General features: G+C 39.2%; 2 protein-coding genes, 1 non-coding gene and 2 pseudogenes across 5 annotated transcripts; all 5 read left to right on the plus strand.

Moving 5' to 3' along the window:
• The first annotated feature begins 40,126 nt into the window (after positions 1-40,126).
• Positions 40,127-635,688, plus strand: CDK14 (cyclin dependent kinase 14). Of its 3 annotated transcripts, XM_032642401.1 has the most exons (16): positions 40,455-40,543; positions 47,307-47,338; positions 69,624-69,687; positions 183,762-184,007; positions 207,814-207,908; positions 241,157-241,236; positions 304,129-304,223; positions 331,916-331,978; positions 346,971-347,094; positions 401,307-401,427; positions 434,901-434,994; positions 497,896-497,959; positions 515,940-515,988; positions 548,285-548,424; positions 553,867-554,010; positions 632,302-635,688. In XM_032642401.1, exons 2-15 carry the CDS (start codon positions 47,334-47,336, stop codon positions 553,980-553,982), a joined length of 1,356 nt encoding a protein of 451 aa, XP_032498292.1. In that variant the 5' UTR covers positions 40,455-40,543; positions 47,307-47,333; the 3' UTR covers positions 553,983-554,010; positions 632,302-635,688. The 3 variants fall into 3 exon arrangements, with proteins under 3 accessions (XP_032498291.1, XP_032498293.1, XP_032498292.1); XM_032642400.1 differs by lacking the exon at positions 69,624-69,687 and having other exon boundaries at positions 40,127-40,543; XM_032642402.1 differs by lacking the exons at positions 69,624-69,687; positions 183,762-184,007 and having other exon boundaries at positions 40,127-40,543.
• A 44,116-nt stretch (positions 635,689-679,804) lies between these two features.
• FZD1 (frizzled class receptor 1) lies at positions 679,805-683,948 on the plus strand. The gene has a single exon (XM_032643455.1). The coding sequence runs from the start codon at positions 680,173-680,175 to the stop codon at positions 682,105-682,107; it is 1,935 nt and encodes a 644-aa protein (XP_032499346.1). The 5' UTR covers positions 679,805-680,172; the 3' UTR covers positions 682,108-683,948.
• A 36,832-nt stretch (positions 683,949-720,780) lies between these two features.
• LOC116759562 lies at positions 720,781-721,132 on the plus strand (annotated as a pseudogene).
• A 4,649-nt stretch (positions 721,133-725,781) lies between these two features.
• Positions 725,782-725,952, plus strand: LOC116759916 (annotated as a pseudogene).
• Positions 725,953-1,118,673: 392,721 nt separating this feature from the next.
• Positions 1,118,674-1,118,746, plus strand: TRNAW-CCA. Its single transcript has one exon. It is a non-coding gene; the product is annotated as a tRNA-Trp (tRNA).
• The last annotated feature ends 34,687 nt before the right edge of the window (positions 1,118,747-1,153,433 follow it).

The raw sequence follows: 1,153,433 nt of genomic DNA on the forward strand, positions 1-1,153,433 counted from the left end.
GCTGGGTCTTCGTTGCTGTGCGTAGGCTTTCTCTAGCGGTGAGCGGGGGCTCCTCTTTGTTGCAGTGCGCGGGCTTCTCATTGCAGTGGCTTCTCTTGTTGTGGAGCACGGGCTCTAGGCATGCGGTCTTCAGGAGTTGTGGCTCGCGAGCTCTAGAACACAGGCTCAGTAGTTGTGGCGCACGGGATTAGTTGCTCCACGGACCAGGGCTCGAACCCATGTCCACTGCGTTGGCAGGCGGATTCTTAAAACACTGCACCACCAGGGAAGGCCCTCCCCTGCTCTTTAAAGCCAAGCTTCTTGAGTTACCTCCACTCAATTTCTTCCCTTCATTTCCCTTCCATTCCATTCACCTCCTATTCATCCCATTGCAATGTAGTCATTAGCCCCATAAAATCCAGAAAAACTTCTCTCAACAATGTGGCCACTGAATTTTCAGACCTCATTTTACTTGACATTTTTGAATCATTCAGCACACCTCATTTCTCTCAAAAATGTTTTCCTTCCTTCTTCCTCTTCTGTCATAGCAAATGATATTACTCCCTGCCCAAGTTAGAAAAGTGGTCAACTTGACTCCCATCTGTCCATACACTCAATTGTTATCTTCCTCTTTTCTTAGTAGTTCACAGTTCTGTCCACTTTTCTCCATGCACAATGCCACAACTCCAGGACACTATCGTCTCTTGCCTGTATAATTGTAACAGCCTTCTAACTGGTCTTCAATTCATTGTTCTCTCTGCAGCCAAAGGAATTGTTTCAAAACACTTTAACAATGTCAATTCTCTGCCTAAAGTTCGTCAATATGTTCCCATTAGGATAAAGTTGAAGTTTTACCTGTAGGAAATATGACCATTTAATTTATCATCCAAACGGGGCACTTTGGAGAGTGAAAGGGAGTGCTGTTAATAATTATGAAGGAACAGGTGTGTAAGCTGAGACTGTCTGAGAAAATGGGTTAAAAGATCACCTTATTTATAAAGCCCTGTGATGTCTGGTCCCCAACAACCTCTGCAGCCCATCTCCTGTGTTACCACACACTCCAGTCATTCTGAACTTCATTCAATTCCTTGAACTCACCATAGAGTCTCTCTTGCTTTCGAGGTTTTGGACATACTGTTGTTTTTGCTTGGGAAACTTTCCACCCCTGCTATTCTTCTGAAAGATTCCTATTCATCCTTATGGACTCAACTTAAATGTCCCTTGTCTGGAAAGATCCTTCCTGACCCCTAGTTTCCTCTGCTGTGGGTTCCTAAAGCACATAGTATACCTCATTTCATAATTCTTGTTTCTCTCTATTATTTATAGTTTACTTGAGGACTGACTTCCCAGCTGAATTATAAACTCTTTGAAGGAAGATACTCTCTCTGTTTTGTTCATAGGAAGGAAGTTTATGGAGGTAAAACATTCAAAGTCCCAGTGTGGGATTTTAGAAAAACCCATCTCTTATTCCTTGATACTGCAGTAGATGGGATTATCTACCCAACCTCCTATTCCCACTTCTGCTGCTGGTGATCTTCATAGCTTAGGGCAAGTGCAGAAGGAATTTTTGAGGATTAAGATCTCACTTCCAGAGATTCTGACTCAGTTGGTCTGGTGTGGGCCCAAGAAATGGTACTTTAAAAAAATCCCACTGTGTGATTCTCATGTGAAGCCCGCATTGCAAATACATAGTACTCTAGAGCAGCAGTGTCTCATAGAACTTCTTACAATGATGGAAATGTTCTATGTCTTCTTTGCCCAATAGGGTAGCCATTACCCCATGTGGCTATTGAGTATTTGAAATGTGGCTAATGATGCTGAAGAAGTGAATTTTAACTTTTATTTAATTTTATACATTTTGAATTTATACATATGACTGACAGTGCAGCTCTAGAGCATTGGCTTTCAAACCTGAGTGTGCATCAGAATCACCTGGAGGGCTTGTTCAGTCAGACTGCTGGGCCCCACCTCAAGAGTTGTCAGGACAGCAGTTCTGAAGTGTGGTCTGAGAATTTTGATTCTGACCAGTTCCCAAGTGGTACTGATGCTGCTGGTCTAGGCACAGAGCTTGAAGAAGCGCTGCTTTAGACTTGTTAAAGATATAGACTCCTAGGTCCGATCCTTGTTCTTCTGAATCAGAATCCACAGATTATTTGTATGAACATTAAAGTTCTTTTTTTAATTTATTGAGGTATAATTGACGTATATTCGTTTCAGAATGAACATTAAAATTTGAGAAGCACTCATTTAGATGATTTTGTGTAAGTCAGACAATTCCAAGGTGACCCCATGAATATAACTTTTGTGCTGTAGAATTACACTCATACCTTCATTTAGCTTTCATCTTTCAAACTGCTTTTTTAAAAAAGAGTCAAATCGTGTGTGACCCTAGTCTTTGCTTCATTAATTAATCCTTCTCTAAATCTAAATTTTCTACTTGAAAACATAGAAATCCTCACAATAAATACACGGTGCCTCATATAAGTTGGAATATGTTACATCTAAAACAAACACTTGGTATTCTCTCTGTGGTTTATATTCTGCTCGCAAAGCTTTTCTGTTTATTCTTTCAGCTTCTCACAGGTCACTTTTTTGAGGTTGCTGCCCCCTACCCTTTCAATTTCACTCCAAGCTGAAGCACAGCCCCTCTCTTAACTTCCCTAAGCAAGATCTAGCTGTAACTTTACCAAGAACTTGGGAGTCTATGGAATGGAAAAACATGCAGGAAACCAGCCACTGGAACTGAATAATTCAGGGGTTCACAGCTAAACCTTTCCCAAGGGGGGATTCTGACCTTTGATTTTATTCCTTGACTTGTTGATAAAATGCTGCTCACCTACCCCACCCTCGACCCCTTCCTTCTACCCCATGTTTATGCCTCCTCCAAATTACCACCTACCCAGAACACAAACCCCCATCTCATCTGAGGACCAAAGAGAGAGAAAAATCTAGTTTTCTTCTCTTGTCCTGGTCTAAAGCCTGCCCCAGCCCATTGTGTGTCATCGTGTGCAGTCTAGCTCCTAGGAGTCCTTAACACTTCTATTTAGAGAGATTTGGGTTTTATTTTTGCACGGTCAAAAGGTCCACTCAAGGTTCCTCCCCACCTCCAAAATATTTAACTGGCTTCAGAGGCACTTAGTGAAATAGAAAGATGCTGCAAGTTTTCAAACAAGTCAGGATTCTCCTACAGATTGAGCACCCTTTCCATATAAAATAGTTTTGTTAGTTCATTCAGGGAATAGAGCTGTCAGAAATTCATATGTGTGGTGGCTGTATTTTTAAAAATATTAACAGTCATTTGTGCATGTTTTCTATATGAGTTCAAAGAGTGACTCAAGTATGAGTCAAGTGCCCTTTTTACTCCTAATTTCCCTTTTTTCAGTAATCTTTTAAAAGTTTCCTGTGTCTTGACATAATTTCAGAGAAATTAAACTTAATAAAGTCATTTCATCAGTGCTGAAACAACTAGATATTCATGTTGGGGAAAATGGAACTCAACTCATACCTCACACCATACACAAAAATTAATTCAAGATGGATTATAGACCTAAACATAAAATCTAAAACGATAAAGCTTCTAGAAGAAATCATAGGGCAATATCTTTGCAACCTTGGGGTAGGCAAAGATTTCCTGAGGAAAACAGGAAACACTGACCACAAAAGGAAAAAAAATTGGTAAATTGGACTTCATCAAAATTAAACACTTGCAGGGAATTCCCCAGTGGTCCACTGGTTAAAACTCAGCACTTTCACTACTGTGGGCCCAGGTTCGATCCCTGGTGAGGGAAATAAGATCCCACAAGCCATGCAGCATGGCAAATAAATAAATAAATAAACATTTTCAAAAAGACAATGTTAAGTGACCAAATAGATAAGCTACAGGCTGGGAGAAAACGTTTACAACACGTGTCTGACCAAACACCTGCACCCTAAATATATGAAGAATACCTGCAACTTGATAAGAATATTAAAAAATCCAATCTTAAAAATAGTCAAAGGACTCCCCTGGTGGTCCAGTGGTTAAGAATGCTCCTTCCAATGCAGGGGTTGCGGGTTTGATCCCTGGTCAGGGAACTAAGATCCCACATGCCGCGGGGCAACTAAGCCCGCACACCGTAACTAATGAGCACACGGGCCACAACTAGAGAGCCTGTGTGCCTCAACTACAGAGCCCACGTGCTCTGGAGCCTGCATGCCGCAACTAGAGAGAAGCCCGCCCAGCGTAGCAAGGAGCCTGTGCGCCGCAACAGAAGATCCCGCATGCCACAACTAAGACCCTACGCAGCAAAAAATAAAATAAAAAATATTAAAGAAAAAAAACAGTTAAAAATGTTTGAACAGTCATTTCACAAAAAAAACAAGAAATGGCCAATAGCCACTTGAAAAATGCTCAACATCATTAAGTTCTTATAAAAATACAATTTTAAACCACAATGAGATACTGTACACCCTCTAGAATGACTGAAACTAAAGAGAATAAAAACTCTATAGACTCTCATGTTTTGCTAGTGGAAGTATAAAATGATATAACCACTCTGGGAAATTGTTAGGCAGTTTCTTATAAAGTTAAACATATACTTACCATACAATTCAGCAACCCCACTCCTAAATATGTGCCCTAGTGAAATGAAAAGACGACTACACAAAGACCTATACGTAAGTGTTCATAGCAACTTTATTCCTGGTAGCCTTAACTTGGAACCAGCTCAGGTATCCATAAAGAGGACAGTAGATAAACTGTGATATATTCATACAGTGGAATGCAACTCAGCAATAAAAAGGGACTAACTACTAATACAACCACAAGGATGAGTCTCACAAACATTGTGCTGAGTAAAAGAACCCAGACTGAAAAGAGTACATACTTTATGATTTCACTTACATGAAGTTCAAGAACAGGCAAAACTAATCTATGGTTACAGAAATCAGAACAGCAGTTGCTTGCGGGTGGTGGTGATGGGGATAACTGGGAATGAGCTGAGAGAACTTTCTGCTGTGATAGAACATTCTTTATCTTGATGGGAGTGTGGATGAGCACAGGTGTCAGAACTGAAACCTGTGTGTCAGTTTTGTGAAAACTGACCAAATTGTACACATAAGATCTGTGCATTTCCCTGTTTGAATGGTATCTCAGTTGTGAAAAACTTGAGCAGCTTAAAATAACATAATAATTGTACTTAGTCTCTGTTATAACCATTGATCCATAGATCCTACTAATTCTACTAAAAATGGTCAATTGCTCAATGGTGCTGATGAATAGCAGTTCATATGTGTTACCTAAGTAGGTAAAACTATTGTTGCTTTGAATCTTCTGAATTTTGCTAAACATAGCTGCAGATTTATTTCTGTATTCAACTACAACACTGTGTAGATTTGTTTTAAAAGATGACTGATGTTCAGCTCAGTTCCCTCGACGTTTTTCACCAACATGTGATCCCCTTACATCTTTTTGTTCATCTTTATTTTCTGATCTGAAATGTGTTCAACATTTGAGTCTTTGCCACCAAAATCCCATCAATCTATCACAGCCCAGTTCAAGTACCATTTCCTCTAGAGGCGTTTATTCCCCCCCCCTGCAGCTAATATAGCTCTCCATTCTTTCCTGAACCATTGGAGCACTTTTCCTCTCAAGTGCTAATTCCCATGATTTTCAACAGCTTAAAATGTATTTGGAGCTTCTATTCTGGAATGGACATTTTTTCTAGAGTACAGGGTTAGGCACACAGAAGGTACTCAAATACCTAAATAAACATCTGAACTTAAAAAATGTTTAATCTCATGTAATGTGGATCTCCTTTCCCTGAACTAAAGAGTATACATGTAAGATAAATAATTTGTGTCCAAATAGATCTTGCCTTATCTAAAAAGAATAATAATAGGAAAATTTGAATGATACTCTAACTTTCAAACACTTATGGTTAAATATATTGTTCTTGTAATCAAGGTCATTTTGTACATTACAATCATTATACTAGAGAAAGTTCAACAAAATAAAACAAAAGTGATTGACAATTTCCATTTTATTATCAAAAGACAAGAGACTGGTTTGACCAAAAGTATCTTTTCAACAGGTACATCACGTTTATCTTTGGCAGGAAGTTAAAAGACAGCTCTATAAAATTATTTGGGGCAGTGACAGACATTTAGCCAATTCATTAATGAGAATATTCTATACGTTCATTGCCAAGGTTAACTGTATTGTGTGATACGAGAGCCTTTAGTATGTATGAGGGACCATTAATAAACGTATTTTAGTTTTCAGACATTTTTTATTATATTCTGTGCTTTATGATTGAGGCTCATATCAGTCACTCCTGTACTATAATGATAATAAGAGAAACAATGCTAATAAGTGATGATTCATTGCACTGGTTGTAGAAACTCTACTTCATGAATTTTCTAATTGTTTTTCCCTGTTCTAGACATTAGCCAGTGTCTATTTTTATTAAATGAAAATTTCAAAGCCTCTGCCAAATAAGTACATTTAGAAAGTAGGAATTAATATGGTATTAAACAAACTACAGTACCTTAAATATACTTCACATCAGATACTAATGTAGTTAAAGATATATACTAAATTAAAAGCCACCAGAGGGCAGCTTAATACAATGGTGATCGAATACTTTTAAGTATGGTAGCAGTATTTTAAAAATAATTCCAAGAGTTAGATATTATAGATATACAAAGTGAAAAGAGATATATTTAATAAAAATATTTTAAAATTTCAGTTATAATAAATGTTTCTGAGTTGATATATATGCAATATATTTTATATGCAGTGCACTTTTTTAGTTGATCTTCAAATACAAATGTGAATTAAATTTATCTTTCTCACTTTTTTTTTTTTTTTTTTTGGCAGCAGCAAAGTTGGCCCAGAGGTCAAGCAACTTGGCCAATATTCACATTTTTAAAATGTGATCTTAGGTCCCCCTCTCTCTGTGGTGGCCAATGTTCCTCCTGTAAGAAGGAATTGGCACCTCTAACTTGTTTCTAATTTAATGGAATTAAAAATTAGGATGATAATGATAATTCTCTTGAAAGTACTTTTCATAATTTTTAATAATTGATGTATTAATTTGCATGCTCTTTGTCTCTGACTCTAGTTTGAATGCTTCATGAGGTCAAGGACATGTACTTCAGGGACCTTGCCAAATGCAGTGTCCAGCAGTTGGCTTTCAATAATTATTTGTTGATTTAATTATGTAATTAACTGTAAATTCTTAAGGAATTAACATTTCTAGAGACTATTCCATGTTTTCATGTAGTCAACAGCTATGCTTTCTATTCACCCATCCACCCATCTATCCACCCATCCATTCATCATCCATCTATCCCTGTGTCCGTCCATCTGTCCATCTGTCTATCCCTCCATCCATCCATCTGTCCACTTGTCCATCTGCCCATCCATCCACCTATCAATTCATCCATCCATCCATCCATCCATCCATACATCCCTCCCCACAGACATCTAATCCTCCAAGACAATCTTCAGAAAGGGTTCCTTTCTATTTGGTAATTGAAAAAGGAACTTTCTCAGGGAAGGATCCCTAGTTCAAAGACTTCCTTCAAGAACACATAAATTCGCTTGAATAGTCTTTACCGCGGGGGCTGCGTCGTTTTAAAAAGACTGACAGCCTTCCTCAGTTCTTCCTGTTGGCCAATGCCATGGCAAAAGGGTACATGAGGACTTGTTTCGCTTTTTTTCCCTCCTGAAACCTCTGGTTGCTTTTTAGCAACTACTTTTTGACAAAGTGAAAGATGAAGCCTTTCCTCTTTCACAAGATTTATGTTATTTATCTTGTAATATTTCAGAGTTAAAAAAAAATTCATTGCCACTTTTGTGGCCTTTTTTTAACTATAAAAATATTTATTGCTAAGTTGCATAATATTTTAAAAATTAAAATATTACATAGAGAACAAATATAAATAGTTAACTTATATGGTTAATTTAACTTAGTAATATACATTTAAGGTTCCTCCATGTCTTTTCGTGGCTTGATAGCTCACTTCTTTTTATTGCAGAATACTATTCGGTTGTCTGGATGTACCACAATTTATTTATCCATTCACATGCTGAAGGACATCTTGGTAGCTTCCAAGTTTGGGCAATTATGAGTAAAGCTGCTATAAACATCCATGTGCAGGTTTTTGTATGGACATTTACTTTCAACTCCTTTGGATAAACACCAAGGAGCATGATTGATGGATGATATAGTAGGAGTCAGTTTACTTCTGTAAGAAACCACCAAACTGTCTTCCAAAGTGGCTGTACCATTTTGCATTCCCACCAGCAATGAATGAGTGTTCCTGTTGCTTCACATTCCTGCCAGCATTTGGCGTTTTAAGTGTTCCACATTCTGGCCACTCTAAATAGATGCATAGTGCTATCTCGTTGTTGTTTTAATTTGCATTTCCCTAATGACATATGATGTGAAGCATCTTTTCATAGCTTATTTGCCATCTGTATATCTTCTCTGGCAAGGTGTCTGTTAAATTCTTCAGCCCATTTTTTAACTGGGTTGTTTGTTTTCTTATTGTTGTATTTTAAGAATTCTTTGTATATTTTGTATAACAGTTCTTTATCAGATGTGTCTTTCATAAATATTTTCTCTTGTCTGTGGCTTGTTTCTCATTATCTTGACATCATTTTTCACAGAGCAAATGTTTTTAATTTTAATGAAATCCAGTATTATTTCTTTAATGGATTGTGCCTTTTGTGTATCAAAAAAGTCACCTAGGTTTTCTCCTATGTTATCTTATAGGAGTTTATAATTTTGCATTTTATGTTTAGGTCTATGATCCATTTTGAATTAATTTTTGTGAAGGGCCTAAAGTCTATGTCTTGATTCATTTTTTGTGTGTGGATGCCTAGTTGTTCCAGCACCATTTGTCAAAGTGACTGTCTTTGCTCTATTGTATTGCCTTTGCTTCTTTGTCAAAGATCAGTTGACTGTATTTATGTGAGTCTATTTCTGGACTGTCTATTCTGTTCTGCTGATCTATTTGTCTATTCTTTTGCCAATTTCACACAGTCTTAATTACTGTAGCTTTACTGTAGTAAGTTTTGAAATCTATAGTATTAGTCCTCCAACTTTGTTCTTCAATACTGTGTTGGCTATTCTGTATCTTTTCCCTCTGCATATAAACTTTAGAATATGTTTGCCAATGTCCACAAATGAACTTGTTGGGATTTTGATTGGGATTGCAATGAATCTATAAATCAAGTTGGGAAGAACTGACATCTTGATGATACTGACTCTTCCTATTCAGGAACACAGACTATCTCTCCATTTATTTGATTTCATTCATTAGACTTTGGGAGTTATTCTTAAATAGCTCTTGTACATATTTTGTTAGATTTATACCTAAGTATTTCATTTTGCGGGGTGCTAATGTAAATGATGATGTGGTTTTTATTTAAAATCCACTGTTCATCACTGGTCCTCAATATAATTTTTATCAGCAGCTTGGTAATTGATCATATGGCTCTTTGGTAAGCTAAGTAACTAACCTCTTTCTCTTAAAAAATATTTAGAATTTTTTCCTGTTTTCTGATAAATATCAGTGAGATAATGAACAACCCTACACACACATACACACACACACACACACACACACACACACATATCTTTAAGGGTTCCTAAGATAATTTCCTAATAATAAATTCCTTAAAGTGGAATTTCTGGGTCAAAAAGACACATATGTTAAAGGTTTTTGACACATGTGGCCAAATTGGGCTTGAGAAGTGTTATAAAACTTTAAATTCCAATTGACAGTGTATGAGAGTGCCTCTTTGTTTACATCCTCAGCAATTCTGGGTATTATAGTGTTTAGATTCTCTTCTGGAAGAGGTATTTTTGATTTAAAAATTATCTTGCTTTGGACTTCCCTGGTGGTGCAGTGGTTAAGAATCCGCCTGCCAATGCAGGAGACATGGGTTCGAGCCCTGCTCCCGGAAGATCCCACATGCCGCGGAGCAACTAAGCCCATGCACCACAGCTACTGAGCCTGCACTCTAGAGCCCACGGACCACAACTACTGAGCCCACATGCCACAACTACTGAAGCCCGTGAGCCTAGAGCCTGTGCTCCGCAACAAGAGAAGCCACCACAATGAGGAGCCTGTGCACCGCAACGAAGAGTAGCCCCCGCTCACCACAACTAGAGAAAGCCCGCGCACAGCAACGAAGACCCAACACAGCCAAAAATAAATAAGTATATTAAAAAAGAAAAATTATCTTGTTTTAGTTTGTAAGTATATGATCACTGGAGAGATGAGTAAATCTCTCTGTTGAGGATACCAATAATTTGCCATATGATGCTTGTATTTTCCCCACTTTGGTATTTTAACAGGTGCTGAGCTCACCTGTGAGTACAACAAAGTGGCATGGAGGTGTGAAAATGTCAGTAGTGACAAAAACAATAGGTGTGTGTGCGTGTGTATGTGTGAATGCACATGTGTGTAACTGAATGATTTATGCTTCAAAGAAATGGTTAATGGACAATGGTATAAGAATTTTTTTTTACACTTCAGAAAGTTAAACATAGTCCAGAATAGGAAAATCTACAGAGGCAGAGAGTAAATTAGTGGTTGCCAGAGGCTAGGGGAAGGGGAGAATGGGGAATGACTGGTAGTGGGTAAAGGGTTTCTTTTTGTCACGATGAAAATGTTCTGGAATTAGACAGTGGTAATGATTGCACAACTTTGTGAATGTACTATAAACCACTAAATTGTACACTTTAAACGTATGAATTTTATGGTATGTGAATTACATCTCAATAAACCCATTATTTTATTTTATTTTATTTATTTATTTTTTTGTGTATTTTTTTTACGCGGGCCTCTCACTGTTGTGGCCTCTCCCATTGCGGAGCACAGGCTTCGGACGTGCAGGCTCAGCGGCCATGGCTCACGGGACCAGCCGCTCCACGGCATGTGGGATCTTCTCCGACCGGGGCACGAACCCGTGTCCCCTGCATCGGCAGGCGGACTCTCAAACACTGCGCCACCAGGGAAGCCCAACCCATTATTTTAGAAAGTCAATGTGCTTATTTTTCAAATACCCACTTGAAATTTTGATTTTAATAAAAATGACAATGTGTTTTAAATCATTTTTCCAAGGCAAAAGAAAGAGCAGAGGCATCTAGGCTTACCGATCCAAGGTTAATTCAAGGGTATTGTGTGCAGGGTTTCTATTTGCAGTGGTGAAATTTTTCTAGAATTAGATGTTGATGATGGTTGCATAGCCTTGTGTATATACTAAAACCCAGTAAAGTGTGCACTTTAAAATGGTGGATTTTGTGGTATGTGAATTGTATCTCAAATTTTTTAAAGTTGATTTAAAAGGTTGGCACAGTGCTGCTATATGACCCAGCCATTCCACTCTTAGATGTATACTCCCAAAAACTTGCACACGAAGGTTCACAGCAGTATTATTCAAAACAGCTTTAAAATGAAAACAACCCAAATGTCTATCACTTGATGAAAGAATTAATAAAATGTGGTATTTCCACACAATGGAATATTACTCAGCAACAAAGAGAAATGAAATACAGATACATCCTGCAACAGAATGAACCTTGAAAACATTATCTAAGTGAAAGAAGCCAATCACAAAAGACCACATATTGTATGATTCCATCTGTGTGAAATGTCCAGAATAGGCAAATTTATAGAAGTAAGAGAGTAAACTAATGGTTGTCCTGCGGGAAGGGGTGGAAATGGGGAGTGACTGCTAATAGGTAGGGGCTTCTTTAGGGGTGATGAAAATATTCTGGAATTAAATGGTGGTAGTGGTTGTACAATCTTGTGAATATACTAAAAACCATTGGACTGTACACTCTAAATGGGTGAATTATGTGGTATGTGAGAATGGTATCTCAATAAAACTGTTTAAAGAAAGAAAAATGCTAACAAATAGCAAAATGTTGAGACAAATATTGAAGAAAGACAGATGGTAGAAAGTCTCTGCTAATATGATGTTAAAAAACCAAAGAAACAAAACACAAAGAATCCCTTTTTCCTTTCTCAGCCTTCTTTATGAATTATAGACAGCATTTACCAACATCTTGAATCTATAATGACTCCTTTGACCCTTTTCTCCCTTCTTCCACTGTTCACATTACAAATGTCCTGCTTATTCACAGAGTTTATGAAATCCACGTGCATTTTTTTTGCCAACGTTATGCTGTAATATGTTTCAATTAAGAGTTTGATACCGTTTCAGATTTTTACTTTTACCATTCACTGTTTTTTTAAACAGAAATACTAAATAAATGTGTTGCTATTACACATTCATGCTGGACAGTCACCACAGTGATCAAGTTGGCCAGAAGAAGAGTGTTTACTGCAAGGCTCTGGTTCTTGTTATTATTCAACTCTCTCTACATGAAAATTAGGTCTCCCTAGTAACTAAATTGTTTTAGCCATTGTTTTGACTTTTAACAGCCTTGGGAGTAAAATCATGTCAAATGTTTTACGTTATAGAACTTCCGAATTCATTCAACAAAGTTTTATTGAGAACCTGTTATTGACCAGACACCATTTATTTATAATGAACATTAAAGAACACTATTTGGTTAATCAAGTATGATTTTTTTCTTACAGATACTGGTAAGAACACTTCAAAGACGTGAATGGGATTAATTCAGGGCTGTTGCTCCTGACAGATAAGCCAGTCTACCTGCTGTTGAATGATGTGCAAAAAAGAAATTGGGTAAGAAGAAAGTTATTTGAATAAATTTTTTTTTGCATTTGTAGAGTGCTTTTGTTTCTCAGGTTTGTTTTAACGAACAAAAAATCTTTTAAAATCCTCACAAGAACCTTAGGAGTGCGGCTGGGCAGCACTTTCCACATGATTCTTCTGTGGATGAGGACATGGAAATTAGTGAGGTTGTGTGATGTGCTTGCTTGGATATGCACAGGAATCCAGAAAGTCTGACTCTTACTATTTTATTTCAACTTGACCTCCAGAAGTAAGAAAGACTGACGACCAAACCTCTCTAACGTTTTCTAAACTGTTTATTTTATTCACACTTGATTCTAATCTAAAGTTGCCTTTAAAGAGAAAAGAGCCCCACCTAGCTACTTGCTCAGTGGGATCTGGTATTCCATCTAATCTCCTTATGTTAGTGTATAAATTGACCAAGGTTAAAGAGAAAAAAATCTTTCCTCAATGTTTGGGGATGGTGGAGTAGGACAATTTATCTGCAAGGTATAAAAAGGTAAGGTGTACCTCTGCTTTTTGGTGAGAAAAGTTCAGAAGTGACTGTGTTTTGTTAATGAAAACTTCACAATACTTATCTTTGGCTAGAGATTAAACGTGGAAAGATCCACCCATTCATAATCATAGTTTTTGTAAAATTATACATAGTAAAAATGAATAGATCATAGTCTTCATCTGTTGCAGAAATGTTACAACTTTAGTATTGCCCAAATGTGTATAAGTGTTATATTTCGAGCCATTGCATAATAATAATTTCTCACTTTTACCAAGCGCTAATTGTGTACTGTGTAGGCAAAACCTACACTTCTCCTGCATATCTGTTTTGTTCTCACACTACTGCCACACTCACAATGCTTCTGACACCAGACATGTGGGTTTTCTGAGACACCAGCTAGGTGTCCTACAGTGTAACTCAATTCTGACACTATCTACCTGGAGATGGCATCAGATGCCACAGGATAAGGACTCAGTCCTACAAGACTGCCCCCCTCCCCACCACTTTAGATGCCAATCGCAAGTAGTAGGTCCCCAGGTTACCCACAACTTGTGTTCAACTTGGCTACAAATCAGAGATTCCCGTGACCTCCTTAGATTCGATTATTTGCTCAAATAGCTCACAGAACTCAGGGAAACACTTGTTTACCAGTTTATTAAAGGGTATGATAAAGGATACAGATGAACATCCAGATGGAAGAGATATGAAGGGCAAAGCATGTGGGAAGGGGAACGGAGCTTCCATGTCCTCCCCCATTGCTCCACTCTCCCAGCACCTCCACGTATTCAACAACTTAGAATAGAAGCTCTCTAGAATCTCATATTTTGGGGTTTTTATGGAGGCTCCATCATGTAGGCATGATGGACCATTAATTCCATTTTCAGCCCTTCTCCCCTCTCTAGAGAATGGGAGGTGAGCTGAAAATTCCAAGCTTCTAATCATGGCTTGGTCTTTCTGGTGACCAGACCCCATCCAAGAGCCCACCAACAGTCAACTTATTAGGGGCTTCCCTGGTGATGCAGTGGTTAAGAATCCTCCTGCCAACGCTGGAGACACGGGTTCGAGCCGTGGTCTGGGAAGATCCCACATGCCGCAGAGCAACTAAGCCTGTGCACCACAACTACTGAGCCTGCACTCTAGAGCCCGCGAGCCACAACTACTAAGCCTGCATGCCACAACTACTGAAGCCCATGCACCTAGAGCCCATGCTCCGCAACAAGAGAAGCCACGACAATGAGAAGCCCACGCACTGCAACGAAGAGTGGCCCCCGCTTGCCCGAACTAGAGAAAGGCCCACGCACAGCAACCAAGACCCAATGCAGCCAAAAATAAATAAATAAATTTATTTTTTAAAAATTCTGAGTTGTTTAAAAAAAAAAAGAGTCACCTTCTTAGAACAAAGGACATTGCTATCATCCAGGAAATTCCAAAGGATTTAGGAGATCGGTGTCAGGAACTGGGGTCAAAGACCAAATTTTAGAACAAAAGATGCTCCTAAGCTCTTATCATTTAGGAAATTACAAGTGTTTTAGGAGCTCTGTACCATGAACTAGGGGAACAGACCAGTATATGTATATCTTCTGTTATATCTCACATGTACGAAGACCTATTGTAAGTGGTGCAGGAGGTGGGAGGACTGAAGGAAAGAACATTAATTCTCCTGGCTTCTTCCTTGCCTGGCCATGGGTTGGCAGCAGGGCAGCTTTCATCGGTGTGTGACCTCTGCAGTCAATAGGGCCCCATACTCAGAGGGGTCCTGCATTTGATTTAATGCTTTGCTGACACCATTTTGAAATTCTTAATTTTATCTTTGAATGTGTGTTTCGTTAGTAAAGTCTGATTACTAAAGAGGAGGTACACGTGATACACGTTATGCCATTTCTGATTGCCCCATTTGCATACAGCATTTCCAGTGCTCCACGGGCATAGCATTCCTGTGCATCCATGACACTTGGGAGTCCATTGAGACTCAGAGCAAGGTCAAGGTAAACCTCTGCGACTGATTAAGCCCGAAATGCCTCTCCTTCCTCTTGAACCAGAACAAACAAACAAACAAAAGGCTGTGGCATGCTAAAGAAACCCAACTAACCAAGGAACTCTATCATATCCTTTCTTACTCATGTTACGTCCCTATATTAGCCAACCACTTACACTAAAAATGATGCCATAGAAGGAAAGGGAGGACAGGACAATCCATAGTTCCTTTTCCTTTCAGTCCCTCTTTACTCATTAGTAAGCCAAAGGCAGACAGGGTTGGTACAATGTGTGTGTATAAAGAAGTTAAATGGAATAGTTGAGTTAGTTCTGAGGGGTGTTTCCACTGTTCCAGCAAGAAAACAAATGCATATGTTATGTATGAACTTTGAAATATGAATTAGATAATTTCGGTGATTCTGCTGCATACAAGTTAAATGCTCTTATATTGCATTTAAAACTGACATTGCACAATGTAAGTGGTAAAGTTAGTGCTGATAATTTAAACTTTTAATTCTTTTCTTTATTTTAAATGGTGTTAAATGGAAAAAATTTAAAACATGACCAGTCAAGTGAAAGGGAAAGAAAGATTGTGGAAGAAAACCTAAAGTTTTATATTTCAGGACCTTTAATTACATTTTTTTCTTGATTTTTCAGTTTGCACTGGGCTTCACAAATTTATGTACTTGGTTAACGGTGTCTGCGTTCCTCCACCCAAGGCCACAATTCCTGATGGTGGCCCTTTTCTACAGCTACAGGTCTCCTTGGGTGCCCAGAGCTGGTCCCTCTCCCTTGCTCCTTCAAGCCTGCGGCTGGTAGCACCTGCCACTCTTGCCAGTCCGGTGCGGGTGAGAGGGAAGGGGTATGGAGGGAAAAGAGGGATATATCGCCTTCCCTTGTTTTCCTTTAACCTCTGCCCACACCTTTGTAAATCACTTTCATCATTCCCTCTTTTTTTTTTTGTGGTACGCGGGCCTCTCACTGTTGTGGCCTCTCCCGTTGTGGAGCACAGACTCCGAACGCGCAGGCGCAGTGGCCATGGCTCACGGGCCTAGCCGCTCGGCGGCATGTGGGATCTTCCTGGAATGGGACACGAACCCGTGTCCCCTGCATCGGCAGGCAGACTCTCAACCACTGTGCCACCAGGGAAGCCCCATCAGTCCCTCTTTTACACGCCTCCGTTTTCATATATTTTACTGTAGACAATTTCAAACATAGACATATATAGAGAAACTAGTATAATAGATGCCCACATAGCCATTATCCGGGTTCAACGATACTTCTTTCACTCCTTTGGAGTGTGCCATCTGTTTCTTGCTGGGATCCTGGCTGATATAGGGCCTTCCTATGCATTTGGACCACTATTCAGAGTCATTACACCCCTCTCTTCAACAGGGACAGCAACTATTCAGATTATTTCTGAAAAGAACCAAATTATCCCACAGATTAAAATGGAGGAAGTGGCTTTAGACATATTTCCTGCCTGTTCAGTGAAACTTGGTTCCCTAACTCCCTCCCGGGCATCCTAGCTCATCTTAAACCAGGCTTTGTTTTGTACACAAAGCTGCAAAGAGAGGGCATACTTGGTACCATTCAAAATATGTGAATCACGTTAATCAACAGTGTTTATTCCCATAGATTAATAAATGCTTTGTCCTTTCACTCATGAGAGAAAAGGAAACACTTGGAAAGAATTTTTTCTTTGTGAGGCGGTCCTCTTTGTGAGAGGATTGATTGCATGGTCATAGATCAGCAGTATATTTATCTTCCACAACTTCAGGAAAATAATTTTGTCATTAATGAGATTTGCTAGTAAAACAGAAAGGTCATATCCACAAGGATAGAGTCATTTGTAATATGAGACCCTGGTCTCTTAACAAGAAAGAGAATCATTTCAGTTTTAGCTTTTTTATTAGTAGACACAATAAAAGTAATGTACTATTCTAGAAACAGGTATTTGGAATTAGACTCTTTTTCATCACGTCCCATCAGGTGTACCATAGGATTGTCTAAATCAATAGGAAGCTAGAAGGAAGGGGTGCAGAAAGAACTAATATTTATTGAATGCCTTCTTTGTGTTATAAGTGCTCTCAGGTTTATTATCAATTTAATCCTCATAGTAATCCTAGGAGGCTGATGTTATTATTCCTGTGTTATGGAGGAGGAAAGTGAGACTTAAGTAGGATAAGTTGTTCCAAGGCCCACAGCTACATAATAATTAAAATAGCCACTTATTTATGTATGGCTATGCTTGACTCTATGCAAAGCACTTTACATTGAAACTTATGAAATTTAACCCTATGTGGTAAATCGCTTTATGCCCATTATACAGATGAGGTGGGTTAAGCATCATGCCATGGTCACATCACTAATACTGGCAGAGTCAGAATTCTGAGTCAGTCCTGGTGGACTCAAATCCTTGCTAGTCTCACCACCTTCTGTTGGCTGCCAAAGAGATGAGTACACTGTTACAATTTCTTTTTCCATCTTGAACTTCTCTTCCTCTTTAACAATGTCCATTCAATCATTCTCGTTAGATCTTTCTCTTTGATAAAGGACACAAAAGCAAATGTGAGTAGACAGGTCCTTTGTCATCATATTTCATTGTGCAGTCAGTCTCAACAGCTGGCCTGTTCTTTCCTTCATCATTTTCTTGTCTAACACAATTTTCTCCTCTCATTGTCTCCAGACATGTTCATTCAAGTACTCCTAAAATATTTTAAGAAGTAATACATTCCTCACCACATTTTTAAGTTGATGCCTAAAATTTTTATCATGTTAGGTTACATATATATATATATATATATATATATATATATATATTCCAGTACATTATGAATAATGACATTTAAAAATAAACTGTCACATCTCTATTTGAATCTATCCAGTAGAATCTAAATATTATAGCAATTTGATGCCCCATAATACTTTTTAAATACACATAAATAAGTTCTTCTTTGTTCGTTTTTCTTCTTGAAATTGTATTTCCATTCCATTTCCTAATATATATTTTATACTTTAAAGTATTTCATGAATAACATACTTCTATGCAACAGAAATATGGAAATAATTTAAAATTTCCTGTGATCATAAGGTTCTAAGTGTTAGAAAATTCTGCACAATTTCTCAAAACCTCATAAATATATTGCAAATACTGATGAATAATTATTAAACATAAAATGTAAAATTGTATTGGAATTGCAGATCTTAATGAGATGAGTGAAGCCTTTCTCCCCCATGTATCCAGGGATAAATATACAGGATTTAGTGTCAATGTTGCATGTATGATTTGGCAAATAGAGGTGCTGAGAAGCTCTTCACCTAAATACGTAAATAGGAATGATGGAGGGTTTTTTTTCTTAAATATTTATTTATTTGTTTGGCTGTGCAGGGTCTTAGTTGTGGCATGCAGGATCTTCATTGCTGCATGCAGGATCTTTTTTCTTTTAGTTGCGGGATGTGGGATGTTTAGTTGCAGCTTGTTGGGTCCTTAGTTGAGGCATGCATGTGGGATCTAGTTCCCTGACCAGGGATTGAATCCGGGCCCCCTGCATTGGAAGTGTGGAGTCCTAACTGCTGGACCACCAGGGAAGTCCCTGATGGAGTTTTGTGATAACAATGGGACTCAGTTCTTTGAATTCTTCTCAGTTATATACCAAAAATTACATGGTAATATATCATCAAGATTATTTTTAGTAATCTCTCATCTTGATGACTTAATTAGGTGTCCTTCCCCTTTTTAAAATAATTAATTAATTAATTAATTTTTGGCTCTGTTGGGTCTTCGTTGCTGTGCACGGACTTGCTCTAGTTGCGGCGAGCAAGGGCTGCTCTTCATTGTGGTGGCTTCTCTTGCTACGGAGCACGGGCTCTAGGTGTGCGGGCTTCAGTAGTTGTGGCAGGCAGGCTCAGTACTTGTGGTTCGTGGGCTCTAGAACGCAGGCTCAGTAGTTGTGGTGCACGGGCTTAGTTGCTCTGCGGCATGTGGGATCTTCTTGGACCAGGGCTCGAACCGTGTTCCCTGCATTGGCAGGCGCTTTCTTAACCACTGCACCACCAGGGAAGTCCTAAATAGTACATTCTAACTGACCATATTTAGAATTAAATATAAAAGAGCCAAAGTATTCTATAACTATGATTACAGATATAATCACTGACATTTGGAATTTGCTTGCTTGAGTAGACCAGATAATTAGAATATCATGTTAAATAAGCTGAGGTTCAAACCTGTACAAGACAATGCTTTGCACAGGGAAAAATTTCCATGGCTGAGAACTGCATTCTTAACCTGGGCCAGGTATTTCAAAAACATGCTGTTTCGGTCGTGAGAGAGCACAAGGAGGGGGTGGAATGGGTAGGGAGAGAAACATTACAGAAGACTTTGTGTCAACTCATCAGCGCTGTTGGAAAAACAACACAAAACCACGGATCAAGTCAATAACATTATCTTTGGCCTATAAAGAACAGTACATTTTTTGGCCAACTATCATCCTTGATAATTTGTCTTGTTGTTACATAATATGTTTCCTTAAGAAAACTCAAAGAGCCCTACACAAGTTATGTCATTTTCTTTATAACATGCTGAAGCTGAAAGCAGAAGGGAAGTTGTCTAGACCAGTGCTATCCAAAAGAAATATAACATGAGCCACATAAATAGTAATTAAAAATTTTCTAGTAGCCACATCTTTTTAAAAAAAGTAAAAAGAAATAGGTGAAATTAATTTGAATATTATATTTTACCCAATGTGTCTAAAATGTTATCGTATCAACATATAATGAATGTAAAAAATTGGCCATGAGATCTATACCATTCTTTTGTTGGTACTAAGTCTTTGAAATCTGGTGTGCATTTAACATTTAGAGCACATCTCAGTTTGGACTGGTCACATTTCAAGGGCTCAGTAGCCACATAGCATCTCAATTCTAGAGAATATGGAAAGGGTGATGGTCACAGAATCCAAAGTCCAGGCTTTATTGCAAGCTAATATCAATATAATGTGAGTCAGAGTTTGTCGTTATCCTGCTCAAAATCCTCCTGACTTCTTATCACTCCCAAAACAACCGCTAAACTCTTATCTCTGAGGCTGAGCATGATGCAGCCCCACCTTCCTTACCAACTATCTGACCTACCAATTTCCCCCTCACTCATTCTGCGCCCCCCTGTCCCCGCCCCCATCTCAGGATTGTGGCACTTCCACCTCCTTCAGCTTGGAATGCATCTTCTCCTGCCTCAGTCCCTGAATTCATTTAGGTTTTTGCCAAAATGTCATCTCAGGAAGGCCTGTGACCTAAAATAGCTCTCCTCTCTAGCCACTCTCCAGAGTGATCTCTTGGTATTCATTACACTAAACACTGAAAGTACACATGCATTTTTAAATTTGTTTACTATCTGTCTCCTGCACTAGAAAGTAAGATCTGTGAGGGCAGGAGCGTTGTCTTGTACACTGTTGGATCACCAACACCTGGAATAGTGCCTGGCACACAGCAGGTTTGTTGAATAGATGAGTGATAATGTTATCTTTGGCAGATCATTTAGAGGGTGTAGTGCAGTGTTTAAGAGTGTACGATATGGAGTCAGACTCTTTGAGATCAAATTCCAGCCTGTCTGCTTACTGTCTCTGTCCTTTTGAGTAACTGCTTAACTTCTTTAAACTTTAGGTGCTTCACCTGAAAAATGTGGTTATCAACAGTAGCATCCATTTTGTAGAGATGATGTTGTTTTGAGAATTAAATGAGATAAAGTAGGTTAAGTACCTAATTCAGTATCCCACCCATAAAAAGCACTCAAGAAAATTTCCTGTTATTATCTTTTAAACAGTGATGAAAATGAGTGCCTTGGCTCCCATGTATTCTTCAACCTGCCTCACTGCTTCACAGACACTGCTCTTGTCACGGTTACTAACAGTCCCTCCTCTTTGTCTCTCCAGTGTATGTGTTCCCTTTCGGCTCCTTGGATACTGTTGAACATTCTCCTGCCTGACTTCTGTAGTACACAGAACTTTATACTGCCTCTCTGCCTACTCCCTTTTACTCCTCTTTGCTGACTGCTCTTCCCCTTCCCTTGTTTATATTAGTTCAGTCTCTGTCTTTGATGCTGGTTACTCTACGCCCACTCCCTGAACAATCTCACGCACTCCTAGGACTTCAATTGTCATTTCTATGCTGCTGATTCCAAATCTCCATCACCAGCCTGGCTTTCTCTCCTGAGCTCCAGGCTGTATCTGCAATGGCCTTATAGCCATTCAGCTATTGAATATCCAATACTAAAATCATTCTACTTCATCCAAACCTGCTCCTCTTCTGAATTTCCTATTTTAATAAACGGCTCCCCACTCACCCATTGTTCAAACCAGAAAATGCAGTATGTATCAGTCTTGAGTCCTCCCTCTTCCATCCCACAATCCAATCAGTCGCAATCTGCATACTTCTACCTACCCCTGTCGCCATACCTGAGTCCAGGCCAATTTCCTGTCTAGATTCCAGGCTAGACTAGCTAAGCTTCCTTACAGACACCACTGTGTCCATTCTTTCCTTCCTCTACTTCTTCTCCACAAAGTAACAAGAGTAATCTTTTTTTTATTTTCTATTTTTGGCTGCGTTGGGTCTTTGTTGCTGCGCGTGGGCTTTTCTGTGGTTGCGGTGAGCAGGAGCTACTCTTCGTTGTGGTGCGCAGGCTTCTCCTTGTGGTGGCTTTTCTTGTTGTGGAGCACGGGCTCTAGGCGCACGGGCTTCAGTAGTTGTGGCACACAGGCTCAGTAGTTGTGGCTTGTGGGCTCAGCGCAGGCTCAGTAGTTGTGGTGCATGGGCATGTGGGATCTTCCTAGACCAGGGCTTGAACCCATGTCCCCTGCATTGGCAGGCGGATTCTTAACCACTGCGCCACCAGGGAAGCCCCAAGAGTAATCTTAATAAAATGCAAATCTGATCTCACTATCATGCTCAGAGCCTCATTGCTTAGAGCTCCAAGGTGATGGGTAGCTCCCTATTGCCTTTAAGATAAAGTCAAATCTGGGGGGCAATTTAATTATATATGTTTGCAAAGTTATACTAGCAGGCTTGTTACAAACAAACAGAACAGCATTCCTCCAGCATACCCTCTCCTACAGCACTGTTCACTATTTCTTGTGCTTCAGCCTCCCTGGGGGCAACCGCTATCAACTATTTTACCTGATTCTTTTGGGATTATCTCCGTATCTCTAAAGAACGTGTTTACATTGCTATTTTTAAAAAATTTCAGTGACTTCCACTCTAGAAGGTGAAGATTTAGCTTATTTTCACTAAACCCTATGATACCCACCACATACATGAACACTTTTTGTTCCTCATCTTCTCAACATGGCCATGACTTAACTATGTTGCCTTCAGTAGTTACACTGATATGACTTTGTAAATGTTATTCACATCTGAGCCAAAGAATACTATGTTACAAATACTTTTTCTTTATAACTTTTTTTTTGAGTTAATAACTTTTCCCCCCTGTAACTTGGGTTTTGTAACAAAGAGGCTTAACTCCATTTTTGATATTTGACTATTGGAAGCTTTCAACCTCCATCCCTCTTCCCTATCTTCCCACGTCTGGGCAGCCAAGATGAGAAGACTTGTGTAGGCCTTTACCTCTAAGAGCTGATGGGAATTTCAAACAGGGCAGACTTTAGCCCATGTTAGGGTAATTCCCCACCATGCTGGCTCCACCTTTTAACCACAGTGAAAGCCCCAAATCACCCCTCATCCTTTGTCATTTTCTCATCAAACTCCTGCATGAGCCCTTTCCCTGCTGGGAACCCCTAGCTTAGTATTAGTACTAAGTATACTTTATTTATAGTCATGGGTGGGTACATTGTGTCATGTGTCTGGACATCCAAATAAATTCCTAAGTGGGAGATCATGCTCACCTCTGGGCAGACTAATCTATGCATTGATATATACTTATCATCAATACATTCCCAAATTGCCCCACCCCCAGTTTTAAGAATTCTTCCTTCAACATTCTTTAAATGCCAGTCATTCTATCCATGTCATTTTCTTGGTGATCTTTCTCCAGGGCATCTGCCCTGCTCCAGTCCAGCAGATTGGTTGATCTTTAGGCTTCCTTCGGAGCTGTGGTCTTAGATTTTCCCTTCATCATCACCCTGACTTTCTCATGTATCAGAATCCCATTCCCTGGATTCCATTTTCTCTTTTCTTATTTTAGTTGAATAAATTCTCTCATAGCTCCTTTAGAAATGGACCTGTCAGATACTGTTTTTGACCTTTCATGTCTGAAAAAAATATATATTCTGCCCTCCCACTTAATTAATAATTTGGCTGGGGAACTCTACATTAGAAATCATTTCCTTCTACTATTTTCTAGCACCCAGTGCAGCTGTTGAGAAATCTGAAGCCATTCTGATACCTGATTCTTTTTAGAATCCTGTTTTTCTTTCCTGAAAGTTTCTAGAATATTATCTTTGTCCACAGGGTTTGCAATTTCATAATGATGTGTCTCAATGTAGCTCCAAGACATCTATTGTCTTGGGAGCTCGATAGACTCTTTTAATTTGGAAAGTCATGTCCTTTCATTGTAGGAAATTTTCTTGAATTGGTTCTTTGATAGTTTCCCCCCTTCATTTTCTCTGTTCTTTCTTTCCAGAACTTTCAGATATTGTACTTCCTGGACTAGTCTGTACCTTTTTCATCTTTTATCTTTTCTTCTCTTTCTATCTTTTTGTTTTACTTCCTGGGAGATTTCCTCAACTTTATATTTTAAACCTTCACTGGAAGTTTTCTTTTATACTGTGATACTTTTAATATCCAAGAGTTCATTTTTGCCCTCTGGCTGCTACTTTTAAAAACACTAATACCATCTGGTTCTTGTTTGATGACTGCAATATCTTACAATATTTCACTAGTTTTGAATCTTTGAAGATATTAATAGTAGGGTTTTTTTTTTTTTTTTTGCGGTACGCGGGCCTCTCACTGCTGTGGCCTCTCCCATTGCAGAGCACAGGCTCCGGAAGTGCAGGCTCAGCGGCCGTGGCTCACGGGCCCAGCCGCTCTGCGGCACGTGGCATCCTCCTGGACCGGGGCACGAACCTGCGTCCCCTGCATCGGCAGGCGGACTCCCAACCACTGCGCCACCAGGGAAGCCCAATAGTAGGTTATTTTTTTCCTCCTGCATAGTCTTTATTTCTTCTTTGTTGCTTTTCTATGTTAGTTTGTTTTGGCCTCTGTCTTTCTTATTAGAATATTCCATCAACTGTCTATAGAGATCCTTTACTGTCTGCCCATATCTAGAAGAGAGGCACTAGAAAGCTTTGGGCAAGCTCAATTTACATGGTTGGCTTGTCAACTGTGGGTTTCACTATAGGGCAATCTGTTGGTCAGAAGTATGGGAAGAAAGTGAAGAAAGAAGGTTAGGTGTCTTGACAGTCAGTTATAAACTTTCAGTAGGTTGCCTCCCAGCCTTGCCAACTGCTGGCTTAGAATTCAGCTTTCTTGGGACGGACAGGTGAGTTACTACTCAACCATAATTTTTCCAGCTTCCAAAATTGTGTTGGTGCTGTTTCTTCTTTTATTATCTATGTGCTTGGGGACTTCGACTTTAAAAAAAATCCATTCATTATTGTTTTAGTGGGTTTTCAGGAGGAACAGAAACTCCCATGAGTGTTGTCTGACATTTCTAATAGGAATTAAAGCATACAGAGTCTTTACTGTATGATTATTGAAGTGTCTACTTTTTGGCCCTTGTCAAATTCACCAACCTTATCTCATGTCCATTCTATATTCAGACTACCTTTTCAGTTTCTTGAGTGCACCACATTCTGCCTTTGCCATCTGGCCCCCACAAGTGCTGATACCTCTGCCAGGAGCTCCTGTTTGCCCCCCGACTGCCTCTATGGATCTTTCAGGTCTCAGTTTAGGTGTGATTGCTCAGAGTGGATGCCTCTGAGCCTCATATTAGGGTGAAATCTCCCTGCTGTGGGGTATCCATACCACTCAGTCCTTCCCCTATTTTAAAATGGGTCACCTTTTATTTTTCCTCACTAGTCTGTAAGCTCTGTGGAGGTAGGGGTTGTGACCATGCTCCACTTCTTTCACTGCAGTATATCCAGCCATTAGCAGAGTGCCGAGGACATAGTAGGTGCTCAATGTGCATTTGATGAATAAACAAATGAAGACAAGTGAAAGGACTTGCTTATGATAAGAAAACAGAGATAGTACTGGAAACTGATTCAATCAATCCTTTCTGTTCAACTGTATCGGCCTATCCCTGTTTTCTTGGTTTGCAATTAGAAGAAATCAAGATAGTCTTGATTAGGAAAAGGAGGTAATGATCTCTTAAATTTGTAGGTGGGTCGTACCAGGATAATTGTCTATCTCTGGTTTATAAGTTAGGAAGCAGAGGATTAGTGATATTATACAACGCATGAGAGAAGTTCTAGAACTGAGAATTAGTATCTTCTGGCTCCTAATACTGTTTTCTTTTTTACTGTTTGAAACACATCTAGGATGTTACGTCTCCAACCTCATTGTCTTTTATGCTTCACGGGTATTTCTGTGTTGTTCTCTATATCTGTCTTTCATCAAGTAACTATCATCATGTTGCTATTTAAGGGACAAAATCAGCGATTCTCACTTGGTGGGGCTTGTACAAGAATCACCTTGGAGGCTTTTCCAATCCATATGTACCCCTTCCTCCTCCTGTCCCTCCAGTCCCTGCCTAAGGTGTTCTATAGTGGTTCTTTGAAAATGCTACCCAAGTGCTATAGACTGAATATTTGTGTCTCCTCCCTGCTCCCGCCACCCAAAATTCATACAATGAGAACTAATTCCCAATGTGACAGTATTTGAAGGGTCTTTGAGAGATGATTTGGTTATGAGACTGAAGCTGTCATGAATGGGATTAGTGTCCTTATAAAAGAGGCCCTGAAGAGCTCCCTCACCCCTTTTGCCATGCCATGTGAGAACACAGTGAGAAGTCGGCAATCTCCAACCCAGAAGAGGGTTCAGAACTCAGCCATGCTGGCACCCTGATCTTGGCCTTCCAGCCTCCAGAACTGTGGGAAATTAATTTTTGTTGTTTATAAGCCACGCAGTCTATGGTATTTTGTTATAGCAGCCTGAACAGACTAAGACACCAACTAATTTTGATATGACTAATCTTCATAGGTGAGGAATATTGGATTAAATATTAGTTATGAGCAAAAATGCACTAATCCATTTATGACACATGCCACGGTGGTTCAACTGATAGTTTTAGAATATTTAGTTCATTTACAAACACCAATTAGAGTAGGAAGGAGCCTCTTTTTCAAAGTCAATTGTACATCTTTTTAAAATTTTTTATTTATTTTATTTTTGGCTGCATTGGGTCTCTGTTGCTGTGCTCGGGGGCTTTTCTCTGGTTGCGACGAGCGGGGGCTCGTCTTCGTTGTGGTGCACGGGCTTCTCATTGTGGTGGCTTCTCTTGTTGCGGAGCATGGGCTCTAGGGCACGCCGGCTTCAGTAGTTGTGGCACGCGGGCTCAGTAGTTGTGGCTCACGGGCTCTAGAGTGCAGGCTCAGTAGTTGTGTCGCACGGGCTTAGTTGCTCCGCGGCATGTGGGATCTTCCCGGACCAGGGCTCGAACCCATGTCCCCTGCATTGGCAGGTGGATTCTTAACCACTGCACCACAGGGGAAGCCCCACTTGTACATCTTTTAATTGCACACTTCTAATTTCTTCCCATAAGGTTAAAAAAAGGCAAATTACAGTGCTAGAGTTTAGGAGTTTTGACCCATCCATAAACCTGTTTGAGTTTGGCCAGTTCCTTGCACTCTCTCTGCTTCAGAATAGTTCCTTTCTATACAATAAGGACAATAATAATTATACCCAAAATATATCAAAAGAAAAAGAAAATGCCATACATCGTGCTACAAAAATGCTTTATTGAAGAAAAGATTTTGGTAACCAAAGTGTGTCTCAGTCTAAAACTGGAACCTCTTGGGGATAGTCTCTTGGCATGTCTATGCCCATTTGCTTTGTGTAACATAGTGATAATGATAATGTCTCTTGGAGTAGTATGGGTTAAAATAAGATGAGATCATCAATTTGTAGCCCATTATAAAGCCACAAGTTATTCTAGTTACATTTTAAAATTATAAACAGTAAGCCATTTTAGCTAGGGAACATGATATATCCAACAACATCATCAATATAGTTATCCTATGGATACATTTTCTGGCTTGTAAGCACTTGATTAGAATAGGCATGTGGGCACGGAGCAACTAAGTCCATGCGCCACAACTACTGAAGCCCACGTGTCTAGAGCCTGTGCTCAGCAACAAGAGAAGCCACTGCAATGAGAAGCCCACGCATCATAACGAAGAGTAGCACCCACTCGCCACAACTAGAGAAAGCCCACATGCAGCAATGAAGACCCAATGCAGCCAAAAAAAAAAAAAATAATTAAAAAAAAAAACAGGCATGTGGGGCTTCCCTGGTGGCGCAGTGGTTGAGAATCTACCTGCCAATGCAGGGGACACGGGTTCCATCCCTAGTCCAGGAAGATCCCACATGCCATGGAGCAACTAAGCTGTGAGCCACAACTACTGAGCCTGTGCTCTAGACCCCGTGAGCCACAACTACTGAGCCCGCGTGCTGCAACTACTGAAGCCCACGTGCCTAGAGCCCATGCTCCACAACAAGCGAAGCCACCACAATGAGAAGCCTGTGCACCACAACGAAGAGTAGCCCCCACTCGCCGCAACCAGAGAAAAAGCCCACATGCAGCAATGAAGCCCCAATGCAGCCAAAAATAAATTAAAAAAAAAAAAAGAATAGGCGTGTGAATGCACATGAACTGTCAAGGGCATTGGGAACAAAGACTAGGATGTTTTTGATAGAAAAGCTACATTTCTGAATTTAATTGCTCCTAACAGGACTTGTCTAGACTGACCAAAAGTTTTGGTTTCCCTGAAGTATTAGCTTCTGACCACTTTTGCATCCATGTCCACAGTTCAATTACAGGACTGGCCTCTGAATTTTAATTCTGCTGGGTGCAAAATGATGCACTGAAATTGATGACAATCATAAATGAGGACCCTTTAGTAATGACACATCTCTCCCCACACACAAATAACACCAAAGGGATAACTGAGTGAATTGTATGTTAGTTTGAAACGGTAGTAGATGTTTTTTCATATAAAATTCTATTTACAAATTATACAAAATGAAAAACAGGAATGATAGGCCATTGTAATATTTAAGTATGATTTAGTAGGAGAGGGGAATTTACCAGTATTTCAATGCACACTTTGACCTTGGTAGTCTATTTTCTTCAAAACTATTCTGAGCTAATTTATACTTGACACCGTTTGGATGGGTTTGCAACTTCTTTGTTCTTCCTACAGTCATTTGCAAGTAGGTCAATTTACTTACATCCCAAGGTCTCTTGAAATATATGATGAAAAAATATAGAATTACCTATAAAACAGTCAGGTCTTATTGCTGAACAAGCCTGGAGATTTGTGTCAGCAGTGAGTGATTTCTGTAAAAGTGAAAAGGATTTGAATTATGAGTGACTAGGCAACAGATGGCTGATAGAACAGGGAGGAAAGAAGTGGGAGAGCCTCCATTTAACTGTGAGAATACACTGGTTTCTTCAATCTTCCATTTGCCTCCCTTTTTGATTTTAAATTTGTCATTGTCAAAACAACAACAATAACAACAACAAAAAGAAATCCTTAAGACTGGACGTTATCCAACAGTTGGAACAAAGAAGTTGGTGACAAGAGTTTTGAATTCCATGTACCAGTTTCACTGATGACTCACTGGGAACTTGGTATAGGTCACCTAACCTTGTGCTATTTCAGTTCCTGGATGTGTTCAAAAAAGAAGGATAATATTTGATCCTAAAAATAACTAGGGTGAGGATTGGAACCAAGATGGCGGGGTAGAAGGATGTACTCTCACTCCCTCTTGAGAGAACACCAGAATCACAACTAGCTGCTCTACAATCATCGACAGGAAGACACTGGAACTCACCAAAAAAGATACCCCACATCCAAAGACAAAGGAGAAGCCACAATGAGATGGTAGGAGGGGTGCAATCACAGTAAAATCAAATCCCATAACTGCTGGGTGGAAAACACTTATACCAGAGAAGTCCCCCACTGGAGTGAAGGTTCTGAGCCCCACGTCAGGCTTCCCAACCTGGGGGTCCAGCAATGGGAGGAGGAATTCCTAGAGAATCAGACTTGGAAGGCTAGCGGGATTTGATTGCAGGACTTTGACAGGACTGGGGGAAACAGATACTCCACTCTTGGATGGCACACACAAAGTAGTGTGTGCAGCGGGACCCAGGGGAAGAAGCAGTGACCCCAGGGGAGACTGAACCAGACCTACCTGCTAGTGTTGGAGGGTCTCCTGCAGAGAATGGTGTGGCTGTGGCTCACCGGGGGGACAAGGACACTGGCAGCAGAAGTTCTGGGAAGTACTCCTTGGCGTGAGCCCTCCCAGAGTCTGCCGTTAGCCCCACCAAAGAGCCCAGGGAGGCTCCAGTGTTGGGTTGCTTCAGGCCAAACAACCAACAGGGAGGGTACCCAGCCCCACCCATCAGCAGTCAAACGTATTAAAGTTTTACTGAGCTCTGCCCACCAGAGCTACATCCAGCTCTACCCACCACCAGTCCCTCCCATCAGGAAACTTGCACAAGCCTCTTAGATAGATTCATCCACCAGAGGAAAGACAGCAGAAGCAAAAAGAACTACAATCCTGCATCCTGTGGAACAAAAACCACATTCACAGAAAGATAGACAAGGTGAAAAGGCAGAGGGCTATGTACCAGATGAAGGAACAAGATAAAACCCCAGAAAAACAACTAAACGAAGTGGAGATAGGCAACCTTCCAGAAAAAGAATTCAGAATAATGATAGGGAAGATGATCCAGGACCTCGGAAAAAGAATGGAGGCAAAGATCGAAAAGATGCAAGAAATGTTTAAAAAAGACTTAGAAGAATTAAGGAACAAACAAACAGAGATGAACAATACAATAACTGAAGTGAAAAATACACTAGAAGGAAACAATAGCAGAATAACTGAGGCAGAAGAACGGATAAGTGACCTGGAAGACAGAAAGGTGGAATTCACTGCTGCAGAACAGAATAAAGAGAAAAGAATGAAAAGAAATGAAGACAGCATAAGAGACCTCTGGAACAACATTAAACGCAACAACATTCCCATTATAGGGGTCCCAGAAGGAGAAGAGAGAGAGAGAGGACCAGAGAAAATATTTGAAGAGATTATAATCGAAAACTTCCCTAACATGGGAAAGGAAATAGCCACCCAAGTACAGGAAGCGCAGAGAGTCCCATACAGGATAAACCCAAGGAGAAACACACCAAGACACATAGTAATCAAATTGGAAAAAATTAAAGACAAAGAAAAATTATTGAAAGCAGCAAGGGAAAAACAACAAATAACATACAAGGGAACTCCCATAAGGTTAACAGCTGATTTCTCAGCAGAAACTCTACAAGCCAGAAGGGAGTGGCATGATATACTTAAAGTGATGAAAGGGAAGAACCTACAACCAAGATTACTCTATGCAGCAAGGATCTCATTCAGATTCCATGGAGAAATCAAAAGCTTTACAGACAAGCAAAAGTTAAGAGAATTCAGCACCACTAAACTAGCTTTACAACAAATGCTAAAGGAACTTCTCTAAGTGTGAAACACAAGAGAAGAAAAGGACTTACAAAAACAAACCCAAAACAATTAAGAAAATGGTAATAGGAACATACATATCGATAATTACCTTAAACGTGAATGGATTAAATGCTCTAGCCAAAAGACACAGGCTTGCTGAATGGATACAAAAACAAGACACATATATATGCTGTCTACAAAAGACCCACTTCATACCTAGGGACACATACAGACTGACAGTGAGGGGATGGAAAAAGATATTCCATGCCAATGGAAATCAAAAGAAAGCCGGAGTAGCCATACTCATATCAGATAAAATAGACTTTAAAGTAAAGAATGTTACAAGAGACAAGGAAGGACACTACATAATGATCAAGGGATCAATCCAAGAAGAAGCTATAACAATTATAAATATATATGCACCCAACATAGGAGCACCTCAATACATAAGGCAACTGCTAGCAGCTCTAAAAGAGGAAATGGACAGTAACACAATAATAGTGGCAGACTTTAACACCTCACATACACCAATGGACAGATCATCCAAAAGGAAAATAAATAAGGAAACAAACTTTTTTTTTTTTTTTTTTTGCGGTACGCAGGCCTCTCACTGTTGTGGCCTCTCCCGTTGCGTTGGCATGTGGGATCTTCCCGGACCGGGGCACGAACCCGCGTCCCCTGCATCATCAGGCGCACTCTCAACCACTGCGCCACCAGGGAAGCCCAGGAAACAAACTTTAAATGACACAATAGACCAATAGATTTAATTGATATTTATAGGACATTCCATCCCAAAACAGCAGATTCCACTCTCTTCTCAAGTGCGCATGGAACATTCTCCAGGATAGATCACATCTGGGGTCACAAATCAAGCCTCAGTAAATTTAAGAAAATTGAAATCATATCAAGCATCTTTTCTGACCGCAACGCTATGAGACTGGAAATGAATTACAGGGAAAAAACCATAAAAAACACAAACACATGGAGGCTAAACAATATGTTACTAAATAACCAAGAGATCACTGAAGAAATCAAAGAGGATATCAAAAAATACCTAGAGAAAAATAACAATGAAAACACGATGATCCAAAACCTATGCGATGCAGCAAAAGCAGTTCTAACAGGGAAGTTTATAGCTATAGAAGCCTACCTCAAGAAACAAGAAAAATCTCAAATAAACAATCTAACCTTACACCTAAAGGGCTAGAGAAAGAAGAACAAACAAAACCCAAAGTTAGCAGAAGGAAAGAAATCATAAAGATCAGAGCAGAAATAAATGAAATAGAGACAAAGAAAACAGTAGCAAAGATCAATAAAACTATAAGCTGGTTCTTTGAGAAGATAAACAAAATTGATAAACCATTAGCCAGAATCATCAAGAAAAACAGGTAGAGGACTCAAATCAATAAAATTAGAAATGAAAAAGGAGAAGTTATAACAGACACCGTAGAAATACAAAGCATCCTAAGAGACTACTACAAGCAACTCTATGCCAATAAACTGGACAACCTGGAAGAAATGGACAAATTTTTAGAAAGGTATATCCTTCCAAGACTGAACCAGGAAGAAATAGAAAATATGAACACACATCACAAGTAATGAAATTGAAACTGTGATTAAAAATCTTCCAACAAACAAAAGTCCAGGACCAGATGGCTTCACAGGTGAATTCTGTCAAACATTTAGAGAAGAGCTAACACCCATCTTGCTCAAATGTTTGAAAAAATTGCAGAGGAAGGAACACTCCCAAACTCATTTTATGAGGCCACCGTCACGCTGATACCAAAACCAGACAAAGATACTACAAAAAAAGAAAATTACAGACCAATATCATCGATGAATGTAGATGAAAAAATCCTCAACAAAATACTAGCAAACAGAATCCAACAACACATTAAAAGGATCATACACCATGATCAAGTGGGATTTATCTCAGGGATGCAAGGATTCTTCAATATACGCAAATCAATCAATGTGATACACCATATTAACAAATTGAAGGAGAAAAACCATATGATCATCTCAATAGATGCAGAAAAAGCTTTTGACAAAATTCAACAACGGTTTATGATAAAAACTCTCCAGAAAGTGGGCATAGAGGGAACCTACCTCAACATAGTAAAGGCCATATACGACAAACCCACAGCAAACATCTTTCTCAGTGGTGAAAAACTGAAAGCATTTCCTCTAAGATAAGGAACAAGACAAAGATGTCCACTCTCACCAGTATTATGCAACATAGTTTTGGAAGTCCTAGCCATGGCAATCAGAGAAGAAAAAGAAATACAAATTGGAAAAGAAGAAGTAAAACTGTCAGTGTTTGCAGATGACATGCTACTATACATAGAGAATCCTAAAGATGCCTTCAGAAAACTACTAGAGCTAATCAATGTATTTGGTAAAGTTTCAGGATACAAAATCAATGCACAGAAATCTCTTGCATTCCTATACACTAATGATGGAACATCTGAAAGAAAAATTAAGGAAACACTCCCATTTACCATTGCAACAAAAAGAATAAAATACCTAGGAATAAACCTTCCTAGGGAGACAAAAGACCTATATGCAGAAAACTATAAGGCACTGATGAAAGAAATTACAGATGATACCAACAGATGGAGAGATATACCATGTTCTTGGATTGGAAGAATTAATATTGTGAAAATGAGTATACTCCCCAAAGTAATCTACAGATTCAATGCAATCCCTATCAAATTACCAATGGCATTTTTTTACAGAAGTAGAACAAAAAATGTTAAAATTTGTATGGAGACACAAAAGACCCCAAATTGCCAAAGCCGTCTTGAGGGAAAAAAACGGAGCTGGAGAAATCAGACTCCCTGACCTCAGACTATACTACAAAGCTACAGTAATCAAGACAGTATGGTACTGGCACAAACACGGAAACACAGATCAATGGAACAAGACAGAAAGCCCAGAGATAAACCCATGCACCTATGGTCAACTAATCTATGACAAAGGAGGCAAGGATATACAATGCAGAAAAGACAGTCTCTTCAATATGTGGTGCTGGGAAAACTAGACAGCTACATGTAAAAGAATGAAATTAGAACACTGCCTAACACCATACACAAAAATAAACTCAAAATGGATTACAGACCTAAATGTAAGGCTGGACACTATAAAACTCTTAGAGGAAAACATAGGAAAAACACTCTTTGACGTAAATCACAGCAAGATCTTTTTTGATCCACCTCCTAGAGTAATGGAAATAAAAACAAAAATAAACAAATGGGACCGAATGAAACTTCAAAGCTTTTGCACAGCAAAGGAAACCATAAACAAGACGAAAAGACAACCCTCAGAATGGGAGGAAATATTTGCAACCGAATCAACGGGCAAAGGATTAATCTCCAAAATATATAAACAGCTCATGCAGCTCAATATTAAAGAAACAAACAACCCAATCCAAAACTGGGCAGAAGACCTAAATAGACATTACTCCAGTGAAGACACACAGATGGCCATGAAGCACATGAAAAGCTGCTCAACATCACTAATTATTAGAGAAATGCAAATGAAAACTACAATGAGGTATCACCTCACACCAGTTAGAATGAGCATCATCAGAAAATCTACAAGCAACAAATGCTGGAGAGGGTGTGGAGAAAAGGGAACCCTCTTGCACTGTTGGTGGGAATGTAAATTGATACAGCCACTATGGAGAACAGTATGGAGGTTCCTTAAAAATCTAAAAATAGAATTACCATTATGACCAGCAATCCCACTACTGGGCACATACCCAGAGAAAACCATAACTCAAAAAGACACGTGCACCCCAATGTTCATTGCAGCACTATTTACAATAGCCAGGTCATGGAAGCAACCTAAATGCCCATTGACAGATGAATGGATAAAGAAGTTGTGGTACATATATATAGTAGAATATTACTCAGCAATAAAAAGGTATGAAATTGGGTCATTTGTTGAGATGTGGATCTAGAGACTGTCATACAGAGTGAAGTAAGTCAGAAAGAGAAAAACAAACATCGTATATTAACACATATATGTGTAACCTAGAAATTGCTACAGATGAACCAGTTTGCAGGGCAGAAATTGGACACAGATGTAGAGAACAAACGTATGGACACCAAGGGTGGAAAGCTGCGGGGGTGGTGGTGGTGGTGGTGTGATGAATTGGGGGAGTGAGATTGACATGTATTCATTGATGTGTATTAAATTGATGACTAATAAGAAAAAAAAAGAATAGCACAAAGAACGTACATATACCCTTTACCTAGATTTGCCTATTAACATTTTGTACTGTTTGCTTTATCATTTTTGTATGCTTTCTCTATTGATCTTTTCCACTCTACGTATGTCTATTTTTTTCTGAACTGTTTGAAAGTAAGTTGCATACATCATGCATCTGTTAACGTTTTTAAATTAATGTAATTTTATAACTTTCTTCAAAGTAAAAATAATTTTTCTCAGATAGTTCTATCTTTTACCAAAATGTAGAGGCCACTTGGAGCATTATATTTTACCTTGCTTTTGTCCTGTTTTCTATTTTAACTACCATTCATGAGGTCTTTTTCATTTCTTATATCTGTACTCTACTATTGTTTTAGATTGTCCTTTAATAAAATCTGAAGTCTTGACGTAAGTACCTGTTGCTACAACATAAAAAGTTATAGCTATGTATGTCATGTGACATATTACAGAATTTTGTAAAGTGCTAAATTCTTGTTACAGAATTTTGATTGAAGAGAACTCATTTTCTAATGTAAATGCTTGCATTTAAGTAATTGGACTAATTAGATTTCTATTTAGTAAAAGAAAATAAAAAAATAAAGTGTTAAAAAAATAATTAACTGGGGTAACTGTTTAGAGTTCTAAGCGGATATTTAATTACGTTAGTTTCTACCACTTTAGTAATTACAGTCAACAATATGTCTTAATCTTTAGCTATCTACACTGGCTAAATTCTAAAATTTTACATTAATTAACATATGTTTTCACTTTAACTTCACTTCCCAACTCTAGTCCCCACATCCTTGGCATCATTTTTTTCATAGATTTCTTTTCTCTGATAATATCTTTTGACACTATTTCAGGTCAGTAAATCTGCTTCTGCTTTTGTTGGTACTTTAGATTCTAATCAAATCCTCTGTATTTCATCTGATTTAGATTAGGATTCATTCCCTTAAAATTTACTGCCAGCATATGAGCCTGCTATTTTTCTTATATGGACAAGATCCATTCATAAGAAAAGCATAATTTATGTATAACATGACTAGAAATAATGTATCTTAAATTTCTCATAATTTTTATCATTGGATCCTTGTCTCTCTTATTTGTGTATTAATTACTGTTCATTATATATCCCAGTGTTTAAGCTGGGAGAGCAGAAATTTCACCATTCAACTTAGAATTTGGCCGCTATGGATGACCCTAGAGGTCAGCTAGTTCAAGACTCTCATTTTACAGATAAGGAAGTGGGTAAATCACTTATTTGTCTAAGGCCACACAACACTTTGTGATAGAGTAGGGATGAAAACCCATGAGTCCTGGGTCTCCAGCCACTGCTGCTATCACTCTAGGCCTAATTAATACACACACATGCTTTAATTGATGAATTCGATTCAGTTCAACCCATGCTGGGTTCAGCCCCTCGGTAAGTTTATCTGTTTATAGGCAGACACTGCACCTTTAATTCAGGCCAGCCAAAACTATAACCTTGTGAATGAGAAGTTCAGATGGAGAACTGGCACAGATCCATCCTCCCACTGAAAATACATATGCCACACAGATGCTGAATAGTCATCTTTGTTTCTGAGGACAACACATTACTTCTCAGTGGCAGCAATATATTCTCTAATTAGTTGACAGACATTTAATTTACGTCCACTATGAAACAGGTATTATACCTTTTGTATCTAAGGCTCTTGCCCTCAGGGAACTTACAATCTAAGATGAAGGCAAATGTGAAACGAATAACCATATAAAGAGTTGAATCTGGGAATTTTCTGGTGGTCAAGTGGTTAGAACTCTGGGCTTCCAATGCAGGGGGCACAGGTTCTATCCCTGGTTGGGGAACTAAGATCCCACAATCTGGGCGGCATGGCCAAAAAAAAAAAAAGTTGAATCCTATAACATAAGTGTACATATAGTAAAAGCATCCAGTTAAAAATTTCCTTCTTTGTATCACAGTTTCTTGCAAAATTAGCCATTTTAATTTATAACCAACAAAGGAAGCAGATAAGCATGTGCTGGGAGTTGGTTATTCATAATTGCCAAGGTTTACTTGGTCCATTACTAACAACTGTTTCTCCTGCAAGGTATACCATTGTAATTAGGTGAAATTTTTTTGGCGTGGGATAGGTAAAAATGAAGTAAATATTATGTTTATGTTTTAAATTACTATTTCTATTATTATAAACAATGCATTTTGGGGGCATAAAACATTCAAATTATACTTAAAGGTACAAAGAAAATGTTCTCTCTACAGTAAGTCCCCTACATACGAACCTTCAAGTTCTGAACTTTCAAAGATGCAAACATGTATTCGCATGTCTAATCACGTAAGTTAGTTCATGTGTCTGGCATACATTGTCACGTGTGTGCATCCTCTACAAGTGGTTGTACTTTTGTGTACTTTACCGTACAGTACTGTATAGAGTACAGTAGTACAGTATCTTTATTTCAAGCTAGATCTGTAAGAGGACGATTTCATTGAACTCCTTGCTGTGCAGCATGAGGAGCTTACTGATGGAATTGGAGGCCCAGAGAAAGGACAAAGAGAGATAAGAGGAAGAAGAAGTAACTGAAGAACCAAAGAGATTCGTGATGCAGGAAATGGCAAGGGGATTTTCTTTATTTGAGGAGGCACTGTTAGTCCTTGAGGCACATGACCTGAACATAGGAGGATACACGAAGGTTGCAGCAGCTCTTCAGAATGCAATCCAGTGCTACCACGTCATCTATGACGAGAAAAAGAGCTTCTACCCAGACATCACTGGATCATTTTTTCAAAAGGGTAGATAGAATTGAATCCAGCAAGGAGCCAAAACCAGTGCTGTCAACAACAGGCATAAGTGAAATTGCATCTTGCCCTCCATCTCCTATTGCAAACGATCCTTCAGCTCTACCATCTCTCACCTCCTCTTCCTCCAAGTCCAAGTTCATTGGACTTATGAACAAATTGGACCTACAAATGTGGTCTCGGAACGGAACTTGTTCATATGTAGGGGACTTACTGTATTCTGGGTGTACACACTTACAGTTTGTTGTTCTCTTCTTTTTCAGAAAATTTCTAAGCATATAGAAACATATACATGTCTAATTTTTTCTTATAAATATGAAAACAGGTTAATGGTAAATTTTTTTCACTTACTCTAGACATATTTACACAATACATATTGATCTATCTCATTTTTGAAAATGTTTACCTGTTGTACTATAGTATGCATATACCATAATTTATTCAAACAGAAGTTTATCTTTTAAAAGGTCAATAATACTAAACACTGGGAAGGTAAAACAGAATATGAATATATTATATATATTCTCACATACACACACGTATATATGAAACAGCCATTATCAGAGTGAATAATATGATTAATAGGATAGCCACAGATGTATAGTTGTCAAAGTTCATTCAGTTAATGACTACTTCTTCATCTTTGTTGATGGATAGGTAGAGCCCATCAGTATTTTGACTGGTTGCTTTTGTCTTTTCATTCAAAGCAGCTGATACCTTTCTCCCTAACTAACCTGAGTAAGTGGTGAAAGTCAACCTTTTTCCTTTCTGAGGCCATGCTTGGTGCTCTCAGTGATATCTAGTTATAGTCCCCAGGGCTCAACATCCATTTTAAGTCATATGGACTTTCTTGAGGAATTCCCCACCCTCCTCTGCTCCCACTTGGCTTGACTTCCTGGCTTTAATCAGCTGTAATTTATCAAGTCCCTATAATGTGCTCAGTGCAGAGCAGAACAAATCAGTGTTCTACCTCACAATTTAAGGAAGGCAGGGGGCTAGTTTTTGTTTTCAGATAAAAATCTATTAATAAAACAAACTCCCCAAAACTTCCTTTAAACCAAACAACATTGTCACACGCTCACAAGCTCTTTTTACTTACACAGCTAGATGACTCAAGATTACTACATTTCTATTCATAAGGAGTTTGCTGGCCCCAAATCAACACATTCAGGCTTTCCCCCATCTTCCTTCTCTCTCCCCTGGGAGACTGACTTTTGGAGGTTTGCTGCATCATGTTTTAGCCGAATGAAGACGATGTGTATTTGCTGCCCGAACTGTAGGTTCTGGGATTTTATAAAGCTTCCCCCCAGCCCCGCTTTTTAAAGTTGCTTTTTTTGTGGTAGGGGACGAGGAGGTCAGAATGTTTATGCCTCTGAGTCTTCCAGTTTAGAAATATATTCTAAAAATGGTAAATAGACTAAGGCCTTCTGTTTGCTATTTACTATAGAACTGGGTGTTCATTTCAGAAATCAGCTACATTACCGTCCGTCACTCAGTGTGACAGAGGGATGAAGGAAACAGAGCACTAGCCCTGCCTTGGGGAGTTACAGTTGACGCTTCTGCTTTTGCACTTGACTCTCCTAAGAAACGGGCTCATCTTTCCCTTTAGCTCTTTCGCTTCAGTTTCCTTGGCAAAACTGAAGAAAAACAAAAAGTCAACGTCAAACCTGAGCGCATCCCCGAGGCCTTTCCACTCCCCTGACCCGGAGGCATTGGTCTCGGTCAACCCCCCACCCCCAATTCCAAGCTCTTTTCACACGCGATCGCGTCAAGGAGAAAACCACTACGATGAACGACCTAGGTTCAGCCCCTTTCCTTTCGGGGCCTCCCCACAGCGCGAGAACCGGGTCCCCAGTGGCGGCCCGCTCCCAGCCTTGCCCGTTCGCGGCCCTCCGCGGGCCCGGGCGCGGGCTGGGCTGGCAGCCGAGGGAACAGCGCGGGGTCGCGAGCAGGCCAGGGACGGTGGCAGAGGACTCGGGCTCCAAGCGGGGGGCCGAGGTCGCTCCGGGGTCCCGCGCCCAGGGGCCTTGGCCGAGGGGGAGGCGGGGCGGCGGCGGCGGCGGCGGCGGCGGCGGCGGCGGGAGGGGGTTGAGGGCGGGGCGGCTGGCGGTTCCGCGCCGCGGCTCTTTCTCCCGAGCGCCCGAAACTCTTCCCGCCCGCGCCCCGCGCCCTCGGCGACCCCAGGCTCTCGCACCTAGTCGCCGGCCCGCCCCCGCCCCCGCCCCCGCCCCCGCCCCGCCTCCGCCCGCGCCACCCCCACAGCCGGCCGCCGGCCGCGCTTCTCTCGGTTACAAAGGAGGGAAAATGAGCCGGGCGGCGGCAGCGGCGGCGGCGCGGCGCTGGGCCACCACTGCGGCGGCTATCGCGGCCGCCCCCGGCACCACGTAGAACGCCCCCACTCGTCGAGCCGCGGCCCAGGCCGGAGTGCAGCCTGCCTCTCGCCGCTCGCCTCCCCAGTCCTGCGCGTCGCCTCGCGGCCGGAGGAGGAGGAGGAGGAGGTGGAGGAGGAGGAGGAGGCGCCGCCTTCGCCGCGCCGCGCGTCCTCGCCGTTGTCTGCGCTCGCTCTGGACCAGTTTGGGGAAGTTGGTCGAGCCCCGTGTCGCCCAGATGTGCGACCTCATTGAGCCGCAGCCGCCCGAGAAGATCGGCAAGATGAAGAAGTTGCGGAGAACTTTGTCGGATAGTTTCAGCCGCATTGGTGAGTGGCGTGCTGTCCCGGGCACCCGGCCCGGCGCCCCCATGCCCGCGCCCTCGGCCCCGCGCTTCTGGCACTGGCGGTGCAGCGGCCACGCGGGACTGGCGTGGGGGGCGCTGCGCGCGGAGGGTGGAGGGAACAGTGCCCAGGACCTGCGGGAGGGCGACGACAAAAAGGAGAGACACCTCTTTCCCTCAGGACCTGAGGGTTCATTTGTGCATGGTATTAAGGCTACAATTTGGGTTCCCTCTCCTCGCCACTAGCGCTCCTGCTTTCGCGTCCGCCGGGGACAGGCGGCCCGGCCGCCTGGGTCACCTATTTTTTTGCACGCAGGCTTTGGTATTGGGTGTTTGGTCAATAATTTAGCTTTGGAAATTGGTGAAATGTTGAGTTTGTACCTTGGTATTGTTTAACACATCCAACCTAAAGAGAAGTGGGACAGATACCTTGGGACCTTTTGTTCGGTACTTCGGGTCCTCGAAAGCGAGATTTGGGCGTTCAGTCTCGAGTCCTCTGAATCTTTGCATTGCTGCAGAGAAATTCGCGCCGTGAACTTGTCTGAACATTTAGGAATAAGTCTCGCAAACTTATTTCATTTACTAGACCAAGGCTATTGTCTTTAACTCAGCCAACCAATTGACCGACAGATAACCGACCGAGAAATGTTTAGGACATTTAAGAATAAATCCATGTCACGGACTATAACAGGGTGACAACAGTGTCACGTGGAATGGGTGGTTAGATTTCTAGGGTTGGCCATAAAAACCCCTTTTAACCTTAAGACGGTAGCTATCTTCTCTAACATCTTAACTTTCATTTACACAGGTAACTGCTTTCAGCAAGAAAATCGTACAAAATAACCCCTCAGAGTCCCTAAGGAGCCTCTAGCCTTTGTTTCACTTGTTTAACATGTCATCCATGTTAATGAAGGTGTTAATGGAAATTAAGCATAAGGTGCTTAATTCCTTAAAATAAAACCCTGGAGTGCATATAAGTATTGTCCTTGTCCTTCCATCCATTCATTTAAAAATCATTGTATAAGTGCATCGTGAAATATGCAAACTTTCCTCAAGTCAAAAAAATGTTTAGCCTACTTTTCTTTGTTGTTTTTTAACTGAAAATTCCATATTGGTATACATAATCTTTCCCAAGATGACTGTAAAGTTATGCTGTGAAACCAATATTTAGCCCTGCTTTTATTTATTTTGTGTATGGGATATTTGCAATTTTACTCTTAGTAGTTAGGGATGTGTATGAAGAGCCCCTGCATTCAAATGAAGTTTGAAGTCAAGAAGAGTGTGAGAAAGCAAGGTGTTGAGTCGCTGTGCTTTATTAAGGAGGATGTTTCAGTCCCTGACCCAAACTATCACAGAGGCGGGTTCTGGAGTCCATTAAGCCCTGTTCTATAAGGCATTAACTGTATATTTACTAATGCTAATGACTCTGTTGGAACTCTTCCAGTTTTGTGTTAAATAATTCATTGCAATTGAATCTCAGTAAGAAACCAAGGACATTAATATAAAAATTCCTTATGTTTAGGTAATTTCAAGGTTTTGATCGACAATCAGTAAAATTTAGATTAACTACAATGCTGGCAAATGGGGTATTATAGTTAATTGGATTTTCTAGCTTACAGAGATTTAGTGATGTGAAACTCCTTTTGATTACAACTCTTGTTAAAATGTCTTCTAAGTTCTAGTAGATTTTACTTCCTCCCTTTCAGAAACAGTACAGTGAAGTGATCATAACTGATTATTTCTTGTATTGATGGAGGGTCATGATTCGAATAGCATATCTCATTCCAGAATACTGTAAAAGGAGATAAAGAGGTTTTAAATGATTATGATTGTATAACAAGCTCAAGACATTCATTAGAGTAGCAGTACAGAAAATAAGTCTTTGTTATCTATTTATTTTTTGAAGTTTTATTTGTAAAATCAAAAAGCATGCAATCAATCTGACTATTTAAGGATTTTTAAGGTGCTGGAGGCTGTTGAATTGAGGCTTTACTGTGGGATTACGTAGTGCATGGATTTAAAGGTGTGGGCTGTGTGTCAGATGGACTAGGATTTCTGGTGTTGCCGCTTGTAGTGGAGTGACCTTGGACAGGTCCCTCACCTTCTGAGCTTCAGTTTTTCAAGTCAGTTTTGTTATTGGCACTTAGTGAAATAATGCATATGATGTCCTGTGTTGTATGGAATAAAGACTCAATAGATGTTCATAATGTGTTATCATTATTGGTGATTACAACATGCTGACGTATGGATCTTCTAGGTGGAAAGCAAGACAAGTAAGAGAAGTGACCACTGACTTTACAGTGTGGCTAACCTGAAAACAGGATGGGTTTTGGAGTTAGGCTGATCTGGGTTCGAATCCCATTTTCCTTGCCTGCTGTGTGCCTTGGGCAACAACTAGCAGAATTTCCTTAGATCCTAGAGTCCTTATCTGTCAGTTTTCTTAAGGTTGTTGTGAAGATTAGATCAGATAAAATACATAAAATATCTAGTGCAATATCTGTCACATGGTGAAGATCAGTATTGGAGGCTATTATTCCTTCCGATTTCTCTGTTTATCTCCTATCTTCCTCATTTCTTCGTTGGTACTTCATGAGGAGATCAAAGAGTCAATGGTTTATTCCTGCTGAGTAATCCAACATCTCAGTATATTCATTCCCTTTAACCAATCTACTCCGGCTTTTGAAATAAACATACTGACTTTATTTTGCTTTTTTAGTATGATTCAGAAGTGTAGTTTGTTAAATGGTAAAATATACAGTATCATTGTTTAGCCATGAAAAGTTAGTGATCATCTATAGAAAATGAGGACAGTTTTTGAAAGTCTATGATATTCATTAATTATGGATTAATAATCCATTATTATAAAAGATTAATAATAATTCTAACTATATAAAAGCGACAATGCTAATGTTTAATTTACTCACACATGAAAGATCAGGCCAACTTTGTCACTGCCCACCTCAAATACAGCTGATCTGAGATTACTATATTATAAAAGGTCCAATAAAACACATTGGCTTTCAAGCCATAGCACTCTAATTTACTACATCTGCCAGGGAGTGACTATAACACAGCTATGGTTCTTTTATAAGATGGGTGTAATTGAATTTCAAAGTCATCCATTGATTTCAGGAGTGAGTATTTATGGTTTTCTGCTAAATAGTGTCAGTGTGTTCACTTATTAGGAATTACTATAGTTGTCTCACGCTTTTTTTTAAAATTTAGGTTAGCATAAACAAAGGCAAATGGGAAATTAATTGTTTAAAAAAATTATATTAAAATTCATTTCCTCTTTTCTTTCATTGTTTCTTTTTTATTTTTGAAAGATTGCCTAGAAGGAGAAAGGCTTTCTGTAATATCCCGTGTAAGATTAAGGTCGAACTGACATTTCTTCATATTCATTTGAATGCATTTCTTCACACTTAGTTGGATGATCTTCTAGAGAAAGGAAGTTTATACTCTGTGATATATGAGATGAACCCTACGTATACCATTTCTTTGAAAGATGCAGTTTGTGAGATAACTGAATAAAAGGAAGAGGCTGTGGTTACACTGAATTTGGGAGTTTGTTACCTTGTTCTGTAAGAGTGTAATTTTAGAGTCCAGCTGTCACCTGATAAATCCGTTCTGTCAAAAAGAAAAATGTAAGGTTAAAGGTTCAGAGGCAAAATTTAACTATCGTACCATATCCTCTCCCAATGTAGTTTCAAAAGATTTTAATTTGAAAACTGTGAAATGGAATTTATTATTCTTTCATAAGAGAATAGTACATGGTTTTCATATGCCAAAACTTTAGTGTATCTCAAAGGGTAAGATGCTATCCTTTTGCCTTTGAAGTGCAACTCATTAATTCTGCCAGTAATTATCGAGTACCTCCTATGTGCTAGATATTGTGCTGGCATTCAGATTCAGTGACCATTGTTACTGGTCCCTGTCCTCAAGGACTTTAAGAGAAGACAGGCCAATGAATGAGCATGGACACATTCTATCATGAAGATTAGCATAACTTGCTGTTGAAGAACATAGGAGGGGATACCATTTTAGTCTTGGTGAGATCATGGAAAAACTTCTGCCGGGAGCAGTGTCTGAGCAGAGGACTGAATAGAATATCTGATTATCTTAGATGGCTTAATATATGCCCCTTTGTTAACCCAGAAAAATGTAATATGCTTGTTATTCCATGGTATCCTTGAAGACAATTGTGGGTTTGTATTTACATGAATAATTAATGACAATCAGAGAATGTAATCAATAATGAGATGTTGTGTGCTTGTCTAGGTCAGAGTTTATTCATCAATGACCTGATAGATATTTGGCAAAGATATCTTTAATTGGTCTTTTTTGTTACCACTGACTGCTGTTCAGGAAAAGGATACAATATTTAAAGAAACTATGTGAGGTGTCAATCTAGCAATGAAGAGTTCAGTGAAAGGGTAGACTTCTTGGTCTTAAAATATTCTCCCCTCTGGTGTCCTGGGCTTGAGAATAATGTACAGGGGAGATAATCTGGCTTCCTGCTCTTTATATCTTAGGAAATACACCTGCAATGACCCTTCTATTTCCTCCTTTTCTTTCTACTTACAGATCCCACCCCTTTATCCAGAATGTTGGAGGAATTGGCAGGATTTAGGTGGCAAGAGAGAAATAGTCCAGTCTGGGTGTTAAAGACATTCTAGTTTCTACTCTCCTAATCTCTCAACTTGAGGGTCTTCGTTCCTTGTTTGCAATTCCCTGAGAGAAGTTATCAACTGTAGTTGTTACTGGTTACTTTGCTTAGGAAAACCCATGGCTCAATCTCTAGAACTTTTATCATGTCCCAAGTAAAGAAGATATATTTAAACGTCTGTGCTGTGAATGATAAGCTTGCTGCTGTAGCTTTGCACTTTGCATGGCAGCAACGTAATGTGTTTTACCTTAATCTTTGTTAAATGAGTGAGGTATGAGGCTGTACAATAATTCACTTTGTATTTGAAATCAGTGAGCTAATCATTTCTTATTCCAAAAATTGTTCTTTTTTTAGATGGAACAACTTGTCTATATTTACGTAGGTCACTAATATTTTATAAAGGAATCACTAGTCAAGTATGTTAATTAAAGGACACACCTTGGGTTGAGAGAGTGAGGGGTATAGTCTAGTAACATTGTTGACTGGTATTTAAAGAAAGCCTTCTGGATTAGAAGTTTTATATTGTGAATTAAAAATGTCACCATTAAGAATCACCTAGGATCTTCTACCTTTCTATCCAAGTAGGTTATTTAATTTAATTTATTTATTTGGCCACATCAAGCAGTTTGCGGGATCTTAGTTCCTCCACCAGGGATTGAACCTGTGCCCTTGGCAGTGAAAGCATGGAGTCTTAAATCTTAAACACTGGACCACCAGGGAATTCCCCAAAGTAGGTTATTTTAGATTTAATATAAATTAAGTCAAATACATTATGTAATATGGGTAATTGGATGCAAGATAAACCATTTGAAACTGGGACAAAGATCTGTCTTTTTATTTTCCATTCGGAAGAAATGGTTCTCTAATAAAGGAAGTAGAGAAAATTATTACAAGATCAGTTTCTTAGGCAAAAGGGGAAGACTAAGAATTAAACTTTGAGAAACATTTTATCTCCCTTGACCTACCCTTTTCTGCCTTAACTCATCACCACAACCACAGACTTCTTGATGTTTAAAAAAGACAAATTTATAGTATGACACAGAGAAAAGAACCTTTGCAAGATTGCTAGACAATATAATATAAGCTTTGATGTGATGGCTTCAGTTTAGGCACAGGACTTCTCTCAGAGCTTAGCTGCCCAAACTATTTGTTTTCCATTGCTTTGGTCAGAACATAGCTTTCCAAGTAAGAGCTACCCAAGCACTTCTATCCTGAATAGAACTATCCATTATAGACCAGTAAACACTTATGCACAATTCTGTACGTCTGAAACATTTCTCCAACTTGTGTTTTCAGCTAAATTCACTCCTTTGTGCATTCTCCTTAATCTGAAACATTCTAAGTAATTGTAGGGTTTAAGGAACTAGGTGTTTGCCAACCATATATATGAAATACTTCTCTTTCTCTTTGGAGTAATAAAATTTCAATTCTGAAGTCATGAATATTTAAAATAAATTTTAAGTATTTGCTAGTACCTATAACATATTCCACATGTATTGTTTCCTTTGGTGATACTTTGTTAGAATAGTTATCATGTTGAAACTGTTTGAATTATGTTTTTGCAGTGCTTATTTTACACGCTTGATCTTTCATCATCAAACTTAAACTGCTCTCAGTATGAAAATATCATTCCGGGCACTGTGCAGAGTGGATGTCTTCCTGACAACTGGTTTGGGAGGTCCAGCCACCATGCTTAATGATAGACCAGCAAACACCAGAAGTTTAAGGGGAAATTTTTTTAAGATTGCTTTTTGATTCTTTAATACTTTCATTAAAACATTTTCCTACTAAAGAAGAAATAGAGGAAAGATATGCATACTTCTTTTCCACAGCTGGGAGGATAGTTCCATTTACATATTTATGAAAGTGTCTCACAAAGATGCGTGCTGTGCAATTCTCTCTCTCATTTGCAGTTTTCACATTTGTATCATAACATTGTTATTCAGGTTGGGGTACGATTTTACTTTTTGAAATGAAAACACCATACTGATTTGGGTTTTTTTTTCTGTTTTTTAGAACTTAGATACTTAGTGTCTTTGAGATGTTTCACAATAACTGTTTCCTTTCCCCTTTTATTTTATAGCTTTGAAGAAAGACGACAACACCTTTGATGAGGTAGGTTAAATTTCTTTATCTAATGTTAGAAGTATTTAATTACGGCCAGGTAAAGTCAGTAGGTGCCAGCTTTGCACTTAGAAACAAACAAACAAAAAAATGCCTTAAAACAAAAAACAAGCCATGGCGTCTCTTTATTTAGTTACATTATGTTATTTTCCAGTTTTAAATAACTGTTCAAATTGAATTTTGGTATCAATCAACAGAAATGTGTCTTTTGAAATTAATAAACAAAAGGCACCCGCAGGCCTTTGTTTTGTTGCTTTCCTGATGTTGTTAGTGCCGGTGAAGCCCAGTGTGATGTGTGTACTCAGGGCATGTCTGCAGCTGTGGCAAGTTGGGCTCCACGGCTCCCTTGCAGCCCTCCTCTGAACTAGGTTATGATACGATGTTGACGCCACATATTGTCTGTCAGACTCCCAAAGGAGGAGCTGACTTTTCCTGTTCCAGTTTTCCTATTCTTTGTATATCAGATCTCTCTTTATCTACTTGCCACAAAGTAGCAAAAAAGCCTGTTCAAGAAAGGCAGAGGGTTCCTATGTAATTAATAACATTCTGAATGTGATTTTTCAGTTGTACTCTTTCCTGAGTTTTTGGTAGTATCAGTGGGAATCACCAGAGGTATAATGTGTTTACAGAATGTTCTCAAGAGTGCTGTAGAGTGAAGTGTTTGATTGTCGCCATCCAAAGCCACAGTCACTGACCTGTGTTGTAAACTGGGCCACGTATTTATATATATGTATATATATTGAGTGTTTATGTATGAACACAGATGTATCTACACAATGTGCTTATCCTGCAGCCTGATGAAAGCATAGATTAGTTTGGTTGTGGTTTGATTTGTTTTAGCAGTTGCAGATTCCATGAAATACGCTACCTGTCCTCCCTCTGCTGAAGTGCTTCAGAGAGGAAAGGACATTTGTGCTCATGGAAAGTCCCCTTGGCCATGTGGCTGGCTGTGGTGCAGGGCAAGAGCACTGAGGGGGAACCTGCTCCAGACTGGGATTTCTGGACGGGGCCCATGACATTTGGCTCTCATGGTCTGCGGCTTTGTCTGCTGCACCTGTTCTTTTTTCCCCCCCGGGTCCAGCTCTACAAAGCTGTGTGTCCCTGGACTCCAAAGCAACTTCCCCTGCCAGCATTCCTGAAACATCCTGTGAAACTTAGTGATTCTAGACCTGAAGCAATAAAGGAGTCTTTTCTTTCCCATCTGTAGTGGGTAATAATGATGTTCCCCTCTAAACCTGTATTTCTGGAATTTCTGCAGTGTTACTGAGATGTTTTTAGGAGAGTATTTTCTTTCTTCTCAGAAGAACTCAATGTAAGAATTTTGGGCACCTTTTCTCTCTTCATAAGGAAAAGTCTCCCCTTTAATTATGTAGGTAATTTAAGTTTACATTAAAAAAAATAAGGAAAAGGAAAAGAAAAAAACTCCCAAATCCTATTATCCAATTACAACCACTGTTGAATGTCCTTCTTGCCTCTTTTCTCATGTAAAAAACAAACAAAAACAACTCCCCCACCCAAACTATAGCCCATGTATTATATCCTACTTTTTTCTTTTAACCTATAATATATTTTTGCATGTTTTTACAGATGACTCCTAATCATTATTAGGAATTTAAAAAACCTTTTGTCTTGTTTAAACACCACTATTAACGATTGTATGTTATTCTGCCACGTGGCTGTGACATCAGCCTTCAAAAACACCTGAGGCTGGAACCTAGATGGAAGTTAAGAATGTATGAGTCAAACCCGTAACTACCTGCCCTCCCTTACCCCCAAACTTCTGCAAAGCTGAAGGCCTGGATTTTGTAATTTGGGGCAAAATTATCCTTAGCTTTTATAAAGTGTTTTCCTTCCTCGGCTAAAGGAAAGAGATTGGTTAGATACCTTAAGTCAGTAAATCACAGAATGTTCCATCTGGAAGGGACCCTGGAAATCATGTGGCCGATTTCAGCATTTCAAAGGTGAAGGCACTGAGGTCGGGGGCGGGGGGACAGGTAATTTTCAGTTAATCAGGGAAGGCCCAAGGCCAGGAGCCTGAGAGACAGTCTTAGTAAAGACATGCTTGAGTGTGAACCCCAGCTCAACCACCCTCTCAAGGGCAATCGACTTCCTTTCCCCAGGCCTTTTATAAAAAATAGAGGTGTAATAATACCTCCCTTCTGAGGTTACTGGGAGGATTAGATAAGCTAAGTGTATAAAGGTACCAGAATAGTCACTGGCACGCAGTAAATGTCTTATATTTGGTCTTGTCATTGTCTTTGTGTTTGTCCTCGCCATCATTATTGATGTTCTTACCGTGACATCTGACTTCTGTAGTTGAAGGGCTGCAAGGAGGATGGAAAGATTTAGTTCAAAGTTAAGTATTAGATCTGAGGAGAATTACTTTCAAATATTCCCCTAAAATTCCATGTAAGACTTCATGTGATGATTTGCATATTAAAACCGTAAAAATATTGTCTAAAACACACCATTTTTTAGATTCCTTGAGAGAATCACTGCCTGCGTTCTGCTTTGTAGTCCCTCCGTGTCTTGCACACGGTTAATATTCAATAAATATCTATTGAATATGAATGAATATCTGTTGCAAATGAAGAGAGAGTGTTCATCCCAGGGTCAGCCAATGTGGATTCTCATTTGCCACTTCCTAGCTATTTGTGCAGGTCATTTACTTTACCCAAGACTCAGTTTTCTCATTTGTAAAACCAATCAGTAAAACTATGATCTTCAAGTTGCTTTCTGTCTTTAAATGCAGCATACAAAACAATCAACATAAAATTACAATTTTACCAAGATCAGAAATGAGTACTAGATCTGTGATTACATGAACAGGAAGTCACTGAGTTCTTCTGTGATCATCTTCAGATTATAATGGTAGATGTTTTCTTGAATTCGTTTCTTGGTCTTCCACTTTTCCTGTCAGAGTTGGAGGACCTTACAGTCCATTGGAATCCAGTTAAGATTTGAGTCTTGGAATCTGGAGGCTGGGTCAGCTTCTTGGATATGCATGGAGGTGTGGCAACTCCTGACTCAGTATTTATGAGCTGGAGGGCTCCTTATCTCAAGGAGTGGCTTTCTCCAGAGTGCCTGGAGAGGGAGTGTAGTTGCTATTTCCTGACTCATGTAGAGGATTTCTCTAGGTGTATGTAAATGTTTGACTTTGAACAGAGGAGAAAAAGAATTATGGACCTGTTTGAAAAAATTATTTATTTATTTTTCCTTTTCCTTCCCTCCCTCCTTCTCTCTCACTCTCCTTACCTTCCTTCTTTCTTTATTAAAGTATAATACATTATATTAGTTTCAGTAATGATTCGATATTTGTATATACTGCAAAATGATCACCACAATAAGTCTAGTTCATGTCTGTCACTATACATAGTTACAGAATTTTTTTCTTGTGATGAGCACTTTTACGATCTACTCTCTTAGCAGCTTTCAAATATGCAGAATAGTGTTATTAACTATAGTCACAATGCTCTACATTTTATCTGTTGGTAATCTGTATGTCTTCTTTAGAAAAGTGTTTATTCAGATTCTCTGCACATTTTTTAATAGGATTGATTTTTGCCTTTAAGTTGTATAAGATCTTCATATATTTTGGATATTGATCCCTTTTGGATACACAATTTGCTAATATTTTCTCTCATTCAGTGGATTGCCTTTTAATTCCTTTCAACAATCCAGTTGCCTTGTTGATGGTTTCCTTTGCTGGCAAATTCAACAATCCAATTGCCTTGTTGATGTTTTCCTTTGCTGTGCAGAAGCTATTTAGTTTGATGTAGTCCCACTTGTTTATATTTGCTTTTATTCCTTTTGGTGTCAAATCCAAAAATTACTGTAAAGACTAATGTCAAGGAGCTTACTGCCTGTGTTTTCATCTAGAAGTTTTATGGTTTCAGGTCTTGTATTAAGTCTTTAATCAGTTTGAGTTAGTTTTTGTGTATGGTATAAGATTGGGGTCCAGTTTCATTCTTTTGCATGTAGTTGCCCAGTTTTCCCAACATTATTTATTGAAGAGACTGTCCTTTCCTCACTGTATATTCTTGGCTCCTTTGATGTACATTAATTGACCATATATGTGTGGGTTGATTTCTGAGCTCTCTGTTCTGTTCCATTGATCTATGTGTCTCTTTTTTTTGGGGGGTACGCAGGCCTCTCACTGCTGCGGCCCCTCCCGTTGCGGAGCGCAGGCTCAGTGGCCATGGCTCACGGGCCCAGCCACTCCGTGGCACGTGGGATCTTCCCGGACTGGGGCACGAACCTGTGTCCCCTGCATCGGCAGGCGGACTCTCAACCACTGCGCCACCAGGGAAGCCCTATGTGTCTCTTTTTATGCCATACTGTTTTGATTACTATAGCTTTGTAATATAGTTTGAAATCAGGGGGCATGATACTTCCAGTTTTGTTCTTCTTTCTCAAGATTACTTTGGCTATTCAGGGTCTTTTGTGGTTCCATAAAAATTTTAGAATTGTTCATGCTATTTCTGTGAGAAATGCCAATGGAATTTGAGTCCATTGATTGCTTTGGGTGATATGGACATTTTAACAATATTAATTCTTCCAATCATGAGCATAGAATATCTTTCCATTTATTTCTTTCATCAGTGTCTTATAGTTATCAGTGTACAGGTCTTTTCACCTCCTTGGTTAAATTTATTCCTCAATATTTTTAATTTTTGATGCAATTGTAAATGGGATTGTTTTCTTAATTTCTGTTTCTGATAGTTCATTATTTGTATATAGAAACAACAGATTTCTGGACATTAATTTTGTATCCTGCAACATTACTGAATTCATTTATTACTTCTAACAGTTTTTTGGTGGAGTCTTTAGAGTTTTCCATATCTAGCATTATGTCATCTGCAAGTAGTGACAGCTTTACTTCCTTTCCAATTAATGCTTTTTATTTCTTTTTCTTGCCTAATTGCTCTGGTTAGGACTTTCAGTACTGTGTTGAATAAGAGTGGTGAAAAGGGCCATCCTTGCCTTGTTTTTTTTTAACATCTTTATTGGAGTATAATTGCTTTACAATGGTGTGTTAGTTTCTGCTTTATAACAAAGTGAATCAGCTATACATATACATATATCCCCATATCTCTTCCCTCTTTCATCTCCCTCCCTCCCACCCTCCCTATCCCACCCCTCTAGGTGGTCACAAAGCACCGAGCTGATCTCCCTGTGCTATGCAGCTGCTTCCCACTAGCTATCTCTTTTACATTTAGTAGTATATATAAGTCCATGCCACTCTCTCACTTCATCCCAGCTTACCCTTACCGCTCCCCACCTTCTCTTTTATAACTGCCTTTTCTGCATCACATAAGTTTTGATATGTTGTATTTTCTTTTCTGTTTGTCTCAAGGTGTTTTTTTATTTCACTTTTGCTTTTCTCATTGATCCATTGGGGTTGTTCAGTAGTATGTTGTTTAGTCTCTGCATAAAGTTGACCCTTAAACAATGTGAAGGTGAGGGGCACTGACCCCACGCACAGTCAAAAATCCACACAGAACTTTACAGTCATCCCTCTATATCTGGGGTTCCACATCCACGGATTCAGCCAACCCAGATTGGGAGATAGATGCGGGCAATGTACATTGAGCTCAGTTTCTAGTCCATGTCCCTCTTTGTTATTTTGTATAAAGAGAAAACTAATACCCAAGATGATAAATACGGCAGTGATTTTTATGAGAACCGAAGTCTAGGGGTTAGGTACAAATATGATTTGGGGATATTCATGGTCATTCTTTTCCATCTTTTGAGGATGGTGGAAGCTGTTGCAGTCTTTTCTCACTCTAACTGTCTTCATCACTGGAGGCCTCAGTGTCTTGTGAATGATGTATTTGTTGTATACAGTGTTCCAGCTTCAGACTTCCCTGACTTCGTCATCTAAAATACTAAATCTCAGTAACAGTCATTCCTTAGCCCTCTTGCTCCTGTTATACTCCCTCTATCTCTTCTTTGCTGGCTTCCAGTTTCCAGAGGACTCCTCCTCTGCCTGCCCTGTCCCATTCTTCCATCCCACAACCCATCCTCTCTCCTTGATTTCCTTTTCTGTTCACTCATGGTGTATCACTCCCTTGACAGTATCCTCAGTGGCCTTACCCCTTTGTGTTTTGCTTGTAATCTACTCTGCCAGCTCTCGATTTTGACCTGGCATCTTTTCCTTCTTTACCCAGTGGTTGCCAAAAGCTGCTTGAGGAAATCACTCTGCAAATGAATTTATCATTTCCAGCCTTCGCTGGAACCCGAGGCAACTGTGCCCAGTCTTGCACTGTGCGGCTGGGCTGTTTCCTGCTGAAACATTTCCACTTCCCTCAAACATTCTAGCCACCCTCCTCCACCCCTCCTTCCTTTACTAGGTGACTTCTCCTCTCTATTAATTTGCTAGAGTTGCCATAGAAAAATACCACAGACTAGGTGGTTTAAACAACAGACATTTATTGTCTCACAATTCTGTAGACCAGAAGTCCAAAATCAAAGTGTTGGCAGGTTTGGTTCCTTCTGAGGGCTGTGAGGGAAGGATCTATTTTAGGCCCGTTCCCTTAGCTTGTAGATGGCTATCTTCTCCATGTGTTTTCACATCATCTTCACTTAGTGTCTGTGTATCCAAATTTCCCCTTTTTATAAGGACATCAATCATATTGAATTAGGGGCTTACCCTACTCCAGTATGACCTCGTCTTAATTTAACTAACTATATCTGCAGTGATCCTGTTTTCCAATAAGATCACGTTCAGAGGTACTGGGGTAACTTAAGACTTAAACATAGGAATTTTTGGTAGATACAATTCAACTGATAACAGCCTTCACCTTAGAACACAATAATATTACACATCAGCCCCTTGCCTACATATATACCTTATTTGCTCTAATCATACTTCTTTTTTTTTCCCTGAGAGGAGGATGTGTCTTTTCCTCCTCTGGGCTGGTTTCTCCTCCTATCCTCTTGATTCCTTTCCCTCCTTTCCACTCCAGAAGCTTGTGTAATTGATTCTTTCCTTTCTTATCTACGTTTCCTGTCTCTTCCCCTTTACAGGTATTTCAGCCGAGGCTCTGAGTGTGGTTAAGTCTTCCCCGTCTCTTCCATCGTAATGGAAACCGCTGTGCTCTGTGGTCATTTTTTCATGCTCTCCTTGAGTAGTTTGTCCCTTGGTTTTGTCTGCTCTGTTATTATACTCACGTTAGTGTGGGTGGCTCAGCTTTCTGTTCTGAACTCCAAACCCAGATATCTAGCTGCCCATTAGATGTTTCTGCCTCTGTATCTTATAGTCACCTTGATTTCAGTGCATACAAAAAACAGCTGACCATTGGGACTTCCCTGGTGCCACAGTGGTTAACAATCTGCCTGCCAATGCAGGGGACACAGGTTCGAGCCCTGGTCCAGGAAGATCCTACATGCCGCGGAGCAACTAAGCCCGTGGGGCACAACTACTAAGCCTGCACTCTAGAGCCGGTGGGGCACAACTACTGAGTCTGCGCTCTAGAGCCCACAAGCCAGAACTACTGAGCCCGTGTGCCACAACTGCTGAAGCCTGTATGCCTAGAGCCCATGCTCTGCAACAAGAGAAGCCACTGCAATGAGAAGCCTGCGCACCGCAACGAAGAGAAGCCCCTGCTCGCCACAACTAGAGAACGCCCGCGTGCAGCAACGAAGACCCTGTGCAACCAAAAATAAATAAATAAATAAAAAAAATACAGTTGACCCTTGAACAACATGGGTTTGAACTGTGCAGGTTGGTTCATACGTGGATTTGTTTTCAACAAATGCAGTTGGTTGAGTCTGTGGATGCATAACTGTGGATACAGAGGGCCGACTGTAAAGTTATACTCACATTTTTGCACAGAGGGTTGGCATCCCTAACCACTGAGTTGTTCAGGGGTCATCTGTATTACTAATTCCTATATTCTCTAAACATGCACCTTTTCTCTTTCCTATCTCAGTGATTGGCTTTCACAACCACATGATTTTTCAAGGCAAAAACCTGATACCATCCTAAATGTTCCTCCAAGCCCCACATCCAAGCTTTGGCTTAGTTCTTGTTCCCTCCATCATGCCCATTCCCACTGCTGAAGTGCACATTCAGCCTCTCTTGTCTGGACTGCGGTAGTGTTCTAACTGGCGTCCCTGCCTACAGCTTGCCTCCTATTCCAACAGAATGACGGATCTGAAATACAAATAGTGTTATTCTCCTGCGTAATACTTTAAAAGCTCCCTGTCAGGGAACTCTACTCAATGCTCTACTGTGTGGTGACCTAAATGGGAAGGAAATCCAAAAAAGAGGGGATATATGTATATGTATAGCTGATTCACTTTGCTGTACAGCAGAAACTAACACAACATTGTAAAGCAACTATACTCCAATAAAAATTTTAAAAAAAAGCAAAAAGAAGAACTCCCTGTCAACTGCAGGTTCAAGTCTAAATTCCTAGCTTGGCTTTCAAGGCCTTTCATCATCCATCTCTCGCCTACCTTTCTACCCTTATCAAACAGTAATCTCTTATTTTAACACCTTTATCATCATTCCAGCTGCCACCACTTCAGTTCAGAACTTTATCGCTTTTACCTGTTTTATCCCAATAACCTCTTAATTGGTCTTACTGTTCCGTCTCTCAGTCCTCCACTCCAGCCTTCCCAAAACATCTTTCTTGTCATTATCCTTTCCTAATCAGAGATTTGTACATCAGGTATTTACAGTCAGCCCTCTCTATCCGTGGCTTTTGTGTCCATGGATTCAACCAAACTTAGATTGAAAATATTTGGAAAAAAAAATTCCAGAAAGTTCAAAAAAGCAAAACTTGAATTTGTTGCATGGTGGCAACTATTTATATAGCATTTCCATTGTATTTACAAAATAAATATTTACATTGTATTTACAACTATTTACATATCATTTACATTGTATTAGGTATTATAAGTAACCTATAGATGATTTAAAGGGGAAGGAAGGGGAAGCTGTGGGGGAAGTGAGAGTAGCATTGACATATATACACTACCAAATGTAAAATAGATAGCTAGTGGGAAGCAGCAGTGTAGCACAGGGAGATCAGCTTGGTGCTTTGTGATGACTCAGAGGGGTGGGATAGGGAGGGTGGGTGGGAGGCTTAAGAGGGAGAGGATATGGGGATATATGTATGCATATGGCTGATTCACTTTGTTGTACAACAGAAACTAGCACAGCATTGTGAAGCAATTATACTCCAATAAAGATGTATAAAAATATAAAGTATATGGAAAAATGTGTGTAGGTTATGTGCAAATACTATGCCATTTTATATAAGGGTCTTGAGCATCCACGCTGATACTGAGGGACAACTGTATTGATGTCTGTTTTACGTTAGTCTCTGGATATGCTCAGAACCTGACTCTCAGTCTAGTCAGTCTCACAAGATTTCATTGCGCTGGCATTCTCAGGTTGACCAGCTCCTGTCATCTTGCAGCGTTGGGCCTGGGCACAGATTCAATCTCACTTTCTCTTTATAGTAAGATTTTATATTACTTTATATTCTATTTTACTCTTACGATGGTCATGTTTGCCAACCCTGGATGATATGAACCCATCGCATGAGAGAGGTCTAGAAATTAACAGACTGTTCTCTGATCATGCCAGTAATCTGGTAAGTCATTATATTTAAAATTCAACATTTTGGATGGCTGAGAAGGAACCTCACTTCCTCCTTAATTCTCTCTTTGGAAATTTAGTTGAAATTTTCTGATTCTTAAAACTTTCTGCACTTCAGTTTTTCCTTTCTATAAATGTTTGATCATATTTACCCTCTCCCTAATTATGGTAGACATAATTACCATAATTATATCTAGTCCCAGACAGTGGCTAAAATGTCTGGGTAGTGCTGTAAAGATTCAGAGAGGAGGTGCATGTCACAAAATGCAAAATGTATGACATTTGGGAGAATTAGTCACACTTATATTCTTCATTCCCCAAAGACAGAATGTTACAGAAGTTGAAAGCATTGAGTAGCGTCCTGTCTCTCTTGTGGGCAGTGCATATCCTGACAAGTAGGCCCATTAGGGTGTAGGAAGTCTCTCTTGTAAGGTGGCTGGTGTTCCCTTCCAGGCAGTGCTTTCATTTGCATGTTTGAATTCATTTGCAGAAAGCCGACCTTTGGCTTAGGAAGTCTCTCTATGTAACCCAAGTACTTAGGATTTTCTTCAACAGGTACAAAGTGAATCCAGCTATAGGCAGCACATTATACCCATTTTCCTTCTGACTGAAATTGAGCCACTGATTCATAATCCTCAAATCCTTAAGTTGCTTGGTTGTGTTTGAGATGGCCCGTTTTTCATGGAGCCATAATGATAATTGAAATCAGCTAAGTTAGGGGGTGAGGGTTCTCTGAGGACTGGAATCGTGGTCTGCACTCGATCTGGAGTGTGATGACCTTTAGGGCATTGTGACAGACATTCCTTTCTAAGTGATCCTTCTCTGAGGGATACATTTATTAAATATTTTTTTATAGTCCAAAAACACACTTAACTCTTCTTATTCTCTGTGTCATAAAATTTACAAAAGGCACAGTTACCAAAAATTGGAACCAGCAAAATGCTCTTAATTTTGCAAGCTTGATTTCTCTAGAATGCATCAATGTCAGGCTTCCTGAAGGAGCTCTTCCCATGTAAAGACAGTAATTGAAGGAATACTCACTTTTTCCTTCTGAATCTATCTTATTTTCAATGTATAAAGTTGGTTCTGCTTATTCTTCAATTCTTTATTTAGTTTCTAAATTTTATTTTCTCTTTTACTTTTTTCTGCCTTCCTCCCTCCTTCCTTCCTCTCTCCCTTTCTTTCCCTCTCTCCTCCTCTTCTCTCCCTGCCCCTGTCTCTCTCCTCTTCCCTTCCTCCCTCTTCCCTCCCTCCCTCCCTCCCTCTGTCCCTCCCTCCCTCCCTCCCTCCCTCCCTTCCTTCCTTCCTTCCTTCGCAGCATATGAGCCTGGGGATTTTCTTAAAAATATGTATTTTTTATGATCTGAAAGTATGACAGTACTCTTTACTACAGTGTTTCACTGTCTTGCACCGCAACATTATATGCTTAATTTTTAATAATGAGGTTAATAGTTTTTTCTTGTGTCTTTTAAATAGCTACTCTAAATTCTAAATTCCATGATATTAAATCTTATATGCATGCTAATGAACGTGTGGGGAAAAACTTTAAGGCTTTCGTGGCCATATAGTTAAAGTAGAAAAAACTGCTTCAACATGTAATTGTATACTCAGCCTAAATTGTATCAGGTAGAGTACTTATTTAACTTTCCACTGATGGTTTTTTCCAGCCTGGCAAATCAGACTTCTAAGTATTAAAAGGGACTTGGAATTGGACGGAGAACGTGGAAGTCTCTTGGAGTCGTCAATTCCATGTGTTTTTCAATCTGCTGATTGTGATTTCTCAATCTATGGATACCCTCATGTGAGATGTCTATAAAGTGTGATGTCTAGAATGTATCTTCATATTCAGTGTAGCCTAGCCTGCGTCAAACACATTGTTACAACTCTGTGTTCCATCAGCTGAAATATTGAAGTATGCAAATCATTTCCTTTAAAAAAATATAGAGCAGATTGATGTCAGTCTCTCAATTGTGTTTTGATATATTTTCTTGAGTGGGAAAGAAAGGGGCTGAGTTTCAGTTAGAGTACCAGGAATTTGGCATATTCCAGAGTTTGCCCGTGGTGATGTACCAAGTATGAAACGATCACCCATGACATGTGTCTTGGTGGAAACAAAATTAAGCTTGTTCCTCTAGTCCTTGCCTTAAGGCTGGGCTATGGCCATAACTTAGTTACCTCAGAGCATTATTTGTTCTATTTTAAATGATTTTCAAAATAGGGAATTGCACCCGCTCTATAAAACAGTGATGGTGTGGAGGGTGGAAGTTTTCTAAATGCTCCCTGAATGAAGATTTTGGTGCAGGGTTCTTCCCCCTACCCAAAATCACACACCTTAAGAACATTGCTCCTGCAGTTAGCTTAGCACAGGTTATTTTTTTGACAGTGTGTCATATCCTGCAAGTGCGTTTGGTGATAAAAATGTTTGAGGACCACTCTTCTAACATATCTGTTACTATTAGAAGTGAGTTGAAGATGGATATTGGTACAATCACATGCAGTCTGAATTTTTTTGAACAGCTCTTGATTTCAGATCATGCATCCTGATTTTTGGTTCCGAAAATATAGTCCTAGTTCTACAATTGTATATTTCTTAATATCACATTTATTTTTTAGGTATTTTAGCTAAAAGAAAACCTCAGACAGTGATAAAGAAATGTTTAACAAAGAAGGGGCTAGGTAGAATATTCTACAACAGATAAAAATGAATAAGAGTAACGATTATTTTTCAATTTTAATGGAAATTGCATTAATTAAAAACATTATAGGTAAAGAAGAGGTAAGATTGGTGAGATAAAATTGTATGTTAGTAATAGTCATTCAGGGCATGAATTACAGCATCTTTTGTGTTATAGTTGCTCATTTATTTTAAATCTTCTTCAGCTCTATAGCTCTCCTTATATTGTCTTCAAATGAATATGGTGGAGAACATTCTGTAGTGCTTGATTCTCTTCTCCTGAAAGGCAGACTCTTTAATTTTATAAATGAGCATCCTTGGGTCATTAGATATTGGGGTTCAGGTGTGCAGAAGGCTTGGTAACATATGGCCTGTCCCCAGGTGCCCTAATTTAGCTCAGAACTTTCCCCAGAGGTTTGCATTACTTTATCTAAATGGTGTGTTACATGTACAACAAAAAGGTGCTTTGGTCATAAAAGGAAAAAATAAATAAATATGTACTTTGCAAGATACACAAGTCTGCCTTTACATTACTTTCTCTACAGTTATTAGAAAATAAAAATCTTAAAACCCATGTGAATGACATTGGATGACCACAATTTTGGGTGATTCACTTTTAGTATCTACAGCGTTCCTTTTCTTTCACTTGTTATTATATACACACACACATGTGCACACACACACACACATTTCTCTCCATTTGAATATTTTTTTTCAGGCAACACAGCATATTGGCATCACCCTGGACTTTTTTTCTGGTTCAGAATTTTCCCTTCCTATCACAATTACATATTTTTCACTGAATAATTTAAATATTTGCTATTAAGAAAAGTAAGTATGCACATTGCAGAAAATTTATAAAATATTAAAAAGCAAAAAATAAAAATTACAATGTTAAGTGAAAGCAACCGTAAGTATGATCTCAGCTTTGTAAAGCATATGTTTCCTCTGCGTGGGGGAAACATCTGAAAAAAGGAAAAACAACAGAAGGATAATATGGAAATTGAGGTTCATTGAAGTTGTGACTTGCTCAAAGCCCCTCAGCTAGAAAGCCCATTATTCCACGATTCCAGCCTAGTCACTCTGACTCCAGTGTATGCTTGGCATTTTACTAGGCTGCTTCCCAGGAGAAGGGAGAAACAATACACGGGTGGTACGGTGTGGTGTATGGCGGGTAGATGGAGAAAGGACCCAGCGTTCTTACAAAGATGCAACTGATGTTTGGTAATAATTCTAACAGTTGAATGGTTTTCCTAATAAGGCACAAGATTCCTTCAGTGGAGCTAGGTCATTTTTGAGTCAAGTTATACTCATTTTACAGAGAGGAAACTGAGGTCCATCCAGGCAGATTAAATAAGTTGCCACAGAGAACGTGGTTGGTTAGTGTGAGATCAAGGAGGTCTCTTCTCTCAATTACTCTTTACATTTTAGATTTCAGTTTCATGCTTATGTTAAAACTGTGCTTGTATTGCCATTTTTATCTGTATATGGACGGGGATTGGGTGGAATGGTTTTGAGATACAAGCTTGATCCTTGGTCGTTTAATACAAATTTCCAGTTAGACATTAGGGCATTGCCCACAGTGAAGGTTATGGAAGGTTAACTGTTGGATGAGGTACCCTGGATCACCAACCGGCCTGCCTACAGGTTGGTTGGAGCTGGGAGGCATTATGAGAGTATGTGTTTTAAGTGGCATGTTCAGAACATAATGTCAGGACATCTTTCAATGGGTGTACGTTGCCTTCCTTAAACAAGGTAAAAAGTTAATATTGAACAGAAAGTGTCGGATGAGAAATTCATTTCTTTACTTCAAGGCCTGGCTATATATACGCTTGGATTATTAGCTCGTGCATGTGAAGTGAATCTAGCTTCATTTTTATTTCATATTGTGACAACTGAAATGTTTGTGAAGGCTAAAACTATAGAGGAAACAGGCAGATCTTTTCAATAGTTATATCTTAGTAAGAAAAAAAAAAGCTTGTAGGTGGGCATGGAGAGAGACATTGAGTGCTTCTTATTCCCTTTTATTGGTAAGGTGGGTGCTGAGAAAAGAAACAGAGCATTTCTTTCTTTCTTTCTCCTCTTCCATTGTGTTTTCTTTTTTTTTTTTTCCTTTTTATCCTGAAACTGCTTGATCTTGGTGGGGGCAGTCATCTCCATCTTCTCTGAAGCAAATGGTCTAGCTGCCAGCCACTGGGCTTTTTTTGCCCTGAGTTTTTTTCACAATCCATGCACTGGGTCCAGCCAATGTAGTGACCTTTGTGGCTGCCTGTGCCATCCTTCCACTGTGACAGACGTGATTCTTTTCTGGTGCGTGACTGGTGCAGGTAAGGGTAGAAGAAGGGCAAAGAGGCAGGCAGGCAAGCAAGACAGATGCTTTATAATGACTGGCCCTGGTTCTGCAATGGGACAGCAGAATTATGGCCCCTAAAAAGAGACCTGAACTTCCTTATGCTCCCTACTGCGTTTCATGGACTAGTTGTGGCATGTATATTGTTTGATTTACTTTGTCTTTCTGCTTTTACAACCAGTCGAGTTGGGAAGTTTTGCGGACACAGACATAAAGAGTGATTTTTAGATTCTTCCCTGGTACTTGTCAGTGGGCTCAGAAATAGGAGAATGTGTGCCTTCTTAGTATTTATTTCTTTTTTGATGAGAAGGAGCAGGGAAGTGAAAATCTCAGGAGAGCAGTATCAGTTTTCCGGTCAGCAAGCTCATTAAGTTAATATTTACTTTTAAAATGAATGTATTTGCCAGCCCTTCCTGCTGTTTGCTTGGGGACCATTAAACTCACATGTGAGAGCCTCTAACTGGTTTCCACTTCCACTGGGCATTTCACCTCGGAGGCCAGTGACTAGTATGATGTGCTGCTCCTTGTTTTAACGCCTGTCTTTTTTTTTAAACTTCAAATTACATTTATCTTGAGACTAAAGGAAGGGAAAGAAGTGAAACTTAGTTCTTCCCTGTTTCTTTGTGCCGCTGCTCAGTCTTGTTAAACTGATTTCTAATAACTCAATTGACACATATTTAGGGGTTTAAGAAAACTGGAAATTTGATTAAAATACAGCCTCAAAACTCAAAGATTGCATTTGAAAACTTTTGGTGTTTTTATTATTAATTCTAACACTGTTATATTTTTACATTGTAAAACAACACCTGGTCATTAATGATAAAGTTAAAAAAATACAGATGATATAAAAAAATTGAAGCTTAAAAACTTAAGTTGTACATTTAGTAAAAAGTTTTCTTTCAGTGCTATTAAAAAATATCCTTTCCATAAGTTTACATTTTTTTTTTTTCATCCCGGAACATAAGATATTCTTACTATCGTTTAAGCCATTTTTAAAGCTAAAGATCTCTTTGTAAAGTATTGTAGTTTAAAAATTTTTTATGACCTGCTTTTTGTATTTGTCAATAATTCTATTTTGAGACATCTTTTAGAAAATAATTGCTAACTAAGGATGAGAATGAATTTCTCTTGTTTCTGCTTTGCTCCTGTAGATTTTGACATGTTTATTTTGCATTTTGTTATTTTACTCAACTGTATTAGCTCCACTGTTTTTCAGAGGTTTCCTTTGGGTTTTCTTGGTATATAATCATGTCATCTGCAAATGATTTTTTTTAGCTCTTACTTTCCAGTATTACACGGAATGATTTTATCGTTTTTTTTTCCTCTTGATGCTTGTTACTTTCTAAATGAAGGCTATCATTTTTATTAGGTCTCAGATGAGTGTTTTTTCAAATTAAAAAATTTAATGAGCATAAGATAGTGATTATTTCTACTTCTCTAGATATTTAATAATCAAAGGGTCCTCAGATACATGTCATAGTTTTTGTTGGTGAGTTCTTTAAGCCTTCTGTGTTAGAGAACTGCCAATTATGTTTAATGAGTTGAGGGTTGTATTGAGGAATTCTTACATTTATTTTTGAAAGATCGAGAGATGCCTTTCTATTCGTTATCTTCTTGACATTCCTTTGGTCTTAAAAGTCTGTATGTTAAATGTTTCTGTGATGAAAGCCACAAGTGTGTCCTGCAAGATGTTGCCGTTAGCATAGGGTATTTTTAGAAACCTGAAAAATGTTTATGAACTTTTAGTGGGACCTCTACCACTGTTTTGGGGATCAGCGAAGAGCACCAGTTTGGAGATGAGTGTCAGGAACTTTTGATACAATGGTTGATGCATTGGGTGTTTTTTTTTTCCCCGAGATTCCTTTTATTTTCAAGTGGTTGGTGCTGGCTGTCCTGGTTGTTACTCTGTGTGCCCTCCAGGGCTGTGTAGCTGCACATCTCCACCCTGAGCTCTCTCTGAAGCTGGGTGGAGAGCGGGAAAACACAAGAACAGGAGCTTTGGGATCTCACTTCTCCTGTAGTCCAGCTGGGGTTCCCCACGCCCACCCTCCAGACAATCTTTGTGTATCTCCTTTTCCTTATCTGTACATCAAGGATCATGTACCTGGCAATGTTATTATTATTAATCAGATAACGCCTGTAAACCCTATAACAGACTTGGCACATAGCAGGCCACCGTCCCTCATGCTCAGTGACATTTGTGTCATGCTTCTCTCCATGTGAGCCCTCACACATCTGTAGGTCACATGATGGCTGACTTGATCGTGGAACACCAGTGATCAAATTTTAGGAACCTCCTCATTTTAAAGATGGGGAAACTGTGAAGTCCAAGCTGAGTCTTCCTCCTGCCCCTGCTCCCCTTCTCCCCCATCTCAGTGGCCTTGCCATGACCCTGTGTTGACTGGATCTGGCGGAAAGGAGTGTCCACTGGTGGGGTTTGTCAGCTCCGTGCGTGGATGGGATTTTAAGAGACAGTCAGGGGCTCTGCATTTGTGAGCATTATTTTTTTTTTAATTAATTAATTTATATTTGGCTGAGTTGGGTCTTTGTTGCTGCGTGTGGGCTTTCTCTAGTTGTGGTGAGCGGGGGCTACTCTTCCTTGCGGTGTACGGGCTTCTCGTTGGGGTGGCTTCTCTTGTTGCAGAGCATGGGCTCTAGGCATGCGGGCTCAGTAGTTGTGGCACACGGGCTTCAGTAGTTGTGGCTTGTGGGCTCTAGAGCGCAGGCTCAGTAGTTGTGGTGCCCGGGCTTAGTTGCTCTGTGGCATGTGGGATCTTCCCGGACCAGGGCTCGAACCTGTGTCCCCTGCATTGGCAGGCGGATTCTTAACCACTGCACCACCAGGGAAGTCCATTTGTGAGCATTCTTAACTAATGTTTTAGTAGGAAACAGTGCTCACATACATTACATCTACAGTGTGCATCTGTCGACAGGAGTTGCCAGAAAGATCTACGGTGATTACCTCTTATATAGAGGGAGGAAAATCATCCTGTGCTTTCTCACTTCTGGGTCGATGCCTCCCTTATAGGTTCTCCTGGTGATGTCTATTTGGTTCTTCTTTCTTGGTTGCCAACATTTTTCCTGGAACCTATTCATTGTCTTGGCAGGGGTAGACCCCTTGTCCCTATCTGTGTGTCCTGTGCCCATGTGTTGAGGAATTGTTTTTTGGTGTTTTTTTTTCCCCCATCGGTATGTTATCCCCTCATAGGCGCTGCATATCAAGATCTTGGGACCTGTTGTCTGAGCAGATATTCGCGTCCTTAAAATCATCTTTTATTTCCTTAACGGGGGTGTTTGGTTCCTGGCAGAGATCATTTCTTCCTCTCTCTATACTCGTTTGTTCAGCTTAGTGCTTTGCACCTAGTATGTGCTGAATAAATGTTGCTTGAAAGAATAAACAGAACATATTTTTGGTCTTTTTGGTGAATTTATTTCCATAATTCAGACATAACATTTCTTTCTCCCTCTCTTTTTTAGAATTCACCATTTTTTTTTTTTTTTTGTGGTACGCGGGCCTCTCACTGTTGTGGCCTCTCCTGTTGCAGAGCACAGGCTCCGGACGCGCAGGCTCAGCGGCCATGGCTCACAGGCCTAGCCACTCCGCAGCATGTGGGATCTTCCCGGACCGGGGCATGAACCCGTGTCCCCTGCGTCGGCAGGCAGACTCTCAACCACTGCGCCACCAGGGAAGCCCACGAATCATTTTTTAAAAAATGTTTTTCAAACTTTTTTTTTTTTTTTTTTTTTTTTAGTCCTTTGGCCTCGCTGTGTGGCGTGCAGGATCCTAGTTCCCCGACAAGGGATCAAACCCACGCCCCCTGCCTTGGAAGCATGGAGTCTTAATCACTGGACTGCCAGGGAAGTCCCACCAGTCATTTATTGATGATGAGACTTGAAAAAATAAATGATAAACCCTTAAATGATTTTTCTTTGTGCACATTATTTAGTCTTCCCCATAATTGGCATTAGTATTTCTACTTTTACAGACGGGGAAACTAAGGTTTAGAGAAGTTAAGCAACCAGCCCAGGGTTCCAGGGCTGGTGAAGTGGCAGAACTGTGGGTGACCTAGACAGCCCCCTTCCCGACGGCTAAAGTAGCCGCTGGAAGGGACCTGCTGGATTGTTGGCCTTCTGAAAGGAACGCTGAAAGTTCCTTGCATTTAAATGACGATTGAATTACATTTACTTGAATTCTGTGACTCTGAAGTTGCAAATGAATGCTAAGAGTGTATTAGGGTAGCCCTTGGCTGTGGGACTAATTGAGAAACAAAATGAAAGTGCTGCAAACAAATGGATTTTCCTACTTAGAGTAGGTGCTTCCTCCAGTCCCATCCATCCTGTGGCATTTGCCTGAAGGATTCTTTCTCATCTAATTAAACAGTACAGGCCAGATGTTATGTGTTGTCAATAATTTAGTACCCATGTCTTTTTGCCCCTATGGTTAGTTTGGAGACAGCAATTTAGAATAATCTGTGCACATATTTTAAAAACAGGTAACGACTGTCCGTTTGTGTGGTAGTGTTTTTGCTCATCTAGAGCTTATGGGGTTTCTGTCCATATCTTGAAACTGTCCTTTAGAACAACTGTCTGTCCAGTGTGGTAACTTTTCCCAGAAGTCTCTAGCTTCTAATGGGAGAAACACAATCTGTGATTCATGAGCATGTGTTTTGGGGTTAATTCTATTTGCATCTTTGGTTTTTCCTCCTTATTCCCAAGATACATACAAATTAAACATTCAAGATTGCACATCAGTGCGTTGGATTTTTATCTGGGGTTGTTCCTTCTGTAAGTGGGGAGTTGGGGATGTGAGGGGGTGTGGCAGTACTTACTAACCTTAGTAGTGATTATCCCAAACATCCTAAGCAAAGACTACCCTGAGTGTGTTTTTACTGAAAGCTCTTCCTGTCATTCTGGGTATTTTATACTGTTTATTTATTTACCTTTTTGAAAGGAAATTCCTTCCTTACTGTCCTATCTTATCTTAGATCAAAGTTTCCACCCAGGGACCCTTACTTAAATAGCATTGTCTAAGGCTGTATGTGTTTTCTTTCCTTCTTTCTTCTTCTTTTTTTTCTTTTAAAAGCTATCTGAGTTTTTGCCCCATCTGCACTCTCTGGTATCCCTTCATTCTATTTATGACTGTTGTGCAATGAATATTCATAGTTTCCATCATTAATGTAGTAATGTGCCATTTGTCAGTGCACTGGCTTCCTTGTACTATAATTTTTAAAATTTCTGTTTCTTTTATGTATTTATTTTCAAAATTTTGGCCTCTTTGTCTTAAACATTTTTTTTTCTAGGGTTTGTAATCATGTGAATTTTCTGCCCTTAACTGAGACATATGTGCAGGTCTAAAACTGTACTGTGCAAGATGTCAAATGGCTTAAAAGGATTTCTGTTGTGGTCTGAAAGGGTGGCTCTGTGTCTTCTGAGGGTATAGTCTGACCACATGAATACCAATAATTAGGCATCTTTTATTTTAAGAGAGGGGCAGCTGTTACTGTAGTTGAACTTGAAGATCTTTAGCTATTTTGCGCCTTTTTAAAAAAGGGCTATTCTCCATATATGCATCTCTTTGGTAGGTTTGGTAATAGACTTGGATACTGGCATGTCGATAATGTGACACAAGGAGGGAAAGTAAAAACATCTGAAAAGTAATATCTGAAGTGTTCTGAACATTAGATTTTAAGGTATTAGGTTTGTTTTTCTTAAGTTTTTTTTCCAGTGGATTAAAAAAAAAAAGTAAGGCACCTAAGCATTATGCATGTCAATTCATTTTTGAGTAATTTTAAGGTTAAAATCTTCACCCATCTTGCACTTGATCAAAGGGTTTAGCAATGAAAGCTCCCCTAGAGCATCCTCAGAGGTACCTTGGAGACTTGTTTGGATGAGAGTTGCAGTGGTGATTGTGCCTTCCAGGAGTTCTCAAGCCTTTTATTTAAATCAGTGCTTATTATCTCTCACTGTTGTTCAAGAACACAGCTCCTGACCCTGAAAATCCAGTGATGATTTCACCTGGAGGGTGAATTATTGGGCATGTGGGATTAGGGGGACAGACTGCTGTCTCCCTCTTTGCCATCATCAGAGGTCCTGAAGCCCCTTCTCCTGCTGGCTAACGTCAGGCAAGAGCGTCACTGCATATTCATAACAGATTTTGCAGGGCTTCAGAGTTCACAGAACAATTTCACATGTTATCTCAGTCAGTTCAGTCCCTGTGAGGTAGTGGATAAATATTTTCATCCCTGTTTTGTAGAGGGGGAAATTGCCTTCCAAGGAGGTGAGTGCTGTGCCCCAAGCCCCAATTTTCTATTCTTACAGTGGAGCTGGGTCTGGAACCAAAGTTTCCTGTCCTCCTACCTTGACCCCATTATTCTGCTTCACCCAAGAAAGTCAGGATTTAAGGACAGTGCATTTAGGATCAAATCAGGCAAGGTGTGTGACCTAAAAGCTCTAATAATGTGGATTTCAAAATGGTACTTAATTTCCTGAATATTATAATATTAATGAGAAATAATATGAATCAGCCACTAATTTCTCCATTCAGACAAATGCATTTGATTTTCCGTATTCCATGACAGAGTTATAGACCTGAATACTTAATTTTACATAGCTGTGAAGAGCGTAAATCCTATTTTGTATTTTTCAGATGCCTCAAGGGCCAAAAGCTCATACTATAGTAGGAATATTGGCAGTTTGGCTAAGAGAAGAGAAGGGAGACGACCTGGCTAGCAACCCTCCCTTGAGGAATAGGGATAAATGACTTCTGACAGTATTGCAAGCTGGGGCAAAGGTTTGGTGAAAACAGGAAGCTGCTTATGAGAATTCAGCGTTAGATATGGATTCGAGTCCGTGCTCCACCATGCAGTCCCTTTGTTACGATGAACAGACGTCTCCTAATCTCTCTGAGCCTCAGTCTCCTCCTCTGAGAGTGAAGGCTGTGAGGCAGTTTCATGTGTTAGGTGAGAATTCAGGGTGCTGGTGCCCAGCTGCCTGACGTCATAAACCTGCAGTCCTGTCCAGGCTCCAACACCTCTTGGTTGTGTGATACTTAACCTCTCCATGTATCTTGAAACAGGGGGATACTAATAATACCTACCTCATAGGGTTGTTAGGGTCACATGAGTTTCAGTACATGAATGGCTCACAGTAAATTTCCTGTCAGAAGTTAGTCATTCTTAAGTGGGAGAAGGTAGGGAAGTACTTGGTGCCTCTATTAAGCTCTCAGTATATTAGTTTCTTTTTCTCCCATATAGATGTGTTGAGGTTAAGCCTAATGAAAGGAACTTAAAAACCGCTGGAATTTGCATCAGACTCTGTTTATGTCGTTATTGGCCTCTTATACCTTGGACACATTTTTTTTAAAATGTGATATTTTTGTACTACTAAACCCTTAAAATATTGTGTTATATCATGTCTAGGAAATTCATTGTAAGCCTTTCAAAGAGAGAAGGCTTTGTGATAAAAGCCAGCTGCCCAGACATTTCCACCCTCCTCCCCCATCCCCCAGCCGACTGCACAGGCAGCATGTTGGCAGAGATCCAGATTTCCTAAGTGATGGGATTGTTCCCGAGACAGGAATGAGAGGAATCTGCCCAGATTGGAGATGGTTTCAGCTCCTTTGCTTGTTTCATATTCGTAGCCTCGTCCCTGAACTAACCGATCAGCACCGTTTTCCAGTTGTTGGGGATGCTGTTTTAACGCAGGTATGTAAGGTCTTCGTGTTAAAAAAAGTAAGTTTTGAATCTACTTTTTAAGCTCATGGAAGTTTTTCTGCTTTTCTTTGTACAACGGAAGAAGAAGTGTGAGTTCACTTCCATTTATAGTGTCATCTCTGCAAACCAACATGGTTAGCCCCTGGCTGTGCTCCACATGTAGCACCTTTCTTGATCTGACTCAAGTATTGAGATTGTGGTTTTACCTTCCCCATGTAGGGGTGGGAAAGTTTGGTGATTTGCGTGGCTCAGGCCAGGAAATTATTGGCTCTTGTCAATGGAATTTGTTTATCTTTTCCACTCCTCTGCATTCCTAGACTCTGAGAGAACTCATCATCACTGGGATTGCACTTCAGTTTGTATGAACTACTCCCCTTTCTCTATTTTTATTAAATATTAATACTTTATTTTTATTAAATATTATTTTTATTTCTCTCTTCTTTGGATGTAAATCCAGGAACCCCCCCCCCCCATTTCAGAAAGGGCTGTCTTGCTCAGCAGTTGTTAAAATAAAAAAGATCTGCTGAACACTTTCTGTCCCCTTTTAAATTTGACTGCCTCCTAAATACATGTTTTCTGCAGTTATCTCCATACTTTCTTTAAACTTAAGGTCAATGCATGTGTAAATCTCATGTGCTTCTAGACCTGTGCTATCCAGTGGAACTATAATACAAGCCACATTAAAATTTACTAGAAAATGAAAAATTTTTAGTAGTCACATTAAAACTGTAAAAGGAATAGGTAACTTTAATTTTATGTTATTGAACCCGATATATTAAAGTATTATAATTTGGACATGTAATCAGTATAAAAATTATTATTGTGTTATTTAACGTTTTGGGGGAGTAAGTTTTAAAAATCCACTTATGTATTCTATACTTGCAGCGTGTTTCAGTTTGGACTAGCCACATTTCAGGTGGTTAGTAGCCATATGTGACTCGCAGCTACCTTATTGGTTAGCAGGGATCTATACTTAAACTTTCCTTTTGTCTTGAAAAAGCACTGCACTGTACTGGCAATTATTTTCCCAACCAAGGGGCTTAGAAAAGAGGCATGAGTCTGTGCCTCATGTCTTTGGCAGTAATTAACACGTATCTAGAGGGATTTTCTTTGTTAGAAAAACCAGTTGTGGGATAAAATATCCTAAAACATGAATTAAAATGTAGCAGGTGTCAACCTACCTAAACAGTTGGTTGACTTGTTGATAGCTAGTGATAAAAATTGCTTTGTCTTATGGCAAGACTTAGCAGTCCTAACAAGACTCAGCATTTAGCACACTCCCTGGATGCGCTATCTTGCACGGAAGCTGGGGAACTCTGTTTCACGCTACTGAAGTCTAGTGCAAAGCTGTGAATGTTGTTTGTGATTGACCATGCCCCCCACTACTTTTCAAGGTCATCAAGTTTAAAAGGTGAAAGATGTTTGATCCTTAGGATGCCAGCTCATCTGCTTTATATTTCATCCTGTGCCCTGGTTTTTCCAGGATCCTTCAGTTACCTTCTTTGATAAAAATGGTTCTCGAGTGTTAAAGATCATTTTTGAATCTTCAATGTAGATGGGTATGGCTGATTTTCAGCCATGGGAGGGTCAGTATCTATTCTAGGACAGTGTTTCTCAAACTTTAATGTGGATGTGAATCACCTGGGGGTCTTGTTAACAGATTTTGATGCTGTAGGTCTGAGGTGGGGCCTGAGATTTTGCATTTCTCAAAAATGTTCTGGCGATGCTCATTTTGCTGGTCCACAGACCACACTTGGAGCAGCAAGGATTTTGTGCTATGGTCACAAAAATGCCAATCTTTGATAAGTTTTTATTAGCCTGCAACAAAAAGAGAAAAATAATAATGTAGTGAGTGAGGCTTTCCACTACACTAAAAGTGTTCTTGTTTTATCCACTTTTTAAAATTCAGAAATAATTTTCCTGCCTTCTGTTACCACGGTGATTGTAAATGGTAGTTCTTATTTATTTTAAAAAAATGATCTTTCATGACAAAATCAAAAAGCTGACAACCCTATTTATGTCTCCAAGTTAATAGGATATTTTCCACTGATCCACAAACTTCTGAAGTCAGATGCCACCCCACCATCTAAACTATTAGTTTATTAATTTTCTTTCATAGTACTTAGAATGTTTTGTATTGACATAATTACTTAGGTTTTTTTTAAAAAATAAATTTATTTAATTAAATATTTTATTTTTGGCCGCGTTGGGTCTTCATTGCTGCACGCGGGCTTTCTCTAGCTGTGGCGAGCGGGGGCTACTCTTCGTTGCAGTGCGCGGGCTTCTCATCGTGGTGGCTTCTCTTGTTGTGGAGCGTGGACTCTAGGCATGTGGGCTTCAGTAGTTGTGGCACACGGGCTCAGTAGTTGTGTCTCATGGGCTCTAGAACACAGGCTTAGTAGTTGTGGCGCGTGGGCTTAGTTGCTCCGCGGCATGTGGGATCTTCCTGGACCAGGGCTCGAACCCGTGTCCCCTGCATTGGTAGGTGGATTCTTAACCACTGCGCCACCAGGGAAGCCCTTGGATGTTGTTTAATGTTACTTTCTCCACTATGCTCTAAGCTCTGTTTTTTTCACCACTTTGTCCCTAGTGCCTCTCACTGGGTCTGGTGCCTGTTAGTCCCCAGCCAGTACTTTTCGAACAGCTTTATTCAGTGGATCTCAGTGGGAGGGGTACTGCTTTCACAAGTAGTGTTTTGGAAATGGTGGGAACTGACTTCAGTTGTCCAAAAGAATGGAGTGCGCTATTGGTGTTTGGTGGGTGGAGGACCAGAGGTGCTAGACATTCTGTAGTATACAGAACAATACCAAACAAGTGAAAGCTTATCCTGTGCATCCTGCAAAATCTTAGAATATCCCAATCAGAGATTCTATTGGTGAAATATGTCTATAATTATCTGAGCCAAAAACCTAACCCCATTTAACATACAAAAAATTTTTTTGACCCAGTTTTAATATATTCTGAAATTTTCAGAAATATAACTGCTGAATACTTCAAAAGTTGTACTTTGATTTATTGGTAACTTTTCAAAGACGTGTCCACCATTTTGGCAAATCCCTTCACCTGTAGCAGTGCTGCTTGTGGTATTTGAATTGTGCCAGTACACATTGTGGGCAATATATGATTATGAATATACCCCCCCCCCACACACTTTGCCTTTATTTTAAAATATCCAATAAAAAGTGTTGAACAGTCCCGGTGAATGAATTTTACTCTTTTTAAATTCAAATTTACTCATTAAAGATAGTTGCAGAGCATCTTACATCATTAAGTCATTAGTGTAGTCATGCCTATTTGTATCTTAAAATATGTATACACATAATTTACACGTATGAAAGATGGTAAAAACTACTCCTGTTTATTTGCCTTTATACTACAGTTTTCTCTCTCTGTGTGTACTGTGTCTATGGAGTTCCAAAGGTTGCTATCAAAATGTGGCTGTGGTCTGGTAGGGTCAAAAATCCCTGTTCTTATGGGAACATCATGGAATCAAGGATTCTTACATTCTGGCTTTGGCTTATTTCTCCAAGCTGCTCATTTAACATCTCTGAATTCACTAGATGCTGTGCATCATACAAGTTGTGGGTAAATGATTTGTGAATGACTGAACATGTGGTAAAGTGCCCTAGCTTACTTGGTGACTTCTTGCCTGGAGCTCCTCAGAAAGGCAGAGTGCCTACCTGAGACCCACTGTTTTGCTTCCCTTGTGGTTTTAGTTTGGGAAGACAGACCGCCTTGGAGAAAGGGATTAGCAAAATGCTGAGGTGTGAAGGGGTGGAGAGGTGCTGTAGTGGTGGTAGGGGGGGTAGTTTTATGAATTAAAAGTTCAAGCATGTCAAGTGAGTAAAAGTAGAATATGTTTTAGCTTCCCAGGAAGAATTTAAGATTCTTAGACCAGGGTCCACTGTTGTAAGAATTTTTGACAGTTATACATTTGTCTACTCCAGAGTGATTAACAACGGAATCCATGAAGACTCATGGTCTGGGGAGGCTTGTGTGTCTTGCTCAGTGGTTGGGTTGCGTGGGCCACTGGGCACAAAGGCCAAAGTTGGTGGGGGAGGAGTACACAGCATACACTTGGTGCCAGGAAGGGCTCCTGGGACTGAGTTGGAGAAAGATGGCAGCAGGTTCCGCAGCAGAAAACCCCTTTAAGCACAGATAATTCGAGTAGGCTTAGATCTGGCTAGAATGGGTGCTCATTAATTGGAACTAGAAAGATACAGGAGGCCTCAAGGATGATTGGCAGTGGAAAAAAGTTTACTGAGGTGAATCCACTTACAATGAAGAACAACATTTCATGATTACTATGCATATAAGGCTTGATTGGGATTCGGTCTTTTAGAAAGTTAAACTGATAATCATAAGATTAAGTTCATTCTAGTTTTTGTTGCAACTAATTAGAAAAAATGTGCGAATAATTAGAAAAAAAAAGAAATGAATTAAGTTTTTTTGGGAATAATCATTCTGAAATTGTATAACACATATGCTATCTTTGTTTACGTATAATCATAAAGAGGTCCTATTTATTTATTTATATTTTTCCAGGGGATTAAAAAATCTGATCATGGGAATTCCCTGGCGGTCCACTGTTAGGACTCCGAGCTTCCACTGCAGGGCCCCGGTTCAATCCCTGGTCGGGAACTAAAAATCCTGCAAGCCGCCTGGTGTGGCCAAAAAAAAAAAAAAAAAAAAAAAAAAAAGTTGATAGTCATTTCATTCCCTTTTAAAGCATCTGTAAACTTGTAGATTTAAAAATCTTTGATAATTATAAAGAGGATCTCGAGATCCTCATTTTCTGTGGTCTTGTGTGTGACAAGCAGTTTTCCAAAGTTACTTTAATTAATCTCATGAGAGATTGTCTATTTGGCAAGATTTGTAGTTGATTTGTTTGAATTTTTGTGTTGCTGCAGGAAAGGTGGATGGGGAGGAATATGACCGTGGAACTGATTTTATGAGTCATCCGTTCCCCAGAGGATAGTTCTGCATTATGATGACCTGAGTTTGGGGATGGATATTTGGATCACACATCCCCTTATAATCCTCACATTCTTTGTGTATTTCATGTTGCCAGTTAGGTGATATAATCAAGGGCTGAAGTGTGTTTATCTTGCGTATGTTTATCGTAGAGTATTATGCAAGGAGAGTTATTAATAAATACTTTTTGAATGGAATTGTTTTGAATATCATGAATTTCTATTCTTCTTTGACTTCCTATTTGCAGTTTCTCTCAGTTGCCCAAGGTTGCCATGATAAAATTCAGCCTAACATCTCTTTTGTGTTACACTTTATAAGGTAACATTTTCATCTAAAATTTGGATCATGACTGTTAAATGTTTGCCTCAAAGAGAACAGTTTGTTCTTTGAAATTAATAATAATTAAAAAAAAAAACCCACACACTGGATAGCATCTGTGTAGGGATCTTTCCCCTCAATATTGTAAGCAATTATGAATCATGACCAACGAGAGGCCTTGTAATTTATGAATATTCTGAAAACGATTAGGCATATTCTCCTGCTGCAAAGATAACACCAGAGTTAATGGAAGCGCCATATGCCTGGGGGAGATGTCATCAAGACAAACATGTAGTTTGTCAAAGTGATGTTTAGACGAGTGTAAGCAATATTAATCCACTCATAAGCTCTTGTCAAACTTAAGCCTGATTTTAAAAGTAGCTATTTTAGGCTTATTATATGTTGCTGTCTAGTGTAGCAACTGATTTGAAGCCATCAAACTTTAGAGTAAAAGAAAATTACATAAAATTAATCAGCATTTGGATCTTTTCTTACCAACTGCTTAATATAAACCTTCTTGATTATTTGAATTATCTTGACTGCTTTGACCCATCGTATTTTATTAAGAAATACTGGAGAAAGTAAGCTGCGTTCTCCACCTAAGGTACCACTTCTGTCCTGTATAGAAAGAGGTGTTAGCAAAGAGAGACTTTGTGTGATATAGTAAGTATTTAGTATGCATAATCATCCGAAGGAGCACAAGACCCTCTGATGCAGGCGTCTCCCAACTGGGTAACATGTACACTTACGCAAAGACTTTCCAAGAGGTATGTAGGCCTGGATAAAACTATCCAGGGAATCTCTTTCCAGATCCTTAACTTCTGATGTATTCTTTCGGGAAACTCCTCTCCCTGAAAACACATCCATGGTCTGGGCATGATGCAGAATCTTCTTTCTCACCTTTTCTTCTACTATAGCCTTCTGTTTTACAAAAAACACTCTCCTCCGTCTCTAATCTTACTATTGGCATATTGATCTAAGATTTTCAAAGCCCTGATAATCAAACAAAGGACCAGTTCATAGTTTTGATGTCAGGTGAATCTTAATGCCTCTTAATTTTCCCCAATCCCATTCACCTTATTAAGCGATGCATTACCAATGAAATTTATTCCTTATACTTAATAAGTATTTATCATGGTAAATATTATGCTTACTGTGTCCTATTAATAATTATAAGTAATTATAATAAAAACACAAAAAATATAAAAATAATTATAACTGAATCCAGAAGAAAAATATTAAAGCTTAGAGTTTTGTGGTCACAGGAGATCAAAGGCATTTAAAATTTTAAAGTATGTATGAAACTCTTTGTTGCAGAGAAGTACAATAGAGAATTAATAAATAAGACTTTCAAGCCTAAATATGTTAGTATGAAATTCTGAGGGAAAAGAGGAATGAAATATCGTTTCAAAGAGAAAAGGGTATGATGTAAAATTCCCTAGTCCTTATTCATGTATGTTTTATATGGATTATGGTGGGAATGAAATCTCCATGATATTTAGGCAGCCCGCAGAATGGGAGAAAGTTTTTGCACATCATGTGTCTGGTAAGGGGTGAGTATCCAGAAAATATAAAGAAGTATTACAACTCAATGATAAAAAGACAAATAATCATATTAAAAATTGTCAAAGGATCTGAGTAGACATTTCTCCAAAGGAGATATACAAATGGTCAATAAACATATAAAAAGATGCTCAACATCATTAGCTATCAGAATTGCAAGTAAAAATCGCAGTGAGAGTCCACCTTACACCTACTATGATGACTAGAATAAAAACTACAGATAATTACAAGTGTTGGCGAAGACGTGTGATTCAGCTGCTTTTGAAAACAGTCTGTAGTTCCTCAAATTGTTAAACATAAAGTTATGGTATGGTCCAGTAATTCCACTCCTCAGTATATACACAAAAGAAATGAAAACATGTCCACACACAAACATCTATACAAATGTTCACAGCAGCATTGTTCATAATAACTAAGAAATGAGAACAATCCAAATGTCCGTCAACTGATTGGATAAATAAAAAGTGATATACCTGTACAATGGAATGTTATTTGTTAATAAAAAGAAGTGAAGTACTGATAGATGCTAAAACATGAATGAGCTTTGATAACATTAGGCTAAAAGAAAGAAGCCAGTCACAAAGGACAACATATTGTATGTTTCCACTTATACAAAATTTCCAAAATAGGTAAACCTGTAGATACAGGAAGTAGATTAATGGTTGCCTAGGGCTGGGTAGGAGAGTGATGGGAGGATTGGGGGCTGACAGCTAGGGAGTGTGGGGTTTCTTTTTGAGGCAATGAAAATGTTCTAAAATTTATTATGTTGATGTTTGCACAACTTTGTGAATGTATTTGGAGTTATATATTTTAAATTAGTAATTTGTATGGCATATGAATTATAACTCAATAGAGCTGCTTAAACAATAATGTAATAGTTCTGTTTTTAAAATGTCAATGGTTGCAGTATGCCAGAAATGACATACTTTGTATCCTTTACATAAATTTATGGTGAGCTGTTCCAGATGTAACCTTAGACACTGAAAAGAAAAAGCCCCATATTTCTGCAGTCTTAAATTATCAGTTTTTTTGTTGCATAATATTTCATTGAGTTGATGAAGGATACTTTGCTCATTCTCCTCCTGTGTAAGGATTTTCTCTTATTTTGATATTTTAAATAATGAAAATTTCTGTACGAGTTTTTTTTTTTTTTTTTTCCCTATTGGCTGTTTTCCTTGGATAAAATTCTAGCTGACTCTCAGGAATTAATAGATTGCTGAGACTTTAAATAAGTAGTGCCATGTTATTTTTCTGAAGGGTTGAACAATTTTTAACATTTAAAATAAAATTTTACTGTTTTGTTAAGTACAGTATCCCCTACCATAGTCAAAGTTGCTTTAAATGATATTTCTTTGACTAAATAAGTTGTTTTTAAACTTGGGTTTGTTTCCTGCGGTTACCTCATTAATGATGGGCATTTTTATTTTTAAAATTAATTATTAAAAAAACTAAATTTATTCTCTAGTTGCAGGGGCTACTCTTTGTTGCAGTGCACGGGCTCTCATTGTGGTGGCTTCTCCTGCTGTGGAGCATGGGCTCTATGCACACAGGCTTCAGTAGTTGTGGCCCGTGGGCTCAGTAGTTGTGGCCCATGGGCTTAGTTGCTCTGCGGCAGGTGGTATCTTCCCGGACCAAGGATTGAACCTGTGTCCCCTGCATTGACAGGCAGATTCTTAACCACTGCGCCACCAGAGAGGTCCCTAAAATTATTTCTATTTATTTATTTATTTGGCCACATGACGCAGCATGTGGGATCTTAGTTCCCCACCAGGGATTGAACCCACGCCCTTCATTGGAAGCGCAGAGTCTTTACCACTGGATTGCCTGGGAAGTCCCAGATGGACATTTTTATTTATTCAATGAACATTTACTGAATAGCCACTCTCTGTCAGGCCTTGTGCCAGATACTAGAGGTACAAGATGAGAAAGACTTATTTAGCCCGTGCACTCAAAAAAATTCCACATCTCATGAGGAGATAATTAATTACAGTAGGTAAAATGAGTGCTTCAATTAAAGTATAAAAAGGTGTTTGAGGAGGAACCTGGGGGATGTGGCCAGTATAGGAGCGAGGTTATATATATGTGCAGCTTGAAAGATGGACCAGTCTTTGCCTGGAGGAAGGATGAGGGGCAAAGGGAGGGCATCCTAAGGAGAGTGTGAATTATAGACACAGCCATCAAACACTGTGGTGCCGACAAGGAGTTCCCAGAGGTTCCCTCTGGGTGAAGAGTTGTTGGCTCCTTGGTGTTTCCTATTTGTTCATTAGTACATGCAGTTGTTTTTGTTTTTAATATGCTTCCATTCTTTGTATTCCTTTCAAATGTTAATATTAGTGTTAGTTATTGTCACGCTTAAGACAAAACATTTTATTTTAGTCTGTTTTTTGACTTTTAGTTACTTTTCATTTTTACATTCTCATCACATAGGATTATGATTACTTGTTTTGATGGGCACCATATGGAAATTTCTTAATTCATAAAATTATGGATTTGGCTGATCCAGCAGCTACAACAGCAGCAAAATCTTGTATCTGAAAGTGGTTTCCCCACTAGGTGATGAGAGGAGTTGTAAAATGTATGTGGAGCCCATGTTTCCCACACCCAACTCTTTCCATGTCTGATCCCTTTATGATAAACAGCCTGATATTCTTCTTTTTTAAAAAAATATTTTAATTTTATTGGTGTATAGTTGATTTAATGTACAACTGAATCACTTTGCTGTACAGCCTGATATTCTTCTGATGGCTGAGTCAGGAAGCCAGGGGATACTTTTTCTCTCTCTCTTTTTTCTTCTGTCTTCTCAAGGTCGAGTGGCTTCATTTATTTGACCCAGAGAGTCAAACCAACAGCCTTACTCTGTATGGGTCTGTGGCAACAGTAAAGGGACAAACTTGTTCATGCCTCAACAGCCTGAGATTTTTATTCTTTCAGCAAATGTAGTAGGATACTAAGGAGTGAAAGAATAGAAATCGAATGGAAGGGGAATTGCTATGGATTGAATTGTGTCCTCCCTAAATTCCTAAATTGAAAGCCTTACCTCCAATGTGACTGTAATTTGTAGATGGAGCCTTTATGGAAGTAATTAAGGTTAAATGAGGGCATAAGGGTAGGCCTTGATCTTGTAGGATCGGTGTCCTTATAGAGACACCAGAGAGCTTGTTCTCTCTACCATGTGAGGACACAATGAGAAAGTACAAGCCAGGAAGGGAGCCCTCACCAGAAACTGAACCCTGCCTGATCTGGGTCTTGGACTTCCCAGCCTCCAGAACTCTGAGACAATCAATTTCTGTTGTTTAGGCCACCCAGTCTTGGTATTTTCTTATGGCAATCCAAGCAGTCTAAAACAGGAATGATGATAATAGTCAAAACATTATTGATTGATTAATATATTTTAGTTTTTGATTTCCTTACAGCAAAGTATGAGTTAAGTCATATCTTTATTTCCATTTTACAGGTGGGGAATCTGATGACTAAATAAGCTTGTTTTCAGGTCTCAATTGCTGGGAAGAGGAATCTGTGGATCCCTGTTGAGCTTATGTCCAATTTGAGGAAACAGCTCTATAATTCATTTATATATGTTAAGGGGAAAAAAGACCCAACAATAACCACACATAGATTACAAAGTGTTTCCTGTTCAAATCTTGGGAAACTTACCTCCTCTGCTTGATGGATGCACATTTAATGTTCAAATTTCTGAGAAATTCTTCAGTGAGGAAACTGGTTTTAACCTTACTCTCATGTCTCTTAGATCACTTCATAGGGGCACCCCCAGTGATTCAATGTGGAGGAACATTCTATGGGCACCCATTTGGGCAGTGCAGCCCAGAGTGGTCATCAGATTCCTGCAGTGGTCACCAAAGGCCTGTTTAATTTCTAATGTACCTAAATGATGATCATGGACACATTACAACTTACTGAATTTAAACATATAATGAGAATAAAAGTTCATGTTACTTTGAAAAATTCAGTTGAATTTAGCTTTTATTTTTGCATAAAGATTAGGCAAAACTCACAAGGTACATAGTTATGAACTTTCGAGATCCTAATTCTAAGAAAAGAAAGTAGATGCCTTTATAAAAATGAGTTCCATTGATTTTAGTGAGCACCCACATGGGCTAGGCATTTTGTAGGAAAGGATGAGGGTCCCGATCTTATGGAATTTACATTGTACAGAGATGTGGTGATTAGGGGTTACATGTGTCCTTTTTAACATGTTTATATACATATTGACAAATTATTATAGTTGGAAGGTTCTCTACTTATTACGACTTTGGGCACTTGGCCTCTTCTGGATAAATAAGCCTTCAGTTCAGGTATTAGTGTTTTGATTATAGAAACTAACTTCGGGCCTGTGCTTGGTTGACAGTTTTTCATCTACAACTAAAACATTTCTAATTATTAAAAGAATGATTTTTCTTTAAACTTTAAAATGATTAAAAATCTCCAGAGAGACTGGTTTAAAACTGGTTCTACACCTTTCCCCCCTCTTTTCTGTAACTCAAAAGGAGTTTTTAAAATTCTAGACATTTGTCAGGTTTGAATTGAAAAAGAATCTGAACATCTGGGTGAAGGCCTTGGTAAAGTTGTTTTTGGGAGGGTTCAGTCTAGTCTCACGATAGCATTGCTTAAATAAGTTTTTAGGAAACTCTGGGTATTTTCCTCTTTTTTAAATAGGTCATATTCGATAACATTTAAATGAATGTTTTTAGACAGTTTACAATTTTATTTTTCACGAGGTGAACAAAAGTGCCTCACCTGTTAGCAAATACAAGCCCATTCTAAGACACGAAGGTCTCATCTTTAACATATTGGCCCAAAGAGAAAAAGAATGTTCTTTTTGAATGCAGTTTCCCTTCTGTGTCACATACCCTGAGAATAATTAACCGCCACTTACTAGACTTCTTTTACGCAGATCACTGATCTGGGAAGTGCTCCCGTAGTCTCAGGAAGGGTTTGGTCAATGGAGAAGAAAATCATGGCTGACATTTATGGGCGGAGGCAGTCGGCGGGGGCAGCCAGCTTTTTAACAGCAGTTGTTGTGCTCTGGATGACCCCCACCAGTCAGTAAAATGATGCTGACTACTTTTTTATTTCTTTAACCTTGCCATTCTTTGCCTAAACATTCAAAGAAAGGCAATTTTATCACATTTCATGATTTACAAAGCTTTGGGCAGGAAGATGTTCATCTCATGGATCCCTCCAGTCATTGAGTTAGTGGTTTGCATTATGATGGCTAGACAGCTCTCATTCCCCAATTAGTGAGAGGCACACTGACAGTGTGAAGGACCTTTCTTCTCCGAGATGATTTTTAACGGTTGAATGTGCATGTGAGTGTCTTAAGCCCAAAGCCAGACCCTGGCTACTTTGATGGACTGCATTTTAAATTACTTGGAAAGTAGCTATAACTTAACCCTGTATTTTTTTCTTTTGTTCTTTTTCTCTGCATTAAGCTTCCCCCCAACACTTTAAAAAAATTAAAAATAGAGAGTACTCATGCAGAACAGATGAGCATACAGCAAAGAGGTTTCCTTCTCCCAAGTCCCTAGTACCCCTTCCTAGTGGCAAATATGAACAGCATTTTAAAAACTCCTTGCAGAAGTTTTATACTAAGACGTATCTTATTTTTCTTTCTAACGATATATCTTGAGAATGTTTCATATCAGCCCATATATAGACACAACTCATTCTGTTCATAGGTTGCATGCTATTCATTGCATAGTTGCACTAAAATTTATTTACCCATTTTTAAAATTGGTGACCATTTACGTCATTTATAGGATTTTGTCCTTACACACAGAATAGATAATTTCAACTGAAAGTGCTGAGTCACTCAGGCTAAGGGGAATTAAAATTTTAATATTGCCCAAATTGCCTTTCAAAGAGCTTGCACTGATTCACCCCCCACCCCCCACGTCTGTTTCTCTACCCTTTGCCCTGATGTCTTTTCTGAAACTTGTAGATTTTTCCAATCTGGCACATGTAAATTAATGCTTTACTAGTTCTCTTACATGTGCGTTACTTTAATTATTAGTTAGTCTGAGCATCTTTTCTTTTTAAGTTTATAAGCCATTTTAATTCTTTTTTTTTTTCCCTGTGAACTCCAGGCTACTTTCAATACTTAGTTGTACCTGATGAGAATTACTGCACAGTTTTGGGGGGCACACCCAGAGACTTGTGTCTTAGAACCTTCTTAGTGTGATTAGAAACCTTGCCGGTCATCTAGTCCCACCTTCCAGTTGGTATAGGAAGTACTTTATAACCTTTGATCATCTGCTTGAATGCTTCCAGTATTAAAGGGGACCTCATGATCATCTAATTCCTCTGTTGGCTTAGTTGACAGAAAATTCAAGATATGTTAAAAGACTAGTGTAGAGGGTGGGAGCAGCTGGACTCTTTAAATAAACCACATTAATGAAACTAGAAGATGCTTTCAGGCCCAATCAGGGGACCAGGAGCAATGCATGTGAAACGAATCTTGTCCACTTGACTAAGGAATGAGAGAATATGACTAAGGAGAGCTCTTCTTTTAAAAATTTTTATTTATTTATTATTATTATTATTATTTGGCTGCGTTGGGTCTTCGTTGCTGCGCGCAGGCTTTCTCTAGTTTCGGCAAGCAAGGGCTACTCTTCATTGCGGTGCCCGGCCTTCTCACTGCGGTGGCTTCTCTTGTTGTGGAGCATGGGCTATAGGCACGTGGGCTTCAGTAGTTGCAGCACACGGACTCAGTAGTTGTGGCTCGCGGGCTCTATACTGCAGGCTCACTAGTTGTGGCACACAAGCTTAGTTGCTCCGTGGCATGTGGGATCTTCCTGGACCAGGGGTCGAACCCGTGTCCCTTGCATTGGCAGGCAGATCCTTTTGTTTTTTAAATTTTATTTATTTTTTGGCCGCATTGGGTGTTCATTGCTGTATGTGGGCTTTCTCTAGTTGTGGCGAGTGGGGACTACTCTTCGTTGCAGTGCACAGGCTTCTTATTGCGGTGGCTTCTCTTGTTGTGGAACACGGGCTCTAGGCACATGGGCTTCAGTAGTTGCAGCATGTGGGCTCAGTAGTTGAGGCTTGTGAGCTCAGCAGTTATGGCTCATGAGCTCAATAGTTGTGGCGCATGGGCTTAGTTGCTCTGTGGCATCTGGGATCTTCCCAGACCAGGGCTTGAACCCATGTCCCCTGCATTGGCAGGTGGATTCTTAACCACTGTACCACCAGGGAAGTCCCAAGGAGGGCTCTTTGAGAGTATGTTAGTCATCTATTGCTCCATAATAGGTTGCCTCCGATCTTAATGCCTTCAAACAACAATAAACATCTGTTATCTCACAGAGTTTCTGGGGGTCAGGAATTTGCAATCAACCTAGCTGGATGGTGCTGGCTCTGGGTGTTTCAGAGGTTGTAGTCAAGCTGTTGGAACTGTAGTCATCTGAAGGCTTGATTGGGCCTGGAGGGTGTGCTTGTACCATGGCTGTTGGCAGAAAGGCTCAGTTCCTTGCCACTTAAATAAATGTCTCTGTAGAGCTACAGAGAAGGTTCTCACATTCTGGTGGCTGGCTTCTTCCAGAGTGAGTAATCAGAGAGAAAGCGAAATGGAAGCTACAGCTTTCCGGCGGAAATCACACGTGGTTGTTTCTGTAATATCCTTGTGGTTACACAGGTCAGCCCTATTTAGTATGGCAGGGGCCTCCACAAGTCTGAGCTCTAGGAGACTGGGGTCACTGGAAGCTTTCTCGGAGAGTGACTACTCACCTCCTGGGCCCCAAGGATTCACACCTCTCTAACCTGCAAAGCAAATACACTCGTTCCTCTCAGCGCCCCGAAATCTCATCCCAATACAGAGGCCAACTCTTTGTGTAGGAGAATTAAAACAGATTTTGGAAATGCTAGGAGTCTATGAAGAATTTTCCTGTGTTGGAAGAAATTGTTGTATTTGGCCAGTGTTCTCAATTATAAATCTTTCTTTATGCTCTATCCTATGAAATTTCTGTCCCAAATAGATAGGAAATATTTACAGTCCGGACAGAGGAAAGGAGTTTTAGTGAAGTATTTCAACTTATTTTTAGTCAGAAAAGCTTCATGACATTCACTGGTTCTCAGGGTTAGGTTCCTGGAAAACCAATATTGGAGAGTTTTCAGTCGAGGAACTTGAAACCTAATAGGGAAAGTGTGGATATCAAACTGCGCCGGCTGTTTATTTGTGGTTTCAGCTTCAAGCCCACCATTTTCTGCCTTTTTTTGTGAGGCTGGGGCTGGAGCTCTGCGAAATCCATCTCCCAGATTCCCTTGCCAGCTAGATTCCTGTTGGTTTCTGGCAGTAGGAGGCACTGGCAGAAGGCTGAAATGTAGGAGCAAGGGGGAGAAAGGGCTTTGCTGTTTTCAGCTCCTGTCAGCGTTTCTCCTGTGGTCGCTACAGCTCTAGTCTGTAGTTTATTTAAGAATTTTTGGCATCAGGTCTGCCATGGCGCCAACCAAGGTCCAAGTATCAGTTATACTGTGTGTGTCCTGTTCTCCCACCCTGCTTGAGACCTGTTATCAGTCCCTGCTTTGAGCAACCAGGTCCCTGGTAACCCCACATCTCCCTTTTGTTTCTTCAGGCCCTAAGGTTGTGGCTGCTTCTTGCAGTGACTAATATCTGGTTATCTCTGTGTCCCTTTTTACTTTTTTAGTCTTTCAATACCCATGTAATTTCTTCTATTAACATCTCTGACCTCTAAAATACTAATGTTTCGGCAATTCCTCACTGACTGAAACAATCACTCGGGTTGCTAGATATGTCCTCCCTCACAGTTGTTGTGATCTGTTTGTAGTTACTTCTTTCTTGCAGGTCAGAGCTGGAGGCCACTGTTTTTCTTCATCTGGTTCTGTGTCCAGATGTTTAGTGTTTTTCTGGTTTTTAGTGCTTATAGCTGTTGACTTCATTTTATGGATCTGCACGCATGGCCGGCCTCTGGGATCCTACTTCCTTGTTCCATAGTGGTCTTAGAGATGGGGATTATCAGGGATGCCTGAGTAGTTTGTTTAATCTATTTAACCCCAGTACTTTTCTCTTTCCCTCCCAATACAAGGTGTATCCACTGAATAGCCTTGGCTCTAACAGGTCTTGCCTGAGCACCAGCTGTTTGAGCCTTTTCTTGCACACTTCTTAGTGGCCTCCATCCTCGCAGACGCTGCCACCCAGTGGGCACCTGTGGGACCCCGCACTTATCTTCCCTCATCTTCATTAATTTTTCCAAGACTGGTTACTCCTGCTCTGCCGTCGCTTTGTTTTCTGTTTCTATTCCCAATTCCAGTCCCTCGTTTTCTTTATATCCCGATTGGAATGATGCCAAGTTGGTATATATTAAAAATTTGAAGCACATGCTGAAAAGGTATATCCACTTATGAATCAAGTGAGCACTTTATAGACCAGAGGAGACAGAAAGTGATTTCATTAGTGATACTTCTGTTCTGCAGGTTAATTAATTAATTAAGCCTTTCTACTTTTATTGGAGGGGTTATGTGTTTCTTTAGTAAATATTTATTTTGTTGCCCTGTTTACACAGCACTATATCAGGTAGGTGCATTGGGGGGTAGCAAAGGAGTAAAATGACCCAGCTCTTGCCTGTTTCTTTTTTTTAAATAATTAATTTATTTTTATTATTTATTTATTTATTTTTGGCTGCGTTGGGTCTTCATTGCTGTGCACGGGCTTTCTCTAGTTGCACTGAGCGGGGGCTACTCTTTGTTGTGGTGCATGGGCTTCTCATTGCCGTGGCTTCTCTTGTTGTGGTGGAGCACGGGCTGTGGGCTTCAATAGTTGTGGCACGTGGGCTCAGTAGTTGTGGCTCGCGGGCTCGAGAACACAGGCTCAGTAGCTGTGGTGCACGGGCCCAGCTGCTCCGTGGCACATGGATCTTCCCGGACCAGAGCCCGAACCCACGTCCCCTGCATTCTTAACCACTGGACCATTAGGGAAGTCCCTTTTGCCTGTCTTGAAAGACTATGCTGTGTACCCGGAGAGATAGAACACATACATTAAACAGCTAAGGGACCGAAATAGGTGGAAGATGATGTGCTGGAAACTGTACTTAAGTGTGTGTTGTGGGACATGTAGTAACGGTGCTTCCTGTACACAGCCACTAAGCACTCTTTGTTGTCTCATTTAATCCTTATAACCCTCAAGCAGTTCCTCTAGTGAGTCCTGTTTTGCAAGTGGTGAATCTGAGTCTTAGAGGTTAAATCACTTGCCTACAGATACTCATCTACAAAGTGACAGAAGTTGGGATTTGAACCCTAGATTGGTCTGAGTCTAAAGACTATAATAGGTAGAAGCGGAGGTTGGGAGCACTTGGGCCATGCTCCTGTGCATGTGTGTTTTGAGATGTGCTGGGTATCTTCTGTTTACTCCCCTAGATTCTGTGTCCATCCTTTCCATCCTGCTCTGTGCCCTGGGCGGCTGACCTGGATTACACTAGTGAACACCTTTGCCTTTCTGCTTCCAGACAGATTTGAACAGTGGGAAGAAATCAGGAGATCTGAGGGCAGGTCGAGAGTGATATTGGGTGTTTATTCCTTCAGCTCTTCTCTACTGGGTCCCAGCCTGTTGGTGCCATACTTCTCTTTCCCTCCGCTGCTTTCTGCCTCCCTCCCCTCTTTGTCTTTCTCTCTCTCTTTCTCTGAATTCCCTCTCACTCCTTGACCCTTCCCTACCCACAGTGTGGGTAACGTAGCACTAACCCTGCCCTGACTTTAAAAGTTGTCTCTTGATCAAACTCAATTTGAATGTATTATACCCAGTTTGAGTGTGTGTGTGATATGTTTCCTGTTGAGACTGGTATGGGCAAATATTTGCAAAGCATCCCTTCCTTTCTTCCTGGTTTCCTGCTTCTGTCTTTTCTCAGTATGTTCAGCATTGAGGATAAGAAATAGCTTTGCAAGTAAGTTCATCTGTACCATTTTTCTAGATTCCACATATAAGTGATATTATACAATATTTGTTTTTCTGACTACCTCTCTGTGTATGACAGTCTCCAGGTCCATCCACATCTCTGCAAATGGCAAAATTTCGTTCCTTTTAATGGCTAATATTCCACTGTATATATGTACCACATCTTCTCTATCCATTCCTCTGTTGATGGACATTTAGGTTGCTTCCATGTCCTGGCTATTGTAAATAGTGCTGCAATGAACATTGGGGTACAAAAGCAGAAATAGAGACACAGATGTAGAGAACAAACATATGGATAACAAGGGGGAAGGGGGGTGGGATGAATTGGGAGATTGGGATTGACATATATACACTACTATGTATAAAATAGATAGCTAATGAGAACCTACTGTATAGCACAGGGAACTCTTCTCAGTTCTCTGTGGTGACCTGAATTGGAAGGAAATCCAAAAAAAGAGGGGATATATGTACACGTATAGCTGATTCACTTTGCTGTACCGGAGAAACTAACACAACATTGTAAAGCAACTATACGCCAATAAAAATTAAAAAAAAAAAAAAGAAATAGCTAAGACATGGCCCCTGCCCTCAGGGAACTTATAGTGTAGGTTAAAATTTAATTAATAATAATGGAAAAGAAACTTGTAATGGATTTGAGAAGCTGAGTGACCGAAGAGACAATCTAGCACATAAAATGAGTTGTTTTACTGAAGGTGAAATGTCACCAGCAATTCACAAACTGGTCGCTTATTCTTTCTACCTGTATGTTAGCTTTGTCCCTTGCCCAGAATTTTGAAAAACTCATCTTTATTAAGTTTACTAGAAGAACATCAAGGAGGGGACAAAATCTTTTTCAAAAAGTAACTGGAAGTGTGGTTTTTAGAACTCATCATATTCACTAAAAAGCTAAGTTCACCATAAGAGTTGTCAATCAAATAAAATTATCTACTTGTGTCCCTGGATTTAAGATGCATATGAAGTTTGGGAAAGTCTATCAGGTTTTTGTTTTTGTTTTTGTTTTTTTAAAGTAATAGACTATTTTTTTGAGCAATGTTAAGTTTATAGAAAATAGTTTTTATATCCCCTCTCTCTCCAATTTCCCCTTTTGCTAATAACATCTTGCATTTGTGTGGTACATTTATTACAACTGATGAGCCAATATTAACTCATTAACTAAAGTCCATAGTTTACATTAGGGTTCACTGTGTTGTACAGTTTTATGGGTTTTGACAAATGTATAATGACATGTGTCCACTGTTACAGCATCATACAGAATAGTTTCACTGCCCTAAATATCCTCTGTGCTCCACCTATTCATTCCTTCTCCTCTTCCCCTGAACCCCTGGCAACCACTGATCTTTTTACTGTCTCCGTACTTTTGCTTTTTCCAGAATGGCGCGCAGTTGGAATCATACAGCATGTAGCCTTTCTAGATGGGTTTCTTTCACTAAGCCATATGCACTTAAGGTTCCTCCATGTCTTTGTGTGGCTTGACAACTCATTTATTTTTATCGCTGAATGATATTCCATTGTCTGGATGTACCACAGTTTGTTTAACCATTTACCTATTGAAAGACATCTTGGTTGCTTCCAAATTTTGGCAGCTATGAATAAAGCTGTTGTAAACATTTGTGTGTAGGTTTTTGTGTGGACCTAAGTTTTGAACTGGTGTCCCAGGATTTAAGATGTAAGTGGAGTTTGGGAAGGTCTATCAGGTGTTTTTATTATTTTTTTTAACAGCCAGGAGAAATGCCATTATTCCTCTGCTAATGTTCAGTTTTTACCCTGTTATAATGGTTTGGCTGATTAAACAAGCACTAAGGCAAAGACATAACATCAAAAGATAACACAGGAAAAGGAAGTATACTACCTGTTCTCAGATGTAAAGTCTAGGCAGTAATACTGAAAATGGGTTTCTTTGAACTAGTCAGAGCCAAGGGCAGATACTGGCTTCTTTGCCAGACACACTGAGTCTTAATTAATCACTTAATTAATCACATGCTTACATATGACCTGAGAATTAGAGGGGAAATACAAACTGAATATCTGACATAGTAAATCAAGTATAAAATACTTACCTGTTTTATAATTTTATAAGAGCAATTTACCCGATGACTTTTATTTCTAATTGAGGAAAGTAGACACATTACAAATGCGTATCTGATGTATGAACACATCTTTGGGATGTTAATGTGGCTCTCCCTTGCTTTTGAGTAAGCAAAGAGCCATTCTTTCCAGACTTCCTGTGGCCACCAATAATTCTGCCAAAGGGTTTGACGTCCTGGGAATTTGCCAGCCTTTCTTCAGAGACTTTGACTCATTCTGAAACACCCTTCAGAGCTTCTAGTGGTCTGTTTAAATCTTCTGGTTTAGGGTATTTGAGTGCTGAGGCAGAACATACAAATTCCCATCTCGAATCACCTAACTCTGAGTGGTGTAACTTCATAAAAATCACTTGAGCTTTTTTGTGTTTTTCAGAGTACCAAGCCTCTTTCTGCTGCTGTCGGGTATATTATAAAAGTGGATTGGCCCATGTTTTTAAAGCACTTAAAGCTCCCCAGTGGAAAGTGCCTTGCAACTTCCAGGCATAATTACTGGGTGTATTCCAGCTGGAATAAGGCAAGCAAAGTGCAGTCACTTTAAAGCCAAATGCTCAACCCTTTTCTTCTGAGGACTCCATTTAGTTCCTTCATAGGGGTAATATATTTTGAATGTGAGAGCATTTGAGTTGCAGTGGGAGAGATTTTAATTATTATTGAATATTTCATCAAAAATTTGGACTCATTATCATTTTGGTATCTGAACGTAAAGGCATCATACACAGTGCCCAGAATCTTCCTTAATCTAAAGTGGACAGGTGTTTTTCCTTCCTGTTTCTGAAGAGTACTAGTAGACTAAGCTTCTTGATCTGGTTTTGCCTGTTTAGGGGAACCATTCCAGTCTGCAGATTCTCCATGTAGTTCAAAGCATCTGGTGTGATAATAAAAGTGAGAAACATTGAGGAATGACTTTGTAATTTCTTTCAATTATTAATAAAAATCATAAACAAGATTTTTATGTCTGTAAATTGTATCTATTTTTTGTTTCATAGAAAATGACTGGGAATTTACTAGTCTTTCTTCAGAGATTTTGACTCATGCCCTTAGAGTTTCTAGTGGTCTGTTTAAAGCTTCTGGTTCAGGGTATGTGAGTGCTGAGCCAGAGCATATAAATTCCCATCTTGAATCACCAAAGTCTGAATGGTATATAATGTCAGGGAAATCACTTCAACTTTTTTTGTGTTGTCAAGAGTACCAAGCCTCTCTGCTGCCTGGGGATATTATAAAGGTGGATGAGCCCATGTTTTTAAAGCATTTTTAAATGCTGTTGTATTTAAAAATATGACACAGCATCTCTTGGAGATTTAAGCCTCCTTATGTTGACATCAACTGATAGAATGAATTGGAAATAGTTGCAGAGAAATAGGTATTTAAAATATTTTCTAAAAGATGTAATTTATGTATGAGAAATTGGTGTCACAAACATTTAGTTGATTTCAGAGATCGCTGTTGCTCATTTACTTCATTCCTTCTCCTTTTCACTTTGTAATAGTAGTAGACTGTCATACTTTCACCCTTGGAAAGTGCTTATTTAACAGCCCAGACCATTCAACTGTGATAAGGACTTTGGTTGCAGTTTGACTTATCATTATTTCTTCTAGTTTGAAATATATTTTGCAAATATTTTCTGTGAACATTCCTTAACTTAATTTTCCCTCCATCTTATAATTGTCTTGAGAGAACTTTTTGTAGTTGATGCTTACAGTGTTTTAGGCTAAATGTGAAAGTTTAAAGCTGGGTGTAAAGTTTGTTTATTTATTTATTTTTAGGTTTAACGTGTGCTCATCGGAGTGTCTTCAGGTCTCTAGTGCAGTGATGATAATCATGTTGTAGATCTACAGAAATTCATCTTTTGATATTTTTATGGATCTGTGCTGTTACTGTACTTACTAGACTTTTGTGACTCTTAAGCACGTGAAAAGTGGCTCCTGGAACTGAGGAACTGAATTTTTTATTTTAATTAACTTAGATGTAAGTAACCACATGTGGCTAGTGGCTACTGTATTGGACAGCACAGCTCAAGTGAGTCATTTGGTTGCTAAAGGCTCGTCTCTAACTTATCTTAACGTCCTGGCATACTTAACGACAACAACAGAAATAAAAATTTATTGAGCATCTGTTTACTTTGTGCTGGAGACGTCACTGGGTATTTACTTTTCACAACTTATAACAACCCTGTGAGCTCCTGTTTTCCTGTGAGGAAAGCAAGGCCCAGGGAGCATAAGTATTGGCAGAAGTCATAGAGCTAGTGCACCAGGCATGCTCTTTCTGTTTTGTCACAGGATCTAATTTTGGTTCAAACTGTAGCATCAGTTATTTTGTAGAAGTCTCTTGATTTGGGTTTGTATGCTGTTTTCTTATGATTGGATTGAAGTTTTGTAATATTTTCATCACCCTAAGATGAAACCCTGTACCTATTAGCAGAAGCTGCCCATCTTCCCCTCCCTCCAGCCCCTTGCAACCAGGGATCTACTTTCTATCTCTATAGATATCCCTATTCTAGAGAGTTCACATAAATGGAATCATACACTATATGGTCTTTGTGACTGGCTTCTTTCATTTAACATGTTTTCAAGGTTCATCCTGTTGAAGTATGTCAGTACCAGTACTTAGCTCCTTTTTATGGTCGAATAATATTCTATTATATGGATATGATGTCTTTTGTTTATTCATTCATCAGTTGGTAGAGAATTCGGTTGTTACCACTTTTTAGTTGTGAATAATGCTGCTATAAGCGTTCATGTACAAGTTTTTGTGGGGATATATGGTTTCATTTTGCTTGAGTGGATACCTAAGAGTGGAATTGCTGGGTCATATGGTAACTGTGTTTAGCATTTCTGAGGTAGGGGTGGTTCCTTTTTTATAAATGTGTTTGATTCTTTATTGTTTCTTGTGGTTTCTATCCACTAGTGAGTTAGGGTTACAGTGGACTTAGATTCAAGACAACAATAATAGTGTATCTCGTATTCTCCTTTAGTGCCAGGTAAAACATTTATAAAAATAATTAATACTTATTTTCAGATTTCTGCACATACATGAGGTTTTTAAAAATGCATGACAGTCTTCCTTCTTATGTCTTTTTTAACATTTGAAAATATATATGTGTGTGTGTGTATATATACATATATATATATATATATATATATATATATATGTTGGTATTTATATAAGTGTGGTCCTAATGTAATATGGACAACTGGAGTCTACAGATTGTTGGTAGAACACCAGTTGAAATAAGATTCTGCACTTTTGAGTATTAACGATAGCTGGGGATAATCTCTGTTAGTTTATGGCATTTCCTAGGCATTATTATGTTCAGACCCTAAAGGGTTGGACTGCATGCCTCCCTGCTGATCTGTCTGCAAGAAACAGCAGAATTGTAAAGCAACATAGCTTTTTTTGGTTCAGTAAATAGACATTTCTTGCTGGGATGACAGAAGTCTGAAACTACTCTTTAAAAATACATGTAGTTTAACTCTGTGAATGTTGCCAGAAGTAATCTTATTAAAATAAGGTTATGAAGTACTCTGGCCTGCAAGAATATTGCCCTGCATTACAGTACAGTTGGTTAAAAAAAAAAGTCCTGTGATCAGAATCTTCACACTTGTGATATTGCTTCGATTTCCCCTGTTTCATCCAAATATTTTCTACTATATATTTTGGTATGCTAGGTGTTAAGGAGACCATAAAAGCGTATATGTTTTTGTTGTTCTTTTTTTTTTTTTTTTTTTTGGCTGCACCTTGTGGCATGTGGGATTTTAGTTCCCCGACCAGGGATCAGACCTGTGCCACCTGCAATGGAAGCTCACAGTCTTAACAACTGGACTGCCAGGGAAGTCCCTGTATATGTTGTTCTTGTCTTCAAGGAGCTTATGCAAATAATGATATAAAGCAGAAATGAAGAAAGGCTCCACAAATGTTACAGAGGGCTGTGGGAAAGTTTCAGTAGTTCAGAAAGAGCTCAGCAGTCTGGGGTCCTTGGAGGGGATGGAATCCTGGAGCTGGGAACAAGTGTGTGTTTGTAAATCTTTTGGATTGACTCTTTTTAGAGCAGTTTTAGATTTACAATAAAATTGAGAGGAAGCTACAGAGATTTCCCGCAAACCACTCCCCCTGCCCCCATCCACACATAGCCTCCCTCATTATCAACATCACTCACCAAAATGGTACTTTTTTTTTTTTTTACCAGAAGGAACACTGAATTGACTCTTTAAAGTAAAAGCACAACCTCATTAGTTTGCCCTCCACTAATTAGGAAATTTTTGTGAAATATTGGGTAAGGATTGAACTTTAGATAGGATTTTCCAAGAAATTAATAGCATCAATGACATAAAGTGAATGTTTAACCTATTTAGGAGAAGATAATGGTTTAAAGTACTTCTGTAATGAAGGACCCATACATAAGCATTCCAGCAACATTTATTGAGTATGTTGAGAAAGAATAGTGTGATGACTAAGAGCATAGATTCTAGCATCAGACTCCCTGGATTCAAATATGGCTCTACTATTGTCTAGCTCTGTGGCTTGGGCAAATTACTTAACCTCTCTGAGGCTCAGTTTCTTGTTCTGTAAGGTGGGAACAACAGTTTTGCTTACCTTGTAGCATTTCTGTGAGGATTGAGCGTTAAATGCTTAGATCCGAGTTTCGTGCCTGATAAACACTCATTAAGTATTGACTATTATAATGTGTTCCTAGCACTGTGCTAAGTGCGGTGGGGAGATATAAGAGAATTTCTGGTGTCAGAGATCTTTCAGACTAGCAGGTAACATAACACATATTGATATATAATGTATATACATCTTCAATACAATACAGACAGGTGCATATTTTCTTTCTAGTTTGCAATTTAACAATTATAATTAATTCAGTGGACTTTCAAAAACCTAGTTTGAATCCCTTCAGACAACATAAAAGTAATAACTTTTCTTATAACATGTTCTGTGGTTTAGACTTTTCCATAAGTTCTGATGACCTTCTCCTAGTTGGATTGATTTACTGAAATTGGACTATTTGGCCCACTGGGGAAATGCACACTAACTTTTACCCTTATGTCTCTGGTGAATGTACCAATTAGGAGGCGATGCTCATGTTTCTTGAATGTTGTTTTACAGCCCAGCTGCAAAACAGTGGCTCCTGAGTCTAAGGAAGTGGAAACTGGCAAAACCATGGAGTGAAGCCACTGCCTGAGGTGCCCTCAGCCATACCACTTGGCACCTAGAGACGGGACATACATTGGTCATTGAGTCATTTTCCAAGGATTCCGAAACCTTTCATGATAGAATGTTGAGACACAGATAAATTGAATTCTGTGTCTGCTACCGGAATCCTGTGAAAACTCGAGAGGCCAAGATTTGCCTATTGAGGTCTTCTTAAGGTGAAATTAAGAACCGATGTATTTTGCACAATTTCTGTTGGCCAAAGGTGCTCGTGGCTGCTGCTGCTCTTTTTCTGGCGTTGTTGCTATTTTAGAAGTGTGCTGAGCAGGGCCACTGCAGTACACAACTCCAGGGGACAATATTTATTAGATAGTTTATGTATAGTGCACTCCCTGAAACTGTGCAGAACATAGGCTGCACAGCTGCTAAAGACGGACCTAGTGCTGAATTTGACTCTTAGTTTTGTTCTTAGAACCTGTTGTTACAAGTTCTTTGGAATGTGTCCTGGTCTTATGGATGAAATTGGACCTTTAACTGGACAAGGTCTTAAACTCCAAATACTCAGATAACCCACGTGCCTTCCACGTCTGGTTTGGCATTAACCCAAACTCTCACTGTTATCACCCAGGTTATTATGACATGTCTTATCACTGTAAGTCATCTGGTGACTGGTTTAAAGGAATTCTAACCCTTGTGTGCCAGGACTTCACTAAGCATTCTTCACTTGTAAGCCTGATTTGTGTTCCTACAGCCGTTGTTGCTGGGATCGATCCTTCTCGAAGGTCTGCGAGGTTATAAATGTACTGATGGTTGTGTAAGAGGCTGCTGTTTCTCATACAAGGCCAGCCCTGCCTCCAGCTGCTCCAGGCGGGGTCTCGAGCAGCTGCAACAGCTGCCCTAGGAGTCTGCAAAGCACTCTCCTGCATTGCACAAGGATTAAATATGCTATCTGCTAGAGCTGTGTCTGGTAAGAGTCTTAGAACACTTCCAGGAAAGAAAAACAAAATTGTATTTCCACAAAGGAGTAAGAAATGTTGGCACTTATCTCCATGAGGTCACTTCACTCGGGACAAAAAGTTTGTGTTCTCCTTATTTTAACCAATTTTCTAGGTACTTTGAGGAATACTTTAAGTTTGTGATTCTAACTTAGAGAGATTAGAAAAATAACTCTATTAACTTTGGGGTGATTGGAACCAGGATGATACATTTTGTTCATATAGGTTATTATGAATTTGTCTTTACTCGTCCACTAGTTAGGTCACCGTTTATGCCCTGATTCCTCCCTCCCTCCCTCCCTTCCTTCCTTCCTTCTTTTTTCTTTTTCACATGTTTGGTAGTTAGGTGTTTTGGTATAAAGCAAAGTCTGGTTGATTTAAACCACAGACAAGTTTAGAACTGGAAGGAATTCTGGTATCATTTATCACAAGCTCCTCATTTTACAGGTGTCAAAGCTGAGACCTTGAGAAGCTAAATAACTGTGCAAAAGTGACAGAACTGATGGGTGGTGGAATCTCAACCAGCACTCAGGCCATGCTGTGCCAGAGAGACGCAAGTCCTGCTCATTTCTCTCCTGGGTCAGGTGCCCATGGAGAAGCCAGAGACCTGCCAGGGGTTATTTATGGAACCCCAATGTGCAATTGAGGTGATTCTCATTTGAACACTTTATGGGTAATGGTGTGGGAGTATGCTTTATTAAAAGGCCCTGTCACTTAATAGAAGACTGACCTTGGGTGGTAGTTAACCTCTTTGTGCTTCAGTTTTCTAATCTGAAAAATCGTATTTCCGTCCTCATTCAGATGCAAGGATGCTGTGTGTGAATACTTGTAAAGTACTTACTACAACGTTTGGCATAGAGTAGGTGCTATGCAATCGTGAGCTGATAGGATTATGTGTTGAAAGTTTCCTTTTAATTTTTTTTTTTTTTTTTTTTTTTGCGGTAAAGCGGGCCTCTCACTGTTGTGGCCTCTCCCATTGCGGAGCACAGGCTCCAGACATGCCAGGCGTCAGCGGCCATGGCTCACGGGCCCAGCTGCTCGGCAGCATGGTGGGATCTTCCCAGACCGGGGCACGAACCCGTGTCCCCTGCATCGGCAGGCGGACTCTCAACCACTGCGCCACCAGGGGAAGCTCCCCTTTTAATTTTTTTAAAACCCATTTGTAAGAGAGGAAGTATCTGTAGAGAAGCTTAAACAGTCATCTTGAGACTTTGTTGTATTAGGAGGTTGAGGAGGGGAGAGACCTTGGCACCGGATAACTGTAGATTCAGTCTGAGCTCCTTGACTTTCTAGCCATGCAAACTGATTCATCTCATGCCACCTGTTCAGTTTGTTCATCTGCTCATGAGGTTGTGAAGGTTAGAGGAAGTGGATGTGAAACCAGCCTTAGCACACAGGTGGCAGGTGCTTTTTGTTCCCTTTGCACTGAGTGGAATGTCTACACACACACACACATACACTCAGGTGGAGTTCTGTTTCTTCTATGATATCCCCCTTTCCCCATTACTCTCCAACTTTTATAAATCTCTCTTCATATAAACTATAACACACCTGCCTCGCTTTCTTTCACTTCATGTATATTGTCTTGAATTATTTAAAAAGTTTGTCGTGTATCCACTTTCTCTCTCTGAGAAAGAGCATTAAGATTTGTTCTTATTTTGGGGACTTCCCTGGGGGCGCAGTGGTTACGAATCTGTTTTCCAGTGCAGGGACATGGGTTCGATCCCTGGTCCAGGAAGATCCCACATGCTGCAGAGCAACTAAGCCCGTGTGCCACAACTACTGAGCCTGCATGCCACAACTGCTGAAGCCTGCAAGCCTAGAGCCTGAGCTCAGCAACAAGAGAAGCCACCATAATGAGAAGCCCGCGCACCACAATGAAGACTCAACACAGCCAAAAAAAAAAGATTTGTGCTTATTTTGGATCACACTCACCTTGGTACTGAGTGTGTAATAGTTGCTCAGGAAGGAACTGTTGATGTTGATGGAAAGTTCATCAAAGTAAGCAGGGAGTGGGTCTTCTTCTGCCAGCATAATTGAGAACCTGCCCCTCTTCAGCTTTCTTTTTCTCAGTCACTATTTTTAATCTTAGTACCTCTGTGTTAGTGCTTTCTGCTTCTGATCTCTGAGAAGCCGTTGTTTCTTTGTCTCTGTTGTTCTAGTGTAAGAAACTAGAGATATTCTCATGTCACTGACTTGTTAATAGAAAAAATTTCTGTGTAAGATTTTGGCCATAGTCTTCTATTCAGAAAGTCTCTCTAAAATTCATTGCAACCTTTAGTCCACCTTTAATAAAACAAACCAAATTTCCGTCATTTTCATGGTTCAGGAGCTCCTTGGTAATGCTTGCACTTTATAGAACCTTTTCTCTGCAGAATAGAAATTGCTTTCTAAAAAACTATTGGGTTTTTACAGTTACAGAGTCTGAAGCCAGTGGAGAAAGTATTTACATTCTCAATCTGGAGTGGCTTTTAAATATACTATTTTCTAAATATTTTTTGTAATAAAATTTTTATATTTTATTTCTCATATTTTGCGTTAAAAACTTTCTAAATGCATCTTTTTCTCTGAATGTTTGCTTAAAATTTATTTGTTAATATGTATTTTAAGGAACATTCATTCCTTCAGTATTTATTATGCATTCTATGGCAGGTGCTATGCTGGATTCTGGGAATATAATAACGAATGACACAAACTTGGTTTTAGCCCTTGAGGAGTTTACAATCTAGCGGAAAGTAGGAAAAAAAGTAGCTTTCAAATGAGGTAATGGGTAAGGAAGGGTTAAAGTCAGCAGAAGTTGCTAAACTGTACTACACTACTGATAACTAATGAATACTTTTAAAAGCGTTCAAGATGTGATGGACTGTGAAAAATAGGTTCAAGACAAATACATTTCCCCTCCGTGATTGTTTACTTTTGCAAGGACTGTAATAAATTATCTCTAAACTTTATGTGGCACAGAACCTGAAGGGTTTTTAGACATTATTGTGTGGCCATCTGACATCTACAACAAATTTTAACCCCTTGAAGCAGTAGTGTTTGAGCTTCACTGTGAAGCAAATCAAGGGAAAGGAAAAAGCATCTTTCTCTAATAAAACACAAGACCACAGGGAGAGACCAGGTGACTCTTCTGTTTCCATCAGAAAATGGGGACAACCCCCACTATTTAATAAATTTATTTATTTATGTATTTATGGCTTAATTGGTCTTATGTGCTTGCGGTCTTCGTTGCTGCGTATGGGCTTTCTCTAGTTGCGGCGAATGGGGGTTACTCTTCGTTATGGTGTGCAGGCTTCTCATTGCGGTGGCTTCTCGTTGCAGAGGTTGGGCTGTAGGTATGCGTGCTGCAGTAGTTGTGGCTTGTGGGCTCTAGAGCACAGGCTCAATAGTTGTGGCGCACGGGCTTAGTTGCTCCATAGCATATGGGATCTTCCCACACCAGGGCTTAAACCCGTGTCCCCTGCATTGGCAGGCAGATTCTCAACCACTGCACCACCAGGGAAGTCCCCAACTCCACATTTAGATGAAATTTTGGATGCCTTTACTCTGTGCTAGATTTATCTGATAATTATAATGCTGAATTATCACAGACAGTCACCCTCCTGAAGGCAAAAAAGCATGAGCAAATAATTTCTCCAGGTTCCCCTGTTTCTTCACAGCTTGATGATATTATGAAAGCTATATACACATCCAGTGTAAAATGTTTTCTTTCACTTTTTTGAAAGCAGTTAGGAGGATTGACTATTAAGACTGAGTTAGCTAAAGGAAGAGCCAACAGAACTTAACACATTTGATAAAGTTTACCAATCATAAATGATTTATGGCCTTTATCTTTTATTAGACATTACCTACATGGTTCAGATTGGTAACCCATGGCAAGATCAAAGAAATATGGAGTCTGCCCTGTGCTTGAGAGAAATTGTAAAGATCTGAAGATTAAAGCTAGTTGAAGGAACTCTAGTCTTGGGGGAAAATTCTGGTAAATCTCAGTTGATGATCAGCTCAGCCCTATCTTGGAAACCTAAAATCTTTTACTTGAGGAAAAAGAATCTGAAATCATATTTTACTTAGGCACTAAGATCAGGAACAAGACAAGGTTGTCCACTCTCACCACAATTATTCAACACAGTTTTGGAAGTTTTAGCCACAGCACTCAGAGAAGCAAAAGAAATACAAGGAATCCAAATCAGAAAAGAAGTAAAGCTGTCACTGTTTGCAGATGACATGATACTATACATAGAGAATCCTATACATGCTACCAGAAAACTACTAGAGCTAATCAATGAATTTGGTAAAGTAGCAGGATACAAAATTAATGCACAGAAATCTCTTGCATTCCTATACACTAATGATGAAAAATCTGAAAGTGAAATTAAGGGAACACTCCCATTTATCATTGCGACAAAAAGAATAAAATACCTAGGAATAAACCTACCTAAGGAGACAAAAGACCTGTATGCAGAAAATTATAGGACACTGATGAAACAAATTAAAGATGATACAAACAGATGGAGAGATATACCGTATTATTGGATTGGAAGGATCAACATTGTGAAAATGACTCTACTATCTAAAGCAATCTACAGATTCAGTGCAATCCCTATCAAACCAACAATGGCATTTTTCACAGAACTAGAACAAAAAATTTCACAATTTGTATGGAAACACAAAAGACCTCGAATAGCCAAAGCAATCTTGAGAACGAAAAATAGAGCTGGAGGAATCAGGCTCCCAGACTTCAGACTATACTACAAAGCTACAGTAATCAAGACAGTATGGTACTGGCACAAAAACAGAAATACAGATCAATGGAATAGGATAGAAAGCCCAGAGATAAACCCACTCACATATGGTCATCTTATCTTTGATAAAGGAGTCAAGAATCTGCAGTGGAGAAAAGACAGCCTCTTCAATCAGTGGTGCTGGGAAAACTGTACAGTTACATGTAATAAGAGTGAAAATTAGAACACTCCCTAACACCATTACACAAAAATAAACTCAAAATGGATTAAAGACCTAAATGTAAGGCCAGACACTCTAAAAACTCTTAGAGGGAAAACATAGGCAGAACACTCTATGACATAAATCACAGCAAGATCCTTTTTGACCCACTTTCCTAGAGAAATGGAAATAAAAACAAAAATAAACAAATGGAACCATATGGAAATTTAAAAGCTTTTGCACAGCAAAGGAAACCATAAACAAGACGAAAAGGCAACCCTCAGAATGGGAGAAAAATATTTGCAAATGAAGCAACTGACAAAGGATTAATCTCCAAAATTTAGAAGCAGCTCATGCAGCTCAATATCAGAACAACAAACAACCCCATCCAAAAATGGGCAGAAGAGCTAAATAGACATTTCTCCAAGAAGATACAGATTGCCAACAAACACATGAAAGAATGCTCAACATCACTAATCATTAGAGAAATGCAAATCAAAACTACAGTGAGGTATCACCTCACACCAGTCAGAATGGCCATCATCAAAACTTCTACAAACAGTAAATGCTAGAGAGGGGTGTGGAAGAAAAGAGAACCCTCTTGTACTGTTGGTGGGAATGTAAATTGTTACAGCCACTATGGAGAACAGTATGGAGGTTCCTTAAAAACTAAATATATAGAACTACCATATAACCCAGCAATCCCATTACTGGGCATATACCCTGAGAAAACCATAATTCAGAGAGTCATGTACCACAGTGTTCATTGCAGCTCTATTTACAATAGCCAGGACATGGAAGCAACCTAAGTGTCCATCGACAGATGAATGGATAAAAAAGATGTGGAAAATATATACAATGGAATATTACTCAGCCATAAAAAGAAGTGAAATCGAGTTATTTGTACTGAGGTGGATGGACCTAGAGACTGTCATACAGAGTGAAGGAAGTCAGAAAGAGGAAAACAAATACTGTATGGTAACACACATATATGGAATCTAAAAAAAAAAAAAAAAAATGTTCTGAAGAACCTAGGGACAGGACTGGAATAAAGACGCAGATGTAGAGAATGGACTTGAAGGCATGGGGCGGGGGAAGGGTAAGCTGGGACAAAGGGGGAAAGTGGCATGGACATAAATACACTACGAAACATAAAATAGATAGCTAGTGGGAAGCAGCCACATAGCACAGGGAGATCAGCTCGGTGCTTTGTGACCACCTAGAAGGGTGGGATAGGGAGGTTGGGAGGGAGATGCAAGAGTGAGGAGATATGGGGATATCTGTATATGTATAGCTGATCACTTGTTATAAAGCAGAAACTAAACAGCATTGAAAAGCAATTATACTCCAATAAAGACTGTTAAAAAAAATATTTTTACTTAGGCAAAGTCAGGATTCAACCTGCAGTAATGTAATTACTGCATTTTAACCTAATTACATTCACCCGATGCCTGGAAAAATCTATTTGCTTGTTCCATTTAATTGGTGGGTATTGTTTTTATTGTTAATGATCCTATGTTATGTATTTAATTTGCTTAAACTGCTTACATTTTTTTGCATGAAATGTAAGTCAGTATAACCTATGTAATGAAAATGAAACCAGGCAGCACAATCCGTACTTCATGAATGTGAATGTGCCAAGTGCAGGGTGGCTGGGTGCTTGGTGTATTTGGAAGGCTCATCTAAGGGGTGTGCTGTTATGTTCATCTCTAGCTGATTGTATCCTACACAAATCCAAGCTCAGTGTTGTCAGGTCTATACAAATATCAGGGAAACTCTCGAATATCCAGACTTTATGTTAAATCACTAGATCTTTAAATACTTTTATTTGATGATGATGGTGATGATGATGATGATGATGATGATTTTTAAGAGCACAAAGGATGGCAAACAAACCAGGTTAAAAAACAATTCCCCAGCCACGCAGTAAGGGACAGTTTTTAACCTCAGCTGCAGTCTGGGTCGATAATTGAAAGTGCAACTCGGGAAATGATTGCAGAGTAGCTTTTAAGTAATGAGGGGAAATTCTTTCAAGTTGCAGCGTATCCTTGAAGCTTTCTCTTTTTTCTAGAAATCCAAGCATCAGAGAAAAAAAAGAGAGATTTTTGGAGACGTATTTTCCATGTGTGCAATACAGGAGAATCACACATTAAAAATTTTTTGCATTTGCAGCCAATAGTAGGATGAGTTGGAACAGTAGTAGTATTGCATAAGTGAATCGTGCCTAGGCTGTAGTTTGAATAATTGTCAGTGTGGACTGGGGAATTACTTCATTTGGCATATCAGTTTTAATACAGATACGTGACTTATCCAGAGCAAATCATCATGCTTCAGGGTGGGTGCATCTACATTTGGGGACACTGAAAGGAATTGCATGTTTTACCACATCACTCCTCTGTTTAGTCATTCAGTGGCTTTCCACTGCTCACACATTAAACTCAGTAGCCTAGCAAAGTCCCTCCCAGCCTGGCCCCTGCCTGCCCCTTCAACCTCATCTTCTGCCAGCCCTCTTGCCCTCGTATATTCCTGTTTCCCAGTAACAGGGGGCTACTCTCAGTTCCCAAATGCTTCTTGCTTTTGCATCCCTATACTTGTTATTCCCTTTGTCTTGAATATAATGTTGCCTGATTAGCTTCTCTGATTTCCAGACTCAGCTCAAATACCTTTTCTTAAGCAAAAACTTTCTTATCTCTAAACTAGCATTTCATAAACTCTGGTTCAAGTGGATCTTAAAAAAACAGAGAAAATTGTATTTATATCAGGCACTAGAAGTGATTCTGTCTCTCTGCCGGGGTTGCAACATAAGTATTTCATAAGCTTAATAGATGTGCTGTATAAATAAATGGATTTACAGGAGTTTCCCAAATGAGGCATATTATAGCTCCTTTGGGATGACTCACAGTGCATGTGAGCATATTAACAACTCGGAATGTAGCAAATGCATTAGCTTTGTTTGATTCAATGTTTCTCAAACTTATTTGACAATGGAACACTTTTGTTTGAGAACATCTGTTAAAGTCTTGAGGAAAGTCTGATTTGGGAAGGTAGTTTGGGGAAAATCTTGCCTTACAACATGGTTTTACTTAATAAGAGGAAATATCTTAGGAAAGAATGTCTTCAAAGTAATGGAATTATTGTCCATTTCTCTGAATGGATTTCCCAACTTGGTTTCAGTATTTCAATATTTACACCATTATTAGTGCAGGTCCTTTAAAGTCATGGCTTGCCTAATTGTCACATAGTCCAACCACAAGAAATGCAAATTTGTATCACAATCTCATCTAATAATTTTTTTATTTGAAAAATTGCACACACACACAAAAAGTAGAGAGGAGGGTATGTTAAACTCTCATTATACTTATTACCCAGATTCAACAGTTATTAAAATTTTTCTTCATTCTTTTCTTTATTGTCTACCCTCCTTTTTTGCTGAACTTTTCTAAACCATATCCAAGACATCATATCATTTCACTCTTACACTGTTTCAGTGTGCGTCTTCACAAAAGGGGGCATTGCCTTACATTACTGCAGTAATATTGTTGCACTTATCAAAATTATAATAATTTCTTGGTAATGTCTATTACCCAGTCCATATTCAAACTTTGAAAAATATTGTGATATAATGCACATAACATAAAATTCAGTCTTTTAATGGCCAATTCAGTGGTTTGTAGGATATTCAAAAACCTATGCAACCATCACCCCTAATTCCAGCACCTTTTATTTTTTTTTCGGTACACGGGCCTCTCACTGTTGTGGCCTCTCCCGTTGCGGAGCACAGGTTCTGGACGCGCAGGCTCAGCGGCCATGGCTCACGGGCCCAGCCGCTCCGCAGCATGTGGGATCTTCCCGGACCGGGGCACGAACCCGTGTCCCCTGCATCGGCAGGCAGACTCTCAACCACTGCGCCACCAGGGAAGCCCCCAGCACCTTTTTATCACCCCCCAGAGAAACCCATACTCATTAGCAGTCACTCCCCATTTTCTCCTCCCCCCACTAATCTAATTCTTGTCTCTAGATTTTGCCTATTCTGGTCATTATGTAGTCTTTTATGACAGGCTTCTTTCATTTAGCTTAATGTTTTCAAAGTTTCTTCACATTGTAGCATGTATTGTTGCTTTATTCTTTTCTATGGCTGAGTAATGTCCCATGGTATGGATATGTCACATTTTGTTTATCTATTCACCAGTTGGTGGACACTTGGGATGTTTTTATGTTTTGATTGTTACGAGACATGCCATTATGAACATTCATGTACAAGTTTTTGTGTTGACATATGTTTACATTTCTTCTGTGTATATCCCTAAGGGTGAAATTGCTGGGTCATATGGTAACTCTATATATAACTTTTTGAGGAACTGCCAAACTGTTTTCAAAGTGATGGCAACATTTTACATTACCGTCAGCAACTTATGAGGGTTCCAATTTCTCCACATCCTCACCAATACCTGTTATTTATTGTCTGTCTGTTAGATTTTAGCCATCTTAGTGGGTGCAAAGTGGTATCTCATGGTGGTTTTGATTTTATATATTTCCCTAATGACAAATATTAAGCAGCTTTTCATTTGGGTATTGGCCATTTGTATTTCTTCTTTGGAGAAATATCTATTCAAATCCTTCCCTAGCTTTTAAGTGGGTTGTTTGTCTTTTTATTATTGAATTGCAAGAGTTCTTTATATATTCTGAATACTAGTCCCTTCTCAGATATATTAGCTGCAAGTATTTAATCCCATTCTTCGAGTTGTCTTTTCACTTTCTTGATGGTGTCCTTTGAATAGCAAAAATTTCAAATTTTGGTCAAGTCCAATTTACCTATTTTTTTGTTGCTTGTGGTTTTAGTGTTATACCTAAGAAACCATTGTCTAATTCAAGGTCATATAAATTTATGCCTGTTTTTCTCTGAGATTTTAATAGTTTTAGCTCTTATTTAGTTAGGCCTTCGATACATTTCAAGCCCACTTATGATGTAAGGAAGGGGTCACACTTTTAAAAGTAAAATTTTAGTTTCAACTTTCAGGGTGACCTAGAAAGACAGTTGCTTTCCCGCTGCCTGCATGTACTTGTGGACCCCATCCCCCGTTCCAACTCCTCCATCCTTAGCTAATCATGACATAATTTATTAGAACCTGTTTGTGTACTAGGGAGTAGTAAAATCAGAGTATATGAGAGGACAAAGTCTTTATTACAAATGTGATTACATTTAATTAAGCAAACAACCAAGTTGTAATAGACATCTGGTGTTTTTGCCTTACTTGCCTACTCTTTCTGTTTTTTTTGGAAATGGCATTTGGTTTGTGGAGTCCGCTTCCCACAGTCTCTGTCTATAGGCTGAACTTACAACACATACTCCAGCTCAAGGAGTGGGCAAATTGTACTGACTTGACAAATGAGAATTTTATCTCTAGAGCCGTCGTGATTGGTTCAGAGATGGATACAGACCCAAAAAGGGTCAGAGACATATGGGGAATTAGTGGGAAAGTTAACTGGTATAGCCTGGAAATTCTGATGTCTTATCACCAGAAAGCGGTGTCTGTCTGTTTATAAAACCAACATGAGGAAAGGTGAGCTGAGAGATTGGATCTTAACTATCCATTGAACAGCAGAATCCAGCTTTGCCTGAAGTTTAGACTATTTCTGGACCTTTCAAATACATGAGATACATGTATATTCCTTTCTAGATTCGCAGCTGAAAGAGTTGTGGTTCTGACGCAGATAGAATGATAGAAGCTGAAGACACAAGATATATGAGATGCTTTGTGCCTTCGTGGACTTGACAACTTAGAAGGGAAACAGAGAGACAAATAAATAAATATATGGCAAATGCAAGATTAGACATCTGAATAAAATAGGCAAACAGCACAACTATTAGGGAGGGGTTAGGGAACTGGAAAAAGTCTTCAAAAAATAATTACTGACTTGGGGTTGAAAAATGAATTGACATTCACTAAGTCTTTCTGCAGATAACAAAACCGATTTTTCCACTGTGGCTTAAAGAAGTCATTTCCATTTTGCTGTCAAAGAAGGACACGTTGTTACACTCTATCAGTGGTATGGAACTGACCGTCAGATGGGCCATACCATGGCACTTTTCTAACAGCCACGAAGAGAAGGTGGGAACTAACCTAGCAGGTAGTTAGAAAATTCATAATTTGGGAAGTGGCGTTAAGGTTTTCAGAACCTAATTATGTTTATTTAGTGTATTTTTGAGATAAAGGCCCAGTGTAGTATTGTGCTTTATGTTGTTCTAACTCTGTAGACTTAAGATCATTCAGTCCAACTCATTCATTTCACAGAGAAAAAAATTATAGCCCAATATAGACTATAGAATGTATCCAAAGTCACACAACAGGGAAGGAACTGTAATCTTGGTTTCTTTATTCTTAGTGCAGTCTTTCTTCTATTTCATATCGTCTCCTATTGAGGCTTCTTCTGAAGAAAGAATCACTTCCTTAAGAACAGAAGCTGGTGGGGCTTGCAGTAAAATTCTTGAGGAAAAAGTAAAGAATAGGGGAGGTTTTTATGTGGATGAGCCTTTTGTTTCGCAGATTGCCAGCTGGATGTTTTCATCATTCTGAGTTTGGTACCCAGACTCCGCTGGAATGGCTGGATGGCTGCCACCTTTCATCCAGATGGTGCTCCCTGTGTCTGTTAAATCAGGCGGGAAGCTGTGGTCCTTGTGCAGATTCTCAGCACACCTATTTCCAGCGTTCAGGATTTCCAGCATACTGAATTTGAGATCAAGCAATTATTAGAAGTTACATATTCTTTTTTTCTAACTCTCGGGAGATTATTTTTTTGATCTTCTTTACTGAGCCACTGTCTCCTCCCCTCTGCAACTTCTGTAATAAGAAGGTCGTACAGACTCGCTGTAGCTTCGAATAAGATTATCAGAGGTAAGTATGAAACTATTAAGATGTAAGTAGACAAAATAAAGTTAGAATTTTTTTTTCTTAAGAAAAGTTGATGCTAATATTTGCTCCTTTGTAGTGGGCACTCAAAATCTTTATATAGAATAGGCTCAGAAGGGGAAATCTGTGAGAGAGTGGCATGGACTTATATATACTACCAAATGTAAAATAGATAGCTAGTGGGAAGCAGCCGTATAGCACAGGGAGATCAGCTCGGTGCTTTGTGACCACCTAGAGGGGTGGGATAGGGAGGGTGGGAGGGAGATGCAAGAGGGAGGAGATATGGGGATATATGTATATGTATAGCTGATTCATTTTGTTATAAAGCAGAAACTAACACACCATTGTAAAGCAATTATACTCCAATAAAGTTGTTAAAAAAACAAAGAAAAGAAGGGGAAATCTGTTTGTGTAGCAGTCAAGATGACAAGTCTTGAAGTTTCATTTGGACAGCAAGCCCATAATTTCTTATTTTGTATGTTATTTGGGGTGGCTGAATAGGGGCAACTGATGGAATCTTGGGAGGAAGGGTGATAATGCTCTTCCCTCCCTCTCCTCCAGCAGACATTGGTATTTAACACCACTGGTTATTTTTTCATATCTTTCCTGTTGCTCAATGGAATTGTTTCTAGTGAATTTGCCGCTATTGTGGTTATGAAACTTGCTCTAAGCCTAACAAACAGGAAGTTCCTTTGGCACATTTACTAGTAGTATGTCAAACGAAAAATGAAATAACATGACGTACATTCACTAAAAGTTTGCTGTCTAAAACTGAGGATGACACAGAAAGACAACTGTGTTTAAGCTAGCTGCAAATTATTCTGTTCCCTTTGGTGTCCAGGAACCATTTGCCAGAGCTTAGGAAATAGAATAGCCTGTCAGTTGTACTCACTGTCGAATGTAGTTTATTTTGGGGAATAAATGAAGTGGGAGTAAAGTACAACTTTTGGAATTACTTGGGCCTTGTATAGAAAGGTGACTGCGAGAGGTGAAATCTGAGTGAAGCTGGGGGAGAAGAATATAGGCATATAGAATATAGAGTATAAGAATATAGAAAATCCTGTATACAGCTTTATTGAGATATAATTCACATACCATACAAGTCACCCGTTTAAAGTGTACAGTTCAGTGGTTTTTAGTATATTCACAGAGTTGTGCAACCACTACCCTAGTCAATTTTAGCATGTTGTATCACCTCAGAAAGAAGCCTTGTATGATTTACCTATCACCCCTCTCTTGCTCTCCCTGCCCTACCCTGCAACCCTAAGCAATCACTAATATACTTTCTATGTGTATGGATTTCCCTATTCTGGACACATTTATATATTTCTGGCCTCTTTTTCTTAACGTTTACAAGATTCTTCCATGTTGAAGCAGGCATCAGTATTTTATTCCTTTTTATGGCTGAATAATATTTCATTGTTTAGATATATCTTGTTTATCCATTCATCAGTTGATGCACATTTGTGTTGTTTTCACCTTTTGGCTATTAGGAATAATGTTGCTCTAAGCGTTTTATTTATACATTTTATTTTTACACAGATGTAGTACACAGGTCAGTGGGAAATTATTGTAAGAAAGATGTCAGAAACATTTAGCTTACCATGGTTTAAATTTACATTCCGGTTGACTTTTATAACACAAAAATTGTGTATTTACTTCTAAGGAGTTATAAAAAATTCAGAAGTCTGGTTTTTAGTTCAAGTTATGGAGCTGGAACTTTTCAACTGGTTCCCTTTTAAGGAATGATTATTAAATTTGTTCCTTCCGACACATCACTTTCAAGACAGTGGTTCTCACACTCTTACATATGACTCTGCCTAAGGGATAGGACCTTCTCCCGTCAGACACTAGGGCTGGCTTTGTGCTAGTGATGCCCAGGAGCAGGAGGAGCAGTAAGTAGAGGAAACGAACACATGGATAGACTTCAGTGTGTTAGATAGCATTGTGGGAAGCCATTATTGGAGAAAGAAGAGTGTTGATGGCTTCATCCTGGAAGGATCAGTGAAGACTGTACTTCACAGATGTGGTCACATTCAATTTGAATTTTTCAAAAAATGAATGAGAATCTGTTTTTGTTTTTTTTATATGTTGTTGGTTTTTTTGCCACAATATAAAACAGTTTATATTTTTGCTCTCTACTTTTTTGTTACCATCATAATAATCACTATTGTTTAGCACTCAACGTGTTTTATTTTTTCTAATACCACCCTTCCCCTTTTTATTAGGGAAACAAAATAAAATAAATCATGTTCACATAAACTACCAAACCTTGTCAGATGTACAGAATTAAAATTTTTTTTCTATGAACTCTGTTATTGCTCCTTTCTTCTGAGCTATTTTATATTTATATTTTGATAAGCTTTTTTTTTCCATCTATTGAACAGAAAACTTGGATATTAATGGAGTAGAATAGGTGGAGCTTTATGTGGGAAAGGTGACTTCTTAGTGTTGGAATCATATATTTACTAGAGTTTACAAATGTTAGTTCTAGGGTTATATAATTCATACAAATTTTTGCATAAGTTTTCTCAAGTATATTTTTACTACACAAATGATATTTTGAAGTCTGGGTTAGTTTTTAAAGAACAATTAATTATGTCTTATTTATAGATGCTATGAAAATTGCTATATCTCTGTTATATTAGAAGCTATTGAATTTGAGAAGAAACTCTTAAAATTGATTAATTCATTGCTCAGAGACACAGTAGATGGTGCTTATTAACAAGATTTTCTCCAGAAGTCTTCTGACTTCAGTATGATAATTATTCCAACACGTATCATTTGCACTGAGAATAATTTGTATGTGAATAACCCACAAATCCATCTTTTATAAATCACAAACCCATAAATATCAGGCCTTACTTTGTTATGCTAACACATCCTTACTTTTTCTTCATGGTTACTACTGTATTGCACCAGTAAAATGATTGGAATACTGTAACGATGTATTTTTAAGTATTCTGGCATCCACTAAATTTATATCAAAGTTAAGACTTATTTTTATGTAGATACCAAGAATCTAATAAACTGAATTAACAGCTTGTTTGTTACTCCAAATACATGCCACTTATTGCCTTTATAGAATGTTCAATCACTCTGATTGCATTGGGATAAATGTTTAGTTATGGAAACACTCTTTGACATTTGGGCATTTAACGGAGTTGGCTGTATTGGGCCCTAGTTCCATAGTGAGATGGCCTATTGTTCGTAATTAAGGGGGATATAAAATTGTGAGGAAATTTTGAATGAGTCTTATGAAAGGCCTGCTTCCAAAATGGAACAGTATTTTTAAGAATATAGTTATCTGTGTAGCAAGAAGAAAACTACAGCCTTTGAATCACAGTCGTGTGTTAATGGGTGATGGGTCCACCGGGGTAGGATCACGAGGGAGACCTCTGGCTAATGGAGGTGGCTGGGGATCACTTGGTGGGATTGTCAGAGTTTGGATTAGTAGTTTCAGCCTGAACAACTCATATCAGTGTAGAGAGAGCCTAGTCATAGCTAGAGAAAACCAATCAGTTAGGAAAGGTGGGACCACAAATTCCTCTAGAAGAATATGAAAGATGAATTTCTGCAGATGAAGGCATGTTCAAGGTGAGAAGAGAAACGAACTATTGACTAACCTCAGCAGCTTAATTTACTTCCATATTTATACTTGGAAATGGGAAGGTAAAACATGTTTAACCCTTAGATTTAGCTGTTTAAGGGATGGTTCTCTTCTCAGAGGGCTAAGAAAATATCATAAAATGCATAATTATGGTTTGTGCAAGGATCTTTTCCCAAAACATTTTGTCTAAGCAGTTTTACAAATGGTGGGTAGAAACCACAGTGACACGCTTGCCTCCCCTGAGGAAGCACCACCCACTCCTACCCTGCACACTGGCAGCTCCAGACCTCCTGGGGCAGGCCGAGACCCCTCCCTGCACTCCCAATCTGGCTGTGCAACCAACCCAGACATTTCTCTTCTCTTACCAGTCCTTCCCCACCGGGATGGGGCATGCCACCCCAGTCTGAAGGTAGAGCCCAGCCCTGTCCATCTGGGATTTATTTTGATATATGGTGTAGAATATTTAAATAGGTTCATCTCCCCCATCCCCCCACCCCCCCAGGCAATAGTCAATTTTAGGGAGCCCCATTTATTGAGTATAGTTCATTCTCATTATGTGGTGTTTTTGGCTGTGGTGGGGAAACCATACTGACTTATCAACAAGGTAGATCTTATTAATATTGAGAGATGGTTTGGGGTTGGGGATGGCTTTGAGGATCAGAAAGCTTGGAATCCTGTCCATTCAACCGTCTTTTTCCATATATTAACCTTTTATATAGATAGTAGGGTTTTTTTTTCCCCTTGAGATATTATTTTCAATTTATCTGCTTGTACGTTCTTGTCCTAATACTGTGCTGTTTATTGTAGGCGTATAAGATATTCTGATATCTGGTATGGCCAGGCTGGCCTTAATTCATTCTGTTTTCAAACTTCTTTTAACTATTTTCATCTGTTTGAATGCTTTGCTTTTAAGGTCTGAATATAGGCCCCCCCCACCATGCCAAGTGAATGTTCATCTAGACTATTTAGAGCTTTTTTCTTGAAATATAAATTTAGCTATTGCTAGCAAAGTAACACTAGCCAATTTGGGGGTATCATGAAGTTGATAGGAAGGGACGTGCTCTATAAAATAACCAGCCAAACTCCCTAACTATCCCAGCTGTAACTCTATTAAAGGTCTTTTACGCTTCACTTTTAATCAGCACCTTCTTGAATTACACTCAGAAATAGAACTGATTCACTGCACCAACACCATTTATTCTCTTTTCTATATGTGTAAGCATATATACAAATCGGCTGTTTTCTACATCAGTTACGTATCAGCCACCTCTTGGTGAGCTTTTATAAAATGATTCAAAAATTGCAAAAAGGCACAGAGAGAGAAAACCTTCCATGCCAACCATGATCTTTCTTCTATTTATTGATTTCTTTATATCCCGCTTTCTTTCACCAACAATTTCAGGTTGCTTACAATGAAAGTTCATTTTCAATAAGACCTAAAACAATGACTGCATGAAAGAAGAAGAAAACTGGAAGAGGAAGGAGTGAGTGGTGAGGCTATCAAGAACTTTTGGCTAGGCAAAGGTCCTGTGAAGTGGAGTTAGCAAACTTTACAGCTTGTCTAGAAGGCAAACTGGTACACCAATCTAAGGACAATCTTTATGCAGATTCGTTCATTTATTCAAGAGATATCTATTGAGCACCTGCTATATGCCTGTCACTCATTAGGCATTGGAAAGAGAATAGTGAGCAAATCAGGCACAAATCCCTGCCCTCACAGAGCTTACATTTTAGTGGAGGAGCCATAGTAATCAAAATATATAATCTATGTGGAATGTTAGATATTAATAATTGCTGAGAAGAAAAAATAAAACATGGAAGGGAGGTAGGAGGTTAGGGAGGGTGCTTAGCTTTTTGATGGAGTGGTCAGGGAGGGTGTCCCTGAGATACTGACTTTGGAAAAATGACCAGAAGGCCATGAAGGAGCGGTAGGGATGTCAGGGGAAGGTGCTGGCAGAGGGAGCAGCTAGTGCAAAGGCCCTGGTGTCTTTGAAGGAGCATGGAGGGAGAAGAGCCTGGGTAGAGGGAGGCAGGGGTCATGGTTAGCACCTGCAACCCCAGGACCAGGCCTGGATGCCTTCAAGGTTCTTTGGGTAGGAAAGGGCAGGGCCACAAATAAAAGCAAGGAAATTAGCCTTGCCATACTTTCTAATTTTTATTCAGTTATATATCAAGTTTTTTATGTGCTCAGAATTTCTAACTGAAGAATGAAAAGATGTAATGATGTGTACAGGTACAGGTTTACAATTTCTTTTCTATTTACTTCGACATAGACCATTTTGAAATTTTAGCAGACATTTTAGGATGTACTTCTAAATTTGGTACATCACTGTTTCTTTTGGAAGCAAATAAGAAAAGACCTTTCTGGATCTATTTGACATTATGAATACCCACTAAGAGAGTATTGTGCTCTAAGCTGGTGAACTCTGTGGTTTGCAATCTTGTTTAAACAGTCAGAATTGCAAATAATGATCCCTGAAATATAATTTCCTGTCATTCACCTACCTGCCAATTTCCCTCTAAATTTATGGGTTCCTATAAAACTTACTGTGAAACTCAAGATGCTTGTAACAGTCAATTTCAGACTAATTTTATACTTTTTTCCAGACAGATTATGTTGTTCAAGTCCTATAGTCATTTTCACAGTTGTTGGCTGTTTGTTATCTGCTTATTTAAAGAAAATAGAGCAAGGTTTATAAAATCATGGTTTTGGTTCCAGAATCTAACCTGGTAGTCATTTTACTGAGGTCTCCTCCATGTATTCACTAAGGAGGAAAACATCACATCACTTTGCATTTTCGAGGTGATGGGGGAAGAATACATAAGGTAAGAAAGGCTTGGAAGCTGTTCTTTCTTCATGTGAATAGGAGGAGTTTATTACTTTGTTTATGGAAAGGGGAGATGGGGGCGAGTGTTGGAAATGTCAGGTCTCTGTGGTTGATGCATTAGTGCCCCACTCCAGGCCGTGTTGTTGTTTTAGGCTGTCAGGGGAATGGGTTAGGAAGATGCCCAGTGGTGCCAGCTGTGTGGCTGGCAAGCAGCTGGACCACGGAGGCACCTCTTTGGCGGAGTCAACAGTTGGGCCAGAAAGGCTGTGAATCAGCAATGAGTGTAAACATTCGTTTAGTTTGAATGATTAGGAGCAAAGCTTCTGGTCTTATAAGAGTGAAGTGGAGGAAAGCTGCAGCTCTTTTTGGAGAACAGTGCTGTTAGAAGCCAATAACGCAGGGGCTTTAAGGGAAGCCACTTACGTTCAGAATATCAAGCAAAGCCACAGTGTTGGAGGACAGGCTCTTGGTGGGTTCAACAAGGCTGAGTAGAAGGATAGCAGACAGGAGAGAGTGGAAGTGGTTTGCCTGGCATTTTTGGCCAATGCTTGGGCTGAAAGCAGGGTGTCGGTTGCCAAGACCCTTCACAGTCACACCAGTTGTGCTACACGAATGGATTAACCTGACCCAAAGCTTTAGGGGAGAGGAGGAGTAGCAGGAACTGAGGGTACAGTGACCACATGCATGTATCAGTATTATTATTTGTTTCTGTCTCCTGCCCTGGACTACGGATGCCTTCAGAGTGGTGATCGTGCATATTCATCTTATATCAGCATTGTTTACTGAAATGAACTGAAGGGTGGGATGAATTTCTCTTTTTAATGTCGTTTTTTTAACCTCTTCCATTTGAGGATAACTTGTTATTCAGATATGTTCTGAGGAGCCCACAGTGTGTAAATTTACTTTTGTCCCTTTTAAAAGGTATGAGATTTAATGATGAAGGGTTGCACAAGAGCAGAGGATTGCATTTATATAAAGAGCATCTTTATATAAATGAAGAAATTATCATTGGTTCATTGTGCATCAATTCATTCATTCATTCATTCATTCATTCATCAGACATATACTGGATAGTACCTATTAAGTGCCAGGTGCTGGGGATACAAAACACAGCCTTATCAGTGGCTTACGAAGGAGCTCACAGGTTTCTTTATTTGAAATAAAAAGAGCAAGAGAATAATTATCCACCTAAATTATCTCCAAAGGAATTGTATTATGTAGAGTTGAAGGAGAGTTGGGAACAGTTCTTAAATGTAGCTCAGAGATATTTTGTGTGATCAACTTAAAATGTATTAACTGATAGCAACTTGAATTAACAAAATAATTTCAGTTACATATTTAGACATAACATTTTAAAGCTTGTTACTTTAGATAAATTTTTCTGATAATTTACTCAAAGTACTTCTTTTTGTATAATAAAACTAATGACTTATTAGGGTAGGTAATATATTGTCTCTTTAAAAACCTGTAATGGAAGTTATTCGAAACTGAATAAATGTGTATTCTGTCAAATTGTTTTTTTTTAAATAAGTTTATTTTATTTATTTATTTTGGCCATGTTGGGCCTTTGTTGCTGCACACAGGCTTTCTCTAGTTGCGGTGAGCAGGGGCTACTCTTTGTTGCGGTGCACGGGCTTCTCACTGTGTTAGCTTCTCTTGTTGCTGAGCACGGGCTTTAGGCACGCAGGCTTCAGTAGTTGTGGCATGCAGGCTCAGTAGTTGTGGCTCACGGGCTCTAGAGCACAGGCTTTGTCGTTGTGGCGCACGGGCTTAGTTGCTCCGTGGCATGTGGGATTTTCCCGGACCAGGGCTCGAACCCGTGTCCTCTGCATTAGCAGGCGGATTCCTAACCACTGTGCCACCAGGGAAGCCCTGTCAAATTGTTAATCATTTACTTCTTACAAGGACCTCTGGAAACACCAGTCCCCAGAGCAGTTTCTGTCTTTTTTTTCTCTTCCAGTTTTATTGAGATATAATTGAGAGATAGCACAGCATAAGTTTAAGGTGTACAGCGTAATGATTTGACTTACATACATTATGAAATGATTATCACAGTAAGTTTAGTGAATGTCCATCATCTCACATAGATACAGAATTAAAGAAATAGAAAAAAGTTTTTTCCTTGTGATGAGAATTCTTAAGATTTACTTTTTTTTTAAAAAAATAAGTTTATTTATTTATTTATTTTTGACTGTGTTGGATCTTCGTTGCTGCACATGGGCTTTCTCTAGTTGCGGCGAGTGGGGGTTACTCTTCGTTGTAGTGTGCGGGTTTCTCATTGCGGTGGCTTCTTGTTGTGGAGTGGGTTCTAGGCGCACAGGCTTCAGTAGTTGTGGCTCGTGAGCTTCAGTAGTTGTGGCATGCAGGCTCAGTAGTTGTGGCTCACGGGCTCCAAAGCGCAGGCTCAGTAGTTGTGGTGCATGGGCTTAGTTGCTCCGCAGCATGTGGGATCTTTGTGGACCAGGGCTCGAACCCGTGTCCCCTGCATTACATCCCTAGTACTTTTTTTTTTAATCTTATAACTGGAAGTCTGTATCTTTTGACTACCTTCATCCAAAGCAGTTTCTTTTAAAAGAGAATTATAGGTAATGTTGCAAAGAATGGTGAGAAATCCAACTGATTTGATTTTTTTAACCTCTTAAAATACTCTGTATATTGTGGATATGCAAGAAATACTATTAAGTGACCCCAGTAGTTTTACTGGATGAGAGAAGGCAGGTTGTTTTTAAAAAATATTTTCTTTTATTATTATTTTTTTAACAAGTCAACCCATTTTTGTTGGCATAGTGCAGCTGTTATATGATTTGCTTTATAAATCTTTGAAGCTCTCTTTTTTTTAACATCTTTATTGGAGTATAATTGCTTTACAATGGTGTGTTAGTTTCTGCTTTATAACAAAGTGAATCAGCTATACGTATACATATATCCCCAGATCCCCTTCCTCTTGCGTCTCCCTTCCACCCGTCTAGGTGGTCACAAAGCACCGAGCTGATTTCCCTGTGTTATTATGTAGCTGTGAAGCTCTCATTTTTAAGAATGACTCTTTAAAATGATCTTTTGTCATATAGATTCATAGTCACCGCAGGCTATTAAAGAGGCTGCCTCGTAGTGAGGATGGATGTCTACAACTCAGTAAATGTGTGGTGGCTCTCAGAGGCCATTATCTTCATTATTTTTCTCCTAGTGCTTTAGATGTGATTAAAAATGATTCTGTGTAATTGAGTATGAGGGGTTTATAGCATTAGTATTCCCCTTTTATATATATATAAATATATATAAAATATAATTTTTATTTATATGTTTATATATATTTGTATACATATTTGTTTATGTATATTATATATATATGTGTGTATTACACAAATACACTACATATACATACATATATAGAGAGAAATTTGAGGACTAAATAGAGTGTCTATATTAAGATAGGAATCTCATAGCATCTGACTTTATATTGTGAAATATTAGCTCAACTAATGACATTAGAAGGACACCAGTTTATATCGACTGTGGATTTTATGACAACCTCTTTGAGGTGAAATGGAATTTTGTTGTATTGTTAGATATATTTTCTTTTTAAAATTTATTTATTTATTTTAATTTTGGCTGTGTTGGGTCTTTGTTGCTGTGCGTGGGCTTTCTCTAGTTGCGGCGAGTGAGGGCTACTCTTTGTTGTGGTGCTACTCTTCGTTGCGGTGCGTGGGCTTCTCATTGCACTGGCTTCTCTTGTTGTGGAGCACAGGCTCTAGGCGCGTGGGCTTCAGTAGTCGTGGCACGCGGGCTCAGTAGTTGTGGCTCGCGGGCTCTAGAGTACAGGCTCAGTAGTTGTGGCGTACTGGCTTAATTGCTCCACGGCGTGTGGGATCTTCCTGGACCAGGGCTCGAACCCATGTCCCCTGAACTGGCAGGCGGATTCTTAACCACTGCACCTCCAGGGAAGTCCTAGATATATTTTCTGATGTCTGATTTAAAAATAGTTTATTTCGATGTTATCTTAGGTTGTCAAGTATTATTTAATATAATTAAAATTCTCCATCCATGAAATAATGTGGACAGAAGAGCACCAATTTTTCATTGGTTGGAGAAATAAAATATAGCAAGAATAATACATTTAAAATCACAGTATAGAAGCAGCCAGATGAGACTTGGGGTCAGACAAAATGAGTTTCTATTTGTTTTGCTCTCGGAGACCCTGTTATATGGAAATCTGTTGGGTAAATTAATCAAATTCTCTCTGTCGGCTCTTCATAACAAGGCAGTGCATTAAGTTGCATGTCTTGTTGTCATCACGTGTCAGATATGCATAATATGTAGTGTTTCAGATCAGCTGCTGGAGTGTTCGGACACTTTTGTTCCTTTGGGTCCTTGAAGATGGAGAAGAGGTGGGTGTGATAGAAGTTAGCTCCAGTTACTCTGACAGTGATCATTATTTTATTGACACATTTCTAATGGAGACACAATTGTGATCCCAAATTAGAAGACTAAATAACTTATTTTAAAGGTTTGAAACTTTGTAGGGCCAACCAGATTTCAGCCATGCCTGGGTATGCTTTAGAATATGACCATGTATGCAAGTAACACGTTTTCTGAAAAACCTTGTTGGAAAATTAAAGCATCTTTTATGGATTCTGCAAAGAGATAAATTCCTGCATTTGGAAGTAGTATACATGTCAAAAGTATGGATGCTTGGATTTGTTTTGTAAGAGAGTATCAAGGTCAGAGTTTTAACTCTCCTCTTGTCCTATGTTCTTGTTATTCATTTTTGATTTGTATATTTATTTTTAATGAACTACTTTAAGACTTGGCTAGCTGGGGTATGAACTTCAAACTATTGTATATTATCTAGCACCAGACATTTCTGCCCTCTCATATTGCTGGTCTATAAAGAAAACAGGGAGGGTCTTAAATTGAACCTACTTGTGTATAAACTTGATCAAATGTCACTTTAATCCCTGTACACTTCTGACAAACTAAGAGCTATTTATGAAGTGCTTAGTTCACTTGTTTGAGACGAGTATTTTAATTACCTGGTAGAGGTGAGTCCAGTTGGATATTCACCAGACACTCTCATAACCGAACTCTACCTAGTAGTATCGTGGGACTGATAGATACTGTCTGTTGCTTCTGAGAACATTCTGACTGGCAGTGCTCAGTACCCTCTAGGATGCCCATGCCCTCTGCTTTTATTGGTCGAGCTGCTTATTTTTGCTAATCGTCCTTGTGTTTTGTAATAATACAATATAAAGGAGTAACAATAAACTAGTAAAATATAAGTGCATAAAGATAGAGTGTGGTTGTTTTATGAAAGTAAATTAAACACGTTGGAAAGATATGACACAGGCATGTTCTAAACTTGTTTTTCCCCTGTTGACTCTGGTGTGGGAGAGACAGCTCTAAAGAATGTACCGATTTAGAAGACTTTTTGCCCAAGTGTCTTTAAATCTTCCCCTTATGAAACTCAATACTGGAAGATTGTAGATGATGCTATACGGTTATAGGTTAACGTGGGGGGAAAAAGGCTGAATTCTAGATCGTCTTCACAGAAAATTACTTCACTCTATTTTGAAAAATACTTGGGTGAATGTGTATTTATAAGAATTAAGTTAGGTAAAATGTTTAAGCATATATTATACTTTTTTTTCTTGGTGAATTGCTACTTTAAATAACATTTTTGCTTGGTCCCTTTAGTAGCGGCATCCACTAGTGGTAGATTATTGCTTCACATTAATATACCTCTGTCTTTTTATGCCCTGAGTTTGTATTCGAGTCTCATTCATTGGTTGCTTTTAATAATTCATATAGAGCCCCCAAATACTGAAGTTTACATTTCACTATCTAGTGAGAAAATATCTAGAAAACGGCAATAACCTAAAAAAATATGTTAAACCTGTAGGGAAAATGTATAAATATCTAAAAGAAGGCTTTTCTTGTATGTGTAGAAGCAAGACAAATACATTTTAAAACTTTTTATTTGGAAATAATTTAAATTTATAGAAAAGTTGTAAGAATAGTACAAAGAATATTTAAATAGCCTTTACCATTTGCTTTGTTATTTCTCCTGCCTGTCTGTCTATAAATAGATGGATAGATAAATATAGATGCACACAACAATCACTCTCTTTCTCTCTCACACACTCTCTCTCGCTGTCTCTCTCTCTTTTTCTGAACTATCTGAGAGTAAGATACATAAAAGATAGTGTATATTTCCTAAGAATAAAGATATTCTCTTACATCACCCCAGTGCAGTTATCAACTTCAGCATATTTAACATTGATATAATAGTTTTTATCTAATCTACGGTCTGTTTTCCGATTTTGCCAGTTGATCCAGTAACATCTTCTTATGGCATTTTCCCCCTCCAGTGCAAAACCAAGCCTAGAATCACACATTGCATTTAGTTGCCATATCTTTTTAGTATCCTTTAATCTGGAACAGTTCTTCAACTTCTATATTTTATGACAATGACATTTTTAATAATAGGCATTTCCCCCCCCCCCCAATGGAATATCCCTCACATTATGTCTGTGTGATGTTTCCTCTTGTTTAAATTCAGGTTACATGTTCTGTTCCCTGCTGGAATATTTCATAACTGGTGTGTTCTCAGGGTCTCACACCTGGAGGCATGTGATATCCATCTGCACCTTACTTTGGATGTTAATTTTGATCATCCAGTCAAGGTGTTAGCTGATTTCTGTATACTATCTTTTCCCCTTCCTACTAATAGGCAATATGTAGGAAGACATTTTAGTTCTATATAAATATCTTTCTTCTTATCAAAATACTCCCCCCTAGATTTAGCATTCATGGATTATCCTTTACTGTGGAGGTTGCAAAATGATGATTTTTCCCCCATACTGACCCATCAATACTTCACCTTCTCATGTAAGCAAGAACCCTTCTTTTATTTTTCTCTTTTATTTCTTTATCCATTTATTATTGGTGTGAACTCATAGATTTCCATTTTTCGTCAATGGTTCATAATTCATTCCTATTTTAAAAATTATTTTGTTGCTCCAATTGTCTGAATCAGCAATGGGAGCCTCTTCAAGCATACATATAGAAATCCTGAGTCCATACCAAATCCCAATTCTAATCCATCCCCATGGAGTTTTTCTTTGTCTTCTTCCATTTCCTATTTGTATCTCTCTTCTTCCATGGTGAGAACCTAGCTCCTAATGACTTCAGTGTACTTACTAATTTGCTAAAATCTGTAATGTATCTGAAATAGTTTCAGAATTGTTTTGCCATAACTCTACAAATCACTCCTAATAAAAGAGTTTAGGGCTGTTTACAGTTCTCTGCCGCTTCCCTCCCTCCAACCAAGAATTCCGTGATCATAAATTATATAAATCTTCCTCCTTCTCCTCCTCTTCTTCCTTCTTTTTTGATGTTTGTAGTGTGCTTATATTATTCATTTCAAATACACTTAGGGTTGATTTGTTCTGGTTTGCTTTCAGTTTTACTCCTCCCTCCTCATCCTTGTTAATTTTATTTTTCAAATGTCAGTAACATTAACGTGCTTCCCAAAGTCAAAACTACACAAAAAGGTACACTTAGAAAAGTTCCACCCCCTCTAGCATCCTTTCCATTCTGTTCCTAACCCTCAACCCCCATATAAGCAACCAGCTTCTTGTTTTCTGGTGTGGTCCACGCTGAAGGGGAGTGGAATTAGGATCTACTGTTTGAAGGGAAGCATGTCAAAGAATTGCGGGACATATTTTAAAACCACCATACTGTGTTTATGATTCTTTAAGACCTGTCTATCTAGTACACAGTCTGATTCCAATCGTACACACATATACCCAATGAGGTCATCTATGTCCTGTAACACAAATGAGATTATCTATGTCCTGTACCTGCTTTTTAAAATTTATAATGTACTGTGCACATGAGCATATTAAAGTTTCTGAGAAACTTTTTAGAATTAAATCTCAAGATTTTAAAATGACCTTGACCATAAAATTTCTCCCTACTCCACCCTTAACTTCTAAAAATTTTCCTAAGGAACTAGTGTTCCCACAACTAAACTTTGTTCTGCTATCATCTTTAAGTAGGATGTTTGCTATTGTTTTCTTATACGTCTTTTCATCATGTTAAATAAGTTTCTTTTTATTACTAGTTGACTGATTATTTTTTGAAGTAGCAGGACTATCTTGAAAGTTTCCAAATGCCGTTTTTACACTTCTGGATGCCCTATGATTTTTCTGATTTGGCCTATTAGTGTAATATATTATTTTGATGTATTACCTAATGTTGGACAGCTGTAAAGTACACCCTATTTCACCTTAATTTGATTTGCCAGTGTTTTTAGGAATTTTGTATTCATATTCATAAATGAGATTGGTTTAGAGTTTTTAAAATTTGCATTACTTTTATCATGTTTGGATATGAGGGCTCTGGTAGTGACTAAGGGATTATCTGTTCCATGAAGATTCAATAGCACTTGCCCCCAAAGTATCCTTTAGGAAGATAGATATTTGATGACTTTACAATTTCTTATATACCAACTTTTTTACGTCTCTTGGATTAATTTTGGCAATTTATATTCTTGCAGTCTCCTCCATTTAATCTATTATTTCTACTTTTCTTCCCCAAAGTTTAGTACTTAGTGTTTCTTGTATTTTTTTTTTCTTTTTCCTTTCAAATCCATTAAACTCTGCTTCTGTTTTTTTCTTTTTTACTCCATTATCTTCCCACCTACTTGTTTGGGCGTAACTTTCTTGTATATAGTAGCTAGAGATCTGCTTTTTCGTCAGAAATGCCAAGCATATTTTTTAAAGCCAATAAATACTTCATTTTAAAATCACAATTGTGATGCATCATGATTTATTTAGCTAATTCCCTGATCGTGGACAATTAGATTCTTTTTGCTTTTCTTGCTATTAAAATCAAGGCTGTAAATATGCATCCATGTATGTTTATATATGTTTCATCTCTCAGAATAAAATTTTTAAGTCAACGTGAAATTATATTTTAATGGAAATACCCAAATTGTTCTCCAGAAAGATTGTACCAAGTTAATTGTATGGGAGCCTCATACCATTGCAATTTCTGGATCTTCTTTTTCTTTGCCTAAATTGATGTGATGAAAATATTTAGTTTTTATTTGTATTACCTTGATTTCTACTGAGGTTGAACTTATTTTCAGCTGCTTATTGGTCATTTGCTTTTATGTGTGTGTATGTGTGTGTATGTGTGTGTGACTAGTCTGTTCCTAACCTTTGCCAATTTTTCCATTGGGGTAGTACTTTTTCTTATTATTTTAAGAGCTAATTGTTTTTCTAGGGCCAGCGATCTTTGCTTTCCGTATTTTTATAGCGAATAATTTTTTACAATTTGTCATCTTGCCTTCAAATATATATAATGTTTTTTTAATGTAGTTTAGTTTAGTTTAGAAATTTCTTTTTTATTTATTTATTTTTGGCTGTGTTGGGTCTTTGTTGCTGCACGCGGGCTTTCTCCAGTTGCAGTGAGCGGGGCTACTCTTTGTTGCGTGCGTGCGCTTCTCATTGCAGTGGTTTCTCTTGTTGCGGAGAACGGGCCCTAGGTGCGCGGGCTTCAGTAGTTGTGGCATGTGGGCTCAGTAGTTGTGACTCGCAGACTCTGGGGCACAGGCTCAGTAGTTGTGGCGCACGGGCTTAGTTGCTCTGCGGCATGTGGGATCTTCCCGGACCAGGACTCGAACCCGTATCCCCTGCATTGGCAGGAGGATTCTTAACCATTGCACCACCAGGGAAGTCCTATATAATGTTTTTAATGTACATTTTTTTTTTCATTTTAAGGGAATCATATCTATCATTCCTATTATGGTTTCTGGTATTGGGATCATGTTTATAAAAGTTTTCCCTATACTATATGAGAATAATATTCACTCTTATTTTCTTCTGATAATTTCATTTTTTACATTTATATTTTTTAATTATTTGAAATTTATTTTAGTGTAAGGTTTGAGGAGGGAACTCATCTTTTCCTTTCTTTCAAACTGCTTTTCCATTGCCTCAGTGACATTTACTGAATAATCCATTTTTTTCCCCCTGCTTTGAAGTGCCACCATTATCATAAATTAATTTTCAATATATACTTGGGCCTATATCTTGGTGATGATATTACATTGATTTGTCTTTCTGTACCTGTGTGAGTACCACTCTTTTAGTTACCAAAGCATGATAATACATTTATCATACATTTAGTCTTCAAGTGAACATTAGAATATTTTCTTCAAAATAGAAAACATTTCCTACTGAGATTTTGATTAGTGTGGCATTGAATTTGGAAATTACTTAGGAAGAATTAAAAGTATTGAAATCTTTCTGTTCAAAACTAAGTTATCTTTCCAATTATCTGTTTTCTTCTCTGTTTCTTATTTGTATTTTCTAGTTTTCCTCAAGTAGGTACTATGGATTTTTTATTAATATTTATTCCCTGATAGTCTATGCTTCCTTTTCTTGATATTTTGATTGTACTTTTTACTCAGTTATCTTTTTTGTCTGTTTTAATGTTGAAAGCTGTTTTAGTCTACATATGAATTTTAATAAACAGTAGAGCATAGTGTGTGTCTTTGGGTTACTTGCTCCAACTTTCTCATCTTTAATAGTTGTAACTGCTTAATAAGAATTGTTTAAAGTTGAAATGAGATGATATTTAAAAGGAACTTGCACATGGTAGTTCTCAACAAATGTTAACTGCTGTTATTAGGATTTTTAGTTTTTGACAGGTTTCTTTCTGCATTTTCTTATTGTTTCTAGTAGTTTCTTTCCGTTGATTTTTGGTAATTTCCAAATATTTAGTCACTTACTCCTATATAAATCTTTTGCCTTCTCTTTCCAGTTAGGTAAGATTTCAAAGAACCTTTCTGCAAAGCAGTTTAATTCAGGGAAAAGGTGTCCTGGATCATTACCATTTTCAGTTGTCTTTGACTTACTGATCAAAATGTCAGCCATCTCTTAATGTGAATGAATTTGGGGAATTAACTTGTGATAAATGAATTATATAATTTGGCTTTGTTTATTTCTTCGGGAAGCTTTTGGAAGAGATGGTCTGTAAGCAAGTGTGTTCTCCAGAATGCCCTAGTTAAAAGCTGAAGGCAACATTATCTTATTAAAAGAGAAGGACTCTGTTTTGTTCCTTTGTTTGTATCTCATCTCCCTTCATGAGTACTGGTAAATCTTATCAACTAAGTGGATTAACCAAAAAATTATTATATGGGGTGCATAAGATGATATAAAATTATTTGTTATTATTTTCTAAAAGTAAGATGTGGAAAAGATGATAAATTCAGATTGCTCCTAAAGCCATCAATCCTGAGACAGATTTGTTGAGAAAGTCAGCGGAATATTATTTTGTCTCCAGTTAAAATCTTCCATGTGTCAAACATTCTGTCATGCTTAAAGTGAATTTTAAGTGAGTAATGCAGTTCCACTATATTGTATGAAGAAGAGAAAATGAAAAACTCTAACCAGATACCAAACTGTTCGTGAACTAAAGACAAGGAAGGAAGACTGACTTAAAAATCCATTCCCCATGATTGCCTCTCACGAGTGAATGCATGATCTAATTGTGAATAAATTTTTTTTTTTAAAGCAGCAGCTGTGACTTATGCAATTTAGAAACATTAACTTGCAACTGAGTCAAACCATCCACATCAGGGCAGAAGGGATCATTTATTCAAAAATGGATTTCAGTATTTCTCAATCCATGACCTGGGTGGGTTGCCAACCCCATGTAAACATGAGAAATAGGAAGATTTAAGGGATGGCTAGAGCTGTGGAATGTGTTCCTTTTTTTTTTCCCTTTAGACCAAAGAAATCATCTTCAACATGGGTCTGTTATGTTACTCACTCTTTTTTTTTTTTTAACTTTATTTTTGGCTGCTTTGGGTCTTTGTTGTGGTACGTGGGCTTCTCATTGTGGTGGCTTCTCTTGTTTCAGAGCACAGGCTCTAGGCACCCGGGCTTCAGTAGTTGTGGCACACGGGTTCAGTTGTTGTGGCTTGCGGGCTCTAGAACGCAGGCTTAGTAGTTGTGGCACATGGGCTTAGTTGCTCCGTGGCATGTGGGATCTTCCTGGACCAGGGCTCCAGCCCATGTCCTGTGCATTGGCAGGCGGATTCTTAACCATTGCTCCACCAGGGAAGTCCGTCATCCATTGTTAAGGGTTTCAAAGACAGGCTAGGTAAGAAGAAGCTGTGGGATAGTGAATTTTGGGGTTGAGAGAGGCTAATTAAACCAAGAACTGTGAGGGGAAAAAAAAAAGGCTTTGCTTAGGAGATGGGATTTAAATTGGGTTCTGAAGGTTGAGCAGGGTTTGGGTAGAAGGTGGAAAAGGGGGGCTTTTTGGACAAGGGGAAAAGTTGGGGGTGATGATACTGAAAGTAGAAGGAATAATGGTGTATCAGAGCAAGAGTGGATCTATTTAGATGCATATTAACAACTAAATGTGTAATGGGATGGGGAGATGGGGAAGCCATGTACTAGATTTTTGGAGTGTCTTGATTGCTAGGCAGGTTTTTTACCCGTGGTACTTTGGGTAGCAGCTCCCCACTCCCAACCCCCAAAGAAGGATTTAGGCAGTTATTTAAGCATAACATTTTACCTTTAAAATTTAATTAACTTATTCCAAAGGAATTTGAAAGAGAAAGACATTATTAGTCACAAAGAAACTTGCTTTAAAAAAGCAATTTCTGAGATACTCTGATAAATAAAATTGGGAAGTGGTGGGGTCTTTTTCTGATGATCTAAAACAAATAGGAACAGTTGCTGCGGCTTAAAGCAATAACTGCTGAAGGACAGAAAAGACAGCCAATTAATACTTGATTTAAGTCACCAGATTTAACAACCGATAAATATGACTTAGAATTATGATTTCTTTTCTCTCAGTGTCACCTGAATCAATACCAACAATATTAGAATAACAAAGTATAAAGTTAAAAAGCTTAGGCCGCAAGGGAGGTATTAGGAAGGAAGTTCACGAAATCCAGGTTGGATTGTGGTAATCACAGAACAGTCAGAATACACACGTATAATACATTCCTGTGGCCCTTTCCTGAATCTAAAATGAACTGAATACAGTTACTGCTTCACACATTTCCTGTGGACATCCAATATCTGGTTTTGACACCTGGGATCAGTAATAGACCAGTGAATACAGATTTCTAATGGAAGTCAGTAATGACACCTAAGAAAATAAATAAGAAATAGACATATAAGTGGAAATAGCATGTCTCTTGTGATCATATTTAAAAAAACCTAACAACCTAAAGACTTAATCTTTTTCACTTATGTCATAATTAGCCTTCCCTGTATGTCACTACTATTAAATTACTTAATTAAAATCTGTTTAATAATTGGTTTTATAAAAAAATTGTTTTTCATTGTTTATATAGCACATGGAAATGGCGTAACAATCGTGTGTGTTAAAGCACCAAGTGAATAACTCATGGCAATGATAATAACAGCATTAATAAAAAACCCAATGCTAGAATGGCCATCATCAAAAAATCTAGAAACAATAAATGCTGGAGAGGGTGTGGAGAAAAGGGAACACTCTTGCACTGTTGGTGGGAATATAAATTGATACAGCCACTATGGAGAACAGTATGGAGGTTCCTTAAAAAACTAAAAATAGAACTGTCATACGACCCAGCGATCCCACTGCTGGGCATATACCCTGAGAAAACCATAATTCAAAAAGAGTCATGTACCAAAGTGTTCATTGCAGCTCTATTTACAATAGCCAGGACATGGAAGCAACCTAAGTGTCCATCATCAGATGAATGGATAAAGAAGATGTGGCACATATATACAATGGAATATTACTCAGCCATAAAAAGAAACAAAATTGAGATATTTGTAGTGAGGTGGATGGACCTAGAGTCTGTCATACAGAGTGAAGTAAGTCAGAAAGAGAAAAACAAATACTGTGTGCTAACACATGTATATGGAATCTAAGAAAAAAAAAAAAAGGTCATGAAGAACCTAGGGGTAGGATGGGAATAAAGACACAGACCTACTAGAGAATGGACTTAAGGATATGGGGAGGGGGAAGGGTAAGCTGTGACAAAGAGAGAGAGTGGCATACACATATATACACTACCAAACGTAAAATAAATAGCTAGTGGGAAGCAGCCACATAGCACAGGGAGATCAGCTCAGTGCTTTGTGACCACCTAGAGGGGTGGGATAGGGAGGGTGGGAGGGAGGGAGACGCAAGAGGGAAGAGATATGAGAACATATGTACATGTATAACTGATTCACTTTGTTATAAAGCAGAAACTAACACACCATTGTAAAGCAATTATACTCCAATAAAGATGTTTAAAAAAAGCCCCACTGCTAACAGATTATTGCAGAAGTAAACTGGAGAATACAATATATTGCAAGTAAACGTGATATATTGAAAATGTATTATTATCATGTAGTAAAAAATGTCCTACATAGTGACCTAGTGGAAGGGTGTCCAAACACGGGATTTCTTCTTCTTTTTTTTTTTTTCGGCCATGGCTCACGGGCCCAGCCGCTCCGCGGCACGTGGGATCCTCCCGGACGGGGGCACTAGCCTATATCCTCTGCATCGGCAGGTGGACTCTCAACCACTGCGCCACCAGGGAAGCCCCTAACACGGGATTTCTGAGACTGCAGACATAAATACCTATATTGGTGGAGTAGTGGTGACTTCAGAGACAGTTTAGAATAGCATTCATGTGTAGGAACAATATTTACAATGTGATTATATTATTATATCAACCTGTATGCCATAGTGAATTTGCAGAGTCCTTCCCTGCCCCCCCCCCCCCCCCCCCCCCCCGTTCCCTCTTTCCTTTCCTCTGTCCCACACATCAAAATGGCTGGGCATACATCTTGGTAGAAAAAAAATTGCTGCTAATCATAAAGAACAGATATCTCAAGTTACTGATGTTAGTGCTTTTCTATGCATGGGCAGATGTAAGAATCTGGGGATCATTGAAATTCTTCCTGAGATCTACATCTAACTATTTATGGGGCCTGTGTATCCAAAGCACAGGATGCCTCATCCTCTCATCCTGAATTCCTCTCAGGGTGCACTGCCAGTGGGCAGCTGCAGTGGGTTACAACTTAACCCTTCTAGAACTGTGTGGTGAGCAACGCTCTTTGTTTTTCTTTGTTCACGCTAACATGAATATTGGAGTCATTTATATAATCATGTTGAATTCTGGCACTCTAGGAGAAGCAAGTATGCCTAAATGTGCTTGAAAAGCTAGCAAGAGACTTGTAGAGTTCTTAAAAGGGACCTGTGGGTACTTTGGGGAACCATAGAAGATGATGGTGCTGGTTTTAATGACTAATTTAATCTCAACTTTATGATTTTTAAAAATTTTGATATTGGTACAGATTAAACACTACCTTTATTTTTATCTGTTGTCATCAGGATCATTTATTGTTTTATATATGGCCTGAAGGGGTGTTTAGGGAGGCTGGGCATGGGTAGAGAAGCTGTTTAGGTTGTTAAGCAAGAAATGACAGAGAATGGAGGAAAGGGATTTCAGTAAGAGGGTACGCAGGAATTAAAATAAAAATGTTTAATTAAGTGGCCTGTGGTCTTTGAGTCCCTGGTCTCCTTTGAGGAGATAGACTGAAGGCATTTTTACTATTCAGATCTTCGCATTCTGGCCCTGAGGGAGAACTGTTAACCCAGTCATTTAGTTGCCTTGGGAAAGCATAGCAAGTTCATGGTTGTTGGTGACAGACGGCTTTTGTGTATTCAGTGTTCAGAAACTTGGTTTCCATAACTTAGGGAATTTTTGAAAATCTACAGAATTTGCTTCATGAAGACATGAAATGTCTTTCATGTCTTTGAAGACATGAAATGCATCTTATCTCAAAATATTTGAAAACCTATGGTATTTACTTCAGTTACTTTGAATACATAAAGTACGTCTTACTTATTTTCAGATTCCTCCCTAGGTAAGTTCTAGGCACTTATCATTGTTTGCTGAATGGATGAAAGAATTTGAAGGTTGCTAATAAATTGCAGATCACTTGGAAGTCAGTTTTTGATGATCCAATAAGAAGAGAAACTTTTGGTCTTCTTTAAGAAAATTTTTATAGAATTTGAGAATTTATGATTGTTATAGGAGATTATATAGTATAACTGCTCTCTTGATGCTTGAACCTACAGTTTTGGTTTTTATTTAAAATTTCTGAAGTTAATGTACTTTTTTATGGATACATATGAAACTGCGTTAGAAGAATCTGATCATTTGTTCTGAGCATCTTACTTTTTTTTTTTTTTTTTGCGGTACGCGGGCCTGTCACTGTTGTGGCCTCAACTGTTGCGGAGCACAGGCTCTGGACGCGCAGGCTCAGCAGCCATGGCTCACGGGCCCAGCCGCTCCGCGGCATGTGGGATCTTCCCGGACTGGGGCATGAACCCGTGTCCCCTGCATCGGCAGGCGGACTCTCAACCACTGCGCCACCAGGGAAGCCCCACATCTTACTTTCTGATAAAGCTATGTGTCACCAAAATTGAAGGCCCACATCTTTAGACTACAAACCCTCTAAGGTAGATCTCAGCCTATTTTTAATGCTCTGAAGGGCATGCAAGGTGGGTTTGCTTGGTATTTGCTGTCTTAGAAGAGGCAGATGCTGTAACAGTTAAGTCTGTGGGCTCTGGAGCCAAACTCCGTGGCTCCAGATATGGTGTGCTCCAATTTGAATTCTAGCTCTACAAGGATTCCAATTAAGTAGCTTATTTTTTCAGTGCTCTAGTTTCCTCATCTATAAAATGAGAGTAACAGTAGTACCTACCTACCTCAGAGGATTGTTGTACAGATTAAGAATGGCAATTCATGTAAAATGCTTAGAACTACCTAATATTGTTATTATTAATATTATTATTAACTTCTTTTGCTATATATCTATGTAATTGTTATTTAGAAAGTGTTTATTTAATGAATTAAATAAAATACCATAATGTAATTTATTTCATCTTAGAAGGAAATTCTTTTAGAAACACTAAATACTGTACCTATGGCAATATTCAGTATAATAATGTGGTTTCTCTCACATTGAGCCAGATGGCGTTCTCTAGCTACAGAATAAAGAATCCTTTAGCTGTGTGTCATCTTAGGAGCAATCACATACATTATTTTCAAATGAAATTAATATGGAATTAAAAAATCGATAATGGCAACTGTATAGAATTTTCCACTCAGTTGTAAATAATTATTTTTGCATTTTTGTATTTTAAGAGCATCAAAAAGATGCATTAAGGGAGGGTGGGAGGGAGGGAGACGCAAGAGGGAAGAGATATGGGAACATATGTGTATGTATAACTGATTCACTCTGTTATAAAGCAGAAACTAACACACTATTGTAAAGCAATTATACCCCAATAAAGATGTTAAAACAAAAGCATTAAAATAATTACACTTGTAAGGGCTTATTTTGACAAAGATTACTTTAGAAAGTAAGCAAATAAAAGCAAAAACAGAAAAAACCTGCAAGTTTGATTATAAAGGTGACCATGATACTCTTGATGCTCAACTCAGATTTCTAAGTCCTCAGTGTACTCTGTTTTTTTGTTTTTTGTTTTTTGCGGTACGCCGGCCTCTCACTGTCGTGGCCTCTCCTGTTGCGGAGGAACAAGCTCCGGCCGCGCAGGCTCAGTGGCCATGGCTCATGCGCCCAGCCGCTCCGCGGCATGTGGGATCTTCCCGGACCGGGGCACGAACCCGTGTCCCCTGCACCGGCAGGTGGACTCTCAACCACTGCGCCACCAGGGAAGCCCCTTAGTGTACTCTATGTTGTGATTTTTCTATTTTATTTTTATTCATGGTAATAATTACTTGAAAATATTAAAATAACCCTCTAAAATGTACTCACATGCAGTTTGGTGATTTGCAGATAGAAATTACTTCATTCACAGATATTTATTGAACATCTAGTATATGTTTATCTCAGTGCTGAACAAGGAGAGTACAGCAGTGCACAAAGCAGACAAAAATCCCTGCCATCATGGAACTGAATTGTGAAGGGAGGCAGATAATAAATCCATAGGTAAACTTTGTCTGTCTGATGGCGTAAGTACTATGGGGAGAAATAAAGCAAGGGAGTACATAGGAAAGGTGGTAATTTTAATTAGGATGGTCGAAGAAGGCCTCAACAGAGAATGTGACTTTTGAGCATAGACTTGGAGGCCATGAGAGATGGAGCTATGTGGGTACATAGGGGAAGAGTATTTCAGGTAGAGGAAACAGCAGGGAGGTCTCTGTGGGTGGAACAGCATGAACGAAGGGGAGAGTAGTAGGAATGAGATCAGAAAAATAAGCAACATTGTATAGAGCCTTGTAGGCCGCTGTAAAACTGACTTTTACTCTTAATGAAATGGAAAATGATTGGAAGTTTTTGAGCAGAGTAAAGTGATTTGGCTTCCATTTTAAAAGAATCACTTCATGAGCTATTCTGAGAAAAGATGGTAGGGAGCAACAGGAGCCTGGTTGAGAGGCCCCTGTAGTAATCTGTTAAAATGATGGTGGATCACATCACCATCCAACTAGGGTGGCTGCTCTGAAGATATTGAGAAGCGGTTGGAGTCTTGATTTTGGATGTAGAGTCAAAAGGATTTGCTAACAGATTGGCTATCAAATTAGAATTATCAAAGCTTTAGGCCTGAACAGCTTGAACGATGGAATGACTATTAACGGACCTTTTGGAAAACTGTTGGAGGAGTCTGTTTTAGGATTGTTGTGGGGCAGGGGCTCAGCATTTTAGTGTCAGATGTGTTGAGTTTGATGGGAGAGGTGCAGGTTTCTGTGTATAATCCCATAGCACATGTGTTGTTACACTTAGAGGTATTAAAAAATAAAGTGTGATACGGCATGCTCCAATTTGAGAAATATATGCATCTTATATTTGGAATTATTTTAAAGATTTAAAGCTTCACTTGATTGCAGATATTTAGGAAGCCATATTTCTTCTGGTTTGCTTCCTTATGTCATTGTTCCAACACTTCTTTTTTTTGTAAGCCAAGAGTGTATGTTTTTGTTTGTGTGGTTTTAGACAAATATACCCAAACATTCCACTGCATATTTATCTTGCACGGGCTTATCTTTCAAGTATGATCTACGTTGGATAGCTGTGTGTTTATCCCCAAATGATGCCACAATTGTTCAAATATTTTTGGAATTCTGTTCTTATATTAATTCACAACTAGCTTATAAACCACTCAGGAAAATTAGTCTTTTAAAGAGAGTTTCAGTTTTTGGACATTGACTTTCATTCAACCTCTGCTTTGGCACATTGTACATTGATACTCCTTACGAGCCGACAACTTTTCATGTGCCAAGTTTAGTCTTAAACTCATCAGTAGCCTAATGATGTGCACAGATGAGCCTGCATCAGACGCTGCCTGCTGGAGCCTGTGCTGGGGAAGGTGCTGCGCCCTTCCTGCCCTCTGCCTCCTGCCCCAGGACTGCTGGGCACCAGGACTATTTTCATCTCTGGGGCCAAGGATAGAGGGGGTCTGCAGGAACTGTTACTCGGCATTTAATACCTTCTTATTTCTCTGAAATGGATATTATATATTAAAAATCTATTTACTCCCAGTAGATTCTTTTAAAGTAAGTGAGGCATATTGCTACGTTTGTATGATTCTTTAATTATATAGTATCATCTTGGTGGAATCCTTGCCACAAATTTTTTTGATTTCCTATATCAGGATTTAGTTAACAATTCTCTTGAAAATAATGGCTTTATTTAAAAAAATCTTTATGGACACTACATCATGTCACTTATCATGGCTGCTAAAAAGCCGAGTCAAATCTGTCATCTAGAAAATGTGAAATACTTTTCCTTTGACTTAATTTTCTCATGCACTTATTTTTCAATTTAATTTTAGTTTTTAATTGTGGTAAAAAAACACATAACATAAAACTTACCATCGTAACTTTTTTAAGTGTACAGTCCAGTTGTGTTATCTCTATTCATATTGCTGTGCAAAGGATTTCTAGAACTTTTTCAAATTGCAAAACAGAAACTCTCATCTGTTGAACAATTCCCATTTTCCCCCTCCCTCTTATCCACTTAGTTTTAAGGATTACTTAAAAAAAAAAATCTAACACATGTACACAGAGCATTAAAATGTGTGAAATCATACATCCTAAATATTAGATGACTGTGAAAAAAGCAGTAATTTCCTATTTTCCATGTATAGGTATATTCCATATATCTATAGCTTCCTGTCTTCCTCTACTAGTTCTTAATCTATGTAGACAATTAAATTCAACACTTTTTATGTTGTTTCTCAAGTATTTTTAGCTTATATCACCATTCTTACTTAAATAATTAGTGTATATTTTCATTATGAAGACTACATTAGTATTTACTATCCAGTGCAATGGTAGACTGTGATATGTTGCCATTCTTGTACAACTCCTTGTTTCAATTTGAGTTAATAATTAAGACTCTGTTGCCCATTTGGTTACTTTTCTAAATCCCTACCCTTCTTTTTTCCCACCAAATGTGATGGCAGTCTTTTAAATGATTAAATGCTTTTGGGGACCTCTGTCTCATAGCTCCCACTTTTCTTGCACCAGGCTAGATGCCTTATCCCTTAGATCAGAAGAATATTCATTATTCTGGGACTTCCTTCAGGCTCTGTCAGGTTGGATTGCCTGAATCAAGATTCCATGCCTTGTGCTTTCTTGTTTGATAGAACACTCAATCAGTAGTTTCCTAAGGAAAGGAATATTGGACGCTAATTTTTTGTTCCTTAAATGGCTAAAGCTACCTATATTTATGTTCTCACACTTAAATGATAGTTTGGCTGGAAATAGAATTCTACGTTGAAAGTAATTTTTTCCTATAGAATTTAAAAATCATTGTTCTATATTGTCTTCCAGATTCCATTTTTACTTTCAAAAGTCTTTGCCATTGTGATTGCTAATTAGATATGTATATATGTATTTTACATTTTCTTTTCTTTGGATGCTCTTGGAGTCTTTTGTATATTATTATTTCTGGTATGGTACAATTTCATAGTAATTTTCCTTATCATAGGTCTCTTTTTGTTTCATTTGTTCTGCTGAACACTTGGTGAGCTCTTTGAATCTGGAGACTTATAATAACATTTGGTTCTGGGATGAATCCGGAGACTTCTGGGAATTTTTTGGTTTTATTACTTTGCTAATCACCTCTCTTCAATATTCCCTATAATTTCTTTCCCTTTCTTTTTAAAGAGATAAAATTATTTATTTATCTGTTTATTTATTTATGGGTGTGTTGGGTCTTCGCTGCTGCGTGAGGGCTTTCTCTAGTTGCGGCGAGCAGGGGCTACTCTTCGTTGCAGGGCGCCGGCTTCTCATTGCGGTAGCTTCTCTTGTTGCAGAGCACGGGCTCTAGGTGCACGGGCTTCAGTAGTTGTGGCTCGTGGGCTCCAGAGCACAGGCTCAGTAGTTGTGGTGCACGGGCTTAGCTGCTCCGCGGCATGTGGGATCTCCCTGGACCAGGGCTCGAACTCATGTCTCCTGCTTTGGCAGGCGGATTCTTAACCACTGCACCACCAGGGAAGTCTCAGGTGTTTTTTAAGAGTGAGTCCTGACATGACTAGCGCCCCTCTTTTTGCGTACAGGTTATTGGCAGGTCATTTTGGCTGGTGATGAAGTGGTAAGCAAGGTGCTTCATCAGGGGACTCTTAAATGTCAGTATGTAAAGACTGTTTTTTCTTAGAAAGATTTAATTTTTCTAGAGGAGACTCTTTCAACCTCTTAGATGGGGAAGTTGGGCCCTATGTGTTGAAGCAGATCAAGGGAGTTGATCTGAGAGTTCTAGTGTTTTTCCATTTGCAAATTTTCACTCAGTCCCTCTTTGTTCAATGCTGATTCTCAGTCCTCTCTCACTTGATGATAACTCTGATCTTCAAGCCTGTAAAGGTTATTTTCTCCAGAGAATAAGCTGGCTGCATTGACTAAGGGTGGAGGCCTGGGGGTTTCATGTGCTCCACAGGGAGACTTTACCCAGCCCTCCTGCTTACACTTCTGCTCCTCACTCTGTCTTTGGTTAACCCGGCCTGTCCGTGTTTTGTGTGTGAATTGGCTCACATCTCACTGGTATCCCCCTGACAGGCACTTGACCAGCAGCTTTCTAAGCTCTGACAAACCTGTAATTGTTTCTTCGGCATTTTTGAATGTTTCTGACTTTCTCTTTGTCCTGGTGGGTGTACATACTCTCTGTTCCTTTACTGGCATGTATTTTTGAGAGGGAGAGAAGACAGAAGGTCTGGGTGGTTAATCTGCCATGTTTTATCAGATGTCCTACTCAGCTATTAAAATTTTCATTTTATCTTGGTATATTCTAAGTATTTTACTATCTACCTTAAAAGTCATTTCTGGAATACGGCTGGGTACAGAATGCTTTAAAAGCTCCTTTTAAAGGATAGTGCTGTGAGCGGGTATGGAACTTCAAGATGCAACAGAACACAGAATTGAGAGTTCCATGAAACCTTAAGATAGTGATATATAGTGAACAGAATTTAGTATAGTTAAAGACAACCTTTGTAGTTTTAGTTGTCTGAAGTATGTTATCACCATTCCTTCTACCCAGGCTATCTTAGGAAAAAAAAAAAAAAAAGGGAAAAAATGCCAAAGAATAATAGAGTATGCCTCTCAGGCACATTTTGTTTCCATTGCTCCCTCTCTTTCCCTGCTTTGTGAGTACTTTAGAGATGTGGGAATTTTGACAAATAGCAGTGTGATTTTTTTGCTGACCACTATAATTTTTTCTATTACTAAAAATAGATTGTAAAATAAAAAGAATTCAGGTTTTGTAGTTTCTAGGTCTGATCTGTATGTATTTTTATTTTTGACAGAACTATTCCATGAAAGTTCACAGTGATGAATTATGACCCTGTTAATTTTCAGAGATAAATTTAATCTTTGGTGTCATGTGACTTAAATTTAGGTAGGCAAGTGAAATTGTACAAGAACTATTTTATATTTGTGTTTTCTCAAATAGGGTAGCTGAGGTTATCTACTTATATGGAGTCTAATAATAAATAGACCAAATCCTCCTTATATTTGTTTTCTATACATTATGTAGATTTAGTACATTTTTGTATACATCTAAACAGGGAGTAATGCATTTATTTAAGAGCAGTTTCCTTGCTGGAGTGTATTTCTTATAATGATATATAGATGTAAAACATTTTATTTGAAGGTTAATTAGCTTTTGAGCACATTGTAATTGGATTTTCCATCTCACTGTATAGTGCATTGGCGAAAGCTCAGTATTTGGCCAGAGGTATTTTTATTTTTATTTTATGTAATAAATACATATATAGTGTTACCAAAGTCCAAGGCATTATTCTAAGTTCTTTACAAAGATCAACTAATTTAATTCTTACAACAGTTGTCTGAAGTTGGTACTGTTATTATCTCCATTTTCTGGTTAGGAAATCTCAGAGAGGTGAAGGAACTTGTTGGAAGTCACACAGCTGGTAAACGAGAGTCGTGATGTGAACCCAGGCAGTCTAGTTCCCGAGTCCATGGTCTTGACCACTATGAAATAAAATAGTAACTCATACCAGAATGATCACTCTGTGTCAACATAAAGCTGTTACAGCTCCCCTTCAAGTCTGTATGTGAACCCTGATATTCATTAAAGAACTTGTGGAGTAACTGTAAGATTCCAAGTAAAGTAAAAGTCTACCAAAAGAAAACAAAGCAAAACAAAAAAAAACTCCAAAGCTATTGACTGTCTTGGTGCTAGTACAACAAAAATGACAAAAAACCATGTCAAACTTTACATTTAATGAACCTGAAAAAGGAAAGCATGAACCTGTCTAAACTATTGATATCTATAAAACCTCTCTGGAGGTAGGAGGGGTTTAGAGCAGGTACTACTCAGCAGTTCTACTGTGATTTCAGCTAGTACTCATGGAGACAGGACTCCTTCTTAGTAATTATTGAGACCCTTTGGATATCTTAAAAGCAGACAGAACCAAATCTGGTTTGGTAGTAACCTGGCAGATTTTATTATCCCTCCATAGGCAATGAACCACACAGAAAGCAGGAGGTGTGACACCTTAAATATCTCAAAGGTATTTATTGTTGACCAAAACCTAATGGGTTCCTTCAGCACAGGGTTACACTCTGCTCTCTCCGTAACCATCCGCATTGTCTGACTAGGAGAGAATGGATTGAAGAGCACATTTTTCAGAAGTGATAAAAGAAACTTTCATGCCTTCAACTTAGAATATTTTTATTTTCTCTTTGTGAGGTCCTAATATGTGCGCATAGGCATTAGAGTTTGATAGCATGATGGTGGATCCTTCCCGTGTTTGTAGGGCTGCAGTAAATATCAGGATTACTCAGATCTTGTATCAACCTGGAGAAAACTAAAAAGCATTCTAGGCAATGAGGGAATGCAGATTATCTGGTTCCTGCGTTAGAAGATAAGAGTATGTTGGATTGAAGACTCTCCACAATTTAATCCCAGAGCAGCTATAGCTACAAGTTCACAGGGCTCAGACAGAATTACAGAATACCCGTTTGTGTCTAAAGCCAACATGGCGCCCACTATGTGCTGTGTTAAGGAGAGACTAACATGTTAGATCATGAAAGATCGCACCATCAAGATACTCATAGGAAAGAACAGAATATGAAAAATAGTATGAGATTAAGTGTTTTACAATAAAAACTAGGTATGTTTAGGTAAATAATACTTTCCAGTTACCCACAAATTCAGAATCCTGGGAGGTTTGGAGTATAAGGAACGATTTGGCCTGCAGGCTTTGGCATCAGCCGACTCAGGCTTGAATCCTGGCTCCACCACTTAATGTGACCTTGGACATGCTGCTCGACCCCTCTAAGCTTCATTTTTCTCATCTGTTAAATGGGGAGAATAATAGTATAGACCTCCTAGGATGTCAATATGATTAAATGAGATAATATGGATAAGCATTTAGTACAATGACTGACACATTGAAACACAGTACATTTTAGTGATAATAGTATTAGCTGCAGCCATCAGCAGCAACAGCAGCAACATCTCCCTCTCCTTCACATACTCACCCTGTTGATTTCATTTGCAAGTGTTTCTCAAATTTCTTTTCTCCCCTGTCACCTCAGTCTTAGTTTTCATCTCTCACCTATACTGCTGCAGTAATGTCTTGTCTGGCTTCAGTGACTCATTCCATACCTCTGAAATCCATCCTCAAAATTCTAGCTAGTAATCACTTTAAAACTCAAATGTGACATTGCCCCTCACTGCTAAGTCCCTTTCAGTGTTTTTTATAGCCTTCAAGATAAAGGTGATCTTTCTCCTAGTTGCAGGAGGAGAGTCTCTCCTTAGGTTTAAGCCCCAGGTGGTTATTTTCAGCTATTACAGACTGCCATTCACAGTCTTGGAGAAAGGGACAAAGGGTTCTGCTTCCTTGCTACATTTTAGATCATAAAGTCAACCACTGAGCACTCCTCATTGCTACGTTTTCCAGTCTTATGAAGGAGAGATAATGATCTTGATACCTCCTCCCTGCTCATGGTCATACAGCTCTTTAGCCAAGTCAGTAAGCATTTATGGACTATTGGCCATGAATTTCACAAATTAGACTAGACTTGTTCTTTCTGAATCTCAGTCTGATGCCCCTTTCATTTAAATAAATTTTGAATTTACTGTGGGTTGGAAATTTTATTGGAATGTTATACCACGTACAGTTTATGTACTAGTTATTTTTATCTTATTTTGACTCCACCAGCATTTCTATATATCTCTTTTGACAATATAGGAAATTTGGGATGAAGGCTGGTAATCAGAATTGGCTTCCCAGCAGTATATGGGTCTCCCTTGAGATCAGGAGGGGGTCCTACATTCATAGGATTATTTTATATTTTCTTTGTTTCACTTGTGTGAACTCTAAAGTTATAGATCTGATATCTTTGTAGACACAAACTCAAGTTTCATTTTCTACCTTATATAATAGCACTGACTTGCATTTTTCATCATATTTTGCATAGAGGTCACTGCACTGTTATGATGTGAAAGAAAAACTGCTTTAAATTCAAGGCCTTTTTTCTATCAAGTTAAAAAAAAATTCTCCCCAGAGAGAAGCATTTTGCCAGCAGGGTTCTACAGCTTGTGGGGTGTACTAGGAAAGGGTTCATGAAAATGTGAAGCACGTGAAGGAAAGAATAGTTCATTTAGCCTGTGTGTGAAAAGCCAGATTTCTTTTTCATGCTATTATAGGAAGTATTTCAGATTTTATACATGTTTGCTTTTTTCCATTTTGAAATGGTTGCTCTGTGTCCTCTTGCCAAAGGTATTTAAAATGTGATGACTTCTGAGGAATGTAAATATTAAGGTTGATGTCTAAAGGTCATTTTTAAAATTTAAAACATCTATGCCGCTCCTTCATACTTAAATATTTATGGAACAGAAGTTGTATAAGTTATGTAAACTGGTGGTGAGTCCTGGAATAGACCCTCGTCTGTGATGCCCACATAGAGTTGGAGGAAACGGGCCAAAATTAACACCTACTCTGTGAGTGTTCCCAGCTGGGGACAGACATCTTTAGGGGTTTCCCCATTCTCTTGTAATTTGAATCTTTGTAATGAATAGCTATGCAGAGCCGTACACTCATGGTTGTATTGTTGGGAACTTCCAGAAAAGGCTTATTAAGAAAGTGGATGGGGAAGGCAGACATTGAGCTAGTTTGCGCTACGGCGTAACTGTGGTGTGTTACTTCTTTGTCCCTAGACTCAATTCAGTGAATGTCCTAGGCACACATGAAGAAGTCCCAGTGAGAGAATATCCACTTGCTCATGGACTTTGGGTCCTGTCTTTGTTTATTCTTCCTAATGATTCCCTTTCTAGATCCTCTCTGACTTGGTATTAATCATAAACCTGCTTACTAAGCAAAGAAAAGATATTTAAGCTGGCTCTGATACCGTACATTGTTCATTTAGCTAAGTTATTTTGCTTCCTTGAATATTAAAGTTCTTTTGCTTCTTGAACATTTAAATCAAGGTGCTGTTTTAATCTAAAAAAAACCAGGACTTCTTATATGCCTTTGTCTAGACCAACTGAGCTCTCTTTTACTTTATTGATTTAATTAATTTATTTATTTTGCGGTACGCGGGCCTCTCACTGTTGTGGCCTCTCCCGCTGCGGAGCACAGGCTCCGGACATGCAGTCTCAGCGGCCATGGTTCACGGTCCCAGCCGCTCTGCGGCACGTGGGATCCTCCCGGACCGGGGCACAAACCCGTGTCCCCTGCATCGGCAGACGGGCTCTCAACCACTGCGCCACCAGGAAAGCCCTCTTTTACTTTAATCTGGAGTTTTGTATTGGATAAAGTTTAGACTGTTTTGTTATCTGAATGATCAGATGCCAGTTTTTCACTAATTAAAAAAAGCCTTAACTGAATTTTCTTGTTGAATACCCAATATAGTATTAACATTTAGTGTTGTAAGTTAACTGATTCACTGTGTATACATGAGGCTCTGTGTGCATTAATTAAAGACTGTCATGTAAGTGTTCTTGAATTGGAGAGCTAATTGATTTAAAGTTGAAGATATTCAAATAGGAACGTGTTGAGAAAATGTTTCATTAGGAAAATTAGTTAAAGGTTTGTGATCAAGAAACTATGAATACCTTTTAGGTATGAAAAGAGGTTAAATAATTATTTAAGACTTACGTGGCATGTCTTATTTCTGTGTAGACCTCGAGCAGCAAAATTGCTACCTCAACTAAGAACAGACATGGTTATGTGGGTCATATAAACTATGTGACCAGAGTAATTTTTTTCAGATGAAATTCTAATTGCTGTTTCCCTGCTTAATGACTCTCTATTGCCTACAAGATAACACTCAAAACTCAGGCCAGCACATAAGACCCTTCATGATTGCCCTTTGTCTGCTTTCAGCCTTATTCCAAGCCTCATCTTTCACCTACCTTGCTTTCTTCTCCCCCAACTTTCCCCAGATTTCCTGTAGGGCACTACTTATCTTCCCATAAATATGTTATAATATTTCCAACCTTATTTGTTGCACCCATGCTCTTCTTTCTGTCTAAAAATCCCCTCGCTATCATTATGAGGCTCTAAAAATATAACTTGAAAATATTTAATGGCTCCTTTTGGCATTATACTGTATGTATTAAAGTAATAAATAATTGAAATATATATTCTCTACCCCAGTAAGAAATGAGTAAGAGTATAGAAATGATTCATTCATGTATTCATTCAACAAATATTTTTTGAGCACCTACTATTTGCCAGGCATTGTTCTTGGCCCTGGACATTTAAGAGTGAGCAAATAGAGAAATCCCTGTCACCATGGAACTTTTACTTTAGTGGGGATGAGAAGCAGATAATAAACACCTATAATGTAATGGTCAGGCAGAAGTGCAAGGAATATAAACCAAAGAAAGCAAGGCAAGGGGAAAGAGCAACATGGAGGGGAGTGTTGGTAAAATGGTCAGGGAAGGTACTTCTGCGGTGATGTTTGAGTACAGATATGTAAGAAGGGAGGGAGTAAACTTTGGGAGTATCTGGAGGAAAAGAGTGCAGGTCTAGAGGGGCTTAATGTTCTTAAGAAACAAGAAGGAGCATAGATACGGAAAACAAGGGGACTGGTGAGAAAGATAGCACCTTGCTGGTCATGGTTAGAGTGTAGCATCTTATTCTAAGTCAGAAACTGAGGTTTTCGGCAAGGCAGTGGTATTTTCAAAAACTGATTGCTGTGTGTAGATTGGGGCAGGGGAAAGAGTAGGAGAGTAGCAGCAGAAATACAAGTTAAGAAGCTGTTGTGATCATCCAGAGGTACATTGTGGCTTGGACTAGGAGGAAAGCAGTGGAGGTGCTGTGAACTGGTTGGATTTGGAATATGTTCTGAAAGTAGACCCAAGAGAACTGGCCATTGGATTGGATGTAGGATATAGGACAGAGCAATCAAGGATTCTCAAGGTTTGGACTAGAGACATCATCGAGTGTGTTAATGGTAGAGCCTAAAGGAGAATGGTGGGGGGAGGAGCAGGGTTGGGAAGGTATGAAATCAGGAATTTGGTTTTGGACTTGTCAAGTTTGAGATTCTTATCAGATATCTGTAAGGAATTGTCAGTGCATTGATAAGTAGTTGGATATATGAGTCTGAGGATGAAGGAAAGGTAGGGCCTGGAGGTATAACTTTGGGAACCCTCAGTGCATTGATGGCATTCAAACCATTTGAGACATGACTTTTGAATCACCTAAGGAAGGAGTATAGACAGAGATGAAAAGAGGTCCAAGGTTCCATTCCTGGGACAGCTCCATCTTTAGAAGTTGGGAAGAGAAGCCTCTAGCAAAGGAGACTGAGAAGGCAGAGCCAGTGAGGTAGGAAGAAAACTAGCCTTGGAGCCTAAGTGAAGAGTCCAAGGATGGAGGGGGGTGGTCAGGTGTGTCAGTTGCTGCTGAGAGATCCAGGGAAGTGCTCATGGAATTGACAGAGTGAGGCCGTTGCTGACCGTTGATGGAGTGAGAGGACAGAGGCCTGATTAAAATAAGTTTAAGAATGAAATGATTGTTGCATTTACTTTCAGTGTCAAAAATCATTGCCAATACTGATGTGTGGTAACTGTTTTGCCTTATACACACACACACACACACACACACACACACACACACATTCTGTTATAAACCTAAAATTAATAAAATGTCATATGTCAATTATATCTCAATTTAAAAAACAAACAAAAAAAGAATGACAGTGAGAAGAGACCGTGGAGCCAATTAGGATTAACTACTCTTTTTGGGGAATTTTGGTGTAAGGGGAACAGAGAAGTGAAAGGGGGAGGGGTTCAGAGATCAAGGGAGATTTAAGGTAGAAGATAACTTTGGGAATAATTACAATTTCATTCCCTCACCTCTTCTTTTGTTAAAGAACAAGAAGACATGCATAGCTGAAGCACTCCTTAGCTTTAATATTTACAGTCCCTATAAACATGACAAAAATTGTCATGGAAAGAGGGAGAGCTTTTTACGTTCTCTATGGTGTTAAAATCTATAATAAAGTATCAGATTTCAGGGCTTTCTTCTGTAACTTTTCAGATGTCAGATGGTATCTTTGAACTGGTATAAAGCTCAACTGCCCTGTGTGAGATTTTCTGTGAGCCAGAAGTAATTTCAGAATAAAAATTTTAGGACTTCTATGTCTGAAACAAAATTGGTGGCAGTTATAGTAATATTCTAGTTCTTTTAGAATACCTACATGGATTAAAAGAATCAAACATTTTCCCAATAAAAAGAAGTGTTGGATGGATGTGCCAATTGTTAAAAAAAAAAATTGAGAAGTACTTAAATGCTTGAAGAAAATTACCTGATACATGCTACTTGATATTTGTTCTGATAAGAAGGGTTAGTTTTAGTTAAAATTAATTGCCCCCACACTTATACGCTTATCTCACATTTTCGGTGTTGGGGGGTGGATCTCTTGGAGAAGAGGTCTTCTTCGGAATCACTGTGGTGCTGGTATTTTCACCTGTACTTGCATATACTGTTCTACCACTAATTGCTTTTTACTAGTGTTTATATTTTCATTTTAATTTCATGCTAATTGAAATGATAGCACAATATTGAATTCTACCTATAAATTTCTTACCTACTATTTATTTATTTATTTACATCTTTATTGGAGTATAATTGCTTTACAATGGTGTGTTAGTTTCTGCTTTATAACAAAGTGAATCAGTTATACATATACATATGTTCCCATATCTCTTCCCTCTTGCGTCTCCCTCCCTCCCACCCTCCCTATCCCACCCCTCTAGGTGGACACAAAGCACTGAGCTGATCTCCCTGTGCTATGTGGCTGCTTCCCACTAGCTCTCCATTTTACTATTAAAATACAGTTTCTTAGTTGTACTATCTTATGCTACTTTAGTGCACATAGAAGGAAAATACTTTCGCAAATGTGAGAAAGAGCAGAATGGTGGTGGGTTCCTCTGACTGAGATTTAGCACATGTGGGTAGACTCTGCTTCTACATAGATATTATCATGGATGATTTCCCAGACTTTTATAAGAAAGGCAATTATTTGTGTATATTTTGAAAGCTGATGCCTCAGAATTTTATTCCTTCTTTGATCAGATGGAACATTTTGTTTAGTACAGTCTCAGAAGACAGAGTCCTGCTTCCTGATTGGCATCAGTTATCTTAAAACACCCCCAATTTTTTTTGAAATGTGCACCTTCCAATTTAGTACTGTTTATTTGAAAAGTTACCTGGTTGCTACTGGCAAAATTGATTCTTGATGGGGTTTTTTGTTTGTTTGTTTGTTTGTTTTAAATCTTCTCTTGTCCAGTTTTGGATAGCAGCCAGGTGTGGATACATCATGTGGCTGATTATCCTGTTAGTAAATGTAAACTTCTCCTTTAGCATTCGCTGCTTCATAGTTTCTCTTGTGTGTCCCGAAGGTAGAATCTTGTTATCGTTCTAACTTGTTCAATAAACTTTACTTTATTTAATTTTTAACGTCTTTATTGGATATAATTGCTTTACAGAGTTGTGTTAGTTTCTGCTGTATAACAAAGTGAATCAGCTGTACGTAGACATATATCCCCGTATGCCCTCTGCGTGTGTCTCCCTTCCACCCTCCCTATCCCACCCCTCTAGGTGATCACAAAGCACAGAGCTGATCTCCCTGTGCCATGCAGCTGCTTCCCACTAGCTATTTTACATTTGGTAGTGTATATATGTCAGTGCTACTCCTTCACTTGGTCCCAGCCTACCCTTCCTCCTCCCCATGTCCTCAAGTCCATCCTCTACCTCTGAGTCTTTATTCCTGTCCTGCTGCTAGGTTCTTCAGAACCTTTTCTTTTTTAGATTCCATATATATATGTTAGCATACGGTATTTGTTTTTCTCTTTCTGACTTACTTCACTGTATGACAGACTCTAGGTCCATCCGCCTCACTACAAATAACTCAGTTTCGTTTCTTTTTATGGCTGAGTTATATTCCATTGCATATATGTGCCACATCTTCTTTATCCATTCATCTGTCGATGGACACTAGGTTGCTTCCATGTCCTGGCTATTGTAAATAGTGCTGCAGTAAACATTGTGGTACATTTCTGGTTTTGAATTATAGTTTTCTCAGGGTATATTCCCCATAGTGGGATTGCTGGGTCATATGGTAGTTCTATTTTTAGCTTTTTAAGGAACCTCCATACTGTTCTCCATAGTGGCTGTATCAATTTACATTCCCACCAACAGTGTCAGACGATTTCCTTTTCTCCACACCCTTTCCAGCATTTATCGTTTGTAGATTTTTTGATGATGGCCATTCTGACTGGTGTGAGGTGATACCTCATTGTAGTTTTGATTTGCATTTCTCTAATGATTAGTGATGTTGAGCATCCTTTCATGTGTTTGTTGGCAATCTGTATATCTTCTTTGGAGAAATGTCTGTTTAGGTTTTCTGCCCATTTTTGGATGGGGTTGTTCATTTTTTTAATGTTGAGCTGCATGAGCTGCTTGTACATTTTGGTGATTACTCCTTTGTCAGTTGCTTTGTTTGCAAATATTTTCTCCCATTCTGAGGATTGTCTTTTCATCTCGTTTATGGTTTACTTTGCTGTGCAAAAGCCTTCTAAGTTTCATTAGGTCCTGTTTGTTTATTTTAGTTTTTATTTCCATTTCTCTAGCAGGTGGGTCAAAAAGGATCTTGCTGGGATTTATGTCATAGAGTGTTCTGCCTATGTTTTTCTCTAAGAGTTTTATAGTGTCTGGCCTTACATTTAGGTCTTTAATCCATTTTGAGTTTATTTTTGTATACAGAGTTAGAGAGTGTTCTAATTTCATTCTTTTACATGTAGCTGTCCAGTTTTCCCAGCACCACTTTTTGAAGAGGCTGTCTTTTTTCCATTGTATATTCTTGACTCCTTTATCAAAGATAAGGTGACCATATGTGCATGGGTTTACCTCTGGGCTTTCTATCCTATTCCATTGATCTATATTTCTGTTTCTGTGCCAGTACCATACTGTCTTGATTACTGTAGCTTTGTAGTATAGTCTGAAGTCTGGGAGCCTGAGTCCTCCAGCTCCGTTTTTCTTTCTCAAGATTGCTTTGGCTATTCGGGGTCTTTTGTCTTTCCACACAAATTTTGAAATTTTTTGTTCTAGTTCTGTGAAAAATACCATTGGTAGTTTGATAGGGATTCCACTGAGTCTGTAGATTGCTTTGGGTAGTATGGTCATTTTCACAGTGTTGATTCTTCCAGTCCTATAACATGGTATATCTCTCCATCTGTTTGTATCATCTTTAATATCTTTATCAATGTCTTATAGTTTTCTGCATACAGGTCTTTTGTCTCCTTAGGTAGGTTCATTCCTAGGTATTTTATTCTTTTTGTTTCAGTGGTAAATGGGAGTGTTTCCTTAATTTCTCTTTCACATGTTTCATCATTAGTGTATAGGAATGCAAGAGATTTCCGTGCATTAATTTTGTATCCTGCTACTTTACCAAATTCATTGATTAGCTCTAGTAGTTTTCTGGTAGCATCTTTAGGATTCTCTATGTATAGTATCATGTAATCTGCCAGCAGTGACAGTTTTATTTCTTCTTTTCTGATTTCGATTCCTTTTATTTCCTTTTCTTCTCTGATGGCTGTGGCTAAAACTTCTAAAGCTATGTTGAATAATAGTGGTGAGAGTGGGCAGCCTTGTTTTGTTCCTGATCTTAATGGAAATGGTTTCAGTTTTGGCTGTGAGTTTGTCAAATATGGCCTTTATTATGTTGAGGTAAGTTCCCTCTATGCCTACTTTCTGGATGGCTTTTATCATAAATGGGTGTTGAATTTTGTTTTTTCTGCATCTATTGAGATGATCCTATGTTTTTTCTCCTTCAGTTTGTTAATATGGTTTATCACATTGATTGATTTGTGTATATTGAAGAATCCTTGTATTCCTGAGATAAACCCCACTTGATCATGGTGTATAATCCTTTTAATGTGCTGTTGGGCTCTGTTTGCTAGGGTTTTGTTGAGAATTTTTGCATCTATGTTCATCAGTGATATTGGCCTGTAGTTTTCTTTTTTTGTGACATCTTTGTCTGCTTTTGGTATCAGGATGATGGTGGTCTAGTAGAATGAGTTTGGCAGTGTTCCTCCCTCTGCTATATTTTGGAAGAGTTTGAGAAGGAATTTGATAGAATTCGCCTGTGAAACCATCTGGAGATTTGTAATCACAGTTTCAATTTCAGTGCTTGTGATTGGTCTGTTTATATTTTTGATTTCTTCCTGGTTCAGTTTTGGAAGGTTGTGCTTTTCTAAGAATTTGTCCGTTTCTTCCAGGTTGTCCATTTTATTGGGATATAGTTGCTTGTATTACTCTCTCATGATTCTTTGTATTTCTGCAGTGTAAGTTGTTACTTCTCCTTTTTCATTTCTAATTCTATTGATTTGAGTCCTCTCCCTTTTTTTCTTGATGAGTCTGGCTAATGGTTTATCAATTTTGTTTATCTTCTCAAAGAACTAGCTTTTAGTTTTATTGATCTTTGATATTGTTTTCTTCATTTCTTTTTCATTTATTTCTGATCTGATCTTTATGATTTCTCTCCTAATTTTGGGGATTTTTTGTTCTTCTTTCTCTAATTGCTTTAGGTGTATGGTTAGGTTTTTTATTTGAGATGTTTCTTGTTTCTTGAGGTAGGATCTTATTGCTTTAAACTTCCCTCTTAGAACTGCTTTTGCTGCATCCTATAGGTTTTGGGTCGTTGTGTTTTCATTGTCATTTGTTTCTAGGTATTTTTTGATTTCCTCTTTGATTTCTTCAGTGATCTGTTGCTTATTTAGTAGTGTAGTGTTTAGCGTCCATGTGTTTGTAATTTTTGCAGATTTTTTCCTGTAATTGATATCTAGTCTCATAGTGTTGTAGTTGGAAAAGATACTTGATACGATTTCTATTTTCTTAAATTTGCCAAGGCTTGATTTGTGACCCAAGAAATGATCTATCCTGGAGAATGTTCCATGAACCGTTGAGAAGAAACTGTATTCTGTTTTTTTTGGATGGAATGTCCTATAAATATCAATTAAGTCCACCTTATTTAATGTATTGTGAAAGCTTGTGTTTCCTTATTTATTTTAATTTTGGATGATCTGTCCATTGGTGAAAGTGGGGTGTTAAAGTCCCCTACTATGATTGTGTTACTGTCGATTTCCCCTTTTATGGCTGTTAGTATTTGCCTTATGTATGGAGATGCTCCTATGTTGGGTGCATAAATATTTACAATTGTTATATCTTCTTCTTAGATTAATCCCTTGATCATTATGTAGTGTCCTTCTTTGTCTCTTCTGTTAGTCTTTATTTTAACGTCTGTTTTGTCTGATATGAGAATTGCTACTCCAGTTTCTTTTGATTTCCATTTGCATGGAATATCTTTTTCCATCCCCTCACTTTCAGTCTGTATCTGTCCCTAGGTGTGAAGTGGGTCTCTTGTAGACAGCATATATACGGGTCTTGTTTTTGTATCCATTCAGCCAGTCTATGTCTTTTGGCTAGAGCTTTTAATCCATTTACATTTAAGGTAGTTATCGATATGTATGTTCCTATTGCCATTTTCTTAATTGTTTTGGGTTTGTTGTTGTAGGTCTTTTCCTTCTCTTGTGTTTCCTGCCTAAAGAAGTTCCTTTCGCATTTTTTGTAAAGGTGCTTTGGTGATGCTGAATTGTTTTATGTTTTGCTTGTCTGTAAAGGTTTTAATTTCTCTGTCGAATCTGAATGAGATCCTTGCTGGGTAGAGTAATCTTGGTTGTAGATTTTTCCCTTTCATCACTTTAACTATGTGCTGCCACTCCCTTCTGGCCTGCAGAGTTTCTGCTGAGAGATCCACTGTTAACCTTATGGGGATTCCCTTGTATGTTATTTGTTGCTTTTCTCTTGCTGCTTTTAATATTTTTTCCTTGTATTTATTTTTTGATAGTTGATTAATATGTGTCTTGGCATGTTTTTCCCTGCATTTATCCTGTATGGGGCTCTCTGTGCTTCCTGGAGTTGATTGAGTAGTTCCTTTGCCATGTTAGGGAAGTTTTCGAATATAATCTCTTCAAATATTTTCTCAGACACTTTCTTTTTCTCTTCTTCTTCTGGGACCCCGTACTTTGAATGTTGGTGTGTTTAATGTTGTCCCAGATGTCTCTGAGACTGTCCTCAATTCTTTTCATTCTTTTTTCTTTATTCTGTTCTGCGATAGTTATTTCCATTCTTTTATCTTCCAGGTCACTTATCCGTTTTTCTGCCTCAGTTATTCTGCTATTGATTCCTTCTAAAGAATTTGTAATTTCATTTATCGTGTTGTTCATCAGTGTTCGTTCGCTCTTTAGTTCTTCTAGGCCCTTGTTAAACATTTCTTGTATTTCCTCCATTCTATTTCCAAGGTTTGGAACTTTACTATCGTTACTCTGAATTCTTTTTCAGGTAGACTGCCTATTTCCTCTTCATTTGTTTGTCCTGGTGGGGTTTTACATTGCTCCTTCATCTGCTGCATATTTCTCTGTCTTCTCATTTTGCTTAACGTACTGTGTTTGTGGTCTCTTCTTTGCAGGCTGCATGTTCGCAGTTCCTGTTGTTTTTGGTGTCTGCACCCAGTGGGTGAGGTTGGTTCAGTGGCTCTTGCAGGCTTCTTTATGGAGGGGACTGGTGCCTGTGTTCTGGTGGGTGGGGTGGATCTTGTCTTTCTGGTGGGCACGGCCTCAGTTGGTTGTGTGTTTTGGGGTGTCTGTGAAGTTATTATGACTTTAGATAACCTCTCTGCTAATGGGTGGGATTGTGTTCCTGTCTTGCTAGTTGTTTGGCATAGGGTGTCCAGCACTGGAGCTTGCTGGCTGTTGGGTGTAGCTGGATCTTAGCGTTGAGATGGAGATCTCTGGGAGATCTCTTGCCAATTGATATTATGTGGGCCTGGGAGGTCTCTGGTGGATCAGTGTACTGAACTTGTCTCTCCCACCTCAGAGGCTCAGGCCTGACACCAGATTGGAGCACTAAGACCCTGTTAGCCGCACAGCTGCTAGTGTTGGGTGGGCTCCTGCAGAGGTGGGGGGTGGCTATTGCTCACCATGGGGACAAGGACACTTGTTCAGTAAATTTTATGTTGAAAGTGTCAGTATGTAACCATGGGCTCTCTGTTCTGATTTGATTCTTTAGAGGCAGCTTTGTAGTTACAATGGAGAAATATGATAGTGAGAAAGAGAAGAAAATTGATAGAGATAGATACATAGGTAGATAGGGAATGAACTAAACATTCTCAATAAAACTCATAAAGAACTGTAAATACATAGCTCCTTTTACTTTAGCCAAAGGAAGTATCAAGAAAGGCTGTAGGGTAGTACCTATAGCTGTTAAAAAAAAGTGTTTGAATAAGTGGTTGAATTTCATGGAATGGTGCAAAAGCACAGTATAATCCACAACAGAAATAGAAGTACTGGAGAAAAATCAATAGGAACTGATGGACCTAAGAAGTGAATGAGCAAATGAGCCTAACAGCCCACAGCTGATACAGAATGAAATGCCCAGGTTGATCTGAACCAAGAGAACCAAGACCAGTACCAGACCTCAGGCAGAGTCGGAGCCCCAGGATAAAGGATTGTCTGTGATGCCTAAAGGCTTAGTACTTGGTCCCTCTAAATATACGTTATCCTTATCACTGGGTTGTAAAAGCCTTTGTTTTACTGGACACTATTCTAAGCAGTTTGTCCACGAGTTAGCCTCACAACCACCCTCTAAAGTATACAAACTATTATCATCCGCATAAGTTTCTTGCCCAAGACCTGGTTTGTCTGCTTCTTGAGCTCATGTTCTCCATGTAGCTGTTCTGCAGCTTATGTTGAAATTATGCTTCAGTGTGTCTGTTTATATGGTTTCATCTATGATGCTGTCTCTTTTGACCTTATTAAACCTGTTTTATCTCTCAGGGGCCTGAATTTAAAGGGCCTGTGGTTGATATGAGAGGACATATTTGAACCGGGGTGGATAGCCACCTGGTTGTCGTTCCTTAAAGTCAGGTTGTCCTGCCGATGCCATAGTTACTCTGTGCCCATAGAAGGAACTAATTGTGATGGGGTCAGTCAAGAAGTATGAACTGAATTATTATTTTTTAAAAACTTTTATATAGATTGAGTCTTCCTTGAATGATTAGGAGAAACAGTGACTATTGAGGGAGTCAGGTGCTTCAGGGGAGGATTGATAAAACTAAGTTGATCGATTTGACCTTTGTGTTTCAATAAGTAAAACCCCACCTTCCCTAAACTAGAATCAATACTGGAGAGAGGAATGATAAGTAAAGATGATCTCTCAGTTCCCTGTGACTTGCTGTTGCAACACTTCTCAAAGCTCAGTTTTCCTTAAGCAATATGAAGAAAGAGTTTGGTTGTCTGTGTCCAGGGTAACTAGGAAAAAACACATCTTTGAACCGTATGGGCAGGCAGTGTACATGGAGTCCCTGGAGTCCATCCAAACAATCTTCCACCAGAGGGTAGAAAAGAACCATTGTTCATGAGGGTTCAAATCATGGAAATTGTTCAACTCTTCTAGGCTGTGCTCCTACAATATTACAAAGGTTCTTTGTTAAATTATCAAATTACATCCAAATATCGATAACAATTATTATGCTACGAGTGGTCTTTGCTGGTCTTTGGATATACATTTCCCCCCAACATCTTACCTATTGAATTCTTTGTGACTCTAGTATTCAGAATTTGATTATCTAAAATGAAAGTCTTCCAGTTTTGCTTGAGCCATCACTCAGAGCCTCCCTCTTTGAGGTCTCTCTCATTCTGAACTCCCATAGTATTTTACTTCTTCTTTGGCAATTACTTCTTATATTGTATTTATTTGTGTAAGCATCTGTGAGAGTATCAGTTGTATCTCATTCATCTTGATATCCCCCATAATGCTTAATATCAAGTTCAATAAATGGTTGGTAAATGAACTGAACATGAAAAAAAATCCTTTGGTAATGAAATACAGAAAATGTAGTTTACTTTATGTCTTCTTAGCAGTTTCTTTACATATTCCATCAGTCCCTGGTGTACTTTTGTGGCTTTTTCCAAAATCCCCTTGCTGTTAGTTCTTTAATTTTTAATAACCCTCTTTCCCTCATTGCCAGAAATCTTTTAAAGCCAGTGTTGGTATAACAAACTGATTTCCCTCTCATAAATCCTATGACATTTCTTGGCTACTTATGGGTGCCATCAATTTATAAGTGGTATCTACAAGGCCAAGTCAGTTTATTTCCCTCTAGGTGCCATGCCTAAAATTTGAATACATGCTATCATAGCAACTTGGATGCCAGATTAAAGTAATTGGTCCAAGCATTCAGGCATCCTACAGGTGCAGATAACTGATTAATAGGTCATGCTCCATGACTTATGGCAGTTATATAAATTCCCCTGTAAATTGTAAGAATAAATAAATAATTTTAATATATGATAATTTAGTAAAAATTTATAGAATATTATATATAGTAGGTTTGTGAGGTAGCTTTGTGAAACCTTTAACTACTATTAAACCCTCCTTTCCTGCCATCATATAAGTCAAAATCAACCTTAAATCCTCTTTTCTTAGATTTTAAAACAACACATCTATTGTTACTTAGCTCTAGCTCTGACATTAGTGCTTCACAGTAGCTTTGCATCCTTTTGTACATGTATTTTCACGTGTACCAACACTAGCACTCTGGGTTACAAATAACTGAAAATCAACTTGAAGTCACTAAGAAAAAAATGGAATTTATTGGGAGGGTAATGTGACAGAATAGAAATAGGAACTTGACAGCCACGCTTTAGAAAGTCAGGCAACCAGGCAGTTGGTCCTCAAGGGCTAGGACCAGGGATCCCATGTTATCTGTGCTGTCTTACTTATCCTCATCTTTACTCTTAGTACTTGGTAGTTCAGGATCCCTGTCCAGTTTCTCTACATAGCTAGAGACACTTGCTTCTAAGCTGGTGTTTTCTCTGTTTTGCCACCATCAGGGGTGCGGAGGTGGGGTGCAATTCTAGTTGGAAAAGTCCCAGGGAATGACTGGCCTACGTTGGATCCCTTGTCTGCTCCTAGACAGGGCTCAGCCCTCCCTAGACTGTGGTGGATGGCATCAGGGCAGGAGTCATTCCAGGCAAAGAGAAAAGATGTGCTGACCATTCAGAACAATTGGTGCTACTTCTTTTTAGAAATAGGAACCTATCTTATTTTAATAACCACTCAAGAAAAACATTTCACTAGGAGTAGTAGAAAGGATTCAACCAATATTTGTGTGCTGCTGTTGTCACTGTTTTACTGGATACAAAATGAGTGTAGGGGGAAGTTAAAGCCTTTCAGAGTTGTTAATATCCCTGTTACTTATGCATTTTTGCAGCAAACCTCATCCTCTGTTGCACCAGTGAGATTGGACTGGTTATATGGTCTCATGATGATTCTTCCTTAGACAAATGATCACTTTGGTTTGCTTTCTCTTCTTTGAGGGTGGTGTCCATGTGGTTTCAGAATTATCTAAACTATAGCTGTATTGGCTTGAAATGGCAAATACTAAGACATTTTCTACAGGAAAGTTATTTAGATTACATAGGAGCACATATTTTCATTTTAATTGTGAGTTTCTTCAGTTGGTTATCTTTTCATTGTCATGAGTGTTTATTGTTGAATGTACAGCATTGTTATCCATTCTTTCCCATGGTCCAGCATCCTATTTCATTTTATTTCTTAAGTGTGTAGATGAGACAAAGGGAGCAAATTATTTAATGAATACCTTTTGTTTTAATACTTTAAAGTACTTACTAGATCAGTGGTAGGGTATTTCTAGATTTAAAAATGTAAAACATAATTAAAAAAAGTATTCATTAAAGTTATTTCTGTATGTCTATTTGGCAAGCTCTTTTAAGAAAATTTTCTTCCTTTTGGGATTTTTCTGATTTTCTAACCAAGTGAAATTTTAGAGAGCTAGGATAAACTCCCTAAAATAATAAAGCTGACTTATAACCCTGAACTAGAAAACTTGTTCTCTTCTTTTTATGGTTAACTAAAAAACTTGGAGAAGTTAAAAAAAAAAAAAAAAAGACACTTAGCTCCTTAAGAAGCTTCAGATAATCATGGATTTGTAGTCTCTGTCCTTAGTGGAATCTTGGCATCATGAAGAGAGAAAACCCTCACATCTTTTCTCAGTGCCTTTGCCTTTCTTCTTGCTGCTACCTGAGGATTTTGTGTCGGCCTCTGAAATCTTGTAATTTAATTCACATTTGTCAGAACATATACGTTGTACATGTTTGGAACTCTCTGATACCGTCCTTTTCTGAACGCGGTCATAATAAAATCTCTTTTACATCTGGGTTCCTCTGCTCCATTTCACACCACATCAAAATCCTGTTATGTTTCTGCTTGTGTGTTAATAGAAAAAACTATAGTGGGCCATTGTAAATGCCCATGCTTTTTATATATCACCTTAATAATTATTGAGTACATAAATGTGTGTGTATATGTATGTAGAAGCCATGTAATATATGTTTTAGTGCAAATACAAGTCTTATGTGACAGGGATTGGAAAAGGAGAAGCAAAGACTGAGATGCAAACAGGTTGTTACCCAGGGTAATTCAGGACACACAACCAGGAAACACAACATACAGGAAGGAGGAAAATTGTTCCCTAAAAAGAATTAGGCTGAAACCTTGAATAGAAGCAGAACTGTGAACAGATACCCGATTTTTGGAATATAGGCAAAAATAAGGCCTGTCTTTTAATTGTTGTAACCTGCATCTATCTGTTTCTGTTCTTAGATTCATGATTCTCAACCTTCCATGCCACTTTTTAACAAACACAATCTAAAGCTCCCCTTCTCTATTTTTGGACTTTTAATTTCCAACCTACAGTGAAGTTCATAACTGAACTTTCTTCACCTGGACATGTTTTCTGCAGTTCACAGGGATCAGCACAGGATTTATCTCTAGCCAAGAAACATTTATAGTGCATCTATTGTATGCAGGACCTAATATCAGCCCTGTAGGGAATGCAGAGATGAAGAGGATATGGCCTGTGTGGGTGTGTTTGTAAGGATTTTTTTTTTTTAAATTAGTGCTCTGGAAGCATGGGTTTTGAATGGTCTGCCCTCAGTCTTATTTTCCCAGTAAATTACCTTGCTTTCAGGGTGCAATTTAATAGAATGCAGCGTTTCTCAGGAACAAATATATTGGTTGATAGAATTATTCATATTTACTGATAAAATTAGTTCATTTTTTTCCCTCCAGAATCTAGAAAACACTGAAAATTGTGTAGTGTTAAGAAGAAAATCCCAAAGTTTCCATGAAATGCCATGAATGACGTGTGGATGTTTTTGGTATGTGGTTAAGAAATGGCTTTTAAACATGCAATTCAAACTCCTCCAGAATTTCACAGTGTTTTGAGAAATTTGTTTTTTAATTGAAGTATAGTTGATATACAATGTTGTGTTAGTTTCAGGTGTACAGCAAAGTGATTCAGTTATACATACATACATATCGATTTTTTTCAGATTCTTTTCCTTTATAGGTTATTACAAAATATTGAGTATAGTTCCCTGTGACATGCAGTAGGTTCTTGTTGGTTATCTATTTTATATATAATAGTGTATATATGTTAATCCCAAACTCCTAATTTATCCCTCCCCATCTTCCCCTTTGGTAACCATAAGTTTGTTTTCTATGTCTGTGGGTCTATTTCTGTTTTGTATGTAAGTTCACTTGTATCATTTTTTTTTCAGATTCCACACTAGCAGTATCATATGGTATTTGTCTTTGTCTGGCTTACTTCACTTAGTATGATCATCTTGAGGTCCATCAGTGTTACTGCAAATGCATTATTTCATTCTTTTTTACGGCTGAGTAGTATTCCATTGTGTGTGTGTGTGTGTGTGTGTGTGTGTGTGTGTGTGTGTGTGTGTGTGTATGAATGTATATCACATCTTCTTTATCCATTCATCTGTTGATGGACGTTTAGGTTGCTCCCATGTCTTGGCTATTGCAAATAGTGCTGTAGTGAACATTGGGGTGCATGTGTCTTTTCAAATTATATTTTTCTCTGGATATATGCCCAGGAGTGGGATTGCAGGATCATATGGTAGCTCTGTTTTTAGTTTTTTTAAGGAACTTCCAAACTGTTTTCTATAGTGGCTCTACCAATTTATATTCCCACCAACAATGTAGTAGGGTTCCTTTTTCTCTGCACCCCCTCCAACATTTATTATTTGTAGCCTCTTTGATGTTGGCCATTTTGACTGGTGTGAGGTGATACCTCATTGTACTTTTGATTTGCATTTCTCTAATAATTAGCGATGTTGAGCATCTTTTCATTTGGCCATCCATATGTCTTCTTTGGAGAAATGTCTGTTTAGATCTTCTGCCCATTTTTTGATTGGGCTGTTTGGTTTTTTTTTTGATACTGAGTTGTATGAGCTGTTGTATATTTTGGAGATTAATCCCTTGTCAGTCACATCATTTGAGAAAGCATTTTAAGTGAATAACATTTCTCTGAATATATGGGAATATAAGTAATGACTGACACTAGCTGAGAAAAATTAAGTCAAAATTTTTAGGGCTTATTAAAAAATTAGGGTTTAGGTTTACTAAAACATTATGAATATTTAAAAATCAATCATAATGTAAACATTTCACTGTAAAAGTTTACAATCAGAAGAAATTGCTAGGGTTACATGGAACTATTATAATTTGAAATTGAACCTCTTGGGGAAATTTCAATCTTTTCTCTATCACTTTCCAAAATAAAATAAAATATATTCCCTCCTTTAGACTTAAAGATTGAATGAAATTAATTCATAATGTAGGTGACTTATTGTATTAAATGTATATGTATAAAGTAGCCTTTTCTCTTACCCCTTTCCTAACCTTTGAAGAGTTTTCTTATTTAATGTTTTCTTGTCTTTTTTCAGTTAAAAAAAAAAGAGCCCTTCTCTGTCCCTTTTTCCAAGTACTTTTTTCTCCAGGTTTAGTTTTCTTTGGCCCCATCTGTCTGTGAAGGTTAGACATCTGGCAGCCTCATATGTCTGAGATAGCTCCATGTAGGATGATAGGAAACAAAGGGTTTCTGCACAGATGAAAAGTACCACAAAGCCTGTATGGTAAAGCCGTGGTCATTGGGTGCCTAGGCTAGTATTTCTCCACTCAGGAGAAAGTTCCTAGTTCTGCTTTGAACCCACCATTTGACTCAGACCTTTATTCACACAGTCTTCTAATCAGTCTATTTATCTAGGACGCCCAGGACAGGGATGGTTGAAGAAGCTGTGGCAAGACTGAGAAGGGTGTGGTGGTGTTAGAAGGAAGTGGCACATTTACAGCCATAAGAAGGAAAGACTGAAGGCAAAGAGAGGCTGGACCATCACGATGAAGCGGTGGAACTCACATATGTTGGTTATTGAGATTAGGAGACAGTGGTCCTGTATACCCGCCTTTAGACCCTCATGGTTGTCACTGGTATTCGTAATTGACTCCATCATCAATTGAAGATTAGATGTTGTTTATTATAAGCCATTTAAAATGTCAGAGAAGTGCATAATACTTTTTAGAATTAAAAAAAATTATAAAAGCAGGCATTTCAAGGGATCAAATTTTGTTTACTTGCAAAAATGACCGAAGTAGATGTTAGTATCTAGTATTTTTGTCAGTTTCTTTCCCATCTTCTTCTCTATATCCACTGAGATGGTGTTTTTACAAAAGACTTTTTGTCTCTTCTCTTTGAAGATGGACCCCTTATTTTAATCTCTACTATTGTTCTTCTGTGGTGTGGTTTTATATACATCTCAATGTCCCCTAATAAAGATATTCTTTTCTTTTTTAATTAATTTATTTACTTTCAGCTGCGTTGGGTCTTTGTTGTCGTGCATGGGCTTCCTCTAGTTTCAGCGAGTGGCGGCTACTCTTCTTTGTGGTGTGCGGACTTCTCATTGTGGTGGCTTCTCTTGTTGCGGAGCACGGGCTCTAGGCGCACGGGCTTCAGTAGTTGTGGCACTCAGCCTCAGTAGTTGTGGCTCTTGGGCTCTAGAGCACAGGCTCAGTAGTTGTGGCACACAGGCCTAGCTGCTCCGTGGCATGTGGGATCTTCCCGGACCAGGGCTCGAACCCATATGCCCTGCATTGGCAGGCGGATTCTCAGCCACTGTGCCACCAGGGAAGCCCAAGATATTCCTAATAGCAGTAGGTGGCAAAGCTTCTAAGACATGAACATAGTGATTATTTCCCACAGCTTCACCCTCAGCCTCTATCTTTACTTCTGTCCTATGGTCAAACTTCTTGTATAATTCTATACATTTGTCGACACTGTTTTTTCCCCACACATTCTTCTCACACATTTCTCAAGCTCCCCATCCATTTCCACTCTACAGGAGTCCACAGAATTTGTTTGAACTACTATCATCAGCAGATCCTCCTAATATTTATGTATATAACAAGTACTGAGGGCTGAGCTTTTGTGTTGCAGAAAAAAATAAAGTTCAGTATCTTCCCAGTGGCATTCAAAAGGATGAAAGTGAAGATGGTTTGGAAATAGGGGATGCGGGAGATGATTCCCTTAAACCAATTACGATGTGAAAGGAAAGCGCTTTTCCTTGAGATTTCTGATTATAAGTGTGCACCTAGTCCTGGGAGCTAAATGAATATTTGACACCGCAGTTACCTCTTCTTGTACTTAATTTCTTAATTAAATGAATATCTATGAGGTCATATTTCATGCCTGACTTTTTTGATTTCTTGCCTAATGTATTTTTCAGTTGTATCCTTATGCCTTAATCTAATTTGTGCCCTTTTGTGATTCTGTTCTCTAAGGATAGGAAATAACTTTAAGCAAGGATGAATTGTAGATCAACCACTCTCCTGTAGGGGCCGCTATGGGAGTAGCAATTTGGCATCCTTCCTTGCCACTCAGCACCGTGTGGTATGACTTGACACAATTAGTCTAAGGATTGTGAGTTCTGGTTTGTGTTGATATTTTACTTTTGAGGGTGATATGAGCTCTAACTCCATCAAGAATTCTGCAGGCTCATAACTATGTATTTTATCACTTTGGTTCCGTAAATGCTACACCTGTGCTTTTTTTTTTTTTTACCTCACGTATTTGGTGCATGGTTATTTTAGAGTTCTCATCATGCCCCGTTTGCATATGAGAAATCTATGCACATAGACATATTAAACCATTTTAGTGGCTTTGCAGCACGAATGATGGTATCCTAAACTTGGCCTTCTATAGGACCTCAGATTACTGTTTAATGGGGTTGTCACTCAAGACACGTACTGGCTTTCACCAGTGCTTTTAAAAAATTGAATTGAGCATGATGAGGTGCATCCCCTTGATTAAATGTTTTTCCTCCTATGCAATCACCATTAGCTGTTTGGCTCCCATTCTGTATTCTTTTGAAGCAGCCCTGCATTACAAATCAATATCTTTCTGAAGGGACAGTGTGTCGTGAATTGCCTGGACAGCATATGCACGGTTACTTTGGCTGCAACGTTGCTGCAGAGCCTGGCTACACTGCCTTCCTGGGAACTCCAGAGGCAAGTCCATCGTGTTTGGAGAAAAAGAAAAAAGATTCTTTTGGGAAAAAATTGAACTCTTAAAGCTATTGATACTGAATGTTAGCATGTCCTTTGTGTTCTTCTGAACCATATTTGGTCTTATTCCATGGAGATTAGCTTCTGTAGGTGGTTTCTGGGTGAATTTTTTTTTTTTTTTTTTTTTTTTTTTTTTGCTTTTGCTTCCCCCTTTCTTGGTTGTAGTACGGCCGTACCATTTCAGCTTGCTAGTGCAGAAAGATGTGAATTCAGTTGCTGTATGGGCCTGGTTTGGTGCAAGCACATTGCTAGAGACATGTTAAAGAGTTCCAGGTGATTCGAGCCTGAGAGAGACAACAGCAAAACGGTAAGACCGAGCATGCTTAAAATCAGAGCAGGGGTTTTAATTTGGAGCATCTCAGCAAGACTGAATCCTGACTCACTCATTTACAACTTGAAAAGGATTCATTTTGTGCGTGTCATTTTACTCACCCCCTTCTATTTAACTGCCCCAAACATCACAGATTGATCAAGGGGCTATTTAAAGTAAAGATCTGACAAGAGGTTACCCACGGAAGTCTCTTGAGGTTCCCGAGGCTGCTGCCTGTAGTTTGTAAACACCAGTAGCAGCGATAAGATGAAGAAAAGGTTTGCGACTGTGCTTCTTTGCCATAGCTGAATCTTATTTCTTCTGAGATTCGTCTTATTTATTATAGCTTAAAGAGATCTGACAGATTGTTTTGCCTGGCTATGCTTGGCCGAATGCCCTCTGAGTCAAGCCAGTGAAGGACGGGATACGACTTTTCTCATTTGGGTAAACTGATGTCCATGAATTAGCTGGACTGGCTCTGAGCGCAATGAACATCTCTAATATATTAGGGATCTGGGGCTTCCTCCCTGCTTCTCCCGCCCCCTCCCTTGTGGCACAGAAAGGCACCTGCTTTAAGTGTGTGCTGCCTGGCAGAGGTCAGTGTGCTGGTATTTTGCATCATTACACCTGTAGTGGTTATGCTTTCATGTACAGAAGTGATAATCCTTCATGCAGTTCTGCTTGAAGTGCTGACTCTTAAGAGTGGACTGTTAGCGTTTTGTATGCTAATGGAGAACTCCTGCATGCATGAAGGACTGGAGCAGCAGACAGCCTCCTCCAAAATGATGCTTACCTGCTCGCGGAGAAGATAACAGTTGAGAGACAGAAATGTAAACCTTGATATCTGCAGAGGGTGAATTCCTTTTTTCCTTTGTTAATGGGCACACTGTGTTGGGGTTGGAGGTGGTTGAAGTTGAAGGACATGTTTTAATACTGTTCAAAGTGAGACTACTACATTACGTGGTCCTGGTGAGTTTATAAGGATCCATCTATTATACAGGTACTGAATGTTAAGGATGTCAGCATTTGATTTCTTTTTTTGCTTTAAAAATATTCTTCTTATGTATACTAGAACTGAGTACTTCGTGTAAAATGTAAATGATGTAGCTAGTGAATATTAGTTGAGAAAAGCATCAGTAACTTGATGTGGCATGTTGGCCACAAGCCAGTTGTATATAATTTTTTGACGTAAGTATTTTTAAGAAAGAACTCCTGATTACTTGATAGGCTAATTGAGAGAAATATTGATAATGTTTGGGTTCACTAGAATTTTTTTGGAGGAGTGGAGGAGCCTTAAATATTTTTCTGTATTCACTCAACTATTTATTGTAAAGGTTGGACATTGATTTTAGGGAATGAATATTTGGATTTTCTTCCAAAGAGAGTTCAAATTTTCTTTTATTTTGACCATTTACTATTTCCTAAAATATCAAGATGATCTATAAACTATTCTTTTCTATACTTCAATTGTTCCTTAAAAAAACAAACTTTTTTTCTACTCAGAAGATGATGTGCCATGTGTTTGCTGTTTCTTTTTCTGAGAGTGATGTTTCTGGCTATTTATATTTTTACCTTCACTTTGTGTAAGCTGTGAGGTTTATTTTTTTCACCCTGTGACAAAAGGAGTTGTACATTTGCAAAAAGTAAGTCATTTTAAAAAAGGGGTAGTAGAGCATTAATATGACATTGATTTTACAGTCAGGTTTTTATTCCTCATTGTGCAAAGATTTATCACTCGTCTACTCTAAGACATCATAAGATGTGCTGTGAAGGAAGTATAGATGAAATAGATACACTCCCTTCGCTGAAGGAGCTTAGATGTAGTAGCTTTGGTATTTTTCTCAGGAATATGCCCCATTATACTTTCTCATGAATGAGTAAATTTGATGTTTTTTATATTTTCCTCCTTAGGAGACTCCTTCCTCTATTTTCTTTTAATCATTTATTTATTAAACAAACATTTATGGAGAGTCTACTGTGTAACAGTGTAACTACTGTGTAACAGTAAGTAAAACAGAGCTGGTCCCTGCCCTCATAAAACTTACAATCTACTTATTTTTAAAATATTTCAAGAAGAATTTGGAGGCAAGTTTTCTTCATTTTGGGCAATTATGAAACAGACACTATATGCTTAGATTTTTTCCATTTTAAAAATTGTGGTATAAAATATACATAGCACAAAATTTTCCATTTTAACCATTTTTAGGTATATAATTTATTGGCATAAGTACATTCACAGTGTTTGGCTGCCATCATCGCTGCCCACTTGCAGAACTTTTCATCATCCCTAATAGAAATTCTGTGTCCATTAAATGATAACTCCCCATTCTCCGTCTCCCCAGCCCCTGGTAATCTCTCCAGTCTACTTTCTGGGTCTAAGAATTTGCCTCTTCTTGGTATCTCATATCATATCAAGTGGAACCATACAGTATTTGTCCTTTTGTGTTTGGTTTATTTCATTCAGCATGTTTTCAAGGTTCATCCATGTTGTACCATGTATCAGAATTTCATTCCTTTTTAATGTATGCTTTGATTTTTTTATATGGAAAAGACAGCAGTTCCCCACCCCCCTTATGATTTCACTGAATCAAGTTCCCATATGGACCTCTGTGGACATCTAATAAATGCGGATAATTTAGAGATACTAAAAATAAAAGTCTGGGGGGGGGAAGGGCAAGGAATGAAGAATAGAAATGCACTGAGGGAATGATCTAAGGATGTATTCATTTGGATTCTTTACGTGGGCTAGTAATTGAGCATGGTAATTGGGCTAGTTAGGTTTTCATGTCAATTCTTTGCTTATAGAAAGCAACTATCAGCTGAACTATTCAATGGAAGGCTGGACTGTAGCTTTTGTCATTAACATTCAAATTTTACCCACTCTACTTCTAGTCTTTTACTTTATCTAACTTTATAAGCAAAGACTGATCATGCTGAAGTCCTCTTGCAGAATCAGAGACTCTTAGGACTGGGAGGTTTTTCAGCAATTGTGTTATCTGATTGGCTCATCTTTATTTCATTTGGCCAATTGGAGAGCGAGACTCCACTCAGTCTCCTGACGCCCACTGCAAGCCCTCTGTCACTCCCCACTGCTGTTTTCAGTGGACACTCAATCCCCAAATCCCAGGTATCCTCTGACTTAGAGGGGAGTGAGAGAGGGTATTAGCTTGATGCCGTCTTAAGCAGATTTCCATTGGATGAGGTAAGCCTGGCTTCATCAATATAGCATTCTCTTTCTCATATTTCTTCCTGTTGCTGCTTTTAAATCCAGATGGTTTTCTGATAGAAGATCCTTTTTAGAAAGCCAAGCTAAGGCCCTAGAGCTGTCTGTCTATCTATCATTGACTGATTTGATGATTCTTAGATGGAATCAATCAGCAGTTTATATCCGCGCCTTTAACATACTATTCAGGAAACACAAACATACATGAAAAGAGGAAGATTCAACATGGCAGTGTCTAATGCCTGAGACTTCCCATCTTCCCCGTCAGCCTGTCCTTCTAAAGAAATCTTTTTGCTTTCTGCCCTTGCCCCACCCCCTAATACTTTGATGTTCAGGCCTGACTTTTGATGTGAGGCTGATTGAGAGTCAGATTAGTCAAAAGCATGTTAAATTTACATGCTGGAAGTGGTGAGCAGGCAGGGAGGATGGGTCAGAAAACCTTAAAACACAGAGCAGTGATTTTGCTCAAGTTTAAAAAATGCTTTTCTTTTGCATCAGGAGAAGAAAGAACGAGAGAAGTGTTGCAGATCAGGTCTCTGCTTTCCTTATTTCTCGCAGGATGTAAGTCCCAGGGGACATGTAAGGAAGACAGCCTGGTGGTCAAGAGCTTGGGCTTTGTAGTCAGAGTCTTGGAATAAATCCCGTTTCCTGTGCGAATTCTCTTGTGGTCTTGGACATGTTACTTAACTCTTGTGTGCCTCAATTTAATCATCCGTAAGATTGGGACAATAATAATACCTCATGGGGTTGTTGTAGAGATTAATTGAGAAACTACTTATAAAGTATTTTTAATAGTAACTCATATAATAAGAGCTCAATAATAGCTATCATCATCATTGTCATGGTCATCTAGAAGTCCTTAATTTCCATCTCTCTTTTCTAAAAACTTATATCTTGCCCAAGATTCTTCTCCAGTTTGCTTGTTTATTGAGCATATATGACAATTTCTTAATGTTATTGGGTTTGAGTGGATAAAAGGAGGGTGTGAAAGAATGCTCCAGTATTCTAGTTATCATCTGGCAGGTTTGGGAAGGATTATATGTTCTATAGACTTCCTCTTCGGCCCAACTGATACAAGTTTGCCCCAGTGGCTTATTCCACAGCTAAATGAGATCTTGCTAAAGATACAAAGACGACTGTAAAATGCTCCTGGAAGCACTGGGGTTTGTTTTCAGGTGGCAGACAAACAGCAGGGTATGTGTATCCCACTGTTCTGCTCTGTTCACCTTGGATATCTCAGTTAGGATTCACTATTGAATTTTCTCAGTCATAGGCAAGATTTAAAGAACCAGTCCTCATGGAAGCAGTTAGGACTTTATTATTAATGGATTTCTGTCAAATTTATTATCACTGAAATTTTAGCTCTTTACAATAGATGGGCCAGTTGTTAAAGCTACATTGAAAGATACTTCCATTTTCTCCCCACGCGTTCTTTGTTCCCTGTGTTTCTCTTCATAAGCTCTGTGTGGTTAGTGACCCATATATGATTCTCTGAAAATTTTAAGAGCTTCAAAAGTCAATCCTATATTGAGTGGTGCCCTATATTTTTCTGAATTCTTTGGTGGGGTTTGCATCTAGATTTATTTTATTAGAATAAAACTATTAAACTTTTAAACTTTCTAACATCACTCTTGACATTAATCACTGTTATTTTCCAAGCATTAATAATGCAGTTAAATGTTATTAAAAAGATGGTTAATATAGGTGAGGAGATAAAGGTTATATTTATTTATATAACCATCTGTTTCAGAGTAAGAAGAGAGTACACAATTTTATTTCTCCTTCAGGGAAGGAATTTAAAAATATTTACAATCTTTATTTTTAAATGCTGTTCATGTGGTTACCAGGGGAAAGAAATTCAGGTCTTAATGGATCAGTCAGAACCTCCAGTAGTGTCTTCTTTACAAGTTTCCACTTTTTAATGTTATTTTACCTTCTGGATGCTTTATCTTACATGAGGGACAGAACAGTGAGCTACAGATATTTGAAAGGCATAAACATGAAGGAAGAACTAGGCTACTTTAGTACAAAGAAGCTGTGGGTGGTGCAGTGAAACTAGGAACAGAAAACAGAATTCAGAAGGCACCCGAGACTCTTGTTTGCACAGCCTCTGAGACAAATGACAGTTTCTCTTGTCCTCATGATGTTAAAAAAAAAAAAGCCCTCAAACGCTAAGCATATGTGTACAGAAAGCATTCTGGACCATGTTAGTGATTTTAAACATCTGTGAATCTAAGTTCAGCCTGATCTGTTTATTGGTTATTAGTGCTCTGACACAGTGGATGTTTTAAAATTGCCCTAGTTAATATTAGTCAGCTCCTCTCCCAGGTTATTTTGTACCTCTGCATGGTGTGGGGTCCTTTGAAAACACCCTGGTTTCTCCTTCTCAGATAGGACCCAAAACAAAACCTAATAAAAAGAAAAGCTATATTTAAACCTGTAAATTCTATGAGAGAGGGGGAAAAGTCCCTATTTGCAGGAACAGACTTGTTCTTTTCTAGAGCAAGGGCTATAAGGGAATATTGTCTTGATGAAGAAACTAATTAGCCATGCAGTGTGAGCCACTTTCTGTAGCTCGAGTCTTCTGTTGTGTTGAGAATGGGGATTCCAGTTCCCCACTGCAGCTATGGGGATTTCGTAGGTTGGAATAGGCTTTTGCTTTGTGGAATCTCAACAAAGCCACTCTTGTGCTGTGTGTGGGGATTCTCATGTCATGAGCCCCATTTCTGAGCCCTCTGGCTCTAAATGAGCGGGGGGAAGTAATGTAGATGTCGATTCTAATATTTCACCTCCCAGTATGTTCATTGGGCCATATGATATGACTGCTATACTCCTGACTCTTTTTCCATGATGAAATTTTAACCAGCATATGATTATGATGTCAAGTGAGAATGAGAAAACTCACACATCGTCTTCTTTTTCCCCTTGACTTCTTGGGGATATTTAGTAAGTTTTTAGTGGAAGCAGTGACTGAAAGAGGCCCAGAATTCCACAGAATTGCCCTGTCCTTCTGTTTGGGAGTAGGGGTTCGGGTCCTTGTCCAGACCAGGGTGGGAAATGTTCAGTTATGCCTCTCAGGCAAAGGGCTTCTTCTTTTTTTTTCCGCACAAGGGAGGACCTGTTTTATAGTACATGGCACTCTTCATGCATGTAAGTTCCTTTTAAAATTTCATTTCTGGATCCTGAAGTGACTTCCTTTGAATTTTTTTTTTCCAAAGCTACTACATAAACTCTGGTAAATAAAGAGTAAAGCAAAATTCTGGGTTCACTTCGCCTTAGAATAATTTTGTGGTCATTTTTTTTTTTTTATAGATATGGTGGTCCATGGTAAAACAATGCTTCTGTATTAGAAACAAATAAAAGTTTCTATGCAGGAAGTAATGTTACATATGTTATTATAACCTATGTATAGTCTTCTTTCTCTACTCCTCACACACTCCAATCCCATTGCTTTTTAAAAATTCCTGAATATATTGGGGGTAGCTTATTGGAAAATTTTATTTCAGAGTTCAAAATTATATTAAAGAGTTATCTGAAATTACCATGGTCTTTTGTGGGAAGTTTGAGCAAAAATGCTACCCAAGGAATGTTGAAATGATTATCACTCCTGTTGTACCCAGAGACAAATTTTGCCTCTTTCACAATCTCAACTCTTTATTTGACCGTAGTAGCAGAATCTATTATTATTACATGGTTTAGAGCACTGCATGTCAAAGTTCAGTGTGCATACAAATCCTCTGGGATCTTGTTAAAATGCAGGTTCTGACTCAGTAGGACTGAGGTGAGGTGAGGGCTGTGATCCTGGGTGATGACTGTGCTGCTGGTCCAAAGGCAGTCAGGGGTTAAAGAATAATTCCTGATGAAATCCTGATCGCCCAAAATAACTACATTCCAAAAAACCTAAATAGGCCACAACTAACAACAGAGAGAGGGCATTTCAACCCTTACTGTGAGTATTCATTAAACTTCATGTTAAATTTATCATTATGAAATCATGGAATTTTAATCAGCATATAATTATGGATGCCAAATGGGAGTGAGAAAATTTCACATATCTTCTTCTTTTTTCCCTTACCTTTTTGGGCTAGTTACTTTTTTTTTTTTTTCCTGTACGCGAGCCTCTCACTGTTGTGGCCTCTCCCGTTGTGGAGCACAGGCTCCGGACTCGCAGGCTCAGTGGCCATGGCTCACGGGCCCAGCCGCTCCACGGCATGTGGGATCTTCCCGGACCGGGGCACGAACCCGTGTCCCCTGCATCGGCAGGCAGACTCTGAACCACTGCGCCACCAGGGAAGCCCGTGGGCTAGTTACTTTTTAGTGGAAGTAGTGTAAAATAAAGAATCTAGAGGTCAGTAAATATATGCATCTATCTATGCCAGCCTTTAAGCAAACTGTATCTCATATCTAAATCAAGTGTCTCACTGTAACAGAAGGAAAAGCAACTAAATAAAATTATTTTAGTAATGCATATTAAAGTACCAGCTCCTAGGAAGACCACCTAAATATTTCATAATAGAATCAGCAATGTCAAATCTCTTGGTGATAAGCACTGAAGCCCAGTAAGGTTGTAACAAAACTACAGTCACTGAAGCGGCATAAAGGAATGTGATGTCCTCAAGAGTTCTCCATTCAACTGTGTCAATTAGCTGATGGATTCAGGATTGAATTAAATTAGGTCAAACCCCAAAGAAACTAGTCAGTAGAAAAATAAGCATTTTAAAATTAAATCCCAGTAGTGGACATTGAATTCTGGTAAGTGGGAACAGCTGGTGAAGCCTTTTTGTTGACTGGAAACGATCTCGGCTCAGAAGGTGCCTCATCCTTATGTAGTTTCTTAGGACTCATTTTTGTAATGGCCCATGTTTAGTTAAAGGGGAAGGCTTATAATAAGGAAAACAATCCATCTTTGAGTAAATATTACCAGAGCACCCAGTTTTGTGCTGCCATTTGAGCTTTGGGAATGTGAAAGAAATGGAAGAAGCGGTTTCTGTGCTCTGGTGTTTACAGTCTGGTTGTGGAAATACAAATACATGAGAAACAGAGCAAGACAAAGACCTCCTCCCACCCCAGCAGATAAACCAAACGCATCAAAACAAACTCCACAGTAGCTTATATGAAAGCATGTAAGACAGTGTATATTTAAGTGACGGGTTATGAGGTACAGTCTGAAAACGATGTAGTTCTTAGTGAGGGCTTTTCTGGTTGCGACAGTGACAGTGACATAGGGGCATGAGTGGTGTTTAGTAGACAGAACTAGTGTTGCCAGCGTCCCACAGTGTGACTGCTACCCCATGCTGCTCACAAATAATTCCTCAGTCAAAAGGCCCAGGATGCCATCACTGAGAGACAATGCCAGGAGTTTAGAGTTAACGAGCACCCGCAGAGGCTGGAGCTCTCAGGAGAGGTGTTTATGGTGTGAACCTGACTGCCTCCTCTCTAAACCCTAAAATCCTAAGGCAAAGGGGAAGTAAAAGGAAGCACAAAGAAGTGAATTTATGTGTCTGGTCTTAGCTCTCTATTTAAAATCATTTACCAGCTGTAAGCTGCTGCCTGGAGTTTGTAATAGTTGAGCTTTGAAAGGCCTGAAGAGCTGTTTACTCCAGCTGTGTCATTTTACAGATGAAAAGACTGAGACCCGGAGAGTTGTAGTGACTTGTTCTGAGTCACTTAGTTCTGACATAATATGGGGCCGCAGGCTTGCCCGTATATATGTTTGTTCTGATAAAACATAGCTATAAGTAAAAGTATATTCAGGCATATATCCCTTTATATACATAGACAACACGTTCTATTTTTTTGTTCCATGTAGCTATTCACACTGCCACCTCTGTACACACACACACACACACGGGTGAGAAAAGAGAAGACTACAACCAAAGAGAGGACAAGGTACTTTTCGATCTTGCAGGTTTAGGTTAGAGGTGAAGGCGGCTGTCATGGGTTATGATTCTAGTGGCATTAGAAATTTCTCCTACCCTCGCCCCCTTCATTCCCCGCTCCTACCAAAACACCTTGTCCACTTACCCCTGAAAGCTGAATTTCTTTTATAAGGGGTGGAGCTTTTTAACGCTATAATGCTTCAAGTTCAGATAATCCAGGGAGAGGTAATGCTCTGATTTAAGTGTTCACAAACTTGTAAATGACAGATGGTGGCTTTTTAATTGGGAACAGATTTTGAGAGAAGATATTGAGTAAGAGAAGGCTGTTTGTCAGGCCCTCATCAGGTAACAGATGAGGGGAAAACAATTGTAAGAGGTTGTTTCAGTGTCAAGAATTTTGCTGATTTCAGTTTTGCTTTGGCCTGTCATGGATATTCCTTTCATGAATGGCAAGAGATCATGACTTAAACCGATTCTTGTTATGGTGTTTGCCTTCACGAAGAGGGTGGAGTGAAGAAGTACAGAAGATCACACTCTGAACCCAGTAAAATGCCAATCATCAGAAAATGGTTGATTCAAAGGGACAATTTTCAGCCCCAATGAATTTGCCGGAAATGAGTGCCAACCTTCACTGAATTAAGTTGTGCTCGTTCAAATCCACTGCTGTGAGTTTGGGGGACAGTTGTCTGGATTTTACATAGCTCCAAGCTAAAATTGCAGGTCAAACTGTGACTTTTGGAGCCTCCAACACTGTTTGAATTGCTAACAATTTTTACTGAGTTTTGAGTCTGCCAGCTAATGTACAGACCCCTGTTAATGATGAGTGAACCAAAATAATTGATTCAGATGAACACCTAAACGTGTGGGTGCATCTCTAACCATGTTTGAAATTCCAGGTTCTATTGAATTTACTGGAAAAAATAAAGGAACAGAAGTTTATGTTGGTATTTGTGATGATTTCTTCTTTTTATCGTTTTATTTCTTCTTTTTATGTCTGATGGTTTTCAAGTACCATCAGACATCCCTGCTTTTATAAATTTTGTCACTTCAGTTTCTAAATGGATCAAGGAAGTGTGAAAAAATGCCATCATAGAGAAAACATATCCTGTTTCCCCTTGATACTGGAATGTCTATGGTTTTCAGGCAGTACTGCTACTATAGCTATTTATTGTGACTGGCTTGGTCCATGGCTTGGTGTAGGGGGAAGTCTATGGCTTGTTGTGACCTGTGCAGAGGGCATTAACAAACTATGTGTAAAGAACAGTGAAAGCTGATAGTGAATGTCATGTCCAAGAGTATTCTGTGCCTGGAACATCCACAGCTAGTGCCCACATCCTTAAAAATATATGTAGCTAATAAATGTAATTTTGGAAAACAATTTGTCTCAGTCTACTTAAGCATGGATGACTGACTTAACTAAATTCCCTTAATTTCAAATACTAATTTAGTGTGACTGATTATTTTAACATATTTCAGATACTTTAAACAAAGAAAACATGCACAAATATGATTATTGCACATAATATTACTACACTTACACTCATCCTATTTTAAAACACCAACACTGTGGGTTTCATTAATTTCGTATTATTTCTATATTTCTTTTTATGCCTTCCTAGGGTTATAGATCTAATTAGTAGATTCCTTCCAGGGGTTTCACTAGTAATATTTTTGAATCTTCTTGGAGTTGTGTAATCTTTACAAATCCACAAGTAAAACAATGCCTTCTCCGAATAGCTGGGATTACAGGATCTGACACGGTTGGGGCCTTGGTTGATTTTTCCAAAGTGATTCAGATCTAAGTCATTGGTTAGCAGTCAAGTTGAATTTTCTATTTAAGGGTTAAATTTCACTTAGTTACTAAAATTTAACTTATTTCCAAAAAATGCATTCCACATTGACTTCACAATAAATTTTCTTTACAATCTGGTGTCTCTCCACTAAATGTATTCTTTGTAAAATGTTGCTTAGGCAACATCACATACCCTTTGTTTATTACTGTGTTATATTGACCTGGTCTGTTAGTGGAACATCTGTGTTGTTGTTTTTTCTACACTTGTGCTGTGTAGACCCCTTCTCCACAAGCTTTGAGCAATCATTCCTATTCTTGGTGCAATTCCTACTTTTTCTGGCACTACTTGGCTTACAGTTCTATGTGTGAAAACCAACTATATATCCTGTTATATTCATCCTTCCATATAACTGCCATTTGTCATTTATATTGACTTTTCTTTCTCAAAATCATAATGAACTCAGGGTCTTTCAATAACTCTCTTGTTCCATTTAATCATAATTTTATTTTCCTTTTGATGCTCAAATATGTAATCACAGTTTGGCCAGTAGGAATCCCTATAGCCAGATTCCTTTGTCCTTCTAGCATGGTCACTGACATTTTTGAAAGGATCCTAGTTTTCTGGTAACAGCTGGATATTTCACAGCTGTTCTGCGCTTCCTGCCCTGTGAACTGGAATCAGGTTACTTCCAAGGATTCCTCTTTTTTCATAGTGGGGAACTGGAACATAGACCAGAATCTAGGCACTGGGGGTACACATGAAAGTTAGCAGTGGATCAAAGGGCTACTATTGGGTGGGTGGTTGAAAAATCTGCCTTTTTGAGGTTATGGGTTCCTACTGATTTTTTTCCAATTTGACATACATGCTTTTGTCCTCTAGTTTTCTTATATTATGAGATTGTATCTGCACCGACCACAAGCATCTTGTTGTAGGAAGAAAGATTTTATTTGGGGAGGGGAAGTGTTTATTTAGATTGCTGACAGGTTGATGGAAAGATTCAAATGAAGATCTGGGCACTGGGGAGTAGCACCAATGTATAACCTGTCTTCTAGAACCCTCTTTCATTGCTAGGACTCTAGTCAGCTCACTCTTCTCTTCACGTACCTTGTGCACTTCAATAATTTTATTCCATAGTATGCCAGAGATTGCAGCTAAGGGGAATGAGTGCCATTCTTACTTCACCTTGTCTGGATCCTTCCCCACACCTAAGCCCTCCCTCTTCTCTTCAGGGTCTGACAAGCCCATGAGGTCAGTGAGGCTGCTTCCCCATAGCCTTATGAAGGGCCTGGAGTCTGCTTTCTGCTGTGCTTGTGGTTAACAGAGATGGCCAGATCATGTTTAAGTTGTTTGTCCCAAATATTGGAAACTTGAAACTTTTTCAGAACAGTCACTTTGCCGTATGCGGAAAACTCAAGTATAGATGACTTTCCTGGATGAAGATGCCTACATAAAGCAGGCCTGATACTGTTTTTTTTTTTTTTTTTTTAAACATCTTTATTGGGGTATAATTGCTTTACAATGGTGTGTTAGTTTCTGGTTTATAACAAAGTGAATCAGGTATACATATACATATGTTCCCATATCTCTTCCCTCTTGTGTCTCCCTCCCTCCCACCCTCCCTATCCCACCCCTCCAGGCGATCACAAAGCACACAGCTGATCTCCCTGTGCTATGCGGCTGCTTCCCACTAGCTATTTATTTTACGTTTGGTAGTGTATATATGTCCATGCCTCTCTCTCGCTTTGTCACAGCTCACCCTTCCCCCTCCCCATATCCTCAAATCCGTTCTCTAGTAGGACTGTGTCTTTATTCCTGTCTTACCCCTAGGTTCTTCATGACATTTTTTTTTCTTTAATTCCATATATATGTGTTAGCATACGGTATTTGTCTTTCTGACTTCCTTCACTCTGTATGACAGACTCTAGGTCTATCCACCTCATTACAAATATCTCAATTTTGTTTCTTTTTATGGCTGAGTAATATTCCATTGTATATATGTGCCACATCTTCTTTATCCATTCATCCGATGATGGACACTTAGGTTGTTTCTATCTCCGGGCTATTGTAAATAGAGCTGCAATGAACATTTTGGTACATGACTCCTTTTGAATTATGGTTTTCTCAGAGTATATGCCCAGTAGTGGGATTGCTGGGTCATATGGTAGTTCTATTTGTAGTTTTTTAAGGAACCTCTATACTGTTCTCCATAGTGGCTGTACCAATTCACATTCCCACCAGCAGTGCAAGAGTGTTCCCTTTTCTCCATACCCTCTCCAGTATTTATTGTTTCTAGATTTTTTGATGATGGCCATTCTGACTGGTGTGAGATGATATCTCATTGTAGTTTTGATTTGCATTTCTCTAATGATTAATGATATTGAGCATTCTTTCATGTGTTTGTTGGCAGTCTGTATATCTTTCCTGTAATTGATATCTAGTCTCATAGCGTTGTGGTTGGAAAAGATACATGATACAATTTCAATTTTCTTAAATTTACCAAGGCTTGATTTGTGACCCAAGATATGATCTATCCTGGAGAATGTTCCATGAGCACTTGAGAAAAATGTGTATTCTGTTGTTTTTGGATGGAATGTCCTATAAATATCAATTAAGTCCATCTTGTTTAATGTATCATTTAAAGCTTGTGTTTCCTTATTTATTTTCATTTTGGATGATCTGTCCATTGGTGTAATTGGGGTGTTAAAGTCCCCTACTATGATTGTGTTACTGTCGATTTCCCCTTTTATGGCTGTTAGTATTTGCCTTATGTATTGAGGTGCTCCTATGTTGGGTGCATAAATATTTACAATTGTTGTATGTTCTTCTTGGATCGATCCCTTGATCGTTACGTAGTGTCCTTCTTTGTCTCTTCTAATAGTCTTTATTTTAAAGTCTATTTTGTCTGATATGAGAATTGCTACTCCAGCTTTCTTTTGGTTTCCATTTGCATGGAATATCTTTTTCCATCCCCTTACTTTCAGTTAGTATGTGTCTCTCGGTCTGAAGTGGGTCTCTTGTAGACAGCATATATATGGGTCTTGTTTTTGTATCCATTCAGCCAGTCTGTGTCTTTTGGTGGGAGCATTTAGTCCATTTACATTTAAGGTAATTATCGATATGTATGTTCCTATTTCCATTTTCTTAATTGTTTTGGGTTCGTTATTGTAGGTATTTTCCTTCTCTTGTGTTTCTTGCCTAGAGAAGTTCCTTCAGCATTTGTTGTAAAGCTGGTTTGGTGGTGCTGAACTCTCTCAGCTTTTGCTTGTCTGTAAAGGTTTTAATTTCTCCATCAAATCTGAATGAGATCCTTGCTGGGTAGAGTAATCTTGGTTGCAGGTTTATCTCCTTCATCACTTTAAATATGTCCTGCCAGTCCCTTCTGGCTTGCAGAGTTTCTGCTGAAAGATCCGTTGTTAACCTTATGGGGATTCCCTTGTGTGTTATGTGTTGTTTTTCCGTTGCTGCTTTTAATATGCTTTCTTTGTATTTAATTTTTGACAGTGTGATTAATATGTGTCTTCGTGTATTTCTCCTTGGATTTATCCTGTATGGGACTCTCTGTGCTTCCTGGACTTGATTAACTATTTCCTTTCCCATATTAGGCAAGTTTTCAACTATAATCTTTTCAAATATTTTCTCAGTCCCTTTCTTTTTCTCTTCTTCTTCTGGAACCCCTATAATTCAAATGTTGGTGCGTTTAATGTTTTCCCAGAGGTCTCTGAGACTGTCCTCAGTTCTTTTCATTCTTTTTTCTTTATTCTGCTCTGCAGTAGTTATTTCCACGAGTTTATCTTCCAGGTCACTTATCCGTTCTTCTGCCTCAGTTATTCTGCTATTGATCCCATCTAGAGTATTTTTCATTTCATTTATTGTGTTGTTCATTATTGTTTGTTTCATCTTTAGTTCTTCTAGGTCCTTGTTAAATGTTTCTTGCATTTTGTCTATTCTGTTTCCAAGATTTTGGATCATCTTTACTATCAATATTCTGAATTCTTTCTCAGGTAGACTGCCTATTTCCTCTTCATTTGTTAGGTCTGGTGGGTTTTTATCTTGCTCCTTCATCTGCGGTGTGTTTTTCTGTCTTCCCATTTTGCTTATCTTACTGTGTTTGGGGTCTCCTTTTTGCAGGCTGCAGGTTCGTAGTTCCCATTGTTTTTGGTGTCTGTCCCTAGTGGCTAAGGTTGGTTCAGTGGGTTGTGTAGGCTTTGTGGTGGAGGGGTCTAGTGCCTGTTGTCTGGTGGAAGAGGCTGGATCTTGTCTTTCTGGTGGGCAGGTCCACGTCTGATGGTTTGTTTTGGGGTGTCTATGGACTTATTATGATTTTAGGCAGCCTCTCTGCTAATGGGTGGGGTTGTGTTCCTGTTTTGCTAGTTGTTTGGCATAGGGTGTCCAGCACTGTAGCTTGCTGGTCATTGAGTGAAGCTGGGTTCTGGTGTTGAGATGGAGATCTTTGGGAGATTTTTGCCGTTTGATGCTATGTGGAGCTGGGAGGTCTCCTGTTGACCAGTGCCCTGAAGTTGGCTCTCCCGCCTCAGAGGCACAGCACTGACTCCTGGCTGCAGCACCAAGAGCCTTTCATCCATACGGCTCAGAATAAAAGGGAGAAAAAGTAGAGAGAAAGAATTAGTAGAAGTAGGAAGAAAGACAGAAAGAAAGGAAGAAAGGAGGGAAGGAAGGAAGGAAGAAAGAAGGAAGAAAAGAAGGAAAGAAAGAAAGGAGGGAGGGAGGGAGGGAGGGAGGGACGGTGGGAGGAAGGAAGGAAGGGAGGGAGGGAAGGAAGGAAAAAAGAAAGAAAGAAGATAAAGTAAAATATAATAAAGTTATTAAATTAAAAAATAATTATTAAGAAAAAAATTTTTAAAAAAACCAGATGGATAGAACCTTAGGACAAATGGTGGAAGCAAAGCTATACAGACAAAATCTCACACAGAAGCATACACATACACATTGACAAAAAGAGGAAAAGGGGAAAAAATCATAAATCTTGCTCTTAAAGTCCACCTCCTCAGTGTGGGATGATTCATTGTTTAAAGGAGGGAAGGGAAGAAAAGAAAGAAAGAAAGAAAGAAAGGAAGGAAGGAAGGGAGGAAAGAAGAAAGAAAGAAAGAAAGAAGATAAAGTAAAATAAAGTTATTAAAATTAATTATTAAGAAAAAAATTAAAAAAAACAAAAAAACGGATGGATAGAACCCTAGGACAAATGGTGGAAGCAAAGCTATACAGACAAAATCTCACACAGAAGCATACACATACACACTCACAAAAAGAGGAAAAGGGGAAAAAATCATAAATCTTACTCTCAAAGTTCACCTCCTCAATTTGGGATGATTCGTTGTCTATTAATGTATTCCACAGATGCAGGGTACATCAAGTTGATTGTGGAGCTTTAATCCGCGGCACCTGAGGCTGCTGGGAGAGATTTCCCTTTCTCTTCTTTGCTCTCACAGCTCCCGGGGGTTCAGCTTTGGATTTGGCCCCGCCTCTGCATGTACGTATCCGGAGGGCGTCTGTTCTTCGCTCAGACAGGACGGGGTTAAAGGAGCCGCTGATTCGGGGGCTCTGGCTCACTCAGGCTGGGGGGAGGGAGGGGCACGGAGTGCGGGGCGGGCCTGCGGCGGCAGAGCCCGGCGTGACGTTGTACCAGCCTGAGGATCGCGGTGCGTTCTTCCGGGGAAGTTGTCCCTGGATCCCGGGAACTTGGCGGTGGCAGGCTGCACAGGCTCCCCGGAAGAGGGGTGTGGATAGTGACTTGTGTTCGCACACAGGCTTCTTGGTGGCAGCAGCAGCAGCCTTAGCGTCTCCCACCCGTCTCTGGGGTCCGCGGTTTTAGCCGCAGCTCGTGCCCGTCTCTGGAGCTCCTTTAAGGAGCGCTCTTAATCCCCTCTCCTCGCGCACCAGGAAATAAAGAGGTAAGAAAAAGTCTCTTGCCTCTTCGGCAGGTCCAGACTTTTCCCCGGACTCCCTCCCGGCCAGCTGTGGCGCACTAACCCCTGCAGGCTGTGTTCACGCCGCCAACCCCAGTCCTCTCCCTGTGCTCTGAACAAAGCCCGAGCCTCAGTTCGCAGCCCCGCCCGCCCCGGCGGGTGAGCAGAGAAGCCTCTCGGGCTGGTGAATGCCGGTCGGCACCGATCCTCTGTGCGGGAATCTACCCGCTTTGCCCTCCGCACGCCTGTTGCTGTGCTCTCCTCCGCCGCTCTGAAGCTTCCCCCTCCGCCACCCGCAGTCTCCGCCCGCGAAGGGGCTTCCTAGTGTGTGGAAACCCTTTCTCCTTTACAGCTCCCTCCCACTGGTGCAGGTCCCGTCCCTATTCTTTTGTCTCTGTTTTTTCTTTTTTCTTTTGCCGTACCCAGGTACGTGGGGGAGTTTCTTGCCTTTTGGGAGGTCTGAGGTCTTCTGCCAGCGTTCAATAAGTGTTCTGTAGGAGTTGTTCCACGTGTAGATGTATTTCTAGTGTATCTGTGGGGAGGAAGGTGATCTCCGCGTCTTACTCTTCCGCCATCTTCCGCTCGTCCCTGATACTGGTTTTATTCGCACAAAGCCAGGCGAAATGGAGACCATAAATTGCGTATAAATATAATTATGTGGAGAATTTGTTCGTGGGCTTTATGGTGCTGATGGAGTTATGTCGTGCAGAAAACTCTCAATATATGGTCATTTATTGATAGCAGTCCTAAGAATCATTGCTTATCTATCCTGGATCTGATACAGTGTATCAAATACAGAAAGTGGTATCTGCAGCATATTCCTAAGAACAATCTGCTCAAATATCGGAGTGCTTATAGGCAATTTCAGTAAAGTGAGTGTATTAGTTTTCAGTTGGTGTGTAAGTACTTACTAGCTTATTATCTCACAGTTTCTGTAGTTTAAAAGACTAGGCACGGCATACCTGGTTTCTCTGCCTTAGGTCTCACTGGACTGAAATCAAGGTGTTGGTCTCACCTGGGGCTCAAGATCCTCCTACAAGCAGAACTTGTAGCTGTTGGCAGAACTCATTTTCTTGTGGTTGTAGGACAGTGGTCCCGCTTTCCTGCGGGTTGTCAGCCAGTGACTACTCTCAGCCTTTAGAGCCTGCCCCCCATTTCTGTGCCGTGTGGCCCCCATAGGAAGATCACAGCATGAAATGTTGGCTTTCTTCCAGGCTAGCCAGATCACACCTCTGACTTTCTCTTCTGCGGCCAAGTAGAGAAAATGCTCTGCTTTTAAAGAACTCACCTAAGGGGCTTCCTTGGTGGTGCAGTGGTTGAGAATCTGCCTGCCAGTGCAGGGGACACGGGTTCGAGCCCTGGTCTGGGAGGATCCCACATGCCGCAGAGCAACTGGGCCTGTGAGCCACAATTACTGAGCCTGCGCGTCTGGAGGCTGTGCTCTGCAACAAGAGAGGCCGCGACAGTGAGAGGCCTGCGCACCGTGATGAAGAGTGACCCCCGCTTGCCACAACTAGAGAAAGCCTGCGCACAGAAACGAAGGCCAACACCGCCATAAATAAATAAATAAAATTTTTTTAAAAAAAGAAAGAACTCACCTGATTAGGTCAGGCCCACCCAGGGTAATCGCCCATTTGCCATATCACATAATAGAATCATGAAGTGATATCTCAACATATTCACTCTCAAAGGGGAGGGGATTATTCAAAGGCTGGACATTGGGTGTCATTGTAGAATTCTGCCTATCACAATGAACTTGTAGTTTAAAAATACTTTTATGACAGCATTTTATGAATATATTGTTTATTATTTTTGTGTCAAGGTTGCTGGGTTTTTAAAATAAATTTATTTTTATTTTATTTATTTTTGGCTGTGTTCAGTCTTCATTGCTGTGCACAGGCTTTCTCCAGTTGCAGCAAGGGGGGCTACTCTTCATTGCAGTGTGTGCACTTTGCATTGTGGTGGCTTCTCTCAGTAGTTGGGGCTCTTGGGCTCTGGAGCGCAGGCTCAGTAGTTGTGGCACACTGTCTTAGTTGCTCCGCGACATGTGGGATCTTCCTGGACCAGGGTTCAAACCCGTGTCCCCTGTGTTGGCAGGCAGATTCTTAACCACTGAGCCACCAGGGAAGTCCCTGATTGGCTCCTTTGTTTTTTCTTTTTCTCAGCCATACTTTATAGTTTCTGTGTACAGATATTGCACATATTTTGTCAGATTTATCAGTAAATATTTTAAATTGTTTGAAGCTGTTGTATATTGTGTTTTTAAAATTTCTGATTGTTGTTAGTACCTGGAAATACAAATGATTTTTGTATATTGATCTTATATCTTGTACCCTTGATAAACTTATTAATTCTAGTGCTTTTTTTGGGGGGGGGTAGATTTCATTGGATTTTCAACAGAGATGATAATGTCTTCTGTGAATAAAGTTGGTTTTATTTCTTCCTTTCCAATGTAGATTTTTTTTTTCTTTTTTCTTGCCTTGTGGCATTGCCTGGAACTTGTAATACAATGTTGAGTCAACATAATGAGAGCGGACATCCTTGATTTATTTCTGTACTTAGGAGAAAGGCATTCAGTTTAACAGTTACTGTGGGTTTAGAATCCAGGGCGCTTTAGCTGGGTGCCTGTGGCTCAGCGTGTTGTATGAGGTTCCAGTCAAGCAGGAGGCTGGGGCTGTGGTTGCATTTGAAGGCTCAACTCTTGTGGTTGTTTGCAGTCCTCAGTCCTTCCATAAATGTGCCTCTCCACAGAGCTGCCTCCTAACATGGCAGTTGGCTTTGCCTTGGGATAGTGATCTAAGAGAAGGGGAATATGACTGAGAGTGTACCAGCACAGAAACCACAGTTTTTTTAATCATCTTTTCTCAGAAGTGATAGCCCATGATTTCTGCCGTATTCTGTTTATTGGATATAAGTCAACAAATACAACCCAAACTCAAGATCTGTGTACTAAGTAAGAATGTGAGTATCTGGAAGTGGCTATCACTGGGAGCCATTTTAGAGATTGCCTGACATTGTATACTAAAATGGTGAATTACACATTTTAGAGTGTTAAGCCAACCCTGCATTCCTGGGATTAATACTACTTTTTCATTATTTATTATCCTTTTTATATATTATTGGATTCAACTTTTTAAAAATTGCCAATAAGTTTTGCATCTTTATTCATGAGAGAAATTGATCTGTAGTTTTCTTCTAATGCTTTTGTCTGGTTTTGGTGTTGGAATGATGCTGGCTTCATATAGTGAGTGGGGAAGTATCCCCTTCTCTTTAATATTTTCGAAGCATTTCTGTGGAATTGATGTTATTTTTTCCCTTAAATGTTTGGTTTACTTCACCAGTAATGTTGTCTGGCCCTGGCATTTTCTTTGTGATAACATTTTTGGTTACACTTTTAATTTCTTTAATAGACATAGGTAGACATAGGACTATTCAACTTATCTATTTATTCTCAAGTGAGCTTGGGTTGTTTTCATCTTTCACAGAATTTGCTTCATCTTAGTTGCTGAACTTATTGGCATAAAGTTGTTGATGATATCTGTAGAATCTGTAGTGATGTCATCTCTCTGATACCTGTTATTGGCAATATAAGTTCTTTACCTTTCTGCTCTTATCAGTCTGGCTAGAGGAGTATCCATTTTTTTTTTTTTATCTTCTCTGAAAACTAGCTTTCAGTTTCATTGATTTTCTTTATTATTTTTCGTTTCCTATTTCATTTATTTTCATAATGATACTTTTTTAATCATTTTAATTCTCTGCTTATTTTAGGTTTTAATTTCCCTTCTCTTTCTACTAGTATTTTAAGGTGTAATCTTATTGATTTGAATTTTTTTCCACTATATGCATTTACCATTATAAGTTTTTCTACAGCTAAAGTACTATTTAAGCTGTATCTGCCATTTTGATATTCTAACTATTTTCATTTAGTTCAAGATACTTTCTAATTCCCCTTTTGTTTAGTTTCCAAATATTTGCTGTCTTACTTATCTTTTAAAGTACTTTTTTCCCTCTGGCTCCCTTTTAAGATATTCTCTTTATCACTGGTTTTAAGCAACTTGATTTTGATGTGCCTACATGTTATTTTCTTTGTATTTCTTGTGTTTAGGGTTCATTGACTCCTCAGATTCATGTGTTTATATTTTACAGTTATAATTCAGTTGCCTCAGTGGTGTGGGTGGTTTTGTATCCATATCACATCTGCTGCCTCTTGCTTTCACATCTGTAAGAGAAACACGTGAACTCTTGAGTGAAAATTGAGTGAAACACGTCAGTGCATCTAATCTTGTGATAAATTGTTAGTTTTTGATCATGACTAGAGGACTCTGCCTTAAGTCTTTTAAAGATATCTTCAGCAATTTTGTGGTATGCTAAAAGGTGTGATGATAGCCTTCTTATTTGATTTAATTAAAACGCAACCTATGCTTAGTAGTTGAGACGCACTCATAGGACAGAGTTGATGCTTAATATTTAATTAAAATTTTTTGTTTGTTTCAAAAACTTAAAAGACCTTAATTTATTATACATACTTTCCCACTTTAGTATTTTCAAAAATTACGTTGTCAGACATGTTAATTATACAATTCAAACAATATAGGGGTATGTAAAAAATAAGTGATCTTACCCTTTATCCGTTCAGTTCTACATATCTGGCGGTATCTTATGTTAACACTTTGGTGTGTTTCCTTCTATACCTTTCTATGTGCTCATACATACACATACAAATATCTATATCTATGTCTGTATGTATATTTGTATCTATATCTATCCATACACATACATTTCTTTCTGATATGGAATCATCTTATACATATTACTCAGACACTTCATATGTTTACTTTAACAATATGGGGTTTTCTTAGATACTTTGTTTTCCTGCCTTCTTAAATAAGGATGTGGAAACTTTTCACAAGAAGAAAAAAAAAACTTTAAAAGCATTTTCAGAGTTGTCTTTTCTCTAAACAGCATAATAAAGTTACCTAGCTTTACAGGCAAGCTAGAGGCCATAAAATTACTTAAAAAGAAAAACAAAGTCTCCAGAATACAGGGAGAATGAAAGAGTTAGAACGTAAAGTGGAAAACAAGGAGCAAAAGTCAAAGAGACTAAAATAAAATGAGAGAGGAGGGCAGACTATGCAGTAAGAGAATGAATGAAGTTGAGAAGGAAATCGGAGTTTAGTGGAGTAATATGAACAAAATAAAGTGAGAGAGTGGCATGGACATATATACACTACCAAATGTGAAACCGATAGCTAGTGGTAAACAGCCGTGTAGCACAGGCAGATCAGCTCGGTGCTTTGTGACCACCTAGAGGGGTGGGATAGGGAGGATGGGAGGGAGACACAAGAGGGAGGGGATATGGGGATATATGTATACGTATAGCGGATTCACTTTGTTATACAGCAGAAACTAGCACACCATTGTAAAGCAATGATACTCCAATAAAGATGTTAAAAAAAAAAGGAAAAAAGAATAAACATTGTTTTCAACTTTTACTATCTCTACCTTTTAGCCTTTTCATATGCTCCATTCTAGTTTGGAGATGAAATCAAGATTGGGATAGATTTTAAACATGTATTCAAGCATTAAAGTGTTGACGAACATAATGACTTTCTCTAGCTGTGTTAGCTGCTTCCATGGTGGCCCATCAGTTAAAATGCCCATCTGATTTAGTTCAGCTGTTTTTGTTTGTTTGTTTGTTTTAATTAAGGCAACTTATCCAACTTTTAATGATTCAGAAATAATCCCAGTTGCAGTCAGATGGTAAAATATGTGACAGAGTTCAAGAACCACCTTAGGGCACTAGCAGTAGAGACCTTAAGCTTCCTGTTTTAGGGATAGCAATTTTAGTGTCAGCCCTAAGTGAGTATAAGCAGAATGATTATGAGGAATTTTTCATATTGAGGTTTAAGCTAGTGTAGCTTTTAAATTGTGGCCTTTCGGGGTATTTCCTGGAATCAAAATTGGCATGCTTTCTAGGATAACAAATCAGCATGGTTAGTGATATTAAAGTTTCAGTGGAGAGGTTGAGTTTAATTTCTTTTTTTTCCCAGATATGTGTCACAAAGATGTCTACACGGAACTGCCCGGGAATGGACTCAGTGATCAAACCCCTGGACACAATTCCTGAGGATAAAAAAGTCAGGGTTCAGAGGACACAGAGCACTTTTGACCCATTTGAGAAACCAACTAATCAAGTTAAGAGGGTGCATTCTGAGAACAATGCTTGCATTAACTTTAAGGCCTCTTCCACTGGCAAAGAGTCTCCTAAAGTTCGGCGGCACTCCAGCCCCAGTTCGGTAAGTGCAGTCTTCTCACTTATCAGTGGGTGAACAGAACGAGTATCCCTCTTATAATAGTGGCATGCTGTGCAGGAAGACAGCAGGTGGCTTTATCAGTACATTATTATGCATTGTCTCCTTAGGTGGTTTAATGTTTTTGGAAGAAAGAGTGCAGGCACGCGCCAGTGCCAACTATATACAGACTCTTTATTCATAAGCACCCAACAAGCAAATGAGAAGTGATTCAACTTATTTTGGGAAAGATTATTTTCTTTCTAGTTGTTTCTAGTTAGAGGAATTTATAATTAAAAATCCTTTGCTATTTTGAACACCTGGAGAGGATGTTTGAACTTCACTGTGTTTGCGGGCAGTAAGGGTCGTTTTGAATTTGGCAGGTTCACAAAGAATTTCATTCCAGGCTACATGTTAGAATGTGTTCACTTGTCTTATTCCAGTTTGTTCTCATTGTCAATATTCTACAAATTACGAGCTAGACATTGAAACTGATCTTCTTAAAGAGAAATCCTTTTCATCACAGTGAAATTTTCTAAACCCAAACTATATCAAAGCAAGTCTTGCCTTTGGACCCAAGGAGGTATAAAGTTCTGAGGTGATTGCTGCTTTTTGACTGTAGAAGTTTTACTGAAACTCATATTTCCAAGACTGGCCTGCATTTAACATTGTAAAAAAAAAAACTTATGATCTTTTGAAATTAAGTAATTTTCTAATTTAACCCACACTTAAGAACTTCTTGACATAGATGGTCTAAGAGTTTAAAGGGTAAGTGAAGAATGCGAAGAGAATTTTGATTCTGTCATCTTGCTAAGAAACATATTCCATTTCACAAATTTTAAATATTAAATTCCATGAGGGCCAAAACAGAGCAAGAGATGTCAGCTGCTAGGAGAATATTGACAGTTTAATTCAGTTTAATTAAAGTGTATGATACCTCACAAATCTTGTGTCACATTTTTTGGTTAATGAATCGAAAATAAATTCGTTAATGCAACATTTGTGAGGAGAATTGATTATCTTGGCTTTCCCCAAATTGGCCCCTGTAATCTTGTCTATGATTGCAAGGTAGTGTCCATTTAGGTCACAGATACAGCACTAACTCCTGGGAGACTTTTAGATTTAGTATCATTTAGAAGAAATGAAAAGAATCATTGAAGAATAATTAAGCTTCTGTAATGGAAAGAGAATTACATATATTTTACTACATAGTTATCTTAGTATTATTATATGTCAGTCTACGTGATATATAGAAATTGGCACTTGAGATATTGCAACGAAGCATACTTATACTAAAAAATTATTCACTGTTTATGTGAAAATCAAATTTAGCTAGTTATCCTGTATTGTACTTGCAATCCTAGTTATTATCCAGTGGTACATTATTTCTTTTGTTACTCAAATTGCTCCTGCTTTGGTCACTGGGAACTCTTTTAGCTTGGCCCCTGTGTCCTTTTGAGATGTCTTCATCCCTTTGTTTTTTGAACACTTTCTTACTTTATTGTCCTACAAGTTGCTCTTGGCTTACACTGTGTTTTTCCGCCCCAGACCTAGAATCAGTCATTTCTCCAAAGATCCCTGTTTCCTTTGATTGAAGAATGGTATTTAGAAACTAAGATTGGGTGCTGGGTGTGCTTGCTGCTACTGGGGGTCATCAAGTCAGTGTGTACATCATAGTGTAAATAATAACAGTGGGATTTTTATACTTATTTTTAATGTTTAATAAGGAGTTAATTAAAATACTTGTCAAAGAAAGCTGAGACTTGTCTGACGCGTTCTGTATTTCTCTCTGTATTTATTCATTTATTTTATACTGGAGTATAGGTGATTAACAATGTGTTAGTGTCAGGTATACAGCAAAGTGATTCAGTTATACATATACATGTATCTATTCTTTTTCAAATTCTTTTCCCATTTAGATTGTCAGATAATATTGAGCAGAGTTCCCTGTGCTATACAGTAGGTCCTTGTTGGTTATCCATTTTAAATATAGCAGTGTGTACACGTCAGATAGGAGAGGACTCAGGGAGCATGGCAGTGGCATAGGTTTAGAAACCCCTCATATAATTAGAGAGGGCAACTAGTGCAGTAAAACCAAAACCAATGGATAACATCAACAACAAATATAGGTGACGAGGTTTCTCCATGAACCTCAAACTAGGAGTGAGGGGAACAAACCATGAACAATTTTAAGAACCATGTGGTATCAGAAAGTGAGAGGGAGGAAGCTCAGGGAAGGCCAGGGGACTAGGGCCTACTCTCAGATCCAGGAAACCCCAAAATTGCCATCAGGTACATACTGGTGGCTCATTGGGCCATTCTTAGGACAGCAACAGCACCTGGGTGGGGACTTTGATGGCACCTGTGAGTAGATGAGTGCACGGAGACCATGGGGTGTCTGCTGGTCTTCCTCCTGTGACTTCTCTAGAACATCAGATTGAAGCACCTTTTCAGGACAAAGCCCTGCACTGAGTAGAAAGTGCTGGAGTAAACTTCTGTGCAGGGAAGGTTCAGTAGGGCAAAAGGGAAAGAGAAAGTCCAGAAAGAAGTGTTGAAGTGAAACAAATGGGGAAAGCTCAGTGTGTGTGAGATTGTCATTTTTTTCTTTTTCAATTCATGAAACAGAGAAAAGAATTTCATTCCATAAAGCTAGAAAAGCTATCTTGGCCATATGCCTCTCAAATTACTGAAAAATTCATTTTACTTAAAAATAACCAATAGAAAAATTATTGGTTGAATCCCATACAAAACTATGAAAAAGAGAGAGAGAGAGTAACGAGTAGCATACCATCTCTACAGATAATGAAAGCAAGCTAGAGGGGGGCAAAATTATCGTTATTGCAGATTTATGATGATATATCTAGAAAAACCAAAAGAATCAGTGGAAATACTACAAACAGTGAGAGAAGTTAGCCAAATTGCAGGTTATAACATTAATATACAAAACCCAATAGATACCATTATAAAAACAAATAAGAATTAGTGTTGAAAACTGGCAAATAAATCAAATAACTAAGCATTTATTTTCAGTGATTTCTATATGAAATTCACCTCATGGTAATCTAGTCATTGATGAAGGGAAATTTCTCTTTTAGGAGTAATCCCACTAATAAATCAAGAAAGAATAATAGATTTAGGAATCACCATTTGACAACCCCTGAAGAATTAATACATCTAGGCAAAGATTATCAATACCTGCTAACATCCTCAAAAGAGGGACATCCAGAGGTTATGATGTCCTCATGGGAGTATGCAATAACCACCAATAGAATTAAGCCTGAATCTGAACAAGCCTCTAGATGTAACTACCTGAGTTACAGGGTACAAAGGAACACATCGAGACCGGATTTTCTCTGCTCTATTCCTATCCCCAAGTATGTTTACCCTACTTTTTGACTTTAATTTGTATACAGTATTTACAATCTTAAGATGATGTAAATACTGTTCTTAGTGAGATCACATAGTGTACTATGATTAACTTTCTTTCGTTGCAAAAATTTTTGATTTTCCTAGTTATAATTGCCTCTTCTTTTCATTTGTTCATAATTAATACAATTAATTAATAGAATTTTAATCGCAAATTGAGGCCTCAAACTATTTGATAAAACTAGAAAACTCCTCTGAAATAAATCAGAATCAGATAATCTGTCAGTTTTTCTTCCCCCTGAAATTTTCCTTGTGGTTCTCCATTGTCCTAATCCAATCTGGACTGGTTGATCTCCAAATTGCTGTCAGGAGACGTCCCTTTATTCCTCCAAAGCTGATGGACCAATCTAGTTTTTAGGATAGGTAAGCCTAGCTGCAGTTTGTTTCCTGAGATGACCAAGATGGGGCTCAGTGCCTTTTTTATGCTTCATTTTTGTTCAGTCTCACTGTTCATCCTGGTTTTCATTATGCTTGGTGTCCTAATTCTGAGCCTCTCAAGTTCAACCTCTTAAGAGAATAAACCTCTGCTGGGATCAGGGATAGGCAGACACCTGACTGGGAGAGTCTAGGGGAAAGGACCTGTTCCTTAAATCCACTAACTTATCATTTTGGTTTTAGCCCCTCCTTAAAGTTCAACTTCCAATTCTTGAGTGTTTCTGGGATTCTGAAGTATGAATTGACTTAGTTCTTACTGGTTTCTACCTTTAGTCATCATCCTTGTCAGTGACCTCCTGTCCATTTGTTTCCCATCTCAAAATTTTTGTTTGTATCTTGTCTTCAGTCTTCTCCTTATTCATTTTATTTGCCCTTCTGAGTTATAACTTAGTACTGTCATTTTAGTACAGATTGGTAAGGGGGAGAGATAAATACTTGTATTCAAGCCACCATGTTGAACTGGAAATGTCCACTGTTTCTCTCCTATTATATTAACTTCCTTTAGATCTTCTTTCCTGAGAGTTTCTTATTGGGTTTACCCTTTTCTGATCCAATCTGGGATGTCTGTCTTGTATATCAGGGCGCTTATATTATTTTGTGTGGAGAGTGCTTTGCTTTCTTTTCATTTTGGGAACTTTTGCTTCCATTCAGTATGCCTTGGAAAAAGGTCTTTGCTCTTTCCTGATCAAGCTGGAAATAGTTTCTTTTTCTCTTTTAGCACGATGCTACAGTATTCTGTTTTATTCTGAGTCCCTTCTGTCTACTGCCTTTTTGTTCTCTCCCCTATTTCAGTGACGGGGGAGGGGGGGATTTTATTATACTCTTTTTCATGGAAAGACTGTTTTCCTTTCGATTCCTCATTGGGCCGAAAATGGACGTGGTTACACTTCTTGTGCAACACCATTTTACATCCTGTCCAACAGTGTATGGGTTTGATCATTTCATATTCAATGGCATGAGAGTTTTATGACATAGGTTTTGTTATTTTTAAAGAGTTTTTAAAGGCTGATAAGCATCGAAGGAAACCCTTTACCTAAGGACAACCAGGATTAATGTTATAGCTTTATTTTATTGTTATTTATTTGAAAGTATTAGTTATCTTGAATAGGCTCCAAGAGTACAGTTGAGAAGGAAGGAGAAAATGAGTAGCAGTGTGGCAATCCAGCCCCTATTTTGGTGAGGAACTCAGGATAGTCATTCTTGTTTCTTGGAATACTGTGGTAGAAACTACTGTACAATATCACATCTTCCCAACTGTGTATACATTTCTCTGCTGTTCACATACTGGTCATGTCTATGTGAGGAGTCATGCCTCAAATCAAGGAATCAAGAGTGCCTTGGCCTCAGTGACCATCACAATCATCTGGACTTCCTGATTTTGTCCAGACGGTGGCACTTCAAAATTCAGGCAGAATGTAAAGAATGTGATTTTATTTAAATTGGTATATTTCAAGAGGTGTTTAACAGATCCTATTTGTTTCAGATGATTTTTGAGTGCCTACTCTTCCTGGGCCTAGTCCCTGGGTCATAATTAGCACTGTCACTGACAGGACAGACTTTTGCTCCCCTTTTCCTACCATCTCCTCCAACTCAGCTGTGCCCTTCAACAGCGAAAACTATTGGCAGTGCTGTAGGAGAGTCTCGCCTGTCTTGCTGGCCCAATTTAGAAGGGATTTCACTGAGCTGTGCTTCAAGAGACCATATTTTCAGAAATTCAGGTTTAGATTAAGGTCCTCTATACATTCTGTAAATTTCTCCAAATTTACCTCTCTTCCTTACCAAAAAAAAGTCTGCATCCCATGACAGTCAGGCTCAATTTGGAGAGAGAGGAGGATGGTGCAGACTTGAAAATGAGAGGCCCGCTTCAGTCCTCAGATGCTCATCTTTGGGGATCTCATTTTGGCATTGCCTCCTTCTTGTGGGGACTAGCCCCTTGTCAGGTTGTTAGCATGTGTGGTGGTTGGGTCTCTCCCTCTATCTAGATCTAGATATATTTTGTAACCAAGTTATCCATCAACTATGAATTATCTCAGTGTGGCTGTGTCTAAAAGGGTTAGAAATGCAGGATGATAGAGCCTGTTGTGAAGATCAAAAGCAGAAGAAAAATTAGCCCAGGAAGGTTTGACTTCAAAAATCCTTGTTGTTTGATGAGGTCACATAGTTCTGACTGAATCCTTCCCACCTTACCCTCACACCCCCTCTCACAATTTAGTATAATGTGATAGAGAAGTGGTTCTTACTTGTGGTTTTCCTACAATTCAGGGGGTCATCAACAATCTTAAGTAAGGGGTTATGTATGAAGGTTAAAGTAAATTTTCAATGAATTCAGTGTAAAACTGTTGACATTCTTATAACCATATCATGGTATCATTATAGTGAACACTGAGGTATACTCATGCAGTTTATAAAAATTGACTAAAAAACCCCATCCTTGTTTCTAGGAATGGGGTTTCAGTGGACGACAGACAAGCATGACTTAATAACTCCTCCATTTGGGTGGGAGTTAGGTCTCCATGGAAAGAGTCTGCCAATGTAGTAGTGGTAAAGAAAATATGTTCTCAATTCCAATCAACTTGGCTTGAATTGTAGCTCTGCCATTAGCTGTAGGATCTTAGATGAGTAACTTTACTTCTCCAGTCTTAAATTCTTCATGTTCAAATAGGAACACTAATAGAACCAACCTTAGGGTGGTGTTATAGGGATTAAACTTAGGTGATGTATTTAAAGTGATAAACTCAAAGCATGGAACACAGTAAACACTTGATATTAGCTGGTTGTTTTTGTTGATTGCACAAACAATGAATTGGAGCACGCCAGGAGCATCTCCTTCAGGGCAGGGTGACAAACACCATTCAGCTGGAATATTATCTTGGCTTTTTCATTATCCATGCCAATGTTCCCCTCCACTGGTCCAGACAATTGACAGTTCTCTGTACCTTTATTCTGTTAAAAAAAATATATTAACATTATCTCATTAAATTCTACATCTCCATGCAGTTAGTGTCTGTTAATAATTGCTGATTAGCCCTCTGTATTTCCATTTCTCTAAAGTGCTGTCTCAAACCTGCAGTCTAAGTAGGGAAGTGGTAAGCAGAGAATAGTGGCTCCTTAAAGCTGTTTCCCATCCATGCATGCACCTGACATCAAAGAGCCAAAGATAATGTTAGGGTTGACTGCCTGTTGGCTTGATCTAGCATCTTTAGTTAAATGTGATGATTTAATAAAGTTGCAAGAAAAAAGAAAGGCAAACCAAAGGCCTGAACTTTAATTATCAAACAAAATAGGACCTCTCCTTCTGAATTATTCTTAGTCATTTGATTGGAAGGATTTTATTATTGGCCTCTTTAAACACTTGGCATTTAGCTTCCTTATTTATATGCATAATAATTACAGATCAGAACATTTCTGTGTATTTAAAATAGGAGATGAACTTTACAAGAATCTAACTCTTAAAGCGCAGACTATCTCATAGACATGTCCTGTTCCATAGACCCATTCTTTCATTGACTAGAATAACTTTTAGAGAGACATTACATGTGTGTGATTCTTCTTATTTTACAGATCTGTAACTTACAGTATATTTCCACAATGTGTACATATCAGTTTCAAAGGCAGATCACATTGACTGTTTTTCCACTAAATGAGACAAAATATTAATTTTCTGCCATCACATTGTTAATAGGATGTACTTTAACGATGGCAGTTAATACCTCCAAGTCATTCAGTTAGATGCCATTAGCATCTCTTTATTTTTCTAGTGGATAAATGGGATATATTCTGAAAAAGAGTATTATCCTTGCTTTTCTAATTTCCTCAATTCAGTTTCTTCAAGTAGTAATTTTAGTATGGTCTAAGTCTTAAAATGATTACATAAGCTTATATAAGGCAGTTTATGAAGAGTAAAATATATCATTTTTAGAAAATTATTTGTGCCTTTCCAGGAAGAGAAAATAATAACTTCCTAATCTATTACCAATTTTGTGTGATTGTGTCTTGTCCTTGCTCTAAATACGCATTAGCAGTTTATCTTCTAATAAGACTAAACAGGTCATTTTCTGCTGCTGCTTTTTTTCTTTAATTTAGATTGAATTTATTCTTAAAGGAGCACAAAAGCAAACAGACAGACTTCTCATTACGATTTTAAATAATTTAGAATGGAACTGTGAACACAATATTTTCCCCATTGAAGATCATTTTATACTGAAGTTTAATATAGGTTTAAAAATTTCTATTTAAAACTTGGGCTCAGGAGGGTGATGGTAAAGTGCGACATTCACAAGCTGTTTCTTGGTGATGAAAAATGCATGAGAACGGAACCCACACAGGACTAGTCAGGCTCTTTTGAATGTAGTTTTCCATTAAGTTTTACTTGATTCAACTCAACACATGGTTGGTACTTCACAAGTTTCTTGAAGAAAAGAATAGGTAGTCCATTGTCTATTAATTCCTTCCTACAGTGTCCCTTGTTGTTCTTTTTCTAGCTGCAGTTAAATGTCTAAAATCATAATACTTTCAACCTTTCTTCTCTTCTAGTATGTGCACATTTATTTAAATTTTTTTTATATATTGATTTAGCTGCATCCCATGGGTCTTAAAATGTCATGTCCTCAGTGCCACATATTTATTTATGAATTTTCAATTTTGATTTTCTTTTTAACCCATATGGCCAGACTATTTAGTTTTCCTTTTATTCTTAATTTTTAATTTATTGCATTGTGTTCAGAAAAAGTAACTTGGAATGTTTCTTCAGTTTTGAATATTGAGTTTTTTTTGGTGGCCTAATCTATGGCCATTTTTTGTGAATGTTTAATGTGTACTTGAAAAGAATATATATTAATATACGTATTAGGTTAAAATATTAATTCTACTATTCAAGCCCATATATCTCACTTATCGGTCATTTGCTTGCTCTGTTGATGTCTGAGTGATGTATGTCTGTCTCCCATTATCACTGTGGATTTGACAATTTCTCATTTTATTGCTACCAGCATTTGTTTCATACACCGCAAAACTATGTTGTTTGACTCATACTAGTTTGTGATTATTAAATTTCTTGGTGGATTTTAATGGTGGATTTTAATCTATTTGCTGTTTTGTAAATTCTGTCTTCTCTGCCATCAGTATTGCTATAATGCGTGATTTCGCAAAAATACTTTTTTTTGCTATGTTTTCCCTTTTATTTTCAGATTTACTCTTTTAATTTTTTGGTCTCTTCTCAATAGCGCATTGCTAGATTTTCTTTGTCTTTCCAATCTGAGAACGTTATATTAATAGAGAAAATTTTAAATTTATATTTATTGTAAGCATTGATATATTTGGACTTAACTTCCTTATTTTATGGTTTTCTACTTTATATGCTTCCTTACTGAGTATGCCCCTTCTCTAACTCTCCCATTCCTTACCCTCTTCCCCCTTCTTCCTTGCACTTTTCTCTTCCATTCCTTCCCTCCTTAATTTGTTTGGAATTTGTACATCATATTTATTCTAGTAATTACCTTTTAAGTGTTAAGAAATACACTAAAATTTATGAATGTGGAGTTAATCAGTATCTGCAATCTGTCCTTAACAATCCAATAAATCCCAACATGCTTTTATTCTCTTTTACTACTGTTATTTGCCTTCCTGCACTTCACCCATCACTCCAACTACATCTTATATTGAGATAAAATGGAATTTTATATCTTTTTTTTCCTGTAGGTGGTAAAATTGCAACGTTTCCATCCCAAATAAGGAACTATCTCGAGTATTAGTAATCCAAAACGATTTTCCCTTTTCATTTTAAAAGTATTGCTTAGTTGTCTTTTTTTCAGCCATTGTTGTGTATAAAAATATTATGCTTGTTGAATAATTTTTCTGTTTAGATGTAACCTCTCCCTGGAGCTTTTTGGGAAAATTCTGTTCAACCATTGAACTTTTTCCTTTTTCAGCTATGTACGTTCTTTTAGTCACTGGCCATACATGTTTTATTTTGCTGATGAAATATTTAATCTCTAAATCTCTGTTTCTTTTCAAAGGATGTAATATCTTCTTAAATCTCTAAGATACTGGCTATTGGGCTTCCCTGGTGGCGCAGTGGTTGAGAGTCCACCTGCCGAAGCAAGGGACACGGGTTCGTGCCCCGGTCCGGGAAGATCCCACATGCCGCGGAGCGGCTAGGCCCGTGAGCCATGGCCGCTGAGCCTGCGCGTCTGGAGCCTGTGCTCCACAATGGGAGAGGCCACAACAGTGAGAGGCCCATGTACCGCAAAAAAAAAAAAAAAAAAAGATACTGGTTATTTTTATTCAAAGTTATGATTACTTTTTCAGTGTCAACTTTCTTACCAGGGTTTAACTTATTTGCCCATTGAATTTTAAAATTAATTAATTAATTAATTTCGGCTGCGTTGGGTCTTCATTGCTGCACACTGGCTTTCTCTAGTTGCAGCAAGCAGGAGCTGCTCTTAGTTGCTGTGTGCAGGCTTCTCATTGTGGTGGCTTCGATTGTTGCGGAGCATGGGCTCTAGTCGCACAGGCTTCAGTAGTTGTGGTGCATGGGCTTGGTAGTTGTGGCTCGCGGGCTCTAGAACACATGCTCAGTTGTTGTGGCTCACGAGCTTAGTTGCTCGACGGCATGTGGGGTCCTCCCGGACCAGGGCTCAGACTTGTGTCCCCTGCATTGGCAGGCAGATTCTTAACGACGGCGCCACCAGGGAAGTCCCTGAATTTTTTTTTTTTTTTAATAGAGTATGGTTGCTTTACAATGTTGTGTTAGACTCCACTGCACAACAAAATGAATCAGCCATACACATAAAGATATCCCCTCCCTTTTGTACTTCCCTCCCATTTAGGTTACCACAGTGTGCTAGGTGAGTTCCCTGTGCTATACAGCATGTTTCCATCAGTTGTCCATTTTATACATAGTGTCAATAATGTATATGTGTCGATCCCAGTCTCCCAATACCTCCCACCCCACCCTTTTCCCCCTTGGTATCCATACATTTGTTCTCTATGTCTCTGTCTCTTTGCTTTGCAACTTAGATCATCTATAACATTTTTCTACATTCCACATGTACGCGTTATTATATAATATTTGCTTTTCTCTTTCTGACTTACTTCACTCTGTATGACACTCTCTAGGTCCATCCACGTCTCACAAATGACCCAGTTTCATGGCCTTTGTTTTTTAGAGTTAGGATATACCTGATATCTTTATTTATTTATTTTTTAAAGATCATTATTGGAGTATAATTACTTTACAATGGTGTGTTAGTTTCTGCTGTATAACAAAGTGAATCATGTATATATATATATATATATATATATATATATATATATATATATATATATCTCCCCATATCTCCTCCCTTTTGTGTCTCCCTCCCACTCTCCCTATCCCACCCCTCTAGGTGGACACAAAGCACCGAGCTGATCTCCCTGTGCTATGCGGCTGCTTCCCACTAGCTATCTAGTTTATATTTGGTAGTGTGTATGTGTCCATGCCACTCTCTCACTTCATCCCAGCTTACAGTTCCCCCTCCCCGTGTCCTCAAGTCCATTCTCTAAGTCTGCATTTTTATTCCTGTCCTGCCCCTAGGTTCTTCAGAACCATTTTTTTCTTTTTTTAGATTCCATATATGTGTTAGTGTATGGTAGTTGTTTTTCTCTTTCTGACTTACTTCACTCTGTATGACAGTCTCCACGTCCATCCACCTCACTACAAATAACTCAATTTCGTTTCTTTTTATGGCTAATATGCCATTGTATATATGTGGTACATCTTCTTTATCCATTCATCTGTTGATGGACACTTAGGTTGCTTCCATGTCCTGGCTGTTGAAAACAGAGCTGCAAAGAACATTGTGGCACATGACTCTTTTTGAGTTATAGTTTCCTTAGGGTATATACCCAGTAGTGGGATTGCTGCGTCATATGGTAGTTCTATTTTTAGTTTTTTAAGGAACCTCCATACTGTTTTCCATAGTGGCTGTATCAATTTACATTCCCACCAACAGTGCAAGAGGGTTGCTTTTTCTCCACACCCTCTCCAACATTTTTTGTTTGTAGATTTTTTTGATGATGGCCATTCAGACCGGTGTGAGGTGATACCTCATTGTATTTTTGATTTGCATTTTGCTAATTGTTAGTGATGTTGAGCATCCTTTCATGTGTTTGTTGGCAATCTGTATATCATCTTTGGAGAAATGTCTACTTAGGTCTTCTTCCCATTTTTGGATTGTGTTGTTTCTTGTTTTGATATTGAGCTGCATGAGCTGCTTATATATTTTGGAGTTTAATCCTTTGTCAGTTGCTTCGTTTGCAAATGTTTTCTCCCATTCTGAGAGTTGTCTTTTTGTCTTGTTTATGGTTTCCTTTGCTGTGAAAAACCTTTTAAGTTTCATCAGGTCCCATATGTTTGTTTTCGTTTTTATTTCCATTTCTCTAGGAAGTGGGTCAAAAAGGATCTTGCTGTGATTTATGTCATAGAGTGTTCTGCCTATGTTTTCCTCTAAGAGTTTGATGGTGTCTGGCCTTACATTTAGGTGTTTAATCCATTTTGAGTTTATTTTTGTGTATGGTGTTAGGGAGTGTTCTAATTTCATTCTTTTACATGTACCTGTCCAGTTTTCCCAGCACCACTTATTGAAGAGGCTGTCTTTTCTCCATTGTATATTCTTGCCTCCTTTATCAAAAATAAGGTGACCGTATGTGTGTGGGTTTATCTCTAGGCTTTGTATCCTGTTCCATTGATCTATATTTCTGTTTTTGTGCCAGTAGCATACTGTTTTGATTATCGTAGCTTTGTAGTATAGTCTGAAATCAGGGAGCCTGATTCCTCCAGCTCCGTTTTGCTTTCTCAAGATTGCTTTGGTTATTCGGGGTCCTTTGTGTTTCCATACAAATTGTGAAATTTTTTGTTCTAGTTCTGTGAAAAATGCCATTGGTAGTTTGATAGGGATTCCACTGAATATGTAGATTGCTTTGGGTAGTATAGTCATTTTCACAATGTTACTTCTTCCAATGCAAGAACATAGTATATCTCTCCATCTGTTTGTATCATCTTTAATTTCTTTATCAGTGTCTTATAATTTTCTGCATACAGGTCTTTTGTCTCCTTAGGTAGGTTTATTCCTAGGAATTTTATTCTTTTTGTTGCAGTGGTAAATGGGAGTGTTTTCTTAATTTCTCTTTCAGATTTTTCATCATTAGTGTATAGGAGTGCAAGAGATTTCTGTGCATTAATTTTGTATCCTGCTACTTTACCAAATTCAGTGATTAACTCTCGTAGTTTTCTGGTGGCATCTTTAGGATTCTCTATATATAGTATCATGTCATCTGCAAACAGTGACAGTTTTACTTCTTCTTTTCTGATTTGGATTCCTTCTATTTCCTTTCTTCTGACTGCTGTGGCTAAAAGTTCCAACAGTATGTTGAATAATAGTGATGAGAGTGAGCAACCTTGTTTTGTTCCTGATCTTAGTGGAAATGGTTTCAGTTTTTCACCATTGAGAACAATGTTGGCTGTGGGTGTGTCATATATGGCCTTTATTATGTTGAGGTAGGTTACCTCTATGCCTACTTTCTGGAGGGTTTTGGGTGTTGAGTTTTGTCAAAAGCTACATTTTGGAAGTGTTTGAGAAGGATAGGTGTAAGCTCTTCTGTAAGTGTTTGATGGAATTTGCCTGTAAAGCCATCTGGTCCTGGGCTTTTTCTGTTTGAAGATTTTTAATCACAGTTTCAATTTTAGTGCTTGTGATTGGTCTGTTTATATTTTCTATTTTTTCCTGGTTCAGTTTCGGAAGGTTGTGCTTTTCTAAGAATTTGTTCATTTCTTCCAGGTTGTCCATTTTATTGGATATGGTTGCTTGTATTAATATCTCATGATCCTTTGTATTTCTGCAGTGTCAGTTGTTACTTCTCCTTTTTCATTTCTAATTCTATTAATTAATTTATTTTATTTTTGCTGTGCTGGGTCTTCGTTTCTGTGCGGGGGCTTTCTCTAGGTGTGGCAAGCGGGGGCCACTCTTCATTGCAGTGCGTGGGCCTCTCACGATCACGGCCTCTCTTGTTACAGAGCACAGTCTCCAGACGTGCAGGCTCAGTAGTTGCGGCTCATGGGCCTAGTTGCTCCGCGGCATGTGGGATCTTCCCAGACCAGGGCTCGGACCCGTGTCCCCTGCATTAGCAGGCAGATTCTCAACCACTGCGCCACCAGGGAAGCCCCTCTAATTCTATTGATTTGAGTCTTCTCCTTTTTTTTCTTGATGAGTCTGGCTAATGGTTTATCAATTTTGTTTATATGCTTTTGTTTATTTGCTTTTAAGTTTCATTAGGTCCCATTTGTTTATTTTTGTTTTAATTTTCATTACTCCCAGAGGTTGGTCAAAAAAGGTGTTGCTGTGGTTTATGTCAAAAAGTGTTCTGCCTATGTTTTCCTCTAAGAGTCTTGTAGTGTCTGGTCTTACATTTAGGTCTTTAATCCATTTTGAGTTTATTTTTGTGTATGGTGTTAGGGAGTGTCCTAATTTCATTCTTTTACATGTAGCTGTCCAGTTTTCCCAGAACCACTCATTGAAGAGGCTGTCTTTCTCCATTGTATATTTTTGCCTCTTTTGTCATAGATTAGGTGACCATAGGTGCGAGGGTTTATCTCTTTGCCCATTGAATTTTATAGTTTTCTTTCAAGTTGTTGGTGTTCCTGAAATGATTCGTGATTTTTGGTTGTGTACTCATTTTTGTATTTCAGAATTGCTATCAGGTTATTCTGTTTTCTGTATAACTGTCTCTAGTGATTGTGTGAGAGAGGTAGGGATTGTAGTTTGGGGATGGGATATGTCATCCTTTCTCTGGGTATTGGCTACTTGAGTCCTTGCTCTGCCCTTCTAGCCTGAATACCTACATTCTCTGCTGTCTCCTCTTCACATGTTAGTGCAGTTTGCTTGGGAGGACATCATGTGTTCTCCTGTGTTGATAAGTCTCATATTTATCTAGAGACTCCTGCTTCTTTTATCTGTACTCGTCTTCCCCTACATGTTAGGGCCTTAAATTCCCCCATTCTTTTCTCTGAAGTTTTCATTCTGATTACTTTTTATCTTTTAGAATTCCTCTAAATATCTGGTTAGATATTGACACTCTTTTGTTTCACATTCCTATTCCTAATTTATTATTTTTGAAAAATATCTTTTCATTCACTATGTGGCATTGGGTGGGGGGCGGGGAGATGGAGGTAAGCAGCATTGCTCAATTTGCCAAATAGAATCCTTATAAACCATGGGAGTCAGATTCATTGTGAGTATGTTGTGTTTTTTCCTAAGTGGTATAAGAGCTCAGGGTCAAGAATAGTGTACTATAAACTTTCTGCAAGAAGTTCTTTCCTTAAGTTTCTAAAATTGGTTTCTCACGGAGTACCACAAACATTAGTAACTTTTTATAAATATAGTTATAACTGTGATTACATAATCCTTTAAAAATGTTATTAATTCCTTATACAATTATCATTTTTAATATGCTTTGATATTATCTTTTTATAGTGACATTAAAATAATAGGCAATTTGTCCTCATGGAGGACAACACTCCCTTTTTCTTGCTCTCTGGTGAACGTTGGGGTGGGAGTTGAGCACAGCAAGAGTTATGAGACCACTCACTCTTAGCACTTCTGTGGTCATGATGGAATGTACAGTTTCTTAAGGAAGAGTGATTTTGTTGCAGCTTAAGGATTGGTGTATGTAAGCATAAGAGAGTTTCTTTTGTATTAATTAGTGTTATCTGAATATTTTGATTATTTGTTTGCATTACTGCTAAAAGGTAACAGAGGAGTAACTTTGTATGACTGAATTTTATATAGTCATGATTTATGACAGGGGTCAGGTAAATATTTTCAGCTTTGTTGGCTATATGATCTCTATTGCAAATATAATTTTGTTATAGCTTGAAAGTCATAAGACAATATGTAAATGAATGAGTGTGACTTTGTTCCAGTAAACTTCAGGACACTAAAACTTGTTTTTCATATAATTTTCACATGCTATGAAATTTTATTCTTTTTTAGATATCCCACATTAAAAAAATATAAAAACCTTTCTAAGTTTATGGATATATGAAAATCGGTAGTGGGCTGGTTTCCAGCCCCTAATTTAGACTGTGTAATAACATGGAAAATATTTATAATATATTGAGTTAAGAAAAAGCAGGTTACAAAACACTATCTGTAGTGTAGTCCCATTTATGTTAAAAAGCAATCATCAGTATACAGATAGCACTAGAAGAAGAACTATCAAAATATTAACTGTGGCTCCCTGTTGGTGATTAGATTATGGGTAAAGTTAAACTTCTGTACTGTGTTCATTTGCATTTTCTGAGTTTTGTACCCTGAATACTTATTATGCTGTTTTTAAAAATAAACATTCTTGTATCAGAAAAAAGTTATTTAAAAACTGACAGGATCTACATTTTCAGCAAAATTGGGTTATTCATTGATTTTTGGGTTTTTTTTTAAACATCTTTATTGGTGTATAATTGCTTTACAATGTTGTGTTAGTTTCTGCTTTATAACAAAGTGAATCCGTTATACATATACATATGTTCTCATATCTCTTCCCTCTTGCGTTTCCCTCCCTCCCACCCTCCCTATCCCACCCCTCTAGGTGGTCACAAAGCACCCAGCTGATATCGCTGTGCTATGTGGCTGCTTCCCACTAGTTATCTACCTTACGTTTGGTAGTGTATAAATGTCCATGCTTCTCTCTCACCTTGTCACAGCTCACCCTTCCCCCTCCCCATATCCTCAAGTCCGTTCTCTAGTAGGTCTGTGTCTTCATTCCTGTCTTACCCCTAGGTTCGTCATGACATTTTTTTTTTCTTTAATTCCATATATATGTGTTAGCATATGGTATTTGTCTCTCTCTTTCTGACTTCCTTCACTCTGTATGACAGACTCTAGGTATATCCACCTCATTACAAATAGCTCAATTTTGTTTCTTTTTATGGCTGAGTAATATTCCATTGTATATATGTGCCACATCTTCTTTATCCATTCATCTGACGATGGGGACTTAGGTTGTTTCCATCTCCGGGCTATTGTAAATAGAGCTGTAATGAACATTTTGGTACATGACTCTTTTTGAATTATGGTTTTCTCAGCGTATATGCCCAATAGTGGGATTGCTGCGTCATATGGTAGTTCTATTTGTAGTTTTTTAAGGAACCTCCATACTGTTCTCTGTAGTGGCTGTACCATTTCACATTCCCACCAGCAGTGCAAGAGTTTCCCTTTTCTCCACACCCTCTCCAGCATTTATTGTTTCTAGATTTTTTGATGATGGCCATTCTGACTGGTGTGAGATGATATCTCATTGTAGTTTTGATTTACATTTCACTAATGATTAATGGTGTTGAGCATTCTTTCATGTGTTTGTTGGCAATCTGTATATCTTCTTTGGAGAATTGTCTGTTTAGATCTTCTGCCCATTTTTGGATTGGGTTTTTGTTCTTTTGTTATTAAGCTGCATGAGGTGCTTATAAATTTTGGAGATTAATCCTTTGTCAGTTGTTTCATTTGCAAATATTTTCTCCCATTCTGAGGGTTCTCTTTTGGTCCTGTTTATGGTTTCCTTTGCTGTGCAAAAGCTTTGAAGTTTCATTAGGTCCCATTTGTTTATTTTTGTTTTTATTTCCATTTCTCTAGGAGGTGGGTCAAAAAGGATCTTGCTGTGATTTATGTCATAGAGTGTTCTGCCTATGTTTTCCTCTAAGAGTTCGATAGTGTCTGGCCCTACATTTAGGTCTTTAATCCATTTTGAGCCTATTTTTGTGTATGGTGTTAGGGAGGGATCTAATCTTATACTTTTACATGTACCTGTCCAGTTTTCCCAGCACTACTTATTAAAGAGCCTGTCCTTTCTCCACTGTACTTTCCTGCCTCCTGGATCAAAGATAAGGTGACCATATGTGCGTGGATTTATCTCTGGGCTTTCTATCCTGTTCCATTGATCTATCTTTCTGTTTTTGTGTCACTACCATACTGTCTTGATTACTGTAGCTTTATAGTATAGTCTGAAGTCAAGGAGCCTGATTCCTCCAGCTTCATTTTTCGTTCTCAAGATTTCTTTGGCTATTCGGGGTCTTTTGTGTTTGCATACAAATTGTGAAATTTTTTGTTCTAGTTCTGTGAAAAATGCCATTGGTAGTTTGATAGGGATTGCATTGAATCTGTAGATTGCTTTGGGTAGTAGAGTCATTTTCACAATGTTGATTCTTCGAATCCAAGAAAATGGTATATCTCTCCATCTATTTGTATCATGTTTAGTTTCTTTCATCAGTGTCTTATAATTTTCTGCATACAGGTCTTTTGTCTCCTTAGGTAGGTTTATTCCTAGATATCTTATTCTTTTTGTTGCAGTGGTAAATGGGAGTGTTTTCTTGATTTCACTTTCAGATTTTTCATCATTAGTGTGTAGGAATGCCAAAGATTTCTGTGCATTAATTTTGTATCCTGCAACTTTACCAAATTCATTGATTAGCTCTAGTAGTTTTCTGGTAGCATTTTTATGATTCTCTATGTATAGTATCATGTCATCTGCAAACAGTGACAGCTTTACTTCTTCTTTTCCGATTTGGATTCCTTTTATTTCCTTTTCTTCTCTGATTGCTGTGGCTAAAGCTTCCAAAACTATTTTGAATAAGAGTGGTGAGAGTGGGCAACCTTGTCTTTTTCCTGATCTTAGTGGAAACGCTTTCAGTTTTTCACCATTGAGGATGATGTTGGCTGTGGGTTTGTCATATATGGCCTTTATTATGTTGAGGAAAGTTCTCTCTATGCCTACTTTCTGCAGGGTTTTTATCATACATGGGTGTTGAATTTTGTCAAAAGCTTTCTCTGCATCTATTGAGATGATCATATGGTTTTTCTCCTTCAATTTGTTAATATGGTGTATCACATTGATTGATTTGCGTATATTGAAGAATCCTTGCATTCCTGGAATAAACCCCACTTGATCATGGTGTATGATCCTTTTAATGTGCTGTTGGATTCTGTTTGCTAGTATTTTGTTGAGGATTTTTGCATCTATGTTCATCAGTGATATTTTCCTGTAGTTTTCTTTCTTTGTGACATTCTTGTCTGGTTTTGGTAACAAGGTGATGCTGGCGTCGTAGAATGAATTTGGGAGTTTTCTTCCCTCTGTTATATTTTGGAAGAGTTTGAGAAGGATAGGTGTTAGCTTTTCTCTAAATGTTTGATAGAATTTGCCTGTGAAGCCATCTGGTCCTGGGCTTTTGTTTGTTGGAAGATTTTTAATCATAGTTTCAATTTCAGTGCTTGTTGATTGGTCTGTTCATATTTTCTATTTCTTCCTGATTCAGTTTTGGCAGGTTGTGCATTTCTAAGAATTTGTCCATTTCTTCCAGGTTGTCCATTTTATTGGCATAGAGTTGCTTGTAGTAATCTCTCATGATCTGTTATATTTCTGCAGTGTCACTTGTTACTTCTCCTTTTTCATTTCTAATTCTATTGATTTGATTCTTTTCCCTTTTTTTCTTGATGAGTCTGGCTAATGGTTTATCTATTTTGTTTATCTTCTCAAAGAACCAGCTTTTAGTTTTATTGATCTTTGCTATCATTTCCCTCATTTCTTTTTCATTTATTTCTGATCTGATTTTTATGATTTCTTTCCTTCTGCTAACTTTGCGGGTTTTTTTGTTCTTCTTTCTGTAATTGCTTTAGGTGCAAGGTAAGGAGGTTGTTTATTTGAGATGTTTCCTGTTTCTTAAGGTGGGCTTGTATTGCTATAAACTTCCCTGTTACAACTGTTCTTGTTGCATCCCATAGGTTTGGGGTTGTTGTGTCTCCATTGTCGTTTGTTTCTAGGTATTTTTTAATGTCCTCTTTGATTTCTTCAGTGATCACTTCGTTATTATGTAGTGTATTGTTTAGCCTCCATGTGTTGGTATTTTTTACAGATCTTTTCCTGTAATTGATATCTAGTCTCATAGCATTGTGGTCGGAAAAGATACTTGATACAATTTCAATTTTCTTAAATGTACCAAGGCTTGATTTGTGACCCAAGATATGATCTATCCTGGAGAATGTTCCATGAGCACTCGAGAAAAATGTGTTTTCTGTTGTTTTTGGATGGAGTGTCGTATAAATATCAATTAAATCCATCTTGCTTAATGTATCATTTAAAGCTTGTGTTTCCTTATTTATTTTCATTTTGGATGATCTGTCCATTGGTGAAAGTGGGGCGTTAAAGTCCCCTAGTATGAATGTGTTACTGTCGATTTCCCCTTTCATGGCTGTTAGTATTTGCCTTATGTATTGAGGTGCTCCTATGTTGGGTGCATATATATTTACAATTGTTATATCTTCTTCTTGGATCGATCCCTTGATCATTATGTAGTGTCCTTCTTTGTCTCTTCTCATAGTCTTTATTTTAAAGTCTATTTTTGTCTGATATGAGAATTGCTACTACAGCTTTCTTTGATTTCCATTTGCATGGAATATCTTTTTCCATCCCCTTAGTTTCAGTTAGTATGTGTCTCTGGGTCTGAAGTGGGTCTCTCGTAGACAGCATATATATGGGTCTTGTTTTTGTATCCATTCAGCCAGTCTTGGTCTTTTGGTGGGAGCATTTAGTCCATTTACATTTAAGGTAATATCGATATGTATGTTCCTATTTTCATTTTCTTAATTGTTTTGGGTTCGTTATTGTAGGTCTTTTCCTTCTCTTGTGTTTCTTGCCTAGAGAAGTTCCTTTAGCATTTGTTGTAAAGCTGGTTTGGTGGTGCTGAACTCTCTCAGCTTTTGCTTGTCTGTAAAGGTTTTAATTTCTCCATCAAATCTGAATGAGATCCTTGCTGGGTAGAGTAATCTTGGTTGCAGGTTTATCTTCTTCATCACTTTAAATATGTCCTGCCAGTCCCTTACTGGCTTGCAGAGTTTCTGCTGAAAGATCAGCTGTTAACCTTATGGGGATTCCCTTGTGTGTTATTTGTTGTTTTTCCCATGCTATTTTTAATATGCTTCCTTTGTATTTAATTTTTGACAGTGTGATTAATATGTGTCTTCGTGTATTTCTCCTTGGATTTATCCTGTATGGGACTCTCTGTGCTTCCTGGACTTGATTAACTATTTCCTTTCCCATATTAGGCAAGTTTTCAACTATTGTCTCTTCAAATATTTTCTCAGTCCCTTTCTTTTTCTCTTCTTTTTCTGGAACCCCTGTAATTTGAATGTTGGTGCGTTTAATGTTGTCCCAGAGGTCTCTGAGACTGTCCTCAGTTCTTTTCATTTTTTTTCTTTATTCTGCTCTGCAGTAGTTATTTCCACTATTTTATCTTCCAGGTCACTTATCCGTTCTTTTGCCTCAGTTATTCTGCTATTGATCCCATCTAGAGTATTTTTCATTTCATTATTGTGTTGTTCATTATTGTTTGTTTCATCTTTAGTTCTTCTAGGTCCTTGTTAAATGTTTCTTGCATTTTGTCTATTGTATTTCCAAGATTTACTATCATTTACTATCATTATTCTGAATTGTTTCTCAGGTAGACTGCCTATTTCCTCTTCATTTGTTAGGTTCTGGTGGGTTTTTATCTTGCTCCTTTATCTGCTGTGTGTTTTTCTGTCTTCTCATTTTGCTTATCTTACTGTGTTTGGGGTCTCCTTTTTGCAGGCTGCAGGTTCGTAGTTCCCATTTTTTTTGGTGTCTGTCCCCAGTGGCTAAGGTTGGTTCAGTGAGTTGTGTAGGCTTGTGTTGTGTTCTGGTGGATGAGGCTGGATCTTGTCTCTCTGGTGGGCAGGTACACGTCTGGTGGTGTGTTTTGGGGTGTCTGTGGACTTATTATGATTTTAGGCAGCCTCTCTGCTAATGGGTGGGGTTGTGTTCCTGTTTTGCTAGTTGTTTGGCATAGGGTGTCCAGCACTGTAGCTTGCTGGTCGTTGAATGAAGCTGGGTGCTGGTTTTGAGATGGAGATCTCTGGGAGATTTTTGCCGTTTGATATTATGTGGAACTGGGAGGTCTCTCGTTGACCAGTGTCCTGAAGTTGGCTCTCCCACGTCAGAGGCACAGCACTGACTCCTGGCTGCAGCACCAAGAGCATTTCATCCACATGGCTCAGAATAAAGGGGAGGAAAATTAGAAAGAATTAGTAGAAGTAGGAAGAAAGAAAGGAAGGAAGGAAGGAAGAAGAAAAGAAGGAAAGAAAGGAGGGAGGGACGGTGGGAGGAAGGAAGGAAGGAAAAAAGAAGGAAGATAAAGTAAAATAAAATAAAGTAAAATATAATAGAGTTATTAAATTAAAAAATAATTATTAAGAATAAAATTTAAGAAAAAAGGACGGATAGAACCTTGGGACAAATGGTGGAAGCAAAGCTATACAGACAAAATCTCACACAGAAGCATACACATACACACTCACAAAAAGAGGAAAGGGGGAAAAATCATAAATCTTGCTCTCAAAGTCCCCCTCCTCAATTTGGGATGATTCGTTTTCTAAAGGAGGGAAGGAAGGAAAGAAGGAAAGAAAGATAAAGTAAAATAAAGTTATTAAAAGTAAAATTAATTATTAAGAAAAAACCAAAAAAAACGTAAGGGTAGAACCATAGGACAAATGGTGGAAGCAAAGCTACACAGACAAAATCTCACACAGAAGCATACACATACACACTCAGAAAAAGAGGAAAAGGGGAAAAAATAATAAATCTTGCTCTCGGAGTCCACCTCAATTTGGGATAATTCGTTGTCTATTCAGGTATTCCACAGATGCAGGGTACATCAAGTTGATTGTGGAGATTTAACCCGCTGCACCTGAGGCTGCTGGGAGAGCTTTCCCTTTCACTTCTTTGTTCTCACACCTCCCGGGTTTCAGCTTTGGATTTGGCCCCGCCACTGTGTGTAGGTCGCAGGAGGGTGTCTGTTCTTCGCTCAGACAGGACGGGGTTAAAGGAGCCGCTGATTCAGGGGCTCTGGCTCACTCAGGCCGGGGGGAGGGAGGGGCACGGAGTGCGGGGCGGGCCTGCGCGGCAGAGGCCAGCATGACGTTGCACCAGCCTGAGGCTCGCCGTGCGTTCTCCTGGGGAAGTTGTCCTTGGATCTCGGGAACCTGGCAGTGGCGGGCTGCACAGGCTCCCCGGAAGGGAGGTGTGGATAGTGACCTGTGCTCGCACAGAGGCTTCTTGGTGGCGGCAGCAGCAGCCTTAGCGTCTCCTGCCCGTCTCTGGGGTCCGCGCTTTTAGTCGCGGCTCGCGCCCGTCTCTGGAGTTCCTTTCAGCAGCACTCTCAATCCTCTCTCCTCGCGCACAAGGAAACAAAGAGGGAAGAAAAAGTCTCTTGCCTCTTTGGCGGCTCCAGACCTTTTCCCGGACTCCTTCCCGGCTAGCCGGAGTGCACTAACCCCTGCAGGCTGTGTTCGCCGCCAACCCCAGTCCTCTCCGTGCGCTCTGAACAAAGCCCGAGCCTCAGCTCGCACCCCCGCCCGCCCCGGCGGGTGAGCAGACAAGCCTCTCGGGCTGGTGAGTGCTGGTCGGCACTGAGCCTCTGTGCGGGAATCTCTCCGCTTTCCCCTCCGCATCCTGTTGCTGTGCTCTCCTCCGCTGCTCCGAAGCTTTCCCCCTCCGCTACCCGCAGTCTCCGCCCTTGAAGGGGCTTCCTAGTGTGTGGAAAGCTTTCCTCCATCACAGCTCCCTCCCACTGGTGCAGGTCCCATCCCTATTCTTTTGTCTCTGTTCTTTCTTTTTTTCTTTTGCCCTACCCAGGTACGTGGGGAGTTTCTTGCCTTTTGGGAGGTCTGAGGTCTTCTGCCAGCGTTCAGTAGGTGTTCTGTAGGAGTTGTTCCACGTGTAGATGTATTTCTGGTGTATCTGTGGGGAGGAAGGTGATCTCTGCGTCTTACTCTTCCACCATCTTCCCCTCGTCCCCCCGTTCATTGTTAATTAGTCTGATACAATCTGTTTTGTTTACCCTCTGCTTCATTTTTAGCCAACAAGTCCCAAATTTGGAAAAGCTGACTCATATGAAAAACTGGAAAAACTAGGAGAAGGATCTTATGCTACAGTATACAAAGGAAAAAGCAAGTAAGTTCATTAATTTTTGAATATTTCACATGTAAAATATACCTGTTCTGTTACTATTAAGTAACAGTATGTTTAAATAATTTTTATTTAATACACAGTAGATTTTCCTCCCTCAGGTTTTTTGTTGTTATCGTTGTTGTCTTAACAACTGTAAAAGTCAGTAGAATTGCTTTTCTCCGCGAGCAAACAGGTTTGCAGACCTGTCCAATTTATCTTTTCTGTTCTTCCTCTCTTCCAACTTTGTTTTCTCTTTCTCTCATTGGAACCCTCAAATGAGAATTCATTTCCAGGTGAATGATGTGATTAATTTCTTATGGAGGTTTAGCATTTGCTTAAGAATAAGAGTACTGTTTTGACAAAGCCAAATTATTGATTATTCTTGACATCTTTTTAACTTGAGTTTTTACTCCATCTTTCAGAAGTCACTTAATTAAACAAACTGCAAACTCTTTCTTTCTTCCTGTGTCCTTTGGCGTCATGCTGCATATATTTCCACACAGAGAAACAACTCTTCCCCCCTTTGTCCTCTTCCTCCACATTCTCTCTCAGGGTCAGGGCACAGATTTGGGTTCTTAAAAAGCTTGCCCCTATATGTTTCTGATAGGCCTCCTCCCTCTCCCATATTGAATAAGAGCACAGATTTGGTGGCATGTAGCTTGTAGAAACTTTTAATACTCTTCCTGAAATAACCACAGGAGACAAAAGCCTCATTTTACCTTAATAACAGTACCAAGCAGTGTTGAAAAAATTTTTTCTAAACTATCCTTGTTATTGTCTCCCTCTTAAGTCATTGTATAAGATAGGAAATTCTCACTAATTACTCAGCAGTAATTGAATTACTAACTAAGCTAAGTAATTAAAGAGATAGAGAAGACAATTCTCTGAAGGATCATTCTAAACACATAATTGGAAATTTTGACTATGTGCTTATTTAGGTACTCTTTGGCTTTTCTGGAATGTAGTCTTATACCTTTGTTCATAGTTTTCAAGTTAAGATGAAGCAGTATTCCTGATAAAGGAAGATATGTAAGTAAGGAAATTCAGAAATGCTGTAGATCAAAATTGAGTATTACTTTTGACTCTTAGACATTTGCCCAAAAAAAGCCTTTAAAAAATTTGAATAGAAAAAAAATATGATGGGGAAGGAAAAAAAATATCTAGAGGGCTGTTAATGACTTCATTGTGTCTCTTAAGCATTATGGAATCCATGGTAATGGCATAAATGGTTGAGTTAATTTCAGTAGTGGTTGTGTCCCAAGTTTTTGTATTTTTTCCTATGGAAAAATAGTACTCTACTGTGTAAAAATTACTTGAACCTTTCATGTTAATAAGGTGAAGATAACTACACTGGATTAAGCAGTTATTTTGTATAAAATATGGCGTATTCATTGTCTCATTTATTCTTCACAACACTCTATAAGAAAGGTCCCATTTTTATATTATTATAATCTCTGCTGGACCAGACATCTTGGTGCTTAGAGAAATTTAGTCACTTGTCCAAGTCAGTACAGGTTATTAGTGACAGAACTTGTCTTGGCTCATGTCTTTCTGGTTTGAGGTCATCTTTTCCTAACCATTTTACATACTGCTTCCACAGGATAAGGCCTTCTTGGAAAGACTTGGTCCTTGTTGAGTATTCCAGATGGTTCTCCCAGATGCTCTGATTTGTTTTAATGGTGGATCAAACAGAAGCAAACATACTATTTCATTATAAGGAAATAAACCAATCATTTTGAAGTGCCTTCCCACCAAAGATATGCTCAGCTAATTTCCAAATGCAAGATAATAACTATTAAATGTTTAACTTTAAGATTTATGACAAAATCTTGAAAGGTAGTTGAAACATTCTCCATTTATTCCCAAATAAAAGAAAGACTGCAATCTTTGAGAAGGATAGTTCTGGACAGTTAATACTTTTCACTCCAGCAGGTCTCAGTGTATCTTGTCAGGATTTCTCAAGCAGTTTAAAGCTTGATGATCACATGTACTATTTAATTTCCTCCAGCTGGAGATGAAAGCCGTTGACCACTCACCTGCTTTAGGAGATGACCGGCTGCTTGTGCTTATTTGCTTTATGGTGGCAAGGTCAGGCCAAAGAACAACAGTTACGTGCCATCTAGCAACATTAAGAGAGCTGAATTTGGTATGCCTCCTAAAGCACTACGTAATTTAAAGAGTCAACTGAATGTTAGGATCCCTGTTCCAGTACGCCTCACCACTTTCCCATAGCTGTCTGCATCCCTGCCTCCATCTTTAAACGTTATATTTAGCATCTACCCCAAGAGCAGCTATCGTTATCTTGCAACAAAGCTGCATGGCATTTGTAGAGATACCCATGATACTCAGTTGGTGAGCATTTTATATATATGTGTATTGAATTACAGGTGTCAAGTTTGGATTTTGCAATAAACCTCATTGTATTTGTTTGCTAGGACTGCTAAAACAAATACCATAGAGTGGGTGGCTAAAACAACAGAAATTTATCATCTCTTAGTTCTGGAGGCTAGATCTAAGATCAAGGTATTGGCAGAGTTGGTTTCTTTCTGAGGGTTGGTCCTGTAAGGGAGAATCTGTTCCATGCCTCTCTCCTAGCTTCTGCGGTGTGCTGGCAATCTTTGGCATTCCTGGCTCGTAGATGCATCACCCTGATGTCTGCCTTCGTGGTCACATGGTGTTCTCTCTCTTGGTGTGTTTGTCTCCACATCCAAATTTCCCCTTTTTGTAAGACTACTAGTCATTTTGGATTAGGGCCCACTGTAATGACCTCATTTTAGCTTGATTACTTCTGTAAAGACCCTATTTCTAAATAAGGTCACATTCTGAGGTTTTAGAGGTTAGAACTTCAACATATCTTTTTTGGAGGATACAGTTCAATCTATAACACTCATTAATTTCAAACCTCACTAATTTGGCATTTTGTTCATGATAATATTCTTCTTCATCTCCATTTATGATATATGTAAGTCGTCTTTTATTTCATGGTTCAAATATATGAGCAAAGGATATCCCCCCATCAAAAGATTTGTGTAATTGTTGACTTTGATACAGTTGCTGTCAGCCATTGTTTAGAAACCTGAGAAGAAGTACAAAGACTTTTTATTACTCTTGAATTCTCTTGAGTTTCTTATTCCTGTAGGGATACATAGGTTGGGGAGAAGTTGACTGAGATTCCTGTACTGTGTAGCCCCCTTGGTAATGAGCTTGCCTCTAAAGAATGTGGCTGGTTAACTGCAACCATTTCAACATACAACACTCACAAATAAGTTTTCCTATTAAAAAAAAAAACTTTTGAACTTCCCACGGTTTTATATTTGAGTAGAGATTTGTTTTGTTTTGAAACCAGTGTTCTCCAGCTTCTTAATACTTTCTTTGTGCATGTGTGTGTTTCTGTCTGGGGAAGGGAGGCAGTTTATCATCACTCTTGCTACTAATCTTTATCCTAGTTTGATTTCCTGGTTATGTTCTCTCTTCTAAATCCCTGTAGCATTTAATTTAGGATTTTAAAAAATCATGCAGTGTATAATGTACTACATTTTAAAACATGTGGCATTTAAAAATGTCTTTAGTTCAGCCCCTTGAAATCATCTGTTTCCCAAGGACATTTGTATCAATACATTAAGAGACTGGTTAACAGTTTTTTAGCTTATTTAATTAATGATGAGTGTTTGTTATGTTGTTTTTATGCCCCTTCTGTGCTGTAGGTGAAAAAGAGGGAATTTAGATACAGATTCTGCCCTCAGGAAACTTAACAGTCTGGACGGAAGATGGTCCATATATGTAAAGAACTCTGTATAAGTTAGAACGTAGTGTATTCTATATAAGATAGAATGCAGTAAGAAAGGCCCAGGTAAAATGCTGTGGGGTTTCAAAAGGAAGGAAGAGAGGATGAGGTTGAATAAAGTATTTTAAATGTGTGCTCTCCAGTGGTGACTGAATTCATAGCCTCATGTGCTTTGAAATCAAGCCTCCCTCATCACTGTGTATATTTGTAGGACTCCTTGGGAGAGTTCCCTTTTGGGACTTGCTCCTCTAATCACATTATAATGAAATTTTCACCAGACTCTTCACAAAATCTGTTAAAGCCTGAGGGCCTTAAAGTAAAATCAATTATTTATTTGAATTATTGTGCAAATTTTGATAAAAGCGAAAGTGTTATGTTTGAGTGTTCAAGTGGGATTGGCATTAGACAGTATAATTTGGACGGGTTGGTGGGTTGTTTATATGTGAGCACCCACGGATGCCTGGCTGTTGTAGGTAAGAGCTATGAGCACCAGCCACCTCAACTCCCAAACTTGGAGTATGGTGGGACCTGTGTGTTCCTCAGCACACTGGGATCTGCAGTTGGAGTGCGCCCGAGTTACCCCCGACCCCATGCCTGAACCCCCAGTTCTCCCGGGTTCCACACCCTTCCCCGAGTGGTGAGAAGCTATAAACCTTTACTCTTGCCCGGGACAGACTCCTCTCTTTTCCTTCCTACTTTAAAGGATTGTGAGGCTGTAGCTGCTTGCTTTTGCCTTTCTCATGCTTCTAGTGTCATTTACAGAAAGAAAAAGTTTGCTCTTTGTTCCATCTCTGGAATTAGAGTATTGGACTTACTCAGACTAAGTCCTCCCACAGATGACCCTGATTTCTGGTCATTTTTTTCCTGCTTATCTTCAGTTTCTGTTGAGGTGAAGATGCCAAAGCCTTACTCCTGCAGGAGCCTGCTAAACAGAGGAGCCGGCCCAAACTGGTCTGTACCAGCTGTAAATTGTTATCTCAGGTCCATAAGAACAATGGAGGAATTTGGTCACTTTATGTAACAGGAGATTTATGTGATTGAAAATGCCAGTCTTCTTTTAGCATTTCATTCTGCCAGTGTGTGCTGAATCATTGAACTTGAATTCAAGGACCTCATAAATTGAGAGGCTAGGCCAAACCAAGACTGAAATACACTAAATACATTTCAAAGAGCTCTTCAAAGCCGCCTGAGAAATAGGAGGAAGAAATACTGCTAATTAAAACAAGCAGCAGCAAGAAGAAAGGCAGCAGCAGTCAGCCACCTTTTTAGAATATGTGAGATTAAAGAGGTGGCTCTTACTGCTGGCCCTGAAGGTCAGCTCCACTGAAACACTATCAGGAGGAGTTTGAAGAATTCTGAAAGTCAGAAATCCCCAGATGGAAAACAGTGGACTCCTGGTTCACTGAAGTTTCAATCTTAAGTGTTGACACCTGGACTGTCATGCTGACTCCAGCATCCTGAGAGGTTATCTACCCACAAACGAAACTCTGTACAAAAGAGAGGCAAATCTGATTACATTTTACGGGCTCTGCTGCACTCTCTGTTTCTCATTAGGTCTGCTCTGATTTCTTTTAGACTTTGGGTCCATAGGCTTATTATCACAGCTCACTTCAAAGATCAAGCCTGTAACCACACTATTAGTCACAGGATATGAAAATGGCATCATACTATAATACAATCAGTGTTAACTTTGTAATTTAATGCATAAAATATGGCATTACAGTGTGCAAGAGAAACTGGATTTTTAAAAAAGCCTAATGAAATGAATGGACTTTGTGTCATGTGATTTTCAGATCTGGTGCTCCTTGTGTACAGATGAAAGTAGAGTTCTTATCCTTACCTACTCCAAGGAGGATAATAGCCCACCCACCAACATCTGCTAATTTTATCTTCAAAAACCTTAAAGCCTATTCAAATTGCAGATTCAGCCCTGACTTCCTTTTCAGGAAGAATGTAAGGCATTAGGAGCTGGTTCATGGGTACAGCTGGTTCCATTTAGCTTGCAGCAGATAAACAAACAATGCCTAATCTTTTTGGCAAAAGTGACAATGAGTATATTGTTTAAGCAAGAACCATGATTTCAATTATTAGACCAAACTGTACAGGGATAACTTTTCTATTAGACAGTGTTTTAATGTTGGCCTCTGTTAGCCATTTTTATTATCAGGGTCTTTGATCATTTGATTGGGAGACCCTCAAAACAATCAGTGATATTTCCTGTCTTCAGAGTTGTAGTCCAGCTGGTGAAAATGGAGGCATTCCTTGGATAGTGGAGGAATATTTTGAAAGAATTAGTGTAGAAATTTCCAATTATCATAATGTCAGGGCTCCTAGAATCTCTCTCCCACGTAAACCACTTAGTTCAGTTTAAGTGGTTTTTGAGGAGGAGTAGAGGAAGGACATGACGATAAGATTGGTTTCAGTTTAAAGCAAACCCACATTCCTGAGTTGCTTCATTGTTATTGTCATCCTTTTATTTTAAACCAGGATACATTTGCTGATATCTGGAGACATTTTTGGTTTCATAACTCAGGGAGCGGTAGTGGTGTTACTGGCATCTAGAGGCCAGGGATGTTGTGAAACATCGTACAAATGAACAGGACAGTCTCCCGCAACAAAGAATTGTTTGGTCCAAAGTGTCAGTAGTGTCAAAGTTGAGAAGCCCTGGTCTAAACAAGCAATGCAGAGAGGCATTGTGCATTTAAAAGAGCTCTTTCCGTCGGAGACATTTACTGAGCCCATACTGTGTTCTGTGTAGTGGGCCAGGCAATGGATATGTAATGGTGGGCAAAACTGAGTTTCTCTTTCCATGGAACCTGTCATCTAGTGGGGAAGGCAAAGATTACTCGAGTCAGCAGATACATCTGTAATTTTAAATTGCAAAGAGGAAAAGAGCTATGAAAAATAACTAAGATAGAGAGCGGTGGGTTATATATGTTTATGTAAGGGAGAGAGGTGGGCAATGAGTATACCTTAGATGGATGGACAGTGGAAGCCTTGCTGCTGAGGGGACATTTACACTTAGATCTGAAGGAGGAGATGTGACCAACCAGGTAAAGAGCACGGATAAGAGTGTTTCAGGCCAGACCCCTAAGAAGAGCTTGGTATTTTCTACAGACTTGGAGAGCCCCATGTGACTGGGAGTTCAGGGGAGATCGGTATGAACTGAGTTTTGAAAAGTTGGCAAGGCCTTGAGGACCGTCTTAGGAATGTTCTGCTTACATATTACTGCAAGATGAACCGCCCCAAAGCTTAGAGAGTTAAAACAACAACTATCATTTATTTTGTTCATGAACCTACTCTTGGGAAAGGGCCGGACAGGAAAAGCTTGTTTTTGCTCCATGTGGTATCATTTTGCACAGCTGGACTGGGATATGAGGGATCCATATATGATTCACTAAAAAGATATAAAATGGAATCATATAAAATGCTCAATTAAAATCAGAGGGGGCAGAAAAAGAAGGAAAAGGACGTACAATGAATAGAAAACAGTTTACAAACAGGATAGCTATTAATACACTTATATGAAAATCACTTAGAATGTAATTGGTCTAAATACACCAATTAAAAGACAGATATTGTCAAAGTAGATAAAAAACAAGACCCAACTATATGTTGTTTACCAAAAACCCACCTTAAGTATAAAGACTTAGGTTAAAAGTAAAGTGATAGGGCTTCCCTGATGACGCAGTGGTTGAGAGTCCGCCTACCGATGCAGGGGACACGGGTTCGTGCCCCGGTCTGGGAAGATCCCAAGGTACAGAAAGTGGAAGCTGCTTATATTTTAAGACCTGTGCCCAGAACTGGCACAGTGTCACTTTCACCTACTTTAGTTATCAAGTATTTGAAGAGACCAGATTCAAGGGGAGGGGAACACAGACTGTACCTCTTGGTGAAGAATGTCAGATAATCTTTGGGCCATGTTTTAATACCTCACAATACAGTTTGGATTTCATTTTAGTTGGGAATTAAATCTTTGTTCTTCCCTTTGCACAGAGCTCTTTCACTTATCTTTTCTGACCACATATTCATTGACTACTTCTCGGATTAACCTCACTCTTTTACATGATATTCCCAAGAAGGATAAAGATCCAGTTTGGTATAAGGTGCTTTGTGTAGAGGGGGACCTTATGTAATGGTTTGCTTGGGACAGTCCTGGTTTATGCTTGTTGTCTTTGTGTAATTATTAATAGCGCTCCTTTTTGCTAATTCAGTGTTTTTACTATTTGGTGTCTCCATTTGGATGATAAAATGTATGATCACCTTCCTTATGTAGTGCTTTATTCCTCTAGAACTTGCTAAAACATTTTGCCAAAAAAAACAAAATTTGATTAAAGTATTGTACTATGGAGACCAGTCGAGTATTTAGAAGCATTAATTGTAGTGAACATTTGGGAGATTTTTTGAATTGTTTGTGATTATCATTGAACCTCTAATGAAGATTTGTCAATTAATTTAAAAAGTGTCGTGGCCAATTAATGAGTTTTAGGTACAGCACATGCTCTTGGACAGCAAGGTATGGAGACTAGACTTCAGGAAGTTTGTGAAATAGCAACTGATCAGTCTAAAATGCAGATGACTTAACCAGATCCCTTACTACTCATGACATAAATGATAGGCTCAGAGTAATTCAAGGTAGCAGAAATATTGGAAATTTGAAACATGAATTAATGAGTAAGCCGGGGCTTGGGTGAAACCAGGAGCTTTTAGAGCTCAAAGCTAATGGGTTGTAGTGTCAATGAATTTTGGTCAAATGCTTGCAGTCTATTTAGCACTGATGCATACAAAAGGAGTATACTATACCATTAGGAGCAATTATAATAATGGAGAGATGGCATGTATTTGAAAATTTAGGACTCCAAATTGCATAGGGTAATCAAGTGCAAAATTGGATTGTAGACACTGTCGATTTGGGCTGCTTTTTAAGGAATATGAGATCTGGTAGGCCAGGATCAAAAAGGAAGTCTTTGGAAAAAAGGAGTGGGGTTTGATTTGATTCTTTCCTTAAGTATGCTTGGGTTGCCCCCGAAGTTTAACTTCAGGCTCTTGTTTGTTGCCCCATCATAATGAACTGGAGAGTGATATCTTCCTTTGTCACTAAAATCTGACAACTGGAAAGATAGTACATGCTCAGTGGCTTTTATTCAGAAAAATATCTGAGCTCAACAAATAGACAGGAAATTATTTTAAAGATCTCAGGCATGAGACATTTTTCATGCTTAATGTTTGATTCCAAGCAAATATGTGCTCCCTTCCTTCTGTGGTTCAAGGAAACATATTTCCCTGTATAAACAAATTATTTGAAAATTTAAAAGATAGTTCTGTCTCTAGTTCAAAATGGTCTCCTTGGGATTGCTGTGTTTTTAACTATCTCTGTTTTCAGGGATTTTAATCAATGATCCTACAGATCCACCAGCACTGACTGAGCCAAGGAAAATTGTAAACACTAGGAACTTTGGTTAACGGTCGAAAGCCCTGTGGTAACTCAACTGAGAATAAGATAGACGTCATTCCTAGTTGGCCTGATGGGTGAGACAAGAGAGTGAATTCTGAAGCAGCTTAGCGCGCAGCACAGGTACTGACAGACAAAAAAGCCCCTGAGGAAGCAGAAAAGGAACCAATGGCTTTTGTTGTGTGTCTGATTAAACCTCGTAGGAGAAAGAAGAGATACTGGGAAACTAAGTAAATGTTACAAACGAGGCCTGTTGGGGATCCCAGAGGAAGCTGAATTCCTAATGAGAAGGCAATGGGCTGGGTTAAACAGTGACAGTTTTTTTTTCCCCCACTTTATGTCCTGGGAAACTTTCAATGTTAAGCTCTGGAGAGTTGGGTGCACCTGGGACACTGCCCAAAGTAAAGCACGGAGGATGGTTAAATTAAAATAGAATATATCTTATCTCCGAGTGAAATAGAAGAGATGAAAGAATAGAACACCAACAGAGTTGGACAAAGGAAGAACCAAATAGTATGAGAGGGATTGCCTAGGGAGAGCACAAGAAAACCAGCCAAGCACCAAGGAAGGAAGAGAGTTGCTGAAAATGCAGATGATCGTGTCAGATATTCAGCAAAGACAAATCAGATGAGTCCTGAAAAGGACCCATTAAATTTGCAATTAGGAAGGTTTTTCTTAAGTATGTGCAGGGAGCTGGTGGGGCTGGAGACCTTACTGCTTTGGGTCAAGAGAGAAAGGGAAAAAAATGGAGGCTGAAATGCAAGCTATTTTGAGGAGTGAGGCAGAGGAGGAAAGGAGAACAAGAAGAAAGGGCAAAAGTGTCTTTGTTGTTTTGGCTTTAAACTAAATGGGAGGGGATTGAGTACATATATGGATTATAACAAGGGAGTCGGATTTTACTCTCTTTTTAGGGAGAGAAAATGATTAAGAAAACACTTGAAATATATTCTGGATGAAGAAATTTGAGGAGCTCTCCTTTCTCTGTCACTTGATCTCTCTTCATATGTCCCTGATAATTGGTCACCCCCTTTCTTGTTCTGATAATATATAAATCTGAAATCATTTTTCTTGCCAGCTTCATCTCATTTAGGACTTAGTCCTAAGAGAACTTCTCTTCTCTTTTTATTGGTGTTCTTTAAAACTTCAAACACACCATTAAACTTTCTGTGTAACACATTGGTTTCTCCTCTTGGCCAATTTTTCTTCATTGATACTAGTTGTAATTTTAAAACAACGTCTATTTATGTGAATCTTCTGTCTCTCTTTGTGCTTTCCCTTGGTAATTAGGGTCATGAAATAAAGCTGATATTTATTGAACACTAGGTTAAGCTCAATTTTCTCACCTATTAAAATAGGGCTGATAATGGAATTGGTTTCACACAGCTGTGAAGAGTATTTATGAACGAATACCTTTGCAGCGCTTAGAACCGTGTCTCACGTGTTAAATGAATGTCACCTATTACTTTTTCCTTTGTTTCTTTTACCAGTTCTGGAAAAGCTTTGGGATGAGATTATTTCCCTCATTTTATAGATGTAGAAACTGAGGCCCATGAAGTTTGAGTAACTTGCCCACAATCACACAGCTAAGGGGCAGAGCCAGGATTTAGATACAGTCAGTCCAACTCCAGAGCTGAGTTCTTAATTTTTATCTCCTTTTATTTTTGGGGGAGGAAAAATGTTAAAATCTGCTTTCTTAAAATCTATGCTTACTGTACCCCTTTGTTAATGATAAACTCTAGGGGTACCTAGCCATTTTTTTCCTGTGATTCTCATATCTTTCCTCTGTGCCAGTATTGTAGTTTCTCTTTAGTTATTTATCATTTGTATTCTCCACTATTCTAAGCAACTTCACAGTGACATCATAGTTATTTTTCCCCTTATTTCACCAAAGTGATTTGTGGCTTTCCATATAGGAGGTGCCTGCATGAAATAGAACACTCACTGCTCCCCTTCCCTTTTCTATTGGATAAATTTATTTTGGACAAGATTTCCATTTAATTGCTACTTTTTTTTTTTTTTACATCTTTATTGGAGTATAATTGCTTTACAATGGTGTGTTAGTTTCTGCTTTATAACAAAGTGAATCAGTTATACATATACATATGTTCCCATAACTCTTCCCTCTTGCGTCTCCCTCCCTCCCACCCTCCCTATCCCACCCCTGCAGGCGGTCACAAAGCACTGAGCTGATCTCCCTGTGCTATGCGGCTGCTTCCCACTAGCTATCTACCTTACGTTTGGTAGTGTGTATATGTCCATGCCTCTCTCTCGCTTTGTCACAGCTTACCCTTCCCCCTCCCCATATCCTCAAGTCCATTCTCTAGTAGGTCTGTGTCTTTATACTTGTCTTACCCCTAGGTTTTTCATGACACTTTTTTTTCTTAAATTCCATATATATGTGTTAGCATACGGTATTTGTCTTTCTCTTTCTGACTTCCTTCACTCTGTATGACAGACTCTAGGTCTATCCACCTCACTACAAATAGCTCAATTTTGTTTCTTTTTATGGTTGAGTAATATTCCATTGTATGTATGTGCCACATCTTCTTTATCCATTCATCCGATGATGGACACTTAGGTTGTTTCCATCTCCGGGCTATTGTAAATAGAGCTGCAATGAACATTTTGGTACATGACTCTTTTTGAATTATGGTTTTCTCAGAGTATATGCCCAGTAGTGGGATTGCTGGGTCGTATGGTGGTTCTATTTGTAGTTTTTTAAGGAACCTCCATACTGTTCTCCACAGTGGCTGTATCAATTTACATTCCCACCAGCAGTGCAAGAGGGTTCCCTTTTCTCCACACCCTCTCCAGCATGTATTATTTCCAAATTTTTTGATGATGGCCATTCTGACTGGTGTGAGATGATATCTCATTGTAGTTTTGATTTGCATTTCTCTAATGATTAATGATGTTGAGCATTCTTTCATGTGTTTGTTGGCAATCTGTATACCTTCTTTGGAGAAATGTCTGTTTAGGTCTTCTGCCCATTTTTGGATTGGGTTGTTTGTTTTGTTATTGAGCTGCATGAGCTGCTTATAAATTTTGGAGATTAATCCTTTGTCAGTTGCTTCATTTACAAATATTTTCTCCCATTCTGAGGGTTGTCTTTTGGTCCTGTTTATGGTTTCCTTTGCTATGCAAAAGCTTTGAAGTTTCATTAGGTCCCATTTGTTTATTTTTGTTTTCATTTCCATTTCTCTAGGAGGTGGGTCAAAAAGGATCTTGCTGTGATGTATGTCATAGAGTGTTCTGCCTATGTTTTCCTCTAAGAGTTTGATAGTTTCTGGCCTTACCTTTAGGTCTTTAATCCATTTTGAGCTTATTTTTGTGTATGGTGTTAGGGAGTGATCTAATTTCATACTTCTACATGTACCTGTCCAGTTTTCCCAGCACCACTTACTGAAGAGGCTGTCCTTTCTCCACTGTACATTCCTGCCTCCTTGATCAAAGATAAGGTGACCATATGTGCGTGGGTTTATCTCTGGGCTTTCTATCCTGTTCCATTGATCTATCTTTCTGTTTTTGTGCCAGTACCATACTGTCTTGATTACTGTAGCTTTATAGTATACTCTGAAGTCGGGGAGTCTGATTCCTCCAGCTCCGTTTTTGTTCTCAAGATTGCTTTGACTATTCGGGGTCTTTTGTGTTTCCATATAGATTGTGATATTTTTTGTTCTAGTTCTGTGAAAAATGCCATTGGTAGTTTGATAGGGATTGCATTGAATCTGTACATTGCTTTGGGTAGTAGAGTCATTTTCACAATGTTGATTCTTCCAATCCAAGAACATGGTATATCTCTCCATCTATTTGTATCATGTTTAATTTCTTTCGTCAGTGTCTTATAATTTTCTGCACACAGGTCTTTTGTCTCCTTAGGTAGGTTTATTCCTAGATATTTTATTCTTTTTGTTGCAGTGGTAAATGGGAGTGTTTTCTTGATTTCACTTTCAGATTTTTCATCATTGGTGTATAGGAATGCCAGAGATTTCTGTACATTAATTTTGTATCCTGCAACTTTACCAAATTCAGTGATTAGCTCTAGTAGTTTTCTGGTAGCATCTTTAGGATTCTCTATGTATAGTATCATGTCATCTGCAAACAGTGACAGCTTCACTTCTTCTTTTCCGATTTGGATTCCTTTTCTTCTCTGATTCCTGTGGCTAAAACTTCCAAAACTATGTTGAATAAGAGTGGTGAGAGTGGTCAACCTTGTCTTGTTCCTGATCTTAGTGGAAATGCTTTCAGTTTTTCACCGTTGAGGACGATGTTGGCTGTGGCTTTGTCATATATGGCCTTTATTATGTTGAGGAAAGTTCCCTCTATGCCTACTTTCTGCAGAGTTTTTATCATACATGGGTGTTGAATTTTGTCAAAAGCTTTCTCTGCATCTATTGAGATGATCATATGGTTTTTCTCCTTCAATTTGTTAATATGGTATATCACGTTGATTGATTTGCGTATATTGAAGAATCCTTGCATTCCTGGAATAAACCCCACTTGATCATGGTGTATGATCCGTTTAATGTGCTGTTGGTTTCTGTTTGCTACTATTTTGTGGAGGATTTTTGCATCAATGTTCATCAGTGATATTGGCCTGTAGTTTTCTTCCTTTGTGACATCCTTGTCTGGTTTTGGTATCAGGGTGATGGTGGCCTCATAGAATGAGTTTGGGAGTTTTTCTCCCTCTGCTATATTTTGGAAGAGTTTGAGAAGGATAGGTGTTAGCTTTTCTCTGAATGTTTGGTAGAATTCGCCTGTGAAGCCATCTGGTCCTGGGCTTTTGTTTGTTGGAAGATTTTTAATCACAGTTTCAGTTTCAGTGATTGTGATTGGTCTGTTCATATTTTCTATTTCTTCCTGATTCAGTCTTGGCAGGTTGTGCATTTCTAAGAATTTGTCCATTTCTTCCAGGTTGTCCATTTTATTGGCATAGAGTTGCTTGTAGTAATCTCTCATGATCTTTTGTATTTCTGCAGTGTCAGTTGTTACTTCTCCTTTTTCATTTCTAATTCTGTTGATTTGAGTCTTCTCCCTTTTTTCTTGGTGAGTCTGGCTAATTAAAAAAATTTTTTATTGGAGTATAGTTGATTTACAGTGTTGTGTTACTTTCAGCAAAGTGAATCACTTATACATACACATATATCCACTCTTTTTTAGATTCGTCCCAGGGTCCTGCGTAGCTAATGAAACAACACTGTTGCCATTGCTACCTTTTCATTGCGGACCTCAGCTCAAGATTTGATGGCACCCATTTCTCTCACTACCTCTTTTATTCTATTCATATGGCAAACGTAATTCCTGATCTGCCAGTACATTTACAACCCTTTTATCCTTCTCATAAATAATGGAGGAACTAATATTATAGTAAGAATTGTACCTTAACAAAATAAAATGCTTTCAAATGGGTTTTTGAGTAAATCAGAAACTCGGTACCCTTGTGCCCCCATCCAAAGTATCCTCCCAGCACCAGTTTTTAATGTAGTTAAGCATTCAGTGTTGAATTAAGAGGAGAAAATGATTCTCTCTACCTGTTATGTCCTTTGAAAGTCTTGTCAAATTTTCATGGTCCTTGTTCTTATATTTAGTCACTTCCTTATGGATTTGTATCTAAGCAGGTTCCTTTATATTGTTTGTATGTATTTACTCACACAAACTTTCAGATGACTTCATTAATTTTAAATGATTTTTGTGATGGTTGACATGACCTGAGCTAATTTACCGTTGACCCATCTGTTATAAAAGGCTTGTTTAATTAATAAGACCTGGAGAGAACAACTGTAGTTAAGGTTATTTTGTCTAATAAGTATGGTTATGTGGATGATGTTCATCACAAATGCAATTATTGAAGCTGACATGGCCAGATTTCTATGTAGAGACAATGTCGGTAGCTACTTAATAATCAGCCTGTATAGTTTTATTTCCCTTTCTACTTTTCACAACCTTTCCCTTGTATTATATATATTCACATAGCATATGAATATACACATATTCATATATGTGTGTATATATGAAAAAGAAAATACAAAGAGGTAGCAGAGATTGTCTTTGAAAGATGGAGAAAGTTGAGTTGACAGGTTGAAAGATGGGTGTAAGTTTATACCCCTGAGTAGTAACGTGCTGTGCTGAAAACTTGGATGTCTCCATTTCTCATCTGTCACTTTCTTATTGTACTTCAGAGTTGGAGTCATTCCTTATATCCAAAATGAGTAAATCTCCCTGTTTTTTCAAGTCTCATATAATTTGGTCATATTTTCTCCTTAGTCACTCAAAATGAGTAAGCTATGAGCATAATGATTGAATGCTTACCTGATACATGATTAATTATGTTCTCTCACTTTCTGAAGTTCATAAACTGAGTCCAGCTGACTAATTAGTGGTCTGGATTTTTAAGATCATGGTTAAAAAGAAGAAAAAATTTTCTTTAAATATTTGAGTATTTAAAAACAAAGAAAAAAGGAAAGGCAATCCTATGGGTTATAACCAGACCAAGTTGTTTATCTACCATGGACACAGGACATTAGTTTTCTAGGGTCCATTTTACTTGCATTTTTTTATATAGCTACATTCTATTTTTTTAAACAAGAAAAGAATATAAATCTTAGAAAAGAGGAAAATGATAGTTACAAGTGAACAAATATCTGCAGCTCTTTGACAGGAGGATTTAGGTGTATGTATTTAATTTACCCAATTTACAGACATACTGTTTTTTAAACTCATTTTAAGGTAACATGTTACACTAGGTAAAGTTTCTTTTGTGTTCTGGGCTAGGATTTGTAAATAAGGTGCTGTTGTGGAAGAGTTCTTCAATTGGATGACTACTGATGATTTCCCATCTGCTTCAGTTGGAAAAGAGTCATGGCAGTTGCGTTCGTCCCTCATTTTAGGTGAAAACCCAGCAAATATTTAATTGCTTTTGAGTGTATGTTTCCCCTGAAGTCAGGGACTTTACCCTCTAACACTCACCTTGATGTTAAATGAAAATCATTTCAGATGGCTTTCTATAAGGACTGAGAAGATTGATAACACAAAGGAGAGACATTTAGGAGAGCTGAGTTTGGGGATTTCTTAGTAGTTCCAGAAATTGTTCTATCAGGGAGAGCTGATGTAATCTGTCCTATCTCTAGCTGTTACTTGTTTAGTCCTTGTTTGAGATAGTTGACTTCATTCATTCATGCGTGCAGTTATTGAAGCCAGACTCCATGAAAGCCATGAAACATGGTTTCTCCCCAAAATGGCTAAATTATGTCATCTCACTGAGTAGAAATTAGATTTCTTGGAACTAGATTTGGTGGCCGAGCCTTAGCATTACTGAATAGCCTTTTAAGACCTTGTCAGTTTTCCTTACTTTGTACCCCTAAACCTAGCAAAACAAATTGCTCTGTAGAAAAAAGGGTGCTAATGTCCTGTTTGATGTGTTAAACACACATGTTATTGCTTGGAAAGCCCTGGAAGTAGCATAATTGGATTTAACAAGTTGTGTATTCAGCTTTCTTTGTCATTACAGTAAAGATTTGCCACCAAATATTTTATAGTTATATATGTATATGTAACTATAATATGTAAATCCTGGAAATTTATTAATTTTTAGTATGTTTTAATTTATAAATATATTCACTTTATAGTCTGCTTTAATCTGCTTATATCATGGAGCTATAGTTAGTAGACTTACAAGCTCGGTTAATTTACCTTTGTTGGTTAGGAATAAAAATGTATGTTTAGCTTCAGAAGAACGTTGTTGACATATTAGCTTTTGCTTCATTCAAAGCTCTACCCTAAAAAAAATGTAGGCAGGTAATGAAAATATTGGTGTCTAACAAGATCAAATATCTAATTACTTTATTGGATCAATTTTGTAGTGGACCTGGCATCAAAATCCCTCTCGAGTCTACTTTTCTTTCCTTATGTCCTACTGCTTCCCTAATTTCTACTCTCTGTACTTTAAATGTGCCTGTCCCCACCCCTTCTGCATCTCTGTTTATGATAGATCCCTCTATGTAACTAGCTTGCCTCCCCTTTCTACGTGTCCACATCCTATCCCATCTTCAAGTCCCACTCATATTATGAAACTTTCCTGGCTTCTGACAAGATACTCTCTTTGAATAAACTTCAGTTATACTCCTCTAAGCCCTCTTCTTGACTAGGCCCTGACTTTGCCTCACCCCCACCCCTCCACCCCTGTCCTTGCCAGGCTTGCATAACCCAGTTTTAGCAAGAATCCTGCTAAGTCAATTTAGAGAAAATCCCCCCATCCTTGATATCTGATGGCTCTGGCCTGTATGCAGCAGGAATCTTGTTAGGTGAGTTTAGCAAGAATCCCCTACCTGTGATGTCTCTTCTTAGTAATTTTCCATCCACCAATGATCCCTTAACCTGCTACTTGGCTATAAATCCCCACTTGTTCTTGTGGTATTCAGAGTTGAGCCCTATATCTGTCTCCACTGTTGCAGTAGTCTTGAATAAAATCTTACTGTTTTAACAAATGTCAGAATATTTTTTTTCTTCTTTTTCCTAATTCAGCTACTGCCTTGCTTGATATCTCCTTTACCTCATATGTATGTAACATATTTTCGTATGTATATAACTTACTCTTCAGCACCTGTTACAGTGCTATTAATAGATGCTTAACAAACGTTAACTATGTAATGATTGGGGAAAATGTTTAGGAATGCTCTCATCAGGCCCTTTAAGTGTGAGAAGAGACTTTGACATATGGCCCTTGGGAGTAGAGATTTGTAGTCAGGACATATGAAGTTCTTTCTTCAGCTATACATTTGATTATCATGGGTTTCAGTTTTTCTGAGTGTAAGGTTATATATCTGGGTTCATAGAGTAAAATCTGCTAGAGTGTCTATCCTGGAGATGATTTGAGTGATTGTTTCCTGTCACTGGGTTGCAGCACTCCCAGAAGACTCGGCCAGGGCGACTCAGAGAACCTGTGCCCCATAGGCCCTGCTAGCCACCCCACCTCTGCCCCCCTGTGGCTGTCAGCCCCATTTACTGTCTCCACATTCAGGCCTCTATTGCTTGGCTAGCAGGGTTGCTTTCACCAATAAATCAAAATACAAGAGTCATGAGATTTTATGAAATAAAGAAGTCCTGGGGCCATTTTCCTTAAAAGGAAAGTGTGAGCTTGTTTGAATTTGAGGCTTCCTGGGTTCTTTTCTCAGCCCATCCAGTAAAAAGATATATTATTAAACCATAACAAAAAAGTAGATGACCAAATATGGTAGGATACCATTTATAAAAATCTACACACAGGAAAAAAAGTCTAGAAGATACATACATATGTTGAAGAATTTATCACTGAATAGTAGGATTATTGTTGATGTAAAAATTTTTCTGGGACTTCCCTGGTGGCACAGTGGTTACAAATCCGCCTGCCACGGCAAGGGACATGGGTTTGATCCCTGGTCTGGGAAGATCCCACATGCCGCAGAGCAGCTAAGCCCATGAGCCACAACTACTGAGCCTGCGCTCTAGAGCCCACAAGGCACAGCTACTGAGCCTGTGTGCTACAACTACCGAAGCCCGCACGCCTAGAGCCGGTGCACCACAGCAAGAGAAGCCAGTGCAATGAGAAACCCGTGCACCGCAACAAAGAGTAGCCTCCGCTCGCTGCAACTAGAGAGAGCCAGTGCACAGCAACAAAGACCCAATGCAGCCATAAATAAATAAATAAATAAATAAAAATAAAAAACTTTCTTTAAAATAATTTTTTTCCTGCATTTCCCAACTATTCTGCCATAAGCATGCATTACTTTTATAATTAGGGTAAGATTTATTAATGCCATTCTAAAATATATTGATTTATTTTGAGTTTTATAAAACATTATTAGAAAACGCAAAGAAGAATGACATAGCTTTGAGGGTAAGTAATTTGATCACAAGTGTCTGGTATAAGCAGAGTGCCTCTTTTGAGTGAAGGGGAAATAGGAGGGTGTGAACCACACACCTTTCTTCTGTGGTTCACGCTTTAATTATTGCTACTCCACAGAGAATTTATGAGTATGGCTGTGAAGCCCAGTCTCCTAGGACCAAACTGTGGATCTACTGCTTCTAGCTGTGTGATTTAGAACTGTGCCTCAGATTCTTCATAAAGTGGAGATAGCCATAGTATCTACCACACAGAGGTGCTGTAGTGATCACATTAGTGTAAATAAAGTCCTTGTTGAAGGCCTGCCACACTATAGGTGCTTTAACAATAGGGTTATTTAACATGAGTGCTAGTTTTGAATTAAAGACAACTGTCTTGATCTTAAACTTATTGACTGTGTATAAAGTCATCTTACTCCAAATCAGACTGACTAATTTGTACTCTGGCTCTATTGCTAGGGTTTGGAAGTAATACTAGCATAGATCTTATCATACCAATTATATATGATTTTTATAAAGGTCTTTATGTAATCAGCTCTTTACTTATATATGAGTTAATATAAACCCTGCTCTTCAACATGTGTAGGTCGATTGCTTTCAACTTTATAGTTAATCGAATCATTTTTTAGTTTCACACTCTGCTTGCATATAAAGCAGTCCACCTTAGTGTGTCACTTTTATTTTTGGAGTACAGTCTTTTAGGTAATTCATGATGCTATAGCATTTTTCTCCAATCCTTTTTGTCATAAAAGACAAATCAAACTAGATACATTTGGCTTTGCTTGATATTATCTTAAAGTTTCATTTAAAAGGTATTTAACAATGACATATTTTCTATAATTACGAAAGTAATATATTTTAATTGGAGCAAATTAAAGTTGCTCATAATCCTTTTGACTTGATATAAGTCCCCTAGTCCTTTAACCAAGCTGCTGTGTATTTATAATAATTTTCTTTGTTGATTCTTCATGGGCCATTGCAGCCAAATGAAAAAAGAAAACGGTAGCTTGCTGTCCTGTTTGTAACATAAACTGGAGGTGTGTGTGGGGTGTGTGTGTGGGGGGTGTGTCCGTGCGTGCGTGCCTGCGTGCATCTTTATTAGAATGGGAGAATGGGTTGAGAATGGTTTGAACTCTGAATACCCCTACCTTAATGGCTCTCCTGGGCTGCTTTGTTTTATCCTGCTGTTCCAAACTTCACTTGACTTTGTGAGGCTGTGTTTGAATGGAAAATGCAAGATCTGTGTGGTTAACATTACTTGGCAGTGAGTATTTGGGGACTCTTCAAAGTCTCTTGGTGAACCAGTGACATGCTTTTTGGTGCATCTCAATTAACTTATTTGGAGATGCTTTTTTCCTGAGAGTGGAAGCTTGACCTCTCTCTCATGATGCTGAATATGTATGTCTCTACTAGAGAAAGGGGAACATTTACAGCTCTGCTAGAGAAATGGGAACATCATGCTTTAAACGTACCTTTGAACCAGGAAGCTTGAAATGCTGTAAGGTTGAGCATCGGACTTCATCCTCTTTTCTTTAGTCCCAGCTCATGTAATGACTCACTGTGATTGTGGTGCTGTAGTTAGACTTTTAAAAAAGAGAATTGTGAATTATTTTTATTTTTGGATGTAGTATAAGATATAGCATGTAAGAATTACCCAGAAGATAATAGGTAATCCAGGATAGGGAAAAATGATAATATCATCAAGAAGTATATCCATTTCTTGTCTGCTTGTTTGAAGCATTTTCTATGGGAAAAAGAAGCTACTGAAGGTAAAAATCTATTTGAAGTGGCAACTTGACCTCAGAAGTAGAACATTTGATTTCTCTAGAAATATAAAATGCAGCCTTTCCAAAGACCTCAGTAATATGTTTCCCCACACAAGTGTGCTTGAAAACGGGACTAGAGAAAAACAACACAAAAAAAACTCTCCTACTTCTTCTTTTTCTTTACCTTCACACTGTCCCTTAATTCCTAGTTTTCAGTGCATATGAGTGTATAGAGATGTATATTTAGGGATATGAATTGTTGTATGTTACAGCTGAAAACTTATAGAACTAACTAATACAGGAAGCTTCAAATCTCACTATGTGTGAAAAATCAATCTATAAAAACTTCTCATAATAAACTACGTTTTTTTTTTGTGGTACGCGGGCCTCTCACTGTTGTGGCCTCTCCCGTAGCGGAGCACAGGCTCCGGACGCGCAGGCTCAGCGGCCATGGCTCACGGGCCCAGCCACTCTGCGGCATGTGGGATCTTCTCGGACCGGGGCATGAACCCGTGTCCCCTGTATCGGCAGGCAGACTCTCAACCACTGCGCCAGCAGGGAAGCCCTACTTACTTTTTATGAAACCCTCCCATCTCATCAAATAAATATGGCTCTTTTCTAGTAATTTTAGGGGTAGTATAACCAACCACCTTCACATCTATGGATGTCCTGGGCATCTTTTCCATGCTTCCTGCCTTTTCTTGATAAGTTAACAATTCTTCCATTCTTTGTCTTTGATAACTTTGCTTATCTTTTTTTTTTTTTTAAAGAAACTTACCTTTGTTTATTATGCATTTTAGTTGTCTGATACTATCTTATTTCTTCTTTGGCTGGTAAGCTCCTCAAGGGCTGTATGCATGTGACTTTTTGCTCTTCCCAGAATGGTTCCTTGTAACTGGAGGTATTCCAGAAGAATATCGAGATGTGTACAACCCCTTGCCCTAAAACTCTGGAAGGTTAATGTATGAACATGGATGATAAAAGTCTCTCAAATGCGGGCTTCCCTGGTGGCGCAGTGGTTGGGAGTCTGCCTGCCGATGCGGGGGACGCGGGTTCGTGCCCCGGTCTGGGAGGATCCCGCATGCCGCGGAGCGGCTGGGCCCGTGAGCCATGGCCGCTGAGCCTGCGCGTCCGGAGCCTGTCCTCCGCAACGGGAGAGGCCGCAGCGGTGAGAGGCCCGCGTAACGCAAAAAAAAAAAAAAAAAAAAAAAAAGTCTCTCAAATGCAAACAAATATCGGACCAGATAACCACAGTACAATCCAGCTGAGTGAGGGAAGGAGAGGAAGCATCAGTAACTCAGGAAAAGCTTAGGTTGAAGTTTACACACAAAAGATGCTATTGGGGTAAAAACAAGTACAAATTACCTTCTGTTTTGCTTACATCATTGCTACCAAGGAGAGTTTGCTTTAAGCACTGAAGTGCAAAGCAAACATAGGAGTGAATTAAATTATCAAATGTCTTAGGAAGTCTGACAGTACTATGTTTTTCTAAGGAGTTCTGATTTAAGACCTGAGACGACTGTTTCACAAACTTTTAAAGAATTTGGGAGTTGAGATTGTCCCATAATTGTTAGTCATCTTTGAGGAACTATGAAAAATTGTAGAGACATTAGCAGCCTTGAGATGTCCAAATGTTCAGAGAAGAAGATGGAAATGGTGTGGCTTCCTCCCTGCATGCCTTTCTCATTTCCCCTCCTCCAGTGGAAAATTTTAGGACAGATTATCACTCAGATTATTTCTGAGTAAATCAAAATAGGAAGAAAAATAATGATGTAGGAGTTCATAAAAAAATTATGTCATACCTAAATAACCTTAATTCCTCTTTCTGATGAGATTGTTAAGCTAGTGGACTGGAACACTGTAGATGCTGGGTATCTGCTTGTTTTTCAAACATGGGTAAATGTTCTGATTATGTTCTGGTAGGTAAGAGAGCCATAGACAGTTGAGTGATATGCTGTTTCTGGCGGTGGATTTAAAACAGGTTGGTAAGAGTGGTAGGGTTTCTAGTACCTCTGTTACATGGTAAAGGGTTGACTCATTTGTTCACCATGGAGCCCTAACTGTGTGCCAGATGCAGATTTTCCAGCACAGTCCAATGGTAGAGGCAGAAGGTCAGTGCAGTGGTTTGGGACAGAGGGCCATGGAGAGGAAGGGCTGGATTAGAGAGTTTGAAAGTGAAAAGGGAAGGAGGGAGGGGGGAAAAGAGAGAGAAAGAGAAGACAGTCAATGAAGCCACGTCCCCCAGAGGTGGATGGGGTATGTGTCAAGAGTGTGGTGTCCAAGAGCACTGCCCTGGACCTCATCCTGTTCAGTGTTTCTATTCTACCTCAGAGAAGGACACACAGAAGGATGGGCAGCCAGTGCTTGTCAAAAACAAGATTAGAATTTAGACAGGAGAGGTTTGAGCAGTTGGTTGCTGCTGACAAGTTGGAGTCTTATTAGGAATAAATCAAATTCCTGAAATTATGTTTAAAAAGTGAATTATTAGGCCTAGGTCATGTTAGAGATGGTGTGATTGTGGGGCCCATGAAGAAAACTCAGGGATTTTAATTGTTGGCAAGATCCATGAGTTAATAGTGTTTTGTGCTGATCACAGGTGAATACATGCTGAGGCCAAATGAGTACCAGTCGAGTTTCTGGAATGGGGCGGGGTAGTCTCCCAGTCCACTCAGCACTTATCAGACCACATCTGGTAGTGTGTACACCTTGGCAAGCACATTTTACAAGGGGTTAATCAGCCCCGACTTACCAAAGGCTTGCAACTAGGACTGTGAGGGCGCTCAAAATAGTTGAAAAAATTTGAACGTTTACCGAGAAAAAGGAGACTTCAGTGTTGGAGAGACCAGACAAAGGAAGAAAGACAACGAGCACGTGATGTCGGAACCTGAAGGCTTACTTAACACAGTGGTTCCCAACCCTGGTTACACTTTACAGTCACCCAGGATGTTTTTAAAAAATATGGATGCTAGGACCCCACACTGCACCAACTAAATCAGGGGTGGAGCCAGGCATGGGTATGTTTTAAAGTTTTCCAGTTGATTTAAAAATGTAGTCGGGGGTGAGAACCTGTACCTTGGTTTCTGTGCAGCCACAGAGGCTGGTGCCAGCTCCAGGCCTTGCCTGATGCACGCAGAGGGCAGCCAAAACAGTAGTCCCTACTCTACCTGCTTCCAAGAGGCTGTCAGGATGGAATCTCCCCTGCCTCACACCACTGTTTACCACAGGCATGGTATAAAACGCCCTGATGGTTTATTATCTTTCAGACCTCACCTGTGTATTTGCACTATATCTCCTACTCTGTCCCTTCCTCATGTCCTTCAGGCTCTTTTTATGTTGTCTAGCTCTAGATCTAGAATACTGTTTTCTGATTTACAAATGCTTACGTGTGTTCGACTTTCTTCTGAGTGTTTACTTCTGCTTTAACAGAAAATTGGCTCTCTCTTGAAGTTACTGCTTCCCTTGAAGTCCTCCAAATGACTCACAAGTTTTTATGTCTAGCCTAAACTTCTATGTCTAGACTAAGATCCTCCCAAATAGGACTCTTGATTCTCTGTCTAAATCTCTTCTTCTTTAGTTTCCCTTGAGTCAGTACACGTGCCTCCATCCACACAGAAACTAAAGTCAGGACATTTGGAGTCATCCTTTACCACTTGCCCTATGCCCAATTCAGTTTATCCTAACAGTCTCTTGATTCTGTCTTCAGAATATTGTTTTCCTTTTCCCCATTGCTCTTACCAATACCCTAGTACTTTGTGACCACCATCTTTCCCCTGGACCACTGTAGTAGCTGCCTGACCGCCCTCCCTACTCCCACTATTGTGCTCCTTCAGGCTGTTCTCTACACGATAGTGAGGGAGCTGCAGACACACAATTTAATCATATCCCCTTTCTTAAGATTTCCCGGTGATTTTTTTAAATCAGTCCTTTCTGTGGCCCTCAATGGGCCTGCATGATCTGGCTCTCTTGTCCCTCTCTGCACGTCCCCCTCCCCTACCCCCTGCCGGCCAACAAGCTCCAGCCACTCTTTCTTTCTTATAGCTTTGTTTAACACATGGTGTTCTCTGCCCCTTGGCTTTTGTACAGGTTGTTCCATCTGCCTGGAATGTTCTTTGCTTACTCTTCTATATTTCTTGTTTCAGCTTAAATGTCACATTTTCAGAGAATCCTTCCCTGTCTAATCTAAAATAGGTTCTTTTTTTTTTTATTGAAGTATAGTTGACTTACAATGTTTCGGGTGTACAGCAAAGATATTCAGTTGTACACACGTATATATATTCTTTTTCAGATTCTTTTCCATTATAGGTTATTATAAGATATTGAATATAGTTCCCTGTGTTATACAGTAGGTCCTTGTTGGTTACCTATTTTATACATAGTAGTGTGTATATGTTAATGCCAAACTCCTAATTTATCCCTGTCCACCCCCGCTTCCCCTTTGGTAACCATAAGTTTGTTTTCTGTGTCTGTGAGTCTATTTCTATTTTGTAAATAAGTTCATTAGTATCATTAAAATAGGTTCTTTATCTTTTTTATGGCATGCTGTGATATTCCTTCATTGCATTTATCCCAACTTGTATTGGGTATGTTTTTTAATTTTTAAAGAACTTCTTACGGAGTTTTGATAAACCCCCATCAGTTTCCAACACTGACAACCTGTGTCTAATCTTGTTTCATCTGTATTCATTCCTTCCAATTATTTTGAAACAAACCCCAAACATCATATTATTTCATTTTATATTTTTTTCTTTAACAGATAAGGCCTCTATTTTAAAACACTGAACCATGATCACATGTAAAAAATTTAACGATTTCTTTATCATCGAATATATAGTCAGTGTTAAAATAAACTTTGCTGGAATCAAGATAAAATCGGGTTCATACATTGCAATTAATTGCCATTAGTTCATCTCTCTCTTTTAATCTATGGGTTCTCCCCTCCTTTTTTTCTTGAAATTCATTTCTTGAAGAAACAGGTTCATTTCCCTATGGTTTCCTGTAGTCCGGAGTTTTCTGATTATATCCCAATGGTGTTATTTAACTTGTTCCCTTATCTCCTTGAAATAAGTAGTTAGATTTGGATGTGGTCAGATTCCAGTTGGATTGATTCCATTGAGAGGGATGAATGCTTCCATCAGGGGGCACATAATATCTGGTAGCTTCTTTTTGTGACTTTAGCAACCATTAATGGTGATATTCAAATTCTGTCATTCCCTCTTCATTTGTTACATGCAGTGCATCTATGCAGAGAAACTTCACTTATGAACTGTCTGTTTACACTGAGGTACAGTGTATGCGAAAGTATATGAAAAGGGAAGGTAAATGCTTGATATATTCTCTTTAACAGTTTTTAAACTAATGAGATGGTTCCGTAGTACTCTCCAAATGTGACTCATGAATTTCTTTTAAAGTCTCCTTATAAACTTATTGATTTAAACATATTTAATTCCTTTCAATCACAGGTATTAGTTTAGTGATGCTTAAATTGTCCCCTGTTTGAAGAGCGAGCACCTTCTGTCTCCCTTTGGTGTATGTCAGCCGTCTTTGTAGTTACATGTTTTACGTCTGTCTCCTCGGTGAGACTTAAGTGCAGGGACCATGTCTGGGTTGTTTTATTCTTTATCCCAAGCACAAAATCACAGTCTCTCAATTAGTATTTGTTGACTAGGAGGCAGGATATTAAAACTTAATTAAGGGCAGGGCTGTCTTGTGGAAGAGCATTTAGTTTAGTCTTGGTGGACTCAGACCTGGAATCAGAGAATAGAAGTTACAGGAAGCAAATTTTGGCTCAGCATAAAAAAGGACTAAGTAATTTGGGTATTTTAGAGGGGTTGAGTTCCACCAAAGTCTTTTGAGGAGCTACTTTGCTCCAGGGAGTGGGAGGACAAAGACAATCAAGCCAGTCAGGATTTTTTTGTCTGTTCAGGAGCTTGAATGATCACTGAAGTTGCTTCTACTTTTTAAGGTAATAAGACTCTCAAATCCTTTATTGACAGATTTTATTTTTGGAAAGGTACAAGTTTAAAATTATTGAAATGTAATTATTTTATTTTCTCCCATGAATAATATATATTCCTCTAATTTTATGTTTCAAAGTATTATGAGGTTTTACATTTAATAAAACATCATTATCAATATTTTGTCAAATGTACAAACTCATAATAATTGTTGGTTGAGCACACCCTTTTTCTCAGTACATTAAATCATTAGACTTTTTGCATTATTAATCACATCCTAATAAGTAGCCATTGTGCTATTCTCGTATAAATCTTTGGATTTTTTTTAAAAGAAATTAATTTAACAGAAATGGCATTAGTCTTTTTCCTCTTCTCTCTGCATTATTTTGATAAAGATTAGGGTGAGGGCTTCCCTGGTGGCGCAGTGGCTGAGAGTCCGCCTGCCGATGCAGGGGACGCAGGTTCGTGCCCTGGTCCAGGAAGATCCCACATGCCGTGGAGTGGCTGGGCCCGTGAGCCATGGCCGCTGAGCCTGCGCGTCCGGAGCCTGTGCTCCACAACAGTGAGAGACGCGCGTACCGCAAAAAAAAAAAAAAAAAAAAAAAAAAAAAAAATTAGGGTGAGGTGTGATTACTGACAACTTACCTTGAAATTCTAAATTTACTTTTCCAGAATAAAGTATTGTAGATAACACTTTTAGAATATTTCAGAATATCAAAGGTTAAATAGTATTGAGATGATTTCTCATTTATACCTGAATATAAATTGAATTTAGGTGGAAATAGCAAGGCCATGAATATTTAGTTGTTTTTAATTTTTGAAGTGTGTATGTGAGACAGTATAGTCAGCGTTCCAACAGTGTCCTAAGAGGGAATTAATAAAAGAAGCACTAATGGGAAAACCTTTAAACTGTTTTTAATGACTTTGCCAAAAATTTATAAGTTCAGCTCAAAATACTGTCCTTGATGTACTCCGCCTTGCCATTGTCAATCCCTCAGTAGTAACTACATTTCCTTGTATTGCTTCTAAACCAATACAGTAAGGAAACAAAAGCATTGTATCTCCCTGCACGCAGTATTGTTTTCCATAGCAGTTTCTCTTGAGACAAAATCATAATGGAAGAGAGAGGCAGAATATATTAAATTTACCAGAGTATATTAAATTTCTTTTAGGTGTATTGCCTTAATTTCCTTTATGTCCTCTACACATACTTTCTTCTAGGTGTAAGCACATGAACACTATCTTCAAAGACAACCTAGATAATATTTGTTATTTTGTTTTATTGTACTAAGTTATCTTATGAATTTGAGGTAACTAATGTGATAGAAAACCTTTAGGCTTTCCTTTGAGGACTGTCTGTAAGGAAATTCTCTTTGTGCATCGTCTTTTGAGCCAGGCAAGTTTAGCCTAAGTGGGGAGTTTTCCTTTATAGGGTTCACAAAATGTTAAAGTAACAAATGCATGAAAAACTGAATAGGCTGTGCTCCTTATTCAAAACTTCTCAATCGTGCGTAATCCACACAAGATCATTTTATTATTTACAAACTTAGGGCACATAGATTTGTGGACAGAATTTCTGAAGTTGGCAGAGATTTGGATCTGTGGTTAGGACCGGTTTGAAAGCTGGATCCACTCTAGTGTGGCTTTGCCAGGACAGCCAGCCTCTCCATGTCTGTGCGTGGATAGCTCTGTGCTCGGACGTTCCCCTGGCTTTTCCTCCTGATGCAGTTGACAGCTGTTCCTGTGTGACATGCGGACTAAAGCAGTGTCACTTGTCCTTGGGCCTGAAGTGAGCTTCACAGTGAGGACACGCTGGGAAAGACAGTGGTTGGAAGAATTAGAAAATAGTAAAGAATCTCTGAAATTAAAACAGCTCCCTAGATAGCTTAGAATAACTAGACACAAACCTGGCAATATCTCCAATAGAAAGTTCTGTGGTGATATTAACACAATTGAAAGCATTTTTTTTTGCTATATTATTTACCTGAATTAATGTTTCCATTTGCCAATCAAGCCTTGATTACCTTCTATTCATTAGCCTTTGATTTAATTAATAAAACTTGTTAAAGAGAAATCTTCAGTGTTTTCCTGTAAACAGCTCTAATTTATTGATTCAATTTGAATTTTGTAATTATTCTAAAGAACTTCAATGTTTGAAGTATGTGTTCTGAATACTTAATAAAATAGTTTAAACCATACAAGGTAATTATTAGATACCATGTTTATTTTGTTTTTCATAGAATAATAGGTATCTTCTTTTGATATCTCTAAAACAATGACATTTTGTTAGAGTTCGTCACTTAGAATTTCAAGTGTTTCAGTCGGTACTAAAGTTAAAAAAATATGCCCCAAAGGTAGAATATTAGAAAATGTGTAATGTTATTTTTTCAAAAGGTACCTTTTCCAAAAGTGGAACCAGTGACTTATGTTTTTTCTAGACTTTAGAACTGAGGGATTCAGTGGTTGGTGAGTGTCTAGACATGTAGAGAAAAACTAATTAAGAAAAGAGAGAGTCACAATGACTCTTAGGTTAGAGGCTATTTGATAATCAATATGGTTCTTAATGGGAAACCAATGAAGCGGTTGGAGAAGAGGGAAATACTGGTTACTAGTCTGGGCTCAGATTATTACAGATAGTGAGAGTTCTGAAACATGTCTGTTGGGTGAAAAAGGTTAATTAACAAAGCATTCTATAAATTCTAAAATCTTAAGGAAATGAAAACTTTCTATATCTTCATGCATCATCAAAAACAAAGAGACTGAACCTTTAATTTGAAAAAAGAAAACAAACATGAAAGAAGGTATTGAAATCTTTTTATATATTTTTGAAATTATTGAAAATAATTTTATACTGAATTCTTGAGATATTTATAGGTATGAGGAAAGAAATATCAGTATATTAACATTATTAATATTCAGTCAATAAAGTATTTTGAGGGCTTCCCTGGTGGCGCAGTGGTTGAGAGTCCGCTTGCCGATGCAGGGGACACGGGTTCGTGCCCTGGTCCGGGAAGATCCCACATACCACGGAGCGGCTAGGCCCGTGAGCCATGGCCACTGAGCCTGTGCGTCCGGAGCCTGTGCTCCGCAACAGTAGAGGCCACAACAGTGAGAGGCCCGCGTACCGCAAAAAAAAAAAAAAAAAAAAAAAGTATTTTGAGAGTCTACTCTGTGCCAGACAGTTTTAGGCACTGGGCATGTAACAGTTAACAAAACAGAAGAAGAGTTCCTTTTCTGTATTCTCCTGGAGCTAATAATCTAGTATAAATTTTAAGGAATTTTTTAGTTTCATATGATATAATACATAAAATCTAAATGTCTTTAACTGCTGTGATTATCGTAACTATAAGAAATTGATAGTTGGAGGTTTTAACTCATGGAGAGTTGTGCTTCAGAATCAGGATCCCATTAACTTGGATCTTATTCTTTTATGCAGTTTATCATAGTAAATATGTTCAAAATTTTTTTCGCCACAAAAATAATGCACACTAGCCTGTGAGATTGCTTAAAGGTGTTCCTTCTCTAGTTGCATTTAAAGCATGAGTGCTGGTTCAATTAAAGGCTCTTCTTTCAGTGTATTACAGGAGACTCATAGCTTCATGGTCTCAGAGTGTGTTTTAAGCAGATAGCCTTCCAAAATCACAAATTCCCTGTATTCTAGAATTCAGTTCACGGTATATGCAAGCCAGCGATCTCAAGGGAAAGGGAAAAGCTTTGTGGGAAGAAGTTTGTATGTGTTTTTTATGGGTGAGGGGAGAATATCGATAAATGAAGGCAAAATTCCAAGCAGTTCCTGGAATCAGTTCCTGCCTCCTCAGGGAGCCAGTGACGAGCTCAGCTGGGCTGAGAAAATCTGTGCAGATGTGAGTACTGACTGCATCCCAGCCCCAAGCCCTGCCAGAGGCCTCCTTTAGTCATAAAGGGCAAAATGGCCAGCACAAGTCACACTCACCAGTTGAACCCCATGTGAATATTAATTTTTTGCTTGCACCTGGGTATCTAGAGCATAATCAGGATTAGAAGAAAATCAAGGTGATGTACTCAGGAGAGTTGCAGAGCAGAAAAGCGGCAGGCCTGTCCTCCAGCTGAGAGACACAAGGGAAAATAAACATGACTCCTAGCCTTGAGGAGACAGCACATTGTGGAGCGTTATAACTGGATGTCCTTTGACTACTGTAACCAATAATGTATTTCAACAATCCGTTTGATGAGGGATGCCAGTAGGATGGTTGGGCTGTGATGATTCCCTTGACCTTTGTGCCTGTGGCAGTTGTTTGTTTGTTTGTTTTTTTCGAAAACAGACCAATTGGTTGCAGTTCTTTACAAAGAGACATTCAAATTCTTTATTTCAGACTCAGGCACTGGATTCTCTGGGCCACACGAGCTCTCCTTTGCTGATTCCATAGCCTCTAAAGATTTTTGGTTGCAATTTAAATTGCAGTAAGAAACCATTTTTCACCTATCAGATTGGCAAAATCAATGGTTGATAACATAGTATATACTGGTAAAGGGGAAACAGGAGCTCCTATTTTCTATAGGTTGTATAAATTGGTACAACCTATACGTAGGATAATTTCTCAGTGTCATCAGAGTTAGAATTTAGAAATACACTTTTTTTTTTTTTTGGCTGTCCACACCCTACTTTGTTTCCCCCCCCCCCCCCCCAACATCTTTATTGGAGTATAATTGCTTTACAATGGTGTGTTAGTTTCTACTTTGTAACAAAGTGAATCAGCTATACATATACATATATCCCCATATCTCTTTCTTCTTGTGTCTCCCTCCCTCCCACCCTCCCTATCCCACCCCTCTAGGTGGTCACAAAGCACTGAGCTGATCTCCCTGTGCTATGCGGCTGCTTTCCACTAGCTATCTATTTTATATTTGGTAGTGTATATATGTACATGCTACTCTCTCACTTCGTCCCAGCTTACCCTTCCCCCTCCTCATGTCCTCAAGTCCATTCTCTAGTAGGTCTGCGTCTTTATTCCTGTCCTGCCCCTAGGTTCTTCGTGACCTTTTTGTTTGTTTGTTTTTAGATTCCATATATATGTGTTAGCATACGATATTTGTTTTTCTCTTTCTGACTTACTTCACTCTGTATGACAGACTCTAGGTCCATCCACAGTTTACTTTTAGGAATTTGTCTTACAGATGTATTTTTACATGGATGAAATTATGTCCAAGAATATTTATTATATCATTGTTTTATGGCCAAAAATTGGGAACCTGCTAAATGCCTATCAGTAGAGGACTGGCGTTAAATTAAGCATACTACACTCATACAAAGGAACACCCTGTGGTCTTTCAAAAGCAAGAGACAATTTTCTATGAATTTATGAGGAAGTCACCAAAGTATATCGAGTGATAAAAATAATATACACTGTACCCTGTATGCCATATTACCATTTGTGTGTGTGTGTGTGTTAAGTATATATGTTAAGCTAAGTTACCTCTCTCAGGTAAGTGGTGACCTCAGAGGGTGGGAACTGGGTGTGGCGGGGAGATTTACTTTTCATTAAATGCTTTGTGTTTCTTTTACTTATTTTAATTAAGGAAGTATGTTGGTAAGCCTAGTCAAGGTAGAAAGTAGAGCAGTCAACTAGAAGACCAACATAGATAATCATGTCTTTATTTTATTAACAGAATAGATTGGATAAAAAGTTATCTGCCTAGCGTAATCTTACTTTTAATTAGAGCTGAGCTGATACACATTTGGAATGTGTCTAGAAGAAACATCTGCTTTGGATAGGTCTTCTGTAATTTTGTAATAGTAAAATATTCTTAACTTTTATTTTGATGATATACTGCATTATAAAACACAATCAGACTAATGTAATTTTAGGAGGCTCTAGTAAAAAAAAAATAGTGAAAAAGGGAGGAATGGGTGATGTTGAGAGAGAGACAGAGACAGACAGAGAAAGAAGAGGGAAGAGAGAAGGAAGAAGACTGAGTGTCAGGTTTCCGTCCTTGGGGATTGAATGACTTCAACTTAAGACTGAAGATAAAGACATTTCAGCAAAAGAAACAGAGGCGCTATTGGAGAAACAAAGGGAGAGTGTTATTTTGATGACTTGAGTTTTAATTAATCTGTGACTAATTGATCGAACATGGTGTTTTTGTTAAGTACTAGTTTCATTTTGGAAAGAACATAGAGTGAATCACAGAAAACTTCAGTTAAATCTTGGACTATGCAAGTGCGAATATTTAAAATGTGAATATTTAAAGTGTGAATATTTATGATGATGATACAGGATTCCCAGCCTTACTGAAATTAATCTTGTTGTGGTGGCATAATTGAGTTCTGACATTTTCAGTGCAAAAATGCATAAAATATAAATTGTAAGGAAGACAATTAGAACCATAACGGGAACATATTTTCACGGATTTGCTTCTCATCTTTTGTTTTGTTTCTCCAGGGTAAATGGGAAGTTGGTAGCCCTGAAGGTGATCAGGCTGCAAGAAGAAGAAGGTACACCTTTCACAGCTATCAGGGAAGGTAGGCATTTTCTCTTGTTATCTTTGCTTCTGTGTTTGCATGATGCTCATAGCTGTTTAACTATTATGCACCTCTGAATATGCTGCGTTTCTAAATTACATAGTTATATTTCTAATTGGAATGTGTAAACTGAAATTTAAAAATCAGTACCTCTTACGATCATAGCAATTCATGTTAAATAAAATAAAACTATCCTGCTGTATACTCAGGTGTGGAGAAAAAAACTGCTGTGCATTGATGGTGAGACTGTCACTAACTGAGGAATCTTACATGTCTGATTTTGTTTGCAGAGCTCCACGCACATATTAATCTAGAGTTACTCTATATTTATGACTTTTAAGGAAAGTTCTTAAAAATGAGGGGATTATGCTACCTTATTAGTCTTTTGTATTTCTTCTTTCTTGATTTTTGTTCCTGTTCTTTAATATATTTTCTATTGGTTTTTCTTACTGATTTATAGATGCTCTTTATATATCAGCATCATGTATGTTGTAATATTTTCTTCCATTCTGTCATTTTTCTAAAAAGTCTTTTTAACAGTTATTTGATACATATAAATTTAAAATTTTTATGACATGAAATTGCTCTATCTTTTGCTTTATTACTTCCTGCATAGTTTCTCTACTTCAAGAGAATGAAATACCTTCTTTTATTAGTGGGATCTTTTCAGTTCACTTTCAGAAATTTTAGTATTAATAGCTTCACCTATACTACATTTTTAAAAGTACAAATCTTGAAATAAGACTTCAGTTTATTTTTGCATTGAAGGAACCACAGTTACTTTTCTGCTGATCCACAGCAAGATAAATAACAGAGATTTACTTCAATAGTATTGTTAAGATATTGATGAATTAAATGTAGTCTGTCACTGGTCTGATTTGTTTCCCTGACCAGGGATTGAATCTGGACCACAGCAGTGAAAGCCTGGTATTCTAACCACGAGGCCACCAGGGAACTCCCAAGAAGTCTACTTTCTGTTTCACTTTCTCACCTTTCATTCTCCTTTTCTTTTTTTTTTTTTTCTTTTTTTTTGCTTTTTTAAACATCTTTATTGGGGTATAATTGCTTTACAATGGTGTGTTAGTTTCTGCTTTATAACAAAGTGAATCAGCTATACATATACATACGTTCCCATATGTCTTCCCTCTTGCATCTCCCTCCCTCCTACTCTCCCCATCCCACCCTTCCAGGCTGTCACAAAGCACCGAGCTAATATCCCTGTGCCTTGCGGCTGCTTCCCCCCAGCTATCTACCTTACTACGTTTGTTAGTGTGTATATGTCCATGACTCTCTCTCGCCCTGTCAAAACTCACCCTTCCCCCTCCCCATATCCTCAAGTCCGTTCTCCAGTAGGTCTGCGTCTTTATTCCTGTCTTACCCCTAGGTTCTTCATGACACTTTTTCCCCTTAAATTCCATATATATGTGTTAGCATACGGTATTTGCCTTTTTCTTTCTGACTTACTTCACTCTGTATGACAGACTCTAGGTCTATCCATCTCATTACAAATAGCTCAATTTCATTTCTTTTTAAGGCTGAGTAATATTCCATTGTGTATATGTGCCACATCTTCTTTATCCATTCATCCGATGATGGGCGCTTAGGTTGTTTCCATCTCCGGGCCATTGTAAATAGAGCTGCAATGAACATTTTGGTACATGACTCTTTTTGAATTTTGGTTTTCTCAGGGTATATGCCCAGTAGTGGGATTGCTGGGTCATGTGGTAATTCTATTTGTAGCTTTTTAAGGAACCTCCATACTGTTCTCCATAGTGGCTGAACCATTTCACATTCCCACCAGCAGTGCAAGAGTGTCCCCTTTTCTCCACACCCTCTCCAGCATTTATTGTTTCTAGATTTTTTGATGATGGCCATTCTGACTGGTGTGAGATGATATCTCATTGTAGTTTTGATTTGCATTTCTCTAACGATTAATGATGTTGAGCATTCTTTCATGTGTTTGTTGGCATTCTGTATATCTTCTTTGGAGAAATGTCTATTTAGGTCTTCTGCCCATTTTTGGATGGGGTTGTTTGTTTTTTTGTTATTGAGCTGCATGAGCTGCTTGTAAATTTTGGAGATTAATCCTTTGTCAGTTGCTTCATTTGCAAATGTTTTCTCCCATTCTGAGGGTTGTCTTTTGGTCTTGGTTATGGTTTCCTTTGCTGTGCAAAAGCTTTGAAGTTTCATTAGGTCCCATTTGTTTATTTTTGTTTTTATTTCCATTACTCTAGGAGGTGGGTCAGAAAGGATCTTGCTGTGATTTATGTCATAGAGTGTTCTTCCTATGTTTTCTTCTAAGAGTTTGATAGTTTCTGGCCTTACATTTAGGTCTTTAATCCATTTTGAGCTTATTTTTGTGTATGGTGTTAGGGAGTGATCTAATCTCATACTTTTACATGTACCTGTCCAGTTTTCCCAGCACCATTTATTGAAGAGGCTGTCCTTTCTCCACTGTACATTCCTGCCTCCTTTATCAAAGATAAGGTGTCCATATGTGCGTGGGTTTATCTCTGGGCTTTCTATCCTGTTCCACTGATCTATCTTTCTGTTTTTGTGCCAGTACCACACTGTCTTGATTACTGTTGCTTTGTAATATAGTCTGAAGTCAGGGAGCCTGATTCCTCCAGCTCCTTTTTTCGTTCTCAAGATTGCTTTGGCTATTCGGGGTCTTTTGTGTTTCCATACAAATTGCGAAATTTTTTGTTCTAGTTCTGTGAAAAATGCCAGTGGTAGTTTGATAGGGATTGCATTGAATCTGTAGATTGCTTTGGGTAGTAGAGTCATTTTCACAATGTTGATTCTTCCCATCCAAGAACATGGTATATCTCTCCATCTATTTGTATCATGTTTAGTTTCTTTCATCAGTGTCTTATAATTTTCTGCATACAGGTCTTTTGTCTCCTTAGGTAGGTTTATTCCTAGATATTTTATTCTTTTTGTTGCAATGGTAAATGGGAGTGTTTTCTTGATTTCACTTTCAGATTTTTCATCATTAGTATATAGGAATGCCAGAGATTTCTGTGCATTAATTTTGTATCCTGCTACTTTACCAAATTCATTGATTAGCTCTAGTAGTTTTCTGGTAGCATCTTTAGGATTCTCTATGTATAGTATCATGTCATCTGCAAACAGTGACAGCTTTACTTCTTCTTGTCCGATTTGGATTCCTTTTATTTCCTTTTCTTCTCTGATTGCTGTGGCTAAAACTTCCAAAATTATGTTGAATAAGAGTGGTGAGAGTGGGCAACCTTGTCTTGTTCCTGATCTTAGTGGAAATGCTTTCAGTTTTTCACCATTGAGGATGATGTTTGCTGTGGGCTTGTCATATATGGCCTTTATTATGTTGAGGAAAGTTCCCTCTATGCCTACTTTCTGGAGGGTTTTTATCATAAATGGGTGTTGAATTTTGTCGAAAGCTTTCTCTGCATCTATTGAGATGATCATATGGTTTTTCTCCTTCAATTTGTTAATATGGTTTATCACATTGATAGATTTGCGTATATTGAAGAATCCTTGCATTCCTGGAATAAACCCCACTTGATCATGGTGTATGATCCTTTTAATGTGCTGTTGGATTCTGTTTGCTAGTATTTTGTTGAGGATTTTTGCATCTATGTTCATCAGTGATATTGGCCTGTAGTTTTCTTCCTTTGTGACATCCTTGTCTGGTTTTGGTATCAAGGTGATGGTGGCCTCCTAGAAGGAATTTGGGAGTGTTCCTCCCTCTGCTATATTTTGGAAGAGTTCGAGAAGGATAGGTGTTAGCTCTTCTCTAAACGTTTGATAGAATTCACCTGTGAAGCCATCTGGTCCTGGGCTTTTGTTTGTTGGAAGGTTTTTAATCACAGTTTCAATTTCAGTGCTTGTGATTGGTCTGTTCATATTTTCTATTTCTTCCTGATTCAGTCTTGGCAGGTTGTGCATTTCTAAGAATTTGTCCATTTCTTCCAGATTGTCCATTTTATTGGCATAGAGTTGCTTGTAGTAATCTCTCATGATTTTTTTTATTTCTGCAGTGTCAGTTGTTACTTCTCCTTTTTCATTTCTAATTCTATTGATTTGAGTCTTCTCCCTTTTTTTCTTGATGAGTCTGGCTAGCGGTTTATCTATTTTGTTTATCTTCTCAAAGAACCAGCTTTTAGTTTTATTGATCTTTGCTATCGTCTCCTTCATTTCTTTTTCATTTATTTCTGATCTGATTTTTATGATTTCTTTCCTTCTGCTAGCTTTGGGGTTTTTTTGTTCTTCTTTCTCTAATTGCTTGAGGTGCAAGGTTAGGTTGTTTATTCGAGATGTTTCCTGCTTCTTAAGGTGGGCTTGTATTGCTATAAACTTCCCCCTTAGAACTGCTTTTGCTGCATCCCATAGGTTTTGGGTCGTTGTGTCTCCATTGTCATTTGTTTCTAGGTATTTTTTTATTTCCTCTTTGATTTCTTCAGTGATCACTTCATTATTAAGTAGTGTATTGTTTAGCCTCCATGTGTTTGTATTTTTTACAGATCTTTTCCTGTAATTGATATCTAGTCTCATGGTGTTGTGGTCAGAAAAGATACTTGATACAATTTCAGTTTTCTTAAATTTACCAAGGCTTGATTTGTGACCCAAGATATGATCTATCCTGGAGAATGTTCCATGAGCACTTGAGAAAAATGTGTATTCTGTTGTTTTTGGATGGAGTGTCCTATAAATATCAATTAAGTCCATCTTGTTTAATGTATCATTTAAAGCTTGTGTTTCCTTATTTATTTTCATTTTGGATGATCTGTCCATGGGTGAAAGTGGGGTGTTAAAGTCCCCTACTATGAATGTGTTACTGTCGATCTCCCCTTTTATGGCTGTTAATATTTGCCTTATGTATTGAGGTGCTCCTATGTTGGGTGCATAAATATTTACAATTGTTATATCTTCTTCTTGGATCGATCCCTTGATCATTATGTAGTGTCCTTCTTTGTCCCTTTTAATAGTCCTTATTTTAAAGTCTATTTTGTCTGATATGAGAATTGCTACTCCAGCTTTCTTTTGGTTTCCATTTGCATGGAATATCTTTTTCCATCCCCTTACTTTCAGTCTGTATGTGTCTCTAGGTCTGAAGTGGGTCTCTCGTAGACAGCATATATATGGGTCTTGTTTTTGTATCCATTCAGCCAATCTGTGTCTTTTGGTGGGAGCATTTAGTCCATTTACATTTAAGGTAATTATCGATATGTATGTTCCTATTTCCATTTTCTATATTGTTTTGGGTTCGCTACTATAGGTCGTTTCCTTCTCTTGTGTTTCGTGTCTAGAGAAGTTCCTTTAGCATTTGTTGTAAAGCTGGTTTGGTGGTGCTGAACTCTCTCAGCTTTTGCTTGTCTGTAAAGGTTTTAATTTCTCCATCAAATGTGAATGAGATCCTTGCTGGGTAGAGTAGTCTTGGTTGCAGGCTTTTCTCCTTCATCACTTTCAGTATGTCCTGCCACTCCCTTCTGGCTTGTAGGGTTTCTGCTGAGAGATCAGCTGTTAACCTTATGGGGATTCCCTTGTGTGTTATTTGTTGTTCTTCCCTTGCTGCTTTTAATATGCTTTCTTTGTATTTAATTTTTGACAGTGTGATTAATATGTGTCTTTGTGTATTTCTCCTTGGATTTATCCTGTATGGGACTCTCTGTGCTTCCTGGACTTGATTAACTATTTCCTTTCCCATATTAGGGAAGTTTTCAACTATAATCTCTTCAAATATTTTCTCAGTCCCTTTCTTTCTTTCTTCTTCTTCTGGAACCCCTATAATTCGAATGTTGGTGCGTTTCATGTTGTCCCAGAGGTCTCTGAGACTGTCCTCAGTTCTTTTCATTTTTTTTCTTTATTCTGCTCTGCAGTAGTTATTTCCACTATTTTATCTTCCAGGTCACTTATCCGTTCTTCTGCCTCAGTTATTCTGCTATTGATCCTATCTAGAGTGGTTTTAATTTCATTTATTGCATTGTTCATCGTTGCTTGTTTCATCTTTAGTTCTTGTAGGTCCTTGTTAACTGTTTCTTGCATTTTGTCCATTCTACTTCCAAGATTTCGGATCATCCTTACTATCATTATTCTGAATTCTTTTTCAGGTAGATTGCCTATTTCCTCTTCATTTGTTAGGTCTGGTGGGTTTTTATCTTGCTCCTTCATCTGCTGTGTGTTTTTCTGTCTTCTCATTTTGCTTATCTTACTGTGTTTGGGGTCTCCTTTTTGCAGGCTGCACTTTCGTAGTTCCCGTTGTTTTTGATGTCTGTCTCCAGTGGCTAAGGTTGTTTCAGCGGGTTGTGTAGGCTTCCTGGTGGAGGGGACTAGTGCCTGTGTTGTGCTGGATGAGGCTGGATCTTGTCTCTCTAGTGGGCAGGTTCACGTCTGGTGGTGTGTTTTGGGGTGTCTGTGGCCTTATTATGATTTTAGGCAGCCTCTCTGCTAATGGGTGGGGTTGTGTTCCTGTTTTGCTAGTTGTTTGGCATAGGTTGTCCAGCACTGTGGCTTGCTGGTCGTTGAGTGAAGCTGGGTGCTGGTGTTAAGATGGAGGTCTCTGGGAGATTTCCACCGTTTAATATTATGTGGAGCTGGGAGGTCTCTTGTTGACCAGTGTCCTGAAGTTGGCTCTCCTACCTCAGAGGCAGAGCCCTGACTCCTGGCTGGAGCACCAAGAGCCTTTCATCCACATGGCTCAGAATAAAAGGGAGAAAAAGTAGAGAGAATTAGTAGAAGTATGAGTAAAGAAAGAAGGAAAGGAGGAAAGGAAGGAAGGAAGAAAGAAGCAAAGAAGGAAAGGAGGGAGGGAGGGAGGGAGGGAGGAATGAAGGAAGGAGGGAAAGAAGGAAAAAAGACAGAAAGATGATACAGTAAAAATAAAATAAAGTATAATATAGTTATTGAATTAAAAAATATTTAGGAAAAAAAAAAAGGGACGGATAGAACCTTAGGACAAATGTTGGAAGCAAAGCTATACAGAGAAAATCTTACACAGAAGCATACACATACAGCTTCACAAAAAGAGATAAAGGGGGAAAAATCATAAATCCTGCTCCCAGAGACCACCTCCTCAATTTGGGGTGATTCGTTGTCTAAAGGAGGGAAGGAAGGAAGGAAAGAAAGAAAGAACGAAGGTAAAGTATAATAAAGTTATTACAATTAAACTTAATTATTAAGAAAAAGAATTAAAAAAAAAAATCATGGACGGATAGAGCCCTAGGACAAATGGTGGAAGCAAGAGTATACAGACAAGATCTCACACAGAAGCATACACGTACACATTCACAAAGAGAGGAAAAGGGAAAAAAAATCATAGATCTCGCTCCTAAATTCCCCCTCTTCAATTTGGGATCATTCCTTGTCTCTTCAGGTATTCCACAGATGCGGGGTATATCAAGTTGATTGTGGAGCTTTAATCCGCTACTTCTGTGGCTGCTGGGAGAGATTTCCCTTTCTCTTATTTGTTCTCACGGCTCACAGGAGCTCAGCTTGGAGGGCGTCTGTTTTTTCGCTCAGACAGGATGGGGTTAAAGGAGCCGCTGATTGGGGCCTCCGGCTCACTCAGGCCGGGGGTTGGGGGATGGGGGAAGGAGGGGCACTGCGTGCGGGGCGGGCCTGCGGCGGCAGAGGCAGCGTGACGTTGCGGCAGAGGCCGGCGTGATGTTGCACCAGCCTGAGGCCCGCTGTGCGTTCTCCCGGAGAAGTTGTCCCTGGATCCCGGGAACCTGGCAGTGGCGGGCTGCAGAGGCTCCGCGGAAGAGGGGCGCGGAGAGTGACCTGCGCTCGCACACAGCCCCCCTGGTGGCGGCAGCAGCAGCCCCAGCGTCTCCCGCCCGTCTCTGGGGTCCGCGGTTTCAGCCGCGGCTCGCGCCCGTCTCTGGGGCTCGCGCTTCCCGCCGCGGCTCGCGCCCGTCTCGGGGGCTCGCGCCCTCAGCCGCGGCTCGCGCCCGTCTCTGGGGTTTGCGCTTTTAGCCGCGGCTCGCACCCGTCTCTGGAGTTCCTTTAAGCAGCGCTCTTAAACCCCTCTCCTCGCGCACCGGGAAACAAAGAGGGAAGAAAAAGTCTCTTGCCTCTTCGGCCGGTGCAGGCTTTTCCCCGAACTCCCTCCCGGCTAGTCGTGGCGCACCAACCCCTTCAGGCTATGTTCAAGCCGCCAACCCCAGTCCTCTCCCTGCGCTCCGTCCAAAACCGAAACCCGAGCCTCAGCTCGCAGCCCCGCCCGCGCCGGCGGGTGAGCAGACAAGCCTCTCGGGTTGGTGAGTGCCGGTCGGCACCGATCGTCTGTGCAGGAATCTCCCCGCTTTTCCCTCCACACCCGTCGCTGTGCACCACTCCGCGGTCCCGAAGCTACCCCCTCCGCCTCCCGCAGTCTCCGCCCGCGGAGGGGCTTCCTAGTGTGTGGAAACTTTTCCTCCTTCACAGCTCCCTCCCACTGGTGCAGGTGCCGTCCTTATTCTTTTGTCTCTGTTTTTTCTTTTGCCCTACCCAGGAATGTGGGGAGTTTCTTGCCTTTTGGGAGGTCTGAGGTCTTCTGCCAGCCTTCAGTAGGAGTTCTGTAGGAGTTGTTGCACGTGTGGATGTGTTTCTGGTGTATCCGTGGGGAGGAAGGCGATCTCCGCGTCTTACTCTTCCGCCATCTTCAAGGTCCCCCCCATTCTCCTTTTCATACCACTTCAGTTTAGTTTCTATCATTCCTGTTTAGCTAACACCAGATTTTCCAAGTGGGTAGCTTTTCTCTCTCTCTTGTGTTGTCTCCTTCTCTAAATATTATGGAGTTTTAGGACAGGGAAGGGGCCTTTTTTTCTCTAATCAGCACTCTTTCCCATGTGATTTTATTCATGAATTAAATAGCAGCTATAACATGATGACCTACACATGCCTCTCTTTAGCTAAGACCCTGTCTTTGTTTCCATTCTCACACATCCTTCTGCCTACCTGGCATTTCCTCTTGAATCCAGTAATATATAAAAATGATAATATATCACTCTCAAGTGAGGTTTATTCCAGGAATAAAATATTTGTATTTGGTCTGATGGGATTGGAAACCACTGGCTGAGATGGAGCAATGGGTTCCCATTGAGCTGTGAATTTGATTATGGTAGGCCCTCAATGTTAAAGAGTAGGAGGGGGCAAAGAGTTTCTGGGCCAAGAGAGAAGCAGAAGGAAAATGATACTGGGCAGCAGGCATGCTCCTTAGCATGTGGGGTGTGCACTAGAATTAACCAGCCTAACCTTGTTAATGGTACCTTCCCAGATTCAAGGTTAAGAGGAAGTTCCTAACGATATTAGAGGATCCAGCTTTGACAGTTGGGTCCATCAGTGGGAAGCTCAAGGGAAGAAGCAAGTAGGGTTATATTAAAGTTTTTGATGATCTGTCTGTTCATACTGGCTGGGTATGAGGCGAGGCCCTTGGGCACATGGTAAATTGAGATAAGCTTAGGAGCTGGCCCAAGGCTGCAGTCGTGTCATAGAATGCAGGGCTCTGTAGGTGGGACCTGGTTCTGTGGGTTAGAGAGCCTCTGAAGACTTTTGAGCTGAGTGTATTAGGAGGATAAATCTGATATTACGATGTGATATAGATTAGATAAGGAGGAAGCCAGAAGCTGATAAATCAGTCATTTAGAGCAGTGCAGATTTGAAATCATGAGGATTTGTTAGAAAGCAGTGACAAAAAATGATGTTGCTGAGAAAGAAATGCCAGACCTAGGTGAATTATTAGTTATAGGCAATTTGAGAGGGAAATACCAATGGTTTTGAGTTTGAATGAGTAAAGACAATGGTGCCAGAGAGAGAAATAGTTTTTGATTGCATGGAGAATTGCTTTTAATACTTTGCAGTTTGAAAGGGCTATTATCCAATTTAACCTTCACATTAGCCTTTTGAAGGTTCTTTTTTGGGGGTGTAGAATTTATATTGTTTGTGAATTCGTATTACTAATATGGAATTGAGGCTCAGAGAGGTTAGATGACTTGTCCAAGGACTTGAATCTTGGACCTAGACTTTCTTAGATTATAAAACAGTGTCCATACTAACTTTGTGGAGTAGTTGATTGGGGTTTTACACATTGGGGCTTGAGTTCATGAGACATCTATACAAAAATGTCCTTTTGTGATGTGGAAGTGTAGCTCACAAGAGGCCAGCATAAACAGTATATATTAACATGGTCTTTAACAAGTTGAACAAGTGGTAAGATTTTTATGGGAGAGAACTTTGAGTGAAAATAGAGAGCTAAATTGCAAGACAGTGTAGTGAGTTAGAAAGCCTCATATTAGAGTCTGGAAAGCTGGGTTTTGATCCTGACTGTTTTTCATCACCTTGCTAGTTTGCTAGGGCTGCCATAACACAGTACCACAGACTGAGTGGCTCAAACAGCATCTCATGGTTCCGGAGGCTAGAAGTCCGAGGTCAAGGTGTCAGGGCCCACCTTCTGATGGCCATGAAGGAAGGATTTGTTTCAAGCCTTTCTTGGTGAATAGATGGCTGTCTTTTCCCTGTGTCTTCACATCATCTCTTTGTGCCTTTGTCCAAATTTCCTTTTCTTATAAGGACACCAGTCATATTGGATTAGGGTCCAATGACCTCACTTAATTACCTCTGAAAAAAATTCGATTTCAGATACCATCATATCCTGAGGTGGTGGAGTTAGGACTTCAACATATGCATTTTGGGAGACACAATTCAATCTGTAACATCACCTAATGGTGTTGGGCCTCAGTAACCCTACTTGCAGAACACAGGAGTTGGTTTGTGCCATCAGGAACCATCTACCTCTGCATTATGGTTTTGGTTTCCCAAGGAGTCTTTAAACTCAGAGTTCTGAATTCTCTGGAGATGAATGGTACAAGAATTGTTGAGGCCTGAAGGAACTGATCACAATAAGACATTGTATTTTCCTTTGAATAAAATATTTTACATTTTTCCTAATAAAATCTGACTTCCGAGTGATTTTTAATGGAGATAAATGACCATATAGTAAGAAGAAGAAACTCTGGGCAGTTTTGGTTATTTGTTGCTCTTTTGCCTTTCATAAGTCTTATTTTTCTGCTATTTATGTGTGGAAGCAAAAGCTAGCACCGTTGCTCACTCTCTTTTGCTATTATTAATACTAGAAATCCATGCACAATAACTCCTCTGTGTACCTAGTGGTAGAACTTGAAATATTTAGGATGAGGGTGGTAGATGCTTGGGATATATTCATTTTTACATTTTTTACATTGATGAGGGAGTGGCATGGCTTGTTCAATTGAGAGGAAGCACTTTAATTTGAGTTTGCCTTTTTTCTGCTGCTTGGTCAATTTCCTCATTCACAAAACGTCAATAGAAGGAAGATTTCAAAGTAGGAAAGCACTGTGCATAGTAAAGTAGCTTTCAAGTGGCTGCTTGCCACTTCTAACCTTTCCTGGGAATTCAGATGTTAACACATAATTTCCACCTAAAGTGGAAACACTTGTAAGCAACCCTAATCTTACCAGCTTTATGTCCTAAGATGGACTTTGAATTTTATCTTATAGAGCTAGAGTGCTTAATGGCTTAATTCAGGTTCAAGTGCTTTGAAACTCGTTCTGTCTTTGATGGGAGCTTAGAGAAATTAAGTAGCCATGCTGAGGCCAGCTTTTCTATTTTAACTTAAAATCTTTATATGATATCATCATGGTTTTTGATGGTACTGATAAAGAGTCAGGAGATACAAGAAAGGTTTGAAAGGAAGTAGATGAAATGTCTTAGGATACAAGAAAGGTAGCAGTTACAGGAAGGGAAAGATAGTAAGTTCAATATCAACATGTTAAGTTTGAGGTTGGACGTTGATGTGGCAGTTGTTCATATGGTGTGCAATACAGATAATAGGCCAGTTGTACGTAAATTGGGGACCTTACCTCAACATTGTGAGAAAGGTTGATGTTACTATCTTCATGTTAATAATTATGAAGCTGGGATCTAAAGAAATTGTTGTCCAAAGTCACACAAATAATTATGTGGTAGGTATGGAGTTCAGCTTGCATCTTCTACCTAGTACGCTGACACATGCTAGCCATTCAGTATGTGTTGAATGAATAAGTGAATGAATGAGTGAATAAATTCCAAATCCTTACTTTTTATTCTACTATACTGCATTACTGTTGACACAGAAACCTGTACGATCAAAATTGTATATAGAGACTTTCCGGCTGTTAAGAAGCAGACAGGTGAAGTTGGGAAAGCACCATACAGCAAAATTCTGAGTCTTGATGAAGACTGTGCAACTAGCTATGTGATGGTGAGCAAGTCACTTAAAATATTTTGTCTTTAGTTTCTTTCTCTTGGAAATGGAGGGGTTGGACTGTATGATCTTATATCTTCATGATTAAAATAATAGTACCAGCGTGGATCTTTTCCTGGATAAAGGATCTATAATTGTATCATCAGTATTCCTCATCCACACCTGCTGTAGTGTGATACACATTACTGTGCTTAGAATATTTCTTTTAAACTTTCTAATAATAACCCTTTATGTCTGTCACTGAAAAAATTAACATGAATTGCTTCAGAGCATTTAACAACTGACAAAAATTTTTTAAGTGGAAGATAAAAATCTATGAGTCTAGACTTTGATTGTAAGTAAGCTTATGTAAATTGCCAAAATTGTTATTCTTTGTAAGTCTGAGTAATTTGATGGGTGTCTGCCAATTGATATCAACAAAAAATTTCCAAGCTCTCAGATCATGTGACTTTAAAAACTATAAAAATCATGTATTTTCTTTTTCATGTTTTTAATTTTAAAGGATAAAGTTTTTTTAATGAAATAACTTATTTCTTGTCTGCTTTAAATTTGTAAAAAATTTTATGTCTTATTTTATTTGGAAATACAGTTTCCAACTTGTATTTGAAAACATAAGTATTTTATTGGAAATATAAATTAAGCTCTGATACATTTATATTTAAAACACATTTAGAAGAACTATGTAACTAGTTCTAATTTGAAGGCATTTATAACTGGCAAAAAATCTTTATAGACTTTTTTGGTACCTGTCATGCTAATAACATTTTAAAGATGCTACCTCATTTAATTCCCACAATAATCCTGTGTTAAATATAGATATTAGTATCTCCGTATTACCGATGAGATAATTGAAGCCTAGAGATAAGTAAATTATCCTGTGTTACACAGTTTACTAGGAAACAGCTAAGTTAGGGTTTTAACTGGGGTCTTTTAAGTGAAGAGTTTGTTTCAAAGGTGATACCTTCCTCCCGTCAAAATTTCTTGGCTAATTTTTAAAAAGTGATGGGAATCCATAATCTGCATATCAGCTGCTTGTCATGATAGTAATTATCATAGCTACTATCCGTTGCTTTATAAAAATACAATCCATTGGTATACCTTTGTTACTTCTCAGTATTTGAGAAACTGTTATACTGTTTTGCTGCTTAAGCTATGTTCTATCTAGTGACTTAGAAATAGTCAAAAGATGGCAAACTTTAAACAGTAATTAATTCATGACCACTGTCATGACCACTGACAGGATTTAGTATTATTTACCTGTGAGCTGTAATTTAAGATAAATTTCCTGAATGTTGAAGGAACTTTAAAAGGATGACAGAAAACAAGGAGACTTTTTTAAAAAAATTTATTTATCTATTATTTTTAAATTTTATTTTTGGCTGCATCGAGTTTTCGTTGCTGCACGTGGGCTTTCTCTAGTTGCGACGAGCAGGGGCTTCTCTTCCTGTGGTGTGCGGGCTTCTCATTACAGCGGCTTCTCTTGTTGCAGAGTGTGGGCTCTAGGTACGCGGGCTTCAGTAGTTGTGGCTCACGGACTCTAGAGCGCAGGCTCAGTAGCTGTGGCACACGGGTTTAGTTGCTCCGCGGCATGTGGGATCTTCCCGGACCAGGACTCGAACCCGTGTCCCCTGCATTGGCAGGCAGATTCTCAACCACTGCGCCACCAGGGAAGCCCAAGGAGACTTTTTAATATTCATTAAAAAAATTGATAGGTCATGTATATTAGAAAGGAATTTGACAGTACCAGAAAGAGAGGATAGAGAAAGGAGCAAAAACATATTTGAAGAAATAATTGCCCAAACTTACTAAAGTTATTGAAAAATATGATTAATCTGTTATCCAAGAAGATAAATGAACCAAAATTAGGAGAAACATAAAGAGACCCATACCTAGACCCATCATTGTCCAACTGTTGGAAGACAAAGACAAAAAGAAAATCTTGAAAGCAACAGGAGTAAAGCAACTCATTACGTGCAGGAGAAAAAAATACGTTTAAGATCTAATCTCCCATCCAGACCAGTGGAGGCAAGAAAGCAATGTAATGACATATTTAAAATGTTCAAAGACAAGACAAAAAGCCTGTCAACCAAAAATTCTGTATCCAGCAAAACTGTCCTTCAAAAATGAAGGCTAAAGACATTTTCAGATCAGCCACAAATTGGGAGAAAATATTTCCAAATAATATATCTGATAAAAGATTTATCTCCAAAATATATAAAATATATAAAGAGGTCCAAAACTCAATAATTAGAAAACTCCCCCAAATTTTTTAAATGGATGATTTGAATAGATATTTCACCAAAGAAGATATACCAGTGGCTGATTAGCCCATGAAATAAAGCTCAAAGTTGTTAGTCATAAACAAAATGAAAATTAAAACCACAGTGTGAGGTGACTGTACACCTAATCCAATGGCTATAATAGAAAAGACAGATAATACCAAATATTGCAAAAATGTGGAGTAACTGGAACCCTCATACATTGCTAGTGGGAATATCAAGTGGTATACTCACTTTGGAAAACATGTTGACAGCTTTTTATTTTTTAAATAAGTTTATTTTATTTTTGGCTGCGTTGGATCTTCATTGCTGCGAGTGGGCTTTCTCTAGTTGCGGCAAGCAGGCTTCTCATTGTGGTGGCTTCTCTTGTTGCAGAGCACCGGCTCTGGGCGTGCGGGCTTCAGTAGTTGTGGCTCGCAGGCTCTGGAGTGCAGGCCCAGTAGTTGTGGCTCACGGGCTTAGTTGCTTCGCAGCATGTGGGATCTTCCTGGGCCAGGGCTCGAACCCGTGTCCCCTGCATTGGCAGGCGGATTCTTAACCACTGTGCCACCAGGGAAGCCCTTGACAGCTTTTTTAAAAGTGGATTATTAAATTATCATATGACCCAGCATTTTCACTCCCGGAAATCTATCCAGGAGAAAGGAAAACACTTCCACACAAAGACACGTACACATGAATGTTTCTAATGTTATTATGCAGAATAGGCAAAATCAAGAAACAACCTAAATGTCCATCAACTGTTGAATTGATACACAAAATGTCAAACATTCATATAGCAATAAAAAGGAGCTATCTACTGATAATATGCTTCAACATGTTTGAACCTTGAGGGACTTCCCTGGTGGTCCAGTGGTTAAAACTTCGCCTTCCAATGCAGGGGACACAGGTTCCATCCCTGGTCAGGAAACTAAGATCCCACATACTGCGAGGCAACTAAGTCTGTGCACCGCAACTACTGAGCCTGCATACTCTGGAGCCCACGCCACGACTAGAGAGAAGCCCGCGCACCGCAACGAAGAGCCTGCATGCCGAAACTAAGACCCGATGCAGCCAAAAATAAAAATAAATAAATATTTTTTAAAAACCAAACAAACACGTTTGAACCTTGAAAACATTTATGCTCAGTTATATAAGCCTGGTTGTATATACATAAAATTCCCAGAAAAGGGAAATCTATAAAGACAGCAGATCAGTGGTTGCCTGGGGCTGGGTTTGGAAGAGGGGACTGACTGCAAACTGTCACCACTGTCTTCTGGTGAGACAAAATTGTTCCAGGACTGGATTTTGATTATGGCTGGACAAATCTGAGATATGGTAATGGCTGCAGAGCCCTACAGATTTACTAAAAGTCATTTTATTTTATATTTACAGTGGGTATCTTTTATGGTTTATATTATACCTCAAATAAATGTTTTCCTAATTCTATTGAAATGTATATTTATACACTTAGCTAAAAAATAGAAGAAAATTAATATAACACTAGTGATGATTAAATCTTTAATTATTAATTAATAATAAGTTAATCATTAAATTGTTAAATCTAGAAGATCTTTATTCCTCTTTATCCCAACTTCTCTAAACTGTTATTTTTACTATCAGAAATAAAACTTATTTTGTTGAATATAAAAACTGACACCTCCTATTCTCAAAGATCTTAAAATTGATTAGTGGAGAAAGATAAACACGTTATCAGTTGAATTATAGGATCTAATTATGAATGTCTATAGAGGGGAAAGAGTGAGAGGGAAACTGTTGATAAGTCAAAGAGCCTTTAAATTAGTGATGGAAGAGGTGGTGCCTGAGTGATGTTGTTCAGACAGTCACAAGGAAGATTTTGAGGGTCTCCTGTTGGTGTTACCCAGCCTGTCCTGTCATTACAAGAAACATGGGCCACTTCTACGTCAGAACTTAAAAAAAAATTACTCCTACTCACGTGCCAGAAATTGTCTTCTAGTTAACAGTGTTGACATCAGTGAGGTTGGATGTTTCATTATTCCAGGAAGGCAGAGGGTGAGGGATAGGAGCTGTCTCTGTGTGCTGAACTGAGCTGCCCTAAGCACATGGAAGAAGGAAAGAGACAGCCTATAGAGCTGTGCTAAAGAACCTTTGAAGCCACATGTCATTGCTGTCAGTTTTTGACAAATAGCTTTTATCACAACACACTATTTGTTCAGTGAGATAAAAATAACCCAACAGAAGCAAAAAATCGTTGTATAATTTATGCAGCCAAGAAGCTGATTGTAAATGGCGATCGACAGGTTGAACTTTTATGACTCCATAGTGGAGAAGCAGCCAGAGCAGCTATATATTGGAGGAAGGAACGTACTTTACCCTTTTCAAGCCTGCATCCTCCCGATCCCTCCCCAACTCTGCTCTGACCATCTTTTAAGACCTTTGTTTTTTGTTGTTGTTGTTGTTTTTTTTGCGGTACGCGGGCCTCTCACTGTTGTGACCCCTCTCACTGTTGTGACCTCTCCCGTTGCGGAGCACAGGCTCCAGACGCGCAGGCTCAGCGGCCATGGCTCATGGGCCCAGCCGCTCCGCGGCGTGTGGGATCTTCCCGGACCGGGGCACAAACCCGTGTACCCCACATCGGCAGGCGGACTCTCAACCACTGTGCCACCAGGGAAACCCTAAGACTTTATTTAAGTCCTATCTTTTCTCTGAAACTTTTTTGGTTTTCACAGAAATAATCTTTTTCCTTTTCTGCTCTTTTTGCTTGCTCTGCTTTTGTTGTTGTTGTTTTCTCCTTCATAAACTTATCTCTTAGCACTTTCTGCATTATACTTTATGATGTGCTCAGTTGTGTTCAGTTGTAAACTATTGATAACCTCTGGGGCCTTTGTATTCTGAGGGTTGTGGTATGAAGCCAGCATTGACTAGTCATGTCCCAGCTCTTTCTCTGCTGCCACCAAAATGGAACTAACCAAGAGTCCAGTTAGTGTTTGAATGGAATTTAAACAGTAATGAAAAGGACCATAGTGGTTTCTGGATTAAAAAGAAAGAGAGCTCTGGTGTGGACATGGAAGAGATTTGGGCTGAGCTTAAATTATAGTGTCTTAGTTGGTTTGGGCCTCTATAACAAAATACAGAGACTGCATAGCTCATAAACAGCAGAAATTTATTGCTTACATTTCTGGAGGCTGGAAGTCCCAGATCAGGGTGGCAGGATGGTTGGGTGAAGGCCCTCTTCCAGGTCGAGACTTTGCACTGTATCCACATGTGGTGGAATTGGCTAGAGAGCTCTGTGGAAGCTCTTTTTAAAGAACATTAATCCCAATTCCCTGGCAGTCCGGTGGTTAGGATTCTGGGCTTCCACTGCAGGGGGCATGGGTTTGATCTTTGGTGAACTAAGATTCTGCGTGCTGTGTGGCACAGCCAAAAAATAAAAACAAAAATAAAAAAAAAAAAAAGAACATTAATCCCATTCATGAGGGCAACAACACCCTCATGACCTAACCACCTCCCAAAGGCCTCACCTACTAGTACTATCGGCTTTGGGGATTAGGACTACAAAATATGAATTTGTTAGGGGTGGAGGAGGTACAAACATTTAGACCATAGCAGATAGGTAGGATTCATGTAAGGAGAAATGAACAGAGAAAGGCATGCCCGCTAGTGTAGCTGACTAAGGTAAATATCACTTCTTCCCCTCCACCTCAATCCCATCACCAGTTTGACAGCCATTGAGGAAGTAGATCTCTTGACAGTGGGGTGTATGGGTTGTTCCTAAATGTTTTCTTATGAAAAGTCTAGCTGTTCCTGTTTTCTTTGATAGTCTACTAAAAAGATAATTTGGGTATTGTTCTGGAAACTTCTGGGTTTTTTTTTTCTTAACTTTTTGTTGTTGTTACTCTGATATTTGTTACTATGTGTTTCATTGTTGACCCTGAATCATTAATGTGGCCGGGGCATCTGGGATAATTGGTGAGGAAAAAACCAAGAGACCCAGGGATCTGCAAGAGAATGCCATGAAGCCTGAGAAAGGGGAGCTAGAACAAGACACTGAAAAGGAAGAATGTGTCCAGTTGAGGGGGATTAATAAGGAGCTAAGAACAATTTGAGTGTCTTAGAGTGAGTTTGAGGTTGACAGAACCATTTATAGAAACAGGAAGCCAGAGGTGGCAGCAGTTTTATGGCCAGAGGGGTTGAATAGATGTTACATATGCTGAACTTGAGGTGATAGCCATTTATACCAGTTAGAAATCACCAAACCATAGGATTTTAGAGCTGAGAAGAATTTTAGTGACCATGTCATCTGGTTCCTTCATTTTACAAAAGAACAAACTGAGTCCTAGAGAGTTCAGTAGGTAGTTTGAACTACCAGGATCAGGAGAGCTAGGCCTGGAGTGAAAGTCATGTTGAATCATCATTGTAGAGAAGATGGTCAGAGATCTGGCGGTGAATCACATCTTGAAAATGCAGCCCTCACCACAGATTATAACTGATCTCAGTGGGAAGTGCCAAAAAGATACATCATTTCGGTTTTTCTCTATTTCTCATTTTCTTCTGACATTTTGGAATGTGGTAGAACTCTTCAGAAGACCCATCAAATAATTCCTATTTTAATTTTTTAAAAAGCAGATTAATACCATATGTGGAGAAAATGTACCGTACAGTTTATTGTGGGAAAAGTTTAGAAGTAGAAAGTTAAAGGAAATTTTAGTGTAGGACATTTGTATTTTTGGATACATGCCATCTCAGTCAAGTCCCTGAGTATACTCACAAGAATTGAATTGATAATAGCACTTTTTAAAAGTGGTAACAATTTGAACAGGGCCCAAGAAAAAGAATTAAAGGAAATAATAAGCAAGAAATTGGCAGTGGTTCTGTTGTTTGTGAGCTGATACTTCTTCCTTCTGTCCTGAAGTTTAGGGCTAGTATGGGCAGGAACCAGCAGCAGGGGTCAGTTTTAATGATGACAACTTGGTTTCACACAAGTACTTACGATTATAAAATTTTCTTGTTGAAGGCCAGGATTAACTTTTCTGGAGGGGCGTTTTTTTTTTTTCCTGGAGATTTGAGGCAGTTTCCATGATGAGCAGCAGATAGTTGGGTTTGTTTATTTAAGATGACCTGGGTAGTATTTTAAAAATTCTAAATGCATAATAGGCATTTAATAAACAGTTGTCTATTACATGACTTTCTAAGTGCCTTTAAACTTTTTTTTTTTTAAAAATTATTTATTTTTTGTTGTTGCGTTGGGTCTTCGTTGCTGTGCACCGGCTTTCTCTAGTTGTGACACGCGGGGGCCACTCTTCATTGCGGTGCGCGGGCCTCTCACTGTGGTGGCTTCTCTTGTTGTGGACCACGGGCTCCAGGCGCACGGGCTCAGTAGTTGTGGCACACAGGCTTAGTTGCTCCGCGGCATGTGGGATCTTCCCAGACCAGGGCTCGAACCCATGTCCCCTGCATTGGCAGGTGGATTCTTAAGCACTGCGCCACCAGGGAGACCCCTCCAAGTGCCTTTAAATGTATCAAAATAGTTGTAAGCCTGTGGGAAACAGTTAAACATTTCTACTTTCCCTGGGACTTCCAGGGTTGATGTGCATCTGGAGTAGTTCTTTCCCTCTGCCCCTGTTACATTAATACATTTGGAATATTACAGATGGTTGATGGTGTTATAGGGAACCAGTAACTTCCACCACCGACCCATTCTAACCAGCAGATTGTAAACCCACAGAGTTGATAACCAAATGGATTCGAATGCATGTGCATCTGACCCTACAGCACAGCTCTTAACACGAGGATGTACCACTTCCTAGAGGCAGGATCGGAGAGATTAAGACTTAACCCTTAAGTGATTTGTACTTGACTGGCCCAGAGTCATAGATCAGTACCCAATTCATGCTCCAAACTTCCTTTCTTAGCCTAACACATGCAGCCATCTCTAGCAGAATCATGAATGTGTTAGAAAACAATCGAAATTTGCCTGGCAGGATTCACCCATAACCTATTAACTGTTGGAACATAGATTAACCAAATACTAGACATCCTGCTAATTTTAAGTTGATTAATATTGCAGAACTTATTGATACTGCTCATCGTGGAATAATTAGTGCAAAAGAAAATATTTTTAAAATGTTGCTCTATCAGGGGAGCTAAATCAAACTGAAAATAGAAAAACATGAAAACACAGCTGCTTATGATACAATTTTGTTTTCACATGCAGGCTTGAAAGTTTTCAGAATTAGAGAGCGCTGGTAGCTTAACTACAGCTTGAAAAACTATACTTTCAGATACTTCTTATGTTTCCAGAAGATTTTTACCTCAGTAGTAGATTATTGAAAATACTTGGCTGACAAGTTCCTGCCTTTTTAAAGTAAAACCTTCTTCAATCTGTAATGTTCTGAGTAAAGAAAAATCTTAAAACCCACAAAGAACAAATGGACAATTTTGTGTGTGTGTGTGTGTGTATAGACGTATAATTTGTTACCCAACTTCTTTATTTGTTGTTGTGTTATTATACATATTGCTGTACTTGGAGCAAAAATATGACCAGAGAAATATATGGGTATTTTATTATGGGTATGGGTATATTATTTCATGGGTATATTATTTCAATGATTTGATAAACCTGTGTATTGCTTTTGGGCTTCATAAAGCATCTAGGCAAATCCTTAAGTATGGTGATATATTGCCTTGGTCTCTGCATGGAGTTGTTAGTGGAAGCTTTATGCGTCATTGGAGGGCAGTACACGGCCTTTTGTATTTCAGAGATGGACTATATGCAAAAGCAAATTTGAGATGACAGTCAAGAGCTAAGGTTTTCAAACCTATAGACTTTTCTTATGAAGAATGTTTATTTTTCTTTGCTTGCAAGTAAGTAACTGAAATGATTTGTTATGCATATGTGGCCCATAGGATATCTAGGAAGCTTTCTTCAATGCTAATATTTCCAGACTACAACCCTTTCTGTATACGTGCACATGAAAATACACATCGAAACATCCCTCCGAATTAAAGCTTATTTTAGGTAACTCGTGTTGTTTAATAAGTGCAATTCATGTTTTTCATTTCCCTGGTGAGTGTGATTTTTTAAAAAAAGACATAGACATAAACATGTAGGGAACTGTCTTCCTTTTAATTGCTGTGGGTCCCCTGAGTTCATGGAATCACTCGAAGCAACTTGTAGTCTTTAGAGAAGAGAGAGAAGACATTTTTTAAAGGTTTTAAATGGTCATTTAAAATGCATATATTAATGTAGAAAACCAGCCTTTTGAGAGCTGCCAGATTTTTGAGGAATGTTAACCTTCTCTCAGTTGGAAGAGGAGGATTTCTAATGCTGAACATTTGTCCTTTCTCTTGAGGAGCAGTGAAATTCCCCCCTTGGAAGCAATTTTGGTAAAAGAATAATTTAACCAGAAATCAAAATGCTAAGAAAGCGCACACGGTTGTTCAAACACAGGAATCAAATCTTTTATAGGATTTTTCAAATAAAAACTAGAATGTTTTCCCTTAAAGGTTACGAGTGAACTCCACTTAGCAAAAACTCATGACCTTTTCAAATTCTTGGTCATCTTTAACAGTATTTTGTTATTTGACACTGTTTGCTGCTATCACTGAAGAATGTATGTCCCTTGCAGCATTTCACTGGGCATTCTGTTGTATTTTTATCTGCTAAATCTGGCATCTTGAAGACCCCTTTCTTCTCTGCAGAGGCCTTATCTTTGTGCTTCCTGAGGGCATCCTGAAATCCATGGTTTTGACTCTCCTCACTTCCTCACGAGAGTTCATGACCCTTATGGTACCAGCTGTCACTTCTCTGCCGATTTCCCAAACCACATCTCTAGCCTTGACTATTCATACCCCCAAATTCAGGCAACCTAGTATAACTCATTGAATGTGCTGCTACTCTCTCCAACTCAACCCAACTCAACCCAAGTGTTTTGGATGCCCCAGGACCAATTATCTCATTGTGTTCAGGCATAACATTATTTTCACTGACTGAGAGAAACTCGTTTATCTGTGCTGGGGTCATGTTACGTTAGACTCCTCTCTCTCCATATATGTAATCGGTCTCCATGTTTGCAGAGTTTCATCAAAATGACTTCCATTCCTTAAAAAACTACAAATAGAATTACCATATGACCCAGCAATCCCACTACTGGGCATATACCCTGAGAAAACCAAAATTCAAAAAGAGTCATGTACCAAAATGTTCATTGCAGCTCTATTTACAATAGCCCGGAGATGGAAACAACCTAAGCGCCCATCATCGGATGAATGGATAAAGAAGATGTGGCACATATACACAATGGAATATTACTCAGCCTTAAAAAGAAATGAAATTGAGCTATTTGTAATGAGATGGATAGACCTAGAGTCTGTCATACAGAGTGAAGTAAGTCAGAAAGAAAAAGACAAATACCGTATGCTAACACATATATATGGAATTTAAGGGAAAAAAACGTCATGAAGAACCTAGGGGTAAAACAGGAATAAAGACGCAGACCTACTGGAGAACGGACTTGAGGATATGGGGAGGGGGAAGGGTGAGTTTTGACAGGGCGAGAGAGAGTCATGGACATATACACACTAACAAACGTAGTAAGGTAGATAGCTAGGGGGAAGCAGCCGCAAGGCACAGGGATATTAGCTCGGTGCTTTGTGACAGCCTGGAAGGGTGGGATGGGGAGAGTGGGAGGGAGGGAGACGCAAGAGGGAAGACATATGGGAACATATGTATATGTATAGCTGATTCACTTTGTTATAAAGCAGAAACTAACACACCATTGTAAAGCAATTATACCCCAATAAAGATGTTTAAAAAAAAAAAAAAAATGACTTCCACTTTCATCCTCTACTTTTCCATCTTCCTTACTGTTTTCCTATCCAGATATAAAGTAGTGAAGGTCATGAAATAACTTTCATTCTGGGCTCCTCTGATTCATGGGTCCAGCCTTTCAGTTTCTTCTACATTCTTCTGTTGGATTCATCCTCTTTAAGCATAGTCTTAGGTCAGATTCCCTGGAAACAGGCTCAGTGTCAGGGCTGCATGCAGGTTAATGGGAAGTGCAGATACTTTCACCTGCAAGGAAGTAAGGAAGGCAGGTTGAACAGGGAGAAGTTCACTTGCAGTGAATGTGTAACTGATCCTATAGAGTGCTTCAGACCTGGGATGGGTCTTCAGAGCTCTCACAAATGGAGGCAAAGGACCAGACCCTTCAACACCCTCAGCTCTACCAAGAGGCGCCTGATGTGACTCATTTCACAGTCTCTGATTTCCTCTCCTGTATGGCTCTCCTTTTCCCTGTAACCATGTGTTATTCTCTCCCTTTCTGCCTCCCCAAGTGCCTGGTTCTGAGCAAGTCACCCCCTGAGAGGAGGCATGAACTGGGGGAGGCTGTTCCTGCAGCCAAGGGCTCTTCCCACTAAAGTACACAGCGGTGGAGCAGTAGCTGAGAGATGGGTGTGTTGGCAGTGAGGAGGACTGTGAGCTGAGCCCTACGGGGTTCACTCCAACCACATTCAACATTGCCCTTCCCTGTGTAGGAACCTGAAGTGCTTCCCTCCGGTCTGCTTCATCAGGGTCAATGTCTCTGCCTGACTATGAAGGGCCGTCCATTATCTGGCCCTACCATACCTATTGCTGAACTCGGTTTCTCACCATCCCCTGCCTGCCCTCCAGTGCAGTAAGGATTATCCTCGGTGTAGAGTCTGCTCCGTAGCCTCCTTGAGATCCCCGCCCACAACCTTCACTGCCCACTGTCACCCTCAGGCCTTCAGTCCTTGGCTTCTGTTGTCCCCCCATCTGCAATGTCCCTTCCTCCAAGTCTTCTGTTCTTTCATACCCAATCTGTTAGTCCTGCTTATAGTTAGTACTGTACAATTCTGTACTTCATTGTATATTTTATCACATTTCTTCAGCAGCTTTGTGTGAGCTGTTCTTGTCTTCAGTGCTATATTATTTTGGAAGGTGGCACGTAGTATTTCATTTCTTCAGTATTCTTGGCAGAATCCAGCAGAATGCTAGCCTCGTAGTCGAGGATCAGAGGGTGGCTCTTTTATTCCTTGATTATTTTTGTAGGTGGCACAGCCAAAAAAATTAATGCTGAGAGTGATGAGATGGAAGAAGTTTCCTAGAAAGATTGTATTTGAGCTCAAGGGATGAAATTTTCTGAAAGAAAGTTTCAGAGTTTCAGAGTCACAGAGTTTGTGTGGCTCCTTAGTGGATGAGCTTTAGTACAATATGAATTAATAGCAGTTTCCTTATCCTCTTCTCCCAGTTCAGTCTCTCTCACTGTACTGGGGCCAGCGCAGCCTGGAGTTCCTTCCCTGTGATTCTCTTCCCCTTTTAGGAATTCTGCATGGACTCTGAGCTGGGCACTTGACTACCTACTTTATATGTTATCGAATCCACACAACTACCCTGTGAGGTATAGCTGCTGCCATAGCCTCCATTTTATAGGTGAAAAAAACAAAGCTTCAGGAAAAGGGATGCAGCTTGCCCAGAGCCACACAGTTAGTGAGGGAGTGGGACAGGTGTCCAAAACCCTTGTAGCTGTCTGCATCATCCTAAGAGTGAACACGTATTTGTAGAGGATAGAACCACAATTGTTTTGGAAACAACTGCTCTGAGGGAAGCTACCTTCTCAATAATTCTACCTCTGCTCTTTTAAATCCCAGTGGAACAGTAGCTAATAAAAGGTAGCATGGTTTCGTGGAAAGGATGTGGGTGTGGAGTGAGAAGAACTGGTGTCAAGCCCTTGCCACTGGTTAGCTTTTCAGTAGTCCTGGACAAGTTACTCAGCAAAGCAGGGCATCAATTTCTTTAAAGTATCTTTAAAAAGGGTTAAGAAATATTGTACTTTTCCGTTTTGCCCTATGGGACTACTGTAACCTTCTCCTGGGTTTATGAATTGTCAAGTGCTACAAAAGAAGTTATGTTTGTAACAGTGTAAAGAAATACACATGGTGGTGATAATAATAATAATATGGTGATGATGATATAATACCAATAATAATAATAATAATTTAAAATAGTAATAAAAATAGACAGTAATAGCTTTGCATCAAATGGCCACAAGGATTGAACTGCCCTTTGCTGGCAATATGTCAGATATTTGCTGATTAAGTTGTTTTGATGGATTTGCAGTTTATGCCCTTCTTGGCTCAAACAAGCAGTTATATTCTCCTCAGGAAATCATGAAAGGTTACCTTTGGTTGTATAGCCTATGCTGTTGAAATTTTGGCTTCAGTTCACAATTCATGGCCAAATTAATATCTGAATCACTTAAGGTCTATTCATAAAGAATAGGATTATGTACACAACTGAAGTTTATGTACTTAGCTGTTAAGTGTGAGTTTCACAGTGTAGCCAGGAGGTAGAGACTACTTCTGTACTTTGTACAAGTCACAGGCTGAAATGTAGCCATCTATGAGTCTGCAGTTGTGTTTATATGTAAGTGAGCATCTGATCTGGGCCGGAGCTTGCTAATTTAGTGGAGGATGCCTCCAATTTAGCAATTGAGAGTTGTAATGGGTCCCTAGGGCCCTCCAGGAAAATTTTTGTATAAATGAGAGATAATGGTAACATTTTAGTCATTTGAAAATCATCTCTTTTAAGTAAAATGCCTTATGAAAACCACTAAAACCATATAATTATTTCTAAAAATTAAATTCAAGTACTCTTAGAGGGAATTTTTCAGAGCTAGAAAACATTTCATACTTACTGTTTTGGTTGCCCTGCCCTTGCCTGTATAAAGCTGATAACTTAGAAGTGATTATTTTTAGATCAAAATTTTTTGGATGACTTTTTTTTTTTTTTTTTGCAGTACGCGGGCCTCTCACTGTTGTGGCCTCTCCCGTTGCGGAGCACAGGCTCCGGACGCGCAGGCCCAGCGGCCATGGCCCACAGGCCCAGCCGCTCCGCGGCATGTGGGATCCTCCCAGACCGGGGCACGAACCCGCGTCCCCTGCATCGGCAGGCGGACTCCCAACCACCGCGCCACCAGGGAAGCCCTGGATGACTTTTTTAAAAAAAAGATAGCTTGATACGCAAAGTATAGCAAATATAGTTCTTACTAACAGAACTTTTCACATAGGATGAACTTTAATATTAGGGACTTGGGAAATAAGTGTGAATTATTTTTAATGGATTTTTTTGCTAATAGGACTACTTCGGTTTGACTAAGTTTCTATATCATAAATTTATTTATCATTGTTTAAAACTTTTATTAATTCTGTTTTGGAAAGGACCCCTTAAGGGTAAATTAACATCAGAATGATCAAACAGAGTGTGGTAGTTATGTTTCTGTTAGTCAAAACTCTTAGCAGTTTTATTTTTTAAATTAAAGACCTGATTAGTCATCTGGATAGAAATTTCAAGAAACTGCTTTTGCAATTATAGCTATCTTAGGAGAATTCCTTTCAGAGAAATTGAGCAAGGATGCCAATTAATTCCAGCTGTTGGAGTGAACTGTATGTGAATGTCTGAGTTCAAGTTCTAGGAACTTAGGGGGAAGCTCTTAAATGCTATAATTTAGCAACCAACAAGCCTTGTATGCCATTGTCCACTTATTTGATTAAATTCTTAAATGAAACACTGATTTCTTCATTTCTTTTTTTATGAGCTCAGTATCCCTGGCACTGCTGGCCATATCTGTGGAGAAGTTTGAAGGCAAAATTGGGGAAGGTCAAAGAAAGGAAGAAAGAAGGAAGGGAGGGAGGAAGGAAGGAAGGAAGGGGTGAGAGAGAGAGAGAGAGAGAGAGAGAGAGAGAGGGAGGGAGGGAGGGAGGGAGAGAGAGAAGAAAGGAAGAAGAAAGAAAAAGAAAGAAAAAGAGAAAAAGAAAGGCTTAATTTTTAAATTTTTTATTGTTTTAAAATTTTCTTTTTCTCTAAACTTGAATACTCAGTTACTTACGCATGTGTTTTTTCTTTTTTTGCGTGTGTTTTTAAAATTAATATACTTTGCTTTTTTAGAATAGTTTTAAGCCTACAGAAAAAATTGAGCATAAAATACAGAGAGTTCCCATACACCCTTCTCCCGTGGCACAAAATTTGTTAAATTGATAAATGAACATTATTAACTAAAGTCCATAGCTTACATTAGACTTTACTTTGTGTTGTACAGGTTTATGGGTTTTGACAAATGCATAATAACATGTATCCACGATTATAGTCTTCTACGGAATGGTTTCACTGCCTTGAAAATCCCCTGTGCTCTGTTAATCACCTCACTACCTTCACTCCCATCCAACCCTTGGCGGTAACTGATCTTTCACCATCCCTATAGTTTTGCCTTTTCCAGAATGTCCTATAGTTGGAACCATAGTGTATGTATCCTTTTCAGATTGGCTTCCTTCATTTACTAATATGCATTTAAATTTCCTCTATGCCTTTTCAGGACTTGATTGCTCATTTCTTTTTAGCACTAAATAATATTCCATTGTATGGATATAACATATAGTTAACCATTCACCTAGTGAAGGACATCTTAGTTGCTTCCAACATTTGGCAACTATGAATAAAGTTGCTGTAGGCATTCTTGTGCAGGATTTTGTGCAGACATAGGTTTTCAACTCCTTTGGGTACTTCAGTTCTTTTTACCTAGAGAACAAGTAGACACTGAGTATATAGATGAAAGTCAAGATAAACACACCATTCTTATGCGAGTGGGAGGCTGGGAGTGGGGAAGATTGTACACTTTAAAGTATGAGTCCAGCAAAGTTTGCAAACTCCAGCCTTTCTCCTGCCAGTGGGTAAGCGGACTTCGGGGAGAAGCTGGAAGGATGTTTTCCTGCTTGGTTACCATTCGAAACAATCGAGAGGAGTACTAATAAACAGCCTTAATCAGTCCCAATTACAGACCTAGTTAATTAAATTCCCATAAACACTTTTAAATTGCATGTATAAATTTAATGTATTTTGTTCTTTTTAAGCATTCGAGTGCCTTGATCTAATAACCAGAACTTCTCGAAGTACCTAAACTATTCTCATAAACCCCATAATACAAAATTTATAAAGTTCATCTTAAGAATTCCAATACTAAGGAGAACCTAGGAAAATTCTCTTACACCTTTCAGTTGAAAATCACAAATTTAAAATAAATTAATTTGAAATTACGAGTATAGTCTGTTAATATATCAAACTGTCTTAAACATAATAAACATTTTATCAAGTAAATATTGAACTTTGTCCAGATGCTTACACAACGATTCCTAAACTTAACATTAGAGATTTTAATACTACGGGTTCGATTTGATCATTGTGTCTCTGTTTATTTATTTTTTAAATTAATTAATTAATTATTTTTTGGCTGCATTGGGTCTTCCTTGCTGCGTGAGGGCTTTCTCTAGTTGTGGCGAGCGGGGGCTACTCTTCACTGCAGTGTGCAGGCTTCTCACTGCAGTGGCTTCTCTTGTTGCGGAGCACGGGCTCTAGGAGCGTGGGCTTCAGTAGTTGTGGCTCGTGGCTCCAGAGTGCAGGCTCAGTAGTTGTGGCGCACAGGCTTAGTTGCTCCACGGCATGTGGGATCTTCCCGGACCAGGGTCGAACCCGTGTCCACTGCATTGGCAGGCGGATTCTTAACCACTGCACCACCAGGGAAGTCCTGTGTCTCTATTTAAAACTAAACATTCCTGGAGTTCTTCTCACCCAGAGTGATTTAGAGTTGTCATCCCAGGAAGAGCAGGTTCATTATATAAAGCGACTTAAGTAATTTACCAGCCAGAGGTCTGAGACCTGGTGGAGGGCATGGATGTCACGGGTATTCTTCCCTAGCCACTGGAGGACATGCTACACAATTTTGTATACTCAGTATCACACCTGGAGGATTCCAGGTCTCTATTCTTAATTCTTTTACCTCATTTGAATCTGCAGTGCTACAAATCAGAGGCACTTAACTTCTTTCAGCTAATCTCTTCTACTTCTTGTGGAATTTTATATTCTTTTCATACTTTTCTTGTCTGGTTAGGTCAGAACTCTTAAAGCTGTTTTGATCTACTACTACTGAATTCTCTGTATCTCTCATACCTGTCTGTCTCAAGCCGCAACACTAGAATCTGGCTCATGACAGCTATGCTGAGTTTCGAGCTATGTCTGAGTGAGATACTTATCTGCTTATTGAATGACTCACTGACTAAACAGTGACCGTGAATCATGGTAAGGAAAGGTAAAGTAGTATCCTTTTAGAGTTCAGATATTTGAGGTCTTGTGTGACATTTATATTATATGTAAATGTATTGTTCTAAAAGTGGCAGGGGGCTTCCCTGGTGGCACAGTGGTTAAGCAACCACCTGCCAATGCAGGGGACACGGGTTCAAGCCCTGGTCAGGGAAGATCCCACATGCCGCGGAGCAACTAAGCCCGTGTGGTTAGTTGCTCAGACTGAGCCTGCACTCTAGAGCCCGCGAGCCACAACTACTGAACCCGCGTGCCACAGCTCCTGAAGCCCACGTGCCCTAGAGCCTGTGCTCAGCAACAAGAGAAGCCACCGCAGTGAGAAGCCCGCGCACCGCAACGAAGAGTAGACCCCACTCGTTGCAACAAGAGAAAGCCCACGTGCAGCAACAAAGACCCAACTCAGCCAAAAATAAATAAACAAACAAATAAATTTATAAAAAATGAAAAAAAAATGTGGCAGGGTGAATTTCAAATACAACTAAAGGCTTTTCACAAAAGATTCATCTTGAAGGACAGTTTTGAGATGAGGTTATTAGGATTGACTTGCCTCTTTCTCTCACCTCCTACATCTAGTCCATTGATAAATTTTATTGGCTCCACTTGCAGATCAGATCGGGAATCTAACAGCTTCTCACCACCGCCTCAGCTGTCGTTATATCTAGCTTGAGCTCTATTGTTAAATAGCCTCTTAGTGGTTTTTTTTCTTGTTTATTTGTTTGTTTTTGCTTCCACAGTTACCCCCACTCCTGTCCATCGTCTGTCTTCCACACAGCAGTTGGCTTGGTCTGAAAACATAAATCAGATAGGTACCACTGTCAGCCCTCGTATGGCTTTAATCGTAATAGACTGAAATCCAGATTCTTTACCTATCTGTCCTAGATCCTGGCTTCTCTCGAGCCTCGTGTCCGTTAAGTGTCCTTAGTCAGACTGGCCTCCTTGCTATTCCTTGACCTGATGTTCTCCCACAGGACCTTTGTACTTAACTGTGCCTCTTCCTGCGACTCTCTACTCTGTAATATTAACATGTCCATCACATCAAAAATTACCTCCTCAGAGACGTATTCAGGGAGTACATCTGACCATCTGATCACCCTTTCTGATTTCAACTCCCTCCCTATCCCTCCTCACTCCCCCGGCACCGGCACTGTACCGTAGTCCCCATCACTATGGTCTCTTACTGATTGATTTTTATTCATAGTCCTCACCAGCAATTGGCATTGTCCTGTCTATTTATTCATTTATTGTTTACAAGTTCATTACTATAACCCCAGCACCTAGAATAGTTCCTGGCACCAGTAAGTGCTCAGTAACACTTGTAATACAACATACTGAATGAATGAATGAATGAATGAATTACTTTCTCATTAGAATGAAAGCCCAATAAAAGTAAGGGCTATGCCTGTCTTGAGTTATAGCTGCATCCCCAGGGCTTGACGCATAGCAAACACTAGATAAATATTTATTGAGTGAATAATGGACTGATTTGGGTTCAAGTCTCTGTGAGGCATTTCAATTCCTGGTTTTAGATTCCTTATTGTCTTACTTATTTTATTTTTTTTTGCCGTACGCGGGCCTCTCACTGTCGCGGCCTCTCCCGTTGCAGAGCACAGCCTCTGGACGCGCACGCTCAGCGGCCATGGCTCACGGGCCCAGCCGCTCCGCGGCATGTGGGATCTTCCCGGACCGGGGCACGAACCCGTGTCCCCTGCATCGGCAGGCGGACTCTCAACCACTGCGCCACCAGGGAAGCCCCATGTCTTACTTATTGACAGTGACCTTCCTCCCCACCTCCCTCACTGCTTGCACCCCTCCTGAATGATGAAGTGGCTGAAGGGAGTCTTTTGTAAGCTACACATAAGAGAGCCTAATTGAAACACTTGTCAGTGGGCCCTTAGCTGATTGATTTCATTTTCCTCTTGTTTTGTTTTATGTTATATAAAACCAGAATTAGGGCTTCCCTGGTGGCGCAGTGGTTGAGAGTCCGCCTACCGATGCAGGGGACACAGGTTCGTGCCCCGGTCCGGGAAGATCCCACATGCCGCGGAGAGGCTAGGCCCGTGAGCCATGGCCGCTGAGCCTGCGCGTCCGGAGCCTGTGCTCCGCAACGGGAGAGACCACGACAGTGAGAGGCCCTCATACCGCAAAAAAATAAAAAATAATAATAAAAAAAAACAGAAGTAAAATTAGTGGCGTAAGCACAAAGCTGAGAATAAAATGGAATACTTGAAATTATTTGAGGACTTAGAATTGCTAAAGTAACTTGTCATCCTTAGCATGGAATGTACATTAGACATTGCCATTTATAGTTTTTTTTTAAAGTCACCTTACATACGGAGTAGTTTATAGTAAAATACCTAGTATTTTAGAAAAGGTAACAGTGCTTAAAATATATACCTGAAAATCCCTTAAATAAATTTGAATTTTTAAAATAGCACCTCAGATGAAAAAAAAAAGAATGTGTTGCTAAGTATCGAAGTATCATTGAGGATAAAATAAGCTCCTATGTTTTAATAGTGCTGTACAGTGCATGAAGCACTCTCTACTTTATCTTAAGCAGATACGGGCCTGAGATCAAGTATGATAAAAATACTTTCACTTCAGAGTGTAGGTCATGAAGAGGAGCTTATATAAAAGACTTTGAAGAAGTTCTTTTAGAGGAAGGTACTCAGAGTAGTGGGCTAGTATCTGGCTAGTGTCCCTAGGGTGGTCAGTGGAGATGAGAAAGGTCGCATGGGTTAGGACTCGGTGAACTTTCTAGAGCTGTCAGTGGTGCCTGTACAGTCTCTTCTCGTGCTCTTAGCCATCTGCTTCCCACACCTCCTACACTCACCTTGTCATCCTCCATGTCAGTGCTTAGCTCTGAACACTGCCCTTGTCTTTTCTCTGGAGAAGTAGCTGAGCAGTGAGATTGTGGGACTCACAATCACCGGGCTCTACCACTTACCGTTTCACAGGCTTATTTCCATTTCAGATCTCCTTCATGTTCTATAAAGATGGGATTCCCTCCCAACTATTAGTTGACTGATATTGGAAACCACCTCATTTCTAAAACTTGTGAAACTGGCCATGATATGAGTGCAATGTAAGGGCTCTGTGGCTTTGATTCGCCAACATCCCACACAATCAGAATCCCTTGGGGAAATGGGAATATGGCTCTGCACAGATTCCATGGCTCACCCCAGCTATGCTGAACCAGAATCTTTGAGGCTTATGAACAAGGAATCTCATTTGTAAAGTTTTGAAGTTTGAAACCACTGTTCTGGGGACAGAACAAGAATTTTAAGGAATAATCTCGGCATTCAAGATGCTTGTATCTAGTTAGAAAATGAAAATGAACATGAATGGCATAATTAAACAATGTAATGGAGTTGATTTTTTTGTTTATTTGATTGATGTGAATGGAGGGAAGTCTAGATAAGACAGCATGGGTTTGGGTGTCCTTGATTTATTCGTGGGGTAGAGAGTTTGGGTAGAAATGTACCAGATGGTCTGATTGGTATAGCAAGATTTAGTTTAGTATGTCAATCATTAGTTTGGCTTCCAAGCATGTATATTGTTTAGTAGACTTTTAAGTATTAATATCCCCACCCCTCCCAAAGCTGGTAAGGTTTTTCAAGAAGGACTTAAAAATAGACCCAGTCATTTGGTTAAATTTGTTTTTGTTGTGAAAATGAATACCCCTCCCCACATGTTTTATAGATTTAAGTTGCATCTCTTTTCAGATTCCTTAAGAGTGTGAACTTTGGATATTGCGTAATAGTTCCCATGATCTTAACAACAATTTAAAACTGTGGAGACTATTTTACCCAATTGCTTTATTATGAACTGTTCAGGCAGTGACTAAAAGATCCCTCAGTGGTAATGAAATCAATTATTAGTTGTTGGTGTTTGTCCTGTGATAGTCTTATGGTTAAAAAGATCAGTGATTTTATGAAGCTTTAATGTAAGGGCTTTTATAAGCAAGTGATCTGAAAATGAGATGGAATCAGTTAGAGGTCATATTTCTACTTTGTATCTCTTACTTAGCATATATAATTAATGTATCTTCCTAGAAATTACTTTGAAAAATACATTAATCAAAGATGCTAATAGGTGTTCTCTGAGAACAAAACCTTGATTTATCACATAGATTTAGTTTGTTAAAATAATAGGAATATGTCTGAATATGGATTGATTTGTTTGAAGATTAGTAAAAAAACAAGTAGGCTGGAGGTAAAGTGTAGAGAATGAGACAGAGAGACAGGTCAGGTTAAAGTAGGACCTTCGTTGTGTAAAAAGTTTATGACTTATTATCAGTGCAATGGAAGCCACTGGAGTAATTGGGAAGAAATTGAAGGATTTGTCTTGTTTGTTTACAGGGGAATGGTATAAACAGATTTAAGTTTCAAGAGACTACTTTGCATTTGTATTCTCTAGTAGACCAGGAAAGTTTTAAATATGGTAAATTTTAAATTCTTGGTAGTTTAAATTAGGTGATAGTGTGGAGAAGGGAGAAAGTGAATGGATGTCTGGATGTATTTTGGCTGGTACTACTAATAGGAGACCTTACTGCCGTAGTGTGCCTGTTTACCATAATATAAATTACAGAACATACCACTGATCCGAATTCCCTCTGGCTGTGACGGATGTGCTGGCAGTCAAGTGAGAAAGTTTGGCAGAAAGTTTGGATGAAAAAAATGTTGAGCTCTGGTCCCCACCCATTCATATTAAGATAGTGAGGAACTGAATCAAGTCTCAGAGGTTGCACTGACTTACCCGAGATTCCATAGCCAATAGTATAGAATGGAGACTATTAGCTTTAGCCTCCAGAGTTCTAGCCCTGTGGCTTTTTCCCACTCTGCTTATGCCCTTGCCTCCCTACTGGCGAAGTTCATTAGTTCGTAATGAACTTGCTCTATGCCAATGTGGTAGAATCCACAGCAAGATAGCTTTCTAGTAACAAAGGTCATAAGCAGGGAAGCCCATTTGCATTATTTCCTCCCACCCCAACTGTTCATTTCGCTTAGAGCGCAGATACTTTAATGGTCTCTACTTGCTGCGATGGTATGTCTCAAGATTCAGAAACGAATGGGCAGATTTTGTGCCTCAGGAGTCTTAGAGAGGTCTTGTAGTGATAGAAACCTTATGTATTACATGTAAGAAACAAACACTGTATTTTCTGGTCATCTGTTTTAGACTTCTTCCAATAACATCACTGGATGCCTATGCTTACTTTTATGTATCTAACATAAACCATTGGTTTTACTGAAATGTAATTTATTATAGACAGTAGAGTTCTATGCACAGCGTTTTCATTCAGAATCAAAGTGAAATGTGTTCCTTGTGGATAGTGAATTTTTTCCCCTTTTGAAATTGTTTCCTAGCGTTATGGTGATTCTTCATCCCTCCTTTCTGTACCGACACACAGGTTTGCTTGCTGGGACATTCAGTTCAATGCAGCCAATACTTATTGTGTACCTACTATAGACATCTGGAAAGATATAAAAAGAATGAAGGGTGAGAGTTAAGCTGTCATTTAAACTTTGGGATAGATGGATGAGAGGCTAGAAATAACTTGTTTCAGAGGACAGGCTACATCTATTTTCCTGCTAAGAAGGACTGACTGTCTTATTACCTTCTTACTGTCACTGGAAGCTGTCAGTCTTTCAAGCTAAGATGTTCTTTTCTCCTGTCTCTTCTAGACTAGCGCCTCCCTATCTTCCTTTCAAAGCCCTGTTTTATTTTAAATGAGTAAAAAAGATAGCGAGTGCAGTTACCCCCACTGGGTAGATTGGCAGAGTGATTTTCAAGAACAAAGGGATGATCGGAACTCAAGTCTTACCTGTCACTTGAACTGTAAAGTTTGGAAAGTTTATGATCTTTAAAAATAAAAATATAAGAAGGCTTTTAGTTTTCTTTAAAGCCTTATAGTGATTTGCCAAAAGTATCCAGCAGAACAACCAGAACAGGGCACTCTCCTAAAGTTAATTATAAACACCTTTTGATATATTAAGACTTAGGAAGGCAGAAAGGACAGGACTTGAAATAACTCCTTGTCTTTTAACTGTGGTCTGTCTTATCCCTTGCTTTGTTGAGGTAGGGCTGGTGGGTTAGGGGATTGGAAACAACATGGAAATTTGTGGCCTGAGATCAAGGTAGGACGGTGCAGAAGCTCTGAAGAGTTGTGACTGAGTCAGGCCACTTAACAAATGGATTCTCATATACTGAAGGACTACACCTGGTCTCCTTTGAGAGATTTAACCAAGACTGTAGAAATTCTGAGGAATTTTCCTTTCCTTTTTTGTAGACATTATGTCTGTTTAACTTACAGTGAATAAAGAGAATATACAAGAGAGTACGTACACACACACACACACACACACACACACACACCCCTACACCTACATACATATATGGTAGCATATAGGAAAAAAAGGCAGAAAGGCACTTAACTATGGTTATATACCAGCTGGGATTATGATGGATCTTTTTGCTTTTTTACCTTCTGAAATGGTTTGAAAAAAATTTTTTTTTGCAGTGACTATATTCACTTTCATAAGCAGAGTAAAACATATTCTTATTTCAAAAGTTAAAGGCACAGGGGATTTTTTAGGGGTAGTGAAACTATTCTGTGTGATACTGTAATGGTGGACACATTTGTCAGAACCCACAGAATGTGCAACACAAGAGTGAATGTGATCTATGGACCTTAATTTATAATGATACTCAATAGTAGTTCATCAGTTGTAACAAATGTAGCCCACTAATGCAAGATGTTAAATAATAGGAGAAATTGTGGGAAGTTGGGGGAGAAGAAGGGGTCTACAGGAAGCCTCTGAACATTCCTGGTTCAATTTTTCTATAAACCGAAAACCTACTCTAAAATATAAAGTCCATTATTTAAAAATTGAAAGTATTATAGAATTTTGTTACATTTTTGTTGGTAACCGAACATGTTGCTTAGGTTGCCTCTGTTATGGAACTTCACCCACAGTAGCACTTACATGTGAAATTTCTGGTGGGGTAATGGTATTTTCATTGTACATAATGAAAATTATGCTATCAGCTTTTCTCAGTGGAACGAAGGGAGCTGGAAGGATTAGAAGCTGGAATTGTGGTTAGTTGAGGGTACTTCTTATACCTGTGGTAGTTCAGACACCTGCTTATAGGAAGGAGGAAAACTAATTTTTAGCAGAGTGACCACTCCATACTGGGTACTATGCTAGGTGTTTCCCATGTCTTCAGGTAGCCTGTGTAGCAGTCTTGTGATATAGATATCTATTATACCTCCTGTTAGAGATGAGGAAGAACTTTAGCAAGGTCATAAGCTAGCAGAGACCAGAGCCTAAAATTCAGATCTATCCCACCCTAGTTCTTTTGACTTATTATAGTCTCTAATTCGTAGTTGTGTACTAGCCAAATTTAGCACCTTTATATTATGTATTTTCTTACAAGATGCCATTTTGAGCCCTACAAAACAATCATTTGATTGTTTTGGCAATAATGTTAGGGCTTTGTGAAGAGTTTGCTGGTCCTTTTTTTTTTGGCTGTGGGACCTTGTGGGATCTCAGTTCCCTGGCCAGGGATTAAACCCAGCCCACAGCAGGGAGAAGCCCAGAATCCTAACCACTAGGCAACCAGGGGACTCTGTGAAGAGTTTTGAAAGAAGCCAGCTAAGGAGAGAAATGCTCACTTAATAGTGAGCTCTGGCAAAAGAAGGAATTGAGCGGTGGAGGGCCAGCTAATACTTGGTAACACAGCTAAGGAAAATGAAGGCAGGAAAGGAAGGGAGTTAGAAACAAGTGACACAAATTAGAGAAAGCAGTAGCTGCTAGAAAAGGCTTTTTGGAACAAAAGAAGTTTTCTCACTCGGAAGAAATCAGACTGTGTTAGACACAATCTGACAGTTAAACACACATATCTGTGTGTGTCTGTACATGCACTCGCACACACACACACGCACGCAATTGGCACATCTCTAATAAACGCTGGTATCACAGTTAACAAGTGGCTAACCAGAAGATAACAGTTAGGACCTGAAACCCTACCTTTGTAAACCCGTTAATCCTTCTGTTAGTGTCTGCGTTGGATGAGGATCTGAGGGAAGAAGGTGTCGTGACATTGCTGGGTCGTAGCACAGAACTTTCACAGGAAAACCAAACAGCCTTATCGCTAATGTTGCTTTTATTGGAGAGATTTTTTGCAGCAATGGTAATTTTCCCACTTGGTTTTATTGGACCAAGGCATTATTATTGTATTGTAAGGCGTGTTCTGCTGCTGATTACTTAGTTTGCTTGTTTTAAGTAGGTGAGACAAATTGTAATAGCTCCTTAAACATATATTTTCTTCATCAAGAATGGGAGCTGCTGATATTTGGTTGGAGGTCATAGGCATTTGATATAAACCAAAAAGTTGACACCAAATAATGCTATTTCTTTTTCAGCCCTAATAGTTCAGCTCAGTGGTCATTAGTCTCAGTCCTTTTTTCCTTCAAAAAGTACATTTTTAGTTTAATGTAAGTCATATGTACTTGTCACACAGAGAGATGCAAGTTTCAATTTTAAAAGTAGTGATTTATCTTGATAAGATTAATTTTGCAGCTTTCTCAGAAAATTGATGAATGATGTGATTATTTTATTCTCTAAAGTTAATTGATGGTGACATTCTTAAGCCCCTAGGAATTAACTATCTCCACCTGAGTAGATTGACTATATATATCTCATATATATATACACACACATATATATATATATGAGCTATATAGAGAGATATTTGTATGACTCTGAATTTTAAGCATGACATTTGTTAGGAAAAGCAGCATATCTAAACATATTCTTGAATGAAAAGCATCTGGATGTGAAAGTGACGGAAACTCTGGCCTCCTTAGTGCTGGGATGGTGACAGGGGATCTGTGTGGACTCAGATGGTAGGGGAGGCTGCCTGAAGCAGAAGCCCAGTCCCCTGTGCATGAGAGAGCCAGGAGAGTCTGTCAGGAACTTTCTGGTATGGAAGTCAAAGCCCACCTCCTGATCAGAGGGAGAAAAATCCTTGTGAAGGCATGGGATAGGAAGACCCAATAGCCTGGAATAAATCTGTTTGGCTCCTATATTATTTCTGCCTCAGGTAATGAAGTTTTTGACTATGACATGTATAAGATAGTGGAATTTTTACAGAACTATATCCCATTATCAATCTTCTATTGTTATGGCATCTTGAAAACTTTTAGTCAAGAAAAGGTAAGAGTTTCCACTCTCTTTTAAGAGAGCTACCAAGTTATGATTGTGGTTTTGTAGTTTAAAATGTAATGGGTTTTTCCTTCTTGCACTGTTGGTGGGAATGTAAATTGATACAGCCACTATGGAGAACAGTATGGAGGTTCCTTAAAAAACTAAAAATAGAACTACCATACAACCCAGCAATCCCACTACTGGGCATATACCCTGAGAAAACCATAATTCAGAAAGAGGCATGTACCAGAATGTTCATTGCAGCTCTGTTTACAATAGCCAGGACATGCAAGCAACCTAAGTGTCCATCGACAGTTGAATGGATAAAGAAGATGTGGCACATATATACAACGGAATACTACTCAGCCATAGAAAGAAATGAAATTGAGTTATCTGTAGTGAGGTGGATGGACCGAGAGTCTGTCATACAGTGAAGTAAGTCAGAAAGAGAAAAACAAATACCGTATGTTATATATATATGGAATCTAAAAAAAAAGAAAAAGGTCATGAAGAACCTAGGGGCAGGACAGGAATAAAGACCCAGACCTTCTAGAGAATGGACTTGAGGACATGGGGAGTGGGTAGGGTAAGCTGGGACAAAGTGAGAGAGTGGCATGGACATATATACACTACTAAATGTAAAATAGCTAGTGGGAAGCAGCCGCATAGCACAGGGAGATCAGTTCAGTGCTTTGTGACCACCTAGAGGGGTGGGATAGGGAGGTTGGGAGGGAGATGCAAGAGGGAGGAGATATGGGGATATATGTATATGTATAGCTGATTCACTGTGTTATACAGCAGAAACTAACACACCATTGTAAAGCAATTATACCCCAGTAAAGATGTTAAAAAATAATAATAAAAACAAAGTGAAAGAAAAAAAAATGTAATGGGTTTTTCAAAAAAATTCCCATTGAGCCTTGGAGTACCCTCCGCAGCTGGCATATAACAGAGCAACAGAGCAATGCCAGGCTCTGCAAGCTCATTCAGAAAGATTTTGAAAAAGTAGAAAAGCACTTTAATTGCTAATTGCACAGGCAATTAATCTTGGAGCCTGGAGGGAGTGGGCCTGTGGAAGCATAGTCAGGAGGTGATGCTAGGAGAAGTGAGTTTGAAATGTGTTTTCAGTATAAACCCTGACTTTGGCCAAGGGATTTAACTTCCCAGGATCTCAAGTTTTAATCTACAAAATGAAGAGCTTGGTCTAAATCATCCGAAAGCTCCCTTTCAGCTCATATTGTGTTCATCTAGAACAGATAGTGAAAAGAGTACAGGTGTTAAAGTTAAGAGGCAAGGATTCTAAATTCCTGTGCTGGGTATTGGTCTCTCCTTGAAAATGAAGGATGAAGTCAGATTATCTTCTCAGAACTTCTAGATAGGAAATGCTCTATTTTCTCTCTTACGTTTATATTCTCTTTGCACAAATTTGCAAAGAGATGTTAGGAATGATGACCAGTTTTCATTTCTGAGCTCTAGATCGTGGTTCATGTGATCTTAGCCCTCTCTGAAGTCAACAAATGATGGCTGAGAAAGTCTCAGAGCCATTTAAGGTCCTTTCGTTTTCTCCTTAGCGCTTATCACACTCTAACAAACTACATATTTTACACGTTTCCCCTTTTTCTTGTTCTTTATTCTCTTCGTTTTCTCTCCCCGACAGAATACAAGTATCATGAAGGCAGAAGTTTTGCTCATTTTGTCTTTTGCTCACTGCTGTGTTTCCAGTGCCTCTCATGTAGTAGTCACTCAATAAACATTCATTGAGTGAATGAATAAATTCACGTGACATTTTATAAGCAAGTATTGTATTACATCTCTGTGCCGTAAAGCCATGTATTCTATATTTTAAGGTATTTAAATGATAGAAATTACTTTAAGTAAATCTGGTTAAACATTTTTTGACATCAGTGTTTTTATCCCACTTATTCTTGAGGCTTCATTATATTCTTCATCTTTTAAAAGCATTAAATGGAAACATTATTTTCTAGGGGAAATTTCCATCCAAAAATTGAGTGGGCTCCTTTTTGAATTCCTTTTGTAATCCATTTTTCTTCAAGAATGAAGTTGTAATTTAAAACTAGCAGGAAATAATACATCCAATTTCAAATGTACAATGTGTAGGCGAGTGGAGATTGTTTTTGCTAGCTTTCTTTTCTGGTGCCACTCATTTGAATACATTCCCAACAAACCTCGTAAGACTTGTTGTAGTAAGTTATGTTACTTATATGACAAGTAACAGGCACCACTCAGTGCTAACCTTTTATTAGACATGTACATTTCCACTTCAGTTAATATAATACCTATATTAATTTTTCTGAAAAAATAAAATGAGAATTATTCTTTTCCCCTTTGGTGACACTGTTACATCACTGAGCTAGAATGGCAGTTAGTAATCTAGTTTCTGTCCATTAACAGCTGTTCTGTCAAATTGTCACTAGAATAGTACATTCAAGAAGTTAGTTTTATGTGAAAGGATTCCCTCTTTTCAGATGGCAGCTCATCCTATTTCTGAATCTTTGAGAAGTGCAGGTCCTCTTTCACACTCCCCCCTTTTTTGTATACAATAATACACAAAAGGTGTGAGGACCCAAACCTTTGTCTCTAACCTTATCTCCATTACTTTTCTTCAGACATCTTCTTTTTCAGCCAAAATAAAATACATAATATTTCCCTATTTATGAGTCTTGTTCTTTCCCTACACTCAAGTTCCTTGAGCTTAGAATGTTCCATCTCCTCATAGCACATCCATAGGCTCTTCTGGAGTGACTCGTATGATACCTATCTTATGAGATTCCACACTTTGCTCCAGTTGGGAGTTATCTCTCCTTCCTCTTCATTGCCTCAGTATTTCAGTTGTTCATTTATTACTCTTTCATGACACTTATGCAGATCTGTGGTAGTAAAGGTAACTTGTGTGTTTCTTCCCATCCCCTTGCGTGTAGAAGTTTTACTTAAAGTGAGGATCTAGGTAAGATTCTTCTTGGAGACGCCACTGTCTGTGCTGTTGCTGAACATTCTCTAGAATGTTCCAGGACTGTTGGCAGGAGGCCACCTCAGTGTGCCGAAGGTAGCTTACCGCACATTTCCATTAAACTGAGCAGTACTTCAGGTGCTAAAAAGGGAAAAAGAAATCTGTTCATTTATTGAAGTAGCAGGAAAGGTGAAAAAGATACAAACACATCAGTTACCCAGTCTCCCACACCAGGGTAGGTTAGGACTGTGATCTGGGCAGAGGATAGGTGTGGCTAGCTGTGGGTTTGATCAGTCATCACCTGGTTGTAGGCCCATCACTTACCTTGGTTTTTATGAGGTGATTCATTGGGAAAGAAATGAGCATCATGTGAATAACCAAAATGGTACCCAGCAGTCTCACATTGGGAACCCACTTATGTATAGACTGATTTCCTGCCATTTCCACCTCTTCCTTCCCCTTCCCCTTTGTCGGGAGCAGCTTGCTTTCTGGCTAGTCCATTTCCCCAGAGCTGCTGTATATGAATGGAGGAAGGGCAAACAGAACCTAATTTCTCATTACCTTCTTTCCTTCCAAGACTCCATCAAAGAATTTTGGGGAAAGGCTGGGGAAGGGCCTGGCAAGGATACTTATTTATTTTTGGTTCAGTTGCTTTATCTTAACTTTGAGAAGCAGAGCTAGGAATTGTACTTATCAAAACTTTTCTCTAGGCACGTCATACCAAGCAATATGGAGTTGGTTTTGGATGCTTGTCTACTGCATAGCTAACCTACACATAGTATGACTTCCAAGGTTGGATAGTCACAAACACATCACAGGCATTTACTAAATGTTAGTTGAATGAATGAATAAGTAGTTTGTTAAAGAGATGCCCACCTAAGAAGAGAGTAGAGAACAAAAGGGTTTTGAAAAATTTTTGAATGATTTTTTATTACCTACAATTATAATATAAAATACTGGATATCTAGATCAAAACATTAAACAATAATAAATATATGAGTAAAGTAAACTCCCATTCTGCCCACACTTCATCTGCTGAGCCCAGTGTCATTTGGCACAGGTAACATAACTTGTGGAGTATATCCACCCCTCCACTCCCCTTTTAAATACAGACTACTTTCAACTTGATGTTTTTTTTTTCCCACTAAGTATATCTTAGGCATTTCAATATTACTACTTATAGTAGAATTATTGCATTCATTTTAATGGCTCTGCAATTCGTTTGTTATATGAATATGCCATATTTTATTTAACCAGAACACAAGGAATGGGCTCTTTGGCTGGTATCAAGTTTTTCACTGTTTATTAAGAACATTGAAGAGAACATTTTTGGTAATGTATCTCCTTATTTCTGCATCTGTGTCTGTGAATTCCTGGGAGAGATGTTGGTTCAGGGGTTATAAGAAATATATATATATATTTAACATCTTTATTGGAGTATAATTGCTTTACAGTGGTGTGTTAGTTTCTGCTTTATAACAAAGTGAATCAGTTATACGTACACATATGTCTGCATATCTCTTCCCTCTTGCGTCTCCCTCCCTCCCACCCTCCCTGTCCCACCGCTCTAGGTGGTCACAAAGCACCGAGCTAATCTCCCTGTGCTATGCGGCTGCTTCCCACTAGCTATCTATTTTACGTTTGGTAGTGTACATATGTCCATGCCACTCTCTCACTTTGTCTCAGCTTACCCTTCCCCTTCCCCATATCCTCAAGTCCGTTCTCAAGTAGGTCTGCATCTTTATTCCCGTCTTGCCCCTAGGTTCTGCTGACCATTTTCTTTTCTTTTCTTTTCTTTTTTGATTCCATATATATGTGTTAGCATATGGTATTTGTTTTTCTTTTTCTGACTGACTTCACTGTATGACAGACTCTAGGTCCATCTACCTCACTACAAATAACTCAATTTCGTTTCTTTTTATGGCTGAGTAGTATTCCATTGTATATATGTGCCACATCTTCTTTATCCATTCATCTGTCAGGGGACACTTAGGTTGCTTCCATGTCCTGGCTATTGTAAATAGAGCTACAATGAACATTCTGGTACATGCCTCTTTCTGAATTATGGTTTTCTCAGGATATATGCCCAGTAGTGGGATTGCTGGGTCATATGGTAGCTCTTTTTGTAGTTTTTTAAGGAACCTCCATACTGTTCTCCAGTGGCTGTATCAATTTACATTCCCACCAACAGTGCAAGAGGGTTCCCTTTTCCCCACACCCTCTCCAGCATTTACTGTTTGTAGATTTTTTGATGATGGCCATTCTGACCAGTGTGAGATGGTCTCTCATTGTAGTTTTGATTTGCATTTATCTAATGATTAATGATATTGAGCATTCTTTCATGTGTTTGCTGGCAATCTGTATATCTTCTTTGGAGAAATGTCTGTTTAGGTCTTCTGCCCATTTTTGGATTGGGTTGTTTGTTTTTTTGATATTGAGCTGCATGAGTTGCTTGTATGTTTTGGAAATTAATCCTTTGTCAGTTGCTTCATTTGCAAATATTTTCTCCCATTCTGAGGGTTGTCTATTCAACTTGTTTATGGTTTCCTTTGCTGTGCAAAAGCTTTTAACTTTCATTAGGTCCCATTGGTTTATTTTTGTTTTTATTTCCTTTTCTCTAGGAGGTGGGTCAAAAAGGATCTTGTTGTGATTGATGTCATATAGTGTTCTGCCTATGTTTTCCTCTAAGAGTTTGATGGTATCTGGCCTTACATTTAGGTCTTTAATCCATTTTGAGTTTATTTTTGTGTATGGTGTTAGGGAGTGTTCTAATTTCATTCTTTTACATGTAGCTGTCCAGTTTTCCCAGCACCACTTATGGAAGAGGATGTCTTTTCTCCACTGTAGATTCTTGCCTCCTTTATCAAACATAAGGTGACCATATGTGCGTGGCTTTATCTCTGGGCTTTGTATCCTGTTCCATTGATCTATATTTCTGTTTTTGTGCCAGTACCATACTGTCTTGATTACTGTAGCTTTGTAGCATAGTCTGAAGTCAGGGAGCCTGATTCCTCCAGCTCCCTTTTTCTTTTTCAAGATTGCTTTGGCTCTTCGGGGTCTTTTGTGTTTCCATACAAATTGTGAAATTTTTTCTTCTAGTTCTGTGAAAAATGCCAGTGGTAGTTGAATAGGGATTGCATTGAATCTGTAGATTGCTTTGGGTAGTAGAGTCATTTTCACAATGTGGCTTCTTCTAATCCAAGAACATGGTCTATCTCTCCATCTGTCTGTATCATCTTTAATTTCTTACATCTGTGTCTTATAGTTTTCTGCATACCGTCTTTTGTCCCCTTAGGTAGGTTTATTCCTAGATATTTTATTCTTTTTGTTGCAGTGGTAAACGGGAGTGTTTCACTTTCAGGTTTTTAATCATTAGTCTATAGGAATGCAAGAGATTTCTGTGCATTAATTTTGTATCCTGCTACTTTACCAAATTCAGTGATTAGCTCTAGTAGTTTTCTGGTAGTATTTTTAGGATTCTCTATGTATAGTATCATGTCATCTGCAAACAGTGACAGCTTTACTTCTTCTTTAACAATTTGGATTCCTTTTATTTCTTTCTCTTCTCTGATTGCTGTGGCTAAAACTTCCAAGACTATGTTGAATAATAGTGGTGAGAGTTGGCAACCTTTTCTTGTTCCTGATCTTAGTGGAAATGGTTTCAGTTTTTCAGTGTTGAGGACGATGTTGGCTGTGGGTTTGTCATATATGGTCTTTATTTTGTTGAGGAAAGTTCCCTCTATGCCTACTTTCTGGAGGGTTTTTATCATAAATGGGTGTTGAATTTTGTCGAAATCTTTCTCTGCATCTATTGAGATAATCATATGGTTTTTCTCCTTCAATTTGTTAATATGGTATATCACGTTGATTGATTTGTGTATATTGAAGAATCCTTGCATTCCTGGGATAAACCCCTCTTGATCATAGTGTATGATCCTTTTAATGTGCTGTTGGATCTGCTTGCTAGATCCTTTGTTGAGGATTTTTGCATCAATGTTCATCAGTGATATTGGCCTGTAGTTTTCTTTCTTTGTGACATCTTTGTCTGATTTTGGTATCAAAGTGATGGTGACGTCCTAGAATGAGTTTGGGAGTATTCCTCCCTCTGCTATATTTTGGAAGAGTTTGAGAAGGATAGGTGTTAGCTCTTCTCTAAATGTTTGATAGAATTCGCCTGTGAAGCCATGTGGTCCTGAGCTTTTGTTTGCTGGAAGATTTTTCATCACAGTTTCAATTTCAGTGCTTGTGATTGGTCTGTTCATATTTTCTGATTCTTCCTGGTTCAGTCTTGGCAGGTTGTGCATTTCTAAGAATTTGTCCATTTCTTCCAGGTTGTCCATTTTATTGGCATATAGTTGCTTGTAGTAATCTCTCATGATCCTTTGTATTTCTGCAGTGTCAGTTGTTAATTCTCCTTTTTCATATTAATTCTATTGATTTGAGTCTTCTCCCTTTTTTTCTTGATAAGTCTGGCTAATGGTTTACCAATTTTGTTTATCTTCTCAAAGAACCAGCTTTTAGTTTTATTGATATTTGCTATCGTTTCCTTCATTTCTTTTTCATTTATTTCTGATGTGATATTTATGATTTCTTTCCTTCTGCTCACTTTGGGGTTTTTTTTGTTCTTCTTTCTCTAATTCCTTTAGGTGCAAGGTTAGGTTGTTTATTTGAGATGTTTCTTGTGTCTTAAAGTAGGCTTGTATAGCTATAAACTTCCCTCATAGAACTGCTTTTGCTGCCTCCCATAGGTTTTGGGTCATTGTGTTTTCTTTGACATTGTTTCTAGGTATTTTTCGATTTCCTCTTTGATTTCTTCAGTGATCTCTTGGTTATTAAGTAGTGTGTTGTTTAGCCTCCATGTGTTTGTATTTCTTACAGATTTTTTCCTGTAACTGATATCTAGTCTCATAGCGTTGTGGTCAGAAAAGATACTTGATATGATTTCAGTTTTCTTAAGTTTACCAAGGCTTGATTTGTGACCCTGGAGAATGTTCCATGGGCACTTGAGAAGAATGTGTATTCTGTTGTTTTTGGATGGAATGTCCTATAAATATCAATTAAGTCCATCTTGTTTAATGCATCATTTAAAGCTTGTGTTTCCTTATTTATTTTCATTTTGGATGATCTGTCCATTGGTGAAAGTGGGGTGTTAAAGTCCCCTACTATGATTATGTTACTGTTGATTTCCCAGTTTATGGCTGTTAGCATTTGCCTTATGTATTGAGGTGCTCCTGTGTTCAGGGCATAAATATTTACAATTGTTATATCTTCTTCTTGAATTGATCCCCTGATCATTATGTAGTGTCCTTCTTTGTCTCTTGTAATAGTCTTTGTTTTAAAGTCTATTTTGTCTGATATGAGAATTGCTACTCCATCTTTGTTTTGATTTCCATTTGCATGGAATATCTTTTTCCATCCTCTCACTTTCAGTCTGTATGTGTCCCTAGGTCTGAACTGGGTCTCCTGTGGACAGAATATATACGGGTCTTGTTTTTGTATATATTCAGCCAGTCTATGTCTTTCGGTTGGAGCATTTAGTCCATTTACATTTAAGGTACCTATTGATGTGTATGTTCCTATTACCATTTTCTTATTGTTTGGGATTTATTATTGTAGGTCTGTTTCTTCTCTTGTGTTTCCTGCCTAGTGAAGTTCCTTTAGCATTTGCTGTCAAGCTGGTTTGGTGGTGCTGAGTTCTGTTAGCTTTTGCTTGTCTGTAAAGCTTTTAATTTCTCCATCAAATCTGAATGAGATCCTTGCTGGGTAGAGTAATCTTGGTTGTAGGTTTTTCTCTTTCATCACTTTAAATATATCCTGCCACTCCCTTCTAGCTTGCAGAGTTTCTGCTGAAAGATCAGCTGTTAACCTTATGAGGATTCCCTTATGTGTTTCTTGTTTTTTTTCCCTTGCTGCTTTTTATATTTGTTCTTTGTATTTAATGTTTGATTGTTTGATTAATATGCATCTTGGCATGTTTCTCCTTGGATTTATCCTATATGGGACTGTCTGTGCTTCCTGGACTTGATTAACTAGTTCCTTTTCCATGTTAGGTAAGTTTTCAACTATAATCTCTTCAAATATTTTCTCAGTCCCTTTATTTTTCTCTTCTTCTTCTGGGACCCCTATAATTCGAATGTTGGTGCGTTTAATATTGTCCCAGATGTCTCTGAAACTGTCCTCAATTCTTTTCATTCTTTTTTCTTTATTCTGCTATGTAGTAGTTATTTCCAGTATTTTATCTTCCAGGTCACTTATCTGTTCTTCTGCCTCAGTTATTCTGCTATTGATTCCTTCTAGAGAATTTTTAATTTCACTTATTGTGTTGTTCATCTCTGTTTGTTTGCTCTTCAGTTCTTCTAGGTTCTTGTTAAACGTTTTTTGTATTTTCTCCATTCTATTTCCAGGATTTTGGATCGTCTTTACTATCATTATTCTGAATTCTTTTTCAGGTAAACTGCCTATTTCCTCTTCATTTGTTAGGTCTGTTGGGTTTTTACGTTGCTCTTTTATCTGCTGTGTGTTTCCGTGTCTTCTCATTTTGCTTAACTTACTGTGTTTATGGTCTCCTTTTCACAGGCTGCAGGTTCATAGTTTCCATTGTTTTTGGTGTCTGTCCCCAGTGGCTAAGGTTGGTTCAGTGGGTTGTGTAGGCTTCCTGGTGGAGGGGACTAGTGCCTGTGTTCTGGTGGATGAGGCTGGATCTTGTCTTTCTGGTGGGCAGGTCCACGTCTGGTGGTGTGTTTTGGGGTGTCTGTGGCCTTATGATTTTAGGCAGCCTCTGTGCTAATGGATGGGGTTGTGTTCATGTCTTGCTAGTTGTTTGGCATAGGGTGTCCTGCACTGTAGCTTACTGGTCATTGAGTGAATCTGGGTCCTGGTGTTGAGGTGGAGATCTCTGGGAGATTGTCGCCGTTAGATATTACATGGAGCTGGGAGGTCTGTTGTGGACCAGTGTCCTGAACTTGGCTCTTCCACCTCAATGCCACAGCCCTGACACCTGGCTGGAGCACCAAGAGCCTGTCCTTCACATGGCTCATAATAAAAGTGAGTTATTAAAATAAATAATTAAGAAAAAAATTTTTAAGTAATAAAACAAAACAATACTAAAACGGACAGACAGAACCCTAGGACAAATGGTAAAAGCAAAGCTATACAGACAAAATCACACACAGAAACATACACATACACACTCACAGAAGGAGAAAAAGGGAAAAAAAAAATGTATTGTTGCTCCCAAAGTCCACCCCCTCAATTCGGGATGATTCCTTGTTTATTCAGGTATTCCAGACATGCACAGTACATCAAGTTGATTGTGGAGATTTAATCTGCTGCTCCTGAGGCTGCTGGGAGAGATTTCCCTTTCTCTTCCTTGTTCGCACAGCTCTTGGGGTTCACGTTTGGATCTGGACCCGCCTCTGTGTGTAGGTCGCCTGAGGGCGTGTGTTCTTTGCTGAGACAGGCCGGGGTTAAAGGAGTAGCTGATTCTGGGGCTCTGGCTCACTCAGGCCCGGGGGGAGGTAGGGATACGGATGTGGGGCGAGCCTGGGGCAGCAGAGGCCAGCGTGACATTGCACCAGTCTGAGGCGTGCCGTGTGCTCTCCTGGGGAAGTTGTCCCTGGATCACGGGACCCTGGCAGTGGCGGGCTGCACAGGCTCCCGGGAAAGGACATGTGGATAGTGACCTGTGCTCGCACACAGGTTTCTTGGCGGCGGCAGCGGCAGCGTTAGCGTCTCATACTTGTCTCTGGGGTCCGCGCTGATAGCTGCGGCTTGCGCCCGTCTCTGGAGCTCATTTCAGCGGCGCTCTTAATCCCCTCTCCTTACGCACCAGGAAACAAAGAGGCAAGAAAAAGTGTCTTACCTCTTCGGCAGGTCCAGACTTTTACCTGGACTCCCTCCTGGCTAACCGTGGTGCACTAACCCCCTGCAGGCTTTGTTGACTCCACCAGCCCCAGTCCTCTCCCTGCGCTCTGACCGAAGCCCGAGCTTCAGCTCTCAGCCCCTGCTCGCCCCGGCGGGTGAGCAGGCAAGCCTCTCGGGTTGGTTAGTGGTGGTCGGCACCGACCCTCCGTGCGGGAATCTCTCCGCTTTGCCCTCTGCACCCCTGTTGCTGTGCTCTCCTCCGGGGCTCTGAAACTTACCCCCTCTGCCACCTGCAGTCTCCGCCCATGAAGGGGCTTCTAGTGTGTGGAAACCTTTCCTCCTTCACAGCTCCATCTCAGAGGTGCAGGTCCCGTCCCTATTCTTTTGTCTCTGGTTTTTCTTTTTTCTTTTGCCCTACCCAGGTACGTGGGGAGTTTCTTGCCTTTTGGGAGGTCTGAGGTCTTCTTCCAGCGTTCAGTAGGTGTTCTGTAGGAGTTGTTCCACATGTAGATGTATTTCTGATATATTTGTGGGGAGGAAGGTGATCTCCGCGTCTTACTCTTCCGCCATCTTGAAGCTCCCTGTCATGAGAAATATTTTAACTTTGATAGATTTTGACCAATCTCCTTTCCCACCCCTATAACATCTGACCTCATAGAGTATGAGTCTATCTATTTCCTTACAGCCTTGTCAATATGAAATATTATTTGGATCAATTTGCTCTGAGATTCATGCTTTAGGTTCCCTCCCTGATAATTGCCCCCCTCCGCATTCAGTCCTTTTGTTTGTGCGTTGTGGGTAGGGGCTATCAGGCCATCATGAGCATTGCCTGTAGTTCTGGCAGACGTTTATCTCTGAAGTTTTATGGGTAGAAGCCTGGCATAATGGTTTGGGAATCAGAGATATGGCTCTTGGCCCAGGGTTGCTACCTTGAATAAGTCCCATTTGTTTCTTTATTCTCATTTTCCTAGGATATAAATATCAGACGTTTAATGCCTACCTGACATTTTTTATCAGTCTCTGAGAATGAATTGGAGAAATAGGGACTAGAGAGGGGAAGTGATGTACCAAATTGTATGGTTTTTGACAGTCTCTCTGGGCCACAAATTTTACCTGAGAAAAGTGCATCAGTTGGACTAAATGTCCTCCAGAGTCTGTTTAGATCTTTCAGTTAATGAATCTATGTTGAAACGATGTAAGAGAAAGTCCTGTGCTGGTAACCTTAAGGGGTTTCCTATTCCACCTAGTGGGTCTCGTTGGAGCTTTGAGATGAACAATTTGAAATGGATATAATTTCATTTCAGTCTATTCTTCTTTGGTAGTAATTGTGATTTTCCTGTAGTAACAACTTCTTGTTCTCCTTCTAGGTCCCCTTTCTTACTCTGTTGGTTTGTGGGGATTCATAAAGCCCTCTTTGAATTGACTGCTTCCAGTTTCCTCATAATTGTACTTTAGCTCATGCAATCAAAGTGATGTTGTATTTTTACTCACAAAATATTAATTCAGAGATCACAAATGTAGAGGCTCATCAAATAACAGGCTGAAAGAGCCTCTATCACTTTGGGGGAAAAGGAGGATGGGGAACCATAATAGTGATGTCTTGTGTAAGGGACCAGTTGTGTAGCTCCAGACACAGAACATTTACCCACATCTGTTATTTCTGAAGAGCCAAAGTTGTGCATTTTATATTAAATCCTCCGATTTTTAAATACTTCATAAATATCTAAGACATTGCACAGACCAAACAAACCAGTCCGTGGGTTGGATTTGACTCTGCTGTAAACCCACGTATGGTTGAGAACATCTTCTTCCTTTTCTCATTGCTACCACCTTATTGTTTATGAACTTATCTTATGCTGGGTAAAAGTGTTAGGATATAATTTTAGTTTCTAATATGAGTTCTTAGAAATAAATTACGGTTTCAAACACATCTTGTACCATATTTCCATAATCTGAAATATGAGTGGAAATAAATAAAATAATGCCTTTTTACATATAGCGTTGTATGTAGCATCTTGCCTACTTGTGAAGGGAAAACTCCTAATAACACCCTGTAAGAGGTTTCTTCGCTTCTTTTTAAATTCAGTGAAATATATAGCCTCAGTGTGTTTGTCAGTTATTACAAAACTGAGAGTGGATTTATTTTGATCAGCATATCCAGGCCAAACTAAACACATTATAAAAAGATAACCAATCCATAGCAGAGCGCAATCCTAAGAACTTGCGTTGCTGGCGGCGACTTATGGAAGATCATTTAAGGATTTTATTTTTCTTGTTCATGCGTACATTATTCAAGCTGCACTTAATAGGCATCTTCTATAAACTCAGCACTGCATTGAGTGCTATGAGCACAGCAGGAGTGAGAGCAAATCATATTGTGAGTGGGGGTTACAGACAGGTGGAGATAGGTCATCAAGTAATTATAACACTGGGACAGGACAACTCAAGGTGCTCAGGGACTGATAGAAAACACGTCTAATTTGAGCTTGGGGTCAGCAGAGACTTCCAAAGGAAGTGATAACTAAGTTAAGATCTGAAGAGATGGTAGGGATGTGTGAGGCTCAGAGGCTATGGGGGAGGGAGCAGAAGAGCCAACATCCCAGAGGTCTGAGAGGAAGTGGTGAATTGGAGATCTCTAGGAAGCGCTGTATAGCTGGAGTTCACAGTGTGGAGGGTGTTGGAGCAGCTGGGGGCGTGGAGAGCTCCATCAAGAGCCCTATTGCGCAGTCTTTGGCAGTCCTGTTAAGGAGCCATTGAAAGATTTCAAGAAGAGAAGTGACTTGATCAGATAAAGGCGATTTAAAAAAGGCAAGTTGAACAGCAGTTCTCCCCCAGCTTTCTTCTTTATTTATTACTCTCTTTTGAAACCTCTTTAGTCCAGGTGGTGTTGCTACAAGTGAAGAGTTGTGCAGATATGTCTGTCATATCTGATGTTCTTCTAGTCTTCTTAGCTTCAGGTTTTTCTGCCCCCAACACCTGGAAAGATACAAAGATAAAGGGAAACCACAATCACAGCAAAACACTAGGAACGAAGAGGAGAAAACCAAGACAGTGAGAGTAGATAATGCTTACTTTGACAGAAACAGAATCCTCCTGTATCAGGAGTCAGGGGCCAGGGTTTGAATCCTATGACCACACTTCTGTGTATTATTATAGTTTCCTCAATTGTCAAATGAAGGGTTGGATTTAGATGCTTTTGAAGATGACACTCACTTTGAAATTCTATGAGGACTGTTTGAATTGTGCGTGATGATTCAGTCACCCTGTATTAAGTCAAACAGATGTCTTTAATGCACTAAGGTTTTATATATATGTGTATGTATGTGCTTGTGTATGATGTATATGAAACAAGATGAAGTTTTATTAAAAAGGGAAATATGGGTCAAAGGAGGTAGAATACATTTGAGAAAATGGCTAATCATGGGTGGATGTTCTCCATAGTCCTCAGGAGTTGCCTTCATGTATGGAAAGGCAGGTTGTATGAGCGGGAGCTATTGTTGGTACCAGTCACAAGTGTACACCTTGAAGAGACACTAACAAAAACCCTCCACAGTCACAACATTTGAGGCTCAAATGTTCAGCCTACCTTGATAAATGTAGGGCCAAATTATCCCTTCCCCGAGTTCCTCTGGCTGGTGGTGGTGGAGAAAGAGATACAAATTTCCTAGAAAATTTACACCATGGTACTATTTTTCTTTCCCTTCGTCATTTCTTGCATGACTTTTTTTTTTTTTAACTATAGTGACAGTCTGAAGTTACCTTGCTAATTTAGAACATAAAATATATCATGTACAACTTACTTGTCTTTTACTTGACTTGTATAGTTATCACAGTGGTTAGTGTTTTATCTTAAGCAACTGTGATACATTGCATGAAATCTAATACTTCTAAGATGTTGCCAGTTTCTGACAAGTAGTGACTTTAAAAAGATGAGACTCTAATAAAAATTTTAAAAGTTACTATTTTTGTACTGAAGTGACTTCCCTAGTGTAGAAGAGACTTAGAAGGTTCTTATTTTCAGAAAAGTTTGGGAACTGCTCCCCAAACTCATTAAATACCATTTTGCATAAACAGTTTTATTGTCATCATCATAGGATTCTGAATACTGAACACTTAAGATGTCACTCTACCTTTTATAGGTATGTTTGTTTTCCTATCTTGTTTTCATGTATTTCCAAATATAGAAAAGTCTCCTTCAAATGCTGCCGTAGCCGAGGTTATATGAAACAAGAGAGCAGTGAGAGCTCTCAGAGATGGCGTTTGCCAGTCCTGCCTCCATGCAGTTGGAAGGCAATTCCTGAATGAATCCTTAATTGCTTTTTTTAAGTATCTTGTAAAACTCCTGAACATGCACGTGGTGCTAGAGCCAGCCAAATGTTGTGTCATTAGCAGCTGAGCATCATCGGACGTTGAGCAGGAGGGAGCACTGGTGGGAGGGAAGCAATCTGGGACTCGTTGTGTTAGCGACCTTCCCAGAAGTGGCAGAGCTCACTTTGCTGAGTTGAACTTGGGTTCCCGCCTGGGCCACCACGGATCACAGGCCGCATGAAGGAATTCAAGGCTTCGTCCAGGCCTAGGGACAGCTGGCTCAGTTCTGTCCTGGGGAGGTAGAAGTGAAGGTGACGTGACTGCCTGAAGGTGAACTAATTCTGTGAGAAACATGGTGCTCTGGGGCTGTGCACTTTCCACTGAGTTATGCTTTCATTTGTCATTTTTAGAGCTTTGACTTTGTTATTCAGTCAAATGGAGTGGTATTATGTTTGAAATTTCAAGTCAGGGGATATTTAAGGGTAGGAATTAACCCCAACCAAGATTCATATTCATTTTTTAGTCTTTCACTTCTCTTCCTTCTTTGCTCATAATCTGTTTACAGTATCTCCAGACCTGCTGATTGTATCTGTTTATCAAAGCACTGGTTCTGAGGCAGTATGTATTGCAGACATTTTACGTAAAACTTTACTCTTTCATAGATATTAGAAATTTTTGTGGGATTGAAAAGGTCTTATTACCATGACCTTAACATTTTATCCATGTTGCAAATATGAGCTCACAGTTTGGGGGTTTTTGAAATGCAGGAGAAAATCCGCACACATCAAAATACCATCAAATTTTCAGAATAAAGAATTCTGTCTTCTAGCCCAAGAGTTTATATTTTTCAGTGGAATCTATCTCACTGGCTGTGTGCGTGTGTGTGTGTGTGTGTGTGTGTGTGAGAGAGAGAGAGAGAGAGACACACACACACACACACAGACAGAGACAGACAGAAGTAGATACTAGGTAAATGAAATGATTGATTGAATGGTTGTTTCTGTTGATTTGCTTGTGGAACAGTGAGTAAATCGCAGTGTAACTAAGTGCATAAACAGACACACACACTCACTCTGTAAGTATGTTACCCATTCCTATATAACAAAACCATAACATAACAGTGATTTTTAAACTTTAGAATACATAAGGATTGAATAGAAAGCTTTGTGGAAATACAGCATATAAGTTTCATGGGAACAAAAGTTTTGTCTGTGTTTCTCCGGTGCTTAGTGATTGGCACATAGGAGATATTAAGTATTTGTTGGATGATTCTTGGGCCCCACCCCCATCGATTTGGCTTTGGTAGGTTTGGGATAGGACCTGATGCATTGGCATTGATATCAGGCGCCTCAGTTGACTTTGATGTGGGTGGTTGAAGGACCACACTTTGAGAAGCACCTTGTGGCGGGCCTGTGGCTGTGGCTGTGCGGTGGAGGGGGTGGAACCTCCTGTGTCTGCAAAATTGCCCTGATCTGTGGAGGAGCCTGATAGTGACTGACTGGTGTCTCTCAAGGTCAGGCCCTTAGGCACTGGGACTTGCAGCCATGGCAAGGAATATCTTTTCTGATTTTCAACTTATTTTTGTAAAAGAATATGGGCTTCCCTGGTGGCGCAGTGGTTGAGAATCTGCCTGCTAATGCAGGGGACACGGGTTCGAGCCCTGGTCCGGGAAGATCCCACATGCCGCAGAGCAACTAGGCCCGTGAGCCACAACTACTGAGCCTGGGCGTCTGGAGCCTGTGCTCCGCAACAAGAGAGGCCGCAACAGTGAGAGGCCCACGCAGAGCGATGAAGAGTGGCCCCCACTCGCCACAACTAGAGAAAGCCCTCGCACAGAAACGAAGACCCAACACAGCCAACAATAAATAAATAAATGAATTAAAAAAAAAAAAAGCAACAAATGTTCAAGTACAATTGGTGTCTTTAAAAAGAAAAAGAATACAATAATAGCTTTTCACATAGTTTCGTGTAAGGAGAGATTGTTTAAGTCTAGTCAAACAGAGATAGCTATTATGATATAAATATTTGTTTATTCTTCTTCACCAGAAGACTTAAGGGACTTGGTGCCAAACCACATTATCTTTTTTTTTAAATTATTGCATACTTTGTAGTATTCTTACTGACTGTACATGTAACCCATTGTAACAAAGTGTAAAATAGTTCAAATAAAGTAAATTGCCTAACAGCTTTTCAACCTAGTTTTTACAGCCAGACAAAAAACAACTCTTGTGTTGTCAAGTCTTCCAGTAACCCTCGGCTCCTAAATGGTCTCTTTCCTGCCTAAAGACAGTCCATGGAGCATAACTACCACTATCTCCAACCCTGTTGCTTGACAAGATGTGTTTCTGCTGAAGTTATTAGTGAGATGTTTACATTTGAGAAGAACCACATCTCGCATTCATGTACTACCTACATATGTGTGGATCTTTCCACTGGCAAATCGGAACAAGATTAACTAGAGCATGGAAAGGCAGCTGGTGGCTCATTTACAGGTTCAACTGGGAGTAATTGGAGACAAAACTAGGAATCTTTTGCAATGAGTAAATTAATCTTAATGCGGGGAAGTAACCATTTAGACAAGAAATGGTTTCAACATTTTTTTTTTTTTTTGCGGTACGCGGGCCTCTTACTGTTGTGGCCTCTCCCGTTGCGGAGCACAGGCTATGGATGCGCAGGCTCAGCGGCCATGGCTCACGGGCCCAGCTGCTCCACGGCATGTGGGATCTTCCCGGACTGGGGCACGAACCCGTGTCCCCTGCATCGGCAGGCAGACTCTCAACCACTGCGCCACCAGGGAAACCCCCAGTTTCAACATTTTTGATAAATGTGTGACATGAGTGCAAATTAGAGGCTGACACAGGGCGTGTCACATTCCAGAACAGGAAAATAGACCCTTATAATGCAAAGATTTGCACCAATACCTTCATGAAGAGGAATTAGTGGTGAAGGATCACACTGTACTTATAATGATTCATTATTGTAGCTGCACATTAATTGTGTAAACATCAGTGTACCTTTTATAGCGTTATTTCAGTTCTCTTTAGCCAATCCACTCTAATAAAGAACGTTTCCAGGTATCTCTTGTATTATAAAAGGAATATATCTTTATCATAAACAATTCAAATGCTATAGAAAGGTACTCATACAAAATTAAATTGTTTCTATATCCCTCGCCTCATCTATAACCATAGTTTGATGAACAGATTCTTCCTTTTTTTTTCTTTCTTTCTATTCAGAGTCAATTCTTGGCTGATTAATTGGTTTGAATATTAACAGTGGGAAGAGTAACCATGCATTTGTGAAGAATTTAAAATTGCTTTGAACCAGGTAAACTCTATTAGGTTGAACCACTCGAAATTGCTGTGTTAGTTAGGTCAAAGATGTCAAATATTGGCAGTTTCACGTGGTTAAGCTATACTGTTAGAGGAACTTGTTCTTTGAGTGATTTAGCAAGCTGTCAGTGTGGTCCTGTGAGGCTGCAACATGGAAATAGCCCCCAGCTGACTGCTCTTTGCCAGTAGTCAAGTGGTGGATGCACAGGGAGTGATGGCAGAGCGGCTGGCTGAGGCTGTAATTCCAATACCACTTTTCAGGTCTGTGATGGGGAAATTAGGAGGGGAGCAGAGCAGGGGGGATATGCAGTGGGACTGAAGTTCTGTCCATCCTCAAATAGAAAACCTCAGCTACGGAGCAAGTAAAACAGTAGAATTTGTGGTGGATAGAAAACAAGTTATGTGCTATGTATAAAGTATTCCTGACCTTTTGTATTATCTTTCCACATTTGGATAGCATGTGGTGAACAAAAAACATGTCTCTAAATCCTTCATGTGATTTTAGCTAAGTTAAGTTTATTCGACATCACATGTGTTTTAACCTTGTGTTTTGGATTAGCTGTGACCTCTTTCCCCATAACAAAGAGTTGACTCTTGTATGTATGTGTGTAAAAGTATAAAAAGTAAAAATGGAGTCAAAGATACAATTCCATTTTTTAGCCTGATTCTCTTACCTTTTCATTTGTTAGTTTATGGTTGTGTGTGTGTGTGTGTGTGTGTGTGTGTGTGTGTGTGTTTATCAGATCAGATCTCATTTAGGGGAAGGTCCAGAACTGTGTAGAACTACAGCATTTCTCCTAGTATGTAGCCACAGTGGGCAACATACCTTCTGGAACCATGCATAAGTTAACCTGGAGCTTCGTATTGGTTTTCAGGGCAGGCACGAGTGCCTTTCTCTGTCTAGATCACCTCCTCATCACAGACACAGTTAAACAAGCACTTTTGTCTTTCTCTGTGTATTTTGTTGTTCACCCTTGTTTTTCCCATTCAGAATATTTTCACTATGAAAATATTCAGAATCCACTAGCAAGTAAGTGAGAAGTAGAACTTATTGAAATAAGTAAAAAGATACATTTGGAGTTTGGTATTAACATATACACACTACTATATATTATATTGATAGATAAACAACAAGGACCTCCTGTATAGCACAGGAAGCTATACTCAATATCTTGTAATAACTTATAATGGAAAAGAATATGAAAAAGAATGTGTAACACACACATATATGTATAACTGAATCACTTCACTGTACACTTGAAACTAACACAACATCGTAAATTAACTATACTTCAATTTAAAAAAGAAAGTATATTATTATTTCTAGTATAAAGTGAATTTCAGCAGCCTTAGAGCTGTCTAGCTGTGGGCTTCAAGGAAAGGTTTATGTCTGTTGTGGTTGTAGCTTGAAATACAGTTGGCTTCTTGGGTTTAATAGGTAGTAATCTTTGTCTTCTAGAAAAATCAAGTAGCAGCCCCTCAGCAGCCCCTTTCACCCCACTGAAAAAGAAAACATAAAAATGATGAGGGGAAAACGTGAATGCACTAGTTCTTTCCAAAGGCTAAAGGGAGAGTGAGCAAGGATGGGTTGTGATTACTTGTGATCTCTCCTTTCCTAGTAGTAGGATGTCAAATAATGACCTAGAAGACTGTTGGAAATAGTAAAGAAGGGTTTTATTTTAATCATGATGAGATTAGCATTTAGAAGAAATTTAACTCTTCCACCTCAGAGTGGAAACCTAGGATGTTTATTCTGAAAGTGGGAGATCAAGGTTTCTATATGCCTTCAGACAGTGGGTGTCTGAATCCTGCTACTAAACTAACGGAGGACTCCCTTTGTCCTCCTGTCCTACTGGGACTTTGTCAAAGGCAGTTATCTTTATGAGCAACAGTGTTTTTCTGTTTCTGTATTGTTTCGACATCACAGCCCCAGAATTATTGTTAGCATTTTTACCCTCACCCTTAATTACAATTCTTTTATGTCATGTACGTTTGTACCTTTTCAAGCCTCACTGGTGAAATGAATTTAAAATGTTTGCCATATGTTTGCTTAAAACTTGTGGGGAAACGAAGCGTGCTAGAATTACTAACGCCAGTGTTACAGGATTTGTTTTGTATGTAAACGATGAGAAAATAACGTGGTATATTTGAGATATTATTAGGATTACATGGAGTAGTATTTTGACAGTGCTTGTCTTGAAAAGGGAGACATACTGGCTCTAGGACTTGTAGGTGTTAATCACTGGACCAACTTGGCAGCCCAGGAGACTCACTTGCCTTGGTAACAGCAGGAGTGATAGTATCTCGCACCTGGCTTTGAGCAGCGGCTGTTGCCTTGGCAGCCTCCAAGTTAGTCAGGTCTGTCACCTACTCTCATGTTGGTAGATATTGTGGTTGGTTTTCTGCCCTTCAATGTCATTTTTCTGCCATCAGCTTTGAAATTAGTGGCTTTAGCCTTTTCCAAATACAAATTTGTTATGTTAATCTCAAAAGAAAAAGCGCTTATTTTCAAATACAGTTCTTGGTAGTTATTTGACTGATAGTGTGGTTTTAGCAGTGTATGTAAATATAGTTAGAAATCTAAAATCTGTAATAATTGAGAGTTAATAGAATGAAATATGGAGGCTTTGAGTCTTCATGTAGAAATGGTCAAAAGTGTAATGTAGGGCTTCCCTGGTGGCGCAGTGGTTGAGAGTCCGCCTGCCGATGCAGGGGACATGGGTTCGTGACCCGGTCTGGGAAGATCCCACATGCTGCGGAGCGGCTGGACCCGTGAGCCATGGCCACTGAGCCTGCGCATCCGGAGCCTGTGCTCCGCAACGGGAGAGGCCACAACAGTGAGGCCCATGTACCACAAAAAAAAAAAAAAAAAAAATGTGATGTAAAAAATGACATGACTTTTTTGCTATAATATTGGTTACCATCAGGAAGATGTATTTTTTCCCCAGGATAAATAATGGCAGAGAATTGATTTTACTGAAATTGTAGGCAAAACACAGTGGGAAATGATGGATGTGAAGATGTTACTTTGAGAAATGAGAAGAAACAGTTTAGATCTAAATGGTAGGAGAGGAAAGGCGGCAATGGGAGAAAAGAAAAGAAAAAAAAGAAAAAGCAACAACAAACGATTCTCTGGGGATGGGATATTCAATGAATTGTAAGCTTCAGTACCTTTTTGGAGTTGTTGCTGATAAGTATCATCACTGAATTTGACAAACTGAAGGGATAACTTGAAAAATGAAATCAGACAGGATTACAAAAGATATCTTTCCAAAACTTGCCTCACAAAGCTAGGTTCCTTTCATAAACATAATATTCATTAGGTCCTTTATTCATTTTACCTATGCATATTTGTGCACAGGCTAGGTGTGAAGTACTGTACCTGACCATCACTTCCAAATACCCTGTTGTGGTTTGAAATCTTGATCTTTGAGGATGAGTCTGCCTCAGAAGACTAGCGTAGGTCCAAGTGTCCTTTTTAAAACTTGAGCACATGTGCAGTTGGTTCCCCAACGGATTAATGATTAATGCCTGGGGATTAGCTATGTAATAAAGCTTTACTTGTTTGAGGCTGACGGTTGAATAATGAAAATATAATTAAATATTTGAATAGTTAAAAGAAGGAAGATTGTAAATTATTGGAATTAACGGTACTAAACTATCGTACGTCTATGTAGTGGTTGTTTCTTCGAAGTTTGTGTGCTGTGATTTTATTGTTATTGTTAGTAATTATTTTCTCATGAGTGCTAATTTACAAAACTCAGATAAAATAAATTTGTAGATATTTTTACTATAAGGTTTTTAGTGTGTAAAACTAACTTGCCCACGGCAGATATATGTGAGGCGGAAGAGAGGGCCTGCCCATGATAGTTAGCTTGGAGCTCTCTGGCTTTGGACGACACACTGATGCTGCTGATTCAGTTTCAGAGGAAACACACTTCTTGTTGTCTTCTGGTGTTGGAACCAGCCACACCAAGTATTCTCAGTCTGAATGGCCTTCTCTGGATCAATTAAGTGTTTGAAGTTCATCTTTGGATTAAAGATATATTATATTGTCCTGAAATAGGTTTACCTGGTGAAGACAGTGGAAATTCATAGCAATAATAACTCTAAAAACAGGAGCTCACATTAATTGGGGTCATATGAGAATGTAACAGTCTATAGGCTTTGTCTCTGCCTTCTCTGGGGACTGCCCAGTATAGCCTCTTTGCATGATTATTCCATATCTAAAATACCATTTTATTTCAGTAAAATATTAAACAATCTAAACTTGCTTTTTCTTTGAGTATGTTAAAATATAGATATATCTTTTTACTTTTTAAAATAGACTTTATTTTTTTTAGAGCAGTTTTAAGGTTCACAGCAAAATGGAGTGGAAAGTACAGAGAGTTTTCATATACTCCCTTCCCTACCCTCCACCCCAATCCTCCCCTACTATCAACATGTGTCATCAGAGTGGTACATCTCTTACAAGCAATGAACCTACCTTGACACGTGATTATCACCCAAAGTCCAGAGTTTACAGCAGGGTTCATGCTGTTCATGTGTTATAAATCTCTGTTTAAAGAGGTGGTCTTGCAGTATTATTATCAAGAGTTCGAGGTTTGTCCAGGGCCACCCGTGCTGTTAACTAGGTTCTCAATAAATATTTGATGAATAAATGAGCAGTTACAAGTTCCTGACAGAACACACACACAAAAATGTGTTTTGTGTTTCTTTTTTCTCTTCAGGTTGTATACCAAAAACCAAAATCGAAGACATGGTGCTACTAAAATAATTAACAATGATAGAGGAAGCTTCTGTTCTTTGAGTATTTTACCTGAATGGCCATTGGTGTAGGCCAAAAGAAAAAAAATATAAAAAGATATATCACATGAACACTAATCAAAGTCAAGCTGGAGTGGCTATGTTAATATCAGACAAAACACTTCAGAGTAAAGAAAATTACCAGGGATAAAAGAGATGCATTATATATTGGTAAAAGGGGCCAATTCACAAAGAAAACATAACAATCTTAAATGTATATATAGTAAACTACAGAGCTTCAAAGCAAAAACTGGCAGAACTCAAATAAGAAATTGACAGATTGCCAGTTGCAGTTGGGGATGTCAACGTCCCTTTCTCAGTCATTGATAGAACCACTATTCAGAAAATCAGCAAATACATACTGTAGAAGAATTCAATGATACCATCAACCAACAGTCTCTAATTGACACTTACAGAACTCTCCATCCAATATCAGCAGAATATATATTTCATACATATGGAGATAAACCATATCCTAGGTACCTAAACAAACCCAAATTTAAAACAATTGAAATCAAACCAAGTAAGTTCTCTGACCATAATGGAATCTAACTAAAGATTAATAACAAATAACTGGTGAATTAATTGGAGGTAACTTAATCTAAATGAAAACCTTGTTCCTCTACCCTTGATTCTGAATTGTTATTGGCTTGGAAAATGGGAAAATAGGTATATTTCATCTGATGATGTACCAAAATGATAATGAAACAAATCAGTTGCTTGTTACCCATGATAAATTGTCTCTATGTCCACTTTATTTTACAGCTTCTCTGTTAAAAGGACTGAAACATGCTAACATAGTGCTGCTTCATGACATCATCCACACCAAGGAGACACTGACACTTGTGTTTGAATATGTGGTAAGTAAAATGAGAATTCAGATTTTATAAATATGAATAAAATTCTTATTATCATAGAGTTTTGTCTTTAGTTAGCTATACTGAAGTGAGTATTTTATCTGAGTACACGAGACTTGTAATTTTTCATAATTTTGAATGATATGTATCTTAAAGAAAAATCCAGAAAAAATGTTCAGTTGAATTTTCATCAGATATATTGTCTATAACCTATGTGTTACTAGTATAGACTGTAATTTTTAGGTTTATCAAATAGGATTAAACAACATGATGGTGATCACTCCATCAAGGAAGTTCACAGACAACAAAAATTTTTTTTCTTTGGATTTATAACTTGGTTTCTCAAAAGCATCCTTATTTGGATGATTTTTGTGGAGAAAAGCCTGATACTTACAATTTAGACTGCATAGTTTTTCCCCTCGGTTAGTATTTCAGCTATTAATTAAAACTTCCAATTTGCGTAGCACACAATGTAATGATCTTATTGTGTTGAGACTTAGACTTGAACTCATAATTAATCTTTCTCCGTTTCTCTTAGAAAAACATACGGTATTTGTGTAGCCCCACTTTAGCATTTAACTGTGGAACCATGAAATGTAACCATGATAATTAACATCCCAATTTTCACAGATGGATCTGAGAACATGTAATTTACAAGATACAAATGACATTGGTAGAGACCTTTATTGAGAAGAATAGCTGTTGGTATTGTGAATGTATTAAGATCCCATTTTGTAATTACCACCCTACTTTTTAAAACATTTGAAATAGTGTCCATTTTTCCTTAAAAATATATAATAGAATGAATATTTACAACATTTTTATCTTGCTAATGTCTGCCTATGTCTGTTTGTCATTTGAAAATTGTTGTCTTATGAAGAAGCCATTCATCTTGTCTATTTACATATAAATGATAGATACATTTGAATAATATGGTAATGTGGCTACAAGGACAGCTAGAGCCAAGCAGTTGCATATATTACATGCTACCAAGAATGGATGCAGATTCACACATCAATGCAAATATAATTTCTTTTGTTTAACTGATGATATGGGGGTCAATAATGTATTCAGCTGATTTAGAATTGGAATTTTTGTTTCGTATTTTGTAGTATGTCTAGTTGCAATATTTCAGTTAAATCCAGATTTTTCTTAGTATACTTGACTAACTTTTCCACAAAACATTACAAAAGAGATTTCAAAAATATACTTGTTCCCTCCCCTGAAACTGGTTAATTAAATTGAGAGGAAGAAAAATTAGTTTGGCCCCTAAAATCAGTAACATTGATAGAGAAATGAACAAAAATAATGTGAAAACGTGTCTTTCAAATCTTAAAAGAAAATTAAATATATTTGTGAAGCTAAAAATGTGCATATCAGAGCAGATGTCATTTGAACATTTTATATTCTGTAGAAGTTAACACATAAAAGGAAAGAAATTCACTGTTCTGCAGTATTTGTCAACTGATTAAGACTGACTTTTAAAATTATTCTTCTTTGTGTGAGTGAAATTCCCCTTGGTCCCAATTCTTCTGGAGACATCCCAGGTCCTCTTCAATAAACCACAAAATAGGGTGCATATATGCAGTACTCTGCGGGCATTTCACGCCTAACTTCTCTGGGGGAGCTAAGGCGTAGTTTAACCTGTTCTCTTTTAGAGAATGAGGCACACTGGTGTCATTCATGACTTATGATTGCCCTGCCTTGCCTCTTCTTCCTTTCTCCACTCCACCTTTATTTCTTTACTTTTCCAGTATTTCTTTGTCTTTCTCATCCCCGCCTTTCTTTGTCTTTTTCTATTTACTTCATCTCCTATCCTTTTGCTCTCTCTAGTGAAGTGCTTTTTGTTGCTACCACTTGTTTGTTTGGCTTTTTTTTTTGCGGTACGTGGGCCTCTCACTTCTGTGGCCTCTCCTGTTGCGGAGCACAGGCTCCAGACGCGCAGGCTCAGCGACCACGGTTCACGGGCCCAGCCGCTCCGCGGCATGTGGGATCTTCCCGGACTGGGGCACAAACCCGTGTCCCTTGCATCGGCAGGCGGACTCTCAACCACTGCACCACCAGGGAAGCCCCTGTTTGGCTTATTTTAAGTAAAATGTTCCAGTGAGTTTCTGAAATCAGAGTTGGGGAGGTGGGAGCAGGGGAGCTCTATGCTGTAGAAATTCCTTTCAGAGTCTTCCCAGTTAGAGTGGGGAAGGTGTAGACTCCCTGACAGTATTAACCTGCCTCTGTGGCTATTGCCCAGTACAAAAATAACTTCCCTGAATATTTCCTAAAGTTTCTCTTTTCTTACACTGCTTTTTCATTGCTTGCCTTTTTTCCCCCCACATATGCCAATATCTTAAGGAAAATTAAGATTCTTACATACTTTAATGGATTAATTTAATCAGATTGTTTTCCTCACAGTATCTAGCAGAAATAAATTCTACTCTTTTCTTGCATGTTTCACAGCAGTGGGAAGGTGATAGAAGTTTCAAAGCATGACATGCCATGGGAATTATAGCAGATCTAGTGGAGGGGCACAGGGTAGGAAACAGGAGGGCACTTGTGGATTTGAGATGATGAGTGAGGGATCAGAAAGGGAGCTGAAATAATGTTTAAGACAAGTATGACCACAATACTAAAAACCAACAACTAGAATGTATTGAGTTTTATGCTGGGCATTGTGCTGGGGGTTTTGCATTCATTTTCACTTTTGATGTTCTCAGCAGTCTTATGGATCTGTGACTGTCACCACCCTACAAAGGAGAAACCTAAGGATTTGGAAGATGAAATGCTTTTTAGGGTCTTGTGGCATGAAAGATAGACTCAGATTCATCTTACTTTGAATCCTAATTGCAATATTGTGTCTCCTGTTTATGTTCAGCTTTACTTAGGTTGAGCTTTTGGTCAGAAGGGGAAAAGGAAACTTTCTTTTTTCTTTCCACAACCTTCCCTATTCTGCGCTTAACATGTAACTGTATTTAAATCCTAAATACAGTTAAACTGCTCTATAGGTTGAATAAGTTTTGTAGACTGGTTGAAAACCCAGCCACTTAAAATTTTATTTTAATTATGAAATGTTTTAAGTTTCCATAAAGGAAACTTGTAAGACACACACACACACACACACACACACACACACACACACACACACACACACACACACACACAAACAGAATCTTGTTATTTAGCAAGCCCTAAAATCAGTCTCAAACATTTTAATCTACAGTTTCCCAAACTTAATGATGATATTGCCATATTTAAAAATTGTTCACGTCAAAGTTATTTTCTAAAAAATGTTGATTTTGTAGTTCCATGTAATTAACAGCATATTTTTTGAGGGAGGGGACTGAGTATGTTAAACGGTATAGGAAAATTCATACCTCATACTCGTGAAAACCCTAGATATGCAGGAAAAGTAACATAATTTAAGATACATTAGGTACTATTGAATTTTTCCTTTGGACGTTAGAATTAATTAAGTATTCAAGCATTTTTTGAGGTACCTATGTAATTTGGGTTCCACAATGTAAGAGATTATTATTTATGATAGTGTATACACTGTATAAATATATTTCTGTTTTTTTGCTTTAAAAGAGAACTCTAAGCCTGGCTGCTTTATATTATTGCCATGAATGACATTTTAGGTTACATAAAAGCCTTCTGAGAGCCAGTTATAATGAAATAAGTGATGAGAAGTTATTGATGTGAAAGAATATTCGAGGAAATGACTTTGGAGGTCACTATTAAAGTGATTCAGTGTATAATAGGATATTGTTAGTGTAGGCTGTCTCTTAAGAACTGGGTAAAACTCCTGAAACATCTGAAATTTAGTTTCTTACACACTTTCAAAATGTGTAGATATAGTGGTCTACAAGCTGCAAGGCTGACACACACTGGGAAATGTGCCCCCAAGCTGCTCATGGCTCATTGGTGTAACCTGCGGGCCCTCGTGATGGGTGCTCTTTTGGGTACTTCCTTTCTCCAGTTGTTGTCAAATGTGAAGGAGTATCTTTATTCAAGCAGTGGCTCTATTAGCTTGAAAAGGTATGTGGTTTCATAATGGTCTAAAATATTATTATAGCCATCTTTTTTTCCTGCCTGGGTTTGAGACATGGAAGAGAAATATAAAAAATGTGAAAATGCTAGCAAAATTTTCTTCTACTTAAACAAAAAGTTAAGCAATTTAGTTTTTATTTTTTGCCAAAGACAAATAAGTGCCACATTACCCTGCTTAACACCATGCTGAAAAATCTAAAACAGATTCTGTAAGTGGAAATAAGAATATTAATAGTAAACATGATTATGTAAATATATATTACCATTAGTTAAAGTGCATAACCATTCTGTTTTAAATTGCATGAGAGCAAAGTGTGTGTAGCAGCATTTTTCATTACATATTTAATAATACATTACATTTTTCATTACATATTTAAATATGTAATTACATATTTAATAACATATAAATATAAGAAGAAAAGCAACAAACTTATAACTGATCATGTTTATTTGGAGCAATAGTTTTATTTCTTCTGCTGTGAAATATTCCAAGCTAATGTGTACCGTTATGTAATACAAAAATCTATATTCCACATGAAAAAAAACTGTGTCACCAAAAGTCATATGAAGGGATTTATGAATCACCAAAAATCACATAAGGTATTTTTCTTCTTTTTTTTCCACATAATATGTTTTTATAGTGTTTTACATTCTACAAAGAACTCTCTCATAAATGCTATTCCATTAGATTCCATCTTTAGCCCTATGAAGTACATAAGGCAAGTGTTTTTGTTATCCAGTTTTTTTATACTCGATGAGGAAAAAGAATGCTTAGAGAAATTAAGATTTACTAGATCATTTGATTAAGTTAAAAGGGTAAAGATAAGACTTTAGCCCAAGTCTGCTGTGCCTAAAATTCCTCATTACTCCATTTCACTCTGCAGCCTGCTGGTGTTAACCATCTTCGTAGTTTTATTTGATGGCCTGAGGTATGTGTGATGCTGGATATGGGACTGGCAGCTGAAAGTTATGTTCTCTCTTTTCACCGTGCCACACAATTTACCTAATTATTTGGTTTCTATGCCTCATACATTTTGATTTCTAAATCTACAAAGAATGCTTTAATTTGCATGATTTTATACCACATCTGTTCTCAAAAACTGTAGCTCTCCATCAGTATTCTGGTTTCCAGATTAAAGTATCCTGAGGCAATTGAAAAGTTTTCTGCTTTCCTATGAGATACGATATATGTGCACACGTGCATACACGTACAACTTTAAATGACAGTGATCAGGGAAGGCCTTGCTGAGAGGTATTTAGGTAACAATCTGAGGGAGGTATAGGAGGAAGACATATATTCAAGGCAAGAACATTTCAGATAGAAGACTTATGTGAGGAGCAGCAGGGTTCCTGTGCTGGAATGGAGCAGGCAAGGAGGACAGGAGGAGGAGACAAAATCCAAGACACAATGGGGTCCAGATTGTGTCGGGCCTTGTAAAGTTTTATTTTGATGAACTTTTCTTTTGCTCAGAATGAGATGGGAAACCACTGAAGGATGCTGAACAGAGAAATGATCTGATCTGGCTTATATTTTAATTGAATCTCTCTGGCTGCTTTCTCAAGAATAGATTGAAGATGGGCAAGTTCTGAAACAGAGAGACCAGTTAGGAGGCTGTCACAGCTGTCTTAAGTGTGGGATGATGTCAGCAGTGGAGGTTGTGAGAAGTGGTTGGATTCTAGATGTATTTCTAAGGTTGAGCTGATAGCATTTTGATGTGGCATTTGAGAAATGAAGAAGAGTCAGGGATGATCCCAAGTTGTTTTGGCTGAAACAACTATAACAGTGGAGCTGCTGTGAGGAGAGATGAGGCAGACTGCAGGAAGATGCAACTCAGCCTTGAAGGGGTTAACTTTGAGATGCCTATTATATATGCGGTGAAGATGTCACAAGGCAGTTAGACATATGGGTCTGGGATTTAGGAGAGAGGTCCACCGTAGAGATTTGGAAGTTGTCTGGGTCATAGATAATATTTAACAAGCGGGTTAGATGAGATCACCAGGTATGGTCATTGTTACCTTGGTGGTGCTAAATGAACCATGCCTTTGGATATTCACACCCTTGTGTAGTCCCTGCCCCTTAATTAAGGCTGGGCTTGTGACTTGCTCTAACCAATAAAAGAGCGTGGTGGAAGGAACACTCTGCCAGTTGTGGTCCTGACAGCTTCTGTTTTGCACTCTTGAGCATCCTGATCAGCCATGTTAGAATTCCAGTTGTCCTGCTGGAGAGACCATGGGGAGAGGCCCTGGATTACATGGAGGAGAACTGAGAACCCAGAGGACAGTGTGAAGTTAGTTAGGCCTGAGACATAGGACCCCAGCCAAGCCATTTGCCCCTCCAGGCTAGTGCCAGACATGTGACTGAAGAAGGCTTCTTGGGTGGGGGTAAGGGGCAGATTCCAGTCTCACAGATGTCACATGGAACCAAGATGGATTGTCCCCTGCTATGCCTTTTCTGAATTTTCGACCCAAGAATTGTCAGAGATAATATAACGGTGGTTGTTTCAAGCCACAAAGTTTTGGGTTAGTTTCTTGTCCAGCAATCAGTAATTAAAACACTGTATGAGCAAATGGACATAGAAATGGAAGAGAGTTTCATGGACTGAACGCTGGGGCACGTCAACATTCAGCATAACATTAAGGCACTGAAAAGTGATGAGGAACACCAACAGAGGATACTGAGAAGGAAGTACCTGTAAGAAAGGAGATTATTTATGAAACCAGATAAAACTATTTCACCTGAGACTCTGAGCTAGATAGACTGGGGTTTCACAAGAGCAGAGGCTGCCTCTCCAATGCCTAGCAGAGTGTCTGGCACATAGTAGGTGCTTAGCCAGTAAGTTTTATATGAGTGAGTGACATTTGAAGCAGGAAGGGCAAGAGACTCTTAATAGTTTTACTACTTATTGTGAACAACCTAGGGAAAGCAGAACTACTTAATTCATATTTAAACTTTTTTTCTTTATTTTTCTATTTATCTATATTCCATCTTTAGCTCCTATTTTATAGTCTTTATTTTTTCTCTCAAAACAATTCTCTTCCAAGCAGAAGATGTAGAGCAAATCTTACTCCATAACGGGTAGAGCAGACTGCAGACAATGGGATAGTCAGAAACCACCTAGTTGTTTCAAAGGAATTAAAGTGGCTGGCTGCTCTGAAAAATGTACCAGTCAGAGTTCTCTGTTTCAAGCAACAGACATCCTCTTTAGCTGAATTAATCTGAAAAGTTATCAAGAGGTTAACATGTGGCTGACAGACCTGCTGAGAAGACTTTAAAAATGGGCAGGAACAGTGTGAGGCTGGAGAGCCAGACCCAGAACCAATATCATGCATGGACCTGCCCACTGCACATCCTGCTGCCCCCAGGACTGCTGGCTGCAGACATACTGTCTCTTACTTGACTGGCATGGCTGCCCTGGGTGACTGGATGTTATTACCTCCACTGATGATGTCAAAATGGTGTCGACATTCTCCCTGCTTCTTTGGGTTGTTAGCTCTTAATGCTAAGTGAGGGTTGGTTGTGTTTGGTTAGCTGACACTGGGTCCCATGCCCATGTTTTGACTGCACAGGCCTCTGAGAAGGTGAGTGTCTGGCCTTTTGACTTTTGTAATGACGGTTTGGTCTTGCCTCCCACCAAAATTCATAAAGCAGGGGATTTTCCCAATATAGGGAATAATTTCAGATATAGGACATGCTTTCCTTAATTCCCTGCTCTTCCCAACCCCCCCTCCCTCCAAAAAAACCCACACTCATATAAACATCTACTACAATGAATTCATTATGTAGTTCCAGGTAAATTACATATAGAATGTGAAAAGAAAACCATTGCATGTAATCTTTGAGAAATCATCAAGAATGAAGGTTATATAAGGAATGCTGGTTTTTAAAAGGTGGTAGGGAACACACCTCTGAATCTGTAGACATGTAAGCTTACTGTAGAACATTAGTGAAATGCAAAAAAAGATTTTTAGACATTCAAGTCTAATCAATCCCTTTTTTTTTTTTTTTTTTTTACGGTACACGGGCCTCTCAGTGTTGTGGTCTCTCCCATTGCGGAGCACAAGCTCTGGACGTGCAGGCTCAGAGGCCATGGCTCACAGGCCCAGCCGCTCTGCGGCATGTGGGATCTTCCCGGACCAGGGCACGAACCCGCGTCCCCTGCATCGGCAGGCGGACTCTCAACCACTGCGCCACCAGGGAAGCCCTAATCATTCCCTTTTAATAAGAAACAGTGTTAGTTCTTATTTCAGCAAAGGTTGCGACAGGGACTCTCATGAGATCCTTATCAACATAAAATTGAAATTCAGTTGTTAGAAGATTATTCTTTCAGTTTATTGCTGGTTGAACAACTTCACCCAAAGCCTATTGATTAATGAATCGACACTGGAATGGAGAAAAGTCTATCGGTGTATGCTGGAGGGCATTGTCCTTGACCTTGTCCTATTTGATATTTTTATTAATGACTCAGATGAAGACATTGAGATGATGTGCTTGACCTATTTGTATATGTGTTGTCGCTGGGAGTCATAATTAACACTTGGGGTGATGGAATCAGGGGTGAAAAAAGATCTGGTGAAATGATGAGCAGAACTTACAAGGTGAATTGCTGTGGGGCTAAGTAAAACAGTGTATTTGGTTTAAAAAAAAGGCAGCCCAACCTAATACAGAAAAACAGGGTGCAGGGACTTCCCTGGCGGTCCAGTGGTTAAAGACTTCACCTTCCAATGCAGGGGGTGTGGGTTCGATCCCTGGTCAGGGAGCTAAGATCCCACACGCCTCGTGGCCAAAAAACCGAAACATAAAAAAAAAAGAAGCAATATTGTAACAAATTCAATAAAAACTTTAAAAATGGTCCACATCAAAAAAAAAAAGGGATAAACAAGGTGGAGGAAAGTTAACTTAAAAACAGTTTATGTGAAAAAGACTAGTAATTTCTTTGGCTCAAAGAGCTGAAGCAAACAGGAGAGTGCGCCTGGAAGGGCATGTGAACGGATACAACATGGAACCAGTAAAGGTGCCAGGAAGACTTACTCAGGAGAATTGAAGCCATACTGAAGAGCGTAGAGAAAAGGTAACAAATATTCCAGAGAGGATAAGAAAGCCAAGTGTGAGAGTTCTGGAGAGGCTAGTTTTGGTTTAATCCTGGGAAGAATGTTCAAATGTTTTGTGTTACTCATAAATTAAATTCAGTGCCTTGTGTAATGAACACCTTATCACTAAGAACATTCAGTAGAGGATAAGTGGATTTCCATCAGAAATATTGTAGAGAGGGTTCCTAACCTGTACTTTATGCAAGGGATTGAAATATGTAATTTAGATGTTGTGTCATACAGTGCCAGCTGAAACCGTGAAGTGGTGGATATAAGGTGCTTCCATTTTGCAGATGAGGAAATTCAGGCTTAGATATTCAATACTCCATGCATGCCCTTCCCAGTAGCTTCATCATCTCCTGTGTCGAGTGTGAATCTGGATAGCTCCAAGTTTACATAGCAAAGGACTGCCCAAGTTTTTGCACTGTTATTTAAACTCATCCCATTTGGCATAATTTTGGGAAGCAGAAACACAACTTGTTATGGTCATTCGCTTAATAATTCATTTTTTTTTTCCTCCAACACATGTGGCCTGTCTTCTCTGTGCCAGGGACTATTCTTAAGCTCTAGGGATACAAATATATAGCCCTTACTTTTAACGAGGTTGAAATCTGGTGGAGGACTGTGATCTTAGACTAGATAATCTTCATGTGACATTTGAGTTATAAGTCGCTGTCATAGATCTTCACATGTCATGGACTAGAATATATTTGTGTTTTAGTGACAACAGTAGGAAAACTGGATTTGACTCATGGACTTTTCTTTATGGAAGACTTTCAAGGATGTTTTAGTTTCATATATGGAGAGCTAGTTATGCAGTGTAATACTATGATCTTATATTCTGAAGGGGTGGGTTGCCATGCAGAACCAAGTACTTCAAGTGAACAGATGTAAACGTTGTGGATGACAGAACGTGCAGGCAGCTAAAGATAAAAGAATTTTGAACCATAAGGAGAAATTAAAGAAATGAAAAAGAAAACAAGCCAGCTTTCAATCAGTGCTCTGTTATGAATGTCTTATTTCTCTAATTGGTAGGACAGAGTCAATTATCTTCTTTTCTGTCCTTTTCCCTAATGGCTTTTTCTCATCTAATAGGGAGTCATGGTCTCCTTTAGTCACTTTAAACTGTGTTTGTTCACTGTCACGTTGGGTGCTGAGATTTTAGTGTATTTTTTTCTGTTTACATCATACCTATCTTCTCTGTGTTCTAGTTTTATTTCATATGGTTGCCATTCCTTATTCGGAAGTCCTGATTACAGTTCAGTATTTTAATCCACATGATTTAAGATGGGAGCGTGTCTGATCTTTAACTGTTGTGATAGTAAATGCCTGCTTATTTACAAAGACACACAGTTTATGAGTACATTCCACTACAGATTAGACTGTTTTTATGACAATACAGTATGCCCCTATGGTTTCTTTAAAAATTATTTTTCTTACTTTAATTTCAAATTTAATCATTTAAACTATAGACGTTTAATGGTGAAGCTGGTATAATCTGTGATATTTGAAAAGAATGGACTGAAAAAAAAGACTTCATTTGTAGAAGGAAGTCATAGGGAAGATAACAGTAGTAAAAAAAGAGAATTCCTTTAGAAAGGAAAAAACATATTTCGCGTATTAATCGTTTGTTTTTCCTCACAAAAATCATTTCCAAGTTTCCTTAGTTAAGGAAATAATAATCTTAAAAAAACTGTGCATATTTCAGGGGGCAGGTGACTGACAGTAATGATCAGCTTGGAGAAATTGGACAAACGTTCCAGCTAAAGTACTAAAGTTGCCGTCTGATGAAAGTGCCCAAGTTCAGGATGAAGATGCTCAATAATTCCAATTACCTTCACATTATGTTTGAATAGACCATGAAGTAATTGGAGAAAAAATCATTAGCAGATTTATCTCTAAGCGAAGTATACATTATTATATATCATATGAAATGGAGTGCCTGTAACTTCTCACCAATTTTCAAAATCAGTAATTTGATAAAGGCATATCATTATAATAACCATTATAATGAATGGTCTTCTTTCATATGATTATTATTATTTCTTACATTTATTTATTTCAAATTCATTCAGTTAACATCACATAATATTTTAGTTTAATATGCACTTTATGCATTGGTAAAGGGCAGTTAAACCCACACCAGGGTTAAATCATTGATTTTGTTGCTGTGATTGTTGTTTTTATGCAAGTTGTACATCACACGCATATAAAGAGCCAGTTAATTCTGTGGTTTGTTATGAAAAATAGTTTTTACTTTCAACTCTTTTAACTGATTCTTTCGGATTTTCCTCTGAATATTTAATAAGACTTTCTTTTATTGCCACTTCTTGATTATTCACCTTTTGGCATCATCCATTGATTCCTACAGTGAAAAATGGGAATTTAGTGGTCTTTTAAAAAAATTTTCTGCTTTGAAACAAGTGAGCATCCTATCCTGCCACCCTCCCAACCTTCCATCCTCTCGATATAGGTATATTATAATTTTGATTAGATCAGAAATTCAAAATTCACATTATTATGTCAATATAAATCTTGTTTATAGCTGAGGCATGTAGTATACTGTGATTGCTTTTTTGTTTTCCCTGAAATTAATAATTGCCCAGTTTTCGTTTCTACCATTAATTCAAGACCTCCCCAAGCCTCTGCCTGGTGCATCTCCTGTCACTGGTTTCCTGCAGTGCCCCTCCCCTCGCTACTGGGCTGGAGCTCTTTTTTCCTCCATCTCATGTTGTTTTGTTTTGGGGTGAACACAATTTCTAATAGCTTTCTAGGAAAGAGTGTGTGGGACATTTTTTTATTTGAGACATTGCATTGCTGAAAATATCTTTATTCTGCACTTACGTTTGATTGACATTTTGGCTAGATATAGGTTTCTTGGTTGGAAATAATTTCATTAGAATTTCAATGAAATTGCTCCATTGTTGTCTAGTTTCCACTGTTTCTGTTAAAATTCTTCTCTTTATTTCCAGTGTTTTGAAATTTCATGATGAAGCAAAGAGTTGACCAAGATGTAGCTTTGTTTTCATTCAGTGCACCGTTTCAATCTGGAAACTCATGTCTTTCCATTCTCTTTTTTTTTAATACAACAGTTCACATAACAAAATTCACTCTTTTAAAGTGTATAATTCGGTGGTTTTTAGTATATTCTCAGAGTTTGGGAACCATCACTGCTACCTAATTTTAGAAAATTTCATCACCCTAAACAGAAGTCCCATATCCATTAGCAGTCACCCTGAATTCTTTACCCTTCTAACTGCTGGCAATCACTAATATACTTTATATCTCTGTAGATTTGCCTGGACATTTTATCTAAATGGAATCATTAATATGTGACTTTTTGTGCAGGTTTCTTTCACTTAGTATAATGCTTTTAAAGTTCATTCATGTTGTAGCCTGTATCAGTACTTCATTCTTTTTTGTGGCTGAATAATTGTCCATGGTATATGGATTGATGACAAATTGAAATTATAATGGCATAATCATAGATCAGGCATACAAAAAGGGTGTCAGGCAGTCATTGAGGTTCTGGTTTCAGACACATCTCTGCCCCACTGAGCATTTGAATTTGCTCTGAACTATATCAAACCCTATGATACCACCAGCTGTGTTTAGAACAACATCCCTCAGCTGCAACTTTATATAGTCTCAAGGTCCCCACCCCTTGTAACTATGCAACCACTTCAGACCCCAACCAGTCCCTGCTTAACAAGCACCCTTACTTCTTGCCTGTTCCAATTATAATTCTTGACAAACAATTTAGGTAGCTAACTGTGGCCTTGCAATTTCTGCCTTTATAAGCTTCCTCCATTTTGTAGTGCTACAGAACACAATTCAAGTGTTTCTTGAATTTGTGTCTCCTACATGTAGTCTGACACAACCCAAATAAAGCCTCTCTATTTCAATTAGATTTCGATTTCTGAAATCTTGGTTAACAAGATAATATCACATTTGTTTATCCATTCATCAGCTGATGTACATTTGAGTTGTTTTCATCTTTTGGCTCCTGTGAATAGTGCTGCTATGAACATTTGTGTGTAGTCATTTGTTTTGAGTCCCTGTTTTCAATTCTTTTGAGTATATACGTAAGAATGGGTGTGCTGAGTCATCTGATGACTATCTTTAAATTTTTGAGGGATTGTCTTAAACTATGTTGCAAATTGCATGCACCGTTTTACAATGTAGCCAGCAGTGTGTGGGGTTTCCGATTTTTCCACACCCTCTCCAGTACTTGTTATTGTATGCCTTTTTGGTGATAGGGGGTGTATAATAGTTTCTTCTTGTCATTTTGTTTTGTATTTCCCTCGTGACTGGTGACTAATGAGGTCAAGCTCTTTTAATGTGCATATGTCCTTCTGTTCCAGGAAAGTATCTTAAATTATTTTGTTATGAGTTCCTCCCTTCACTTTTTCTTTTCTTTTTGGATCTTCTATTATGTAAATGTTGGACCTCCTGGATTGCTCTTCTAATTTTCTTATCTTTTCTCTCTTATATTCTAATTATTTTTTCCTTTAGCTCATCATTAAGGGACATTTTCTCAACTTTGTGTTTCACCTATTCTATTGAAATTAAAAAATTTTTAATATTATTCATTTCTAAGAGACCTTTTTGTTCCCAGAATATTCCATTTTATAATATCCTTTTCTTGTTTCAAGATTGCAATATAGTTTCTTAACTCACTGAAAATATTAATGATCTTTTTTTGAAGCTTTTTTAATAGTATTTTCTCTGTTTCTACTGAGTTTTTTTTCTTCTAGTTTGTTTTGGTCTCTGTCTTTAATATTAGAGGCTGTGGAGTGATAACTGGTGATTCTTAGTTGTCTGGCCATAACTTAAAAGTGGTGCAGTAACAACCTGATTGGGTGCTCCAAGTGTGCTGGGTAGCTGGTTCACCATGAATTTCACTGTAGGAACTGATGAAGCCATTTTGTTGAGAAACCCTTGATATATCACTATCCATCTTTCCTGCAGTGCTGTAAGATTCCTGGTAAAAATTCTCCTAAACTCCTGCCTAGAAGATAGAGTCCTAGTTGACAATCTTCTGGAAGCAGAGTGGGAGATGGAAATCCACTTAATCCTCCTGTTTCAGGATGGTATCTCTGTTCCTAACTGGTTGGGTTTCCCAGTTCTCTGTTTTGCCCTCTCTGGGTTTGGTAGAGGCAGTTACCTATGTAAGCAGAGGGGGATAAGGGATATAAGGATTAAATATCTACTGAAAAGACTTCCAATCACGCTTTCATATTTTAGACCTCTGTATATAGACCTTCTGGTCATTCCCACTTCCTGGTGTCAGCCCTGAGCCTTTTGGTTGTTCTGTCATATAAATAAGGCTGCTTCTAGGCTTTCCCTGCTGCCAGTTTAATAATCATTTGTTGTTTGTTTGCATTTTGTATGCTAAACTTGCTACCATCTGTTTTGGAGCTTCTAAAATTTTGGTGAGTGGGGATTCAAGAGAGTACAGGATGGGTACATATGTCCAGTTTGCCATCTTTACCTTGGAATTGTATCCATTCTTAATAAGTTTAAACATGAACAAATGCTTGAGCTTGTCATTGTGTATACCACTGTGTAACTAGATAATTTTTTCACTTTAATGGTTATGGAGTATATAAATCTTTGCTATTTATCAATTATCAGAGTTTATCAGATGTGACAAGGCTAGTGGGAGTGAAGATATTTGAATGAACTGTTATTAGATTATCATCCCATCAGTAAAGTTTTAGGCACACAAGCAGTGTCTAAAGTGTGACCATGCCTTTATTAGGATGTCCTGTCTTGATGGAAAATATTTATGATTGTTAATTGGTCAGTTAGTCATTTTGTTTGTTTTTTCTTATAGTTTGTTATGATGATTGTGGGATGTTGATAGGCTGTATAAACACACACTCATACATTTGAGAGCATTTTAAAGCCAATAAGAAGCTTTTTACAATGTAAGTGTATGTATACGGAATAAAAAATGGTGACGCATTCTGATTTTAAAACATAATTATTAAGAATGTATAGGTTGCTTATTTTGCAGGTTCATTAGGTTTTTGATTGCTATGTATGATTAGAAACTTCCTTTTGAAAATATGAACTTTATAGTTCTAAGTTAACCTCCAATTTCAACTGAGTAATTTACTCCTTTTTCCCTGGCAGATAGGAGTCCAGTTATAAATCCCCAACAGATGCTCATGCCTCATTTTTATTTCATAATTGAGAAGCTGAAAAACAAGTTTGTCATGGCAGCTATTTGCTAAGTAGGAATTTTCCTTCTTCTGGGTTTTTCCTTTTTTCTTGAATATGTGATCTTTGTTTTAAAGCTTTGAGTCTCATTTCAGCCATCATCAGGAACATTTGGAAGATTGAATTGGTTCCCTTTTCTCCTCTTTATATTTCTCTGCCCTTTCTACTTGGATAGGGAAGTTAGAAGCAGCAGGGAAAGCCAAAATGTTGAGTATTTTAGCTAGGATTTTAGGATATGTATTGAGGAACGGTATCTAATTCTAACAACAAGACAGAAAGTCAGCAATGCTGGGGAGAAGAGGTGTGGGGAGAGATGATTAGTAACGGAATATTTATTAGAAGAAGAAAAGAGAGGATTAAAGTTTTTTTTGTTTTTTTTTTTTAAATCAGATTTTACCTGATTAAAAATACAGTGAACTGAGTGGTATCTTGCAAAGGGTGAGCAGGACAACTTGATTATTTTTCTATCATTGTGACATCTGTGTAAGATGCATGGGCAGCTAGTTTCCTGAGGGCAGGGGCTGATTTCTCATTTGGTGTGTCTCTTAGTACAATTACACTAGAAACTCTATACATCTCTGCCAAATTGGTATTTTTTTCCCATAAAGTGGATGCACCAGATTTGATTGTGTGTGTGTGTGTGTACTATAAATGTAGAGTCATTTTTCAAGGTTTTCATTAAAACACCCTTACAGAGCATAACAGACACAAAGATATGGGGTCCATATCCTCTTTAAAGGAGAACTTGCTGCCTAGCTACAACAAGCATAGCTATATGGTCACCAGAATGCATCTCCGTCAGCAAATAGGGATCTGGCTCAGCTTCAGGGACCCATCTTGAATGAGGTCGTGACTTTCCACAGGCATCCTGTATCTGGTGACTATGTGAGGCGGAGGTATAAAGGCCTGGCCATTTCTGCCCAACACAGGGCAAATCTGGGGCTAGGTTGGCCAAGGCTTTATTGGCCTGCATCACATTTTCACGTCCTTTGTCCAGTCCTGCTTTCTTTTCATTCCTTTCACCTAATAAACACTTCATTCCTTTTACATAATATGCATACTGTAGCCCCAAACTCCACCTGGAGAACCCAACCTATGGCATAGTGTCATAAAGATTAATTTAATTTTATTTTTTTTAAGTTAATTAATTAATTAATTAATTAAATTTTGGCTGCATTGGGTCTTCGTTGCTGTGCACGAGTTTTCTTTAGTTGCAGTGAGCGGGGGCTATTGTTCGTTGCAGTGCGCAGGCTTCTCATTGTGGTGGCTTCTCTTGTTGTGGAGCACGGGCTAGGTGTGTGGGCTTCAGCAGTTGTGGCTCGCGGGCTCTAGAGCGCAGGCTCGGTAGCTGTGGCACACCAGCTTAGTTGCTCTGAGGCATGTGGGATTTTCCAGGACCAGGGCCCTAACCTGTGTCCCCTGCATTGGCAGGTGGATTCTTAACCACTGCGCCACCAGGGAAGCCCAAGATTAATTTTAAAATGCAATTTAACCCTTTAATTTAATAGGGATTTGTTATCTTTTAGGGAAGTTACTGTTAAAATATGGGGTTCTGATTTACATATCCAAATATATCAGACATATACCAGAAAATCAAAAGATTTTCAGAGTTCAGAGGGGGAAAAGATAACCTGGTATAGGAAGAATTTCTAGAAAACTTAACTTTGGATGAGAAATAATTGAGTTCATAAAACTGTAGCATCCTTTTTGAAGTTATTAAATCCTTGACAAAAGTTTCTTTTAAAGTTCAATGCAAGGGACTTCCCTGGCAGTCCAGTGGTTAAGACTTCACCTTCCAATGCAGGGGGTGTGGGTTCGATCCCTGGTCAGGGAGCTAAGGTCCCACATGCCTCAGGGCCAAAAAACCAAAAAAAAAAAACAAAAGCATAAAACAGAAGCAATATTGTAACAAATTCAATAACAACTTAAAAAATAGTCCACATCAAAAAAAAGTCTTAAAAATAAAATTCAATGCAAATATATATGTATTTATCATTCTTACTATTGTAGAGTAAAAAAAAAATTGAGTGTAATTTGCTTAATGTAGATGACTGTATTACTGTTTTCTGGTATTTGGATCCCAACCCTTGCAGGAAGATTATACCTGCCTTCCCTGTTAAACTAGGGCATGGCCTTGTGGATTGCTTTGGCCAGTAAATTGTGAACAAGAGTTATTTGTTATCACAGCAACATAAGTTGGCCTGTCTTGACGGACATATCCCAGATTACTTAGTATCCAACTACTCTAGAGAAAGCCAATGCTACCATGTGTTTTTCTTTTGAAGACTCCTTTTGTGATTCATACTCACATGCATGTTGTATGCATGTATATGTGTATATTTATGTGTACACTATACTTATGTAGTACAGATGCTGTTTTTTAACCTTTTTAAAAACTTACAGAAGTTAATGCTACCAGTGTTCCAAATCAATAAATGTAGTTATGTACCAAAGTTTATCCACATTTTAAAATTCATGCACCCTTTGCATTAGTATAAAAATCCCGTGCTTTTCTTTGATATCATTTTAAATTTTGGATAAATTTAAAATTCTTAATAAAACTTTAAATAATGATTATTTTAAAATATTAAACACTTGATTCTGGTTTTTTAACATTTAAGAACTACATGTTTTATCAATAAGGGCACTAAATCAGCTTGCTTACGACAAGCTTTTGTATCATACGTAGCATCAAGGGTCAAGTACAAATGTGGTCACCTTCTATGTCAAGAATGGTGTTTGCTATGTTTTTCTTGATACAGATTATTACAACCAACTTTATATGTTGATTATAATAATTACGTGCTAGGCCTACTAATTTATTTTGAAGTAAATATTGAAATGTTTTGGCCAAAATTCTCCACTATGATTTTCTAACAATTTTTTAGTGACTGATTTAAAATTTAAGCTCCAATAACTTCTATTAAATTTTGCTAAGACTGACTTTCAAATGGTATTTTCAACCACGGCATCAGGAAAGCACTTCCTGAATTCATCCCAGACAAACTCAGTGAGACTTTATTCTTTCTCTTGAAATATTTTTCGGTAACCTTTTTATGGCAAATTGTACAGTCAGGAAAATGAAAAGATATTTTTAGCTCTGATTCACTGAATATATAACAGATTTTGGTATAAAAGTTTAAAACATCATGAGGAGCAATAATGTTGGTCTTCACTTCTTGAAGTTTCAGAATTCATATTCAGAATATCAACTATATCTGGCAAATATGTCAAGCTCCTGGGAAAGTTATTATCTTGGCAAGTTTGCAAGTGTCTAATGATGGAGAAAGAAAAATAAAGCAGTTCTTTTTCCAGGGTATCTTTAATTTCATACTCTTTTTTTTTTTTTTTTAAGCGGTACGCGGGCTTCTCACTGTTGTGGCCTCTCCCGTTGCGGAGCACAGGCTCCAGATGCGCAGGCTCAGCGGCCATGGCTCACGGGCCCAGCCGCTCCGCGGCATGTGGGATCTTCCCGGACCGGGGCACGAACCTGTGTCCCCTGCATTGGCAGGCGGACCCTCAACCACTGCGCCACCAGGGAAGCCCTAATTTCATACTCTTGCATGGCAAGGAATTAAGCACATTTCCTTTGTACATGGATTGAGCAAAAGCAAGTAGTGAAAGAAAAGAAACAGAGTGATGATTTATTCTTTGGTAAATTTTTTTTAGGTCAGGTAAGCCAGCAATTTGACTTTTGACTGTAGATGCTAAGAAAAAAGATACTTTGGAATCTCTACTTCATTTTAACTTTTGGCGGTACTCAGAATACAAGAATTCATGGGTTTTTTTTTTTAACCCCCTCTGTGATCTGAGGTCTTTTTATTCTTTGCTATTAAAAGAGCTACTTCAGACAAAACTTTTACAATTTTTTGTGGATCCTTAACAATATGTTTCACTACTCTTCAACTGCTCATGCTTCAGAGCATTAGACCCTGTAGGTAAAAACTTGCATTAAAAAAAATAATGTTGGTGTGATCCTTTTACTCACAGAGTTTGAGGAAACCTAAACTATCTTTGCCCCTTTATGTACTATATTGAAATAATTTAACTTAATGAAAAAAATAGATCTTACCTAAATGTAAGTACATTACCTTATAATGTGCTTATGCTTCAGGTGTGCCACAGGAATAGCAGTATAAGTTGTCTCTTTCATCATATATAACAAACATACATTTCGTATACTTCATTGTTTGTCAGGACTTTCCCCGAAAGCTTTATCATTCTAAATTATTTGTATTCCCACCAGCCAGGGATTTAATTGAAGCTATAAATGAGCTTTACATTTGTAGTATAAACTTATCTTTCAAACTATTTCACCCGCTCAAGAGATTTTGATTTGTCCCATTTTGGAGTCTGTAGCACACAGCTCTTGTTCCATAAATAATCAGATATTCATAACCATGTTTAATAACTCTAAGGTATTTTGCATTGCAGAATCTTAATAACATTCCTTCTAATACATCCTTCTGTATTTCCTTGGGAAAAAAAAACACCTGAAGTTGTCACTACTTGGTCAAGTGATAGGAACAAAGCTATAAATGTTTCATTTAAGATAAGAGAGAGACTATTATTGAGTTATCGTTCTTATTTCCCCCATGGTCATCAGTAAGCTCTTGAATAGTGAATACTGTTTATCCATCTTTATACATTTGCAATACTTTACCCACTATGAGTTTGAAAATATATTTTGAATATCAGTTGGTATGCCAAAAAAAAGGGTGACAACGTTAACAAGTTATAATTGTTTAATGTTTTCCTTGTGATTACGTGTTCCAGAATTACTATTTTTAAAATGAAGAATAACATGTAACATTGTAAATCAACTATACTGCAATAAAAATTTTAAAAAAACCCATGTACCTGAAGCTCATTATACAGTATATTTCATAAAGTTTTCTGAAACACACATCTGGTATGATCAGTCCCTATGTGGGTGTTATTCTTAACCCTTAGACCCCAGATTATAAAAAAGGCTCGTCTTTTCTACTTTGTAGCCAGAAAAAGTTATTCCAGGATAGCCACCTTTGATTCCTCTGTCTTCTCTCCCTCTGTTTCTCCTCCCTCTCTCCTCTTTTCCTCTGTTTCTAATCTTTTCACTCATGTTACTTTTACCTTATAATTTCAGGATCTCTCATATTTCCAGCAGGGCAGCTCCAGAAGGGTTTTCAGAGTTAATATATTCCTGAGAACTATTCCAGTTCCTTTTTTTTTTTTTCCATCTCATACTTTGACTCCAAAAAGTTTTTTGTGGCCCATTTGTTAACCTTTTCTTTTTCAAATTCTTGAGGATGTTGGATGATCAGAGCTTTCCATTCTTTATACCCATTGGCCTTTTCTTTTTCCTTTTAAACGTGGCTTCAGAATAGCATGAAAATCTTTTTAAAGTGTCTATTTGACTCTGTTAAAATTTATTATATGTTTTAGGCTTGTGAATGGTGTGCCAGAGGGCATATAAACCATGCTGAGTACTCTTTCCTTCACTGTTTCAAGAGAGCACATTTACACAGTCTTCTAATGCAGTAATAGCATTTGGTTCTGTAGAACCACAGAGTTCTTCTTCTAGAAGATTTCCACCATTTTTGAAACTTCCCAAATCTATACTTTCAATTTATTTAATTTAAAAAAGGACTATCATTTATACCCCTCTATAAGTATTATGAAGTGATATGGACATAGATATATGGATATAGATATGTGTTTGGTTTATGAATTACCCCCTACAATATTGAAACTACTTCAGACACTTGAACTACTGGAAAATAAATGTCTGCATTCTCTTTATGTGAGAAAAATGACTCACGACAGTCTTACCGCCTGGGTAGACCTATACAATCTCTCTACCCGTAGTGTCATTGCCAGAAGCCAAATAGTAAGTTTTTTGTTTTAATGGAAAAGATCTTTCAGGTTGCTGGTTTTACACAATGGGAATGTGGTTGGAAGTGCTTCCTGTTCCAGTCACCATCCCCAGGCTGCCCATGCATTTTAGATTCAGAAATGACAGCTGAAACCAATTAGTTAGAATGATGGGATCACTAAGTCACATTTAGGTTTGTTATGTCCCAAAAGGAGAAAAATACATTATATGATAAAAAATGACTAATTTAATTAGGAATAAGCCAAGGCAGTGTGATTACTATGAGAGGATTTTTATATAGTATTAACTGTTGTGTATGTTAACTACCCTTGCCCTTCCCAGGAAATATGTGTGTGGTTTACTGGCAGAATTTCAAACATTTCCTAAGTGGCGTAAAAACAGGTGAAAATAAAATAACCTGGAAACAGGCTTTGGAATATATAAAATAAGTCTTTACAAGAACAGTAGAATATTTGAGAATATTCCATTTAAGAACATAATTTTGGGTGTATGGAACAGATTGGAAGACCGTATTTTCTCTATTGTCATACCACGTCCTATGATGCGACTTAAGGCACAGTAATCATAATTAGAATTTTTATTTCTGAGGGAAGAGATAGTACTTTTGTATTTGTTCATGAATGTCTTGTTTTTGTCATTAAAGAAAAGGGATTTCAATGCATTTGCAAAAAGCTTAAATAACATTTAATAGAATACTTACAAACTTTAAAATAAATTATTTTTTAACCACTGTTTTAAAAGTGGGTCCCTGTGGTATATAGCGGGTACAAACCTTCTCTATAAAGCATCTTGAACGGCTATGGTTTTGTTTTAAAGGGGAAGTTGATTAGTGTTTCTTTTCATTTTTTCTCACTAATGAACAGTGCTTATGTATTGGAACTCACAACATTAAAATTTTATTAATTATGATTTGGGAATAAATAAATGAGTACTATAAAGCTTAATGGAAAAAAATGCAAAGTCGGTTTAAGCCTGTGGACTTCGTATAAGAGCAGTTTGAAACTAGCTGCTCAGTAATTTGATGTATTAATTCTCACAGCAATGCAGGCTGATTAAAACAGAGATTATAGCCAGAGGAAATGGCATTGACTGCTGTAGAAGAAAGGAGCGCTCAACTTCTATAAGTTTTCTTCAGTTGCCTCTAGCAGCAGCTATTCCCCAGTGAATCACACAACTTTAATGAGCTACAGGTGAAACAGATTAAAAACTAAAACGATAGTGAGTTCTACCAAAATGCGCAACTGTTCTTAAAGTGTGGTTTTAGTTAGAGTGCATGTGGTGTGTCCCAGACATAGGACAATGGTAATAAAGGTGACATTAGCCAGTAGTAGATTAAGCATCACAAGTAAGCGTCTGCCACACTTGCTGCCTTGGAGACACGAAAGTTGCCATCGTTGCCATTAATTTTGGGACCCCGTGTGGTACCACTGAAGAGTGGAAATAATTGCTCTTGTCCTTTAGATATTTGCAGATTTCTTGATTTTCAGCTCTCTTACCAGTCAGAGTACTATTTAAAGGTTTTTTATAATGGGTCACTTACTCATTATAAGGAAGAGATAGGAGTGTAATCAAACTGAGATGAGGACCAGGGAGCTCCTTAAACAATCAAAATCAGTCCGGAAAAGGAGGGCTCTATATTTTTTATGCTTTCAAGTTGTACATGTTATCAACTAGTTCTTAACATATCCCATCTTTTTTTTTTAAATCACGTGTTTTCACTTAATGTTTTTTGTTTTATAAGTCTTTTCATTAATTTCAAAATAAAAATATAGCTGAGTCTTGGTATTTATTCATAAAATAAGCCTATTCCTTAAGAAGAAAGAAATTCAGAATTAGTATTATTATCTTCTGGAATCTTTCCATATTCTTATTCTTGCGAAGCAGTTTTGTTTTTAATGTTTTAAAAATTACACTAAGCCTGAATATACTGACTCTTGTTGTCAAAATGGAAAACTAAATGAAAAGAAGTAAAGAATGTGGAGGCTGTGTGTAACATAACTTCAAAATGAGGATTTCTGATGGTTATCCCCATGGAAAGACATCCTTATTTTTAACCTAGATGCTGGAAAATAGGGCTGTGCTATTTTCAATGTCATATTTTGTCAGTGCTTCTGAAAAACATCAAAATTAGCTGACAAATATTGTAGACACCATGCTTAACATAAGAGACTGGAAAAAATGCATGTTTTAGGGAAGGGGCTCTATTTAGATTCCTGCTTAATGAGAAAAGTCCAGTCTGAAGACCAGTGCTAATACAAAAGCATAATTTATCTGAGGAACTTGATATCTCTTGAGTAAGAGGTCTGATCATTTGAAGGGCCAAAAGTTGGAAAACCTCACTTCATGGATGATACATTGATTAAAAAGAAACATAAGCACATACTAAATGATGAAGCCTACTTAATAATTGACTTATACTTGTTTCTGCCCAGGAATTTGGGTAAACTTTCATGTCCAAGAGCTTTTCTGACTCTGTGGTCTTCAGAGAGCCTTTTTACCAGTGGCTTTCAGTGGCAGTATATTGCTGCTTTTCCCTCACCCAAAGTCAGTTTCAAAAAGAGTAAGGAATGGAGAGTGGAAAATATGAAAAGGTGAATGTCATGGTCCAGCTAGTTTCTCATCTTTTTCTTTGGCAGGACTTTCTTTCCTGGTACTCTTTTGAAGGGCTGTTCTCCACTCAGGCCTGTTTTGAAATTGTCATCATATCTATAATTTATCTTTGTAATTTCCTTTTATGTCTTTCTCTTTAAGGCTCATGGCTGTGTACTGTTAGTCATGCAGTTCTCAGGTCTACATATGATTGAAATTAACAGATTCTACTGTGTGAAAGTGCTTATGAGTAAGAAGTCTTTTCGATATTTTGTGGTCTTTCTGTATCCTGCCTTTTTACGAAGAGAGATCTGTCTCCTGCCTTCTAAATTGATCCAGCCACAGAGTAATGAAACCAACATGGAGAAACCTAAACTGTAAATGTGGCTCCTTTACAGAGAATGTTTATGTTTAGGGTGTTATGGTTTCAGATACGTTCTTCAGATTCCTTCCCCTTGAAACACTCCTGTACCTATGTAAATTCTCAAATAAATGCTACTTGATGGGTAATCAACAGTGAGGAAGGAGGAACTTGATTTTGAAAGAAATGTATGCAAGTGTGGGGACTGAACCTTAACAGCTCCTTTTTACTGTCACTCCTCTTCTTGGTCTGCAAATCTAGCCACACTTGATAGCTTCGTTTAAAACCACGCACTCCATGGAAGACTGATGAAGTATTCTTAGGGATTCAGGTATAAACCTGTCAGACACAAGTGCTTCTGAAGGCCTTCCCCTGAAGAACAGCAGCAGTGATAGAGTGAATAAGAGGGTGTAGGAAGATGAAGTGAGGCATAATGTAGTGAGGGCAAGAAGCGATGTTAGCCAAGAGCCAAGATAGAGATTGGAGGGGGAAGAGTTACTGGGTTTGATCTGTAGTCACCAGGCACCTAGTCTAAAGATACTCCTTTTAGTGTTAGAACAAGAAATAGTCAGAGATCAAGTCAGATGGACCTGAGATTATCTGTGTCTCATCGGTGGATAGTGATCTGTTGGTCATGTGCCATAGGGGCCTTCTGTTCAGAACTTGTATGTGTAGGATGACTTTAAAAAATGGAATGACAGAGAAGTACCTCCCAGCATTATTGTTAAGTTTAGTTCTGTATTTTGGGACCAGTGCAAATCATAAAGGTCACATAAGCCAATGAGTTGAACTAAGGAGAGAAGTTAAAAAGAAAGAAGAGATGTGATGAAATTTGTAATTTAGGCACATCTAATGCAGTTCCAGGCATAGTACTGTGTATTACAAAAGAGAGGGAAAAAAAACGGTTTTTAATGCAGGTAGAACAGAAGTTGGCTAGGGTATAAAAATAAGACCTTGTACTACCTCTTGTCTCTTCCTCCATTTGAGATTCTCCAGATTCTTGCCCTTTGAATTCTAATATGTCTAATATTTATATTGATATGCTGATTTTTTGCTTTTTTATTGATATTTACCAGTATAAATATCCTAAAACGTAAATAATGTAAATGTGTAATATATAATATGATATATTATTTCTTTATTTTCAGGTTTTCTGTTATTTTTTGTTGTGTATATTTAGCTTGTGTGAGTTTGATTTTGTTTTATAAACTGAAAATTTATATTTTTAATAGGAATTTTAACATGTGGCTATATGATTATTGTTATGATTGGATGTACTTTCTATTTACCACTTTATTTGTTGTGTGTGAAGCAATGAGCAAATTACAGTTCTTCCCCTCATGAGTCTTACTGTATAATGGGCAGTATCTTAAATACTACCTTATTTTTGTGTATCATGCTATTGATTAAAAACTGCTTTCTCATGTACTATTTTATTTATTTTTATTTATTTATTTAATATCTATGGAGTATAATTGCTTTACAATGTTGTGTTAGTTTCTGCTGTACAACAAACAAAGTGAATCAGCTATATGTATACATATATCCCCATATCCCCTCCCTCTTGAGCCTCCCTCCCACCGTCCCTATCCCAGCCCTCTAGGTCATCACAAAGCATCGATCTGATCTCCCTGTGCTATGCAGGAGCTTCCCACTAGCCATCCATTTTATATTTGGTAGTGTATATATGTCAGTGCTTCATGTACTATTTTATATGTTCTTCAGAAATCTCTAGGGAAGGTGTTAGCCTTAGTTGAAAGGACAGAGAGGTTAATTATATGGAGTTATAAAGTGGCAGTTTGGGATCCAGAAATCAGTCCTCAATTAATTAAATGCATGAAATAAAACTTTTATATAGTCAGGAAAAACTCCATGGAACCCATTATAATTATATTTTAGGCTCATTTTTAATGAGCTATACTATATGTAAAGCTGTTTCCACTTGTATTTATTTAGTTGTTCTTCTCTGTCACTGACTGGACCAGAGAGACAATAATTTCCAAATCAAATGTAGTTTCTGTCCTCATGGAACTTGACTTTCATTTGGAAGTTAAACACCTTGGGTGTGGTGCAAGATAAAGGCAATATTGTCTCAAAATATATCTAAGAGCATTTCTTCTGTCCCATCTTCTTTCCCTTTGTTCTTCCATTGGCTGACCCTTTTCATTCTCTGTTCAGGTCTTACTTAGAAGTAATGCTTTCTGGAGGCCTTTCTGAAATCTTTAGACCACAATAAGTTCCCCCCTGCTATGTCCTCAAACATTACCCAGTACTGTTCTTAATATACAACATACTCCACTGTAATTACTGACATGCCTGGTTTTTTCCACCAGCATCTATTTCATTGAATTCTATGCCCTTAGTGATTAGTGTAGTGCCTGGAAGATAATAAGTGCTCAAGAAATACGTGATGAATAATGAATGAATGCTAAATTCTGCTCTGTATCCTTGGGAGTTACCACCTGGCATGCAATAAAAACTCATAAAGGAATCTGAACTGTTGTCATCGTGGCTATAGCCATGGTACAGGTTCTTGAAAGTATCAAAAACTTATGATTCCTGAATAATTGAAGCCTGATAATGGGGCACGAATAATCATGATCACTGGCTTTTACAGAATGATTAAGTGTTTTAATGTCACAAATCTTACAGTATCCTCCAATAAGATTAGAAAAATTTATATAGCAACTCTACATGTTTTTTTCCAAGTTTTATGTAACTCATAATATAAACAGAGAAAGCATTAAAAAGAAAATATATAATTGTGTGCAAATTGAGCTTGGGATATTTGAAGGAATAACTGCATAAGTTGCTATCTAGGGATATTCCTTTTAAGTTATATCTGGATGTATTTGTCTTAATTTATAATTTTGCAAGTATTTGTATTGATTTATAAAGTAAATCTTTATAAAGTTTTATAAAGTAAATATTTTCTCAAATATATTCAAGAGTTCTGAGAATCTGAAAATTATTTTTAATAAATATAGTTATGAAACACTCAAATAAATCCAATGATTAATTTTACTGTAATGATCTGTTTGTAGTATTTTCATCTCATATAACATAAATAATCATAACCTGCATTTCCACTTGGAAAATACAAGATAATTGAAATTGTAATTGGATTGGTTAATTGTGTGTGTGTATGTGCTTTAGTTTTTTTAAGTTAAGACATATATTTTTAGGTAGGGTTTTTTTTTTTTTCAGTTAAGAGATGTATGTTCAATGAGGAGAAAATTAGGCATTTAACAAAGTAAAAAATTGTGGATGTGAATTCCTTCTAATACACATACAGATATGTTTAATGTAAGACAGAGCCTAGAGGTAAAGATAATGATTTGATTGTGGTTAAAACGGGGCGGAGGGGCATGCAACTGCATACACTAAAAAATCCACCCACTTGTCTTATATTTGCTTTGTTCAGAATGTAATGATGACTTTGAAGTAAAAAAATATTGATTCACTGTGTTATAGCCAGAGGGATGTTAATACATTTTCCCCTTTTTCTTCTAGCATACTGATTTATGTCAGTACATGGACAAGCACCCTGGGGGGCTGCATCCAGATAATGTGAAGGTAGGAAAAGATCTTTTTAAGTCAAGGGTTAGCATTCTTCATGTGCATGTTTTGAGCAAAAATCTAATCTCTCTACTATAACTTAAAAAAATTGTGTAAAGAGAAGTAATATTGAAGTGAACCGTAGTCATTGCTATGCTTTGACATTGGAAGCCATGCTTTGACATTAAATATTTTCACTGTGGTATTATTATTTAGACCTTATCCTGTTTTTTTTTCTTCATGGAGAAACGTTTGCCAGTAGTGAGTAAAATCCACTGGAATCCTGTCATAACACTGTTTTCAGAAGAGGGGAATCTCCAGTAGCTCTAGCTTGGAGCTCCATATTGCAGTACCAGTTGGTTTCAAGATAAAGTATTATTATGATCCAAAACAGTGTTATGGTGAATTCATGGTGCATATATTTCACTTGTTTGTACAAACAGATAAAAGTGGTTTTTCCTACTGCTTTTTTTTCATTTCTTTTACCAGAAATTGGATTACTGTGTATAAAAAGAACTAAGTTTTTTTAAGATTTGACCTAGCAACCATCTTGGGAAATTGTCCCAAAATTTCAAGCTTAAGATACCAAAGTTTATCTGAAGGCTAAACTTATAAATGTATTTGAAGTAAAATTATTTGTCTCCATTTCGTCCCATTCATTATCTGCACCTTTCTTGCAATGTGGTATATTTTTTCTTCTGTACTTTTCCCTTTGCTAGGAGAGATATATTTGCACGTATGGTATTACATGTGTTTATTTCTTTTTGCTTTATAAAAATAATATATATATATTGTATAAGTTTTTTTTCCTCTTAGAATATGTCATAGATATCCTTTAAAATCAATACATGACTATGTAGTTCAGTCTTTCTAATAACTGCATATTATTCCATAGTATGAATAAACCGTAATTTGCAACTGTTCTTTATTCATAGATCTTGAGGTTGTTTCCAAAATGTTCCTATTAAAAATGATTCTAGAGTAGATATTAGTATAAAACCTTTATACTCATTTCTTTTGAATATCTAGTTAATGGGTTTTCTTTATTAATTAGAGATGTGATGTCAGTTTTAATGAATTTAACTGGAACCTTTGCCCACAAGGTTGTAAATTACAGAAAGACTGTTTTTCTCTACATTCCCTAGGATTGACTAACCAGTCATTTAGATTTTTGCCATTCTGATGAGTAAAAAATGAAATATTTTTTATGTTGACATTTTCTTGACTGCTAGTGACATTGAGCATCTTTTCATGTCTCTTGACCACTTGTAATTCCGCTATTACAAGTTACCTGTTCTTATATGTTCATTTTTCTATTGGATTGGTTCTTTTCCTTAATGAATTATAGGTGCTTTTTAATATGAAATTAATAATGAGGGTTTTTATGGTGGTCATCTATGTTGTACAGTTTTAAAATGTAGGAACTTGTAGGAAATCTGACAAAACATTGTTTTTAAAATAAGTAATAGAGTCAATATGGTACTTACAGTATTTGTTGATTTTTTCATATATCTCCTTTTTTGTTGTTGTGATTTTTTTGTTTCGTTTAGATTTCTTTTAAATTGTTTGACTATTCACTTTTCTTAAAAATCTGTATCCATTGACATAGGTAGTTTTTTTAGTGGTTAGATTGGGCAAGAAATTTTAACAGATGAAGAGATTTGTTTTTTAATCTTGTTCATGTTCAAATTTAACTTTAAACATTAGTATTATAATTAATACATAATTCTTTTTTTAACATTAAAACATCTCAAATTGTCTCATTTATACATTTAATGTTCTCTTCTTAGGGTTGATTGGGTTCACAATCAACAGTACAGTACATCCTTACTCCTGTTTCTCACTTTATTTTTATTTATTTTTTAAATTAATTTTTATTGGAGTATAGTTGCTTTACAATGTTGTGTTTCTATTGTACAGCAAAATACGTCAGCTATACATATATATATATATCCCCTTTTTTTTTGGATTTCCTTCCCATTTAGGTCACCACAGTGCATTAAGTAGAGTTCCCTGTGCTATACAGTATGTTCTCATTAGTTGTCCATTTTATACATAGTATCAATAGTGTATATGTGTCAACCCCAATCTCCGAATTCCTTCCCCCCTCCCCACCCCCTTTTCCCACTTTAGCCTGGGGAATCTGTAGAGAGTCCAGCTAGTGGAAGCCCCGGGCCTACCAGCCTCAGTGGAAATCAGAGGCTACTCTGAGCTAAATTTGATATCCAGACTTCAAATTCAGTGACAGGATTAAGATTAAAGAGCTGGCCTGAGCCTTTTCAAAAAACCATGGCATCACTGGATTTCCATTATCCTTGTTTTGTCTTTTCACCAACACTGTGTGTCATTAGTTATGGGCAAGTTTGTTGGTGAAATAAAGAAAGAGAGCTCATTCCACAAAGCATTGCCAGTATCACTGGTGATTTTTGTAGCCTTTGTAAATTCTGCTTCATCCGTTACATTTTTTTTTTCCTTAATCTCTTAATGGTCATGGAAAGATTGAGCTTCTAGGTTACTGGTTTTCAGTTACTAGGCTGCACTCCTTGAAATTGTGTTTCAACAGCTGTTACCCAAGTTTTGCAAGCTTTTCTTTCACCCTACGATCATTCCTCGTACTTAAAATACTTAGTTTTTGCTACCTGTTTCAAGTTCAGGTTGTACTGGGGCATTAAACAAGGTTTATTACTGCAGGAGCTCGTACCTCCTAAGGTGTGGTGGAAATTCACTGGTGAATGAGATGTGCAGTTAGCATAAATAATGTCACAGAAATTAGATATGATGCCAACACTGAGTCTAGATATTAGTCATATGGAGCAGGAACTACTCTCACTCACAAATTGTTTCACATGGTTACAGATTGATACTCTACTACATTTTTGCCTCCAAAAGTGCATGATGTGATTTACCTCTTTTTATACCTTTCTGTATAACTGAAAGGCAGTGATAGGTGTTGGTATATAAGTTTCCATTTCCCCATAGCTATTGACATCTTGGCTTTTTGAGGTTTTGCCAAAATGTACTGGATTGTCTCAGTGCTTGGAATGTTTAAGGGTGCAAGAAACTTTGGTCATCATCAAAGAGGTCTTCAAACTAGGCTCCACAGCAGAGTCATCTGTAAAACTTTAATATATATATATATATGAGAGACAGGGCCTGGACTGTGGTGCTTCAGAAAACAGGTATCAGACCCACGCCTCAAGGTAGAAAGTTGTAAGCGTCTTTCTGGAGAATCTGATCAGTCCAAGAGAACAGACCTAAAGAATCTAGGTGATTCTACAATGAAGACCCCAATTGACAAATAAGTAACTCAGAGGAAGCAAAGTTGCTTGCATTGATTACACAGAGAAAGAAAGAAAGAAAACTTCAAAAAAATTATCAATAATATTCTCCAAGAGGTAAAAGAAAATACTACATCTATAAAACACAGGGCTATGTTATTTTTAAAAAGGAGAAATTAGTGGACATGAAGTAGCTTTGGAAATTCAAAATATGATGACAGAAATTAAAAACAACAGTAAAAACGGATGGAAGAAAAAGTTGGAGAAGTTGACCAGAAAATAGAGCATAAAATACAAATCTGAAACATGAGAAAGAAGGTATCAGAAAATTTGGAGTCCAGTCCAGGGGATCAACCATCTGAATGACTGGAGAAAATAAGAGGGAGTCATTAAAGCAATAAACATTAAACTATACTTTTTCCAGATGTGAAGGATGTGAACTTCAAGATTAAGAGGGTCCATTAAATGCCCAGAACATTTAATGATAATAGATGAATGATAACATTTATTGTTGCAAATTTTCAGAACACTGATTTCAAAGAAAGATCCTACCGAAAGGGAACAGGTTTACTACTAAAGATCAAGAATTACGGTGATGTTAAACTTCAACAGCAGCGCTGGAATGGAGATGGAAGTGGGACAACAACTTGAAAATTCCAATGTAAAATTGTTTCCAATCTACAATTCTATACAAACTATCAATGAAGTGTGAGAATAGGATAATTATTTTCAGGTGTTCAAGGAGTCGAAAAGTTTGCATACCTTGCATCCTTTCTCAGGAAGCTACTTGAAGATGTACTGCACTATAACTCAGGGAATAAACCAAAGCAGAAAAGGAAAGGAAACCAGGTAGTAGAGGCTACCACAAAAGAGAGATGGATATCCTCAAGACAATGATGAAAAGAATCCCAGGGTAACAACTGTGCATCGAGCTGAAAGGGTAACCAGTCAGTCTGATTGGTGCAGGTCAGAAGTCTCCAGGAGAGATTTCTAAGAAGATGAAAGGGTTAGATAGAATACCAAATGTGTTTGAGCAGATTTATAAGATGGAAGAAGAATTTGGTGTTGAATTAGTGATAACCACAAAGAAAATTCAACAAAGGCAAGCAAACCAACCAACAAAAGAACTAGATAGTTACTAACACCAGAAAAACAATTATTGTGCAGGGGAAGAAAGTAGTCATATAAAACTTAATGGCTCAGCTGTAAATAACATTTACATGATTATAATACAGTACAATATTGCGATCAATATGTAATATTATAAAATGTAATATGTAATCAATATTACATGTTGATGTAGTTAGAAAAACACTTCTTTAAGTGATTCTGCTATAGCCAGGCTCATTCCAGGATTAGCATCCTAAAGCAGTCATCCATTTCAGCTGCCACATTTTATATAAAGACCAGAATCATTGAGATTAAGAACTTGTCAAAGAGCATTTTGATTCTTTGTCCAATGTTCTTTTCCTTACATTGCATGATTCGTATATTAAATTACAGTAATTAGCCTGTTTACCTGACTTTATATGTACTCATTCACATAGGTTTTTCATCATTTTCATGTTGAAGATAATAGTTATACCTTCTCTGAGGGTATGGGAAGTTAAAAAATAGAATGCATCTTGTTAATGCCTGTGTTTTGGCATCTGAATTGTAGTGCATGAAAGTAAACAGCCCTCATTACCATGTTGGTTTCCATGGGAGGCCACTCAGCTAATCATGCACTGGCTTTTCTTCACAGTTTTGTCTGCTTAGAGACAGTGCACTCCTCCAGGGTTACATTTAGGATCTGCACTGCAGGTGAAATTATTCTCAAAGAAGTCTGACTATGACACAGTGACAGATGTCTCATGGGTATTTCTGTGTGATGGATTAACATTTTTTTTCATGTGGTGATACTTCTTGTCACTTAAATCAATGAATGCAAAATGAAGAACATAAGAATAATATTTACTAAGTTAACTGTTCATAATGCTGTGCTAGATGCTGATTAAAAAAAAAAAACAACAGTTGAGCTAAAATAAGACCTTGTAATGGTTCTCTATAAATGTAAGATGTGAAAACCAGGTGAGATAAGCAATTATCTTTAAAAGAGCATGTTCTTGTAGTAACTCTGAAGCTCTGCATTTGGTTAAATAGTTCATAGATCATTAAAGGATAGGAATGTAATAAATACTGAATATTTATTATGGTGAACAGAAGGAAAACATAGCGATCAAGTCCTTTTGCTTCTAAATTTGACAGTTTTGACTTTTGGTTTCATCACTATGCAGCATGACAGTATATGGAAATATTTTAAACATTCATCTTGGATTATAAAAATGTACATATCTGTTTAGGTTTCATATATACTTGTTTATTGTGAAAAGGTGGGTTGCCACGCATCTGAGAATTGAGGCGATTGTTCTTTACTGTGAATCAGGTAGACTTGCAAGTGTTACAAAGGTGATGCATCACTGAAGAATGAGGGGGAAGAAAAGAACAATTGAAAGAGTACATAACTCATGATTTCATAGTAAAGCATAGGCCAGTCTATGGTAATTTTGAATTAAATCCCAGCAAAACATCTGTTAAAGTTTTATCTTTCGTGCTGTATATTCCTTGTAAGCACTGGAATAAACTCATAAGAAAAATTGTCAATGTTAACTAAATTGCTGTAATCACTTTGCTACTTTAATTGCCTACAAAAATGTGTCTGTTCTCAGTATGGCCTTCTGAAATAAATATTCACTATTAACTAATGGTCTGTATTATATCAGTTTTAGACAAATGGGTAATTTTAGCAGTTAATTACTTAAAGGACAATTTAAAGCCTGAATCGAAAGCCTGAGGACATTGGCCTTGTTGTAAATATTTATGATGATTAAAGGTATAACAATCAATTGTTAGAACATGATAATTGGTATGTAGGAAACTGGTTAGAATTTTGGGCAGAAGGTAGTTCATTTTTGCCCCCTTTACAAACCATTCACTATGAATTTTCTTGGGTTTTGACTGTCATAGCTGAGTTGAAGGCAGACTTGTATTGGAGTTCTTCATTTTATAATTCTCAGTGACTTACAGATTGATCAGTTTTTTAAAAAATGACCATAACAGTCTAAATTCCCTCTTTCATTCAGCTTTTCATGTGTTCTTTAAAAAGTGATAAGCATGAGAGACTGAAAATTAAGGTTCATTAAAGAAAAGAAAGATTAATTGATACTGTCTCCAGCTCATATCCAGAAATATAGGTGCTTGAATCTTATTACCATGATGACATTGGGTCTTCCTGTGTTTTTATGTAATTACCTTCATTGCTGTGTCACCTTAATGACTTTTCTAGAAGATTTTTTTGTAAAAACATTTGTCTTTTTTTTTTAAAGAACTGTAATCCAAAGTAAAGTAATTCTGAATTATCTGCCTTGTTCTCTGAAGTATCTGAAATTCTTTGGACATAAAGCTGAGTTTTATTTTTTATCTCAATATCTATATTAATTAAAAAGATATGAGGATTATTAAGGTTGAAAAATCGCTATTTTTCCAAGAGCAAGCAGGTGTATAACAGTCAGAATAATGTTATGCCAAATTAAGACTGTCTCATACAGATGGCACTGAGAATTGATTCCTGAATGAGACTTTCTAATGTTGAGATAGAAAATCCAGTAACACCTGATTTTCTCCATATTTTGCGTTAGAACTCTCATTTAGCTGGTAATGATTTCCTACTATGCATTACAGCGAATATTATAGAGCCTTTCATTATTCTGTATTTTGGGAAATACGGTTATTTCATGGAGCCATTCAGGAGTGTTTTAAAAATTTGACACCTAGTCTCAGTTTTCTTTTGAGCCTTTTCATCCTATTTTTGTTATAACAAAATGATTTTCCATATCTAGACAGCGAAGGATTAACAGTAAAAGAAAGTGAAATTCATGTGTCAATTCATATTGTGTTGGATGTTCAGAGAGGGTCTGAGTAGTGAATTTCTGGTTAAGATGTGGGGCGTGCGTTCCGTTGTTTAGAACATGTCTTTTGTATGCTTGGCATCATCTGCTGATGTGCTTGTTAATGATTTGAATCAGACAAAGGAATCAAGGCAGCTAACTGAACAGCCCACTCTTTCCTAGCGGTGCTTTAAAACCCAGATTGAAAAGAAATCACCCCAAAGATTGATGAAATACAGATAGTCGTTAGAAGTATGCCCTGTGGTATTTTATTTGTTAGATGGAATTACCCAGCTTGGTGGGGCAGGGGCGGTGGTATCCAGTGGAAATAGGACAGATACCCTCCTGGGTTTCAAGCTTCAAGCCATTCACCTTGCCTCTCTCCCGTTTAAGATGGATCTTGCACTCGACCCCTTTGTTTGCATGTTTTCCAAGACAAACATGAGGACCCAGGGGGGAAATTAGCTGAGTAACAGAGTATGTACACACTTCCAGGGATTTTTCTGAAAGTCCTAGACAAGTTCAGCCTTCATGTGAGTAGCCAGTACATTTCATAGATATTTTCTCATTAATATATAAATCCCTGTTACTTGAGATCTCTCTAAGAAGATGCAGAGAGAGAGAGAGAGGTTTATTGATCATACCTATCAAACTCAGAGTCTTTACTGCATTCCATATGAAACATATTTTTCTCTATTGTATAGCTTGCAGAAGTGATCTTTCTCTAAGACTCTTACACTCAAGATTCATCACCTTTGTCAGTTTTTCAGTCTGCATCTGTCTCTCTCAATTTAAAAGAAAAAGTTGCATTGGCCTTATCAACTGATATTAAGACAGTTCATGTTGATAGTGTTTAAGGTGTTGCTTTAGGCAATAAAACCATTTTAAATTCTATTTATTCCTTTTCATTGTGTGTAAAAAGAATGGCCTGTAGTTGGGGGAGTGTTGCATACATTCACAAATGAAGTTGAGCAAATATTTGTATTTCATGCTATTTCTTTTTGGTTCTAAAAAGTGCCTATCAGTAAGGTCAGTTGTATACTTAATATTATTATATTATTAGAATTCCTTGGAATAAGTGTTTCAGTTTTTCTCTTGGAAAATTATGTTGGGCAACTATTAAAGCCAGTAGCTTAAATTTGATCATCTTCTTTCTACTCAGCTAAGGAATATTTCTAATACTAATTTTAGGCTGCTGACCAAGTTTATTAAATGGAAGTTTCTCATCCTCAGCCCTCCCCATTTTCTTCATCATACATACAAACTCTAATAATTTGGAAATCTACTTAGTATTAGTATACTAAGTATTATAATATATTGTATATTATTATATAATATTACATATTATGATAATATATTAACATACTAAAGAAGCTAATGTGCTTCTTTCAAGGAACATGGCAAAACACAGATCTGTTTTACAATCCCCATTTGACTCCTTGTAAGTATCCCGGTTCTGGTTCCCATGGCTCCAGGCAACTTGCTCACTGTGGGCATCTCGGTGCCTAGAGCAACACCTTGTTGATATCCACCATTGTATTGAGGCAGGAGGAGAGGGCGGAATGGGAGGCCAACTTAAGGATCACAGAAAGCGTGCAAGAGCTTTTTCCCAAGAGTTTGCCCAAGTATTTGAAACTCTTATTCTTTGAGTTATTCCCTTCCAGAAAGTTATCATCTTTAAGAATAGAATATTAATGTATAAATAACACAGAGATTGAAAATTACATTTTTGTTACATTATTTAGAAATAATGGAACATGTTCCGTATCTAAGACTTATGAGGGAGTGGAATGAAGAAGCAGAAAGTTAAATGAAAGAACTCAAAAAGGGCAAAACGTGGCAAGACAAACTGTCCTTACTACTCAGATTTTCTAAGACCCATATCTGTCTGTAGTACAGGGCAAAAAAGGACACATCTACGACCCGATGCCCTGGCATGAATGTTTGTGTCTTACACTATCCCAGTAGCACACTTAATACTGTCAAGTGTGTCCAAAGTGACAAATAAATTATACCATAATGTTTTACTACCTGGGCTTTTATTTCTGTCCCCCTTATAGCTCCATATAACCTTCTTAGTATTCTTTTTAAAAAATTCAACACATAAAATTGCAATGATGTTTTATAAAATATAAACTATTTGGCAATGTATTATGTACATTGTATTACAAATTATGATTTGATATTTGCATTAGGTATTTGCAAATTTGAAACTCAACTAAATGGAATGAATCATTCTTTTGAAAGTTGAAGAAGACCTAGTATTGCAGTAAAATCATTATCTGATGCATATTTTAATATATTTTTACATTCACTAGATATTTTGAGGATTCAAATTTTCTAATTATTTTTCATTTCTAGAAAGTTTGATGCATGAGTAATTTAATGTTTGTGCATCCTGTGGAGTTTTAAATGGTATGGTGCTAAACATGGAGCATATTACTTGAAGCATGTATTAGCGATGTACAACTTTGGTTTATTTGCCAGTGTCACATTTTCTAGCCTTGGATTCACACAATGTGTAACTACTTTAATCAAATAGTATACATGGTTTTTGGGTAGCAGTATTTTAAATTGTGGGTGTCAGAGCAAGACAAAAATGGGAACTATCTCTACTACCTCTACTACACTTGCTGTGGGTCCCTTTTCCCAATTCATTTAGTTTCTCTGAGCCTTTATTTCTCTATCTGTGAAATAAAGATAATAGTATCTACCTAGCAGAAGTGTTGGAAGGATTAATTTACTAGTAAGTATTTAGTAAATGGCAGTTATTACAGCTGCTCAATTTGTAGAGTCCCTTCTATTTCTGTTATTCATAAAATGAAAGGATACAGTTTTACAGCATGAATGAATATTAAGGGCATCTGAGACAATCTCATTTTTAAGATGAAAAACCTAAGATACAAAGATTTAAACTTGGTCCCCAGGTGACAGAAAAGTAACTTAACTAACTCTCTTTGTAAGAATTGCTGCTGTGCCATAAGGCATAGGGTGCATTGCTAATCACTCTAATAAGCCCTAAGAGACCGTGGATATCCCTTGAAGATAGTTGACCCAAGCCTGGAAAATCTGCAAGATGTTCACTGTGCTTAGTCTCATATTAGATGGAACCACATTTATTAAATAATGCCTGGATTTCAGACCATTCATGGAATCTCATGACTGTAAGCATTGAGACAAAGAGCATCTGATCATACATCTTTAGACTTTGACGGGGGTGGAGGAGTATAAAATTTGTTGCTCACTGCAAGTGGCAATAATTCTTTTGAGTAACAAGTATATTAAGTCCAATGATGTGTGTGTGTGCTTTTTACCAACTTGCTCTAAATGTTTTGATAAAAAGCCTTATCTTCATATTCTTTACCTACTTAAAGTCTAAAGAGTTTCAGAAGGGAATAGAAGGAGTATTAAAGGATATTCCCAAGAAGTATATGCCATGGCCCTGAGAATATGAGCTGCTTTCTGCGGGAGATGGCAAGACAACGTGGCTATAGATAGATCTGCTGCTGGTAAAAGTGTCCCTGTTCATCGTATCGTTGCTATTTAAGTCATTTTCCCATGGGGATTCTTATTGCAAAAAGTGAACATATTCGAACTAGAGTATAACTCTTCAGGATCATACTGTAGGATTTGAAGATATCTCCTTTTATAAAGTGGAATAGAATATCCTGAGGGGACAAGGTATTCTTAGGAAGACCTTATGGCTACTACAGTAGAAAAATAAGAAGATAGAAATGAAAATATGTTAGTTTATCAGCTTCAGGACATAAAGCTGTCTTCTGCCATGTTATTTATTTTTAAGAGGATTTTAAGTAGCAAAAATAGACATTCAGGAATCATATGCTCATTACATAATATGCTAATTGAGGCTTACAAACTTGGGTTCACTTAATCAGAGCACTTTGATTATATTGGGTGTATAACTGTATTCATCCATGCGTTTAGTAAGCATCAACCTCATTTAAGATAATGAAGTGTAGTGGAAAGTTCACAAGTGCTGTGTGATGGTTGGATGACTTTAAGTTTCTCATGCTTTTAGAACTTTCGTTTTCTCATTTGTTTAAAAGAAAAGGAAAAATACAGGATTATAAAATATATGTAAAATTACTTAAAACAGCCTTTAAATGAGTGTAAGCCTTCAATTAGTATTACTCTCCCTTCCTTTTTTTTCAGTACCTGAGATTGCATTGATGTTCACCAAGTTTTATTAGCAAGTAGCAAAGCTGATTTTTACTCTTTCTCTGCATGTGGCCCCCTCTTTGGTGGTCCTTCTTGTTTTCATAGTATCCTCTGGTTTTCACAGAGATCAAACATAGCTTGTTATGTGGTGATTTATACAACAACCAAGTGAAGTGGCTTTCTGAAAAATTTACATGGGCAAGTTAGATACTTGCCTGTTTGCCAAAAGAAGAAATGCCCGAGACTTGCCTTTCTCAAAACACTCCCAAAGAATATTCCATGGGACATTCTGTTAAACTCAGTGCTAATTCCTTGTGGCCTTCCCACCCCTAGCTAGCAGTATATTTTCTGTTAAACACATTAAAATGTTATTTCTAAAACACCAAGTTTACTAATGGTTTCAGTGAAGTATACTGTTATCCCCTTGCCACCATTACTATTATGATGGTGCATTGATAATTTTACTGTTTCATATATTGTCTTCTTTTCATTTATTTAAAATTTTCTTCTTAATTTGTCTTCTTAGTGATCTGCTTGCTTGGTCTCCTCAATTTTTTCACTCAGAACAGCAAGAGGTTTGTCATATAATACATCACTTCATCTTGTGCATCTAGTGAATGCTTGTTTTCCTATTAAAATTTTATGTGTAATGAATTCTGTTTTCAGAGTGACAAGTTTCCTCCCTCCTCTGTGCCTTCAGTACACTCAGTTCACGTTGCTGTCACAGTGCAGACCTCTTTAGGTGGTAGTTATCTGTTTATGTGTCTGTCATACCCAGTGGGCTGTGAGTTCCTCGAGTCCAGGGACTACATCTTATATCCTGTTCATCTTTGCATCCCTCTTACATGACAGCACCTGGCACATGGTTGGCACTTAGTAAATCCTGAATGAATTTATTCTATGGGGATTTGTTCTGACTTTGTGCATTGATCAAAGATTTAAAAATTTGTTTGGGGCTCCAACTTAATGTTTGGGGTTCTACTTGTCTTGTTTGGGGCTTAGTTTGTCATGTATACAACTGTAGTTGGATGTGTGGTTGCATCCTTCTTATCACTGATTTTCTTAATCCTCTTTAATACGCTACCCTATTTGAATAGCTTCTGGATTAGCATGAGGATTATATATTTTCACTAATTGGTAGAGGTATTAAAAGAAGAGCCCTTTGGGACTGCTTGATCTACCCACTTCTACCCTTAGCTTCTAGAGACTCCCATTCCAGGCATCTGTTATTTCTGTAGCTACTTCATCCAGCTGTGGACCCAGGTTAGGAAGGTAGTTAAGGCACACAGTCTGAGGGAGATAGGGTAATACCATAACTGCAATAGACAGATGTAGCGGCTGCCCCAGGAGCACAGAGGAGGAACCCCTCACACAGACCTGTAGGGAGAGGGAAGGCCTAGGGTCAGGAAAGCCTCCAGGGAGGAGTGGTTTTTGAGGAGAGGTCTAAGAAACACATGGAGATTAGCAGGCAAAGGTGAGACAGCGCTTTTCTGTCAGAGAATAGGTAAGAACAAAGGTAAAGGGCTGAAGAGCAATATGCTCTGCGTATGGGCGTACGTGAGACTGCTTGGAGTCAGGGAATGTAGAGTGGTGATGCCTGGGCACCCAGCTGAAATCAGGGCTCAGCTCAGCAGCCTCGAAGGCCATGCTGTTAGATGCCCAGACTTTATCCTGTTAGTTGGAAGCAGCTTCTATATCAACACTCCCTACTTGTGTTCTGGCCAAGATTCCTATAGTGGAGTGGTTAAGGGCGTGGAGTTTGGAGTCAAACTTGTTGGGTTTGAGTCCTGGCTCTGCCACTTAAACTGATCCCAGTTTCCTCATCACTAATACAGATTTAATAGTGGTACCTTCACCACTAAAATTATTACAGAGATCAAATGAGTTCGTATTCTGTGATGCATAGAACGGCAGCTGGCACTTCGTGTCATTGCTTGTTCAACTAAGATGTGTTGCTGTGGTGAAATAGATAATCGCAGTCTGGTAAGTCTCTGCTAGCACCTTGCAGAATGCAAACTTTCTTTTCAAAATCAGTTTATTTTTGAAATTAAGTTTGTTATGTGGTCTGCCTTTGTGATTGATTGATTGATGAAAAGATTTTGAAAACACAAAGCGGCTTTATTTGCTCATCCTTTCTCCCTTCTAAACTGAAGGGATATGGATTTTCTTAGAAATTGTAAGCTTTCGGCTTCAGGATGCAGGGGGTATTAGAAGGGAGGAACGAGGCTGGAAGCTGCTGGTGATGGCGTTAAGTCTTTCCATCTGCTACACAGAAAGGATTGAAAAGAGGAGTCCAGGAGACATTTGCTTCCCGAGGTTCTTGAGCCAGTAATTTAATCCAGGCTAACACAGAACAGGTTTTTAGTTTCTGGTACTTAGATTCTGGAAATAATGATCCGAGGCCTTCACTGCTCCACAGCATATTATCACATACAGAGATTTTGAAATGAATTCATCTACTGTTATTTCAAGGTATCCACTCTCTAAAAAATTTACTTGGCTTTCAGAGCCCCTAGTTAGTTGGAAAATATTCCAGAAATGCTAGCTTCCAGGGCCCTCAAGGAGTTGCCAGTCTTTTCCGTTTGAAGATCCTGGAATCCTTATACTGCCCACACTTGGCATCTGATTCATTTAAAATTTCCCTGAAACTGCATTTTGTTACCAGCTGATTACATAGACTCCGGTATTGATGGCACCTAAAACCTTTTGTTTTTATTTTTGTTTTAGGAGATTGATTTTTAAAAACTATGTCAATTAGGATTATTTTGGCAAGTAAATTGTTTAAAGATAGTCTCTTTTTTATAAACATTTTTATAAATATTGGAAAGCCTAGTGACTCACATTTTTTGTTATCAAAATTGGGAACATTTGATAGGATCCAATATGAAACTAAACAGGGAAGGCCATCAGTCACTTCTTAAAATTATTTCTTATAAAACCATTGCTCTTGAATTCTTGATTTCTCTGTTTTCTGTTTCCTTTCCCTTTAGGATGGGTCTGTTCTGTAATTAGTGAAGGTACCTGTCTGTCTTTAGGCAACAGCCTAATCTCTATGGCCATATATGCAAAAGCAATATAATTACAATCCAGTAATAATTGGACCATGTGACTGTTTTTGTTTTAATTACTTGAAATCATCTTATCTTTCATTCCTTAAAGCATGTTAATGGGTGAATCCTTCGGTACCATGTTTATGTCATTTCTGTGGAATTGAATACATGCACATTTACATAAACTTAGTAAAAAATTCTGCTTCTTTTTATAATATTCTGGATAGATTTTTTTTCTCTGTCTCAGCATCAATTTAGACCTGAAGAAATAAAATATTATTTAAAAAATGATTCTTTACATTGTACTTAATTTATAGAACACAGATTGGATTATAGATCTTTCTGGCTGAGGAGGTATCACTCTGGGTTGACATAATAGGTTGTTAGAAATTTTCAGATTTACTTCTTAATGAATTAGGAATTTCCATACCCTTATGCAAATTCTGGTTAAATAGTTTGGTAGGAAATTTAGTGATGGTTACCCATTTTCACTAAACACAAGTACTTGGCAGACTGTATGTAGAAACTGGCATTTGTCTGTGTTCAGATTTTAACTTTTGTCTCCCTATTTTTTCAGTTGTTTTTATTTCAGTTGCTGCGAGGGCTGTCTTACATCCACCAGCGTTATATTTTGCACAGAGACCTGAAACCACAGAACCTTCTGATCAGTGACACGGGGGAGTTAAAGCTGGCAGATTTCGGTAGGAAAGCAGTTAATTACCAGTCTATTTTGTCACACTGTGAGAATGCCAGGCAGATGGTGGCACTGCATTTGTTTAGGTGCACTTCTTCTATCATTCCAGATCCTGGTAACATTTTTTCAGGAGTGAAAAAAAAAATTTTTTTATGATCAACATCATGCTTGGTAGATTTTTTAAAAATCCACATTGCTTGTTAAAGCATTAAATAATCATAAGCACAAATCAGATCTCATATTTTTCCAAAGGAAAAGTCAGTAAAATTTTGAATATAAAATACATTGAAAGAAATCTATTTTTTCCATTTTCTATTATGAAAATGTCAAGCACAGTCAAAAGTAGAAGGATACGATAAGGAGCCCCATTACCCATCACCCGGCTTCAACAACTACCAATATATTGTCAAACTTGAAGAAACCTGGATTTAAACCTTGGGACTGTTTCAGAGCATCACAAAATATATTCAGTAGTGTATGTTGTCCTGAGATTTTAATAATTTAAAAATCTAGGGGCGGGCTTCCCTGGTGGCGCAGCGGTTGAGAGTCCGCCTGCCGATGCAGGGGGCGCGGGTTCGTGCCCCGGTCCGGGAGGATCCCACGTGCCGCGGAGCGGCTGGGCCTGTGAGCCGTGGCCGCTGGGCCTGTGCGTCCGGAGCCTGTGCTCCGCGACGGGAGAGGCCACAGCAGTGAGAGGCCCGCGTACCGCAAAAAAACCCCAAAAAAAACAAAAACAAACAAACAAACAAAAAAAAATCTAGGGGCAGTGTTAACCTTTCTGAAAGTGACTGTTGTTTGAAAAATTCTCAGTAACTTTATAAAAGTAGACACTGTTGCTGATTTAAAAGTTGAGGTCCTGGCCTGGATCCATTAAAAGTCATCCCTTCCGTAAAGGTTTTAAGGTTGGCCTCTTACAGCTTAGAAGCTTTCATCCAACACTGGCTTAAGCACCCAAAGAGGAGCAGAACTGTTGTGTTGTCCTTGCTGGCTCCCCTCACTTCATCATCATGTCTGATGTGTCTGCACTGCCCTGACTCCCTGTCACACCAGAGTGTGCCAGGTCAATTCCCAGCACCAGGAATGCTGATGGCAGCATGATGTGTTGACATTGCATTGCCTCAATTATTTTTGAATACATATTCTGATTAGAAATTTGTTCCATTAAGAATGGAATGGAAATATTACCCTTGGGACACAAAGACGCCTGAGGTTGAGATATGGGCTTTTACCGAAATATGATTATCTTTTCCCACCCCACCCCCCGAGAAATAAACGAGAGCAGGAAATGTTTATTTCTTATTTCAAGGTTAGTAGACTGTTCAGTACCTTTGGAATGACTCTACTCTTGGGTTTTTTATATTCTTTTCTTCTAAAATTGAAATGAAACAAAAGTTAGCATGATTGGTGATATACTGCAAAACTTTATTTGTTCTCATCTTATTTGTGTGTGTGTATATGTTGTTTGCTGTCAGGTTTTAGCATCAGAATAATACTAGGTGGCTAGATGTAAAGTCTTTCTATTACAGTGTAGAAAATAATGGGAGAGTAGGTGGGTGGAGGAGAGAAGATTTTCAGTTCCTCAAATTCAAGGCTGTTGGGTTTGCTGTGATCATATTTTATAGTTTGTGGGTATTACTATTAAATTAGTAAGAATTTATAATGATTTTTTTCTAGTATGTTAATATAAGGTATATGTTGGAATAAATGATTGTATTGAACGTTTAATTTTGCTGAACATGGTTTTCTTGTATATTTATAGAATACATTTTTACAAAGTTTATTTTGTCTGTATAACCAAGGAAATAATAGAATTGTATCTAAGTGCTTACTGAGGGATTATTTTTTAATTTTACGATGACGTTTTTATTATAATAGGTAAGTTCACCTTAAAAGATTCTTACGGATCTTTAAAACTGACATTTTGGGGCTTCCCTGGTGGCGCAGTGGTTGAGAGTCTGCCTGCCTATGCAGGGGACACGGGTTCGTGCCCTGGTCTGGGAAGATCCCACATGCCGTGGAAAGGCTAGGCCTGTGAGCCACGGCCGCTGAGCCTGTGCGTCCAGAGCCTGTGCTCCACAACGGGAGAGGCCACAACAGTGAGAGGCCCGCGTACCGCAAAAAAAAAAAAAAAAAAACTGACATTTTGCAGTAGATTCAGAGATAAATTCAAGTGTAATTTTAAACAACTTAGAAAGATTTTTTTAGAAAATTAGAAAATTTAGAAAGTATAACCAATTCAGAGATAACAAATGTTAACATTTTTGTTGTATATTTTCCCAGTGTCTTTCTCCTCCTTCTCTCTCTCTTTTCTTGCTTCTCCCATCAATTATATAATCCTGAAAAAAAAAAAAGAAACATTGTTTTGTAAGCAGTTTTCACATAAGAATATTTCATGGACATTTTCTCCTGTTACTCAACATGAAAAAATCATTTGTAACAGCATAGATTTTTCCTTTAATAGCCAAGACCTAGTCTTTTTATTGAGTCCCTCATCAGTGAATATTTTGGTTCCTTCTAATTGTTCATGATTATGCACAGTCCTGTATTGAATGTTCCATATATGCTGCAATTACAGCGTTGCGTGTTTTAAAGCATTTGATTCTTTGAACCAGACTGCTCTGCACAAAGGTTGTACCTCAGTGTCATAGACTGAATCTTCTTGCCTGGAACACAGACTTGGCATGCATCCTGTGCACGAAGTGTAATGAGGGAGACTCATTCACCAACTGACAATTTCTCCCAATTGTGCATCATTTTTGTCTTTTAATTTAAGACATGCGATTAACTGGGATTTACTGCGGTCGGGCACGTGTTTGTGTCTGAGATGAAGGAAACACAGTCTGAGATGGAGGAGCTCGACAGTCAAAATGGGACGGTTCCAGGAAGCAGAACAATTAGAAACACTAGGTCTTAATTCAGAGTTTGATGTGTAAAGAGCTTTAGCAGCAGTTCCTTTGTCCTACCTATATCTCTTATGTGAAAAATATCATAAAATTTTGATTCAGAGGTACAAATGAAATCTGTATGAGTATAATTCCTTTATCATAAATGCTACTGTTTTTATTAGAGGAAATATATGGGGGGGGAGGGAGAAGCACTAAAATTTATTGAGTTTATTCTGTGTGCCAGACGCTTAGAAATTCTTGTTTCATTGTCTCTTAAATGTAGTAATGTATAGTAACCTATACTTTTGAGAGAGACATGAGATTCAGAGAGGGTTAGAAATTCTCACAGGCTTGATTATATGATGGTAGCTGCTCACAAAACTGGAATTCAGATGCTTGATCCACATCCTTCAATTTCAGGTGGCCCAGGATCTTTATATTTATATACATAGATATTTTACCTTACAGACCTGCCTAATCTTCCAGTAAATTATTGTTCATTGTATATATTTATATTTAAATATTAATAATTATAGGAAATTATTGACCATTTTATGTATTTTATACATATGACAAACATGACACTCGTGCTACGAAAATAGATTGCACTAATACCAAAAAAATGCATCACATAATTTAAAGAACATTTTGTCATTTGACTAATTCAGTAGTAATGAGTGATTTCAGCCTTAGTCTTTTGGAGATTTTACCTGCTGGACAAGGTAAACCAGATGATAATGTATCCACAGACCCATTCATGTTTAAACGGAATGCAGTTCTGAATTCCGGGTGGTCAAAATGCTGTACTATTTTTTTTTCCTTGTAAACAAAATCATATTTAAGCACTTACCTGAGACTTGTTTTCTATATGCATTTAAAAATAAGTAAATTACACATGATTTAGAATCACTATGGCTTTCCTAATGCAGAAGTTTGTGCCACCTGTGTATAATAAGATAATAAAATTGTGTAGTGTTTAGACCCATTTCTAAAAAAGCGTTCGTGTTTACATTATTTTGGGGAAAAACTATTTCAAATCCCTTACCCAGCCTATGTCTTCACTACCTTGCTCCTCGTTGCCTACTGTAGTACAACCAAACGCCAAACGCATTCCCACATCAGAGCCTCTTACTTAGCCTTTCGCTTTGCCTGGAATACTGTTCTTCCTGCTTCTCACGTGGCTGCCTCTTTCTCATCACACATATCATAGATCATATGTTACTTGTTCAAAAAGGCCACCTTTCCAAAAATAGAATTTTACCACCATGATCACCCAGTTCAACTTCTTCAGTAGCACTTATGGCACGCTGAAATTATTTTGTCATTTGTTTATTGGTTAATTTTTTGCTTCTGCTACTTGATTGTAACTTCCATGAGAGCAGGGACATGGCCTGTCTTGCTCACTCTTATATTTATTTATTTATTTGGCTGTGCTGGGTCTTAGTTGTGGCATGCGGGATCTTCATTGCATCATGAGGGATCTTTAGTTGTAGTATGCATGGGGTATCTATTTCCCTGACCAGGGATGGACCCAGGCCCTCTGCATTGGGAGCGCAGAGTCTCAGCCACTGGGCCACCAGGGAAGTCCTGTCTTGCTCACTGTTGTCTGTGCTATGTTTAGATCATAGGAGATGCTCAGTAAATATTGGTTGAATGAAGAAACAATATGCATAACAAAATTCAGTATTAGTGTAAAGACTAAGACCCACTGATTTACTAATTACTAGTGAATTTACTAATTTCTGCTTGATTCGCTTTAGCAAACCAACAGTTTACAAATTAATTTTCTCTTCATCAGCGCTCTCCTGGCTGGGCATAGTCAAGAGTGCAGATGGAATTAGATGACTTCAGATGGTGTTGGAGCCTCAGGATTGCTTTGAGGCTATTATACATTGGCTCTGCATATCTGCTTGGTATTATATTTATAGCCTAAAGCTGCAGAAGTAAATATCACTGAGTGAATGTAAACATGTAGAAAAGATGTATAAGATTTGAAGTTCCTACTCTGCAGACCTTAAATGATTGTCTGGTTGTACTATTGTTGAAATCAAAGTGTGTTGAGCCTTGAATTAGGAGACCTGGCTCTGTCTATAACTAGCTTATGACTTTCAGGAAGTCATTTATCCCCTCTGAGCTTACACTCCTCAACTAAAAAATAAGTGCATTGAACAGATACTTTCTAAGATTCTTCTCAGAGTTGTTTTTTTATGTTGTACATTTCTGAAATTATTAACTTATTTTCTAATGATCAGATATTCACTGTTGGATAAAAATCAGTCAATTGAATCCATAGTCAAGGCTATACCATCCCTTCCTATGGTCTAATTTTTTTATTCTGGCTTCTAGAAATTCAAGTAGATGAGAGCCACACTTTTATGATATGTGTTGAGATCACATTAAAAGAAAATTATCGTAGTGTGACAAGTAAATGCATAAATAAGCTCACCAAGAAGTTAATGTTCATTTGCAGCATGATAGTATGAAAACTTAAAGGTATTTTTCCATGTAAATGAGATGAAAACAAAATAGATGAGTCTGTAGAATTGCAGCTTTCTGCAGTTCTTGCAAGATGTTGATGATTGTGTCACCCACATTTTCCAGCCATTCTTCTGCTATTTTTAGGGGTCAGGGCTTTGCTACATGGAAAGACAGCTGGGTTAAATTTGCCCCTGAAAAAAAGAGACAGTGCAAACTCTGTAATATAAGCATTTAAGGTCTTGGCTTATTTTACTGGCTTTCCTAATGTAGGAACCAAGTTAAACAGCTCTGTGGTTTTAATCAAGTAAAATTACACAGGTCTCTTTCCCACCAGAGGTCTAAAATGTTACCTTTCTAATGTTGGTAGTTTCCTCCTCCAGGCTGTTCCTTGTCTTAATTTGAAAAAGGAATTATTGTAAATCACATTTTAGATTAATTTGCAGAACACACCAGAGATGTAACTGCAGAGGCCATGGTGAGTGCAGGGTTTGTTTGTAATGTGTCTCTCAGAATTCATGTAGGGAATAGTAGAAAACAGAAAGAAATCAACTGCTTTCAGATACAGAGTAGAGTCTGTCTGTGTGATAAATATAAAGTCTCTGAATAAAAGCCTGTTCGTCCTCAAATTACAAACCTTTAACTACTTTTTATCGTTAGCCTATAAAATTCACCATTGAAGCCATAGTTATATATTAAATGTTAGATATAACTAACCATGCTTTGACTGGTAGGATTCAATTTTACTGTATATTTGGTTTAGAATATAATTTCTATTAGCAAAAATATCTTTATTGTCTAACGTGAGGTATCAATCTGCTTTTAGAAAGGTCCTTTGAATTTTAACATAAGCAGTTTTAATGCAAAGTTTAGGCAGTTGCTTTCATGAAGATCTGAAAGCCAAAGAATATTTTTATAATAATTTGTGCTACAATATGAACCAAAGAAAGGGCTGTTTTTCTACCTAATTTTTCTGGGCTTCATTAAAACTCCAAATCAAAATGTACATGTCTTAAAATGTATCAAATACATTATCAACATTCCATGTTAGAAATAATTTGATTAACATGTGAATTAAAGTTAATCCCCATGACTCATTATTTTAAAGATGTAGTAACCCTTTTGAAAAGGAGTGTTGATACTTCAAATTGTCTTCTCTAGGATCATGAAATATCACTTAGCGTCATTATTTAAATCTTGTTTAATATCCCCGCTCATCCATTCAGAAGTTTTCTTGGATTCAAAAGGGATGTTGATGACATTTCATTATATTGTTCTTTCTGTTTTGTGTTATCATAATGTAACTTTTCCCAGGTATGTTAACATACCTGTGTTTTTCCTCCATTTAAATGGACTTTATTTTTTAAAAATTTATTTTATTGAAGTATAGTTGATTTACAATGTTGTGTTAATTTCTACTGTACACAAAGTGATTCAGTTATACATATATATACATTCTTTTTCATATTCTTCTCCATTATGGTTTAAAACAGGATATTGAATATAGTTCCCTGTGCTTTACAGTAGGACCTTGTTTATCCGTTCTATATATAATAGTTTGGATCTGCTAATCCCAAACTCCCAAACCATCTATCCCCCAACCCCCTCCTCCTTGGCAACCAAAAGTCTGTTCTCTATGTCTGTGAGTCTGTTTTTGTTTTGTAGATAAGTTCATTTGTGTAATATTTTAGATTTCACATGTAAGTGGTATCATATGATATTTGTCTTTCTCTTCCTGATTTACTTCACTTAGTATAATAATCTCTAGTTACATCCACGTTGCTGCAAATGGCATTATTCTGTTCTTTTTATGGATGAGTCATATTCCATTGTATGTATGTGCCATATCTTTATCCATTCCTCTGTCAGTGGACATTTAGGTTGTTTCCACATCTTAGCTACAGTAAACAGTGCTACAATGAACATTGTGGTGCATGTATACTTTCTTTTTTTTTAAAGATCTTTATTGGAGTATAATTGCTTTAAAACAGTGTGTTAGTTTCTGCTTTATAACAAAGTGAATCAGCTATACATATCCATATATCCACATATCTCCTCAGTCTTGCATCTCCCTCCCACCCTCCCGATCCCACCCCTCTAGATGGTCACAAAGCACCTAGCTGATCTCCCTGTGCTATGCGGCTGCTTTCCACTAGCTATCTATTTTACATTTGTAGTATGTATAAGTCCATGCCACTTTCTCACTTCATCCCAGCTTACCCTTCTCCCTCCCCGTGTCCTCAAGTCCATTCTCTACATCTGCATCTTTATTCCTGTCCTGCCCCTAGGTTCTTTAGAACCATTCTTTTTCTTTTTTTTTTTAGATTCCATATATATGTTAGCATACGGTATTTGTTTTTCTCTTTCTGACTTCCTTCCCTCTGTATGACAGACTTTAGGTCAATCCAACTCAGTACAAATAACTCAATTTCGTTTCTTTTTATGGCTGAGTAATATTCCATTGTATATATATGCCATATCTTCTTTATCCATTCATCTGTCAGTGAACACTTAGGTTGCTTCCAGGCCCTCGCTATTGTACATAAAGCTGCAATGAACATCGTGGTACATGACTGTTTTCGAATTATGGTTTTCTCAGGGTATATGCCCAGTACTGGGATTGCAGGGTCATATGGCAGTTCTATTTTTAGTTTTTTAAGGAACCTCCATACTGTTCTCCATAGTGGCTGTATCAATTTATGTCCTACCAACAGTGCAAGAGTTTTCCCTTTTCTCCACACTCTCTCCAGAATTTATTCTTTGTAGATTTTTTGATGATGGCCATTCTGACTGGTGTTAGGTGATACCTCATTGTAGTTTTGATTTGCATTTTTCTAATGATTAGTGATGTTGAGCTTCCTTTCATGTGTTTGTTGGCCATCTGTATGTCTTCTTCGGAGAAATGTCTTTTAAGGTCTTCTGCCCATTTTTAGAGTGGATTGTTTGTTTTTTTGATATTGAGCTGCATAAGCTGCTTATAAATTTCAGTGATTAATCCTTTGACACTTGCTTCATTTACAAATATTTTCTCCCATTCTGAGGGTTGTCTTTTCATCTTATTTATGGTTTCCTTCGCTGTGCAAAACGTTTTAAGTTTCATTAGGTTCCATTTATTTATTTTTGTTTTTATTTCCATTTCTCTAGGAGGTGAGTCAAAAAGGATCTTGCTTTAATTTATGTCATAGAGTGTTCTGACTATGTTTTCCTCTAAGAGTTTTATAGTGTCTGGCCTTAAATTTAGGTCTCTCATCCATTTTGAGTTTATTTTTGTGTATGGTGTTAGGGAGTGTTCTAATTTCATTCTTTTACATGTGGCTGTCCAGTTTTCCCAGCACCACTTATTGAAGAGGCTGTCTTTTCTCCATTGTATATTCTTGCCTCCTTTAATACAAATAAGGTGACCACAGGTGCGTGGGTTTATTTCTGGGCTTCCTATCCTGTTCCCTTGATCTATATTTCTGTTTTTTTTTTTTTTTTTTAAGGAAAGTTTTATTCTTTTTTTTTTTGGCGGTACGCGGGCCTCTCACTGCTGTGGCCTCTCCCGTTGCGGAGCACAGGCTCTGAACGTGCAGGCTCAGCGGCCATGGCTCACGGGCCCAGCCGCTCCGCGGCATGCGGGATCTTCCCAGACCGGGGCACGAACCCGCGTCCCCTGCATCGGCAGGCGGACTCTCAACCACTGCGCCACCAGGGAAGCCCTATATTTCTGTTTTTGTGCCAGTACCATACTGTCTTGATTACTGTAGCTTTGTAGTATAGTCTGAAATCTGGGAGCCTGATTCTTCCCGCTCCATTTCTCTTTCTCAAGATTGCTTTGGCTATTTGGAGTCTTTCATGTTTCCATACAAATTGTGCAGTTTTCTTCTCCTATTCCCGTGAAAAATGCTATTGGTAGTTTGACAGGGATTGCATTGAATCTGTAGATCGCTTTGGGTAGTATAGTCATTTTCACAATGTTGATTCTTCCAATCCAAGAACATGGTGTATCTCTCCATCTGTTTGTATCATCTTTAATTTCTTTATCAGTGTCTTACAATTTTTAGCATACAGGTCTTTTGTCTCCTTAGGTAGCTTTATTCCCAGGTATTTTATTCTTTTTGTTGCAATGGTAAATGGAAGTGTTTCCTTAATTTCTCTTTCATATTTTTCATCATTAGTGTATAGGAATGCAAGAGATTTCTATGCATTAATTTTGAATCCTGCTACTTTACCAAATACATTGATTAGCTCTAGTAGTTTTCTGGTAGTAGCATCTTTAGGATTCTCTTTGTTTAAGTATCATGTCATCTGCAAACAGTGACAGCTTTACTTCTCTTCCGATGTGGAGTCCTTTTATTTCTTTTTCTTCTCTGACTGCTGTGGCTAAAACTTCCAAAACTATGGTGAATAATAGTGGTGAGAGTGGGCATCCTTGTCTTGTTCCTGATCTCAGTGGAAATGCTTTCAGTTTTTCACCATTGAGTACAATGTTGGCTGTGGGTTTGTCATATGTGGGCTTTATTATGTTGAGGTAAGTTCCCTCTATGCCTACTTTCTGGAGGGTTTTTATCATTAATGGGTGTTGAATTTTGTCGAAAGCTTTTTCTGCATCTGTTGAGATGATTATATGGTTTTTCTCCTTCAATTTGTTAATATGGTTTATCACATTGATTGATTTGCGTATATTGAATCCTTGCATTCTTAGAATAAACCCCACTTGATCATGGTGTATGATCCTTTTAATGTGCTGTTGGATTCTGTTTGCTAGTATTCTGTTGAGGATTTTTGCATCTATGTTCATCAGTGATATTGGCCTGTAGTTTTGTTTCTTTGTGACATCCTTGTCTGGTTTTGGTATGAGGTTGATGGTGGCCTCGTAGAATGAGTTTGGGAGTGTTCCTCCCTCTGCTATATTTTGGAAGAGTTTGAGAAGGATAGGTGTTAGCTCTTCTCTAAATGTTTGATAGAATTCGCCTGTGAAGCCATCTGGTCCTGGACTTTTGTTTGTTTGAAGACTTTCTTTTGTGGTACACGGGCCTCTCACTGTTGTGGCCTCTCCCGTTGCGGAGCACAGGCTCTGGATGCGCAGGCTCAGCGGCCATGGCTCACCGGCCTAGCCGCTCTGCGGCATGTGGGATCTTCCCAGACCGGGGCACGAACCGTGTCCCCTGCATTGGCAGGAGGACTCTCAGCCACTATGCCACCAGGGAAGCCCTGTGTGAAGATTTTTAATCACAGTTTCAATTGCAGTGCTTGTGATTGGTCTGTTTATATTTTCTATTTCTTCCTGGTTCAGTGTCAGAAGGTTGTGCTTTTCTAAAAATTTGTCCATTTCTTCCAGGTTGTCCATTTTATTGGCATAGAGTTGCTTGTAGTAATCTCTTATGATCCTTTCCATTTCTGCATTGTCGGTTGTTACTTCTTTTTCATTTATAATTCTAGTGATTTGAGTCTTCTCCCCTTTTTTCTTGATGAGTCTGGCTAATGGTTTATCAATTTTGTTTATATTCTCAAACAACTAGCTTTTAGTTTTACTGATCATTGCTATTGTTTCCTTCATTTCTTTTTCATTTATTTCTGATCTGATCTTTATGGTTTCTTTCCTTCTGCTAACTTCGGTGTTTCTTTGTTCTTTATTCTCTAATTGCTTTAGGTGTAAGTTTAGGATGTTTATTTTAGATTTTTCTTGTTTCTTGACGTAGGCTTGTATTGCTATAAACTTCCCTCTTAGAACGGCTTTTGCTGCATCCCATAGGTTTTGGGTTGTCGTGTTTTCATTGTTGTTTGTCTCTAGGAAGTTTTTGATTTCCACTTTGATTTCTTCAGTGATCTCTTGGTTATTTAGTAGTGTATTGTTTAGCCTCCATGTATTTGTATTTTTTACAGATTTTTTTTTCCTGTAAATGATATGTACTCTCATACCATTGTGGTCGGAAAAGACACTTGATACAATTTCAATTTTCTTAAATTTACCGAGGCTTGATTTGTGACTCAAGATATGGTGTATCCTGGTGAAGGTTCCATGAACACTTGAGAAGAAAGTGTATTCTGTTGTTTTTGCATGGAATGTCTTTTCAGTATCATTTAAGTCCATATTCTTTAATGTATCATTTAAAGCTTGTGTTTCCTTATTTATTTTCATTTTTGGATGATCTGTCCATTGGTGAAGGTGGGGTGTTAACGTCCCCTACTATGATTGTGTTACTGTCGTTTTCCCCTTTTGTGGCTGTTGGCATCTGCCTTATGTGTTGTGGTGCTCCTATGTTGGGTGCATAAATATTTATAATTGTTATATCTTCTTGGATTGATACCTTGATCATTATGTAGTGTCCTTCTTTGTCGCTTGTAATAGTCTTTGTTTTAAAGTCTGCTTTCTCTGATATGAGAATTGCTACTCCAGCTTTCTTTTGATTTCCATTTGCATGGAACATCTTTTTCATCCTCTGACTTTCAGTCTGTATGTGTCCCTAGGTCTGAAGTGGGTCTCTTGTAGACAGCATATATACGGGTCTTGTTTTTGTATTCATCAGCCAGTCTATACCTTTGGAGCATTTAATCCATTTACATTTAAGGTAATTATCAATATGTATGTTCCTATTACCATTTTCTTAATTGTTTTGGGCTTGTTATTGGAGGTCTTTTCCTTCTCTTGTGTTTCCTATCTAGAGAAGTTCCTTTAGCACTTGTTGTAAAGCTGGTTTCGTGGTGCTGAATTCTGTTAGCTTTTGCTTGTCTGTAAAGCTTTTAATTTCTCCAATGAATATGAATGAGATCCTTGCTGGGTAGAGTAATGTTGTTTGTAGGTTTTTCCCTTTCATCACTTTAAATGTGTCCTGCCACTCCCTTCTGGCTTGCAGAGTTTCTGCTGAAAGATCACCTGTTATGGGGATTCCCTTGTGTGTTATTTGTTGTTTTTCTCTTGCTGCTTTTGATATCTTTTCTTTGTATTTAATTTTTGATAGTTCGATTAACATGTGTCTTGGCATGTTTCTCCTTGGATTTATCCTGTATGGCACTGTCTGTGCTTCCTGGACTTGACTGACTATTTCCTTTCCCATATTAGGGAAGTTTTCAACTATGATCTCTTCAAATATTTTGTCAGTCCCTTTCTTTTTCTCTTCTTCTTCTGGGACCCCTATAATTCGAATGTTGGTGCGTTTAATGTTGTCCCAGAGGTCTCTGAGACTGTCCTCAATTCTTTTCATTCGTTTTCCTTTATTCTGCTCTGCAGTAGTTATTTCCACTATTTTATATTCGAGGTCGCTCATCCGTTCTTCTGCCTCAGTTATTCTGCTATTGATTCCTTCTAGAGAATTTTTAATTTAATTTATTGTGTTGTTCATCATTGTTTGCTCGTTTGTTCTTCTAGGTCCTTGTTAAACATTTCTTGTATCTTTTCTGTTCTATTTCCACGATTATGGATCATCTTTACTATGATTACTCTGAATTCTTTTTCAGGTAGACTGCCTATTTCCTCTTCATTTGTTTGGTCTGGTGGGTTTTTACCTGCTACTTCATCTCCTCTCTGTTTCTCTGTGTTCTCATTTTGTTTAACTTTACTGGGGTTTCCTTTTCACAGGCTGTGGGTTTGTAGTTCCCATTGTTTTTGGTGTCTGCCCCCAGTGGCTAAAGTTGGTTCAGTGGATTGTGTGGGCTTCCTGGTGGAGGGGACTGGTGCCTGTGTTCTGGTGGATGAGGCTGTATCTTTTCTTTCTGGTGGGCAGGACTGCGTCCGGTGGTGTGTTTTGGGGTGTCTGTGAACTTATTATGATTTTAGGAAGCCTCTCTGCTGATGGGTGTTTTTGTGTTCCTGTTTTGCTAGTTGTTAGGCATAGGGTGTCTAGCTCTGTAAATTGCTGGTCATTGAGTGGATCTGGGTCTTAGCATTGAGATGGAGATCTCTGGGAGAGCTTTTGCCATTTGATATTACATGGAGCCTGGAGGTCTCTGGTGGATCATTGTCCTGAACTCGGATCTCCAACGTCAAAGGCACAGGCCTGACACCTGGCTGGAGTACCAAGACACTGTCAGCTACACGGCTCAGAAGAAGATGGAGAGAAAAAGAAAGAAAGAAAGGAAGGAAGGAAGGGATGGAGGGAGGGAGGGAGGGAAAAGGAAAGAAAGAAGAAAAGGAAGAAGGAATAAAGAAAATAAAGGTATTTAAATAAAAATTAAAAATTAGTAAAGATATATTAAAAAGTAATAAAAAAAGAGAAAAAAAAGATGGTTGGAAATAACCCTAGGAAAAATGGTAAAAGCAAAGCTATAGAGACAGAATGACACAAAGAAATCATACACATGCACACTCACAAAAAGAGAAAAGGGAAAAAAAAAATATATCTATATTAAAAAAGAAGGAAGAGAGTAACTAAATCAATAAAGAAATCTACCAGTGATAATAAACTCTAAGTACTAAACGAAGATAAACCTAAAACCAGAAACAAATTGGATGCAGAAAGCAAATCCCAAGTCTGCAGTTGCTCCCAAGCTTCACTGCCTCAATTTTGGGGTGATTTGTTATCTATTCAGGTATTCCACAGATGCTGGGTACATCAAGTTGATTGTGGAGATTTAATCCGCTGCACCTGAGGCTGCTGGGAGAGATTTCTCTTTCTCTTCTTTGTTTGCACAGCTCTTGGGGTTCAGCTTTGGATCTGGCCCCGCCTCTGCGTGGTCGCCTGAGGGCATCTGTTCCCTTCCCAGACAGGACGGGGTTAAAGTAGCAACGGATTAGGGGGCTCTGGCTCTCTCATGCCAGAGGGAGGGAGGGGTACGGAATGCAGGGTGATCCTGCAGTGGTAGAGGCCAGCGTGTCCTTGCAGCAGCCTGTAGCGCGTGGTGTGTTCTCCTGGGGAAGTTGTCCCTGGATCACGGGACCCTTGCAGTAGTGGGTTGCACAGGCTCCCGGGAGGGAAGGTGTGGATAGTGACCTGTGCTTGCACACAGGCTTCTTGATGGCTGCAGCAGCAGCCTTAGCATTTCATGCCCGTCTCTGGTGTCTGCACTGATAGCCACGGCTTGCGCCCATCTCCGGAGCTCGTTTAGGCGGTGCTCTGAATCCCCTCTCTTTGCGCATCCCGAAACAATGGTCTCTTGCCTCTTCGGCAGCTCCAGACTTTTTCCCAGAGTCCCTCCCTGCTAGCTGCGGCGCACTAGCCCCCTTCAGGCAGTGTTCACGCAGCCAACCCCAGTCACCTCCCTAGGATCTGACCTCCAAAGCCCGAGCCTCAGGTCCCATCCTCACCCACCTCACCAGATGGGCAGACATGCCTTTCAGGCTGGTGTGCTGATCGGCAGTGATCCTCCATGTGGGAACCTCTCTGCTTTGCCCTCTGCACCCCTGTTGTGCTCTCCTCCATGGCTCTGAAGGCTTCCCCACCCCCCGCCCACCCGCCGTCTCTGCCAATGAGGGGGCTTCCCAGTGTGTGGAAACTTTTCCTCTTTCACAGCTCCCTCCCAGAGGTGCTGGTCCTGTCCCTCTTCTTTTGTCTCAGTTTTTTCTTTTTTCTTTTGCCCTACCCAGGTACGTGGGGAGTTTCTTGCGTTTTGGGAAGTCTGAGGTCTTGCGTTTAGTAGGTGTTCTATAGGAGTTGTTCCGCATGTAGGTATATTTCTGATGTATTTGTGGGGAGGATGGTGATCTCCACATGTGGCTCCTCTGCCATCTTGAAGGTCTCCTCTTATCTTTTCCAATTATAGTTTTCTCTGGATATATGCCCAGGTGTGGGATTGCTGGATCTTATGGCAACTCTATTTTTAGTTTTTTGAGGAACCTCCATACTGTTTTCCACAGTGGCTGCAGCAACTAACATTCCCACCAACAGCATAGGAGGGCTCCCTTTTCTGCACACCCTCTCCAGCATTTGTTAGTTGTAGAGTTTTTAATGATGGCCATTCTGACTGGTGTGAGGTGGTACCTCATTGTAGTTTTGATTTGCATTTCTCTAATAATTAGCAATGTTGAGCAACTTTTCATGTGCCTGTTGACCATCTGTATGCCTTCTTTGGAGAAATGTCTGTTTAGTTCTTCTGCCCATTTTTCCATTAGGTTGTTTGTTTTTTTGTTGTTGAGTTGTTTGAGCTGTTTGTATATTTTGGAAATTAACCCCTTGTCAGTCGCATCATTTACAAATATTTTCTCCCCGTCTGTAGGTTGTCTTTTTGTTTTGTTTATGGTTTCCTTTGCTGTACAAAAGCTTGTAAGTTTGAATAGGTCCCATTTCTTTATTTTTGCTTTTATTTCTATTGCCTCGGGTGACTGACATAAGAAAACATTGGTGGATTTATGTCAGAGGATGTTTTGCTTATGATCTCCTCTAAGAGTTTTATGGTGTCATGTCTTATATTTAAGTCTTTAAGCCTAAATGGACTTTATTTTTCAGAGCAGTTTTAGATTCACAGTAAAATTTAACAGAAAGTACAGAGGATTTCTATACATTCCCTGTACACACACATGCATAGCCTCCTCCATTATCGACATCCCCCACCAGAGTGGTACATTCATTACAATTGCTGAACCTGAATTAACACATCAGTATCAGCCAAAGTTCATAGTTTACATTAGGGTTCAGTCTTTTAAAAATTTTTTTATTTTATTTTTTGGCTTCATTGGGTCTTCGTTGCTGCACGCGGGCTTTCTCTAGTTGCAGTAAGTGGGGGCTACTCTTCATTGCGGTGCACGGGATTCTCATTGCGGTGGCTTCTCTTGTTGCCGAGCATGAGCCCTAGGTGCACAGGCTTCAGTAGTTGTGGCTCACGGGCTCTAGAGCGCAGGCTCAGTAGTTGTGGCGCACGGGCTTACTTGCTCTGTGACATGTACGATCCTTCCCAGACCAGGGCTCGAACCTGTGTCCTCTGCATTGGCAAGCGGATTCTTAACCACTGCACCACCAGAAAAGCCCAGGGTTCACTCTTGATGTTGTACATTCTATGGGTTTTGAAAGATTATAATGCCATTAATATATTTGCTGTTATTGTGTCATACAGAAGAGTTTCACTGCTCTAAAAACCTTCTAAAAACCTTAGCTATATGTTTTTTTCTTTTTTAACATCTTTGTTGGAGTATAATTGCTTTACAGTGGTGTGTTAGTTTCTGCTTTATAACAAACTGAATCAGCTATACATATCCAAATATCCCCGTTGTTTCTTTTTAAGTTGTAAATGGGGACAAGAAAGAAATATATGAACTGCAATTAATAAGCATATTCTACTCTATGTATGAGAAATCTCTGTTCAGTCACCATAAAGCAGATTGAAGCAATGTGGTTAGGGGTTGATTGCTAAGAATGGCAGCTTCAAACTCCATGTAAATGAGAAAATGCAAAAGTGTTAGTTCATTTTTAGCCAAATCATGCATGTGAGGTAACGAGACATCTGAAAATGCATAACAGACGGCTTCAAATAGGGCTGATCATCTCATTCTCTACTCTTGATGGAAACTTTCTGGGCAAAAAGATTTCAATATGCAAAATATTTTTTGTTCTATACAATATGAGGGCAAACTTGTAGGCAGCAAATCAGATAAGTAATGCAGATATGAGTTGAAATACACTAATATATCCTTTAAAAATCTGCATATGGGATGACTGGAACCCTAAGTGCTGGCAGTGATGACCAGAGTGGAAGAATTATAAGTGATGTTGTCAAGAATAGCACTGGAATGAAACTTAGAATTATGTAACACTCACATGCTATTTAAGACAACTATGATTACACTTCAACATGAGTTTTCATAACTTTTAGGTAAGCGTAGAAGTGCTTAGAGTTCAGCAATTCACTAATGTCCCCTATTTATGGATCTTCCTTCATCTTCTGCTCTTTAACTTCCAAGAAGCATTTTATTTTATTTTGTTTTTCTCATTATTTTTAATATTTTTTTACATCTTTATTGGAGTATAATTGCTTTACACTGGTGTGTTAGTTTCTGCTTTATAACAAAGTGAATCAGTTATACATATGTTCCCATATCTCTTCCCTCTTGTGTCTCCCTCCCTCCTACCCTCCCTATCCCACACCTCCAGGCATTCACAAAGGACCGAGCTGATCTCCCTGTGCTATGCGGCGGCTTCCCACTAGCTCTCTATTTTACGTTTGGTAGTGTATATATGTCCATGCAACTCTCTCACTTTGTCACAGATGACCCTTCCCCCTCCCCACATCCTCAGGTCCATTCTCTAGTAGGTCTGTGTCTTTATTCCTGTCTTACCCCTAGGTCCTTCATGACATTCTTTTTCTTAAATTCCATATATATGTGTTACCATATGGTATTTGTCTTTCTCTTTCTAACTTACTTCACTCTGTATGACAGACTCTAAGTCTATCCACCTCATTACAGATAGCTCAATTTCGTTTCTTTTTATGGCTGAGTAAGATTCCACTGTATATATGTGCCACATCTTCTTTATCCATTCATCCGATGATAGACACTTAGGTTGTTTCCATCTCCTGGCTATTGTAAATAGAGTTGCAATGAACATTTTGGTACGTGAATCTTTTTGAATTATGGTTTTCTCAGGGTATATGCCCAGTAATGGGATTGCTGGGTCATATGGTAGTTCTATTTGTAGTCTTTTAAGGAACCTCCATACTGTTCTCCACAGTGGTTATATCAATTTACATTCCCACCAGCAGTGCAAGAGGGTTCCCTTTTCTCCACACCCTCTCCAGAATTTATTGTTTCTAGATTTTTTGATGATGGCCATTCTGACTGGTGTGAGATGATATCTCATTGTAGTTTTGATTTGCATTTCTCTAATGATTAATGATGTTGAGCATTCTTTCATGTGTTTATTGGCAGTCTGTATATCTTCTTTGGAGAAATGTCTATTTAGGTCTTCTGCCCATTTTTGGATTGGGTTGTTTCGTTTTTTGTTATTGAGCTGCATGAGCTGCTTATAAATTTTGGAGATTAATCCTTTGTCAGTTGCTTCATTTGCAAATATTTTCTCCCATTCTGAGGGTTGTCTTTTCATCTTCTTTATGGTTTCCTTTGCTGTGCAAAAGCTTTTAAGTTTCATTAGGTCCCGTTTGTTTATTTTTGGTTTTATTTTCATTTCTCTAGGAGGCGGGTCAAAAAGCATCTTGCTGTGATTTATGTCATAGAGTGTTCTGCCTATGTTTTCCTCTAAGAGCTCGATAGTTTCTGGCCTTACCTTTAGGTCGTTAATCCATTTTGAGCTTATTTTTGTGTATGGTGTTAGGGAGTGATCTAATCTCATACTTTTACATGTACCTGTCCAGTTTTCCCAGCACCATTTATTGAAGAGGCTGTCCTTTCTCCACTGTACATTCCTGCCTCCTTTATCAAAGATAAGGTGTCCATATGTGCGTGGGTTTATCTCTGGGCTTTCTATCCTGTTCCATTGATCTATCTTTCTGTTTTTGTGTCACTACCATACTGTCTTGATTACTGTAGCTTTGCAGTATAGTCTGAAGCCAGGGAGCCTGATTCCTCCAGCTGCGTTTTTCGTTCTCAAGATTGCTTTGGGTGTTCAGGGTCTTTTGTGTTTGCATACAAATTGTGAAAGTTTTCGTTCTAGTTCTGTGAAAAATGCCAGTGGTAGTTTGATAGGGATTGCATTGAATCTGTAGATTGCTTTGGGTAGTAGAGTCATTTTCACAATGTTGATTCTTCCAATCCAAGAACATGGTATATCTCTCCATCTACTTGTATCATCTTTAATTTCTTTCATCAGTGTCTTATAATTTTCTGTATACAGGTCTTTTGTCTCCTTAGGTAGGTTTATTCCTAGATATTTTATTCTTTTTGTTGCAGTGGTAAATGGGAGTGTTTTCTTGATTTCACTTTCAGATTTTTCATCATTAGTGTATAGGAATGCCAGAGATTTCTGTGCATTAATTTTGTATCCTGCTACTTTACCAAATTCATTGATTAGCTCTAGTAGTTTTCTGATAGCATCTTTAGGATTCTCTATGTATAGTATCATGTCATCTGCAAACAGTGACAGCTTTACTTTTTCTTTTCCGATTTGGATTCCTTTTATTTTCTTTTCTTCTCTGACTGCTGTGGCTAAAACTTCCAAAACTATGTTGAATAAGACTGGTGAGGGTGGGCAACGTTGTCTTGTTCCTGATCTTAGTGGAAATGCTTTCAGTTTTTCACCATCGAGGATGATGTTGGCTGTGGGTTTGTCATATATGGCCTTTATTATGTTGAGGAAAGGTCCCTCTATGCCTACTTTCTGCAGGGTTTTTATCATAAATGGGTGTTGAATTTTGTCGAAAGCTTTCTCTGCATCTATTGAGATGATCATAGGGTTTTTCTCTTTCAATTTGTTAATATGGTGTATCACATTGATTGATTTGGGTATATTGAAGAATCCTTGCATTCCTGTAATAAACCCCACTTGATCATGGTGTATGATCCTTTTAATGTGCTGTTGGATTCTGTTTGCTAGTATTTTGTTGAGGATTTTTGCATCTATGTTCATCAGTGATATTGGCCTGTAGTTTTGTTTCTTTGTGACATCCTTGTCTGGTTTTGGTATCTGGGTGATGGTGGCCTCATAGAATGAGTTTGGGAGTGTTCCTCCCTCTGCTATATTTTGGAAGAGTTTGAGAAGGATAGGTGTTAGCTCTTCTCTAAGTGTTTAATAGAATTCGCCTGTGAAGCCATCTGGTCCTGGGCTTTTGTTTGTTGGAAGATTTTTGATCTCAGTTTCAATTTCAGTGCTTGTGATTGGTCTGTTCATATTTTCTATTTCTTCCTGATTCAGTCTTGGCAGGTTGTGTATTTCTAAGAATTTGTCCATTTCTTCAGGTTGTCCATCTTATTGGCATAGAGTTGTTTGTAGTATTCTCCCATGATCTTTTATATTTCTGCAGTTTCAGTTGTTACTCCTCCTTTCTCATTCTATTGATTTGAGTCTTCTCCCTTTTCTTCTTGATGAGTCTGGCTAATGGTTTATCTATTTTGTTTATCTTCTCAAAGAACCAGCTTTTAGTTTTATTGATCTCTGCTGTAGTTTCCTTCATTTCTTTTTCATTTATTTCTGATCTGATCTTTATGATTTCTTTCCTTCTGCTCACTTTGGGGTTTTTTTTTTTTCTCTAATTGCTTTAGGTGCACGATTAGGTTGTTTATATGAGATGTTTCCTGTTTCTTAAGGTAGGATTGTATTGCTATAAACTTCCATCTTAGAACTGCTTTTGCTGCATCCCATAGATTTTGGGTCGTCATGTCATCGTCATTTGTTTCTTGGTATTTTTTGATTTCCTCTTTGATTTCTTCAGTGATCACTTCGTTATTAAGTAGTGTATTGTTTCGCCTCCATGTGTTTGTATTTTTTATAGATCTTTTCCTGTAATTGATATCTAGTCTCATAGCATTGTGGTCGGAAAAGATATTTTATACAATTTCAATTTTCTTAAATTTACCAAGGCTTGATTTGTGACCGAAGATATGATCTATCCTGGAGAATGTTCCATGAGCACTTGAGAAAAACGTGTATTCTGTTGTTTTTGGATGGAATGTCCTATAAATATCAATTAAGTCCATCTTGTTTAATGTATCATTTAAAGCTTGTGTTTCCTTATTTATTTTCATTTTGGATGATCTGTCCATTGGTGAAAGTGGGGTGTTAAAATCCCCTACTATGAATGTGTTACTGTCGATTTCCCCTTTCATGGCTGTTAGTATTTGTCTTATGTATTGAGGTGCTCCTATGTTGGGTGCATAAATATTTACAATTGTTATATCTTCTTCTTGGATCGATCCCTTGATCGTTATGTAGTGTCCTTCTTTGTCTCTTATAATAGTCTTTATTTTAAAGTCTATTTTGTCTGATGTGAGAATTGCTGCTCCTGCTTTCTTTTGATTTCCATTTGCATGGAATATCTTTTTCCATCCCCTTACTTTCAGTTAGTATGTGTCTCTAGGTCTGAAGTGGGTCTGTTGTAGACTGCAAATATATGGGTCTTGTTTTTGTATCCATTCAACCAATCTGTGTCTTTTGGTGGGAGCATTTAGTCCATTTACATTTAAGGTAATTATTGATATGTATGTTCCTATTCCCATTTTCTTAATTCTTTTGGGTTCGTTATTATAAGTCTTTTCCTTCTCTTGTGTTTCTTGCCTAAAGAAGTTCCTGTAGCAGTTGTTGTAAAGCTGGTTTGGTGGTGCTGAACTCTCTCAGCTTTTGCTTGTCTGTAAAGGTTTTAACTTCTCCATCAAATCTGAATGAGATCCTTGCTGGGTAGCGTAATCTTGGTTGCAGGTTTATCTCCTTCATCACTTTAAATATGTCCTGCCAGTCCCTTCTGGCTTGCAGAGTTTCTGCTGAAAGATCAGCTGTTAACCTTATGGGGATTCCCTTGTATGTTATTTGTTGTTTTTTCCCTTGCTGATTTTAATATATTTTCTTTGTATTTAATATTTGATAGTTTGATTAATATGTGTTTTGGCATATTTCTTCCTGGATTTATCCTGTATGGGATTCTCTGTGTTTCCTGGACTTGATTAACTATTTCCTTTCCCATATTAGGGAAGTTTTCAACTATAATCTCTTCAAATATTGTCTCTGTCCCTTTCTTTTTCTCTTCTTCTTCTGGAACCTCTATAATTTGAATGTTGGTGCGTTTCATGTTGTCCCAGAGGTCTCTGAGCCTGTCCTCAGTTCTTCTCATTCTTTTTTCTTTATTCTGCTCTGCAGTAGTTATTTCCACTATTTTATCTTCCAGGTCACTTATCCATTCTTCTGCTTCAGTTATTCTGCTATTGATCCCATCTAGAGTATTTTTCATTTAATTTATTGTGTTGTTCATTGTTGTTTCTTTCATCTTTAGTTTTTTTAGGTCCTTGTTAAATGTTTCTTGCATTTTGTCTATTGTATTTCCACGATTATGGATCATCTTTACTATCATTATTCTGAATTCTTTTTCAGGTAGACTGCCTATTTCCTCTTCATTTGTTTGGTCTGGTGGGTCTGGTCTTGCTCCTTCATCTGTATTGTGTTTTTCTGTCTTCCCATTTTGCTTTTCTTACTGTGTTTGGGGTCTCCTTTTTGTAGGCTGCAGGTTCGTAGTTCCCGTTGTTTTTCGTGTCTGTCCGCAGTGGCTAAGTTTGGTTCAGTGGGTTGTGTAGGCTTCCTAGTGGAGGGGACTAGTGCCTGTGTTCTGGTGGATGAGGCTGGATCTTGTCTTTCTGGTGCACAGGTCCACGTCTGGTGGTGTGTTTTGGGGTGTCTGTGGACTTATTATGGTTTTAGGCAGCCTCTCTGCTAATGGGTGGGTTTGTGTTCCTGTCTTGCTAGTTGTTTGGCATAGGATGTCCAGCACAGTAGCTTGCTGGTCATTGAGTGAAGCTGGGTGCTGGTGTTGAGATGGAGATCTGGGAGATTGTCGCCGTTTGATATTATGTGGAGCTGGGAGGTCTCTTGTGGACCAGTGTCCTGAAGTTGGCCCTCCCTCCTCAGAGGCACAGCACTGACACCTGGCTGCAGCACCAGGAGCCTTTCATCCACACGGCTCCTTAATTTGGGATGATTGGTTGTCTATTCATGTATTCCACAGATGCAGGTACATCAAGTTGATTGTGGAGCTTTAATCCGCTGCTTCTGAGGCTGCTGGGAGAGATTTCCCTTTCTCTCCTTTGTTCTCACAGCTCCCAGGGGCGCAGCTTTGGATTTGGCCCCGCCTCTGCGTGTAGGTCGACAGGACGGGGTTAAAGGAGCCGCTGACTCTGGGGCTCTGGCTCACTCAGGCCGGGGGGGAGGGAGGGGCACGGAGTGCGGGGTGGGCCTGCGATGGCAGATGCTGGCGTGAGATGGCACCAGCCTGAGGCGTGCCATGCGTTCTCCCGGAGGAGTTGACCCTGGATCCCGGGACCCTGGCAGTGGCGGGCTGCACAGGCTCTCCGGAGGAGGGTGTGGATAGTGACCTGTGCTCGCACACAGGCTTCTTCGTGGTAGCAGCAGCAGCCTTAGCGTCTCATGTCCGTCTCTGGGGTCCGCGCTTTTAGCCGCGGCTCGCGCCCGTCTCTAGATCTCCTTTAAGCAGCGCTCTCAATCCTCTCTCCTCGTGCACTCGGAAACAAAGAGGTAAGAAAAAGTCTCTTGCCTCTTCGGCCAGTCCAGACTTTTCCCCGCACTCCCTCCCGGCTAGCCGTGGCGCGCTAACCCCCTGCAGGCTGTGTTCATGCTACCAACCCCAGTCCTCTTCCTGCGCTCTGACCGAAGCCCTAGCCTCAGCTCCCAGCCCCGCCCACCCTGGCGGGTGAGCAGACAAGCCTCTCGGGCTGGTGAGTGCCAGTCGGCCCTGAACCTATGTGCGGGAATTTCTCTGCTGTGGCTGCGCTCTCTACCGTGGCGCCGAAGCCTACCCCTTCCGCCACCCGCAGTCTCCGCCCGCGAAGGGGCTTCCTAGTGTGTGGAAAGCTTTCCTCCTTCACAGCTCCCTCCCACTGGTGCAGGTACCGTCCCTATTCTTTTGTCTCTGTTCATTCTTTTTTCTTTTGCCCTACCCAGGTACATGGGGGGTTTCTTGCCTTTTGGGAGGTCTGAGGTCTTCTGCCAGCGTTCAGTAGGTGTTCTGTAGGAGTTGTTCCACGTGTAGATGTATTTCTGGTGTATCTGTGGGGAGGAAGGTGATCTTCGCATCTTACTTTTCCGCCATCTTCCCAGAAGCCCTCCAAGAAGCATTTTAAAATGCAGCCAAAACCAGACTTGACTGATACATACATGAATACTGCTGATTTACTCTAGTATCATGGATGACAGTGAGTCATTGTAGTCTAAAGCGCATGTTTTCTAAAAATTTTACTGGAAGCAAGAAAAACTTACTGGCTACTCTGTAAAATCCAAGATATACTTAAAATTCTGAAGGTTAGACATACTTGAAAAATTTGTGATTTTGATTTTTTTTCTTACTTTAATACTGTCCGTTCAATATTAGTTTGCTTTCCTCTTTTGTTCTCTAAGGTTTTTTTTTTTAATGCCGTATGTGCTGGCTTACTACTTTTGAAATAGTGCATATTCATAGTAATATTTTAAAATTTCAATATGCAATTTACAACTACGCACAGTGATACAAGGAAGGAAGCCAGATATAAAAGAGTGTATGTTGTATGATTGTACTTAAAGAACAAAAAAAGGACAAAACTTATCAATACTGTTTGATATCAAGACAGGAATTCCCCTTGGGGGTGAGTAGTGACTGGAAGTCTGGGAAGGCTGGACAAAATTTTCCTGGGGAGGTCACAAATATGTTCTTTAATAATAATTTTTAAAAGAACATTCAGTAAAAGGCATATATATTTGGAAAAAACATTTCCTTTTCACCTTGAATGTGGTTTCTTCCTTGACAGTAGATAAACATAGGAAGCTAAGACTTTTTTCATTTTAATGAAAAAATGAAGTACTAGAAAATTTAAAAATAAGATATAATTGAGAGCTAATGATCTGTACTGCTTAGGAAATTTAGATACATGTCTAAAAAAATCTATGTTTATTTTATCACATACTATAAAATAACCTTGATGTGCATAATTAAGCTTACAGATCCTAAATATAACTTTTTGCAGAAATTCAAACTTTAAAAATGGAGCATCGCTGTATTAAATATCTGTCAAGTTATTTGACATTCTCATTTTTAATCTGGAAAGATACTGATATCAAAGGCAGATTGAAGTGTTTATTCCAGTTTTGGAGTAGAGTTGTCAGCTAAAGAAATCTATTGTGTGAAACAAAGACCAGCCCATCCTATATGTGGAAAGTGTGCTTAGAACCAGCCTGGAAGTCACAGATTGGAGAGCAGAGGGTGAAAGGGGTCAATGAATTGGCTCAATTAAGTGCCCCCATCAAGAGAATGGGACCACAGAGGTATAAAGAGAGGTACATGAAAAGTTGGAAGATTTCAGGATAATATATTTATGATGGTTTCTGAAAAGTTACCAGTAAGCTCTCAACCTACTTAAAATAAGTTGGGAGCATCTAAATATTAAGATTACAAGAATAACACAAAATAAATATGATATGCAAGGATTTTGCTCAAAGAATTGGAAGCAGAGTATGATATTGTTGAAGTCATCATCTAGCTGTTCATAGAGTCATATCATTGGGAGAATTTTGTTCTTATTGTTTTTCAGAATAAAGGTAACAACTCTGAGGGGAAAGTTGAAATAAATCTGTTATAGTTGTATAAAAGAAAAGGAAAGCCTGTCATTCACATTTTCAGAATGTTTTATTTTAGATTTTCTCTGGATTTTGAAGGAACCTCACATTATCTAGTCCAAACCCCTCATTTAAAAAATGTATATACTTTGGCCCAGAGATGGAAAATTAAGTGAACATTGTGCCTGTTACTTAGTGTTGTGTTTAATTATTATTAATATTATTATCACTGGTGTCTCTACAGCTCTAGTATAGTTCCAACAGACTATTGATAACTTAACACATGCATGGGTGGTCTTAGTTGCCCAAACATGTGAGAAGGTAGAAGTGCTAAACAAATGTCCAGGTCAAAATAGCCTCTGCTGGCCTGGTGACCTGTGTCAGCTGAACAGTGAGATCACCCAGTCCTAAACACTGGAACTAGAACACGTGTCTTGAGGAAACTGCAAGAAACAACATAAAGAGTGTTTCTCACAGTAGACCTGTAGGAAGTCTCGTTGGAAACACAAATTGGAATAAAGCCTTGGTAATTTATGAATTAGAAGGAACCACCCTCTTTCATTACATTCCTGGGATAAATTAAAGCATTGAGAAGCCCTGTGGGCAAATGAAGGCTGAATTGGTTTTAACAATGTTCCTCTTAACAACGCAGCAGTGCTGGGTTGTGGCTGAAAAATACACTTGATGCCTCCCAGTGGGGGGAATCTTCTATTCAAATCTTACCTTTTCCGAAGGTTGGAAAGAAACAGTACACAACTGCAGGGCAGGTGGGGCTGTAACAGAAATAGTAAGTAAAACACTAAGTCTGATAGAGAAAACTTTTTATATGGAAACAAATTCAACCACTCGAAAAAACAGAATAAAGTAAAATATCCCAGAATGGTTAGAGTGCAGATTCTGGAGTCAGGTGCTTGAATCCTGTCTCTGCTGTTTACAAATTGTGAGTTACTGAAATTCTCTGTCTTAATTTATCTGTTTGAAAATGAGGATGATGATGGTAATACTGGGCACCTCACAAAATTATAAGAAGAATTAATTAAATAAGTTAATACTTACAAATTATTTAAGGACAGTATCTGGCTTATAGACAGTCCATATAAATGTCATGTTTATTTTTAACCTTTAGAGTTTAGGGGGGTTTTTTAATTTAAAAAATTTTTTAAGCTTTTAATTTTTTTCTCTATATATTTTTTAAAGTACAATTTTTAAAGGTTACTTTCCATGTACAGTTATTACAAAATATTTGCTATATTCCCCATGTGATACAATACGTCTTTGTGGCCTATGTTATATCCAGTAGTTTGTATTTCCCACTCTCCTTCCCGCCACCCACTGGTAACCACTAATTGGTTCTCTCTACCTATGAGTCTGTTTTTTTTGTTTTATTCACTAGTTTGCTGTATTTTTTAGATTTCACATATCACACATAAGTGATATCATATAGTATTTGTCTTTCTCTGTCTGACTTAATTCACTTAGCATAATACCCTCCGAGTCCGTACATGTTGCTGTACATGGAAAATTTTCGTTCTTTTTTATGTCTGAGTAATGTTCCATTGTATACATACACCACAGCTTCTTTTTCCATTCATCTGCTGATGGACACTTAGGTTGGGTTTAGGGTTTAAGTGTTCAAAACGTTATTTATTTTTAATGTGATTTATTTCCCTAAAATGTATAAGATACTTTCTTGAACAAGGTTATAATATGGGCTGTTATTCAATAGTTCATTCAACAAGTTTTTACTGAGTGCCTACTGTATACCCACAGCTGTGCTCATGGCTAAGTATACAGTGGTAAATCAAGGCAACATGGTTCTTACAATCCCACTCTAAGCTTTCCTTACCGTTTTGCAGTCAGCATTTTGAATGTTAATTATTGCATTGTACAGAGATGCCCTGGGGGCTAGTAATCTTTTTTAAAGGATCTGATTTTTAAATGAGTCTCATATATTTTATGGATATTATCATTTGTGTATTTTATTTATTTATTTATTTCAAGGTTTTTTTTGGCCGCGTTGGGTCTTTGTTGCTATACATGGGCTTTCTCCAGTTGTGGCGAGCGGGAGCTACTCTTCGTTGCAGTGTGCGGGCTTCTCATTGCAGTGGCTTCTCTTGTTGTGGAGCACAGGCTCTAGGCATGCGGGCTTCAGTGGTTGTGGCACACAGGCTCAGTAGTTGTGACACACGGGCTTAGTTGCTCCAAGGCATGTGGAATCTTCCCAGACCATGGCTCTAATCCGTGTCCCCTGCATTGGCAGGCGGATTCTTAACCACTGTGCCACTAGGGAAGTCCCTCATTTGTCTATTTTAAAGTGTAATTACTGGGCAAGGTAAGTTTCTTTTTTTTTTTTTTAACATCTTTATTGGAGTATAATTGCTTTACAATGGTATGTTAGTTTCTGCTGTATAATAAAGTGAATCAGCTATACGCATACATATATTCCCATATCTTCTCCCTCTTGCGTCTCCCTCCCACCCTCCCTATCCCACCCCTCTAGGTGGTCACAAAGCACTGAGGTGATCTCCCTGTGCTATGTGGCTGCTTCCCACTAGCTATCTATTTTACACTAAGTAGTGTATATATGTCCATGCCATTCTCTCACTTCATCCCAGCTTACCCTTCTCCCTCCCTGTGTCCTCAAGTCCATTCTCTACGTCTTTGTCTTTATTCCTGTCCTCCAGCTAGGTTCTTCAGAACCAATTTTTTTTTTTAGATTCCATATATATGTGTTAGCATATGATATCTGTTTTTCTGACTCACTTCACTCAGTATGACAGTCTCTAGGTGCATCCCCCTCACTACAAATAACTCAATTTCGTTTCTTCTTAAGGCTCAGTAGTATTCCATTGTATATATGTGCTACATCTTTTTTTTTTTTTTTTTTTTGGTACGCGGGCCTCTCACTGCTGCGGCCTCTCCCGTTGCGGAGCACAGGTTCCGGACGCGCAGGCTCAGCGGCCATGGCTCACGGGCCCAGTCGCTCCGTGGCATGTAGGATCTTCCCAGACCAGGGCACGAACCCACGTCCCCTGCATCGGCAGGCGGACTCTCAACCACTGTGCCACCAGGGAAGCCTGCTACATCTTCTTTATCCATTTATCTGTCGATGGACACTAGGTTGCTTCCAAGTCCTGGCTATTGTAAATAGTGCTGCAGTGAACATTGTGGTACATGACTCTTTTTGAATTATGGTTTTCTCAGGGTATATGCCCAGTAGTGGGATTGCTGGATGATATGGTAGTTCTATTTTTAGTTTTTTAAGGAACCTCCATACTGTTCTCCATAGTGGCTGTATCAATTTACATTCCCACCAACAGTGCAAGAGGGTTCCTTTTTTTCCACACCCTCTCCAGCATTTATTGTTTGTAGATTTTTTGACGATGGCCATTCTGACTGGTGTGAGGTGATACCTCACTGTAGTTTTGATTTGCATTTTTCTAATGGTTAGTGATGTTGAGCATCCTTTTATGTGTGTGTTGGCCATCTGTATATCTGCTTTGGAGAAATGTCTATTGAGGTCTTCTGCCCATTTTTGGATTGGGTTGTTTGTTTTTTTGATATTGAGCTGCATGAGCAGCTAAGGTAAGATTTTAAAAATAATTATTTACAAACTAATGTTAAAAACTTCCTGTGGTTTGTAGTTCAGATTTTAAAATATCTCTATCACAGTGCCATTATGTTTAGCTTCCATGGTAGAGGGACTAAGGATAATTTAATAAAAGGGAATCATTCTTATGATAAAAAATTTTATGATAGATTTGTAGCACTAGTGTCATTCTTTGAGAATAAAATTATACTTCATGTTAATTCCTTTAAGAGGTAGAACACTTGGTTAACCAACCAAAAGTTCACTGGTGTTATACATTTTCTCTTCATAAACAACATCTTAATGCTTCTGTCAAATAGATCATTAGGAGAGACCTGTGAGATGAGAAAATTTTATGAACCACAAGAAAAATCAGTCCTAATGAAAAATACAGTTACACCTTAGCGTACAGTTTAGTAAAGAAATGAGGGAACCCTTGAAATTGCTAGCATGAAGACTACTTCTGTCCAGTGTCAATGTTGGTAGTCTCTTAGGAGATGATCTTACTGCAGGAATTACTTTTACATTGTTAGGTAATGCAGAAATCTAAAAGAAAAATGGCATTTTGATCTATTAAGGGTCTTCAGAGGTTTCCTGCTCTGTAAAACAGTGAAATTAGTTGAGAAGAAAACTGTGTGGGACTATTATAACTTGTCTTCTAAGACTTTTGTGGCAGCTTTTTTGAAAATTAGCCTTGATGTCAAAGTTCATTTGATCAGTCTTTTAAAAATCTCAAGAGGAAATATAGACAACTAGAAATATGCATAAATTAAGGAATATACTTGTAATTGTCAAAAAGGAGTATGTGTAGGTTGTCAAAATGAATGATTTATGATAATGGTAGATTGCAGATTCCTTAGCTGATTCATAAGTCAATTGCATTGTAGCATGTATCCTTCATTCCAATAAAAATGTCAATACCTTACATTTTGTCAGCCTTGGCCATGACAACAAACTCAGTCACTTCTTAAATTTTAAGAATTGCTTGTTGTAGCTTCTTTGTGAGTGACATGTCTATGCTTTGGATATGGGCACTTGTGCTGTGCAGTGTTGAAGCAGAGGATGATTATTTTGCCTATTATAAGATGTAGAAGTCATTGCAGCCTCCAGTATCTGAAAGCATTCTTATTTTTTATAGTAAATTCAACAATTTGAAGCATTCTAGTGGTTGAATCATTGAAACATTTTATCTGATGCACTTGACATTAGAATGCTCTTAGGAAATGAAATTGATTCAAACCTCTGTTATTTCTAATAATAATAATAGCAGCGCTTTATAGTTCATGAAGTGATTTCATAACTCTTATTTCATTCTTATAACCCTGTGAAGTAGATGGTACAAGTCTCTTTACCCCCTTTTTAATATGGGAATATTGATTTGTGCTTGTAATAGTAACTCAGCTTGGGTATCAGAATGACTGACATTGTAACAGTGGCATTTCTGTTGAGTCTGTAGGCTTGAAAATAATTTGTCTTGAAATCATCTTGTAAGATCATATGACTTTTTATATATTTTAAATAACAAAGTGAAGAGTGTTCAAGTTGTTCTGACTGTTATTATGATCAGTAATCTTCTAAATTTGAAAATTATCGATAAATACATTTTGCTGTCCAGCACTTTTCAATGGGAATAGGTATAAATAAACTCTTTGGTATCCCTCTGAGAAGTAGAGAAATTTTAATGAAAATTTGAAATTGTCTTTGAATCACTAAGTGAATGCCAAAATAATTGTAGCACTTTTGCCCACTGGCTCTAAAGGGTCATCTATAAATTGAAAACACAAACATTAAAGGCAGTAAAACATGCTATTATCTGCCTACTTGTCCTTTCATTGCCAAAGATAAAATTTCTGGAAATCAGAAGGGCATTCAAAAACAAAACTCAAAACCTTTTTTCTTAACATATGTGACACCAAGCAAGGTGCTCATTAGACTTTCATCTACCACCTCCCTTCCTCTTTCCAAGCTGCCCTGTCCCATTCAATCTGTCAGTTCACTGACAGACACCGTGGATGCTGGTAACAGGTGATGTACGTCACTGATGTGATGGGGAAACATGAGGAAAGAAAGAATGAGAACTACAGTTTGGTCTTCTTTATAGCTGTGAATTGTTTTATTGAGAAACACAGGTGTATAATTGGTTTTGCTCATAAAAATATCATGCTTGGTATACTTAGAGTGATAAAAGACCAGAAAAGACTATAGAAATATTGGAAGTGAAACTTTTTCATCCTTGTATTATTTCTTGAAGGAGCCAGACAATTATTTCCTCAATTAGTTGATGGCTCTTGTCCCCTTTGTACACTTGCCTTCTTTTTACTGAGGCAGCCAGAGAGAGCTTTTGATTGCTATTTCTTTAACTGCTTCTGTAAACCTGAAAAGACATTTTAAAAAATTGTGGTCCATTGAACATTAATTAATGAAAAATAATTTTTTAAGTTACAAAAATTTTTCTTGGTCAGATCAGTTTCAGGTGAGCTGCATGTGTGTGTTTTCCCCACTTCCCCCTACCCAGTGGAATCACAGCATATATTAACTAGTGATTAAAGATCCTTGACCTTGCTGCAGTTAAACCAAAGTCTGACATTATATCTCCAAGATTTATTGCATTAAGGACAGATTTTTGACTTATGGAAAGTACGTTGGGGAAATGTTGGTGTCCTGGTTAACTTATTGCCGTGTAACAAGTTATCACAAACTAAGCTTCTTAACGCTGCACAAGTTTATTATCTCACTGTTTCTGTGGATTCAGAATCTGGGCATGGCTTAGCTAGGTGCCTCTGCTCCAAGGCCTCTCACAAGGCTGCAGTCTTAGTGTCTTCTGAAGGTTCTACTGGAAAAGGATCTACCCAATTCACATAATTGTTGGCAGAATTCAGTTGCTAGCCATCTATAGGACTGAGAGCCTTAGTTCCAGGCTAGCTGTAGGCCAGAGGCCACCCTCAGTTTCTTGCTGTGTGGACCTCTCCAATGTGGCTACTTGCTTCACCAAAGCATGCAAACCAAGAAGGCAATGAAGAGAGACTACAGCAAGACAGAAGTTATAGTCTTATGTAAACCTAATATTAGAAATGATATGCCATTATCTATGCCATGTTCCATTTTTTTTTTTGGAACAAGTAACAGGTTTCACCAATGCTCAAGGGGAGGAGATTCCACAAGTGCATAAAAACAGGAGTTAGGGGGTCAGGGGGACTACCTTAGAGCCTGCCAACCACTGCTGATGTAAAAAGTACTATCCAGTTATTTCATGGTGGCTATACTGTTTGATATGATTTTCCATAAAGAGTAATGAACTGAGCATGTAAGGCCTTATGCTAGGGTGTAAAGATGTTTAAAGGATATTGGTGATGGTGATGATGATGATGATGATGATAAATGGTGATGATAAGTAAGCCTATTGATTGGTGCTTGTGTCAGACACTGGGTGAGCCCTCTGCTTGTAGTATCTTACTTGATCCTCACATAAGCCTCCTTTTTCCAGAAACCAAAATAGAAGATTAGGAAGTTAAGTAAACAATAGGTCTGTAGATTGTTCTCAAGCAGCTCACTGAGAAAATAGACAATTTATGCCACTAATTATAATATTTTCCAATAGGTGACTTCTCTATACAGAATGGGAGGGCAGAAAAGGGTGCCAAAGTTTTTGCTTGGGAGACTTAGAGGGGACAACGTAAAGAAGTCTTTTCAAAGCATGAGTAGGATTTTATGAGGTTTCTGAGACAAGGACAGGGACAGGGGTCAATATAAGTAAAGGTAAGTAGGTTTATATAATGGTAATATTTACAGTCCCTCTACAAGTACCATGACAAAGGACAGAGCTTTGACTGTTTAGCCACGGGCAGAGATGATGGTGGACATATGGGCAACAAAGTCAGAGAGTGGATTAAATGTCAGTTAAGTGGTGGCAACAGCAGCAGATGGCAACTCTTTGGTTATACGTTTTATTATTTATTTATCCCAGGCCGCTTTCCAAAATGGTGCTGAAACAGCTGCTGATCTGATGGTCCACTTGCTTTATTCTTCTTTAGCCTGCAGGCTGTTCTAGGCAGACTTGTTTCCATCCACTTCTGCCTCTCCAGTTTTGGTCTCCAGGTTTCACCTTCAGTCACATGTATCTGGAAAGGCACTTGGTACCAGGGCCCGGAGGCCTCCCGGGCTGCAGCACACTCGTTTCTCTGGCTCCTGTCAGCTAGAACCTGCTGCCAGTCAGCCAGGGCCTGGGCCAGGCCCCATCCCTGCACAGATAGGCCCCTGGGAGTGTGGCAGGGCAATGAGCCAGTTGCCTGCAACCTTCAGTTTGCCACGCAGAGCCACCTGACAGATCGGGGGAGGGCCAAGCTGCGAGAGTAAGTCCTGGTCTGGTTTCCCAGCCCTCTGGGCTAGAAGAGTAGCAGCCAAGCCCACAGCAAAGGCTGAGGGTGAAAAACTACGACACCTATGTCTTCTCTGGAAGCCCTCCCTTAGGCAGAGATGGCAGCTCTGCTCATTAAGCAGTGAAATTTAATAAAAAGAACATGGTAGCAGGAGTGAGAAGTCCAAGCGCTTGTTCCAACATTTTTACTAACTAGACGTTTGACCTTGGACTAGTCATTTAAACAGGCAGTTTTGTTTTCTGAAAATTAAAAAAAGTAAGACTGGATTTAATGATCTTTAAGCTTTAAATTCCCAGTTTTAATATTTTTTAATGTCCCTTAAAAACTGTTCTTCTAAGTAGGTTTACTCTATTCTCTATCATCTATGTACAATTTGTGGTCATTATCTTATAAATACCTTTGTCAACTTCAAAGTAAACTGCTTTGCCCATGAAAATGTAAACCCAACATATATAGAATTGACTACCAGCCTTATCTAGAGTGGAGATTTTATTGCTTTTCTTAGTGTAATCATTCTAATGACTGTAACTAGGAAATAAGGAAAAAGAACAAAGAACTTCTAATGCTTGTAGAAAGTCTCATTTTTAAAAGTAAATTTAAGGCAAATCTTTAACTGCACCAAAAGAGAATGCGCAATCCTTTCCCTCTTTCCCTCTCTATATTTGTTGTTCTGAACATTGAGAATAAGGTAACAATGCCAAAGGAAACAAATCTAAAATCATAAACTTGTAAACCTAGTCACAGTAGCTATTTTAAAATTTTCTAAATACCTTCAATTCTTTGATGACATGCATGCATATCTTCACATAGTAGCAGTTGTATCACTGATAACATGGATTCTGTTTTTAATCACTAACATAGCAAGATTTTTTTATATTTTGATTTTTTAAAATAAATTTATTTATTTTTGGCTGTGTTGGGTCTTCGTTGCTGCGCGCGGGTTTTCTGTAGTTGCGGTGAGTGGGGGCTGCTCTTCTTTGCAGTGCGCGGGCTTCTCATTGCAGTGGCTTCTCTTGTTGTGGAGCGCGGGCTCTAGGTGCGCAGGCACGGTAGTTGTGGCTTGCGGGCTCTAGAGTGCAGGCCCAGTAGTTGTGGTGCACGCGCTTAGTTGCTCCATAGCATGTGGGATCTTCCCGGACCAGGGCTCGAACCCATGTCCCTTGCATTGGCAGGCAGATGCTTAACCACTGTGCTACCAGGGAAGCCCATGTATTTTGAGTTTGTGTATTAACTTTTTTTTAAATAAATTGATTTATTTTTGGCTGCATTGGGTCTTCGTTGCTGCGCGCAGGCTTTCTCTAGTTGGGGAGAGCGGGGCTACTCTTGGTTGCAGTGAGCGGGCTTCTCATTGCGGTGGCCTCTCTCATTGTGGAGCATGGCCTCTGGGCGTGCGGGCTTCAGTAGTTGTGGCTTGCGGGCTCTAGAGCACAGGCTCAGTAGTTGTGGCGCATGGGCTTAGCTGCTCCGCGGTATGTGGGATCTTCCCGGACCAGGGATCGAACCCGTGTCCCCTACACCGGCAGGCGGATTCTCAACCACTGCGCCACCAGGGAAGCCCCTGTGTATTAACTTTTATAGCTGTAAGTCATATATGTTCTTCATTTTAAAATAGACATTATGGACTGCTTTAAAGAAGAAGAGAAACATTATCTAACATCATTTTTCGATAATATGGCCCCTGTTAACATAGCTCAATGCTTTTCTTGTACACTTACATAATGACATATTTTTCTTAAAAAAGATAAATTGCTTTAATTTTTAATGGCACATACATTACTTTTTAAGGGCATATGATTTTATTAATTTGTTGAATTTTCTCAACAATCACCAGTTTATTAGTTGTCCAAAATGATGTTTTTGGTAACGTGGAGATTTATGTGACATATCAGAAATGTAGTAGACAAATGGACAAATGTTTTTCCATTAAAATGGTCACAAGCTTTATATTGAAATTCAGTAATGTTGTATTCCAACACAAATAGGTCCTTTGCTACCTTATGCATCCATGTACATAAAGCATACTACTCAGATTTTTAATGAAAACTTTTGTGCAGTTAACCTGGATGGTCTCCTATTATTAATGCTTTTTCTCTCTTTTTTTCCTTTGAGTTCACCGTAGTCATTAGATTCTCTTAATAGATAATAGATTTGTTCAGTCTTGTTAAATGGTCATTATTTTAATTTTGAATGTGTATCTCAAGCTAAATAATTCTTTAAACCCTTCAGTTCTGAAACTTTAGCTTGGGTGTCCTCAGGAAGAAAATAGTCTTCATCACAAAATAATTACCACTCCCTGATCTACTTTCTGGTACATGGATGAATACTCATGTTGAGTCTGGTATCTAAATTAAAGTATTTTTAATAATTCAAACTATAGGGCATTATAAATAATAGTTAAGAATAAGTTTTCATAATTCTACATTGTTTTGTGTTTAGTAATTCATATCATAAACTGTAGAAACATTCCTATCAGAAATCACAAAATCAAATCATTAGCTGATTTCCTTTTTATGATCTTCTAATACCTTTCAGTTTTAATATTTTATCCAACTATGACAATGAGGTGAATTTACTTCAAATGTTATCTTTTAGTGTTTTTGTTTGTTGCACAGTATTTTATGTAAAATGAAATTTACCAATTACAATTTGATGAGTTTGATAAAGGTATATAATGGTAAAACCATCCCCCCCAATCAAGTTTTAGAGCACTTTCATCACCTCAGAAAGTCCCCTTGCTATAGCAGTCAAGTAAATATTATTTTTCTTACTATTATTTTTAAATTTTTTTCAGACCTTAGTCAGCCTGGAAGAGTGGGACCCCAAATAATAGAACACGGCTTGGAAAACAAAATTTCTGTCTTATGAGATATTCTAGACCAGGGATCTCAAACTTTCTTTAAAAGGACAGATAATAAATATTTTTGGCCATGAAGTCTCTGTCACAACTACACAAATCTATTGTTTTAGTGAAAAAGCAGCTACAGACACTATTTCAACAAATGGGTGGGGCCGGATTTGGTCCATGAGATGTAATTTGCCAACCCATGCTCTAGACCTTTTGAAATTCAGTTTTTCTTATTAATATAACCAATGAGCTGGTAAAAAACATTTTCAAAGGAATACATTAGTTAATAAAATAATTGTTAGCATTTTAATTTAGCACACTTGTCTTTTAGAAGTTATTATTTCTGAAAATGTCCAAGATATGTGTTATTCCAAAAACCTGCCAAGTGTAATTAGAATAAATTAATGTTGTCCAACTTTGTGTGTAGTAACAAAGAGTTAATGAAAAAAGAGTTGTTAAAATTAGTATTAGTACCAAAAACTGAAACGTAAATTGTAGATCCTAAATCATGGCACTAACCTACAAAAGTTTTACAATTGTTGACATATGTCATGTTGTATTCTCTTGTAATATTGCTGCTCTAAATGGCATAGTTATTTGTTTGTTTTTTAATGAATAATCTACCTGTGTTTTGTGAGTGTTTCATACCCATTTGAAGAGTCTTACTAAATAAATCCTGAGGGTTTGAGAGCTTATCATGGAAGAAGAACACTTTGGGCTAATTGAGCATACCTACAGACTGGGCTGTGATTAGAGCACTTCTGCATGTTGGAGTTTTAACCTCTGAACATATGGCCTTTGTCATATGTATCTTTTCTTTCCTAAGAAATCCAACTTTATAATGTTATGTTGTCTTTACCAAACCATTTTTAAGTTAAAACCTAGTAATATTGTAAAAAAAATCAGCCCAAATTTGCTAATTCACACATTGAGGAAGAATGGGCTTATCATAGGAACTCATAGGTAAAGTCAGTAATTTGTAATAGAAAATAGTCATTTGTGACTTCATGATAGAAACATTGCAAAAACTGGATGTTAACAGGAAAAAGTGCTGTGGGAAAAAAGTGTTACATAAGATGGCTTACCTTTTTACTTAAAAGTGAGAAATGTGTAAAGTTGCCTTTTTTTTTTTTTTTTTTTTTTTTTTTTGTGGTACGCTGGCCTCTCACTGCTGTGGCCTCTCCCGTTGCGGAGCACAGGCTCCGGACACGCAGACTCACTGGCCATGGCTCACGGGCCCAGCCACTCCACGGCATGTGGGATCTTCCCGGACCAGGGCATGAACCCGTGTCCCCTGCATCGGCAGGCGGACTCTCAACCACTGCGCCACCAGGGAAGCCCAAATTGCCATTTTTTAAGACAAAAAAACAAGTTTATAGAAAATGATATAGTGTAAAGGATATGTTTTTTAAAAGTCTATGGGGCTTTTTTTTTGTTGTTTTGAAGATTAATTCCCTTGAAATTTATTTTTAGAAATATATACTGCATTTGTTCATAACATTTGATGTAGTCTCATCTTTAATGACATGTTAATACATTTAGAGTCATTTAGTGCCCATGAGGTATTGTCTCATACTCTTGGATTTGAAATACTTTTGGATTTCAGTACACAATCATTTCAAATATGAATCAATCCATACATGTCCTAAATTTTACTTAACCACCAGACATATATTTCAAGTATAGTTACCCCTTTGTGCTCCTTTAATGAACTGTTTAATGAAGGAATGAGTAGGATCAATAAAAGAATGGATAGCAAAATAGAGAGGAATTCATGATTCCGGAACTCACATTTGGTTTGAAGAAAGTTTCTAAATTTAAAATGCCTTCAGTTACATTGTAAGATTTCAAATAAAGCTTCTCTGGTGAAGATAAATGCCTTGAAGAACAAGTTATTTGGACTGACAAGATGGGGATATTTAAAGTATATTTAACAGATTCTAAAAAGGACATGTGCTTCAGATGTTAGGTTTCTGTCTTTAATTCTTAAAGGATAAGACAGTTGTCTAGTATAGCACAAGATGAGTTTACATTTTATTGCTGACAGCTCTTTTAAAACCATGGCAGTCTTCTGGGAACACTCTTGGTCCTCTCAAATTCAGCATGTGTGATGTTTGCTGACAAGTGAGGATAAATAGATTGTCAGGCTGCTGATTCTGAGTTCGAACTTCTCAAAATCTACCTGATAGTCTTACCTCCATTAGTTCTTAGTTATTTAGAGCATCATGCCTTCATGTGGTTACATTGGATATAGAAATGAAGCCTTTATTGTATGAATTGTAAAAATTTAAAATAAAATCCTAACTGCTTGGGCAGTCTTGACACTTTCATCTGAGGGAACTCTGTTCTAAGTATTATACTTGCAGAAGCATGTTTCCCTTCAAGGAAGATTTTTTGTTTTTAACTTCAGAACTGCCTGATGATTCAGATTACTCATGCAAGCTTATCCTCTGTCTTAGTAGCTAAACTGGTTATTATGCAGACAAGCGAGGGCTTTAGAAGGCAACTTGGTTATAGTGGTAAGAATATTTAAATAATCGTTTATTTCAGCCTGCTCTACCCAGTCATTAACTCACTGCACCAGCCATCAGGTTCCCTGCACCAGGAAAGCCTGTCGTTTACAAACCATGACTATTTTAGGACCCACACTATAAAGTATAAAGAATACATACGCTGAATTCTTACAGCGGAGGCGGAAAAGGGGGAGGGGGTGCTGAGACTGCACAGGACTGGGTTAGGGCTTATTTGACCCCTTTTCTCTCTTTTAAAAACAAGTATTTTTATTGAGTAGGTAACATGCGCACAACAGTAATAGATATTTCCAAGACTACAAAATGGGAGTATAGTGAAAATTGTATCCTCCTTCTTCCTGTTTCCTTGTTTCTTTTCCCACAGACAGGTCACCTTGGCCTGTTTCTTTTGTCTCTTTTCAGAGACATAATATGCATGTATAAGCATGTTTCTTTTTATGCAAATAGTATATATCATGCCCACTGTTCTTTATTTTGCCTTTTCCCTTAGCAGTATATTATAGTTGGTTCCATATTAGTACATACAGATTTAATGGCCTCATCGGCTGCATTTTGAAGCTGTACCATAATTTATTTAGCTATTTTCCTCCTGGAATTTGTGGTTATTTTTGGTCTTTTGCTATAAACAATGTCACAATAGGTATCCATGCACATAAGTCTTTTCTGTGTATAAATACAGGATAAAGGTGCCATTGATCACTTTCTGAAACTTCTGAAACACACCCAGTGACTTCCAAGATCAGTCCAGCCAGCCAGCTTGGTGAACATATTACTCATCCTGTCTAGGCTGGGCCCTGTCTAGGCCGGTCCTGGGGACTTTCAAGAATCAGACGTGGTCCCTGTCTTAAATAAGGTAGTATCACTCTCCAGTGACTGTGATGCTTCAAGGTAAAGTGCTGGGTGACAGATCAGAAGTGCGGCAGAATCTTGTGGAAATCCACACAGCAGGGTGGAATGACTTCTGATCTTGGGGATCAGGGAAGAATTTGAGGATGGGTTGGAATTAGAATTCCATGTGGGAAGTGGCAGAGGAGGCATGGGGAGAGGGTTCAGGAAGCGTGGGTGCACCAAAGCACATGCTGGGTGTACTGCCCTCCACACAGGGCCTCCTCATCATATTTGCCATGTGCCAGGCCCCCTCCTGCCTCAGAATGCGGGCACTTGCTGTGCCTTCTGCCTGTAATACTTCACCAAGATTTTTTGATGGCTTGCTCCCTTTGCAGGGATGCCCACAGGTCATCAGAGCTCCTCACTGTGGGCCCTGGTTATTTGCCCATGCCCTCCAGGTCTTGTCCTGTCGTGTCAGAAACCAGTGCCTCATGTTCCTGCCCTCTGCTCTTCCTCTCAATACCACCATGTAAAAGTGCCTCTTATGATGGCCTCTGGCACAGCTGGCTCCTCCCTGATGACTGGCACTGCCACAGCCATTCTGGCCTCCTTTGCCATCTCAAGGGCAAAACAGGCCCTTCCCTTAGACTGCTACAAGGCAGCCACCATCAGGGTATCACTTCCAACAACAATTATGAAAGTGGAGAATTTGGGGAAGGGCAAGGTAGTGGTACTACTCACTTCTGTTCAAAGTGGTTGGCTTAGAACCTAGAGACCCCTGCTTAGCATTGGAGAGAGGGTTTTCTCTCTGTTTATCTCTTGCTCGTCCCTCTCTCTGCCTAGGACTGGCTTTCCTCTCCCCGAAGTGAGTGTACCCCAGTGATGCTACCTGGAATTCAGGCCCTAAGGCTTCAGAAAGAGGAATTTCCCTCCTTGTGAGAATCTAAGTCTCCTGAGAGGTCTAATTTCAGATCTTGGGGTCCCCCTTGCATCCCCTAGCCACAGGACTGGGTGCTCTGACCTGCAGCCCCAATAAACAATCATAGCACTTAATATTTACACCAAAACACAACCAACAGTCCAGTATCAGTAATCTCAGTAGGATTTAGACTTAAATGTTATTAAGTTGGGCTTAATTGGTCCTGTGCTTTTTAGGGTGAAGAATAGCTCTCACCACCTACCCTTTCTTCAGTCCTTTGGGTTCCTGAAAATCTCTGATCAGGAACTGGGAGAGGCATTGGTACTTTGTCTTTGTGTTCCTTGAGGCAGCAAACATCTCCCTCAAATAAACTGCAGAGCCGCAGAAACCTATTAGCTCTGCCAAAACAGGCACCCAGTTTACATTAAACCCTTTGGTCTGCTTGAAGCATCCAGATGCAAGTTAATTTCACAGCCTGCTCCAGAACAGTGGGTAGGGGCTTGCTTTACATTTATATAACAGAAGTTGCCATTAAGTTGCTTTTCTTAGAATAAAGGAACAGTCAGCAGCTAAGGTAAATTCAGGTCTCTTCCTATCAGTAAAACTAAACAGCTGGAAGCTTTGAAATGAGTGTATTTGTACTTCTGCTCATCAAGGTTTTTTATAAGAAACTCTCAGGTCTGGGCACACCTCTTTCTATGCTTAAGTTAACTCTTTGAGAGGCAGCTAAGGTGCCATGCAGAATAAGAGACACCTGCTATTGTTGTAGTTGGGATCTAAGCTGGTTTCACACATATAAGCACGTCAGTTCATAGGCAGGGATTCCAGTAAGTAGAGGCAAATTGATCTCCTGTCCGAATGTGCTTTAGACAGTCTTGTCTAAGTCCTACGTTTTACAAAAGACTGTTATATTGGGATGCAGAAGGGGTGGGACGTGATGGTAAGAAATGGGACAATCATAAGAAATGATCATTGCTCATAGGGAGCTTATAATATAGATGGAGAGGTAAACAGAGATAAACAGATGAATAAAACAGTTTTATGTACTTACTGCCAAATGAGTTGAATAGAGAATGAGATGTGATATAAAAATTTGGAGGAGAGATTGATTAATTCTTGAGGTTTCATTCATCTGAATTTTTTTTAAAGATTTATTTATTTATTTTTGGCTGCGTGGGGTCTTAGTGGCAGCATGCGGGATCTTCGTTGAGGCACACGGGATCTTTTTGTTGTGGTGCACAGACTCTTCCTTGTGGTGCGTGGGCTTCTCTCTAGTTGTGGTGTGTGGGTTTTCTCTTCTCTGGTTGTGGTGTGCAGGCTCCAGGGGGCATGGGCTCTGTAGTTTGCAGCACGCGGGCTCTAATTGAGACGCACAAGCTCAGTAGTTGTGGCACACAGGCTTAGTTGCCCTGCGGCATGTGGGATCTTAATTCCCTGACCAGGGATTGAACCAGCGTTTCCTGCATTGTAAGGCGGATTCTTTACCACTGGACCACCAGGGAAATCCCCATCTAAATTTTAAATATCACATTATATAAAGTTTGAGACATCATGGAGTTTGTTAGGAAAATAAGTTCATCACTTATATTAAGAACCAGTAGCTTGTATATTAATAGTCTTATGGTATGATATTATATTTTTTTTTAACATATTTATGAACATCATAAAGAGATTAAAGCACTATGTATATATATATTGGGTTTACTTCTTACCAAAAAAAAAAAAAAAAAAAAAAAAAGAATCAGGGGACTTCCCTTGGCAGTACAGTGGTTAAGACTCCACACTTCCACTGCAGGGGGCACGGGTTTGATCCCTGGTTGGAGAACTATGATCCTGCATGCTGTGGCAAAAAAAAAAAAAAAAATCATGAGCTTTTAGGTAATTTAATCTTGCTTGCATTAGGTTTTAAAAATTTTTAAACCCAGGAACAGATTTTTCTGTTGAAATCTGACACAAAGTCCCAAGCTATAACATAGGTAAAAGTAGAGGTGCTCTGGATGAGGTGGGTTTGGTTATTCACCCTGTTGGCCAGGATGACGAACACGTGCCATCTGCTATGGGAACACTGTCTCAGGGGTTCATGATAGGTGCTGTTCTCTTTCTCTATGTCAGTCCAACAATAGGCTCACTGTGGGCTGACGCCCTGCCAGGAGCTGGAGCTACCAAGGTGAATGATGCATGGTCCTCTTTCAGGGAAACTACAGTCTTATGTAGGGCGGGGGGTCTGGGGGGCTGATATGTAAATGAATGACTTGGGATGTCCATGCACGCTCAGGGCTGCTGTCATTCAGAGAACAGAGGAAGGCTCACTGCCTGGACCAGGGAGGGAGGGCAAGTCAGGGAAGCTCCTGGAGGACTTGGCCACAGTATAGGTATGAAGGACATGTAGGCATCAGCTGAGTAAGGCATTCCAAGGAATGAGACCTGTTGTGCAAAGAAACTGACATGAAATCAGATAATTACAGGTAATTTGATAGGCAGGTAACAGTTGCCTATGTTCTGTTCTATAACAGAGCATAGAAAGGAAGGGGAAGAAAAAAGGCTGGGGTAATAATAGCAGGGGAAGTTATTTCTCAGAGTTTGGACTTTCAGAATAAAGCCCAGAGGATCCATTAAGCTCTATAGCAGAGGAGTGACCTGATCAGGTGGTGTTTTAGTTAATGATAATAGCCAATATGTACTGTGTTATTATAGGCCAAGTGCACTATTCATCACTTTCCATGCATTTCTCATTTAATCACACAATTGCTCTAGGAGTCAGGTGTGGTCATTGTATCAGGGATCCTAGAAGAAAACAAAGGGCAACTCAAACAGGGTGATAGAGGAGAGTTGGTTGAAGGGACTATTTATGAAACTGTGGGCAGGTTTAAAGATGTAAAACCCCTCCAGGCTAGCAGTAGTGGGGAGCCTTTACCATTCTGCTCTGCAGGATTATGAGAGAAATAGATTCTGGAACCCACTGAGCAAGAGTGGTAGCCTTCCGGGACTTCCCTGGCAGTCCAATGGCTAAGACTCGGCGCTCCCACTGCAGGGGCGTGGGTTCCATCCCTGGTCAGGGAACTAAGATCCCACCCACTTGCTGCACAGCGTGGCCAAAAAAAAGAAAAAGAAAGAGTGGTAGCCTTCCAAGGGAGTACTTAGCCACAGCCATTTTCCTGTCCAGCTGGGAAGGAGCCAAGGGTAAAAATGTACACCAACCTCACTTTTTTCCTTCCCTCTGATTTTTGGTCCTTGTGCCTCCCACTGGCCAAACTGCACTTGAGGCCAGGGGACCAACAACTCTGTAATTACAAGCTCATTAAGGTCAGCAGAGAACAGGAAGGAGGAAGAGTCAAGGCTGCATCAGGAGGGCTTCCCTGGTGGCGCATTGGTTGAGAGTCCACCTGCCGATGCAGGGGACACGGGTTCGTGCCCCAGTCCGGGAAGATCCCACATGCTGCGGAGCGGCTGGACCCGTGAGCCATGGCTGCTGAGCCTGCGTGTCCGGAGCCTGTGCTCCACAACGGGAGAGGCTACAACAATGAGAGGCCTGTGTACTGCAAAAAAAAAAAAAAAAAAAAAAAAAGAATGCATCAGGAGAGGCAAATAGAGAATATCCAGCAAAGTTACCACATGCATTTCACACATGAAGCAACTAAAAGTCAGCTAGGTTAATCACTTGCCCCAAATCACACAGCTTGTAAGTGGTGGTCCCACATGAGCACACAGAGGAAGCTCTTACACACTACAGGGAACTGTCTCTTCCTCAGACTATGGAGAAGGAATAGGAAGGGCAAACGTGGCAGCTGGGAAACCAGTGAGGAGCTCTTTCTAAGATTCAAGACCCAGAAGAATAAGTATGAAGGCCTAAAATGACAGTGCAGTGAGCACAAAAAGAAGGGAATGGATTTGAAACAGTAGAGACAGAATGGATACAACTGTGGACCTCAACTTCCTTATAAAAAATGATAATATAGAAGACAGACTATCTTAGATTCTTTCCAGCACAAAAGCTATATGACTCATCTCTGCAGTGATTGTGATATATGTTTGTTTCATGGAATTAATGTATCTTTGAAAATATTCCCCTGATGCTCAATATATCTCCTTTTGGAGATTTAAAGTTTATTTATATGTTAGTAATGCCCAACTCCAGTATCAGGACAACCAAGATTGTCACCAGATGTCATAAAACATGTTTTAAAATCATCCAAATAAAGTTTAAAAATCATCAAAATAATGTTCATGTCTTTTAGTAGACATTTTCTTCTCATTATGATGTCTGAAATCCTGTACTGAGTACAGTGTTGAGACCCCAAACTATAACTTGACCTCTGTTCAAATAGTATGAAAAGAGAAAAGAAAAAAAGTGAAAGCATGGGAGAAAATAATTCACAAAAATTGGGCAACAACCATAAAATTTTTAAAATATCATAATGACTTAGCATGACCTAAACCTTTTTTTTCCCTTGAATTGGCTCAATGATTCCCTCATTAATTTGAACTGATTTAGTTGGACATTTACCCTTATAAAAACATAAAAACCTCTTAGTTCAAGTTTGAGCATAGCTGCCTATTTTCATCTCATGGAATATTTTAAAAATTCACTTCAGTTAGGACACCTCAGAAGAGCATATCCTTCAGATTAGCTTTAACCACACCCAAGTTTGGGGTTTCTGGAAAAAAACAATGAGCCTTTGGGGTCCTGTAAGATAAAGAGCATCCCCCCAAAAAACAATCGAATTCCTAGCGGTTACTCTCCAAGTTACCGCAGCCTTCTGGCTAACTACTCCGTTTCTGGGGCTACTGCTTTCTGCCAACTTCCACTTTAAAACAGACAAACAAAGCAGCTGATAAGAACTGTTAGTATTTAAGCAACCAAACCCTAATTTGAAGGTTCCTGAGCATTTCTCTTATCAAACTTCTCTTTTCCTTGAGGGCTTTTGGTCTGAATGTTCTATGAGACCCTCTAGACAACGTCAGTCATTTTCACTTGAGTTTACTTATTCTTTTGGAACCTCCTTTCAGTAAAACCAGCTGTGTTTTCGCCCCACTTCTCTTTCCTCTGTCCCCTGTCCTCACCCCATCCCTCTCCCTCTCTCACAAGACTGACCTGTCACCGCTCTGGGGTTTGGACCCACTCAGTCTATGCCACTGCCCATCTGGAGCCCAGGAGCATGTTTGTTCCCAGATGCCCAGTCTTTCTGGGGAGGCGGTGACACTGGCTGCATTCACATCCGGTCATAGCCACTTATTACTGTCGACCAAGGGGTAAATTAGTTTCCTGTCTGTATAATTGGGATACTAATAATTATATTACCTTCTAGGTTATTTCAATGATTAAATGACATCACACCTTAAAACCCTCAGAATACCCAACAGATTGTAACTGCTCAGGAATTTCTCATCAAGTTTGCCTCTATTACAATCACTAGCATATTATCTACAGATTCTCATATTTTTATATTACCTATGGTAAGACTAGGTAAGGGTATTGTCCCCCCTCCTTTTTACAAAATTTTAGGTGGTTTAGGAAGGAAATGGGAATGATTTTCTCATAAAGTCTCCAAGAGGAACACTCACTCTGATTTATTATTTTTCTTCAAAGCTAAAAAAATTAATGAGCATAGGTTGTTATTTCGAATGTTATGTATGTATGATAATTTCATCTTTATACATTGGCTTCTTTCATATTAAGCACAAAGCATACCTCTGGCATAAAATCGTAATTATTCTTAGTTTATTTGACCTAATTATAGTTACAGTTGTTCAATAAATAATCTCTCTTTAACATATACAAATGCATGCTCATAATATTTTTGGTATATAAATACATATTTATAAGCAAATGGCCTAAAAGTTCTGAGTATTATGTCTTGATTTAAAACTTAGATTCTTATGATGAATTTAGTATGTTTTACCTTTAATTTTTCAAAACTGGAAACAAATCATCATGGATATGGAAATTCATCAAAATTGCCAATTTAGTCAGGTTATGAAATTCATTTTCTATATTGTGTTGTCATCTAGCATTGGAATAATAACTATGAGTTTCATTAACTGAGAAGCAGAAACTAGAAAATTAAATGTAAACCAGTGAACTGTGAAAATGATGATATATTCATGTATACGCTCTTGAAAATGATTTTGCATTTTTCTGCTAATGCAGATGCGATGTGATGGGATCAGTGAGGTGGAATTACTTACTTAAAAGGGCTTTTTAAGAACTTGAGCATATATGACCTTCATACATTTAATGAACAAGGTTCTTAGTAATATTTTCTTAGGATCACTGAGTTTTAGTACCCAGATGGACTTTAAAGTTTCCTTAGTCTGCCCATGGGTCAACAAACTTTTTCTTAAAGGTCAAATACTATATTTTGTAGCTTTACATGTTGTACTTACTCAACTCTGCTGCAGAGCACAAGAGCAGCCATAGACAATACGTGAAAGAACAGACGTAGCTGTGTTCCAGCAAAATTTATTTACAAAGACAGGTAGCCAGCTCATAGGCCGTAGTTTGATGACTCTGATCTCAGCCCCCTTATTGTACACATAAGCAAGAGAGCTTAAGTGACTTAATCAAGGAGACACAACTAACTCGTTAGTGTCAGAACGACTGTCAGGCATTTTGTTTTTTTTCTTATCACAAGTCTTCTGATATGCAGACTACTGCTGTGGTAGCAAAAGCATGTTTCTTATATGGTAGGCAGCCAAAGAACTCTGACTAATTGGTCTTACCACCACTCCTATTAATTTCATGTAAAGCAGTATTTCCCAGAGGAATATATTGTTTTTATCTTCTATGCAAAATAGAAAATAAAGTCTTTCTATATAAAAAATTTAATTCTTTGAAAATTTCCTTTCTTGTTTAGAATGTCTTTATTAAAATATTATGATCATTTCTGTTATTTCAAATGAAAGATATAAAAGAAGTGCCCTTGAGGATAGACAGAAGTTAGGCATAATTTATTAACTTAAAAAATTCACGGCTTCCCTGGTGGCGCAGTGGTTGAGAGTCCGCCTGCCGATGCAGGGGACACGGGTTCATGCCCCGGTCCGGGAAGATCCCACATGCCACGGAGCGGCTGGGCCCGTGAGCCATGGCCGCTGAGCCTGCACGTCCGGAGCCTGTGCTCCGCAACGGGAGAGGCCACAGCAGGGAGAGGCCCACGTACCGCAAAAAAAAAAAAAAAGAAAAAAAAAAAAAAAATATATATATATATATATAATCAGAACAAAATAAAATATTGCCTTAACATGTTTTAATGTCTTCTGGACTTAATTTCATTTTAATTAGAGTTTGTTTTCAGAGGTTACTCTTATTCAGTTGAAAGATTCTGACAAATGCCAGTCATAACATTTGAAAGGGATTTTTGTATCCTGTAAAGAGTAGCTTCTGTTAAAGTAGAAATCTGGACAGAAAAAAAAAAAAAAACAAAGATGTTTCATTTAAAGGAAAGAAAAGGAGATTATAATTGTTATCTCAAAACTTTTTTTCCACTTTAAGAAACACCATGTGATATTAAGTGTATAAAAAACATAGGCCTGTTCCTAAAATGCTCACATTTCCTGCTTTCTTTTATGGCAAATATGGGGCAAGAGGTTTGGAGGATGCTTATAGGGGAAGATTGGGCATTCAAGTCTTTTATTATTCACACTGAAGAGTGTTCCAGTTAAACTTTAATTTTCAGTAAAATTAATCTCAGTAAATGTAGGTCATTTATTGTCTAGGATGTATTTCGAAGTTGATAACTATTTGCCATGGACAGACCTGAGGCTAGTGTAATACTCTAGCAAGAGATGATGATGAGGACCTAAGGAGAAGGAAGAAAAGAGAGCAATTATAAAGTAAAATCCATTGAATTTTTAAATTTTTTAAGTGGAAGTGAAACTGTGCAACTCAGATTGGGACTTGAACCCACGCTCTTCCAACTGAGGTCACACACCTGGTCTCAGGACTTAATGAAGTTCAGGTTCTTGATCTCTCATCGCAGAGAGAAGTCAGTGAGAGACAAAGTTGATAGGTAGGAAGTAGATTTATTTAGAGAGAAACACACCTCACAGAGTATGGTCCATCTCAGAAGGGGAGAGCGGCCCAGGGTATGGGGTTGTCAGTTTTTATTGGGGTGGGTAATTTCATAGGCTAATGAGTGGGGAGAGTATTCCAGCTATTTTGGGGAAGCGGTGGGGATTTCCAGGAACTGGGCCACTACCCACTCTTTGACTTTTAGAGTCAGCCTTGGAACTGTCATGGCACCTGTGGGTGTGTCATTTAGCTTGCTGATGTGTTACAGTCAGCGTATACTGAGGCTCGAGGTCTAGTGGAAGTCCGCCATCTTGGACCTACTTGGTTCTAATCAGTTTATGTCTGTCCTCGGGCTATGTCATTCTTTTAAAGGTTGTGCCCTGCCCCCTTCCCTCCTGTTTCAAAAGTAGCCTATAATGAAACAAGACTTCCGGCTTCGGTGAATGGATGGATGGTGATGTTTAGTGGTGAGTTATAGAACACTGGAGGGGGTAGTAATGGTTGGAAAATTGGGGACAATAAAAATCTTAAAGATATATATGGAGGATCTAAGTTGACATTTTTTATTTAGAAATCTAAAGTTTTAGGGGAAGATTGATAGTAGAGATACATATTTGGGATCTTCAGCAGACAGATAGTAACTGAACACATGGGAGTAAATCAGATCCTCCAGGAAAACTTGTCAAGTGCAGAGGCAAAAGGTTAAAGCCAAAACTCTGGACAACACCAGAAGAAAATGCTGTTTTGTTTTGTTTTGATTGATGGTTGTTTATTGATATACTGTAAGAGCAGCAATAATGGATTTTTAAAAATAGCTTTAGCACATCATCAGATACTTAATGTAAACCCTCTAGGAGGGAGAGGACACCATTAAAAATGTCAGTTTAAAATAAATTCCAGGCCAGTTCTCAGGACTGCGGAATGGGAAAGAAATACAAAAGCCTTCCTCTGCCCTTACTCCGTGGACTAGCTAACAGAATAGAGAAGTCTTCCCCTTTTCAGCCTGACAGCCTAATGGTAAACTGTTACCCAAGTATGTCATGTCTGTGTGGAATCAAGCTGTGAAGAAAGGAGCCCCTTTCCTAGAAATACTGATTTTGCGATTAAGAGCAAGACACTCTTTTTCTGATCATTCAGTGTGGGGAATGAGGTAAGGTGAGAGAGACGTGTGGGAGTTGCTCTAATATAAAATACAAAACCACTGACAAGCACAGAACAGTGGCACATCCTCTGGAAAGACTGAAGTGGTGAGAGATATTCCTTTATATTGTATTTTAGTTGGCTTTTGCAAGTCCATCTACCTTTTGCCATTATTCCACTTAATTCAAAAGAAACAAGTCAGTGTTGCCAGTTCTTCCTCAATTCCTTAGTCAAAGCAAAGACATGGGAATTAGTATTCTTGGACCCCAATGCTAGTTTTAGTAATTTTCTCCATAGAGTCAGAGGGATAACTCAAGTCTCTAACCAATGTTACTACCTGCAAAAAGGATGCATTAGAATTTGAAAGAATAATTAGATGTGCATAGAATAGAAATCTAATGAACATGAGTGTACAGCTAAAAGAAATTTTACTGTTTGGGGAACGTATAACAGTTTACTAGTAAATTGCATTTGACCCTGGACTCACAGCATATTCCCTGTATTAACGATGCAATTGGCCATAGAGACTTGTGGTTGGGGTCCAGTGGTTAGTGGTTGTAACTTGTGGTTAGTGCCTGTAGGACATCCTCATCCCTATGTCTAGTGAGGAATTGGGTAGACCCAGATCTGAAGCCCACAGACAAGTATGAGCTGGAGATAAAATCTTAAGAGAAGTCACCTAGGGATGACAGTTAAAACATAGCATTAGCCACAGTTACCCACAGAGTGTATACATTTAGAAAGCACTGGTTTAAATATATAACTGTAGACAAGTCCAGCAGTTATGGGGCAGATAGAGGAAGATTCCAGAAGCAGACCAAGTCACTCCTATTATCTCTTCCATAACTGAGAAGTCAAGGGAGTAAATTTAAAAGAATGGGAGTGGTCAGCTGTATCCATTGCAACTGAGAGAACTTTTAAGATAAAGTCTGAAGAATCTCCATTGTTTGGCACGGAAGGGCTGGGCTTCTGGAGGCAAATGTTGGAAGAACTGTCACATGATTTACTTTGTGTCCCTGCCAGAGGGTAGAACCAGGCTCAGGGTGACAGCAGAAGTTAGACCATCTTATAGAGATATGAAAAGGAATTTTTTCCTTGGGTAAGAGCTTACCTGTAAAGCTTCTTAACTCTTCTGGAAATCTAAGATTCTACTATGCTAGCTAGAATCAAGGTTGTCCAACTCTGAATAATTGGCAAGAGGGCTTGAATGATAGGATTTTTTGCTCCACTCTTAGGGTCTTTCCTTAGTTAGAAGTGGTAACATCTTCAAGTTGGATACTCTGAATTGTTAGGCAAGCCATTTTAGGTGCCCTAAGGAACATGCACCCTTTCATATGTACACACTCAGCCAAAGCAGCAGTGTATAAATAACCTATACTCATCTAGTTAGCATTTCACGTTGCTTTTTGACTCTTAATTCAAACTGAACATTAATATAAGAAGTTTTGATAATAACCCATGAACTTCATCCTTTTTAGAAGGTATTGTAGCTTTCTTCCTGTAGTGTAACCATAGCAACTGACAAGGAACAGAGAAAGAAAGCTTTCACACATGCTGTGCTAATTAATCCTGTCCTACAGTTTTCCTTCAGCCGGAGGATGCAGTTTAATAAATTTTGCATAGTGAGCGTGTTTTGATGCATGAACTGTATAAATACATAGCAATATCTTTACTAAATATATTTATTTAAAAATGCAGTTGTATATTTCTACTTCAAGGTGTACTTTTTTTTTCTTTTGAGTCATTGTTTTAATAATGTGCTCCCTCCCTGAAAAGTTTTGGCATTTATTTATCTTTTTAACTGAACAGAAATATTTTTAGGGTAAAAACCTTTTGTTTAACAATATACAGGACACTCTCTACAAGATTATGTTTTAATTGACTCTATTAAAGTGAGATGTGAGAGTTTTTCTCAAGTGATACAGAAGAATGTATCTTAAAAATATAATAACATGCTTCAATATGACACATTTACATGCAAACCACTTTAAGAAACTGTCTTAACACATTGAAGAGTTAGATATTGAAAACTCATTTTCATTGTTGATTTGGGAAGCTGTGTGACCCATGTGAATGGAGTTTGGGCAGTCCTTGACTGAAACATGAGATGGAGAAAAATAATGTAGATGAAGAGCTTTTTCTGTTTATATTTTTCATAAATATTTAATCAGTTTTACAAACTTATATTCAGAGTGGGCATAACTGACTTGAAGTCACATATCATTATTTAGATTTATACTATTTCTAGGTAATTTTGAGGTCTGGTTCTCCCTTTAAAACTGGGGGTATCTGGACTTCCCTGGTGGCGCAGTGGTTGAGAGTCTGCCTGCCGATGCAGGGGACACAGGTTCGTGCCCCGGTCTGGGAAGATGCCACGTGCCATGGAGCGGCTGGGCCCGTGAGCCATGGCCGCTGAGCCTGCGCTCCGGAGCCTGTGCTCCGCAACGGGAGAGGCCACTGCAGTGAGAGGTCCACATACCGCAAAAAATATATATATATATACTGGGGGTATCACAATTTTCTGTAACCAGTCTGGTCTTCTGAGCTGTCAAAGAAAATCTCATATTCTTAAATTCTCCTATCCCTCTGGCCTAGCTTTCTGTCAACAGGGACTTGGCAAAACCAAGGGAATCTAGCCTGAATGTTTTTGGCATCCCATTTGCCTTGACAACAGCATATGGAACGAGTCAGAACCTACTTAAGGACTTGTGCTTATTAGCTCTTTAGTCTGTATAGAAACATGCTCATTTGAGGAACTAAACTTTTTGATGAGATTACTAAACTCTGGAAACACTTTACCACCCTGACTGTTTTATCTGTTGTTCAGTTTTGCCTGCTTTGAGGTAGGATAAAACCTTGCAGAGAAAAGGAGTAGAGGTTACTATGGAAATCTGTTATCAGAAATAGTTATTCTATTCATGTGCAGAAAAGTTAGGGGCAGTACATGTGTAGGTATGTTTGTGTGTGTATAATCTGTATATTTTAATATGGAATACTTATAAACATTAGTCAATTTATAATATGCCATTGTGTTGTTATAAAAGCTGCATGGTAGGAAAAATTGAGTTATTGTAACCATAGTTGAACTAATTAGAAATTCATCTTCTCACCAGATGCTCTATTAATTTTAACATTTACATATAATACAGTAAAGGGAATACCAAGTGTTTAATAAACTGAGAAAAGTTATGTTCCTAAGTACTACATAAAAATTTAAATAATCAAAACATTAAAATAAATATGTTATGGTAGGTTCACTGTAAAAATGTTTATTCGCTTTGAGCATCACAGTGATAAATGATACTTTACACTTGTCATAATGAACATACTCAGATAGAAAGCTATCACACATTTTTTCTCTTAAAAAAATAGTATCTATAGATTTTGTGTTTTTTAAAGGAATTACGTATTAATTGTAGAAAACTTGGAAAAAACTCAGAAAAACTTATTAAATTAAAAAACAAGGGCTTCCCTGGTGGTGCAGTGGTTGAGAGTCCACCTGCCGATGCAGGGGACACGGGTTCGTGCCCCGGTCCGGGAAGATCCCACATGCCGCGGAGCGGCTGGGCCCGTGAGCCATAGCCGCTGAGCCTGCGCGTCCAGAGCCTGTGCTCCGCAACGGGAGAGGCCACAACAGTGAGAGGCCCGCGTACCGCAAAAAAAAAAAAAAACAGATAATCTTGTATTCCAGAACTAACCACTAAGGTTATTCAAATATATTTTCCACCAGTCTTTTTTCAGTGCATAAATATTTATGGTTGTGAGGTCAAACTGCATGTAATTTATCACTTAACATTTTATTGTGACCACTTTCCCAATTTTTAAACATTCTTAGAAAACAATTTAATTTATTATATGGTATCTCATCATTTCCACATACCAGATTTATTTAACGGTTCCTTTATAATTATTTTTTATGTGGTTTTCGAATGAACCTCCCGAATAAGCATTTCTTAGTGAGTGTTTGACAGAACCCTGAAACCAAAAGAAGTTTTGGAAAAACCCTTTGAGAAAAGAGTCATATTCTTATCTTTCAGATTCACCGTACACATTAGAAAAATTAAGGGCACTGAGAAGTCTCACATTACGGAAACCTGTTTTACTTTTTAAACCATCTTTTCTCAAAGGTATTTGACCTTGGGACTTTTCCATATCACACTTATTTGTAACTCTCAGAACTAAAGTACCATGAGACATTCTTTGGAAAGTCCAGGAGATTTCCAAGCTTCTGTATAGTATCAAATAGTTTATGAATTGTTTACTCTCCTGGGATACTTTTTTTTTAGATTCTTGGTGCTATATTAGGAAATATAAATGATTTATTGGTTATTAGCATGTATTTGAAACAGGTAGACCACAATAATGCTTTCCCCAACCTTTCCAGTAACCTTGACATTGCATTCGTGATTCTGTATTATAATATCACCTTTGACCTTTTAAAACTGTGAACATTCAAATTTAAATTCCCTTGTTTTATTAATGCCTATTAAACTTCTTTATGTTTCATGTAACCCACAGGTCTTGCAAGAGCAAAATCCGTCCCTAGCCACACATACTCCAATGAAGTGGTTACCTTGTGGTACAGACCTCCAGATGTCCTCCTGGGCTCGACAGAATATTCCACCTGCCTTGACATGTGGTGAGAAATGGAAGCTTTACTCTAGCTAATTTATCTATAGTGCTTGGTCTGGGTCAAGCCTAGACAAACATCCTAACAGTCTGAATGAAGATTAATGGTGCTGGAGTGTTGGCCTGTGTGTGGCAATACCACTGGAGTTTTTGAAAACATAATTGGGAATGTTCCCTAATCAGGGACTCCCTTACAGATGGTGTCTGCTAATGGTTCTTGATGGACAGGGGCAGAGACATTTTTCTAGCTGTCAGTTTGGTGATTTTTCTCCCTAAGGGTCTTAGTTTGTAGATTTATTTTATAACAAGGAAGTGTATATCTCCAAACAGCAGCATAGGTTGGAAGTCGTAGGAGCATGTTTAAATTCACAACAGAAATCAGATAAGTGGTCTGAAAATTTTGATGTGACTGTAAGGTACTAAATTTGGTACAATATACCCCTGAAAACTGTTGGTACCAATTATCCAAAATGAAATTAAATGATTACTTTTTAAAAATATCAGAGTAAGTTTAATTTCAATAGAGTCACAGTTTTACACAATGGTTTAGCAAAACTTAAAATTCTATTATAGGAGGCCCAAAGAGTGGCAAGGTTTAATGTGTAATTATTATTAATGATAAACTACGATGAGTTTCCAGTCTAGTGTGATCTAAATCAAATAAGGGAATAACCTCCTTTTTAGCAATCAGAAAGGCTTAATAGTGAATGTTGAAAAGGTCATTTATTAATAGAAAAATCCCTTTTCTAGACTCACAATTGTGTTCAGAGTAAAACAGTTCACATAGCACATGGCTATTTGATAGCATGAATCATCTTCCATGAATGATGATGCCCTACATACAGAATTCAGCTACGTGTTCACATAATATTTATGACCTCAATAAAGCTTCAGCATGTGTCATTTATCTTCTTGCCCTGTACTTACTTCACTGCTCTACCCTAAATAATCTTGACTTTTAGTAAATTAGGCTGTGATGAGGCTTGGCTTCTTCCCTGATATTTTTAATCCAAACTTCCTTCCTCCCTCCCTCCCTCCCTCCCTCCCTCCCTCCCTCCCTCCCTCTCTCCCTCTCTTCCTTCCTTCCTTCCTTTCTTTTTGTCTGCGTTGGGTCTTCGTTGCTGCATGCGGACTTTCTCTAGTTGCAGCGAGCGGGGGCTACTCTTCATTGTGGTGCACAGGCTTCTCATTACGGTGGCTTCTCTTGTTGTAGAGCACAGGCTCTAGGCATGTAGGCTTCAGTAGCTGTGGCACGTGGGCTCAGTAGTTGTGACTCATGGGCTCTAGAGCACAGGCTCAGTAGTTGTGGTGCGTGGGCTTAGTTGCTCCGTGGCATGTGGGATCTTCTCAGACCAGGGCTTGAACCCATTTTGCCTGCATTGGCAGGCGGAATCTTAACCACTGTGCCACCAGGGAAGCCCTGATCCGAACGTTTTATGGAGAGAAAATAATCAAGTTCCTTGTGATGTAGGGTACAGTGTAGATTTACTTAATTTAGATTCCAACAACCCCTTAGGAATGGGATTTGGGCATCTGTAAAGCCACTGAAAATATATGCAACATTTTGTGTACACGTGGATATATTTATTTTTCTGTGCTGTAGATCTGTATGACTTATAGAGTGTTTTTCTCTACGTTTTGAGAATGGAAATTCTAGATTGTTTTTCAGTGAGGTCAGTTAAGGACTCTGCTAATAGAACATAGTTTGGAAATATTTGTGGCTTGGAGCCAGTTTTGTCTTAGTTGCTTGGCAGTGCAGTTAAGACTCTACCCTCAGAATGAGGAGAAGCTATTTTTTATACACTAGTGGCTAATTTTTCCCAAACCTTTGAAAGTGCTCTTTAAAGTACAGAGAACCGCGTGGATTGGGACTTGCTAATATGTCTGTTTGTGATATATAATGTTTGACTTCCAGTCTGTGCCTCTCCACTCGCCCTGCCCCCAACCTTTCTGTGACATGTATGTGCCTGTTGGTGTCCATTCTCTTAAGGAAGAAGGCTTGGTTGCTTTCTGCCAATTTGCTTTAAGCAGAGACATAATGAAGCATAAGAAGAAGATGGTTATTTAAGTGGAAGGGAGGAAAACTGATATAAAATAATAGACCCCAAATGCCCTTTTGTCTGCATGCCAATATTATTCATTGCCAAAAGCAAATAGTAAATGTGTTATGTTGGAGCAGTTTCCCATGCTTATTGGCTCTACATTTCTAAGCCCTAAAATCTGAGTTATGTCTGTGCTATGCCTGTCACTCTGAATCTGATTTCATTCCAAGCCATTTTCTTAAAGCCATTTTGTTATTTTCCTATAAGTCAGGTAAAACGTATGTATTTTTCCAGTTAGAGAAAAGTTCACAGGGCAATGATTTTTGCATAATTAGTGACCTTGATGCTGGGTATTCAAAGATCTAGAAATGGGACTATAATTGAGTCATGGCTCAGCTGCACCAAAGAGAAGTACAAATATTAACCCATAGACAGTAGCAGGGGGGCAGGTGGCAGTGGTTTCAGGCTATTTTTACAGTTCATTTACCATCCTGGGGCAGTGGGGTAGTAACTAAAAACTAATGATCCCTACACAGTGTTACAATTTCCAGTTTTCTGTTTAAATAGCTTCGGGCAATAAAAATATTAATGAAGACACTTACTCATTAACATTGGCAGCAAGTGATGGAAGTCAGAGCTCTCCCTGTTATGATTTACTGCTCTAGGTCTCCAGCATGGTGGTGATGCATGAATAGTGTGTGATTTGAGAACTCATCAAGAAAGATAGCTTTATGGCACCTTTGCCTCCGTGAAGGAGGGTTTAAGCAGAGGAATCAAATTGGACTTTGTGTCATGTGTAGCTTCCCTTAATTCTTGGATTTTATAACTCTTTGAAAGTCAAGGCATAGGACATCATCTTTAAGCTTCTAAACCAAAAAGGCTTACCAAGTACTGAAAACCACATTAAGAGAAGTGCAAATGTGAAAAGGAGCTTATCTGTGTAGTTCCTCCCTTGTCAAGGAGTTCTGCTCTAGCTGTCGAGGTTATTGCTCTTAATAAGCCTTATATTCCTTTATAGAAGCTCATAAATGTGTTTAGAATGGCATTTGTTTTCTAAAGCAGAAGGTCACTTGGGATTATTTTAAGGGATTAATTTTTAGCATAGTGACTAAGTTAATCTGTAGCTAATAAATATCTCATCATCACGGTGCTTTTGGGGGGGCACAATATATAGTGATACCACCTTGTGTCAATTCCAGTGCTCCCCAACATGGTGTGTAAAGAATGATAGCATGTCAGTCTCTCCCTTTCATCATCTTTTTCAAAGCTAATTAACATATTAACTATGCTTGTCAAAATGTGGGGCAAATCATTTATAAATAAACCTGTCAAATGTAATGAGATTGCATATTAAATCACCCTTTTCTCTATAGCATCTCTGATTTAGGATTAAAATTAATTTATTTAACATTGTAGCAGTTGGGTGGTTAGAAAAAAATTTCCATACCGATCTTGATATATAGAAAAACGTCTGCATCAAAATTGATTTTGCATATATCAGAAAAGAAATTGCCTATTTATTGAGTATTATAAGGCCATTTAGCATTGCATTTTATTAAATAAGCCTAATCACCATACATACTGGCAGTATAGAGTTCTGCCATCATCCTTAATGATCTCTCCTGAACCAAGGAAATTTATGTAATAAAATAAAGTTTCCTAAGGACTCAGGCTTGTTTACCAGTGTTTTAAGAGAAAGAATCATAAATCATCTTAAGCAATAGTAATAACAATGGTAACAATAATAGATACTTTTACTGAACACAAACTGTATTCTAAGTCCTCTTATGCATTTTAATTACTTACCTACTGTTCTATGATACAGTGAAAGAAAACAAAACCCAGGGAGACTAAATAAGAGAGTAAGGGTCATAGTTAGTAAATAGAGCTGACATTCAAACTCAGAGCTAACCTACTCCAAAGCCCTTTCTCCTTATAACATATTACATAATCTCTTAAGATGATTTATAAGCAATTGTTTTTTATTTTACTAGTAAGGTGATTCCAAAACACAAGTAAGTAAAATACCTCTTTGAGAATTCAGGTTATAATCTGAGTCATGTTGGATCCTTTGCATATTTCAAACAAAGTGGATGGCTTTACCTCTCACACAACAGCCTTGCAGACTGCTTTCTCTCCTCACATCAATAGTCTATATTATATAATTTTATTCAGGGTGGAGTTTTTTTGAAATAAACTTAAGACATGAATCGTTGGATTGAATACATTTTAATGAGACCAATATCTATACTGGCAAGTATTTTCACAATTTCTAACCATTACTCATTTACCGCTTCTGCTAAAACGAATGTGTCCATTTAAAAAAGAATGCTAGTAAAAAATGAGAATTTGAGTTCATGGGCTACATAAAATCATCTATCAACATTATTTACACATATTCGAATTAATCAGGTCATGAGACCAAGGGGGATTCAAATTAGTCACTCTCAAAAGTAACAACTCTTTAAGAGATCTTGAGAGCTGCTCAAATAATACATGATCCAAATGACTTGCCAGTGTAGCCACTGACAATGCAGTAGAACATGACAAAAGAACAGGGATAGTCAGAAGGGTGTCTGGGGGACAAAAGCTGAGCTCCTGGTGGCAGCGTACTTTCTGAGCCACTCCCACTACTGAAGTCCCTTAAAATTGCGATGACCATAGAGTATATTGTCCATACCAGGATACTTTTTAGAGTTAATAGTAATTCTGCTAGGACAATAGGTGTAAAACAGGGATATAACTGTGACATGTGGTCCTCTTACTCATAAAGCACTGGAGAAATAATTTGCTAAATACTAGTAGTCAGAAGAGACAATGCATTTGAGTGCTTAATACACACCGAAGGAGTGCTGGCTACAAACTATTCCTTGTGGAAAACTTCTGTTACATTGCTTTATAACAAATTGTCTCCAAAAGTATAGTTCTCTAATATTAGATTATTATGACATTATGGAGTGGCTGCCACAGTGCTGCATTTAGTGATGGCTTTGGAATGCTGAAGGGAACCTGTTCTCTTATACTATCAGAAGCTTAGCGTGGTTATAGTTATTACGTCCCATGTTGTTTATCAGTGTGTGTTTGTGAGAGAGAGTGTATGTGTGTTTTCAGTGGATGTGTTTGGTCACCTGTTAATGATGGGCTGGCTGAATCATAACATATAAAATGAGACATTGTATATGTAGTTTTCACTACTAAATATTTTTAAAACAAATAAAAATCCCCCCACTTGTATCAAAGTTGGCAAAGTAATTGGTCACCCACAACTGGTTTTTGGATTTTTTTTTTTTTTTTTTGGTGATACGTGGGCCTGTCACTGTTGTGGCCTCTCCCATTGCGGAGCACAGGCTGTGGACGCGCAGGCTCAGCGGCTATGGCTCACGGGCCCAGCCACTCGGCGGCATGTGGGATCTTCCCGGACCGGGGCACGAACCCGTGTCCCCTGCATCGGCAGGCGGACCCTCAACCACTGCACCACCAGGGAAGCCGTGGATAATATTTAAATAGCCAATCACAATGACTAAGTTTCATGATACTAAGATAGCCCTTGGTATACTTAGCTGCCTCACTGGTTCATAGCTGCAAGAGATGGATAAATGCGGAAATTCTTTAAGAAATATATGACTCCATAAATGTTGAAAATCGTGTTCTTATTCAGCTTTTGGAACATCAACCAGCCAAGCTAAATATTTTGTATTTCGATTAAAGTATACAATCCAAGGGTGCTATAGAATATATCAAAGAAATAAAAGCTGTTGTATTTGGTTTTAGGGAGATTCACATACTGTCCATGTCTGGAGATTTAGAGAGAAATGTCGGCCCAGGATGTTCTCATCTTACGTGCGAGTGTGTGTGTGCACACGTGCGTTTAATTTGGAAATATATGTTAGTACTCCAAGTTTGGAGAGCATTGGATGTTCACTAGTGCCTTTTATGTTTTACAAGTTGTGTATTTTTTCATGTAGCTATTGATTCTCTGATCAAGGTAACTAACAGTGGTTTGCTGTATAGAGGAGGCCATGTTATGGTAGAAAATACGTTGAAAGCCTAAATTAGGCTCTGCCACTCCTTACCTGTGTGAATTTAGTTGATCAGATCGCTTAACTATCCTTATCTTCAGTTTCCAAATCAGAAAATTTTAATAATTAAACCTATTTCAGATATAACTAGTTAGTAATAGCTGCCGCAGTAGTAACAATAACAAAAGTATTAGTAATCTCCTGCCTCACTCATTCTCATCCTCTAATCCTATTTCTCAGAAGTAACTACTACTTTCAACTGTTTTAGGATCTATCTCCACGTCTTAAATAATTGTTTATATTGCCATCTCTAAGTTACTATTTTAGACATTGCTACTAAGTAGGCGTATAGTAGACAAAGATTTAACTTTCTTCCATCAACCTTCCCCCAACTCCACCTTCATCTCATTCTCCCAATATATAATCTATATCACATTTTGAAATATTAATGTGTAAATATTAATATTATTCATGGTGAAGTTAAGTAGTATTCATGATTATGTATTCTTTCTTGTATAACCTTTGGTTTTTCCTGGACTTTATGATTGTCTCTGCTTTTTATTAGTTTAGTTGTCTTTGTCCCTACTGTTATTTATAGTCATAAAAGATCTGTCGATTATATATGGAAAATATTTTCCAAATGCTCAAACACATCAGCAAATCTGTCAATTCCATTTAATTTTCTTGACATCTCCCTCCCTCAACCTTTTCCTTGAAACTTTCCTCTCTCGGCTCTCTGATTTCTTGCCTTAGCACAGCTGAACATCTGTCATCTTAGGACTTCCGTTTCCCCCCTCTCCTGTTGTTGTAGGTCCTAAGCTAGTTGTTCTCTGTTTCCCTCCAAATCTGTTCTCTACCCTCTTCTTCCCTGCCCTATGTCCTGGATGACTAACCCCTAGGGAATACATCCTCCAAGCTGCCTTGGCTACTGGTTCCAAATCGAGTTCAGGCAATGGAAAAGTATGAGGATTGAATATATTCATCCCTACTTCTTCCCTGCTTTAACCTATATTTCTCGGAATGGCTAACTACAGCTTCTGTGCGGAAGCACTTTTTCATGGCTCTAGCTGTCAGTAGATTTCCATAAGATTTGGCCTTTATGATCCTAGGGGCAATAATGGCTTTTAGGCTTTTTTGGCGGGGGTGGGGGGGTTTGGCTGTGCCACATGGCAACCTGGGTCCTCGGCAGTGAGAGTATGGAGTCCTATCCACTGGACCTCCAGGGAATTCCCGGCTTTTAGTTCTAAGGCAAGTAATGACTTCCTGCTGTTGCTAGCCTCTTGGTGTTTCAGTATGTCTTATTAGTTCTGTTACACCTCTGTAAGTAGTAAATTCATCAGAGTCTGTTCTGGGTTGGATACATTTTCCTTCTGACCTTTACTGATTATAGATTCCTTGTTTCCTGGATTCCTTGTCTTCCTCCTTTAGTTTCCTAAGAAAGAATGTGTTAGAAATATAAGTTTCAAACTCTTAGTTTTCTCAAAATGTCTTTATGCTGCTCCCACACATGATTGATAAACTTTGGTTGAGTATATAATGAGGGGGTTTTTTTCCCTCAGAATTTTGAATGTATTGCTTACTTTCTTTAGAGCTTCTAGTATTGCTACTGAAAAGTCTGATTCCATTCAGATTTGCAAGCATTTGTGTGCCTCATCATACTTTCTCCCTGGCAAGTATTAGGTTCTTATATCTGTCCCTGGTATTCTGAAATTGCTTGATAATGAGCTTTGATTGTATCTTTTTCTGTTGGTGCCAATTAGATACACAGACCAATTAAACACATTTTTTACTTAATTTCCCTTTTTTCAGCTCTGTGCCTCACTCTGCTCTCACCTTTTATCCTCAATTTGAGGACTTTTGGATTTAATTTCTCCAGAGGATAAACACTCAGTGTCCTGCTGGTGGGTTGGGGTGAGAGATGGTCAGAGAAGGCCTATGGGTCAATTGGTTTGTACAAACATTCAATCCTCCACCCTATTTCCAGTTGTCAGACTCACCTTTACACTTTCTAGAACTTACGTATTCCAAGTCGTGTGCCTTTTCTAAGTTGTTGTAGGTAAATACTCAGTCTATAACTTGAGAAGTTGTAGCTGCTTATGGTCTGCCTAGATTGCTACACCTTTATCCACAACTTATGAAAAAAATTCTCTCTCATCTTCTTGTGTGTCCTCATCTATTTTATCCTTGTTTAAAATTTATTCCTTAACTGACACTTCAGTCACTTTTGGGAGGGAGGGGGAGTTTGTGTACATTTTACCGAATGTCCTACTCTTGTTGATAATTTAATATTCGTGGCTTTACTTATGGACAGTTGACTGCTAAGGTTCTTGTCCTAGAGAAAATTGTGACTGCTTGGCCACAGATTTGAGTTGCAAGTCCTGATGGGTGGGAGCCAATCAACAGCATGGTGCAGGCAGGAGCATCTTGACTGCCAGCTTCTTAGTGTGGTTGTGGAAATTTATAATCCTTACCATTTAACTGTTAATGTAGTGAGGACAACTTTATTTATGAAAACAAATGTGAAAAGAAAGCCAAGCACTTTCTGATAAGCTAGTGCTGGAAAGGAATAGAATGTGAAATGATAGTTTTTTAAAAGATAAAAATTTTACATGAATTGAAAGAAGTGATTGCAGAAGGTAGTTCTCTGATCAATGGCAATGCGTGAATCCACCATGAGCTTACTATTAAAACAAGCAAAAGCAATCAGTGAAACTCTTTCAACAAATGTTCCAGTCAATATGAAGTTTCTAATCCAATGAAGGTGAAAAAGTAGATTGTTATCTTACATGCACAGGGAAGATATGATTGAATGACAGTGTGATTGGAGAGAAGCTAGGGGCTTAAATAAACATCATTGTTGGTAAAGGGACTTGGGTGTCTACTTCATACTGTTCATTGAAGGACGAAAGTGGGGACCTCTGTGCTATTGTGACGTTTGTGATTTAATTCCTCAGGACACTGCATTATCTAGCATGTACTTTAATTGGGAATCACATTTTCATTTACTGGTATTTTGCTCTATGAATTAACGTAACTTAAATATACTAGTAGCTTTCTTGATTTTAGATACTATATTATGTAATCAATAAACTTAGATATTTGGGGTTTTTCTTTTTTTCCAGTTTTGCTCTTCAAATGGAATGTCCTTAGATTCCTATTGGTAAAGATGACATTGGGCAAAAAAAGAAATAGTACAATAATTGAAAAAGAAAGTCAAACTTAACTAAATAGCCTATCAGTGGCCAAGAAACAGCCTGCTTTAAATTCCGTTAAAATATAAAAGAAAACTTAATTATAGTCTGTGACAGGCACTTAGTAATTACTAAGGACAGAATCTGAGTAGCTTCCTGTTTTCCTGTACACATGTGGATTGTTCATCTTTGGTATGGCATTTATATTTCTCTGTATTTCCATGTGAGACAGTAGATTCTAAGAATGAGATACTCACATAATTGCATTTTCTGTAGAGCCTGGCAAGGCATTTCTGTTCTTTCTCATTGAAAATTCAGTGGTTCTTCCTTGACAGCTAGCTTTCACCATGTTTGCTTCTGAAGACAGAATATATTCATAGCCTAACGTAGACTCAACAAATTGAAAAACTTTATTATATCAACTATAAAAATTTTCATGTTTGTCATTTTTAATCCTAACATGTTTAATTTAGAAACTGTTTCAGAATTTTAGCAACCCAGTGAAATCAATTCATAATTTTGTTTTTACTAGGTTTTATGGCCATTTTATACCCCTGCCTCCCAAATCTGAAGATTCTTGGTTATGCTGTTCACACTAGCTGGTTGGTGGTGGCACAGAGGGAAAAAGAACCTCTAGAGTCTCAGGGCCAGCCTCCTTCCCACTAAGATCTCCCTTACACAACATGATTATGTTCAGCCATTCATTCATTCATTTAACAACACCTTACAGAATGTCCAGAGGTTCAAGAGTGAAAAAGACCTGGTCCCTGTCCTTCAGCAGCACCCACTAGTGTTACAGCATCACACAACTCCAGGGGGCATCATTCACATTGTAATTTGTATGCATTGTCTAATCTATACAGCCACATTCCAGGGCAAGCCCTTGAGTATATTCCAAGAAGGCCATAGACTTCACCAAAAAATGGACAATGAGGATTTACAGTGGGAAGGTTTTTGCCTTCAGGTCTTCCATGTGTTATGTAAGAGGGTTGTCATAGCAGATGGGTGTCAAACATTTCCCTGTCAAGTATCATCCATCTAGTCGTATACCTTAGTGGTGTTCATTCCAGCATTCTTAACCACAGACCATCTAAGTACAGCTATGCCATTTGATGACTGGAACTGAATGTATCAACTTACCACTCTGTAAACTGAAGTTCAGAATTCTTCTTTCAGGAGAGTAATTTACATGATTTCAGCAGTGATTTGTCTTTGTGATATGCTAGATATGTTTCTCTAAAAAGATTGCTTGAATGTGTCATTTGCTCTGATCTTTAAGATAATTACCCGTGAACGATTTTTTCCTAATTCCCCACATTATTGCAGGACGATTAATAAATTTGCAGGGAGGAATCTTATAATATGACTTCCTTGTTTTGCATCAGCTGTCATGTAAACAGAAATTAAAGATGTGCAAAGCTTATTAATTTGTTTTTTCTTGGCCTGCCTGGTCTACAGTTATTCCTTGGAGAAGTGCTTTCTGTGGTAGCATTTTAAATGACTAACCGAATGGAACCTCTCTCTTCCTTTGTTGTTCCATAGTGCAAGAAATAATATTTCTCGGCTATTCAATGCAATATGTTGAGTTTTATATTTTTTCCTTATTGTAGTCCTCAGTAAGGGCCTTTCCTATTTAAATTTTTGTATCAATTGTTAATGGTTTCTGGATGTTCCTGTCTGAATATTCCCAGGTATCTATATAATATGTGGCTGTTACTTTTATTTATTTATTTATTTATTTTTTGGCTGCGTTGGGTCTTCGTTGCTGTGCACGAGCTTTCTCTAGTTATGGCAAGTGGGGGCTCCTCTTCTTTGTGGTGTGTGGGCTTCTCATTGCAGTGGCTTCTCTTGTTGAGGAGCACGGGCTCTAGAGCATATGGGCTTCAGTAGTTGCAGCGCATGGGCTCAGTAGTTGTGGTTTGCAGGCTCAGTAGTTGTGGTGCACGGGCTTAGTTGCTCCGTGGCATGTGGAATCTTCCTGGACCAGGGATCGAACCCATGTCCCCTGCATTGGCAGGCGGATTCTTAACCACTGCGCCACCAGGGAAGTCCTGTGTGGCTGTTATTTTAAGACTTTTATCTCTGGGGTTTTCATTATCTATGGAAGTCTGTTTTAAATTTTCAAGCATCTTTAAACACCCATCCTTCTTTCAGTACACTATCAATGGTGATAGACTTCAGTCTTTAGGGATAGTTTTATTGGTTTTTTTCTGCCCAAACCTTAATTTTATAGACTTTCTTTTGATATTTTTATCCTTGTTAGCATTTATGTCACCAGGAATGAGAACGAATTTGCCATCTCCGTTTCTTCTTTTTTAATCTGACCAGACTGATCAAATAAAGACGCGTCATTCTAACTGGGGAGGCGGCGTGGCATAACGAAGGCTCACTGGCCCAGGATTCTGAGTCACAGCTTCAGGTTCTGGGGCTGACATTTAAACATGTAATATGGTTTCTTTACATGTAAAAATCAAGGCATTGTCTTAGGCACTCTCTAAAGTCCCTCTATTTCTAAATTTTAAAAATCGAGTAAATTGTACTGCTGAACCAGAGGTTTCCATGGAGACCATTGGAATTCCTTCAGAGTGACATAAATGAAGTTAGGGTTTAGATATTTTGATGTAATGACTGAACTGATTTTTTCTAATGTTTAATTTTATATGATATTAGTTCTAAATCAAATTCCTTTCTCTACTTCAGTTTCTTGTGTACACTCCTCAGAATAGTTTGTATAATTCATTCATTCATTCATTCTTTTATTCGAAAGATATTTATTGAACACCTATTTTGTACCAGGTACCAGGTTAGGTCCTGGAGCTTATAAAGATGAGAAAGATCCTTCCATGCCTTCAAGATCAGAAGGAAAAACAGTGTAATAAGTTGTAACACAGATATACAGTCAGTACAGTGGTGGCTCAGAGGGGAAGGTGATAAATTTATCCTTGGTGGATAGTTGAGGATAGGTTGGGGGGGGGTGGTCACGGAAGGTGTCACCAAGTGGTAATTAGTTGGCCCGACTCATCAGAGCCATCTTTCAAAGTTAACAAAGCTAGAGTTGAGGACACATTGGCCAGGCCATGGACAAAAGTACCCCACCAGGGGGTGAAACAGCTGATATTTGTGGGTAGGGAAGAGGGACAGAGTTTAAGAACAGGTAGAGAAAAAGGAAAAAATGGAGAGTGGGGGAAAGTGGTTGGAAGCCAGAATGGAGAAATATTTAGGAATAGTTAGGATGTGACAACTCGATTGAATGAGAGTGATAGGGGAAGGGCAAGGGTTTCAGATGATTCGTGGATTTCTGGCTCAGGTAACTGCACCAGAAAGCAAAAATACAGCTTTGCAATGTGATTAAAAAAAAAAAAAAATACATATATATATATATATATATATATATATACACACACACACACACACACACACACACATATACACATATTTTAAGTATACATTTTTTATATTATATATTTATGCATAAATATATATAAAGTATATATGTACACACATACATATACACTAAAATATATATGTACCAAAATATATGTATACTGAAATACATACACTAAAATATATCAACATAGATGTCTGCATATTAAAATGTATGAGCAAGAGTTATCATTGTAACTTAATGAGCATTGTTGCCAGTTGGTACATTAAGGTGGTTAGGCTTCTAGATCTTTCTGGTAAGTCTTATTTCAGATGTAGATGCTGGTAAGGGTCTCCCTCTCACTGCCTGGTCCCTCCTCTCCAGTCAGCAGCGGGCCACCCTGGGCCTTGGCTTTATGGAACTACGTTAGGTTCCTGTACTTCATTCTTTGCTTTTGTTTAGGTTTTGTTCTGACATGCCTCATTTGTAAGTACAATTCTTAGAGATACAATTCTGTTTCATAGTTTGAAAAATAAATGTTAACGTATCCCCATATATAAAAAGTTTATTGTTTTGAACTGAATGTTCTCTGAGATGGGCTTTCACCCACAGTCTAGTGTTTGGATTGGTTTTGTTTTCATTCCTCGAGAGCTGCGTGCTCCATAGAAGTATCTGACTAAGATATATTGTGCCTATCTGTGCCTAATGAAGCACTAACCACAGTAAATGGTGAGTGACAGTTGAATCAGTTCAGTCCCTTCAGTAGCTACCAAGGACATGTGAAATGTAATTTTTTAATCTTTCACTTTTCAAATACTGCAGATGCCAAAATGAAAAGATCACGTTTGTTATGTGTAATACATTTTCATACAAGTTTAACAAAAAAACCCACTTTTTAAAAAACTTTGATCTTTTAGAAGCTAAACTAGGGGGAAAAAAAACCTCTTTGTTCTATTTTACAAATATATATATTCCAACAGAGAAAAGATAAATAAATGGCCACCTTGTGCATCAAATTGCACTACCTTTAATTACATAATGATGTATTTCAGTGAAGCATGGCTAAATAAAATTACCTATTAGGTTAATTAACATGAAACCTTTCTGAGTTAGTATTGCATCCCTATGTGTTAAATTCAGATTGTGTTTAGCATTTAATCTAACTTATTTTATTAGTCTCCTGTTTCTTTGTGGTTCCCTTGGATGGAGCCTGAATACATATTTAGAGAATTAATCTGAGTTATAAAACTCCTTTCAACACAGACTTAACCTAGATTCCTTTAGATTCTTGCTCTTCAGTTTCTGGTCTTCTGAACAGCAATATCGGCATTGCTGAGATGGTTGTTAAAAATGCAAGATCTCAGGCTTCAACCCAGACCTAGGTGACTAGAATCTTCATTCTGACAAGATCCCCATGTGATTGGTGTATACATTAAAAAGTGAGAAACACTACTTCAGATGCTTTTTTTCAATGAACACATAGGCTTTGAGGAGATTTCTGGTGCCATCATAGTGCTGAAGAAGAGAAAGGCAAAAATACTGACTTGTGGTGAGTTATGGTTCTGTTCATCTGCTGTCCTCCTGTCAGATGCAGCCCGACACTGGCTTTATCTGCAGCCCTCTTTCCAAATGTTTTGACAGTGCAGATGGTTCTGAATGGCTGTAAATGATAACTTGATTGAAGCCTCATAACTTTCAATTAGGGAAGTCTGTAGGAGAAGGGGCTGGTCTCCCTCATGGTCATACTGTGAGCTGGGTGGGTCGCTGTCCCCTCTGCACCCTCTCCAGTGCATGGGCTGTGCTGTGTCGTGATCCCTCCTGGTCTCTGTGGCTAAATGCTGCCACTTGAGGGTGAAACTGTTACTCTCTGCCTAAAGCTCTCTATCCTAAGGAATCTCAAGCCTTTGCTAATAAATGGATGAAATTGGAAGCTAAAATTTAGGAGGGTTTTTTTTTCTTTTTGAGATTTTAATTGCACCATATTTTAAAATATTAAAGTCTTTCTGCATTATCTCTTGAGGTTCAGCCAAACTGTTGCCCTGAGACTTAAGGAAGAAGGAGAGCAATGTTTTATTTTTTGGTGACCAAAATAAGGTTCATGTCAAGTAGATAAATAATAACCTCTAGGTTCTGTTTTATACTTCGTCATGTGGGTTAATTGCTTATTGGGTTATTTAGCATCTTGTAACAATGTTTTCTGGGAAAATTGAGTATACTCCACTTGCAATGTCATGTGTCAAATGCAGGTATTATTTGAATATGGGAGGTAATGGGTCTAATTAAACCTATTTTAGTTGAAAGATGTAAAGTTATCTTGCACCATATCATCCCAACAGGACTTTAATAATCAGATGCATTACACTGCATCTCAGCTGGGGACTGTAGTGACCACCTCTGTTTGATTCAGGTCTGGGAGGGCTGCTATATTGCAAAATCCTCTCTGATTCATTTGAACTGTATCTTTAAAAGTGAAAGACCAAATTCTTGTTCTGAGAAAGATGATAGTGCCCATTATATTTACAAGTAAATAAATTAGAGTTGGAGGAAGTCATATGAGAAGTATGGAGTTAGGGGACCTAACCTAGTGGTTGATCAGGAAACCTTCCCAAGGAAGTGACATTAAACTTGATGTTTCCTACTCTGATGGAGAGAAGTTCTTGCCCCTTCCTTGGGAAATTTTTTTTTTTCTCTGCATTCCACTCTCCTCACCATTGCCCCAAATTTAGTAGTTTAGATAAATGTTTTCATTTTGAATTCTTTTGCCATAGAGCTTGTACATCAGTTTTCAAATACCTTCATATCTAGCTTACTTAATCTTTAATTAGTTTGCTGCCCAAGTTATTTAAGATCGAACTTTGACATTTCGCATTCTAGCCTGCAGTACTAGACAGCTCATGTTGATTCCAAGAAAAAGTTTATAAAAATGTACACAGGTTCTTTTTTTCTCATATAGGGAAAACTCAAAATGCCATGGCTCTTCCACTTAAAATGACTGATTCTATATATGGTCCCAAGGAGATGGCTGCCTTCCTTCATTTCGCCTTTTTTAAAATAAACTTTTAATTTTAGAGGAGTTTTATATTTATAGAAAACTTGCAAAGACAGGAGTTCCTACATACCCTCACCTGGTTTCCCTATTGATAATATCTTACATTACTATGGTACATTTGTCACAACTAAGAAACCCACAATGGTACATTACTATTAATCAAACTTTATTTTTATTTCACTATTTTTTCCTAATTTCCTTTTCCTGTTTTAGGATCCCGTTTAAGATACCACATTACATGTAGTTGCCATGTGTCCTTAGCCTCCTCTGGGTTATGATAGTTTCTCAGACTTTCCCTGATTTTCTTAACCTTGACAGTTCTGAGGTGTATTAGTCAGGTATTTTGTAGAACGTCCCTCAGTTTGGGTTTGTCTCATGTTTTGGGAAGGAAGACCATAGAGGTGAAGTGACATGAGTCTCATCACATCATGTCAAGACTCTATGCTATCAACATGACTTATTGATGATGTTAACCTTGAACACATGGTTAAGGTACTGTTTTTCTGGTTCCTCCATGATAATGTTACTCTCCGTCCCCCACCTGACTCTTTGGAAACAGGTCACTAAGCTCAGCTGTCACTCTGGTGGCTTTACAACTAGTGGTTATAATTGCTTCTGCCCTCAAAGCTAGTAAAACAACTGGGTTCTCCACGGTTATGTCCAACTTTATTCACCACGAATATTGGGATATAGACAAAAATCAAGAACTTCTAGCCTAGGAATAAGACACAAACCTCTTAGAGTAGAATATGGTCTATGGCTCTCTTTTTAACTTTTTCTTCCATTTTCCACGCAGAGCCATACATAACACTAGCACTTGGCTCTCTCAATATTCCTCAGTTATTGGCTCCTGTTTTCTCTACCTGGAATGCACGGGTCCCATTCCTGGCTCCATCACCTCATTATCCAATATCGTGGGAATTGTGTAGAATGTTTTAGAATTATTGTGTTTATAGCATACATACTTGAGAGACACGTGATAGACGTTTTGCCCAAATTGACAACAGTCCTAAACGTTTACATGACTGTACCAATAATAAGTGAAGATGGGAGAAAAAAAACACACACACACTTTTTCCATACTATCAGGAAAAGATAAAAGTTATCATTATGCTAGAGGAATGACTAAATTATCTCTGTGTTCTCTTTATAGAAAAATATATTATAGAATTATCATAGAATAGGTAATTGAACATTATATAGCCAAAACTGTAAAAAGAAAAGTATTAGGGAGGTGTGTCAGATAGTTCATAAGTATGTTATATTATTTTTCCAAGTTATGTATTATTGCCATATTCGTTAGCCTTAAAAAATTTATGGTTTCTTTTTATTATTTTTTCTCACCCTAAATTCACTTTTGTACCTAATTTTTTATTCATAATGAGAACTCCCAAATTGTATGACCTTTGGGACTAAAAAAATTATCTGTCTCTGCTCATAATGACAAAGCATTATCAATTCTGCTTAAAATCTTGATTTGAATTATAATGAAAAAAATATTTACACAGCTGTGGCATAAATTAAATTAGGAAATTTTGAGCTCAAAAGAATTAAAGATGTGTGAGCATGGGTGGGTGTTTTATATATTACCTTGCCTGGTAAGTAATCCTAAAATGAGACTTTGAACACACTGCATCCTGTGACACCTTTAATTGTAAGCTTTTGTGACCAGTTCTTTTTCTTGAAAAATTTAGTCTAAGCACTTGATAATTACACAGTGATTCAAATTCCCAATAGAAACAAATTAAAGGAGACATTTATTTATACATAAATTTTATTTCCTGAAATAAAATTATATATCATAAGTATAGAGCTTAAATGGATGAATTCTTTCTCAGTAAACCACTCAGGGCAGTCAACTTAATCCATCGAGAGAGGTAGCACAGGGTTAATGGAGGGTAGCAAAAGAAAAGGGGGGGGGGAGAAAAGCAGGCAATACTCCCTCCATATTAAATTGAATGGCTTTTTATTGCTGTTTAGCAATAAAGAAGCTCCAGTAATAAAATATTCTGCTGTGTTAAGATGTTGATATGTTTTATACTTCTACTTTTTTATTTTTTGTGCTTTCTATCTCTTTTTGTAAATCCTTTAAATATAATTCTCTCAGCTTCATTAGTTATACCCTCAAGCATCTTTGAAAAATGACAGAATAGGAAACATCCATGAGAAATGAAAGTCCAAATCCCTTAGCCAGCTAAGCAGATAAGTGCCTATAGAAATGCTATATCATCTCATTCCAACTGAGTAGAATTGCAGCATAGATTTATCTTTTAAGTATCATATTATGGAGATGTTATGGACCAAGCACAAGTAGTGGTAAAAGAATTTCCATAAGTGGTTCTGACAGTGTAAAGGTTACCTCACCAGCCAGCTTAGCAGATACACCATGGGGGTGGATGTGGGTTCTGCTGAGGGTCTTCACACTCAGAGTTGCAGCTTGTGGTGGGAAAGACTAAGGCCGATAGGTGGAGAATAGAGGGTATATTCTGAATAGAGAAAAGGAAGGTGCCAGTAGCTATTAAAGATTCAAGATATTTTATGTAAACTGAAATAATAAAACAATAGAAAGGTAGCTCAGTAGTCTTAGAAAAGAATTCTTGGTATAAAAAATGTAAAAACGCATCAAATTGAAATTTTAGATCTAACTGGATGTCTGAAGCCCCAATATCTATAAGAATATCATTGCATTTTAATACACAAATAAAATAAATAAATACACAAATAAAATACATACATAAATACACAAATAAATAAATACACAAATAAAATAGTTCTTGTCTCTCAAATCTTTTTAATGTTTTATTATTATTACTATCATTATTTTTAATATATTTTTTAAAGTGTACTTGATGTACAATATTGTTTTACAGATGTACAACATAGTGATTTAGTATTTTTATATATTATACTCCATTTAAAGTTTTACAAAATAATGGCTATATGTCCCTTTGTTGTACAATATATCTTTGTTTCTAGTTTATTTTATACATTGTAGTTTGTATCGCTTAATCCCATACCATTATCCTACCTCTCCCCCACTTCCCTCTCCACACTGGAAAACACTAGTTTGTTCTCTGTGTCTGTGAGTCTGTTTCTGTTTTGTTATATACATTTATTTGCTTTATTTTTTAGATTCCACACATAAGTGATAACATAGAGTATTTGTTTTTCTCTGACTTATTTCACTAAGCATAATACCCATTATGCTTAGTGATCCATCCATGTTGTTGCAAATGGCAGAATTTCATTCTTTATATGGTTATTTCATAGTATGTGTAATACATACTGTGAAATATATATATATATCCCTTTTATCCATTCATCTGTTGATGGACACTTAGGTTGCTTCCATATCTTGGCTATTGTAAATAATGCTGCTATAAACATTGAGTGCATGTATCTTTTCCAATAAGAGTTTTTGTTTTCTTCAGATATATACCTGGGAATGGAATTGTTGGATCATAGGGTAGTTCTATTTTTAGTGTTTTGAGGAACTTCTATAATGTTTTCCGTAGTGACTGCGCCAATTTACATTTTCACCAACAGTGCGCTAGGTTCTCTTTTTTCCACATCCTCACCAACATTTGTTGTTTGTAGACTTCAGTGATAGGCACTCTGACAGGTGTGAGGTGATATCTCATTGTGGTTTTGATTTGCATTTCTCTGATGATTAGTGATGTTGAACATCTTTTCATGTGCCTGTTGGTGATCTGTATATCTTCTTTGGAAAAATGTCTATTCACGTCTTCTGCCAATTTTTAACCAGGTTGTTTGGGGTTTTTTTGATATTGAGTTGTATGAGCTGTTTATGTATTTTGGATATTAACCCCATATCAGTCATATCATTTGCAAATATTTTCTCCCATTCCATAGTTGCCTTTTTGTTTTGTTGATTTTCTTTGCTGTGCAAAAGCTTTTAACTTTAATTAGGTCCCATTTGTTTATTTTTATTTCTGTTTACTTTCCCTGAGAAGTCTGATCCAAAAAAAATTGCTATAATTTATGTTAAAGAGTGTTGTGCTTATGTTCCCTTCTAGGAGTTTCATGGTTTCAGGTTTTACATTTAGGTCTTTAAACCATTTTGAGGTGTTTTCTTTTGTTTTCATATACGGTTCTAATTTCCTTCTTTTACATGCAGCTGTCCACTTATTGAAGAGACTGTCTTTTTCTCTATTGTATATTCTTGCCTCCTTTGTCATAGATTATTTCAAACTGAGGCTCCAGTTCTTTAATAACCTTGGTTTCAGTCAATTTGGTCAAAAACAGTGAAATTAAAGCATGTGATAGATATTCTGGTGAAGATGCAAATGTATTAGTTAGTCAGGAAGGATATCTTTAAATATATTTTTAAAGAAAACTGAATTTTTCCCCATTAACCACTCATTTATAAAGATTCAAAATACAAAAAAAAAAGACCCCACTGTAAGTGCATGGGTTTATTTCTGGACTCTCTATTCAGTTCCATTGATCTAGTGTCTGTTTTTGTGCCAGTACCATGCTGCTTTGATTACTGTAGCTTTATAGTATAGTCTTATATCAGGGAGCTTTGTTATTTTTTTCTCCTCTTCAATTTTTTGGAATAGTTTGAGAAGAATATATATTAGCTCTTCTTTATATGTTCGGTAGAATTCTCCTGTGAAGCTATCCAGTCCTGGAGTTTTGTTTGCTGGGAGTTTGTTTTGTTTTGTTTTTTAATTACAAATTCATTTTCACTACTAGTGATCTGTTCAGATTCTCTCTTTCTTTGGTTCAGCTTGTATGTTCCTAGAAATTTGTTCATTTCTTCTATGTTGTCCAATTTGTTGGCATATGACTGTAGTATTCTCTTATTATTTTTTTGTATCTCTGTGATATCAGTTGTTATTTCTCCTCTTTTATTTCTTATTTTGCTTATTTGGATCCTCTCTCTTTTTTTCTTGATGAGCCTTTCTAAAGGTTTATCAATTTTATTTATCTTTTCAAAAAACCAGCTCTTGGCTTCATTGATCTTCTCTATTGTGTGTTGTGTTTCTATTTTATTTCCTCTCTGATCTTTATTATTTCCTTCCTTCTGCTGACTCTAGGCTTTGTATGTTCTTCTTTTCTAATTCTTTAGATGGTAGGTTAGGTGGTTTATTTGAGATTTTTCTTTTATTTCTTGAGTTAGACTGGTATCACTATAAACTTCCCTCTTAGAACTGCTTTTGCTGCATCCCATAGATTTTGGAAAGTTGTTTTTATTTTCATTTGTCTTGAGGTATTTTCTGATTTTCTCTTTGATTTCTTCATTGACCCATTGGTTTTTAGTAGCATGTTATTTAATCTCCACGTGTTTGTGTTTTTTTCACTTTTCTCCCTGTTATTGATTTCTAGTTTCATACTGCAGTCAGAAAAAATGTTTTATATAATTCCCTTAAATTTGTTGAGACTTGTTTTATGGCCTAGCATGTGATCTGTCCTGGAGAATAGTCCATCTGCACTTGAAAATAATGTGTATTCTGCTGGTTTCAGTTGTAATGTCCTGTAGATATCTATTAACTTCAACTTGTCTTATGTGTCACTTAGGACCACTGTTTCCTTATTGATTTTCTGTCTAGATGATGATCTGTCCATTGATGTAAGTGGGGTCTAAAAGTCCCCTACTAATATTGTATTACTGTCAATTTCTCCATTTATGTCTGTTAATATTTGCTTTATATATTTAGGTGGTCCTGTATTAGGTGCATATATGTTAACAAGTGTTATAAACTCTTCTTTTATTGATCCCTTTATCATTATATAATGCCCTTCTTTGTATTTCATTTTAGCCTTTGTTAAAGGCTAAAGTTTATTTTGTCTCATATGAGTATTACTACCCCTGCTTTCTTGTCATTTCTATTTGTATGAAATATCTTTTTCCATCCCCTTACTTTCAGTCTGTGTGTGTCTTTAGCTCTGAAGTGAGTCTCTTGGAAGCAGCATATAGATGGGTCTTGTTTTTTTATCCAGTTAGCCACTCTATGTCTTTTGATCAGAGCACTTAATCCATTGACATTTAAAGTGATTATTGATAGATATGTACTTATTGCCATTTTGTTACTTGTTTTTTTGGTTGTTTATATAGTTCTTCTCTGTTCTTTTTTTCTTCTTTTAGTTTCTTCCTGGTAGTTTGATGATTTTCTTTAGTGGAATGCCTATGTTCCTTTCTTTCTATTTTTCATGTATCTATTGTAGGTTTTGGTTTGTGATTGCCATGGAGTTCATATATGTTGATCTATAACTATATCTGCTTGCTTTTTTTTTTAAAGGATCTTGCCATGGAAATGCAAATGTTATTTTTTTAATTAATTTATTTTTATAATTTATTTTTAAAAAATTTTGGGCTGCGTTGGATCTTTGTTGCTGTGTGCGGGCTTTATCTAGTTGCACCGAGCAGGAGCTACTCTTTGTTGCGGTGCATGGGCTTCTCATTGTGGTGAGTTCTCTTGTTGTGTAGTACGGGCTCTAGGCATGCAGGCTTCAGTAGTTGTGGCACATGGGCTTAGTTGCTCCATGGCATGTGGATCTTCCTGGACCAGGGCTCGAACCCATGTCCCCTGCATTGGCAGGTGGATTCTTAACCACTGGACCACTAGAGAAGTCCCTATCTACTTGTTTTAAACTGGTAGTCATTTAAGTTCAAACACCTTTCAAAAGATCTACATCTTTTTACTCCACTCCCTCACCTTTTGTGTTTTTGATGTCATAATTTGCATCTTCATGTTTATCCCTTTACTGTTTATTGTAGTTATACTTGATTTTACAATTATTTTTGTCTTTTAATCTTCCTACTAGCTTTTTTAAGTGGTTGATCCCCAGTCTTTACAGTATTTGCTTTTACCAGTGAGATTTTTCCTTTCCTGGATACTTACTTGTTGATGTAGCCTTTTATTTTCCACTTAGAGAAGACCCTTTAACTTTTTTTTGGATAGTTTTAGTATTGATGAACTCTTTTAGTTTTTGCTTGTCTGAGAATTTTTTTTTTAATCTCTCTTTTGATTCTAAATGGTAATCTTGCTGGGTAGAGTTGCAGGTTTTTCTCTTTCATCATTTTAAATATATCATGCCACTCCCTTTTGGCCTGCAAAGTTTCTGCAGAAAAATCACCTGATCACCTTATGAGGGTTCCCTTGTATAGGACTCTTTATTTTTCTCTTGCTGCCTTTAGAATTCTCTCTTTGTCTTTTGGCATTTTAATTATGATATGTCTCGGTGTGGGTCTGTTTGGGTTCATCTTGTTTGTGATTCTCTGTGCTTCCTGTACCTGGATAGCTGTTTTCCTTCTTCAGGTTTGGGAATTTTTCAGCCACAATTTCATCAAATACATTTTCAACCCTTTTTTCTCTCTCTCTACTCCTTCTAGTCCTCCTATAATGTGTATGTTGGTATGCTTGACGTCTCAGAGGTCCCTTAAACTATTCTCATTTAAGAAAAAAAATTTTTTTTGCTGTTCTGATTAGATTATTTCCATTATTCTATATTCCAGATCACTTATGTGTTCTTCTGTATCACCTAGTCTGCTGTTACTTCCTTCTAGTGTGTTTTTCATTTCAGTTATTGTATTCTTCATTTCTGACTGGTTATTTTTATATTTTCTACTTCCTTGTTAAAATGCTCACTGTGTTCATCTATTCTTTTCCCTAATTCTATTAGCAGTCTTATTACTAATCTTTGAACTATTTATCTGACAAATCATTTATTTCTGTTTCATTATTGTTTTCTTCAGGGGTTTTCTCTTGTTCTTTTAATTAAGACAAATTCCACTGTCTTCTCATTTTGCTTATCTTTCTCCATCTCTTGGAAATTAGGTGAAACCATTACCTATTGTGATCTTGAAGGGGTGTCCTTATGTGGAAGCATCCTTATATAGTCTGTCTGTGCCCATTGGCTTTGGTGGGAGAACTGGATCTGATGTAAACATGAGTCTTGTCTTTCCCCAGAGCGTACTGGCAGCTATCACCTTGGTAGGAAGTGGGACTAGAGATGGAGTGGCTAGAGCAAGAGCTAGGTGTGAGCTGGGGCTTCCCCTATTCTTAGTGGCAAACTCCAGTTTACTGGGGGCAAGGTCAGGTCCCAAGCTGCTGGAGCAGAAGCTCTGAGGGTCAGGTCTGAGCTGGGTCAACTCCATCTGACTGTGTTCTCCCCTCTTCCAGCACTAGCACCCTTGCCCCAGAAGGGCATAGTGCTGGATCAAGAGGGTCTGGCTAGATTCTTTGTGTGGATCTGGATGTGGGTTGTGGCAGAGTACTGAACTGCTTCTGGTGCATTGCCCCCTTAGGTGCCAGAAGTGGCCACTGTTACCCCATTCAGGTGCCATTTGGGATCTGAACTGACTGGCTCTGAGCTGGCTCCATCCTTCACAACAATTCACTCTGCTTGTCTGTAGCAGCCCTCACCTAGTGTGGAGCTGCACTGCAAAGCAAGTGGGGCCAGAATGAACACTTGGCTCAGCTGGGTCGCATGCCAGAGTGGTCATGGGAAACTGGCCAGAGTCCTGTGTAGTTTCAATTTGCTTTCTCCACCTTGTTTTGTGAGTAAGCAAGTGTGTGTTCACACTTCACAAGTGGAGTCCAGGTTTCTTACAGCCCCTGTGTGAGTCATACTGGTTTTCTAACCAGCTGAGGGGAGTCTTTCTTCCCACTGTTGGAACTCAGGGCTTGGCGGCCCAATATGTGGCTCTAACAGCTCACTCCCCAGGGAAGATCTCCCTCCTCTTCTGAGTCCTCTCCCAAGAGCACAGGTCCCGACCTGACTGCTTCTCTTCCCTTCCTATCTGATTACATATCTGTCTCTCTTATGGGTTGTATAAGTCTTTCTGAGAGTTTTCAGTTAGTTTTCAGTGAGAATTGCTCCACGTGTATATATTTTTTTGATGTGTTTGTTGGATTCCACGTCTTCCTGTTATACCTTCTTGCTCTTAATCTCCTTCAAATTTGATGAAAACAATGTGTTACAACTCATCTGCCAAGGGGGACCTTCAAGATGGCGATGGAGTAAGACGTGGAGATCACCTTCCTCCCCACAAATACACCAAATGTACATAAACATGTGGAGCAACTGCTACAGAGTACCTACTGAACACTGGCAGAAGACCTCAGACTTCTGAAAAGGCAAGAAAATCCCCTTATACCTGGGTAGGGCAAAAGAAAAAAGAAAAAGCAGAGACAAAAGCATAGGGTTAGGACCTGCACCTCTGGGAGGGAGCTGTGAAGGAGGAAAGGTTTCCACACACTAGGAAGCCCCTTCACAGTTGGAGACTGTGGGTGGCGGAGGGGGAAAGCTTCGGAGCCACGGGGGAGAGCGCAGCAACAGGGTTGCAGAGGGCAAAGTGGAGAGATTCCCGCACAGAGGATCAGTGCTGACCAGCACTCACCAGTCTGAGAGGCTTGTCTGCTCACCCGGTGGGGCGGGTGGGGGCTGGGAGCTGCGGCTCGGGCTTCGGAGGTCAGATCCCAGGGAGAGGACTGGGATTGGCTGCATGAACACAGCCTGAAGGGAGCTAGTGCGCCACAGCTAGCCAAGAGGGAGTCCGGGAAAAACTCTGGAACTGCCTAAGAGGCAAGAGACCATTGTTTCAGGGTGTGCAAGGGGAGGGGATTCCTTCCCTGTCTGCCCACAGAAGGCACAGCACTGCCTTATTGAGCTCCAGAGATGGGCGCGAGCCATGGCTATCAGCTGGGACACCACAGACAGGCATGAAAGGCTAATGCTGCTGCTGCAGCCACCAAGAATCCTGTGTGCAAGCACAGGTCACTATCTATAGCCCCCTGGGAGCCTGTGCAGCACGCCACTGCCAGGGTCCCCTGATCCAGAGACAACTTCCCTGGGAGAACTCACGGTACGCCTCAGGCTGTTGCAATGTCACAACGGCCTCTGCTGTGGCAGTCTTGCCCTGCATTCCACTTATAACTACCGTACCCCTCCCCATCCCCGCATGAGTGAGCCAGGGCCCCCTAATCAGCCGCTGCTTTAACCTCATCCTGTCTGGGTAGGAACATAAGCCTGAGGGCACCCTACATGCAGAGGTGGGGCCAAAACCAAAGCTGAACCCCGGGAGCTGTGCAAACAAAGAAGAGAAAGGGAAATTTCTCCGTGCAGCCTCAAGAGCAGTGGATTAAATCTCCAGAATCAACTTGATGTACCCTGCATCTGTGGAATGCCTGAATAGAAAATGAATCAACCCAAAACTGAGGTGGTAGACTTTGGGAGCAACTGTAGGCTTGGGGTTTGCTGTCTGTGACTGACTTGTTCTGATTTTTATGTTTATCTTAGTGTAGTTTTTAGTACTTATTATTGTTGGAGGACTTGCTTATTGCTTTGGTTGCTCTCTCCTTTTTTTTAATTACTTTCGAAGTTTTTAAATTTTAATAATTTAAAAATTTTATTTAGTTTTTACTTTTTATTTTTTTATTTTTTTCTCCCTTTTCTTCTGAGCCGTGTGGCTGACAGGGTCTTGGTGCTCCAGCCTGGTGTCAGGCCTGAGCCTCTGAGATGGGAGAGTAGAGTTAAGGACATCAATCGGTGAAAGCTCTCCCATAGATCTCCGTCTCAGCTCTAAGACCCAGCTACACCCAACGGTCAGCAAGCTCCAGTGCTGGACGCTCCATGCCAAACAACTAGCAAGACAGGAGCACAGACCCATCCATTAGCAGAACTCATACTGAGTTCACAGAAACCCCAAAACACACCACCAGGTGCAGCCCTGCCCACCAGAAAGACAAGATCCCGCCCCACCCACCAGAACACAGGCACCAGTCCCCTCCACCAGGAAACCTACACAACCCACTGAACCAACCTGACCCACTGGGGACAGACACCAAAAACAATGGGAACTACAAACCTGTAGCCTGCGAAAAGGAGACCCCCAAACACAGTAAGTTAAGCAAAATGGGAAGACAGAGAAATATGTGGCAGATGAAGAAGCAAGGTAAAAACCCACCAGACCAAACAAATGAAGAGGAAATAGGCAGTCTACCTGAAAAAGAATTCAGAGTAATAATAGTAAAGAGGATCCAAAATCTTGGAAATAGAATGGAGAAAGTAAAAGAAATGTTTAACAAGGACCTAGAAAAGCTAACGAGCAAACAAACAATGATGAACAACACAATACATGAAATTAAAAATTCTCTAAAAGGAATCAATAGCAGAATAACTGAGGTAGAACGGATAAGTGACCTGAAATATAAAGTAGTGGAAAAAACTACTGCAGGACAGAATAAAGAAAAAAAAAATGAAAAGAATTGAGGACAGTCTCAGAGTCCACTGGGACAACATTAAACACACCAACATTCGAATTATAGGGGTTCCAGAAGAAGAAGAGAAAAACAAAGGGTCTGAGATAATATTTGAAGAGATTATAGTCGAAAACTTCCCCAATATAAGAAAGGAAATAGGCAAGTCCAGGAAGCACAGAGAGTCCCATACAGGATAAATCCAAGGAGAAACATGCCAAGACACATATTGATCAAATTATCAAAAATTAAATACAAAGAAAAAATATTAAAAGCAGCAGGGAAAAGGAACAAATAAATACAAGGGAATCCCCATAAGGTTAACAGCTGATCTTTCAACAGAAACTCTGCAAGCCAGAAGGGAGTGGCAGCACATATTTAAAGTGATAAAAGGGAAAAACCTATAACCAAGATTATTCTACCAGCAAGGATCTCATTCATATTCGATGGAGCAATCAAAATCTTTATAGACAAGCAAAAGTTAAGAGAATTCAGCACCACCAAACCAGCTTTACAACAAATGCTAAAGAAACTTCACTAGGCAGGAAACACAAGAGAAGGAAAAGACCTCCAAAAACAAACCCAAAACTATTAAGAAAATGGTAATAGGAACATACATATTGATAATTACGTTAAATGTACATGGATTAAATGCGCCAATCAAAAGACATAGACTGGGTGAATGGATACAAAAACAAGACTCATAAATATGCTGTCTACAAGAGACCCACTTCAGACCCAGGGACACATACAGACTGAAAGTGAGGGGATGGAAAAAGATATTCCATGCAAATGGAAATCAAAAGAAAGTTGGAGTAGCAATTCTCATATCAGACAAAATAGACTTTAAAGCAAAGACTATTACAAGAGAGAAGAACAGTACATAATAGTCAAGGGATCAATCCAAGAAGAAGATATAACAATTGTAAATATTTATGCACCAACATAGGAGCACCTCAATACATAAGGCAGATGCTAACAGCCACAAAAAGGAGAAAACAACAGTAACATAATCATTGTAGGGGACTTTAATACCCCAGTGAAAATAAATAAGGAAACACAAGCTCTAAATGACACATTAAACAAGATAGACTTAATTGATATTTATAGGGCAGTCTGTCCAAAAACAACAGAATACACTTTCTTCTCAAGTGCTCATGGACCATTCTCCAGGCTATATCATATCTTGGGTCACAACTTGAGCCTGGGAAATTTAGAGAAAATTGAAATCATATCAAGTGTCTTTTCCCGCCACAACACTATGAGACTAGATATCAATTACAGGAAAAAAAACTGTAAAAAATGCAAACACATGGAGGCTAAACAATATGCTACTAAATAACCAAAAGGTCACTGAAGAAATCAAAGAGGAAATCCAAAAATACCTAGAAACAAATGACAATGAAATCACGAAGACCCAAAACCTATGGGATGCAGCAAAAGCAGTTCTAAGAGGGAAGTTTATAGCAATACAGTTGTACCTCAAGAAACAAGAAACATCTCAAATAAACATTCTAAACTTACACCTAAAGCATTTAGAGAAAGAAGAACAAAAAAACCCCCAAAGTTAGCAGAAGGAAAGAAACCATCAAAGATCAGATCAGAAATAAATGAAAAAGAAATTACGGAAACAATAGCAAAGATCAATGAAACTAAAAGCTGGTTCTTTCAGAAGATAAAGAAAATTCATAAACCATTAGCCAAACCTATCAAGAAAGAAAAAAAAGGAGAAGACTCAAATTAATAAGATTAGAAATGAAAAAGGAGAAGTAACAACTGACCCTGCATCATAAATACAAAGAATTATGGGGGATTGCTACAAGCAACTATATGCCAATAAAATGCACAACCTGGAAGAAATGGACAAATTCTTAGAACAGCCCAACCTCTGAGACTGAACCAGGAAGAAACAGAAAATTTAAACAGACCAATCACAAGAACTGAAATTGAGACTGTGATTTAAAATCTTCCAAAAAACAAAATCCCAGGACTAGATGGCTTCGTAGCGAATTCTATCAAACATTTAGAGAAGAGCTAATAGCTTCTCAAACTCTTCCAAAATACAACAGAGGAAGGAACACTCCCAAACTCATTCTGTGAGGCCACCATCAACCTGATACCAAAAGCAGAGATGTCACAAAAAAAGCAAACTACAGACCAATATAACTGATGAACATAGATGCAATAATCCTCAACAAAATACTAGCAAACAGAATCCAACAGCACATTATACGGATCATACACCATGATCAAGTGGGGTTTATTCCAGGAATGCAAGGATTCTTCAATATACGCAAATCAATCAACGTGATACACCATATTAACAAATTGAAGGAGAAAACCCATATGATCATCTCAATAGATGCAGAGAAAGCTTTCAACAAAATTCAACACCCATTAATGATAAAAACCCTGCAGAAAGTAGGCATAGAGGGAACTTTCCTCAGCATAATAAAGGCCATATATGACAAACCCACAGCCAACATCATCCTCAATGGTGAAAAACTGAAAGCATTTCCACTAAGATCAGGAACAAGACAACATTGCCCACTTTCACCAGTCTTATTCAACATAGTTTTGGAAGTTTTAGCCACAGAAATCAGAGAAGAAAAGAAAATAAAAGGAATCCAAATCGGAAAAGAAGAAGTAAAGCTGTCACTGTTTGCAGATGACATGATACTATACATAGAGAATCCTAAAGATGCTACCAGAAAACTACTAGAGCTAATCAATGAATTTGGTAAAGTAGCAGGATACAAAATTAATGCACAGATATCTCTTATACACTAATGATGAAAAATCTGAAAAGAGTAATTAAGGAAACACTCCCATTTACCATTGCAGCAACAACAACAAAAAAACCTAGTAATAAACCTACCTAAGGAGACAAAAGACCTATATGCAGAAAACTATAAGACACTGATGAAAGAAATTAAAGATGATACAAACAGATGGAGAGATATACCATGTTCTTGGATTGGAAGAATCAACATTGTGAAAATGATTCTACTTCCCAAAGCAATCTACAGATTCAATGCAATCCCTATCTAACTACCAACGGCATTTTTCACAGAACTAGAACAAAAACTGCACAATTTGTATGGAAATACAAAAGACACCAAATAGCCAAAGAAATCTTGAGCAAGAAAAACGGAGCTGGAGGAATCAGGCTCCCTGACTTCAGACTATACTACAGAGCTACAGTAATCAGGACAGTATGGTACTGGCACAAAAACAGAAATATAGATCAATGGAACAGGATAGAAAGCCCAGAGAGAAACCCACGCACATATGGTCACCTTATCTTTGATCAAGGAGTCAGGAATGTACAGTGGAGAAAGGACAGCCTCTTCAATAAGTGGTGCTGGGAAAACTTGACAACTACATGTAAAAGAATGAAATTAGAACACTCCCTAACACCATACACAAAAATAAACTCAAAATGGATTAATGACCTAAATGTAAGTCCAGACACTCTAAAACTCTTAGAAGAAAACATAGGCAGAACACCCTATGACATAAATCACAGCAAGATCCTTTTTGACCTACCTCCTAGAGAAATGGAATTAAAATAAAAAATAAATGGGGCTTCCCTGGTGGCACAGTGGTTGAGAGTCCGCCTGCCGATGCAGGGGACACGGGTTCGGGACACGGGTTCATGCCCCGGTCCAGGAAGATCCCACATGCCGCGGAGCGGCTGGGCCCGTGAGCCATGGCTGCTGAGCCTGCGCGTCCAGAGCCTATGCTCCTCAACGGGAGAGGCCACAACAGTGAGAGGCCCGCATACCACAAAAACAAGAATAATATAAATAAAAATAAATAAATAAACAAACAAATGGGACCATATGAAACTTAAAAACTTTTTAACAGCAAAGGAAACCATAAACAAGACAAAAAGACAATCCTCTTTGTCTTTTGAATGGGAGAAAATATTTGCAAGTAAAGCAACTGACAAAGGATATCTCCAAAATTTACAAGCAGCTTATACGACTCAATATCAAAAAATCAAACAACCCAATCCAAAAATGGGCAGAAGACCTAAATAGACATTTGTCCAAAGAAGATATACAGATTGCCAACAAACACATGAAAAGATGCTCAACATCACTGATCATTAGAGAAATGCAAGTCAAAACTACAATGAGGTATCACCTCACACTGGTCAGAATGGCCAACTTCAGAAAATCTACAAACAGTGCTGGAGAGGGTGTGGAGAAGAAGGAACCGTCTTGCACTGTTGGTAGGAATGTAAATTGATATAGCCACTCTGAAGAACTGTATGGAGGTTGCTGAAAAAACTAAAAATAGAACTACCATATGACCCAGCAATCCCACTACTGGGCATATACCCTGAGAAAACCGTATTTCAAGAAGAGTCATGTACCACAATGTTCATTGCAGCTCTGTTTACAGTAGCCAGGTAATGGAAGCAACCTAAATGGCCATCGGCTGATGAATGGATAAAGAAAATGTGGCCCGTATATACAATGGAATATTACTCAGCCATGAAAAGAAAGGAAATCGAGTTATTTGTAGTGAGGTGGATGGACCTAGAGACTGTCTTACAGAATGAAGTAAGTCAGAAAGAGAAAAGCAAATACCATATGGTAACACATACATATGGAATCTAAAAAAAAAAATGGTTCTGAAGAGCCTAGGGGCAGGACAGGAATAATGACGCAGGTATAGAGAATGGACTTGAGGACACAGGGAGGGGGGAAGGATAAGCTGGGATGAAGTGAGAGAGTGGCATGGATATATATACACTGCCAAGTGTAAAACAGCTAGCTAGTAGGAAGCGGCCACATAGCACAAGGAGATCAGCTCAGTGCTTTGTGACCACCTGGATGGGTGGGGTAGGAAGAGTGGGAGGGAGACCCAAGGAGGGTATATCGGGATATATGTATATGTATAGCTGATGCACTTTGTTATACAGCAGAAACTAACACAACTTTGTAAAGCAATTATACTCCAATAAAGATGTTAAAATAAATAAAAATAAAAACTCATCTCCCTAGAATACTGATTTTGAAATTAATTTATTATTAAATGGAATTTTTTAATGATATAAAGTACCATTTGTTTTCAGTCATTTTCACTGTATATACTATTGGTGTTTAATTTGGATAAAAATTATGTGGTGTAATAGGGAAGAGAGTTCTGCTAATGGATTACTTCTTTAATTCAAGGTATTGTTTACATACAACTGGGGCAGGTATAGAGAAGTAAGGCATTGTGTTTAACCTCTAGAGGATCTGAAATAAATACACAAGGGACTGCTCACTCTAAATTGAATGTGAGTGCAGCAATTGACAAAGTGTCCCAATATGTTGATGATTTTATTAGTATCCTTTCAGGCAACATAAACCCATTAAAGGTAGAACCATTAAAAAAAAAAATCCTAGAGAATTGCTAGAAGTTAGAGAGATCTGGCGAAAACACTGGTTTATCAGAATATCCAGGCCTTAAGAAGGTGGGAACCAGGTCAATTCAGGGAACTTCATCTGCAGGAAGGTGGTCATTCTTGCAAGTTCTTTGCCTTTAATGTGACTTATTTCATCAACATATGCTAGTTTCTTTCCATCCTGGTCCCAGGTGACTTTATCTCCAAACTTTCAGTAGAAGTATCTGATTGGCTGTCTGCCTGTACTATGGATTCGGTGTTCCTGTTGGGTTCTGTGGTCTGGGAGGCAAGGTCTCCTGATATGCTCGACTGCCTTACTAGATAGGAACTGTGAGCCTGGCAGAAGAATTTGACCATAGTAGATGACTGATAATGAATAAGAGCTTAAGAAATAAACTCATAAAGGGAGCTGTCCTGTCTGGCAGAATGTGCATGGAAGGCTTTGTAGAAGAGATTACATTTAAATTATATTATATAGGTTGGGTTGGATTTACATGTCAAGAGCAAACAAATGAAGAAAAAGGGAGTTCTAGGTATTAGAGTAACGTGAGTCAAGTTATATAGGTTTATGCTTGGCCTGTGGACAGATCAGTATGGCTCAGAGATCCTCAGTGTAGCTGCCCTAAATCACCTGAGAAGCCCAAGTCAATGCATTGCCTCTAACTGACTGAAACAGAGTCTCTGGGGTTTGTGTTCAGATCATTTGCATTTTTTAAAAGTTCCCCAAATGATTTTGATGCAAAGAGAGCTTTGAGCCCTGGACAGCTATAGCGGATAATACATTATGAATTTGTGAAATAGAGTTGGAAAAGGGTATTAGAACAAGACTATGGAGGCTTTCTATATCAAGCTAAGGAGTTTCTTGGCCATATCCTGTGAGTAACGTAGTCAGTGAGGCTTATATTTTATTGGTTTGCACCATTTTCTGAGCCTATGTAGTTGCATCTACTTGGAGTCCTTTCTGGGCAGTAGACAGAGAAGGGAAAGGAAAGTTAAGGGATCTAGGTACATGTGGCACAGCCCTTTATACTTATTTAGAATATTATTTGTTCATTGTTTCTCCTTTGTAGGAGTAGATGTTCTAATTTCAGATTTAGATGTTCTAATTAGATGTTCTAATTCCAGATTTAGTATTCTTAGCAGAGTATATTGATGTTTTAGTAACAGTTCTTTCTTCTCTCTTTAGGGGAGTCGGCTGCATCTTTGTTGAAATGATCCAAGGAGTTGCTGCTTTTCCAGGAATGAAAGACATTCAGGATCAACTTGAACGAATATTTCTGGTAAGTTATTTACAGAATACTTCTGAAAAAAATTGGACTTGAATGCATCCCTCAGTGACAAATCCTACAGTGGTAGTGGAAAATAATTTCAAACAAATTTGTTGGTTGTCACATTTAATTCTAACATATTTTTGGATCTTTGCAAAAGCAGGAAATTAGTGAAGAATTGTGTTTTTAAACTACTGCACATGAATAATATGCCAAAATGGTAAGAAAGGGTAGGATGTCAGAGGCAATATAGAAGAGTGGGTTGAAAACGAAGGCTCTGACAAAAATTCCAAATAATTTATATAGATATCCCCCCTTCAAGTAGGTGTATCTTATTCCCTCCCACTCCTGCCTACTTAAATGTGGGCTTTGATTGGTAACTTTTTTTCTAAAAAGTAGAGCATGGAAAGAAGGGAAGGGAGGATAGTAACTTCAAAATGGAGAAACCAGGCAAATGGTACTTTAGCCCGGTCTTCAAGGTTAAGATCATCAAAGATAAGTCACATTGGTAGTATGTACCCTTTGTATAACGTATTGAGAACAGTACTTCTCCTCTGTAGTCTTCCTCCGAAAACCATAACCCCAGCCTAATCTGGAAAGCCACATCACACAAACCCAAACTGAGGGACATTTACAAAATACCTGACTAGTACTTTTCAAAACTGTCAAGGTCATGAAAAACAGGGAAAGTCTGAAAAACTGTCACAGCCCAGAGGAGGCTAGGGAGACATGACAGCGTAATGTAATGTGGTATCCTCCATGGAATCCTGAGACAAAAGAAGAACATTAGGGAAAAATGAGTTAAATACAAGTGAAGTGTGCAGTTTAGTTAATATCAGCATAGCAGTGTGTGCTCCTTAGGTGTGATGGAAGTTCCCTGTAATGTAAGATTTCATCAATGAGGGAAACTGGTGAGGAGTATACAGGAACTGTCTGTATTACTCTTCACAACTTTTCTATAAATATAAAACTATTCTAAAATTTTAAATTAAAAAATTTTTGTTAATCTGTGAAAAATAAAAATAAAATTTGTTCTGTAGCCAGATGAGCTGGTTTTGTCACCTGCTCTGGTCACTTTGGGCAAGGGACTTAGTTCTCTGAACCTTAGTTTTCCTGTGGGTAAAATAAGGGATAATGATAAAACCTACCTCATAGATTGTTTTGAGGAATAATTAACTTAATTACATAAAGTGCTTTTAGAACTATGCCTGACACATAATAAATACCCAATAGATGTGTTGTTATTATTTTAATCAAATCATTTTTATACCAGATATTTTCATTCAGTGGAACTTCCACATTAGCTAATATTCATATAAACTTATTATTTAAAACATGGAATAAGAGCTAGACAAATTAATTTTTTTTGTTAAAAGGAGTCACACTATATACATTGTAGCAGTTAACCACATTATCATACTTTTAAAAAATAAATCTCCCATGTGAAATCACTGGGGCACATTTTAGAATGGACCTTGTGAAGACATGCACTTATTGGATTATGCAAGTACACCCTTAAAATGTAGCTTTCATATTAAGTATAAGGACCACAGGAGGGTATAGTGATATGAATTGAGACTCCATCACTGCTGTGTTCACCTTGATGTCAGCATTAAATGATAAGAAAAGGAATATGAAAACTAGAAAATCAAAGCACACGTGATTCCACCATGCAGTATCCTATACCCCAGGCATCCCTGTGTATTCACAGTGGGTGGACAAACAGCAGAGTCTCTAATATTATAGAAACTTTCTTCAAAGTCTTATCTTATTGGTTTCTTCTCCCAGAGGCTGTCTGTATCCACTTCCTTTCAGTTTTACTTAATTATTATTATCATCCATAAATTCCCACACAGAGTGTTAAAATAATGTCTTATGATTATAATAATGCAGCCTTATAATGGAAAATTCCCACTATGTCAAAAAGTATAAAAGTTGAAAAACCCCTTTGTCCTACTACCCAGAGAAAATTACTTTTAGTATTTCGGTATATATCTTCCATTTCAACACATGTTAAAAAAATTAAATTGTATCTTGTATACTATTTTGTAACTTTCTTTTTTCACTTAACAATAGGTAGTTAACACCTTTCATTGGAAAATAAATCCAGAAACTTATCATCATTCTTAGTGATGAGTATTTCATCGTATGGATGAGAATTATTTGCTTAATCAGCCTGATATTGTTTATAGTCTTTAACTATTATAAAGCGCTGTCAGAAATATTCTTTGCACAGTTATCCTATTAATTAAGAAAAATTATTAGAATTGAAAGTCCTGAATTGAATACAGTTTAATTTTCATAAGTCTATTGACCATTCTTATACTTCATTCCCTCCATCTAAACTCATGAAACACTTCCTTCTCTCTGTTGTCAAGAAAGTCGCTTACTGATTTCATTGAGATTGTATTGAGCCTATAGATTATATTACAAAGAAATGATATAAAATGAACTTTCCCAGCCAAGGAAAAATAATCTCTTTATTCATATTTCATGGCCCTTAGCATAAATTTAACATAAACATATTTCTCTTTTCCTTTTTTCTAATCAAGCCTTTATTTTCATTCAGCTATTTTAAGTAACTTTCCACAGTTATTTTCCCCAAACAAGTTTATTAACTTGTTCACATATTGTGAAAAACATGACAGGAGAGGGAATTTTAATGGGCTATACTTTGCATCATATAGATCTTTATGCCAAAAAACATATCTTTAAATATTTAGCTTTTTAATTTATTTAAAGCTTAAATATAATAATACCACTTAATTATATTCTGATAATAATTTCCTAAACTTTAGATTCCACTTAACTATTCACTGTGATAACTATTGAACAATACTTATATAACCTTGTCAAATTACCTATTTTTTATGCTAAAATCATTAATTTACTATATTTGAAATCAGAAAACTTCAAAGGGAAATTATATAGAAAGAAATATCCCTACATATACATTATTTCAGGGTAAATTTAAAAGAAAAAGAAATGGTTGTATAAATGAGATATATTCTATAGCAGTTGTATCAAAAATTTTGTGTCATGAAAACATAGTTTATTGATATAGCTTAGTCAAAGTTATAATTTTCAATATTATTTTTATAATGTAAGTCATTTCCAATAGGTACTATCTTGTTGAATTGCTTCTTGTATGGAGATTTTGTTATTATTTCTTAATTTTATGACAATTATTTCCTAATTTTATGGGTATTCAGAGACCTTTGAGCCATGACTAGGCTTTTAATAAATCAGAGAAATACATCATTGTAAATTGTCTATGGGAATATTGATACACCAAGCTACTGTTTGCTCTTATTAGACCACAGAGACGCTTAAATGCGGATAAGCATCATGATTTATGGTAATAACTCCTTCATTTACTGTAGTTTATTTTACACGTGTAATGATTTTTACAAGTAAAATGTCCTTTGGTAATCAGGAGATAAAGATCCTCATCTATATAAAATTGCTGCTTTAGAATTAAATAATGTTATGTTTTACCCTGAAGAATTAGACGTGACCAAAAAAGAAAAGAGAGAGAGAAATCTGCAAACTTCTTTTGACAGTAAATGTTATCATCTTAAATATTTTATTTCCTCCCCTGAATTGTTTAAATTTGCAAATGCTAGCCGTATGACACATTAAACAAGCAGACTCTCAGGAGTTGTGCGATCATTGGAAGTAGAAATTTTACTAACCCAATGTGGTTGAATCACTGGGAAAAAATGCTTTTTCTTGGTGACCTTTTATGTCTGGTCTGAAGAGGAATAACTTTTAAATGTGATTAAATCCACTTTCACGGGCTTCTCATGTAAACTGCCAGAGACTCTTTTCTAAAGCAGCAGTTGTGTATCTGGCCTCTCGTAAAGCATTGCCAAGGAGCTAATCAACTTTGAAAAGTCACGAAACGTGGAATTGTTCGTTTTGTTTTGTGTTTTAATACAGGGATTAAAGTCCATTCATTTGCCTGTGAACTGTATATAGAAAGGTGGTTGGTTAATAACTTTGAAGCACAGAATTCAAGCTTGTTACCCAAGATGACTAATATAATTAACTCCTACACACTGAGTCTTTATGTGAAAAGCAACAAAGATCAGTCACTACAGCCTTTATATTTTTCTTTTGAAGGTTTTCTTTTTCTTGTTTTTTCTTTTTCCTTCCTTTGGTGGGAAGGAGCAGTTCACATTCTTAACAAGTCCAGTGCATTCACTTCCACAACATAGTAACTGTGTTGCTCTATGTAAGGTGAGCTGGCTATACTGCAGTCTGAGATTTCACCATTAAATCATTTTCCTTGAAATTGTGATGCTCATATACAAGAAAGGAAGGAAAGTGATAGAATTTTGACAAATTATATTCAAGACATTTTGAATTGCCAGGTGAACGGGCACCTACTTCTCTAAGCAGTAACTCTGCTATTACAGTAAAAGAGTGATTTATATCATTTCTTCAGCGTTACTCATGTTTTAATGTGTCACGATGTTTTCTGTTCACCTTTGTTAGCTGCGAAAATAAGCAGTAGATGTATTCACCCAGGTAAATATATATATTCAGAGTGACAAAATCAGAACTAATATTCTAATCATATTCTAATCATATTGTTCTGAATTGAAAAAGAACTCTACTTGATGGAACCCTGGGAGCATTCTTCTGCCACTTCAGAACAGCTGAACAAATGGCAGAGAGTGATCGCACAGCTGTCTGAAACCTTTGGCAGATGCTTCTGGGTTTGTATGGCTCATGGCCCCAGAGTACAGCAGCCACGACAGAGGGGCTGGCATGATTGTGTTCTGGGGGCCTGTTCTAGTTCTCCCTGCCTTTGAATGTTGATTAACCCCAAGAGGCTCACTTTTCCCTGTCTCCTGGTCTTCTGGTTTGCAATGGAGTTTCATCTACCAGTTATTTGTTAACATATTGTACATTATTTGATTGGTACAGTTGTTAGAATGTTTCTCTTCCGTGTATATATCATTCAGAATTTAAAAGAGAGTGTGTGTGTGTGTGTGTATTTGTGTGTGTGTGAAAAGAGCCTCTGGCAACTTTGAAATCTACTACTCAGCCTGGCTTTTGAGTCAGATCCTTCCTTAAGCCTCTGTGTTTTACTGTTGAACTGACTGCCGAGATGTAACCTGTAGACCCAGTTCCAGTCCTTGTTTCCCCATCCTGGCTCTCTTTCCAGGATATTAATGGAAACCATAACCCTGAGGTTTCATGATTGGCTAGAACGGCCATATAGAATGTAAAAGAAAGTTGACACCACCTCCTTTGATGGTCATTACCATCCAATTGGATGTAGCAGCCACATTGTTAAGATGGAATATTGCTGTCACAGATTTGTATCTTCACTTCCATCATTGGGTTGCTTGAGGTGACGTCCGCCATACTTCTTCAGCACTCCCTCTGCAACACTAGGTACAATGGAGATGGAAAGGAATTCTGTGCCAGGGTATCTGCCCTGGAGCAAATGAGGGCAATCAAGATAGGCAGGCAAGGCATACCATTAGGAATGGAGTCATGAAAAATTGCTGAGCAATTGATCAGCAGATGGGAGATCCAGTAATATAGTAGATCCTGTATTAGTTAAAATACTAAACTCTAAGCATTCAATATTGAATTCTAATCCTAGATTGTTTTTTTTCCCTGAACAAGCCACCTTTTCTAATTGGATTGTAGTTTCTGCATCTGTAAAGGGAGGAATTGAACTAAATGATTTCAATAGTGTCTTGCGGCTCTAACCTTTTTTAATTCTAAAAATGCATATTACAGGATTATGCATAAGGGCTGTGGGTGTTCAAAGGAAATTTCTAAGAACATTTTTGTTAAGCATGGAAGGAAGTATAAGATTTGAAGTGGAGTAAAGGATATGGGGAACATCAGGCAACGGTCCAGGAGTGGAGTAGGCCCAGTAGGAGTCTGTCCTGTATGCATGGAAGGTGAGATAGGATGTTGAAGTTTGGACTTTGATAGATTGAGGACTTTTAATTTTATTTTGTCTATAAGTAATAAGGAGACAGTACAATTTTTAACAAAAGAATAATAAAGTTAAAGTGGCATTTCAGCAAAATTAATGTAATATGATATAATGATAAACTCAACTATATAAAGGCTGACAGAAGGAGAGAACTAAGCAATACATGTTGGAGTAAAGGATACTGAAAATATTAAGCAATGTTTTTTTAAAGCTGATTTTAGAAAAACAAAGTCGGGGAGATGGATTATAATACCACCCACCCTGAAATAAATGCCTTTTTTAATTTGTACACGTTTCTTTCAAATCTCATCAATAGTCCTGGTTATTTCCATGGTGGCAAATCTTTTTCAGTCTTAAGCTTATAAAAAATAAGGCAGCTAGAAAAATTTTAAAGCCGTATGAAAAGAAATTAAAACCACCATTTAGAGATAACCAGTGTTAAATATTTTTGTATTTTCTTTTCTAGATTTTCACCATTGGGTTAATAATAGATTTATAGATTTTGTATTCAGCTTCTCTTTATTTTCACATTTAATAGGGAGCAGGGGCTTCCCTGGTGGCGCAGTGGTTGAGAGTCCGCCTGCCGATGCAGGGGACACGGGTTCGTGCCCCGGTCTGGGAAGATCCCACATGCCGCGGAGCCATGGCCGCTGAGCCTGCGCGTCCGGAGCCTGTGCTCCGCAATGGGAGAGGCCACAACAGTGAGAGGCCCGTGTACTGCAAAAAAAAAATAAATAAAATAAAAGCATAATAGGGAGCAATTTCCAAGCCATTAATATGTGCTTGAAAATATCATTTTAATTATGCTATAATATCTTATTAATGTTCCCAAGCGTACTAACACATTACCCTATTACAGTACTAGGTAACTTGCTTACGGTTTTTATGCTACAGTAAATTTTATCCCATTCAGTTATACTTTCAACCAGAATTTTTAGGCATCTATTCCGTGCCAGGCTCTGTGCCCACAGGCAGTGGAAAACCGACAGACACGGTCCCTGTGCACCTCAAATGTACTGTTAGCTGTGCTACATTAGAACAGCTTCCAGACAGTCAGGTCAGGAGGATGTTGTTGCAAAGCTGTTGTAATACATCTTGTACATAAATGATTCGGAAGAGAAAGGAGTCAAAGATAACTTCAGAGTTTCAAGCTTGGGGAACTAAGTGCTCCATGAAGTCATGGAAAATAATGGGGACATTGAAAAGGAGTGCCACTGGGACTTCCCTGGTGGTGCAGTGGTTGAGAATCCGCCTGCCAGTGCAGGGGACATGGGTTTGATCCCTGGTCCCCCGGAAGATCCCACATGCTGCAGAGCAACTAAGCCTGTGCACCACAACTACTGAGCCTGCAGTCTAGAGCCCCTGAGCCACAACTACTGAGCCCATGTGCCACAACTACTGAGCCTGTGCTCTAGAGCCCACAAGACACAACTACTGAGCCTGTGCTCTAGAGCCCACGAGACACAACTACTGAGCCCATGCTCTAGAGCCCACGAGACACAACGACTGAGCCCCTGTGCCTAGAGCCCATGCTCTGCAACAAGAGAAGCCACTGCAATGAGAAGCCCGTGCTCTGCAACGAAGAGTAGCCCCCACTCACGGCAACTAGAGAAAGCCTGCACGCAGCAATGAAGACCCAACATAGCCATAAAATTAATTAAAAAATAAAATTAAAATAAAGATTAATGGAAGTGATGGCATAATTATCAAAAAAAAGAAAGAAAGAAGAAAGGAAGGAAGGAAACAAAGAAAGAAAGAAGACAGAAAGAAAAAGAGGAAAGAAAGAAAAGAAAGAAAGAGGAAAGAAAGAAAAGGAGTGCCAGTGGAGGGAGAGGAAGAAGAGAGCTCAGGGGCTGGACTTTATATGACAGCAGGTGACCCCAGGTGGAGACGTCCAGTACACAGCTCTTACTGAACAGAATTAGGAGAAAGATGAGGATCAAGGGATTGTTGACCCAAACCAGACAATGTTGGGACCTAAACTGTACTGGTTCTTAAATAATGAGAAAGTGAGGGAGGAGCAGAGGAACACTGCCTAGGCTTTAGGGATGCTCATAGTTTGTGGGGGTGGGATGGCGGTAGGGAGGTAAAGTAGGAGAGAATCAGGACAATTACATAAAGATCAAGGTAAGGGCAGGCAGCAGAGAAGTGAGGATAAAATAGAAAAATAATCACTCCCTCGAGGGAGGCTATGGATCAGCTCAGGTCTGGTTAGCTGGTTGGTGGGGAATTTGGGACCAGGGCCCTTCCTTTCTGTGCTCCCTCAGCGTGTGCCTCCACTGCCTGTATAGTATGTGGCACGCATCCTGTACTTTTGCAGCTAATGCTTTTAGCCCAGAGGATGAGAAGGGTTTCCTTTTGGAGAAATGGAAGGGTCGACACGGAACACTCCTCTCAGTTTAATTAGGGAAATTTAGACTATCCATGAATTTTCAAAGGAGACTTACGATCCTCCTCAGTGTCTCAGGGATGCTGGAGTCAAGGTGAGTGTAGCCTCAAGGGAGGCCAGCTCCGACCCCTCCGCTCCTGGCTCTGCTTTCATCAAGATTTTGTATGTGAGATAGATCTCGCTGCTGAAAGAAAGGTTCGAAACCCCTGGACTAACGCTGTCTTAGGGTCTTCCCAGGTCAAGTGTTCTATGAAAAACAGACGTCCAGGGCTTCCCTGGTGGCGCAGTGGTTGAAAGTCCGCCTGCCGATGCAGGGGACACGGGTTCGTGCCCCGGTCTGGGAGGATCCCACATGCCGCGGAGCGGCTGGGCCCGTGAGCCATGGCCGCTGGGCCTGCGCGTCCGGAGCCTGTCCTCCGCAACGGGAGAGGCCACAACAGTGAGAGGCCCGCGTAACGCATAAAAAAAAAAAAAAAAAAAACAGACGTCCATGAGGAAGAAAAATGATGCAGAGCCAGTGAAAATGAAGATGTCAGAGAAATAAAAATTGGTTGATTCATATAGGAGACATTAGATATGTATTCTAATAAAGAAAGTTCTGTGCCAATAAGCTATCGAAATTTTTGTAGTAAACTTCAGTAAGGTCATTTGTCTTGAGAAGAAAACAAAGACAGAGGGATATTTCACTACAGAATAGGTAGTCACATTACTTTTTACAAAGAAACATTTATTTGAAGATTAGCTGGCTGTTACCTACAGATTTGAATAGGCTCACATGGTGAAAAAAATATTTTTTTACCTTGAGGATTCTTACATTCACTTTATAGTGTTACAAACTTTCTGTAAATGGAAAATGAGAAGATTTTCATTAAATCATTCACTTTCTCATTGTTATTCATCTTTCAGCAAATATTTATTTTGTGGTTACTATGGGCTCAATACTTTTCCATGTTCTGGGGAGACAGCATTGCACAAAACGAAGTCCCTGCTCTTGTGGAACCTATATTGCTGTGAGGGAAGATAGACAATGAGCAAATAAATATATAATGTATCTCATGAGTGTTGCATGAGGAATGCCACTTTACATATGGCGTACTGGGGAAGTCTCTCTCAAGGATCCTGATACTTGTGCATTGAGTGGTTAGTCAAGCCACAAGACATGCAGATTTAGGGCTCAGAGCATTTAGGTGGAGAGGATAGCAACCTGTTTGTGCTTAATGATAAGAGTATTAAAATCAGAGTTCTCAGGCCTGACTTTGTCAAATTAAGGATCACTCTTCCCACTGCATCAAAGAGATTTCTAATACTCTTATTACTTTGACCTCCTTTATAGAAAGCATTTTCTTATATGAGAAGTCCTTGCTTTTTGTAAAACATTAAATTCCTGTATAGGTTAATATTCAAACATCAGATTGAGCAAATCAGTAAGAGTTTGAAGTACACCTGTGTGCATGTTGCAAGTTGGAATTATGCTGCAGCAAGAGATTTGGGCTTCCTGATTGAGTTCATCAGAAATGTTGGTGTAGATACAAGAAAGTGGGAAATGTTTCAGATTTGGACAGTAGACAGTGCTTTGGAGGAGAGAATAGAGAAGGAATATCTAGAATTCAAGGGGAGCCAGATAACACTTTTTTTTTAAGTCAAAAGTAGAAGAATTTCAAAAAGGAAAGCTTTATCAACTGCACCAAATAGTACAGTGAAGTCAGTGGAGGATGGTGCTGAAAAAAGGCCACAGGTGGTAACTTCTGAGGGAATAGTTCCAGTAGGGTTGGATATTTAAAGTCAGGTTACAATGGGTTTAAAGAGTAAGTGCGCAGTGAAAAAATGAAAACATTGAGTATAGACAATCTGTTTGAGTATTGGCTGAGTACATAGGATTAGATGTCACCTTAAGGGTATTTTTTAAGTCAAGATTTATAAATTTTATGTGTCATAAATATTGTTTTAAATAGTGAAGCCCAGGATGTTTGGAAGGTAAAGGACACCAAAGATATAAGAAAGCATATTTGACAGATCAAGGTATTGGGAGGCAAGGGTGGATGGGTGGAAGAGACAGTGCCTTGAAAATGTGGATGAAAAGATTTTCTCGAAGATAAGAAAGAAGAAAGGAAAGGAAGGAGAGGAAGATTTACATAAATGCTGTAGAGGAGAAAAAAAGGAGTTTGAAGATATCATGATCTGCATGATTCTTAAATGAAAGGGAGGGGATGTGGCTGGCAGTAACGTGCATCTGTGGGGGTAGATGTTGAAGGAAATGGATAATATATGCAAAGCTGATGTAATACCAAGTGGTATTATGATATGTGATATGACAAGAGAAGGAGGTCATTGCTGACCACATTTGTTAATCAGCTGTTGATCTGAGACCTTATTATAGAAATAGAAATGCTTTGTTTCCAATTTGTATGATGTATAATAGTTTACTTTCCTATTAACATAAGATTACTTTTAGGCATATCCATCCTAGCTATAAATGTTTCCCAATTGTAATAGTTTTTACGAAGACTTTTCTGGAGGCAGTGGTTCATATCTGTAGTCTAACAGTCCTAAATGTTTTGAGAATGTTTTAACTTACTGTCAGTATGGGATTACTTACTGGCTTTTGCAGTTATCTCTTGTTATGTAACCACCTTAAAACTCTGGGTTAAATCAACAGCAGTCATATTTTAAAATTATTTGTCATAGTTTTAGGGTCAAGAATTCAGTAAGGGATGGGCCAGGCAGTTATGGACTTGGGGGTCTCTCACATGGTTGCAGATATATGCTTGAAGACAGATGGTGGCTGGAGTAGAAGCAATCAGAAGCTGGAGCAGTTGGGGACTAGCCAAATATCTCTCTCTTCATAGTCTTTGAGGCCCTACGTGAGTTTTCTCCATGTGGGCTAGTTTGGGCTTCCTCATGGGATGGTGGTGTGTTTCAAGAGTGGGTGTCCTAAGAGGACCAGATAGAAGCTGCATGGTTTCTCTTAACTTAGCTTCAGAATTCATACAGTGACTCTGTCAGCCAAAGCAGTCACAAACCCTCACCTAGGAAGGTGAGGGTTTGTGAGGAAGGGACATAGACCCCAGTTCTAGATGGAAAGAGTGTCAAGAATGCTGGGGCCATGTTTTAAAACTGCCACATTGATTATGTATTGATACAGTTCCATTAGGGCATATCACCATTTTGAGCTGATAAACAGCTTTGTAGGAAAAAACAGTTTTATCAAGCTTCTAAAATTTTTGTTGTTTTTCCTATACTCTTTATAGCCATTACCATACTGCTTCCCATGATAAATATGAAAGTGTGAATTGTCACAGAGTGTTAATTGGTGGGTCATGAGGTCCCTTATTTGCTCACTCTCCTTTTCTTCCTTTTTTGACCAACAAGTTCACAGATGTGTCAGACTGAAAAAAAAATGGTGAAATACTGCCATAGTGTGACACATCTGAGGTGAGTGAGGTGATGACACTTCTTAGCAAATTCTCAGAATGTTATCCATAAAGTAGACTTCTATAACTCAAATTCTAGCTTAACTCTTTTTTCATTTGGAACGTGTTTCCACATATAAGTCTTTCATTCCTCAGAACATCACATGTCAGCTCTTGTGGTAGACAGCATCTAAGATGGCTCCCAGTGACCCCCACCTGCTGGTATTTATGCCCTTGTGTAATGCCCTCCCCTTGAGTGTGGGCTGGACCTAAAGACTTGCTTCTAATGAACAGACTGTGACAAAAGAGATTGGGATATTACTTCCGCGACTAAGTTACAGAAAGATTGCTACTTCCTTCTTGCTCACCCTCTCTTACAGTCTCACTGGCTCACTCTGAGAGAAGCCAGCTGCCATGTTGTAAGTTGTTCTGTGGAGGGACCTTTGTGTCAAGGAACTGATGTTTCTAGCCGGCAGCTGCTGAAGACCTGAGACTTGGCAACAGCTGTGTGAGTGAGCATGGAAGTGGGTCCCTCTCTTAGTTGAACTTTTTATATGTGAGACCACAGCCATAGTTAACACTTTAATTGCTGCCTTATGAGAGACTCCGAGCCAGAGGCACACAGTTAAGGTGTTACCGCCAAAATGGCAATTTCCTTGGTCCTTGTCCCCCAAAGGAAAGAATTCAATCAAGAGACAGAGCAATTTTAAGTAGCAAGAGTTTTATTAAGCAAAGCAAAAGTGTACTTCTGAGAGAGAGAAGGAGAGCAAGCTCTCTGGAAACCAGAAGCAGCCCCACAGTGAGGGTCGGGTTGGTGTTTCAGAGTGGTGGAAAGTCCCTCCCTGTGTCCTGCATCATTTAACTGACAAGTTGATTGACAGCTTTAGGTTATATAACTGTTCTCCTAGTGTGCAGGCACTTACCCACAAGCACCAAAGTGAAATCCACTGGGGATGGGGGGCAAAAACCACAATGCTAATTTATTACAAGTACAGCATAGTGAACCCTGGGTTACTTTGAGTCACCTTTTAGGTCTTGGTGCGTCTGCGCCAACCTGTGCTGGTGGGTTTTATTTTGTTTGGTCGGTCCTTGACTACAAAAAGGGAGGATCTCTGGGTGTGTTCTGATCACAAGTGTGCAGGGGTGGGGCCGGAGAAGAGAAAGAGGACCTGGTCTAGGATGGGGTGGGGATCAGCTTATGTCTGACTAACAACCCAACAAAGGTACACCTGGATTCCTACCAACAGAAAGTATGGAGATAGTAAGTGTTTGTTACTTAAAGGCACTAAGTTCTGGAGTAACTTGTTCCACAGTGATCGATAACTAATACGTCTCCTTTGATCCCAGGACCCAGAAAGAGTAGGTGCTATACCTGTTGTTTTATAGCTGAGAAAACTATCTTCAGAGATTATATGAACTTGCCTAAGAAGATATGTTCAGTAAGTGCCAGAACTGAGACTATATCCTAAGTCTGCTGACTCTTCCACCAAAATACTCTTGTTTTGTAGTTGTTTGTTTGGTTGTTTTTGCTCTGATTCATAACCATGAGTGTGCAGGAGGTTGACATGGAATCATTTCTTTTTTTAATTTTTATTTGTGTTTTTAATTTATTTTTTACACAATATAAAAATTTATTTTTTCTCATGTCATGAGAAATCTGGGGTAGGCAAATGCTGGCATTGGTTTAGTGTCTCAGTAATATCACAGCAAAGTCTCCATGTTGGGAATCATTTCTTGAATACAAATTCTTAGGCCCCACTCAGGGCCTTTAGAATCAGGTTTCCAGGGATGGGACTCTGCGTTCAGACAAACGAGCAGACCCTGGTTGATGAGTCCTTCTGGTGAAGAAACTCTTACTTTAAAAGATGCATGTCATACTTTGAAATGTTATGCATGTTTTAAATTTTCTGGCCTCATGTGGCAACCTAAAAACCTAGGTAGTATGGGCTTACTATCCAGAATATAGAAATTCAGTCCAACCAAGTCCTGTGTTTCTTACAGGGATACTTTTGATATGATTCTCAAGGGGCATGTCTTATAATGAGTATATTTGGGGGCTTCTTTTACATGGCTTTATATTAATAATGTTATGTAACTATTATTAGAATTGTGTATACAAGCAAATATCTGTAATCATCACATGCAATCATCATATTCCAGCTGCTGTAACTTCTTATCTGGCCTGATTACTTGATAAACATTCTGGTTTCCTCCCTCATTTTGCAGCCTATGTTTTCTTATGCCTCAGAAGACTTTACCCAAAAGGATAAATCTGTCTGGGCTGTTAATCTTTTTGTGAGGTGTGAATTCATTTAAAACCTGACCTTGTATCATCTCCTGCAAAACCCCCTGCAAGGAAAAAGAGCATCCTCAAAACATTCTGTTTTAAATCAATCTCATGTCTCATTATTTTATATCTTGATAGAAAGCTATGGCTAGTTGATTAAAATTTATCACATAAAATAATACACCTAAGTCATTGGAGCATGTCCCCTAGAGAATGGTTTTCTCCTAAGTCAGGTTAACAGATTATCTGACCTTGGAGCTGAATTTGTTCTTTATTTCACTCACCTCTTTTGAAAATGACAGACATACATTTTCCAGGTAGTGTGTAGACTATGGCTTTTTTTTTTTTAATTCTTCCTAAAATCTCTTTATCTGTGAGTTTAGTTGTACTGGAAAAGGGTTGAGAACTGTCTTTTATTTTGTTTTTTATCCATTTATTTATTTTACATCCCTAGTTTATTATATAACTAGAAGTTTGTACAGTTTGACCCCCTTCACCCATTTTACCCACCCCTCCCCCACTACACCCCCCCTCCATTTCTGGTAACCACCAATCTGTTCTCTGTGTCTGTGAGCTTGGTTTGTTGTTTTGTTTTGTTTTGTTTTTTAGATTCCACATATAAGTGAGATCATACAGTATTTGTCTTTCTCTGTCAGATTTACTTCACTTAGTATAATTCCCTCAAGGTCCAAGATTGTCACAAATGGCCAGATTTCATTCTTTTTTATGGCTGAATAATATTTTGTTGTATATATTACCACATTATCTTGAGAATTGTCTATTTTAAATGTAGCATTCAATGAATTTTATTCTTCTATTGTGTCTAATATAAACTCAGGCTTCTGTTAGTTTTGAATAACTTTACGTATTAAAATTATCAGTGAACTTGAGTCTCTGCTTGGGAGGATATTATTCTCTGTGACCAGAGCAAATGGCAGTCTTGTCATACTTTGCCTTTCATCTTGTCCAGTCTTTTGTAAAGATGCAAGAATTGGTAGAAGGATACATCCTATGCTCTCAAACTTCTGTGCCTTTACACCTGCCGGGAATTCCTCCAATCTCCAATGTCTAAATCTAACCCATTCTAAATATTAGAAATGTTTTCCCCTCTAATGAATTTCTCTCTGTTTTCCCGATTACAAATTATCTCTCCTTCTTTTGGACCTCTTGGTTTCTTTACCGGATCCTCTCTGCTGTCTCCCTTCAGCTTCAACCTTGCCTTGCAGTTGTTTTTGCTCCTATTCCCCTGATAGAGTTTAGGATTTGGGAGTAGGGATGCAGAAGAAAGGAGTACTTTGTGCGAATCAAGAATTAGTGTGTTCCCTGACGCTGCAGGAATAAACTCATGATGAGAGAACTGTTGCATTTTTAAAACTTCATTGTGTTCTTTTTAAAATGCATTTTTTGAGGGAACTCTATGGAGATGACATTAAGAACCACTTTTAAAATTAAAGGCAGTTTCCCTTCCTTCATTTGTTTGTTTGTTTTAAAATAAATCTGAGTTCATATTTTCCTTTAATTTCTTCTTTTGCAGTTCATTGTTCTAATAATATGTAAATCACTCACAGCAGATAACATTTAACATTCAAATGCAGAGTTCATTTTATTGAAGCTCAGTAGAACAAATTACTATCAATTTCTAAGTAAAATTCAATATTAAAAATGTTTCATGTTTGCCAAGTGAAAAGTAAATAGCTGAAAGTTGTTAATAAAACCTTTTTTGGAGAGTAATATTAGGCTCATTTTTGGATCCTATCCTATTCCCAATAAAAGGAAATATTGTTTGTCTCTCACACAGAATGGTGATGTCTGCACATTTTAATCTGATTATTGACTCTTGGAATGTGATTCAATTCATTCAGCAGTTGTGAGTGCCTACTATATGCCCGGAAGTGGGCTTCAGTAAATTTCTGTTTTGAAGAAGTTTGACAAAATTTTCATTGAATCTTCTTTTTAGTACTTTGCACTGGGAGTGCCACTCTGAGGAAATCAGGAAGCTAAAATCATAAGAGAACTAAATTTGATTGCCAATTCCTTATTAATTTTCTTCCTTATAGTGAAAATTGTTTTTAGACAAATAATCAAGTAGTATGTACAGTGACTCTTCTCGTAACTGTGATCTTCCTGATATACCATGATGTCAAATTGGATGTGAAATGGAAAAGGCATTAACTTTAGTGAAATTATAACCTTCTATCTGGCCAAATATATATATATATTAACAAACGTAATACAGTGTTCATCTTTCCAAATATTAAGCTCAATTTTTGCAAATCATAAAAGATGCTATTATATGGGAAATCTCTGTACCTTCCGCTCAGTTTTGCTGTGAACCTGAAACTGCTCCATAAAATAAAATCTATCAGGAAAAAAAAAAAGATGTTGTAGATGAATCAAAGCAGAATACTGGGGAATTCCCTGGCGGTGCAGTGGTTAAGCATCCGCCTGCCAATGCAGGGGACACGGGTTTGAGCCCTGGTCCAGGAAGATCCCACATGCCACAGAGCAACTAAGCCCATGCGCCACAACTACTGAGTCTGTGCTCCAGAGCCCGAGAGCCACAACTACTGAAGCCCGCGCGCCTAGAGCCCATGCTCTGCGACAAGAGAAGCCACCGCAATGAGTAGCCCACATACCGCAATGAAGAGTAGCCCCTGCTTGCTGCAGCTAGAGAATGCCCTCATGCAGCAACAAAGACCCAACGCAGCCCAAAATAAATAAATAAATTTATTTTAAAATAAAGCAGAATACTGTTCTCAAAATCTGTTCTCCTCTTTTGAGTCAATAGTAAGATTCCCCTTCTAGGAATTATACCTTTTTTTCTGTCAATGAGCCACTATGTGGAAGAGAGTAGACAGGCAATAAAAATATTTATTTCCTGGCAATTTAATGGAAGCTGTGGTAGGTGGAGCAGGGAGATGGAAAGATAAGTAAGTATCAGGTCCTGAAGTAGAGTGGCTAGCAGGATAGTAACAAGGTCAAGGTGAGGCATTAAAAACCTATAATCAGTTTGTTACTAGTTTACATCAGCTAGCTATATGTGTTTAGGCTAAAAAGGAAATAAAAGTTCTTAGTAACATTAAAAAAAACAATCCATAATCGGTACTTCGGGAGTAGAGAGTATGGTTGGGGAACATTGCTGGTGATCAGTCCTCTTCCTGTGTATTTAAGGTGGTATGAGTTAGTTACAATGGGAGCATTCATTCATTTGAATAAACCTGTGTCAACATTACTTTAAAAAAAAGGTAAGCGGTGCTACAGAATATTGTCTAACACACAAAATGCCGTGACGTTAATAGCAATTAATGAAACTTTTACCTTTGAGCTTTAAGATAGAGAATGGCCTATTGGTTAAAACACACATATTTCTGACTTACAAATATTGAATTATTACTTACTAGCAAACTATTGTCTCAGCCATCACTTTAGCATTTCTTTAATACCAATTTGAGAAAAAATAATGACTCAGGCATACGTTGCGATGGTTTCATTTTCTGTACTGATATATGTGTTTCTTTGTCTTGGAGTTTCCAAAGTGATGATTTTATTCATGAAATGCTTCAAGAAGCAAGCTGTGATTTTTAAATAAGCCAACTGCTTGCTATTCCTTTGCTCAGAAAGTTAGGGAACTGAATGAACCACAACAGAACGTTCATTTCCTCTTGCCTTTTGACTTACCATCCACTGGTAGGCCTACAGCCCATGAGTTTGACAAATGTCAAGAATCTAGCCTATAATTTGAATTTAGTGTTCAAAAGACTATATTAAAGTAAAAAGAACTACAAACATGTCCACTATAGGCTACTTCCACTTCACTGCTCGATATTTTACTGTCCTTTCTCATGCCTGCCTCCAAAGCATCTGTGCCTTCCTTCTTGCTGATGTGCACACTTTTTCCAGATTGTTTCCACTGATGTCAGCCAGGCCTGACAAGCCAAGCCTTATGTTTATTGCACTGGGATAGGATCCAAGAAAGTCTTAGAAGGACGTGGCTACCCCTGCAGGTATAGAAAAAGATGCTGAGATTCCCATTGGTGTAAGTAGTTCATTAAGGTGTTGCTCCAGTGACAGAGAAGGATACCCTGACTTTTTTCCTCCCACATACCCCAGGCCTGCTCTTTGATAATTTTTCATGCTTCAGGGCTGCCTATGACAATATATAGGACAAGTTTTAGAAAGCAGAAAAAGACAAAGATAAGAACTCATTTTAAGAGGCTTTTCCCCAAAACCCTAAAAAAGGAGATATTCTAAGTGGGAATCTGCACATTTAGTGACAACTTCAAAAGAGCAGCTTGTAAAGGGAATGATTCAGAATGCTTCTGTGAGCTTCGGGAAACTCCGCAAGACATCAACATAGTAACTAAGAGGATTATGCATTTTAAAAAGCAAGGCATTTCTAAATCTTTTTATTCATATTTGTTTGGTCTTCACTGGAATAAAGTTTATGGCAGCAGCAAGGTAGTCATATGGCAGATTAGTTTTCAGAAATATGTAACTAAATGCAGAAATAGCAAGTAAAAATAAGCAGGCAAAAATATTGCTTTTGTTTGTTATTGTTGTTATTGGTTTTGGTTTTTAGTCTTAGAATCCCTAAAAGTTCAGTACTTACCTTCATGCTCTTCAGCAGCTTTTGGTTAGAAATGTTTCCTTTTCTTTTGTTCTGGTTCATCTGTTTATGATAATATTTCATCCCTAAGAAATAGGCTTTTAAATATTGTGAAGGACCAGTACACTGTCTAAGATGACAGATTAATTACCTTCTTTTACCCTTAAGGGAGCCTAGTAAGAATTTGAAGACATATCAGCACTGATAGCTTACCCCTAAGGTCTGTGTGTTCTGCCAGAAATAATGAAAAAAGGAAATGCAGTCATGCTACTGACTCTCAGGATACACAGCTTTGATAATATCAGCCTGTTTCCGATAAGATAAAAAAAAAATCACTCAGAAAAGAAAGAAGAAAGCAAATGAAGAGATTTTATCCACAGTGTGTTGCAGCATAACCTGCTGGAGAAATAATATAGTGATAGTGAAAACAAAACATGAAGGTACCTTCAGTAGTACCCTTGCTTTCTGTTTTTTCCTTTCTTGGAAAAGGTAATACCTTTTTCAAATGTAAATATAAAAAGAGATTTTCTTTTTGTCCTTTACTTCTGATTAGTATTTAATTAATTCCATTGAAACCTCAGGGGGAAAGTTAGGATATGTTGCAGTAATTTGCATATTCACCTCCTAGTAATGTTTGAGCAACAAAGTTAGTTGACCTGAATGCTCTGTACTGCGTCCATTAAAATAACTCGCACATAAATCTTTCCTGTAACTGTAGCCAGCAGAGCTTAAACCCAGCTGTTGTCCTCAAAGCTCTTTCTCTTTGCATTATACTGTGTTTAAGCCCAGTGTAAGTGATATAACCATCAGTAATAGATTTATGAAACTTATGACTCTACCAGGCGATAGATAGTAAATATAAAAGTATGTCAAGTATATTCTTAGATGAATTCTGGAATGAAAGCTCACGATCTCTGGATTGGTTCTTGGAATACCCAGCTTCTAGTCCTGTCTCTGTTTGAATTTTGACATGCTTAAGTAGGATTCAGTTTCTTCACCTATGGAATGAGGCTAGAGTACTCATAACTTTCCAAAAAAATTTTTAGTAAAATAATTTCTTTTTTGAAGGGAAATGTCACCTATAATCCTGAAATCCCAAATCCCACCTGCTTGACCTTCCTGCTCTGTCCCCAAGATAGCCCTGGTGTGCCTCCAAGAAATTGTACAACTCCAAGGAACATAGTATGAGAACTACTAGACTAGATGATCTTTATGGTATCGCCACAAATTTTCAGTTTTCTCCACTGTAGTTATTTTTGTTGTATAATATCTCTCATACATTTTAACATTAATGTCATAAAGGGTCCCTTTATGCCTCAATAGTTTTAAGTGTATTGCCTTCATTAAAATATTTGTTCTTATCTTCTGATTTCCTTTAGTTATTTAGTTAATTATTTTGATCAGTATGAAGTATAGATAAGTATAATAATCCCATAGCAATTTTTTGTATAGCTCATAGTATGAATTGCCTTTCACTAAAGCAAAGGATTCATGGACTAATTTAACCAGTATTTATTGAATATGAACCTTATGAAGGGTACTGTGTTAGAACCCAGGATGTAAAAATAAGTAAGACATTGTCCCCACCTTCAAGGAACTCACAGTCTGGCCAGGGAGAAAAACAAGGAAACAGATCGTTATGATACTGTGTGGTAAGTGCTGAGTGCCAGCCTGTATCCAGTTTCCTGATCAATCCATACACTTGGATGACTAATAAGAAAATCAGATATAATCCATCTAAATCATGGCTCTTGACATATCACAAGCAAAATCATTCAAATCTTTTCCTCCCCAAGTTTTCCGATGTCAGTAAATGGTAGTATCCGTGATCCAGTGGTTCAAGCCAGCAGTTTAGAAGTCATTCTTTTTTTTTTTTTTTAAAGAAGATGTTGGGGGTAGGAGTTTATTTATTTTTGCTGTGTTGGGTCTTCGTTTCTGTGCGAGAGCTTTCTCTAGTTGTGGCAAGCGGGGGCCACTCTTCATCATGGTGCGCGGGCCTCTCACTATCGCGGCCTCTCTTGTTGCGGAGCACGGGCTCCAGACGCGCAGGCTCAGTAGTTGTGTCTCACGGGCCTAGTTGCTCCGTGGTATGTGGGATCCTCCCAGACCAGGGCTCGAACCTGTGCCCCCTGAATTGGCAGGCAGATTCTCAACCACTGTGCCACCAGGGAAACCCTAGAAGTCATTCTTAATTTCTACACTTTCCTCATCCCATGCATCAAATTTATCAGCTAATTTTATTACTTCTATTCTAAAATAGGTCTTCAGTTGATCCATGATTCTCTACCATGCTAGTCAAGTCACCATTATGTTTCACCTGGTCAATGCAGTAGTCTCCGTCTGGCCTCTATCTTGCCCCCAACCCTTGACAATACTCCTACAACTTGCAAATGGCAATGAAAGTGTTCTAGTTAGCATATTAGTTTGGCTGCTTCAAAAGAGGCAAAAATAGCATGTCTTAGAGAAAAATATATGGTTTTCTTTTTCATGTATAGTATAAGCTGGTGGGTCCATGAGGTCATCATACTAGACGGAGAAAAAGAATTAGTCAAAATTCCACACCCATTCATGGCCAAAACTCTCAGAAAACTAGAAATACAAGAAAATGTCCTTAACCTGATTATAGATATCTACAAAAAACTATTGTACTTAATGGTAACATTCTGAATGTTTTAACTGTAAGGTTCAGAACAAAGCAAGTATGTCATCCGCTCCTTCTAGTCCTAGTCAGCATGTGACTGGAGGCAAGTTCCATAAGACAAAAAGGAAAGGAGAGGGGAGGAGAGGCAGGAAGGGAAGAGAAGGGGAGGGGAGAGGAATAAATGCAATAAAGGTTAGAAATAAGTAAAACTCTCCTTATTCACAGACATGATCACCTATGTAGAAAACCCTAAGGAAGCTACAAAAAGCTACTAGAAAAACCAATGTACAAAATCAACTGTATTTTTGTGTACTAGTAACAAACAATTTGAAATTTTTAAAAAATACCATTTATAATAGCATCCAAATAATGAAATACCTATATCCAATAAAATGTGTTCAACATTTGTATTCTGCAAATTATAAAATACTACTGAATGAAATTTTAAAAGATTTGCATAGAGAGATATACCATGTTCATCAACTAGTAGACTCAATATTGTTGTGAAGTCTTCCAAAATTGTTCTCCAGGTTTTATCTGTTGAGAGAAAGAAAAGATAGGGCAATTAACTGTAAGGAAGGTCCTGACTGATAAAATCTGGAATACAAAACAAGCACGTTATATATCAAGTTGGAGGGTATGGTATTGGTGAGGGCCAATTTCAGCTTTTTCTTTTAAGTGGAAAAGAATGTGAGCAAAATCAATAGGAGGACAATACAGGGATTATAAAGTTTGGATTCTGAAGGAAGCTCCCACTTTTTCTTAAAGAATATTAATTGATGTCATCTTCTACTAGTAATTTATTGGTAAGTTGAATGAATTGGAATCTAAAGAACACAAGAGAAGGTCTGAAATAACCTGGTGAGTGATGTGCCAGACCACCAGTGAGAAGTGAATGCTGAAATTAACAAACAGCATTCAGGCAACTTGAGGTTTAAAGTCGCTATCTTCTTCAATTGCTAGTTATCAATTAGGATCAAGTCTGGAGTCACAAACCACACTGTAATTTGAACAGGAGTGGTTTAATATAGAGAGTTATTAACTATTTACAAGGGAATTGCTTTTAAAAGGGTAGAGAATTCTAAAGAATGTTCTAAGACTGTGGGAGAGAACTCAAGAAAGGAACAAACTTGGAAAGGGTCTCCTTCCCCAAGTTTGGGGCTTAGACCTCACTGGAAAAGGTGTGTCTGCAACCCATTGGATTGCGGAGAAGTGCACTGGGTTGCCCCGGGCCAGAGCTGGTCCATGGCCATAGGACAGAGGTTGGTTATATGGAACTGCCAGCCAAGACTAGCTAGTTGGGAGGCCCCCCTCCAGGGTGCCAGCAGGCCTAGGCTGGTGGGCAGGGCATTGTGAGAAGGAGATCCCTCTTGGGTTCTGAGGGGCAAGCAGGGAACTTCTGGCTAGGGCTGGAAAGCTGGAAGGTGAGCACCACTAGGTGGCAGAGAGGGTATATGTCTGGGGGTCATGTGCCACTGAATCACGCTAAGATCCTTCCTCCTCCAAGGTCCCTCCAGCTCTGTCTACTGACAAAATTTACATCGTACCAGCTGGCAAGGGAGAAATATTCCAGTATCACAGGTGGGCAATGGAAAGTGCATTTGGAGCTGAGTGGCATTACATTGATAAAGGAAGCAGTTCTTGACTTCTGTACTGAGTATGTATTAACAATTTCAGGGATTTTATATCCTTCTAAGTCACATATGCTAATACATATGCCAATTTTATTATTAAATGGTAGTTTTTTTGGTTTGTTTGTTTGTTTTTGCGGTACGCGGGCCTCTCACTGTTGTAGCCTCTCCCGTCGCGGAGCACAGCCTCCGGACGCGCAGGCTCAGCGGCCATGGCTCACGGGCCCAGCCGCTCCACAGCATGTGGGATCCTCCCGGACCAGGGCACGAACCCGTGTCCCCTGCATCAGCAGGCGGACTCTCAACCACTGTGCCACCAGGGAAGCCCTAAATGGTAGTTTTATTATTAAATACAGGAGAAAAACATCTTGCGCATTGTGAATCAAAGGAAGAACAAGATTATGACTCCAGTTATAACTCGTGGTCAGTGAGCCTTAGAACATATAAAACTGCGTTTGCTACACTTGGAGAAGATGGCACATTTTGGCAGAATTTTACAGTTTACATTTTCACATTCCAGGGTGTGGCCACTGCACCATTCTGACACAGAATTAGCATCCCTAGTTAATGTTATGTAAAACAGAGACCCGTGAGGCATGAGCCCTAGGAGATGGTTCCTGGTGAAGCAAGTAGTATTTTTAGGACCAGACCGGATTTTTCTTTTAGGGTCCACATGGCACTAAGCAGATGGTGCTGTGGGCGGCTGTGGTTTAAGATCTGAGGCAGTTCATGAAGACACCCAGTCTTGTCCTTGTCCCGCCCTAGAGGCAGTGATGGCTACAGGCTGGTCCAGGCAACAAGGTTGTGTCTGCTGTCCCTGTAGGCAGACACTGCTGGACCCTGCAGACTGGCAGCACCCTAGACTAGACTGCAGGGCAGCTGGGAACTCAGCCTGCTGGTAATGTTCAGAATTAGCATAACCTTACCTATTGTAATGTGGAAAGGAACTTGGAACTTTTTTCTCCCCATAGCGCTCTTTAGTTCTTAAAAGTATAACTTAATGTTGAAACTCCCCTTCCCCAGAGGTCCTCTCTTTTAATTGTTCTTTAATATTCCATGGTCTGCGATTAGACTGCATTTATCCAGAAACTTGGATGCTGGCTAGTTGATGGGGTTAGGGAGGAGAGGGAAAGTCATTTAACATGTGCTTACTTTCTCCAGAAAAAAGCATTGTATATTCTCCTTGATAGAAATGTCTTACTCCCAACATCTGTATTACCAAAATCATTTTCTTAATTTGATCCCATCCCCTTTTTTTCCATTTATTCTCTTTGTCAGTCTCCTGTCCCATTTATTTTAAATTTATTTGATCTTGTCATCTTTTTGATTTATTAAATTATGAAGCACTCCAGATTCCTATATTATGAAAGCATGCATGTACATGTAAAAGTTAAAGTTCTCTCCAGCATCGTAATCCCCTCCCTGGTAAGTTTTATTAAAAATTTCATGTACATTCTTTTTTCTGTTCCTATGCAGTCATTCACATAAATAGTATGCATTTGTGAGTGATGTGTCTCACCAAAACATGTTACAAACGTTGTTTTCAACTTGCTCCATTTTGTTTTAACCACTGCATGATGATCCTCTGTGGCTGATACACGTTTATCTCACCAGTCCTGAAACTTCCCAGTTTTTTACTATCATGGGGGAAAGCACCTGCTTTATGCACTTTATGCACTCAGACATTATCTCTGCAGAAACGATTCCTAGAAGAAGACTGCTGAGTGTCCTTTGAACATTTTTATAGATTTTGACCAACCATCCTCCAAAAATGTTGAACTAGTTTGCACTCCGTTAGCAACGGTGCATGTGCTCTCCTGTCCCACTTTTAATGCTGATACCACTGATTCCCCCTCTAGAAGCTGCCCTCCCCTCCACTGGGACTGGTTGGCACTTGAGTCAACAACTTGTCATTGTTCAGCCCATGATTTGCTTTTCTGAGATAGGATTGTACAGGAGGAAAAATAATTTTCTCTCTACCCTTCTGAGTTCTAAGCTGAGACCCCTGCAATAAAAGACAGATTAACGAGAGAAAAAGAAAAGTTTATTAACATATATACCTCATGTATATGGGGAGATAACCAGGGGAAAGTGACTAACTCACCGATATGGCTTTGAATTCAGACCTAAATACCTTCTTAGTAGGAGAAGGGGAGAGGAGATGTAAGGCTCCTAGGGGAGAGTGGATGATTTTTAGGAAAGATGAATGGGCCCTTAGAAGAGTAGGTGGGAGGTACGATAGTTTGTGACAAAGTTTGTCAGTGTTTGGTGTCCACTTCTCATCTCCCCTCCTGTGATAAGAGTCACTCTCCCCTGGTTGATGAAACTTCTTTCCGGGGAAGGGATTTATGACAGTTGAGTTCCTTTTAGAAGATCTGTCTTTAGGCCATGAGTTCAGACAAAGCCTCCCTCTGCATTTGCTGTTTTTCAGGTGCCTACAGCTCAAAAAATAATCCATGTGCCAAAGTGGCATGTTTTGGAGTGGCATGTTCTGCACCCTTCTGAATAAACCCAACAAAAGCTTATTTCCTATCAGATAATTGCCACAGTAGCATCCTTCCTTGGAGACAATATTCAGACCAGACCTTACTGGGAGTCATTATAACATCCACTGTGCTTGGAGTGAGGCCTCGGCCATCTCACTGAATAAAGCAGGGTCAGTTTTCTTCATCCTGTGGAATGGGAGATAAAGTTATAATAGTTTTTTTTTTCCTAAACTGTATACATTTCCAGACAGAACACTGCTAGACACATTTATAAAATGTATAACAATCAGATAGCTGTTACCAGTAATTGGCAGTCAAGCAAATCCAAGCTATAACCACCCACCACAGGAGCAAAATAAATGTGTTATTTTTCCTTTTTTTCCCAGATGAATAGAAGCCTCAGATTCATTTCAGCTGGATAGAATGAAAAAAGCCTTCAAGCCAGCAGCTGTCAATAAACCATTTTTTTCCTCTATAAGGACAGTATAACATCAGTAAAGATAGTGAAAACAAGAGGGAGGGGACAAAACCCTAACGACTACTTTATTTTCATTTTTACACGTGTCCTTCTAATTTGTATCCATCTGTCAAGATTTTTCATGGTTGAAATTCTTTTATATATACAACTTTACATTCTGATTTTGTTTTCACTTTAAAGCTGACTTTTTGTTAGATATTCCAATAGCTGCAGCCTTTGTGGTCATTGTGTGTTAGTTCAGGTAAGGGTGATGGTGGCCTCCCCAGAAAAGACCTAGGCTTCTCCACATGTCCTACTACTGAACTAGAATTGCTCATTCTGGGCACAGCAGAGCCTTACAGAGAGTCTGGGAATGTGAGCCAGGGGAGGGAGAAGGCCAGAAAACAGGGCTGGTGGCAGCAGCATCAGTTGCAACAGTTCCACTCAGGAATTTGTTGTCTGACACTTCACAAAGCTCTGCACCTCAAGGTGAAGCCAGCTAGCAACAGAAATTGTAAATTTAGTGTAGCTGGAGGGATAATCAGAGTAATATGGGGTGAGAGAAGGACAGGCGGGTGAGGAAAAATGAACAAACAACTACCTAAACAAGCATTGCAGCTTTTGATTCAAGTTTAGAATAAAGCCCAAAATGAAACTTTTAAATGGAAACTACATTTGAGGTCATCCTTTGAAGTTTCTTGTGTGTTTGGTGTTAGTTGTTAATTTTCTCCTTCTCTCCCACCCTCCCTTCCTCCCATCCTTGTATCTGCATTATATCTTCCAATGCCTATTTGGCAGTAATTCTTTTCTCAAAAACATAAAAATTATAATCTCAAAGGGACTGGATCATATCAAAGTGAGTGAAGGAGAATTTGCAGTTTGGAAAAGCATGTTCAGTTACCTCTTCTTTGTTCCTGTTAGAATACTTGATTACTTCTGAAATGTTAAATAACGTTTATGGAAGGCATGAGGATTTTGTCTTTATAGGAGGATACTGAGTTAACTAAAGTTTTAGAAACACTACCCTAGAACAAAAGTGCAAAGTTTCATTTTATGCTAAATTTTCATCTTTTAAAAGAATTGTAATTGCTTTTGAGGGATAATTGACATACTACGTTTAAAGTATATAATATGATAAGCTTTGCCATATGTATACACACATGAAACCATCACCACAATCAAGATAGTGAACATATGCATCATCCCTGCAAGTTTCTTTGTACCTCCTTGTAATTCCTCCATCCCTTTTCTCTTTAACCCCTCCATCTCCAAGCAACCACTGATCTGCTTTTTGTCATTACAGACAAAAAGTTTCCATGTTATTAAATTTCATATAAGTGGAAATATATGTGAGGGGGTCTGGTTTTTTTCAGTGAGCATAACTATTTTTAGATTCCTCTGTGTTGTTAGTGTCAGTAGTTCATTCTTTTATATTGCTGAATGGTATTCCATTGTGTGAATATACCACATTTTGTTTTCCATTCACCTGTTGATTGACATTTTGGTTGTTTCCAGTTTTGTTGTTTCTGGTTATTACAAGTTAAGCTGCTGTGAATAAATCTTTCTATTGGCAAAGGTTATCTATTCCCTTGTGTTAGTACCTGGGAGTGGAAAGCCTGGATCATATGGTGAGTGCATGTTTATCTTTTTTAAAAAAGTTGATATATCATTTTACATTGTTATCAGCAGTTTATGAGAGTTCCAGCTTCACATCTTTAATTTTAGACATTTTAGTTGGAGTGTAATGATATCTCACAGTGGTTTTAATTTGTGTTTTTCTAATGACTGACTATATTGGACATTTTTTCATGCCATCCATATGTCTTCTTTGAGAAAGTGTCTGTTCAAATCTTTTGTTCATTTTTTATTGGGTTACTTTTTTTCCCAATCATTGAGATTTCTTTATATATTCTAGATATGGACTTTATCAAATGTGTGATTTGCAAATATTTCTTAACAGTTTCTTCTGAGGAGCAGAAGTACATAATTTTGATGAAGTCCAAAGAAATCTTGATCTATCCTGTGGTCACAAAGATATTTTTCTGTGTTTTCTTCTAGAAGTTATAGCTTTAGGTAGGTCTCTGATTCATTTTTTGTTGTATGTGGTGCCAGGAATAGATCAAAGTTCCTTATATAGCTATCCAGTTGTCCCAGCACAATTTATAGAAAAGTTTATCCGTTCTCCACTGAATTGCCTTTGAAACTTTACTGAAAGTCAACAATCCTTCTTAGTACTCTAAACTTAGTGCCTTATGAATTATGAGGTTTTCCACTCTGGCTATTGGGAATATGCACTATTCTCCCAGTGTGAACTCTGGGCATTGTTCCCTCTAATCATCTGGGTGGCTCTTTCCCTAGCATTGGGTAGTTTTCCTTAACTTTATGCACTGATCACTAATTAACTGAGTCATCAGTTAAGATCTTTAGAGTTTTCTCTTAGTACGAATTTCTCCTCTCTGAGAGTCTGCTCTGCAAATTCTGGCAGCCTGTGCTTCCCCGGACTCCCAGCTGCATATTTTAAACTGTGAGAGGTTACTAAGTTCTCCCTGGTTTTCCTTTCTCTACATTATGACCTAGAAATTTTCTCCAGACAGTCAGTTAGAGCAGTCATAGATTTCACCTTGTTTGTTTCCTGTTTCTCAGCAATCACTGTCCTTCACTGCCTGATATTTAAATACTTGAGAGCCATTATTTCATATATTTTCTTTATTCAGCCTTTATTACTTGATCTTGGCTGGAAGTTGTGACTGTTTCTTCATGCCCCCGAGCATTCAGCATGCTGGTATGTAGTAAATATTCTTCAAAGACTAACTATAGTCACTTACATAGATCCACATAGAAATAACTGGCTGGTGTGTAAGTGAAAAAAAAAAAGTGTAACTTGTTGAAAGGGTATGACAGTAAGTAAAAATGTCCGATGCCAGAGCATTTCTGATCAGGGCTTTCCTGGACTGCACCATGCCCTGGCCAGTCACTCAGGACACCAGTGCCTCTGAACTTTACCTGCTTCCAGCACTGCCGCATAGCAGAAATGACATGGGCATGTAACTACTTAATTTATTGCCTAACCTGATTGATCAAAGCCAACAGGAGAGGCATCAAGTCATCCCAGCCCCAGAAAAGTCCCAAACACAGGCTCAGATTTCCATAGTAAACAAAATTCAAATTCACTGCTACCTCTTTGTTCCCTTCCTGTCCTCTTCCCAGCTTCCTGTCCAGTGCCTCCCTCAGGGAGATCTTATGACCTTCTGATTTGTTCTTCTATGAGAGACATCAGCTACTGCTGAATTAATCTATTTTCATTGTCCTCCTACTTTTGAGTTTTGCTTTCAGGCAGTGGATTGTTCTTTGCTTATGTCCACTTGCTTCTACCAATTATTAGAACTTCTTTGTATTTTATTACCTGTGCCTCTCAAAATTTTATAAGCCCAGAAACTGAGTCAAGATTTACGGAAAGACATTCTAGAAATCGTCAAAGGAAACTACCAGGTTATTTTATTTCCCACATGAGACCTTTCTTCCTCTTTCTTTTAAAATGTCACTCTGGCATTGAGACTGTTTGAACTTTTCTTCATAAATAACTTCAGTCTGGTGAAAGCCTAGGTTCCTATCCTATCAATTTACCAGTGTTTTTAAGGGAAGATCTTTCTGTAGACCACATGGTCTCATTATCTTTGTGGGTTTTACTCTTGCTTCTTCTCCTTAACTTACCTTGAGGTAAGAAAAGGCACTTCTAAGATAGGAGAATCTTTGTGTCTGACTATAATAATCACAAACTTTATGTAACAAGATTAATTTGAGGTAACATGTAATTAAGACTCAATCTGAAGAGGGTCAGCTCTGCACAGCTGAAAATGCTAGAGAGTGTTTCCAGCCCTGCATGAATCTGTGTGACTAGTGAACTGGATCTTCAGAGTTGGAAAATTGGACTGGAAAGTAGGTGACCTAATTTTATTTTCTTTTATAGTTACAGAAACTATAACTGAGATTATCTCACAGAAACTCTTTTAGTGTTTAAGCTGATGACATTTTTGTTAGTTGTCAAGATATTAGAACTTTAAAACATCGCATTAAACAACATGTCTTTCTGCTGGTTCTATTACCAAACTTCACCTTTGGTTTAAGTATAATCCAATGCTGACTTTTATTATAGACGTGGGAAAACTGAAACACAAAGGTCATCCAGAACAGAAGTGGAAATTACTTTGTGAATTCCTCCTTCTTTTCTTGGAGTCAAAACATGAGATCATGTTTAGAATGATGGGCTAGCCCATGTTTTTTCTTTTTCCCCAAGATTTAAAATAATTGTTACCAACTCTATGGCATTAAATATGCCATCACATACAACAATGGTGATTTTTTTCCTCATCATTATTAGAACATTGTCACCAGGTTACATGTGATGGAGAGATGGCAGTAGACTACCCAAGCATAGGGATTTTGTGAGCACTAAACAAACTAATATTTTAAAGAAACTTGCCAGTGGTTAACTGTCATTAAACTGGATTAGCTGCCAGTAAAGGTTAGTGGTCATTATTTTTACTAATAGAGGCTTGTTTGATATGAGATATAGGTATCCAATTCCATTATGGTGTGTACCCCCAAATGTGTGAGGGGACAGCCTAGCTCAGGTTCCACTGCCCGAGTGCCCACTTGCCTGGCTATGCGGACCAGCCCTTTATGAAGATTCACTGTTGACTGGGACAACTGTGAAAGCCCCTTTCAGTTCTCAAAGTCTTTGAGTTTCTTATTCATATTAAAGCATCCTTGAAACTAAGTTTTAAAAAGTTCTTTCCACTGTCACTGAGATTTATTAATATGCTTAGTAATTTTCCTTCTAGCGTGTTATCTCAGTCTGACAGAATGTTCTCTTCATGTGTTCTTTGACTTTGCCTTAGTCTGTTTGTGCTTTTGCTTGTCTTGCTGCATTAGGTGAAGTCCAGACACCTTAATCTCTTCTTATCTGACTCAAGCTCACTTGCCCATTGTTCCTTTACATCAAATCTGATTGGTCTCCTTATTGAACCGCCTTATTTACCAAGCTCATTCTTATCTCTTGTTTTCTCCAGCCGTCACCCCTTCCTCCAGCCATTCCCTGATTTTACTCCCTTATCCATGTTCTGTGCATTCTTCACGGCTATGCTGTCTGCAGCCTCAAGATGCTCTTCCATTACTAATTCCTCATTACTCACCATTCAGATCACACAGGTTGTATCCCATATGCCATCTGCAGCCAGCATTGCTCACGATAATTACATATACATCAGCAGCATTTCTGTTCCCAATGAACAGGGTTGCTTTTTTATTTTGTTTTGTTTTATTTTGTTTTATCCCAGTAGAACATGTATTGGTTTTTCATACTCTACTTCCTGGAATATAGGTAAGACTATGTATATGAGCATCTGTAAAACATTTGTTTGCTTTTACAGGAAGTATCCTAAAATGATAATTGGTGACATGTATTAGTAGACTCCAGTGTTGTAATTACACTTGGGGAAATTGGGGGGTTGGGGTTTTGACATGTAGCATGTCAAAATTCCTCTCACTCTCACTTATATTAATGGGAAATAGGCTCTCAATAGCATTTTCATGCAGAAATAGATGCAGAATTTCATGCAGAACTTTTCAGAAATGGATTACCAACCTAGCATGAGCAATTCTTATACTAACCACTACTAAACAGATTCCTACTACTGTTGCCCTGCATGGTGCTATGTGGAACTAGAGAGCTGCCATGGGAAAAGCAGCCCTCCAGCCAATCTCCACCTACAGACCTGTGCCTGCAGGTTAGAGCCTCTGCCCTGGTGAAGTTTGATTTGGGTATATTTGAAATCTGACATGTTTTCTCTGCTGGCAAAAACATTATACTTGAGGGCTTCCCTGGTGGCGCAGTGGTTGAGAGTCCGCCTGCCGATGCAGGGGACACGGGTTCGTGCCCCGGTCCGGGAAGATCCCACATGCCGCGGAGCAGCTGGGCCCGTGAGCCATGGCCGCTGAGCCTGCGCGTCCGGAGCCTGTGCTCTGCAACGGGAGAGGCCACAGCAGTGAGAGGCCCGTGTACCGCAAAAGAAGAACATTATACTCGGCATGTTTCTACCAGCCACCCTCTACACATTCCCCTCATTTTACCATGATTTCTGCTGGCCCTTCAGGCCTCGAGGACTGAATTTGGTATATCCCTCAATTTTAAGGAAGACTATTCCAAACGTGCTCTCAAGCGTTAATGAAAATCCATCAAGCCGTTAGCATACCTGGTGCAGTCAACTGGGTGGATAGTTTATACGTGTTAATTTGTACTCTTTGTAGGTTATACTCTAATTGTTCAGTGTGTGGTCTGTGGCTCCATCTGGACTAACAAGTTCTGCTGAAATGTGAGTTGTGCATTTTTACTGCTCCTCCTCAGCCCACCCAACCCAGGCTCCAATCATATATATTTAGTAAGGACTTCTGGAGAGATTTTCAGTCTAGGTCAGAAGCAGAATTGCAGGGTGCGTTTGAAATCTAAGTAGCATATAGTTTGTCTCAGGCCTTGCTGTGATAAATCCAGTGGTACTATATGTAAGATGGTTTTTACATTCATCATTTATGGCAGGTTTTAAGGTTTTGGAGACTGGATTCTATAGGAGGAGTGGAGGGTGGGGAGGGCATGTATGTGAATGAATTTTTTTTTTTTTTTTTTTGCGGTACGCGGGCCTCTCACTGCTGTGGCCTCTCCCGTTGCGGAGCACAGGCTCCGGACGCGCAGGCTCAGCGGCCATGGCTCACGGGCCCAGCCGCTCCGCGGCACGTGGGATCTTCCCGGACTGGGGCACGAACCCGCGTCCCCTGCATCGGCAGGCGGACTCTCAACCACTGCGCCACCAGGGAAGCCCTGTGTGAATGAATTTTTATTCGTCAGTCAAACTTTCAAACAAAACTAACAAAGCCTTGTCTACAGTAACTCCATATGCACCAGTACTGTAGAGGCACAGACCGTGACCTAGAAGGGACCTTTGTTTAAGCTTCCCACAAATGTCAATAAGACTATTGTTCCTGTTGAGAAAAAGAGGAAAAGGAAATAAGAAGCAAAATCCCAATATCGAGAAGGAAGGCAGTCTGAATCCCTACAGGGCTCTTGTTTGTCTACTCGTGGGTCCTGTGATGTTTCCTTTCTTCACTTTATCTGCTGGAATCCATTTGTAATGAGCAAAAATTGTTTAAGGCCACAGGTCTATTTTCTCTGAAGTTAATGCTTCTTAGTGAGAAACATTTCACTTTCAATAGAGATTGACCTAAGATTTTATTCCCCACTGTTTTCTCTCATATGGAAAGATTTTCAAGATATGTAAAAGAAAAGTATGAAACAGTTCTAAGTGCCCGTTAGTGGAAGGAAAAGAGAACGTTCTGCTGATAAGATGGACATGATATGATGTCCAGGGCGTGCAGGGAGCATTTCCAGATGGTAGTTTCCTACAAGGTTTAGGACTGGGCCTCTGCTAGCACACTCACTTTTTGCCAAATATGGTCCGATACTGTTAATTATTATTATTATTTGTCTATTTGCATATGATCGTCCATAATAACTTTTTTTACAGTTGAAAGTTAGAAACAAAGATTTTAGAGAGGCAAGTCCTTTAAAACAAGATATCTCCTGGTGAGCTTTCATAGAAACTTTCAGCTCAGCAGTACTGGCTGCTTGGTGATGTTCCCTCAAATGCTGGACTTTGGGTGTGTGTTGCTGTTATTGATGACTTCATCTGCCTGAATGGGTGTTCGTGTTTGACATAAGTGGGGCAAATAGACAATGCTCTATGATGGATGAGTATCAGTGCTTCTGGAAGGGCTCTGCATTCAAAGAGCTCTGGGAGGAAGGGCCAACACTGGTGTATTCTGTTATCCCTTGTGTTCTGTGAGTAGGTGAATCTGTGCAGAAAGATAACAGAGCATTTTGAATTACAGGGCCACCAGAGTGCAGAAGCTAGCCAGCCTTCCAGATTATTTCCATAAGTAAAGAATGGTGCTGCTAAGCAGCTTCATCCAATTTCAGGGCTTGCATGAAATCAAATTAGATTGGCTTTGCATCAGCCAGGGGTTGTGCTGGCAAACAATAGACAAATAAATGTGGCACTGTTTCCTGAACAGAGGCATGGGGACAGTGGTATTGCTGGGTAAATTTATTCTATAAGTCATGGTATTAATGATGAGTAGATACAAACTGGAAAAACTCAAAAGAAGCAAGAAAAAACAGAAAGGAAAGGAAGCCACCTTATTTAGAAACCTGAGGAGCAGGTGATGGTGCAGAAAGGATCTAGGCCTTGGGGTCAGAGCTCTGTTTTCTTTTTCCTCACCTCCACTTACTACCAGTTTGCCCTCTTACAGCGAACTTCACTTCCTGAGCCTTGTCTGTATCATGATCACAAGAGTACCTAACTTGTTGGGATCACTGTGATGATTGAAGATCGTATATATATGATATATATATATCTTATATATATATGATATATATATTCTAGCAGAGGGAGCCTGGCATAGAGTAGGTCCCAATAAGTAAGAATAACTCGGCTGTTCTTATTGGCAGAGATGTAGCAGCCTGGTGCTAAGCCTGCTTCCACTCCTATAGTCTGCATCACCGCCCGTGGGCTAGCTCAGCCCTGTGAAAGGACAGCTCCATCCAGCTAACAGCTTCCTGGTACTTCTGCTTTCATGTCTGTAATATTAAGCTTTGACACTCCTTCTACACCCTTATCCAGGGAAAATTACACCAAATAGACTTATCTTTGATCTATTTTCCATTTTGACTAAATTATGGACAATAATACTATATTTTAAAGTATAGACAGAGACTGCAGGCTACAAAAATCCAAACCCTTTTTAGTCTTTTCAGATCTTGAAACTGGATGATTAACCATTGTCAGCTCTACATTGACATGGGCTTTCTTAGCTATTGAACTCTTGGCTCCAATTCACACCTTCACTCTCCCTTTAATCTAAAACGACTTTTTTTGTAATGCCTTAATTTCAGAAGTGCATTTATGTATTGGTTTTGTTATTTTAGTAGAATTATGATCTTTGATGTGTTCTAGCCTAAAAGTCTGCTTTTAACATAATGGTTACAAAGTATCCTATAGCCAACAAAAGGACTATTAAAGCATCAATTTTGTCTTCCTTTACTGCTAGGGCTTTCTTCCCCAGAATGCCAATGCTGTAAAATTCCACATTAATAAGACCTCAGGTAGGCTAAAAGTGCAAAAGAACTCTTTCTGTTCCATGATAGTGCTGCATAACAAACTGCCTCAAAATTCAGCAGCTTAAAACAATTATTCTTGTTCAAATGCTCATATGGGTTAGTTAGGTTGGCTGATCCAAGATCAGCTCATCGAAGTCCAGGTTTGCTCCGCATATTTTTTATCCTCCTTGGACCAGTGGGCTAATCAAGGTGTGCTTTTCTGTGGCAATGGCAGAAGGGCGTGAAGGGCGAATGGAAACAGGTGCTACCTCCTAAGTTGGTAACTGCCCCTTTCACTTCCAGCTCCATCCCATTAACGAGGCAAGTTAGAGTGCCATGGAGGAACTGCAAAGTCACATGACAGAGGGTGCAGTTATAGGAAGGGGTGAGGAATCAAGATCAGTAACACAATTGATCACATCTGGCTTTGCTGCTAACCATTGAGGGACTTTGAGCAAGTCTCTAAGCCTCAACTTCTCAATGATTTCATTCATTCATGGAATTCAACAAATAATTCTGCCATATACGTAGTGCTGGGCATTGTTCTAGGTGATGGGAATACAACAGTGAACAAAAAAATCAGAAATCTTGCCCACATGGGTCTCATATTCTAATCAGAGAAACAGACAGTAAATTGTATATTTGTGCATGTGTTCATGAGTGTGTTATAGGTCAGAGAGTAAAAAGTGCAATGAAGAAAAATTAAATAGGGTAAGTAAAATAATTCACCTCTCCCTGCCCCCTGCCCCAGAGATGGCAATTGTTAACAGTTTGGTGTTTGTGGTTAAGGGGATGGATAGTGGAGCCTTACCACTGGGGTTTGAATCCTTGCTCTTCCTTTGACTTGGTCTGTGATCTTGGACATGGTTGTTATTTTTCCATTGATTCCTAATAAATTCCAATAAACTTAGTGTCTGAAAGCAATATGTATTTTTGCCTCATAGCTTGTGTGAGTCAAGAGTCCAGACACAGCATAACTGGATCCTCTGATCAAGGTGTCACAAGGCTGCAGTCTAGGTGTTGACTAGACTGCATTTCTTTCTGGAGCTTGGGATCTTTTTTCAATTTCACGTGGTGATTGGCAGAATTCAGTTCCTTATGGTTGTAGGGATGATGTCCTTGTTTTATTGCTGTCAGTCAGGGGCTTCTCTTGGCTCCTAGAGGCCCCCAGTTCCTTGCTGTGTGGCTGTCTTGTAGTACCTCTCACAACATGGCAGCTTGCTTCTTCAAGACCAGTGGGAGAATCTCTCTCCAGTCTACTGAGTCTACTAAGACAGAGTCTTATAGGAGTGACCCTCCTATCACCATTGCCATATACTGTTAGCTAGAAGCAAGTCATAGCTTCTTCAGCATTCAGTGGGAGGGGGTTATACAAGGGCATGACTAACTGAAGGTCATTTTAGAATTCTGACAACATGTTACTTAACCTCTCTGTGTCTCATTTTCCCATCAGTAAAATGGGAATGATAATAATATCTAACTCACCAAGTAGTTTTGAGGACTAAAGGAATTAATAGAAGTAAATCACTGAAAAAAATGCTGGGTACATAAAAATCTCTATATGTGTCAGCTATTTTTGTTATCTATAAAATGTGAGGATTTTGTTAGGTGATTTTTAAGGTCCCTTTCAGCTGAAACGTGGTTTTATTACAATATACTGTAATGCAAATCTGAGCAAGGGTAGGACATCTACTGAGAGAGAGAGGGAGGGAAGGCACAATATTAGGATAAGTTGAAATGAACCTAAATAGACCATATGTTTCAAGGAGGCAAGAGTCATCCATTCCTCTTTTATTTTGCCATCAGTGAAACCTCCCTAAGTATTGCCGATTTGAAGTTTTTTGGTTGTCTTGTCAAGGGATCTTTTTGGGGACCAGTGTCCCTCTAAGCAAATAGTGCTTTGTAAGAAACTTTCCTCCTTTAGTTACTATACTGTCCCTAAGTTAATTGAAGCCTATGAGTCTCAAATAGACCATTGGTTGATGCCACTGGATTATCACTGAATATAGGTGCTAGTGATATATTTAAAACGTAAAAGTGTGAATGGCTTTTATCCAAACTTGCTTAAACAAGAATAATTGGAGTAGGACACCCCCTAACTGCCTCTCCACCCACACAGGCCCATGAGGAGAGGACGTTATGGTCATCTCTCCAAGATGTCTTGAGGCAACAGGAAAGGTCCCGATCTTGCTGTTAATGCTTCCTCTGCTAAGAGCCACTGATGAAAGCTGTTTCTCCTCAGTCAGGCAGGAAACTGCTTGGGCATGGGGGAGGTGTGCCACCTGTAGGATCAGACCCATTCCCTGTCTCTTTGGATGGTATCCTCTGTCTGGAGTAGTGATGAGCCAAGAGGGAGCTTCAGTAGTTGTTTGTAGAATTCGTACTCTGTGTGTTTATGTTCTCTATGTAAAGGCCCATCATTTAGAGAGAGGCTTTCTCAACAGCAGCACTGTTAACATTTTGAGCTGGATATTCTTCATCTTAGCATACTGTCCTGTGCATTGTAGGATGTTTAACAGTGGGCCTGGTCTCTAAATGCCAGTGGCAATCCCTACCCCTACTTGTGACAACCAAAAATGTCTACAGGTGTTGCCAAATGTCCCGGTACACTTTATATATTTATTTATTTACATAGTTATTCATGAGTTTCTTTAAAATAATTAAAACATGGATAATTTTTAAAAATTCAAACAGTACAAAATAGTAAACAGTAAAAAACATGTCTCTAACCCCAGGACCACAGTACCAGGTTTCTACTCCAGAGGCAAACATGTTACCATAATTTAGGTCACAAGAGATCTCCACTGAATTTTATATAAATGCAGATTGGGTGTCTAGTTATTGTAAGATACACGGGCGAGTGTATTATATTTTTATTAGCAACTTTTTTTTCATTTGTGTTCAAGATGAAAAGAAAATGACCAGAATGAATCTCTTTTAGTTTGTTTCTGATGTATCTTTTAAAAAGCCTCTCAGCTCTTTCTGGACTGATATATGGCCCTTAAGAAGAATTATTTCCTGCACAGTGAGAAGCTGCATCCCCTTAACTTATTCCCGTGGCCTCGGGAGCCTCTCACCATGATCTCGTCTAAGACCGATGCCATGTGGCAGTAAGGAAGAACTCTTTGGGGCATCGATATTTTAAGCCCTCGAAGTAGACATTTTTCATCTAATGAAACAACTGAATACTTCAAAAATACTAACCCTGGTTTTTTGTTGCGAGTATGTGAACTGTGCTCTTTATTGATTTCCTTGTCCTGTTGAGGACACAATGTACTTCGTGAGGCTGTATTTTTCACATCACAGCACCACCTTCTCACACAGGGGAAGATGATGTTCTCATCAGGCTTGTTCATTTATCAGCATGTGTGATTTACAGTCTTCATAACAAATGCCTTGTAGCTCCTGCTTCTCCATCATCGATTTTCTGTATTATAGTGACACAAAATTTCAATTTGATTTTTGTTGGTCCTAGTCATGGTTGTGGAGATCACCACATAATGTTGACTTCCACAGCTTCAGCAAGATATATAATCCTTCAGGGAAGATTTTTCAAAATAATGCTACTCTTGGCAAGATGGACTCTTGTACTCTTGCTGGAATTATAAATTGACGCATGATTCTACAGAATGAGTTAGAAAAAATGTTAAGTATTCATATTATTTGGGTTAGAAACGAGACTCCCTGGAGTTGCTAAATAGTCACAAGGACACAAAGATTTCCGAATAGAAAAGTCCGACAGTGAGGAAATAGATAAATATTTTCATCACTACTAATACTATCACTATTACTGTTAGCTAAACAAAGTGACATGGTAAGCATTTTTATGCATTATCTCACTAACTCTCACAATGTTGTGAAATCGTGTTATTATTATCCCATAGCCATAAAAGGAAAGTGTGTCTTAAGCTAATCAACCCATATATATGATAATGGTGATGATAGTGATGGCCCCTAACATTCACTGAGTGCCAGTGTGTGTCACATGGGACTCTAAGTACTTTACATGGATTACCTTATTTAGTTTTCTTACCAAGAACCCAATGAGGTAGGTACTCTTTGTTATCACCATTTTACCAAAGAAGAAACTGAGGCACAGGGAAGTTAACTAACTAGAATAAAAGAAGTTAAGTTACAGCATTCAGAATATTTAAGTAGAAATTTGAGTACAGATAGATTGATTTTGGAGGTCCTAGTACCTACCAAGACCATGTGGTTGGTAAGTAAATGGTACACAAAGACCTAAACTCAGATCTGGTAGACAGTCTCTTAATCACTGAGCAATATAGCTGATTAGTTAAGGTAATTCCATTTGATGGATTGTCTGGTAGAATGTGACGTGGTTATATACTTTTTTCAGAGCTAAATGGGGAAAAATAGAAAACACGCAGAGGTTATCAAGGATAAGGAAGAAATGAGTTCACTCATCCTGTTAGGATTGCCCCCCGACAATTCCCCCAGCCACCTCCAGGATGTGATGGTGGCTTCCCAACCAGAAGAATGACTGAGTGGGGGTGGGCAGTTTCATCCCAGAAGGAAGGATACAGCCTGAGCCTAGAACCTCAAAACAGGGTCATATTAAGTAAGGAGTGTAGACTTTGGATCCGGATACCCCTTTTAAATCCTGCCTCTTCTGTCTGCATGGTGAGGCCTTAGTCAAGTCCGTTGGTAGCTCTAAGCCTCCGTTTCCTCATCTGTAACATGGAGGAATATGACCCACGTGGAGGCTTTGTTGAGAGGATTAAATAAGGTGATTTCCAACATGTCCTTCACAAGAGGAGCACTTGACAATGGGACAGAGACCCTCCTTTCCCTCAGCCTTCAGCGGGCACTCTCCAAACACCTCTTCCTAGTAGCAGCCCCTGAATACTTCATGCTCTCATCTTGCATTCATACCCTCTGAAGTCTAAAACCATGAACATTCCTTGTACTCAACCAACTAAGAGTTTTCTACCCTACCCTCACTTCAGACAAAGTCCAGCCTGGCCTCAAATGCAAATACTGTTGGGTAATTTTAAAGTAACTTAAGAATTGGGAATATGTGTTTTGAGGTATTTTGTTTGTCCACCTGTATCACCACTAGCATCATCTAAAATAAGCGAGGTCTTGGTTGAGTCTGAGTATTTTCAAAGTGTTGTTTCTAATCTAGTAATAGACATGTGAATAAGAGAATCAAAGTCTGTTTTATGTTATGAATACACCATAACAAAACTGAATTGCTTGGCACTGTTTGGATCTTTTAATTATGAAATCAATGACAGAAGAGCCAATTAAGGAAGAGATGGGTTTCTTCCAGGGGATTGTCTAAAGATGGAAAAGTATATTTTCAAAGGCATCTTGGGGAAACCTAGCTTGTCAGTTCAAGTAGGAGGTAGTTTAAGCCTTAGGCAGTGAATAAGCTAGTAGAGGACAGTGAGTTTTATGACTTAAGTCTCATTAAATTGCACTCATGTAAGCATGGTACATGGAATGAGAAAGTGCTGAAAGATGGTGATTGTACTTGGATTCACGTCCGGTCCTTTAAGGGACTGTAGATGACCTTGATCATTTGGCTGCTGCCTTCTTTTGACAAGGCTAGCAGGAGAAAGAAAGGCACCAATGGCTCTGTTTGTAAAGTACAGTGTAGTCTGAAAACGCACGTGCTGAGGACAATCTTGTGCAAGTAAGACTGAGCCAACTGCGTGTGCGCTGTCTCTAAAGCGACGTAGGAAAATAAGAGCGGCAGTGAGTGTTTCCTTCTGCTTTTAATTTAATTTCACTTATAGTAAAAGAATGAGTCCCTAGGACTCTTAGGCAGCAGCGCCATTGGCCAACATCCTCACTTTTTATCTTTCAGAAATGCCTATCCACCCTCAATCTCTGTTCCTCAGCTTGTTGCGCTGTGAGCCTATTTTAATCATAAGACACAGACAGAGGTGGCTGAATATTAGAAAATCTGGGTGACCTCTTTGAAAGAACTAAGTTCCCTGCCTTTTTAGTGACTGTGATCATTAGAAGGCTTTGTGCTTTATTTGGACTGGCCCTTTGCTCCTTTTGTTGACAGGCAGTCTTGCAAGGCTGTCCTTTGTCCCCTATAACCTGTCAGCAGGAGAATGGGGCACAGTGGAGAGGGAATGATGTGAAGCTGCCTTCTTGAGAGAGGAGAGCTAAAGCAGCTGCTGACAGCTTCCCCTGTGTGAGGAGGCCACACATGTCAACATCGAGATCCCAAACTTTTGGGGAACTTTATCCTTTACTGAAAATAATAAACCATGATGGCAATATTTTATGATGTGTTGATCATCCAGAGTGAAAACAACTTCTCAAGAAATAACAAAACAGGATGGTCTTAGAGAAGCATGGTGGAGGAGAGGAAGAGATACCATTGTTAGCCCAATCCCTGATTTATCTGGGTATCTTTAATCTCCGCTTTGTCCTTCACATGAGGATAAAATTTGTGGTCAGAGGTCATCATGAGTGTTTAAATTATTTTTACAGTATAATTTAATGGGAGGGAGCCCATTAGATCTCTAGAGTTCAGAGACCATCCTGTCTCCCCTCCCCACACCTATCACCATTGGCTGTTTGGCTGTTGCAAATCACTCAAACTGTTTCAGACACCATTTGTATGTCTTTGTATAAATCAGGGATCCCCGTTTAGGGCTTTTATTCATTATACCACATTTCATATTCATAGGTGCTGAAGCCGCTCCCCCCAATGCCTCTGAACCCTGTAAACTCTTGGCCTACCAGTCCCATTCTTTCCTGTTTAACTGTGGAGAAAACAGTAAATGTCAGTGTCTTCATCACTACTGACTGCTGTGACAGAATACCATAGACTGGGGGACTTACACAACAAAGGTTTACTTCTCAGTTCTGGAGGCTGGAGGTCCAAGATCAGGATGCCAGCATGGTCAGGTCTTGGTGAGGGCCCTTTTCCTGTTTATGTCTTTACATGGCCTTCCTTGGAGTGTGCACATGGAGAGATCCTTTGTCTCCTCCTCTTTTCATAAGGACCTTAATCCCATCATGAAGCCCTCATCCTCCTGACCTAATATAATTCTAATTATCTCCCAAAGACTCAATCTCCAAACACCATCACATTGGGGGGTTAGGGTTTCAACCTCTGAGTTTTGGGGGACACAAAGATTCAGTCCATAGCAATGAGTATTTGAAAAACACAGATTAAGCGGTGAAGAAGAATTAGGTATATCTGCTTTAAAATCAAGAATAACAGCAACTGAAAATTTATAACCAGGTCATTGTAACACTGATGAACCTTTAGCTCAGCGTTGTCCGGAGAATTGCAGAATCCCAGCTCTCTTGATGTGCCAGTGGTTGTCAGGGGCATCCAGAGCTGTCAGGACTTCATTGGCAGCCATACTTCCTGATAGAATACCTCATTTTCAACTCTAAGTAATTTACTAATTTTAGGTTATGAATACTAAAGTTTAACATCGGTATTCTAAATACCAGTTCTTGACCCACTGAATCTGTTAGGAATAAGTAACCCCTTTTGTAGGGGAAAGTCTGTGGTATTTCATATCAATTGCCAAGAGAACGTTGCTTTGGGATTGGGAATCTATTCTTTTTTTTTTTGAGGAACAATTTCTCTTTTATTTTACTGTTTCTTTTCAACATCATTGTTTTGTGTGTGTATGTGTGTGTTAGTTTCTACTTTATAATGAAGTGAATCTATTCTTGATCAGGAAGGAGCAGGCCCGTGGGGCCCTGGAGGACCTAGAGTTTATCATGAAGATTACCTTTTCAAGGACTATCTTTTCCATAATTGCATCCTAACTTCTAGCACGGTCGGTCCTTGGCAATAACAAGTTCACAATAACTTTTTATGAATAATATGTAATAACATACATATCTGTTGAAACTGTATATATCTGAATAGTATATACACAGCTGCCAAAACTATAATAAAATACTGCATATGTAGGACATTCTATAGAACTATCTTGACCTAAATTTTTTTAACAGCCTCTTTTTTTGCCAGTAAACTTACCAGAGGTTTAGCTGTAACTCATACATTCCTGCATAGCCCATTCAAAGCTCTAAAAATAATAGCCTCTTTTTTTAGAACAGGTAAATGTATGGATTTCCTTTTGATAGGCAGGCCCTGACCTACATATTCTCGATACAGACACAGCCCTTGCTCCTGCTACAGCTCAGGAGGCTCTAATGCTCTCCCTCCCCCACCGCTCCAGCACTGCAGACATAACACAACGGAGGTGGCACCTCCTTTCAGTTTTCTCCACCTCCTCCAAGAGCTCCCCCTGCCCCGCCCCCAGTTCTGCCTCTCCGAAGTCCCATCCTCAATGCAAGTAGGTGCCTCTGTGAAAGAAGAGATACAAAGGTTGTGAAGAGGAGAAAGAAAAGCCAAGCCTTTCACCCACTGGAGACACCGTGAGGGCAACCTCTGGACCCCACCTTACTGTTGTGTTGACCACCACCACCCCCATTAACCAGTGCAAAAGACACAGAGAAAACGATTCCCGTTTTTTTTGTTTTGGGGTTTTTTTTTTGCGGTACGCGGGCCTCTCACTGTTGTGGCCTCTCCCGTTGCGGGGCACAGGCTCCGGACGCGCAGGCTCAGCGGTCATGGCTCACGGGCCCAGCCGCTCCGCGGCACATGGGATCTTCCCGGACCGGGGCACGAACCCGTGTTCCCTGCATTGGCAGGCGGACTCTCAACCACTGCGCCACCAGGGAAGCCCATGATTCCCTTTTTGACGACCCCTCACCCCTTCTGCTAGAGTGCTTGTCACTCCTCCCAAGTCAGAGCTCCCTTCCTCTTGGTTTCAGTCCCCATCCCAGCCTCTCCGTGGGCCTGGAAGCCTCGGACCAGCCTGGTCTTCCTCCTCTGGGCTGGCCTTGCTGCCCCACGCTAGAGCTTGGTGAGTCTTGGGGACAGGAGCCCTGTCCTGCTCCCTGGCCACCTCCATAGGAAGTGTTGTGATTTCCACGGTGGCTGCATTTTATCGGAAGCCGCGTTGTGCAGAGTGGTTTGGCTCCGTAGTGCTTTTTGGTTTGTTATGAATTCAACAGGCTTTTGTGCAGCAGCCAGGGGACTAACCACCATGTAGAGAATTGTTTCTTTGGGGAAATACATTGTGAGTCCCAAACAGTTCTCAAACTGTTGGAACACAACTCCATTGTAGGTGCCAGTGTTTTATTTTTGTATTATGGAATTTTATGGTGGTGAAAGGATAATGAGATCACTGCTGAGCTTTCAACTTGCCATTTGTACGTAATGCAGTTTTCCTTCCTGAATCCTGGGCAGAAACTTATAACAACACAAATGTCTATCAATAAGAGAGTGGATGAATAATATTCTATTCACATAATAGTCACACAAGAGTTTGGATGAATCTTAGCAATATAACGTTAAGTGGGGGAAAAAATCTCAAAAGATTAGCTACAGCCCTATATCTTGTGTAGAAATTTTTAAATAATTAAAATGTTTTATAATCTTTATAAGGACAATAAAATTATATTTAAAAGGAAGGTAGAGTGATGAACATGGTTCAGAATGGAGCTTACGGCAGGTGGGGGGCAGGAGATGCTGGGTGATCGCATGGGGCCTGAGGATTTGACGTTGTTGTTTTTAAATAATCTAGCTCTTGTCTGGGGCGGTGAGCTCATGGGTGCTTATTATGTTAATATAAACAAAATTCTGTGCACTACATCCAAAGAAAGAAAAAAATAATACATTATTTTTTCTTTTTGGTTTGAGGGATAAGCACTTCCATTACTATTGTCGGATAGAATCGAATAAGAATAAATGACAATATCCGTTTTCTTAGTAAATAGCTCTATGAGAGAATCATTCCTTGACTTTGCAACCAATCTCAGTACATTCAGTAGGTCAGCAGAAGCATGGCAGCACCTGCTGTGGGGAGAGGGGTCACGTAGCTAGTGAGATGGCCTGGCTGACCGCTGGGCTTCAGTCTTTGCTGGTCCTGCGTACGGAAGTTGTTTTAGGAGTCACCTGAGAGGAATTAACGGTCCTGTTAATTGCTCTGGCATCCAAGTGACCAGGTGGGTAGGGCACCAGACACAAATCCGGGTTGTGTCCTGCCTCTGTTTCTCTCTTCAAGGGCACCTAAGCAAGTGCCTTGCTTTGCAGTATGGTTTTCTCACCTGCAGAGTAGCCAATATTGCCCTATTTTACTGTGTTGATCACAACTCGTATGAAATAACAGGTGTAACATTACAAACTGTCAGGCAGCTTATGTGAAGTTATTGCTGCAAGTAGACTTACTTTCACAGTTTTTTTCTGTTTCCTTCATGTTTTATATGTATAAAATATCCACTTTGAGTGTCATTTAGAAATAATATTTTGTAAATGGTCATTTTACTCTGTAGTAGGCTGAATAACAAACATGAAAGACATTAGACCTTAATCCCTGAACCTGTAATTATACCTTATTTAGAAAATGGGTATTTTTTGCAGATGGGATTAAGTTAAGGATCTTGAAATGGGGAGAGTATCCTGGATTATCCAGGAGGACCCTAAATGCAGCCATCAGTGTCCTTATAAGAGTGAGCCAGAAGGAGATTTGATGCAGAAGAGGAGAAGACAGCATGAAGACAGAGGCAGAAATGAGAGTGAAAAATGCCTTTAGCCACCAGAAGCTGGAAGGGGCAAGAAAGAGATTCTCCCCTAGAGCCTCCAGAGGGAGGTTAACCCTGCTGACAGTAACTTCAACCCAATGAATCTGATTTCTGACTTCTGACTTAAGACTCTCAAAAGGATTAAACTTCTGTTGTTTTAAGCCACCCAGTTTGGGGTTATTTGTTACAGCATCCACAGGAATCTAATACATTCACATTAACATGTTTTTGAAAATTATATAATTTTCTAAAACACTCTGAAGGGTGTCAAAGTTTCATAATGTTATGAATCAGTTCAATAGCTTTGTCCTTTTTAATTTTAATGTAATAAAAATGAATATTTAACATGCTACATTTTTGAGGGCAGAAGTTATAAATACACATTTTTCTGTCTCCCAATAATCAGCGCACTGCCTTGCACAGAGTCAATGCTCAGTAAATAGGAAAACTACTTTCATGCAAGAAAAAGAAGATGGCAATCAATCTGGGCATGTGTTATATGTCATATACGACACATATATTTGTCAATCGAGTTTCAATTGGCCTCAAGTTTGCAGCCCAAGTAAAGAACATCAGTGGATGAATGGAGTATTTCTTTTATGATGATGATTATTCACATCCTGCCAGTTTTGAGAAATGATCTGAAGCCTCTTGCTGTAAGGGACACCTGGGGTATAAGACTGTAGAAGTAAGGACAGGAAAGCAGGTACTGGTGGGCGAACTCTGACTTACAGAATGCCGAGCCAGTCCTCCAACGCAAATCATTGTCATCTGTACTAGCTCCCGATATGAGATGCCCACCTCTCTTCCAAATGCTATCTGAGCAAATAATCTTCCACAGGTACTCTGAATGAAGATGTACCTGTAGTGATTACTTCCCACCTACTGCTTGCTCTTTTTTGGTTGAAAAATCCAGTTAGAATGACTTCTTTAAAAGCAGTGCTTCTGAAACTTAAGTATGTGTATGAGTCACCCAGGGTTTGTGTTGAATTATAAATTCTGATTCATCAGGTTGGGAGTGGGCCCTGAGCTTCTTTCTGTAGGTGATGCTGATGCTGCTAGTTTATGGACCACAAGCTTTGAACAGCAAGGCTCCATCCAGCATCTAGTGTTCCTACCTCCAAGTGCCTCTCCCTGGGTGTCCTTCTGTTTTTGCTTTTTGTACCACTGCTTCAGGCAGCCAGCCTAGTTCTGCTGCATTTGCTTGGCAACATCGCCCCCTCCAGCCTCAGCAGCCTCCACCCTCAGGCTCCTGAACAACGTGCAGGGACATTTCCATCCTTGTGGCTCCCACAGCGGGGAGCTGGCAGTCTGAAGCCCTGTCAGAATAACATCACTCAGTGAAAAGAAGAGAGAAGCCGTTGAGATGCCAGTGAAATCAATGAGGGAGTCAGCGTTTAGAGAGACAGGGAATAGAAACGGTAGGAGGAAAGGGAGAGGGAAAAGAAGGAAATTTTGTTGGAGGGAAACATTTTAAATGAGCTGCTTTCACTGCAGAATTTTCCAGTTAAGAGCGTTTCGTGGAGTAGTTTCCAGTTTAGTTTCTAGGTATCCTCTAATTTCTGTAACAGCCAACTGCTTATTTTGTTCATTCATCTACTGAAAATCTTTTTGTAGCCCTCTGGACCCAGGCTGAAGACTTTAAAAAAAAAAAAAAATCTATATACCGTCTAACTAAACTGAAGGCCTCTGAGAGATGGCCTAGTTAGATGGGGCCAGTCAGCGAGCCCAACCCTTGCTGTGACATTAGAATCACTGGGAGGTTTGGAAAATTCCACGTACCTAGCCTGCACCTTGAACCAATTAAATCAGAACTTTGAGGTGGGTCCCAGTCTTTAGTATTCTTTTTTATCTGTATTTTTTTTCATGCTTCCCAAATGCTTCCCACTTGCAGCCAAGCACTACTCAGCCAGACCTTTATCTTCTAGCCTTTATCTTCTAGCCGGTGAACTGAACTCACTTTAAATAAAACTCTTAAGAGCTGTCCTTTATGTATTGGGGTTCCTTCTCATCTAAACCTTTGTCATGTTGAAAACTCTGCAGGATATTTTGGAAACACCATCTTTTTCAATCCAGCAACTTCAGTTGAGCAGCTGATTAAATAGTCAAGCAGCTTTCTGAAGCCCCAGCAGCTTTTTCATTTTCTTAGTCCAGTGGCTCCCCCTGCTGGCCTGTCCTAGGTAAAGCTCCCTGCTCTGCAGAATCTCACTGCAGGTTATGCTGCTCTAACCCAGAATCACACAGCATGTTAAAGCAGCTTTTCTAATCGCACATTCAACTTGTATGTCGTTGGCCTTTGCCAAAAATGAAGTCCTAACACGCTAACCCCTTATCCAGTAGCACTTTAGGTAAGGCCTAAGGCGTGATGGAGGAAAGGAACTGTATATATGTGTGTGTGTATGCACAGACATACACACATAATACACACACACCATATACATGCATATATTTTGCTTATCTTGCTACTGAAAATATTCTGATATCAGCCATTGATTGTGCTGGTTCCCTGCAAAATAACTGCCATTGATATATACTTTGGATAGAAAATGGGGAAGGAAAGCTTTCATCCATACCTTCTCTACCCCCTTTCATATATATACCCTTTTCCTTATCAACTCACTTCTCCCTATCTGCCCCATAAGTTATAATTACGGCCAAATACAAATGAAGGTAGATGTAAATGCATGAACTCACCTTAAGGCCCAAACTCTTGGTCATAGTGTTACATCAGACTTTCACTGCACACGACCCTTGTGTATAGGGAGACAGAAGTTGATTCTTCTTATATCTGGATGCAAAATGTGGTGCAGCCCAACCTTTCATCTGATGAAGCCTCATGAGGCTGTCTACTCCATTTTATACAGCCCTTGTCATTAGTGTGCCCTTCTTTGTCTTTTACTAGTATCTTACCCCATTGGCCCTCAGCACAGCGTAAACCAGCCCCCCTCAGCATTGCAGTTACTTGGTCTATGATGTCCCAAACTGTTTCTTTCTCAAGGGTGAACATTTCCAGTCCACCTCATGGGGCACGGGTCCACCACTTCCTGACCTTTCTGGGTACATCCCTTATTTATTTTTGTTCCTCTTCACAGGTAGCACCTGGTGCTGGTGCAACAATCCAGATGGGCTCTGACTAGTGTATAGTATGATTCTAGGGTGAAATTGGTATTCGTTGTGTACTGCTGCATAACGATATTACCGCAAACTTAGTGACTGAATGCACACTTACCATCTCACAATTGCTGTGGGTCAGGAGTCCAGGCCTGGCTTAGCTGGGTGCTCTGCTTCAGGGTCTTCCAGGGCTCCAGTCAAGGTGTCAGCTGGGCCTGCAGTCTTATGTGAGGGTCTCCTGGGGAAGGCTTTGCTCCCACGCTCATGTGGTTGTGGACAACATTCAGCTTCTGGCAGGCTGCTGGACAGAGGGCCTCAGGTCCCTGCTGGCTGTTGGCTGAGGCCGCCTTGAGTTCCGTGTCCTGCAGCCCTCCTCATGTGACTGCTTGCTTCCTCAAAGCCAGCGAGGGAGAGAGTCTCCTAGCAAAATGGGAGTCAGCATCTCACACAATGTAATCACAGAAGTGGCATCTCATCACTTTGTATTCTGTTGGTGAGAAGCAAGTCACTGGTCCCATCCACGCTCAAGGGGAAGGGCATGAACACCAGGAGTCAGGGATTAAGGTGCCACCTTCAAGTCAGCCCACCCCCATCTTTCATTTCCACTGGATGGTCTCATGGAATTTGTACTCAGCTAAAAGCCTTGGATCTTTTTTTATACAAATTGTTGCCTTCCAGGTCTTCCCATCTTGAACAACTAATTAGTAGAACCTAAATACTGGACTTTATGTTTATTGCTATTGGGTTTCCCTGTTAGGTTCAGCCAGTTGTTCCTACCTGATTAAATATTTTTTAATAGAAGAGATATTACATATCACTTCTATTTTGTGTCACCTGAGAATGTAAGATATTTTTCTATGTCTTCCTTTAAGTCCCTGATGAAAATGCCAGAGAGGTTGGAATTGGCACTCTGTGTGTGTGTGTGTGTGTGTGTGTGTGTGTGTGTGCGCGCGTGCGTGCACGTTGGACTAGAGAGAGAGAGTTTAAAAAAAAAAGCCTTGCTCCTAATGCTTAGAATCTCTTTCTAGAGACTGGTTAGTTGGCTGTGAATCATTTAACACCATCTGAGCCACATTCTCTGATCCTCCTGGGAGCATAATAGCACAGCTCTTAAGAACGTAGTCTCTCCAGTCAAACCAACCTGATTTTGAATTCCAGCTCCACCCACTTGATAAATTATTTTTCTAGAGGGCGCACAAGCAGGGTAAGAGTTAGGAAGTTCTGCTTTCTCCCTGGCTCATCTTTGAAGTTTACACCAGAGCAGAGTGTGTAACATCCAAGCTGAGTTCTGCTGAGCTTCTTCACAAGTTTCATTTAGGACTTCTCACCGAGGAACCAGAAAAAAATCTTCAGGAACCTAAAGTAGTACAGCTGTGAAGCAATCATGATTTGAGAGACGTTGTATGTGTGGACTTTCAGAGTGTCAGTTTCAAAATCATGGAATTTACTTGGTTGTTCTCCATTTCCTTAGAGCCATTGCTAAGTCAGTTTGAAATCGTCAACACTACAGTAGAGCTCCCAGCTCAGAAAACAGAAAACTCCAAGCTGGGAACCCAGCACGTTCCATCCCCATCACTTCATTAGTATAGATGTGTGTGAGCTGGGTTTATCCACACTCGATAGGCCAGAATCCCCCTGCGCTAGAGTCTCTGTTAGAGACCTCCCTGACTTCTGGACACCGGAAAGCTATTAGGATTCCTTGTTCTACTTCAACCACAGGCATTGTTCAAGGAAAGCCCAGGGACTCATTTTTAGCAGCCCTGGGGCCTGTGCAAAAGCAAAGACTAGCGAATGTGAAAATTAGTGGAACTATTAATAATTTGGAAGGGCAAGTCAATGTTTCTGACAGACACTAATTCTTGAACTCTGAGCTCTGGAAGTTTAGAATTCACTTTTCTTCTGTTATTTGCTGTCTCAGCAGAGAGGCCCTCTTTTTCTCAGCATCTTCCTCTGCCCATCATAGGGGCTGACATGATGGGTGGGATTTATGCTGTACCTGTGAGCACATAGGTAAGACCAGAAGAGTAAGTTTGAGGTCATTAAATTATAGTTCCTCAGAGTCAGATAGTATAAACCTCTACTGAGAAGGTGAGATAGTCCCTTGTTTTTCTTTTTTTTTCTTTTTTTTGGTCACACTGTACACTTTACTTTTTATTTTTTTTTAGAGAAATAAAGTGAACAGTTTTATTTACGACATTATTTACAGTTACCTTTCAGCATCTCAATATTCTAAGATAGTATATAATGATTTACATGATCTCTCTATAACATCATAATTTGCTTCAAAAATCTTGATTCCAGAAGAAAATTCTTATTACTTAACATGAATCCCTGTAATATTTATTATAAAACTGCCAATTCTACTATTAATAATAGAGTAATAAAGTCAATAATATGTCTGTGTAATAATATGCAGTGAATAACAGTTTATCTTGTCATCAACTTAATAAAGTCCGAACATTCCCAAAGCAACCAGAATTTTGAGAATTACAGAGTCTGGATATCAATGCTTGCAATTGCCCAGGTGTTCGCTAGAAAGCTAGTACAAACTGGCACTAACATTTTTAAGTGACTTTGGGAATCACTTTTACATATAAAAAATTCAATTAAAATAAAAGAAAAATATGTGGTATTACAAGCATTGTTCCTTATTTCAACTTGTTGCATTGATTAAAATATAACCTGAGACAGAGTAAAACTGTGTTCAGCAATTTCCAGAAATACATATAGTATCCATACATATGAAAAGACCCACCTCAATAAAACAAAATAATATTTAATATTTCAAACATTCAGAAGTACATGAATGCATTAGAAAAGGTCTTTAAAAGCTACATAATAAACCAGTAGTTAACTCAGGAGAGGGATCTAGCTTTGATTAAGGTCAAAGGTGAATTTTTAATTTCTGTTGATTTTTTTTCTTCAGAGATCAAATATATATATATTTTTTTAGACAGTAAATATGCTCTATTTTTGCTTCTTTCCAATAGAATACATTTGATCACTTTTTTTTTTATACAGCAGGTTCTTATTAGTCATCCATTTTATACACATCAGTGTATACATGTCAATCCCAATCGCCCAATTCATCACACCACCACCACCAACCCCCGCCACTTCCCCCCTTGGTGTCCATATGTTTGTTCTCTACATCTGTGTCTCAACTTCTGCCCTGAAAACTGGTTCATCTGTACCATTTTTCTAGGTTCCACATATATGCGTTAATATACGATACTTGTTTTTCTCTTTCTGATTTACTTCACTCTGTATGACAGTCTGTAGATCCATCCACGTCTCAACAAATGAGCCAATTTCGTTCCTTTTTATGGCTGAGTAATATTCCATTGTATATACGAACCACAACTTCTTCATCCATTCGTCTGTCGATGGGCATTTAGGTTGCTTCCATGACCTGCCTATTGTAAATAGTGCTGCAGTGAACATTGGGGTGCATGTGTCTTTTGGAATTGTGGTTTTCTCTGGGTATATGCCCAGTAGTGGGATTGCTGGGTCATATGGTAATTCTATTTTTAGTTTTTTAAGGAACCTCCATGCTGTTCTCCATAGTGGCTGTATCAGTTTACATTCCAACCAACAATGCAAGAGGGTTCCCTTTTCTCCACACCCTCTCAGCATTTGTTGTTTGTAGATTTTCTGATGAAGCCCATTCTAACTGGTGTGAGGTGATACCTCATTGTAGTTTTGATTTGCATTTCTCTAATAATTAGTGATGTTGAGCATTCTTTCATGTGTTTGTTGCCAATCTGTATATCTTTTTTGGAGAAATGTCTATTTAGGTCTTCTGCCCATTTTTGGATTGGGTAATTTGTTTTTTTAATATTGAGCTGCATGAGCTGTTTATATGTTTTGGAGATTAATCCTTTGGTCATTGATTCATTTGGAAATATTTTCTCCCATTCTGAAGGTTGTCTTTTCATCTCCTTTATGGTTTCCTTTGCTGTGCAAAAGCTTTTAAGTTTCATTAAGTCCCATTTGTTTATTTTTGTTTTTATTTCCATTACTCTAGAAGGTGGATCAAAAAAGATCTTGCTGTGATTTATGTCAAAGAGTGTTCTTCCTATGTCTTCCTCTAAGAGTTTATAGTGCCCAGTCTTACATTTAGGTCTTTAATCCATTTTGAGTTTATTTTTGTGTATGGTGTTAGGGAGTGTTCTAATTTCATTTTTTTTTTTTTTTTTTTTTTTTTTTTTTGTGGTACACGGGCCTCTCACCACTGTGGCCTCTGCCGTTGTGGAGCACAGGCTCTGGACACGCAGGCTCAGTGGCCATGGCTCACGGGCCCAGCCACTCCGTGGCATGCAGGATCCTCCTGGACGAGGGCATGAACCCGTGTCCCCTGCATCGGCAGGTGGACTCTTAAACACTGCGCCACCAGGGAAGCCCTAATTTCATTCTTTTACATGTAGCTGTCCAGTTTTTCCAGCACCACTTATTGAAGAGACTGTCTTTTCTCCATTGCATATCCTTGCCTCTTTTATCATAGATTAGTTGACCATAGGTGCGTGGGTTTACCTCTGGGCTTTCTATCTTGTTCAGTTGATATATGTTTCTGTTTTTGTGCCAGTACCATATTGTATTGATTACTGTAGCTTTGTAGTATAGTCTTAAGTCAGGGAGTCCGATTCCTCCAGCTCCGTTTTTTTCCCTCAGGACTGCTTTGGCTATTCGGGGTCTTTTGTGTCTCCATGCAAATTTTAAGATTTTTTGTTCTAGTTCCATAAAAAATGCCATTGGTAATTTGATAGGGATTGCATTGAATCTGTGGATTGCTTTGAGTAGTATACTCATTTTCACAATATTGATTCTTCCAATCCAAGAACATGGTATATCTCTCCATCTGTTGGTATCATCTTTAATTTCTTTCATCAATGTCTTATAGTTTTCTGCATAAAGGTCTTTTGTCTCCCTAGGTAGGTTTATTCCTAGGTACTTTATTCTTTTTGTTGCAATGGTAAATGGAAGTGTTTCCTTAATTTCTCTTTCAGATATTTCATCATTAGTTTATAGGAATGCAAGAGATTTCTGTGCATTAATTTTGTATCCTGCAAGTTTACCAAATTCATTGATAGCCTCTAGTAGTTTTCTGGTGGCATCTTTAGGATTCTCTATGTATAGTATCATGTCATCTGCAGACAGTGACAGTTTTACTTCTTCTTTTCCAATTTGTATTCCTTTTATTTCTTTTTCTTCTCTGATGGCTGTGGCTAGGACTTCCAAAACTATGTTGAATAATAGTAGTGAGAGTGGACATCCTTGTCTTGTTCCTGATATTAGAGGAAATGCTTTCAGTTTTTCACCATTGAGAATGATGTTTGCTGTGGGTTTCTCATATGTGGCCTTTATTATGTTGAGGTATGTTCCCTCTATGCCTACTTTCTGGAGAGTTTTTATCATAAATGGGTGTTGAATTTTGTCAAAAGCTTTTTCTGCATCTATTGAGACGATCATATGGATTTTATTCTTCAATTTGTTAATATGGTGTATCACATTGATTAAATTGTGTATATTGAAGAATCCTTGCATCCCTGGATTAAATCCCACTTGATCATGGTGTATGACCCTTTTAATGTGTTGTTGTATTCTGTTTGCTAGTATTCTGTTGAGGGTTTTTGCATCTATATTCATCATTGATATTGGTCTGTAATTTTCTTTTTTTGTAGTGTCTTTGTCTGGTTTTGGTGTCAGGGTGATGGTGGCCTCATAGAATGACTTTGGGAGTGTTCCTTCCTCCACAATATTTTGGACGAGTTTGAGAAGGACGGGTGTTAACTCTTCTCTAGATATTTGATATAATTCACCTGTGAAGCCATCTGATCCTTGACTTTTGTTTTTTGGAAGATTTTTAATCACAGTTTCAATTTCATTACTTGTGATGGGTCTGTTCATATTTTATATTTCTTCCTGGTTCAGTCTTGGAAGGTTATACCTTTCTAAGAATTCCATTTCTTCCAGGTTGTCCATTTTATTGGCATAGAGTTGCTTGTAGTAGTCTCTTAGGATGCTTTGTACTTCTGCAGTGTCTGTTGTAGCTTCTCCTTTTTCATTTCTAATTTTATTGATTTGAGTTCTCTCCCTCTTTTTCTTGATGAGTTTGGCTAATGGTTTATCCATTTTGTTTATCTTCTCAAAGAACCAGCTTTTAGTTTTACTGATATTTGCTATTGTTTTCTTTGTTTCTATTTCATTTATTTCTGCTCTGATCTTTATGATTTCTTTCCTTCTACGAACTTTTGGTTTTGTTTGTTCTTCTTTCTCTAGTTCCTTTAGGTGTAAGATTAGATTATTTATTTGAGATTTTTCTTGTTTCTTGAGGTAGGCTTATATAGCTATAAACTTCCTTCTTAGAACTGCTTTTGCTGCATCCCATAGGTTTTGGATTGTCGTGTTTTCATTGTCATTTGTCTCTAGGTATTTTTTGGTTTCCTCTTTGATTTCTTCAGTGATCTCTTGGTTATTCAGTAACGTAGTGTTTAGGCACCATGTTTTTGTGTTTTTTACATTTTTTCTCCTCAAATTCATTTCTAATTCATAGCGTTGCGGTCAGAAAAGATGCTTGATATGATTTCAATTTTCTTAAATTTACTGAGGCTTCATTTGTGACCTAAGATGTGATCTATCCTGGAGAATGTTCCGTGCGCCCTCGAGAAGAAAGTGTAATCTGCTGTTTTTGGATGGAATGTCCTATAAATATCAATTAAATCTTTTGGTCTATTGTGTCATTTAAAGCTTCTGTTTCCTTATTTATTTTCATTTTGGATGATCTGTCCATTGGTGTACGTGAGGTGTTAAAGTCTGCCACTATTATTGTGTTACCGTTGATTTCCTCTTTTATAGCTGTTAGCAGTTGCCTTATGTATTGAGGTGCTCCTATGTTGGGTGTATATATATTTGTAATTGTTTTATCTTCTTCTTGGATTGATCCCTTGATCATTATGTAGTGTCCTTCCTTGTCTCTTGTAACATTCTTTACTTTAAAGTCCATTTTATCTGATATGAGTATTGCTACTCCAGCTCTCTTTTGATTTCCATATGCATGGAGTATCTTTTTCTATCCCCTCACTTTCAGTCTGTATGTGTCCCTAGGTCTGAAATGGGTCTCTTGTAGGCAGCATATATATGGGTCTTGTTTTTATATCCTGTTCAGCAAGCCTGTGTCTTTTGGTTGGAGCATTTAATGCATTCACTTTTAAGATAATTATCGATATGTATGTTCCTATGACCATTTTCTTAATTGTTTTGGGTTTGTTTTTGTAGGTCCTTTTCTTGTGTTTCCCACTTAGAGAAGTTCCTTTAGCATTTGCTGTAGAGCTGGTTTGGTGGTGCTGAATTCTCTTATGTTTTGCTTGTCTGTAAAGCTTTTGATTTCTCCATTGAATCTGAATGAGATCCTTGCCTGGTAAAGTAATCTTGGTTGTAGGTTCTTCCCTTTCATCATTTTAAGTATATCATGCCACTCCCTTCTGACTTGTAGAGTTTCTGCTGAGAAATCAGTTAACCTTATGGGAGTTCCCTTGTATGTTATTTGTCATTTTCCCCTGTTGCTTTCAATAATTTTTCTTTGTCTTTAATTTTTGCCACTTTGATTACTATGTGTCTCAGCATATTTCTCCTTGGGTTTATCCTGTATGGGACTCTCTGCGCTTCCTGGACTTGAGTGGCTATTTCCTTTCCCATGTTAGGGAAGTTTTTGACTATAATCTCTTCAGATATTTTCTCGGGTCCTTTCTCTCTCTCTTCACCTTCTGGGACCCCTATAATGCGAATGTTGTTGCATCTAATGTTGTTCCCAAGGTCTCTTAGGCTCTCTTCATTTCTTTTCATTATTTTTTCTTTATTCTGTTCTGCAGCAGTGAATTCCACCATTCTGTCTTCCAGGTCACTTACCTGTTCTTCTGCCTCAGTTATTCTGCTATTGATTCCTTCTAGTGTAGTTTTCATTTCAGTTATTATATTGTTCATCTATATTTGTTTGTTCCTTAATTCTTCTAGGTCTTTGTTAAACATTTCTTGAATCTTCTCGGTCTTTGCCTCCATTCTTTTTCTGAGGTCCTGGGTCATCTTCAGTATCATTATTCTGAATTCTTTTTCTGGAAGGTTGCCTATCTCCACTTCATTTAGTTGTTTTTCTGGGGTTTTATCTTGTTCCTTCATCTGGTACATAGCCCTCTGCCTTTTCATCTTGTCTATCTATCTGTGAATGTGGTTTTTGTTCCACAGGCTGCAGGATTGTAATTCTTTTTGCTTCTGCTGTTTGTCTTCTGGTGGATGAGGCTATCTAAGAGGCTTGTGTAAGTTTCCTGATGGGAGGGACTGGTGGTAGGTAGAGCTGGCTGTTGCTGTGGTGAGCAGAGCTCAGTAAAACTTTAATCGACTTGACTGCTGATGAGTGGGGCTGGGTTCTCTCCCTGTTGGTTGTTTGGCCTGTGGGCTCTTTGGTGGGGCTAATGGCAGATTCTGGGAGGGCTCACGCCAAGGAGTACTTCCCAGAACTTCTGCTGCCAGTGTCCTTGTCTCCACGGTGAGCCACAGCCATCCCCCGCCTCTGCAGAAGACCCTCCAACACTAGCAGGTAGGTCTGGTTCAGTCTCCCCTGGGTTCACTGCTCCTGCCTCTGGGTCCCATGTGCACACTGCTTTGTGTGTGCCTTCAAGAGTGGAGTCTCTGTTTCCCCCAGTCCTTTCCAAGTCCTGCAGTCAAATCCCTCTAGCCTTCAAAGTCTGATTCTCTTGAAATTCCTCCTCCCATTGCTGAACCCCCAGGTTGGGAAGCCTGATGTAGGGCTCCGAACCTTCACTCCAGTGGGTGGACTTCTGTGGTATAAGTGTTCTCCAGTCTGTGCATCACCCACCCAGCAGTTATGGGATTTGATTTTGCTGTGATTGCACCCCTCCTACCATCCCATTGAGGCTTTCCTTTGTCCTTGGATGTGGGGTATCTTTTTTGGTGAGTTCCAGTGTCTTCCTGTCAGTGATTGTCCAGCAGCTAGTTGTGATTCTGGTGTTCTCACAAGAGGGAGTGAAATCACCTCCTTCTACTCCGGCATCTTGGTTCAGGCTCCCCTTGTTTTTCTTAACAGATGCTAAAAGTCCAGGAAATCACAGAGACACCCTTTGGGGACTGTATACATGTTAATATAGGGAAGGGAGACCATTTTGGAGCTATTTTGGTATTTGCTTTCTACAAATGTATATACGCTAAATGTTTTTCTTGATCTTAAATCCCTCTCCCAGGATCCATATCTGTATTTCCACCTGTCCTTTAAAGGCCCTTTGTCTTGACCTGCAGGTATTTCTAACATTTAATAGGCCCAGAACTAAACTCATTGCCCTCAGCTCCCAAACTTGCATTCTTGATTTCAGCTTTCTTGTTCCCTATCGACTGGCTCTTAAACAGTAAGAAATGCATTTTACATCATGACTCACAGTGCACACATACCTATGTACATGCACAGATATAACATGAATAAAAGTTGAATAAAATGTTGCTTCATAAAAACAACATGCATCTTTACTGGGTCTGTTACCCTCTTACATCTTCTCTTGGATTTCATCTTCTGAAAAATGCTGATATCAACACTCTAAATGAAATTTACTGTCCTCCAGTGGGTCATGTGACCTGCAGTTTGTGACAACTTGAAAGAGAGATAAAATGCAGTCAGTCTTCATGCATTCAGTATCTGGCCCTAGCCTCCCATCCCATAACCCAGCCAACAGTAAAGCCCACGAAACTTCACGCTGTTACCCAGACACACCATTCATTCGTTCCTTCATTCATTCAACATTTACTGTGTGCATGTTTGGTACCAGGCTATGGTAGGCACTAGGGATCCAGAGATAAATGTCATGGTCTCTACTTGGAGGCCCATGGTCCGGTGGAGAGACAGATGAGTGATCTAACGCTTATGAGGCAGTGAGTGGTCCTATAATGGAAGTCTGCACAAAGCCCTCAGAGAACACAGAGATCACAGCAGGTAACTTGGACCAGAGAGTCCAGGAAGTCTTTCAGGAAAAGGTGACCCATGAAGCTAGAAACAGAGGTAGGAGTTAACCTGGCCAGTGGAGACAGGGCATTCCAGAAGAGGAAACCACCTTGGGAAGGCATGGGGGCAGGAGCATCATGAGAACTTAAACAACGGAGTTTTTTGTTTTTGCGGTACGCGGGCCTCTCACTGTAGTGGCCTCTCCTGGTGCGGAGCACAGGCTCTGGACACGCAGGCCCAGCGTCCATGGCCCACGGGCCCAGCCGCTCCGTGGCATGTGGGATCCTCCCGGACTGGGGCACGAACCCGTGTCCCCTGCGTCGACAGGCAGACTCCCAACCACCGTGCCACCAGGGAAGCCCGGAAAGCTCTTTTGATGGAAGAATGGAGAGGGATAAGCTCCGGCTCTAGAGCACACACACTCCCCGACAGGCCGCGGGCAGGGTTGCTTTATAGGGCGGGGCAGCGGGGGGGAAGAGGCAGAGCTCTTGAGGGGTGGGCGGGGCTGCACGGCTCAGGCTCCAGATCATCGCGGTGCTGGGCGCAGCCGCTCTGCACACAGCCCGCCACCGCCATCTTGAATCGCGTCGTTCCGTGTTCGGCACTTCTGCTCACGGTCCCGAGCCGAGGTGTCGGCAGGGGGGTTCTGCACCAGGAACTCTGGGCCGAAGGGGTGGTGTGAGGCCTCTGCCCGTGGCTCCCTGTGAGCAAGTGAAACTAGACGAAGCGCCAAGGCGAAGAAAAAAGGTTAGACTTTATTTCATTACCTAGATACTATTTTTATTCCCTGGGAATTGTTAATGGGCTCTGCCAGTGACAGTTATATCTTTAGGGGACTTTACAGTTTACTGTTACATTTATTTTATTTTTATTTTTTTTGCGGTATGCGGGCGTCTCTCTGCTGTGGCCTCTCCCGTTGCGGAGCACAGGCTCCGGACGCGCAGGCTCAGCAGCCATGGCTCACGGGCCCAGCCGCTCCGCGGCACGTGGGATCTTCCCGGACCGGGGCACGAACCCGTGTCCCCTGCATCGGCAGGCGGACTCTCAACCACTGCGCCACCAGGGAAGCCCAAGATTATTTTAATATAGCCTTTCCTTATAACCAGAATACTCAGCTGTCCCTCCCCTTGGGCACCCCCCCCCCCACACTTTCTTTACTTGGCCAACCATCACTCTGTGTTCCTTCTCCCACTGAAAAATCCTCTCCCTGGCAACTTTTCCCCGCCCCCAGGTAGCCTGAAGCACACCCTGCCTTGGGCTCTTGCCCCGTTCTCCTCACACTTCTGAGAGAGCTCTTCTTATGTCGAAGGCAGCTCATCACCGTCCCACTCCTCTGTCTCACCAGAGTAGGAGCCAGCGTCTCAAGGCAGAGCCCAGTCTCATCCTTCTGTCTTCTGTGATGAACACAGTAAATGTTAACTGAGTGCAGAGATGAACCAGCAAAGGGACAGGGAGACATACAAGCCACGGGCACAGGTTTAAGGCGAAGCAGCTTAAATGAACACATAGAGGACTTTTTCGCATATCACAGCATGTTGTTTCAAGACTGAGGGTGACCTCAGATATTAGAAGCCTGCTTTTTTACAGATATGGGGACCACACTTTAAATGTTGAGGCACACATTTTACATGTTGAGATGTAATTATCTTCTGCACTGTTTTTTTGTTTTTTGGTGTTTTTTTGCAAAAGATAATTTTTGACTTTTAAAGAGTACCTCTTTTTCCTTCTAACTTCCAAGTATCTTGGTAGTGGAATTTCTTAGTTATTAATACAAAGGAAAATCTGACATCAGAGGCAATACACACCCACTTTCCCTAGTGCATAAGTAGCCTATCATCTCTAACCATACATTTAACCCAAATTCTTTCCCAAAAAGGCTTTTACAGGAAGCAACATTGACTTCTAATTCTTCTTTTCCTTTGCCTACTTTCTATTTCCTGTGCAAATGGCCTAGGAGTTGTTGACAGGAGAATAATTTGAGGTGTGGAATCTCATCAGTCAATGCTATAATAACTCAAAAAAAGTCTGATGTATTTTTTCTTTGCAGGTAATTTTTATGGGATGGCCATAGTATTTGATAATTACTTTGAAACAGAACACTGGATCTGGATGAGGATAGTGCCTTTGAAAAAGCTTTGTTAACATAAACATTGTAGAAACAGGTACAGTCAGGGTATCAATCATACTTTTACTAGGAGTGAGAGAACAAGTTTCGTGTTCTGGCTGGACTTTTCATTGTTTATAAAACCTTAGAGGGTCTATTTCATACGTGATGGATTTGTCATGATCAAGATGTGATTTTGAGCTGAGAGTTTCTCCCTTTAGTTGCTAAAGTTTAATAATGTCAAACCCCTTTGTCCTTCATGCAGAATTCAGTGGGAGCTCAAAAGAGGAGCATCCCCCAGATGAGCTGTTTGCTGCCCGCACACCTGACTATCTCCCTCTCTTGAAATAATGATCAGAATTAGTGGAAAGAAAGGAGGACATGCCTTTTGCAGAGACACTGTTGTCACAGTTGTTTATGTCAGGCTTGTCTTTGTCTCTTTTCCTATCTTACAACTCTTGGAGCCCTCTCTCACCTATCGCCTTCCATCCCCACCTAGCCCATCAATAGTGTGACCTTGTTTATGTAGATCTGCCTGTTAATATTAGTGTTAATTAGTGCTTGCAAGAACTGTATTGTCTGATCCCCTGAACACTGTGTTCACGCCCAGTGTGTCAGTGAATTCCGTGTTTCAGTGAGGAACGTAATACATGTGTTTATTAACCCTGATTCGCCAGAGCAGGAAGCAGTAAGTGAGTCACTTGCTGTATGTGTGCCCCGCCTTGCCTTCACAGCCCTGTACCCGCTAGGAAGTCTATGCATAAAGAGCCAGAGCTCTGTATTTCCTTATTGCCTAGTAGTATCTGCTAATCCTCAGAGATGAGTGAACAGGTGTCATTTCCCCCCATGATGTCTGCCATTCCTCCAGTTTTGCCAGCTTCTGGCTTTATCTCTTCCCCTTTCTAACTCATTTGACTGCCATATTGGTCCATCATAGTCTGAGTTACAGCATTTGGCACTGACCCCCAGATCAGGGAATCCCTATGGAAAAAGTGGGTGGGCTGGATTCTCCTCCATTGCCGGCACCTCCTTGACCTGACCCCATTTTCTGTGGGTGCTTTGAATAGTATCTCATCCTTACATAGTGCTTACTGCATACCAGGTAGTATTCTCCCACAGATGAAAAAGGTGCTGTTACCATCACGCCTAGTTTACAAAGGAGGAAATTAAAGCTCGATGAAGTCCCATGGCTAGTAAGTAGGGGATCAGAGGAGTCTGTCTCCATGATCTGGGCTCTTAAACCTTTCATCTCCACTGTTCTCCATCAGTGATTTACCATGATCATTGAGTATAATAGCAATAGATGATGGAACTGAAAATTCGAATAAAGTGTGCTCGTTATACGTGAATCGGAATTGCCTTTTAATGCCTTTGACCAGATCAAACATTGTGGGGATAGAAAAGTAGATGCGGAAAGAAGCTGGAAGTATGGATAGAGAAAGACAGTGTAGGGAGAACAGTATTTGGGGATGAGGAAACTATATATCATGTGACTAAAGATGTTAACTCTAACAAATAGTATGGCCGGTGAAGAATGTGAGCATCCCAAGCTGTCTGTTCTGCTTCTTTGAAACATTCTGATGCCCAGACAGAGGATGTGGGGGAAGAAATAACAGAATTCTTAGAACTGTTAAATGATGACACGTCTGATACTAGAATGAAGGATAAAAGCTCATGAAAGAATCATGAGGGACACATACATACTTTATTCAGTTCCATGAAGATGACAGCTCATTCTTTGAGTCGTAAGCCTGCTAACTAAGTTTGGAGTTGATAAAATGCAGCAGATTTAACTTGTCTTACTGCATTTAGCTGCATTTGTTAAAACACAGACATTCGACTTGGGTGGCTCTTTAGCTGGGTTTGTTTTACTGAAATAAAATCCCTGGCACACGATAATGGGAAGAAAAATCCAGAGTTTCATCATATGCAGTGTACTGTTTTCTGCACTGGAGAATCTTGAGTGCTTTGGAAATAATAAGTCTGTTTCCACAATTTCCTGCTCTCCACTAGGTTCTTGGAACGCCAAATGAGGACACGTGGCCTGGAGTTCATTCTTTACCACATTTTAAGCCAGGTATGTTTCACTAATTACAAATGACTAAGTGCTTCTGATATGAAAAGGGTGAATATATAAATATTCCCCCTCGAGCTAATATATTACCTGGGAAAATTCTGGTTACTTTTGCCATTGTGTATTCAACCTCTTATTGGAGTTGTCCTTTGGTTTTCACAGTTTTATTTGTTGGCAAAGATAAACTGAATGACAACCCTCGTGAGAGTTTTTCACCGTATGTTCTTCGTTTGATTTGACTGGCTAACCTTGAAGTAACCTTTCATTTCATCATCAGTTAGACTAGCATCCATGTCTATAAAGACTTTAAATCAAGCTACTATAATCCATCTGTGTGACTTCTAGTAATAATACTAGGGAAAGTATTACCTTGTAAAAAGGAAAAATCATATTTTTATTTATTTTTTAAAACTCTAGTAATACATGATCAATTAATTTGAGTTTAAACATATAAAATGTTCTGTATGTTCAACATTCCATCTTTTTTAATTTTAAATATTTAAACCCCTAAACCAGAAAATCTGAGGGAAAATGCAGAACTTTTATATAAAATAAGTTGTCACTTTTTTCTTACCAGTAGGTGGCAGTCAAGAAACTTTCAGTTTTAATAATTACGCTTAATGGAAGAAGAATCTCAAAATGGGCTATTTAATTTTTATAGGAGGGATGAAAGGTTTGGAATTTAATAAAAATTAGTGGAATGAATTATTGTAAAATAATCTTTTTGTTTTTTCTTGTTTACAAAACATGGATTATAAAATGCAGACCTACCATTAAATTACTGAAACGGATTTTATGGAAGGTCTAATAGTCCATTATTTTATGAGGGAAAAGAGCTATGAATAATTACTGTTACAGGATCCAAGTGTATTCTTTTTCTCCCCTTCCTCTTTTGGGGGACCATCAGGAATAAGTTATCAATCCCAAAGAATGACTGAGTTTAGAAACTGTTGTTACTCTTAATATTTTTCTTCTGAAAGTACACCATGTGCTGAGAATTCTTTTATTTTCTTTGGCTGCCCCAAGGACCCTTTGCACTTTTACTGAAAATTCTAAATAACTTCTATGTTATGAAACACTATAGATACTTAATTTAAGATGGATTTTTTTTTCTTTTTCTTTTTTTTAACTAAACAAGAAGCATCCTCTAAGTGCTCTCACTAATGGATTTTAAGTGAGAACACAGTTCTTTATAAACGTTCCAGGTGTGGGTTCATAAAGAAGCCTAACTTCCTCATGTTAATATCTAAAAATCTTAAGTCTTAGGGAAATAAAGCAGAGGAGACTATGAAAAGGGTGTAAATGAATAAAGTTGATGCAGAAAGGAACAATTAAGATAGTCATTTGGCCCACCAAGTTTCTAGAGGAGAAAACATGGAGTATTTGGTTTATTTTAGTGTGAATAGAGTTTATCTTAATAAGCAACACACAAAAGCATTTTTAAATGTGTCTGGAAAGTACTATGATGTAATGCAAATTGAACTAACAGATTGGGAACTTCATGAGATCAGAGACTGTGACTAGTATGTATTTTGGTTCAATGACTGTCTGCTGCTCTGAATTTTATTGAATGTTTAAAACACATTATGTGACTCTTCTGGTAGGCATATATAAATTAGGGTGTGTATATATATATATATATATATATATATCTATAAAAGGTATTAATATTATGTACAAGTGCAACCACAGACACATAATATATAAACGGTAATGGGGGTCCAAAAGAATAACGTGTTTAGATGAATGTAAGGCATGGGTGCTGACTAGCAAAAAAGATACTCCAGGCAGTGCTTGGTGCTTGTGGATGAGAGTAGATGTGATAAACGCTTCCTGAGTTGCCCTGAGAGGAGTCAAGGAGAGGCAGGATAATAGACTGAGGCAAAGGGAGCAAATCTACGAGCCTTTTCATGCAGCACTTAAGCAGACCCATCAGGGGAGTGCTGGGGAAGAAGATACACGTTCCCAGAGGAGAAAATATTAGTGCCAGGGTCCACCTGTCCCACCCCACTTTCCACCTCCTTATTCTACCCCCAAAGAGTGCCTTAGAAAGTCTGAGGGAAAAGAAGAAAGTCTGAGCCATGAGGACATACTTTTTTTGCTTTGCTTGATAGACTTCATTTTTTAAGAGCAGTTTTAGGTTCATAGCAAAACTGAGCAGAAGGTGCAGAGATTTCCCATACATCCCCTGCCCTGACACATGTGCAGCCTCCCCCGTTATCAACATCCGCCACCAGAGTGGTACATTCGTTACAGTTTGATGAACTTAAGCTGCCACATCATTATCACCCAAAGTCCATAGTTTACGTTAGGATTCGTTCTTGGTGTTGCACATTCTACGGTCTGTACAAAGTATAATGACATTTATCCACCATTACAGTATCACACAGAGTAGCATCACTGCCCTAAAAGTCCTCTGTGTTCTGCCTGTTTATCCCTCCCTCTTCCCTAAGCCCTGGCAACCACTAATCTTTTTACTGTCTCCATAGTTTTGCCTTTTCCAGAAAGTCATATAATTGGAATCATCTGAAAAGGATGTTGCCTTTTCAGATTGGCTTCCTTCATTTACTAATATGCATTTAAGGTTCCTCCAGGTCTTTTCATGGCTTGATAGCTCATTTCTTTTTACCACTGAATAATATTCCATTGTCTGGATGCGCCGCTGTTTATGTATCCATTCACGTACTGAAGGACATCTTGATTGTTCCAAGTTTGGGCATTTATGGATAAAAATGCTCTAAACATCACTGGCACTGGGTTTCAACTCTTTTGGGTAAACACCAAGGAGTGTGATGGGAAAAATTATACTTTGTCCAGTTTTTGAATAGATAATAAATTTAAGCAATTCAGAATATCAAACCGTATAAAAAAGGAGCACAGTACAAAGCCTCCCCACCCTGTCTGCCACCTGCCTACTTCCCCAGAACAATTGCCCCAACCACAGGCCCCCACTTATTAGTTTCTCTTATGTTTCTTTCCTCTGTGTAAATGTAAGAAATTATGAATATATATTTTCATATTTCCCATATTAAAAACAATTTGGGGTCTTGCTTTTCTCATTAATGCATCCTGTAGGTCCTCTCATGTCACTGTATAGAGGAGGCCAGTGTGGCTTCCCTCTTTTCCTGCAGCCACATTGTTTTACATTGTATGGATTTAACCTGTCCCTACTTATGGACATTTGGGTTGTTTCCAGTGTTTTTGCCATTATAAATATTATAACCCGTATACACACACATGAATATGCGCATCACATCTGTACAAGTATATCTGAAGGATAAATTACCAGAAGTAGGGTTGAAGAATTAATAAGTATACAGTGACCCTTGAACAGCACGGGTTGAGCTGTATGGATCCATCATACGTGGACTTTTTACATTAATACCCACTACAGTACTCCATGGCGGTTGATTGAATCAGGGATGTGGAACCACAGATACCAAGTACAGACTATAAATCATAGGCAGATTTTCGACTGCAGAAGAGTCAACGCCCCTACCTCCTGTGTTGTTCAGGGGTCAACTGTATACAATTATACTTTTGAACACTTCTGTCAAATTGTTGTCCAAAAGGATGGTACCAGTTGGCTCTGTTACCAGCAATACATGAGAACGCTTCTTCTCCACTCCACGCTTCTTCTCCACTCCAAGCTTTTCAATTTTGCCTGTTAGGTGACAAAAAAAATCTTAATATAATTTTAATTTACATGCTTCTTTTATGACGAGGCTGAGCATCTTTTCATGTGTTTCAGGATCACTTGTATTTCCTTTTCTGTGAGCAACTAATATCTTTTGCCAATTTACAGTAGAGTTACGTGTCATTTGTCATATTCTTACTAATTTCTAGGGGTTCTTTATATATTAGAGAAAGTATCATTTTTCTATAAACAGGTTTTGCTTCTCTGGAATTTTAAAAATGACTGTTTCTAATTTTTAAGGAATTTTGAAAGTAATCCTCACTCTCATATCTTACTAGTCTGGTTTAACTTGTTTTGCCTCAAGAGAAAAAAATTCTGTGTTGGCTTAGAACAATTGTTAAGATTTTAAAAGAACAACTAGATAACAACTGGGATTGATTCTTTAGAATTTAGCCTGTATGTGTCCTCTTCTGCACTTATATTTATGCTAACACAAAAGTCCTTAACTTCAGCTTATTCCCATAGCAACCAGGCAGCTGGGACAGGCCACAGCTGCATAAAATAAATAAATATATGTGTAACACACACATGCGCACGTACACACACATGTGTGTGTTACATATAATAAGAAATCTAACCTTGGGAGCTGCCACTTCCCCATCATTTACTTCTATTTAAATTTCTCTCAAAAGAAGTGGGAAATGGGTCTGTGTCTTCTTTGAACCTGATTGCCTTCTCACTTCTTTTTCCTCACCCTCAGGTTCTGTGGTTTATGGTCTCAAAATTAGGGGTCTCTCGCTCTCTCCCTCCCCCCCTCTCTAGTCCCTCTCTGTCCTTCCTTCCCCCTCTTTCCCCCTTCTCCCCACCTCTCATACTAGAGTGTCTCCTCCTATCACTATCCTCAGGATGCTTGCTGTGGGCCAGCCTCGGAGGTGAAAGGTGACACCGTGGTATTCTTAGCACTTCAGTAATTCTGTCACCTTCGATGAGATTCATCACAGGCCAAACCCCATTCTCTATCAAAAAGTAAGAGTCTACTGCAAAATTACTACATTTTCCCTTTCACTTGTTTCATAATGACTCACTACTGGGATGCTTTTGCGTAATGCCCTCTGCTCCATTTCCTTCTGGGATGGGAAGAGCCTTCCCTGTGTGACTCCCAGGACCACTTTGCCCTGCCTGCTTTGCCCTCGGCTACTTTATGTCAACAGAGGCCACATGGCTCATGAAGTGGTGCTTGAAATTCTTTGTTATAAGACAGACTTCTTAGCATTAATATTTTTTAAAAACACATCTTGGGTATGTATTGGAGGGGTTGTTTGGGATTTGTAGAATTGTGGTCGCCCCAGATCAGGGCAGAATATAGGTAGGCATTTGAGGTTCTCCAGACTAGTAGAATCAGGGTGAGGGACTGAGAATTCTGAGAAGATTTTGCAGTTTCCTACTGTCAAGGAAAACCATTGGGCTGCTTGAGCTGGGAGTAAGAGCGGTGTTTTGGTTGTGCGGTAACTATTTAAGCAAATTGAACATTAGAGCCGGAAGAAGTTCCAGAGGGCATATAGCCCTGCTCAGTCCTTTGTAAGGCTAGGAACCTGAGGTCAGAGATGTTAAAGGACTTCCCCAAAGTCAGTGTCAGAGATGAAAGTAGATCCCAGGAGGTCTCCCTGGTTTCAGTTCAGTGCCCTTTTTTTGCAGCATGAATCACGGATGATCATGCTACTGCATCTGTATTACAATTTCTCGTTGACCTTCTTCTAATGAACAGTTTACTGACAATTAGTCTATCAAGAAAGTAGCAAAAAAGTAGGAAGGATCTGAGTTCTGTACTTAGTAAAACATGGACCCATAAACATCACTTTGTATGAAATACTTTGGCCCCGAAATAACATGTGGAGTCCATGTATGAAGCTTTTTTCATCTCTTAAATGCTTCCAACAAAAGGGGCATTGAACAACTATTTAATGACCAGTTGTTATTCAGGAGTTCAGAAAAGGAAGGCACTGTAAAATTCAGGGAGAGAAAAATGTTGCTAGACAGGAAGCAATTAAAAGTAATGAAATTTAGACTGAAATAATTCTATTTTTCCCAAATCAAGCAAGGGAACAGAGTATTTCTAAAGTGATGATATTATTCTGAAGAGAAAGTTATCTAATCCAAAAAGCAGTTTGATTAAGGAAAGTTTGTTAAAGTCAGAATTTCTTGCAACGAATTTGCTGTTGGAGGCAAATTGCAAAAAGGGAGTATTTTAAACATTCTGTGCCCCAAACTAAGCTCACAGACACACTGATCTTGAAGGCAACATATAAGTATGGACTTAGTTGTACTCAGACTCTGTAATGAGGTGAAAAACTTCTCCTCAATTCCAGCTATTCACAGGCCTAACTGAGGCCCCCAAACTAAGTAGATTCAGACTTCTTAATTCCAGAGGGAAGATGTAAATTTTTTCAGAATACCACGATGGGACTTCCCTGGTGGCACAGTGGTTAAGAATCCACCTGACAATGCAGGGGACACGGGCTCGAGCCCTGGTCCAGGAAGATCTCACATGCTGCAGAGCAACTAAGCCCATGCGCCACAACTACTGATCCTGCGCTCTAGGGCCCGTGAGCCACAACTACTGAACCCACGAGTCACAACTACTGAACCCGTGTGCCACAACTGCCGAAGCCCACGTGCCCTAGAGCCCATGCTCCACAACAAGAGAAGCCACCGCAATGAGAAGCCCACACACCACAACTAAGAGTAGCCCCCGCTTGCCGCAGCTAGAGAAAGTCCACGCACAGCAACAAAGACCCAACGCAGCCAAAAAAATTAAAAAAAAATTTTTTTTAATTAAAAAGAAACAGAATACCATGATGATAACACCTTACGTTTTATGTTGTATTTTATTATTTACAAAGCATTTCAACATATTATCTCAGTTGGTATTTAGAATAACTCTTGAGTTATTATAATGTTATTGTCCTAATACTGTTCTCCCAATTTACGGACAAGGAAACTGGGAGACTGAGGCTTGGAGAGATTGTGTGGCTTGTCCAAGGCCACATCTGCAGTATGTAGCGGAGCCCAAACGCAAACCCAGGCCTGCAGTCCCTGGCCTGCTATTCTTACGGATGCCTGCCACTCTTACGGATGCCTGCCATTCTTACGGATGCCTGCCAGTCTCTTTAAGAGAGCTTCCCCGTCTGCAAACATAGGAGTATGATGAGGGAGAATTGTCAGCCTCTTCTCAGCCCTGCCTGGTGGCATCTTGGAAAAGATCTCTATATATCTTCTTGTAGGTACCAGAACCCACCCTCCACCTGCTAAATATGGGTATCTTCTTTGAAACTGTGCTTCCAGTAAATTGTCCACTCCAAACACCGTCTGTGGGTGTTTAGTTTTAAATGTACAGTCCTTGGTACATATTATGGGAATTGCCCAGTTCCATGATTTGCACACCAGAGGAGATCTGAACCTGTAGCCTTTGTTCACACTCTGGACTTCCCCTAGTCTGTTAGAAGGTGATGGAAAAACTGCGGAAGCAGTAGAAATTGTTTGGTGGGATGTTCAGTGCAGGGCGGTTGAGAGGAGGGTGGTTTCGTGCCATGATGTTGCCCTGCACAGACCACGCCTGCTGTCAGGAGACACCTGTGGACATGCAGGGCCATCTTCCTTCCTCTTCCAGAGCATCCTGTCTGCTCCCTCCAGCTCATGGAACTCCTGTGGATGTTAAATGAGAGAATCCATTTTTACATCCTCTTCATTACTTTTTACATACTTATACTTTACCTATTTTTAAGAAGATTTGAGCTGGCTGTGTAATTGGTATAAAAGTGCTTTTAAACTGTTAGGGGCATGTAACATACAAAGTAATATTTTGTACCATTTATACTGTGTCCTCTGCCCGGTGTTTTCTTTCCCACTTTATGCTTTACCTCAAGAATCTTTTTATATGTCTTTTTTTTTTTTTTTTTTTTTGAGCGATTGATAGCAAATGTAACGGTCATGGGTAACATCTGAATGTACAAGGGTGTAACTATGTGATGGTTATAAAAATCGACTTGAAAAATTAATCTGCAAATATATGGCCCTTATCTCAGATTTTATTGCTAAAAACCTTATGGGTCTGCCTGTCCCAAGGCTCAGGACATTTAGAGCTCTCTCCCCCAAACATCAACCACCACCTTCTTCAACTCTGCCATTCTTCATCCTACCAGTAAATGCCACTCCAGTCACATAGTGAAAAAGCCAGTTAATTAGTAAATTTATAATAAGTGAACTTTATAGAGCAGAGGAAGTTAAAACAACGTTAAGCGTGACAAGAAGGTCAGGCTGTCTAGACTTTCATACTTTCTGATTGTGGCAATCATGCTGGGGGTCACTGCTGGCTGAGAGCAGGGGAGAAAATGCTGGAGTTGAGTGGCCACGTTTCAAGCAGCAGGAACCATGCGCCAGATACTCTCATGAGCTCAGATTCTTAATAAGTACTCGCTAGGTGGCAGGCAGCATTGTAGATGCTGAAGACACAGTCGTGAACAAAGCAGATAAACCCGTTGCTTATGGGGCTTCCGTGCTAGAGGGGGGAGACAAATAGTAGACAAATTACAAATCAGTGTGGCTGGAGAAGCTGACCACGGACAGAGCAGCAGGGGTGGGTCACTGAAAGTCAAGGTGAAGAGCTAGGATTTTATCTGAAGTGCGAAAGGAATCAATGGAGGGTTTTTGAGTGGGGGAGGAAATTGATGTTTTGTTTGCAAAGGGACCTACTGTCTACAAAAAGTCACAGACCTATTTCAGAGATGGTAAGGGGCTTCATCTCAAGTGTGAACTCCTCTTGGTTGGTAGTTTCTGCCCACAGCTCTGGGCTGAGAAGGGTCTGTAATAGCAAGTCCTGGCTCAGGGGAAATTATTCTCACACCAGTTAACAGTGATGCCATAGACATGGGGCATAGGTTTTTCCCAACAGGTCCATAACCGACCAAGGATTTGATATGCAAAAAGTCATACATATAGCCAACGCTATAAAATAAAAATTTTAAATGGCCAAAAATCATGATGAAAAATAATAATTCAGCTCTTCCCCAGTGGGCAGACCTATGGGGGAGATATCTTTATAAATTGTAGAAATTCATTTCAGTGCAAAGCAGGGACTATCTGTACTGACTTTCTCTGTATCTGCTTGAAGAATTTCCCATTTATTTTCACTAGAGGGCATCACAAATGATGGAGACTAGCTGTCCAGAAAACACCAGAGAAAATGTAGTGAGATTAAATTTTCAAAGAGAAATGAAGTTCTTCTGATTGCAGCTTTATTGAAAACAAAAGCAAAAACAAAAAAATCCTTAGGTATACTGGTTTCATTACTTCTACTCTTGCAATTTTGAAAAATTCAGTTTGGGAGTTATCCACACCTCATCGCGCCAAAGTTGATATAGAATGCCAGTCACCAAACAAAGACTTCTTCAGTAATTATGCTCCCTCCCACCCCAAGAGGATTAAATCCTTGTATAGTGTCCAATTTGTGTGATTTGGTTACAATCATATCTAAGAAAAGAATTAGAATTTCAACCTATGAGTGGAAATCAGAATAAATGAAGACACAGATCATTTTCAAGGTACTGAAAGAACTGTTACCAAAGAGCTTGGGTAACCCAGCTTTTTGGTAACAAGTGATAAACCGGGAATAGATAAACTGGGACTAGATAAATAGTGATAAACCTTTCTAACCTTAGCTTAGTCATTTGTAGAATGAAGTGGTCAGACTACCTGATTGCTCACATTTCCCCTAGAAGGTGCTGAGTGCTGTCTTCCTGATCTCTTTCTCCCTGTGGAGAGTTTGGATGGAGGGATGGGTCGGGATGCATGGAGAGTGAGACACAAAATCTTTCTTCTCCTTTCTTTTCCAGGAGCTGTAAAGATTCAGTCTCGTGAATAGTACACTTTAGACTGTGATAAATGCCTAACTCATTAAACTTTACTTCTCTAAAGAAAAACATCTTACCGAAAGAGAAGTGTTCCATGACTTTTAGGTTGAGAAAGGTGTGGTTGGTTTGAAGACCTCAGCTGGGAATATGCACTCACAAACCCATTTGTATGTCTGTTGGAAAAACCAAATGCCATAGGAAGTAAGAATGTTTAACGTACAGAGTAGACGTTTGTTTCTAGAAGTTGCTCAGAGATTGCTCATTTTAAAACACACACCGTTGGTAATCGAAGGATGATTTGCTGCAGCCAGGGCAGGGCAGGATGCTGCAGTCTCCTATTTTCAGGACTGAAGATGGCTACTCAGCATTTTAAGGAAACCCCTCTGGGTGACGGCAACAGGGCAGTGAGATTCTGTTCTTCGTTAGCATGTCACGTCAGAGCCTCTCACTGGTAACGCTGGAGCTGTGTGAAATCACAGCCGTTATATATATGAGGGACAGCAAGAGTTTTAAAGCTGTGAATTACAGTTGTGCAGACATACATCTTATTTCTAAAATGCCTGTTTGGATCACTATGCTTTTTTGGAATTGACATATCTAAAATCCCCATATCTTGGAACAAGTCTAGCCCTCTCTGTTTGGGATAAACTGTCGTCTACTGTGCATGAATTCTGTTTTACTTCTGGTCTGAGGACCATAGATGGTTTAAATCCAGCTTTTCTGTGTCTTGGTCAGAATATCAGCTGAAATGTTGACTGCTGGCTTGGTTTTCCTTATAACCATAAGAAAGTCACATTTGCATAAAAATTCTTGTGAATACTTGTAAATAGATTTTCTTCCATTGCTGGCCCCTTAGTATTGGATCCCATGATTCATTGTAGGCTACAGATGACCTTGTACGTTTTGTGCACTGCGGGGTCCACAGTGCCTGGCAAACAGGCACACAAGAAATATTTGTAGAATGAGTGAGAGAATGAATGAATACTCATGTCTTCTAACCTTAAAAGATTCAAGGCTATGATCTGTTACATAAACAAGTAACTAAAGTGATTGTTGGAAGCATCACCAGAGTGATTCGTGACTGTGTTTATTGTTCATCCTCATAAAGGACCGGACTCTTTTCCCTCCACTGAAGCAATCCTGAGAAAGGCTTCAGGTTCAACACCTCCACCAGATGATAGTCTGGTCGCAGCTCTTGACTTAAGTCATTACTACTTTCTTACAAACTCAGGAGAAAAGAGTAAATGCATTTGTTAAAATGCAAAATAATCCTAAAGAATTTACATGGTGAGTAGTTGAATATATAGTTTAGAGGTGTTCATTATAAAATAAACATTTACTGTGGCATTTTGGACATTACTCTTTTTTTTAATTTATTTTTTGGCTGTGTTGGGTCTTCGTTGCTGTGTGTGGGCTTTCTCTAGTTGTGGCAAGCCGGGGCTACTCTTCGCTGCAGTGCACACGCTTCTCACTGTGGTGGCTTTTCTTGTTGCAAAGCACAAGAGAAGCTCTACGCGCATGGGCTTCAGTAGCTGAGGCACTCAGGCTCAGTAGTTGTGGCTCACCGGGCTTAGTTTGCTCCACCACATGTGGGATCTTCCCAGACCAGGGCTGGAACCCATGTCCCCTGCATTGGCAGGCGGATTCTTAACCACTGCACCACCAGGGAAGTCCCTGGACATTACTCATTTTTGTATTGACTTATAGTTATTCCATGATATTATTTAAAAATCAGATGCTATTAAATCCATTTGTAAAGGTGTACTAAAGTTTGAGACTTTAAAAAAAAATTTTATAGAGTATAGTTGCTTTACAAGTTTGAGACTTTTAAAGATCTTGTCTCTATTGCCACCCCTCCTTTCCATGCACCCCCTCCCCCCTAAAAAAAGAAAGAAAAGTGTTCTTACAAAATCCTGCTTTAAGCCTTTCAAGTCCTTTGAACATATTGGGTTAGGCAAAAAGTTCGTTTGTTTTTTTTCCATAAGATGTTACAGAAAAACCCGAACGAACTTTTGGCCAATCAGTACTTGGGGGTTTTAATTGATTGCTTGATTTGACTACTTACTCATATGTTTCCTTGTTATTGACGTTAGAAACACAGCAGTATCTTATAAGATCCAAAAAAACATTGGTGAGAAGGGGATAAGGGTATTAAAAATTAAAATTACTTTCCTAGAGTATACAGTACATATATATAAGCAAATGAGTAAATTCCAATTTAGGTTTTATCTGTTTTCACACTGCCTCAAGCCATTTCAGGTTTAGCTCTTTTAAGCTAGGAAACTTTAGAATATATAGCATTGTTCTCCAGTGTTTTCCTGTGGAATCTCAACGAATTGCTGTGTATAAGCATGGCAGTTTGAGCACAACCCTTCCAGCCTCTGTCCCCTACCCCACCATGTTACAGAGTTAGTGATTTCTTCTTCTCTACCAGCTCTTCTCGCTGGCCGCCCACTGTGTGCGACCATCCTCTGCAGTGTCCCTGCAATAAGAGGAGAAGGTGAAAATCAGCCTGCAGGTTTAAATTAATTGCACTTCTCAGTTATGCTGTGAGTTAGTCTCTGCTTTAAATCACGGCATTCTAAACTTCTAGTTTAAACATAATTGGAAAGAGAAAGCTGAAATTAAAATAGTGACAGAATAAACCTAACTGGAGGAGAAGAGTATAAAACACTCCTAATCAAATACTCGAATAATCTGTTAAAATTATTCATAAGCAGTTGGCTATTTTATTAAATACACCTGTTAACTGTTTTGGGGCACTAATTTAAGCACCTTTTTGTTTCCAAAACTTACCTAGTGAAATTAGGTTGCTTACATTCTAATGGAACATTGCTTTTACTCATGATGGAAATCTTTTTAAAAATAGAATTTAAAAAATCTAATTATAAACGTTACGCATGCTCATTGCAGAAAATGTTAGAAATGGCTCCATTTGAAATTGTGTACTTTGACAGTTAAGATCTGAAAGATGTTGTATACAAGAGATCAGGTCCTGTGTGTTACTGGAGCTAGCTTCAGATATTTGAGTTTATCCTGTCTTCATTTGGAAAAGAAAACAGATGGGGTTAGTGGCTCTGCCTCTGTGCTTCCAGGGGACTGCGTCCATATCCACATTGTAGCATTTTCACCCCCTGTTGGTAATTCTGTATTTACATTTCTGGGCCACTGAACTGTAACCGGGACGTCCTCATTTTTGTGTGCCTATCGCCCAGTGCAGTGCCTGGCATACAAGCAGGTGCCCAGGTGACATCTGCTAAAAGAATTAAGAGTTTATGTGAGTAGTGACAGAAGGTAAAGGTAGGAAGACTTTGTTCTTCCTTATTTTTTCTATTTTCATATGGCATGTTTCTCTATCAATTTTGGCTCTTTTATGCGTAGCTAAAACTGACATATTGTATTTCTGAAAAAAATAATTTTCTATTAGCATATCCTGTCAAGCTCTAAATAGAGGCAATTCTTAGAACTCATATTTATGTGCAGTCATTAATTGCTAAGAATAATAATTTACTTGTAAATCCAAGACTGTATTAATTTTATCTGTAATGGAATTCTTGTTCTTTCCTGAAATCATAGGCAAAATTATTAAAATTGCTTTGTGGGGAGTACAAAGTTAAGGAGATCAAATTTGTTTACAAGGACATTTGATGTAATTATTTTTAAAATATATCTTGCTTTTTATACCTGACTTTTAGATAAAAATAATTTCTTAAACCTCTATAAAAACTATTCTTCCCATTTCTCCTTTCTTTGGTCAGTTAATTCCTCAAACCTAGAATATGCCTTTACATTTCTGTTCTACACCAACTGGCTGAATTATGTTGGGTCTTATATAATGCAATCTAGTAGAGAATAAATTCAGATGTTAGGCACTCTTTTGAAACAAATAAATACATAATTGTTGGTGAGCACTTTTGCCTGTAGCTGTAGAACAATGGATATTTGTAATCAGGCCTGCTCTTCAGCTAATGTACACTATTTCCCCTGGTAGTATACTCTCCAAACAGAAGCCAGAGTGATCCTTAAAAAAAAAAAATTCTGTATCATATCCTAAAGGCCACAAAGTCTGTGTGAGCTGGTCTTCTGCCCATCTCTCCTGGGCTGTCTTGTCTGCTCCAGACATCCCATCCTCCAGGCTCACTCCAGCCCTGCACATGCCCTACTGGAATGAGAGCTCCCTACAGGCAGGAAGGTCTTCTGTTTGGTTCTTTCTCTGTATCTTCAGCTCCAAGAGGTGTACCTGGCTCACAGTAGTTGCTCAGTAAATAGTTGAATGAATGAATCATTGCACAGATTTCTTTTGAATAAACTTTGTACTTAGAGATAGGAAGCTGAGTGTGTTCTTAAATTTCTTTTTGTTCTTTTTATCTAATGGTATTCTTATACGTGAAACATACCATAACAAAAGCAATATAAATCACTTTCTTTTCTTTAAAAGCTTATAATTCAAAGCAGACAACGCTAACAAAAGGCACCAACTAATACTAAGAAGAATTAAGCCTATTAAGTATTAAATGATTAAGAAGAAATGAGATCAATATGAAAAGGAGATCATTTAATTTTACTGGAGGATGTACACACAAATCCTTTCTAAATGGAAAGACACAACATATTGTTATGTACAAAGATTTTATATCAGCCTTTTCAGATAAATATACATTTTAATGAAACTCCAACCAGATTTCCAGCAGGAACTTTGTTTATTGTGTTGGTTGACTTTTATTTGCAACTCATTTTCCTTCATCACCCAACCTGAAGTGTCCCTCTCACACTAGTCACTCAACATCATACCTCCGTGTTTTATTTTGCTAGAACACTGTCTTGTCCCTCAGCTTTATTGAGTTATAATTGACATAAAGCACTGTGTAAGTCTAAGTTGTACAGCACAGTGATTTTATATGTGTATATATTACAAAATGATTGCCACGATAAGTTTAGTTAACACATCCATTAGTTCACATTGTTTCAATTTTTTTTTTTTGAGTGAGAACTTTAAAAATCTACTCTCTTGGCAACTTGCAAATATTCAGTGCAGTATTGTTAACTATAGTCACCATGCTTTACATTACATCCCCAGAACTTATTCATCTTATAACTGGGAGTTTGTACCCTTTGACTACTTTCACCTATTGCCCCACCTCCAACCCTATGCCCCACCTCTGGCAACCACTTCTGTTGCCTGTTCTCTGCTTCTATGAGTTTACGTATTCTTTAGATTCCACCTAGAAGAGAGACCATACAGTATCTGTCTTTCTCTGTCTGATTTATTTCTCTTAGCATAATGCCGTCAGGGTCCATCCATGTTGTGGCAAAATTTCCTTCCTTTCTATGGCTGAGTAACATTCTGGTGTGTACGTGCGCCACATCTTCTTTATCCATTCATCCGTCACGGGACACTTAGGTTGCTTCCATGTCTTGGCTATTGTAAATAATGCTGCAGTGAACATAGGGGTGCAGAAATCTCTTTAGTGCCCTTCAGATATGTACCCAATTGCTGGGTCATGCGGTAATTCTATTTTTAATTTTTTTGAGAAAACTCCATACTCTTTTCCATAATGGCTGTACCAGTTTAAGTTCCTACCAGCAGTGCCCAAGGGTTCCCTTTTCTTCTCATTCTCACAAGCACTTGTTATCTCATCCCTTCAATAACAGCCATTCTAACAGGTGTGAGATGATATCTTACTGTGGTTTTGATTTGCATTTCCCTGATGATTAGTGAGATCAAGCACCTTTTCATGTACTTGGCCATGTGAATATCTTCCTTGGAAAAATGTCTCTTCAGGTCCTTTGCCCATTTTTTAATTGGATTATTTGTTCTCTTGCTAATGAGTTATATGAGTCCCTTCTGTATTTTAGATATTAGCCATTTTTCAGATATGTGATTTGCAAATATTTTCTCCCATTCTGTACCTTGCCTGTTCATTCTGTTTATTGTTTCTTTTGCTGTGCAGAAGCTTTTTAGATTGATGTAGTTCCACTTATTCATTTTTGCTTTTGTTGCCTGTGTTTTGGGTGTTGTATCCATAAAATCATTATGAAGACTAAAGTCAAAGAGATTTTTCCTGGTTTTCTTCTGTGGTTTCAGGTCTTACGTAAGTCTTTAATCCTCTTCCAGGTTTTGTGAGTGATAGAGGTCCAGTTTCATTCTTTTGCATGTGAGTATCATTATTTTCCCAGCACCATTTATTAAAGAGTCTATCTTTTCTCCACTGAGTATTTTGGTTCCCTTGTCAAACGTTGACCATATATATGCATATATATGCATGAGTTTATTTCTGGGCTCTCAATTCTGTTCCATTAGTCTATGTGTCTGTTTTTATGCCAGTATCATACTGGCATATATATGTACCATGGTATGTATATTACTATAGCTTTGTGATATAGTTTGAAATCAGGAAGTGTAATACCTCCAACTTCGTTCTTCTTTCTCAATATTGCCTTGGCTATTCAGGGTCTTTTGTGGTTCCATATGAATTTTATGATTGCTTTTTTCTATTTCTGTAAAAAAATAAATGCCATTGGAATCTTGATAGGGATTGAGTTAAATCTATAGATGCCTTTGGGTAGTATGAACATTTTACCAATGTATTAATTCTTCCAGTGATGAGTTTGGACTGTCTTTCCACTTGTGTCTTCTTCAATTTCTTTCATCAATGTCTTATAGTTTTCAGTGTACAGATCTTTTACCTACTTCGCTGAACTTATTCCTAGGTATTTTATATTTTTTGATGCTGTTGTAAATAGGATTGTTTATTTCCTTTTCAGATTAATCATTATTAGTATATAGAAATGCAACTGATTTTTGTATATTGAATTTATGTCCTGCAACTTCCCTGAATTTGTTGATTAGGTCTAACAAGTTTTTGGTGGAGTCTTTATTAAGATCTTCTATATATAAAAAAATCATGTCGTCTGCAAACAGCAACAGTTTTACTTCTTCATTTCCAATTAAGATGTGTTTTTTTTTTGTTTGGTTGGTTGGTTGGGGTTTGGGGTTTTTATGTTTATTTCTTGCTTGATTCTTCTGACTAGGACTTCCAATAGTGTGTTGAACAGGAATGGTGACAGTAGCCACCTTGTCTTTTCCACTAAGAGTTCTGCCTTTCACCATCCAGTATGGTGTTAGCTGTGGGCTTGTCATATATGGACTTTATTGTGTTGAGGTATGTTCCATCTGTACCCGAAATATTGAGGGTTTATATCATGAATGGATGTTGAATTTTGTCAAATATTTTTTCTGCATCTATTGAGATGATCATGTGATTTTTATCTTTCATTCTGTTAACATAATGTATCACATTTATTGGTTTGCATATATTGAACCATCCTTGCATCCCAGGGATGCATAATATAAAAGAGATTATTTTTTTATTGCTGGTGGGAAAATGAAAAGTAATCAGCAGCTATTAAAATGTGAAATATGCATACCATTTGCCAGGCAGTTCTATATTGGGGAATCTATTTGACAGAAAAGAAAGCATCAGTATATAGACATAGATGTGCAAGGATTATTTATTGAAAAATTGTTTTTAAGAAAAAAAGGGGCTGGAAACTACCTAAATTTTCATCAGTAGGAGAATGGTCCAATAATTTATGTACTTCTACCCTATGGAATATTACACAGATTTAAAACAATTGTTACATATTATTTTATTCGAAGGACTATTCACTATATATTATTAGATGCCTAAAAAATGTCAGAGAATGTTTATTGTACAATGCATTTAAAAATTAAAATACTATACCTATATTTGTATATATGGATAGATTTGTATTTATAAACATAAATATGTGGAAAGAGACATACCAAGCCATTAACAATTGCTATATCATCAGGAGTGAAAAATGGGGAGCAGGAGAAGAGATTATTAATGTATATTCTGTGCCACTTTATTGTCTAACTTGGTAAAACAAACATGTGTTTTCATTTTAAAAATATAAAGATTGTTCAATGGTAAATGTAAGTATACACTATAGGACGTTGGTGGTTTGGCTTTGAGTATGTGTAAATGCCATATAGTATAAGCAAGGAGAGCCAGCACTACTGTGTTTGGTCAGAGATGTATGTCTTCATAGAAAAAACAACAGGTTTCACTGGACCAATGTGGCAATATTCTTCTGTAAATCTACCTACAGTTTGCATATTTGGAATTTGCATTTCTTTTTTCAACCCAATTAAAACTTAAGTTATCCGAAGAAATAATTACTAGGAAACCAGATTATGAAACAAATCGCCCTAGACAAAAGAAAACAATGCTTCATTGTTTAAAATGTTTAGCTCTTCCTGTTTTACTCTTTTGTTTAATCTAAGGTACCTAGCATGTCTAGCATAGCTATGGCTAAATCGAACAGTAGCTTTTTAAAAGTTTTTTTTTTTAACATACTGGCAATATAGACTTTTGAAACAAAGATTGTTTATCATTTTTCTTTTTTATTTCAGAACGCTTTACCCTGTACAGCTCTAAAAACCTTAGACAAGCATGGAATAAGTAAGTTTTTTTATACAGCTTATACTCGTTCTCTTTTTCTCTCTCTTAATTTTTAAAACTCTCCTGATAAATTTGTCGTGACATTCTTTCATTTGTTCACCCAGTTGTCTATTCATCCATTCGTTTAACCATTAAACAGTTATTAAGCCCTAACTGTGTACCAGCCCCCATGTTCCACCTGAGCCAACACTCTGTGAATTTGGGTTCCCAGAGTTGTTAATCCTGAAATTCACTGTGCTCACTCTTCTTCTAACTAGATTCCAAGAAATGTTTTAGCATCAGCAAAATAGCATTTCTTAAGTACAATATATCAACTGACTTTCTAATCTAAATAATGTTGGTGACAACCTTTGAGCTAGATAAAACTGATCTTTCAAATGTTTTTAGTTTACCTATTTTTCCCCTGAGCTTATTGGGAAGCTAAGCACACGTATCACTTGGAATACATGGACTCTTGTTTATTTAATCTCTCATCTGACCTTGTTGAAATAGCTTTATTTATTGGTTTCTAAATTTGATGACATCTGAAGATCTGGGTGTCTCAAGTTATTCAGGGGTCTTTTATAGCAAGCCAAACTGCTAGTAAATCATTGAAAGTTGGGAAGTAGAGTAATTGAGTCACTCTGTTTGACTGTATCACATTTCAAGCATTATATTAGGGAAAAGGTAACTAGATCTGCTTTGATTAAGTAAACTATAATTTGTCATAACAAAATTTTGTCTGTGGGGAATTTAGTGTTATTGTCTCTCTTTTTACTGTTATGACATGTTTAATTTTAGATGCCATCAATTATGGAAAAAATAAGAAAAACTTTTTTTTTTTTTTTGGCTGTACGTGGTCCTCTCGTTGTTGTGGCCTCTCCCATTGCGGAGCACAGGCTCCGCACGCGCAGGCTCCATGGCTGTGCTGTGGCTCACAGGCATAGCCGCTCCGCGGTATGTGGGATCTTCCCGGACCGGGGCACAAACACGTGTCCCCTGCATCGGCAGGCGGACTCTCAACCACTGCTCCACCAGGGAAGCCTAAGAAAAACTCTTGATAATAAAAATGCCTTTAATCAATGCTGTCAGTAGATAACAGCAGATAGTTTACTGTGAGGAACTCATGGAATGAATACATTAAAATCTTCCATGGATTATTTGAAAGATTTGGCAGTTTATTTTGATTAAATTCATACTAAGAAGAATACACCAGTATAATTATTTTTGTCTAACACAAGACTTCGTATTTTCCATTTGAAGGGTCAGTTCTTAATATCTAGAATCTCCCACAGGAAGCACGCCCTCGGCTGGGAGGGAACATTCTCTATGTGTTCCTCACCCTTTTATCCTCCTTCACCCTAACTTCACTGATCAGTGGTAACACATTTTAATTAAGTGCTTTCATATACCAGGTAATATATACATATAACAGTTCCTGTCTTGGTTAAATTATCAAACACTTTCTCACAATTGCTCAAAAAGTTTTGTCCCACTAACCACTTTATGAAACAATTCTTGACAAAGCCATTGAATCTCTAACTCTTTCTCTGAAGTAACAGGAAAATCTGGCAAATCCACGCAGAGTGGCGTTTGTGGAGAATAGCCTCCAATTTAGCTAACCCTGTTGTTTCCTTCCTTCAGAGGGACAGGACTGGAATGACGTCCAAATCACCCAGAAAAATAAATGGCAATTTTTATCCACTTAGATTACAAAAGACAGGATGGGGGAGGGGAGGTCTGTAGACGATGCTGAGTGATAGTTCATCCACTGTCCCCTTGTGGATGTGACCCCAACAGCATTTACACCTGGCCCACTCCAGCTGTTCATTTTCGCAACTTGTATTCAGCACCTGTCATCTATATGCCCAGACGAATGGCCTTTCTTGTTCAACCATTGGAAGTAACTGGTGGGATGCCTCTCAGAGAAGATGCTTTTGTCCATTTACATTACTCTATATCAGGAGAAACTAGGTTATCTCATGTCTTTCAAAAAAAAAAAAAAAAGACAACTGAAGTAGTATTCAAGCTTTGCGTTGCTTTGCTTCATTCTGACCACCTAAGACCTGATGCTTTCCTTTCTGTGAGAGGTACTGTTCGTGTCACAACAGAAGTAGTTAACTTCTTTGACAAAAATCAGGCTGTGTGATCCTCTGGTATTGCTGCTTTAGAAATTTTAAAAGCTGTGTGCGTTGTGTTCAATCTCTGAATTTTCTTAAAAGATGCTAGGTTCAGTAAATACGCTTTTACTTTTGAGGGCAGATAGTTCTTCAGAATATGATTTTTCACAAAATAAGAACATGGTTTCTCTTTAAGATATCACTTCAGAGATATTTATTATTTGCATTTTCCATGAACATAGGATTTATATTTTTTCTACCAAAAACAAGGTCTAAAATACTGAAGGAAATATTACATTTTAATGTAAAGTCTTTTAAATCCATTGATAGAATTGTATTTAATATCTTTCTTTTAATTTCTACCATCACATATGCTTTTTAAAAACCCGAGAATTAATTCAAAGTCATTTAAGAGAGTCCCACCCTTCGATTTCTTTAAAAATATTTTAGAGAAAATATTAAATGCTGAGCTTGAAGTAAGGTTTTAAAATTATAAACATGACTTGTTTAGAACCATGCTATTTTCAAGTCCCCGTAAGTCTTATTCTTTTATTGCCTTAAGGATTTATTTCAGAAAAGGCTAAGGAATAAAATCATCACTACAAATATTATAAAAATATGACTTTCTAGTATCTGTTTTGTACTGAACCCTTAAAGCGAAGCTATAGGCTCCAGCCAGTTCTAACCCAATGCAATTTAGGGAGAAGTGAGAATTCAGACATTAATTATATTATTGATTCTTCCTACAGACTGACTTGTGACCTTGTAACCATCATTGACATTTCAACACCTCTCACTTCAGAGTGGGGTCTAGATTCGGAAGAATTGCATTTAAAGACTATTAAGCAAGTGCTAGCTTTCTTCCTACTGCTAACTAATTTGTCAACAGCACAATTATGAAACCAAAGTGATTGGTAAATTCTCTTGTACAGCAGTAATAGGTTCAAAATAAAGGGAACTAATTTGCAAGGACTAATTTGAATTCAGTTTAGATAGGTTAATATAAGATGGGCAGGTTAATATACACATGTAAATTGCTGTTCAAAATTAAGTAACAATGTTAAAAATAGGTATTAACACAGCTGTTGAAGCTAGTGGATATATGAACCTGCCTAAGAGAGTAAAAATTCTTTTTTTTTAAATAACTTTATTTATTTTTGGCTGCTTTGGGTCTTCGTTGCTGCGTGCGGGCTTTCTCTAGTTGTGGCGATCGGGGGCTACTCTTCGTTGCGGTGCGCGGGCTTCTCATTGCAGTGGCTTCTCTTGTTGCGGAGCACGGGCTCTAGGCGCTCGGGCTTCAGTAGTTGTGGCTTGCGGGCTCTAGAGCGCAGGCTCAGTAGTCGTGGTGCATGGGCTTAGTCGCTCCATGGCATGTGGCATCTTCCCAGACCAGGGCTCGAACCTGTGTCCCCTGCATTGGCAGGCTGATTCTTAACCGCTGTGCCATCAGAGAAGCCCGAGAGTAAAATTTCTTGAGAAATGAATCCTCAAGTCTCTTTGAACAGCTGTAACAAGTGACCCAGTTTATTTTGGGACCAAGTCTGCCCTAAGTAACACCCCATGCAATTCCCTGCTGACTTCATTTATACCAGTAACCATGGGCATAATTTTATCCTTTGAAGGATGTTTTAGTATTCTGGGGAAGCAAAGAAGTGATAGGAGAAAAATATCAGAAGATCCAGCAGATATCTAAACTCGAAAGGATAATATAAAGAAGTCTTAATTATAGGATTGAGAATAATAAATACATATTCAAAAAGAAAAGAAGGTCCTTTTATTTCCTCTTACTGGAAGTGCATGATCCATGTGGGTTCTCTCCTGCTTGAAGAGGATTTTAGACTAAAGGGAGACAAATCTTAATTTTATAAATACATGTTCTTTCTGATGGCCTTCAAAACATTCCATTTTATTTCCTTGGAGTTATAAAGACTCTCCCTGTTTTTCTTCCTGATCTCTCTATTTATAGTTGTCTGACATTGGCATGCATGTGCAATCAACCAAGTATTTCAGCCAGTTAAAAGATCTTTCATTATTTTGGCTGGAGAAGAAGCCTTAGTGTATGCTCTCCAGCAAAGTTAAGGGTAGGATTCCAGGAATGCATTTGCTTGTTTTGGAACTTTTTAGCAGCTGAACAATTTTGGAGGTTTGAAAGTAGCAAAAAGAGAACTAAGGATAAACCACCAAGTCACAGAAGACAGATTTGGAAAACACAGGTCATAGCTGATAAAGCAAAGCACATCCGTAGACTTTGAACAGGTGTAGGCCAACTTGTCCTGCCCTCTCCACCCAGTGCTCTAGTTCTGCTTATAAGCCTTCTGGTTAGCAAGTCCAACTGGATTGCTCCTAAGAATTAAAAACAGACGATACTTTAAGATGTGCAGTAAATTCAGAGACATTATAATGAGGCTACCCTTATGGAAATGCAAAAAGAGAGAAGATGATGTTTGCCTGCATGTATTGGAAGGTACCAGCAGGGTCACAAACCCTAATTTAGGAGCTTTAGAAGTGTTTTCCAGCTTGGCCTACTTGAGCTTTCCTTGAATGTTTTATCTAATTCGATGATTAACTTCCAAAACATATTTTAAAGATGACTTGGGCTTCCCTGGTGGCACAGTGGTTGAGAATCTGCCTGCCAATGCAGGGAACATGGGTTCAAGCCCTGGTCTGGAAAGATCCCACATGCCGTGCAGTGAGTAAGCCCGCGAGCCACAACTACTGAGCCCATGTGCCACAACTACTGAAGCTGTGCGCCTAGAGCCTGTGCTCCCCAACAAGAGAAACCACTGCAATGAGAAGCCCGCGCACCGCAACAAAGAGTAGCCCCTGCTCACCGCAACTAGAGAAAACCCGTGTGCAGCAACAAAGACCCAACACAGCCAAAAGTAAAAACAAATAAATAAATTAATTTTAAAAAAAGATGACTTGCTAGAAAGTCATGCTACATGTGCATAAAGCATAATGTATTTAAAATAATATTTAGAGAAATAACATAAATTTCACTCTGTATACTAATATTGGTGGTTCTCTATTGTATTTTTCTTGTCATGTCTGATTGCATTCCATTAAGATTTAAATAGGTGCCTTCTCAAGAAAGAAAAGCCCTGTTTCCTACTCTGCCTTATTGTTCTAAGTTGATCAAAAATTTTGTAAAGTAATAATATATTGCAAAGTAAGTTCAAGCTTTCAGTTTCTCTACAGTTGCTTAGAAATGTTAGAGGAAGGTAAGTACAGTTACTGACGCTAGGAGGAGCCGTTGAGTTGAGCCAGATCTTTAAATCCTCTTTCTCCAGTTTCACGTTTTTTTCATTGTTGATCATTTTTGTTATAATTCTGTTTACTTCAAAGTAACAGTTTAAATTTATTTAGTGCCTGAAGATTTCTTCTCACCATATTTTCAAAGAAATTATTCTTTACATCATCCATGCACTTTTTTAGGGGTGGGTTTATGAGGGTGACAAGCTCTAAAGCAGACAGTAAAGCAGACATTTTGGAATTCCTTTCTTTTCACTCAGAGGATGCGCTGGAGCTGCAATTGTCGACTGCCCAGCTCTGGGGACTTGAGTTCAGCATTGGGAGGCTATGTGGGGTGTAGCTCCTTACCACACCCTTGAAAATAATAGTTTTCAACACTTGGACAATCAGATCCAAGCCAGTCTCTTGTCCTGACCTTGGACACCCACACAGGGTATTGTTTGGAAGCCCCTAAGTCTCACCTGCCTGCTTAAAAGTCGCAGTTCAGAGCAATTTCTTGGGTCATTCAGTTTCACAAGAATGAATCATTAGTTCAGTCACTGAAAGCATTGGGTAGGTGTGATGTTTATCTGATCTATTAAACCCCTTGCCACTGAACAGAGAGCAATTCTAGAAAATTGAAGAGTGGATTCTTGAAGGGGAAAAAGAGGAGGTCCTCAAACAGGAGATGCTTTCCAGGCTTTGGTGGGAGTCAAAGAAGACAGCATAAAGGTCTGTCCAGAGACACAGGTTGGAGGCAGATGCCAGGAGGACAAAGAGAAAGCTCTCCAAGAGAGAGCTGGACAATCTGCCAAAGCTCTAACCCTGATCACTAACAGTAGCAACAGCATAAATGTGATAACACGCGAGACGTACCTAGTCAAAGGCCTGACGTATACTTGTTAATCCATAGTCCTGGCTTGACAGGGGTGTAGCAAACCATCGGACGGCCTTCTGCTCTATAGGATTCACATATGTTGTCACATCTTCATATCTTTATACCAATCTTGGGAGGTAGTCAGGGCAGATATTATTGTCTCCATTTTAGAACTTGAAATAAGAAACCTGCTGAGGTTGAATGATTAGTGCTATTGAGAATTACAACGTGGAGAGCATGCCCCAGAGTGAATCTTGTGAAAGAAATATTATCATTTAAAAAACCCTGATCTTCAAGTGGGCTTATCATTACCTGACTTTATTTTGTTCTCACTGTGACTTTGGGTCGGGAGATCTCTTCTGGGACCTGACGTCATTCATTGCTGGTCTAGCTTTTTGGCAGTGGGAGAGCTGGGCACAAACCTGATTTCCTCTCTCCTGGGGAACAGTGTTTGCAGCAGGCTGGCCACCCACACCATCAACTAGGGCCTGTCCTAGGTAATTGCTGGGTAATGTGCCATTGGGATAGAGGCAGGTTTGTGACAAGCTAAGTACTGGAGATGACAGGCCTGCCAGCCACTCACACAGACCCTGATAGTGGGATCTGTCGCCCATTCCACACAGTTCCCACTGCCCCAGGAAATTATGCTCTATCGTTTTGTGTCATTGCCAGATTTCTTGTCCATGTTTTTCTTTTCGTAGCAAAGAATTCGCTGACATTAATAACCCCTGGTGATGGCCAAGGGCAGGCCCCATGCTGTTTGCTATCTTTCAGGCATGAGTTTTTTGTTCCCCTTCTGATAGGCAGAAACTATCCATCTTCTCGCTTACTAATTGGCAGTACGTGCCAGGCTTGGGAGTTGGCAACAGCCATTGTTTATCATCCTTTCAGATTATGTGTTGGACTCCTCATCCAAAAGTACACACTTCTGGTGCAGCTAAAACCTTCCTTCTGCTATCCAGCTCATTAAGGGATAAAACCCAACCATGTTTCTGAAGCGGCACAGAGTTTCCAGGAGCAGCTGGGCTGCTCGTTTCCCTGAAAGAAGGACGATAGAATTAGGTTTTCTCAGACTGTTCCCCAGAACAGGTGCTAGACATGTGAACGGAGGAAGTTCTCTGCTTCTCCACAATATAAAATGGTACATTTGTATTCTGTGGCTGCCATAACAAATTGCCACAATTTATCATCTCCTATTGGGCAGGAGCCTAGATGGGCTCAGATGGTTTCTTTGATCTGGGTCTGACAAGGCCAAAATCAAGGTATTGGTAGCCTGGGCCCTGTCTGGAGGCTCTTGGGGAGAATCTGCTGCCAGGCTTATTCAGATAGCTTGCAGAATTCAGTTCCTTATGGCTGTCGGGCTGAGGTCCTGTTTCCTTTCTGGTTGTCGGCTGAGAGCCTCCCCTAGCTCCTGAAGGTCACGTGTATTCCACATCACCCTGCCACCTCCTTCTTTAAAGCAGCATCAGTTCAACAAGTGTTTCTCATCCTTTGAGTCTCTCTCTTCCCCTTCTGCCCCATCTCTTCTGCCTCCAGTAGGAGAAAGTTCTCTGCTTCTAAATTCTATAATCCAAGTTCACCTTTCTATTTTAAGATCTGTAACCTTAATTACATCTGCCAAGTCCCTTTTGCCTTGGAAAGTAACATATTCACAGGCTTCAGGGATGGGTGAGAGGACATCTTTGGGGCCATTCTGCTTTTCACGAGTTGTAGTGGGGTTTCCTACTCAGTGAGGAGTCATGGGGTGAGGCAGAGCAGAGGGGGTGAACCCAGCCCTCATCAGGTCAGACACAGCCCGTTTTGCCTGATCTCTGGCCCATCAGGTGACAAGCACAGGCCCCTGATTCTGATGGTTCCATGTTGCCTGGTTCACATTAGCTACGCTCAAAATTATGTATGAGGAAGAAATCATTTTCCACCCCCGTAGAGAGAAACAAAGAGATTATTCTCAAGAAAATTCATAGTCTCTGAGATGGTAAAAGTTTGGCCTGATATTTATGTCCCCTCTAGATCAGTGCTGTCCAGCAGAACCTTCTCTGTTGATGAAAATCTGTACCTTCCCCACCCAGGTCAGCAGCCACTAGCCCCCTGTGGCTGTTGAGCACTAGAAATGTGGCTTAGGAACTGAATCTTAAATTTCATTAATTTAAATGTAAATAGTCACCGTGGGTGGCTACCAAATTGGGCAGCACAACTGTAGATCAACAGGTAAACTATCCATTTATTTTAGGTGCCCAACAGTGTAATACAAGTGTGGGTGTCCGATGCTTTGGAAATTCTACGCTCAAGAGTCCTTGCATTTTGCACTCAAGTGTCTGGGGATCTTGCTTGATGTGTTTGCTTCTCACCTCTGTCTTTTATTTGTAAACACTCTGAGAAGATAATAGCTCTGGAGGACCCAGTAAGAGATAAATCTGAGGAGGGAATAGTGGAGGTATCAGAGAACACCTAGCAGACATGCCTTCCCCTCCCCCTCACTTCCAAGAGCCATGGTGTTCCTTCTTGAGGGGCACTGCCTATTTCAGGCGACTCCATTCCTTTCTCCTTCTCCTGTTCTCTCTCGTTTCGCTGGAAACTGCTAGGGGTTAGACACACAGCTGTCTACCCTTTTTCAACTCCCTGAAGGATTCACCTCTTTGCTGTTGTTCCCGGCCCCCTTGATCTCCCCTAACTCTGCTCAGAAAATACCAAAAGTCTCAGCTTCCCCTTCACCACATACAAGATGCTACCAAGAGGAGCTCCATTTTGTAAATAAGCCTCTCATGGGCCCCTTGGGTACATATGTTAACTCTTCAGCTTCCGGACATTGAAATTTTCCACATTTAAAAAAAACTGAAGCATGAACAGAAATGCAGAAATTTTTACTGCTCTTTATATATTAAAAAAACACTGGCTGTGAGATCCCTTTCCTCAACATTTATTTTTATCATTTCCTTTTGATTAAGAAAATGTTAATGAATCTGGTGAATTGTCAGCCTCAGAATTAAGACAAGCATAAGTTGTCACTGGAGAGAGATGGTTTGAACAACAATGTCATCTTTTGTATCCACTGTCACCCACTCCACACTTTACCTTGGTTGATTTTCATGAAAATTAGGATAGGATAAGGGGCCCAATCATTTGTGGGGACAGGGGGTCCTCCTCGTACTTTGGGGAGACTTTCTATAAAACTGGGGCTCAACTTCCACTCATTGTGAAGATACAGTTAATAAACTATTCATGTTGACAAGTGCATCTGACTTCTGCTGTGTAGATACTGGTCCTACTGACCCTGTAAAAATACACGGTCAATAAATATTGTTGATAAAAACCAAGAAAGAATAGAAAAGAGGAAAGATGCCTGAGAAATCTCATTATTACTACAAATGGCAAGAAAACACCTGAAAGTAACATAAGCTTTGGTATGATAGGGGCCAAGTTCCAATCACAGATCCAGTACTGAACCATATAATACTCAGGAAGCTCACTAGCCAATCTGAGCCCAGATTTTCAGTCTTTAAGACCCTTGGCAGGATTATTGTGAGGAATGTTAGCTTATCCCCCTTCTGGTTTTTGGCATGCCCTGCCCTCTCCTGCCAGTCCAGCTATTTCATTCATTTCGAGATAAGTAATTGTCCTTGAACATGAATACCTCTGTGACACAGGGCCCCCAAACATCTGGAATATTCCTTCTACCTTTCTAGGAGCATGTGCTGAATTTCTCGGTCACCAGATGATTTTTAAAAAATATTTCATGTGTAGAAACAAGATTCCTCTTCCCCAGCAGTTCCTTCCTAAGAGTGATGTGTTAGCAAATAGCATTGTACATAATTCATGTAAAAGTGTGGTTTACCCTAAGTCTTGAAACACATCTATTAGACAGTTTTCCTAATTAAATTGAAAGAAGCCCTTAGACAAACACTGTTACCAAGTTCAAAGCATCTTTTAGACCTTTTCCATACATGTACACAAACTCTGTACCTGAACTGATGGGTAAGCCTAAACCAGGTGCGTAGAGCTTGGGTGTCCACTTGACCCCGAGGGTTTCATTCGTGATACTAAAAGTAATTATCCTTGTTGGTTATGGCTCCTAAATGGGGAGGGTAGATGACTTATCTCTAGAATCACAGAGAATAAAGGCTGGGAGCATAGCCTTACTCTGGTTCACATATCATCATTGACAAGCAAATGGGTAGGGGACACCAAAGGAAACTGCTTTTTTCTTTCAGACACTGAGCCAAGTCCATACCCTAAGGCACAAGTCCCATGTTACTTTGTATTGTTAAAGTCACTCCCATGTTACATTCGTCATGGGAGTGACTTTAACAATAGATTTTATTTTGTCTTTGACAAAAACAACAAAATACATTAAAATGCCTTAAACACACACATATACAATCCTGCAAATCAGTTATTTTTTGTCTTACCTAAAAGAGCATTTTTAGATCATTTCAACATTTTGGGGATATTCGAAAAATCAAGTGGTGGTTTACAGTTGAAGTCTCATAGTGAGTGTATATGTGTGTGGATGTTATTACCGAGACCATAAATGAGATATAAATGAATAGAAATATTAACACAAAGAGATCAATATTCTGGCCCTCGCTGCATTATTATACAGCGCATCTTTGTATATCTGTATGTGAATTCTCATGTAGTCCTCAGCTGAATTTAATCCCTCAAGACCTGATATACAAACATAATGCCAAATAGAGAACTTCCCTTAAATTATTCAAATTCCCCATAAGTGATTTCCCACTCTTCCTGCAGTGGAAAACATTTGATCATAAATTCAATTAAATCAGCCATCATCTTTGTGATGTTTGTCCAGCTAAATCCTTTAGTGACTAAACCAATAAACATACCAGCTGTGTGTGTGTGTTTATGGCATGACTGTTGGGAAAGAATTGGTTTGAAGTAAAGACGAAGAGTAGTTCTCATTTCTTAGGCCAGATTTTGACCACTTTACTGCAGCCAAGGTTTAAAAGATTAAACTCTTAGCGGGAACAAAATCATGTATATTCCTTAAATTCATTGGCTTTTATTCCCCAACTCAGGGCCAAGTTTTAATATATTGTTTCAGATCAAAACTGATAAGCTTTGGAGATGTTAGTAAAAGCGGTCAAACCACATCAACCATTTTTCTTCCTCTTTCTTTCACACCCTCTCCTCCCTTGTTGAAACAAAGGAAAAATGACTGTTGACATACTTTTAAGTTTCTCCAGGAAAATTCAATTATAGGACTACAGAACTATTTATGATTTCTCATATTTATGTCAGCTGAACAGGTAAAGCTTACTAGAGGCTTATAAATGTTGATTGTTTCTCATCTTTATCCTAAAGCCTTTCAGACAATAATCAACCACCTCCCCTCTTTTTCAGCATATCTTTATTAATAGGATCATCATATGCTATTAATTTGGATGTAACTGAACCTTATTTATACGTTATCTTTACATATGTGTATATTCATGTGGCCTCTAGAGGGCAGCATGTCCGGGGTGGGGGGGGAAGGTTAGAGGCCAGCTACTTATCTCCATAACATATGTGAGATAACCAACTGATTTTTTTTTTTTTTTTCCCTTTAGCAAAGCAAGTAAGCTATCTCAAGTAGAAAAATCAGTGCTGCCCCATGGTTTGATTGGCTGCCCCATGGTTTGATTGGCTGCCCCATCTGCCATTTTGGGCATCTACTTGGATGGCCAACAATTTTTATGACTTGGCTCAGCTACCTTGGAGGCTACTTAATTAAGGATTATACCAGGTTCCATGCCTTTGCCTCCAAATGGAACTAAGCACATCATTATATTTATAAAGATGAATACAAATGGGATTTTTCCATTTATCTCTCATTTCTTGTCACCCTTGACTGAAGGTTAAATTGTACCCACAGTTCTAATTTTATTTGGCAGTCAAATCAGGCTTTACTCTCCTTTCTTAGAATTCAGCTACATGTCCCTTACGTTTAGGTTGTAATGCTGAAAGAATTCTAATGTCTCTTATTTTTTCCAAGGAAGTGAAACACATTTCCACGGGGACATCTTCCAATCATCGTGATTTTAGGCTCTTTCTCCTACCAGCCGGCAAACCTTTGGAGTAATCCCTGACCTAGCCCTCTTCTCTATAGCTACATTCACTGATTTTCTCAATCCAATCTCTATTTTTCATCTGAAGAATAAATTCTCCCATTGTATAAACTACACAGTTCTTCTTCTTTAATTTTAGAAATTTCTGGAAGCTGCAGCAGATCTTTGAAAGATATAGAGCAGTACTGTCCAATAGATCTTTATGCATTGATAGGAATGTTTTATATCTGTACTGTCCGATATGGGGCCATTGAGTAACTTAAAATTGTGGTTAGTGCAATTGAGGAACTGAATTTTTATCTTATTTAATTTTAATTAATTTAAATTTAAATAGTCATCTGTGGCTTGTGGCTGCCAAATTGAACAGTGCAGAATAGAGCATAACTTCTGATCAGTTTATAACAAATGTTTTACCAGAATATATTGTGAGGGGGATTAGATTTTGCAGCTAAAAACCTACTGCCCAGGCTTTTATTCTCTCGCTTATTTCTTTCTCGTATAGCTATAGGCTTAAATCCAAATCCTCTGACTCTGACCAAGGAGTTTCTCTCTCTGAGAACATCTGAGAGATTTTCAATTTTCAAATTCTTCAATTTTGTTGAATATTGAACATATCTCTCCTGGGTATCCAGAATGGAGTTTCAAAGCATGGCATTTGGACAGCACTGATTCTGGGGGCACTGGCCATTTTACCGTCTAAGCTCTGTTACCTCTAGGTCTGGTTTTTCCTAAATATAGAAATAAAACTTGAGAACGTGCTAAAATGTGTCAAACTGCATACAAGCTTGGCACAAGTTAGCATATTTCTTAAATTGGAATGTTCCCCCATATACATATGCAACAGTTATTTACACTGACTACAAAGAAAGCCTATGTTTGTTCCATCCACTCTAAAGTGACCTCAATATTCTTTTTAAATTTTCTTATAAGTTCCTAGTAATCATTTTTTAAATGCTTCCATATTTTTACACATGATCAGCAAATGCATGTCTCAGTTTTCCACAGTATGCCGATATTGTTGGTTTTAAGACATGGCAGACTTTTTTTTAATGGTTTGTGTCATGCCACTAGCTTCTACCTCATGTTAGAGACATGACTGAAAACACCCTCCATATACCTGGCACATATAAGTAGTTGGACCCCAGATGATAATAAATATACAGCTTTTTAATTCTATTCCTTTACCTCAGTTTTATTTCAGCTGAAAAGATAGAATTAGTGCTCAAGAAGATAAACAGCTCGGCGATTATGCCGATTTGGGGGACCTCTAAGCCCAAATGGATATGGAATGGCACCCTTCATTTTAAATCATTTTCTATAAAGAGGCAAATGTAGAGTTAAAGGCAAGAATAAAGGAATGTGCAACCCAAAAGCTGTGCTCACTTTCAATAAAGACAGCCTCAGCGTATTGTATGCTCACCATCAAACCAGTCTTTATAGCACCCATGCCCCCAGATCCACAGCCTCTTCACATGATGAGAGAGGAAAGCAAGGATGATTGGTAGCTACATTATTCTTTAAGAGACCAGCCTCTTGGAAAAGGCTAGGCAGCCCCACACCACAGGGCACAAGAGAGCAAAATAGGAAGGGATCATGAAGTTCTTGTCAACACTCTGTTAGTAATGAGCTTTAAGACTGGGCTCCTGTGCACAAAGCCAGTTCCCTGCCATTTTAAGACTTGGTCAGCTTCCTGTTAATGGACATGTGAGTTATCTGCAGGGAAGTCATTAGACTAAAGTCTCTCTAATGTAGTAACTATGGTGAGAACAGCCATTTGCAACCTCCAGAAGCACTTTAGACTGATAATAGTGATGCAATCACGTGCAGGTTCATATAGGTATAGAGAGAGAAAATGAAGGGTAAAAGGCAAGAGCTTGGAACTAGGAGAAGAATGTAAGGTACCAGTTCTTAACTCTTCTCAAGTTGGAGTTCACTCTGCAGGTTCATTACTAAAAAATCACTCCTTAAATTGCACGTTCTAATGTAGGAGGAAATGCTGTCTTTTGATGGAAATATATGAAATATTTTTTCTAAAAACTTAAAAAATCTCTCCTCTGATAGCTCTCATATTTGTAGCACACATTACATCACAGAGTAGGATAAATCATTTTCCAGGTCTTGAACCTCAAAATGAAAACAAGCACACCAAAAAAATGTTTTCTTCATACTAACCTTAGCATCAGCCCTGGCCACGTAAATAATTACAGTAATCCCTCTCGAAACACGCGTTGCAGTTACTCACTATTTTAGTACATGTCAGCTTGATGTTCTACAGCTCTGAGGGCCCTGGTTCAGATGTTGGTGAGTCACTACTTGGAGATCATTTGAACAGTAGGGTTGGGAAGAGGAAAGGAGGAATGAGGATGGTAGAGAAGCAGAAATGTTTTCACTTTGTTGTCTTGATAAATCTGAAATTGAGGTCAGCACCCTAGGGCTGCTAGGCAGAAGGAAATCAAGACATATAAGACAGGCCATATGGTGAGCCATAAAACAAGGAAGACATTGGGCATTTAGAAAGAGGACACATATATAGTCAGAGTAAGGGGGAGACTGGCAAAGAAGGCAGTACGCCTTGGTATGTAACACAGCAAAACACACTTACAAAATCTTAAAATAAGAGGCAGATCCTGCAACGTATCTAACAGGAAAACGTTTCCATCTTAAGGTATGTAACATAATATTGAAAATATTTTTACTTAAGGTGCTCTTCGTTGTTTTATTTTAGTGAGCATTTAAAAATTATGAGATCTTTTTTGTATAAATTTACTCATAACTTTGTTTCTCCTCTTTTTTCCATTAGTTGTAAGTCTCCCAATGAGGTGTTTCCTACCAAAGGAGTTTTAGGGATATACTCTGATTTGGGAAAGAATATTATAGTCTTAAAAGACTCCTTTTACTGCGTTTAGTAGGGTCAGTTTAATTTTTTACATGCATAGAAGTGGTAGAGCAGCAGCAGTAATATTTATTATAAATATCAACAGCTGCACTTGCTCACGGTACACATAGATGTGCCTATACCATGCTAAATGCTCTGTCCGCATTATCTCGTTTAATCCTGAAAATAGCTCTCAGATAGTTCTCTACATTTTCTGATAGTAACATTTCAGCTTATTTTAGAAAGTCTATTTCCCTGTCCTCAATTATATTGTAGTCTCAAGAGCAAATCTGTAAGTATATCCCTCATTTGCCATTTTATTCACAGAAGGACTGAGGCTAGGATGAGGCAACTAAGGTACTCAGCTTGGGTTCAGAATTTAAGGTGATGCCCCCCTCCAAAAAAAACATAGTAATCAAGATAAATTACATTTTAATGCAATATTTTAAAAAGCCGAAAGATAGCTTCAATGTTTTCTATGCTGTCCATCGAACAACCCTTCGTTAGCACCCGTTCCCCCAGATCCATAGCCTCCTCCTTCCTAAACCCCAGTGCTGGTCAGGTTATAGAGAAATGGATGCATTTATGTACTGCTAATGGCACTGTAAACTGATAAACAATGTAGAAAACTTCATGGAAACGTTAAAAGCTGTAAAGATACTCATTTGTGGCACATTCAAGAAATATGATTTGGCATCGTCTAAAAGTTCTGGGTGCTTGGGAATGCACAGATGAGGTTCCCATTCTCACGGGCTTTACCTTCTAGAGTATCTAGGAAAATAAACAAGTAATAAAATAAGCAATCTCAGAGAGTGATAAGTACATGAAGACATGGCAGTATGATTTCTTTTTAAAAAGAGGAATAGCATTGGAAAATTGTAAGCCATATGAAGGCTGGGATTTTGACTATGTTGTTTACCTTTATATCCTTTGTACCTATGACAGAGCCCATCACATAGTAGGTGCTCAAGAAATATGTGTTGAAGAATGAAGGTGGTAAGAGTGTAGTGAGTGTAAGGAGAGTGAGAGGTGATGAGATTGGAGACTGGAGGCAAAGGGGGTGAGGAAAGGCCTTGTAGGCTACAGTTGCGATATTACTTCCAATATAGGAAGCCTGGGGAATTAAGTTTATGACCTAGTAATCTGACTCTTTAGTGTTTCTCCCAAGAAAACAAATCAATGGAGTAAAAACCTAGTTGCCCAAAGATGCTCATTACTGTGTTGTATATTAAACTATTTAAAAAGACTTGGCACCAACTTAACCAAGATTAAGGGAATGGGGAAATATTTAGTATATCATGGTTCATGAACCCCAGTGGAATATTACACAACGTTAGGACAGTATTATGAAGACTTTGAAAACATAGGGAATGCTTCATATGTTCTCTGAAGAAAGAATAAAAAATGTTATGCATACTAGCATATTAACTCTAAAATTGTCTGTGAACTGTGATCGAAATGTAATATAAGAGATAAAAATAGTTGTGTTAGGGTAACAGAATTTTGGGTGATTGTTTTTCTACTTTACAAAAATTATCTTTAGTATTATTGTCACATTATTTTAATAAAAATATGTTGCTAAATTAGTATAGAGTTTCTTTTTGGGGTTATGAAAGGATTTTGAAATGGATATTGGTGATGGTTGAACAATATTGTGAATGCTATTAATGCCACTGAATTGTACACTTGCACATGCTTAAAATGGCAAATTTTAGGTTACATATATTTTACCACAGTTTTAAAAAAAAACCCAGATCTCTTCTATAATCATCATTATGGTTTAGCAGCCTCCAAGATGGCCCCCCAGTGGTCCCTGTCTTCTGGTCTTCACACCGTTGGGTAGTCCCTCCCACATTCTACTAGGATTGGTCTTGGTGACCAATAGTATATGGCAGAAATGATGGCACATTATTTCCAAGGTTAGGTTCTAAAAGATTGAGGTTCCCATCTTAGCTGTCTCCCTATTTCTTGGTTCACTGACTCTGGAGAAGCTAGCTGCCATGTCATGTGAATAGTTCCTCCATCTGGGAGAGGGGCCCCCATGGTGAGGAACTAAGGTCTCCTGCCAACAGCCATGTGAGGGAGCCACCTAGGAGTGGATTCACCAGGCCCAGTCAAGTTTCAAATGACTGTAGCCCTGGACGTCACCTTGACTGCAACCCTGTGAGAGACCTTGAGCCAGAACTACCCAGTTCAGCTGTTTCAGGATTCCTGACCCCCAGAAACTAATATGACCTCAATCTGGGCTTAAGTTTGACTTTTAGGAATTTAAAGAGAGCTTTTTAAATGCAGGTTTTGAAAGGAAATTTTATGTGGAAAAAATATACAGCGTGATAAAAATTACAAAGAAATAAAATCATGTGTTTGCTCAGACCTATACACATAGAAGTAAACACCGAGTTGATAAAAAAATCATTTATCTGAATTATAGACTTATGAGATGTTTTTATTTTCTCTTATATGTTTCAGGATTTCTCTTATATGTTTCTAAATTCTCTAGAATGATCATGTCATACTTTTATAATGAGGAAAAAAAGATATAAACAGAGCTTTAAGAACGATGATACAGAGAAGAGAGCATCTGCATCTGAAGCACATGACATGCTCTACCCTCATTTGCTGTGTGACTCTGGCTGTATGGCTTCTCCTCTCTGAGCCTCAGTTCCCTCATCTATAAGGAGGGATAATGATGTTCATCTCATAGCTGGGGATGCAGAATAAGGGAGACGACTTGTGAAAAGTCTCCAGCACACAGTAAATCCTCAATAGATGCTTCATCTCCTTCGTATACCTTCTCATAGTATTTAGAACAAGGGTGTCATTTGCTGGCTGATCATGTCCTTTGTGATAATCAAGGGAAATCGGATAGTTCAACAGGTAGTTGGTTCAGTGTGCAGCCTACAAGAAAGTCTGTGACGGGGAAGATAGGCTCCTTTGTAGGAGCAGTAAGTATTAAAAGCTATTTGACTTTTCTTCCTAAAGATCATCAGGCCCTTGTAGAGGACACCCAACTCTTCAGTCTTAATCCAAGTCTTGTTTTACACATGAACACACAGGCCAGTTCTTCTTGTATCATAATGAAATCATATATTTTCAAATTCCAGATGCAATGTCACAAGATAAAGAAGCTGAAATGATAGTCCACAGAAAATATATTTTTCATTTGCCCAGAACCAAACTTTAATAACCCATAAGTTCTGATCTAACTGAATTTTTGTTCATATTTATTTAAATGGGAGAACTGGTTTTGGTGATTTTCTCCAGTCCTAACCATCTAATATCTTTAACCTACAAGGCAACAATTCTTTTATTTATTTATTTATTTTTAAGGGGTAGGGAAACATTCTCCCTTCTATATCAGCTCAGGATGCTAAACTGTGTGTTGTTTGCCTTAAAAAATAAACTTTCCTTTTTACATTTTTCTTGTTATCTTGGATCATGTCCAGTCTCTAAGGAAATAAACATGTGAAGAAAGAGTTCTGTGGAATGTTAACTGCACTGGTATTTTTCTTCCTTTTATCATGCCTCAAGATTTGCCAAAGTTGTTGTAAATTCACCATGCCTTCTTTAAAAAGCATAACAGCAAGGCATTCTTCCTGTAGGAGTCGGACTGTAAAAGGTGATTTCATTTTAGTCCATTTTGTTTAAGCCTGTAAAAAGCATTAAGTGAAAAATCTGATATATTTGTTAGGGCATTTATTGCATTACTAAGTTATATTTTCTGTTCTCAGTGAAAGGTTTATTGAGAGGTTTTGAAGAGGTAAACTTTGAAGAGGTTTTGTTCAGAATTAAAGAATATTTTTTCTTCTCTTTTGGTGAAATAATATCACACAAAATTATACCTTTTAGGAGCTATTCTTAGCATTGTTTACAGTCAAAGGACACACCCGTTCCATTATGGTGAAGCATATATCACCTTCCAAAACCAACCTCTGTTGATGAGATTTGTAACTTCTCTAGGGTTTCAGAGGCATGAAAGACTGTGAAGTTACCATTTTCCATTAACTCAAGTCACCCTAATATTGATGCACCAGTAAGGTAAACTACTTTGCAGGAGTCTTTTAGAGTGAAAATGTTTTTCATATTGGACTAAATATTTGTAACTGATCCATCTTAAATGTAAAAATATAAGCCATTGCTAAACTTTAATGTGGATTGATTTCTTTTTTGATAGATGAAGACTTTAATTTAAATTCTTGACACAATCTTTTATCATCAAAAAATGAGTGTTGGGGCTTCCCTGGTGGCGCAGTTGTTGAGAGTCCGCCTGCTGATGCAGGGGACACGGGTTCGTGCCCTGGTCCGGGAGGATCCCACATGCCGCAGAGCAGCTGGGCCCGTGAGCCATGGCCGCTGAGCCTGCACGTCCGGAGCCTGTGCTCTGCGGCGAGAGAGGCCACAACAGTGAGAGGCCCGTGTACCACAAAAAAAAAAAAAAAAAAAATGAGTGTTGTCTTTTTCAGATGAAACAGTGCTATAATCAACCACTTTGAATTCAGGAAAGTTGGATAATCACTATTCTCTAAATAGCATAAATATCAAAAACATCACAAGGGTAGAAAACTCATTAACAATTTACTCTGCTTCACTCTTGATTTACTAAAATTGTTTTGAAAACTTGTGAAATTATATGATCCTTCTAATTGATTTAAACAACTTATGGTAAGAAAAGGTCAATCTTTACAGCAATCCTGTGGAGGAGAGGGCTACTAATTTTATCCTGATCTGTATCCAGAAGTCAGAAAGTTTGAGTTGTTGATGTCCTTTAGTTAGCAATGGAATTCCATATGGGGGAAGGTCATGTCATTAGGAAGGTCTAGTGTTTATGATTGGATATAACAGTTAACAAAGTAACTGGGAAGTTGGAAATCAATTCTGTTGAATGCACATCCTTTGGGATTTGAAGATGTTATACACTGATTTTGTTTTAAATATTCTGTAAGTTTTATCCTGATTACAAGGATTAATTGTTATTTCTGTATTTTATTTATTTATTTTACTGAAATAAGATACATCATTTTTTACCATGTCCTTCAGTCAGAGGATTGAAAAGTAATTATTTTTGCCTCTTCTGCTGTTAACCACATTATTAAAGTAAAATACTAAACAAAAATATAGAATCATATGATCACTAGTCAACAAAATCTAGGAACCTTTTCCAAAATATAGGTATAATGCCTGATAGGTTTGTGCTATTCCTATATATAAAAAATGTCAGTGATTGGCAGCTTGTAACAAATCTTAGAGAAAAAATTTTAAATTACATTATATAGTTGTGTAGAATTATAAGTGATTAGATTTATATAAGCTACTAAAAAACACAATTTTACAACTCAAAAAAATCACTGCTACTAGGTACTGGAGAAGAATTGAAAAGGAGATTAAAGTGGAGTCTCTGCAAAAACAATGTAGTGAACCAGTTAACTGTTTCTTTCCTATAAGCAAGTTGCATGCAAGCATGATCCACCTTTGTGGAAAATAAGTTTAAATACACAGGGCTTCTGTTGAAAAGAATATAACAAGAAGTTCACTTATATTAGCTTTTCTTTGTGAATATTTTATGATAATATCTGCATCTATAGATTTATGAGGTGTAAATATGAAAATCTATAGCTCCGTATTAGCACATGGAAAAGGCTAGTATAATTGCATAAGTTAGCCAATTTTTTAAAAGCCAGACCACTCTTCATTTGATTTCAGACTGAACTTAAACATTCAAAGACATGTCTTTTGGGGGGGGAGGGTAGAAAATTATAATAAATAAAATCAAAGCTAGGAAATTTGGGGTAAATATTATCTAGCTAAGCTCTGAAATCCAAAGCAAGAATTTAGTGTTTTCCTTTTTCTGCTCACCTTTTGGCAGTTTATAATACTCTTAAGAGTGTCAGTGCTAGCGTTTTCAAAAGCTCAATTCATTTACACCCTGCTGAGGGCTCTACAGCACTTTCTGTACTTTTCCACCAGATAGAGTTTTCTGCAAGGGCAACTATGTGTTGAGTAAGGGTTAGATCTGAAGGCAAGACCCAGCAGTGCAGATTAGTATGACTGGCTTTGGGGATTATTCATCTTGTTCACATTAAGGCTGGACTCTCCCTGTTGTCTTTATTTAATATAGGGCACTGGAGGTATTAAAAAGAATATAGAAAGAATAGTCTCTATAACAATAGAGTTCAGAATTAAAGGAAGAGAGAGAAATACAGAAACATGTAAGGTATCTTTAAAAACAACTTTAAAGTAATCCAATAATCCCTTTACAAACTGAGTAACATACAGCTTTGTGTGTGTGTGTAATCTATATGTATATGTATGTACACATATATACATACAGTAAATCTTTGGCATGACATGTAATGGGCACTAAAGAGTCAGAAATTTCTGTACGTTCCATTTTGTAAGTATGGCCCTTTGATTATCTGGATCAAATAAAATAATATGTGTGAAAACACTTTGTAGACTGTAGAACACTCTACAAGTAGCACTATGATATAGCATTTTAACAATCAAGTAAGCTGACCGTTATGGGAATGAGTGTCTTCCAGGGAGATTGTGTCATTAAACAGTTTAGCTAGAATAAATGAATGAGAGCTGAACAATTTTCTGTGCACAACAAAACACAACCTATTTATGGAAGCTAATATAAAAATGTTACCTGTTTACCTTGAGGGGAGGACTCTTATTTTTTTTTTTAACAGCAGTGTGTTGACAAAGAAAGTCTCAGTGTAAAACAACTCTGTCTTCATTATTAACATACCCAAGAGTCTTGCCTCTCATTTCATTGCACAGCCCAGCTCCTGGACTTGAGATTCACTGCACAGACCTAAATCTTTCCTTATATTAGTCTTTATTTTCCCCAGGAGTTTATTCCAGTGTCAGGGATTCCCTTCATCTTCTGCTTGACCAATTACTGGCCCCTCTTTGCAAAATAAATAAATTCAAGCCTGTTTTTTAAAAATAAGTCACTTTTTGAAAAATCAGAGTGGTTTTATGACTGCAGTCTTCCCTCTAAGTTAGAACTTTGACAAGAAGGTGATTAAATGCACATTTAGCTTTTCATATATATATATATATATATATACAAGAGTGCTGTATCTGACAATTCTAGTTGGTACAGTTGAGGAAACAGTCAGACTTGTTTTTATTGGTGGGTGGACTTCTTCACAAATCATTTTCAAGAGATCAGTTGTTGTCTAACCCAGTGGCCAGTGCCCATGTTGGCATCCTTGGCACAGAGACAAAATGTGCACTGTCAAATAAAAGGACCCAGTCCATTTGTCTTTGCTCTGTGATGAGTGTGACAGTGAGTAAAGCATGAATATAGAGACCCTCCCCATCATTCACTCCAAGTCGCTCTGTTTCCAACTCTGTGAGACAAAGCACACTCTTATGCTTCAGACATAGGCCCACGGTGTATGTCGTTTTTTCCCATCATAAATTGCAAGTGAGGAGTATTCTAGAATGTTTTGTTCTTTTTATTAATTTCCTTTTAAGCCTTTATATGGAAGTCAGTATCTCCATTGAATGCTTTAATAAGTAGATTGAACCTGCTACACCTCTACCCTTTATGTTCAGCTTTCATGAGCTAAAATATTAATAAATCGCAGCGAAGGTTTTTATAGACATATTTAGAAGTCAACTCTTAGGAACAAAATGTAACTTGTTTTAGTTGTTCTGCAAGCAGATGTATCATCAGTTTTAGAGGGAGTCTTTTGGCACTACAACGTGAAAAAACAAACAAAAAAACCTTGCAGTCCCAGTTTATAAAGTAACTTTAAAAAGACAAGGATGAATTTCCTTCCCACTTCAAAAAAAAAAAAGTCATCCTCTGAGACATGTATACTTTGAAGATGTTCCTTAGGGACCAGAATTTAACCTTAAGATGTTTTTACCCCTAAATGATTGTTTACTTTTAAATTCATGTGTCTCAGGTAAAGTAAAACCTCTTGTAAGTATAAAAATTAATATAGTCAGTTCTCAATCAAAAATTCAGTCATTCAACAAATGCCATGTCCCCACTCTGTACCAGGAACCGTGCCTCATAGGAAATGCCCTTTTTGGCTTGCCATTGCCCAGTTCTTCCTCTTTCTCGTGCCACCATTTTCATCCTCTACTTTCAGTTTTCTCTGCCCAACGTTGACAGTCTTCCTTAGTGTGGCAAAAGACTTTGGCTTTGCTTTGCTTTTTATTTTCAAGATGGCTTAGAAACTTAGGTGAGCTTTTAAAGCATTTAGTTGACAGGTTGAGTGAAGAGAAGTGAGAGGCACTGTTGGATCACTGCCTTGGTGGCAGAGAGGGGAGCTGTGGTAGGTGAGCGATGGCAGGCCAGTGTGACTCTGCTCACCCTCCCTGCCTCCAATTCACACTCAGGTTCTTCCTAGGTCAGAGGACATGTAATGTTAGAGCTAGACAACCCTTAATGACCATATGTTCCATCTTCCTCGTTTCTGAGGTACAAAAATCTGACCTGCACAAGGAATAAAGAAAATATCCTGCTCTGTAGTCATGGTTTAAAGCTGTTTTTGCTATTCATGTTACATTCTTTCATATTTTTTTTTAAAAAACTCAGGTAAAGTGTACGTGTGTGTGTGTGTGTGTGTGTGTGTGTGTGTGTGTGTTGCATAGATAAGGACTAGGAAAACGATGAAATTTGTTATGATTAGAATAGCAGAATACTATTATTTTCAACTGTATTAAAAGCATTTGATTGAAAGTTACTCATAAGATTCTCTCCACAAACATACTCTGAATTCAGTAGAGATTGTTTCTCTTCATTTTCATACAGATTTATAATTTTTAAATTCCTTAAGGTTTTTCCCAGGGAGTTTCCACAAACAACATCTTTTAAAAGCAATGAATATGGGGCTTCCCTGGTGGCGCAGTGGTTGAGAGTCCGCCTGCCGATGCAGGAGCCACAGGATCGTGCCCCGGTCCGGGAAGATCCCACATGCTGCGGAGCGGCTGGGCCCGTGAGCCATGGCCACTGAGCCTGCGCGTCCAGAGCATGTGCTCCGCAACGGGAGAGGCCACAACAGCTAGAGGCCTGCATACCGCAAAAAAAAAAAAAAAAAAAACAATGAATATGGAATGAACGTGACGGTTTCTGTCCCACGTACCCTTCCCCGTTTATGTGAACCTCCAGGAACGTAGAGCTGGCTGAACTCACCCTGTGAGCTGACAGGCACAGTTCTGACCGCCTGAGGCCGACCCCCACTTGGTAACCTGGCATCCAGCACTGAAATCCATAGGAGGGCCTCACCATTAGCAGTTGCATCTCCTCATTTGCTGGGACATCCCTTGAGGCTCCCCTGGGACACAGAAGTCCCAGTGACAGTCACTCACAGAGGGCCAGCCTCCACCCCTGATGTCTGAATGTTCCTTGTGAAAAACCTGCAACACCCCATCTCTCCAAACTGCTCCCTGTACTGAATTTCCTTGACCAGTCCCCCTGCCCTTTCACATGGTCTAGATGGCCTGATCTCCGTTCCTATTGATCAAGATGTAGAGCCATTTGAAAAAATTCTCTGGACCCCTTTCTTAACCTCTCCCACCCCCAGCCTCAGACAATCACTGATCACTTTTCTGTTTCTATAATTTTGCGTTTTTCAGAATGTCATCTAAATGAAAGTATATAGTGTGTAGCCTTTGGCTTCTTTCACTTAGGATAATGCATTTGAGAGTCATCTATAAAGTTAAGTGGTGAAGGAAGGAACATTAGCCTGAAATAACTTCAATTATCTAGTTTTTGAGACTTAATAGAGGTAATCTAAAAGAATTAGTTTTAAAAAAAGAGGCAAGACAACAACACCAATTTAGTGCTTATTCCAGGGAGAAAGACCTAAAAACTGTAAGTGTGGATGATTTTATAGTAACTAATTAGATTATAGAGATTATAAATATTTATCTGTAGGGGGAAAAACAGTCTCTTCTGCTACCGCTAAAAATCACCTAAAATGTTGGCTAAAATACAAGCACATCCGTTCAAATGCATATGCATAGCTGAACCAAGAAGAAATTAACTGAAATTTCCAGGGGCCAAGAATGAAAAGAACAGAATGATAAGTAAGTGCTGAAGTTGCAGCTGCCCTTGAGGTATTGCTAAAACAGAAACGTGGAGCTGCTTGACGGTCGGGAATCAAGGCTTTGGGCCTGAGAAAGTTAGGAGGGCATAGGAGTTGAGATTCCCCACAGAGAGTCAAGACCCTCAAAGCACTTCAGCCAGTAATGGGCTGGCTAAAAAAAAAAAAAAAAAAAAAAAAATCTGCTTCCAGCAAAGAGAGACTTCAAGGACAATTGTTTGTGTTGCCCTTGGCTCTGAATGGGGATGAAAAAGACTCCCCTGAGAATTCTACAAGTTTAGGTTTAAATTTACATAACTCACTTGGTCTCAGAAGCCAACAGAAAGAACTTGGAGTACATAGGTGTTGAGAGAGCTCCAGCGCTCCTAGCAGAAGCAAAAGAAAATCCCTATAGAGAAACATATTCTCAACCCAGGTGCTTCAAGACTCCCACAGATTATCAAAGCCAAGCATGAGCCCAAAATCCAGAATTATAAAACGTGAAAAAGTCATTGTGAGTGAGGGTCAGTAGCAAAAGCAACAAAACTGGACTCCTCCACCTCACCCAGAACTTCAGCTATTGGGAATTATCAGACATAGAACAAAACTGTATTTAAAATATTGTAAAGAAATAAAAGATCAAATTAAAAACTTGAACAGGAAACCATTAAAGTTGAAAATGAAAATTTGTCAGAGATTTTAAAAGAACTTATAAGAACAAAATGAATAAGGAAAACAGCATATTAGATGCACCTGATTAGAGAGTTAGTTGAGTTAGAAGATGGCTCTGAAGTAATTACTCAGAATGGAGAACAGAGAGACTAACAGATGGAAAATATGAAAGAACAAGTGAAGACATGGAAAATTTAATAAGATGGTATTACATTGGAGTTATAAAACGACGGAAGAGGGAGAATTGAGCAAAGGCAATATTCGGAAAGTAATGGCTGAGATCTTCTTCCAGAATTGATGAAAGACATGAAACCTCAAATTCAGGAAACACTATGAATACCAAGCAGGTTAAATCAAAAGAACCCCATACATTGCAAACTGCAGAACTCTGAGGTGGAAGAGAATAGCTAACAGGCAACAAGAAAAGCCTGTGTAATATCTTCTGAGTTAAGGGAAAATGCTTTGAACCTAAAATTATTTCTCCAGCTGACTATTATCCTGTATGAAAACAAAACTGAGAGAATTTGCCACCAAGCTCTTTAGTCATAGAAAGAACTTCTGAAGTTTGTATTTCAGATACAAAGAAAGTTATCTGGGAAGGAATGTCTGGAACATGAAAAGAAAGGTGATTAAATAAATGATAAACATGGGTAAATCTAAATAATAATAACCAAGACAGTGTTTAATCTGTGTCCTTATGTAGAAAGTAGAAATAAAATATTAGACAGTATAACATGATAGGACTAGTGTCATCAGAATTCAAGTGTTCCTATGTTTTTTTATTGTTTGGCAGGAGGGTAAAGAGAAAGTGTAACTTTGAACTTTAAATAGTTAAAAAGTTAAGGAGCCATACACTTGGAGAAATAAGGGTGAAGGTATATTCAAAGTGTGGAAGTTTCTTCACATATCCTTGATGGTATTAAAAACACTAAACCAACTTACCCCCAAAGACGACTCCACTGGCTGCAGTTTGGGCAGTTGTGTGGTGTTCTTAGTCTTATATTTATTAAGTTTCTGCAGGGAAGTGGAAGTTATTGCCAGGAACACAGCATGACCTCTAAACAGACAAGTGAACTATACAAATTCATTACTGTTTCACCAAGAAGGTCCATCAGAGGGCTTAGCTAGGACACAGGAGGATTGAATTAAAACCAGGAAAGCACATTACAAGAGTTCTGACCTAGGTGGGCTAAACCTGGGGGAACTTCCCTTCTGTTGCCTCGTTATTGGATTTCAGATTTGCTGAGGCTTGCCAGTAGGATCATTTCACTTCCCGTTAATCCCAACCTCATATGCAAAGCACTGAGAATTTCAAATGTAGTGTATTGTAGTAGACTTCAGTTTCCTTACATCATCCTTTACATCACTTCTGTGTTCTATATACAAAAAATTTTATTTTTTATAGTCCTATTGAGTGTTTTTTTTTTTAACCTAAATTAATATGGCACAAATTAATTGACCAACTTTTGTGAAGTCATACACAGGATAGTCCAACCAGTGTGACTTTAACAAATTTATAGAGGAACTTAAAAAGTGGGGCGTGGGCTTCCCTGGTGGCGCAGTGGTTCAGAATCCGCCTGCCGATGCAAGGGACACGGGTTCATGCCCCGGTCCGGGAAGATCCCACATGCCGTGGAGCGGCTGGGCCCGTGAGCCATGGCCGCTGAGCCTGCGTGTCCGGAGCCTGTGCCCCGCAATGGGAGAGGCCACAACAGTGAGAGGCCCGCGTGCCTCAAAAAAAAAAAAAAAAAAAAAGTGGGGCGTTACCACAAGGGTAAAAATATGTGAAGCAACTTACAACACTGCTTTTGTGGAGAAAAGGCATCAAGTTCTGGGTTGGCGAAGGGATGGTGATGCACTGCCATCCAACCAGACTGTGAATGACTGGTTACGTCTTGTAAAACACGAAGTTTCCTGAAAAACTGTCAGCATGTTGCAGGTCTTGGGAGAGTTGTCTTAGCATTAATTGAAAATGGAATGAAATATGAATATGCAGTGAAGTTCATGAGGCAAAAGTGGAGTGGAGATTTTGAAAGCCAGCAACTTTTGTATATGGAGAAATATTGTCCTAAAATCCTGCTGCACTTCATAGATACCAGGAGCCATAGAAATACTGTTGAAGTCAATAAAGCTGGGCTACCTGATGTCTTAAGTTCCTTGGAAATAGAACTTTAGACAGGACCCCATTTATTGTGTATATTAGCCAACATGTAGACTTGGTGAATGATAAGTCTAATGACGCTTTCACAGGAACGTTGATAAGCAGTTTTATCAGGCCTCAAGCTTAGCAGAATTGCAGGCTCTGTGTTTGTATTATGATCAGCCTGTTTGGAAACTTAGCAAAAGATTCTTGCTGTTCAGCATTTAAATTATGCTTATCATTTTGATCAATTGACCTTTCCTGAAACCATGCAGTATTGGGTTATAAGTCTTCTTCACATCTATTCCCATTCCAGAATCTTATCATTATATAAGAAATTTAAAGAGATTGGGTGCCGAAATAGCCAGCACAATGCTTGTGTGTTCTTAATATCATGCAGAATTAAAATCCCAGGAACTATCCTCTGTGGTTTGTCCCCTCAGTCATTTCAAACATTGATAGTAGGGCCTATATGGCTACTTGCCTGCTACTTTATGTCTGTATCTCCCATATTTAAAACAGTATACATCCGATTTGTGTAACCACAGATTTTGTTGGCTTTTGACCATGTCTTATGCTGATTTTTTCTTAATGTCTTTCTATAAATCTCATTTCGTGCTGTTATGAAAACCTCCATTTTGAAAATCACAAATCTCCGGTTGTAAAGTTCATGGGAAGTCCACATTGTACAGAAGCACGTATCTTTAATGTTGCCAGACAAAAGTGTCTTAAAATTAATTTAATGTTTGCACTTCAGGGTGCAACTTAAAAGAGAAGGCCTGAAAAAAGAGTGGGAGTGAGCATTAAGTATTTTTGGCAGAACATTGTGTTTGTCTCATGTTGGACATATGGAATATGCCCTTTAGTCAGTATTTTTTTTAATTGTAGACATGATTTGTTGTAGCTTAAATAATTCTGAATCAAAATTTCTGAAAATCCTTTAATTTTTTCCAGTTTTTATTGGAAGTTGTTTTGCTGACTATTGCTGTTAGAAGTGTGAATTTTTTGCTTTTCTCCCAGTCTTTCTTACAAGAAGAGAAATTTGTTTCTGCTGACAAATTGAGCAGACATCTGATATTTTATATTCCTGTTGAAGTGTATATATTCCTGTTGAACCTAATATTTGTATACTTGATAATTTGTCTTATTATGTAATTGATAAATGGTGCTGTATGTTGATGTTTGTTCAATCATATATATGATATAAATATCATATATTTATACTATCTGGATTGTATGATTATAGTCCTTTGGGAGAAATAATTTATCACTGTACACCAGCTTGTAAAAACCTAGTGCTAGAGTTTAAACATCAAAATAAATATTGAAATACAAAAAGAAAAAGAAAAGAAAGAGAGTAACTAGTAAACACATGGAAATAGAATGTATAATTTCTAAAATAGAAGATGGAAAATGTTGAATTTTAAAAGTCAATCCAAAAGAGGGCAATGAAAGAGGAAAAAGATAAGGCAGGACAGAATAGGATGCAAGATTAAAATGGTAGCAGTAATTCCAAATATTAATATATCAGTAATCATGACATATAAATGGATTAAATTTTCTCCTTAGAAGACAAGGATTGTTTAATTGGATAAACATTAAACCCAGCTATGATATATTTATGAGACACCTTAAAATTATGGATATGAAATATTAAAAGACAGTGACAAAAGGTATGCCAGGCAAACACTAAGCAAAAGAAAGCTGAGGTCATTAAATTAATAAGAAAAAAATGAACTTTAACCCAGAAAGCTTTATTAAAGAAGTTCACCACGGAAAGATTAAAGACTGAATTTACCAGGAAAAGTTAACAGCGCTAGACTGTTAAGCACTTAATTACCCAGCTTTACAATATATAAAACAAAACTTGGGGGAATTGTAAGGAAAGATTTTAAAATCTAATATCACAATGGGAGACTGAAAACAACCACAGTCATTCTAACATTCTGATAAGGTGAACTTATGGCTTGGGATAAAACTTCCAAATAAGGTATCCCAGAAGTATCATGTCTCAGACCACTTAGATGGACTCAAAAAGTGGTTCTGGTAATGATGAAGATTCTGATGTTGAAAATGCATGTGGAGAGTTGGAATAAAAATGGTTCTTGAAATACAAGTGAGGATATAGCAAACTTTCTAAATTAAAATTTTGTGTGATAATTCAGATGTTTATGTATAAACCAGATAACACAAATAAGCATTTGATTATTTTATTGACTTTATTAACAAGTTTAGTCAGTTTGGGGGAGGGGAAATGTCTTCTTGGTAATTCCTTATATTTAGGTCTATATGTGTTAAATCTAAATGTGATCAACAATCGACTGCAAAAACAAATACAACTTTAAATATTTATAATTCTTCAAAATAGTGAAACCATGCTTCAAGGATGATTTATGGCTTGTTGGAGCTGGAAGGACTGCAGGCATAATGTGGTTAATCACTCTTTAACAGAGTCAGGCCTAAAACTTAGATCTAGTCTCAGTCTGGCTGGCACTGTCGTTGTGTTTTATCAAAGCTGTATAAAATGGATACCAATGTGTTCACCATGGTTACATACAAACTGTATGTTCAATATAAGTGCAGTTTTTGCCATGAAGTCTACCTATCTCAAACTTTGCATTTGATATTTAGAAACATATTAATGAAAAAAATTTAATAGCAAAAGAGTCTTAGGAAGAGGAAGGAATAATTTGGATGGCCCTGGACCCTATTAAAAGAAAGAAAGAAGAGAAAAAAAAACCGCACAATTTTAAGAATGCCTCCGTTTCCTGTAGACAAATTTCTCTTTGCCGGGTAGAGACATTTAAAACCAAGATACTGATCAGTTTTTTAAAAAACAGCATTACAGCAGCCAGACACTGAACCAATGGGTGAGACCTTCACCTATAAAGATTTAGGGAGAAGGTCTCTTAGATTGGATCTTTGGAGTAATATTTTTCTTTGCTCTTCTCCCTTCTTCTTCCTCTGCCCAAATTCATGACCTACTTTCCTCTTCCTCACTCCCAATCCATCCCCTCCCCCCACACCATAACAATTTTAAATCAATGCTAAAGAGTTGCTTGAGGAGGGGAAGGGAGAGAATTGTTGGTCACTAGAAAAGATGTTTATTGGCTCATGGCTTGTTTTGTAGCTTCAAGGCTTTTGAAAGAATACCCACTAGCAGGTGCAACTTTTCTTCACATTCTTCTGGCTGCTTAAGGGTCACTGTACTTACTTCATCTTGTAGAAACTCAGGAATCTGTGGGTAAAAGCCTTTAGGAATGACCTGAGAGCTTTGCACATGCAAAACCACTTTAAGAGTCAACTGGTTCTGGGTGGGTTTGAATCTGCTCAACCTGCTAACTGAGCAAACCATTACCTTCTCTGACTTCCACTTCGTTCCCCCTGCTGTTAGACAGAAACAGAGTTATCTTGTCCGAATAGTAAATAGAAGAGTGTGTGAAAAGCGCCTAGGAGAGCGCTTGACACATGTTCACCTACTCATAAATGGTAATCATTATTAGGAAGACTTTAATTATCATTTTTATGTTAACTATTTGGGTTTGATTGCCCTGAGCAGTGAAATAGAGATTCCATGGAAAACAAGGCTGGGCTGGACAGTGTGGTCTGCTACCCATTTGAAAGTAGTACCACATGAAAGATTTTACTCCTCTGCTTTTTTGGTAATCTTGAGACACATATTTTCTCTCTGCTGTTGTTTTAAAGGTCATCTTGAATTGATTCAGTCCCATATGGTTTAAGCCTATCCCCTTTGTTAACCTGCATGTTAATGTTATGATTAATATTTGAAAGGGTACTTATTCCAATAATTTTTTTTCAATGTAAGAAAATGTAAATTCTTAAAGGAAAAAGTAACTTTAGTAACTAGAGAATTTAATAGTAGATTTATTTTAATTCTCCTGGTTATTTTGTATTAATTTTCCTGTAAATGTATCCAGATGTGTATGCAGTACCTATATTCTATGAACAAATTCTGGCAACTATTTGATAAATTATCTTCTGAAATTTTCTACCTTGGGACCTAATTCTATCCTGAAAATATCAATCCTTCGCTTATAGTAAAATACATTACATCAATGAGGAAAGCGAGAGTAAAAGCTGGTTTACAGTAACGGATACTCTAGGAACTAATGTGAATTCTGCTTCTTTTTATTTTCAACAGGCAATTTAACTTGTTTTCTTGGCCAGGAATAAATAAATACTGAAAAATTAGGTGAGCCTTATGTCTTACTTAGGGGATTTTCTTGTTTGTTCTGATTTCTCTCTTTTTTGCTTGTGTTTTCAGGCTCAGCTATGTGAATCATGCAGAGGATCTGGCCTCCAAACTCCTACAGTGTTCCCCAAAGAACAGACTGTCAGCACAGGCCGCCTTGAGCCACGAGTATTTTAGTGACCTGCCCCCACGGCTATGGGAACTGACTGATAGTGAGTATGACAAATTCAAAACATCCAATCGAAGCAGGGACATGATTTTAGCATCTATGTGTAACACACATGTAGAGAGGTTCACATGTTTATATGTGCATCTCTCTAATATTACGTATGCTTGTATATGCATTGCCTGTGTGTGTGTGTGTGTGTGTGTGTAGAGAGAGACAGAGAGAGAATGGGCGGAGGGGGGTAGTGTGTGTATATATTTAGTGGAATCCTGCCATTCAATTGCTAGCTTACCAGACACAGGAAGAAAATGGATTCCTTTTTTGCTATCTCTGCTCTGCAGTCAGCAGCTGCATGTCTTTGTATTTGATTATGTGTGTGTCCAAAAAAATGATATGAGCAGTCATAAAGGAAAAGGAAAATATGATTTACATATTTAGTGCCTTATGCGTATAGTATTTTTTAGCTGGCTGCAGTACACAGAGTAGGAATGATTCATTTCTATTTGATTCTCAGAGACAATCTTGGTTGTAACAATAACCTTAAAAAGGGCTGCTATGCAGTGAGCTGACGAACAGAGTTGGCAATTGGCTGATGCGCTGAATTGACATGTAAGAACTGAAGACATGTAATTCATTTCAACTACAGATGCTCTTGGTATTCATACAGAGCTCTTCTCTGGATCTTTTAAAACAAAACACATTCCTGGGTGGGTTTTTGTTTTGTTTTTACAAAAGTGTTCATATTTACACAGCCTTTTTCAATTACATTTTAAATATTTGGGGGAGGATTTATGACTGGGAGGATCTCATCTTTCTTCCAAAGTGTGAAACAAAATTCTTGTGAAATTTTGCAAAACACTATTGCAGTAAGAACACTTTTGTTCAATGGTGATACATTCTTTCCAAATGCCAGTGAAAGATATTTCTCCTCATACTCTTTTCTTTTTGCCTTAAAAATTAATATACTGCATATATGGATGGATATTATATCATTTTTAATCCTTGTGTACACATCACTTACCATAGACATACATAAAATTTATTTCTTTATTCCCTTAGACTTTTTCCCCCCATGATAGCATTGGAGTCTCCTCGACAACAATAACCTTTTACTTTGGAACTAAGTCCCAAGTAACAGCTCTTGGGTATTCCTACCCTAAATATTTTCTGATACCTCATATTTAATTCTAATTACTTTTTTTTACTCTAAAGTAACTATAGATATATTAACCCACTACTCCCCCATGCTTTGAAATCTTCTTCAGTATTTCATATATTCCAAGCCCATATTTATCTCATATTCTGCACTACTTCCTTTCTGAAAGTCTACCCACTGACCATTACTACAGCTATCCCCATTAAAAAAAAATTAAAGATGAAATCCCTATAGAAAAATAATGAATTGGTAACACATCTTCCCATACTGAAAAAAAAAAAAAAAAATTGATGCCAGTGGACTCATTAGTTTATTGCTCGTCAGACTCAAACATATGGTTTGTTTTCCCATTCAGTATAACTTGCAACTTGATATCACTCCTCCTTGGTGACATCTCAATCCCATCTGACTTGATGATTGAGTTTAAGCCGGGATTTTGATGGTCTATGCATTCTGAATTCTGTAGTAGTACTTTTCTGTTAATATGGACTTATTACCCACTTGGCACTTAGTTTATCAGCCAGTGGTTAAATCCAGTTTCTATCAGTAAGTAAATGCCTACACATTATCACTTGGCAGCAGGCTGCCAATGGAGACAGCCTTGTCCCTGTCATTAACAAGCACAATGTATGCAGAACACCAGAGGGGAATTAAAACCACAAAAAATACCTCAGGGTGGTATTTTTAATATGAGAATTTAATTTGTAATTTCACAGATTAAGAATTTTGGCTGCATTAATCCCTTTATCAGCTCACAGCAGGCTATTTGCAGAAGCATAACCATAAGGCGATATTCATTGGCAGAAACACGTCTTTGCATAACGTTAAACATCAGGAGCAGTGAAACCTTTTGAAGGGGGGAGAATAAAGATGAAAAATCATTATATTTTTAAAGCAAGATTCTGCTAAACGCCTCCGGTAACAATTTTGAGTTACAGAAATGCTATTTCTGTGTCTAGTAGATAATCATTATGAAGCATAAATCCAGTCACAAGAAAGGACAATCCCAGTATTAAATACCACAGTCATTTCCATTTCGAACAACGTGGTAGTTCTTGTAAACATGTTTACACAACAAAGAATTCCTAGGCTTTGGAGACTTTGGGAACTAGTTCTTTTAAGTGAAATGACTGGTTTTGGTGACTCTGTTATCTAGGTTAATATTCTGCAGACTATATTTAAAAGTTCTTGAAATTCTTAAAATTAAATTTTACATTAGTGTGGAGTCTTGTAGAAGTTCACCACCTGGCAAATGGCAGCAGCAGCAGCAGCAGTGCCAGTATTCTCATATGCTTCCTTTTCAAGGAGATTTGGAAAGAGATCCATCTGAAAAGAAGTGTTGCAGAACCAATAAATGGATTGTCTTATCAACCAAGTCATGGTTTCTATTAATCAGTTTTAGGAGCCTCACATTAATACATAGTCTATTCAGGATGCAATAACAAAATAACTTAGACCGGGGCTTAAACAACAAACATTTATTTCTCACAGTTCTGAAGGCTGGGAAGTCCAAGATCAAGGTGTCGGCAAAATCAAGTTTCCTGATGAGACAGCCACCTCCCTGTATCTTCACATGGCAGAGAGAGAGAAACAGTGACACCTCTCTCTCTCTCTCTCTCTCTCTCTCTCTCTCTCTCTCTCTCTCTCTCTGTCTCTCTCGCATTTTTTTCATATAAAGCCACTAATTTCATCCTAAGAGCCTCACCTTCATGACTTCATCTAACCCTAAATACTACCCAAAGGCCTCATCTCCAAAAACTATCACATGAGGGGTTAAGGCTTCAGCATATGAATTTTGGAGGGACACAGTTAAGTCCATAGCAGTCACATTCTTAAAGATGGGTCATGGCATTTTTTTTTAAAGAACGTCCACAAAGGGAAAATCTTATGCAAGCAGAAAGCAAACCCAGGTAAAAGGAGAAGATTGTAACAAAAGTAAGTTCAAAGTGGGCTCCAGTCTTCTTGGCCTACTTTAATATATCAGACCTTTTGAGAGGAGTATCAAGTGTTATTAGAACCTGGGTTACACAGAGCACCGCAGTCATTCCATGAATTCTTATAAAAATGAAGTTGTATGCTGATGCCAGACTGTTATTTGCTTTGGAAGAACATATAACAATATAATATCTTTCTTAATTGTACTAGTCCTTAAAACCTCACCAGTTTACAAAATGCCAAAATTTAGAAGCAATGTATTAGTGTGCCACTGAAGCAGGAATTATAAATTCATCAAGCAAGAATTATGTTACAGTTACCTGGAGATCTGGCGGTTAAAGCTGGCTAATTCTAGTGGCACCCTGTCATTCTCCCTCTATCCCAAAACCCGAACAGCCTTGCCCCACTTCTTCACAAAGATTTAATTGCAGGGAAGTAAATGGAGGGCTGATTTAGAAGAAATTCATCATTTTTCCCAAATACACCAAAGGGCATTCTCCTGTGTATACTATCAAGTTACATAAATTATTGAAGCTGAACCACGCTTGTCAAAGTAAATGAACAAAATACACTTCATAGCGTAGAGTCCTTGATTTTATTACATTCATTTGCTAATTCACAAAACTCAGATCTGCAGTGAAACAAGGCCAACAAATTGGTGCAGTGTGAAGAGCACTGAACTGGGAATCAGACCACCTGGATTCCAGCTTCAGCTCCGCTGTTAACTAGCTGGGCAGCTTTGGAGAAGTGCCTTAGTTTCTGTGGGTTCCCAATTTCTCATATAGAGACACAGTGATCCCTAAGGACCTTTCAGCTCTAATGTTGGTAGGGTTTCTTATTCCTATATATGTCCCATATATTACCCTAAAGCAACATTATGCCATTAATGGAGCTCCATGCCATCTTTTTAAAAAGAAAACACACCCTGTTCTAACATGTTTGCTGCTCTGGTTTCTAGACTTCCATTCTCTCTTGAATCCTTTTGAGCCGAGCTTTTATACCCAAGATTCCACAACTGCTGGTTTTCGTCTCTATCCATTGGTCTTTCGCCAGCCCTCATCTTGATCCATCAGCATAATTCATCACAATTGACCACTGTCTCCTCGTAGTAACATTTCCTTCACTTGGATTCCAGGACAGGACATTTTCCTTTTGCCTCCCTAAACATTCCTTTTCATACTCCTTTGCAGATTTCTCATCTGCCAGACCTCTCACTCTTAGAGTGCCCTGGGGCTTAATCCTCAGATCTTCCTATCTACATATGTTCCCTAGAGCCTAGATGATCTCATTTAATCTCGTGATTTAGATGTCATCTGTGTACACTGACAGCTTCCAAATTTCAATCTCCAGTCCCATCTTCCCTGACTCCAGACTTGCATATACCAGCTGACTACTTAACATCTCCATTTGGACGTCTAGTAGGCGTTTCTAACTTCATATTACCAGAACTGAGTTCCTTATCTTTTCCCTTAGACTTGCTCATTTTATAGTCTTCACCTCGTTAATAAGGGGCAATGTCATTCTTCCAGTTGTTGGAAGATACCCTTGACTCCTCTTCTTTTGTCATACCCAAACCCGGTTCTTCTGTAGACCCTGTTGATGCTACCTTCAAAATAGATCAATAGACCATCCTCACTTCTCCACTGCCATCACTGCCCCACGTCACTCACTGTCTTCCTTCACCTGTGTTTCTACAATAGCCGTCTGACTGTTTGCCTGCTCCTTCTCTTGCTCCTTAGAGAGGCTTTGCTGTTTCTTCTTTCTTCAGTTCGTGCTTGCTCTTGCTCTAGATCTGTGCATGACTTGCCCTCTCACCTTTTTGGGTCTCTGCTCACAGGTACCTTTACCTGGGAAGCCTTCACTGACCTGCTTCCACCCCAGCACTTCCTGTTTCTCTTCCTGCTTTATTATTCTTCAAAACACTTACAACTAGTTGATATATTCATCTCAGTGTTTATCATCTGTCTCCCCTAAGTGGAATCTACAAAAACCAGGGTTTCTTTTCATTCTGATTGATACACTACAGGATTCTGAAAACCTAGAACAGTGTGGGGCTCAATAAATATTTCTTCAAAGAATGAATGAAAGAATGCACAAAGAAAGGGCAAAATATGTTGTTTCCAAATTCAAGCTTACTGTTCTAGATCAGAGAAGTGTGAGAGATCAGCAGAGCTGTGGCTTGGAGGGGAAGGCAGACTATCCTGTCATATGTGTGTGTAAATCTGTGTGAGTGTGTGTGTGTGTGGCTGTGACGACTTGACATTTCAAAGACCAACGCATACCATGATGTTTTATGTGTGGGACATCCAGCATTGCATCTCAGCCTCCAATTTTGAAAGAAAAGATTCTAAATACACCTATAAATATGTAAATGAAAACTTTTCATTCTGTCCACAGTGTCCTCTATTTTTACCGTCCCAAATGTAAGATTGCAACCAGAAGCTGGAGAAAGTATGCGGGGCTTTGGGAAAAACAATAGTTATGGCAAAAGTCTATCAAATAGCAAGCACTGATGCTCACAGCAGTCTCAAGAGAGCACAGGTAAGATGACCTACTTTACTTGGAAAGTAATTGTGAAAAGACATTGAGTCAATCTTTCAAATGAAATATTTCAGACTTATTTTTTCCTTAGTATCTTATGAATCTCTTATGTTTGTTATGGCATTCATTACAGATTCTAGTGAGGCGGAGTGCTGTCAGTCATTTCTGTATTTTTAGGTACTTGCTGGAGTCTAACCACAATGGTCCTTTATTTATGTAGTTATAAGCAAACCATTTTAGTCATAAGCAGATCATTTCACTACTCACCCATCCTTCATAGAGGCTAGAAAATGGTTAACCTCGGAGGATATTTAAGCCACAGACCTGCTTTGTGTGGCCCACACAATTTTTTTCCTTGGTTGCTCCCATTTTAAAATGAGGAGATTTTACACAAAGTCTGGGTTTCCGGCTTTTCTTGAGAAATCAGCAGCTCTGGCAACATTAAACTCACATTCCTGCCAGAAGTTTGTGTATGTAACTGAACTGTGGCTGCCTCCTTTGGAAAGGACATGGGCTCCCTAGTTTAGCTTAGTGGCCATTTGGGCCACTTAACTCATTTCTAATTCCTGGGTGGCCCCTAGTACAGACCTTATTGTGGCGAAGCATTTATTTACTTTTTTTTTTCCTATTTGATTCTTTGGCCTCTGCTATTCTGCAGATTTTACATAAAGCAGAACCTAAACGAGATAGTCTCTGAGCCTGTCGGCCTGTCCCGGTCATCACACAGGCTTTACAGAAACAAGCATAAGATGGCAACTTCTGAAAAGGCTGTGTCTTTAGTGCCAGTTGGAAATGTCTGGGTTTTTTGGAAGTTTACGCCTATATATATCTTTTCATTTAATGCAACATAACTCTGAAGCAAACAAAGAACCAACTTTTTTGTGGGGAAGGCTTTTTATTTGCTAGCCCATATTGTTACTTGCTTGTGTGGCTGTTCAGGAATTAAATGTTCCAGTGAATTGAAAGATACAGACAGCATCGCAAGGGCTCCTCTTCCTTCCTCTCTCTCTTAATGTGAAATGTTAACAGGCTGAACTGTCAGCAGATTACATGTCCACATTGTCTTGTGGGTGATTAGTCAATACATTTGGACTTAGCTTTTGTGTATGCTCAATGTGGAGGTCAATTTTGGCCTCTCAGGAGTATGGTGGTGATTTATGAATGATTGGAGAAAAGATTCCCAGATTGATAAAAGATGGTGTATAAATGCCAGTCGGGAAATGTTACTAGTAGACTTGCTATTTCATATGTAAGATTCTTCATTCTTCTGGTTATTTCTCCCTATTGGATAAAAAGTTACCCGGAAGCACAACTTTATTCACCCAGTAGCATTTGTACTCTCACTTCAATTGGTCAGACAAAGAGTGGGGCTGAGTTTTTGACCAGTTACCTCCTGGTTCTGAGAATGGTTTTAATTCATGAGGGTTGCAGCAGATGCTATTGAGAGTATTTGACCTGCATTACCATAACGAGAGCCCCTGACTTTATAAATCCCTTAGCCAATTCAGTAGAACAAAACAAAAATTGGACCTTATTTGTGCTGCTGCCTCATACACACATACACACAAGCAAGCCTGAATTTCCATCGCAGGGCTGTGTCCTTTCTTCTCTGCTCTTTTGAGATCTCTCTGACCTGAGCCTGGCCAGTCAAAACGGCTAGAATGTGTCAGGTCAGCCTTGCCATGTAAATCAAATCATGCTCACTGGATAGAAGCATTTCCCATAAGGTCTGAAAAACTGCTAAGTGAAAAGAGATTTTAAAAAGCTGCTCGGAACTACAGTCATCAGTATTTAAAAGCCTTTACAAAGATGTTTTTTCTTTGTAGTACGTTTTTAAAACTAGATTCAAGGGTATTATCTAGAACCTCTTCCTCTAGAATTATCTAATAATACTAGAAATATGTTCTCTATGAATTTTGTCTTTTTCACATCAACTTTTAAAGCTTTAATATTATTACTGCCTTTGTTGTTTTCTTCAAAATCCAGATACCTCAGTTTGATTCAACATTATATTAAGGAAACATCTAAATTTCTTTTTCTTAGAAAAGCTGCATGGAAGCTGGATTTTAAGAGTTTTCTGTCAGTCAGCAAAAAAGGAAATCATTTTAATTTTTCACCTTTGTAGGGTTTTCTTTTAATCAAATGGGTTCATCTTAGAGATGAAATAGCATAGCCTATATATTGGCCTAATACATCCTGCACAGTGGAGCTGATTGTAATCAATAGCTGAATACCAGTGTCTATATTGGAGACATTATAGAGTCAAAAGTCTACATAGGGCTTCCCTGGTGGTGCAGTGGTTGAGAGTCCGCCTGCCAATGCAGGGGACATGGGTTCGTGCCCCAGTCCGGGAAGATTCCACATACCGCGGAGCAGCTGGGCCCGTGAGCCGTGGCCGCTGAGCCTGCGCATCCAGAGCCTGTGCTCGGCAACGGGAGAGGCCACAACAATGAGAGGCTCGCGTACCGCAAACAAACAAACAAACAAAAAGTCTACATAAATAAGGGTATTCATAAAGAAAATATGTAATTCCCTAGATTTTGATTTTGTTGTTGATGAATTAACTAACAGTTTAGAACAAGCGGAGGCATCTTAAATTTTCCTCAAATGCCCCAGTTCTTTGTAAAGCCCAGAGAGATTGGGAAGGAGAGGAAGGGGCAAGAGGTTGAGGGCTCAGAGAGCCTAAGACTGTAACCTAGCATTTTAGCCACCTCTCTGGAGAATTACACAGAGGTAAATGTGGAAAATGCATTGTATCACTTCTGGTTTTGAAATGACGGAGGACTGAGTAGAGAGGAACGTTTCAAGTCCTAAATTTTCTCTTATACCACAATGCCAAATTGTTTCTAAACTTGTATATACTAAGGTCACTTCAGTTATTTAGTTAATAATCCTGGATTTACATAAACTGGCCTTACTGGAAAAGCTAATGAGAAGCATTTTTCTTTGCAGCAGAGAGCAATTTTGGTTTCAGAGTCTTGTAACCAAATGAAACGAAAAGAAAACCACATGCACCTAAGTTTTAAAAATGCAGCCAATGGATGATCAAGATACTGTGCTTCCTACAGTTTGTTATCCTCTAAAGATATGAATAGACTACAGATTGCATAGATTGTCCCCACCCTTTTTATCAGCATTACAGGATAGGACTTTCCTAAAGTCTGAGAGAGCCTTAAATATGCATACAAATTTTCCCTAAGGGAAAGACCGGAAACTATATTGAATATCACATCCATTAGTATCACTTATATTTGTGCACAGTGATACTGAATACACCCCCAGGCTGAGCTTAATTTTCCAGTTATTCTAAATGGAGAGAGGAAGTGCACAGTCACTCTTGTCTGCTCTCCTTTTGCTGAATACAGGGGTTAAGAATGGCCTCTAATCTTTTAGACAGATGTTTTATAATTTTCCTGAAATGGTATATGCTCATTATGGAACATCTCTTTTTAATGAATCAATTGGTCTTCAAACCCTATTAAATTCATAATAAATATAGAAATACCTGTCTGGTGCATGAAAAAACTGTATTTGGTTCAAGTGCAAGAAGTTACTGCATGCATATTTTGGTGACCCTCTCCTTGCTTTCTAGTATATTATCTTTGCTAATCAATGTTATTTAAGTATCATGTGAAAATGAAAAAAAAACGTGGTAGACTCTTTCTGTCTGACTCAGTCATCAAGCAATAATTTCCTAAAAGTAGGCTGCCAGGTAAACAGTAGGATGCATAAATTGCTCAAGAATTTTAATTAAATAAGAGAAAGATTTTTTAAAAAACCGAACTCCAGGCAAAATATAATTCATTGGTGCTTAAGAGTCTCTGGCATCGCTAACTGAATGTTCATTAGAGAGGTGTTCACACACCCTGGGGAAGTGGGGGGCAGTGCCAAAACCCCTGGTGAGTTTTTAAAAATCCAGGGTCCTGGGGTCTTCCGCATTTTAAAGAACCCCAAAGGATGTTGATGTAGGTAACCTTTGAACCACATATTATGACCTGTTCGGTAACTATTTAAGAATTGTACATTTATGAAGTAAAATAATCAACTTATTTGGGCCAGGACTGGATAAAGACAAAATAGGAAAAGCCATCCCTTCCTTTCCCTTCCCTTTTTTTTAAGGAAGATTAATATAAAGTTGTGCTGTCCAACAGGGTAACCACTAGCCACGTGTAGCTATTTTAAGTTCATTTTTAATTAATTAAAATTAAACTAGGGCTTCCCTGGTGGCGCAGTGGTTGAGAGTCTGCCTGCCAATGCAGGGGACATGGGTTCGTGCCCCGGTCCGGGAATATCCCACATGCCGCGGAGTGGCTGGGCCCGTGAGCCATGGCTGCTCAGCCTGCGCGTCCGGAGCCTGTGCTCTGCAACAGGAGAGGCCACAACAGTGAGAGGCCCACGTACCGCAAAAAAAAAAAAAAAAAAAAAAAAAAACTAACTAAATTACAACCTTGTTCCCCCAGTAGCAGTACCACGTTTCAAGTGCTCATTACCCACCATGACTAGTGGCCACCATAGGGACAGGACAGAGCGAGGACCTTTCCAGCATCATAGAACGTTCTGCTGGACAGCACGGGTGAAGAGCATTTCTCCTGCCTGCCTTTGAGGAATCAGGAAAATTGAACTGAATTCAATCAGTAAAAATATGTTTCAGTTCTAGAATATAGCCACTTCAGAGAAGCTCAAAACGTTTGCGGAAGAGAGACACTCAAGTGAGGAAAGAGGCAGGTGGCAAAGTGAGTGGGACAGAGACGGATGACTGAGAGCCACAGAAAGCGCTGTGTCACAGGGACAGGAGCCATCACGAGGAAGCGGGCGTGGGGATCTTTCGGGGGAAGGAAACATGGTGCGGTTTCCTCAGGGATGGTGGTCTTTGTTGAGATAACTGAGAGAAGTAAGGAAGAACAGGTGGACAGTCCTTAGACTTCTTAAAGCTGCATGGCAGGGCTCACAAATCCTGAATGTCCGTCAGGATCCACAGGAGCTTTGGTTTGTCTGCTGTCAAACTCAACCGCCATCTCAACTCTGGTACCTGCCCCTGGAGAAACAGCGCCCTCTAGCTCTCCGTCATGCTGTGACCTCTTCTGTCCCTGCATTGACTAACAGTACTTTTATCTTCTCTTCATCTCGTGGCTTTTGCTGACTTGTTTCTGCTTATTCATGAATCCTGCTTATCATTGCTTCTCTTGTCCCTCTATTCCTGGGGCAGTCTATAGCCAAGCTCTTTTCTTCAGATTCAGACCCTCCTCCAGTCCAGAGCAGCTCTGATTGGTGTAGCCATCATCATGGAGAGAGAACAAGGCTTTGAGCAAGGCTGTTGGGTGTGTCCAGTCAGCTGAGCTGTGAACTGTGTGGCCAACCTTTCCTTAAGGAACCCCTCAGAAGAGGGCTCTGGGCTTAGCAGTCTCTGAAGCTTCTAGGAAAGCAAGCAGTATAGATGGAAGGCACTTGCCTGGCCTGTACACTACCAAGGGAAAAATCAGACAAGTATAGAGGGAAACTCCAGTTTTCATGGAGTAACAACATCCTCAATGTGTGCTATTTTTGACTAACGGTCTTTTTAAGCCATGTTGCGTCTTCTCAACTGTAGACACAAAAGGAGATAACACCCATTAGTACTTATCACAGTATAAGAAATTCAAGTGTTGGATCTAGTTTTCTTTCAGTAGCAGAAAGATTTATTATTTTTCTCCTGCTAGAACTGTTATTTTCTGCATGACTCTGCAAATTTTTTTCCTATCAAACTACAGTTTTATCTCTGTTTATTATCTCTGTTGTCTCATGTAGTTGACAGCAGTAGTTGTGGAAATAACAACAGGCAGAGGGAGAAACAAACCTTAGTGTTCCTCGCAGGTTTTATTTAAAGAATCCCTGGTTTTTGTCGTTACCTCTACGTTGCTGCAGATTAAGAAATATATATTATTCAGGAACTTGACAGTGCTTCGAACCATACACATGCAGACTACGTTTGTGAACATTTGATTGAGAAAAGGCTGGAATGTGGTTTAGTTTCTCCACCCTCCTTTCCTTAGCTTCCCCTTTGCCCAAGAGAGTCTATTATGTCCTCTAAATCCACTACTTAGCAAAATAATGGACTAAGGAAGTTTGACTCTTCTCTTCTCCCTGTTCCTTCTCTGCCCCTCTGGCCTTCCTTTGGGTCTCCTCTCATCTGTACCCCACACCCCGTCCACCAGCCCTGTGAAGGGGTTTGCCAAAGACTAAGTCCTTTACTATCTAATTTGCTTAATTCTGTCCTGGGTTGTCACAAATCAGAATGAAAAGAAAGTTTAATATATCATGCTTCATTCATCCAGAGTGCATTTTTTAAAGTATTTATTTTTCTCTATATTGATGTAATTTCAGATTTACAGAAAAGTTGCAGGAGTAGTACAAAGAATGGCTGATACACAACATCCACTTTCCCCAAATGTTAGCATTTTACTACATTTGCTCTATCATATTCTTTCTCCCCCTCTCTCTCTTTCTCACACAGACACACAAATGTGTGCACATACACAGTTTTTCCTCACACGATGCTCCATTACCTTTAAATATTTCAGTGTGTTTTTCTTAAAAACAAAGAATTCAGAGTGATATTTTTTACATTAAAAATAGAGGGGTTTTTGTCCTTGCTTTTCCCTTACCCTTCTCTGACTGAGAGTTTTTAAAAGCAAAACGGCTAAAAGAGAAGAAACTTGTTTGATGCTCCACAAATTGGTTCATCAGCCCACAGATGCTCAAAAATTGGCTATGTTTTTGAGATTCAATGTTTCCAGGTCAGATGAGCTTTCAAACTGAGGATAGTGGGCCGGTGTTGGGGGCGGGGGGTGAGAATAGCCCTGCAACTTGCATCTTCTGTCTTTTTAAAACCGAAATTAATTTCTTAGGGACTATTTAGCCAGCAGCATAACATGAGTGAAGCTTTCTTATAAGTAGTGGGCATAGATGTGATATGGCTACTAGCAAGATACCTATTAGAATGCTTGGCCAAGCTATTATGAAGTTAACAATTACATATAACTATAATCAGTTCAGGTGCTCTATTTTTCCTTTTCATTTAATGTTGATTCTTATGAATTTGGGATACAGAGGGAATCGTCTATGCCCTAAGTGCACTGTATTGTATTATTAATACCAGGATAGCAGCTGAGTCCCACTAGACAGTCTTTGTGGTCTGCGGATACTCTAAGAAGTGTCTGAGCATAAAAGGAGGCTGTTTGAGTTGAAGTGGGCTGATGGTCTGGGATGACATTTGAATGCATAGAGGACAATGTCTAAATGACAATGTCGAGAAGAGAAGGCAAAAAAAAAGCTTGAAACTATTGCCATTGTCCCACAAATGCTCATCACTCCTGAGATGCTCCTCACAGACGAGCTTTGTCTGGGTAGAAATAGGGGAGTGGGATCCAGGAGAGATAGACACTGGGGCCCTGGGACAAAAGCCAGGGATTCGGTCCTTAGACACATTAAAATTCTAGACAGATAGCAAATGTGATGAAAACCACAACCCGAATGTATTTCAAGTCTAACAAAGTTAAACATTTTAGCTAAATTATTACAAGTATATTTAACAAAATGTTTGCAATACTCTGAGATGCTTCAATGAATAAAGCTTTTAAGAACATCAAATTGGTTGTGCAAATGAATAATTTAGTGGGTCTCCTTTGGAATTTAGGATAGCTGTTTCCTCTCCCCCCCCCCACACACACACAGACACACACACACACTGTACACTCACACAGCCAAATAGAATAATTTTTCAACAGTCCTAGAGTTGTTAGAACGTCATAGATTAAACAAAGGATAACTTCTCCAGCTGATGAAATAGTGTACAAGATCTAGAACAGAAACAGTACACAAGTTTGAGAAATTGATCTCATAAAAAATATTAGCGGGCATGCCAAGCATGGAATCTAATACTGTACTCTTAAATTCCATACTTGGCTGAATTTTTTCCCTTTAAATTACCACCATTCTTTTAATGTAGTTTGCATTATGTATAGTGCCCTTGGATTTTTAATTGCTCTGGATTATCATTTTCAATGCAATTAGTAAAATGCCCTCAATTACATATAATAATTACTGTAAATGGGGCTATTGGCCTAATTACTATAAATGGGGAAAGATGTGTGATTATCATGTACAATTAAATCATGTACAGTATTTATTTTACATTATATAAATGGTGTAATGATCACATGTAATTATATTGTATCATTCCTTGGTCAACAAATCTACTTCATGTTAAGATATCTAGAATTGTGATCCATTGCCAAAGATCCATGTAGTAGATCTTTTTTCCTAAAGTATTGGGTTATTCTGTGGGCTGGGAACCCACTAAATAAACTGATTGTGCATAGGCAAGAAAAATCTGGAAGGAACAAAAATTATTTTACCTTCATTAAAATCAAGAATGTCCAGATTATCCTATGTTGTCAGTGTTAAATCCTCCCTGAGCCCAATGCCAACTTTCACCATACCTATTTGTTTTTATGTAAGCATGTGAAAATCAACACCCTCTAAATGGTGGCAACATTTAAAATATGCCTGGGGAAAAAAAAAGAGGTCCTTTCTTCACTGTGGCCAACATGATAATCATCCCTAGTTTACAAATGCACACTTAACAAGCTTACAGCACATAATTAATTCTGCAAAGGATGCTGTTTGACAGAGTGGGATTATGAGAATTGCATATTGATAGTGGCAGGAGAAATAAATCTATTTTCTCTACATAAGGTAGGGTGTTCTTGTGTGTTCTTTAGAAACTGGCACATCTCAGAGGTGTTGCTCTCAAAATGATCTCAGGATGGAAAGAAGTCAGTAATTACAGAGCCAGGCATTCAGTTGTGTCCTAATTTTCCCACCAGTTTTTCAGTGTTTCCGCTGCCTCAGAGACTTAAAGCATTCTCATTAGGTAGCTGCAGAGGCAGCCGCTTGCCTACTCCCTCATTCTCTCACTCGCATTTCCTTTTTTTTTTTTCCATTCCTGCCTTGGGAGTGACTGTGAAGATCATTTGCTGGAATGATTGGCAGGTTAGAGGATTCGATCAGATGAGTTCCTCTTAGTGCAGGTCAAAAAGGCTAGTTAGCAGGAGCTGTCGAAAAATGCCAGCAGCATTCGAAATGGGAAATGTCATGACTTCGAGGCAGGGGGTGCCACCTGGAACAGAAAGCCCCCAGCTCATTAGCAAGTTACAGGATGCGGGCTTAACTGGAGGGAGCAGAGAAGGAAAGATAATACCCAATAGGGAAAATGATTGTGAAGTGGAATTGATTTCATGTATAATTTGTTTATCACTAGAGGGGACAAATGCTGTCCTTCTGACATGAGCAGAGGAGTGTGGACTATGAATGAAGCAATTTTGCATAATCTCCAGGTTGCGCTTTGGATTTAAAGAATGCAAACTTCTTTATTCTTAACTGTGGAAATGATCAGGTCATGTTACATTAATTAAAGCTGACATACTCTCAAATGTTTTATCTGGGCAATTGTGGCAACTCGACAAACGGATAGAGATGGGCAACTTTAGAAAATAACGGGATTTTTTTTTTTTTTCTTTTTCCTCTGCTGGTGTGGAAGACTAGCTCAGTTGCATACTGAATTATAACAGGCTTGGTGTTTATCTTCAGTGCTTAGCTAGGCTACACAATCAAACCAGGGTTCCAGATTCTCATGAAATCTCATTTATAGAGGAGAGCGTTTGCCCTTTGGGAGATTTAGATTGAATCCATGTTAAAATATACATGTATATTTTAGAATATGACTATATCATATTTTGGTATAATGTGAAAACTTTAATCTTTTTTTTTAAAGGAGCAGCTCTCCAGTAATGAAACTGGAGCCTAGTTGTCAGTTCATCTGGATAGAATTTGATATTTTATCATAAAGTCAACAACTTACAGTAGCATAGTTACAAACAAAACTAAAATAAAAAAGTGTCCTTACAAGAAGAATTAATCTGCAATTTGTAAAAAGAGAATGTAGTGGCAAAACAGAAAATAATATCGCCTAGCATGTACTCAAACCAAACTCCAAATTTAAAGGCTTCAGTATTTTTTACAATGCATTAAATGGGCTTTAGTGTAAAGCTTTTTCCTACATAAATTCCATCAGAAAATGTATTTTCTTTTGATAAGAAACTTTTACGATATTATTTATCTTTTACATGGAGATCTTTATTCTGTTATTTTAAGTCACAGATGCCACAGCTGCAAGTCTTTCTGGCTGAACACTAAAGGATGTTTACTTAGCATCCAGATTTTGATTATAACATATATTTTCAAAATGTTTTTGTCCTGACTTTTCTTTTCTCTTAAATACTGAGACATTTTATGAGGCAGTTATGAAATAACCAGTGCTTGTTTTATCAAGCGGCCTCAGATTGCTGTCTTAAGTGAATAAGAATCCTAAAATCTCCTAGTGGAAACATTGGTGGAAAATTCATTCTGTTCTGTATTCAGCATGAAAAGCTTAGCATTAAGTTACTGAATATAGCTGTCAAGATATACTGCATTACTTTTGTCAAATCTAAAAATTTAAACATCAGTGTGAATCCACTCATCCCCTTATTTGGGAGCTTTATTGTGTGGTCCAGGAGCTGGCCTTTAAAAAAAATTATGAAAGACTTTTTTTTTTTTTTTTTTTTTTTTTTTTTAAATTTATTTATTTATTTATTTTTGGCTGTGTTAGGTCTTCGTTTCTGTGCAAGGGCTTTCTCTAGTTGCAGCAAGCGGGAGCCACTCTTCATCGCGGTGCGTGGGCCTCTCACTATCGCGGCCTCTCTTGTTGGGAGCACAGGCTCCAGACGTGCAGGCTCAGTAGTTGTGGCTCACGGGCCTAGTTGCTCCGTGGCATGTGGGATCTTCCCAGACCAGGGCTCGAACCTGTGTCCACTGCATTGGCAGGCAGATTCTCAACCACTGCGCCACCAGGGAAGCCCTATGAAAGACTTTTGAAATAGCTCATCTAAAGTTAAGATGTTTTATTCTTCCACAGTAACTCAATTTGTTAATAACTGACAGATTTATTAGAAAAATGAATAAGTCAACTATTATGAAAGAAAACACTGTCAATAAAATTTTTAATAAGAGGATTGGGTCTAGTTGTCTTCCCAAGGACTTCACAGTCTCAGAAGCTTGAAGTAAGATGCCCTTACATCTCAAGATGGGCCAGATGAAGGAGTCCAGCCATGCAGAGCCGGAGGTGACTAGTGGCCTTTGTTCATACCTGGTCTCATTTCTCACTCTTTCCTCCATGCTCTGCCCTCACCTTGGCTTTCCAAAGTCAGCTCTGCATTCATGGACATCGTAGACTCTCCGCTATTTTGCCTTCTTCTCAGTTAATCTCCTCTCCATCAACTAAAATAATATCTGATACATACTGACATTATATTTATCATTCCCTTTGTTGAATATTTCCACAGCTCTATGGATTGAGTGACCTTGTTGTTGAAAGTTTCACAGTCAGATTTATGGGTTCCCCTTAGATAAGTTCCCTAGTTCCAAAGAAAAGAAATGGCATCCTTATAATTGTCTTCTTTATCAGTAGTTCTCAACGTGTGGTCCATATACCCTGGGGATCCCCAGAAGTTCCATGGGGGTCAAAACTGTTTCCTTAATAATATTAAACTGGTCTTTGCCTTTTGCACTGTGTTGACATTTGCACAAATGGTGCAAAAGCAATGGAAGTAAAACCGCTGGCTCCTTAGCATGAATCAAGGCAGTGGCACCAAACTGTCTTCCTAGGCACTGTTTTCTCTACCGCCACACAATGGTAATTGTTTTTAAAACACAGTTTCACTTAATAATGTTCTTGATGAAGCAGTTAAGATTATTAATTTTATTAAAGCTCACCCTTTGAGTAAATGTCTTCTTAATATTCAGTGTGACTAAATGGGAAGTTTACATAAACCATCTCCACTGTGTACCTAATTACTCTGGTTTTCTCAAGGGAAAGCTGTGGGCAGGTGTTTGAGTTGCAAGGGGAACTGGCTGTTTTTCCCTGAAACATGGTCTTTAAGGGATGACTGACTGACAGTGGTTATCGGTTATGGTTTTTCAGACTTGGGTATTTGGCAGACGTTTCTTAAAAATGAACAAGAAAAAAAAAAAAAATGAACAAGAAGTGAGTCTGTCACCCCAGGAAAACAACCAATAGCATTTGCTGCCTAAGATAAAATTAAAGCTTTCAGTAGAAAATTAGAATTTGGGGAAACCATAGAAAACTTTTATTTGCCACTGTGGGCTTGACAACTTTCCAAATATTTTTCAAGTGAGATGGGTAGTGACATAAGCAAATGTGATTTTTTTGAAATTGTATAGTGAAATGTGTCAACGTTCAAAAGAGCTGTATAACCCATTGAATCAATACTTTCCAAATGACCAGTGCCTGATTGTAGAAAATCATTGCCTGGGTAAAATACTCACTGAAAGTGCAAAATAAACCAATAGATTTTAAAGTAGCAGAGTATGAAGAATTCATTGATACGGTTTCAAATTTCCCAGTGCAACTAATCTTTAAGAAACTACCACTTGTTGTGTTTTGTTATAATATAAAAGAATATATATCCACAATTACCTGAAAGGGCTATTAAAATACTTCTTTCTTTTCCAACTACATATCTGTGAGAGGCGGTATTTTCTTCAGTTGCAGCAACCATAATAACATATCGTAGAACAGACTGAACGCAGAAACAGATAGGAGAACCCATCTGTCTGCTATTCAGCCAGATATTTAAAAGTTTTGCATAATTGTAAAGCAGTGCCACCCCTCTTGCTAATTCTGTTTGGAAAATATGGTTATTTTATTAAAATAGTGCTTTTATGTTAACATGCAATTGGGTTATTTTTAATGAATTAATATTTTAAATTATCAATTTTAATATCAAATATGGTAAACACCAACAGCTATAATCCATATAAACGAACGCTCTGGGGGTGTCCTTTATAATTTTCAAGTGTATAAAGAGTCCTTAAGACCCAAAAGTGTGAGAGCTGCTGCTCTATACCCATAGTGTCATGCATTAATTCTAATATGCTAATTTTGCTGGTAACATTTTCCCCCTTGAATAAATTACTCTTCATTGCAATTTTTTTGTTTTGCTCTACAGAGTTATTCCCGTTCTATCCGTCTAATTGACTATCTCAGTTTTTCTGGAGTACAGTGAATAAAATCCCAATTCTTGTTCACACAGATGTCATCTGAAAATTACAGTTGAGTGCCATTTAAATCTGTGTCCTTGATGATTAGAAGACTAACTCTTAAAAGACTTTTGCTGTATATTACTTTGGGGGGCTGTAACTTTCCCTTTTTTATATGCATTAGGTTTGACCTTACCTAATGGTGAGGCTCTGATCCTACAGTACTAAATCATCAGGCTGTTTTACATAGCTTGTTTATAGGACTTGGGAGGACTTTCTGTACAGCGTCCTGAGCAGACTCAGTGTACGTTCAACTTCTTTCAGGAGAATGGACTCAGGTCTTTTCCCTCCCTGCCCACTACCTTGAGATAGCTCATGGAAATCTGAGTGCATTATGGGGTTCAGAATTGAAAGTAACTACTCAGCATGAGTAGAAGTCAGATTAGGGTTGTATTTTTTTAACTCTTTTTTTTTAAATAAATAAATTTATTTATCTATCTATTTATTTATTTTTTGGCTGTGTTGGGTCTTCGTTGCTGTGCGCAGGCTTTCTCTAGTTGCGGCGAGCAAGGGCTACTCTTCGTTGCAGTGCGTGGGCTTCTCACCGCGATGGCTTCTGTTGTTGCGGAGCACAGGCTCTAGGCATGCAGGCTTCAGTAGTCGTGGCTTGTGGGCTGTAGAGTGCAGGCTTAGTAGTTGTGGCAGACAGGCTTAGTTGTTCTGCAGCATGTGGGATCTTCCTGAACCAGGGATCAAACCCATGTTCCCTGCACTGGCAGGCAGATTCTTAACCACTGCACCACCAGGGAAGTCCCTGTTATCTCTTTTTTTTTTTTTTTTGCGGTACGCGGGCCTCTCACTGTTGTGGCCTCTCCTGTTGCGGAGCACAGGCTCCGGACGCGCAAGCTCAGCGGCCGTGGCTCACGGGACCAGCCGCTCTGCGGCATGTGGGATCTTCCCAGACCGGGGCACGAACCCATGTCCCCTGCATCGGCAGGTGGACTCTCAACCACTGCACCACCAGGGAAGCCCCCTGTTATCTCTTTTTGATGCTAGTCATTCTAACGGGTATGAAGTGATGTCTCATTGTGATTTTGGTTTGCATTTCCCTGATAATTAGTAATGTCGAGCACATTTTCACATACCTTTATTCCACAAATAAATGTATGGCTATTTTACACATGTTGAGAACAAAGCTAGAGTTTCAGCCCCTCTGTATTGAAGACCCCTGGTATTTGTCCATCTTACCCATTAGCGTCTAGATCTCAGAATATAGGCATTTGTTTACTGATTTATCCTTATTTCCCAATTTTGTCTCCATCACCTCGTATTGCATATAATTTATGTCCCTTAAATATTTTTAAATGGAGTGAATGTCTGCCTTACTCACCATAACATAATCTTCTGTTCTTTCAACAAGTATTTTTTCAGTAGCCATTATCTTGGTGCTGTTCTAAGTAGTAGTAAATAAAACTGTTTTTTAGCTTCAAGACAATCACAGTTGAGAGACATAGATACAAACATATAAATTGAAGGGTGATAAAGGCTACAGTATATTTTCATAAAGCTACATGGGAGGACAAATAAGGTAAAAATTAATTCTGTGAGAGGGGCTTGAGAAAATTTCACAAAAGCAGAGATTTGGGGGACTTCCCTGGTGGCGCAGTGGTTAAGAATCTACCTGCCAATGCAGGGGACACAGGTTCGATCCCTGGTCCAGGAAGATCCCACATGCTGCAGAGCAACTAAGCCTGTGCGCCACAACTACTGAGCCTGCGTTCTAGGGCCCGTGAGCCACAACTACTGAGCCTGCACTCTAGAGCCCGCGTGCAACAACTACTGTAGTCAGCGTGCCTAGAGCCTGTGCTCCGCAACAAGAGAAGCCACCACAATGAGAAGCCTGCGCACTGCAATGAAGAGTAGCCACCACTCACTGCAACCAGAGAAAGCCTGTGCACAGCAACAAAGACCCAACCCAACCAAATGTCCCTTTAAAAAAAAAAAGAAAAAAGAAGAGATTGAACAAAAGGAGGGACTAGAGAAACACTTTGAGCAAAGCCATGTCACAAAGTGCAGCATCCTAAGGAAGGGTCTGATAAAGCTGAAAGATGTGGGGATGGTGGAGTGAGAAGAGATGGGACTGAAAAGTGATTTGAAGCTAGATTGTGACAGGGCTGGAATGACATGCTAAAGAGTTTGGATTTTAATGTGATTGCCCAGGGGGCGGGCGATATATATGACTTCCTGGTCAGACATAGGAGAGTCAAAATATCTTAAAGCTGGTAGATCCTTTTGGGATCATATAATAACCTTGAAAGAAGACGTGATATTTTTCCTTTTCTTTGAACTTCTTATTATGGTAGATCATGTCTTGAAAACAAGTAAAGAAATGTGTAAAACTCCATTCATACTTATATTAACATAATATTAGAATATTAGAAATTGTACCAACACTTACCCTTCTCTTTGGCTGAAAACCTATTCATTCTCCAGTCCTGAAATTCTGTGAATCTATTATGGGTATGGCTCCTTTAGTGTGCATTTTTCAACATGTACATAAATGTGTTTCTTGAAAAATTATGCATAAATTCATTATTTTATTTGAAAGAATATGCCTTCTTTGTTAGCATATTTTTTGTAAAATGAATAATGACCCCCTTAATTTAACTTCTGTGGATATGTAAAATTCCATATATTAAGACACACTGACAACATTTAGGGGCAATGCAAAAACTAAAGAATGAGATAACAGATTTTCCAAGGATAAAAATGTAAGACAATTTTTGAAGTTGAAAGAAATGTTTAAGAATTTAGTATCTTGGGACTTTCCTGGTGGTCCAGTGGTTAAGACTCCGCTCTCCCAATGCAGGTGACCTGGGTTCAATACCTGGTCAGGGAACTAGATCCCGCATGCCGCAACTAAAAAAAAAAAAAAAAAAAAAGATCCCACATGTTGCAACTAAAAAGATCCTGCATGCTGCAGCTAAGACCCAGTGCAGCCAAATAAGTGAATAAATATTTTAAAAAATTTAGTATTGTCATGGTCTAACTTGTAATATGCTTAGCACTCTGTAGGTGTGCAAAAGTGTTTTCATGAATAAATTCATACTGATGTTTATGAACTTTAAGAGTTAACTCTAGTTTTCATGTCCATTTTTGCCTAAATCCAAACAAACTGTTAATTATTTGAAGGTCTTAAAGTGAGTCTAACCAAGTTCTTAAAACTACCTAATGTTTAGTAATTCAGTAACTTTTTTTGATGATGATGATAATAATGGCAAAGAAAAAATGTTAAGACAGCTAAAATAAGACAGATTGAGCATAAGTTTTTTAGAATAGACCACTTAAATATTTTTAAAAAGGAAATACTAAGTAGATTAAGTATACCAAACTGGATGGAATGTTATGCAGTCTGAATTGGGAGATTGGGATTGACATATATACACTAATGTGTATAAAATAGATAACTAATACGAACCTGCTGTGTAAAAATAAATAAAATTCAAGAATAAAAAAAACGATGGTCATAAAGGCAAATAACATGGAGAAATACATGTGATAATGTGAAAAGAGTAGACTAATTCTTCTTGTATGTGTAAAATTTATGTGTAAGGGGAAATAACAAAGGAAATACGTTAAACTGATATTCCCCTGGTGTAGCAGAGAAAACATCTCCTGATCACGGTAGCCTTGGTCAGCCTGAAAGAACATAATACAGTCCTCGTTGGCCCACTGCCCACTTGCCAGGACTTGAAATGTTTGCAAGAGGTCAGAAATTAAGATTTTTGACCTTCTCTCTCTCGTCTGCGACTTAAAGATAAAGAAGAGAGGCTGGTGAGACAAAATCATTACCTTTTATTTGTACCTTTTATTTGCAACGCAGGGTGAAAATCAATTTTGAGAAGAAAATGTATGTGTCCAGAAATGAATTTGTAAGATTTTTATACTTTGTGTGTACACAACATATTTGGGACCTGAAACCAGCTTATTATGTGGTCATTTTACATAAATAATATTCAAATATATGTATTTGCATATATTTATATATTTGTGTCAACGAAAACAATCTCTCATTTTTAACTCTCTTTCAGTTTCTTTGTGACTTCTCATGCGCTCCTTCACCATTTAGTCAGCTTTGCTTTTTGAACTGTTTTCCTGTAGTTTCCAATTTCCACCTTCATTCCATCTCTTTACTTGAAATGTTACCAGAGAGGAGTAGAAAAAAGAAAAGTGTGTGTGTGGCGAGGGGTTTGTGGTGGTGTGAGGTAAAAAGAAGGCAGAGGGAGGGAGACTGCTGAGGGGGAAAAAAGATTTAAATGAGAAGGAGAATGAATGCTTCACTTGTTGGCATTTAGCACAATTACCATACCTTAGGAAATATGCAGGGAATCGTTAATTACGACTAAATGAGCCCCTTTTAGAGGCAGTGGCGGGCCCAGGGAGCTGACTGTCAGAGCAGTGAAAGATGTTGAATTGGAAGGCTGGACTCCATGTCAGGGGGTAGATGGTCTGCTGGAGAGCCAGACACAGAAAAGATAGCCGGTGAGAGTAGCCTTTGACAGGGGAGCCACAGATAGCATTTGCATACTTTTCCTGCCAAGGGGGTTTAATCCAAAGAAAGAAAGAGATTTCAGTATTGTCAGGCAGGCTTTGTTCAGGGTGAAGAGCAGAAGGAAATCTGCTGAAGGAGCCTTTCTCAAAGCCTTGGTCTCAGCCTTGAGGTTGTTCTCGTAAAGTTATGTTCTCGAGCGTTGTTTGCACACTATTGTCTGTTTGAAGATCTTCTAAACCCAAAGGGCTCAAAGTATCCCCCTTCGCCAGCACAAAAGAAGGGAATTTGTGTGGTAAAAATGACTCGTGTTGCAGACTGAACCCAAGCACCCTTTGTTCTTGCACAGAATACTCTGAAGTTCCAAGGGTGTCTTTTCGAGCCACACTGAGTGAGTCACACCATAAAAGCGTTTGCACACTAGCAAAAACGAGGTAAAACCAACCCGTACTTGTGTCTTTCTTTGCCACCTCAACGAAGGCCTTAATGTAATTCCCAGAAAAGCTGGTTCAAAGAAAAAAAAAGTGGCAGATACAATTTGTGATTGTCATGCATCATTTTTGCCCTGTTTCCTTACAAAATGTTCTGAGGTTGAAGTGTTTAACGTTAAGACAAGTTATTTAGACCACTAAGCAGAGCAAGTTTTCTCACCACCCAACCAACGTTATCTTTTATCTGGCAACATGAGTTTATGATTATGGTCTGTGTCCAGTTTTCAAAAAGATGCCTTCTTTCCTAACCCAAGAAGAACTAGACAGTATGCAATGGTCTACTCTTTACCATAAGTTTTTCTAATAGTCTACACGTCTGTAGTGAGGAGTGTGTATCTGTAATACCTGCTTATATAGTACATCATCACAGTATTCATGGGTCAGAAATCAGGGCTTATTTCAACTTCACTAGTTGGTTTGTAGTTAAATACCCATAATCCTTATAGTTCAGGAAAGTATGTACTCAAAACACAGAATGGGAGTTTTAAAAATTAGCAATGTATTTGTTTATAAGGATAATGTGGCCAGTTGTGAGTGCCTTTTAAACTTATGGTCTTCTATGTGGAGCTTAAAGCTTCAAAAAATGTGGTATCTTACCACATTATATGTATAATTCAAAACATACAAACTAAACATTGCTTGTAGCTGATCAAGCAGGATATACAATAAAACTTGACCTTAGAAATTAGGAAACATGTGTATTTACACATAGCAACGAATTTAGCTTCAGATTTTTTTTAAATTAAGGATATTGCTTTATGGATTTTTTTTATTGTTGTTGATCCTTTTGCTGGATTTTTGGCTCACTTGGAGACCTGCGTAGAAGACCCTGCACACATTCAAAATTAAAATGAGTAATGAAAAGTCTGTTTATCTAAGGGTCTAAAAGACAAGGAAATATCCATCTGAGTTTCAAAATAAAGGCAAAACCTGTGACGTGCTTACTTTGAAACTAGCATGAGCCAGCTTCTAAGAGAAAATTTGTGCTGTCTTCATGGGTCGAGTAGTTAAGAAAACCTTTATCAGGATAATCATATTTGGGAGTTTCAATTGATGTGATAATGCCAGTGAGCTTGGATCACAGGTGAGGTTGAAAGCTAAGACACTGACAATGGCCAGATAAGAGCTTTCTGAAGTTAAAAGTGAGTGAATAAAATGGTGCTTGCTACTTTCCTAAATACGTTATATTTTGTTGTGGTGAGTTGCTGGTCTCTGATCTGAGTAAACTCTGCTTTGCTGGAAGTGGTGCATTTCTTTCTCCTGCTTTGCATTTTTCCCTGTGAGAAGCGTGTCTGAACTGGGGGGACCTGAATATACCTCTTTGTTGCTGAGCTTGTCAAGCACAGCACTATGTTCTCTTTCCCACCAGGAAGGTCAGGCCGCTGGGGGCCAATCTGTTCTCTAAAATGAACCCTACTGTCTGTCCCTGGTGTCTGACAGATTGAAACAGTTGTCTGTGTTATTGCGCTTTCAATGCTTTTTAAATGCCTCATTTTCCGAGAAAAAGATAATATATGTAGACTCCATTGAAAAGAAAAAATTTTTCAAAAGGACTGGACTTTGGGTGTTAATATTTATCTAAAAGGAAAATTTAATTAACTTTCTAAAAACATATTTACACATTCAGGAAGTTAACTGTATGCACTGGTGGGCACGGGCGTGCGCACAAACACACATACACTCTTGCACCAAGATAAGCCTTCACTTATGAGTTCTACTTCTAAAGACTTATATTGTGGTATTTTTTTTAGTTGGAATAATAAAATTATGAAGTATGGAACTGTTTCAATAGTAGAATTGTTGAAGTTAGAGTCTTTTGTACACTGAGATTTCAGTTTCATGTATTTTGATCAGAGGTATGTATAAAGCCTGAAGAAATTTGTACTGTGCTGAGCCTCAATTCAATATTCTCCAGATAATTGAGCTAATTAAATCTTTACCAACATTAACACAACTCCAGCGTTCCTTGGACAGTGGATAATTATTGCATGAACATGGCAAGCTTAAACTAAACAGATGAAAATAGAGTTCTATGGAATGGGTATTGAATTTATTCTTTATTCATCTTTTGATAAGGTTTAATTAAAACTGCCTCTCTCCATTGTGGTGAGAATGAATGTGCTTGTTTTCCTAGTGAAAAGCAAATTATTCACTTCAGCCATGGTTCAATAATCAAAGCCTTTGCAAACTTTTGGGTTATAGTGTAGCTGTGGGGATATAATTGCTGCAATTCTGTATGAAGGCTTTATCTTTTTTTATTACTTTCTCTTATTTATTTTTGGAGAAAGAAACTTATAAAAGCCCATTTTGTGATTGGTGTGGAGAAGTACATATGTTTGAAGTCTTGTTATAGGTTTGCCATGGCCAGATTTTTTTGTAAGGTGTATTTCTTACAACCTCTTGCTAAAATGCAACGTAAAAAGGGGCACACATTTAAATAGATGGCATTTGAGATTTATCTTTTAAGTTAGTGAAGAAAGTTCAATAAAACCTTTAAATCCTGTGACTGCCACTGGATTGACATAGTGAGTTGACAATCCTAAGGGTAGAAAAGTAGTAGACATTGGGAATTCTTTCCGTAATGCGTATATTTGTATTCTCTTTCACTTTCTTTAAACCCACCAAAAATATTGTCTGTACTGTTCTTTTAAAGAGGTTTTTTTTCTTATGTTAGTGATACTTTTGTAGCATGAACAGATTTTATGTATATTAATGACAACTTATTTTCAAACTTATTACCATGACTGTGCTAGATTTCTTTTTTTTTCTTTTTGATAGGTAAGAAGTAGAATTATTTAGAGAGATACATATTCCATAGACAGAATGTGCTGTGTCTCAAAAGGCAAGAGGCTGTGCTACGTTTCTTGTCCTTCCTTTCTTCATTTTAATAAAATGGGAGAGTAAAAGGATACAAGATGCTTATGGAACCAAGAACAAAAATAAAACTGGGCCTTGGGCATAAACTAGAAGCCCATAGAGGGACTGAAGTACGAACACACTCTCTCTCCTTCTCCATCTTTTACTTGCCTTGATTCTGACTTTCCCTGCTTCTCTGGTCCATGCAGTGGAAACGAAGTTGACTTGTCCCTTGATTTGTCATAAGAAAAAAGACCAGACATCACTCTTGGTCAGCATTTCCAATTCCCTGAAAAGGGAATCTGCCCTTCAGAGATCAAGTGAATCAGCCCGACATCCAAATTTTAGTGTCTCCACTTGCCACTTCTTACCATACTTTTTCTCCATCAGTTTCTTGGAGAGGGAGGAAATTCAGATGTGAGCAAAAGTTTCTTCATCTTTAGAATTCTTTTGAGGATGAAGTCGTTTAATGCAGTGTTTTTCAACTGCCCACATGGGTGGTGACATCAATCTAGTGGACTGAAAAATAGTATTTCTTAAATGGAATAGACTAGATGAGAAAAAAATATGTCAGAAATGATCACATGGAGTAAGAATAAATATTTCATGAAAGTTTTGTTTCAGCGACGCATGTGTGTTGGTGTGTGTGCAAGTACCCCTATACTAAGTCATTTAATAAAATGTGTTTTGACAGTGAGTTGTGCCCCAAACAAGTTTGCAAGCCAGTGACTGCTCCTCGGATCCCCATCAAGGTTTCTCTTGGGAGGTGGAGGAAGGGAGGGAGGGAGAGAAACACTGGGCAGGGCTCCAAGCCCATCACTCTCCCTATCAAAGCAACTCCACTTTAATCTGCTTTATACTTTATGTTTCCACCTAAGGTATCTTTTAAACAAAGGATGCAGTGGCAAGAAGTTTGAATAAGTGATTTCCCAGGTCCCTTCTTGGGATTTTTAGAGCTAAGTCCAATAGTCGCCAGGACCAGATCAGGAATTATTTTGGTTTTCTGTATGAAGGACGGCCTGGGAAGCCATCCAGCCCTCAGTTGTTTTCCATGTTCTTTTTTTCCTGTCTTTCTAACGCTGAAATGCAGTTTCCCTACTTAATCCCATAGAAGACTTTGAGACTTAGCATATAACCAGGACAACACTAAATCCGAATGGACTTTAAGCAGCCTTATAATTTTAAAAAGGGAAAATCAGCAAGTCCTTCTCCCTGCACTTTTCCCTGTCCAGTTCTTTAGGGAGGGATGAAAGGCAGAAGTGAGCAGTGGTGACACGAGGGAGAAGGAGGTGGCAGCCCCCTCACATGGTCCTCAGAGAACTGAGCATCCTGGGGAGAGTCAGTCTCTTTAATAGAAATCAGTAGTAAGAGAACAAGGGCTTCCCTGGTGGCACAGTGGTTGAGAGTCCGCCTGCCGATGCAGGGGACGCAGGCTCGTGCCCTGGTCCGGGAAGATCCCCAGCGGAGTGGCTGGGCCCGTGAGCCATGGCCGCTGAGCCTGCGCGTCCGGAGCCTGTACTCCGCAACGGGAGAGGCCACAACAGTGAGAGGCCCATGTACCGCAAAAAAAAAAAAAAAGTAAGAAAACAAGACTAAACTAGAAAAAAAGCTGACTTCCTTAAAGGGGTGTTTTATAGAACTTCCTTTGGCAAGTTGAAATAGGTTTAGCAATCACTTTTTCTCTGCCCTTGACACTGTTGAGGGGATCTCTATGGTGACACAGACTGTCCTGAAAATTGGGATCTAATGTTAAGCTCTTTTGTTTAATTATGAGTTCTGTTTTGCCTATTTGCATACACACCAAAAATGTGACCTTATGTTGGTGAATATTTTATTAGTCATTCATTGCATTAACACCTGTCCTGTTAGCAGTGGTCTTCACTTGTGGTCTACAGGCAGCTCTCTTTAACTCAGGGAAGCTGTGTAGGGTAGGGATGAAGATCTCTGACTTGGACCAGCCACCTGGGCCTTGAGACTGCTCTGCACTACTTACTAGTTCCATGACCTGAGCTAAGTCTTAACCTTTCCAAGCCTCAGTTTTACCATCTACAAATCAAGATGAGGAATAGTGCCTGTCTTATCAGCCTGTTGTGAAGATTAAATGGGATGATAATGTATTTAGCATAATGGCTTGCTTGGTTCATAACAAGTGCTCAGTAACTGTTATGAAACCCAAATTTCATGAAGTCTGTGATAAACAAAAGACATATTTACTTGAGCTCTTTTATGATAATAATTTTTTGTTTGTCTTTCCATTTCCTCTACCTAAAATGAAGAAAAGCTAGAAATTCTTACAATGCAACACATGTCTTGGTACAAACCATACATAATCATGAGGGAGGAAGGGCAAATTGGGGCATGGTTTGGCATGAGTTTTAAAGAGAAGGAAGAAAGAGGATTGGTGGAAATTGAGAAGAGACATTCAAGAGACTTTTTTTTTTTAAGTGTAGTTGATTTGCAAAGAGGTTCGTTTTGTTTTTTGTCTTTAAGTCAGTGAAAAAGGACAAAAATAGAACTGAATGTGTTGCATGCAGGGGATGCAAGATATAAAGGACATAGTAAAGTGGGGGCAGTTTTTAAGGAAAATTATTTAAGTTTTGTGGTCCCAGTAGGGGTCGTTGAAAACCATTGCAAAGAAATCAGTACTGTGATGTAGTCATGTGGTTGAAGCAGGAGGAGATAGGCCAGAGAAGAGTTAAAATTGCCTTCCACGTTGTGGAATTAACGAATTGGCCGAAAGGCACCTTCCCTGGTGGCCTGGAAGAGCTCTGAAGGGGTAAGCCATGGGTGAGGAGGGCTAGGCCAAGTCTGGGGTTGCAAAGAAGTGCCCTGTAGTCTAGGTTGCTGTATCATTAGAGAGAGAGTGAGGAATCAAAAGCAGAACTGAAGATTTGGTCTTCTCCAGCCCGATAACACTCTGATGAGATCCACATAAAGGTTCCAAAGCTGGATCACTGTTCCTGAACTGTTGTGGGTAAAGATCAGCAGTGACAGCAGAGAGAGAAAGGTCAGAAGAAAAAAAGAAGTAAGCTGGAGGTGCACCCCAGTTACCATCTTCTCCATGATGCCCAGCCAGCGCTTTCCAGGCTGCGACTGTGTTGCCTTTCTCCGATTTTCCAAAGCACTTGTGGAGGCTGTCAGTTGGAAACCTTTAATAGATACTACCCATACACATTGTATTTGCCTAAAACAGTGGTTTTAAATCTTGATAAGAGTCAACATTTAAAACTATGCAGATCTTATATAAAAATCCCTGTTTTTCTGCATCTCATTAAAAAAACAAATAAAAGGATGATTGAGCCATTCTGAGCGTTCTCTAATCACAGTGATGGGTGAGGGGTGAGCAGAGGCTGCCTTTTTAGAAAAGACTGTGCTCTGAAATTTGCTACAGCCCCTGCCACTCACAACTTGCCCTCCTGCCACTGAGGTTCAGTGGCAGTTGCTGTGTACCTTCACCTTTTGTCTGTTGTTTAGCTTATGGCAGAGGGAAAAGAAAAGTGAAATATTTCTTGTAACCGTATCTCTGTCCTAAATGACAAATGTAAAAATAGCCCGAAGGAGGCTTTTGTTGCAAGAAGAATTGGCAAGAACATATTTCTTTATGTAAATAACATAGCCCACTTCATTCACTTGTTGCCTTCTTGGCCCTTATTGGGCCTTAGAATCTTTTCTAATTGTTTAGCAATTAATCAGGTTTACTATTATATGTGTTTATGTTTGCATATAGTTTCTGGGGAACCAGAAGCAAAATGAAAAGAATATAACAGTTTTCCAGGGAAGAAAGATATTCATGGAAATAAATAGCCGAGATGAACGAGAAGACAATTGGCAAACATTTATTAAGTGCCAACAAATCCCACAGATGGATTTGTGAGAGATATCAGGACATGGTTGTACTAGTCAGCTCAGGCTCCCATAACAAAATACCATGACTGGGTGGGTTTAAGTGACTGATTTGATTCCTCTCTTCCTGGCTTATAGACAGCCACCTTCTCACTGTGTTCTCACATGGCAGAGAGAGCAGGGAGAGCTCTGACTCTTCTTATAAGAAGAATCCCATCATGGGGGCCCCACCCCTGTGAATTCTTCTAAACCTAATTATCTCCCAAAGGCTCCAACTCCAAATACCATCACACTGGGGCTGAGGGCTTCAGCATGAATTTTGAGGTGACATATTCAGTCCATTACAGTGGTCAGTCTTGTCAAGCAGTTTACAATGCAATAAATGACATATGATACAGATGATTAACTCAAGGTAAAATGTGAAAAGTACTATTGTACAAGCATAAATAAAATGCAATCAAAACAGAGGAGGGACAGACCTCACTGAGTCAGGGGATGCTTCATGGAGAAGATAGCATCTGAGCTAAAGCTTGAAGCCGAGGTGGGATATTTACAGTCAGGAATAGGCTTCCAGAGAGGGGGCATCAAAAGGCACAGAAAGGCTGGAGAGTCCAGGGCATGTTTGCAGCCAGACAAGAAACGTGATGACCTTGACAGCAGGGTAGATGAGTAGGTACACGAGTGCCTGGGGAAGAGCAGGAAAGAAAATCTAACTGAAGATCATTCACTACAATGTCTGAACAACCACAAACTTATCTTTCTCTTAACCTTTTCTCTTTTTTATTTCTAGAAGATTCTGCTATACCATAAAGCACATTAGATATAATAATAGTGACAACATCTCACTTATTGAGTTACTGTGTGCCAGGCATTGTGCTGAGCACTTCACATGAATACTCTCATTTAGTCCTCATAACAACCCTCTACATGTTCTTATCACCATTTTGCAGACCAGGAGACTGAGGCAGCCCCACCATCCTGCAGCTGAGTGGAAGCTGCATTCCTAGCCCAATGCAACAATGTGCTAGAAATATAAACAAGTCGTGGGTCCTCCCATTGCACTCATCACTGGTCTTACTCTGATTTCTGACAAGCCTGCTTTATTTTGGATGTTTCAATCACAGTCAGTCCAAGCCTAGGCAAGTATTTAGTTGCTAATGTCTAGAGGAACTTTGACTACCTCTGGAGATAAAATTAGAGCTGCAAGAACTACATTGCTCCCAAAACCCTGTCTAAGTTTAGTGAATTAATCTGTAACTCGGACACCCTAAAGGCCCTATTTAAATACAATTACACTGTTAGTGAGAAGCTCCAGGAACCTTGATTAAAACTGAGTGCAGTCAGAAATAAAAAGTGTAAATCTGTGTTTTATCTAAAATTCTCGACATGAAAATGTGGCATAAGTTTCATATTGTTTCAGTTGGCTTTTAAAATACATATCACAGTTATTAATAAAATGATAATATTGTGTATAAACTTCATGAAGACACAGTTGGTCTGAAAACATCTGAGATTTCCACATAAGCACTTGTTTTTAAAAACATATACTTAAGATACTATCATTATGGGCCATATTCAGATGGTATTGTTGTTTCATAAATATTTCTTTCAGAATTAAAAATGCAGTAGGTATTGTAGAATTCAGCTGCAGCTTTAGTCTCTGACCGGTTTTCATAGATTCAGGCAGCTTTCCCTTATTTATGTCAATACAAGGGAGAAGTGACACAGATAATTCAGAAATCATTTAGTTTGAGGATGCATTGTTTGAAATGCAGCTGTACTACTACAGTAATTTTTGTCATAGCCTAATAGTAAAATTAGTTTGTACTTCTTAAAATGGTAACCATTTTGAAGCAGGAATTCCAGAATGTCTTGTTACCTGGAACAAGTCCACAAAAGGAATAATCCACTGACACATATTTGAGGGCTTTAAAAAATGTATAATTAAAAGCAAAGTGCAGTATCAAATATAAGAAAAGAAGCGCAGGAGAGATGACTGAAAGAAAAAACATAAGCTATTTCTAGCTTTTCATTTCTACTCTCAGACTTTCAGGTTATATCCTTATAGTTAGATAGGTGTTGGGTACAGAGGGGCAAGGAAAAGAGAAAGAAAGGGAGGAGGAATTCCCTGGTGGTCCAATAGTTAGGATTCTGTGCTTCCACTGCAGGGGGCCTGGGATTGATCCCTGGTCAGGGAACTAAGATCCCATAAGCCAAGTGGAGCAACCGCGGCAGACAGTCCTTCCAACATGGGAGATTGAATTTGAGATAGAGTTACTGTCCTTTTGTTTACACCCTTTTTATTCTTAATTAACTAATTGCTGAAGCTTGCCTGAGGAAAGCCATAGGTTTTTGCTGCTCAGATATCAAGTACTCTTAAAAACAAAAAGGAATGGGTCCTAAGAAAAACACTAACTGAATGAGACGGAAGGAGGGGTGACCTCTTCTCTTTAGTGTTTTAAGATTTCCCACTGATGTTAATAACCAATAAATGTGAAGACCTGTTCTGATTGAGCAGTCTCACTGCGATCTATATAGTGCTTTATTTCTTTAGACATATCTTTTTAGAGGGCTGAAATTTAAATTAATAAACCAGCGGGGTCTGCACGCCAACGTGACTTGAAAGTTAGGTGGAATTTATTGATCTGCAGCCTGCAAGATGTTCTATGCCGCACTGCACATAAGAAAGTCAGTCTTTAAAGTCAGCCAAAATTTTTTTTAATTACCTCAGAAAAGATCGTTTACATCTTTAGATAGTACTGTTGTTTGGCTGGTACCTTCTCTCCTCTACCCCTCTTCCCCACAGATTGAGTCATTAGTGGTTAATGTTGACAACAGCAATAGGTAATGCAGCATTCATAATTCATGCTCCATTTTCTGGTTAATAGAGGGGAAAGGAAGCAATGGCTCACCAGGCTGGCTACTTTTCAGCCCCTGTCTGTGATGGGTGTAGGGGAGGGAAAGTTCAAAAGGTGGGGATGCAACAAGAAGCTCCTCATTTCCTTTATTAATGTGTTAAGAATCTAGCCTCCCTGGATGTCCCAAAAGTCTTAAGCCTATTTCAGTTTTTCACTAGATGCTTTCTCTTGAAAAGCCACCTGTTGTGTGAATCTAAGCCCTTCCTATCAGGTGTCCTGAAAGAGCCTTTTAAACTTCAAAGGGGTTTACCTGGCTTTACTGTTCAGACAGTGAGTATAATAGCTACCCCCACTTGAGTCCTTTGTGATTTTATAAACTTTTCCAGTCGCTCCTCTCAACTTCTGTTTTTCCAAGCTGAACAACCGAACAACCTCCATTTTTCTATTGTCTTCTGTCTGCCTCTGTTTTTCTTTGATCTCTCTCTTCTCTCTCACACACACACAAACACACACGTATATATACATACATGTATATATATATAATATTGAGATTTTTTTCCCTCCATTTCCCAAGATAATACCCAGAATATTTTATTTCCTCAGTTTCACTGGACTTTCTTAATCAAGTATGTTGTGGGACATAGTAATCAAACCTGTGCATATTGGGTAGGTGCAGATAAGCCAGTTTGGTATAAAAAGCATCATTTGCTTATCACTTTTCTGGTCCCCCAACAGGCCCACCTCCACCAGCACCTCTCTGTCTCAGCCTCTGCCTGTCTCTCTCTCACACACACATACAGATAGACACACACACACACACACACACACACACACAGATTTTCCCAGGGTTTTAAGCATTTTATCACCTGAAAGAGGATAAAATGGATTCTGCAGATTAGCTTTTTTTTTTTTTTTTTGAGTGTTGCTCTCTCTCTCTCTCCCCAAGATAATTTTTAATATTAAAAAGAAAATGCAGCTGATGCTGGCTACTAGTTTTTTTTTTTTTTTTTTTTTGCGGTTTGTGGGCTTCTCACTGTTGTGGCCTCTCCCGTTGCAGAGCAACAGGCTCCAGATGCGCAGGCTCAGCGGCCATGTCTCACGGGCCCAGCCGCTCCGCAGCACGTGGGATCTTCCCGGACCGGGGCACGAACCCGTGTCCCCTGCATCGGCAGGCAGACTCTCAACCACTGTGCCACCAGGGAAGCCCAGTAGTTACTTTTAACACTTGTGTGATGGAAAATGTTGGTTCTACTTATTATTTCCCATCTTTAATCAAGTCCTCTCTCCATGAGAAAACACTTTCCCCAATCCCATGTTAACTTCGTTTTTATAAACTGTCTTTGATGTGGAACCTTGTCAAAGGGTTTTGAAAGTTTACATAAATTATGTGCTCTGCTTATTTACCCTCTCAAATAACTCAAAATGATTGGAGAGACATGCCCCCTCTCTATATAAACCATGTTGCCTTTCCCCTAATGGATTATGTTTGCATATATGATAAATATCTTATACTTTATTGTAGATGTTACCAACTTGCCATATATGAAGTGAGGCTATGAGTCTCAGGCTCCAAACCGAACTCTCTTTTTTCCCCTAAAAATCTGGATAATGGATAAATAATCCAGGAAAACAACCAACTCTAAAATTATTTCTCTTTTGGTGTGATAATACTTCATAGAATTCTTTATTTTTCTAATCTACGTTTCTAATTATGTCTAACCTGAAAATGAGCATGTTTAACATTAAAATCACCATCAGGAAATCAGTCAAGAAGTAAAAAGAGACCTAAGGGTTAAATTTTCTATATCTGTTAAATTTTCTACATCAATCTATCTGTCTACAGATATATATGTGTATACATATGTTCATATATAACTAATAATTGTCTCCAGGTTCTGAATAACTTGTGAATGATAAAATTAAGTTGTATGATACAATATAATTCATTTTAAGAGAGAATTTGCAAATCACATAATGATGTGCACATAATTACATTTTACTCATATAGGAATTCTGTATTTCCAGTCCCTTTACTAAGATACGATGGCAGCTTCTTTGGTGAATATGAAGTTTGTGAGGTAATAATTAGCTTTGGTGCCTTAGGGTAGAAAGCAGAGTGCCCCCTATAAGTACAGTCCTGTTCTGGATATTTAGACTATAGTGTCAAGTAAGCCTTGGTGCTACTGCAGTCTTGTGGGGAAGACAGACAACAGTCATTGAGTCTGGCCAGAGTCATGAGGACTGCGGTCAGGGACACCCTGGAGTCCCAGAGGAGCAATGAAGAGGGGAGTGTAAACATGGCTGCTGGTGGGACTCCTGCTTAGAAGTATTATGTTATGTTGTCCATTTCCTTTATAGCAATACAAGTCAACAAATGTTTATTCAATTCTTGGTATTTGCCAGGCATTGTGGGAGACAAGATATAGCTGCTGTCTATAAGGAGTCTGCAGACTAACAGCAAAAGTTGTTGAAATTTTATATAAAGACATAACACTCCATATATGAAAATTTACCCTTAGGGAGACTGCGCTGTATTAATGGCCTAATGATTTTCAAGTGCTCTGGATGGACCCAGTAGTCCTAATTCATTTTTAACAGTAATATTCTTTCAACAGTCTGACTTTTGCCATACAACAATTTTGCACTCTTGAAAAAGAATCTTCGAGAATATAAGTGAAAGGGATATTAAAGGATATTGAGTAAGTAGCCCTGCAACTAGGGAAGTAGTACTAGATAAGAGATGTTATTTAGGTGGGATGAAAAGTTGAAAAGAGCTTTATTTCAAAACATTCCTTCCCTCTTCTGAAACCTTCTTTTGAACATGCCCCTCGCATTGGGAGCTTCTTCAAGAAAAAAGCACTGCCTTCAGCACACATTACAGCCTATTCTTCGTGTTCACTCCTTTTTGGCTTTCCTCCTCTTGTGCCAAGCTTCCTTGCATCTTCAGTCCTCGGGCACATGCACACACAGGATTCCAAGCGGCGAGAAGACCTGTTGATTATTGCACACGACGTTCTGATAGTTCTTAACGGTTCAAGGTCTTGTTCCCTCTGGGTCAGCATGTAGCTAATGCATAAAATGTTAAAACTCCTTCAAAAGAACGTATGTTACAATCTCAGTGCCTTGTCAAACACACTCTAATCTGTTAGCAATTTTAGACCTGACAAAAGCTTGTTCTTGGCTGCGTATCTGTCTCTTTACTTTTCTCCATTACATATCCTGTGCAAGTTCTAAGCACAATGATGGCATTTAGTATTAACGACATTAAGTAACCATGTTGACATTAAGTAACCATGTTTTGGTTTTGTTAGCTAGATCTTTTCTAAAAACTATTATTTATTTTATTTATTGTTGTCTGCATCGGGTCTTTGTTGAGATGTGCGGGATCTTTTGTTACAGCACACAGGCTCTTCGTTGTGGTGCACAGGCTTCTCTCTAGTTGTGACCTGCGGGTTTTCTCTCTCTAGTTGTGGTGTGCAGGCTCCAGAGCGCATGGGCTCTGTAGTTTGTGGCATGCAGGCTTTCAGGTTGAGGCGCACGAGCTCAGTAGTTGTGGCGCGTGGGCTTAGTGACCCCGTGGCATGTGGGATCTTAGTTCCCTGACCAGGGATCAAACCCTCATCCCCTGCATTGTAAGGCGTTTTCTTTACCACTGGGCCACCACAGAAGTCTCTTGTTAGCTAGTTCTTAACTGTTTTATATGAATGCACTAACTAATTTCACTATATGTCATTTGAGTGTGTTCCCATTGCCCTGAAACATTCATTTTATTCAACTCCATTTTTCCCCATCTCTTTATTGACCCAGTGCATCCAGATCTATAATGGGCAAAAAATTTTTGATTGACTCAGGGAGTAGGGAATTGCAATGTAGTGATTTCACACTCAGTTGCTGGCTAATGAGGCACCATAGTCTTTATTTAGTGAGGCCCTGGTAGCAGGAGATGAAGAACTGTGTAGGGCCCAGCTGCCACGGTTACAGGCAGCTTAAAGGGCTTCAGGGTTCCAGGTGTGAGGGGACTTGTCTCTTCCCAGCAGGTAAGGTATAGATCTAGACAGAGTCTGTTGTGTTCAAGATGCTGATTGGCCTGGCCAATTCATAAATCCAAAAAATTACAACACCTTCTGGTTGGGAGGAAGTGGAAGAGACATTTAGTGGAGTCTTAACCCTCTAATGCCAGGGATGTAAGACCTCCTGATTGCTGGTTGTTTACAAGGGGACAGTTTGTGTTTAAAGTATTTTTAAAAATGTATTTCCCTTTTCCAAGTCTCCTTTTAGATTAAAATATATTAGGTCAGCTAATTAATTATCTATTTAGGTGAAGTCTTGTCATTCCATTTACTTTTGCTGTTGTAGCAAAATAATGTAATCTTTTTATATTATTTTCCAGACAGCTGGTGATTTTTTTGCATGTTGGTCTAAGATAACTAGAAAGGCCTAAGGTGCTAGTTTTGTTATGTGGGTGCGTTTGTGTGTGTGCACACACACTTATGGAACTACTAAATTTATACAACTTTTCAGACATTTAAACTTTAGTATATAATAATTTTTGGTAAGGCAGATGGCCTGGTGAATTTGGCCTTTCCTCCATCTATGGAAAGTAGTTTGCTAAGGCAATAAAGGTTCTGAAGAGGAACACAAAGGACAGTGTTTATCCTATTGAGAAAACTGTTTTCAAGCACGTTAAAGTTACTGTTAATATGCTAAGTCCAGGTGAGCCCATGAAAGACCCCTACTTGACAAATTTAGCCCTCTTCTAGTTTATTTAAAGATAATACAATTGTATCTATTTAAAGAGTGTTGCAGCTTAGATTTTGATTCAGATATGTCTTTCAGGCCATTTATCCAAATTAGGTTTTATTATAATGAACACAGGAGTCATATTTCTTGATTTTTTTGTCTCATTAATACATAAAGTATTATTTTATGTGGAAAGCTCTCCACTAAAGGACACAGGTATCATTATTAATATTTCCTATTTAGTGCCTGAGTGTCCTGAGGATCGTATATCCCATGAAGCATAATTTGTTCTTAAGACTGGAGTTCCCTTGTGGAGACACCTCCATTTGCTTCTGCTATACTGTTCAGCCCTTATTCTCACCCCCATCTTGCTCGTACCCCAATCTTCAGGCTCATAATTTGGGACAGAACTCAAATTCCCAGTTCCAAAGTGAGTCTGATTTGCTAACATAGTAACAGGTCCAGGGGGAGCATCTTCATCCCAGAGTCCATTCACTGCACATCATACCCTCCATACAGAATGCCCATACTCACAGTGGCTCGTTGTTACTCAAATCCAGGTAACTATGGATCTCATCGTGCTCTCATTCATGCAAAACATAAGTTCACCTGTGAAAAGCCTGAGGGAATGAGGTTAGTCTATAAAGTGGGGGACTGGACCTGAGTTTCCCTGACTCTAGAGTTATGTTATGATAGGGTTTCATTTTAAACTATACCTTTTTAATTTCCTGGTTTTTATTTCTCTGGTTGGTTTCTTAGGAGTTGTATTTTAAATAATGTTTGCTATGCTTTTGCCACAGTCTAAATAAAAACTGGTTTGAATGGCTTCTCTCATGGAGTTACCCATTGGGTTCCAAAAGGGTACTTTTGTTTATTATTCACAGGTGAAGAGGAAAAATGCTTCCCTTTTCTCTCTGCATATTCTCCCTTTGATTCAGGTTCGTGTTTAGCTGGATGACGGAATCCACCGGTAGCTAAATATCTACATTTCATGGTCGTAGCTAAGATGGAAAGAGGAGTCTCAGTTTTGCCCACTTAGGATGTAATGTTAGGACCCATAGAGCTCAAAGAGAGAAGTGAAGTACTCTAAAGAAATGGAAATTAGGGCCAACATGAGATGGAAAAATCCTTGCAGTGTGCAGACTCATTGGAGTTATACCCATGCGTTATATAAAACCAAGTCTGTGTGTTTGGGGTTACGGTGTTCTTAAATGCAAGCAATGGCTTGACTGGCTATATTAACCAGTCAGACTTTCCTCATGTGGTTACAGCTTCTCCAAAGCCCCACAAGAAAATTATAGCTCCCCATCTAGACCACTTATTCATATAGCGTTGTGTCTTGTGAATCGTGGTATGATCTTTTGGTTTCTGCAGATAAATAGCAACTTAAGAGTAATTAAGGATATAGTGGGGGGAAAGTAGCAACTAGAGTTACCATTTGGGAATTTTCACAACCAGTAAAAATTCTTCTTTTCTCTTCCTCCTCCCCTCACCTATTTTATCACTAAATCTCTAGGTAGTAACAATCATGTAATATAAGAAATTAATATGATGGGTACATTTTCAGGTTAACTTTTATGCATCTCTTAGATATCTGGCAAAGCTAAGTGGGCATAGGACATATTTTTAGTTTTAACAGTATCACTCATGGAGATTTTAATCATTTCTGGTGTTTGGTGTTGCATTCTGGTCATCAATTATGTGAAAGTTGCTTCCCAGATTTTCCTCAAGCAACTTATATTATTTAGATACAGATTCACCCATTTCCTCTAATCTGTAATTCATCCAATAAATATTTATTGAGTAACTACTATGTGCTATGTGCCACGGCTGTAAAGCTTACTTAGATATTATTACTGAGCTCAGGGAACTGACGATTGAGCAAGAGAAACGTACATGTAAATATATCTGTTTAATTGAGGTGGGAAGTGTTGTAGCCCAAGTGTGAACAATGTGATGTAGGAGACACTGAAGAGCAACTAAGGCCAGCATGTAAATAATAAAACTGCAGCACATAAATGTGGGAAACGTTATTAATAGCACTGGCCTGGCTTGTATATGGTAATGATGACTTTTTATAATAACTGTATGGCCCCCAGGTTGAGTGTCATTTTCCACACATGGTAAAACTAGAAAGAAGTACCAAATGTTTCTAACTAAATCCAAGTTATACTGTAAGAATCCAACGGAGGAACTGATGCACCTGTAGCAGTGAGGTGTGAGTGATAGAGCAGTGCTATGGCTCGGCCTTACCCATCACGGAGCTAGCTGGTGGGTGATGGGTAAGAGAAGCATACTGAAGAGATCAGTTTGGCTATGGTCTCCTAGAAGGACTCAGAGATTGGGACTGAAGAACCAACAAGAAGCCTTAGACAAAGGAGCTTCAATTGTAGGCAGAGAAACTTTCAACCTAGGGTAGCAGACATTAAGTATTTATTTTCACGTCCTTGAGCAGGGAAATGATACTACAAAAATAGTGGGATTTGAATATTATTTTTAAAATAACATTTATCGTAAGATGGGGCTCTGATAACAAGGTATCATATATTCATTATAAAATTTTGGAAAAGCATGAAAATAACTCCCTTAGGGTCCCAATACCTTAGAAACAATTTTGGTTAACATTTTGGTATATTTTGGATTTTTTGGTTTTGCTTTGGTTTGGGGTTTGGGGCTTTTTCCTTTTTTAACAAAATTGGATCCATACTCTGTATGGCTCTATATAAGTTATAATCTGCTTCCCCCCCGACCCCCCACTTAGTAAATCTTGAACATTTTCCCATGTCATCAAATACTCTTCTGCAGTGGCACTGTTAACGGTGTATAGTCCCTCATGTGAATGTGCCACAGTTCTCTGTAATCAACCATCGAACATTAAAGTTGTCTCCAGTTTTGAACTACTATAAATCATGTTGTAATGAAGATCCCTATATATACATCTTTCCGTATGTTACTAATTATTTTCTTAGGATAAAATTCCAGAAATTTTTACTCAAATTTTGAGCCAACACGTATGGGTAATTGAGGTTGCTAGTACATACTGTCACATTTAAAACACTATTTTAGAAAAATAAAGTGGCTGTAGTGTGCAGCATGGCTTGGATGAGAGATTCTGTGAGGAGCAATTTGATCTAGCGCTGAAGAACTTTGGTTCATATCCTGGTTCTGCTTGCTGTGTGACCTCAGTCAGATAAACTCACTTCTGTGCCTTGATTTCTTCCTGTGTAATGAGATAATTCATATAAAGCAATTAAAGCAATGCTTGGCACATAATAGCTGACATTACTGAGCTGTTGTTAATGTTATTATGGTAATAACTTCGGTATGATGTGATGAGAGCCTGCATTGTATTGAGAGGGAAAAATACAGAGAGAGACAAATCAGTAGGACTCAATGACTTATGGCTATATTGGCCAAAGGAGAGAAAAAAGTTTAAAAAATAGAAAAGAGTCAAAGTTTTTAAGCCTGGAGGAGTGGATCTCTCAGTGGTAAGGTGGCTCTGACCATACTGAAGTTGACACAGTGGGAGAGGGACATAGGCTGGTGTCTTTCAGTTACAGTGTGGAGACTGAGGGAAGGATATGTTGATTTAGGAATGATCAGAAGCGACCTGTCAACATACGTGAGAGGGCCCCCAGGAGAGAGCAAAGCTTAGGATCTTGGACTGCTGGAGGTAAGTGGAGAGAGGGAGTGGGCAGGAAGGAAGACAGACCAGCCCAGCCAAGGAGAGTGAAAAGATGGCATTGCAGGAGTGGACAGAGAATCAGATTTTGGACGCCATAGAAGGGTAACTGTCACCAAGGAACGGGTACTCAGCAGTGTCAAAATGGCAGAGAGTTCAGAGATTGACAGGAAATAAAAACCATTACTAATTCTAGTTAGTAAATTCAAAGTAGGAAAGTTTGAATTTTCTTGGTGTGTTCGATGATGGTCTTTTTGTTGGTTTTTCTCCTAACATCTTAAAACTTTCTTTGTGAGTTTTAGTCACTATGTGTTCTTGGTCATTTTCAAACACTACTTAGAATTCTTCTTTACCCTATAAGTTACATTTCATGAACACTTGCAAAGCAGTTAGTCTTCCAGCTTGCCCTCTAAGATATCTTTGTTTCTCATTCATAATCATCTTCGGCACAGTTGCCTAAGCATTTGGTTCATGTAACCATTAAAACGGCATGAACAAAAATGCTATAAAATAAACAAGACTGAGTATTTTATGCAGTAATCACTTGCCATGTCTCCCCTTTGAAACTGAAGCCATTTTTATGTCATTGTAGTAGAATGATCTATAAACAAGATTTCTATTGCGTTTATATATTAAAACAGATGAAATCATTTTAAGTAAAATGCTAAAAGCATTTACTTCCTAATTCAGACCAAGCCTGATCCAAAAAATATTCATCATTCATCCAGAATTTTTAAAAACGAAACGAAACTGAGTTTTGATTCCCAATTAATTTGCTTTGTAAACCTGGAAAGACTTTTCAGATATAAAAACTCAATCACTAATGTAAATCATTTCTTATTTCTTTCCACTTTGTGCAAGTTGTTTTCTCATGATCATTTCACTCTTCTTCTATTTTAAGGCTTAGCTTATTGGTACTCACTTAACACCTTTGAACTTTATACGTAACTCTTACTAGATGTGGCTACCAGACCACTCTTACTAGTTACCTGCCTAGTAACAAGACATTTGATTGGTGTTTCCCATCAGCATTAAAGTACACTTTGTTTTGTTTGGGTTTTGAATTTAATTTGAAGTATAATTTTCCTTTAGTCTTGGTCTACCTGACTTTGCGTTAAATCATTTCTGAGTTTGATTTTGCCTGAAAACATGTGTTTGGGTAATTTTTAAATCTCTTTGTTAGAGTCAACTTAAACTGTTTTTTCTCCTGTTTTCTATTATCTCATGGGTGCTCAGCACAGCACTGAGCCCAGATGGATTCTTTATAATGGCTGTTTGACAGTGATTTGAAGGAGGGAGTGAGGAGATCCTTTTTATTTTCCTCCTGCCCACAGCTGCTCTCAATATGGCTTATCATGACTGAAAGGAAATGAATAAAGATGAGTTATCTGAACTGAAAATCAGCCACAGAGCAGAAGCAATTCATACTCCCCAACCTGTCCACGAATCCAGTAGAGGAAAGGAAGTTGTTGCCATCATTTATTTATTCATATATTTTTAATGGTGGCAGGATTATTTTTTAAATCTTGTACCTTTGAGTAGTGGCCATTTGGAGCATTTGTGAAAGGCCATATGGTTTCAAATGAGATTCCCATCACATCCTGTGCATTTGAAACCATTTATGCCGAGCCTCTTGGCACGACCTGCACTTGGAGCATTGAGCAGACGCACGAAAGAGCTGTAGACAAGACGAGAGAACATGCAAATAGCATTTAAGGAAATGTTAGTGGTTTGACTTGCCATTTTTGGATCGCCCTTCATTTGGATGAGACAACCTATATTTTATTTTAAGCAGCTATTATCTCCATATTTTGTGCATTACATGTCTCCAGTGATTAATATCTACCCTCGTGACTTAGGGACCATAAGTGCTCAAAAACATTTCAAACAGGGAAACATGTGGAAAGAGAGTTTCGAATTTGAGTCCACATTAGGATGGAGGATAAGGTTCATCCAGGAACTTGCTGAATCACACGTTTCATGTTTTCTCTGTAAGAAGAAAGATGTAAGTATGAAAGGCAATGTCTAACTAAAAAATGATCTCATGTCCCGTGGGATTTGGGGATATGAGCACCTAAACTCTGGCCATGATCAGCTTTTATTCGTGACAAGCAAGAGACTCACTGTCAGAAGCCACACAGTGGGTTCGCTTGTACTTCAGACTCACTCAGACCAGGTTCAAATCCCAGTAGCATCATTTCTTGCTTTGTGTCCATGGGCAAGTCCCTAAATCTCTCAGAGGCTTGTTTTCTTCATTTCCAGGTATGCATAGTAACACTGATCCTACAAAGCTGTTGGAGAATTAGTTGAGAGAGGACCAATGTCAAGTGCCTCATGTTACCTGAGAAGCATCAGGGCACTGTGCCATGGCCATTAGGAGTTCTGGTTTCAGAGTCAGCCATCTGAGTTCTGACGCTTACTAACTCTGTGGCCTTGGAAGCATAGCCTACTAATCACATTCACATCTCACAGAGCTGTGATGAGAAGTGACAGAGATGATCCATGTAAGACACTTAGACCAGTACTGGCCCAGTATTTGGAAGGTGCTCAATACTCTCATATGCTGACCTTGCAGAATGGTCAGGTAGATGGGCGTTAATGCCTGTGATTCCTGGCACATCATGAACAAACAGTAAGTAGAGGCTACTGTCCCTGTCATGTAAAAGTAATCCAGCGTGGAGTCCCACCTCGTGAGGAGCATGCTTGATTAGACACCTCTGGCTCTCCACTCTGGAGTTCATCGTGGCCACAGAAGCATCTAGTCTGGTACTTAAATTAACATCTGTGATGCTACGATCCTTCTCCAAAGCCATTATGAGTTCCACAGCTCACAGGAAACTTTCTTTTTCTCTTTTGATAGCCATTTGCCAAACACAGAAGTTTTTGACACCCAGTTAGGCTATGGCACTCCAGACTTGTTACATTGGAGATATGGAATTGGTCACAATTTACATGTTAATGAAATATGAGATATTCTGTAATCTCTGAGTAGTTTTGTCTGCAAAATAATGTGTTCTTTCCACGATAGGTTACATTATAATGAACATTGCTTTGGAAAAGGAGGAGAGGCCATTCCAGGGCAGATGTAGGCATGAGTGATCCTTCTGACATGACAGATGGAAAGAACTCATGGCCAAAGGGTTGACATCTTTCTCCAGTTCTGATGTAGTCAGGTCATGGGGCGGGGAGTGGGGGGATCAGGGTGGGGGAAGGGAGCATTCAATGTCCTGGTTATCTTGAAGCAACTCAGAAAAATTATGCTCTTATACTTCAAGGGCTCCAAAAGAGAATGGAAATTACGTTGCATTTTCAATGATGTGCCTTTCCCAAGGAGGAGAAAAACGTTTAATATCTGTGAACATTTTCTTTAATACCCAGCAAATGGGATGTGCTGTTGATAGAAAAAACAAAAAACCCCACCTATTTCAATTCTGTGCTTCATGATACTAGAACAGTACAGACTTGATATTGTAGTAACTAGGTTCTAAAAGTACCCTTCTAATGAAAACCAGCACAGTTTGGGCAGATATTTTCTGGCATCTTTATATTTCCTTTAACTGGAAACAGAGAAAATGCTGTCTTGGTGTCATAACTATAGGATACTGTGTTTTCTAATTAAAAACAAATTGTGGAGACAGTTTTGCCAAGAAAAATAAAGGTGGTTAGAAGGTATGGAATGGGGGTACTTCTGGTGCTCATATCCATAGGTTGGTTTATTAACTAAAGGACTTAGCATGATAACACTGTGGTCCGCTTACTTAACCCTCCTGCCTGTTGCCTCAGTGGTGAAAAAGAGAGCATTCTGTAGAGATAAATAACTTAGCATCATGAGGATCATGAACACTTGGACATTCAGAAATGATATCTGAACTATTAAGAAGATCTAATTACCCATTACCGATAGGCCAGCTATCCAAATTCCATATCATCTAAAGCACTGTCCCAAGCCTGCTGTCTGGACAGATGTGAGCTGAGGCTGTGCTGAGAGCAAAGAGAATGAAACGGGCCCATGGGTGGAAGATCATGGTGGTCTCAAGAAGAGAGAAAAGGAAACAAAACTGGGCATAAGTTTGTGCATCACAATTCAGAGTATTATGGAAAAAGGGAAGAATCCAGAGACAGGCAGTGGGATTGATGCTGGGGTTGCCAGCCTGGAACAGAAGTTTCCCAGGGCAGCTTGTTGTGGAGTGTGGAATATGCCCATGGTGGTGTTTATAGGACACTTGCAGCTTCAGTCACAGGTAATGAGGGAGCTGTAGAGGCAGAGCAGTAGGTCAGATGAGCTCCTGGCTTTCCTCTAGTTTCCAGTTTTTTGACCACATACTGTTTTTTGGGGTTTTTTGGTTTAATGCATGAGTGTAATGGGAAGACATTTTTACAGTATTTAACAGCTGGGATCAGAATTAGTCTCAAGAAGGATACTACTTTTGTCTGAAGAAATAATGATTATAGAGATTACATTTAGATGAAATCCATCTAGGTTGGGGAAATGAGATGGGGCCAAGATTTCCTCTAGAAAATCTGAGTGACTTTATCCAGGATAGAATGAAAAGGGAAAAAAGCAGAAGATAATAGGAGGAAGGAGCCATCTGACTGGTATAAGGCCATGTGCTCTTGACCCTGCCTTCCTCAAATGTTCAACAAACTCCACTAAGGGCATCTGTCTCAAGCTGAGTTTCAGCGTGCATTTCAGTGCGTGTGTCCTAGTAGGTGGGGAGCGTGCCAGAGCCCAGGGCCTGAAAGCATAAGTATCACCCACATCCCTGGAGTTTTCAGAAATCTTGAAGGCTGTGGACTCCCATGGCTTGAGAAATTAGCAGGGTCCCTACCTGTTCTACCCAGACTTAAAGGACAGAAATGTCCTCAGCTACCATGTGGGTGTTATACATATAAAGGTTGTGCTATGACAGGCAGTGGGAATAAATCCAAATAATCAACTTGTGGCCTATAAATACTTGTATGAAAATGTTTAGTTTAATAGGTGATGGAACCCTATAGCCCGCATTTAGCTTCTCATTATCTATTGATTTTATTTGTCCAGGTTTATAGGTAATCACATCTTCACTATACACGGTATATATTTTTAAAGATTTTCTTTGTCTATTTCAAACTCCTTTTACTATATTCCACTCTTGGTATTTCCTTTTTTCATTTCCGTTATTATATTTATCAACTCCACTTAGGTACAGAGATGCTATGGATTTTACAGAGTAGAAGGTATCACTACACAATAATGCAATTGCTTTTATAGGCCATACATAGCATACCCACACTTCTTTATTTCATAATCCTATCATAAGCATGATACACTTATGCCACAGTTCATTTGTCATGTGATTGAGGGCAACTCATAAATGTATATATGATACAAAAGATAAAATAAATTATTGACTGTCCCCAGAATCCCCAGTCTCCAGGAGTTAACAGTCTAGTTGGGGACAGAGATATGGAGACCCACGTAAACCACGGAAAGACAATTCAAAAAAAGTAACATGAAGACATACGAACAGTCAGTGTCTATATTTTCAGCAGGGAAACACTGCTTCTGGCTTGGGAGGCTCATAATGGAGCTGGAATTTGATCTGGACGAGTCGGCAGGATTATGGATACTGTGGGTTAAAAGTGGGTGGTGGTATATGTAAGTCCAGGCCATTGTACTACCAAATGGAAAATAGTTAGCTAGCGGGAAGCAGCTGCATAGCACAGGGAGATCAGCTCGGTGCTTTGTGACCACCTAGAGGGGTGGGATAGGGAGGGTGGGAGAGAGACACAAGAGGGAAGAGATATGGGAAAATATGTATATGTATAGCTGATTCACTTTATTATACAGCAGAAACTAACACACCATTGTAAAGCAATTATACTCCAATAAAGATGTAAAAAAAAAAAAAGTGGGTGGGTGGACAGAGAGGATTCAGCCAGGAGCTGCAGACATAGGATCAGTGGTGGGATGGCCAGGTTGTGCTTTGAGGGCAGCACAGGCAGGTGGCTAAGGGGTGGGTTTCTTCGAAAGAGTGGAAGGTAAAACTGAAAAACTGAATTCACTTCTTTTAGAAATCAAGACATTCGCTGTATAAGTTACCGTATTTCCTGAGAAAAACCTGACTGATGAGGTTCCTGAAATGCAAGGTTTCTTGCTCAGAGCAGTGCATTTTTCCTTAATACCAGAGCTGAGTGAGGAATGAGTTTATATTTTGATTCCAGGTAACAGCACAAGCTGTTTCTGTGATAGGCTAATCCTGAAACAGCTATGGAGTGAAGGTACCAAAATCATGCTTTTACAATTGAGTCACTCAACCTCTTCATTATTTTAATTATACTCTTGTTAATAAATCCTTACCTTTACTGTTTCAAAAGAGTTTGAGCAAGACAACTTCTATTTAATAAATAAAACCAAATGAGCCTAAAATGGCTTTTTAAATCTAAGATGTGATTACAAAATAAACAGTTAAGCTGAATATTAAAACAACAAAGCTGTAGATACTGCTAAATTCTTCTTGGCGTTCAGCACTTGGCTAGAACATAATAAATAAAATATTAGTCTTAGTTTTTCCTTCAATTTGTGAGTCAGTAATTTCTATTAACAGCTCATAAAGTGGCACGTCAACATGAAATGTAAGTACATTTTTTTATAGAACGCTGAAGTAATAAAATCTCCACAGAAGTCGACAGAGCAATTTAGCTATTCTCCCTTCTCCAACCTTGATACTTAAGAAAGATTAACTTTTCTCTTGGTATCGCAAATGTTTGTTATTTTTAAAAAACTTGTGAAAGAGGCACATGAAAGAGAACAGTCACTGCCTTCTTTGGCAGGCGTGTGGCATTAGCATAACAGACTTGTTCGAAAACCCTCAACGGAGGACTTTATAACACGTGACAACATTAGATTGTACATATTCTGACAAAATGGTCTTTCTTGCAGAAGAGCATCTTCTTAAAGCAATCCAACAAAAACATCCAAGTGTCAGTTTTCAAAAGCCTCTGTTGAAATTCCATAGTCCCAAGTTGACTTCATTCATTCAGTCACTCAATATGTATTTATTTATCGCCTCTTGTATGTACAAGAAATTGCACTGGTTAAGCACTGATTTCTCTAAAAATATGTATTTGTATTGATGAGTACTTTTTCATTTTTATATTAACTATTTCTTCTCTGTGTATTTCTAGTAATCATTTAAGCCTTGTGTTGAAGGGAAGTGATTTTTTGTGTGTGGTTGTTTCAGTGATACCTCTGCATTCCTGGGGAAAGCTTCATGGAACAGGTAGAGAGTCTTTGGAAAGGGAGGTAAGAAGTAGGAGGCAGGAGACTGGGGAGTACAGGCTTGAGGATGGCCCTGTGAAGGTCCCCATTGAGGAGCAAATGGGAGAAATGGATTGCTGTGAACTGGGCTGGGAGGGCAGAGGGCAAGGGAGCCAAGGACCAAGGACACCTATAGGCATAGGGTAGTGACAAAGAGCAAAGGCCCAGGATCAGAGGGTCAAATCACAGCCTTACCACTTACTGACTCTAACTGGGAGAAGATACTTACCCTCTCTACACCTCTGGTTCCTCATGTATGAAATGGAGAAAATAATGATAATAATAATAATTGTATCTACCTCATAGGGTTGTTGGGAGGATTAAATGGAGTCAATATACATAAAGTTCTTAGAATAGTGTTAGGCACATAGTAAGCGATCGATAAATTTTATCCGTTATTATGGTCATAGGTCCCTTAGAGAAGGGACGTGCAGTCAGAACAGCCTCAGCTGGGATGGTGGTGTTGCCAAAGCCATCTCTAGACCCCTTTCTCTAGGAAATGTACATACAGGGTGTGCATTTATTATACCTACATCATTGTCCCTCAGTTATCATCTCTGTCTTCCAAAAAACAAATTTATCTGTATCAACAGATACAGAGTTGAGGGCATACATCTCATAATCACGTGCTGACCCAGAAACTGTAAGGAATCGGTGTTATTTATCTGTCTTCCATCACATTTAAGGTGATAGGGTAAATGAGCACCATGTTAGGAGTCGAAAGACGTGGGTTTGGGAGTAAATTTAACCTTGTCACCAACTAGCTGTGACCTTGAGCATGTCACTTCATCTCTATGAGGCCTCTGGTTCCCTTTCTGTAGAATAGTGATAGAGTTTTGGGCCCGCAGAAGCCTTTCAACTCTAGTGTTCTGTGTTAAGGCATCAGTGGCAAATAACAGTTTCAGACAGGAATGGTGTTCATCAGATTCCACTGAGTAAAATCAGAGAGCAGGAAGACCAAGAAAGTGGACATCCTAAAAGTAGCACCTGTGTGCTTCATACCCAGTGCTCACAGTAGTGAGGACAGGAATTTCACCCCTGACCAACAAGGTGTTTAGTCACATTTTATGAAATGTGTTGTACAATAAGTCTGTAGCAGGTGAAAGCAGCAAAGAAGATCTTCCTGCTGAAATGTAATTATGTTGTCTCCTTGGGCCCCTGAAATTGCTCTTCATGTCCACTCTGTGTCTTGTTGGCCCAGGCAGTCTGGACTGAATTGGTGCAAGGATGTGTCCGGGTCTTTTAGAAGCCAGTGCAGTGCTTTGTGAAGCTGCTGGGGGGGTTGCAGTGTAACCATTTCTAACAGCAGGTGAAGGGTTTTAAATTGAGGAGTTTGGGCCCAAGGGGAAAATAACACGGCAGTTATTCTGAATTGTTGAAGAATTAGGTGGTCCACACTGTAAGAAAAATTTTAGATAAATGGAGTTTGCAACTTTAGGTGCACAAACTTGTTGTTATTGTATCCATTGTGTAGGGAATAGATTCAGGCTTCGGGATCCGAATCATAGGCTTGAGTCTTGCATAGAACACTTAACTAGTTGTGTGAGCATGTCGTATTTATATTGTCTAAGTCTTTGTTTCCCCACTTGGGAAATGGCAATATTAAACACTACCTCACAGGGAAGCTGTAAGGATAGATTTCTAGAAATGGCAGATGACATACAGTATTATCTGCATAGCAGAACTTTGGAAACGCACTAAATATTGAATAATAGGTGAATGGTTGAACCAATTATGGTATAGCCATATGATGTTCATTAGTTTCACAAGCCATTCCTTCACTGATGTAAAAGTAATTACAGCCAGCTGAGGTCCAAAACTAGGGGGAAGTCTTAACTTTGTGGAATGGAAATAATAATTACAATAACTAATATTTATATAGTGCTGGTATGCCAGATCCTGTGTAAGTCTTGCACTTACAACTACTCATGAAATCCTCAGAACAACCCATAAGAAAGAGCTAATATTATTATCTATACCCATTTTTTACATGAAGCTACTGAGGCAAAGTAATATTAAAAAACATATCCGGCCAGTAAGTGGCCAGGTCAGAGTTCATATAAAGGAATTGGGGAATGTGTGTGCAGTTAAGAGTGGATTAAAGATGGCTCCTCCACACCTCATCTAGCTCTGTGATTTCCTGGATAAATATAGAAAGACTTGGCCGTGTTGCCAATGAATGAAACACACCATCATTGCAGTGTTGGCATAGTAGCATAGCAGCCGCCCAAAATATAGATGGAAACTGCCATACTCTTGAGTGGAAAGCCCTTCAGGTATCCAGATGGGCAGCTAATGATTCTGCAAGCTTAATATCCAATTGCAGACCATTTTTTTTGCCTGCCTGCTCTACACTGCCTGCCTTTATTGAACACAAACTGTGATGTACTGAAGGAATCCAAGATACATTTGTAAAACATCATGTCAGGCCCTTTCTAGTCCCAGTATCCCCCGGTGATCCAAGGTTGGGGTCTAAAAAAATAGAACAGAACAGAGAAAAGGAAGCAAACACCAACTTGCCACAGATACATGTAGAGTGAAGGAGATATTTTTTGTTTAAGAGACAGACAGCTGAGAAACAGTTATTTGATCCCTGCTGCTTGAGGGACAGTAGGGAAAGAAAGGTATTTTTGTGATCACTCTTCTGCGTTCCCTATGCGGCTTGGTTCATACAGTCACAACAAAAACCCGAGCTCTAATAATACATTGCCACCGACCACAGATACGTTGCGAGCATCATGCACAGTAGTAACTAACATTCGGCTTCCTTTTGATTACTTCCAGGCCTGTGACATTTAGATGGCTGCACATTTCTTCTAACCTCAGAAAACTCAAGAGTCCACAGCATACTTCTTATAATCATGTGCTGACATAGAAACTGTAAGGAATCAGTGTCATTTATCTGTCTTTCATCACGTTTAGGTGATAGGATGAATGAGCACCGTATTAGGAGTCCAAAGACATGGGTTCGGGAGTAAATCTAACCTTGTCACTGACGAGCTGTGACCTTGAGCATGTCACTTCATCTCTATGAGGCCTCTGGTTCCCTTTATGTAAAATAATGGTAGAGTTTTGGGCCCCCAGAAGCCCTTTCAACTCTAATATTCTGTGATAAGGCATCACTGAGTTCCAGCTAATAACAGTTTCAAACAGGAATGGTGTTCATTCATCACATTCCACTGAGTAAAATCAGAGAACAGGAAGACCAAGAAAGTGGACATCTTAGATGCTTGTAATCTTCACCCATCAACTGGCGATGGCTCAGATAGTTCTCCAAGTAAGCCATGCATCCCCTTTTCTAAAAGGAGAAATGAGAATGTTAATGTCCATTTGAACATTTTAAATGTCGAATGCCTCTGCATTGTTTTTATTTTTTAAATTCTCTCTAAGGAATCATTCTCAAAGTTAGTTAATCACAGCATTCTTGGGAAATATAAACATGATTTTTTTTTTATCTCACCTAAGTCTTTACTATACTAAATTGTATTCTATTGCAACATGCTTGAAAATCTGTGGTTTGTAGGTTTGGTCAGCAAGTGCGTACTTTTTGAGCAAACTAATGTAACGTGAAAGAACAGTTTTCAGTGTTTCTCTCTACTTGTATTTGTGGGTACCCTTTACTGGTAACTACACCAAGCCCCACAAGCCATCCCAAATGGACTGCCAAATGCCTGTTTGCCTAATAAGGAAGCCACGTGTTAATGACAGCCTTATGTGTAGAACGTCTCATGCAGAAAGGCTCATGAAAGGCAAATCTCGATTTATAGATAGATTTTTTTTTTTCCACAAAAGTCTAACGAATTCATGTAGTCAAATCTTAGGAACAGAAGTGTGTTTGGTAGCTTGAGCCTGCTGCCCAGACAGGCTCTGTGTGTCTGCTCTGAAAGACCAAATATCATCCCAACGGACCTGACCTAGTTGAACATAAATACACCATTGAGGAGTGACTGGCTTCAGAATTAATAAAATTTATAAATAAATAGGATGGCCTTGCAAAGAGGCTAAACTTGAAATGCCTCTTAATTTTTTTAAAGCAGTGCATAGCTGCCCTACTGATGAAAAAATCTATGAAATGAAATTGTTTGGTAGAAGGCAGTTGGATTGTTCACATTTTGCAAGATTAGAAAATGAATATAACCCATAATAGGATCATAATACAGAGCCTTATATTTTTTGGTAAGATGCTGATCCAGCTTAGAAGGTAATGATTTGGGCTGTTTTCACACTTAAGCAATTTGGCATTTTCCCTTTCAATCTGTAAGTTCTCTGAGTAGGTGTGAATGGGTTTGTAAAAGCATCTCGATTTCAGTTTTTGTTGTTCATAAAGTATACTCACTGGTTTCTTTAACCTGTCTTAACGACACAGCTCAATCTGCATCTGAATTGATCAGTTATTAAAATTTAGAGAGGTGGGCAGCCTCTGTGCTCCTGGGCCTGCCAGTGAAGCCCATTAAAGAATCACCAGAGAAGGCATCCATTATAAGGGCTGGAAAGGAAGTACCAAGATCCCTACTTCACTTGAGGATATTATTCAGAAAAGAGGAATATTTTTCACTTCTTGCCACCTAAGCTGAATTTTGAGAAGTAACCATAAAAGATGAAGCTGAGAATTATAATTGGGTTTTTCGTATAGACAAATTGTACTGTGTCTTTTGAGTTTTGATTTTAAATTCCCCCTAAAAGGTCACTGGATACAAAGACAATCTCTGAATTTATTGAAAGGAAAGCAGCTCTGTATATGCCTATTTGTATTTCACACTGTCTTTTGTCAGCCAGTAACAAACAGACAAAATGGAATTCAGTCTAAGAATTTCTTTACCATCTTTTAAAGATTTTCTTCAAGGACTTATTTCCAAACAGTGAGGAAAAATATTTCTAATTTAAAAACAGAAAAGACAAAGCCCCCCACATTTGTCCTATTACATGGTATCTTCTCAGCATTCAGAGTGGCAGATGTTAGGAGTTCACCTGGATGAATGTGGACAGAAGGCCATTAGGTATCTTTTCACCTCCCTCAACCTGGGAAGTGCACTTTTGACCTGGCAGCCATTGCTGCATTTACACCGAAATGACTAACTGCCCAGCCGATTGCTATAATGTAAGCAGGGCCGTGCCTCGAATGTGAACCCAGTCTCAATGCAGTGATGCATTTTGAGCTATTTTCTGGGTGACTAATTAGGTCTCAACCTGGTGTCTCAGTTTTGGATTCCAAATCTGCCAAGTGGGCATCATGACATTGCCCCCAAGTAACAGGGTCTTTGGGCCCCTCTGATGCAAAGGGGAAGTACAGTGTGGTAGGAGCCAGGCTACTTGGGTGTGAATCCTGGGTCTGATACTTGGTTGCTTTGGAAATCACTTAACTTCTTGGGGTATAGTATTTTCATCTTAAAAAAAAAAAAAATGTGGAAAGAGTAGTATCTATATCATAGGATATAAAATGAAGTTGTTTTGCAGAAGGTAGTTGACTTGTTCACATTTTACAAGATTAGAAAATAGATTTATCTCAAAAGGAGATCATAATGCAGAGCCTGATATTTTTTGTAAGATGGTGATTGAGCCTAAAAACTAATAATTGGGGCCACTTTATATATGGTCATGTGAATTAAATAAATGAACTTACAAAGTGGTTAGAACGTGCCTGGCACATAGTAAATATTCTGTTAGTGTCAGCTATTGTTATTAGGGTAAATTCGGGGGTATGCGTATTACAGTTAAGGAGTCCCTTGCAGAAGTCATAATTGAGAAGTAAAATATTAAACAAAATGTTTAAGCTTTTTAAAATTTCACTTGTCAGGCATGGTGCTAATCATATTATATCCATTACCTTGTTAAAGACTGCAAGATTCCTTGGGGAACATACATTTTACTCTGTTAAAAAGAAAATTTTAAATATATATATTTTAAAAAAATGAACAATAAGCATTGAAGGAGTATTTTCTATTTTTATATGTAGACCAAAAATATCCATTAATAAAACTTACATTTCATTTCTTAAATATTTCTTAAATACCACATATTATACCATCATGCTGCATTCCTTTCAACTTTTTAAAAGTCTTTTCTCAGTTAGGAAATTTTGTTTGTTGACCCATTTGGGGGGGTAGACAAGACAGGTCTTATTATTTTAAATTTACAAAAGAGGACACTGAAGTTTTGTATAACCGAGGTGAAGTGACCATCCAAGATCATAAAACAAGTTCATGGTCCAGGGCCACAACCATAACCCAGTTCTGGGTCGTGCTGGGCCTTGATTTCAGCCCCTTGACTGTGCTGGGCCAGAGAATCTATCTGCCTCATCTTCCATCTGCCCAACAGTCATTTCTAAGAACTGAATAAAACCACCAGCTTTGCATGATTTCCAAAGCTATTGATTGTGCCCCTATTCTTCATTCATCTTGTGGATAATAAATCCATCCATTTAAAGACAAGAAGAATTCAGTGTTCAGCTGTGGTCTGCTACACACATGTCCACTTTCCTTACATTTTCTTTGAACAGAACACAGTAAAATCTATTGTACGGCTCACCGGCATGATATCGCTTTGATAGACACTGAGTGACCTAATATACACACTCCAGTGTACTCTAATCTGTGGTCTCCCAGCTCCTACTCGGCAGGAATTCTGAGATGTTGATGGAACCCCATGATTTAACAGAGCAGCCGGGCTGCCCTTTCACCCTTCACACTGGTTCTGACAGCTGCCTGCCATGTGTAGAGAAAACCTCACAGGCTGAAACCCTGTCGCAGAGTAAAGGTCCTTGAATAAACATACAAGCATGATCATGCTACTATTCTAAAATTAAATTGCTTTTTTTAAACTGAATTTGCAGTGCGGAAATTTTACAGCTGAAGATCCAAGTCATCCCAAAGTGCACCAAGTACCTTCTCCTTTTAAAAATAAAACAAAATAACAGACACAGTGAGCCTGGTCCCATCCACACATATTTGAGTTACCTATCTTTTTCAAATGGATTAAGCCAGTTCATCAATGCCCAGGTTTGTCTACTCTGAGACATTAACAACCATGCCAGAAATGATGTGCAGCATCTCCTGGGTTTGTTGGGAAGCTTGATTTGTGTTTAAGCTATCAATTTAATCCACACTGCCTTTTTACTTTTATCAGGGTATTCTTCAGGTAGAAAGAAATGGAAGGAGCTTTTAGGCATGACTACCGTCCTAAATATAAAGTTGGTTAAAAAAAAAAAAAAATCCCTACTCGGCCCAAATAGCATTGTGCTTTTATAATTCATTCTCTTCACATACAGTACCCTGCGTTATCATGGCTAATGTTTTCCTGCTGAGCTGCCATCATCTTTTGTCAAGCTGTCAGGGTATTAAACAGATGTACCTTCCACATTTGGATAGAGGTCATTATCCTGTTGCCTGGTTGCATTGCCTCTGCTGAGCAGGTTAACTGCTTGAGGTCTTTCATCTAGATAAATGTTCGCCAGCACTTTTGCTCTGTGATGACATGAGCTGTTCCTTAGAGGTCAAATAGTGGTGCTATGATAAGTTGTTCCCTTTGAGTTCACAGATTCAGAAAGGACCAGAGTCCAAATTTCATCATCGGCCTAAAAATAATGATAAATGCTCATTTTGGCATATTTCTCCCCAAAGTGCTGGACTGGGAACTCTTTAAAAAATACATACTTATGTTTTAATTTTATATATAGAGAAATATTTTGCTTTTAAGTATTTTATTGTTTCAGTATCGTAAGTGATTCCACTGTGTCAGAATTGACCCCTTAGTTCTGATGATGGCAGAAATAAATTGTGTGTGTGTGTATGCATGCATAATAGATAAAATACATTGTAAGTTTTCAGGCTTGCTAATCTTAAAATAGTATTTTAAGCGTAGTTTAAAGACTCCAATATTAGACACCTTGGTACCATCCAAATAGGAAGATAGTTTTTTGTTTGTTTGTTTTTTCGTTTTTTTTTTTTGCGGTATGCGGGCCTCTCACTGTTGTGGCCTCTCCCATTGCGGAGCACAGGCTCCGGACGCGCAGGCTTAGCGGCCATGGCTCACGAGCCTAGCCGCTCCGTGACACGTGGGATCTTCCCAGACCAGGGCACGAACCCATGTCCCCTGCATCGGCAGGCGGACTCTCAACTACTGCGCCACCAGGGAAGCCCAAAAGTCTTTTGTTTTTTAAAGTGGTTTTTCAACTGAAGCAGGCCTTACCTCTCTATTTACCATGACTACTGTTGTTATATGAGCTAAAAGATGCTTTTACGAGTAAATAGAACACATTTTTTAATAAAATCTTTTTTTAAAATGCCACTTTAAACTATAGTCTCTTTTAAAGTGTTACACATGGAATCAGCTTTCTTGACATTGTATAATTTTAGGCCAAACTGCTTAATTTTAATATTTAACTGCCTCATTTCCAATTGGATGATATATTTAGTCTTCTAAAAATACATTTAGGTGTTTTTTATAATGTGTACTATTATTTTCAACAACTGGACTAGATTTTAGATTATTGTTTCATTATTAAGGGTCAGTTATATGTAGTCCACAAATTTTATCATAAAACAAAATTTAAAACCTGCCTAGAAGTACCATCTTACAGAACTTGGAATTAGTGAGGTCAAATGCACTGATAGTTTTATTCATGTATTCATTAATACCTGTTAGGTGGTATAGAAACAAACATGAGTGAAACAGTGAGAATTGTCTTCAAAGGAAGATTCTGTATTCCCTTTCCTATCCATTAATTATATCATCATCAGCACAGTTGCCCAAACTATAAAGTTCAGCATCCTCCATGATGTGCCCTGTTTCTTAACCAGATGTTGAGTGAATGACCAAGACCTGTCAGTCCCTCCTAAATATTATCTTAAAATCCATTTTCTCTTCGACACTCCACACTGTCTTCTAGCCTTAGCTGAGACCCTCTTTATCCCTCATCCTAAGTTGTTCCTCTGCCTCTAGTTACTCCGCATGCTGTCCCTCACCGCCATCCATCTTCCTTACTGCCAAGAGAGTTTTCTTTCCAAAAAACCAATCTGATCAGTCACTCCCTGCTTAGAGAGCATCCTCTCATCCATCCCAACCTTACCGCATAGAATTGCTGTGAGCTGTACAAACCTCCAGGTAACAAACAAAGCGATGGACCCACTTTAGGTACCCAGAAAGCCTCCTCTAATTAAAGCACCCAGACTCATTCTAATAATAAATGCTGTGCTTCTAGGGACGTATGAACTAACTTGGGGAGAAGGGAGGCCACCCTCATCTACCTTATTAAGAGATGCATTTCCAATAAAAAGTTTAGTCTTATGTTTAATACTTATTTTCAATTTTGTAGTATTTTGGCACTTTGACCAATTTGTCTTGGGAAATTTTTTAAATTTAAATTACTGTATATATTTATGCTATGGGGTATTATACAACAATAAATAAATTCCATGATAAGAATGTATTATATTAGGATATAATTCTATTTAGGGAAGTGGGATGGAAGTACTAAAGGAGAAAAAAGTATGATATAAAATTTCCAACTGTTAAAGAATAATTTAATCATGTACTTTTAAAAATGGACGATGAGATCAAATATATTTACATTATAATGGACCAAGTTTAAAGAATGATATAAAGTCTTTATTTTAAAATGTCAATATTTTCAATAAGCCAAACATTACATTCTTTGCTACTATTAAATTTATGATCAAAATATCCTATTTCAGCTTTAAAATGTGCAGAAAAGTACATAGTTTAACAAAAACATTTATGGAGTAGTCAAGCAAAAAACATTGAAGACTATTCAGTTAGACTGATCGGATTCCAATCCTAGAAACGCTGAGCAAATGTATGGAATGTTTATCCCCTATATCTTTAAAAGGGATGTTTTTTACAATTATTTTACTTTAGTGTTATTAATAGACAAGTAGGCGAGATAACTTTCCTCCTAATTATGCTAAACAATAAGTATTATCCAAAGGCTAATCAGTAGCCACCAAGGACCCAGGGCTTTTGCACATCTCTGTAGCTGGGCCTATGCCAAAGGGCCCCTCTAATCTCCAGTGGGTACAGAACTTACTGGATTTCTTCAGTAAGCATATGACTACTCTTCCCAACTTTATTAATTCCTGTCCTTGCTGCTGATCTAGCATGAAAGAAGCTGGGGCAAGAGTTCAGTGTTCTTATTGGGATTTAGAATTACACAGTTGAGAAATTAATGACATCCAACATTGTCATTAAACATACAACTTTCTAGCCTTGACTTTTTTTATTGCATTCACATACCAGGAGCTCATGGACGGTGGGTTAAATGTGTAACAGGATCATTTTTAACGGATCCACAGTTTTCAGATTCCCCCTGTCAGCTGAGATACCAGAAGCACAGCCACATGATTACCTGAGTTAACATCAACATTTATCATGAAAGAATCTTTGCTAGATGCTTGGGATGCAAAATGAGTCACAGATTCACATCATTCCTGCCTTCAAGGAGTTTACTTTCTAGTTTTGATGAAAAGTTTAAATAGTAATGCAGTTCATGCCAGGGCTATTAAATAGTCATTAAAGTAATATTTAATGACATATTGAAATATGGTCTATGCCTATCACTAAGTGAAAACAGCAGGTTGCAAAACAGCTGTGCATAGTACAATCCCATTTCAGTAACTGAAGTATACACATATATGCATAAAAAAAGGAAGTAAAATTATAAGCAAAATGTTAACAGTCTTTCTTTCTTGATCAAGTAGAACTGTGCGGTAGTTTAACTGCCTTTTTGCACAGTTTAACTTCTACAATGAGGAGATCCCTTTGGTAATAAAGCTGTTGTCATTGGGCCTGGGGTGACTCTAGGTTTTAGGTGTGAGGCTATGGGCTGTGAACAGGACAACAGACTATTAAGACAAACAGGAAAACCTGCATCCCTTAAGATCATTTTTGGAGGTCAGAGCGGAGGTAATTGTACCTGAAGAGAGGGCCAGCCACCCATCTACTCACTCTCATCAGATCCACTTCCATTAGGTGTTCTCTGGCAACAGGTTCCATCCTTGCTGGCAAGCCAGGAAGGACTGGAGACAGAAGTGAATCATCCCATGAAGCTCTTATGCGGCATACACTTTAGGCCTTGACCTCTGTAGCCTCCAGACTCGCCTGCCTGAAGGAGGGCGAGTCAAGGTCTACATATATGGTCTAGTGCCCCATTTTCTGGAGCCTCTGTCCCATATTTCTCTCAACTTTTCCAACGATGGAAAAGTATTTTGACATTTTGCCCTCAGGAGTTTACGGGGAGGGAGCTTGTGGAGAGAACTTTGTCTTGCCATTGAGGCCTGGCTCCAGCCCTTACAAGCTAGGTCATCTGGAAAGTTCCTTAATGTCTCAGTTATATCAGAAAATATCTTTCAAATGGGGATTGTACCACCTGTCATGCCTCCTTTAAATGACAATTTGACAGAAAAAGAACGAAGCACTTTTTTTTTTTTTAAGAAAAGACCTATGCAAATACAAGAGATTCATATTAGAAAACCTAACTTTACACTGAGAGATTATCCAGAGACTTGGTTTTTTGTTTTTTGGGTTTTCTTAAAACATCTTTATTGGAGTATAATTGCTTTACAATGGTGTGTTAGTTTCTGCTTTATAACAAAGTGAATCAGTTACACATATACATATATCCCTATATCTCTTCCCTCTTGCATCTCCCTCCCTCCCACCCTCCCTATCCCACTCCTCTAGGTGGTCACAAAGCACCGAGCTGATCTCCCTGTACTATGTGGCTGCTTCCCACTAGCTAGCTATTTTACATTTGGTAGTGTATATATGTCCATGCCACTCTCTCACTTTGTCCCAGCTTACCCATCCCCCTCCCCATATCCTCAAGTCCATTCTCTAGTAGGTCTGCGTCTTTATTCCCGTCTTGTGCCTAGGTTCTTCATGACTTTTTTTTTTTTTTAGATTCCATATATATGTGTTAGCATACGGTATTTGTTTTTCTCTTTCTAACTTACTTCACTCTGTATGACAGACTCTAGGTCCTTCCACCTCACTACAAATAACTCAACTTCGTTTCTTTTTATGGCTGAGTAATATTCCATTGTATATATTCCATCTTCTTTATCCATTCATCTGTTGATGGGCACTTAGGTTGCTTCCATGTCCTGGCTATTGTAAGTAGAGCTGCAGTGAACTTTGTGGTACATGACTCTTTTTGACTTATGGTTTTCTCAGGGTATATGCCCAGTAGTGGGATTGCTGGGTTGTATGGTAGTTCTATTTTTAGTTTTTGAAGGAACCTCCATACTGTTCTCCACAGTGGCTGTATCAATTTACATTCCCACCAACAGTGCAAGAGGGTTCCCTTTTCTCCACACCCTCTCCAGCATTTATTGTTTCTAGATTTTTTGATGATGGCCATTCTGACTGGTGTGAGATGATATCTCATTGTAGTTTTGATTTGCATTTCTCTAATGATTAATGATGTTGAGCATTCTTTCATGTGTTGGTTGGCAGTCTGTATATCTTCTTTGGAGAAATGTCTATTTAGGTCTTCTGCCCATTCTTGGATTGGGTTGTTTGTTTTTTGATATTGAGCTACATGAGCTGCTTGTAAAATTTGGAGATTAATCCTTTGTCAGTTGCTTCATTTGCAAATATTTTCTCCCATTCTGAGGGTTGTCTTTTTGTCTTATTTATGGTTTCCTTTGCTGTGCAAAAGCTTTTACATTTCATTAGGTCCCATTTGTTTATTTTTGTTTTTATTTCCATTTCTCTAGGAGGTGGGTCAAAAAGGATCTTGCTGTGATGTATGTCATAGAGTGTTCTGCCTATGTTTTCCTCTAAGAGTTTGATGGTGTCTGGCCTTACATTTAGGTCTTTAATCCATTTTGAGTTCATTTTTATTTATGGTGTTAGGGAGTGTTCTGATTTCATTCTTTTACATGTAGCTGTCCAGTTTTCCCAGCACCACTTACTGAAGAGGCTGTCTTTTCTCCACTGTATATTCTTACCTCCTTTATCAAAGGTAAGGTGACCATATGTGCGTGGCTTTATCTCTGGGCTTTCTATCCTGTTCCGTTGATCTATATTTCTGTTTTTGTGCCAGTACCATACTGCGGAGACTTGGTTTTTACTGACATTTTAACCAGATTCCATTTCCTTGAAAATGTTGAGGAATTGGGCCTCCCTGGTGACACAGTGGTTAGGAATCTGCCTGTCAATGCAGGGGACACGGGTTTGAGCCCTGTTCCTGGAAGATCCCACATGCCGCAGAGCAACTAAGCCCCTGTGCCACAACTACTGAGCCTGCTCTCTAGAGCCCACGAGCCACAACTACTGAGCCCACGTGCCATAACTACTGAAGCCTGAGTGCCTAGATCCCATGCTCTGCAACAAGAGAAGCCACCACAATGAGAAGCCTGCAAACCACAACGAAGAGTAGCCCCCGCTCACCGCAACTAGAGAAAGCCCACGTGCAGCAATGAAGACCCAGTGCAGCCAAAAATAAATAAATTAAATGAATAAAGAATTTAACTAGATGCTGTCTTTAAAAAAAAAAAGAAAATATTGAGGAATAAATTTTGCACTAGAGAGGGAAAGCATGCCCTCACATTACCATAGCTGAAGTTCTGCTTTCCAAGGCAGATCTGTTTCCAGGAATTAAGTAAACACCAGCTCGGAGATTCACGCTGCAAACCTCTAATGCCTAGGTGACGTCTAAGGGATTTAAGCTACAGGATATATGATTCAAAGGACAAAAAATAAAGTGATTAAGAAAAATCTTCTCTATGGCAAGGAAACAGCAGATTGTTTCCATTAATGTTATGAGTAATTTTGTTTTTGTTGGCAGAAAGCTAAACCCGGGGCAAGTGTGGTACACAGTGGGAGGGAGGAATTACTGGAACAGCACAAGGATTGTGTCACAGCCACTGCAACGCAGTACATTCGAAGCTGGGTTCTTCTCCCTGTACAAGTCGGCTTCCCCTCCCAGCTTTTCTCTTCTCATCCTTGGTCCCACTGCTCACTGGGGCTCTAGCTCTCCTTTCGTCTGCATCTCCTATCGGCCTCCAGGGCCTGCCCATCTTTGCCTTGAACCGTATCTTGAATGTCTGTGCTTTTCTCCATTCTCTCACCTCACACCTGTGTCCCTGTAAGAGATCCTCTGGGCTCAGCCAATCACACAGCAAACATTTATAGAGTGCTTGCTGTGACTACAAGCTCCCCCTTGTTCCCCTCCACCCAGAATGGTGACACATAATAAGTCATCCGAAATGTTGTTTTCATCACATCATTTCCCTTCTCAGAGATCTGAAGGGACTCTTTATTTCTTTCCACCGCAATTCTAGCCTCTTCTGTTTAGATTTCAAGGCCTTTCACAATCTGACTCCATCCTACTAGAATCTACCCTCAAAGTCCCACTTCTCTACTTAGATTGGATGCTATCTCCATGTTTCATTTATTCATTTTCTGCATACTGATGTGCTGTATACCTGCTATATATATGCCAGGCACAGCGCTAAGTGCCTAAGAATATGATATGGTTCTTTCTGTGAGAAGCTCCAAAAGTCTAAAGGTGGAAATACGTAAGGAAACAACATAATATGATATGATCAAGTTTCCTTCAGGGGTTGTATAGTGAGCTGGTTAAGTTCAAAGAGGAAAGTGCTGATTGCACCTGAGGAATCAGGCTGACAGTTTTGTCTAGAGGGACCAGGGAAGTTGTCCAAAGGGAGCCAAGTCAAGACCAAAGGAAGGGAAACCTGAGAGTCAAAAGCTGGTGTGCCTACCTCATACTAAAATCCAGATTTGGGCTTCCCTGGTGGCACAATGGTTTAGAGTCCGCCTGCCGATGCAGGGGACACGGGTTCGTGTCCCGGTCCGGGAAGATCCCACATGCCGCGGAGCGGCTGGGCCCGTGAGCCATGGCCGCTGAGCCTACGCGTCCGGAGCCTGTGCTCCGCAACGGGAGAGACCACAACAGTGAGAGGCCCGCGTACCACAAAAAACAAACAAAAAAATATATATATAGTTAAGTACTCTGGTAAGCTCTTTGCCACAATTAAGACATCCCTCTCTTTTTTCATATTGTAGTCAAAACACATGAGAATCAATAAACAACCACTTCAGCATTAGGTTTACATCCATACTTTAGTGAGGGCAAGTATCACAGGGAGTACGTGGAAATCTCTTAGGACAGATGGTCAGTAACTTCTTCCAAACATATTTCTGAACAAGGTAATGTTCCCTTCCCCATTAATCTGGTAATTTTCTTCCTTTTTACTATGAAGTATTACTTTCATTTGTTGAGGATGGTAATAATTTTCAGATCAGGAAGAGTAAGGGAACCAGCGTCTATTGAGTAATCCCTGAGTGCTGAGACTTATTTTGTGATTCATTGTAATTCTTTTAAAAAAGAAATTTGATTTCCAGTAGTTAAATAAATATTTTTAGGAATATCACTTAAACATTCCTCATGTATTTTAACTCATACCCTTTATTACTGATGAACAAACAGACAAAATGCAAGTGTTGATCAACCCTCAATGGAACTGAGAGGAAAGAAGTAGTAGAGGGAATATATTGTTTATCCCCTCCCACACTAAGCAATTGGAACCACTATCCAGATGAAACGGAGCCCTCCGTGGTAGTGGAATATCTATCTGGTGATAGAGTTGTAATCAGTTGTCAGTTTCTCCCCTTGGATTCTGAATTCACCAGCTAAGAGCTAGATGCTCAGGACCAAGGTGTAGTATGTGTGCAGATAGATAAATAGGTAGCTTAGATATATATAAGATAATCAGATGATAGACAAATAATCATAAGAAACATGCTGCTGTTATGTTTAGAGTAAGATTTTCAAAATCTGTAGTTAAAATTTTAGATAAAAATTACCAAGTCCAAATCTTTTGTCTCAGTGCTCAGTATAAAATATGATTGTAAAAAAAATAGTCATTGGATGAAGAAGGTAATTCCATTGCCTTATTGTCAACATTATATCATACCTTAAAATCAGATGTGACTGTGGAACAAGTTTATCCACATGTTGTATAATTGTTGATCAGTTTAGAAATAAGAGATTCAAACCTTGCTTCCTTTCTGTAAATAAGAGGATAAAATTAAAGCATTTTAAATTTGAAGGGTTCATCTTTAATTTAGTAATAACCAAATTTTAGTGCCTAAAAGTGTGTACCTATTTGATTTTCTTTCTTCATACATGTGTCTTATGTGTTTGTAGTTAAAGTGGTTGAGCAACATTTGACATTCGTGATTATTTTCTATTTAGATATCGTAGCTCTCTGTTTCCTCTTTATCATTTCACTTCATTATTAATGCATTGCAAAGATATTACCCAAAAAAATCACAAAATAATTCAATTTCGATATAGAATGTGAAGCAGGAAATATACTTTACTTCTTCCTTCCTTTTCTGAACAATTTTCTCTTAAACACAAGTATATTTAGCAAGGCTTTAAACAGTGCCGAGCAAGTGTAGTTTTTCATTGCAGTTCCCAAATACTAACCATCTCACGAACTCACAGTTATGCAGCAGTTGTGCATCACATTGTGTGTATGTTCATTATACAAATAATAAGTTATTTATTCCAATAATTAAATTTCAGTAATAAAACTTTCTTATTGGAAAGTATTCAAATAACACAAAGGAATATCTAGTAAAACTTTAAAATTCCCAACCTGCAGAAAATCTTGATCTCCTTCCAGAGGTAGCCACTATTAATAGCTGGTATATTATCTTTCCAGATGCTTTTTGATATACATAACATTTCATGCTTATAATTTCAAAGAATACCATTACTTAAATTTTACTCAGATTCAAATTATATGAAATTCAAGTTACCCAACCTGAGAGTGATATTCATATGAGAATTCCAATTTTTGCACCAGGTATCTGGCAACTTTCCTATTGCTAGCAGGAAGAAATACAAGCAAAACTAGAATACTGTAAAGCTTGACAGACGTATCCCGTACTACTATTCATTTTTTAATATAAAAGCATAGATTTTCTTGTATGGCTTGTGGTATTTTTCTCTTTACCTTATCAAATTCTGTTCTATTGCTTTTCAGAATTGAGTCTTCTCTCCTGCCCACATCATTTAAGAGTTACTACTGTTACAATACAGTAGAAAGAGTATGGGATTTGGGGTAATAAAATCTGGTACAAGTTCCAGCTTTGCCACTTACTAGCTGTGAGTCCTTAAGTAAATTATGTGTATTCTCTACCCCTCATTTTTCTCATTGGAATAAGGAATGGCAAACCCAACTACCTCACTAGGATTGTTTTGAAGAGTAGAGACTTGTAATCCAAACTAGACATGATAAGCATTGTGTCATTCAGGATGGACTGAGTTTTGCTGTGGCTTAATATAACAAACGTTTATTTCTTGTTGACACGGTCTGTCCATATGAGTCATGAGAGGCTCTGCTCAGGGATGCAGGGTAACGGAGGCTGCATCTCTATACAGTCTTCCTCAGCCACCGTGGCAGGGGGAAGAGACCTGGCAAGAGGAATACTGGCCCTTAAGGCAACCACATGGATATGTACATCTCATTGGTCCGAGCAGGTGGAACGGCCATGCCTAACTTCCATGGGAGACATAAAGGGCATTCCACCCAGGATCCAGAAGACAGAGAGCTGGAACTTAGTGAAGAGCACTAATGACCACTAATGTTTGCAAACATTAGAAATAAGGTAAAGCGTTTCAAGGGAAGGGTGAAAAGTCATTCCTTGTTATTTTCTTTGATCCCAAAGGTATTCAAGAAAGATTTCCAAGGAAGGAAAACAAGTCTGGGGACAAAAATGGGAGCCTTGTGTGGGAGTCAGGCATGGTGGAAAGGAACATAGGGTGAGGAATTCAACAAGAAAAGAAAGTGAGGGAAGGGACAGTGTCAAAGTGAAGCAAGCTGGGTCTCGTGTGACTAGAGACTGAGCCCCACGCTTCTAGGTCTGCAGAGGGTTGCAAACTGCAGCCTAGGTGAACTCTTCCTCAGTCCCCTCCATATATTATTAGATGTAGGATGCCTGCCTCACACAGAAGACCTCAAAGCCACTTCACTCCACCTCTGAGCTCAGTTCCTGCTATTGCCTCTGCTATCTGGTCTCACTGTTAGCGTTGTGTTCTTGTTTTGGCCTTTGCACAGCTCCTGGGGGCTCTTTATCATGGAAGATCACTACCCAGTCCAGGGGTGGCAACACCATGGCCACCAGGCTTCACAAGCCACTAAAACAGTCACAGCAAGGTTTTCTTTCTATCCCCTCAGAACCTCTAAAGAGCATCCTATATTCTTGGTGCTTTAAATAAAGGAAGAAGTCTCCCTTATTGTGTATAAGGAAGGCATGTCAACATAAGTGGAAATAGTTTAGATTTCATTATTCCAAGTCCAGTTTTTCCTAAAATTCCTCTACTTTGGCTTAATTGTAGAAGGGTTACAAATCTATAAGAGGGTTAGGATCCCGTATCTGTATGTTTAGAATTTCTCTGGTCAGAATATTCCTTCAAAAATATCACCACCAGGCATCGGACGGTGTGGGTGTGTATTTTCATGTGTGTGAGTGCGCTGAGGGAAGGGTGCATGAGGGAAGAGGAAATGTGAAGCTTCAAAAAAGGAAATGGGGAATGGTCTTGTTGCATTTAATCAGTGGAAAACCGCGGTCAAAAACATGTTTTTTTTTTTTTTTGAAACTTAGTCTCTTTATCTTATGCTCAAAGGAATAAATGTTATAAAATTAAGCTGTATAAAAGTAAAATTATGTGGATCAGAGAACTGAAGCAATTCTGTGCAGATTCCCTTGATCACCCAAACCAGCACGCAGATCCGTGGGAGGAGCAAGGTAGAGGGACAGTTAGGTGTGGTTGCTATGGCAACCATGTGCTGATTGGAATAAGACTGAGGAATCGTGATTCATCCCTGGCTCCACATTTTCCTTTTCTCTTCTTAACTGGCCCCTAAAGATTTGCAGTCCTTGGGGTCTCGGTGCTACCAAGGCAGGTCACAGAGAGACACCGTGCAGCCAGAGGTTGCTGTCCCCTAGCAATATCAAGGAAGGCACAAGTTATTCATGTGCCTGAGATAAACAGGGTACAAGTGTAAATAAGGTTTAACCAGAGAGATGAAAGTGAGCAAGAATCATCAGAATGCCAAGCTTCCAGGCCAAGCCCTGGAATGCCACAACTCTGAAATGACAGAACCAAAGTGAGGCCATAGAAGCCAGATCAGCCTGTGAAGTGCAGATATAAAAGACCATGAGTTCGTTTTCTGATGTTAAGAAGAAACACTGGTATTGACAAGAGAGACAAAGGTTTGTCCAGAGGGTTGGAGTGGGATGTACTTTTCCAACACGTGTTTCTGAGCTTCAGCTTTCTCATCCATAAGATGAAATGCTGCCTTGAAGGTTGCTGCGGGGACCAGAGGCATAATAAATCCTCCTCAGCTGCTCAAATGAGTTGTCTGTGACCCTTTCTGAGGGGGAAAATATGAGTGGCCATATTAAGAACAATTGCAAAATCTTCGCTGATACTGTTTTTACCTTAATAGGGAAGATAAGAGTTCGGCATCATTGGCAAAGCTGTGAGAAGAGACTCTGAAGGTCATCTGTTTAGATCCCTACTTAGGGATCTAAAGAATACATGCCCATTTGTGCTTCTCCTGTTGGCTGTTGCCTTCATCAAATAGAGTGGGCTAGGTTCTACCTCTCTTGATGAAACATGATGCATGGACTAGGTGACATTTTTATTTTGTTTTTGTTTGGTTGGTTGTACTCTTGTCATCTAGGGAGGGTGTAGGAAATCACGTAAGCCTCTAACCACTCTTAACAGGAGTGTCCATAGTCTGTGCCCCTTGTTCAAAAGGAATTACCTTCAAGGACTTAACTTTCAGGGAAGGTTATTTCCTCTGCAGTATGCTCTAGAATTGTGGCTAGATGATGGAAATGCTGCTTAATGCTTCAGCATTCTGACTCTCCAATCCTGAGGTTCTTGACCTGCGGTCCATGGGTCTATGAATGGAATTCAGAAGATCTGTGAGCCAACTGAAATTGTGTGAAAAAAGCTGCCTGTAGTTATATGTGTAGATGGAGTTTTCTGGAGAGGATTCCTTGGTGTTCATCTGGTTCTCAGATTTGGCAGTGACTCGGTTTAAGAATGATCATAATCTGAGTGCTCTGTGTCTGTTCTCTTGCTGGCAGTTGTATTTATCAGTGTTTTGTCCACTGAGGAGTTGGTAAGAGTAGAAAAATAGGGAGGACATTAAAGAAATTTTTTTCGTAAGAAAAATCATAATCTCAGATTCTGACTTAAAACTGATCTCTCCATTAGATAGCAATGCAACAGTTCCTATGCAGTACCATTAAAAACATTAAATAATGTATGCAAAATGTGTACATTTTACTGTAAGTAAAATTTACCTGAACACCATAAATACATATTGCACTCAACAATATGTATATTTAGGGGTGAAGTATACTGATATCTGCAACTTAACTTTGAAAAGCATCAAAATAATAGGATTGATTAATGGATGAATAGAAGCATAGGCAGATGAATAGCTATGTTACAAAGCAAACACATCAAAATGTTAATTGTAGAATCTCTGTAGCGGGTATATGGATGTTCGCTGTATAATTCTTTTGTTTTTCTGTATATTTGAAAAGTTTAATAAAATGTTGGAAAAATATATGATCATAATATTTAGAGTGCATACAACTGTATATGACACAGAAGACAGAATAAGGATCAAAAGAAATGAATGGAAGTTGATTTTATAACTTTGATATTTTTTTTTTTTTTTTTTTTTTTTTTTTTTTTTGGTGGTACGCGGGCCTCTCACTGTTGTGGCCTCTCCCGTTGCGGAGCACAGGCTCCGGACGCGCAGGCTCAGCGGCCATGGCTCACGGGCCTAGCTGCTCCGCGGCATGTGGGATCTTCCCGGACCGGGGCACGAACCCGCGTCCCCTGCATCGGCAGGCGGACTCTCAACCACTGCGCCACCAGGGAAGCCATAACTTTGATATTTATTGATTCAATTTAGAGGTAATTCTTTAGTACACAGAAGTAAATCTACAAATGTTCAAATTTCAAGTGCAGAGAATTTATGTTCAAGAGGAATTACTGTGATGTATCTGTGTGCTTAGCAAGACAGCCCTCTGAACAGTGACCATGATTGCATATTTTCCCCAGATTTGGTAGGGTTTGCATAGTTTTATTTGGAGCTTGTTCTAACACAAAGCTCTTCTTGCCTTCAATTATTTTCTAGTCTATTTCTTTGCTTGATTGCACACCATGAATCTTAGTAATTTTCCTCTACCTATCTGCTTCAGATACATCTTATCTGAATCACCCATCTCTAGTATGTAGACAGGCTTAACACACTACATCCCAGCGAGTGAAAGAAAGAGGTGCTGTGTTATTCTTTACATTTTACGAGGCATATATCAGTCTCTAAAAATCAACCTGTTAGAATTTTTCTTAATAAGAGAGTACTAAACGAGATGAGATTTAACTTTACCATGTTAATCCAGGCATGAGTAGTTTTACATCCTGCTTGGACCAACGTGCTTAATAATTGATCATGAGAACCATATAAACTCTGGCACTAAAACTTGGGAGGTTACTAATTAAAAAACAAAAGAGTTTTTCCATTTTAGCATCGCAGGCCCGGCTCATTTTAGGTGACAGCTCATTCGAGCCACTGAATCTAAGAGTTGCAAAAGGAGCAAAACCAAACAGCTTATTGGAGCTGATGAGCTGTTTTGTTTTGTTTTCACACTTGTATACTTCATGCAGTATACATTATAGTTAATTATTATGTTTCAAGCAAAACTGTGGTGATTTTTTCCCCCCATGACAATGAAGCAACTAAGTCACTAGATCTGTTTTGGGTTTTTTTCCTTTCTTTCTTTCTATGACCCCTGTGTTCAAAGTCAGATCTTTTGAAAAGGACTTAACAGAGCATCATGAGACGTGATAGGTGCTTAGGGTGCAATTTTTTTTTTTTTTTTTTTTTTTTTAATCCCCCTCCCCCTGGGTGCAATTTTAATGCCAACAGACTGGAAAACAAACAGCATACCCAGACAAGACATAACTTTGTTCTTTAGCATCTGTGTGAAGAGGAAATCAGATCTTTCTGGGATGTGCTTCCACTCACAGGTGTGGAAGAGAAGATGTCAGTTCCCAACTCACCACATTGTGGGTGGGATTCTGATTTGGGGCAAGGCGACAGGGTATTGCTATTGCATTGTCTCTCACAATAAGAGCTCGATTCACTTAACTCCATGCTTTTGTTTCAGTCGTCCACAAACGGACGTTAAAAAAGCGTGAAGCATCCCTTAATCCCATGAGCCTGGTGTGTGCTGGCTCCTGTCACTGCATTCTCCAGCTCTGTTGCCAGTGGAAGTGAGAGATGGACCCCAGGCTTGCAACCACTGTTCTTTGCTCTGCCACCAAACCACTGAGCTGTTGGCACTTTAATCGTTTTATACCAGGAGGAAACCAATTGTGTTGATGTGAATGTCTTATTCATCGGACATTACAGGCTTCACATTTTTAAGGAGCTGAAACTCCAAGTCCCCAGCGTGCAGCCGCAGTGAATCAAGACAAGAGTGCCGTGATGACGTTTTCGAATTTATTGCAGTTGCTCTTTAAAAGATTTGACAGTATTTTAGAATTCTAAACACCACAATTTGAAAGCCTGTCTGAGGCTGTGTGCTAATCAAAAACAGTAAATCATGTTTGACTTATAAAGGTCAGCAGAGTAGTAAAACTCAGAGTTAGTGCATATTCTTTTCCTTTTAAAGGTGTAGACAAATATAGAGACTCAAGTGAACAGGCAATTTATCAAGGACCTAAGGCATCTTTCTGGTGCATGAAAATGTCCAAATTCTCCCCACGGGCTACGTTTTGAAAATTGCAGTCCTGGGGAAGAAGCTTAGTTTCTGTGTCATCCTGAGTCCAGGACACTCTAGATATTTCTCACGGGCAGAATAAGACCTTTCCACATTAAGTGCTGCAAAATCTGGTGCTTTGTGAGCAGTCACAAGACATTTGAAGAACCTGCTGCATTATCTGATTCGATGTCATCCTGAAAAAAACTATTTACCCACAGATTTCACAGAGGCAGCTGTGACTTCATCTGTGTGGAAAGCACACAACTGCCCTTGGTTGGGGATTGCCCTGGCGACTCCCCTGCTTAAAAGCCTCGAAGACCTCCTCACTACATACAGAATAAAGTCCCAAACCCTAAGCAGGGCACGTAAGGCCCTCCACTCCACCAGCCTCCCCTACCCTGTCAGCTTCCCCTGCACTTTGTTTCCTGATCTCCAAATATGTGCCTGCCCCACTGGCCACTCACTGCTTCCCAGAGCCCTAGGCTATTCGAGAATGCCCTCCTTCCTCCTTTCTACACATTAAACTTCAATTTATCTTTCAAAGCCCAGTTCTTCCTCACTGCATTGGTACCTCTAGAATAACACTTCCATTCTCCATTTTGACGTAGAGGTTGCTGTTGTCCTGTGGTCTCCTTCCAAACTCTTGAGGCTCCTGAGGACGGCAGTGGTGTGCTGGTAAATATTTAGCAGCCATCTCTCCAGAAAGAGCAGGAAAGCCCTGATTGGTCAATTGTCTGTATTCCATGGTGTAAATATACCTCCTTCCATTGCCAATTTCAAGGGTGGCTGTGTTTAATAACAGCTTGCAAAATTCCTGAAAATTTTAGCATTGGGCTCTCACAAGCCAGTTCAAGCCAGCTTCAGACCACCACTGGGAGGGACCTTGCTTTAACAGTCTTTGGAATAGTCTCCTCTTCCCTGCTAAATGCTTTAAAAAGAGATGTTCAGTGTTTCCTGGATTGAAATAGGCAAGCCAGCTGATAGTTTGGCTCTGCCACAGCTTATTGGTTTGTTTTTTTTTTTTAACATCTTTATTGGGGTATAATTGCTTTACAATGGTGTGTTAGTTTCTGCTTTATAACAAAGTGAATCAGCTATACATATACATATGTTCCCATATGTCTTCCCTCTTGTGTCTCCCTCCCTCCCACTCTCCCCATCCCACCCCTCCAGGCTGTCACAAAGCACTGAGCTAATATCCCTGTGCCTTGCGGCTGCTTCCCCCAGCTATCTACCTTACTACGTTTGTTAGTGTGTATATGTCCATGACTCTCTCCCGCCCTGTCAAAACTCACCCTTCCCCCTCCCCATATCCTCAAGTCCGTTCTCCAGTAGGTCTGCGTCTTTATTCCTGTCTTACCCCTAGGTTCTTCATGACATTTTTTTCCCTTAAATTCCATATATATGTGTTAGCATACGGTATTTGTCTTTTTCTTTCTGACTTCCTTCACTCTGTATGACAGACTCTAGGTCTATCCATCTCATTACAAATAGCTCAATTTCATTTCTTTTTAAGGCTGAGTAATATTCCATTGTGTATATGTGCCGCATCTTCTTTATCCATTCATCCAATGATGGGCGCTTAGGTTGTTTCCATCTCCGGGCTATTGTAAATAGAGCTGCAATGAACATTTTGGTACATGACTCTTTGAATTTTGGTTTTCTCAGGGTATATGCCCAGTAGTGGGATTGCTGGGTCATATGGTAATTCTATTTGTAGTTTTTTAAGGAACCTCCATACTGTTCTCCATAGTGGCTGAACCAATTCACATTCCCACCAGCAGTGCAAGAGTATCCCCTTTTCTCCACACCCTCTCCAGCATTTATTGTTTCTAGATTTTTTGATGATGGCCATTCTGACTGGTGTGAGATGATATCTCATTGTAGTTTTGATTTGCATTTCTCTAATGATTAATGATGTTGAGCATTCTTTCATGTGTTGGTTGGCAGTCTGTATATCTTCTTTGCCACAGCTTATTGAGTGGGGTGTCATTTGCACAGAGATTCGGGGGATATTTGCACCTCTTGTCATTTGAGAGTGGTGGCCTTAGCCAGTCTCCCTCATGCCACGGTGCGCAGACACATGTGAATTTAAACAGATGGATTTATTGGAAGTGCAACTGAGAACTGCAGTGAGGAGCAAGTTGATGGTCTTGAATCCAGCAGCCTCATTAGAACAGAATGTGATCCACCATGGCGTCAATAAAACACTTACGGAGGAAAGCCTAAGACACAGATTTGGGAAGATCAGTGACAAATTCTTTGAGGGAGGAGAGAATGCTATAGGCTCAGGTCTCAACATCGTTTCAACAAATCTTTTTGTCATTTTATTTATTTTAAATATCTATTTATTTATTTATTTTTGGCTGCATTGGGTCTTTGTTGCTGCGCACGGGCTTTCTCTAGTTGCGGTGAGCGGGGGCTACTCTTCGTTGTGGTGCACGGGCTTCTCATTGCGGTGGCTTCTCTTGTGGAGCACAGGCTCTAGGCGCATGGGCTTCAGTAGTTGTGGCACACGGGCTCAGTAGTTGTGGCTCGCGGGCTCTAGAGCGCAGGCTCAGTAGCTGTTGCGCATGGGCTTAGTTGCTCCACGGCATATGGGATCTTTCCAGCCCAGGGCTCGAACCCGTATCCCCTGCACTGGAAGGCAGATTCTTAACCACTGCGCCACCAGGGAAGCCCTCTTTTGCCGTTCTTGATGTGAGCCTTTGTCTTACTTTTGTGACTCACAATTTGAGATTGGAACGTCAGCATATTTTAGTTCATGTAGTAAAGTGCCAAGCTGGCTAGCTCTGTTTTTATAATCAACTTGGAAATAACAGCATATCGACCCTGTTGTTCCTGTAAGGGTGACCAACTCCTTTTGGTTTACCCAAGTTTTAAAATTGAAAGTCCCACACCCTGGAAACCCCCTCAGTCAAACTGGGACAGTTGGCTGACCCAGTTGCTGTAAAGGTGTGGTTCCTTTAGTGAATGCTATGGGTACTTACACTTGGAGTATACCTCACACAGCTGCTATGCCAGGAGACATTGAACCAGTGACTGAAAGGATCATAACTTCTTTAAAAGCCCAGTTTATAAAATCTGTTCTCCTCTTAAGGTTATGGTCCTGTCTTTCAGGCACATTCTTTATTTTATTTTTTTTGGCCACACCTCTCAGCATGCGGGATCTTAGTTCCCCAACAGGGATCGAACCCACGCCCTCTGCAGTGGAAGAGCGGATTCTTAACCACTGGACCTCCAGGGAAGTCCCCCAGGCACATTCTTTAAATGAGAGGGTAGGGCTTCCCTGGTGGCGCAGTGGTTGAGAGTCTGCCTGCCGATGCAGGGGACACGGGTTCATGCCCCGGTCCGGGAAGATCCCACCTGCCGCGGTGCAGCTGGGCCCGTGAGCCACGGCCGCTGAGCCTGCGCGTCTGGAGCCTGTGCTCCGCAATGGAGAGGCCACAGTGGTGCGAGGCCCGCGTTCCGGGAAAAAAAAAAAAATGAGAGGGTAAATGAAAATGTACTTGGGATAGGAGAAAATGCTACATGTGCACAAAAGGTTGCTATTTATTTCTCATAATGATACGTGTTCCATAACTATCCCATATTTTCGTACTTATCTTGGGTATAAGAGAAATATAGCAACTTGCTATGATGGGATAACCAGTATCAAAATACTTTAAAATAGCCTGTTAGGATTTTGTGGGGAGTACATTTCAGATAACTTTACACGCAGATAGTGTCTTAACTTCCATGAATCAGCCCTCAGTGATTTGTTGTTCATTGGCACTGTTCATATTGTGAAGCTGCTACACAGGAAAGAGTTGGTGGGGAGCTTAGCTGGGTGTCCAATGTCTGAATCCCTCAGCATGACCCTGTTGGACCTTCCTCGCGTCAGCAGACATTTCCTGGTAGAAACGATGTGCTATGGTAGTGTCCACAATGTGTCACTTTGTGACAGTGTTAAATTGTGCCCCATAAGAATCAGTGTTTCTGCTATAATATGACATACGTGTTCCTACATGTGTTTGGCAAACTACCACAGTAAAAATTGTAGTTTATGGGAAGAAACAGAGTAAGGGGCAGACTACTCAAATTGTATTCAACATAGTATTTTAGTATGTTTGAGCTGCTCTAACAGAATACCATAGACAGGGTGACTTACAAACAATAGAAATTTATTTCTCACAGTTCTTGAGGCTTGGAAGTCCAAGACCAAGGCACCAGGAGATCTAGTGTCTGGTGAGGACCCTCTTCCTCTTCTTGCTATGTCCTCAACATGAAAGAAGGAGCAAGAGACCTCTCTGGGGTCTCTTATATAAGGGCACTAATCCCATTCACATGGGCTCCACCCTTATGAACTAATCTTCTCCCAAAGGTTCCACCTCAGAATACCATCACATTAGGTTTAGGTTTCAACATATGAATTTGAGGGGGGACATAAACATTCAGTCTATAGCACATGGCACCCACAAGAGCAGTAAAAACACTACTAAAAATACTAGCACAGTTTACAGGTGAAAGAAGTTTGGTGGAAGGGTTGAGGCTACCGAATTTTGGCTGAAACAGCAAAATGTGCAGAGATCTAGGGGAACCTTACAATAAACAATTCCAAGACACAGCATCATGTGGCCGAACTAAGCCAAGATGAAATATGTGAGGTAAGTGGACAGCATGTACAGTACTGCAGACCCCTTCAGCTTGCACACGACTGTGTTTATGTCTCATGCACATGGCTGCTGTGACTTAGTGGCTCAAAACTAACATTAGCATGAATTCTCTCATGTGAACCAACATGACTTCTGGTTTATGCTGACACTGTTCTCTGTTTACCAATCATATGTGATCTAGTTTTCACTACAGAAAGTCATCTTAGCTTTGCAAATTTTTGCTGAATCTTAGCTTTGCAAATTTCTGTCTCATGGCTCATGAGACAGATTAAAGTTGTAGATGATCATATGTATTGAATTCAAAACCCTTAGCATGAAATTTTCTTGCGCTTCAACACTTTGGACAGTAATACTAGACAACTTTTAATTTGAAAGAAAAAAATCCACCCAAAATGAAGTCACATCTGCTCTCAGATCTTTTAATTAAAGTCAGACATGAACCCTCGTGTTTCTCTGACTGCTAAATACTTAGAAGTGGTTTTATGAGATTTGTGTGTGTGTGTTTTAAGTTGTAAAAAATGCACACACTGCTGAGTTACATGACTTTGGTTTATTTAAATATAGCTTAGTAGGACTGTAATATATAAGGAAGGTGAAAGGGCAGAATTCTATTTAATTAACTTATACCCACTTGGGAACCAGTCAATTATAAAGGTATGCTGAGCAAATAAAGCTTCACATAAGAAATCCTTGAAAAAAATAAGCCACTTTGGTGAAGGCTTTCCTATTCTTAACTTTGTCATTAAAATTATTTCTATGAGCTATTTCAAACCTTAGATTATATGTATGTATGCATATGTGTGTATATGATATGTATGATTTTTATATATTATGTATGATTATTTATATGTGTGATTGAATATACATATACATATGATTTTTTAAAAGATTAAAATATGTCTTGGTCACTCTTAGAAAGACCTAGATCAGTACTTTCCCTGCACACTTTTGGCCTTTATTGAGATAGGACATACTCCCAGGATTGCCATCCTTTAATCTACATGGGGATTAAAATACGACCAGTGTTTTATATTTACATAAATCTGATTTAATAAACAGTCAAACCATTAAAATAGAGGATTCTTTTCAATCACAGCTAATTACACATCATATAATGCCTGGTCTTTAACGAGGATTTCAATAAATGTTTGTTGATAACGATGATTATTAAAATGATATGTTAAGTTGGTCTCCTTGTATAAGAAATGCTTTGTTTTGAAATGTTAGACTTAAAAAGCTTTGCCTAAAAATTTTTAATTATGATCATCACTTTGGCAAGAAGCTTAAAATGTGCAGAGTCGCTGCAATTAGCGCATTGTGCACCCATATGGATGTTACCAAACAGCTTTCAATTTAAAGGATTTGGGCTATTTGAGTGATGGACCTTCTGTTAAGCTTAAAACAAAGCCTGACTATTTCTGCATTCATTTTAATTAATATTCTCTTGCTGGTCTCAACGTATTCTCTTCTGGGGGGGAGAGGCATGATTATCATAAATCAGAAATAAGTAACAGAAGTAGGTTTAACTGATTTTCTACTTCGTTCTGTTTCATCCCATTTCCCCCCACCCCCCGAGGAGCTTCAATGCAATGTCAAAACAACTGGAAAACACTGATTTCAGATGTTCTCAAAGAAAACCTATATTTCTAGCCAAATCATAACATAATTAAACTCACCAAAAAATGAAGAAATAAAGCTGTCCCCAGATTTTTGAAAATCATTATGAAGTTTAAAACGTATCATTTTCAGTCCAACATTCATGTCAAATCTACAGTATAAAATTTGATTATATATACAAATGAGTATATGTGTCATATATGTATATATACATGATATTTTTACTTCAGAGAGGTTTGTAGTTGCCTAGGTGCTTGGGGTTTAGCAATCTTATATGTGGACTTAATTTTCTACAGTAGCAAATTCTGCCTGAAGATTCATTAGGTACAAAAGATTAGTATTTTAAGCAAACTTAAACTCACACAGTCTGGTAGTTCTTTTTTCCTGGATACTTTTAAGTGAAGTCTTATTAATATGATACTTGGGGAAAAGAAGCTTTCTGGACTTTTTCTTTCACCAAATCAGAATAAATTCTGTAAATGGTTATGTGTGTTAGTTAAGGCCCTGATTTTTTAACTATTTTCAAACATCTCCCCTGCAACCACTCTTTATACACCTTCAGAAAGACAATCACTCCAGTGGCCACTGGAATCCTCTGACTACCTGAACGCCCAATTTAGGACAACTATGAATGCTAATTTCAAAAGTAGACAGCTAAAATGATCCCCCAAAATCTTCACCGAATTCTTAAGAATAAGATAAATACGAAGATTACAAAGCAGAACTGTAATTTACCAGAACACGTGGGTAAAATAATTCATCCAATATGGGAGTGGAAAGGCATAAAATCATTAAGTCCACTCTAAAACACCACAGCAGGTCCTATTTTTTTTTTCCTTTTCCAGCATTAAGGAAAGTCATTCCCCCTAGCCACTAGATTTGGCACAGAGATACTCTAGTTTTTCCATATTGTCTGGATTTTTCATTTTTATTTCCTTTTTTTTTTAAAGCATGTGATTAATTATACACCTGTCTTTAAATTCCTCCTTATATACCGGTCTTTTGGGTTCCACATTTGAAAAGAAGGAAATGTGGAGTTAATTTTATTCTAGGTTAGAAACAGATAAAAGCTAAAGGTGGTCAAATAATATACATTGTTTTTCTTGAAGAGAGGTTAACTATTTTATAATTCTATACTGTCTTTGCTACTGGGCGGTAGCTTTATTTACATCAAATTGCTTCCCTTTCTGTTAGGCATCTTTACACAGAAGTCCCTCAAACAGAAATGAGCGGATTACCCAACACTACCCTATGTGTAGCTTCACATACATCCTGGTGAATATCCTGTTCACAATTTAGGCGATGAAAGAAAACCTACAGTTGTTTTAATTTGGAAGCAAAATAATCACTTCTCTCCAGTGAGGCTTAGAGAGAGAGAAAAAAAGGGGGAGGCCAGAGTCTTCCTGTAGAAAAAAGAATACTTTGTGGAGGGGCAGTGCTGCAGCAGGGTTAAAAAAAAAAAAAGTAAAACAAACACAAAACCTGAGAGTGGGTAAGTAGGCCAGCAAAAGAGAGACCATCTGATTACATGGAAGCACCCTGAGCTGGGGTACTGGGCTGTGTTGTCCCACTGGCGTGTAAACTGCGTGTGTTTGTGTATGTGTAAGGGTGTGTGTGTGTATGTGTACACATAGAGATTTAACAGGGAGCACAGAGGGAATTAGAAAGAGCCTGGGCCATTTTTAATTTGGGTCTGTTTGCTTGCATTTAGCACTTAAGGGCTTCTACATTCAGTTTGCTCAAAAGAGTGATGAAGCACTCCTTGCTTATGCCTCAAATCAGAAATGCATGAAGTGCAGCTGCAGAGATAATACATTTTCCCCAAAGGCTTTGGCTGAGCAAATTAGGTGTCAATGGGGTGCTGCGCAGGCAGTACTCTCTCTAATTAGTCTCTTGAGCCTAGTTGGTGGCGGGTATGAGATGATCTAATCAATTGGTCTGTGTCTGATGGTTCGTGTAAAAATCCTACCAGGCAGACTCTCTCCCACAGGTCACCCACCTGCACAGCGGGGCTGCTCATTTTCATTTTTCATCTCCTCTATCACATGATGCTGACAGTTGGTTTTAAGAAAATTGAATCCAAAAAATATCTAGTTCATAGGGCACATGGGTCAGAACAAAGTTGCATTATGGGTACCAGCAATCCAATTAATTAATATTTATAGCTGAGAAGCTCTATGTAGATATTTCTGAATAAGGATTTTATCAATAAAAATCTAATTTCTTCTTTAAAACATTCATTACTAGAGAAAGAACATTGTAAAAACAGAAAGCAAGATATAAATGGCATCCATTAATCTTATGGTTTATATACCTAGGAGTTGACGTGCACATAGTTTATAATTTATATTCAGTTTCATTTGTATTGTGTGTGTGGTGTGGTGCATTTTAATAATCAATTAAATGTAAGGAAGGATTTTGCTATTATACTTTGCTTCCCTATGGATGTTGTGTGCCCTCTCCTTCCACCTATATCCCCACCTGTCAAATGCATGATTACATTTAGATTTTAAAGAATTTTTCTAGCAGTAAACTCACCTACCTCATATGCAGTCTTTGGAAACTGAAACAGATGCTGATGCCACCCAAGGAGGAAGAAAGGACATCCCATGCTGGGGGTGAACAGTATTAGGCAGGGTAGTGGGCACAGTTTGGGCTCAGCTGCTCACAGAGATGGGAAAGGGTCTAGCTCTCACTGGCATCTCCCTTCTTTTCGTATTATTGGCTCCTTTCATTAAATGTCTGAACCTAAACCTATCTCATAATCACTCTGTTCACCTTTTATTATCCAATTACTGTTATTTTGTATTATCCTTTATTATCCCAACTCTGCTTATGCCCTGGGTTAGGTACATGATTCTCCTAGAGATTACACCCAAAGAATCAGAGCAAAGGCAAGGACAAACACCAGGAATGACTAAAAGAAAGTCTTAAATCAACCCAATAGGAAAGTAACATGCTATGGATGATGGTGCGCACATATGGTTACATAAAATCAGATATATTGAAAATCAAATCATTTTTTTCAAATAGAATGTCATGGAGTTAAACAAAAAATGTTTGACCTACAGGAAGGTGTTAATCTTACCCACCTTTCTCAGCCTGTAGTGCATCTGTGGATGGCCACCTCTGTTCCCAGCACTGTGCTCTTTCAGCAAGAGCATAGGCACAGCATTTGCCCTTGGTCACCATGCCAGGAGGGAATAACATCTGAGAACATATTCCACTCCCAAGTTCTCAGATTCTACCTTTCCCCTTCCTGTTCATTCCACAACTGTCTACTAACTACCTGAGCTAGGTCTGGGCTATGCTCTAGGGACACAATGGCAAACAAAACCAAGATTAATCAAGAATATAATGATGCCATCTGCCACCCTACATGCTCCCTCACAGCAAATGCCCTCAGACCACAGGGACTACATGAAGTCTGTAGTTCAGAAAGGTCAGCTTGGGTGCCAGGTCTGCATCCTACTGATTAAAGTGGTGGAGTGGAGGAGAGCCAGGCAATGACTAGTTCATTCGGGTGTGGCTGTAGGAACTCTGTGTCTAGGCAAGCAGATGTCAAGACAAACCCTGACTCCTGTTTGGCCAGGGTGGGCAGGCTTCCTGGAAAAGCTGGCATCTCTTAGAAGAAAACAATAGGGGAAAATCTTCATAACTTTAGATTTGGCAAAGGATTTTTAGATATGACACAAAACCCACAAGAAACAAAAGAAAAATATGGATGAATTGGACGTCATCAAAATTAAAACTGTGCATCAAAGGACACTATCAATACGGTGAAAAGGCAGCCCACAGAATGGGAGTAAATATTTGCAAATCAAAGTATTAATATCCAAAATATATTTTTTAAAAAAACTCCTACAACTCAACAACAGACAATCCAATTTAAAACTGGGCAAAGGACTTGGATAGATATTTCTTCAAGTGAAATATACAAATGGCCAACAAGCTCAAACATCACTAATTATTAGGGGAATGTGAATCAAGATCACAGTGCCATACCAGTTCATACCCACTAGGCTATCTATGATCAAGAAAAAACAAAAACAAAAAACCAGAAAATAACAAATGTTTGCGAAGGTGTAGAGAAATTAGAACATTTGTATATTGCTGGGGGGATTATAAAATGGTGCAGCCACTGTGGAAAATGGTTTGCCAGTTCCTCAGAAAATTAAACAGAATCACCATATGACCCAGCAATTCCACTACCAAGTGTTACCCAAAAGAATTGAAAACAGGTACTCAGACAAATATTTGTACATTAATGTTCATAGCAGCACTATTCACAAGAGCCAAAAGGTGAAAATAACCCAAATATACATCAACTCATGGATATTTCATACACAGAGACAAGAAAGCAGATTCACTGTTGCCAAGGAGCCTGGAGCAAGAGAAGAATGAGAATGAAGGATGTAAGATACGTAAATAAAGGATATAAGGTCTCCTTTGGGGATGACAGAAATGTTTTGGAATTAGATAGAAGTGATGGTTGTGCAACATTGTGAATGCACTAAATGCCAGTTAGTTATATGCTTTAAAGTGGTTAATTTTGTGTTATATGAATTTAGCCTCAATTTTTTTAAAAAAGGGTGGAAGGTTAACCTTCCAAAAATCATCATAGTAAGTGGGGGAAATGAGTAGAGGGTGGAGAGGATGCTGTTTTAATGGTTCTTAACTGTAAGATTGGAACTTGTTGCTCCCTTGGTCAAGGTAGTGCCATTCAGGGGTGATGTGCTTGGTACCCTAGCCTGCAAGGGCAGCAGTAGGGCAACTGTACTGCAAAGTCTCGACAAAAGACCACTGTTCCCTGTCTGCCAGAGAAGATGCCTGTGTGGCAGTGTGGAAGGGGACAAGCAGGCCTGACCAGCCCTCAGTGACCTCAAGCTTTCTAAACTGAGATAATGAGTTGGTTCTGGGATTCAGTGGAGCTGATGGATCGAATCTCTGGGCTGTGCGACTTGACCCTGACAGTGTTTCTTTTCACGCTTCCTGGCAAGACATTATTTTCCCATCCTAGAAACTCAATGAAAATGCTTAAGGGCCAAAAAAGAAACGGAGAGGGAAGCAGAGTGAACATTCCTTCCTTCTTGAACCGTTCACATGGAAGTAGTTACCGAATTTAAGCAGGCATCATCGGAAATGCACAGTTGTATGCAGGATGTTGGGAAGAGGTTGGCAATTCAGGTCACGCGGGCCAATTTTCATTCTGCTGAAACCAGGTCTGATAATCGGCACTGTGGAATGATATACAGCTGGATTTTTTAAAAAACATGTATGTGATCCGTTTTTCTATTTCATGTTCATAAAAATGAACACGATACATCCTTTTAATGGTCTGTATGATGCTACAGGCATTTAATTAAGAGCAGTATTAGTGCTAATGATTTGGGGAAGGAAATTTGCTGAATTTCTTTTTCTCTAAATAATCCAAGAGGAGGTTAGACCATTTAAATTCATGGAGTTAAATTATTTTAACAGTAGAAAATGCAATCAGAGCATTTGTTTATCGTATTATAAGGACTGTTTTGGTTAAGGAGACTGCTCTGCTTCCAACACGTGTGCTCGAGGCCGCTGTGGAAAGAATGGATAGGCTCACTTTGGCCTGACCAATTCTGATGTCTCCTGTAATTTAGGAAAAATGAATGATGTAAGGTTTTTTTGGTTCTTTTGTTTTTAACATATAACAATTTTCTCTCTTCCTCCTTCCAGCATTAAGTTGTCATCATTCTGGGAAGGAAGAAAAAACCATTAATGAAGTGGCCAATAATACGAAGGGAATCATGGATCAGTCTCCTTTCACTCCCTGTGGTGGATTTCGCTTACAAGAAAATTGAAGCTGGCAAGACCTGTTTTCTCTGCAATTTATTTAAAACCTTGCACGCATTTGGATACCTTGTGATTTCCAAGAACTATGTGAAGATTAAGTTTTGTTTACTGATACATGGCATGTATTCTTCTCAGTCTTTTGTGTTTGATTTTTTTTGATTTCCCTCTGCACCACGGCATCTCTGTAAAGGTTTTTATGCTTTCACCAGCCATGTCTTAAATACATTAAGACAACACACTCAGTGTTCACACTTCTTCAGTAATGTCTGTACTTGAAAGCCACATAGTGGCATAAAACAATGTGTGTTTTCTTTGAGAGCAATGCACATTTTGCAACCACCAGGAAGGAAAACTATAGCTAAAAAAACACCCATGTTCTCTGACTGACTTGACACCTTGGTCCCATGGTGGCCGTGGGACCCCACTTGTCTCTTTAAGGACATTGGCAAATGTGTGTTTTTGTTTTGTTTCTTGGAAATAACTGCACACTTATATAGGATATCAGAATCTGCTTAGCATTTTCAAGCCACATAGCATGACTGTTCTCCGAGCAGGTTGGAAGTGAAGAAACAAATATGAAGCATTAAGAACAAAGACAGGGATAAATCACTTCCTTTTGAACCTCTAGAAATTGAGGTAGCTTTTTAAATGCTTTCTGGGTCTTGTCAACATCTTATTTTTTTCCATCCACTTTGTTACGCTTTGTGAGTATTTTCTAAATGGTGAAAAGAGTGAGGAACAGAATGTTTAAAGCACAGGTGCAAAAGAATTGTATCTGCTAGATGAGCCCTGAATGCTGTCTTTACTAGTCAACATTTAAAAAGCAAATTACAAAGCTATCCAGAGTTTGAAATTTGCTTATTTACACCAAAACACCTTTGAACTACATTTTTCTAAACATTCCAGGCTAATTGGAAGGCGTCATTGGGTACCCTAACTTTAAGCAGTCTCCAGGAATAACTGTTCGGATGCAGGTTTTAGAAACAAGGCAGGAGTCTTGCTTTAAAGATGGAAAAGGGAAAAAGGAAAGGCCCAGCTTCCCTTCTTTAAGAGAGACCTTGGAGGATGAAGGCGAGTATGTGACGTGGAGGGGAAGGTGGATTGGGCATGCGCGTGCTTTGATCCAGAGGGAGAGCTGCCTGGCGCAGGTCTGTTCCCGGGGGCAGGCCTCACTGCAGACCCCAAATAACACTGGGGCAGCTAGGAAACTTCATCTCGAGCATGAAACCTAGCTCCTGAGGACACCAGTTCTTATGGAAAAACCTTCGTGTACATTGTTTTACATTTCCTAGTAGAGAGGAGGAGAGGCTGAGAACTTGAAACGTGTCGCACTTTCTAGGATCAAGAGTAGGAAGTATGAGCCAGTTTGACAAAAACTTTCCCTGAGAGTCAGGTGAAGGAACAGCTTTTCTATAGTCACCCAGTATACCTAGGAAACTGGACCCAGAATTTCTAAACATTAAAACAGTACTTCCCCTGGAGTGGGGTGTGAGTATAGATGTCAGGTCACACTCCATCTTGTCCAAAGTAGTATTCATTGTAAGCTTCTAAGTGCTAAGCGAGGAATTATTTACTGATTGATTTTAAAGAGAGGAAAAGTTATCCAAGGCCAGAATGCTTACTGTTCACTACCTAGAAATACTTCCCATTCTTTCATACATTCCAACTCTTTGGCAGTCTTTAGAGGTATTTTGATTTAACGTGTATTTACATTAGGATTTCTTAAAGTAAATGTGGAGAGAAAACTTTACGTGCAATCAAAAAACGGCCTTTCCTATGATTTATTTTGAATTATTTCATTTGGGGGAGAGGCATAACTTTTGTACTTAATGAAGTTTAAACCAAGGGCTGACGACGATTCAGTCTTGCTATGTAATAAGCTTTCTAACTTGAAATTTTGAAAATATTTAATGTTTAAAGACTTCAATTAGAAATGTTAGTTATTCAGAGATATATACCCCTGTCATTGGCAGCTTCTCTTGGGAAATGAAACGTAATACTTCTCAGTGGGGGGGTAAATCTGTTTTATTACAGAGACATATGTCTCAGAAGGGTCTCATTTAGGAGGTTTTCGGTTCCCCATGCTTGCCATTGGTGCAGAACATCAAAGTTTACTTTGTCTCTCTCTTTCCTCTCCCATTTGCGAACACCTTCTTTTTTTTTCCCTCCTCTCGCTGAGGACAGCCATGAAAATCACTACAGACTGTGTTCATGAACAGATTTACTATTCTATTGAGAAGGCACTGGAATGTTTTGTGAGATTATTTTTATATGAAGGAGTAGCTTGAATTCAAACAGCTGGAATAGTTAGAACACGTTAGCATGGTAGCTGTATCTGTGTGACGTCACTGCACACACAGTATTTTGAAAGGCAACTTGGGACTTCATGTCCATTTTCTTAAAGGAAGAGTTTGGTTGACTTAAAAATAAATACAAGATACATAGGACATGAAAAAAAAATGTTTGCAGTGCTCAGATAAAAAAAACGGGGGCATAAGGCGGAGGTGGCTGTCCGTTCCCTGACACAAGGATGAGAAGCTATTTCTACCTCCCAAGGGTGACGAGAAGAGTTTCCAGAGGAGCCTCCAGGCTTGTGGAGAAAGCAAGGTCTCTTGGTATCCTTTCCTCAGTGTGTACATGATAGCCAGTGTAATCAATACCCTAGGTAATGCGTCTATACAAGATAATCATCTGTGAATATTACTGGTTTTGTAATCTTTGTTATATAAGGGGATGTTTAGGCTGTACATACTGGGGTAGATTATTGCCTGCCCCTATACATAGGAATATGCTGCATAATTGCATATAACTCCCATCTCCCTTACCAGCTTGTAGGCAGAGGAAACCATGTAAGTTACTGCCTTGCAATTTTCTCATACACCAAAAACCAAACCAAACAAAATTCAAATAAAATAAGCAATCTCCTATTCTTATTCCCTTCCTACAGCAGCATATTTTAGAGGCACATACAAAATCTACATTCTCTCTAGTTGGGAGTGGATTTAAAATTTTTTTCTTTTATCTTTTTTTTGTATGATACACTGAGATGTGTACTTTCTAACGGGGTTGGTACCTAAGAAATGAGCTAGCATTATTCAGAAAATTATTATACTTCAAAATGACACATAGTAAGGAGAATGGAATAACACATGTTGCATATTTGTTACCAATTGTAATTTGTCTGTATTATGAAAGACGTAATGGTTTGTCAGATGTCACTGTCGTTTTCTTGTAACATGATATGGAATAAAGTATAACACAATCTCTGTACATTTTCTTGTTACATCTTCTTGGTGGGTACCAAATAACACCATATACTCCATCAAAGAAACATTGTCTTAAAAACTCTTAGACACAACCATTCTTAAAGAATGCAAACAAGAGGAGCTTACCTGGTGGCGCAGTGGTTGAGAGTCTGCCTGCCGATGCAGGACACACGGGTTCGTGCCCTGGTCCGGGAAGATCCCACATGCCACAGAGCGGCTGGGCCTGTGAGCCGTGGCCGCTGAGCCTGCGCGTCCGGAGCCTGTTGTTCTGCAACGGGAGAGGCCACAACAAGTGAGAGGCCCGTATATCGCAAAAAAAAAAAAAAAAAAAAAAAAGAATGCAAACAAGAGACCAAACACACAATGCTCTTGGATGTGGGAAGGAGTGAGTTAGTTGGCATGTTCCAGAAATTTGTTAAACCCTCCCTTTGCTTGATTTGCTATGCCGAATGCAGGTAAAGGACTAGAGGTTGTGCAAAACAAATCTTGTGAGCTCCAAGATCTTCACAATTCCCCCAGCTCCTTACTGACATTCACCACATGTTCTGTGCATCTGGAGCCAATCTGGTTTTGTTTAATGACAATCTTACTAGTATCTTTCATTGCCTCCTCTTCTCTTTTTTTTTTTTTTTTTGCACATATACTAAGATGAGGTGAGTAGGTTACCCTCCATTGAACACAAATCAAAGCCTGAGCACGCTGACATTCTGCCAGAAGCGTTAGTGTTCTCGGAGCTGAGCACGTTTCCCTGAACACGGCCTAGTGGGCGCCTGCACCTGACCCAGCACTGCTGGGAGCCACACTAGGGTGGACAGTGCCACTTGGGGAGGCCAGTTTCATTTCTATCATCACCTCTTCTTGTCGGATCTGTCAGCTTCATAACCCCAAACAAAGCCCCATCAATGGATAATAAAGTTCATACCAGATACAGTCATCAACTTCTAGATATGTTATTTGGTGATTTTAAAATGTTTCTCCTTGAAGGTAAAAATCAAAATTCATATATCATGTTAAGAAGACCCTCACCCCAGCAGCACCCACCTCAGGTTTCCCTTCCCTTGCTCCTTTCCTATAACCTCTGTGATTTCCTAGTTTGGAAGCCCTCACAAGCTGACACTCTCACAGAACCGAATGTAAGTGTTCTCAGTTGATGTATATTGCATTCCACAAAAGCTCGTGAGAGCCACCGCATCTCCAGCCTCCACCAGCCCGTGCTGTCTCCCCTAAAGCAGCAAGTCACCTATGCCAAAGGCACGTGCACTTCCACACAGCCCTGCCACCACCAGTGGATCCTGATAGGAGATGGCGTAGAGGCAGACGTCGTGGTAGCCAAGGTAGAGATAACAGGCACATTTCTTAGTTAAATGGGAGCCATAAGTGACCCTGGAAACTTGATTAGAACTAGAAAGGTGTCAAAAGCATAACTTGTTCCTTGGAGCTGTTTCAAGGGAGCAAAATGTATGCCATCGTCCGCCTTCAGTGACAGTAGCGCAGATGCCCATTGCTGACATCATTTCCAGCAGCCTCGGCGGTGGGCTTGACCGCATCCCTGGGTTGATTTAATCCCACTAGCTCTTGAGAAAAGAGAGGAGGTGGAGGGCTGGTATCTACCAGAGGCCAAAGAAATAGCTTGGAGAAATAGTTCTAACTTTTTTAATGTGGAAGTAGAGATGACAGTCAACTCTCAGCTCCATAATTGCCCAGGGTTGCCTTGCTCTTTTTCAGCAGGGCCATTGTTCCAGCTCTGCCAGGTTGGAGCATGTGATGTGTGCTCGCAGAGGCAAGCAGTTAGAGTCAGGAGGGCGGCACTCCCAGCCTTGCCATTGGCCCCCAGAGGAAAGAGAAACCAGAGGGGAAGGTGTCGGAGCAACCCGGTGCCACTAGGTTAACGCGTACCGTCGCTGAAGAATGGCGGGCATTGTAAAGCTCCGCCGTGAGGACCCCGCCGTGGCCCAGCAGCCTGCTGCTACCAGTGGGTGGTGGCGTTATGGGCATTAGCTTTGAGAAGCTTATACAGCAGAGGGGGCTAGGATAAAGGACACAAATCAGGAGAAAACTGACAAGATTAAAAAAAAATCCAAGGCTTCGTATTTACTGTTCATCCCCCATGCTCTCGGTGTGCTATATTGTCTGCGTTGAGTCATGCTGAGAGAGAGCCAGGCACAATAATAGCTCGGAGCAGCCTTGCAGCCCCAGAGCCAGCCTCTGCCAATGGTGCTGACTGTGCCGGTGGAGAATGGGATTCTGATAGAGTCGTCTTTTTTCTCCTTCCCTGTGAGACCACCAATAATTATGGAGGGCATGCTGCAAAGATGGGGTAAGGGTTCCCAGTTGGAGTGTATCCTGAGAAGTGACCCAGCGGGGGTCCTGGCGAAGGTGTGCCTGCCTGACAGATGCAGACAATGCTGGGGACATCCAGGGACATATGTTTGAAGCAGCGGTTCAAGGATTTAGGTTCAAACGCAACTTAGCTTATACATCCTACTACAGTGTGAAACAATGACTCTCTTCCCTCTCGCCATCTTCAAACAAATCGAATAACTGGGTACCTTGCGGATCCCTGGGGCAAGCAGGCACAAGTCCCTTATTCTGACCAACATTGGGGAAATCCAAACCCTCTGGTATCCAATCCCCTTAGCCCAGCAGCTAGCAGCCCCGGCTCTCATTAGAATCATGGGGAAGTTTTGAAAACACCTCCACCCCAGACCAATTCATTCGAGAAATACTGAGGGTGGGTCCCTGGCACCGGTCTGTTTGGGAGCTCAACAGGTGTTTCTCTCGTGCACCTCGCGTGAGAACTGCTAGCCTCTTGCCTTCCTCCTGTCTGTCTGCTCCTCCAGGGAGCAGGCAGGCAAACTTGCTGTAAGAGCCAGATAGTAAATAGATCCAGCTTTCTGAGCCATACAGTCTCTGTCAAAACGACTCACTCTACTGTCAGAGTGTGAAAGCAGCCATGCCCAATATATAAATGAATGAGCATGGCTGTGTTCCAATTAAACAATTTATGGGGCATTGAAGCTTGAATTTCATAATTTTCACATGTCATGAAATATTTTGCTCTTGATTTTTAAAAGTAAAACCTATTTGTAGCTCGCAGCCTGTATAAAAACAGGCAGTGGGCAGGGATTTGCCCGGGGGCTGTTTTTTGATTACCTTGGCTTAGAATGGGGTTAGGCCAGGACCACCCCTGAGAGTTGCCAGGCCCAGGACAGAGCCAAAATGGAAGCCCATGTACCATATAGCTAAATATTTCAAACTATAAATCCAGCTGACAAAATGTTAAATAAATTCTATTTATTTAAGACAAACATGTCTTCATAATGACCTAGAAAAGCCAGGGCTGCACTTAGAATTCTCAGACTCCTCTAAGTTCACCAAAACTTGGCGGCGTGTAGCATACATATGTGTGGGCACCCCACCCTGCCCCCCGCATCCACACTCTGTCCGTACCTGTGGCAAACAGCCCCTCCTTGGCCAACCCGTGGGTATCAGCTGCATACACTTATGGAGGGGGTTTTTGGGGAAGACTCCAATTGCAGAGAGGATTCCAGGGTCCCAGGCATCTGGAGAATATGAATAGAAGTGGGGGAGATTGGCTCCTGTTGGGCATGGCACCATGGATTCCTCATTCTCTGGAGGAGGGCTATGCCTGCCGATGATCAGAGCCAGGCCCTTTAAACATGGGAACCAAAACAGAGCTCCCTCTTGCCTGGGTCTAAGGGCACTGCCGGTGGGCGATAGGAGGCTGAGAATTAGCTACTGTGAGTTTTCAGGTCCATGGGGCATTTCATCTGCCCACTCTACTCCGATCCTGTGGAAGCAGACATCATAAGGGGAAGGGCAAAAAATTGTTTCAGCACATCTCTTGGAATTAAAGGATCTGCCTCCTGTCAGTCATGTGCTGGAACTAGCTGATACCAGGCCACCAGAACCAACTGTATACCTAGGAATTTTGTGAGCCAGTTCTTAAATCGTTAATAACTTGAAATCAGATGGGAGTATTTACACCACAGAAATTGGCAAACTCTACATATCACGGTTTTTTTTTTTCCTTTGTGGTTTTGATTTTGGTTTGGGGTTTGTTTTGTTTTGTTTTTTGTTGCTGTTTTTTGTTTTGTTTTTGAAAGAGAGCCTGTTTTCCAGCACAGCATTGCTTCTTGACCTCTTTCTCCCCAGGCTCATCCCGTACCTCTCCACACACAAGTCCTAAACTTCCCATTGATCCCTGGATATCCCAGACCTCTACGTGCCCCTGTTCTTTTGCACACACTGTTCCATCTGATTGGAATGCCCTTTCCCATTTTTCGAGCAAGCAAGTTCCCATTAATCCTTTTAAAGCCCTGTTCCAAAACTATCTCTGTTGCCAAACATCCCAGAATTCCCCCTCAAAACAGTTTTTCCTTCTTCCATGTTCCCACATCACTTTGGAAATAGTAACAATACAGGCCTTTTTACAATCTCTATCTCCTCAAGCCTGAAAATGGTGACCGAGGCACAGACGTTTAACAGTGGGTTTTTTTTAGATAAATCAATGATTAAAGGATAAATACAGATTAAACAAGTGAGACTGAATACAGTTTACCATCCTAAGAAAGGGTTTAGAAGCCTGCAAACAATGTGAATATACTATATGTATACTAAATGCTATGACATGCAATTATATACAAGGTATGGCCTAGCTCTATGGGAGAAAGGGAAACCACAGAGGAAAAGATCTCCTCAAGGAGTTCACTGAAGCAGTTCCTACACTTGGCTGACTACCAAAATCACCTGGGGAGCTTTCTGAACATTTCTCCTGAATTGCAGCCACAGGGGTGGCAGTCCAGGTGTGTGTTTTTTTTTTTTTTTTTTGCGGTACACGGGCCTCTCACTGTTGTGGCCTCTCCCGTTGCGGAGCACAGGCTCCGGACGCGCAGGCTCAGCAGCCATGGCTCACAGGCCCAGCCGCCCCGTGGCATGGGGGATCTTCCCGGACCGGGGCATGAACCCGTCTCCCCTGCATCGGCAGGCAGACTCTCAACCACTGCGCCACCAGAGAAGCCCCAGGTATGTGTACTTTTAAAAATCTCCTGAAGTGATTCTGACAGTCATCCATGGTGATGATCGCTCTAGGGAAGTTTAGATGCATAACCTCTTAACCAGTCTATTTTCCTCCCTCTCAAGTCTCCCCTCTACCCCCTGCTCTGCTTGGTCGGGCAGAGGATTCGTTGGGAAGCCTGGGGTCATGCCCCACCTTCTGAGCCCACACTAGAGAATAGGCAAGAGGCAGCTGTTTGCATGGGGTAGAAACGGAGCTTGGATGTGTGTGTCTCCCATATCCCCACAATGCAGAGACGATCTGCGATGGGAAGGGACGGGGCCTCTGTTTGCTATCTTGGGCACAAGTGTGCTGAAGTGGACATCGGGGCGATATTTGGGGGAAATCCCAGGGTGAACTAGACCAGAACGTCCAAACGATATTAGCAAAGCCAGAGCACCATGTTATTAGGGACTCGTCTTGAAGCTTAGTGTCAAATGAAGTCAAGATCTGGAGTCAAATGAAAGTAGCAAACCAGGGAAGAGGAGAGAAAAATGAGACACAGAGTGGCCCGGACAAAGCCTGCAGATGTCGACCAACACTGACAGCTAGGTTTGCACAGCATCCTGGGTTACCATCTTGCTAAAAACCTCCAGGGATTCCCATTCACACAGAATAAAACATGACTGGTGACCCCTTGTTCTGATTATCTTTGCTGCTTAAGAAATCACCGGAAAATTTAGTGTCTTAAAAAACAATCGTCATTTATTATCTCATAATTCTATGCATCAGGAGCTCAGGAGCAGTTCAGCTGGGTGGTTCCAGCTTGAGGTTCTCATGAGACTACAGTCAGATGCTGGCTTAGCTGGGGTCACGTTTAAGGCTCATCACTCACGTAGCAGGTGCCAGAGCTGGCAAGACCCGGAGAGCTGGGAGCTAAAAGAGCTAGAGCAGAGCACCTCTAACTGAATGTGGTTTCTCCACAAGACCTCTTAAGCATGATGGCTCAAGTTAGCTGCACAGTTAGTATGGTGGCTCAGGGCTCCAAAGCACATGCACCAAGAGAATAAGAGAACCAGGTAGAAGGTGTATTGCTTTTTATGGCCTTGCATTCCACTTGTTAGAAGTGAGTCATGAAGGCCAGCCTATATTTAAAGGGAGGAGAATTAGACTCCACCTTTCGGTGGAAAGAATGTCAAAAAATTGTGGGTATGTTTTAAAACCACAACAATCTGCCCGCTTACCGTAAGTTATATATATTGATCCCGATCCCACATGCAAAATACACTCACCCGCTCCTTGAACTCCCAAATATCTCATCTGGATAGCATCCATCTCACACTCAAGGTCCAGTATCCCATCATCCAAATCAGGTTCAGGTGCTGCAGACGAGGCTCTGTAGGTGCAGATTCACAATTAAAGCTTCCTGAGTATAGTTCTTGATCTGAAGATGTATGAACTAAAGTGACAAGTTATTTGCTCCCCGCATCCAACATGCTTTGGTGGGATAGGCATAGGATGGCCACTACAGACATTTCTGAATCTGTAGCAATCAGGTAATCAGTCTGCAGCAATTCTGAAATTGAAATCCAGCCAGGCACATGTTGCCAGTTCCTTGATTAGAGCTCAGTATGGTTCCCTAGGAATGATTCTCCATGACTCTTGACTTCATTCTTTGGGCTCTTGTTGCCTCCCCCTGAATTATCCTTCCTGTTCTATAAAATTTTGATAGCTGTGTAGTTTTCTCAGTCTGCTTCTTTCCCATAGAATTTTGGGATTCCAAAAACCTCTGTTCATTTTATACCCTCTGTTCCTCTTAGTCTGAGCTGGCAATGTTTTCGTTAGTACAAGTCTCCTTAATATTTTGTTTCTCATCAATCTTGTTAGGATTCACTCCATTAAACTAACATCGAATCCATCCAAAGCTTATCTCAAATGTCGAGATAAGCTTTTCTCTACCTTAGACTTCCTCTAAGGCTACTGCAGGACTGTGCCCTTAAGATTTTTATAAGCACTTCTGTTTAACGGAGACATCTAAAAGGCATGCCTTTCATATCTTTCGAGGGAATTTTGATGGTTTGAAAGAATCTATGCGGCACTACCTCAAATCTGGCTGAGGTCTTAAAGGGTTCTTCACTGTTGCCTTCATCTTTAGATAGAAATTACATATTTTAATTTTAGCTGCATTTGCCATCTGCAGAAGATGAAACTGAGGAATAGCTTTATTTTTTGAACACCCGAAGTCTTGGCTCTTTTATAGTTAACAATTCTTTCTTTAGCTCGTCTTTTTCCTCTCGTATTTCCTATGGGCAGCTGGAAGAATCAGGTTGCCTGAACATTCTTCCTGGAAATCCTACTGGATCATGAGTTTATTACGTACATTTTCTATTTTCCATGTTACCACCGGGGAAAGTATTCCTAGACTTTCCACCATTTCATAACCAGGGAATCCTTTCCTCCAGCTTCCAACACACCTTCCTCGCTTTCCTTTAATTCCTCTCTAACAGCCTCTTCAAAGCTCTTCCAATGTCCACCCTCTACCCAGGCCCTGAACCGCTGCTGCATGTTTTTAAGTTTTGTTATGGCAGTGGCTCACTTCTAGGTACCAAAATATTTCTATTTCTCTATTGTGAAACAAATCATCCCCCAAACTGGTAGCCTAAAAACAGTATTCAGTTGTGTTCTCTTTCTTGGTTTCTGTGGATCCAGCATTCGGGATCAGCCTGTCTGGGTAGTTCTGGCTCGAGATCTCGGCGGTCTCTGGGCTTGGAGCCAAATCAAGGGCTCCTGCGCTCCTGTATCTGGCTCATGGGCTGGGAAGACCTGAATGGCTGGCGGCCAGAACTGCTGGCTCTCCACAGGCATCTCCTGTTTGTCTCTACATGCTCTCTCTCTCTGGGGTTACCCTGGCATGGTGGTTTCCACGCTCCAAAGGAATACACCTCAAGAGAGACAGCCAGGTAGAAGCTGTATCACCTTTGATGAATTAGCCTCGAAAGCCACACAGAATCATTTCTGCTACCTACTCTTACTTAGAAGCAAGTCACTAAGACCAGCCCAATATTTAAAGGGAGGGGAATTAGGCCTATTGATGGGAGGTGTTTCAAATCATACGCAGCCTTGTGTTAAAACCACCGCACCTCTTACAGGCACTGGCCTAGCATGCGTTTGCTTACTGATCTGGATGAGTTTGGTAGAATGGGAGAAAATCCAAGGCTGCAGTCTTCTTGAAATTCTGGGAGTTAGGTCTCTGTTTTAAAAATTATCTCCGATTGCTGGGGAAGATGGCGGAAAAGTAAGACGCGGAGATCACCCTCCTCCCCACAGATACACCAGAAATACATCCACACGTGCAACAACTCCTACAGAACACCTACTGAACGCTGGCAGAAGACCTCAGACCTCCCAAAAGGCAAGAAACCCCCCACGTACCTGGGTAGGGCAAAAGGATAAAGAATAAACACAGACAGAAGAATAGGGATGGGACCTGCACCAGTGGGAGGGAGCTGTGAAGGAGGAAAGCTTTCCACACACGAGAAGCCCCTTCGCAGGCGGAGACTGCGGGTGGCGGAGGGGGAAAGCTTCGGAGCCGCGGAGGAGAGCACAGCAACAGGGGTGCGGAGGACAAAGCGGAGAGATTCCCGCACAGAGGGTCGGTGCCGACCACCACTCACCAGGCCGAGAGGCTTGTCTGCTCACCCGCCGGGGCGGGCGGGGCTGGGAGTTGAGGCTCGGGCTTCGGTGGAGCGCAGGGAGAGGAATGGGGTTGGCGGTGTGAGCACAGCCTGCAGGGGGCTGGTGCGCCGCGGCTATCCGGGAGGGAGTCCGGAGAAAGGTCTGGACCTGCCGAAGAGGCAAGAGACTTTTCCCTCCCTCTTTGTTTCCTGGTACGCGAAGAGAGAGGATTAAGAGCGCTGCTTAAAGGAGCTCCAGAGACGGGCGCGGGCCGCGGCTAAAAGCGCGGACCCCAGAGACGGGCGGGAGACGCTAAGGCCGCTGCTGCCACCACCAAGAAGCCTGTGTGCGAGCACAAGTCACTATCCACACCTCCCTTCCGGGGAGCCTGTGCAGCCCACCACTGCCAACTTCACCGGGAGAACGCACGTCGTGCCTCACGCTGGTGCAACGTCACGCCGGCCTCTGCAGCCTTAGGTCCGCCCCGCACTCCGTGCCCCTCCCTCGCAGGCTCGCCTCGCACTCCGTGCCCCTCCCTCGCAGGCTCGCCTCGCACTACGTGCCCCTCCCTCGCAGGCTCGCCTCGCACTACGTGCCCCTCCCTCCCCCACGGCCTGACTGAGCCAGAGCCCCCGAATCAGCGGCTCCTTTAACCCTGTTCTGTCTGAGCGAAAAACAGACGCCCTCCGGTGACCTACACGCAGAGGCGGGGCCAAATCCAAAACTAAACTTAAGCCCCTGGGAGCTGTGAGAACAAAGAACAGAAAGGGAAATCTCTTCCAGCAGCCTCAGGTGCAGCGGACTAAAGCTCCACAATCAACTTGATGTACCCTGCATCTGTGGAATACATGAATAGAAAACGAATCATCCCAAATTAAGAAGATGGACTCCGAGAGGAAGATTTATGATTTTTTCCCCATTTCCTCTTTTTGTGAGTGTATATGTGTATGCTTCTGTGTGAGATTTTGTCTGTATAGCTTTGCTTCCACCATTTATCCTAGGGTTCTATCCGTCCGTTTCCTTTTCTAAATTATTTTTCTATTTTTTCTCTTAAAAATTATTTTTTTATTTTAATAACTTTATTATATTTTATCTTACTTTATTTTATTTCACTTTATCTTCTTTCTTTTTTTCATTCCCTCCTTCCTTCCTTCCTCCCTCCCTCCTTTCTTTCTTTCTCTCTTTCTTTCTTTCTACTTCTACTAATTCTTTCTTTCTACTTCATCTCCCTTTTATTCTAAGCCGTGTGGATGAAAGGCTCTTGGTGCTCCAGCCAGGAGTCAGTACTGTGCCTCTGAGGTGGGAGAGCCAACTTCAGGACACTGGTCCACAACAGACCTCCTAGCTCCACATAATATCAAACGGCAAAACTCCCAGAGATCTCCATCTCAACACCAGCACCCAGCTTCACTCAACGACCAGCAAGCTACAGTGCTGGACATCCTATGCCAAACAACTAGCAAGACAGGAACACAATCCCACCCATTAGCACAAAGGCGGCCTAAAATCATAATAAGTCCACAGACACCCCAAAACACACCACCAGACATGGACCTGCCCACCAGAAAGACAAGATCGAGCCTCATCCACCAGAACACAGGCACTAGTCCCCTCCACCAGGAAGCCTACAAAACCCACTGAACCAACCTTAGCCACTGGGGACAGATACCAAAAACAACGGGAACTACGAACCTGCAGCCTGCAAAAAGGAGACCCCAAACACAGTAAGATAAGCAAAATGAGAAGACAGAAAAACACACAGCAGATGAAGGAGCAAGATAAAAACCCACAAGACCTAACAAATGAAGAGGAAATAGGCAGTCTACCTGAAAAAGAATTCAGAATAATGACAGTAAAGATGATCCAGAATCTTGGAAATAGAATAGAGAAAATGCAAGAAACATTTAACAAGGACCTAGAAGAACTAAAGATGAAACAAACAACGATGAACAACACAATAAATGACATTAAAAATACTCTAGATAGGATCAATAGCAGAATAACTGAGGCAGAAGAACGGATAAGTGACCTGGAAGATAAAACAGTGGAAATAACTACTGCAGAGCAGAATAAAGAAAAAAGAATGAAAAGAACTGAGGACAGTCTCAGAGACCTCTGGGACAACATTAAACGCACCAACATTCGAATTATAGGGGTTCCAGAAGAAGAAGAGAAAAAGAAAGGGACTGAGAAAATATTTGAAGAGATTATAGTTGAAAACTTCCCTAATATGGGAAAGGAAATAGTTAATCAAGTCCAGGAAGCACAGAGAGTCCCATACAGGATAAATCCAAGGAGAAATACGCCAAGACACATATTAATCAAACTGTCAAATATTAAATACAAAGAAAACATATTAAAAGCAGCAAGGGAAAAACAACAAATAACACACAATGGAATCCCCGTAAGGTTAACAGCTGATCTTTCAGCAGAAACTCTGCAAGCCAGAAGGGACTGGCAGGACATATTTAAAGTGATGAAGGAGAAAAACCTGCAACCAAGATTACTCTACCCAGCAAGGATCTCATTCAGATTTGATGGAGAAATTAAAACCTTTACAAACAACCAAAAGCTGAGAGAGTTCAGCATCACCAAACCAGCTTTACAAGAACTGCTAAAGGAATTTCTCTAGGCAAGAAACACAAGAGAAGGAAAAGGCTTACAATAACGGACCCAAAAGAATTAAGAAAATGGGAATAGGAACATACATATCGATAATTACCTTAAATGTAAATGGATTAAATGCTCCCACCAAAAGAAACAGATTGGCTGAATGGATACAAAAGCAAGACCCATATATTTGCTGTCTACAAGAGACCCACTTCAGACCTAGAGACACATACATACTGAAAGCAAGGGGATGGAAAAAGATATTTCATGCAAATGGAAACCAAAAGAAAGCTGGGGTAGCAATTCTCATATCAGACAAAATAGACTTTAAAATAAAGACTATTAGAAGAGACAAAGAAGGACACTACATAATGATCAAGGGATCGATCCAAGAAGAAGATATAACAATTGTAAATATTTATGCACCCAACATAGGAGCACCTCAATACATAAGGCAAATACTAACAGCCATAAAAGGGGAAATCGACAGTAACACATTCATAGTTGGGGACTTTAACACCCCACTTTCACCAATGGACAAATCATCCAAAATGAAAATAAATAAGGAAACACAAGCTTTAAATGATACATTAAACAAGATGGACTTAATTGATATTTATAGGACATTCCATCCAAAAACAACAGAATACACATTTTTCTCAAGTGCTCATGGAACATTCTCCAGCATAGATCATATCTTGGATCACAAATCAAGCCTTGGTAAATTTAAGAAAATTGAAATTGTATCAAGTATCTTTTCCGACCACAATGCTATGAGACTAGATATCAATTACAGGAAAAGATCTGTAAAAAATACAAACACATGGAGGCTAAACGGTACACTACTTAATAACGAAGTGATCACTGAAGAAATCAAAGAGGAAATCAAAAAATACCTAGAAACAAATGACAATGGAGACAAGACGACCCAAAATCTATGGGATGCAGCAAAAGCAGTTCTAAGAGGGAAGTTTATAGCAATACAATCCTACCTTAAGAAACAGGAAACATCTCGAGTAAACAACCTAACCTTGCACCTAAAGCAATTAGAAAAAGAACAAAAACCCCCACAAAGTTAGCAGAAGGATAGAAATCATAAAAATCAGATCAGAAATAAATGAAAAAGAAATGAAGGAAACGATAGCAAAGATCAATAAAACTAAAAGCTGGTTCTTTGAGAAGATAAAGAAAATTGATAAACCATTAGCCAGATTCATCAAGAAAAAAGGGAGAAGACTCAAATCAATAGAAGTAGAAATGAGAAAGGAGAAGTAACAACTGACACTGCAGAAATACAAAAGATCATGAGAGATTACTACAAGCAACCCTATGCCAATAAAATGGACAACCTGGAAGAAATGGACAAATTCTTAGAAATGCACAACCTGCCAAGACTGAATCAGGAAGAAATAGAAAATATGAACAGACCAATCACAAGCACTGTGAAACTGTGATTAAAAATCTTCCAACAAACAAAAGTCCAGGCCCAGATGGCTTCACAGGCGAATTCTATCAAACATTTAGAGAAGAGCTAACACCTATCCTTCTCAAACTCTTCCAGAATATAGCAGAGGGAGAAACACTCCCAAACTCATTCTACGAGGCCACCATCACCCTGATACCAAAACCAGACAAGGATGTCACAAAGAAAGAAAACTACAGGCCAATATCACTGATGAACATAGATGCAAAAATCCTCAACAAAATACTAGCAAACAGAATCCAACAGCACGTTAACAGATCATACATCATGATCAAGTGGGGTTTATTCCAGGAGTGCAAGGATTCTTCAGTATACACAAATCAATCAATGTGATATACCATATTAACAAATTGAAGGAGAAAAACCATATGATCATCTCAGTAGAGGCAGAGAAAGCTTTCAACAAAATTCAACACCCATCTATGATAAAACCCTGCAGAAAGTAGGCATAGAGGGAACTTTCCTCAACATAATAAAGGCCATATATGACAAACCCACAGCCAACATCTCCTCAATGGTGAAAAACTGAAAACATTTCCACTAAGATTAGGAACAAAACAAGGTTGCCTACTCTCACCACTCTTATTCAACATAGTTTTGGAAGTTTTAGCCACAGAATCACAGAAGAAAAGGAAATAAAAGGAATCCAAATCGGAAAAGAAGAAGTAAAGCTGTCACTGTTTGCAGATGACATGATACTATACAAAGAGAATCCTAAAGATGCTACCAGAAAACTACTAGAGCTAATCAATGAATTTGGTAAAGTGGCAGGATACAAAATTAATGCACAGAAATCTCTGGCATTCCTATACACTAATGATGAAAAATCTGAAAGTGATATCCAGAAAACGCTCCCATTTACCATTGCAACAAAAAGAATAAAATATCTAGGAATAAACCTACCTAAGGAGACAAAAGACCTGTATGCAGAAAATTATAAGACACTGATGAAAGAAATTAAAGCTGATACAAATAGATGGAGAGATATACCACGTTCTTGGATTGGAAGAACCAACATTGTGAAAATGACTCTACTACCCAAAGCAATCTACAGATTCAATGCAATCCCTATCAAACTACCACTGGCATTTTTTACAGAACTAGAACAAAAAATTTCACAATTTGTATGGAAACACAAAAGGCCCCGAATAGCCAAAGCAATCTTGAGAACGAAAAACGGAGCTGGAGGTTGAGGCTCCCTGACTTCAGACTATACTACAAAGCTACAGTAATCAAGACAGTATGGTACTGGCACAAAAACAGAAAGATAGATCAATGGAACAGGATAGAAAGCCCAGAGATAAACCCACGCACATATGGTCACCTTATCTTTGATAAAGGAGGCAGGAATGTACAGTGGAGAAAGGACAGCCTTTTCAATAAGTGGTGCTGGGAAAACTGGACAGGTACATGTAAAAGTATGAGATTAGATCACTCCCTAACACCATACACAAAAATAAGCTCAAAATGGATTGAAGACCTAAATGTAAGGTCAGAAACTATCAAACTCTTAGAGGAAAACATAGGCAGAACACTCTATGACATAAATCACAGCAAGGTCCTTTTTGACCTACCTCCTAGAGAAATGGAAATAAAAACAAAAATAAACAAATGGGACCTAATGAAATGTAAAAGCTTTTGCACAGCAAAGGAAAGCATAAACAAGATGAAAAGACAACCCTCAGAATGGGAGAAAATATTTGCAAATGAAGCCACTGACAAAGGATTAATCTCCAAAATTTATAAGCAGCTCATGCAGCTCAATAAAAAAAACCCAAACAACCCAATCCAAAAATGGGCAGAAGACCTAAATAGACATTTCTCCAAAGAAGATATACAGTCTGCCAACAAACACATGAAAGAATGCTCAACATCATTAATCATTAGAGAAATGCAAATCAAAACTACAATCAGATATCATCTCACACCAGTCAGAATGGCCATCATCAAAAAATCTAGAAACAATAAATGCTGAAGAGGGTGTGGAGAAAAGGGAAACCTCTTGCACTGTTGGTGGGAATGTAAATTGATACAGCTACTGTGGAGAACAGTATGGAGGTTCCTTAAGAAACTACAAATAGAACTACCATATGACCCAGCAATCCCACTACTGGGCATATACCCTGAGAAATCCATAATTCAAAAAGAGTCATGTACCAAAATGTTCATTGCAGCTCTATTTACAATAGCCCAGAGATGGAAACAACCTAAGTGTCCATCATTGGATGAATGGATAAAGAAGATGTGGCACATATATACAATGGAATATTACTCAGCCATAAAAAGAAACGAAATTGAGCTATTTGTAATGAGGTGGATAGGCCTAGAGTCTGTCATACAGAGTGAAGGAAGTCAGAAAGAGAGAGACAAATACTGTATGCTAACACATATATAAGGAATTTAAGGGGAAAAAAATGTCATGAAGAACTAGGGGTAAGACAGGAATAAAGACACTGACCTACTAGAGAATGGACTTGAGGATATGGAGAGGGGGAAGGGTAAGCTGTGACAAAGCGAGAGAGAGGCATGGACATATACACACTACCAAACGTAAGGTAGATAGCTAGTGGGAAGCAGTGGCATAGCACAGGGAGATCAGCTCGGTGCTTTGTGACCGCCTGAAGGGGTGGGATAGGGAGGATGGGAGAGAGGGAGATACAAGAGGGAAGAGATACGGGAACATATGTATATGTATAACTGATTCACTTTGTTATAAGGCAGAAACTAACACACCATTGTAAAGCAATTATACTCCAATAAAGATGTAAAAAAAAAAAAATTATCTCCAACTGCATGTTATCCCCCATAAGCACTTGGGAAACCTTTGCTTTTGAATCTGGAGGTGATAACTGCCTGGCGTCCCACTTTCCTCACAGGAAACCATGTGTTATACAGAGGAGCTTTGTTCTTTGTGCCTCATTAGTTTCCTCCGTCCCCAAGCCAGGCAGCCACTGTCCCAAAGGAAAAAGAACCCTCCTCAAGTAGCCAACAATCAGCACGCCCTCCATCTCTATTCTCTAAGACTTATTAATGAGTGGATTTGACTTAGCCTGAGTAGGTAGTTTTTTTTAATACTAATTGTTTTAAAACCCTGCTATGCCAAAGAATTAAATAAACACTTGTCTAGCTTTAAATATTTTGCAGGGGACTAAAATAACATCTTCTAGGACAGATGTTCTAGTTTTCAACCCCACTCATTCAAGGCAAGAAAATCTCTTTTCTACAAGGTTTTGATTCTGTGGCCATAGCTATAAGATGGTGTGCCATCAATTTTCCAAGTGTAGAGAAATTCTAGGGGTGCAGAGATTTTTCTTTGCAAGCTGACAAATGAAAGTGTATTTCAGTGTAGGGGGTGGTGCAAGGGAGTGATGCTCAGCCCTCAGAGATGACTAGAGTCTCCGCTTCTATATTTAGACCATGTCTTGCAACTCGTGAAAATGAATTGCTTGTTCTTTTTCCCCTAAGTCATTCTCTCTCTGCCCCCTACTCTCCCCAGGCTTTATTTATTTATTTTTAGAACTAACTGAGTCACATGTGATTCCTTCCTAAAGCTTAAGACTTATTTTTAACAACGTGCTCAAACACAAATCCTATTGTTCACTTCCTTAGGGAGAGTGAGTTACTCCAGAGGAAAAAAAAGGAGAGATTTCATATACATTTTTTATGCAGTGAATAATTTATATGAAAAGAAATTGTACAGAAAATGTGAAAAATCTTTGAATAATCCAGAGATTACTGTACTGGGACCAGAAGAGAAACGACTGAAATCCATAAAGCTTTGGAGGGAGCTAAGAGGGGGAGTTTTCATTCAAAGTTTTTCAGTGGTGTCCTTATGTTGTTTTGAACGCTGAGGTTCTATTGTTCCAGGGGGGGCTCATTCCACACCACCTGGCTCACTTTCTCTTTCCCACAGTTAACAAGTGTTGTTTGGACTCTAGGAGGTTTTGATAGAGACTCAGCTAGGGTAAATCACCGAGATCATTGATTTTGTCTAGATGAGTGGGAAAAAAAGTCAACAGTGGAGCAGAAAGAGAGAGAAAGAGAAGCAGTAAGCTATGATGACAAAATATCATATTGGATCAGATCAACTTCCCGCTCTTAGTCCCTTAATTTTAATCACATCTTTTCTTCTTGGGTATCAACAGTATTGCTGCCCAAACCCTATGGCTATGGAGACATAAACATTTAAATCTACCAGAGACAGATGGTAACATAAATCTCCATTGTTGCTTCCTTAGAGGATTCCCAGCGCTGTTGCCCTCTGCGGTAAATGGGACATCAGAGGTGACTATTTCCCACAAGGGCTCCTTTTGGATTCACCTGCAGGAAATAAAGATGCTTCATTGTTTTAGGGGGAATTTTGTCGGCTGCAATTGTGGGAATTACAACAGCAACAGAATGCTGAGGCTGGAATGAAATTTACTAATTAGCAGCTCTACAGCTTCCTTTCTGCTCAGCCTCCCAGGGCAATAGATGTGGTTGTTACATCTGGCCACCTCTATCCAAAAGGTTTGGCTGTGATCATACCAGGCTAACAGACAGCCTTAATTATAGCAAGGGAAAGCCCGATGGTCAGCCCTGTTTTTGATCAGAGGACCTCAAAAATCGTATTTGAATTTATCATCCTGCACTTAACCAGAATATGGCCTTCTGCTGAATTGTCTTAATTTTTTTAATGTCCCATTTTTCTGTTCTGTGACAACTTTTGGTTGCTTGGGCTTCACTAAATACTTTATAACATTAACACTTTTTTAGATATAGCTAGGATTTAGTCTGTTCTATGTAAAAACATTTTTTGTGGTTGATTTCAAAAATCCAAATCTGCGTATCTTCTGTAATTATTAATAGCTTTTACTGCATTTGACGTGTCAGGAAGAGTTACAGAGCTATGTCAGTACTCTGAATGGGCTTCATGATATTTCCTGGTGCCCGGGATGTTGACATCTGTTTTGAGTGCCAGTGGGGGAGCAAAAGTGACCCATGTCTGTCTCAGGAGATAGAACAGAGGAAACATGAGGCAGTCAATTAAAAAATCATACTGCAAACATTAAAAGCCAGAGCAGAGATTCCTGACACTATTCAAGCAGGCATGTGGGAGTGAGAAAAAGATCTAGATTCAGAAGAGATGAAGTTCCATAATCTTTGATTAAAACCTCTTCCTCCGGGACTCCCCTGGTTGCGCAGTGGTTAAGAATCCACCTGCCAATGCAGGGGACACGGGCTCTAGCCCTGATCCGGAAAGATCCCACATGCCGCGGAGCAACTAAGCCCGTGTGCCACAACTACTGAGACTGCGCTCTAGAGCCCGTACTCCGCAACAAGAGAAGCCACCGCAGTGAGAAGCCCGCGCACTACAACGAAGAGTGGCCCCAGCTCACCACAACTAGAGAAAGCCCGCGAGCAGCAACGAAGACCCAACGCAGCCAAAAATAAATAAATAAAATAAATTAAAAAAAAAAAAACCTCTTCCTCCATGAACATAAATGTTAAAACAAGCAACCTCTAACTGCCAAGAACCCCAACTGAATTTAAACATACCCAAAGAGGGATTTTAAGGAGAGAAGCTAGCACAAAGAGCCCTCTGGCACACAGAATCCTTTGTGTAGAAAGATAGTGGAGCCTTTCTAGAGATTTAAACCAATTGAATCAGAACACCTGTGTCTCACAGACTACCTAGAGCAATTGATAATTCTCAGGGTTTACTCAGCTCTAAACTTCACTGGACTTGACCATCCATATTTCTGCTTCCTCTTTGAGCCTGAGGCTCTCAATATTTCCACCCAAAGAGCTTTTTTTTTTTTTTTTTTTTTTTTGCCGTACGCGGGCCTCTCACTGTTGTGGCCTCTCCAGTTGCGGAGCACAGGCTCCGGACGCGCAGGCTCAGCGGCCATGGCTCACGGGCCCAGCCGCTCCGCGGCATGTGGGATCTTCCCAGTCCGGGGCACGAACCCGTGTCCCCTCCATCGGCAGGTGGACTCTCAACCACTGCGCCACCAGGGAAGCCCCACCCAAAGAGCTTTAAGTGCGCTTCCTTCCTCCCATTCATCCCCCTCCAAACACTCCACCATGCTGTAGCCAAGGGAATCTTCTGGAGCCCTCTTCTGGCGCACACCCTCCACTGGTTTCTCCTGCGTTCTGTGTCCAGGTCATGCCAGGCATCAGGGCCCTTCCTAATGGCATCCACTTGCCCTCATCTTGCTCCCCAGCCTGGTATGCTTTGCTCCCATGGGTCTCAACCACTATCCTCCTGTTCTTGGTCTCTCTCACATCTGGGCCTTTGTTGTGTATTCTCAGGGCATTTTACTAGAGCATAATAAATACGCTCATTTTATTATAACTGTCCTCCCTGCACGACTCCATGCTCTGCTTCCTCTTTGCGTGAGACCTGGCGCATGGTGAGCCCATGAGGAAGAGGGGTTCAGTGAGGGGGTGGGTCAGTACCCATGCTGTGCCCCTCCTTCCACCTAAAACGCCAATTCATCCCTGGCCATCCTGCAAGGCTGGCCCCAGGAAGCCACCCCTGACCCCTCCCCTGCTTTGCTTCCCCAGTGCCTTATATATAACCTTTCCTTTATTTTATTTCACTTACTTATATTAGGTTATAAGTACTTATGCTACTCATCTACTTATACGTTTGCTATTTCTGTAGGTCAAAAGGACCAAATATCAGCAATTTCATATGGTCCAACCTAACAGAAAAGCAGGAGCCCATGGTGGGTATATGTCAGACAGACCAAGGTTGAAGACTGGCTCTGTCACTTCGCTTGCTGTGTGTCCTAGTCAAGCTCCTCGGCTTCTCCACGTCTCAGTTTCCTCATGTGTAAAATGGAAATCATCATAGCAAGTACATCCTAGTGGTGTTATGAGGATTAAATGAGGCACTGCATTCTAACATGCAGAACTTAGGGCTTGGCTCCTATGATAAACGTTAGCTACGCTTAGTCAGTAGTTAAATATTTACTAAGGTCCACTATGTTCCAGGGATAGTGCCAGTTGCTGGAGGTACAAAGATGGATAAGATAAAATGAGGCTTGCCTTTGCGGAGCTCATAGCCACTAAAAGTGCAAAAACGAGTCTGATCAATGCTACAGATGAGGAAGTACTAGTGCTAAAGGCATCTGTTTCTCAACTCTCATGCTAGGGTGGAATCATCTTTTTACAGCTCTAGTTTCCCAAGTAAACCATGAGAGGCTTTAACTATCTTTTTTCCTGGTAAGAGGTAGATACCCATAGTTCAGAAACTAGCATATGGTGGATACTCAAGAAACGTGTGTTGAGTGAATCAATGAAGGAGTCAACTAACAAATGAATAAATGAACTGTAGCTCCAGGTCTAAGCACATATGAAACAGAAACCTCTCAAGTCAGCATTCACAGCCAAAGTAGCCAGGAGTTCTTCCTTAGAACACTGAAGTTGTCCATGACCCACGATCTGGCTGAGTGACCCCTTTCTGCCATTTCCATCAAAAGTAGACTCTGGCCCATAAACCTCTGTTTTACTATAGGAATGGCCAAAAGGGGTCACTCAGCCAGATCCTGGGTTATTTATTTTTTAACTATCTTTCCACATGTTTGTGGCATACACAAAAATGTGTTTTTGAACATTGCTATTTACGTAAAATATAATCATGTAAGCAAACAAACAAAGAAAAGAAAATGAGAGATGGCTTTTCCCAGCTCACAATTCATTCACTCATTCATTTCATTCATCCCACAAGCATCCCTATGTGCAGGGCACTGTGTACATAGCAAACGTTTGGGGGAGAAACAAAGAGCCCCAGCCACACCGTTTAATGGCCCTCTGCCTCAGGATCTTGTTTCTCTTATCTTCAAACTTACTTCATTGTGCACATTTGTTCATAAATTTAAATAATTTATTTATTTAAGAAACATTTGTCAAGAGCCAGCTCTATACCAGGCTCTGTGATGGGCCCTGAGGACTCTGTGATGAGCCCACCCTGCCTCAGCCTCTGCTTCCCCTAAACTTGGAGTCTAACACAGAGAAGCGCAGACAGTATCAAACAGTCACATAAATACATAATCAAACTGCAATTACTGCAGGAAAGGAACAAAAGGAGGTACACGAGAAAATATGGCAGGGGGCCTGACCTGGGGAATCAGGAAAACTTCCTTGAAGGAGTGACTTTTGAATTGAGCTCTGAACTTTGAGAGGAGGAGATAGGAGCCGGGGAACTGAGGAAGCCGGTGTGGGAGTACAGGGGATGCGGAGCCCACAGAGATGAAGGGGGGCAGCTGCACAGGGCCAGGGAAACTCACGACACATAACGAAGTTTTAAAATCCTTAAGGAGGATTGTGACCAGCTCAGGTTGATGCTTTTCACTCTGATTACCGTCAACTAGATCGTGGGTTCTGTGAGTTATGAGGCTGCATCATACTCCTTTTTACATCTCTGACCGCATCCAGCAGAGGGCTTTCAATGCAGGAATCTGGTGCTCAATTAATGGTGATTGAACATGTGAAAAGGATGCCAGTGACATAACCTTGCACTGGGAGGTTAACGAGATCTAGTTAATGGATACTTTTATCCCCAAACCAAGAGACGCTCCTAGAATCCCCAGTGTTTTCCCCTCAGTCGTGCAGGTGAAAGAGAAGGGGCGGGACACTCTGTTTTAAACTTAAATGTTTCCGTTTATACTATTTCTCTATGAGAGAAAGAGTTCTTAGCGATCCCCTTGCTCGGATTCACATCATGAGAATTACTAGTTGGCCACAGTCTCAGCTGCAAAATTCACTGGTCATCATTCTGATGATTGGAGCAAGTAGGGATTTGAAGTGGATTGTCTCTCCCTAGTTCTAGCTCTTCTCTTTCACTCTATCTGATCAGCAAATACGGGGTTCCATACTCCCTGACTTGGCTCTTTAATATTCTGAAGGCTTTTGCCACCCACAGGCCCACCCGCAGGATTACGAGTGTCCTTTTGGGACTGTGACTTCTGTGGGATTGACTTCTCTTAGATTTGGGAACTGATGCTCAGCTATGGTGAATGCCCTCATCCTCTGCTAGAGAAAATGTTGCCTCTGCGGTCATTAACGATACACTTGCCACCTCCAACTTCAGATACTAAGGGAAAGGCGTTTTGCAATAGGGACAAGAGATAGAGATAAATTTCAGATGCCCTTTTCACACAAAGATGATTTTCTCAAAATGGAACCAGATTTCAAAGCTTTTGTCCCCTTCAGAGAGGCTTTTCCAGTGCATGGATACTATGGGGATATGACTATACAAATGCAGCAGGGAAACGTACTCCTGATCACTGTATAAATCACTTGATGCTAGCAGTGATCTCATTTTTAAAGCCATTAGTAATCACGAATGATGGCTAAATTAGGAACATAGTCTTAAAGAGCTTCCATATTGATTGGCTGTTTTCATCCCTTCTTCTCCTTCGTGCTATTCCGTGATATCGCCTCAGCCTCAGAGATTCAGAGCAACAATCTGCCGAACACATGAATACTAAAGAATTGGTTTCCTTAGTAACAATAATCATGAAGCAGCTCTCAGAACTTCCTGCTCTTCTGTCTGTCTGTTTTCTGTTGGTCACATAGAAAAAGACGGCCAAACCGAGCCTGCCCAGAAAAGATGCACATATATATCATGACCCCTAAGTGGAAGGGAGGCTTGTCTCTTCTGAGATCACATTCCTTTTCTCAACCGGCTGCCTTATTCTGTGTGGTTAGGGCTAAACCAGAGCACCTGCAAAGGTCCATGACCACCTCTGAACTCTTTTCCTTTCGAGTCAAAATCTGGAACCACAAAACCATAATGCAGGACACATCACCAAAATGGTTCCTTCTCTGTGGGAAACATGGAACTTCCCTAAAAAGAAGACCTTCTTTCTTTCCACAATATTTCTAATAACAAAAAGAAAATGGGGACTTCCCTGGTGGTCTAGTGGTTAAGACTCCAAGCCTCCAATGCAGGGGGCCCGGGTTCGATCCCTGGTCAGGGAACTAGATCCCGCATGAAACAACTAAAAGAGCTCTCACGCCGCAATGAAGATCTCACACGTGGCAATGAAGACCCTGCGTGCTGCAGCTAAGACCCAGCACAGCCAAATAAATAAATATATTAAAAAAAAAAAACTATAGCTAAAATCTTATTTACAAAAAGAAAAAAAGAAAGAAAGAAAGAAAATGGTCATCAAGTAGAGAAATCTTTGCTGATTTTCCAGGATATCTTTTCTTCTGTGTCTGTTGTGAGAAATTGCCCTGCTTCCTGCCCCTCTTCCTAACTCTAGTCAGGATGAACTCAAGCAACTGCCCTCCATAGGAGCAGAAAGGATGTGCGTCAGGAAGCCTTGGGCCCACCGTCCTGCCCCCGGGTCCTGAGCCCGTTACCCAGACGTTTTTGATGGATTCTGCCATCTCACTTCCTGGATGCATACCGGGGTGCCTGACCCTTTGTGGCTCCATCTCCTGGCCTGGATTCCCAGCTGTGGCTACAGAGGCATCGCTCTGCCTGGCAAAGCACATACTGGCTCCTTCTTGCCTCAGCTGTCTCCTTAGGGCTTCTTGATGGGCAAATACAAACAAAGCACCGCTTGGCACTAGGCACGATGTCAAACACTGTGGGTCTGGGAATGACTGTGAAGTGACAGTCCCTACCCTTATGAGGTTCACAGTCTGAAACAATAATTTGGGTGCAGGACAATAACTACAGTACACTGCAATAGGAGCTACACCCAGGGTAATGAGGACCCCATAAAAGAAGTGTCTAATACAGCCTGTGAAACCGGAGGCAGAACAGGAAAAAGTTCCTGGAGAAGGTTAAGCCTAACTGTCTTAAAAGATAGTAGGAATAATGTAAAGTATGTTGAACGCTTACTATGGACTAGGAACTTGACATGTGATATACATTCATTATTTAATTTAATTCCCACAACAGTGTCCTATGAAGCAGATTCCATTATCATCCCCACTTTACAAACTGAGGCTCATGGGTCAAAATTTCTCACACCTGGTCACAGAGCTAGGAAGCAGCAGAGCCCACAGTCAGACCTAGAGCCGTGTGACAGTAAAATCCAGGATCTTAAGCACAGGCCGAGTGGAAGGAGGGAATCCCAAGTGCTCTAGTGTGACAGGCACACAAGCGGTTGCTTTGCCAGAACATGAGTGTGGGGTGAAGTGTGGTCAGAGGCAGGATGGCCAGCCCATGGAGGCCCTTGCTGATGAGCTTGGCCTTGGTCTGCAAGGTGAGGGCAAGATGCTTAAGGGTTGTAAGTAATGCTGGGAAATGGTCTGATATGCATTTGGGGAAGAGGCCTGGTAACAGTGAGGAGGGTGGATTTAAGGAGCTAGAACTGGTGGCTGAGATCAGGTAAAAGGCCCTCACAGTGAGTAGTCCTGGTAAGAAGTGATGTTGGCCTGAATTTGGGCATTGACAATAGGGATGGAAAAGAAGGGACCTCCCACTGCTTTTCCCACAAAGCTCCATCTGCTGGATGCCTACTTCTGACATCGCACCTATAGCTCAGGCTCTAGGGCTGCTTGTGACCTGGTATCTTCACATCTGTCTGCAGTTACCTTACCCTCCCCAACCCTACACTGCATCTCATGTTGTTTTCAACTCCCAGAGCCTAGTATCGGGATGGGTACCTAGCAAAGGAATGTTGAAGGGAGGAATGAATGAACTGAAACAGTTTCCAATTTCCTGTTTAATAAAACTCATGGTCCTGACCATTGCGGTCTTGTTGCTATCTTTATTCAAAGGTGATACAAAAGCTGGATGGATGTTCTGATTAAGCACGAAGTGTGGGTGATCCGGTTGTCACAGTGCACATGCTCCTTGATTAATATATAGTATCATTTCCTCTGTCGGGTTTGACTCTGGAAAAAAAGATGTCAAACAGTGTGTACCTCAGACCCCTTAGCAAGAAGAGAAAGAAGTGGAACTCAGTGCAAATTCCTATTTACCTAGATACAGAGGCAGGGATGAGCCCTCTCTTCACATTTTTCCCAGTTAAAAGTTGGGCCAAGTCTGGTGGAATGGTGACAAGTTGAACTGGGTGTGCATGCACGTGTGCACACACACATACACACACAGATGGCTGAGACGTTCCAATGAGTTGAGGACCTACTGTGCAGCATTTTGAAGGCAACACAATTCATAGCTAAAAATTTGAATAGCTTCTGCCATCTGACATTCTTAATTTGTCCTTGTCCTAGAAGGAGTAAAAAACTGAAAAAGAAAACAACCTGTACATGGATGTTTACAGCAACTTAAATCATAAATGCCAAAACTTGGAAGCAACCAAGATGCCCTCCAGTAGGTGAATGGATAAATACACTGTAGTACATCCAGACAACAGAACAGTGTTCAGTGTTAAAAAGAAAGGAGTTACCAAGGGATGAAAAGACATGGAGGAAACTCAAACGTATATTACTAGGTAAAAGAAGCCAATCTGAAACGGCTAATTACTGTATGACTTCAGCTATCTAACATTCAGAAAAGGCAAAACTGTGGAGACAGTAAGAAAAGAAAACATCAGTGGTTGTGGAGTCAGGGAGTGAACAGGCAGAACACGGAGGGCTTTTAGGGCAGTAAAAATAGTCTGTATGATATCATCACGGTGCATATATGTCATTATACATTTGTCCAACCCATAGAGTGAACTGTAATGTAAACTGTGGACTCAGGGTAATTGTGATGCATCCATGTAGCTTCACCCTTATTAAAAACTGTACCGGGCTTCCCTGGTGGCGCAGTGGTTGAGAGTCTGCCTGCTAATGCAGGGGACACGGGTTCGAGCCCTGGTCTGGGAGGATCCCACATGCCGCGGAGCAACTAGGCCCGTGAGCCACAACTGCTGAGCCTGCGCGTCTGGAGCCTGTGCTCCGCAACAAGAGAGGCTGCGATAGTGAGAGGCCCGCGCACAGCGATGAAGAGGGGCCCCCACTTGCCACAACTAGAGAATGCCCTCGCACGGAAACGAAGACCCAACACAGCCATAAATAAATTAATTAATTAAAAATGCACAGTATTCCAAATTGTATAAAAATAAAATTAAAAAAAAAAAAAAAAAAAAAAAAAAACTGTACCAACTGGTGAGTGATGCTGATAATGGGGGGGGGCTACGCTTGTGTGGTGTAGGAGCTAGATGGGAAGTCTCTGAACTTCCCTCTCAATTTTTTAATGAATCTAAACTGCTCTAAAGAAGTACATCACAATTTAAAAACACAAAATCAGAACAAACAACGGTAGCGTGAACTTGATGACATCAGCTGCAATGGAGGGAAATGCACATAATATTCTCTGGCCCAGCATTCAAACAAATAACTCAAGGCTGTCTACTTTTTGTACATGTTCCCAAAAAAAGAATCTTGAGAACCTATGTACATCCCATGCACATTTTTAGATAGCTTCACAAGATCAAGCCTGAGATGGACAAAGGATTCAGGCACCCAACTTGTGTGGGACCCTATCCTGTTTTGTATGACGAGATGTACTGCTGTTAAAGAATGAAAATCTACAAATAAATGCAAAGGGGGGAATTAATGTAATTCTCCTATTCTGTGGTAAAGTAGAATCCTATGGCCTCTGACTCACTAGCCGGAGGCAACAAATCAGCAACAACAACTCAAAGAGACAGAGGAAAATACAACTAGTTCTTCAAAAACCATAAAATAGCAATTACCATATTTTAGCATATGGTTTTACACTGAATTATTTCACAGTTATAATTAGGTTGCTAATGCAGTGCAGAATTAGACGATACACTAATTTGGTATATATTTTATCTAATCTGATGGAAATGTAACATTTAGAGGGCTTGATTCTTTTTTTCACAAGCAATTAAAAAGGACTTTAATATCACATTTTAAAAAATTGTGTTGGCCTTTATGATGTGATGTGTATGTGTATGTGCGTGTATGTGTGTGTGTGGTGGATGTGACAGAGAGAGAGAGAGACAGAGAGAGAGAGGAATTCCATCCCAACTATAGGCACAAGCTATACCCTTTAGTCTCTGATTTATTTCCATCATGTAAGATTCTTTTCTTGCTTGCTTGCTTATTTTTTTAATCTGTTTTTCTTTTTTGCCTTTGGTAAATTAAAACTGAATTTTCTTCTCCAGGACAATTCTCTGTTCCAGTCATAGTAAATACCAATTTCATTTCCATCCCATTATTTTTCTAATTAAGCATTTGTCATGCAAAAGGAGATCTGAGGTGCCTGTGCTTTCCATTATGCAAAATATTCAGTTATGATAATAGCTTTGGGATGGCACCTTGAAGGTGTTACAGAAAAAAATCAGAGAAGAAAAATAATAAAATAAAATATATTTTACCTCGGACTTTTGCCAGTTTATTTTCTCCCTGATTTGCCACAGTTGTGGGTATTGACAATGTCCCATCGGTTGTGAAGGATGGACACACAATTCACATCCTTTAATAAGGAGAATTCTATTAAATCTTTATCTAAACATTTTAGAGGTTAAAAATGTAACCCTGCATCTCATTTTTTTTCTCTTCTGTTCACACTTAGCAAAACCTACAACTTCTATACTTGATGAAACGTGCTTCTGACTCAAATTGTTTCAGAACAAAGTACGAATATGCCAGAAGGACAACCTGATATTTCTTGGAAATTCTTTCTTCCTTCTTATGACAAATCCCAAGGGGCTAGGCTCTGTCAAAGGATAATTTATTTTCTAAACCCTTTGAACACAAAGCTTTTCCATTTTATGTGGCAAGATATTTTTCCCAAACATTAACCATCACATCTTATAGCTATATTTATAGCCATACATACACTATATATCCATATGCATATATTCTGTATATGTATATCTATATGTATATTTTAATCTATTGATTTATAAACTCTAAGACTTCATTTTTCAATCATTTCCACAGTTTACACAGAATAAGCTGTGAAATTGGATTTTTAGAAGTGGGACCCATTTCCTCTCAATTTCTCAAAAAATGTAGACTGAGAACTTTCCGGTTTTGGAAGGAACCCTGGTGTATTTTCTGAAACACACTGTGCATGGTATGTGTGTGTGTGTGCACTGCCTGAGTAGATAGTGCTGTTAGTTGAACTCACTGTGATTCTGCGTGTTCAGTATTTTCAAAGATGCTGTTGCGGTACCCCCTCCCAGATCCTGTTTACTGGGGTCCCTTGCTGCTCTGAGTGCTGGCTGCTGAAGGCTCACAGGTGCCCCCATTTCTGGGAAGGTTGTCCTGGGCTAAAAAGAGAAGCCACCTCACTCAGGAATTTGGTGGGGGGAAGTCACAGCCAATGAGTGATTGGGAAGTGGTACAAAATGCTGGCACCACGGCCCCAGGAAGGAACATTTCTGTGGGTGGTTAAAGCTCCAGAGCCCTCCCCCATGTTGCAGGTCCTGGTGGTCTTGATCTGAGACCACATCGCCTCCCTGCCTCTCCTGCTTCACTCCTTCCCCCACAGGGTTTTCCTGAAGAGCACTTGCTCAAGAGATCACAGCACCCAAATCCCTGTCTCAGGTTCTGTTTCTGGGAAACTTCTTTCAATTTTAGACATTCAATTTCCTAATCAATAAAATGTGGATAATAATTCCCGCCTAGTCTATTTCTCAAAGTTGGGGTGTGAATGGCAAATTGTGTGCAAGAATTCTGGAAACAGCCAAAGCAGTAAAAATATTTTGCAGGCACCATGATATATCATTTGTTTTAATACTTAACCTTAGGTTCCATGAAAATATGGCTGATTTCTCCCAACTTGTGTTTTTTACACTTTAGGCTAATGTCCACTGTGCTCATTTTGCTGCTCCCTGGCGAGGGCTGATTTGTTAAGAATTGCTGACTTGTCTGTACCGCTCTTTGCACCTGGGCTCTCCAAGGTAAAGGAGGGAAAGAAACGTGAGTCCAGCAAGTGACCGTGTTGGCCCAGAGAGCACAGAGTCCCTGCCCAAGGCCAACTAAGCAAGAACCCGATCTGGTCTTGCCAGATCTTCACATGTTTTTAAGCAACGCCGGGCACCAGATATTTATGTAAAATCTCCAGCTTCTTAAATACTAACAACACATTTTTTAAAAACTGTAACACTCTACTATTCAAGCAAAACATAACTGGAGGCCCAATTGGGCTAGTAGTGGGTAACCTACGACCAGATTTAAGCCCCTGAAGTAAGAGACCAGGTAATGCCCACTGAGGCCTCAGCTCTAGCACAGCGCTCAGCACATGATCCATGAAAGATCCCAGAAGAACAGGACCACCATCAGCAGTGTCGGTTTCCAAGGAGTTAAATGAATGACCGCTAGTTTTAGTAACTAGTTTTCTACTTTGTAAAAACCATTTAGCATATGATTCTTTTCCCTAAACAGTATTATAACATGTGCAGATTTTTATTCACTTGCCAGCTTGCTCTTGCACAACTTTTCAAGGACACTGTCTGTCTCCTTGTCTATGAAACAAAAATAATTATGCCTGATCTGAAAATAAGCAAAAGCATGTAAAAGGACTTTGCAGACAGTGGCCATCAATCCAGAGAAATCACTGTTCTCTAGATTCTGCCCTGAGATCTAAATCCCGCACTCAGAAATCTGAAACGAACAGGGGCTCTCTCATCTTTCTTCTAAGATGGAGTTTCCTTAATGTTAGTCATGATTTTTGCTATAAAAACTGCATTATTATTTCCTATTACTATTAATTACCTAATCTTTTCCTTTAAGTCAAATAGATTTTTTTAGTTACTACCAACCATCTTTTTCAATTACCAACTTTATCTTTGCCTAAGCAATAATATCCATGAATGCACAGGTTTTATGTCCTAGTATTTAATTTTTATACAGACACACATGTAGAAGTGTATATGTATGTGTCTATATATGTGTTTGTGTATATATACATATATATAATATTCATCTGTGTACCACCTAAAATCACCTTGCCTGTTACCAATTATATGTCTCCCATTTTGGAATATTCTGCCCCCCAGGGATAGCAGAATTTTATAGAAAGATTTTCTGGCTCTATCAGTTTTTATTAATTTACTCAATAAGCATTTGTCACCTATCTGTCTATCTCATGTAAACCTGGAACAGGCAGGAGAAGATTAATATCACTGGTTCCACAAAATTTTAAACCACTCTAAAAAGCTTTGTGAGCCCATGTGGCTAATGAATTTCAGGAAGGAAACTCACGCTCCAAATCTTCCCGCTCCAGATTCCTGTGGACTTGGGACCACTCAGGAATGACAGAGGGTAACCCCGAGAGAGCCATATTTGCAAACTGGTGAAGCTCTCAGAGTCTGCCCCAGGTGAATCCAGGTAGCGCAGCTAGTGAGTTTTAACACAGCAAAGCGGTGGTGCCTTCTCAACAGCCTTCATGCAGGAAGCTGTCTGATGCTATGTTCTTAACTATCCAACCACCCAACACTGTAATTTCTAAGATTGGCTTTAGTCATTTAGTAAGATAATGGCATTTAAGCCAGTCACCATTAGGACACCAGATGATGTTAATAATTACAGTCTGCATTTAGGTGGCGCCTCTCCAGGCAAGCACTAAGAGTTTTACAAACACTATCTCATTTTCATCTTCATGACACCCTTGTGAAGCAAGCATTTTTTATAGCATTACTACAGAGAGAGCAGCTGAGGCGTGAAGGTTAAACACATTGCCCAATCTGAGAGCACATGTGCAATCACGGTTCTCAAACCTGGTTTGATGTCTTAAGAAAGTCTCTGTAATGTGTTCATGTAAAGGTTTCACACCAAATACAGGGGATGTCTCCGAAAATATTTACATTTAGGTCTGTAAACACATAGGCTCTGTAAAATTTGTATTCAGTGTATCTAATTAGCAAACAAACATAGAGGTCTAAGTGGAGTCTGATGTACTAAATACCATCTGCCCCATAACTTATTTAATAAATTGTTAATGTAGCACTTGCATGAGGCCGGCATTGTTCCAAGTGTTTTATAAATATTAACTCCTTGACTCCTCCCAATAACCCCATGAAGGAGGCGCCATTATGTTCCTCATTGTACAGGGAGGAGAACCAAAGAAGTTAGAAAACTTGCCTAAGCTCCCACAGCTGGTAAGTGACAGAGCTGAGATTCAAATGCACATGATCTGGTCCCAGAGTTTACGTCTTTAAACCAGAACACTGTGCAGCTATCAAACTTATAATAGTTATTTGTCTGAAAATGTACTATTTCTTTCTCATGCCACTCAAAGGCTTTTTTCCTATGTCAGTGGTTATCCACTTAACCCTATTCCAGACAGAATCTTCCCATGTAGCCAATCATCCTGACCCCAACCCCACTGCACTTATAATCTAGGTGGATGACTCACTGGTACTTTAGCAGAGTGACTGGAAAAGAAGGTTTCAGAAGCTCAGCAAATTACAAATCCGTTCCATACAGAGTCCAACAAGGTATCGCCCGAAAGTATTAAAAAATCCTTTCTTCATTTGTGCTTTGGGGAAGGAAGAGTAAAATTCTCCTACTAGTTTGTCTCAGGATTCGGATGAGTTTCTACAGTAAGCAAAAGTATTTTTCACAAGTGACTTATGCAATATACCTTATATTTGGAGAGTGCTTTCAAAGTGTCCTATATATTCATTATCTCATTTGATCCTTACACAACAGCCAGTGAGATAATCGGAGAAGCTATTTTCATAACCACCATTTTACAGATGATAAAACTGAGGCTCAGCGTCATTAAATAAACTTGTCCAAAGTCACCCAGCTAATGAGCTACAGAAGCAGAATACATCCAGTGTCATGTGTTACTAAACCCCATAAATTATCTCATCTCATATTTAGCTTAACACTTCTGGTGATACCATTGCTAAAATCACACACTTAAATAAAAGAGTGATTCCTCCTCAGGGGTGCAGACAGGACACTTGAGAACATTTAATGATTTCCACGTTCAGCTCCCTTCTCCTTTTTCGAGAGAACATGAAATAGACTTTCCAGGGTCATCAAAAAGAGAAGAGCTTCCATGTGGCCACTTCTACCAAACATGGGACTCATACCCGCTGATTTGCCCAGATGCTACCCACTTCCTGAGTGAGGGGAATCTCTAGGTCTCAGAAGAGCCATCTCCTTTGTTGCAGGAACGTGTCCCTTCTCCCCTGGTTGTGGACACTGTGCTGAAGATTAGTTCCACTAAAGAAGGAATGAAAAGGCAATTCATTCGGATGAGTTACGTATGGGAAAGGCATTGGGCCCTGGAGGTCAAATCTGCCAGCTTTTACTTTCTCTATTAAATGTTTACTTTTCTCTTCCAACTGCTAGAACAATTGCAGTGAATCACCACCTGTGATTTAAGATTTTTCATACTTAGTCTGCCTACTTATTATTTATTTATTATTGGTATTCTTCCAAACAGGTCATTATTGCAATCATTGGCTTCCCTCCTCCTCTGCATATGATCTTCACCTCTGCTTGACTGGGATCCCATCCTCTGATGTTAGCTTCTTCAGTTTTTCTCCCTGCCACCTCAGGATTTCCTGGATTTTCTCCCCCAGTCAGTCCCACTTTCATGGGAAGAGGTTACCTCCTCCCTCCCAAGGCTAAATCAACCCCTTCTTCTGCTAGAAACCCCTCCCTTACCACCTTTTGAGAATTTCACTCCATCAATTACAAACATCTCTCCCTGACATTCCCATCCTACTGTGTACCTCAGCCTTTCTCTCTTTCCTGGAATACTTCCCTTTAACCACCAAGAGGTTTAATTAAGTCTTTTCAGTTCCTCTAAGGCTGTTCCATTCTTCATGGCACACTCTCTTTGCTGGCTTCTATGACATTAGAGTCATAGAAAAAAATCCACTACCTCCCGAAAAAATGGAAAAGAAATCCACGTGGAACCTCTTCAGTGGCTATTGCTGTGTAACAAACCACCCCAAAGCTGAATGGCTTAAAACACAAAAATTTATGATATATTAATTCTGTGGGTTGAGCCGGGCAGTTCTCCAGCTCACAGGGTACAACTTAGATCAACCAGGAGCTGCACTCAGTTGGGAGCATGGCTGGTGCTGGAATCTCAACCTCTGGGACCTGTCTGTGTTCTCTCGCACCATTCAGTAGTCCTGGAGCTTCCTGACAGCATGGCAGCTGGCTTCCAAGAGCACAAAGCAGAAACTGCCTGCCTTTTGAAGGCTTAGGCCTGAAGCTAGCACAGTAGCGCGTCCCCTTCATTACACTACTGGTCAAAGCAACTCTCCAGGCCAACCCAGGTTCAGGAGAGGGGAAATAGACTCCATCTCTTAATGAGAGGAACGGCAAGGAATCTGTGGCTCACTTTAATCCACCACAGACTTCCACATTTGCTCAGCTCAAATCACCACTGTTATCACAATAGCTATTTGGAATTATTCCCTAAAGTGTTAATAAATTTTGGTCAGATCATCTTACGTAACTCCTAGGGTTATTATTTCTCCAAAAAAACAAAACAGCTCAATTTCTGGCCTTAGGTTAATAGGAAAGTAATTTTATAGACTCTTAAAATTCAAGAGCTGCTTTAAGAACTATTTAAAATTCAGCTAGAATTTATATAGGTCTGTTTTATAGATACAAAGATCAGGTAGCATATCTATAAAATCTAGAGAAAGTAGGTGAAGTGAATTTTAATCTTTTTTTTTTCAAAAAAAAAGCCAATATATTTCTGTTGATGACTAAAAAAATGCACAGTGTGAGAGTTGCAAGTTAAGTTTTATCTGGGGCAAAATGAGGACTATATCCCGGGAGACAGCATTTCAGATAGCTCTGAGAAACTGCTCCACAGAGGTAGAGGGGAAGGTCAGAATATATGTGATTTTGGTGAAGGGAGAGTACATGCAATCAAGCACATATTTTTGCAGAAGGTTTCTGCTAGTCACGAGGAGCAGACGTCACCATGAAGGAATTTAGTGCTTTTCTAGATATGAGGAGATGCAAGAATTGCACTCATAAAATCAGCTCCTAAAAATATCTAACTATCTGAAGACCTGTTCTGCCAGTTTTTCCAGAGCACAGAGTGCCTCATTTCTGCTCTCCACCCTGAATTCCCTTCAGGGGGTGTTGAAGGTCAGCAGCTGCAGAATCACATGACTTAACCTTGTAGAGGTAGATGGCAACTGCCCATGGCAAGTGCCGATTTGTAGTTGACACTGTAAAGAAGATGAGTATTTTTCTGAAAGGCAAGGATAGTCATAAATCAGAGGTGTCAACTAGGTCTATTACTAAACAGTAGCAAAGAGACTGCTCTGGATGCCCTGTCCAGGTACTCAGCAGTGCCCTTACTGGCCACCCGGTGTCCCACTGGCTTCCTGGGAGGGCTGATCAAAGGTATGTGAGGCTGAAGATAAGACCTCCAGTCCACCAGTTCAGATATGCTGTTGGCTATAATCCAGCCTTCTCATGGGTCCTCAGATGTGTCTTACTCCTTCTTACCTCTGAGCTACAGATACCATGCCTGTTTATCATTATGCCCCACTCTCTCTCCTTCCCACACTTTTCCTTTTGCCTTAGCTAAAGCCTCTTCATCCTTTCGGTGATGGGATTATATTTGTCATCACAATGAAATTTTCTTTGAACCCACCCCCTTCCCAAAATTAGGTCAGATGCTCTTGGGGCCATTCCAACTTCTGCTGTATAAATAATTTTGCAGAGGCTGCCTTACCTCTTCTCTGGGGTCTTAACCCATTGTTCAGGGGTGCCCCTCAACAGTGTCTGTACACTAAGACCAGCTTCCCTGGCTCTGATCCATTAGTCCAAGAGCAGACACTAACCTTAAGATGGACCAAAGACATTCCCTTTTGAACTGAAAGACTCGAAGCTTTGAGGATTAAGTTACAGTAATGAAGCACATCAGAAGGAAGACCCATAAACTCTTGGCAAAGAGGTAGAGCTAATTTGACACTTGCACTAGTTTATCTCCTCCTTGTATTCCGTTAGACACTTCTATGACTTTCCCATGGATTCTGTTCTTTCCTGAAACTATCCAGAATTGTCTATAACTCCCAACCAAAGAATTAAAATAATTTATACCAACTGGAATGAACTCAGGTATGCATGTATAATGAATGGTGTATTTGTTTTGTGTCCTTTTCAGTGCTAGAATGAAGGCTCTGTGAAGACAGGAGGATGCCTGCCATGCTTGGTGCTGTATTTTGAACACCAAGTGAAGTAGTTGGCACGTGGTAAGTGGTCCATAAATAATTACTGAATGAATGAATAAATGGAAATATAAGACTGATGCAGCTCTTTGGGAAGTGCCTGGGAAAGAATGAGACTTTACTCTGGTTGGGCGGGAGGGTTAAGGGACCATGGTGGGTTTGGATTCCATGTTGGTGAGAAATGCTTTCAGTGGAGACTCTTGGTTGAATTGCTCAGGTTTTGGAAAACATCCTATATTACCTGATGGTAGAAAGAGTCAAGTACAAAGACCCTGTGTACCTTTGGATGCCAAGATTAGATGAAGGCTCTTTCTTACCATAGTCGAAAAAAATCTCTTTAAACTTGGGCAGTGCAGGAGAGGAGGACGGTAGCTCTGTGAAGCAGTGGACCCTGCAGGGCTGTGTGTCCCATCAGAAACTGACTGGTGAGAGGGCAGCTCTGCAGCAGGAACAATGCCGGAAGTCTCTGGTGGTTAGGGTGTGGACAGAGAAGCCATGACAGCCATTTGCAGCAGGGAGAGTGGCTGGGGGTGGATAGAAATGAAAGGCTAGAGGAGATCCCATTTCCAGTCTACACCAATTCCCTGGAAACAGGGCAGACAGGGTTGAAATTTCAGTATCCACATTGGTTCTAAAGCCACAGAACTCTGGGGTTGCTCACTACACCCCAAGCTCTTAGCATTTCCAGGCCAGTGTCACAAGGGTTACATTATCTGACCTGCATGCTGAGGTATTCCAGTAAGAAGCAGGGTTCCTGCAGGACACAGATTTTTTAATTCATTACAGAGGTGGGTCTCTCTGCAATTTTACATTTTTTAGAGGACATGAACCTGCCAGATTACTTGGTCTGATGTGTAAAAACTGAGGTCAAAAACGGGAGCTTTGTATCTCTGTGCTTTAGCTATCAACTTTCTAATTGCCCTGAAAGATGAAATAACTTTGTGTCAGAATATGTCTTGATAACAGCCAAATTCTGGATGCAAAACTATCTCTGAACTTTGTAATGATATCCAACTAGAGTAAAAGACGAAAGCCTGATTTCCCAGCAGTCACAATACAGTAACCTTCAAACTCCATGATTCATCTCATTCTTCCTGGGGAAGTTTCCAGCTCTACCAGTTTAAGCTTGTCCAATCCTGCCAGGAAAATACTCTGCCAATGTACAGGTGTCTAGGTAGAGGTGAGACATTTTGTTCAATTGCTATTGGTCCAAGACCACCACATCTTAGTAACAATTGTCTTAGTAACAATTGTATGCAAAACATTTCTTAAAATTTGGTGAGGGCCCATAGCTTTAATTTTTTTGTTTAACAGTTCTTAAAAGGCTTTGCTCTAATTAGCTAAGAAGGAATGATATAGTCCAGTGGTGAAGCTCCTATAGTCTATAGCCAGACAATCTCAGTTCAACCTCCATTCTCCTGTTCAGTAGGGTGTGGCCAGTTCCTTAACCTCCCTAAGCCTCATTTTTCTCCTCTGTGAAATGGAGATAATAATAGGACATCCCTCAAAGAATGAATATGAGAATTAACTAGCACAAAGTAAGCACTCAGCAAATGTTATTATTATAGCTATCTTTAACCCTCATAAAATAAAATTATTTTATAAATTCAGATTTCTTAGTGTGGCAGTTTTAAAAGTTGTTATAAATTCTTTGACACTGCTCCCACTGAAGTGGTGTCTAGGTCTCCTCCACTTGAATCTGATCAGGCTTGTGACTGCTTTGGCTCTAGAATACGTTGGAAGTGACCTTATGTGGCTTCCAAAGCTAGGTCATGAAAGAACATGCAGCTTCTGTGTTGCTGGCTGGAACAACAGTTCCAGTACAGTCTGACTACAGTTTGTACAGTCTGACTACCCCAAGACTTCCATGCTGGAGAGGCCACGTCAGCACTCTGGCTGACGGTCCCATCAGAGTCCAGCGTCCCTGCCTAGGGGCCAAGCATTTTGAAAGCAGATCCTCCAGCTCCAACTGTTCCAGCCCTCAACCGCCTGAGTCACCTCTAGCTGCTGGAGTCCTCCCAGCTGAGTTCCCAGACCTCATGGCATGCAGACAAGTCATTCTCTCTGTCCCTGTCCAAATTTCTGACTCCATGAACATAATAATTCTGACTCGTGAACATGTAAAATGGCTATCATTTTATGCCACTAAATTTGAGGTGGTTTGTTATATAGCAATAAGTATATGGAACATTCAGAAAATAATGGATCTGGGGGGAAACAATGGAGTAAAAGGGAAAATTAACCATATCAAAATCATCAGATCCAACCTTGATCTGTGTGCATAATTTTCAAATATCTATCAGTTTTTAATGATGGCAAAGTTTACTTTCTTCTTTCTAAGCTAAGTCTGTGCTAATCTGAAGGGCCTGCAGCAAACAGAATGACATACAAACTCCACACACTGCAGAGCCCCAAGGGGAAGCTCATGAGCCCATGTAAACATGGACTTCTCTTACTTCTGTTCTTGAGAGAACTGAGGGAAAATGAAAGCTGAAAAGAAAAGCCCTTGGTTTAAATGGACCCCGATTGCATTCCAACCTATCAGATCAATAATGCAGAGATTCCTAAAATCAATGTGCTAAGGCAGTTTTACCAAATGCATTTGCCTATTGATTAATACTCTGATTTTTAAGTATAAACATGCATACTTCTTTGTTGTGATCAGAATTACAGTATGCAAAAGCCAGCAAGATACCCAATCTAATGGGTATTCATTAGATTATCATCCTAATTTTATAAATGAGGAAACTGAGTCTCGGGAAAGCAAGAAAACTCACCATGATAAAAGAAATGACAGTGCCTTTTGCTGAGCACAAAGAATACCCCAGTGTCCGGGCTTTTCTTCTGATGCAAAATAGATGTAAGAATGGCGAGTATATCCCCTAAAGGTCTACCCATGGATCAGATCAGATCACAGGAAAGCTACATTTTGAATCTATTTTTCTGCCGCCTTACAGACACCTTCCCCCATCTAAAATGTACCATTATTTCTCGGGTTTTATCATGGGTGGCCATCTGACAGTGACCTGTGGTGTTCCATATCCTTTATACTAAAACATCCAAATAACTGTCTTAGAGGTAGATTCTTGGCAGAGTTTTGGCTTTTCTAATGAACTTAATTAGGTTACAGAAGCTATGGGATCTATCTTGTTTCCCTGGGTGTGCTGCCATGGTAATGCATGTAGTAGCTGCATTTGAATTCTAGTTCCCGCCATGGCCAGCTGGGTGAGCAAGGCAAACATCTTAGCCTCCATTTCTGCATCCGAACTGCGGGTCATCATCTAACTACCTGCATCAGCGTTGTTGTGAAGATTAAGTCAGGTACATGATATGACGATAACGTTCATGGAAGAAAATGATCTTTTTTTCTTTTTCCACTTTTTTTCAAGTATTAGGATCTCTTTTGCCTTAGATGTCTAGTAAAGTACAAATAGCCCAGTGCTTTTCTTTACTCTGTCCAAAGAAATGTCGGATCTCAATGAAAATGTCTGGTTGCCTGTTCCATTTGTTCTTAATCATAATTCCAAAGATGTTATTTTAAGAAGAATTTTTACTAATACTTTAGACACTATGGATTGACTTACACGTTGTATCTTCAGCCAGAGAATTTCAGGTTAAAGCAAGAAGCAAGTAAACAAACAAAAAAAAACCACAATTTGATCAGACTATGATGTTAAAAGATGTATAATATTATCTCTCCCCCCACACACACACAAAATGTCAAGTCATCCAGAAGGGAGAGCAGACATGCTCACTTCCAGAGGCACAAGTTTTACTTGAACTCTTAAAAACCTCTTTCGGCACCAAAATGACTCCAAACTATGCTCCCCACATATTAGCCAATCAGAGAGGCCTCTTTAAGAAACATAACATTTTAATTTACAAGGGATCATCTATATTTCTTTCCCCGGGCCTCAGAGGAAGGACTGCATTTTAGATCAAATACAAATGTGTACATGTTTTGCAAAAGTTTTCCCAGATAGTATACACTATTTCCAATTGCATAATGACAACAGAACTCATTAAAGCAGAGTCATGAGATAGCTCTTTGTATTTTAAACTAAGATTTAAGTAATATATTTAGCAAAATCTTCTTTTACAGTTTAATCTTTGAACTATAAGAAGATTTGGGGGTAGTAACTACCCTACCTTATTGATGATAAATTCAGTGATGGTGATCTCCCTTTCATACTTCTATTTTTTTTAAATGTGTTCTGTGAGATTTGTGTATAAGTAATCCATGATTAGAACCTAGACCTACTGAATATACCCATCTATATTCAACATTTGAGTCTTAACCATGTTTAAAATGTAAATTCTAACAAACTACGGCTGACTCACAAAAGATAAGTTAGTTTAGGATCTTAATATTAATCGGCTATAAGTGCCCTGTAAGATAAAAGTCAGGATAGTCAAACTGACAGTCTCCTTTGATAAACTGTTTTAGGGAAAGCAATATATGTTCTCAAAAGATGGATCTTTCAAAGAGAGCCTATGAATTGAGGTTCTGTGTATAAATGAATCCAAGAACAATCTCACCAATGTCAAGAACAGATTTGTGTAAGAGTGAGGAAAAAAATTAAGAAAGAAAAGACATTTAGTTTTAGAGTTTTTGCAAAAGAATACGGATGTTTTGGAAGTTAAGAATTAGCTTCTGCCATAATTCCTGGGTTAGAAATTCAAGAAGAAAGAAGTAGAAATCTATGCTGAAAGCTTAGATAAACTGTCTCTACAAAGACAGTATAACAGACCTCAGGTGATGCCTCCGAGGAAGGTGGGAATAGCATAGCCCAGCCTTTCTTAATCACTACCAGCTCCTGAACCAATCAATATCTCTTCACTAGGAATTCAAAGATAAGCATCAGACACTCAAAGCATAGTAAACCAAGTTCTCACTTTCCATTCCTAACATACAAAAGTGATACAGAGGCGTGAGTCCAACCTTATAAAGTTGAGTTTTAAACTATCTTAGATCTGCCAGGTTGCACCTGGAGCAGTCACCTAACTCCAGGCGAGTCTATGTGCACCCAATTGTACGTAATTGGAACTGGTAATTATCCATATTCAACCTGACATAAGCAGTCTGGAGAAACTTCAGAAGATTTAGGCAAGGGCTGATAAAACAAGATCTTTGATATAAGAAAACTTGACTGATGCCTGAAGAATCAGTATCAAGGAGGAATTGGGTTATGCTTATAGCTTTTACCTAATTGAAGTATTTTTATTACCAAGTTCATAATAGTTCATACTTACTTAGTAATTTTTATCTGTGGATCTCAACCCCTTCCACCATATATGAGAAAATAATATATTTTAGATTAATGTCAAAATATGCTGCTCATATTTTCCTTCTTACATTTTGTTAGCACTGCTATTATCACCTCCCCAAAAGACCTTCCATAACACTAATTTTTATTGGTTACCACCCTGAACTGTTCCTGATTTTAATACCTTCCTCTGTATCATGTAGGTTTGATAAATGAAATAATGTATTGGTATAAAAAATAGATAGACAACCTAGGTTGTTTTTTTTTTTAACTTTGGAAAATAACGCTCAGGAAACAATTTTTTGACAAGGTCTTTTTTTACACAATCCATTGAGAGAAAACTTCTACAGAAAACTGATTTTTTTAAAAAATAAAAAGAACGATAGCTACTCAAAAGAATATAGAAAGGATTATACTGAGCATTTAACAAAATTCATGCCAAACAAGGCCATTTAACCTGTATCTCTTCCTTTAACATTTTTGGGTCTAGTATTCTTAATTATAAACTGGAGAAAATTAACTAGTCCTTAGATGATATTTTGGGTTCCTTCTGGTTCCATGATCTGGCAAAAATGACTTTCTTTTTCTTTTTAGCTCTGACTGCACTTCTGAGCCTCCTCCCTAGTAAACTTCACTGTCCAGTGGAAGATAAAACAAGCTCACGTATTTCAAGAGAACAACTTTTGAAGCAGGACAGACCTACTCTGGGGAACAGAACTGCATTCTGCTAAACTCCCTGTGCCCTACCCCCTTGAGGGAGAAGAGGAAGCATCTGAAGTGATGGTGATGGTGGATGCTTAATACACTGGATGTTTCTTGGTAATTAATACACTAGAATAAATTGACTTTTCACCAAGCCCAGTCACCAAGAATGACCTTGAGAGAATGGAACACAAGACAGAGTAGTCTTTACACAAGAGGAGTGGCAGAAGAAACATGGCTTGGTAAAGTTTCTAAGCATGGGACATTATCAGCAGAAGAAAGAGCATCAGGGTGAGAGGCTAGAGAAAGGTGTCCCCGGGAGACAGTGGGCCAGGATGCTGAAGGATAAAATGAATAGTTATGAACGGTGAGTGCTCTAAGGACCTCAGAGAGCACCTGTGCTTCCCAACCTCCTTATCAATACCAAAATCTTTCATGAATTATTGTCAACACACACACACACACACACACACACACACACACACACACGCTCATTCACATATGATACCTGTTGTACATTCATTATGATATCTGTTGCATTTTCTTTAAAAAAAATAGGAATCCAGAAATGCTTTAAAACAAATATGAATTTTATGAATTTACTACATCCATGAATATTTGAAAAATGATAATATATAAATCTGAAACAAATAGATGTCATTTCGTTTCAACAGGTAAAGATATGACTGCACAATCTTTAGAGACACCAACATGCACGGTGATGAAATTTACAGTGACCTTTTAGTATGTAGGACAAATGACATTCACCTAAAGTAGTGACCTTTACATGTAGACTAATGTTTAAGCTTCCCAATGACATTGTGCCCCAGCTTCCCTTTTTCCCAGTCATCCTGAAGCCACCTGCTGAACCACTGCAAAGCTCTGAGAAACTCTGGGGCTCTTAAGAGAGTATCTGCGAATATTGATAAACTGAACTTTTTTTAGTGGGTACATTATCCAGCTGGAATTGTCTTTTAAAATCCATCCTATGAATTATGTGAGAATGAAGAATTTTACTTCCAGTTGACTTTCCTGTTTCATGATTTAAATGATTTATGAATGAGGGCTCTATGTTCAGTCATTGTGGCCCTAGGCAGTTCGGTGGTCTGATTCATTCTCAGGAATTAGATGATCAATTCAATTTTGTAGATCTGATGACCAGATTGATTAGACAGTAAATGATCAGGCCCAATATAAAATACCATTTGGTACCCACTAATATGACAATTTCAAGATAGAATTAACCTCAAAATGATTAATATAGTGCTCAGTGTAGAAAAGGATACAACAGTTATTCTCTAGAGCAATGGTCCTTAAACTTTGAGTGTATCACACTCACCTGGATGTCTGACTCAGTAGGGATGGATGGGGCTGGAGAATCTGCATTTCTAACAAGTTCCCAGGTGCTGCTGCTGGTTCAGAGATCACAGTTTGAGGAGCATCGCTCTTTAAAAAAAGACCAAAAAAGCTGCATTTTAGTTGAGTTTAACATACCAAACAGATATAAATTGTAACAATATTGTTCAGCCACCCCCTGCTTATGTGGGAAAAAGTGACCCTCAACAGCACCCTGTTGTCTATATAATTTAACCCAGACTTTTTAGCATGGATTAAAATTTTTCTCCTGCCTTCCTCATAATATCTCAGCCATACCCACCCCCCTTCCCCTGCAGCAATTTAAGCACTTCAGAGCTCCTGTCTTTTGCACCTTCCACCCACTTCTCCACCAGAACCCTCCCTACCCACTTCCACTGGCTGGCTGCTTTCCTGTGCTCCTTTAGCTTTGGGATGGGCATCAAGAGAACTGATCTACATCTCTGTGCCCCACTGCACTATGCCTTCCTGTAAGGCCAGCCCATGTCTTGCTTATCTTTGTATTCTACTACCTCACAGTGCTTAGAGCATAATATGAGCTTGGTAAGTATTTATTAAACAAATGAATGGATAAACAAAAGACAGAAAATAACTGTAGAAAAGTATCCCAAGAGAGTCTAATCATAGGTCAACCAATCCTAGGTAGAATTAATAATACAGTGGCATTTTATTGATAAAACTGAGTCACGTAGTCAAAGCATCACTTTAAAAAATCTTACACGAAAACAACAAGAATGTAAGTCGGCTGAGATGAATTGTGTTGTTTTGTTTGTTTTGCGAACCGGCATCCGCAGTTCTTCGTCTGAGTGGAAGACCACTTTGCAGCCCGGCCTGTGGCACCCAGCTGGCCCGGGTCTGACCCTCCCAGGATTTCCCACAGGTCCGTGGGCGTCTCCGGGCTTTGAAAGGCTCCCAGGAGCTCCCCCAGGGCCCAGGCTGCCCCCAGGCGCAGTTCCGGCCCCGAACCACCTCTGGGGTCTCAGGCAGCGCGGGCTTCCTCTGCTCCCTCAGAGAGGTCGTCGGGTTCTCAAGTTTTTCTCTCTAAATATTTAACGGGCAGTTTCTCTTTGCTTCTGTTTCTGGATTGATAAAGAGGAGAAAAAGGAGTTCGACCACAGAAAACATAATAATAGCGGACTGTATATCTGACTTTACTTTTTAAATTCCATCAAAGTTTGTGTTTGGTTGTTGTTTTTCTTCCTTTGATAGCGATCCCGTGAACTTCTCCTTGGGGGAAATGGCGCGTCCAAAGCCCGCCAAGCCCAGCCTGGGAGCTCTAGGATTTGAGAGTAATATTTAAAACAAAACCTCGACAGATATAAACTCAAAGGAAGCCCTGCGTTCCTTAAGTCAAAGGTATCTGTTCTGATCGAAGCACTTGGTTTGCTGTTTGTAACCAGCGTTAACAGCAGAATTTTTAAACACAAAAATGGATAAAAGAAAAGCTAAATCGCGCGGTCCGCCGACTCCTATTCATTATCTCCAGCAGCATATGGGACCATTCTCCTACTTGTCCTCGCCCTTTCTTCCGCAGAAGCAAAAGCAACCAAGCCTGTCCCGCTTCATAGCAAACCCACTCTTTGTGCCGAGAGGTGCCTCTGCACCAATACTACTTCCTCCCTCTCCCGCCTCCTCCTTCACCCGCCCGCCTCCGACTTTCGCTCTGGGAACACCGCGGCTGGCGCCCTTTGCGCCGGCAAGTCAGTACAGAGATTGGGCGACGGTCCCTGAGCCTCCAGTTCCGCGTCTGTTTCAAGGCTCCTCCTCCCGGTGAAAGACAGACTGCGGGGCGCCTGGAAACCGGTCCGAGGGCGCGCGAGGGAGAGGAGAGCTAGCGAGTTGAGGGATTGACACAAATGGTCAGGCGGCGGCGGCGGAGGAGGAGGCGGAGGCGCTGGGGGGGAGCCGAGGCTGCTGGGCTGCCGAGAGTTGCGCGCTCTACCCGGCCGCCGCCACTAGCGCGGCGCCGCCAGCCGGGAGCCAGCTAGCCGAGGGCCAGGAAGGCGGGACGCGACCCCGGCGCGCCCGAGCCACCCGGGCTCTCCCCGCAGCCCGCGCTTCATGAATCGCAAGTTTCCGCGGCGGCGGCGGCTGCGGGACGCGGAGCGGGAGCCGGTGGAGAGGGCCGAGCACTGCTCGGGCTCGACGGAGGGCACCGGCGGGGAGGAGATCGCCCCGGCCTCAGGGGGAGCAGCCGCCGGCCGCGCCACAGCCAGCCCCAGCCGAGAGGCGCCAAGAAAGGAGCCGAGAAAGTATGGCTGAGGAGGAGGCGCCTAAGAAGTCTCGGGCCGCCGCCGCCAGCGGCGCAAGCTGGGAACTTTGTGCCGGGACGCTCCGCACTGGACCGGTGGCGGAGGGGAGCGGGGACGTGGGCAGCCGCCGCCGTCCCCCCCGAGTTGACTCTGGGCGCTTGGCGCGCGGAGTGCTACTACTGATTTGGCTGCTGGAGGCTCCGCTGCTGCTGGGGGTCCGGGCGCAGGCGGCCGGCCAGGGGCCCGGGCCGGGGCAGCAGCCCCCGCCGCCTCAGCAGCAGCAGAGCGGGCAGCAGTACAACGGCGAGCGGGGCATCTCAATACCGGACCACGGCTACTGCCAGCCCATCTCCATCCCGCTGTGCACGGACATCGCGTACAACCAGACCATCATGCCCAACCTGCTGGGCCACACGAACCAGGAGGATGCGGGCCTCGAGGTGCACCAGTTCTACCCGCTAGTGAAGGTGCAGTGCTCCGCGGAGCTCAAGTTCTTCCTGTGCTCCATGTACGCGCCCGTGTGCACCGTGCTGGAGCAGGCTCTGCCGCCTTGCCGCTCCTTGTGCGAGCGCGCGCGCCAGGGCTGCGAGGCGCTCATGAACAAGTTCGGCTTCCAGTGGCCTGACACGCTAAAGTGCGAGAAGTTCCCGGTGCACGGCGCTGGCGAGCTGTGCGTGGGCCAGAACACGTCGGACAAGGGCACCCCGACGCCCTCGCTGCTGCCTGAGTTCTGGACCAGCAACCCACAGCACGGCGGCGGAGGGTACAGGGGGGGCGGCTTCGCGGGGGGCGCCGGCGCGTCGGAACGAGGCAAGTTCTCGTGCCCGCGCGCCCTCAAGGTGCCCTCCTACCTCAACTACCACTTCCTGGGGGAGAAGGACTGCGGCGCGCCCTGCGAGCCGACCAAGGTATACGGGCTTATGTATTTTGGGCCGGAGGAGCTGCGCTTCTCGCGCACCTGGATCGGCATCTGGTCAGTGCTATGCTGCGCCTCCACGCTCTTCACGGTGCTCACGTACCTGGTGGACATGCGGCGCTTCAGCTACCCGGAGCGGCCCATCATCTTCCTGTCGGGCTGCTACACGGCAGTGGCCGTGGCCTACATCGCCGGCTTCCTGCTGGAGGACCGGGTGGTGTGTAACGACAAATTCGCGGAGGACGGGGCGCGCACAGTGGCGCAGGGCACCAAGAAGGAGGGCTGCACCATCCTCTTCATGATGCTCTACTTCTTCAGCATGGCCAGCTCCATCTGGTGGGTGATCCTTTCGCTCACCTGGTTCCTGGCGGCCGGCATGAAGTGGGGCCACGAGGCCATCGAGGCCAACTCGCAGTATTTTCACCTGGCCGCCTGGGCCGTGCCGGCCATTAAGACCATCACCATCCTGGCGCTGGGCCAGGTGGACGGTGATGTGCTGAGCGGCGTGTGCTTCGTGGGGCTCAACAACGTGGACGCACTGCGCGGCTTCGTGCTGGCGCCACTCTTCGTGTACCTGTTCATCGGCACGTCCTTCCTACTGGCCGGCTTCGTGTCCCTCTTTCGCATTCGCACTATCATGAAACACGACGGCACCAAGACCGAGAAGCTGGAGAAGCTCATGGTGCGCATCGGTGTCTTCAGCGTGCTCTACACGGTGCCAGCCACTATCGTCATTGCCTGCTACTTCTACGAGCAGGCCTTCCGGGACCAGTGGGAGCGCAGCTGGGTGGCCCAGAGCTGCAAGAGCTATGCTATCCCCTGCCCCCACCTCCAGGCGGGCGGCGCCCCGCCGCACCCACCCATGAGCCCTGACTTCACAGTCTTCATGATCAAGTATCTTATGACGCTGATCGTGGGCATCACGTCAGGCTTCTGGATCTGGTCCGGCAAGACCCTCAACTCCTGGAGGAAGTTCTACACTAGGCTCACCAATAGCAAACAGGGGGAGACCACCGTCTGAGACTGGGGACTCAGCCCATTCCCAGCCCTCGGCCTGGTCCCAGCCACCCCAAAATGCTGGCCCTATGGAATCCTTGCCAAGTCTGGCTACTCGAGGCTTTCTCACTAGCCATTCACTTCCGCGGGCTCCTTTTAACAACAAGGCTCCTGCAAAAGCTCTGTCCCTGAGGGCAAAGGGACTCGAGGGCCCAACTGCCAGGGCAGGATGGACAGACCTCTCTTGCTCTGGTACCGGGACTGTATGCTTTTATGATTGTAAATAGCCTCTGTAAGATTTTTGTAAGTATATTTGTATTTAAATGACGACTGTTCACGAGTTTTTCTTTTACTTTCCTTTTTTGTTTTTGGTTTTTTGGGGGGTTTAAATTTTAATTATTTAGGGCGGTTTAACCATTTGAGACTTTTTCTTCTTGCCCTTTGCAGAGTACCGCAGAGAGAAAACCAGAGCTCACTGCTCAGTTGCTTCTGTTGGTGCTGGCGCGCCCCTCCCTGACGCGGGGTGGGGAGCGCTTGGGTTTGCACCGCCCGGATCACTTTCCTGCTCTTCTGTCTGCTCCCTCCCTCCCCATCCTTGCTGGGGTCTGGGCTCTTAAGGTACAGAACTCCACAAAGCTTGCAAGTCCGAGAGTGGAACCCCGCCCATCCCAAGTCAGCCCTTGTCCGGGACCAGAGTGCAAAGGCCTGTCCCTTAGACTATCCGAAGCTGAAATTTTCACTGTCCCGAACCTTACCCCTAGCTTCGAGGAGGCCCACGGATGTGGGCACTGGCAGCTGCAGCCTCCCTAGCTCTGGCCTCAAACGCCCAGACACTCCCTTCTTCCACCTAAGTTGGTTAGAGGGTGAGTGGGATAACCAATGCCAAACTTTTTTTAAGTCTAATTTTTGGTGGATGAGCTCATTTCATTCTCCAGCGTCTAAAACCTGGTATGGGTTTGCCCAGCGTCATGGAAAGATGTGGTTACTGAGATTTGGGAAGAGGCATGAATCTTTGTGTGGGTTGGGAGAGACTAAAGATGGGAGTTATAAAATGTTAATTCTAATTGCATACGGATGCCTGGCAACGTGCCTCTAGGATTGAGACAGCCTGCATAAAGATTTACCATTCTGTAAAATGGAAATATTAGGTCACCTGGAAAGCTTTGTTAAGGAGCTGATCTTTGCTTTCCTTAACAGGACAGCAAAACGGTAAACTGAATATAAAAACTTGAAGGAGATTTCAGTGTAATGGACGTCCTCAAAATGAAGTGCTACTTTCTTATTTTCAATCAAATAATAATTAGACATATATCAGAAACTTTAAAATGTAAAACTTGTACACTTTCAACATATTACTACGATTATTATTCAACAACACATTCTGAGGGAGAAACAATCCACATCACTAATAATAACCTGGTAAGATTCCAGGAGGTAAAGGAGGTGGAATAATTGATGGGATTAGCTCCTGAAATAAACAAAATATGGGCATGCATGCTAAAGGGAGAATGTGTGCAGGTCTACTGCACTAAATCCTGTGTGCTCCTTTTTGGATTTACAGAAATGTGTCAAATGTAAATCTTTCAAAGCCATTTAAAAATATTCACTTTAGTTCTCTGTGAAAAAGAGGAGAAAAGCAATCCTCCTGATGTATTGTTTTAAACTTTAAGAGTTTATCAAAATGCCGGTACTTAGGACCTAAATCTATCTATGTCTGTCATACCCTAAAATGACAATGGTCTTTGAATTTGGTATGCATTTATTCTGTTCATTATCACAAAATCATCTATATTTATAGAGGAATAGAAGTTTATATATATAATACCATATTTTTAATTTCGCAAATAAAAAAATCAAAGTTTTGTACAAAATTATATGGTCTTTGTGCCTGAAAATAACAGAGCTGGAACTGTATGCACTATGAACTACCTTTACATTTTATAGTGTCTATAGCCCATCCCACAGTATATAAATTCAGGAATTTCAACGAAAAAGTCTATCTTTAAACCTTTAGATCAGTCCTTCCAAAGAATTAACTGACTTGCATTGTAGTGATTGATGTTGTGAAGTCCCTAGGAAAGATCTGTTTCCATGACAGTAACAATATAAAACAGAAGTTTGCAAATTATTTCTTTACTCAAAGAAGATTATTAAAAAGAGAACTCTAATTTTATTACAGCTTTTTTTTCTTTTAAAGGGTAAATTTACATAACTTTCTATAATATGGAGGTTTATTTTTAAATCATCAACCATCATCTTTGTCACGATTTTTATGAAGTATTATCTTATACTTTCCATAATCTTGGATATTCCAAAACCATAAATAGGCAATCAATAAATGGTTAACTGCCTGTGTGTTTATAAGCATTTTAAGCAGCAGTTGGGTGTATAAGGCTGTTTTGTTGTTTGCTTCTGAAGATCCATTTTTATATTGTTCAAGGAACCTTCCCTAGAGGAATTATCTAGTTGGTCTACTCTTAGTTAGAATTAATGTAAGTGTATAATATGTAGACTGTATATATACATATGTCTATATCTCTCTATAAAATATACACATAAGTATACACATACTAATTTTTATAAAATTACAAAGTTTACTTATATATTTTACAATATGGAAATAAGGTTATGAGAAAAGGAGAATGCCAGATGGAAAACCTCAAATACCTTTGGAAGACAAGTCTCTTATTCCTTTATACACTAAAAATATCTATATTAAATTTTCCCATGAAAACATTTTGTGATAAAATGACAAGGGGCTAAAATGAAGACCTTTAATACAATAGAGTTACTTTCATGGTTATAAGGCAGTTGTCTTATAAGTCATCATCATTATTTATTTTAAGGCAAATGAAAAACTTAAATCTGATTGAAAATAGAGCATTCAGTTTAAATTAGCAAGGTGCAACTTTATGTTCTTTTTTTCTTTGTTACATTAATCTAATATAGTAGATATTGGAGAAGGTTTTATTGTGTAGGCACACAAAAAATAGCAATTCTTAGGCTAAATTAAAACAGGTCTTCTTACTAGATTATTCAACAGATAGTTTCTGGAAAAAAATTTTTTAAGATTATTAGTCTCTATTCTAAGAATAAATACAAAGCATTCTTATTGTGGGTGTCCTTAAAATGATGTAACTATAAAATTTGATGCAGACAGGTTTTAAAATGGTGGATTTAAGTAATTTGAAAAGACATTTTTAAGCCACCAGCAGGCTTTGTTTTTACAAAACAACTTGTTTTAAATTGTGTAGCATATAGAAAGCCAGTGTATTCTTTTGTTTCTTTCAACAGTGATGGCAAAATAAGACTTGCCTGAAAAACCATAAAGCTACTGGGAATATGGTCCCATTAATATGCTGTTTCCATGACAAACCCTATTTTCAGATTATTTGGTTTGCCTATTTTATTTTTTTAAACCAGCTATCAATTGGAGTCAGTTTTCCCCCTTACTGTGTGTGTGCTTGGTTCAGCTTTTGTAGTAAATATATACATAGTATGAAAGCTTTCTGATGCCCTTTAAAAAAAAAAGCCATTTTTTACTTAAACTTTCTACGGGGGCAGAAAGTCATATTTTTAATCTAAAAGCCAGTTAGTGTCAAACATATGCAAAACAGCTGGACCGGATTTTTCAGTTTGTCTGAGGCACTCACTTGTTAGCCTGAGTTAACTGTCTTGGTTCTTTTGTCTCCACGGAGCACTGAAGCCTTCCGGTGTAGTTGCATCATTCCCAAACTCCAGCGTTGAACTAGGAAAGGAGAACACAGTGAAGAGTTGATGGCCAATTAAAAAAAAAAATTGCCTAAACCACAAACCATTTCAGGACTTGGGTGGCTTCAGATCACTTTCCCTGGTATCATGTTTCGATCTTGGTACATATTTTTTTTAAAGATGCCATATTTTCAGTGTGTGTGTTTGTGTTCAACTTCAGCTACTCTTGCTTTTATTGCTTTATAATCCATCTTTTGGCTATAAACCAGATTTTATGCAATGTACATGCAATTTATTGAAACCAGTGTCATGACACTGGACGTCTCTGATACATTTCTGATTATAATGTTCTGTGTAACTGGGGCCTGAGAGATAATCAAAATGTGACCATTACATACATCTTGAGGTGGACACTAGTAATATTGTCATTAAATACTTCACAGAAAAAAAAAATACTTCATGGAATATACTAACATCAAAGTCTTGCAGGATTAACCTGTAGGCGCCAAACTAAAATGTGGACTACATATAAGAGTTCTCCAGTTACATTACTAAAAAGGAATTGTGATACCACCTTAAATTCAAGACTTTTAAGACCCTTACATTTGAAATGGGGTCTTACAAGGGAAGTGCTAGACAAGGTAAAATTAATTTTGGTGATTCCTAAGATTTATATCTATATTTTTGAACTGTTGGCAGATACCAATAGCCCCTAGAATTTGAGAAACATTTCTTGAGCTTCATGACTCAGAATTCCCTAAATCTTTTGGGGCTTAAATATTTCTATTCACTTCAGTCATACCTTTGACAATGGATGTGTTAAACCATAACTATAGTGACAAAATAGCTTATTTGTAACCTGGTGATATAAAGACAGACTCTACACTAATATTCTTAAGTTTTATCATGATCTGTAGTGACAAGTGTCTCTACTCCATTACAGAATCAACTTCCTGTTTAAATATAATAACACTTACGTTGGGGATTTTTGTTTATAAGTTGGTTTGGGACCCTAACAACGGATCAAATAAAAGGATTTATCACAAATCTTTCTCATGTAATGGACAGGATTAAGTATAATCTATAAGTACATTCTACAATGAACATATAATAAATGTTCTGAAGGTTATCATCAGTTTTATAAGTCAAGCAGATTCTTAAAATTGTTTGAAAAAGTAAAATGACATTTTCCAATAGCAACTTCTCTAAATAAATCCTTTTATTTTAAGATAGTGATATTCTAAAGAGGTATATTTACCTCTTTAAATATTTTTGAGTGATAAAATAATGCTGCATTTTCTAAAGGAATCATTAATACACTAGTTGAATGGCATATTTGTATAATTAATAATTCTAAAAGCGAAGTATTAGAATAACATTGATTTGCACATTTTATACACGCATGCTATTTTTTTAATGAAATTGACTTGCTGGAAGACAATAACTTTTAGGTTTTAAAATTTGTAGTATGCATATTTCATATAGAGACAATCTCAAGAAATTTTATTCACAATATAGACCTTCAAAACATGTTTTTAGGACTAGAGTGATTAACATGAAAATGAAACACTATTGCTGCTTTGAGATAGTTCTCTGTGGCCTGGATTTCTTTTCTTTCCTTTTTAAAATCCGAGTATCCTCTAATTTGTGGATATCTCCATGTTTCAGATCTCAAGACCTGTTTGAATTAAATTTGCAGGGGAATAACTGTAGGATTCCCCCATAGACAAAGTGTGGCCTTTATTTCCTTTCAAGTTGGCAGCATGTCCTTGCTTAAAGGAAGCACTCAGAAAAAGATTGTTCTTTTGCCCTTGGAAATGCTCGTCTTCACAAACGCAGCAGCAAATACCTGGAAGTCATACAGGCTAGTTAAATGTATATTCCAAATGCCAAGTGCTACTTGATTGTCACAAAACAGAATTTTTTTTTCCTTTAAAAGTAGATTTAGAGATTATTCTTGACCTTATATTTCCAACTCTTGGAAAACACTTTCTAAAAGTTAACTTCAATAAATATTCTGTCAAAAACTCATAACTCAAACAGGGTAACCCACTGTTTAGGTTTGTCCAGGACTGAGGGGTTCCTTGGGATGTGGGATTTTCAGTGGTAAAACCAGGAAAGTCCTGGGCAAACTGGAATGATGGATCATCCTATTCCATGGATTAAACTGAGCTTCCAAGATAGAGTAAAAGCTTTTGTAGTGGTCACTGGTCCAGCACTAAAAATATTCCACTGTAGTTTTTGTCTCGTTCGTTACCAGATGAAAAGCCAGTGAACAAGCCCTTTGAAACTGATCTTTTTTTTTTTTTTTTTTTTTTTTTGTGGTACGTGGGCCTCTCACTGTTGTGGCCTTTCCCATGGCGGAGCACAGGCTCTGGATGCGCAGGCTCAGTGGCCATGGCTCACGGGCCCAGCCGCTCCGCGGCATGTGGGATCTTCCCAGACTGGGGCACGAACCCGTGTCCCCTGCATCGGCAGGCAGACTCTCAACCACTGCGCCACCAGGGAAGCCCTGTAACTGATCTTGACAGTGAGTACCAATCACCAGAAGCTGAGTGCAACATGAAGGTATAATGGAATAAATCACATTGACATCTTGGCCATTCTGTTTTCTGCCTCCTGAAGAAATGAGGCATAGATACAGGAACCTAAGTGGCCACTGAGCCCTGTTCTTGCTGCTTATGAAACCAGGTCAAGTAGCTATTTTTATAGAAGACTCTCAAAAGTATTCCTTTGGAATAAAATGCATTTTTTAAATTGATGTTAAGGTTTATCAGATTGTAAGGAACTGTTAGGTTTTTGCCTATGTTTAGATCTCTTTTATTTCTCTGTCTGAACAGTCCACTGTAATGAGATTACAAACTCAAGCAGGGTTTATCCCTAATGGCTATACATCAGCACTTAATTGTCATACTTTTTCTCAGAGGTAAGTAGGTTTACCACGCATGTTTTCCCCAAAATGAAAAGTTGTATCTACAGGAAGGAAAAAGAAGTAAATAAACTTAAAATTCTACAGTGATTATTGGGAGTTGTAGGATGTAGGGTGTGGACCAAGCAATCCATGGCATTCACATTTCTATTTGCATGACACTCTTCAATTAGAATTGGTCCACCCCTTTTAATTAATTATTTTTTAAAAAGATTATCCAATTTTATTGTAAAAAAAGTAAACTTCCATTTACAAATTCCAAGTACTTATCAAATATTACTATTTGAGTTATAGCAGAAGCCAGTTAGTTAAAGATACAGATTCCGGACTCAGTCTCAGACTTTGAAAACCGATGCTCTAGGCCATTTCATTTCCAAAATCTTATCATTGTATAAATTCTGTTGTAATTAATGACTTCTCCATTTTACTTCTTTTTCACTTATAGGTACATTTTAGTAAAGTAAAACATATAAAGAAAAGTATACTCATATAAAGTGTGTATTTGATCTAATTTCACAAAGTAACACAATTTTCAAAACATGACCCACATAAGTAAATTGAACATAACCAGTATCCTTCTCATGTACTTTCCTGAGCACTACTAACCCTCTCCAAAGACAGTCTCTATCCTTATATCATCAAGTAGTTCTGCCTATCTGGAATATCATATACATAGAATCTTGTAGTATGTGTTCTTTTTTATCTGGCTTCTTTTACTCAGTATTATGTTTCTGAAAGTCATCTATACTGTTGAATTTGTCAATACTTGTTCATTTTCATTACTGTATAATATTTCTTTGTATATATATTCCACATATTTTTCTTTTTTTTTAAACATATTTATTGGAGTATAATTGCTTTACAATGGTGTGTTAGTTTCTGCTTTATAATGAAGTGAGTCTGCTATACATATATATATATCCCCATATCTCCTCCCTCTTGCATCTCCCTCCCATCCTCCCTATTCCCACCCCTCTAGGTAGTCACAAAGCACCAAGCTGATCTCCCTGTGCTATGCAGCTGCTTCCCACTAGCTATCTATTTTACATTTGGTAGTGTATATATGTCCATATATACACTACCACTCTAACTTTGTCCCAGCTTACCCTTCCCCCTCCCCGTGTCCTCAAGTCCATTCTCTACTTCTGCATCTTTATTCCTGTCCTGCCCCTAGGTTCTTCAGAACCATTTTTTTTTTCTTTTTAGATTCCATATAGATGTGTTAGCACACGGTATTTGTTTTTCTCTTTCTGACTTACTTCACTCTGTATGGAAGACTCTAGGTCCATCCACCTCACTACAAATAACTCAATTTCATTTCTTTTTATGGCTGAGTAATATTCTATTGTATGTATGTGCCAAATCTTCTTTATCCATTCATTTGTCGATGGACATGTAGGTTGCTTCCATGTCCTGGCTATTGTAAATAGAGCTGCAATGAACACTGTGGTACATGACTCTCTTTGAATTATGGTTTTCTCAGGGTAGGGTATATGCCCAGTAGTGGGATTGCTGGGTCGTATGGTAGCTCTGTTTGTAGTTTTCTAAGGCACCTCCATACTGTTCTCCATAGGGTCCACCCCTTTTTATATCGACTTCATCCTTCTTGTCATCCTTCTGATTCATCCATTCCTCTCAATCTTCTTATAAATGCATATAAAATTTCACTGCCTTTGTTGTTGAAACAAAACACTATTCTTGCTATCTTTTAATTAAACTCGAGGTAAAGAAATAAAAAAGATGGGCAGATAAAGTAGTTATTTCAGGAGATACCTACACATTAGACTCTAAAGCCTTGGTTCTCAATAGGGAGCAATTTTGACCCCCCAGGAGACATGTGGCAATATCTGGACACATTTTTGGTTGTCATGACTGGGGGTGGGTGGGTTTCTACAGGCATCTAGTGAGTAGAGGCCAGGGAGGCTACAAACCATTTCACAATGCACGCAGGACAGGCCCTGACAACAAAGAATTATCTTATTCAAAGTGCCAGAGTTGAGAAACGCTGCTCTAAAGGAATATTTAAAATTGTGAGTACACATTTTAAAATAATGAAACATATTAAATTTATAAAATAGGATTGAGAAAAATATGGATTTACTTATGCCTACAGCATGGACTTTACTTTTGACCCGCAAAGTTTGTTTTACATTGATGAATAGCCTGATAATATTGCATTGTAGTCAATGTCTTCATCTGCTTGAGCTGCTATAACAAAAATACCATGGACTGGGTGGCTTAAACAACAGACATTTATTTCTCATAGTTCTGGGGTCTGGGAAGTCCAAGATCAAGGTGCCAGCAGATTCAGTCATAAGTATGAGACCCTACCTCCAAATACCTATACATTGGGGATTAGGATTTCAACATATGAATTTTGGGGGGAAGCAAACATTCAGCCCATAACAGTCAACAAAATAAATCTGCTTTTATTACTTAAATCTAGACAAGGACAGACAGTATCATAATTTCAGTGGAAAAAAATCTGTAAATTACATTAAATAAGCTTATTGAAAAAAATCTCTTTCAAGTGTTAGCACTATGCTGTTACACTTCATATTCCACATTTCCATTATCTTTACACATGTCCCTGCATCATTGAAGGTGTTACGATACAGAGGAAGAACTAGGCCCGGGAGGCAGAAAACCTGGGCTGCAGTCTGGACTGGGCTAAGCACGTTAAGGTACCTTGGGTGAGTCCAACTCACAAGATTTCATGAGTCAAATGGAGACACTAATGAAATAATAGACATGAAAACCCTTTTGTAAACAGTGAAGCTCTGTACAAACGCGAGGGGTTTTCATTATCACTCACATTGAGCTAATTAAGGAGGAGATTGAGACATCTTGAAGGCTCTTTCTCAGCTTTGACTACTCCCCTCCCCCACTTTTGGAAAAGGATGTTCCAGTCACTGAAGGGACCCAAGGTGATGGGGGCCTTTCTGCAGTTTTCCCAGCCCCTGTCCTCTGGCTTTGTCACTACACTTGGGTTCTCCCGGACATACATAGGATTTTCCCCAGTTTTTATGAGACTCTGGTTAAATTTAGGATAAACCAGTCTGCAGTGCAGCAACTGCACTATTTGATTGGGCTTGGGTCCTCATAAGGGGAAAGAGGGTCTTGTTTGAGAGGGCTGGTCTGGGGCAAGAATTCTGCTCCAGAAGTGTTTCAAGGTCAGAAGTGTAAGAGGGCTAAGAATATGTTCTAGGTCCAAATGTGACAAATTCACAGGCAGACACTCAACTGAGAGCCCTCACAGAGTGACACAAGTGCCTCAGGAACTGTCCATTTGTTCATTAATGAAGCTGGGGTAGATGTGAGAAGCAGCTTGGGATGGGATGCTTTGTGTCCTGAAGGCAGACAGATTGGGGTCATTTGACACTGGAAGAGGTGAAAAAGAAAGGGATATAATGAAAACCAAAGTCAGCTAATCTTTCTTGGAGCTAGCTCTCATGGGAGTCAGTAAAGTGTTAGCTGAATGGACACATCTCTCAAATAGGACCATAATCCTGGATTGGAAATATGACCTTTCATCTTCCTCTTTTTCAAAAAAAAAAATCAATTTCAAGGTTATAGGGACTTGGACGCAAAGAAGTTTAATGTCATCTTGGAAAGAATTTTGGATTTGCAAGACGTGGTTTGAATCTCAACAAGCTCTTAGCCTCAGATCCATTCATCTAAAATGGTGATACTAACAACTTTTTACTAATTCATATGGTTGTTGGGAGGATTAAAGAAATACAGTATATAATGGCATTTTTAGCACTAGAGAGTCATCTACAGATCTTAGTCTTCCTCCCCCCACTGTATATTTCTTTTCTCTCTTCCTCTTCTACCTAATATTCCCCCCTACCCTGCTCCCTCTCCTTGCTCTTCTCACCCATATGCCCTCCCCTTCCCTTCCTCCTCCTACAACTCACCATTATCGCTGATGGAAATTGAAAATGCAAACTAATGCCATATTGTTCCTGCATCCTCTTTTCAGGCTAAGCATGTTTTATAAGACTTATTCAGATAAAGATTAAGTTCATGGGCAATCTTAAGGTTAAATGACACAAATAATGTTCTGTATATTAGTGATATTGCTCTTAAAGCATAAGTGCATTTCTATGCATTCATGCCCACCTTGAGATACACTGTTTCAAATTCAATTTCTTTATGGCTGCTAACAATTCTGACCTAACTGGTAGGTTGTACACTTGGGTAACATGGCAGCAGTTCTTCAAGGCTACTCTAAATCATGACCAGGAAGAGAATCATAATTTCCTTTCAGAAATAAACTCTTCTACAGACTGATAACTAACTGAAGAATTGCAGGAGTCCTTTGTTTGTCCTGTTGACTATATTGCCAAAGGGAGCTTGTTCAATAGTGGTTATGAAAATGCTCCTTTGATACTACTGGAACATACTGAATATATTTTGATGCTTGAAGTATAGCAGGGTTGAGGGCTTATATCAAAGCAGTTGATTGGTCATTTCTTTATTTCCCTGTATAGAAGGCAGCTAGCCATTTTGGTGCCTTGGTGACCCCTGAGGATCTAGTATATCAGTTTTTCTATTGCTGCTGTAACAAATTACCACAAACTTGAAAAACACAAATTTACTGTCTTACAATTCCGTAAGTCAGAGTATGACATCGGTGTCACTGGGCTAAAATCAAGGTCTTGCACGGCTATGTTTCCTTCAGTAGGCTCTAGGGGAAAATCGGGTTTCCTGCCTTTTCCACTTCTAGAGGCTGCTCCCCCTGGCTCTTGGGCCCCTTACCCCATACTCAAACCAGCAACATGGATCAGGTCTTTTTTCTCACTGTCTGATTCTCTCCAGCTGGGACTGGTCCCCTGCTTTCAAGGACACATATGATTAGATCAATGCAGGACAATGCTCCAAGAATTAGAGCGTGGACATTTTGAGGGGATCATTTTTCTACCTGCCACATTTATGTTTAGCTGTTGGAAATAGCTAGAGGATCTTTTTTTTTTTTTTTTAAGAAGTATTCCCATCACATTCTCATTCTTTACAATTCCATTTTTTAGAAACTGGCTTCCTGAATTTCTTCTGTTCTCCATTTTGTTCTCTCAAAGTATGTTTCTGTCAACGGTCAATTCCTCATTGATTTCCCCTCTCCCTTCACCCCATTTTCTGTTAAGTGGTCTGCACATCGGTCCTAATCCTCTAACTCTACCAGATTTCTTTATATTCCAGATGTCATCTTTCTTCTTCTTTCTGCTACAGATCCTCTTCTTTGCTACCCACCCTATATGTCTTTTCAATACATTTCTCTCTAGATTCATGGTGTGTGTCTGTCCCAGAAATAGGTCAGAAAGAGACAGTGATTGACTAATGTCGAACATTTTCTTCCAAGTGAAGAATAATATAATCCCACTATTTTTTAAATTACAAGTGATATAACTCTATGGTTTCCATCAGAAACACACCTGTCAAGTGACTGTATTTTTGCCCTTCGGTGAAGGGCCGGATGTGAGAAATAGTTTACCTAGTTAACCTCATCTCTGATTTATTCGATCTGTATTTCTAGCTGTGATGATAGATTTTAATTCTTTATGAAGTTATCACCATGTTCATAGAGAAAATTTTTTCTCATCATCTTTAATTTAAACACTTTGTTGAAAAAGAAAAATCTCAATTGCCTGGGTTGCATTTTATACAAATTCAGGTAATGAGTACACCTGTCCTAGTTTAAAATGTTATGTTGACATTTTTGGAGAAGAAATTTTTCTAGCATTACAAATGCATCCTTAAAAATGTTCTCTAAAATGTAATTTTTAGTCTATGTTAGAAACCAACTGCAAGATTTTTTTTCTATCTAGACTGTTATGGCTAAAAGTACACATTTTCCTCCCATATATATATGTATATATATACACATATATATATATACACACATATATATATGCTAAAAGTACATATTTTCCTCCCATATAAATATGTCTGAAAAAAATATGCCTTTTTCAGCAACTTATTTAAGAAGAGGGATTTCAAATGTTCATAGCTATCCCCAAATATGCATTATTTGCAAGCATCTGAATTTGCAGGGATTATATAGAGATAGAGAGAATTTCTAGAAATCAGTAATGAGTTAGCATATACAAAGTTATCATCAAATACCTCTATCATATATTCTCTTTTAAAATTTACACCATTCATCCTCTCTATAACTTTTTTTTTCCCAAGTAGGGATAATTTTCAGTAACAGACCAAAGCTCATTTGAATGCAGTAATGGTTCTATAAATAAAGATGTTTTTAATAATATACAGCTTCATTAGAGTCAAGTTGAATTAATATAGGAGGTATAGGGTGTGTTTGAAGATCTCAGATAAAGCAAGTTATAGTGAAAACTCATTCAATGCTAACTAAAAGAAAAAACATATGACCCTCGAAATATATTTATCAGAGGTGGCAATGGATTACTAGGAATTCTTAAAATTGAGTGTAGAGTAGAATCACTTGAGGAGCTTATTAAATATGAGGATTTCTGGCCTCATTTTAAGAGACTCTGATTTTGTTTGCCGGGGCGAGGATGAGGTTCAGAAAGTTCCATTCTGGTGTTTCTGACGCTGGTGGTTTTTGAGGAGTTTTTTGAAACATTGGGTTAGGTAAAGTTAAGGAAGTGAGTAAAGGACCAATAGTGCTCAGCCCAGGAAGAGAAATGGCTTAAAGAAGGAACACAATAGCAGACCCAAGTAGAGGCAGTGGGACCTTGGATGGAACCGGTCACCCCAAAAACGGAAGTGGCAGTGCCAGTAGAACCCTCTCTCTGGTCCACCAGCCTTTCCTCAGTTTTTGATAGGGACAACTGATGTTTCTCAAGCTTGTATGAAGGGTTTAGCAAACACAACTTCAAGACAAGCCCCTAGCCCTTCTTCCTATCTACAAACCTTTTATAAAGACAGTGTGGAAACTTCACTGGACTCAGAGCCTGAAAAGGATAAGAACTAGCTTTTTAGAACTCTCAGTAGGGAGTCGACCTATCCTGCCTGTCTTTATCCCTAAAGATCTAAATTAAGAACAGCCAGGTGTCAGCCTGGTGTGCCCAATGGGCCCTTCGCCAAGGCCAGGTCTAAAATTCTTTTAAGTTTTTAAAAAAGGATAGGACTCGGGCTTCCCTGGTGGCGCAGTGGTTTGAGAGTCCACCTGCCGATGCAGGGGACACGGGTTCGTGCCCCGGTCCGGGAGGATCCCACGTGCCGCGGAGCGGCTGGGCCCGTGAGCCATGGCTGCTGAGCCTGCGCGTCCGGAGCCTGTGCTCCGCAACGGGAGAGGCCACAACAGTGAGAGGCCCGCGTACCGCAAAAAAAAAAAAAAAAAAAAGAGGATAGGGCTCTAATTCCATAACTAGAGGTTAACTTAGAGGTATCCTTATAGTTAGAAGACTTTCAGAGCCCAATCAGTTCACTGATCACGAGGTAGGGAAGGAGAAGTGTATAGATTCTCTCTTGCTTACATACAGCATCTGACAGCGACACAGAGAAGGAAACAGTGCAGCAGGTGGAGGATTGATGGGCAGGCAGAGGAGGGATTTCAAAAGGTTCTGGTTCCCCCCAGGCTGGGCCTCTTCGCTTTCAGCAGGGCAGCCATTGGCAGAAGCTGAGCATGGAGGCCTCTCAGGCAACTCAGCTTCCCATCCGTTCTCATTTTGTTTGTTTAGGTTTTTAGTACGACTGACGTCTTAGAAGGCCCTTCCTTTCCAGGGAATTCACTAATCAAGGTAATACTCTATTCGTTTCCATAAACAAAGCCTTATGAAAGAGCAGTTCATTCATTAACTAAGAAATGTGATCATTTCCACTGTTGTACTCAAGTGCTTCAAAGCACCATTGTTGTTCACATCAATTAATCTAGGTAACTGGGAAATGTGAGTAACACAGGACTAAAATATATCCCAACTGATTTTACAAGACTTAAAAGAAAAACAAAAAAAAACCCCTAAGATATCTAAACTCATGTTGTCTTAAGCATGTTAAGAACTTGCTTCACAGGGAAGAATAATCACAGTTACAGAGGAGAGGACGGCCACTTCATTTTAGAATGAAGTAATTTTACTCCATAGAACTTACTGGAGCTTGGAAAGTTTCAAGTAGCTTCTTCCTTTGTGCTAGGAATATACTGGGAAGAAATACCTCCTCCAGGAAGGGTGAATGCCACGTTAGCATTGAGCTAGGTAATATGGGAAACAATTTATAAATTTTATTTATTTATATTTTCTTTTGGCTCACTGGGTTTGTGCCCGGACTTTTCTCTAGTTGTGACAAGCAGGGGCTACTCTTTGTTGCAGTGCGCGGGCTTCTCATTGTCGTGGCTTCTCTTGTTGCGGAGCACAGGCTCTAGGCGTGTGGGCTTCAGTAGTTGTGGTGCGTGGGCTCAGTAGTTGTGGCTCGCGGGCTCCAGAGAGCAGGCTCAGTAGCTGTAGCGCACGGGCTTAGTTGCTCCATGGCATATGGGATCTTCCTGGAGCAGGAATTGAACCCGTGTCCCCTGCATTGGCAGGCGGATGCTTAACCACTGTGCCACCAGGGAAGCCCCTGGAAATTTTTTGATGAACATTTTTTTTTTTTTTTTTTTTTTTTGCGGTAGGCGGGCCTCTCACTGTTGTGGCCTCTCCCACTGCGGAGCACAGGCTCCGGATGCGCAGGCTCAGCGGTCATGGCTCTCGGGGCCAGCAGCTCCGCGGCATGTGGGATCCTCCCGGACCGGGGCACGAACCCATGTCTCCTGCATCGGCAGGCGGACTCTCAACCACTGCGCCACCAGGGAAGCCCTGATGAACATTTTTATTATTAAAATGTTTTTGTGGTCTAAGATGGATATTAAATTTCAAAAATAAATATTAGATCTAATTAATTACCTATACATAGTCTTAATACTTGATTCAAGGGACAGCTCATGACTAAGAAGAAAAAAAGAGTCATTAAACAGCCATCCTTTCCAAATAACAAATTGTATACATTTCAAGGGTACATGTGGTTATGAGGTTTTTAAAGAAATTTACAACAGAAAGTGCCTGAATAAACAGAGATGGTTAAAGTGATCATCGAGTAAAGACTTCTACAGGAAAATAAAATTGATCTGTCTCCTACACATTCCACCTGATCCAACTAATTCTTTCAGTCTTTTTCTATTGAGATGTAATTCACATACCATAAAATTTACCCTTTTAAAAAGCATAAAGTTCAGTGGATTTTGGTATTTCTCAAAGTTATACAACCTCAATTTTGCCTCTTCAATATTTTGAAATTGATTCAATGGTAAAAAAGGAAGGAAGTTCATGATAGTTTTCATACCTCAGAATAAACTGAAAAAGGAAAGTGACTCTAGAACTAGTTCATAGCTTACTTATTTCTTTATATATAACTCTATTAATAAAATGATGCATATAGCTTATCAAAATGTATATTAAAACATAAATGTAGAAAAATATAAAACATTACTATCCAATAATAGAACTTACTATATTGGGTGAGTAGAAACTTTTAATATGCAATGGGTGTATTATAAGGTTTTGTACACTCACCGGAGGAGGATTAAATTTTTGTCTTTGACCTTCCTAGGAGCCAGAGTAAAGTGATAAACTGTAAAATTCATAATGCTCATACAGTTAAAAACAAGATAGAATCCATTACTGACTACCATAGAGTCATTATCTATTCTCGGCATGAGCCCTCCAATGTCAAGGAGATGCTGAATCCTGATGCAGTCCCTCCCGTTGCTGACTACTCCAGATGGTAGAAGAGCTAACACCTGCCTCTAAGTTCCTTCTGCCCAGCAAGGCCTTATCTACTCTCTCTTTGTCCTGCCCTCCTTTTCCGCTGAGGAAATTCAAACAGCAGTCTTCAAGGCCAAAGTCATATGTGATTTTTTTCTTGGTAGGTCCTTAATACCCCCAGACAGAATTAATTTTCCTTTATGGACGTGATTCGTTTCGGTGTTGATCTTCCCCGGTGGACAGTGATGGGCTTCACAGGAGGGAAGTGTCTTCATTTTCACATCCCCAGTGCCTGGCACAAAGCAGGTACTCAGCAAAGGGTGGTGTGTCAGGTTGATTTTGTCAGTCACTTCTGACTTCTCACCCTGCTGTGGATGCACGTTGGTTTGTCACTGTCCCTCTTTAGAAGTGATCCCAGAATGAAAGAAACATTTTCCAGATTTTAGCCCTTCGGCGTACAGAGTGCCCATCGGCTCTGGAAACCAGGTTTTCCTCGGCTTTCACTTTCTAATCTAAATGTAAGCCTTTATTTGTATCCCTGATAAATGTAATCTTGTTTCCTGCAGGAAAAGATAACTTTATCTTGCCAGACCAAAACGAAAAATCTCAGTTTTAATTCTGTCATCTGTCACATCTACTCTATCAACCAGTTTGATGTCATCTGTGTATGGGAGGATAATGTGAAATATGTGCATTAGCTTTTTTAATGCAATTGTGTATTTAGTGCCAAAGAAAAAAATATCCAGTATGTCTAATTATTTATTGGGAAATTTTTATTCTTCTAATTCAAGATTCTAAAAAACTACATTCCTCTCTCCCTCCACCCATCACCAAAGCTTTAGATAGCTCTGGAAAAATATGTCATCATTTAATATACATGTCCTCTGCCTAATATCTCCCTGATGCCTACAGACTTTCTATGTGTCCCAGCTATGCACTCCAATAGCATCCTGTACATTCACTAACATAGAGCTCATCACATCTCACGTCATAGTTTGTATCACTGTCTCTATCCCTTACCAGTCTACAGTCTCAATATTTATATCTTACTCAATATCTCAATTGCTTAGCACACTGCCTAAAATTTTATTTGAATCAAATCTACTTTAGATCAATTACATAATATTTACAAATACTATATTCTTTTGTGTGGTTCCATCACTGGATCAGTCACTAACAAGAGGGGGTATGCTATCTCAAAATAACAAGAGACATTATTTCAGCGAAGGTAAAGCAATCGGCAGATCAGATTATTTCTCTAATAACAGCATTTCCGGTTGCCATAAGCTAATCAAATAATGACTTACATTCAGCAAAATTTAAAACCTCCTAAAAAATATGGAATATAATAATTGATCAATAAACAAAATGTCAATTTGGAATTTAAGCATTTCAAAGTTTATTTGTTGCCCTGAAATGTCTACACAACTGTAGGCTGCAATGCTGAATTTCAAAGTTGGGGCATCTTAGGTACTATTCAAGGGGTTTTAGCTAACTGATGAGACAAACTTCTGGAACACCAAAGCAGAAAAATGTAAAACGTGGAAAACTACCCAAACTGAAGTTTTTCAGGTATGATTTACTTCTTAACATAAAGCAGCCCTAATGAAAAGTAAGCTTTCCGTTAGCAGATGCTAAAGAGACAAAAATACTGTTCTTGTCTGCTCTCTTTCCCTTTGGTCAGCTATCAGTTGTCATGAAAAAGAAAATACATCGCTATTTCCCAAACCCAATATTTTTAATATCTTGACATCTATATTCATGTTCTGTTAAAAAGTTAATAATATGAAGAATTTATTATAAATTCTCAGTTGCGTTTTCAGAACCAGAACCTCAATTATTAAGGATTCATATGCATGTGGTGCTGAGTCTGTGCTATGACATGATCCTGTTCTCTATTACTTTACAGTTGAAAAGAGATATCATTTGACAAGAAAGATATTTCCCCGTACTTTCTTCCACCACCATAAAAAAATAATAAAAAGTATGAGAATTAACAAAATGAACAAACGTTACACTAATAAAAAACCACAGGGCTTGGAAAACTGTCAAGAAAAGGTGGGACAGGGAGGGAAACAAATGAGAAAAAAGGTAAAGAGAAAGGGGACCAAGGGTTTAAATAGATTAAGAAATACTTGCATGTGGTAAATAAGATCACACTGCATAGCTAGGGCACCATCAGGATTTTGTTTTAATGAGAACCAAGACAGCTCCTGGAAAACAGCTCACCTTAGGCTGAGAGTCAAATCGTCCAGCTTGGTGGAAAACTAGTGCCAGAGTTTTTGGAGTGGGATGTATAAGTGTACTGCCCTTGGATGGATCCCCATGTAATCCTCCCTAAAGCTTACCAAGAAGGAAGCCCGAGAATGAACACTAAGAGTGCTGTTTTCATTTAAAAGCTGTGAAAGACACTAGTATCACGTTTCCCCACTGCATTGACAGAGCATTACCATGAAGGGGGTGCCCTACGCCACTGGAGATGTTCATCGCGACTTCATGTTGCTGAAAAGGTTGGCTCTTTGGCTGCTTGTCAATTTGGTTCACTTAGAGCTATCATGTTACAGCAGCATCAGTGCAGGTGGAACTGACTGGTTTTGACATTAAATGGAAGTGGCCCAGTGCCAATGGGGCAGCAGAGGGGTTGTAGGAAAGCTTCATAGAAGTTCTGTGAATGCTGCAAGATTCAGAAGCACATCTCAGGAAGAGGAAAATGGTGGGCATCTTACAAGAGCAGTGAAGGTCATGTTCTTGAGTACATGTGAGACACCTTTCAGAGCTCTTGAAATTCCTGAGTGAGAGTGAATTTTGAAAATGGACTGAAAGAGTTAACATACGTAAGTCTAGAGTGTGAGTATGAATAGGTAACAGGTAATTTGTCATCCAAACAGGGATGACTTTGAGAATGAAGGGTATGTTGCTAATTATGCCAAGACAACAGATGTAAAATAAGACCATCCTGGACAAATTGCAATGTACAGTCACATGTAGTTCCTCCTAGGAACTGTCACTTCCACTCTTTTAGTTTTGTAATGTTTGCAGTTTTACCCTAAACATGTATTTTTTTTAATCAGAAAAATATATAAAATTATATAACTTACACATCTAAATGAACTAAGGGGAATGAGGTCTCACAAGAGTGACAGGGCAAAGATAGAAGCATTAATACTTACATTGTTATGTTGACCCCAGTACCCCACTTCCTGACACCACATTACAGTCTAGAAAATTATGTCTGTAAAATTATTGTCTGTCAATTATTCTTCACCCCCTGGCAACCCCAAAGTGGCCTACCTTGCTTAGAATGGTCACACTGTCCCAGCAGTCATGGTATGCCTCACTTCCGCTATTTGATTTTACTCTCTGCTTTGTCTTCTCTTTGGGATAGTAGTCTTTTAAGTTCCAAAAGGATGTTTTTATGGGGGTCCAGTTTAGAAACACAATGCTTCTGATCATAGCTGGCCCACATCAGTCCTGTCAAGACATTAATGGTAGAAAACTTCTTTAGAGTGCCCAGGAGATCAGGATCCTAATTTACTTTGTTTCTAATTCACAAAGTTGACTTCTTTTTTTTTAAACTAGGTTGACTATTCTCTTTCGTGAGTTCTAACATGTAGCTAGAAGTTTCCACTGCAAAGTGTACTTGTTTGGCTTAAGCTCTTTTCAAGTGACTTTTATAATTTAAAAAAATTTTTGGCATTGGAAATTGAACTCGTCCTCCATCCATAGGGCCGGTATGGATAGAACTATGCAGTCTTCTGCCATTGTCCCAGCCCATTTCCTTGAACAACTGCCTTTATGAGGGAGATGAGATGTGGCGACTTAGCTCCCTACTGCTCCCAGACATGCAAATAAAGCTGGAGTTGAATCTGTATATGAGAGCATGTGGGCTGCTAGTCCACTGACTCTGAGTCTGATGTATTAACCTATCATCAGTAATCGGGATTGATATCATCTGCCCAGGGATGCTGTTCTCTTGGTGAGGAGATGGCAAAGTTCTGAGAGAAGGGGCCACATGGCAGGTAAATTTGATAATGGGGCACAGAGAGCATCAGAGCATGGGACAGTGTCCAGGAAGGGGTAGTCCCATCCTGCCAGGGGGAGCATGGTAAGCGGACAGCCACTGGGTGGCTAAGATTGAGGGGCTGGGGGAGCAGGATGTGAGCAGAACAGGTAGGGGGCCCCTATTACCAAAATATCTATTGTCTACCTGGGAACAAATCATGTTACAAAGATGAGAAGGTCAGCATTATTCTCAGGAGGTTTTCAACGTAAGTATACTGTTCCTGGTACTCTCTGGTTAGGTTACATGTATGTAAGACTCAGGTCAGTTGTAGAAGGTTAAGTTGGGTTGGAATTTATACTATTTGTGCACTTGATAATAATAATTCTTATACTTCACATGTGTATAATGCAATGTATATATTATATATATTATGTATATAATCTATTTGGTCACAATAACTCTGTGAGCTATGTAGGGCATGTAATATTAACTCTATTTAATACATGAAGAAACTATGGCACAAAGCATTAAGATGCAAGGAGAGTGGTAGAAGTCCCCGGAGATGGGGCTTCAAAACATGGTTTTCTGACTTCAGATTCAAAGATAATTTTTAAACCATACTTGGCTGCCTCTCAACCACAAATTAATTGGTAGCATCTGGCAAGCTGAAAAACAAAATTGTTTTGAGTATTTTTTCTTTTTGCCATTAAATAGAAAAACCTTCTGGGTTCTACCAGCTTGTTCTCTATTAAATATACTAACTGAAGTGTAAAGTAATTTTATTCTCTAAACCAGCAGTTCTAAAGGATATATACATGGAAGAAAATATTAGGATTTTTAGTTTTATATTTTTGGATGTGTTTAAATGAACATAATATCTCCCCACAGTATACCTTAACACATATATACATAAATATACACACACATATATAGCAATAAATGTGTATAATTTATAAGTAAGTGTATTTACAAATATTGAGACAAATGTTCTTAAAGAAAAACAACACAGAATTGCAGGCTCAAAAAAGCTTGGAAACCATTGTTCCTAACTGGTAACAACTTTCCCTAAAATGTCCACACAGTTTTTAGCTAAACACACTCCTCCTTTTGTTTCACTTAATGCTTAGTGCAACGGGGTATGGCAACGGCTGCTATACCCAGAAAAACAGAAGCTTTGAGTGAGAAGGGCCTGGAGGGATCAATTCTCCTAACTCCTTGATTTGACAGAGGAAGAAACTGAGGCTTACGGGGGTTAAGGGATTTGCCCAAGCTGACAAGTTAAGGTTGAGCCCAACAATACGGGAAACGGATGGAAAATCCAGTTAATGCTTAGCTAGCCATGGTAATGTATCATGGGGCTGGCTTGCAGAAATTAAATCCGTTAATAATCCCCAAGCCTTATTTTAGCCAGAAGTTTTAAATGCCTCACCTATCAAATCTTTTGCTAAAGATGATAATGTAAGGGCTTTGTTTCTCTGGGTGCCCAAAAATGTCACACATATACTGCTCTCTGGGTATCTGGTTATATACAAATACAAACTTGGGGAATACATATAGATATTTAATTACATACATCAATTGGTAAAAACAATTGTATTGAAACAAATATACTCCCCATCCTGACTTCAGTGAAAATGGAACCAAATTATAATATTCCCCAACAGGCAAATAACTACTCAAAATCCACTGAAGTTTGAAATATTTTGTCTGCCATTATCTCCTTGGAATTTAAGACCAGACCAATGCTGGACTATTATCAGATGCTAAATTCCAGTGTGTATTTGGTTCTATTTCTAGACTCTTAATTCTCTTCTGTTGATCTGGCCATGTATTTAATTACCAGTGCACAAGGGTTTTATTTACTGTAATATTATGGCAGATAAGACTAGTGTTAATTTTTTAATTTAAAAAAATGTCCAGGCTATTGTTGAATGACTTCTCCCCTTCCCATGAACTTTAGAATCACTTTTCCTATTCAAAAGCAAAACGAAACAACACACCCCGAAAACACCAGCACCAACAAAAACCCAATCTTTATTCAGAAACTTGTGAAATTTAGAGATTGGTTTATGGAGAACTGACTTATGCTTTGAATCATTTTTTCCCCCTAAATAGGTGACTTAAATTCATTTCAATTAGGATATATCTTTTCATTTATTCAGTCATGTTATGCCCCCTTGACAAATGGGTTTTTTAAAAATTCTATTATATTTTCTAACTGATTGCACATTGTATGTAAGAAAGCTGTGAACATTTTTACAAACCTTGTAACCTGACATTTTACTGAATTTTCTTGTTATATATAGTAGTTTTTAGTTGATTCTCTTGGAGTTTTCTACATAGACATCCATCTCATTTGTGAATAATGACTATTTTGCCTCCTTTCCAATTTTTATGCTTCTTATTTTGCTCTCTTGTGTAACTGTATCAACTACTATTTCTAAAGCAACTATATAACTATACCTTGATTATTGATCATTTAGAATTTCTCCCATTATAATAATGCTGAGGTGAACATTTGCAGAGAGTTTGAGTAGTTTGGGTCATTTCCTTAAAACAGATTCCTACAAGTATAATTTGTTGGGTCAAAAACACAAAAATTTTAAAGACTTTTAATACACTTTGTCATGTTACTTTCCCCAAAGGGTCTATCAGTGACTCTAAACACCCTTTCTCCTCTGTTCACAATCCCGAGGCTCCCGGCACAGATGCCCCCTTCCCAGCCCTTCCTCTATGTGCCTTCCCTCTGCTGCCCACTGAGGAGATACCCAGGAAATTCCAAATCAAGCCCCTCCCCCAAATCAAATAAAACTAAAACACAAGAACATAAAACTGCTACCCCAGTAACCCCAAAATCAATTTGGAGATGTAATTCAAATGATTTGGAGATTATTTGCTCACTCCTCCTGCAAATCATCCTAGATGCCTCCTTTCCCTCATCCCTCACATTCTAAAGCCACTGAGTCCAGTGGCCTTAACTGCTCTCCTACCCATTCTTTATTCTCCATGCACACTGTTACCGCTCTAGTTCAGGAACTTGTCCTCTCTCGTCTGGACCACTGTAATCCCATCTAACTGATCTTACAACCTCTGTGCAATCCTTTCTCCACCCCTGTGCAGAACACTTCAGTGGCAGGAGACACCTCAGGATGGCCACCAACTATCTGTCTGTCCAGTTTCTCATTTTAACCTCTATCTTACTACTACCTGCTAGCCAGACCAGACTATTTGCAGTTCCCTGACCATGTACAGCTCCAAGCCTCTGTTCCTGCCTGTGCCACTCCAACCACAGGAATGCCCTATTCAGCACCCGACACCCCCAGCCCCATTCACCAAGGAAAATCCTTTTTCTGTTTAAGATCCAACTCAAGGGGCTCTTCTCTGGTGAAACATTTCCCATTCCACCCTTCGACCCCCCACCCTAGAACTGTTATAGGAAGGGCTGTCCATTGGGTAGAGTATGGCAATATTTCCTGAGGTTCCTTTTATGCCCAGTTTCCAGGGTTCTTATATAAGTGGAACAAAGATCCATAGGGACTGGCGTTCCCCCTCTTTACGGTGAATTACATTTGTTTAACATGACTTCAAAGTCATTCGATACAAATCTATTCCTGCCATCAGTATAAACACAAGAAACGGCCTTGCAGAAGGGGCCTCCATCGTGAGCTAGGGGAGAGGAGGCTTAAAAGGTAAGAGCTGGCTCTGCCCCTCTCCATTTTCTTGTGCCTCGGGGTACTTGCCTTGCTGATGGTTAATGATCACCTTAGGCCCTGAAGCACAATGATGAGAGACCCCCAGTGACTGTTGCAACTTCAGACAAAGCTTTTGGTTTTTCCCTATTTTTTGGTGGAAGAGACATTCAGAAATCCTGTGAAAGGAAGGTAAAATCTTAGAGCTGGAAAGGGGGGGTCAGCGTGACATCTAATTCAGCTCTTTGCTTCCAAGAAAGACCCGAGGAGCTAACCAGTACCTCCCATTTTTAAAGGTCTGTGGAATGAAAAATCCTTTGTTCATCCAAGCCAGCATTTGTCAGCCCTCATTGGCAAGCAATTCCTGGGTCTCACTTCCTATCCTTGCCTGCCGCCCACCTCCTTATCTCCTCTAACTCCATTTCCTGCCTCTAGGTGACTGGTTTCATATCTCTAGTTTACTAGGACTGCTAGGAAGCAAGAGTGTTGCCTGAATATGCCAATTACATGCTTCGAGCTTGTGCCAGAGTCTCCCTCTGATTCCTGTTCTCAAAAGTGGGTGAAGGGGGGCACATGGAAAGCCTCAAGTGTAAACGCAGCTCTCTCTCGCAATTCATTGAGGAAATGGAAGAGGTGTTCCCATCACACACCTGGGGGATGGATTTTGCTTGGCACAGCACAGCTGCCCTTCTGCAAACTGTTCCAAAGCCGGCCACTTTATTCCAAATTCCACTGCAAGTGTCTGTTAATATCTAGTGAGATGTTCAAAGCCAGTTAACCATCTACGAGGTTTGGGGGTGCTCTTTTTTGTGGATTCATTGAGTAACACAGACAAAAAATGCTAACACATGTTTCTGTTGCTAGGCCTTAGTCTTATCACAGTTTGAAACTGTAGAAAATCAATTACGTGCTTTGAATTACTCCCTTCCCTGGCACAGAAGCATTTCTTCGTTCTTTCCGGACAGTGAACACTTTGCAACATCTACCACTAACAGCCTGTTAGGATTCTCTGCTAAATTAATGTAGTACAAATAAACCGAACAGAAGCCTGGTGGAATGCTAAACATCCCCCCTCTCCTCTGTTGTGGCCTCCTTGCAGCTTGGGACCTTTCTGCCTTGCTGCTGCAACATCTGGACGGCATTCGGGTTGTTTCTCAAGGACACAAGTGTGCACCTCCGGTGAATTTCAACTTTCAACATCTCTCTGGCTCTAATCTATATTTAATGTTTCATGACTGGTAGTCAAAGACGCTTCAGCTAAATATCAGGTTGGAATGAAAATGATCCTTGGGAGAACATTTGCTTCCAGCATGCGTCAGCAAAGTGTCTGTGACAGAGGCTTTCCCCAGAGATGTGTTGCCCACTCTCTTGCAGTAATAATAATTACGCCTTATGATTGCTGTGCCCACATAATCAAAGATCGCTTCATCAACTGCGATCCCGAGGGGAAGTTGCCTCTGCTCCTAACTGGATGTCAGTCACAGAGAGCAGCACCCCTAGGGATCCCCAATTTTTCGCTTGCCCTTTTTAGTCCCGTGTTGTTAGCATTGTGTTTCTTCATATTCTTCTCAATGCAAATGATGTGTAAATCATGCCCTCCAGAAGGCACACGTGGTGAGGGGGAGAGGGTGGGGAGGGAGGTGGGGCTGGTGTATTCTTCTCCCCCGGCCCCCCTCCCCAACCTACCACAGGGATTTCTCGCATGGAACATAATTACATCTGTGCCATATGGGCTCATTTATATTCTATTACAGGTTAAGCTAATACGACTCAGAAATATGCTAAAAATACCTCAAAGTATTCTAGAGCTGTCAAAACACTTGTCATTTCTTGCTCACCCTTTTGATTGCTAGTGTTTTTGTTTTTGTTGGGAGATTCAGAGAGCTAAGAAAGCATGCTGGCGTGCTGGTGTCCAGTCTATAAATATAGCTTAATTTCCTGTATTATTGCAATCTGTGGGCTTGCAAAGAAAAGATCTTTCTTTATAAACCTAGAATGGCCCCAAGACATGGGCACTGAAGCCCCTACACTTGTAGATTTTAATTTCCCAAGAGGTAGGAAATACAGATTTCAGATGTGTGGTTTTGTCAGCTTTAGAATTTTTCTTGTCTTTGTTTGATGTAATTATCCACTGTGATAGAGAAACACCTGCAGCGGGCTGACACCAGAAAAGTGTGATGCTAGAGTGAGACGAGTCGGTTTGAATGTCAGGCAAATCTTGCCAAGATTTTACATGTGTGGCATGAAAATGAGAAGTACAATCTGTAATGAGTAATGAGTTCAACAATGATTTACAAGGGTATGTTGGGTTGTTTTCATGCAGTGGTTAAAGTCCATCGACCCATTAATTTCTACCATCAGTTCAGAAAATTGGTGGGTCATGCCTGTGTAGACTCTTAACCTAATGGTTTGATTATGTTTCATTTTTTTAGTATTATTATCTTAACATGTTAGTGGAAATTAATAAAATCTGTCTTGGGAACAGAAGAGCAAGGACAAATATTTTACTTTTCCATGCTTGGCAAGCAGCATTTCCAAAGCATATATGGTGCTGATCATGCTATCGGCCAACAAATACACAGACCATTCTACTGAGAACTGAATTCACACAAACGCATACTTTTCCAATTTTCTAATAACTGTTCTATGTTATCTGGTTGAAGGAGTGGTTAAGACTGCCTGGTTCCAATCTCAAATTCTGCTACTCACTAGCTTGTTATCTTGGCAAATTCCATAATTTTCCCAGTTCCCCCATCTATAAAATGAACATGATATTAGCAGATGCAAACTATTATATGTAGAATGGATAAACAAAACGGTCCTACTGTACAACACAGGGAATTATATTCAATATCCTGTAATAAACATAATGAAAAATAATATTAAAAACAATGTATATACATATAAATGTATAACTGAATCACTTTGCTGTATAGCAGAAATTAATACAACATTGTAAATCAACTATACCTCAATAAAATACATTTAAAAAAAATGAGCATAAGAACAGTAGCTCTCTCCATGGGAGTTTTGGAAGTATTAAATGAGAAAATGTAAGTAAAATACTAGGCACAGTGTCTTGCATTTAGTAAATATTTGTTACTATTATTGTTGCTGATTTCAGCTTTAACATAAACAGCTTCTTTATATAGCTACAGGGCTCTTTTAACAAAAAATTATGTTTTTGTCAAAATCATGTTAGTTGCTCAAACTTCCATTTATCTTAGATCATGCAGGCCAGAGGTTCTTGGTACTTTTGGACTACACAGCCAAGTTCTTACTTTAGAATCAACAGAAACTTCATAAACTGGCATGGGAAGAAACAGAAAAAGTCAACATTAATATACTGAAGAAAGTTTCTAGACTTGTATAATTTTGAAATATTTGTACGTTTACGATTGTTCAGAATACCAAGTGTCTGAACTCATGCAATTGAAATGTTCCATTTAAATAAGAAGGTATTCCAGTTTATAGTGGGCAGATGGTTGAACCAGTAACTATAACCAAGTTTTTAGTTTTTGCTTCTTTCAATCCTTAATATAGAGCTATTTCAAGATTTCGTGCACGCATGCAGAAAATCTATACTGTAGACACAGCGCACAAAAGAACCTAATTCGGGGGTCTTCATTTACGTGTTCCTATCCAGCCTCATGGCCCTGCGTAAGTCATGTGCCTTCCTAGTCTGTAAGATTGGGCTCTCGATTATCCCTCAGGTCTTTTCTCCTTTCAGGCTGCTTATACTACCATAAAAGTGGAATTTTAAAAATTAGAATTATTATAAAAAGGGCTATAAGTTGCCTAGACACCTCAAACTTATATTTTTGAATGAAGGTCGACTATAAACTTGATGTAGAAATAGGAGTCTTCTTTTTCATTAGCCTTGACTTTGTGGTTAGGGATAGAGACAAAGACAAAACAAGATACGGACAATATTTTACAGGAGGAGCAACCTAATCTCCTTCCCAGGTTGCAGGCACTAGGTTTTTGGACAAGGGTGCCAAAGATTTAAAAGGTGCAGTAGCCAGGGAAACAGCAGTGTGACGCTAGAGCCTCATGACTTTTGAAATTTCATGTTTAAAACTAGTATTTTTCAGCTTTCAGAAAATGTTTTCTTCCTCTCAAAATTACCCCCAGAGACTTTTCTGCAGAGAAGATTAGACACACAAACTTTTGATGGTTAAAGTTCAGTCGTACTTTCTTTTTAGTTTTCTTCTGTCAACTGTATTGTAAATTGCTTTAAAGTAAAAATAAAAGTTTTCCTCTTTAACCTTACATGTTAAAAATAAAATAAATCTTTAAAATGGTAAATGGGATTTGTTTCTCAGGCTGGGTCAGTGTGAGATTAATGTGTTCCAAAATGTCATATGGTTCGACCCTAAATCTTTTCTTAGAATATCTTCCCTAACCTATTCCTCTATTGTCAACATTAGACTACACAGGGTGTTCGAGATAAGGGCTGGTAGAAATCTATTCTACTGAGAGTCAAAAGGAGGTCTTTTTCTTTTCCCATGTAGTTACCCTTAATAGGTCAGGAAAAAAATTCTCTGGGAAAAGCTGGAAGTAAAGGTGAAACAACATAAGACAACCGCTAGGTTCACAAACACTGATATTTATTTGTTCCTGGTAGGGAAGGAGTGTGTATGTATTAATTACTTAATTACAGATTTTAAATTAACTGCATTGTCTTTAAAAATCCCTAACCACAAGGGACAAAGACCCCCCCCCCCCCCCAGAAGCCTTGTTCTCCCAACTTAGCTTTGAATGGCAGCAGCCCTACAGAAGTGACCTAAGTTATAGCCATTCTGGCTCTCCACGCCAGATCTAGATGCTTAAAGCTTTAGAAATATAGCTATGTGTTCCCATATCCTCTGTAAAAGATATTTGTCCTATCTAGAAGGAAAGATCATTTCAAATGTGAACATCCATTTATAGAACTTTTGGAAGAAAAGCAAATTCCTAGGGTCCCAATTGACTAAAAAAAATCTATTGTATGAAAAAAATCCTCTGAAGATAAAAGAAAATTTAAACTTTAACCACAAAATTGTGTCACATTTCACATAACCTATGTAAACTATCATCCAGAAGACAGTGGAAAATCTGGGAGCTATGACTAAATTCTTTTTTTTTGGAAAATACTCAGGAAGTTTAATGCACTGGAATTATAATGTTACTCTCTTTTGTTTATTCTCTTTTTAAAATGCTTTTTCTTGGCTTTTTTGTAGGAAATTTAGAAAAATCACAAATGATACAAGGAAAAAAATAAATTTCACATCGAGATAAACCCCATTGACATTTTATCTCCTTCTAGTCTTTTCTCTATGTGTAAAGATATATTTTCAAGTAATTAGATTGTACTGCATATAACATTATATACCTTAGATTTTCCCCTTTGGCATTCTTTTATCATTTCCTCATATCTTTAAATATCTTTCAAAAATTTTGTTTTTAATGATTGCATAATATTTCATTGCACAGTTATATCATAACTCTGTTTACATTAATTTGCCATTTGAGATTTTACCTCCTTGATGATTTCAATACTGCAATGAATGATCCTTCCAGTGTCTTGGGTTCTCAGATCCCTGATCCTTTTTCCCTTGTGGTGGTGCCCTCCCTCCTGCAGTCACCCACTCCCATGGGCAGACCCTGCAAGGGCATGTCATTCCCACTCTCTCAATATCATATATCCCACCCTGACCAACATCTCTTGACTTTTTGGATCTCCTCCTTTAGTATTCTGACTGTAATTCTTTGACCCCCCGCCCCTGCCCCGGGACCTCCAATTCTAACACCCTTTCACCATCTCTTGCTCCTTTCATGTCCAGACTCCTCTTTACCCAGCTGAATTCCATCCACAACAATCACTCTCATTGTGCACACCTTCAAATTCCTTGCCCCTCTCCTGTTCTATCGTGTTTGTTTGGTGAAACCATAATGCTGCTTAAATCCAACTCTTTGCCTACGCTGTACAGGGACCTGGGTAACTTATCATGGCTGGAGAAGAACATGACTGTGCTGATTGGTCTCACTTCAAATGCAGAAGCACAAACTCGGTGAACACTTAGTGCTCACAGTAACCATTCTATACCTCTCTAGTCCATTTGCTCACTATTCACCACCTATGTGACATCATCTCTCTCCTCAAACCTCCCATGTCTTCCCCCCCATCTTTATCATCTTAGCTGATGATATTGTATCCTACTTTACTGAGAAAACTGAAGAGATTAAAAAAGAACTCCCACCAACTCTTACAATCACATCTCCACCCTCACATCTGCCCCCTCATACATTACTGTCCCACCTGCTATCAAAGATGAGGTATCCATGCTCCTAACTAAAGCCAGCCCCTCCATCTGTGCACTAGATCCCATCCTTTCTCACTTACTTGCTTTAGCAGTTGTTCTTTCTCTCTCCTATATTATCAGGATGTTGATTCTCTACTGGATCATTTCCAGTAGCACACAAATATGCTGTTCTTCTGCCACCTTCATTTTATAAGCTATCATCTCATTTCTTTGGGTACTTGCAGCAAAATTTGTTGAAAGGGATGTCTTGACTGGCCATTTCTGATTCTTCTCCTTCCATTCTCTCCTGAATCCTTTCTCATCAAATTTTTGTCTCCTTCCACTACTTCACTGAAACTGCTCTTGTCAAGATCATGAATGACCTCCCTGTTGCTAAATCCAATGGTCAGTTCTCACTTCTCACTTTTTTCAACCTTTCTTCATTTGGTTTCTGGGATACCACACTCTCTTGGATTTCCTCCTACCTTACTAGTTGTTTCTTCTCAGTCTTACTTACTGGTTTTTCCTTTCCTACCTGATCTCTTAATACTGAGATCCCTGGTGTCTCAGTTCTTGGTCCTCTTTTTCTTCTCCACCTACACTTACTTCCTTGGTAATCTTATCTAAACTCATGACTTTAAATACCACTTAAATGCCTAGGACTCCTAAATTCATCTCTTGATCCCAGACCTCTCCCCTGATCTCCAGGCTCACATATAGTTACCCAACATATTGTCATTTTGTTGTCTCAAACTGAACATGCCCAAAACTGAACTCTTGACATGGCCCCTGCCCTTGCATCCTCTGCAGCTGTTCGCATCTCACTTAATGGCAACGCAGTCTTCCTGAGGCTCAGACACAACTTTGGCAGCATCCTTGACTTTTATTTTTCTCACACCCTGTACCCAATTCATCAGAAAATTTCTTCCTCTACCTTTGTCATACATCTAGAACTTGACCATTTCTCAACTCCACCTCTGCCACCACCTTGTTCTGTACCACCATTACCAGCTTCTTAACCTATTTCCCTGTTTCCGCCCTCAGACCTTCCACCTTCTATTCTCAGCATGACAGCCAGATTTATATCCAAATCTGATCAGATTACGTCTCTGCTCAGAATCTCCTATGACTTCCCCAGTTCAGTCAGAGTGGAAGCCAGAGTCCTTACAATGGTCTTCTGGGCGCTATGTGTTCTGACCCCAGTTCCCTAGCTGAGCCTTCTTTTTCTCCTTGTCTCCCCTAATTCACTCCCCTCCAGCCACACTGGTCTCCTTGCTGTTCCTCAAACATGCCCGGCAAACTCCCACCTCAGGACCTTTGCCGTGGCTGTGACTTTTGCCTGAAAAACCTTTCTAATCTTTATGCACATGTCACCTTCTCAATAAAGACTGCCCCCCCAGCACCCTAATTTTATACTGCACCTTCAACACCTCCTGTTCTCCTGATCCTCTTTACCATGTTTTCTCATTTTTCCCCCCAATGGGAAGCTTCTTAACAAGGTATGTAATTTATTTATTTATTACATTTGTGTTTATTCTCAGCAGTCCCATCTGAAATGTAAGTTCTCACAGTGTTAGGGGCTTCATTTTGTTCACTGAGATATGCTAAGTGCTGAGAAAAATGTCTGGCACATAATAAGTGTTTGATAAATATTTGTTCAAAAACTTTAATAAGCCTACTCATATAGAAAAGGCAAACATTTTAAATGTTAATTTTCTTATTTCAGCCCACATTTGTTTTGAAAAACTTGCTCTCTGAGTTCAAGCGTAATTTCTAACTCTGGTGTAGAACACCTTACTTGAAGCTTCACCTTTATATTCTATGGAGAGGATGACTTTCAAAAATGTTTTGATGATGGATGAAATGAGAAAGAATAGCCAGGCACACTGAAAAGTCAAGTGAAGAATTATGACAACCATCTGGATATTTCAGCTACATGAACTCTAGTGGGGAACCCCTGTCATCCAGTGGAATATATAACTCCAGGCAGAAACACTTTAATTTGTGAATTGGACCATGCAGGGTGGTGGGTTAGAATGGGCATGATGGAGGGTTGGTCATGAAAAGAAAGTGGCAAGTAAAATGGAAGGAAAATAGATGTGTTAGAAAAGGCATCAAGTACCCAACCCTTGTAACTGACCACACATATGGTTACATGCTGGCAATGCCTGTGTTTTTCTGACCGACGAGACTGTGACGCACACTTACTGTACAACATCGAAAGGATGGCATTTCTCTTTTGCTCAGATCTGAACTATTTTGTTGGTTTTGAACTTACAGTGAGAATCAAACTGTACAAAGTTTGCTTAAACTTCTCCCCCACCCCACCAGCTCATGCTACTACAAACCTGTTGGGAAAACAGATTGAAAACATTTAAAGAGATCCTTTTCAAGTATGAAGGCATTCGAATCCAGACAAGGGGACAGGCGCGGCGACCACTAAACAAGCATGTGCATTAGTTCAGGGGCACTCAGAAACAGGGCTCAACCCACCTGGAAGGATTTTGCAAAGGAAAGGTGGTTCCTGCAGAAGAGGGAAGTAAAACTGCTCATGGAAAACCAGCCATGTGTGGGCACACTGCTCTGCAGCCATTTAAAATCTTTTCCTCCTCATCTGCTTTAATCAGTTTCCTATTAGATTTTTTTTTCCAGTTGATTTTCAGTGTTGAGAAAAATGACTCTATCCTTTAGTGGAGGGGGCGGGGGTGGAAATGGGCAGGAGTGAGGGATGGGGAACCGAGCAGAGTAGCCATTCTCATTCATGAACAGTACTATGGTACTTGTTTGGGAAAAAATAAAGGAAAAGAAAAGAAATATTTTACCAAGGTCCCACCAAGGATGCTCGGGCTTCAGAAGGGCAGTAGGCAGCCAGGGGAGCAGAATACAGGTTTTTTCAGGAAAACAGAGAAAACTGACAGATGAGGAAAGGAAGGTAGAGAATGCTGAGATGTGTGTATGTTGGGGGAATACTGCAATTTTCAATAGAATGGTCAGACAACGGTTTATTGAGAAGGTAGCATTGAGCCAATACCTAAAGGGAGAGAGGTCTTAAGTTGTAGGAAGGAAGAACATTCCAAGCAGAGGAAAGAGCAATGTCTTTGGAATGGAAACACACATAGTGGGTTTGAAGAACATCATGGATGTAGTGTGGCTGGAGCTGAGTGACTCTGCTTTATTTCTCCTTATAACACTCATCACCATCTGCCATGCTACATGTTTTCTTACTGATTTGTTTATTGTTTGTACCCCCAGCATCTTGAATAGTGCCAGGCACATAGTGGGCACTGTGGTAGGTGCTGTGCTTTGCCACTCAGATTCGTCTTCAGGAGTGAAGACTACTGCCAAAAGATAGCTCTCATGGGAGGTTGACTATAGCTTAGAAAATTGCACGAGGTCACCTCTTCTTCCCACCCTCAAAGATTAATCAGTGCAGGGGTATAAAGGCCTGGATGCCTTGCTCCGCCTTGGGACAACTCTGAAGGGCCACCTAAGTTCCAGACCTTTCCATGGGGTTGGCTAAAGCCTTCCTTGAGACTATATCAGAGCTCCACTTTACCTTCTGCCCAGTTCTGCTTCCTTCCACTCCTTTCCACAGGTGTGGATTTCAGGAACACTCTTTATTTGACATGCTGTCTGCTAAGCTCTGTCTCATAGTCTGCTTTCTGGGGAACCCCACCTGAGATGGGGTCAGGAGTAGCAGTGAGAAGATAGATGCTTAAATGGAATTTTGGAAGCAAACCACCTGCCAACCGACAGGGAATGAGGACTCCAACGTGGATGGTATGTGGTATGTCTCTCACACTAGGTAGCAGTGCAATTGTTAAAACTTTTATTGATGGTAAATCAGGATGGTATACTAGTGAAAAATAAATGCATTAGTTGGCACATTGTATAGGCATTTGAGAAGTATGGGAGCAATCATATCTATAAGGACTTTGGAATTGAGTGGTAATTATTGCTAAGCTCAATTAACACCTGGGAAAAGATTTTTTTTTTTTTAATGCTGAGGGCAATTATTCAGCAATTAAAAGTCAAGTTTGAAAGCCAAGGGGCCTCCTTGGTAGCATATAAAGAATCTCCCATTTCTTGCAGTGGAACAGTATAAAAAGCTGAGCAACAGGATTAAGACTTAATTGTAAAAGCAGACAAGCTCCAATGAATATAAACTCCCAACCAAGCGTGGTCTTCTATCCCAAGGTCAGGACTTTCACTGTTAGAGAATGGACCCTGACACATGGGATGGGACTTCTAGGTTAATGCACCTGAAATCTTAATCCTTAGCTTCAGTGTGTTCTGGTAAAGGTCTAACAATTGGCTCTCCAATATATTTCTTGGACACACTTTTAAGCTTATTGCTCGTCATTATTATTTTCTCCATCACTTTCTCTGTCTGGACAACCAAGAAAACAATAAATTAAGCCCTGATTCTCTCATTTCTATGGGATAAATACTTCCACCATGGCCACTTTCAGTGTGACATCACTGAACATGGAGTTGAGAAAAGCTGTTCATTAGCATCCCATTACATATATTTCTGCCATACATATACAATAGATGTAAATAACCTCAAGAGCATAAATAACAGTAAAATCACTAGGAAGTGATGAGTTTTGAGCATTTATCACCTTTGTTTTATGCTTAATTTAACTGTAAGTTTTAAAAATCTTGTTAATAATAATGCGTGTTTTTACAACTGGTTCACAAAATTCCTGAAAATTGGACAATTGGCTCTTGAGAGCAGGAGCAAAGTGGTGTAGAATTTTAACTCGATTGAATTGCATCAAAGGATCTGGTATTAAATCAAGTCTTCAAAACTTACTAGGATCTAACACATTAAGACTATGCATTTTCCTTATATAGTTAATGAATCCATGAATGAGAATGGTTGATTATAAATTGACTAATCCCTTAGGCTATCATTTTGCCAACTTTAGTTGGGAAATAACTGAGTTTTAAACTGTACATACATTTTTAAGAATCTGTCATCTTTTTACATATGCAAGAATCAATTCAATTCCCTTAAACAAAAGAACACAACAATTTTTCTCTTTTCACCTAAATTTTGCCAACAGCAATGACTTCTCAGCAACAGAATCCCTGCAGTTATTTAGGGATTATTTTACAATGTGACAAAAGATTGCAATATAAAATTTGTTCCAATTAACATTCTTAAAATGTTTGCCTGCTAGAGAAAGGACTTTTCTTTAAAGTACTATGGATTTTCTTTTAACATGTTTTAGTTTAAACCTCCTGTTTCAGCTTAATGGAGCTGGCCCTAAATAGAGGGATGAAGCCAGGAAATCTGGTATAAGACAGAAACTAGTGTGACCATACCCTTAGGTTGCAAAAATAAATCTTCAACAATGAAAACTCTGAAGTTATTTATTATTGTCCTATGTTTTATTTGAACATTTCTTCACTGATCTATAGAATTGTGTAATCATTCATTCATTCATTCATTACTTTAATGAATATTTGTAGAATGCTCACTTTGTGCAAGGTACTATTATTATCCAGAGTCAATCTAAATAAAGAGGTAAACGGAGGCAAGCTTGAATAACCAGAAATCAAATTTATTTGGCAATAGCAGAGGAAATGCAATTCAGGAAATGCCAACTACAACAAGCTGCAGGTGAGTCTGTGGAAGGTTTGGGGTGGCCTCTATCCGTGAGTGAGGAGTGCAAAGAGGGTGCGTCCAGACAGAGTCCAAGTGGTAAGTTCATTCGCTTGAGGATGGGGAGAGATGCTTGGCGGATGTTCCTTGGTCAGAAGAGAAGTTCTGGTTTTCTGTCAGTCAGGCATTCACAAGAAATCAGTCTCTCAATTCCTAAGTTTCATTTTCCTGAGGGCACATGCGTGAGATTCTTCTTTTTATATCCTCTGGTTCCATTTTAGATTGAAATCCTTTCACACTAGAAATACAGTGTCTACTTTGTGGCTTTCCAGAGCAGATCTTTCAGCTCTCACAAACAGGGTAAAAACTACTGAGCTGTAGCCCATTTTCCACTTTGTAAGGGAGATGAACACCTCCTGAATGAAGCTGTTCTAGTGGCCTGTGGTCCTATCAGAGCTGGACGAGAAGGAGGCTTGAGGTCAACCTCACCAGTGGGGTAAGTTCGCATATCCAAAGAATTTCTTTACCATCCTGCTATCCTCTTCTTCCCAGCACTGGGGAGTCTTCAAGAAGGTGCTCTGAATAGCAAGTTTAGGGAAAGAAAGTGAAGGAGGGAAGGTTCCACTGGGGCTGTTTTTCCTGGGTGAAGAGGTGATGTTGGCTAGCCCGAGTGTGACGTGAAAAATTATGAAACGCAAGAGTAAACAAGATGTAATAGTGAGACAGCTTCCCTAGTTTTTCAGAGGTAACATTTCATGCTACAGTTTTATTCTATTTAAAAATTTTTAATTGAGGTACAATAATTGACATATAACGTATTCATTTCAGGTATACAATGTTATGATTCGATACTTGCATAGACTACAAAATGATCACCACAATAAGTCTAGTTAGCATCAGTTACCTTACATAGTTAAAAAAAATTTCTTGTGATGAGAACTTTTAAGATTTACACTCTTGGCAACTTTCAAATATGCAATAGAGTATTATTAACTACAGTCACCATGCTGTATGTTACATCGCCATGACTTATTTATTTTATAACTGGAATTTTGCAGCTTTTGATCCCTTTCACCCATTTTACTCCCCCACCCCCAAGTCCACTACCACCGCCGGCCTCCGGCGACCACCAATCTGTTTTCTGTGTCTATGAGTTCAGTTTTTGAGTTTTTTTTTAGATTCCACATATAAGTGAGACCATATGGTATTTGTCTTCCTCTGTCTGACTTATTTCACTTAGCATAATGCCCTCAAGGTCCATCCATGTTGGCACAAATGGAAAGATTTCATTCTTTTTTATGGCTGAATAACATTCCATTGTGTATATGTGTGTATATATAGTGTGTGTATAGATACATATTATTTTCTTTAACCATTGATTTGTCAGTGAACGCTTAGGTTGTTTCCATATCTTACCTATTGTAAATAATTCTGCAATGAACATGAGGGCACATATATCTTCTTGAATTAGTGTTTTTCTTTTCTTTGGATAAATACCCAGAAGTAGGAGAATTGCTGGATCATATGGTAGTTCTATTTTTAATTTTTTGAGGTATCACCATACTGTTTTCCATAGTGACTGCAGTAATTTACATCCTCCCCAACAGTGCACAAGGGTTCCCTTTTCTCCACATCCTTAACAGCACATGTTATTTCTTGTCTTTTTATCAATAGCTGTTCCAACAGGTGTTAGGTGATATGTCATTGTGGTTTTGATTTGCATTTCCCTGATGAGTAGTGATGTAGAGCATCTTTTCATGGCCAGCTGTATGTCTTTGGAAAAATGTCTATTCAGATCTTTTGCCCATTTTTCAATCTGATTGTCTTCTTGCTATTGAGTTGTATGAATTCTTCATATATTTTGGACTTTTAAGTATATATATTAAATTTACAAAACGTCAAACATCGTCTTTTTCTAGTGTTTACAAATCTAAAAATACTAATGAATATAATGAGTCTTGGGCTAATAGAGTCATTGACTTTCTCCAGTATTATGAGTGATTAAAAACTGATTTTATTAAACTAAGCAAGAAGTAAAAGGAAAGAAATGTTAAGAGCTAATATTTCCTATTGCCAACATCACACCCAGTTAAGACCCTTTGCAGTTGCTATTCCCTCTGCCTGTAGTACTTTTGCCCCAGATCATCTTTGCACGATTAGCTCCATTTAGGTCACAGTCCAAAGGGTACTTTTCAGAGAGGCCTCCCCTGACAACCTGATAGAAAGTAGCTTCATGCTCCATCATAGCACCCTTCTTTAATTTATTTGTAGCAATTAGGTTTTTCCAGAATGGATTTGTTCATTTTATTTGTTTGCTGGCTGATTTTTCTGTCTTTTCTCTCAACCAACTGGAAAGAAGGCAGAGCCCTTGTCTACTTTGTTCACTGCTACTTCCTTTGTGCTTGTCTGGCACATAATAAGAGCTCTGTGATTAGTTTTTGAACGAATATATAAGTGAATGGGCATATTTAACTGCTTTGGGGTTCTGTGGTATATTCTTCATTGGGAGTCTCACGGTGGATTCTAACATCTAGATGATGTATGCTTGGCTTATGTACTTAACATTTTGAATGCTGAGCCAGCTATTTACTGATTGTCATTGTCCATTTAAAAACATTAAGGGGGCCCAGGCACGGAGCCGGGCTGTGGGGAATGTCCCGGGACAAGTTCGGGGAGACACCGGCTGTACTCGGCCTGGCTCGGCTCCGCTGCTCCCTTTAGGGCCCGAGGCTCGCAGCGCTCCCAAATGGCCGAGGAGTCCTACAAAGCCGTGAAGTATACACGGCTGGAAGAGATCCAGAAACACAACCACAGCAAGAGCACCTGGCTGATCCTGCATTACAAGGTGTACGCTTTGAGCAAATTTTTGAGATGCTTGAGAATTGTCCAAAATTGTCCAAAATTATCACCGGGGAGCTGCATCTGGATGACAGGTCAAAGATAACCAAGCCTTCTGAAACTCTTATTACTACTATGGATTCTAATTCCAGCTGGTGGACCAATTGGGTGATCCCAGCTATCTCAGCACTGGTTATAGCCCTGATGTATCACTTCTACACATCGGAACACTAAACATGTTCTCAGAGGCCAGTGGAAGAAAAGACTGCTTTGGTCCGGGGAGAAAGAAGCCACCGTTAACTGCTTCAACTGAACCCTTCACCTGAAAATGATTTGAATACACCTGTTTTCCTTTCCTCCTACATTAGACACAAAACAAACCAAAAACAACTATTCTTTCTACTCCTGAACTTTTAGAGTGTGCCTTTTTATCCATCAGCTTTGTTTTGATGTTCCACCACTATGGCATTTGCTTATTGTGGGCACAATCTTTTAAAACATACCACCATGTTTGGCTGTCTATTTGATATGTAATTGTTTTTAATGTTTGGAATCTGATTGTTTGGCGGTCATTTAATGTGTTAATCTTTCAGATCCAAGTTGTCTGTCTGATGTGAGCAGGGGCGTCCTTGGATCTCTTCTTGTGCTGCTTCATCTAATTGAATAATAAGGTATTGCATGTTTCCGGTGTCATTTTTTTGTTTGTTTTTTGTTTTCCAAGGAAATTAAGGAAGGCCCAGAAATAATAGCTTAAAGATTTCTAGTAATTGTTCTCCTTGAACAATCATATAGATGATAAAAAGAGAAAGTGGCCTGCAAGACCTCGAAAAGATACTCCATCTTTTCTTTGATTAAAAACACCAGCCACATCAACAAAAGCCTGTGAACCATGAGAGAACATTACCACTGTCCCTTCTCTCAGCTTAAACATGTCATTCTGAAGAGATTCTCAGTTATACAGTTTCTCAGGTTTTATAGACTCCTCCTTCAGAGCTGAAAACTGTTTACATGCTCCTATAAAGAAATGCTGATTCCCTAATTTGTAAAAAACACATATTTGAAAGAGATTGTGGGACATTTGGAATCTGATTTTTGAAGAAATTTAGCTCTGGTGTTGGGCCATGAAGAACTTTGGTGTGGACTGATTCAGTGGACTGGTTCAGTCATCCCTTATTTGTTTATTATTCTCTGCCCAGTGCTTTTTTCTTTAAATGTCGAAACTTGAGAGATGAATTTATAGACTTGAAGTACTTTGTAGTTAGCTATGATTGTCCATTGGCCTGCTAGCCGACTGATGAGCCATGGAGTTATTCAGAAATAACTAAACACATTGGAAAGGAATGTGTTTAAATTACAGAGCATAGATTTTTATAATCAATGACATGTATCACCCTCTGCCTTTTTTGTCACTGGAAGTTAGAGCGAATGTAGGAGGGCAGTGGGGCAGCTGACTCTATCACATGGGAAAGTACCTTGCAGAGGAATTCTTTGTTTAGATTTTAACAAACGTAAGCCTGGAACAAAAAAAAAAATTAAAAAAATAGAAAAATCAAAACATTAAGGGATTTTTACTACGATCAGGTTTGTTTTAAACTTTTATAGGTCAAGATTTTCACTGAATAGTGCCTGTCTCTTCAAAATATCTATAGACTTTGTATCTTCTGTCTTATAGTGTTATCACTTTATTTGGACTGATAATTTGAAATTAGAAACTTTGTTTTACATAGCTGTTTATCTTGTATATAGCTTGGGTTTCATATGTATGGACTGTGTAAATGATAAGAGATATATAAGTGATCATGAGACATATGACTTAAGCCTACAGGGATATGTTACTTTTGCATCCAAATAAATGAGTTTGGGCTAAGAGGTCCAGTAAGTGACTAAAACTTAGTCTAATCTAAAATAGACAAGTTATAATTAATAATATCACTTGTAAAGCTGCTTGAATTAGGCATGTCTTGCTTCACAGTTATTATACCACTGTGATATCTCAAACAGCAGATTCTATACGCCCATATTAGCAGAAAGTTTAGTGTTCGCTGGGTTGCCCACATTGGATATTTCTAAAAACCCTGGAGGAAAACTCTTATTTCCCACAATTCTCTCTCATTGTTGCTTGTCTTCATGGCAAGGCATCTTATTGCAGACGAATTCTACAATCATTCCAAAACTAGATTGTCTGTCCAACGTTCCTGACTCTGCTTTGCTCGTGGGCCTGTCTTAATTTCCCCAACCCAGTTACTATCAAGCAGTAACATTTAAGGGACTCTGCCAAGGAACTTGGGTATCACAAAATGGTCACAGCCAACTCTCTCATTAATTCCCACCTGTTCTTGCATTGTGAAGATTGTTTATCTTCTGCTCTCCTTTCCCTGTTCCAGCAAGTGGAACTCCAAATCCCAAATCCCTCACTCAGTTTCAATTGATATCTTTATGGAGATATCTGATAGATTGAATTATTGGACCCAATTCTTCACCACTTCTTGTATCTACACCCTCTGCCTTATAGCTTTATATTCTCTCCTACTAAAGTCTCTGCCTCTTGACTTTGACTCGGACATGTGTTTTGCTTTGGGTTGTAGGATGTTAGCAGCTGCAATGCAAAAATTAGCATTTTTTTTGGTGAAGCAAAACCAACCCAGGTGACTCACAGATCTGTGAAAATAAAGAACTTTTGTTTCAGTCACTGTGTTTTGAGGTTGTTTGTTATGCACCATTATTGTGGCAAAGGCTAATTTATACAAGATGTAAGTCTTGCCATGGTAAAGTCAAATATTGACATTTTTGTGCAAAGTAGTTTGGCTACTTATGGCCCCTAGTGTCCCCATTCCAGAGTAGCGTTTTGGGTTTACTTTTGCATAATCAAAATGCATGTTAGAATTCTTTCTCAAAATAAAAAGTTTTCCTATAAAAGTGAAGAAAACCAAAAACTACTTTTAAATGGCCACTTTTCCATCTCTGAAAAAAAAATTAAAAGCCTTGCTGAACTCTATGCTCCAGATGAAAACCCAGATTTGTCAAAAAGGTTCAGAGAAGAAGTGGTATTGGTGATGATTCTGAAAGCCTGGATAGGATTTGAGTTGACAGATAAGAGATGGGAATATATTTTAAGTAAGGAGTGAAATGAACAAACTGTGATGACTAGAAAGCATGAAACTCATTCAGAACCACTTAAATCATAATTTACTTTACAAACATTTATAAATATAATTTTTAAAAAAACCTTAAGTTGTGAAAAATGAAGGTAATCTATTATTGAACTCAAAGACCAATCAATACTAATAGAACTTCTTCAGGGTATTGAAGAAAGTACAAGTACAGTGAAGATTTGCCAAAAAAAAAAAAAGAGCTATTTTAATCAGTATGTTGAAGATGTTAAGTAGACACATTCCAATGCCAATTCTATTACTACTTTAATCCTATTGTCCCCAATTCTCCTAGAAATTCCATTGAGATTTGCTTTGATTTATATCAGCATTCTGTATGTCATTATTTCTTGTTTCTCAGACTTAGCTTGAAGCATATTTGAATCACATGGGTTCAATATATTCCATCTACCATTTGTCTTTAGGCCCTAATACCTTGGTTTGCATGTAGCAGGTACTCAAAATAGTTTCTGTTATTATTTTTAATTAATATTTATATTATTAGCTAATCACATTGATTCATCATCTCAGTTGCTCTGTGAGGTGGGTACCAAATTTAAGTCAATATTTTTGGTTGAAGAAACTGAGTCATAAAGAGATTAAATGATTAAGAGATGAAGTACCAAGTCACACTGGGAGTAAGTGGCAACACCATGACTCAAGTTCAGATCTGCCTAACACCAACACCAAGCTATTTTGAGTTGAACTGATGCACATGGTTTGAAAGACCATATGGAAACTACTGTATACAAGCCATGGACAAATATCATTGCAATACAAAGAGATGTGTTATACATTATATAAATGTATGTTTATGAATGTGTATATACAGGGTGATTTGCCTTTCTCACTTCCTGATGATAAAACTTGAAGAATAACTGTTTCTGTGACACATGAACTGCAAATGTATTTTTTTCATTTTGCAGACCCTGGAATGCTCATTTACCTCTCTTCAGCTTGGGAGTTACAATTCATAGCTAGCAAGAGTGAGCTACTGCTGCCTTAGACTCAGTGCTTAAAGAATCTCATAAAAAAATTGAAATTCCTACCTTTATTCAAGCTTGTCAGGAAATCTCCCTATAGCCCTTTGTATTTGAAAATGCATTATAGTTTTTTTAAAGCACGTGGGAAACGGTTTTACATTTTTTCAGTTGCACATAAAATCACTTTATGAGCTGCCAAATGAAAACTGAGAAAGCTCAGTGAATGGGGATGCCTCCTTCAAAATCTCCTATGTGAACTGGAGGTGCCGTGTTCTCTGCTTACATGGCTAATATGGTTACTTTATCTCTTCATTTCACCCCTAACTAGAAATTAGGAATTCTTTAAGACATGCCCATTAGTTAAAGTGAGACATAACCAGTGCTTACTAGCAGAAAGGAGACAATGAATATCCCTCCAAAAGCTATTCTCACACAGGAAGGGTTGAGAACTGAAATGGAGCTGTATTGGAGCCAAGGTTTTTTATGCTATTAAAATTAGTCTGGTATTAATCTAAACTAGACTATTTTAAGTTAAGATGTTTATTGTAATCCCCAGGACACTAAGAAACTAACTCCAAAAATACAGTAAAATAGACAACAATGGCACACTAAAAAATATCTATTTAACACAAAAGAAAGCAGTGACAGATCAACCAAAGAATAAAAAAGATAAGACATAGAAAACAAATAGAAAACGGCAGCTCTAAATCCTACCTTGTCAGTAATTATATTAAATACAAATGGATTAAACATGTCAATTAAAAGCTAGAGGTAGTAAGCTTTGCGCAGTGGCAGTATCGTAGCCAATGAGGTTTATCCGAGGCGCGATTATTGCTAATTGAAAAGCTAGAGATAGGAGTGAAGTAAGTCAGAAAGAGAAAAACAAATACTGTATGCTAACACATATATATGGAATCTAGGGGAAAAAAATGGTTCTGAAGAACCTAGGGGCAGGACAGGAATAAAGATGCAGACATAGAGAATGGACTTGAGGACATGGGGAGTGGGAAGGGTAAGCTGGGACGAAGTGAGAGAGTGGCATGGGCATATATACACTACCAAATGTAAAATAGATAGCTAGTGGGAAGCAGCCTCAAAGCACAGGGAGATCAGCTCGGTGCTTTTTGACCACCTAGAGGGGTGAGATTGGGAGGGAGACGTAAGAGGGAGGAGATATGGGGATATATGTATATGTATAGCTGATTCACTTTGTTATAAAGTAGAAACTAACACACCATTGTAAAGCAATTATACTCCAATGAAGATGTAAAAGAAAAAAAAAGCTAGAAGTAGAACAGATTTAAAAAAATAATCCAACTGCTTGGTGCCTATAGAAGACATACTTTATACTCAAGGATACAAACAGATTGGATGGAAAAACGACACCATGCAAGCAATAACCAATAGAAAGCTGAAGTGGCTATATTAACATCAGAAAGAAAAAATAGACTTTAAGACAAAATCTGTTACCAGACATAAAAAATATTATAAAAGTTTCAATCTATGGTCAATCTGTCAGGAAGACATAACAATTATAAACCTATATGCATCTGACAACAGAACCCAAAGTACATAAGCAAAAATGGACAGAACTGAAGGGAGATAGACAATTCAGCAATCATAGTTGGGGAGGCCTCAACATCCCATTTCCAGTGAAGGACAGAATAGGCAGAGGGTCAATACGAAAATGTAAGACTTGACCAACACTATAAACCAACTAACTAGACCTATCAGACATATATAGAACATTCCAATCAACAGCAGCAAAATACACATTCCTCTCAAAGTCACATGGAACAGGTTCCAGGATAGACCACATGTTAGCCATAAACAAGTCTCAGTACATTAAAGAGGAATGAACTCATACAAAGTATATTCTCTGACTGCAATGGAATTAAATTAGAAAAAAATATTAGGAGGAAATTTGGAAAATTCACAATTATATGGAAATTTTTAAAAACACACTCCTAAAAAACCAATGGGTCAAAGGTGAAATCATAAGGGAAAGTAGAAACTACTTTGATAAAGTATACATCATGTTGAAAACTATGGGATACAGCTAAGTCAGTGCTTAGAGGAAAATTTATAGCTCTAAAGACTTATATTTAAAAAGAAAGATCTCAAATCAATAGCTAAACTTCCACCTTAGGAAACTAGAAACAGAAGAGTAAACCCAAAACAAGCTGAAGGAAGAAAGAAAAAGAAGACGATTTTTCAAATGTAAAGAGAATTAGTGATTTTTCTATAAACTCTTAGTGAAATTTTTCATTTGAAGCGCTAACTGTAATTTATAAGTACAGAGATTATTATAAATTTTATTTAATGATTATAAAAGTAATACTTGAAGATTGCCTAGAAGTATTTAAAATATCACAACCTAGAGTCACTCATCATTACCACTTTGGTACATTCCCTTCCAACCTTTATTCTAGGCCCAATGAATAAAACCTATATAGTGGACAGGGTATATATACATGTCTCTCTATATTTTTTCACTCAATAGTTAATTGTAAATTTCCCTGGTTATTAATATTTCTTTGAGATAATTTCAATGGCTGTATAATAATGTCCCCTGCACATACAACTTAATTTATTGAAACATTTCTATATTTTTGGACATTTAGATTGCTTTTAATTTTTTTTCTTAGAATAAAGGTCTACATGTGGGATTACTAGGTCAAAGATTAAACTTTTTTAAAGCTTTCAACTATTGTGATTTGCTTTTTAGAAAGAACATACCAATTTACATTACCACTAGCAGTGTACTAGAATACCTGTGGAGATAATATTTTCTGAATCCAAGTTTAGTCACACAATTTGACAAGTACTAATATATTTACAGAATCAAAAATTTTAAATGTTTAAACTCAAGGTCATTCCAGAAAATTTAGGGCATGATTTTAAAAATCAATAAAGTAATTATTGCTTTCCTTTTCACAGATGACCAATATACTACTAAATTGAGTTAAAATGTTTTGCTATATCTACTTATTAAATCTAGAGGTGGAATTTAGAGTCTTTGTGTTCAACCCCCTAAATTTACAGACCAGTGAACTCAAGCCTTGTGAGTAGTGTACATCTTGTAGCTATGTTCATGACTTAGCCAAAGGCCAGTGCACTTTGATTTTAAACAATATTTTTTAAAAATACAAGTAAATGTGAATACACTCCTGTGAAAATTCAAGCATTACAGATATAGATATCCCTATCGTTCATCTATCATCTATCTATCTATCTATCATCTATCTGCTTATCAAGAGAGATAAAGTGAATATCCCCTCCATCCTCTATCCTCAATTTCACTCTGCTTCTCAAAGGTTTAGTGAGGATCCTTCCAGACATTTTAAAAATTCTTAAACTATAAGTTTCCATTTAAATGTTTATTTTAGTATATCTTCAACTTGTGTTTTGTTTTGTTTTTTTCTTTTCTTTTTTTCACTTAACCATATGTTCTGGAGATATTTTCATATCAGCACATAGAGATCTGCCTGTATTTGTATTTTTAACTGCTACCTGCTAACACAGATATAATTTACTTAAAAATCCTTTTTTGAGGTGTATTTCATTTGTTTTAATCTTTTGCTTTCATAAATGATGCTGTAATGAATGTCTCTGGACATATACTTCCATACAAATGTGCAAGTTTTCTGTAGGATAGATAATCAAAGGTCAAATTTCTGCGTTAGTAGGTTTGCATACACAGTTGTCCCTCAGTATCCATGGGGGATTTGCTCCAGGACCCATCAGGATGCCAAAATTTGTGGATGCTCAAGTCCCTTATAAAAAATGGTGTAGTATTTGAATATAACATAGGCATATCCTCCCATATACTTTAAATCGCCTCTAGTTTACTTATAACACCTAATACAATGTAAATGGTATGTATATAGTTGTAAATACAATGTACATGCTATATAAATAGTTGCCAGTGTGGCAAAGTCAAATTTTGCTTTTTGGAATTTTCTGAAATTAAAATTTTTTTCCGCATATTTTCAATTCGAGGTTGGTTGAATTTACAGATGCAGAAATCTGTGAATACGGAGGGCTGATTGTACTTCCGAACTCTCCTTCAAATAGACTAGACTATCACCATTAATATGATAGGCAGAATATGCTCCCTCCCAAAGATGTCCACGTCCTAATTCTGAGAACCTGGGAATCTGTTACCTTATCTGGCAAAAGGGACTTTGTAGATGTGACTAAGGTTAAAGACCTTGAGATGGGGAGATTATCCTGGATTATCTGATTGGGTCCAATCTAATCACATGAATCTTTAAAAGCAGTGAATCTTTCCCAGCTGTGATCAGAGAGAGATGTGACTACAGCAGAAGAATCATCAAAAAAAATGCAACATTGCTGTGTTTAAAGATGGAAGGAGTCCAGGTATGCTGGTTTCCTCTAGAAGCTGGAAAAAGCAAGGAAATGGATCCTCCTCAGAGGTACCAGAAAGGAATGCAGCCCCGTCTGACACCTTGATCTTAGCCCAGTGAGACTCTTATTGGACTTCTAACCAACATAAGGTAATAAATTTGTGTTGTTTTAAGCAACTAAGTTTGTGGCAATTTGTAACTGCAGCAATAGAAAAAATATGTAATTTAAGAGAATATCCATTCCTTGAAATCCTCAACATTAGGTATTTATCATTGTTTTTAACTTTTGCAAGTCTGATAATCAAAAATGGTGAGCCACTATTGGTTTCATTTGAATTTCCCTGATTCCTGATGAGGCTCAGCTTCTTTTCATAAATTCTTAACCTTTTGAATTTCTTTTGTGACTTGGCAGAGACTAACCTAGTATCATTCTTCTTTTGGATTGTTTGGCATTTCTGATTGATGGGTAGAGTCTCTTTTATATTTTTACATTCTGATATTAGTATTTTATAGCCTTTGCTTGTTACATATGTGCCAAATATTGTTTCCCAATTTGTCACTTTACTTGATCGGAGTTGCTTGACCTGCCTCACAATTTCCTAGCTCATCACTCAGTGCTGTCTGTGGGTAAACACTGCCTGCAAGTGCCATACACTAATTATTGAAATGGGAACCATCTGTGCTGGTGGACTCTCCCAAGGCTGAATAGATAAAAATACTGCCTAACTCTGTGGAGGAGAGTTTTACTTCTCTGTTTGTTTGTTTATTTGTTCATCTGTCTGTTAATGGAAAGGTAGAACATAATGGTGAAGGTTGCTCTCTTAAGGAAAGAATCCACAGATCCTATAAAATCAATGAACTAAAGTTGACAGATTGATTCAGATGATAAGACTTTTTTCCCTTCAGATACTACATGACCTATTGTACTGAACAGTTGAGCCCTTGGCCAACATGTGTTTAAAGCCAGCCCTATTCTGTTCTCACTCTATTCTGTTCTCACTAAATCAAAACTTTAAAAAGGAAATGTCTTGGGAACCTAGGAGAGTCAGTTACATTTAAAACACAATACATGACTAAAAAGATTAAAAACTAAAGCTAATATTTACTTATGGATTACTATGTGCTAAGCTTCTCACTGAATCCTCACAGCAATTCCATAAGAGGGGTATGGTTATCCAGTTAAATAGATGAGAGAACTGAGGCTCAGAGAGGCAAGCAACTTGCCCAAGATGGCATTAAATTATAGAACCTGAACCAGATCTGACTCAAAAGTCTTAACCACTATAACTATGCCAGAAATCACACCTGATATCAGACATCACATCTGATATCAGACGTCACATCTGAGTATTAACTATCCTACAGTAAAAACTTTCCAGTAATCTGAATTAGTAAAACATTCTGAATTACACTTTAATTACTCGAGGATATACACAGAAATGAGGAACCAGGCTATAGTGTCCAGCAGAAGAGGATTTTAAAAAAATACTTGATTGAAGGACAGCAGTGATTTATCATTAGTCACTGGCTTATCAGTTGATTACCTGTTGATGGATGTTTCTGAAATAGTGAAGGGTGCTTGAAAAGTAGCTTTCCCCTTTCCTCTGCAATCTTATTTACCCTATAATTTGCAAAGTAAATCTTTTATTCAAAGGTAGTAAATACAGGAACTTCATTATAGCTCCTGTCTGATTTATCTCAAATGCAGGATTTGTGAATGGTTTAACTGTTAGGTCTTGCATTCCTGATTCCTGGTTTCTCTTTGACGGACCTACTGGGAGGTGGCAGTGGGGGCTGATGGGGAGAAGGCACTCAGCAGCAAGTGCGACAGACAGAGTGCACTGACTGCTTTCTGGAGAGAAAGATCCATTCTGGGGCATTTACCATTTACCAAAGATCCATTCTGGGGCATTTACCAAAGATCCATTCTGGGGCATTTACCGCCCGTTCAGAAGCTGTCAGAAAGCCTGGGGCTGGCCTTACCCTCCAGTCCTCCTGCCCTGAGGGGCTCCAGGACGAGCTCACACAGAGCCACTTCAGCACGCACCCCGGCCTCTACATTCCCTTCACTTATCTCACAAAATATAAGCGTCTCTGCTCCCAGAAAAGGTTAAATCAGCCTCTTCAGTAAAAATTCCTTTCCCGGTATCTTTCCAGAAGAAATTAACTACTTTGTTGCCAAGAAAGACCTATGCCACATTTTGACAAAATAACGGAAAAATGTGCCTCTGTGTGTGTGTGTCTTCGTTCTTTTAAATCTTGAAAAGGGCACCTGATTAGAGGTGAGATAGGACTACTGGTTTGCTGTTTGTTTTTTATACCATTTTCTGGAGTCCCAACCTTTGCATTTTTCAATTACAGTAATAACCCACTTCCTAATGTTATTGTTATTAAAGATATCCAGTGTGTAGTAGATACTGGTTGTTTAGTAGAAGTCCTCCCTGTGGGGAACCATTGCCCCCCAGTCTGAGCCCACACTTGTGCTCCCAATGCTCCCAGAGGTGGAATCAGGAGCTTCACCTGCCACTGAGAATGAGCCCTGGCCCCCTGACCCAAGTCATTGCTTCAGGAAAAGGCTTGCTCCCTAACAGGAGTGGAACGGAAATGTCAGAGTCCTATCTGTGGTTCCTGCGGGATGTGGCAAGAAATTCTCTTACTCTGAAGTTAGATTACCAGTGGCCATATTTTTGAGCTGCATGAGGGAGGAGGCTGTCTAGGATGAAAAAGAATGAGGACGAAACATGGAGGGAGGCAGAATCAGTGGGAGACAATGAGAACATTGCCTGAGTCCCCAGATCCAGCTACCTCTTGGGCCAACTGTACCTGTTGGGTTTCCAGTGATGGGAGCCAAACAGTTCCTTCTGGCTTATGCTAGTTCCTCCTCATTTTGTCACTTTTAACTAAGGAGTCCAAGTAAAGCTTTCTTCCATGTATATTCAAATACCTATTTCTCCCTTCCCCACTTTTACAAAGTAGGATCAGCCTACACATCTTTACAATTTGCTTTTTCACTTATGCATCATTGACATCACTGACACTTTTCCAGGTGGTATATATAGAGCAACTTCATTCTTCTGAGAACAGCAGAGCATGCCATACAAATGCATCATCCCTCTATTTATTTTTACACTATTCATTGGTGAGTGGACATTTTGTTGGTTTCTCAGTTTTTGATATTCAACCCAGCCTGCAATGTATGTCTTAATAAAAACATCTTTAGGCACTTGGGTAGGTATTTTTATAAGATAATTTCATGGCAATGGCATTTCTGGGTCAATCATTTCATGGAATTTTTCATAGAAATTACCAAATTGCCCTCCAAGAAAGTTGTGTCAATACTAGGCTCACAGCAACAGCATACATGAAAGGGGCCCTTTTTCCACACCCTCACCAAGGTGTGGGGTATTATTACTCTTTTCAAATTTCTGGCAATCTCTGACGTAAATACATATCTCATTTTTTCAGATATGATCTTTAAATGTTAGTCGGTTGAGACTCTTTCCTTCTGCTTAATGGTTATGTGTGTTTATCTGGGACTTGTATGTACCCCTTGCCTAATTTCTGCTGGGGTCTTCATGTTTTCCCTGGATCCGTGACAGCTCATCATATATTAAGTGTATCAATCAAGCTCTTAATATAGCTTGCCACTTTTTTCTAATTTGTCTCAGTTTTTAAAATTCTAATTTATGATGTCTTCTGTCAGGCAAAATTTTTAATTTTCACATAGCCAAATATATAAATATTTTCCTTTTTTATTCATTAAAAAAACTCTCAATAATGTTGTGAATCTACTCCTAACACTTATTCCCAAATATTTTAATAGCCACCTATAATGAATTCAATTTTGTTGGATAGAAGATTGTGTGTTAACACTTTCAGGCTATTAGATGTAATTAGTAATAATTTTGTGAGGAAATTACTATATGTCTCACACTGGCCTCTCAGTGTTGTGGCCTCTCCCGTTGCGGAGCACAGGCTCTGGACGTGCAGGCTCAGCGGCCATGGCTCACGGGCCCAGCCACTCCGCGGCATGCGGGATCCTCCCGGACCGGGGCACGAACCCGTGTCCCCTGCATCGGCAGGCAGACTCTCAACCACTGAGCCACCAGGGAAGTCCTATATGTCTCTTTTACAACTGTTCTATTTCAATGTATGTGGTGATTTTTCACTGTGAAAAATTTGTTTGTAGCCCACCTTTCAATTAAGTAATGATGAGTAAGAGGTGAGATGAGGGCTAAGGGGTTGGGTTCTAGCCCAGCTTTGCCACCATCTTGGTGAATGACCTTGGGTGAATCATGTCAGCGCTCAGGTTTCATGTTCTCCATCTTGAAAGGACAGGGTTGGATGAAATAAGCTTTGAAAACCTTTCTAGCACCAAACTTTCAAGAGTCTATTAATTCTTTGCTCGTATCTTTATTTAAATCTTGTACTAAGTGATAAATCATTTTCTAATACACAGTGAGTAGTATTCCATAGTTTTTTTTAAGATTTTTTTTGGGGGGAGGGTGTATAGGACGGAAATTATATTTATTAAGTGCCTATCAGGTCCTAGGCACTGTACATGTATTGTTTTATTTAGTTTCCACAACAAACTTTCAAGATGGAAGATGTAATCCCATTTTACAAATGAGGAAACCATAGTCCACTGAGGTTAAGTGATGGAACAACTGGGTAGCCTTATGCAAAAATGAAATAAAATATACCTTGACTCTTAACTGATATCACATATAAAATTTAACTCAGCGTGGCTCATAGTCCTAAATGTCAGAGCTAAAACTATAAAACTTCTAGAAGAAAACATAGGAGAAAATCTTAGCGACCTTGAATTTGGTAAAGACTTTAAAACATGACACTGAAAGCACAACCCCAAAAGAAAAAAGTCAGTAAATGAGACTGTATCAAAAGTTAAAAGTTTTTCTCTTCAAACAGCATTGTTATGAAAGCCACAGCCTAGAAGAAAATATTTACAAGATATATATCTGACAAAGGAATTGTGTCTAAGCTATATAAAGAACTCATGACTAATTAACAAGATAAGCAACCCAGTGAAAATTGGTAAAATTTGAACAGACACTTCACTAAAGAAGAAATATTGATGCCAAATAAAAACATGAAAAGAAGTTCAACATCACTATCCATCAGGGGAATGCAAATCAAAACCACAATGAGAGGGCTTCCCTGGTAGCGCAGTGGTTTGGGGGTCCGCCTGCCGATGCAGGGGACACGGGTTCGTGCCCCGGTCCGGGAAGATCCCACATGCCGCGGAGCGGCTGGGCCCGTGAGCCATGGCTGCTGAGCCTGCGCGTCCGGAGCCTGTGCTCCACAACGGGAGAGGCCACAACGCTGAGAGGCCCGCGTACCGCAAAAAAAAAACCCAAAACCACAATGAGATATCACTTCACACGCATTAGAAGGGTTAAAACTGAAAGAAGCTGACTGTACCAAGTACTGGGGAGGATAGGAAGGAGCCAGAAATCTCATACACTGCTGGTGGAAGTGAGAAAGGGTACAACTGCTTTGGAAAACTGTCAGTTTCTTAAAAATTTAAACGTACACTTAACCACAACTCAAGGGAAAAGAAATATGTTTATACAAAGATTTGTATATAAGTGTTCACAGCAGCTTTATGAATAAAAATTAAAAACTGTAAATATCTCAAATGAGCATCAACAGGTAAATGGAGAAACAAACTCTGGTATATCCATAAAAGGAAATTAAATAAATAAATAGAAATATCTGGAATAAGTAGAATAAAAAGGGATAAATAATAATAAAAAGGAATAAAATACTGATACATACAACAACACAGATGAATCTCAGAATAATTAGGCTGAGTGAAAGAAGCCAGACAAAAGAGAGCAGATATGGAATGACTCCATTTATATAAAATCTTGTAACAGAATCTATAGTGACAGAAAGCAAATTCGTGGTTGTCTGGGGAGGGACGAATTACAGAGGGGCATGAGGAAACTTTTGGGGGTGATAGATGTATTCACAATACTGATTGTGGTGATGATTTCATGGATGTTTACATCCAACAAACATTAAACTGTATACTTAAATATATGCAGCTTTATTTAGGTCTATTTTATCCACAATAAACTTGTAAAATGGATATATTCAGAGAGAATTTCTCTGATGCATCGTAACAGATAAATTAATAATGAAGACAACTAACATCAACTGCTTTTAAATCACAGATTTTGCCAAGTTTCCAGCCTTTTTTTTTTTAAGTTTTTAATGGACAGCTTAGTTACTTATGTACACTTCTTAGTTAATCATGGCCTGTATATACCAGTGTTCCCATGTCATATATTCCTTGTCTTAAAATTTTTGATTAACCCCAGAATGACTTTCACTGCTATCACCCAAAGTAGTGAGAAATTAATTTCTTAGGCATAGAGAGGAATGTTGGGTGTGTAGGGTCTTTTTTTTTTTAATCTAGAAAATAAAAAGCGTTCTTAGGAGTCTTTGCCTAAGATGTGATCTTAGAATAATTTCACTCTGGTGCTGTTTGCAAAAAAAAAAAAAAAAGTGTTTTCATTTTCTTGAAAAATGAAACTTCTTACCTTTGATAATCAGATTTTTTAAACCTAAACATAACCTCTCCCATCCTGTTCTTGAACTGATGATTTGTAAGCAAACATCTCATAATCTTTAAGTTCAAATGAGAGCCGCCTCAAGGCAGTCATGCATGAGGACACATGTATTGTCTTCCACTGGTACTGCCCTTTCTCTAAACATTTTCAAAATTTCTCTTTGGTAGAGTCGTCTCTGAGCCAAAAGAAAAATTGGTCTCTTCATTATAGTTACAAATCAACCAAAATATTATTACAAAGTTTTATAACCCACTCTATCTACCAGGCCTGGTTCCACATAATTTCAGACTATTTTCAAAAATTCTCCCAAATTAATTCCCCCAAACAAAAAGTTGCAACAATATTTAAAAAAACTTCTACTCTTACTTGACTAGTAGGTTGCTTGACTAATACCCTGATGCAGGGACATGTCTTTTTATTTTCAACAATAAAGAAATAGAGCATTTTACCTTTGACATTTAAAACTGTCATTACTACGTTAGTTCTTCATGGAGGAACCAAGACTTAAAATACATATAATATAATGTGAATAAAAATAGACGCTGGCTACATACTAAGGTCATTTCAGTTAACTGTCATAATTTAAATATTAGAAAATTAATTTTTCTTGATCAAAATTAGTGAAACCTTAAAAACGATTGTCTCAGTAGAATATCATTTAAGAGGACAATGTCATTTTCAGACATGTTCTGAAATTCTAACTCATTTTGTAGTAGAATTACAGGATAACATTTATTTTTTAACATCTTTATTGGAGTATAATTGCTTTATAATGGTGTGTTAGTTTCTGCTTTATAACAAAGTGAATCAGCTATACATATACATATGTTCCCATATGTCTTCCCTCTTGCGTCTCCCTCCCTCCCACTCTCCCCATCCCACCCTTCCAGGCTGTCACAAAGCACCGAGCTAATATCCCTGTGCCTTGCGGCTGCTTCCCCCCAGCTATCTACCTTACTACGTTTGTTAGTGTGTATATGTCCATGACTCTCTCTCGCCCTGTCAAAACTCACCCCTCCCCCTCCCCATACCCTCAAGTCCGTTCTCCAGTAGGTACATGACTCTTTTTGAATTATGGTTTTCTCAGGGTATATGCCCAGTAGTGGGATTGCTGGGTCGTATGGTAGTTCTACTTTTAGTTTTCTAAGGAACCTCCATACTGTTCTCCATAGTGGCTGTATCAATTTACATTCCCACCAACAGTGCAAGAGGGTTCCCTTTTCTCCACACCCTCTCCAGCATTTATTGTTTGTAGATGTTTTGATGATGGCCATTCTGACGGGTGTGAGATGATATCTCATTGTAGTTTTGATTTGCATTTCTCTAATGATTAGTGATGTTGAGCATCCTTTCATGTGTTTGTTGGCAATCTGTATATTTTCTTTGGAGAAATATCTATTTAGGTCTTCTGTCCATTTTTGATTGGGTTGTTTGTTTTTTGATATTGAGCTGCATGAGCTGCTTATAAATTTTGGAGATTAATCCTTTGTCAGTTGCTTCATTTGCGAATATCTTCTCCCATTCAAGAGTTGTCTTTTCATCTTGTTTATGGTTTCCTTTGCTGTGCAGAAGCTTTTAAGTTTCATTAGGTCCCATTTGTTTATTTTTACTTACGTTTCTCTCGGAGGTGGGTCAAAAAGAATCTTGCTGTGATTTATGTCATAGAGTGTTCTGCCTATGTTTTCCTCTAAGAGTTTTATACTGTCTGGCCTTAAATTTAGGTCTTTAATCCATTTTGAGTTATTTTTGTGTATGGTGTTAGGAAGTGTTCTAATTTCATTCTTTTACATGTAGCTGTCCAGTTTTGCCAGCACCACTATTGAAGAGGCTGTCTTTTCTCCATTGTATATTCTTGCCTCCTTTATCAAAGATAAGGTGACCATATGTGTGTGGGTTTATCTCTGGGCTTTCTATCCTGTTCCATTGATCTATATATTTGTATTTGTGCCAGTACCATAATGTCTTAATTACTGTAGCCCTGTAGTGTTCTCTGAAATCAGGGAGCCTGAATCCTCCAGCTCCATTTTTCTTTCCCAAGATTGCTTTGGCTATTCAGAGTCTTTTGTGTTTCCATACAAATTGTGAAATTTTTTGTTCTAGTTCTGTGAAAAATGCCAGTGGTAGTTTGATAGGGATTGCAATGAATCTGTAGATTGTTTTGCATAGTATAGTCATTTTCACAATGTTGATTCTTCCAATCTAAGAACATGGTATATCTCTCCATCTGTTTATATCATCTTTAACTTCTTCCATCAGTGTTTTATAGTTTTCTGCATACAGGTCTTTTGTCTCCTTATGGAGGTTTATTCCTAGGTTTTTTATTCTTTTTGTTGCAGTGGTAAATAGGAGTGTTTCCTTAATTTCCCTTTCAGATTTTTCATCATTAGTGTATAGGAATGCAAGAGATTTTTGTGCATTAATTTTGTATACTGCCACTTTACCAAACTCAATGATTAGCTGTAGTAGTTTTCTGGTAGCATCTTTAGGATTCTCTATGTATAGTATCATGTCATCTGCAAACAGTGACAGTTTTACTTCTTTTCTGATTTGGATTTTTATTTCTTTTTTTTTCTCTGATTGCTGTGGCTAAAACTTCCAAAACTGTTGAGTAATAGTGGTGAGAGTGGGCAACCTTGTCTTGTTCCTGATTGTAGTGGAAATGGTTTAAGTTTTACACCATTGAGAATGATGTTGGCTGTGCGTTTGTCATGTATGGCCTTTATTATATTGAGGTAAGTTCCCTCTATGCCTACTTTCTGGAGTAGTATCAGAAATGGGTGTTGAATTTTGTCAAAAGGTTTCTCTGCATCTATTGAGATGATCATATGATTTTTCTCCTTCAATTTGTTAATATGGTTTATCACATTGATTGATTGAAGAATCCTTGCATTCCTGGGATAAACCCCACTTGATCATGCTGTTTGATCCTTTTAATGTGCTGTTGAATCCTGTTTGCTAGTATTTTGTTGAGGATTTTTGCATCTATGTTGATCAGTGATATTGGCCTGTAGTTTTCTTTTTTTGTGGGATCTTTGTCTGGTTTTGGCATTAGGGTGATGGTGACCTCATAGAATGAGTTTGGGAGTGTTCCTCCCTCTGCTATATTTTGGAAGAGTTTGAGACGGATAGGGGTTACCTCTTCTCTAAATGTTGATAGAATTCACCGGTGAAGCCATCTGTCCTGGGCTTTTGTTTGTTGGAAGATTTTTAATCACAGTTTAAATTTCAGTGCTTGTGACTGGTCTGTTTATATTTTCAACTGCTTCCTGGTTCAGTCTCAGGTGGTTGTGCTTTTCTAAGAATTTGTCCATTTCTTCCAGGTTTTCCATTTTATTGGGATATGGCTGCTTGTATTAATCTCTCATGATCCTTTGTATTTCTGCAGTGTCAGTTGTTACGTCTCCTTTTTCATTTTTAATTCTATTGATTTGAGTCTTCTCCCTTTTTTTCTTGATGAGTCTGGCTAATGGTTTACCAATTTTGTTTATCTTCTCCAAGAACCAGCTTTTAGTTTTACTGATCTTTGCTATCATTTCCTTCATTTTGTTTTCATTTATTTCTGATCTTATCTTTATGATTTCTTTCCTTCTCCTAACTTTGGGGGTTTTTTTGTTCTTCTTTTCTCTAATTGCTTTAGGTGTAAGGTTAGCTTTTTTATTTGAGTTGTTTCTTGAGTTAGGATTGTATTGCTATAAACTTCCCTCTTAGAACTGCTTTTGCTGCACCCCATAGGTTTTGGGTCATCCTGTTTTCATTGTCATTTGTCTCTAGGTATTTTTTGATTTCTTCTTTGATTTCTTCAGTGATCTCTTGGTTATTTAGTAGTGTATTGTTTAGCCTCCATGTGTTTTTTTTTTTTACAGATTTTTCTGGTAATTAATATCTAGTCTCATAGCGCTGGGGTCGGAAAAGATACTTGATATGATTTCAATTTTCTTAAATTTACCAAGGCTTGATTTGTGACTCAAGATATGATCTATCCTGGAGAATGCTCCTTGAGCACTTGAGAAGAAAGTGTATTCTGTTGTTTCTGGATGGAATGTTCTATAAATATCAATTAAGTCCACCTTGTCTAATGTATCATTTAAAGCTTGTGTTTCCTTATTTATTTTCATTTTGGATGATCTGTCCATTGGTGAAAGTGGGGTGTTACAGTTCCCTACTATGATTGTGTTACTGTCGATTTCCCATTTTATGGCTGTTAGCATTTGCTTTATGTATTGAGGTGTGCCTACGTTGGGTGCATAAATATTTACAATTGTTTTACCTTCTTCTTGGATTGATCCCTTGATCATTACGCACTGTACTTCTTTGTCTCTTATAATAGTCTTTATTTTAAAGTCTGTTTTGTCTGATACAAGAATTGCTACTCCAGCTTTCTTTTGATTTCCATTTGCATGGAATATCTTTTTCCATCCCCTCACTTTCAGTCTGTATGTGTCCCTAGGTCTGAAGTGGGTCTCTTGCAGACAGCATATATATGGGCCTTGTTTTTGGATCCATTCAGCCAGTCTATGTCTTTTGGTTGGAGCATTTAATCCATTTACATTTAAGGTAATTACTGATATGTATGCTCCTATTACCATTTTCTTAATTGTTTTAGGTTTGTTATTGTCGGTCTTTTCCTTCTTTTGTGTTTGCTGCCTAGAGAAGTTACTTTAGCATTTGTTGTAAAGCTGGTTCGGTTGTGCTGAATTTTCTTAGCTTTTCCTTGTCTATAAGGATTTTAATTTTTCTGTCGAATCTGAATGAGATTCCTGCTGGCAAGAGCAATCTTGGTTGTAGGTTTTTCCTTTTCATCGTTTAAAATATGTCCTGCCACTCCCTTCTGACTTGTATAGTTTCTGCTGAAAGATCAGCTGTTAACCTTATGGGGATTCCCTTGTATGTTGGTTGCTTTTCCCTTTTAATATTTTTCCTTTGCATTTTTTTTTTTTTTTTTTTGTGTGGTACGTGGGCCTCTCACTGTTGTGGCCTCTCCGTTGCAGAGCACAGGCTCCAGATGCGCAGGCTTAGCCGCCATGGCTCACGGGCCCAGCTACTCCGCACCATGTGGGATCTTCCCGGACCGGGGCATGAACCCGTGTCCCCTGCATCGGCAGGCAGACTCTCAACCACTGCGCCACCAAGGAAGCCCCATTTAATTTTTGATATTTAACTGATATTAAACTTTTTACTGAACTATTAAAAATTTTAATAGTTTGATTAATATGTGTCTTGGGGTGTTTCTCCTTGGATTTATCCTGTATGGGACTCTGTGCACTTCCTGGACTTGATTTACTATTTCCTTTCCCATATTAGGGAATTTTTCAACTATAATCTCTTCAAATATTTTCTCAGTCCCTTTCTTTTTCTCTTCTTCTTCTGAGACCCCTATAATTCAAATGTTGGTGTCTGTAATATTATCCTAGAGGTCTCTGAGGCTGTCCTCAGTTCTTTTCACTCCTTTTTCTTTATTCTTCTCTGTGGTAGTTATTACCACTCTCTTATCTTCCAAGTCACTTATCTGTTTTTCTTCCTCAGTTATCCTAGCCCCCTTCAGGCTGTGTTCCCCAGCCAGCTTTGCTGTCACTGCTAGAATGAGATCGTGTCCTAGTGGCACCTTGCTCTGGGCTATGCAATAATAGAGTCAGTAGACACATATCTTGTGGTTAAAATAAACATACCATTGGCTGTAAAGCTCAATTTAAAAGGAGAAGGGTTCCCATCGAGCACGTAGTGTCTCAAACTGATTACTTAAAAGGTGTCCTGAATTTGTATATTTGTGTGTATAATTCAATCGACCCAGTGAGATCTGATTTTAGTATGCTGAGGCCGGAAAAATCCCAACCCAGGAGATGCTAAAGGAAGAAACATCACAGAATGCTGCCTTCTTCAAAACTGCCCTTTCAGAGTTGTAAATTTCCCATTGTGAGTATAAGGAAATAAGGGCCATTGGTTATTTTGCTTGAGTACCTATGCTCTGATAAATGGCTAGGCAAATTGTCAGCCTTTTCCTTTTCTATCTCCCTTCCCAAACTTCCTCAGGTAATACTTGGTGCCAGCACATGAAAGAAAGTTGTCTCTGAGCGAAAAAACCAAAAGGCCTTCATGAGAAGCTCCTCCACCCAGAAAAACTTCCAAGCAGAATTTAAAGGAGATCATTTGTTTCTGCTTATTTTTCTAGTGATTTGTCTCCCCAAACCCATTCCCTTGTTTTCTGTGGTCAGCACAAGCCCTCTGTATGCTTCACAGAGGATTGTTTCACTCTCAGACACAGCCTGAAGGGTCCACGTCCTTGAATGATGGGATAGCTCACCATGCACACTATTGAACCCCTGGCCTTTTCTTGTCAGGGATGTGGCAGGGAAAAGCTTCAGGCCCTATACCTGCACGGAAAATGGAGGGACCTTTTGCTGACACTGCTCTCTCACAGCTTGTCATTTTCAAAATGAAACTTGCTGTGTTACTAATCCAGAAAGGCCTGGAATTTTCATCTATCTGCTGTCAAATGCACTGTTAATGTCATGTTGGATTATATGATAACAGTGAAATAAATCCTTTAATGACTTATCTAAACCACACGACAGATAGAAGAGTGAGCAAGGTGAGCTAGGTAACAAACCAGAGGGAAGCAAGAGGACTGGGTTCATGAGCCACATTCAGGTAAAGGATTGCATTTGGTTTGCTGCCTAGTTCATCATGTGGTCCCTGTCAAGGGACCTTGAGGAGTGTGAACCAAGCTTATTCCACCCAGTAGGATTGACTTTCTCAGTTGATTTATTTTCTAGGTAGAACATACCTATAAGGAAATAACCTTCATTACTAGGCATCACTGAGAGAGCCTGTCTCCATAATCAATTCTTTTCCCAATGTGATTCTCCAAGGCGAAGGGTGGAAGATGGGGGGTAGAGCAGGTGAAGAAGGCAATATTTTCCTCTCACTCTGTCTTTCCCATAGAACCTAGGAGAGACACCTGAATATACTGGCTGTCCATTTAATGATGACCCATATAGTTTGTTGCTCTTTACCCAACAGAGCTAACCTGGGTCATCACTCTCAAGAGGGAGTGAGTGAGAAGGAAACAGTGCTGAGCTTGTGGATGGAAATCCTAGGTTCAAATCCAGATTCTGACTTCGCCAACCATGTGACCTCTCTGCACTTCATGTCCTCACTCATAAACTGCAGGGTTTCTACCCCGCTCAGAGAGTAAGAATCAAGTGAGATGAGGGGTATGAAAATACTTCATATTTGGGAAAAGAGGTATAAAAACAAGGCTTTTATTACCACCCACTAGTCCAAGAGTTCCCAATCTGGCTGATCATCAGAGGTGTCTGGAGGCTTATTAAAAGTATAGAATTCTGGGCCCCTACCCAGTCTTACTGAATTAGAATTTCTGCGGGTAAGGCCTGGAAATCTGTACTTTTAGAGCTTCCTGAGCAATTCTGATGCTTACTCAAGCTTGAGAATGCCAGTGCCAGGGTTTGAACTTCTTAAAGATGAGAACCGTGTATCTTAGTATTTTAAAACCTCCACACCTAACACACGGTATTTATATAAGAAAATAGTGACCAAATATTCACTGTACAAATATTTACTGCGGGCATACTGTGTGCCAGGCATCATGCTAGCCACCAGCGAGACACATAGCACAATCCTGGCCTGTACTGAACTTAGGCCCTACATGTTGGTGGTGTGGGTGTTAGATGCAGGTACAACAGTTTCACTGTAATACACCAGCTACTATCAGAGAGCTTGAGCCATTGAAGGGTTTTCAGCAGTCCTTTGATATGGTCCAATGTTGTTGAACTTGTCAGTCTTGCCTTCATTTTCAATTCTATTTTCACTGCTTTGTCATGGGCAATATTTCCTGCAGAAAATAGTGAGAAGCTTTAAAGAAAACATTTTGTAGATTTTCCCATCAGTTGAATTTCATGTTTCTTCCTGGTCAGTTTCCTTGGACTCATGCAGAGTATTTTTTTTACAAAACCAACATGTTGGGGGCAAATGCTAGTGGAAATATGAAGTCTAAACACCACAGGTGCAGAACAGGAGCTACCAAAGGACATGCCATGAAAGGGGAGAATGAGAGAAGAGATCTTCTGGGAAGTCTCACTCCAAGATGAAATGAATTTTCAAAACATAAAGAGGTTGCAAAAAGGAAAGTTAAAATTCCAATATCTGTCTTGGGATGTGAAGAACAGCAAGGCGTTCTTGATTCAACCCAAGCATGGCCAGTCGACCCCAATGTCTGGCTGACCCTAGCATAGCTGGCTGACCTGAGTTTTGCCCATCCCTTGCACCCTACTTGAACCCTGTGTTAGCCCTGAAGTCATGTGGAAGATCATTTAAAAATATTTTCTTCTCTTTGTCTCCTGGCTTGGACTGAGAATGCTCTGAGGAGAGCAGTATGGAACCACAGGGGAGATGGAGCTCATTCTTTCTATATTTCCATGTGCTTTTATGATGATTTCCCTGACAAGTGTTGGCCAGCGAAGGAATGATGAGCACTTAGAGACTCCTTGATTTGTGCACGGTGATGTGAGCAAACAGTTTCCCATCAGGACGTTATGGTTGGAGAGCAAGCACTGGATTCAAACTTAGAAGCCATGGTTCTGGTGTCCTGCTCTAAGTAAGCCATTCAAAACATGCTGCTGAAGGAAGGAAGGTGTGACTAAATGAAGGAATACCAGCTAGGTCTGATCAAGACATTTCACCAAACATGAGACTAAACTACAGCAACCACAGAAATCAAGGATCAGGAGGTTACCACATTGGGGGTGTAAATGTATCCCAGATGCTGGGCAAGAAGCGGAAACTTAAGATGTAGCCCCTGCTAGTGTTCACAATCTGAGAACCACTGAGCAATAAATTTGGAATTCCACAGGCAACTCATAGAAGGAGAGGTCTGGTATTGGATCCGCATCAGGGAGAGGTCAGGACTCTGGCTGGGCCTTGAAGGGTGAAGATGGTTTTGATAGACAGAAGAGAGGGAAGGCATGCATCTTAAGTAACAGTCTGAGAAAAAGTACAGAAGTCGTTTAAATCATGATGATAACGTTTATGAGACAGCGAGCTCACCAGGATGACTAAAGAAGGCACTGGGAGGTAGTCAGGGAGCTGGTGGCCTTGCAGTGGGCAAAGGAACAAGGACCTGGTATAGTGGGAGCTCCAGAAGGAACAAGGTGCCACTAGAGGCTCCTGAGTTGAAGAGCAATGTCCTTGGGTGGCTTATCTGGCAAAGTGGGCACCTCCCACCCACCTCCTGTATGACTCTTGCTTCTTCGCTCAGCTGCTGAGGTTGGATGGAAATCCAGTGAACACTTCTGTTGCTCTCCCAGGTGAACAGATCCACAGATGTGGGGGGCAAGCCTCCTCACACACTCCCTTGTCCGAAAACATGATGGAGACTAGATCACACACTTTCAAAGCAAACCAAGAGCCTCTTCCCTCCAGTATGATTTACCAGATGACAGAGGATCACAATCCCTGTAATTACTTAGATACTTTAATTGACTTTCAGTGGCAGTAATGAGTAACTGGAGTTCAGGCTTGTAGAATTTCCTTCCTAATTGTGGCTGTTAAACTCATCATTATGGGGATAAATAACACACCACTTTATTTAAACTGTTTCCCCCATACATGTAAATTCCAGCGGAAGTGCCCCAGCACCTGCAAGCCCCTAGGAGAGCTGTTTGGCGGCAAGGACCCTGGTGGTACACTGTCGAGAGAGCTGCTCAGGCTGGTTGGCTGCTTCGTTTGAATGAGCAAGCCATGAGTTTCCAACACTGACACACTTCCTAGTGCTTGGGCTTTAAAAGGCTGTAGAAAGGATAATTGACCACCGCTTGTCAACACGAGAGATTTACTGTCATTAGTGCAAACTCAGATGAATTATTTTAATATGATGGAATATGAAAAATGGCCAGCTAGTTTCCTTTCTCAGTAAGTTAAGTACTTAAACAGCTTTTCACACTTCACTTCTGCATGTAGATGTAAAGGAGGAAGGAAATTATAAAGGGCCCATAAGTGGGAGTAGAAGGAAGGGGTGGGACTAACTTGGCAGAGGTAAGGAAAGGTAGATCGCAAATTCTCAGATAAGATCCAAGTGAACAGATCTCTTCAGGGTTGCTTGTTTTCAGGGTGGCATAGAAGCTAAATAGACATTCTTTTTTTTTTTTTTAGTTCCCAACATTGATTTCTATTTTCCAGTGTAGTATTAATTTAGAAAATTCTATTACAACTTGGTGTTCTTTGTGTTTTGACCCAGTTGTAGAGAAAAATAACTAGAAATATAGCAAGGTAGACTTTAAAACCTTTATAACACCATAGACACAAGTTTGGGAAGCCTGAATTTTTTCACTCAAGGCCATGCAGATATGGTCCCTTACATGTTCTATTTTGTTTTGTTTTGTTTCTGAACCATCCATTCTTCTGAGGATTGTGTAAAAAACAGCCAGTGCCCAAAAGAGTCAAAGAATGCCTCAAACTGGAGCAATTTATTTTTGTTTTGCTTCCCTGTGGCTGTTTCTGCAAATATATTTGCTTCCTAGTTCTCAGAACCCAAGACAAGCTGCCCCTGGCAATTATCTCATTTTGATTTTGGGGAGGAGGGCTTTATTCCTGTTTGATCATTGAATTTAGACTTTCTTTGCCATCTGTCCCCTGTCTCCACTAAGATAAAAACATGTGGGCCTGGTTCCTGTTGTTATTGTAACTGAAATGGAACTAATCTCACTCATTTCTATATGGCTTAGCACTGCAGGTGAATATCCGTGAATGATGTTGCCAATTACTATTGCTTGATTGGCTGGTTGTAAATGCTATTTGTTCTTACCCCTTTTTTCTTTCTCAAACACACTGTAACATACCTGAGAGGTGAAAGTAACAGAATCCTTCTGAGAGAAAGTCTGTAAAATCCAACAGCCTATTTAGTTACTGCATATTTGATTGTTTCCCTTTCAGCACTGAGTGACATGGCAATAACATAGAGGGAGATGAACATTTCACTAAATTACCTTATTAGGAACTATATCGTTTAAAACACATAAACAACAGCCACAACAAACTTAAAGGCACTACAAGCCTTGGTCTCTCCTTGAACTGGCCATCGTGTTCCAGGTCTGAAAGTGAGTGGGCTGGACTTCTCAGGATCAGTGAGTGATGGAAATTCCAGAGCCTTGGGGCTGCAGGTTCCTTCCCCGACTTCTGGTTTCTAACATTTAGAGTGAGTTGTTGCTTCGCCTACAATCCATCAGTCTGGTGATGGCGCATCTCCAAATTGCTTTGAGAGAATCATGGTTTGAGTTTCCTAATTCCATTTTTAAAATTCAACTGTGGATGGGGCAGCAGAGTCTCCAATCCCCTGGCTATTTGTGCAGAACTTGTGTGTTTGTGTGTCACAGAGAAAGACATCATATTTATATTTAAAGAAGAAAAGTCATGTAAAGAGGATAGAGTTAGGATGGAGAGAGATCTGAGCAAGTATATTCAAAGTTGTTGAAATCCAGTTATGAAATGCTTGCTCCCCAACCCCTACCAGACGGTTAGTAACGGAACTACCTTTATCACTGAAAAATGTGTGTGAAATGATGGCAACCTGCATATGAGAAAAAAGAAAATGGCAAGAAATAGCGGTGTACCTGACTAGGGTACATTAGCATGGTGATGTGTTGTAGTCAGGTCTCCTTTCATGTTCTCCAACACAGATTTGATCCAGGCCTGACCAGGATGACATTTCCTCTTGAATGGATCGCCATGTGTTCTTTTAAACAAAATCTACGTGCTCTGTCTCTGCTTGAGGTACAGCTTTAACTGGCCCATCATATGCCCTGGTGGAGTGTCTGAGCTCAAGGCAGGTTGGAAATAAGGCAGCACATCAGATTGGAGATGCTTGCAGAAGTGTTGCGAGAAACGGACTGGATGATGGTCAAGCCCGTGGTCAAGAGTGTGCAAAACGGACTTACTCCATCTTCAGGACCAGGATGCAAGGGGGAAAGGGAAACTGTTTTTGTTTGTTTTCACACCTATCTCTCTCTCTCTCTATCTATCTATCTATCATCTATCTATCTTTCAGTTTTATTGAGATATAATTGACATACTGCACTGTATAAGTTTAACATATACAACATAATGATTTGACCTACATACATCATGAAATGTTTATCACAATAAGTTAGTGAACATCTATCATCTCATATAGATACGAAATTAAAGAAATAGAAAAAATATTCTTTTTCCTTGTGACGAGAACTCTTAGGATTTACTTTCTTAACAATTTTCATATATAACATATGGCAGTGTTAGTTATATTTATCATATTGTACATTACATCCCTAGTACTTATTTATCTTATAATTTTAAAATTTAAATATGACAGGCTGTCACTCAGAATGGTTTAACATCTCTCTCCAGGGATGGCTTGGCCCGTATGACAGGTTATAAGACATGTTTGAAACTTGAGAGAGAGAAGGAGAGGAAGGGAGGAAGAGAGGGAGGGAGGCAGAGAGAAAGAGAGGAAAAAGAGAGAAGAAAATAAAGGCTGGACTTTTTTTCTGCACCTGTTTCACTTTTTGCGATGCATGCTAAATAACCTATATTGAACGTTTCGCCTGGTTGTGTCCTAATGAGCAAGTGCGCTTCTGGATTTGGTAGGCATGTCATCCATAGGCATGCTTTTCTGGATGTCATCTGCCTCGCAGAACACACCCCTCTTCACTGTCACCTCCACTCCCCTGACAGCTCAGCTTGTCTTTCTGGCAATAGAGAGACCATCAATCGCCAGCAGCCTGTCCGTGAGTATTGGGGAAGGTAGGGGGAGGTGGCAAATATTAAATCACTAAGGAGACAAGGCTGTGTGTGCGAAAGCTCCAAGTCTTTTCTACAGTCATGGTTTCCCCTAGTCTTCACCACATATCTGGGCTTGGGTGAGCACAGAGGGGATTTTCAATAACTGTACTTAGCTTCTAAGATTCTGTGGTATACATTTTGATAATGGACTTTAACCATGTCAATTTGGCAATAATACTGGTATGTCCCCTAATGTTATGTATTTCCTCTCCCCTCCCCAAATTTAAATAGTTTTACTTTTATTCTCTTGCAAAGCAGAGAATGTACAATGCAAAGTACAATCTGCATGTACAATTTGCATATACAATGCAAAGAGGTATAGAGAAGTAAAAATAACCTTTACCTTACCACCAATAATAACTCCTTTAATACTTTGAAAAATATCTTTCTAGATATTTTTTCTATGCGTGTGTACACACAAATACACACAAGCACAAACAAACATACAAATGTTCTTTCAAAAACCTCCTTTTTTCATTTAGGAACATATCATATTCAAATTCCCATGCCCATAACTATGTTCTACAGCATTCTCTCAAACGGTTTCTTAGTATTAATCATACGGTTTCTTTTTTCATTATTAAAAAGTACTTGTAGATACATCTTTGTATACTTTTATAACATCTTTAAGATATATTTCTAGAATTGCCGATTTGAAGATTATGAATGTTTGAAATTTGGATATATGTTCTCATATTGTCTTCTAGAAAGTCATATTAGTGATAAATCCCATGGATGCATCCACAGTGGATTTCTTTTTTTTTTTTTTTTTTTTTTTTTTTTGCGGTACGCGGGCCTCTCACTCTTGTGGCCTTTCCCGTTGCGGAGCACAGGTTCCAGACGCGCAGGCTCAGCGGCCGTGGCTCACGGGCCCAGCCACTCCACAGCATGTGGGATCTTCCCGGACTGGGGCACGAACCCGTGTCCCCTGCATTGGCAGGCTGACTCTCAACCACTGCGCCACCAGGGAAGCCCACAGTGGATTTCTTTAAAGGATGTTTATATATTTATTTCCTGCCTTTTCGTGATACAGAAAAAATATGTAATGACAATGTAAGACTCTTTTAGAAGGAAAAGTCAAGCTATAGTCAGATGATTATTTTGTCAAATCAGTTGTCCTTTTTACGGTTCCTGGGTTTTAGTTATTACTTGCTGCTAAAAAGTAAAATTGTGAAGTTATTTCTTTAAGTTCCTTTGTGATTTTCAGTAATAATTTTGCAATTTCAAGCTAATGATGTTGTGTGGGCATGATGAATTTGGGGTAGTGTGTGGGCAGGCATGTGTTGGATTTGCTTTGGAGTTTCAATTACCGAACAGCTAGATGATTCCTATGGCCAGTGTATTTATCATGAATGCAAGACGAAGGCACAGGACGGCTCATCCCCATTCAGTGTGAAAATGGTACCCAACCCCTTGACCAGCAGCCTGCAGCACATCTATTCAGGTCTGTGTGTATATGAAGGCGTATCCCAGGAAGACACATGCAAATACAAAGGTTCTTAGATCACTGTTAAAGAAACACTTCCACAGTCAGATGAAAAAACAGAAGACAGGTGAACTGAGAGTGTCGTGTGTGGATGGGGGGAGGAGTGGGAAAGGAGTTATGGTGACTGAAAAGTAGGAGAAACCTTGGAGTAAGATGGGGGAAATTAGGGAAAGTAGCTGCTTTTCACAGAGCAAGCTACCATAGGCTTTTTGGGCATCAGCAAAATAATCAGATTAAGGACAAAAAAATGTAGTTCCAGTGAAAAACTGAAACTCAGACACAAAATAAACAGTTGTATAAATCCAGCCAGTTTGGTTTTTACTGATTTAAATATGTGTATGTGTGTATGGCTGTGAGTTTGTATAGAGTTCACCGCTCAGTAGCAGGAAGACATACATCACATCTCCTGATATATTGTATCATGAAGCTCAGTTCTTTAAACATGAAGTCATAGCCAACCCCTCTGGGTGCAAGCATAAGGCATGAGAACTAGCCCAGCACCGCTGCCGTTAGCATCTGGTATCTAGACCCTTCATTAGTATTTATGGAGCCATAGACTAAGCATAGAGCCCTGCATAACTCAGGGAACCAACACTGTACTCTGAAAATAGTTTGATCTTGGCTTTTAATGTAAAGGTAAAAATTTTTAATGTTTACAAACCCAAAAATATGTGCCTCAAGATAAGCTACATGACTTTAAAAAAATACATTTTTCCTGAATTGAGAACCCGTGTCCTGTTCTAAAATAGAACCCACAGACAATTTTGTCTCCTCTCCCTATCTAAATGATCTTTTTTGAACTGCATCTTAGAGGGATAATTTTCCTTGTCTCTCATTCTGTCTTGTTTTCTTATGAAGAAGGGAGGGTGGGGTTTAAACAAAAATCCTACAATGAGCTAAGCAGCTAATATGCACCAGGCACTGTGCTAATTATTTTCTCTATGTCAAATCATTCACTGCCACAGCCTTATAAGGTAGGTTGCATCATTCAGCTCCATTGACTAAGTTGACTGAGGTTGTACTAATATCAATACTTGGTGGAGAAGGACTCAATCTCAGGTTAGCATGACACCAAAGCTACATGCTTTTTCCTTGAGCTGCATGTGGAAGTAGAATTTGTGGGATTCCTCATAACTCCTTGACATCACAGAAATCACCATTCGAGAGAAAATATGGCCCAGAGTCTTTGTAACAATACACATGTAATTCATACACTGTTGTAAAATGTATTTCTTACTCACCTTCTAGTGTCCATTCTGTGCTCTGTATCATACCGTGTGCAAGAAAAGTAAGATGCCTTGGTTTTCACTGTAGGAGAGCTTCTAGAGCTTCTAAAATTGCATCAATCAGCTACCCCCAGTACAACACTAGATGAGGCAAGACACATTCATAGCCGAACCAGCTGAGATGACTCAAAAGAGAGGAGTCTGTGTAAATATCAGCTGCGCTCATGACATGTTTTGTCATGAACAATGACTTAACACTTACACGTTTACTCCAACATTTACTGAGCACCTGTTGTGAGCTCAGCAGCATGACGAGAAAATAAACGACTCATGGTGGAGAGAAATAGAATGATAATCCAAAGTAGCTGATCTTACCAAAAGTAGGAGCCAAGTACTCGAGGTGCTTATAGAGGAGATGGCTTTGGTCTAGATCTTACTGGCTGGGAGCATTTCACATGATGGAGAGGAGTCCACAGCAAGCAGCTAACAACTTGTCAGAAGAAGAGCAGGAATTCCAGCACAATGTGAATATAAGGATGTTGAGAGAGTCAGGGCTGGAAAATAAAGAACAAGGGGTAAGGTTCTGGAGGAGCTTGGAGGCTGTGCTTGGGATTTTGGATTTTCCTAAAAGTTGCTGAAACCCTATGAAAATGTTTCAGTCAAGAAGAGACGTGGTTTGTTTTTTCCAGAGCTCATCTGACTTCCATGTGAAGGACTCACTGGATGTGGAAGATACTGAGGTGGCCTCTTCCCAGGTATAAGGGAGTATCATCTCATTGAACTTGCAAATTCAGATTGCTGTACTCCCCATTCACCCAGAAAAGACCACAAGGTCTAGACTGTCCCTAGTTACCCATGACTTTTGTTAGCAGCTGTCTGGATTATCCTTTCCCAAAGCTAACTTACGCTCTGTGGTTCTTTTCTGAGGTAAGACTCTCAATCTAAACATTAAATGGAACAGGCCCATCTGCAGATCTTCTAAACTGGTTGGAACAGAAAGGGATTAAGAAGTGGTGGGGAAAGGGAAAAACAGCCCTGCTTGAGAGGGTCATCTGCCTCCAATGATTTAAACCCTTTCAGGATCAAGGAAGGAAAATATTAAGGACCAGACATGCCTTCAAAAACACAGAACCTATAAAATCATGGAATTCTGGAGCTGAAAGAAGCCTCAGAGAGCTGATCTCTGGTTTTCAGTAGGATTCTAGAAAGAGTATAGAACTTGAAATAGAGAGCCTGGTGTACTGAGGACAGGTTATATGACTTCAGGGAAGTGACTAACAACCTCTCAGAGCCCCAATTTTATCTATTAATTAAAGATGATAACACCTACCTCTCAAAGTGTTATGAGAATGAATTAAATATTCTATGTGAAAAGATAAAATCATGTACAACACAGCTGCTATTTCAGATGAAGAAACTGAGCCACAGGGAAGCTGAGCGGACATATAGAAAGGTGGTTGTTTCAGCGAATGAATAGATTTCTTCACAACCCTGACCTATGAAACCCAGCGTGGCTGTTCTAAGTCTGTAAGCATTACCAAGCTGACACGATGCTTTTAATGAAAATGGCAAAATCTTCTCTCAGGTCCTGTGTTCTCACATTCCCTAAATTTTTAACATTTCTTGCTTTCAGGTAGCTGATGCCATTGAACCCTGCCTGTCAGTCTCAGTTTTAGCAGTGAAGGCTTAGGGTGGATTTTACCTAGCATTTCACAAGCTATCTCGGGGGTGCCTTAGCGTCTCTGTGTCTCTTGAAAGCCCTTTGTGGTTGTGTCTGGAATGAGTCCCAGTGCTTACTTCATACAGGTGTGCTAGCACTCCAGCCTCCCTGATTTACCATTTCCTTTTCACTCTGTCACCAGTTAAAGATGGCTGCCTACTTGTTGACTCATTAAGAGCAATTGGGCAACAAGATAGGATGATTCTCTTTACTGTTTTGTCCCTCACACATCAACCTGGTCTACTCTTCTTACTCCTCTGCAGACCTACCCTTTCTCTTCCTCAAGCCATGACCTATTTGACATGAGACATGTTCTTCAGTAAGTCCAATGGCTTGATTGCATCAAAGTGGGAGACACCCAAGACTCCAATGAAAAGGATTATTTGCAGGAATGGGAAAGTGATCATTTACTCAGAATGACTTTTTAATAAAGACTCAGTGAAAGCAATTACTTTTTTCTTGATGATTTTATTTTCTGCCTGGACAAGATTCATGTTTTGACTGTGTTTGCAAAGCTTCTACTGCTGGCCTTGGCTGATGGACTTAGTCACTGACGGCTGCACCTTCCACACTGCAGTCCTGGTTTTGATTATCCAAGAGTGGGGATAATTATCCCCCAAATCTCCAATTGTCCAATAAAGGCTCCCTTCTACCCTACTCTGCTACCTTTCCTGTCATGATGACAATAACAAAAACAGTAATAATAATAGCTAATACTTACATTAGTGTTTGCTAATTTTCCTAAGCATCATACCAATATGAATTTGTTTAATGCCTACATACAACCAACTGTATAATCTCAAGGAATCTGGGAACAGGAACTGCTGGTCAAGAGTTGTGATAGGGGCCACTGTCAGACTTTTAGGTAGGGATTTTTAGTACCAAACAATGGTTCTCAACATGGGGAGAGTTTGACAATATCTGGTAATATTTTTGATTATCTCAAGCAGGGGGTGATACTGGGGTTGATGTTATGATTAATAAACTAATACATGTAAAATGCTTAACTCAGTGTCTGGCATATAGTAAATGCTCCCTAGGTTAGCTGCTATTTTTATTATAATATACAGAGCCTTCTGGCCTTAGGGAGACAAACTGGGCTGCTCTTTGTCTTGAGAGAACACCTTCAGTTCATGCCATCTAAGGGAGTAGTTTTCTCCATCTTAATCCTAAAAAGATGTCCTGTCTTAGCCTATTAAGAAGTTCAGGAAAAATTATCTTTGCTTTGTTTCAATGATACATCTCTTTCTCATCTTTTTTTTTCTGCCTCTTGTTTTACAAAAGAAAGCCAAGTTTTTCTGTTCTGCACTTGTATTTTGTGGCTTCGCTGGCTCCATGCCTGCCTTCTGAGACCTAGGCTGTCCACCTGCTCCCCCTGCATTCTCAGGCCATGTGTTATGCTTAGTGAGAAGGGAGCCTCACTAAGATGGATGTGAGACAGTCAACATCCCTCTCCAGGATGGGTGTTCTCACACATTCTCATCAGGCAAAATTATGGGCTAATATTGCTGGAATTACCTAGGCACTGAGGCTGAGAGAGGTTCACTATCTTACCTGAGTTATCCAACTAGTGAGTCAGTGAGTGAGTGAGTGAGTTAGGAATACATATAGCCTCTGACATCCCACTTCCATGTTTTTTGCATTCCCCACTAGGGGAGTGCCAGTGAACAATGCCCACATTTCAGGTCTACAGAGTCTTATGATATTATTAACTTTTTTTGTGTGTGTGGTGGAAGACCTAATTTGAATATAAGTTGAGACATGATTACAACTCAGACTGGCTGAGCATTTCTGAGCTGGTGGAGCAGGCCTGCCAAAGATTCTACCAGAAGAGGGAAAGCTTCTTCTGAAAGGAAAAGGAAGCTAGAAAAGTGTGGCTTGGTACTAAAACTTCAGGGTTATAGGGAAGGGAGTAGTCCTGAGAGCAGAATGGTGTCTGTCACTTAGTGTCCATGAAGACGAGTCCTCTCTGAGCCCAAGGAGTTCATATGTGAATTGTGTGGTAAGCAGGGAGCAGTGAGGAAATTTGGAATATTTGTTTCAGGAAAATTTTGCAAAACTTTGTGCCCAAGGAGCACAGCTATGTGTCTACCTAACAGAATGTGAAACAAAATGAAACACTAAATGGTTTGGCATGTGGAGGGTTCTGGTGCCTCAGCTGAGGGGGAAATATCTGTTCTGGGAGGTATGGCAGTACCATCAGATGTGTGGCGAAAGACGGCAGAGAAGTGGGAGCATTCACTGGAGTGGATGTGAGACCCTCACTAGAGACTTACGAGACATTCCTTGGAAATATTTCCACAGGCAAGAGCCTGTGAGTTCTAATTTATAATGTGACTGCATTGGTGTATATAGGCCTGAGGAAATGAATGGTCTTTGAAATTTCACAAAGGTTTTGGTACCTCCAAACGCTAACAAATATGGTGGTTTGTTATACTTTTCTTTAAATCCTTCAAATTGGCATTTGCCTGTGGCATGCATTGTAGACTATTACTTTCACAAGCCTGCAACCCATTGCTAGAAATAATATACTTATGGAACAGCCTGAAACCCTGGAAGAATGGTTCCAACATGTCATTTATGAATTACCTCAGTATCAGACGAGGCATTCACAGCAATCAAAACACATTAATTTCAAACAACGTTCTGTGTTTTAGACCACTATACTGTACTATATATATATATATATATATATATATATATATACTAAATCCATATTGAAGTAGTTTTAATATAAATGAGGTCCACAGAAATGTCAGGCAAAATACAACTGCCAAGATTATAAGATAATTGGTAAATGTTTGAATGGAAGCCCAAGGCTGGGTTTTAAAAGGAGGGGAAGGAACGTCAAACTGTGTAAGCAAAGATACACTTTGGAATTCCATCCACTTGGAATTCATTTATTCAGTATGTTGACTGCCTACGGCTGCCTGGCAGAGACTAGGCAGTGGAGGTGAGCTGGTGTTGTGAAGCTACTAGGAAAAGATTGGTGAAGAGAGTTAGTGCCTTAGTTATCTATTAATGCTTAACAAACCATCTAAAACTTAGGAGCTTAAAATAATAATTTTATTACCTCTCTCTCTTTTTTTTTTTTTTTTTTTTTGGTCATGAGGCATTTGGGATCTTAGTTCCCTGACCAGGGATCGAACCCATGCCCCCTGCATTGGAGGCATGGAGTCTTAACCACTGGTACGCCAGGGAAGTCCCATTTGTTATCTCTTATAATAGCCCCAGTGGGTTAACTGGATTCTTCTCTCAGAGTCTTTCACATGGTAAGAGAAGGTGGTATGAGCTGGATCATTCAAGATGACTCTACTCATCTCAAGCATTGGCAGGGTTGGCTGGAAGGCTGAGACATCTTTCTTTCTATCTCAATATGGTCTCTCTACGCAGCTAACTTGGGTTTCTTTAAATGAGCTTCTTAAATCTAAATCTCAAGAGTGGACAAGCAAAAGCTGCCAGTTCTTTTGAGGGTTTAGACCCAGACTAGCATTGTGTCACTGATGTCATATTCTATGGAAGTGGATCACAGGGCCAGCCTAGATTCAAAAGTCAGGGACTACACAAAACTATGAATTCTGGGAGGTGTGGCTCATTGGGGGCTATCTTTGGAGACTGGCTACCATAAATACCCAAGGTAACATCAGGGGCAAAAATAAGGAAAGTGAGCTCTGATGAAAAAAGCTAATTTACAGATTAAAGCATGTTAACTAGCATATAAGCATCAGTTACCCCCAAAGCACAGAAAGTTATACTCATGCTTGAACAGGGATCTTCTTAAATCCTAAAAGACATATTACATGACAAAGAACTGGATGAGAGTGATCTTGGGTTTCTAATTATGTTATTATACAGAAAGAGAAACAGGATCTTAATCACTTAGAAGTGGTAGAAGTCAGAGAGAGGGACACTTTAACGCAAAGAAAAGCTTGCAGGGCAAGGCTGCGGAATTCTTACTGAATGCCCTTTGTTTTCTTGGGGTAGTTAGGAAAGTGAGTGTTTACTCAGGGATAAGAAGAGCAGAGTTAAGTTTGGCATATGCTGTGGAAAATGGGAAATGGTTCCAAATCAAGGACACGGTATGCTGAGAAGCACTGGGCCCAACTGATGTTGACCCGTAACTGTGTAGTGCAGCCCAGTGGAGAACTGTGTGGTTTTCTTCTGCAGCACATTTGAAATCAGGGACAGAGAAATCAGTAGTTAGGTATTCATGAAAGAACAGATTGTGAGTGTTGGAGGTATGTTCCTCTTTCCTTTCTTCGGGGAAGACTACAGGGAGACAGCTTAAGGATCTTGTAAACATCATCTTCTATGACCCTCCATCTCTCTGCTGCTTCCACGGGAAGCATTCTTGCCTGGCATAGCTTCCTCCCCACAGGTGACTCTTCCCAATAAACTCTACATGCAAAATAAGGCCTCTAGGACTCATTCCAGTTGAGTTCAAGATGGAAAGGATACTTCATAAGAAATTTATTTCTGCAATTTTTCCAATCAATAATCTGTAAAGTTTAAAAAATCATTTTTTCTATGTAAGTAATGCATATTCATTATAAAAAATTAAAAATATAGATGAGCAAAAAGAAGAAAACCTAAAATTACCTTCTTCCCAGAAATAACTGTGTCAATAATTTGATAGAGATTCCAGCTTTTGCCTTACGTATATACAAAGTTGTCTTAAGTAAGTGGTAGGCAGTCATTATACTCAGAACCAGCTACATAATTTTGGGGGCCCAGTGTAAAATTAAAATGTGGGTCCCCTGGTTCAAATATTAAGAACTTCAAGATGTTGACAGAAGAGCATTAAATCAATTGTGGGTCGCTTCTAAGTGTTGGGCCTTGTGCAACTGTACAGGTTGCACGCCCATGAAGTCAGCCCTGCTTATCCCTTAATCTCAAGTATAAACAACTTACTGGCTGCAGGACTTTCTCCTCCTTTCCCTTCTCCTAGCTTCCGGGGCAGCTCTGGGGCTGCCAGAGTGTTTGCAACTATGGATGTGGTTAAAGCCAATCCAAGGGACCCTCCTCGGATTTTATCCTCAGCAACATGTAAAAACGAGTAGTTTGTTTTATGATATTTTCCATTTTCTCTTTTCAGTACATGCTGCCCTCATTTCCAAGGGAGCCAGGCCCTCCTACAACCCCCTGAGGGTTCAGGTCCCCAAAGGCAGCTGGCCCAACAGACAGGGCATTCATCCACGGAGAATTTTGGCCCTTGAAACTTAATGGTATTGGCCCTGCTGGGTTTCAGGCTTGTCTGGGACCTGTGACCTTTTGGAATAGGAATGCTTATCATATGCCTGTCTCATTATTGTACTGTGGGAGTAGATAACTTGCTTTCTAGGTTTCACAGGTCCACAGATGGAGAGAAATTTTGCTTGAGTATGGACCATGCCCAGAGTCTCACCCTACCTGATTTAAGGTGATTTAGGAGATGAGATTTGGGATTTTTGGAGTCAAATTATATTTAGACAAGATTTTGGACTTAGAGTTGATGCTGGAATAAGTTGAGACTTTTAAGGATGTGGGAGGAGGTGAATGCATTTTTTTTTAACATCTTTATTGGAGTATAATTGCTTTACAATGTTCTGTTAGTTTCTGCTGTATAACAAAGTGAATCAGCTATATGCATATGTGTATCCCCATATCCCCTCCCTCTTGCGTCTCCCTCCCACCCTCCCTATCCCACCCTTCTAGGTGGTCACATAGCACAGAGCTGATCTCCCGGTGCGATGCAGCTGCATTTTACATTTGGTAGTGTATATATGTCAATGTTACTCTCTCACTTCGTCCCAGCTTCCCCTTTCCCGTGTCCTCAAGTCCATTCTCTATGTCTGCGTCTTTATTCCTGCCCTACCCCTAGGTTCAACAGACCATTTTTTTTTTAGATTCCATATATACGTGTTAGCATACGGTATTTGTTTTTCTCTTTCTGACTTACTTCACTCTGTATGACAGGCTCTAGGTCCATCCACCTCACTACAAATAACTCAATTTCATTCCTTTTTAGGCTGAGTAATATTCCATTGTATATATGTGCCACATCTTCTTTATCCATTTATCTGTCAAAGGACGTGTAGGTTGCTTCCGTGTCCTGGCTATTGTAAACAGTGTTGCAATGAACATTGTGGTACATGACTCTTCTTGAATTATGGTTTTCTCAGGGTATATGCCCAGTAGTGGGATTGCTGGGTCATATGGTTGTTCTATTTTTAGTTTTTTATGGAATCTCCATACTGTTCTCCATAGTGGTTGTATCAATTTACATGAGGTGAATGCATTTTGCCCATGGAACAGATGTCAGTTTTGGAGAGACCAGATGATATACTGTACTGAGCTGAATTGTGTATCCCCAAAAGATACACTCAAGTCTTAAATCTTGGTACCTTTGAATGTGACCATATTTGGAAATAGGGTCATTGCAGATGTAATCAAGTTAAGATGAGGTCATACTGGCTTAGGGTGGACCCTGATCCAATGACTGGTATCCTTACAACGAGAGGGAGATTTGGACATAGAGACACATGGAAGAAGTCCATGGGATGATGGAGGCAGATACTGGAGTGATGCAGCTATGAGCCAAGGAACACCAAGATTGCTGGCATCCTCAGGAAGCTAGAAGAGAGGTATGGAACAATTCTCCCTTAGACCTTTTAGAAGGAACCAACCCTTGCCAACACTTTGATTCCAGAATCCTAGCCTTTAGAACAGTGAGAAAATAAATAGAGAAAATTTTAAGCAGATAGAGACATAGTCCCACTTATGATCATTTGAAAATGATTACTATAGCTAAGCATGAAAAAGGAATTTTAGGGGAGCAAGAGTGTTGCTAGGGAGACAAGTCATCCCCCTGTGACTTCCTTACTGCTCCACAAAGGGAGGTGCTAGTGGCTTAGACAAGGGTGGTAGTGACGGAAATGGTGACAAGTGGTTGGACTCAAATATATTTTGAAGATAAAGCTGATGGGACTTGCTGGTAGATTGAAGTAGGGAGTGAAGGAAAGAGAGGGATCAAGAATGGCTCCAAGATTTCATATGGAGCCCTGGGTAGATGTTGGTTATTATTTGCTGAGTAGTGAGACTCAGAGAAGAGCAGGTTGGGGATGCCCAGAAGTTCCTAAGATTGAGCTACTTGTCCAAGTTCCCATGGAAATGTTACACGGTAGCGTCCTTTCCTCAGCTAGTCCAGAGGGCAGCCAAGTGTCCAAAACTCTCACCAGCCTCCCAATGGGAGTCACCATGTGAAAAACTGCCTGAAGACAAACACTGTGGAAAGACAGGGAATAATCTGATGACATTCCTTGAACTCCTAGACTCCATGCCTAAAGTCCATCCACCTCTTTAAGTTTTCATTACCCCTAGTCAACAACTTCTCCTTTTATGGCTTAAATGTTTTTAATTTGGGCTTCTGTTATTTCCTCCCCAAAAGAGGCCTTAGTACAATAAGAAATATAAGTCAGCAAATAGTATAATAGAACTGATGACATAGAAAAGTACTCCATACACTGATAAAGTTTCTTAAAACAAAGCTTATAATTTATTTCCATCTGTTTTCAAGGGCAGGGTGGGGGATAAAATTTGAGGTCATATAGGATTTCCTAAGCAAAATCTTTTTAAAACTCAGTTATTTCCTTCTTTAAAAAATGAGCCCCAAGCAAGCTGTTCTTTGGCTCTGCCTCGTCACCCAGACTCTCTCCCGGTGACACGGCCTCGCTCCCGCTGTTGCAGGGAAGCAGTGTTCCCTGGGCAGCTGCCTCTCTTTAAAGCTGACTCTCTCATCAGTTGCAGACCACTGAGGCTTCAGAGTTAGAGCTCATCTGCCAACAGCTGGCTGGCGCTTCACACCCCAGGTCCTGCAAGCTGCGTCCTTGAGGCTTACAGCATTTCTCTGCACAGGAAGAGCGGGTGGCACTTGTTTCTGAGGCGCTGCTGGAGAGGAAGTGCGGGGCCAGGTTGGGAGTATTGTTAGCTTTGCCTTATTAATAAAATAGGGTTAATGATTTATTCATAGCTAGGACAATGCAGCTCTGCTCTGGAGGACAGCACAGAACTGTTGCATTACAGAAGGACAGCTGCTGGGGAAGAGGGGCAAGCCTTTGAGAACTGGTCTCAGGCTGTTTCTACGAGGCAGAGAGCAGGTTTATCTGACCAAGTCAGGGCTTGGAGGCAATTATTTGCATACTGCGACTGCTGCAGAATAAATGCTGGTGACAGAGGTCCCTGGAAAGATGCCCCCTTACTTTTCCACTTCTCTTCTAATGAGTGTTTGGTCACCTTCTTGCTTTATCCTCTCCTCCTCGGTACCTGGAAGATGCCTGAGTTTGTAATTCAGGATGTATTATCTGGAGAATATCAGTATAATACACATCTGAACGTGATCTCCATCAAAGGGAGCTCATCCCAGGAAGCAGAAGAGAGAAATGATATTTGGGCTTTTCTGGTGCTAGCCTAAGCATACACTATTTTTAAAGATTAAATCCTTTAAAATCACATCTCTTCTTTCCCAAATGGACTGCAGAAAATGTTTTTATAAATAATTAGAAAAGAGTTTTAATATACTGCAGAATCCTGAAAAATAACTGGGAGATATAATTTTTTTAATGCCAATTACTGTCATTTGTTAAGGACAGGGTAGATTTCTGTTCAACTAATGGTTGGATGATCAGTTGGTCGGTGTGGTTCAGAGGGCAAGGATTTGACAGTCTCCAGAAAAACAAAAGCAAGAGCACTCACTTCCCATCAAACCAAATCAGCCTTGGCTGGAACGGACAAGAATCAGATTTATTTACTGTTTTTGCTCTATTGCCCCCCTATCTGAGCCTCCGTGGCCTCCCCTGAGACTTCAAGAGATTTAGATCAAATGTCAGAAAGGACAGCTGGATTTTTTTCCCCTTTGGTGCCTGACTAGAGGGGAGAATTCAAGGCCATAGAAGGTATTGAAGGTATCTCATTGTTGGTGTATATGCTTCCACACAGCAAGCCTTCCCGAGGGACTGCCCACCCCTCTGCTCAGCTTCCTCCAGAAGAGATCAAAGGTTTCAAAACATTTCCACCTTTACTAATTTTTAATGCCTCTACCAGACTGAGACTTGCCCACTGGGGGGAAAAAAAATCCATGCTCGTTGAAACAGCCAAAAATAAAAGTGATCCTCTAACAGCAGCACATTTAACTTCCTCCATGACTACCAGCAGGAGCCAAGGCAGATATAGCTTTTGCCAGTATATTAAGCCTTAAAAATGTCTTTGGGAACTGATCACACTGGAAATCAGAATATGTTTAAACATAATTCATGAAATTCAGAGTCTCCTTACAGAAGAATCAAAGTGGCTATCACCCAGATCCTTCCCTGTAACTTCTCTGGATCATGGTCCCACCCTGCCCATTCCTTTCCTCTGCTCCTTTGCCCAGTTTCCCCCAAAAACCACCCACAAGGGTCCATGCGGGAGCCAGCAATGCAACCCCAGGATTTGGTTTCCCAGGCCATCAGAAGATAACGCTGCCTATCAGCCAAAATATAAAGCTTCCTGACTGCAGTTGCAGAGATTACAGCTAATTATACACTTCATGCTTCCTGCAAAAGATATATATTTTAAGCTGCTGGGCTGACTTTCTCCCTTGGCTGTATTTAAAGGTTAGTTTCTGGCCTGCTTCCTGGTTTAATGGAATAGTTTAAATACTACAAATCATTACTTGATTCTAATAAATTACGTCTCCCCTGGCACCTCACAAAATCCTTATCATGCCAGAGGAAATAGTTGGAAGGAACAGGTCAGTCTCCATGATAATAAACAGAATAGCAAACCACAGGGTTGTAGATTTGAGGATCCCCGGCTTCTTGGTGGTTGAAAGCATTTGGCCCTTGGCCTCACACTCACCCCAGCACCTGAGGTCTGTGGCTAAAGCAGCAAGAACTCCACTGCCCCACCTCACAGGATTGTTCACTCAGCTTAATTGTCAGCTCCTGCTAAGAACATGTAACATCTCATTTTCCCAGAGACTGTGGAAATGTTGAGCTTTGCTTGAGGCCAACTAGAGTAGTTAAGTGTCTGGCGTTTCCTTCCTTGATAGGCAAATGCTGTGGATGGTCTGAACCTTCCTCTGTAGGATGTTGTAGGATAAATGAATTCCAGCTTCCAGTTCGAAGCAAAGATCTGGACTCAAACACTCTCTGTGTGTAATTGTGTGTGGGCAGAGGGTCTCATCCAACTTGGTGTATTTACAATATATTGCCAATCTTATTAAATAGAAGTAACCAAAACTCACACATATGCAACAACAAAAGTGATATTCAAGGCATGCAAGAAAAGGGCACATGAAAAGCCCTTCTCACTCCCCAGGAGCTAGAGGGAAGGGTTTCAAGTCTCTTGATTCCAGCAAAGCAAAGAGAAGCAAGATAAGACTGTTGAGAGGTCAGCCTCGACAGCTAAGTGCTGAATTTCCATGTCTCTAGCTGTTTGACTAAGACATCTATGTGGAAAGTGAAAAACCCAACCACTTTTACAGATGATTTGTTTGTGTGGTACTAAATGTCCTGATTTCCCCTTTAGCAACTAGAAGATTTGAAAACAAAGTAACCACTGAAGTATCAACCGTGGATCAGATCTCTCATTACATGGAATTTTCTTGCAGAATATTGAACTCTAAATAATGGGACTTTTGCAATAGTTGATAACCCATAATTATTTTTACAAAGGCTAAGCCTTGTGAATGTATGGGTTTAAGCTGCTGAGTTGATATGACTCAAAGGTCTACTTTATTGCATGACCTATTAAAAAAATCTCTTACACTGCCCTGTGCAGGTATTTCCACCTTAGAAACTAATTTGTTTTTTTTTTCTCAGGAGGTTCCCCTTTTAAAATCCAAAATCCTTGGTTCACCTTGGGAGGGGAAATTTATTGATTGTTTTCTAAGATGATGGGTAAGGCAAGGGTCTTAGTGAAATGGACTCAGTATCTATGCCTTGTAGAGAGGAGATGGTAAATGCAGAAATGTCCAACAGGGGCTGAAAGAGCTCCAAAGCAAGACTGGCCATCTTTGTGGCATGCAGTGTCAGAATCAGTTCTCTTATAGGCCATTGGCAAAAAAGGAGACATGACCTCCCACTGGACAGGTATTGGTCACTCCCAAATAAAAAGGTGAATACCCAAATGGACAATGAAAGTTCTTTTGTATGTGTGTACACACTAATGTATATACTACACTAGTAAAATTAGTATTTGGAGGATTTTATTGTTAAGGTTGTCATTTCTGAGATTGAAAGAGAGAGAGCGAGCCAAAATGGAAAAAACAGAGACCTTGGAGTCACTTTCTCTGAGGCAAGTTAAGTGAAACCAAAACTCTACTAGGGATAGATTTGCGGGTAAATACAATAAAAGCAAAATCTAATTTTCAAGGGAGATCACATCTGAAAAAGATGAATGTCATGAAACTTGTTTTTGTTGTCACTGTTGTTTTCATTGGGGAAAAACAAAATGACTCACAAATTCCAGTTTGCTTTGAAAGGAGACATATTTGAGGGGTGCTTCAGCAACTTCACAGTGCAGAAGGAAGGTTTTAACATAATATCTCCTTCAGCAAGCTAGTTTATCATACTCAACCGAAATGACAGCAGAAGGAAAAAAAGGATGGGAAACCATTCTGGGGTGAGCAAAGGGTGACAACAGGATGGGAAAATCCAGCTTCACCAAATATTTATTCATGCTTATATAAACCTCAGTTAGCTATCTTCAAATGCTAAATCTCTGCTGAAGAAAAGAAGCATTTGGAAATGCAACTTGGAAGTTGGTTGATGTCAGTAATTTTGCTGCATTGTTGATTAATGTAATTGAAGTATATGTTACAGAAACAGAAAAGGAAATGTGACTTCTTCAGGGACCCATTAATTTCTTAAGGATAAAGTGTTTGAAGGTTCAAAGGCTTTGTTGAAGCTTATTTTAAATTTAAAATTTCCATTGCCAAGGGATTGATTACCATTCTTATATTAGCTTTGTCAAACACCAAGTTGATCTTAGTTCTTTGAAAGTTTTGTGGCACTTAACTGTTTTCAGAGCATTTTTTTAAAGAGAAACCTATCTTACAAATTCTCCCAAGGACAGACTTGTTTTCCCTTTACAAGAACAGCAAGATGAAAATTTCTAAAGTCTTAAAAAGAGCAATTCCCACCCTCCCCATCTTTGGGATCTTGAAAGTCATTTCTGCAAGTCAGGTACAGCACCTCCTCATTCAAACACTTTCCCATATTAATTTCTGTTTGGCTTTAAAACATCAATTTATTTAAGTGGCTTTGTGCATCTGAAGCTTAGTTATGTTGTTTAGGGACCCCTAGGTGAGATCTGTTAAGCTTTTCCCATCTCTCCACCCCAGTGACTACACATAGTTCCTTTTATAACTCTCTGCTCTCTTCCTCTGATCACTGTTTAAGGCACTCGCATAAACACGGCCCTTCGAAAGTAAGCCAAGATGTCCCAAGCACTCGTCTTTACTTGCACTGTCCCAACACTGAACTCGTTAGTTCAAGAAGTCAGACAGCAGCATTTCTGGATCCTTGGAAACCCAGCCAAAAAGAAAACCGTCATTTCATATAAGAGCAAGAAGAGGAAATATGCCATTAGGAAATCAAGGTTAAGATGGCACTGCCACCCACCCAGATGAAGGTGGTCTGAGAGGACTGTGAAGCCACATTAGAAACGAAAGCATTACGACCCAGAGCTTTGCCACGGGAAATCGATAACAAGATTGCTGACATCCTAAGAGCACTTCAACAGAAAGTCTTTCTTTCTTACAACGAGAAACGTATTTTTCTCCTCATCAATTTTGCTTTTCCCTACCCTTCCAGTCTTGATGCTACTGCATGGTATCGGGAGTGTGACGTCCAGCCAGCAGAAGGCGCCCTGTTGGGCTTCGCCTCCTTCCGGGTTGTCTCCAGGTCATACATGGAGTTGCAGATACACTGGTGGGCTCAGACCTTGAGAACTGTCCCTCCACGGCAGCACCCAAGCCTCGAGTCCATGCAGCTCTGAGAACTGTTTGGCCTTGGCTAACGAGGACACATATCCTCTCATCTGGTGTGGGAGATTTTGCCTCAAGAAATGCTGTCACTCACATTGACTTTATTTTCAGTGTCTTTTCTATTTGAGTCCAATTTGGGGGATGACTGTCTGGATCCTACTGCAAATATCTGGAGGGCAGCTGAGGGCCGGGTCGGGTAGAAGAAATATGACTTTGAAGATGTTCCCCTTCCCCCGATCCTCCCACAGTGGTGTATTCTAGGCCTGCTCCTTGTTCCAGATCTTTGTCTCAGCCTTCTCCCTGCCAAACCACCCTCCACCCCCAGGCATAAACATACTCCAACTACCTGCTTCTGAATCCCCCAGTCCCAGAGAATTGGTAGGAGAATCTGGCCTGAAATGGCTTTAATGTGCTCCCAATCTCTAGTAACATTTGCTTATTAACTAGCTCCCTACCCCTTGGCTGAAAATAGTGAGGGGTGTATGTGTGTGTGTGTGTAAATAGGTAAAAATGAGTGGTGAAGACATTTGGGGACTGGGATGCATGGGGAGCAGTTTCCCATCACGTCAAAGTGGGAGTGGCGCTGATCCACTGATGTACACAGACAGCCAAACGCCCACAGGTGGGCCCTTACTAAAGGCAACGGATGATGGTGATGATGATATGAACTGGGGAGGAAGAGAAAATATGATATGGAAACACAAAACAGAGGCTACAGTTGCCCTGATGCTAAAAAATATCCCCAGTGGGTGGCTGGTGGGCAGCATGGAGAAACACTTAAGGGGGCTGGACTTTGCCTACACAGTCCAGCTAAACACCCCCTCCTGGGTATCACATTCCAGTCTGGTGAGCACTGGAGGGGGGCTAACCTGGCCTTCTCATGGGCAATTCAGAGGTGCTGGGTTTTTACATCATTTTTAAACTTTGCAGGTCAGTTTCCTCTATACCTAAGAACCTGGGGACACCCTCGGCATTCTCCACTCTCAAAGAGCTTTCCTCTGCGAGGAGCTGCAAGAATAGAGCTGGTGAGTGGCCTCTGCTCGTTGTTTTTGATTAATGGTAAGAGGGTAAATGCATTGGCGGGGACTTCCCCCTCCCCATTTCTTCAGCATTCAAAAAACACAGACCAACATCCTCATCCTAGGGTCAGGCGCTGTCCTAGGCATTCAGGATATAGAGGAGTAAGTGGTCCCTGCCAGGAGTGGAGGATGTAGGTTGTATTATCACCATTTGGCAGATGACAAAACAGAGTAGGAGAGGTTAAGTGGCTCAGAACCAGGGTTTCCTAAAATCAGAACCTGGTTTCCTAATAACTTTACTAGTTACTCAATTTGAGAATTTGAAGGCTACAAGAGACTTTTATTCTTTTCACGGTCATTTCTCCTTCAGGGGAGGAGACACAGAAACCAACCTAGGATACAACTCTCCTCCATCATTATCTCCATTAAATGGATGGAGAATCTGAGCTGGAGTGGTTGTGACATGGCCAGTCATACTCTGCTACCAGGGCCATGCTACTGCTATGTCTCTACCAGTTTGTTCAACGCCAGTCACCTTTACAGACAGGCCTAGCTCCACCTTTCAATACCATCCTAGACCACTGGATGCTGCTGATGGTGAATAAGAGCATGGCTACAGTGCTATATTAATATCAACCCTGCAGATGTGGTTTTCACCACTGCAGTGTAGTAGCTGAGAGCATAAACCTGTGAGTCAAACAGACCTGGATTTGAATCACTATTACCATATTTTAAATTTGAGGAAACGGAAGCATATAGAGTTTGTTACTTGCCCAAGACCACATAGCTTGTAAGTACAAAAACCATGCCAGAGTGTGACCTGTTCCTGTCTTACTCCAGAACCTACGCTTATTTCACTCTGGGATGCTATCTACCCACATTAATCCCAGCATTTATTGATAATAGGAACTATTCATTATGCATTTCCTATGTGTCAGAAACTATACAAAGCCCATACATATACTGTCTCCTTGAATTATCTTCCATTTTTCTTTATAATTACCTCCATTTTATGGAAGAGGGAAGGAGGCCTAGAGAGATTTAATAATGTGCCACAGCTAGAAAGTAGTAGAACTCAAACTGGATCCCAGGATTGGGATTGTCTGACTCTGAAGCTCATGTTCTTAAGCACTATGTATGTTGTTTAGACAAGAGATCTGGAAAGGACTGATGGATTGGTGTCATATTTAAAATTTCCTTTCATCAGTGGGTACAAGTTTCATTCACTGCCTTCTTGGATACAGAAGAACTGAGTGTTTGGTTCAGAAATGCAGGTTAGTGATTAGTAGCACAGGAGAAACAAATCTACAGAAACACAGGCCCTCAAATCTTTGATTTACGAGGAACCTTTCAGATCATGTAGTCCAACTTCTCTTTTAGTTCAGAAAGTGGATGTTTTCTTATCCCTGCCAGATGGAGGAGATCCCATACCTAAAAAGGAGAGTTCCAGCCTGAATTATCTAAAATGTATTTTTTTCTGAAACTTGATTTACTTAAAAGAGCCAAGATACTGAATATCAGATTGGGTTTGTTAATACTGATAATTGTGGTGCTATTTTTAATTAGCCTTGACTTCCAAATGGATTTCATACTGTGCTTTTCTGTGTTTTCTATGCTTTTAAAATATATATATATAATCATTCCCACAATTCGAAGAACTGCTATTTTTAAAGAGAAATGAACAAATCAGATTTCATTAGTATTAAATGGTGAGGTGGAAAACATCATAGGCCTCAGGGTTAAACAAACCTGGCTGTTGAATCCCTGCTCTGTTCCTTATAATTTGTGTGGCTTTAGCCTCTTTTTCACCTCTCTGAGCCTTGGTCTCTGTCTGTCAATGGTGTTTCTACCTACCTTCCAAGACTGTGTGAAAATTAAATGAGATATTGGTGTAAATCACTTGTTAGGTCTCTTCCCTCCTTTCCCCTTCTATTCTTTTCACCAGTTAAAAGTAAAGCTTGCAGGGGGCGAGGGCAGCTCGGGGTGGGGCTGGGGAAGGGGGAATGTTATACTGAAGTTCCTGAAAGTGTTTGGCAAATGATGCATCACAAAGTCCTAACGTTCTTCCCACAGTGTCTTGGGATGATAGCTAATGAACTCAGAAACATAAAACAGATAAAAAGGAAGCTGGACAAGAAGGAGGAGGAGGTAGCTGAGATACAGTAAGAAAACATTTCAAGATTCTATAGCATTAGAATTTAAGTTCTCATCTGCATCTCATTATCTTAATAATCCAAAACAACAGCCCTTCAATGTCTCCCACAGAAGGAGGATGGGAAATGATTTTTCTGGACAGGGTCCCCAGCCTCTCCATCACGTTAGATATTATTTCCAAATGTTGAGTGTCAAGGGAGTGTTTCACATTCTCCTAATCATTAAACAGTTTGGCTCTCTTTGGGGACAGGATGAGTTTAGCAACCCACAGAGCAGCCTCCTAGAATAGACTTCTCTGGAATTCCAAAACTCCAACAGGAATACAGCGTGGTATGTAGAGCCTCTGTAAGAAGTACTTTATCCAAATCTGCATCCTCCTTTTGGGGTCTACAGACAAAACTCAGTTCAATCGGCCATGTAGGATTTATTTCATTTTTTTTCTCCTGGAAAATATAATGATATTTGAGAAATATTTATTCTGAAATATTTCAAACTTACAAAGGAGTTGCAATAATAGTGCAAGGGATCTTATATGCCCTTCACACAAATTCCTCAAATGTTAACGTTTATAGCACAGTCGTTTTAATTATTATCTAATTATATATAATTATCATTACTGTTTTCTAAAACCATTTGAGAACAAGTTACAGATATGAAGCCTCTTTACCCCTAAATATTCAATGTATTTCCTAAAAATAAGGGCACTTTCCCACATAAACATGGTACAATTATTATAATCAAGAAATTAGTGGTGCTACAACACTGTTATCTAATCACTGGACCTTATTCAAATTTCACTGTTGTCACAACAATAGACTCTATGACAAAAGGGTGCAATCCAGAATCAGACATTGCCTTTCATCTCTTTAGTCTCCTTTAATCTTGAACTCTTCCTCTGTCTTTGTCTTTCAGGACCTCGATAATTTTGAAGACTATAGGCCATTTATTTTGTGGAATGCCCCTGAATTTGGATTTGTCTGATGTTTCCTCATAACTATTTTCAGATTATGTATATTTGGCAGGAATATCCTTGGAGATATGATGGCTGTTTCTCAACGGGTCATACCAGGAAGCACCTGATGTCAATTTGTCCTATTTTACCGTCCTAATTTGAGATTGTTGTTCTCTTTGTAATTAATAAAAATCTTGTAGGAAAATACCTGGAGACTATTTAAACATTGTCTTTCTCCTCAAACTTTAACTCACTAGTTTTATCCTTTAAACTAATTTAGAGCTTTCCCCTTTTTATAACTTTTGGCTAAAAAAATAACAAAGTTGTACTATTAATTAAAGTTCATGTCCCCAGAAAGGCATATATAAGAAGGGTGCACTTTGAGATACACGAGGCTGTCCCATGACAGAGCCCAGATGCCCAGAGACCAGGCTTGCGTTCTCTGGTGTCTCTAAGGTCCCTTTGTCTTTTAACAATTCCTTCCACTCCCCCTGGGAGAGAACTCTTTCAAACAGTCCTCCAAGCTGGGGCTGGGACAAACTGGCCCCCTGCCAGCCTCCAGAGAATCTCCCATGCCTGTCTTACTCCCATCCCTGAGACTGCAGTCTGGTGGCTTGTTTTGGGAGCTTTTTGCAGAGCTTTTGTCTTTTCAACAAAAGATCTCTTTATGATGGCTTCTTATTGTTTACACTGGAAATTGTTAGCTTTTGCCTCTGGCAGGGCCCTAAGCTCCGAGCCCCATATCTGAACTGGTAGACTAGAGTGGTGACGTGAGTTGGGGGACCTCAGAAGGGCAAGGAGAAGGCCCCACCACCATGTGAGAGCTCAGGCTCTTTATTCTTCAAAAGACCCTATGCAAATGCAAACAGCTTGAGAGAAGCTGTACCTTAAGCATGGCAAACAGGTCTCCTCAGGAGCCCTTGTCCCATTTGGGGATCTTCCCACCGCAGTCCCAGGTGTGTTCTCCCTGTCCTTTCCCCTCTACTCCCACACAGGACACAAACTTGGGGTTGGCCTTTTCCTTTCAGGTCCTGCTTTCTTATATTGAAACAAATGGAGAAAAAATTAAAAAGAAACAAAATGTCATTCTTTTCTGTCTACCTAGGGTCCAGTGAAGATTTTAAGTGCTACAGTCTGTAGCACCTGTCATGGCCTCTTGGACAGCCAGTGCTGGAATTGCTGAGCCCAGCCTTAGTAGCCACAGCCACAGCCCACTCCAGAAGAAGCCAGATGTTTGCTTCCTTCCTTCCTTCCTTCCTTCCTTCCATCCTCCCCCCTCCCTCCTTCTCTCGCTCCCTTTCTTTCTTTCCTCTCTCCCTTCCTCCCTCCTTGCTTTCTTCCTCTTTTTCTTCCTTCCTTTTTCCTTCCTTCCTTCCTTCCTTTCTTCTTTCTTCCTTCCTTCCTCCCTCCCTCCCTCCATCTCTCTCTCTCTTTCTTTCTTTCTTTTCCCTTTCTTGCTCCCCTCCCCCTATCTTTCTTTCTTTTTTAAGAAATCCATGATATGGGGTTTCCCTGGTGGCACAGTAGTTGAGAGTCCGCCTGCCGATGCAGGGGACATGGGTTCGTGCCCCAGTCCGGGAGAATCCCACATGCCGCGGAGCAGCTGGGCCCGTGAGCCATGGCCGCTGGGCCTGCCTGTCTGGAGCCTGTGCTCCACGGTGGGAGAGGCCACAGCAGTGAGAGGCCCGCGTACTGCAAAAAAAAAAAAAAAAGAAAGAAATCCATGATATGAATTGAAGTACAATAGGTAGTTTTTTTTTTAGAAGATGTTGGGGGTAGAAGTTTATTAATTAATTAATTTTTGCTGTGTTGGGTCTTCGTTTCTGTGCGAGGGCTTTCTCTAGTTGTGGCAACGGGGGCCACTCTTCACCGCTGTGCACGGGCCTCTCACTATCATGGCCTCTCTTGTTGCGGAGCACAGCCTCCAGACGCACAGGCTCAGTAGTTGTGGCTCACAGGCCCAGTTGCTCCGCGGCATGTGGGATCTTCCCAGACCAGGGCTCGAACCCTTGTCCCGTGCATTAGCAGGCAGATTCTCAACCACTGCACCACCAGGGAAGCCCCGGTAGTTTTTTAAATTGAGATATAGTTCACATACCATACCGTTTGCCCATTTAAACTATACAATTTGATGGTATTAGTATATTCGCAGAGTTGCGCAACTATAACCGCAATCAAATTTAGAATATTTACATCGCCCCAAAAAGAAACCCAATACCCAATAGCACTGACTCCCAAGGGGCAGTTTTAAAAATGACAGACGCTGTTTCTTGAGCAATATTTGCCCATCTTTCGTTCTTTTCCTGGACTTAACTGTTCAGTCACTATCTTTCAGAAGAGCTGTGCCTGCAGTGGGCTCTCTGAGAAGACTTAATTGATGGCAGCTATGCAGTTGGGTTTCCTTCCCTAGGGAGCACTAACGTGAACTTTGCTTAGTAAATTTTGATTTAGAATTTCTTCTGACTTGTTCCCTGGAGAATCATGAATGGGTTATTCTTAGGAAGTGACAGGATTATGGGAATCATCTTCTCTAGATTTACAGTTTTAGTAGCACTTTCATATACACAATGTTATTTTATTCTCCCAAATAACAGTCAGAAGTAAAAATAACAATAGAATTCACTTATTAAGTGCTTATTCTGTGCTTGGCAACTCTAAGTAGTTCCCATACATGCATTAACTCATCTGATCCTCAAGCACCAGATGAGACAGGGCTCTGGTAAAATTAGCCAGAAATACAGAGAGGTTAAATGATGACAAGCCCAAGATCGTAGAGCTGGTAAGGGCAGAGTTGAGACGTGTGCATATGCAATTTGATTCCTATCTGAACTCTAAATACCACTCTTAATTGCCTCTAGTGTTCCCATTTTGGAAGCAAGGACTGAGGCTTTGAGAGGTTATACTTATAAGAAGAACTAGTTAGGACCTGAATACAAGTATTTGGACCCCAAGCTTAATGTTATAATGAGGTAACATGCCTCCTCCATCAATGACTTAATTCAGCATCTTGCCAGGTACACAGAATCAAGTCCTTCAGCTAAGCCAAACAAACAAACAAACAGAAATAGGAAATATTTCTTGTTGAAGCTTCATCTCTTAACTGCAGTGTCGTTATAGTGACGTTATAAGATTGGCTATACTTTTGGTGGGCCAAAAGCATTTTTCAAACCAATCTCCAAAGTCAATTTTTCCTTCCTATTTGTGCCTCCTTTTGCAACCTCTCTTGATTTCTCTTTCTCCGTGTTTCCTATTCACAAACAGGGAATGAGCCACATGGATTTAATAACCAGGGCATTGATTCATGTAGACTTTCATCTAATCAGAAAGAACAGTGGCAGGTCCAAGAACTCATTTGGTTGTATATCTTTTTAAAAGAGTTGACACACATGTCCTTTAGAGTAGAGAGAAAATAATAACATTTAAAAAGCAAAAGCCAGCTCAGACCTGCCAGCTGCAATGATCGGTTACACAGAAGAGATCCATGGAATTCTGAAGCCATTTGGGCTTTGTTATGTTTGCTGAAACAGCACCAACTGTGATCTCTACTTCTTTAAACGGTTTAATGACTTTTGGATAAGCCTTCAGAGTTAAGTGGTTAAATCACCAAATGCTCCAAAAAATAATTATGCAAACAATTTTCTGGCTAATTATCTAACATGAACAGAAGCACACAGCTGCTAAGATATGTAATTGCTGTTTCATCAGGGCTGGCTATTGTATATACATGTTTCCTTTACTGTTCTCAGTGTGGTTTGGTGGGAGGCCACTAACATAATATCTCATGAAATGAGCAAGTTAAAAGTCCCAGCAAAGTGAGTGACTAGTCCAGCTAGTCACTCACTTTGATTCTTTTTTTAAGAGAATGGATTAAATCAAATTCATCCATAGTGGACAAGCACATAACTAGTATGTACATTTGTGTGGTATATCTAAGTCTTGGGCATGTATATTTAAATGTCCAATGTGGATAAATATTTTAACTTACTGGATATAAAAGGTACATAGAGAAAACTTGCACATATCATAACTGTCCAGTTTACAAATGAGCACTCTCATGTAACCAGCCCCCAAAGCAAGAAATGGAACTTCACCAGGACCACAGAAGCCTCCTTTGTCCTTCCAATTCCTACTCCCTCCAAGGGTGGGTACTATCCTCACTTCTATCAACAGAGATTAATTGTACCTGTTTTGCACTAAATTTAAATGAAACCATACAACGTATACCGTTTTGTGCCTAGCTGCTTTCATATAATACCATGTTTGTAAAATTTATCTATATTGTTGCAATTTGTTCAATTCTCATTGCTGTATAGTATCTCATTGTGTGAACACTACAATTTATCATTCTACTGTTAATAGGTCTTTGGATAGTTTCTGGTTTGGGGATACTATGAATAAAGCTGCTATAAATATTGAGTACATCACTTGGTAAACATATCCATGCACCTGGGTCTATACTAGGAGCAGAATTGCTGGGCTGTATGGTGTGTGTAACTTCAGCTTTAGTAGATGCTGCCAAACAGTTTCCCCAAACAGTTGTGCCAGTTTTCACCCCCACCAGCACTAGAGGGAAGTTGGGATGAATGTTGTAAAGAATTCTAACTGATGCTTGCTAAAGCTTAAAGGATGGTGTGGAGTGAGGAAGAAGAGTGAATGGTAGGGCTAAGGGAAAGTGTTCCAGAAATATGGCCTTGTGAGGAAAGGATAAGGTTGGAGAAAGAAGCCTGGTGGAGGAAGCAGTCACGTTCAAGGTCATTTGGTAGATAGGAGAAGACTCCATGGATGTTTATCACCGACTCTGTCGTCTTCTGTAGTATGTGACATGGTCCTAGTGAATCACCCCAGGCCTTTCTTCCTTTTCTCTTTAGTCCACGTGGCATGTGCTCAAGGGCCGCTCAGGTCTGAAGGCCACTCTGGAGACTTGGGGATGCCCTCTCTCTCATCTGGCTGCCCATGCTGCCATGTATACTTCACACAGATATCTGGCCCTTCTGATGTTAGGGGAATGAAGGATGAGAAGTGAGGAGCAGACAAAGAGAAATCAGAGAGAACAGAATGAAAATCTGAGTTGAGTCCAGTTATCTGGTTGTGTAACTTTAAGCTAATCACTCAAATCCTCTCATGGCTTTGTCTTCCTCAGCTACAAAAAATTGAAGGCAACAATTCTCAACTCACTAGGTTTATTTGATGATGAAATGAATTAAAAAAGAATATATATGGAAATGTTCTAGAAACTTTAAAAAGCAAACATTTGCTGTCTTTTCTACAGGGTATTATTATTAATACTCAAATCATCACTTTAAATAGAAATGTATCTCCAAGAAGTGGTATCAGTTCCATTTTGCTATTCAAATTTGCTATTCAAATTTATTGCATTAACAGAATAAAAAATAATCCTCCTCAGTAACGTTAACAGGAGTTACAAACAAAAATGTCTGAAATAGTGGCATTTACCCAGGATTACCCAGAATTCATTGGGTTCAGTCATCCAGACCTCCATCCAGACTTGCATCCATTAATTAATTATTTTAACAAACATGTTTATTGAGTATGTACCCTTTTGTTTTAGGACGATTCTAAGCATAGATTCACAACAGGATTCAAAGTTGGACTTCAAGGGGTTGCTGAACATTCTGATTTTATATGGAGAGGAATGTGGGGGGTGACTTCTGTCATCAGATTCTCACAGAACTCTGAAAAACCCACCCTCTCCAAAAATAAGGTTAAGAAGCAGCGTTTCAGGGATTTGTAGGATAAAGGAATATGAACTCTATATAAAATAATGTGATTATTTATATAAGAACTTCAAATTAAGTTGACAACAGACTCCCCATTAGCAATAATAGATGCCACAGAATAACAGAATGATATCTTTAAAATGCTGAGGAAAAATAAATATTAACTTAGAATAATATATCAAGCTTGATTATTATTCAAGTGTGGGGTGAAATAAAGGCACTTTGAGAAAAAAACAAAAAACGAAGATTGAGAGAGTTTACCAACTTTAGACCCTTGTCAAAATAACTATCAATAAATATTATCCAAGAAACAGGAACTTTAAGTGCAGAGTAAAAATGTAAGACGGAATCATGAGCAAAAAAATATTGTGAACATGGTTGTAAATTTAAAGAAGCATTGTCTTAAAAAAATCAATTAGGGCATTGTTTAAACAACAAGAAACTAAAATGCTAGATGACAATGACATGGACCAAGGGAGTGGGAGAGGCTGAAATTATAAACTCCAAGTTCATTGTACTATTCAGGAGGAAGATAGAGATAGGCTTAATTTAGACTTTAAGCAAGTATGCCTTTTAAAATTTAAGAGTAATGCTCAAAGAATAAGGGAAAATGTGTAATTTCAAAACAAGAACATGCAAAGGATTAATCTCCAAAAATTTATAAGCACCTCATGCAGCTTAATAACAAAAAAACAGACAACCCAGTCCAAAAATGGGCAGAAGACCTAAATAGACATTTCTCTAAAGAAGATATACAGACTGCCAACAAACACATGAAAGAATGCTCAACATCATTAATCATTAGAGAAATGCAAATCAAAACTACAATGAGATATCATCTCACACCAGTCAGAATGGCCATCATCAAAAAATCTAGAAACAATAAATGCTGGAGAGGGTGTGGAGAAAAGGGAACCCTCTTGCACTGTTGGTGGGAATGGAAATTGATACAGCCACTGTGGAGAACAGTATGGAGGTTCCTTAAAACACTACAAATAGAATTACCGTATGACCCAGCAATCCCACTACTGGGCATATACCCTGAGAAAACCATAATTCAAAAAGAGTCATGTCCCAAAATGTTCATTGCAGCTCTATTTACAATAGCCCGGAGATGGAAACAACCTAAGTGTCCATCATCAGATATGGATGAAGAAGATGTGGCACATATATACAATGGAATATTACTCAGCCATAAAAAGAAACGAAATTGAACTATTTGTAATGAGGTAGATAGACCTAGAGTCTGTCATACAGAGTGAAGTAAGTCAGAAAGAGAGAGACAAATACTGTATGCTAACACACTTATATGGAATTTAAGAAAAAAAAATGTCATGAAGAGCCTAGGGGTAAGACAGGAATAAAGACACAGACCTACTAGAGAATGGACTTGAGGATATGGGGAGGGGGAAGGGTAAGCTGTGACAAAGCGAGAGAGAGGCATGGACATATATACACTACCAAACGTAAGGTAGATAGCTACTGGGAAGCAGCTGCATAGCACAGGGAGATCAGCTCGGTGCTTTGTGATCGCCTGGAGGGGTGGGATAGGAAGGGTGGGAGGGAGGGAGACACAAGAGGGAAGAGATATGGAAACATATGTATATATATAACTGATTCATTTTGTTGTAAAGCAGAAACACACCATTGTAAAGCAATTATACTCCAATAAAGATGTAAAAAAAAACAAACAAGAACATGCAAAAGAAATGATTAAAGAATTCTAGAGTGATCTAATAAGAAACAGGAAGAAAAAATATATATATATGCTAAGAAAAAACAAAACATAGTAGAAAAAGTCTAGATATATTAGTAATCTCAGGAAATGTAGACAGATTAAACTGGTTTGTTCAAAAGTAGAGATCAGATCATTTTAAGAAACACAATCCATTATGTGCTGTTTACAAGAGTTGTACCTAAAACATAATGATGCTTAAAGATTGAAAGGCATGAGAAAAGATAAAACAGGTAAAGAATAATTTTTCTAGAGAAGCAATATTAAGGCAGAAGAAGCATCATTTGGAATAAAGTCATGATATGATCACTGAAGAGCAGTTCACAGGGAAGCAATAGCAATGCTGAATCTGTATGTTCTGAGCAAAACAGGGTCCTGGCTTAGAAAATAAATTTGACAAATCTCTCTTAATGGGAAATATTTTTGCATGTCTCTTTCATAAACTGATCATAAGCAGTAAAAATTGATAAAGATATAAACATTTTGAACAACACAAGTAATTGGCCAGCCTTAAAGGAGACCTGTATAGAAGAAGCCTGTATTCCTCACATAGAGAATTCACATTGTTTTCAAGTACACATTGAAAATACTGACCACAAAAGAAGTCCTAAGAAATACCAAAGAATCGAGAACACTGACCACATTCTCTTTCTACAATGCAATTATATCAGACATCAACAACAAAACGCGCCCCCCCCAAAAAAATACCCCATATATTTGGAAATGAAAATCATCTTATAAATATTCATGAATCAGAGAAGAAATAATAATGGAACTTATGAGATATTTAGAACTGAAGGACCACAAATCACTACCTAGAAAAACTTGTGGGATGCCAGCATAGCCTTAAATTTACATTTATTAAAACAATGTGGAAACTGCAATGATAAAACTAGGCAACGCTATTGTGGAAGAGGAGAAGATCGCGGAAGTTTTCAAAGGAGGAATGTCCGATCTGAGAATTTAAACATAGGGAAGAAGAAGAGGTAGAGGAGGAAGCCGGAGGAGAATATTCTTGGAAAAAAAGAAAAATCAGTGGTAAATTATAAATAAGAAGGAGCTATTGTGCCTAAGGATAGTTACATTGGGTTTGTTGGAGGCTTGTTTTAGACATATCCTCTGAGTTTTGTTACAGAAAAAAATTCCTTTAAAGTTAAAAGAGGAAATTCTTAAAGTAATAAACCTGTAATTGGATTGGCCACTTATAGCACAAAATAATTGGTTTGAAAGGAGTTTGGAGCAGTTTCATAAACCATTAGATGGTGATCCCTGAACCAGCAGTAGGAAATGGTCCCTAGAAAAATACTGTGAAGGAATTAGGATAATTGACATCAAAACTCATACTGGGGTTTCAATTCCTGCAATGGAAGAATAGCTTTTTATTGGATTAATGCTTCTGCAGATACTAGACAAAATATAAAAAAGAGCTGTTGGAAGGCACTGGACAGTGACCAGAAGTAGGCAGAAACAGGGAAGAATTTGGCCCATGAAAGAAGGGAGTTTGTCCTCTGAGGAGATTCCCAGGCTGCACGCTACACAGGGTGCTAGAGCTTAAGCAAAAAAAAACCTACTGTCTTTTTTGCCTGAAGGGTCAGAAGAAAGAGTGTGGGATAAATAGAATGGTTGGAAATGGAGGGTGTGGATCCCAGAAAGGAGGAAGCCATGGTAAAGGAAGGGACTAGACTCTGCATATAAACTCCGTTCAAAACCATAATTGACTTCTGAGCAGTACAGGCACAAGTGGGATTCCAAATATCCCAAGGAGAAAATGACATCTAGGCAGCTGAGAGAGCTGAGGAAAGATTGCTGCTGCTGGAACCACAGAGGAAACTGCAGTTTGAGTCTTGACAAGTTAGAAGAGCTTGGTAAACTCTTTGGACTTGCCATCAAAACACCAGAGAGACCTTAAGAGTAAAGACGATATAACAGAATTAATGGGTTTACTCTAAAACTAAGGAAAAATGAAAATAGATCCAGTAGAGCATAAAACCAAGCCTACAAAAGTTTATGGTGATCTGTTAATAATTTGACTGCTTGCTGGAACAAAATTTGACACTCTTCAGGATAAGATTACAGGATATGGAGTCTCTCCAATGTATCATTGGGACACACAGCCAAGAGAAAAATCAATCAGTTAAAAACAGACTTACAAGTGCCCCAGATATTGGAATTATGGCATGGGAATTTCAGGAGAGAATTAAAGACTGAAAAGGAACCAGATGGAAATCCTAAAACTGAAAAATACATTATCTGACATTTTTAAAAATCTTAAATGAAAATTAACAGCTTATAGAGAAAAAATATTTTTTAAATCATGAAACTTAAAGGCACACCAATAGAAATTATCCAAACTGAAATGAAGAGACCAAAAAGACTGGGAAGACAATGAACATGTGTGTCAGTATCAGGTGACCTCATACAGGTGTAAATTGAGTTCCAGAAGGAGAAATAATAGAGAAAGAAAAAATACTTCAAGAAATAATGGTTCAATATTCTTTTAACGGTTCAATATTTTTAAAGTTAATTAAAAAATAAATTTAGCATCCCATGGATCAAAGATGTTGAATGAATCCCAGTGGATAAATATTAAGAACTCCAGCACAATAAACACTAAGATAACCATATCTTGGAACATCATAGACAAACTGCTGAAAACCAGAGATAAAGAAAAAAATCTTGGCACAGTCAGGGAGAAAGACACATTTAATATAGGGGACAATGATTACAATAAGTGCTGACTTCAGAAGTAGTGAAAGCCAGAAGATGATGGAAGGACATCTTTTAAAACTCATCATCTAGAATTTTATATCTAGGGAAATATCTTTAAAAATTAAAGTGAAATAAAGACATTTTTAGGCAGATAAAAGCTGAGGACATTTGCACCTGCAGAACTGACTACAAAAAAGTGCTAAAGATTCTAAATGTGTAAATTAAAAAACTTTTAAATCTAAAATGCTAAAAATTATTCAAAGGGGAAATGATATAAGTTGGAAATTCAGATCTATAAGAAGAAAGTATGAGTAATAGTAATGGTAAATATGTGGGTACTTATAAAATACTACTTTCCCTTTTAAAAAAAATCTCTATAAGTCAGCTGATAAACAATTTATCGTGGAGTGTTATAACAGATGTAGCAGTAAAATATTTGATAACAATAGCACAGAAAAGGGCCAGGGTATAAAGGGAATTGTACTGTTGTAAGTAGTACAATATTAATTCAACATAGACTGTGCTAGGTTAAGGATGTATATTGTAATTCCCAAGAAAAGATATAAAGTATAGGAAAAAAAGCCAACAGAGGAGAATATTGAATAAAATACTAAAAATTCATTGATTATCCGAAAAATAACACAGGAAAAAGGAAACAAAGAACAGAAGAGGCAAAAATAACTAGAAAGATAATAGACTTAAACCCAATTATATCAATAATTAGACGAAATGTGAATGGATTAAACACTCCAATTAAAAGGCAGAGATTATCAGACTGGGAAGAACAACAACAAATAAGACCCAACTATATCCTGTTTATAGGAGAGGTACTTTAAATATAAAGACACAAGTTGAAAGTTAAAGGATGAAAAAAAATATACCATGTGCAGAATATGTGTAAGCCATATTAATATCAAAGTTGACTTCAAGACAGAATATTACCAGAGATAAAAATATTTTATCATAATGAAAAAATGAACCAATTCATCCAGAGTTGCAATAATGGTAAATGTGTATACATCTACTAATTAAACTGCATATAAAATTGAGTTGAGTGGCAAAGTTGTCCCCCATTTTTTGTGGGAGAGCACCTATCCTTTTTGTGGCTGTTGCATACCCAGAAATGATGAGAGTAGAGATGGTTTAAATAATGATTACAGGGAGTGTAATTGTATGTGTAATGTAGCTAAATGGTATGCTTCTTCCTGCCATGAAACTGTATTTCAGGTGGCAATTGTTTGTTTCTTTTTTAACTTGAAAATTTTAAATGTTACTGTTTTTATGGATATAACCCCAAGTTCATGAACTATACTTGGTGATCTCCTTTGCACACTTCTCTAAGCAGGAGTTGTGACTTTGAAAATAAGCTGGGTCAACAGCCCAAGGTAGTCTATGTCATGGCCATAATGTCTCTTGTGGTGAGGCCATTCCTTTGGTGTTTCTTTCTGCGTGTTGGGCTACAGTTGGTCCCACAGATTGCTGAAATCCTGGCATTAGAGACAGCAATCAGTATGCAGTCTTTTTGCTTTACCATAATAATCACATGCATGACAACACATTGAGTCATCCCACTATTTAACATTTCCCAAAGTTCCATTTGCCATGAAGTTGTTTGGGACTCAGAAATAATTGCAAATTATAGGAAGACTATCATATTGACCCAACAAAATGAACAAAATTCAGAAGGATCCCTGTCAGTCATCTCGAAGAGCATTTTATAATTTAATGAACATAAAAATCACCTGCGGATGTTGTTAAAGTGCAGATTCCCAGATCCCATCCCTAGAAACTCAAATTTATGATCTGGGATGGGACCCAAGAATCTAAATTTTTAACAACTTCTCTGTGCAAGTAGACCTCAGATTACACTTTGAGAAACACTGATCTAGTTTCAACAGATCATACATGACAAGTAGTTTCCAGCATCTGCTTGAACCTCCAGCCATAGTGAACTCACCACCCCACAAAGCAGCCCCATTTCATTTTAGCAAGTTCTCCCTTGTTTGGGGCCCAAGTCTACCTCTGCCTCCTTTATCTTCAGGCTCTTCCCCCTGAAGCTACACAGAATAAGTCATGTATCTCTCCTTTTATGATGACTCTTTATATTTTTAATATAGTTATTGGGTCTCCTTAATACTACTAGTTACTTCAATAGTTTCTAAAATGGTATTATATCTAGACATATCACCCATCTTTATGATTGTAGTGTGTGTCTTAAAATGCAGTATCAGACCTAATAAACATATTTCAATTTATCCTCACAATTGTAAAGCTCAGTGAAGGTCATGACTTCCCCTGGTTTGCCTTCATGGGTGTTTGTTTGTGTGCTTGTTTTTAATAATTATACTACTATACAGGTAGTATAATTTATCCAACTTTGTCCTTTTAAAACAATGTTTTGGCTATTCTAGGCCCTTTGCATTTCCATATAAATTCATAATCAGCTTATCAAGTTGTCCAAAAGAGCTTGTTGGAATTTGTTTGGATTCCACTGAACCTATACATTGATTTAGGTAAAACTGACATTTTAACAATTTTGCTTCCTATGTTTCATGAACACAATATATCTCTCCATTTATTTAGGTCTTCTTGAATTTCCTTCTGCTATGTTTTATATTTCTGAAGTGGATCCCTAAGTATTTCATATTTTGATATTATTTAAAATGTTAAAATTAAATTTCCACTTGCTAATTAAATATCCAGGTTGCTAATATACTGACCTACAATTAACTTTTATATATGTGTATTATATATAGATTGTAAATGTAATGTACATGTGAATTGTAAAAGTGCTAAACTCACTTGTTGTAGTTTTTTGGTAGATTCCATAGGATTTTCTATTTAGATTATAATGTCATCTGTGAATAATCTATAAAGACAGTTTCACTTCTTCTTTTACAACCTGGGTGCCTTTAATTTTTTTCTTACCTTATTTAACTGACAGGAACTTCTGATACAATGATGAATAGAAGCAGGGAGTGTGGACATTCATGCTTTTTTCTGATCTTAGATGGTAGGGTAAACATCCAGACTTTCACCAGTAAGTATGATGTTAGTCGTAGGTTTTTTGTAGATGCAGTATATAAGGTTAAGGAAACTCCCATCTAATCCTACTTGCTGAGATTTGTGTGTTTTTGTTTCACATCAAATGGAGCAGGAATCAGCATTCTTTTTTCTATAAACAGACAAACAATAAATACTTTAGGCTATCGAGGACATATACTGTCTCTGTCACACATTCTTTGATTTTTTGTACAACTCTTTAAAAATATAAAAAACATTCTTAGCTTGTGGGCCATAGACTGTAGTTTGCTGATCTCTGATCTAGCAGTTTGTTATGCCTACAATTCTCACCACTCACACTAGTGGGCAGTAGTATCAAATTGCCAAGCCTCCACATCCCCAGTTTTGGGGTACCAAGAAATGGAATGAATTGACAGCTTAATTTTAGTCTTTAAATGTACTACTTTTCACTAAAGTATTCCCAGGAAGAGATAGTAATCTCTACTTGCCTATATCGACTTAATAGTATTAAGAGAGAAGACTAATGAGAAAGGATATAAATATTATAATAAGTAATTGAAAATCAAAATGCCTTCACATTTTGCTCATCTACAACATTTCCAGTTATCAAAATACATTCTGGTCTCTGTTGGTCCAGATGGGCCAGCCACTAATTGACTCAATTCTTTCAGCCCCTTTATATTTGCAAATCTGAGTTACACTACTCATCTGTACTCACTAACCAACTAAGGAAAGTTAAGGGTCTTCTGAGATCTCTTGGGCTCCTATTTTCTCTGTCTATTGTGTTTTGCACCAGAGACTTGTCCAAATACTGAATAGTTTTTCATAATATTTAGGTCTCACCAGAGAAATCAGAGCACTAGACCCCTTGAGGCTAAGGCACAGCATAAAAGCAGGACAGGAGGGAAGCATGATGCATGTGCAATAGCCCAGGCTTAGATAAAATAAGACAGTTCTGGGATCCCCCCTGCCTCCTCCACTGCTTCTCAAATGTGTGACCTTGGGCAATCCCTTTGCATGGGCCTGGCACACTGTAAATTCTCAGCTTTCCTTGAAGAGAAGAGAAGATGGAAAAGTGTAGAACCATCATTTCCAGGGTTTTTTTGTGTGTTTTTTTAAATTTAATTTTATTTATTTTTTATACAGCAGGTTCTTATTAGTTATCTATTTTATACATATTAGTGTATATATGTCAATCCCAATCTCCCAATTCATCCCACCACCACCACCTCTCCGCCCCTGCTTTCCTCCCTTGTGTCCATATGTTTGTTCTCTACATCTGTGTCTCTATTTCTGCCTTGTTTTTTTTTTTTTCCTTTTTAAGCATTGGAGTTTTTCTTCAAACAAAACCTGTATGCCAAGCCCATAAAAATGAAACTTCTGTAGCAGAGTGGTACAGTGTCCCAGCCATATTTGTTGAGTCTATTTCTGGACCCTATCCTTACCCCCTCAGCAATATCCACTATGCCCTAGAATTTCAGGAAGCACTGTTTGAGAAACAATTGTTTGCGGCATGGACCTAGGAAATCCTATGAAGGTAACCAGGCTCCATAGAGTCAGGGCAGTGAAGTATTTACAACCTTGTTATTTAAAGTATAGTCCCAGGACCAGCAGCATCACCTGAATCCAAGGCTCAATCTAGACCTACTGAATTAAAATCTGCATTTGGACAAGATACTCTGCTGTGCGCGCATTAGATTTTGAGAAGCCCTAGTGCAGTGTGAGGAGAGGGAGAGAAAGCACACAATAAAGTCATCACAGATGTAAGGCATTACCAAAAGAATGCAGCTAAATTTTGCCAAAGCTGCATTCCATTAATCCTCTTTAGAAATTTAATAATTTGTGTAATATTATTAGCATTTTTTTTTTCAGATTTCTTCAGGGAGTATGAGTTTATTAAAAGGATAATACGTTTTACTTAGCTTTTTTCTCTTTGACCCTTCATACCATTTTTGGATTTCTAAATTATCTTTTGATTATGCCTACAACCTCCCATGAGGATTAGTGGGTTATAGTTATTTTGTTTAAAAAAAACAAACTTTCCAGCCACAAATAGGAATTTATAATTACCTGAATCTATAATGTGAGTTGTTAATGGAATATTAGCTATTTGAGTAAAAAGGTACCGCATACAAATAATTAAACAAGACAAAGAACATGCAGGCAAGAATTTCTATTTCTTTTCCACAGTAGTGGCTCTGTGGCTCTCCATCTAGATGCTGGCATTCTTTTTGTAAATGACTGATTTTCCCACATCTGAATGCTGATAAATCTATAACCAGCTCTGATGTTAATATTATGCCAGGATGAAAAAGAGAATAATAATGACACAGTGGGAGTTACAACACTGAAAGAGAAATTGAGAATTCAGAATATGGAAAGGGGATTTATTATCTATTTCTTTGTGATCTGACCTGGAGTCCAGAAATCGTGATGTAATTTCAGTTCATTCCTTCATCTATGAAGTTTGGATTAGTTAGTGATTTTCAAACTATGTTATAGCTATGGAACCCTTTGGGCAAAGGAAATGGTACAGGCAGCCTATATGTGAAAGAAATAAAAAAGGGACAGCTTGGGAGTTGGAGAAACAGATTTCAAACTCCTGGGCAAGTGGCTCTCTGAAGTGTCGCCTAACTCAGAAAATGGGGCAGCACAATAAACAGTGCTGGAAAATTAATGGGTTGAAGCCAACATGTATTTACCTAAATAATTTTATATTGATTCTTGATAAAAATGATTTACAAATTACATTGCTGAGGGGCATCTCTGTTAAAGTAAATGGGTCATGGCATTTACTGGGGTGACATCAAGTATATCAAATCCCATCAGTTCTTTCTGAGTAGCATGTTTCCCATTCATTCTCTACTTGCAATTCTCACAGCCACCATCCTAGCTCAGGCAAACATAACTCCTGCCTGGACAATTATGACAGCCTCCCAAAGGGCTTCCCTCCACCTCCAAACCTTTGGAGGGAAAGCCAAGGTTTACACATACCAAACATGCAAGAGATCCTGCAATTTGCTCCTGGCTTTGTTACAAAGCCCTACTGCCAATGGAGAGCAGAGTCTAAAATCCCTTGCTTGGCATGAACAGTTCTCTATGTGGCCTCTACTGAGCTTTCTATTTCTCATGTGCCCCTTGGTTAGCCCCATAATCTAGTCAATGGGAACTACTCTCTTTTTCTAATTTTGCACGCCACCCAGTGCCTCTCTCCTTACTCCCTTTGCCTATTATGTCTTATCCATCCTCTTTATATGTCTAAATAATACCCACCTTTTAAAGACTCAGCTCAAGTGCTACCTCCTCCCTGAAGTCCTTCCTGAGTTTCTCTGTCCTTCCCGAAGTCCTTCCTGTCCCTGCTCCCCAAGCTAGTAATCACCCTATTACTTACTATAACTATGGACCCCACTCTGAGCACTTACCCCATTCCAATTTGAGTTATAGCTCTATACATTTAGCTCCTGTTATTTTATTATTGATTTTTCCATTGCCTCTCCTATTGGCTATTTAGAACATAAACCATGTCTTGTTTAATTCTAAATCCCTCATGATGTCTAACACATGCCAGATACATAGCAGATATCTGATGAACAAAATATGGTCTGTCTTCTATAATATGGTTATTGTCCCCCTGAGAAAATCTGTGTTACAAAAACAATTGTTTCAGTGGGAAAAGGGGTTATGGCTATTAAATTTAAGGTCATAACAAATTATTTTTCCTACATGAATTTTAAGAATAAGACTTTTTAACAGCTCTTAGTGAATCTTGTTTCTGAAAGTGGATATAATATATTGGGTAAACATAACTCATCAGAACAACCTAAATGCTTCTTCCCTTCCCTTTAATCCACCCATTAAGAGTTTCTTGATCTTTATCACCCTTTATCCTGACCTTGTGCTTTTACTTACAATACAGTTCCCAACTAATCACAGTGAACCAAATCTAGGGAGGGTAACTGAAAGACCAAAATGCCAACAGGGAAGTCAGTTCCCTAAATTAATTTTTTTTTGCTTTATATGGGAAAATATGATTTATGATCCCATTGGCCCCTGTAGGAAATGTTGAAAAAGAGAGAATGTTTATTCCCCACCTCACCTGCTATATTTCCATTGGTATTCTGCCCTCTCTTCCCTTGGGGATTGTTGGGGACCTTCCCTCACTCACCTAATTCCCTCCTCCCCATAGGAGGAAAAGTGAGCTGACTGGTTAGAACCCACGTCATAGCGGTGGGCAGAATCTCTCAGCACTGTAGCTCACAGCTCCTTTCTGCTCCCAGGTCCACAGCTGATTGTGTAAGCAGATTTGGAGCCCGCTCCACAGTCTGAGTCAGCTAGTCAAATAAATCCTATGGCCTGGATTCAGGAGAGTATTAGAACGATTCCATGTTGGCCTCAGGTCCAAACTGTGTTCTTTAATATTTAAATATTACCAGTGCCTGCATTTTGAGGAATGTTGGGTGTTTTCTCTGCCAGTTGCAAAGTCTATACTCGGTTCTCTTTAGTTTATTATCTTTACACTTATTCCTTGTCAGTCTGAACATAGAAAAGGGGAGGGGTGAGTCCTGGGCTCTCTAGCCTCTGACACAAAAACTCTCCTGAATTCGTAAAATGTTTTATATATTACAAGGCATGTTTACTTCTAGTAGCTCAATTGATTCTCACAGCCCTGACAGATATATTAAAATCTTCTTAGCCTTGCCCATGATCTTCTCAGTGGCAGTTTCCAAGTCCTTTGACACCAGAAAAATATTCTCTATACTTCATCTTGAAATTGGCCCTTGGCAGTGACTTGAGCAAAATTCCTTCTATTCTGTTTCCTGTGAGTTAGGGCTAGGAATTCTCTTCAGCAACACTCTCAAGTAGAGCTTCCCTCTGAACTGGGGGACAAAGTGCATAAATAGAGGAAGATGCCCATGAAATGAACTTGAGAGGAAGTGACAGGAAAAAGGAATGTGACTTGTAAGTGGTTAGCTTGGAAATCCAGCAGCTATGGCAGAAACGCTGGAGAAGAAAGAGGATTTGGAAGAGCATGTCTTTGTTCCCTTGGTCCTCTGACTTTCAGGCAACCAGGAGAGTCTAGGTGTGAAATCTGTAATGCACTATAGTATACTCTGATAGTGAGGGAGAGCTGAGACACCTAGAGAACTTGGAGACCATCTGATCACACCTACTGATACTGGAAAGCAGTTAAGTATCATTAATGACCCTTAATTGAATAAAAACGAAACTATCTCCTATTCCCTTGATCTTTCCCATTCAAGCTAACATGTATGCCGGGGTTATCCAAGACAGACAGAGATGGACATGCTGCTTGAGCCAGTTTTTCTATTTATTTTCCAAAAGCAAAGAGGCCCCTTCTGAAACTGCTGCTTGGCAACATGAATTTAAACCTTCACCAATTGGCTGCCACTCCTGTAAACTGTAGACAAGATTCCAAAGTAGAAGCTATCCATGAGCGTGTATCTTTTAAGGTTGGGCTCTCAAGCTCCGGCCCCTGCCTTTCTGGTAGGACCACTTGGCATGTTTGCCCTGGATCTTGCCAGTCTAGCATTTACCCGTATGGTTTTATTGGATTATTTCAGTGTAGATTTGTCATATACACCTTAAAGAAGAAGAAAAGGAAAGGAAAATTCATCGAGCATATATCATTTTTTCAGGCAGGATGCCAGGTGATTTATAAAAGTTATCACATTTACCCTCACCCCTTATAGGAAGCCAAGGCACTAAGTGGCACCTCATATTTATACAATCATCCATTTACAATTCATATACATCATCTCATTTAATCTTCACAGTGGTTCTATTATGAGGAGGGCATGATCCTCATTTTATAAATGGAAAAACCAAGACTCAGAAGGGTTGAACAATATGCCCAGGCCACAAGGAGAGTTTTAAGAGAGGTAACTCTTGTACCCAGATCAGTATTCATTCCACCAAGGCCCCAAAGGCCAGACTTCCATGTATGACCTATTCTGAAGGCATGAGAAGAATGTAGGCTTCAGAATTATCTAGGTGTGGGTTCAAATCCTGGTCCTGGAACATCCTAGCTCTGAGTTCTTGATCAAATCTCCTAACCCCATGGGGTTCCAATTGCTTCATCTAAAATGAGGGAAATAGTATGTATCTCATAAAATTGCTAAACAATTTAAATGAGGTTAACTACACTATGTGCTTGAAGCTTAACGGTTTTTCACAAATGCTCATTTCCTCTTCTACTAATTTTCAAGTAATCAACAATGGAGTGGTTAAGTTAGAGAAAGTTTAGGATCAGAATCTGGGGGTATATGGTCAGAAATGTGAGCACTTTTATCAAAAGGAAGAATACCCTTCAAAAGTTGAAAGCCACTGTTCTAGAATTTATTAGTCTCAAAATGTGTGATCCAACATTTTATTGTGTACTTTCTTCATGAAAAGCACCATATTGGGTACTGAAGGGGATAGAAGGACATTGTCCTGCCTTCAGAGAGTGAGGTTTGGTCTGCTGTGAACATCTTTTCTCCCTCCAAGGACCACCATGGAATGAGATGTAGACTCTCAGATTCTAGGTTATTCCCCATGTCCCTAAAGCAGTCCTTCCATCGTTGTGTGGTTTCCTAAGGAGTTTGCCTTAAGGGTTAAACAATAAAGGATATAGTTTAAAGGGTATAAGAAGCCTTTTAAATTTTATACCAATAGCACCCCTGACAATCCATTAGAATATACTTGGAACTAGGTTTGCTGAGTTTCTCTTCACTCTTGTCTTATGGTCTTGGAAGTCAGCCATGCCTAATTGCTCTGACATAGTTTTCTTGTTAGTGGGTCATGAAGCCAATTTAGTAGGTCTTGACCAGCACTTTTTTTTTTTTTTTTTTTTTTTTGCGGTACGCGGGCCTCTCACTGTGTGGCCTCTCCCGTTGTGGAGCACAGGCTCCGGACGCCACGGGCCCAGCTGCTCCGTGGCATGTGGGATCTTCCCAGACCGGGGCACGAACCCGAGTCCCCTGCATCAGCAGGCGGACTCTCAACCTCTGTGCCACCAGGGGAGCCCTTGACCAGCATTTTTAAAATTAAAAAGACCTTACCAGATTAGAAAATATCAAAATGCATTGTACTTATTCTTAGTAAAGTTTAGGTTTTTTTCCCTGTGAAACATTAGCCTGTGTAAGATATTTTTTAGCATGGGTAGCCATCAAAAATGTTTGAAAAACATATTCTTAAAAAACAAGGTCTAACATTATAAGTGCCAAGAGTGCTCACGGAATAAGTGGCAAGGATTAGATGTTAAGTCTAGCACTTTAGAGGTTATTTTCTTCTAGGCATTTCCACCAAGATATATGTGACTGCCGTTAGATAAACGGCTTTCTCTTCTGTTATGGCTGCATGAACCATCAACTAGATTTTCCCTCGATGTTCTATTCATCTCCACAACCACCATCACCACTACCTCTTCCTCCCATTTTCCACAGGAGAATCTCTGTGGCAGATCTAGTCTCTTACAAGCTGGAGTATTGCTGCTCTTATCTTCTACATCTCCTGAAAATGGGTACATAATCACTCCACCACCAGAAACGATCCAGTCTTACTCATAGTTGCCCAGAAATCCATACAGAGTCCAAAGGATAGGACAGATTTTTGTTGTCATTGTTGTTGTGCTCATCAAGCCATCTTCTGCTGTGTTGTGTCTGTCTTGCATGGCTGCCTGGAAATACCCTTTCCCTTGGGATTCCCTCCTTCATCTGTTTCCCTCCTTCACCCATTTCTCCTTGGGGATCTCAACTTCATTATGCCACCACTCCCTATGTTCAAACCAGCTCATCCCACTTCAAGTTATCACCACTCAAATAGCAGATTCTTTTCACCTGGATCTTCTGATTCTTCAGAGTGGAGTCCTCTCAAGACTAAAACCTTTTTCTGGCTAATACCACTCATCCTCAAGACATAACTCTACGATTAAATGTGACAACAACGGGAAGGGACAAAGGGGATGATGTGGAAAGAGCATCCCATCCTGACATATTGGTTTTATCTCATTAGACTGAGCCTCTGGTCTCTGCATCACAGGAGTTGTCCACACTGGACAATCTATGAGCTGACATTGAGATTTCAAAGAAACTATGCTCTACCCCACTGAATATGTTTGAATTCAAGGATCCTTAAAATATAGTACACATGAATCCCTTCCCAATGTCCCATTGCTCTATAGGCATTCAGAGAAGGAAGTGTTGCTGAGGACTAGAATGATGGCAGAAGACTTTGTGGAATAGATGAGGCTTGAAGTGAACCTGGAAAGGTGGCAGAATTTGGAGACATGAAGCAATGTAAACAGGACTTTGTAGACTAATAGGACCAACAAGCATAGCAGAAAGGAATCAGGACACTCTCTATGAGTGAGCGCACCAGGCTGGTGGGATGGAGCATTGGCTTGGAACTCTGTCAGAAGGTAGAATGAAAATATGGTTTAAGACCAGACCCTCGTGGAAATACTTGAGTATCAGGAACGGGGGAAAATAGGCTTTTAAGCAAATGAAAATGGCATTTTAGGGTTATTAACATTCTAGTTTATGGAACAGGATTTGGTGCAGAGACACCCAGCAAGGGCAGATCACATGAGGAACCACTGTAGTGATCCGGGCTTGAGGCAACCACGGCCCCAACTAGAGTGAAGCAATGAGAACTGTGAGGGAAGCTTTTACATGACAGTGTGCCACTGACTTAGAGCAATCTAATCAGCAACATTTCATTATGCACTTTGTCTTGAACCAGATAATTTGCCCTTCAGATGTATCTTTCCTGAATATGTAAACGCTCTCATTAAGATACAAGCCCTATGCCTGCTTTGAAGCTAAGCCAGACCCCACCTAACGCTGGCCTTTACCCCTTTTCTTCTCATTGGTAATCAGCTCACTGAAGCAGATGTTACTTCCTGACTCCGCAGGTGCCAACAGCCTCAGAAAGAAATGGATTATAGAACTGGGGTCTGCACTCAGCATGATCCAAATATGGAAATCAAACTGAGCCTTCTCAGGCTCCATGCTTGGGAAGGAGAGTGAAAAAGGGCTTAACACTGGGTCTCAAAAGACAGGGTGGTTACCAGAGCCATCATGGGGCCATTTATCTGCCTACAGAAGGTCTTGCCAGTAATAACAATTAATGCCAATGGCATCCTTTCAATTTACCTTCATGGATTAATTAAACAAATACTTATTGGCTATGTACCAGGCATTAAACAAGGCTTTGGGGATAAAAAGACACAAAGGGCAGAGTTCTTGCCTTTGATAAAGTTCCAGCTGAGTAGGAGAGACAGACCTATAAACAAGTAAATAACATTACAATGGCATATTCTGCTCTCTGTACCAAAAATTGTAAGCTCTGATGCTGGAGAGATAGACAGTTTGGGATTAAAGTCTTCCCACTGCATACTTTTCAGTAATCACTTGAAAGGTCAAGAATTCACATATAAACACCTTACATGAAACCTTTTATCTGTATAAAAGCAGAAAAGAAAACTAAAATCAACAAGTCCTCAGTAAAACCTGGGAGTTTGCCCCAGAATTATTTTGCCTTTTCCCCTGGGCCTTTATTTAACCCCAGTTGTGGTTATGCTGTCTGACCTTCTTTTATAGAAGCCTTGAACTTCGCAATATGAAGGCCCTTCTACTCCCAGTCCCTAGAGTGAGTCAGACTGCTGGTGCTTAGCAGGGGAGAATTCCCACCAAGAGCATTAGGAAGAGGAGGAATTGGAAGGAAGAGAGCCAAAGCCCTTAGTGAAATCCTTCTGTGGGAGTTGCAGACGTAGAGTCTAGTGGGATTTTGGTCTAGGAAGTTTAAGAAAAATGAAAAGCTTGTTGGTGAAAATTTAATCTTCTCTGCGAATTGTAATCATTTTTTTACAGACAGAATCCTGTCCCTCAATAGGTATTGCTTCCCAGTGAAAACAAAGAGAAGTCATCTCAGGAAAAGTCAGCCCAGGATCACCAAGTAAAGAACAGATTTTGTTGTTAGTCATTTAATTTATATTTTTCTATAATAAACTGTTGGTCTTTGTTAAAAACTAGAATCATACGATCATAAGTCTTTGCTTTTCTTTTTGTTTTACAGTCTTTTTTTGGTTTGTTTTTTAGTTTAAAAGAGGTGGTTTCTAGTGGCAGGAGATATACAAGGTTGAGGTTGGAGAGGGCTGACAAAAAAGATGTTATTAGAAATAAATGCTGTCATTATATTGGCGTTAAGGGTTATTTCAAACTTTAGGAAGAGAAGACGGTATTGAGAACTCTCTTTTTCAACAGAATTTTTAGATACTATGTCTCTAAATAGTTTCAGGCTAGTTTCCTCAGAAAGTATACTGCCTCCTTTGCCCCACTCAGATCCTTGTTAGGTTTAGCTTAATAATAATGTGAGGGGCCAGGAAAGCTTTTAAAGCTGATTTCCTACAGTTTGTAATTCCTTGCCAGGAATTGGAGGACTGATTGGCCATGCTCTCTGCAATCTCCCAGCTATTTGTGAGAGTAGAAAACGAAACAAGTTACACATGTCTACACATACATGCACACACACACAAACACACACACACAGAGCTCACTGTGAGACAGCACCACAGAAAAATATGTTCACAATAACTCAATTTCACTAAAACTGGAAGTGGTCTTATGGAAGAAGGACAATAAGTCCCATTAGTAGATCGTTTTCTTGTCCTCAAAGGGAGGTGCCTGCTGATCAACAGCACTTCCCAGAGAGTTAAGTCATAGATCGCATTTGGCCGTGGTGGAGAGAAGACCTGGGTCTCCTATTGGTGAAGGACGAGCTAGAGTCTGTCCGTGGAGGCTGGAAATGTTGAGGTGAAATCATGGGCCTTTTGTGTTCTTTGCTTTTCAAGTGAATGCTAAAAAATTCGACAGCTGTGTTTTACTCCACTGGAGTCCCTCAAACACCCATTCACCCCCAAAATCACTTAGAGGGGTGCACAACAAAGTAATCAGTGAATTATTCATTCAGCTGTGTAGCCAGGTGCCGGAGGTGAACTTCTGCAGATTTCAGGTGATTACTTACATTGAGTAAGGCAAAATTCCACAGTTCTTCTTGCTGATTTATAAATTTTTCTCTTGTTAATCAAGAGCCTAGAAAATTGTATGAATCACAAAGGTACTGGAAAACATCAGTACAACACATGTTGAGCCAAAGTTGCCAATGTCTAAGTTATTCTCTGGTAATTATGTTTCCACGTAGTTTAACATTTTAAAGCATAACTTACTGGCCTTCGAGCAAGTCTAACCTGGCTCTGCCTGTGAGAAAGAGAATTCTCTTTATTCAAATTAAACACAAAGGGCATAATTTCCCATCCTGTTAGGAGGAGAGCGGACTTTCGACATTCCTTAGAGTTCTATACAAGGCAACTAAAGAAAAGGTCAGTCATTCACTCAGAAAATATTTTTTGAGTACCTACATTTCAGGCATTACTAGTTGCTGGTGAAACAAACACAGCCTTTTCCCTTGTAGAGCTTATACTCTAGACTTCTACATGTCTAAGGATGCTCACACAGTAGGAGGATTAGATTCAAATTATGCACAAGGGATTGCAACAAAATGAAGTGTGCACTAAAAAGGTGACCAAGGAAGTAAGGGGTCTGGGAATTGATATAAAGAGCAGTTGAAAGAAATTGGAGAGCTCAGGAACGGTGCAGGTATTATTTTCTGTGGCTCTAGAGGGCATACCCTAATCAAGAGGTGGTGGACTTCAGTTCAATACTGAAAGGGTATAACGTTTAGAAGCACCTCAGAACAGAATGAGCTGCTTTGGAAGGTGGCAGAAGCCCTACCCCGATGTACTGAAGTAGCCACCATCTTAGCCACCGCTCAGTGGTCTGTGGAGGCAATTTTTGTGACAGGCAAACGTTTGCCCAGATGATTCCTAATGAGGCTTCCACTTGTGAGTTTCTACATTCCATAAACCTGATGACCAGTGACCACAGAAGCTACCTGCTTCGTTTAGCAATTCATTCTTCAGCCTGCATATACTAAGTCCAGTGAAGCAGAGGACTGGGAGAAACTTTCTCTCCCTTTGTTCCAGGTGGAATAACACAATATAGCAATAGAAACTGCTCCTTCCTCTTACCACAGACTCATCCTTAAAGATCATCTCTCTAAAGAGATGCTCACTGACCAATGATTTTATGGAAAGGGGCTTTAAAATCAGGTAGTAATTTGTTCAAAGATAGACAGTTCACTGATGGCAGAGCCGACAATAAGTGTCACTGTTTGAGTTCAGTTCATTTTCTATGATGTGCAGATCATAAACGGTGAATTTTGAACCATGTTCTGAAAAGCAAGAGGATGGGAATGTTTCACTGGGCTGGTCACATGCTGAGCCTAGGATATGGAGTCATTCAGTCCAGCTCCTCAGTATTTATTTAATTCTATAACGTGCCAGCTCCAGTCTTCCAAGCTGCCCAGCTATAAGATTCAGACCAGAAAAATCCTAAACTTCTTTCCCTACATTTGCAATTCTCCTTCTTTTCCCTTTCTTCCAACTCAAATTTGGAGGTTCCATGACTATTCATATAATCAGACACTTTGTTTCAGAAACAGGGCAATTAATGTCTTTATGAGGAAATGCCCTGTAAATGTTCAAAACCTCAAAACAACTTTCAAATCTCTACTTTCCTTTTTGAAAAATGTAAAGAACAATTAAAGAGATTTTAGGAGGAGAATCTGGCATACAACACCCTCAACCAAGTTCCAGGGCATTTTCTTTGGAGGATGTGATTACAGCTGTTCAAACTTAAAGTTATTTACATTGAACAGAAACCTTGATTTTAAAGTCATATGACCATATATAAACTGGAACATGGCAAAGAATCAAAACTTGGCATTTTTAGTGGACATATATTGCCCATTGGCTATGGCTCCTGAAGGGTGCTTTTCAGGGCCCTGGGCTGGTGGGAAATGATAAACGAAGACTAAAGAATAAGAATTTTGCCTAGTGAGTCATATTGGGTTGCAGCTGAATTAGAAAACAGCAGGTAGTCATCAGAAAGGTTTATATGAAATCTAATGAATCAGAAAGAGAAAGCAAGTGGAAAGAGTTTCTTTTCATACAGGGCCAGATTCTCATCTGATGTAAGTTTTGGAGAATTAGCCAACTTATGGAAATCATCCCCATGTTGTCATATGGGACAGCAGTATGAGGAATCGTTAAAGGAATGGGAATATTTAGCTTTTTGAAGAGAATATCTGGGTGGCACAGATAGCTCTTTTCAAATATTTAGAAGGTCAGCATGTAGTGAAGGGAGTATTGTGTGTTGCTCCCAAGGGCAAAACATTGGAGACATTGGAGGGATGGGGTGTGTTTTACTATTCCCTTGTCTCCTACTAGGGCAAACAGAGCATGGCTACTTCCTCACAGCAAAATAGGCTCATGAGGGGACAGAAAGATGTTTCTGGAGCCATTCCTTAAGAACTGGGATGGGAACTAATGGAGACTGACCCAGACACAGGACTGACAGCAAAGTTTCCACCTACCAGGCATAGCTTGACTCTAAATATCAATATCCATATGCAGTTCAGGCAAACAGGCAGCAAGGAGAAATGGGAAGTACCTGGACTTTGGAGTCAGAAGAGTCTAGGTTGAAACCCTGGCTATGCCATTTATTGTCTGTGTAACCCTGAGAGATTTGCTTGGCCTCTCTGAGTTGCAGTTTCCTGGTCTGTAAACAGGGATGATGTCACCTGTGCTAATGGACAGCTGTTATGTCCACTCAGAATTCGCTCTCCCTGCTCTAGGAAAATCACCTTGATTTCCTCCAAGTCAAGTAGAGTCCTTGTGTCAATCATGGTGGCCTGCCTATCCCTGGACAATCAAACTTTGCCTCCCTGGAATTTTAAACCTGAGTGGGGTGACCCAAGGATGGAAAATGGTTGGAGTTGATTCCTTCTGAAAATGACATCATGAAGGGACTGTCCATCAGTTCCTGATGCCAGAATTTCCTGAGCTACCAGGCTGCTGTCCTTCTTGGGGCCTGGTTTTTCAGCTTCTTCAATTTTATGAGCTACCCCATGTTCTGCCAATAGATCATGTTTTTGCATAAGTTAGCTGAATCAGTGTCTGTAGTTTGCCAAAACAAAGAACCATATCTGTACACCTACCTCAAAAAGATTGCTGGGAAGATTAAATGAGAAAACATACATAGAGCCTGACATAACAGGTTTCAATAATGGTAGCTGTTGTAACTATCAGGTACTATGAGCCCAAGATGAGTAAAGAACAGTTCCAATAGACGGGGAAAGCCACATTCTGAAGTTAAGGTAGGCACACACAATCAAGGCTATCTGTTCTTAAATATCTGGCCCCAGCTACTGTCTGTGTAAATAAGAACTTGTTAACCACTGAAGTTGGCTTGGCCTTGAGATTTGGTGGGACTCCCTGACTCTGGAAGTGATGAGGCTTAGATTGAAAGGCCCCAGTCAGAAGGCCATAGGAAAGTTCCCACAATGGGAGGAAGGCTGGACTTGAGGGTCTCCAAGGTCTCCCCCAACTCTATGCACTTTCATGCAATTGATGCTCCAACTGCTAGAGGTTTGCAGGCAGGGTCCGGAGGCTCAGGGCCTCCTGGTAGCCAGGAAATACTGTCCAGTCCCGACATTACTTGACCCTGTGCCATGTGACACTGTTAATCCTAGCTTTCCTGTGCCACCCCTCCTTCCTGACTTTCCCCCTACCTCTCTGGCAGTGCCTTTGCATATGCTATTCACTCTGCCCTTAATGTCCCTCTTTACTTCAAGCATCAGGCTGACTCCTACTCATCTTTAGAGTTTCAGTTTCAGGATCAGGTCTCCTCAAAGCTTTCCATCCCACCCTCAACACCCCAGTCCTTCGACCCTCCTCCCCTCCCCAGTGTGCCTCAGCACCCTCTGTTCCAGCAGTCAGCACACTGGATTTTCATAGCTGATTCTTCATCCCATCTCGACTGTGAGAACAAGGCAGAGCCCAGACCTTGTTCATCCTGTAGTCCCAGTGCCTAGCACAATGCCTGGTGAAGGGGGGAGGGAAGGAAATGTACCAAAGGCAAAAGACCTTATACTACACTTTTGAGTTTTATTTGTTGTGCGAATGTTGGAGGTCATTTGTTGGCATTTGTTCTTATAGCTGAAGACCCAGTTTGTGCAAATGTGTCCAAATGGGGCAGGTAGGAAACTTTTTAACTACTTACCTGGCTTTGCTGCCAGGGAACACAGCCAGGCCCAGAGAGTGATCCAGCCTGAGAGGCCAATGAGAAGACACTGGGGGAATCAGGTTGACTGAATGTTACAGGCTAGCACTTTCATTTCCTGCTCTAGGTAGCTCCAGCCCTGGATAATTCTGAACATGTTTCTCCCAGAATCAAAGATTACAGGATAGTTCATGTAAGGTACACTTGAATATGTCCAGCTTAGCTTTACACAAACCATCCTAAATCAAAACGTTTACCACGTGAACCCAAAGCGAACAGAATATACTACCTTATTTCTCCTTCATTAGTCAAGGAATGGAGTTGGTGATGTGTTAGGTGCTTTAATCTCCCTAGGCCATAATTCTATGACTAACTTTAAAACAAAATGAGAAACAAAACTCCCACTAGCCTGGCTTTATTCAGTCCTGGTTTGTTTCCTCCGGCGGTCTTTATGAGCATCTCCAGTGACAAAGAACATCGTGAGGGGCACCATACCCAGGAACACTGTAATTATTCTAACTAGTTAGATTAAACTTGGGTCTTACATTAGCGGAAAACATGGTTCTCCTTATACTTTGAACAATGAGCTCCTAAGGTAGGGGCTGTGGTTAACAAGAAGCTGGGCTATGAGTGTTGTTATCCTCAGTCATCACGCCAAGTCTCGCTCTTGCTCAGGCCTCAGAGAGGGTGCAAGCACTGGCCTGCCTCCCAGGGCACATGAGGATGGAGGGAAGGAGGGTGGGCATACGCCCTGAGTGTCCACCCTCAGCGGGAGGACTGGGCATGGGCTCCTCGAGTGCAAAGGCAAGAAGGTGTGAATGCTCACATTTCTTCCACAAACAGGACTGCTTGGGTTCCAGGAGTCAGAGGGCTTCATCTCTGTCCCACAGGGCATGACACTGGCAGCAGCCAAGCAGCTCTCTTTTGGAAGGAAGCAAGACTGTTCAGCGAGGAGGAGAAAAGACTTGATGGCTTCTGAGATGGAAGAAACCCGTGAGAGTCATCTTCAAGAGCAATCCGGCTTATTCTCCAAGGTCATGGGAGGCAGAACTCCAGGGTGGACTTGTGTCCACACAACATAGTAGAGTCCTTTCTGTCAGAGCTGTTCAAAGAAGGAAAGAGCTGCCTGTCTCTGGAAGGCTTCAACCAGAGGCTGGGAGCCCACCTCATGGAGAAGTTGGGGAGGGATTTTGGAAACCCAGTGAGTGACTGGGTGAGAAGACCATGGAGATTCCTTTCTTCCTCAAAAATCTAAGAAAACACAACTTAAAAGAATCTGAGAGCATGTTAGAGAGGAAAAAGAACTGGTTCTCTTTTTCTTAAAATGGGTTTTGTGGGGTCTTCATGAATGTGCTAGGGATGATCATTAACCAAAGAAACTCCCCTAAACAAAAACCATACACATTGCTGGAATAAGCTGGCAGGAGTCTGGAGATACCATCCCAGAATCGCAGAACAGTTGACACACGCTGGACAGCATGTAGAACTATTTTCTTTAATCATTCTGAATTGCCTGCTACACACAGAGCACAGGTGTAGGTATTGGGAGAGTTATAGGATGTTTATGGCCCAAGGAAAGTATAATATACTTGGAGGAAGACATTTTTACTAACCCCAAACTCAAGATCAACACTGAGAAAATTTTGAAAATATTCAAATATGAAAGAGGGAGCAATTGAGGGGATTCCAGCTATAACTTAGAAGGTTGACATTCCTCAGATCTATGCCACACCCGTGTTTAAAGTGTTCCATGGGGGTGGACCTATAATGTGACCACCCGCATCTCCTTCTCATCATCCCTTGACCCTGTCAGGGTGGGAGGTGGGGTGGAAGAGGCACTCTGCTCTCAGTGGAGGCTTTTCCTTTCACTCAACATATTTTAGTTGGTGAAAGCAGCTCATGCAAACCCTCAGCTTCCCTTCCCTGATCGTTTTTTCTTTTTCTTTTCTTTTTTTTTTTTTTGGCCATGCCATGTGGCTTGTGGGATCTTAGTTCTCCGACCAGGGATTGAACCTGGGCCCTGGACAGTGAAAGCACCGAGCCCTAAACACTGGAATGCCAAGGAATTCCCTCTTTTTCTTCTTCTTAGTGCTGTTGTGCTTTATGATACTTTGCCTCCACCTCCCCCATAGACTGGCACAGAGTACAATCATGAGACAGGCAGGGAAGGTGAACAAGGGGAGACAGAAGAACAGAAAACATTTTCTGCCTCCCCTCTTTAGGCTGTGCTACTAATTCTTACTGTCCATGTGATGTGAAGCCTCACAATGCCGTGTGAAGTCAGAGAAGTGCCCACATGATGCTAGCATCCCAAGCTACCTCCAGGCCCAATGGGGCTTCTGCTTGATTGTGTTAAATACACAAGTGCACGCGCATACACATGCACATTTTACATTCAGGTTTAAGAGAAAGAATGACTCCATTCTCATTTGAACCAAATACCAGAGGACATATTTCTGACTTGAAAATTACTGCTTAATTCTGTAGATTTTAGTTTAGAAAAATACCAAGCCTATAGGGCTTATATGCCAGAGAAGGGCATGAGAAGGAAGGAAGCTTTAAGACAGGAGGAACTCTTGACAAACAATTTCAATGAAGCTTTGTATTTTCAAAGCAGTTTTAAATCATGAAGTAGCCCACCCAGCTATCCCAAGAAAGTAGGTCAGCACAATATTTTCACAGGTGAGGAAACTGAGATACAGTGTTTGGTGGTTCACCCAACATGTACAACTCGGGTAGGAACACAAACTTCTGGATTTCCATCAGGACACACTCAAGTAGGCTGCCTTCTTCCCAGAAAGAAAATACAGGCAGTTAGCAGCTTTTATTTTATATTTTAATATGCTAACTAGGCTAAAACATGGTTGCTGTAGACCAAGAAGTCTTAAGGTGAAAGAACACCAAAGAGTAGAGTTTGAAGCTTGTGAATATTTCCCAACCTAGTCAACAGTTCAAATGCTCTGTTCTGGGCATACTGTGGCCAAGGCAGCTGCTAGAGAATCAGGAGGCCTGGATTCTAGGAGTACGCAGCATGGCTTTGCAAGAGTCATTTAAAATCTACAAGCCTTGCTTTTTCATCCTCAAAATGACAACACTATTTTTTATAGTTTTCCATTTGAAAAATTCAGAAAGACATAAAATAGTTAAATCACTCATAATTTAACTATGCTTTTGGAAGTAGATACAAACAGTAGTGGTAGTGTTCCTTCTCTACCCATCTAATACCATCCCAGAACTTGAAGCATATTTTTCTAGGCTCATACCAATATATAATATATATTTAATTAAATATATGTAAGGGTCACACTTTATAATTTTTAATAAAAAATGGAATCATGCTGTACATGTTGTTCTATAACATTTTCCTTTACTCAACAATATGGCATCATTCCACTTCATACTGATTCTGTTTTTTTTTAATTTTTTAATTTAATTTATTTTTTTATACAGCAGGTCCTTATTAGTCATCAATTTTATACACATCAGTGTATACATGTCAATCACAATCTCCCAATTCATCACACCACACCCACACCCCCCGCCGCTTTCCCCCCTTGGTGTCCATACGTTTGTTCTCTACATCTGTGTCTCAATTTCTGCCCTGTAAACCAGTTCATCTGTATCATTTTTCTAGGTTCCACATATATGTGTTAATATACAATATTTGTTTTTCTCTTTCTGACTTACTTCACTCTGTATGACAGTCTCTAGATCCATCCACGTCTCTACAAATGACCCAATTTCGTTCCTTTTTATGGCTGAGTAATATTCCATTGTATATATATACCACATCTTCTTTATCCATTCGTCTGTCAATGGGCATTTAGGTTGCTTCCATAACCTGGCTATTCTAAATTGTGCTGCAGTGAACATTGGGGTGTATGCATCTTTTTGAATTATGGTTTTCTCTGGGTATGTGCCCAGTAGTGGCATTGCTGGGTCATATGGTAATTCTATTTTCAGTTTTTTTTTTTTTTTTTTTTGCAGTACGCAGGCCTCTCACTGCTGTGGCCTCTCCCACTGCGGAGCACAGGCTCCGGACGCGCAGGCTCAGCGGCCATGGCTCACGGGCCCAGTCGCTCTGCGGCATGTGGGATCTTCCCAGACTGGGGCACGAACCCGCGTCCCCTGCATTGGCAGGCAGACTCCCAACCACTGCGCCACCAGGGAAGCCCTCTATTTTCAGTTTTTTAAGGAACCTCCATACTGTTCTGTATAGTGGCTGTATCAATTTACATTCCCACCAACAGTGCAAGAGGGTTCCCTTTTCTCCACAGCCTCTCCAGCATTTGTTGTTTGTAGATTTTCTGATTATGCCCATTCTAACTGGTGTGAGGTGATACTTCATTGTAGTTTTGATTTGCATTTCTCTAATAATTAGTGATGTTGAGCAGCTTTTCCTGTGCTTCTTGGCCATCTGTATGTCTTCTTTGGAGAATTGTCTATTTAGATCTTCTGCCCATTTTTCGACTGGGTTGTTTGTTTCCTTAATATCGAGTTGCATGAGATGTTTATATATTTTGGAAATTAATCCTTTGTTCGTTGATTCATTTGCAAATATTTTATCCCATTCTGAGGGTTGTCTTTTCATCTTGTTTATGGTTTCCTTTGCTGTGCAAAAGCTTTGAAGTTTCATTAGGTCCCATTTGTTTATTTTTGTTTTTACTTCCATTACTCTAAGAGGTGGATCAAAAAAGATCTTGCTGTGATTTATGTCAAAGAGTGTTCTTCCTATGTTTTCCTCTAAGAGTTTTATGGTGTCTGATATTACATTTAGGTCTCTAATCCATCTTGAGTTTATTTTTGTGTATGGTGTTAGGGAGTGTTCTAATTTCATTCTTTTACACGTAGCTGTCCAGTTTTCCCAGCACCACTTATTGAAGAGACTGGCTTCTCTCCATTGTATATCCTTGCCTCCTTTGTCATAGATTAGTTGACCATAGGTGCATGGGTTTATCTCTCTGTGCTTTCTATCTTGTTCCATCGATCTATGTTTCTGTTTTTGTGCCAGTATCATATTGTCTTGATTACTGTAGCTTTGTAGTATAATCAGAAGTCAGAGAGTCTGATTCCTCCTGCTCCGTTTTTTTCCCTCAAGACTGCTATGGCTATTCGAGGTCTATTGTGTCTCCATACAAATTTTAAGATTTTTGTTCTAGTTCTGTAAAAATGTCATTGGTAATTTGATAGGGATTGCATTGAATGAGTAGATTGCTTTGGGTAGTAGAGTCATTTTCACAATGTTCATTCTTCCAATCCAAGAACATGGTATATCTCTCCATCTGTTGGTATCATCTTTAATTTCTTTCATCAGTGTCTTATAGTTTTCTGAGTACAGGTCTTTTACCTCCTTAGGTAGGTTTACTCCTAGGTATTTTATTCTTTTTGTTGCAATGGTGAATGGAATTGTTTCCTTAATTTCTCTTTCTGATCTCTCATTGCTAGTGTATAGGAATGCAAGAGATTTCTGTGCATTAATTTTGTATCCTGCAACTTTACCAAATTCATTGATTAGCTCTAGTAGATTTCTGGTGGCATTTTTAGGATTCTCTATGTATAGTATCATGTCATCTGCAAACAGTGACAGTTTTACTTCTTTTATTCCAATTTGTATTTCTTTTATTTCTTTTTCTTCTCTGATTGCCATGGCTAGGACTTCCAAAACTATGTTGAATAATAGTGCTGAGGGTGGACATCCTTGTCTCGTTCCTGATCTTAGAGGAAATGCTTTCAGTTTTTCACCACTGAGAATGATGTTTGCTGTGGGTTTGTCGTATGTGGCCTTTATTATGTTGAGGTAGGTTCCCTCTATGCCCACTTTCTGGAGAGTTTTTATCATAAAAGGGTGTGAATTTTGTGAAAAGCTTTTTCTGCATCTATTGAGATGATCATATGGTTTTTATTCTTCAATTTGTTAATATGGTTTATCACATTGACTGATTTATGTATATTGAAGAATCCTTGCATCCCTCGGATAAATCCCATTTGATCATGGTGTATGATCCTTTTAAAGTGTTGTTGGATTCTGTTTGCTAGTATTTTGTTGAGGATTTTTGCATCTATATTCATCAGTGATATTGGTCTGTAATTTTCTTTTTTTGTAGTATCTTTGTCTGGTTGTGGTATCAGGGTGATGGTGGCCTCACAGAATGAGTTTGGAAGTGTTCCTTCCTCTGCAACTTTTTGGAAGAGTTTGAGAAGGATGGGTGTTAGCTCTTCTCTAAACGTTTGATAGGATTCACCTGTGAAGCCATCTGGTCCTGGACTTTTGTTAGAAGATTTTAAATCACAGTTTCAATTTCATTACTTGTGATTGGTCTGTTCATATTTTCTATTTCTTCCTGGTTCAGTCTTGGAAGGTTATACCTTTCTAAGAACTCGTCCATTTCTTCCAGGTTGTCCATTTTATTGGCATGGAGTTGCTTGTAATAGTCTCTTAGGATGCTTTGTATTTCTGCAGTGTCTGTTGTAACTTCTCTTCTTTCATTGCTAATTCTATTGATTTGAGTCCTCTCCCTCTTTTTCTTGATGAGTCTGGCTAATGGTTTATCAATTTTGTTTATCTTCTCAAAGAACCAGCTTTTAGTTTTATTGAACTTTGCTATTGTTTTCTTTCTGCTCTGATCTTTATGATTTCTTTCCTTCTGCCAACTTTGGGCTTTCTTTGTTCTTCTTGCTCTAGTTCTTTTAGGTGTAACGTTAGACTGTGAATTTGCGATTTTTCTTGTTTCTTGAGGTAGGCTTGTATAGGTTTAAACTTCCCTCTTAGAACTGCTTTTGTTGCATCCCATAGGTTTTGGATCGTCCTATTTTCATTGTCATTCGTCTCTAGGTATTTCTTTTTTTTTTTTTTTTTTTGCGGTACGCGGGCCTCTCACTGCTGTGGTCTCTCGCATTACGAAGCACAGGCTCCGGACGTGCAGGCTCAGTGACCATGGCCCACGGGCCCAGCCGCTCTGGGGCACGAACCTGTGTCCCCTGCATCGGCAGGCGGACTCTCAATCACTGCGCCACCAGGGAAGCCCCCATCTCTGGATATTTCTTGATTTTCTCTTTGATTTCTTCAGTGATCTCTTGGTTATTTAGTAGTGTATTGTTTAGCCCCCATGTGTTTGTGTTTTTTACCCCCATGTGTTTGTGTTTTTTATGTTTTTTTTCCCTGTAATTCATTTCTAATCTCAAAACATTGTGGTCAGAAAAGATGCTTGATATGATTTCAATTTTCTTAAATTTACTGTGGCTTGATTTGTGACCCAAGATCTATCCTGGAGAATGTTCCGTGCGCACTTGAGAAAAAAGTGTAATTTGCCATTTTTGGATGGACTGTCCTGTAAATATCAAATAAATCTACCTGGTCTATTGTGTCATTTAAAGCTTCTGTCTCCTTATTTATTTCCATTTTGGATGATCTGTCCATTGGTGTAAGTGAGGTGTTACAGTCCCCCACTATTTTTGTGTTACTGTCGATTTCCTCTTTTATAGCTATTAGCAGTTGCCTTATTTATTAAGCTGCTCCTATGTTGGGTGCATATATATTTATAATTGTTATATCTTCATCTTGGATTGATCCCTTGATCATTATGTAGTGTCCTTCCTTGTCTCTTGTAACATTTTTTATTTTAAAGTCTATTTTATCTGATATGAGTATAGCTACTCCAGCTTTCTTTCGATTTCCATTTGCGTGGAATATCTTTTTCCAACTCCTCACTTTCAGTCTGTATGTGTCCCTAGATCTGAAGTGGGTCTCTTGTAGACAGCATATAGATGGGTCTTGTTTTTGTATCCATTCAGCAAGCCTGTGTCTTTTGATTGGAGCATTTAATCCATTCACGTTTAAGGTAATTATCGATATGTATGTTCCTATTACCATTTTCTTAATTGTTTTGGGTTTGTTTTTGTAGGTCCTTTTCTTCTCTTGTGTTTCCCACTTAGAGAAGTTCCTTTAGCATTTGTTGTAGAGTTGGTTTGGTGGTGCTGAATTTTGCTTTTGCTTGTCTGTAAGGCTTTTGATTTCTCCATCGAATGTGAATGAGATCCTTGCTGGGTAGAGTAATCTTGGTTGTAGGTTCTTCCCTTTCATCACTTTAAGTATATCATGCCACGCCCTTCTGGCTTGTAGAGTTTCTGCTGAGACATCAGCTGTTAACCTTATGGGAGTTCCCTTGTATATTATTTGTCATTTTTCCCTTGCTGCTTTCAATAATTTTTCTTTGTCTTTAATTTTTGTCAGTTTGATTACTATGTGTCTCGGCGTGTTTCTCCTTGGGTTTATCCTGTATAGAACTCTCTGCACTTCCTAGACTTGGGTGGCTATTTCCTTTCCAATGTTACGGAAGTTTTCGACTATAACCTCTTCAAATATTTTCTTGGGTCCTTTCTCTCTCTGTCTTCTCCTTCTGGGACCCCTATAATGCGAATGTTGTTGCGTTTAATGTTGTCCCAGAGGTCTCTTAGGCTGTCTTCATTTCTTTTCATTCTTTTTTCTTTATTCTGTTCCGCAGCAGTGAATTCCAACATTCTGTCTTCCAGGTCACTTATCCGTTCTTCTGCCGCAGTTATTCTGCTATTGATTCCTTCTAGGGTAGTTTTCATTTCAGTTATTGTATTGTTCATCTCTGTTTGTTTGTTCTTTAATTCTTCTAGGTCTTTGTTAAACATTTCTTGCATCTTCTCGATCTTTGCCTCCATTCTTTTTCCGAGGTCCTGGATCATCTTCATTATCATTATTCCAAATTGTTTTTCTGGAAGGTTGCCTATCTCCATTTCATTTAGTTGTTTTTCTGGGGTTTTATCTTGTTCCTTCATCTGGTACATAGCCCTCTACCTTTTCATCTTGTCTATGTTTCTGTGAATGTGGCTTTTGTTCCACAGGCTGTAGGATTGTAGTTCTTCTTGCTTCTGCTCTCTGCCCTCTGGTGGATGAGGCCATCTAAGAGGCTTGATGGGAGGGACTGGTGGTGGGTAGTGCAGACTGTTGCTCTGGTGGGCAGAGCTCAGTAAAACTTTAATCCGCTTGACTGCTGATGCGTGGGGCTGGGTTCCCTCCCTGTTGGTTGTATGGCCTGAGGCAACCCAACACTGAAGCCTACCTGGGCTCTTTTGTGGGTCTAATGGCAGACTCTGCGAGGGCTCACTCCAAGGAGTAATTCCCAGAACTTCTGCTGCCAGTGTCCTTGTCCCCACGGTGAGCCACAGCCACCACCCACCTCTGCAGGAGTCCCTCCAACACTAGCAGGTAGGTCTGGTTCAGTCTCCCCTCCGGTCACTGCTCCTTCCCCTGGGTCTCAATGTGCCCACTACTTCGTGTGTGCCCTCCAAGAGTGGAGTCGCTGTTTCCTCCAGTCCTGTCGAAATCCTGCAATCAAATCCCACTAGGCTTCAAAGTCTGATTCTCTAGGAATTCCTCCTCCCATTGCCAGACCCCCAGGTTGGGAACCTGATGTGGGGCTCAGAACCTTCACTCCAGTGGGTGGACTTCTGTGGTATAAATGTTCTCCTGTCTGAGTCACCCACTCAGCAGTTATGGGATTTGATTTTACTGTGAGTGCGCCCCTCCTACCGTCTCATTGTGGCTTCTCCTTTGTCTTTGGATGTGCGGTATCTTTTTTGGTGAGTTCCAGTGTCTTCCTGTCGATGACTGTCCAGCAGCTAGTTGTGATTCTGGCATTCTCGCAACAGAGAGTGAGAGCACGTCCTTCTACTCTGCCGTCTTGGTTCCTAATGGTCCTGTTTTTTTTTTTTTTTTAATATTTATTTATTTAGGCTGTGCCAGGTCTTAGTTGCAGCATACAGGATCTTTGTTGCGGCATGCGGGATCTTTAGTTATGGCTTGCAAACTTCTTAGTTGTGGCATGGATGCAGGATCTAGTTCCCCAACCAGGGATTGAACCCCAGGCCCCCTGCATAGGAAGTTCGGAGTCTTACCCACTGGACCACCAGGGAAGTCTCCATGATAGTGTTTTAATGGTTGCAAAATACTACATTGCCTGGATGTTACATAATTTGTTCAGTGATTCCTTTTTCTATGGTCTTTTGTAAAGTCCAAGGAAGATAATATATGATAAAGTGATTTGTCAACCGTAAGACTTGGTCTAACTATAGTGGATTATTTTCATTATTTATCAAATATAAATGACCTAACTATATTGGTTTTAGCTTTTAAGCTCTCAATGTATTTAACACTTGGTAGATATACAGAGAGAGAAGTAATACACTTCCTGTAATGCAGTCAACATCATCATTTGAATATTGATTTATTGCATGGGTTTAGAAAGAACTGTTGATAACTGAATGTACAAGGCAACATCTAATGGGTACTCTCAAAGGGGAAAATTCATTTTTATCCAATGAGTAACCTCTACTTATTCAGCTGATAACTTATATTCTAAAGTAAATTATTTAAATCTCATACGTTACTCTTGCAAGTAAATCAGAATTGAATGTTAAAAACTATAAAGTGACGTATGTGAAAGAAAGATGTATTGATGTGCTCTGATACACAGAATAAATATGAGCTTTTGTTTCTTGTTTTGGATATGTGTCTGTGTTATGTTTGTTTTACTTTATTTTAAATTGTCCCTGAAATAGCAGTGGAGTAATAGCAGGTCTTTCTGGCAAGGGACAGAGCTGAAATTTTTACTAAGAAAGTGGAAGCTGAATTTTCTATCTCTGATATGCTATCTACAAATTTAAAATAAAATGGAACAGTAAAGTTTTTATAAGAGGGAAGTAAGAGGAATATATGGGTCTTGGCCTTAATTTTCCAAGTTCCTCATATGCTCTAATTAATTGGACCATTCTCCACTTCATTTTGTCTGTGCAACACAAGAGATAGTACAGCAGAATTTGCTTTACTCCCATGTCTTAGGGTAAGTGGTGACATTTAATGGGATCTTCTCCTAAAGACAGGGTTGGGATATACGGTTTACAATCCTCCCCAAACCAATGCAATCCTTCTTCTTGTCCAAGGGCTGGAAGACAGAGGTCAAGGGTAGTTGGCCTCTGCTACTACCCACCACTCTAGTAAAAGTACAAAACCATAGGCTGCCTGTTAGATCTCTGAGGCCACATCCCCAAGTACTTGGAAGGGGTGTTGCTAACACTGCAGCAGAACCTAGACCCTGCCAGGGGGCCTGTGGATGTGGGACAGCCATATGCTAATGGTGACTGAATTCTCAACCTTTATCCCTCCATAGCTTCATGGTAGATATTGTTCACAAGCACAGCCCACAGTCACAGATACACACAAGCTATAGGAAGTGGCACCTTCACTTTGTCACCCAGGCAAGAAAACACATCAGAATGCAAGTGAGGGAACGTGAGGGAATTATTAACCTAAGGATAATCTTTAATCCCTTCTGATGCGCAAAACTTTGACACTTTGTTCTCAAGTGATTGTGACCTACCAGCGTAGTCCAGTACGCCGTCTCAGGAACACTGGAGAAGGTTCTTATTCAGGTCTCTTTCACATCTGAATTCTCTGATTCTATGAAAGATACAAAGATCCCAGTCACAACCAGGCAACAACTCCTCATAGGATTTTGATCAACCAGAGTGATTTTGTATAGAAACACCCAGAAAGCTGACAGAGGACCAGTCTTTCTCTCTCACATATAAGACAACATTTCCTAACATCTGGCCTGGAGAAAATTTCCCTCTGCTCCCTCACTCACTCCACAAACTCCAGAAGACTTACTTCTGCCTAAAGCTGCATTTGTATGAGATGGTTACAGATAATAGGTGGAAACTCAGTTCTACATCATGTAAAAATGTATCAAGGGAAAGGTCCATAGAGGACAGGACCCAAGGAAGCCAAGGACACCAAGTATCAAATATTTGACTATCAAATTTCCCCATCCTGATCTCTCCCTCCCCCGACCCTTTTTTTTTTAGTTCTAAGTCACTGGTTATTCCAGATAGCCTCTTCTCTATATTTAAATTCATCCCGAGATGGTACTAGAAGTGTGCCTCTGAAGGTTTTCAGTGCTGCTCTCACCCTGGGGGAGGGAAGAGTGGGGACCTTTGCACAGAACTCCCCCCCTACCCCCCACCTCAAATCTGTCTTTTCACTGTTGGTGAACATTTACAAGTCTCCTGCTGGCCGCTGATCTCACGTGCACTCAAGTGGTCATACGCAGAAGGGACATGTCACTAAATGCTGCTGCCTGCTGAGCTCTTGATTTGCACGGATAGGAGCACTGCGTAATGGCCTGCTGAGCTAATCTTCACAGGAAAGAAGGTTACCCTCGCCTTAGTTACTCTCCCTCTGGAAAGGAGCTCTGTATTCAGCCTTGCGTTTATGAAACATGAAAACACATGTTGTAAAAATGTTCTGCATATAAATGAAATAATGCAAAGCAATTATTATGCTTGTTAAGAAGGCAACAATACGATTATGACATGAAAAATGTTAACAGTGAATAAAATGTGTTTTAACTTGTTGAAAATCATTTGTCTCTTTCTTAAAAGCACTGTGTGCAACTAAAACAAGGAAAGATGCCACACTGAAGGAGCATGTAAAAGGCAGAAACCTAAACACAATGGAGACAAAAACCCAAAAGTCAAGTTCAATGTGTTATCTATGCAGACTGGCTGTCAATATTTTTCAAATTAGCTGGTTAATTGCCAGATCTCCAGTTTACTTCAGGCTGTGAAGATGGAGTTTGTGTGTCAAAATTAGACGCTTCATAAATGGCTCTTCTGATGTTATCTTCATCTCCTTTCCTAAGTAGGGCTATTAAAGTAGCTTTTACAGTGGCAGCAATTTTTCTATCTAAAGGAAAATAGCTTAAATGCTTAATGGGTCCAATTCTCTGTAGAAGTCCCAGGGCAAAGATGCTGGGAGTGAGTCCTACAAGTAGTCCCTACAGGAGCCTCTGGTGGGGTAGCGTGGGTCAGTGGGGGAGTAGATTGAGCTTCTCTGCTCCCACCTTCAGGGTGCTCCATAAGGGTAATGGAGATTATGAATAATCAACCTTATTCATAAGAGCTCTCAACCTGTCATGCCAACTCATGCTCTTCCTCTTCTCATATCTCCCCTCTTCAACCTCCAACCCATCTCCCTGCCACACACCTCTGCCTCTCAGCCCCTGTCTTTCCACCCCACTCCCAGAGAAACATCAAAGGTATCACACAGGAAGCCTTCCTCTTCTCTCTCCATGCTTACAAACCATTGCCCATCCACATGCATCCCCTCTTCCTTCCCCTGTCTAGGGTAAACCCCTCCACCTGGGCTTTGGATCCCATCCCTTAATGATTCTCAGGGGCTTCAGACCACTCTCGAGTATAGCCTACCTTCTCTCCTTTATATTCAACTGGTCTCTTTAGCAGGAGAGTTTCCACTGACATTAAACATGGAAAATGTCATCTGACCAGAGTGGGCTTGCCAGATTAAATCCAGGGTAAACAACAAATAATGTTTTAACATAAGTATGTCCTCGATATTGCATTGGGTATACTTAATATTGAGAAGTACTTGTTGTTTACCTGAAATTCAAAGTTGACTGGGCATCCTTCATCTTTTTTTGTGAAATCTGGCAACCGTACACCAGAGAGGTCTTTCTTGACCATTCATTGTATAAAATAGTATTTCCCCCACTTCAGATAGTTTCTATTACCTTCCTTCACTTTTTTTGTCCTCATACACTATCACCACTGGGCTTATTATGTATTTATATGTTTATTTATTGTCTCTCTCCCTTCACCTTCTCACTAGAATGTAGATTCCATTGGAACAGGGGTTTTTAAATTCTTTGCTGCGTCTCTTTTGCCTAACATAGGGCTTAGCACAAGATAAGTGTCTGATAAATATGTGTTGAATAAATGTATGCTTGAGTCTCTCTCTTCTTTTAAAATAATTATCATACAACCCCATAATCCCCCTAGATCTACTCCCCCATCTCTCTCATCCACTTCAGAAACTGATTTTGTAACAGGTCTTAACACTAATTGTCCCTGTGACTTAAGCCCAGTTCCTCTTCTTCCTACTCCAGCCTGGCTCCACTCTTATTATTCCACCAAAGCAGCTCGAAGGTCACGGATTAATTCCATGTTGTTAAATCACATGGACATTTTTTACCCCCATCTAATCTCTCAACAAGAGTTGATGTTATTGACCACTCCTGTTTCACGAAATAAGTCCCTTATTTCACTGACACCACACCCTCCTGGTTTTCCTTCTACCTCCATAATCACTTCCATTGCCAATGTATCCTTCCCTACCTGGCCATTAAAGTTTGACTTTAGTCCTAGGCCCTCTTCTCTTTTCACTCTATGTTCTCTCCTCCAGGTAACCTCTGTGTGGCTTCAATGGCCGTTCATTAGCTGATGACTCCAAAATTTGTACATCCAGCACAAAGCTCCCCTCTTAGTTCCAGACCTATATGCCTATTTGATATCTCCACCGGATATCTCAAAGTTGTATCAAACTCAATTACATAAGACTGAATTTAATACATCCTCTGCTTATCTAAGCCCTGGTCCTCTTCTTTTGTACCACATCTTGGTGAATGACACCTCCGTGCATCTAATGGCATAAGCCAGACAACAACAGTCATCCTTGACTCCTGTAAATTTCACCTCCCAAATAGCTCCTGAATCCATTCATTTCTCTTTATCTCCATGGTCACCTAATACAAAGGACAATTAACTAACTCTTGCTAGACCACTGCAATGGCTTCTTAACCAAAAGAGCTATATTCAATGACTCCAACCTCTTCCTAACTTGTTTTCCACATTTACAGCCACAGGGATTCTTCAACCTGTGAAAAATTCTTCCTTGGTTTTTTAGAAGGCTCCAACTTCTCTTTCCAGTTTTATCACATGCCACTCTCTTCTCCATTCTCTCAACAGCAGCAACACTGGCCAGGAATCAGTTTCTTAAATGCAACTATACATTCAAGAGGGCTGGATGAGAAATTGATTACAAAATAACTCGCTTAAAAGAGTGAAGTAGTAAGAAATAATGTTTCATATGAAAATCTGCCATCTGCCAAAAACATCATCTAAAATTTAGGGCTGAAAGGTCCTTCACACATCATCTGGTCTAATTCTTTCCCTCCAAATAAGGACATGAGGAAATAAGGGTCCAGAAAGGAGCATGGAATGACTAAAGCCATAAAGCTATTAAAGGGTAGAGCTAGGAGATTAATGCCTGAATCTAAAGTCACACCTCTTGCCCCAAGTGAAGAGTGAATAACTTATGAGAAATAAAGTGACCTGAGAATTACCATAGCTCTAAAGACATGGAGAAGCGATCAGAATGAGGCTGAGGCAGATGAAAGAAGTTAAACCAATCTGCCAATCAACCAGCAAACATTCCCACAAGAGAACTAGTGAGCCTTCAGGCATAAGAATCAGGAACTTTGTCAATGAGCTTTTCAACCAGATTGAAAAGGCCTCCTATAAATATTCAATAGCTTCCAGAAAAATAGTCAGTGGATGTGGACTGGATCAGGGTTGGGGGCTTGGTGTACCAACTGCTCAGTATATAAGTAAACAAGTGGGTCCTGACCAAACTTATCAAGTGAGAGCCCACCTTCTATTGAGTCAGCCACATAAGCCACCTGTTACCACCTGAGATTTTCACAAAGAACACATTCCAGCTTCTATGAGTCCTTGAAGAAACTAAAAATCATCAACTTGGAGGGGGAAGATGGCGGAAGAGTAAGACGCGGAGATGACCTTCCTCCCCACAGATACACTAGAAATACATCTACACGTGGAACAACTCCTACAGAACACCTACTGAACGCTGGCAGAAGACCTCAGACCTCCCAAAAGGCAAGAAACTCCCCACGTACCTGGGTAGGGCAAAAGAAAAAACAGAGACAAACAGGACGGGACCTGTACCAGTGGGAGGGAGCCGTGAAGGAGGAAAAGGTTTCCACACGCTAGAAGCCCCTTCGCAGGCGGAGACTGCAGGTGGTGGAGGGGGGAAGCTACAGAGCCGCGAAGGAGAGCGCAGCAACGGGGATGCGGAGGGCAAAGCGGAGAGATTCCCGCACGGAAGTTCGGGGACGACCAGCACTCACCAGTCTGAGAGGCTTGTCTGCTCACCCGCCGGGGCAGGTGGGGCTGGGAACTGAGGCTCGGGCTTTGGTCGGAGGGGGATTAAGAGCGCTGCTTAAAGGAGCTCCAGAGACGGGCGTGAGCCGCGGCTAACAGCACAGACCCCAGAGATGGGTACGAGACGCTAAGGCTGCTGCTGCCGCCACCAAGAAACCTGTGTGCAAGCACACGTCACTCTCCACACCCCGCTTCCGGGGAGCCTGTGCAGCCCACCACTGCCAGGGTCCCGGGATCCAGGGACAACTTCCCCGGGAGAATGCACGCTGCGCCTCAGGCCTGTGCAACATCACGCCAGCCTCTGCCGCCACAGGCTCGCCCCGCACTCCGTACCCCTCCCTCTCCCCAGCCTCAGTGAGCCGGAGCGCCCGAATCAGCGGCTCCTTTAACCCCGTCCTGTCTGAGCGAAGAACAGACGCCCTCCGGCGACCTACACGCAGAGGCGGGGCCAAATCTAAAGCTGAAACCCGGGAGCTGTGCGAACAAAGAAGAGAAAGGGAAATCTCTCCCAGCAGCCTCAGGTGCAGCGGATTAAATCTCCACAATCAACTTGATGTACCCTGCATCTGTGGAATACATGAATAGACAATGAATCATGCCATATTGAGGAGGTGGACTCCGAGAGCAACATGTATTATTTTTTCCCCTTTTCCTCTTTTTGTGAGTGTGTATGTGTATGCTTCTGTGTGAGATTTGTCTGTATAGCTTTGCTTTCACCATTTGTCCTAGGGTTCCATCTGTCCGGTTTTTTTTTGTTTTGTTTTGTTTTTTACTTAAAAAAATTCTATTTCTTAATAATAATTTTTTTATTTTAATAACTTTATTTTCTTTTACCTTACTTTATTTGATTTTCTTTTATCCTCTTTCTTTCTTTCTACTCTTTCTCCCTTTTATTCTAAGCCGTGTGGATGAAAGGCTCTTGGTGCTGCAGCCAGGAGTCAGTACGTGCCTCTGAGGTGGGAGAGCCAACTTCAGGACACTGGTCCGCAGGAGACCTCTCAGCTCCACGTAGTATCAAATGGCGAAAATCTCCCAGAGATCTCCATCTCAACACCAACACCCAGCTTCACTCAACGACCAGCAAGCTGCAGTGCTGGACACCCTATGCCAAACAACTGGCAAGACAGGAACACAATCCCACCCATTAGCAGAGAGGCTGCCTAAAATCATAATAAGTCCACAGACACCCCAAAACACACCACCAGACGTGGACGTGCCCACCAGAAAGACAAGATCCAGCCTCATCCACCAGAACACAGGCACTAGTCCCCTCTACCAGGAAGCCTACAAAACCCACTGAACCAACCTTACACACTGGGGACACACACCAAAAACAACAGGAACTACGAACCTGCAGCCTGCAAAAAGGAGACCCCAAACACAGTAAGATAAGCAAAATGAGAAGACAGAAAAACACACAGAAGATGAAGGAGCAAGATAAAGACCCACAAGACCTAACAAATGAAGAGGAAATAGGCAGTCTACCTGAAAACGAATTCAGAATAATGACAGTAAAGATGATCCAGAATCTTGGAAATAGAATAGAGAAAATGCAAGAAACATTTAACAAGGACCTAGAAGAACTAAAGATGAAACAAACAACGATGAACAACAAAATAAATGACATTAAAAATACTCTAGATAGGATCAATAGCAGAATAACTGAGGCAGAAGAACGGATAAGTGACCTGGAAGATAAAATAGTGGAAATAACTACTGCAGAGCAGAATAAAGAAAAAAGAATGAAAAGAACTGAGGACAGTCTCAGAGACCTCTGGGACAACATTAAACGCACCAACATTCAAATTATAGGGCTTCCAGAAGAAGAAGAGAAAAAGAAAGGGACTGTGAAAATATTTGAAGAGATTATAGTTGAAAATTTCCCTAATATGGGAAAGGAAATAGTTAATCAAGTCCAGGAAGCACAGAGAGTCCCATACAGGATAAATCCAAGGAGAAATATGCCAAGACACATATTAATCAAACTGTCAAAAATTAAATACAAAGAAAACATATTAAAAGCAGCAAGCGAAAAGCAACAAATAACACACAAGGGAATCCCCATAAGGTTAAAAGCTGATCTTTCAGCACAAACTCTGCAAGCCAGAAGGGACTGGCAGGACATATTTAAAGTGATGAAGGAGAAAAACCTGCAACCAAGATTACTCTACCCAGCATGGATGTCATTCAGATTTGATGGAGAAATTAAAACCTTCACAGACAAGCAAAAGCTGAGAGAGTTCAGCACCATCAAACCAGCTTTACAACAAATGCTAGAGGATCTTCTCTAGGCAAGAAACACAAGAGAAGGAAAAGACCTATAATAACGAACCCAAAACAATTAAGAAAATGGGAATAGGAACATACATATCGATAATTACCTTAAATGTAAATGGATTAAATGCTCCCACCAAAAGACACAGACTGGCTGAATGGACACAAAAACAAGACCCATATATATGCTGTCTACAAGAGACCCACTTCAGACCTAGAGACACATACAGACTGAAAGTAAGGGGATGGAAAAAGATATTTCATGCAAATGGAAACCAAAAGAAAGCTGGAGTAGCAATTCTCATATCAGACAAAATAGACTTTAAAATAAAGACTATTAGAAGAGACAAAGAAGGACACTACATAATGATCAAGGGATCGATCCGAGAAGAAGATATAACAACTGTAAATATTTATGCACCCAACATAGGAGCACCTCAATACATAAGGCAAATACTAACAGCCATAAAAGGGGAAATCGACAGTAACACATTCATAGTAAGGGCCTTTAACACCCCACTTTCACCAATGGACAGATCATCCAAAATGACAATAAATAAGGAAACACAAGCTTTCAATGATACATTAAACAAGATGGACTTAACTGATATTTATAGGACAGTCCATCCAAACACAACAGAATACACATTCTTCTCAAGTGCTCATGGAACATTCTCCAGGATAGATCGTATCTTGGGTCACAAATCAAGCCTTGGTAAATTGAAGAAAATTGAAATTGTATCAAGTATCTTTTGCAACCACAACACTATAAGACTAGATATCAGTTACAGGAAAAGATCTGGAAAAACACAAACACATGGAGGCTAAACAATCCACTGCTTAGTAACGAAGTGATCACTGAAGAAATCATAGAAGAAATCAAAAAATACCTAGAAACAAATGACAATGGAGACACGACGACCCAAAATCTATGGGATGCAGCAAAAGCAGTTCTAAGAGGGAAGTTTACAGCAATACAGTCCTACCTTAAGAAACAGGAAACATCTCAAATAAACAACCCAACCTTGCACCTAAAGCAATTAGAAAAAGAAGAACAAAAAAACCCCAAAGTTAGCAGAAGGAATGAAATCATAAAGATCAGATCAGAAATAAATGAAAAAGAAATGAAGGAAACGATAGCAAAGATCAATAAAACTAAAAGCTCATTCTTTGAGAAGATAAACAATTGATAAACCATTAGCCAGACTCATCAAGAAAAAGAGGGAGAAGACTCAGATCAATAGAATTAGAAATGAAAAAGGAGAAGTAACAACTGACACTGCAGAAATACAAAAGATCATGAGAGATTACTACAAGCTACTCTATGCCAATAAAATGGACAACCTGGAAGAAATGGACAACCTGGAAGAAATGGATAAATTCTTAGAAAGGCACAACCTGCCAAGACTGAATCAGGAAGAAATAGAAAATATGAACAGACCAATCAGAAGCACTGAAATTGAAACTGTGATTAAAAAACTTCCAACAAACAAAAGCCCAGGACCAGATGGTTTCACAGGCGAATTCTGTCAAACAGAGAAGAGCTAACACCTATCCTTCTCAAACTCTTCCAAAATATAGCAGAGGGAGGAACACTCCCATACTCATTCTACGAGGCCACCATCACCCTGATACCAAAACCAGACAAGGGAAAGAAAGAAAGAAAACTACAGGCCAATTTCACAAAGAAAGAAAACTACAGGCCAATATCACTGATGAACACAGATGCAAAAATCCTCCACAAAATACTAGCAAACAGAATTCAACAGCACATTAAAAGGATCATACACCATGATCAAGTGGGGTTTATTCCAGGAATGCAAGGATTCTTCAATATGCACAAATCAATCAATGTGATACACCATATTAACAAATTGAAGGAGAAAAACCATATGGTCATCTCAATAGATGCAGAAAAAGCTTTCGACAAAATTCAACACCCACTTATGATAAAAACCCTCCAGAAAGTAGGCATAGAGGGAACTTTCCTCAATATAATAAAGGCCATATATGACAAACCCACAGCCAACATCATCCTCAGTGGTGAAAAACTGAAAGAATTTCCACTAAGATCAGGAACAAGACAAGGTTGCCCACCCTCACCACTCTTATTCAACATAGTTTTGGAAGTTTTAGCCACAGCAATCACAGAAGAAAAGGAAATAAAAGGAATCCAAATCGAAAAAGAAGAAGTAAAGCTGTCACTGTTTCCAGATGACAGGATACTATACACAGAGAATCCTAAAGATGCTACCAGAAAACTACTAGAGCTAATCAATGAATCTGGTAAAGTAGCAGGATGCAAAATTAATGCACAGAAATCTCTGGCATTCCTATACACTAATGATGAAAAATCTGATAAATCTGAAAGTGAAATCAAGAAAACACTCCCATTTACAACAAAAAGAATAAGAAATCTAGGAATAAACCTACCTAAGGAGACAAAAGACCTGTATGCAGAAAATTATAAGACACTGATGAAAGAAATTAAAGATGATACAAATAGATGGAGAGATATACCAAGTTCTTGGATTGGAAGAATCAACATTGTGAAAATGACTCTACTACGCAAAGCAATCTACAGATTCAATGCAATCCCTATCAAACTACCACTGGCATTTTTCACAGAACTAGAACAAAAAATTTCACAATTTGTATGGAAACACAAAAGACCCTGAAGAGCCAAAGCAATCTTGAAAACGAAAAACGGAGCTGGAGAAATCAGGCTTCCTGACTTCAGACTATACTGCAAAGCTACAGTAATCAAGACAGTATGGTACTGGCACAAAAAGAGAAATATAGCTCAATGGAACAGGATAGAAAGCCCAGAGATAAACCCAGGCATATATGGTCACCTTATCTTTGATAAGGGAGGCAGGAATGTACAGTGGAGAAAGGACAGCCTCTTCAATAAGTGGTGCTGGGAAAACTGGACAGGTACATGTAGAAGCATGAGATTAGATCACTCCCTAACCCCATACACAGAAATAAGCTCAAAATGGATTAAAGACCTAAATGTAAGGCCAGAAACTATCAAACTCTTTAGGCAAAACACAGGTAGAACACTCTATGACATAAATCACAGCAAGATCCTTTTTGACCCACCTTCTAGGGAAATGGAAATAAAAACAAAAATAAACAAATGGGACCTAATGAAACTTCAAAGCTTTTGCATAGCAAAGGAAACCATAAACAAGACCAAAAGACAACCCTTAGAATGGGAGAAAATATTTGCAAATAAAGCAACTGACAAAGGATTAATCTCCAAAATTTACTAGCAGCTCATGCAGCTCAATAACAAAAAACCAAACAACCCAATCCAAAAATAGGCAGAAGACCTAAATAGACATTTCTCCAAAGAAGATATACAGACTGCCAACCAACACATGAAAGAATGCTCAACATCACTAATCATTAGAGAAATGGAAATCAAAACTACAACGAGATCTCATCTCACAGCAGTCAGAATGGCCATCATCAAAAAATCTAGAAACAATAAATGCTGGAGAGGGTGTGGAGAATAGGGAACCCTCTTGCACTGCTGGTGGGAATGTGAATTGGTACAGCCACTATGGAGAACAGTATAGAGGTTCCTTAAAAAACTACAAATAGAACTACCATATGACCCAGCAATCCCACTACTGGGCATATAGCCTGAGAAAACCATAATTCAAAAAGATTCATGTAACAAAATGTTCATTGCAGTTCTATGTACAATAGCCAGGAGATGGAAACAACCTAAGTGTCCATCATCGGATGAATGGATAAAGAAGATGTGGCACATATATACAATGGAATATTACTCAGCCATAAAAAGAAACGAAATTGAGCTATTTGTAATGAGGTGGATAGACCTAGAGTCTGTCATACAGAGTGAAGTAAGTCAGAAAGAGAGAGACAAGTACCATATGCTGACACATATATATGGAATTTAAGAAAAAGAAAATGTCATGAAGAACCTAGGGGTCAGACAGGAATAAAGACACAGACCTACTAGAGAATGGACTTGAGGATATGGGGAGGGGGAAGGGTAAGCTGTGACAAAGTGAGAGAGTGGCATAGACATATATACACTACCAAACGTAAAATAAATAGCTAGTAGGAAGCAGCCGCATAGCACAGGGAGATCAGCTCGGTGCTTTTTGACCACCTAGAGGGGTGGGATAGGCAGGGTGGGAAGGAGGGAGACGCAAGAGGGAAGAGATATGGGAACATATGTATATGTATAACTGATTCACTTTGTTATAAAGCAGAAACTAACACACCATTGTAAAGCAATTATACTCCAATAAAGATGTAAAAAAAAAAATCATCAACTTGATGCCCACTGAAAGTTACAAAGTTAGGGCCACAGATTCAAGGTACCACTACTTCCTGACAATTAGGCAAAGATATCAACAGAGAGATCCTGGTCCATTGCCTTTCAAAGGAAAGCCCAGGCTACCGAGCACAATTCATACCTTGAAACTAAACTTACCATTCAATGGCCAAGGGAAGCTTTCTGGAGGACACTTCTATTGAGATCAAGAGAGGCTGAGTAAATACCCTGTGTGTGCTTATCACTACAGGCGCTGAAGTGTAAATGAGTGTGAAAGTTGCCTTTTGGTGTCAAAAGACCTGACAAGATTCTTTTCCAAATGGGATTGAAATTATTAAATTTGTTGAGCTAAGAGACACTGTTTATCAGCTGTATTTTTAATTGGTTTCCAGGGAACACCTATGTTAGGGTTATAAGCATCAAAGGTGATAAACAACTTAATTATCTTCCCAGAACCATTAGGAAAAAGTATCACTGTTGGTGAGTTTCCTTTAATGCCTTCTTTTGAAATGCCATCCTGCTACTATTGTCAGACTATCTGTATTTTTATTTCCCAGAGCTTTGATGCTCCCTTCATAAATAGAAAAGGCAATTAGAAGTAGATTAATGAAGTTAACAACATTTACACTGGTCAGATATATCTTAAGTTACCATTGGGCGTAGCTTCTCCTTGGAGAAGCAGCAAGTTAAAGGGAATCAGAAAAGCTTGAGAGAATTTTGAGGGATGAGGCAGAAAGCCCATGAGGAGCTGGAAAAGCCTGGGCATGGTATCCATTCTTTATTATGGTGGTTTCCGAGAAAAGAGAGCTGCCAACTGGGAGGCTGTTATAGGGAGGGGAGGGAAGAGTTTTGTATTTTGTTTATTTCCATTCAGTGTCTTTAAATTTTATTCATGAAGAAAAATGGAAACATGAAGCCAGAGTGTGGTAGTTGTTAGTAAGCCAGACTCTCTGTTCAACGTATATTTCTTCCCTCAGATTCCATCATTGGAGCATGAAGGTTTTTTCATTTTCTAGACTCTACTCAGATACAATGTCCCTGGGAGGACTTTTAATTTTTTAAATTACTGCTATAACAGAGAACAATAACCTTTCTGTAGAAAACAAAGAAGAAGTAGGAAGTGGGATTTCAATAGAGGCCAAAGACGGACTTTCCCAAATTCAGTTTTGCTCAGGACTAACACTGAGTTGCATTTTGGTTTTGCCTCCTTTTCTTATTTCTTTGTGTGTTACGTGGAAAATTTTTCTGAATCTCACCTTCACTCTTTGAACTGGGGTTATGTGGTTAGACTTATCTGTCTTTTTACCTGGCAGAAAACGAATGAGAAACACTCTGTTTTGAGTGTCTCAAGAAGTGATACCATACAGAATCAGGCAAATATACTATAATCACTTTTACACACTTCATGTTTTTAAAGATGTTAACTGGGGTGAAAAACAGAGTTGGAAAGGGAAGCTATTCCTGTCTCATTTTACAAACAAAGAAACTGAGGCCCATCTGGAAATAGCTATCAGCCCAGGGCTCCTGGAGAACTACCCCATAGCCTTCCCACTTGATTCTGCTAAGGGAAATCTTGCACCATGGTTGGGACTGGAATCATATTAAATAACTGTCTCCATGTGATATCCTTGATGTTGAATACAATTAAAGAGAAAAACAGTGCCACCATCCTTTCAGCCCTGCCCCAAACTGGCAATCTACCAAGTAGGCCAAACATTAATGTCTCAAAGTCATTTTGAAGCACAGAATGTTATATCACAATAAAAATGTCAGTTGGACATTAAAAGTAAGTGCTTTGAAAAAAGAAGTATTTTCAAATACCTGTCTTAATTGCTTTGGATTTAATCTGAGAGTGGAGCAACTGAGTAGTCTCTTCATCTGACTTCATTCAAAAGAAGTGGGATCTTCTTTTAGCACTAATGGGTCTATTAACCTGGGATCTAGACTGTGAACTTATAGACGGGCTTGTCTTTCTTCACGTTTATCTCTACCATCATCAATGTCCCCTCTCCTCTTCCCTTGTCCAACTGGTCAGCTTTAAACTTTTTCTGAATGTTGATGGAAATTGTTTGTTGGAGAACAAAAGGTCCAGCTATATCCACTTATATAATACAAGCTTTAGAGACAGAAAGAAGAGTGAGAGAGAGGCTATTCCAATCTTATGAGTCCATATTTGGCACGTGGTATGTTTTGGCTCCAGAAAGGTATTTTAAAAATCCCGGTTATCTCAGACAAAATTGCCTTAGTCTGTCATGGGTCAAGTAGGAATTTCCATGATGCCTGCAGACTCCAACACCTCTGCTCTGTTTCCTCCATATTACCACCACAGCCATATTTCTGAGATCTTTCTAGAGGATGCAGATAAGAGAGATCCTTCCTCCGGAGTTCAGTTTCACACTGGAGAAAGAAAGACATCTTCCTGCTCTGGGTTCTATTATTGTCGACAGGGAAAGGGCAAAGATGGTGAGTTTTATAGCATTTAATAGGCAAGCAGTCCATGGCCCACCATATGTGACTCTGGCAATTTCTGTCAGCTCATGTTGATGTTGGTCAGCGACAAAGTCACAGGACTATAGGAGCCCGACGCCCACCACACTTTTGGTTTGAGTAGAAACAATGGTTTCTACTCAAACAATGGAAAGCATGATGGTTTTTAGAGACTAAAACACGTTTAAGAATTCTGCATTTCCAAGACATGTCCCATGTTTTCCTCAAGATCTTTTCATACCCTAACTACAACAGAGATGTAACACAAAGTCCCCAGTATCTGTGGCTGCCTGTGACTGTGACATGGCAGATGTCCTTGAGGGAGCCTTTGTGCTCTTAAAATATTTGCCCTGATTTATTTATAAAATTGTTTTATAAAACAATTCTATCTACTATTACTAACACTACTAGAATTAATAGAAAGACAGTTATCATCCCAGCGCTATTCTTCCCCACCAGGCTCGGGTTAGGGCTTCAGATTGAACCTCAATACTTGTTGAAGTCACAACTGCAATCCAGGTGACTTATGTCTATGGAGATTTTTCATCTTTATATCTTATTTCTCTAGTACCCGCTGAGCATTTTTCGTCCCTGACTGGCCAATGGCACCCTCACTGTAGCACCTGATCAGTGTCTTACCTCTCTAAACAGTTCCTCTCAAGAATGTCACCCCACCTCCTTTATTAAACTCTGCGTCTTGCCAGATCATCTATCTTAGCAAAACTTTAGCAACCTGTGTTCCTTTTTCTCAAGATCTTGTAGATAACCATTAAGAGATTTAATATACCAGCACATAATAAGGTTACATGGGTAATATAGTATAGCCCTTAAGAGTAGTTGCTTTAAAGTCAAACCATTATATATAAAACATTTCATTGTAAATAATAATGGCTGAATCAAAGAAAAGCTATTCATCAACAGCAGCAGCAGCAGCAACTATTAATGGTATGATAATCACCCTCCCCAGATATTATAATTTCTCTTCAGACTTTCAATGACTTTATCCATTAAGGTAACAAATGTGAAAATTTCTGCCTTCTAGCTGGCCATCTGGGGCATGGTCTTTCTGAGATGTTTTCAATCCTGCCGATTCTTCTCCTGCCCTGCACTGAAGGCTTCCAGCCCTGAACAGTCATAGCTGCAGGCAGGGCTGGGGCAGCGCACAGCAGAGAAAGAAATGGCCAGGTGGGGTGGGCTCAAGTGTAGCCACTCCAAGTCCCCTCACTTCCTCTCCTCTCAGGAGCCATATGGCCAGTGCAGCCCTGAATTCCTCAAGTTCCAAAGCCGAGGTTCATGAAGTATCTTTAAGCTCAGGGTAAGACGAGCAGATGAGAAGACAAGGATACTCCTTCCTCTAATTTAAGCCCAGCAGTCTTAATATTCCACATGACACGGTTTAAGGTAAATGAAGAAGCCTTTTTAATGTGTGTAGAAGAAATGGGCAAATACACACCCTTCCCTTAATCCTCAAGAGTGGCACAGGAATTGGTATCTCCTGAACCACTTATAAGTGAAACTAGCAGAGTGGTGATAACATTCCAGAGTGAGCCATTGAGCCTTGCTGGTTCAGACTGATTGTAGGGCCTTTCCCATTTCTAGTGACTTGTAGTCTGTCTGCAAGGAGGCTAACAGTGAGCCATGTGCCAAGCACTAATGCTTTCCTGACTTTGGCTACCATGTTTTGCTGGCTCTAAAATAGAACATATTTCTCAAGTGAGTTAATGCCCACTTATTACTTTGTTGTAATGTTTAATTATCATAAATGACACTTAATTGTTTAATTACTAGACCAAAGAATAGATAAGGACTTGCAGCAAGCAAAATATAAGACCAAGCTTCGCTCTCTATAGAAAGCCACATACATTGCATATGCATAGGTACTGTACATGTATGTACATATCTAGAAGTATTTTATATGAGCATTTATATATAAATCTATACTTGCATATGTTTTAGACATACCAGATTGTCACGAGTCTGATTATCATACATGTGGACCACAGGAGAGATGCAGCCCTAAGGAAGAAATGGTTGGCTCAAGAGGTGAATTCTCTTTGCACAGGCTGCTTGAGTAACAGTGTTACTGAGGACTATTACTATAGACACTGCTGAGCAGTGCTGACCCTGTCCTCTTGTTGCTCTCCTCTTTGAGAAAATAATTCACACTGCAGTGAAAGCCTAGCGATTGGATTGTCCATGACACCAATTCAAAATAAAGAGAGGGTAGGCCAACCGAATATGGTCTCTTAGCTGGAGTCTTACCCCAAAGAAGGACTGATCCTTTGAGGAAATATGAAGGAGGAATATTCACTTAAAAGCCCTCTGTGATTTGTGCTGAGCAGTACCTACAAGTCTAAAGGAATGTTGACCTCTTTTTTTTCACAAGAGGAAAAGAAAATGAGACCTGAAAAAATTCAAAGCAATTCTAGGAATGCGCTCTTCTTACAACCAAATGTTTTCAGAGAAGCTGCTCCTTATGGATCATTTCTCAAATGCAGTCACTGAGGGCACTGGGAAGTTATTCCAGTTTATAGGAACTAACAGTAATAGATCCTGTTAATTGAGCACTTACTATGTGCCAGATGCTGCGCTAAGTGTTTTATCTGTGTTCCTCTACGTATTTATTTCTTACAATGATCCTACTAGGTGCATCCTACTTCTATCTGCATTTGATAGATAAGGAAACTAAGCCAGAGAGGGTAAGTAATAAGCCCATCATCACACAACCAGTAGGTGGCAGAAGAAGAATTTGAACGCGGGCAGTCAGTCTCCAGATACCATCACTTTAACCACCCACCTATACTAGTACACCTTGCACTGGTTTGGGACTGATACTGAGGGTTTCAAAAACTCAGAATAAATCAGGAAAACTGGATTGGTTCTCACCAATTTTGAGTGTTCTCCTTTGCTGATGGGGAGTCTTGGAAAATATCTACCAAGAAAATGGAAACAACAGCAGCAAAGTTTCTGGTGAACCAGTGTCTCATTGTGACTCAATCCTTAGGAACAAGTCAAGACTCCTATATCCCCCTGCTTGGCACTGACTACTGTAGTAGAGGCAGGAGGGTCAGTGGAGGTTAACTGTTGGGAAGTGTGTTTCACAGCTCCCACTCCTGGGGTTCATTAACCACAAAGGAGATGGATGTCAAAGAAATGATATAAGTCACCCAGGGAAGAAATGGCTAATGACACTAGTCTCACATTCCCAAGCCCAGAGGTAAACCACATATTCCCTTCAGAGGACGCTTTTAGTGCTGCCACAAAACTATTAGGGTTGTTAGAAAAAAGACAGGTGAATCTGTCTTGGCTGCCTAGTACCATCATATGTGTACTCAATATTTTGAAAAGAGGCTTTAGATGTCATAAAACCCACAGGAGGATTTGATGATAATCATCTTGTACAAAGTCCTCCCTAATTGCCTTCCTAATGTCTGAGGTGACTCTCCTCATTTGAAAATTGCTTCATTTTAGCAAAGGACATTTTATAAAATATATGGCCGACAAACTAGCCTTACCCCTGAGGGGGAAGGGGAGGATGCTCTTTTATGTGTTTAGGGAGGGACTTTTTTTTTTTTTTGATAGGGATCCATTTTATTTATTTATTTTTAACATCTTTATTGGAGTATAATTGCTTTACAATGGTGTGTTAGTTTCTGCTGTATAACAAAGTGAATCAGCTATACGTATACATATATCCCCATATCTCCTCCCTCTTGCGTCTCCCTCCCACCCTCCCTATCCCACTCACAAAGCACCGAGCTCATCTCCCTGTGCTATGCAGCTGCTTCCCACTAGCTCTCTATTTTACATTTGGTAGTGTATATATGTCCATGACACTCTCTCACTTCGTCCCAGCTTACCCTTCCCCCTCCCCGTGTCCTCAAGTCCATTATCTACATCTGCATCTTTATTCCTGTCCTGTCCCTGGGTTCTTCAGAACCTTTTTTTTTTTAGATGCCATATATATGTGTTAGCACACGGTATTTGTTTTTCTCTTTCTGACTTACTTCACTCTGTATGATGACAGACTCTAGGTCCATCTACCTCACTACAAATAACTCAATTTCATTTCTTTTTAGCACTGAGTAATATTCCATTGCATTTATGTGCCACATCTTCTTTATCCATTCATCTGTTGATGGACACTTAGGTGGCTTCCATGACCTGGCTATTGTAAATAGTGCTGCAATGAACATTGTGGTACATGACTGTTTTTGAATTATGGTTTTCTCAAGTATATGCCCAGTAATGGGATTGCTGGGTCATATGGTAGTTCTATATTTGTTTTTTTAAGGAACCTCCATACTGTTCTCCATAATGGCTGTATCAATTTACATTCCCACCAACAGTGCAAGAGGGTTCCCTTTTCTCCACACCCTGGGGAGAGACTTTCTATGTACTCCTTCAAAAAGTTTTATGGAGCAGCTTCTACATGTTCCTAGAGGCTGAGGAAAATGCAGGGATAGATGGCATGGTCCTTTTCTTGAAGAAGACTTTGGAGTAATGTCTGAAATTATCAGAAGGGATAAGATGAAGACAAACAGCAGGACAGGATTTGCTGTCACACAGACATGGTGGGTGTATTGCCGACATTTTGTCTGGACCATCCTTATTTGTTACCACCACTCAAGTCTCTTCTACCACGAAAATAAACAAGTACCACAAACAAACTGAGGAAGATAAAACTGAAGATAGAACACCACAGAAAATGTTTTCAAGTCCAATTTATCGATATTTTAAACGCTTAGCTTCTAGACTCATTTTGATGTATGAATAAGTCTTACAATAGCATATTTACAAAGGCAAAAGTCATGAGAAAGAGAATTTCTAGAGGGAGAGAAAAGATAAATTGGCTACATGGTACATGAAAAAAATCACTTTCCAGGTAAATAAATTAGATTATGGGCTCCAGATCTGTGACTTACTTGCTATATTAACTTTATAATACACAGCCTCTCTGAGCTTTAGTTTTCTTCATATAAGACTAATAGTACCTGCCCTGATGTGAGAATAAAATGAGACATAACATACTCCATAACCAGATTCTTTTTGGAGGAAAAAGTGAGTGAGCCCATAGGGAGTTAGCCTTTAATTACTTTTTCTTTAGCTGTTTTCTTTATTTGTTTGAAGTGACACAAATAGGGAGGCTGCTTCTGTAATGCTAAGTGATTTCTTACCTCAGGAAGATGAAAACACCCTTATATCAGATACCTGACATGCATCACTTCCAATTCTTTCTGCCTTACCTGTCTCTAACTCCAGCCACTGCTGTGGTGACTAGTTCTGCATAGTTTCTGATAAAATTCATCTAGGCTCAACTTGACAGTGATGCACTGTATGTCTTGATTTTGCACCTGCTGCCAAAGGGTCCCCATACAGAATGCCACAGGACACTTCCAGGCACTCGTGTAAATACAACCTGGAAATGCAATGGACTTAGCACCCCCATGGGATGAAAATTTGACCAGTGAGTGAGTGACAGGAGCCCATGAATTGACGTATTTCCCCTTTGTCCCCCTAGAGAAACAGTCCTGAGAAGCAGCTGTATGGCTTCTCAGAGGATGGTCTTTCAACATGAAACAATCAGCTGAACTTAGCCTCAGCCAGGCTGATCAGCATTCTTGTGTTTTCCTCCATCCTTCTCTGCTTCATACTCCATATTCCTCGTTCTGAATTATACTGCCTAATTAAATAGTACGATGTAAGACTTTGGTTCAAACTCTACTTTCTGGTGAACCAAGGAGAAAACAACCGATAGCAGAGTGGCTCCAGAAAGCAACCCTTCAGGAGGGTATTTTGGATATCAGTTTAAAAGACCCCATTGCTAGCAGCAGATATGGTGATGATAACCTCTGGCATGTAGTGACATTATAACTAAGACTTTCACCTGTGGGTAACTGGGCTGAGATGCAGGTGGTAAATGAGCGAGGTATGGTAGTTTAAAGCATGGATAAAATATGGATGATAGAAATTGTGGAATAGAGACAACTGTTGTTAGCTGCAGTGGAAGCTTTAGAAAATAACAGACTCGAGGAAGCGAAGTGTCAACTTAAGCCAGTCTGTAAAAGCCAGAAATCCTTTACAAAAGCTTCAATGGAAATGGTCATCTCCTGGAAACATAGGGAAGACCATGCTGAAAATCAAACCCAGGATCTAATTGTAAAGGTGGCAGAGTGAATATGTAGCCTCACAAATCTCCGCTATGAAAGTTAGTACCTTGGCAGGAAAGGAGTGGATGGGACTATTTGGCTGAACCAGGCTGAGAATCTTGAGCTCTCACTAAACCCTCCCTTACCAGAGGACAGAAGTGGCTGCCTGCCTGGAGACTATTCAAGTACTTCCCCTAAGGCAGGTGCCTCATAAAATGATAATTTTTCTCCTTAACATATGCCCCAGCATCCCTCATAGCCTCGAGACTGTTGACCAAGGTGAAGTCTCAGCCCAGCCCAAGCACTACTCCTGGAGGATACGCACCAAAAGAATTGCAGAGATTTGCTAATATGGCCTGGCAAGAATAGGGGCTACACAGGTGAAAATGGAGCTTGAGAGTCCTGGACTGGAGTGAGGAGGTCAGGTACGGGGCTGGATAGAGGAAAATTTACTGACATGGGGCACCCATCCATGACTGGAATTCGATATCCTACAAAGAACCCCGGGAGCCAGTCCTAATTGTCTGTTGAGACATGCCTTGAAGTTTGGTGAAGAGAATACTAACACCAACTACCATGGTAGAAAAATCACAGCCTATCATCCAGTTTCCAGATCTAAATCAGTTCACAGACCCAGAGTACAATGATCGTTAGGGAGGCCAGGATCTCTTGAGGAAGAACCCTTCAATGTCACCACAAGTATATACAGGAAATCTTCCTCTGACTTGTCCCCTAAATGTACCTGTGGCCATTTGTTAGAGTAACTGTTCACTGTTGAAAGGGAAAAACCTAGCCCTTTTAAAGTCTGTTAGATAAACAGTTGGGGCTGAAATGAAACCAAAAGACCTGAATGCCATCAAGGACATTCAGTTAGAGTAAAAGCTCATCTGAGAACCATGATAATAAAGTTTTGGCCCAAAATTGTCTCACAGTGGGTCCATAGTATTCATAGACCCATCTTGAGGTTATTTCTCATTCTCTGAGTGTATCATTAGGATAAATACATTTATCAGCTGTTAGAACCCTCACACTGGTTTCCAGATCTGTAATGTAAAGGCCATTATGATACAAAGAGCCAAGTAGAAACTGCCTCTATCTCTGGCCAAGACCACAAATCTGAAGCAATGCTACATCCCAGGAGGAAGTGCAGAGCTTGGTGCCACTGTCCAACCTACTTGAAGGATACAAATGTGATTGTTTCCATCATATCTCTTGTTCAGTTTACCCGTCTGGCCCTGAAAAATCCTGAGTGATCATGGCAGATAATGTAAAACTACCATGAATTTAGCCAGGTGTTAAACCCAGTCACATCTACCATGCCAGATGTGTTATCTTTCCTGTGAGTGGATTAAAAGAGACTCTGGTACCAGCTATGAGACAATTAATCTGGTGAATGTGTTCTTCTCAATGCCCGTAAGGAAGGATCAAAAGCAGCTCACATTCACATTGCAGGGGCAGCAACTCACTTGTGAAATTTTGTAATTTCAGTCCCCACAAACTTAAGGTTCTGGTTTCCACTGTGGGGTGGATAAGGGGTAGGGGTCTTTCTACCACGTGCACAGAAAGGGTTCCATTGAACTTGAACATTTAACTAGCATGTTGTAACTCTTAATGCCAGTGCATCAGCAGACAAAGAAGAGAGTTATTGTATGTGCTCATCAACCTAATTACTAAGTGGAGCTACAGCTGCTGCTACAGAATACAGCCAGGGAGGAGTATAGCCAGTATCAGGAAGAGGACCTTAGTGGCAGCTCTCTTAATCATGTGTACTTATATTGACTCTCCTTCTTCTTTCCCTGATTCACTCCTCTTGTCCCTCACTCCAGCACTCTGAAAGCTGAGAAAGGAATAGTACAGACGCCTTTGCCTCAGGTTCCCCTTTCAGGAGAACCCAAGCTCAGGCTGCTGTCCTGCTGGTAGGTTCAAATGTACTTACTCGCTGGGAGACAATGGATATGCCAGGCACATTACATATTTTATTTTATTTTATTTAATCATCACGATGATCTTGAGAGGTAGAACAGTTATTTCTCTTTTCCAGGGAGGGAGACAGTTTCAGATAAGTCAAGGATTTTGCCAAAGAACATACAGCTTATGAGTTGCAGAGCCAGGTTTTGACCCAGAAAGTGTCTAACTCTAAAGCTCAAGGTCCTTCCTCTATACCTTCACGCCTAGGTCAGTGATGACAAAAATGAGTACTCAGAAAGAAGACGATTCACACTCTTGTATCATTCTGATAACCCCCTTTGCACTATTAGTGGCTGGTTTTCACTTTAAGTTTTAGTTTTTCTTTTTAATATGTAAATTAGTATACAGCGTACTTCTCTACAGGTAAATATTGTAGGAGTGTTAAAGGGAATGGCAGGGGTCCATCATTCTGAAACGTGATGGAAGAAATCAAAGAGTGCTCTTTTAGCAAATCAAGATCTAAGAAGTGAAGTAAGTTAGAAAAAGAAAAACAAATACTGTATGTTAACACATATATATGGAATCTAAAAAAAAAAATGGTTCTGAAGAACCTAGGGGCAGGACAGGAATAAAGATGCAGATGTAGAGAATGGACTTGAGGACACAGGGAGGGGGAAGGTTAAGCTGGGATGAAGTGAGAGAGTGTCATGGACATATATACACTACCAAATGTAAAATAGAGAGCTAGTGGGAAGCAGCTGCATAGCACAGGGAGATGAGCTCGGTGCTTTGTGACCACCTAGAAGGGTGGGATAGGGAGGGTAGGAGGGAGACACAAGAAGGAGAAGACATGGGGATATATGTATACGTATAGCTGATTCACTTTGTTATAAAGCAGAAACTAACACACCATTGTAAAGCAATTATACTCCAATAAAGATGTTAAAAAAAAAAGATCTAACAAGTGAATATAGAGACTAAGTAAAAAGTCAGCTCATTAAAATTTTTTCTCCTTCAGGAAATAATTTGCTTCTAAATAAATTCAACATAATAAAAATATGAGAGAAGAAGAAAAATATGAAACATCACATCATTTTAAGTTTGATTATGTCACTGAATAAATTAAATGGTTGTAGAGTAGAAAGAAACATAATCCATAAAGGAAGTGAGAAAAGTTAAAGCAGTCAACAGTAATTAAATGGTGACTGAAGCTGAGTGGAAATTGATTTGTATTAGCTGAAGGCCCTTCCTGTCTTTTAGAATGTTATGCATCAGGAAAGAGAGAAAAGAAAGGTTTCTACTATTTTGATATAAAAATATGTCAGTTCCCAGCCAAGGTCACTAATTCAAGACAGCAGTAGACTCCGAGTGTACATTCTAATATTCCACACCTACTGGCAGGTATTGAAATAGACAAGATCCTTTAATAAGGCTGTTTGGGACTGAGTCATAAGAGCTTCACTGGTTTGCTGGCTGTTTATCATTGTGGAAGCTGAGGGCTGACTGACTCAATCCAATGCAAATAGAGGTAAAATTGGCAGCTCGAGCTTTTAGCTGACATGGCATCTGATGGGTAGTCCTCTGTCTCCAGCGTTATATCTGCTCAATAGGGACTCAGATGACAGCAGGAGGCTGCAAAAACTTGTGCTCTACCTCAGATTCTGTTATGGTGTTGCCTCTGGATGTTAAGCTTTCTTATGTAACACATCTAACAGGAAACAAAACTGCATGATGTTTATCATTTTTATTATGAATGTAACATTATAAATGATCAATCATTATTATTAATGATGATGACTACCATTTGTTCAGTGCCTACTATGTTCTATATTCTACTTTATTCTGGTTCTTTATATATATAATGCTGTACCTAGAACTCTGGAAGGTAGGCATTATTATTATCACTTTCTGTTTGAGGAAACTGAGGCTCAGAGGGAATAAGTTACTTGCCTAAAATGAAGGCTGAGGTACTAAATCAGTGTATGCTCCTCTCTGCCGTTTCCATTATACAGTGTGGCTGCTGATTCACTCCCAGAAATCTAGATTAGCAAGGGCAGACTTTAATAAAATCCTTCATGTTACCACAAGGTGTGTTACAGAGTAGAATTAATGCACATTTTTGGAGTGGTAAGTAAATATGATTAAGGCTGCTGCCATAGAGCATGGTTGAATCAATAATAACAGCAACAAAAACTAGAAATTGATTCACTATGTTAGGGTCATAATCTCTATCAAGTCATGTAAAAGACAGTCTCTTCAGCAAGTGGTGCTGGGAAAGTTGGACAGCCGCATGTAAATCAGTGAAGTTAGAACACTCCCTCACACCATACACAAAAATAAACTCAAAATGGCTTAAAGACTTAAATATAAGACATGACACCATAAAGCTCCTAGAAGAGAACATATGCAAAACATTCTCTGACATAAATCGTAGCAGTGTGTTATTAGGTCAGTGTCCCAAGGCAAAAGAAATAAAAGCAAAAATAAACAAATGGGACCTAATCAAACTTAGAAGCTTTTGCACAGCAAAGGAAACCATAAACAAAATGAAAAGACAACCTACGGAATGGGAGAAAGTATTTGCAAATGATGTGACCAGCAAACGCTTAATTTCCAAAATATATAAACAGCTCATACAGCTCATAAAAACAAACAACCCAGTCAAAAAATAGGCAGAAGACCTAAACAGACATTTCTCCAAAGAACACATACAGATGGCCAACAGGCACATGAAAAGATGTTCCACATCTCTAATTATTAAAGAAATGCAAATCAAAACTACAATGAGGTATCACCTCACAGCAGTCAGAATGGCCAAAATCAAAAAGTCTACAAATAACAAATGCTGGAGAAGGTGTGGAGAAAAGGGAACCCTCCTACACTGCTGGTGAGAATGTAAATTGGTGCAGTGTGGAGGTTCCTTTAAAAGCTAAAAATAAAGCTACCATATGATCCAGCAATCCCACTCCTGGGCATATATCCAGAAGAGATGAAAAGCCTAATTCGAAAAGATACATGCACCCCAACGTTCATAGCAGCACTATTTACAATAGACAAGACATGGAAGCAACCTAAGTGTCCATCAACAGATGAATGGATAAAGAAGATGTGGCACATATATACAATGGAATATTACTCAGCCATTAAAAATAATGAAATAATGCCATTTGCAGCAACATGCATGAACCTAGAGATTATCATACTAAGTGAAGTAAGTCAGACAGAGAAAGACAAATATCGAATATAACTTACATGTGGAATCTAAAAATACGATACAAGTGAACTTATTTACAAAACAGGAACAGACTCATAGACATAGAAAACAAACTTATGGTTACCAAAGCGGAGAGGGTGGGGGGAAGGATAAATTAGTAGTTTGAGATTAACAGATACCCACTACTTTATATAAAATAAACTACAAGGTTCTATTGCATAGCCCAGGGAACTATATTCAATACCTTGTAATAACCTATAATGGAAAAGAATTCTGATAACTGAAACTTTTTTCTATACAGCAGAAATTAACACAACATTGTAAATCAACTACACTTCAAAAAAAACCACCCCACTTCTTAAGTGCTTTCAATATGCAAACACATAATGTTGGTTTCTAAATATGTTAATCCTGTATTTTATTTGGCTCTCAATGATTATTTGTAACCCTTCATTGTCACCAAGATAAGAATTACCTTATCTCAGAAGACCTGAGACCTTTTTTTTTGTTTTCAAGTACTACTTCAAGGACCATTGAGAGATAGTGTTTGTTGTTATCACTGTTAAAACTTTATTCAACATTTAGTATCCCCGAGTGAGTAAATGAACCTCTTATAAAAGATTTAGAAGCAATAAGTGGAGGTTAATTTATATCATGTGCATATTTAATGCTCTGGGATTGCAGAATAACACTAAACAAATTAGCGAAAGAAGGGGCGAAGAATAAAGAAGACCCTTTCTTTTTATTCCCCACATGTAATCAAGTGAATATACTGTAATATTCCCATGACCTAGAGCTTACCACAGGTGGGGAGGACAGTATGTATGATGTGGGCATGGTATAATTTTAGCATGCAAGCTTTTTCAAGGCTGGCACTGTCCGGTCTTGCAGATGCTCGAAGCTCTTATTAATCAAGGCTTATTCCTTTATCGCCCCCAATACTTGTGCCACACCAACCTCATGGTAAACTGTCAACCAAGGTCACCATTAACTACTACTATTGAGGGAACCAGGCAAACTCACATTCCCCACCTGCCTGGATCCCACCTGTGACTTGTTGAAGAAGAACAATGCAGGTATGAAGTTCTTGTAGGCAGGTTTGTAATGCACAGGCAATAAATCATATTAGCAACAACAGAAGTGCACTGGTTTCCCTTCCCCCTACAAACTGCTCTGGAAAGGCACCTCTGCTGTACATCTCTTTGGAGAGCTGTGGTGATCTGAAGAAATGCTTCCTCTTGAAAGAACCCTTTTTATTCACAGTGGAATACTCTTGAATTTTGCAGGTCGTCAAACACACACACAAAGTTTTTTTTTTTAATAGTTGAGGAAATAAGCCTAAAGAAGATGTGTACCTAATCCTATTAGCTGACTTAATATAGAATTATTAAAAGCCTTGATATACAGGATTTAACACAATCTTTCTAGCAGGGTGTGATGTAATCTGTTTTTGTTCCTCAGCTAGCAGATGGCTTACCTTTAAGTAATTTCCAATATGTTAAGAGATCAAAAGCCATCCTCTCGCCACCGAGGCAGTAATCGTTATTCTCTGCTGGGGGTTGCTTGGTACTGTGGTAGGGATATGCAAAGGCTCCTGGCATTTCCAAAGATAGAAAGGCGACATTTCTTCAGACTTTGAAGTTAATAATCCTTCAGAAGTTGAAAAACTGAGGGATTTTTCAAAACCCTTTTAATGTTCTATATGCCATGTGCAAAAGTAAATATCTGTAAGAAATCACTGAGGGCTCGTCTGGAGCTTGGATGAGCGCTCAGCAATCTCCCATGTCATGGACTGGCGCCATCTCTCGCCACTGAGGGTATGAATAGGCTGTGCCTCCATCAAGTAGCGCTCTTTGGAGCATGTGGTTTCCAAGTTGAATGTTTTGACAATCATGCTAGAAATAAATGTGAAATGTGCTGTGCTGTCACTGATGAGCCCAAGCAGTGGCATTATGACAGGTCTATCTATCCCTGCCCTTGAGACACAACTCTTCCTAAGGATGGGGTGCTTCCTCACGCATTGTCTACGTTATTGGAAATGATCTATTGGTGAAAAGATGGAGTAAACTTGCATTTGGGATTTTGTTTGATCTTTACTACTAGAGAGAAAAATGTTTTATATCTCAATGGTTTAATATGCTCCTAATGAACCCGGAGCCCACGGTCAATTTTTGTAAAATCCAATTCAGATTTTTGTTGAAAAAATGTGCTGAGTGTGATAGAACCCTGTTGCATTTTGAGTTCAGACAAAGCTTCGTGTGTCAGGGTTTGTTACCATCTTTGCTTAAGGCTCTTGCTTTTGAGAAGGAGAGGTTTCATTTTATTCCTTGGACCAGTCATTTTCAGGCTACTTAAAATCAGGGGGAAAATATATTCCTAGGCATACAGGAGACCGAGGTTGGCTCTTCCCCTTGGAGTTAAAAAGGATTGTTTTAACTTAAGTGACAGGCATCTCTACTATCACTCCCTCCTTTTCACCATTTTGCCTTATGCATTTGATGGCTGGAATTTTGGCAGGCAAAGGATGGATAAATGAGCACCTAATAGTCATCAAGAGAAATAGAAGGGGAAAATAGGAAATAGAACTCCAGAGGCGTATGAAGGAAATTCAGGTACCAAGTTTCATTTGGAAGGAAAGTATGGGCAAATGGCCTGGGACAAGAAACATTATGAGATGGGAACTTGAAATGTCATAATAACATTTTACCCCAACACAGAAAACCACGCATGAATAGAATACCGATTTTCCCAAAACAGACTCACCAAACTGTTTGGTGCTTTAAGTAATAGCTGTTCTCTGTTCTAATCCACAGACAACAATGAGCAAAGTCCTCAAAAGATTCTATCCCAACTATTCTACAAGGTATTCTCCTTTTCAGAATCTTCTGTTACTTTAAGCACCCTGAAATAACTGATGCAAGGAACAAAATGAAACCTCTCCATATCAAAGGCAAGAGCTGGTAAGAGTTAGGTGAATGACTTACATTGATTCTCACACAAATCTCCCTGGTTGTGCATTGAGCTCATTCCTTCTTTGCAGACTGATTTCAACAGAACTGCTCCCCATTCTCTCTGGATTCTCTTTTCTTGTCCTTGAAAACCATTGTTATGTCTCTGCTTTCTTCTCTCCAGGATTAAAGGACCCATTGTTTCTTTAACCTGGCTTTCTGTGAGGCCTCTTGCTCCCTCATAGGTCTCCTCTAGGTTTGCTACCCTCCATGTGGTGAATGAGGGAACAGGATGTGGTAATTCAAGTAGAAAGCTGAGACTGGCAGGCCATGGGTTTGTTCTTTCTTCAGTCACGTAATAAAGATAGCCTGACTTTGAATGGAATGCCTAAAACCTAACCATAAATGCTGGAGGATTCTGGAAAAAGGTGAAATTCGGGATGTCAGGGATTCTGTTTGAATGTTGGTCTATCAGCTTGGATAACAATTTTCCATCCTCTGAGACAAGAGAGGTAAAGTAGGCAACTCTCATTGAACTGCGTCGGTGAGATTTGGGTAGGAGACGTAGGGTAACAAAACATCAAGCATAAAAATGAGACTAGAATTATGACTCAGTTATTCGGCATTGCCATACGTGTCATTAAGAAGCAGCATGGGGCTTCCCTGGTGGTGCAGTGGTTGAGAATCCACCTGCCGATGCAGGGGACACAGGTTCGTGCCCCGGTCCGGGAAGATCCCACATGCCGCAGAGCGGCTGGGCCCGTGAGCCATGGCCGCTGAGCCTGCGCATCTGGAGCCTGTGCTCCGCAACGGGAGAGACCACAACAGTGAGAGGCCCACGTACCGCAAAAAAAAAAGAAGTAGCATGATCTACAACATGCTCACCCCCGAGTACTGCTTAAACAAAGAGTTGCTTAGTTCTTCTCCTATCCCCACCCAGAAGAGAGGATTCAAGGCTTAAAGTTCCAGGGCTTCCTGCTGGGGGAAAGAAATGAGTCAGAGTGGGAGGACTCTGTCCCTTCTGCTTCCACTCGTCGCAGCCAGAGCTGCTCTGTTAACCCCCTCTGTCCATCTTCAAGGAGGTCACAATTAGCAGTAAGTAGCCAGTGCCTAATTATTCAGCTGCCCTCTCCCGTGGGTGTGTGCCCCACATCCTTGCTGTACCTGAATCAGTTAATCCATAAATTAACACTGGATAATGTCTAATTGATTGTATAAGATATTTGTTGGATGATTAGGCATCTAGTTTTGAAACATGGTAGAATTTTGGATCATACACGAATGTGACACTCAGCTCATAGAGAAACCGTGATAATCCTCAGAGAGTTCTGATTCCTTAAAAGGAAAACACCACATAAATCAGAAGGCTAGCTCTCCTCCTGGTTCCTTGGAATAACAAATTCTCTCTCAAGCCGGGGTGAAGAGACATATCCTCTCCAAGTGATATTAGCTAGCAGAGCGTTGACAATTGCCAACCTCCTTCCCCAACCTTCCCATAACACAGGCCAGGGAATGGGTTAATTTTCTACACTCTGGACTTGGACTGTGGATTCCTATTCTTGTTTCTTTGTTAAAATTACAGGGCAAAAAAACCCTACCTGTAGTGAAAGCAGAATCACAGTGCTAAAAAGGACTTTTGGAGGTCAATAAATTCAACACTCTGCTTTTCTGCAGGATGGTGCCCCTTGCCCCCAGTTGAGAGCTCCTGGGATTTTGAGGCAGTGTAGGATGAATGCAGGATATCTATGACTCTACTACACAGTCAAAAACTCAGCCCAGCAGTGAATGCACAGCACTTTCTGTATTCCTACTGTGCCTTGCGTAAAGACTTTTCACTTCATACATCATTCACAACTTGCTACAGGGATTTCACAAAGCCAGTACATACCCCTTTACACAAAGAAAAGCAGAAGAACAGGTCTGGGAAAGGAGAAAGCAACAATAATTAAAGGTGTGTCTGCCAAGTGTACCATTATCAACGGGGAAATTAACAAGGCACGATGTAGTTGGGAATGTTAGTTAAACAAATGGAGTTTCTCATTCTGTTCACACATTTGAAGAAGTCTAGAGAATTCCAGACATGGTTAGTCAGTTTCATTTTTTTTTACTGGGCTGTAGTACCATAAGGAGCAAGGCAGAAGATGATGGAAATTGGAAGCTACTTCTCCCCTCCAGAGATCTGGTAAACAGATGCTGAGTTAGTCCCAACCATCTGGCTCACAAAATCCCAGGGTCCCAGAGGAAGGTGACACCTGGAGGTGCTGGAGACACTGTCAGTGCTGGGTGTGCTGCCCCCGATGACCGAAGGGAGAGGCCCCAAAGCTCACAAAAGGAAGGAATACCTTCACTTGAGTTCTTGAACATCTCAAGCCAGATTTTCTTCCACAGATAGGTGAAAGGACAGCATATTTCTAGCTAATTCTTGAGGGATTTTTCTTTTTCCACAAGATGATTCCTTATGAGCATTATGAGTATTTTCTGAGTAATTAGCACTTCTACTAAACAGTAATTAGGATTCCTCCCCTCCCTCCAATTCTATATTATATTCTGCTTGGGCTTCATAGTAGCTTGATAAGCAGATTTGCATGGAATAAATTGAGCCATAGTAAATTAGTCAGAAGAATTAATCAGAGACAGAGTTATTTGTTTCCAAGGAGTGAACTAATTTAGGAAAACCACTGAAAAGTTCATTTTCATTGTTTTTTCCTCTTGAAAAAAAAAATGTTGATTCTTGAAGCTTGCTGAAAAAGATCTGAAACTGTAAGCCTGTGCTTTGATATTAGGCACAAATATCATTCCATTCTTCTCTCCACTCACACTCACCCCATGTCCTTCCCCCTAAGCCTTCATGAAGAAATGAGGGGAAGGCTGTGTTGCATGTCTTGGTACTGGACCTAGGAGCCCACCAAGTCCATATTCACTGAGCTATAGACAGACCTCAGGGTGACCATTCAAGCTACTAAACTCCAGGTGCTGAACATACAGGGTCCCAGGACATATCACCCATCTGCCCTGTTCTTACCCTGGCAGGCCCAGAAGCCCTTCCCATACCAAACCGCTCAGGCACACAGAGAGCCTAGGTAATTGTACATGACTGCCATTTACCTACAAAGGCCTGCCTTTTTCTTCACTCTTTGGTCCCTGATCCCTATTTTGTTCACCTTTTCCCTGGTTTCCCACATCTTTCCTGACCCTGGGTTTGGGGGCATCTATTCGGATTCTTCTTTTAGGATTACTAGAAGATAATCCAGAGGTTCCCCACCCCAACTCCAAGGGGAATGAGCTTGACTCAATTCCCTGACTTTGGAATACCCACAGTTCTGAGAGAGCTCCCTCCATCAGACCAGCCCTGTGGGATCCTGTTGGCTCTGATCCCATTTAGTCAGAAAGGGAGTTGGGCTCTTCTGCACTGAACAGCTAGGGGAATAGAGTGGAAACCTCTCAGAGAACTCTGAATTCCGCTTCCCTTCCTCACATAAGAGGTCAGTCCTGCAAGAGCAAATGGAAGCCTAGAAGATCATTAGGGGGAGAATCAAACTCACTGTTTCATTCGTTTACTCAGTCATTCATTAATTCAATAAACATTTGTTAAGTTTCCACTATGTGCCAAGCATTGTGCTGGACTTTAAGATGCTGTTAGGTCCCCCATGTTTGTGTTGCTCAAGAGGATGTGGCTAACACCTATCCCAAATTAACAGGCTTGGAATAAAACCACTGCATAGTGTTGCAATTTTATTTGGCCAACCAACAAAGTGCATGATTGTTGCCATGACCCAGATGCCAACAATATACTGCTCAAAATGTCACAATGACAGACTGCTTATTAAAAATGTTATGTGTAAACCTTGGTCAGAATGTGTGGTGTCAGGACAATGTCCAAGTCCATTATCTCTCCCTGTGGTTGCTTCTAATGATTATTCTGGGATCTGCTTGCTTCATGAGACATCACCGTAAGAGCCCAAGGGCTGACTTGTCCCTTTATCATCATTCAGCTTGCGAATTCTAATATTCACTATGTGTTTGATTGGCTTATCTGCCTCTTGCCTGGAAACTTAGTTGAGAGGAAATCCAAGATCACAAGATGATGGAACAGATATTTAAATCTCTTAGTACAAGTGGCTGGCTTTGTCTTCCTTTGTTTTATAAAAAAGAAAAGCAAGGCATAGCGGCAACTGGGTAGTGTAGTCTGTAATAGGACCCACATGTTTGGGCTCTCTGCGCTGAGTTTCCCTAAGAAGAAACAGAGGCATCACAGTAAGGAATAAAAATCCATGACAAGGAGAGTAACAGAGTGTGCTCACACAAAAATGGGTTTTGAGTATGTCTGCCTGGTAGCTTGGAAAGGTGACAAATAGTGTAAGGCTTCAAAATGAATAGAATTCTAATGATTTCACTGTGGAAACGCTACAATTGTTTATTTTCAATGGTACTGCAGGTAGACACCAACTTAAGGGCACTTGTTCATAAAGGCAATGTAGATTGCATAGTTTGGCAACTGAAGAGAGAAATCCTTTAGATAAAAAAAATTTATAGGGTTTTTAATGGGTAGCTTCACTCGATCAGCCATTATTCCCTCAGAAGTCTTTAATAACTCTGTGGTATCTTTAATGAAAAGCTTTCCTTAACAAAGATATCGTTACTTTAAAAAGACAATGTTTTTATACTAGCCTGAAAGATAAAGAAAAGCTATTGAAAATCAACTGAAGAACCATGGGCAGGTTGCCTTCCTGTGATTGCTAAAGGTCTGGAAGAATTTCTGCCTAAGTTGTGCTAAATTTGTAAAGATTTTCATAATAGTTTTTGCATTCAGACCAGCTTCTGCTCAAAGCACTGAAATAGCCTAAAGGGGGTATGCAGTACAAGGGCATGATTAGGACAGTAGTTTTTTAACTTGAGAGCAGAGAATCACTGACTACAGTTTCCTTCACATATATCACTGGGGGAAACACTGGATCTTTGCTAGGTGAGCAGATAGCTGCCCAACTTCCTGGGATATGAGGTGAGAGAAACACCACCAAAACCCAGCAGTGTTACACTAGTGGTCTCATCAGTGCTCCCGATCTACACTAACCGGAGCAGGGGTCTGTAATGTGGGCCATGCTCTATCGTTTGACTTAAGAGGAACATAATCATTGCTAGTGGGAACGTAAACTGGTTCATCCACTCTGGAAATAAGCTTGGCAGTATCTATTAATATGATGCTGAATATACCTTATTACCCAGACATTCCATGCCTACGTAAATATCCAACAAAAATGCATACATATTTCACATGTACAAACATTTTCATAGCAGCACTATTTGAAATAGCCTCAAACTGCAGACTACTCAAATGCCTATCAACTGTAAAATGGACAAATTGTGGTAAATTCACAAAAGAAAATACTACACAGGGCTTCCCTGGTGGCACAGTGGTTAAGAATCCGCTTGCCAATGCAGGGGACATGGGATCGAGCCCTGGCCCAGGAAGATCCCACATGTCACGGAGCAACTAAACCTGTGCGCCACAACTACCAAGCCTGCACTCTAGAGCCCACAGGCCACAACTACTGAGCCTGTGAGCCACAACTACTGAAGCCCACGTGCCTCGAGCCCGTGCTCTGCAACAAAAGAAGCCACCGCAATGAGAAGCCCGCGCACCACAATGAAGAGTAGCCCCCGCTCGCCGCAACTAGAGAAAGACTGCACACAGCAATGAAGACCCAACACAGCCAAAAATAAATAAGTAAAATAAATTAATTTTTTTAAAAAAAGAAAAGAAAATACTACACAGCAGTTATTACTGCAACTACTTACAATATAAATATTAAATGCAAGAAGTCAGGTACAAAATAAGTCCATTTTTAAGGTTCTAAACAGGCAAAGTTGTTTTATTATATTATAAGTCAAGATAGTAGTTACTCTTAGGAGGTATAAGTGACAAAAGGAAGGTTTCCGTTTTTGATCTAGGTGTTGATTAAAGGGGTGATGGAGTTTTTAAAAATTTACTGAGCATTTTTCTACATGTACATGTCTTAGTCTATTCAGGCTACTGTAACAAAAATACCATAGATTAGGTGGCTTATAAACAACAAACACTTATTTCTCAGTCTGGAGACTGAAGTCCAAGATCAAGGTACCAGCAGATAAGCGTCTAGTGAGTACCTGCTTTCTGTTTCATAACAGCCATTTTCCACTGTGTCCTCTCATGGAATAAGGGACAAGGGAAATTTCTGGGGTCCCTTTTATAGGGTCACTAATCCCATTCATGAGAGCTCTGCCCTCATGACCTAATCACTTCCCAAAGGTCCCACCTCCAAATACCATTACACTGGGAATTGGGTTTCAACATATGAATTTGGAGAGAACACAAATATTCAGTATGTTTTTCTTCAATGAACTCCCTCCCAAAAGACTGATGCAATTAAAAACAAAAACTTTCCTACATAGCAGAAATAATAAATATGTAATAAAAGAAAAGATCCCATTACAATATCATAAAAAGTAAAAAACACCTACACCTAAGACCATACCTATAAGAAATTTTCAAGACATAGTTGGAAACAAGAATTTTTGAGTAAAACAAATGTATATACGATGTTCATAGGTAAGAAAACTTCCTGCAGTTCAATAGCTCAGTCATGCCTGCAGAAACTTGGCTGCATCTGTGAACCACCCTTCTGTGGTTCACCCCATTATGGGAGAGCAATGCCAGCTCTGGAGACCAGAGTGGGTCAGATTCAGACTACAGAAGAATCTCCCATTCAGCAGACTTGGAGGCATAACTGGTAAAATACAGGTATCACCTGACATTCTACTTGATAAGATAGAAAAAGTGAAATTCTCTCATCAGTGTCTGTGTCTTAATGTGTATAATTTCTACCTCATTATGCTTTTTAAAAAAATATTTATTTATTTATTTGGTTGTGCCAGGTCTTAGTTGTGGCAGGCAGGCTCCTTAGCTGCAGCTCGCTGGCTCCCTAGTTGCGGCATGTGGGCTCCCCATTTGCAGCACGCTCTTAGTTGCAGCATGCATGTGGGATGCAGTTCCCCAACCAGGGACCGAACCCGGGCCCCCTGCATTGGGAGCCCGGAGCCCTATCCACTGCGCCACCAGGGAAGTCCCCCTGTTTTTAAAAACAATCAAAATGCAGTATTGTCCAAGAGAAAATGGCTCTAATTTTAGCAGAAACTAAGACAAATGTCATGCCCTACTAGATAGCAAGACAGTCATAAAACTCTAGTGGTTAAAACAGTGTGGAATCATCACAAGAATAAACAGTTCAATGACAAACAATGAGTTAAGAAACAAATCCACATAAATGTAGAGACTGCATTTAACATGTCTTGGTGGACCATTCATTTATTTATTTTATCATCAATTTAACTATATTTACTAAGATAGGCACAAACTATAAGGTGTCAGGCATACTATTTCTATTCTTGCTTTATCCCCAAATTATATGGTTGGAATAATGGGTTCAGTTGCAAGAGAAATATGCTGATTGCCACACTGCCTTATTTAATCTAATGTTCACTCAGGTGTCAATAAAATACCTATATTTTTCTCTTCTCTCTATATTATTTTTTTTAATTTATTTGTTCTATGTATAAAAATTACATTTAGCTAATATTATATATGATTCCTAAGAAAGATAATAGAAGTTAACCTTGTTAACACTATACTCCCACCAAATTCACAAAAAATGAAAGTCTGACAACAGCAAATATAGTTGATGATATGATGCAATGACAACTCTCACACACTCTCCCCGTGGGAGTGTAAATTGATACAATTACTTTGAAATTATCTAGTTACATTGAATATATGCATAACCTGTGACCCAGCAATCCCATCCCTAAGTATGTACTCTTGTATACTGGTGTGCCAGGAAATGTATACGAGAATGTCCATAGCAACATTATTTCCAAAATGCAGAACTACCTACATTCCTATCAACAGCAGAGGGATAAATGAATTACAGTATAGCATATAATGGAAAATCATGCAGCAACGAAAATAAATGAATCTCAGCCACACACAGCTGCATCATATCAAGTGACAGAAGCCAGACAAAAATCACGTACACTATGAATCCATTTATACATAATTTAAAACAGGTATTATTACACTCCAGTGTTTAGAGGTATATAATCAGATGGCAAAAGTATTAAGAAAAGTGAAGGGTTGATGACCATAAAAGTCAGGAAAGTGCTAACCTTTGAAGGAAAGAAGAAGATTGGGACTGGGGAGGAACACATGGACGCTTCTGGGGTACTGGCTGGTTGGTCTCTTGACCTGGTTCATGGTTACACAGGTGACACTTATTAAACACATCTTTAGATTTTATCACTTTCCCACGTGTGTTATATTTCACTATTCTTTAAATAGTTAAAAAATAAGTCAAACATTTTGGGTACTTTTTCTTGGTAGGCCAAGGACATCTGCCTCTGGACCACGACTTTCCTCACCCTGTGGTTTGGCTTCCCCTGAGGCCCAGAATGCCTCATGAGTCAGGCTCACTGCATGCAGCACGCTGTGTTAAGAAATAAATAACTTGTGGTCCTGAGATACCCTGAATTTCACATGAAGCTGAGCTAGCTCAGCAGTCAATATTTTAGAAATCTGGATTTATTTCTCCTCATAAGATATACCATGAGTCTGTAATTGACTTTTTTTAAACTAAACTTTTAAAAGGAATCCAGGCTGCTTAAAGTATATTTTTGATCTAGTGAAATACTGAGTGCTATCAATTAGATATTCTGAATGTCATCTGTTTGTTATCATTTGTTATCATTTAGTAATGTGATATGCCTTGTTCATCCACTTTAGGGGCTTTTTTTATTCCTTTATTCCCCACTATTGCAAAATCAATCAAATGTGAGCAAAAGCAAAGGCAACTTGAATGACCCAAAACTGAGATTTGAGCTGCCAAAACAAGCAGTAAAACAGTTTTTACTAGCTCTAGTGATCGTCAAAAAGATATAGTTATAAACTTTATTTCAAGTAAGTTTCTGAAAGATCTGCAAGTGTGATTATCGGAATGTAGATTGTACAGAACTTCATGTCCCCTGATTATTCACAGATGCAAATTATCATACGATTGGAAGCATACTAAGATATTGCAAACATGTTCTGAGGTTAGTAATATGCTGCCTTTGTTACTTTAGGGTCAGTCTGCTCATTCTTTCCAAAGCAAGAGCCTTACTGTTTGTATTCTTTCATAGATGGGGAATGATCGGGTAAGAATAAAACACACCAGGACTGTTAATCACACTTCCTACAAAAGAATGGAATTTTTGTAGGGAGACAGGTAAAAAGGAGTCACTTTTTTCTTTTGGAACTGTTTGATTTTGATTAAAAGAATATTTCATAATTGTATTGCACCTCATATTTAAATTTCATATTAAAATCAAGATAAATGAAACTGATCAGCTATCCCCACTGCATCTCCTTTGCATGGCTGGCTCCATTTTATTCTTCACATATCATTTAAAAAATCATCTCCCTTTCTCTCTCTGAAGTAGGTTCTTCCTATTTTTCTCCCTCATAGTACCCTTTCCTTCCACTTTGTAGAATTTATAACATTTTAATCACATGTTTATTTGATTGTTTATTTTGTCATCTCTGCCCCATGGACTCAAATGTCCAACAGGGCACCACAGTGTCTGTTTTATTCACCATACAATAGCCTGTGCCTAGCACACTGCCAGTCATGTAGTCACTCAACTATTTGGTGAATGGATGAATGAATGAATGAATGAAAAAATTATCATATTGAAACTACCAGATGAAAACTACCATCTTATTTTCTTGCACAAACTATGAAGTTGGAATCCCAGGTATGAATTCATTCTTGCATTATTTTGCTAGACACTTGCTTATACTACTAAAGGGAGCTCAGCACTGGGAATCAGCATCATGGACTCCATCTGGCTGTTGAATAAACCCACTGTGTTAAAGCAGGTTTCACCTTAGGTCAGAGATGCATTTCTCCTCTCCTAACTCCATCATCTTACACACTAACACTCACGTCCTCCTTCCTCCCCACAAAAGCAACATAATGAAGATAAATAGGCATTTTACAGACAGGTAATCTCATGATAACAGATCCCTGTTATTTACACCAGCAAAGCCATTTCCACGGTGTCAGGGCTTGCCTGCGCCCACCAGCATCGGATTCTGCCAGTCCGTGATCTGTAAAGGTGTAGGGTTCATTAGGGCTCTGAGAACAGCTGTCCAGGACTGCTGGAGATCAGATTACAGGATCTCATTAACTCGCTCTCCTTGCCTGCTTCAAGCGTTTTGTCAGGACCAAGACCTATTATTTCAACATGTCTGGTATCAAGAGGGCCAGAGGCTGAGAGTTTAGTTTTATCTACTCCTGGTCAGTATCATTTTAAAGTGCATGCTAAGTAAAAGCAATACCAATCATGTTCATTGCAAATGTTGCTATAAAATATAGAATTGTTTCATATCACCATGCAACTAGTTCTTGTTTGAAACTTCCTAGTTACCTAGTTAAAAATGACACAGTTTAAATCGTGGTTAATTTTACAATAATCTGTTAAATATGGAGAAATTAATAAACTCCTAGGACTTTTTATGTTGCTTTAATTTTTTTTAAGTTTGGTTTGTTAACTTATCTGAGGAATGAAAACAGCGTGAGCATTATTCAAGACATGTGTGTTTACTTGGGGTTCATTCAGCACAACAGGTTTAGCTCAGAGAGTGGGCCAGCATACTGGTCTTCTGCAACAATCTGCTGTGGACAAGTGAGGATGATTGGAGAATGTTCCAAGATAAGGGGAAAATATGTGTCAAGGCCTTGAGGAAGACAGAATATGGAGGGATCAAGAAATAAAAAGATGCCCTATGCTGAAGGATAAAGTACAGAGAGAGGAGTGAAGGCAGAAGAGGAGCAAGGTAGGTAGAGGCCAGATTATGCATGGCTTTATAGAGTGTGTTTAGGACACTGCTCTTTAACCCAAAAGTGAAGGAAGGGACTTTGAATAGTTTTAACCGCACATGAAAGTAGGAAGGTAGGAATGTGGTCAGAATTGTTTTTTGAAAAGACACACAGACTGGATGAGGAGGAATTAGTAAAAGTGAGGCTGGGGTGCTACTGCAGTGATCCATGGTGAGAAATCATGGTAGTCTGGATTGGGCTGTTGACTGTATAGATAAAGGAGAATGGAAACAAAAGGATTTAGGATACTTTTAAGACATAAAAGTCTTTATTATCTTGTTAATGAATTGGTCATGTGATGTGAGGAAAGAGGAAGGGTCAAGAATGATTTTTACATAGCTTTTCAGCAACAGGATGAATGGCCATGCCATTCACTGAGAGAGATCACAATGGAGAAAAACACATGTGAAAGGAAAGAATGAATTCAGGCTTACAGATAATGCGTTTGAGGTCCTTATATCCAAGGGAAGATGCTGCATAAGCAGTTAGAATTCTGTCTAGGGCTCAAAGGAGAGGTATGTCATCAGCACTGGTAACTCAGGTCATGGGAATGGATGAGGTGGCCTGGCAACGGAGTGTAAAGTGAAAAAAGACGGCCTGAAACTGAGCTCTAACAAGCTCCAACATTCAATGGTTGGAGGAGGAGAACTGGCAAAGAGGCTGAATAAGAGCAGCCAGAGAGGTAGAAGGAAAACATGAAGAGTGGGGAAGGGGGAGGGGGGAGGCCAAGGGGAGAGGGGGTTTTAAGATGCAGGGAGCGATCAATGGTGGAGGGGTGGAGGTTAATGCTGCTGAGTATCAAACAAGATGAGAACTGGAAATTGTCTGCTGGATTTAGCAATGTGATGGTCACAGGTAACTGTGGAGATAGCCATTTTGTTAGATGGCTCTTTGTTAGATAGATGAAACAAAGGTCAAAATGAAATGTGTCTTTAGAGGAGTTATGGAATGTGAAGAAATGGAGAAAGTGGATATAGAGTTCTGACAAATTTCATTGTGAAGAGAAAAGGGAGGGCTAGTACATGAAAGGGAAAGCAACATTAAATGGGGCCTCTTTTCTTATTATTAAATAGGAGAGGCTGGAGGGTATTTAATATTTAAATATTGATGGGAATAGTCCAGTTGAGAGGGAGGGATTGAACAAACAGGGACAAAAAGTGTTCACTGGTTATATGTCTAAGGGTGCACGCTGCTGCCAGTATCACCCTGCACTAATTGCAGACTCCCCCATACCTTTCTTCTGGGTTATGGGTAGATACTACAGAAAAGAGTCCCTCTATCTGCCAAGCACTGCCTCCAAGTTCAGCCTCCTGAACCAGCAACCTCTACTTTGGCCAAGCCGTTTGCTAATCCTTCAAACTTTAGTGGGCTCTTCCTCTCTGAGATCAGTCCAGTCCAGCCCTCCAAATTTACCTCTCCTTTGCTCCAGGACCATAGCTACAACCAGTGCCTTAGCCATGGATCTTGGGACCTCATCCTAGGTCAGAGCCCCAGGCTCTTCACTTGCCCAGGATGGGAAGTGAAAGGAATAAACACTAGACTCACAAAATATCAGTACTGTCCAATAGTTGAAAATACTTGCCCTGTACCATAGGAAGGTCCTACGACCAACCTCTTACTCCATCTTAAAGAACACCCAACTTCAAGGACAACCTACAACTGTAAGCCAACTGTTGTGCATTGTTGAGATTCCATCCCAAGCCAGGGCCCTCCCTATGTATATGCTTCATGGATTTTCCTCTGAGTCCTCCCTCTAACTAGGTTTCCATTAAATTCAATACGGCCATCACTCCCCACAGAATCTAGTCCCATCTGTTTTATGTTTCTTTCTGGACTTTTTAATGTCCTAACTTACTTCTTTGGTGAAAATATTGAAAGCTGAAAGTTGTAGATAAAGATTTGTGTTCAGGAAACAAGCTGTCAGCACAGATGTATGGCATAATTTTTAGCAAAAGTTCAATATTACCTTAATGTGTATTCAGGGGAAAAGCTATAAATATAATGTTCACTCTAAATAGGATAAAACAACAGAATATTTTCATAGCTTTTTACCCAGATATTGGTTTGAGGCAGTGTTACACTCTATTATTTCTGATTCTTCTGTGATTACTATAATGAAGAGAAGGAAGAGGGAAGGGATGGAGGGAGGGAGGGAGGGAGAAAGAGTGAAGAATTCTGCTTTAGTTTTCCCCCTTACAAATTAAGAAGCACATGGGCACCTGGTTTAAAAGTCCAGAGTCCTGTGATATTTCTTTTGGTTTCCTCCCTGCTCACCTCATGCTAAGAGGTAGCACAACACAGTGATAAGATCATGGGCAGATAGATAGATCTGGAATACCAGCTCCATCTATGTTCACCTTCTATGAGATCTTGGGCAATTCTCTAATTCTTTGAGCCCCAGTTTCTTCATGAAATGTTTAATAAGATGAACCATGCTGGGTCACTGTGAGGATTACAAAAGATTAAGTGTGCAAAGTAAATTACATATCAACAAATGGCAACTATTATTGCAAAATGGACTGAGACCTAACACGTGCATGCTGGTCTATTTCCTTCATGAGAGAGGAATCTAACTGGAGTAAGACCCACTTACTGCAGATATAACCATTCATAATAAATGAAGTCATTCACACACAAGTTGTGACTCTCATAATGGAGGGGGCCCAATGCTCCTGAGTGTGATGATGTCAGCATTATGGTTTCCCATGAAATATGCTGTCTTCATATGAAACTAGACTGTGAGGTCTTTGGTGGTGGTGGGGCGCTGGAGGGGTGTGGTGAGTGAAAATGAATGCTTGCTTTGATGAATATGCTTTGATAAGCTTTGATGAATATGCTTGCTTCTTAGGGCCAGAGGAAATCAGCCACAATTCTCGCTGGTAGGGAAAATGAATCAGACAGGTACTTTCTGTCTCTTCAACACATAAATCCAGAGCATAAATCCGCTCTCGAGTCTGCAAAGCCTGAGAAGCTTCAGTTCGTAACACTGGAAAGAGCATAAGGGAGGAAACTCCAGTGAGGAGCAATAGAGATTCCTGAAGAGTGGGTGTGGATACTGGACTGGGGGTCTAGAAGAAGGAGCTATAGAACGACAGGAGAGGAAATTGAGGAGAGAAAAACAGGGTTAGAAAAGGGGGATAATCCATGTGGAGTACATCTTCAGTCTGAAGGTCTGAGTCTGTTAGCACCCTCCACATCCTTCTGTGGTAGGAGGGAAATAGAAAATCTGGTGTTCCAAGATGATAATTCTCAGTAAGATCTTCCTGACATATCTTTTTTAAAAACATTTTATTGGAGTATAACTGCTTTACAATGGTGTGTTGTTTTCTGCTTTATAACAAAGTGAATCACCTATACATATATATATAACCCCATATCTCCTTGTTGTTGTGTCTCCCTCCCACCCTCCCTATCCCAACCCTCTAGGTGGACACAAAGCACTGAGCTGATCTCCTGGTGCTATGCAGCTGCTTCCCACCAGCCATCCATTCAACATTTGGTAGTGTATATATGTCCATGCCACTCTCTCACCTCATCCCAGCCCACCCCTCCCCTTCCCTGTGTCCTCAAGTCCACTCTCCATGATTGTGTCTTTATTCCTGTCCTGCCCTTAGGTTCTTCAGAACTATATATATATATATATATATATTTTTTTTTTTTTTTTAGATTCCATATATATGTGTTAGCATATGGTATTTGTTTTTCTCTTTATGACTTACTTCACTCTGTATGACAGTCTCTAGGTCCATCCACCTCACTACAAATAACTCAATTTCCTTTCTTTTTATGGCTGAGTAATATTCCATTGTATATATGTGCCACATCTTCTTTATCCATTCATCTGTCAATGGATGCTTAGGTTGCTTCCATGTCCTGGCTATTGTAAATAGAGCTGCAATGAACATTGCTGTACCTGACTCTTTTAGAATTATGGTTTTCTCAGGGTATATGCCCAGTAGTGGGATTGCTGGGTCGTAAGGCAGTTCTATTTTTAGTTTTTTAAGGAACCTCCATACTGTTCTCCACAGTGGCTGTATCAATTTACATTCCCACCAACAGTGCAAGAGGGTTCCCCTTTCTCCACACCCTCTCCAGCATTTATTGTTTATAGACCTTTTGATGATGGTCATTCTGACTGGTGTGAGGTGATACCTCATTGTAGTTTTGATTTGCATTGCTCTAATGCTTAGTGATGTTGAGCATTCTTTCATGTGTTTGGTGGCAATCTGTGTATCTTCTTTGGAGAAATGTCTTTTCAGGTCTTCTGCCCATTTTTGGATTGGGTTTTTTTTTTTTTTAATTGAGCTGCATGAGCTGCTTGTATATTTTGGAGATTAATCCTTTGTCTGTTGCTTCATTTGCAAATATTTTCTCCCATTCTGACGGCTGTCTTTTTGTCTTGTTTGTGGTTTCCTTTGCTGTGCAAAAGCTTTGAAGTTTCATTAGGTCCCATTTGTTTATTTTTGTTTTTATCTCCCTTTCTCTAGGAGGTGGGTCAAAAAGGATCTTGCTGTGATTTATGTCATAGAGTGTTCTGCCTAAGTTTTCCTCTAAGAGTTTTACAGTGCCTGGCTTAACTTTTAGGTCTTTAATCCATTTTTAATCTATTTTTGTGTATGCTGTTAGGAAGTGTTCTGATTTCATTCTTTTACATGTAGCTGTCCAGTTTTCCAAGCACCACTTATTGAAGAGGCTGTCTTTTCTCCATTGTATATTCTTGCCTCCTTTATCAAAGATAAGGTGACCATATGTGTGTGGGTTTATCTCTGGGCTTTCTATCCTGTTCCATTGATCTATATTTCTGGTTTTTGACCAGTACAATAATGTCTTGATTACTATAGCTTTGTAGTATAGTATAAAGTCAGGGAGCCTGATTCCTCCAGCTCTGTTTTTCTTTCTCAAGATTGCTTTGGCTATTCGGGGTCTTTTGTGTTTCCACACAAATTGTGAAATTTTTTGTTCAGAGACTGGGACAGTCTGAGCCTTCGTGTGGCCAAGTCAGGAGCAGCTGGCCAATGGTCCCAAAGTGATAACATGTCAAATTCCAAGAAGGCTTTCTGCAGTGCCCAAGCAGTAGTCCCAAGCAGCTGCTCTGCTCAGCTGCAGCACTCTGACCAGGGGACTCGGTGGGACCCTCAAACGAGGATTTCTACCGGCCCTAGAGCCTGACTTGCCCACCCAGGCAAGGAGCTGAGGAGAGCATCTCCCAGCCCCATCTCACCAAAGGAGCGGACCTTCCTGACATTTTGTAAAAGGAATGTGTGTACTTCTTTGAATGCTGGCCTTTGAGTTTCGTCTGGGGAAGACTAGCCAGGAGAGGAGTGCATGGGACAGGAAGGGTCATTGTCTCCCAATCACCTTGTAGGGCATTCTCTGGCCACCCCACCAAACACCCACATTCCCACACACCATTAATCACCACAGAGGGACCATGAGCCAGCTATGGCTGAGACTACTCACCAAGTAAGAAGGAATTTCCTCCCTCAATCCACTATGAGAGAGAAAAAGATGGGGCTCTATCATTCCAGGATTATATGTTAGTTCTTCCTTGATGTGCTTAGAGAATCTTTCTGTCCAACATCACAGCTATGTTGTTTGGCATGACCTTCTTCCTCCCACCCACCTTCACTGCCAACTCCTAGCAGCCTTGCTTCTCCTTTAGTCCCAAACCTTGCAAAGCCTTCTCATTTCCACACAGCATTCCTACTTTCTCCAGATATCATTAACCAGGTATCTAATCTGTACTTAATATCATTTCAACTAAACATACACATACCTAATACATATCTATTTCCTCTCATCCTTCCATTGGGAAGAGATTTTGAAGTCAGTAATGATTCGTGGTGTGTGTGTGTGTGTGTGTGTGTGTATGTCTGTGTGTTGTTAAATATATACTATCCCTATAGAAATAGAGAGCAGAGTAGCAAGGAATAAGCTGTAGCAGTTGTTATTGAGAAACTGTGAGGCGGGGTGGAGAGAGAAGAGATTTTTAGGAAGCTAATGTGTTGATGCAGAGGCCTTGAAGTGATGGATGGGTAAAGAGAAATTTTCAGTTATTTTGCTGTGTGATACACTCTTTAAACCCCATGCCACTCATCCAAGAATGCCGTCAGAAGTCATCTACATAACTCTTCTAAGCCTCCTAGAATTGTATTTGGGTTTTTATTCAGTTGTATTGATAGCACAGTCAGACCACAAAGGGATTCTTCCATATTTGGATTAAAATTAGGTATAGGCCAGGATAGCTGGGTTGAAGGTCAAAATAATTCAGAGCAAAAGCCCAGAAAAGAGTGATTAAAGAGGCTTGGAACCATCAGATGGCCATGCCACATGCAGGTTAAAGATCCTGACTACTAAATGCGGGAAAGCATGGGGCCTAGCAGCCCTTCTGGACCTATAGCTTGTTATAAATCCCTCAAATTTTTATCACCAATCCTAGATTTATTTTAATAATCCATCGTCTGGATTCGAGCTTCACCAGGACTGATCCTAAATCATAATCTGGAGTGTGAGACCAACATTTTCATCTTTCTTTCAGACATTCCACTTGGTGGCCTTTCTCAGACTCAGCATATGCAGAACTGAACGCAGCATCATCACCTTTCCAAATTCCCTGTAGTTACCCAGGAAACCAGGAAAGAAATACAACTTAAATATCCATCAACAGAATACAACTTAAATATCCATCAACAGATAAATGGGTATGTATACATTTTGCTATACTCATACAATGGAATATTATGTAACAATAAAAAAGAAAAACTACTGATACAAGCAACAACAGGGATGAATCTCAAAAACATTTAGCTGAGCAAAAGAAGACAAAAAAAAGAATACATGCTGGGTTTGTTTTTTTCCCCTCCATTTCTTTGAAGCTATAGAATAAGCAAAACTAGTCTGTAGTAATAGAAACCAGATTATTTACTGTATGTAAATTGTATTTCTGAACTCTCATATTCATTTCTGTGAAGTAATGGGGTAGACCAAATCAGAGGTTCTCAACCCTGGCTGCACAGTAGAATCACTTGGGAAGCTTTTAAAAAGTTCAAAAAATAAAAACCAAAAAGTACTGATGTTCAGGTTACATGCCCAAAGATTGCCATTTTAATTGTCCCTGGTGTTGGGTGTAAGCACTGTCATTTTCTTCAGAAACTTTTAAACTAATTCTAATATGTATTGTTTTCATAATCAGAGCTTTAGAAAGTTATTGAAGGAAAACTCTGCATTTTTATCTCCATGGAAGTTGGCCTCTGGTCTCTAAGAACAGCATCATTGATAATTGGACCATGGCTTAGAAATTATGAAAATGTTGGAAGAGTTGCCTAGAAAGATATAAGTGACATAGAGTTTGCCAAAATATTAGATGGAAGTCATCTTCTATGAAGAATAAATAGTCAGTAGCCAGTCCCAGCTTTCTTCACCATTATCCCAGACTAAATGGATGTAAAAGATATATTATCTGATTTATAGAAACCATCTTCTGAGAAAAAATAGAATATACTTGAATTTTTTAAACTTTGAATTCATTTTGAATTTGTACTAGTTCAAATTTCCATTTTTATATAATAGACCTAACTGGCTAGGAAGCTCACTGTTTCTTTCTTGATGGCCTATCCAAGAGGCAATTTACTTCCATATCTAGGCTCTTAAAATGATTGAGGCACCTATAGAAGAAACTTGTCTGCTAATTCTCAGTGAATCACCGGGAAGACTCATGAGTTTAATGTTTTGAAGCTAGTCAAAATTTCAATCCAAATCGGTAATTCAAAAAATGATTATTTTCTGTGGATTATCCAGATGCCCTCTCCCTTATTTCTTTGGTTGTTTGACCACCACTTGTCTATTTCTCCATTGGAAGAGAGGCTTGGACACTTGAGGGAAATAATTAAACAAATCTGTTCATTTGGAAAATAGCTCTATTTGTGGGAAAAAGCAGAAACTGTTTCTTAAACAGTGGTTTTAGAATTGTTCTAAAATCATTTATGACAAGCTCTCCACATCCTGACGCTATTGATGTGAGTGGTGTGGGGGGGGGGGCGGTGTGTGTGTGGAGGGGGAAGGGGAGAGAGATGGCTATGATAAACAGTAGATTCTTTCCATAATTCAAACCTGACACATAGGACTAATTCTATTTTTAAAAGCGTTATTTGCCAAAATAGCTTTTTTATTATTATTTAACCTGCTACCTCTTAGTCATGGAGTAGCTATGAGCACAAGTCAATGTCATTCTTTTAAAAATTATCCCAGTGGGGGCAATAGGGGTCTTATGAAAGAAAACCCACACTTATACAATAACATACAGTCTAACAAATTCACAACTGAGTGACTTCTCTTGCAGCTGTAGTTCAAATTATAGGCATTTAGATGCTTAATGGTGACTTTAATTTACTGGGAGGAAGTGTATGCTGAGCATCTGCAAAGACATGATTTTACTTTAATCATTTTGATTTAGGTGACAGTAATTACAAGTATCATCATGGTCTATGGAGAAAATATTGGTTTTACTGTTACTTGCCAGGACTTGTTTCTAGCCTCCACCAGGGTATTTTTTTTCTTGGACCAAGAGGGGTTAAATCATCCTTCTGAAAGTTCCTTTGCTATTTAAGTGCCTGGCATGAGCATGGATTCATAATAATGGAAAAAACTGGTGAATTTGTTTAGCCAAACTGATAACATGTTAAAAGGTTAAGAGTAGTGGTATTTAAAGTAACTTTAAAAAGCAGCATTCATCTGCCCCAGCAATTTTATAGCTAAATAGGTGTAGCAACTTGAAAGATCTTAGAATAACAAACTGTTTCTCTCTCTGACTATGCCAGTAGTTTTGTGAAAAGCCCCACTAGGTATCCTGCCAAGAAGGCATTAAGTGTGGAATGGGGCATATGTCTTGCTCTCAGCTCTTCAGTCAATCTATTTCCTGTTTTAAAGGCATAGAATAGAACGGTTAGAATAATCATTTAACTCTAAATGCAAAGAAGAGATTTAAACTCAAGATCAAAATATCTCAGCCAACCAGAGGCTTTTCAAACTAGAGAGAAGATCCAGGAGATATGAAAAAACATACTTCAATATGGAGAAGCATGCATGTCACACAATAGGTACTCAGTAAGTATTTACTGAATGAACAAATGAGATTCCCAACCAATCAAAACTTTATTAGAAACTGTCTAACAGTTCTAGAATTTAAACATATAATATCTTACAAATATGAGCAAGTCAATGGTCTAAAAAATAGGTAGAATCCCCCAAAGACACTTCTCTATTGAAAAGATCCACTTTGGTGCTAGTTCTGCCAGTATTACTTTACACCTCTGAGCTCTCGAGTCCATATTTTTCATCTGTAGTATGAAGACCATAACATATTTTCTTTCTACAGCACCAGGTTGTGGTGAAGATCAAAGGACCAAATAGCAATGCTTCATAAACTGAAGGATGTTTAAAAATACAGTGTTTTCTATATTATCCTGTTTATGTTTTCCCATAAAAGATGCTCCCTTTGCCTCTGTTCCCCTCCCACATACATATTGATAAAGGTACTTGAGATCCAGGCATTGCATTTCTTCTGGACCTTATAAATGATAATGCTTTTGGTCACGGGATCATTTAGAAAGGCTGTACTTAGTTATTTCAGAAATGATCAGGCCCAGTTCTGTTCAGTTGGATTTGTTCTCTCTTGGGTTATCTGCTTTGAAGCAATTTCTCTCCTTATTTACAAGGAGAGATAGCAGAAATTAAAGGACACTAACATTATATTTTCTTAGAGTTAAAAAGGGCACGAGAGACTTCAGCCTGGACCCTGCTATTACCTAAGCAAATAGGGAAAAGTTCCTTGGTTATCAGAGACCACACCTGTAAATAGCAAAACTGGGCATTCCTTGGGTCCCTGTCCAAAGCTGTTTTCATTACCCTAATGTAATTAGTTTGACTAATAAAAATGCTTGTGGCTTAGAAGGGTTAAAGGCCTTAGTTAAAATGGGGATGATCATTTTCCCCTGTCCTTCCTATCCTCTTCTTTGCCTTGGCATTTGAGAAACAGCATTAGTTGAGAAGTCCCAGAGCCTATAGTGAAGACATTTAAAGCTGGGAACCCTTATGAAACTTCTTGGTTCTGTCCTTCAGATTCATTCTTGTAGAATCCATAAAACACAGATTTTATGAAGAAAAACTCAGTATTAGATGCTTTTAATGTCTTGATTTAAAAAAAAATTAACTTTAATATACTCAAATTAGAGTATATTCTGGATTGATAAATTATGGAATACTTAAGGGGATTTATGCTATAGGAATTTGAGCTAAATATTCCTCAGATAAAGGCATCATGGTGGCAGTCTCTCAATATAAATTCTTCCCTATCCAATTAGTTTACCAATCATGCTAATTCCATTCACCTTGCCAGTGTTTGGTTTAGAAACGGAATGTGACTTGATCCTAGCCAATGATCTAGGAGGGAAGGTCTGCTAAGAGGAGCTGGGGTTTCCGGGAAAGACTTCCTTACTTCTAAAAAAATTCACGAGGAAGATGTGGTGTCTTTATGTCCTGTGGACAGAGTTATGTCTGGATGTGATGATGCTCAGAGATGCTGCAGCCATCTTGATGTCCACCTTGGGAATGAACCCAAACTGGAAGCATTGCAGAGCTAGGGGAGATGTCAGAGTGGAGATAAAGCCCTGAGAAACTGTGTCTCTGGGAAGTAATAAATTATTTAAACCGCTTTAACAGAGTTTTCCTGTTAACCTGTAGCTGAAAGCATCTTAATTGAAAATTTGGGTGACAGAAACTCTAACTTTATAATTGATAACCCATGCTTACACTCTCACCTCTCTGAAAATGTTTCAAAACATGTAGTTTGTTGATATATGGCCAGTCCCTGTAAATTTCTCTGGCAGGGACTGTGGAACTCAGAGGAAAGAAAGAATAATTTTTATAAAAGCTCATCCTGAGACAGGCTTCCGGGAAGATGGCGGAGGAGGAAGACACGGAAATCACCTTTCTCCTCACAGATACACCAGAAATACATCTACACGTGGAACAACTCCTACAGAACACCTACTGAACGCTGGCAGAAGACCTGAGACCTCTTAAAAGTCAAGAAACCCGCCATGTACCTGGTGCACGAGGAGAGGGGATTAAGAACGCTGCTTAAAGGAGCTCCAGACACGGGCGCGAGCCGCGGCTAAAAGCGTGGACCGCAGAGATAGCCACGAGACGCTAAGGCTGCTGCTGCTGCCGCCACCAAGAAGCCTGTGTGCGAGCACACGTCACTCTCCACACCCCCTTTCCGGGGAGCCTGTGCAGCCCGCCACTGCCAGGGTCCAGGTATCCAGGGACAACTCCCCCGGAGAATGCACGGCACGCCTCAGGCTGCTGCAACGTCACGCCGGCCTCTGACGCCGCAGGCCCGCCCCGCACTCCGTGCCCCTCCCTCCGCCGGCCTGAGTGAGCCAGAGCCCCCGAATCAGCGGCTCCTCTAACCCCGTCCTGTCTGAGTGAAGCACAGACGCCCTCAGGTGACCTACACGCAGAGCCGGGGCCATATCCAAAGCTGAACCCCTGGAGCTGTGCGAACAAAGAAGAGAAAGGGAAATCTCTCCCAGCAGCCTCAGAAGCAGTGGATTAAAGCTCCACAATAAACTTGATGTACCATGCATCCGTGGAATACCTGAATAGACAACGAATTATGTCAAATTGAGGAGGTGGACTATGAGAACAAGATTTATGATTTTTTCCCCTTTTCCTCTTTTTGTGAGTGTGTATGTGTATGCTTCTATGTGAGATTTTGTCTGTATAGCTTTGCTTCCACCATTTGTCCTAGGGCTCTATCCGTCTGTTTTTTTGTTTGTTTGTTTTTTGGTTGTTTTAATAATTTTTTTTAATTTTAATAACTTTATTATATTTTACCTTACTTTATTTTACTTTATCTTTCTTTCTTTTTTTCCTTCCTTCCCTCCTTCCTTCCTTCCTCCCTCCCTCCCACCTTTCTTTCTTTCTTTCTTTCTTTCTTTCTTTCTTTCCTTCTTCTTCTACTAATTCTTTCTACTTTTTCTCCCTTTTACTCTAAGCCGTATGGATGAAAGTCTCTTGGTGCTGCAGCCAGGAGTCAGTGCTGTGCCTCTGAGGTGGGAGAGCCAACTTCAGGACACTGGTCCACAAGAGACCTCCCAGCTCCACATAATATCAAACGGCAAAACTCTCCCAGAGATCTCCATCTCAACATCAGCACCCAGCTTCACTCAACGACCAGCAAGCTAGAGTGCTGAATATCCTATGCCAAACAACTAGCAAGACATGAACACAACCCCACCCTTTAGCAGAGAGCCTGCCTAAAATCATAATAAGTCCACAGAAACCCCAAAACACACCACCAGACGTGGACGTGCCCACCAGAGAGACAAGATCCAGCCTCATCCACCAGAACACAGGCACTAGTCCCCTCCACCAGGAAGCCTACACAACCCACTGAACCAACCTTAGCCACTGGGGACAGACACCAAAAACAACGGGAACTACGAACCTGCAGCCTGCAAAAAGGAGACCCCAAACACAGTAAGATAAGCAAAATGAGAAGACAGAAAAACAGCAGATGAAGGAGCAAGATAAAAACCCACCAGACCTAACAAATGAAGAGGATATAGGCAGTCTACCTGAAAACAAATTCAGAATAATGATAGTAAAGATGATCCAAAATCTTGGAAACAGAATAGAGAAAATGCAAGAAACATTTAACAAGGACCTAGAAGAACTAAAGATGAAACAACTATGAACAACACAATAAATGAAATTAAAAATATTCTAGAAGGGATCAATAGCAGAATAACTGAGGCAGAAGAACGGATAAGTGACCTGGAAGATAAAATAGTGGAAATAACTACTGCAGAGCAGAATAAAGAAAAAAGAATGAAAAGAACTGTGGACAATCTCGGAGACTTCTGGGACAACATTAAACGCACCAACATTCGAATTATAGGGGTTCCAGAAGAAGAAGAGAAAAAGAAAGGGACTCAGACAATATTTGAAGAGATTATAGTTGAAAACTTCCCTAATATGGGAAAGGAAATAGTTAATCAAGTCCAGGAAGAACAGAGAGTCCCATACAGGATAAATCCAAGGAGAAATATGCCAAGACACATATTAATCAAACTGTCAAAAATTAAATACAAAGAAAACATATTAAAGGAAGCAAGGGAAAAATAACACACAATGGAATCCCCATAAGGTTAACAGCTGATCTTTCAGCACAAACTCTGCAAGCCAGAAGGGACTGGCAGGACATATTTAAAGTGATGAAGGAGATAAACCTGCAACCAAGATTACTCTACCCAGCAAGGATCTCATTCAGATTTGAAGGAGAAATTAAAACCTTTACAGAAAAGCAAAAGCTGAGAGAGTTCAGCACCACCAAACTAGCTCTACAACAACTGCTAAAGGAACTTCTCTAGGCAAGAAACACAAGAGAAGGAAAAGACCTACAATAACGAACCAAAAACAATTTAGAAAATGGGAATAGGAATATACATATCGATAATTTCCTTAAATGTAAATGGACTAAATGCCCCCACCAAAAGACACAGATTGGCTGAATGGATACAAAAACAAGACCCATATATTTGCTGTCTACAAGAGACCCACTTCAGACCTAGAGACACATAAAGACTGAAAGTAAAGGGACGGAAAATGATATTTCATGCAAATGGAAACCAAAAGAAAGCTAGAGTAGCAATTCTCATATCAAACAAAATAGACTTTAAAATAAAGACTATTAGAAGAGACAAAGGAGAACACTACATAATGATCAAGGGATTGATCCAAGAAGAAGATATAACAATTGTAAATATTTATGCACCCAACATAGGAGCACCTCAAAACATAAGGCAAAAACAATTGTAAATATTTATGCACCCAACATAGGAGCACCTCAATACATAAGGCAAATACTAACAACCATAAAAGGGGAGATCAACAGTAACACATTCATAGTAGGAGACTTTAACACCACACTTTCACCAATGGACAGATCATCCAAAATGAAAATAAATAAGGAAACACAAGCTTTCAATGATACATTAAACAAGATGGACTTAATTGATATCTATAGGACATTCCATCCAAAAACAACACAATACACATTTTTCTCTAGTGCTCATGGAACATTCTCCAGGATAGATCATATCTTGGGTCACAAATCAAGCCTTGGTAAATTTAAGAAAATTGAAATTGTATCAAGTATCTTTTGTAACCACAATGCTATGAGACTAGATATCAATTACAGGAAAAGATCTGTAAAAAATACAAACACATGGAGGCGAAAAAATACACTACTTAATAACGAAGTGATCACTGAAGAAATCAAAGAGGAAATCAAAAAATACCTAGAAACAAATGACAATGGAGACACGACGACCCAAAATCTATGGGATGCAGCAAAGGCAGTTCTAAGAGGGAAGTTTATAGCAATACAATCCTACCTTAAGAAACAGGAAACATCTCGAATAAACAACCTAACTGTGCACCTAAAGCAATTAGAGAAAGAAGAACAAAAAACCCCCAAAGTTAGCAGAAGGAAAGAAATCATAAAGATCAGATCAGAAATAAATGAAAAAGAAATGAAGAAAACGATAGCAACGATCAATAAAACTAAAAGCTCGTTCTTTGAGAAGATAAACAAAAGTGATAAACCATTAGCCAGACACATCAAGAAAAAAAGGGAGAACAGTCAAATCAATAGAATTCGAAATGAAAAAGGAGAAATAACAACTGACACTGCAGAAATACAAAAGATCATGAGAGATTACTACAAGCAACTCTATGCCAATAAAATGGACAACCTGGAAGAAATGGACAAATTCTTAGAAAGGCACAACCTGCCAAGACTGAATCAGGAAGAAATAGAAAATGTGAACAGACCAATCCTAAGCACTGAAATTGAAACTGTGATTAAAAATCTTCCAACAAACAAAAGTCCAGGACCAGATGGCTTCACAGGTGAATTCTAGCAAACATTTAGAAAAGAGCTAACACCTATCCTTCTCAAACTCTTCCAAAATATAGCAGAGGGAGGAACACTCCCAAACTCATTCTACGAGGCCACCATCACCCTGATACCAAAACCAGACAGGATTGTCACAAAGGAAGAAAACTACAGGCCAATATCACTGATGAATATAGATGCAAAAATCCTCAACAAAATACTAGCAAACAGAATCCAACAGCACATTAAACAGATCATACACCATGATCAAGTGGGGTTTATTCCAGGAATGCAAGGATTCTTCAATATATGCAAATCAATCAACATGATACACCATATTAACAAATTGAAGGAGAAAAACCATATGATCATCTCAATAGATGCAGAGAAAGCTTTCGACAAAATTCAACACCCATTTATGATAAAAACCCTTCAGAAAGTAGGCATAGAGAGAACTTTCCTCAACATAATAAAAGCCATATATGACAAACCCACAGCCAACATCATCCTCAGTGGTGAAAAACTGAAAGCATTTCCACTAAGATCAGGAACAAGACAAGGTTGCCCACTCTCACCACTCTTATTCAACATAGTTTTGGAACTTTTAGCCACAGCAATCAGACAAGAAAAACAAATAAAAGGAATCCAAATCGGAGAAAAAGAAGAAAACCTGTCACTGTTTGCAAATGACATGATACTATACATAGAGAATCCTGAAGACGCTACCAGAGAACTACTAGAGCTAATCAATGAATTTGGTAAAGTAGCAGGATACAAAATTAATGCACAGAAATCTCTGGCATTCCTATATACTAATGATGAAAAATCTGAAAGTGAAATCAAGAAAACACTCCCATTTACCACTGCAACAAAAAGAATAAGATATCTAGGAATAAACCTACCTAAGGAGACAAAAGACCTGTATGCAGAAAATTATAAGACACTGATGAAAGAAACTAAACATGATACAAATAGATGGAGAGATATACCATTTTCTTGGATTCGAAGAATCAACATTGTGAAAATGACTATACTATGCAAAACAATCTACAGATTCAATGCAATCCCTATCAAACTACCACTGGCATTTTTCACAGAACTAGAACAAAAAATTTCACAATTTGTATGGAAACACAAAAGACCCCGAATAGCGAAAACAATCTTGAGAACGAAAAACGGAGCTGGAGGAATCAGGCTCCCTGACTTCAGACTATACTACAAAGCTACAGTAATCAAGACAGTATGGTACTGGCACAAAAACAGAAAGATAGATCAATGGAACAGGATAGAAAGCCCAGAGATAAACCCACGCACATATGGTCACCTTATCTTTGATAAAGGAGGCAGGAATGTACAGTGGAGAAAGGACAGCCTCTTCAATAAGTGGTGCTGGGAAAACTGGACAGGTACATGTAAAAGTATGAGATTAGATCACCCCCTAACCCCATACACAAAAATAAGCTCAGAATGGATTAAAGACCCAAATGTAAGGCCAGAAACTATCAAACTCTTAGAGGAAAACATAGCCAGAATACTCTATGACATAAATCACAGCAAGATCCTTTTTGACCCACCTCCTAGAGAAATGGAAATAAAAACAAAAATAAACAAATGGGACCTAATGAAACTTCAAAGCTTTTGCACAGCAAAGGAAACCATAAACAAGACCAAAAGACAACACTCAGAATGGGAGAAAATGTTTGCAAATGAAGCAACTGACAAAGGATTAATCTCCAAAATTTATAAGCAGCTCAATAACAAAAAAACAAACAACCCAATCCAAAAATGGGCAGAAGACCTATATAGACATTTCTCCAAAGACGATATACAGACTGCCAACAAACACATGAAAGAATGCGCAACATCACGAATCATTAGAGCAATGGAAATCAAAACTACAACGAGATATCATCTCACAGCAGTCAGAATGGCCATCATCAAAAAATCTAGAAACAATAAATGCTGGAGAGGGTGTGGAGAAAAGGGAACCCTCTTGCACTGTTGGTGGGAATGGAAATTGATACAGCCACTGTGGAGAACAGTATGGAGGTTCCTTAAAATACTAAAAATAGTACTACCATATGACTCAGCAATCCCACTACTGGGCATATACCCTGAGAAAACCATAATTCGAAAAGATTCATGTACCAAAATGTTCATTGCAGCTGTGTTTACAATAGCCCGGAGATGGAAACAACTGAAATGTCCATCATTGGATGAATGGATAAAGAAGATGTGGCACATATATACAATGGAATATTACTCAGCCATAAAAAGAAAGGAAATTCAGCTATTTGTAATGAGGTGGATAGACCTAGAGTCTGTCATACAGAGTGAAGTACGTCAGAAAGAGAGAGACAAATACCGTATGCTAACACATGTATATGGAATTTAAGAAAAAAAAAATGTCATGAAGAACGTAGGGGTAAGACGGGAATAAAGACACAGACCTACTAGAGAATGGACTTGAGAATATCGGGAGAGGGAAGGGTAAGCTGGGAGAAAGTGAGAGAGTGGCATGGACATATATACACTACCAAATGTAAAATAGCTAGTGGGAAGCAGCCGCATAGCACAGGGAGATTAGCTCCGTGCTTTGTGATCGCCTGGAGGGGTGGGACAGGGAAGGTGGGAGGGAGGGAGACGCAAGAGGGAAAAGATATGGGAACATATGTATATATATAACTGATTCATTTTGTTGTAAAGCAGAAACTAACACACCATTGTAAAGCAATTATACTCCAATAAAGAAAAAAAATAGTAGCTAACACACACACACAAAAGCTCATCTTGAATAATCTACCCTGCTTGCTTCAGGTGGGTTGGATAATGGATAAAATTAACCAGATGGAAGTGGGGGTAAGTCAATCAACAAGTCTACTGAGTGCCCAGCATCCTACCAGGAATTTAATCAAGAGTAGATAAATTATTTGTATTATTTTCATGAGAAAGACTGTTTGTACTCAATTATCTGTTTCTAAAGGAAGTATTCTTAATTCCCAGCATGATAGCTCTTATGCTGTTAGTACTTGGTGCAGAGAATGTGCTTGATGAATTTGTGTTGACTTTTCTCTGCTAGCCAACATGAAGGCTGCCAGACCATGCCAAAATCAGCACTAAAGCTATTTCTCATGAGTAACAGCAATAATATTCTTTTCCTTTATAGAACTTTTAATCCAAGGATCTTAAGCCTATATAAACATTTACTTCACAATATACTCAAAATCTCAGTATTTAGTTAATGGGGAAATTCAACTAGATGCAAGAACATGGAAATAAAAATAGAACCCAGAACCTTGACTCATAATGGTCTTTCAATACTACTGTCCCTGCCTAACCATTCAAGGAAAATCAAAAATTACAGAGGTTTCAGCAAGACAAACAACTAAGCTTTTCCAACCCCAGTGGATGATTCACTATTTCTCTTTTCCTGCTTTTTAAGATTATGTTTAACTTTTTTCATTTTTATTACATTTTATTTTACACAGTGAGAGCTCTGAATGCCAAAGGATGGGGAAATTGAGCTGATTATGACTATCTCAATATCTTGGGTCTGCAAAAAAATTTGGCAATATTTGAGCAATGAGGTTTCTTTGGATATTTACAGAACTTCCTGTTGGACTAAAGTACTGTCAAAACCTTTCTCTTGGTTCTTAAATAATTCTTTTTCTAAATTGAAAGGGCAGAAAAAGCCTGGAGGACTAATTTTTGGAGGACTAAAACATGATGATGCATTAAATTTCCAATATTCTGAGGTTCAGCAGATTATGAAGAGAGGTTTGAATTCCACTATTTGGGATTTAGGATAAGTCAGCATAAGCTAGGTAGAAGTTTAAGAAAATTCATAGTGAAACTAAGATTTCATGACATTATATTTAATAGACAACAAACTCTCTTTGAATACAAATGAACATTAATAAGCTGATCATAAATTAATCATTTCCTGATAAAAGTAGACCCGGGCTTCCCTGGTGGCACAGTGGTTGAGAGTCCGCCTGTTGATGCAGGGGACGCGGGTTCGTGCCCCGGTCCGGGAAGATCCCACATGCCGCGGAACGGCTGGGCCCGTGAGCCATGGCCGCTGAGCCTGCGCGTCCGGAGCCTGTGCTCCGCAACGGGAGAGGCCACAACAGTGAGAGGCCCACGTACCGCAAAAAAAAAGTAGACCCACCAGGATCTCAGCTTGACAACATTTTGATTAATTCATTGTTGGTTGATTAATGATTATTCTGTCTTGAATCACAAAGGCTTTGAACTGAAGTACCTTCTTATAAAATAATAGTATTACATTAAAAAAAAGTAATTTTATTTAACTCATTCCATTTGTGTATCCCTTCATTTAGGTCTGTGTTGGCCAGGGGTCTGATCCTGTCCAGCACACAACTAGTCAGTTCTCAGAAAGCAGCTTGACAGTGAAGATTCTATTAAAATAGCCCCACATTTCCCTGAAGCTGAGTGTACTTCACAAGAGGAGTATAGAGAAAGATGCGGATTTTCCTTTAGTTTACGTTTTGAGCCTCCTGTCAATAACTCTCAATCATCCTTGCCAGGGACCTACAATGAAGTTGGGATGTCATAAGCTGCATAAAAATATATATTAAAGATGATACTTAATATGGAAACCCAAGATACCACAGGAAACAGATCTCGATTTAGTTACCAGTTACATTTTAGTGGAATGCCAAATTGTATGTATTATTGGAGGTATACATTTGTCTTTTTTTTTTTTTTTTAGATTAGGTAAGATCTGTCCATCTGTCCATCTCTTATTGTTAAACCTGCTCTGAAATAATAACTGATGGGTAATTTCTAATTTTCAAAGAACTTTAGTATTACTTAGTACATTAACTGCTCATCTCACAAGTGCCATATGAGATCATTTGGTTAAGCATTATTATCCCCACCATTGTCACTTGCTCTAAGTGGCTCAACTGAATTGGTATTCTAATCTAGTCCCCTGATTTCACATTGAACAATCCTCCCTCTCCACCAGAGTTGTTTTCCTTACAATCCTAAAATATGTGTGGATTAGCCTTTCTAACCCAGCTCATTTCTATTAAAATATTGTTACTATCCTCATCTTTATTTTCTTGTACTGTTTCCATAAGAACTGAATCACCACATAAATCCCCATTTCTAAGCAAAACTTCTCTTTAGTGTTGCTATAAATTATTCAATAGATTTATCCTGTATCCCAAAGGCTGATGAACTTCATTGTGGAGTGTTATCTTACCTACACTTAAAAACCATTCAAAATATAAACAGCTGCACACCTATTGGACCAAGTCTGTGTGACAAAATCCTTTATAAAATTTTTTTTAATTTCTGAAATTCCCACAGGCTACTCCATGCAGGGGGGAGGGGAAAATAAGAAATATTCACAGTATACTCAGCTGTTTGAAATGGTTGAGCCAACTTTACTACTGAACCATGGGAGAAATCCAAAGACCAACAAACCAGGTTCACTATAAGTCTCTTCATTATTATGCTCTCTGCTATAACAAAGTACTTTATCTGGCATTAAAATTACATTAATGCTCTGTTCACACTGCTCTTGCAAGAAACAAACACTTCTTTGTGTCTGAGTTTTCCACATGGTTGCCCTGATGAAACATATGCCATTGGAGGACAAATATATTGCTGCAAGTAAAAAAAGAGCAAATTAATTCCAGAACCTAGTTAGAGATAAAAGATACCATTTCCTTATTTTTGAAATGCAACTTATATAAAATGTCACACTGGGCTTTATTTGTGGAGGAAAAGCATGCTGCAACTTCATAGCTGACAATTTTTCTAACTTGACATTTTGTCCATTGCAAAACTGCTGAACAGAGTTGTGGGCAACTTCTTTCCACTGCTTCTGGCTAGTCCATTCAGTAAATCTTAATGTTACTATTGAAGATGCATGAGCCACCCAAGGTTTTAGCAACCTGATTCCAAAAATCTCTGTAATGTTTTGGTACAAATGCAAAGAGCCAAATTTTGAAATTTCCTGGATCAGAAAGAAACCCTTTCTCAGGAGGACTTGAAGTACTTCCTTTTTCTGATTGAGCTGTGATTCTACAGACCCTCCTTGAAATTTTTGGTACCTCTGCCAGAAACTGCAGAATAAAAGGAAGATAACTGTAAATGCTTCTTAATTGTTATCCATAAAAATTAGCAGTAAGTACATATTTCATTGAGTAATTATTTGCTGGAACACCTGATCCAATAGAAGAGAGAGTTTTACAGATGAGTAAGATGATTTCACTCTCAATCAGCACATCTAAGCCAGTCTGCTTCCACATTTCAGACTGAAGCTGAAGTAAATTTGTTTTCCAAATAACTGGATGAAAAGAGAAAATTAAAACAAGTTTTAACAGTTACGCAGCGTACAATCTGAATGAATTCAAGATTTGTGTGTGTTTATTTTCATTGAATTTACGTGTAACAGGTTATGAGCTTAGACTTAGCCTTGGATATTTCCATGGAAGCTAACAGAAACAGTATGCTGACCCTAAAATTCTGATGTGACATTCATTCTTTGAAAATAACACACACCTCTTCCATCACCATGCAGCCCAGTTTCTGATGTATATAGAGCAATTCACAAATAATGAATGGAAGAATAAATAGGAATAGAGTGTTGGCTTTTTGGTAAATGATGCCTTCTTTCTCTTGGGAGACATAACCGTTCATTCTCATACAGAGTGCTCTTGAAAAAAATAATTTGATCTTGATGCTAATGGTCAAGTGTCAAAGAAGTGTAGGGAAGGATGCAAACAAGTGCTAGTCAGAACTTTACTAAACTGATGGCCATGTCCTATTCCCACTTCAGAATTTGTCCCTATATCAATTCTCTTTAAGGAAAAAATAACAGGAAATTAATGGAAAAGATTACTGCTTTAACCCCATTTAAAAAAATCCTAGACTATAACCCTTCTCTGGAATTTAAAAATTGGTCTTTAAATACTTTGGTCCTCAGCGTTTTGGAGTTAGTACTACATTGCATCCTGAAGTAGAAGGACTTGGCAGGTTTGCAAAAAGTCTCTGTAATAGCAACAGCGAAAAGTCTCTCTTGGGTAATATTTGCCCAGTGTATCTGAGTCTCCCCATATGCAGAATTCCCAGTGGCTTCAAGGAGATTTTACATCCTAGAAATAGGTCGTAAAATCCCAGATCTCACCCAACACTTAGAAGAGGGGACTATACTTTTCTTCCACTTTGACATCTTAGTCACAAATATTCTCTATCTTGTTAAAATCAATTAAAAGATAAAATATGTCATGTTAAAGTAACAAAATAGAAGAATCTAATGGATCTTGAGTGTCAAAATACAAGCACAGTCAGCCAAAAGAATAAGTTTTCCAATTCAAATTATGTTTGTGGATGGTTTTGTCAGGTAAGAACAAGAAGAGAGGAATAAAATATAAATAGCTGCAATATAATAAAAGAGATAGACTACTATATGACTACAGTCACTAATTATAGAATAAAATGTGAATGACAGAATGACTTTGCTTTATACAGAGAATTAGAATGGAGCTTATCATAGTTAATAGGAAGGAGAGTTGAAGGGACTGAGGGGAGGGTTGCTACAAGAGAAAGAGGGGTTTGTTAAATTTATTGAATATCTACTACAGGTTTACTACACGTACTATATTAATAGCTTAAAAACAAATTATTCAGAGGTATAATTGTTTACAGACACAGTTCACCCTAAGCTTATAACATTTTAGATTTTTGAATGGCTTATCCTGCTGGTGCTCTGCAGATGAATGATCTGGTCATTCAGGTCACTTGCCTCTGAATGGCAGGGAATCGCATTTAAATTAGAAATTATGTGGAGCTGATGGAAATAGCCCCCAAGTCAAAGGAATTGCGTTCTATCCTCTATCTTGTATGTAAGGCACAACAGGGCCTTTTGTGGTTAGTGTACAACTTCAACCAACACTAGGGCACTAGGGCCTGGCTCACATTCATCAACTAACATACGAAAATGGGCTATTTTAGTGGAAGAGTAAAACAAGGTGCAACTGAATAAATGTTAATTCATTCAAATGCTTCATCATAAGATCCTAAAAGGTATAAGATTTGACTCCTGAAATTATGAGGGATCTGAGATTTCTTTTTCCTCTCTGCTAATGTTAATTGTCATCTACCTAATAAAACTCTAAATCCATAACCTTTTATTCCTAAAATGTATCATTCCTTATATAGGAATTATCCTGAGGAAATAATCTCTATAAATTCTGGCTATAATAGTGTTATTTATAATAGCCCCAAATTTAAAGCATCATAAATATCCATAAATGTGATATTTGTTAAATGAATTAGAGTTAAAATATAATGGGAAATGATATTTTTACAGAATGGAGGGCTTCCCTGGTGGTGCAGTGGTTGAGAGTCCGCCTGCCGATGCAGGGGACACGGGTTCGTGCCCCGGTCCGGGAGGATCCCACATGCCGCGGAGCAGCTGGGCCCTTGAGCCATGGACACTGAGCCTGCGCGTCCGGAGCCTGTGCTCCGCGACGGGAGAGGCCACAACAGTGAGAGGCCTGCGTACCGCAAAAAAAAAAATAATAATAATGGAAAGAATGCCAGTGAAAATGGCAGAGTAGGAAACTCCAAGGGCCCATCCCTCAACAGAAACACTGTAAACACTGTCTAAAAATGTCAGAATCAACTTTGTCAGAACAATGGAAGATAATCAAAGATTTACAGCAGTCAAGCAAATGCTTAATCAAGAAACCCTCTGAAACCCAACAGGAGAACTTTGTGGTGTTTTAACTTACCTTTGTCCCACCCAACTCCCTCTAGCACAATGACAGTCTTAAGGAGAGCAGCCTACATCCCTGGTATGGATTCCTGGTGCTGGTGGAAACAAAGAGGACTTTATTCCCAAAGAATCAATTACTTTACATGCAAATAGATTAAGTTCCCCAATTAAAAGACAGAAATTGGCAGAATGAATGTTTTTAAAAAAATGATCCAACTCTATAACGATACTATCCTGTCTTTAAGAGACTCACTCACTTTAGATCCAAAGGCACAAACAGGTTGAAAGTAAAAGGATGGAAAAAATATATTCCATGCAAATAATAACCAAAAGAGAGCTGGGGCTTCTATATTAGTATTTGGTAAAATAGATTTTAGGTCAAAATTATTATAAGAAACAAAGAAGAACATTATATATTGACAAAAGGGTCAATATATCAAGAAGATATAAAAATTATAAACACACAACACACATAACAACAGAGCCCCAAGATGAAGCAAAACTTGACAGACTTGAAGGGAGAAATAAGAAGTTCCATACCAGTAGTTGGAGACAATTATACCCCACTTTGAATAACAGATAAAACAGCTAGACAAAAGATTAATAAGGAAATAGAGGACTGGAATAATACAAAAACTAACTAGACCCAAGACACATATACAGAACATTCCACCCAACAACAGTAGAATGCACATTATTCTCAAGTGCACTTGGAACATTTTCCATGGTAGACCATATATTGGGCCACAAAATGGATCTCAACAAATTTTAAAAGATTGAAATTATACAAAGTATCTTCTTCAGACCACATGGAATGAAACCAGAAATCATTAACAGAAGGAAAATTGTCACTCACAAATATGTGGAAATTAAACAACATACTCTTGAACAACCAATGGGTCAAAGAAGAAATTATATAGGAAATAAGAAAATACTAGTTGAATGAAAATGAAAATGAATCCAAGGACTCTGAAGGATAAAATGAAATCATTAAAATGTAAAAGTATATATATTCACATGGGAAGATGAGCTCACATTACATCAAGTTTAAAAAGAAAAAGGCCAGCTGAAAAATGTAGATGTGTATAGAAGGATCCTATTAAAATACCTCATACACACATATTCACACAAGCAGAAAAGCATCTGAACAGATCATAGAAAATATCCATTATGATTATCTTTAGTTGATCACCTTTGATATTATGTTTATTTTTCTTTCTGTTTATCTGTATTTTCTGATTTTCCCTAGTGACTATGTATTACTTGAGTAAATTTTAATTAAAATTTAATAAAATATAAAGTCAAATGAAAAACAAAAAGTTATTATGAGGAAATAATTGCACATGTGGTTTTGGATAGGATTATTTCTTCAGTTACTATACTTTAAAACATAAATTCACTGAAACAAGCAGATGAAGAAAAGGACATAGAGATTATTTAAAACCAGCAAAATATTGCATGCATATTACAGGCAAATTTCAACAAAATTATTACATGATGTAGACTTTTGAAGAATTTTTTAATCAGAATATTTAGCTACTGCCCTGATTTCTCTTTGATGTGATTTACAGTCGGATAACTTTGGCTTCAAGGAGAAAGTAAACATACCCTAGCATTAAGAAACACTATTTCAGGTGAATGATTATTTCACTGCTACCAGTATTTAGAGCAGGCATTTCAAGATGATTGATCCTCTGAGGGAAAGAAAGGAATTTCCCCTTTTCGACAATCTGGGGCTTTTTAAAACTCAGTAGTGCTTGCTTTGTTTCACATTGTTGGAAATCCCGCTTTGCATTATATTAGTTTCAAGGATAAAAATGTTGTGGGAATAAAACATCCAAATACATATTTTTCCTCTGGAGCCATGTCTTTATTCTAATGTGAGAAAACTTTTATCATCTCAAAATCATGTGTAAATTTGGTAAGGAAAACTCAAGTCATAAAATGTGAATCAAATCATAAAATATGGACTTAACTGGCAATGGAAAAGCAAGAAGAGGCTTCTTTTTCCTTTATTTCTGACCTTAGTACCAAATATGGATTGTCTTTATGAAAGAATTAAGCTTGAGAACTCCACTGCCCCATCACAGAACAAACAGGGAAACTGACAGTACTCTTTCCATTATTTCTGTAGTATAAACTGCTATTCAGTGGGAGAATTTTTTTTAAATTCCGAATTTATAAAAACACACGAATAATGTAAGGATTAATGTATGTTTGTAAAACATTCAAAATTTCTCAAAAGAAATCCAGTTCCACATGACCCCTGACATTTCTTAGCCCTGCATCCTGTTTCTCACTAGCTTTGTTCTCAGAGAAAAGGACCTCGTCTTTTTCCCTTACTCACTACACTGACTTTTCTAGTTTTCCTCAACAGTTAGCTAAGTGATGGACCTTCCCCATTTTTGTACGTGAAGTATGCTGTCCTCTCTGGCCACAAGCAGGAACTTCTTATGTGTGTTAACTGTATATCTATTTATATCTAATTTATGAGAAATAGTAAAATGACATTACATAATGAATTCAAGGAGAAAAAAATGACAATTTGTAATGTCTCAGAGCTACCTAGAGAGAAATTACAGACCTCCTCCTAGATATGAGTTGCTGAAAATCAAGACAAAAATGGTCTGGCTTTCTCTGTCCAGAGGATATCTATGAGGTACACTGTTAGAAAAAGAGCTTCCCAACTGAATTTTTTTGCTTGTTTTCATCCACTGTCATTAGATTGTGTATAATTTCAGAGTCAGAAACATTTCCTCAAACATATTCCAGTGCCCTAGATGTTTATTAGACTCAATGAATTTTAATTCATGTTTCTAATGATTCCCTGCAGAGTTGGGAATCCAAATAGGCACTGGGAGGAAGATCCAGCCATGAGGCCAGTGTAGGCTCTTCTCTCATTGCCAGTGTGATGTCAGCTGACAAGGCCAGTAGCAAAATCAGAGGGACCCCTCCATGGGCTGATGCTGGTGTTTTATCCCCTACAGACCCACAGCTCTTTAATACTCAACCCATTAGTATTTGCTCATTTCAGTTTCTACCACTACCAAAAAAAAGACAGTTTTCGTAGTAAGACTGACTTCTATTATTTTTCTTAGAAATCATAAGTGATATGAATTAATTTTTTGTTCTTCATTTTTTTTTTTTTTTTTTTTTTTTTTTTTTTTTTTTTTATGCGTTACGCGGGCCTCTCACTGTTGTGGCCTCTCCCGTTGCGGAGGACAGGCTCCGGACGCGCAGGCTCAGCGGCCATGGCCCACGGGCCCAGCCGCTCCGCGGCATGTGGGATCCTCCCAGACCGGGGCACGAACCCGCGTCCCCTGCATCGGCAGGCGGACTCCCAACCACTGCGCCACCAGGGAAGCCCTGTTCTTCATTTTTAAGTAACATAAACCAACAATGGAATATGGAAAAATAGTGTTGGGGACAAGAATAAACATTTTACTTAATATCAATTGAATGCATATGATGGAGTACAGTATTCAGAATATTCTTCCATCTGTTAAATCTGTTGTTCTAAAACTAGAATTCAGAGATAAAGCAAGTATAGAAACAGTGTGCATGACATATAATAATAATGTACCTTAGTTATGAATGTTGAACTGATGATAAATTAATAAGTAAACAGTCCTTCTAGCACAGTTTTGGGTGCCATTGAGTCTGTTTCTTAACTCTCTATTTTATTTCACTGGTGGATTTGTCTATTTCTGTGATAATTCCATACTGGCTTATAGTGTGCCTTGATATCCAGCAGAGTATGGACCTTGTAGTATCTTTGGCAGATGCCAGAATTAGACCTGTTTCTCCTTTCTGGACTACACACACTGATTCCTTTTTATAGATGGAAATTACACAATACCAGAACACAGGCACTAGTCAGAGTTTTAATTTCCCTTTATTTCTTATCAAGTAGAATGCCAGGTAATACCGATATATTTCCTGCTCTTCTTTCAACCCTCTACTGAACGTGAGACTCTTCAACAATCTGAACTGTTCTGAGTCTCAGAGCCGGCACTAATCTCTCATTAATCTCAGAGGTATCCATGTTGGGGGGATCAACAGAAACAACAGAAGAGTTTTCCACCCTGCAGCTAAGTTTTTGCAGGCATGACTGAGCTATTGAACTACAGGGAGTTTTCTCATCTATGAATATAGTATATATCTTACTTACTTACTAGAAAATTCTTTATTGTTTCCAGAGCTGTCTATAAAATTTCTTACTAGGTGCATTGTATATTTATTCCTATTTTGAATGGGGTATTTTCTTCTAATGAATTTACTAACTGGTTATTGATTACAATAGGAAAATCTTACTTTTGTTCTGTTTTGGGTTTTTTTGCAGTAGTCTTTTGGAGAATGATGTTATTGAAGAAACTTTATCTGCAGAAAAGCATATGTCTCAATACAGTTTCACAAACTCAGTACAGCACCCAAGTTGAGAAAAGATGCCTCCTTTGTTCTCCCTTCCCACCACTGCCTCCACCCGAAGAGTAACTGCTATCGTAACTTCTAACACCGTGGAACAATTTTACCTCGTTTTCAATTTTGTATAAACGGACTCAGACAGCATGAACTCTTTTGTGTTTGGCTCCTTTCATCCCACATTATGTTTGCAAGATTCATCCTTATTGTATATAGTTGATATTTGTACATTCTTATTGCTGAAGAGTATTTTTTTTTTTTTTTGCTAATATACCACAATTTGGTTGTCCACCCTACTTTTAAGGGCATTGGGTAGTTTGGGGCTATTACAAATAGTACTTCTATGAACATTCTTCAACATGTCTTGTACATTTGAACTTATTTATGCGTTTTTGTTGGTTTCATGCGTAGGAATGGAATGGCTTAGTCACAGATTTAAAAGGTACTGCCAGAGTTTCCCTGGTGGTGCAGTGGTTAAGAATCCGCCTGCCAACACAGGGGACACGAGCTTGAGCCCTGGTCCGGGAAGATCCCACGTGCCATAGAGCAACTAAGCCCGTGTGCCACAACTACTGAGCCTGTGCTCTAGAGCCCCTGTGCACCACAACTACTGAGCCTGCGCTCTAGAGCCCACGAGGCACAACTACTGAAGCTTGCGTGCCTAGAGCCCGTGCTCTGCAACAAGAGAAGCCACCTCAATGAGAAGCCCGTGCATCGCAACGAAGAGTAGCCTCTGCTCGCCACAGCTAGAGAAAAGCCCGCACACAGCAACAAAAGACCCAATGCAGCCAAAAATAAAATAAATAAAATAAATTTATGGGGAAAAAAAGGTACTGCCAAAAAGATGTCTACAGTAGTTGAACCAATTTATAGTTCCATCAGCAGTGTATGAGAGTTCCAGTTTAACTTAGTACATAAACCATCAGTATTCCAGAGTTCCAGTTGTTCTATACCCCTGTTGACACTTGGTATTCTGTACCCTTTTCTAGTCATTTATTATAGTAGTGTGTAGTATTATGACACCGTGGCTTCAATTTTGCTCTTCTCTGATGACTAATGAAGCCAGGTACCTTTCCAATTGTGTCTAGACCATTTGGATATCATTTGTGAAATACTTGTTTAAGCCTTTTGGTCATTTTTCTTTTGTGTTTTCTATCTTTTTTTTATTGCTTTATAGGAGTTTTTTAAACATCCTGGATATGAGTCCTTTGTCAGATGTATGTATTGCCAACAGCTTCTCCCACTGAGGACTCTTTAATGGTGGCTTATGGTGTAATTTATCAATTTTTCTTTATAGTTACTGCTTTTTGTAATGAGTTTTAAAATTTTTGTCTACTCCAAGTTTATGATGATGATCAAGCTATTGATTACTAGATGCCATTGCTCCATCTGGCCACTTTGTTAAACCTTCTTATTGGTTCCAATAATTATGATGTGAGATTCTTTTTTTTTTCTTTTTTGGTAGGTAATCATATCATTTGAAGTTATCAACCGTTTTAGGTCTTGCTTTTCATATAAGTCAAGAAGTAACTGAAACATATGACTAAATTAACATAAACACCGTAAGATTGTATTGTTTTACATACCGGGACATTCCAAGATAGGGTGGCAGCAGGTACAGCATGTCAAGTTCCAGTTCTGCTTTAATGAAAGTCTCTTTGCTTTGTTATCCTCCTATGTTAACTTCATCTTCAGGCTGGTAGCCAGGTATTGCAGTAAGCCCTGGTTTGTTAAGAAATATGTAGGAAATGTTTCATCATGATTGAATGTTAATTATTACCAAATGCTTTTATTGCTATGATTGAGTTAATACTGTTTTATTCCCTTAAAATGTTGAGTAATATACCAATTTATTTTCTAGTTTTGGACCATCCTTGAATTCCTCAGGTAAAAATATTCTTAAATATCTTCTTTTAATCTCCTGCTGGATTCAATTTGCTAATATTTTATATAACATTTTGGATTCTTTGTTTATAATAGAATGGGCCTATAATTTTATTTTCTTGTGTGGTCCTCAGCTTAATTTGGTATCAGGGTTAAGCTGAGTGGCTTAATTCCTCGTATTTTTCTGATATATTAGAAATTGCAGTTGATCCTCATTATTTGTGCATTCTGTATTTGTGAATTTGACTACCAGCTAAAATGGATTTGTAGCTCCCAAATCAATACTTGCAGCACTTTTGTGGTCATTTGTAGACAAATGCAGAGAGGTGAAATTTTTGAGTCATCCCACATGTGCATTCCCAGTAGAAGTCAAACAAAGCGATGCTCTGCCTTCTTATTTCAGCTCTCCTACTGTGATCAAGTATCTTTTTCATGGTCTACTTAGTGCCATGTCTTTTGCATTTTTTGCTTTTTGTTGGTGATTTTGCAGCTTAAAATGGTCCCCAAGCATAATGCTGGCATGTTGTCTAAAGTTCTTAAGCAGAAGAAGGCTATGACATGCCTTATGGAGAAAATCTGTGTTTCAAATAAGTTTTGTTCAGGCATAAGTTATTGTGCCGTTGGCCATGAGTTCAATGTTAATGAATCAACAATATATATTAAATAAAATGTTTTTAAACAGAAACATACATAAAACAAAGTTATGTATTGATCAGTTGGTGAAAATGTTGTGGCCAGAGGCTCACAGGACTAACCCTATATTTCCCCTATGAGCAATAATTCAGAGTTCACTAATTCGGTGTTAATAATGACTTTATAGAGCATAACTGCCACCAATAACAAGAACTGACTGTACCTATTGTTTGCAGAGTTGACAGCAGTCACCTTCGTGCCTTTTGCAGAGACAGAGCAATAACTACCATTCTGATTTCTTTTCTGGTCTTGGTCTATTCAAGTATCCTACTGGGCCAATTTTAGTAATTTATACTTTTTTTAAAAAGTGTGTTTCATCTGATATTCACATTTACTAGTGTTCCTTTTTATAATATTTTATTCCCCTGTGTATGTTCCATTTTTGTTACTACTCTTAATATTTGGGGTATCTGTTTTCCTTTGATTCCTGTCAATGTCTATCTTTGGTGTTTGCCTATGAGTATTTTCAAATAATGAGGTCTTATTTTGTGATTATTTTGCTATTTGTTTGTTTTCTGTTTCCTTAACATCTTCTCATATCTTTATTAACTCCTTCCTTCTCTTTTTTTTAAAGTTTAAAACAGTCCATTTATTTTAATTATTTCTTATATTCTAAAATAAAATCATATTTAACACTTTAAATTTTCCCTTGACTCTCTTTGGCTGCATCCCATAAGAGTTTATATAAAATTTTTGCTGCTGTGTACAAAATATTTTGTAGCTTAATTTTTATTTTCTTGAACCCAGGAGTTATTAGAAGTATTTTTCCAGAGTACTAATTATTTTAATTAATTAATTTCTAATTTTACTGCACTGTCATCAGCAAACATGGCTGCTATATGTGGTAAACTATTGAAACTTGTATTTCTTGCTCTAGTACTAGGCTGAACACGAAGCTTCTTAGAAAGCTCTTGAAATAATACTGTTGTGCATCAGGGAACAAGCTTCACTGTTTTCAAAATTTCCCTGGCTATCTGCAAATGCTAACTCCTCCCCTCCACCAGGGAGGGGCTGCCAGGTCCCACCCGAATGCTAGTTTGCCCTTCTTCTTTGATCTCTTCCCACCTCTAAGACCTAGAGCTGGTCACTTCCTCCAACGCAGTCAGGAACTTCCTTTTTGTCTTTTAAGCATCTATCTGCATCTTACAATAAACATTGACATTCATATTCTTAAGCTCTGTTTTTTATACGTAAAAGGGAATTTTGGGATTTGAAATCTGTTTTCTCTCCCACATAAGCCTGACCTTTAAAATTATTGCCTTACTACAGACTCAAAAAGCCTAATTTGAGGCTGAGCAATGACTTTGTTTCAGAAGACATATATTCAGGCCCTGAAGCACTGAAACCCACTGATTCAATGGAAGGGAAATCACATGGCATAATGATTTAAAGGGAATTAAAAATACCTTGACTTAACATTTTAAAAAATACCCTATTGCTTCTGATTGATTTGATTTTTTTTTGTGATCCTATTGACCTGAACTTCATCTAGCAGCTTACAGTAACCAGCTATGGTAAATTATTTTTCCACCATTCTTTTTCTCCCCCGCTCAGCTGAGACATATTTTTAGCAGAGACACTTCCCAATGTCACTAGCTTGGAGTTTGGCCAGGTGACTTGCTTTGGCCAATGAAACATGAGAGGACTTACGTGCACTACACTCAACCAGACTTTAAATGTGTATGTGTGGTTTGGTTTGCCCTCTCACATTCTTGCAATCCACCATGAAGAGACTGTCCCAGGGCACCACAGTTTCTTCATTCTGAATCTCAGAATAAGGACACATATGGAACAGACCTGAATCTAATCCACATCCTGGTGCCAAGTCCAGCCAAACCCACCCCAACCAAATCCAGCTGAGTCATAACCCAATCCACAGACCTCTGAGCAAGATGAGACATATTTTTAGCAGAGACACTTCCCAATGTCACTAGCTTGGAGTTTGGCCAGGTGACTTGCTTTGGCCAATGAAACATGAGAGGACTTACGTGCACTACACTCAACCAGACTTTAAATGTGTATGTGTGGTTTGGTTTGCCCTCTCACATTCTTGCAATCCACCATGAAGAGACTGTCCCAGGGCACCACAGTTTCTTCATTCTGAATCTCAGAATAAGGACACATGTGGAACAGACCTGAATCTAATCCACATCCTGGTGCCAAGTCCAGCCAAACCCACCCCAACCAAATCCAGCTGAGTCATAACCCAATCCACAGACCTCTGAGCAAGAAACCAATGTTTGTTGTTATAAGTCTACTGAGATTTGGGGAGTTGTTCATTAAATAGCACTATTGCAGCAAAAAGCTGACTAATACAGTAATCTTATAGTAAATTATTCTTGCATGTTCTATATTTTATATGGTTCACAGTAGATTTAATTCAAATTATATATCTGATTCTCCAGTTTAATCAAGTCTCCATATGAATTAGCAAAGAAATAGTTTGTACCATATAGTTTTGCAACCACACTTGGGTGGATGCAGTGGAAATATATCTGCATCTTCCCATCAGGTCAGAAATATTTCAACTGGTTTCTACTAGCAGGTCAGGAACCTAGCAAGGTCTTCACATATGCAAGGCCTCCTACTGCATCTTAGAGTACAGCCACTCTTACAGGCTTTATGTTGGCCCAGAATAACATACAATCCAGTGGGAGGATAAGTACAACAATTTCCTCACAACCAGCCGTTCATTTACATAACTCCAGCACAAGGGCAGCATCCTATCAATGAGACGATGGGATGAAGTAGGGACGAATCTCAATATTCACATGTTACCATGGGTATCTATCTCCTCCACATTATGTTGGTATCTGTGATGGCCTTTCTAAATAACTCAGGGCATCAGAGGGTTGCTCTTTCCCACAAGCCAAGATAGCTTTGGCAAACACATCTGTATAATGTGTGCACTGGGCACATTTCCTTGTTGAATTATTCAACTAAATCGGATAATGAGAGCACATTGACACAGTTAAACACTCAGGTGAATAAAGGATTCACTTTGAAGTGCAGAAATTTTTGGAGTCATCTGTGTTTTAACAAGTGATGGTTCTCACTACCCTCATCCAGGGAGGAAGAAACTTTAGAAAAGGTAAACTAGAGATAAGTATGCTGGAGGCTTTTTCTGGCATGATTTCAAGGAGAAGAAAGGTGAGGCAGTTTCCAGTGTTCATTTGAGCCACCAATCTTTTTTGAATAAATGTAATGATTTTAAGAGACAGAAAAATGAGACTCAGTTCTTACGTAAATCTTATTCCTCTGAACTCTAATGGGAATAGAGATGAACACGAGTATAGGTATCAACACATCTGATTTCTGATCTTCCCTCTGTAAAGCCCCTCATGCACAACCTTACAAAAACCTTGTGCTTTTTTCACCTCAATTCTCACTCTGTTAAATGGGAGAAAATTGACTGATCTCCCCATTATTACCATAGTATATATTATAAACCATCAACAAAACTTTTTGCAAATACAAGGGCCATCCAGAAATACAAATTTGGGTAATAGCTGTATTTAAATATGATGCATACATTATGAAACACCTGATAGTCACACTGGCTGTCTCTACAATAAGGACACCATTACTGATAGTGGTTTGGCCCTTGGCAAATGACAGCTTGTATTTTTATTAGCCTGCCCTGTGTCTCCAACTGATCTGTATATCCTTACAAGTAAGCACTATTTCTCAACTCTCTTTTAATCTTCATTACTTAGTACAGTATGGAAAGCACAAGGTAGGTGATCATTGATTTTATAACAAAGGTAGTTAATAGTTGCCACTTGCTGATTCTCTTCCACGTGCCAGACCCTGTGCTAGGCATTTTACATACACTGTCTCTAATTAATACAATTGTACAATAACTCCAAAAGAAATATTTATCCCCATTTTACAGATCAAGAAACTGAGGGTCAGAGAGATTATGAGACTAAGCCTAGGCTATACTGCTAGTTTAATAAGAATGATTATGCATGTAATGAATAAAAGACATTTTAAGTAATGAGATGGTCACAGTTAATAGTTTAGAAAAGCAGGAACTAAAATAAAGCATCACTAGTAATTGTTAATTGTTGACACAGTTCACTATTCTCATCAACAATTTAGTGTCTGCTAGGATCAGAAAACTGCCATGAGTGTTACTTAACCTCTGAACCCAAAGCTTTCTTTCAGTGTCTATAGAAGAAATTAAACTGTGTGAATGTTCATTTCTTAACATGGAAATAAGTTCAATCACCTAAGATGTCTGTCTGGTCTAAATCTTTTTTTCCAAATGATTATATCTAACTTATGAAGTGATATTTATTTGTCAAAATTTCATGCTTACTTGCCATTGAAATCACATCTACCCAGTCATATCTATATGTTATACACTATTTGCCCCATATTATATGCTCAAGAAGAAAACTGTAAAAGCAAGAGAAGAGAGAGAATTTGTAAAAGTTTGGTGTTATTTCTCCAGTGACCTCCTCATGATCGTAATCTGATAATGTGGATGAATCATTTAGATGAGTTTCTTCCTCCGAATATTTCATTCACGATCAGGAAAGCACCACTTAGCTAACCACTCTCTTTTTGCCTCTGAGGCAAAGAGAGCCCAGACACATGAAGTGACCAGACTGCAGTCAGTCAGCTGGCCAGGGTCAGAGTTACAGTTAGAATCCAGGCTTTTTTTCCATTACCCTAACCCCAAATTTACAAATTACACTTTTTAAAATGCACTATCCTTTTCTTGTGTAATAATTAAGAAATATAAGCTTAAGGAACATATAGTTTTCTTCTGTCTTGAATTAGCCAGTGACGAATAGTAAGTCTTCAAAAATATATAGTAAATCTAATTTAAAAAATCAACTCTGCTTAGCCACAGCTGCAGGAGCACTAGGCAGCCCTTTCTCGTTTACAAAGACCTTCACATTTAGTATTTAGTATTTAGTTCTCACTGCAATTCTGTGAGCTGTTATTGTGATCTTGACTTTGTACACGAGGAAACTGTTGATCAAAGAGACGAAATCATCTACCTTGTGGGTGGCAGATCCAGAACTCTAAAATGGCTTCATAAACTTGACTTCATTGATTCCTCCATTTAAACACTATTCCTAATTCTTCTCATGGAAAAGTTGTCTGTCTTCCAGTGGGATCAAGCTCCGCCTTGCAGGGTAGAGAGTTTTGGCCAAGAGTGACTGCCAGGCCAGGGACTACATTCTCAACCCTACACCCTTTTGGTTTGGGCCACGTGATGAGTGCTCATCAGTGGAACATGAGCAGAAGTGTTATGTGTCAGAAGCAAATGTGCCTTTACACTCTCTCCTTCCCCAACCATTGGCTTGTGCTGTTGTCCAGGGTGTCCTTGGAAGGCACGTGCTGAAGATGGCAGAGCTGCTGAGCCAGAGTCCCTGAATAACAGTGGAACAACTGTGCCTTCCACAACTCTGCTCTGTTAACCAGTAATATCCACAACAGACTGCTATATGGGCAAAAAAAAAATGTTTCTTGTGAAAGCCAATGAAATTTTGGGGTTTGTCTGCAAACCTAGCTAGCAGTACCTTAGCAAAATGAATATACTTTTTATTGGAGGAGAAAATTCAGATTTCTGTTACTGCTTGACAAATCTCTATAAGTACATGTTTACTAATTTACTGACTTTAATTTTACTAAATGGAAATGAGTCTCCTGAGTCACTTCCCAATGACTGCCTTTTCTCTCTTGATTTTCCATTAGTCTAAGGTTAATGATAATTACTAGCCTATATTTCTATGTATTGTACTCAAACAAAAGTGCCACAAAAGCACATTTATGGCATAGTTATTTGTAAACTAGTTATTTGTATTTATAAATAGATACCTAACAAAATCTATTTTAAAGGACTCCCGTCTTTTAAACCCTTTCAAGCACTCCCCATCTTCAAAAACATTTTTTGAGGAAAATTTACATCTCTGACTGGGATAGGAGTGGTGGTCTGGAATTAATCAGTAAGGATTTATTGTTTCCTAGGAATATAGTTCATACAAGGGCTTCCCTGCTGCTTGAAAACCCTCATAGATTTACCACTGAGGATGCTCCCTCAGGAACACACAGGACCTGTTGTCTGGGCACTGCTTCCAAAATGTGGCCTAAAACATATGCCAAGACCTCACATCACACACATTTCTCCACCACACAGAGGGTCTGAGGCCTTCATTCTTTTCATTCCCTTGATGTGGCTGCTCCAGGAGTGACGAGTGGGAGAAACGATGGTTTTGAGAAAGGTACCTCAAAAATTATTTTGACAACTCCCTCCTCCACCCTAAGCTTTAAACTTTCTCTCTCCCCACAGTGTTAAGGTATTGCTCCTTTTAATATTTCAAGTCTAAAACCTGAATCAAAAGTGTGAAAAAAAGGAAAGTTTTGCCAACAAAGAAGTCCCCATAGCAAATGATAAATACCCCAAGCGCTTTTTGGAAACAATCCTGAAAGCAAAGTTTGGTCACTAGAGTAAATCCCCATAGAAAAAGAAATAAATCTCTGTGACATCTGCTAATGTACACCATTTCCCTTAAACACTTCTTCCTGTCCACTTTCCACACCTCCTTCCCCCTTTTCCCAATGCTCCTTTTGTTCTGTGTTTTTTGGCCTTCAGGGCATGACTTAGCCAGCAGAAGGTAGCAGAAGGTACCAGGAAAACCAAGGGTATTGCATGCAGCTGTGTGTAATCATACTGGTGAATTAAAACTCCAGGTCTAGGGTCTGAAATAAAAATCAGTGTTAGCAAAAAGATGGATGCTTTTTTTCCATGCCTTATTCATTCACATGCGCAAAAAGCATTTGCCATTCACCTGTGGTGTTAGCACTGTTTAAGGCAATGGAGAAATAAAAATAAAAGATGTGGTCTCTGTTTCCTTAGCCAGGTACAAGTTATATGTTTAAGAACCCGAAACAAACTATACAACTAAAACATAAAGACTGACAGATTCAACTAACTAAACAGAAAAGATCCACATGTTGGAATGTATCATACATATGAGTCAAGCAAAGTGTGCTCTTGTTTTGTTTGTTTGTTTGGAGGAGGAAGACTGCCTTAGAATAAATTAGCAGGAATCACATGTTATATGACAAGTGGTATATAACACCTGAAGAGACATCCTTGGGCTGCAAGCATCATGAGTCAGACTCTAATTTCAGTCTGGAGTTCAGATTTGTTCTCCTCCACTTAAGACGTGGATAGGGACACTTGGGAGAGTCTAGTGGAGATCCACAGAGGTGAGGAAGGCCTACAAAAGAGGGCTCTGGAGGAGCTGATGGAAGCAACAGGTCTCACATTCAGTTCTACCACGGGTCAGAGCAGGTTCCCCAAAAGAGTCCCAAAGAGACTGTCCAGATTGAACTTCCACTATGAAACTTCCACTCTTTTCTGGCTCTTTTGCTGTCAGAATGGGCCAATCCAGAGCTGCCCACATAAGTCACCTTGAACTACACCTGCTTTGCATTATTCTTGTTTCTCTTCCCTGGAGATTCTTCAGCCATCTGGAATGCATTGTGGCATGACACACTTCTCATTTTCCCCACAAACATCCCTGATTGAAGGCAGATGACACCTAACCTTAAGCTCACCTTTAGGAATCTGTGCTAAGTCTGGTTTAGCGCAACTAGGTTATAATATGGATGTTATTCCTATCTTCCAAGTCTATGGGTCATGGGTTATTTTATAGAACTCCAGCTGTTGTACATTGCCAGGGAGATCAGAACCAGATTGAAATGGTGTTTAAGTTAAACATCTAGATAATTAGACCATGAACCCAACTATTAAGAAAAGCCACACCTTTAGAAGTCCTTAAACACAGGACAGACTCTCACCTGTCTTGGATATTTAAATACAGTTCTACACAGAAGATGATTTCTTGAAGTTTCCTCAGCACTGTAACCATATATCCCAAACACACAGGTGCTAGCATTTCTCCTGGCTTTTATTTCCTTTGTCCGTGTGTTTGGGGATTGTGGGAATGAAAGGGAGGTAGAAAATCTGCCATAAACTGTAGCTACCATATAGCTCTTTCGTGGCACTGGAAATATACCAGTAATATTTAAATCTGATTGACTCTTGCTTCATTTAAATGCATCTCATTGGTTTGAAATGAGATTCATTGGCTTGATCCTTTTGGCATTGTCTTCAGTGTCTTCCATTACCTTCATCACCCACACCATCATCATCATTAAACTATACTGAGCTCTCCCTCTATGACAGGTTTTGTGTTAAGTGCTTTACATATATCATCTATTAGAAATCTCACAATAATTCTATTAGGTAGACACTATTAGTGTCCCCATTTTGCATATGAGGAAACTGAAACTGAGAGAGGTTATGTGACTTGCCCACTGGTAATGATGATATCTGTTTTTTTATTGGTCTAACCTAAGGCATTTGATAAGGAATCACTTTTCTGACCTGCAGCCTCATATTTGCTGGATGATTTTTACATTTCTTGCATGTATTTCAAGTGAATGAAACACACTTACCCCTTTACTCGCAAAGTCTCTCTCTATGCTACTCTCTCCTCTCTGTTCTTGAGGTCTACTATCTTTTCCTCTCTTCTACTTGTTCTTTTCTCTCAGTCACACTTTTGTCCTCATCACCCCCATGTGTGGGGCTCCTAGACAACTTTCCTTCCATCCTTCTCCTCTGCCTACCTACATGAAGTACAAAGCACATGACACGGGTTCAGAGAAGCACCTTCTCATACAGGCCCATATTAGACGGGCTTTTATTTGTAAGAATTCTGAAGGGCTTTAATGGCAAAAAGAGAATTTTCCCCTGCTCTGAAAAACTATTGGGCAAGTTTCCAAACTCCCACTGTAGCAGGAAAAAAAAATCCAACTATCTGGAGCATTTTATGCACCTGACACCATCACACTAGTGGCATCAGATTACATACTCAGTACAGACTTCTACCACATGCTGTTGCAATTAACCACATGGGAATGTGCAGGCCAGGACCCCTCACAGTTATGCAATCATTGCCATAGTACAACATACAGAGCAGTGAGAACTAAAAATGCCCTTGGAACATAATGCTATATTTCATTAGGAAATGAAATTGTGACTTTCCTGGGAGTGACAGCTCTTGTAGAAAGAGATGATGGCCCGGATTTCTACTTATCACCAGTGTAACTACTCTAATCCTCCATCTCCAGGTCAGGTCTTTGATAAAGAACCTCCAGAGAAACTTTGAGATGGTTTGACTGAGGCATGGCTTAAAACAGTGTCTATAGATTTTAGGTGCCTGATCAGTCATAAGAACCCAGTTAAGGGATCGGTATTAGGAATTCACTAATCCTTAACCCAGACATTGTATTGAGACCAAGGGAGGTCAGTTCAGTTGGAAATGCCTGCAGTACCTGCCCCAAGACATTTAAAACAGCACCTAAGGGCTTCCCTAGTGGTGCAGTGGTTGAGAGTCTGCCTGCCGATGCAGGGGACACGGGTTTGTGCCCCGGACCGGGAAGATCTCACATGCTGCGGAGCGGCTGGGCCCGTGAACCATGGCTGCTGAGCCTGCTCGTCTGGAGCCTGGGCTCCGCAACGGGAGAGGGCACAACAGTGAGAGGCCCGCGTACCGCAAAAAAAAAAAAAAAAAAAAAAAAAACAGCACCTAAGAACTATGCTTCGGGAATTTACTCCCCACTTCCATCTTTTCCAAGGACACCTGTTGTACCCTCAAGCTCCTCCTGTGCTGCTAGGAGCTCCTGGCCATGTCTTCCTTCCCTGCCCTAAGTTCTAGATCTGGACCTACTCTTCTGTCTGCCTCCTAACACCTGCACCTGTTGAAGGCCTCATTCCTAACACGTGCTTCTGACTTAGGTTTGGTACTGCTACCATCTAACTAGTGAAACAAAAATCTGAAGGCATTATTTTCTGACTGATCTTAACTATCTTCTCTTTTAATCACAATGGGATATACTGATTAACAACACTGCTTAGTGGTATAGTATTAGAAAGTAGAGAAATAAAGCAACACTTTAGAAGTCCCGTAATGGAGTCCTTTCTGTTGTCTTCTGATCAGCTAAAGACTTTGCATAGCCTTCGAAATATGTATGATTTTAGTCCTGCAGAGAAAATCTATTCTGTACAACCATTATATAATCAATGCCAATTGTCAAACTGTAGGTTAAAGAATAAGCATTGGGGACTTCCCTGGTGGTGCAGTGGTTAAGAATCCACCTGCCAATGCAGGGGACACAGATTCGAGCCCTGGTCTGGGAAGATCCCACATGCCATGGAGCAACTAAGCCCGTGGGCCACAACTACTGAGCCTACGCTCTAGAACCAGTGAGCCACAACTACTGAGCCTGTGCACCTAGAGCCCGTGTGCCTAGAGCCCATGCTGCACAGCAAGAGAAGCCACTGCAACGAGAAGCTTGCATGCCGCAACGAAGAGTAGCCCCCGTTCACCACAACTAGAGAAAGCCCGCACAGCAATGAAGACCCAATGCAGCCAAAAATAATTAATTAAAATAAATAAATTCAAAGTCCATGTTCTTAATCACTACAAAATGCTACTCTTCATAAAAAAAAAAAAAAAAAGAATAAGCATTGATCCTGAAGATCGTACAAGAGTGACAAGGTCTGTCTGCAGTTAGACAGTGCCAGTCCATGCCAAGACACAAATAAAAAAATAATTACCATAGGGTTTGGCTTCAAGGGAGATGTGAAATACACCCTCATTTTGAAGTAGGAAATTTTTGGCATATTGGTGTTGAGAAATATCTGTTTTTCTTACCATCTTCCTGTTTTGCTTCCTGAATAATAATATCAACATTCCTTGTGGGGCTGTGCTCTTTCCACCCACCTTTGTGGCCTGATGGGACCCCACTGGCATTCTACAACCACTCAGTGGTTTTCATCTGAGTGAATTCAAACAAAAGGAATGTGGTGATTCAGGCAGTAAAGTAATCTCAGCCCCTTGGGTTCCTTGGCCTTTCACACAGAGCATATGTCCTCAGCCGAAGCACTTGGGAGTCAGACCCTGTATGAGTGCACAGCGTATGGGAAAGCGGGGATGACTTAAAACAGATGAGAGTTTTAAGTTCAGCCTGTGCTCAACAGTTACATTTAATTTAGAGATTTCCCAAAACCTTTCTGAAGTTACAAAATGGCCATGAGAAATCAGCTTCTTTCTTATGTGGTTGCAGATTTAATTCCGAAGTTCATGAAGCTGTGTCAAAGTGCTTGCATAACACTGTAAGCTGTCGCTGATGGAAATGAGCCTGGTTTCTTCTTTGTTGTTAAATACCTACAGTGATTACACAAACATTCAGCTCCCATTATTGTGTTAGATGTGTGAGCCATGTTTCCTGCCCCCAGAGAATTCAAAGATGCATGGTGAAATATCCATTGAAATGCCTTAGAAAGGAAAATACTAATGGTAGACCTGGTGCCTCGAGGTTAAGCTTGAAACGCCCATCCCTGGAAGGAAGGAAGGAAAGACTTGAAAGTCTAAGAGGAATACTCAGAGTGACAGGATTGACAGGGGTACTGGAGACTCTTCTCGCTGAGATCAAATTCCCTGCCTCTATGTGGTCAGTGCAAGCCTTTTTTCAGCACCACAGAAAATCTGCCTGTTCCTAATTGCACCTCATGACTCAAATATAAGTTCAGGATGACCTTCTGGGAGGGTCTAGCACCTTCAAGCTCTAGCACCTTGAACCCCTTTACACTGACTTGGTGTGCTATACTATTTTTTTCTTTAATACCAAATAGTCTAAATTTGGAAGCTAGAAATATGGTCCCCATCCCATAATTAATTGGTTAGTAATGTGACCTGGAACAAGTCCCTTCCTGTCATCTGCATCTGTGAATTGGAGAGTCTATTATATGAAGGCACACAATAAATATGTGTTGATCTGACATCCCCTAACTCCTACATCATTTGTAAGAATATTTAAAATTTAAAAACCTCTATAGAATAGTGTTCCCTAACCTAGGAGTACATCAAAATTACCAGGGGAAATTGCCATTCTTTGTTAAGATAAACTTAACAAAGTTATTTGGTTTTAGTTGCCTTCTCTTTGTGAAGCTATAACTTACATGCAATGAAATGCACAGATCTTAAGTGTAAAATGTGTTTTGGCAAATATATACAACCTTGTAACTATCACCCCAATCAAGACATAGCAGTGCCATCACCCCAGAAGTTTCCCTAGTACCCCCTTACCAGTTAACTGTCCTACCCACCTCCCCCACACTCACAGTCAACCACTCTTTGACTTCTGTCACTATCTAAATGGAATTAAAAGTATGTACTACTTAATATCTGGCTTCTTCCACTCCTAATGTCTACGAAAGTCAGTAATTCTTTCCTTTTTATTGTCAGTGGTATTCCATTGGATGAATGTACCTGTTATGGGCTAAATTGTGTCCCCTCAAATTCATATGTTGAATCTCTAAAACCCAAAGTGATTGTATTTTGAGATGAGGCTTTTAGGAGGTAATTAAGGTTAAATGAGGTCATAATGGTAGGGTCCCAATCCAATAGGACTGGTGTCCTTATAAAGGGGAAGAAAGAGAGAGATCTCTCTCTGAGTGCACGCATCAAGGACAGTCCATGTAAAGATAAAGTGAGAAGGTAGCAGTCTTCAAGCCAGTAAGAAAACTCTCATCAGAAACTGAGTTGATGGGAACCTTAGTCTTGGACTTCCCAGCCTCCGGAACCATGAGAAATAAATTTCTGTTGTTGAAGCCACTCAGTGTATGGTATTTTGTTATTTGGAAAATTTTCAGCAAGTAAGTATTTATTCAAATATGTTTCTGTCCCAAGGACTTCCCTTGTGGTCCAGTGGCTAAGACTCTACACTACCAATGGAGGGAGCCCGGGTTTGATCCCTGGGCAGGGAACTAGTTCCCACATGCGGCAACTAAGAGTCAACATGCCGCAACTAAAGATCCTAGACGCCGCGACGAAAATCCCACACACCGCAATTAAGACCTGACGCAGCCAAATAAATAAACAATATATTATATATATATATATTTCCGTCCCATTTTCCTTATCATTCAGGACTCCAATTATATGTATATTAAACCTCTTGATATTTTCTCACAGGTTACTGATGTTTGTTCAGTTTTTAAATCTTGTTACTCTCTCTATTTCGGTTTGAATAATTTCTATTGACCGGGGGTTCTTGCCTGGTGGTCCAGCAGTTAAGAATCTATCTTCCAATGCAGGGGACACAGGTTTGATCCCTGGTCGGAGAACTAAGATCCCACATGCCAGGGGGCAACTAAGCCCACACACCACAACTACTGAGCCCATGCACCTCGACGAAGAGCCCATGAGATGCAACTAAGACCTGACACAGCCAAAAATAAATAAATATATTTTTAAAAATGTCTATTGACCTGTCTTGAAGTTTACAAATTCTTCATTATGTAGTGTCCTAACTGCTATTAGCATAATCAATAAATTTTTTATTTTGTATATTGAATTTTTCAGTTTAAGAATTTCCATTTGCTTCTTTTAAAATAGTTTTCACCTGTCATCCTTGATGTCCACATTCCTTGCAAATTCTTTAATACATTTATATTTTTGAAGTCCTGTTGACCAACTTTTAAAACAGAGTCATCTGTGTATTTGTGAGGTTTTCTCTTGATTATAGGTCACACTTTCCTCCATCATGTCATAATTTTTTACTGTATTCTGAACATCATGTAAAACAAAATTTTGGAGACCAAATATAACAGTTATTTTGTTTACTTCTCTTTCCTCTTTATGGTACTGGTATGATACAGTAAGATAAAGTATTAATAGTTCAGATTTCTCCTAGAGTCAACTTTTGGTATGGCTGGGTCACAGCTTTCATTGGATTGATTTCATCTGTGATTAACATAACCCCCCAAAACTGACTTAAATTTGTAATTTCCATATGGCTACTTATGTATTAGAATTTTATATAGAGATGTACAATGACTGTTTCTATATCCTTGAAAAGCAAATTGTTCCAAAAATTCTTGTGATCACAGTTTTCAGTCAGAACAGCAGCATCAACCACATTGTACACATACTGAATATCCACTATGTTGTGGGCCCTGACCTATCTATGTTCTGGGAATACAAAAAGCTATCTGGACATTTACTGCCTTCAAGAGCATTAAAATCTAATTGGAGAAATAGGACAGATACCTAAAAACTCAAATAATCTGGCAAAATAGATTTTATAGTATGCCAAACGAGTGAGAACAGCAATAAATATAGGTCTGTGAAAGTATCAATAGTATTCACAAAGAGCTCTGGGGATCAGAAAAGACTTCATGAGGGAGATAAGACTTTAAGTGAGGCTAAAAGAAAATATAAGGTAAATGAGGCAGGGTCGGGGAGGCCTTTTTAGAGAGAGGATGTTGTGAACATACGAACATGGTGCATATTTAAGAAGAGAAGACATAACTACAAAGATTGGAAAATGTCATGTTTTGGAGGGTCTAGGAATTTGGTTTGGCATGGGCATTAATGCAAAGCCAAAGATCAATTAATGTAGTAGCCATGTAATCATAGCCATACTTTGAAATAAGCAATCTTGCAGTAAACTGTGAATACTGGCAATGCCTCTTTGCCCTCAGACCCATTTTTGGCCTTTTCCCTGCTCTGTATCATAGTGGGGCTAATTCCATTGGCAGGATTTGGCACATAAGATTCAAGAGTGGGTGGAAAGGAGAAGCCAATGTATTTCTCCCCCTCCTTCTTTTCCTTAGACTTCCCCAGCAACAGCCAGATAACTTCCTTGGCATCTCTTTCTACCACCCCCTAGGTGACCCTGGGCCCTAAGTTCTAGTTACACTGCCTCTCCCTTTCTCTCTCCAGTTTGGGATCTTAGCAGCTTCCTGATGTCACCAATCACTGAGTTACTTCATGTGCCCTGGTAAACTTTTCATCCTCTTCCTGTTGCTAATATAATGAAGTACCTGCATTAAGTTCCTTCTGTTTTAAATAGCCATAGTGTTTTCTATTTTCCTGATTAGATCTGGTTAGATCTGGGGACATGATTATAAGTCATTTCCACTTTATGTATCAAATTTACACTTCTGAGTTTTGAAAAATTTATTCCAGATATTACTTTGCAATCATAATGAAAACAAAAAATTTTTAAGAAAATTAACATGAACGTGGTATGTAAAGTGGATTGAAATTAGGAGATACTGGATGCAAATTATATAAGGTCTGTGTATGAATAGTTCTGTGAGTTGTAACTGTAGAAGCTGAAAGAAAAAAGACACTAGATAGATATACCAGAGGCAGAGGCAGATGACAGAGGCAGACACTAAAGCAGTGACTCCAAACCAGGGAGTATATCAGAATCTCCTGGGGAGCATTTTTAAAATACACATGTTGCTTATCACCCCAGACCAAGTGAATCAAATATCTGAGGCTGGGTATAGGCTTGACTATTTTGAAATGACTTCCTGAGTGGTGCCCATTGACCCCATCCTTATCACTCATTCTCCCATCACTACTGAGAACCCTTAGACATGGAGGAGCCACTAGAGAGAACAGTTTCACCAAGAGAAAGGCCTAGAAGTAGAGGTAAAAGAGAAGGGAATCAGAGGGAAAAATAAAAAACTTCCAAGCAAAATAACATACACTATAAATTTATGGCTAGAAATTAACATTTAGTAAGAAGATATTATAAAAATGTTTCATGTCTGTCTAACACATTAGCTCTAAAAAGGTAAACTTCTCAAATATACTAAGGCAGTGAAGAACTTGGGGGAAAATAAATAATTTTAAAGGCAAAGATTTTTCTACCTAAAAATACTAAGTGAAAGAGAGGGACTCCATTTGCAGCAATATGATTTTCTAAGCCACAAGGACTGTGAGGAAGATCCAATAAACAACAGCATTTTAAATGTCAAATTAGAATGAATAAATAAATGACCTTCCCAAGGGAAAACTGGCTCTTTTGAAATTTTAGCAAATAGAGTTATAATTGCCAGATTTCCTTATCTATGGAAAACTAAGCTTCATTAATATTGAACTTGCCAGTTATCTACATGAGTAACAGAGATCTTCATGAAAAGGGAGATTCAATAATTAGCATTTAACTCTTCATTAAAATATATGAATAGCAAGATAAAAATCAACTTAGTCTTGAATTCCACAAACATAGAAAGTATCTTTTATTACCAGAACACCATTTATGGGAAGTTCAATAAACATTTTATCAAAAATATCTAACAAATAAACCCTAGGTTTAATTGACATGAAAAGTTTTACTATATTTCATAAGACACCCCAGCCCCATCCACAGGCCTAACTTAAAAACTACTGTCTCTAAGCCAGACAAAGAAGCAGTCTAATGAGTAAATGTTCTCCATACAGACTGACCCAGGGTTGAGCAAACTTCTAAGAAATCTATACTACAGCACTCACAGTCTGGCCTCCCACCCACAAGGTCATTAGGAGGAACAGCTCCTCTCCCAATTAATCATGCATGGAGGCTCTGGCCCTCTGTGCTGTACACACAACAGACACCCAGGGCATGTGCAGAGACAGTGTGGGTTATGAGGATGCTCTTATTGTGCAGGGCTAGAAATTGGGCTGCAGGGAATAAAATAGTGGTAGGAGAGACAGATTGGGGCCCTGCAGTGCCTGGGAGAGGTGAGAATGAAGAAAAGAGGGGTGATTTAGGTTAAGCTAAGGCAGTGGTTCCCAAACTGTTCAGGTGTCAAAATCCCTATTGTTCTGTTTAATTCTAACATGTAAACTAGCAGAATATATAAGACTATGTTATAGATATGCATTTTATATGTACATATAAATATACATACATAGAAATACACAATATACAATTATTATTACCATCTGTCTAGCAAAACACGCTGTGTGCTAGGCACAAGGGACTATTTCTCTGTTTTCCTATTAACATTTCTTAGCTTGTTCATTTTTATCATCTGCTAGTGTTCACAACTAGGCAAGATGTCACAAGTGCCAATGGTTTGAGAAATAATTTATGAGAGAAAATGATGGAGATTATTCATTAACTTACATTTTCCTGACAATTGGCAAAAGGCCGTTATAATTATATTTTAGTGAAAATAGGCTTGGTCTATCATAAGAAACACCCATAATTTGTTAAGACCCTTGGACTGTTAACAACTGAAACCTACTTGAACTAGCGGAAACAAAAAAGAGGGAGTTACTATAAAGATAGAAGATTATCTTTTGGAATACAGGGCAGGGATGAAATAAAGATTCATAAATTTCTGAAACCAAAAACAGCAAAGCCAGAAAGAATCTTTCTCTATCTGGTTCCTCTGTTTTCCTATGCATATCTGATTTTCTCTGTCTGTCTCTGTCTCTCTGTCTCTCTCTCCCTCCCTCTCAAAATAATTCTCTGCCTCTCCATCCAAATTCTTGATCCTTTATGAAGAGAGCTTTTATTTAAAAGTGTTTCAGCTATGCATGTTTTAGATTATGAAAGTGGCAGTGGGAATAGTCTAAGGTCCTGTTCTTATGGCATTTGCTAGGAAGTTACCGATCAGATGCAGAATTCTGCTCTGTTAGCAACTAGGATTCCAGATTGCCTCACAGGGTACCTGGAGGGAGCTGCTACCCTCCCTGCAGTGATGGTAAATACACAGAACAGCAGCTCATAGCCCCCAGCATCCCCCAGTACAGGGCTCTCTGCTCTTGGACTTTCCTATCAACAGTCAGAAAGCTACTGTGTCCTCCGGACAGGACTAAAAAGCCTCGGTGAGTGACGCCTGGAGGAGGAAGCCAGATAGCCACAGAGCTGGCTCAGCCTGCAGAGCCCGGGGCGGAGGATTACACTGCTTCTGTGGCTCCAGACTTGTCCGTATTCACAAAGAATTTCAAGTAAAAGAGTGACCTGACGTTGAACGCTCTAATCCATCCAGTTGGCACTGTCACATCTAACTTACCTGTGAGCGCTGAGCTGCCTAAGCAGATTAGGCAGCAGTCATGCACGGTAGACAGGAAAAGCCCAGACTTCTGTGACACCTACAACTTTTCTGTACTTCCAAAGGGGGTTGCCTTGCCTTGCTGGGGGTTTATTTTGGCTGGAGGAGAAGGTGGTAAAAAGATGATTGAAGTGTGAAAACTAATAAATGGCTGTTTTGTGCAGGAGAGAAATAACTTAGGTTATACTTCAGGTATATGGCAGGTGACTCCTGACTAGATTATGTAGTTGGTCAATGCAGCAGATGACTTTGGGTAGAATTGAAAGATTCTAGATTCTCTTGCTCATATGTTTACAAGCTCCATGATACAGATGGGTTAAGTGTAGCTGCTTGACTGGTGTCACACGGTGCCATGTCCCATGTCACAGACCCTGAATGCCCCAAGTTATAGGTACCATATGGGGATTTCCCTCTTAGATCCTGTTGGGTCAGAATCCTGTCTGTATTTCTAACTGCAGAGCGTCTGCAGGTCAGCTTTATGCCCAGGCACGTGGAAGTGTAATGTAACAGTAAAAAAAAAAAAATCCCGCACACCTAAAAACTTTTCCACATCAGTCTGCCACATGCCTGAAGTTCCTGCCTATCTCTCCTCCTTTGTGGCAGTGCTTCTTAAACCTACTTCATCCTTTCCATCCCCACTGTCATCACCCCCCACCGCCCCACTTGCCTGGGCTAGCACCATCGCGTCTCAATTAAATCTCTGCTTCCAGCCTTTCCCTAAACTAATCCATCCCATTACATACATTAGAGGCACCTCTTCACATTTCTTTCTTTTTTATTATTATTATTTTTTTTAAACAGCAGGTTCTTATTAGTCATCCATTTTATACACATCAGTGTATACATGTCAATCCGAATCTCCCAATTCATCACACCACCACCACCACCCCCTGCCGCTTTCCCCCCTTGGTGTCCATACGTTTGTTCTCTACATCTGTGTCTCAATTTCTGCCCTGCAAACTGATTCATCTGTACCATTTTTCTAGGTTCCACATATATGAGTTAATATACGATGTTTGTTTTTCTCTTTCTGACTTACTTCACTCTGTATGACAGTCTCTAGATCCATCCCCGTCTCTATAAATGATCCAATTTCGTTCCCTTTTATGGCTCAGTGATATTCCATTGTATATATGTACCACATCTTCTTTATCCATTCGTCTGTCAATGGGCATTTAGGTAGCTGCCATGACCTGGCTATCATAAATAGTGCTGCAATGAATATTGGGGTGCATGTGTCTTTTGAATTATGATTTTCTCTTCTTGAATTATGGTTTTCTCTTCTTGAATTATGGTTTTCTCAGGGTATATGCCCAGTAGTGGGATTGCCGGGTCATATGATAGTTCTTTTTTTGGTTTTTTAAGGAACCTCCATACTGTTCTCCATAGTGGCTGTATCAATTTACATTCCCACCAACAGTGCAAGAGGGTTCCCTTTTCTCCACACCCTCTTCAGCATCTGTTGTTTGTAGATTTTCTCCTGATGCCCATTCTACCTGGTGTGAGGTGATAGCTCATTGTAGTTTTGATTTGCATTTCTCTAATGATTAGTGGTATTGAGCAGTTTTTCATGTGCTTCTTGGCCATCTGTATGTCTTCTTTGGAGAAATGCCCATTTTTGGATTGGGTTGTTTGTTTATTTAATATTGAGCTGCAAGAGCTGTTTATATATTTTGGAGATTAATCCCTTGTCTGTTGATTCATTTGCAAATATTTTCTCCCATTCTGAGGGTTATCTTTTTGTCTTGTTTATGGTTTTCTTTGCTGTGCAAAAGCTTTGAAGTTTCATTAGGTTCCATCTGTTTATTTTTGTTTTTATTTCCATTACTCTAGGAGGTGGAACAAAGAAGATCTTGCTGTGACTTATGTAAAAGAGTGCTCTTCCTATGTTTTCCTCTAAGAGTTTTATACTGTCCGGTCTTACATTTAGGTCTCGAATCCATTTTGAGTTTATTTTTGTGTATGGTGTTAGGAAATGTTCTCATCTCATTGTTTTACATGTACCTGTCCAGTTTTCCCAGCACCACTTATTGAAGAGACTGTCTTTTCTCCATTGTATATCCTTGCCTCCTCTGTCATAGATTAGTTGACCATAGGTGTGTGGGTTTATCTCTGGACTTTCTATCTTGTTCCATTGAACTACATTTCTGTTTTTGTGCCAGTACCATATTGTCTTGATTACTGTAGCTTTGTAGTATAGTCGGAAGTCAGGGAGCCTGATTCCTCCATCTCTGCTTTTTTCCCTCAAGACTGCTTTAGCTATTCAGGGTCTTTTGTGTCTCCATACAAATTTTAAGATTTTTGTTCTAGTTCTGTAAAAAATGCCATTGGTAATTTGATAGGGATTGCATTGAATCTGTAGATTGCTTTGGGTAGTATAGTCATTTTCACAATATTGATTCTTCCAATTCAAGAACATGGTATATCTCTCCATCTGTTGGTAGCACCTTTAATTTCTTTCATCAGTGTCTTATAGTTTTCTGAATACAGGTCTTTTGTCTCCCTAGGTAGGTTTATTCCTAGGTAATTTTTTCTTTCTGTTGTAACAGCAAATGGGAGTGTTTCCATAATTTCACTTTCAGATTTTTCATCATTAGTATATAGGAATGCAAGAGATTTCTGTGCATTAATTTTGTATCCTGCAACTTTACCGAACTCATTGATTAGCTCTAGTAGTTTTCTGGTGGCATCTTTAGGATTTTCTATGTATAGTATCATGTCATCTGGAAACAGTGACAGTTTTACTTCTTCTTTTCCAATTTGCATTCCTTTTATTTCTTTTTCTTCTTTGGTTGCCGTGGTTAGGACTTCCAAAACTATGTTGAATAATAGTGGTGAGAGTGGGCAACCTTGTCTTGTTCCTGATCTTAGTGGAAATGGTTTCAGTTTTTCCCCATTGAGAATGATGTTTGCTGTGGGTTTGTCATATATGGCCTTTATTATGTTGAGGTAGGTTCCCTCTATGCCCACTTTCTGGAGAGCTTTTATCATAAATGGGTGTTGATTTTTTTCAAAAGCTTTTTCTGCATCTATTGAGATGATCATATGGTTTTTATTCTTCAATTTGTTGACATGGTGTATCACATTGATTGATTTGCGTATATTGAAGAATTCTTGCATCCCTGGGATAAATCCCACTTGATCATGATGTATGATCCTTTTAATGTGCTGTTGGATTCTGTTTGCTAGTACTTTGTTGAGGATTTTTGCATCTATGTTCATCAGTGATATTGGTCTGTAGTTTTCTTTTTTTGTGACATCTTTGTCTGGTTTTGGTATCAGGGTGATGGTGGCCTTGTAGAATGAGTTTGGGAGTGTCCCTCCCTCTGCTATACTTTGGAAGAGTTTGAGAAGGATAGGTGTTAGCTCTTCTCTAAATGTTTGATGGAATTCGCCTGTGAAGCCATCTGGTCCTGGGCTTTTGTTTGTTGGAAGATTTTTAATCCCAGTTTCAATTTCAGTGCTTGTGATTGGTCTGTTCACAATACAGTATTATTAACTAGAGTCATCATGCTGTAGATTATATCTTCATGACTTATTTATTTTATAACTGGAAGTTTGTACCTTTATGTCTACAGTCCTCCTAAGAGGTCTGTAGGTAGAATTCAGGGGGTCCATACATTTAGATGGTAAAAAAAATATATCTTCATTTTCGTTAATCTCCAATGAAATTTAGCATTTGCTTCAATTATGTTGGTAGGCAAAAAGCCACCATAGTATTAGCATACCTGTGCCTTGTTACCAACATGTTAAAAATCACACACATATTCATATCATATTATAGGTGTTGCAAATATCTCAAAATATTGTTTCCTCTCATCATTACTTTAAAATCATGTTAGTTATTAGAGCCATCACTAAATCTTGTTACTTCTTACATTAATAAAGAAGCACATATATTACTATTTTATAAATTGTAAAATATTTTGGTAACTATCTTCCTAAATAACTGATTTCAATTGAAAACCCCATGTATTTTTTTTTGAAGTTTTGGTTAATTTTTTTAATAATTTATTTATTTTCTCTATTTATTTTTGGCCGCATTGGGTCTTCGTTGCTGCACACGGGCTTTCTCTAGTTGTGGTGAGCAGGGACTACTCATTGCAGTACACAGCCTCCTCATTGCAGTGGCTTGTTGTGGAGCACGGGCTCTAGGCAAGGGGGTTTCAGTAGTTGTGGCACGTGGGCTCAGTAGTTTTGGCTCACGGGCTCTAGAATGCTGGCTCAGTAGTTGTGGCGCACAGGCTTAGTTGGTCTGCGGCTTGTGGGATCTTCCCAGACCAGGGCTCGAACCCATGTCCCCTGAATTGGCAAGCAGATTCTTAACCACTGCACCACCAGGGAAGTCCAGAGCCCCATGTATTTTCGAGGCATTTAAAAATATTCTTAGAAGGGGTCCATAGGCTTCACCAGCATGCTAGAAGTGTCCATTGCACAAAAAATGTTCAGAACCCCTGCCAGAGATGGTGATGATTCATAATATCGTCTGTATTTGGCAAAGTGGGCTGTTTCATCTCCAACAGATTTTGTTCTTTCTACATCCTAAACTCAACAAATGTTTATTGATCCTCTATGTGTGCCCAGCACAGTTCTACATGCTGGGGAACCAGGAGTAATATAAACAAGGCCCTTGCCTTCAAGAAGCATAATTCTAGTGGGGAGACACAGGCAATAGACAAGTAAATAAACCCAGTAATTTCAAATTGAGAAAAGTTCTGTAAAGGAAATAAACAGAATGTTAAGTAAATGGGGCAGAGTGAGGGATCAGAAAGCTCTCTCTGAAAAGTTTAGGACTGAAGGATGAGCATGTATGAAACATGGGAAAAGGTGGGGGAAACGTATTCCAGGCAGAAGAAAAAGCAAATGCAAACAAACCAGGGCTGCGAAAAACCTATGCTGGTTCATGATAGATTGACTGCATTCTGGCCACAATGCTGATAAGTCCAGAAAGTTGTTTCTCCCTTGGTTTGCAAGTTCTGAACTTCTGCCTCAGTGTTTAGAGTTTGTCAACTGCATGTTGCTCTTACTCCTTTTCCATTGCTCTCACACACATCCAAGTAAGACATGAGCCATGGGATTTGTAGCTCACTTGTGCAACTCCCACAAATGCCCTCGAAAGGCTGAAGTGGGAAGAATGATCATCTTCCAGCCTAAGTGCTACCAGAAGGCTCCCTTAATCCAGCTCCTGTTACTTTGCTCACTGCAAATATCCCGGCTCAAGACAGGAAAAGTAAGAGTGAGTAAAGAAGCACACCGCTATACTTTCAATATAACAGCCCTTTGCACCCTGTTGGTAACAACTTCCAGAAATAGTTTAGATCTTCAGCCACAATTAAATGTCATAGTCTTTAGCTAATATATCTTCTCTGAAGCATATATATGATACAAAAAAGATACATGGATGTGTCTAACACAGAAGACTAATAACCATTCATTAGGGCACTAGTTCATTGTTAATGCTATTTTTAAAATTTTGTAGTAATGTATTTTTTCCTTAATAGCTACCATTAATGACTATGCTATGTGCAGTAGACACTGGCTTTTGGACCTATGGCATCCATTTGTTCTCTTTCCTTTATCAGTTCGCCATTCTGTTTTGAGTATCCACTCTCCTCCCCTCTAAATCCACAGTAGTAATGGCAGAACTAACCCAACTCCATAGATGTCATGTGACCAGGCCCCACCAATCAGAGCTACAGGTTCTGCTGGCTGCAGGGATTGTTTCAGGGAAAAGCATCAGAGATGGGAGGTGCCGCGAAACTCTTAGTGAAACTTCTGGCCCTTAATTTGAGCATAATGAGAGTAAACAGTTGCTAGAACCACCCTGAAATCCCAGGAAGCCCAAGAATGAATCCAACACATAACAGAGACAGAGCCAAGTCCAGAGATAGAGAGACTGGGTCCTGGTGTCTCTGCTAAGTAAAGCCTTTCTTGAAACCAAATTTACCTGGAATGGTTAGTTTTACATCAGCGAATAAATTCCCTCTTGACTTAAAACAATTTGGGTTGGGTTTTCTGTCACAACAGAAATAGTCCTGATACCTACCTGATAATCACTAAAGACAAATTCATTCATAATCTTGTTAAGAGGCTGTGCCATAGCCTTTAGCCACAATATATTCATCCTCAAATGCATTTATCAATATATTACATTAGAGAAGAATTATTTTCTCTCCCCATTCTCAGTCCTCATTCTATTTTTTTGCAGTATTCTTCTGGATTTAAAAATCAAATAGTCAATTCACTCCACACTAACTTACTGTTTTACATATTTGAAAATAATTTCTTAAACACAATCACTACAATCCCCCACTATGATTCATTGAACTAAAAGACCAATACAGCCTTTGTAATGGGCAGGCAGGAAATAACTAGTAGCTGTCTTCATGAGTCTAGAACAGAGAAACAAGTTTCAAATAATACCTTGTATTTCAACTGTATGATATTTATATTCCGAAGGGCAATCAGCAAAATTCTGATATAACCCCCCACGTGATCACAAAAGTACATCAAAGTTTCTTTGACAGTTTAATGAGTGGAATTTACTCCATTCCAAAGTCTTGCGACTCAGCAACACACTTTGGGCTATATAATTTATCCACCTAGCTGATACCTTGTCTAAACTGGAAATGTGCCTCTCCCTTTTGCTAAAAATACTTGGGTAGTCCTTTGTAAAGTGAATTGCTATTCCCCACTTAATCTTTCTCTCAGGGGACTATTAAGGTTAGACTACCAGGAACTTGGAAGTTTCAATACCAGAACAAGTAGCTGAGACCACCTTCAAAATCTATCTCCACTCACTTATCAGGAGACCTCCAGAAACTCACTTAATTTCTCCTGAGACTTGGCTTCTCCACTGGGAGCTCAGAAATGATAAGAGACCAAAGCCACCAGCCTCCTGGAGCTAGTGTAAGAGTTCAAGATAACGTCAGTCAACTAATGATACAATTTAAAATAATTATGGAAAGGGAAAAAGGTGTACCATTTAACTTTTGATCTATTTTTACAGATTTTTTAAATCCTCCAAACTGTTTCAAATCAGTAATTTGATTTAAGAAATAGAGTTTTCTTATTCAAACAGTCAGTAAGGCTAGACAGTTATGTGATTGTTTTTTCTTCCTCTCTGCTCCTGACAGAGGGTTTGCAGCACCCAGGACCAGAGCTTCTGGCAGAAATGAGGCATCCCAAACCTTCTGGGGACATAGTGTGTATCCCTCATCTTGCACAGGGAGAGTTCATTACTGAAAAGTGTGTGCTATGGGTGGGAAATAAAAACAACAGGCCCCAAATAGCCTAGGGCTGAATTCATTGCCTGTGGACTTGCTACTAATGATCTGGGGAGCACACTGGTGCTTAATGTTTTATCTGTTTAGTGCCAATGTGAGGGCTGGGCTCTCAGGCAAGCCCCAAGCTGAGAATCTAGTGTCTGAAATTTCTGTTCTGAAAGACACTGAACTGGGCAAGAGCAAGGCACGTCGAGAAAGAGAATCGTTTTTCTCTTTGGTTTTTACTGCTTCTGAAGCAAAGCCCAAGCCTCCTGGAGCTGGTGCCTCTCCCAGGCACAGCCTCCCTGTGGGGAGTGGGAGTGAGGCCTCCAAGGAGGGGATTCAGGCTGTGCATGCAGCAGCAACCTGTCAGAGGCAAGTTCCCATCCCATCCTGTGGCCCTTCATACACACGCTGCCCGGACAGTGGCAGAAGAGCAAGAATTGGTGTTTGAACTTTGAGTACTTTTGTCATGAATCCCTCCAACATTTCAAAGACGCAAGAGGCACTGGGGTAACGTTCACAGCAGGAAAGAAGAACAGAGGGCTCCAGGAGTGGCAGCTGAGTACTGGATTATTCCTAATATCCTAATTTCAGTTAAGCCAGAGTTGGTGGAGCAGGATTCAAACCCAGACTGTGTGGCTCCAGGGTCTATGCTCTTAACAGCCATGCTATACAGCCCATGAGAAGAACAAGATGAAACAAGATGGAGGTAACATCAGTGACAGTCACGGGCAGTTACTAAAGTAGTCCTTGTACAAGAGTGGCTATGAGTCTTCATGACCAAAGCTGGAAAGGAAGCCAGACAAGCCACACAGGCTCATGAAGTAGAACATTCAGATGTTGAAGACATACACTTATACCCACACCTGCACCTGCCCACCCCACACACATGCCATCCCCAGCACACACACACTTTGCCCATCTTGGAGGATTGAGTTCTTCTTCTCCTAGAGTAGAGGTTCAGGTGGGACTGAAGGGAGGGGCGGGAGATATCGTCAACTTCCACCGCAGCCAGCCTTACTTACAGCAGCAAATTACACAGGGCTATTGGTTAAAGAATTCTTCAAAGCAGACCAAAGCTGTAATGCTGATCCACAATTCTAAGAATGATTTCTCAAGGGCTGGGGAAATCCAGTAGTATGCAAATAGCCATTTCTCTGATGATCTGGTTTGATCCAGAGATAAAAATCTAGGATATCAAGTGGAATAAAATAACTGCACATCTTCCAGGCAATCTTCCACAAATATTATTTCTCATAAACAGACTTTAGGCAAATGTTGGGCAGCAGATAGTTTGAGCCTAGAAAGAGGGAAATTTTGTTTTGCTAATTAAGAACAAATCTATATGCTTTTGAAAAATCAACCAAGAAGGTAGGAAGGATGTTCCATTAAAGACATTAAGAAATATGACCCAAAGGTTGGCTGAAGAGGCCACCCAACCACCCTATGTATATGGTCAGCATATCTGCCTCTCATCCTAGATTTTATTTTTCAAAATAGAATCAATCTAGAAAAACGAATTTAATTTCAAGTCACTAAAGTCATATATATTAAGTATAAGAGAACCAATTTGTATTTTTAAAAAAATGTAAAAGCTGGCACTGAGGTTACACATGGCTACAAAACTCCACAGAGAGGGAAAATAAAGTGCCAGTGACTGCTCTACTGCTGTTTGTTTTTAACTTTAATATTACCTATACTGCAACTTCTTCCACTGTAGTAATAAACCAGAATAAGGCCCTTGAGTTGTATAAATTGGGTGATTTCATTTTTTAAAGCCTAGGATAATCACATATCTGGCACCTTATAATTCAGTGTAAGGTTTTTCTGAAAAATGAGATCCACAGACAAGTAACTCCTCCATCTCGTTTATCCCACCCCCTACTTCCTTGGTCTCCAAATCAGTGAAAGTGTGACTTGCTGGCGAAATCTGAGTGTAGCATCCAATCACCTTATATGTCAGGGTGTTCACCAGCTCTGTTTCGTGAAGATTCCATAGGCTGTCCCCAGGGGACAGATTGATAGTTTTGCTGATGAATGTCTCATGCTGTTCTTAAGGAGAACATTTTTTGCTCTCACTGCAAATGGCTATAAATCCAGCCTAGCTTCATCTGCTTCTTCAGGTGGACCTCATCAGTTGTAGGCATCTTATCAGCAAGAAACAGCCTCCCATAATGGTTGATAAATATTCCAGCCTCCCAAGAATCAGTTATTGAGAGATTCAAATCATGGTCAGTACTTAGAGCAGCTATTACTACAGACAATGCCAGTTACCCTTTGTACTTATCTCTGTAACTAGAGAGACTGAATAGCTCTTTTTATGTCTCCACTCCTGGTCACTAAAAGCTAAGTTCATTCAAAATTTCCTCCTGCCTAGGGAGCTCAAAGGCCTGTAAAAAAAGTTGAAGAGATTTGTGTGAATGTAAAATAAAATGTATGTTTCCTCTGGCACCCACTCTCTCCACCCCAACCCTGCCCCAAATTTGGGTAAAGGCATACCCAAGGGTAAAGGCATATATATCTGAAATGGTGGGGCAGGTGAAGGTAGAAAGAAGCCTCACTGCTTAGTTCAGCATAAGACAAGATTGTTCCAGGGTGATATGTTTTGTCCTTCTGCTTCTTTGTTTTAATGAAATTGACCTACAGAGTCTGAAATCTGAAAAACACAGGGTTTGGGATTTATGAAAATTTGCCAGGTCTCAAGGGAAAACAAGCATTTTTTCCTGCATGGTCCCAACAACATACCTCTAATGAAAGTAATTATAAAATCTCAATGGTTGGGAAGATTAAGGGGAGCTGCTAAGTAAAACCTTCACACTTTTTGTGGTGATCATTTTGCAGCATATACATATATTGAATCATTATGTTGTACACCTGAAACTAATATACTGTTATATGTCTTATATGTCAATTATATCTCAATTTTTTAAAAATCAGCACATAAGAAAAGAAAAGGGTCTGGAAACTCTTAAAAGGAAAAGTGGTAGACGATACGCAACATGGTACCTCCTCAAGAAAGTTAAAAGGTATCTATGCTCAGAAGAAGGCCCATGAAAGAGTAAAAATCCACAGACATTTCAACAGCTCTTAAAGCTGTCATCACTTATCTCTCTACATTTGTAGTTAATCAGATCTTTCCATGCAGGGAAGCAATGTTCTACAGAATGCCGACCTTACATCTTGATTTCTGTAGAATTCACACTTATACACAATGCTCTTCAGTAGCCAAAGGTCTTCTTTTTCTATTCTTGGAGTTGAGTCTCACGGCAACCTTTGCTATAAGTGTGAGTATCCCCATTTCACTGATAAGATAATTGAGGTTCAGATAAGATTAAGCAATTTGTCCAAGGAAATGAAATTATTTAGTGATGAAGCAGGTACTGTGGTTATATGCCCAGGTTACAAAATTCTGGCTCTTCTCATTTTGCCACACTGTCACCATGGGTACCAGGGCTGGGAGGTGATGGGTGTGGGGAGGGACCTAGCCATGAACGAGAGGGGTAGACTGACCCTTCAGTGGCCCTTTCTGAGGCATGCACTTACAGTCCAGCCATATCTATATCTAGTTTTATATCACTTGTAAAAATTTCTCTTTTTCAATTATTCATTTCCTTTCTTCATAGGGTCATGCTCTTTCCATAGTAAGCAATTTCATTCCCTTCACACTTTGTCAATATCTGAAACTGATCTTCCCCAGGAAAACTGCACTATCTGTCAGACTGTCCAAACTCTAACAGTGAGAGGAGAGCAGCAAGAACTGAAGCAGAGACCTGTGTTCTGCTCTGGGTTGTGGATCTCTAGCCTCATCGTCCCTTCCCAAGCCCAGAAAGAAGCCCTCCAACCCTTCTGCTGTGAAGCACTGCTAAGAATTACATGCTCCCCGAGGTAGCCAGTGAGGAGAACAAAGATGACCACTACATTTTCGGATAACGAGTGAGCTCAAGATCTGAAATTGGCCCCAGAACTCCCAGGACCATTAAAATTATTTGCTTAAGAGCTCTTGGTTTAAAAGGTTAAATTCCCCCCAAGTAACTTTTTTTTCCTGTAAGTGGAAAAACTTGCTAAATCTATGACCTCAAGGTTGACAACTTTATAATTGTCGTACTGAATAGATGGCAAAAAAAGATTTTCCTCTGGTTTTTCAACACCTTTCAGTTCCACACTCATGAGGCAAAGGTACCATTCACTGCTGTCTTTCAGCCTCTACTGCCTCTTGTACAGAGTGGAAGAAGAAACTTTGTGTTGGGTTCTCCTTTCACACACAGAGATTAAATGGTCAGATAGTGCACACACGGTGGCATTCCAAGTCCTTCTGAGGCCACTTAGAAGTATTTCATCATTGCAACTGTTTCAGTTTTTCATCTGCTCACAGCTCAGCGCCTCCAACAAGCCTAGGCCTGCCCCCTCTCCCTCCCTCTGAAGTTTTTTTCCTTACAACAAGCCAGGAATCTCCTCACCTCATCTTACACACTGAGGAACTAAGGAAAAAAACGTGTCCTAACTCAGTGAGCTGCAGGGTTGTTGTTTTTTCCTTAGCATTCAGGCTCTTAGCCCCAAATGAAGATTCATCCATAAAGGTTTTATTGCTTCTGAACTCCACAGGATACCTTAGTCCATTTTCACTATCTCTCACTTCTTATCTGGCACAAAATCTTTCTTACTGATCCATATTCCTCTTGGGTGGCCTTTTTGTCTATTTTTCAAAGTTGTCAGAAAACAACATTGTTACACTACTAAATGTAAAATAGACAGCTAGTGGGAAGCAGCCACATAGCACAGGGAGATCAGCTGGTGCTTTGTGACCACCTAGAGGGGTGAGTTAGGGAGGGTGGGAGGGAAACACAAGAGGGAGGAGATATGGGGCTATATGTATACATATTGCTGATTCACTTTGTTATACAGCACAAACTAACACACCACTGTAAAGCAATTATACTCCAATAAAGATGTTTAAAAAAAAGAAAACAACATTGATAGAAAACTCTGGAGCAGTGTACGTCAGCTAGGCTTCTAGTTTCTGTTGCTCACTCTTCTCTAAATCATTCCAGTTTCATAGACTGTCAGAAGGCCTGGCTGAATCTCCGACTTCTAAATGCGTTGCGCGTTCTCTAGCTCAGCCCTTTGGACACTTCCTTGGCAGGATCTCACGCAGGAGGGAATACCAATGAAGATGAGCCTGTGCCACAGCGACCTCCACAAAGACAGTGGCTCTGTGACTCAGGCTTGAAATATTTGCTGTCAGTGGTGCATGGGAAAGGTAAGTATTCTGAAAGTGGCTTTTAAAATAGCCGAATCAATCACCTGGGTAACTGGGCAAACAGAAAGTTAGGTTAAAAAATAAATTTAAACAGAAAACAGTGCCATCCACATGTGAACAGGAGGCAAAGAGCCTGAAGCAGTCTTGAAACAAAAATTCTGAATGGCTCTAAGAATCAAAAGAAACATAAAGAGTACCTTAGGGCTCAGAGAGGAAGTTCCTTTGGACCGTCCTGCTCCGATCCTAAATGTCTAGAAATGATTCTTGTGCTTTTATTACGGTTATTTTTCATGAACCAGTTCAGACAAGATAGGAACCAACCCACATCCATCTCACAAACCCACACCAGCCTTGCGTCCTTCATGGGGTGCAGGTCATGCTAATTCACTTCTCCTGAAGAGGGCCTGTAGGCAAATTATCCCAAGAACTTCTTGTTTTGGTCTTAAAGCACTCTAAGGCATCAAGAGAATTAAAGTCTGACCTGGGCAAAATTATTAAGGAGAACTTCTTATATATTTCTAACCCTGATTCCTGTACCATAAATTCTCCTTGTGGCTAAAGAATTTGTGATATTAATTACTTTCTTCCTCCACTTTTTTCTCCTGCTACCCTGCCCATATAAGTAGGCTCTCCTTTACCTTGCCCAAGGGGAGTTCAATTTATAATCAATAAGCAGAAAGTCTCCAAGGCTAAATGTTTAGCAAAAGCCTAAATGTTTAGAACATACTTTCACTGGAGAGGTAAAGGGAAGAGAAGGGAGTTTGTGGGTAGAAACAGAGCTGGAGAAGCCTGAGAAGACACCAAAATAGACATGTAGAGGTTTCTACATGTCTAGAAGTAAGAGAGCAGGAGACAGAGAAGCTGGCTGATCCCAGAGAGGCAGGAACTTGGATCTGCTTTCTGGAAGAACCACCAGGAAGGGTCAAGAGAGGCATGACCATTAGATTGATCGTCAACCAGGCATGATGTTTCTTGCCCACCTCTGTTCACGGACTGAGATATCCAAATCTACTCTGCCTGTGGTGACCTCATTAGACTAAGAATTCTCGTGCAGCACATGCCTGCTATGTGGACAGATTTCAATGCCAGAATTGAAATCAGAAGAGAAAAGAAGAGCTTCAAGATTTACTTACTCATTTTCATTTTCTTAGTTGATGAGCTAGTTTTTCTACAAAACTGTTTGTTAGTTCAAACCATATAAAATTACTGCAATTCAAACATTTGTCGACCCCCAGAAATGGCAGTTTCATGTGGTTCACCGATTAATGAAAAGGTAGTTTATCCATGTGGCAGGTGCTGATCCTGCTAGGTCAGCACAGACCTCTGCTTCTCTGAGGGTTTCCCAAAATCAAGGTCTTCCACAGAAACCCTTGCTGTTCCCCTTATTATCTTTGGAGAACCTTCTGAGGGCATTGCTTTAATTCCCAGCAGAGGAAAAGTGAGAGAGGGTGGGAGGAGTTAGGTGACTGCAAGCTGGGAACGGGAAGCATCTCAAGTTAAAACACAAATCTACCCGGCAGCCTCCTGTCTTCTTTTTGGGAGGCTCAGCTTTCCTAAATCGGGTGCATTTTCCCATCTTTTTGTTTCCCATCTTCAAATGTATCCTTGTGCTTATAAGTGTATCTCTGAACAACAATGAAGAATAAATTAACAGTGGTCCCTCAGCTGCAGTCAAAGCAGTAAAATAATATTCTTCCATTGATGTCAAGAGAAGAAAAGGCTCTGACTTAGAATGTTTTAACAGCAAAACATTCTTTAAAATATTAAAAAGTCAAAGTTGAATAGGCATACATTAGATACCAAGGAATGAAGGAAGGATGGACCTACCTCCAAACTTAAGCCCAGATCTCTGTTCACAAGCAAAGGAAAATTCAGTGTTCCATTTTACCTGGGTGTATTTTACTTCAGAACTGTCAGCTAGCTCCAAAGCCACATCTTCAGTGAAGCCCTCCCATATTCCCCCAGCCACAATGGGTTTCTGCCTTCTCTATCTTTTCATGGAATTTTGTGTTATAGAATAAGATTCTTTGTTGTGTTATATAAACACCACCCATCTATGAGCACCTACTGTATTCAAGGCATTGTCTTGCAGGCCATATAAAGATATGAAAAAATACAGTCCTGCCCTTAAGATTCTTGGAGTCTAGCAGGCAGCTATGTTTGTGGTCGGCTATGTTGGTCCCTGCCAAATGTCTTGGCATGTCCTATGTCTTCTACTAGTCTGCTAGTTCCTTGCAGACAGAGTTTGTGTCCTGTTCTTTCTTGGGCCCCCATGAAGCAGTGCCCAGCATTGTGCTTAGCATATACAAATATAGGTAAGGCTCCATAAATGCTTGCGTTGAGTCCCCAGACATCGGGATAACTTCAAAACTTGATGGATGGATGCGTGGCACCTGCTCCACACTGTGTCTTTCCCCACAGCCATCTACTTCTCTTTCTGGCCTGTCTCCGGCAAGCTGTTGCACTCTTGTCCCTTTCCTCATTTGGTTCTCCCAATCTCACGACTAGGACAGGTGCACTATATCTGAAGCCAGTGCTCTACTGCATAAATATTAATAAGCACAGTCACTCAGTTTTCTCCACCTCCCCCTTATCCCCCACTGCTGACAGGAGATGTGGTTTGCTTTTCCTCTAAGTACATTTTCTTTAAGACACTTATGGAACTCTTTTCTCATTGTAAGTTCTCCAGGCAACCATTCTGCCTCTTCTCTCTTTATGGTGTGGTTTGTTCCTTTATTTATATATATAAATTTATTTATTTTATTTATTTTTGGCTGTGTTGGGTCTTCACTGCTACGTTTGGGCTTTCTCTAGTTGCAGTGAGTGGGGGCTACTCTTTGTTTTTGTGTGTGGGCTTCTTATTGTGGCGGCTTCTCTTGCTGCAGAGCACAGGCTCTAGGCGCATGGGCTTCAGTAGTTGTGGCACGTGGGCTCAGTAGTTGTGGCTCGTGGGCTCAGTAGTTTTGGCTTGTGGGCTTTAGAGCGCAGGCTCAGTAGCTGTGGTGCACAGACTTAGTTGCTCCACGGCACGTGGGATCTTCCCAGACCAGGTCTCAAACCCGTGTCCCCTGCATTGGCAGGCAGATTCTTAACCACTGCGCCACCAGGGAAGTCCGTGTTCCTTTCTTAATGTTATCTGACTTGTAAAAGAGTACTGCAATTCATGAAAAATTTCACGTGCTGGTCAAATTAGATTGAAAGCTCCGAACATTGGCAGGTACATCAAGCCAAGAGGTAAAATTACAGTGAGGAAGCCAAGGGTCTTAATATGGGTTCCCCCCAAAAGCAGACTCAGAGACAAGAATTTGGGTGCAAGGATTTAGAAGGTAATCCTAGGAAACATGGAGAGGGAGTGAGGAAATGAAACAAGGAAGGGAAGAAAGTCAACAAAGGGAGTGTTGATAAGCAAATGGCCACTCTGGGCAACTGGGGTTTGATCCTGCTGAGGACCCCCTGCGACACTGGGCAGATGTACCTCATTTTGACCCACCTAGGGATGAGGAGGCTGGGGAATGTACCCACTGCATTCCACCCCTCTGTGATTGAAGACTGCTCCTGGGCATTAACCGCTGTCTCCTCTAGCATGCTCCTGGAGCTAGAAAAAGCCCTCAGGCAGAGAGAAACAGGAGCTTGAGGTAGGAAGTCTTAGCTTATATACAAAGCTGAACACTGAAGCTGCAGGTGACTGAGGGGATGTGGCCAGACCCCAACAGCATAAGCTGTGCCCACTGATGTATAACAGAACCTAAGATCCAGCAGGACCCACCCTCTGGAGCCTGAGAGAATGTTGCTCCTGGGACTGCTTAAGGGCATCCAGAGGAGAGTGACAAAGAGACAGAAATCCAGCCCACATTCTGTTTGCCAAACTGTATGCTCCGTTTGGGGCTGCATCCACCTGGAAGAAGCAAAGTTCTTTTTCAAATCTGCACAAAGGTGGCAAATGGACTAGCAGTGGCCCTGATGACACTACCCCAATATTACAACAGATGCCAAAACAATATCGGCATTATGTGGTCTGATTGCACACACCACAGTCTCCCTGATGTGGAAAAGAGGGCACACTAGAATAATAAGGCAGTATTTGCGTAGTCTTTGCATTAGGTAATATCCATTTTTGGATATACAGGTGATTCTTAATGCAAATATAATTTTTGCTATCACCCTATTCATAGCAAATCTGAGATCCTTTGCAGCAATAATTAATATGTGCTTTACCATGAGCTTTTTCTTCTATTCCCAGGGGATATCTGATCTTTCTGCCTAACTGAGTGAGGTGGCCCTATCAGATTGTGCCTTTGCCAGTCACTGGAATTGGCTGCATGGCTGTGCCTGACCCAGAAAGCATTTGCACTGGACCAGAGTCTTCTTTCCAAACCCATCCCATGAGTGAATCTCTTGGACTCCCCAGTGCTCCCCATTAGAGGGAGTGGCCTGCAAGTGATGTCTCTGGTTATTACACAGTTTGGAATCTCAATCAGTCTTGTGGCTCCCGCTCCCAGATTTACAATAGACACATTAACTTTGCTGGGTATATTTCCTATGCTTCTGGGCAAGGGCTTTTAATGTTCTTTTCTCTTCCACAGACTGTGGTTTGCATGTTTTCCATCTGACTGCTTAATGGCAGGATGCCTTTCTCCACCTCACAAACAAATTGAATTTTCTGATCGTAGGTTATTTACTTAGTCTTTGAAATCCTATAACTTGTCCCAGTTATTCATACTGACTGAATAACTCCTGCAGCATGAAATATCTCAGGGGTAGTCTCACAAAATGGAACTCAAGTCAAGGACCCTTTAAGTTCTGACGTCTACGAGACCTTGTAAAGACCCCCTTGGAGGCTTTTCTATCTTAGCAGTTGTTCAGTTCCTAGAATCAGAGAAAGCTAGGGCTGGACTAGGCCTTGGAGATAATTCCAAAGTGGCGTCTAATGTCTGTAGCATGTAGATTACAATACCTTGCTGTGATTTGATGAAGAAGGATTATTTTAAGGAGGACTAAAATATGTTCATTCTCTCATCATGGCTTTACTTAAAATGGGAGGAGGCATATGGATCCTGAAGAGCAGCAATTCCATGATGGATATCTTGGCATGAGCTTGATATTTCCTATTGTTACTTTATACTTAATTATTGATAGCTGTCATCAAGGCCTTAGCTCTAACCCTGGGTACTCTGCAGATACAGTAGGTAAGCAGTGGCAATTGGCACAGAAGTACACTTTGAACACAATGAAATTTGGTCTCATGCACCAAATTTCATAATAGTTAGAGATAACAGGGCTTCCCTGGTGGCGCAGTGGTTGAGAGTCCACCTGCCGATGCAGGGGACACGGGTTCGTGCCCCGGTCTGGGAAGATCCCACATGCTACGGAGCGGCTGGGCCCGTGAGCCGTGGCTGCTGAGCCTGCACGTCCGGAGCCTGTGCTCCGTGGCGGGAGAGGCCACAGCAGTGAGAGGCCCGCGTACAGCAAAAAAAAAAAAAAAATTAGAGATGACAGTTTCACATTTTGAAAACAGGTACATACAGACAACTACTACATATTTAATGAGCTCTTAAATTCCAGGTACGTGCTTTTATACTTACTTATATAAAATGATTATATATTAATGTTAATGATTAAAATAGGTGGACAAGCCCATTTGACTTTCTGCATATGAGAAACAATTTTGTTGGATATCGTAGTTTCTTTTATCAATATGTAATGTGTTATCACGTTGCCATTTACGTTTCTAACTTGAAATTTGATCATTCAGCTCTATAACAACTTCTTGTGTTTTAAGGATTCAATCACAGCAATTTTTAAAATAATTGAAGCCAGTTGAAATAATGGAATGGTGGCTCTGGGGTCAGACAAACCTGTGTTTAAATCCTATTGATTAGCTCTGTGACCTCAATTAAGTTATTTCATCCTCTAAGCTTGCCCCCATGTGAAAAACTTGGGCTAATAAAATCTCATGGAAATGCTGAAAGATTAAATGAGATAGATAAATGTATTTTAAAAACAAATGTAGTGTCTGATACATAATAGATCTAGAGCTTACCAAATTATCTATTTATCATCTACATATCTATCTTTCTCTCTATATTTCCTGACTTTCTTAAATGACTGTATCAAGAACTCTAGTAAAATATTATTTCTGTCCAAGTTAAAAAAAGTATCTATGAAGATTGCTAATATTCTACATATTTTCTTTTAGGACAGTATTTTTGTCCCTTGTAAGTCAGATGATGAGGTTCATATTTTTGAGGATTGTGAATAAGCCTGTTACTCCCAGCATCCCTTCTAATGCTAGATTCTGCACTGGTACCAGAGTTCAGCAGGATTTCAGGTTTTGATAAATCAAATAAACCATTGCTTCCAACTCTGAACTACTCCTCTCCTTTACCACGAGGACAAGTAGAAATGCAAGGACTTTCTAATTTGTCTCTGTGACATGTATGGGTGTCAGCTCCCTTAGCTGACTCCTTAATTTAAAAGATGTCATCCCTCTGTTGTCTTGTATCATCTGATTCTCTTACTAGCACTCTAATAGCTGTTACTTCCGCCCTTGGTTTGGAAACTGGCAAATACAGTTAGTTCCTTGTCAGCCTTGCTCTACCCTATCAACTGTGATTCTATGGCAAACACTCTTGGCCAACATCTGGAGAAACTGGAGAAGTTGTTTGAGGGGTTTATTTTATTTTCTTTTTAATGAAATCATTTTGGAGCTCTGCCACAAATCACTGAAGAGAAAATGCGAATTTTTGTCTTGCAAATGCTAAGGTTTGTTGAGAATATCTAAAGAGTGGACAAGTAAGAAGTTCCTTTGTTAAGTCCTCAGTGTTGGGTCTGGAAACATATGTTTGCCTTTCCCTTCTCTCCCTCGTGTATAGAGACATGCCTAAGGCCGGCCCACTGAGGAATCACTGTGTGAAGCTGGGAATCACCCAGCTCCTCATGACTGCTTTAGAGACTGGATCCTTCTTCAGGTAAATGTTGTGTGTGCCATGGAGCCCTCCACAGTGAGGCCAAGTGGCCTGTGGATGCTTCTCAGAATAATCTTTTTAAAAAGAATAAAATATAGTATATAACATGTCAAGGGAAACCAATATACTAAAATACAATTACCAGATTATTTTATTATACTATGTGCTTCTTCACTAGTGCATAAAATAACAAGATCTTCTGGCAGGTCTAATAATTACCAAAATTCCTAGTAGTGATGAGCATAAATAATAATTAGAGATATCTGAAACAACAGTGAAATGACATGAAAATACCCATGAGTTTTACTGTTGACAAAGTCATACGTATTACTAGTACTATCATGGTTTGTTTCCTACATTTGTAATGTAAAGGTATGCTAACTAACTCTCAGAGATCAGCAAAAATAAAGAGGTCATTTTTTTCCCATCCAAGTGTATGGATCTCCCTGATTTCTACTTCATCAACCCCTTGGATATTCATGGCCCACAGGTTAAGAATCCTCGGGTCTTGGCTCCCAGTGTGTGAACCAAACTCTCTAGTTAGAGATTCTCACCCCCTGGCCTGTCTCATTGCCAATGCTGCAAGGATCCAACGGCAAGAGGCAAAATCTGAACATTCGAAACCAAAGCTGTGCTTAAGAGAAGGGCTTTTGTCTTTGCTGATGATGGAAAGGATTCACAGTGAAAAGATCATTGTGTACCTTGGATGTTTGGTTAATGCGCCTTTGAAGGCTCTGGAACACACCACCAGGAGAATTCACCCCCCTACAGACTTTAATGTCACCGCAGAGCAAATATTGTAGGGAAAAAGGCAAATCAATGTATTTAGTCCACAGAAGAAAAACATGTTTCCAGTTTACGTCTCCACAGCAGTGAAGTCCATCCTGCTGGATCCTGCTGGAGGCGAGCCCTGAGAGAGAGGACCGGGACACTGTCTGGGTGTTCCGAGCATTACCTTCTGTCTGTTCTCTGGTGTTTGTTTTTCTATCCCCAACCCTCCTCCTTCTCAGCCTGGCTCAAATTCAGCTCTGAAGCAGAGCCCCAAAAGGCTGAAGGCAGACTTCCTCTAGGCAACTCTCCTGAAGCCACCCTAGGGCTCTGTCAGTGGGAGACAGGAGTCAGTGATGGGGACAATCACTGCCACCTTCCTCCCTCCTCTTTCCTCCTCAGTTCCTGCCAAGCCCTGACAGCTCTGGAAGCCAAGAGCCTTCCTTTGACTCCCGCGTAGGTCTCCACGATGTGCGCTCCTGCCAAGCCACGGGGCCAGCTCTAGGAATGTGTTTTTAATATTCATTGTTCACTCTGTCTGTTACCGATGTGTGCACCGCAATTACTGTAATTCTTTGCACATGTGTTGTTATGAAATGGGTGCCTTTCAAGCTATGCCAGGTTATTTTTTTTTTTTCTTTCTGAAACCCAAATCTATTATTTCTACCTATGTTTCAGTTAGTTTGCCATGCTTCTTTATTTCATTTCAAAGATCAGTCTGAGCGGCAAAGAAAGAGTGGCGTGTGCACAAAGCAAGGTCTGCCTGCTTTCCTCATAGTACGACAGTTGCTTTTGATTTAGGCTTGTGTGGTTTTTACCTCCCTCTCTTGTTTTCTACTTTCCATGCGCACAACCAAGCCAATTTTCAGACATACACATCATACACATTGGACATGCGCTGCTGCTGGAGTAGCCATCTGTACCCAGGGGAAGGCACACATGCGGTGTGCAAAACACACACACACACACACGTGCATGCAAACAGCTTTTGGTTGAAGATTTCTTGGGTATTAGGATTTTTGTCTCCTCTTAGTGGTAGAGAGGGAAAGGAGGTCTAGAAAAAGTCATTCTCTTTTCTTTTTTCTTTGAATTTAATTGGACCTTTTCTGACACGATGTAGAAACTTCAGCTACTGGGGTACAAAAAGGATTATATGCCTTCTTTAATTCAAATTGTCTTATTTTTTGCTTTGATTTTTTTTTAAATCAAAGAACAATAGCAAACGTAAAACCAGATTTTAAAATCTGTTAATATTTTTTAAGTTTCTTAGGACAATGACAAAACCTTAGTAAATTAAGAATAACTATTATTCTGCCTTTGAGAACTTACTCTCACAATTTACAGGAGCTAAATTAAAAATAAAACAGTGGCAGTGTCCACCTGGCAAACATCACCAGCTATCCCCACATATATATTCCTTTCTTTAGGGATTTTCAGGATACCCTCTGTTTTTGCCAGGCAAAGAAATCTGACCCGGTCGCACCCCTGCCTGCTAAGCATTTTACTTTCATTGTTATCTATATCCATTTGTCACCATGAAACATTATTATTTTAAGGTAGCAGGGAAGCAGGACTGCTTGCTGCATAATGGTGCCGTAACTCTTGTTGCCAAGAAGGAATCAAAGAAATGGACAGTGGCTAATGTGGGAAATCACACCAGAGAGAAAGAAACATGCAGAGAGACAGAGACAGCGAGAAGCAGGGGAGGAAAGGAGAGAAGGAGAAATAGACACAGGCAGAGGGAAAGACACTGAGAGACAAAAAAACAGAGAGAAACTCACATAGAAAAGCTAGAATTTCCATGAAAAGATTTATAAAAGAATGACATAGCTGTTGCTAGGGAGCTGGGAGGAGAGCAGACAGATACGCCATCCACCAAAGATTTTTAATATAAACCTGCATGTCTTTGTTTGTATCATCTCTCCAGTGAGGAGACTGGATAAAGAAGGGAAAAAAATACGGAGAAGCAGTCATCCTAGACACACACTATTTTAACAGCACACTCTGCAGCTGCTGTATTGCGGGTATGCCTGAGGCCAGAGGGCAATTCTCACTCCCCAGATTCCAAGGCCAAGGCTGCACCCATCCAGCTATGGGGAATAACCCTACTCCCATGCATGATGGCTTTGAGACGTGTAACCCAGGTATGGCAGATCCTGCCTCCCCCTGATTGAAAGAACACATCTTGATGACCTGTGTGGGCAACGAGGGAATTTGGTCTTACTCTTGCTCAGGCTTGGGGTTGAGGAGAGGAATCTGGGAGAAACCAGCAGTGGCTCCATAAGATTCAACTCCCAGCGGGAATCTGAGGACGTGGATGGGGGTCAGTGCTACTCAGGATCACCTGCCTGCCTGTATTAGGGTTTTCCAGAGAAACAGAACCAATAGAATGTGTGTGTGTGTACACACACACACACACATACATGACAAAGAGAGACACAGAAAAAGAGATTTATTTTATTTTAAGGAATTGGCTAACGCCAATTGTGGGGCTAGCACGTCCAAAATCTTTGGGGCAGGCTGTCAGGCTGGGAATTCCGGCAGGGGACAACGTTACAGTCTTGAGTTAGAAGGCAGTCTGGAGACAGAATTCCTTCCTCTTCTGGTCACCTCAGCCTTTTCTCCTAAGGCCTTCAGCTGATTGGACAAGGTTTACCCACATTATGGAAGGTGATCTTCTTTACTCAAAGTCTATAGATTTAAATATTAACCTCATCTAAAAAATACCTTCACAGCAACATCTAGACTGGTGCTTGACCAAACCAATGGATACCACAGCCTAGTAAGGTTGATGCATAAAATTAATGATCACATAGCTCTATAAGATAACTGGGATGAATATGGCCATCCTGTCACTGAACCAATGTATCAAAGATTCAGAGGTATGAAGTAGGCGGATCTCCACATGGGAGCAAGTGTGAGAAGCTGGGACCTTTATCTAGCAGAGCTGTTGCTTTGTTCTACCCCAAGAAAATTCCTTCCAAAATTGCGTCTTTGAAAAGAGGCTCCTCTAAGGAATCTGTCCCTGTCTTGAATTCACTCCCTCTCTCTAATCTAGACCCTCTGTACTCCAACCCCTTATTCCAGTCCCCCAGTTGGATGTCCAAACCACCACCACTGGAAACTTCACGTGACCACACCCCTTGGTCCATCCTCTATCTGCCCTCTTAATTAGCGCCCAGCACCCTGGCCTGACGTTCACTGAGCTATCCTCTGCTCACTGTGGGCTCCAGAACGGCTGAAGGAATCAACTCTACTCCTCTGAAGGAAAGCAAATACTGGTGTCCCAGTTCTTTTTCAGTCTCCCGCAAAGTGAAAACTTTGGCTATTTACTTTACAGGTAGGGTTGTCAGATTTAGGGGGAAAAAAGCCCAATTAAATTAGAATTTTAGAGAACCAACAGAACATTTTTTAGTATAAATGTATCCCATACTTGGGACATATATTATGAAGTTATTCATTGTTGATCTGAAATTGATGCCTAGTTAAATTTGAATTTCAAATCAAGAACTAATCATTTTTAGTACAAATATGTCCTGGGTAATATTTGGGACATACTTATACAAAGAAAATTATTCCTCGTTGATCTGAAATTTAAATTTAACCAGGCAATTTATATTTTATCTGGCAATACTGCAAGATGACCTAAGATATAAGGATACTCCTCCAACTCATGGAGTGGTTTTTTTCTCAGAGACAACATAGACTGACTTCCTATCTAGGACCAGATATTCTTCCACAAGCAAGGCTTTGAGTCTTGTTTCCTCTGTAACAATAGCTTCTGACTACCTCTCCTCCCAACACCAGCTGCCCTGGAGTGATGGGGCCACTCCAGGTTTATCCCTCCTCCTAATCGTAGTAGGGTGGAAGAAGGGAAAATTTGTCCTGTTCAGGTCAATATGTTTTCAGAGAAGCAATCATTGACATCCCCATTCATCCAGGCTCAAGACCCTGGAGTCATCCTCAATTCTGTCTTTCCTTTAATTCACCCTTCTAGAGCTTTATTCACAATGGTTTTCTGAGCCCTCTCCCTTTCATCACAGATATCCTCTTAATCCACATTCATTATTTTTCACTTAGGTGACAACGTGAACTTCGGAATTTTTTTTCCAACCTGTAGTACCTCTCTTCTGCAGCTCATCTACCACACTCCCTGTCCTGAAGTTCAGTGCCATCGTAAAGACACAAACACTCCCAAGGCTCAGAAACATTCTGTTTCCAGTATGTCTGTCAAATGAAATCATATATTTTGGCCTATGTCAAATCCAAATATCAAGGCCATATATCAAGTCCCTCAAGCAACTGACTTTAAACCAGGGGTCACAAACTTTTTCTGTAAGAAGGTAGACAGTAAATTTCTTAGGCTTTAAGGGCTATACAGTCTCTGTCCCAATTACTCAGCTCAGCTGTTGTTGCATGAAAGCAGTCACAGATGATACATCAATAAGTGAACAGGACTGAGTTCCAATACACCTTTATTTATGAAAACAGGAAGAGAGGACAGATTTGGCCCATAGGCTTCAGTTTGCTGATTCCTTCTCTAGTTGCCAGATCAAACCTGATCTCCAAGTATCATGCTCTCTGTAGAGCTCTCCCTGATTCACCCAGTTTGAAGTGACTCTTTCACTCCATGCACACAACACTTTATATCTCTTTTATGGCCAGGCCCACATTCTGCCTTGTATAGAGTCCATGCCCCAGCTCTCTGTTGGAGTGCTTGGCATCCCTTGCTGAGACCATACTCTCCTTTACACAGGGTAGATGTTCAATAAGAAAGTATTGGTGGGAAGAATTGTTGAAAGTCAGTGGAGTGAGTCTAGAGAAACGGCAGAGCCTTAATCAACTACAGTTTCCTCCTTCTTCTCCAGGAAAAAAGTGTGAGTTCCACTGAAGATCATGGAACACCGCCAAATGCCTTCTGGAGAAACTCAGCTTCTAGGCCAGTCAGCCATCACTTAAAACACACAGAAGCCTGCCTATCAAAAATAAACTAGCTAAGCATTCAATTCCCCAATGAGGAAGGTTGGTATTGCAAATGGATTTGGGCTGAAACCATTTTCCTTTTTGAAACACACCCAAGCTTTAAAAGAAATAGCTTCATCTGATCTGAACTGCCAACACAGTCCTCCAAAATCCATCCCTTGAGAGAACCTCGTTACCAGCTTCAGTTCAAAATCCACGTGACTCTGAACCATCCGAGGTTTGGAAAGCAGGGTTAGAAATTGCCAGGCCCTATGACCCTCAGAGAAAGGGTTTCAGAGCAGGGAAAAATGAATGGAGGAAAAGAGCAGTAATGCAAACATTTCTGCAGCCAACTTACTAGGAAAGTTAAAAATTATTTTAAAGTTAGTTATCATTGAAAATTGCAAGCAAATTTATTTCTCCGGTTCTTTAGTATTTTTTGTCATTTTTTGGACTTAGGGGTGGTTTAGTTATAGTACTACATACTTGATTTTGTCTCTCTAATCATTTTAGGTGCACGTCATGTCTTAATTAATCTGTAGGTTTCTCAAGAAAAGGGTACACGTTTTCTGTTCTTGCACACCTCCTAGAGCATTATATTACCAGGGCCACAGCAACTGCTCAATAAGCACACAATAAACAGATGAATATATGGGGTGTATTAAGCTGCTAAAGTCCTTGGTGAGGGAACTAAGTTACTTAAGTTAATTTTTTTTAATTCCTCCCTTCTCTTAAAATCCTTATCCCACCTCTTCTTCGTCACCAATTAGTACTATTTTAAGTCCTTTGAAATTTTCATAACAATAAAAAAGAAAAACCAAAATTTTGCTTGCAGCTGTATTTTACTAGATTTAAAAGTTCTTTGGTGGCAGGACACGACCCACTGACATCTGGATAGATGAAAAGCAGAACTTTTTGTTATTTGCCAAAGTAGAGAAGGCGTCCAGGCAGAGCCACACTGAGGGTTACACCCTGGGGCAGGGGCAGCTGATGTGTGACAAGCAAGCTGGGGTTAACTAGGTTTAGCAGGCTCCCTGTGAATTGGCTGATTTGAATAATTTCACAGGCTCCAGGATTTAGGGGCTGTTTTTAGTTGTCTGGTACCTGGCCCTGGGGCAGTTAAGGCTGGCGCACAGACGCCAGGAGTGGAAGAGTTCGAAAGGGAAGTCACTGGGGATGTGGACTTAATCAGCTGCTCAAAAAGAGGAACCACCGGCCTCCAGACAGGTCCTCAGAACTGGATCAAGACAGCTTTTTTTAAAAAAAAAAAAAAAAAAATATATATATATATATTACACACTATAACAGAAGTCACTGACAACACTCGCATCTATGTTTCCTGAAAGCAGGGGCCTGCCTGTACTATTCTCCCTGTCACTGTACCCTAATGCCTAGCATGTCAAAGGCACACACATTTTCTCGAATAAATTGAATGAATCCGGATTTTCACTCCTACAACAGGGCAGAAAGATACCCCACTGAGACTGCTGGCCTGGATTCTACACTTTCAGTAGGTATTCAGACTTGCACTGCAGGAAAAAAAAGTGTAGTAAATCTACTATTCGGGGGGAAAAATGTGAATAAGGTCAATATTAGTCTGTCAAAATATTACATCCATAGTCTGGGATGTTTTCATTTTATCAGAATGACAGACACAAGTAAAACAGATCAGTGTTTATTGTACTGATCAAATCTGAGAGCAAAGTGACATTTGGGGATAAGAGAAATGGGAATGAGAGAAACAGAAACTGACCAACTTTCAAACTGAGCTAAATTTCAATGGTTCTACTATGGGATAGAAGATAACAAAGCTTTGAAAATCAAGAAGCAAAGAAAGGTAAGAAATGACACTGGATAACAGAAACTCATGAGCTCTGAAAAGAGAATCACTGATTTTATAAGATCACATAACACTAAGAGCATTTGGAGGGGTTATCATCGTCTATAGGCAGAGAAGAACTGAAAGAAAATACATCTAGATTTAGCTTAGATAAAATAAATAGGAAATAATGTCTTGGGACTGTAGAAAGTTAGTCATTAGCCCAATGAATGCAAGAAAACAGACTTAAAGAAAAAATATGACACCACTACAGTGTTTCTACAGGAAGCAACACAGAATGAGGGCTTCATGATAAAGTCTAGAAAGCTCCAAGAATGGTTTCTTCATTGCAGGATCAATCAAATTCTTTATTATGTTAACGTATGTTGGGAACCTCCAAGAGCAAGGTGAGGTGGGTCTTGGCCACAGAGCCCTCTTTTCTTGGAGCAGCTCACGTGACTCACGTTCCATATAACACTCTTTGATAAAGCCTATGCTAACGTGATTTTTCTTTTCTTCCAGTGTTATTTTCATAGCAGTACAAGTTATTTTATTTTGTCAGAATTTAAGCAACAAAATTCCAGAACACACAGTGCCACCCTACCTCTTAGGGACTAACTAGAAAATTCTCCTCGTGTCTAATATAGGTATCTATGTCCTTTGAGAAAATACATCTGGTCCCTCTATGACATTCTTGGGAGAGACTAAATGTATACGGTAATGTCCACTCTCCTCAGTGCTGAAATATAAAAATTAAAAAGAATTGAAGCAGGATGTGGTTAGTGCTGAGAGAACCTCAGGCTGATCCTAATGTTAACCACTGTCTCATTATGTTCCTGTTCATCTACTTAATTAAAAGCCCAGAAAAAAATCAATTTAAAGCCTGGAACCAAAGCAGCAAGGTAAGAACAGCATTAACAACTAGAATTTCCATTTCTGCAAGTCTGCAAAATTCAGCAGTGTCTTCTACTGAATGAGCATCTGATTAGGACATCAAAAAATATCGAATATCAGCACTTAGCTAGAGAGCTTGACATGTCAAGCAGAGGCAAAAGCTGTAGTAGGCATTCCAGGAACAGTAAAATGTGATAGGCAGGTCTTCACCCAGTGATTCTGAAACAAGTGGTCTCTCTTTTTTTGCAGTAAACCTCCTTGCAAGATCTTGTGATTCTGGTGCTCTAATGGGGCAGTTGTTTATTGACATTTTGAATGATGTAAGGTCATTTTATGATGACTTTTAAGAAGCTACTGACATTACTTTTTGATTTTTTATTTAGATTTCCATTAAATATCTATATGTTTATATGAGTTATAAACACACAGCCATGGAAGCTCCTCTGAGATCACTACTGTTACAAGGAAAACAGACCCGAGGAAGTTGGTGGCTTTCAATAACACCTCCAACAATGACTCCTTTATTGAAATATTTATTAACTACATAGCATGTGCTAGGTCTTTTTGTCCCCTGGCTTGCTCAGCTCTATCCTTATAACTAAATGACCAAGACAGCCTAGCCAATCAGGCAGCTTTTGAATTACTTTCAATGACAAAAGAAATAGACTGATGGTCACACAGCCACAGGTATCAAGCTGGCATCCTGGGCTCATGTATTGCCATTAGTTAAGTGAACTCAAACCTAGGAAACCACACCTTTAGAAACTCAGACACACTAGTATACCAGGTAGCAAAATTACAAACACCATTCCCAGAGGGGCAAAGAAAAATGAAGCTTCTTTATTTTCCTGTAAGTGGGACAATCCCAGTTTACACCTGTTGTCCAAGGGTCCCAACTGCCCTAACATTTCCCTCAGATTTTTAATTTTTTAATAAAGAACTATTAATAGCGGCATGGGTAGACTTCTACTTTGTATTTCAGCTTCTGACATGGTCTTGGCTAGTACTGTGGGAGATGTGTACACAATAAACAGATTTTTTTACTTTAACATATGATTAAGTCTAAAAGATGTCTAGCAATGACCCATCTCTCTTTTCCCTATTTTTTCCAGACTCAGTTTAACAAGTTCCTTCCTTTCAAAGACAGCACACACATTACCTGCTGGTAAATGCAGTGCCCTCAGGCAAGAGAGAGCTCAGGAAGCTAATTTCTTGCAGTTTAGGTGGCGGTTGAGAAGGACTGAATATCCCTGCCCCTACAAGCCATAGTTGGGCCAGTCAGTTGTGCTGTGGCCTATGCCACACCCACACCCTTCCAAATGCATAAAGCCACTGAGCCATCAGTTGGTAGAGTCAGTAGAAATGTGAGACTCCATTGGTTAGGTGGGAAACAAATGGGAACTAGAGGCTGGGCCATCTTATCATAGAGCTTATAGAGAGCAGCCTGAAAACGATCATTATACAGGTTTGTGATTCACCGTATGATTTATATACATATAGCAGTAGCTATTATTTAGTAATGCTGTTTTATTTTGCAATAAACTCTTTCAGCAGCCAAGAACTCAAAAAGCCAAAAGCACATGTTTAGCAAAAAATTAAGCTCTAAATTCAATTTCACAAGAAAGTTGATGATGAATATGGATGTTACAAAGAATGTTTATCAACACAGTTTACCATCTGTCATGAGGGCTAAGTGATACCACTGACCACATGAAAACCAGAAGACACAAATCTTTGGAAGAAGTATGAGCATCTATTCCAAAAGTTAGAAGTTATTTTAAGACTATATCCAAACATGTGCGCCTGCAGAAAACGTGTTTACAAATCTCTCACTGACGCATGACTTTTCACTTACCTCAAATGTTTGTTCTTCTTCATTAAATTCACCCACTTCAGATTCCAAGTTTCCTTTTGGACACATGGAAAGTGAAGTGATAACTCCATTGCTGAAAGAATTGCACGAACAGTTGAACGAGGCCAGTTTTATTCCAGTGCCCTAGATACACCAGAGAGAAAATCAGTTCCAATAATGATTTGTTTTTCTTTATTAAACTCATGAAATCAAAATACATCTTTTGAATATTCATTTTGTCAATAAGAAATATCTGACATTATCATGAATGCTATCATAGGCTCACATAAAAAGATCAACATTAAATATAAAATTATTTCTTCTGTGGTACAGAGATAACAAATTTTAGCAGAGTCCAGTGTTGTGATAAAAACAACATTCTTACTAAATTAAGAAGCATTTGGAGGAGAAATGTACTTGAAACTGGATGTGGTAAATGTATAATTAATAATTACATCCTAAAAAGCTGCTGTATTCCACTAATCAAAACAGAAACTGTGTTTGTCAAAATGTATAAATAAATATTACACACACACACATATGCAAAGTTAGAGTAACTGAATTATAAAACTGTTTATGAGGAAGCTAGTGTTCAATTTCATTACGGAGATATACACTTTCGTTGCTGCCTGCCATTCACACCTGCCCCTAATGTTTGCAGAACCCATGGCAAGAACAGAAATGGAAGCCCACAAACTGTAAGTCTAGATGTTTATAAGTTATAAATTAAGCTAGCAAACTGTTAAATATGTTTGATGCTATCGTGACAAATATACCTTCGATAATGGCCTAAAAAGCCAAGTTATAATTTAGAATCCTCAGAGTGCTTGGAATTCTTGTGTAGAATGTAGCAGTGTGGAGGGAAACACCTATCCCTAGCCCTTCCTCCCTCCAACTCCCTCTGGCACAGCAAGGGGCCTCAAAAAACAGGCAAGAACATCCCAAACCAGCCCACATGTCCAAGTTCTGCCAATAGTACCCCCTTTCCTTACCCCTAAACAGCTGTCACTTGGCCAAATCTTAGGCCAGGGGGTGCTAATACTAGTAGTAAGGTTCACCCTTGGGAAGAAGTACCTGAGGAAGATGCCTGCCCATTCCTGGGAGCAGGTCAGGGCCATCTGGACAAGGAATTCTGGGGGCTTAGCCACCTGGGCACTTGTCTGGGAAGGCATGTCTCTTTGGCCCCTCAGATTTGAGTTGAGCTGAACAAGAGAGCTGACCCCTCTAACATGTAGGTCCCTAGGCAGCAGTGTTTCCTACTCAGATTGAGATCTAAGACATTCTCAACTGCCAGTTAGAAATGTTTGAGGTTTTAAAGAGCCATTTTGAAAATAAACTTAAGTGCCTAAAAATAGCATTGAAATACACACACACACAGAGAGAGAGACAATCATCACATCCCTGATGCTTTGAAAATGGAGGAAGCAGTATTATTAAGTCAGAAAATGAGAATAATGTAAACCTTCAGAGACTCCTAAGCAGGACCAGCTTCTGGGAGTATGACCTCTGTAGTCACACAGGGCCTCTGAGCTCAGAAAGGTCCCACATTTGGTTTCATGTTCACCTGTCACCTTAAAATTTCTTAACACTTTGAACAAGAGGCCTCACATTTCCATTTCGCACTGGGCCCTGCAAATCACGTAGCCAGTCCTGTTCTCAAGGGCCATTCACTCAGCAAGAGGGTTTCCTATGAAACTTGCGCACTGTTTTCCCTTTGAAAGAAAAGTCAATAGAGCCAGCATTTCGCTTTCGATTATTTCACTTTCCCCTATAGGCCTGGACAAAAACATAAGGGCAGAAGGGAAAATGGTTTTAAAGGGCACTGGAGTATTTGAAAACCCTGTCAAAGGTTCCATTAGAGGGTTCAAGTTGGTTCTTGTTATTCTGGTATTGCCTTACCCACTTCCTGCCTAATGCCTGATTAAATGCCACCATTTCACCCAGGTGTCATCTGGTCCTTTCTTTTGCCCCTAACCCTATCTCTTTTGATTATGGAGGTTTGCTTTTTCTTTGTGATTTTTTTTTTCAATTCCTCTCTACTTTAGATTAAAGTTTGGAGTAGTAATATTATTAAAGCATAATGCCAGGCAGAGATAGGAAGCTCTCCAGAATATCTTTATTAATCCAGGGCAAGTCCATTTTGAAAGAAAGAAAGAGAAAGGAGATTTATAAAGGGCAAGGGCTGGCCTTGGCAGATCCTCACAGCAGGGGCAGAGCCTGACACACTGCAGAAAGGTCTGAAAGGAAACAGAGGAAAACTGTCCTCGGCATCAAATCCCCCAATGACTGACACTCCCTTAGCTTCCTCCTCCTTCCACTAGCCCCAGCCCTCTATCTCATGAACCCTGACTTTGAGTTTCTTAACTCACTATCTATTCTGCAGACTTTCCTCTACAAATCTCCAAACTCCCCCTCAGCCACTAAACAAGGAAAAGCCCCCAAACCCAGCCTTCTTCAGACATGGACGGCACCCAGGGAAATGGGGCAACTGTATAGGTGACGATGAAGGGCTGCCAGCTACTAGCTCAGCAACACAGAGGTTAGGATCAGCCTTCAGGCTCTTAGCAAGCTGCCAGTCTCCCTCTTTAAGGTAAAACATGGAAGCCCAGCATGACTGACTTCAAACGCAGAAGCCTGGGGAAAAAGCTGGCTCTTCCCCTCTCTGCCTCACACTGTGTGCACACCTATTTTCTCTCTGGGTTATTCTAAAAGGACCACAGGGACTTGGGGTTCAGGACAGAGGTGCAATCAAGGCTGAAACAGGGACGGCCCAGAAACAGAACTGGGCTTTCTTGACGATGGGGACAGACAAGGCCACCCTTCCATACATTCACCTTAAAGCTCCCTCTGGGGCTTACCCCTCCAAGGAAATCAGCCACAGGACAGAGGTACAGAAATGATCAGAATTTTCTGCAATGCTCTAAAAAAACACTCAGGTCATCCTCCTTCTTGGATTTCTAAAAGGTTTGTGTATGATTATCGAGTTTCATTTACTGGATTTGTTTCTAGGAGCGATATTCTGAACATTAAAAACTGATAAGGGGTGGGCACAGACCCATCAGAGTAGGCCCTGTCTTTGCAGCTAGGAGTCGTGGGGACGGAGGGGGAATGGGTGGGCAGGTCCTACTCAAGAGACTTGAGGCAGCAGCCATTTACCACCCAATGGGGAAATATTCAATATTTAAAGTGGGACCTATCACACCAGTGCTTACCAGCTGAATACTAGCTCTATTAACAAGTTTTCCTTGGCTCAAATAAATGTGGAGTCAGATATGTCTGGGTTGGAATCCTTGATCTTTCACTACCAGATGTAGTAGTGAGCTTAGGTAAGTTATTTAACTCCTTGGACCTCAGCTTCCACATTGGTATAACTGGAATAACTCACCTCTTAGTTCGTTATGACATTTACATGAGACAATATATGTAAAGTGCCTCTCAACTCAAATTTTGCTCACATAGAATTCAAGATCATGTTCCTAAAGAGTGTGGCATAGGAAAAGAACAATAGATGTGACTAATGTTTAATGGCATATATTAAGTGGCTAGTGTGTGCCAGGCCCTGTGCTGGTGCAACACACCCGCTAGCCAATTCATCCTTACCAAGACCCTGTAAATTGGGAACTTCTATCCTCATCAAGGTCCTTTTTTGTTGCAAATAATAACAATAGCTAATATTTATTGAGTGTTAGCTAGAACCCTATAAGGAGTTATTGTTACTGACCTCGTTTTGCAAATGGGGAAACTGTGATTCAGAGAGTAATTAATGTGAACAGTAATTGAATTGATGTGTACAGGCTGTGAGGATTACCAATGGAGTCAGACACCTTGGCTTAAATTCCAGCCCCGGAGAAGTTACCAAGCCTCTTAGGCCTCAGTTTCCTCATGTGTAAAAATAATTAAAAGGGTTTTGAATTACCCGGTGTCCTGGCAGGAAACAAATGGCACACTCAAACAGGGAAAGTGAGGATGGTATACAGAGCCATGGGCAGGATTAAGGGAAAAGTACAAGGGATGATGGGGCACATGACTGGGGGGTGGGAAAGTGCTAGCAATGGCCTTAACCAACCTAGACCTAAAGACCCAGAGGAGAGAGTGGGCAGGAACTCAGTGAGAGCTGAGGCTGGAGCTATTGCTGGAGCTAGAGCTGTTGGAGAGGCCACAGATCGACAGTAAAGGAATGCAACCACTGCTAACCTGTAGCCTGGCAGGGAGGAATCCAAGAGAATAGACACCCTAACTTCACTCTCCTCCTGCACTCTGTCCTCCTGCCACTACCTCTCATCATTGACCCAACCCAACTGGAAACTACAGGACAAGGAAGCCAACTGATACACATGAATGGTCACAGACAGGGTGGAGGAAAGTGGAGAGTGAATCTGGAGGGGTAAAGGGAATACCTAGCCTGGCTATCTTATACTACATACCCAGAATTGGTATTGTATTAGTTAGGGTTCTCCAGAGAAACAGAACCAACAAGGGGTGGGGGGAGACAGAGGAGAGGGAGAGAGAGAGAGAGAGAGAGAGAGAGAGAGAGAGAGAGAGATTTGTAAGGAATTGTCTCGTGATCATCAGGGCCGTCAAGTGTAAAATTTGTACGGCAGGCCAGCAGGCTGGAAATTTTGGCAACAGTTGAGGTTGCAGTCTTGAGTGCAAATTCTACAGAACAGCAGGCTGGAAATTCAGGCAGGGTTTCCATGCTGCAATCGTGAGGACAATTCCTTCTTCTTCAGGAAAACTCAGTTCTTACTCTTCAGGCTTTCAACTGACTGGATGTGGCCCATACACATTATGGAGGGTGATCTACTTTACTCAAAGTCTATAGATTTAAATGTTAATCTCATCTAAAAAATACCTTCACAGCAACATCTAGACTGGTATTTGACCAAACCACTGGGTACCATAGCCTAGGCAAGTTGGCACTTAATCTTAACTATCATAGGTATCTACAACGATTTAACCTTTTAGGACATCTCTTTTCTTATCTACATCTGAAGTAGGTGGTACAAGCTCCCTTATAGTTCCTAAATACCACAGCAAACTAATGACTTCCTGATCATCACTTCCAAAAGAGGTGCAGGGAAGAAGTCTGTGCTAGGCTATTAGATCCTTACATTCAGGACAAGGGAGGTGTGGTCAATTCAGCCCAAGTTTCTGGGGTAGCACTTCCCAAATAATTATGAAAGGAAAATTGTTCCAGAATGTTAAGAAGTGGTTCAGGAAAAAAATCTTCCCCTGAACAAATGCAGTTGTTTATTCAAGCACTAAACAAACTTAAGTAGGTATCTTATTTACTGGGGAGACTTCCCAGAACCTCTACTGTGTTGATGAACATTGTAAATCTCCAGATGGGGTTTTAGGTTGCTGTTTCCTGAGTTTATGTGACCATTGATCACTTTGCCCTCCAAGCATGTGTAAACAACTTGAAGAGCCATGATTGCAAGGAATGAGATTTGGGAATGTGGTTCTAGGCCCACCCTGAGAGCTCTTCTAATAAGACTGCTGGTTTGCTCTCTGCTTTCCTGCCACTCCCTTATAGTGAGAGAGAATCCTAGCAGAAATGAGGATAAGCTAGTTCTTGGGGGACCCAGGACCAGCTACCTAATTTGTAGGGCCCAGTGCAAAATGAAAATGGGGGGTCTCTTGTTAAAAAATTATTAAGACTTTCAAGCCCTTGATAGCAGAGCATTAAATCAACTGTGGTGCACTTCTGAGAAAGATGGGGCTCTGTGCAACTGTACAGGTTATACATCCATGAAGCTAACCCTGACCTGGTCATTCACTTATCTAATAAATTTATCATGTGCCTACTATGAGTTACACTTTCTTCTCCTGAAAATCTTGCAGAATAAAAGAGGAAAGTTCCTTGGACAGACCCTAGGGCAAACAAGTTCTCCAGTTTTCCTCAAGCCCAACCAGTGAGTCCCCCATGACCTACACATCCTTGTCAGGTGGTCTCAGGCAACAGACTGAAAGCAAATCAGAAGAAGGGCACCGGTTTCAGTTGAGGTTGGGTTCTCCAGGAAGCAAACTTCCTGAGACTGAGATTAGTATGCAGAATGTTTATTAGGGAGTGCCCTTGGCATTAACATCTGTGGAAAGGAGGGGAGGAAAGCGGGACTGGGCAGAAGGAGAAGTTGGGCTGCAACACAGACTGAACAACAGCTGCAGCCTACTTCCTGGGGAAGCTCTAGAGCTAGAATGGCCCTTCAGTATTGTCCTGAGATGGGACATTGTCCTGAGATGGCCAGCCTTTATACTCCTTCATGGATCGGGGGCAGCTAGATGGGGCAGCCATAGAAAGGGACCTGACCTTGGTCGAGGTGTCTTCACAGCTGAAGCAAACCCTATGGTGGGGAGGTAGGGGCTGTGACAGCTGAGGCTGTCCACCAACATCACTCCCAGCTGCTGGGGCAAGAAGACCTTTCTTAAAGATAAGTTAGGTGGGGGTTAGTGGCTGTCGACAGGCCAGTCAGGAGTACTGCGCTTCCCACCTGAGCACTGATGTGGAGGACAGACTGGAGGGCAGACAACAGAAGCAAGAAGAACTACAGTCCTGCAGCCTGTGGAACAAAAACCACATTCACAGAAAGATAGACAACATGAAAAGGCAGAGGGCTATATACCAGATGAAGGAACAAGATAAAACCCCAGAAAAACAACTAAATGAAGTGGAGATAGGCAACCTTCCAGAAAACGAATTCAGAATAATGATAGTGAAGATGATCCAGGACCTCGGAAAAAGAATGGAGGCAAAGATCGAGAAGATGCAAGAAATGTTTCATAAAGACCTAGAAGAATTAAAGACCAAACAAACAGAGATGAAAAATACAATAAGTGAAATGAAAACTCCACTAGAAGGAATCAATAGCAGAACAACTGAGGCAGAAGAACAGAGAATGACCTGGAAGACAGAATGGTGGAATTCACTACTGCGGAACAGACTAAAGAAAAAAGAATGAAAAGAAATGGAGACAGCCTAAGAGACCTCTGGAACAACATTAAATGCACCAACATTCGCAGAGGAGAAGAGAGAGAGAAAGGACCCAAGAAAATATTTGAAGAGATTATAGTCGAAAACTTTCCTAACATGGGAAAGGAAATAGCCACCCAAGTCCAGGAAGCACAGCGAGTCCCATACAGGATAAACCCAAGGAGAAACATGCCAAGACACATAGTAACCAAATTGGCAAGAATTAAAGACAAAGAAAAATTATTGAAAGCATCAAGGGAAAAACGACAAATAACATACAATGGAACTCCCATAAGGTTAACAACTGATTTCTCAGCAGAAACTCTACAAGCCAGAAGGGCGTGGCATGATATACTTCAAGTGATGAAAGGGAAGAACCTACAACCAAGATTACTCTACCCAGCAAGGATCTCATTCACATTTGATGGAGAAATCAAAAGCTTTACAGACAAGCAAAACATAAGAGAATTCAGCATCACCAAACCAACTCTACAACAAATGCTAAAGGAACTTCTCTAAGTGGGAAACACAAGAGTAGAAAAGGACCTACAAAAACAAACCCAAAACAATTAAGAAAATGGTCATAGGAACATACATATCGATAAATACCTTAAATGTGAATGGATTAAATGCTCCAACCAAAAGACACAGGCTTGCTGAATGGATATAAAAACAAGACCCACATATATGCTGTCTATAAGAGACCCACTTCAGACCTAGGGACACATACAGACTGAAAGTGAGGGGATGGAAAAAGATATTCCATGCAAATGGAAATCAAAAGAAAGATGGAGTAGCTATACTCATATCAGATAAATTAGATTTTAAAATAAAGAATGTTACAAGAGACAAGGAAGGACACTACATTAATGATCAAGGGATCAATCCAGAAAGAAGATATAACAATTATAAATATAAATGCACCCAACATAGGAGCACCACAATACATAAGGCAACTGCTAACAGCTATAAAAGAGGAAATCGACAGTAACACAAAAATAGTGGGGGACTGTAACACCTCACTTACACCAATGGACAGATCATCCAAAATGAAAATAAATGAGGAAACAGAAGCTTTAAATGACACAATAGACCAGATAGATTTAATTGATATTTATAGGACATTCCACCCAAAAACTGTAGAGTACACTTTCTTCTCAAGTGCACACGGAAAATTCTCCAGGATAGATCACATCCTGGGTCACAAATCAAGCCTCAGTAAATTTAAGAAAATTGAAATCATATCAAGCATCTTTTCTGACCACAATGCTATGAGATTAGAAATGAATTACAGGGAAAAAAACATAAAAAACACAAACACATGGAGGCTAAACAATACGTTACTAAATAACCAAGAGATCACTGAAGAAATCAAAGAGAAAATCAAAAAATACCTGGAGACAAATGACAATGAAAAAACGACGATCCAAAACCTATGGGATGCAGCAAAAGCAGTTCTAAGAGGGAAGCTTATAGCTATACTAGCCTACCTCAAGAAACAAGAAAATTCTCAAATACACAATCTAACCTTACACCTAAAGGAACTAGAGAAAGAAGAACAAAAAAAATCCAAAGTTTGCAGAAGGAAAGAAATCATAGAGATCAGAGCAGAAATTAATGAACTACAAACAAAGAAAAGAATAGCAAAGATTAATACAACTAAAAGCTGGTTCTTTGAGAAGATAAACAAAATTGATAAACCATTAGCCAGACTCATCAAGAAAAAGAGGGAGAGAACTCAAATCAATAAAATTAGAAATGAAAAAGGAGAAGTTACAACAGACACTGCAGAAATACAACACATCCTAAGAGACTACTACAAGCAACTCTATGCCAATAAAATGGACAACCTGGAAGAAATGGACAAATTCTTAGAAAGGTATAAGCTTCCAAGACTGAACCAAGAAGAAACAGAAAATATGAACAGACCAATCACAAGTAATGAAATTGAAACAGTGATTAAAAATCTTCCAACAAACAAAAGTCCATGACCAGATGGCTTCACTGGTGAATTCTATCAAACATTTAGAGAAAAGCTAACATCCACCCTTCTCAAACTCTTCCAAAAAATTGCGGAGAAAGAAACACTCCCAAACTCATTCTATGAGGCCACCATCACCCTGATACCAAAACCAGACACAGATACTACAAATAAAGAAAATTACAGACCAATATCACTGAAGAATATAGATGCAAAAATCCTCAACAAAATACTAGCAAACAGAATCCAGCAACACATTAAAAGGATCATACACCATGATCAAGTGGGATTTATCCCTGGGATGCAAGGATTCTTCAATATATGCAAATCAATCAATGCGATACACCATATTAACAAATTGAAGAATAAAAACCATATGATCATCTCAATAGATGCAGACAAAGCTTTTGACAAAATTCAACACCCATTTATGATAAAAACTCTCCAGAAAGTGGGCAAAAAGGGAACCTACCTCAACATAATAAAGGCCATATACAACAAACCCACAGCAAACATCATTCTCAGTGGTGAAAAACTGAAAGCATTTCCTCTAAGATCAGGAATGAGACAAGGATGTCCACCCTCAGCACTATTATTCAACATAGTTTTGGAAGTCCTAGTCACGGCAATCAGAGAAGAAAAAGAAATAAAAGGAATACAAATTGCAAAAGAAGAAGTAAAACTGTCACTGTTTGCAAATGACATGATACCATACATAGAGAATCCTAAAGATGCCACCAGAAAACTACCAGAGTCAATCATTGAATTTGGTAAAGTTGCAGGATACAAAATTAATGCACAGAAATCTTTTGCATTCCTATACACTAATGATGAAAAATCTGAAAGAGAAATTATGAAAACACTACCATTTACCATTGCAACAAAAAGAATAAAAAATCTAGGAATAAACCTACCTAAGGAGACAAAAGACCTGCATGCAGAAAATTATAAGACACTGATGAAAGAAATTAAAGATGATACCAACAGATGGAGAGATATACCATGTTCTTGGATTGGAAGAAACAATATTGTGAAAATGACTATACTGCCAAAAGCAATCTATAGATTCAATGCAATCCCTAGCAAATTACCAATGGCATTTTTTACGGAACTAGAACAAATCATCTTAAAATTTGTATGGAGACACAAAAGGCTCCGAATAGCCAAAGCAGTCTTGAGGGAAAAAAACGGAGCTGGAGGAATGAGACTCCCTGACTTCAGACTACACTACAAAGCTACAGTAATCAACACAGTATGGTACTGGCACAAAAACAGAAACATAGATCAATGGAACAAGATAGAAAGCCCAGAGATAAACCCAGGCACATATGGTCAACTAATCTATGACATAGGAGGCAAAGATATAAAATGGAAAAAAGACAGTCTCTTCAACAAGTGGTGCTGGGAAAACTGGACAGCTACATGTAAAAGAATGAAATTAGAACACTCCCTAACACCATACACAAAAATCAACTCAAAACGGATTCAATATCTAAATGTAAGACCAGACACCATAAAACTCTTAGAGGAAAACATAGGAAGAACACTCTTTGACATAAATCACAGCAAGATCTTTTTTGATCCACCTCCTAGAGTAATGGAAATAAAAACAAAAATAAACAAATGAGACCTAATGAAACTTCAAAGCTTTTGCACAGCAAAGAAAACCATAAACAAGACGAAAAGACAACCCTCAGAATGCGAGAAAATATTTGCAAACAAATCAACGGACAAAGGATTAACCTCCAAAGAATATAAACAGCTCAATATTAAAGAAACAAACAACCCAATCCGAAACTGGGCAGAAGACCTAAATAGACATTTCTCCAAAGAAGACATACAGATGGCCAAGAAGCACAGGAAAAGCTGCTCAACATAACTAATTATTAGAGAAATGCAAGTCAAAACTACAATGAGGTATCACCTCACACCAGTTAGAATGGGCATCATCAGAAAATCTACAAACAACAAATGCTGCAGAGGGTGTGGAGAAAAGGGAACCCTCTTGCACTGTTGGTGAGAATGTAAATTGATACAGCCACTATGGAGAACAGTATGGAGCTTCCTTAAAGAACTAAAAATAGAATTACCATATGATCCAGCAATTCCACTACTGGGCATATACCCAGAAAAAACCATAATTCAAAAAGACACATGCACCCCAATGTTCATTGCAGCACTATTTATAATAGCCAGCTCATGGAAGCAACCTAAATGCCCATCGACAGACAAATGGTAAAAGAAGATGTGGTATGTATATACAATGGAATATTACTCAGCCATAAAAAGGAACGAAATTGGGTCATTTGCAGAGACGTGGATGGATCTAGAGACTGTCATACAGAGTGAAGTAAGTCAGAAAGAGAAAAACAAATATCGTATATTAACACATATATGTGGAACCTAGAAAAGTGGTACAGATGAACCAGTCTGCAGGGCAGAAGTTGAGACACAGATGTAGAGAACAAATGTATGGACACCAAGGGGGGAAATCCACGGTGGGGTGGGGTTGGTGGTGTGCTGAATTGGGCGATTGGGATTGACATGTATACACTAATGTGTATAAAACTGATGACTAATAAGAACCTGCAGTATAAAAAAAAGAAAAAAAAAAAGGGAGGACAACCCTCAAAATTGGTTCTTCTCCAACATTTTTCAGAAAAAAAAAAGATATGTCAGGTGGCTGCATCAGTGTCCACTCCTGTGTTTACTTGGGAATCCTCTGAGATTGAAGAGTTCAGGATTGGCCTTTTTAATGTCACTGGGTATGAATTACATAGTCACAAACTTGGGCATGCAAAAACATCGCTTTTCTTGTATCTACAACTAGAGTGACCAATCATCTTGGTTTGCCGAAGACTTTTCAGGTTTTAGCAGTGAAAGTTCCACATCCGAGGACAAACTGGAACAGTGGGTCACCCTATCTCAACTCAGTTTAACCTTTTTGATTTTAAATTCAGAGCTCTCATTCCCAATTGAAAGCAGAAATTTGAATCTGGGATTTCCTCATTCCACTGGGAAATTTTATTGACAGTTACAAGCTTAAAACAGTCCTTTCAGGAGTTTTCATTTTCCCAGAGTTCTTTCACTCTCCTCCTTCCTGGGACTTTCTAACCCCCAGGGGTGTGGGCAACTACCATGATAAGCCTTTTGGGGCTGATTTTAGCCTTTGTGGCTGATTTTAGCCTTTGTGGTCTCAATCTTCTACAGGCCTCCTGTTCCAGGTAGAATTCACCCATGGTTCCTGGGTGCCTTTGGTTCTGTCTTCTTTGCTCTTTGTGTGTGTGTGTGTGTGTGTGTGTGTGTGTGTGTGTTGTGTGTGTGTGTGTGAGAGAGAGAGAGAGAGAGAGAGAGAGAGAGAGAGAGAGAGAGAGAGGGAGAGAGAGAGAAATAGAGAGATATGTCAGCAATTCTGTAAAAACTTCTAGATCTATACAGCTGTGCCCTCTGAAGCCTCCTCATGCTAACCCCCAGGATCATCATCTTTTCACTCCCACTCAGTGCTTATAAATCATTTAGTGATGCACAAATTAAATAACTCACAGAATTTTTTTTTAATTCTTTAAGGGAATTTAAAAAAATTAATTATTTCATTTTTGGCTGAGTTGAGTCTTCACTCTGCATTTGGGCTTTCTCTAGTTGCAGCAAGCGGGGGCCACTCTTCATTGCAGCGTGCGGGCTTCTCATTGTGGTGGCTTCTCTTGCTGCAGAGCATGGGCTCAAGGCGTGTGGGCCTCAGTAGCTGTGGCACACGGGCTCAGCAGTTGTGGCTCACCGGCTCAGTGGTTGTGGTGCATGGGCCTAGTTGCTCCACAGCATGTGGGATCCTCCCAGACCAGGTCTTGAACCCGTGTCCCCTGCATTGGCAGGCGGACTCTTAACTACTGCGCCACCAGGGAAGTCCCATCACAGAATGTTTTTAAAGTGGATCCTGATTATATCCTATTACAACAAATATCATACAATTAATTTTTGTCCCCAAAGAAGTGTTGAGCCCCCAGATTATAACTCATTTATTTAGATAATATTTGATACCAAAAATTCCAGCCAAGCAGAATAATTTTGATGGTTCTTTTATCAAAATATCAGGCTCTACTCTAAATTTTCACTTATCCATTCATTCAACAAACATTTATTGAGTACTTCTAGGCATCAAGAACTGTTCTCCATGATAGAGATTCAAAAGTGCACAACATAAACAGGATTTCAGCTCTCAATGAGGCTTATCTCTTAGCTAGGAGGAGATGACACATGTACCTAAACATGTGTAATAAAGACACTTAAAACAGGCAGATGTAATAGAGCATGACAGAGTGGATCCAAGTTATAATGCATGGTCAGGGAGGCTACTCTGAGAAGTTGATGTTTGGGCTGAGATCTGAATGACGAAAAATGGGCAGCCTTGCTAAGATCCGGGGAAGAGTCGTCTGGACAGAGAGATAGCCAGACAGCCAGTGCAGAGGCCCCAAGGCAAGAATGTTTGTCATTTTCAGGAACCAAAAAGTTGGCTAGTGTGGCTGAAGCATAGTGGATATGGTGGAGATTGTTTGAAATGAGGTCAAAGAATTAATCAGGAGCCAGACCATGGAGACTTCTATCCAGAGTAAGGAGCCCGGGATTCATTCCAAGTGTGTTTGGAAGTCACTGGATGGCTTCAATAAGGGAAATGACATAATCTAATTTACATTTTTAAAAGATCTCTCTGGCTGCTTTTTAAAGAGTGGTATCAGATGGGGTGGGAAGAAGGGATAATAGAGAAAAGGCCAGGCACCTGTTAGGAGACTAGCTCAGAGACATCCAGAAAAGAAGAACAGCGATCACTAGGAACCTGCGTTAGACTCCTTGCTGCATCACTTCATTTTTTTAAAATAAATGTAAGTATAGTGGTTTAGACTAAGGTAGTGACAGTGGAGAAGAGAAGAAGATGGCTTTAGGGTATAAAAGAGCTGGAGGCAGAATCAAAATGACTTGCTAATGGATAAATTATAAAAGATGAGAAATCAAGATATCAAGGCTAATACCTAGATTTTTGGCCTAAGCATGTGTATGGATGGTGATGTCGATGGCATAATTTGATGAAAAATTCCATGGACAAGCATCTTTAATAAGGAATCATGAGTTCTGTTTCAGCCACACTAGGTAAGAAATGCCATTTGACATTGTCATGGTGTCTGTGACCTGTTTTTAAATATTTCCACATCAACAGTATGCTACAACATGTGTGAATTTGTGTGTATGCAGAATATGCTATAACATGCATTAATTTACGCTACACTCTAGGTTAGTTGTCCTAATTGAGAATTTGACCTTCCAGGATGTTTGAATAACATTATATTAAAAATATCTACTCTCCAGATGTCACCACTATGAATGCTTCAGCTATCATTATTTCTAACCAACCCCAAATCTTTGGTTAATTAGCATAATGAATGTTATTAATGGGGTTTTATTGGTGAAATTGGTGGAAATTGATGAAATCAGTAAAAATAAATATATACTCATTGGTTCAAATGTTCTAGAGACACTATCTAGACTTTCATGAACAGGATATGATAGTCTAGAGTCTATTGTAGCTTCTTGTGAATAGAGTCTGAGTCTTGATCTCTTAATGGTGCTGTGTTCAACCATTGGTTCTGAGGATTTTGGATGTCAATGCCAACTATAAGGGTAAAGATCCTTTATCTAGAATATTGTTGCATCTGACTTAAATGAGCATTTCATGAAAGTGTAGTTGAATCACCTGAAAGCACAGAGAGCTGCAACTTCATCAAAATGTTTAAAGAACAGCTTAGATGCAGAACAAAATGGGAATGTCTGCTGTAACCACTTCTATTCAACACTGTACTGGAAATTCTAGCCAGGGAAATTAGGCAAGAAAATGGAATAAAGCATATCCAGATTGAAAAGCAGGAAGTAAAACTATCTCTATTTGCAGATGACACAATGTTGTATATAGAAAATCCTAAGGAAACCATTAAAAAAAAAAAACTATTAGAACTAATAAACGAGTTCAGCAAGTTTGTAGAATACAAGATCAATATACAAAAGCAATTGTATTTTTATTTACTTGCAGTGAACAACCCAAAAATAAAATCAAGAAAACAATTCAATTTACAATAATATCAAAAAGAATAAAATACTTAGGAATAAATTTAACAGTAGAATTCAAAACTTACAGTCCAAAAACTCCAAAATTCTGTTGAAAGAAATGAAAACACCTAAATAAATGGAAAGACAACCCATGTCATGGATCAGAAGACTTAATATTGTTGAGATGGCAATACTCCCCAAACTGATCTGCAAATTTAATGTAATGCCTATCAAAATCCCAACTGATGTCTGACCCTAAAATTGATATTGAAATGCAAGAGTCCCAGAATAGCCCAAACAATCTTGGAAATTAAGACCAAAGCTAGAAAAAAAACTCACACACTTTCTGATTTGGGGAAGAGGGAAGAGTATTGACAGGGGGCATGGAATACCCCTTCTACACTTGTGGTCATGGATTTTAAGTGATTCCAGTCAAAGTGGCTGTGTGTTTACACAAACACAGCCAGGCAAGAAGGGTGAGGAAGTAAAGGGTGTTTGTATAAGGGAGTGTTAAAGGTAGTTGAGATAAAAACAAACAAAAAAATAGAACGATGAACATGATTAGCAAATAGTTCACAGGTAAATATTTGACTTTCCTTTATCTACTAAATCTTGTCCGTATGCTTTTTTGGAGGTCAATATTAGAAAAATAATCATCCATATCACTCATTAATCCAGGCTGGATATAATGGCATCTCCAACAATAATCCTTCTCTCTCTCTCATCTTTCATTCTTTACCTTGTTCCACTCTCAGGTAGGAAGTTTATATATATAACATCTTCTAATCACAGAGTGCTTTGCCCAATGCTGCTATCAGATGTGGTTCTTTTTAACAGTGTACACTTTCACTGCCATACGCCAGACATGAGTCCTATCCAAGTCTTATTGTCCCCTCCAAAAAGCGATCTCAGTCTCTGTGTTTATATGTCAAAGTCACACTCTTTGGAAGCCATACTCTGGACACCTGGTGGGTAAGTGAATATTGTGCTTGACCTTCCCACCTCCTGATTTCTCCTCAGCATTACAGGGGCCCTCTTTCTCCATTGTTTTCCTAGGACAAAATGGGTTTTCCACAGTATCTAAATTTATCTTGTTTATTTTTTCTTTCTCTCCAAATTCCCATTTCAGTTTCCAACTTCTAGATCACATCCTTTGAGTCCCCCATCAAATGCAAGTGACTTTAAATAAAAACCAATAGTTTGGAGAAAGAGACAAGAAATGTCATGAATATATACAATCCATGATGTCCTATGGTGGAAGGAAGCAAATCTGTAAGTTCAGATTCTGTGTTTAGGAAATGACTTAACATGCATGGAAACCAAGTATAAATCAAGCTATATTGACTAAAGAGTCTAACTCAAAAATAAATTATATATACATACGTGTGTATGTGTATGCACCTTTGATTACATGGAAAGATGTTTCTACATAGAAATTTTGAAAAAATAAAAACAGCCCCATTAACCACATGAAATAAAACCCTCATGCTGTAATAAAATATTGCAAACAAATATGTAGTCTCTGAAATATAGAAAATAAAATAAAACCAAAAATTCCATTAAATCTGCAATTATATTCATACTCAACCACACCCATGCTTCACTTAGATTTTGGAAAATTCTCTGGCTTACTTCTTTTGATTTTATTTTGGCTCCTATGTCTTTTTAAATGTTCAGAAACTTTTTAAAAATACCAGTTCTTTTGCTAAGCATTGAATTTGTAGTGGGTCATTCTGCATTTTAATCTCAGTCACACTAAACTCCCACTGAAGAATCTGAGCCTGTCATTTGATCTCCAAGTCTCAGCTCTACATTAACACCATCTTATTTTATACTCTTATTATTAACTAAATAAAATAAGAAGTACATTTTCAGCAATAATTTTTTTTTAATATTTTTTTTTAGTGTAGCATGTTCACACAGCAGTCCTCACATGTAGGTGATTGATGCTTGGTTAACTTAGTTACTTTTATATTTTAGGCGTTCAATAAATAGTTGCAGGATTGATTTTACCTCTTCTACCCTATTACTTGATGCCTAAAATTTCTTTAACAAGACAAGTGCTTAACTAGACACAGGGCTTCAAAATCTGAGTATCCCTTGAGATACAAAACATTGACTTAAATGCATAACAAGAAGTAAATGACTTTTTGCCAAACTAAATATTGTTAGGCAAGAGAGATCACTGGGTTTGTAGCTTGGGGTGGTGTAATGTGGTATGGGAGTGCCTCGTTCTTGCCATATTGATGATTTTCCAATGTTGACTCTATTGTGTAAGTACATATTTGAATTGTGAATTGTTCTCAAAAAGTAGTTATAAACTTTTGTACATCCAAAATCACCATAAGGAAAAATTTTAAGTAAATAAAGTAGAAAAAAAATATGCTCTACACTACACATGTGAAACACAAAGAGTTTACATCAATAGGAAAAGGCAAACCTCCTAACTGAAAAATAAATATAAGACGTGATCAGGCAAAAATAATAAAATATTCAATACTGGTAAAGATTCAAGGATTGTAAATTATGATCAAAATGTAAAATTAATATATCCTTTCCTAAGGATAGTCAAGCAATATGTATAAAATGCCTTATGAATATTCTTTTTTAACCCACTAATCCCACCTCTGGATTCCTAAGGAAGTACTCAAAATGTGAATAAAGATTTATGTTCAAGGAGGATCATTTCAAGATTTTTTTATGACTCATAAATTGAAAAGCTAAAATTTCCAAATTAGAAAAGCAATAATTTTTCCAAAAATACAAAAGCAATAATTATGAGAAAAAATTTTTGTAGCCAATGAACATCATTTCATAGAAGAATATTAACATGAGAAAATGCTTCTGCTATATTGTTAATTTTAAAAAGCAAGTTACAAATTGTATGTACAACATTCTTCCAGTTATATATAAAAAGAATCTGAAAGGATATAGACAATGCGTGGTTATATCTGGTTGACGGCATTACAGCTGATTTTATTATATCCTTTGTGTTCTTTTATAGCTTATTTTCAAAATTTCTATAGTAAATGTGTTACTTTCTTTTAATTTATTTATTTTACTTTTTTTATTTTTGGCTGTGTTGGGTCTTTGTTGCTGCACTGGCTTTTCTCTAGTTGCGGCAAGCGGGGTCTAGACTCTGTTGCGGTGCGTGGGTTTCTCATTGCGGTGGCTTCTCTTGTTGTGGAGCAGGGGCTCTACGTGCACGGGCTTCAGTAGTTGCAGCACATGGATTGAGCAGTTGTGGCTCGCGGGCTCTAGAGCGCAGGCTCTGTAGTTGTGGCCCGTGGGCTTAGTTGCTCTGCAGCATGTGGGATCTTCCCAGACCAGGGCTTGAACCCATGTCCCCTGCATTGGCAGGTGGATTCTTAACCACTGCGCCACCAGGGAAGCCCAACATGTTACTTTTATAATAAAAAAAAAAAAATAGCAAGAAATTTTCCTGGAAAAAAGTTTTCACCAAAACCCCAAAATGACTTGCCTCAACCCTGGAGGTCTTTTAGACAGTTTGCTCCAAGAGGTCGTTGGTTCCAAACCCAATGCTTTCAACTGCTTATCAGTTTGTAAGTCCTGCAATGGAAGGCCCACCTTTTATTTGCCAGGGACACAAAGTGGGACCAGATGCCTTGCCCGTTAGAGGAATGATTCTCAACCTGGCTGCCCATCAGAACTGCCTGCAGTGCTTTAAAAATACATCCACTCAGCCTTCACCACTTGGAGATCCTTTTTCTGTAGATTTGAAGTACATAGAGCTTGCGAATCTTGTGTGTGTGTGTGGGGGGGGGGTGTGTGTGTGTGTGTGGGTGTGTGTGTGGCTGTGGGTGTGAGAGAGATTTTTCTAAAATTCATTGCCATTTGTGATAAGACTTCTTTTTTTATGCAAACAACATATTTTACTATCTTAAGAATGGGTTTAGGAGATAACTTTTTCCTGTAGATATTTAGCATCAGAAAATAGGGCTACAGACAAACTGATTATTCTAAAATATGTTATTATTTTGGGAAGATTTTTCTTCTGCTTTGTGAATAACTATACCATACAACACACTTTGTCATTTAGCTACCTTGTCATACAGTATATTAGGGAGGATAAATACAGAATTAGCATTGCTAATTTAGGGGCATTTATTTTACATGTATACTTCACAGAGAGTTTATGGTGGTTTGACCAAAATGAAGATATGTTTATAACTGCCTCATAAAATTCTAAGCCAAAGCTATTTTGATGATACTACATAAGTGAAACAGTAGGACCTTGACTGTACCCTGAAGAAAATTCAAAACTATTTCCTGTTAAGAGAGGAGGTGGGATGGTCTTCTATCTACGTATGTTCTTCTAACATTAATAAGTTCCTTAGCTTCAACAAAAGGATGTTAATCCTATCCTTAGAATTAATGGTTAAGACACAAAGTTTCATGGGTAACAAACTATATAGACCAGATGCACTCCAAGGAGTTGTCATAAAATAAAATTTCAAGTTCACTGCAATGCAATATTTCTTTTCAAAAGTTCAGTTAGAGAAACAATATTTGGATGAAATGGCTTAAATGTCACGTTTAGGTATTATAAAAAAAAGATCCTTGGATCAAGACAGACATGCAGAGACATGGACCTTTTTCAGAATTTTTTGCACTAAATATGCCTTAGAGGAACACCAGTAGCTTATATTGAGAATCTCTATAAGAAACAACCTTAAAAATGTATTTCTGTACCTATTTTATGGACATTGCTTATCAAATTGACAAAAGATTTTTTTCTCAAAGTACTTTTGTTTTAATAGTATAATTTATAAAGACAACACATTCTCACTGAGTAAAATTCAAATGATATAATAGAAATTATAAAAAAGAAAACAAACCTAATCAACCCTACCACTATAATTATACTTTAGAGATATATCTAAGACATATATATAGATATATATACATATATCAATACTTTTATATGTATTTATACATATAATATATATAGATAATATATCTAACATATATAGATGGATATACTACACATAAATGGGGTCTTATTACACAGTTGGCCCTCCACGGATTTCCCATCCGCAGATTCAGCCAACAGTGGATCAAAATTTCCATCCATAGTTGGTTGAATCTGAGAACGGAAAACCCACTGGATATGGAAACTGACTGTATTCATTGTATTATGCCATTTTATATAAGGGATTTGAGCATCTATGGATTTTGGTTACACACAGGGGCTCCTGGAACCAATCTCCCGTGGATACTGAGGGACAACTGTAGCATATTATTTTCAAACTATTTTTTCTCATTTAAATATCTTAATGAATATCAAGGCACATCAACCTTCTCAGTGACTATACATTTTTCTATTGTACGAACGTACCAAATTCATTGATTAAATACCTTATTGATGTATTACTAACTGATTCTAATTTTTCACATTAATATAAATGGCACCATATTGAACATCCTTGCACGTACTCATGTCTTTGTGCAACTATATGATTATCTCCTTAGGATAGATTTCTAAAAGTGGTATTTCTGAAATCACACTTTCTGATTTCAGGAAGAGGGAAGAGTATTGATGAGGAAGGTGGAAGATGGAATCCCCTTCAGGGTACAGTCAAGGTCCTATTGTTTCACCTATGTAGCATCATCAAAATAGTTTTTTGGCTTAGAATATTCTAAGGCAGTTATAAAGAATATATACCTATTCATTAATATGGCTAAGTTGACTTTCTAAAAATATTGTCCAAACATATACTTTCCTACCCCAGTCCTAAGACTGACCATTCCCTCCACCTACTCCCACCATTTTGTCAAGATTTTTTCATACCAATAAATGAACAAATTTTCAGATGTATACTGGTCATTCATATTTCTTCCTTTATTAATTGTTCTTTCATGTCTTCAGTCCATTTTTCAACAGAAGTGTTTATTCTTCTCTTAATGATTTATAAAATGCCTTATATATATCAGAGCTTGTAATGTTTGCCAGACAAGTTTCCAGATTTTTTGTTATTGTTGGTTTCTGTATTTAATAGTTTGTCATTTGCTTGTTGGAAAAGAAAATGATAAATGCAATATGCCACTCACTCTATAAATTGCAACTTCCCCCTTATCCCTCAAGACCCAACTTGAATCCCACATCTTTTCCTAAAGCCTTACCTCCTTCCCCATCTTAACATGATCTCTCCCTCTGTAACTCATTGTCTGTACAATTATTTGGCAATTTATCCCACAATGCCTGGTGACACACCTAAGTACTGTCAGTCACACTCAAGTCTTATTTTTACAAGCCAGCAGGAGTTAAGTATTCACTCCATGCCCTCAAAGCTGGTGCTCAATAAATAATAAAGCAAGGGCTTATGTAAAGCAATGAATTGGGGGAAAAATAGATGACAGAAGGCACCTCAAATTTTCCAGGCTTGAGAAAGGGCTTGGCTGAAGCATTCAGCCTGACAGTTTATGCAGTTCCATTGCACTTCTTGCCTCAACATTCTGACCCAAGGTAAAGCTCATTCCAATCATGTCAACTCCTGAGACACAGCTACTTTCTTTCCTGCAAGGGTACCCATATTTCCTAGTTTACCAGAAACATTCCCAGTTTGCTCTACTTGTGTATTTCTTAAAAGTTCCTTTCATCCCAAAAGTTTTGGATGATAGATTACATGTTTACCCAATCTATTGCTGGTTCTTATCTTATTTATTTCCTAAGCTAAAAATCTACCACACAATTTAAAAGACTTGGTAGACGAAGATCAAAATTTCCAAGCAGGATACAAATGTTGGCCCATTCATCTTGGTTTAATTAATTAAATATATATGAGCTTAACCTTGAAAGATTAAAGGAAACATTTAATGTACAAATAAAAACACTTGCTATTTATATGAGGTTTTTAAAAGGTCGTAAAGTGTTTTTTTTTTTTATTGTGCTCATGTTTTCTTCAACTAAATTGAGAACTTTTTGGAGTACCATTATTCTTACTTTTTGTACGCCTTCATCATAGCACTTAAAAGAGTACTCTGTACTCAGTGGGCATGCAATAAATACTGCTGTGAAACCACTGGGGGCCTGGAGATTTTAATCTGCTTTTTGATTAAGGTTGTCCTTCCTCTTGACTCCTACCATGTCATCACGGACATGTGAGGGGATAGTATTGATTAGAGTGCTGAATGGGAAGTGGTATCACAAAAACCCAGCTGAATTATAAGATTCACTTTTATGTCTTTGGCTCGGTTGTCCACCCCCAGATAGAGCTCATCTGAATTAGATGTGTCTGAAAATTCAATTACCCCAAGTAGAAGCATCTGGATCCTTTTTTCTTCCTTTAATCCTTTGTCCTGGTGACTGCCAGACAGTCCATATTCCTTGTTGGTTTGGCAGGAAACATATAAGGGCATAGTTAGAAGTGGGGGTAGTTGATGGAAATGTCTCCTTGCCTGTTGTTTCAGTCTATGTGGTCACTTTCCTCCTCTAGATATTAGAATCACAGATTTTTATCAGAGTGAAGACTTTAGAAGAAAAGTTTGTGTAACTCCATCTTTTACAGCAGGAGGAATTTGTACCCAGCAAAATTAAATAACCTGCCCCAAAATATATATGCAATGATAGCAGACCTGCACTTTTTTTTTTCTGATTCTCAATCTAGAGCACTTTTTACCATACCAGATTCTAGATACTGTCTGAATATTAGCTATTGCCTCATTTCAGTCTGTGATACTGGTGCTAGACTGATTTAAACTATAGAAAACAATTGTTCATTTAAAATATATCTGAATGTTATAAGAAACAAGAAAGATTTCCCCCCAAATTTGCCTGATATCTTTAGTAGATGCTGAGGGATAAAACTGACTTCTTTTTTCATGGAAGGTGTCAGCCAAATTCAGACAGACGTGTTTTTGTGTGTTCATAAGCTAGAACAGAATCAGAGAGAATAGGGTCTGACAGAAGAGATCATGAACCATCAAATACATCTCATCCCTGCTCCAGAATTCTTTTCGTAGAAAAAGAAAAGTTCTGGGAACAAAGAATAAGGGAGAAGTAGACATATATTTGACCTGTGGTTTTAGGTTTAACTTAGGAAAAGCAGAAAATGAGATCTTATTATAATTATATCTGTACCGGATAGAGACAGCCAATTTAGATAAGCTGAATATCTACTTTTCTAAACTGAAAAGAACACTTTTGATTCTCTGGGCAAGCTGTGACCTCATGCAGTGGAGAGGCTACAAAATACTACTGACCAAGAGAAGGGATTTTTATATAAGCTATCGCACATCTGAGAATATTAAAAAGATATTTTAAAGTCTACTTAATCTTATTTTGGACATAAATCCTTATCTTTCCCTCCCCCCCAAAAATACTCAAAGTGACATTTCTGCTTCTAGCACACATTAGAAAGTTATGTGAAAATACATTTGGTTCATGTACACTATTTTTAAAATCTTTACTGAACTAGCTACTCGCAGATGTAAATTGATCTTCTCATCTCTACCTGTCTTAAGTTTCAAATATGATATTGGGGTTGTAAAGGAGGATCACATGACATAAAGGAAATAAAATTCAGAGGGAACAGAGGAACGACACAAAGGCTCCTTCCATCCAGCAGAAGAATAGAGCAGGAACAGTGATTTGGGGTGGAGAGGTGGGAAGGGATAGAGGGAGAAAATCAGGAGAGGCAAGAGGAGGTAGAACATACGAGTCTGGTGTCACTTCTCCACTGTTTGACCCAGAGACTTGTGGAGAACAGACATTACCTAAATTGGAGTGTTGGGGGAATGCTGAAAGTAGAGGTGCACCTGCCCTGCTTCCCATTTGGTTGCCTGGTAGGAATCCACTGAGCAGGGTGTTCTAGGCCAACATGGAGTAGGCCCAGCAGTATAAAGAGAGTGGAGGAGTCTGACCAAAGGAAAGTGTCACCTCCCTAACTCTCAGGTGGACGACACAGAAGATTCCATATGCTCCCACAGAGGAAGCAGTAGAAAGAATGGTAAATGCATTTACCATTGAGATCCAAAAAGTCTGCCATGGGGCCCACCATGGTAAGAGGTAAGGAACCCTGCACAGAACTTGCAGAATGAACTACCCAAGCCTGGGGATTAGATGGTGGATATGACAGATGGTCAGCAAGGTCTTCATGAAGAATCTAGATGGGGCCAAGGAAGCAGAGAGGAACCACTTTGTCCTCCCAAGATGGGAAATAAGAAGAAAGGAGCATGTATGTGTTCATGAGCCACAGATTTCATGGTGGACACCAGAAGGACACACATTATGCACATCTGAGAACAGTGTGAGTTTGATTTTGTAACCACTCAACATATAGTTATTCAGTATTTGGTAGCATAAAGTTTATGGTCTTAAAATGTGGTCTAAAAGTCCTAGCTGATACAAAGTTGCAAGGCCACCATCTACTGGTAATTTGCTCAAATTTCAGGCACATGATTTTTTTTTTTTTTTTTTTTTTTTTTTTTTTTTTTGCGGTAAAAGGGCCTCTCACTGTCGCGGCCCCTCCCGTTGCGGAGCACAGGCTCCGGACGCGCAGGCCCAGCGGCCATGGCTCACGGGCCCAGCCGCTCCGCGGCACGTGGGATCCTCCCGGACCGGGGCACGAACCCGTGTCCCCTGCATCGGCAGGCGGACTCTCAACCACTGCGCCACCAGGGAAGCCCATGATTTTTTTTTTTAATAGATTTTATTTATTTATTGGCTGCGTTCCGTGGCTGTGCACAGGCTTTCTCTAGTTGCCGAGGGCTTCTCATTGCAGTGGCTCAATAGCCACATGGGGCTAGTGGCTACCGTGTTATATAGCACATATCGAAGCTGACATTTAGCACAAAATTGGGGCAAAATTGATGTATATTGAATGAACGATTGAATAACCTGTCCGAGCTCCACAGATTACTAGCCGCTACTTTCATATTTTTGCACTGAACAATTATCTGAGACTAATTGGATATGAGAGGAAAGAGAGGAGCCAAAGAGTTTGGGAGGAAGCCATAAGGAGAATTAGGGAGCCACTGGCAGAATCGGGGACACTGAGAAGGAGGACTTGGTTCAAGAGGGAACAATTGAATACTGGAGCTCTAAAAGTTCCCCACTGTGAGGAACAAAGCCTCCAGTGACAATCAGTAGCACCAACATAATTTGCCATCACAACTGCTCGTATTTCTTGGTCCACACTATCCAATGGCTGCCCATAATTCTGTCCTATCTGTTCTGGAATCAAAGTCAAACTCCAGTTGTACTGTGCTGTGGTTCTGCTTGTCTGATCCATGATTTTCAGGATGTTGGTCTGAATGTTAACACCTACCTGTTTACTCATAGCTGCTTTGAACCCTAAATTTCAACTTCTGACTATTCTGATCTTCCTAGTGCCCTCCTGCCACCCTTGACCACAACCTTCTACTTCTGACTTTGTTCCAGTCTATGTCCATGAACCTTGTAATGTCCAGCCCAACCTATCCTTTTTTTTTTTTTTTTTTTTTGCCCATGCTGCACTGCATATGGGATCTTATTTCCCAGACCAGGGATCGAACCCCCGCCCCCTGCAGTGGAAGCGCCGAGTCTTAAACACTGGACTGCCAGAGAAGTCCCCGATCCATCCATTTTAACGAATTCATTTAAAAAAAATTTTAATTCTTGACATGACAAAACAAAACTGAAATTTATTAACATTCCACTCTTACATTTCTTATTGACAAACAGAAATAAAATTCATGAACCAAAAGCTGAAAACAAAACTAAAAACAGGAAAAAGCTTATAAAACTAAATATGGATCCCAGCATTAACAGCTGAACAGGGAATGTGATTTTTAACTAACACTTACAAATTATTTATCTACTTGGACTCCAAGTCATGCCTGTGTCACCAGTTCACCTGGATACCTCAGCCTCTGTGGTAGGCAGCCTCTCAGATGACCCCTAGTGATCCTCACTTCCCAGTATCCATGCCCTGTGTAATCCCCTCCCCCTGAGTGTCAGCTGGACCTAGTGGCTCACTTCGAACCAATAGAAGACAGCAAAAGTGATGGGCTATAACTTCTGATATTAGGTTACAAAAATACTGTGGCTTCCATCTTGGATTCTCTTTCTTACTCTCTCACTCACTTATTCTGAAGAAAGTCAACTGCAATGTTGCAAGGCTGCCCTGTGGAGAGGCCCACATGGCAAAGATCTGGGGAAGTCTCAGTCCAACAATCCATGAGGATCAAAATTCTGCCAACCACGACAGGAGTGAACCTGGAAGTAGAACCACCTCCAGTCAAGCCTTCAGGTGAGACTTGTGTTCTGGTCAAAACTTTGATTGCAGCCTTGTGAGATACCTTGAGGCAGAGACGCCTAGCTAAGTTGCATCCAGATTCCTAACCTACAGAAACTGTGCTTTAAACTGCTAAGTTTTGGAGTAATTTGTTATGCAGCAAGAGATAACTAATACAGCGTGGCACCCTAATTTTCTTACAGAAAACTCATGTAATCTATCCCATCTACAATGAATTTTGGACATTTTAAGTGATCACAAGATATTCAAACCAGAATGTGCACAAGATATTTGGTAATAATAGACCTGGAGCCTAGGGAAGGGATTAGCATCGAGGTTATAAAGGAAGTCATGACAATGTGTTGACTGTCTTTGAAGACTCTGAATGTAAATAAGAAGCATTTGTCAAATGCATGAGGGGAATAATTCGTCTCTTCCCTTGTGAGTCTCACTTGACAGAGAGTAGGGAGCTCATGAGAAACATTTGGGGAAATTTATAAATACTTCCACAGCCTCACCTTCCCCCTTCAACCCAGACTTAAATCAGAATCTCCAGGAAGAAAATCCAGTCATGCACATTTTTCTAAGTTCCAAGAGAGTAGAACTTAAAAAAACATTAATCTCTTATACAGAATTCCATATGGACCAGATCTGTTAGAGGTTCAATATAACCGAGTCTTCCAGAAGTCCTCCATTATAGCACAAGCATTTCTCTAACAAGACGGTGTCATGGCACAGAACTGTACCACAGAGAGCTGATAACATAAGTCATCTTCTTTTGTATTAAAAGCATCCCCTACCAATGAATTTCAATAATCAGTGACTTATGCACAGGAAGTTCTTTTAATATCTCACCTGGCCTCTCACTGGGGCAATGAGAAACTTGAAGTTTCACTGTGATACAATTGAGGATCTGTAAATTATTTCTAGATGCCTAAGAGAAGTTATAGAAATTATGTCTTTAGCAAGGATAAAGCTACAGGCTAACTAAGATGTCAAGTGTCTTTGACTGGACAGAAATTATATCAATATATCTATTATTAGCATATTATTTGTATTATTATTATCATATATTAGTAGAAAGTTGGACAGTTAATGACACAATAGAAACTACCTACATCAGTACCCATATTGATTTTGTAATTGATCTTGTACTTAATACAAAGTGACAGCCAAATTAAAGTGAATCACACTTGAGTATCTCTAGACACTTTTTTTTTTTTTTTGGCTGTGCTGGGTCTTAGTTGCTGTGCACTAGTTGCGGCGAACAGGGCTGCTCTTCATTGCAGTGCACGGGCTGCTCATTGCAGTACGTGGGCTTCTCATTGTGGTGGCTTCTGTTGTTGTGGAGCACGGGCTCTAGGCGCACAGGCTTCAGTAGTTCTGGCATGTGAGCTCAGTAGTTGTGGTTTGTGGGCTGTAGAGCACAGGCTCAGTAGTTGTGGTGCACGGGCTTAGTTGCTCTGCAGCATGTGAGATCTTCCTGGACCAGGGCTAGAACCCGTGTCCCCTGCATTGGCAGGCGGATTCTTAACCACTGCACCACCAGGGAAGCCCCTCTAGACAATTCTTAATTTTGTTACTAGCAGTCAGTATAGTAGAAAAATCAAGAGTATTAGAATCAGAGAACCTGTGCTGTCCTATCTGTACAAAGGGAACTTATAAACGCCAGCTTTTTCATCTGTCATGTGGGGATAATGCTAAAGGGATGCTGGGAAATTAAAAGAGAAAATGTGGTAGCCTAATGTTTAGCAAATAGCCCAAAGCTTGGCACATAGTAGAAGTTCAACAACTGTTGTTATTGCTTCTTTTCTTTAGTGCTTCTTAGCAACTCAATCATGATAAACATTTATACAGTATATCATTGTAAATCTTGATGAATATAGATCATTGATTATAATTTAGATCAATGATTCAGTCTCTCAAGGCAAAAGAAATAAAAACAAAAGTAAACAAATGGGACCTCATCAAACTTACTAGTTTTTGCACAGCAAAGGAAACCATAAGCAAAACGAAAAGATAACCTACAGAATGTGAGAAAATATTTGCAAACGATGCAACCAACAAGGGGTTAATATCCAAAATATACAAACTCATACAACTCAGTATCAAAACAACAAAAAACTCAATCAAAAAATAGTCAGAAGACCTAAACAGACATTTCTGCAAAGAAGACATATAGATGGCCAACAGGCACATGAAAAAATGCTCAACATAATTAATTATTAGAGAAATGCAAATCAAACTAGGCGAGGTATCACCTCACACCAGTCAGAATGGCCATTATCAAACAGTCTACAAATAATAAATTCTGTAGAGGGTGTGGAGAAAAGGGAACCCTACTACACTGTTGGTAGGAATGTAAAGTGGTACAGCCACTATGGAAAACAGTATGGAGGTTCCTTAAAAAACTAAAAATAGGAGCTACCATATTATCCAGCACTCCCACTCCTGGGCATATATCCAGGAAAGATAATGACTCTAATTTGAAAATGATACATGCACCCCAGTGTTCAAAGAAGCCCTATTACAATAGTCAAGACATAGAAACAACTCAAGTGCCCATCAACAGAAGAATGGTTTAAGAAGATGTGATAGTATCTCTCACACACACACAATGGAATATTACGCAGCCAGAAAAAAAAGAATGAAATATTGCCATTTGCAGCAATGTGGATGGACCTAGAGAATATCATACTAAGTCAGAAAGAGAAAGACAAATATTTATGGTATCACTTATATGTGGAATTTAAAAATTAATATAAATGAATCTGTATACAAAACAGAAACAGACTCACAGACATAGAAAACAAACTTATGGTTATCAAAGGAGAAAAGAAGGGGGGAGGGATAAATTAGGAGTATAGGATTAGTAGATACAAACTACTATGAATAAAATAGATAAGCAGGGACTTCCCTGGTGGCACAGTGGTTAAGAATCTGCCCGCCAAAGCAGGGGACACAGGCTGGAGCTCTGGTCCGGGAAGATCCCACATGCCATGGAGCAACTAAGCCCGTGTGCCACAACTACTGAGCCCACATGCCACAGCTACTGAAGCCTGTGCGCCTAGAGCCAATGCTCTGCAACAAGAGAAGCCGCCTCAATGAGAAGCCCGTGCACCACAACGAAGAGTAGCCCCAGCTCGCGGCAACTAGAGAAAGCCCGCACACAGCAACAAAGACCCAACGCAGCCAAATAAATAAATAAATTTATTTTTTTAAAAAATAATAAAATAAAATGAAATAGATAAGCAACAAGAATTTACTATATGTCACAGGGAACTATATTCAATATCTTGTAATAACCTATAATGGAAAATAATCTAAAAAATATATATAACTAAAAAAATAATTTAGATCAATATTGAAATAAGCAAGTTCTTTGATATGAAATTTTTTTCAAAATATAGAGTCCATAGGGAAAAAATAATACAAGGGGTCTCTGATGATTTTTAAAACTTGGGAATATGTGACAACCCAAATCTGTCGTAGTATACATTAATCCTGCTCAATGTCTTCTTTGATAGAAATGACAAAAAGCAGCTTGCTACATTTTATATTCTTCATTCATATCCTTCATGTTTGTGTGTGTGTGCATATATATATAACCCAAATGGTACCATGTTAAATGTTCTTCTTTACAGCTTAGTTTTCATTTGTAATAATAAATTGTGGACACATTTCCAAGTTAGTACATATAGCTGTAACTCAATCTTTTTAATATACTAACATTGATTTAATTGGTCTCCTATTGAGGCACATTTAAATGTTTCAAATTTTTCATTATTATAAAGAACCCTTATCTGTGAATCTCTGTACATATATCTTTAGACACTTGGGTATTTCTGTAGGATTACATAAATTATGAATGCATTTGGCTGGCAGTAACAAAAAAAAAAACCATACCAAGAATGATTGTTAAAATGAATTTTCTCACATAATAAAATACTGAAAGGTAAGCAATTGCTAGCATTGTTCTTTCAACCCTTCTACTCCACCGTGCTCGGCTATTGTTTATGTTCTCCAGGTACCACATCTGCATCCCAGCATCCCAGCAAGAAGGAAATAGCAAGGACCAAAACCTTCTCCTGGAAGGGAAGTCCCCCAGCAGACTTTCCCTAATGACCCTTTGCTCAGAACTGTGCTGCATGCCCATCCCCAGACCAATCACAGGCAAAGCGAACGGAGTCACCACGACTGGCTGAAACCCACCATGATTCATTTCCTGGGTCTTGGGACTAGAGCCCATCATCTCTGAACTCATTGAAGGATTTAACCTGTTGGAAAATTCAGAGTCTTAAGAGAAGACTCTTGGGAAAGAAAAGGGGAGTGGAAAGTGGCTACTAAGAAGGCAGTGAACAATATCTTCAACAAAGATAAATTATGAAGGAGAATTGCTGAGCCAAAGGGTATATGGCACTACATTTTAAATTTGTGATACAGATTGGTGAATTACCTTCCAAAAATATTGTATCAAATGAAAGTTCCAGTAACATGTATGAAATGGCTGATTTGCCCATATTCAACAACCCCGGTCTTCTAAATTTTTCTAAATGTTTGCCAATCTGATAGGCAGAAGACAATCAAATGCAAAGTTAGATAGATATGAATAGATAGATCATAGATAACATAGATAGATGATAGAATCTCAATAGTTTATTTTGTACATATTTTATTATTAGTGTAGATGAGCATTTCTTAATATATTTATTGACCATCTGAATTTTTTTTCTGTGAATTGCCTGTGTAACTGTATAAAACTTATTTTTCTGTGAATTGCCTGTGTAAAAGTACCTTTATCCACTTTTCTATTGTTTTTTTCTTTAATCTCTTTAATATATTATCGGCATTAACCCCCCTTTAACAAATATATTTCCCAGTTTATTTCTTGACTCTCTCCTTTACTTACGGCCTTTTTTCCCATTCATATGCTTTTAATTTGTGTTAAGTCCAATCTATTCATCCTTCCCTTTACACATTCAAATCTTGGCAACACGCTAAGGAAAATCATGTCTGCTTCAAGACTAAAATATTCTCTCTTTCAGTCCTGCAATTTATACAGTTTATATGAATAAAACCTTAAACTACTTGAAATTTATTTTCAATGATAGTGTTTGTTATCTACCTATATATCTCCCAAATTTTTATCTAATTATAAGTGATATTTGTCATTTAAATGTCTAATTAATTTTAAATGTCCACACACATGTGCTGGGCCATTACCACAGTTTTAATTACTATAGATGTAGAGTATGTGCTGATAACTTGTAATGTAATTATTTTACTATTATTATTGTTTCCTCTACAGTTTTATGGACATTCTTTTGCACTTTTTTTCACTATAAAAAGTTTGATCAAATTTTCAAGATTAAAAGGAATAACTGGTTGGTGTACTTATTGAAATTTTATTAAATTTATAGTTTGGGGAGCATCTTTATAGTTCTGCATCTTCCTATTCAGAAGCATCATATTATTAGAAAATGATGTGATATATTGGTGGAACACAATTAAATTCTACCTTGGCAGAGTCAACCCTTTTCTCTTTAAGGTCCCAAAGAAGACAAAGTAAGGAAAAACAATACTTTATTATTAGCTGAAACTTTGGCCCTACACCATATTCAGATCTCTGATAGCTCATCTGGACCAAATTAGGATGTCCTTTTTTAAGCTACATCAGTGTTAATGGTCTAGCACCACCAAAGAATCTGTTTTGCTTATGCCACGGCACCTGTCCCCTTCATCCTTGTCCCACCACTCTCCACCCCCACCACCAACGAATAACAAACTCCATGAACCAAACTCGGCACTGCAGTGGGATGCAATGCCAAACCCATCAGCACTAAAGAGAGAGGATCCAGGGAAAATACATTTGCCCCATTGCTAAAAGTAGTCTCTAAAATAAAGACAGCTAAGGAGGGAGAGAAAGAGTCCAATGAAAGAAAGAGAATGGCAAGCTTGATGAAAAAAGAAAAAGAAAGAACTGGGGCCACTTCATGTTCTCACCGCAAATATGGACAAAAATCAACTTTCCAGGTCTTTCAAAGCTCCATGGCAGGAAGTGACCTAATCATTTAATTACTGCTAAAAGTGCCCAAACATTTGATTCCCACTAACTAACTGGATTGGCAATCCTCTCCATTAGGCTTGAAGTACAGACGTGAGTAAAGCGTTCAGAGAGGACTTCTATTAGAAGTCAACAGTATTTCTTTATATACATTCAGAACTTTACATCCTTCAGCCAACCCTTACAGTTTCCTTCATGTAAGTGTTATACTTTCCTTGTCAAGTTTATTGCTAGGAAAATTAAGGATTTTATGGCTATGGGGAATAGAATATGTTTAAAGTTATATTTTCTAAATGGGTGACAGGTAAAAATAATTGATTTTCTGCATGTTTATTTTTACCAACCTCATTGAACTCTTTGTTTTTTTAAATTCTGTGGAATCTTCTAAGCATACTGTTATATTCTCTAGAAAATAAAATAGCGATTTGACCCCTTTCTTTCTATTAATTTATTTAAAAATGTATTACACATACAAAAGAATATTATAACATACATGGAACAGTTTAAAGAAGAGTAATAATTTTAAAATAAAATAAATACTTATGCCCCAAATGAATAAAATACCAATTCCTTTGAAGTTTCCTGTGTGTCCTTCCTAGAAGTAACCACCGCCTTGAATTTTGTAGTAGTAACAATTCCCTTGCAGTTTAGTGTATATGTAACTGTGCATGTAATTTTGTTTTGCCTGAGTTTGAATTTTATATAAATGGAGTTGTATTGTATATATTCTTCGGTGACTTGCTTTTTATCCATGACATAGAGAATAGGAAAAGTTTCTGTTGATCCTTTTCCCTGCTATACAGTATTATTTCTTTATTCTTTCTACTGTTCATAGATATTTGGATTTATTTTCTTCTTGTTTTTGTTTTGTTCCTATTACAAATAAGGCTGCCTTGAGCATTTTTGCATATATATATTGATGAACATGTTTAAGAGTTTCTTTGGAATATACGCACGTGGGGATAGAATTGTTGTAAGTAGAGTCTATGTGCATATTCAGCTTGTCCAGGTATTGTTAATGTTTTCTGAAGTGATCGTGCTAATTTACACAGCCACCAGACATGTATTTATGTTCCCATCACTCTACATCCTTGTCAAAACATTGTATTGTTTGTTTTTTTAATGTTTGCCATCTGATGGTGTGAATGGTGTCTCTGATTAACCTTGTCCTGATTACTAATAATGTTGAGCATATCTTCACAGTTATTGGCTTTTTGTGCTTCCTCTTTTTAATAACAACTTCTTCATCTCTTCTGCCTTTTTTTCCTTTTGTTGTCTTTTTATCATTGAAATCTTTCTGACTTGTAGAAATTCTTCATATATTCTGAATATTAATTCTTTTGGGTTATAAGTATTACCCAAAAAAATCTTCGCAGTTTATAGCTTGTCTTTTGAATCTTTTAATAATTTCTTTTGAGAAAAAGGAGTATTTCATTTTCAGGTAGTAATATTTACTTTTATTTATTTATAAATCTTTTCCTCCAAAAAATGGCTTATAATTTTGAGTCTTATTTAGAAAATTCTTCCATATTCTGAGGTCATGAAATTTTTCCCTTATATTTTAAGTTTTTGCCTTTTACATTTAAGAACGTGATCTGTTTAGAATTGATTTTTGTGCAGAAAATGAGGCAGGAAACCATTTTTACTTTTGTCTGTATGAATAACATATTAACCTGGCACTAGAGTTGCCAGAGTTTAGCAAATAAAAATATAGGACACCTAGTTTTATTTGAACTTCAGATAAAAATGAATAACACGAGTAGAATTATGTCTTGTGCAATATTTTAGACACACATACTGGAAAAGTATTTGTTGTTTATCTGAAAATCAAATTTAACTAAGTATCTTGTTAGATAACAGTACAGTAAAATTGGGCATTTTTGTCTTGTTCTTCACTTTACTGGGACTGCTTCCAGTGATTCCTCATTAGTCACATGGCATGAGACTAATTAGTCACATGGCATGAGATATATAATATATATATCAGGTTAAGGAGATGTCCATCTAGTCCTATTTAATTAAGAGCTTTAAAAGATCTAGAATGAATGTTAAAATTATGAAATTCACTTTCAGCATCTTTGGAGATTATTATAAGAGTTTCCCCTTTCATCAATAAACATTATACTATATTAATGAATTATAATCAGGTGAATTTTTTATATTTAAATTGATCATAGTATATTATTCTTTAAATGTGCTCCCGGATTTTGCCTGATAATTTATTTAGGATTTTAAAATGCTATTTATAACAGATTGGTCTGTATTTTTCTTTTGTGAGAGAGAGAGAGAGAGAGAGAGAGTGTGTGTGTGTGTGTGTGTGTGTGTGTGTGTGTGTGTGTGCACACACTCAAGTGAAGGTGAGTGGAAAGGGGAGGGATGAGAAGAAGGGGACACCTTAGCATGTGTAACTTTAAAACAATTTTTAAGTATTTTTAAGTACAGAGAGTAAAGCAGAGCTGAGCCTTCTATCTATCTCTCCCTCTGTCTCTTACACAACACACACACACACACACACACACACACACACACTAAACCATACCCCTTCCCAGGATTCCCTAAGAAAGATCTTCAGAGCAGTTGGAAAAACACTGGATTTTTTTTCATATCCTCACTTTGCAAACAAAGAAGCTGAGTCCTAAAAACATAAAGAGTTCACGTACCTGGTCTCTTCTTGCTAACAGTACCTAAAAATTGAAAGGAAATAGGTACTTGAGGGAATGCTAGTGGAACTTTATTTAAGTTGGAGAAAGGAGACTGACTGGACATTTCATTACAGTCTTCAAAATGATGAAGGGGGTTCAAATAAGCAATGACAAGCTGTCCTTTTCAATGTGCTTTCTGGATAGGAGAAGTAAAATGGCTCTAATTAATTCAAGAAGGATTTAGGTCAATAGTAAGAACTTCCTGAATGAAAGAATTCCAAGACAATAGAAGGGGCTGCCAAAGGAAGTTGAGGAAGAGCTTTTTGTAAAGCTGGTAAGAAAAGTGTAGACGCCATTTTTCCGCAATGATTTCAGTACTGTTAGGTTGAGCCAGATAAAACTGCTGCTATTCAAACTGTTCTTACCTATAGAAACAGCAAATTCATCTAGATCAACATAATATTATACATGGAAGCAAGTAGGTAGGCTTCACTCTAGAGGACATTCTGTTTTCATTTCAGCCTTTAATTTTACTCAATCTCTATAGAATGTGTAGACTGGAAATACACTTACTTAAGAAGGTCAAAATTTAAAGCTTACAAAAGATCCTCTTCTAATTTAAGCTCTTGGTGTTTAAAATCCAGAACTACCAATATTCTTATTTGTATAATCAATCATTCCAGAAGTGATAAACTATAAGCTATGTTTAAAATGAAATGTTAAGATCCATGATTTGGATGCTGAGTGTCCTTATGATGCCAAGCTATTCCATCTAAATGAGATCATTGGCAGTGGAGGACTTCAAGCCAGTGTCAGCTGCAATGATTCTGTTGATGAGATTTGGTATAAATGCTAGTAGATTAGCTGTCGCCTTCATTTTGGGGTCAGATGCCATCAAGAGTAGTTGTGCACATCACTAATCATTAGAGAAATGAAAATCAAACCTACAATGAGGTATCACCTCATACCGGTCAGAATGGCCATCATCAAAAAATCTATGAACAATAAATGCTGGAGAGGGTGTGGAGAAAAGGGAACCCTCTTGCACTGTTGGTGGGAATGTAAATTGATACAGCCACTATGGAGAACAGTATGGAGGTTCCTTAGAAAACTAAAAATAGAACTACCATACGACCCAGCAATCCCACTACTGGGCATATACCCTGAGAAAACCATAATTCAAGAAGAGTCATGTACCACAGTGTTCACTGCAGCTCTATTTACAATAGCTAGGACATGGAGGCAACCTAAGTGTCCATCGACAGAAGAATGGATAAAGAAGATGTGTGGGCTTCCCTGGTGGCGCAGTGGTTGAGAGTCCACCTGCCGATGCAGGGGACACGGGTTCGTGCCCTGGTCCGGGAAGATCCCACATGCCACGGATCAGCTAGGCCCGTGAGCCACGGCCGCCAAGCCTGCGCGTCCGGAGCCTTTGCTCCACAACGGAAGAGGCCTCAACAGTGAGAGGCCCGCGTACCGCAAAAAAAAAGAAGATGTGGCACATAATGTACAATGGAATATTACTCGGCCATAAAAAGAAAGAAAATTGAGTTATTTGTGGTCAGGTGGATGGACCTAGAGACTGTAATACAGAGTGAAGTAAGTCAGAAAGAGAAAAACAAATACCGTATGCTAACACATATATACAGAATCTAAAAAAAAAAAGGTTCTGATGAACCTAGGGGCAGGACAGGAATAAAGATGCAGATGTAGAGAATGGGCTTGAGGACACGGGGAGGGGGAAGGGTAAGCTGGGACGAAGTGAGAGAGTGGCACTGACATATATACACTACCAAATGTAAAACAGATAGCTAGTGGGAAGCAGCAGCATAGCACAGGGAGATCAGCTCAGCACTTTGTGTCCACCTAGAGGGGTGGGATAGGGAGGGTGGGAGGGAGACGCAAGAGGGAGGAGATATGGGGATATATGTATATGTATAGCTGATTCACTTTGTTATACAGCAGAAACTAACACCTTTGTAAAGCAATTATACTCCAATAAAGATGTTAACCCCCCCAAAAAAAAAGAGTAGTTATGCAGTATCTCTTCCCACGGCCAGTGGCTTGGAGTCATTGTGTATAAATCATCACTAAGCTTTGACAGTATTTTATGAACTTTTCCAGCCCAGGGAATTGTGTTGTGCAACTCTGTTGTAATTTCTCCTATGCAGTCATCCTCTGATCAGTTTCCATCCCCCCAGAAAAACCTGTTAGATTATTGAGAACAGAATGATGGGAACTGTTAAAAGAATCAGACTGGGCACACTAAAGGAATGGGGTTTTCTCTCAAATGAAAATGCATAATTAACTATTTGCCTGGAACGTACACAAGTAAAAAGGACTGAGAATAAACTCCTTGATTTTGTTTACCCATCTTGATGGATAGAACACATCTGAAGGGGGTTAAAAACCCTACATGGCCTTGACATGTAAGCCAGAAACTCCACCTTTGCCATTTGCAATGGCCCTAAGGTTCTCAGCAGTGGGACCATATTTCCCATACAAATTCCCAAATACTCCCATATGGTCTGTTCTTACACTTTGGGGTATCCTCACCACCCACTGTTATCACCATATAACTTAGCATTTAATCCTACTAGGTGATGTGTTTGTGTATGCATCTTAACGTCTCCATCACCACAAGTTCCTTCATAACCTCAGTGACACCTGTATGTGTACAGTGACGTTCGGCCTAGAGAATCTAAGTCTTTATGCACCTCAGTGCTTCATCTGTAAATGAGATTGGAAATTCCTATTGCTCACTGCACTTACAGTACCTTGCACAAATTAGACACTTAAAAACCGTTTGGTTGCTTTCTTTTTTTTCTTCTTCAGCTCTTTTTTTTTAACTTATAATCTTTTTTTTTTGAATTTTATTTATTTTTTTATACAGCAGGTTCTTATTAATGATCTATTTTATACATATTAGTGTATACATGTCAATCCCAATCGCCAATTCATCACAGCACCACCACCCCACCCCCCACTGCTTTCCCTCCTTGGTGTTCATACGTTTGTTCTCTACATCTGAGTCTTTATTTCTGCCCTGCAAACTGGTTCATCTGTTCCATTTTTCTAGATTCCATATATATGTGTTAATATACAATATTTCCTTTTCTCTTTCTGACTTACTTCACTCTGTACGACAGTCTCTAGGTCCATCCACATCTCTACAAATGACCCAATTTTGTTCTTTTTTATGGCTGAGTAATATTCCATTGTATATATGTATCACATCTTCTTTATCCATTCGTCTGTCGATGGGCATTTAGGTTGTTTCCATGACCTGGCTATTGTAAATAATACTGCAATGAACATTGGGGTGCATGTGTCTTTTTGAATTATGGTTTTCTCAGGGTATATGCCCAGCAGTGGGATTGCTGGGTCATATGGTAGCTCTATTTTTAGTTTTTTAAGGAACCTCCATACTGTTCTCCATAGTGGCTGTATCAATTTACATTCATACCAACAGCACAAGGGGGTTCCCTTTTCTCCACAGCCTCTCCAGCATTTTTTGTTTGTAGATTTTCTGACAATGCCCATTCTGACCAGTGTGAGGTGATACTTCATTGTAGTTTTGATTTGCATTTCTCTAATAATTAGTGATGTTGAGCAGCTTTTCATGTGCCTCTTGGCCATCTGTATGTCTTCTTTGGAGAAATGTCTATTTAGGTCCTCTGCCTATTTTTTGATTGTGTTGTTTGTTTTTTTAATATTGAGCTGCATGAGCTTTTTATGTAATTTGGAGATTAATCCTTTGTCCATTGATTTGTTTGCAAATATTTTCTCCCATTCTGAGGGTTGTCTTTTTGTCTTGTTTATAGTTTCCTTTGCCTTGCAAAAGCTTTGAAGTTTCATTAGGTCCCATTTGTTATTTTTGTTTTTATTTCCATTACTCTAGGAGGTGGGTCAAAAAAGATCTTGCTGTGATTTATGTCAAAGAGTGTTCTTCCTATGTTTTCCTCTAAGAGTTTTATGATGTTGGCTCTTATTGTTAGCTTTTATTGTTAGGGAGTGTTCTAATTTCATTCTTTTACATGTAGCTGTCCAGTTTTCCCTGACCTTTGCATCCAATATGGTTTCTAGTACTATGCTGACCACATACATGCTGAACTCAACATCCTCCCCACGCCCATGCATATACCCAAAATCTGTTTCCAGACCTGTGTTCTCCATCCAGCCACTCAACCTAGAAACCTCAGCTTCAACCTTGATTCCTTTTTCTCCCCCACCTGCCACATCTGATGGGTCACCAAGGTCTGCCAATTTTACCTTCACCTTTACATTTCTTGAGCATATCTGCTCCAGGCGACATTTGCCATCATTACCCCCAACTCAAGTCTGGTTTACTGCAATCTCCTCAAAAATGGCTTCAATTCTCTCCTGATTAAAGTCATTCAATGCCTTCCTGTGGCATGTAAACTCTAAAGTGTCCTCCAAAGCCCTCTGAGATCTCTTTGGCCTCCTCTCCAGACTCATTTCACACCTTAAAATGAGTCTCACAGTTTATAATTGTGTCACAGTTTATAATTCAACAAAGCCACACCACTTACGTACACACACTGAGCCACCATGCACAGAAACTCCCCTCCCTCCCCTTGTCCAGCTGCCCCCTCTTCCTGGAACATCTACCACCTCACTCACACCTTCTCTCCTTACCTGGCTAACTCTGATTGGTTCTCTAAGACTCAGCTCAGGCAACGTTTTCCTGAACCTCCCTGTGCTCCACTTCCATTTGGGTTGGGTGTACCTCCTCTGTGATCCTAGAATGCCCTGTGCATTCTGTCACTGTGTCATCTCTGACACCCCTTGCCCTGATTTCCACCCCAATACCTAGTGCTGTCAAGTCTATCTCCAAAACACATCTCTGATCCATCCATGTCTTTCTCTCCCCACTGCTCATACCTAATTTAAGCGTCTCCCACTTTACTTTCTGTGGTAGCCTCCCTACTGATCTTCCCAGTTCCACTGGCCCCTCTTCTGCTAAGTAGCAGCCAGAAGGATCTTTTCAAAGTCATACGTATAGGTCATGAAAGTCCTCTGTAGAAACTTCTTCACTGACTTTCCTACACTGACAATAATGTGGCCTCCCAAGGCCCTGCCCACCCCCCATCTCCAGCCTCAGCTCCAATTATTCTCACCTCCTCACCAAGCTCCAGCCATAGGATTCTCAAACCAGATAAATTCATTCTTTCCCCGGGGCCTTCAGTATAAGCTACTCCCTTTGCTCAGATCATTCATCCCTTGACTTTGTATGTCTTACTCCTAACATCTTTGAAGCTTCAGCTGAGATATCATTTTCTCAGAGAGGCTTTTCACGTCCCCAGTCTCACTTAGCTCCTTCTAATCTCACTCATAGTAGCAGCTGTTTTCATTCACAAAATTATATGTTTATTTATTTGTTTAATGTCTCTCTTTATCACACCCTAAGCTCTGTGAGGAGCATAATCAGGTGTGGGTTTTGTTTTGTTTTGTTTCTAACCTCTGTATACCTGGCACCCATCACAGGGAATACATAATAAATGGATGAATTAGTTAATTAATTAATTAATTGACCATATATTTTTAAATTATCTCTTCCCCCACTAGTTGGTTTTCCTTATGCACAGAATTCATATAGAGGTGTTCCATAAATTTTACTGACTAAATGCCCAACAAATGCATTGACTAAGAACTGATTTATTGTGGCTTATGTTTACTCAAGAAATTCTAAGTTTTAAAAATAATATAATTTTTATTATTTCAGGTGACTTCATTCCATATTTCTGAAATTAGTCTAAAATAAGTTTTATTCATACTTTTAAGAGACATGAAGACATACATATTTCTGGGGAAGTCACTGAATATATTTTGGAAATCTCAAATTTCTAATTATTTTATATAAAGGATTTGCTGAAGCATCTAATCTATGCATCTGCTTCTAAAGGGCTTTATTAATATTATTTTAGGTGGCTAGCCACCTCTGGTGTCCTAAAAGTCTTCTGCTGAAAAGTCTACTGTATTAAAGAAATTTTTCTCCTTGTGTCTCTCCTGAACTACTACTAGTGTCATAAGCTGACAAAATTGTTCATTGTACATTTTTCAACTTTATTTTAAAATTGTTTATAACATCTTTTTGAAGCTCCAAAATGGCATACTTAAATCCAGATACTATATCTTGAGCAGATCTGGTGTTAAAATTTTAAGATTGGGGTAAAAATTCTCCCTAGAGCTTTTTACTTTGAAAAAGAAAGGAAAATTATACGTACTATATCAATAGGAAATTATTAAAGCAGTACACACAATTGAAACCTGAATATATAAACATAATAAAAGATCACCACGATGACTAAAGAATCTTCATCGAGTTAAGTGTCTTACAGCCGCTGGAATTAGAGTTCCCTCTGGATACACTAGTCTGGAGCTGCGGTTGCAATCTGCTTTCCAAAGGAGCATCCAATTAGTCCCTCTTCCTTTTACCCTCACATGTAGATTATTAGTTCCACAATTACTCTCCTTGGCCTCTATTTGGAGAAATGTCAACAGTTGCTTTAACTCTTGAATATTTCATTGCCTTTGAAAAATCCAATTCCACTCAAAAATCCCTTATTTTGTTTGTTTGTGGCACACACATCTTTAAAAAAATTTTTTTCAATACAAATTGTCTGTTTCAAAGGCTCAAGAACAAAGAATTTTATGCTTTTTTTTCTCTTCCTTTAGACCCCTCTTTTCAACTGAAAATAGAAACATCTTGAATTGCAAAAATATTTAAGACTTCAGAATAATTGCCTCCAGAGTAGAAAATTTCCATTTCTAATTTTCCCTAAATCTTCATCTTGAAAAACAAAATTGGTCTTGGTTAAGAAGGGTGATTCTAATGGGTAATATATTACAAATTTTCCAAAACACTAAAATTGTGATTCTCAAATTATGAACTATTTGGTGTGGGGTTTTTTTCCAAGTAAAAAAAATCCATCTATTTACTAACAGGGTTTATCCTACACACATAAAGCCAAAATTAATTTTCCATTGAGTTGACCAGGGACTGGATTTACTATAATACAATTGTCTTTTTGGTTCAGAATATAAGTATATCTATAATTATGTATGCACAAATGATGAAAATCTGTTTTGTTATCTTAAAAGATTTATATCTTTATTATATAAATTAGTAAGAAAGACACTAGAACCCTAAGAGATAAATGGATAAAGAACATGGAACAAGCAATTCACAAATAATCCAGAATAGACCCAAAATTATTATGTGAAAAATATCTCTCCAGAGTGTTGGTTATAAAAGTGAGAAATGGGAAATGAGTTAAATAAAAAATTAAAATGTGAGAAATGGCTGACATACAATGGAATATTATAAAGCCATTTAAAATCAGTTTAGGATAAATTATTAATAATCTGGGAAAAGATTCTACCATGTGGAAAAAACAGAATGCAGTTATATGTAATTAAATACAATGCAATCATAACTTTCTCAAAAACACAAAAACTTGGGTTAATATTCTGCTTTAAAAAGAAAGGAAATTCTAATACATGCTACAACATGGATGAAAGTTAAAGACATTATGCTAATGAAATAAGCCAGTCAAAAATACAGTATGATTCTACCTTTATGAGGTATCTAGAGGATGTGTTTTCATTATAGAGGAGAAGTTATGGCAAAATATGCTACTGCCCCTAATCTGGTGGGTAGAGGTATCCTTGGAATCCATATGAACTGCTGAATTGGAGTCAATGAGTCTCTATCTTTAGACAACACACCAATCAATTCAAAAAATATTTGTGGAGCATCTACACTGTTATTGAGCACATACTTGGAGCTAAGCTAGGTACTCTGAGGAGTTTAAAATATATATATAAAAAAAATTTTTTTAAAGTAAAACACATTCCTTACACTCTAGACTTAACATTTCTATTAAGGAATAAAGATTTTCAGATGAGGAATGACAACATAAAACAAAGGTAAACTGAACATTGGATTTTCCCCAACCCCTTCCAGTACCATACCATCACCTTCCAGATCAGGATGTGGTTTTTGTGACTACTTTTTAACAAGGTTTCCATCCAGTAGGTTGAGACCTATTAATAAGTTCAGATGCCCTACCTGATCAACCTTTCATAACTGTCATCCCCCTTTCAGCTTCGCAACAGGGAGAAAGTTCAGCATGCATCCCAACTCAGGATCTTTATTTCACAAACCTTCCTCCCACCAATCAACACTCAACTGGACCTCACCATCTTGGCCCTCCACACCAGCTAGTTCTTCTGGGGGAAAAACAGTCCCTCTTTACAAAAAGACTGGGGCAGGTCTGGTTTCAAGAAATCAGATATTCTAAAATAATTTGAGCTCCTCAAGAAAACAAAATACAAAAGGACCATTAAATGTGTTTTAACTATTAAAAGAAGTAGGCAGATGTTCATTCTCTTTATCTGTATGAAAAATTTCCTTTCCTGACATTGAGTCATGTTCACTTTTCCCAAGAGGGAATAAAATGTTCCTTGTAAAAGCACAACCTTTTCTTTTTCCAGTGTTCTGGACCCATGCCAACATAACAGAAACAGCCAAATAAAGGGCTGTGATAAGCTCCTCAGGTGCCAGGGGAATGTTATCAGAGGAAATCATCTTCCTCCCTGTGACAAGATGTATGGATCCTCAGCATACTCACAAAAAAAAACTGGGGCCCCCAAGGAGTAGAAATTCATCAAATACTCAGTGGGGAGTTGTGCACAAAACAGCAATGGAAACCAGTGGGAACACAATTTTATTAACTCCAAAAAGTTGTACCAATTGGGTTCTTAGGAATAGTTCCCAGACTGATATGACTGGAGACAATGGACTTTTAGTGACAAATCTGATAAAATATGTGAGAAACACTGTCTTTCCTCGCTTAAGATTCCAATATTAAATCCGGAGGAAAGTTTTAGTCTATAAAATATAGTCATTATATAATCTATTGTGCCACAGCAAGGACACAAATTTAATGCACTTGGATGTACAAAAAATTTAGAAATGCAATCTCTTTTATTTTGTCTATAACTAAATAGGTCTTTGTCACCTGCTGGGTGACAGGAAAGAAAAATAAATGATCAATCTGGTTGAAGTTGTGCTTGGTTTCTCCAGGAAAGAAAGCTGAGTCCCAGGTTTTTCATTCTTACAGTCCTTTGCTTTCATTCAAGATGGCATCCAAGGATGGGGAAAAGGGCTGTGGCTTGAGTTACCAGGTGGAAGTGTCCTCAGGTGATTAGGTGTAGTGTATTTTGAGGCCTTTGGTCTCAGGAGCAACATCTATTGTCCAACAGTTTACTGCCTGCCTTGCTAGTATGTGTGGCTAAAGCCTGTGGCTACTGTGATATCAGGTCTGTTCTTTTGACTTAAGAACTGCTCCCAGGAAAAGCCTGAAAGAGAAATTAAGGAAACACTCCCATTGACCATTGCAACAAAAAGAATAAAATACCTAGGAATAAACCTACCTAAGGAGACAAAAGACCTGCATGCAGAAAACTATAAGACACTGCTGAAAGAAATTAAAGATGATACCAACAGATGGAGAGATATACCATGTTCTTGGATTGGAAGAATCAACATTGTGAAAATGACTGTACTACCTAAAGCAATCTACAGATTCAATGCAATCCCTATCAAACTACCAATGGCATTTTTCACAGAACTAGAACACAAAATTTCACAATTTGTATGGAAACACAAAAGACCCCGAATAGCCAAAGCAATCTTGAGAAAGAAAAACAGAGCTGGAAGAATCAGGCTCCCTGACTTCAAACTATACTACAAAGCTACAGTAATCAAAACAGTATGGTACTGGCACAAAAACAGAAATATAGATAAAAGGAACAGGATAGAAAACCCAGAGATAAACCCATGTACATATGGTAACCTTATCTTTGATAAAGGAGGCAAGAATATAAAATGGAGAAAAGACAGCCTCTTCAACAAGTGGTGCTGGGAAAACTGGACACCGACATGTAAAAGAATGAAATTAGAACACTTCCTAACAGCATACACAAAAATAAACTCAAAATGGACTAAAGACCTAAATGTAAGGCCAGACACTATAAAACCCTTTGAGGAAAACATAGAACACTCTATGACATAAATCACAGCAAGATCCTTTTTGACCCACCTCCTAGAGAAATGGAAATAAAAACAAAAATAAACAAATGGGACCTAATGAAACTTAAAAGCTTCTGCACAGCAAAGGAAACCATAAATAAGACGAAAAGACAATCCTCAGAATGGGAGAAAACATTTGCAAACGAAGCAACTGATAAAGGATCAATCTCCATAATATACAAGCAGCTCATGCAGCTCAATATCAAAAAAACAACCCAATCCAAAAATGGATTTTCCAAAGAAGATATACAGATTGCCAACAAACACATGAAAGGATGCTCAACATCGCTAATCATTAGAGAAATGCAAATCAAAACTACATTGTAGTGGCTTCCCCGGTGGTGCAGTGGTTGAGAGCCTGCCTGCCGATGCAGGGGACACGGGTTCGTGCCCTGGTCCAGGAGGATCCCACATGTGGAGCGGCTGGGCCACTGAGCCTGCGCGCCCACAGCCTGCACACCTGGAGCCTGTGCTCCGCAATGGGAGAGGCCACAACAGTGAGAGGCCCGCATAATGCAAAAAAAAAAAAAAAACTACATTGTAAAGCAATTATAATCCAATAAAGATGTTTTAAAAAAAAAGAAACAACTACAATGAGGTATCACCTCCCACTGGTTATAATGGCCATTAACAAAAAATCTACAAACACTAAGTGCTGGAGAGGGTGTGAAGAAAAGGGAACCCTCTTGCACTGTTGGTGGGAATGTAAATTGATACAGCCACTATGGAGAACAGTATGGAGGTTCCTTAAAAAACTAAAAATAGAAATACCATGTGACCCAGCAATCCCACTACTAGGCATATACCCTGAGAAAACCATAATTCAAATAGTCATGTATCACAATGTTCATTGCAGCACTGTTTACAAAAGCCAGGACATGGAGCAACCTAAGTGTCCATCAACAGATGAATGGATAAAGAAGATGTGGCACATATATACAATGGAATATTACTCAGCCATAAAAAGAAACGAAATTGAGTTATTTGTAGTGAGGTGGATGAGTCTGTCATACAGAGTGAAGTAAGTTAGAGAGAGAAAAACAAATACTGTAAGCTAACACGTATATATGGAATGTAAAAAAAATGGTTCTGAAGAACCTATGGGCAGGACAGGAATAAAGATGCAGACGTAGAGAATGGACTTGAGGACATGGGGAGGGGGAGAGGGAAGGGTAAGCTGGGACAAAGTGAGAGAGTAGCATTGACATATGTACACTACCAAATGTAAAACAGATAGCTAGTGGTAAGCAGCTGAATAGCACAGGGAGATCAGCTCAGTGCTTTGTGAGAACCTAGAGGGGTGGGATAGGGAGGGTGGGAGGGACGCTAGAGGGAGGGGATATGGGGATATATGTATACATATAGCTGATTCATTTTGTTATACAGCAGAAACTAACACAACATTGTAAAGCAATTATACTCCAATAAAGATGTTAAAAAAAAGAAAAAAAAGAACTGCTCCCAGGAACTCTTGGGCACTGTTGGTGAAAATGTAAATTGGCATAGCCAGTATGAAAAGCAGTATGGAGATTCCTCAAAAAGTGAAAAATAGAACTTCCATTGATCAATCTTTCTTCTGGGTATATATCCAAAGGAAATGAAAACAGGATCTCAGAAAGACATCTGCATTCCTACTTATTCACTATAGCCAAGGTATGTAAACAACCTATGTCTCCATCAATGGACAAATGAATAAAGATGTGGTATATATATACACAATGGAATACTATTCAGTCATGAGAAAGAAGGAAATCCTGTCATTTGCAACAACATAGATGGGCCTTGAGGGCATTATGCTAAGTGAAATAAGTCTGCAGAGAAAGATAAATACTTTGTATGATCTCACTTATACATGGAATCTAAAAAAGTCAAACTCATAGAAGTAGAAAAGTGGTTGCCAAGGGTTGGGATAGGGGGGAAATGGGCAGATGCTGGTCAAAGGGTACAAACTTCCAGTTATAAGATGAATATGCTCTGGGGATCTAATGAAGAGCATGGTGATTATAGTTAATAATACTGTATTATACACTTGAAAGTTGCTAAGGAAGTAGATCTTAAATGTTCTCCACAAAAAAGAAGTGGTAATTATGTGAGGTGATGGAGGTGTTAGCTAACACTATGGTGGTCATCATTTTGCAATATGTAAGCATATCAAATCAACAGGTCATACACCTTAAACTTAAACAATGTTATATGTCCATTATATCTCATAAAGCTGGAAAAATATAAAAGAACTGTTCCCATCTTTCCAATACAAGTTTCCATACTGTGACCTAGAAATAAATTAGATCTACATTCTGGCTTGGGTTTCCTAAGCCAGTTTCCTCTAAAGCAAAAATTTCAGCATGGGAACTGTCTCATGCAAGGAAATATATATATTTGGACAATAACTCATTCATCTCTTGGCTCCATGTATTTCCTACCAGAAGGATTTATCCAGGAAAAAAAAGGATGGCTATTGAATTTTTCTATTCCAATCGAGTGAGTGATTCATTCACTGGAGGTCTAAGTGATGGTCATAAATAGAAATATAGAACACAAGTGCTGGAAGGAAGTAATCTCTATTTTATAGGCCTTAGGAAACTGAGGCTAGGCTAACTGAAGTGACTTACTCAAAGCCACCTAGTTAGTTATTGGCAGAGATGGAATTTGAATCTGGGATCCCTGACTCTTAATTATTCCACAGGAGTTTAAAAGGTACCTCTTAAAATTACCTAAATTATTACTGATTAGCTACAAACTAAACCAGTCTGTATTTTCACTTGGCAATAATTAAAATGTTAGTGTGCATTTTGTTATTACATTTTTTAAGTAGCCAAATTGGGATATGAGTAGTCTTCATTAATATGAATTAATTAAAAGTCTTTAACTTTCATACAAATATCTATTTTAAAACTGGAACAATTCTGAATCAGTGTGAAAGACAGAACACTGGAATTTTCTCCTAGGTATTATGTCTTTGGAATGCTTTATTTCAAGCAAGTGTTTTTAATAACACCAAACAAACTAGTTCTTTTACTTTTAAAAATTAGAAAAAGAAATGCCCAAAGAAAGAATTTGGATAGATTGGTAATTGACTATTCCAAATCATAATTACACTTTATGTTATGTCCCCATATAGGTCAAAGAACAGAATTATCTGACTCCAACTTTAGAATCCTCTTAAGAAACTCTCCCGCAGAGCTTGTCTCCCAGCCACGTCTATACATGTGCCTCTGTGGATAATACATTAATACCACTCACAATAGAAGGTATTGTTCTTTATAGCTAGTCAAATTAATTATTTGAGCACCCCAGGATGTACAACATGAAAGAACAGCTTTATAGATATTCAGGGCACTATATAATATGCCATGGTGAATTATTGACTCTAATGAGAACATCCTCAAAAGGCTGAACTCCCAGGGGTGCTGGCTGAAGAACTGGGAGGAGGGGCTCATACGTTAAATCAACAATTAGGAAGACAGAAGGAAGAGAGACAGATTGGGCAAGAGATTTCTGAAAATTGAACATTTGTCATCTGTGTATCTCCCTTGCTGATGATTCATTAAATGAAGATTAACTGCAGAAACTTATTGACCAAACTGCCAATAAATCCTGAGCTCTATTGCCTGCAATGCATGAAATGGACAAGTCTGGATATATTGCCAAGGGAGCTACGTGTGATATGATTTAAAGAAATTCATGAGCTGGTATTGTGTTAGTTATGTATGTTTCACATTTGTATACCATGCTGAGTATTGTGTCAGGTTGATAAGGGATGTAAAAAGCAAATAACATTCTTAAAGGAGTTTATAGTTTATCTAGAGGCATCAACTATGCATATATGATGTTACTCAAGAGAATTTAACCATATTTCTAAAAACACCACTGTAGTCATTGGTAACATGGAATTGTATCTTTTACCTCATCTCTGACTCCATCTCATGCTAACGTTTTAATTAGTCAACTTTCCTTAAAAACAGATTGTTAAAAAAAAAAAAAGGGCTTCCCTGGTGGCACAGTGGTTAAGAATCCTCCTGCCAATGCATGGGACATGGGTTCGAGCCCTGGTCCGGGAAGATCCTACATGCCGTGGAGCAACTAAGCCTGTGCGCCACAACTACTGAGCCTGTGCTCTAGAGCACACGGGCCACAACTATTGAGCCCACGTGCCACAACTACTGAAGCCTGCGCACATAGAGCCTGTGCTCCACAACAAGAGAAGGCACTGCAATGGGAAGTCCGTGCACCGCAACAAAGAGTAGCCCCCGCTCGCCACAACTAGAGAAAGCCCGCGTGCAGCAACGAAGACCCAATGCAGCCAAAAATAAATATAAATAAAATAAATAAATTTATTTTTAAAAAGATTGTTTCAGTTCTTGTCATATGTTCAACCGAGAGGACAATGAGATGATATATGTTTTGTGAAACATGACTGAAATAAGGAAAAGTGTAATTATAGACTTCAGTGAAATTTTCAGAAGCTCTCCTGGTCTTCTAGGATCACTTATATATATTGCATTAAAGGCTTTTCTGACTGTGTAAATCAAATGTGGAAAAGTGATGTTTTCAGACCACCTCTCAAAGAGATGCAATCAGTTAAGGTCCTGGTACATGAGCAGAAATCCACAACAATCAGCTCCTAATACTAATAAAGAAATACTAATACTAATAAAGAAATCAACCTATATATATTCTGCACTACTCAGAGATGTTTCAAAGATAACTAGCAATTTGAGGTCTTAGGGAAATAAGAAAGGAGGTGTTATGGAATCCTCCATTCTTTGGATTCTATGGCAGTGTCAGGAGGGTTGAGGATGAGTCTGCAGATGTTTGGGATTTGCTGGGTTCCCTCCACTATACTCTCCCTTCCATCTGCCCCATGCTCAGCTCAGACTACTCACATAAAGAATCCATTCCCACCAACACATCCTCAGACAAGGGCAGCACAGTGTCAAGCTCTGTCTTGCTCCTGGACCCTTCTATTTATTGCCAAGGCTTCTAGAACCTTATTTCTGCTCCCTTCAACCTACTTTCTAGTACCTTCATAACTGGGTCTTCTAGCCTAGGCTCTGGGTCCCTGTTGCAGTCTCAACCCACCTACCTATTCTGTAGCCTCAGATGTTATTGCAGGTGAAGTTCCAACACACACACACACACACACACACACACACACACACACACACACACAGTTTCTTCATTTTGAGATTCTATGAGAGAACAATGGTAACTGTGGCAACCCTTGTTATCTCTCTATGGATTTTTTGAAAAGACTGCTGTTTTGTATTGTTTTTTCATCCTAGGAAACACTGGCCTCAAAAGGCAAAAAGTCTCTGGCAAGAGAAATGTTCCTAGAAGGCCCTGAAAATACAATCTCCTTTCATGACAGTTAGCAAAATATCTTCTGTCACTTCTGGGGCTCTCATTTCCCCTCTGTGCAGTATTCATAGCATTCAAGTATATTAAGCATTTGCATCATTTGTATGTGGCCCAGCCTCTGTTCTAATCCTATGTATTAGTACAGCTAACTGCAGCTCACTCGGTGCTGCTGTTGGCACAGTTGGACATGTTGGATAAAATGAGTTCACCCCTTCAAAGATGAGCTTAAAGCTGCCATCTAGTAGTGTCTTTCTTTTTTACACCTACAACCATTCCTCATTGTTCTCACAAGCACAGTGAGTTTTAATGAAGTCATATCTTTTACTGTAACGCCGCAGGTGCACAAATGCTGATAAACCTCCTTAACTCACTGTCAGATCAGCATGTTTATCTTCAAGCTGCAGAATGTATTTAATTATAAGATATGAAAAGGTCCTTCAGACTTGTTCTCTGGGCCTGGAACTAATGACTCATCCATGAAGTGCTGTGTCTCCCCAAAGGTTATAATGACTAGTTGCTGATCATTAGAAGGACTCATTCATGGTAGCATCTGGACTGCAAGCTATAGAAATTTCTTTTAAAAGTAAAGAAAGAAATAGCTTCTAAAGACCCAGGAAATTTTACCAAACATATATTTAACACACTCACAAACAGACATACACACAAACACACACTGGTGTGAATATATATGAATATATACAGACACATGAATGCTATAAGGAATTCACTCTCAAAAATCTTAAAATGGGAATACCTCTCAGAAGTTATTAACATCTTAGTGTAAATTAAACGTAATCACATTGCTTTCCTTATGACTAGGTTTCTGAGGGAACGGGAGTTTGACCTGGAAATTGGAAGGGAGATGCTTGAGGAAGCTATGGTTGTTAAAAAGAGGGGAGAAAAGGGTTTTGGAGAGCAGAACTCTCCCCAGTAAGACAGGGCTGAAAAGGTTCCTTCGGAAGGAGAACACCATGCATTCAATATTGTGAAAATAACTATACTACTCAAAGCAATCTACAGATTCAGTGTAATCTCTATCAAATTACCAATGGAATTTTTCACAGAACTAGAATAAAAAGTCTTAAAATTTGTGTGGAGACACAAAAGACCCTGAATAGCCAAAGCAATCTTCTTTTTTTTTTTTTTTTTGTGGTACGCGGGCCTCTCGCTGTTGTGGCCTCTCCCATTGTGGAGCACAGGCTCCGGACGCGCAGGCTCAGTGGCCATGGCTCACAGGCCCAGCCACTCTGCAGCATGTGGGAACTTCCCGGACTGGGGCACGAACCTGTGTCCCCTGCATTGGCAGGTGGACTCTCAATCACTGTGCCACCAGGGAAGCCCCGCCAAAGCAATCTTGAGAAAGAAAAGGGAGCTGGAGGAATCAGGCTCCCTGACTTCAGACTATACTACAAAGCTACAGTAATCAAAACAGTATGGTACTGGCACAAAAACAGAAATATAGATCAACGGAACAGGATAGAAAGCCCAGAGATAAACCCACACACCTATGGTCAACTAATCTATGACAAAGGTGACAAGAATATACAATGGAGAAAAGATAGTCTCCTCAGTAAATGGTGATGGGGAAACTGGACAGCTACATGTAAAAGAATGAAATTAGAAAACTCCTTAACACCATACACAAAAATAAATTCAAAATGGATTAAAGACCTAAATGTAAGACCGGACACTATGAAACTCTTAGAGGAAAACAAAGGAATAACACTCTTTGACATATATCACAGCAAGATTTTTTTTGATCCACCTCCTAGAGTAATGAAAATAAAAACAAAAATTAAAAAATGGAACCTAATGAAACTTCAAAGCTTTTGCACAGCAAAGGAAACCATAAACAAGACAAAAAGACAACCCTCAGAGTGGGAGAAAATATTTGCAAATGAAGCAACAGACAAGGGATTAATCTCCAAAATATACAAACAGCTCATGCAGCTCAATACCAAAAAAATAAACAACCCAATCAAAAAATGGGCAGAAGACCTAAACAGACATTTCTCCAAAGAAGATAAACAGATGGACAAGAGGCATATGAAAAGATGCTCAACATCACTAATCATTAGAGAAATGCAAATCAAAACTACAATGAGGTATCACCTCATACCCGTCAGAATGGCCATCATCAAAACATCTACAAACAATAAATGCTGGAGAGGGTGTGGAGAAAAGGGAACCCTCTTGCACTGTTGGTGGGAATGTAAATTGATACAGCCACTATGGAGAACAGTATGGAGGTTCCTTAAAAAACTAAAAATAGAAATACCATATGACCCAGCAATCCCACTACTGGGCATATACCCTGAGAAAACCATAATTCAAAAAGAGTAATGTACCACAGTGTTCATTGCAGCACTATTTACAATAGCCAGGTCATGGAAACAACCTAAATGTCCACTGACAGATGAATGGATAAAGAAGATGTGGTACATGTATACAATGGAATATTACTCAGCCATAAAAAGGAACGAAATTGGGTCATTTCTAGAGATGTGGATGGACCTAGAGACTGTCATACAGAGTGAAGTAAGTCAGAAAGAGAAAAAAAAAATACTGTATATTAACACATATGTGGAATCTAGAAAAATGGTACAGATGAACCTGTTTGCAAGGCAGAAATAGAGACACAGACATAGAGACAAACGTATGCACACCGAGGCGGGGGAAGTGGGGGAGTGGGATGAACTGGGAGATTGCGATTGACATATATACACTAATATGCACAAAACAGATAACTAATGAAAACCTGCTGTATAGCACAGGGAACTCTACTCAGGGCTCTGTGGTGACCTAAATGGGAAGGAAATCCAAAAGAGACGGGATATATGTATGCATATAGCTGATTCACTTTGTCATACAGCAGAAATTAACACAACATTGTAAAGCAACTATACTCCAATTTTAAAAAAAAAAACCTTGATCACAATTTTGGAAATATAAAAACAAAAGGTCCATCTGCCAAGAAGTTTCTTTTTACATATCTGTGCTTAATGCATGTGGAACTGTCATATATGGAGTTATTCCCAACTCCACCATTGATAATTCTCACAGTGCAATTTTTTAGAATATTCCGTCCTTTTTTGATCTGAGATGCCATTATCATCATATATTAAAATTCCTTATTCACATTTCTGTGTTTATATCTATTCTAATACTATACTTGTACAATACTTTCACTAAAAACAGTGTCACAAATTTTAGAGTATCTTAAGATATTAAAATTTCCTATATATCATTATGAGATTTAGATACATATTTCTATGTGTGTACAATAATTTGATTAAATTTTGTAATCTGTTCCATAAGCATCATGCTCATCTTTCATTAGAGATATGCCTATGATACATACATACACACACACACCACACACACATACATAAACACATATGGAGAGAGAGAAACTTATTGAGTTGAGAGACTTAGTCAAATTGAGATTGAGAGAGAAAAAGAGTTGCTATGGAAAATGGAAACCTTTCAAAATTATGTTTTCTAACTTTGTTGTTACAGATAGAAACACACAGATTTTCGTATTGACTGTGTATCTACCAAAGTTGTTAAATTCTCTAATTGTAAAGATTTTAGATCAAGAAAAAAGAGAGAGAAGGCTGCAGGATCCTAAGAGAAGAGAAAAAGGCAAACTAAGAATGTACAAGACCTGAGAGAGTAGCATGGACATATATACACTACCAAATGTAAAACAGATAGCTAGTGAGAAGCAGCCACATAGCACAGGGAGATCAGCTTGGTGCTTTGTGACCACCTAGAGGGGTGGGATGGGGGGGTGGGAGGGAGACGCAAGAGGGAGGAGATATGGGGATATATGTATATGTATAGCTGACTCACTTTGTTATACAGCAGAAACTAACACACCATTGTAAAGCAATTATACTCCGATAAAGATAAATAAATAAATAAACAATTTTTTAAAATAAATAAACAATTTTTTTAAAAAAATGTACAAGGAAGGCACAACAAGCATGGGCATCCTTGCCCATAGGGCAAAGATGGTGAGGGCAGAAGGGAGACAAGATTCAGTCCCAAAGACAAACAGGCTTGGTGGAAAATGCATGAATTGAGAGGTAGATAAGTCATTTAACCTCTAAGCATCTTTTCATTTGCCTATCTCACCTCACAGCTATTAGTGTAACATAAGATCATGCCTTTATGAACAGCTTAGTGGAGAGTGTTTTAAAACTATAAAGCAAAACAAAAGTATATATATATAAAGCCCTAAGGACCTCCCTGGTGGCGTAGTGGGTAAGAATCCGCCTGCCAATGCAGGGGACACGGGTTCAATCCCTCGTCTGGGAAGATCCCACATGCTGCAAAGCAGCTAAGCCCACGCGCCACAACTACTGAAGCCCGCACGCCTAAAGCCTGTGCTCTGCAACAAGAGAAGCCACCACAATGAGAAGCCTGTGCACCACAACGAAGACCCAACGTCTTGGAGCTCAGTAAGGAGGGAGGTGGGTAAATAACCACAACACAAGATGCAAAATACACACTTAGCATAAAGTGCTATGGGGATAAGGAAGAAGAGGAACCATCTCTGCCTGGGGAAAATCAAAGCTTTTCAGAGTAGGAGGTGGTTGAGCTGGGTCCTGCTTTACAAGGAGTTCACCCGCGGGGACAATGGAAAGTCAGAGGGAGCAGCAAGGGCAGAGGTAGCCAGCCCCAGGCAGCGAGTCTGTGCTGCTCAGTGCTGCTTGGCTTAAGGAATAAAAAGCACAGGAATGCCAAATCTCATAACTAACTCCCCTGGCCTGATTCCATGCTCACCAAGCCGCCTTCTGATGATAATTTGGCTTCCCACTTAGATCTGCCTGTAGGGAAAGCACATGCTGGTCAGGGAGCTGGAGTATCCAGTCCACTAGATGATTATATTTCTCATTGTAAATTAATAAGTCAGCATAAAGGCTGATGCATTTTTCAAAGTACAGGAATGAAACTATCACTTATAAGGCAAATGCAAAGGTAATTAGGTGAAAATCCACCGGGAAATCAGCCTTCAGGCTGCCAGTGTGGACAATGACAGAACGGCTGTGCAAACACCACAGGTAACTTCCGGAAATGGGCTCCTGACAAAGTGTATTACACAGCACGTTTTCTCCCCCACATGAAGTGTTCCCTTTCACATTTTCTCCATTGTTATAATCCCCTCAAACAGCCCAGCCAAAAGTAAGCATCAAATGTCAGTCAACCCAGACTCCTGGAAACCCAGGCCTGCAGGGTAGGTTGTGCCTTCTTTACCAAATCCTTTACCTTTCCCGTTTTGGGCTGAACTGTGTCCCTCCAAAATTTGTAGGTTGAAACCATAACCCCCAGCACCTCAGAATGTGGCTGTATTTGGAAATACAGCCTTTAGATTGGTAATTAAAGCTAAATGAGGTCATTAGGGTGGGCCCTAATCCAATATGACTGGTCTCCTTTTAAGAAGAGGATGTTGGAAAACAGACATACTCAGAAGGAAGACCATGTGAAGACAGAGGGAGAAGACAGCCATCTGCAAGCCAAGGAGAGAGGCCTCAGAATGAAATCAACCCTGCCTACACCTTAATCTCAGGCTTCTTACCTCCAGGAATGTGAGAAAATAAATTTCTGTTGCTTAAGCCACTCAGTCTGTGGACCTTTGTTCTGGCAGCCCTAGCAAATCAATATACTTCCTTTCAGATTCTTCCCCCAACCACTCCAACAGAGGATGCCTATCTGGGACATTGAAAACCCAAAAGGTTGTCTACTGCCATTAGCAGGAATGCATTTTAGTCCCTCATGCTTACTGTCAATTACTCAAGTGGATGACTTTGGAGCCTCAACCATGATAAACATTGTCTAGTCTCACTAAAGTAACCAAAGACATAATTTCTAAGGCATGAGGTCCTGAAAGTGTAACAAACTGCACAAAGTCCTTGACACAGATAAGATGAACAATTTATACACCGAAAGTACAAAAATGTATGATTGTGCTTATTTTGTGGTGATATTTTTATAATTTCTATTTTTAAAAATTAATACCTTGCTGGACAGGTGATCCACAGAGGATCAGACCACCATCCAGCTAGTTCCTGAAGATCTTTACCCTGTAACAATCAGAACTTACTTGAGAAACTCCTAAATCTCTCTTTTTAATGATTCATTTCTGAATGGGTAGAGTGTCTCAGTTTCAGACTTACAGTTTTGACATCTGCTCCCTTGCAAGGCTATCTCAAGGAAAATTAGCTTGAGAAATTGGAACGCTTTCAGTTTGCAACTGGAACTGGGGTAAAGTATGTTTCATTCTTCCCCTTGTTCACTTGTTTTTACAATTTCTTTTTTGTGAGAAGCAAAACTAACATTTTTTTCCTTATAAAAATCATCTTTAGATGGGTATTTGTGTGGTTCATTAATATTGATGGTTCTTTAATGTGTCCCTTTTAATTTCCACTGAAATATACCACATTTGCAGGGTAAAATAGTCAATTCCCGACACTCAATACCGGCTCCAATTCAATCAGTCTTCCATTGAAAATGGTCTTGTTACATTAACTGATAAGTCATGTGGATTGCATATACCCTTGAAATGATACGATGAAAATGGCACTTCACCTCTGTGGTTTTCTTCCCAAAAACACATGATCCCAGTCAAATCATGAGAAAAGCAGGAGACAAATCTCATGTTCCCAGCTGAGGGGAATTTGATTAAATACCTGACCAGTACTCCTCAAAACTGTCAAGGTCATCAAAAACCAGGAAAGTTTGGGAACTATCACAACCCAGAGGAGCCTTAGGAGACAAGATGACTAATGTAATATGGACGAGATCTTGGAACAACAACAAAAAAAAGGACATTAGATAAAAACAAAGGAAATCTGAATAAAGTATGGACTTTACTTAATAATAATTCTTCAATATTCATTTATTAGTTGTAACAAATGTACTATAGTAGTGTAAGTAATGTAAGATGTTACTAATAGGGGAAACTAATGTGGGGCCTATGGGAACTCTCTGTACTATCTTTACAATTTTTCTGTAAATCCAAAATTGTTCCAAAATAAAAAGTTTATTTTAAAAACATGCTCCAGCTTAACTCATCCCAAAGGCCATCACTGTCTGTAACCAGGCTCTAATACACAGCCAATCTTCACCAAAATTCTAATATGTGGCTCCCCTCCCCTCTGATTTCCTCTCCCAGGGCATCTTTTGTACATATTTCATGTAAGCACTTTATCTTTCAGTAACAAGAGCTTCTTTTAACTTTCAACAGTTGTTTGAGGGCTTCTGCTCCCTCTTCTCTTTAAAACAAATACTTTAGTGGAGGCTTAATATCATCATCCCATCCCTTGGATGGACCAAGCACATGACTCTTGTCTTCATGTTTTCTGCACTGGGATATCTACAACCTCAATTCCTGGGGCAGCTTTCTCACAGCATAAACCCCAAGTTTTCATTAAATAAAGCCTTCTGGGATCAAAGTTCAGCTGCTAGAAGTGGTAGAAAGATGCCAAGATGCCCGGCACTAAATCAGTATGAGGGAAATCGATACCAGGGAGAGCTGGGGTGTACGGTTTTCAGCCCTTAGCATTAAAAGTCCTCCAACATAAGAGACATCCAGATGCACGCCACCTGGGACCCAAAGTCCCTAAAGAGAGTGTTCTTTTACTGTTGAATCATTTGTGGTTCGGGTTATTTTTGTTGTTGTTGCTTTTTTGTTTGGTTTTTAACTAATCTGAAAGCACTGTTTATTTGAAGAAAATGCCTATTGGCCTTGATATTCAACTCACACTCAAGTTGGCTTATATTCAGAGCCAAGCAGACCCTGATCTTCATTAACTATTCAATAAGAAGAATACAATTAGCCTGGAGTTGGTTTTCAGACCCAAGCACAAAGAAAGGCCCACATAAATCTGAGCAGGGATAATTCCACTCTCCCTATAACTGATGTGATGAAGGGGCAAGTAGCAGGCAACAAATAGAGAGACCACCATTCTCCTCAACACTAGGCTTAAAGGGCGCCTTTGCCCCTGCTCAGAAAGCAGGGCAAGATGGCCCCACCTAGCAAATGTTTACCTAAGGGGACCCTTTTTACTTTGCAAATCATTGATTCAGAAAATATATGGGTGCTAAGAGGAAGAAAGCCTACGTATGCTCAGCACAAAAGTAAGCTGATGTTAGGGAAGAACTGAGCTGCTAGTCCTACAGGAAGAAAGAAAACTTAATCCTCCAGTGGGCCAGGTGGAATCCGGGAAACCCTCTAAGAAGGAGAAGAGGGTCTGATGACAGAATTGTTATGGATCACATATGTATATATATTCCATTAACCTTTATGGAAATAGGATGTTTCAATTTATATCAAATAATCATTGCTACCAATCAAATTAATAAATACCTAACTGTATCATATAATTAGATGAGTACACAATAATTTTATTCTCTGAATAATAGCTGCCATCTGTTGCGTGATAACTATGTGCCAGGCACTGTGATAAGGACTTCCACTCAGTAGCTCAGTCAATCCTCACAAGAACCCCAGGAAGTAGGATTCACTATTATTATCTCCTTTTTATGGCTGAAGATACCAGGGCTCAGAGAAAGTATCAATAAATAGTTCTTCTGAGGTCTCACCAGTTGGTTAGTGGGAGAGACGGGAATGGAGTATGCTTAGCGGGGGCTTGAAACCTTGGCCTGGTCCCACCTCCCACCACCTCTCCACCTCTCTAGGATGGGTCCTCAGTCCCCCCTCTTCCCTGGCTACTGGCACTCCAGTAGCCCCTCCTAATACCTGCCCCACCACAGCTGCCACCTGGGGCAGCTACCATTCATGTTGAGGGAGGAGGTCAGACCTGCACTCCTCTGCTTCCACAGAGGAATGAGAAGGTATGAGAAGGATCAGTATCTAGTGCAAGCTCACTGGCATCTAACTCTGGATAAGGCACGGTGGTGGCCATCCCCAATCCAGGCTGACAGCCCCATAGAGCATTCCGCAGGTGACTCAGAACGTGAGACTCTGCCATCCAGAGTTAAAGAAATTCCAGTCATTCTTCTAAATTCTGAATGTTCAAGTGTTTGGATTATAGCCTAATCCTAAAGAGGAAACAACTTAAGTTGAATATCACCTCTTAAATGAAAGATGCTACAAACTTTTGCAAATTATCTTTGAGTGGTATATTCCAGGTGCTTTTTCAGCTATTGAAGTGGTCACAAAGAAAAGAGGTATTTAAGTCTTAAATGGAATTTCTAATGAGAACTTTATATTATCAGTTTTCCTTCCCACCATAGCAATTCATTTGCAAGTGTGTTTAATGATTTATGTCCATCTTCATCATGTGAAGAATACTCTAGATTGATGTTTCTCAAACAATTAAAGTGCAAATAAATCACCTGGAGATTTTGTTGAAATGTAGATTCTGATTCAGTGGGCTTGGAGTAGAACATAAGAATCTGCATTTCTAACAAGCTTCCAGGTGACAGTGATGCTGCTGGTTGATGATAGATCCTTGCATCAAAATATGACCCTCAGACCAGTAGCAATACCTAGACGTTTAACAGAAATTCAGAATTTCTGGACATATCCCATACCTACAAAAAAGAATCTTCATTTTAACAAGATCTCTGGGAGATTCATAAGCACATTAAAGTGTGAAAAGCATTATCCTTGACCTTCTGAATCATATCTTCCTCTCTCTATTTCTTCTGCTTTCCAAAGCCACAAGATCAGAAAGAGTCATTGGGACTACTGATAACTGTTCCAAGTTTATAATATGGTAGGTCTTAGGAAGGACACATTGAGCTTTGTTTTATTCTCTATCCTGACTCTCCCAAGTATATTCCAGAATTTCTGCTTATGGTCTGAAAATCATTTGTAGCTTTGGTTTAAATATTGGTTTAAAATGTTGGTAGGACCATTATATACAGGCTGCTAAATCTGGAGAAGGGGGCATCTTTAGGGTGTCATGGAGTGCACTTGAGTGGGACCAAAATTTTTCTGACCCATTAGGCTTTGTGAGTAGCTGCAAATTATTCATAGCCTTAGATAATAAGAACCACAGAGGAGCTCTAAAATTAATGCAATTCACTATTAAATATTCATACTACTTTCTCTCAGAAGTGTAGTAGAATGGTTAGGCACACCAAAAGGCTCAGAGACAGTCTGGATTCAAATTCTACATATGCCTCCTATGAGTTGTGACACCTTGGGCAAATTACTTAACCTCTCTGTGCCTTAGTTACCTCATTTAAAACAGGTATGATAACAGTACCTATGTAAAGTTTTAGAAGGATTAAATAAAGTAATAAAGCCCTTGGAACCATGCCTTGTGCATGGTAAGCTTTGCAAAGACATCTAAATGCAAACTTGAAAATGTGGCTTATTTTTAACATTTCTTTGTAGGGCCTCCACATTTCTATAATTTAGCTTAATTGTATCTGTTGTGCTATGACTAGGTATAAACTTTCCCCTCCATTAGAGAGAAGAGGAACGCACCCATGGTTCTGTTTGCAACAATTAACACATTAAGCATTGAGAAGCATGATGAAAGTGGGGTCAGCAGCCATGGTCCCAAAAGGGCATGAAGGTAAGGCCTTGAGGCTATCTCTGTATTTCATAGTCAGACACCAGCTAGGGAAAGAAAATTCAAAATATGCCTCCAGACTCCCAAACACACAAAAAGTCTCACCAGTGTAAAACCAATTTGTTTTACTTTAATAGTCACAGATTGTTGTTTTCTGAATGGTTAAGCATTTATCAAAAGCTGTCAAGGTACTGCAAAAATGAAGTTTAAAACTGGATGATTGGCAATTAAACCTCACTCAGTAAATTGTCTAGTCTCAATACAATAAAGTGCAATATGAAAACACTGCTTTTTCACTTAAATAAAAACCTAAGGGGAAAACCCACATAACAGAGATTTTCAGATTTCACCACCCCTTCTCTGCCCATGATATTGAAGACAGGATCAAATATATTGCAATACGTCTGCTGCACTCACAGGCTTTTCAGATTCCTGCCCTATGAAGCCAGTTTCCCTTGTGTTCCATCAAGTATTTCTTTGTTTTGCCTAGATGATACTTGTACACTCCTCAAGGTGTACTCCTGGGCAGTATGTGCATTTGAGATTTTTCCCTTCTGACCCCGACTTGGCTGTCTCTGGACCAAAACTGATTTGCAGGCAAGAGAAACTGCTGAAAATTTCATGACATTTAGACTTTAAATGCACATGGTAGTGGCTAAACTAGGTTTCCTTACCTAGGATTAAAACCTATTAACGTGAGAGACCTTCAGGATGGTGGGCGAGTAAGATGTAGAGACCACCTTCCTCCCAACAAATACATCAGAAATACATCTACATGTGGAACAACTCCTACAGAACACCTGTTGAACGCTGGCAGAAGACCTCAGACTTCCTAAAAGGCAAGAAGTTCCCCACATACGTGGGTACGGCAAAAAAAAGGAAAAACACAAAAGAATAGGGACTGGACCTGCACCTCTGGGAGGGAGCTGTGAAGGAGGAAAAGCTTCCACAGACTAGGAAGCCCCTTCACTGGTGGAGACGGGGGGCGGTGGGGGGAGCTTCGGAGCCACGGAGGAGAGCGCAGCAACAGGGGTGTGGAGGGCAAAGCAGAGAGATTCCCCCACATTGGATCGGTGCCAACCAGCACTCACCAACCTGAGAGGCATGTCTGCTCAGCCGCCGGGATGGGTGGGGGCTGGGAGCTGAGGCTCGCTTCGGAGGTCGGATCCCAGCGAGAGGACTGGGGCTGGCTGCGTAAACACAGCCTGAAGGGGTTAGTGCACCACGGCTAGACAGGAGGGAGTCCGGGAAAAATTCTGGAGCTGCCTAAGAGGGAAGAGACGGTTGTTTCGCGGTGTGCGAGGAGAGGGGATTCAGAGCACCACTTAAACGAGCTCCAGAGATGGGTGCGAGCCACGGCTATCAGCGCAGACACCAGAGACGGGCATGAAACGCTAAGGCTGCTGCTGCAGCCACCAAGAAGCCTGTGTGCAAGCACAGGTCACTATCCACACCTCCCTTCCCGGGAGCCTGTGCAGCCCACCACTGCCAGGGTTCCGTGATCCAGGGACAACTTCCCCGGGAGAACACATGGCACGCCTCAGGTTATTGCAACGTCATGCTGGCCTCTGCCGCCACAGGCTCGCCCCTCATTCCGTACCCCTCCCTCCCGCCCCCCCCCCCCCCCCCCCCCCCCCGGCCTGAGTGAGCCACAGACCCCTAATTAGCCACTCCTTTAACCCCCTCCTGTCTGAGCAAAGAACAGACGCCCTCAGGCGACCTATATGCAGAGGCAGGGCCAAATCCAAAGCTGAAACGCAGGAGCTGTGCGAACAAAGAAGAGAAAGGGAAATCTCTCCCAGCAGCCTCAGGAGCAGGGGATTAAATCTCCACAGTCAACTTGATGTACCCTGCATCTGTGGAATACCTGAATAGACAGTGAATCATCCCAAAATTGAGGTGGTGGACTTTGGGAGCAACTGCAGACTTGGGGGTTGCTTTCTGCATCTAATTTGTATCTAGAATTAGGTTTATCTTAGTTTAGTATTTAGAGTTTATTATCATTGGTAGATTTGTTTATTGATTTGGTTGCTCTCTTCCTTTTTTTTAATATATAGATTTTTTTATTTTTCCTTTTTCTCTTTTTGTGAATGCGTATGTGTATGCTTCTTTGGCTGATTTTCTCTGTATAGCTTTGCTTTCACCATTTGTCCTAGGGTTCTGTCTTTCCGTTTTTGTTTTTTTGGTTTTTTTAGTATAGTTTTCAGTGCTTCTTATCATTGGTGGATTTGTTTTTTGGTTTGGATGCTCTCTTCTTTCTTTCTTTTGTTTTTCTTTTTTTAATTACTTTTAAATTTAAAAATTTTTACTATTTATTTTTTATTTTAATAGTGATTCTTCCTTCCTTCCCTCCTTCATCCCTCCTTCCCTCCCTTCCTTCCTTCCTTTCTTTCTTTCTTTTCTCTGTTTTCTTCTGAGTCATGTGTCTGAAAGAGTCTCTGTGCTCCAGCTGGGTGTCAGGCCTGTGCCTCTAAGGTGGGAGAGCCAAGTTCAGGACATTGGTTCACGAGACTTCCTGGCTCCACGTAATATCAAACAGCGAAGGCTCTCCCAGAAATCTCCATCTCAACGCTAAGACCCGACCAGCAAGCTACAGTGCTGGACACCCTATGCCAAACAACTAGCAACACAGGAACACAACCCCACCCATTACCAAGGGGGCTGCCTAAAATCATAATAAGGTCACAGACACCCCAAAACCAACCAACGGACGTGGTCCTGCCCACCAGAAAGACAAGATCCAGTCTCATCCACCAGAACACAGGCACCAGTTCACTCGACCAGAAAGCCTACACAACACGCTGAACCAACCTTAGCGACAGGGGACAGACACCAAAAACAACGGGAACTATGAACCTGCAGTCTGCGAAAAGGAGACCCCAAACACAGTAAGTTAAGCAAAATGAGAAGACAGAGAAACACACAGCAGATGAAGGAGCAAGGAAAAAACCCACCAGAAGAAACAAATGAAAAGGAAATACGCAGTATACATGAAAAAGACTTCAGAGTAATGATAGTAAAGATGATCCAAAATCTTGGAAATAGAATGAAGAAAATACAAGAAACGTTTAACAAGGACCTAGAAGAAATAAAGAGCAAAAAAACAATGATGAACAACACAATAAATGAAATGAAAAATTCTCTAGAAGGAATCAATAGCAGAATAATAACTGAGGCAGAAGAATGGATAAGTGACATGCAAGATAAAATAGTGGAAACTCTGCAAGCTAGAAGGCAGTAGCAGGACATATTTAAAGTGATGAAAGGGAAAAACCTACAACCAACATTACTTTACCCATCAAGGATCTCATTCACATTCGACGGAGAAATTAAAACCTTTACAGACAAGCAAAAGCTAACAGAATTCAGCACCACCAAACCAGCATTACAACAAATGCTAAAGGAACTTCTCTAGGCATGAAACACAAGAGAAGGAAAAGACCTGCAATAACAAACCCAAAACAATTAAGAAAATGGTAATAGGAACATACATATCAATAACTACCTTAAATATAAATGGATTAAATGCTCCCACCAAAAGACATAGACTGGCTGAGTGGATACATAAACAAAACCTGTATATATGCTGTCTACAAGAGACCTACTTCAGACCTAGGGACACATACAGACTGAAAGTGAGGGGATGGAGAAAGATATTCCATGCCAATGGAAATCGAAAGAAAGCTGGAGTAGCAATTGTCATATCAGACAAAATAGACTTAAAATAAAGACTACTACAAGAGACAAAGAAGGACACTACATAATGATCAAGGGATCAATCCAAGAAGAAGATATAACAATTGTAAATATTTATGCACCCAACATAGGAGCACCTCAATACATAAGGCAAATGCTAAAAGCCATAAAAGGGGACATCAACAGTAACACAATCATAGTAGGGGACTTTAACACCTCACTTACACCAATGGACAGATCAACCACAATGAAAATAAGGAAACACAAGCTTTAAATGGTACATTAAACAAGATGGACTTAATTGATATTTATACGACATTCCATCAAAAAACAACAGGATACACTTTTTTCTTAAGTGCTCATGGAACATTCTCCAGGATAGACCATATCTTGGGTCACAAATCAAGCCTTGGTAAATTTAAGAAAACTGAAATCATATCAAGTATCGTTTCTGACCACAATGCTATGAGACTACATATCAATTATGTAGTAGGAAAAAATCTGTAAAAAATACAAACACATGGAGGCTAAACAATACACTACTAAATAACCTAGATATTACTGAAGAAATCGAAGAGGAAATCAAAAGATACCCAGAAACAGATGTCAATGAAAACCCAACCCATGATGACCCAAAACCTATGAGATGCAACAAAAGCAGTTCTAAGAGGGAGGATTATAGCAATACAATCCTACCTAGAGAAACAAGAAGCATCTCAAAAAAAAACAACCTAAACTTACACCTAGAGCAATTAGAGAAAGAAGGAAAAAAACCCAAAAGTTAGCAGAAGGAAAGAAATCATAAAGATCAGATCAGAAATAAATGAAAAAGAAATGAAGAAATCAACAGCAAAGATTAATAAAACTAAAAGCTGGTTCTTTGAGAAGATAAACAAAAGTGATAAACCATTAGCCAGACTCATCAAGAAAGAAAGCGAGAAGACTCAAATCAGTAGGATGAGAAATGAAAAAGGAGAAGTAACAACTGACACTGCAGAAATACAAAGGATCATGAGATTATTACAAGCGACTATATGCCAATAAAATGGACAACCTGGAAGAAATGGACAAATTCTTAGAAAAGCACAACCTTCTGAGACTGAACCAAGAAGAAATAGAAAATATAAACAGACAAGTCACAAGCAATGAAATTGAAATTGTGATTAAAAATCATCCAACAAACAAAAGCCCAGGAACAGATGGCTTCACAGCTGAATTCTATCAAACATTTAGAGAAGAGCTAACACCTATCCTTCTCAAACTCTTCCAAAATATAGCAGAGGGAGGGACACTCCCAAACTCATTCTATGGGACCACCATCACCCTGATATCAAAACCAGACAAAGATGCCAAAAACAAAAGAAAACTACAGGCCAATATCACTGACAAACTTAGATGCAAAAATCCTCAACAAAATACTAGCAAACAGAATCCAACAGCACATTAAAAGGATCATACACCATGATCAAGTGGGTTTATCCCAGGAATGCAAGGATTCTTCAATATATGCAAATCAATCAATGTGATAAATCATATTAACAAATTGAAGGAGAAAAACCATATGATCATCTCAATAGATGCAGAAAAAGCTGTCGACAAAATTCAACACTGTTTATAATAAAATACCTCCAGAAAGTAGGCATAGAGGGTACTTTCCTCAACATAATAAAGGCCATATATGACAAACCACAGCCAACATCATTCTCAATGGGGAAAAACTGAAACCATTTCCACTAAGATCAGGAACAAAACAAGGTTTCCCACTCTCACCACTCTTATTCAACATAGTTTTGGAAGTTTTAGCCACAGCAAACAGAGAAGAAAAAGAAATAAAAGGAGTCCAAATCAGAAAAGAAGAAATAAAGCTGTCACTGTTTGGCAGATGACATGATACTATACATAGAGAATCCTGAAGATGCTATCAGAAAACTACTAGAGCTAATCAATGAATTTGGTAAAGTAGCAGGATACAAAATTAATGCACAAAAATCTCTTGCATTCCTATACACTATTGATGAAAAATATGAAAGAGAAATTAAGGAAACAATCCCATTTACCATTGCAAGAAAAAGGATAAAATACCTAGGAATAAGCCTACATAAGGAGACAAAAGACCTGTATGCAGAAAACTATAAGACACTGATGAAAGAAATTAAAGATGATACAAACAGGGCTTCCCTGGTGGCACAGTGGTTGAGAGTCCGCCTGCCGATGCAGGGGACACGGGTTCGTGCCCCGGTCTGGGAGGATCCCACATGCCGCGGAGCGGCTGGGCCCGTGAGCCATGGCCGCTGAGCCTGCACGCCCGGAGCCTGTGCTCCGCAACGGGAGAGGCCACAACAGTGAGAGGCCCGCGTACTGCAAAAAAAAAAAAAAAAAAAAAAAAAAAAGATGATACAAACAGATGGAGAGACATACCATGTTCTTGGATTGGAAGAATCAACATTGTGAAAATGACTCTACTACCCAAAGCAATCTACAGATTCAATGCAATCCCTAGCAAACTACCAATGGCATTTTTCACAGAACTGGAACAAAAAAATTCACAATTTGCATGGAAACACAAAAGACTCCGAAAAGCCAAAGCAATCTTTAGAAAGAAAAACGGAGTTGGAGGAATTAGGCTCCCTGACTTCGGACTATACTACAAAGCTACAGTAATCAAGACAGTATGGTACTGGCACAAAAACAGAAATATAGATCAATGGAACAGCGTAGAAAGCCCAGAGATAAACCCACGCACACATGGTCACCTTATCTTTGATAAAGGAGGCAAGAATATACAATGGAGAAAAGACAGCCTCTTCAGTAAGTAGTGCTGGGAAAACTGGACAGCTACATGTAAAAGAATGAAATTAGAACACTCCCTAACACCATATACAAAAATAAACTCAAAATGGATTAGAGACCGAAATGTAAGGCCAGACACTATAAAACTCTTAGAGGAAAACATAGGCAGAACACTCTATGACATCAATCACAGCAAGATCCTTTTTGACCCACCTCCTAGGTAAATGGAAATAAAAACAAAAATAAACAAATGGGACCTAATGAAACTTAAAAGCTTCTGCATAGCAAAGGAAACCATAAACAAGACGAAAAGACAACCCTCAGAATGGGAGAAAGTATTTGCAAATGAAGCAATTGACAAAGGATTAATCTCCAAAATATACAAGGAGCTTATGAAGCTCAATATCAAAAAAAACAAACAACCCTATCCAAAAATAGGCAGAAGACCTGAACAGACATTTCTCCAAAGAAGATATACAGATTGCCACCAAACACATGAAAGGATGTTCAACATCACTAATCATTAGAGCAATGCAAATCAAAACTACAATGAGGTCTCACCTCACCGTGGTCAGAATGGCCATCATCAAAAAATCTACAAACAATAAATGCTGGAGAGAGTGTGGAGAAAAGGGAACCCTCTTGCACTGTTTGTGGGAATATAAATTGATACAGCCACTATGGAGAACTGTATGGAGGTTCCTCAAAAAACTAAAAATACAACTACCATACAACCCAGCAATCCCACTACTGGGCATATACCCTGAGAAAACCATAATTCAAAAAGAGTCATGTACCACAATGTTCATTGCAGCTCTATTTACAATAGCCAGGACAAGGAAGCAACCTAAGTGTCCATCAACAGATGAATGGATAAAGAAGATGTTGCACATATACACAATGGAATATTACTCAGCCATAAAAGAAACAAAATGAGTTACTTGTAGTGAGGTGGGTGGACCTAGAGACTGTCACACAGAGTGAAGTAAGTCAGAGAGAGAAAAACAAATACCATATGCTAACACATATATATGGAATCTAAAAAAAAAAGATTCTGAAGAACCTAGGGGCAGGACAGGAATAAAGATGCAGACATAGAGAATAGGCTTGAGGACACAGGGAGGGTGAAGGGTAAGCTGGGACGAAGTGAGAGAGTGGCATGGACTTATATACACTACCAAATGTAAGGTAGATAGCTAGTGGGAAGCAGCCGCATAGCACAGGGAGATCAGCTCAGTGCTTTGTGACTACCTAGAGGGGTGGAATAGGGAGGGTGGGAGGGAGACGCAAGAGGGAGGAGATATGGGGATATATGTATATGTATAGCTGATTCACTTTGTTATGCAGCAGAAACTAACACCCCATTGTAAAGCAATAATACTCCAATAAAAATGTTTTAAAAAATGAAGATACCAGCATATAAAAGAAAAAAAAAAGAAAACCTATTAACGTTCCAGCATTTTCCTCTCCATGAGATTCATTTCTGACACATGTGTGGTGACTTGCAGAGTGCTTCATTACAGCTCAGGGGCACAACCGATGCCACACCAGCCATTAAAAATGAGTTTGTGAGAGTGCAAAAAAGAAACCTTTGTAGACGAGGGCCAATTTGTTTCGAAGGCAGTGCACTGTAAGCGCATTCACAAAGCGGCAAGCATTAGCTCCGACTCAAGCTATGCCGTTTCACTCCTATTTTTAAATACCAAATAGAGAACTGGGAGAGTCGTTTCTTTGTGACAGCAGCTTTGGTTTCTGCCCTTATTTTCTTCCATTACAGATCTAGTTAAGCGGTATGAACAGCCCTGTGTTTTTTGTCTTGGATAAAAATCCATAAAGCTGTGTTTGGCCAGGGTCCTAAGGAGAGTCATGATATTCTCTATCCCTCAGTTTCTTTATATTCAAAATATCTCCTATACAAAGTTCATAGGGTAGTTGGGATGGATGGGAAAGCTAATGAACACAATTATTATTATAAGTAAAAATCAGTAGCCAAGTAGTGTACAAAGAATTATTTCTGTTGTTATTAATGCAAGCAAATTTATAATTTGCCACCTCAAGACAGCCGCATTGTTCTTCCTAATTGATTATATATTCACTGTACCTGCAAGTTCCAAGTTAAATACCTTTGGATCAAGTTTTCTCATTCTCAGTATTCTTGACATATTAGACTGGATAATCTTATTGGAGGTGGACTATCCTGGGCATCTTAGGATATTTCAGACTCCTTGACCTCTACCCATTAGATGCCAGTATCCCTCCCTGCTACCCAATTATAACAACCAAAAATGTCTCCAGGTAATGCCAAATGTCCCCAGATAATGCCAAATGTCCCCTGGTGGACTAAATCACCAAGTAGAGAACCACTTCTTTGGAGTTAATCAAACTGGTATTGTCACTGGTTGCATTTATTATAAGTGGAGAACAGCAAGAGCAATTTAGCTAGTGAAAGCTATAGAAACAAGTGGGAACACTCTAAGATTTGTACAAGGTGGATATGAACCAAACCTGAAAGCTAACAGCAGCCACTAGAGTCAAGAATGAGGCTGAGGCTGTCAACAGAAATTTTAGATCAGGATGTGGGGGGAGATATGAAGTTAGTTCAGAATGGTCCCCAGAATTGCAGGCATATGTCTACTGAAAAGTGGAAAATCCCTCCCCACTCCAGGGGCCTGAGGAAAAGAAAGAAAAGTACCAAGGACAGAACTGGTCAAAGGGAAGATGAAGACAGGGGAGAGAAAGGGCTTTCATATTGGGCAGAGCATGACTGAGAGGAAAGAAGACAGGGAAAAATACGTGGAAAATAAGAATAATATTAAGAATAATAATAATATTAAGATATATTAATATTCTTAATATTAATATTAATATTCTTAATATTATATTCTTAATAATATTAAGAATAATAATAAGAATAAAAGGGAATAATAAAACGAAAGAAGGAACAGCAGGAAAGAAACAAAATTGACAATGAATACAGAGAAAAGAAATGGTAGGAACGCCTAAAGATATAAAGATATTCTTGCTTCTGAGCTTATCTGGACCCACCTGAACCTCTGCTCTGACCTCCCACCTTGTAACTGTCTTCTTCCCATTGCTGTTGTGGCCCTTGATCAACTTCAGTGGTAGTGTGAAAATCACTCTGAACTGTAGTACATAGGTTAAAAGGTAAGAGTGATAAAATAACTATAGTTGCAATATTTTGTTAGTTAATGTACAATATAAAAAGATATAAATTATGACAGCAACAACAAAAAAATAGGAGACAGGCAAGTAAATATGTAGAACTTTCTTATGCAATTGAAGTTAAATAGTTATCAGGTTAAACTAGGCTGTTATAAATATAAAATGCATTATGAAAGCCTCATGGCAATCACAAAGTAAACAAACATAATAGAAAAACAAATGATAAAGAGAAAAGAATTAAAGCATAACACTACCAAAAGTCATGAATTCACAAAGAAAGACAACAAGAGAGGAAGAAAGGAACTGCAAAACAATCAGAAAGTAATTAGCAAAATCTCAATAGTAAATCCTTACCTATCAGTAATAATTCTAAATGTAAATGGTTAAATTCTCCAATTAAAAGACAGAGTGGCGAGGGGGACCTTGAAGATGGCGGAAGAGTAAGACGCGGAGATCGCCTTTCTCCCCACGGATACACCAGAAATACATCTACACGTGGAACAACTCCTACAGAACACCTACTGAAGGCTGGCAGAAGACCTCAGACCTCCCAAAAGGCAAGAAACTCCCCACGTAACTGGGTAGGGCAAAAGAAAAAACAGAGACAAAAGAATAAGGACGGCACCTGCACCAGTGGGAGGGAGCTGTGAAGGAGGAAAAGTTTCCACACACTAGGAAGCCCCTCCGCGGGCGGAGACTGCGGGAGGCGGAGGGGGGAGCTTTGGGACCGCGGAGTAGTGCACAGCGACGGGTGCGGAGGGCAAAGCGGTGAGATTCCCGCACAGAGGATTGGTGCCCACCGGCACTCATAAGCCCGAGAGGCTTGTCTGCTCACCCGCCGGAGCGGGCGGGGCTGCGAGCTGAGGCTCGGGTTTCGGTTTTGGACGGAGCGCAGGGAGAGGACTGGGGTTGGTGGCTTGAACATAGCCTGAAGGGGTTAGTGCACCACGACTAGCCGGGAGGGAGTTCGGGGAAAAGCCTGCACCTGCCGAAGAGGCAAGAGACTTTTGCTTCCCTCTTTGTTTCCTGGTGCGCGAGGAGAGGGGTTTAAGAGCGCTGCTTAAAGGAACTCCAGAGACGGGTGCGAGCCGCGGCTAAAAGCGCAAACCCCAGAGATGGGCGCGAGCCGCGGCTAATAGCGCGGACCCCAGAGACGGGCGGGAGATGCTAAGGCTGCTGCTGCCGCCACCAAGGGGCCTGTGTGCGAGCACAGGTCACTCTCCACACCCCTCTTCTGCGGAGCCTCTGCAGCCCGCCACTGCCAGGTTCCCGGGATCCAGGGACAACTTCTCCGGGAGAACGCACGGCGGGCCTCAGGCTGGTGCAACATCACGCCGGCCTCTGCCGCAACGTCACGCCGCCTCTGATGCCGCAGGCCCGGCCCGCACGCGGTGCCCCTCCTTCCCCCCACCCCCGCCCCCAGCCTGAGTGAGCCGGAACCCCCGAATCAGCGGTTCCTTTAACCCCGTCCTGTCTGAGCAAAAAACAGACGCCCTCCAGCGACCTACACGCTGAGGCAGGGCCAAATCCAAAGCTGAGCTCCTGTGAGCTGTGAGAACAAAGAAGAGAAAGGGAAATCTCTCCCAGCAGCCTCAGAAGCAGCGGATTAAAGCTCCACAATCAACTTGATATACCCTGCATCTGTGGAATACCTTAATAGACAAGGAATGATCCCAAATTGAAGAGGTGGAATTTAGGAGCGAGATTTATGATTTTTTCCCCTTTTCCTCTTTTTGTGAATGTGTACATGTATGCTTCTGTGTGAGATCTTGTCTGTATACTCTTGCTTCCACCGTTTGTCCTAGGGCTCTATCCGTCCATGTTTTTTTAAAAAAAAATTTTTTTTCTTAATAATTAATTTTAATTGTAATAACTTTATTATACTTTACCTTCGTTCTTTCTTACTTTCTTTCCTTCCTTCCTTCCCTCCTTTAGACAACGAATCACCCCAAATTGAGGAGGTGGTCTCTGAGAGCAAGACTTATGATTTTTCCCCCTTTACCTCTTTTTGTGAAGGTGTATGTGTATGCTTCTGTGTAAGATTTTCTCTGTATAGCTTTGCTTCCAACATTTGTCCTAAGGTTCTATCCGTCCCTTTTTTTTTCTAAATATTTTTTAATTCAATAACTATATTATACTTTATTTTATTTTTACTGTATCTTCTTCCCTTCTGCCTTTTTTCCTTCTTTCGCTCCTTCCTTCCTTCCTTCCTCCCTCCCGCCCTCCCTCCTTTCTTTCCTTCTTTGCTTCTTTCTTCCTTCCTTCCTTTCCTCCTTTCCTTCTTTCTTTCCTCATACTTCTACTAATTCTCTCTACTTTTTCTCCCTTTTATTCTGAGCCGTGTGGATGAAAGGCTCTTAGTGCTCCAGCCAGGAGTCAGGGCTCTGCCTCTGAGGTAGGAGAGCCAACTTCAGGACACTGGTCAACAAGAGACCTCCCAGCTCCACATAATATTAAACGGCGGAAATCTCCCAGAGACCTCCATCTTAACACCAGCACCCAGCTTCACTCGACGACCAGCAAGCCACAGTGCTGGACAACCTATGCCAAACAACTAGCAAAACAGGAACACAACCCCACCCATTAGCAGAGAGGCTGCCTAAAATCATAATAAGGCCACAGACACCCCAAAACACACCACCAGACGTGAACCTGCCCACTAGAGAGACAAGATCCAGCCTCATCCAGCACAACACAGGCACTAGTCCCCTCCACCAGGAAGCCTACACAACCCACTGAAACAACCTTAGCCACTGGAGACAGACGTCAAAAACAACGGGAACTACGAACGTGCAGCCTGCAAAAAGGAGACCCCAAACACAGTAAGATAAGCAAAATGAGAAGACAGAAAAACACACAGCAGATGAAGGAGCAAGATAAAAATGTACCAGACCTAACACATGAAGAGGAAATAGGCAGTCCTCCTGAAAAAGAATTCAGAATAATGATAGTAAGGATGATCCAAAATCTTGGAAGTAGAATGGACAAAATGCAAGAAACAGTTAACAAGGACCTAGAAGAAATAAAGATAAAACAAGCAACAATGAACAATGCAATAAATGAAATTAAAAGTACTCTAGATGGGATCAATAGCAGAATAACTGAGGCAGAAGAACGGATAAGTGACCTGGAAGATAAAATAGTGGAAATAACTACTGCAGAGCAGAATAAAGAAAAAAGAATGAAAAGAACTGAGGACAGTCTCAGAGACCTCTGGGACAACATTAAACGCACCAACATTCGAATTATAGGGGTTCCAGAAGAAGAAGAGAAAAAGAAAGGGACTGAGAAAATATTTGAAGAGATTATAGTTGAAAACTTCCCTAATATGGGAAAGGAAATAGTTAATCAAGTCCAGGAAGCACACAGAGTCCCATACAGGATAAATCCAAGGAGAAATATGCCAAGACACATATTAATCAAACTATCAAAAATTAAATACAAAGAAAGCATATTAAAAGCAGCAAGGGAAAAACAACAAATAACACACAAGGGAATCCCCATAAGGTTAACAGCTGATCTCTCAGCAGAAACCCTACAAGCCAGAAGGGAGTGGCAGGACATACTGAAAGTGATGAAGGAGAAAAACCTGCAACCAAGACTACTCTACCCAGCAAGGATCTCATTCAGATTTGACGGAGAAATTAAAACCTTTACAGACAAGCAAAAGCTGAGAGAGTTCAGCACCACCAAACCAGCTGTACAACAAATGCTAAAGGAACTTCTCTAGACAAGAAACACAAGAGAAGGAAAAGACCTATAATAACGAACCCAAAACAATATAGAAAATGGGAATAGGAACATACATATCAATAATTACCTTAAATGTAAATGGACTAAATGCTCCCACCAAAAGACACAGATTGGCTGAATGGATACAAAAACAAGACCCTTATATATGCTGTCTACAAGAGACCCACTTCAGACCTAGAGACACATACAGACTGAAAGTAAGGTGATGGAAAAAGATATTCCATGCAAATGGAAACCAAAAGAAAGCTGGAGCAGCAATTCTCATATCAGACAAAATAGACTTTAAAATAAGGACTATTAAAAGAGACAAAGAAGGACACTACATAATGATCAAGGGATCGATCCAAGAAGAAGATATAACAATTGTAAATATTTATGCACCCAACATAGGAGCACCTCAATACATAAGACAAATACTAACAGCCATAAAAGGGGAGATCGACAGTAACACATTCATAGTAGGGGACTTTAACACCCCACTTTCACCCATGGACAGATCATCCAAAATGAAAATAAATAAGGAAACACAAGCTTTAAATGATACATTAAACAAGATGGACTTAATTGATATTTATAGGACACTCCATCCAAAAACAACAGAATAAACATTTTTCTCAAGTGCTCGTGGAATATTCTCCAGGATAGATCATATCTTGGGTCACAAATCAAGCCTTGGTAAATTTAAGAAAATTGAAATTGTATCAAGTATCTTTTCTGATCACAACGCCATGAGACTAGATATCAATTACAGGGAAAGATCTGTAAAAAATACAAACACATGGAGGCTAAACAATACACTACTTAATAATGAAGTGATCACTGAAGAAATCAAAGAGGAAATAAAAAAATACCTAGAAACAAGTGACAATGGAGACACAACGACCCAAAACCTATGGGATGCAGCAAAAGCAGTTCTAAGGGGGAAGTTTATAGCAATACAAGCCCACCTTAAGAAGCAGGAAACATCTCGAATAAACAACCTAACCTTGCACCTCAAGCAATTAGAGAAAGAAGAACAAAAAAACCCCAAAGCTAGCAGAAGGAAAGAAATCATAAAAATCAGATCAGAAATAAATGAAAAAGAAATGAAGGAAACGATAGCAAAGATCAATAAAACTAAAAGCTTGTTCTTTGAGAAGATAAACAAAATAGATAAACCACTAGCCAGACTCATCAAGAAAAAAAGGGAGAAGACTCAAATCAATAGAATTAGAAATGAAAAAGGAGAAGTAACAACTGACACTGCAGAAATAAAAAAAATCATGAGAGATTACTACAGGCAACTCTATGCCAATAAAATGGACAATCTGGAAGAAATGGACAAATTCTTAGAAATGCACAACCTGCCAAGACTGAATCAGGAAGAAATAGAAAATAAGAACAGACCAATCACAAGCACTGAAATTCAAACTGTGATTAAAAATCTTCCAACAAACAAAAGCCCAGGACCAGATGGCTTCACAGGTGAATTCTATCAAACGTTTAGAGGAAGAGCTAACACCTATTCTTCTCGAACTCTTCCAAAATATAGCAGAGGGAGGAACACTCCCAAATTCCTTCTACGAGGCCACCATCACCTTGATACCAAAACCGGACAAGGATGTCACAAAGAAAGAAAACTACAGGCCAATATCACTGATGAACATAGATGCAAAAATCCTCAACAAAATACTAGCAAACAGAATCCAACAGCACATTAAAAGGATCATACACCATGATCAAGTGGGGTTTATTCCAGGAATGCAAGGATTCTTCAATATACGCAAATCTATCAATGTGATAAACCATATTAACAAATTCAAGGAGAAAAACCATATGATCATCTCAATAGATGCAGAGAAAGCTTTCGACAAAATTCAACACCCATTTATGATAAAAACCCTCCAGAAAGTAGGCATAGAGGGAACTTTCCTCAACAAAATAAAGGCCATATATGACAAGCCCACAGCAAACATCATCCTCAATGGTGAAAAACTGAAAGCATTTCCACTAAGATCAGGAACAAGACAAGACTGCCCACTCTCACCACTCTTATTCAACATAGTTTTGGAAGTTTTAGCCACAGCAATCAGAGAAGAAAAGGAAATAAAAGGAATCCAAATCGGAAAAGAAGAAGTAAAGCTGTCACTGTTTGCAGATGACATGATACTATACATAGAGAATCCTAAAGATGCTACCAGAAAACTACTAGAGCTAATCAATGAATTTGGTAAAGTAGCAGGATACAAAATTAATGCACAGAAATCTCTGGCATTCCTATATACTAATGATGAAAAATCTGAAAGTGAAATCAAGAAAACACTCCCATTTACCATTGGAACAAAAAGAATAAAATATCTAGGAATAAACCTACCTAAGGAGATGAAAGACCGTTATGCAGAAAATTATAAGACACTGATGAAAGAAATTAAAGATGATACAAATAGATGGAGAGATATACCATGTTCTTGGATGGGAAGAATCAACATTGTGAAAATGACTCTACTACCCAAAGCAATCTACAGATTCAATGCAATCCCTATCAAACTACCACTGGCATTTTTCACAGAACTAGAACAAAAAAATTCGCAATTTGCATGGAAACACAAAAGACCCCGAAGAGCCAAAGCAATCTTGAGAACGAAAAAAGAAGCTGGAGGAATCAGGCTCCCTGACTTCAGACTATACTACAAAGCTACAGTAATCAAGACAGTATGGTACTGGCACAAATACAGAAAGATAGATCAATGGAACAGGATAGAAAGCCTAGAGATAAACCCACGCACATATGGACACCTTATCTTTGATAAAGGTGGCAGGAATGTACAGTTGAGAAAGGACAGCCTCTTCAATAAATGGTGCTGGGAAAACTGGACAGGTACATGTAAAAGTATGAGATTAGATCACTCCCTAACACCATACACAAAAATAAGCTCAACATGGATTAAAGACCTAAATGTAAGGCCAGAAACTATCAAACTCTTAGAGGAAAACATAGGCAGAACACTCTATGACATAAATCACAGCAAGATCCTTTCTGACCCACCTCCTAGAGTAATGGAAATAAAAACAAAAATAAACAAATGGGACCTAATGAAACTTCAAAGCTTTTGCACAGCAAAGGAAACCATAATCAAGACCAAAAGACAACCCTCAGAATGGGAGAAAATATTTGCAAATGAAGCAACTGACAAAGGATTAATCTCCAAAATTTACAAGCAGCTCATGCAACTCAATAACAAAAAACAAACAACCCAATCCAAAAATGGGCAGAAGACCTAAATAGACATTTCTTCAAAGAAGATATACAGAATGCCAACAAACACATGAAAGAATGCTCAACATCATTAATCATTAGAGAAATGCAAATCAAAACTACAATGAGATATCATCTCACACCAGTCAGAATGGCCATCATCAAAAAATCTAGAAACAATACATGCTGGAGAGGGTGTGGAGAAAAGGGAACACTCTTGCACTGCTGGTGGGAATGTGAATTGGTTCAGCCACTATGGAGAACAGTATGCAGGTTCCTTAAAAAACTACAAGTAGAACTACCATATGACCCAGCAATCCCACTACTTGGCATATACCCTGAGAAAACCAAAATTCAAAAAGAGTCATGCCCCAAAATGTTCATTGCAGCTCTATTTACAATAGCCTGGAGATGGAAACAACCTAAGCGCCCATCATTGGATGAATGGATAAAGAAGATGTGGCACATATATACAATGGAATATTACTCAGCCATAAAAAGAAATGAAATTGAGCTATTTGTAATGAGGTGGATAGACCTAGAGTCTGTCATACAGAGTGAAGTAAGTCAGAAGGAAAAAGACAAATACCGTATGCTAACACATATATATGGAATTTAAGGGGGAAAAAATGTCATGAAGAACCTAGGGGTAAGACAGGAATAAAGACACAGACCTACTGGAGAACGCACTTGAGGATATGGGGAGGGGGAAGGGTGAGCTTTGACAGGGCAAGAGAGTCATGGACATATCCACACTAACAAACGTAGTAAGGCAGATAGCTAGGGGGAAGCAGCCGCAAGGCACAGGGATATTAGCTCGGTGCTTTGTGACAGCCTGGAGGGGTGGGATAGGGAGAGTGGGAGGCAGGGAGACGCAAGAGGGAAGACATATGGGAACATATGTATATGTATAACTGATTCACTTTGTTATAAAGCAGAAACTAACACACCATTGTAAAGCAATTATACCCCAATAAAGATGTTTAAAAAAATAAATAAATAATAATTTAAAAAAAGACAGAGTGGCTGAACAGAAAAAAAAGAAAAACCCAACTATATGCTGCCTACAAGAGATTCATTTAAGCTTTCTTTATTGACACTCACAGGCTGAAAGTAAATGGATAGAAAAAGATATTCCATAAAATTAAAACCATTGTAAATCAACTATACCCTCATAAAAATTTTTTTAAAAGAAACAAAAAAATTACAAATGAAAGAGGAGACATTACAACTGATACCTCAAAAATACAAAGGATCATAAGAGACTACTATGAACAATTATACACCAACAAATTAGATAACCTAGAAAAATGGATAAATTCCTAGAAACATACAAGTTATGAAGACTGAATCATGAAGTAATAGAAAATCTGAACAGACAAATAATGAGCAAGGAGATTTTGAATCAGTAATGAAAATTTTCCCAACAAATAAAAGCTGTGGACCATATGGCTTCCCTGGTGAATTTTATCAAACATTGAAAGAATTATTTCCAATCCTTCTCAAACTCTTCCAAAAAAACTGAAAAGGAAGGAACACTTCCAAACTCATTTTATGAGACCAGTATTAATTACTCTGATACTAAGACCAGACAAGGACACTACAAAAAAAGAAAATTACAGGTCAGATATACAGACTCAGATATATATATATACTCACCATTAAATTGGGAAAATATGGTCTAGAATTATTAGACCACACAATTATTGTGTGTGAGTGGACGACTATATAGCAAGTCCTTCTCTTAGCTTAGTGTCAGTGAGGTAGGGAGAAAAACTAACAAATTATGAGATCCGAGATAATGTACATTAATGTTCTTTGGAAAAGTACAAATAGTCCTCAGTTTTCGGCATTCCTGGAAACTGAGTCATAAAGAAGATCATGTTTCCCACTAGAAAAATGAAATAATTGGTGGTTGCATTCCTGACCAAATATTCAGCAGCAAGGAAGCCATAAATATGAATGACAACATGTCTCAGCCATCAATGATAAACTCTCAAATTATTTAAAACACTAGGCTGATGCTTCAAGCCCCAGAAAAAAAAAACTGGTTGAAATGTATTTCTTGTCCTAAACAAGAAAACTCTGTAGTCAAAAGCAACAGTACAGAACAGACTGATGGATCAATAAATATTTCTTGTGTAAGGCGTTATGACTGGTGCTGAAAGAAATTCAAAAGATGATTCCTACCCCCAAGGAGGTGACAGTCTCATCAGGAACAATCACATAAGTAATTAAAGTACAATGAAGGAAGGGTTTAGTACCAGAAGAGGGAAGATAGTAACAGCCAGCATTTATTGAACACTTCCTATGTGCCTGGCACTGTTCGAATTGCTTTATCTGTATGAACTCATTTAATACTCAAATAAGCTTACAAGGTAGGTACTAACATTAACTCCTTTTTACAGGTGAGAAAATGAAATGGTTAGATCACACAACTCAGATGTGGTAGAGGCAAAGTTAAACACACACAACCTAGCTCCAAAACCCACATTCTTAAAAACAATCCTGTACTCCATCTCAGAAGAAATGAGCTATAGGAGTGAACCACTGAACAGGTTACTTTTGGCTGGTGGAGAATCTGAGAAGGCTTTCTGGAAAAGTTGGAATTTGTGTTGGACCTAGAAGAATGGATATCTCTTGAATTTGCAGAAATGAGGAGAGCATTTTTTATTCTCTGAATAAAGATCGATAAATCCCTTTATCGATCTTTATTCAGAGAATGGAGTATGTTTCAAAGAAGGCCCCTCACACTTACCTGCCTGTAGCCTCTAAACTGGTGATTGGCAACCCCATTTACCTAGTGTCTAAGAGAATTCAGAATATAATCTGATTCCCTTCTCCACTCCATCACCCACTATCACCACCCACACACATTTCAAATCCTTTCTCTCTTTCCTCTCCACTCCCACTACCACTGCCTCAGCTTAAGCCCTGTGACTCCCCACCTGCACCATGAAGTAGTCTCCTACCTCGAGTCTCTGTCTTCAGTCCCAAAACACTTCAATCTAGTCTCCACATCAGTGCCAGAGTATTTTCTAAAATGTTATCTGGTCAAAATGCTTCCCCACCCATAGGATTAATCCAAATTTGTTACGGAGGCATAAAAACCCACTTATGATCTAGCTCCTTCCTAGCCACATCTTCTGCCATTTCCCCATAGGTAGCCTATGTTCCAGCTGCACTGAACTACTTGTTCTCCGAAGGTGTAAGGTTCTCTACAGACAGCTCTCTACCCTAAAAATTCTTCCCCACCCACCCCTCCAACCCTCAACCTCTGAAAATTCCTGTTCAAGTGATTAAGCCTGCATTCTTCCTCTGGAAGTCTTCAAAGACCACATAATGCAGGTTATGCATTTTGTCTAGGTTCCCATAGAATGTTATTTGAGGCTCTATTTCCCACATCATATTGTAATTGTTTTTACATGCTTCACTGACCAGACGGTAAGCTCTTTAGAGGCTTTGCAACTCACTCTTACCTGTATTTCTCGGTACTCACCCTATGTTTGGTAAGTGAGTGAATGATTTATTGGGTTCTAGAATTTTGGGATCATGGACACACACCCAGCTGCAGCCTATCTTAACCACCCTCTTCTTTAATGGAAGGCTCATTACTTTCTCCACTTTTTCTCTTCTTAAATCAAATTATGATAGCAAGATAATTACATATTACTATCATTACTAATATCTTTGTGTTATCATTTTCAAAACTGCAAGACAGAGAAGCTAGTTTAAAATGTTTAAAAACTGGTTAATCCAGATTGAAGAAAGAGATTTATACATTTTATTTAAATCCATGGTGTGCCAAACCCTTGAGAACTGGCAATGACATCTTCATAGCAAAGGGAAGGTCACAATTATAACATAAAATTGTTTGACATACAGATTCTGTTTATGATCTGGCAATATAAATTTACACATTGATTTTTAAGATATATCTTAGTCATTCTAGTTACTTTACCTTTCCAGTGATTTTCCTATGACATCTGCTTTTTGTTTGCTTCTCTTCCTCTCTAACTTAAGCCCAATCTACCCACAGCCTGGACTGAGGAGCTGCAGGATTCCCTTTTCCTCTCTGTTTTTATGCTTGGGATTACCCTTTCTTCTCTACTACAAACCCCGTAGCTTCCTGTGACTCCTCCATCCTCCAACACACAGGTGCTACTTCTGATCTTGCCCCAAAGCTGACTGATGGTGGGTCTTGCTTTGGGGTTGGTAGTGTTGGTGTTTAGTACTAATGAGACTACCTACTAGTAACAGTTGTCATCGTCACCATCGTTATAGTAGTAGTAGTACTTTTTGAACATTTGCTATGTTTCAGACACTCTGCTAAGCAATCTTCATATGGGTTATCACTATTAAACTCTAATAGCACTCCTATGAAAGCTAGTAAGTGAAAAAGAACTCAAACTCAAACCCACACCTATCTGATTACAGGATAAAGAAGCAGCTCCTTGGTAGGGCTTATAAAGGGCAAATGTGAGAAGCTGTACCTCCTCTCCCCAACCTGATTACAGGCCCTCCAGCCCCTCTTATCTTCTTACCACCTATCTCCCTGCTGGAACATACACTGAAAGAACTATCATTATGGTTGCTGCTCTCTTTCCTCTGCATTTCTACCTTTTCACTTTGCCAGGAGCTCCTGACTTCTATGCCCTTTCTGCTGACCCTTTTTTGCATCTTTCTTTCCTGATCCCAGGTACATCTCTGCCAAATAAAGGCATTAAAACAACAATGACAACCTTCCATTATTATCATTTTGCAAAAGAAACAGCATTTTTAACACCAAACTAGGCGGTCTCAGATTAAGGAATATTTCTTCAAATGGAATAGATTTACCTTTATAAAAAAATATATAGGCTAAATATCATATATTAACGCATATATGTGGAATCTAGAAAAATAGTACAGGTTAACCTACTTGCAGGGCAGGAATAGAGACTGAGACGTAGAGAATGGACATATGGACACAGGGGGGAAGGGGAGGGTGGGATGAATTGGGAGATTAGGATTGAAATACATACACTACCATGTGTAAAATAGCTAGCTAGTGGGAACCTGCTAGCAGGTATAGCACAGGGAGCTCAGCTCAGTGATCTGTGATGACCTAGATGGGTGGGATGGGGGGAGGGCTGGGAGGGAGGTCCAAGAGGGAGGGGATATATGTATACATATAACTGATTCACTTCGTTGTACAGCAGAAACTAACACAACATTGTAAAGCAATTATACTCCAATAAAAATATATACATATATAGGCTAGATTCATCTTCCAACAAAGTCTCAATGATAAAGCAATGTGGCCTCCACAGCCTCCACACTTGGACTTAGAATAAACTTAAAACCAACTCACAAGCTCTCCTGTGCCAACTAGCCCTGCTACCCATCCAGCCAGAGTGATGCCTCCACCACTCATGTCTCAGTGTGCTCAAGACTCAGGAGAAATTTAGAGTAGCTTCCCTTCTCAAAAAGGTAGACATCCTTGGCTTGGATCACCTCCCCATGCTCTTTATTCTATTTATTCTTCAGAGTTAACTGCTCCTTTTCTGAGCTACTTCTGGGTCTTATGCATAATTGTGTTCCTTTTACATTATTTTGTGGTCACGGTTGGTTTGACTCCTCCACTGGACTGTGAGCTCCTTGAGGACAAGGGTGCTATCACCTCATTGTGCTTGCACAGTGCCTAGCATACAGTAGACCTTCAATCTGACTGGTGACCAGACTGATGCCTCGCAGTAGAGACACCAGCTCACTAAATAAATTAGAGAAACAAAGAGTTCAATGAAGTGCTTTGTAGAATAATTTTGTTAATAACTTAAGATGGCAATCATTTTTGAAACATAGTTATTAAATTGTTGTCTTATTTTCAGTAAACAGTAGGTAAACATTCAATTCCTAGATCTGCCCCTTTCCCACTGATGCCCCATAGCAAAGGAACAAAGCTAGAGACCAGAGGATTCTAATGGGGTCACCATCCTCTAAGGAGAACAGTAAGCATGGGCTCTCACCAATCACAATGGCAGCTAGAGATCTGCTAGTCACTAATGATAAGTCCATGTGGAATTAAAATGATGTCTTGTTCACTTTGGGAGGCCTCACTACTTAGTATGTAATCAAAGAGTATTTACTAGATAATGGATAGATAGAGTCTTGTGGAAGGACTGTGAGTGTTTGAGTTTCTGAGAGTATAACAATAATCTTCAGTATTTTTGTTCGGAAGTGGTGGGCAGGAGAGGGAAGAAAATGAGATGAGGATGAACTGATGGGTATAACTGATGCTCAGTGGTCCCACCTGAATTAAAGACAGCACTTCCACCCTGTGCTGTCCATTCATGCAGGTTTCTCAAAGACATCCACATTGACCAAAGGCTGTCCGCACTCAGCTACCCAGAATTAGTACTTTCCCAATGCCTAAGTCAAGAAACATGCAGGATATGCAACTTGTGATTCATCTCTCTTCCATCTTCTCTTCTCCCTGGTTTCTATCTTCTCTGTTTATCAGAGTGACTTATATTTATTCTTTATTCACGTTCTAGAATTAAATACTCTGTCTGAAATACCACTGGGTACATTTTGAAGTTCCAACCACATACCAGGCACTATTCTAGGCACTGGGTATCCCTAATTTCATGAAGTTTATATTCTGGTGGGGGAGACAGATAATGAGCAAGGAAACAAATTCATGCATAGAATTTCAGATAAACACTATGAAGACAGTACAGCACAGTAATGGAATAAAGAATAACTGAGAAGGTAGGGTACAGTCACCTTATAAATATGATGGCCAGGGAAGATGTTTTTGAGGCAATCCCAGTGCTGAAAAGAGCAATGATTCCTCCCCACCCCAGCCAACTTGCTCAAAGACATTTGTTAATCATAGAATCATTCTCAGTTATATTCCCCTTCAGGGAAGGGTTTATGTCAAAGTACAGTGGCATATACAGAAGATGTTCTGTAAATGACCACTGCCTAATTAATTTTCCTCTGATGTTCATTTAGGAGCCTGTTAATTAGAAAAACCATTGGGTTGCCCCAGTGAATCTCTGACAGTTTCACAAGAAACTTATTCCTTATCAAAGATTCACCCAAAGTACCAGAGACCACCTGACAATGTGTTTTACTTTCGCTCACCCTAAATGCTCTTCACCCACTGGGATATTGTCTGTTGACATCCAACATCTGTTGTTCATTTTCAAACACTAATCCCTGTGGTGTGTCCTTTGGGTGATCAAGCTTACTCTAAAGCTCACTATAAAAAATTCAAGAAGATTGGGACTCTCCTATTTTTCCATTGACATTTTTACCCCTCCTTTGATTTCAACTTGATTTTATTTTTCCTTTGCTTCCTTTTCTTCTATTTTACTACTTTCTTCAGGTAGGACTTTTCCTTTCACCCAGGCATGCCATACAGCCTTGGTCATGTGCTTTCAAACTTATAAAACTCACAGAATTTGAGCAATTTTTTTAAAGAAAAAAGCCTGTGTACTAGCATTATTTTAATAAAAAATAAAAATTTTAAAAGGTCAAATTTATTTTCCTGGGCAAGACATGTTTTTCATATTTAGGGTCTATCAAAAGTTGTACTTCAGAGGCCTGTCATAAACTCCTAGGTGTCAGGAACCCCTCCCTCATCAATGCCCTTTGAAGTTAGGAGTTTAGCCAAGGATAATAAAAATAATCATGCTTATATTTAAACCTGTCCAATACCCTTCATTCCAAGGCATAAGAACAACTTTCAAACAAATTAAACTCTACAAGCACTTTTTCTCACAGATAAATATTATGATGAATAAGCAGCAGTGTGTGTTCACCTGCCAGATACACAGTAAGAGCTGTGCTAAAACTGAAATGTCTTCATGAACTACTTCTACTATACTTTCCCTCCTATTGCTTCTAACAGCCCCCCACCCCACCTTCCAATTTGCTCTTAAGTGGCTAATTGTGATATGAAAGGCTTCTCACCACAAATCATTTCAAAGATGAAGCACTGAAGATTGTTAACCAATGTGTTAAAAGCCTACAACAGAATGGTTTCATTGAGAAGTATAATTTGCTTGACATTCTCATCTTTCCAGATGTTATGAAAGTTTCCTTTATTCACCAAGCCAAAGAACTGGGATATATAAATGGCTTTGAAATTGGCAGGTAATTTTGAAACAGTTACAAGAATGAAATCATGGGTTAATAGTAAAAGTGTTCTTTTGCTGAATTTTTCCCCATGCTCATAGGTTCCTATCTTCTGAGCCTTTGAAAATTCCAGGAGAATACTTTCCTATGAGCAAAGTGCTCAAAAGGTAACTTGTTCTTCACTTCTGGCGCATTTCTTTATCCCCTAAGGTGCATAATAAGACTCTTCCTAAATCTTCAAAATCCCTAGTTTTATGACCAATAAATTAATCAAAAGCCATATGCTGTCTAATGAATCTCCCCAGGACATCTCAGACTTCCATTTGCTCTACAATCCAAATACTGGGTAGCTCAAACATTCCATGGAAGAGATGTAGCGCTGGAAGTTATACATATATATTCTTTTTCATTATAGGTTATTGCAGGATATTGAATATAGTTCCCTGTGCTATATAGTAGGACCTTGTTGTTTATCTATTTTATATATAGTAGTGTGTATATGTTAATCCCAAACTCCTAATTTATCCCTCCCACCCTTCCCCTTTGTTAACCATAAGTTTGCTTTCTATGTCTGTGAGTCTGTTTCTGTCTTATAAATAAGTTCATTTGTCTCATATTTTAGATTCCATATATAAATGATATCATATGATATTTGTCTTTCTTGTCTGACTTAACTTCACTTAGTATGATAATCTCTAGGTCCATCCATGTAGCTGCAACTGGCATTATTTCATTCTTTTTTATGGCTGAGTAATATTCCATTGTGTGTGTGTGTGTGTGTGTGTGTGTGTGTGTGTGTGTGTGTGTGTATATATATATATATATATAAATACATTCATCTGTCAAAAGACATTTAGAGGGGCTTCCCTGGTGGCGCAGTGGGTGAGAGTCCGCCTGCCGGTGCAGGTGACACGGGTTCGTGCCCTCGTCCGGGAAGATCCCACATGCCGCGGAGTGGCTAGGCCCGTGAGCCATGGCCACTGAACCTGCACGTCCGGAGCCTGTGCTCCGCAATGGGAGAGGCCACAACAGTGAGAGGCCCGCATAATGCAAAAAAAAAAAAAAAAAAAAAAAAAAGACATTTAGGTTGCTTGCCTGTCTTGGCTAAATAGTAAGGACTCCTCGTTTAATAAATTTAACATGAGAAGGGCATTTTTATCACCAAAGGAAGGGAAATCAGAGTACATAGCCTCTACTAACTCCATAAAAATGGGTTCATCAAGTTAAGAATTTCCTAATACAGATATCCCACTTTTCAGATCATTAGAGAGTACTTCCAATTGGAGGAAGATTTAGGTTGCTTTTCTCCTCCAGTAGAGGAACAGTTCTAGCAGCAGTCTGATAGGTTAGGGGAATTAATTCAGGTGGCCAGAGCAAGGGGTTTCCTGGTGTGCACAGTGAAATCTGTTCATGAAACATTCCCAACAGCCCACCCCATAAGGAAGTGCTGCCTCCGGGTCGGTCTGAACACTGCTACATTCTGGTTTCCTCCTTAATGTGGAAAACCTATGTTTCTGATTACTTCCCCAAATCTGGCATGAACTAACAGTGAGTAACATATTGCAAAAGAGCTCTGCGTTGGGCAGCCACACAAGCTGCGGCTCTTCAGATACAGCGTGGCAACCCCAGGAAAGGGTCTGCTTTGCCCGCTGGCTCTTCCAAGCCCACCTCCCAACAGCCTCTCTGCAGAGCAGTGCCAAGGGGCCAGTTCACGAAGTGCCTCCCCACCTGCCCGCCCCACGCTGACCGTTCTAAGCTGCCCTTTCTTTTTGCAAGCTTTGTTCACACAGCAAATTTCGTTCCATTAGAATGCTGAAGCCTCCTCCCAGATTATTAATCAAGATGTGAAATAAGATAAAACCTAATCCACAGTCCCTCAGCTATGAATGCTCAAAGCCAGGCTCATTAAACATATCTGTCAACGATGGATTGCACCAGCCTTAGGCCCCAAATTGATTGGAAGTTGGGGAAGGGGTGCAAAGCATTTGGTTGCACAATATATTCAAGAGAAGGAACTCTTTTTAAGGTGTGGCCAGGTAAGTCTGTTTAGAGATAACTATAGGCTATATAGTTGTATAGATTCTTTTCTCTGGTTGTTAATGGCAGCCAAAGAGATGGAGAAACAGACGTTGAGATGGGAAACAAAAATTCATGTACCATGTGTGAAAAGCTGAAAATCATTATGAATGGGAGTAAAGCAATATGCCACATTGGAAGCAAACCTAGTGAATTCCTGCATGGATTCAAACACTATTTACTTGTGTTAAAAAGAAAGAAAAATGTTGAATCCTGTTAAAGTGCTTAAAGTCACTTTTAGCTAAGGTTCTTATCTATCATCCTGTCGTTAGCATCCTCACCACCATCCCCATCACGATATACTTTGTATTTACGTTGGGCTTTTCAAGTTCAAAGCACAAAGCACCCACACCAGGCAATTAATCACCTTGAGGGATCTGTGTTGGGTGGAATGCTTCCCAGCAAACGCACCCCTTAACGTGTCACTGGAGGATCCACTCACCAGGAGTGTTCCTGGCCTACAAATTTGATGTCATCTGCTGACATTTTGTCAGATTTCAAATATACATTTTCCCCTAACAAACTGACAGCCCTATTTTCTGAATCAAAGGAAAAGTGATTTTACTGATCTTTTAGCATTAAGAATCACTCTCTCCATTTGGGTGTTTCTGGGTAGCAGCCGCAGTTTAGACACATCTAAAAGAGAGGGGGAAGAAAAGGATGGAGGAAGTAAAATTAAATAAATATATTAATTGTTTTCCAATGAGAAAGTGAACGATAGAAAAAAAGTAATTAAATCTGAGGAGATTTATAATGGGAAACAGATGTCGGTGTGAAAGTAATTTGAAATAACCAAAGCATTCCAAGACACCTTCCAAGAATATGTTTTAATACATAAACATTTAACAGCACAATAGCAAAGCCAAAATTGCCCAATTTCAAAACTTCACCTGTGTTCTTAGACGTTTACTTTTTATTCCTTGATTAACAAAGAAAAGGAGGGCTTCCCATATTTGAGCTGCTTATTAACGATTCTTTATTTATGATGGACAGCGAAACCAGGCATATCTGTTTCACTTTTCTGTCCTGGTAGGTTTCATATTCTGTTTCTAATTTCCATGCCCCCGTGCCGTTCTATTTGAATTTCCAATGCAGCAGAGGAAATGGCTTCTAAAATATTGAAATCCTGTTTTCATTGACTTTCTTTACGCTTTGTGACCACATTTCTATTCAGATCAGGTTTCACAGCTTTTAACTTTTCCAAGTCTAAATTTAAAGTTAGTGCAACTTCACGGTACCCCTTAAGGGGATAGCTCTTATAACAAGGGAGAAGCAGTCTGGAAACTGCAGAGAAGCCAGACCGTTGGGGTGACTCTTTTTTTTTTTAAATTTTACTCCTCTTTACAGACTTTTTGAAAGTGTTTCAAGCTAAAACTATACTTTAAACAGGGGCTCATTTGGGAAAGACATCAACCTGGGAAATGTCTCCAAGAAACAAACCTCACTGGGTTGACTTTGCCTGGAGAACAGCGTCAGCCACATCTCCAACCCTCACTCCAAGGTTTTTCTCCCTACCCCCAATCTTGCCTTCTCTAGGTCCCCATCCTACATTGGAATCCTTATTGTGTCTAATACTAGGCCTTTATCGCTCCCTCCCTGGAGACCAAGCAATACAATCTAGAAAAATGAAGCAGACCATTCTCTCTGAGGGCATCAGTTCCTAAAAACCCAGTTCAGACCCTAAGAAAAACTCTCTGAGAAATTGAACTTGGGGCCTCTGGCGTCTGCCCCAGGGAACTTGCTTGCTTTCCCTAAGTTACAAGCCTCACTGTAATGTTATATATAGTTCTAATAATTAATGCCTGTATAGTATTTGATAGTTCATAAAGCTTTTCATATCTTCACAAGAGTTCTGTGACAGAACGTGGGCAGGTTTTGTTTTATCTACATTTTGTAGATGGGGAAAATTTTTTTTTCAGAAAGACTGCATGAATTGCCTGAGATCATAAAGATAATTAGTAGAGAAGCCAGAGCTCCAGCTCAGGCCTCCTAACTCCCAATCCTTTTTTCCTTCCCCTACAAGCATGTGTGTTTCTATAATTCTCTTTCCTGAAAACAGGGTCATTCTCAGAAGTTTTTATTTTCCTGGTGCCTCCTCTTCATCCCAAGTACAAGAGGGCCAAAAAAAGTTTTGGGGAATTCACTCAGACCACAGTCACTCATCTTGTGTGCAGAGGGGTCCCATCTAAACTTTATCTCAACTCACTTCACTTTGATCTATGTTAGCCTTAGTTAAAGATGGTTTTCACGGGCTTCCCTGGTGGCGCAGTGGTTGAGAGTCCGCCTGCCGATGCAGGGGACACGGGTTCGTGCCCCAGTCGGGGAAGATCCCACATGCCGCGGAGCGGCTAGGCCTGTGAGCCATGGCCGCTGAGCCTGCGCGTCCGGAGCCTGTGCTCCGCGACGGGAGAGGCCACAACAGTGAGAAGCCCGCGTACCGCAAAAAAACCCAAAAACCAAAAACCAAACAAAAAGATGGTTTTCAATTCAAAAAATACTTGTGGAGTATAGTCCAGGCACTGTACTAAGCTCTGAGGAGACAACATTAAATAAGACCAACCCCTAGCCAGCCAGTGAGGTACTTACAGTCTAAATTAAATGTACAATTACAGCCCAATATAATAAAATGGTTATGGAAGGCTTCCTGGGAAAAGGGACATATAAATTAAGGCCTGAAAAAATGAGTTAGCCAAGTGAAGAGGTGGGGAAAAAATATTTTTGGTTTAAATATATATACACACACACACACACACACACACACACACACACACACACACACACACGTCTCACTGAGGAATTGCTTAATGGGTATAGAGTTTCAGTCTTGTAAGATGAAAAAGTTCCGGAGATTGGTTACACAACAATGTGAATGTACTTAATACCAACTATACACATAAAAATGGTTAAGATGGTAAATTTTATGTCATATGTATTTTACCAAAATTAAAAATAAAATATTTGGGTTTTTTCAGCATGTATAATGATACAAATCCCAGTCCACCATTCCTGAACTTTTGGGCACTGAAATGTGACCTCTGGAATCAGTTTTTACTGATTTTCCTGGTGGGAAGTTTCAGTCTCACTTTTGGTCAACTCTGATAAGGGACAACCCTAAGTAAAAGGAGTACTCATTGTGATTTCCCCCAAATTCAGCCTCCTTTCACCCCACTCACAGCCTTGAGCTCCTCCAGACCTGCCCAGATGAACCAGGTGAAAGTGCAAACAAGAGAACGTTTATTTTCAGCTGAGACCATGCCAAGGAAAGGAGAAGATCTGGCCTGGTGATTTAAAATTGTGCCAAAAAGAAAAAAAAAACTGTGTAAAAAATAATTTAATTATCTTAAGAAAGCCATGCCTTGTAAGCTCACCTACTCCTAGGATTTTTGTTGCTGCTGTTGTTGTGGTGGTGGTGTTTTTGGTTTGTTTTGTTTTTGTGGTACGTGGGCCTCTCACTGTTGTGGTCTCTCCCGCTGTGGAGCACAGGCTCTGGCCGTGCAGGCCCAGCAGCCATGGCTCACGGGCCCAGCCGCTCCACAGCATGCGAGATCCTCCCAGACCGGGGCACGAACCCGTGTCCCCTGCATCAGCAGGCGGACTCTCAACCACTGCACCACCAGGGAAGCCCCAGCTGCTTTTGTTTTTTCATTGGCTTTTTTTTTTTTTTAAACAAAGATCCTTCTGAGCATCTCCAGTTTGGATTGACAAGGGCAATGCTTGTAGTGGCAAGGGGTCCATTTGTAGTGGTGGCACTGAAACGTGTATGAAGCACTGAGAAACGCTGACAGGGCTGAAACAGTGAGGAAGGTGACATGGGCCTAAAGTGACCGCTGGTCCCTTCCCACACAGGGTTAAACTATACTAGTCCAGCACACCAGCCACATTCCCATTTTCCCAGAACACTGGGCAGAATTTCCAGCATTGGGATTTTCAGAAGTTGGAAACACTCTGAGGAAAATGTTAACAGAAGAAGGGAAGGGATACGCAAGAGCCATCTCACCTGGTCTCTCCCTGCCCCCTCCTTCCCTACCTTTTCCCATTTATACACTCCAGAAAACTGTGTGCTCCTCAGAGGCCAATAAACAACTGTAAGTAACCATATGGATTCTGAGGGAAACCAAACTTGAAACAGCAAGCCGAGCAACACTAAAAGCCTATCTGAGATTCTTAAATTCTATATAATTCCATCTAAGAAAGAAAAATCACAGTCAGCTGTGAGCTCAAGCAAGATTAAGGATCTTTCAAAGAGTTTCCATCAGCTTCAGGATAACAATCCAACCACCCTAGCATGGCATGCAGGACCTTTTGTGATCTGGCCCCTGTTTCATTTTTCCAGCCACATATATCACCACTCTCCTCTCACACTTACTCTAGCCAAACTGAACATAGTATTTGCAGTTCCCTGAACCTACCATATTATAGGTAAGCCGCCAAATATATATATGTATGTATATACACACACACACACACACATACACACACATATACATATATACATTAATATATATACATTAAAACATATGTGTGTATATATATTATGATTCCTAGTAGATAGATGTTTCTTTTTTTATCTAAATTCCAGAAGGAGACTGGCAGCCCACATCACTTGGGTTCATGTCTCACAAGCCAGAACTAGTCCTAACTCTATGCTGGGAAATGTAGTCTCTAGCTGGGTGTCTACATGCTCAGCTAAACCTTGGAAGGTTTAGTTCAAAAATGAAGGAAGGAACAGATGTTGGGAGACATTTAACAGTCTGCATTGTCTCCCATATCTATATCTTTACACAACTGCTTCCCTTTGTCAGAATGTTGCTCACCTGGATAATTCCCCACATCCTTAGGTAGCTCCGACATCAGCTTCTCTAGGAGCAAACCCTTGCTCTGCATTCTTTGAGCATCTGTGCTTCTCTCTGCCCCAGCACTTATCTCACTCTTATTGTAATTGTCTACTTGTCAGCCTTCCTATCAGATCACAGGCTCAAAAGAACAGGGACTATGTCTTTTATTTTTACACTCACAGAGCTAAGGCTAGTGCATGGCTCATAGTGGGCATCCAATAAATGACTGTGGAATGAAGAAATAAAATACAAGAAGAGCAGAAATTATCTGGAAATTCTAAGCAGGGTTCTGTTCCAGTTAATTTGGAAATTGTCATATTATTTCTTAAGAGTAATCATTTTAACTTTTTTTACCTGCTTCAATATGTCCATGGTTCCTAGTTGTGTCCATATTCCACATTAATTGTGATGCTTTTGAAAAAGTAAAGATTGTTTTTCAAAAACATGATTGAAATAATACAGGTAGCTAAGTGTGGGTATTAGATTAATTCAGAAGTGGGTTATTTGGAATTTGGAACAAATTTGTCATAAAAATATCTTATACATGGTGGTTGGGCATCCAACCAAGCCACAAAAAAACTAAAATTCATAATGTAACTAAACTCAGGTTCTTACAATACTATGCAGAATGAGGGCGATTCTCTGGAGAACTCAGAGCTCCAATTTTGCCCCCAACCCAACTTTATACTTCCAACTAAGTTTGGGAATGTCTTAGTTTAGGTTCTCCCAGAAGTAGGCCCTGAGAAAAGGACTGCAGTGCAGGTGGTATATTTGGGAGGTGCAGGGAACATATGTAGAGAAATGGAAAGTGATACAGGGAAGAAAAGCAGCCAACATAAGGTGTACTATTAAACCTGCTACCATGGAGAACAACTACCTGAAGTTTAATCCTACAAGGAAACTCTGGAAATGGGGTAAAATGCATGCTTCTAAATAATCCACCCAAGGGACAAGGGAATTGGGGTATTTATATATCAACTCCTGAGTCATTATTAGAGGGTCTGGGGGTGGGGGGTGGGCACATGTTGATTCCCTAATCCTGTCTCCTTGGTTCCAGACAAACAAAGTCCTCAGGCACAGAAATACAGATAACTGGCAGTTGGAAGTCACCAGGCACACACTAAGAGGTCTGAAGAAAATGCCAACACTGGAGGGAGCCTTCAAGATGGCAGAGGCGTAAGACATGAGATCACCTTCCCCCCCACAAATACATCAAAACTACATCTACATGTGGAACAACTCCAACAGAACACCTACTGAATGCTGGCAGAAGACCTCAGACTTCCCAGTTGTCTGCCCTCAGACAACCTACATGCAGAGGCAGGGCCAAAACCAAAGCTGACCACAGATTTGTTCTTCTTTGTGAACAAAGAAGAGAAAAGGAAATTTCTCCCAGCAGCCGCAGGAGCAGCAGATTAGATCTCCACAATCAACTTGATGTATCCTGCATCTGTGGAATACCTGAATAGACAATGAATCATCCGAAAATTGAGGCAGTGGACTTTTGGAGAAACTGTAGACTTGGGGTTTGCTTTCTGCATCTAATTTGTATCTGGTTTTATGTTTATCTTAGTTTACTATTTAGGGCTTATTATCACTGGTAGATTTGTTTAAGATTTGGTTGCTCTCTTCCTTTTTTTTTAATATATATATATTTTTTTCCTTTTTCTCTTTTTATGAGTCTGTATGTGTATGCTTCTTTGTGTGATTTTGTCTGTATAGCTTTGCTTTTGCCATTTGTCCTAGGTTTCTAACTGTCCATTTTTTCTTTTTTATTTATTTTTTTTAGAATAGTTTTTCGCACTTCTTATCATTGGAGGATTTGTTTTTTGGTTTGGTTGCTCTCTTCTTTCTTTCATTTTATTAATTACTTTTTAGTTTTTTAATTTTTAATAATTTTTTTCTAGTTTAATAACTTTATTTTATTTTATTTAGTTATTGTTTCTTTCTTTCTTTCCTTTTCTCCCTTTTCTTCTGAGACATGTGGCTGACAGGGTCTTGGTGCTCTGGCCGGGTGTCAGACCTGAGCCTCTGAGGTGGGAGAGCTGAGTTCAGGACAGTTAGTCCACAGGAGACCTCCCGGCTCTACATAATATCAAACGGCGAAAGCTCTCCCAGAGATCTCCCTCTCAATGCCAAGACCCAGCTCCACTCAACGACCAGCAAGCTACAGTGCTGGACACCCTATGCCAAACAACTAGCAACAAAGGAACATAACCCCATCCATTAGCAAAGAGGCTGCCTAAAATCATAATAAGGTCACAGACACCCCAAAACACACAACCAGACGTGGACCTGCCCACCAGAAAGACAACATACAGCCTCACCCACCAAACACAGGCACTACTCCCCTCCACCAGGAAGCCTACACAACCCACTGAACCAACCTTACCCACTGGGAGCAGACACCAAAAACAAAGGGAACTATGAACCTGAAGGCTGCAAAAAGAAGACCCCAAACACAGTAAGTTAAACAAAATGAGAAGACAGAGAAATATTCAGCAGATGAAGGAACAATGTAAAAACCCACCAGACCAAACAAATGAAAAGGAAATAGGCAGTCTACCTGAAAAAGAATTCAGACTAATGATAGTAAAGATGATCCAAAATCTTGGAAATAGAATGGAGAAAATACAAGAAACGTCTAACAAGGACCTGGAAGAACTAAAGAGCAAACAAACAATGATGAACAACACAATAAATGAAAGGAAAAGTTCTCTAGAAGGAATCAATAGCAGAATAATAACTGAGGTAGAAGAACGGATAAGTGACCTGGAAGATAAAATAGTGGAAATAACTACCAAAGAGCAAAATAAAGAAAAAAGAATGAAAAGAACTGAGCACAATCTCAGAGACTTCTGGGACAACATTAAATGTACCAAAATTTGAATTATAGGGGTCCCAGAAGAAGAAGAGAAAAAAAGGGACTGAGAAAATATTTGAAGAGATTATAGTTGAAAACTTCCCCAATATGGGCAAGGAAATAATCAAGTCCAGGAAGTACAGAGAGTCCCATGCAGGATAAATCCAAGGAGAAACATGCCAAGACACATACTAATCAAACCATCAAAAATTAAACACAGGGACTTCCCTGGTGGTCCAGTGGTTAAGAGTCCACATTCCAATGCAGGAGACGTGGGTTCGATCGCTGGTCGGGGAACTAAGATCCCACGTGCCGTGGGGCAACTAAGCCCATGCACTGCAACTACTGAGCCCACATGCTCTGGAGCCCGCGCACCACAACTAGAGAGAAGCCCATGTGCTGCAAAGAAAGATCCCACATGCCACAACTAAGACCCGAAACAGCCAAAAAATAAATAATAAAATAAATAATAAAATGAAAATAAATAAGTATTTTTTTTAAAATTAAGCACAAAGAAAAAATATTAAAAGCAGCAAGGGAAAAGAAACAAATAACATACAAGGGAATCCCCACGAGGTTAACAGCTGATCTTTCAGCAGAAACTCTGCAAGCCAGAAGGCAGTGGCAGAACATATTTAAGGTGATGAAAGGGAAAAACCTACAACCAACCTTACTCTACCCAGCAAGGATCTCATTCACATTCAATGGAGAAATTAAAAACTTTAAAGACAGGCAAAAGCTAAGAGAATTCAGCACCACCAAACCAGCTTTACAACAAATGCTAAAGGAACTTCTCTAGGCAGCAAACACAAAAGAAGGAAAAGACCTACAATAACAAACCCAAAACAATTAAGAAAATGGTAATAGGAACATACATATTGATAATTACCTTAAATGTAAATGGATTAAATGCTCCAACCAAAAGACACAGACTGGCTGAATGGATACAAAAACAAGACTCATATATATGCTGTCTACAAGAGACCTAGTTCAGACCTAGGGACACATACAGACTGAAAGTGAGGGGATGGAAAAAGATATTCCATGCAAACGGAAATCAAAAGAAAGCTGGAGTAGCAATTCTCATATCAAACAAAATAGACTTTAGAATAAATTACTATTACAAGAGACAAAGAAGGACACTACATAATGATCAAGGGTTCAACCCAAGAAGAAGATATAACAATTTTAAATATTTATGTACACAACATAGGGGTACCTCAGTACATAAGGTCTAACAGCCATAAAAGGGGAAATCGACAGTAACACATCCATAGTAGGGGACTTCAACACCCCACTTTCACCAATGGACAGATCATCCAAAATGAAAATAAATAAGGAAACACAAGCTTTAAATGATACATTAAACAAGATGGACATCATTGATATTTATAGGACATTCCATCAAAAATCAAAAGAATACACTTTCTTCTCAAGTGCTCATGGAACATTCTCCAAGATAGATCATATCTTGCGTCACAAATCAAGCCGTGGTAAATTTACGAAAATTGAAATAGTATCAAGTATCTTTTCCAACCAAAATGCTATGAGACTAGATATCAATTAAGGGAAAAAATCTGTAAAAAGTACAAACATATGGAGGCTAAAAAATACACTACTTAATAACCAAGAGATCACTGAAGAAATCAAAGAAGAAATAAAAAAATACCTAGAAACAAATGACGATGAAAACACGACGACGCAAATCCTATGGGATGTAGCAAAAGCAGTTCTAAGAGGGAAGTTTATAGTAATAAAATCCTACCTCAAGAAATAAGAAACATCTCAAATAAACAACCTAACCTTACACCTAAAGCAATTAGAGAAAGAAGAACAAAAAAAACCCAAAGTTAGCAGAAGGAAAGAAACCATAAAGATCAGATCAGAAATAAATGAAAAAGAAATGAAGGAAATGATAGCAAAGATCAATAAAACCAAAAGCTGGTTCTTCAAGACGATAAACAAAATTGATAAACCATTAGCCAGACTCATCAAGAAAAAAAGGGAGAAGACTCAAATCAACAGAATTAGAAATGAAATAGGAGAAGTAACAACTGACACTGCAGAAATATGAAGGATCGTGAGAGATTACTACAAGCAACTATATGCCAATAAATGGACAACTTCTTAGAAAAGCACAACCTGCCAAGACTGAACCAGGAAGAAATAGAAAATATAAACAAACCAATCAAAAGCACTGACATTGGAACTGTGATTAAAAATCTTCCAACAAACAAAAGCCCAGGACCAGATGGCTTCACAGGTGAATTCTATCAAACATTTAGAGAAGAGCTAACATCTATCCTTCTCAAACTCCTCCAAATTATAGCAGAGGGAGGGACACTCCCAAACTCATTCTACGAGACCACCATCACCCTGATACCAAAACCAGACAAAGACGTCACAAAGAGAGGAAACTATAGGTGAATATCACTGATGAACATAGATGCAAAAATCCTCAACAAAATACTAGCAAACAGAATCCAACAGCACATTAAAAGGATCATACAACCATGATCAAGTGGGGTTATTCCAAGGAATGCAAGGATTCTTCAATATATGCAAATCAATCAATGTGATAAAACATACTAACAAATTGAAGGATATAAATCATGTGATCATCTCAATAGATGCAGAAAAAGCTTTTGACAAAACTCAACACCCATTTATGATAAAAACCTTCCAGAAAGTAGGCATAGAGGGAACTTGCCTCAACATAATAAAGGTCATATATGACAAACCCACAGCCAATGTCATTTTCAATGGTGAAAAACTGAAACCATTTCCACTACAAATAGGCACAAGACAAGGTTACCCACTCTCACCACTATTACTCAACATAGTTTTGGAGGTTTTAGCCACAGCAATCAGAGAAGAAAAACAAATAAAAGGAATCCAAATCGGAAAAGAAGAGGTAAAGCTGTCACTGTTTGCAGATGACATGATACTATACATAGAGAATCCTGATACTATACACAGAGAAAACTACTAGAGCTAATCAATGAATTTGGTAAAGTGGCAGGATACAAGATAAATGCACAAAAATCTCTTGCATTCCTATAAACTAATGATGAAAAATCTGACAGAGAAATTAAGGAAACACTCCCATTTACCACTGCAACAAAAAGAATAAAATACCTAGGAATAAACCTACCTAAGGAGACAAAAGACCTGTATGCAGAAAGCTATAAGACACTGATGAAAGAAATTAAAGATGATACAAACACATGGAGAGATATACCATGTTATTGGATTGGAAGAATCAACACTGTGTAAATGACTATCCTACCCAAAGCAATCTACAGATTCAATGCAATCCCTATCAAACTACCAATGGCATTTTTCACAGAACTAGAACCAAAAATTTCACAATTTGTATGGAAAAACAAAAGACACCGAATAGCCAAAGCAATCTTGAGAACGAAAATCGGAGCTGGAGGAATCAGGCTCCCTGACTTCAGACTATACTACAAAGCTACAGTAACCAAGACAGTATGGTACTGGCAGAAAAGCAGAAATACTGATCAATGGAACAGGATAGAAAGCCCAGAGATAAACCCACGCACACATGGTCACCTTATCTTTGATAAAGGAGGCAAGAATATACAATGGAGAAAAGAGAGCCTCTTCAATAAGTGGTGCTGGGAAAACTGGACACCGACATGTAAAAGAATGAAATTAGAACACTTCCTAACAGCATACACAAAAATAAACTCAAAATGGATTAAAGACCAAAATGTAAGGCCAGGCACTATAAAACTCTTATAGGAAAACATAGGCAGAACACTCTATGACATCAATCACAGCAAGATCGTTTTTGACCCACCTCCTAGAGAAATGGAAATAAAAACAAAAATAAACAGATGGGACCTAATGAAACTTAAAAGCTTCTGCACAGCAAAGGAAACCATAAACAAGAAGAAAAGTAAACCCTCAGAATGGGAGAAACATCTGCAAACGAAGCAACTGACAAAGGATTAATCTCCAATATATACAAGCAACTCATGCAGCTCAGTATCAAGAAAACAAACAACCCAATCCAAAAATGGGCAGAAGACCTAAATAGACATTTCTCCAAAGAAAATATACAGATTGCCAGCAAACACATGAAAGAATGTCCAACATCACTAATCATTAGAGAAATGCAAATCAAAACTATAATGAGGTACCACCTCACACCAGTCAGAATGGCCATCATCAAAAAATCTACAAACAATAAATGCTGGAGAGGGTGTGGAGAAAAGGGAACCCTCTTGCATTGTTGGTGGGAATGTAAATTGATACAGCCACTATGGAGAACAGTATGGAGGTTCCTCAAAAAACTAAAAATAGAACTACCCTACGACCCAACAGTCTCACTACTGGGCATATGCCCTGAGAAAACCATAATTCAAAAAGAGTCATGTAGAGGCCCTCCCTGGTGGCACAGTGGTTAAGAATCCATCTGCCAATGCAGGGAACACGGGTTCGAGCCCTGGTCTGGGAAGATCCCACATGCTGTGTAGCAACTAAGCCCATGCAGCACAACTATTGAGCCTGTGCTCTATAGCCCGTGTGCCACAAGTACTGAGCCACATGCCACAACTACTGAAGCCCACCCACCCAGAGCCCGTGCTCCACAATAAGAGAAACCACTGAAATTACAAGACTGTGTGCCGCAACGAAGAGTAGCCTCCACTCGCCGCAACCAGAATAAGCCCGCATCCAGCAACAAAGACCCAATGCAGCCAAAACTATAAATAATAAAATAAATAAATATTTTTAAAAAGAGTCATGTACCACAGTGTTCACTGCAGCTCTATTTACAATAGCCAGGACATGGAAGCAACTTAAGTGTCCATGGACAGATGAATGTATAAAGAAGATGTGGCACATATATACAATGGAATATTACTCAGCTATAAAAAAAAACGAAACTGAGTTATTTGTAGTGAGGTGGATGGACCTAGAGACTGTCATACAGAGTGAAGTAAGTCAGAAAGAGAAAAATAAATACTGTATGCTAACACGTATATATGGAATCTAAAAAAAAACAAAAAAAAGGTTCTCAGGAACCTAGGGGCAAGACAGGAATAAAGACGCAGATGTAGAGAATGGATTTGCGGACATGGGGAGGGGGAAGCATAAGCTTGGACGAAGTGAGAGAGTGGCATGGACATACATACACACCAAATGTAAAATGGATAGCTAGTGGGAAGCAGCCACATAGCACAGGGAGATCAGCTCGTTGCTTTGTGACCACCTAGAGGGGTGGGATAGGGAGGGTGGGAGGGAGATGCAAGAGGGAGGAGATATGGGGATATATGTATATGTATAGCTGATTCACTTTATTATACAGCAGAAACTAACACAGCATTGTGAAGCAATTATACTCCAATAAAGATGTTTAAAAGAAACAAAAAAGCCAAGCACTGAGGAGTAGGAGAAAGGAAATAGTACAGTTATGACACTGAAAACAAAAGAGAAGTGACTCCACCACCCCACCACCCCAAAAAATCTCTCAAAACTAAACTGAGAAATCTGAGTATCTATCTCCAGGCTCAGTCTATCAGTGTGAGTCCAATCCTCTCCCGGCCCACACTGCTCTCAAGTGAGATTGATGTAAGGGGACTGGCCTTTATAATTAGGGACACAAGCCTATAGTAAGAGTAAACTTTGGTGTAAAATAACAGTTAAATGGTCAATGAAAGGCAAGTTTCTCACTTTTTCTTTTGTAAAAGTAGTTCCATTTCTGTGCTTTCCCGGTGGCAGCTGACACCTCTAGAAAGCTGAGATGCCAGCTCATTAAAGGGCCCAGGCATTAGAGGATCACTTACCTACTACCATCCTTTTGCAACAACAGTAAAATCAATCTCTGCTGTTCAAATTGGGATCTCCTATTACATTAGAGTGCAGCGTTCAAAGCAACAGTGGGGGAAACGCCAATGTTTGTAGAGCTGAGGAAATCCTATAGCTGGGCATATTGTAACTGGGAAGGCATGAAGGGGAGGCAGATCCCCACCTTGGGTAACTCAAGACCCCCACAGTGCCTCAGAGGAAGAGAGCCTGGTCTTGTTTTTGCCTGCCATCTGCACTGCCTGGGCCCTAGGCTGTTGTTACTTCTCTGTTTCACCAACAGAGGCCAGGACAACTTGTCATATCGATAAACAAGCTAACAACTCAAAAGGCTTTTTTTCTAAACTACTAACTTCACTGTGAATTGAACTAAAGAACTATCGAGCAAAGAGGGTTTTTCAGACTTGAAGAAAACCACTTCCCAGAGGGGAATCTCCACTGGAGAGTCACATGGGCTGGGAAGCGCTGGGAAAATGCAATCCTGATCAAAGGAAGCTTCTTCCCCTAGCATAAACCAAAGGCTGTGTTCTTAACCAGAGAAGGAAACTTACAATAGAAGTAATAATTAAGTACTGAAATTCATATGATATAGGTGGCAATACAGGGATTTCACATTAAATGAAGTCTCAAATATTCATTCAATAACAGAAGTACCTTAGAACAATGTTTTTATTGGAGTATAATTGCTTTACAATGTTGCATTAGTTTCTGCTGTACAGCGAAGTGACTCAGCTATATGTATACATATATCCCATCCGTCTTGGACCTCCCTCCCCCGCCCCATCCCACCCATCTAGGTCATCACAGAGCACCAAGTTGAACTCCCTGTGCTATACTGCAGGTTCCCACTAGCTATCTATTTTACACATGGTAGTGTATTTATGTCAACCAGATCTCCCAATCCATCCCACCCTCCCCTTCCCCCTCCCCTGTGTGCACACATCCATTCTCTACATCTGAGTCTCTATTCCTGCCCTGCAAATAGGTTCATCTGTACCATTTTTCTAGATTCCACATACATGCGTTAAGTTGGTGGGAATGTAAATTGATATAGCCACCATGGAGAACAGTATTATGGAGGTTCCTTAAAAAACTAAAAACAGAACAATTTTTGAACTATCTTACTTAGACTCATTTTTCCCCTAAAGAATTATTTAATCCATATATATGAAAAAGCAAGTTTTCTCTGTTATAAAACAAGACATGTGATTTCCCCTCACACACACATGATAGTTTTTTGTATATATTCTTTTTATATTTTCTTTTACATTCTCATGCTATGTGGATTTTTACTGATCCCATGCCATTATGTTTTTTTAAATTGCATTAAACTATCTATCATAAAAATCTCCAATTTTATGTGCACATTTGAATGATTTTTTTAGTAAGTTTGCCAAGTTGTGCAACTATCCCAATAATCCAGTTTTAAAACATTTTCATCACCCCAATGAGATCCCTCATAACTATTTACAGTTACTTGCTGTTCCCACACCCAGGCTTTGGCAAGCTCTAATCTACTTTCTGCTTCCATAGACTTGTCTTTTCTGAATATTTCATGTAGATCATAATATGTGGTCTTTTGGATATGACATTTTTCACTTAGCATAACATTTTTAAGGTTCATCCATGTTGTAAGTCTATATCAGTACCTCATTCCTTTTTATTGCTGAATAGTATTCCCTTATACAGATATGACACATTTTGTTTAATCCATTTGCCAATTGATAAATATTTGGGGTGCTTCCACTTTTTGGCTATTATGGATAATAATGCTATGGACATTCCCATGCAAGTCTTTATTAATAATACTGCTATGAACATTTGTGCATAAGTCTTCATGTGGACATATGTTTTTATTTCTCTTCAACTCATTTTAAAGCACAGAAAGTGGAGAACACAGAGATTAAAAAAAGAGCCTTCTTGTTTAGACTTAGAGTAAGTTTATACAATGTTTTCAATTGTTTAAGGAACTATTGCACTTTGAGAAAAAAACTTTTTTAAAATAAAATAACATGCACATTGAAGAAAATTTGGAAAATAAAGAAATATAGCACCTATCAACCCAACATTCAGACATCATTATTACTGAAATTTTAATGACTTTTCTTTTAGTGTTTTTATTTATTTATTTGTTTATTGGCTGTGCCACGAAATTTGTGGGATCCCTTAGTTCCCCAACCCAGACCCTCAGCAGTGAAAGCACAGCGTCCTAACCACTGGACCACTACGGAATTCCCCAGTCTTTATTTTATACGGATGTATTTTTACACAGTTTATCTCATACTGTATATGCAGTGTTTTATCTTGCTCTTTAAATGAGTATTTCACATAAGCACATTTAAATGACTGTATAATATTCCATCATATGTGATACACCATCTCTTATTTAACCATTTCCCCATTGTTCAACATTTAGGTTCATTTATTCAGTAAATATTTATTGAATGCCTAATGTGTACCAGAAACTATACTAGGCACTAATGATATATGAGCACAAACAAGCATAATCACTGTCTTTATGGAACTTATAGTCTAACATATCACTATTATAAATAATGTGATTAAAATCCTCAACACAAACGTGTATTCTCATTTTATATTAATTTCTCAGAACCGAACCTTAAAGGTTGAATTTTTGGGTGAAAGAACATTAATATTTTTAAGACTCTTAAGAAATATTGACAAGTTGCTTCCCAGAAAGGTCATACAAATTTGCATTCTTATTGGCAGTGTATAACAGTAGCTATCTCACCATTTCTTTGTCAATGCTGCATTTTTTTAAAAGATTTTTTGATATGGACCATTTTTAAAGTTTTTATTGAATTTGTTACAGTATTGCTTCTGTTTTGTGCTTTGGTCTTTTGGCCGCGAGTAATGTGGGATCTTAGCTCCCCGACCAGGGATCGAACATTCACCCCCTGCATTGGAAGGTGGAGGCTCAACCACTGGACTGCCATGGAAGTCCCAATACTGCATTTTTAACAAAGCTTCCAGCTGCTTCAAAATCTTTTTGGAAATGGACAGGAATATTTCCATATTAATAAAATTCACCTCTTCTATCTCCCATTTTCAAACTTCTGTTATTCACTACTACACAGTCACATTCTTTAGCTGATAACACAGCTAAAGAAAACTTTGATGACTAATAAATCTTGTACAACAGAAGTTTTCCCAAAGCCTGTCCATGTAGCAATTAATTTTAATAAAAATCTTTTCCCTTTGGAGATACCACTTACATTTGATACCTCTAGCATATAAATAATTTAATATAATTTTCAAAATGTACTGGTAGGGGTTTCCCTGGTGGAGCAGTGGTTGAGAGTCCACCTGCCGATGCAGGTGACACAGGTTCGTGCCCTGGTCTGGGAAGATCCCACATGCTGCGGAGCGGCTCGGCCCGTGAGCCATGGCTGCTGAGCCTGTGCGTCCGGAGCCTGTGCTCTGCAACTGGAGAGGCCACAACAGTGAGAGGCCTGCGTACCGCAAAAAAAAAAAAAAAAGTACTGGTAGTTAGGATTGGAATATTTGGGGGATGCCTTTTCTCTAAGATTGAAATTTGGAGGCAAGCTCTAGACAATTATCCAAGCAACTGGGGGAGCAATCTGAATGATTTCATAAGCTATAATAATGGTTCAGGTATGATAATTTACAAAAGCTGAAGGCAACTTTTGTCTTCAGCTACAGAGTGGTTTCTCTAGTATCCTCACTGAGCTTTCTTTTGATACTTCAGAACTGTCCATAGCTTCAATTGGCAGTCCCAACAGACTTATGGAATTCTTTATCAAAACAATAACCAACATATGGGGGGCAAAGAGAGAAATTAGTGAGGACCTCTGGAATCAAATTTAAATCAAATGAATTTAAAAGCAGATGAAACAAATACATGACTTATTCTATGTCAACATTCTGAAAAACAGAATAGTATACTTCACTGAATGGTTATAGAATCACTAGTTCAAGTTGAAAGAAACCTCACAAATCTGTAACCCAACTCTCTCTTATTTTACAACTACAACTCATGAAAATGAAATGAAATGACCTATCTGTGGTCCCACAGCAATGCATAAAAGAGACAGAACTTCAATCAAGGACTTTTGCTCCAAAACCAGATTTAGTCACCATGCAACAATTTTGACTTCTCAGCAAGCTCTTTTTTTTTTTTTTTTGGCCTTGCCATGCAGCATGCAGGATCTTAGTTCCCGCACCAGGGATCAAACTCTGAGCCCCATGCAGTGCAAGCACGGAGTCTTAACCACTGGACCACCAGGGAAGTCCCTCAGCAAGCTCTTAAAATGATATTCTACCTGTAAAGGAAATGGTAAATAACAGTAGCTACCATTTACTTTATTAAATATTTTCAGTGTACGAGGCTCTTTGTATACACTTTCTCACTTAATCCTCACAGCCTCCCTATGGTATGTGGCAAATAAGGAAAATGAACTAAGAGCAATTAAGTGATTTGCTCAGAGTCACACAGTTAGGAAGTACTACACACAAGGACTGGAACCTAGACTGTGCTACATGAAGTGTGGTCCGTAAGACCAACTTATTAGAAATCAGAATTTCAGGCCCCACCCAGACTTATTGGTCATAGTCTGCCCTTTAAAAAGATCCTCCAGTAATTCATATGCAATTGAAGTTTGAGAAGCAATGGTAAAACCCAAAGCTTAATTTTCTTAACGATTTCACAATACTACCTCAAACGTCTGGAAAAGTCAAGGAGACTATTAAAAATAATTGTGTAGACATCACATAACCAAGAATTAAAGACAACCCACTGCTTTAAGAACTTTTAAACATTAACATTCAACTCTAAAAGGAAAACTGCAAATGACCAGTATCTAAAACCTGCAGAGCACACAATGTTCAGTACCATCAAATGGTATATTTCTATCAATTCGAACAAAATTTTAATCTATAAAACAAAAGAAATAAAATTTTAATCTACAAAAGCAAAGAAATTCTGATATTGTTATTAATGGGAATCTCACAAATATGTGAAAATCTGGTGAGTTTATGGGGAAAGCTTCAATTCTCAATTTTCTATCTTATTTCCCTCCCTTCACATGGGAGGAAGGAGAAGAGTAACTCCCATTTGAAAAAGAATTGAAAAACCATAAAGTGTTGCATCTAAGAAAAATTATCACAAATATATTCAGATGGTGTTCTCATTAGGTAATAAGGACTAAAAGAACATTTAAAACCTGACAGCAAGTTGAATACAAAACTCCCAACCCTTGCCCATAGGAACACATTCAAGTTTAGTCTTCTTGCCATGATCCCTCCAAAAGAAACAACTTGATATTTTTGAATCTATAAACAACACATGGAACCTGTAAAGTACAGCATAAATAATAAGCAAAATTATTTGCCAGAACTTACAGCGAAAAAGCTATGAGAAGGGGAAAAAAGGGACTCTAAACAGTACAATTAGTGTTACAAAGTTATATTAACACATAAATAATTTCAGTGTCAGATCATAGGATTCACATGCATATTTTATCAACTGTAAGAAATAATTTTTCAATCTGACCCTGATCCTTCAGTGTACTTTGAAGTCTGCAAATCAGCAGTATAGCCTATAAGTTTAAAGAAATTTAGAAAGAATTGTGAAGTTAAAAGGTACTTTTGATGTTTGTTCTTTTTCTTCCATCACAAGGGCATTCGATACAACCACCACAACCACTGATGAGTGGAAAATGTTAATGCCCAAGAGATTTCCATAGCAGGCATACATATTCATTTAACCCTTTAAGATCACTGCCTGTCATAGGCCAGAGGTTAACTCGATGCCTCAGCGTCCTAAGTTTCTAAGCCCTGTAAACCTCCCCCCTTTTTAATAACTCTCTCATTACTGTCACTGAGCCTCATTCCCACCTACCCCCACAATCAGTCCCTAACTTCTCTTCCTGCCTTGTCACCCCTCATTTCACACAGTGTTTCAGGATGAACCTTCTGGAGCGCAGCTCACATAACAGTACTCTGTGCTCAAAAACCTTCAGTGGCTCCCCTTTATTTACAAAAGGAAATTCATATGCACAATCTGACTCTTAGGGCCTTTTATAATATGGCCCAAATTACCTTGTCCATTTATTTTCCACACTTCCTCCACACCAACCTTAGTTTCAGGTCTGAACTCCTTGCTATTTTCCACCTCACAGCTTTTCCCTTCCTTGACTTCACTAACAGCAATCTGGACTAACTGAGTTTGAATCCCAGATTGATCCCTTACTAGCTGTGCAGCTTTGGGAAAGTCATTTAACCTCTCTGGGTCTCATGTGTAAAACAGCAACAGTATGTGTAAAATAGCAACAGTATCTAAATTACAGGGATGATATAAGAAACACTGCAGTTAATAAAGCATATGCTAAGCATTTAGAACAGTCCCTGGCACAGATTAACTATTACGTAAGGTTAGCTATTGTTATTGTTACCATATTATTTTCTTCCTAAAATCTTGAATGTTTACCATCACTCTCCCCTTATTCTCAGATATGAATGCTTTTCTCCCCCCATCTCTATGCTCAAACCCAAACTTCAATATCTAGCTCAAAGAAGACCTTCTTCATGAATTCATCTCAACTTCTCTTAAGGAATGCTTGGCATTTAGTAGGCAATGAAATTTATTTGTTGAAAGAATAAGGTTTAGCAATGACCATGCCGCATTGTAAATGCCTGTAAATGTCTGTGTGCTCTACTGATATTTAACTCTTTGAGGGTACCTACAGCCATAACCCCAGCATTGGCTCAATGCCTAGTCCCTAGTGTCCTTAACATATATCCATTATATGAACAAATAAATGAAAGTTGAACTCCTCTAGCATCATATTTGTATTTGTCATATGTTCAATTTCATATTAATCATGGTATATTATTTAATATATATATATAATATTAATATATTGTATTAGTTGAGGTAAGATCCATATCTGATTTGTATTTAGATCTCCAGCTACTGGCATACACTTATATATACTAGGTACATAATTTTTTTTTAATGCATAGATTTTAAAAATGTATTTATTTATTTTATTTTTGGCTGCTTTGGGTCTTCGTTGCTGCGCACAGGCTTTTCTCTAGTTGCGGTGAGTGGGGGGCTACTCTTCATTGTGGTGTGAGGGCTTCTCATTTCGGCAGCCTCTCTTGTTGCAGAGTATGGGCTCTAGGCGCATGGGCTTCAGTAGTTGTGGCACGCGAGCCCAGCAGTTGTGGCATGCAGGTTTCAGTAGTTGTGGCACATGGGCTTCAGTAGTTGTGGCTTGCGGGCTCTAGAGTGCAGGCTCAGTAGTTGTGGCACATGGGCTTACTTGCTCCGCGGCACGTGGGATCTTCCCAGACCAGGGCTCGAACCCATGTCCCCTGCATTTGCAGGCGGATTCTTAACCACTGTGCCACCAGGGAAGCCCCTTAATTTTTTATAAAGGAAGAATGGAAGGAGACAGGGAAGGAAGGAAGGAAGGGAAGGAGGGAGGGAGGGAGGGAGGGAGGGAAGGAGGGAAGGAGGGAGTGAGGGAGGGAGGGAGGGAGGGAGGGAGGGAGGGAGGAAGGAAGGAAGGAAGGAAGGAAGGAAGAAACAGAGAGAGAGAGGGAGGGAGGGAAAAAAGGGAAGGAGGGAATGTGTCAAACACTAGTGCTAATGTGTTATATGAATCATTTCCCTTTTGCTAATTCCCACTGTCAGAATGTTTCCATCTAGACTGATAGAAAATTCACTATGCCATAAAAATTAATTTTGTTATGCAAGATTTCTCTACATTCCAAAAAGCATATGCCAACCACACTGCCAAGGGTTTTTTTTTACAAACTCCTCTCTCTAGTGTCTCCTTATAAAAAGAAAAAAGTGGCATGGCGGGTAGGTCTCCAACAAGCAGTAGAACTGTCAAAGAGTTTTTCTTTTCATTTTCCTTACGAACAATCCTTATGGTTTGTGTCAGTCCCATGGCTCAAAGTTAGAGCAGGAATTTCTCCCTTTCCCCCATCCCCACAGTGAAATTCAAGCATCTTCCTTCTTCTGGAATACTTCTTGGTATCAGCTAAGCAAGATTGTAATAGTCTCCAGAGCTCAATAAAGACTATGCCAACCAGGAAAGAGAAGGGTGCGGGAAGGAAGGCTCCACAGCTCTACTCTGCCCAGAATCCCACTCCCTGGCATGGCTGCCCTCTGACATTGTTCTCCCTTCTGGTCACTATCACCAAGTCAGAAGGCAGAGGCCAAGAACATACCCAAGTGCTTCCAAGCAGAGTTCTCAGGTCACAGCCTCCTCAGGAACTCTAAGAACAGTTGGGCCTGTCTGACATAGTCAACAGAATGTTCAAGCAAGGCAAGAAGGAAATGCATTGCTGTTTCCATATTAGTATCTGACCAGTAGCCAAGGCATTGTAAGGAAAAGTGATAGAAAATTTCAAAAAATTGTCTACAATGAAAATTGCTGGGAGGAGAGTACTATGGTGGTAACATACGTAGCATAGGGAGCCAAGCTGACCTGGACACAAACCCAGCTCCCCGTCTTACTCCCTATATGAACCCTTGCATTTTACCTAAACTCTATAAGCATCTGCCAGTTATAATGATTTAATAAAGTAACGTTTATAGTACAACTAGCACATAGTAAACACTCAACAAATGATAGCTATCGATGTAAAAAATGATTCTAAGAAGCTGTCCATGAACCATGAAATTATGTTCTTGCCAATGAGGATTTGCTCTTATTGTTATTGCTGTTTATTTTGTCCAATCTTTAAATAGAATATTTTGACATTGATCAAGCATTTAATCGAGTGAATTAATATAAATATAAAAAATTTCTAAACAACTCAACATAGTAAATAAATTCAAATAAAATCAGACACTTAAAATGGCTTAAAAATTTACATATAAGACATGACACCATAAAACTCCTAGAAGAGAACATAGGCAAATCATAAATCTTACCAATGCTTTCTTAGGTCAGTCTCCTAAAGCAATAGAAATAAAAGCAAAAGAGAAGCATGGACTTATATATACTACCAAATGTAAAATAGATAGCTAGTGGGAAGCAGCCGCATAGCACAGGGAGATCAGCCTGGTGCTTTGTGTCCACCTAGAAGGGTGGGACAGGGAGGGTGGGAGGGAGACGCAAGAGGGAGGAGATATGGGGATATATGTATACATATAGTTGATTCACTTTGTTATAAAGCAGAAACTAACACACCATTGTAAAGCAATTATATTCCAATAAAGATGTTAAAAAATTTTTTTAAATAAACAAATGTGACCTAATCAAACTTATAAGCTTTTGCACAGCAAAGGAAACTGTAAACAAAACAAAAAGGCAACCCACAGACTGGGAAAAAATATTTGCAAATTATGTGACTGACATGGGCTTAATTTCCAAAATATGCAAACAGCTCATACAACTCATAACAATAAAACAAACAACCCGGTTGAAAAATGGGCAGAAGACCTAAATAGACATTTCTCCGAAGAAGACATACAGATAGCCAATGGGCACATGGAAAGATGCTCATCCTCGCTAATTATTAGAGAAATGCAAATCAAAACTACAATGAGGTGTCACCTCACACCAGTCAGAATGGCCATCATTAAAAAGTCTACAAACAACAAATGCTGGACAGGGTGTGGAGAAAAGGAAAACCTCCTACACTGTTGGTGGGAATGTAAATTGGTGTAGCCGCTATGGAAAACAGTATAGAGCTTCTTTAAAAAACTAAAAATAGGGCTTCCCTGGTGGCGCAGTGGTTGAGAGTCTGCCTGCCGATGCAGGGGAAACGGGTTCGTGCCCCAGTCTGGGAAGATCCCACATGCCCCGGAGTGGTTGGGCCCATGAGCCATGGCCACTGAGCCTGCGCGTCCGGAGCCTGTGCTCTGCAACGGGAGAGGCCACAATGGTGAGACGCCCGCGTACCGCAAAAAAAAAAAACTAAAAATAGAGTTGCCATATGATCCAGCAATCTGACTCCTGGGCATATATCAGGATAAAACTCTAATTTGAAAAGATACATGCACCCCAATGTTCATAGCAGCACCATTTACAATTGCCAAGATATGGAAACAACCTAAATGTCCATCGACAGATGAATGGATAAAGAAGGTATCTTCTTTATCCACTCATATATATATATATATATATATATATATATATATATATATATGAATAGATAATATGGAATATTACTCAGCCATAAGAAAAGAATGAAATCATGCCATTTGCAGCAACATGGATGGGCCTAGAGATTATCATACTAAGCAAAGTTAACTCAGAAAGAGAAAGACAAATACAATATAATATCACTTATATGTGGAATCTCAAATATAACACAAATAAACATATCTATGAAACAGAAACAGACTCACAGATATAGAGAACAGACTTGTGGTTGCCAAGGGTGGGTGACAGAGGGAAGGATTGGGAGTTTGGGATTAGCAGATGCAAACTATTACATAGAGGATGGATAAAGCACAGGGTCCTACTGTATAGCACAGGAAACTATATTCAATATCCTATGATAAACCATAATGGAAAAGAACATGAAAAAGAATATATATATGTATATATGTATATGGATCAATTTGCTCTACAGCAGAAATTAATACATTATAAATCAACTATACTTCAATAAATTTTTTTAATCTGATACTTAAATGAGTATTTCCAAAGACTGTGTGTATATCTTACTTGATGGAAAAATTAATTTTTTAATAAAGTCACCTATAAAATTACTGTCTTACTAATTTCCCATCATTCTCTATTATAAATGATGGGAAGTAAAAGACATAATATGCTGGCCTGAAAATTTTGTCTAAGGCCATTAAAATGCTGATCATTGAAATCAAACGATTGAACACTGATGATTCTAATTGTCTCTTAACAGTTTATATTTCCTGTGCAGCAGCAACCTAAGTATCTTTTGTTTGCTATTAGCTACCCATTTTCCTCCCTGAACCACAGAATTTCCCATAATCCCCAATTTTACACCCACTGCTTCTATCATTATGGCATTGCCCTCCCTTCATTGCCTAATAAGGCTGGGCAATACTTTCATTCCGCACAGTTTAATACACAGCACTTTAATTTTGAGGATGGAGAATATATAAAATGAATTTTATATATATATATATATATAATTCCTTGCTTTATTAGGCTTATTGTATTGCATGCTGTGTTTACTTAAAAAGAGAACTACTCATACTACATATAACATCCAAAAATACTGTATATGGGCCCTTACTGAATTCATAAAGCTTTCCTTATAAGGCCAGGATCATCATAAAATGCATTTGTGAAGTGTTAATGGAAGAACACTTCCTATGTCTAGTCAGTGGCATTCCCAATCTCTGCCAAGCTTTAAAAAAAAAAAAAAATTGTGCATTAAAACACATAAGAATCAATGTTCCTCATTAGCAAATAATTCTTTTCATCAGTGAGCAATGCTACCAAAATGACAAATTAAGAACTGTGGATTTTTCAGCCTTCGCAGTTTAGTGAATGCTGCAAATAGATAGTTTAACTTAAAGGGTTACCCCACCAATCCTCCTGAGTTCCCAGAAGTTAAGAAAAGAATGGTGCTGATTCAATCACTTTCATATACTTGCCAAAATAGAGGGAAAGAACCTTGCTCATCATAAGAGTAAATTCTCCTTTCTAAAGGGAGGATAATAATGCTAATCACCATTATAAAACTAATTAAAGAATTTTGAAATTATCTAAAAAGGTCCTCCAAGACCATTCAGAAAAGGAACACTATGTAATTTAAATAGATTTTTCGTTGTGTATTACTTTAAAAATTACATCATAGGCTCTATATATTGGCCTGCACAGGATTGGATTATATTTCTAATAAAACAAAAGCCACTCAGCTTCTGCTGCTGCTGTAATTGGCACATCAGTCTTTCTGCCCAGTTAGCACAAGTTCCCATGAAAGATACTGAACCTACTTGAAGTTGTCAAAAATCCTTTAGAAAATAGGGGTTTTGGTGGAAGCAACCTGCCAATAATATTGAGCGAGCTAAATAAGGAAAACGGCTAAGCAAGGCTGGCCCACATCCAAGCTCTGAACGCACTGTCGATGTGGCAGGGCATCCGTTCAAAAGATCATCTCCTCAGTAACAGAAAAGCAAAGTTCAAAGTGAATGTTTCAAGGAAGCTAATTTCATGTTTGCATTTAATCTCCATATTAAAGAAACATCAGACAAATGGATTTAGAGAAACTCTAAGGTTAAATCCAAATTCTGGGACTCAAACTATCTTTGCCTTTTGGAGAATAGCCATTTGGGAGACTAAAACAATAAATACAAAAATATTTTTACAAAGGACATTAGATTCCTCTATACTTTGTACTCTCAGAAGAAGAAAATGAGAGTATCCTGTTTCCTGATATACTGTACTAACCATATTCATTAGTCATTGGAGATGACTCTTTTCGATATATCTTTCTTTAAGGGCTGTCTGGCTCTCTTTCCCTTGGAATTTCCAAATGTGCCAGGCTGCCACATCATCAAAGTATAAAAATATTCCTGGACAGGTAAAATAGTCTCTTTCACATGCCTTTTACTTTGGATATTTATATTTCCTATGTAATTTTAATGTACCTGTAAATCAAAAGCATCTACTGGGAAGCAAAAAGCAGACCTGGGGTTTGGTGATATTTTGTGGTGCCAGGACCAGGAGCTATATTAATGCATGTCTAAGGTTTTCACATCTTCATATGGGTTATATGCCATCTGAATCTTATTAAAAACTGCCGATGGCCATGATTGAGCCAGATTATTATGCAGAAAAATTTGATACTGACAACAGAATGATTTCTGTTGAAACAGGCCTTCAAATTGAAATAATGGGGATTATATTGGGAAAAAATTCTTGAGCAAAGCTTATTAATACATACAAGTAATTGAGTAAACTAAGCCTACCCATATCCTGCCTTCTGGTCTCTAGGCTCATCCACTGACCAGGCTTAGCCAACTTCAAACACCTGAGAGCTGATCCAATGATCCTGCCCAAGGTGGTGGGGCCCTGCTGGCTATAACTCAGTGGGAAGCCATTACTGCAGTACAGACTGGAGAAAAGAAAACAGATTTTGTTTAATGGTTTTTCTAAAGTCTTTAGGAAAAGGGCAAAAGTAAATATAATTTCTATTCAGCCAGAGAGGGAGGGAAAACATTCACCCTAAAATCAAAGGAAGAAAAACAGAGGGTGGACCTTGGCTCTTCACATCTTATCCTTTTCCACAGAGAATTAAGACAGCTTACAGATAAGAGTAAAGAAAAGGATAGAGGAAAATTTAAGTGAGGTGCTAAGTTGTGACCTAGAAGAAAGAATATAAATTGACCCACCATGGCTGAGCTCCATGCTTCTTCCCAACTAAACCCAAAGAAGAGTAGGATAGTGGTGTGCTTCTCACTATCAGAGAATAGGAAACATACTAGTATTCAGTGGAAGCAGATATTTTCCTACTACTAATTTTTAAGAAAATTTTATGTGAGATCTCTTGCAGGCGTTCTAATTTATGTGATAGGCAAGGTCTTTGATGACATTCTCAAGGCAAATGTGATAACAGGTTTTACAGGTATATCAGTTGGAGTTCTCTGGAAAAACAGATCTAAAGATGTATTTCAAGGATTGGCTCATGGGATTATGGAGGCTAGCACATCTGAAATCTGTAAGGCAGGCCAGCAGGCTGGAAACTCAAGGCAGAATTTCTGTTACAATCTTGGGGCAGATTTCTTTTTCTTTTTTTTTTTCAGGAAACCTCAGTTTTTGCTCATAAAGCTTTCAACTAATTGGATGAGCCCACATACACTACCCAGGATAATCTCCTTTACTTACAGCCAACTGTCGTAAATGTTAATCACATCTACAAATTACCTTCACAGCAACAGCTAGACTACTGTTTGACCAAACAACCGGGCACCATAGCCTAGCCAACCTGACACATAAAATGAACCATCATAACAGGCCTATGTTATTAATAGCATCTCTCATAAAAGTTAAGGGCACATCAGCAGAAGAAAGGTGCCTGAGAGATCAAGGTAATTTAAACCATCACCGTAAAGGATCACGTAAATAAATTATAATATATTCTTACAATGAAATAGTATGCAACTAGTAAATAGCGTGATTTCAAACAATATTTAATAACATAAGAAAACATTCCTGATTTAGTAATAAGTAAACGAAACAGAAATTTTAAATATATATATATATATATATATATATATATATATATATATATATATATCGTGTGTTCCCTACCTTGTAAAGTAAGTTACTAATTCATATAGTTTAGAATGGGAGGAAGTACTCCAAAATTTTAACAGCTGTATCTCTGAAACACAGAACTATAAGTGATTTTTATTATTTTCCTATATTTTCTATAATTTGTATAAATTACTTTATAATTAGAAAAAATCATTGAATAGTCAATTTGACTATTTAAGATCCTAATCCTGACTCCTGCCTGAATGGCACATTAACTCAGCCATTCTGCAGAGGCCTCATAGCACCTGCAGTCAGAGCCAAGGTTTCCCCCCGAAAGTGGTTCTAGATCTATACCAGACATGAATAAATGGTAAATTAAGGTCTTAAAGTTCTTTTCCATATATCATCTCCAAAATTATTTGGTTTAAGTTGCTTTCAAAGCAGAAGTAACTTAAGACAGTAAAATAAATTGCCAATGTTGCTCCAAGGAAATGTCTGGTTTTGAGCAGGCTTCGAGAAAGCAACTGGATAATTTAGCTGCTGACTGGAATACAGCAAGGCCACTCACCCAGATGGTGGCAGAGTGAGGTCTAGGATAAATGAGCACCCTTTCCTATATTCTGCAGGCTCTTCCACGACAGGAGTAAGAGAATGGATGGTCTTCTCCCTTTCCACAAACCTACTATTCTCCCTCCCATGTGGCATTTCAATGGTATGTACTTCAGGTCATTTTCCATCTGGGTTCCTCCCTTCTGGAGGGCCAGATCTTCCAGGAGGGCACAATACCCAAGGACTAGGGTCTATATTTTACTCCCTGTCATCCAGACCCTGGCACAGATGGAGGTAGGCAGCCCCCTTTGGAGCTGAGGTCATTCACTGCATTCCTTCTGATTCACAGAGTTCTACGGAATCCACATCAGAGGGGCTCCCAGAAATAACTCTGGCAAGTGACGGCACAAGATAAATTATACTTATCCATCCTCTTGGGTTGATTTAAGCCTTTCCACTAAGCACACTCATTCCCAAAATTTCTTCCCCCGGGTCTGCCACAGTAGGTGAAATTCCCACCATAAGATTCAGTCCTTCGGGTTAAGGACTGGACACCTCTGTTAAAATGCAAATATATGACTCACAAGATGTAACACATAGATTCATTAGCACTGTTTACACTTTAGAGAGGCACAAGAAGGAAGCAGAATGGTCTTCAAAAATGACCAAGACTTTAGAATTCCACTTAGGTACATCCGTGTCAAATCCAGTCAGGACAGATCCATGCCAATGATAGATTTCCAGTTGGTTCTCCTATAATGGCAACTGACTTTGAGAGAAGGACAAATTTTTTTTCCTCCCCTATAAGCTCTAGCAGCTCTGAAATGTCTGGATATACAAGCTAGTATTGAGTTTTTTTCTAGGAATAAGATGTATGCCTCTTGCCAATTTGCAATGTTCTCTTGTATTAGCTGCCAGGGAACCCAGTAAGCACAAGAAAGGCACCCTTGAGAATGCAGCTCCATTGTCCCCAAAGAATGACAGTGAAGCAAACTTGGTAACGGTTTTGCAGGCTCACTGGCTGCCCATGGAATTTCAAAATGTTATGGGCAGAGGCAGGTTCTACCACATGCCTTTTAAGTTTTGACTGTTGATGACTCTGGAGAACAGATCTAATTTTGCAATGAATCAAGGCTATCTCCAGGAAACGTCGAGTGGAACTTGGTTTCCTAACATGAAATGGTGCCAGGAATCCGAGGAGTCTATTGCCTGCCTAAAAGAAGCATGAGGCTTTCAAGACTCCAAGGGCAAAATTAGACTAATCTAAATTATAAATAAAACTCTTGGAGTTCCTTAAAAATAAGCACTATATAAATAAAAGGCATAGAATATCTGAAGTTTTAGAGTATATTTTGGACCCTTATGTATTTTGGCACACTGATTCTAGACATTCTATGAATGTGTGTATATTGTGAGCTTGTTGTGTGTCATGAGCTTGTTATCTCCCCGAGTCTGTCACCAACCCTTTCTTCTTGTCCTATTAACCACCCATCATGTCATCTTCCTTAAACTTGCCATGTGCAGCCTCCTTCCAGAGGCATACTCCATCAAGGTTTCTTTTTAGTTTTATCCTAGAATAAAATAAGCTTTAAGTCATTTTTTTCTCAAATAAGAGCATAAAAACTAGATGCTTTTTTGAGCCTCACAAATATATAATGCTACTTATTTCTGTCCCACAAAACAGCACTTTGGCATCATCCCCTGGACATGCCACGCAAAGCCACATTTGGTGGATAACCCCTACATGGCTAACCCCTACGTGAGAAAGCATTCTCTTCCCTGCCCAAGGCACTGGATTATCCTGCCTAATTGGCTACCATGTGTGGACCTCATTAGAAGAACTTGCAAGTGCTATACATGGTAAAGAATGTATTTCTGATAATATTTCAGTTAGGTTTGGACCAAGGCCAAGAGGCTCTCTGGCAGACTAAAGCCACTTTACCAACACTTCACTTTTAGCAAAAAGATTCGTGATAAGGAAATATAAGCAAGACATCTAGGATCAAAAGGTCACACCACCCCACTTCCTCACCCCACTCTTCCACCTCTTTTTAAGCGTGAGGAAACATTCCCAGGCAATTAGTCATGACCTCTTTTCTACCTCAGTCCTTATCCTGCTAGTTTTTACTAAGAGAGTTTGCTTCAAGGGCTTTCGAAATTCAGGGTCAAGTTTTGGAAGATGTTTTTAAAGATGTGAATACCAGCACAACTTCATCCAATTGAACACAGCAATTCCTCCTCTAACACGGAATACTGTCATTTCTAAATAAATGTTTATTATTTTAAAAAATGCTTTATTAATGAAGGGAAAGCCTGCATAATATAAATAATAACAGTGCTTGATTTAAAATAGTTTCTGGGAAAGGAATAAAAATATAGATTTCTGTGTATTATTTTGTTTTGTTGCTTAATATGCTCATGATTTGCCAAAGCCAATGAGAGAAAAAGGTGCCAGTTTTTGAGCCTGGTTTGAAATTCTACTTTAGCCAGTACTAAGTGAGGAGACATGACCCATATGATTAATGGACTCATAAAGAAGTAAAGATGAACATTACATTAGAAGACATCCGAATAACTCTCTTACTTTAGGGGTGAGAAACCCATGCCCACAAATGCTAAGTATCCTTAGAAGCAATCATACAAGGACCTTCAAGATGGCGGAGGAGTAAGATGCGGAGATCACCTTCCTCCCCACAAATACATATCAGAAATACATCTACATGTGGAACAACTCCTACAGAACACCTACTGAACGCTGGCAGAAGACCTCAGACTTCCCCAAAAGGCAAGAAACTCCCCACGTACCTGGGTAGGGCAAAAGAAAAAAGAAAAAAACAGAGACAAAAGAATAGGGACGGGACCTGCACCTCTGGGAGGGAGCTGTTTAGGAGGAAAGGTTTCCACACACTAGAAGCCCCTTCATGGGCAGAGACTGCAGGCAGAGGAGGTGGGAAGCTTCGGAGCCACGGAGGAGAGCGCAGCAACAGGGGTACAGAGAGCAAAGCGGAGAGATTCCTGCACGGAGGATCGGTGCCGACCAGCAGTCACCAGCCCGAGAGGCTTGTCAGCTCACCCACCGGGACGGGTGGGGGCTGGTAGCTGAGGCTCGGGCTTCGGAGGTCAGACCCCAGGGAGAGGAATGGGGTTGGCTGCCTGAACACAGCCTGAAGGGGTCTAGTGCACCACAGCTAGTCAGGAGGGAGTCCGGAAAAACGTCTGGAACTGCCTAAGAGGAAAGAGACCATTATTTCGGGGTGAGTGAGGAGAGGGGATTAAGACCACAGCCTAAATGAATTTCAGATATGGGCGAGAGCTGTGGCTATCAGTGTGGACCCCAGATATGGGCATGAAACGCTAATGGTTTGCTGCAGCCACCAAGAATCCTCTGTGCAAGAACAGGTCACTATCCACACCTCTCCTCCTAGGAGGCTGTGCAGCCCGCCACTGCCAGGGTCCCGTGAACCAGGGACAACTTCCCCGGGAAAACACACGGCGCGTCTCAGGCTGTTGCAATGTCACACCGGCCTCTGCCGCCACAGGCTCCCCCTGCATCCCGTACCCCTCCCTCTCCCTGGCCTGAGTGAGCCAGAGCCCCCTAATCAGCTGCTCCTTTAACCCCGTCCTGTCTGAGCGAAGAACAGATGCCCTCAGGCGACCTACACGCAGAGGTGGGGCCAAATCCAAAGCTGAACCCCAAGAGCTGTGCGAACAAAGAAGAGAAAGGGGAATCTCTCCCAGCAGCCTCAGGAGCAGCAGATTAAATCTCCACAATCAACTTGATGTACCCTGAATCTGTGGAATACCTGAATAGACAATGAATCATCCCAAAATTGAGGCAGTAGAATTTGGGAGCAACTGTAGACTTGGGGTTTGCTGTATGTGACTGTATGCTGTATGAAACTAGGGACTGACTAGTTTCTGATTTACATGTTTACCTTAGTTTAGTTTTCAGCGCTTGTTATCATTGGTGGATTTGTTTATTGTTTCATTGTTTCATTTATTGGTTTATTGGTTTCATTGCTCTCTTCTTTTTTTATTACATTTTATTTTTTTATTTTAATAATTTTTTAAATTTTAACTATTTTATTTATTTTTTTTTTTAATTATCTTTTTTTCTTTCTGTTTTTCTCCCTTTTCTTCTTCTGTGTGGCTGACAGGGTCTTGGTATTCCAGCCTGGTGTCAGGTCTAAGCCTCTGAGGTGGGAGAGTCCAGTTCAGGACACTGGACCACCAGAGACCTCCTGGCCCCATGTAATATCAATCACTGAGAGCTCTCACAGGGATATCTGTCTCAACGCTTAGTCCCAGCCCCACCCAATGGCCAGCAAGATCCAGTGTTGGATGCCCCATGTCACACAACTACCAAGACAGGAACACCACCCCACCCCTTAGCAGAGAGGCTGCCTAAAATCATACTAAGTTCACAGACACCCCAAAACACACCACTGGACACAGCCCTGCACACCAGAAAGATAAGATCCAGAGCCACCCACCAAAACACAGGCACCAGTCCCCTCCACCAGGAAGCCTACACAACCCACTGAAGCAACCTTACCCACTGGGGGCAGACACCAAAAACAACGGGAACTGTGAACATGCAGCTGTGAAAAGGAGACCCCAAACACAGTTAAGCAAAGTGACAAGACAGAGAAATACGCAGCAGGTGAAGGCACAAGACAAAAACCCACCAGACCAAACAAATGAAGAGGAAATAGGCAGTATACATGAAAAAGAATTCAGAGTAATGATAGTAAAGATGATCTAAAATCTTGGAAATAGAATGGAGAAAATACAAGAACCATTTAACAAGGACCTGGAAGAACTGAAGAGCAAACAAACAATGATGAACAACATAATAAATGAAACGAAAAATTCTCTAGAAGGAAGCAATAGCAGAAAAACTGACACAGAAGAACGGATAAGTGACCTGGAAGATAAAACAGTGGAAATAACTATCACACAGCAGAATAAAGAAAAAAGAATGAAAAGAATTGAGGACAGTCTCAGAGACCACTGGGACAACATTAAATGCACCAACATTCGAATTATAGGCATCCCATAAGAAGAGAAAAAGAAAGGGACTGAGAAAATATTTGAAGAGATTATAGTTGAAAACTTCCCTAACATGGGAGAGGAAATAGTCAATCAAGTCCAGGAAGCACAGAGAGTCCCACACAGGATAAATCCAAGGAGAAACATGCCAAGACACATATTAATCAAGCTATCAAAAATTAAATACAAAGAAAAAATATTAATAGCAGCAAGGGAAAAACAACAAATAACATACAAGGGAATCCCCATAAGGTTAACAGCTGATCTTTCAGCAGAAATTCTGCAAGCCAGAAGGGAGTGGCAGGACATATTCAAAGTGATGAAAGGGAAAAACCAACAACCAAGATTACTCTACCTAGCAAGGATCTCATTCACATTCGATGGAGAAATTAAAACCTTTACAGACAAGAAAGTTAAGAGAATTCAGCACCACCAAACCAGCATTACAACAAATGCTAAAGGAACTTCTCTAGGCAGGAAACATAAGAGAAGGAAAAGACCTATAGTAAAAAAACCAAAACAATTAAGAAAACAGTAATAGGAACATACTTATCGATAATTACCTTAAATGTAAATAGATTAGATACTCCAACTAAAAGACACAGACTGGCTGAATGGATACAAAAACAAGACCCGTATATATGCTGTCTACAAGAGACCCACTTCAGACCTACGGACACATACAGACTGAAAGTGAGGGCATGGAAAGAGATATTCCATGCCAATGGAAATCAAAAGAGAGCTGGTGTAGCAATTCTCAGATCAGACAAAACAGACTTTAAAATAAAGACTATTACAAGAGACAAAGAAGGACACTACATAATGATCAAGGGATCGATTGAAGAAGAAGATATAACAACTGTAAATATTTATGCACCCAACATAGGAGCACCTCAATACATAAGGCAAATGCTAACAGCCGTAAAGGGGAAATCGACAGTAACACAATAATAGTAGGGGACTTTAACACCCCACTTTCACCAATGGACAGAACAACCAAAATGAAAATAAATAAGGAAACACAAGATTTAAATGATACATTAAACGAGGTGAACTTAATTGATATTTATAGGACATTCCATCCAAAACACAGAATACACTAACTTCTCAAGTGCTCATGGAACATTCTCCAGGATAGATCATATCTTGGGTCACAAATCAAGCCTTGGTAAAATTGAAATCATATCAAGCATCTTTTCTAATCACAACACTATGCGACTAGATATCAAGTAAAGGAAAAAAAACTGTAAAAAAATACAAACACATGGAGGCTAAACAATATGCTACTAAATAACCAAGGGATCAAAGAGGGAATCAAACAATACCTAGAAACAAATGACAATGAAAACACAACGGCCCAAAACCTATGGGATGCAGCAAAAGCAGTTCTAAGAGGGAAGTTTATAGCAATACAATCCTACCTCAAGAAACAAGACACATCTCAAATAAACAACTTAACCTTACACCTAAAGCACTTAGGGATAGAAGAACAAAGAAAACCCCAAAGTTAGCAGAAGGAAAGAAATCATGAAGATCACCTCAGAAATAAATGAAAAAGAAATGAAGGAAACGATAGCAAAGATCAATAAAACTAAAAGCTGGTTCTTCAAGAAGATAAACAAAATTGATAAACCATTAGCCAGACTCATCAAGAAAAAAAGGGAGAGCTCGACCTGCTCCTTGGAGGCCACAGTCTCTGGCCTCACATCGGCCTGCTGTGGCTGACCGTGCCCAGCCCGTTTCTACTAACTCAGCTCCACCTGCTGCAGTCAGTTCATCCCAGCCAGCTCCTGCCTCTTTTCCAGGTCCTGCCAAACCAGCTCAGCCAACTGTGACCAACACAACCCAACCGGGTTGAACCGACCATACCCAGCCTAGTGTCCCTCAGTCTGCTGCACCTAGGCCTGCACCCTACAAAAATTCATCTTGCACTTCTCTCCAGCGGGAGCCTGTTCCCCCTGCTGTGACTAAGCGCCAGTCCCCACCCAAGCTCCAAACTCCATTTCTATTCCAAGACTTCAGCAAGCAATGAATTCCATGGAGGGAACCCAATGTTTCTGAGCCAGTACTGTCAAAGCCCATCAAACAAGAGCAGAGGCCAGAGCGGGAGGCCATGAAGAGGCGGGCTCAACAAGAACGTGAGAATGCTGCCAAATACACCTCTTTGGGGAAACTGCAATTTTTCATTGAGAGGGAAAAAGAAATGGAAATTGCTGACTACTACGGATATGTAAAGTAAGAGCTGCTAGGATTGTTGGTGCCACCTTGGGTACCAGCTATTCTTCCATACATAGATAAGATAGGTATAAATTTCTCTTTTTATTTTGATATACTTTAAAACAATAAAACTGAAAAATAAATGTAATAGAATTAATGGATGAGTAATAAACCTTTTGAATTTTGAAAAAAGAAGAAAAAAGGGAGAAGAGTCAAATCAACAGAATTAGAAATGAAATAGAAGTAACAACTGACACTGCAGAAATATGAGATCATGAGAGATTACTACAAGCGAATATATGCGAATAAAATGGACAACCAGGAAGAAATGGACACATTCTTAGAAAAGCACAACCTCCTGAGACTGAACCAGGAAGAAATAGAAAATATAAACAGACCAATCACAAGCATTGAAATTGAAACCGTGATTAAAAATCTTCAAATAAACAAAAGCCCAGGACCAGATGGCTTCACAGGCGAATTCTATCATACATTTTGAGAAGAACTAAAACACATCCTTCTCAAACTCTTACAAAATATACCAGACGGAGGAACACTCCCAAACTCATTCTACGAGGTCACCATCACCCTGATACAAAAACCAGACAAAGACGTTACAAAAAAAGAAAATTATAGGCCAATATCACTGATGAACATAGATGCAAAAATCCTCAGCAAAATACTAACAAACAGAATCCAGCAGCACAGTAAAAGGATCATACACTATGATCAAGTGGGGTTTATCCCAGGAACATAATAAAAGCCATATATGACAAATCCACAGCCAACCTCATTCTCAATGGTGAAAAACTGAAACCATTCCCTCTAAGATCAGGAACAAGACAAGGTTGCCCACTCTCACCACTATTATTCAACATAGTTCTGGAAGTTTTAGCCACAGCAATCAGAGAAGAAAAACAAATAAAAGGAATCCAAATCAGAAAAGAAGAAGTAAAGCTGTTACTGTTTGCAGATGACATGATGCTATACATAAAGAATCCTAAAGATGCCACCAGAAAACTACTAGAGCTAATCAATGAATTTGGTAGAGTAGCAGGATACAAAATTAATGCTCAGAAATCTCTGGCATTCTATACACTAATGATGAAAAATCTGAAAGAGAAATTAAGGAAACACTCCCATTTACCATTGCAACAAAAAGAATAAAATACCTAGGAATAAACCTACCTGAGGAGAAAAAAGACCTGTATGCAGAAAACTATAAGACACTGATGAAAGAAATTAAAGATGATACAAATAGATGGAGAGATATACCATTTTCTTGGATTAGAAGAATCAACACTGTGAAAATGACTCTATTACCCAAAGCAATCTACAGATTCAATGCAATCCCTATCAAACTACCAATGGCATTTTTCACAGAACTAGTACAAAAAAATTCACAATTTGTATGGAAACACAAAAGACCCCGAATAGCCAAAGCAGTCTTGAGAAAGAAAAACGGAGCTGGAGGAATCAGGCTCCCTGACTTCAGACTATACTACAAAGCTACAATAATCAAGACAGTATGGTACTGGCACAAAAACAGAAATATAGATCAAAGGAACAGGATAGAAAGCCCAGAGATACACCCACGCACATATGGTCACCTTATCTTTGATAAAGGAGGCAAGAATATACAATGGAGAAAAGACCGCTTCTTCAATAAGTGGTGCTGGGAAAACTGGACAGCTACATGTAAAAGAATGAAATTAGAACACATCCTAACAGCATATAAAAAAAACTCAAAATGGATTAAAAACCTAAATGTAAGGCCAGACACTATAAAACTCTTAGAGGAAAACATAGACAGAACACTCTATGACTTAAATCACAGCAAGATCCTATTTGACCCACCTCCTGGAGAAATGGAAATAAAAACAAAAATAAACAGATGGGACCTAATGAAACTTAAAAGCTTCTGCACAGCAAAGGAAACCATAAACAAGATGAAAAGACAACCCTTAGAATGGGAGAAAACATTTGCCAATGAAGCAACTGACAAAGGATTAATCTCCAAAATCTACAAGCAGCTCATGCAGCTCAATATCAAAAAAACAAACAACCCAATCCAAAAATGGGCAGAGGACCTAAATAGACATTTCTCCAAAGAAGATATACAGATTGCCACCAAACACAAGAAAGAATGTTCAACATCACCAATCATTAGAGAAATGCAAATCAAAACTACAATGAGGTATCACCTCACACTGGTCAGAATGGCCATCATCAAAAAATCTACAAACAGTAAATGCTGGAGAGGGTGTGGTGAAAAGGGAACCCTCCTGCACTGTTGGTGAGAATGTAAATTGATACAGCCACTATGGAGAACAGTATGGAGGTTCCTCAAAAAACCAAAACTAGAACTACCATACGACCCAACAATCCTACTACTGGGCATATACCCTGAGAAAACCTTAATTCAAAAAGAGTCATGGGGCTTCTCTGGTGGCGCAGTGGTTGAGAGTCCGCCTGCCGATGCAGGGGACACGGGTTTGTGCACCAGTCCAGGAAGATCCCACATGCCGCGGAGCAGCTAGGCCCGTGAGCCATGGCCGCTGAGCCTGCTCGTCTGGAGCCTGTGCTCTGCAACGGGAGAGGCCACAACAGTGAGAGGCCCACGTACCACAAAAAAATAAAAATAAAAGAGTCATGTACAACAATGTTCATTGCAGCACTATTCACAATAGCCAGAACACGGAAGCAACCTAAGTGTCCCTCGACAGATTAATGGATAAAGAAGATGTGGCACATATATACAATGGAATATTACTTAGCCATAGAAAGAAATGAAATTGAGTTATTTGTAGTAAGGTTGGTGGACCTCTAGTCTGTCATACAGAGTGAAGTAAGTCAGAAATAGAAAAACAAATACCGTATGCTAACACATATATATAGAATCTAAAAAAAAAAAAAAAGGTTCTGAAGAACCTAGGGACAGGACAGGAATAAAGACGCAGATGTAGAGAATGGACTTGAGAACGCAGGGAGGAAGAAGGGTAAGCTGGGACGAAGTGAGAGAGTGGCATGGACATATATACACTACCAAATGTAAAATAGATAGCTAGTGGGAAGCAGCCGCACAGCACAGGGAGATCTGCTCGGTGCTTTGTGACCTCCTAGAGGGGTGGGATAGGGAGGGTGGGCGGAAGACGCAGAGGGAGGGCATATAGGGATATATGTATACGTATAGCTGATTCACTGTTATAAATCAGAAACTAACACAGCATTGTAAAGCAATTATACTCCAATAAAGTCGTTTAAAAAAAAAGAAGAAGCAATCCTACAAGGGGCTTAGCAATGGTGCCACAGCATGCTGTGGTGGATAATCTTTTGACATATGACCACGAGCAAAATGGGTAACTTTCGTAAGCCTCAGCTTGCTCATCAGTAAGATCGGGCTAAAAATCACACAAGCCTCATATGCATCATGAGGAATCAACAAGTTAATAAAAATCAAGCACTTAATCTGGTACACATGAGGAACTGAATAAATATTTGATACACTGTTGTAAGAGGCAGGGTTGAAGGAAGAATCAGAGTAAGAGAGCCAAGCTAATGGGTTTTTTTTTTTTTCCTGATTATCTTCCTCCAAGAACTGACAATCAATGGAGTAATGGGGACATTTTTCAGAACACACAGTCCAGAAAAATCTCTAGTATAATATAAAAATGTTGATGTAAACTGGAACTTCACTCCATATTAGAGAGATAGTAAGCCTAGGGGTTAAAAGCATGTACTCGAGCTAAACAGCATGGGTTCAAATCCCATCTCCTCTACTTTTTAGCCAAAAATTTTAAGCAACTTAACTTCTCTGTGTTTCATTTTCCTCCTCCATAAAAGGGGATAATAATAGTATCTAACTCACAGGGTTGTTGTGAAAATGAATTGAGTTAATATTTGGAAATCACTTACCACAGTGTCTGTGCATGTAGTATAATGCATTAGGTATTATTATTATTATGTTATAAGACCTTCTTGCAAACCATCCAGGATATATTTATACTGGAAGCACCGAAAGAAACTTAAAGAAATAATTTTACTTCTAACACCATCCAGAATCACAGATTCTGATAATGGGAGTATACCGAGGCACCAGCATATAAATCTATTGCTCCAATTCTACTCTTAAGAATAACTCAAAGAATAATTCACTAGAATTTTTTAAATGCCTAATTCTGAAACGCACTGGGTGACCCAAAGATAACAGTGTGGAAATAGAATTTCATTCACACCTACCATTGGAGTTAGTGCTTGTCAACTTCTCTTCACCCTGAGGCAATCCTGGTAGACTGTTGGAAATACAGCAGGGAGGACTTTCTATTTAGTAGAAAGTAGATTTTAATCATCTTTTTTGGTTTTGTTATTGTGAAATCATAGCATTTTTAGGGAGTGATGCACTAGTCCAATCATTTTACAGATGAGGAAACCGAGATCTACAAAGGTAGTGACAGCCAACATGGAGCTGGTAAATAATGAAGACCAGAGGGGATAATATTTTAAGAACATTAGACCACCTTCTCTAAGTTATCAGAGAGAGCTCCAACTTCACACTATAAATCTGATTAACTGGATCCATATTTTATAAATAAGGAGCTTAAATTATAGCAGTATTTCACCCAGTTGAACTTCAGATTACTTCAGATGAAAGTAATGTGTCTTTTTGGATATCAGACTCTCGCTTAAGAATTTATATACTTTAAAATTCCTGTTACAGAGAACATAAATAGTACATTGAGTTTGATCAGTCAGTGAAAAATTAATCTCAGGGGGTAAATGCTTCATCTTCCAGGGCGTCGGAGAACTAAATAACAAGCAATTTACTAAATTCCGTCCTGGTCCTGAAATCTTCTGTTTATGTAATTTGGATGTGTAGCTTACCCATAGAGGCTGGTCACTCCTTGTCACTCCTTGCAGGACCACCTCTCCTGAATATAATCATCACAGTATATCACCATATGCATTCACTGTGATTCAGATATGCAAACTATAGTGCTTTTTTTTTAACCTAATGTTCAGTTAATTATATCTCTTAGCTCATGATATACCATCATTTAACCTCACAAGGCCTATATCATGTTTTATTAATTTTTATTGTTTCCCCCTTAACTTCTCATCATAACTTCTATTCCCCTTGTTGCTAGAGGCATCCACACAAGTGTTTATAAGACATAAATGTATTAGGTATGTTTGTATCTTTGAGAAATAGGTAATACTGTTTATGTTGTAGGTGTTTAATTTATATACATCTAACAGTACTATAGAACAATTTTTTTCTTTTTTCATTCAACATATGTTTTTAAGATCTATCCATGTTGCTTTATGTACATCTAGATAATTAATTCTGAGTGGTATGTAGAATTCCACTACATATGTATATCCTATAATTCACTAATTCTTTCCCTAGCAATGGATACCTCACTTACCACCAACTTTCTGTCTTCCCAAATAAACATACTCATACATGTTCCCTTATAGTCCCATGTCAGAGTGGCTCTAGAGTATATACTCAGGAGTGGGAATCTTAGTGTATATGACCAGATTTCTCTAAGCCAGATAACTCCCCAGAATAGCTGTATCAAGTTAGACTTCCACTAACAGGGAAAGATAGTTTCCCAACTCCCTCAGCAATAGTTGGTATTACCTGACTTTCTGATGTTCATCTATCTAATAGGTGGTAGAATGCTTTTGGACCTATTCTAGTCTACCAGTTGTCTCAAATGTTTGCGCCTTCTCCCTTTGGTTCATGAGGACTTCTGGATCCTGTACATGCCTTGTACAGGCCCTGGGCAACTAGAAATACTATCTCAGGACCATCTAGGTAGACTCTTCCTCACAATCCTGCTCTACTGTTTCCACATCACAGAGGGCCATGCTGACCTCACAACTTTTCTTATGGGCTTTCATTCTCCCCTCAGGAGAGAGGGGAATTCCAGGCTCTCCTAAAACTTTTCTGGATGTTTCTACCCATCCTATGGAAGTTTTCATGCATGGAGCCCATACACAAATGCTGAGTTCTTGCCCTTTTCCCTCCCTCCCTCTCTCTCTTCCTTCCTTCTTTCCTTTCTCTCTTCTCCCTCTGCCTTCTAGAATTTGAAGGGTTTTCAACTTCTCCCTTTTTTTTTTTTTTTTTGCGGTACGCAGGCCCCTCACTGCTGTGGCCTCTCCCGTTGCAGAGCACAGGCTCCGGACGCGCAGGCTCAGCGGCCATGGCTCACGGGCCCAGACGCTCCGCGGCATGTGGGATCTTCCCGGACCGGGGCACGAACCCGTGTCCCCTGCATTGGCAGGCGGACTCTCAACCACTGTGCCACCAGGGAAGCCCCCTGTATTGTGTTTTTAAGGGATAAGCAGGAATTTAACACAGACGTTGTTTCTTATAGGACTAAGAACTGCTTTTTTAGAGTCATCCAAAAGAGCAAAAGCCACAGACCTCATGTAAACCTTATACAACATGGCCTTTCCTTATGCAAACATATTAAAATGTTTCAGAATTGCTTTTGTCCAAAACTTACACAACGCATCCTCTCTAGGAAAATAAAAATAAAAATCCTACTCTCTGTAAACTGAGTAGTCCAAGCAATATCTCACTTTTATTCCAAGAAAATAGGAATAGCCAAATCCAGGATAATAATTAACAAAAATAAAAAGCTTCCCTCAACAACTGTCCACACTCCTGCTCAGCTCCAGAGCACAGGGCCAAGAGGAAAGATAACAAAGCCTTAGCTGGATTTAAAACAGTGTACAGAAACATTTAAAGCTTCTTCTCTTCCAGTCCAGAAAGCAGTCGGCAGGAAAGGGACCCAAGCCCAATATGTATAGTCAAGCGCAAAGTCTTTCCTGAAGGTCTTCAGAATACAGAACATTCTCCAAAACCCCCTGGGGCACCCTACTAAAAAATGTTGAGACATAAAGCCTACCTTCAGAACACTACCAGTTTTCCCCCTTGGGCTCTATCCTCTCAACGTCTCAGCTCTATCAGGGTATAAGCAGCATACTATAAACCTGCCTGGAAAACCCAGAGATTTCCAACCAAATTCAGACTGGGCTGTGGCACAACTACAAGGCAATATATTAGGTTACACCTGATGAACTATGTTTCCCTCTTATAAATGAGCCAAGTGTTCCTCAATTTAGATCCAGGAGATCACTGAGTTTATAACAAAGTGCAGTGGGTGGGAAGAGAATAAAGGCCAAGATCCCAAATGGGTATTAGGACAGGGTGGCTAAGGTGGCTGGAAAATATAGATCAGTAGGACGATGGAGTGATAATGGATGAGGAAGAAAAAGCAAGAGATTAAATGATATTGTCATAGCGATTACGCCTGAGGAAAGGAATCTCCCTTTAAATAAGACTTTGCAAATGTTGCATTACTTTCAAGTCTCAAAAGAAAGAAAATTATCACAACAGCTATCATTTAGTTTTCACTACCATGTGCCAGGTGCCAAAATGCATTACATAGATAGTTGTACCTTGTATCCATGGGGGGATTAGTTCCAGGACCCTAAAGATACCAAAATCTGTGGATTCTCTAGTTCCTTGTAAAAAACGGTGTAGTACATACAGTTGGCCTACTTCAGCAGATGTGGAAACCTAAAATAGGAGAGCCAACAGTATTAACTTACTTAATCCCCACAACAACCCCTGGCATTGTTGTTATTTATTATTGTCAGGCCCCTTTTTCAGAGGAGGAAAATGAGGCACAGAGAGGTGAAAGTCACACAGCTAGTAAATGGCAGAACCAGGAGAAAAACTCAGAGAGTTGAGCTTAGAGCCCACTCACTTTACCACTCCACATACTTTCTTTCAACAGAGAAAGCTAGGGGCCTATAATTCTTGGCTTAGCCCATATATTAATAGCTCATGCTTGTGTCTGGGTCTCCTGGTTACCACTAGGAAGGACGGACCCCAGGGTAGCACGGTGGTCCTCTCTAACCTCTCAGCTTCTGAACATCACCCCATCACCACACACAGTAGGAAACAAGCTCTCTTTCAGGCCAGAGTGAGTATAAGGTATGGTTTATGAAAGGGTCCTATTTGGTCCTTTCTGTTTGACCCCCTATTAAGTTCCCATAAAGCTTCCTGGTGAAAGAAAAGCTTCCTTAATAAGAAATTCTCCATGAGGGCAAACCTGTCATTCTCTCGGGCCAGATTGTCATGGAAACTTTTATAAAGAGGAGCCTAACACTCAAGTCTTCAGGCTGCAAAAGAATCCATGCAGTTGTTCTTTTGTAAAATTATACAGATTTATTCATTGCAACAAGTGAGGCAATGACACAAGTTCCTTTTACTGATGAACGGAATTGGAACCTAATGAGAACAGTCAGAATTTCATTTGTCAAATCTCGTGCCACTCAGCTAACCCTCATACTGCAGTCCTCAAACAACCCTAACAATGCATTTTAAAAACAATAATCACTAGACCAGAATTATAAAATAACTGTGAATTGAAAAACAAATGCATAGCTTTTAAAAATAATGCTCAGACATCTTAGTGTAAACAATAACAGGGTCTTTTCTTCTAAAGCAGGAGTCAGCAAACTATAGCCCTTGGGCCAAATTTGGCTCATTGCCTGTTTTTATACAACCCAGAGCTAAAAATGATTTTTACATTTTTAAATTGTTGGAAAAAAATCAACGGAAGAACATGTTAAAATCATATGAAATATAATACTTAATACCTAAAGTTTTATCGGAACACAGGAACTTACTGTGTTCATTTACTTACTGTCTATGGCTGCTTTCACACTACAAACGCACAAAGCCTAAAATATTTATTATCAGGCTCTTTACAGAAAAAGTTTGCCAACCCTTTTCTAAAGTGATAAATGATAAATATATTGCCCTGACAAATTTCTCACGATCTAATTATCACAAGTGTAGTTTTTAATCGTTAGAAAACAGTGAAGCATTCTGCGACCTATCCCAGTAATTAATTTCTAAAACCCCATTCTAAATAGACATTGCAGTCTATTATTCGCCCTCATGATAAGTTTCGATCCCTTAATTGTTTCAAGGGGTGTGTTTTCTCTTACACTGAAACAATGTCTGACTGATACAAACCAGGGCCTGAGTGAAGCAAAGCAGAAAACATCCCATGAACACACATACATTCACTTGGCAGAAACATTTTGCACTAAGCTTGAAACCGAAACAAAGCCAGTAAAGACAGAGCACGTGGGCTTCTGTTCCTACTGCTTGCTTATTCCAAAATCCTCAAATCCACAGAAATTTTTTGTGCAGCTTTTCATTAAACATTTCAAAAGGAAAACAGGGTACAGGCTTCTTTTGAAACTGTACGGTTTGTTGGTGGTATTGTATATGACTACTCTTTGACGGTGGCTAAGTATTGCATTGATATTTCTCTTTAAAAGGAATGATCTGTCATAGGATTTGACTGTCTTGTCATCCTTTTACATACATATTTGTAATGTCTTACCGTCTGCAGATCCAATATGATTCTCATCCGCGCTGTTCCCCAAACACATGCCTCTAGAATTCTTCCAAATCTGGCATCATCATTGACTTCAAAAGTCGCTCCCTAAGCAAAGGCTTTGGAGAAAGACACAAAACAGACTCACCAATTATTATAATTCAGGCATCTCCTAGGACTTTATAAATGTGCTATAATAAATTAAGTATGTTATGTCCTGAGTTACATAAAACTTTTATTTGTATTCAAACGCTAAACGAAGCAGCAACTTCTCCTTGGGAGGTAATGGCAAGAAAGAATTCCCCCCTCCCCCGACTAAGGACCTGGGAGTCTGTGATCCAGTCCCAGGTCCTCTCTGTACCCATGCCATAAACTGGGCATTGGAGCAAATGTTCTACTTTTATGTCAATTTCACATTGTTCAAATATGTTTTAAGGTTTTGCAGAATTCTCTGGAGACAGCTGTCTTCTGATCTTAATCAGAAAATTATTCATGACTCATAGATCCCAAAGACTCCTTTAAACAAGCTGGGGAAACTGCAGAAGCTCAATCAACATCTCTAAAAGCTGTTCTAAAACATCTTTACAATCAAATGCAGTATCTTTCCCAAACAAAATGAAAAATTTTATCTCTGACTCACATTCAACCACTTCAAGAGATATTGTTTATTTTAGCCCACAAATATATTAGTTAATTTTTACAAGCAGTTTTCAAAAGAAATAGGCCAGCAAGAAAATCTACTTAGCCAACAAAGATTTTCACTGTTCTACTGAATAACTCATGCCTCTGTTTGTCTTTCCTAGTCGTTACTAACTCAATCTGAGTCAAGGAAGAGAAATATCTCTCTACCACAAAACCAGATTTTTTGTTAAAAACTGAGCCAAAGGGAATAAAGAAAAAGTGGGGGGAGGCAGCACATATTTAATTAGGCCTAGGCTTGTTGCCTGATTTTCATTAGGCCCCTGCCTGATTCTTATTTGGCCCACTCTAAGTACTTTTAGGCCACTGGGCACAAAGGCCAGTGCTTATTTTCATGGTTGTTTCAATTCATCAAGAAAATCCTTTGAAAGATGAAAGAAACTCCACATTTTTTCACCTGTTGTTCTTTCTTGTGTGCCTGTCACTTCACTAGCCAAACTTGCTTCAAGCCAAACCAAATGCTTTCCAAACCTCTACAGCAGGACTTTGAAGATCTGAAGTTAAGTATTTTCTTATGCTCACCAGTATAGCTTCCAAATAAGGAATAAAAAAATAATAACGTAGTTCTTAAGCTATTTTTTTAATACCAGAAATGCAAAAGCACATTCCAGTATGTGCAAAAAAGCAAAATTCCTCTTCCCCAAGTTTAGAAGTCATGTGCCAAATACACCTGATGTTCATTACCACACCCACAGCACATTGCTTATGTATGACAAAGTTCCTGCAAAGACCATATGCTGTTTTTATTATTACCACTTCACAAGTTTTCCCAGGCTCACTAGAAAACGTATTTTATAAGACCCGCCCACCGAGTAGGCTCATCTTGCTACACTGATGAAATTTGGTTTGCTATTTACTTGATTAGCAATAAACATCTCCTTATTTCCAACAGCACAGCAATTAGGACACTGATCTGTCACCACTAACTTCAAGTTTTGGCTTTCATCAAAAGAAAAGGAATTTACCAAGAAGAAAAAACACACCTCTACCTTCCAGCTAAAACAGTTCTGTCTTCTAAACAATATGCACTTTCACACAGCTCCAGCAAACCTTCTTCAAGCAGCTTACAAAGGAGATACTAAGAGAAGTACAAAATAGACCCTAGTTTTAGGTACTGGTTTAGCTGACAGAGATGCAAACAAGTGAAAGCTGATATTGGAAAGCAGAAAATACAACCTAGTTGATATAAGAGGAAATGAGGTTTCACTAATCTGTTGATTCGCTTTAAGGGAGTGAAAAATAGACAAGACAAAACTACTGCACATAGAGGATATATCTACACTTCCAGAAACTTTTATAAGAGTCTACACCAAAGGCTTTATTTTAAAGTTATGAAGTTTACATTAAATATGTATTCTTAGAAAACCAACTAAAAACCAAAGAACAAAGTAGAGGCAATTCCCTAGATGGAGCTTATTTAGCATAGTCAGAGATTATCTAAGATATGATAATAATGATAATAATCATCATTATCATCATCATCACCAAATACTTGCCATGTCCCAGGCACTGTACTAGGCACTTCACATACATTAACTTCTATACTCTCAATTATCATTAGGTAATGATACCTAATCACTAGGTGGGTAACATTATCTCAATTTTACAGAATAACCAAGGCTCTGAGATGTTACATAACTTGGCCAAAGGCACAATGCTAGCAAATAATGGTAAACTAAGAGCAATTAGTTAAAGCACTATTCAGCAATAACTTGATTTCTCTGAAGTTTATACAGTGACAAAATCATTTCATTACCTATAAGTGTTTTCTTATCACAAGTACTTATTTCTGTAAGACACAGCAAATAAGAAAGAATCCACTGCTTCCTCACCCCAGGAATTTGTCATGGATCTGTTCTCCAATCCTGCTCACTCTTGATGTTTACCAAATGTGAGTAACGGTAATTCATTCAATGAAATTTTTTGAGCATCCACTACAGACCAGGCAGTATAGGACTATCCTAAACTTGATTGTGGAAAGGAATGAAAGAATTTATCCCTATCAACCAGAATGTTTCATCTGCAGCTAGGTTTTGCTCAGTCCTCATAAGCCTATGGGAATAAATGAGATTGCATTAATCGGCCAAACCAGATTTCATGGCTTTCCCCCTCAACTTATCAGGACACAACCATCAATCCAGCTCTGTCCAAGTAACACTGGTAAATCCCTGGGAGCATCCCACCTGTGCTAAGGAACAAAATTTGTCACATACCACGTGGCTTCTGGTTCCTCCTGCTCTTTTCCAGCACTCTCCATGGACATGGTTGGAACTGGAAGAGAAGTCCTCCCTCTCTTCATTGCATTACATTATTTTAGAGGGGTCCCTAAGTTATCTTGCTTGTACCTCCATGTCCAACAGTTTTAGCACAAAACTCTTTTCATTCTCATTTATAGCTTTCACCTCAACTCTCTGAAGGACTGAGACATGATCTAAAGGGAGGTCAGAGACAAATTTGAGTCATAGACACCACACCATTCTCAGAATGGCCTCTCTCCTCTGATGACTAAGGCTTGTTACTTGAGCAAGCTGTCACCACTAGCTTCCTCATCCCTTATAATAATTACCTCCCAGATGATCTTCAGTCTTCTGACAGGCCCTGCCCACTGGTAATTTAACAAGCCCAGAACATGGCTGAACCTATACAGAAGGCAGTGTAGGCTTATGGCCATGTTCTAACATCCACCCATCTCCCCACACAAACACATGACTTACTAGGAAATAAGGACCTTGGGGTGGGGTGGGGGTGGAGGGTACTGAAGCCCCTGCTTTCTTATATGGCTTGTTGGGAGATTTGGGGGGCAGGAAGGACAGAGTGCACTTTCAGGTATACTCCAGTAGACCACCAAGAGACAATGATCAAGGTCAATCCAAGAACAGCTGCTGTAGAACTATAAGAATAACTTAAGTTCTGGCAGATGGCTCTAAAATAGGGATTTGGGGGATAAGCAGGAATTAGCCACAAAAAGCCCAAAGCACTAAAGATCTGTTTTTATGGTACCTAACAGAGTGAGCTATAACTTTAGAGAACATAAGTCCAGCTTCCTCACATCTGAAAACTAGTCTTCGGCAACAGACATTTGGTGCCTTGCCAATATCCCCTTAACACATTCCTTTAGATATGGTTGCCTATATTATTGGTGGACAGTTCCTTTCACGAGGCAATGGGTTCCTACTTCAAGTGTCTGTGTCTCTTTGACCTTGGACTTCCTCTGCCTGTAGGAGCATGATCTGCCCACTCCCAGGGTAAGCCAGATTAGTGGCTAGTTCATTCCTCTAGAACCAACCCTTCACACATGAGCAGCAGAAGATGGTGGATGAATGCCTTAGCTTCCTTGTCCCTTGCTGTGACTACACAGTCTCTTATAGTATCCCTGGCAGGATTGAGTCCCAGGTTCCCACAGGTATCCATACCTGAAAGCACTCTGTACTGAGTTTCCACCTGTCTCTGTCTTATATACCTACTCCCTCTTGGTGCATCCTGAGACCACTTCAAAAATAAACTACCTGCCCCCAGATCCTTGTCTCAGGACCTGATTTAGAGAAAACTCAAACTAAGACATCTTCTTTCAGATAAGAATTCCCTCAGATACAAATTAACCCATTACATTTATGCACAAGAAAACAGAGTTTTGAAGGGAAAAAAACAAAAACAAAAAACAAATGTCAGAGGCTTGAGGACCCTACCTTTACCCAGCTTCATCAGTGGGGAAGTGACTTGTGTCCAAGATTAAAGGAGATAGAAAAGCATCTGTGCAGGAGTGCCCATCACAGAACCAAGCTTAAGTTTGTCAGGAAGGGTAAAGAGAGAATCTCTTTGCTTCTCCATTTCATCTTCTGTTTCAGGGAGGCATGATCTAGAATCTTCCAACTGAGGCAGGAAGAAGAGGGAAATGGAAAATCCATCCCAGAGAGGTTCCTTGTCACTCTAGACAGGTAGCATATAGGACCTGTGTTAGTCAGCTCAGGCTGCCATAACAAAATACCACAGATTGAGTGGCTTAAGCGACAGAAATTTATTTTTTCACAGTTCTGAAGGCTAGAAGCTCAAGATCAAGGTACCATTGGGTTTGGCTTCTGCAGCCTCTCTCCTTGGCTTGCAGATGGCCATCTTCTTGTTGTATCCTCACATCTTTCTTCTACGTGTGTGGTATCCTTTTGTGTGTCCAAATTTCTTCTTCTTATAAGAACACCAGTCAGACTGGATTAGGGCCCACACTAATGGCCTCATTTTAACTTAATCACTTTTTAAAGGCCCTATCTCCAAATACACCAAATACAGTCACAGCCTGAGGTACTGAGGGATTAGGACTTCAACATATGAACTTGGGGGGACACAATTCAGCCCATAACAGGGCCCCAGAGCTGGGGTTACACTTTTCCTGGATTATGTACTATAGACAATTATTGCACAGAAAACCTTTCTAAATTTTCTACATTGTGTGTTAAACACTCCTGTTTTACCAGATGGCAGATATGATTCAATTCAATCTCTAAAGAATGAAACATGTATTAAGTACCTAGAGAATAGCCTTTATTGTGTTAGGTGCCACAGAGCCTATGAAAACTATACATGAGACAGGTCAGGTGAGGAGACAGGTCATCTGTGAGGAATGATATTAGATAATAAAAAATGGATAAGACTGTATAAAGACATGCTAAATTGCATGGTATGGATCTTATGAAAAAGCTGAAGAAGTCAAGTTTAAACTCATGGAGGGAGGGAGCCTTTGGAGAAACAGAACCATTCAAAATAATAGTAGGCAAGAAGGATAAAAATCCCTACACTTGGGAAACATTGAGGAGACCAGTCTGACTAGCCCAGAAGATTTATGTGGGCAGGTGAAGGTTAGGTAGTCAGAGTGGGCCCTGAGCCTAGGGGGCCCTAAGTGTCAGGTAATGAGTGAAATAAAAAGAGGCAGGTGAACCTGAGAATCGGCAAGTGTAAAAAAAACAAACAAAAAAAGAAGTTCGCAAACATAAATTTCATGATACCAAGTATTGTCTGGGAAATGAATCTTGGAGCAATCACATATCATTCCATGAAAGCATCATTCAATGCTACTGCAAATAAAAGACTCACAAAATTATGGGCATCTCTAAGAAGAGCATTACAAACAAATCTGGGCATTACTAAAACAAAACTTTTAATTTTAAGTCAAACTACAGCAATTTGGAATCCACTGAGTATAGTAACCACATCTTCAAAAAATCATTATTATGCAATATTGAGTGTCTGTGGGACAGTCATCACCCAGCTGGGAATCTGGGGAAATGGAAATAAAGGAAAATGTGTAACAAAAGTCAAAGATGAATAATTTGCAATCCCTGGCTTCAAAGAACTCAAAGTCTGTGGATGAAAATAAAAATTTTAAATAATCCAAATGTATTAAGTGTTGTCACTGAGTACCATCGCCATGGAGGAAGTAGCATTTCAGTAAATATTTGTTGAATAAATGAGTGAACTCTGTCAGTGGAAGCTATGTGTGTGGTAAATTTTTAAAGATGAGCAGGCCTTCACCAGAAGAAGGAATGAGGGTCATTCCAGGCAGAGGGGATAAGAATAACATATAACTAGAAAAGATAGAATATACAAACGATCTAGAGATCACTAGTTCTTAAATTGGGCTGCACATTGGAATTACCTAGGAAAATTTTTTTTAAATGTTGCCTGGGTCACACCCTCAGAAACTTTGACTGAACTGGTATGGGACAAGGCCTAGATACTAGAATTTTTTAACTTGCCCATATTCTAATACACAGCAAAGTTTAAGAACCACTACTGGACCAGCCTGCAACCTTCCTTAACTCTGCCTTGTTGCTTTTTTCCCCCAATACTCACTAAATCTTTCAGTAAGTCACAAAAACAGAGCATGATAAGTTTCAACAAATTCACTGGGGCTCCTTTTGTCCTGTGTGTTGTCTATCCTCTTCTCAATGGAAATTAGATGACCCTAAGTAAGTCCAATGATGATGAGAGGTAGCCATAGAAATTGAACAAAAGAGATGATTGGGTATTTTCAGTCCAGTCCCATACCATACCATGTGCCCAAGTTCTGCCAGAGAACCTTACAGGGGAATAAAGACACAGCTTCCACCTTCCTTCTCTCACTTCTAGCCCATGCCCTCTGCTCTTGTAGTTCTGAGACTTGTATTGTAACAAGGTCTTATAAATTGTATGGAGGGAGAACCTCCCTATTTGCCATGGAGCTTACAAAATGATTCCCCTGGGGACCATAGTAGAAAAGTTAACATGACATACAATTTTAGAAAAGGAAGAACTAGGTTGCTTGTGGGTAGTACAGAAATTATTAGTGGCACTGTCCACATGGAGATAGGAATTCTGCTTCCAACACCACTTCTCCTTTGTGCCTTTATGGACAGCTTAAAAAGGGAGGATGGTTTGTGCCTGGAGGGACCTAATTTCGCAGAACACACAAAAAAAGATTTCTTCTTAAGGGAGACTTAAATGAGCATCTTTCTGTTTATAACATTTAGCATTCATTCCTTTTTCAGGACATAGTACTTTCATGTGTGTCACTATGACATTCCAACAAAGGACAAAGGGGAAGGAGTATTAGTCCATGTGACATTCAAAAAGCTAACCTTTATCAACTGCTTCTGAAGGTCATTCTTCCGATGATTTGGGAGTTAGCTGTGCAAGGCCAAGAGCCCTGGCACACTGAATGAGGATGCAGCAAAATCAGGGGCTAGGACTGCCTTTTGGCATGCTCATTGCAGTTTCTTTCTTTCATTCATTCATTCCATTACTGAGTACCTACTCTGTAATGTGCATTTTGCCAGGCACTGTAGAGCAATGTTTCCAGATCCGTCTGACGACAAAATCTCTTTGGACTCTTGCTAAAAAGACAGATTTCCAGGTCCCACTACAGTCTCCCTGAATTAGAATGTTCAGGAGGAACGTCATGGGAATCTGTATTTTTAACAAGCACCTCAGTGACTCTTATATGAATAGTTTGGAATGGTTGGTCCCTGCACTTGGTGAACTCTAAGGCCTCATTGTTCTGTGAATCTGGTTGATGCAGGTCCTTTCTAGTTGGATTTCTAGACGAAATGATGTTTTCTCTATCAGCAATTTCTAGATCTCCATGTTCCATGAAATGCCAAGCCCACCCACAATTCCTTAAAAAGTCAGTAACAGTGCATATTTAGCCATGTAAGTCACCATCTTTCTTTCTTACATTATTTCCTTTTTTCCGTAACCAAATTTTTCAATACCAACAGTCTAACCAACTCATTAAATGTGAGTATCATTACAAGTTTTTCCAATGTAACCTTGTTTTTTAACAATATACAACTTTCAACAGCAATTACATGGGTGAGTGAGGTCAGCTGGAGTCCTGTGGAATGAGATGGAATTCAGAAAGGGTTCTGAAGTTCTTTAAAGACTGAAAACCTCTGTTCTATACCTGAACTGCCCATAGCTTCAGGGAGCCCTAGTGGAACTCCTGTTTTGCAGACCCACAGCCCATGACCCACAGTCATGCTTGATGCATCTACTCCCCGCCACTCAAATTTAGAAGGCAAAAAATTTGTGTCAATTGTCTTGGGTGGCAACAAATTATGACTTTACTCAGCAAGTTGCTGTCTCTTGAAGGCTGCCTGCTGAGAGTAATGATCAAGTGCTGGCATCACACAGGCCACAAGGTGACCAAGGGAATGTGCTGGGAGAGATTAGAATGCATCTCCTGCGACTGTTTTCCTCTTATAAACTGGGGTCTCAGCAGCTGCAAATGTTGTCATTTGTTGTCTTTTTTTCCCAAAGGCTGTTTTGTCTTATCTGATGTTGAAACTCTGCCCCACAGCTTTGAACACTGAAGCACAGGAACGAGAAATCAGCTGGAAATTTGTTCGTGTCTCTTGCTATGCTTGACATTTCTACACTGATAAGGTACAGCTAAATATTGACTTTTTGGTTAAGTTTGGATTAGGTGTCTGGTCCATAAGCATTGATTGTGAACCATTATCTTTCTTCTCCTTTTGGCACTGAGTTCTCTTACAAAAACAGAAAGGACAAAAGGGAAAAACTGTTGCCTGAAGTGTTGTCATTAATTACCTGAAGGTCTTTTCTGAGCTGTGATAAAAATTGTCATTAACTTTTGAGATATGAGGGCAATTTTGTTGAAGATGGTGTTGGTGAACATTAAGACATATTAAAAATCATACTTTTATACCTGTAGGTTATTCACATATATCTTCAAATTTATCCATTGAAGAAAATGCCACCCTATTACCAATATAAGTGCACAAACCAGATAACTGGCTGACTTGCTAAATGTGTATCACTGCCATACTAAAATCAATAAGTGAAGATCTCTGTGCTCAATTTAGCCAACACAGACTCAATCTGGTGGATTAAGCTTCCTTTTACCATTCTGCGTGGAATAGAACAGTTAAGAGAATTTCAAACAGTTCAAAGAATCTCAAATCTGCAGTCTCCCAAAGGAGACTGTAAATTCCTTGAAAGCAGGATGATCCTTGATTGATTTCTTAAAATGCAACATTCCTAGTCCACTGAAAAGTATTTTCTTGTTACTCTACCAACTTAAATAATTAAATCCTATCAGAATGCTCTCGAGTCAAATGCTTAGCCAAATCAACAGTTACTGGAAGCCATAAAGAATCAAGGCCATAAAGAGTCAACTCCCTGGGAACAGGGAGTTTACAATTTATTTAGAGAGAAGGTAATACAGGGACTTCCCTAGCAGTCCAGTGGTTAAGACTCACCTTCCAATGCAGGGAGTGCGGGTTCAATCCCTGATCAGGGAGCTAAGATCCCACACACCACAGGGCCCAAAAAACAAAACATAAAACAGAAGCAATATTGTAACAAGTTCAGTAGACTTTTAAAATGGTCCACATCAAAAAAAAAGAAGGTAATACAGAATTATTTACTAAAATAATGGTAGCAAAGGAAAAATCACTGAGTTCACAGGAAAGAACCCTTACTGTAGGCTAGAATGGTAATTGAAGCCTTTATGGACAGATTAGCCCAGGGTCCTGGAAGATTTCACTAGATGAAGAACAAAGGCATTGTAGGTTTTCTGTAAGACAGGACATTCTTATTGCACCCCACCACCAATATTAAAATATTTTATGTAAAGAAAATGTTGTTTTAAGACCCAGGTTACTGGCTTGATTGTTGGTTTTTAAGAAAAAAAACTAGGCATTATTATCTTTGTTATTGCTTTGGTAAAGCATACATGAACCATATTATATTGCTTATATTTGTTTTTGACCTACGGAAGCTGCAATTTCACATGATTCAACCACACACATATACATGTGCACAAGTATACACAAACGGACACACAAATATATATATGTTCGAGGTAAAACTTCTCACCTTTGAGCAAAATTCCCTAACTGTGCTAATTTTTAGTTGTATTAACATTTAACAGGCAAGTAATAAATTCTCAATAAAGCCAATTCTATCAACACTGTTAATATGTATGACTATAAAGTCTGTTCTCAGTATCTATATAATGACCCCAACTTGCCAAAAAGAATATTTGATGATTCAAGTTGTGAATAATGAAACAAAGATTTTGATTCGTATTCAGATGGGCAGTTGTTTTAGCCCCTCATCCCTAGGTATCCATACCAGCAATCCACCAGCAATCAGGAATGAAAGAAATTGGAGGTCCTTTAAGTTAACCTCCAAGAAATTGGAGGTTAACTTAAAGTTTTTTGGTTTTGCAGAGGAGAGAGTTGTATGTAATTTTTACATTTGCTTTGATAAGAACTACAAGCTATAAGAACTGAAAGTTTAAGAAATTTATTCTTAGTTTTAGTTTGTACATATTTAAGGAGCATTTGAAATTAAAGGATTTAAATCAACAAGGTGTAATACAGGGATTTTTAAGGGGTGCATAAAATATGAACAGTTTTAAATGTATGAAAAGATCCTCCTCATCACTCATAATATGAGATATGAAAATTAAAACCATAATGAGATACCCTTCGCCACCTTATATAAAATTGCAAACCTTTTCACACACATACTACTCTCACCTGCTCTGCTTATATTTTTCCACAGCTTTTTCACTAACATTTATATTTTGTTTATCTATCATGTTTATTGTCTATCTTTTCCCCCACTGCACCTCCAGAATGCTTCATGAAGTCTTATTCACGGTAGTATCTGTAGATAGGAAACTAAAGATGCCTAGAATGGTACGTGGCACATAATAGATGCTGGATTATTTGCCGAATGAATGAATAAAGACCTATGATCTAGCAATTTCCTTTCTAGGCATATACCCTAGAGAAACTCTCTCACTTGTGTACACAGAAACATGAGCAAGGCAGTATTGTTTGCCATATTAGGAAACTGGAAAAATCCTAAATGTCCTCAGTAAGGGGATGAAATACACTGTGGTGTGATCATATGAGGGAATTTAGCAATTAACATGAATTAAATTTATTTACATGGATAAAAACCAAAAGCGTTGCTGGCAAAAAAAAATTGCAGACAGATACATGTAGTAATACACAAAAGCCCAGACACAAAATTTCACATCAGAGTAAGGATAACCTCAGGACAGGGAGGAGATGGAAGGAATAGGAAGGCTAAAAGGAAGGCTTTGCTTATATTGTAACTTTTATTACTTTAAAATTCTTCATCTGAAGAAAAAATGGCAAATATTAATATACATTAAATTTGAGTAATGAGTACATAGGTGCATATTATATTTTTCTTTGTATTTTTCTAATGCTTAAAATGTTTCCTAATTTTTAAAACGCATTTTAACACAAGTGAAAATTACCATTAGTTTCTTTTCCTGCATTAATAAGTAATTATAACCCCCTCTGTGATAATGGTGATGAAGATGATGGTTCTTTTCCCTCTTCCTCTCCTTCTCTCTTCCTTATATAAGTCCTGTTGTTATTAACAGCTACTATTTTATTTCTCTTTATATAATGCATCTTTTCAAAAATTATTTGATATGGCTTACAACAAAAGATATGAATAACAATCTAGCAAGGTTAGAAAAATGATATGTAAATAGAGTACCTATTAAAGTAAACATTTATGCCATAATTGAGCTTCACATTTTGCTCCAAGCTTCTTGGAAGCTGAATGGTAAGCAAGTACACCAAGCAACTACATAGGTCTCATTGTTTAAAAGGGTACCTTGGGGAAGACAAAATTTTTCCTGCTATTAAGTTCTTTAAAAACTCTCATGTATGACTTTACATCAGGGACACTAATATGGATAGTGTCCTCAAGAGCATTTTAACTAAATTCAAAAGTTGATTTCATATGTCTTTCCTTGCAACAACTTTTTTTAAAAAGCTGAGAATATAATGCATTAGTATGGGTCATGGAAGGACATTCATTCTTTAGAAGCTAAAGTTACATATGCCTTTAGTCATCTAACTAAATCCAAAGATAAAATACCCAAGTGGGTAGGCAGGGAGCATGTCTCTTAGATAATTGTTCCTAAATATAATTTCCCTTAGACAAGCTACTGATAGATGGAAACAAAACAACCATCAATTAAAGATTATAGTCACAGACCTGGACCTGTAACTGTTATTGAGTAAGAGTGCGAAGCTTTACTAAGTATCACTTGCCTCTTTTTATTTTTTTTTACACTTTCAATGGATGCTTTTATTGTATATTAATCATATATACCTCAACAAAACTGATGTAAGAAAAGTTAACCACACCATCCATGAATTAGGAAAAATAACCTCTGTTTATACACTGCAACAATAGATAAATTATGTTTTTTTCATCATAATCTTTTAATAGATCTTTATTAGAGTACAATTACTTCACAATAGTGTATTAGTTTCTGTGCATAACTTTCAAAAGAAAATTGTCAAATAAAGCACTGATTCATCATAGGCTCCAACTGACAGGATTCTACTTTTTCTTTTAGATTTGTCTGTTCTTTAAGCCTAAAAGAAATGCTATTCAGAGTCCTAAGTCCAGATTTGGCAGACCAAGTGTTACGCAGGCCAGGGGTGCTGTGGTTTACTGGTAGCATCTTTTATATCTTTTCTAATGCCTGTAATGTAGAGATATATTGCAGGGATTTAGGTTTGGGTTAGTCCCAAGAAAAGACTGTAATTGAAGACCCACTTATCCATTGACTATTTCTGCTACCACCAACAAAATAAGGGAAGACAACTAATATCTAACAACACTGAACTTAAGGTAGAAAATCAACTAGAGCTATGAACAGCTTATAGTAATATTAATAATCACTTCCATTTGCATCACCCTTTTCACCCTTTTATGCATGGTCTCATCTAATCCTCAAAACAACCCTATGAGATGGTTAATAGTAAAAATAAATAAATAAATAAACAATAATGACACTGAAGTTTAGAGCAACTTGGTGTCTTGACCTAAATCACATAGCTGGTCAACAGCACACTCGGGACTTGAACTCATGACTCCTGGCTGCAAACCCAGATTTCTTGCTGTAGCCATGCACTCTTTGGTAAGAGAACCAAGGACTACTACTTCCCCTTCTTTTCCAAGGACAAGGCTTTGTGGTCTTCATTCCATCTGTCACATAACTGGGAGGATCACGCATGGATGTCTCTCTATAGCTCTTCCCTACACCAGCCCTCACTGACGGAATAATAAATTTTCCCCAGAATCACATCATCTCTGAAAGGTGGAAACTAACTACAAAAAGTGAGTTTCCACTGGGAAGATTTTTCAGGGTTAGTTGATGAATTGAAATGGCAATTAATAAAATCAGAAACACGAACAGATGCACATCTAAAAGATGACAGGCAATCACATCCTGATTGATATGTGAAAGAGATCGTTTCCTTTCAGAAATGACATCCATAGTTTTAATGGGTTCATTAGCAGATTCGTAAGGACTGTTTTCATACAGAAGTTATGCTTTCCTTTTGAGTCTGCTTCTCCTACATTTGGAGCTCAGTGTTGTAAGATAAAATTAATTTCTTCAAATATAGAATTTAGCTTCATGCTTACTTAATAATAAAGGGTAATCTAAAAATCATAGGGCTTTCCAGAACTGAACTGATCATATTTTCAACCTCTCTAGTCTAAAGCTACTCTTGACGGGAGGAAGGAGCCAGGCGGATGGCTGCCCTTGCTAAAACAATGTGGGAAGGTCCCAGGGCTCACTGCACAATGTAAGCAAGACATTCTTTTCCACAAGTGTCAGGATCACTTGCCTTCAAATACCAGATCAGTGCAGCTAGGGGACTGGGGGAGCCTGAAGCTCAGAAATATATTAAGTAGCTTGCCTAATTTTAAACCAGTGTTAACCTCCATTTATCCAAATGCATAAGGCATACTATTTTGTGTCCCCTCAAAAATTCACTTTGTTTTCTTTTGTTCATTCAGACTGACTAGTAGGCATCCTACTTGATACAGACCAAATGTCAATAGTATCTAAACCTCTCCTGGGTAAACAAGTGTCTGTTTTAAGTCAGTCATCATAAATATGACTCCTAAAGGTATCATTGTTCTAAAAAAAGAATGCCCTGCTATTAACAAAATACATGTTCCCATAGAAAGTAAAGCAATTACTCAACTACAATCTGTTATATGGCATCTTCAGTTATAAAAAAGAAAGGAGACTGAATCACTGAAGTAAGAGTCAGGTATTACACTATACACTTAGTGCGGGTTTATCCAGAAGTGTCTGTGCTTGATGAGGATGACATGACTGGTGGGGTGTGGAAAACTCAGACACAACAGGAGGAAGAAATCTCTGCTGGAAGGGCACAGTTCTCTGTCCACATCTCATAGCCTGAGGCTGGTATCAGGAAGACTCATAAAAGAAACACCATCTTTCTCAGCGATGATTTATATTTTCCAGAGCAGGCGAAACAGTGCTAAGATCAATGAAACAACTTGCCTGAACAACCGTAACAGACATCTAATTTAGTGCTAACAATGTTGGTTAGTGACAGCCAGAAGCCTGTTATTTGTCAAATTTAAAATTAAGAGAGAAGAATTCCCTGGTGGCACAGTGGTTAAGAATCCGCCTGCCAATGCAGGGGACATGGTTTCGAGCCCTGGTCAGGGAAGATCCCACATGCGGCGGAGCAACTAAGCTTCTGTGCCACAACTACTGAGCCTGTACTCTAGAGCCCGCAAGCCACAACAACTGCCCATGTGCCTGTGCCCCGCAACAAGAGAAGCAACCGCAATGAGAAGCCCGCCCATGGCAATGAAGAATAGTCCCTGCTCACTGCAACTAGAGAAAGCCCGAATGCAGCAACAAAGACCCGAGGCAGCAAAAAAAATAATTAAATAATTTTTTAAAAAATTTAAGTAATAAAATAAAATAAAATTTAAGAGAGAGTGCATCATTTTAATTACATTATTTTTCTCTTGGGCCTGCTGAAAGTCCTTTAATGCAGCATTAGGTAGAGTAAAATCAGGGAGCTGGGGGGAGAATTCAATTCCTACATAGCAAAGAATCACAGCAAGTGTTCAAGGAAGATGATCAGATGTTATTGTCTGACAGCTCCACTAAGAAGGGGAACCTGCTGCATCACAGATTCACCCATATAGAGGAACTTGCCTAACTCTTACTGGAGTTTACTACTTTTCTCCCTAGGACAAGCAATAAAATAGTCAGAGCATAGATTCAGGGTCTTAGAGCCAGAAGATGTCACATAGTAAAACCTCCCACTCAAGAGAACAACCCGGGACTTCCCTGGTGGCGCAGTGGTCGAGAGTCCGCCTGCCAATGCAGGGGACACGGGTTCGAGCCCTGGTCCGGGAAGATCCCACATACCATGGAGCAACTAAGCCCGTGCACCACAACTACTGAGCCTGCGCTCTAGAGCCCGTGAGCCACAACTCCTGAGCCCACGAGCCACAACTACTGAAGCCCGCGCACCTAGAGCCCACGCTCTGCAACAAGAGAAGCCACCGCAATGAGAAGCCCACACACAGCAACAAAGACCCAACACAGCCAACAATAAAATAATAATAAATAAATTTATTTTAAAAAAAAAAAGAGAACAACCCTATCAGATTCAGTCATTCATTCAACAAATGTTTTGAGTACCCACTGTGTACCAGCCACCATACCAAACTCTATCAATGCATTCTGAACAAGATAGGCCAGGACCCCACCTCATGAAGGTAACAGTTGAATGGGTGAGACTAAGTACAAGTAAACACAGGAATAATTACAGATTTTGAGACAGTCTATGAAGGCAATCAATAGATGCTGGGATAGAGAAAAACACAAGGCAGAGGAAATCCAACCAACAACAGATAGGATGGTCAGGCTAGTCCTCTCTGGAAAGATGACATTTAAGCTGACTCCTGAAAAAGAAGAAATTTTCTATGCAAGGAGCTGAGAAAACTATCCATTTCAGTTAGAGGAAACAGACAGTGAAAAGACTCTGTGAGGGTAAATATCTGGCCTGAAGTGAGGAGAGGAAAGGAGGTAAGGTTGAAGACAGAGGCAGAGGTCAGATAATGCATCCCTGTTGACCATGACAAGGAATTTGGATCTTACCTTAAATGCAATCAGAAGGCTTTTTCAGCAGAGGGGTGCTAGAATGTGATTTATAATGAAAAGGGTGCTCTACCATATACCATCTCCTATGGCATAGGAATGTCCCTGTATAAATTGGCAAGCTAAGTACCAGTTGCTTTAGAATCTCTAAACTCCTCATGGCCCATGTGATTACCATATTTTCTAAAAAGTAAGAATATGTGCCTAGTTTCCCACGGGGAACTCCGGCTTGAAGGGCCGGGTGGGAGCCCCGTGTCCGCGGCCTGCTGTGAGCGAGAGAGACTGGACTCAGCACAGAGGAAAAGAAAGGCATGTGGGATCTTAGCTCCCCGACCAGGGATCAAACCTGCACCCCCTGCACTGGAAGGCAAAGTCTTAACCACTTGACCACCAGGGAAGTCCCGAGAGTGATCTTTTAAAAAAACCATTCAGGGGGACCTTGAAGATGGCGGAAGAGTAAGACGCGAAGATCGCCTTCCTCCCCACGGATACACCAGAAATACATCCACACGTGGAACAACTCCTACAGAACTCCTACTGAAGGCTGGCAGAAGACCTCAGACCTCCCAAAAGTCAAGAAACTCCCCACGTAACTGGGTAGGGCAAAAGAAAAAACAGAGACAAAAGAATAAGGACGGCACCTGCACCAGTGGGAGGGAGCTGTGAAGGAGGAAAAGTTTCCACACACTAGGAAGCCCCTCCGCGGGCGGAGACTGCGGGAGGCAGAGGGGGGAGTTTCGGGACCGCGGAGTAGTGCACAGCGATGGGTGCGGAGGGCAAAGCGGGGAGATTCCTGCACAGACGATCGGTGCTGACCGGCACTCACCAGCCCGAGTGGCTTGTCTGCTCACCCGCCGGGGCGGGCGGGGCTGCGAGCTGAGGCTCGGGTTTTGGTTTTGGACGGAGCTCAGGGAGAGGACTGGGATTGGCGGCTTGAACATAGCCTGAAGGGGTTAGTGCACCACGACTAGCCGGGAGGGAGTTCGGGGAAAAGCCTGCACCGGCCGAAGAGGCAAGAGACTTTTTCTTCCCTCTTTGTTTCCTGGTGCGCGAGGAGAGGGGTTTAAGAGCGCTGCTTAAAGGAACTCCAGAGACGGGCGCGAGCCGCGGCTAAAAGCGCGAACCCCAGAGACGGGCGCGAGCCCCCGAGACGGGCGCGAGCCGCGGCTGAAAGCGCAAACCCCAGAGACGGGCGGGAGACGCTAAGGCTGCTGCTGCCGCCACCAAGGGGCCTGTGTGCGAGCACAGGTCACTCTCCACACCCCACTTCCGCGGAGCCTGTGCAGCCCGCCACTGCCAGGTTCCCGGGATCCAGGGACAACTTCCCCGGGAGTACGCACGGCGGGTCTCAGGCTGGTGCAACATCACGCCGGCCTCTGCCGCAACGTCACGCTGCCTCTGCAGCCGCAGGCCCGCCCCGCACGTAGTGCCCCTCCTACCCCCATCCCCCAACCCCCGGCCTGAGTGAGCCGGAGGCCCTGAATCAGCGGCTCCTTTAACCCCGTCCTGTCTGAGCGAAAAAACAGACGCCCTCCAGCGACCTACACGCAGAGGCAGGGCCAAATCCAAAGCTGAGCTCCTGTGAGCTGTGAGAACAAAGAAGAGAGAGGGAAATCTCTCCCAGCAGCCACAGAAGCAGCGGATTAAAGCTCCACAATCAACTTGATATACCCTGCATCTGTGGAATACCTGAATAGACAAGGAATGATCCCAAATTGAAGAGGTGGAATTTAGGAGCGAGATCTATGATTTTTTTCCCTTTTCCTCTTTTTGTGAATGTGTACGTGTATGCTTCTGTGTGAGATCTTGTCTGTATACTCTTGCTTCCACCATTTGTCCTAGGGCTCTATCCGTCCATGACTTTTTTTAAAAAATTCTTTTTCTTAATAATTAAGTTTAATTGTAATAACTTTATTATACTTTACCTTCGTTCTTTCTTTCTTTCCTTCCTTCCCTCCCTCCTTTAGACAACGAATCACCCCAAATTGAGGAGGTGGTCTCAGGGAGCAGGATTTATGATTTTTCCCCCTTTACCTCTTTTTGTGAAGGTGTATGTGTATGCTTCTGTGTAAGATTTTCTCTGTATAGCTTTGCTTCCAACATTTGTCCTAAGGTTCTATCCGTCCCTTTATTTTTTTTTCTAAATATTTTTTAATTCAATAACTATATTATACTTTATTTTATTTTTACTGTATCATCTTTCTTTCTGTCTTTTTTCCTTCTTTCCCTCCTTCCTTCCTTCCTCCCTCCCTCCCTCCCTCCCTCCTTTCTTTCCGTCTTTGCTTCTTTCTTCCTTCCTTCCTTTCCTCCTTTCCTTCTTTCTTTACTCATACTTCTACTAATTCTCCCTACTTTTTCTCCCTTTTATGCTGAGCTGTGTGGATGAAAGGCTCTTGGTGCTCCAGCCAGGAGTCAGGGCTCTGCCTCTGAGGTAGGAGAGCCAACTTCAGGACACTGGTCAACAAGAGACCTCCCAGCTCCACATAATATTAAACGGTGGAAATATCCCAGAGACCTCCATCTTAACACCAGCACCCAGCTTCACTCAACGACCAGCAAGCCACAGTGCTGGACAACCTATGCCAAACAACTAGCAAAACAGGAACACAACCCCACCCATTAGCAGAGAGGCTGCCTAAAATCATAATAAGGCCACAGACACCCCAAAACACACCACCAGACGTGAACCTGCCCACTAGAGAGACAAGATCCAGCCTCATCCAGCACAACACAGGCACTAGTCCCCTCCACCAGGAAGCCTACACAACCCACTGAAACAACCTTAGCCACTGGAGACAGATATCAAAAACAACGGGAACTACGAACGTGCAGCCTGCAAAAAGGAGACCCCAAACACAGTAAGATAAGCAAAATGAGAAGACAGAAAAACACACAGCAGATGAAGGAGCAAGATAAAAACCCACCAGACCTAACAAATGAAGAGGAAATAGGCAATCTACCTGAAAAAGAATTCAGAATAATGATAGTAAGGATGATCCGAAATCTTGGAAGTAGAATGGACAAAATGCAAGAAACAGTTAACAAGGACCTACAAGAACTAAAGATGAAACAAGCAACGATGAACAATGCAATAAATGAAATTAAAATCACTCTAGATAGGATCAATACCAGAATAACTGAGGCAGAAGAACGGGGAAGATAAAGTAGTGGAAATAACTACTGCAGAGCAGAATAAAGAAAAAAGAATGAAAAGAACTGAGGACAGTCTCAGAGACCTCTGGGACAACATGAAACGCACCAACATTCGAATTATAGGGGTTCCAGAAGAAGAAGAAAGAAAGAAAGGGACTGAGAAAATATTTGAAGAGATCATAGTTGAAAACTTCCCTAATATGGGAAAGGAAATAGTTAATCAAGTCCAGGAAGCACAGAGGGTCCCATACAGGATAAATACAAGGAGAAACACGCCAAGACACATATTAATCAAACTGTCAAAAATTAAATACAAAGAAAGCATATTAAAAGCAGCAAGGGAAAAACAACAAATAACACACAAGGGAATCCCCATAAGGTTAACAGCTGATCTCTCAGCAGAAACCCTACAAGCCAGAAGGGAGTGGCAGGACATACTGAAAGTGATGAAGGAGAATAGCCTGCAACCAAGACTACTCTACCCAGCAAGGATCTCATTCACATTTGATGGAGAAATTAAAACCTTTACAGACAAGCAAAAGCTGAGAGAGTTCAGCACCACCAAACCAGCTTTACAACAAATGCTAAAGGAACTTCTCTAGACACGAAACACAAGAGAAGGAAATGACCTATAGTAGCGAACCCAAAACAATATATAAAATGGAAATAGGAACATACATATCGATAATTACCTTAAATGTAAATGGACTAAATGCTCCCACCAAAAGACACAGATTGGCTGAATGGATACAAAAACAAGACCCTTATATATGCTGTCTACAAGAGACCCACTTCAGAACTAGAGACACATACAGACTGAAAGTAAGGGGATGGAAAAAGATATTCCATGCAAATGGAAACCAAAAGAAAGCTGGAGTAGCAATTCTCATATCAGACAAAATAGACTTTAAAATAAGGACTATTAAAAGGGACAAAGAAGGACACTACATAATGATCAAGGGATCGATCCAAGAAGAAGATATAACAATTGTAAATATTTATGCACCCAACATAGGAGCACCTCAATACATAAGGCAAATACTAACAACCATAAAAGGGGAGATCAACAGTAACACATTCATAGTAGGGGACTTTAACACCCCACTTTCACCCATGGACAGATCATCCAAAATGAAAATAAATAAGGAAACACAAGCTTTAAATGATACATTAAACAAGATGGACTTAATTGATATTTATAGGACACTCCATCCAAAAACAACAGAATACACATTTTTCTCAAGTGCTCATGGAACATTCTCCAGGATAGATCATATCTTGGGTCACAAATCAAGCCTTGGTAAATTTAAGAAAACTAAAATTGTATCAAGTATCTTTTCCGACCACAACGCCATGAGACTAGATATCAATTACAGGAAAAGATCTTTAAAAAATACAAACACATGGAGACTAAACAATACACTACTTAATAATGAAGTGATCACTGAAGAAATCAACGAGGAAATAAAAAAATACCTAGAAACAAATGACAATGGAGACACAACGACCCAAAACCTATGGGATGCAGCAAAAGCAGTTCTAAGGGGGAAGTTTATAGCAATACAAGCCCACCTTAAGAAGCAGGAAACATCTCGAATAAACAACCTAACCTTGCACCTCAAGCAATTAGAGAAAGAAGAACAAAAAAACCCCAAAGCTAGCAGAAGGAAAGAAATCATAAAAATCAGATCAGAAATAAATGAAAAAGAAATGAAGGAAACAATAGCAAAGATCAATAAAACTAAAAGCTGGTTCTTTGAGAAGATAAACAAAATAGATAAACCACTAGCCAGACTCATCAAGAAAAAAAGGGAGAAGACTCAAATCAATAGAATTAGAAATGAAAAAGGAGAAGTAACAACTGACACTGCAGAAATAAAAAAAATCATGAGAGATTACTACAAGCAACTCTATGCCAATAAAATGGACAATCTGGAAGAAATGGACAAATTCTTAGAAATGCACAACCTGCCAAGACTGAATCAGGAAGAAATAGAAAATATGAACAGACCAATCACAAGCACTGAAATTCAAACTGTGATTAAAAACCTTCCAACAAACAAAAGCCCAGGACCAGATGGCTTCACAGGTGAATTCTATCAAACGTTTAGAGAAGAGCTAACACCTATCCTTCTCGAACTCTTCCAAAATATAGCAGAGGGAGGAACACTCCCAAATTCCTTCTACGAAGCCACCATCACCTTGATACCAAAACCAGACAAGGATGTCACAAAGAAAGAAAACTACAGGCCAATATCACTGATGAACATAGATGCAAAAATCCTCAACAAAATACTAGCAAACAGAATCCAACAGCACATTAAAAGGATCATACACCATGATCAAGTGGGGTTTATTCCAGGAATGCAAGGATTCTTCAATATACGCAAATCTATCAATGTGATAAACCATATTAACAAATTCAAGGAGAAAAACCATATGATCATCTCAATAGATGCAGAGAAAGCTTTCGACAAAATTCAACACCCATTTATGATAAAAACCCTCCAGAAAGTAGGCATAGAGGGAACTTTCCTCAACATAATAAAAGCCATATATGACAAGCCCACAGCAAACATCATCCTCAATGGTGAAAAACTGAAAGCATTTCCACTAAGATCAGGAACAAGACAAGGTTGCCCACTCTCACCACTCTTATTCAACATAGTTTTGGAAGTTTTAGCCACAGCAATCAGAGAAGAAAAGGAAATAAAAGGAATCCAAATCGGAAAAGAAGAAGTAAAGCTGTCACTGTTTGCAGATGACATGATACTATACATAGAGAATCCTAAAGATGCTACCAGAAAACTACTAGAGCTAATCAATGAATTTGGTAAAGTAGCAGGATACAAAATTAATGCACAGAAATCTCTGGCATTCCTATATACTAAAGATGAAAAATCTGAAAGTGAAATCAAGAAAACACTCCCATTTACCATTGGAACAAAAAGAATAAAATATCTAGGAATAAACCTACCTAAGGATACGAAAGACCTGTATACAGAAAATTATAAGACACTGATGAAAGAAATTAAAGATGATACAAATAGATGGAGAGATATACCATGTTCTTGGATGGGAAGAATCAACATTGTGAAAATGACTCTACTACCCAAAGCAATCTACAGATTCAATGCAATCCCTATCAAACTACCACTGGCATTTTTCACAGAACTAGAACAAAAAATTTCGCAATTTGTATGGAAACACAAAAGACCCCGAATAGCCAAAGCAATCTTGAGAACGAAAAAAGGAGCTGGAGGAATAAGGCTCCCTGACTTCAGACTATATTACAAAGCAACAGTAATCAAGACAGTATGGTACTGGCACAAAAACAGAAAGATAGATCAGTGGAACAGGATAGAAAGCCCAGAGATAAACCCACGCACATATGGACACCTTATCTTTGATAAAGGAGGCAGGAATGTACAGTGGAGAAAGGACAGCCTCTTCAATAAATGGTGCTGGGAAAACTGGACAGGTACATGTAAAAGTATGAGATTAGATCACTCCCTAACACCATACACAAAAATAAGCTCAAAATGGATTAAAGACCTAAATGTAAGGCCAGAAACTATCAAACTCTTAGAAGAAAACATAGGAAGAACACTCTATGACATAAATCACAGCAAGATCCTTTCTGACCCACCTCCTAGAGTAATGGAAATAAAAACAAAAATAAACAAATGGGACCTAATGAAACTTCAAAGCTTTTGCACAGCAAAGGAAACCATAACCAAGACCAAAAGACAACCCTCAGAATGGGAGAAAACATTTGCAAATGAAGCAACTGACAAAGGATTAATCTCCAAAATTTACAAGCAGCTCATGCAGCTCAATAACAAAAAAACAAACAACCCCATCCAAAAATGGGCAGAAGACCTAAATAGACATTTCTCCAAAGAAGATATACAGAATGCCAACAAACACATGAAAGAATGCTCAACATCATTAATCATTAGAGAAATGCAAATCAAAACTACAATGAGATATCATCTCACACCAGTCAGAATGGCCATCATCAAAAAATCTAGAAACAATAAATGCTGGAGAGGGTGTGGAGAAAAGGGGACACTCTTGCACTGCTGGTGGGAATGTGAATTGGTTCAGCCACTGTGGAGAACAGTATGGAGGTTCCTTAAAAAACTACAAATAGAATTACCATATGACCCAGCAATCCCACTACTTGGCATATACCCTGAGAAAACCAAAATTCAAAAAGAGTCATGTACCAAAATGTTCATTGCAGCTCTATTTACAATAGCCAGGACATGGAAACAACCTAAGCGCCCATCATCGGATGAATGGATAAAGAAGATGTGGCACATATACACAATGGAATATTACTCAGCCTTAAAAAGAAATGAAATTGAGCTATTTGTAATGAGACGGATAGACCTAGAGTCTGTCATACAGAGTGAAGTAAGTCAGAAAGAAAAAGACAAATACCGTATGCTAACACATATATATGGAATTTAAGGGAAAAAAATGTCATGAAGAACCTAGGGGTAAGATAGGAATAAAGACGCAGACCTACTGGAGAACGGACTTGAGGGTATGGGGAGGGGGAGGGGTGAGTTTTGACAGGGCGAGAGAGAGTCATGGACATATACACACTAACAAACGTAGTAAGGTAGATAGCAGGGGGGAAGCAGCCGCAAGGCACAGGGATATTAGCTCGGTGCTTTGTGACAGCCTGGAAGGGTGGGATGGGGAGAGTGGGAGGGAGGGAGACGCAAGAGGGAAGACATATGGGAACATATGTATACGTATAGCTGATTCACTTTGTTATAAAGCAGAAACTAACACACCATTGTAAAGCAATTATACCCCAATAAAGATGTTTAAAAAAAAAAAAAAAAAAAGAATATGTGCCTAACAGTTCATCTTGTAATAACAGTAGTCACAGTAGTAGTAGCAGCAGCAGCAGCTAATATTTGTTAAGTGCTTCCTATATGACAAGCACCTTTTAAAGATATTTTACATGTATTAGTTCGTCTAATCCTCACAACAATCCAATGAAGTAGGTTCCATTTTTATCTTTATTTTATGGATAAGGAAACTTAAGCAACTTGTGAAACAAGTAAACACTTTCTATTTCAATGGTTTCTGTTCTTATTTTTATTAACTCCTTCCTCCTACTTTCTTGGGGTTTAATTTGATCTTTTTTTCCCTAGATCCCTGAGATGAATGCTTACAAAATGGATTGTCAACCTTTCTACTTTCCTAATATATGCATTAATTTTCCTCTAAGCATTACTGTAGATACATTCACAAGTCTTGGTAGGTTTTTGTTGCTGTTGTTATAATTCAGCTCAAAATGTTTTCTATTGTTCATTGTAATTTCTTCTTTGATCTAAGATGTATCAAGAAGTGTACCACTGGGAGATCAAGATGGTGGGGTAGGAGGATACTGGGCTAACCTCCCCTCATGAACACATCAAAACTACAACTACATACAGAGAAACTCTTGCTGAAATTGACCAGGAGATTAGCAGAACAGCTCTTCTACAACCAAGGCTGTAAAGATTCACATGCAGTCTGGTAGGAGGGGAGGAGAAGCAATCTGATTGGGATCCACACCCCTAGCAGGGAACACAGAAGAGGAGGGGAATATCACAGGCTAGGGGACCCTCCCTGGGAAGCAACAGATTTAAGTCACACATTAGGTAGCCCAGCCACACATGGATGACTCCCCTTAGCTGGTTTGAAAACCTATGGGGCTTACTGGAGGGCTATAAGTAACCGAGACTCTGCTCTTGAAGAGAGCGCACACAGACTTGCTTACTCCCAGTCACGGCATGGAGGCAGCAGATTGAAAATTGCCTGGGACTCTGGCTTGCTTGCCAGGACCACCCCAGTGCACTCCCCAGCCTGTGATGAGTTCCTGCTCCAGACCCTCTTGCTCTGATGCTGCTCCCCACTAAGGTAAAGGCTACCATTGCCAATGAGAGTGCACACACATGGAGGAAACAGAGCTAGCTTGGACCCCAGCCCTGCCTCTGACCATGGTGGAGGCTGCCATTTCCAGCTTGCCTACCCTGCACACACTCCAAAGGGAGTGAAGCTAGCTCCAGGGCAGAGACCATCATCGCAGGAGCACGCATGCCTATGCAAACTTGGGAGGGGGCAGGGCCAGGTCTGTGGTATAGCATCAACCCCTCCAGCCCTAATCTAGCCTATAACCAAGGTACAAACACTGGGGAAAAAGTGAAACTAGCACAGAAGTGTAGTCCCAAGCCCTCAGGCCCCAGCCACAGCCCAAACCAATGCAGAGACTGCCATCACACCCAGGAGAAACCCAAGTCTCTCAGGGCTCCTACTCCAGCCTCTCAGCCCCATCCCCTGCCCCTGATAGGGTACTGATGGCAATTAAATATACGAGAAGCTCTGGCTTACAATTGACTCTGGTTCTAGCTCCTCCAACTCCAGCCCTAACTCCCACCAAGACGGTGGCTGCCGGCCCACTCCAGAGGAAGATGCAGCCCATGCTTGCTTCAGATCCAGGTCTCCCACCAAAGCCACTGGGCACATGCAGACTACATAGGGATGCTCCCAACAAAAGGACATGACCTCAAGGCTGGGGAAGGTAACTGTCTCACTTAATTTTATAGAGACAGAGAAAGTCAAGCAAAATTAGAAGACAGAGGAATATGCTTCAGATTAAAGAACAAGAAAAAATTTCTGAGAAAAAAACCTAATGAAACAGAGATAAAAAATCTATTTGATAAAAAATTCAAAGCAATAGTAATAAAATGTTAACTGAACATGGTGAAAGAATAGTTGAACACGGGGTGGGATAGGGAGGGTGGAAGGGAGGGAGAAGCAAGAGGGAAGAGATATGGGAACATATGTATATGTATAACTGAAAATGTATTTGATGAAATTATGGCTGAGAACTTCCCAAACCTAACAAAGGACACAGATATACAGATACAGGAATTATAGAGAGTCCCAAACAAGATGAATGCAAAGAGACCCCCACCAAGAAATATCATAATTAAAATGACAAAAGGTAAAGAGAGAATTCTAAAGGCAGCAAGAGAAAAACGAAGAGTCACATACAAGGGAACCCCAAAAGGCTATCAGCTGATTTTTCAGCAGGAATTGTGCAGGCAAGATGGGAGTGGCATGATATATTTAAAGGGCTGAAAGGAGAAGCCTATAACCTAGGATACACTTACCCAGCAAGGTTATCATTCAGAATTGAAGGAGGGATAAAGAGCTTCTCAAACAAGCAAAAACTAAGAGTTCATCAATACTAAACTGACCTTACAAGAAGTGTTAAAGGGTCTTCTTTAAGTGAAAAAGAAAAGGATACCACAAAAAACAAGAAATTATAGGAAGGAAACCATCCCACTGGTAAAGGCAAATATGTAGTAAAGGCTGTGGATAAAACACTTAAATAAGCTTGTATGAAAGTTAAAAGACAAAAATAATAAAATCAACTATAACTACAACAAAGAGTTAAGAGATAGACATAAAGTTGTAAAATATGACATCAAAAACAAAAAACATGGGGGGAGCAAGAAAAAAGTAGCTTTTAGAATGCACTTGAACTTAAATGACTTGTTTAAAACAAGTACATATAGTTATAGGTCAACATATATGAACTCCATGGTAACCACAAATTCAAATAAAAAAACCTGTATTAGATATACAAAAACTAGAGAGAAAAAAAACACAAACATATCACTAAGTAAAATCATCAAACTACAATGGGAGAGACTACAAGAACAAGAAAAGAGCAGAGAAGAACTACAAAAACAACCAGCAAACAAATAACAAAATGGCAATAAGTACACACCTATCAATAATCACTTTAAATGTAGTTACATAGGGTGGCTGATTGGGTTAAAAAAACAAAACAAGACCCATCTATATGCTGCCTACAAGAGACTCACTTCAAAGCTACAGACACACACAGACTAAAAGTGATGGAAAAGAAAAAGATACTCAATGTAAATGGAAACAAGAAGAAAGCTGGGGTAGCAATACTCATATTAGACAAAGTAGACTTTTAAAACAAAATCTATAATAAAAGGAACTTCCCTCATGGTGCAGTAGTTAAGAATCCGCCTGCCAATGCACGGGACACGGGTTCAAGCCCTGGTCCATGAAGATCCCACATGCCGTGGAGCAACTAAACCCGTGCGCCACAACTACTGAGCCTGCGCTCTAGAGCCCACAAGCCACAAGTACTGAGCCTGTGCACCACAACTACTGAGCCTGTGCACCACAACTACCGAAGCCCATGCACCTAGAGCCTGTGCTCCGCAACAAGAGAAGCCACCACAATGAGAAGCCTGCACACTGCAATGAAGAGTAGCCCCCACTCACCGCAACTAGAGAAAGCCCGTGCACAGCAATGAAGACCCAACTCAGCCAAAAATAAATAATAAATTTCTAAAAAATCTATAATAAAAGACAAAGAAGGGCATTATATAATGATAAAGGGATCAATATGAGAACAGGATATGACATTTGTAAACATATATGCACCTAATACAGGAGCACCAAAATATATAAAGCAAATATTAACAGACATAAAGGGAGACATTGACAACAACACGATAATAGTAGGGGACTTTAATACCCCACTCATATCAATGGACAGATCATCCAAAGAGAAAAACACTAAGGAAACAGTAATCTTAAATGACACAGAGCCCATTGAATTGGTCCTTTCAGCCTTTAGAAATAACTAGTTTTATTTCCAGTAATACTTTTTGCCTAAAGTCTACTTTGATACTGTAGCCACAGCAGCTAGCTTTTGGTTAGTGTTTACATGGTGTATCTTTTCTGTCATTTTACTTTCAACCTATCTGTTACCTTTTATTTAGTGAATGACTCCTATAACTAAGACATAGTTGGGTCTAGTCTGACATTTGCCTTTTCTTTGGAGTATTTTCTCCAGTTACATCAATATAATTACTGATCTATTAGGTTTAGGCTATCTTTTGATATTTTTCCCATCTGTTTTTTAGCCCTTTGTTCTGCCATTTCTTGGATTAAAGAAGTATGTTTTATTATTCCATATTTAGCTCCTCTATTGGTTTTATATATTATTCATTTGGTGGCTGCCCTAGAAATTGCAGTATCCCTTTTCCTTCCTCCATCATAGCTCATGACTGAGGCACACCAAAGCATTGCATAGTTCCATATCTCTGGTACACTTCAGCAGTAGTACTTATGTCTTCCAGAATATCATGTGGTGTTTTCAACAACATACAGCAATTAAATGTATGGCTTTTGAGACTGGTTCAAGATGGTGGAGTAGAAGGATGTGCACTCACTCCCTCTTGCAAGAGCACCGGAATCACAACTAACTGCTGAACAATCACTGACAGGAAGACACTGGAACTCACGAAAAAAGATACCCCACATCCAAAGACAAGGGAGAAGCCGCAATGAGATGGCAGAAGGGGCACAATCACAATTAAATTTAATCCCATAACTGCCAGGTGGGTGACTCACAAACTAGAGAACACTTATACCACAGAAGTCCACCCACTGGAGTGAAGGTTCTGAGCCCCACGTCAGGCAACCTGGGGGTCTGGCAACGGGAGGAAGAATTCCTACAGAATCAGACTTTGAAGGCTAGTGGGATTTGATTGCAGGACTTCAACAGGACTTTGGGAAACAGAGACTCCACTCTTGGAGGGCACACACAAAGTAGTGTGCGCATCAGGACCCAGGGGAAGGAGCAGTGACCCCATAAGAGACTGAACCAGACCTACCGGCTAGTGTTAGAGGGTCTCTAACAGGGTGTGGCTGTGGCTCACCGTGGGGAAAAGGACACTGGCAGCAGCAGTGCTGGGAAGTACTCCTTGGCGTGAGCCCTCCCAGAGTCCACCATTAGCCCCACCAAAGAACCAGGTAGTCTCCAGTGCTGGGTCACCTCAGGCCTAACAAGCAACAGGGAGGGAACCCAGCCTCACCCATCAGCAAACAAGCAGATTAAGGTTTTACTAAGCTCTGCCCACCAGAGCAATACCCAGCTCTACCCACCACCAGTCCCTCCCATCAGGAAAGTTGCACAAGCCTCTTAGATAGCCTCATCCACCAGAGGGCAGAGAGCAGAAGCAAGAAGAATGACAATCCTGCAGCCTGTGGAACAAAACCCACATTCACAGAATGACAGACAAGATGAAAAGGCAGAGGGTTATGTACCAGATGAAGGAACAAGATAAAAACCCATAAAAACAACTAAATGAAGTGGAGATAGGAAACCTACCAGAAAAAGAATTCAGAATAATGATAGTAAAGATGATCCAGGACCTCGGAAAAAGAATGGAGGCAAAGATTGAGAAGGTGAAGAAATGTTTAACAAAGAACTAGAAGAATTAAAGAACAAACAAACAGAGATGAAACAATACAATAACTGAAATTGAAAAATACACTAGAAGGAATCAATAGCAGAATAACTGACGCAGAAGAACAGATAAGTGACCTGGAAGACAGAATGGTGGAATTCACAGCTGTGGAAAAGAATAAAGAAAAAAGAATGAAAAGAAATGAAGACAGCCTAAGAGAACTCTGGAACAACATTAAACGTAACAACATTTGCATTATAGGGGTCCCAGAAGGAGAAGAGGGAGACAAACGACCTGAGAAAATATTTGAAGAGATTATAGTCGAAAACTTCCCTAACATAGGAAAGGAAATAGCCACCAAAGTCCAGGACACGCAGAGTCGCAGGCAGGATAAACCCAAGGAGAAACACGCCAAGACACATAGTAATCAAACTGGCAAAAATTAAAGACAAAGAAAAATTATTTAAAGCAGCAAGGGAAAAATGACAAATAACATACAAGGGAACTCCCACAAGATTAACAGCTGATTACTCAGTGTAAACTCTACAAGCCAGAAGGGAGTGGAATGATATACTTAAAGTGATGAAAGGGAAGAACCTACAAACAAGATTACCATAGCCAGCAAGGATCTCATTCACATTCGATGGAGAACTCAAAAGCTTTACAGACAAGCAAAAGCTAAGAGAATTCAGCACCACCAAACCAGCTCTACAACAAATGCTAAAGGAACTTCTCTACGCAGGAAACACAAGAGAAGGAAAAGACCTACAATAACAAAACCAAAACAATTAAGAAAATGGTCATAGGAACATACATATCGATAATTACCTTAAACGTGAATGAATTAAATGCTCCAACCAAAAGACACAGGCTTGCTGAACAGGATATAAAAACAAGACCCATATATATGCTATCTACAAGAGACCCACTTCAGACCTAGGGACACATACAGATTGAAAGTGAGCGGATGGAAAAAGATATTCCATGCAAATAGAAATCTAAAGAAAGATGGAGTAGCAATACTCATATCAGATAAAATAGACTTTGAAATAAAGAATGTTAAAAGAGACAAGGAAGGACACTACACAATGATCAAGGGATCAATCCAAAAGAAGATATAAGAATTATAAATATATATGCACCCAACATAGGAACACCTCAATACATAAGGCAACTGCTAACAGCTATAAAAGAGGAAATCAACAGTAACACAATAATAGTGGGGGACTTTAACACCTCATTTACACCAATGGACAGATCATCCAAACAGAAAATTAAAAGGAAACACAAGCTTGAAATGGCACAATAGACCAGATAGATTTAATTGATATTTATAGGATATTCCATCCAAAAACAGCAGATTACACTTTCTTCTGAAGTGCGCACAGAACACTCTCCAGGATAGATCACATCTTGGGTTACAAATCAAGCCTCAGTATATTTAAGAAAATTGAAATCATATCAAGCATCTTTTTGGACCACAACACTATGAGATTAGAAAGCAATTACAGGGAAGAAAACGTAAAAAACACAAACACATGGAGGCTAAACAATACGTTACTAAATAAGCAAGAGATCACTGAAGAAATCAAAGAGGAAATCAAAAAATAGCTAGAGACAAATGACAATGAAAACACGATGATCCAAAACCTATAGGATGCAGCAAAAGCAGTTCTAAGAGGGAAGTTTATAGCTATACAAGCCTACCTCAAGAAACAAGAAAAATCTCAAATAAACAATCTAACCTTACACCTAAAGGAACGAGAGAAAGAAGAACAAACAAAACCCAAAGTTAGCAGAAGGAAAGAAATCATAGGGATCAGAGCAGAAATAAATGAAATAGAAACAAAGAAACAATAGCAAAAATTAATAAAACTAAAGCTGGTTCTTTGAGAAGATAAACAAGATTGATAAAAATTTTATTGATTGATCAATAAAATTAGAAATGAAAAAGGAGAAGTTACAACAGACACCGCAGAAATACAAAGCATCCTAAGAGACTACTCCAAGCAACACTATGCTAATAAAATGGACAACCTAGAAGAAATGGACAAATTCTTACAAAGGTATAACCTTCCAAGACTGAACCAGGAAGAAACAGAAAATATGAACAGACCAATCACAAGTAATGAAATTGAAACAGTGATTAAAAATCTTCCAACAAGGGCTTCCCTGGTGGCGCAGTGGTTGAGAGTCCATCTGCCGATGCAGGGGACATGGGTTCGTGCCCCGGTTCGGGAAGAGCCCACATTCCGCGGAGTGGCTGAGCCCGTGAGCCATGGCCGCTGAGCCTGCGCGTCCGGAGCCTGTGTTCCGCAACATGAGAGGCCACAACAGTGAGAGGCCCGCGTACGGCAAAAAAATATATATATATATAAATAAATAAATATATGGGTTTTTTCTCTCTGAGTCTTATTTTTTCAGACAACTCAATTAACTGTAGATTCCTGTAAGTTTTAAGAAAATTTTGCCTTCTTCATGAAAGATATTGTAGACATTTGCATTAACTAAGTCTTCTTGCTTACATTGTAGATGTTGTGATATTTTCTGATACAAATACAATGTTTCCATCATGATTTACCACAAAAAAGAAACCACCTAATTCTGAAGTAAAAGGTCCTAAGGAGTTTTTATCAGTACTCCCTGTCCTGTAGAAGACACATCAGCTGTCTGAACATCATTTTCATAATTCTTGAATGATTATGAGCTAAATTCACACGTTTACCATGTCTTTAATAATGCACCAACCTTAGAATAGTTTAACTCCTTTCCTCCCTCCTGCCCTTGTGCTACTCTTGCCATATATTTTACTACTACATGTTATAAACACAAGAGACATTTTAAATATTGTTACATTAGTCAGTATTCTTTATATTCACTTGTTCTGGTGATCTTCATTCCTTCCTATAATTTGTGCTTCCTCATGAATCATTTTTCTTCTTGTGTTTCTTCTTTTACAGATACAAATTTCAAATTCTCTGAGTTTGTTTTTCTTTTTGGTAAGTCTTTGTTTCACTACAAGTCTCCAGTATAGAAAAAGAAAAAAGGAAAATTACATTGATATTGTGAGTTTGGGTCAGACTGTGGACAATTGTGTATGCTAAGCTGAAGGGTAAGTACTTTATTGAATGGGTAATGAAGAGCCACTGAATTAAGCCATACAATGAGCTTTGTGGCAATTTACTAGACCATTTAGAAGGAAGAGAAACTAGAAGTAGGGAGACCACTTAGAAGGCTGTTGAAAGCTATAGTAAGGACTCAGGGGGTCACCACAGGAATAGAAAGAAGTGAGCAAATCAAAGAGATGTTGATAAGGAAGAATAGATACGATTTAAGAACTATTTGGATATGGACAAATGAGAGAAAAATGGCCAGTGAAAAACAGGTGCCAGACTTCAAAGCCAGTAACTAATTTAACTGTGCTACTATTAACACAAGTGGGAAGTTAAAAGGAAAACTCAGATGGGCAAGGGAGATGAAATATTGCATATCATGTTTCAGGAGCTTGGGAATTTAGGTGGAAATGCCCAGAAGACATCTGGAAGTTTCAGAGAAATAGGAGGTAAAAATGTAGGTCTGAGAGACATTTACTACAGATACTAATTGAAAATGTGACTACAATGGGATATAAGAATGGAAGGGAATGAAAAAGAGTGTCTAGAGAAGCTGTACCCCTCTCTTCTCATTCCACTGACCTCTCCACCCCGCAAATTCTTCTTCTACAGACTTTGCTCCAATGTGCTAGCTAATAATCCCTGACTGCCATGCCAGACAGGAGCAGGCTTGGGAAGGGATAATTGCAAAAGCAACAGTGAAGTTTGTGACTTCAAGAAGAAAGTGGAGGAAGAAGATAAGGGATAGAAGGGCAAACCCACGTATTAGGAGACGAAAGAGTATATTCTATGTCCACAGGATCACCCAACTGAGGTGGTCATATGTAGGTTATAATATATATGTAATGTAATACTCATAATTTGAGCTGAGAGATTGTCCATATATTTCAATTAATTTTGTCTAACAGAAGTTTAGTTAACACAAGTCTTACAAGTGAGAGTTGTTTTATTATTCATACTTTTTTATCTTTTTGAAATCTTATACAATATGCATTCCATTTTCAATTAGGAAAATCGACACTTTTTTGCTAACTTCCCTTCTAACTCTGAATAATCCTTTCAAAAAAATTTTTTTTCAATATTAGATAGAATGTTCTGGTGTATGTCATTGTCTAAAACCAGGGTTACAGCAGGGAGTTCAGCAATGAGAATAACAGTCCTGCTTAACACAATCCAGGAACAGAATGATCAGGAAAGTGGATAAAACATTTCAGAGCTACAGAGGACCTGAGTGTTATTGAGCAATAAAATAACATTTTAGTTAATTATCTTAAATTTTCTTATCTCCGAAGAACAGCTTCACGTATAGTGTTAACATCATAGCACAAGGAAGAATCTCTAGAGATCATCTACTTTTAAGCAATTGAACATCTCAATCATTTAAGACCAAAAGTTGTCTAAGCTCTTGAACATCTCCACAACCTCCCTTAACACCCCATTCAAAAAACAAAAGAAAACAAAAACAAAAAACAACCCAACCTATTCCAATGTTCTGAGGTTATGATAGTGATAAATTTAACATCATATATTTGATTGCAAAATAGGTTCTATAGGAGTAGGGAGAGGAGAGACACTTGAGGTTCAGTCTGAAGTCCCATTTAAGTCCCAATAGTTATCTTGCTGAGAAGGCAAAATCATGTTCAAATAGTATCAAGTACTCCTAAATTCTGAGAAAGCTCAATTTAGAAGCATAGTAGAAATTTCTTATCACAAGATTCCACCTGGACGACACCTGGAAGTGTCCAAGTTCTCAAAAAGAAGTAAAATATAAAATGAACAGTCCTTTGAGGTATTCAATTATTGCTAATTATCCAGTTATTGGAGAGGTCATTTGTTTTTTACAACTAAACTGAAGTTATTCTCCTATGAATAGACCTACCTCCAAAAGGTAAATACACATCATCAAGTGAAATACACAAGTTGCATATCCATCCCTTTCTGATGTGAAACAAAATTATAAATAGTAAGGATGTACCTGACAACCAATTTACATTCCCACGGAGTAAAGCCAAACAATGAATCCTTACCATGTGAGCAGACATCAGCCATTACTTGAAAACTTAAGAATCGAATTCGCAAAAACCTGCATCCAAAGTGGCAATGCATAATGGGTATATTTGCTCTTCCTTAGAAACTCAAAATTGAGCTCTGCAGCTGGCAAAGCATAGCAGTGATCCAGAATTAAATAACAAAGCCATATTTCAAAGTCATTCATAATTGAAGGCTGGAAATTTTACCTGTTTGTAAGGTGCTATTAACTGGCTATAACATAATAGTTGAATAAGAGCAAAACCATTTGAGTATTACTCTTTCATTATTAATTAAGGATTAAGATTACTTATGACACATCATTTTGTGTTCTCCAAATGTTCTGGTGAAATCATCATAGATTTTATGAAAGATATAAAATAGATGACTGGTCCCTGGAAAACTTTCTAAGTTTAGTTTGTAAGTAGCATGTGGTTCTTTGGAGATTTGCTGTCTAAAAATCTGAAAATCATGTGCATGCAAGCATTTGCTTTTTTATGGGCATTAATTAAATGTTTATCAATGCTAACAGTTAATCCTTTTCGTTCTTTCTTTCTTAATATTGCTATTGGCGGCTTCCGGGAAGATGGCAGAAGAGTAAGACGCAGAGATCACCTTCCTCCCCACAGATACACCAGAAATACATCTACACGTGGAACAACTCCTACACAACACCTACTGAATGCTGGCAGAAGACCTCAGACCTCCCAAAAGGCAAGAAACCTCCCACGTACCTGGGTAGGGCAAAAGAAAAAAGAATAAACAGACAAAAGAATAGGGACGGGACCTGCACCAGTGGGAGGGAGCTGTGAAGGAGGAAACGTTTCCACACACTAGGAAGCCCCTTCGCGGGCGGAGACTGCGGGTGGCGGAGGGGGAAACCTTCGGGGCCACGGAGGAGAGCAGAGCAACAGGGGTGCGGAGGGCAAAGTGGAGAGATTCCCGCACGAGGATTGGTGCTGAGGCACTCACCAGGCCGAGGCTTGTCTGCTCACCCGCCGGGGTGGGCGGAGCTGGGAGTTGAGGCTAGGGCTTCGGTCGGAGCGCCGGGAGAGGACTGGGGTTGGCGGCGTGAACACAGCCTGCACGGGGTTAGTGCGCCACGGCTACCCGGGAGGGAGTCCGGGGGAAAGTCTGGACCTGCCGAAGAGGCAAGAGACTTTTTCTTCCCTCTTTGTTTCCTGGTGCGCGAGGGGAGGGGATTAAGAACGCTGCTTAAAGGAGCTCCAGAGACGGGTGCGAGCCGCGGCTAAAAGCGCGGACCCCAGAGACAGGTCATGAGACGCTAAGGCTGCTGCTGCCGCCACCAAGAAGCCTGTGTGTGAGCACAGGTCGCTATCCACACGCCCCTTCCGGGGAGCCTGTGCAGCCCGCCAGTGCCAGGGTCCCAGGATCCAGGAACAACTCTCCTGGAAGAACACACGGCGCGCCTCAGGCTGGTGCAACGTCACGTGGGCCTCTGCAGCCGCAGGCTCGCCAGGCACTTCGTGCCCCTCCCTCCTCCCGGCCTGAGTGAGCCAGAGCCCCCGAATCAGCAGCTCCTTTAACCCCGTCTTGTCTGAGCGAAGAAAAAACGCCCTCCGGCGACCTACACACAGAGGCAGGGCCATATCCAAAGCTGAGCCCCTGGGAGCTGTGAGAACAAAGAAGAGAAAGGGAAATCTCTCCCAGCAGCCTCAGAAACAGCGGATTAAAGCTCCACAATCAACTTGATGTACCCTGCATCTGTGGAATACATGAATAGACAACGAATCATCTCAAATTAAGGAGGTGGACTTTGAGAGGAAGCTTTATGATTTTTTTCCCCTTTTCCTCTTTTTGTGACTGTGTATGTATATGCTTCTGTGTGAGATATTGCGTGTATAACTTTGCTTCCACCATTTGTCCTAGGGTTCTATCCGTCCTTTTTTTTTTTTCTCTTAATAATTATTTTTTATTTTAATAACTTTATTATATTGTATATTAGTTTATTTTACTTTATCTTCTTTCTTTCTTTTTTTTCTTCCTTCCCTCCTTCCTTCCTCACTCTCTCCCTCCCTGCCTTCTTTCTTTCTTTCTACTTCTACTAATTCTTTCCTTCTACTTTTTCTCCCTTTTATTCTGAGCCGTGTGGATGAAAGGCTCTTGGTGCTGCAGCCAGGAGTCACTGCGGTGTCTTGGAGGTGGGAGAGCCAACTTCAGGACACTGGTCCACCAGAGACCACCCAGTTCCACATAATATCAAACAGCGAAAATCTCCCAGAGATCTCCATCTCAACACCAGCACCCAGCTTCACTCAACGACCAGCAAAATACAGTGCTGGAAATCCTATGCCAAACAACTAGCAAGACAGGAACACAACCCCAACCATTAGCAGAGAGGCTGCCTAAAATCATAATAAGGCCACAGACACCCCAAAACACACCACCAGACGTGCACCTGCCCACCAGAAAGACAAGATCCAGACTCATCCACTAGAACACAGGCACTAGTCCCCTCCACCAGGAAGCCTACACAACCAACTGAACCAACCGTAGCCACTTGGGACAGACATCAAACACAATGGGAACTACGAACCTGCAGCCTGCAAAAAGGAGACCGCAAACACAGTAAGATAAGCAAAATGAGAAGACAGAAAACACACAGCAGATGAAGGAGCAAGATAAAAACCCACCAGACGAAGCAAATGAAGAGGAAATAGGCAGTCTACCTGAAAAAGAATTCAGAATAATGATAGTAAAGATGATCCAAAATCTTGGAAATAGAATAGACAAAATGCAAGAAACATTTAACAAGGACCTAGAAGAAATAAAGATGAAACAAACAAAAATGAACAACACAATAAATGAAGTTAAAAATACTCTACATGGAAAAAAAAAAAAATACTCTACATGGGATCAATAGCAGAATGACTGAGGCAGAAGAACAGATAAGTGACCTGGAAGATAAAATAGTGGAAATAACTACTGCAGAGCAGAATAAAGAAAAAAGAATGAAAAGAACTGAGGACAGTCTCAGAGACCTCTGGGACAACATTAAATGCACCAACATTCAAATTATAGGGGTTCCAGAAGAAGAAGAGAAAAGAAAGAGACTGAGAAAATATTTGAAGAGATTATAGTTGAAAACTTCCCTAATATGGGAAAGGAAATAGTTAATCAAGTCCAGGAAGCACAGAGAGTCCCATACAGGATAAATCCAAGGAGAAACACACCAAGACACATATTAATCAAACTGTCAAAAATTAAATACAAAGAAAACATATTAAAAGCAGCAAGGGAAAATCAACAAATAACACACAAGGGAATCCCCATAAGGTTAAGAGCTGATCTTTCAGCACAAACTCTGCAAGCCAGAAGGGACTAGCAGGACATATTTAAAGTGATGAAGGAGAAAACCTGCAACCAAGATTACTCTACCCAGCAAGGATCTCATTCAGATTTGATGGAGAAATTAAAACCTTTACAGACAAGCAAAAGCTGAGAGAGTTCAGCACCACCAAACCAGCTTTACAACAAATGCTAAAGGCACTTCTCTAGGCAAGAAACACAAGGAAAAGACCTACAATAATGAACCCAAAACAATTAAGAAAATGGGAATAGGAACATACATATCAATAATTACCTTAAATGTAAATGGATTAAATGCTCCCACCAAAAGACACAGATTGGCTGAATGGATACAAAAACAAGACCCATATATTTGCTGTCTACAAGAGACCCACTTCAGACCTAGAGACACATACAGACTGAAAGTAAGGGAATGGAAAAAGATATTTCATGCAAATGGAAACCAAATGAAAGCTGGAGTAGCGATTTTCATATCAGACAAAATAGACTTTAAAATAAAGACTATTAGAAGAGACAAAGAAGAACACTACATAATGATCAAGGGATTGACCCAAGAAGATATAACAATTGTAAATACTTATGCACCCAACATAGGAGCACCTCAATACATAAGGCAAATACTAACAGCCATAAAAGGGGAGATCGACAGTAACACATTCATAGTAGGAGACTTTAACACCACACTTTCACCAATGGACAGATCATCCAAAATGAAAATAAATAAGGAAACACAAGCTTTAAATGATACATTAAACAAGATGGACTTAATTGATATTTATAGGACATTCCATCCAAAAACAACAGAATACACCTTCTTCTCAAGGGCTCATGGAACATTCTCCAGGATAGATCATATCTTGGGTCACAAATCAAGCCTTGGTAAATTTAAGAAAATTGAAGTTGTATCAAGTATCTTTTCCAACCACAATGCTATGAGACGAGATATCAATTACAGGGAAAGATCTGTAAAAAATATAAACACATGGAGGCTAAACAATACCCTATTTAATAACGAAGTGATCACTGAAGAATCAAAGAGGAAATAAAAAAATACCTAGAAACAAATGACAACAGAGACACAACGACCCAAAATCTATGGGATGCAGCAAAAGCAGTTCTACGAGGGAACTGTATAGCAATACAATCCCACCTTAAGAAACAGGAAACATCTGGAATAAACAACCTAACCTTGCACCTAAAGCAATTAGAGAAAGAAGGACAAAAAACCCCCAAAGTTAGCAGAAGGAAAGAAATCATAAAAATCAGATCAGAAATAAGTGAAAAAGAAATGAAGGAAATGATAGCAAAGATCAATAAAACCAAAAGTTGGTTCTTTGAGACGATAAACAAAATTGATAAACCATTAGTCAGACTCATCAAGAAAAAAAAGGAAGAAGACTTAAATCAATAGAATTAGAAATGAAATAGGAGAAGTAACAACTGACACTGCAGAAATGTAAAAGATCATGAGAGATTACTACAAGCAACGCTATGCCAATAAAATGGACAACCTGGAAGAAATGGACAAATTCTTAGAAATGCACAACCTGCCAAGACTGAATCAGGAAGAAATAGAAAATATGAACAGACCAATCACAAGCACTGAAATTCAAACTGTGATTAAAACTCTTCCAACAAACAAAAGCCCAGGACCAGATGGCTTCACAGGTGAATTCTATCAAACATTTAGGAAGAGCAAACACCTATCCTTCTCAAACTCTTCCAAAATATAGCAGAGGGAGGAACACTCCCAAACTCATTCTATGAGGCCACCATCACCCTGATACCAAAACCAGACAACATGTCACAAAGAAAGAAAACTACAGGCCAATATCACTGATGAACATAGATGCAAAAATCCTCAACAAAATACTAGCAAACAGAATCCAACAGCACATTAAATGGATCATACATCATGATCAAGTGGGGTTTATTCCAGGAATGCAAGGATTCTTCAATATACGCAAATCAATCAACGTGATACACCATATAAGAAATTGAAGGAGAAAAACCATATGATCATCTCAATAGATGCAGAGAAAACTTTCGACAAAATTTAACACCCATTTATTATAAAAACCCTGCAGAAAGTAGGCATAGAGGGAAGTTTCCTCAACATAATAAAGGCCATATATGACAAACCCACAGCCAACATCGTCCTCAATGGTGAAAAACTGAAAGCATTTCCACTAAGATCAGGAACAAGACAAGACTGCCCACTCTCACCACTCTTATTCAACATAGTTTTGGAAGTTTTAGCCACAGCAATCAGAGAAGAAAAGGAAATAAAATGAATCCAAATCAGAAAAGAAAAAGTAAAGCTGTCAGTTTGCAGATGACAAGATACTATACATAGAGAATCCTAAAGATGCTACCAGAAAACTACTAGAGCTAATCAATGAATTTGGTAAAGTAGCAGGATACAAAATTAATGCTCAGAAATCTCTGGCATTCCTATACACTAATGATGAAAAATCTGAAAGTGAAATCAAAACACTCTCATTTACCATTGCAACAGAAAGAATAAAATATCTAGGAATAAACCTACCGTAGGATACAAAAGACCTGTATGCAGAAAATTATAAGACACTGATGAAAGAAATTAAAGATGATACAAATAGATGGAGAGATATACCATGTTCTTGGATTGGAAGAATCAACATTGTGAAAATGACTCTACTACCCAAAGCAATTTACAGATTCAATGCAATCCCTATCAAGCTACCACTGGCATTTTTTACAGAACTAGAACAAAAAATTTCACAATTTGCATGGAAACACAAAAGACCCCGAAGAGCCAAAGCAATCTTTTTTTTTTTTTTTTTTTTTGCGGTACGCGGGCCTCTCACTGCTGTGGCCTCTCCCGTTGCGGAGCACAGGCTCCGGACACGCAGGCCCAGCGGCCATGGCTCACGGGCCCAGCCGCTCTGCAGCACGTGGGATCTTCCCGGACCGGGGCACGAACCCGTGTCCCCTGCATCGGCAGGCGGACTCTCAACCACTGCGCCACCAGGGAAGCCCCCAAAGCAATCTTGAGAACGAAAAACGGAGCTGGAGGAATCAGGCTCCCTGACTTCATACAATACTACAAAGCTACAGTAATCAAGACAGTATGGTACTGGCACAAAAACAGAAAGATAGATCAATGGAACAGAATAGAAAGCCCAGAGATAAGCCCACACACATATGGTCACCTTATCTTTGATAAAGGTGGCAGGAATGTACAGTGGAGAAAGGACAGCCTCTTCAATAAGTGGTGCTGGGAAAACTGGACAGGTACATGTAAAAGTATGAAATTAGAACACCCCCTAACACCATACACAAAAATAAGCTCAAAATGGATTAATGACCTAAATATAAGGCCAGAAACTATCAAACTCTTTGAGGAAAACATAGGCAGAACACTCTATGACATAAATCACAGCAAGATCCTTTCTGACCCACCTCCTAGAGTAATGGAAATAAAAACGAAAACAAACAAATGGGACCTAATGAAACTTCAAAGCTTTTGCACAGCAAAGGAAACCATAAACAAGACCAAAAGACAACCCTCAGTATGGGAGAAAATATTTGCAAATGAAGCAGCTGACAAAGGATTAATCTCCAAAATTTACAAGCAGCTCAGCAGCTCAATAACAAAAAAACAAAGAACCCAATCCAAGAATGGGCAGAAGACCTAAACAGACATTTCTTCAAAGAAGATATACAGATTGCCAACAAACACATGAAAGAATGCTCAACATCATTAATCATTAGAGAAATGCAAATCAAAACTACAATGAGATATCATCTCACACCAGTCAGAATGGCCATCATCAAAAAATCTAGAAACAATAAATGCTGGAGAGGGTGTGGAGTAAAGGGGACACTCTTGCACTGCTGGTGGGAATGTGAATTGGTTCAGCCACTATGGAGAACAGTATGCAGGTTCCTTAAAAAACTACAAGTAGAACTACCATATGACCCAGCAATCCCACTACTGGGCATATACCCTGAGAAAACTAAAATTCAAAAAGAGTCATGTACCAAAATATTCATTGCAGCTCTATGTACAATAGCCCAGAGATGGAAACAACCTAAGTGCCCATCATCGGATGAATGGATAAAGAAGATGTGGCACATATATACAATGGAATATTACTCAGCCATAAAAAGAAACGAAATTGAGCTATTTGTAATGAGGTGGATAGACCTAGAGTCTGTCATACAGAGTGAAGTAAGTCAGAAAGAAAAAGACAAATACCGTATGCTAACACATATATATGGAATTTAAGGGGAAAAAAATGTCATGAAGAACCTAGGGGTCAGACAGGAATAAAGACACAGACCTACTGGAGAACGGACTTGAGGATATGGGGAGGGGGAAGGGTGAGCTGTGACAGGGCGAGAGAGAGTCATGGACGTATACATACTAACAAACGTAAGGTAGATAGGTAATGGGAAGCAGCCGCATGGCACAGGGATACTGGCTCGGTGCTTTGTGACCGCCTGGAGGGGTGGGATAGGGAGGGTGGGAGGGAGGGAGACGCAAGAGGGAAGAGATATGGGAACATATGTATATGTATAACTGATTCACTTTGTTATAAAGCAGAAACTAACACACCATTGTAAAGCAATTATACCCCAATAAAGATGTTATAAAAAAAAAAAAAAAAAAGAGTCATGTACCAAAATGTTCATTGCAGCTCTATTTACAATAGCCCGGAGATGGAAACAACCTAAGTGTGCATCATCGGATGAATGGATAAAGAAGATGTGGCACATATATACAATGGAATATTACTCAGCCATAAAAAGAAATGAAATTGAGCTATTTGTGATGAGGTGGATAGACCTAGAGTCTGTCATACAGAGTGAAGTAAGTCAGAAAGAGAAAGACAAATACCGTATGCTAACACGTATATATGGAATTTAAGAAAAAAAGTGTCATGAAGAACCTAGGGGTAAGACAGGTATAAAGACACAGACCTACTAGAGAATGGACTTGAGGATATAGGGAGAGGGAAGGGTAAGCTGTGACAAAGCGAGAGAGAGGCATGGACATATATACACTACCAAATGTAAGGTAGATAGCTAGTGGGAAGCAGCCGCATAGCACAGGTAGATGAGCTCGGTGCTTTGTGACCGCCTGGAGGGGTGGGATAGGGAGGGTGGGAGGGAGGGAGACGCAAGAGGGAAGAGATATGGGAACATATGTATATGTATAACTGATTCACTTTGTTATAAAGCAGAAACTAGCACACCATTGTAAAGCAATTATACTCCCATAAAGATGTTAAAAATAAAAATAATTTTTAAAAATTTAAAAAAACAAATTGACAAGAATTAAAGACAAAGAAAACTTGTTAAAAGCAACAATGGAAGAAAAAATATATATATTGCTAGTGATTGCAGACTGGGAATGTCATGGGTTCTATAATGACTTACAGAGTATATATTGAGACATCAAATTAAAGCAGTTATAATTTCAATTACTTAGGTAACCATCTGGGAAATGTCAGAAATCTTCAGCTGTTATAAATGTGGTTTGGTTCCCACTTGTATTTTATAGCAAGCATCTAGATCCTTCACATTTTTTATATTACCAAGTCAGAGTATAGAGAGGTACTCTTCAAAGTGTCTCCACATATCATTTTCATTCTTACGGTGTTCAAAGGGCCAGTTCTGAGGCTTTCTCTCCAAACTGCTGAGAGACTGGCTTATTTTCAATCCAAGAATGCACGATGATAGGAGTTACATGGAACTGCCTTATCTAACATTCCTAATACATACCACAAACTATTTAGCTAAGATTTGTTGACTTGTCCCCCTGACAAGTCAACACGATTCAAAGCCCAAGTCACCAATACTGTACCAGGCCTTTGATTCAGAGCAGGACTCAACACTCCCAGGTGTAAGGTATGACCAGACCACTCTACCATATTTGATACATTCATAATTAACCTCATTTGTGGCTGCCAATCTGGAAGAGGCCAGCAGGAGCCTGGGAAGGATCTTAAGTGAACTCTTGGCCACACTCCCCATAAGTCTGCTCTTATTTAGATAGCTGTGCAGATGGACATATCACAAAATGTTCTCACGATATGAAAATATGCCAAAAGGAATAAGCAAATCCTAAATCCAGTTTAGAGTCAAAGGTAGGAATGTGGATATGATCCAGGGCAATGCAACGCTGAGCAGGCTGAGTGGAGAGACATTTAATGATTCATCTAACCAGCTGGCTTTCAGGAGGGCTCCAAATGCACTGGCCCCTGGAATATTTATTTTTGCCCCCAGCATTGCAGGCACTAAGACAAAAAGCATGGAGCAGGTAGTGGGCTAGTAAGACAGGAGGAGAATTGTAGTGTTGTTTAGGCACAACCTTATTCTGTTCCCCGGAGGTTAGAGAAATTATTTCCTTTAACTACATAAACTCATTTATTTAAATTATATCAGAGATAAGATATTGCATTCTTTTGGAGTCAAGTGCAGTTCCTTTCAACAAATCTTCATGTCAGAACTTTCTAAAGTTCTATACCAGGCCTTCAATGCTAAAATTGGGTAAAGGTCCTTTGTATGAAAATGCTTCTTAATAAATTACCTACTAATAAAAGTATTTGCCCTTTTTTCTTTTTGAGCAATTTATCACCAGTGGAAATACCAAGGAACGACTTGAGAGCTACCCCACCATAATATTCAATAGCCCATTCCAAGCCACCCCAAATAAACACACAATCCTAAGTAAACCACTGGGTTGGTTATTCAAATACTACGGGAAATTTCCCTGTTCCTCTTTCCTAACAGCCACCACAAGCATGTCCTATATGGAAATTCTAGAACCATAACGTCCTCTTTCTTTTTCTTTTTCTCCTTTTTCCAGCTCCATGTTTCTTAAACTAGTTTCCTTCAAAGTCTCTGCTGTAAAGAAGTAGGCATTAGTAGAGAAAGAAAAATTTGTTTAATGGCCATATCCCAAGCCTCAGTTAACATCTTCTTTCCTTTCTCGTTTTTTCTTAGGATGTGATACAATATAACATAACATAACATAACATAACATATGATACAATATTTCTGTTACTATTATAATATAATGCCACATAGTGACTCTGAGGTTGTAATTAGTAGATAGGAAACAAAAATATACTTTCCAGGATGGGTCACCATGATAGGGCTAACCCTCAATCTTTCAAAGTTGAGGCTATAGTTACTGTAGTAACATACCATAGTCTGGATATGCTTCATCTGTTGTCTCCCATGGGTAGCCTTGCCAGGTACCAGTCACCCAACAGAAAGACAAGTACCAGGCAAGAAAGGACAAAGCTCCTCTGAGTCCCTATAGCACTTTACTTGTGCTATTAATATGTCATTTTATATATTATAACAGAGTTAATTATTAATATGCCATGTCTCTCCCTAGATTATGAGCTATCTGAGGGCAAAATTCATATCATATTTATCATTATCTGATTACCTCTTCACACAAAGCTTAGCACACAGTTGTTACCAAAAAATGTGTGTTCAATGAATGAATGTCATAAATTAAGACAACCTCTTGTAGAAGGAACCTCTACACCAAATTTGACAATCATGGCAACTGGTTGTCTTTAGAAAGGAGGGTAGGTGGAATGGAGATCTGATTTAGCTGAAAAGAAAGATGAGATAACAGGAAGTCAAAAAAGAAGAAAATGGAGAAAACAAATCTAGTTTTCTTCCAAAATATCAGCTTTATGAACTACTGAAACTCATATGTGTAGGTACACACTATATGTTTAGAAGTACCCATCATGACTGTGATAAGTCTGAAAGTCCTAGCCTTCCAAGCCTTGAGCCTAGAGAAGTGGACAAAGCTACTAATTTGAGCCAACATGTGATGAACTGGAGGAATCCATAATAGTTTATCTGTCATCTTGGTTTCATATGTCAGTGGGTCCATTGAGCACAGTGAGGATCCACTGAGAGGAAATGAGAACTTAGTAGATTCCTCAAGATAAGTAGGTCTCCTGAGTGTGACGTACCTGCTCCTACTATGGCCTGTTTCTCCAGCCTCCAGCATTTGAATCCAATGAATGTCCACAAGACCAACAGTGATTTCATGACAAGAAAGAAACAAGGTGCCACCTATCACGGGAGCCACAAATTGTTAGAATCACCTCATTTAGGTGAGTGTAAAAAAAAGACCTGGACAAAGAGGTATTCCGAGAAGTGACCTTAGTCCAAGAAACAGCACCAACTAAAACAACCAGGTGTGAATTTTAAAACAGGTAGTACCCAAATAACTCATAATCTTCTTTTTATACATAAGCTCTGATTGGTGTTTTTGTTATTTGAACGTTGAATTCACCTGAAATTAGTGTGTCTTTGTTCAGACTGCTATAACAAAATACCATAGACCAGGTGGCTTAAACAATACATACTTATTTGTCACAGTTCTGGAGACTGGGAAGTCCAAGATAAAGGTGTCTGGTGAGATCCCTCTTCCTGGTTTGCAGATGGCTGCCTTCTTGCTGAATCCTCACATGGTAGAGATAGATCATCTCTCTTCTGTCTCTTCTTATAAAGGCACTAATCCCATTCATGAGAGCTCCACCCTCATGACCTAATTACTTACCAAAGCTCCATCTCTAAATGCCACCACATTGAAGAGTAGGGCTTCAACATTTGAAATGGAGTTTGAGAGGGGATGGAAAATAGACACAAACATCCAGTCCATAGCAGTGTGTGACTAAATTAAAGGATTTCCCATACTTAGTCATCAAGAGGAGAGGGCTTTAGAAAGGTCTCTTTTGAAGCCAAGGACATTAAGAACATTAAGCCTTCCTTTGGTTCCTTCCTAAGAGATCCCATTACAATTAAGAATAATTAGAAAATAATGAGAAATAATTAGAAAATGAGCTAACAGTCTGACTTTAGCCTCCTTTCTCCAGCCTCCAACATTTGGATCCCAGTGACCATTCACAAAACCAACAGAATAATAGGCAATATACCCTCTCTGAACACAATGTCTTATCATACACAGTCTCTCCTCTCCAGAATAAAACAGGAAACATATGGATCTCAATGTTTTCAATCTTTTGCTTGCCCATGTTCAATGAATTCTTAAGGGGAATTAATCTAATGAGTAGAGTTTCAAGCCATGAGCCAAATATAATCATGGTCAAGAATAACACCTATATCCCTGGCAGAGTAAAAACTTTAAATTACTAAGACAATGGTTAACAAATAAATAATTTTCTAGGAAACTCTAGAAAAGAAATGCAAAGTATATGCAAGCTTGAGCATATTTTCCTTTAACCCTTTCCCAGAAATAAATTTATGGAAAAAATAAATTTCGAGTGTTATCTAGAGTCAGAGACAACTAAACTCCAACCATGAGAATTACCATTAGTGGCAAAATCAGCCAGACAAGTTTATTTTGCATCACTTAATGCCAGCAAACAAAACATGAACACTAAAGTGTGAAAGAAAATTCTTAAGCTGATTTCAAATCACAGGCATATGTTTGGCTGGAAAAACACATTGAGGAACCAACACTTCAAAGGAAAATCCTTTAGAAATGGAATCACTGGCACTAGACCCACAGTCTGTTAAATTGTTTGACCAAAAAGACTGTTTCAAGAATCCTCAGCTCTTTACTCCTATAACCAAAGCAGGAATATTTGGAAGCAGTCCTGAAACCATAACTTCACTTGTGACACAATCCCTTTTCCATAACTCTGGCCAAACAGTCTAACTCTCTAAGGAACAAAGAATCAAGCAACCTCTTGTTCTTGATGTATCCAAGTAAAAAGGACTTCCCAAAGGTGATTAACTGTGATACAAATAGAATGCAAAACTACTTCACAGATGCACCACTACTTTTGATAGTCATAATATTATCAACTTTGAGTTGTTATTTTCTTGTAGGCTCATTTACGCCTTATCTTTCAGATTACTGTGTATTTGTGTGCGTGCGTGTGTGTGTGTGTGAGTACATACACCCACATATAAATAACAAAAGAACTTCAATTCAGGACTTAAAATCAATGACAATTTTTAAACCACTTGAGGGAAAGTTTGAGAAAACTTTTGTCTTTCATTTATTTTGTTCCACAAATCAAGTACACATTTAATTCTCTATGTTTATTGAATAAGCTTAGATGGAAGAAGGCATATAGTAGAGGATGAGAATAAATTCCCCATCCAGACAGTCTTAGTTGGAACATAAATTATAGTTGTGGGAGTCGGCGGGAAGATGGCGGAAGAGTAAGACGTGGAGATCGCCTTCCTCCTCACGGATACACCAGAAATACATCTACACGTGGAACAACTCCTACAGAACACCTGCTGAAGGCTGGCAGAAGACCTCAGAGCTCCCAAAAGGCAAGAAACTCCCCACGTACCTGGGTAGGGCAAAAGAAAAAAGAAAAAACAGAGACAAAAGAATAAGGACGGCACCTGCACCAGTGGGAGGGAGCTGTGAAGGAGGAAAAGTTTCCACACACTAGGAAGCCCCTCCGCGGGCGGAGACTGCGGGAGGCGGAGGGGGTAGCTTCGGCACCGCGGAGTGGTGCACAGCGACGGGTGTGGAGGGCAAAGCGGGGAGATTCCTGCACAGACGATCGGTGCCGACCGGCACTCACCAACCCGAGAGACTTGTCTGCTCACCCGCCGGCGCGGGCGGGGCTGCGAGCTGAGGCTCGGGTTTCGGTTTTGGACGGAGCGCAGGGAGAGGACTGGGGTTGGCGGCTTGAGCATAGCCTGAAGGGGTTGGTGCGCCACGACTAGCCGGGAGGGAGTTCGGGGAAAAGCCTGCACCGGCCGAAGAGGCAAGAGACTTTTTCTTCCCTCTTTGTTTCCTGGTGCGCGAGGAGAGGGGTTTAAGAGCGCTGCTTAAAGGAACTCCAGAGACGGGTGCGAGCTGCGGCTAAAAGCGCAAACCCCAGAGACGGGCGCGAGCCGCGGCTGAAACCGCGGACCCCAGAGACGGGCGGGAGACGCTGGGGCTGCTGCTGCCGCCACCAGGGGGGCTGTGTGCGAGCGCAGGTCACTCTCCGCGCCCCTCTTCCGCGGAGCCTGTGCAGGCCGCCACTGCCAGGTTCCCGGGATCCAGGGACAACTTCCCCGGGAGTACGCACGGCGGGTCTCAGGCTGGTGCAGCGTCACGCCGGCCTCTGCCGCAGCGTCACGCCGCCTCTGCCGCCGCAGGCCCGCCCCGCACGCAGTGCCCCACCTTCCCCCATCCCCCAATCCCCGGCCTGAGTGAGCCGGAGCTCCCGAATCAGCGGCTCCTTTAACCCCGTCCTGTCTGAGCAAAAAAACAGACGCCCTCCAGCGACCTGCGCGCAGGGGCAGGGCCGGGTACAAAGCTGAGCTCCTGTGAGCTGTGAGAGCAGGGAGGAGAGGGGGAGGTCTCTCCCGGCAGCCGCGGAGGCGGCGGATTGAAGCTCCACAATCAACTTGATGTGCCCTGCATTGTGGAATACCTGAATAGACAGGGAGTGATCCCAAATTGAAGAGGGGGAATTTAGGAGCGAGATCTGTGATTTTTTTCCCTTTTCCTCTTTTTGTGAATGTGTGCGTGTATGCTTCTGTGTGAGATCTTGTCTGTATACTCTTGCTTCCACCATTTGTCCTAGGGCTCTATCCGTCCATGGTTTTTTTTTTAAAAAAAAAAAATTTTTTTTTTAATAATTAATTTTAATTGTAATAACTTTATTGAACTTTACCTTCGTTCTTTCTTTCTTTCTTTCCTTCCCTCCTTCCCTCCTTTAGACAGCGAATCACCCCAGGTTGAGGGGGTGGTCTCTGGGAGCAGGATTTATGATTTTTTCCCCCTTTGCCTCTCTTTGTGAACGTGTATGTGTATGCTTCTGTGTAAGATTTTCTCTGTATAGCTTTGCTTCCAACAGTTGTCCTAGGGCTCTATCCGTCCATGGCTTTTTAAAAAAAAAAATTTTTTTTCTTAATAATTAATTTTAATTGTAATAACTTTATTGTACTTTACCTTCGTTCTTTCTTTCTTTCTTTCCTTCCTTCCTTCCCTCCTTTAGACAACAAATCACCCCAAATTGAGGAGGTGGTCTCTGGGAGCAGGATTTATGATTTTTCCCCCTTTGCCTCTCTTTGTGAACGTGTATGTGTATGCTTCTGTGTAAGATTTTCTCTGTATAGCTTTGCTTCCAACATTTGTCCTAGGGCTCTATCCGTCCATGGTTTTTTTTAAAAAAAAAAAATTTTTTTTTTCTTAATAATTAATTTTAATTGTAATAACTTTATTGTACTTTACCTTCGTTCTTTCTTTCTTTCTTTCCTTCCTTCCTTCCCTCCTTTAGACAGCGAATCACCCCAGGTTGAGGAGGTGGTCTCTGGGAGCAGGATTTATGATTTTTCCCCCTTTGCCTCTCTTTGTGAACGTGTATGTGTATGCTTCTGTGTAAGATTTTCTCTGTATAGCTTTGCTTCCAACATTTGTCCTAGGGCTCTATCCGTCCATGGTTTTTTTTTAAAAAAAAAAAATTTTTTTTCTTAATAATTAATTTTAATTGTAATAACTTTATTGTACTTTACCATCGTTCTTTCTTTCTTTCCTTCCTTCCTTCCCTCCTTTAGACAGCAAATCACCCCAGGTTGAGGAGGTGGTCTCTGGGAGCAGGATTTATGATTTTTCCCCCTTTGCCTCTCTTTGTGAACACATATGTGTATGCTTCTGTGTAAGATTTTCTCTGTATAGCTTTGTTTCCAACATTTGTCCTAGGGTTCTATCTGTTCTTTTTTTTTTTTTTTCTTTCTAAATATTTTTTAGTACAATAACTATATTATACTTTATTTTATTTTTACTGTATCTTCTTTCTTTCTGTCTTTTTTCCTTCTTTCCCTCCTTCCTTCCTCCCTTCCTCCCTCCCTCCTTTCTTTCCTTCTTTGCTTCTTTCTTCCTTCCTTCCTTTCCTCCTTTCCTCCTTTCCTTCTTTCTTTCCTCAAACTTCTACTAATTCTCTCTACATTTTCTCCTTCTTTCCCTCCTTCCTTCCTTCCTTCCCCCCTCCCTCCCTTTCTTTCCTTCTTTGCTTCTTTCTTCCTTCCTTCCTTTCCTCCTTTCCTTCTTTCTTTCCTCATACTTCTACTAATTCTCTCTACATTTTCTCCTTCTTTCCCTCCTACCTTCCTTCCTTCCTCCCTCCCTCCCTCCTTTCTTTCCTTCTTTGCTTCTTTCTTCCTTCCTTCCTTTCCTCCTTTCCTTCTCTCTTTCCTCAAACTTCTACTAATTCTCTCTACATTTTCTCCTTCCTTCCCTCCTTCCTTCCTTCCTTCCTCCCTCCCTCCCTCCTTTCTTTCCTTCTTTGCTTCTTTCTTCCTTCCTTCCTTTCCTCCTTTCCTTCTTTCTTTCCTCATACTTCTAATAATTCTCTCTACTTTTCCTCCCTTTTATTCTGAGCCGTGTGGATGAAAGGCTCTTGGTGCTCCAGCCCAGGAGGCAGGGCTCTGCCTCTGAGGTTGGAGAGCCAACTTCAGGACACTGATCAACAAGAGACCTCCCAGCTCCACATAATATTAAACGGTGGAAATCTCCCAGAGACCTCCATCTTAACACCAGCACCCAGCTTCACTCAACGACCAGCAAGCCACAGTGCTGGACAACCTATGCCAAACAACTAGCAAAACAAGAACACAACCCCACCCATTAGCAGAGAGGCTGCCGAAAATCATAACAAGGCCACAGACACCCCAAAACACACCACCAGACGTGAACCTGCCCACTAGAGAGACAAGATCCAGCCTCATCCAGCACAACACAGGCACTAGTCCCCTCCACCAGGAAGCCTACACAACCCGCTGAAACAACCTTAGCCACTGGAGACAGACATCAAAAACAATGGGAACTACGAACGTGCAGCCTGCAAAAAGGAGACCCCAATCACAGTAAGATAAGCAAAATGAGAAGACAGAAAAACACACAGCAGATGAAGGAGCAAGATAAAAACCCACCAGACCTAACAAATGAAGAGGAAATAGGCAATCTACCTGAAAAAGAATTCAGAATAATGATAGTAAGGATGATCTGAAATCTTGGAAGTAGAATGGACAAAATGCAAGAAACAGTTAACAAGGACCTACAAGAACTAAAGATGAAACAAGCAACGATGAACAACGCAATAAATGAAATTAAAATCACTCTAGATAGGATCAATAGCAGAATAACTGAGGCAGAAGAACGGATAAGTGACCTGGAAGATAAAGTAGTGGAAATAACTACTGCAGAGCAGAATAAAGAAAAAAGAATGAAAAGAACTGAGGACAGTCTCAGAGAGCTCTGGGACAACATTAAATGCACCAACATTCGAATTATAGGGGTTCCAGAAGAAGAAGAAAAAAAGAAAGGGACTGAGAAAATATTTGAAGAGATTATAGTTGAAAACTTCCCTAATATGGGAAAGGAAATAGTTAATCAAGTCCAGGAAGCACAGAGAGTCCCATACAGGATAAATACAAGGAGAAATACGCCAAGACACATATTAATCAAACTATCAAAAATTAAATACAAAGAAAGCATATTAAAAGCAGCAAGGGAAAAACAACAAATAACACACAAGGGAATCCCCATAAGGTTAACAGCTGATCTCTCAGCAGAAACCCTACAAGCCAGAAGGGAGTGGCAGGACATACTGAAAGTGATGAAGGAGAAAAACGTGCAACCAAGACTACTCTACCCAGCAAGGATCTCATTCAGATTTGATGGAGAAATTAAAACCTTTACAGACAAGCAAAAGCTGAGAGAGTTCAGCACCACCAAACCAGCTTTACAACAAATGCTAAAGGAACTTCTCTAGAGAAGAAATGCAAAAGAAGGAAACGACCTATAATAACGAACCCAAAACAATATAGAAAATGGGAATAGGAACATACATATCGATAATTACCTTAAATGTAAATGGACTAAATGCTCCCACCAAAAGACACAGATTGGCTGAATGGATACAAAAACAAGACCCTTATATATGCTGTCTACAAAAGACCCACCTCAGACCTAGAGACACATACAGACTGAAAGTAAGGGGATGGAAAAAGATATTCCATGCAAATGGAAACCAAAAGAAAGCTGGAGTAGCAATTCTCATATCAGACAAAATAGACTTTAAAATAAGGACTATTAAAAGGGATAAAGAAGGACACTACATAATGATCAAGGGATCGATCCAAGAAGAAGATATAACAATTGTAAATATTTATACACCCGACATAGGAGCACCTCAATACGTAAGGCAAATACTAACAGCCATAAAAGGGAAAATTGACAGTAACACATTCATAGTAGGGGACTTTAACACCCCACTTTCACCCATGGACAGATCATCCAAAATGAAAATAAATAAGGAAACACAAGCTTTAAATGATACATTAAACAAGATGGACTTAATTGATATTTATAGGACACTCCATCCAGAAACAACAGAATACACATTTTTCTCAAGTGCTCATGGAACATTCTCCAGGATAGATCATATCTTGGGTCACAAATCAAGCCTTGGTAAATTTAAGAAAATTGAAATTGTATCAAGTATCTTTTCTGACCACAACGCCATGAGACTAGATATCAATTACAGGAAAAGATCTGTAAAATATACAAACACATGGAGGCTAAACAATACACTACTTAATAATGAAGTGATCACTGAAGAAATCAAAGAGGAAATAAAAAAATTCCTAGAAACAAATGACAATGGAGACACAACGACCCAAAACCTATGGGATGCAGCAAAAGCAGTTCTAAGGGGGAAGTTTATAGCAATACAAGCCCACCTTAAGAAGCAGGAAACATCTCGAATAAACAACCTAACCTTGCACCTCAAGCAATTAGAGAAAGAAGAACAAAAAAGCCCCAAAGCTAGCAGAAGGAAAGAAATCATAAAAATCAGATCAGAAATAAATGAAAAAGAAATGAAGGAAACGATAGCAAAGATCAATAAAACTAAAAGCTGGTTCTTTGAGAAGATAAACAAAATAGATAAACCACTAGCCAGACTCATCAAGAAAAAAAGGGAGAAGACTCAAATCAATAGAATTAGAAATGAGAAAGGAGAAATAACAACTGACACTGCAGAAATAAAAAAAATCATGAGAGATTACTACAAGCAACTCTATGCCAATAAAATGGACAATCTGGAAGAAATGGACAAGTTCTTAGAAATGCACAACCTGCCAAGACTGAATCAGGAAGAAATAGAAAATATGAACAGACCAATCACAAGCACTGAAATTCAAACTGTGATTAAAAATCTTCCAACAAACAAAAGCCCAGGACCAGATGGCTTCACAGGTGAATTCTATCAAACGTTTAGAGAAGAGCTAACACCTATCCTTCTCGAACTCTTCCAAAATATAGCAGAGGGAGGAACACTCCCAAATTCCTTCTACGAGGCCACCATCACCTTGATACCAAAACCAGACAAGGATGTCACAAAGAAAGAAAACTACAGGCCAATATCACTGATGAACATAGATGCAAAAATCCTCAACAAAATACTAGCAAACAGAATCCAACAGCACATTAAAAGGATCATACACCATGATCAAGTGGGGTTTATTCCAGGAATGCAAGGATTCTTCAATATACGCAAATCTATCAATGTGATAAACCATATTAACAAATTCAAGGAGAAAAACCATATGATCATCTCAACAGATGCAGAGAAAGCTTTCGACAAAATTCAACACCCATTTATGATAAAAACCCTCCAGAAAGTAGGCATAGAGGGAACTTTCCTCAACATAATAAAGGCCATATATGACAAGCCCACAGCAAACATCATCCTCAATGGTGAAAAACTGAAAGCATTTCCACTAAGATCAGGAACAAGACAAGGTTGCCCACTCTCACCACTCTTATTCAACATAGTTTTGGAAGTTTTAGCCACAGCAATCAGAGAAGAAAAGGAAATAAAAGGAATCCACATCGGAAAAGAAGAAGTAAAGCTGTCACTGTTTGCAGATGACATGATACTATACATAGAGAATCCTAAAGATGCTACCAGAAAACTACTAGAGCTAATCAATGAATTTGGTAAAGTAGCAGGATACAAAATTAATGCACAGAAATCTCTGGCATTCCTATATACTAATGATGAAAAATCTGAAAGTGAAATCAAGAAAACACTCCCATTTACCATTGCAACAAAAAGAATAAAATACCTAGGAATAAACCTACCTAAGGATACGAAAGACCTGTATGCAGAAAATTATAAGACACTGATGAAAGAAATTAAAGATGATACAAATAGATGGAGAGATATACCATGTTCTTGGATGGGAAGAATCAACATTGTGAAAATGACTCTACTACCCAAAGCAATCTACAGATTCAATGCAATCCCTATCAAACTACCACTGGCATTTTTCACAGAACTAGAACAAAAAATTTCGCAATTTGTATGGAAACACAAAAGACCCCGAATAGCCAAAGCAATCTTGAGAACGAAAAAAGGAGCTGGAGGAATCAGGCTCCCTGACTTCAGACTATACTACAAAGCAACAATAATCAAGACAGTATGGTACTGGCACAAAAACAGAAAGATAGATCAGTGGAACAGGATAGAAAGCCCAGAGATAAACCCACGCACATATGGACACCTTATCTTTGATAAAGGAGGCAGGAATGTACAGTGGAGAAAGGACAGCCTCTTCAATAAATGGTGCTGGGAAAACTGGACAGGTACATGTAAAAGTATGAAATTAGATCACTCCCTAACACCATACACAAAAATAAGCTCAAAATGGATTAAAGATCTAAATGTAAGGCCAGAAACTATCAAACTCTTAGAGGAAAACATAGGAAGAACACTCTATGACATAAATCACAGCAAGATCCTTTCTGACCCACCTCCTAGAGTAATGGAAATTAAAACAAAAATAAACAAATGGGACCTAATGAAACTTCAAAGCTTTTGCACAGCAAAGGAAACCATAACCAAGACCAAAAGACAACCCTCAGAATGGGAGAAAACATTTGCAAATGAAGCAACTGACAAAGGATTAATCTCCAAAATTTACAAGCAGCTCATGCAGCTCAATAACAAAAAAACAAACAACCCCATCCAAAAATGGGCAGAAGACCTAAACAGACATTTCTCCAAAGAATATATACAGAATGCCAACAAACACATGAAAGAATGCTCAACATCATTAATCATTAGAGAAATGCAAATCAAAACTACAATGAGATATCATCTCACACCAGTCAGAATGGCCATCATCAAAAAATCTAGAAACAATAAATGCTGGAGAGGGTGTGGAGAAAAGGGGACACTCTTGCACTGCTGGTGGGAATGTGAATTGGTTCAACCACTATGGAGAACAGTATGGAGGTTCCTTAAAAAACTACAAATAGAATTACCATACGACCCAGCAATCCCACTACTGGGCATATACCCTGAGAAAACCAAAATTCAAAAAGAGTCATGTACCAAAATGTTCATTGCAGCTCTATTTACAATAGCCCGGAGATGGAAAGAACCTAAGCGCCCATCATCGGACAAATGGATAAAGAAGATGTGGCACATATACACAATGGAATATTACTCAGCCTTAAAAAGAAATGAAATTGAGTTATTTGTAATGAGATGGATAGACCTAGAGTCTGTCATACAGAGTGAAGTAAGTCAGAAAGACAAAGACAAATACCGTATGCTAACACATATATATGGAATTTAAGGGGAAAAAATGTCATGAAGAACCTAGGGATAAGACAGGAATAGAGGCGCAGACCTACTGGAGAACGGACTTGAGGATATGGGGAGGGGGAAGGGTGAGTTTTGACAGGGCGAGAGAGAGTCATGGACATATACACACTAACAAACGTAGTAAGGTAGATAGCTGGGGGGAAGCAGCCGCAAGGCACAGGGATATTAGCTCGGGGCTTTGGGACAGCCTGGAAGGGTGGGAGGGGGAGAGTGGGAGGGCGGGAGAAGCAAGAGGGAAGACACATGGGAGCACATGTATATGTATAGCTGATTCACTTTGTTATAAATCAGAAACTAACACACTATTGTAAAGCAATTATACCCCAATAAAGATGTTAAAAAAAAAAATTATAGTTGTGAACATAAATTATACATAGAAAAGCCATTATATACATATATGCATATTTCTGAGTGTTTACATTCCTCATAAAATGAGTATAAGAGGGGACAATTCCCATATCTCTAGGTGCCAGCAGCATTGAAAGCATTTAGTAAGAGATAAATAATTTTCAGAAGTTTTTCAAAACCAATCCTTTTCCAAGTACTTTATGTGCATTAAGTTCACCTTTCATTCAGCTACAAATTAGGAAATGTACACTACCCATATACCAAGAAAGTTCTCTGTGATGCTAAGTAGTGTGAGAGTTGGTTCTACTTCTGCCGAAAGAGTTGAAGAGCAAAGGAGAACAAGGGATTATATAAGACATTCCCAACAAAGGCTTGCTCTGATTCTCCATCTCAAGGCTGGACAATGCAAAGTGATATAAACTTCAGCTATTCTCATTACACTCCTAGGTTATCACCTTTAGGTCACCATCAGTTGCATGTCTCAGCAATTAGTTGTAAAAATGTAAACCGCTCGACTTCTGGTTTTCAGGATTCTTGAAACTAAAAAGAAACTTACTCTAGAAAGAATGAAGATAAAGACTAAGTGGCAAATGAATGAGTTATCTAGCAGATACTTTCTTCAGTTGAACAGTCATAACTTTGTCTTGTTTAGTAAACCTCAAAAGAAGATCTCACATGTCCCCTCTTCCTTGCCCTATCTCTCTCCATCACCCTACACCACCCCCGAGTTGGAATGAATCTCATCCTTCTTTATGTTCCCATAACATTTTGTTCAAATACTTAATCACATCCTGCTATAGCTATACCATAATTGCATGTATGTCTGATCTCCCCCACTGGATGGCAAATTGGTTGAGATTAGAGAATAGGTTTCATTTTACATTTTTTTTTCTCTCCAGTGTGCTTTAAAATAAATGTTTGTTGGATTAAATCAAATTGAAAATAATTAAAAGTACTGCTCTTTTAATTGAATCCCTACTGCCTGTATAGGATATTTATCATGAAGTTGAAAAATGTCCACATGTGAAGTCTGTAGCAAAAATTGTGGGAGTAGCAAATGAACCGGGAGTATGACAGATTAGGAATTGCTTTTTTTTTTCTTAAGAAGGACATAATGGGACTTCCCTGGTGGTCCAGTGGTTAAGACGCCATGCTCCCAATGCAGGGGGCCTAGGTTCGATCCCTGGTCAGGGAACTAAGATCCCACATACTGCAACTAAGCCCCTGTGCCACAACTACAGAGCCCGCGCGCTCTAGAGCCTGAGTAAACTGCAACCACAGAATCCCTCGCACCGCAACAAAGACCCAGTGCAGCCAAAATTAATTAATTTAAAAAAATTTTTAAAAGGACATAGTATTATATTCAGAAGCCAAGATAAGCATCCTGTTATCCAGGCGAATGAGAATCTATTAAAACAGGATTGCATAGGGCCTTTCTGAAGTAAATGGGTACAAATACCCATTTGTTTACCCATTTGAGAAAGAGTTTAGAGCAGGAGTTAAGAATAAGGACTCTAAACTTAAAGGGTCTCCCAATGGCCAATTCGGGGAATATTTGAGCAACAAAATAAATAATTATAGTAACAGATATAACCCATAGAATAAAATAAGAACTGATGTCGTCTCTACTGATATAAATAATGACAGCCCTTCCTTGCAGTAGAATTCCACTAATAACTGTAGAAGAAATGGTGGAAACAGAAAATCACCATACAGAAAACACCACCGTTAGAACTGTTTCAGGCAAGTATCGTTAATAGATGCTAAAATTCAGGGCAAGAGTATGATGAGAAGCAGGAAATTTACATTGTCTCAAAATATCATTTGACAGCAAATGAATGAGACTTCTTTAACAAATAAAACTCTACATCCAGTGAGTGGTCCTGTAATATTGTCTTGAAAGACTGTATATACTTACTCCTGTTTGGTATATTTTTTAAACTACAATTTCAAATGTAAAAGGCAAAAATGGTATATTTTCAGTGGAGAAATCTGGCAGACACCACATTAACCAAATGATCAAATTTAACATCACCAGTGATGGACAAATCAAAATTATATGCCTCTGATATGATTCACAACATCACTTCTACAGCATTTTGGCAAAAAAGGCAAAACCTGAATTTAATCATGAGGAAATATCAGACAAACCCAAATTGAAGGCCATTCAATGAAATAATCGGCCAATACTCTTAAATGGTGTCATGAGCATAAGAGACCAAAAAAAAAAAAAATTATCAGGAACTTCCTAGATTGGAAGAGACACTACAACTAAATGCTTGTGTGAGTTTGACTATGTTAGATTCCTCGTATAAGTGGTATCCTGTAGTATTTATCTTTCTGTGTCTGGCTTAATTCACTTAGCCTAATATCCTCCAGTTTCATCCATGTTTTTGCAAATGGCAGGATTTCCTTCTTTCTCATGGCTGAATAATAATTCATACATATGTACACACACACACACACACACACACCACATTCTCTTTATCTATTCATTAGTCAATAGAGTTAAGTTGCTTCCATGTCTTGGCTATTGTGAATTATGCTGCAGTGAACATGGGAACATAGATATCTCTTTGAGATATTGATTTCATTTCCTTCAGGATATATACACACAAGTGGGATTGCTGGATCAAATGGTAGTTCTATTTTTTATTTATTTATTTTTTTCGTACATGGGCCTCTCACTGTTGTGGCCTCTCCCGTTGTGGAGCACAGGCTCCGGACGCGCAGGCTCAGCAGCCGTGACTCACGAGCCCAGCCGCTCCGTGGCATGTGGGATCTTCCCGGACCGGGGCACGAACCCGTGTCTCCTGCATCGGCAGGTGGACTCTCAACCACTGCGCCACCAGGGAAGCCCTATTTTTAATTTTTTGAGGACTCTCCATACTGTATTCCAGAGTGACTGCACCAATTTATATTCCCACCAACAGTGCACAAGGATTCCTTTTTCTCCACATCCTTGCCAACATTTGCTATCTCTTGTCTTTTTGATAAAGCCATTCTAACTAGTGCGAGGTGATATTTCATTGTGGTTTTGATTTGCATTTCCCTGATTAGTGATATCGAGCACATTTTCACCCGTAGGCCATTTGGACATCTTTGGAAAACTGTCTATTCAGTTCCTATGTCCAGTTTTTAATTGGTTTATTTGGTTTTTCGCTTAGTTGCATGAATTCCTCATAGTTTTTGGATATTAACCCCATATCAGATAGATAGTTTGCAAATACTTTTTCCCATTCAAAAGGGTACCTTTTTGTTTTGTTGACTGTTTCCTTTGCTGTGCAGAAGCATTTTAGTTTGATGTAGTCCCAACTGTCTACTTTTGTTTTTGTTGCCAATGCTTTTGGTGTCATATTCAAGAAATCATTGCCAAAACCAATGTCAAGAAACACTTTTCCCCTATGTTTTCTTTTAGGAGTTTTATGATTTCAGGTCTTATGTTTAAGTCTTTAATCCATCTTGAGTTAATGTTTGTGTATTATGTAAAATAAGGATTCAATTTCATTCTTTTGCATGTGGATATCCAGTTTTTCTAATACCATTTATTGAAGAGACTATCCTTTTTCCATTGTGTATTCTTGGCATCCTCATCTAAGATCAGTTGACATATATGCATGGGTTTATTTCTGGGCTCTCAATTCTTAATGACTTCATACTTTTCCAAAAATTCAGCCTCCCCTCAAAAGTTATTCAAAGAGATATGCTACAGATTTTAAAAAAACAATTTCCATGGCATTCCAAAAATACTTTAATAGGTGAATTGTTGAAATAAGTAGATGGTTTGCCAGGAAAAGCACTTTGAAGCAACCATATTTTAGATATATAGATTCTGAATTAAGTGTTTTAAAAATCAGATTTGAGACATATTTTATCTCTGTTATAAGCAGCAAACTATAAACCAGATGAAGAGCAGTTTCTGTCTTTTTGTACTGGCAACATACAATTGCTGTTCTTTATTTGATTTGAAGATACATACATAAAATCTACTCCTAAACATTTTCAAAGCAAGTATTTCTTTTTATGTTTCAGTACATTTAAATTAGTATTTTGTTTTTGTTTTTTGGGTTTTTTGTTTGTTTGTTTGTTTGTTTGGAGCTTTTGTTATTATTGTTTTGTCTTGTTTTGTTTTGCCTCTAAAAAGTGTGCAGTACTTCTTGGGCTCACTAGCAGGACTCTGGAATTTCACAAAACCTGAGGTGGAAATTACAATCCTGAACTAAGGACTGTAACACACAAGATTATGAAAAGTCTGGTATTATTTCAAGTCAGGATTTTCTTCCATATCCAATTTCACCCAAAGTCAAGCATTAGTCAGTCTTCACCTTTCATACAGCAGAAAGGAGATTTGATTAATATGATTTCTTTATAGAAAAATCTAAGACGATTAAGGCACAATGATATAGGGAAAGCATGCCCTTTCTCAACATGACATTCTTCAGCACTATATAGAGGTCTGAACATCTTTCTAGTCATTAGATCGTTCACACTAGCTGCATGTGAAAGAGAAAAAAATCTATCATGGGGGAAAACTTCCATTTTTTTCACATTTTAGTTTCCACCTCACGAACGGCTCAACAAATCTGGAGGTTGGTATTGATTTCATTCTATAACTAAGCAGGAAAGTGCATCTTTCAAGCAAACATTTGCAGATCATTTCCCCTCATCCATCCCACCCCTGTTTTGGGGGTTATGTTTTGTGATGGTCTCCAAGGAAAAAATTAGAACCTTCTAGATGACTTCTGTACTCAGTGAAGCACAATGCAAAATAAATCTAATTGGGGTGATTTCCATTAATTATTTTCCATCTGTACATTCTGAAAATCCAATACTAACCAGGAGGCATGATTTTCTGCTTTTCTGATATGAGGAAATGAATTCAAGCCTGGTTAAAATATATATTTATATATATAAATTTTATATATAAACATGTATATGAATATAAAATGTCATCTCCCACTTTTACTTTATATATGTTTATGTGAATATATATATATATATATATGTTGAGAGAAAAAGAATAAAATTAAAATACCTTTCCCTAGACCTTCTCAACTTTCAGAATATGGGTATTATACTCCCACTGCTTTGCTCAAATGCAGACCATTTGAGAACATGATAGATGAGGGAGTAAATTACTTTCAATAGACCATTTCCAAGGTTGTTTTCTCCTTAGACTATCACATGTCAATTTGATGGATATGAATCTGAAGATTCAGTTACAATAGAAAGGGCTACAGGGTCAGAATTCACTGTGCAGCCTTCTTTGTACATCTCAGCAGCCCAGCTAAGACACTTCAGTGCTCACAACTTAAAGAACCCCTACTGTACCAGTCAGGGGCCTCTTGATCCCATGCTTCTCTTCAGAAATCTGACAAACCATGCAAGGCTACCTAAACAGACACGAAATTTACCTTAGTTCTGGGGGCGGGGTGGGGAGGAGGAAGCAGATAAACTTGGTATTTAACATCCATATGCTCAAAGGCAATTTATACTTTATATGATGACACAAACACATAACTCCTGACTTTGAAAACAAGTTTTAAAGTAGGCTTTTTACCTGTTTTAATAGTCTTTACAGCAAAGTAGAATATAATACTGTTATGTTAATTAGTCAGTTACTCCTACTACTGCTAGTTTTGACACATGAATCCTAGTATAGGTCAAATAGAAAAAAAAAACTATAATATAACTCATCCTAGAAAAAGTAATGTGCTTACTTGAATAGAAGGGACTCACTAAAACTCAGTATCTGTTCTTAAGTAAAACCTTAAGTTTTTGTTATTAATATCACAAAGAAAAGATATATAAAACCAAGAGTTAGCATATTTAATAGAGAAACAATGAGTCAAGGATACCCAATGCCCTCACAATGCTTTCCTAGTAGGTTGAACCACGTGAAATTGAAGGCCAAAAACAGTCAAATATCAACAATTTCATATGTTTCCATATAATACTTAATACTTTACTATAATACAAGTTAGATCTAGAATCTATCCACTTCTCCCTATTTCCACCACCACCCTAGTTGAAGACATCATCTTTCATCTGGAAAACTTCAACAGCCTCCTAACTGGGCTCCCTGCCTCCACCCTCTTCTAGAATTTATTTTCTCTTCTATAACTAGAGTGGTCCTTTTTTAACTTTTTATTTACTTAACACACATACATAAAAGTGCACAAATCATGAACGTACAACTTGATGGATTTTCACAAACTGAACACATTCATGCAACTAGTGCCCAGATCAATAAATAGAATATTCACATGAATGGACTCATACAATGTGTTCTTCACTGCATTTGGCTTTTTTCACTCAACACTGTACTTGGGTTGGCTTGTTGTCTCATGCTATTGTGTGTAGCAGCAAATCGTTCATTCTCCTTGCTGTAGAACATTCCATTGTATCAGTATATCACAACTTATTTATCTATTCCACTGTCGATGAACCAGAGTGACCTTTTAAAAATGTAGATAAGATCAGGTAATTTCCCTAATTAAAACTCTTTGCTTGCTTCATATTGCATTTAAAAGATCCGTAGCCTTTACCATGGTGCTAGCCCACCTCTGCAATTCACCTTACCACACTCCCAGCTTCTCACTCTAACCCCATGGCTCTAGCCACACAGTCCTTATTTCTATTTATTTTCTCTGTTACATACTAAGCTCTTTCCCAGCACAGAGCCTTCACACAGGCTAGTAACTTTCTGGAATGTTTTCCCTGACCACAACCATCACATCCTCTACCCACCCAAATCAAGGCCAAATTTATAGGGCTGGCTCTGACTCAGCTTATAAAGAAGTCATCTTTTCAAACATGCCTTCCTTAAACTCTTCCTTGGAATACCACCTTACTCTATTCTATACCACCCTGTTTGTTTCACTTTGACCTTTCACTTTATTTCACCTTGACTTTTCACTTTAGCTCTGAGAGGAAAATATTAAGGGTAAAATGCCTACATTATTGAGAGCAGAGAGAAATACAATTTGGTTATTTTTAAATCACAGCTCCAGTGAGGCGGTGGGGGGGGAAGGAGATTTAATATCTAGGTTACAACCAAATCTCAATTCATGAAATCAATTCAATCAATTTAATAGAAACATCATTCTAGCTGGTTATATAATCTACAGCTGTTGTTTTTTTTAATGGTTAACAATTTTTCACTTTTCAATATGTTGCTTTGGCATCATAGCCAGTTAATATCAGAATTACAGGCTCTGATGGTCCGCAACTAGAGAAATGTTGGGACCAAGGTCTTGTTATTGCAATCTCCAAATTCCTAACTAAACTTTTAAGGTGCCCTGCAACACACCTCATGGGAGTGTTCCCTGTAGGCCAAGTGGCACCAACTTCCCACAAAACCATAAACAAAGAGTTCCAAGAACAAAATCACTCCATCTGAAGAAAGGGAGGTTTTATATGGAAAGCGTTTACAATGTTTTCTACAAAGGTACAAAATGTTTCTATGAAGGAAAATGAAGCAAAATTTTGACTTAGCTTTCCAAAACTAAACTAGAATTTTCAATGAACCAACTAGAGAAAGTAAATCAGTGCATTTATGCAATTTGCAAGTCCTGGACACTTCTAATTAAGCAACGAAAAGTGGTATGTTTTTTAAAATGTAATGTATTTTTAAAGGGTAGTAGGGAAATTAAATGTGTTCAGTTGGGTTTAACTTCTTCATGAAATAAGCTTCTTATTCTGGTAAGAAATGGGTCATAGCAATAAAAGTGTGCTGTAAATTCAACTTGACAAATGAGAAAATGAATTCCTCAGGGTAAGGCCTATTAAAGGAATATTTTAATTTAATCATGCAATGAATATTTTTGAGAAGCTTCTATATATGCAAGAAACCTGCCTTATATATTTTAATGAGGTAAAACATAGTATTAGTTAATATAGTAATAGTTTATTCTATTACTAACTTCTCAGCCATAATAGAAAAAGATCAAATATAACGAAAAAAATGTTAAACCCATATATGAAGATGCCAGCTTCCAATATTTGCTTGTAAACTTCAAAATTCAACATGTTACACCCACAACTTAAAGGCATGTACAGAGCATTAGTCATTTCAGTGAACAGAAAAACAGCCTGCTTCTTTGGCATAAAATGTGATATGATGCCACCTTATGGTTGAAAATTAAAAATGATGATAAACAATCATTTTTCAGATATACCTTCTTAGATCCCTGGGGGGGAAAATGGTGTGTACTACTAAATCCTTAAAATTCACAAATCTAAATACACACAACCAATTTAATCCTGGAAAGAAAATATAAAAGGGTTACAATGGAAGTGTGCAATATCTGACACACAGGAAGACTGCATTTTGTCAAGGGGGTCTGCTCATCTGTCTGCCTATTCTAGGTATTTTCATAGCAAATGTCAGTTGGGTTCTCCTAGTTCAAATAGCTGTTCTTTACTCCCAAGTTCGAAAAACAACAAAAATATACAGTGAAACCAAGTGAAAAATTTTGGAATTAACCACTTTTAATTTACTAGATATTAGGTTAAATGATATGAAAGTCCCAGTTCTGTGGATCAAAAATGGTCAAATATTAGAAATTTCATATCATTCTTTGCATGGTAAGCTTAAGCATAAATGCAAATTTAAGGAAGTTAATAAATAAACAAATATAACTGTAATATTAGTCCAATACTAAGTGTCAGTTGCTCCCCACTGGAGAAACGGGGCTTGGTCCTTCCCATGTGCTCTTCATCAATGGCACTTCTCTGTGGCTACTGATCTTCTTGGGCCCTATGTACTTTCATATCCTCCACTGATCTATGATTCACTTACTTGTAAGCATTGCAGACATTTCTCACTCAGTCTGCAAAAGCTCAAAGTTCCAACTTTAAAGTTGAGCATCACTATCAACCAAATTTTTCTAGTCCTAATTAATTCTGTTTTTATTTACTGTTGAACAAATCCAAGAATTTGGGGAAATGCATATCTCCTTCAATGCTTATTTAATAAAATGCTGTTTCCAAAATCCTTTGTCATTGCAACATTGCTGTAAAGCCTCAATAGTTCCTAAGAAGAAGAAGTACCTTCTGGCCTGAAAGCTACCAGAAAAGGCTCTCCTTTTGTTTGAAAGTTATTTCTCCTGTTATGCTATCAAATATTCTTCTTCCTTCCCCTTTCTCCAGCAATGGTAGCTGTGGTTAAAACTCTCCAGTGGCTTTATAATAGAAATTTTCAGTGCTCAATTGTTGACTCCTTATCAGATATGTAGGTTATTCTATCTTAGCAGTAAATTTTTAGGAAATGTTATAGGAAAGTGATAGAAACAAACCCACTTGCAGACAAGGCTCTATTTAAGGGATACTCATGCATATAGAACTACTGTAAAATTCAAGAAATCAAATATAAAGTGCTAATATCAGGGGAAACTGGATAAAGATTACATGGGAACTATCTGTATTATCTCTGCAGATTTTCCATACATTTAAAATTATTCCAAAACAAAAAGTTTATTTAAAAAAAAGTGCAGGGAATCAGAATCAAAGTCACAGGTAATTTATCTTCTCTCTAACCGCTTTACCAGATTGCGGTCTCTTTTCCTCCTTTGCACATTTACTTATGTATCTCACATACACAGGATCCTTTACATCTGCTAAGAGATTGGAGCTGTCACCTTACTCCTGAGAAGAAAGGCCAGCTTGGTGGCTGCTGGTTTGAAGTTCCCTGTTCAAATGCCAATGTAGATAGAGACATGATTGCTCTGAGAGCTTAGCCAGGTCACTTCTCTCTCTGTGATTTCCTTTTGTCTTATGCCTAAAGGGACAGATAATTCTTACCTCCCACCTCTACCAGAAAAGGAAAGAAAGTTAAAATGTTTATCTGAACATATTTTTTTAAAAAGTAAAAACACTTTTAAGTGCCAGTTTCATACACAATACAGAATATTAATATCTACTGGTTTTGTCAGCCTTAGATAGTAAGCACCTCAGGACAGATCCTGCTTGTTGAATCACAAGAGATACCCGAGTCCTTTCACAAATAATGATTCCAATACTTAACTCTAAGGTTTTGTTTTGTTCTATTTTTTTGCTGTACGCGGGCCTCTCACTGTTGTGGCCTCTCCCGTTGCGGAGCACAGGCTCCGGACGCGCAGGCTCAGCGGCCATGACTCACGGGCCCAGCCGCTCCGCGGCATGTGGGATCTTCCCGGACTGGGGCACGAACCCGTGTCCCCTGCATCGGCAGTTAGACTCTCAACCACTGCACCACCAGGGAAGCCCAACTCTAAGATTTTAATCCTGAAATTTAGGATTCCTATATAGTAGCTTCTGTAGTATATCAGTATTAACAATGCACTCATTCTCATGTCCTAAATATTTGTTTTACTTCTAATAGAGCACAAAGATCTCAAGACTCTGGTTTTGTAACACTGCTTACATCCTGAGAAAGGACTTGTGCCCAGAATCATATCATGCCCAGATCAAACCAGCAGCCACCAAGCTGTGCCCAGATCATTGCTACAATCATCACATAGATACCTACTCAAGAACCCACTTGGACTCTCCCATTTGGCTGCCATTTCACTCCTGCCTCTCTCTGCGTTTAACCTTTTGTCTCCTTCAGAGCAGTTAGCAGAAGCCACAGTATGAGGAATGGGGGTTCTTAGAAGCCGCTGAGGTCAAAAGGGTCCACCCTGCATGAAGAGCATTTCTCTCTTCCTGGGCAGTTTCTGCTACTGCTGGGGAAGGGCGACGGGGGAGATTTTTCTATTAATTCCAAGCTGAAATCTTCAGAGTAGGAATTTAAGTTTCACAACTAGAAGAAATGCATAACTTAATGGTTACAGGTGATGTACACAGCCTTCTGTGTTAAGAAGAGAGGCAAAGCCTAAAGATTCTTACCCCAAGTAGAGTACCACGTAAACTGTGTATGAGGAAATCTGTTGAACAAATGTAGCTGCCTACCCTCCTCTACCTTCTGACTGCAGATTTGCTTTTCTTTGGAAATGATACCTTTTCTTTCCTACAAATCCAGACAAAATATCATTGAGCCTCAAGAACTGAGAAATCCCCACTGTCACCTCCTAGAGTCCATACCAACACTTTGCATCTCCAAGGGACAAGTCACTCACCCCAGGGCAGGGGGCGCAAAGAGCAGAGAGGGCCTCCACCTTAGATGCAAGAGAAAGTCTCCGCCCACCCCTTAGTCACCTTGCTGGCTCTGCAACCTTTCCAAAAACATAGTGAGAATTATCAGTATATGGAGGGACCTGAATACAATCAGATTTTAGAGATCTGACAAAGTTCAAACATATGAAAATTTAGAGCTACACTGCCTAATACGGTAACCAGCAGCCACATATGGCTATTTAAATTTAAATTACTTTAAATTAAATAAAATTGAAAATTCTGTTCCCGAGTCACACTAGCCACTAGTGGCTATTGCGTCGGACAGCCCAAATATGAAGCATTTCCATCACTGCAGAAAGTTATATTGGACAGCACTGATATAGATGGTACAGAGAAGTACATTTGGACTCTTAAAACCCTGGTATCTCATCTTTAATTCCTTTGAGTAAACATGCACTGAGTATTTATTTCATGCAAGACATAGGAAAAAAGTGCAATGAAGCATACAAAGATGAATATGATGGTAACTGGGCACTGGGAGCTTACATTTGAGATTTAGAAATATACATATAAATAACTACCTATATTATAAGACAGAAATATGTACTATAACAGAAGAACAAGCAAATTACTGTGCTTAGACAAGCAGAGAAGGATAAAACCATTTCACACTCATCTTCAGTAGTCCCAGGATTCGAAGATAACAAGCACTGCCCTGATTTAGAAATTGCACATTTCCATGCTGTCAGCTCCATGTAAACAACATTTGAATGCATTCCATCAAAACTGACTTGAAAACTTGTCCAAAATAAAATATTCTTTGGTGAGAAGATGTAAGAAACATAAGAGGTACCACATGCTAATGGAAAGAACATAGGATTCAAAGTGAGAAGAGCTGTTTGAGAGCTAGCCCTATTTTTACAAGCTGTGTGACCTTGGGTAAGCCACTAACTTCTCTGAGCCTCAAGACCTTCATTTTCAAAGTGGGGGAAACAATTCCTACCTCATCTGTCCCATAAGCTACTACTGTAAGAATAACCATGATAATAGAAACACCTCAGAAACAGTAGAATGTTGTATTATTATTATCATTGAAAAGTGACATGAAACTTTGGAGGACATATAAATCCATTGCTGGCAAGTAACTTTGGACTGCATGTGGAGGGTTCAAATTCTGCACAAGGAATAATACCAAATTCTGAATCTGTAAATCTTTATCTAGATTTAAAAGCAAAAATACATACTCCCCGTCATCACACCTGTCTCTTCTAATGGGGTCATAGCCATGGAAAATTCACTGCATCTTAATCCCAGAGGACAATTTGCCTCATGCCAGCATGAAGGAGGCCATGGCACTGATGGTGAACTTACCTTGAATGATGAATCAAAATTTTCCTGAGTAGGACAAATCAACAAATGAATGGGAGAGGTTTGTTTGTTATGGAGAATAGAATGGTGATCAGTGGGATCATTGCTACAATGTACATATGGAAGAAAATGAGGTCTTGGAACAATTGCTAGATATGTGCTCTGTTGATTTCATGAGGAATTTTAATAAGAATTTCACACTTTGTAACCACAAGCCTTTGAGTCTGTTGATGAAAATGCTAAATGCTTCTGTAAACGTAAAATGACACCAATTTTACTTTCCTGCAACTCCTGGCAATAGCATGGGATGATTTCTTTTTCAGCAGAGTGTGTGACTACATTGGGTTTTTTACCAGATGTGTAGGGAATGGTTTCAATTACCTGGTGCCATGCCTTAATTTTTGAGCACCCCCTCGAACCTACTGGGTTTGGCAACTCCAGTAAAAGGGTGGAACCATGGAGGGGGGCTTCCAGCCATCCAAGCTATGGTTTCACCATGCTCACCATGTAGCTGGCACAGACTCACATACAATAGAATAGAAGTGCTTATACTGGGATGCAAGGCCCTGAATAGCATAAATTTTCAACAAGGAGGCCTAAGGTTAAAATAATAAACTTCAAATGATGTATGCCACATGTGACATTTTGGCTCCAGAGGTAACAACCCAAACCAAGGTCTTTTGCTTGACAATTCCAAAACAATATTACTCTCCTAGGTTTCTGATTTTGATTTTGCCTCAATTGCTCACAGATTACACTTTGGCAAACTTGGAGACAACATAGTACTGTTTAAAATGCATATGCCGGGAAGCCTGCAAGATGATCTGCACTAAATCATCCCTGAATTCTTCGTTCCTGTGGTCACTTAACCATTTCCACAAATATGGCATGGACTTTTTCTTCTGGAGGAAAATTTGAAATAATCGCTCTAAGTAAGTAGTACAGTGAACTCTCCCCCTCCCCAAATAAAACTATAGACATTTGTTCTAATATAATTGGCCATTTATCCCGGATCTCAGCAATTTATAGCTCAACTGTCTGAAACTGAAATCACAACATTTTAATAGCAAATTATAGACTTATCAGTCACAGAAAAGTCCGGAAGTGGGCTCCAAAAAGGCCAAACTTTGGTATGCATTTCATAACCTAGTTGAAAGGTCCAATAGTCTTTGCATTTCTTCATTCTGAAGTTATATTTTTAAATTTTGAAGATTTTTTTTTTTTAATTTTGAAGATTTTGAAGCACATATTTTATCTTGAAATGCTTCAGCCTTAATGTCCTCAAGTTCAGGAGTATAAAACAATCATGGAAATAACCATTATTTAGTTTTCTCTTCTATCACCTTATCTTTCTGAGGAAGGTAAGCTATTGATAACCTTCCCTTGTTACATTATAATGAGGCTAGTATGAGACCCAAGATCACAAAAGCGATTAGTAATGAAAACAATGGTGAGTATTTAGGGACTTGAAGGTGACCTTGTCTGAAAATACAGTGATGGATTTTTCCATACTTTAGTTGAACTACATAAGCATAGGTAAATTCGTAATAAAAGTACTATATAATACAATAGTAAAATATTAAAAGAGCAATGAGAAATTCAACCACACTGTTTCTAAATCACAGAGTAAATGCATGCTAGGTGGCTAAATGTGTTTTTTTTTTTCTTTAAAGCTCTTCAGAAAAACTACTTAAAGGCAAACTAATATATCAGTGGGGCACAGACAGAAGTGGAAAAATGCAAATCAAACGTAATCCAAGTATATACAGATAAAAGCTAAAGGAAGCAATGCACTCTGGGAGAAAAGCCAAAGGGAGTCAAATGACCATAAAATTTCAGAGCTGGAGAAACCTGGGAGCTTACCTATTCTACCCCAGTATTTTACAAATGAGGAAAATAAGGCTCAGAAAAGGAATTAGCCTAAACTGAGGACAAGGATAGCATCACAGTTAAGTCCTCTCCTCCTATTCAGCCAGTGCTCATTTTACTAGACACTAGGCTTTAGTCCCATTTCTGGCCAGGACACTTAATTGTCCGTGGGTGACAATGGACAAATCACAAAATCCTTCCATACTTCTGATTTCTCCTCTGTAAAAGCAGGATAATATCAACTACTCCATCGTCTTTATTAGATGATTGTACAATATTATTATATAGACAATTAGCATAATAAAGTTACATGCTCAAAAGAATGAAAAGACAAACATCAAAGTAGTTTGTTTTTTAAAGATTATTTGAAGTTACAAATGGACAGGAAATTCTCAAAGTTCAAGGCCCTAAAGAAGGCTAGAGTCAGTATATCCACCAACCAGTCATAAAACAAAGATGTTTTATCTTCTTTCAAATGCTTTTCCAAAGTTATCCAAGTCAAAATGATCATGGAGGAGAAAAGAAAATCATGATATCTGAATTAATAGGCATTAGACACTTGAAATATGGAACTGCAATAAATGAGCAAATTTAAATTTAGGAATTTTCCTTTTGTGTTCTCCTCATAGTTATTCATGATACAGGTAAAACTATTTGCAAGCAAAGATAAACATTCTACACTGATGCCAGCAAACATTCTTTGTAGCAAAAACTTACTAATGAACATCTTCTCTCCAGTGGGTCCCTACTACCTACCAAGAAGAAAAACAAACTAATTACTTTTCTTGGATTTTTTTCAATTTTTATATTATCTCGTATATTAAGCAAAAAGATGACTGAGGGGCTTCCCTGGTGGCGCAGTGGTTGAGAGTCCGCCTGCCGATGCAGGGGACATGGGTTCCTGCCCCGGTCCAGGAAGATCCCACATGCCGCGGAGCAGCTGGGCCCGTGAGCCATGGCCGCTGAGCCTGCGCGTCCGGAGTCTGTGCTCCGCAACGGGAGAGGCCACAACAGTGAGAGGCCCACATACCACAAAAAAAAAAAAAAAAAAAAAAAAAAGATGACTGAAAGCCTCTGGGCCCTTTAAATCATATTTTATTGCATTTCCCTTCACCTAGTCATATTATGGGAAGAAAGAGCCCGTTCTTGTTGATACTTCTTTATGAAAGATACCAACATGTGATTACTTCTCACCCAAATTATATGAAGAAATTGGCATAGAAATATATTATTAGCTTATTTCATTATAATTAATGTGCTTATGATGACTAAAGAAAATAAGGGTTCTTGTATGCCTGTGTCTTGAAGGTTCTTGCTCATAGGAAAACCCTGTCCTTTTCTAATACATTCAAGTCTTTCTAGCTTAAGAGCATGGAAATAAGCACAGATTCCAATTACAACAAATATAACTAATATAAACAACCAGTAAGTTGTTTTATTTTTCTTTTTTTTTAATTTATTTATTTATTTTTGGCTGCGTTGGGTCTTCGTTGCTGTGCACGGGCCTTCTCTAGTTGCAGCCAGTGGGGGCTACTTTTCATGGCAGTACGCGAGCTTCTCGTTGCGGTGGCTTCTCTTGTTGTAGAGCACAGGCTCTAGGCGCCCGGGCTTCAGTAGCTGTGGCACATGGGCTCAGTAGGTGTGGCTCACAAGCTCTAGAGCACAGGCTCAGTAGTTGTGGTGCACGGGTTTAGTTGCTCCGCAGCATGTGGGATCTTCCTGGACCAGGGCTCAAACCCGTGTACCCTACATTTGGCAGATGGATTCTTAACCACTGTGCCATCAGGGAAGTCCCAATAAGTTGTTTTAAATAAAGGTTTATTAGAAAAAGTTCAGAGACTTTCCTGGTGGTCCAGTGGTTAAGACTCCATGCTCCCAATGCAGGGGGCCCCAGTTCAATCCCTGGTCAGGGAACTAGATCCCTCATGTCACAACTAAAAGATCCCACACGCTGCAACAAAGATGCCACATGCTGCAACTAAGACCTGGAGCAGCCAAATAAATAAATAATTTTTTAAAAAATGAAAAGAGTTCAGAAATGAACCCATCACATAGGCCACCATGTTATCACCTGTATGATCTGGAATCTTAAATATATTAAGCACACAGCTACATGTACTCCTTCAGTTACTGATGAGTTAATTTTGTTCTGTTCTCTGATGACAGACCGATTCTCTGATCCATACTACCAGCTGTCCTGCTCAGACACTTAGTCATAAGAGAAACCTGGCAAGAGCGTATGGTGTAAAAGCAAATCCCTCACCACTACAGTACTGAGGTGGGATTCTTCAAGGCAGAGACCCTATGGTAAAGTAATGAGGACTAAAAATGGAAAAGGACTTCCACTTCTGGCCACAACAGAGAAACTTTTCCTCTTAAAATTATTAAACTTGACAAGACATATGAAACAATTGTTTTCAGATGTTGGACAACAAGCAAAATCTGATCCCTGAAAGAAGGGAAATGAACAAGGTGAGCCTGGAAGTACTTTACAGATCTCAGTGTGGGGTGGGAGGAAACAGATCAGAATTCAGGGCCACTGAGGCAGCTGGAATTCATGGGGCATGGTACTAGAGAGAAAGGGGCTGTGTAATTTGTTTATACAAATACACAATTCCAAGTTGAGAAAAGTGCTATAAAAGGATAATAGGAGTTCCAGAATTCTGCACAGGGGCCCCCTTGAGACTTTGGCTGAATACTAGGCAACAGATGCACAGAACAAGACTCCACAAATCCAGGGAAAGAACAACTGTACGGAGCTATGGGCCAAACAACTACCACAGTTTCCCCAAGATCTGGAAATGTTCAAGTTTCAATCTGCCAAAGTAGAGAGACCTCACTGAACACTCTGAGCATTTGACAGAACCTAGAAACACCATGCCTTAGTAAGACTACTCTAGTGCTGGTAAAGGCACTCTATATCTGCCCTAGCAAAGCTGAAAATCAAAGCTGAAAAATCTCAAAAGATCAAACTAATGGCTGTTTTGCCAACCATACCATGTAAACCCCTTAGTAATACAAGGTGTTAACTATGCTGCTTGTCATTAAATCATGGCCAGTGTGTGTTTATGCTGCATTAGATCAGACAATCTTACTCCAGATCTACAGACAAAATCCTAAGTGATTAGGAAGTGAACTAGATGGAAACTATATGTGGACTCTGTTCTTTCTTACCTGGTATTTTTCAGTACCAAGGCAGAAGCCATGGTTTACAAATTCAGCAGTCTTACAAGGAGATCCCTTGAAACTTATCTCAGTATTTTCAAAAATCCCACACTCATCAATGGCATCAAACTCCTTTATCCTAAAAATACTAACTCACACTCACATTTACAAGTGTTTGTTGGTGTCAGGCAATGTGCTGAGCTCATTACATGCATCATCTCATCTTCACAATCCTATGAGATGGGATTAATATTACTCTTATTTACAGATGAGAAAAGAGAGGCTTGGAGTGGTTTGGTATAATGTACTAAATGTGACAGGTGGTAAGGGATGGAGGAGGGTCTCTAACCCACAGCTGTAGGATTCCAAAGCCAGGCACTTAAACACTCAAGTGATTCCCTATGTTGAAAGTGAACATATGGATTCTACTCTCAGAATTCTCACACAAAAATTTCCACAAGAACATAGCAATCAGGTAAGTAAATAAAAGCCAGACTTTCCCTTATGCCTCATGCCTGATTTCTTCCTATCCCAGGCAGCTAGGGCAAACTAAATTGTATGGCTTTTGTTTTGATCTGGGCATGGGTCAAGGGGTGTGGTAGCATTTTTAAATTTTAAATTATGGGGTCTGAATAACTTTTTCTCTGTTGTGGTATTTTTATCAAAAACGGCAATTTCCAAAGGAGGCCAAATTTCTTGATATAGTCTACTCTAAACTCTCGTCTATAATTTTCACTCTGAACATAACTTTCCCTATTGGTTCAGCTAATCATTTAAAGATGCTATAGACATTCTTAAATATTTAGACTTTCATGAAAGACCTGGCTGCTACAAAAACTCACAGAATAAACCTAGACAAGTCAGTGAATCTTCCTGGGTCACAGTTTCCCTGTCTACAACGTGAGGATCTTGAAATACATTGGCATTTGCCAAATTACATATCACAGAATACCTGTCCTAAGAGATGCTCCCCCCTCAGACCAGGTCAAATAAATAGGAGAAAAACTACAAACAGTTGCTCCCATGTAGAGACTCATGACCCATTAGCAATGGATACTCTGCTTGCAAATTAAAGCCTCAGGAAAGTTCAGCAGTAAAGAAATCTGTTTAACTGTGTTTAATTTTGAATTTCCCACAGCTATTTGACTCTAAAACCATTTCCATGAAAAAATGTCTACAAACATCCCATAGAAGTAATATCCACTTATTTACTCAAAAAACTATTTACTAAGCATCTACTATATGCCAGACAGTACATTGGGTACTGGGAATACAAAAATAAACATCGTTCCTGTTTCCCTCAGAGACTAGAGTTTAGTTGAGAAGATAGACAATAAATAAGCAAGAAGTAAACAAACATATGATTTCATGTGAAGAAAAGTACTATGAAGGAAATAGTTTTTTAAATATAAAATAATGAAAATAAATAAATAAATAAATATAAAATAATGACAAGTTGGGAGTTTTTAGATGGGATAGTGAGAAAAAGTCACTTTGGCCTCTCTAATATCATTAAATATTATTAGTATCATTTAAGATGATATTTGAAGGATGAGAATGAGACTGCATGTGAAGAGCAGAGGAAGGCATTCCAGGCAACATATGAGCATCTGTGAAAACCCCAGGGTGTGAAAATGCTTAACGAGTTCAGAGAATTGAAAAGCCAGTAAGGCGGAAGAGGAGGAGTGACTTCAGGAGGGACTGGAGAAACTGGTAGGGGCCAGGTCATGCAGGGCTGCTGGGCCACAGAAAAGAGCTTGGGTTTCATTCTAAGCACAATGGAAAGGAGTTTAAACTAGGAAGTCACCCGACAACATTTAGTTTTTTTCAAAGGTCACTCTAGGGTCTTCCCTGGTGGCACAGTGGTTGAGAGTCCGCCTGCCGATGCAGGGGCTACGGGTTTGTGGCCTGGTCCGGGAAGATCCCACACACGGTGGAGCGGCTGGGCCCGTGAGCTATGGCCGCTGAGCCTGCGCGTCTGGAGCCTGTGCTCCGCCATGGGAGAGGCCACAACAGTGAGAGGCCCGCGTACCGCAAAATTAAAAAAAAAGGAAAAGTTAAAAAAGGCAACCTTCATCTTCTCAATATTTTTAGGACAGCAGTCCTAAAAGTATCCCTCAGCCAGTAGATTGCTCCCAGGAGAGATGATTAGGAAACTAGTTATGAGGTAGAAAAGGGCAACCCAAGAAGGATTGCAAGTCAGTTTGATAATAACTCCTAAACATTATGGCAGGGAAAAAAAGGATTAAGACAAGTTATTTTAAAATATTTTTAATTCAAAATTAATTTACTGAAAATCAAGACTCAGCAGAATTAGAACAAAAATATAAGAAGAAAAGAACAACATATTTTTGTAAAACATACTAGTCAGTTCTCAGCAATAACAGTGAAAAATATAATAAGCAATTGCTAACAGGTATTCCTAAAAATAGAATGCTTCCAAATTTTGCATCTTGTATGTTATCCTCCACATTGATTCTTTTAAGTAGAAATAAGGGTAAGGACAACTTTCCTGGTCTTCTCAAGAAGCATCTGTGACTATGATCATAGTCTTCCTTTTTTCCTTTCTCTTTCCATTTCTTTAACTTTAGGCTTACTTGAGTGCTGCTTTATTACACTAAAAGCCTTTAGAATTTCAATTTTGAAAAATAAATATAAGTACACAAATCTAATAATAATATACCAATATTGGTTCATTAGTTACAACAAATGTATCATACTAATGTAAGATGCTAATAATCATGCAAACTGGGTGTGGGGTATATGGAAACTTTGTTTAGTATCTTCATAATTTTTCTGTAAATATAAAATTGTTTTTAAAATAATGTTTATATTAAAAAAACACAAATCCCAAAATACATTTTGGGATTGAAAAATGAAATGGAAATGAAAAAAAAGTAGACAAAACAGAATGACTCTCTGATTTTGTTTCCTTATATTGGCAAAGACTCTTCATTGCTTTGAAATAGGTACCCAGGCTGGGACTTGATAGCACAGAGAATTCTGCTCTGGGACTTCACCTGCAGCAGGACCCTCAGTGGACAGAGTACAGACTCAGCTTCAAATATTTGAAAACACACCCTCTGTTAAAAAAAAATCAATTTAATTCCTCATTCCCTAAGCCAGCAATCTGGAATAATACCCTAGGGAAAGCTTCCTAGAAAAATACCCAAGGGATAGTAAAAACTATATGCACAGAGCTGTTGCTCCCTGTGTTATTTACAGCATTGGAAAAATTAGAATCAACTAAGTGTTCAGCAATAGGAGCATGATTAATTGTCTTATGAACAACCTACATACTGAAATATTACATAGCCATTAAATGATGATTATGAGGATTATGTTACCTGAGGGAAAGAGTTTACAATATACTTATTACATAAGATAGATTTTTTTAAATCAAAACACAAAAATGTAGGTAGTATTGAGATAGGCTGGGCCCTGGGACCTGGGACCATTTGCTGCAGTTCTTGCACCTGGACACACATCTCCTCAAGCAACAGAATACAAAGAAATGACAAGGGACTAAAAATAACTGCATGCACAGTTGGGGCAAATTATGAACAATAAGATATAAAAAGGCCAAAAACGAACTGCCACTTTTGAGATGCTGGGAGCAAAAGCAGGTACCGTGATCCCTGCACACAGCACCACCAAAGGGGTGGGCAGACCACCTAAGCCACCCCTCCACCCCGACCCATGGATCTGCCCCTACCCTCACCCCATTTAAAGAACCAGCTTGCCCCTACCTCAGGGAGCAAGCAAGAGAATCTGCTTCTTGTTTTCATTCCCTCATGCTACAGCACAAGCCTTAATAGAGCCTTGCCTGAATTCTTCAGCTGGCCTCTTATCAATTTCTATTGATTAAAGAGTACAAGAATCTGGGTTGGTATTAGTATGTAAATGTAACTTTTGTTTATCACCACCCAAAGTGTCCCGATTATTAATCTTATAAATATATTCCCCTCCTTCAGGATGTCTCTCATTTACAAATATCTACTACACACCAGGCTGTGTTATTTTCTCCACGTACCATATTTTGAAAGCAGAATCCTGACACAGAATTATAGTAAATGCTTTGAATAACAGACAGCCAACCTGACCCACATCAGATATGTGAGTCATCTGGCAGGCAAACTGGTTGGTGAAGCAAGCAGGTCCTCCGCCCCCAGAGCAACATGTGCTTCTTTTCCCGAGTCATGCTGTGGGTCTAAGGGGACAGTCTTTATTCAATCATACATTCAGCAAACATTTACTGAATATCTACCAGGTGCCAGATACTCTGCAAAATGCTGGTGATCTAATGGTAAGCAAAATGGACATGACTTTTGCCTCTATGGAATTTACAGTCTAGTGTGAAACATAAATAATCCCACCAATATGTATAGTAGAAAATTGTGTACCTACTATGAAAGAAAATACAGAGGACTATGCAAGAATATTATTAGAGGACTTAATTTATAGGGAGACCTATTTTTGCTCAAGGATATAGCACATATTAAGCACTATCTTTGTAGGCTTTTTGTTAACATGAAAATACTGGGGACAATGTGAGCCTTAAATGTCCATTCATCTCATTCACAATGATTTACAATAAAATCTTGCTCTAAATTTTCCAAGTATAGAACCATGCACTTTCCTAACGTCTCAGCTTTCCTATAAGTCCACTAAATGCTCCAAATTCTCATCAGAAACATTCTCATCTCACTTTTTCAAGAGCTGACCTCACATTTAATCTTGGAAAAGATTTCACTGCCCACTACAGCCCTAAAATTTTTTCTTTTTTTTACTCTAAACAAACACACACACAAAAAAAAGAAAAATACAAATTAAGAAAAGGAGAAAGGTATAACAGCTGCAAAAAATGCTAGGTATGCAGAATACTTATAGCTGGTCGACCTAGCATCTATACTCTCCCTTTATGTGGAATGACCCTAAAATTCATCTGGGGATCTACCCCTTCCCCACTCTCAGCCTGGTGTGCTGAATGGGACAGTCTTCCCAGCTCCATGGGTGAAATATACAACTCGACCCAAAGTCAACCTGGCCATTGTTCATGGCCAAGTATGTGACATAAGCCAGTCTAGTAGAAGCACATCTTAGGCCTTGTACTAAGAGTGGGATAAAGACCCTTGCTCTATTGCACTGGTTTTGAAGCTAGAAGGGGATTTACCCAGGAACTTCTGACATCCATCTTGTAATTACAAAGAGAGAGCCGATCTGAGAATACACTGAACACACAAAAAACTACCCTGAGAAATGGAGAAAGGAGAAATAGTCCCTAGTAACACTTTAAGCCCCAGACTCTAGGCCAGTTTTCCCTTGCACACCCCATATCTGGTCCATAGCAAATATTCTCAGTATTCTTTGCCCAACGTACAATGGAAAGAGAGGTCAACCAACACAGCCACCTCTCCTTTATTCCGTACCTAAAAGCTAGTCTCTGCCTTTTAGATTTTCCATGTAATCACCCTACACTAGTCCACTATGTTCCCTTAACCACAGGGGACACATATCAAGTTCTTCATGCCATCTGTTAAATCTCCTCTCTCCTGATCTGAGATGAGGAAGAAAGCACACTCCCAACCTGCCTCCTTGGAGATGGGACTCACCACAATGCTCTCCAAAGAAACCCTGAAACAATTTCTACTCTCTCAACTTTTTCATGATCTTTATGTGGGCGAGAGATTTAAGAATCATGTAACCAGTTCTCATTTTACTCCTTTGGAAATCCTGCATAGGAATCACCTCCTCCTTTAGAGCACAGCATTAATTATATCTTTGGATCTTGGCTGAAACATCCATTTTAATATTGTTACACGTGAACATTACCCATCCATCACATATTTTGCAAGGGAAAAAAGTTGAAAACTGCTTCAATGTTTTCACATTTCCTGCAGAGCCAAAAATGAGAAGACTGGCCCAGAGATAATCATCAACAAGAACCAAGTTCATAAAAACTGAAATGAAATGAAATAAAATAAAATAAACCAAGCTCATATTTTCAGTATTCAGGTAACATCGAAGGGTTTAGAGGAAAGCAATCAAGATGATTAAAGAGTATAAAAATTAAAGATAAAGGAATTATGATCTCCTGAAACTAAATACCTAACTGTAATAATAACATACAAGAATGTCTACACTCCAGAGGAGTGTGTCAGGCTAGTTCATCTAAACTCATAACAACTTTAACTTGGCTATAACAGCACAAATGAACATAAATCCTGGCAGAAAGAATTATTAAAAATTTTAATGGGTTATGAATGGAGGTCATGGGTACTTCTTTGAAGTTTTGTTTTTTTTTTTTTCTTTGCGGTATGCGGGCCTCTCACTGTTGTGGCCTCTCCCGTTGCGGAGCACAGGCTCTGGACACACAGGCTCAGCGGCCATGGCTCACAGGCCCAGCTGCTCCGCGGCATGTGGGATCCTCCCGGACAGGGGCACAAACCCGCGTCCCCTGCATCGGCAGGTGGACCCCCAACCACTGCACCACCAGGGAAGCCCCTGAAGTTATTTTTTAAAATAGAAAACCCTCTCTTTAAAATACCTTAGCAGGAGGGAAGACAGCAGAAGCAAGAAGAACTACAATCCTGCAGCCTGTGGAACAAAAAACACATTCACAGAAAGATAGATAAGATGAAAAAGAGGGCTATGTACCAGATGAAGGAACAGGTTAACAGCCTAGGAAAACAACTAAATGAAGTGGAGATAGGAAACCTACCAGAAAAAGAATTCAGAATAATGATAGTGAAGATGATTCAGGACCTCGGAAAAACAATGCAGAAAAAGATCAAGGAGATGCAAGAAATGTTTAACAAAGACCTAGAAGAATTAAAGAACAAACAAACAGAGATGAACAATACAATAACTGAAACGAAAAATACACTAGAAGGAATCAATAGCAGAATAACTGACGCAGAAGAATGGATAAATGACCCAGAAGACAGAATGGTGGAATTCACTGCTACAGAACAGAATAAAGAAAAAAGAATGAAAAGAAATGAAGACAGGGGCTTCCCTGGTGGTGCAGTGGTTGAGAGTCTGCCTGCCAATGCTGGGGACACGGGTTCGTGCTCTGGTCCGGGAAGATCCCACATTCTGTGGAGCGGCTGTGCCTGTGAGCCATGGCCGCTGAGCCTGCACGTCCGGAGCCTGTTGCTCCGCAATGGGAGAGGCCACAACAGTGAGAGGCCCGCGTATAGCACAAAAAAAAAAAAAAGAAAAGAAAAGAAATGAAGACAGCCTGAGAGATCTCTGGGAAAACATTAAATGCAACAACATTCACATTATAGGGGTCCCAGAAGGAGAAGAGAGAGAGAAAGGACCCAAGAAAATATCTGAAGAGATTATAGTCGAAAATTTCCCTAACATGGGAAAGGAAATAGCCACCCAAGTTCAGGAAGCGCAGAGAGTCCCATACAGGATAAACACAAGGAGAAACATGCCAAGACACATAGTAATCAAGTTGGCAAAAATTAAAGACAAAGAAAAATTATTGAAAGCAGCAAAGGAAAAACAACAAGTAACATACAAGGGAACTCCCATAAGGTTAAGAGCTGATTTCACAGCAGAAACTCTACAAGCCAGAGGGAGTGGCATGATATACTTAAAGTGATGAAAGGGAAGAACCTACAAACAAGATTACTCTACCCGGCAAGGATTTCATTCAGATTCGATGGAGAACTCAAAAGCTTTATAGACAAGCAAAAGCTAAGAGAATTCAGCACCACCAAACCAGCTCTACAACAAATGTTAAAGGAACTTCTCTACGCAGGAAACACAAGAGAAGGAAAAGACCTACAATAACAAAACCAAAACAATTAAGAAAATGGTCATAGGAACATACATATCAATAATTACTTAAACGTGAGTTAATTAAATGCTCCAACCAAAAGACACAGGCTAGCTGTATGGATACAAAAACAAGACCCATATATATGCTATCTACAAGAGACCCACTTCAGACCTAGGGACACATACAGTATGAAAGTGAGGGGATGGAAAAAGATATTCCATGGAAATCTAAAGAAGGATGGAATAGCAATACTCATATCAGATAAAATAGACTTTGAAATAAAGAATGTTACAAGAGACAAGGAACGACACTACACAGTGATCAAGGGATCAATCCAAGAAGAAGATATAAGAATTATAAATATATATGCACCCAACATAGGAGCAACTCAATACATAAGGCAACTGCTAACAGCTATAAAAGAGGAAATCGACAGTAACACAATAATAGTGGGGGACTTTAACACCTCACTTACCCAATGGACAGATCATCCAAAATGAAAATAAATAAGGAAACAGAAGCTTTAAATGGCACAATAGACCAGATAGATTTAATTGATACGTATAGGATATTCCATCCAAAAACAGTAGATTACACTTTCTTCTCAAGTGTGTTCTCTATCCTGGAACATTCTCCAGGATAGATCACATCTTGGGTCACAAATCAAGCCTCAGTAAATTTAGGAAAATTGAAATAGTATCAAGTATCTTTTCCAACCAAAATGCTATGAGATTAGATATCAATTACAGGAAAAAATCTGTAAAAAATACAAACACATGGAGCCTAAACAACACACTACTTAATAACCGAGAGATCACTGAAGAAATCAAAGGGCAAATCAAAAAATACCTAGAGACAAATGACAATGAAAACACAACGATCCAAAACCTATGGTATGCAGCACAAGCAGTTCTAAGAGGAAAGTTTATAGCTATACAAGCCTACCTCAAGAAACAAGAAAAATCTCATATAAATAATCTAACCTTAAACCTAAAGGAACTAGAGAAAGAAGAACAAACAAAACCCAAAGTTAGCAGAAGGAAAGAAATCATAAAGATCAAAGCAGAAATAAATGAAATAGAAACAAAGAAAACAAAAGCACAGATCAATAAAACTAAAACCTGGTTCTTTGAGAAGATAAACAAGATTGATAAAGCATTACCCAGACTCATCAAGAAAAAGAGGGAGAGGACTCAAATCAATAAAATTAGAAATGAAAAAGGAGAAGTTACAACAGACACCACAGAAATTCAAAGCATCCTAGGAGACGACTCCAAGCAACACTATGCCAATAAAATGGACAACCTGGAAGAAATGGAAAAATTCTTAGAAAGGTATAACCTTCCAAGACTGAACTAGGAAGAAATAGAAAATATGAACAGACCAATCACAAGTAATGAAATTGAAACTGTGATAAAAAGTCTTCCAACAAACAAAAGTCCATGACCAGATGGCTTCACTGGTGAATTCTATAAAACATTTAGAGAAGAGCTGTCACCCATCCTTCTCAAACTCTTCCAAAAAATTGCAGAGGGAGGAACACTCCCAACCTCACTCTATGAGGCCACCATCACCCTGATACCAAAACAAGAAAAAGATAATACAGAAGAAAAAAATTACAGACCAATATCACTGATGAATATAGATGCAAAAATCCTCACCAGAATACTAGCAAACAGAATCCAAAACACATTAAAAAGATCACACACAGAGCTTCCCTGGTGGCGCAGTGGTTGAGAGTCCGCCTGCCAATGCAGGGAACATGGGTTCGTGCCCTGGTATGGGAGGATCCCACATGCCATGGAGCGGCTAGGCCCGTGACACACGGCTGCTGAGCCTGCGTGTCCGGAGCCTGTGCTCCGCAACGGGAGAGGCAACAACACTGAGAGGCCCGCGTACTGCAAAAAAATAAAAAAATAAAGATCATACACAAATGATCAAGTGAGATTTATCCCAGAGATGCAAGGATAATTCAACATATGCAAATCAATCAATGTGATACACCATTGAAACAAATTAAAGAATAAAAACAACATGATCATCTCAACAGATGCAGAAAAAGCTTTTGACAAAATTCAACATCCATTTATGATAAAAACTCTCCAGAAAGTGGGCATAGAGGGAACCTACCTCAACATAATAAAGGTTATATATGACAAACCCACAGCAAACATCATTCTCAATGGTGAAAAACTGAAAGCATTTTCTCTAAGATCAGGAACAAGACAAGGATGTCCACTCGTGCCACTATTATTCAACATAGTTTTGCCATGGCAATCAGAGAAGAAAAAGAAATAAAAGGAACACAAACTGGAAAAGAAGAAGTAAAACTGTCACTGTTTGTAGGTGACATGATACTATACATAGAGAATCCTAAAGATGCCACCAGAAAACTACTATAGCGAATCAATGAATTCGGTAAAGTTGCAGGATACAAAATTAATGCTCAGAAATCTCTTGCATTCCTATACACTAATGATGAAATATCTGAAAGAGAAATTAAGGAAACACTACCATTTACCATTGCAACAAAAAGAATAAAATACCTAGGAATAAACCTACCTAGGGAGACAAAAGACCTGTATGCAGAAAACTATAAGACACTGTTGAAAGAAAGTAAAAATGATACAATCAGATGGAGAGATATACCATGTTCTTGGACTGGAAGAATCAATATTGTGAAAATGACTATACTACCCAAAGCAATCTACAGATTCAAAGCAATCCCTACCAAATTACCAATGGCATTTTTTTACAGAACTAGAACAAATCATCTTAAAATTTGTATGGAGACACAGAGGACCCCTAATAGCCAAAGCAGTCTTCAGGGGAAAATATGGAGCTGGAGGAATCAGACTCCCTGACTTCAGACTATACTAAAAAGCTACGGTAATCAAGACAGTATGGTACTGGCACAAAAACAGAGATATAGATCAATGGAACAGGATAGAAAGTATAGAGGTAAACCCACACAGCTATGGTCAACTCATCTATGACAAAGGAGGCAAGGATATACAATGGAGAAAAGACAGTCTCTTCAGTAAGTGGTGCTGGGAAATTTGGACAGCTACATGTAAAAGAATGAAATTAGAACACTCCCTAACACCATACACAAAAATGAACTCAAATGGATTAGAGACCTAAATGTAAGACTGGACACCATAAAACTCTTAGAGGAAAACATAGGCAGAACTCTCTTTAACATAAATCACAGCAAGATCTTTTTTGATCCACCTCCTAGAGTAATGGGAATAAAAACAAAAATAAACAAATGGGACCTAATGAAACTTAAAAGCTTTTGCACAGCAAAGGAAACTACAAACAAGACAAAAAGACAACCCTCAGAATGGGAGAAAATATTTGCAAACGAATCAACAGACAAAGGATTAATTTCCAAAATATATAAACAGCCCATGCAGCTCAATATTAAAAAAAACAAACAACCCAATCCGAAAATGTGCAGAAGATCTAAATAGACATTTCTCCAAAGAAAACATACAGGTGGCCGAGAAGTATATGAAAAGCTGCTCAAAATCACTAATTATTAGAGAAATGCAATTCAAAACTACAATGAGGGGCTTTCCTGGTGGCGCAGTGGTTGAGAGTCTGCCTGCCGATGCAGGGGATACAGGTTCGTGCCCAGGTCCAGGAAGATGCCACATGCCATGGAGCGGCTGGGCCCATGAGCCATGGCTGCTGAGCCTGTGTGTCTGGAGCCTGTGCTCTGCAACGGGAGAGGCCACAACAGTGAGAGGCCCACGTACCGCAAAAAAAAAAAACTACAATGAGGTATCACCTCACAGCAGTTAGAATGGGCATCATCAGACAATCTACAAACAACAAATGCTGGAGAGGGTGTGGAGAAAAGGGAACCCTCTTGCACTGTTGGTGGGAATGTAAATTGATACAGCCACTATGGAGAACAGTATGGAGGTTCCTTACAAAACTAAAAATAGAATTACCATATGATCCAGCAATCCAACTACTGGGCATATACCCAGAGAAAACCATACTTCAAAAAGACACATGCACCCCAATGTTCATTGCAGTAGTATTTACAATAGCCAGGTCATGAAAGCAACCTAAATGCCCATCGACACATGAATGGATAAAGAAGATGTGGTACATATATATATCGGAATATTACTCAGCCATAAAAAGGAACGAAATTGGGTCATTTGTAGAGACTGTTATACAGAGTGAAGTAAATCAGAAATAAAAAAACAAATATTGCATATTAACGCATATATGTGGAACCTAGAAAAATGGTACAGATGAACCGGTTTGCAGGTCAGTAATTGAGAAACACATATGGACACCAAGGTGGGAAAGTTGGGGGAAGGGGGGCGGGGGCGGGGTGGTGTGATGAATTGGGAGATTGGGATTGACATGTATACACTGATGTGTATAAAATAGATGACTAATAAGAACCTGCTATATAAAAAAATAAATAAAATAAAATTCAGAAAATAAAAATGAAATAAAATAGCTTAGCAGAAGTCTTGCTCTAAAACAGGGTGTGATCTCTTTAATGTACTGTGAAGCTTTTGCATGTATGGCCATTGCTGATTCTCCTACTCTAGTTTCTTCAGGTCTCTTATTGGTGCCCTTTGCTCTAATTCCTTTTCTTTTATCTTAGGTATCTCCTGTTTCTCAACATCCTGCTCAAGGCAGTTTCTGGTTAGCTTCTGACATTGTCTCAATTTATAACAAGAAGTGAAAACAAATTCTCCATCCATAAGTGAAACATAGCACTATGCCTGATACGTGGTTTTGAAAGGCTTTGACATGTTTGCTCATCTATGTCACCACAGAATCTCCCTCTACAGTCTGAACTTGGTTTTAATATCTTGTAGAATTCTGTAGTTGGAGAGAAGACATAAAAGGTTTTGAGATTTTGCTAGTTTCTGGAAGGTTTTTATTGGCTGCAAGTTATGACTGAAATTATTTACTCGCTCTTGAGTTTAATATGTAAAAGAGACTTCTAGTCCCCTCCACCAGGAAGCCTACAGAACCCACTGAACCAACCTTACGCACTGGGGGAAGACACCAAAAACAACGGGAACTGTGAACATGCAGCTGTGAAAAGGAGACCCCAAACACAGTAAGTTAAGCAAAATGAGAAGACAGAGAAACACACAGCAGATGAAGGAGCAAGGAAAAAACCAACCAGACCAAACAAATGAAGAGGAAATAGGCAGTCTACCTGAAAAAAACGTCAGAGTAATGATAGTACAGATGATCCCAAATCTTAGAAATACAATGGAGAAAATACAAGAAACGTTTAACAAGGACCTAGAAGAAATAAAGAGCAAACAAACAGTGATGAACAACGCAATAAATGAAATTTAAAATTCTCCAGAAGCAATCAATAACAGAATAACTGAGGCAGAAGAATGGATAAGTGGTCTGGAAAATAAAAAGTGGAAATAACTACTGCAGAGCAGAAAAAGGAAAAAAGAATGAGAAGAATTGAGGAAAGTCTCAGAGATCTCTGGGACAACATTAAACATACAAACATTCGAATTATAGGGGTCCCAGAAGAAAAAGAGAAAAAGAAAGGGACTGAGAAAATATTTGAAGAGATTACAGTTGAAAATTTCCCTAACATGGGAAAGGAAATAGTCAATCAAGTCCAGGAAGTGCAAAGAGTCCCATACAGGACAAATCCAAGGAGAAACACACCAAGACACATATTAATCAAAGTATCAAAAATTAAATACAAAGAAAAAATATTAAAAGCAGCAAGGGAAAAACAACAAATAACATACAAGGGAATCCCCATAAGGTTAACAGCTGATTTTCCAGCAGAAACCTTGCAAGCCAGAAGGGAGTGGCAAGACACATTTAAAGTGATGAAAGGGAAAAACCTACAACCAACATTACTCTACCCAGCGAGGATCTCATTCACATTTGACAGAGAAATTAAAACTTTTACAGAAAAGCAAAATCTAAGAGAATTCAACACCACCAAACCATTACAACAAATGCTACAGGAACTTCTCTAGGCAGGAAACACAAGAGAAAGAAAAGACCTACAATAACAAAACCAAAACAATTAAGAAAATGGTAATAGGAACATACATATCAATAATTACCTTAAATGTAAATGGGTTAAATGCTCCAACCAAAAGACATAGACTGGCTGAATGGATACAAAAACAAGACCCATATAATATGCTGTCTATAAGAGACCCACTTCAGACCTAGGGACACATACAGACTGAAAGAGAGGGGATGGAAAAAGATATTCCATGCAAACAGAAATCAAAAGGAAGCTGGTGTAGCAATTCTCAGATCAGACAAAATAGACTTAAAATAAAGACTGCTACAAGAGACAAAGAAGGACACTATATAATGATCAAGGGATCAATCCCAGAAGAAGATATAACAATTGTAAATATATATGCACCCAACATAGGAGCACCTCAATACATAAGGCAAATGTTAACAGTTATAAAAGAGGAAATCGACAATAACACAATAATAGTGGGGGACTTTAACACCCCACTTCCACCAACGGACAGATCATCCAAAATGAAAATAAATAAGGAAACGCAAGCTTTAAATGATACATTAAACAAGATGGACGTCATTGATATTTATAGGACACTCCATCCAAAAACAACAGAATACACATTCTTCTCAAGGGCTCATGGAACATTCTCCAGGATAGATCATATCTTGGGTCACAAATCAAGCCTTGGTAAATTTAAGAAAACTGAAATAGTATCAAGTATCTTTTCCGACCACAATGCTATGAGACTAGATATCAATTACAGGAAAAAATCTGTAAAAAATACAAACACATGGAGCCTAAACAACACACTACTTAATAACCGAGAGATCACTGAAGAAATCAAAGAGGAAATCAAAAAATACCTAGAGACAAATGACAATGAAAACACAATGACCCAAAACCTATGGGATCCAGCAAAAGCAGTTCTAAGAGAGAAATTTATAGCAATACAATCCTAACTCAAGAAATAAGAAATATCTCAAATAAACAACCTAACCTTACACCTAAAGCAATTAGAGAAAGAAGAACAAAGAAACACCAAAGTTAGCAGAAGGAAAGAAATCATAAATATCAGATCAGAAATAAATGAAAAAATAGCAAAGATCAATAAAACCAAAAGCTGGTTCTTTGAGAAGATAAACAAGATTGATAAACCATTAGCCAGACTCATCAAGAAAAAAAAGGAGAGCTTTACCCAGCAATCCCACTACTGGGCATATACCCTGAGAAAACCATAATTCAAAAAGAGTCATGTACCACAATGTTCATTGCAGCTCTATTTACAATAGCCAGGACATGGAGCAACCTAAGTGCCCATCGACAGATGAATGGATAAAGAAGATGTGGCACATATATACAATGGAATATTACTCAGCCATAAAAAGAAACGAAATTGAGTTATTTGTAGTGAGGTGGATGGACCTAGAGACTGTCATACAGAGTGAAGTAAGTCAGAAAGAGAAAAATAAATACTGTATGCTAACATATATATATGGAATCTAAAAAAAAAAAAAAAAGGTTCTCAGGAACCTAGGGGCAAGACAGGAATAAAGACGCAGATGTAGAGAATGGACTTGAGGACATGGGGAGGAGGAAGGGTAAGCTGGGGCGAAGTGAGAGAGTGGCATGGACTTATATACACTACCAAATGTAAAATAGATAGCTAGTGGGAAGCAGCCACATAGCACAGGGAGATAAGCTCGGTGTTTTGTGACCACCTAGAGGGGTGGGATAGGGAGGGTGGGAGGGAGACGCAAGAGGGAGGAGATATGGGGATATATGTATATGTATAGCTAACTCACTTTGTTATAAAGCAGAAACTAACACACTATTGTAAAGCAATTATACTCCAATAAAGACGTTAAAAAAAAAAAAGAGACTTCTAAATAGGCTGCCTTAGGCTTTTCAGTGCTATCTAGAACTATGATGTAAAAACTGTATAACAGTGTGGGAGAGAAAAGATAAGTTTAGAGGAAAATACCTCAAGTAACCCAAAGAATTTTTTAATAAATGCTTTTCTATCATACATATTCTCCCCCTGACCTTCAACCTTAATATCTATTATCCCTGCATATGGTGTTTCCAAGAGTGGGTAAAGAATTCTGGCATCCATGTGTATGTATGTGTGTATATGTGTACATATGCGTGTAACATTTGCATATATACATAACATACATAAGAGTTGGTGGCACATAAGATATATCTCATCTCCTCCGAGCCCCAATGAAGATGAAAAATATATTTTCGAGAAGAAAACTGATATTTGCATATAGACAGATAGGGATACATCCAACTCTCGGCTTACTGGTTTTTTCATCATCTTGAATCCCTACAGCAAAGGTATGCCCAGCACCACAGACTATTTTTTCTCCGTAGCAGGAATTCTGAATTTGCACATGTGAAAGCAAAGGGTATCAGGGGTTCACATGTAAAAACCTTCATGAGTAGAAAAATGCAGTATTCATCATCTTCAACAGAACCAAAAAGGTCAAATAACAGAGGATATTTAAGAAAACTAAGGTATTGACTGATTGAATGATCCAATCTGATATTTCTGCAAGATCTAATTCATAGCACCAAGACATCATTCCAGTAAATCAAGTTGAAAAGAAAAGAGGCTTATTTTTATAATCCATCTTTCCTCAGCAAGGGTGGTTTCCATAGCCACAGGCTTGTCAGCCAGGTGGTTTGGTTAATGATGACCCTAGGGAGGCAACAATATGGGTCTCCATTTCTCCATCTCTATTTGCAAAGCACAGCCAAATTGGTTCTAGAAGTTGTCTGAGAAGTAGACTGTGTCCCCAAAGAGACTAATAATCTCTGATCAGCAACATCTTCAATAAAAAGGGCAGACAGCAATTCTTGGTTTGTCTACAATCCAATACTCTCTTAGGAAGCAGTAATGCTGCCATGGAATTCCCCTCAGCCTGAGGAGAAAGGCAAACAAATCCGTCGCCCTATCAAACAGCCTGGATGTTTTTTCTTTAATACTCAGAAATCCCAGGGTTTCTTTCTGAACCTCAGCTGCTTCATCTATAAACAGAGAGGTTTGCTCGGTCTCTTCTGTTCCAACATGCTGATTCTGCTCCCTGACCTAACAATTCCTGTTCCACCATAAAAAACTTCTCATGATCTTTCTGCCCCACTTCTCTTCCAATGCTGGCCACACAACAAAGCACTGGTACCCAGTAGGACACTCTTCTGGTTTGTTAAGCCAAAAGCCACATGATTCCTCCACCTTTGTAACTCAGTCTTTTAGCTCTAGCCCTATTTGGGGACCAAACACTCAAGATATAGAACACTAAATTTGTCAAAAGTGCATCACATTTCAAAAGCACAGCAATAAGTCTTTGTTGATCCTGCTGACCTTCCAAGCTATTATTCAGTTTCTCTCCTTTTCTTGCCAAATTTAATTATATGGTCTACAGAACACCACCTCTCCTACTGTCACCAAATTGTCACCAAATTCCTTTTTAAATAGCTGAGATAAGATTTAACTGCCAACATTCCACTGAAATATTTCTCTTGAAGGTCACAAATGACTAAATTAAGGCTAAAGCTGATGAGTTTTTCTTAGTCCTTATTATTCTTGATCTTTTCTCAGCATTTGACACAGTTAATGACCTCCTGTTTTTCAAATTATCTCCCCCCATGGATTCTGTGACACCGTCCAATCGCAGTGTCCCATTTTGTGGCTGCTCCTTCTCCATCTCCTTCTGGCTTATGTTTCACCTCCTAGTACCCAAATGTGTGTTTTCCCAAGGTCCTGACCTCTATTCTTCAATCTTTTAGTCTATGCCCAATCCCTCTGAAACTTCATCTACTTCCATGTCTTCAATTATCATTGATAACCTCCAAATAGACATCTGTGACTTTCAAGTCCACAGCTCTGAGCATTCATGGCTCTATAGATTTATTTACCAGAAATTTCCCCCTTAAACATTCTGTTCTAATTTTTAAATCAACACACTCAAAGCTGAAGGCTTTGTCTTCCCAGCTCTCAAACCAGTTAACTGTCCAAAACTTCTCTATTTGGTCAGTAGAAACACCAACCTAGAGATCTGAAAACATTCACTTTATGCTTCATGTGGTAAATATGAATTGATGGTCTCTTTTATGCCAAGCAGAATTCTAAGTACTAAGTACTAGAAACACAATGATAAGGCCCAATCCTTGTCCTCAAAGGGTTCGTCCTCTACTTCCTCTACCACATGTTTATTCCATAATCCCTTTTAATTGGGATTATAATATTTTCCCCCAAACCATCTCCTCTTTGAACTTCACTTTTTCTGCCCACGTATACCTCACTTGGCCTCCTACTTATACTCAAAGTTCTAAAGTAATCCTTCATTTCTTCTTCCTTTATACCCTATTGCTTTCTAGGTTCTATCAAATTTCCTTTGTAATATTACTCATACTCAACAGTAAACATTTACTGGGTGACTTCCAACTGCTAAGCACTGTGCTAAGCAAGGAGAACACAGTGATAAAGATGACACAAAGTCTCTGCCTTCAACAACTTCAGAGTTAGTGTAAGAAAGAGACAGGTAAATAAATAATTACAGTGCA

The sequence above is a fragment of the Phocoena sinus genome, chromosome 9 (genome assembly GCF_008692025.1).
Source record: "Phocoena sinus isolate mPhoSin1 chromosome 9, mPhoSin1.pri, whole genome shotgun sequence".
Classification (NCBI taxonomy): Eukaryota; Metazoa; Chordata; class Mammalia; order Artiodactyla; family Phocoenidae; genus Phocoena; species Phocoena sinus.

What these genes read in the sequence shown, in the direction of transcription:
- CDK14 (XM_032642400.1), top strand. Translation starts at nt 40,453, where the DNA reads ATGTGCGACCTCATTGAGCCGCAGCCGCCCGAGAAGATCGGCAAGATG. An exon ending in GTATACAAAGGAAAAAGCAA is followed by an intron (nt 207,909 to 241,156) that starts GTAAGTTCATTA and finishes TTGTTTCTCCAG; the next exon opens with GGTAAATGGGAAGTTGGTAG. An exon ending in GTTAAAGCTGGCAGATTTCG is followed by an intron (nt 347,095 to 401,306) that starts GTAGGAAAGCAG and finishes TGTAACCCACAG; the next exon opens with GTCTTGCAAGAGCAAAATCC.
- FZD1 (XM_032643455.1), top strand. Translation starts at nt 680,173, where the DNA reads ATGGCTGAGGAGGAGGCGCCTAAGAAGTCTCGGGCCGCCGCCGCCAGC.